This window comes from Cardiocondyla obscurior, linkage group LG07, assembly GCF_019399895.1.
Source record: "Cardiocondyla obscurior isolate alpha-2009 linkage group LG07, Cobs3.1, whole genome shotgun sequence".
Classification (NCBI taxonomy): Eukaryota; Metazoa; Arthropoda; class Insecta; order Hymenoptera; family Formicidae; genus Cardiocondyla; species Cardiocondyla obscurior.
Window position 1 is genome coordinate 2,938,242 of NC_091870.1, and position 1,126,325 is coordinate 4,064,566.

The 1,126,325-nt window shown below is 40.8% G+C and overlaps 72 protein-coding genes, 2 long non-coding RNA genes, 1 other non-coding gene and 4 pseudogenes across 151 annotated transcripts; 48 read left to right on the forward strand and 31 right to left on the reverse strand.

Annotated features, from left to right (window-relative positions):
• Positions 1–17,423: 17,423 nt before the first annotated feature.
• Positions 17,424–34,719, forward strand: Pits (Protein interacting with Ttk69 and Sin3A). The gene is made up of 5 exons (XM_070660039.1): positions 17,424–19,096; positions 29,936–30,087; positions 30,290–30,476; positions 30,680–30,924; positions 31,022–34,719. The coding sequence occupies exons 1-5, from the start codon at positions 18,358–18,360 to the stop codon at positions 31,160–31,162; spliced, it is 1,464 nt and encodes a 487-aa protein (XP_070516140.1). The 5' UTR covers positions 17,424–18,357; the 3' UTR covers positions 31,163–34,719.
• A 4,122-nt stretch (positions 34,720–38,841) lies between these two features.
• Positions 38,842–44,965, forward strand: LOC139104014 (serine-rich adhesin for platelets). Its single transcript, XM_070659233.1, has 6 exons — positions 38,842–39,033; positions 39,107–39,273; positions 39,738–43,361; positions 43,431–43,467; positions 43,884–44,078; positions 44,289–44,965. Exons 1-6 carry the CDS (start codon positions 38,842–38,844, stop codon positions 44,316–44,318), a joined length of 4,245 nt encoding a protein of 1,414 aa, XP_070515334.1. The 3' UTR covers positions 44,319–44,965.
• A 194-nt stretch (positions 44,966–45,159) lies between these two features.
• On the forward strand, positions 45,160–47,182 carry LOC139103859 (inositol-tetrakisphosphate 1-kinase). Its single transcript, XM_070658940.1, has 5 exons — positions 45,160–45,643; positions 45,747–45,845; positions 45,915–46,056; positions 46,140–46,276; positions 46,356–47,182. Exons 1-5 carry the CDS (start codon positions 45,419–45,421, stop codon positions 46,932–46,934), a joined length of 1,182 nt encoding a protein of 393 aa, XP_070515041.1. The 5' UTR covers positions 45,160–45,418; the 3' UTR covers positions 46,935–47,182.
• Positions 47,183–48,359: 1,177 nt separating this feature from the next.
• On the forward strand, positions 48,360–50,139 carry Ciapin1 (cytokine induced apoptosis inhibitor 1). Its single transcript, XM_070658941.1, has 6 exons — positions 48,360–48,469; positions 48,539–48,733; positions 48,998–49,317; positions 49,395–49,539; positions 49,642–49,754; positions 49,862–50,139. Exons 2-6 carry the CDS (start codon positions 48,583–48,585, stop codon positions 49,973–49,975), a joined length of 843 nt encoding a protein of 280 aa, XP_070515042.1. The 5' UTR covers positions 48,360–48,469; positions 48,539–48,582; the 3' UTR covers positions 49,976–50,139.
• Positions 50,140–50,250: 111 nt separating this feature from the next.
• On the reverse strand, positions 50,251–53,260 carry LOC139103861 (uncharacterized). Its single transcript, XM_070658942.1, has 3 exons — positions 53,101–53,260; positions 51,535–51,687; positions 50,251–51,390 (listed from the first exon to the last, which is right to left on the reverse strand). Exons 1-3 carry the CDS (start codon positions 53,224–53,226, stop codon positions 51,310–51,312), a joined length of 360 nt encoding a protein of 119 aa, XP_070515043.1. The 5' UTR covers positions 53,227–53,260; the 3' UTR covers positions 50,251–51,309.
• Positions 53,261–62,192: 8,932 nt separating this feature from the next.
• On the forward strand, positions 62,193–318,564 carry LOC139104044 (RNA binding protein fox-1 homolog 3). 9 transcript variants are annotated; one of them, XM_070659263.1, is made up of 15 exons: positions 62,193–62,816; positions 110,210–110,253; positions 158,701–158,743; positions 219,620–219,910; positions 229,729–229,995; positions 230,258–230,311; positions 248,173–248,265; positions 261,092–261,146; positions 272,720–272,740; positions 291,540–291,681; positions 300,349–300,412; positions 301,241–301,267; positions 310,093–310,259; positions 311,832–311,895; positions 312,566–318,564. In XM_070659263.1, the coding sequence occupies exons 1-15, from the start codon at positions 62,775–62,777 to the stop codon at positions 312,608–312,610; spliced, it is 1,419 nt and encodes a 472-aa protein (XP_070515364.1). In that variant the 5' UTR covers positions 62,193–62,774; the 3' UTR covers positions 312,611–318,564. The 9 variants fall into 9 exon arrangements, with proteins under 9 accessions (XP_070515364.1, XP_070515365.1, XP_070515362.1 ...); XM_070659264.1 differs by lacking the exon at positions 301,241–301,267 and adding an exon at positions 302,462–302,482 and having other exon boundaries at positions 62,198–62,816; XM_070659261.1 differs by lacking the exon at positions 291,540–291,681 and adding an exon at positions 297,484–297,631 and having other exon boundaries at positions 62,198–62,816.
• Positions 146,742–147,170, reverse strand: LOC139103896 (uncharacterized). Its single transcript, XR_011545965.1, has 2 exons — positions 146,961–147,170; positions 146,742–146,783 (listed from the first exon to the last, which is right to left on the reverse strand). It is a non-coding gene; the product is annotated as an uncharacterized lncRNA (long non-coding RNA).
• Positions 318,565–319,494: 930 nt separating the features above from the next.
• LOC139104503 (U2 spliceosomal RNA) lies at positions 319,495–319,688 on the forward strand. The gene has a single exon (XR_011546043.1). It is a non-coding gene; the product is annotated as a U2 spliceosomal RNA (small nuclear RNA).
• A 651-nt stretch (positions 319,689–320,339) lies between these two features.
• Positions 320,340–476,851, reverse strand: Osp (myosin phosphatase Rho interacting protein outspread). 3 transcript variants are annotated; one of them, XM_070659056.1, is made up of 17 exons: positions 475,894–476,851; positions 432,832–432,912; positions 395,262–395,327; positions 338,586–338,774; positions 334,817–334,889; positions 333,580–334,149; positions 331,384–331,556; positions 331,054–331,194; positions 330,797–330,958; positions 330,019–330,191; positions 328,860–329,815; positions 328,608–328,764; positions 325,636–328,494; positions 325,246–325,537; positions 324,401–324,821; positions 322,561–322,725; positions 320,340–322,329 (listed from the first exon to the last, which is right to left on the reverse strand). In XM_070659056.1, exons 1-17 carry the CDS (start codon positions 476,035–476,037, stop codon positions 322,181–322,183), a joined length of 6,771 nt encoding a protein of 2,256 aa, XP_070515157.1. In that variant the 5' UTR covers positions 476,038–476,851; the 3' UTR covers positions 320,340–322,180. The 3 variants fall into 3 exon arrangements, with proteins under 3 accessions (XP_070515157.1, XP_070515158.1, XP_070515159.1); XM_070659057.1 differs by lacking the exon at positions 324,401–324,821 and having other exon boundaries at positions 322,191–322,329; positions 475,894–476,849; XM_070659058.1 differs by lacking the exons at positions 322,561–322,725; positions 324,401–324,821 and having other exon boundaries at positions 322,191–322,329; positions 475,894–476,849.
• Positions 476,852–478,676: 1,825 nt separating this feature from the next.
• On the forward strand, positions 478,677–482,214 carry Pmi (Transmembrane protein Pmi). Of its 3 annotated transcripts, none has more exons than XR_011545974.1 (4): positions 478,677–478,801; positions 479,469–479,686; positions 479,851–480,189; positions 481,406–482,214. XR_011545974.1 is itself a non-coding variant. In XM_070659154.1 (3 exons), the coding sequence occupies exons 1-3, from the start codon at positions 478,737–478,739 to the stop codon at positions 480,135–480,137; spliced, it is 570 nt and encodes a 189-aa protein (XP_070515255.1). In that variant the 5' UTR covers positions 478,677–478,736; the 3' UTR covers positions 480,138–481,354. The 3 variants fall into 3 exon arrangements, 1 of the variants encoding a protein (XP_070515255.1); XR_011545973.1 differs by lacking the exon at positions 481,406–482,214 and adding an exon at positions 480,355–481,354 and having other exon boundaries at positions 478,678–478,801; XM_070659154.1 differs by lacking the exon at positions 481,406–482,214 and having other exon boundaries at positions 479,851–481,354.
• Positions 482,198–484,171, reverse strand: LOC139103956 (dehydrogenase/reductase SDR family protein 7-like). The gene is made up of 7 exons (XM_070659149.1): positions 483,964–484,171; positions 483,682–483,891; positions 483,438–483,581; positions 483,150–483,369; positions 483,005–483,089; positions 482,768–482,928; positions 482,198–482,646 (listed from the first exon to the last, which is right to left on the reverse strand). The coding sequence occupies exons 2-7, from the start codon at positions 483,838–483,840 to the stop codon at positions 482,447–482,449; spliced, it is 969 nt and encodes a 322-aa protein (XP_070515250.1). The 5' UTR covers positions 483,841–483,891; positions 483,964–484,171; the 3' UTR covers positions 482,198–482,446.
• A 289-nt stretch (positions 484,172–484,460) lies between these two features.
• Positions 484,461–487,972, forward strand: LOC139103924 (zinc finger protein 420). 3 transcript variants are annotated; one of them, XM_070659068.1, is made up of 3 exons: positions 484,461–484,608; positions 484,677–484,812; positions 484,941–487,972. In XM_070659068.1, the coding sequence occupies exon 3, from the start codon at positions 484,943–484,945 to the stop codon at positions 487,736–487,738; it is 2,796 nt and encodes a 931-aa protein (XP_070515169.1). In that variant the 5' UTR covers positions 484,461–484,608; positions 484,677–484,812; positions 484,941–484,942; the 3' UTR covers positions 487,739–487,972. The 3 variants fall into 3 exon arrangements, with proteins under 3 accessions (XP_070515169.1, XP_070515171.1, XP_070515170.1); XM_070659070.1 differs by having other exon boundaries at positions 484,461–484,588; XM_070659069.1 differs by lacking the exon at positions 484,461–484,608 and having other exon boundaries at positions 484,650–484,812.
• A 569-nt stretch (positions 487,973–488,541) lies between these two features.
• Rpp25 (ribonuclease P protein subunit Rpp25) lies at positions 488,542–510,287 on the forward strand. The gene is made up of 6 exons (XM_070659163.1): positions 488,542–488,776; positions 490,616–490,661; positions 508,292–508,423; positions 508,519–508,697; positions 508,773–508,865; positions 508,991–510,287. Exons 2-6 carry the CDS (start codon positions 490,659–490,661, stop codon positions 509,187–509,189), a joined length of 606 nt encoding a protein of 201 aa, XP_070515264.1. The 5' UTR covers positions 488,542–488,776; positions 490,616–490,658; the 3' UTR covers positions 509,190–510,287.
• Positions 488,798–489,991, forward strand: LOC139103966 (peptidyl-prolyl cis-trans isomerase H). The gene is made up of 2 exons (XM_070659165.1): positions 488,798–489,046; positions 489,237–489,991. The coding sequence occupies exon 2, from the start codon at positions 489,325–489,327 to the stop codon at positions 489,877–489,879; it is 555 nt and encodes a 184-aa protein (XP_070515266.1). The 5' UTR covers positions 488,798–489,046; positions 489,237–489,324; the 3' UTR covers positions 489,880–489,991.
• On the reverse strand, positions 490,287–496,228 carry LOC139103942 (tyrosine decarboxylase). Of its 5 annotated transcripts, XM_070659116.1 has the most exons (4): positions 495,600–495,746; positions 494,511–494,730; positions 491,943–493,393; positions 490,287–491,766 (listed from the first exon to the last, which is right to left on the reverse strand). In XM_070659116.1, exons 2-4 carry the CDS (start codon positions 494,709–494,711, stop codon positions 491,760–491,762), a joined length of 1,659 nt encoding a protein of 552 aa, XP_070515217.1. In that variant the 5' UTR covers positions 494,712–494,730; positions 495,600–495,746; the 3' UTR covers positions 490,287–491,759. The 5 variants fall into 5 exon arrangements, with proteins under 5 accessions (XP_070515217.1, XP_070515216.1, XP_070515214.1 ...); XM_070659115.1 differs by having other exon boundaries at positions 494,511–495,723; XM_070659118.1 differs by lacking the exon at positions 490,287–491,766 and having other exon boundaries at positions 491,939–493,393; positions 495,600–495,761.
• LOC139103932 (aromatic-L-amino-acid decarboxylase) lies at positions 496,223–504,639 on the reverse strand. The gene is made up of 13 exons (XM_070659096.1): positions 503,233–504,639; positions 502,898–503,011; positions 502,617–502,668; positions 502,469–502,539; positions 501,584–501,826; positions 501,281–501,406; positions 500,905–501,143; positions 500,570–500,744; positions 500,336–500,501; positions 500,197–500,249; positions 499,906–500,102; positions 499,727–499,804; positions 496,223–498,167 (listed from the first exon to the last, which is right to left on the reverse strand). Exons 1-13 carry the CDS (start codon positions 503,431–503,433, stop codon positions 498,029–498,031), a joined length of 1,854 nt encoding a protein of 617 aa, XP_070515197.1. The 5' UTR covers positions 503,434–504,639; the 3' UTR covers positions 496,223–498,028.
• Positions 509,395–513,384, reverse strand: Mob4 (MOB kinase activator 4). The gene is made up of 4 exons (XM_070659160.1): positions 513,174–513,384; positions 512,259–512,632; positions 512,042–512,176; positions 509,395–511,956 (listed from the first exon to the last, which is right to left on the reverse strand). The coding sequence occupies exons 1-4, from the start codon at positions 513,231–513,233 to the stop codon at positions 511,860–511,862; spliced, it is 666 nt and encodes a 221-aa protein (XP_070515261.1). The 5' UTR covers positions 513,234–513,384; the 3' UTR covers positions 509,395–511,859.
• Positions 513,385–514,838: 1,454 nt separating this feature from the next.
• Positions 514,839–534,772, reverse strand: Pgant5 (polypeptide N-acetylgalactosaminyltransferase 5). Of its 3 annotated transcripts, none has more exons than XM_070659098.1 (8): positions 534,619–534,772; positions 521,597–522,388; positions 521,113–521,431; positions 520,277–520,454; positions 519,707–519,887; positions 517,255–517,493; positions 517,048–517,182; positions 514,839–516,985 (listed from the first exon to the last, which is right to left on the reverse strand). In XM_070659098.1, the coding sequence occupies exons 2-8, from the start codon at positions 522,207–522,209 to the stop codon at positions 516,836–516,838; spliced, it is 1,815 nt and encodes a 604-aa protein (XP_070515199.1). In that variant the 5' UTR covers positions 522,210–522,388; positions 534,619–534,772; the 3' UTR covers positions 514,839–516,835. The 3 variants fall into 3 exon arrangements, with proteins under 3 accessions (XP_070515199.1, XP_070515200.1, XP_070515198.1); XM_070659099.1 differs by lacking the exons at positions 519,707–519,887; positions 534,619–534,772 and adding exons at positions 518,353–518,533; positions 534,116–534,524; XM_070659097.1 differs by lacking the exon at positions 534,619–534,772 and adding an exon at positions 534,116–534,520.
• Positions 534,773–535,124: 352 nt separating this feature from the next.
• Btbvii (BTB-protein-VII) lies at positions 535,125–544,208 on the forward strand. 4 transcript variants are annotated; one of them, XM_070659106.1, is made up of 6 exons: positions 535,125–535,786; positions 536,426–536,773; positions 536,866–537,219; positions 537,328–537,457; positions 542,254–542,837; positions 543,074–544,208. In XM_070659106.1, the coding sequence occupies exons 2-6, from the start codon at positions 536,462–536,464 to the stop codon at positions 543,338–543,340; spliced, it is 1,647 nt and encodes a 548-aa protein (XP_070515207.1). In that variant the 5' UTR covers positions 535,125–535,786; positions 536,426–536,461; the 3' UTR covers positions 543,341–544,208. The 4 variants fall into 4 exon arrangements, with proteins under 4 accessions (XP_070515207.1, XP_070515208.1, XP_070515206.1 ...); XM_070659107.1 differs by lacking the exon at positions 535,125–535,786 and adding an exon at positions 535,839–536,251; XM_070659105.1 differs by lacking the exon at positions 535,125–535,786 and having other exon boundaries at positions 536,266–536,773.
• Positions 544,209–564,926: 20,718 nt separating this feature from the next.
• Positions 564,927–573,167, forward strand: Lmx1a (LIM homeobox transcription factor 1 alpha). 2 transcript variants are annotated; one of them, XM_070659134.1, is made up of 5 exons: positions 564,933–566,231; positions 566,900–567,322; positions 569,829–570,134; positions 571,525–571,623; positions 572,486–573,167. In XM_070659134.1, exons 1-5 carry the CDS (start codon positions 566,114–566,116, stop codon positions 572,740–572,742), a joined length of 1,203 nt encoding a protein of 400 aa, XP_070515235.1. In that variant the 5' UTR covers positions 564,933–566,113; the 3' UTR covers positions 572,743–573,167. The 2 variants fall into 2 exon arrangements, with proteins under 2 accessions (XP_070515236.1, XP_070515235.1); XM_070659135.1 differs by lacking the exon at positions 571,525–571,623 and having other exon boundaries at positions 564,927–566,231.
• On the reverse strand, positions 572,723–574,000 carry LOC139103968 (proton-coupled amino acid transporter-like protein CG1139). The gene is made up of 5 exons (XM_070659168.1): positions 573,871–574,000; positions 573,651–573,697; positions 573,487–573,569; positions 573,209–573,369; positions 572,723–572,858 (listed from the first exon to the last, which is right to left on the reverse strand). The coding sequence occupies exons 2-5, from the start codon at positions 573,652–573,654 to the stop codon at positions 572,843–572,845; spliced, it is 264 nt and encodes an 87-aa protein (XP_070515269.1). The 5' UTR covers positions 573,655–573,697; positions 573,871–574,000; the 3' UTR covers positions 572,723–572,842.
• Positions 574,001–575,194: 1,194 nt separating this feature from the next.
• LOC139103946 (proton-coupled amino acid transporter-like protein CG1139) lies at positions 575,195–588,703 on the reverse strand. 5 transcript variants are annotated; one of them, XM_070659127.1, is made up of 11 exons: positions 586,861–588,703; positions 586,332–586,403; positions 582,945–583,017; positions 581,664–581,765; positions 581,381–581,533; positions 578,545–578,817; positions 578,278–578,362; positions 577,812–578,084; positions 577,312–577,490; positions 576,980–577,149; positions 575,195–576,729 (listed from the first exon to the last, which is right to left on the reverse strand). In XM_070659127.1, exons 4-11 carry the CDS (start codon positions 581,723–581,725, stop codon positions 576,485–576,487), a joined length of 1,440 nt encoding a protein of 479 aa, XP_070515228.1. In that variant the 5' UTR covers positions 581,726–581,765; positions 582,945–583,017; positions 586,332–586,403; positions 586,861–588,703; the 3' UTR covers positions 575,195–576,484. The 5 variants fall into 5 exon arrangements, with proteins under 5 accessions (XP_070515228.1, XP_070515229.1, XP_070515226.1 ...); XM_070659128.1 differs by lacking the exon at positions 586,332–586,403; XM_070659125.1 differs by having other exon boundaries at positions 586,332–588,703.
• LOC139103916 (golgin subfamily A member 4) lies at positions 580,343–647,979 on the forward strand. 5 transcript variants are annotated; one of them, XM_070659053.1, is made up of 12 exons: positions 580,343–580,431; positions 580,696–580,750; positions 634,113–634,286; positions 634,427–634,804; positions 635,005–635,357; positions 635,541–636,306; positions 636,483–636,591; positions 637,617–637,745; positions 638,017–646,339; positions 646,791–646,954; positions 647,055–647,109; positions 647,220–647,979. In XM_070659053.1, exons 3-12 carry the CDS (start codon positions 634,119–634,121, stop codon positions 647,242–647,244), a joined length of 10,470 nt encoding a protein of 3,489 aa, XP_070515154.1. In that variant the 5' UTR covers positions 580,343–580,431; positions 580,696–580,750; positions 634,113–634,118; the 3' UTR covers positions 647,245–647,979. The 5 variants fall into 5 exon arrangements, with proteins under 5 accessions (XP_070515154.1, XP_070515153.1, XP_070515156.1 ...); XM_070659052.1 differs by lacking the exons at positions 580,343–580,431; positions 580,696–580,750 and adding an exon at positions 633,016–633,290; XM_070659055.1 differs by lacking the exons at positions 580,343–580,431; positions 580,696–580,750 and adding an exon at positions 633,016–633,290 and having other exon boundaries at positions 636,483–636,549.
• On the reverse strand, positions 588,861–602,130 carry LOC139103948 (proton-coupled amino acid transporter-like protein CG1139). Its single transcript, XM_070659132.1, has 7 exons — positions 601,852–602,130; positions 594,722–594,771; positions 594,469–594,591; positions 593,358–593,630; positions 593,040–593,124; positions 589,653–589,925; positions 588,861–589,468 (listed from the first exon to the last, which is right to left on the reverse strand). Exons 1-7 carry the CDS (start codon positions 601,885–601,887, stop codon positions 589,085–589,087), a joined length of 1,224 nt encoding a protein of 407 aa, XP_070515233.1. The 5' UTR covers positions 601,888–602,130; the 3' UTR covers positions 588,861–589,084.
• On the reverse strand, positions 604,115–612,393 carry Garnet (adaptor-related protein complex 3, delta 1 subunit-like garnet). Its single transcript, XM_070659066.1, has 14 exons — positions 612,252–612,393; positions 611,989–612,084; positions 611,710–611,838; positions 611,060–611,470; positions 610,473–610,546; positions 609,868–610,311; positions 609,557–609,784; positions 609,319–609,481; positions 608,967–609,149; positions 608,433–608,844; positions 608,083–608,354; positions 607,399–607,962; positions 606,892–607,317; positions 604,115–606,784 (listed from the first exon to the last, which is right to left on the reverse strand). The coding sequence occupies exons 1-14, from the start codon at positions 612,345–612,347 to the stop codon at positions 606,692–606,694; spliced, it is 3,591 nt and encodes a 1,196-aa protein (XP_070515167.1). The 5' UTR covers positions 612,348–612,393; the 3' UTR covers positions 604,115–606,691.
• Positions 612,675–614,564, forward strand: Mrpl28 (mitochondrial ribosomal protein L28). 2 transcript variants are annotated; one of them, XM_070659151.1, is made up of 6 exons: positions 612,675–612,906; positions 613,101–613,267; positions 613,382–613,640; positions 613,755–613,898; positions 614,012–614,196; positions 614,278–614,564. In XM_070659151.1, exons 1-6 carry the CDS (start codon positions 612,883–612,885, stop codon positions 614,327–614,329), a joined length of 831 nt encoding a protein of 276 aa, XP_070515252.1. In that variant the 5' UTR covers positions 612,675–612,882; the 3' UTR covers positions 614,330–614,564. The 2 variants fall into 2 exon arrangements, with proteins under 2 accessions (XP_070515252.1, XP_070515251.1); XM_070659150.1 differs by having other exon boundaries at positions 614,012–614,564.
• Positions 614,544–622,270, reverse strand: LOC139103921 (probable phosphorylase b kinase regulatory subunit alpha). Of its 3 annotated transcripts, none has more exons than XM_070659065.1 (17): positions 622,132–622,270; positions 621,845–621,997; positions 621,554–621,614; positions 620,607–621,101; positions 620,021–620,466; positions 619,612–619,927; positions 619,322–619,535; positions 619,145–619,254; positions 618,018–618,165; positions 617,459–617,637; positions 617,095–617,248; positions 616,393–616,616; positions 615,745–616,300; positions 615,602–615,654; positions 615,335–615,496; positions 614,987–615,244; positions 614,544–614,847 (listed from the first exon to the last, which is right to left on the reverse strand). In XM_070659065.1, coding segments are annotated over exons 2-17 (3,606 nt in total). In that variant the 5' UTR covers positions 621,847–621,997; positions 622,132–622,270; the 3' UTR covers positions 614,544–614,619. The 3 variants fall into 3 exon arrangements, with proteins under 3 accessions (XP_070515166.1, XP_070515164.1, XP_070515165.1); XM_070659063.1 differs by having other exon boundaries at positions 616,393–616,688; XM_070659064.1 differs by lacking the exon at positions 618,018–618,165 and adding an exon at positions 618,901–619,048 and having other exon boundaries at positions 616,393–616,688.
• LOC139103954 (uncharacterized) lies at positions 622,561–626,109 on the forward strand. 2 transcript variants are annotated; one of them, XM_070659146.1, is made up of 2 exons: positions 622,561–622,923; positions 623,173–626,109. In XM_070659146.1, the coding sequence occupies exons 1-2, from the start codon at positions 622,708–622,710 to the stop codon at positions 623,944–623,946; spliced, it is 990 nt and encodes a 329-aa protein (XP_070515247.1). In that variant the 5' UTR covers positions 622,561–622,707; the 3' UTR covers positions 623,947–626,109. The 2 variants fall into 2 exon arrangements, with proteins under 2 accessions (XP_070515247.1, XP_070515248.1); XM_070659147.1 differs by lacking the exon at positions 622,561–622,923 and adding an exon at positions 622,930–623,112.
• On the reverse strand, positions 625,257–632,544 carry LOC139103953 (fatty acid hydroxylase domain-containing protein 2). 3 transcript variants are annotated; one of them, XM_070659145.1, is made up of 6 exons: positions 632,384–632,544; positions 629,391–629,520; positions 629,132–629,235; positions 628,616–628,943; positions 628,220–628,492; positions 625,257–628,109 (listed from the first exon to the last, which is right to left on the reverse strand). In XM_070659145.1, exons 1-6 carry the CDS (start codon positions 632,406–632,408, stop codon positions 627,950–627,952), a joined length of 1,020 nt encoding a protein of 339 aa, XP_070515246.1. In that variant the 5' UTR covers positions 632,409–632,544; the 3' UTR covers positions 625,257–627,949. The 3 variants fall into 3 exon arrangements, with proteins under 3 accessions (XP_070515246.1, XP_070515243.1, XP_070515245.1); XM_070659142.1 differs by lacking the exon at positions 632,384–632,544 and adding an exon at positions 630,973–631,438; XM_070659144.1 differs by lacking the exon at positions 632,384–632,544 and adding an exon at positions 630,570–630,938.
• A 450-nt stretch (positions 647,980–648,429) lies between the features above and the next one.
• On the forward strand, positions 648,430–652,392 carry LOC139103941 (maltase 1-like). Of its 2 annotated transcripts, XM_070659112.1 has the most exons (9): positions 648,430–648,543; positions 649,583–649,747; positions 649,897–650,084; positions 650,179–650,448; positions 650,618–650,860; positions 650,989–651,171; positions 651,333–651,588; positions 651,710–652,046; positions 652,231–652,392. In XM_070659112.1, the coding sequence occupies exons 2-9, from the start codon at positions 649,591–649,593 to the stop codon at positions 652,295–652,297; spliced, it is 1,701 nt and encodes a 566-aa protein (XP_070515213.1). In that variant the 5' UTR covers positions 648,430–648,543; positions 649,583–649,590; the 3' UTR covers positions 652,298–652,392. The 2 variants fall into 2 exon arrangements, with proteins under 2 accessions (XP_070515213.1, XP_070515212.1); XM_070659111.1 differs by lacking the exon at positions 648,430–648,543.
• A 1,954-nt stretch (positions 652,393–654,346) lies between these two features.
• LOC139103939 (maltase 1-like) lies at positions 654,347–657,056 on the forward strand. The gene is made up of 8 exons (XM_070659110.1): positions 654,347–654,526; positions 654,734–654,921; positions 655,055–655,324; positions 655,430–655,672; positions 655,796–655,978; positions 656,093–656,348; positions 656,439–656,778; positions 656,871–657,056. The coding sequence occupies exons 1-8, from the start codon at positions 654,370–654,372 to the stop codon at positions 656,935–656,937; spliced, it is 1,704 nt and encodes a 567-aa protein (XP_070515211.1). The 5' UTR covers positions 654,347–654,369; the 3' UTR covers positions 656,938–657,056.
• A 114-nt stretch (positions 657,057–657,170) lies between these two features.
• Positions 657,171–666,863, forward strand: LOC139103944 (uncharacterized protein KIAA0513-like). 4 transcript variants are annotated; one of them, XM_070659121.1, is made up of 10 exons: positions 657,171–657,800; positions 660,500–660,774; positions 661,906–662,189; positions 662,408–662,449; positions 664,098–664,199; positions 664,352–664,512; positions 664,644–664,830; positions 664,976–665,198; positions 665,316–665,410; positions 665,503–666,863. In XM_070659121.1, the coding sequence occupies exons 1-10, from the start codon at positions 657,792–657,794 to the stop codon at positions 665,565–665,567; spliced, it is 1,443 nt and encodes a 480-aa protein (XP_070515222.1). In that variant the 5' UTR covers positions 657,171–657,791; the 3' UTR covers positions 665,568–666,863. The 4 variants fall into 4 exon arrangements, with proteins under 4 accessions (XP_070515222.1, XP_070515223.1, XP_070515224.1 ...); XM_070659122.1 differs by having other exon boundaries at positions 657,174–657,551; XM_070659123.1 differs by lacking the exon at positions 662,408–662,449 and having other exon boundaries at positions 657,175–657,800.
• Positions 666,864–667,110: 247 nt separating this feature from the next.
• Positions 667,111–681,691, reverse strand: Bma (SCY1-like protein bma). 8 transcript variants are annotated; one of them, XM_070659074.1, is made up of 18 exons: positions 681,390–681,691; positions 680,044–680,921; positions 679,495–679,707; positions 678,728–678,862; positions 678,363–678,593; positions 678,040–678,160; positions 677,840–677,923; positions 677,568–677,713; positions 677,171–677,416; positions 676,914–677,059; positions 676,567–676,717; positions 676,130–676,370; positions 675,765–675,933; positions 675,484–675,665; positions 675,307–675,360; positions 674,929–675,182; positions 674,247–674,500; positions 667,111–673,659 (listed from the first exon to the last, which is right to left on the reverse strand). In XM_070659074.1, the coding sequence occupies exons 3-17, from the start codon at positions 679,645–679,647 to the stop codon at positions 674,261–674,263; spliced, it is 2,553 nt and encodes an 850-aa protein (XP_070515175.1). In that variant the 5' UTR covers positions 679,648–679,707; positions 680,044–680,921; positions 681,390–681,691; the 3' UTR covers positions 667,111–673,659; positions 674,247–674,260. The 8 variants fall into 8 exon arrangements, with proteins under 8 accessions (XP_070515175.1, XP_070515176.1, XP_070515178.1 ...); XM_070659075.1 differs by having other exon boundaries at positions 680,044–680,962; XM_070659077.1 differs by lacking the exon at positions 680,044–680,921.
• Positions 681,692–681,751: 60 nt separating this feature from the next.
• Positions 681,752–688,452, forward strand: Tan (C45 family peptidase tan). Of its 5 annotated transcripts, none has more exons than XM_070659139.1 (10): positions 681,752–681,867; positions 683,229–683,368; positions 683,519–683,591; positions 683,667–683,922; positions 685,530–685,727; positions 685,992–686,099; positions 686,841–687,057; positions 687,215–687,455; positions 687,631–687,830; positions 688,185–688,452. In XM_070659139.1, exons 5-10 carry the CDS (start codon positions 685,548–685,550, stop codon positions 688,274–688,276), a joined length of 1,038 nt encoding a protein of 345 aa, XP_070515240.1. In that variant the 5' UTR covers positions 681,752–681,867; positions 683,229–683,368; positions 683,519–683,591; positions 683,667–683,922; positions 685,530–685,547; the 3' UTR covers positions 688,277–688,452. The 5 variants fall into 5 exon arrangements, with proteins under 5 accessions (XP_070515240.1, XP_070515241.1, XP_070515238.1 ...); XM_070659140.1 differs by lacking the exon at positions 681,752–681,867 and adding an exon at positions 682,024–682,103; XM_070659137.1 differs by lacking the exon at positions 681,752–681,867 and having other exon boundaries at positions 682,111–683,368.
• On the reverse strand, positions 687,829–689,988 carry LOC139103961 (uncharacterized). The gene is made up of 2 exons (XM_070659158.1): positions 689,632–689,988; positions 687,829–689,557 (listed from the first exon to the last, which is right to left on the reverse strand). The coding sequence occupies exon 2, from the start codon at positions 689,552–689,554 to the stop codon at positions 688,805–688,807; it is 750 nt and encodes a 249-aa protein (XP_070515259.1). The 5' UTR covers positions 689,555–689,557; positions 689,632–689,988; the 3' UTR covers positions 687,829–688,804.
• A 179-nt stretch (positions 689,989–690,167) lies between these two features.
• Positions 690,168–711,491, forward strand: Pnut (septin 7-like protein pnut). Of its 8 annotated transcripts, none has more exons than XM_070659084.1 (13): positions 690,168–690,358; positions 691,721–692,551; positions 693,001–693,147; positions 693,726–694,217; positions 697,711–698,179; positions 699,757–699,964; positions 700,042–700,294; positions 700,534–700,723; positions 700,812–700,977; positions 701,815–701,856; positions 702,620–702,755; positions 702,935–703,098; positions 704,707–706,876. In XM_070659084.1, exons 4-13 carry the CDS (start codon positions 693,816–693,818, stop codon positions 704,864–704,866), a joined length of 2,190 nt encoding a protein of 729 aa, XP_070515185.1. In that variant the 5' UTR covers positions 690,168–690,358; positions 691,721–692,551; positions 693,001–693,147; positions 693,726–693,815; the 3' UTR covers positions 704,867–706,876. The 8 variants fall into 8 exon arrangements, with proteins under 8 accessions (XP_070515185.1, XP_070515186.1, XP_070515190.1 ...); XM_070659085.1 differs by having other exon boundaries at positions 691,773–692,551; XM_070659089.1 differs by lacking the exons at positions 690,168–690,358; positions 704,707–706,876 and adding an exon at positions 708,252–711,491 and having other exon boundaries at positions 690,452–692,551.
• A 2,395-nt stretch (positions 711,492–713,886) lies between these two features.
• Positions 713,887–716,606, forward strand: LOC139103947 (hydroxymethylglutaryl-CoA synthase 1-like). The gene is made up of 2 exons (XM_070659131.1): positions 713,887–714,455; positions 714,515–716,606. Exon 2 carries the CDS (start codon positions 714,617–714,619, stop codon positions 716,003–716,005), a length of 1,389 nt encoding a protein of 462 aa, XP_070515232.1. The 5' UTR covers positions 713,887–714,455; positions 714,515–714,616; the 3' UTR covers positions 716,006–716,606.
• Positions 716,591–719,570, reverse strand: Rab19 (RAS oncogene family member Rab19). Of its 3 annotated transcripts, XM_070659156.1 has the most exons (5): positions 719,361–719,570; positions 719,163–719,247; positions 718,859–718,957; positions 718,599–718,756; positions 716,591–718,525 (listed from the first exon to the last, which is right to left on the reverse strand). In XM_070659156.1, the coding sequence occupies exons 1-5, from the start codon at positions 719,568–719,570 to the stop codon at positions 718,418–718,420; spliced, it is 660 nt and encodes a 219-aa protein (XP_070515257.1). In that variant the 3' UTR covers positions 716,591–718,417. The 3 variants fall into 3 exon arrangements, with proteins under 3 accessions (XP_070515257.1, XP_070515258.1, XP_070515256.1); XM_070659157.1 differs by lacking the exon at positions 718,859–718,957; XM_070659155.1 differs by having other exon boundaries at positions 718,599–718,957.
• A 373-nt stretch (positions 719,571–719,943) lies between these two features.
• On the forward strand, positions 719,944–721,712 carry LOC139103958 (non-structural maintenance of chromosomes element 3 homolog). The gene is made up of 6 exons (XM_070659153.1): positions 719,944–720,073; positions 720,210–720,634; positions 720,720–720,882; positions 720,989–721,083; positions 721,160–721,288; positions 721,409–721,712. Exons 1-6 carry the CDS (start codon positions 720,070–720,072, stop codon positions 721,487–721,489), a joined length of 897 nt encoding a protein of 298 aa, XP_070515254.1. The 5' UTR covers positions 719,944–720,069; the 3' UTR covers positions 721,490–721,712.
• On the forward strand, positions 721,686–724,914 carry Slob (Slowpoke binding protein). The gene is made up of 10 exons (XM_070659109.1): positions 721,686–722,013; positions 722,099–722,245; positions 722,336–722,481; positions 722,576–722,841; positions 722,903–723,194; positions 723,325–723,416; positions 723,487–723,609; positions 723,691–723,767; positions 723,951–724,436; positions 724,789–724,914. Exons 1-9 carry the CDS (start codon positions 721,850–721,852, stop codon positions 724,372–724,374), a joined length of 1,731 nt encoding a protein of 576 aa, XP_070515210.1. The 5' UTR covers positions 721,686–721,849; the 3' UTR covers positions 724,375–724,436; positions 724,789–724,914.
• Positions 724,343–727,132, reverse strand: Rangap (Ran GTPase activating protein). The gene is made up of 5 exons (XM_070659104.1): positions 726,830–727,132; positions 726,216–726,635; positions 725,341–726,125; positions 725,053–725,280; positions 724,343–724,969 (listed from the first exon to the last, which is right to left on the reverse strand). The coding sequence occupies exons 1-5, from the start codon at positions 726,933–726,935 to the stop codon at positions 724,748–724,750; spliced, it is 1,761 nt and encodes a 586-aa protein (XP_070515205.1). The 5' UTR covers positions 726,936–727,132; the 3' UTR covers positions 724,343–724,747.
• A 164-nt stretch (positions 727,133–727,296) lies between these two features.
• Syx16 (syntaxin 16) lies at positions 727,297–729,700 on the forward strand. Its single transcript, XM_070659148.1, has 5 exons — positions 727,297–727,709; positions 727,793–728,011; positions 728,180–728,387; positions 728,476–728,732; positions 728,894–729,700. Exons 1-5 carry the CDS (start codon positions 727,629–727,631, stop codon positions 729,101–729,103), a joined length of 975 nt encoding a protein of 324 aa, XP_070515249.1. The 5' UTR covers positions 727,297–727,628; the 3' UTR covers positions 729,104–729,700.
• LOC139103943 (oxidative stress-induced growth inhibitor 1) lies at positions 729,532–745,080 on the reverse strand. 2 transcript variants are annotated; one of them, XM_070659120.1, is made up of 9 exons: positions 744,678–745,080; positions 744,519–744,570; positions 741,628–741,952; positions 734,328–734,449; positions 733,433–733,884; positions 733,040–733,293; positions 732,707–732,963; positions 732,156–732,563; positions 729,532–732,044 (listed from the first exon to the last, which is right to left on the reverse strand). In XM_070659120.1, the coding sequence occupies exons 4-9, from the start codon at positions 734,386–734,388 to the stop codon at positions 731,803–731,805; spliced, it is 1,674 nt and encodes a 557-aa protein (XP_070515221.1). In that variant the 5' UTR covers positions 734,389–734,449; positions 741,628–741,952; positions 744,519–744,570; positions 744,678–745,080; the 3' UTR covers positions 729,532–731,802. The 2 variants fall into 2 exon arrangements, with proteins under 2 accessions (XP_070515221.1, XP_070515220.1); XM_070659119.1 differs by lacking the exon at positions 744,519–744,570.
• Positions 745,081–745,570: 490 nt separating this feature from the next.
• Positions 745,571–800,611, reverse strand: Cue (Protein cueball). Of its 3 annotated transcripts, XM_070659102.1 has the most exons (10): positions 800,278–800,611; positions 784,996–785,212; positions 784,779–784,819; positions 760,613–760,703; positions 752,818–753,030; positions 751,949–752,138; positions 750,998–751,615; positions 750,518–750,829; positions 750,068–750,344; positions 745,571–748,895 (listed from the first exon to the last, which is right to left on the reverse strand). In XM_070659102.1, exons 4-10 carry the CDS (start codon positions 760,668–760,670, stop codon positions 748,791–748,793), a joined length of 1,773 nt encoding a protein of 590 aa, XP_070515203.1. In that variant the 5' UTR covers positions 760,671–760,703; positions 784,779–784,819; positions 784,996–785,212; positions 800,278–800,611; the 3' UTR covers positions 745,571–748,790. The 3 variants fall into 3 exon arrangements, with proteins under 3 accessions (XP_070515203.1, XP_070515204.1, XP_070515201.1); XM_070659103.1 differs by lacking the exons at positions 760,613–760,703; positions 784,779–784,819; positions 784,996–785,212; positions 800,278–800,611 and adding an exon at positions 756,571–756,816; XM_070659100.1 differs by lacking the exons at positions 745,571–748,895; positions 760,613–760,703; positions 784,779–784,819; positions 784,996–785,212; positions 800,278–800,611 and adding an exon at positions 756,571–756,787 and having other exon boundaries at positions 748,914–750,344.
• Dab (DAB adaptor protein) lies at positions 758,923–771,828 on the forward strand. Of its 2 annotated transcripts, XM_070659059.1 has the most exons (7): positions 758,925–759,510; positions 762,151–762,365; positions 762,441–762,584; positions 764,737–764,889; positions 765,332–765,580; positions 765,814–766,065; positions 766,152–771,828. In XM_070659059.1, exons 1-7 carry the CDS (start codon positions 759,474–759,476, stop codon positions 770,493–770,495), a joined length of 5,394 nt encoding a protein of 1,797 aa, XP_070515160.1. In that variant the 5' UTR covers positions 758,925–759,473; the 3' UTR covers positions 770,496–771,828. The 2 variants fall into 2 exon arrangements, with proteins under 2 accessions (XP_070515161.1, XP_070515160.1); XM_070659060.1 differs by lacking the exon at positions 765,332–765,580 and having other exon boundaries at positions 758,923–759,510.
• LOC139103952 (forkhead box protein D3) lies at positions 778,760–783,350 on the forward strand. The gene has a single exon (XM_070659141.1). The coding sequence runs from the start codon at positions 779,853–779,855 to the stop codon at positions 780,963–780,965; it is 1,113 nt and encodes a 370-aa protein (XP_070515242.1). The 5' UTR covers positions 778,760–779,852; the 3' UTR covers positions 780,966–783,350.
• A 22-nt stretch (positions 800,612–800,633) lies between the features above and the next one.
• Positions 800,634–806,790, forward strand: LOC139103930 (mitochondrial potassium channel ATP-binding subunit). Of its 4 annotated transcripts, XM_070659092.1 has the most exons (10): positions 800,634–800,849; positions 801,025–801,349; positions 801,430–801,594; positions 801,678–802,091; positions 802,174–802,485; positions 802,566–802,789; positions 802,857–803,031; positions 803,099–803,277; positions 803,358–803,505; positions 803,606–806,790. In XM_070659092.1, the coding sequence occupies exons 1-10, from the start codon at positions 800,794–800,796 to the stop codon at positions 803,684–803,686; spliced, it is 2,079 nt and encodes a 692-aa protein (XP_070515193.1). In that variant the 5' UTR covers positions 800,634–800,793; the 3' UTR covers positions 803,687–806,790. The 4 variants fall into 4 exon arrangements, 3 of the variants coding, with proteins under 3 accessions (XP_070515193.1, XP_070515194.1, XP_070515195.1); XR_011545972.1 differs by lacking the exon at positions 803,606–806,790 and having other exon boundaries at positions 802,857–803,000; positions 803,154–803,277; positions 803,358–803,496; XM_070659093.1 differs by lacking the exon at positions 803,606–806,790 and having other exon boundaries at positions 803,154–803,277; positions 803,358–803,496.
• LOC139103931 (beclin-1-like protein A) lies at positions 804,027–806,712 on the reverse strand. Its single transcript, XM_070659095.1, has 2 exons — positions 806,020–806,712; positions 804,027–805,887 (listed from the first exon to the last, which is right to left on the reverse strand). Exons 1-2 carry the CDS (start codon positions 806,092–806,094, stop codon positions 804,064–804,066), a joined length of 1,899 nt encoding a protein of 632 aa, XP_070515196.1. The 5' UTR covers positions 806,095–806,712; the 3' UTR covers positions 804,027–804,063.
• Positions 806,791–806,815: 25 nt separating the features above from the next.
• Bisc (TM2 domain-containing protein 1 biscotti) lies at positions 806,816–807,918 on the reverse strand. The gene is made up of 3 exons (XM_070659164.1): positions 807,567–807,918; positions 807,376–807,457; positions 806,816–807,283 (listed from the first exon to the last, which is right to left on the reverse strand). The coding sequence occupies exons 1-3, from the start codon at positions 807,760–807,762 to the stop codon at positions 807,007–807,009; spliced, it is 555 nt and encodes a 184-aa protein (XP_070515265.1). The 5' UTR covers positions 807,763–807,918; the 3' UTR covers positions 806,816–807,006.
• A 428-nt stretch (positions 807,919–808,346) lies between these two features.
• Sur (Sulfonylurea receptor) lies at positions 808,347–826,889 on the forward strand. Of its 5 annotated transcripts, none has more exons than XR_011545968.1 (36): positions 808,347–809,309; positions 809,596–809,703; positions 809,893–810,195; positions 811,230–811,490; positions 811,569–811,671; positions 812,097–812,324; positions 812,423–812,620; positions 812,694–812,840; positions 812,939–813,142; positions 813,295–813,432; positions 813,509–813,671; positions 813,755–813,933; positions 814,021–814,146; positions 814,241–814,478; positions 814,607–814,712; positions 814,825–815,086; positions 815,182–815,319; positions 815,446–815,685; positions 815,792–816,033; positions 816,142–816,207; positions 816,295–816,363; positions 816,441–816,535; positions 816,697–816,914; positions 817,055–817,276; positions 817,416–817,597; positions 817,744–817,915; positions 818,115–818,349; positions 818,951–819,078; positions 819,244–819,431; positions 819,594–819,697; positions 819,859–820,055; positions 820,136–820,391; positions 820,589–820,716; positions 821,104–821,366; positions 826,264–826,591; positions 826,682–826,889. XR_011545968.1 is itself a non-coding variant. In XM_070659062.1 (32 exons), the coding sequence occupies exons 3-32, from the start codon at positions 809,969–809,971 to the stop codon at positions 820,289–820,291; spliced, it is 5,232 nt and encodes a 1,743-aa protein (XP_070515163.1). In that variant the 5' UTR covers positions 808,347–809,309; positions 809,596–809,703; positions 809,893–809,968; the 3' UTR covers positions 820,292–820,544. The 5 variants fall into 5 exon arrangements, 1 of the variants encoding a protein (XP_070515163.1); XR_011545970.1 differs by having other exon boundaries at positions 826,342–826,591; XR_011545969.1 differs by having other exon boundaries at positions 820,614–820,716.
• LOC139103927 (cGMP-dependent protein kinase, isozyme 1) lies at positions 822,978–832,008 on the forward strand. 3 transcript variants are annotated; one of them, XM_070659082.1, is made up of 13 exons: positions 822,978–823,111; positions 827,522–827,694; positions 827,827–828,104; positions 828,319–828,461; positions 828,592–828,729; positions 828,807–828,985; positions 829,072–829,313; positions 829,473–829,796; positions 829,982–830,213; positions 830,323–830,429; positions 830,545–830,784; positions 830,867–830,933; positions 831,113–832,008. In XM_070659082.1, exons 2-13 carry the CDS (start codon positions 827,566–827,568, stop codon positions 831,206–831,208), a joined length of 2,175 nt encoding a protein of 724 aa, XP_070515183.1. In that variant the 5' UTR covers positions 822,978–823,111; positions 827,522–827,565; the 3' UTR covers positions 831,209–832,008. The 3 variants fall into 3 exon arrangements, with proteins under 3 accessions (XP_070515183.1, XP_070515181.1, XP_070515182.1); XM_070659080.1 differs by lacking the exon at positions 822,978–823,111 and adding an exon at positions 827,140–827,191; XM_070659081.1 differs by lacking the exon at positions 822,978–823,111 and adding an exon at positions 827,140–827,191 and having other exon boundaries at positions 827,522–827,679.
• Positions 832,009–832,406: 398 nt separating this feature from the next.
• Positions 832,407–852,256, forward strand: Mondo (MLX interacting protein mondo). Its single transcript, XM_070659067.1, has 16 exons — positions 832,407–832,700; positions 837,431–837,817; positions 844,785–844,891; positions 846,272–846,345; positions 846,751–846,876; positions 847,046–847,259; positions 847,382–847,477; positions 847,555–847,828; positions 847,927–848,494; positions 848,565–848,747; positions 848,878–849,022; positions 849,496–849,590; positions 849,677–850,140; positions 850,250–850,373; positions 850,475–850,604; positions 850,755–852,256. The coding sequence occupies exons 2-16, from the start codon at positions 837,447–837,449 to the stop codon at positions 850,874–850,876; spliced, it is 3,093 nt and encodes a 1,030-aa protein (XP_070515168.1). The 5' UTR covers positions 832,407–832,700; positions 837,431–837,446; the 3' UTR covers positions 850,877–852,256.
• Positions 852,039–854,110, reverse strand: LOC139103963 (RPA-interacting protein). 2 transcript variants are annotated; one of them, XM_070659161.1, is made up of 4 exons: positions 854,011–854,110; positions 853,665–853,849; positions 853,213–853,444; positions 852,039–853,066 (listed from the first exon to the last, which is right to left on the reverse strand). In XM_070659161.1, exons 2-4 carry the CDS (start codon positions 853,743–853,745, stop codon positions 852,735–852,737), a joined length of 645 nt encoding a protein of 214 aa, XP_070515262.1. In that variant the 5' UTR covers positions 853,746–853,849; positions 854,011–854,110; the 3' UTR covers positions 852,039–852,734. The 2 variants fall into 2 exon arrangements, with proteins under 2 accessions (XP_070515262.1, XP_070515263.1); XM_070659162.1 differs by having other exon boundaries at positions 853,665–853,761; positions 854,011–854,032.
• A 108-nt stretch (positions 854,111–854,218) lies between these two features.
• LOC139103967 (SET and MYND domain-containing protein 4-like) lies at positions 854,219–855,158 on the forward strand. The gene is made up of 3 exons (XM_070659166.1): positions 854,219–854,550; positions 854,685–854,847; positions 854,943–855,158. Exons 1-3 carry the CDS (start codon positions 854,517–854,519, stop codon positions 855,085–855,087), a joined length of 342 nt encoding a protein of 113 aa, XP_070515267.1. The 5' UTR covers positions 854,219–854,516; the 3' UTR covers positions 855,088–855,158.
• A 3,531-nt stretch (positions 855,159–858,689) lies between these two features.
• LOC139104015 (uncharacterized) lies at positions 858,690–859,241 on the forward strand. The gene has a single exon (XM_070659234.1). The coding sequence runs from the start codon at positions 858,690–858,692 to the stop codon at positions 859,239–859,241; it is 552 nt and encodes a 183-aa protein (XP_070515335.1).
• Positions 859,242–892,923: 33,682 nt separating this feature from the next.
• LOC139104016 (uncharacterized) lies at positions 892,924–893,781 on the forward strand (annotated as a pseudogene).
• Positions 893,782–935,396: 41,615 nt separating this feature from the next.
• Positions 935,397–937,910, forward strand: LOC139104020 (uncharacterized). The gene is made up of 2 exons (XM_070659239.1): positions 935,397–935,796; positions 937,528–937,910. The coding sequence occupies exons 1-2, from the start codon at positions 935,397–935,399 to the stop codon at positions 937,908–937,910; spliced, it is 783 nt and encodes a 260-aa protein (XP_070515340.1).
• A 151-nt stretch (positions 937,911–938,061) lies between these two features.
• On the forward strand, positions 938,062–939,015 carry LOC139104021 (uncharacterized). Its single transcript, XM_070659240.1, has one exon. It carries the CDS (start codon positions 938,062–938,064, stop codon positions 939,013–939,015), a length of 954 nt encoding a protein of 317 aa, XP_070515341.1.
• A 23,407-nt stretch (positions 939,016–962,422) lies between these two features.
• LOC139104024 (uncharacterized) lies at positions 962,423–963,139 on the forward strand. Its single transcript, XM_070659242.1, has one exon. It carries the CDS (start codon positions 962,423–962,425, stop codon positions 963,137–963,139), a length of 717 nt encoding a protein of 238 aa, XP_070515343.1.
• Positions 963,140–963,173: 34 nt separating this feature from the next.
• Positions 963,174–967,811, forward strand: LOC139104025 (uncharacterized). Its single transcript, XM_070659243.1, has 4 exons — positions 963,174–965,439; positions 965,539–966,257; positions 966,471–966,819; positions 967,066–967,811. Exons 1-4 carry the CDS (start codon positions 963,174–963,176, stop codon positions 967,809–967,811), a joined length of 4,080 nt encoding a protein of 1,359 aa, XP_070515344.1.
• Positions 967,812–972,939: 5,128 nt separating this feature from the next.
• Positions 972,940–973,821, reverse strand: LOC139104026 (uncharacterized). The gene has a single exon (XM_070659245.1). It carries the CDS (start codon positions 973,819–973,821, stop codon positions 972,940–972,942), a length of 882 nt encoding a protein of 293 aa, XP_070515346.1.
• Positions 973,822–976,138: 2,317 nt separating this feature from the next.
• On the forward strand, positions 976,139–979,112 carry LOC139104027 (uncharacterized). The gene is made up of 4 exons (XM_070659246.1): positions 976,139–976,192; positions 976,306–976,488; positions 976,837–977,336; positions 977,421–979,112. The coding sequence occupies exons 1-4, from the start codon at positions 976,139–976,141 to the stop codon at positions 978,553–978,555; spliced, it is 1,872 nt and encodes a 623-aa protein (XP_070515347.1). The 3' UTR covers positions 978,556–979,112.
• A 2,254-nt stretch (positions 979,113–981,366) lies between these two features.
• On the reverse strand, positions 981,367–982,764 carry LOC139104028 (uncharacterized; annotated as a pseudogene).
• Positions 982,765–983,520: 756 nt separating this feature from the next.
• LOC139104029 (uncharacterized) lies at positions 983,521–987,150 on the reverse strand. The gene has a single exon (XM_070659247.1). It carries the CDS (start codon positions 987,148–987,150, stop codon positions 983,521–983,523), a length of 3,630 nt encoding a protein of 1,209 aa, XP_070515348.1.
• Positions 987,151–987,387: 237 nt separating this feature from the next.
• Positions 987,388–990,109, reverse strand: LOC139103898 (uncharacterized). The gene has a single exon (XM_070658997.1). The coding sequence runs from the start codon at positions 988,633–988,635 to the stop codon at positions 987,388–987,390; it is 1,248 nt and encodes a 415-aa protein (XP_070515098.1). The 5' UTR covers positions 988,636–990,109.
• A 73-nt stretch (positions 990,110–990,182) lies between these two features.
• LOC139103899 (uncharacterized) lies at positions 990,183–990,984 on the reverse strand. Its single transcript, XR_011545967.1, has 3 exons — positions 990,750–990,984; positions 990,612–990,680; positions 990,183–990,377 (listed from the first exon to the last, which is right to left on the reverse strand). It is a non-coding gene; the product is annotated as an uncharacterized lncRNA (long non-coding RNA).
• Positions 990,985–992,802: 1,818 nt separating this feature from the next.
• Positions 992,803–997,842, forward strand: LOC139104030 (uncharacterized). Its single transcript, XM_070659248.1, has one exon. It carries the CDS (start codon positions 992,803–992,805, stop codon positions 997,840–997,842), a length of 5,040 nt encoding a protein of 1,679 aa, XP_070515349.1.
• Positions 997,843–1,003,080: 5,238 nt separating this feature from the next.
• On the reverse strand, positions 1,003,081–1,005,049 carry LOC139104031 (uncharacterized). Its single transcript, XM_070659249.1, has one exon. The coding sequence runs from the start codon at positions 1,004,215–1,004,217 to the stop codon at positions 1,003,081–1,003,083; it is 1,137 nt and encodes a 378-aa protein (XP_070515350.1). The 5' UTR covers positions 1,004,218–1,005,049.
• A 34,409-nt stretch (positions 1,005,050–1,039,458) lies between these two features.
• On the forward strand, positions 1,039,459–1,041,640 carry LOC139103864 (uncharacterized). The gene has a single exon (XM_070658946.1). It carries the CDS (start codon positions 1,039,459–1,039,461, stop codon positions 1,040,383–1,040,385), a length of 927 nt encoding a protein of 308 aa, XP_070515047.1. The 3' UTR covers positions 1,040,386–1,041,640.
• Positions 1,041,073–1,042,455, forward strand: LOC139104033 (uncharacterized protein F54H12.2-like). Its single transcript, XM_070659250.1, has one exon. The coding sequence runs from the start codon at positions 1,041,073–1,041,075 to the stop codon at positions 1,042,453–1,042,455; it is 1,383 nt and encodes a 460-aa protein (XP_070515351.1).
• Positions 1,042,456–1,062,097: 19,642 nt separating this feature from the next.
• On the forward strand, positions 1,062,098–1,063,657 carry LOC139104034 (uncharacterized; annotated as a pseudogene).
• Positions 1,063,658–1,064,057: 400 nt separating this feature from the next.
• LOC139104035 (uncharacterized) lies at positions 1,064,058–1,065,733 on the reverse strand. Its single transcript, XM_070659252.1, has 3 exons — positions 1,065,437–1,065,733; positions 1,064,910–1,065,149; positions 1,064,058–1,064,823 (listed from the first exon to the last, which is right to left on the reverse strand). Exons 1-3 carry the CDS (start codon positions 1,065,731–1,065,733, stop codon positions 1,064,107–1,064,109), a joined length of 1,254 nt encoding a protein of 417 aa, XP_070515353.1. The 3' UTR covers positions 1,064,058–1,064,106.
• Positions 1,065,734–1,067,328: 1,595 nt separating this feature from the next.
• On the forward strand, positions 1,067,329–1,067,951 carry LOC139104036 (uncharacterized). Its single transcript, XM_070659253.1, has 2 exons — positions 1,067,329–1,067,651; positions 1,067,738–1,067,951. The coding sequence occupies exons 1-2, from the start codon at positions 1,067,329–1,067,331 to the stop codon at positions 1,067,949–1,067,951; spliced, it is 537 nt and encodes a 178-aa protein (XP_070515354.1).
• A 3,398-nt stretch (positions 1,067,952–1,071,349) lies between these two features.
• Positions 1,071,350–1,074,301, forward strand: LOC139103869 (uncharacterized; annotated as a pseudogene).
• A 259-nt stretch (positions 1,074,302–1,074,560) lies between these two features.
• On the forward strand, positions 1,074,561–1,076,998 carry LOC139104037 (uncharacterized). Its single transcript, XM_070659254.1, has 6 exons — positions 1,074,561–1,074,855; positions 1,074,928–1,075,266; positions 1,075,778–1,076,001; positions 1,076,068–1,076,227; positions 1,076,350–1,076,449; positions 1,076,601–1,076,998. The coding sequence occupies exons 1-6, from the start codon at positions 1,074,795–1,074,797 to the stop codon at positions 1,076,635–1,076,637; spliced, it is 921 nt and encodes a 306-aa protein (XP_070515355.1). The 5' UTR covers positions 1,074,561–1,074,794; the 3' UTR covers positions 1,076,638–1,076,998.
• Positions 1,076,999–1,081,825: 4,827 nt separating this feature from the next.
• On the forward strand, positions 1,081,826–1,088,354 carry LOC139103868 (neprilysin-1-like). Its single transcript, XM_070658949.1, has 18 exons — positions 1,081,826–1,081,933; positions 1,082,185–1,082,357; positions 1,082,446–1,082,607; positions 1,082,691–1,082,774; positions 1,082,882–1,083,093; positions 1,083,570–1,084,277; positions 1,084,366–1,084,473; positions 1,084,704–1,084,845; positions 1,084,911–1,085,079; positions 1,085,261–1,085,351; positions 1,085,458–1,085,634; positions 1,085,707–1,085,828; positions 1,085,921–1,085,979; positions 1,086,099–1,086,150; positions 1,086,267–1,086,334; positions 1,086,494–1,086,624; positions 1,086,709–1,086,876; positions 1,086,998–1,088,354. Exons 1-18 carry the CDS (start codon positions 1,081,914–1,081,916, stop codon positions 1,087,172–1,087,174), a joined length of 2,823 nt encoding a protein of 940 aa, XP_070515050.1. The 5' UTR covers positions 1,081,826–1,081,913; the 3' UTR covers positions 1,087,175–1,088,354.
• Positions 1,088,355–1,097,099: 8,745 nt separating this feature from the next.
• On the forward strand, positions 1,097,100–1,098,314 carry LOC139104038 (uncharacterized). The gene has a single exon (XM_070659255.1). It carries the CDS (start codon positions 1,097,100–1,097,102, stop codon positions 1,098,312–1,098,314), a length of 1,215 nt encoding a protein of 404 aa, XP_070515356.1.
• A 2,515-nt stretch (positions 1,098,315–1,100,829) lies between these two features.
• LOC139104039 (uncharacterized) lies at positions 1,100,830–1,101,384 on the forward strand. Its single transcript, XM_070659256.1, has one exon. It carries the CDS (start codon positions 1,100,830–1,100,832, stop codon positions 1,101,382–1,101,384), a length of 555 nt encoding a protein of 184 aa, XP_070515357.1.
• Positions 1,101,385–1,118,513: 17,129 nt separating this feature from the next.
• On the reverse strand, positions 1,118,514–1,120,178 carry LOC139104041 (protein FAM200A-like). The gene is made up of 3 exons (XM_070659257.1): positions 1,119,577–1,120,178; positions 1,119,510–1,119,517; positions 1,118,514–1,119,301 (listed from the first exon to the last, which is right to left on the reverse strand). Exons 1-3 carry the CDS (start codon positions 1,120,176–1,120,178, stop codon positions 1,118,514–1,118,516), a joined length of 1,398 nt encoding a protein of 465 aa, XP_070515358.1.
• Between the last annotated feature and the right edge of the window lie 6,147 nt (positions 1,120,179–1,126,325).

Here is a 1,126,325-nt window from a genome sequence, read left to right on the forward strand (position 1 = left end):
GTTGTGAAATTTATTAATTTGTTTAATTAAATCCGGCTGTCAACTTTAGTTTTATCGTTTCATTGTTGGGAGAAAGGGAGTTATTTATTTATTTTTTTTTTTTTAATATACGGCGAAACTTAATCGCGACAATGCGTCGCAGCTTTTATAGGCTGTTAGTATAGTCACGGCACGGAAAATGAATCATTTATGTAATAAAATCGCGGCAAACCGGTGCGCTGAAATCGTAAGGTACTTTTATCTAGATCTTTTTCGCGTTTTAAGTAGAGCAGAATGGCAAATTGCTGTTATAAGTGTATATTACATAAGTCTCATTAGAAATAAGTACGTTAATTAAATGCAAGAATCCGTTTCACCTCGTGATATTTCTATCTCGCTTTTTGCACCTCGCGACGCTGTGTGTCTTACGTTAAGAAACATTCCATAAATAAAGCAACCTTGTATTGAGAAACGTAATTGAATTTCTCACGTAATGGTGAAGTACGCGTTGGACTATAGAGAGCCGTGAAACGTTACTTGCGAATATTGTTCCGAACGTAAAATTATCATTTTCTTTTTTTTTTTTCCTTTTTTCTCCTGACCGCCTCGACGATCTTTTTGGCGAAAACGATGAAAATAGAAATAATTAATTACCTTCGAAATGACGGTCTTTTGTAATAAGCAGAAATAATCGCCGACACGACCGGTTTTTTTGGGGGGTTTTTTTTTTTCATTTTCCTACATCGAACGGCGTGTTCTCTAGCACGTATACGAATGCCGAAAGGTGACCCGATGGTTTTTCGGAACAGCTGGATTGTCCCGCGAGAGGAACGGCTGGTCGAAGGAGCGTGGCTATGATTTCGTGCGATAACATCTCTGCTTGAAAATATATTTTTACTTACCTCTAATCAGACGTGGACGAAGTGCCGGCAGCTGCTCGTAACGTCGGTCCGGGTGTTCCGCACGTGGACATTCGTAGACGATGATTCCTTGCGTCGACTGTCATCTTAGGTAGCTCGTCATCTAAAAAAAGAAAAAAAAATACGAGAAGTTAGTATCGAACATAATAAATTGATTTTATTATCATCGTCCAATTCATGGATTTTCAATCTTCTAACATATTTCAATTTTTATAATTACTCAATAATAATTTTTTTTTTCTCTTCTTTCAATTACATTGATCTTAAATCGAACCGCCGGAAATGCGGGAGAACGAATCCACTCGCGAGTAAATTTAGCCCTATTATTTCGGACGAAATTAACGTTCGCCACCGCAGGACGCGATTAAACGGCCGATCGATTGATTCGCTAAACGCTAATCCGCGCGCGTGTTGCTCGCCCGTAACAACCGAGCATTGTTTGAGGATAATCGGCGGATGATTGTAACGTCGTCTGTTGACGCTCGGGCTCGCACCGCGATTATGCCCGTGTTCTTTAAATAGGAACGTTTAATAAAATTACCATACCGCACGCTGGAAACCCGCTACCTCGCCGCTGACTCGCGCACCAAGCTAGAAATGACGACGTAGCGAGAATGCATAATCGCGTCACGTTTTCGCTGTCCCATTCTTACACGTGACTGCACATACGGCTCCGCTCTTACGTGCACGCATACGGGCTCGTTCGCATGCATACGCCGCATGCTTCACGCCACGTGTCCGTGAAACGAAAAAGAAACGAAGAAAATAAAAGACGACACGCTCGTTACGCTCCTTCCTCTCGCGGGCGCGCGGAAACGCCGTTGAAGGACGTTCGAGAGCGTGGCTCTCTCTCACCACGGGGAATTCTTCTCCTTGATCGGCGAATCAAGGATTTAAATCCTCAACGGCCTTCCACTTAGGTTGAAATGTAATAAAACTGACGCTAAGTCGATTTGCGTGTCGCGCGAATTAATGCGAGAAACCGTCCGCGGTGAAGAAGTTTCTCGCGCGGTTTGTCGCGAGAGTGAATTATTTTTCAGGTATTTAGCGAAGAAAAATTTCTTCTTGTCCGGTGACAAAAATCTCGGAGGAGGCTTTGTCTTTATTATTATTATTATTATTTATTTATTTATTTATTATATTTTTTTCGAGCCAAAGTTACCGGACGAAAATACGCGAAAGTAATTCGCGAATTGCAGGCGACGCGCGCGAGCGCAGGCTCGTTCCACCGTCGGGCGTTAGTCATAGCTAGTAACCCACATTTATGATAGACCGCTTTTATAACGCTTTCTCGAGTAAAGGCGCCCATCTGTTGGAGCACCTGACTCGATTCACCTGCCACAGGTATGTACTTACGTGCGACGCGGGCTGGCTGGCTGGCTGGCTGGCTGGCTGCTCGGCTGCTCGCTGCCTGCCAGCCTGACCAGACGACCGCCTGGCGACGTCAGGTGTTTCAGCTGCGAGCCGCTTAACGGCACAGCGCGACTGGGAACAAAGAATCGGCATTCCGCATCCTTCCGAGTTCGAGAAATAACTCCGGGACTCCGGTTGAGCCGATCAAATCTCGTCTACTAACGATTTCGCTAACGATCCCGAACGGTCATCTATTCCGCTCTCGTTAAAGAAACCTCGGAATCGGTAAACGAGCGCGATTCGCTAAAGGGCTCACAGCCGGCCGGACGCAACCAAGGTACAAGCGAGAATCAACGAAACGCGTTTAGGTAGCCGATCCAGGCGGCTCCGACTTTAACGATCGAATTATTTCTAATCGCGCCGACGGCGATAATATGTTTCCGCGATTTACGCACGGCGGCGAGTGGACCTTGCCTCGGCTACCGGTCGGTTACGGCGCCGGGGAGAATCGAGGAACGAGTTAAAACGAGAGAAAATCTCGAGTGGCGAGCGCGCAGTTACCCGCCGTCTCGATGGGCCTCCCCGACGTGGCGCATCCGCTATTGGCTTCAACCGACGTGCAAAGAATGACCGTGTCATTATGCAGCACTTTCCCACGCAACAGGAGAACACGTCGACGTACGCTATCAAAGTTCTCAGCCGAAGGGAGATACGCGAGACTGCGCAAGGTGGCGGCGCCGGGCTGGGAACTCTCACCGGCCCTTTTTCGCCCAAGAAAGGTTTTTTTGCCTCCTCGGACTTTGGGACACGTATATCGCCGGCCTCGGCGCGAGGTGAAGGAGGCCTAATGATATCCCACGGCTTTCTTAGGCAGATGAGATTGCACGTCGTAAAATTAAAGAGCAAATTGTACGCGGCTGAAATCGCGAAGATGATATCTATCACAAGGTGTACCGGGACCTATCGTTATTACTTTAATGACGGGCCCGCTTGAGCCCACCAGGAACCGATTCCTCTGGGCCCGATGGCCGGCCGATAATCTATCTAGCATTTTTCTATCCCGGTATCTCCGTCAACGTTGAACACTTCATTCCGCGGCTCTTCGCCCGGGATATTATTCACCCGACGGTGGAATAATTTTTTCATTTGTCACCTTCGTAGCCGTCGCATTAAAATACTGATATTTAAAACGAATATGCGTGCGAGGACCCGCGGATCGATAAATAACGGAATTAAATGTCGGAGGAGAGAACGCGCGTGATGAATCTCGGCGAGGTGCACCGGGCGTTTTCGACGTCGCGCCACTGATCCACAAAGAGTCGGAGGGACGGGCGATCTCCCGTTACAATTTTTATTGTAGCCTCCACGGCGGACAAAGGCGGCTTCTCGCCGAGCGCGCGCGGCGAAGGGAATTAAAAGTGCAAGTAAGAGGCGAGCTTCGCGAGGAAGTTCGTTCGTGCGGTGAGACACTTAGTTCGGACGGGGTCCAAGGATCGCGTGTAATATCCGCGACACACGCAACCGCGAAACGCACGGCGCGGGACACGCGACATCGCGTTCTCGTCGGGGTTTCGTTTCGTTTCGTTTCGTTTCTCGCCCCGCGTACCCGCGAGCCGTCACGCCATCCCGCCATTAAGTCGGGACCGGTGCAATATGCACACCTTGGATCGCCGGTCGAGGGCTCGCGCCTTGGCCGGCCGATCGACTCGACCCGAAAGTCAAACGGCGTAAGGAGAAGAAAGAAAGAAACAAAAAAGAAAAAAGAAAGAAAAAGAGAAAACGCGCCGGTGCAACGTCCATCTTTGGCGAGCGCCCGCTTTCGCCGCTTTTCGAGAGTCGTACCACGAAACCGTCGTGCATTCGCCGGCGAATGCGATTAGATTAGGCCGGAGCCTCCCTTTCGTTTAAGGCACGAATAGGACTCGGTTCGCGATGAGATATGTTGGGCCGGTTCGAAACTTCGCACGATATTCTATTTATGTGCCGCTGTGAAATTATAATACGACTTTTGGAATTCTGATGAAATTGTTAAAGTAGTTGTGTGATCATTAATTGCTATTTCTTTTTTTCTTTTTTTTTTTCTTTCGCTAGCTTGATTTTATATGTATATTTGTGGATTTATGCAAATCCTGATAGAAGATACGAAAAGGCCAGCTGCAGACTTGAAATTTTATTTATATAATACGAATTTCGCGACGTGATTATACCTACAATAAATTATAACGGAGCGTCCGAAGTAATCGCTTTTGAATTGAGTAAGAATTTTTGACGATTAAGAAACTTTATTTAATTACGATTGCTTTTATTAATTAAATGCCACGTGGTGCTCGGGGGAGGGGGGGGAGACTCGATTATTTGATACTCACGATATTTCATTAATAATCGTAGGATTCGAAAATTGCAGTTGTCAGCAGGCTTGGTTCCGATACCGGGCGATGCGGCATGATTAATAGAATCAAATTAACGACTAATTAAAATGCGAAAGTCCGCCCGAAAACCCGGTATTACAACGCGCGCGCGTGATATATTTCCACCAAATAAATTTCACGGAATGCACGTTTTATTGATGAATTCGTTGCGGCTTTTCATTATTTGAAACGCGATCGGTTGACTCGTGCACGCCGCGCGCACTTGATTGCAGAAAGAATGCTAAACAAATTAGATTAAAATGGATGGAAAAATTGGAAATACGAGACGCAGCTCGTTCGTATAAACAAAATCGATCGCGAAGCATAAAGCGGCAATTTACAATTTTCTCTTCAATTTTTTTTTTATTAAAAAATGAGAGAGGATCGCGCGCCTCCTTTCGATATAACCCTGCCTTGTTTGCGAATTGTTAACTTCGAAGCTCGATTAATTGCTCGAATCGGAGGTGTTTATTCGAAATCCCGTTCACTTTTTCTCTCGGGATTCGCTGATATCGCGTTTCGCGAAATAATAACGTCGCCGTACGGAACGCTCGGCCTGCCTTCCGATTCGAGTCTTGACGAGCGACAGCGCGATTGTCTAAGGCTCTAAGCATTGACCGCATTGCATGCCAGTCAATTCGTGGAAGCATCGAAGGGACGTTAGAAAATAAAACATGCGCCGAGCACGTGCTATCCTTGACATTTATTATTTTTTAAACCAATTTCGATGAACCGGTTATTACCGTGAAAGATTTACGTTTCGTACTTCGGGCGGTCTTCGCTTATGAAACGCATTTTTACGGTCCTCGCCGTGAATGGCTTTTTAACTGTTTGCCCTGAGCTCGCGGAGAGCGTCGCGTAGACGATGTTTCCTTCAGAAACGAGTTTTTCCCGGACAAATCACGACGGGGATCGTCACGATTGCCTATCAAGAGAGAACTTTAACGTCGCGTTACTTTGTACCGGGGATTAGCAATCCTATCCTTGGCGGGGTCTATTTTTACTTCTGACCGTTGGGTAATCGCGGGTTCTTCAGGTGCGAACTTTTTCCTCAAGTTATTTAGAAAACTGAAAAACAAGTTCGTTGGCATCGCGTGTTTATTCTCGCGTTAGAAAAGGTCTCTCCTCAAAACAAATGACGGAGAGACATGGATAAGTGTCATTAGCACCGAAGTAGCCTCTGTAAATTGAATTCATCCGCTGGCTCGTCTCGAGAGTTTGGAAAATAGCGGCGTTTTCTTTTTCTTTCTTTTTTTTCGTTTTTTTTTTTACGAAGGCAGTACCGACGCTAATAACATCCTGCTAGACCAACTCGCGAAAATGACGTTTACGTCTCCCGACACGCGTCGCGGGGAAAAGGATTCACTTGATATCTCATATCCAGCGTCGTGAAACCAATGTAGACAGCAGAGACAGATCGGGATCTTGAAGGCTGACCTAAATTCGGAGAAATCGAGAAACGGCGCATTGGTAAATCGATGATGAGTGCATCGGCGCTAATTAACGGAACGCGGACGAGCGCGGATAAAAAAAGCAGAAGAAAAAAAGAAATATACATATATGATAAATAACGCGACGTCGGGTACAATCAATATTGCGACGGACTCGTGACATGATGCATGATCGATGTGCGATAGAGCAGGTCGAAGGAGTGTCGACGGTTTTTTAGGTGCGGGGAAAGAGGTACGGTAGAAAAGTACACGGAGAGAAAAAGGAAAAAAATTATGGGAACAAACAAAGTCCGTATATAACGTGGCTGCGGAGACTCGGCGGGTCGTCACGATCTTATTTGCGAAATGCCTTTTCCGGGTTCGTAAAAGCCGAGCACGAACAAGGTAATACCTAATGGCGAGCGAATCGTTGGAGTGGTAACGGTTATGGGCGATTATTACGATAGATCCGAGTGTGATACATGCGCCGCGACATCGGAACGTGACTCAGAATCGTTTCTGAGTCATTTTATTACGCAGTCAACGAGGAAGTAATTCTTTTTTTTTTTTTTTTATTCGCCAGATGAATTACCTCACGGTTTAAAAATATGCGCCACTTGAGCATGTGCGTGAAAATGAATAGCTCGCAATAATTACATTTCTTTTCCGCGTCGTTGAGAAAATAGATTCAATTATTATATTCGCGTGGGCACACATTCTTTCTATTTTACACGCACTTGCGTATCATCATTAGCCCGCTGTACAAACGCGTGTGACGTCGACGGTGTCCGAGCCTAAGTAACGCCTGTCTGCAGGCTGCGTTTGAAAATTTATTTTAGAATGAAACATTTAATACGAAATTAACAAAAAAAAAAAGAAAAAAATTATAACGTCAATTATCGCTGCATATTATATTATATTATATCGCGTACAGTTTTTAATTTTTAAACCACAGTTTTTTTTTTTCCTTTTTTTTATAATTTTTTTTTAAATGCTGTTATTAAATTTTCGATGAAAAATAATTATTTGCATGTCGACAAATCGACTTGGTAACGCGAACACCCGGTATAGTGCCTGTCGCACCTCCCTCAGTTCTCGTCTTGCGGTCTGGCTACCGCTCCTCTCCTACACCCAGTATTAACGTGATTTCTCTCTCTTTCTGTCTCCCTCTTTTCTGCGGTTCAACTTGCAGCTCGTGACGTCATGGGCGCGTACGAGAAAACGAGAGAGCGACGCAACCGTGGCTCGACAAAGCCCCGAGCTGCACGAGGAAGAAACGCACGCGAGACGTCTGCGCAGCTCCAGCCTGCAGTGCTGGAGACACGTGGGAGCGAACCGTTCAGTCGCAAACGTCTCTCGTTCGTTTCTCCTCCATCACGATCGAGAACGTAGCGCAAAACTGAAACCGCATTTTTTTTCCAATCAATTAACGTTCGATAAAAACGTTCTGTCCGACTCCGTCATCAACAATTTGTTTTTTTTTTTCTTTTTTAAATTAATTTACAGAAGTATTTGATTAATGAACAACGTCGAGAGTATACTTGCGCGTAAAGATTCAGTTTAGAGGATCGGAAATTTTTTTTTTTACAGCAAAGTGTCGTCGGAGTCGCTTACTTTTCCTCAAGTGATTATAGTAGAATAATACGATCTAAAATTATCTAACGCAATAAATGTTTTATAAGTCCGTCGTCGATTTTGACGATCTTGAGTCGTGATGTAGTCTTTTCGAGGGAATGCGAGCCGTTTTATCGGTATAAAGGGACCAGTCGACGGTCCAGTCCTGAAGGAAAGTTGCTCCTCTTTGTTCACTCTCGCGTCCTCCGTTCTCCTCTCTCGCCTCGCCTCTCCTCCACCCTCTGCATCTCGCGTCTCTTTCTCTCGGCCTGTTTACAAACACTCGTAAAGTCGGCCGAATATATGACATCACCGCGCAAGCTCGCGGCGGCGACCGGAAGAAGGGCGACGGCGACGTCGGCAACGACGAAAGAGCTGCTCTCGCGGCCGCTATCGATCCGCGAGAGAGCGACCCCGGCCGCCGTACTTTCGTTTTCTCACGTATCGCGCCTCCCCGCGATCGACACGCGACCCAGCGCGCACGCACGGTGCGTGTGCACGCATGCACACGCGACGCCCGATCCGGGAGATAAAAATACCGCGACCGGCTGTACGGAATTGTCCCGCGGTTTTCCGGGTTAATTTGATCCGCGCGCATTAAATTTCGGCTTTCTCTTTGTTTCTTTTTCTTTTTTTTTTTTTCTTCTTTTCTCTAACGCGTCGAGGAAGTACCCGATACAAAATTCACTCCTGACACCGCTGGTGGAATTATTTCTGATATCGGGGACGTTCGAGTGCGCGCGGAATAAACAAACGCGCCGCCGTGACCCGGTGCCGGACGAATTTACGGAGACGCGAGATAAGGTCCCCGTGGACCCGCGGCTCGGGCCCGGTTGAAGGCGTTATCAGTCGGCGGAGCCGAAAGCGTGTCACGAGAGCGGCCGCGGGTTAAACATTAACGCGTAACACACGTAGTACTATTATCGTCACGCTCGTCACCGCGCTCGTCACGTACTACAGCCCGTGACTAGTAACGAGTAGAGCACGCCGCGTGACGTCACCGTTATCAGCGGCCCGGTCGAATTAGGTCGAACGCCCCGGGCCTGTCGGTTCCCTTTTTTTTTCCTTTTTTTTTTCCCCTCTTCTCCTCGTATCGGCGGGTCGTTCGACGGGTCGATTTAAATTTTAAAGGATGCGCACGCTCGACGGGCAGAACGATCGCTCGTCACGGGCTGCGATTACCATCACAATGGCGAAACGACGCCGTTTTCGTTCGGCAAATTCGAAAATTGCCGGCGCGAATCCGCGCCGCAGTCTTTTGTGCCGCGACGTGTCTATTAACGAGGTGACGGCTAAAGGGCGAACCGCGCCGGCAGTCTGCGGCTTGATTAATCCTAGTTAGCGACCCATTGCTCTTCTCTTTATAGCCGCTGCGTGGGCGAGAGACGAACCTGCCGCCGCTCGCGAAATAAATATTATAGTAAAGAACAAATTAAAAATTTCGATTTAAAAGCCAGTTCTGATTTAACGAGTTAAATGACTCGCGAGCAATTAAAATCTTCCTAGCCACTTAAAAAGAAAAAAAAAATTACGCTCTGGCGATAGCACGGCGATTACTTGTACGCGCAGTTTTTTTCCGTCCAGTTTGCTTGTTTGGAAAAATTTTCACGGTCACCTATTTTTCTTTTCCTTCCGCAATTTCAATATAATGTAACGTTACGGGAAAATGAGTCGTTCTCGTTTAAAAGGAAACCCACGGCGGGCACTTGTTCGCGGCCGTAAATCTCTGCCGCGGCTTATTCCTCAGGTAGCGAAATTTCTGGAGGATCTTAACCGAGGCGTCCCGGAAGGGCCGCCTTTCCAAGACACGTATTTTTAACCGCAGGTATACGCGCGCGTGCATACCTCGGCCGTTGCTAATCGCACGGCTAGCGTGAAGTAGTAAAAGTCGGAACGCCGCGGAACACTACAGTTATCTGTTCGTTTGGGGCCGAGTGCTCGAACGATCCAGCGTGTCGGGCCGGCTTTTTAAGATCGGCTCGACGTACGATTTGCTTCCTCTAACGCTTTGCTTTCTACTAGTTAAGTGCAATATGGATACAATATGGATACCTTCAGACAGAAAAAAAGAAAGAAATGGAAAAAAAAGCGCGAGAGGAGAAAGTAAATTGATCAATTTCATTATTCACGTGCTGCAACAAGTACCGTGAGAAATCTCGAAATTATACCGCCGTTAATTAATACGAATAACTTTAAAATGTTATCACAGAAAGTCTTGAATGTTTTTATAGATGCGTTATTAATTAGACTATCGCGGTAAAATTCGTTCAAGTGTATACTTGTTGGGAAATTCGTTCTCGGTCGTGGTTTTAAATATATCGCGTGAACGGTTGAAGTTGAGAGTAATATAATTAAGGTCGGCAGACGATTCTTGAGAAGGAATCGATTCACGGAGTATCTTGTGGCTTTCATTACCGCTTCATGCCGATCAGTATATACGGATATTAAAATTTAACGATATATTAAACATTCAACGCAAAAAAAAATTAAAAAAATCCGCTAGAAATATAATTAAACATTGTAAAACGTATTTTGTATCTCGAAACGAAAATCGAGGAGAAAGAACGCAGGGACAAGTGCATTCATTGCCCGAGGCTCCGATCCTCGGTGGATAAAGAGCGCCGACGAGGTACGAGCGAAAAAGAGAGAAAGATACGCGCGGACGCGAAGTGCGGCTTCTATTTCGGAGCCGGCCGTTACTCCGCGGGATTTTCGCAAACGCGCGAGCGGGCCGGCCGTCGCGGCCGCGGGCGGGCGTGAACGAACGGAGCGGATGAACGAGCGAGCGGCACGATACGCGGCGCGATATCCCTCGCGAACCGATACGGGGCCAAGGACACGGTCGAAGGCCAATATTCATGAAATGACACGCGGATCAGCGCGCGTCGTCTCCCCCCTCCCCCGGCCCCCTATCCCGCGGGACGAGAGGAGACGCCGAGGGACGAGAGTGCGAAAAATGGCAAGAACGAGACCCCCGGGGAAAGCGGAAAAGAGAAGCGGGGAAAAAAAAAAAGAACCGAGAAAAAAGAAAAGGGGGAAAAAAAAAGAAAAATACGGGAAGAGCGGGAAACCCGGGTTCGCGGAAACCCGAGCGTTCTACCTGAAAAGGTGCACGACCCCCTCCCCCCCGTTCTTCCCCTCGGTTCCGTCCTCCCTTCCCCCCGCACCCCAACAGAAATAACCTAACGCAACCTCGGGTCAATATCGCAACGGACCCTTGAAGCGCGCCGACGTTTTCCGCGAAGATAGTAGCCGGGGCCGCCGGCCGCTTTTCCGCGGGAAAGTTAGTAGCGTTCCGCGCGCGCGGAGCGGATTGATTTTCTCCGGCCGACCGGCGGGGACCGTGTGACGTGACAGAACGATATTATCCGCTTCCCAGCTACCTGCGGCCGGCGCTTTTCCACAATCGGCGGAAGAGGCTGCTGCCGTCGTCCCTACGGTTTTTACGCCGGCGAACGTAAAACCTGGCGGATGTTGTTTTTTTTTTTTCCCCGTTTTTTTTACTTTTTTTTTATTCTTCGCTTTCTACTCCCCCGTTCCCTCGGGCCGAATCGATTTCGGAGTTCGAGTATCGCGACCGTATTTATAGTCCAGAACGACTTACGTGGACTACCGAAGCTTGGACTACATGTCCACGCGGTCGCGAATTAGTTTTGCATGTATAAGATCAAATGTAGGTATCGATGACTTTTGTCATCTTCAATTTGTCACTCGAAAGTTTCCGAATAGAGTAATTTTTTTTTTTTTTATAATATGTTAATATTTTATTTTTTTATTGGACAATTTTTGCATATCGCAAGAGCAAGACGTTCGCGCTTGGGCCGTACGTTACCGTTAACGTTCAGCGATAAATACGACCGAATGATGCTCCAGATACATGGGCGGACTGATATTCGTGTGCGTTTTCTCGGGTCTCGGATACAGGCCAAGGTACTGCCCTCGGGCGTGCGTCTTCGACTGCCGTCTGTCGCACGCCGAAACGGATTCTCTCGTTCGGGCGGCGCGCGGCGTGCGTAAAAAAATACGCCGTCCGAGTCGTGACTTAAATCCTTTACGTTGCGTTACGCGGCGTGTGTGTATCCGCGTGGAATCACGCTCGTCATCGTGCGTGCGTGCGTGACGAAAGGAATGCCAGCGGAAATCACAACGGCGGCGGGTCCAGAAGAAACCAGACGTTCCCAAATTTCCGGCGAGAGAGAAAAAGAGAGAAAGAGAGAGAGAGATAAAGAGAAACCCGGCGTGCGCGCGTGTTTCGCTCGTCCGCTCGATCTGGCAATGTTGCTTGGGTGCCGATGGGCGACGCGCAGCGTTGCCGGACTCGCGTCGAGATGACGTCACGAGACATACGACTCTGGGGCGAGCACGTAAAGCGGCGAGCTGGCCGAAGCCGGAGTTACACGCGAGAAAGTACAACGATCCCTTTGTTGCGGAGACCAGACGAAAGCGCGCAGACGAAATTGCGTGCAATAAAAAAAAAAAAATAAAAAAAAGAATCGCTAATGAACAAAATTACATTTTTATTCAGACTTTCTAAATTAAATATTTATTAAATTTTTTAAATATTTAATCGTCACGTATTTTTACGCGGAAGGAGTCGAGAAAATGTCTCTCCTTTTTTTTATTTTTTATTTTTTTTTAAGAGTCCTAGTCCACGCGAGAAATTTATTTAAATGCGTGAATTACGCGTAACACGAAGAGTAAACGCGTTGTTGTTTCGCGCCTCCTGGCCGAGTGATAACGCACCAAGCGCGGCGGCCGCCGTCTGACTTTTCCGCAAATAACGCGAGCAATTTTCTGACATCTTATCGGCCATGCGACGCCGCGTCCGCATCTCACCCCGTCCGGGGGGAGGTTACCCGTCGATTTAAAGAGCCTCGCGCCCGCGAATAACCGATACCGAGATATTTTCTTACGTCACCGCGCGATAACGCGTTCGCCGTTCTCTCGTCGCGCGATTAGACCCCGTCTCGACCTATCTCACCTTCCGCCAGTCCCGCGGTTTCGTAGAAAGAAAAGTCGCCGGCAGTCATTTAACATCTCCCGTTTATCAAAGGCAGCTCGGGCGCGCTCCTATCGTCCGTTGATACGAGAGCCTCCATTGTCGTCTCGGGGAAGAAAGAAACGCGCGGAACGAGATAACGATAACGATTCGGTGACACTTCTTTTTTTATTTTGTTACTTTATCAGAACTTTATCAGGAATTCCTTGACACGATATCGTAGACATTCACACGCGTCGCGTGAAGGATTTAATGAATCGGTCCGTTATACGAGGTGCACGAATAAAGCTCGACATTTCCGTGTTGAATTAATCTCCTAAATTTAACAGGTAAAAAAAAAAAAAAAAAAAAAGACCCATTAATCTATAAACCTAGGCATTGCGGGCAAAACGTGCAGCTGTACCTTGGAAGTGAAAAATTCAGCCGCGTGCGGTCGGAAACGTGCGGGCAGCCGCGATTGCGTAACAATCACGTGGGCTTCGATCGCGCGGTCGGACACGTCGCCTCGCGAATTCAAGGTGTCGAATCGATTCGCCTCGTCGGCGGAAAATCCGCGTTTGATTCCCGCGAGTCGATTCCGCAGACGAAGAACGAGCACGCGATCTACGACCGGTTCGCTCTCGCGGCCTCGCCGCTTATCGGCGAGAAAATCTTCCGCCGGCGGATCGTTATCTCGGTCCAGATAACACCAGGGTGGAAGACAGAGATGAGCGCGGGAGAGAAAGAAATACCGCTCTCGTGACGGGGAATCGGACTGAGATGGAGTAATCGCCGTTACGTCCGTGTCGCGCGCGTCGAGAACTGCTACGTGCGATCGTAGTTTCTGCCGCGTGCGTTTCTTTCAAGCCAACTACTCCCGACCCGATAAGGCCGAGAAGATACCGTTTTCACGGCTGCTTCGCGGTTTAAACGCGGGATCGGGCACGTCCCGAAGACGTTCCCGAGCGCGTCGCGCGGCTCGATACGGCGAGCGACTTCTTATCTCCTGCCGTTCCGAACGTAATATACCGCAGCTCTCGTCTCTCGTACATTATTTGAGGAATTGTGAAAGACGATATCTCGTTTCCCCGAGCGCCGTGATGCAACCAAATGACATTGCGTCACGACGAGATTTGCGTCTCGCGGCGAGGGCTTACGCGTATCCTCGGCAACGTCTACCTCGCGACGGGAATTGAGAGAGACCCCGTCCGCGAAACTTTAACACCGTCGCGGTTTAATACGGCGCGTTCAATTCATTCCCATGTCTGTCGCGCAATAAAATTAGAAGCCAGACAGCTTGTTCGATTTACGAGCCGCGGTCGAACGCCGAGACGGCCAGTGATTCTCATCAGGCGAGAACCCCGACCGGAAGTTGTTTGGCAATGCCACGCCAAAGCTGCTCTATCGGTCGATCTGGAGGAAAAAAAAAAAAAAAAAAAAAATTATAGTAATGCACCGACAGCGAATTCAGGAAAGTCTACCGTAACAAATTACAACGCGAGACGAAAGAAACATCCGAGACTTTCGAGCTGGCCGACGTCGTTCTTGCGCAAAGCGAGCGAGGGATTACTTTAGATAAACGATAGTTTTAAAATTAAGTGCGAAATTACGAGCCCGCGTCACGTTGTTAAAAAACCAGGATCGTTTCGATCCAAAATTGTTTTCCCGATATCCGCCTTGCTCTCTCTCTCTCTCTCTTTCTCTCCTCTTATCCTCCCGCGGCTAAAAAAAGACTCTTGACCTTTTCGCGAAAACCGCCCGATTCGAATCGCGCGGAAATTAAAAATACCAACCCTCGGCTTTAATTTTCGCGAGCAACGATAAATAGGAAGCGGAGTTATCTCTCCGCGAGGCGGACGCTGAGATTCGACTGGTGCCTCTGCACCAGTCTCGGTTTACCGAAAGACAGAGCGATAATGTTGACTGGGGTCGCACGGCGGTTTTTATTACGCGAGTCGCGATCGGCTCAATCAATCGGCGAGCTGTCCTCGCGTTATCTCGAGCCGGCGTCGTGTATTCTTGGTCCCCCGATAAATAATGTTTGGCGCATCGCGCGCCCTGCACCGTAATATACATGTACAGACGGCACGTGGCCGAGTTATCCAGAGGTCAGGCCAAATTTACCAATCGGCCCAGGGCGTCCGTTCGATCTACTCGCGGCCGCGTGCTTGCGGTCGCCCCGATTCGGCCTTCGCGGCCTTGTTATCGGCTCCACCGAGATGGACGAAATCTCGACGGGATCGCCGAGAAATGACGCGATCGATAACGGCACACTTATCGCGTGTTTCACGCGGATATTACCTCTCCTCGATGCTCTTTCGCGAGTGAGACCTCGCCAGCTGCGCTTTTACCTTGCCCGGGTTTATCTCTCGTAATTGTCTCTGCTGTTGCGCAACGCGTATACGTTATCAGTTATCTTTAGACGTAGCATCTCGCAGCCGAGCGCGCGTGGTTTTCCTCGATTTAATCTGTGCGATCTTTTCTTTTTCTTTTTTTTTTTTTTCCGGCCGGGCAGAAACGATTGTTTGCTCGGACCTGAACGGAGATGGCGACGAATGGTCACTGATAAGCCGACTCGTCTAATTATACCCTCTCCTTGCCCTCGCCATGGTCGAGGTTAACAGAACGCCCCTCGCCTCGCCGAGAGGAGGGTTCACGTTACGATCTCGTGCTGTACACTGTGATGTCATATTGATGTCATTCGCCGAGCGATTCGGCGGGAAAGAAAGGAAACGGATGGACGAGGACAGAGAACGCGCGATAGTTCACGTTCACCAAATTGCTCGTGACGTCAGCCGATCGTCTTCTTTTCCTTCTTTTTTTTCTTTTTCTCTTTTTTTTCTTTTTTTCTTTTTATTTATTTTTTTTTCTTTTATCTTCGCGCCGACAGATCGGCGACGTGCCGATCGACACAATCGACGTCTACGACGCCTCGTCTCGCCGGCGAGCGTCATTAATGAGCGTGTAATAATTCGAGATATGATGTAAACCGCCGCGCGTTATCGGTGTTATGTAAATAGCCGAGATACAAACATAAATCCCGCATCGTTTATTCCGTCCCGAAGCGGCTATCGTTTCAGCTGACATTTTCGCGATTCTCTCGCGTGGCGGCGACGGCGATTACGAAATCCGCGCGACGAGTTATATAAATCGTTATCAGGCGGGCGAGATATACCGGCGGCGAAAACATTATCGAGGAAAGTAACCCGAAAAAAGTAACGTTTTTCCCGAGCCGAGTCGACCTTCCCGATCGGATCTCGTCTTCGTTGCGCTTCTGCAGATATGCCGTTTTCTGCGGCGACAGCGGGCTAACGTACGTAATTCTATGCGGCGGAGGCAGGGAATGAGAGAACGGGAGGAAATCGGTCATCGGCAATCCGGCCGGCGCGGTACATACACGCCTCACATGTGAAACTCGACGCACACGACTCTAAAGTCATGTTCGCTCGCTGCCGTCGGCGCAGCAAACGCTATATCTGCTTTCCAGCGTAGGAGTTAATTAATTAAATCGGCTTAGATTAATTCACGATCGACGCACCGCAATACACGTCGAGTCCTATTAATTTTTCGTAGGTTTTTAAAGTTCACCCGCCCGCTATTTCTCGCGATTGAATTGCCCGACCTGGAAAAGATGACGCATCGCGTTATGTGTCGCCTCGTCTCGATAACACCGGCGATAATGCACCTACACCTTGGTATGCCTATCGACCGTTATCACCGGCCGTGTTATCGCTAAGGAAAACGATAAAGTAACGCGCTATTCGTGCCGACTTAACGGCTACGACGATAATAACGATCATTGTTTATGCCAGAGAGATAGGTGGAGGGCTAGCGGGACGGAAAACGTAAATTCTCCGTCAATTTTTCGCGTACAAATTAGCGAGATAAATTTTTTCTTTCTTTTTTTTAAACCTGACTCCAAGGAAACGACTTGAAGAGGTCGTAGTTTTAGAAAAATCTAATAAAACCGGGGAGATTATTTTGCGAAGTCGCGTTCGGAAAATTCGACATCGCCCGTATTGATCCACGCAAAAAAAAAAAAAAAAAAAAAAAAAAAAAGGGGAAAAAGCGTTCGCGTTACTCGCCGGTGGCAGGGAATTATCGAAGCAAGCGCGACGGTGTGGTCTCTACGTGACTCGCCGCCTTTTATTGCAAACAACAATCGCGCGATCTTGCCGCGCGACGTCACGTCGGCCCCGATAGCTGGTCTTTCATTCTCGGCGGCCGGAGATACTCCGATAAGAGGCGATTCGCCGGGCACAGCCGGCGGAATATCGCCCGGCTCCGGCGGTTTCACGGCTGTGTGAAACCGGCTGTTCATTGCGAGGAGTGGGCGCCGGGCTGATGCGAGAGAGATAGAGCGCGTGCACGCAGCATGCAGCCTCCCACCGTTACCCCCCTCGCCCCGCGCTCGGTCCACCGACGTTCCGTGTCTCCCTTCGCCGCTTCCCCGCCGCGTCCCTTTCGCGCTCTGGATCCCGGTCGCTGCCTACGTGTCCCCTAGGGCACCCGATGGCGCGCCTGCGCTTCCTCGCGATTATGACGTCATGCACCATGACGCCACAACGTCCGATTGGCGGAGCGCGTCGTCGCCGTCGTCGTCGTGTCGTCGTAGCTGTTTTTTAGGGACGACGGTGTTACGGGTCGAGCGCGATGAGGGTAACCGAGGGGGCAGGGGGGAGAAGGCTTGGCAATGGCTCTTGGCGAGCGGGGCCTAGCGAGGCGCGCGTGAGAGAAAACGAGAGGGCGATAGAGAAAGAATGAGAGATCGGTGCGGCGTAGCAGGAACGGAGGGACGGGCGAGCGGCGCCGAGCGCAGCCGAGCGCGCACGAGCGACGCGAAGGTGCGAGCGAGAGGAAGTCGTGAGCGTAACTAAGATGGCGGTAGGTCGAATGGTGGAGGCACGGCGGTCTAGCTCGGCTTTACCGCCGCATTCTCGAGCGTTCGTCTCTTCGTACGACAGCCGGACGGGCGAGCGTACGTCTCGTCGCGCCGATAATCCCGGGGTGAATTTTTCGCGCGTTTAGTTTCTCGCGTCCGCCTGGCCGACAACGGCGCGGAGAGAGAAAGGAGAGTATTACGGCAACGGTAGTCGCGGGGGTGCAGGGCGTCGCGCGTTTGCGGTAATACGGCCGCTTCTTTTCCCGGTGCGAGACGGAGTGCGATTTATATAGAGCGGCGGAATTCGTACGCGACGCACGCGGGCGAGTCGCTCGCGCGGAAGAATCTCCGGCCGCGAAAGAGCGTCTGTTCGGTCGGGGCGTCGCTACGCCGTGCGTCTTCCTCGCGGCTCATGTGCTCGCGAGCCGTGGCGACGAAGCGCGCGCGAGACGGGAGGTGTTTGACGTTACCGTCGTTATTTCGAGCGGCGGTTGTTTCTCGGACGAGTGGTGCGCCGGTGGCTCAGAGTCCAGGCTCGTTACGCGAGGCGAAGTGATCCCGGAGAGGAAGAAAGAGGAGCGGCAGACAAAGCAGACGGTCGAAACGAGATAAGAGGCGGGAGAGATATACGTGCGCGAAACAAACAGTGCGTGTGAAGTGATAAAGTCGTTAAAGCGACACAGTGGACGATCGGAGGAGCCAGCCGCCTCGCGGGCCCCAGCACCACATCTGGCATCGTAATCGAGCAGCGAGAGTTGCTCCCGACGCCGACAACACGCTCCTCGCCGGCAAGATGATGGGCAAACGGACACAGTGCTACCTGTGCGACCTGCCCAGGATGCCCTGGGCGATGATAATGGACTTTTCAGAGCCGGTGTGCCGCGGCTGCGTAAACTACGAGGGCGCCGACCGCATCGACCTAGTCCTCGAGTCGGCGAAGCAGCTGAAGAAGGCGCACGGCTTCCAGGACGCCCGGCCGTCCACCTCGAAGACGTATCGCACTAGCGCGGGCCACACCGAGCACAACGGCGGCACGAATCTCGACGTGCTGCCAATTCAGAACAGCCCGCAGGCCGGCCACACGCGCCATCACAACATCGCGAGCTACTCGCAGCTGCATCATCGTAACTCGATCACCGAGTTCACGTCGGGCACGGCGGCAGCGGCCGCTGCCAGGCAGCAGGTCGGCCGCCATCACGGCGACGACGGCCACGAGATCGCCAACAGTATCAGGAGCAACCCGCCGCGCTTGTCCAACGCCCATCTGGCCGCGGCCACGGTGGCCGCGCATCAGATGATGCACAACCGCGGTATCACTCAGCTGAAGCGCGGCATCTCGGCGATCGACGAGGACGAGCACGCCGAAAAACGGCTCTCTCTGGAGGAACAGCATCCGGTCAGGCCGCCGCTCACCCGCGGCGACTCCCTGCCGGCGGTGAGCCTCGCCGTCAGCTACGTGCAGGACCGCAACAAGGAAAAACACCCGGTGAGGGCGCCCAGCTTCGAGACGGCGACCACCTTCAAGGCCAACGGTGAGTTTACCCTTCCGTTTTTGGGTCGCGCCCGCGCCGCGATCGATCGATCGTCCGGCGGTGGGTTTCGCCCCCTTTTCCCCTGACCCCTTCTCGTCCCTTAGCAGGAATCGCGATAGTCGTCTTCTCCCCACGGCCCTTATTGTCCGTCGCGCTCCGGGGACTCGAGGCGAAAACAACGGCTCTCTCACAGTCTCGCTTCATTTCTCAAAACTCGGCGCGAACGCGATTTATTCTCGCGACTATTCCAGACCTGGCGAACCGGGAATATTTACGAACGAGATGAACCGAAGCGGTGCGGCACTTTGCGTTTATACGAGCAAACGATCCCGCAGCTTTGCTTTGAGATCCGCGAGGCTTCCGCGAATAATCGACCCTCGGCTCGCTGCGCCTCACTTACGTTTTCATTCATAACGCTTGGACCATTAACCGCCTCGGGACAAAGATCTTTCGAAAAATGACTTTGTGATTAAAAGATCGCACCATCGATGTTCTACAATTTTCCCGACTTAACGCTTTCGAACGACGCTCGACAGAAATACAAGATACTTTACTCAGTTTATTCTGTCGAGCGAAAATTGCGGACGCGTCTTATTTTATTTTATTTTATTTCTTCTTTTTTTTTATTTCTCGGTCGAAAATCCGAGCGTTTTAGCGAACGCAAGTCTTTCAGCTTTTCGTTTTTTACTATCAAAGTAGTGCATGTGCCCGCATGTCTTCCGAACGAAAGGATAGCGCTAATAATTCGCCGCGCGCGCGGCAAAGCTTTGCGGATACCAGGCAAAAAGTGTCGCCGGCATTCCGTTTACGCGCGCCGGTAGCTTGGCGTAATTTTTTTTTTTTTTTTTTTTTCGCGGGCGGTGTTCTGGCGTTTTTATCGGTGCCCACTATAAATAGTCGCGGAGGAGGGCTGCGCGCACAGTCATTCGTTCGCGGCCATCTGGCGCGAGGAGGCAACGCACGCACACGCGTACGCGTCGACGAGGACGAGGGAGATCGCGTTAAAAGGAAGCAACGTCCTCCGTCACGTCCTCGCTCCGCTCTTTCTTCCTCTCTCTGCCTCTCCCGCGTCTCTCTCTCTCTCTTTCTCTCTCTATTTCTCTGTCTTTCTATCTCCGTCCAACTTTCTGCCTTCGATCGGCGTCCGAACGCGTACAAAAGAGACGTACGTCGAGCACGTGATGGGACGACCAAAAGATACACACTCAGTTGCCATGTCGTGACGTGTTCAATCAGGTGACGTCACGCCGCCGTATTTATACCCGATGAATGAGACCGTTGTGCGCTGGGTCGGTCGGCCGCTCGGCAACGAGCGGATCCCGCGAATTTTCCTCGCGCCTGGCGGCGATTTTTCCGCGACTGTTTCTCGGCCCACTCGTCCGCGTTTCCGCGTTACCCGCCGCGCGGAATTAAGCCTCGCCGCGGACCTATCCTCCCCTGTCCCTCTTCGTCACTTCGCGAAGCACGCGAGATGATAATTCTTGTGTTTGGGGCAAGCTCGCCGCCGCGGAGTGACTTCGCGCCGCCGTTCTTCCCTCCTACGTTACCGCCGATAAAAGAAAAAAATATAAAAAAAATAATAATATTAAAAAAATTGACCTCGGAACGTTGAATCGGTCAGAGCGAGAGATCGAAACGCCGACAATTATCTTGGTCCGTCGTTTTCCGACGAAAAATATGTGGGTTCTCGAATAGATACGGGGGCTTAATCTGGAGATGAATGAACGTCCGAGGTGAACCCCCCGATTTTGCCCCTCGAGTCTCCGTTATTCGGCTCAGATACGCCGCTGGAAGATCTCGTGTCCCGATTGCGGCCAGGAAATCCGAAAAGTAGTCGAAATCACGCCGGATTTCCGCGATCGCGCCTCGTCGGCGTGTGCGAGAGGGCCTTGCGCGCGCAACGTTCGATCGTATTTCGCTGCATAACTAAAGCAGAGTGCGTTCGCACGTTCCCTCCCTCGACCCTTCTCGCCCGTGACGCAGCCTTCGCCAGCGGACAGAAGAGCTCTTTCCTCGCGTCGCGCTCTCGTCCGGCTTCTCTTCTCTCCACCTCTTCTTTTTCTCTTCCTCTCGCGCGTCGCCGTCTCGGCGACGAAACCGGTCCCGAGGTGCCGCCGTCTCCTCCGCTCGCCGCGACATTTCGCCGGGATAACTGTAGCGTGCCCCCCTTTTCTTGCCGCTTTTCGCGCCGGCGGAGATACGCGCGGGTCCATTGACGGGCGCCGGCCGACGATGACGGTCGACGTCGGTGTCTCGTAATCCTACCCCAACCTTACCTAATCCAACCTGATTGCGCGGGCGGCACGCTGACCTTGCACGCCGTACCGTTATTTCGAACACCGCGAATTTGCCGGTATTTTCTACGGGGAATCCGGGTGGCCTCCGAAATACGCCCGAATTACTTCGCCCCGGAATTATTCGAGGGCAGATCATCAGCGCGCTGAATCGCCTTCCGTTTACTTCGAATTAATGTCCGATTATTTTTCATGAAACTAATTTTTTCTCTCTCTTTTTTTTTAATTTAATAAAAAAAATACGGTTGATAACGCACGTAAATTGCGGGAGTTTCGTCGCTTTTAATTCGCCGCCGCTACGAGGAGCGCATCGTCGAATCGGAATTTGTATGGATAGCGAACGGCTTCACGATTGTGCGTCCGCGAGCAATAAATCTTGGAGGACGATAACCTGGGGAGGTTCGAAATGCGCCCGCGCGAGCGATGTTTTTCAGGCACCTAGCGCGGTGACGTCGAGTGCCACGCAAACAGCTGAAATATATAATATATTGTCGCGCCGTCCGGTATCAGTCAACGCTATCTCGCCTGATAAAGGCCGCGAAATAATCAGTGATAAACGATCGTGTTATCGCGGTTATTCAATGTATTAAAAAAAAAAAGAAAAAAACGAAAATCGACTGTTTGCGCACTTTATTATTATTATTAAAATATTTTTAATCGTCAAGCGTAATTAGAGCGTCGCGCCGGTAATAATAACCGCAGAAATTATGTACAACGCACAGGAGTATCTAATTAATATATTACAAAACATTCACAGAAATTGTCGCTGTAAACAAATTTTCTATAAGCCGCGTAATTTTCCTTAATGTCGATCGCGCAACAATTTCTGCGCTGCGAGGTTTTCGTCGCAATTTCCTGACCGCGCTAAAGCTCAGCTCGTAAGTATTTTAATCGAGATTTTAACCTCGTTTCTACCCACGTGTCTTTATAAAAAATTCATTGCCACGTCTTTCGAGAATATTGGCGGTTATCCGCGACGCCGGGCTGCGGTTACATCGAGTTATCGTCGCGACGATACTTTCGTAACGAAGTAACCGCGGAAAAAAGGCCGCCGTCAGTTGACGCGGGATTCCGCTTATTTTTTCTACCGAGTTCTCTTCTTCTTTTTTTTTTTTCATCTCTGGGGTTACCGTTTCCGTTCAAAAGACAGCGTTCAACGTTTCACGTGTATACGCGAGTCCCGGTAAAAATAGATTCCTGCTGGCAAAGATTGGGGTCTGGAAATAAACGCGGGGTTCGCGGGAGATGGTGGAGAGAAGGAAGGCCTCCGAGATCCGGAGAAATTCCGCTTGCGTTCGACTCGGGCCGCCGATTATTGATCTTTCGCAATCCCGAATGCCTTGCTAAATCTTTCCGACAATTGGCCCGATATACACATCGCGAGAACGATTCCGGTAATTCGCGAGCGGGGAAACGCTGCGCCGGAAGACTGAAGTCGAATTTCCAGCGAGCTCGATTTTGCCGCACTGCGAAGTGTTGAGCTTCACGCGTAAGAATAACGTTTAAAAGAAAAGAAAAGAAAAAAAAATTGTGTAATCCAACTATTTAATGAAGATTATTAATTCTTACTTAATATTCGTTTAGAAAGATTTAATTCACTAATTCATCGTCGCGGAGACTTCATTTCTGAACGGTGCTATAAATGAATTTAATTTCGGAGTTCGAGATATACTATTTCTCCGTCTTTATGTTTTTTTCGAAACTGTCATTCACCGCTGCCCCAGCACGCTTACAATGAAACGCTCGCGCGCGGTATCGTTTTCCCTAATGGAAACTAAATCTCGCGAATGGACGTGGACTGTAATTTTATAAGTCTGCCCACGTTTCGTTACCACATTTTATATCGCGTCCGGCCGTGTTCTGTTCCGCGAATTTTTAAACGGTCGAATTATTGTCGACGTCAGTTTCGATTAGCCGCGCCGCGTGGCCGGCCAGCGCCGATCCTCCGAATTAATCGCGGGGCCAGAAACTTAATCAGCTTTGCCACTCGAGTACGCTCCGCGTAATTCGAGATCGCCGCCGGTAATTTCGCGTTTATTACGACGTTGCGTCAGCGCGGGGCACTATTTCTGCAAAAGATTTCGAGCCGCGCGCGTTACCGCCAACTTTCTCAAATCTTCGTCCATCCTTTTCGTGCCTCGCGGCGCGGCTCCTCGGGGGCTTCTGTATCAATAATGAATTAGCAGCGCTAACGGAGGAATTAGTTGCCTTCAACAGGCACACAACTGTTCGCTGAGCCCTTAGGGCCGCTTCCACCAACGCGGATCAACTTCATTCTCGATTTAACTCGTCTTCTATCTCCTCCTAATTCCAAAAGTTAGAACGAAAGAAAAAAAATAAAATAAAATAAAATAAAAAAAGGCTAGTTAAGCTGCGATTAAAGTTAATCCGCGTTGGTAGAAATAATCTTTAATGATTTCCTAATATTATTCGTCAGTTTTTCCTCCAATTATTTTTAGAATTTAAAGAGAAAACCGATTGTAATAAAGAATCGTTCAATAAATCAGTCTTGTATCTCACAACCGTTTCTCAAGTTCGACACCCAGAATCGACCGTGAATCCGCAGAGCTGTTCGCCAGGGAACGCCCGAACGTTCAACGCGTTACGTCAGTCAGGTTTCGCGCGGCGACGTCAGTCGTGATCAATCACGCGGCAAACGCGACGGCAGATATGGTCCACGTCGGCTGCCCGCTTGATGACCCGGTCAAAGCGCGTGCAATTACTGCTCCCGTGCGAGCGAGAAGGAGACGTCGGGGCGGCAACTAGAGACGGCATTGTTCGCGCAACTCGTATCGCCGTAACGCGAAACTCACGCCTTCTATCAAGCGGATCGAAACCGGAGGCGACAAACGGATCAAATTCAGAGATTCAATGGGATAAATCCTCGACGAATTATCTGCGAAACGGAATAAACTCTAACGAATACGGCGGATGACTGATAAGTTTGAAAGCGAAAGAATGAACTCCTTCGGCCGTGCGGGGAAAAAAAAAATGCGCAGACGTTCCGAGAACGTTGATTACGTCGTTAACGGTTTTAATTAAATTCTCATCGGACGAGAGCAATTTGCCGGGTGATATTCGCAGAGTTCGAAGAGAAATCGGAAAAGAGGGGGAGGAGCTCGAGGCACCTGATTATGGATCTAGAAAAATACCGCGACCTGAATTAATCGCTCCAAGCGCGCGTCATCGTGCCGGCAGAATTAAACATAAATGTTAACAAGATTCCGCGGCCGGGTACCGTCGGTATTTATATATTCCATGTCACATCGCGGGTCGTTATTTATGTATTAAAAAAAAAAAGAAAAAAAAAAAAACGTTACGTGAGACTAGTTTGACGATCCGCTTTCTTTCGCGGGAGAGACCGTGGGTTGCCTCACGATTAATTGCACAAAAAATCTCTAATAAGAAAGTAAAATAAATCGACGAGAAGGCGCGAGTGGGGCCTCGGACGGGGAGGCCTAGGAATGCTAAGAGGCGTAAATCGGTAGTAGCGTGACGACGAGAGGTAGACAGGCACTTGGAGTTTTGCAACTGGGTGTCGTTACGTATCGCGAGCTACCCGATCGATCGCGTACGGATAGGCACCTCGCGCTCTCCTGCCCTACGTCATCGGGACGAGTTTCGTGCGCGAGCGTACGTATGGCGAGCGCCGCGTGCAGCACACGACCGGTCGCAGATGCGTGTGTCGACGTTGACGTGTTCGCGGAGGGGGCTGCACTTTCGAAACAAGGCCACCACGCGCCGGTCAGCGATACGCACTCTCCAGGGACGTGTGAGCCTGCTGGTAAAGGCTCTCTCGCGGAATCGAGCCTTCGTCGCCTCGGAGAGAATTCCGCGAGTGGAGTCGAATCGTGCTAAGCGAGGTAAAAAAAAAAAAATATTTAATCTCTCGGCCGGAAAATTGACGGACCGGAGGAACCGCGAGGGAGTTTAGCTCGGCTCGGTTTTACAAGATATTTAAGTGCTCCTCGAAGGTATCTCGCGCACGTAACGAGATAATTTCCCGGTGTAGAAAGTTAACAATGTTTACGTACTCGAAAGATAAAGAGTGTGCCGAGGGTTGGAACTTCGTAAGCGATAAGATTGCTTTCCACCGGCTCGTTCGGGAATGAGGATTCTAATCTTCGCGGTTACGGAGGTACTTATTGTCCCGCGGTTTGACGAGGACGCGCTTGAATCATTGCCTTGGGCTCGTGCGTTTCAGACGTTGAGTCATCGAAAATAATAAAGTTTCATTTTAGCGATAGAAAACCGCCGCGCGAATGTCGTAAATACATATTTCTTTTTTCTTTTACTTTTTTTCCCTGTTCGCGCGTACGCTATTGATGGTGACCACGTAATCGCCGGTTACCGCTCATAAAGAATAATAATAAAAAAAAAAAAGTTCTCTCCGATAACGACGCCGCGTACTTTTGCATCTGTTTGCGACGTTGATCTTTTTCTCAAGTTCATTAAAACGCGTAGCTGCGCAAGAATACGACTCTGCGGTTAGAGAGAATCTAAGGTTAGCGGTGTTTCGCTTGGTGCAGCTGACGAGGCGTTCGCGATTAGATTACCAGCTTTTTCTCCGAAGATCAAACCTGACGTTATCAGATAAACGGCGTGACGAGAACCGAGATTTTATTCGCGGTTAACAGAGAAAGAGAGAGAAGCGCTGAGAGGAATAAAATTCAATAAAAAAAAATCTGAGAAACGGAGACTGGAATTAGTTTCCTTCGACTTTCGCCGCGACGTTACTCGATTCGTAGATTACGGTCTCTAGGAAAAAATTGATACGCGGACGGAAATAAATGATTATCAAACCAGCGGCCGGGGGTTTGTTTTTACGATTTCGAGGCGAAGCAGAGCGCCGATCGCGTCACTCCGCGAGGCCTCTTCCGAGGGTACTTCTTTTCGGAGGATCGCGCTGGCTCCGGTCCCGGTATTTACCGCTTTTCGTCCCGCTGCTCACCTCTCTCTCTCTCTCTCTCTTGGCGGACGTGCTCTCGCGCGGGCCAAGCTCCCGAACGTCCGAAAACGGCGAGGGAAACAAGTTCATTTACCGGGAAGCGTCGCGCGGGCCGTTCCGCGAAAGCTTCTATGCTTCTGGACCGTGGAACTCGGCACGTCCCTGATAGAGCGTGACTAAGCCGCGGCCGCCTACATGCGTGCGCGATGCTACGTGTCGCTGCAAGAAAAGAAAGAAACGGAGGAGCGAGCGAGACGGACTCTCCTCCTCCTCGCGCAATCACGCGAGGATGGAGAGACCGTCGGGTCCCCAGCGCTCTATCGAAGCCGTCACGGAAAAGTACCGGTCACACGTCTACCCGGTGGCACTCTATCTATCCCTCTTTTATCCCCCGCCGCCGCCGCCGCCGCCGCGGGTGGAGGCCTCGGTGACTCGCGCGCGTACACACCGTCATACTACTACGGGAGGGAGAGGAAACGCGTATCTGCGCGCGGGATTGCGTGTCACCGCGAGCAGCCGTGACCGAATGATGATTCCGCTCGCTCGCTCGCGCGGCCAATAAGTCGACCGCTTGTTGGTACATAGCTCCCGCCCCCTCCCTCCACCCCGCAGGCTCCGCTGAATCCTCCGCGGAAAAGATGCACTTCGACGCGTACATCGCGAGGCGCCTCGCCGAGGCGTGCTGATACATGGCCGCGTATTTCAGCTCGGCGATTAAAAATAGCGACTTTGACGGACGAGGATGACGTCTCGGGCTCTCTCGCGAAAGGAAAACATCGGAGGGGGAAAAAAGAAAAAAAAAAAGGTCCCTCTACGGATTATTATTGTTGGCACTCGGACCGCATTTACTTGCGGTTGTGGCACGGATATTTCAAAACGATGCTAGCTTTTTATTTTATTTTATTTTTTAATATGCGATTATTGTGCGCATCAAACGTCGGTGTTAATATCGATATTTAATCTACTCTCGCTGGCTTTAATTTTCCGGAGACTGCTGATCCCGCTGATCACCCTTCGTCGATATTTCAAGGGGTGGTTCTTGCGCCACTTGCAACTTTTGAAAACAACCATGCGACGAAATTCTTGCGAGCACGTCCGCTATCTCGTTTTGTTTCCCCGATTGATTACAGCTGCAAGCGTAGACAAATCATTCCTCTCGATCCCGCGATAACATCGTGCACCGCCATATCCTCGCGTTCGAAAGAGAAGGAGAGAAAAAAAGAAAGAAAAAGAGAAAGAAATCTCCACCGATATCAGGCGGCGGCCACCGATATGCTAAACATAGAATCGAGATGCGGGCTATCGCGTTTCAAAGTTCGACTTATCACGCGTGTCGAATTATTCACGTGTAAATTGTCGAGATTCCGGGCCGCGGTTTCGAAAGTTCTCGGGGAGGAGAGGGAAACGGCGAGGGTGTCGTATCTGAAATGTATTTCGCCGGCGAGTTACGGCCGGACGTGAGCGGAAATCCGCGGAGGACCGCGAGGACAGGACAAAGGCGTCGTCGCGCCAAATGCGCCTAATTGAAGCAAGTATATATTCCGCTCGCTCGCGACGGATCGTGACTGCGATTAGATGGGGCCGAGAGACGCGATCGACGCGAGGAAAAAAAGACTACGCCCGTCGCCGCGCGCGTTGCATCGCGCGTGTTCTCAAAACGGAACCGTTCCACTTAATTCTCGAAGTTGAGCCTGCAGTCCTCGGAAAATTCATCTCGACGTGCCGCGAGACGCGTACGAAGCGGAAGCTGCGCGCGTGCCAGCGAACTTGCGAAGGGACCAACTCGAAGGGCCCGAATTTTTTTTATTCGAGTTCCGCATTAATAAATTAAAAACATGGAATTTCCTGAAAAAGAGGACTTTTTCTCCCCCGGGGAATAAGAGAGCATTCGCTTCGTTTTTGCCAAAGTTCTGGACTCAGCTCCGTCCGATAAGGACGACGCGATCTAGCGTGGAATTATCAGAATGTCATCTAATTGCGACGTTCGCGCTGGCTCGCGAGAAAACCGCGGGAGAAGCGCGCGCGGGGGCTTGCGGAGCGTTGATAGGAAATATGTACGTTGCGCGCGCGACATAAAAACATAGTGACTGAAAAGAGTTAATCGACGCGGAGATACATAAAACATCGGGTAAACGATCGGCGCGTGTCGAAGGCCAATGACGATACGACGCAATACGGTAACGTGGCCGTGTCGTGATGATACGTCCCCGAGGTTGTGGTAGTCGCCGCTCTCGCGTGCGACCTGCGTGTTAATCGCCACCGCTGTCTTGTAAGTGGCACGTCCGAGTAAACCCCTATCGCGATACCGTCCGCGGTAACGCGCGACGTCGCGAGCAGAAAACCGGCGTGTCGGTGGGAAGACAGGCTCCGGAGACGAGATTAAGCAAGCGACGACGCAGTCGTCGCCTTCGCGAAAAAGAAATATCCTCGCTACTCGCGTAAGAGACCGATAAGGAGGTGTCGGTTATATCACTGCGATGCGTTTTCCAAGAAGTCCCGCGGCTACAACGTTCGTCACGATTGAAATACGACGCGGTCGAGAAATAAATCCGCCGAGGTGTTTTTCGGAATTCATTCCGAGGCGCGAAGACGTGTTCACCTTGAGTTTTCCAGTCCGCTTGATATCGGCGATAATTCGCGCCGGAATATTTTCAGGATTAAAGCGCCGTTTCGCCGGCCGAAATAAGTCAGGGGTCAAATATATTTAACTTAGCCCGCGACTGGCCGGATATATGAGCGCGCTTGAGAATCTCCGTAAGGCCGCGGTAGATCCGTGTAGGATCTCTTCTCGCCGAAGATCGCGGGATTCAAGGTCCATCGAGCGTGCACGAGAAACGCGCCGTTACTGACGTAACGCGGGACGTGAGTAACGATTAACTTTTATTCTCGCCTCGTTCGTCGTAACGTTTCGCTGCCATTATCGGTGTCGAGAAGAAAAACGACATTTATTTCTGCCCGCCAATGAAGTCATTGTGCTACAAAGGCGATTATTATAAGGGGATGGGAGAGAGGGGAAACGCATTCCGCGCGGATTGCGCGCGGGTAAAAAGTGGACGAGGACAAACTCAATAAATTGCGATCGCCCGTCGCGTATCGATCACTCTCCACCCTCGGGGGAAACCCCTGACCAGCTCGCTCCCATGTTCATTCACTCTTTTTCGCGGATTCAAAAATACGTGTCGATTAAAAAAAGAAAGAAGAAAAAAAAATTAATAAAAGATTCACAAGGCTCGAAATAACTATATTCAAATGTGATTACATTTGCGGGATGTCAATTCTTCGCTTTGCACAAAAATAATTTTAAAATGTGCTAAAGGGAAAAAAAAAAGTTTGAATGATAGTCATATCTTGAAGGGAAAAAAAAAAATGTGTATATTTTTTAAAGAAAGAAAGTAGGGCGAAGTAAACGAGAAGCAAAGCTGGATATCTGTGCTTATTCAATATTCGCGAATAAATTGGATCTTTTTTTTTTTTCTTTTTTTTTTTTTACGAGCGAACTTCTGAACGCGTGAATATTCGTCTCGAAAAGTTCCCTGAGCTCCCGGCGTTTTACATATGTAGTGGCGTGCGTTTACTTGACGGTATGTACATTTTCAGGAGCATACGTTGGACCATCCATACCGTTGGCACCGGCAAACGTCGCGGCTAACGGCGGAGGATCGCCTCTTCGTCCGAGAACAAGCCCGCCGCCGCCGCCGCCGCCGAGCCAAGAAGGCGCCAACGACAACTCGCAATCGAATCATCATCAGGTGAGACACGCGGTTAATTATCACGTCTCGCGCGCGGCTTCGGCCGGCCCCATTCACGGGCGACGGTCCATGTTTAATCGTACGCAATCAGCTGCCTTTCCGCGCGCCTTCTGGCCGGCTGAACGCCTACGCGAGAACGAGTCCATTATAAGCGCGGCGTAATCTTGAAGTGCCAGCTGACGGGCGACACTTCCTTTTTCAGGGCACGGCAAACGGCCCGTCACCGATGGCCGCCCTAATGTCAGTCGCCGACAATCTGACATCGCCCGAGCCAGTGCCACAGCCGCCGAACAATCCCAGTCCGACCAGCAGAAGTCCGCCGACCACGGCCACGAACGCTCAGCAACGCAGCGCTTCGAGAGGTTCCCAGCATAGCCCGAACAGTTCAGGTAATCACGGCGAAAGTGCTATATTTATATTTTATCTGTCATCTTCGATATGGTCATTCATATTTGCTTGGAATACACCTGCGTCTTATCGAATTTTATCGGCGAACCGGGTGATTACAGAAAAAAAAAATGTTTGCTAATCTCGCGAATATGTAACGACGAGGCCATCGAATTAACGATCGCGAAAACTGTGTAATTTTTAGGTTCGTCGGGCAGACGATCTAGCAGTTCAAGGCAAGTGTCATCGACAACCGTGACTACGTCCTCAGAGGGCACGGTCGCTCAAGCTGCTGGCGCCGAACCGGTCACTGCGCCGACCCTAAAGTGTACGCTATGCCAGGAACGCCTGGAAGACACGCACTTCGTCCAGTGTCCCAGCGTGCCGCATCACAAGTTCTGCTTCCCGTGCAGTCGGGACAGTATAAAGAGACAGGGTGCTGGCTCAGAGGTAAGTATTCCCCGAATATCGCGCCGCCGGTTTTCTCTTTTCGGCTATCGCGTCAACGGCGGCACTCATTGGTTCCCGTTTTTGTTTTTCGTTTCAGGTTTATTGTCCGAGCGGCGAGAAATGCCCGTTGGCGAACAGCCAGGTACCGTGGGCCTTTATGCAGGGTGAGATCGCTACTATCCTGGGCGAGGATACCACGGGCGCCGGGCTCAAAGGCAAGAAGGAGAGAGAAACTTAAAAACCCTCTTTCAATGTCGGAATCAGGGCTCAAATTTTCTGACCCCTCTTTGTACAGAGGGGGCTGTTATATGGTTGGAACCATGAAGGGTTTCACCGCACACTTTTGGTAACGGTGACAAAGACTCGTTAGCGACACGTGGGAGAGCCAACGAACGATTCGAGCCAAAGACGTTGTCTGTTGCGATACGGATTCTCACCAAGTTGTTGACGTCAATGATAATGGGGGTAATATGAAGATTGGAAGAACAAAAAGAAGACGTAGGGTGGGTAGAATTGGGGGAGGGAAAGTGGACGATTTGACCTTTGTTCGAGGCCGACGGTTAATGACGAGTTTTGACGACGTGATCGATATCGTACGGTACTTTATTTTTTGCGACCGGTTTTGAGAAGAAGTCTTTGGCAAATTTGCATAACTGGCGGTCGATTGTTCTGCTAAATGTACATACGGATTTCGTAGAGAAAAGCGGTTGAATTATCACGACGGGAAGCAGCGTATTATTTTTTTTTCGGTGGACTAGAGGAGCAGGTGCGCGACGTTGAAATCGCGACCGGCATTTCACGATGCTGATAATTTGTTGCCCGGTTGGGTTTGTACTTAGGCTCGATATGCCTTTCTTCATTGTCTCTTGTCTCGCGGGCATAATTGCTTGCGGTTTTTTTTACACACAAACACATACACGCACACATTACAAATGCCAACACAGGTCAATATACATACAATGCAGAAACACACTTCACACACGTATTTCGAAACAAAAGATTGACTTAGAATCGCGAAATGCGCGCGATCGCATTGTACTTTTATTTTTATTTTATTTTATTTCTTTTTTTTTTTTTTTTTTTTTTTTTTCTCCTTTTCCACGCGCGTCTGATCGGAACTCGTGGATTTAATTAATAACTAATGCGAGAGACGAGTATCGTCTCCGCGGTTATCGCCGCTCCTTTTTCTATTCTTTCGTTTGTATACTCTTTCTACCTATACTCTTCGCCCGTTGTATTATATTATAAACACACGGCGAACATTCGGACCCAGCGCACGGGTTTTCTGTACATTGTGTAATATGTGTATATACCTATATTATTAATAAAGCGTATAACTAAAAGAATTTTTAACGTTTTTTAAGTGTACAAAAATCTATATTCGTTTTTGCGTTTTATCTTATTAAATTATTATTATCCTCTGTCTTTCTCTCTCTCTCTCTCTCTCTCTCTTTTTCTCTCTCTTTTCTTTCATCTGTTTCACTTCTTTCTCTTTGTTCTCGCGAACGCAGTTGTATGTCGTCTCGAAAGGTAAAAAAAAAGAAAAAGCTCTTTTTCGGTGCGTAGAAACACGCGAAGTTCTCCCTTATCTTGCTCGCGAAGACGTGCGACGTTAAACTTTTACCCCGCGCTCGTCCGGTCTTCGGGGGAGGGAAAATAATATAAAATAAACAAAAAAAAAAAAAATTAAGAATCACGTGAAACACGTGAGCACATCCCGCCATCCAGTCACTCCGCAAAGCGGATTATGTAATATGATAATGTCCGACTGTGCAACGTCCACTTTCGCCTTTAAGTTTATGCGCTAGACCTTAAGTCGAGGGCCTTTTGGTTTTTCATTTTCACCGATGAAAAAGGCACGCCCGTCAAAATAGGAACCACATACTCGCTATGTCTAAACGATAAAAAAAAAATAAAAAAAATAAAATAAAAAAAAAGAAGAAAAAGAGTCGAGGGGGAAAAAGGCAAGGCAGAGGCACTCGCTGGACGCGCCCGAGGGAGAGGGAGATCTTTTTTTTTCGCGAGACGATCTTTCGAGCGAAAGATAGTCTTCGCGGCGAAGGGGGTGTCCCTTTCCCTTCTCAGGCACGCGCGCGCGCGGGCGGCTCCTTTTGTACATATTTGTATAAAACAGATCGGCACACACGTACACACGCATAAGCGAAAGGGGGTGGCGGTTTGCCGCGAGGCTGCCGCGGGGAACCGAGAAGCGCTCGGAGAAATATCTAAAACGAAAAGAGAACATTTTTGTTTCGCGCCCTGCGAACGGAATTCCGCACGAGTGTTTTTCCCCGCGCCTCCTCGGTGGCACGCACTCCCCGATTTAGCGACGACTGGTGATATTTCGAAGCTGACGTTTTCACGCGGGAGGCGTCTCTCCTTCGAGCTCTCCGGCGCTCGCCGCGGCGGCCGATCGTGATCGTCAAAAGCGAGAAATTGCACGCTGATCGTTTCCACGCGTCGCCGTGGGGTAAAAAGATATCCTCCGGTGAATAAAAACGCACTTCGGGTTCTTCAACCACGTTGTAGCGATCCCAAAGTGCGTTTTCGTTCCCTCGAATGTTCCCCTTGCCCGACGGTGACGCGCCGAAATTGTAACAGCGTTTCCAGCGTGCGGTTTCTCGCCTCCGGCGGAAAATTTCGACGCCTCAGCGAGCCCCGAAAGCGCGTCTGAATTTGCAACGATTGCGTCGCATCGTCGCGAAATTGCCACGTTGGTGACACGTTGATCTTCCCGACACGGTTACCGGTTAATAGTTGCAAGTTCCGGCGCGCTTTAGCGTCGTTCGAAAACCGACGACGATTGCGGACGTCGAGAGGAACGACAGTAATATACTTTTTGCAGCTGTAACGCGGCACTCGCCGGCGAGTCCCGGCCGATGGAGGCTGGCCCTCCCGGCGGAGGGCAGCCTCCGCTCGGCCAGGACCCGGCGGCTGGTGATCTCTTTTACACCTGTTTTCTCGCGCGCGCGACCCGCCTCGCTCGCGCTCTCCTTTCTAACATATTAAAAAAAAAATCCATAAGAAAATTCCTGTAACCGGAGTGAAACGAAAGAGGTCTTGCCGACAACGGGGCGCGCTTGGTCGTCACCATCCCTCCCCCGCGTTGTTCTCGTCATTTTACGTGCATTCGTCGCGTCTCTTTTTATTTTATTTTTTTTCCCCTCTCCTTTCGCTTCGACCCTCGAACGGGATGATAGCCTCGTGCTCGCACGAGCTCCGCGATCCGAATTAATTGCTAATTATCGAGATTGCTCGACGTTACGTGTTCCCGCTGTCGTCATTAATGGTTGACCGGGGATGAGCGGAATTGGGGCGCGCAGGAGGCAAGGGAGCGACGGGAATTACGTCGGGATAATCGTGGCTCGTGCAGCTCGCCCGCCTTTCATCACGGATCACCTTCGCTCGACGACCAGGCCGCCCGAGTTCGCCGATCTCGAGGCCTTCTATCTTCGAACGGCCGCGGATGGGACGCGCGACAAAGGTCCCTCCTTGATCGAACGAAGCGAGAAGCTCTCATGCATTTCCGTTCCGTTTGTTTCCTACCCCTCCTTTCTACTTTTCTCCTCGTAATTTTTTTTGTTTTTTTTTTTTAATGTTTTCTTGAACGATTCTCTTATAGCTAACGCAGGTACACGAAGTCGAAAAGATATGACGAAACAATACGTCGAATAGCAATTGTAGTAGTGGATAATGAAAATTTTCTAGTATACCATACCTCGAAGAACGCGTAACATTGTACTGTTTATCGTATGTATGCAACAAGCAAAAACAAAATATATGTGTTGATGTGAACACGAGTGTTTTCTTTTATCCCTCCACTTACCGCGCGAATCTCTGCCGTCAAACTGTCATAACGTCAGGAACAACGAAGCTCGTTTTTACTGCTTCTGTATTAATAGTGCTCTTTAAATCGGAAGGAAATCAGCACAAATAAATAATTTTTTTAATAATCTACAATTTAATTTGACTAAATAAAAATATGTATAACTATTATATGTATTATCTTCTGAGAAATATTAAAAAACAGTTTGACCGCAAAAGTTCACGTAAATTGTAATTTGATTATTTATTCCTTACTTTCGTTGAGCTTTTTTATTCGGACAAGCGCGGCGACGATCGACCGTGGCTTGTCAATTTCCATCACCAATTTTATATTTCAACCAGACAGCGTTGGCTTTTCATTTTCTAAGATTAAAACGGGGGGGAGGGGTGGAGAGGAGGAGAAGTTACAGTTTCGCGGAGCCGATATTTGCGATCTAAATTTAAAGGTCGTTGATGAAAGTGCTCGATTTGGGAAAACGAGGTGGAATTTTAGGTGTCACTATCGCCTTTTAGACCCGGCGGATCCTCCCGTTCCCGGGAGTACTACGGAGATCTATGTGTGCAGCACACTTATGCACGTCAGGAAACGTATACAGCGACCTTAAGCCCGTACATTCCGCCTGGGGTCCGCAGTCAAGGGGGAGACCCCTTGAAGGGGGTGGTGAGCCTTCCCGAACCGTGAAAATCAATGCCAATATTCAGCTGGGGTGGGTGGGATGAAGCAAGGAGGGCGGCACGAGGTACGCAACGTGGCGGAATATTGATCTGTTCGCGTTCCAGACGGCTCGGGAGGCCACCGTCTCCCCGCGTCCGGTGCCAGCGCGATGATTCCGCGCGCTTAAAGCGGATAGCGCGTCAATCATTCAGCGCCCGGTGACACGCGCGACGAAATGGACCAGCCGGCTGACTGAGATCAATCCTTCTCGGGGCTAATTACGCGAGACGTTGGCTTTCGCCGGGCAAGACTTCGTCACCGTGAAATTGGATTAATCCGACGGAAGCGGAAATGCAATTTTCCTGAGCGCGAGGGTCGTTAAAAATAAAGAAAAAGACGAAGAGGTGTTTTCTAAGGAACCTTCTCGAGCTCGGATAATTAATTAACGACGGGAGATGTCGATCGTACGTTTTGGAATCGCAGTGTTTTGGAAAAAAAAATATCCGGGGAAAATTAAACGCGCCTGACAAAAATTATGACCGTCGGTTATAATTTGCGTGCTGAGGAAGATCGTTTCCTCGCTCCTGCTTCCGTTTTCTGATTCTCTGGTCCACGCGAAATTCACCGTGAGTTGCGCGCGCTCGGCTGGTTCTTCTCGCGCTCCGAGCTATCTTTCGCCTTTAAGGGTCAACATTCCCGACCGTCACCACGCACGAAGACCGTTATTACGCTGATAGTTGACCGTAACAGGGTGACGAAAGCCGGCGCCGATAGCGCGCCGCGTAAATTACAGCCGCGGTGACTAACGCGAGTCGGCGACGATCGCGCGGCTGATAAAATTGCAAGATTGTCGAAAGTCTCCCCGCAAACAAGTCGCGGTTAATCACCGTGACTTTGGCGATTACGTACGCGCGTGATTTGTCGAAATAAAAAATTTTCCAAGCCACGTATAAAAGCGTGTACACTTGAGCGGATCAACAGCGAGCGTTTGCAAACAATTAAGTCATTGAAAAAAAAAAAATAACTTGCTGAAACCAACGAATGCCGCGTTCGCTGTGCGCTCGTTCGCCAAGTGCATACACACACACACCCATCTCTAAAACGTCGCAATAATTGATAAAAATTTCCCCGTTAAATGTGAATGAAATACTTTTAAGAATTAAGGAACCGACGAGATCGAGCGGCGATTAAGTCTCGAGATTTCTGAACGAGCGCGTTATAATTTCGTATCAATATCAAACGTTACGGAATATAATGCTTCCCAATTTTCGTATTTTTCACCGGTAAGGTGCCGCTCGGCGCGAATTACATGGGTTTTAATTACATTTCGGGGGCGTGCGCGCGGGTCGGTGACCGCTCGCCGAACGCGAAAGGGTGCCCCCTCGGGGTCGCGCGAACGCTGGTCCATCGTCTTTAAAGAACGTCGTGCATTACGTACCTTTGACGTACTGTTATTGATCACGCGCGCGCGCGGGCGCGAGGAAACGTTAAAGCGGCCGAGGGCTTCTCGGCGGGCCGGGCGCGTGTAGTAAGGGGAAGAGGAACGTTGACGTCATCCGACGTCCGATCGGCCTTTCGCTAAATTAGCGTCCTTGCACCGGCCGGGAACGCATCTGCCTTTGTCCGCGGGGCACGCCCCGCCTGACATTTCCTTTGAAAAAATGCCGCGGCGATTTTTCCCGGCTGGCCGCGCGCTTCGCCGGAGGGTCCGGAGGGCGCGTCCGCGATGACGCAGAGGGCTGGTGGACGCGAGGAACGGTCAGCCGTGTGCAACGCGCGTGTTTCACGCGCGGGCTACTCGCGCAGCAAAAAGCGCCGGCGTATTATTCACAGGTCAAACGCTACGAGCCCGCTTATCGGGAGCACAATATCCTTGCGCGGATCTTTTTTTTTTTATTTTTTATTTTTTTTTATTTTCTCTACCGGTGCTCGAGGAGCGAGATTCGCTCTTACTGGAAAGGTCGACGGGGTTGGTAGTCGAGGGAGCGAAGTCGGAAGAAGGAAATCGACGGAGGAAGCCGCGGCGCGATCGAACGGCCGCTGAAAGTTCTCGGTTTACTCCGAAGGGTGAATCTGGAGCCTCCCCTTTAAGGGTCGATACCGTTGTCTATAGAAACGTCGCTCGGCAGCCGGCCGGGATAGCAGAAGGTTCGACGACGTAGCTGAACGTAGTGCGGGAACTGCTTGATTTCCAGCCGCTAGTTGGGAGAGAGAGCTGGGAACGAACGGGAGGGCGACCACCCCCGCTTCGAAGCGCGAGAACGAGGCCGACGTAGAAAGAGAGAGATAGATTCAGAGCTTTATTATCGCCGGTCCTTGAACCCGGTCTTTGCGACTCGTACGCCGTTTTTTTTTTTTCCCCCGTTCTCTCGGGCTTCTTCATCCGGTTTGCGGCCTTCCGATCGATACGTTGTAAAAATAATATCTCTTATTTAGTTTATATCGCACTTGATATATTTCTTTTAGAACGCTTACGCGTTCGATTGAACGAGATTACCTGCCTCGACCGCGTGCTAAGGTCCGTATCTAGATCGTAAGAAAACGTAATCGGCTAGTTTTTCACTCACGGAGAGCCGCAGCGTTGAAATTATATATTTACGTGTGTGTGGGCGTGTGTGTGCGCGTAGCGTGCATATAGATCGCATAAGTATTTGATGACACAAAGTGTTGGCGTGCTTTAAAGGCCTTAAATTTCACCCGCGCCGCTGAAAGCCCCGCTCGTTCGTTATAAGCCGCACGTGTGCACGCATCGCACGGCGATTCGCGAGCCTTTCCTTTTTAATCACGCTCATCGCTGTTTGTCTATTATAATTGGGGTTAAATGCCACGTGCGTGCTCAAGGACGCCGCGGAATCGCGCGCGTTCGCCAATTGATGCATATTTTAAAGCGGTGCAACGGACACACTGCCAGGTCGCCACGTACGGACGCTCAGCCGTTAATGTTTCATCCGTATATAAGACACGCGAGACACGTGTAGATATCGTGCACCGCGCGAAGGAAAGGGGGTGGGAGACTCCGCATTACTTTTTTACATTTCCAACGCGACACGTGGGTGGAAAAGATATCAGGACCGAACGAATTACTCAAAAATATTCGCGACCGCGTGCGAGCGCGAAAACTTCTTCGCCTGGACAGTCTCCGAATAAAGTAATCAGGCTCGAAAAAAAATCCTCGCTCCGCAACGTGGCAATTAAATACCTGATAACGGCGAATGGTAATTAAGACACGTGCCGCTCTGAGCTCGCTTATGCTATCGACGGCTTTTCCCGCTCTATCATTTTCTTTTGCGGACGACGATTCACCGTCGCGTGAATATTAGCTGTAACGCGAGGTGGGACTGGTATACTTCAGGACACCTATCTCTGGTTGCAGGGAAAACTCGAGCTTCCCGGAAACGTGCGGCAACGGAATCTGCTCGACGACGTCGCTGGGGGACATGGCTTCTGTTCGCACGTGTTACTGCAAACGCGAGGGAAATGCAGCACGCGGGAAGAATAATGATATTGTAATGCACAATGGGAATCGACACCCCTCGGCCGCCGTGATTAAAAAGTCGATGGCCGCGGCCAGGACTTGCAGAAGCGACCAGGAAACGCGCGCTGGAACGGGACGCGCCGACAAGCGGATGGTATTAAACGATTCGACTCTATTCCCTCGAACGCTTAACCGGCTGATTTTTACGAGGAAATCATTTCTTGCAGATTGACACGGTCCGACCAACGGAAGCGCAGCCTCCCGATTTTATGTTGAGCCCCGAAACGTCGACTGTCCTCGAGAACGCCGAGGATATTATTAACAATGCAAGGATACGACTCGAGGAAGTATGCGCGACGTCGAGGTTCGACGCTGCCCAACGAAATAGAAATACGTGAGTAGAGAAAAACACCTGATTCCACGACGGAGAGAAGCATTTCACCTTATGTTTTATTTAGATGCCCCCAGCTTCTTCGCAAATGCAATTCTTTTTTTTTTTTTTTTTTTTTTTTGTCGCACAATCGAAAACCGATTGCAAAAAGAAGAAGATAACAGCGTGCAGCTTGTATGTACGATGTTTGACGCGAATTTTACTTCGATTTGTTGGTCATTATTATAAAAAAAATATATATTGCAAAATAATTTGTAGGGAACGAATTTATTAGACGCGAGGTATATGCCGCTTATGTTATCATAAAAATAAATTATTAAGTATTTCCGCCAGTGAATCCCATTTCATTTTAATTACTTTGTATTACCGTCTTACAAATTTTAATAATTAATTTATACTATTCGCTGTGTTATATATATAACGTTCTATATAATAAATGTTTTATTATTTATTGATTTATTATACAGATATTCGGAACCGCCGTTGGACGACGAGACGGAGGAGCGACTGTACGTCCGCGAGCTGGTGGCGTCCAAATTTCAAGACACGTGCTCCGCGAAATTGTTGGAGAACGGCACCGCGACGAGCGCGTGCTCGGAAAAGCAGGATCTGCCCCCCGTGACCGTTCGCAGGACCGATTTGTCGGCGCCGAAGTTCCGAATGTCGCGACGACGACGCGTCGACCGATTGTCTTTGAAACGCGGCAGCGACGATCGGTCTTTTGGCCGATTGCCGTCAAAGGACTCGATCGAGACTGGGAGAGAGACGACGGCCCGCGAACGTCAAACGTTGTCGGCGCGAGATAGCACGTGCAGTATTCAAGTGGGACCATCGGTGACTATCGCCCATCGAGAACTAGCCTGGCAGGATCTGGAGAACGTGCACATCTCGCCGGATTCGTCTCGGGCACAAAATCGCGCGAACACGGCCACGTACACTGTGCGTCACGAGGGAAATACGAGCGACCCAGAAGGGACGGCGAGGACTCGTTGCGTGAGATTAGACGCGATACGTCGTGAGAAACCGATCAAAATGCCGATCGCAGCTACGCTCGAAGTGGTTGGTCCCAGCGGCAAGTCGAGAGAGAACGACTTTGAAAAGATCGAGAACAGCAGGTCGCAAAGTGGCGAACGAAGCGAGGATGCGAGGGTCCAGATTCACGGAGGAGAAAAACGGGACCGGAAGCTTGACTTGCGGGACCCCGAACGGTCGAAAAACGCGACGAGTCGGGGGGCGGCTAAGTTCGTCGTGATTGAGACCCCGAGAATAGATAGGAGTGAAAAATTGAAGCTCAAAGCGAGAAACGACCGTCACGTGGGAATTGCTTCGGGCGATGATACGGAGATTCGCTGCGGGAAGGACGGCAAAACGTTCCACGGACGCGGTGAGGCTGATTGCCGCCGAGACGACGAAAACATTGCAGATGAGATCCTGGCGGAGGAGAACCAAGGTGATCGATCAAAGCCGTCGCCTGCCGGTGACGTATCAAGGAAAGCGAGTTTTCGTCAGCGCGAAAATGTCACCGCGCGCTGTCGAGAGGCGGAAATCCCGTCGCCTTATCGGACGATTGATGGACACTTTTCGCACACGTTCAATAGTCATAACGGGCAAGAACCGTCCGACGTCGCCGGCAAAAGCACGCGTCGCCGAGCGAGAGCTCCGGCTTGCACGGACGTTCTCTACGTGGAAGATAATTCCGACGAGATCGACCTGTACCGACCTTGTCTCGGTGACTTGGACTCAATCTTGCACTCCAACGACGTGAAGATCGAGCGTGTTGCCCGCGTAGCAAGGAACCTTACAGAATTATTATCAGACCCTGAGTTCGCGCTGCACAAGCGGCAAGACGATAATCACGAGAAGCTATGTGAAAACTTAGACGAGAAAACTGAGAAGCACCCGCTTGCGTTCAATAAGCTAACTCGAACAGTTTTGGAAACCGAAATGAAGAACGATAATTTGGTTTTGGAAAAGCGTCAAAGACAAGATCCACAGAGATCGACCGGGACGAGTTCCTCGGCTTTCGCAAGAGAGGAGGACGGTCCTCGCGGCAGCTACTCGAGGACCTCCGTCGAATCGAGCGTGTTCCCCGTGTCGGATACAAGCGACGACGCCAGGATATCTCGCGAAAGCGAAAAAACCTCGCCTATCAAGACGCGCTTATCGGAATCGTCGATGGACAGATCGGATGTAACGACGTTCTCCAGTCTGGTCCCGGCGTTATCGAGCACGCGCACGGAGGCACAAACGTATCGTATTCGTAACGAGGAAGCCGCTCGCGATAATCGTCAACCGTTCGTCGATTTCTTTGCGGATGCAAATTCAATCGTCGCCGCGAGCAAGATCTCGAGACGCAAGATTCGTCGTGCCGGAAGAGAGTACGCCGACAATGGGATTTTCGCGCGGCTTCGGAGGGACACTTTCCAAGCTACGGATCGGCTCGTCACCTACATCCTGCAGGACGAGAAACGTAGCGTCGAAGGGAAGGTCGCGGGCGCCCTGAGGAAGTCGGCAATCGCGTCCGCGACGGTGCAAAAGCTCTTGGACCACCTGCGCGAGGCCGATTCGATTCGCGATCAAACGGAGACCCTAGACATTCTGAGGAACGTTCTGATTAACGTCAAAAATCAATGCGACCAGGAAAACGACAAGGAAACGCTTTCCCAGGGCGTTTCTAATTTTCCGGCTGTATTGAAGACGCCGGCGATCACAGTCGACGAGTCAACGTCGCGAGAAGAAGGAACGCGAGCGAAAACTAACGCAAAGGAGATCGTACGGATCGCCGGGAATTTCGACGAGCTCAACAACCCCCCTGTCGATTTTTCCGAATGTCGCGGAACAAGAGAGAGCGTTCCGTCCACGGCCCGTTGCGACTCCACTCGTTGCTTGGAAAATAATAAGAAAGACATGAGTCAGACCGAAACTGCGAACGTAGCGATTGCTGCAGCAGATGCTAAAAATCAAGAAAATAACGACGTTCCCGGGAATAACCCGGAAAAAAGTGAGACGCTTGCTCGAAGTGTTGCTTTCTCGAACGCGGTTGAGGAAATAAATTTCCAAACGGGAAGCAACGACGCCAAATTAATCGCCGATAAATCTAAAGACTCCCGCGTCTCTCCCGCGTTTCCGGAAATGAGAGGAAGGCCAGATTTCGAGTTTGCTTCTAAAAACGAAGACAACGACAAGGTACGAAACTCGTGCTCGGAGGCCGAGTCGCTGAAACAGATCTCCGACATTCGTAGCGACGACGACGGAGGTTTCAAGGAGAATTCATTTCCGAAAGTTGTATCCGCCCGATCGAGGGAGGACCGTGGCGTGGAAGCTGCCGGCACGGTTATCTCGGTATCCGTGAACAGAGAATACGTAAATACCGAAAGGCTCGGGGAAGATAAACCGAACGTGCAAATTAACGATGATCGCGACGGAGGCAAAACTATCCCGCGAATCGAGGAGGTGATCGACGTGCCGTCGAGTAATCCGGAAGAAGCCGCGAAAGAATTTAACATTGAAAAAGCGAGCGACGTTAAGACGTCGAGAGGCAAGAAGGTGTTACTGGCACCTCCGGAAGCTTCGGAGATAAAAAACGAGCGAGCGAGCCCGGACGCAAGTCCCCTCAAGATCGCCGATGAACCTTCAACGGAATTAGAATTTAATCTCGCGCGTTCGTCGACAAGGGAGGACGCCGGTTCGTTACGCGAAGCAGCAATTAATCCGCGCGTCGGGGAAAAGATCGAGTCCGCGGATAATTGTTTCGTCGATTCTCCAGGAAGCTGCGCCGTCCCAGCCGCGAAAAGCAGCGTGCCGTCCCGACGGGAAGTCGCGTCGCGCAACGAGAGAGCTTCCCTTGACATTGCCGAGAAGAGTGATTCAACGAGGGACACGAGGAACCGAGAGATTCGCAAATCGATGACCCTCGCATCGGCCGAGAGTCGCGGAGACGGAAATGAGATCTCGGGACTGCGAAATGCCGCGAGACGCGGTAACGAGCGACAATCGGCCACCACGACGAAGAGTTCGCGAAATTATAAAGCAGATGCCTTGTCTAGCTCCAATTCCAGCATCAGCAGCACGCTGCTGGACCGCGACGACAGGTGAATAAAATTAAAAGCCTCGTTAATTACTTAATTACGATTCTAAAATGATTTTAATCGTGCCCGCAGGTCGACCAGTGGCACGTCGAACGCAAATACGAGAGGTGTAAGTATGCTTTTCCGAATGTTTATTTTATTTATTAATTTTTTAATTCCTATAGCAGTCGCAAAGCGGGCGGAGTGCGCGCGGGATGCAATAACATCAAGGCAAATATCGGTACGAGGAAACTTTCCGTTACTTCTCGTCCTCTCCCCTTCTCTGATTATGATAATGTCATAAATTACATATGTTAATGCTACAAATGACGTTGTAAATTACCATAGCAATGTGATCAAACGTTATCGCATTAATCAAATTGTTCGGTTGCGAAACAATATAATGACGCGATTCCGCCCGTAATATACCGCTGGATTTTATTGCGTGATCTAAGGTTTCGTGGCGAGGAAAGGAAACTCTCGACTGGCGGACGTCATGTCGCCGCGTGTAATAAACGATAAATTAACTCAATTTGCGGGTTCCAGATCGGGACCACCTCCGAGACGTCTCATTCCGAGGGTGAGCTGTACATGCCGAGCTCGTGCTCCTATTCCCTCGGCGAGGTGCGTGTCTTGAAAGGGAGACGCGATTTAATCGAGGATAACGCGATGGAACGCGACAGCAGCGTGACGGTCCTTGTCACCAGGAGCATGTTAACGTCTTTGAACGATTCCACGGTGGTAAATATATAAAAAAATACCCGCGACTGGAAAGGCAGAAGCTACCCACAAATAATGGTCGTAAGCTTAAAAAGGGACTCGACTCTTTTAATTTATTCAAGATTTTGTGCTAATAATTAAAAGGGAAATATATTATCTAAAATTATTCCGATCTCTTGTAATTTTCTTACGTCTTATTTCGAACTAAAAATTTTTATATTTCTCTTGCAGTCGCTGTTGGAAAGTTCCGAACACGTTTAGAAGAACGAACCGCGAGCTTCTTCGGCGTGACACCTCGACTTATCACGGATGGCACCGATCTTTCTCTACGCAAGGATTTTTTTATTTTCGCCGTGATAACGCATTATCAATTTCTACGGAACGTTTCAGCAAGCGTTGCAACTTTTCCGCGGTGGCTGTCGGAAAATTCCGTAGCGCTCAACGTTCCAGCAATATTGCGGGAACGTTGCTCGCCACTGTAGAAAAATTCTAAGAGACGCGATGTAAAATAGACTCCTAAAATAATCTCGTCACTCAACTATTATTTTGTAAAAGAAAATCTCCACGCTAGATATAAAAGGAACGTCTTCTCGATTACAAGATATAAATGTAAGAAAAAGGACAAGCGTTCAGCGTTGCAGTTTAAGATTCAATTTAATTTACTTGCAATGTACCCAGTCGCATTCCACGTAATATTTGTCATAGAAAAATATATGTACATCTCTACAGATTAGATCGAGCGTTATCTGCGAGCCTCGCGTTAATCGTACTTTACACTTTAAATTTTTTACGATAACCGCTGAAAGTTATTTGCGGCGTTCTCGGGCAATTACGTAGTTACCGCTCGCGACTCGGAGGAGCCAGCGGTATATACGAGCGGGTCTCGCGCGCGACGTTCGAGAAAACGACGTGCCGGCGATTTCTGGCAAAAATCTCAGTCGTAAAAGGCCGGGCCGCTGCTCTCTCGTCTGTGCCCCCCCGCCGGCCTCGAAAATCGTGCGACCCGGGGCGCATGTTTACTCACGCAACATCCGATAAGGTACACTTCCGGCGGCGTGTGCAGCGTGCGGCGTGCGCGGAAGGTAAACAACGGGACCTGGAGAATACCTGGATCGGTGGACGCGGGGGACGCGCGCCTGTACCCGTGGCAGGAGGGCGCGTGGTGACGTTGACGAAGCGGCCGAGGGTTCCCGGCGTGGAAGCGTCCCGCTCGACGACGGCCGCCGACGACGCGGACAGGCGCGGTAACACGGCGGCTACAGAGACGTAGGGTAACCTAACCTTAAACCCCGCCGTCCACGCCGCGCGAGGTATGAGCCTGGCCTAGCGGCGCCGGAATCTCTGCGTGCCGCGCCGCGATAATGAGGGCCGCCGACCACTGCCTCGTCCCGAGGACGACGTGCGAGGTCGAGCGCCGGTCCGCCGGCCGCGACCGGAGCCAGCGCGAAGCAGCTGGTGCGAGCGACGACGGCGGAACGTGCGACAAATGCGTCATCGGTTACTGGGTGTCCGAGAAAAAACGGCAGAAATTCAACTGGACCGACTTCGAGGCCATATGCGAGGTCGAGGGGTTCCGGTTAAAAATGGTAAGCTAACGCGGTCTGTTCTCGTGATGGAAGAGAGGAGGGAATGCAAACGCCTGTTGGTAACTCGATAAGGTTTTAATCAATCTTTTTATCTGCATTTTAGATTGATGTGAATCTGAGCTTCGAGAAGCAGGGACCATTGCACGTTTTTCTACACAAGCTAACGGATATGCAGACACACGCTGAAAGCGGCGATAAAAATGTATATATAACTATTGAGAGTAGCGTTCGTCCTATTTGGGTTGGTAATAACTTGGTATTACCTTTATAGGCTGAAGATATTGTTTCGAGGCTTCAGGAGTACATTGCCAAGCATCCAGATCTGATTGTTATTGATCCTCTGGACAATATTAGGAACTTAAGTAATCGTTGTAAATCTTACGAATTTATACAAGAGGGCATTCGGTTTAAAGGTACTTTAGTTACTTATAATGTTACTTAAAAATAACCGTGAAGGAATTGAGCTATACTTAATATTAATTTCTTTCTTTTTCAGGCGTATTCACTCCTAATTTTGTAGAAATCAAGAGTAGAAATGTCCACGAAATAGCATCGACGCTAAAAAAGCACGGTATTAAATATCCATTTGTTTGTAAGCCACTTATGGCATACGGTTCGAGCGATGCGCACAAGGTAAGTATCTATCTATCGTTTCTCGCAGCACGCTAAACGTTTAAAGTGAATAAAACTCAAAATTGTTTTTCGATTTTAGATGATGATTATCTTCAATGAAAGGGATTTGAAAGACTGTCAACTAGCTTGCGTCGCTCAAGAATTTATCAATCACAACGCTATTTTGTATAAACTGTTCGTAGTGGGCGAGCATTTTCAAGTGGTCGAGCGTCCTAGTTTTAAAAATTTTTATCAAGAAGACTGTAATTCACTAAGTACAATATTCTTCAACTCGCACGATATATCGAAAAGCTGCAGTAGATCTAAGTGGTCTATACTGTCCGAAGAAGACATTCCTTTAACTGTGAAGCCAAGTTACCAAATATTCGCGACAATTGTTAAGAATATTCAAGAAATATTTGGTCTTATTCTAGTTGGAATAGATGTTGTGATTGAGAATCACACCGGGAAGTACGCGATCATAGATGTAAACGTGTTTCCCGGATACGACGGCTACCCGGAATTTTTTGAACATTTAATAGATATTATTAAGAAGTTGTTGATAGAGCGAGATGTTTGCAGGCAAAACTCTAAGGGTTGTACGTTGAAGAAGTGTCAGAGCGACGATCTGGACTCTGGTTTCGAGAGTGACGAAAAGAGAAGGTGTTGCACAAAATGAACATATGTGATGGAAAAGATTGATTTTAAACGAGGAATTAAGCTGATTTTAGTATTAATCGCGATGGTAGCGTCAGCATGCCTGCACTGTTGTTTTATATTCGTCTATACGACTTTTTAAAAACGAAATTCAGCTCTCTTTCACACACCTTTCTGCGCGATTTATTTATATTGGATATAATAACTTTTTTTGATATTAAGTTTTGTATTACGATACGAATCACATCACACGGTGCTTGTTTTTTTTTTTTTAAACACGAGCCAGGAATTAATATCGTTCGCGAATTCGAAGTATATATTTTGTAATAAATCTCAGTACAATGTGACTACGACTGCCAGAGATGATATTTTGTACGTTTTACGTGTACACGATTTTGCATTTCCGCGACGTTGTTGTATATGTCTGCGAGCTTTGTTGAAGATATTAAGTACATGTAATGTATACGGCGCGGTAAAGAGTGTACGAATATACGAGCAATCGGAGTAATCGCAACGACGTGAAATAGAACTACTACAGTATTTATAAACCATTAAATGGCTGTCATTGTTAATATCTTTTTTCTTATAAATATCAATCTTGTTAATGCAGAATGTCTTAATATCTCGTTCATTAGTTCTTGCAATTATGTCGATTGATTCGCAAGCATCCTAAACGTTATAATATTGTACAAAGTAACTTATAAAAGTGTTTCAATTTATTTCTCTGGAAGAAGGTATTTTGAACACACGTTTTTGTCATTTAAATTAAAAGATATACATAAAAAATAGTTTTATAATATTCGTTAAATGCTGTGTAAAATTTTCTTAGTCATGGAACTCTTACCCGAAACTTTTTATTTTATTTATTTATTTTTTTTAATGGAATACTGGCGAGATAATCGAGATTTGAAGTGATCTATATTTATGTAAGTTTGGTGGTTCCTCTGCGTAATGTATACATTTTATTCATTTACGCTGTATAATATAGAATACGATATCTGCTCGCTTATCTATATGTACATATATTTTATATGAATAAATTATACAGATAAGCGACGAGTCTGTCATGATTCGACTCGAATAATAAAATCTCGATAAAAATAACAGTATGCGATATGCAACAAAATCTATATCTACTTTTCGTGAAAAAAAAAAAAAATTGATATTTTAATACGCGGAGTTCTAAAAAATTTATTAGCTTAATCTTTAAATTATTGTATGCGTTTAATCTACGAAAAAGTAATCTCTTGATGAAGAAGAAGACAAATAAAAATTTACTTTTTATCATCAAGGAAAAAAATTTATCCGAACTATTCACGGTTGCGTTTTATTCCAATCTTTCGAGATTCGAAATGAGATAGATACAGAATGCAAGGAAGAACAATAGAAACTTCGACCAAAAAAACAAAAGAGAGAGAAGCCCGTGTATTTCCTTGATAAGACTTCGACAAAGTAATGTAATACGCGTGCGCGTGATTAGATATTGTCTTTTATTCACGAAGTGCCAAGATAACCTCTTCGAGCCAGTGCCCAACCTGCGCTCTTGCTCAAGCTTGCGTAAGTAACTTTTCGAGCTAGCTTTCGATTTTATTTCTACATTCGATAAAGCATACGGATTTGTTGCAGCTTTTATTCCCCGTGAAATTATTGTTCGCCAATTCGATCGCGAAATGGCGTCCGTCAACGAGGGCAACGAGGTTCTCGTCGTCGCTGGGAACGACGTTTCGCCGAATGACACAACAGATTTTATCGCCACGCTCAAACAACGCGTCGGTGAATCCGGCAAATTGCAAACTACGAGCTTGTCGGACGTAAAGAAGGGTGAGCACACGTTTGGTTTATTGGGACTCGTTAAGAACGTAACGTGCATTTATTTGTGAATTCTGAATAGTTGCCTTTTGCTTCTTACTCATATTAAAAGTCAGATAATTTTTATTTGTGACATGATACTATTTTTCTTCAACGTTTATTGAGCAACAAAGGTATAGTGACGTCACACCGGAGAATTATCTGAGTTTTAGTATACATGGAAAGCATTGTGTGTAACAATGAAAAAGAGCTAATTTGTTCTGTATATGATTTTAGAGAGCCATGGTGCGTCCGCCTTTGACGTGGTCGTAGGTATTTTTAAAGAACCGTGTACAAACGAGGACTTTTTAACAGAAGTGCTAAGAATTTTGAAACCCAATGGTTCCCTCGTCATTTATGAACCTCTGGCTATGGATAAAAAGCCTGATACAGTACTTACATTCTCCGACAGAATATCTACATTGAAGTTATCCGGCTTCAAAATAAAAAATACAGAGCGAACGAGCTTGGACCCGGAGAGTAAAAATCTTTTGCTAAAAGTATACAGCAACGCGGAAGATGTTTGTAAAATATTAGCGAATAAACCATCATTTGAGGTAAACTAATTTCGCTTTATCTATGAAAAAGGTATGTTCAACAGATGTTTTGTATATAGCTTTCTATGGTGATTTAGGTGGGTTCCAGTATTCCTCTTTCATTCGCAAAAAAGCCAACTAACGTATGGAAATTAGATGACCCGGTAGAAGAAGATTTAATAGACGAAGACGAACTTTTGGACGAATCGGATCTTATAAAGCCGAACGTGTCATCTTTAAAAGGTGAAATTATTATAAAAAATGGAATGCCATTTTTATTTATATAATTGAATGAAGAGAATTTGTAAAATCGCATTAATTAAACAAATTTTTTAATCCTTTCAGTCTGTGCGACAACAGGCAAGCGAAAAGCATGCAAGGACTGTTCGTGTGGACTTGCAGAAGAGTTAAGTGGCAAAGCCGTGGCGAAAAACATTGTTAAATCTTCCTGTGGAAATGTACGTTTCATTTTTTCTTTTCTTTTCTAATTTATCAGTATGTTATATTTAATTAACGATCTAACGATATGAACATAAGTTAAATCTTTTATAAACGTTTTATACAGTGTTACCTAGGAGACGCATTCAGATGTGCTAGTTGTCCCTATCTTGGAATGCCTGCCTTCAAACCTGGGGAAAAAGTACTTTTGCCCGAAACTCAACTAGCTGTTGATTCTTAAGCCCGTCTTTTTTATTATGGAATACGATTGTAACGAACATGTATCAGTTTTATTTGTGTAAGTAACTGCGTTTCTGATATATTTTATTCCATTATGTACATGTGCCGGATATGTAAGATAGATAGAATAATTATTCTTTAAATAAAAATGTACTTAAATTATAATTTAATCTTGTATTTTTTTTTTTTACGATATATATCATTACTTTTCGGTTATCTTACTTTTTGTCACGTGAAACAATTGCGTTCTAAATGCATACTTCGTATACTTTGTAGCAACGTGATAACTTTATGAGCGCAAGGCAAGTTGATTACGGAACTTTAGAGAGGAATCATTGTGTAGATATCTTTTAATAAAGATTTATATTTATTTTAAATAATGTTTTGCGTTATTATTAATAATAAAAGGCAAGAAATGCTCGTTGAATTTGTACAACGCGCGGTAAATGTCGCTATAGAAATCCTGGAACAAACGCATTTTGTAAAACTAACATTACATGTTATCTTACATATTTTTACATTTTATATTTTTGTTTTAACTATAACAATTTTAATGAATAGTAACAACTTTCTATATTATGTTACGATATATCACAGTATAAGTATAATTTATGTTAAGGAAGAAATTGTGAAACATGCTTTTATTTAGAGATACTAAACTTTCTACTTACTAGGCGTAATTTACTTTCTATAAAAATTTGGTCAGTTCAAGATTATTTTTTTTTTTTTAGGGATAAGAGGTGTATAATAATTTAAATGCTATTCCTCGTTCTATACAAGAAGATTGCGTTATTCGAGTAACATGCATGTTATCGTATACTGTATTTATAGTTTTCGAAGAATCCTTTAATATAGCAATATATAAAAGCGACAAAGTGATGATTGATTGTAATCACCGTAGTGCAGCCAAGAATTTTATTCGCTTACTTTGTGCTGTATTATTATCAACGTCGTAATTAATATGTGCGTATAAAAGGTAGAAAAAGGATTGTTCTCGGACTGAATTTCTCGGAGTTCAGTATCATCTCCGCGCGAGACAGCACGATATGCATTTGATTAAACTTGTCTTTATGCATGATATGCATTTACGTTTCATCTTTGTGCTCTTCCAAGCATTTCATGCATATCACGCGGCGATCGTATTACATCATCGATTTGATTCGGGGCGGCAAAGTCTAACTGAGAAATCGTTTCTTAAAGTGCCGAAGAACCCGTTGACGCGACGCGAGAGTATGTCGCGCGATTATTGTTGTCCGAATAAAACCTACGTTCGTCGTTCGGTTTATCTCGCGATTAGAGACTCGCTTCCCTTGCGCTTCTCCCCGCGGCGGAGTCTCACTTCCGCGGCCGGCCGTTCCGCTGCATGAAGCAACCCTTGAACGAGTTCAATCTCACGTCAATCTCGCCCTCCTCCAGCTGAAACGTGTTCATTGTTCATTACTATGCAGGCCGCACGAATAAAGTGGTTTGTATCGGGTTTACGTATGTACACCAGACGCACGGCATGCACGGCGACGCGGTAACCAAGCGCAATTAACGGAGTTCGTATTCCGCATATACCTGATCGAACAGATAGATCTCCTTGTAACACGACGGCGACACGCATTCTCGGATGCAGCGCGTTTTGGCGACGCCGTCGATCCTGTGCTGCGATAACATCTTGCAAGCACCGCTTTCCTCGCAGGCCTGCTCGAATTGTCGGAAGAGAAGCTCCTATGGCAGAATTTATCGGGCAAATTAATTGCGGCGTCGGCCTGACAATTGTTCACCAGCCGCAATGAATACAATTACACACAAAAGGAATTTCGAATAGCGATATCTACCTTAAATAGCTCTCTAATTTTCCCTTTTTTTTTCCAATATATATGTATATATATTTTTTTTTATTTCGCTGCAATGAATCGCTTGCGTTAATTATCGCGGGATAAAGTATCGCGGTTAATTTTTTGTGATTAAATTTTTGAGACGCGGACGTTTGTTGATATTTATTATTGTAGACGAGAAAATAATCTTGCCGGGCCATTGATAAAATGGCTTTTTGCATTCCGCGTCGCTCGCGGAGATAGACAGAATGGAAACAATTGATTTGTGCATGTTGAAAGATTAACCCCTATTAGAGCCGGTGCAACTTCCAGCGCGACACACGCGCATTTAATTTCCTCTTCGCGAATAATTCCTCGTCCGCCTTTCTCCGTGCAGATAAAAGCGGCGACGGATCCTTCGGAGGAGGATATTTGCGGAGCGTAATACGGGAAGGCACACACATATAACGTTTCTTTATCTTACGTCCTGGGAAATGTGATCTTGGGAATACGTTTCTGATAACCAGATTACAGACGCTAACAATTTGTAAAATTAAATTTTACTGTGTAATCTTTTAAATAAAATTTTTTATTTTTTAAATGTATATTTTTTTTTCTCCTTTGAAAAGTATTTCGCGAAGGCAAGCGTGATATTTCGATACATCTTCTCCTAACACGGATTGCACGGATTCTTATCTTATTTTTTTTTTTTTTTAATTTTATTTAGAAAGAGGCCGTGTAATTTATATTATCTATCCCTTACTAATCAAGCTCGACGAGGAAGAGTTCTGTTAAAACTAGGCCGAACTTGTGCCGGTGCTCCGACATTTAGCACGGAATTGTTTTCGGTTACATTCGTACACGTTTTGACCTTTGGCCAAACTTCTCCCGAGTTAATGTCAAATCAATTCGGCTTCTTGACTAAATTGCGAATCTCGCTTTCCAATTTTATTTCCGCGATCGTAATAGATAGCCACCGAATAATTCCGGATTTTCGTCTTCGAATATGCGCACAATCGCTTTTTCACTTTCATTTACGTACAGCTCCTACATGTACTCGTTAACGTTATTTATTTATTTATTTTCACGGATTAGATTAAAGACGTTTCGTGCCCAATTACTGATCCACGTGCAGGGACACGTACGAGGGATCGCTATTCGCCTGAGAAATTGGTGCAGCGATCCGGCTTAGCGTTAACGCTACCGTCCCCAGGCGTCGTAAAACTGCCACCCCTAAATGAGGGTTGCTCCCCATAACCTGTATCAGCGTTCAACACCCACCACTCGTGGAGAAGGACTCCGATGAAGTATATGGATGACTTACGTTCTTGGTGGTCTCCTTGTACGGGTATTCCGGGAATGTGAAGGTCTTCGCGAGGGAACCTGGTCCTTCCTGGAGGTGGCCGACGACGAAGATCAAGCTCAGTGCGAAAACCACCCCCGCCGCCATGTTGAGCGGAGTCAGTGACCGATCAATAGACGGGGATGGCGCTCCGGTTTCTCTATCAAGTTTCCCCGGTGGAAAATAGGAAACTTTTGGGGTCTGAGGATAACTATCGACTTGTAGCGAATAATTTATCAAGTCGCGAGCGATGTCGGACGATCGAGCGAGTTACAAGAAAAGGGATTTCCTCTTTTTTTTTTCTTTCTTTTTTTTTTATTTTCTTTTTTCCCTCTATTCGGCGCCTTGTTATCCATCCATTCACGGATCATTTAATTCCTTTTTTACTTTAATGAATTTGCTGAAACTCGTTATCGAGTCTTATTGTCCCGCCAGGACGATTCATAAAATTTCACGCTTGCCTTCGCACGATCAAATAGTTTGACTCGTTGCCACTCGATTAATCGAATCTCGGTTTTATCGCGTGGCTTTATTCTTTCACATAAATTCCTGTATATGCGTTTTATCTTTGTTTCTGATATTTTTATGTCTCTTACCAGCAGTCGTTTTATATTTCCCCGCTTTTTAATACCTCGCGCCCTTTTGGAATTATAAAATGCAATTTTAATTTCAATAATATCGATTTTTTTTTTCACCTTTTTTTTTATCCCGGTATTTGACAGTAGTTAACTGTAGTAACACGGCCGAAAACTAATATATGTATTTTAACAAACCCCAAAAACGTGCCCCAAAATAAAATATTATTCATTTTTTTTTTTTTTTTTTTAAGATGCGCATGCAACAAAATTTAATGACGGCTCCCGTGAACATCCGCCGTTACGAACCGCGCTGCGAGAGAGCACGCGTGAATTTACCGATAACTCCATATGGCAGCGGCCGTTGCGATATTTGCATAAAACGTATCGAGGCGTATGCACCAAAGCGCGGCAGCATTTATCGTTTCGATCTGTATGCGAGCATTGGACGAGATGGCGAATGTTTTTGCCGAGTTAGGCGTTGTGCACCGCCAATCCCGAATTCCGCGCGCGGCTTTCGTGCCATTAATTCGAGATTTCGGCGGCGATTAGCAACAGTTCCGACTCGCCCGATATGTTCCTCTTGTCTCCCGCGTGATTACAATGCTCGGCTAGTTATACTAACGCAGCTTGTTCAGCAACGCGAAGAAATTGGCCGCTGGAATATAACTTTCTCTTGGTACCTGCCTTCAGTTTTGGTTATTGATTGATAATTGGCTCTCTTAGCAAATCTTTCTTTCATTTTAGAAAAGAAACAAAAAAAATTTCTCACGTCGACGCCACACCTTGATGAGAATATACGGTTTTTAATATATAATTACGGTTAAAATCGAAGGTGCTTTGCGTTAATCGAGTAATTATATATTTATTGAAATTGGATGCCACGTTAATCTCTTATGCAATTCATGGTATTTTCAAAATATAAGGATCTATTATTACTGACAATAATACAATAATTATTGTCTATTAATTTAATGCAGACTGCTTAACTGATATTTTCCTGCCCGGTCGCGTTATAATTACCGTATCGATTGGACCGATGTATTATAATTATCCAGGTGTTAAGCTCGAATACAGGCTACTTTTTTGTCTCGTCGTAATTGCCTTCTCTCGCTCGATTGAAATTCATAATTAAACCGTTGGATACGCACTTGACATGAAATTCGTTGCTGCACGTGTCAAAGATTAATTGAAGACTTCGATTGTGAATTAATTATGTCCTCCTGTGCAATGTAGAGCGATAGTAAGTCGACATGATTTCGGTACGAGCTAGCTTTCCATATTGGACACGTATTTTTTTTTTTTTTTTTTAACGATTTGAATTAACGGAGTAATGTTTTAGATGCATTTTTATCGCGCGACTTTGAAGAAGTTAAAAACCATTTTTTTGACTGATAAATACCCGAGAGATTTATAGCAATTATATATACATATTTCTGTTTAAACGGAATGATGAAATTTCGTCTCTGCGCAGTGAATTATATCTTGTCGGTACAAACGTAATTAACGTCCTTGCCTACCTATAGTTCTCCTCGAAGAGAGAGGAACGATAAGCAAGAGCGATTCTCCCGGGTGACGTATTTCATAGTTAGAACGTCACGATAAGAAACAATGAAATACGACGAGCGATCACAAAATACGGGAATATCTTTGCACGTTATGTCCCTGAGGATATACGCGGCCGCAATATGCCGTATATCGAATTTTTAGATGGAATATTTTATATATACATTAAACTGCGAAATTGAGACGTGAGGATAATGTTTGGTCTTAAGGCGAAAGAAAGTGATTCCGAAATTGTCCAGGAAATCTCGCAACGTTGAGCATTTCTAGTTTAAGGCTCGGTAAAATTTTATGTGTCCTACTACCTACTTACGATGGTTTTTAACAATATATTTCCGTGGAGCGCTGATATATACGAACTGCGGCGTTATGGTTATCAATTTTGCGCTTCTGGAAAACTCCCTAGGCGAAATTCAATTTGTTGCAGTGCTAAGTTTTATCTCTATTAAATAAAAAAAATTTAATTTATCATATAAATTTCAATTGCGAACTAGCAGCGGGAAAAATTTTCTCTCGGTGTAATTCTTAAGGCTGTTAGTTGAATTTATTCGTACGTTCGATCTCAGGCGTGTTATTTTTTTTAAACATCCTGCAATTTGTCACGTTTATTACGTGAAATATAATAAATCGCACGGCATTTGTTTTAGTGCTAGCAGAAGCAGAAGTCGGGAAGAAATCAAGGCAATTTCAATGGTAGACTACAGTAATAGAAGTTGATTTAATTGCAGTGTAATTAAGTGCCAGATGGCAGAGCGACTAATCTAATTACAACGATTAAAAGACTTATTCAGACCGTAGCAGGAATCGTATTTTCTTTAGATTTGTAGGTAAAAATACCTTGTTCTTATATTTCGTATAATAATTGGTAACAATTTTCGAGGAGAATAATTTCGCTTTCTTTATAGTGCATAATTTTTAAGTAATCGACGCTGAACAACACGTTGTTTTAATTATTAGAATTTTAATTAAATGAATATATATATAACTATATATACGCACACGTAATATAATTTTATTTATAAACGCCTACTTATTATCTTGGGAGAAATGCCTGGCCTACCGCAATATAATTGTTCTCGTATTTGCACGGCGGCTATAATTGTTAATTCAAACTCAATTTACCAAGGCTCTTGACCGTGTTATCGCATTTCGCGCGGGCCATCATATGAAGGAGGAAATGAAAGCCGCGAGAATTGCATTCCGCTGTTAACGGAATTGCGTGCCGCGAAATTTTGTATCAACGCCCGTCTCTCCCTTGATTTCTCGCTTTCAAGGCGGACTCTCTCGCGGGCTATTACGAAATAGGGAACGGCGATACGCCGGTTGTGTCGCGTACACCTGATTTATCGATACAGACCCTGAAAAGCTCCCCTTACGGGCGGGTTCTCTTGGCATCGAATGCAGCGCAAATCCTTCTCTGCAATTCCGGGGCGGAAAGGGACGCCGGCAGATTCCCCCCCCCCTCCTCCCCTCCCCCTTTGCGTTATTGACCGCGCAAATAAGGATCGACAATAATAGGTATCGTTGACACGCAACCAAACGAGATCTATCCCGTTCTCTGTGCGCGCATTTGCTACGTGAGATTGCATATACGTGTGCGAATCAATCGTCAACTCGGTCCTCCGGTACTTCGTGTTATTCACCCCCGCAAATGCACGACGATTTGGGCGTCGGTTAATCAAGACAAATGTGTCTGTATTCGAACGTTACTCCACATATGAAAGGAAAGCAGAGGCGCATTCATCCGCTGACGAAATCCCATTCCCATCGGTCGAAAATTAAAATATCACGGACCGCGCGCGTAATTCCCTCTAGCTTTTTCTACGTTAAAGAAGGCCTGTTTCACGTTTAATATTTAAATTTTTTTTTATTCAATAAGAAAACTCGTAACGTTACGGGATATACAACGAATGATAAAATATCAGGGTAAAAGCATTCCTATTAGCGTGCGACCACGATTAAGGGTATCTTGCATTTCCGTGTAATGATCGTTAATTACTGAGCTTTGGTTTAATGACACTTAATCGTCAGTGTATAAGCACCGTCACGCATAAACCTTCCCAACCCTTTCTAATTCCCATTGTCACGCGGGGAGATCAATAGGTCGTCTGCCAAATTAGTCTTTAATTAAAAGCATTATCTATTCACGTACCGCTATGCGTTGTACATTTCGATTGTATGCCGTGAATAGTTCATAACTTGCTTTCAATTCGTCGCGTTCGATTAGTTATTTGAGGGAGAAACGTGTATTAATAATAATGTTTCATAAATTATTATTACCCATATAAAATATAGTGCAGTTTTATATACAAGCGCGACAAATCATTTCCGTCGGTTCTCGCTTAAATCAACAGATTTTAAATGATTCACAAATAAATGCGAAGTTTTCCTCGGCCGGTTCTTGCCGCCGGAAAAAAAGAAAAAAAAAAAGAAACTTCGATGAAACTTTAGCGATAAAAAGGGACCCCGACGTGGGAACGGTAATTTCCAGACGAGTTCTACGTCGAATTAGGAAGGGACGACGTATGCCGTATTACGGTGTCATTTGTCAAGGGTTTGGCGAGACGCCAAAGCCAATGCCGCATGCATTTGACCCGCTCAAGTGCAACAAGTACAATTAGGGAAAGCAGAACTTACGTAAACTGACCCTGCGCACGGCCGGAAGCTCGCAATCGATATGCGATAGATATATCAAAATCCCGCCGATCAGAATCAAAGGAATCGCTTGTTCCACGTCGAACCAATCGCTGCCGGGACAGCTAAGTTGAAATTCAATTATCCGATTCCGGCGTCACGGTGAATTCGAGCGCGATTTGATTAATTCCCACGTAATCTCCAAGATAATCATCGAACGGCGGCGTAAGTGCCCGCGAAATTTTTATCGCAATCGTTTCTCGTTAAATCTATCTCTCATTTTACTTTTTTTTTTTTTTTTTTCCTTTCTCCTAGAAATATCACTGTAGTTTCTTTGAAAGAGAAGCGCCCGCGATTCCATATTTGAATAATATCGAAATAAATGTTGTTAATGCCGAGTATTAACTAATAATTCCATTACGCGCCGTAGCCCGGGCGCGGTTTAATATTTATTGGATCAACAGGATAAATAAAATAATTATTTTGCATATTCTGCATATTAACGGGAGACGCGGGCGGGCATTAATAAATGTAATAATTACTGAATTCGAAATCGAGATACCCTCCAGGATACGCGGCGGTGCGATGAATAGGCAAGAGTTTGCCCGCTGTATTTGTTATTTTCCATATAACTAGGCAACGCAACGTTCTCGCATACGTATCGCGGCATAAATTACGCAAACATCACGCGCGATTTTACGTTACCGGAAAACCGGCATATTGTCTTGCTCCGCGATGTCGGAGAGACGCTGTAGGGACGGGGAAGCAAGAAAAAAATACCTGAACGTCCGCGGAAAGGAATAGTAATAAGCAATTAATTTCTTTTTGTCTGTTAAAGCTTCAACGGCGCAATTAATTTCGCATAATTAATTATTTCGTCACGTCCTTCGTTAGGGCGAAACATATAATAAATCGATCGGCCTGATTTTTGCACGACTGTGGAACGTTAAATTTTATTTCACTGGAACAAACTAGCTACGAAAAAAAAATCATGCGACTCACCGATCTGCATGAGCTTCAGCGGAGTTGATGAATTCTGCCGGTGACTGTAACATAAGATAAAACGTATTAATATAGACATGTTCGTATTTAAAAAATGTAAAGGTAAGGGTTTTTTTTTTTTTAAAGATTTTCTAAGAAAAGAAAAATTTATATTTACCTATAAGTTGCTCCGCCGATGCAGGATACCTGTCCGAGGCCTGCTCCTCCTCTCAGATGGGACGTGACGAGCCATCCTTCCGCGCACTGGAAACTCGCGAACGCGCCCGGGTGAAGTTACAATCGCGAAAATTATTTAACACTGTCGCGCGTTATTTTTCGGCACTCCCGTATAAAAATAATCGTAGTAAAAAGCGTCCGATAATTGGCGGCACACCCGGGACGACCGACGAACCGGCCACGGTTCGTATAATTAGATATCGGCGTGCGGCACTTTTTTTTCACTGCACTACAGCGGAGTTCCTCTTGAACTGTAACAGATAAACGACAAAATTATATTGTAGATATTAAATTAATTAAATAAAATGTCTTAAAAACGTTAGCAAAAATCTGAAGCATTTAATTCGTAAGAAAGAATGACACTGCTTACCCTTGGGTTGCTCCGCTGGGGCAGGATACCCTTCCTGGGCCTCCTCCTCCTCTCAGATGGCACGTGTTAGGTCGTCCTTCCGCTTCCTGGACACTCGCGGGATAGTCCACGACGCTCCCGATCGCGATCTTCGATCTCGACACGAGACTGACTACGACGTAAAGCGCGAGGTCTAATAGTTACCTTGACTACGGTCAACACTCGCGGGATAGTCCACGACACTCCCGATCCCGATCTGGACACGAAACTGACTACGACGTAAAGCGCGAGGTCTAATAGTCACCTTGACTACGGTCAATACTCGCGGGATAGTCCACGACGTTCCCGATCCCGATCCTCGATCTCGACACGAGACTGACTACGACGTAAAGCGCGAGGTCTAATAGTCACCTTGACTACGGTCAACACTCGCGGGATAGTCCACGACGTTCCCGATCCCGATCCTCGATGTGGACACGAAACTGATTACGACGTAAAGCGCGAGGTCTAATAGTCACTTTGACTACGGTCAACCCTCGTCGGCGGAATGAAAGACGGGAAGAACTCGTGCTAAGCGGCGAACGAGACAATGTTTTGTGCAGGACACTGCGGTCACGGAGTCACCGGGACGAGGCGAGACACAAGTACGCGATGATAAACCGTAAAAAAACACTTGCGGAAGTCTTAATATCCGTCGCGAAAATCACCGCTCTGCACGTGGCCGGCGTACCTTCTCGACTGCGCAACGGGTCGCGTAGATCACGCGCGATCAGACGATCGATGGAGCGCTGTGATTGGTCGATGCGCTAGGGTCCCCTTCATCCCCCCGCTACGGTCGGAACCGACCTGCAGGTGGTTGCAGGTGAGGCGCAGGAAATTCGCGAAGATCGTCTGTACCTGGAAAATAATAATTAAAAATTAAAATTAAACTGAATCTCAAAATCTGTCGATATGATAGCCGACACGTTAATGCAACCATTAAAAGCGGCAATAATAAAATCGTTTTTCAACTAATTCAGGCGTCACACCAATATTATTAAAAATAGGATTACTTCGGAAGCACTTATTATCGGAAAAGAGATAAAAGGGAGCGAGCGGAAACGGTGTTTTATATCCGGTTACGACGCAGCGGCTGTTGTACAAGATATTCGATTTTTCCCGTCAATATTTTACGATCGGTGGCCGTTAATTGGGAACGAAGTGTACGCCGCGGCGCGAAGAATTACCGTCGCTTTATCGCCGGCGAAGTTTCTAAACCCATATTTATCGCCGGGAACGTCACCGCCGTCCACGCGTCAATTGTATATCCACCCCTTAGTGAATCTCATTACCTAAACGCGTTAGCCAATGGCGGGCGAGTGTCATATAAATTTGCAACACAATATCACTTTATCATTGCATGACATCCTCCGCGGTATGAATTATGGAATGAGGCGCACGTCAGACTTTGTAGCATAAGCTACCGGCGGCAACGCATCGGGGGCAGAAAGTGATATCAACGAAAATGATGCTCGTTCAGGTGCAGTCGGCTTACGGAATTATAATGCCCCGCAAAACGCGACGTGAGGCGCGAATCCGCCCTCGAGGCCCGGCTTCAAAGCTGGAATATTCGAGCCAACCCCCGCTGAAGATAACACGAGAAGGGATAAAACGGACGTGCGAACGTTACGAAATATAACAATCAATTACGGAATACCCAGCCGCTTTGCAAGTCGCGTTCACCGGAACGCCAAATGCCGACGGATGCCGGTCGCTAAATTAACATTCCATTTTTACAATTTCGATATAATTGCCCGAGCTTCTCTCCCGGGCATTTCCTCGACGAGCTCCGCGAGCGTCTGACGTGCACTTCAAAAAGTTGTCCTGCGAAACCCGAGATCTTTGCCTCGCAATATGTAAAATGGAAAAGTTCCATGCAATACGGATTTTCCGCGCTTCCGCTTGAAGAGACGGTCTTTGAATATATCGTATTAAAAAAAAAATTAAGAAAAAAAATATTGGTGTTACGTCTGAATTATTATTTATTGTAGATATATATATATATATATATATATATATTGTAATCTGATTATCAGAATTAATAAATCCGATTTTTAAGTAACAGAAAAATATTCTGATTATTAATTTTATTCATTTTATTATTTTTATTGATTTATTATCATATTTGGAGCTTGCTCCAACGGGAGTTTTTTAACGACGTTGTATGCGCTCGAAAGTGACGGTCTTGGAGTCGCAAAGAAACGAGCTTTTATTTTGAAGGAAGACGTCTCGAGCTAGCCGAGCTCGTCTATTTACATTTTTTTAGCTAGCAACGTTTAGATCGACGTTCCGAGAACTCGGCACGGTCGCTCCGTCTCTATTCTCGCGAGAGAGACAACGTCCAATTGCCGATCGCGTCTATCGCTGTCTCACTTTTTTTACGCGGTTTTCTCTTTCTCTCCAATGACCGAAATCTCAACGGTCAGTCTAGTCGCGGAGGTTCGGGCGCGAGGACGTGTCGGTAATCGCTCCGCGACTTAGGCGTTTTTTCGACCGCGGATAGAAAGAATCGCATACGAATCAGTGTCGACGTCGTCGACTCGCGAGCGGGCGATCATTTTCAGTACTCTTGCGTTAGCCTAATCATCGTTCTGCGCTCCGTTTTGAGCGTCAAAAAAGTACTTCGCCGCGAAGGGTTATGGCGCGCGGAAGCGCACGGAGCGTCCAACCTGAATTGCGCCGAGCGTTCGGCATTGCCAACCTGCTTCACCCGCCATCTCCTTCGACGACGTTCAACGGGTTCCCACGACCGCCATTATCGAGGCCTGAGATTCGCGCCTCCTCCATCTTCTTCGTCGCGGTCAAGATTGTCATCCCCGTTTCGAAGAGGTTCTCGTTCACTGCTTATTCCAAGTTCATGGCGTCGTTCATACTGCCGGCGAGGATTAGCCGAGGAATAAAATACAATCGCGCTTTACATCGCAGCCAGTTCCTTGCGTCGAGATCGAAGACGACCCGAGAAAAAACCCGGATGGATAAATAACGCCACGAATATCGAGAGTGCGTGATTGCAACAACAAATGATCGTCCGTCGCGCTTCTTAATTTAAATCGTTAAAAATCGCCGCGATAATCCACCGTCATTCTTTCGGGCGTTCGTATCTCGAGTGATAGTGTTAGTGATCAGTGATAGTGTTTATAAAAAAAAAAAAGCAGAGCAAGGTGATATAGTGTGAAGTGATTTAAAGTGCTGCAACACGTCAGGATAATCCAGACCGCTGCCACGGAAGGAAGGAAGGAAGGAAGGAAGGAAGGAAGGATGGAAGGAAGGATGAAAGCATGGAAAATAACCCAACCTACCTCAAACCGGAATCTACAAATGTAAGTGAACCGGCAACACGGTCGTATATCATTTAATTGTAATTTCCGTGATTGTGTAAAATTTATTACCGTCCTGCATCAAGCCGTTTGATGTTTCCTGAAAATATTTTCGCTTCCTCGAAATATTTATGGGGCAAGATTCAATATAAATATGCAGAATGAATCTCGCGTGCTTTAATTATAAGTACACCGGTGATCGTCGGGCGAAAACGTCGTCGGCGCAGTAAAAAAAAAAAAAAGAGAATACATCTCACCCTATCCTCGCGAAATGTACATAGGCGATGGAAAAGCCAACTTTTTCCGCGATTTCAATTAACATTACGCGCGCCGTTTCGGCCGTTTCGAATAAATTACGCCGGGCAACTTTAATTTTAATTCGCGATACTTTTTCATCCGGCAATACGCGGCGGACGAGACTTCGTTAACTCGATGGCATTTTGCAATTGTGATCATCGAAAAGGGTAAACGATTTTATACTCTCAGCTCGTGCCGCGTAATAATAAAAAGCTGAATTATTTTGCAATTCACCGTTCTCGTCGAGTTAATTAATGTACCGTCCCGTTCCCCGCGCGATAAAAGACCGCTTCTCTCTCTCTCTCTTTTTTCCCTCCCCTTCCCCTCGTCCCGCTCTCAATTGCAATGCCGCTGTCGGATGAATTCGAAATTCGAAATAAAAAATTCAAGTCGCGTCGATTACTATCGGCGTGCGGAATCGCGGCTTGCAAAAATGATCCTGGAACGCGCCCTTCCAACTTTTACGAGGTAATTTATAAACTGTGTACGCGCCCGTAAGCTCGCGGCATAATTGCACTCGTTTTGTGAACGCGTACAAACGTATGTTCGTGCTCGTTGCGAATGTCTTCTTTAAATAGGCATTTTTGGAACAATCGCTAACGGGGCATCTAAATATTTGCGCGGCAACGTACTTTGTCCGATAAATAATTTTTTAATGAACAACCAAATCGAAAAGAAAAAAAAAAAAGGGTCTTAAAGCAGAGTTTAACAGTCGTGTTAATACGAGACAACCGTAATGTGTTTTAATAATTCGATTATTAATTCGAATTGTTAATTAAAATAATATAAATGTATATCCGTTTAATTAATACACTAATTGATAAACAAAGTCGTTGCGATTGCGTGTTACAGTTACGTTTTATAATCCCGTTATACAAATAAATGTTCTTTATTTTAATTCGCGGAAGTGAAATTAATAAAGAGGCGACCACGCGTTTGCGAATAAAAATTCAGCGAAGAGAAAGATTTTTTGCAAGTTTTTTTTTTCTTTTTTTTTTTTTTTCCAGCAACAATAATTGCACGTCAAACCGCCGTTGATTAAATTATTAGCTTAACATTCGGCGACGAAATAATAATGTGCACACGAACATCGGGCTGCGCGATGGGACCTGCTTTCGAAAAAGGCACCGCGAAGACAATCGGCGGTGTATTCGCGTGTAACAAAAGGGGATCCGCGGAATATCGATTCCGGCCGTATTCTCGTCAGGCCAATTCCATTTGACGGGCATGCGTTCGGTTTTCCGCGACGCCGCGAATATGATTATGCACGCCCGAGCGTTACCGAAAACAATATCGGCCGCGCGCGCTGCGCAATCTGATTTCGGTAACAATATTCGGTAAACGAATGCCCGCGGCGCGGACGACGCGAGCAACGGCCGTAAACCCAATGACTGGCATTTATTCGGAATTACAAGCGGTAATTAAAAGGACGGCAAAAAACCCATCCGGTTATCCGCGGCGCGTGCGAGAGGCGCGTGAATTCGTGGAGAACTCTCTTGTTCGGAAAAAAAGAGGAAAAAAGAGAGAAAAAAAAAACGGACGAAAAACGTAAAAGAAAGAAAATCCGCGAGGGCACGCGACCGCGCTTATCGAGACAACGACAACGGGCCCCGATAAAGCCGAGGATCGCGCCGAATGCACAAACTGCATAACTGAGTGAGGCCGATAGATTCCTACACAAGCGGGGTTTGATTGATGATAAAAGGGGTTTATTGACTTGCGCCGAGCGCAGATGCAACGTGCCCCCCCTATTTTTTCCATTTTTTTTTTTTTTTTTTCGTCTGAATACAAGGCTTGATTGATAGTGCGTGCGCATTTCGTCGCTGATACCGAGGCCGCTATGATAAGAGGGCACGAACAGTGAAATTGTGTAAAGCTATAAATCATTTCTCTTCACTCTCTCCTTCTATCTCTCTCTCTCTTTCTCTCTCTGCCTCTCCTCCTCCCCCTTTCCCCCTCGTGATTTATATATTAAAGGACTGCGAGCATTATAAATGTATCGGCGTGTTGTGCCGCGAGTAAATTCCACTCGCTTATTTTATTAAAATTAATTTGACGGTCTTATTATAGCATTAACGGATTTCCGGTGACGGATTTATCGAACAAATGCATCAAAGCGTAATCAGATATTTCGCGCGCCTGATTATTTCCGCGTGATTATTTTCGGCATTCGTCAAATATAAAATCGCCCCAGATTACATTCGTTTGTCCCGCAGTTTTCCCGTCATTAAAAGTGCTGCAAAAATATTTGTCCTCCGCAGCTCATAAACAAATATTCAAACAGCGCGCCCACCCAAACATACGCGCGCCTCGATCGAGCCAGTTTCCATTCATCGTATAATTAAAGCCAACATTTACACTTTCCCGTGAAAGTGTCATTAAATTTAAAATCGGCACGGCCAGAAAATCAAAATAAGCTTTGCGCAACGCTGTTAAATGCGCCGGCCCGGCATTATATGCATATGATTTATGCAGCTTTGACAGATATATTCTAAATAAATGGGAAACGTAGAGAAAATGCGATTGATAATTACCGGACGTCGCGAAGTGAAATTTCATATTATTACCTTGCGCTATTAATACCGATAATTATTTCTCGCCGGACGTGCAATTTTTATTTTCTTTTCCTTTTTTTTCGCTTAAATATTTCGTGTACTTCGTCACCGCAGTCAAGTTCTTGAACTAATTCTATTATCTGTCTCATAATTTTTATCGAAATAGCTGACTGTCGGCGATGTAGATAAATACTTAATATTTTTCAAAAATTGCGTCAGAAAAGGTAGATAAGCCGTTTTTACTTACTGATTTAACTCCGTTAAGTGTATTATTACGAATGTGATCATGTAGCGAGCGGCGGTGACGAAATGTCTCGACGTCGGGTCGATCGAGCGAGAATTCGAATTAAAATTCTAATCAAATCCTTATCAGTAAGTTTCGCGGCCGAGATGGAGGCCCGCGAAAGTCGGCGGTGGATGCTCGCGGGCACCGATTGGCCGGCTTGCGCAACGGCGCGAAGTTACGTGCGCACCGCGTCCTCTGACAATGTCGACGGAGTGGCGGACGCGCGCCGGCAGAACAGCACGAGCCATCGCGTGATTCGGATCGAGTGTCCTGCGTCGCGTAGTTGTTCGCGCTCCCGTACGAAAGCCGCGTCGCGTGTGCACGGGGGATTTTCGCGTCGAGGTCGAAACTTGAGGCTGTGCCGATCGGTCGGCGCTGGTCTCGCGCGTCGGCGTTCGTCGTCGTCGTCATCGACGTTGTTTCGTTTTCTGAATGTGTGTATCGCGTCGGCTCATCGTTCCGCCGTGGCACGGCGGTTGACTTTAGTTACCCGTGGAACGACGGTGAAGCGAGGGACCGGACGTGTGATTGAGGTGATCTTGTGTGCGCCGCATATTGCCGGGAGTAAAAGTTGTGTCGCAGCGGACTCGAGGACCCGGAGGGACCCTGAAGGTAGAAGCCGGAGTTTTTCGCGTTTCGGCCCGGGCACGCAGCCGGATTTCTGCGCTACACGACTCCCGCGGACGTAGGGGGTAAGCCACACACATAGAACTGTGTTTATGTTCGGCGCGTCGAGCTACTCTCGACCGCTTCTCAGTTGTTTACCTTTTTTTTTTTTTTTTTTTTTTTTTTCGACAACACGGAGACTCGATACCAGACGAAAACAGTCGCGAGCGGACTTGTTTTTTTTTTATTTTTTTATTTTTTTTTTCTTACGTTCTGGAACTGTGCGAAGCGAGCTCTGAGAATCGACCGTGGATGCATCGTCTGTGCGCCGACGATTTATCAGTTTTTAATAACAGCGAGGGGGAAAGAGGGACAGAGAGAGAAGAGATATATCAGAATTACTTCGATCTCTTTAGTGAAAGAACCCTGGACGGCGAAAATCATGGGAGATACGAACATAACTCCGCGCGAAATGGTTGTCGGTAGTCGTTCGAAAAAAGGCTTTAAAGATCTAAAATTATTTAGCTCTCAAATCCGCCCAAATTGTTTTCCCGGTTGAAGAAGATATAAAGTTATCTAGTAAAATCTTAGTAAAATCCTAGGCGGTGAAATGTACTTTTGTACGTCGCTCAACGCGTAAGCTTGTTATTTCCTCCCAGCTCGATCTTTCAACTCTGCGAACGGCAAGTATATTTGTCGACTAGGTGCAGCCCAAGTTAAAACACATTTTTTTTTCTCGTAAAAAGAATTCGCCGCGGAAACGTTCGCGTTGCGTCGCGATCGGTCAATTCATTTTCGATGAATTTACGTCGAGAGCGTATTGCTGCGAACGATCGAAGAAGCAGCTCTTGGCCGAGCTTATCGCAAAATTATCTCACTTTTATTATCTCCGGCTGACGCGTTTCGCATTTCGCCGGTACCTATTTCAGCTCAATAAATCGTTGTCATAGTAACGATTGCATAAATAATTGTGCACCGAGATTAGTCGGCATTTCGCTGTAATCCGGTTTTACAGAATATCGAGTTGATCGGAAATCAAGTAAATTGTAATCCGATAGTTCGGTTTCAATACGGGTGCCGGGGGTCCGTTCCGCTCTACGCGGTAACGTACGGGCGCAATTTCCAAAATAAGCCGTCGTCGAGCGCGAATAAATCACATCTATAACCCGCCGCGTTTCGCAAATCAAAAATCCGCGCGAAGCGATACGCATCGCCGTGCGGAATTATTATTATTTATACACGTTATTTATACGTAATCACGTAGACAAACGCGTAAAATATCGGCGCCGCGATAAACGGGGACGGCCCGTTTTCGCCGGGCGATTGTTCCTCCCCCGTGCGCGGAGCGGGTTTTATTTCTACCGGCGGTGTGCCCCCCCCCTTTTCACCCTCCGCCCGTTTCGGCCGCCAATTAACTTCCCGCGGGTTAATTGAATATGCAAAACGGCGCCTTTATTGTTAAATTTCGGCCGTGCGCTTTAAACGCGGCCTTATTTCGCGCGGGTGACACGTGTTTTAAATGACAGAAATACGAGGCTCCCGTCCGATCCGTTAATCCGTAAGCGGCGGAGGAGATCGACCGCGTTTCTGCGTGAACCCGCGCGCCGGTCCGCGTGAACTCGCGCGAAATTTATTTATACTCCCGGCACTCGCGCGGAAATGTACTTCGGTAGCGCGCCCGTGCGACGCGCATATTTCACGGCATAGACGTTTAGGAGCGCGGAATAAATCGCTTGCCGCGGGAAGGTCCATTTGCATACAAACGCAAAATGCCTCCCCTTCTTGCCCTACCCCTCTCCGTGCGGCTCGCGATTATGTGCGTAAATAAACGGCCGCCGTTTCGAAGCCGTCGCCGCGGTCGCTTCCTGGACACATTAATCGCGCGAACGTCGCCGTCTTCCGTTGTCGAACTCATGGTTCGAGGGCTCGAGACTTGCGAGGGGCGAAATAACGCGCGGAAGAAAAAAGAAAAAAAAAAAAAAGCGAGAGCTCGAAGATTGATAAAACCCGAGGCGAAAGTCTAAGTCATACTTATACGCATCATCATTAAATATTATATGTGCCAACTTTCTTTTAATTTTTTTTTTCTTTTTCTTTTTTTTTTTTTAACTTGCGAATGATGCTACGAGAGCTGCTGCTTAAGCAACTGCACATTTAAATGACGAGCACTTACGTAGACTGACTGCGACTAGTTATGACGAACAGTACTGAAAGTATGACGCGGAGCTTCCGCGAACAAAAAACGTGAAAAGAAAGTCGGCGCGCGGTATTTAATGACGACGCGCGGATGACTTAGATTTTTCACCTCGGGGAAATGATAACGAATTTCCTATTCGTATCGAGTTCTCTCGTCACGAGCCGTGACGCCTTTCGAGGCGGTTTAAATGTTATTTCGATCACGCACGAGTGGCCCGCTCGGATCGCAAGACGTAAAAGCGAGGCGCGAAGACGAGGGCGGGAACGATCGTACGGCAGGAAAACGTAACGAAACGCGATACATTTGTAAAGAAAACTGTATGCTCTTTATTTACTTTTGTCCCTGGCCGATCGTGGAGAGTTTTCGTTTTTCGTACGCTAGGGCTGGAACGTCTCGCTTGTCAATTTTATTTCAACGTCCGCTTACCGAACGGCTCTGGTGTCCTTATCTCGGTACGGTATCGGTAATACTATACGTGTTGTCTCTTATCTGTTACATTTTATTCTCGTATTTCCTCGCGACTCGACTCCCATCCGAGCAATTGTTTACAACATCGTACTTCCGGCCACTTATTCGGCGAAAATGCGATTGTGAAGAATCGCGAGGGAGTGCTGAGGGCTTGCGTAGTAAGAACGGGGATTGTACGTTAGAATATCAGACGGGACCAGTCGATAATTATGTATTAATAATTTTAAATTAAAGGTATTGAAGTGATTGAATAACGACGTGAAGGATAACGGTTTCAATCCTCGTCGTAAAATTTTATTGCCACAGAAATATGTGTATAATTATAATTAATTAAATTAAGTTGTATTTAATTAAATTGAATTAAATATATATATGTGTATATATATATATATAGAATTTTATATAATTTATATATACATATTATATGTAAATAATTAATATACGATCTATACTAAGACAGCTATATTTAATTTAAATTTAGAACGTCCATCCAGATTTTATTCTTGGTAACGCTCATATATAATTTCTACATATTTGCCTTATTTAAATTTTTATAATTAAAATTCGAAAAAGTGCTTGCCTTCGTTAAACTTCTACTTTGCATATTTTTTTTCTTTTCCCAATATTTCTATATCCAATTTTTTGACGCGACAAACTCCGCCGTCGTGCGTTCGGATCTGCGTCGCAAAATCACAGAGCTAGAAAAGGAATCGATTCTGCGGGCAACTTGCGCGACAGGTCCGATCGGAATGAGCAAGAAGTTGATTGACTGGCGCAAGCCGCTCCTTTTGTTGTCGCACCAGATCACGTTCGACCGGATTTCTGAAGGACTGCTCGCTAATGTCGCAGTCTGGCTATCTGGCTGAATAGCTGATGCCTTATCTAACGCCCGAGTATTATTAACATTATCCAATTTCAGGTCTGATCGTCTGACGTCAGCGCTGAAATATAACCGTGAGCTTTTTTTTTTCTTTTTTTATTTTTATACCGAAAATTAGCCGCGTGTCGTCGTCTCCCCAGGTGGATATTCCGGTCGAAGTTAAAGCTAAGAAAATATTTGACGGTCCTCATCGCGAGATAATATTTCCCTCCCTCCGTTCCTCTTTAACTCCGCGCTGCGCTCTCTCACGTAAGATCCGCTATCGGCGACAAGTAGCCGTTTTGCGTAAATAAATTTGCTTTTACGGGGGGTGATTGCCGGCGAAACGATACCTACGTCAACAAATGCTATTCCGAGTCACCGACAAAAGTAAAGGTAACCCTCGCGTTTCCTCATCGCTCTCTGTCCGCCGCATAGGCGAGCGAAAAGTTACTCCGAGCGCCCGGCGCGCCGCGATAAATTAAACTACGGAAAGATCCTCGATGTGGCTGAGTCATTGTAATACCATTTGGTATTCGGTCAAAAGGATGCATCGACGAGCACCGGCGCGCTTGCAAATTTCATTCGCCATCGATCTGTGTAATATTTTCGACGTCGCGAGTGACACTCGACTCTCCCGTTCCGCCGCATGACAAATAATAATGGTAATCGCAGTGGCCGTTCTACTAATCGTGGTCGGCGTTTAATCATCGATCCGTGCTTCTCTATATCGGAAAACACCGTGAGCGCCGGGCCGGCTATCGCCGTCGTATTTGCATCGCGATAATCGTCGCCTATTAACGAACGGGCGATAAATAGGACGCGTTTCGGTGCTCGAATCTCGGTAGAAATCCGCGTGGCGATCGCGCGCCGCGACACAAGCGCGTTTTTGCATTATTCGCGCAGGGAGGTTCAGACGCGAATGAGTTTCGTGCACCCGCGCCGTGCTTGGGGGAGAAATAGTTGAGGAAGAATCCCTCCGTAAATCCATCTCTTTCGCGGGGAAACTTAGTTCCGAGGCATCGGACTGGAAGTCAGCTTAAGCGGCACGAAGGCAACGGAGAAAAGCTCGTCCCCCCGCTCACTTCGCGCTTGCATACACCAAGTGTCACGGTGTAACGCTGAAAGCAGTAATAGCGATGCATTCCTTTGAAACGCGATTGCACCGTCGGATTTTGCTCAATAAAGATTTCACCGCTGTCTTAATTAGCCAATTACTTAACATCGGAAAGTTAATGCTATTAAGAAATTAAGTCCCCGCGCGCTCTCTTTATTTATTTGAATTAACGTTCAACTAAATCGAAATTTAATTACGCTGGCTCCGCCTCCGGTTTATTATCGCGGAACTGAGGTTGAAAATAAATTAACGGAATTTCTTTCTCTTTTTCTTTTTTTTTTAATTTTTTCTTTTTTTTTTTTTTTTTTCCTTTGCTACTTCAATCGAAAGGTTCTCTTCCCTTCAGTCGCCTCGTCGTCAATTTCTTTATCTTGTCACGTTTATACGTGGCTTGTACCTGCGCGCAAATTACATTGATGCCATCTAATTGCCAGTCGGTCTATCGATTCCCGAAGTCAGCGTCGGGGCGTATTTCGACGCGAAAAAAATAATCCTCGTAATTAATTTCGTTTCGCGAGATACGTAACGTGCGAGATATCCTTCGAGATATATTCTTTCCGGGGAATACCGTGGGGTACAACATGGTGGTTCGGTCTATTGGGTAAATATATAGTGCTCGAGTGTGCGTCATCGTGGGCTCGGTACGACTGGTGCATCGAACCGTGAGCCTGTGTGCACGCGGGTGCATCCGATTGTCGAGGAGCAATGCATGCAAGAAACGATGTGCTTCGATGCCAATGTGTACACACGTCGATGCTCTTTGAAGCTCAACCTGACGACGGTAGGGCTTCTAGGAAACTCTCGTTCTCGCGTCTTCTCGCTTCCCCGGTTGATACCTGTCCGCACGCAATTTCGATCTGAAATATCGTTTTCTCGCCGTAACGATGTTCTATTCGCCGCGCTGATCGTTTAGATACACCCCGAGCGTTGGAAGCCGAGTAAACTCCGGGGACTCTGATAAGGAACGTCGATCGCGAGAATTGGAGTATAAATGTCTGGCTTGCACAGCAGACGGAATGTAATAGAAGCGCATTGACGTGTTGTATTTATAATCGGTCGGTATCGATGGTGTTGCGCGAGCGAGAAGCGTTCAAGAAGCAAAACTTGTAACGGAAATACCTTTTTTTTTTTTTATGTGAAATATTAAGTTATATATATTTAACGCGGGAAAATGCATTATGTACCTATTATTAAAAGTTTGGTTTTATATATAATAAATGTGTAGATTAAAAAAAAAGGGAAAAACTTTTATCCAACATATATATTTCTACTTTCTTACAAATTTATCACCCCTGCGGTGAGAAGTGATGTAGCTTCTAAAAACTTGATGAGAAACGTTGTTTTTTTTTTTTCCTTTTTTTTCTCTCTCATCGAGCAAAGTGTGCTGAACACCTACGTTACGTACCAATGTACCCAGGTTGACGTACTCTCTGAATATTCATGCCGGGCACTCGCGACTTCTTCCGTAACGAATGTATTCCACGTTTTAACAGTTCCCGTGAGCGCTTTTCGGCCCATTTATTCGCCGTCTCTGTCCGCACTTTAACAATCGATAGTATTTGGTGGCCGTTGCCCATCGCGGCCGGTCGCGACTGTCGATGTGCACGCGCCCCGTTGCGCTCGCGCTTTGTAACCCGCCGCCCCGTAATTTCCCACCTCAAATTTACTCGATTTCTGCCTTATTTACTTTTACCTGACCTATTTCCTTGCGTCGCTCTTTTATGTCACTTACTCCGCCGCGCTTACACCCGCCGCGCTTCACCCCCTCCCCCTCCCCCGCGCTCCTTCCGCGCCTCGTAAAAGCGATCGAGTAATTCGAGAATACGAGCGACGCCAATAACTATATAGCCAACCATCCAACCGACGCCGTACGGTAGAATGTCACCAGAATGGAGTTTCGAAATTGCCTTCGAACTTGTCCGAACCAGAAGTGCCAGTCCCAGGTGATCGGTAACCGAGACAATACGTGACTCCACGACGAGCGCAGCGTCGCTAAATAAAGTATCGCGAAAGAACATCGTGCGTTTCGAAGATAATCAAACGCACGCCGAAGTTAGGGTACATAATATCAGTAGTTTAATAAAAAAAAATTATTAAATTATATGTACGTAAGATTTTTCAAACGACCAACGACTTCTGACGAGCTAACGCGAATTCGAAAAGTGTAAAGTTCGGAGATTCATTCTTTCTTTCTTTCTTTTTTTTTTTTTTCTTACAAAACTAAATATTAATTTTAATTAATCATCGCGGAAAGAATAGTTCTTAATTAATACAATTCTATATACAGTCGTACTTTTAACGCGCAAATAAAAAAAATTATTTCTAAAAAGTACGAACGTCGGTGTTTGATTTTTATTCGCCCGCGAACGATTCGCGATTTCACGGCTATCGACGTCGTGCTGTGAAAATCAACCGCGGGTCTCATTCGAACTTGGTGGAATATCTGCATCGGCGAAAGGTAGCCTTCGCGCCGGTGAAACGCCGTCGGACTTTTCTCATTTCGCGAGCGGCGTAACGATCGATGATCAAAGCAAGAAACGTGCAAACGGTTCGAGACGTCTCGAACTGTCGAAGAAACTCCCACGGCGTTAGTCGGCGGAGTTGCGGGAGAGCTTCGGGAAGAAATAGCTAGGAAAACTTCAGTAAGGAATTCCGTGGAAATAATTAATCGGGGCGTCGCGCGAATTGTGAAAACGATAGGTCGGCGGTGGGGGTTGGGGGGGGGGTGGAGGAATTGTAGTCTTCATTGTTTGTACCCTTCGCCGTGCAATTTCCTCCCTTCGCTCGCCCGTCGCCCCCGTTCTCATTATACGTTCGATTTCGCGTAAAAGCTGGACGGCCATCGGTATTTTGCAGTTTTCAATCTCAGAAATTGGATATACCTAGTCGTAGCCGAACGTAGGAAATGGAAAAGCACGTTGCTTACTTCGTTTCGTGATGCAACACGCGGCACCGGGTTAAAACGGTAACGGGATTTCAATAAATATAAGTCGAATAAAGGGAAGAAATGGGGGGAGAATCGAGATTTTCATCGATACTCTAATTACACGGAGCACGGCTAATTTCTTTACGCTGCAGTGGCGCAATCAATCGATCGGTGATGGAAATTAAAATCGTTTATTTTTTCGCGGTAATATCTGAACGCTTTATTCGCGAAAGTCGGACACCTCGAGCCTCCACAAATGTTTACAATTCACGATAATATCGGAAGTATTCGAGTGTTCCCTGCGCTTCTTTTTTTTTCTTTTTTTTTCTTTCTTTTTTTTTACGCTCCTATTGTACGCAGCTTTTACGACCGTTTCGGAGAGATTACAAATATTTAAAGGCATTTGCATGCTAATCGGTGCTTCGGCTAAAGCGTCGGCGCATTCGGATATTTCCCCTTCGGAAAATATTCCCGTCTCGCGTTATGAAGCGATTTACACCTACACACCCGTGGATTTTTCAAGTCGCACCGAAGTGGTAATATCTCCCAGATTTACCCCGCGGATTCGTACCTTCGCCGGTATATAAAAATTTCGCCCTTCATTTCACGTCAGTCCGCGCGTATCAACACGCGAGAGCACTTACTTATCGAGATCGGGTTTCGAGCACTAGCTGGGGGTAGCCCTCTCGGTTTGTTAGTCTTCGGCCTTTCGTCTATGTCGCAAGTTTCGTATCTCGTCGACGCAGACACTAAGTTTTCCCGTAAATAAATCGATCTACGCCGCCGGGGTTGCCGCCGGGGAGTTAACTCGGGCTACAGGTTTTCATTTATGCATCAATGGGCGACTGCAGGTTTAAATTTAAAGGCCTCGGAGCCAACCTAAATCTTGCGTTACCTTTATCATCCTTGACGAAGGTGCCCGGCACCCCGAAAAACGAGCGTTAAAATTGATTTACCTGTCGGCGTTTCGATTGTTTCGATTCTGAATTATTTGTATTCGAGGAGAAAAAATGAAAACAGTTTTGCTGGTCGACTCGCACTCGCACAAAGCCGACGCGGATACGTGCATAGTTAGAGAAAAAAAGAAAGAGAGAGAAAGATGTATCGCAATAAATAAAAAAAAAAAATATATATATATATATATGAAGGTGGAAAATCCTCGAGCGCGACACCAAGTACAAAGAATAGGAATAAATGGCACGATAGATTGTCAATCCATTGGCGAAGAGCCGCTTTTTACGGTCTGCTACATAAAGCTATATCGCCGGTACTCTTGGCTCTTTCGTGCGCTTCGTATCGTTTGCATGGCGATATTGCATAAAAACCTGATGAAAAATGCATGAAATATGCAACATCGCCGACGCCGACACCGACATTTGAAAGGCGCAAATGCTAAGATGGGCTGTTACGTAAACTTGTCGTTCTTTTCGGTGCCGGGGCAAAGCCTGAAGGATCGGCAATAAAAACGAATGCAAGCGCAACGAAGTTCGATTGTTACAACCGGCCGCGCATATTTTTATATAGAAAACTTCGTGAAAAGTCGCCGAAACGTTCACCTTTCACGTTAGATTTTAATTTCAAAAATATCCAGGATAAATGTATATGGTTTACAAAATAAAATCCATTCGACTATTTCATCGGATGAAAAGCGCGAGTTTTTACTTCGAAACCTACGGGACGAAAGTTAATTATGTTGAAAAATATTCCAGTTCGAGGGAACTGAAGAAAATAGAATTTTATACATATAAATTGCCACCTCGATTATCGTGTGAGAGAATCATTGGGAAAACCGCCGGTCGTTTCTCCCGCCCGTATCTTCATATGTTACGACCGCATCGATCATTTCGACGTTAATGCAACGTGAAAAATATAATAAAAAGTTATGCGCGGCCGCTACGCTGCCAGGGCGGTACACTGAAATTACATACCGATCATGCGCCACCCGTCTATCGGCACGTCCAACTGTAACATGATTTTGTATCGCTAGAAACCGCGCGGAACCCCTTCTGTGTTACACGTACTGGAAGACTCAATTACTGCGAAGTTACGAGTACGCCCTGCGCGCGATTTATGCAACGAATCAAACTTATCGGCCGTTGAATGTAAATTCACGTCGAAATGAACTTCTCTTCGACGGTAAATTCAACGTGATTTGCCTGGCACCGGCAATACGCGAGATCGCATGTAAAGGTCTGGGCATAATTTGTACATCACACGAGCCGTATAGTATACGTACCTATAATAATTCGAAAGCAATCCTCTTTTAACATTGCAATAAAAATACGCGTTGTTATTACCGCAAGCGTAGCAGTTTTTTTTTTTTTCTTTTACATTATGAACATTCGAAATGTTTATGTGTCGCATACGGTGTATGAAATTGCGAATGTAATTCCACCGTGAATTATGAATCGCGTAAAGCGGGTTTTAACGATGGAGGAAAAAAAAAAAAAAAAAAAATGTGGCGAAGTTAGTGGCGTGTCCATGTCGCTATCGACCGATTCAATTTCGCGTATTGTAGAACGGGGATAAACAAGCCGCGCTTACATTAATGCTCAGGTGCAATATTTAGCATACAATTTTCAAACCTCGAATGTGTCCGGATCGTCGGGTAAAAATGGATTTTAATAAGTGACAAGAGCACAAGCGAAATTGCGTGTGCGTCGACAGACGATTATGTTCGCGCGGATGATAATCGCGAGTGTGTTACGTCTCGACTCTCGAGCGTCGCGTACCCTTATCGGCGTCATGCACACACGTGCATACATGTAAGCGCATTGCGCCGATGATAAGCTCGACAAAACGTCACTGTTCCCTCTCGCACCGAGCACGTTGGCATCGGGGAGTTTCGTTCGCCTAATCACCGCCCGTACCAAAAGCTACGTCATTGCCACTGACAGCGGCATGCTCTTGACACTTGTACCACGTTAAGTATGTAATATGAATTGATAGCGTTACAACGGTGTACTCGATTGTAAGTAAAAAAAAATAAAATAAAACAAAAACGTTAAAAGTAAAGAATATGATAGTCTTATTTATTTAGCGGGATTCATTGCAGAACGAGAATATTACGTATAATCAGGATCGCGGAGATTAAATCGTCATTGCGTAAATTAATATTAAAAATTAATTCCTTGATGACCTGCTTCTCGTATAATCTCTTTATTATCGATAAACTTTGGAGATGCCAATTAAAAAAATTAAATACTAATTAGAAATATAATAATTTGTCACGCCGCGATATATCTTGGATTTGAAATTAATTTTGCAGTTCTCGATTCTAAGTGGAAGTAATAAGAATGGAATAAAGAGACACGGTCAAGTCGCAAAGTTGGTTTAATAATTTATAACGCCACAAGATGCGATTTAAGATTCCGTCCGAATTTGCATTTATGAATTGTTCGCGCGTGTTTGCTACGTTTGCAAACACGACGAACTTCGCGCCGAAGTAAAGACGATAGTTCCAACACAACAGGAAATTTAATTAAATCTAACGCGAAATGCGTGCGTGAAGAGAGAGAGAGAGGACGTCATTATTCACATCGCAAACCGTTTCGTTCGCTTAATTCTACGGGCGCTTTGTCACTGCCACAAGCAAAATTCCGGAAACGACGCCGCGCGTAAGGGCAGCTATTAAAATTATTTTTTAATCTCGCAGTTTTGAATACACAAGCTATTCCGCGCCCAACCACCGTTACCTTAAACGTTCCACTGTCGTATTTTAAAAACTAATTGGGGATTATTAGCTATAAAAAAAAAAGAAAAAAAATCAACAGCTATTTTGTCGTCGCGTGTCGTCAAGTTCAATGTTCGTTACAACTTTGTTTGAAAAATCTATAATCGACGAACATGCAGAATAGATTCGCTTTCGTTTCGATGGATCAAATATTTTTTCAAAGGGGCTGATTGATACCGAAGCCTCCGTGTTTATTCTTTCGCGGTATCCCGTCGTACTGCTCTTCGAAACGTGATCGCGACAAGTGATCGCAACGTCAAACTAGATTACTCTTTACGACCGGACGATTATTAGCGCGCATTAATTAAACTCCCGCGACTAACGACTTCGCGAGCGTGTGACACGACGCGTCGTTCATCGCGGTGGACTTAATTCTTCGCACGATCTCGAGCGGGAATCGGGCACAAGCGTGTTTCGTTCACTTAAATACAATTTGTCCCAATCATTTTTTTTTCTTTTTTCTTTTTAATTTTACTCGCGGCGTTCACTAAACGCGTTTACGCGCACCGAAAATTATATTTGATACGTTCGGTCGGTTATAAATAAGTTAACCGTCGGAATATATCGCAAATAATCTCCGAATAATCTGCATATTTTTTCATGGAGCTAACGAATTGCTGTGTTCGCTTGCGGAGTGGAAAATATTGACAATTGACCCTATCGACTTCGATATACGGTTATTCAGAGAATAAAAAGGGAGAGAGAGAAAGAGAGCGTGATGGAGATATAAAAAGAGACTGATCCGTGATTGCGTTCGCTCGGCGCAACGTTGTGCAGTTTGTACGCTGCGTCTGTTATGTTTATATAAATCACATCGCCTCGCAAAAGCGGAGTTTATATATAAATTTTTTTTTTTTTTTTAAAGTATTTAGAAACACAAGAGAGCCGCGTTTTACACGCGCAACTTCTACCGCGAAAAACAACAGCTTCGTCAAATATATGTATATCGCGAGAATCTAATATCGTTCGTATTTAAATACGAAATGTCGCATTAAAATTTCATCGATTTTAAAGTCATTGATATTTTGCATATTTTCCCCGGTATTTTATTGGCATTTCCTTGCTATTCGTATAACGCTCCCGTGCAAAATTTTCAGATATTCATCGCCTTTTAAACAACTCCCCTTCTTTCGCAAATATGGAGATTGAAACTCTCGTGAATGTTGCACGCGACGATCGGCCATTTCGCGAGCAAACGGCGAACGCGGGTGGGGGAGGAGAGTCGAGATCACGCAATGCAGGATTATGTGAGCTTCCAAAACAAACACCGGGCAGTTTGAATCTCTACACCTGCGCCTAATCACGGCGCTCCGCGCGGCGAAACATTTTGCGGTGACTAATTCGCGTGGTGGCTTCCGCTATTGTTGCTCATTGCGAACCACCGTTAACAATGCACCTGTCCCTTCCGACGAGCCTGCATCGGTGCGCCGCGGTTAATGCTGATGCACGAGTTGCACGTTAACGACCGGCGACCAAGTCGAAACTGCCGGCGCGCGACCGCTCGTAAATTCCGCCAGCGATATCGTCATACTGCGCCAGTTCCGAAACGACAGTGCGATGCGAAAGTTTGAGCGACTCCCCTAACCCTTATTCGGCCACCCTTCTCTGTTGTTATTCCACTTTACGCAAGTTTGAACGCGAGCCAATGCGACGATTAAATTTATCAAGAACGTCGGATTTCGTAATAAATTTTTTATTTCTTTTTTTTTCCCTTTTTTCTATTTTTTTTTTTTTTTTTTTTGCTTTTTCTTCTCGAGCGTTAGAGTAATAATTCAGGTCCGATCTCGTATTTATGTACGCGTAGATACTTTTATATTGGAAATATGATTATGGATATTTTACTTAGCTTGAAAACAACGGCAATAATATTTTTGCAAAGTATTTTCATTCCACTTTAATTCCTTATTTCAGGCGCACTTTGCATTACGGTATGCCGGCGAGTGAAATGCGCAGGAGAAATAAAACTTGTTGCCGAGATGTAAATGCGCAAAATGAGAATCCGAATAACGTAAAGGAACGCGGGAAAGAAAACTCTTGTATTTCAATGAACCCTCCCCCTCTCCCACCCTACGCGTTTAGGAGCTTACTATTATTTCGAAAAACAAATTCGTTTTGCCCGGCGTTCGTCGGTACTGATTGCGGGGGAGCTTGATTAATTTGCAATTTCTTTTCACTTTAGTCGGACGTAGATATTGGCAGGTTTATTTGCTGACAACTTTCCGCGGGGAAAACACATAGTATATATATTTGATAACATTCGGCAGCGGTAAAAATTCATTTTCCTCGTGGTTTTAGAAAGCGGTGCTCTAAAAAGAAAATATCTGCTCCCGTGGAAATAAGAAGGAAGCATGTACTCGATAATTTATATATCGCGCGAACTTACGACCTCGATTTGTCGAGAATGCAGTCGGTATTTTCTCTCAAAGAACTAACTTTCTACCATATATTAATTGTACATAGCAACGTCGTATAACGCGAATCGCATCACTGACCAGATGATACATATGGCTGTAATCTTTTTTTTTTCTCTCTTTTCTTTTTTTTTCTTTTTTCTTTTTCCCACGAGTCGTAAGTATTTCAATTTAACTCTCGCGTCCTCATTCTTCCCTCGAGATTCGCGTATTTACGGTCTTCTTGCGGAATCGACAAGTTGCGGGACGTTGCGGGGAGGGGGGAGGGGAGATGTAAATTTTCGCGCATCTGTGTAACTTTCATCTGGCAACTACTGAGTAAATTTCGCTCGAATATGTGGCGCGATGGAATTGCATATTCATGCAATGAAAGACAGTATTAATATTTAGTGTTTAATTTGGTAATAAATATGCCGGGAGGTTTTGGATACGCGCTCGGCTTTTAGACGTATTCATATTTGAGAAAGAAAATAGCTAGGAAAGGGTATGATAAAAAAAATTCCACGCTGCTTGCGTGAATAAATATTACTTCGTGCGCAATTTATTAATTTAAATTGTTAATGTCCGATTATTAAAAGGGAATATTAATTAATATTTGAGCAAAATAGAAGCACCGAGTATTCCGTTAATATACGAGTAATGGTGCATCACGGAGGTTATTTAATTGGTTCACAGCGTGTTTGATTAAAATTTAAAATTTTTTTATTTATTTTATATATAAAAAAGACTCGCGAAAGGGCTCGGTAATGAGCTGGATTAATATCGAAGAAAATTGCTAGGAAAAATTGCGCGTTGAGCTACGTTTACCCGATCGTTTTTCCCAGACGGGGCAATAAATCACGAGGCGAGGATTCGAAAGTCCCTATCATAGTTTCGCGTAAAAAAGGCGCATTAATATCCGTCGAAAGTTACCCGTGAAATGCCATTACAACACCTGCTCGCCGCATTAATCGTGTACAAAATCAGATACTCCATTCATGTCATTTATAAGTATGTGCAGAGCCATTCGCTTCGTTTGTGGAACACTTACGCTTGATAGGTCATTCACATCACTTGCATTAAATAAACAGGCGGGAATATGGCGCGCGTGTTCTATCGGTTTGCTGTAAACAGGTGCATTGACCACGCGCCGCAGGATCTCGATTAGACTTTATCCGTCACGGCGGCGATGACTTTTAGCCGTCGGGGGCTCGACAATTAAACGCGAATCCGTTAAAGTGTATTTAATTACGAAATATATAACTAACTTTCACCGACAATTGTCTTCATAAAGATATATTGTGCCGTGCAATTATTATTTATCTGAACTCTTGAGTGCGCTCAATTATGGAATATAATTATAACTTCCAACTCTGCGCGGGACAACTTTTCAGTTAATTGGGAGATAATTGTCCACTCGTAAAGATAACAGGGAAAAAAAAAAAGAGAACCAAAGTAAATAGTGCTTAGCTGAATTTTTATCTAGATGGATCGCACTACACGTAGCGTGCTTTTTGTTAACAGGTTTTATGAAAAGTTTAGAATCGTGTTTCACTGGATGTGTGTACTCATTGCCCAGTAGTTCGCATGTCAAAAATATCTTTCCGGATATTCGAGATAAAGCTTACATCGCTTGTGTAAATTTTATTTTATTTGCAATAAATTCGACACTACTGAAGCATTGAAACAGTATCTATATTACTTCTTTTCGTTAAAATTAATAAAAAAAATATAGACGAGTGAATACATCATTAATATCTTATCATTACGTGCGTAATAATTTCTAAAAATATAAAAGACTAAAAAAAATAAAGAAAAAAAAAAAGAAACCAAGGTGCGATTCAATAATAATTTTTTGTATGAGATTTGTTATTTACGAGGCGTCGGTAGCGCGCGATTATATGCATTTTGAATTACGCAATCGTGATTACTGATAGTTAGGTTTCTCGTCATCTTCTGGCAATCTCCCGTGGAGTCGTGTAACGTTATACCGCGTGCAATTCGCAGTCTATGCCGCACTGCGAGCCGCAGTCTAGCCGATTAATAAATTTCGTCGGTTATTAGAGCTCCATTCAATTAATTTCGAGCGCCGGTGAAGAGGAGAGAGACCCGACTGGCAGGGATATATGTGAGATTGGCGGAATCGATGGCCACCCACGTGCCACCGCCGCCGCCGCCGCCGTCGCTTTACGAATGCGCGACGCGGAATTGCATGCGGATGATTTCATTCGTTTTACGTGAGTTTGCATACGCTCAAGGCCGCGGGGCATATCTACCGCCGCGTATCGGCCCGCTCTGTGTCCGCAGCTTTAACCAAGGCGTGTAAATGCAAAACGGCCTCTGCGTCGTAAAGCGAGGATCGGACACGAGTTTTTTGTGTGACGAGAAGCGCATATACAATAGGCGCGTTGTATGTTGGCCACTCGATTAAGTCTATCCCGATCACGTTTATATAGAATTAAAAAAAAAAAAAAAATGTTTAATAAAAATTTTTTTTGTAATTAATAAAATTTATACGTTTAAAAAATTTGCGAAGGATTACCTTATTTACTTGACACAAAGTTGCCTCGTTTCGTAGTCGAATTTAGTTACGCGACGTATTCTACGTTCACATCTGCGAAGAGTTTAATAATCCGATATCTCTCTCTCTCTCTCTTTTTTTTTTTTTTTTTTATTTAGAGCTCTCTGCGTGTCGAACTTTTATGAGTGTAGAAATTTGTCGAAGAGACAATGAGATATTTCTAACCGGGCTATTTGGGCAACGGTGATATGGCAATTTTGATACACGCATATATAAAAGTCGTTTACGCGGGCCGATTAACGAGGGCGGACGCTTTACGGCGATTGATCGTTGTATAACGATCGAAATTGCCGTGCGCGCATTTATTTTCCGCGACGCATCGACTGCGCTCTATTGTGCCGTGTGATCACGTGAAACGGAATTAATCGCGATGCATCGCTATCACGCGAGCTTTTTTTCCCGCTATCGCGCTCCGCCGCTGTCGCGTCGAAAGAGCATAACAGGGCGCGGAGGAAGTACGACGACGAAGAATGTAAGGGAGGCCCGTATTTTATAGTCAAGGTCCGGCGATAAAGAAAGCGAGCGCTAGAGAATATTGGTTGAATAGGCCGGTGGACAGTGCGCGAGCGCGTGGATACATTCATACAAGGGAATAGAAAAGAAAGATAAAAAGAAGAAGAAAAAAAAAAAGGAAAAAGGAAGATTGAGGCAGCGCGTGACGATGAAGCGGCGGCCAGACTTGCGAGCACTTCCTTGAAATTGTTACGTAAGAGTTGAGAGAAAGAGAGTTACTGTAAAAGTTTCCCTTTTACCAGAACTAAAAGAGTTTTCTTTTTGCAATATTTTCCTCATCTATTCAAGTTGCGTTGAAAGGGGAATTATTTATTTAATGACTAAAATAGAAAAGCTCAGTAAAAATAAAAGCGCATCTTCTGACTGCGCGAAAACAATATACACGGTTTATTGTATTTTTTTTTCCTTTTATTTTTGCGGAAAAATGCGATAAATCGAGGAAAATAAAGAGAAAGAGAAGCGTAGGAATTTGATAATCTATTTAGTTCAGCATACAGTACAAAAATAAAATTTTTGTTTAATAAAATTTCTCGTGGATGAAGTTGTCAGTCTCAAAATTAAAAAAAAACAGAATTAAAAAAAAAAAATAATAATAATAAATGTACCTTCCTAATTAGATATATTAAATTAATTACCGTTCGTTGTCGTATAACTTATTACTTTTTTTTTTTTTTTTACGTAAGAATTTATTTTTGCTGCCACATCCTCGACCGTACTAAGTACCATCGAACGTGCAAAAACCTGATTTTATGTCGTTCCTAACCGACACGTTATACGCGCGGGGGATCATCGTCGAAGATCATTGAATAACAGCCGAAAGGGCCCAATGGATGATCGTTAATCTCGATAGATCACGTCGAACGCGTCGATAACGATGAATCATTCTCGGGGGCATGGTCGGGGGCAATCCATCATCGACGTCGTCGTAACGAACTGGGTTAATAATGGTGTAACTGCCGCCGGATGAATGCGTAAAAGCAGCGAGCGAGAGAAGTCGTCCCGTATGCACGGGCCATTAGTGAATTGGACGCGGTATGCAATTATATCGGCGGTAACGTTGTTGGATAAAATTGTCGCCGACGTTTCCGTCCTTGTAGGCGCTCGTCGATTCCTGCGCGCTAGTTTTCTGGCCAACGTGCCGTGAAAGCGAGCGAGCAGAAAGAAGAAAAAAAAAATGGAAAAAAAACCCCTCCCCCCTGATGACACGGCAGATTGTAAGGGTCTCGCTTTTATTAGGAACGTAAAAGCCGCCCCGGCGCGTAGCTTTCTTCACGCAAGATATCTCTCAAAGTCATATCTCCTGAAGTAGAACACGTTTCGAATATTCTCTCGCGGAGAGAACTCGCGATAATGCTCCGAGACATATTCCGCGGAAAGTATTTCTCGTCGGGATTTCTTGTGCCGGTTTCGTAAATTATAGGATCGATTTATGGGGGGGAAAAAAAATTGATAATAAAAAGAAGAGAGAATTTATAAACGTCACGTAAAGCCGTGTACGGCGGACAAAAGGTTTAACAATTCTATATCCCGCGATGAAATATTGTACGAATGGGAGCAAAAATGCCGAACGATAATGAACCTGTTTCCGGGTATAGGTGCAACGCGCTCGCCGAAATAATGACTACGAAAATTGATATTCGCGTCGCGTTAACAATCAATAGATAATCAGTTTATTATCGGGAGTGGGTCGCACGTGAATTCTGTTAAAGTAGTTGGCCGTATGTTATGTTGGTTGACATACAGGAGGGAGAATTTAGAGCGGCTACTCTCACGGGGCAAAACTGTGTTAATGCATCGAGGGCTCGCCTACGTGTTTATCGTGTGTCGTATTGCCTCGCGGCAGATTGCGTACAATGCAGTTAGGATGCATACTGTGTGTATTAGCTTCGACAAATCGCCGGACAGGAAACAAAAAAAAATTTCGCCCGGTACTTACGGTAAAAATAATAACGCGAACGACGCGGTGAGAGATATTTAATTGTGACAAGAAATTCGAAGAACTCGTAGAAAAAGAAAAAGAAAATGTGCTCGTTCGACAGATGTATCTTTAATAAATTCGCCGTATATTCTGATAAGCGTTTCATAATTTGGCCGTATTTTAATAATCCTCATCTTATATCTTATAAGACTTTCATTAACATGCAAATTTCATTAATGTGCTGGAGTTCTGACGCGGTGATGAACATAATAAACTTATATTATCCAAAACTCAATTAAACTTAAATCTGCTTGCGTATACGAGTACGAAATTACAATAAAAGATTTTATCTTATGTTATGTCCTCTTTCCCATATCTGGATGTTCTTTGTCAAAACAGAGGAACGGGGGAGGGAATATTTTAAACAAATTTGAATAATCTACATTTCAACTTTAAGCCGAGACTTTATATCTGGCCGAATATTTTATAACGCTTGATTAAAATAATGTGAAAGTAAACAATGGGGGAGAATTTAGTACGATGAATATTGACGTTTGCGTTAACGGGGTGTATTTAAATCGCGCGTTAAAAAAAAACAAAAAAAAAAAGAAACTCCCGGGATTATGAAAGTACTGGATGCATTCGCGAACATCGAAACAGCGAGCTACTGGAATTGTGCACATTCAACTGAGAGATTGTTTTCGCGGATGAATCCTATCGATTTGTTTTTGCACGAGTAAGAAAGGAAAATAAATAAATTATTAAGACTCGAATAAAATACCTACTTGTATCATAAAAAAAAATATAAATAAAAATATGGATCGCAATAGATTAATATGTAGCGTCCAAATTTAATCATTAACTCGTGATCTTTCTACAAAATTATAATACGCAGCTTTTATACATCTCCAGACTGAAAGTATTAATCATTTTAGTCTCGCACACGCCGCGTCGCGGTTTATTTTCTGATTCGTGATTGATAGTTGAATTATCTGCAATTGTTTGATATCATCAAAGGCTGTAATTTCCAGCTCGTCCCCGCCGGGCAAAACTGTGTTAATGCTGTCGTATTCGCCATCGTATTAGCCGCGCATATTATGCAGTCACAATGCAGTTAGAATCTATGCGTCCGGCGGCCACAATGGGCCAGTGACGGTTTCCATGTGCCCAGGGACTAGTCAGTCAGGGAAACGAGCAATTACCGCCCAGCCCGTAGGGGTTTGCTGCAATTTATAGGTCGAGCCCTCCTTAAGCAACCTTTCCCGCCCCGTAATTCGCTCATGCCGGAATTTCCTAAAAGACCGCGGATATGTATATATTCCCTCTTCTTACGGGACCGCGTGCGATATACGTGTTTTCGTTAATACGTTTTATCGAACTCCGCGGACTTGTTATGCTTAGTTAATTTTTTAATAGACTTCGTAAAGCTTTCAATAATTGATTTTGATTAATAGCTTTTTTTTAATATTTTTTTAAGTTATGTAATATTTTGCGAATTATATCTATAAATTTTAATAAGGATTATCCTTTTTCGTGTTATTTAACTTAGATTTTTAATTTTTTTTTTTCCCTCCCGTGGAGATGTTTTGCGCATTTCTATTATTGACATTGTCGTACGCATCCTGGCGCATACTCGACCCAAATGCATGACGCAGCCTCATTCGACGCAGAATGCTCGAAAGCAGGGCTAGCAACCCCGGGTTACGACGATACTATCCGACGCTATTCCGCCCGTGGATGCCAATATTCTCTCCTCGATACAGATTAAGATTTCGCACTGGGATCAGTTTGCGGAATTCGCTTTGTGGTCGTTGTATACCTCTCGAATTGCAATCCGTTATTAGTTATGAGAGATGCTCATCTCTTTACTAAATAGTACACGAGTTTGATATTTCGATAGAGAGACACTCGCAGACATTGGCGGAAATGCGTATTTATGAAAGATAACGAAAAAAAAAGTCAAAGTTATAAGTTTTAACCCATCGGTCGATTCAACAATTTTAATAAAAATTTTAATAACATTTTCAATGACTCCCGCAGTCGGGACGAATAATTAAATTTGCGATTAATCATTCGCGCAAGTGCTCATTGTAAGTCGGACCGGTCCGCGATGTAACACAGCAATTCCATTTGGAACTGTAAACTTTCGCGTATGTTTGGCGGCTTGTGGTGGACACTCTCTTGCGGCTTTCTTACTTCGGATCAATCGTATCAGCCATCTTGCTCCGTGCCTGCAACGCTTGTCGAAGCACGTCCTATCCCATTTGACCCTAGGATGAACCTACAGATTGGCTTCGTTAAGAAAAGGCACGACGTTGTGTGCTCTCGACGCGAACGTAACATGCCCCTCCACACATACACACGGACGGCCGCTCGTGCACCGCGCACTTAATTAAAGCGTCTCGTGTGTACAACGTTAATGCGTGTACATATATATCTTAATCGTACATTAATCCTCGTCTCTCCCTCTCCGCTACGGTAAGCCAGGTGCATTGTCGCCGGGATAAGCTGGACACCACGAAGACGCGAACGGCTTAAGTCGACCAGCGTCACGTCTCAGATGAAAGATTATCAAATCGCGATAACGTCACGAATGAACAGTTCATTTACAAAATTTTATCTCCAACTATCAATTAAAAAAAAAAAAAAATACCAAAAAAAGAACGTAATTAAATGTATCGTTCTCTAAATTTTCTAAAAATACATTTACATTCGCGGATCGCGATTATTTTTCTCGCGCCGGGGGTTTGTACCGTGTGTGTTATATCTGATCATTTTTTCTAAGAGAGATCAAGAAATACGGAAATTAACTTGTATCTTCTGCGAACGCAATATCGCGTGATACACGATGTGAGAGCTCGGAAAGAACTTTAAGAAGATAAGTCGGTCGAGCGAACGAACTCCGCGCTAGATCACTCGGTATAGATCACTTTGAAGATACAGATCTCTTAAAGGAGGACACATGTCCCTCCGGGAACTCCGTGGAAAAGCTGTTCGTGATGTAGTGTCCCGTAATTGGAAAGGCGAGTGACGATTTTTCCTCGAGACACCGATACGTTTGTCGGGCTCTTTCTTATCGTTTCGGATACCGAACGATTTCCTCTGATGCGCGCGACGACGGATCGACTGCAATATCGCGGACGCTGCAGCCGAGATATTGCTATGCGGGATTCGGCCCGATCAGTTTTATATTGCCACCGTGGAGCTTAAACGCCAAAAAAGAAGGGGGATACTCCATATGGGATACGATATCTTTATAAAACTTTTTTTGATCTTCGCGGAAACGTTCGGTTATTACGTGTAATAACTTCTGGGGGAGTATTTTATGATTTTTATAAATATATATACCATACATGCGCGCATGTACGATCGCGTTGGATTAAGATGCAATTTTATAAGCTGTAAAGTATTAGATATAGATGTCGATGTTTTTTTTTTTTTTTATTATCTATTAATTTTTTTTATTTTAATTTTAAATTGAAAATGTTGAGGCTATTGTAACGTTACGAAATTCGATACAAAGTGCGTTCCCGAAGCATTTGTTTTTAGTAGACACATATTTACATGTAGTTACATGATCTATATACAACTTATGCAGTTTCTGATGGATGAAAATGTATTATCATGGTAATATCCATTTGGTTTCAGTTAGTTTCGTATTACAAGAGAGATTACGTAATACGTATATACTGTAATGTACAGGAAATATGAGAAAGCGGTTTAAAGATATGGCAAATTAATATTAAACATCGGCATCTGGATAATGCGGACGCGTAATGCATCTTAATCCGTTTTGTAAATTGAACATGAATTATCACTCAAAGACCTTATTGTGTTTGTAGTTTAAGAATATTTTTTACGAGTGCGGTGAAGAAGGAAATCCATTTACGGATTATATAATTATTATGGTTCGCGCGGATTCTGTATTAATCCTAATTGGATTCTCAATCGATTATCGACCAGCCGTGATAAGTGAACGGACAGTCGGACGGATTTCGAGTGTCGCGTTATGTTCTCTCGCGCCATCCCTCTCGCCGTTTTCTTTTTCTCCCGGCCGCCCTCCCATCTAAGGTCTCCTTTTTGTTGTCTCGTGATTACAAACTCGGGTTCCACCTTGCTGTCAGCGACCTTACAAGCACTTTGCTTCGCTGTTCCGTGAGAGAGCGGAGGCTTTCGTAATAAGTGCAGATTGAACAGACTTTACCAACCTCGAAAGTTTTCTGTCTCGCGAAGCAGGCTACTAGAGATCCTTTGATTTATTTCTTTTTTATTTTATTTTATTTTTTTTTTTTTCCCACCCGAGCTGAGCTTAACTCCTCGATACATCTCATTGTCCCTGGCATCCAGTTCGTTGCGCGTTTTTAATAAACTTGAGCAATTATATTTGCTAATTCCGTAATTTAAAAATATTAAAATATGAAACTGATATATAGAAATTAAAAACGCTTCTCTAAAATTAATTGAAAATATACACTTGGAATAATTTTAAAGGAAGCCTGTGGTATATTTTGGCGAGACCTACGAGTGGCTTTTGGCGCTATCCCAAGTATAATAACCCTCCAGAAAAGAAAAAAAAAATAAATTTTAATGTAAATTTCCAAACGCAATATTAATAGTTTTATCAAATTAATTTATTTCGTCAGGGTTTAATTTTCGTCATTTAAAACGTACCTCGCGATTTTCATAAAAATCACCGTCAATAACGAATTCGATGTAAATTGAAAGCATTCAATTGGAACGCGCTGCTAGATTTCGAACCGGGGATAACATTTGCAGGACTTTTTTTTTCTTTTTCTTTTTTCTTTTTTTTTTGTTTTCAAATTGGTATCTTTTCCGGTTTATCGGCTTTTGTTCGCTGTAAAACTAGTATAAAGTCTTATCCGTTTCCCTCTCCCTCCCCGTCGCAGTAGGCGGGTCAATACGATCACTCAACAAAAGTCCGAAGAATGGAGGGATGAGCCACGCGAGTAAAGATAGAGCGAACTCCCCTTGACGCGCAACTTTTTCATTCTACGGAGATCTTTTTGAAAGCAGTTAGGATGGAACTCGATTGGCTCCTCTTGTCGACAGTTCGCGATCCGTAATTCTTGGATGCTCTTACATCACGAAACTTACGAAGGGTACATAGATGGATCTGTGTATCGAGCGGCATTTCGCCGATGCGAAAATCGATGTCCGCGATATCCCGGAGGTCGGTGCGAATTAACTTTTGCGAACGCGCCCGATGCAAATTGTAATCTGTCGATGTAGCTCGCGCCCGGGGAAGAGGGAGGGATCCGTCATTTACATGCGGATGCATTAACATTTTGATCGATTCTCGCGGACACATCTAGTTCTGAGATAACAGACACTCGATATGTGGGGGGGGGGGGGCGCATTAGTTCGCGAATATCGTTCGCCGAGCCGGCGATTTCTACCCGCTTGTCACCCGACGGCGGGATTCATTTCCATTAAAAAGAGGGGAACAAACCGCCGCCGTTCCTCGCCCCGTCGTAGATATTAATGGTGTGTAAGATAATGAGATTTTCGTCGTAATAATTGACACGCGCGCGAGGAGGGCCAGCGAACTTGGAAATTAAATTTCTCCGGCGATCTGGAAAGGACTGCCGCAATCGAGCACCCACCGGTTCGATGTGAGCGATAAGGGCGGGCGGGCGGGCTTCGCGCCCTTAAAGCACTTACGGTTATTACGGTGAAATCGGTTTTAGCAGTTCTACCGTAATCGACTTAGCGTTTTCCTGAATTTTCCGCTGGTTGAGAAGTTAACGTGGCATTAATGATGACCGGCGAGCATGTATAAACATTATAATGCGAGATTTAATCCGTCAATACGTAGCTTCAAAAGTAAACGAGATGAATGGGCCTGCTTATTTTACCTCTTCACGTTTAACTTAACAAAGAAAGAAAAAAAGAATTAAATTCTTTAGCGAGAACTTATGTATCGTTTTCTATTGTCCGCCATTTACGATTGAGATCCTGCACAGGTGAGCGCGATTAGCTTCGCACGATTTTTACATTTACTCGCCCCGTCACTTTGCGCCGTGCGATGCAAATCTCTGGTGGCATTTCACGAATTTAACCGCCCGCGGACACATCGTTAGACGTTCGGATGAGCTTTTATTCCCCGCCGCTATACGGTTAGATTTTACCGGTTGACGTTTTCTTCTCGCCATCGGCCAATAAAAGTGCAATTTAGTGATTATGGCTTCCCATTAGTAGAGAAAATAAGGGAGACGAAATGTAAAAAATATAAAAAAAATATAAAAATAAAACAGACGGAAAGAGAAAAACTGCTGCTGGACGTAGCAGAAAAATCGGTGTCTTCTGGCATCGCGAGGCGAGGCGCGGATAAAAGATTCCTTTTGCTCGGGGATTTATTGCTCGCGCGCGATCAATACTCATCGAGTGGTGAGAAGTGTTCTTTTAGCGGGCTTCGACAAAGCAGAATCGTTTCTCCGGCGGCGGCGGTGATAATCGAACTGCAGCTGCGCTGTTACAGCGATGGTAATTAGCTGTCAGAGCGTAAACTCGGCGAGTTAATGAGATTCCCTTGATATCGAATCGTTGTAATATACCGTATGCCTTATATTTGCTCGATAAAGTACACGGAGTAATGAAAATATCGGTATTTTGCGCGCGAGAGAAGAGGAAGCTGTTCATTGTCGTCGCGAAGCTTTGATTGCGACGTTATATAACATCTGGCGATAATAATGAAATTGCCTCGCGAAGAATTAAACTTCTTTTTTCTTTTTTTCCCCTCTCACACATCGCTCGTGGATTGCGAAATATCTTTGTCTCGCGAAGATTTATCCAGGTACACTTATTAAGATCCATAACGCTAATATTCAATCTGTTGGGATAATTCGATAGAACCTGTGTGACTTTACAGAAGCTTGTTCCGATCAACGATTCAATATTCTCTCTGAGAAATTTACGTCCTGTTCTGTTAAAAAAAAAAAAAAGAAAAGAAAAGAAAAAAAAAAGAACTTCTCACTCACGAGCTATGAAAAATAAATTGAATTTTTACGTGTGCGCGCCCCCCCAACGCGCGCTCCCTTTCTGAACCTATTATTCGGGGCAACCATGAGTAAATATCGCCTACTTTGCAAGACGGCTGTGAAACACGGCGCGTAATGGCGTGTAAGCTGGACCGTGTAATAGATCCTTAGAACAAAGCACCTTCCTTCCCGCTTGTGTTAAACGGCGGTTTGCGCATGTACGCGAACGGAGGAGAGAAAAAAAAGAAAGAAAAAAAAAATAGAAAAAGAAAAAAAAAAGACTTCGGGTTTTTCCTCACGTGACTCTCGCGAGTGAGATTAGTCAGACCGACATGAATTGGCTCAATTTCCTGCTCGGGGCATATCGATAAAATGGGTCGTGAGTTTTCAGCCGTATTGCATACGTCGTTTATTCCTTTCGTTTCGTGTGACGCTGCTTTCGGTCAAATTTCACATTCCAGCAAAAACATTTGCGCCAAATATTTTCTCGGAATTGTATAACGCTTTCGTAATCCTAATTGCATCCCCGCCCGATCTTCACGATTGCTTTTATTTTATTTTTATTTTTTTGCAAACTTTTTGCAAATAATCGCGTGTGATTATAACCGACTTGGTCTACTCCGAAGGCGCGCGATGAAAATGTTAAGTAACGTGAAGTCGTAAATACATAATTGCATTTTTATTACATATAATTAAGTTATGTATCGTGTACGATTATCAGTTTCTTTATACTTGTATTAGTAGATGTAATAACAATCAATAGTGCAATAAAAAAAAAAAAGTAATGATCTTACGCGAATAATTATTTTGTGAGTGATTTTAGTCGAACATGCCCGAGGATTAAAATAACAGACGTACGTTTTTGCAGTAAGCCGCTCGAAGGGGTTTACATAAGATGTACCTTCTTTTTTTTTCTTTTTTTTTTTTTCCTTTTTAACGTGAAGTTACGATCACGCAAAGTGATTAGTTCTTTGATCATTGTTATTAAATCTAAGAAATAATTGTTCGGCAAACCGCAGAATATGACTTTCGAGGGAACTATCTGACCCCGTAAATCTCGACGTAATACATTAAGCGCTAGGCAATTGTTGCAAACGAGAAGTGACGGATAAGATCAACACGAATCACCGCAAGCGTCACGAAGTTGAGGCCGGCGCAGCGCGGCTTATCCCGAATTTAACGTACACGTGAATTCTACCGATCTTCTCCGACATGAAGGCAGAGAGATAGAGAGAGAGCGGCGTGTACACGAGCTGCTTCGCCCGATATGAGAACAGTCGCTCATCCTTAACGACGATGATCCCTCCCAACTAATCCTGCCGAAGGATCTATTTTTCTGGCCGGGTACCGCGGTATTTTTACTCTGACGCGAAAAGAGCCGCGCGTATATAAATCTTTCCTTCCGGCGGATCCCGAGATATCATTCAGGGAGGTCCGCGCGCCGCGCGGCGAATGTTCGAGGGTAGGGAACCATCTCGGGAGACCGGATCCGCATCGGTCCTACTAGACGGTCTGTCGGTCCGTCGGTCTGTCGTGCGCGCGATGCATAATGCCGCGAGATGTCTGAAAGCACAGAGAACGCCTCTATTCCCTCTCGACAGAGGTGGCTTTGTGCATTCCCTTAACCTCACCCCCGTTTCAGTGTTTCTCCGACGACTACCGACGTGCGCCGGCATCTCGTTCTCGTATATATATTGTACGTATGCATCGCGGCTCGTGCTTCGCATAAATCGCGATTCGCGAGCGGGCGACTTGATAAAAACAACCTGACGTTATCGCAGTCAAGGAAAGCGCTGGGCAGCCAGTGATTTATCCGTTAATCCGTAATCCCCTTTCTCCCCTTACAGCTACTTTGAATTTATACAAGTATAGAGATCTTTTTATAAATACTACGCAATATAATTGCATTCAAATGTCGTTCACGTTTCAATTTTTTTCCCTCTTCTTTCAATTTTACTTCTGTAATTAATGAATAATTTAAAAAAAAAAAAATATTTTTTGTTGTAAGTTTTTTATTTTTTGAACGTAAAAAATTTGAATTGTATTCGGATGCCTTTAATTAAATTTTTTTTTATGTATATTGAAAGTTAAATAAGCTTATTAAACATTATCCGCTCTTATTGAAAGAACTAATCGTGCATATGTACTGTCTTTTTTTTTTTTTTCTGTTTTTTTCTTTTTTCCAACGCGATGTAGATAAGCTTTTGTTAATTCGGACAAAGAATCGACGTTGTTAACGATACTACGCGGGTTTTGCAGATAGGAATTTAATATGCAAGGGTGCGTGGCGCGGCGGACGATCCCGCGGAGTTTGTTTTATCTGCCCGCATAACGCTGGGCTCATGAATTTTGCAGGGACGTAATTATTTTTGCTCGCTTTCAAATTACCGTCGATCTATCCGGGCGTATATTCGCGCAGCAGAAATATTTTTATAAACGGCGAAAATGCGATTACCGCTGTCGAATTTCACGTTTCGCGATAAATGATTCTGGAATATTTCGAATCGAATCGAAGGGGGATTTTCGACCCGTAATATCACACCGCGCCGGTGGATTCGTTACTCGTGTCGATATCTGCTAGACAGGCATGCTAATATACAATCCACTCAACTCTACTGAATCTTCGTTATATCCCTTGGTGATTCGAGCAACCTAATTAATTGAAGCATCCATCACGATTGCTGCCAACATTTGTAGGTTGTTAAATCAAGCCGTTCTACTGAGCTAGTGAATTAATACGCTATAGAGTTTAACGTCAATAACATTCATCAAACGAGTACCTATTATAATATTTTTATACATTATATTTCTCGAGTGCCAACGTAAAAAACGATAACTCGGTGATACATGACAATTTTACGCAAAGATTACATTGTCGCGAGCACGTTTAATGAGAACGACCTAGATTTGATAAAAAAAAAAAAAAAAAAAAAGAAAAATAAAGCGGCAACCATTTAAAAGTAATGATACGACAAACATTGAATTGAACATAAATTAAACATAAATTAACGCGTTATTTGAATAAAACATGTTCCGGAGCACAATGTAAATTCGCTCCAGCGATAATTTCGTATTTCGCTTGTAACGCTTAATAAATTCGCCGATAATAAATCCCACTTTCTCAGACCGATGAAATAATAATCACCAATCGCGCGTATTTCTGAATCGCAGTTTAATTCGCCGATCGGCGCGCATTCGTTTGCGCGGAGGGCTGGGTGTTTGCGTATCGCGTATACCTTACGAATCCGCTTCTACCGCTTGTAAACGTCTTGTTTCGAGAACGTAATTGGAAATGAATACTTCATCGTTTAAATCGCCAAGTCTGATACGGCAACGTGCCCCGGCCTCGCGTTTCGACGGGAAGATTGAATTTCCGCCAAACTTAACGCTGTCCCTTGAACCAGAGATCTCTCAGGCTTTAAAGCCCCAATCATTTTTCAGCGCGACTCTCGTCGAAGATTGCGCAGCTGAGCGCTTTATGCGTTTTTAACAGTTCGTTCGAAAGTGAAAATGTCCGTCGACGCCCGCCGTATCTGCTTATTACGCGAGTGGTTATCTTAGGATGTATTAATTACTTTTCTTCAATTCTTTTTTTTTTTTCTTCCCCTCCCCGTAATGGCGCTGTGAATTATTATTATTACGTTTTATCGCGATTATTCTCGTCGACGTTATCCGACACGGCCATCTTTTACGCTCCGCGTTAGTCTTACTCTATTTTTATTATTATCAGATCCATTATATGCCTTCCGTGTTTCATTTCTCCGGAAATTAGCGATACGGCGCGTTATAGTCAACGTAGAAGAGAGAGTAGTGCTTTTACGGCGAGATCTGAATAATGCGATTTTTGCGAGGTACGTATACGCATACATATACGCGCAAAAGGAATTCGTAATACCGTCTTTTTTATGCATACTGTTTGAGGAACCAAACGCTCCAGTATAGAAATCTAATTAAAATAATCTTTTTCTCTAGATTATTTTCAGTCAGCGCTCGTATAATATATGCATGAAGTTGGAAGCGTATTCTAAAAATACAGCCGAAAATGTAACGCTATAATAATCCATTACTATTTTAATGTTACTCTGGGAAAGCGTAGATTTATTTTAAGTACACTTTAATCTTACTCTGATTAAAGTAGAGAGAGAGCGAAAGAGAGAGAGAGAGGGAGGGAGAGTAAGAGGGAAAACGATGATCGTTATTAAAAATACGAATATCACTTTTTGCGTCGAGATTTTTTTCGGCTGAATAGAACGAAAAGAAAATAGTGTATTGCCATTGCTTTCGCCCCAAAATCGATTGCAGGGCAATTCACAATGCAGTTGGTTAAATCCAATTTACGGAGTACTTCGAGTTCGTTTGAAAAAGGGGCAGACGCTATTATCTGCTTCACCCTTGACTTCCTTTGTTTCTTTCCAGCCGTATCCTATGTTATACAGGGATAGTTTATGATGTTATAAAAATCCGAAGCGATGGTACTTCAGCTGATCAAAAACGCGATTGTTCACGTACTGCTTTTGAGACGTCACGTTAGAGATTGTTTTATTTTTCGCTTTCTTTTTTTCCCTTATTTTCTTTTTTTCTTTTTGCAAAAATCTTTTCATTAACCCAAGCAAGTTCGACATAATATCAAGACAAAGCGCAACTTTTGGCCGCTTATAAAATATATATTTAATTAAAAACAAAAATGTAATATCAAATTGTACTTATTGCAAATCTGTATTACGTTGAAAGAGTTGCTATTTATTGTATTTGTATTAAATAACGAACTATGATTTTGCAGGATTAAAGTAAAAATGAATTATCTTAGATACGAAATAGCGCGTCGATGTTTGATGGCGCGATCTAACTTCCCTTTTTTTTTTTTCTCTCTCGAAATTATACAGATCGAGTTAACTCTGTATTACCTACAACTCCAATCGCGGCGCTTCGTATCAATCCCATTAGGTCGCATTAGAAATTGATTGTCACTTTGTTAAGGACTCGAATTCTCGCGCATTGTTCCATTCAACGCGGGTTCATTATGTGTTCCTGACGTGGTCACGGAAGTAAAAGAGCTGCATGCAGCGGAAGGAAAAATCTGGTCCTCGTGAGCTCGCTCGCTCGCTCGCATCGCCGAAGACATCCCGGTGGGTCCATTAACCCTCCCTCTCTCACCCCGTTCCCCTGACGGCGGGGTAAGCGGCAGAAGGGAAAAATAAACAGACGAGGATCTGCGGGATGGAGAATGAAGGGTGGAAGAGCGAAAAGGAGGAAGGAGACAAGAGAAGAGGGTAGAGTCGGGGGTGGTGATGGCGTGTCTGGATATCGATCCTGGCTTCCGGGACGTTACCACCGTGCCCCAGCTTTCTACCCCATATACACGCGCCCTATGTGCACGTACCTATAAACACTCGTTGCACACACACACACATATGCGCTCGCGCGCGCGCGTGAATGCAGGTATGCTTAGGAGTTATGTGGGCCGCATACACCCACGTGGAAAGACGTGTTGAAGCGTGTGTATGCGTGCGACTGTGGTCTAGGAACGTACAGCATTATCGGGGACCTTCTGAGAAAAGTCATTCCCTTTTCTAGGCTCTAGACACCCTCCTATCGCGCTCGTGAATTCCACCGTAGCGCCGCGCGATCGAGCGAACTTTTCGATTATCGCGTGTCCTCGCGCGTCATAAATCGGTCGGCCGGTTTCCTTTGGCGCAATGGAGCGAAATTTGTACCTACACATCGCTATGAGTTCTTTGTATATGAATGCATATCGCTAACGAGGTCTTATGCATGCATATATTTTCAGGTATATGAATAGAATAAATAGATAATTTTTTTTTTTATGCAAGTGAATATTTAAACATGTCTTCGCTTTTAGATAATTATATTAACGCTTGGGGTACTTTAATAATTGATTATATTAAAATTAAACGTATATATTATAATAAGTAGTTTAAAATTAATGCGGGACTTTATTGCCGTCACACGTTATTTCAGAAAATAGCGTGTCACTTGGTCGTTTCGTGCTCGTTTCGCAAGTAGACTTTGAACATTCGCTACTTTGTTTAACAAGTTGTGCACATCGGCGACAGACGCCGGAATCTTGTCTTCCCCGGCTGTAGTTATCGTTTCCTACCTGAGACTTCTCTGTCGGGTTACCCTGCAGTCCGTGACACGGTTAAACAAAGTTTCACCGTGAAAATACTTTTCTACGAACGTTTAATGCTAATTATTACCGAGAAATTCTCGGTCGAATTGAAGGCCGTCTACGCGGCGGCAGCGCGATATTTCCTAATCGTACCGTCCCACGACCGCGACCGAATACCGTCACTTGTCTAGACTTCGTCGATTGATAATTTGAAATTCAAAAACCTGGTCGTGCATCCATAATCAATGGTTGCTCATGTACTTAAAAAAAAAAAAAAAAAACTTGATACGTGTCAGTCATGGTTAACTTTGACGGAAATAATCCTAATTTTTTTTTTCTTTTCTTTTAAATATTGTACAACTAAAATATTTTTATAACGGAGCAGATATTTTATTTGATTTTCATAAGTCACGTCTGTATTGGCAAATTCATTTTTACAACGTAATAACGTAGACATTGCCGTAATTTCGAAATGGAAAAAAATCATTATTTAGAAAGGCGGGGGGAACTTTATGCGCTTAAACGATGCCTTGGCTTCGTCGAAGAAATCGGTTTCTGACAGAAACAAGGAGAAAGTCAAATAGCGAGAGAGACAGACAGAGGAGAGCGTCAGCATCGATTTGGCACTTCGCCAAAGGAGCGTACTTTAATATCGCGTGACACACCGAACGCGTATGTATATGCAAGCTAGAAAGGAGAAGGGCATCTCGAATACGTTAAGTTATCGCCGTGACGGGAGAACTACGCCCTAAATCACACGCGCATTCCATTCGATGTTACGTCAGTGATACGCGTTGACACTTGTTCGATCAATCGATGAAGCTGTTGCCGATGTTCGTCGCGATTACTTTCAAAAGGTTTCCGCGCGTGCAAAGGTGAGCGTAGACGCGAACACTGAAAGATGCAAGACGCATCTTTTGATCTGGGTGCTCTGATGAAATCTCCATTGCGATATATTGGCAAGGAGAGCTATAGAAAAGCTGTAGTTCCTTATATATATAAAAAAGAAGCTAGCCTTAACGTCTTTTTACATGAAACATGTTTAAGCCCGTATCTTCAAAAGAAACACGGGAAAAAAATCTATTTCAGTCTTGAAAAAGAAAAAAAAGAAAAGAAAAAAAAACACGGCGCATCGACATTTTACGTTTTCTCTCGGATATTTTGGCTCGTAAGTTCACCGCGCGAAGGTATTTCGTGCCGAGTCTTCGCGGCGCGATTGGATAATTTACTTAATTAATTCTGTAACCGTTATATCCGAGACACGGCGAGAGAATTGCCGCCGGTAATCAAATCGCGGCGACGTACACGCGACGCTGTTACAAACAACGGCGGTAGAATTGGGTTACGCTATATTATTGTGTGGAATAACGGTGGAGGGAGCTACGAATTTCGGACGGCTCCTATCTCTCCGCGGCGCAGTTTCGATTCCTCGATACGGTATACGGCGCATGCTATCGCACATACTCTCGCGGGAGGACACGCTAATAGAGGAAGAGTAATCAATATTCCACGTTCATTTGCGAGCGGGCGAATTCACCCCAAGTCAGTTGCCAAGTCATTTAAAAATAAATGACAACGTAATTGGCGCGTTCTCGCTGCAACGATTTAGATAACATCCTCGCCGCGGTGGATACGATATTCCTGTGTAGCAAAATCTCTACGAAATTGGGTTGCACGGAACGGCGCACGTGACATACTGCGTTTACATCGGGAAAGTGTATTTAAGATTTAGATTATTCTATCGGTGATTGGATTAGTCGATCGAGAAGACTCGAAAAAAAACTACTCTATTCGTGTATAATGGATTATAATCTCGAAACGTGACTTTTTAATATTTAATTAAAAATAAATATGTTTTTCTTTAATAATTTATTAATTTTATTATTTAGCCTGGTTATCATTTATTATTGTTAATATTATTATTACGTTGTTAAATTAACTTCTAAAATTGGAACTATCGTTTTGCGGTTAAATAAAAAAATTAAGTATTAATTATAAACTCTTATTGTGCGCCGTGATTGGAGGGGGCGATCGCGGGGAATAAACGTTCGGCGGATAAAATATATTGGGGGAATCTTGTTGCCTACTTATAATTACACGAGTATCGAAAGGGAAAACTCGCAGCCGACGGTACATATTTACCGCTTGAATTGTAGTAATTACTCCGCTGCAGTCGAGTATTCCGTCTTTTGTTTAATTAGAAGTTTGCGTGCCCCGTCGTGTTACGTTTCTTCGGCGTAGTCAGCGCAACTTGTACTTGCGCACGGCAAAAGTTGCAAGTTCCGCGCAAGCCCGCCCTTCTACCCGCGCCCGCAGGATACGCAACTTATATCCGCCAAATTTGCAACAGTGTTCGCGAATTTTCGAGGCAAGGCCTATACCGCGTTGCCGCAAGAGTTAACGGCGTTCTCGAAGGACGCCGGGATTTATAGCCGAGTGAGGGAAGATTGTCGAGCTCTTCGTGGCCGTGCCAAGACCGCTTTCCGAGTTGCATTGATCTTAACTTCTCGCATGTACGTTCTTGTGTAAATGCAAGCATCCGTGCGACTTATCAACCGTTGTCCGCGACGGAAATAGACGGGGAGAAATTTACGAGAAATATTTTCTTCACGAGGATAAGAACGAAATATTAACTTTTCTTCCAGAATTTTAGGAGACCTCATGTATTCAAATTGCTAATTTTTTTTTTTTTTATAAGTTTTTATAGTTTACGTGACGGCGCACGGAATTTATTATAGAACGATAAAAATATAACGACCAGTATCTTGAGATATACGTACGATAATCTCTCTCTTACAATGCACCGCCGGGACAATTTCGAAATGAAAAAATATAACCGGTGCCAAATAAGCCCCGTGCGATTTCTCGTTTTCTTTACTGTTAACAGGCTATCATCTTCGACTCTCTAATCTCGACATGCCTCACTTCTCGAGCGCTTTCCAATTTTCCTTCTCTCGTGCTTGATTGAAGACCACTTCCTTTCCCGCGTCTCCTGCTTCGATCGATTAATCGAAGGAATAGTGATAAGAGCTCCGGACGAGGCGATTCTCCCCCCTCTGGCTTTCAGCCAGAAACGAAAGTTCCGCGGTCACGGCGCATCGCCGCAGAAATTTTCGGGACGCGAATCGTGCCGCAACATCCAAACTTTTCGCATACCTTTGGGTGTCGTTAATTTCGGACATTTTCGTGACCGGGAGCGCGAACGTGTCCCCTCGTAATTACACATTGCCGGTTTTAATGGTAGACAGACGCACGGTTTCACGGTGGGGCCACAATTAAAAATTATAGCGACATACGCAAGTGTCAGATATACCACGGCGGAACGGACCTTAGCTTCGGTAGCTTAATGACTCGGAGTTAATCTTAGACTCCACGCGTGCATTGTCGTAGACGTGTAAATATCGGACACGATGTCGCATCGATTCCTAAGCCTATCGTCACTAAATTAGTTCATGAAGCCATTTCTAACGGAGCTACTGTATAAGAATCGTTTCTAAAAATTCTTTATAATCGCCGCCTAACTTATAAAGAATAATATCGTACCTTAATATTACAGCTAGTGATGAGAAATTTATTTTTTTTTATACGATTTATAAAAAAAGAATTTTTAATAAGTTTCGTTTAAGAAATCGTGGTTTTGATTATTTTTAATATTTATTATTTTTTTTTTTTTGTACAAATTTTTATTATTATTTTCGAATGTGTCATATTTCGTTCCCCAAAACGCATTAAAAAAAAAAAAATCATGCGACTCACCGATTAGCAGGAGCATCAGCGGAGTTGAAGATGCTGCCGGTGACTGTAACATAAAATAAAAACATTAATGTAGATTAATGTAGGTATTTAGTTTGGAAAAAAAAAAGAAAAAAAGAAACGCGTTTCTAATTAACACTTTAATTAAATAATTAAAAATAAAATTATCTGTTAATGAAACAATGCTAACGGATTTTATTTCAAGAAAAATAATTGATGCTTACCTAAAAGTTGCTCCGCCGATGCAGGATGCCTCCTGGGCCTGCTCATCCTCTCAGATGGGACGTGTCGAGCCATCCTTCCGCGCACTGGGCACTCGCGAACGCGCCCGGATCAATTACCATCGCGAGAATGACTAAGCAATATCGTCCGTTATATTTCGGCACTCCCGCAAAAAGATTTAATTGTAAAAAAAAAACGCCCGACAACTAGCGATACTTCCGAAGCGACCGACGAACCGCCGGCGGTTCGTATAATCTGATATCGGCGTGCGATACTTTAATTTCTCTTTCAGATTTTTATCTAAGCAAAACTCTCGTTTACGTTTAGATAAAAACCCAGAGGAGAAAAAGCTGTATGGATAAAGTTAAGTTATTACACATAAATTGAGCATATATTTTTTTAATAAATATAATTTTATATTTTATTTTTTCGCGCGCGCGTAATGAGGATTATGTATTATTTTACTGTATTAAATTAAATTTTAATAGATTCCTGATATAATTTTTTTAGTATACTATTTTATTTTCCCACCCGAAAGGCTTACTTACTAAAAAGAAAAAAAAGAGGAGCCATGCGACAAACCTTGATCGATGCGCGGCAGCGGAGTTTCGATTTATCTGTAACAAATAAATAAATAAAATTGTAGAGATATATTTGAGTCACTGTTTAGGAAAAAAAAAAAAAATTGCGCGCTTCTAATTAATTTTCCAATTAAATAATTAAGATAAAAAATTATAAAAGCGTCTAAGTAACTGTTTTGCGTTAATAAAAACTTACCCAGAGGTTGCTCCGCCGAAGCATGATGCCTCTCCTAGGCCTCTTCCTCCTCTCAGGATGTTTGTGGGATGTCGGGCTGATTCTCCTTCGGTGAAAAGACTTCCTTTCCTCCTCCGGAATTTTATCTGAAACAGAAAAAGTTCAATGTGATTAGTATCATACGTATATACAGATTACTTATCGCAGAAGAATCACGAGTCTTAGGTAAAGTTACATTAAATATCCACTTTTCTTTTTTTTTTACTCGCTAGCGTAATCGCGCGCTTTGCAATGTTTAATTACAAATTAATGAGACGTGCAAACGTAAAACTTAATTTTTTTTGAAAAACGTCTTAACGTAGCTTAATAATGTTATACCTATAGAGATGCAGTTATATTTTTCGGCGCGATTGAGTTTCGCTACGCGCGACAATTTTGCGCTAAGGGCCGAATATCGAGGCGCCCGAGCCGTGTCGCCGGCCGAGATTGTTATAGGTCCAGGTCGCGCGAGGTCGGCCGGCTGTGCCGGGCGATGCTCCCGCACCGCGCGCGCGAGCCGCGTCGCCGGCCGAGATTGTCGTAGGTCCAAATCGCGCGGTCGGCCAGCTGTGCCGGGCGATGCTCTCGAACCGCGAGCGCGAGTCGCAACGCCCGTTTTTATGTCGTTGGCCTCTACTCGCCGCTACGCGGAAATAACGCGACTCGCAAACGCACGCGGCCTGGTCGCGGAAACTTTCCGACTTGTTAAAAATTATTAAATGCAAAACCGTTTTCTTTTACGTGGATGAAATTAGAATAAATAACGCGAAACTTGCGCGCTCTGTAACGTTGAGTATATTTAAAAAGAACAAGATTGAGATAAAATATAGAAGCGACGCATTTTATGGTTAATTTTTTATTATTAAGAGATATGTGAGAGATATAAAATTTAATATTATTTTATGGACGATAAATGCAAGAGAAATTTTATTAGATTAATTAATATTACTGTTGTAGCGGGTTAAATAAGTATTACACGATATGTGTAACGTACGCTGCTTGCTTGGCGTATTAAAAAAAGGAGTGGCAATTGCCGCTCGTGTTACCGAGCTATATATTTATACTTTACTACGTAACGTGATAATTAAATAAAATACCTACACAGTTCGACTTTAAATTTCTTGCCTGCTGAAAATAAAGGCGTCAAACTGTGCGACAAATAATGTTTGATTAATTATTCGGAACGCAAACGAAATCCGAAGCCCCACGAACCATTAATAAACAGTTACGCGACAGGATTGCTGTTTTGACGTTTGATATTTTGTGATTAAGAAAATACCATTTATTACGAAGATGAAACTTTAAATAATACATTCGTACTTCGCCAGAAAACAATATAATTCTCGAGTTAAAATTTCCATAATAAGGCTTTAGTTTTTAGTAATATTTGTGTGCAAGCACGATTTGCATTTGCACACACAAGCACGCTTTAAACGAATCAAATATAGCTCTCGAAAAGCTATCGGCTTTCCTTTGCGGCCGTGTTTGCGTTTCGGGCCGCGAATTTGCAGGTTCAATTATAAAGTTCTATCTGTCCGTTATGTGACAACTTGCGTGGCGACTTAATTCGGCCGCTCGTCCACTTTCGCAGGCACTGTTGCGCGTCGAGCTCAATTTCACGGCGGGGCGAGCCGCCGTTGCAGGGCGAAACGAAACGAAACGAAACGTGACCCAGTTAAATTTTCCGACCCCGTATATGAACGAATCCCAAGTCGCTTGAGTGACAGCGCGTGTCGGCGTTTATCAGCGATATGCCTTTCAAGTTCTAAATCGTCGAAAATTTAAAAAATGATTTTTCTATTTAAGGAGGTGTTATAGAAACATCGTTTCCTGTTGGTTCTTTTTTCCTTTTCCGATTGGTTCTCTCGATTATTTTTACTTCGCCTGTCGCGAGGGTAAATGTTGGCTTAATTTTTATTCGACTGACGTGTCCCGATTTTAATAGTCGACGAATAATTTTTTAAAAATCGTGGGCGCTATGCCGATGAAAATTTTTCTTAGATCTGTACGGGCGATTATTCAGGGATAGAAAAAGGCGAGTGAGAAATGTGGAGAGTTATTCGTTTGTGCCTGCGGAATGTTCTTTAATTAAGTTGTCGATTCGACCTTGTTAATTCTTTGCGCCCTCGATGTGAAATCGATGACATTGCGCGAGCCTTTTTTTTTACCCCCTTTTGAAAGCTCGTGAGACGCTACCACCGATATACGACCCCGGCTCGATAAAAAGTTTGGCATGGCGTCGAGGAACTAGATCAATCTTGTTCGTATGAAAATATTCATAATTCGCATCTGGTCTGCGACAGCATGCACGGCTTGTAATACGTAGAATTTCTCATTCGCGCGTCTTATCTATTATGTGATTTCTTTGATTATTAAAAAATATTTTTTTTCTTTTTTTACGAAAAAAATTTAGTCGACGAAATTTTCTCTCTAGTCTTTTTAACGTTCCGTTTTAAAGTGACTTCGCAAGAAAATTAAAATTCTGTAAGAAGTAAGCTGCTGAAGTTCACTTATAAAGTGACGTAATATGTCGTTAACTTAAGAAAACTTCTTATATCTTGAGATTAATATTACATACTTCGTTACACGTCATATTTTTTGCTGACATACTAACAATCACGTATTACAACTATTATTAATACGCATATAATCAAATTGAGTTATTAAAAATATTTTTCAAATACAGTTATTAATTAAATCAAACGGCAAATTAAAAGTACAAAGTGAATTTTATTTCTAAAAAAAGAAAAAAAAAAGAATACGCTCCATTGTGTCGCAAAAATTGAAATACGACTGTTATCAAAATTTAATTTAGTACATCGTAGTGCGTCAATTTAAACTTGGCATATTGCGTCAATCGATCTCTGAAAAAAAAATATTCTTCGCGTCACCGACCAGTTTTTTCTTCAAATTTTGGGGTAGACGGAGGGAAACGTATTGTCGACATTCGCGGCGGTACAATTTTCAATATAACGAGAATGTACAGCATCCACGTTTCTCGGCGATCGATTTTCACGGTTAGAGATAATACGGTTTTCTTAATTCCGCGAAGATTACTGGCCGGAGGAGAGAGCGAGCGGGGCAGAATTAAGCAAATCGTGGAATGGAAATTATTCGAGCGGAGGAGGCGAGCAGTGGCGGCAGCAGCTGCCGCTGCTGGCTCCCAGTAGGTTAGACCGGGATGAAAATTCCGCAGTGGCAATAATTCGTGTCCGCGCGGCGTCGGATGGCTTTTGCCAAGGGATCCTTCGATAAAAATTCCAGGAAAGCCAGCGCCGAGCGGCGGCGAGGCAAAATTTCATTCCTGACACGGTGGCACGGCGCGCGTGTCCATTTGACCCGTTAAACCCAGCCCCTCACCCGCAGACCGCGGAGAAAATGAAATTATTTCCGTCTTCGCTGTCGGTCGACGTGAAATACGGGTGAAAACAATGGTTGACGAAACGCCGGGGCGAGCTCTCTCCCACAGAAAATTGCCGGATTATTATAACGAACATCGGCGCGGCGCCAAATTAAAAGAGTCGTTCAACACCTGCGGGTTCGTGTTTTTCAAGCTTTTTCACGTAACGCACTTTTAACCTGAACATCAAAAAGCGTGTGTAGAGAGAGAAAATCGAGACGGAATAAGCGTGCAATTTCCTGCAACAATTTCCTACGAAAACGTTAGGCGTTTATTGAATTTGACGGCCGCCGTGCGATACCACGCCTGGCCCTTTTTTTCTCTCTCCGCCTTTACGTTCTTCTTTTTTTTTTTTTATTTTTTATTTTTTTTTGTTTTTCAATTACCATTTGATTCAATTCGCGCATGCCTTCGAGCTTTGTTACCGCGCGAAATGAAGCGGGGCAGTTTTCGTTTCGTCGAAAAATCGCGCCGATAAATTCCGGCGACTCGTTCCGGCGCGGCGCCGTTATTCACCCCGGCGGCGCCGCGCCGGTTTTTCGCCTGCAAATATATCGCGCGCGTTCCTAGTTTTATTTCTCTCTCTTTTTCTCGGGTGTCGCATATACACGGCGATTTTTTTTACCGGCCGGTTTCCAGCTCTGGGCCCCACTCTAACGACTCGCTCGACATTTTTAAGCCTAACAGGTGGCAGATTATCGAAACTCTCTACGGAGCGGAAAAATACGTCTGTCACTCGAAACCGTCAAGTTTTTTTTTTTTCTTTGTTTTTTCTCTTCTTTTCTTCGTACTTCAAATCTCGTCCAAGAATAATAGCATTTGTACATGTCGTGCATAAGAAACCATCAAACTGACACCGATTGTGACAGAAATTTTATTACGAACCGTGTCACTTTATTTGATCAGTTCTTTTCCTTATAGAAAATACATCGTTGAAAATTCACCAAGACGTCTTATCTCGCGTGTGGCTCGCCGAAGAAATTGAGTTATTGATAACTTGTAATAGCTTTATTAACGTTAATTTATTAAATTACGTATTTTTCCATCACCGTAATATTTTATTTCGCAGCGTGCTTTTTTTTTTTCTTTTCTTTAAATATAATTCAAGACTTGTTGCGCGCGTCTTTTATGACGTTGCGAAATGTTTCTACAAATATTCTTTTTTTACGCTGCCAGTCGCGTGCCTAAATTTAATAATATTTAATCCGAAAATCGTCCGTTATATCCGCGTTTGCGTCGCGCATCCGAAATAGCTCGGCGATATGAAATTACGAGCGATCGTTGTGCCTCGCACTCTCGATGTGCGCGAAGGCGTGTGCACGCCGATATTTTCGAGCTTTATGCATACACATACATTCCACGCGGAAATGGAAATGCCTGCGTGATGCCATGCGACTGTTCCGCTTACGAAATACCTGAATTGAACGCACCTACCCTTTCCTCCCGCCCTTGTTCCGCTCGGCGGCAACGCGAAAAATCAATTTGTTTCGTTCGATCTGCACGTTGCTCCCTTATGAAATTTCGCTCTACGCTGGAAAGATTTATACGTGAATCATCGGGCAGCTTTGTTACACAAATTCAGATCCGGCGGCGACCCACGGCGAGTAACGAAAACGCGACCGGCAACGAGAACATTAATTACCTTCGGGGACTTATTAATACGGTAATGGCTGCTATATTTGGCGAATTGAAGCTGGCTGGAATTCGCTGAATCCGCGAATAGCGCGTTATAAAGTTTGCATAGTTTATTATACTTAGAGTAGGTACATAATCTGATCTGACATATATAATCTCAAATTTTATTATCGTTCTAAAAAGAGAACGCTATGATTTTCTTGCGTCAAAAAATAATACTTTTTTTTTTCTTTCTTTTTTTGTACCGTAAAAAAATATTCTTGCACTGTAAATTCTTATGTTTTATTTTCGTAATTATTTACAAAGCTCCATATACGTATATTATATTTTTTCGATATCGACGTCGAGTGATACAAATAACATTAAAGCTTAAGTTAATCTCGGCGTGAAGAAACACGCGGGATGTTTATGTGCGCGGTCGATGATGAAAAAGTGATTTATCCTCCTCGTTGCGTTAAATAAATGTGAAATATTTAAATGTCGGTCGAAGATATCCAAGTGAGCGCGCGTAACTGACGAGCTCGTCGTCATACGCACCGACATGCGTGGCGACCGCAAGAACTGCATTCTCCCCCCCCCCTTCCCCTCTTTCCCGTTTTATGGCGTTTTACCGTCAAATCCCACGCGCTAAGCAAATCCGCCTCTCGGGGTTTAATAAATGATGTCACACGGGGAACGCTAACGGGAATTAACGCAAACGAAATACGACGAAAAAGGATTAACGGCGGAACAAAACCTTAGTAATCCCGAATCCTCTAACGCGTTACTGGATTGGCCATAGAAATTTATTTTCCACGTTTTCTCCGGCGCCGCTTTCTCCCATTCTCTTTTTCCGTGCGATGAAAATTTCAGTAGTGTTTCAGAAAAATGTTGCGCGCTTTACTGTGCTCGTTGGCAGGTTGAATAATGTGATAAACAAGATTTTATTCATGAGATTAATACACGGATTCGTGTGCCGGCAAAATGCAACGGTGCTACAATTTATATCCATTAAAAATTAGCAATGTGACAAATTTTTCTCGCTGACGCAAACTTCTTATACGTGTAAAAAAAAAAAAATAAAAATAAGAGACTTGTAACGACTGTAGAAAAATGTCGCGATATCTCACTATATTAAATATTGCGATGGTTTTTGTGCCATTAATTTGCGACCGAGTTTGAATTTGTTTTTATTTTTAAGTTACTGCAAAAGCACAAGTCCCGTTTGAGCGAAGGTAAAACAAGCTTTTCCTATTTTCTCGTAGACTAGCGGCAATAAGAATTTAATTTCACCGGCGGTTAGTTACACGAGAGACGCGTCCTCCACATTCTAGCACTCAATTAAACTGCGATGTTTCCGCGAAAACTTTTCGTTTCGCGGCTACATACGAGTTTCCTCTCGGCGTGCACACTCGTCGGCGGGAGACACGAAGACGTCCTCTGTACTAATGTACGTTCCTTGTCATGAAAACCAGCTTAACCGATATGCGATAATCTGTTTGCGCAACTCGATTTTCATACCGCCGTCGGTCCTTGCCGCCTCGTAATTTTGATAAGTTTCTTAATTATTTAACCAGCCGGGTATTTGCTTTAACACTTGCCAGACTGGAGTTTAAATCAAGTCTCGCTACGTTCAAATGCTATAACCGTAACGCGGTACTTTTCGTACGCAATAAGTAAAAAAGAAAAAAAAAATAAAATAAAATAAAATAAATAGAGAAATTTTTTTTTTTTAATTGTTTTTTTCTTTTAAACTTTTAGATAATTAGGAGCATCGCGAAAGAGTCGCTTTTATTTTCCGAGAAATACCCACTTGCGCGGCAATTGTGATGCAACGATTTGCAATTCGTCAGAATCCCCAGCTCTGTTTGTACAATAGAGCACTTTGTTACGTTTTACAATACGCTGTTTCGACATACTGCGGCTTTCGGGAAACGGTAACTAATTATTCGCTTAGTTAAAGTCGAAGTTAGTTACAATTACGCGACAAACTCTGGCGCGACTAATAATAACATCGTATATATCTGTATTGTTCCAGATTCGTGCTAGCCTCGTCCAGTTTGACTTTCGTCCCTTCGTTAGGTGAGTAACGTTGTTAACATTGTTTGTGAAAATCAGATTGTAGAACATATTTCCCAAGCGCCCGGGATCGATGGCGTACGCCGTAATGAAGGCCAGCATTTTTGCGGGCATAGTTTTGGAAACTAATCTTTTATCGGGGGAGTGAGATTTCGAAAAGCTGCGAAGAATTCGCGTTACCTACTCCGAGTCTGGCGCGCGAGTTTTATTAAACGAGTAAATTTCCGCGGGTCCGAGGGAAGGAGAGAAGATCATTGAAACGGGTCTCGCCGGTACAAAGAAAATGCATTCGGCGCGCAGAGGCAATGAGAGCCTGACGTGCCGGGAGAACAATGACAGCGACGGGAAAGGAGTCGTTAAAAGGGAATGTATAATTGTCGCTTCTTTTCACGGCGAGAAAACGTTGGGCCCTCTAACAGAAATGCGAACGCATGCACGAAAAGCTCAAAGCGTACGAGAGAAATATTTATGCCGCATCTCGCATCACGCGCGATGAATCCGTCGGATGAGTTAAAACAATGTGTTACAAGGTGCGTAAGTTTTATTCGCCTGGCGAACAAATTTTTAGAATTTTTTTTTTTTTACTGCGCTTCTTCTATTTACGCATAAGAGAATACTTAAATTTACGTAAGGTAAAAAAAGAGTTGACATAATAAATTACGAATTACTCGAAATTCTTGCGAGATATATGAATATGTTTTTTTTTTTTTTTGAAATGTCGCTCTTTGTTGTTAATAATCAAAGCAAATCGATTTTACGATCAGTTTTTTTTTTTTTTTTTACAGCTAAACTTGCAAACTTTATTTCTACTCCATATTTTTAGCTAAATGACATTTCAATATTAATTCGATATTAAATAACATTTGAAGCCCGGATTTTATATTTAGCGTTAATATCGCGCGTGTTATAACGGAGTCGTATCTGTAACGTTGGCTGCATTTGATAACGCGTGGCTGCTTGTTTGAAGAAAAATTTTTTTTTTCTACCCTCGTAACTTTGAAACGAGTATCGAGTGTAACGAATGCCATCTCGAAAGGGATTCCTTCGCGAAGAAAAGCCGGCGGCGCAGAGAGAATCGTTAACGACCTCGTATGCCAAAGGGATCGTGAGGTGGTAAAAAGCGCGTGTGCAAGTGCGCCGCTCGAGCGTTTCGCGTGTGCATTACAGACAAAACCGGGAAAACCGGGAAAGAGGGGTAGCGCGCGCGCGGCGGGGGTGAGTGGGTGGGCGGGTGGGAGGGGTAGTGGGACAAGGCGAAAAATCGGACGATGATGGCGGCTGCGGCGGCGGCAGGGTGGTGACGGATGGAAAATGCACTCAGCCCTCCCGATTCAACCGGCCACAGTAGTGTAAAGAAAAACTCTTTTTCTTTCGTGACTGACGTCGGGGCACTCACACCGTCGGGTACCTCAGGATGTGGGCTGTTTTATATAATGAGACGCGTTTCAAACGTGTTAACTTTACTTTATTCAGCACGAGGCACACCGCCGCTTACATGCGCTTTTTTTGTTGCACCGGTCCGAACACGTCCACGGTCCACGAGGCTCAGTCCCGATTACGCCGGGCCTCTCACTCGCTACACTTCCGCGTCTCTAGCGGCTGCGGCAGGGTATCGCGCCCCTAAATCGCGCGTCTATACTAGACACAACCCCGGGCTTTACAGTAGTAACGTAGTACTTTTCATTCCGCGATCGATGCGTAGCCTGCCGCCTTGAAAGCGCGCGAAGGAGCGACGAGGAAGATCGGCCCGAAAGAGAAGCCGCAGAGGAAGTAAAACGCGGTAGAGAACGAAGAAAGGTTGGTTGGATGGGATGGACGTGCACCATCTTGCACTCCATTCGGCGGCACTTCTGCGTCGCCGCCTTCGCGCCTTTCGTCTCTCGCCCGACGCCTTTTCTCCCTCTTCGCTTTAACTCTCTTCGCTTCCTTCTTTTTTTTTCCCTCTTCTCTCTTTTTTTTTTTTTTTCTCCCTTACTTTTTCGCGCACGCTCGTCTCTTTTCCGCCCTCGCTTTCGCGCGCGTTCACTCTCTCTCCCTCTTGACGACGGCGGTCTCGAGGATGAATCCCGAAGTGCCGGAAGATCCAGAACTCGGAATGTTGCGACTGAGCTTACACGCATCGCCGGTTACGGGGTAAGGGGAGAGGTAGAGAAACGAGATTCACCTCGTCTTTTGTAAAGACAGTAGTTCGTACCGCCGGCGTCGTCTCTCGAAATTCCGACGTCTCGCCTCGCTTGCTTCGCTACGCGGAATCACCGCGTGCGATTTCAACGAGCCATGCCGGGCTGCCTTTATGGCCGGGTTAACGAACAAAATCGTCCCTTTGCGCTCGAACAATATTCGCGTTCGGTGCTCTCGCGACAACGCGAAAATACGGTAATGCGATAATAAATGGCGCGCGCATGCGAAGGGACGGCTCGCAGCTATGTTTCCCCGGGCCGCGAGTTTTTTACTTATCTCCCGAAGGTCCGTCGGAGTAAAACTGACCTTACGTGTGCAATTTCAGTGACCCTCTTAATACGGGGCTTGTTTGGGTCGTTGACACGAGGGGTGGCGTTCTCCCCTATGAAATGTTTCCTCGTAATTACGAAGAATTGCCCGAGGCTATATTACTCTCTTTAAATGGAACAATTTCCTACTTAATTTAAGTGGTTCGGTCTGCTTGCTATGTCATAATCATTAACATAAGTGACGATTCTAAGGGACGTTTTATTATCCAGACACTCCACGTGACGCGGTAAATTAAATTAGCAATTAAATTCTATGTATAGACTTGTACAACTTTTTCTTTTTTTCCCCCCCTTCCCGATGTAACTGCGTATTACTTTTTTTTTCTTTTTTTTTTTAAACGGTTTAATAAACACCCGGCAGAAATTTAGTTCAGGTATTCATTTGCGCAGACTTGGCGCGTGTTAAAGTTCACAAGTTTGCGAATAGCTTGGCTTGTAGTAACGTCATAAAGCGAAGAGACACTTCAGCTGAATCGAGAATATGTTATTGAGTCGCGTTTGTTACTTGGAAACTTTGCGCGCTCCCCCGGGCGGTGTAAAGCCCTAGTTTAAAGCAACGGTATGCGCGGAAACAAACCGTAGCCGGCTTTATGGGGATGGCAGTTGAAAACCACCCCCCTGAGCCATCGATCCGCTCCCAATGCATGAAATTAAGACGCCCGTGACGTTACTCCACCATACGCTATGTTGTCAGGCTATTGTTATAGTTTGTCGGAGGATCTGCAATGCAGACCTCGTGCCGCCGGTCGAACGCGTTACGATCCACTTTCACGGGTAATAAAGAGGAGCTCCCGCAATCATTTAGTTGCTCTTTTTACATAAAATTTTTAATTACGAAAGATCCGAGTTTAAAGGAAGAAAAAATAATAAAAAAAAATATAAAAAATTGCAAGCCGAAATTAAGAATTACTTTGCGTAAATTATTATTATTATTTTTTTTGTAGCACTTAAATTTATTGAAAATATTTTTATTATTTTTAATAATTTCTATCATTATTATTATTATTAATTTTAATTATTTTATATGCAGAGAATTTTTTTATCAACGCGATGATGATTAAAATTAATGTCTTGTTCGAGTAATGGCATCGAGAAAAATGTATACTCCGCAAAGTCGGTCGCGCAAGTAGCCAATCGATATTTTCACAGAAGAAAACGCAGTTTCCTCATTGAAACTTTCTCAAGAAACAAGAAAGAATGGTCGAGAAATGGAAATGGCATGTCCGATTCCATCAAGCTTTCTTACAGTGTTCACAGCTCGGTTGGCTCGTGCGTGCCAGTCGACAGTATTGATGCTAATCATTATTCTCGTCAAATAAGCAAGATTCTCTCGTTACATCAAGTTTGTTGAACCGTCGGAATGATACGTCCCGCGTTCTGTAAAATATTCTATCGTGCCCTAACCGTTCGCGAGCTCAGGCTACCCACCGGTTTCTATTTCGGAAATCGTACCACACACGCGACACAGCCCCCAGTCGTATACACACAGCAGTCAATTTGCGTTAATTGCTTCGCTAAAACACGACGAAAAATATAAAACTTGTCGCACGAAATACTCATTAGAAGTAATTTCTCAGGCGAGCTATTACGATCGGCGGTTAACATGTCTCAGCATTAAAATAATTGCGTTATAATTTTTACAAAAACGATTACAAAGAAAAAAAAATATATATATACAGTCTACATATTGGCATTTGAAGTTCTGCGTATACGATTATCATGCGAATAGGGTAACTGTTATAAGAGAACGTAAGTAAAGAAAAAAAAAAAAGATTTTGAGGATTTGCGCAAAGTAGACGAACGGTGAAACGAAGTGTACGTCACGATGATTATATCACTTTCTTCATCATCTTCGCCGGCATGTACTCGGTGTGACGATTTCATTGGTATGCAAGTGCATCAACGTGGCGGACAAGGGGGGGTGACTGCCGCGAAGCTCGGGCGAGAAAACTTCGGTCGCGGGGAGGAAAGATCGCGCCGGCGACTCGCGCGCGAGAAAACTTTACGAGGGAGAACGAACTCGTTTCAGGGTTTTTCATCTCCGGGGAGATAGATGTCCGGTGCCTGCCTGCCGCCGCGGCAGCGGTGAATCGAGTTTTTGCGCTCAAACTTTAAGCGAAACAATTTCGTTCGGCCGTTTAATTCGCGACGTTTGTTACGTCAGCGTTTACCGGGAGAATACATATTTTCCGCCTCGAAAGCTTTGCGCGCCGGTTTAAGAAAAATCGCGGGGAAAACTTTTCAACGTCGCGGAATGACGTGCGCGGGGTGTGACATGCCGACGATGAATTGCTGGGAACGTCGGGCTCGCCCGGGCTTAATGTGGTTATTAAAAGTTGCGGCTGCATGTACCAAGATACTTTGCACACTAATTTCTCGACGACGAAGTAGGATTATTTGCGATACCGCATAAGTATTTGTTAATTTTATTATCGATTTCGTTTACGATTCGATCGGCTTATGACGCGGAATAAATAAAAAAATTACTTCTTTTTTCTTATTTTTAGTCTCTTTTTTTTTTCTCCCCTTAAATTTCTCTTACATCATTGTTTTTGTAATTTTAATAATTATTTAATGTGCGCTTTGGGAAAATGCATTGGTCGCTTCTTTTGACAGTGATGAATCTCGCGAGTAATAATTGAATTAAACCGAACGCGAAATTATATTATTAATAATGTTACCGTCACGTCGTATACTTTACTGCAGTTATGTGACGGAGAAACACTGTGCTAAAAATATAAAGATTGAATTTCTTAACAAGTTCTTTCTCGGTTTTTTGTCGCGCTTGTTTTCCGTCTTTTAAAAAAATTCTTCTGCAGGACGAAACAAAAGTTGCACCGTGCACGCTGCTAGGACGATAACGACGTGCTTAAAAAGCATCGCAACATGCTTTATTCTTTCCGGTAAGGAACTTTCGACCCGCTTTCTCAAGATAGAATCTTTAACAAAGTATTTAAATTTTTTCCTTTTCAAAAGCGAGCTGTGTATCACGGGGGCTGAATCTCTCAATAAAAGCGTCATTTGATTTATTATGCTATATGAAAGTAGATGAGCAGTTTTCTTATTTTCATTAAGCACTTGACGAGACGTCGCGAAGATAAGTGCAATATTTAATGTAAGAGATAAAATTTAAGTAATTTTAAAAAGAGGAGACAAAAGTAATTAAAAGAAAAAAAAAGAGAATATTTGCTAAATTATCTAAAGATCCAAAGACATATGTATTAATTTATTTCTTGAAGAAACTTTGTTGTATTTGATCTGTCAAGAGCAGTCTTGCGTGAAGAATAATCGCATAGTTGCGTGTCGTCATTAATCTAACGTCATAATGACAAGATTGCCGTGCGCGTGCTTACTTACTATATTTACGCGACGTGTAATTCCGCAAAACGGTATTGTCGCATGCCGCTAATAAACTTCTTGCCGCCGGAACTTGTCACGTACCATCGCGCGCCTTCGCGAAATTTTCTACTCCACCGTTTGACACGCCAACTTCCGTCGTTCCGGCTGCCACGGGGAGAGTTTGCGCCCGAAATCGCACGATTGCGCTTCTGTATACGAGTTTAATGACGCATTCATCCGACTTTCGTCCGCCGAGTTAACATTTGTATGACGTACTTGGCAATGACGACGGACAATTTATTTTCTTTCATTCGTCACTTGTTGCCGCGTCGGAAACAATGTTTTGAAAAAGACGAACAATCGGCGCAATTTACTTCTCAGATTGAAATAATCTATATCGTTTCGATATCGAGCTTTTTATATATTCGTCGAATGGAGGAATATTAGGAAAATTTGAATACGTTATAAGTCTTCTTTTACACGATGACGAACAATTTAGAAGTTTTAAATTTTTAACATCAATTTGTCGTCGATTAGACGTAAAATGGAAAAAAGAGAAAACAAATTTTATAATTAAATTGCTTTTTATTTCATAAATTGCACTGTGTTCAAATAATCAATTTATTTTTCTATTATTTTCCGAGTTGAACGGTAAAACCTTTTTGTACGAAATATATATATATATTTTTTTTTGGTAACGGTTATTACTTTTTACTGAAATGCAGATTACAGATGTTTAATTAATTATTGCTGTTTTCCGACAAATATTGCAAATATTTTTTATTTCAAAGTTATCGAGCAAATTCCGCGCTGTAATTGTATTATATTTAATTTAAAGTGATCTCCCTCCCGTAAACTAATCTTGAAACAGCTGCGAGCGCTGTTCCCCAAGTAATTCGATCCATTTTACTTGGGCCTGCAGCAACCTGTGTTAATCACAGAACAATAATACTCGTTCGAGTCAATACTAACGGCACACGGCTAATTACGTGATCACTAATTGGCACGGAGTTTTCTGCGAGCGAGTCTGTCAGCGGGGCGAGTCAACGTTCGCCCGCGTATAAATACATCTTATAATGCTTACACACTTTTACATGGACGTGTGGTGTATCGATTACGCGTGGGTTTCGCCGCTCACTCCCATTCCGGGCGAAATTAATGCGCGGATATATTGGACGCGCGCTCCCGGGACTTATTAATTTTCGCGAATCATGGCCCGAGTGACAAATTTCGCTCGTTTTCTCTGATTTCAGCGCCATTTGCGCCGATTATACTCGAATTAATGAGCACCGCCGCAACCCCCCTCGCGTTTATAACGTCGCGACGCGTTTGTCCCGTATTTTTCGAAGGCCAACTAACAGCGGGATCGAGATTTAGGATGCGGCGCGGTTCGATATGAATTTTCGATACCACGTCTCGACGATTATTACGCATATTTCAATAACGGGTCTTTTAATTACGGACCGTGCGAGTGAAATGTGAAAACCCGTCAAGGCTTATTTAACTCGCTCATTCTTTCATTATTTATTGAAACACGCGAGCGCGTAACGAGTCTCGGGTCAAAAGTGCAAAGCGGGAAACGTAACAATTCCATTTTTTTTCCATTACGATCAAATAATTCTATATCCCGTGTTCTATAAAAATGGCGCGATATTGAAAATTCTACTGATACCACCGCGTCGTAATTTATCACGTTTTTTATATTACATCGGTTTTTATCGAGATGCAAAGCAACGAGCGGCGTAACACGCGTCGCAAACTCTCAATAACCGTCTACAGTTTCACTGTCAATTACACTGAGCGAGCAAGTTGATGTTTTCGCTGTTTAGCCATCGCCGGCGATATCTACCTTCAAACGACAATTTTACAGGCGCGGGTGATCGATTATGCTCTCAACAGTCGACGGATTATTGACGCATTATACTAGACTTCGCAATTTGTTCATGTGATTTATCGCGTTGAATAAACAATCGTGACGTTTAAACAAATATTAACGTTACGTATTGATTTATCGGGTCCCTACGTATATTACCTGGCGCGCGTTAACGTTTTACGCGTACGCGAGATAGTACTCGGTTTGATGCATATTAATAAGTATATCATTTCAAGAGTATGGCGGGGAAAAGTTCTCGAACGATGGCGCTATAAATTGCTTCTCGTCTCGATGCACTAAGTGGAAAAAGAGGCGGTGGAGAAAACGCGCGCCATCCATCTGAACGCCGGGAGTTCCTTGATAATGGAAGCTTAAAAGACCGAGAGGAGAGATCGTGGGTCTCCTTGTTCTTCGATGCAGCGCCTTCGCGAAAACGAGAACAATGTGCTGAACCCGAGCGGGCTAAAAAGTTTTTTTTTTTCGTTTTTTTTTTCCCTTTCGTGCGCGATTGCGCTTCGTTCGAACTACATATAATACCGCGACTATCTCCGTTTTATTTCCTGAATAATTTATTTAAATGATAGTTAACAGTACGCGGGTATTACGCGTACACGTGTACGTACGTATAGGTACATACGACGCGCGCCCGGCATCGTCGTCCGTTTCGTTCGATATCTCGTTCAATTATATAAATACGAGTAAAGTATTGATGCGAGTCACTGGAATATTAATCGTCACGTCCGAATGCGCGTCTGGATTTTCGAGGGCTCGCAGATGTAATATGCGAATAATTTACGTCTCCAAAAGCGAGAGATGCACGCCTCTTTGTGAGCGCTCGGCGGAGCGCGTATTTGCACAGCCATACCACGCAACATACACACGTATCCCGGCCGCCGCGTTATCTTGCGCATAGTACACGAAGCGGATAAGCTTTGGCCGGAAGCTCCTTTGATCTGTCCCATTATATGCGCTAGCTTTCTGCAGCCTCCCACGGGCACCGCCGTCCGATGTACGACTGCACCGTTAAAGCCACAGAAAGCAATTTCGCCCGATAACTTCTTCGATTAGACGAAACGTCGACGACCATGCGCGGCACCCGGGTACACGCCGAGATCTAAAATTATGGCTGCCGCGGATGGCTGCGCGACAGCGGCGGCGGAGATTTACCTGGTTTTGACGTGCTCTTGTGCTACCTGAGATAATCCGATCACGGTGAAACATCCGTCAGCGCGACGTAATACGCGATTTGACATTCGATCGGCCCTCGATACCTATTTGTGCTCGATTAACTTCCGCGATTTACAAATTTGTCTAATAAGCCCCGCTTCGTCGTGACGCTTGATTAAATTGCGCTAAATTTTCATTGTAATTGGAATTAATGTAAAATTACTGCAATCTATATATAATTTTTTTCTTTTTCAATTTTATTTGATTAAAAATATTTAAGAAAAAAACGAAAAAAAGTTGTTATTTATATTGTATAATCCCGATATAATCCTGAGTATAATTTTAAACTTCTTAAATCTGCTTTTGGGACAAAATCCACTTTGCCGGATAACTTTTTCCATTATGCGAGATATGGAAAATGCGGTCCACGAGATGTAAAACTGAAATTATATCCCGCGGGGACGAACTCGACTTCAAGGCAGGGAGAGAGAATGGAAAGAACGTTTCCGGGTTTTGCTTCGCTTTGGTCGCAACTGAACACGTGATTGAATTAGCCGCCTCTTAGCGAAGATGAGTGATGCAGTAATAACGTTAGTCGGCAATAATTTGATAAAGAACGGAGATATTTCCACGACGCGGCTACTGTGATATTAATTAATTTATCACTTTTAAATTAAATAATAATTGCCACGGCCGAAAATGCGTAGCGTATATATCCAAATACGGTATATCACTTTTGTTCAGCCGTAGATATTGAATGGATTAATTAAAAACGTTATTTGTTTTAATGTTCGAGATACTGACAGTATAAGATTAATCGCGCTAAATGAAATTGAGAGGAATTACGGAAAGGCATATACATATACATATATTATATATATTCCGAGTAAATTTTTAAGCGCAATTATGAAATCTCTTCGGAATTTTACACAAAAAGTTGCGCGTTGTAAAGAAAAAAAAAAAAAAAAAGTTGAGAACTTAATAGCCCGCACTTCGTGAAAAGTGTTATTTACAGTTGGCAGAAAACAAGTTCGTACAAATCGTTTTTCCTTCGCGACGCTAGTTCCGTATTCTCCCCGAAAAGCGGAGAACAAGCCCGGCTTGTTACACGGATCGAAGGGTCGCTTTTATCTGTCTGTTCTTTTCCGCCGCGTCGCCTACTCAGTGGATTGACGTTAAATCGCGACTGTCACGTGCAGGCATTTACGCGGCCGGGACTTCCATCACGGAACACTCTCAATCTCATTCGCGACTTGGTCGGGAGGATCCTGAAAAATCGTGAAAAATCGCGACGGGCAACTTCCTTCAATTTTCGTTACCCGTAAGTCCGTCATATCTCGCGGTTCGCGGTAAACCTCGCGATAAATAAAGTTCGGTCGCGCCGAAAGTCCCTGTTTGGCTTTTTCGATGACGGTGATAGAAGATAAAAAATAAAAAAAAAAAGTTTTATCGTCGGGGAAAAGAGTATTTATTTCGCGGCGCGTGGGATAAAAGGCACGTTCTTTGATGAAATTTTATTCTCTTCGTGCGCGCGGATGTCTTTCAATGACGCCCTTTGAGTCGAAAACCGGGTTACAACGATACCGAATCGCGGCAAAAAAAGAAGGAAAAAAAAAAATTACCAATATCGAATTTTATAAAGGTCATCGTGTTGTTTTGCGAACGTAAACGAACAAAGAATCTTCTTTAGACGGCTCGGACAGACATGTAGCTTTTCCCAGTTTTATAAAAAATACTGTAGTTGTAAAGACAGCGGATATAAAATTACATAGAAATTCGTTCCCTAATGGGAAATCAGGAAGTAACAAGTATTACGGGACGCTATTGTTCTTTCTTATCAATTAAAAAAAAGGAGGAGGGCAGGAAAGATTTGTTCGGTGATATTTTACAAGCATGTTAATATTAATTAATTAAAGTGCCTACAAAAGGTATCAATGACGTCGAATCGATATTCAAGTGTCATTCGGTGTTTCCATCTCAGGGGGGTTTTTTATTTTTTTTTTTAATTTTTTTTAATTTCTCTTTCGTTTGCGTGCAAACACCCGTGATTTTTAACGCGTTCGTTCCATTCTCTTTCACGCACACTCTTTCGCATCCAATTAGTTGATGCAACAATACAATACCGCGTCGCATCGCGTCCCTATTATCTGCGCGAGTTGAAGTGGCGAGCTTGCGTAGGACATCGGCGTTGGGTAATCAGCGTAAACGTCATTAGAGATCTCTACGGATGCGGAATTTCCGAGTCTCCCGTCGCAATAATTGGGCAGATTTGCGACGAGCAGCGCGCGACGACGATGCGCATAGTTTGTTAATAGATCGTCAATCGAGTGAGATCAGTATCTATATCACTCACGAGGCCTTCACCTCCACTCGCGACGCTCGCAGTTGCTAGATTTTTATTATTTCAATTTCTTCGAAATTATTACTATAATTTTTAATAATAAAATTTTTTTATTTTCTGATATAAATACCTAGCGTGCGAATTAAAAAAAGTAAAAAGTAATTTTTCGAATAAGATTTTATAATACTCCGAGTCATTTATTTACTTTTTGTCGCACGGGACACGGTACATGTCATAATCTTATGTGTTTCTCCGAAGCGAAATATTTTTCGTCTGCAGCGTTTTCTCTCGAATTTGCTCGAGTTAGCACGATCGTTAAGCTCGTGTTTATGGAGCTTTCGAAAAAGCACGTCGGGCCCGGCGCGGCGGTAGAGTCAACAACTGGAGGCAGCGAAAAAGAGCGAAACCCGCGCGGTACCTCTCGAAGTTGGTTACGTCGCTCGTCTACCGGTAATGGAGTCGAAGAGCCGTCTGATAAGAGTAAAAAAAGAAAAAAGAAAAAAAAAAAAAAAAAGAAAAAGGAAGAAAAAAGGAAAAAAATATATATACATTACATCCTCGGAAGCAAGCAATTGCCAAGTTGCGCTCGAGGATACTCTCTATCGACTTCATGCCGTTTGAGGAAACTGACAGTTTGTTGCTAGTGACTTTCAGTTTCCCCGTCGTTCTTCACGTCGCGCAAAAAAAGTTGAGTAAAATGCTTCTCTTTCGCTAGTAAATATTTCATTAAGCGCCAATCTCGATAATAAAAAGCAACGCCGAGAAAATAGTTGAAAAACGTCGGCGATAATAAGCACGTCTTAGAAAACATTTCTCCATCTTGCGCGAGATAAAATCACACGAATGGTTCGCGACAAACTTTTTCATAATTTATTCTACTAAATATTACGATATCCTTTAAAATACTCTGTATTACTATGTTTACGAGTGACGAAACTTTATTACATCGTGTGGAATAAAAGATCCGTTTTATTTGACCTCGGTATATTGACCAGCGGATTAAAGGTGCAATCTTAATCGGGCGCATGACGTTATCCCGACACCATGAAAGACGGGCGATTCTTAAATTTTGAGACTTTCCGACCCGCTCGTTAACGAGGAGAAAACGCCGATGACGGGAAAGCTTTCGCGATCGATCACTCAAAAGAGCGACGAGTCGATTGGAAATTTAACAGGGACTTCGTTGTCTCTTTCCCTTTAGCCTCCTATCTCGCTCGCTTCCGCTTTACCTTTTCTCCCGCGTTCTCGTTAATTTTCCCCGTTTCGATGTCACGATGGCGATCGATGACGGACGGAGGCGGTCACTGTCGACAAATAGCTTTCAAGCGGCCTTACTAACGCTGTAGAAACTCGTTGTTGCCGAATGGTTGGAAAATAAACTGGACGCTATTTCACTCCGCATCCCGACCCGGGACCGTGTGGGAAGTTTTCAATAGAGCGCCCGATTGCGTACACACGGATCTGCCTGACAATGGATCGCTAATTGGAGCTGACGGTTGCACCCCTCCCAAAATTTCTTACTCGCACGGAAAACGGGAGATCCGACGGGACGGCCGCTCGCGGTGCGACAGCTCGCGAAAGGTGTTTTCTTCGAGAAACTTTCCGACGCAAACTGCTACATCGAGATCTCCGATTTTTAAGATACCGTTTTAATTAGAAAATAAGCGAAAATAGTCGTGCCTTATTTTTAATCAATTTGCACAATCAAGCTAGTAGTTTTATTTTATTTTATTTTTATTTTTTTTTGACTGACTGGTAAGAAAAATTGTAGGAGAAATTTAATATTAGTAGAAGACGAGGTAAATTTATTGAAGAATTTTCAAGATTGAGACCCGGGATAAATTGTGAAACACTCTGTATAAAAGCAGTTCCCGGAATGCTCTCGGTTTTATCCGGTGGGGAGAAATTAAATCTTCGGGAATTAAACGAATTTACAACGGTTCACTTAAGGCAAGCGCCGACGTTGCTCATTAGTATATTACCCGGTATTTACTCAACGCAGCGGTAGGAGAGGGAAAATAACGTAGTCGCAAAAAGTACGGACTTCGCTTCCGTAAATTCCGTTCATCTTCGCGCGTCGTTAATTTCGCGAGGGGAAATGCGAATGCGCGAGAGTCGCCTTTTACTCGAGCTATGAATTATTCCTCTTTGCGCGGTGCCTCCGTTTATTTACGAACGGAAAACTCGAAAAGCCTATCGCCGAAATCCGCCCATAACGCACGATTCCGCTCTCACTGGCTTTTCGAGTCGATATTTTGTTCGAGATACGATCGAGAACTTTACGATCTACATTGTGGGTGTAAAATAACGTGTGGATGCGCCGAATCTCGCGGCGTATTGCTATCACATTATCATATTGCATACGTGAGCAAAAGAAACATAAGTGCAATTATTATTTCTATAATTTTTGCTTTTATCGATTTTTATTAATTTTTTTTTAATAAAAAAAATATGGAATAATTTTAAAAAATTATTTTTTATCGTAATCTAAATTTAAATAGCCTAATAATATTTATTTTTTACACAAATTTCCAATACTATTCTTAATTTAATAAACTGCGTGCTAATTATTTACCGGAGCTGTTATTTTAGGAAAGTAAATTCTCGATAATCGATGAAATTATTCAGTACTAGTAAGCGTTGTATCGAATATGATCTATATTTGTGGATCCATGAATTTGTACTCGTTTATTGTACGTTTCTCGTTACTTTATCTTGTAAAATTGTAAAATTAAAGGGTAAACATCAATTTGTTTTCGGAATGAAATTTATTACAATTTTATTAAAGCTTCGGCCTCTTCAGGAATTAGTATTCAGTTGCGGATTTTATTGCACGAATCGAATTTAATATCATTTATGAGTTTCGGGGCGCTTTAGCAGCCAGCCTCGCGGTCGGTGCAGATTTGCCGGGCCCGTTGTAATTAACAAGGAATCGCAATTTACATCGCACCGGTAACCGGCACACACGCCACCCGCATATGATCTAATGCGCGCGCGAATACCCAGCTCGTAGCGTAATATCCCCCGCACATTCGCCCACGATCAGTGGTGTAGGGCGATTTGTAAGGTGTTTACATTGTTGTACGTTAACACTCTCGGCACATCCGCGCTTGTTTGATACTGAATCACCGATATTTCCGGGCGCAAAGATGTATCGAGATGTATTCAACGGATTCCACCGCGAATATGCAAACATGCATTCCTCCACTTGAATCTGATAATGATGTACATGCATACAACGCAAGAATCAAATCTGGTCTTTTAATCCTTCGTGAAAGACGCGATTTATTACGAACTTTATTACGTTCGTTTTGGTTAAAAAAAATGTCGAAACAGAAGATTGTAAAAGAAGAAATAAAATAAAAAGAATTTCTGCGTAATGATATTTAAAGAAAAATTGAAATTTTTCTGGACTGATTCTTTTAAAAGGACCATCGTGAATTTATTATGTCATTATTACAATGATATACTTATCAAATATGCAATCCTCTCTAGCTGTTCAAGTCCCCAGGTACAATTTCACGTATATATAAATATTAAAAATAAAATATGTATCCGGCAAATTGATCATTATCTTTAAATACGCGATTAAATGTGTACGCAATACTTATCATTTATTAATGCCGCGAAAATTGTTAATATCTCATCTAATGTGTACGGTGCTAGCGCGGACGTAACGTTTAATGCTCTGCCGTTGATAGCTAATTTTCCGTGCCGCTGTTTGACGTAAACAGTTCCGAGGGAGGTAAAATGTCGCGCGGAAAACATTTCGCGGGGTTGCAATACTCGGGCCGTTTCCACGCCATTGGCCGTGGGTACTTGCTTGCACGTGCACGCCACGCTACGTAGTATCGACGGCAATCCGTTTAACGACGTCCGCTATTAATGGCCCATGCGTACACGGATTAACATCCCCGACGATTTCCGCCCGTGCACACGACCCGGCACACATACGCGGATCGTTTTCGCCTCGCGTGTTTGCGCCACGTTGCCCGCCATTACGGACTTTTTGGCTGCGACCGGGTTTAGCGAGGGTCACGCTCTCGTTACGGTAAAAAGAAACGAGCACTATCGCAAACTTAGACGCGGGCTAAAGTATCATTGCACTGCGGTAAAAATATATTTTCTCTTCTTTCTTTCCATCGGTAAATTATTATCGATGCAAATAATTGCTAATGATATTCTATCTTGTATAAGAAGCTTATTTACGATAAAAAAAAATAAAAAAACACACATGTGTTATTTTATCTCGTATATACATTAATTAAAAAAAAATGTATCATGGACTGCCATTAAAAAAAATGTATATGTATTTTATTTCGTATTAGTTATACTTTTTTGTGTTTTTAATTAAATATTTCTGTTTAATTTCTTTTTTAATTTTATTATTTATAAAGATTCTAATGCTGTGCAGAGATAGAATAGGCGAAATTACGAGATGGAGATGAATGTAGCCAACAGCATCAGATATACGTATATCGCGTGGCCCTTAAAATTCGCCGGGTTCTTTCGCGTGGAATCGTTCGTGTGTGCGAGTGTTAATTTAACGCTTCGCCTCTTGGCGAAGAGACTCCGCGCAGCTTCCAGTATTTGATATGCAGCTAAAATAAAGCGTGGCTCGCGCTCTCGCGTAATATTAGTGTTCAGATGGAAAGTATATCACGCGGCGAATAAAATTTATGCCACCGTAGTGAATGGATTTAGTTTGTTCATCTTTAACTGCCCACCTCCGTTTAATCCAGCGAATTGTCGAAAGAGATTCCTTTCTTTCTCGCGGATGCATTATAGAGACGCTGTTTCAAACGAATTGCACCTTAATTGCCGCGGAGTTATCATTCGGTCTGCGAACGATCCGTTAGGAGCGATCTCTGGTTTAATTCAGCCGGCTACGCCGGCAAATTGGGAGGAGCCGCGCGAGCAAGATGGAAAATTAACATGAAAGGTCACGTGCATGCAAATCGCGCGATAGGGCAGAGAATGAAATACGGACCCGGAGGCTCGGAGATATAATTAGTATCCGTTATTTTATTGTGGTTAGCTTCTCATAGTTGCGTATGAATTACCGTGGTTAATATACGACGACGCAGATTTTTCGAGGGAAAACGTGAAACGCTAGAGCGGCAGCGTTGCAGATTTCTTTTTTTTCTTTTCTTTTCTTTTTGTTCCTTTTTTTTTCTTCTAAAGGACGTCTCGTCAACTGACTGGAATATCGGGTAATGCAAAAATAACAGCGGGCGCGAGACGACTCGATAAGATTATGGCCGAGAGTCTAATCGTATCGATGGAAGATTGTGATAAATATTTTTACTGGCGTTTCTCTAATGCGATCGGTGGAGGACTCGTGTAAGTTTCACCGTCCGACGAGGTAATTTTGCGGAGGAAGCGCGCGATAAAAATTTCTGCAATCCAAAATGATGCCTTGCCGGGTAACTATATGCAATTGTGCGACACGGCATGTATCAAGAGTTATTTCTAGCGTGACGTTTTTACGACGGAGAATCGATAACTCGTAAAAACTGACATTTGAAATCCTCGGCAGGGCGGGCTCTCCCTTCTGCGGTCGTGTAATTTCACCGGCGAGAAACGTTGAAGCGTGTATCCGTTCGCTCGCGGAAAATCTCTTCTCGCGTGCCCGCCCATCGGGCATTGTATGATGCCATTTTCTTTAGAGCAGTTACCTACCACGCAGTGCTTCGTGATTAACGAAGCATAGGACGGGACAAAAGGGTCTTTTCTCTTTCTCCCTCGCGCTACCAACTTTCTCTGCTGTAAGGCTGCGGGGTAATGATTTAATAATCGCGTTCGCCGGTTCCCGTCCTTTGACGAAGGGATTCTTTCAATTTTGATTTCCCTATTTTACAACGAGAGTTGCACGGTACTTCGGTTTCGGCGGCTTATCGGTCCACGTCGTTATCGCCAGCGACAGAAAAGAAAAGGAGGATCGCGGGACGTGTGCGAGCGTTGTTAATGCGAGCGAAAGAGGACAGGGGTCTCCTCCGTCGAAGGGGAAAAGGGTGTCAAAGGGAGTAGATGGAAGCATTGTCCACAAGCGTACTGTTCATTTGCTTCCGTCGAAGCGGATTAAAGGAGTTCGTACGCCGCCGCCGGAGTGTACGCGCCCACCCCTGGCCTTCTCTCTCTCTCGTTTCCTCTCGTTTCTTTTCCCCTTTTGCCCGTACTTTCCGCTCGCGGATTGTTTGCGGCCATCGAGTACACCGAGCGAAGGACTCTCTCTACGTGACGGAACGCGCGAACGGATAGGGAGCGGGCAAATGGAACGGGCTTTTATGCCGGGGCGATACGTGCCTTACCCTCGATACTCACACCCCCCCAAGCCGGCCCGAAGCCAACCCCTGCGCACCGATTCCTCTTTTTCTTCCGCGCTTTTATTCCAAACGCTTGAAAGGTAGACCTAGGCCGGAGCCGGGCGTCGACGCTATCGCGACCCGCTCAATCGCCAGGGAATTAACTCCCGTGTACACACGAGAACACCGAGAGACGTGTCGGGACGATGATGACAACGCGAAAGATTTTACATGCGCCTGACGTTTTTCTATAGACGGTGAAAAGATGCAGACTCTAGCGATTCTTCGTTGAAATTGCTTCGACACAACCCGCTTTTAATTTTTTATTATTATTATTTTTTTTTAAGTAGAGTCTTTTCTACGTGACGTATTTGAAGATTATTATTTTTTTTTTTTTGTACAATAAATGCGACATCTACGTGCGCGGTGAGATATCGATAGGTGAAGTCTAAGCCTGTCTTAAACGCCTTGGTAATTATTTTTACACAATATTATATCGTTTGGTCTCTACGAGGAACGGATTGTGAATTATATTTCTCTTACAATTCGAGATGAAAGAGCCTGATTCCCTTTATATAAAAGGCGTCCAATTAAGGATTGCAATAAGGTAATTGTTCACAGTTCTAGGCGACTAAATGGGGAGCGGAAAATAGCTTTGATCATTTTATGCTACGTTATGTTAAGTAATTAATGCCTCCTGCAAAATTTAAAACAATCTTCGAATGAAATTAAGAATAATTAATCCCTTGTACACGACGTGCGTTGTTATGAAATATTAACAGCCGCTTTACGCGTAATTTGCATTTTTTTAATTCTCTAACAATTATCCCTAGATATATAAAAGGTGACAAAGTTTTGTGCTGCTATTTTAATTACGTTTATTTAATTACGATTATTAAAATGTAATATGTCGACAATTATAATAACTACGTTCTTTCACTGTGTTCGGGAAAAATTTACGATCTTTTCTCTAAATCGAATCCTTCCGCTTCCGATTCTTATTGCTTCTACATATATTGGCAGCTTTTAAAAGCCACGTCTCCACCAGATGCTCGTCGGGCGGGTTCAATCATCGGGGAATTAACCTCGTTATACGAGAGACGTAATATTTAGACGGTACGATGTTTCACCGCGAAAATAGTCGGACTCTAACTACGCAAATGCCTTCGGAACGAGTTTGTGCAGTCCGATTGTTCGTCGCTATTAGACTCTTGCACGTTTTTATATTCTACAAAATGATCAATTAATACGTCGAGCGTTTAATAGCCGAAGGATCAGTCTTGTTACCACCACGTTCTCGTCACAAAAATTTTAATTGATATTCAGTATCTGGAGATATAATCGTCGCTTATCACTTTCCGTTTGCTGCAAACTTTTTATATTTGCATTACGTTTCATTGACATTTCAAAACGCGTTTAATATACGTTTTAATTACAAATTTCGAATCTACTCGAAATTAATTGCGGCCCTCGTGGAATAAGTTACGTGACGCTAATACCGCACGAGTTATCCTCCGTACGGACTTCACAAGTGGTTCTTCCCTTTCGATTAATCGCGTTTGATAGCATACAAAAAGAGGTGTATCCGCGATATTTTATCCACACGTTCGCTTTGATATTCACCGCGGGGTCCGCGCGGGGTGCGTGCTCCGTCCGTGACGCACTCGGTGTGCTTTAATCGCCCGTACGGGTTAACGGGATTACGTCATTTAGAAAAAAAAAAGAAGAAAAAAAAAAACGAATACCGAGGATCAAAGGGAAAGGTTTTTCCTCTGACGCGGTTTTCGCGATCGACACGTCGCGTCACGTGCGCCGCGTTGACGATAAAAATCGCCGTTAAATCACCCGTTACGGAAAGACGCCGCGCGTCCCCCGGTCGACGAAGGCCGGTAATTTAGACAATACGACGAGAGGGTGGTGGTCGTGCGATATAATTTTTCACAAACCGATTCTCATTCGCCCGACGGCGACAGTGACGTTTTGCCCTCCGCGATTGCCAAACGATGCGCTCTGCCGCACGATTAATTTTCTTCTCCTTTCCAGTCTCCTTCTCTCTTCCCCCTCGGCCTGACTCGTACCGTTATTTATCCCTTTCGCAATTACGGCTTGTTGCGGCAATAATTAATCGTTAATTCCAGCACGGTACCGAGAGAGCGCCGCTCTCGGGGTTGACCTCGCGGGGTCGGACGAAAAATTGTGTCATCGCGCGGTAAGAGACGCAAGAAGAATATCGTCCGCGGTTTAGGATGTAATTATAACTAATTACACCGTCGCGGAGAGACGCCAAAGGAATTAATTACAAACTTAGAACGCAAATCGGATTGCATGTAATCTCGCATTTCGCCAACTGTAACAGCTACGTCTAAACAATTAGTGCGGCACGCTGCATAGTGCATCTGACGTCATCTCACGGCCGGGGAACAAGCGCGATGTTGCGTAACGCGCTTCAGTAATGCAATCATAATTTAGTAATGTAATTGAAATGTAAATAATAATTCAGACACAGGGGGCGAGTGCTCTCGACGCGCGAGAGAAGTCAGTTGCGCCGCGGCGAATTCAACTTTCCGCGATTTAATCTAAACGATCAGGTTCTGCTTATTATCGCGATCATTATTATATCTTCGGTTGAAAGCTGATTCTCGCTGGGTTTAACAGGATCCGCTGCAAAGCTACTCAGTTTCAGTGAATCGTTTCTACTTGAGCGCGCCGCGGATGATTGCGTGTATATAAATTCGCAACGATTAAAATTAGAGCGAAATGGAATTTAAAGATAGGAAAAGTAAAATAAGAGCGGCAATAAAATAAAAAAATAATAATAATAAAATAAAAAAATAATAAATAAAGAAATTAATTAATTAATTGTAAGAGAAACTTGGCGCGAATGGAACACCTGATGAAAGATAAAAACCAACCCGAGTTGTGTTTCTTCGTAAGAGAGTTAGTCGTCGCTCGAAACTAAACACGTATGATTTGTGCTGATCGTCTAATTGCCGCATGCGTTCTATGTATCCCATTATGCGTTTGTCAATATCGACGTCAATAATCGTAATTATCGATGATTGTAGCGGATTATTAACCGTGATATTAGCATTTAAACCAGATTTATTTTACTGGATACAGTTTCGAATGCACACGTCCAATCGGAATCATTCGAGTATCGTGAGAATTGCGTTCAATAAATAATCCGTAACGTTTTGGCATTATGTGGCGGAGCCATTGTCACGGTTAGGCTGATCAACACCCATTGAAACCGCCCGCTCGATAAAATGGAGGAAAATCGGAGGCGAGGAGAACGCATTGGTTTGCCTTAGCTCATCATTCACGTCGAAAGATATAAAAGCCGGTTCTCAGTAAATCATGTATAAAGTGTAAAAAGAAGAGGGGGGGGTAATAAAATGTCACGTAATTACTAAACCAATCAGTGGCACGAGTAATTTCTTGGGAAACTTGACGGATCGTAATAAGCGATTATCTCAGGTTCGCATTTTTCACGGTATATAATTTCTAATTGCGGCAGAAGAGCAAACGCGTAATTTATGGACAACGCGAAAGATAATGATCTCGGTAAAAAAGAAAGAAGGAAAAAAAAGAAAAATTCCAGGATGACGAGCGGTTTAATCCACGACTACAGAAACGATTTTTACCGAGCCTTTCTCCTCTCTGATGAAACTTGTTTCATCAAACCACTTCGCCTCAAGAATGATAAAAGGGCGGACCTGGCCGGGATTAACAGAGAATCGAGTTAGCGTTTAAGTAAATTCACGTCGGACGTATGTTCGAGAGACGCGCGTTGTGGAACTCGCCGTTTTTTTTGCGATCCCTATCGCGCCTTTGTCGCGCGGAAGGGCAACACCCTTTTGGCGTCGTCAAAAGTCGATATGTGACGGCGGGATAAAGTTGTCCCGCTATTTCCGGTAGTACGTGACACTTTCATTTCTCGCTTTTCACGTCTTTCCCGCGGCCGATCTAATCCTCGGACCGGCTAAGGTCTGGACTCGGGCGAGCGCCGCGATTGCCACCTTCGAAAAAGACCGCCGCCGCGAGGCATCCGGCGAACGAGTTGGAATTGGATCGTCGGGATTTAGCCAACGAAGAGAACAAATGGCCTCTCGGAACGGATACGGGAGAACTCGGGGGAGGGACGGGAGGGGGGGGGATATATCGGGCGAGAAGACGCTTCCTTCGCTCTCCTTTCATCCTTAATGCTTTGTCTCTTCGCGCGCCGCTCGCTGCACTTTCCCCCGCGCATTCCGCGTCTCGAGATATCTCCGAAAAAAGGTTTATGAGCTTTTATTTGCCCAGACAGATACGCTTAACGTCCGTTATTAAATTCCTTGCATCTCGCGATTTTTAATATAGACGGGGGTACCTACTTTTTTTTTTTCTTTTTTCTTTTCTTTTTTTTTTTTTTTTAACAGTAATAAGACCTCTCGTTACGCTTCGTCGTAATGACGCTCTCGAGTGATTTACCGCCACGAGCCTTATTTATATTACTTTGCAGTTTAAAAGAAAGATAATCTGTTGCGGATACATGCATACGTTTATCTGATTAATAAGTCGTGTATGCAGTATTAAGCTTTCTCTATCTTATCCAAAATCTTTCCCGGAACGTCTTAGACGCGCGAGTGCAATTGCGGTGGACGAAAGTTTCCCGTAGCATGCGAATGTTGCGGGCGATTAGATCTCGGTCGAATAAACACGGACCACCACGGGGGTTCGTATCGCATCCCTGCTGCGTCTCCCCTAGCCGACCTATTCCTACGGTTAATCCGCCAATACAGCGACCAGCGAACGGACTTAACAATTAGGCGAACATGGCGGTACGCCCGCCTGCGACTCTCCTTTCCGATAGAATTTCCGCCACGGCGATCTCTCTATTGGCCGTAGTGGGTGAACTGAAATCCCCGGATTTGCCCAACGGGGGCTGCAAAGCGAGTCGCGGAAATATGGACGCGCGTGTGGAAATATCTACGAGATCATCTTTTCATTTCTCTCTCCGTGCTCCGCGGCAGCCCGTCGGAGAAAATATTTCAACAACGCCCGTCGGAGAAACGGCACTTTAATTCGCGTACATTTCGTCCCGTAGCTACGCCGGGAAAAGTGGCAGTTTATTACTTTTATTTCCCGCGCTCTGCCCGGTTTCTTTAGTAAAAAAGCAGCTTCTGCACCCTTTATTTTACGGCGCATCGTACCGTAGATAAGAGGGGCGGGGGGGGGCACTTTTCTATCAAACGCCGATGGATTATTCATCGGCCGGAGCGAATTCGCGACATCTGAGAGTAAATGATATTTCTATTTTTAAATCGCGGAATGTATTTTGAAACGCGAAAACCCGGGGAGTGTTTGATGTGTTTTTATTAAAAATTTTGCGAAAATATTCTTTCGAATGCAGACTGGACGACTGTATCGAATCAAACATCTGGAACGGTATTAAATAAATGATATATTACGGACTGCAGAGAATTCTCGAAGGCAGAATATCTCTTTGATATTTTCTTTTTAATATATCTCGCACGGAAACGGATTACGTTCGAAAATGTATTTCAAGTGTATGCGAAGTATGACATTGATCTACGGGTCGCGGTGTGTTTTTAACAGAATTTCTTTCCCGCGGCGAGGCGCATAACGCTCGTCGCCGTAAAGCGCGAACGGCAGAACGGCACGCACGAACCGTACCCGAGCGGGTATATTTTTTGCTCCTTCCCGGCCGCGAATAAAATTCTGACCATCTCCGATGTTTCGCGCTGTAACGCGAGACATTTCCAGTTTTTCCGAGCCCGCGGTCACATTAACTCCTCGCCATCGCGTGACCCGTAAAAATAGGGAAGGGCGCGAAAGGGCGGCGATAGCGCGCGTTCTCGTATTCAACGAAAGTTGCACTTTAAAACTATCGGAATTTTTTAACAGAATTTTTCACATCAAAATTCAAAGTACCGTTCTCCTCGGGGAGCCGTCGGGTTTTCCCGGAGGATTTTTGGTCAGCCGGATCGGTACTTTTTTTTTTTTTTTTCCCTGATCGTTAAAGGGATATTCTTCGCGAAAGTATTCCAGGACCGCGTCGATAAGCCAGTAGGCATTACAAAAAAAAAAAGAAATAAAAAAAAAGGAGCGATATATCTGGCCGACGTCCTATTCTTTCGACGTATGCATACACATACCTAGGATGCAAATTTCAAATGGAATCTCGTATGACGTGTATTCTTTATTCACGCTAGATGTCGAGATCGCGCTTGTGCGTTTCGTTGCATTTGTCGGCACGGCGCGCCGGAAGCGCGGAGTTATCTTTATTTCCCTGGCAAAAAGGGTGAGGGTGTATGTACGACGCGGGAAGTCCCGCGAGATTTCATCCGAGGATGCGTATATATCCCGGGGCTTACTTCGGCCCGATCCCAGCCTGCTTTGAAACTGGTCCAAGGAAATTCCCGTGGAAATATTCGCCGATTAAGGATTACTCGGTCGCGACGTCGTAAATCTTTGTTTTCTGCTCATCGCGCGATGTAAAATTTGTTGACCGATTTAGAGGATATTCCGTTTGGCTACGGGCAAACGGTTCTCGTTTATATATTCCGCTTCGAGTTATTCGTTTCACGTTGGAATAATATGAAATTTAAATCCGAGAGAGAAACTTTAGGGAAATTTGTGCGTTTCTGAATATTTTGGAAATAATAATAAATTTTGTTGAACTTGATTAATATTTTCTTTTTTTTTTTTATATAGAATTGTTGCTCGGTGGGAGAATTTTTATTTTTAAAATCATTTCTGACTTAATAACGCAGAATGTAATAATGTTAATAACATTTCATCAACGAAATAAATAAATAACTTACAGGCTAAATAAATCTCACTTGATTTTATTCAATTAATATATTTAATTTAAAGGAATTTCCCTGAAAAGTGCGGTAAACAATGCTCCTCGGAATTGCGAACGATAATAAATCCAGCCGTTTATCGATAAAAGCTAACCGTAAATAATCGCGATAAATAAAGCACTCGGCCGGCCGGCGAGCTCGCGTCGTGAATCAAAGGGTGAAGAATCGTTCTTTCTTGGCGGGCCTATATCGATCTGTTAGATTCGTGTCGAGAAATATGTATTGCAAGGCGGGAAACAAGCTCTCGCGTCCGGGACGCTCGACACCGGCAACGAGCGTTGTCTCCCTTTTTCGTAGAACGCGACAGGAAGCGTTTCGCCAGCGCTGTTCTCCTTTTTCCCCGGCTCTCTCGTCGCCTCTAAGCATGCAGAGGAGTCTTTTCTGTCGTGCAACGGCGCGCAGGAGGACCTGAGGGAAAAACGAACGCGGGGACAAAGGCCGGATAGGAGAAACGAGGAAAAGGAGCCGCGTCGAAGGACCCCTCACCCTTCTCCCTCCCCCTTCCCCTCCCCCCCCCGGACTCCCGTTGGCTATTCTCGCCGGTGCGCGAGTTTCCCAGAGCAATGAATTGAGCGCATCCTCCGACGTAAGCTTGCTCCCGGAAAATAAAATGTCTTTCGGAAAGCTCGGCACGAACCTCGCGATCGATGGCACGGCATTGGGAGAAGAATATTGTAACGCGAAATATTGGGGAAGAAATAGAGATGCGAAAGGATGGAGAAATATAGTTTATTTTTGACTCAAAATTGCATTGTATACGAAATCTAATGGCCCGACGAGCTCGCAAATATTTCACGGACTTGACGCGCTTCTCCCGAAGAAATATCGTGCGAAATATCACGGGGATGAAGCGCAACGCTTGCGTGAGGGAGCTGGGCTGTTTATTCGACGTGTCTTCTTATTATTTGCCCGATTCCAGTAATACGGTTATCGCCACGTTCGTTCCTGCCGTTTTCGTGAGCGGATAATAACTGTTACATTCGCGATAACGCGCGGCGCGATAAGAAGTGGAAAGTGGAAGAAAATTAATTCTGTCGCCAAAGGAAAAGTTACGAGGAACAATGAATTAAGACACGTATATCCGCGCGCGCGCACGTATACGACCGGCTCTGCAAATACGAGGTCTTTTGAGCAAGCTCAGCGCCAAGGGATTTGCCTGGATCCTCGGTGTCGGCGAATTCCTAGCGCGTGCTTAATTAACGACACTGGCTTGACAATGGAAAGGAGAAATTTCTTGTGAAGTTCCCGGCCCGGTGAACTTCGCACTTCGATACACCGGCGACTTTCTCGCATAATAAAAGATGGGACTTATAAAACTTAGTAATTTGCGACGCTACTATCTGCCGCATATTATAGGTATTTATTTTTCTAACGCGAGACTGGCTCGATAGATCGACGCTTGTCGCGCGCGCGACAAATACTATTCACTTTTATTTAATTATTTAATTTTTTTCTTTGCTCTGGGAAAAAGAAAAAAAAAAAAAAAAAGAAATACGCGATCGGTCCGAGTTTTTTAATATGAACGCTGTAAAAAGCAGATATGAGAAGAGTAGCTAAAGCTCGGATTTTGTAATTCAGTGGAGAACTACTCGCGGGGGACTCGGATTTCTCTTGTCGGACGCAAACTCGATACTAAAAAGGCGCTTACGCATCTTTGCTTCGCTCATTCTGTAGCGAAGGAAGTAGGAAAGAAAGTTTCCGCGTCTCGTTACTGGAACCTGTCTTGGCGGAAAGCGGACGACGGTCGTATGATCGCGCGTGCTTTTTTCCTCTCTCTCTCTCTCTCTTTTTTTACTTTTTTTTATGACGGTAAAACGCGGCAAGCGCACACACGGGTGATACTAGCGGGAAAAATTGGATCTTCCGCTCAGCTGACGCTTACGGGTATACTTCATATACCAGCAACGACAACTCGACGGTAACGATCAATACACTGCCCGTTATCGAATGTACATCTCGATCAAACGTAATGCTCAAGTACGACGAGCGGCATCGTAGACATCCGGTATCCGACGACGTCTCTATTATCAACTCGAATAACTGAGACATTTATGTCACGAATAACGCTTGCCTTGCTCTATAAAAATTAATTACATTCTGGAGAAAAAAAGAAGTGTCGCAATTTTTAATTGTTACGCTGCTGTAATTAGATTAGCGCCGCTTTTCGAACTCTTAACAATTTTTAATATACAAGATCCAAGATCCGCTCTAAAAGATTTTTTTTTCATGAAACTTTCACAAATATTTAATGCAAGGTAACGCGCGTAATAATAAAATAATTACTTCGCGACTCCTTTTTAACGATCTCTCACGTAAAACAATATAATATGATACGTTAAAATATCGTCCGATCCACGAAAGCGAAGATACTCCGAGATTTACAAATGCGCGCACACGTCGCGTGGTGTATAATTCACCGGAAGATCCAGTGAAACGAGGTCGCGTTGCATCTGCATTCATACGGGACGCCAATTAGAACATTCTGCCAGCGGTACGTTTTATCAATAATAACGAAGACGTGGAAGCATGGTATATGAGGGTTAAAAGTATTAACATCCCGTTAAACAGTAATCCGCGGAACTTCTAGGCGGCGAGGCACGGTTTATTAAAGCATTCGCTTGGCGATCAAAATGGCTATATCTCGGCACTTTTTAGCGTTGAGTTTTGCCCGACGGGTCGCCTCTGCCGCTATTTGCAAAGTTATAATTTGCGCGCCGCTCTCTCTGCCGTTCGTTAAAATTCACAACTGTGTAATTACAGATGCGTAACGGAGTGCGCGTTTCATGCCGCGTGCAGAAAGCCGGGCGCAAATAAATGTCGGAAAACTCAATTATATACGTCGCGCAACCGCAAGCACGGTTATTTTATTTCGAATAAGCAGCCTATTTCCGCTTTGCTTCGTCGCGTTCAAATATTCGGGCCGACGCCGAACACCGCGTTTCGCGTAAGATTATCGCCGAAGGGACCCCTTCCTTCGCCGCGATACATCGGGGTTTATCTCGTTAAAACGAGCGACACGTTTTGAACGTACATATTATCACGACTCGCGGATATATATCCGGCCTCGACGAAAATTCACCGCGCGAATATCTCGTCCGTGCGCGCAAATTAATTTCGAGGAACGATTAGCGTCGCGGTCGGGTCGTCGCGTGCCGCTCACGTTCGCGTACTTTCATGCGTTTTACTACGGCGTTACGTGCACCGTCGTTTAAATCACGGCGACGTTAAGAGAACGGTAGATCGAGCCACACACGATCATTATGTCGAACGTAAAAAAAAAAAAAAACGTTTACAGTCGAAGACCGCCGGGATTGTTAATGATTCACCGGAATTTTATCGCGCGATAACGTAACAATGTCTTTCGAAAAGGTATATATCACTTTTTCGCTAAGGGAAATTAAATTGAAATTATATATTAATTGATACGAGTGGTTTTACGCGCCCGGCGGAGGTTTTCTTTTATCATCTTTTGACGTGTTCTACAAAGTACCACTTAAGCGCCGAGAGATATAGCTGCTGCTTTAAGCTGAACTCGCGATCGTTGTCGAATTTCCGCCTCGCAGCCGATAATCCGGTTTACGCGACGGATTGCGAGCTCGAGTCGTCATTAAACCCACATTAAACTAATTTCTTGCTTATCCCGCGAAGTTCCGACGCGGCTCGGATGTAGCGCCGGATGCAGTTTTATAACGCGAATCCATCTCCCGCACTTCAGCCGTGCAAACAGCTCCCCCCTGTAAATGAGTTGTTCATCGCGAAAGTCGGAATCTCGAGACGTGAATTTATCGAGCGAAATTGTCGGAAGTTTAAATCAGTCGAGTACGTTTCGGTAAACACAGTTTTAAAAGTGCATCTCTTTTTACATTCGAGGCGAAATGCATCTACGTTATTTAGGAAATAAATCAACATATTCGAGTAGCTTCGACGCCGTCTGGATAAAATCCATAATTTATTAAAGAAAATTAAATTTTTTATAAAGAAAATTAAATTTTTATGTCTGAATTAAGAAATAGATTTTCGAAAAAAGAAAAAAAAAAGAGAGAGAGAGAGATAAATTATAAATTTACACCGTGTCTTTCAATATACATTAAATCTATTTCTATTTCGCTGGTTTTGTATTATTTACATTTTAATCTATCGCAATTTTTGGTAAAGATTTAAATTGAAATTTTTAATTAAAAAAAAAGGGGGTGAGTTTCACGTATTGAAAAGCCGCGAAACATTAACATTCGTATTCTCTCGTTATTACTGAGGAATTTAAAACATATTCCGCGAGTACTTTCCTTTAATTTTTGAAATTTGTCGGCGAGTTAATTACTGCGGGATTTTAATTTTAATTTTAACACGGTGTTGATGATTCTGGTTACACGTAATGAAAAGAGCAGAGAGGGTGAAAGAAAGCCAGAGAGAGAGAGAAAGAGAAAGAAAGAGAGCGATGTAACGTATGATGGTGGAATGCATTGTTTCCGCGCTATGTAATGATATGGCGTGTCTCATAATGTCATGTAAAGCCGGAACTCGGTTACCGAGAGAGTAATAAAATTTTGCAATAAACATTCCTCGGGCGCGGCAACGCATTTCGGAAATGCCGAAACCGGCGAATCGGGTCTGAAAAGCTCGGCGCACAGAATTCTCTCTCGTTCGGCGCACTAAATTTCGGACTTGGCCGCAAAACGAACTTTGCCGTGTCCCCGCGTGCGGTTGTCCATGCATATTCACATCGCGTCGGCAATCATCCTCGTGGATCCTCGATCGACCGGGAATTATTCGCCACTCGTCGAAAAAAAAAAGAGAGAGAGAAAAAAAAATCTGTGGTATTTATAATATTGCAGTTCGCCCCGCGGCGAGCGATCACGCGAGCTAGAAACATCGATCGCTAAGCGCATGAGGAGTATCGCAAAATAGACGAATCTCAGAACTAAACGTACGTTGCAAAATCTACCGAGTCCCGGAATTTTTTAATATTTTTTTTCTAAATATAAGACACATTCGTGAAAAAAATAAAATAAAATCCTTTTTGTATTACTTTGTCACAATGTTTCTGAATATCTCTAAAACTTTCTTTGTTCGAAAGAAAGTTGCGGAAAAATTTTTCAAGGAACCGTAAGTTCTTGGGTCCACTGAATCCCATGGACTTTGTGGTTAAAAATGTGAACCTAGCGGATTAAGAGCGAGCCCTTGTTAGCCTTGGTCAACTTTAATTTCGATTCTTTGTCTGTCCATCTCCCCGGAAATAATATAAGGTACAAAAAGATAAGGGCGTTTTTCTTTACTGTCGAAAAGATTGAAGTGCACGGAGAGAGCCGCGGAGCTTAATTAACGTCGCCGACTAGTTGTTATATCAAAACGACAGCGAGCTCCAGGTGAGCTTTGCATTATGTCTCTCGTGGGAAATAACTTATTCTTCCTAGACGCGGCGACATTTTCAGATTCTAACTGCATGCGTAAATGCGGAATAACTATCGTGACGGTGTAGCCGCGAAAAAGAGGAGCTTGCGTAAATCTTAGTGAAATTTCTAGATTATCTCGCGAATGAACAAATTTCCGAACGGCAATATCCATTTCGTCAGCGCGAGCTTTCGTCGATAGATTAACGGAAACGTCGACTGCAAAACGCGAAACGTTCAAATCGCATAGAATGCATAGATCTTCGCAAGCCTGTCGTTTCGCGTTGCGTGCACTGTATTGATACAAAGTTTATACGTCCGAAAAAAAGAAAAAGAAAAAAGATATTAATAATCTGCCGATGGCATCTGCGGATGCTCGTGTAACACGCTGTCGCGCTTTTTTGCATTTTCTCTCTCTTTCTCTCTCTTTTTCGTTTTTTATTTTTTTTTTTTATTGCGCGAACGCTTATCTCTCTGGGGCATCGATGATTTTCCGGACATTAATTTTGCTCCGCGTTTATATCTCACTCCCCTTTTCCCTCCTCGCCGCGATCGAAGCTGTTAAACTGTTATGTTCGTTGTGAAATGCATATGCCTGTATTACGGAACGCACTTTCCGAACGCTCGTCAAGTTCTCTCGACAACCCTTGACCTCACGATTCACCTCGTTGGAGGTTCGTCTCGCACGTGGGGCAGCTTGGCGTAAAATATTTTTTAACGACCGTATCATTTCATAACGCGGCCAGCAATGAATACCGCCGATTATGAAAGGTGCTTTAGGCGTAGGATTGGCATAATTTTTTGTAGCAAGCGTAAAGTAACGAAAGACGATAAAGCGCACATAAAGAAGTATGGAACTTTTTATTGACACCTATTCTCGGTGCATTATTATAAAATATAATTGATTAACCAAAAATCCTAGATATTATATTTAATATCGACAACAGGGGGGGGGAGGGAAAGAGATTTTATAGAGTTAAACCGATAAACCATGTGTAAGGTAATGTATCTAATTTTTAATTAACGGTACAGAAAATATTGCAAAGTCGTATATGTTTCGACTCTATTTGACTTCATTTTCACCGACGCGGTATAATAATTAAATATTACGTAATTTAGTTATTACCGTTTCGCTGAAGACGGCTTAAAAAGTAAAAGCGAACCGTATTCTTTGTAATTCATATTACATTGTTAATTAAAAAATTATGTTAGCCCGCGCGCAAAACCGCGCTTGATTTTCAGAGCTCTGATTTCACCCCTCCCCTTCCCTCCCACGGTTGCTTGTTAATTTTAATGCATTTTAGGAATATGTTATTACACGATTTTATTCCGATATTTAATGAATGCTCGGCAAGCGTCTGATTGACGTGCAGAGATAAATTGATTATCGAACAATACTTCGGAAGACGATCGGAGAAAAAGGGATTTCTAAACGTTAATCAATTATATTTATCTTTCCGCAATTTATTATCATCACAAAGCTACCTGTTAATCGGTGGACACGTCTTCAAGATTTCTCTCTCTCTCGTTATTGGAATAAAGATACCGAAAGGAAGTGACGCGATAAAAACGAGCGTAAGACGATAAATGCGGCGGTTCTCGTTGAGCGGAGAAAAATGTCGAGTATATTTATGAGCGGGCCAGCAGGGAGCTTTTCATAAATTATTAATGGCCGTAAATTCATGTCATTGCGAGGCCTAATGTCCGGGGTTGTTTTCCGCCGTGACAGTTTTTTTTTTTTCTTTCTTTTTTTTGCACGCGAACGAGAGCGCGCGGCCGGCGGGGGAATTAATTTATCAGACTTAACGACTAGACAGAAGCGGCCATACTTTAATCCACGGGGGAGGCTAAGAAGAGAAAGAGTTTCAGACGGTCGCGCTAGGACGCGGACCATTATCTTCTATCATCTCGCTTTACTCGCGCGCCTTCTGAATCGCAAATATATTTTCAGAAATCGTAGCCTCTCACGGAGGCATTTGTCGCTCGTGATAAAGATCGTGTCTCGTTTTTACGGCGCGTACGACACTCGCGCCTTTACCCGAATCAATTTGAAAACTTTATTAATTGGAGTACAATATATTGTCATAGTATATAAAAATGTTCACTGAGAATAATTAATTAATAATTGAATGAAATTAATGTTCTCTTTGCACTCTCGCGTAACAAAGTATTTCCCCGCGGCCGTTATCGACGCGCCTGATACAGGTTCAGTTGGTCTTTCGTTGTGTTAAGTGGAATGAGAAAACGGGCAAAATATATATATATATATCTAGCTCTCTTGCCAGTCTCGCTTCTAATGCAATGGAGAGGGCCTCACGGATGATGCGGTATAACACAGTCCTCACAGGCGTATTCACGCTAATTAACGTCAAAAGGCCAACTGAGTAAATCTACGCTAACTGCCGCCAGGTATTTGCATACTTATGCGGTTTGATGCGAATCCCCGATATTCCTCGCGAACTCGACCCGGAGATTTTCCGGCTCATTATGTCTTCATATTACTCCGGGTCTTGATAACTTTTCGTTCCAATCGCGCGAATTACTCTCGCCGCCCCGAAAGAGGCAAGCGGCACCGATAAATAAATCAGGATCCGTTTCTCTAAGAGAATTAACAATGCGGCTGCTCGGTCGCGAGTGCTCTCGCGCTAATATACGCTACCGGATTACCGCGTGGGCGAGTATGTTGTCTTCTTCCGCCCGGGCCCTTGTACAATTAAATTAGAATATGGAGCACTTTAGATCGAAGATTAAGGCCGACGGAGATGGAACCCGGAGATACGTAACGAATGCTCCAGTTAAGTAGATAGCACGGGAAACGTTTCGATAGTCTCGTAAATTAGGCTCGTTTATGGCGTGGCAGTTTTATGACCGTCGAAGAAACTAGTAAATTTCCAGCTCGAGCTAATACACGAAATTTCCGCAGCAATTCGAAGGGATTACTTTTTAATTGGAAGCGTCTAAAATCGATGACGTACTAATTCCTTAAAAGTAACGACCGACATTTGGGAAATTTTTTTGGGATAATATTATTATTACGATATTTTGTCGAAATTCGAAAAGATCTTTATGTAACTCTTTCTTTTTTTATTTCTTTTTTTTTCTTTCGTTTGTTTTAATTTCGCTATGTAGGATTTTTAATTTGTTCTTTTTGTTTTCTAAAAATTCTTAGACAACCAAAAATTTTGTTTTATACTAACGTGAATAAAACGCAGCATTTAGATATGGTGCGGATAATATTCAAATGTTATGTCAGTGGTTTAATTTTTATGCTTTAGTTTCACAGCTACAATTAATTTAGCGATAGTAATATGAAACGAACGACTTTTCCCGTGGTTAGCGCGCGTACGTTTCATTATTGGCCATTGTCGCGGTGAGCAAACTAGAGGCGAGTGTATCTTGGGTGGAAAAAGCGAACTAAAACGAGAAAACCGGCACGGCGGAGTGAAACGCGGCCGCGCAATTGTGTCCCTGCATTATTTTCCACCGACCGTGTTTCGGCCTTTATTGCCCTTCGCCGTACTCGCCATAAACGTGTTTTCGCCGAAGGAAACGGACGCTTTCCTCCTGCGGAAAGGAGGAAGAGTGCAACCCGAGCTCTCCTCCTCCCGTCCGCAAGACGGAGAGAAAAGGAAAGATAAAGAGAGGGACCGGCGGACCAGAATTCGCGTTCAGAATCGAGACGCAATATCGCGTTTCCCATAAAAGTGCACCGGAGAAATACGCGAAGCGCCGGAACTTTATGGCCATCCGAAAGTTTTGTTTATGCATATTTCAACACTCGTGCCGCGCCCAACAGTCGTTTTCTTTTTCTCTCGGGCTGTAAACCGGAAGTGAAGCACGGTGCCGTATTGTAACTCGTTATCGAACCGGTCGTCTGTCTTTCGTCTATCGACTTGATATCATCGGCCGACGCTACGTAATACATTTTTTTTTCTTTTTTTTTTTTTTATGAAAATAAAATATCGATGCATAATAATGAAGCTTTAAATATTGCACGCCGGCGCAATTTCAACGGCAATTACCACGGAAAATCTTTTTAAGAGTCTGATAACGTTTACGGAGCTTGAACGTTTACTCTCTGGAATAAAGCTTTTTGCACGGAAATGATTGAAGTCTGTTATAATAACTCGATAATATCGAGATGATATTACGGAAGTATTACTTATGGGGGGAGGGAGGGAATATCGGTCTTAAGATGGATACATTGTTAAAACGTATATCGCGGATAAGATTTATTATCAATCTTCGCGCGGTTGAATTTTCCCGTGATTATATCTTATTTTCTATTATGTAAATTGTTCTTATAAAATGCTATTAGATTTTTTTTTTATCCCCCTTTGCGAAAAAATTCTAGAAGCCTACTTTTCAGTTCGGCGCGAAGTCTACTTTGGAGTGCATAAACGTTAGATATGCGGACGCATCTCATATGCAAATGGCTCTGAAAATTCTCTTTCCGATGCAAAAGGGATAGCGTCCTCTGTAATATACGATTTAGAAAATTGCGCGAGCCACTTCAAGGTGGCTTTGTCAAATTATCGGATGTTCGTTGCGAAGAGAGAAATCGCATCACCGCGAACAAATATTTTCACTCTGAAAATATTTTGCGACGTTTATATACAGTTTGCGGTTACAGTTTCGTACGGAATCATTTCGCCGTTGAGAAAACCGTAATAGAAAAGACACCACAACGGTTGTCGACACTTCGAAAGTTTATTTCGGAAAGAACGAAATTGTCTGAGCGCACAATTTTTGTATTTCACTAGCCTGAGAGTTCGATATTTCTAAAGTGACTTTTTTAAAAATAGATTCACGTGCCAATATAAATTTTTTTTTCAAATTTGTGACTAGTGCAAAAATGAATTGTTGCGAAACATTTTATATTTTTGCAGAATAAAAATAATTTTGTATACCTATGCGATATTTTTTTTTTTCTTATTTTCTATTTCTGTCTCTTTAATGTAAAAATAAAAACGGCGCGACGTTTGCAATGGGCGTGCATATGCTCGCGCTTACTTCACCGCGCATTTATTAACTTTCCGTCTACGCGTGCATCCAATATCCCGCGCAAACTCGGATAATCCGGATACGAAACGGCGTCCAGATGCAATCTGGGCCCTCAAGTATTTCATTAGAAGGATTTAAATCTCGCATTTTCCCGGCCGTGTAACCGCGGTACATTTACATGTAAATGCCGCGGCTCGCTTTTAAGCCTTCACGTTTCCAGCCCGTTTACGTCCGACCGCCGTGAGTGAGTTGACGCATCGCCATCAAATATTCTTCGCGGTTACTCCGGCTCGCTGCCGCATTATCTTCGTCCCGCCTGTTCCGTCTTTCGTCTTGCTTCCCGTCGCGAAACGGCCGCGAAGTTTCATCGCCGTGCTTCACGTCACTCATGCATTTATTCGTCCTAATTACGAGAAGGACCGCGATCAAGAATTCTGTCATCCGTTTCTCTTCGCGCCTCGTTCGCGATTCTCATTCAAACCCTATTCGCTCATTTTTGGGAGATGGAGGAAAAAAAAAAAAAAAAAAATACGGGTGTCGCGGAAACGCGGTTACGTAGAAAGAAAACTTCCGCGGTACTCTCTTGCGGAATGAATAAACTTTTTCTCCCGGTGGCTCTAGCGCCGCATTCAACTTGTGGGAGGCTGGGATGTATAACTGGCGAGGGAGAATAAGTCACGGTGACGGTTGCCACGATGGAGAATGGAAAGGAACAAGTCGCGTCGTCTTTGGGAACAGTCGTAATATTGTAATGACGGCCGTTGGTTTGCGGTGCTTATTGTTAGAGTGAATTCGCGGATTTTTCTTTGTCGACACGCGGCATCGCTATTGCACGTAACATTGAGCAAGTGCTCAATAAAAATTTGATGGAATTCCGATTGTTATAAATGTATAGTTAATCTATAAAAGTTCTTCTAAAGTATTTAATATAATTATTTTTTTTATAAATTTTTTGGGGCGTTGTGTTTTTATATTTATATTTTTTATAAAGAATAAATTGTTAAATATTGTTTTCTTGTTTTTAGTAAAGTAACTTTTGAGTTTTAAAAAATATTTTTGGTAAAAAAGGAATCGAGTTTTAATTAGTACTTTTTCAGTCGGCATCAACAGAAGTCCGTATAATTCGGAACACGCCAGGCATTTAAACAATAGCATGTGGGAGTAAAGGTGTAATATATGCGTGCGTTAAACAAAATTTACTATCGTCGAATTAATTCGCTCTACATCGCACGCGTTTCTACACTGTGCAGCTATTGAGTTTCTCTTGCCGGATATATGTATTCCGTCGTAAATTTCGCTAGGTGACCCGGATCCCAGCGGTGCACCAGGATAACTCGGTTGCTGACTTAATTTTGCAAAGCGGCTTAAACGTTTGTTATTTCGGGACGCCTCTTTAATGCTCTACCATTGCCGCGCGGTTTCTCTGATTCCATAAAGTTACTAATAACAACTATACTTCAAATCTTACGCTTAATACGACGGTACGTTTTATTCGCGAATTGTCAAATTGAAATTATTTGTAACTGTTGAATGATAAATCTTTAAAAATTGAAAAAAGAGTAGAAAGTATTTTGAAACACAGTTAACGAAAGATAGTTATTAAAAGTAAAAAATCCTATCTTAAAAAGGAGATATGGCGACTAATCGTTGTCGCTTCTCCGCGGTGCTAGATTAAGAAAAAAAAAGTTTGACTCACCAGTTGATGCGCAGCGGCGGAGTTACAGCTATGATGATGATCCTGTAACATAAAAGTAAAAATTTTAATGTAGCGATGCTGAAAATAATTTCCAATGTTTGAAAAAAAAATTATTCGCGGTTCTAAGTAGTTTATTAAATAAACAATTAAAAATAAAAAATTTATTTGTAATTAAGACGGAAAATTATTAATTTTCTTTTCGTAAAAAGTGATACTTACCCTAAAGTTGCTCCACCGAAGCAGGATGCCTTTCCGAGGCCTCCTCCTCCACTCAGATGGGACGTGACGAGTCATCCTTCCGCGTAGGACACTCGCGACACCCCGGAAAAATTAATATCGCGCGGCACTTTTCTGCGGCACTCCCGAAAAAAATCCGACGAACCGACTGCGGTTCGTTTATCATACGTTTGGCGATAACGGCACATTCCCTTCCTTTCTTGATCTGAAACATAAAAATAAAAACTTTAATGTAGGAGTGCTGAAAATAATTTTTAGTGCTTGAAAAAAAATTTTATTCACGTTTCTAAGTATTTTATTAATTAAATAATTAAAAATATAAAAAATTATTTCTAATCGAAGCGGGAAATAATTAATTTTGTGTTCGGAAAAAGCGATACTTACCCTAGGGTCCCTCCGACGAAGCAGGATGCCTTTCCGAGGCCTCCTCCTCCTCTCAGATTGTCGTGCAGTCATCTCCCGCGGACAGGATACTCGCGAAATACCCGGAAAAATTAATATCGCGCGATACTGTTTTGCGGCACTCCCGAAAAAACCCGACGAACCGGCTGCGGTTCGTTTAGTATATTCGGCGACGACGTATATTCGGCGACGACGGTACATTCGGCGACGACGGTACATTCGTTTCCTTTCTCGATCTTAATCTGAAACAGAAAAATAAGTTTTACAATTAACATTTGCAGATTAGTCGGTCGATCAATTATCTACGCGACGAGATTGTACCAATAATGCGAGTTACTACGTAATGTAAAGTAAATCACGCAATAGATATATCAAAAGAACGAATATTAACCTTCCTAGGTACGATACACGTAATATTACCCTTCGCGAAAGTTAAATTCCTGATAGTGAAGACCTTACGATGTTTGTTTAGTGCGAACTAAGCTGTGCTCCACCCGCGCGCTCAACAATCACGTGAACACCGCGCGACAACATGCAACGTACGTCGCTAGCGCTCGCTACGCATCGTCCCTATGACCGTAAAGACGTGACGTAACATCACATGAGTCTCGTACGCCGCTGGCGCTCGCCCGCGCCCGCTACGCAACAATGACCTTCTGCCCAAAACAATTCGTACGGAATATTACACGTGCTGTTACACTAAATTCGGTACGGGTTATTTAATTGTTAAATACCAAGCCCGGAGCTTGGTCGAAAAGAGCCTACGCCGATTCTTCGTCACTCATGATAATCGTCCCGAAAAAGCGTCTAGAATTATCGCGCAAATGAGAATACACTTACTTCGCAGGGATAAAAGCTGCCCGCGACTGCTTCGTGCGTACGGAGCATTCCTCGGAGAAGCAATATTTCGACGAGTCGCATCTTCGCTCGTCAAATTCGAGTATTACCGCCGGTATATGTGGAGCACCTCGTGTCTGTACCTTCCGTCCTCGAGCGCGAGTGAGAGAGTGAGCTCCCCGCTGCGCCCGCTCGCTCCCTCCCCACCCTAGCGCTCTACCTTTCCCCCACCCGAGCGCCCTCGCTCACTGTACGTGCTTTAACGCGGTGTAAAAGAATATATGCCGATTATTACGTGATATATTATATTGAATATTAATTTTAATACATGACGAATTTTTCACTGATTATGAGGGTTACGTTACGGTAATGTATATGTACATATACATATAATTTGTACATTTAAAGGAAGAAGAAGCGTTTATCATGCAAGATATGCAAGGAGAAATTGTTACTGAAAATTGTTAAAGCAGTTTTCTTTAACGTGGGAGAAGCGAGAGGAAATAATGCAAGCAAGGCGCGTGCTTTGTTTTATCAAATAAAATTAATTTATACGCGTAAAATATGTATAAGAAAAAAATTAATACATACAATCGGCATATAATTTCTCACATGCAGAGCAATTTTTTAAAATTTTCTATTCAATGCTAAGTTATTTTAATACCTCACACGAGTCGCTTTTATCAAGAAAATAGACATAGCTGCGAACGTTCGCGAATACTTTGTGTACTTGACAAGAAATCTTGAATCTCGGAAAAACATGCAAACGGAACGCGCGCGTTGGGAATCACGTCGCGCGGATGGAGGAAGGAAATTGGAATCAGGAGGGAAAAAAAAAATAGAAAAAAAAAGCAAAATCTGCAGCGGTAAAATCGCGATAGAAAGCGGCGACGGGGAAGTCGCCGCAACGACAAACTCACGCCGCGCTTCTTAAGGATCGCGCTGTAACGAGATCCCTTTTCGATCGATCGCACACGACGCTCGTTTATCACAGACGGGACTTTTTGCACGCTCGATATCGCGCCCGATATCGCCTCGCTTTCCCAATCCGGGCGTCGCGACGCGGCGTGGATTACGCGATCGCCGCCGATCGTGATTCGCGGAAATGTCAGCACCGAAAACGTCGTCGGCGAGAGATCCCGACGATAATTTACGACGGGCCCCGCCTGTCCTCCACCGGGCGCGAACAATGCGCGACGAGCTAGCGGATAGTGATGCGGAACGATGAAACTTTACGTCGGCCGCGGCCGCGATAAAAAAAAAAAAATTTCCTCGCCCGCGCCGTCGCAATTCACTTCATTCGCGACTCGCTGCGTTAATTATCGCGTCTGTCGGAACGAACGAAGATAGCGGTTGTCGTCCCGGCGCGATGTTCCTCGTTAAAACGGTGAAGGCTTTCCGCGTTACATCGGGAAACGTCGCGCTGCTCCGCGCGGCGGACCCGCGTTGACGCGGATTAGCATTATTTATCACATCCGCGTTTAAATCCGGCCGGGTTGTACGCGTTTTGCGCAATCCGGCGTGTACAATATTATTGTATTGTATTATACATATAGCTCTGAATAATGCGAGAAGTGATATTTAATCGTGAGCGATATTCGATTACAATCGATGCGCCGCATTGGATATTTTATGCGCGTTTTCGCAAGGATGGATCAATATTGCGCGAACGTTTCATTATTGCTCCAGCATTCGATTACGCGCGGCGGGTGTTTTATTTTTATCCCGCCATTCATCGAGATCAATCACACACAGGCGCGGCCATCGACGAATAGCTTTTAGCGCTACGATCTTTCTGTTTGAGCGATTCGTTTAGCGAACTATTAAAACGGAAATAATGATTCAATAATGAACCTAGGAGCCCGGGGTGTGTAAATAATTCTCGGGAACGAGAGCCGTCGGTGAGATCGATCGTCTCTCTCTACCGCCGCGAACTCTTGAGTGGACGGGTCGAGGCAAGTAGAAAGAAATAATCCTTTATTGAAGCTCAACTCCATCTTTTTTGGAAGATAAGTGCCGCGAAGTTCGCCGGAAAATAGCGTGGGAAAATAAAGTTGGAAGAGAGAAAGAGTAAAAGCGGTAAATTTTTCCTGTAAATTGTCGGCGGCGTGGTAAATTTTTGTGTAAACTGTCAGAGGGGACACAATGATTTTCTGTAAAATACGCACGTGTGTGGAAATTGTGTGCCGTAGCCCCGTCGACGGCACACTTTTTTTTTTTTTTTGCGAGTGAAGCCCTCTCGGGCGATCTGTTTCGTTCCGTTGACATTTAAATAAACGATGATATATTTCGTCGCTCTTTCAGCTACCATTCTTAATTCTTGTAACGTTTAAACATGGCAAATGGAAGACAGATTAATACTGTCGTCTTTATGCCTGTTTTTTTTTTTTTTTTTTTTTTTTTTAAACATTGAAATTGTACTACGTACATTGCTGCTTTCTGTCTACCGGCACTTATATTTTTCTGTCTGATTAATTTGTTTTACGATATAAAATACAGTTTTTTAAATTTTATTTTATTTTAAACGTACGTAATTTAAACATTTTTTTCTACAAAAGTTTGTATGATTTATTATTAAATCTGACTTTATTAAAATGTTTTTTTATTTTTTATTTTTTATGAAAAGAAATTTACGTATAGATTTATGTTACTGAATGCAAGTGCATTTTTAATCAGAAACGTTATAAGTAAAAAGTAATGAAATGATACGTGAGCTACTTTAATCACAGACAAGTTTCATTATAACCTGGTCGATTAATTCTAACAAATCACGATTCGATAAGATGACAGGGTTCGCTTCTCTTTGAAGTCGGCTCGTAGATCAATTGAGGAAAGGATTTTTGCTCGAAATCTCAATATCTCCGATTTCCAATCTTTTGAGGGAAGCACGGCAATAACAATGAAGCTTTTCGAACGATTACGAGAAAGCACAGGTGCATTCTGTTATCACTTCCGGTCGATCGAGTGGTCTATTGAGAGAGCTCGTCGCGGATCTTGATCAAGACTCGAATAAAGTGGACCTAGAAAGTTAGATACTTCGATTTTCCCCGCGATATCTTCTCACCGAATTATCGTCGCGATCGGCGAGATTTTCTACCATAATCTTTATTTTACTTTTGTTTAATTTTACTCGAGATATTCTAAAGATATTTGAAGTTAAAAGACATCTCGTAATAATTTATGCATTTCAGAATGTTAAATGAAAACCGGGGGTAGATATTTTAATTATATAATTTCCTCTGCCTCATTAAATATTGCATGCTGACTATTATAATTAAAATTTAAACCTAAATAGCCTTTCAAAATTTATTACCGTCTGTTTTTAGTTTTCTCTCGAAAAGATAAGGTTTAACAGCGAAATAAATTTTCTTTTACTTTTGTTCAAGCTACGAGAGCGAGCATTGATCTTAAACGAACGTATATGCACCGGTGCTGTTTCATGTTCGCGACGTTATTAACTGAAGCAATTGCCGCACGGATATTCCATTACGCTGCACAGAGCATCTGTCCATTTCAGTTATGTCGCCTCTATTTTTTTTTTTTTAACCGTACCGCGGGCGGTTAAAATAAAAAATTCTTTTCGTGTAAGAATCGCCACGAGAGAGAACGTATCTGATTCTGTCATAAATCGGAATGAGAATATTGACGCTGCCATCGTACGTTACCGGCTTTGTCCATTCGATATTATCAATAGTTGTGATTTACAATCAGTTTCGCAGACGAGCGTTACTTTAACCGTCAATTTTGAAGCGCAAAATGCACGCTGGTTATATTTTTATTCAACGCTTAATATAAAACGGTACGATTTAGGTCAAATAAATGTAAAAGGCGCTTTAATACCGACTCGAGTAAGATAAATTCTTCGATATCTCCATTCCGCTCGCAACGCCGGGACTTTATCTTCCTTGTCGAAACGTATTACCGTTTTGCGAGGCTTATCCATGATACCATTATCCGGAACAACTGTAGTTCGCGTATCCATTACTACGTACATGGTTATTCACGTGCATCTCAGGAACATAACTTTCTATCGTGGCCATTCGGTTGTACAGTTATGAAAATTATTACGCATTTATTTCAAGTCTTACTGCTCGCCCGATTGTTTCCGATAAACTGTATATTTTTGAAAAATATTTTTAACTCTAAATAAAAAATTTTTTTTATTGAAATACATTTAGCACTTAATCATTTTGAAGTTAATACTCGATAAAATTGTATATAATACGTTTAATATTTTATAAATATTTTAATTATTTATAATTGATAGAAAATACACGTTTTGCGTAACTCTCGCGATATTCCACGGTGTGTAAAAAGAACTGTATTTATTTCCAGTAGGTTGTAATATTAAATTATACTTTGATGAAAAATTTTTATATTACGTTACAGGATTGAGTAAATTTTTACTTTATTGCTTTTTTATTTTTTTGCATGACGCAATTGTATTGGGCGTGCAGTAGGTATTTGATTATTTTTTATTATTATTTTTTTGTTTTTTTTTGAATTTAATATGCAAGTATTTGTGTGGTTCTATTCACGGAAGTTTCGCACAAGCTCGCGAATCTATTGCGCGAGTGCTATACCGGCTTCGTATTTTATTATCGCCGCGTAGCCTCTGTTTTTCCAGCGGCACTGAGAATTCGATAAGATGAAAGGCACCTCGTAAGCGATACGGAAATACGAGGGAAACGTGATGCTGTCCGGAAATATCGGGCGTGTGTGCTCGGAATTTCGGGGGGCAGCTTGCTATATTGCGAGCGCGTACGGCCGCTGTGTGTGTGCGCGCGTGTTTGTGTGAGAGCAATTGATTGCCGAGAGGATGCACGAAAAAGTGCATGTGTTAAACTAAAAAATCGGCATCTCAGTTTAAGACTCGCGCGGCACGTGTACGATTTAAAGTACATGAACCGAAGCGCGAAAACGGCGAGTAAAATAACAGATGAAATAAAAATGTGGAGAACATCTTTTTTTTCTTTTTACCAGACGAGCATTTATCGCGCATTCCTACAAATTATTCACAGTTCGGCGAGTGTGCTTTTCCGAGCGGGAGTTGATTTTATACATTTTTGTTTCAATTTATCTGTCACTTTTCTGCCTCCGCGCGAAGAATTCGCGTTTCCATGCGATTGTTCTGAGAAAGATGCGAGAAGGTTTATGGCTCTGCGGCCTCTGAAAAGAATCTCGCTGAATGATTTATTATTCAACTGCCCTCGATTCGGTTAGCCCTTTTCATCTGGCCAATTTTTTTTTTACTTCTTTTTTTTTTTTTTTAACCGTTACCTTGCCCGTTACTGGCGTACCTTCCGGTTTTATTCTTCCTACCATTCGGATTTTACGATCTTGAGACATTGTTAGCCCGTTTTCCAGGCTAATGCACCGAGCCTTCGCTTCAGTTTATTCAGCGATATCGTTGGAGATCGTAAGATTTCGGGATGTCGAAAGAGCCAATACGCGCGGACGGCGACTTTTTCGAAAATACGATCGAATAAACCGCATACTTTTTTTTTTACCGCCTTGACAATATTAAATCCAATTAGATCCCAGCTTTTCAACGAGATTTTAAAATTAGCCGCAAACATGTTTAATACCGAGTAAGAGTTGTGGAAAATAATAACATCTTATTAAACTTCCGTCTAGGGAAATCAGTAGAAAGCTGCAGGGGAACGCGCGATGCTTTTCATTCCGCGCAGTATGAAACGTTTGCCTGTTTGTTTCTTAAGGAAACAAAAAGACAACTAATTTTTTTTTTCTTCTTCCTTTTTTTTTTCACTGCGTAAAGTTTTGAATATTTCTCTGGCCGAAGTTATAATGAAATTGCGAAGGATTTCTCTTACGCTACCTTTCGAGTGGAGTTCATTAATCCTGATAACAGGCAAGACGGAAAGCTTTAGCTGTACGAGCACATTTTCATTATATCATACTACAAATTTAGTGGCGGATGTTGCGATTTATCAAGGCCGCATTTATCATCCGCGGTGCGAAGCTATTCATTATTTCCACCGTAGGACTTCTCGGCCAGGACTTTCGGAAGTTGCGCGCGGAGAATTCCCGAACGAAACTCGGTAAACGCTCGTCAAACTGTCCGGACTTTCTCGCCTGGCTCGAAAAATAAAGGAAGGCGGTTAAGCGAGACCGAGAGTGCCCTCCTCTCCGCTAGATCAAGCGCAATTTCGAAATTTAATTTGAAAAGTTTCTAGGATTTACGACCCACTCGGAAATGAAATCTGCGAACTCTCCATAAAGTCGTTAGCAAAAATCTAGTAACGCGATTTGGTAAACAAAGGTTTCTTAAATCGAAAGTTTTCTTTTTTTACGCCGGGAAATAGGTGAAACCCGCCGGCAGGACGTGGGATTGAATTTTCCCGGTGTAATTTGGATTCATTTATGTCTTTTTTTTCTTTTTTTGAGCTCCGTGTCAGCCTTTATAAATACAAATCTCTTGAAAAAAAAGTGGAACAAAGTGTCATATATCGTGATTAAATTTAAGCGAAATAAATTGCTTTCGGCTTACATCGCGCGGGATCGGTGGTGCGAGACGAACACGTCACTGTCCGCGAAATCGCGTAAGCTCAAAGTTTGATAGCCTTTCCCAAACTAACGAAATGGATTTTCACATTCGGGGGAAACGACGTTTTTACGATTTCGCCATGGTGAACGCTCGCGGACAAACGCCAGATGCGCGAGAGACAGCGACGAAATGCCGCGGTCTTTCAGATTAACACGGCTTCGCAAGAACGGTACGCGGGGGAGGATACCTTTTTCCAATCGTTCAGATATTTTCAAAGGCGAAATTTTCACCGATAAATTTTATACCGCGAGCAGAAGTTTTCCAAACACGTGGAAACGGAATTTCACGGGGCTGCAATAAAACGTTCACGGTGTGGATGAAATGTGCCTCGGTTGAATTATCAGTATTTTCGGTAATCAAACTGCTTTTCAAAATTCAATTGTCAAAAGTGATGGGTAATTTGAATCGTGACGTAATTACGAGCAAAAGGCAGTATGAATATTAATGCGCGTTTAATTGTGAATTAAATTAAAGTTATATTTACATATTAATTGTATGTGGACAATACAAATTTTACGCTAATTTACGGGAAATAGTAATTACACGACGTCGCGCGCGAATAACATCTTATCTAATTTTTCAGATGGGAAAAGTTTTTCTTTTCGCGAATTGTTACCGGGCGTTATTTTTAGTCGTTGAAATTACCCTACCCAGGCCTGTCCTTTTAATTACACGCTTTTAATTGCGCAAGAACTAATTGCGTTACGTAATTAATTTGCGTAGTGTCCATTTCATATTGTCATACACGTCGCAATTATAATTAATATATGTTTAGCATAACAGTGAATTAATTTGTTGCACAGTATCCTGTAACGGCACGTGTAACTCAGCGGTTTATCTAAATTTTAATTTTACGTTTATACGCGCGTACATATAAAATAATGTCACGTGATGTGTTGTAAAGATACAGGGATCTTTAAATCACGTTCAATGCGCGCGAACTGCATTCGGCGAAATCCGTCGTAATGCGGGTTGCATTACGAGTTAATGCATAAAATTGTCAGTCCGAAGCTGGGCAAATTGAATACCCGCGGGAAAATTGTGACACCATCGTGCGTAGTCGGCGCGTACTCGCCCGCGGAAGTACCTACTATTCGAATTACCTACGTTTGCGACTTATGGCGATGGCGTTGATTTATGAGGGCCAATTTGCGCGCGATTGAAAGTTTGTAACGTGCAGCTGCAAGTGCCAGCCCGTGTGCGCGTATGTGTTTGTGTGTATGCATGGGCGATTCGATTAGTGTGTTACGTGTCGACGCGCCTAATTCGGAAGCCGAAAACGCTGTCGGTGCGCGCCCGGAGGTTTTCGATTTCGATCACGGTCCTTCTGCGCGATAACTTCCATATACGCGACGGATACATAGCACGCGCCCCACGGCTCTTCCAATTACAGGACGGTTTGCAGTTGCAGTTTCGCCCGCAGTTGCGCCCGGCCGCACACACACGCGGGGGTGAGAGAAGGGGGGAGAGGGGGCCCGTCGAAATTCGTGAGATAGAATTTATGGCGCTATCCGTTTCGACGGTAGACGATTGATTGATCCGATCCACGTTTGCACTTCTTTCGTCTATTGACTTAGATCCAATCACCGAACTCGCGCGAATTCTCCGCGATCGCGCGGAAATACGAAGAAAACGGAAATCGCAAAATAAAAAAAAGAAAAAAAAAAGAAATAAGAAATAGGCTGCGTTGCCTGTTCCAAATAATTTACATTAAATTATTAATTTTTTTTGTACTGTGTAAATTACCCACCCGAAAGTTACTTACTATAAAAATAATCAAGCTATTAATTTTGCGTTCAGAAAAAGGTGATATTTACCTCGAAGTTGCTTCGCTGAGGCAGGATGTCTTCCGGGAGCCTCCTCCTCCTCATCCTCTCAGATATCGTGTCGAGCCATTCTTCCGCGCTCAAGACACTCGCGACACACCCGGATTAAATTAATATCGCGCGATACTATTCTAAGACACTCTCGGAAAAATCCGAATCGGCTAAATGGTTCGTTTATCGCGCTTCAGCGACGAGAACAGGCTTCTCTGGATCTTAATCTGAAACAGAACAAAAGGTTTTGTTGATTAGTAACATTGTCAAATACGATATTAATACGTTATCAAAATGTATAACTCATCTCGTGAGTTCTCTCCGCGTATGAAAAATATGTTCGTCGCGTACGGAACACGGTCGCTACTTTCACCGGAGTAGTCCGCCATTATGCGAGGCGCATCGGTGTGAAAATCGCGCGCGAAACTCTCGCTCGATTGAAATTGCCGTAGGTCGGCGCGATTGTCGTAGGTCGCAGGACACTAACTGCACGGCCGATCAGCTGTGTAGTCGGCCGGCCTGCTATGAAGTCAGCCATCATGCGTGCGGCACAACGAGACGAATATAATTAATTTTCGAAATACGTATAAATTATAATTTAAAGGAACGAGAAGCGTAAAGGTCAGTTGTACATCCACATTTTATTTACTGGTAGAAATGTTATTCGATATAAAAGTTTTCTTTAACCGCGGGGAAAAAAGTAAGAGCAAATGGCACGCGCTAAGCTCGCGCTTTATTAAACGTTTCTTTCTGATAAAGATCTAGATTCTATTTTTCTACGTGCGGCTCATCTCTCGAGAGACCGTCTTGCGAGAAGACGGTGCATTTTCCATTCTGCGTTGCCTTCAGGATAAAGCGGTATTGATAAACTCGAAGCGCGCCGCGTCTGGCGTAATACATAATCGTTTTTGCGCGTACGGAACGTATCGCGCGTAGAATGTCATTACGTTACATAAGCAGCGCGATGAGCGAGAGCGAAAAGGCGTCGATGTTCCGCGGAGAGGCAGTTTACCTACCTACCACGGCAAACATCCGGCAGCGCGCTTCAGGAAATAATAATCGTGATTTCTGACGTGCCGAGCGCGTGCACACACGTACACGAGCCGCAGCAGCATTTTACGCCGGTGAAAATAGCCGTCAGGTAGCCGTCGGTTGGTTATTTTCGCCGCCACACATCCGGGTCGTAATTAATTCGCGCAAACGCGACCCGAGAAACCGTCTCGCGAGAAATTGCCCACGGTAAGTTTTCCATAAATTGCTGTTTATACGCGTTGACTTCGCCGCGACTAGACCGAGAGTCGCGATGTCGTGCGGCACGGTTTGACCGGCGTAGCGATCCTTCGATTATCGTCTATTCCTTGCGATATTCCCGGGACGCGACACCGGCAGCCGAGGGACTTCGGATAACAAGGGAGGACACGCTCGGACGCTTCGCGATGAAATCCTTATCCGGCAATTTTCAGCGCCGACCCGCGCGCGTTCGTGATTTCCATGCCAAAGCCATTCTTACGGATTCACCTAGTGAAATCCGACGGCTATCGTTGGGCTTTGAGCGGTCTTATTGTTGCGCATGAACGGCGCGGAGAGAGAATTTCCCGGCTTTCTAGTCGATCGCGCTGATAAATAGAATGAAATACGCGCGTCGTCTTCTTTCCGATGCTAATGTACGTCCGATAGAGTTATAAGTGAGGCGCGCTCCTCGCTCCGAATCTAATTTAAATTCTTCGCGAGGAGAGTCGGTGCCGTGCCACTATTTTGGAAGCTGGTATGAAGTCGGACGTCTCAGTTATGCAGATTAAAGTGAATCTCGGGATTCAAGAGTGCGTGGTACAATATCGCGAAGTGAATATGAAGTAGATTTTGACGTTCCTTTCTGTGTCACACGATTATACATCGCTAGCGTAGCGAGTCAAAAGAACGCGGCACGACTCACGCACACCGTGAACGTATAAATTAATCTATTATTTAATTAAACGTTAAGGAACTTTAATAGAAAACCTAAGAGATAAATACATACAAAGCACTTTATTAATTTGTGTAATTTATGATAGAGGTATGAAAATGTGTGTCTAATCTGCTGTTTCTATTTATTTCGCAGGTTGAACTATAGCGCCAAAACGCCACATCGAACAGCACATATTGTAAGTAGACGAGAAAATTTAATTTTCTAATTTGCAATTGAAAACTATTCCCAGCACGCTAAGTTATCGAGAATAATATTGAAAACTGTTAATATATTAATTATTATTAAATGTAATATTTATTATATCGAATATCGATACCGCTGGGAGTGCAGAAATTTCTTGATAATATTTACGAAGCGTATGACGTGCTCGGTACGAGTAAGATTTCGTTCAGTTAGGACTATTAGAAATTTTGATCGACTGTCGAAATGCACGCGGTTTAATATATACAGCTCGGTTACGTACCCGGCCATTTTATGTAAACGTTGCATTCTGTATAAACGATTTTAAAGAGATAATACGGATGATGGAAAATGATTTCCTTTCGGCGTCGGCGTAATCCAGTGCTTGAGTAATTTTTAATCCCTTGCGCATTTAATCCGGCTTGATCCCGGGATGAGTTTAGAGAACGCTTTCTCGTTACAGAGTTGGTATATTGATTTTTCCATGGACCGTCGTCCCGCGTGCAAAAACTTCTACCTGATCCCATCGTCTTTGCTTAAAGTGAAATAAGACTGATCGGCCTATATAATATGCAGCCGACCGAACGCGTATTAGAAAACCGGTGGAATGCATGCCTCATAAATGTTCATTAGCTTAAACGTATTTGGTCAAAAGTCTGAGATCCAACGTGCATACGAAATTAGTAGACGATGGTTTCTTATTCGAATAACAAACGCTCAGCGACACTTATTGTAAGTTAATTAAAGCGAAAAAACGTACTTTTCTTTCATTTCCGACGTTCTTAGAAAAAAAAAGAAAAGAAAAAAAGAAATTTTTAATGCAAGTACATTTGTACATAATTAAAAAATAATTAACTTCAATTTATTAAAGGTTCTTTATGGACAAAATCAAAGGCAATGAATCTGCACTATTTTACAATCGAACTTACTTAACGAATCGTAGAATATAGTATGAGAATTTTTTTTTTACTTTCATGAAAATATAATGACTATGTTAAAATAACATTGGAAATATTCATATTGTTGGAAATATCAATTGGATGGAAAGGCTATCTTTTCGATGTGGATACACGTATGTGTATCGAATGAGTAGAAAGCTCGATAATAGTTATTTAAATATCACAAATGTATTTTTCTTTCCCTTTTAAAGTGCCGCTATCGTGCGGTAGAAAAATAAAAACTAAATATTTAACTATGCTTTATTTTATTTTATTTTTTTTATAATAATTTAAATATATTTAATATTTACGATTTTTGCAGTAAAAAAAAAAATCTTTAACGTATTTTTTTAACATAAATATTATAATAGTAATTATTGCGTGATTTAAAACATTATTTTCTATTTTAAAATATGCTTAATTATACAATTTTCGTTAAATTTCGGAATTAAATTTTAATTACAACTTTACACGCCAGGAATTTTATTATTGATTCGAAGATTCAATATATTATATTTTAGTAACGTTTTATATATATTTAAATATGATAATTGACATAAATGTAATGATGTAATTACGCGTTCTTTTAAATGCGTAATTACCTTTAAAACGGTATTTTGATTTCGGTATATATTTCATGTATACTTTGCACATTTAATATCTCGCACTTCTATCGTAATCGTAATTCGTTTACTGTTTTCATATTAAACGCGTCCGATAATAAACTCGCCGGTGCGAGTACGTGAAATAAAACTTTGTTAAAAAGCTTATTGTAAGTTGTAGAATAATAGTCGTGGTTAATTGGAAACGTATGAGTGCGACGTTAAACATTAATATTAAATATTTTGCAACGGGTTGGCTGACGTGCAATATTATTATTATTATTATTTTAATTTTTATTTTTTCGTACGATATCCGCGGTCATGTTGCGTCCACGCTAGGTCTTTGCGGTATCGTTTCCACAATGGAAATTCGAAACAGCGAACGTTTTTTTGCCGTTGAAATTAATAATTGTTTCGCGCATTAAACTCTTGCGACTGTTTTGCCAAATTAAAACGATCCTCGCTGAAATACGTTTAATACGCGTACTCGAGACAGAAATAGACGTGGTAAAAACTAAAGTTATTACTTTATGAGATTTACGGGCGGTGCGCTTATTTCTTTGATAACTTCTTTTCTTTAATCGGATTTGAAAGTATCCCCAGCGCCGCTTTCGAAGTTTTCGTCATACATTTCACGTCGGGCGGTGAGAAGAGCGGCGCGCATTTTCGTGTCGTACGTATGCAATGAAATCGTATTTTCACGATGTATGCATACGAGGGAGAAACCGGTGAATAGAGAAAGAGGTATGACCAACTTGCGCGAGGTGTTCGGGTAACAGCGGATCGCTAGGTGAATAATTCACTATTTGTTACCTTGCTCTCTTGTTGTCGAGTCAAACGTTCTATTTTATGCGCATAATTGGTGTTTAAGCATTAGTTTTGGCGCACAGTTATAATTTGACTAATCGCGTCGTGAGTATACGTTTATCAACTTCGCACGAAGCTCGAAAATATTTTACGATCTTATAGGATTTTTTTTTTTTCTTTTTGGTTTTTTTACTTCAAATACGTTCCTTTTAAAGTGGTGTGCCTTACGAGAGAAATCGTTTGTACATATTTGGATTCCGATCGTGAAACAATGAGACGATGAAAACGAGAGGGTAGGCCGGATAAGGAGTTTCAATGGCACGCAAGTGGATGAAAATCTGCGTTAATTGCGTTAACGATCCGCGCGTCATAAAAGGAGACAGAACGGAAAAGTCGCCGACGGCGGCAGGAGCAGCTGGTACGACGCACTAAATCCGGTGGGAAGAAAACTAGCTTAATCCGCTTACGTCCGTCGCAGGGCTATTGTCGGGGAAATGTCATTTTTTGCGCGATCTTAAACTTGACAGTAACACGGGAGTATTGCGGATGCTAAAATACGCGAAGAGTCGGCGATTTTTCTTTCAAGTACCGCGCTAACCGCGGGCGTAATTCTTTTTTTTAAAAGCGTTACGGAAACGAGCAAGAAAACGTAAGCGTATTGCATAAAAATGTTTTCTTTGAATATTTCATGCGCCATGGAGGAATTATAACGGCTTTTATAAAGAATCCCTTACACAATGTAATATTATATTGATTTATACAACGACTTGCAATTTTTCTATGATTTATGTGAATAATAGATAGGCATTCGCGTAGTCTCTTTAAAAGAAAATAAATGAATAAAGAAAACTAAAAATTAGTTTACCCCTCGGAAGTTGTAATTAATTACTCTTCGCGTTAAAAGCTTGTAAATATCGATTAGCACGTCGGGATCGTTGAACCGGGCGCGGCGAAATGTTGGAGAACGAAAATTGATGCGGCCGAATGGAAGGAGACCTTACCTTTTCGCTGGCCGCCTTTCTTCCGCCGCTGTCATAAAGAATTTACTAGACTTTTGTACTCGAGAATTTTAATTTTCATGCTGAATTGGAAGTTGAAAATTAAACGAATGTTCGAAACGGGGAGAGGAAACATTGTCGAGCCCGGGCTGTCGTCGTAGTTGTTTTAGTTTTATGCACTTCCGCGTAGCGAGCGCGCAGTATAAACTTAATCTTCGCGAGATAAAGAAAAGGAATATTAAAACTTTCCGCGAGATCACGTAGCGCAAGGCTCCCCTGTCCTTGTTTCCGTAAGGAGGTCTGACGCTAATTACGGCGTGTACGGACTACTACGGTGCGTTTTAATCCGGCACGAGAATTGAAAATGACGCTAAATAAAGGAAGAGAAGGACGTGTTTGATAAATACTTCGATAAATTCGGAAACAATTGCTTTCGCGAAGATATTCAAGGAATTAGGATCGGCTGCGTTAAAATTTTGTTAATTCGAGTACGTGCCGCGGACGTTTTAAATTTAATTATCGCGGGAGGAGATTTGGAGGAGGGCTCGAGGAAAAGTACGTAAATCTCCGCGCAGTTACGTAACGGGGACATAGGGAATACACGGCGCAGACACTCGCGGAAATAACGTTCAAAGCAACGTAGAAGCGCAAACGTGAGTATTTTACAATCTCGCGGATGAGACGCGGATCTTGCCTGCGTACTGGCGTGCTGGATCAAAAAAGTAAAAACGCTTTTTGCGGGAGAAACGTGACGCACGCGTAAACAGCTTTCATTTTACGGCTGCAAGCTCGTCCGTTATTAATTATATCTTGTAATTCTAATACGAGAATACCTTTGACAATTAATATCGCAAAAACTTGTCGGTTTTTTTAAAAAGTTCTCTTTTTTTGTAGCGTAAAACAAACGGGCGTACTGTTACGTGGGATAAAGCGTTTAAAGAAATAAAAAAAAAAATTATAACAAAAAGGTGTATATAAAAATAATTGCCCGAGCAAGGGAAATAAAAAAAAATAAATTCCGCGCTTTTGTCAACTCCGGCGGTCGCGTTCTATTAAGTTTATGCCTCCGCTCAGATCCCTTCTTTATATTTCGTCTTATACGAATTTTTAAATTTTCGCGGAAACCACGAAGGAGATACCCATCCCACCGTCTCCTTCGTGGGTCGTTTCCGTTTCTCGTCGGGACATCCTTAAATCTTATCGCGCAGCAGCAGTCCGGCGGATAGCGTGGCCCTCGAGATCGGGATTGAAAACGCATCGGTGGCACGAGGGGCAAGCACGAGAAAGATTCGCGAGATCGTAGGTGAGTAGGTGGTATTGGGCAAAGCCATCTCGAGGGGGAGGGATTTCCTGGGAGAAAATCGTGCGATTGAATTAGAATCGAGGATATCCGTGGTACTCCTGGGGACGCGGAAAGAGGAAGCAAAAAATAAAAAAAGGAAGAAGACGGAGACTGAGCGCGTGTGTCTGCGCGCGTATATGTATATGCGGAGCATGTGATGAAAGAAAGGAGGACAGGTCGCGTGAAAAGCCAGCCGTGGGAAAAACGAAAAGCGCTCGACGAAAATCCGATGTACGGTTCCCGACGACGCGAGACGGATTACCAAGGGAAAATATTTTATTAATCTCGCGCAAAGATATTTCTTGAGAAATATTTTACTAATTTCGCAAATGCGTATTGAATGGAAAAAAAAGATAAAAATTTGTTATGAAAGAGAGAGAAAAGATACACGTTCCAATTGAAAAAAAATGTGGCTTGCGAAATGTATGAATTTATATAAATTTGTAGCATTTTGTTTAATTAAGGTGAACGACTTCAGTCTAATTCTATCTTACTGTTCTGTAAAATTTTGATGACATTTTTATTAATAATTAACGAGAGGTAGTTTAAAATTGTAATCACATCATACGTCTGGTTGAAATAAGAAAAGAAAGAAGGAAGTAATAATTATTAATTATGCAAGCGATGAGAAGGTAAACGTCAATTTAATATTTTATTTTAAAAGTGTTAATAGAATGAGGCTTTCACGCGGCTCGAATAAAAAAAAAAAAAGAAAAAAGATTTAACGTAGCTCGTGTTTAAACACGAGTCATCGATTATCAAGCGAATTTGCCGGTCTTTCATTCGGCATTGTTGTAATTACGATCGTAATTACGATCATATCGTTACGTGATTACGCTGTCTGCGCGATAAAGCCACAGTTGTCACGTTAATTATGAACAACAACGTGAATCAATCCTCGTAGAATTATTACATAACAGTATCATCGGTGTAAATTATACTGGCGTACAATGAAATCTTGAAAACGTATTACGGATGTATAATCACGTCTCTAAAATATTGTACATTATTTTATAAAATAATCCTATCATTATTATTATTTTTTAATTTTTTTATTTTTCATGATTTCTTTTCGCGCGTTTAACTGGGAATTTTTTCGGGTTAAAAAAGAAATTATACAGCGCATAGAAACAGCTCTTTGAAATATTACGTAGAACAAACAGAGAATTTAAATCAAACGTTTTAGATTAGATGGGCGATTAAAAAGAGCTATATCACGCGACATTAACGTGCGGTCGGTGTCTTTGCGCTCTTACTAATTAAATCCCTTGCCTTGCAAATTAGTCCTTTGGCGAAAGGAGACGGAACGTCAGTTGCAGGGAGGTCGGGTAGTCTCTCTCCTCTATATATCTGTCGTCGGTGCGTCGTAGCGGCTTCCTTTTCATTAAAATTGAAATTCCCGCAGAAAGCGATAAACGTGCGAATACTTAATACGTTTTGTTACATGCCGTATTAATTACTGCGTATATATTTTTATTAATTACGAGTAAATAATATCACGAAAAAAAACAGATCTTTTAAATGTTAAATTAATTTTTATGAATTTTTTTTTTAAAGTTTAAAAGGGAACTAGTTTAAATACACGGTAATTACTAATTAATTATTTCGGACATTATACATCAGTTTGCGCAAGAATATATGTTTCAAGTATTTTTATACATTTTTTTAAAATAAAATTATAATTTCGCCGTTAAACAAGAAATAGATTTACTTGGCGAACACTTTAATTATTTGTAATATAAAATCGCGGGTGTATAATTAGCGATATTCGATTACTTCTCAAAATGTCGATTGATTTGCGAGTGCGGGCGTGAACTGTTGGCTCAGATAGAGCATAATCGCACGCTTGATCGTATTTATCCGCATGTCACGAATACGGAAAAATCTTTTTAGAATGGAGAAAATTCCGAGGTTGCGTTTTCGCGTCGACGATGCGGATTCCCGTCTCTCCCGCATGATTTTAATTCGCAACGAGCACCCGCAGGTGTGCCGATAGAGAGTCAACGAGACCGTAAGAGCTTTTATTCACCGAGATCCATTACGCTTCTCGCGAATTTCTGCGTGGAATTATGAATAATTCGAAAGTATTTGCTTTTCCGACACCATCAGCTGAATTAATAATGGACAGATAAAAGAGCCGGAAATGAGTGGTCTCCCGTTATTGGCCAGCGAGCGTGGACGGTCCAAACAATTTCGCATTCACGATTAGAAGTCCGTGGGATAAATGTTACGGCGGTTTAAATCGCGAATTCTTGGAGTGAGTCGTCGCGATTTTTCATCGAGGGCGCAGCGAAAGAAAAATAACAGACTTTTGTTTCTCTTTTATCAGATCGTTCTGAAAGGTTTCACATGACGTTACAATTCAATTTGGTTAGAAATAACATAGTAAAATACTGAATTTTATTCTTTTTCCACGTATGAAAATTTAAAATAACATAATCTTTAATCGATTCCTCCGATTTCAATCGGTTGAATGGAATTTTTATTATTTTTTTTTGTAATAAAACGTCATTCGTTTTAACATTTGTGAAGTCGGCATGTATTAATCGTTATAATTCGTGCACGAAATTAGTAAATAACACAAATATTTTGCACATTATATCCATTACTGAAAACACACGCGCGGCTGGTCAAGCGTAATTAAGAATGTAATTAGAGAGCTCGGTAACGGTATTAATGGAGTTATTGGAAATGTAATTAAGGTATATACTGTGCTATATTTAAAATATAAGGTCTACGTTCAGAATAATTGGGATTTTCTCTCTTCTATTGTTTATGCAAGCTGATGGTGTCTGCCTCTTTTTTGTTTTTTTTAAATAGATTAATCAAATAATTCGAACGAAAAGAAGGGAAATATGTTAATAATGGTCACAAAATGGATTGACGGGGAGATCAATAATTTATATTTTACCGCGAATCGTATAAAATATTTTAATCCACAGACGGCTTATAATAGCTGCGCTTTTTTTTTCGTTCACGTTTCTATAATTATAATTAAACTCGTCTATATAAATCCAAATATTAAACGTCGGTAGGAAAATATATACAAACTAAATATATTACAAAATTAATTAAATTCTTAACACACATGTGCATTAAAATTTATAACAAATTTATAACGTCAAATGGTAATTAATTTTGTTTATTCACGCGATCTTTCTAAAATTACGCGACGAACTCACGATATCAAATTTATATTATTTTTTAAAAGGTTTTCGTTATTGTTTTTTTTTTTTTAATAAAAATGTTCGAAGATAACTTATCCCTTCAGCGATTAGAGAGCTCTGTAATACCGGCCACGTTGTGGAGACGCGACGCGCGGATTACAGGTGGCGGAACCGTCCGGTTTTTCGAGCTCGCGCGCGCAACCTTTTCGAAATTATTACTCGTCGTTAAACGGTCGCGATCATGGAGAGAACGCAGCGCAGGCACGACTGGCTTCATCCGAAATCGGAAGAGAACATGTTCGTCATCGTCAGCTTGCGTAACATCCGGATGAATTATGAGCTGAATCACGAGTGGGAGCAATTAAATCGCGAGATTTGGGTACGTGTCTATTGAGAAATTGCTCTTGAGCGCGTCTTTGTCGGGACGTGCTCGTTTTCCACTGTCTGCGAAATGGCGGTGATCGTTGAGCGAAGTCGCGGAGCGCAAAATCGCGGGCGATCGTCGCGTGAAAAGTCACGCTCGACGAATACTCGCTCGTCTCGAAGTCTCTGGCCCGTAAAAATCCGTCAAGACGCGTCGGCGCGTGTTTGATAGAGCCGCCTTCGGACTTTTATCCCGACGCGAGTCGAGCTTCGCTCAGAATTTTACACCAACGCGTTAAGACGCGACAGTCTCGTTAATCTTTCGCGATCGACGCGATTGGCGCGTATATCGGGTATATCATTCGAAGTTTAATCATCCGGTCCGATTGCTCTGTATTTAATTATCGCGAATATAAACTTATTTAAAATGCTATAGTGTCGCGAAATATTGCTGGACAAGGAATCGTCTTATTCGACTTTATTTCGGGAATATATTCGTCGCATTCTCAACCGTGACGAGAATGAGACTTTTTTTCTTTGGCTTTTGATACATGTTTCTGATAAATTGCTAGCGATCGATCTGAAATAATAACCGTATTCGCGTCTCTTCGAAACTTTAAGATGGTCGATCGCGTCGTCGAGTCGCCTCCGACACCTGGCGCCCTCTGCCGGGTCTGTCGAAAGCACAGCGCAAGTAACACGAGCGGTGTCGATATCTCGTACCTATATTGATAACGCAGCTCCCTGTGCGCTTCCACGACCCGCGACTCCCGCTCGCGGGGCAACCGGCCTTTTTATCGCATCCCGATAGCTTTCTCCAACGCGCGTAATTAATAATCGCTATCACGAAAACAATATTATTTTTTACTTCGTTCTGTGCTACGTTTGTCGTTTATCAGCCCGGCAGTTACTCGATAGCGAAGGTAGAATAAACACGATGGAAGTAGCGCGAAAACAAGGCGATCAATTTATTTGAGATCGTTTAGTCATTCGGAAGCTGCGGCTGTTAACAAACGAACGGGAATTACACGCTGGTACGGGTTGCGATCCCGTGGGATGATAATAAACGGCCGGCACGTGGCCGCCTTATCGACTCGAATATCGCGCGACGTTCAAGAGAGATGTCGGGATGATCCCGGAAAGAAGGGTATATCACATGGGGTTTCTCCTCGCCGCGGGGGAGGGTGGGGGAAAGGAGTGAGAAACTCGCATCCTTTCGATTCTGCAAACTCGAGCTCGCGCGTTGCAGATTTACGTCTGCATACGTGTACGCGATATATCGTACGTACGTTTATCGCGTACGTTCGTTTTATCACGGTCGTCATTTAATGAAATTTATAAAAAGTTACGTAAACCTTTTATAGAGCTCTTTGAATGTTACGAGAAATTCGTAATTACGATGTCTTTGATCGAGGAATTAATTCAATTTTTTTTTCTTCTTTTTTTTTTAATAACGTTATATATTAATTATTAAAAGTGATTCGAATTAATGAGATTTTATCATTTTTTAGGTTAATCTATTTTTAGCTATTGGTTTGGAAATTTTTGTAAGCTCGGAATTGGTTTATTTTCCTCTCTTTTATAATTATTGCGCGACAGTCATTGAGCTTGTTAATTATTTGATTTATCGTGTAGATTTTTAATAAATAAGGTTTATTAAAGGATAGGTTCGGGAATGATACTTCTTTATACGAAATATTAGCAGGAGCATAATGGAAAAGTTTCATTACTCAATTAACTGGAAATAGTTCGCGGTGACTCAACGAAAGCAATCCATTGCACTCGGAATGCTTTTGAAACGGGCTTATCGCATTACGATCGTAACGAAATTTCTCTTTTGCGAAAATATGTAACTTTCAAACGCGTTGAGTAATTTTTACGAGCCATGAAACAGCCATAAATCCCCGCGATGTGATTAATCCCTGCAGTTAAATATTATCGATATATTTAGTATATTTATTATTCGATAATAAATTCGCACGCGTGCATTTGTCTCCGACATTTTTGTCGGCGATATTAATTCTTCCATCTATCGCTGAAAAATCTCTCGATATTACCAGATGATAACAGATACTTTATCATTAAAAACTTTATTTTTCCGTGATACGTCCGCAGGGACAATTTCTTTTTTTTTCTTTTTTTTTTCCTTCTTTCGAATAAAACGCGCGTCACGTCGCGTCTTTCTATTAACTTGTCTACACGCTCGAGACGGAGATTCCTCGCTTTCTAAGAACAATTGAGATTATCGCCTATTTTCGGCTAGAGACCACGGTTTGTCCTCTCTCCGGAGCGTGCGCGCGCGTGCCATTGATTTTAGCTCGGGGGACCCTCCATGGCGTTGCCGAGGCGTGGTGAAACCCACGATTGAAACAACCGACCGATTCGCCAAATATACGCACCGCGTATATTTAGCTGGAAAATTGAATCCGTGCCAGAGGATACAACCCTGTAATCCGATCCTCTCTCCCGGGCCGGGGCGCGGCGGGGATGTGTTTTCGCGTTCCCGCAGGATCTATACTCGCTGGGCGCGATCGCGTCATCCGCCTGAAAATAATTATTCTTATCGAAAGGCCCGCGGGCGAAAGAATCGAAATACGCACACCCGGGCGCGAGCGGGAATTACGGTGACAATCTCTGGCTCGCAAGCTCCGCGAAATTCTCTACCTCTCTTGTTCAATAACGTGTCGCCGAGTTATGCACCTCACGTGCCGCGCGTGCAATATTTGACTTTATAATTACATTTACATGCGTCAATAACAAGTTAATATTGACAGAATGTATTAATTTACCGTATCGCTTCCCGCTTTTATTACATTAAGAGGTTTCAATCTTTCTGCATTTCAATGTTTCAATCTCCTGACGTCGAATATCTCAGCCATTCACTGCAGAATAAAACTTTCGTCAAAGTAAAATCCGCTCGGAATTAAATTAAAAATGAGGTCTTACCGTCTGCGCGGAGAAACGAAGGGGAGAAATTTTTTTTTCTTTTTCTTTTTTTTTTATATTTTTTTATCTTCAATGTTGGATCGTCATTAATTAAAATGTGCGCTGCGAGTGTATTTCTTAGGGCAATTTGGAATTTCTCATAAAATTTAATTCGTTTAAAGTTATTTGAGACGTGTGGTGTATTTAGATAGAGGTATTTCTCTCGCGTTCCATTTCTTGATCGAATCAATATTTATTTCAAGAAAGAAATAGGTTCTTACTTGATGGAATGACGCTTGAAAAAAAAATACACGATTTTATTTAAATATATGACAAATTGACCCTCGGTTCTTTTTTTAAAGACTGCAAAAAAAAAAAAAAAAAAGAAGTTTTGACGTCGATTCTTAAACGCCTTTGCGTCGTTTACACGAGAAGATCCCTCGCATTTAAACACCGTGCTTACGCGCCCGTTAAGATCTCTTCTCGATTTGACTACCGGATGGTCGTGTGTATACTTACTGTAAGAGAAATATACCGTCACGGAGTTTTGACTGACAAGAACCAGAAGCGGATGAGCGACTGTGAAAAAAGATAAGAACCGTGGTTCACACGGATCTACACGAAAAGTTTCAAGTATCTCGGTCATTTTTAAGTAAAATTGAAAAAAAACATACATCTAGAGAATAACGGAAGATATCCGATACGTGCGTAGCGTGCGTTAAAAAATAATAATATTAATTTAACTTTTTTTTAATTTTAATAATTAATTTTCCAAAGGTAACATTCGGCCGGGCAGCGAAATACTTGTGTCTTAAAGTTGCTCGAGATAAATTTGTTACGTTTCTTATTTCCGAGTCGCTCCGGAACGCAGACAGCTCGGAATTCGCGTTGCTCCTTTTTACTGCCGCCCTCTTGAATTTTATTTTGCAGCTGCGTCTGAGAGACATTCGACCTTAGCGGGAGAGCCAATTCGTCAAAGCGACGTAGCACTTGTCTTCGCGATTTGCAAAAAGTTTCGCGCTCACATTCCCCGTTATTTTTCGTCCGGTAAATAATTTTGAGACGCCGCCCTTGTTACTCCAAATTCCGTGACGGGGCTACGGGGAAAGAAGCGCTCAGGGTTTTTCTATCGCCTCAACAAGATTACGTTTCAAAGATAAACAATTTGTTTTAGACGCTTATTAGATTGCTCGCGATTTTCGTAAACGCGAAGAAAATTTAAGCGTCCGCGTAATGGATCTCGACAAAAATTTTACGGCTCGCTGCTATTTTTAAGTAATCGACAAACGCGCCGTTTAATCTTTCCCAATCCGTCGTGCCGCAATTACTCTAATTTCATCTAACTTGCGCCAACGCGCGCCGACATATCACTGGAAAGTAGAAAGAAAGATATCTCCCGCTCAGAGATATCTCTTTAATAAGAAAATGGAAAAGTTTCCCCGGTGTATTTTATCAAAAGTGCTCCCGCATTGTATCCGCATTATTATCATTGACACTTCGAACTTTGCGCCGCGGATAAAAGCTGCCACACATGCTTTCGAATCCCGCCGCCGTATATTACCGCACAATATGTGTTTTAGGGGGGAAAAAAAGAAAAAAAAGAGCGCGAGCGTGTCCCGCCCCTTGCGCGAGATAAAACGTTCGTGGCCGTGCATCGCGTGTTCAAACTACCGCCGAGCTGTCCTCGTTAATCTGGTCGTCGTGTGTAGCCTTAAGGTCGTCATGATATATTGAAAGTGATTGCAAAACCACGTAAACCAACTTTGGAAAAAAAAAAAGAAAGAAAGAAAGAAAGAGAGGACTTTGAAAAAAGCTTACGGCTACGGCATTAAGCACATTTTGTTCGCGCATAGCTAGAGAGATCGAGCAATTTTTTGCAGTCAAATTGCTTTTGAAAAAAGCCTCAGGTGGGTCACGGCGGGAACATCTGTTTAAATAAACGAATACGACCGAATCTTTTGCGGAATATAAATTCACCAGCGTTACGTAATTCCCGTACATCCTTTTCTCGGCCGCGACTTCTCTTCTTTCGGGTCGCGTACGAGGTTAAATAAAGAATCATATCTCGTCACGTGGATTCATTTTAGAGCTTTTACTGAAAATTAATTATTCTGTCGCAATTTTGGCACTCCGCGCGCGACTGACACGTGGATGAAACATTGCAGGTGCGAAGCAGAATTCGCCCGGCAAGTATTTTTCGGGACTAACTTTAGATTATCCGAAATATCGTCTTCGGAATGCGAGGAAAATAACGCCTCGCGATTTGGTTATCACCCCAGAAATATTTTCCTAACGATATCGCGTTCGTTGAAAATTGCCGTGTTAATATTCCTTCGCGTGAAACAAAAAAGAAAAAAAAAAAAAAGGAAAAGAAAAAAGAAAACCGCCTGCCCGCTAGCGACGCGGCCGCGAATTGAATTCTCAAGATGTTTATGGTCCTTTGAAGAGCTTTTAAAATTGTAATGGCGCTCATCTGTTAAACTGACGGCCCATTAAGAAGGGAAAACTCTCGCCGCAATTACGTGACCGATCCTTTAAAGCGGCGCACACGCGTCGCACGAGTGACGCCCAGCTAAATCGTCAGCGAGGCGAGCGTAATTTTTTTTCGAGAGCCTTAAAGTCTTCTCAACTACGAAGACGTTCGGGAGTTTCGTGCCTGGTATAAAGGTCTCGTGTGTTCCCCGACGAGACGTCGGAATCAAGCGGGCGCATTCTGAAACATCGCGGTCGCGTAATTATTACGTTAATTTATTTTCTGACTCTCTTGAGACCGGTTTGGATCAAAGACGGACCTCGCTTGATTCGCGAGACGGTCCATTGTCGCTGTTGATCAATATCGATTAGAGACTGGACAACAGCGTGTGTTTGTCGGTCTCGCGTATTGATCGGAAGCAGACAAGCAAATTCGCGTGGCGGCATCGGTTGAATCACGTTACGCAATACGACGGTGACGTTTCTCATTACGGACGCTTTGAACTTGTTTTTGTATCTCTCGGCGTATGATAAATGTCACTTCAGCGACGCGTAATACGTTCCGATTGTATCGCGGGATTTTTTACAACGTGGCGAATTACGTTTCGCGATAGCTGGCAATGGTGAGCGAATCTTCGGGTTTACTTTTTTTTAAACGCGTATCACGCTCGCGTTTTCGAATCAGCTTCTAATCGTGCGTCAAGCGAAATTATCGTAACGTTAGCGATGAATCACTATGCTCGCTGCTAGCTTCTCCAAAGCCACTGGCTCTCGTAGTCGTCATGGAAACGCCTCTTCGGATTCTCCCGTGTAGGCAGTTTCACGAGAGGGTACATGATGTAATGTCGATCCTTGGGACAGTTATGCCAATCGTGATATCGAGATAATGCAGATCGGACGGTCGCGCGCGGGTTAACAATAATAATTTATTTTCTCGCCGTCTTTAGTAATCGGCGAAAGACGCCTTTTGAAAGTTCGCGAAATTGTTCGGTCGCCACTGTTCGTTATCATTCATTTTATTAATTTAATCCATTTAATTATATGCCGACTTCTTTTTTTTTTTTTTTTTTTTTACTTTATCGGTTGATCCCTACGTCTCTTCAACCGAGTGCTGAATCTGGTTCTCCGAGACCGATAATCACGCAGATGGAGCGGTATCTTTTCTTACTAGACGGCGGTTCTCTTATTTTCTTCCATTAGAGCGGCGTCTGTGATATCGATACTTAAGGAACAGCCCTGCGACGGTATTAAGGGATATAGAGAGACTAAATCGGGACGCTTCGGTCGGTGCGATCCTCGCGAAAATCCCTCGCGTTCTGAGCGACAAGCGATTCATCGTGCTTTTTTACCCGGGAGCAGATCTCTTTGCGTCATCCTCCTGTCGTCGGCGGCTTACAGAAACGCGGCTTCTTCCGTTCCTCTTTCACGTGCCTTTGCCCGCGGGATTCGCGGCAGGGTCCACCGGGGTGTCGTAAAAAAAAAGAAAAAAAAACGCGGGGGAGAAGGGATTCGAAAAATCGAAGGCGACCTATAAACCGAGATGTCATCGCCGCGGTACAACGCTCTCTATGCGGCGTACTCTCCCGTCGTTTCCTATTTCCAGGGAAATATTTTATAGAGCATGAGAGACGTAGCCTGGATTTTCCAGGAGAAATAGCTCATACGATTTCCTCCCCCACGACGTGCCATCGATCTTTTTTTTTTTTTCTTTTTTTTCTTTTTTCTTCCCTTTTTCCGAAAGCTTCTATATCTTTCACGGTGATTTCGCATAGCTTATCGCACTTGACTTCGATGACTCGCGGGCCGATGCATTTTTCCGACGGGGTTATTCGTAATAATAAATTTCAATTCGAGATAACGTTATCAATATCCAGCTACGGTGTCGATGCACGCGCATATTTTGCACGATCCAGTATTAGAAATAAATAATTTAATACGCGCGCGCGGAGAGGGGGATACATATGCATGAGTAATGCTTATCGAGCGGAAGTAAAATTGTCGTGGGCAGTTAATAACACAAATAATAACTGGGTGACAATAATAATACACCACCGACATCCTCGTAAAGCCCCGGGAGGTAGCCGGGGCTGTTAATCAAATATTCATTAGATCGTCTAGATGCAGCATCATTTAATTATTAAACTCATCCGTGATTTCATCGCGCGGCCCGCGACGACGTAGCCGGCGAAATTTCATGTTAATCATCAAGAGCATTGTTTGGACCGTTCGTGTCATTATTTATCGCGCAGATAATTATCTCCGGTGCCGCGCGTTCTTTTCCCTCGTACAACGGGCACCCGTGGGTTCCTCGCGTTCACATAATGCCTCATATGCGCAAGGTACTTTGTTCCCCCTTCGAGATCCGATAAATTTATCCTCCTTGATCTCTCTCTCTCTCTCTCTCTCTCTCTCTCTCTCTCTCTCTCTCTCTCTCTCTCTCTCTCTCTCTCTCTCTCTCTCTCTTTCTCTTTGTCTTTCGCCGCTTCCTCTCTCCGCCCGCCCTCATCCTCCTCCCTCAGGATTTGCCGTTAGCCCCGCGGCATCCGTGAGGTCGAACGTAAAACATTTATAGTATCAGGACCGCGCAAGGGTACTGGCGTACCAGGACTCTGAATGGCGTCGTCGTTCGTCGGGTATGCGCGCATGTGCGCTTCAGCTGCAACGCACGTCCACGCGTGGAGGGTTCTAAAAATATATGCGCGCGCGCGGCTACCCCGAGTGCACTTGAAACTGCAGCAGCAGCAGCAACAGCCGAGTTCGTAGAAGAGAAAATGAGATAGACCGCGATTTTACAACGCTTAATATTGCGCATTACCTCGCGGCACAAAAAGCATAATTGTTTGCATTGTGTTGCACGCGGAAAGAGTCACCGATCAAACATAAATAAATTAAAAAAAAAAAGGAAGAAGAATAAAACATTTTTTAAATTTTTATTTCGATCCTTGCTTGCATAAAAAAATTAATGTTTGTTCAAATGGCATAATCGAAGAATCAAATTTTGTTGCACCGACTTAAAAGTCGTATTTTAAAATAATCTTTTACGTATAAGAATTTATTAAAATTGATAGTACAATTTTACGAGAAATTTGTAATTAGATTTCGAGCGGAGTTTTTATTTTTGTCTTTTGGCATTTATAAATTTTAACTGATGTTGTTTTATTTTTCTCTCGGGAGGAAAGCATGCCCCGGCGATGCCGCGGCGCATTTGATATTCCCTTCAATATCACAATACGTTTTATTATCATCGATTGTAAATGCGTCGCGTGCATATATCCCATATAGATGAGGATATCTTTATATCTCCACGAGCTATCACGGCGCCGACGTTGCAGCGAGAATCCATCCGGAGGCCGTTCGGGTCGCGTTATTCTAAGCACCACAGCTTTTGCACCCTCTCGTCCCATCTCTTGGTTTCTATGGTGATTCCAAGAGGGGTTCGCGTCCCCTGTGGGTCGTCTCGCAGGTTGATTGTCGGTGTATATATATAGCTTCGGTTATACGTACGCGATGCGATCCATAAAAGGCGAAATACTTCCTACTTTTTGCATGTGTAGCTGCACGGCGAACGACGCTCGTCCGCGATATAACGTTTACCGTTTTATACCCTTTCCGTCATCGCTCGTTATCGGGAAGGGGGTGGAAGCGCGATTCGCGGAATAACGAGGGAAGCGTATAACAATCGGTTCGTCGCGACGAATTATAACGAGCCGTAAACTTAAATCGAACTGGGGTTTTTTTTTTTTTTTATTTTTGACACGGTGGAATTTCGAGTTCTCCGGTGGGTTCACGTCGCCGGTAATGAATATACCGTTCCCGGGGTATATCAACGAAAAAGAAAAAAGAAAAAAGGAAAAACCGCGCTCGCCTCCGTCCGGCGGCATGTAAATTGTAATTACCGGCCGACGCGCCGCGAAGCATCGCGTTGTATCGCGCTCGTTTAACATTTTTCATCCCTCGGTCTCGCCGGCGGGACGGAAACGCACGGTCAAACTCCGGGAGTATAAATTGTCGGGATTTCATTGTCGCCCGGCGCTTCCGGCGCTGTTCCTCCGCCGAAACTTTTCCTCGCGCGCTTCTCTTGCGCCAGTCGATCTCGCCGGCACCAAACTCCTTCGAGCGGGCTTTCCCCGGTTGACTTTATTGAACCGGACGGAACGCGACGAACGCACGGCGAGGCGGACTGAAATAATAGTCTGCCCGCCTCTAGACGACGGTGTAACCCGGGCTTACTAGCGCCCCAGCGTCATAATTACAGACCGCGATCGATAACTTATCACTCGGAAACTCGAGGCACGTACTACCAAGCCTACCTCAAGTTAATAGTTCCTGATCAAATATGATACGTTTCCATGTCCCATTTAATGTTGCTTTCAGCTTGATTTGTTACGTGATAAAAGCGCATCGCAATTTTTCCGATCTTCCCGGAAAAAAAGAAAGAAAGAAAAAAAAAGAAAAATTTTTTATTTAATACAATTATGCATATTTTCCTTTTAATTTTTTGAATCGTAAGGGGAATGTTTAAGTTTTATTATTAATGCTCGAGCGTGTAGACATCAGAGGATTAGTTCTAAAATTAATCTCGGGCAGAAAAGTACTTCCTGAAAAATGTATACAACGACACGTTGAACGTGCATGTGCAATTAACTATCTTTGACGGTCATGCTTGCGATGTCGGAGGGGTCGTTAAGGATTTTATGAACGGCGAAGTTTCGGGCGGGAGTTGGTAAAATTTCGAGAGTCCATTAGATGGATAATCCACGAGGATTATACGGGAAGTTTTGTTAAGGTACGTACTCGCGCGAATGAAACACGGATTACGGGAACCGACGCGGCTTATTCTCACGTCGGGGCGATCGGGCGAGAGCGCGCGCGTGGATTGAGATCGCAGGTGGAATCAAAAGGTGTTGGCTGAGAGATCGGAGGTGAAAAGTGCCGTTTACGAGCGACATTAAAAGCAATAAAGAGGCACGCGACGCGCGGACGAGTAACGAGCGCTGAACGCGTAATTGCCAGGCTTCGGGCACGTTCCTAGGGAATCGTGAAAGTAAAAGAGGAACCGATTATCGTTCTCCGATGAGGATCTTCGCACCGCTCTCTCTTTCTCCCTTTTTCATTCTCTCCCCCTGGCTGAGTATCTCGAAGAGCAATTCAGAATACGAATCCGTGAATCTTAAACTGCTTCCGATTTAAAAAGTAATTTTAACGTGGCGTAGAAAAAGATTAAGCAAATAAAATAGAACTGTACGTTAAATTCGAGCGGGGCTTGTATCGATAACGCGAGGAATAAAAAAAAAAAGTATATACCCGCCCAATTATTTTAATTTTTATTTTTATTTCTTGAACAAAATTAATTTAATCGAGTCTCAGGGGGAATGTATAACGCGGTGCATAAAATATATCGGAACAACGCAAAAAAAACGTGCTTTTTCGCAGGTGAAGACCGCGGGGGCCGCCGTTCTCCGCGAGGAATCCGCTGCGCGTACGCGCGGGCGTGTAAATAAGGCATAAGTAAAGATAACACCGGGCAGAAATCAGTTTTAATTAACCGCGCGGCGTTAGTGACACATGCGCCTCCGATCGAGCGTTCGATTTTTCGCGGTAACGCGCGTGGGCGACCGCGAGACGGCGCTGGCATGTCATTATGGCTGGCTGGTGGCGGCGCTAGTGATCAATGGCGCCGGTTGGTAGTGGGATCGTTGTTAGTCGCAGCGGGACCACGTACGGTGGCGGTTGTGAAATCAGAATCGTGTTCGCGGGGATCCGGCCAGGCCACAAAAGAGAGGAGTCGGAGAGGAAAACGGGGCTCGATCGCGGCGGACACCCAGGGGCTGAAGGCGGACTGAAGCGAGACGGCCGCGAGAGAGAGAAGGGTGCACCTGGAACAGTCGGTCGGGCGTTACGGTGCGACGCGCTCGATTCCCGGTTGTAACGTGAAAGCCCCGCTGCCATCGTCGTCGTCGTTGTCGCCGTCGCCGTCGCCGCCACCGTCGTCGTCGTCGTCGATCGTGCGCTAATCCGGTGCGTGGGTCCTCGATTGGTGCGCGCGCGCGCGCGCGTATGTCTCTCGCGTGTGTTTTCGTCGTTCACGCCGAGTGCGGTAGCCGCGGAGCTAGGTGGACTGTACCGTCCGGTTGTCGGTTAGTGTTCTAACATCATCGTGCCGGGCACGACGGGGAGACGTGCCGCCGTCGGCAACGCGTAGTGCGCGCATCCTGATTCGCGGAGGGAAAGAGAGATAGGCGAGTGTGCCGGAGGAACAGAAAAGGAAGAAGAGGCGTCGGCGGCCGAGGAGAACGAAGGAGGCGAGGTGGAGGTGAAGGGGGGACAGGAGGCGGCGGTTTGGTGCGGCGGATTTGTTTTTTTGCACAACGGTGGAGCAAAACGGCCTCAAGCTGTGGGGCTCTGGGGCGTTTTTCCTTCCTCCGCAAGGGATGTACTACCCTGTAAGTTGTTAACCTTTATTAACCGACGGTCTGCGTACGCGACCGGGCGTCTCTTTCCATCTCTGTCTTGCTCTCGCCGCGCCGCTCTTAAATAAATCAACCGCCTGCGTGTTCCCTACGTGTTTTTCCCCCCTGTGCACGAGGCACTCCAACGTTGGAGGCGTCGGTTCGATAGAAGGCGCCGCATCGGCGGACCACGCTGCCCGTCGCCGAGACGAATCGCGCGGAGATGGCGGGAAGAACGACTGCGCGTCTCCGCTCCTTCCGTCTTTCTCTCTCTCTTTCTCTTTCTCTTTCGCGACTTCGTCGAAAGTCGCTTAAGCAAGTAGATTTCTTTTCGACGCCGAATGCTATCGTGTTCACGCGCTTCTCGTTGCGCGACGGCTCTTGGCTCCCCTTCGTCCAGACAAATTTTTTTTTTTTTCTCTTCCCCTCTCCCCGTCTCCGCGTCGTCGTGCGGAAGTGGCGATCCTGTAATTTCAACACGTGGCTTTTTTTCCAATCGGCGCGACGCGCGCGACTCTCATCGATCCGTCGTTCGTTCGTCTGTCTCCTGCCTGGAGTACCTTCGCGCGCGTCCTCTTCCCTTTTTCTCTGTCCGCGCTTCCACCGTCCCGTCGCGGTCGATCCGCGCGCAGCGTCCTCGTCGCGTCCAGCCGGGGCGAGCGAGAGCGCAAACGAAATCGCGTGAGCGTCGAGGAGCTCCGTCGGTGAATGTCCTTGAGCGTCGTCCGCTGTCCGCCGTGAATCTTTGTTCCGCGGCCGGGATTAGTGTTGTTGGGTTACGCGCTGGAGAGGCCTGCGGCGCCCGTCCGCGGGAAAGAGAGGGAGAAAGAGAAAGGGAAAGGACCCGAGGGAGCGTGGGAAAGAGCGAGAGAGTCGAGAGTCGTTTTCGGTACGACGCTGCCCGGAGAGAGACAAAAAGAGAGCGAGAGAGAAAGAGAGAGGAGCTCCCTCGTCGATGGCGCACACACGGCTTGGTTTAACGGGAAACGAACGAGAGAGATTCCCGTCGATTTATTTAACGAGGGGGATGCTGCGCCCGACGCGACGCACTGCGTCGCGCCGAGTGAAAGTAAAACAGCGGCGGCACATCCGCGCTCCGTCGCCGTTCACGCGGCAAATCGAGCCCTGGTAAACAATGTTCTAAAATAGCTCCCGGGGTTAACGATAATACGAGAATGTCCCGCGACGTGTCGATGGCGTCATCTCGCCTCTCTCGTTCGGCTTGACGCAAAATCGCGGCCGAGAAACCGGTCAGCGAGAATTCGCGTCGGGACGCCGCGACGTATCGCGCTCGGGTGGAAATCAAGACTGCACGATCGAGTTTAACGCGAGCCGAGACGGTCCTTGGTCGATATCGGGATAAAAATCCGAGCGCTGGGTGATTTTGTAGATACTGTTCTAGCTGGAGGACGAGAGAGAATGGGATAACGAGAACGAAAGAGCTGACTCACTTCGGAATTCGACAGATTATTTTTATTTTATTTTATTTTTTTTTTTTCTCTAAATATTCGCCGCATAAAAATCGAAGAAATACACGTGCTGCGTAAAGGAGTCGAGCAAATGGAAAATCTGTCCCCTGCCGTTTCCGTCGGTGTACCTACCTACCTATCTACCTACCTATCTACCGTCGAAAAAAAAAAAAAAGAATTTCTCGCAATTTTTAACCGTATCGTTAACGATATATTTAAAATAACGTGAAACCGCAATGGTCCGCCCGACAATTCTCGTCCGAGAGAGGTAACGTGAAACGAGCCGTGGCTGCTGCGAGCCTCGCTTTTGTTCACTCGGTCTTCGGTTCGGCGTTATTTTTGTACGTGCGTTTCGTGTGTACCTACTTCGGGCACGCAGGTAGACGTTCCGAAACGGAGAAATACCGGCTTTTCCGGCCCGAAGCGGACAGTCCTCGGTCGAAAGGACCCCGGTCTCTTTGTGCGTACGACCAGCGTAGCGAGGGATTGAATTTCGCTCACAATAAGGCTGACCTTTTTTTTTTTTTTCCCCTCCGTCCTCGCTATAGGCGCGCCGCTTCTCTCGTGAATCCGTCGTTAAGCTTCCCCGCTCGGTAAGTTTTGCTCGACCCGGCCGGAGAAATCTTGTCAAGACGAGTATCGATCGCTTCGGTCGCATCGAGCCAGTCGCGGGAACAATCGTTTTTGCGTTTAGAAAACGCAACGCGCGGCACACGATCGACGCCGTCCGCACGCGAGGGCCTCGATTCCCCGCGGAATTTCTTCGCGATTGCAGGGGAAAAGGTACATTCGGGTCACGCCGCGGAGTATTATGTTTTGCGAAACGGCAATGGCAAACGCCACTTCCGTTCCGGTTGTTCCTTCAGTTCGCCTTTAATATCACGCTCCTCCGACGGCTTGGATACCTAATACGCGGACACCGTGTGCTCGCCATACGGAAAACGATTCAGCATATTTTTATTAAAAACACGCAACAAGCGCTGACGTAATTTTCTTCCAATTTTATGCGGTAAAATTTTTCTTTCCTCGTTTTTTTTCTATTTTTTTTTTCTTTTTGTTTTTTTTTCTTTTCCGCGCGAATAAAACTTCTTTCGCGAAGTGCGCTGCGCGTTCAGTTTAAATCGCGGCCAAATCTCACAAACGTCTCGCGCCGTGGGATAATTCGGAGGGTACACCTTCGTGTATTTCGCCGCTTCCGCGCCTTTCCATTTCGTCACGTCGAGAGCCGAGCACGTGTTTTTCTTACGCGCCGTGCGTGCTGGAACACGCTTTCTTACGCCTCGTTGCGTCACGCGGCGTAACGGCGGTGTCTCGCTTTTTGCACGGGATATACTGGTTGGCGTTTTTGCACGACGGTAGATCAGGTGGCACGTCAAGAAAATCGTTCGATCGATCTCTCGACTTGTCCTCGCAATTTGCGAGCGACTTGGACGCGAATTCCGTTCGCGGATTGCCTGGCGGTGCCAAACCGGTCTGCAGTCAGGTGCATTATCGCACAGACGAATAGATGTGGCGTACAAAAAGTACTCCGCGTTCATTTTTAATAATATCCGAAAGCCGATATTTCGCAGATTAAATACACCCTGTAACGACATTTTATAATTTACCACGTATTAAAAAGTTAATCCTTTACCGGCAATTTGGTCGAAACGCCTGAACGTATTTAAAAAATTTAAATGTATTATTGGCTCGCGCGAATACGAACAGGTTAATATGACACACGGACTCGATGCCGATAGAAAAAATTTAATAGTTATTATATGACTCGCGCGCGAGCGAAACGATGAGCGTGTTAATATTAGGTGACACACGACTCAATGCCGCTGTATTGTGGGACAGGGGACACGGTTCTAACGTGGAGGCACCGTTATGGATTGAAAAATTGATTTGTGGGTCAAGTGTCAATTGTTCTGCGATACAGCATGTTCGAAATGTTCGCTTTTGTGTTGGCGATGCTCCCGCGCGTTTGATCAATTTTCATACGGCTCTGTGCAGCTTCCGTGTTACGGCCGACGTGCATTTTTTTGCGACAGAGAAATGTACGCCTGCACCGGAATTGTTGCACGCACATCCTCCGCGCAATGTTTCCGTTTTGCACAATTCTCTCTCTCTCTCTCTCTATTTTTTTTTTTCTTTCTTTTTTTGTAAATGCATATTTCAGAATGTAGGTCAGAGCTAGTTATTTCGAGCCAATCTACCGATACTTCACTTTGCACGGCATCTTCGTTTAACCTTTCTTCGGTGCTCCTTACAAAAGCAAGAACCGCGAGATTCAAAGGGGTATTTCTTTACAAAGCGACATTATTTTCTGTGCATTGCCTTTTTTTTCCGAGGGAGAAGTAAGAGTTACGCGATTAAGGTTATTTTTAAAATCCTGCATGGACACGACGGTAATTTCGCACGATCGGTAGAATAGAGAAGTCTTTTCTTTCGAGAAGTCGAGGAGTGGGATTGTTTCTTTCTTTTTTTTTTTTTTCTATGTTGCCGATTACGTTTACATGCATCTTGTGTGTATTGTTACGACGATGTATAGCTTTGACTTCAACTTATTCTCGGTTTTTTAAAAATAGACATTTTTCTTTCTCGTGTTTTTAGAATTGTTTTTTTAATTTTTTTTTCTTTTCTTTTTTTTTTTACTATTTACGTAGATTCTTTTACGCCAATGTCAATGATATTCTCAGAGCGTGCTTTACATGTTAAAAGCGTCTCTCTTTCCCTTGGCTAACCGCGCATCTTGCATTCGCTTGCGTGGCACGTGTGAAACGTGTGACGTACTTTACCCGCGGCTCTGCTTAATTTTTTTGTTTGCACGATCGTTCCTTGAAAGGAGTACTGCCGCGCGGCACCGAAAAGTTTAAAAGAAGAGACGAACGTTTCGCTCTTTATCGCTAAAATCAAACGCAATTTACAAATTTTTTGCGGGACATATATATTTCTGGACGTTTATAGAGTACATTAAAGGCTTTTAATTCAGTTAAATTTTAATTGCAAGAGCTTTATTTAACTCTCTCGTATTCGTATTTACTATTAACGTTCCTCCTTTCTTTTTTTTTTATTTTAATTTTTTTCTTTTTTTTTTTTAACATGTCTTACGCCTCAAATCAAGCGTGCTTAATCTACGAGAGTACATTATATGTATATGTACATACATATATGAAACTTGTCGCGTGCGAAAGCTTTCGAAACTTATTTAAACTTCGAATCGTGGCGAACTATTTTTATATTACTTCTTCCTTCAAATAGTTATCAAGTTGTGTAATGTAAAACGATGCCATTTCAACCGCGCAAATTGTATCTAAACGCTATCGTTGATCTTTCGCAATTGTAAATTGTGCTGTACCACGTTAAACACAGTTTCCTGTGTGCCGATAAGATTTTCTTTAAGCAGTATTGACGTTAGAATTTATTACAAAAGTTCACCTATTTATTTTTTATTTTTTTTTACAAGCCATAAATATTTTCGCAGCATTAAGTTTCTTCGTTTGGAACGAACGCAAATAAATTCTATTTAGCGCACAATAGTTATTTCTTACTCGCAGATTTCTGCCAGGTTGCAATTTTTTTTTTAGCAACAGTTTGATAATTTATTTCGTCGTATTTACTCGATTAAAGCATTTTGATTGGCTGGGGAAAAATTTTCTCGCGTATAAATTGGAAAGGCGGCGGTTTTACTTTAGGCCAAAGCTGTGTTTTAGCATCGTTAACCCTGCGGCAAACACGTGTCAAGGTCCTTTTTGCAAGTCCACCCATTGTTTTTCACGCACGGACGCCGATCGTTGAGAGTTAACACTTGCAAATATGGGCACGACGTGTAAAAATTGAAGGCGCATAATTAGCGAAGCACGCAGAATTTTTCTGCGTCTATTAAATTAAATCGTCGAACGTACTTTTTATTTTAATGCATTAGGAAGTTGATAACGGAGGGGGAAATTTATTTATTTATTTTTTTTTTTAACGTTGCAAACCGCCGGGTTATGGACTTTATTGCGTGAAAATAACTTAAAAACACGAGCATAAAGTGCATGCAGCTATTCGGACGGACGTTAAATAGAATCAGCTATTTCGTTTGCTAGTAGAATGTAACAAACAAAAACGCGATATGAAAAATTTATTAAATTCCACTAACGAACATTTTAGCGAATAGTTCTTCTCTTTGTTGGATTTATTTTTATTTTATTTGCGGGAATAAAACAATTATGGCAATGTAGCGAATTTTGTTATTGATAATAGCAGCGATGGAAAACGTAAATCGGCAAATATTGAATGTTCCAAGTTAATTTACCGTATTGTAGAACTCAAATTGTGTTATTAGTGATTAACGTTTCGCCGAAGAGAGTTTTATTATCTTTGCAATTGAGGCGGTCGAATCTTGGCGACGTATATAGTCTGACATTTGACATCTAAAATCTAAACTTAAATTTGGTCGGATAAATGTGACATTTACAATTTCAGTTGCTAAGTTAGAGTCGTACGATTTTCAGAACATGCTACCTTTTTATTATAGAAAATAAAAGATCGATTTGCTTATCGACTACTGAATATTCTTATCGAAGTAACTGATTTAGATTACACTATTTTTACTGCTTTTATTAGTAATTTTTTATTGAAATTCAACGGCATAGAAAATAAATAATAATAATTACCTTTAAATTGAAAATTTTTATGAAAACTTAATTACATAGATCAAGAAGTATTTTAATTGTTAAAAATAAGAAAGTAAAATGATTTAATTAAAAACTGATAAATCCACTATTTTTTTAATAATAAACTAATTATTAAATAGAATTGCGCGGAGCGTATATCTTTAGGACAAAAATATTTAAAGCGGCAGAGATAAACTTTTATCGGCGCATTACGCGAGTTTAGTTTCGAAAAACAATTTTGCTCTTCCTATTTTAGAAACTTCGCAAAGGTTATACCGCCGCGTTATTTATTTCCATTAACTCGCTTCGACTTACGCTTTCCATAATCTCGAAAACTCGAGGGTGGACCGTGTACACCGGGTATATTTATTGTCATCTTACTGCGACGGCATATTCAATATCGCGCTTCTCGCGGTCGCCCTGTGGAAACTTGGCGGAACTCGGGCGGCAAAGATAAATCGTCTTGACACATCGCGGCGAAAATTTCGGGAAGTTGGCATTCGCGCTGTGTTTACCATGGCGTGATTTACGAAAGCGGCGAGCCCCGCCGGTCGTGGATCGGATACAGGGTCGAGGCTGATCGGTGAGAGGAAAACGAGGTTGCTGGCCTCGGCGCTGATAGATTTTCTTTTAATGATATTCGCCGTGACGATTATTCGCCGCGAGAAAATGCGGAACTTGCTAAACCGCATTCTTATCGCTGCTTATTATGTGAATTGCCGATGGTAATTTATGGCGCGGCTTAATCGCGTTCTGTCCTAATTGAAGGCGCTATTAGTTGGTCCGAATTGCGAGACACGCGGTTGCCGCAGTTTTACCTGTTTTCGTCGACTATCATCGGATATCGGGCCGCGTGATCAGGGGGATGTTGAATTCAATCGTGAATCATGTCTATTTAGTTCAGCCGTGAATCATTTCAGCTTCCAATTTAATGAAGATTAATTTTAACGTTTGGATATTAAATTGCACCCTATATTTGATATTCATTTTCAAATGGAATAACCTACAACTTCAATAAATTAACGCATAATTAATCACAGTGAATTAATTTTGTGATTGAACTTCAGAGAATTGATAATAAAGTTACATTTGTGATAATTAAAAACTATTAATTTTTTTTTTGCGTAATAAGCGATACTAAATTTAAACATTTCGATTGCATTTAGATCAACAATCGAGCGTTTGGCTACAAAATTCTTTAAAATCTTCTTTGTAAGATATCAGTTGCTTTACTAAAAAAAAAACTAACCGTTCGTTTCTTTTCAATTATTCCTATCGAAGATCTAAAACGTGTAACGACGATTTTCTGCTGGTACCAGCATGAAAAAAAATGAAACGAACAGAAAATCCGAGCTTATCGACTGTGATTTAAATTCTAGTTCTTTGTGGAATATTGCAGATTGAAAATTTAAAGAACGATAGTTACAGTAAATATTCGATAAAGCGGTGAACGAATTTTTATTTGCGGTTTAATTATTTTATATGAAACAATTCCTTCTAAAATTGATACTATTTATTTACGCAAAAAGTATTCCTGCAGTATGCATGCAAAGTCATAAAAAATTTTTTAAGCTATCAGCGAAGTCGTCAAAAATATTTCTTTCTATCATTAATTTTTCCAGCGTATATTTTAATTACCTGCCATTTTACCATTGCAATTAATAAACCAGTTAAATTGGTATTGTTGCCAGCAATTAAATATTCGTTCAGATTTGCCATGTTGTTTTAGACATTTAATTAGCAATTTGTAATTTTTACATCGATGGCAATTTCTTTATTAATTATTTCGTTGATTAATTATATATTTTTTAAATTACAATTTTTTTTTAAATATATTTTTACCATTAGTTGATCGTTATATTGAATTTAAATTTGTCAGGTATAAATGTAGGTTGTATTTATCGAACAATTTTTAATCGAAGTGGGAACACCATGGGAGAGAGGTAACTTTTAAAGTACATGCAAGGTGCCTTGAGAGACTGTTAAATTTTTTTTTCTTTTTTTTTTATGGGAAATTCTTACGAGCCTTCAGTTGGGCGCATTAAACGTCAAGCTCGCTGCCGCCTGGCAGTGCTCCAATGAAATTTCGCGTCTCGATACTCGCGCGGTTTCGGATCCTTTCGTCTCTTTCGTTTATGTCGCGCCGCGTCTCCGTCGCATTCGCCATTAGTCAATACTTCGTCGCTTTAACTCCTACTCATTCGTTTCAATCGGTTACATTACCCGCTGTAATGTGATAATCAACTTCGTAAATATTGCCGGTGCACATTCTAAGTTATGTACCCGTATACTTCTCCGATGTGCTTATATACTTACAAAGTGAGTTCTTTATGGCTCCTCGTTTTATTCGAAATGTAGACACGTCTGTTAGCTGTTGGCTTTAACGAGGCGCCGTATATTTTAAGCTAAGCTATTACGCGCGAACCTTGTAAAACTTTTTTTTTTTTTTCCTTTTTCCGATTTTTATATAACTAGAAAAAATCATGCGCGCGATACGCGCGCGCTATTTTTAAAAGCCCCCAATTTTAAATTATAAAAAAAAAAAAAATTATGCGATTTACCTGCATGAGCGTTAGTAGAGTTGAAGAATTCCGGTGACTGTAACATAAAGAGGAAAAAATTAATGTAGACATGCTAGCTATGAATTAAATTTAACAAAAAAAAAAGAAAAATTTTTTTTTGAATTTAAAGAATTGATATTTACCTATAAGTTGCTCCGCCGATGCAGGATGCCCATCCTGAGCCTGCTCCTCCTCTCAGTTCGGACGTCGTGACGAGTCCTCCTTCCGCGCACAAGTCACTCGCGAACGCGACCGTGATTTTATATTCGCGAAAATTATTGATCACTTGCGCGCGTTATTTTTCGACACCTGAAAAAGAAAATCCTGAAAACAAGTTACTGGCTTACCGATCTGCATGAGCGTCAGCGGAGTTGTAGATTTCTGCCGGTGGCTGTAACATAAAAAGAAATATATTAATGTAGACATGTATATCGGTTTAAAAAATTAATTAAAAAAAAGTAGAGGAAATCTTTTAATAAAGATTTTATTTGAGAAATTAATGCTTACCTAAAAGTTGCTCCGCCGATGCATGATGCCTCCTGGTGGGCCTGCTCATCCTCTCAGATGGGACGTGACGAGCCATCCTTCCGCGCACAAGTAACTCGCGAACGCACCTCCGTAAAAAAATAATCGTAAAAAAAACGCCCGTACACTAGCGGCACTCCCGAAACGACCGACGAACCGGCTGCGGTTCGTATGATGACTGATATCGGCGCACGGCACTTTTTTTTTACTGCATTGCAGCGGAGTTCCTCTTGATCTGTAACAGAAAAATGACAAAATTATATTGTAGATTCGGAATGTAATTCGGAATGTGATTCGGTAGGAAAATTAATACTACTTACCCTTGGGTTGCTCCGCTGGGGCAACCCAAGAGACTCCCGGAACGACCGACACGGCGCGAACACGCGGTCGCTGCGTAGTGCGTACGTTAACGAAAGAAGACGTAATCGCACGTGCTCTCATCACGCGGAGAACGGAGAGGAGAAGATCTCGTATCGCGAAGTATTCGTCGAACGGAAATACGTATTAATTTCGGCACGAGAGCACGCGGTCTGCGTAGCGCGTACGTACGTGTGTGTTGCTCGACCGCTGGAGAAGGACAGAGTGAGAGTGGGAGTGGTGGGGAAATACCTAGCGCGCGGCACGTAGGCTCGCGCTCGCTCTCACTCTGTCCCCCCCGCCTCACCCCACCACCCCCCGCGCTTATCTATTCCTATCTATTCGTTACTCTCGTTCGATTTAATTGTAATATTTAATTAGTGTGTCCAGACAAAGACGGTACTTCCACTAGGTCGTCCTCGATCTCGAAAATCGGGAAGATTGTCTTTGCCTGGGCATATTAATTAAATATTAAAATTAAATTGAACCTCTAAATCGCCGACTTGACAGCCGACGTTGACTCTCGCTTGGCGTGAAGCAAGCCAAGCGTCGGTTTTAAGCGGTAACAATTAACAACTAATTTACGCGTTACAACAATTTTTTAAGATAGGATAATTAAATTCTGTTTAGAGATATTTTAGTACTTTTTATCGCTGCGATATCATGTCTATTTTGATGAAAATATTTAACACGTTGAAAATAGATTTTCGATAATCGTTACATTGTATTTAAATCGTTATTTCGGATAAATAAATTTAAAGGGATACGATATTAAAATTTGTTTCATATCGATTTTATCCAAGCGCGAAAATAGCCATTTAGATTTTCAAAATGTATACATATATGCCGAATAACGCTGTCATCGTGATCTTAGGGTGCTTTAGATAGATCTTTAATAGCCATCAATCTGTATTCGAGCCCGTTGTTATGGATAAATGAGCCGGAAAGTCCGTGGTATTCGATATTAGAAATTTCTTAATGTCGTTTCGATTTGAAATGAATAATGGAAGGTGCGGAAAAAGCCGCAGAAAAATCAGGAATTTTTTAATATACTACGAACGAGACTGCAAAAATTCGACGTATTTCGCCCATGAGGAAATAACGCTTGCAGGCGTCTCCGGGGAGAGGCTGAACCGAGCTCCTAGCTTTAACTTTATATTCTCGCGGATAGATAATATGATAGATTGGTCGTACAAGAAAATGTTAAATACGCTCCGGCATTAATATTTCTTATTCTTTTAATTTTATTTAACATGCAGTTAAGCTACCGTATAGTTTTCTTTATTTTTTTTTAATATTATCTAAAAAGAAATATTTGTTAAAACTACGAAACTGCCGTAGTATTTTTTTTTTCTTTCTTTTCCGCGTTCATAGAAATTCTTTCGTAGTTTCTTGACTCCGTTATACGATACGCTCATTAAGATGATTCATGTTCTCGCTATACTCCAACTTTTCTCAGATCCACGAACCTCCTACACGAATACAAACATATTTATCAGAACCTATTGTCAATGTGGAAAGCAAGTTAATATTTGCGTTATACATATATGATCTTTGCATTGGTGATTTAAATAACTGTTTATTCAGTAATCGTTGCTTTACGTTTACGATAATGTATTGCACTCGTGATCTTTGCTCGGGAACAACAATCTCATTAATTATTCTTGAATACTTATAAACAGCCGTGTCATGAGGGCATTCGTATCTTTCTCGTTTCCTGATAGTCTTAAGAAGTCGTGAGGAATGACAATTTTTATGCAAACGGTATTAATACCAGCGTAAAATTACTTAAGAAGATGAACTTAAGCAGTCTATAATACGTGTTAGCCTTGAGAATTTATACATTTTTTTTTTTGCACAGTTTGTCTTAAGACTTGCAAGTATATAAGTTTTGTAAACTAGGTCTCTTTATGTCTATTTTTTTAAATTCTACAAAAACTGTTTTAAAAGGTTTGGAATTTGTTTTTCAAAACTCTCTCTCTCTTTCTTTCTGTCCGTTTTTTTCTGGAACGCCCCAGTGGTTTCGTGATAAGTATTTACAACAGTCGCGTTTTACTTCAGCTTTCCTCTCAATTGGAAAGTGCCGCGAAGAATGCAGCCCGTACAATTGTTCTGCCAACGCAGCTCGCGATTTTCCATGTCGCGCATGCCGGGGTGTCCGACGTCGTCCCGAAAAATTCCATGGAGTTTCTTGCTTTACATGTCGCACCTAAGTTTAACTTCTGCTTTGCGTGCAGCGCGGAGGAAACTGTTTTGCACGAGTAGCACAATGGAGATACAGTACGGCGAAACTTATAACGTATCTGCAAAGACCATTCGCGTTTCGACTGTTACATTCACCTTCTGTTTCTCTTTCTCTTCGCTCGCGTACCTACATTACGTTTTACGTCTCGACGAGAAACGCGTTTGTCCAGTCGTAACATTTAAGTGTTACTGATGCCAATTGGGAGTTTCGTGTTTCTTACTTCTCCCCCCCTCCCCCTCCTCCCCCCGTAATAGCTTAAATAATTGTAATCCTCTAAAATTCCGAAATTCTCGCTCGGCCACCGTGTTCAAGTTTACTCTAGCGCGACTTTCGTAAGGACGACCGTGAAATTTTTAATACGCTTGGTACCGTGCCAGACGGAATATAATTTTATTACGCGAGCGCAACAAACAAGAATCGCACTCCAATTGAGAGGAGTAAAAAATTTTTCAGGCAGGGAGTTCGCTCGGCGTTATTTATTTAATCGTAAGAAAAAAAAAAAAAAAAAAGAGAAGAAGAGAACTGAAGACTGATTAATTTTATCAATGCTACGCAGCGTGTTGCTTTTACCAAGATTAAAAGTAAATTTTAATTGTTTTAAGTGGAGAATGTTAAATTTGAGGAGTCTGCCGCGATGACAACTTGTCTACACGCCAAACAAAATGCAGAAAAAAAAAATTAAAAAAAAAAACAAGCCCCGCGGCTACATTGGCGTTTTTACATTCATTGCAATTTCCTCTGAGATTAACTACTGCGTTTAATGTCCTTCGGGACAATTAAGTGACAATTAAGTCGGACGGCTTCTGAGTCGCGAGGAGGAGGAGTGCCTTGATTTTAGTGTAACGCAATTTGTTAAAGAAACAAAACGGGTATGCCGTCGGCATGACTTTCTCGCGTTTCCCACGTAATAATAATTACAGCGGAGTTTCATTTTCCCTCCCGGGCGTCAGGCGACGTCACCGGGCGCCGCTCGTTAACTCGTTATTCTTCCGAAACGGCGAAATGCATTTCTGGTTCCAATATCAAAATTCCTTTTCGCTTATTCCCGAGCAATCGGCCTTAATTCCCGGGCGAGACGTAAAACGGTGAGTGATATTATTTTTGTACGCGATTCCGGGGGTCACGGCGTACCCGGGAAATAAAATGCACAGGGAGCCGCGCTCTTCAAATTTTCATTTTTGCAGAAAACGCTTCTGCGAGGCACGTCGCAACGTAATTCTCGTCCGGCTGAATAGAAATTCTTCCTTCTCGCGCGGATCTGAATCGGTGGAATGAGGCGATTCGTCCCCGCTCGTCTCGAAGAATCCCGTTCCGTTCCCGTTCCTCCGAATAAATCCAATAAGATCTGAATTTCTATTTCTATGATTAATTCACATCGATCCGTCTCGTGCCGATTTTAAGATTAAATATAATACCCGCCCGTTTTTCTCCGTCCGTTCTCTTACGTTTTCTTGCTCTATATGATAATAAGTTTAATAGATCATCGCGATAATGTCAGAAGTCGTTTCGATAACGTCGTAAATTAACGAAGATGACGGAAAGTCTAGCATGTTTGAAATTGACTTATTAAACACCCCGCTGAAAAACATCTCGGCGCGTTGAAAAGTGCATCGTCATGAAATTTATCGAGAAACATATTATTAAAGTTATTTAACAAATTGTAGTTATTTTATTTGTTTTTAATTGTTTTTGTATTTTGCGAGTGCTTCTTTTAAAGAAATAGATAATTATTGTTTCTGAAGAAATGAGAAAATTATTCAAATTATTTCGTGCACGGGATATTTGAAGTGAAAGACTATATCTTATCCGGTTGTTATCACGATAATACTTTTCAAAAGGGAAATAAACTTTTAAAGAAAAACGTGATTTTCTTTAAAAGATAATTTTGAACATAAAAGACTTTAAGATCTCCGTTTCATTTTTGATAAATCAAAACATTATGTTTCTCTGATCGATAGAAAGAAAGTCCCTTTGCTTGTACAGACCAGTTTTGTTTTCCATCCACTCGAGATAAGTATCTTTAAACGATCTCAACATTATAACGAACTTTTCCTGTTCTAACAAATAACGAATGCGGAGTAAAGTTCTATTTGCGAAGGGAAGAGAGAAGCAATTTCAATACTATCAGCTGATCACTTAGAACAATGTCTCCAGTGAAATTTTTACTCCGATATACGATTTAGATGAAAGGAATTTAGATGTGAAATAAAAACATTTTGCGTTTTATCCATCATAGGAGTATAAAATATAAGAAAAAGAAAATGTAGAGCTGGCGAAATCACTGACGAACAAAATTAATTTAAGGAGCAACGCGAAACAATAACTCGCAAACGACGCGTGTAGTAAATCGGCTTCTCCGGAAATAATAAAAATTTGCTCGAGCAACGTTCGATTTTTCCGCGATCTGGAAAAGGAAAGTCCGGGAAAGTCCGCGTTGACGGCGCGGCGTGTCGTCTCACGGCTGGCGGCTGCTGCGGATATCGATCGGTCCGGGATAGTCGCAGCGTCTCTTTAAGTCATCCAGCGGGGTGGCCCCGCGCCCGGGGCTCACCCATGTACTTCACCCCGCCGCCCTAGCAACCCCCGTCGCCCACGTCGTTACCGCCCACGCACGCTGCAGCCTCCGTCGCGACGTTCACGTTCCCTCCGCCCTTCCGCGGGATCATCCCGTCGCTTTACCCTTCACGTCCTTACCTTCCTCAAATTTAGACCGGCAGGGACGATCCTCTAGATACTCTCGACACCCTTTATCTCTCATTCTCTCCCTTCCCCGCAAAGTATTTGTCCGCGATTAATACACGTACGTAATACACGTACGACACCCGAATTAAACTCTCGCCGGCGGTGATTTTCTTTCGGCCGCGTTCTACATAAGCGATTTCGAAAACTTGTAAGTTCCCAGTAAGCCGAGCTTTCGCGCTGTGCATCTTTATACTCGAGTATACTCCGCACGAACAAAGCGGAGCTTTCTTTGGACTTAGAGTGCTCTGCAGGAGGTGCTCTACATTCCCCGTTCTTTAGTTGTCTTGAAATTCTCACGAGAGTCGTGTAAAAAGCCAAATGTTTTTTTTTTTTTTTTTTTCCTGAATATAATTATTGCATTGTCTCGTTTGGATCTTAATTTTATTTGAGAGCGTTTTAAATCTGAACGCATTCCCTATCTTTGTTAACAAATAGTTTTCAGTAAATAGCAGCGAATGAGTGAAATTATTTGCATTATGACCGCTACCGACAATACTTTTTGATACTTCGCTGTCGTCGAAGTTCCCTCGCGTCTAATGGGTTTATCTGGTGATCGTCGGAGTTCTGCAAAACTCGTTAAACTCGATATTTGCTTCGGCGAAGCGCAAATGGCGCCGCTACGATAGACAGATAATATTCTCTCCTTCTCTTTTCTTTCTTTCTCTCTCCTCTTCCTACGTTCTTTCTCTTCGTTTCTCTTGCGTATGTCGTAATACATATATACATATATATAAAATGAAAGTTGCCGCGGCGACGTCCGATCATTTTTCCATCTTAATTCCCGCAGACTCCTTTGTTCTCGCGCCGCTCTTCACGAGGTTTTCCGCGCCGGCGACGATGCCCGCGAGGTTGTGGAAAGTATCGATCTCCCGCGGAGGAGGCTCCTCGCAGCCTCCTCGTGCGCTACTAACTTTTCTTCTCGCGGCGGCACGACGTCACGTCCGCCGGGGCGGATACCGAGAAAAATAAGAGGCTGGCGCGGGATATCTCCGCGAAGTAGCCCGCGTACGCCGGTTAAGTGCTCCTCTCCGAGATAATGAGATGACCCATCCGCACAGGGCTATCGGCGCGTTACTCCCGTCTCTCTTATTCCCGATATATCTTCAGCTATATCGAGGCGCATGCATAAATCCGGGACTCTCCGGAGTTCCTCCGCTCGCGAGTCCGTCTTCGGAAAAGCTTGAAGCCTCGCGTTTAACGTATTGCCTCTCCTGACAACGCGGAGGCGGGATTAAATCGCGAGATGAAACCTTGACGTGCCGGAAGTCCACGTGGAAAATTTCAAGGGAGGACTTATCTGTACTTTTAGCGCACTCGAATCATTTCCGTGAGCTGTTATCGCCGGTGTGGCCTGATCGATCGGTTCTCGTTACGTTTCTTTCGGCAAGAACTTGGCGTATGTCTTTCTTTTATCGTATGCAAACGGACCGGGGCTTAACTTGGGACAACTTAGAAATCCAAGGAAGGAGACGTTCTTTCTCATTGCTGCGCCGTGCTGTTACGAAGATTTATAGGTGTCCCGATATTAAATCGCAAATGTAATTTACGAGGCATCCCGCTCCTTTCACGACCGTCTACAGCTGCTGCCTATGGAAAGGCATGCCAATGCGAATCGTACAAAAATGCATAAAATGTAGCGTTTAATATCTTTTTACATCGCGTTTGATGCGCCGTGAATAAAAATTTCGGGACGCGCTCCCGGTGATATGCGACTCAATTTATCTCGCCGCGACCGCGATGAGATATTTCCGCAGTTTCAGAAATACGTAAGTGGCGTTTTATTGATGACACGCAGTCTTAATACGGCGTAATTCAGGAAGAGTTCAGTATCGTTTTAAGCGAGATAAAACGCCTTAGTTAGCTTCTTGTTCTTGCTTTAGATTTTTGAAAACGTTATTTTAACGAAGTATTGCCAAAATTGTAGAGAAAATTAAAATGTCTCTCTTTCCAAAAAGAAAAAAAAAAGAAATTGAGATATTACAACGTTAACTATTTAAAAAAAATGGAGTTTTTTTTTTGTTGGATTTTAGTTTTTGTAAATAAGTTACCTACTATTAAGCGATCCGGCAAGCTTGTTTGAAGGAAATTATTTTTATTTATACTCGACTCACTGGTTGGTTTCGGAACAGATGTGTTTTAAGTGTAAACGAATATTCAAGTCGGCGGGTCTGTCTCGTATATTTTCGCGATCGAATGCACGCGAAAACCGTTGTGCGCCATCGAGCACGCATAACGAGATACTCGATATTGATTCTGCTTCGCTCGCTGAAAACTGGGGAATCGCGTGTGTGAATGAATCTAATTTTCATTTCATGGACGCGAATATGGCCGGCACGAGTGTTGTCTTATTATCCGTCAATTATAATCCATCGCGATAATGTCGCGCGATTAGCGACCACTTCGGAAAATCGAAATTTTGACACCGTACGTTTAAATTGCGCGATAATTTGCACGTTTATTTTGCATCTCAATTATAGCCGTTTTCCATTCCGATGACATATGAACTTTTTACGTAACATGGCACATGAACTTTTTACTAATTACAAATTCTTTTTTGTTTTAGGTAAGTACCTTGTCTGCTGATCTTCCTACAGCGCTCAATACCGTAAGTTAAACGCGATCACACCAATATGCAGTTTTGTATACATTTCTGGCAAGAAACTTACAAAAAAAAAAAAAAAAAAAAAAAAAGAAAAAAGTTTAAATCTTAAAATTTTTTTTATTCTCTTAACTCAACTTACTGCAAATATATTAGTACTTTATACGTAGCTTAATAATATTTGTACTAGATTATACATTCATCATTGCGTGCAAGGTTAAAACCTCTTAAATCAATTTACAGTCGAAATTGAAATTTATTCTTGCCTGAAATGTTTCTGCTTCAAACATTAGTCCCGGCAATTTAAGCCCATCTGCACGGGCTTCTGCAATCGCGACGAGCGCGCGCATTTTATTTAAAAATTTCCTAACTTCAAGCTTGCGCGAAAATTAACCATACATCCCCCCGAAAACTCGTAGCTGGTGGTTTAGCGCCGGCACTTTGTGCGTCTTTTACCTCGCGTTTTCGGGTCTGTAGGAATGGCACGCGAATTTCGCGGGTGCTTGCACGCCGCAATATCAAACGGAACTAGTGCCGAGTTGCACAAAGCTTTCCCTGTATCATCCGGTAATGGGAATGTCAATTGCGCGCACCTATGCCATCTCTTCTGACACATGTCCGCGTGCACGATTCCCACATGCGGTTTTCTTCCATCCGCAATCATTCTCGCGGATCCTCGTTCGAGGAAAATAGATGCCCGTGCAATAACATTCGCAAGCCGTTTGAAACTTCGCGTCGGCGCCGACCGACGTTTTTTTTCCGACGCGCTTTATTGTTTTTTTCTTTCATCGTAAGTGGCACGATTATTCCAATTTACGTTATCTCGCCCGCACGTTCGACAAACACGCAATTACATGCGGCGTATCGATACAAAGTAGAAAGTATCGAAATGTGAAACGCGATATCGAAAGTAGGGCGGCATAAAAGATTCATAAAGATCGCATTGATAATCAAAGTAGAAGGCGTGGAGAAATCGGGGCCGAAATTGTAAAAAGTCGCCGGTCGAATTGTACGAGTTTGTTCAGTCCGCGCAAGTTAATGATCTATTTAAAATGAAAAATTTTATTAGGAACTGGGTCGTTCTATATAATGTTGTATTAAAAATTAATACCAGCCAGACGCGGACGGGAGAGACGCGAGCCGGACGCGATGCAAGTTCGCGCGGAGTAACATATGTACATACATGATATGTATTAAAGAAAAAAAAAAAAAAAAAAAAAAAAGGAACGTAGAGACACGTTTGAACTATTCGCGAAGGGTCAGGATTAAATCTTTAAATACGTTCTACATAATAAACGCATCGTTTCCTATTTTCAACACCTTTTCAATTCGAGTTGACCCAATTAGTAATTCCAGCGTGATACATATAAGACACGTTGGTCGAGTTCATGAATCTAAATTCGAAAATACCTTCCCCCTTCCTCGATCCGACGTCGCGTGCGATGCGATCTTCGATAATCCGGTCCCGATTAAATCTTTAGAGCGGCGTTAATAAATAATTTCACAGATGACACGCGCGCTTGTATACGCGGTTATAAAAGCCCGGCACCGTTTGAGCGTAAGACGCGGTACCGTGTCGTCGCGATCGCAAGGCTGTGATATCGAAAGTTTGCGCTACGGTTCGCTTACTGTCAAATAGAAATCTCTTCCGACATCACGCACAAAGATTCCCGCTCTATTGTCTATTCTAATAGGAATGTCAATTATTCACCGGCGGAATTCCTCTCTTGATGAATCCATGTTAACGCGCCTCTGTTTATCTCATACTTGCTCGCGCGCGGTATCATCAGTAAGGAATTTCTATTAACCCGTCGTAACATTCCTTAACTTTATTTCGCTTGCAACTTGAGCGCGATTGTTTAAGGCTGGGGAACTGAGGGGGCGGGGGGAGGGGCAGGAAAAGAACTATATATTTTTTTCTTATTTTGTAACGTAGTGCTTTACAACGTCGTTACGTGACGAATTTCTTTCGCGTTGCTGTAAAGCTCGGCCCGCAGCTTTGCCGCGGCACAATCTCGGAATAAATTAACTTTGGTTTCTAATTAGTTTTAATCAGTCCGGGGGCGCGCGGTAAACGGGCACTTTTCTTCGATACACGACGCTTCTTAATCTTTGCGGAATCATCCGGCGTTGGGGTAATATATTCGTTAAAGATCTAACGACATTAAGGCCAGCGGTTTAATTACTGCAACGTATTCGCGTTTGCACGCTCTCGAGTAGAATCACAATCGGATTCAATAAACTCGCGTCGCCGCCGAGATTAGTCGATAATCTCGTTATCTTAGACGCTATGAATATTTCATTGAATCTGCTGGATATTACTTTAACAACCGAGCGTTTGTCCGAATCGGATCTAATTTTATTATTGATCGTTTATTAACGGGGTTGCGCGCTGTATGCATATGGATTTTATTAACCTTATTATAAAAGATAAAATTCACCTCCCGCTTGAAATATACAAGCCCCGGATATTTTTGGTTTCGCCAAACAATCAAAATGGTAATGTTATATTAGTATCGCGATATCGTAATTAGCGCGCTATTTTTATTACACGGGCGTGTAATTTGCGACAACAATATTTATGTAATTATATGTAAATAACGAATTAATATTAAACACAATAAATTAATCTATAATTAATTTGTGCCAAAATGGCTCTTAGAAAATCGCGATTCGCACAATAATTGACTCGGGCGATTAAAATTATGTTTTTTAATAAAATTTACCGATCGCGCGCATTATTTTTCACGTTCGGGGACGGGGAAGGGTGGATTGCCTGTTTACTTTCGAGTTTGATTTAATTAGTACGTTGCAATTATTTTATCCCAGCTCGTGCGGCTTTCCGTACCCAATCGTGGCCTGTTTTTTTGCCGTTACGGCCCTATGTGTGCCGATTAAGACCGATTTGTATTCAAGTGGCGGTAATGGGACAATAACGCCATTTCGAGATAACCGCGCCATCCACATTCCTTGCCGTTGTCATTATCATCTATTGTCATTACCCCGACGTTCTCCTCCGTCGTACCAGTTCACAATCTCACGTGAGAGATTCATTATCCAATCCGTTGCGGTTGCGGCTCCCGCTATACTTACGTTAGATCCGTAATTTTTGAGCTCGACCCGCATTATACTACCGTGTGCAATTTAACGCTCCCGTTCTAATTAAAAAGCACGTAGACGCAGATTATTACGATAAACTATAGGTTACCACTGTCTCGCGGCCACGCTTTTCCGAGAAATATTAAGACTTTATGGACACTCCGCTATGATCTCAGTGTACACGTCATGTAAATTTCTAAAAATATTCGCTCTCAATTCTTTTTTAATAAGCGACTGACTCAATTTTCTACTCGCATTTAATAATACAATTTATATCCGTATTTTCCGTGTTAAAGCAAAATTTTTTTTTTTTTCCTCCTTTTCAAATCAAATTATGCGAACCTATCGCGCTATATAAAAGTTTAAATAAGTTTTTAATCGGTTTTTAAATTCAGTTTGCTGTCGGACTTCGACGTATGCGAAATCCGACCTGCAATCCTTGCGCGGGTATCTCAGGCAATAACGTGACCCTAGAATTAAGTCGTTCTTTACGAAGGAACCTGTTCATCAGTGCAACCCCTTTCGGCCCGAGTTGTGAGAAAACATGGGATCTTGCGTGTCGGCCCAGAAATTCCTCCGCGAATCGACGGATACATTATGTTTACGATAATACTTAAAATTTTTTTTTTATTGCGCTTAGAATTTACAAATTCTTTTCCCTCCCGAATTTCTCTTCGATTTGGCTTTCGCAAAAATATTCTCGGAGCAAAGGAGCTTCAATTAAAATTAATTTTTTTTTTTTTCTGAATACAGAAGTATATGTATAAACGTTCAAATATCAATTGCTCGATTGAATTACTTTATCTTCGAAGTAAAATGCTAATTCTAATAAAATCTTATCAATTCGTGAATTTCCATGCGTCGCGGCGGGAACATTCCGCGCGTATATAACAAGTTCAACGTTTATTAGATCCCGAAACGTTGGGGCACGGCGCGATCGAGAGGTGCAAGATCGCGGAAGCACATGCGCGCTATATTACGTCACATTTGTGAGATAATCCCCTTTTTATTTTACGCTGCAGGATATTTCCTGCAGTGGTGCGAAACGCGCGTAACTCGTATCGCGTTTAAAGCGAAGGAGAGCTAGCGAGACAGATCCGGAAACGAGCTTTCTCTTTCTCCATTTCTCTCTCGTTTTCCCCATTTTTCCCTCTGACCCTCGCCTATTTTCTTTCCATTCCTATCCGCTCCGCCACGGGGAGGGAGGCGACTGGACAAAAATAAGTCATTCTTTTATCGCTTTACGAGGCGAAGCCTTGGGATGATAAACCCGCTACGTCCTACCTCGGCATTACCGGCCTTCCACGTGTAACCATAAATTTCTATAAATCCAGTTAAACGCGATCGCTAAGCGTCTTATTTCGGTTTGATAATTCCGAAGGTTTATTCATCGTGCTCGGCGGGTATAATTGAAATCTATTTTTAAAAACACCTCCTTGATAATTTATTCGATCCGCCACGGCCGGTTACCACGATTCGTGCGTGAATTTACATTGCAAATAATCCGGGCGCTTGGTCAATAATCTATAATTCATAATTCCGTAATTCGGGCAACGAACGCGGGATAGAAGGCCACGCTGACGAATTTACATTCGAGTTTAGATTCGCAAGTGATTAGAAACAATGTAAAATACAAATGGGTGCCTGATGAATGTGTGTCTGTCGGTGGGAAGATATACCTGCGCGTTACCGTTGCATCGAGAAAGAAATTATGTCGCTTGGTCACTTATACGGTACTTCGCGTACGCCTTCGCTTTTTTCTTTCTTTTAGTTTTTTTTTTTTTATTTATTTATTTATTTTATTTTTTTTTTTCTTCGGGGAATAAAACCGTTCAGACGACTCTGTATAGTCTGTGTTTCTTACGACGCAGTATCGCATCCGCTACAGTCGCCGGACCTGCGAAACCAGTCGGTCGAGATCTCGCGAGAGGAGCAAGGGCGTCCGGCGATAGAAAGAGATAAATAGGAGGGAAAGGAGGGAATGAGGAAAATCGAAGTGCAATGTGTACGAGAGGGCAGCGTCCTACGTCCTACTCGATTCTTCCAGTCGATTTTGTCCATCTGACAATAGAGGGTAGGAGGAAACGCGTCTGCCCGCGTTTAAATTGTGTTTCTGACAATGATTGAAAAGGTAGATTTTCGACACAATCGGAGCGCGAGTGTTGCAACGTGAATCGCTTGGAAATAAATGCCCTTATATTATTTTGATGTCTTCGTACGTTAACGTCCCTCCGACAGCCTCATTCACACGAACGGAATAATAGCTTGATTTTAATTTCTATGAGATCCAAATTTAACACCGGCTGGCTCCGCCGTATTTTTGAATGTTTCACGCGATACCCCGAATCACATGTCTCCGTATTAAACGAAGATAAAGCGGAGAAGGAAATATTTTTCTACGCGAGCGCGTCGATTGTTTTCATCGTTGTCCAGCTCCTATCGATAAAACTACTTTTTTTCTTTTTCTTTTTTTTTTTCTCACTACGTAACTCGTGACTTTCGCGCTTACGTCGAACCTTTGTTGTCGCATATGCGCATAATATTGTGAACGCAGCCAAAAATGAAATTGGAAATCGACTATCTGTCGAATATTAATGTGTCACGTCAGACAAGAAAGTCGTGGCTGAAAGCCAAAAATACTGCAGTCCCTTGTCAATATCTAAACATGAACACGTTTGCTGCTATTGTACAGCAATAATACTAGGAAACGAAATTACTAAATTACTTTACTGCTCCCTGCGTATTCGCGTTTAACAGAAGAAAAATCTATATCGAAACATTGTTCGGATATTTCGATTGAATTTCATTATTATATTACACTCGCATAATTTTTTTTTCTTTTTTTTTTTTGTATTATTATTTTCATCGCCAGTCAAGTTACCCGAGAAGATTACGCTGACGTTCTCGAAACATTACGGGAGGGAAAATGTCCGAGATATAGAGCGCACTGACGTAAGTTCGAAAACTTGGCGGATACCGAATAAAAGTGCATCGAGTGCAAGAGAGAAATTTATTCGAGAAACGTGCGAGCGTATTTCTTTCTCGACCTTTCGACGACTCGATCTACGGCGTCGCAAATAATCGGAGTGGAAAGACGATAAACGAGCTCTCGCGGAAAAATATATTTTTCGCTGGAAGCACAGCTTCCCACGGACACGGTCCTCTAGGACGAGTTGGAAATAACTCGCGCCTAGCCGTCGCGCGGAGTACGCGATTCCCCTGGAGAAAACGGACAAGCTCGCGCTTGTTCTTCAGGCAGATCCGAACGTTCGACGGCTTTGGAGGTTCGCCAAATTAGGTTTCCCCGAGTGAGCTACGACGAGGGGGACGGAACCGAGGCGACGGACCAACCGACGTTGCGCGCGCGATATTCCACCCGTGGGTCATTGGGATCGCGATAATTAAGGTTATCGTTAACGCTCTCGCCTCGTCTCGTCTCTTTTACGCTCCGCTCGCCTCGACTTTCCTCCGCGTTCGTTCAACTGCGTAGTAAAGTATCAAAGTCAACATACTGGCAGAGATAAACGAAGAGAAATAAGAAACCCGTGAAAGTCTAGAGGCACGTACGACACCCCGCGCGATTGAACTCTATTATTGCATTAAAGACAGCTTAATATTTCTTTTTTTTTTTTTCTTTCCTCGTCTCAGGTTAGTTCCCCGTCAACTTTCGACGGGCGATACAACCGGGAATAATGAATGCGGCTTCTTTCGCCCAGTCGGCCGAGATGACGTTGCCCGAGATTGCTTTTTGAATCCAATTATGCGAGAGCGATTTTCCGCCGGTCGGGAGAGAATTAACTTGCGCGCTTTTAGATTGACGGGGGACCGATCGAAGTTCGGCCGCGGGCGCGAGCCGGGACTTTAATCCGACCTCCGTACGCGACTATTAGGATGTGAACATGTGGCCCGTAGCTTAAATCTCGAGCCGAAATCGGCAGCTGCGCGCGTTTGTCTTTCCTAAGCCCGCCTCGGCAAGAGCGCAGGGACGCGTGGACTCGTTTTTGCGTTTCCCCTCGTTGACGTCGCTACGTAACATCTGGCACCGACGTGTACCAATTTCAAACTTTCCCTCGTCCACCCTTGCACGCCCAGACGATTGTTTTCAGACGACACCGGGGCTGCTTATGGCGTGTATCAAATATTTGCCGCGACAATTTCGGAACGGCGCGGTAACTTCGCCGTATAAAACTTGCTGCTAAGGTCACTTACCCCAGAAACGAAAAGGATTTTAATAACGCCCGGTAGTCGAAACGCTTCGCGCGAGTTCGTTCGTCCGAACTAAATTGCCGGAAATTATTGCGAACGGTACGAAATTATATCGAAAATTTGCGAACGGTAACAATCCAATATTTCGATGCGCTCTCGATTTAATTATTAAGTCTCACTGATTTAAGGGGAAAGAATAAATTATTAATATGTAGCTATGTAAAATTAATTACCGATAAATCATCCTGGCGTACGTTATCAAATTGTTTTTTTTTTACCAAGGAAATTTATAAAAAAAGAAACAAAAAAACCGATACGCGGTAAAATTTTGTACAAATACATTTAATTAGCCGAATACCGAGAAGTTCATTATAGCTGATTCACCCGAGTGAAGATAAAATCGTGAGTAACAATAGTAAACAGAAGTTGTCAGTCAACAGAAATTGTAGTTTCGTCCGCGTTCCAAGCGTCAATTAAGAATCATGCAAAGCTACTATTATTTAACAGGAAAAAAAAAAAAAAAAGTTTTATCTCGACGATCGTGCAGCCTTAATTTTCACAGCCGATGGTCAGTCCTTTTTCCCCCCTCGTATCCGCGTACGCGTCTCGACACGCCACGTGCACGCCATAAGCCTACGCCTTATTAAGGCGAGTGCGCGAAGCTCTTCTTCGAGAGATGACCGATCGGGAGCCTCGTACTATCGATGAATTATTCAAACCGTTGTTGAAGAAGCTACGCGACGTAAATAATCGAGAACCGACGTGAAAAGCCATGCGTTCTTAGACTCGACAATAAGAGCAATCATTTCCTGCACACGTCAGAACGTCATGTAGATATATCGTCGTAACAATATATTTTAAAATGTACACCTGTGCACATACCCTCCCCACAAAATGCAAACGCAGATAAACGTAAGCTCGATCGTTTTAATCTGAATGTTTGATCAGATACTCGCCACCTCTAATCATATTAATGCTTCGTTCGAGTACCGCGGGCGCAACTAGGTTCTTTAAATAACGTATATCCTCTTATTAATAATTACGCTGACTAATATATCGCGATTGCACATAATTGCGCGATCACTAAATCTGTCGTTCTACATTTATTGCTCTAACGTGGGTGCACGTCAAAGGGAATTCGTGGATTACGTAAGGAGACCATTATCCTTTCTATAACCGCGGGTCCTTTCCACTTTGTCGCGTCTATTGTTGACCGCATGCAAATGGAGGAACTTTGGTCGCACTCCTGCTACTTCCGTTCTGTCCAACTAGATAGCGAAAGTCCGTTAGATCGTGTCAACCACCGTCAAGTTTGAACTAGGATTATTACAGAAATAACGTAGCTCGGAGAAAAGGAGAGATAAAGAGACAGAGAAAATATTAAAATAATTTAACCGCGTTATAAATTTAAAACGCCGGGGTGTTTGCGAAAAGAATAAATCTTACGTTTCGAAATCTATATTTTAGATCTGCAGAATGATTTGCAATATAATTTAAAACTCAATTGTATTTTTTTTTTTTTTTAAAGGGGGACACGTGTTTTAATGTCACAAATCTATATTCTGCCCCGTGTTGCTTTCTTCTTCGTAATACATATGTAAATGCGAATCGTTGGATACATGTCATAGTATAAAAAGCGCGAATAGATTAAATAGATAACGCCTCGCAGTGCGGATTTTTTTTTTTCTTTTTTTTCTTTTTAATTTATTTACCGAGAAAACATTCTTTACGAATGATGAATTTTATTGACGCGACGGAAACGAGCGATTGCATAATTATATGTTTATTTGAGAACGAACGATAGCACAATCAGTGCGATTCATTTTGATCGTGGCATTTTGAGAATGCCCCGATGTTGCTGATCTATTTCGGACCGCATCTCTTTCTACGTCGCGTTTCTAGGCTGCTGCATCCGCCAGCATCTTTCCGAGAAACAAATAGGTCTAATTCGTACACGTCCGACGCTGATGTACAGACTGGATTCTATCTCGGAGAAACTCGTCTGTATCTTTTAGTTGAGTTTTTGCGGAATGAACGCGCACTCCTAAACGAGAGCCGTGCTTTTCCCGCACGCGGCGCAAAATGTGGGGTACGTTCCTAGATTTGATTGATAAACCGCGGGGTTTTGTTTTTGCGGAGTATAAAAAAAAAGAAAAGGACTAGTAGAAATATCCGGCGGAGTTCGTACTTTAACGTCGCGAAACGGACGACAAAATTTTCACGTCACGGTTAAATGGCAAAAAAAGGAGAGAATTTAAGAAGTGGAAGAAAAATATGCTTGCGAGTGTAATTATTTTGTTTGCTCAATTTAGAAGCTGTATAAAATGTAATTTAATCGTATCTCGATAATTTCCCTTTTTTGCCGAGAAGCATTAAATCACATTGTTATATACGTTACCGCAATTTATTTATTATTTTACTATGTTAAACGGTGACGCCGGTTAATTGTAAAAGGTATTAGGACGGCCTAATGCTGTGAATTGTGAAGTATTGGACCCGCTCGCTCATCTTTCAGTTAACCGGACCGTGGTTCGGCGTATACGGGCAGCTTCTCAAGGCCATCAGTGAAGCTAATTGAGTGTAACGACACTGTCATAAACTCAGACCAGCTCTGTAGCCTTTCAATGAGGCTACTCCATCATTTCTCTATGCAGCGGGAAAACTTTAAACGTGATCTATTTCTCTTCTAGCGTCTATTCAAAAATTACTCTCGGTCTTATTTAATTTTTTCTTTTTTTTTTCTACCTCTGTATTTAAAGATTGATTTCAAATACGTTATATTATTAATTACAGATAATGTTTTATTTCGCCAATTAATTTTATATCTGATTAGATGAGTTTCCTTCTCGCGGCCGAAGTTTTTCTCACGACGATATCTCGTATAATATTTCAAAATCAATTAAAAAAAAAAATTTACCGTCTTTGAAGCGCCAAGGGAATTATAATGAGACGAATGTTTTTATACGTCGCTCGCTTCTTGCACATGCACACGCCGCGAGGCATCTTCGGCTGAGGTCGTGCCGCGGAATTATCTTCAATTAAACACGGGATTCCGACAACCGACGTCGGGCCGTTCTCGTCGTCGCCGTACAAAGAGTCGCGTGTGAACGGCAGCTTTAGCCGCCGGCGGTCCGGGAGCGTTGATGATTTTTGATTGGCCGGAAGTGACGTCACGCCGCGCGTCGCAACTCGCATTAATCCCTAAGCGCTGTATCTCCGCCGACGTATGCTTCTTCGCTTCGCGTTGCTCTTCTCCCGTGTTCGCTCTCGTCGCCTATATCATTCCTACGCTCTTACAGTCTCGAGCTTTACGATCGAGCTCGTACGCAATCGGCCGCTGTTGTCGATGACGCCCGCGAACGATAAACCTCGCGGTATCGTGCCATGTTTTTTTATTTTTTTTTTTATTTTTAGAGCCACGCGTCGATTAAGCTAATTTACGCGTTTAAAAGCGCCGCCGGACGGTGCACTACATACCTAAATCGCGAACCTGCCTACACGATATTTAAACAATAAGTTAATGATGTTAAAAAGAAAAAAAAAACCTGCGAACCGGTCATTGATGATTTATTTTTTAATTATTAATATATTATATGTATATGTATAATATATTAAGAACGACTGTATTTATCGAAGATATGTAAAAGATTTTTTTTTTTATTTTGCTTAAAATATTTATTCAATAAATTATTGCGAAACTTTCTAACGTTGGAATTTGAGGAATATGAAGGATTTACGTCTCGGAGACATAAGCGGCTAGTAAAATCATATAATATCGCGGTAAATATCTGTTGAAGAAACTTTTCTTTGAGATTTAATATCGGGATTTTTTTATCGGGATTTCTTATCAAGGTATACATGTCTGACGTAAAATATGATCGCGCTTCGGTTAAACGTTTTAAATATTTATCAAGACGACAAGTGTAATTTCGCTAGAGAATCATTTTTTAACGATCGTGTTTATATTTTACGGAGGAGCGCGTCGACCTTTATTTCGCGCACGTGGTGGGCCGGGGTTGGTGATAATTGATAAGTTACGACGACGGGAAAGTTCGTCCCTCTCGCGTCGTGGATCGCTAAGCTACCGGACTGATTTTATGCCTTTTCCATTGTGCATTTTACTCTCGCGCGTACTATAATACGCAGCCGTTATACGCGAGGCCGCGTGTCGCCTGTGCACGATTATTACTTGCCGGCGTTGTAAACGCGCTATTCGATATTTTGTACCTCACAAACGACGACGGCCCCGTAAACGATGTAATAACCGATAGCGGGAGGGTTGTCACGTGAATGGCATGTAGTAAGGAAATGCCAGGCGTGGAAGCTAAAGAGATAAGATTAGCTATCGGGAGAGAGAGCCGCAAGAAAGAGAGAGAGAGATATAAGTGCCGTCAATTTTGTCGAAATGGTGGAACGCCTCTTCCCCAACGCGTCTCGAAATTATTTTCTCTCCGCGTACGAACTGCATATACGTCGCGTCCACGAACAAAATCGCGGCGCGTGCTTTGGGTGTATATTTCCAAGGTAGCCGGAGCGTTAGGCTTTGTTTGCCGTTCGTTCGCAAAGGGAATGCGATCTGGACCGGTGGGGCTTGATAATTTCTGGAGGTGAGGGTCGCGATACGACGGTGGGTTAGTACGAATCGACCGGCAGCGGCGGTTGTCGGAGCCCAGGCCTTCGTAAACCCCCCCTCGAACGGCTGCGATCTCTCGAGCGTGGGCCTTTGTGCCGGGGATGGCACCGCGCCAAAATCCGTCCGCGATCCCCCTCGTTCCGGAGGCGTCTACTAACGGTCCTGCGAAAACGAGCCCCGACTCGCCAGCTTGGCACGTACCATTTATCGCTCGTCTAGAAAATACGCCGAGAGCCGGCCGCCGCCGCCTTCCCCGCGGCGAAACGACGTCGAAAGGGTTCAGCGCGCGCGCGCGCGCGCAAGGGCGGAACCCTTCAATCGAAAAATCTTTTTTTTATAGAGGCCCGTTCGAGTAGAATCTTCTTTCTCTCCGGGAAAAGGTGTAAAATTTTATTCGCGGCAACTGCTCCCGTTTCCGTGGAAGATTATTAGTTATTTTTATGACGGTCCACGTTGACCGCTGCGAGCGAAGCGGCTACGAAATTCTTGCAATTTAATATCACGCGCTCGATTTTATAAAATCTTTAACCTCGGTCGTATTAATGAATCGAGATACTTTTCGCGCCGGTGGCATCGAGGCATAATTGATCACGAGCCCGGCGAATAATAATTGCAAGCGTTTCCTTGTTATCGGGGGCGAAAGTAGCTTATTCTTACGAACGTCGTTCTTCACGTCTTCGAATAGAACAATCGGCGCGGTGCTATTGAAAGCTCTCCATGTGGAACGCCGTCGAAGGCATTGAAACTTCCCTTCGACGCTCCACCGCGTTGCAGGATCTCGATATGCTATCAGTGTCCTGCGAAGAGCAAGAAGCGAATAACGCGAAGTAGTTTGCCGCGACGTGATTTAGATTCCCGCCGTGGAAACCGGTGGGATTTTATTGTTTTGTCCGTCGGGGGAGAGGACGGTATCGCGGGACTTCGGAAATATCGGCCGTCGCGAGTCGGGTGCCGTGTCTACCTCGCGAGATGTGTGTACAGGAAATCTAGAAAAAGGAGCTCGCTATTTCCAGCTGCGTTGAGGAATGCCGGCCGCAATTTGTCCAATATGGTATATCAATTCCCCGTGAAGGGGACCAATATTTCCCCGACGTATCGGGGGATCCTCCGCGGAACGAACGTGACACCGCCGATGCGGATCTGTCCGCGAATCGAATTTAGGTTCTTTGGAAATACACGCTACGCTGTCACTCACTGCCCGAGTTCGCACATGGCCCACCGCGTCCGAAATTAGATCGGAATCGTCGGGGGAACGGAATTCTTTCCCGACCGAATTTTCTCAGCCTTCCTTCCGACGACGCGGTGTACGCTACCGTTTTAAAAAGAAGAAAATAGAGAGAAGGAGAAACTTAAATAAAACGCCACGATGTCTCGTAATAACTACACGGATAATATAGTAATGATTTAACTGTGCTGAAATTTAATATGTTTCTTACGCGTGCAACTAAACTTACTTTACTTTTAAAATGAGAAACCCCTTCCGTCGTAGAAGAATTTAAGAGCTAATATAAGGAACTCTTGTCTCCTTAGCTTTTCGTGAAAGAATGTGGAGTATTATTAATTTAAAGTTTTCCAGAATTTTAGGTCACAATATGTATATTAATTATTTATTGTATGGAGTTTTTACTCGCAGCCTATCTCGCTAGTTTTGCGGAATGCGTTTTGGAAAGACGTATATTTTGAAGTAACGATATTTTTCTTCTTGCTTTTCTCTCTCATTTTCTCTCGTATAAATGAACAATTTATAGAAAGGGGAGGATGCGAGGGAATAAGTCCGGAAAGGGTCTATCTCTCGAAGGGTAATTCCAAAGGGCCAAGCTCGCTCAAATAATGACGCCCTCATTGAGTTATCAGCGGTTCTCAATCACCTTGGGATTCTCGTATATTTTATATAATATACGAATAAATATATAACTTAAAAAAATTAAATTATTGGTTAACCATTGGTAGCAGCAGTTATTAAACGTCAACTGTTATCACGATTAAATCTATCGAGCTAAATTTTGTAGAGAAACAAATTTTACCGCGCGACGTATTTTTCTTTTTATTTTCTCCAAGCGTAACTCTTATAAAAAATTAATTATAGAAATCTCAATAATTAATACTTAAAAGTCTACGAAAATACGTTGAAAATGTTTTTTCTCGTATGAAATATGATAAGCGCATTTTACTTTATTCCCATATTAAAATGCAATTTTCCGTCGATCGAGCATCGAGATTTTTCGTGAAAATTTTACGCAACTCTACCGTTAATGTTAAACATAAAAGGTATAATATTTTATATATACATTGTAAGATTGTCGTTTTAGTGGCGATCTCCATTTTCCCGAGTAAGCCTCTTGTTATGGTAAGGAGGGTCAGAGCTACTACCCGCTCCGCTGGTACAAGGGGTTTTCATGATATATCCGACGTTCTCTATTAATAAGCATCTGGTAACGAAATCTTTATTATAAAAGTGTCTGTCGTCGATCACAAAATCAGCGAGGCAAAACTTTATTGCCCGAAGATAGACATTTTAATCCGCGAATTATCTTGGTCAGCTCCCGCCGAGTTTTATCCGAGCTTATAACATTTTGGGAAAGTCACCTCGGGAAGCCCCGGTTGTAATTATCAAGTTTCAGGATATTGAAAGAGTTGAGCTGGAAGCATGTGCGCGCGCGGAAACGAGAGGCAATATCGTTGAAAGAACCTTTCTTCCTTCGAGATGTAACTTGAATGGACTCGCTTGTTCTCGTCGAGTACCGGCATTCCAAAGATTTCGTGGAAATTAAATTATTGCGATAAGAAAAGTAATTTTATTAATTTTACGACGAGTTTAATTGCGCGTGTGTCTAACTTGTATCTGCATCTCCGCTCGCGCCGAAGGATAAAATAAGACACCCGTGTACTCGGAATATCGCCACGTAAAGAATATTTTATCAGTATTGTCGGCAAATTAGGACAATATTTTAATTATTCAGAGTTTTTTTTTTTTTTTTTTTTTTAATTTAGACGAGTCATTAGTGCACATGACGTTTCTATTTTGTGACGAAATTTCGAACGAAAAAAAAATGAAGGAAAACTAATGATACGTTTTTTCTGAATCTTTTTTGAGCTTACGTTATATCTGTGTTGATAGATTGCGTCAATGTTTAATGTTTAATCAACGCTTTGATCTCGGCTTTCGGCGATTTGATCTCGTCAAAACGCAATCCGGAGATTAGTAAAAGTACACGAGTCCGGTCAGCTGAGTTTCGAGCGCGATTTCATCTTCGGGCTCGTCGAACGACGAAATCTCGTTACGTACCTCGTTGCCTTGGCGTTCGACCCCCCTCGGGAACGCGGAATTTTTCAATTTCCTGTCGCTCTCCTTCTCCCCCCTCGCGATCTCCCGATGCTCGTATTTCGCGAGTCTCGAGATACTGGACTCATTTCCGAGTTCCCGCGAGTAGCGCGCGCTCGCACTGATAAAAGTTGGCTTCGCATTTAGACGATTTATGAAACTTTCGCGCTTCCGGACCGCGGCGCGGTGATATCAATTCGCACGGCCAGTCAGTTCTCGCGAAATCTCGACCCTGGGGCAAGGGGGGGGGGAGCGCCGTTTTTATTGTACCCACGGTGATGCGAAAGCTGATTTCATAACTCGTCCGCGCTGCCCCGTCATATTGCGAGCAACATCGATAAAACAGCCGCGGCGCAAAATGGTTCGAAAGGCGTTTTCTATCTTCGTGTTTTTCGCGATTGTTCGGGTTGTCGAGACGAATATGAGTTTACTCAAATGGCTGGTCAGTGGTACGTAATTTGACCGCTTTTGCAACGTATAGAAATGCACTCTGCGGTAAAAGCCGCGTGACATTTATCGTATTAATTTATATTAGCGCATGAAATTGGAGCGGGGCAATATATGTTATTAATATACATAAAATAACCTATATCCGTAAATACGGATGTTATCGATTCACCGCGACACTTGCTCATCTTCCACGCTCACGTTGAATTTTCCCCGACTCTCTAAAAACCTGTCAATAAATCTAATTTTACATTAAAAATTTTTTTTTATTTTTTCTTTTTTTTTTTTAATTCTTATTTTAATCGAAAACTACCTTCTCAAGCATTAAATAATTCAATTTCCTTCTCTGAAACTAAAACTATATTACCGTGCTTTAAGTGAAGATTTTAAAATAGTTTCTTGAAAATTAAGGATATCTTACTGATCGCATAAATTTGAAAATTAATAAGATTGAACGTGAAAGGCAAATGTCAAAGTGTAAGGTATTAAAAAGTTATTATACATTTACTTGCGCGTGAAATATTTGAATATTTATAAAATATACTCGTAATTTAAAATAAAGATTATAGCACGAGGAGGAAGACGGTGAAAATTTAATTGCACGAAGAAATAAAAATGTTCGGAATAATTCGCCGGCGAGACGATGTTGCATTTAGAAACGTTTTTACAGCCACTAAAAATGTGGTTGGGCATAATAAATCCCAATGGCGCATAAAATTTCTCTCGGGATCTTGGATACGCATGTAGATAAACGCAGCTTAGCGATCGTTAAATGTTGTAAGCATAGAGCACATTTATCGCATGTGACGCCCGTACGTCCCAGCAACATTTCTTTGTTTTTTTTTCTCCCTCCCCCTTTTTTTATGCCAACGGACAAAAATCTCACGGTCTGGCGGAGGCTACGCGGCAAATTCTCGCGAGCCGCTCTTTAATTTCCCGGCGTGTGTATTTTTCGACGAAAATAGCGGCGCTTTGCGGAAAGGAAGCGCGGCCGCTATCAAACTCCGCGTTGCGTGTGAAAATTTTACGTGCGCCGGCGGATGGCCGAAGGTCGAAACGCTCCCGGTGTCTGACAAAATAGACTGGGTTCCCTTTGAAATCGTCATTCGCGGACAGATAAACACGAGTAACTCCCTGTGATCATTCGGCCGTGACGTCCCGTCGAGGCGGAACGCTCCGGCGATCGTTATCACGTAACGTAGATCGGCTCGCTCTGATTCACAGATGGGTTCCTTATCGTTATAATGCCGCTGCCGTGCGAGATAAGAATCGCTCAACGAGAATATGCAGCTGGCGTAACACAACCGGGGTCCCGACTTTGCCGGGCGAACGTGTTGAATTTTTCGGTCGAAGCCGCACTTCGCGCGCGCGTCTCGCGAGGAGATAATCGGGGTTCGTCTATCTGACCTATGGCAATTAATACAATTAACGCTTATCGCGAGGCGCATCGTTATTGGATGTGTTCATACTGGTTTCCGAAGATAATCGCGGCGGGATGTGTAGATTTAATAGGTCTGCCGTGTCGAAAGAGAGAGAGAAGAGCGCACGCTAGGCCGTTTACGTAACGTCTCGTTACGTGACGGAAGGGCCGATCGATGCCGACGATCGATGGCGGATGTAATTACCACCGTAGACCTTAGCGACTTTTATACTTCGCCGTGCGCGCTGTATATATTGTGTACATCGGCTACCGGCCGTACTGGGTAAGATCCCGATGCATGCTTACGCTGGGGCACTCCCCGTCAAATGGGCGATTTCCTTCGCGCGGCCAGATGCCGATCTCGGGGGACAGGTCCCGTTATTGACGACGCTTTGTTACACGGGCCTCGAGTGGTGCGAACGTCTGCTGAGCGACGGGTCCGCGCGCCGACCGGGAAGAGACTCTTTAGAAACGATCCACTGGCAACGGGCCATCCATTAACGCGAATTAGAGTATTTAACTCGCCCGAGCGAGGCGCATAGAAATGAGAATAGAAGGCGATCGGATTCGCCCCCTGCCGTCGCGCGTCTCGCCGCGAAACGAGATCGCCCGGCTCGGATCGTCGCGAATCGAAAATACATTTCCGGCGGGGATTATTTCTTTCTCGCAGTGGCTTCAGCTTGACATATTTTTTTTTAGCATTTTTTATTTAAAAAAAGAAAAAGGAAAAGAAAAAAGAACTTTACCGTCAGACCCGCGCGTCGTAAAATATTTCCACGATTATCGATCACCCGTTCTAAGTTCGCCTGTCAGTTTCGAAGTAAACGTTTCACAAAAGACATATGGACCTTCTGTCCTCGTTAAAGCGACGTGCCCTAATGATACTTCGGCAAATCGTGGAACGAAAACCTGCGCGGAGTAAGAGCCGCGCACGGACGAGAGGATATGCCGGATGTGCTTTAAAGCTCGGCCGGTTGGAAAACCTCTCTCTCGCCATTACTCGCTCTCTCTCCGTCTCGCTCTATTCTCGCCTCCGCCTCGCTCTTTGTCTCGCTTCTTCTCACCGTCGGGCCGCCGCGTTCACTATTGATTTCAGGTTTATTCTTGGCGGCTCGTTCGCTTTGCTGGCGTCAAAACATCGAAAGGACGAGGAAAGGGTGGCCGGGCACCACCGCCGCCGCGTTTCAGATCCTAATACTCAAGGGCAAACCGCTGTCGCGGAAGCTTAAAGCTGCCTGCGCCCTCCCTCCCCCGCGACGACACACACGGTGAGGGTGCTCGAGATGAAAACCCCGATGGTTAAATTACGAGCGCTTCTACTCTTCCCTTCCCGCCCCACCTCGCGCGTCGTACGTTTGTGTGCGTGTCCGCCGCTGAAATTATTGCTCGCTTTCTGGATATGACGTAATGGCAGTTGCGCGGCTCCGTGGAAAAGCACTTCGCGATGAAGCAGCAATGAGTAACATCCTTTACAGAACGTCGATGTGATGTACGGTGGTGATCCACTTCGTACATTTTTACTCGGCGATAGGTTTAACCGATTTATAATTAAGTTTATTAAATTTTTATTAATTATAACGGCTTGATTTTTTTAAATATTTTTTCTTTGTATTCTTTTTTTTTTTTTTAATTAATTGATTGTCTCAAATTGCAATTGGAATTGTAAAAGAATTTTTTGTTCGAGCTTAGGCAAACGCGAGGGAAAGTTTAAGCGGTCTATAGATAGAAAGTATTTCAGAGAGATTCCGTTTACGCAAGTCAGCGTGAGACGGCGTCGTCTTCGATTCCTTATTTTATCAATCGTTCACGCTCGGTTTCCTTTTCGAAAACATTAGGCTGTTGCGAATTGGAACATTTTTTTTTTTTATATTTTCTTGCATAAGATACGCGAGTATATCAATGTTGAATAATGTTTTGCGTAAAGTTACGTCAATCAAGATTTGCGTTCAGCTGGGCGTTAATTTTTGTTAATGCACGGTATTAGTCGAGAGAGGTGGCGCGCAGTTCTGAGGTCGCATTGTTTCTCTTCCCGTCGTGGAGACGTCTCTCTTGATTCCTCCGGAGGTACGGGTGTCGTTGACGGTCGCGTCGCGATGTTCGCTTTTCCATTTTCAAACGGCAAACGCGACGGCATCTCTCGGCGCCGGCCACGAGCGTGCAAAATAAGCTGTTTCCCCGACCCACGCCGCTCCCGCGAAAGCGGCACGGAAATTACAAACTTATCCATTATTTCACGGCTGTTTTGCAAAATAGCAACGGGCTAGTCGTGTTCATATTTGATATTACGCGCGAATGGCGTAACTCGCCGGGGCGGCAATTCTGCGCGAATTAAGTTTAAAGCGCGGAGCGCCGCCCGCCGCCGACGTGGCCGGACGGGCGTTTTTTTTAATTAAGCAGATTAATTCGCTCTTTCGTCACGGCGCGCCGTCCGGTCGTTTGTCATGCGCTCATTAGCTCGAGCGGAATTGATGAATTTGCGCGGCGCGAAACAAGCGCGAGATTTTGCGCGGCGGCAAAGGCGACGTTTATGCAATCCGCTTCGATTCGCGCGCATCTCCTCGCGGGACCGAGCGTTCAGCAGCCTCCTCCCCCCCTCGCGGCTATCTCGACCGCTTTTTCTACTGCCAATTCCGATAACGTTGATCCTCCATAGAGATCGACAAGCAAGTTCCCTGGTTTGCCGGTTATTTCTCCTCTCAACCCTCCCAATTTTAGTCGATAAGACAGGCACTCTGTATGCGAAAAGTGCCATTTTGTTTGGTCGATGGCACTATCAAAATAGGTCGTTGGTCTGATATAGTATCTCGCGTGAATCGATCTGACGCGGCACCGATATATGGAGATACCTCGCATTTCGTGGCCCGTGGGGTGGCTTAGCCATCTCTTCGTAACGTGAGATGCAACATTGAACAAGTGATCCGCGCGAGTGCTCTACCCTGTAACGATCATCCTCGGCAATTCTGCGGTGTACAAAGTCCCGAAAATCAAAGGGCAAGCTGTGCCGAGTAGGGATCTTATTTACTTCGAGTTCCATTCCCTCCCTTTCTCTCTATCTCTCACTTTTTTCTCTCACGCTTTCGATTAAAGATTCACCCGAAGAGCTAATTATACTTTCGAGACAATTTTCAAGCCTTTTGAAGTTTGTAATTAATTTTTTAACTTCTCTTACGATTTTTAAAATTAATACAAGTTTAAACTTATTTGTAATTTACGCACACGTAATTAACGTTGCTTGAAGTCAGTCATAATTATTGCGAGAAAAAGAAAAGGAAAGAAAGAAAAAGAAAAAAAAAAAAAAATTAAAACATTTAATCTCAGTTACGATCTAAATTTCGTGCCAAAGTTCGCGTCCTATTGAAATTCGGAATTGAGTAACAGCTCGGGGGATTAAATTAGAATTAATAGTCGCATTAATCGTGTGAACCGAGCGGGAAGATGACTCGGCAATTCGCGCAACCATTCTGATAATCATTCGCTTCGAATATCCAATTAAGTTAACGCGAGTGCGTCTCATCGCGCGACCAGAAACGGTGCAAGAGCGCGTTTTGCCATTCATTCTCTACGCCCGAGGTAGCCGATCGAATTAACGTGGGATCATTAAAATTCTTTTTTTTTTTTTCTTTCTTTCTTTCTTTCATTACGCTGCCCGCGCGAGCTCGCGCACGCGATTGCCGTAAGGCCCAGCTAGCCGTGGCGACACGCTCCGCTAACACCGAAGGGGAAGCATGCTCTGAATGGTCCCTTGTATGTGCTACTGCACGCGGGAAGCCTCGCGATCGTAATAAAAAATGGGAAGAAGAAGGAGCAGACGACAAAGAACTGTTAGACTGTCATTGACCGAGCGAGAATGAGCTGTTAAAGTCGAAGAGAGATATACGCGAGCTCGTTCTCCGAAACGACAAAGGAGCCTTATCTTTTTCTACGCTACTTCTAACGTCGATAAAGACGTAAAAACAAATTTTAATTATTTTTTAACTCTCCTTTTCTTTCGTGAATTACGCGCGTAAACGCAAATGATTTCGGTGCGATATTTTATTCAGATGCACGCCGGAGAAACTTCATTCTAACTTTGTTTATGAACGTGACTTAAATTCAATTCGATTTAACGTGACCCGAGTTTAATTTTAACATTCCGCGTTGAAACTTCCGGCAGCTATTGCGACACGCGAGAAGAAGTACGCTCGATCGCGCGGCGAAGTCGAAATCTTGCCAGGATTCTCTCTTATCTTTGATCGCGTATCTATCCTGTGCATATTAAGAAAAAAAAAGAAAAAAAAAATTTGAAATCAATTAACGGAACAGCGGTCGGAAAGTTAAGTCTATTTCTTCGTCCTCGTCGAAAGAGATTAATGCGTTTTTAATCCTTACCGGGGGCCCCTTTATCTTCGTAATCAGGACGAAGAGCTTTCGGCCTTCTCGGCCAATCGGAAGACATATTTCCCGTGCCAGCGAGAGAAAATTAGGTCAGATTCGGGATCACGTTTTCCAACGCGCGCGGCTCTCCTTTTTTCTTATCTCTCCTGTCCCTTTCGTTGATTAAGCTACGCTCGCGGAATAAGAGATCCGGCGGCGGAAAAATGTGACGTGCCACGGCCGGAGGCGACTTTTCCTCAACCTCGCTCAAACCGAGTTTCAGTTCTCATTTGCCGCGAGGCTTTTCTGAAAGAGATTCCTTCACACGTGAAACACACCGCTCCGCGTATCCGTTCATTGATTGTCTTTCGCGAACAATATTATACTTGCTTGCTGATCACCTCTTTCCGCCCGCCGTGCCTCTATTCTCTGTTATATTTTTCTTGTTAATGTCAACCGATCGTGATCAGACTCCAGAAATCTTATTTTAACAATTTCGCTCGCGGCCTTATTTGTTTCGCGTATCGGGTAATTGAATCTCGGTCGAAAACAATTGGCTCCGCGTTATAAAATTTGAAGGAACGGGTCGAACATTTCGTGTACGGTGTTTCAATGAAAAAAAAAAAAAAATGAAATTATGATGAGCTCTGGGGGGATTGGTTGTTAAATAAGTCATTTTTAATAATGATAATATATATAAATATAAAAATTTACGGGACAAATTAAATTATTTAAAACGTGATTTATTATTTATATGAAATTAATGTCAAAGATAATAAATTTGTGCGACTGTGCATTTTTTAAATATTAAAATATTTATTATGCATATAAAAGAAACGTATTAAATTATCCGCACCTTTACGATATATTGTATACGTTTCATGCTGCTTTTTTGTTTTTTTATTACTTTCATAAAGTCAATCATAATAAAATAATAAATCACACTTTTATTCTTATTCATCACTGTGCCTGGCATTTTTATACAAGCGCTAATTTATCGTAGACCGATGCTATCGTAATCAGGCGCGAGAAATCATCTCGATCGCGGGTACTTTGTTGATGTCGGGATATTCTGTAATTGCTGAGATCGAGACCTTCATTTCTCAGATTTAACAAAGAGCACGGAGGCTCTTCCTCGCGTATCTCTGTTCCGAGCTTCATCTCCGTTCGCGCCAGCGCGGCCGGTCCGTATCGGCGAAATCCGGTCTAAATCGAGTTTTCAGAAAAATGTTCAAGGTAGGAATAACAAATGGCTCTTTGCTCTCTTTCGTGGCGGAGCGAGGTCGTGGGGTGGCGTTCAGAAATAATCTGGAGAGAAGGGAGAACTGGACAAACCATCTGTAACCTGCCACATGCGAGATTGTAGATGGCACGGCCCGAGGGCGAACCATAAATTATAGTTACCCTCTGCTGTCCATAGTAAATCGTTTGCCGTTCCACGGATCCTTTTCCTCCGCCTTTTACGTTCTATAAAATTGTCTCTCTTTACTTAAACTTATCCGGGTCTTGCGAGGAGACTCGGCAAATTCCGATCAAACATTAACGATTTTTCTCTTAGCTCTGACGTTTGGAAACATCCGCTCTTTATACAATAATCTGTTTTACTTCAATCATTATTATATTGCGTGTAATTATTAATATAATTCTTAATTTCTATTATTAATGAGCTATTAATTTAAGTGTTATTGAAAAGAGGAAAGAAAAATGATATTCGCGAAAGGGTAACTTAGATTTCATTCGAACGAAAGGAATTATCTTCTTTATACGTTTTTAGATAAAATTGTTATCTTTATCGTGAACTAGGTTTGCATTGAGGTATTATTCAGCCAATCGTAGCTCGCCACGACATTCCAATGGAACGTTGCCAGAAATCTTTCTACTAGTAGATTGCCTGCGGTCACGGTGAATAGTTCGCACGAAAAATTGGCAACGCCACTTTCACCATTATCTTTCATTTCTAACGATCTCTGGGAGACCAGAAAAAAAAAGGCAAAATAAAACTTGACCGAACCCACTCTTTTGCCGGTCGGAGAAGTATTTCTTAATAAAAGAGAAGCTTTAAACGACCGGCTCTTGAATTATTAAATTTAAACTCGTATCGGTGTGAATATTAATACTTAATGATTTATCCCCGTTTGCGAGCTTATATCGACGTTGAAATTAACAAGAAATTATGTTTCCTTTCAGCATATGGTGCAGACAGGGATGGCTGCGCCCTATGGTGGGGGTGTCTTCCCTCCTCCGGTAAACGGGGTCGCGGGTGTCGTGGGGGCGGCCGGTGCAGCCGGTGACGTTAAGCCACCGCCACCAGTGACGGTGAAGGAGGAGAATGCCGGTGCACCCCAGCAACCACCCCCGACCGGTGGGCCCCAGGTGCCGCCTGCGGCGGGCGCGCCCCATCCCGCAGCCCCCGGTGCGCCGACCGCGGCCAGCTTCAGTCCGCCTCCGCCTCCGAACGGAGTCGATCAACAGGCCATCGTAAGTTCCCGACTCTTAATTAACGTATGACTATAGCGAATTGGTCGATAAGCACTTCAATTATCACTCTTACTTGAAAACTATAATGATCAGAAGTTGAGCACTTCCCTTTCGGATTACTTTTTCTTTTTATTCGGTACCGGGGTTAATATTAAATGCACGACATAGAAGGTAAATTATATAATTTAAAATCTGTACGCTTTTTGAAATAACCAGGACATTTCTCTTTGATATTAAAAAAAAAAGAAAAAAGAAAAATATAAATTATTATATTAAATTCGAAATTGACGTCGAAATATATTCTTCCGAGTGATTTTGGGGTATTATACAGATATTCCGTGTAACATGAAGATTCCCTCAGGATCGCATTGTCCTGTCTCTATTTCTGAACAAGTGATGCAAAGCGCCTCCGCGACAAGAGAGGTCAAGGCGACACGCTATCGGCTACTCAAGTCGGTGCGGTGTACCGCTAGGTGTGGGAGCCCGTTAGAGTAACTAATCTCTTCCTTTAAACGTTCTCGGTTCTTGTGACTATGCAAAATTGCACGTTATGTCGCGAATCGTGGTTCCCCGCGTGCCGCGCGAAGGACTTTCGAGATTCTAGCGTAAATTCCGTTACCGGAGAACCGAAACGTCTCCTCCGGATCGCGTCTCTCTATCGACGCGTCGAGAAGGCGCGGCCGTCATCCCGTCACGTAGCTGCGGTCTCGGTCAATGATTCTGGACACGTATGAATGGAGAGGAGACGTCGTCGGAGGCGCCGAGTGAATTCCACGAAGGGGCCCCCCTTGTAATTCATAGCGGAATGCGCGGCAGACGGGAAGGGTTACTTACAGATTGAATAAAAGGACTTTTCTCTCTCTACAAAGCGTGGAGAATCTCTTAATGCGAACTTCCATTTATAAGATCATGCGCGAGAAAGAAAAACGTTGACGCTTGTCGACGTTTATATTAAGATCGAATTGATGAGAGAAAATTTAATTTTTTTTTTTGCGTATGTTGGAAGTTTATTTTTATTTTTATTAATTAATTAAATTTTTTTCTTTTATTTCTGGAGAAAATTTTTTCAATCAATAAACTTTCGAAATTTGAGAGGTTTAAAGATAACAATTTTATCTCGCGCGAAGCGACTCATTGGGCAATCGGATCATCGAAGCTCATTAAATTCATGCGATTTTCAAATAGACTAATTCCAGAGGCGGTAATTTCATCACGACGCTCATAGTTCTAAAGCTGTGTGCACTGCGCTTTAAATTTAATCCCTTGTTAGTGAACGTAATCGATGATCGCGTGATGTAATTGGAGGCGTGCAGGATATAGAAATGCCTTATCTTGCACAAGGCTAGTAACGATCTTCCTATTGTTTGGCCTACAAATTACGAGCAACTGCAGTTTATTACATTATTCATCGAATTGGCCGGGGCGTGTCGGATTATCTTAACAGAAGGTGCTTCAATTAAACTGTTTCACCGATCGATTTTCAAAATTTATTCCCGAGTTAATAATCCATTCTTCTTTCCGGTCCATTTTCGTCTCCCGCAGTATGTATAATATTTTACGACCAAAAAAAAAAACAAAAAAAAAAAAAAAAAAAAAAAAAAAAAAAAGAATTTTAAATCTCGAGAGTTACCTGCCTAAAAATCCCACTGACGGGTCTCGCGCGTGTTATTTTTAGAGCGGACGACCTCTTCGGTGACAATCGATCCGCCCGTACGTGTAACGAGAGCCAAACGACGGCATCGGTAATCGCATTTTAATAGTCGAACGTGGCGGCCCGCCCCTTTGTTTGAAATAGCTAGGTTGCCGGTCCGCGGGGATAGCCCGCCGCCTCGTGTGATAGATACGCGATTACGAGATATAATCCCCGGCACCATTAATTCCCTTGAAATTCATACGCCGCATCGACAGCGCGTGGAAACTCGAGGCTCCACAATGCCGTTCTCGCCGTCGGACGGACTCTTCGATTCATTACCATCGGAGACGACGCAGCCAGGGTTTCCACCCCTGATTTACGACCATCGGTTAGAGCGCGGCACCGCGGGGATAACGACGATCGCGCTTTAATGCTAAATAAATATCGGGGAAAGGTCTTCGGGTCTCCGGCGATAATTGATTTCACGCTCGGTTTCGCGGCTCGAAATGCAAAGCGCCGTTTGTGTCGCGCGGCAAAAGTAATGTTTATGAATCCGCTCTAATTCATCGCGCTACCACCCGGATCGGCGACGTTTTCTTGACGCTGCGCGCGTGTATTTTATTTTCTCTTCCCCCGATTTCCAACTTCACTCGAGTTCTCGTTCACTTTCCTTCCTCGTGAAACCAGAAGCGCGATACGTCTCCTCGCGCTCTCGAGTATCGGGAACATTATCATTCGCGGGGTTTATTGGATTAGTTCTCGATATTTATAACGGCTAAATAATCTCCAGTCTCGGAGTTATCCTATGATTACTCGTGACATTAATGCCCCGCTTCGTATTCGCATTGATGCTCCCCGCGCTATCTGCAGCGGCGATACATCTGGGGGATGCGCCGTAAATTGGAATGGAATTGTTCCAGCATTAAACTCGCTTCGTAGTAAAATTCGTCAAATGATTTCTATCTACGTGTACTATATATATATATAAAACATACACACACGTACACGTGTATGTATTTGTACGAAGCTGAAAATACCGTAGCTGAAAAAAATTACATTTTTTCTCCTTTTGTCGCGAATCGGTATCGTGTGCGCGCTAAATTGAGAGGGAAAAAAAATCGAAATTGGTTCAGTGGTGGAAAAAAAAAAAGAGAGAGAGAGAGAAATAAAAGAAGCAGTATTTTACGTCGATCGCTCCGCTCGAAGTTCTTTATTTCATCGGGAAAACGTCACGCCTGTCTCACGGTCGCAAACTTCGTATCGCTTCTCGCGTTCGCGGTTTTGACGAAGCCGTCCATTCTCGCGCGAGTTTCGGGCGGTTCGATTAAACGCGGGGCAAGATTGATAATGATCTCGCGCGCAGTTCGACGGCGAAACAATTCGCGAACAATGTCGCGCCGGTTCCGCCTGTGGCCGCTTTGTGCAGCGGTAAATACGTCTGGTCAATTAACCGGGTACCCGGCGAGTCATCGAGTCGAAAAGCGTGCGTCGCCCGCACACAAGTTCGCTCGGCCGCAGCCGCGCACGCGAGATCCACCTGGGACACGGGGAGGTCCGCCATGCATTTCCTCTTCCTCCGCGCCGTCACTACCGACACCGTCCTCTCCTCCGCTTCCTTCCATAGTTTCCATTCCAAACGGATGGCAGGGCGAACCGTGTTCGCCCCGCTGCGACAACGCGTACATTATATCGTGCGGAATTACGGAACGTTACTCGAGTCATGCACATGCGGCCGATCACGTGGACAATTTGCCGTATATAAATTTTTTTTTTCCCCTTCGAATAAATCACCGGTGTGATTTACGCGGCGACCGAAATCGCGACATTGCGAAGGATTAGAGTGCAAGATTAAAAAAGAAGAATTTCACGTCGGCTAGGATTTAGACTTGATAATAATTTAACTTCGTTACGTTTAACAAAATAACGCGCAATCGAGAATAAATTACGTTTCGTGATGGTATAACTTTGTGGTTTCCGGCAACGTCGGTTTTATTAATGCTGTAATTTACTAATTTGCGTCGTGTATCTTTAGTATATTGCGCCGAGTTATCGCGGTATGAGAGCGGATAATTTTTTAATGAATTTTCTGCCTCATTAGCGGCTTCTGGCGGCTCTCTTTATAACATTACACCCGTATAATCCAGGCCCCGGCGACAATAGAACATCGCGCGTAGTATTATGCACGTAGTATCCATATATTTCATATACTGCGCACACGGTGCGTGCAACCCGGCCGGTTATCTGGCGGCAAACAGACGCGCAATGGTATATTCGAGTTTCCCAGCATTAGACGAAATTCCGTTGTCCCCTTTCAAGTTAACTCGCTTGAGACGGCACTCGTTTTAACAATCCTGCCGTCTGAATAGTTCCGTGCGAAAACCGCCACAGCAATGACGTACTGTGAAATAATAATAATCCGGTTTATTTGGCGCCGTTGCGCTTATTCCGACCCGGTGGAATAATTTCGACGCGAGACTATAAAGAAAAATAATTATTTGAAACTTAAAAACGTTCCGCGAAATAAATCGGAAAGAAAAAGATCTCTTGTCAATTATTTCCGGACTTTATGCGAGAGATACGTTGCGCGATGTTTTTATTTTTTTTTTTAATTTAATTTAATTTTATTTTATTTTTTATGTACAATAAATAAATGTATCACTATCGTTGAATTAAAATTCGATTGGAAGAGGCAGGAGTGATTTTTATTTGAATAAAATGATTGTACTTTTGTGACTATTATACTGATTGCTTCGATTTACTGCGGACTTTAAGTTGGGAGAGCGTTTCCTTTCGCGTACTTTGTATCAAGGAAGCGGCAGCTTGAAATTGGTAGACGGAATCAGCGGACAGAAATAAGCGTGAGAACCTGGAGGATATCCCGAACACGGTCGCGAAGGAGAGATACATAATTTTCTTCGGCTGTGTTTCTTTACCCGGGGAATAGCGCATCTGTGTAGCATTCGACGGTGCTTGTTAGTCGCGAAAAGTCAAAATCGCTTTGCCGGAAACGCTGAAGAGAGAGGCTCGCCCATTCGTCGGGTTCACCGGCGCGAAACTTAGCATCGCAATATGCGCCTCGCGCAGGGGTTCGGAAAATTTGCCCGCCTCTCTTTTCCACGACGGCACGGCCCGCCGCTAATGAATATAAAGTTGCGGCCACCGTCTAGAACTTTCTGAAATCGCCAAGTAGCGGACGAATTACTGCACCCGCCGCCGTATTCAACGAAAGGAAAATGTCCGCACCGACCGCCGCGCGTTGTTTTATTGTTTTCCGTCGCATTGCCCCGAGACCATCTCACCCTCGCCGAAGCGGTAGGACCCTTTTGTAGCGGTAAACGCTTTTCTTGATCGCCCTTTGATTGCTTAAGTTTCTTTGCTCACAAAAGATTGGGACTTGACGAAACTCGGTAATTACGAAGATTTATTACTTACGAGTTGTCGCTTTTTCAGTTTTGAATTACGAAAATCGCGACTCTTACGTTCCGCGCCGATCATCTTTTGCAGATATTTTTTTACCCCAAGTCACAAGATTTTAGAATACCATATGTATAAAATTTTATAATTTTGATTCATATAAAGAAACATTTTACATTGTCACTGAAACACACTTCGTACGCAGCAGGGTATAATTTAAATTTAATAAATCTCAAAATCTAAGACAGTTTAATTATTTAATTTATGAGTCAGAATGCAATAATGGACCGCGTAGTAAAGAAAATTTTAGCCGCTGCAGCGTCGCGATTTTTTTCCTAAGGTCATTATAGCTCTGTCTGTTTTCGCGAATCTTTTTGTTGATCTTTTAGCATGCCGCGCGCCGAAAAAAGGGGGCGAACAAATGGGTCGGAGTTTTCGGGCGAACGGCTATAAATCCTTGCCTTGGGAACGACACGTCTCTATTATTCATGCCGGACTAAAAGCTTCTCGAACAGTACAGAATTTGCGAGCGTTTCCCCGCTTGATGACATTATCCGTCTTCCGCGGTTTGCATAATTTGTCGGATTTATCTCGCGTAACTTCGCGCGCTCGTTCCTTCCTGCAGTGATTTTGCGTGTGCCTAATCTGATTTGCGTAAAGTTTATCCCATATACGGAGAATACACGTCACATATATGAGATGAGAAACAACCGTGTTAAAGTTTCATCTCGCCCGCGACGTTTCCGACGTTTTCTTTTCGGCCTTCCTTCCCGATGCGATTTTTTGCGACAGCGCGCATATTAATGTATAAAAGTATAGGTAATGATTATTGATGAAGTGTCGAAGAGAAAGGAATTGATATTATTATCCGGCACGCGTAGAATGAATAATAGAATAATATGCGTTATAATTGCGTATACATATAAATTCTTCAATGTTAATTTTGCGCGATTGGCGCGGCTTTGCCCAGGTAGCTCCTTTGTGAAAAATAAATTACGAGACGATCCGATAAAATCGCGAAAATAGGATTCTTTAAATTTTTTTTCCCGTTTTTTCGCATTCTTTTTATATCACGAAAGATGGAATAAATTATGTAAATATATAGTTATCGCGCTGCAATTATACTAACAATCGTTTTCCTTTCTACTTGCTGTTTCATTTGCATTTATATTCGAGTATTTTATTGCGTTTGTATCTTTGTCGATAAATGAATCTCTTATTTTTTTTTGATAATTCTAAATTACGTTAAAGTCGAGAAAACTACGAACGAAATATTATACTTTTCGTCAACGCCAGCTTCGCGTACAGCCACGTATCGCTGGAGAATTTGTTCAACGGATCCCGCCGTTGTGGTAAACTTGTCAGCCATTCATTCGAGGCAAGCGAAACGATGCTGTACCGAAAGTTGCGGGAATAAATGTTCGCATCAATTGGCATCCGAGTGTACTTCGCGCATCTCTGCCGTGGACGGTGCACGTTGCCGGAATATCAAACAGTTCGTTTGGATGTCGATTCCCGGAGCGAATAGAAGCGTAGCTTAACGAGGATGACTCGAGAGACTTCTGGACGAGACGCGAACGGAGCTTTAAAAAATTCAATTTGCAAGTTGGCGAGATTTGCCTAATTTAAACCAGAGACGTTGGCAGTCGAATCCAAATTAAACCGGTGAAAATGCAAAGGGATAAATAAACATAAATTTATCAAAGATTTTTTTTTCCCTCCCCTCATTTCGTTAATATTTAGATAAATATATTTTGCAGCGCGGAATATTTGCAGATTATTAAAATATGAGCCTAAAATATTAATCTCTGGTAATTAAAATTATTATTATTTTTTTTTTTTTATTTTAATTCCGGTAATAAGTTTCGCGAGCCTTAATTTTCCGTTTTAATTAAATTTCTTTAGGTATAATAATTTCAAATTATACGCTTTTATATGTACAATAAGTACAATAGGAAATACAAATATTCGCGCGTGTCATAAAAGTCTCTTTTAATTTTGATTGTTTTATCTGCAATTTTATTTGTATTTTAAATCTTGCCGAGTTGAAATCTCGTTACGGTTTAAAAACGAGGAATGAAATTAACAGCGAAATACCTTCACGGCAACGCCGGTTCGTACTTTTTCGCTTTTGCACGAATATATCGAAGTTTTGTGAAGAATACTGCTCTCGAATATCTGGCACCAATATCCGCAAAGTCAAGAGGGGAGATATGCCGGCGCAATTTCGATTATTTTGTGCTGCGAGCGTCGTTCGTCAAATCGGAATAATTTCGTTAAATTGGAGCGCTTAGTTCCCCTATTGCGAAACGATAGAAAACGACGAGGACGGGACTCATTTCCTTTGACATATTACGCGAAATATTCTTGTCGGGTGGAACTATTGGAACTAATTTTTATCGACGGTTATAGACGATTGTGTACTCGCTTCATAAATCGCTGTTTAATATTCGATTATTGTCGGAGCTTTTCCATTAATTACGTTCTATTTTAAAAAGAAGATAAAAAAATAAATTTGACTCACCGATTCGATGCGCAGCAGCGGAGTTACGGCTACGATGATGATCTGTAACATATTAAAAAAAAATAATTAAATTGCAGGAGCGGTCAAAAATAATATTCGCTGTTTTATAAAATAATTCTCACGAGTGTAATTAATTTTTTTTCAGTCAGGCAACTAAAGACAACGTTATTTATTACCCGAGCGGGACTTGTTTTCAAAAAGCTTCGACCTGAATATCGCCAGCGCGTTACATTTTTTCAACGAACGAAAGAGAGTTGCGAAATAAAAAGGCAGCGAAAGTGTTTGGTAAAGGAAAGGCTAAAGAAAGACTGTCGAAAATTTTTGCGTGAATAATCTCTGATGGCAGGGCGCTAAAGGGACTTTCTAGGGGTTATATTCGTGGACAGTTTACGTCGTACGAGAGTCGGTGGCTCGTTCTGCTTTCCACTCTGTTAAATTTCCGCTCACTAGCGTGTCAGAAAGGCCGCATTCGCCTCTTTTGTACGCGTAGATTGGGGCAGAAAAAAAAAAAAAAAAGAGTTTTAATCCCCCGGCAAACAAGCTCTCGCCGACGTCATAAAAGCGCGTCAGTATACTAACTCTCATCGTGATAATGCGTAACGAGCAATAATAATTAGTCTAGAACATTACAACGATAAACAAGATAAAAATAAAAAAAATTAATTAAAAAAAAGACAAGGAATACGTTCATTTTTTTAGCGCTAGAATTTAGTAAATAGACATTTTGTTGACTTATTTCTGTTTCCATGACTATACATTTGCGTACTGAAAACAATACTGGTAAGAGTAACGGTGGGTTTATGCATTTCCCAAATTATTCGAAGTAACAGCTGCGTCTGACCGCGCGCGGGGCGCGTTCACTTGCCGGGGCGTTAGTAGTGGTGGTATGATAAGGCCGGCCATTTGGCTGACCACTTTCAGATATTACCACTCGCAGCTTCCGCGAGTTTCCGACTTAATACGAGCGATCATAATCCCCGGGTTATGCTCCACGATACTCCGCGTACACGTAAACTGTAAATCATTGTTTACAGCCCATTTGAGATTGGTTGTACTTTAGTAATAATTCCGTATCTTAAGTATCTTGATTGTGGAAAATGCACGGTGCACACGAAAAACGCCGCACTAAAATACGTGAATTTCGGAGGAAGAAAGAAAAAAAAAAAGGAGAGAGTAACGATTCGCGCGTTGTACCACCGGACGACAAGTCGGGGACGTTCGGTTTTACTGTATTAAGTCGCCGAGGTTATCGCTTTCCACGAGTTTTACGGTTTCAATGAGAAAATATCAGCAATATTGTGTAATTTATTATTGTGTCAACGAAAGAAAATTGTTAACACGGCACAGCCGGCGGTGATTTACCATTTCATCGATATAATCAGTCGTCGCATCACGCAACGTGCATTATGCATTATGTATTTATTGCATTGAGTAAGAAGATAGTAAAATTTCCTCTCCCAGATACATACGATAAAAAGATTACGTTTACATGCGACGCATACGAATAACATATATATTATTTCGATTTTTTAATAATGCGTTTTATTACGTTGAATTTAATTTCGAGTCACGGCATAGTAGGTATATGGAAACGGCGATTGCGTCACGTTGACGTTAATTATCCCCGGGTCGTTATATTAACAGCGGTACACGCGAAATTAATGCCGCTAATATTTTCTAGAGGATATCTCAAACGTTCGGCAAGTTTTTTCGCTTCGCTAATTACACCGCGCGCGTGCAGTTGTTTATCGTAAATGAAGCGATGTTTCATCATCTCGCGGGCGGAGTCATTACTTCGCTTCGCGTCTTCTACTATGTTGTCGCGCGCATTATGTCGGCATACATTACAGTAACTCTACACACACGCCGAAGTACGGCGAACTAAAGTTCGCGCCCGCGTCACCGAATTGCCGGCGCCGTTTATTAGTCCCGGCAGCTCTCCGTTCCTTCGGCTTTTTATTAATTCTCTTGACGCAGCACGTTAATTACTTCCTATTTATCTTATCTTTCTAATAAATATTCTACACAATCTCTTAATTTTTTTTTATTTTAATTTTTTTTTTTTAAACTCGCTAATTTCTTATCGAGCTTTCTGTAATTAAAGGTATCGTGTACATGAGCACGCGTAAGAGTTTAGATCGAAATTACTACTTGCTTTGACCAACAAGTCGGATTTTGCGGCTTCTCGTTTCGTCGCCTTATCAATGGAATCTCTCAAACGTTTCGTTTTTCGCTTCCCGACGACAGTCGGAGGTGTTTCAGGCTGCGGTGGTAGCAGCAGCGGCTGCAGCCGCGGGTGGTGGTGGCCAGCAACCTGCGCCAACACCGGGTGGTGGCAGCGAGACCAACCCCGAAGGCGGAGTGGAGGCTGCTGCGCTGGCACCTGTCACCTCAGGCGCGACGACACCCGCAACAGCGACACAAGGCACCGACCTCAAAGGTCAACCAAAACGCCTACATGTCAGCAACATACCTTTTCGCTTCCGAGACCCTGACCTCAGGGCAATGTTCGGGGTAAGTCAATTTCTTTCACTTTATTCGTTTGCTTTCGTTACTTTGGTGTGTTCTTTATATTTGCCTTTGCCGAAGGTACAAAGCCGATTACATATTTCTTTCTCATCTTTGTTTTCTTTTAATAAGAAATAAAAATATTTTTTAATACCTTTTTTTTGCACGACGCGTATGATAAATTTTATTTATTAATTTTTTATACATTATTTGTGGTGAATTATGTATTTTATTGTTTTGAGAGTGATAATTATTCTTTTTTTTTCAGCAATTTGGGCCAATTCTTGACGTGGAAATTATATTTAACGAAAGGGGAAGCAAGGTAAGCTCACGTTGTCCTAAGGCTGCGAGCCACCCCTATCAACCCACCCTCGATACCGTTAGTTTTAAGTTAATTCATACCTAGTGACATTCTCGCATCCCGAACAATTTTATTCGCATTTTTTTTTAATTATAAAAAATACAAAATAAATTTTTTTCAGACGCGCGTGTTAATTAATTCGTATCAAGTCCACGTGCAGTTCAATAAAATATTTGTTTGCGTTACTAACAATTTAAAAAAAAAATTGATAATTTTTACGTTACATGAATAATTTTATTTTAAATATTTATTATGCGTTTTACGTTACTTTGTAATTTATTTATTTAGTTTTTTTTTTCCCCTTTTTTTTCGACTGCCATTGGCGAGACCACGAAAGCTGATACACCATGCACGTGACTCGATTTTTCTATCTCGTACACGTGACATTTCTCCTCCCGTTCATTTATTGGAAAAGTTTTCCGGGGAGGGTTTCGGATGCGAGAATGTCGCGGGGGATCGTAATGATCTTGTTAACGGATGCAGCATCACGAGCAGCGGTCCATCGTATATATCGTACATACATATAGACGTCTTTTCTCGATATACGAGGGGAGGCTGAAGAACTAATATTACATGCCGGAAAAACGGCGATATCCCATGATGAGAATACAAGAACGTGCCGGCGCAACGTGCTGCTGCAACCGTACCGCGTGTACAAGTTTCTTTGCAGCGCGATGGCGACATTCCGTTACAACCTCGCGGTGATTTAGATAAAAACAAGTTAGCGAAGTGCCATTGTCAGTTATTGATTTTCCATCTCGAGTCCGCGGGTACTACGTAGGTATAAAACCGTGATACATTCAGACTTACAGATAACCATCCGAAGGGTTTTACGAGTAATTAAGTTCAGCCGTCATTGAACACTTTAGGTCTGCAACCGTTTCGCATTCGCGTTTTCTTCGCGTGGATATCAGGTAGCGCGGTAGGTCGAGCACTAAAAGCTCTCGTAACTACGAAACCGAATCGCCGATGTTATTTATAAAATCTTTCATTTCGGTCTATCGATTATTTTCGTTGCTAAAGCCGAGCCTCCGATGCTTATTTCCTTTCGAAAGGCCGCGGAAGGCGGACTATCGATTCGCGACGGAAGTCGGAAAGCGTCGTGCGAGATTGTAGCCGCGATTGTCGGCAGTTTATGCAAACGGCGTTCCGGGGGATTTGAAAGAAAAAGGTAACGCTCCCGCGTTATATACGGGTTTGTAATGCAAATTGCTTTCAATATGGATGACAACGGAGGTCGGGATAAGATCCGCAGTAATACATCGTGCCGACAGCCGGCATCCGGCGAGCCGGACGGCGTGCATATTCAGCTCTCTCGCGTTCGGTACACTCAAGTGCACTTCATCAAGTCGCGCCGGTAACCCAGTATCCCAACGACGTCTGTCGACGTCACATGTGGCGACCTACTGTTGATTAGATGCACGAGGTCGCGCCTCGAACCTTCGCTAATGTTCCCCGGACTTGTTATATCTTAATTTCAATTGTCTGTCGTCGTACTTCAAAATTTCGAAGCACCTCGAAAATAGACGAACTATTCTCTGATTCAAATTGTTTTCCGATTCCTCATGAGTCTTAATAAATATTCGCGATCTTCTTTTGTGTCCGAAATAAGATACGTTCAAATTTTTTTTTCTTCTCTTAATTTTTCGATTAATTTTTAACATTTGAAAAAAATATTTCGTAATACTCCAAAATCGTAGGCGGTTTTTCGAAGATTGTCGTAATATTAATATTTATAACGTGCAGATGTTGGCTCTGTTTTCGCCGAATGACGGGCTCTCGGGATTTATTTGCGTGAAAATGTGCTTTGATGCATTTGCCGAAAGTTATTTTACTTGCAAGAATTACACGGGAGGAGATTTGCAAATAATGCTTTCAAAGCAAATATTTGAACACGATACTTCCGACTAGTTAAAGTACAAAGTTCAAGTAACTTTGTACGAGAATATCGCGAGAAATAAGCTCTCCGCCGTTAGGTACGATTATTTCAACTTCGCGAATTCTCGGAATTTTCAGCCCCTGTATTCTATTTTATCGATAAGACTTTCGTCATCGATGTCACTCTTATTTCTAATGAAAGCACCGAAGTCACGCAAGCTCTTATACTTTCTCGCGGATTCCGCTTTTTTTTTTCTTTTTTTTTTCTTGTCGTTCTATCCCCGAACGGATTCTTCGACGTCGTTACTATTTTAAGAATCGCGGTATCGATTTTTTTTCCATCAAGATACGTTTATACGAATGATCCTGTTCGACAAACGATTAATTCGCAGATCGGAGTCCGACGACGTTTGCCCGGATTAAAAATGATATTTCGACGTCTGATTATTCAGTTCGTTTGGAAATAAATTCTCGTTACGTGAGCCCGCAATTTTGCAATTGTTTCGTCGATATGTAAATATTAGGAGAAAGTCTGCCGAAAGCGTAAGAACCTGCAATTGCATACGTATTTGTCGTCGATTAGAGGATTATAGTTGAATCCGGCTCGTCTGGGTCGTGACGGGCTGTACAGACAGGAAGTCAATGTCGCTGCGCATCCGTACTTGTAACGACCAATCACGGGGCCGTGATATAGGAACGCGAAATAGGCTACTTCCAGTTTCCGGAGGGCGGAGCGCGCGCCAACGACGACGGAACTAATTAACCCTCGTACGATTTTCGCAATTAGCGGCGTCTAGCGCGGGGCGACGCACCGGTTTTTTTTTCTATTCCTCCCCGCTTAATCGCCGTGGAGTCGCTCGCGTGAAAGCGGGCATAATCGAAAACGCGGAAAAAAAAGGGAAATCTCGTGATAAGGAAACACGGCTGGGCGCTCGACACAGCCAATATTTCGTAGCTGGTATTACGGTCAATTTGTTACTCATTCCCGGCGCTCACGTGACGGCCGCCGGCCATAATAATATAGTCCACACGAGCTATAATCCGGCCTCGTTTTTGTCATTCTTTTTTTTTTTTTTTCTTTTTTTTTCCTCTCTTTTTTTCCGCCGTCTCGCCACGCATAATCTGACATTTGCATAGGAATAAGACACTCGCGAGATCCTTAAACGGATTAACTCGTACACGTCAAATCGCGCTTGATGCAAAAAGCAGACCGATAATACAGCCTGCAATTTTATAACGAGATATTGACGACGTGTTAGGTACGTATCGTAATCGCCCTGCGCTGGCTGGATCGAGTAATTTCGCGTGTTAGGTACGCATACGCGTTACGTTGGAAATCCCGCTGTCAGGTCGACAATGGCACTATCGTCTTGCCCTTTGCAATGCAAATATCCTCTCGCGGAGAGCCACACAGCCGAGCACGTGTGGAATTTACACGGAACAGCATAAGTGTCGCCATCGCTTTTAGCGCTTAAGCGATTCTGAAGGCGCGACAGGATCTGATACTTTAGCGGCACGCTATTAACGGACGAGTGAATAATTATTAATCCAAGACCTTAAGGCTTTAGAAACACGTCGTCTCGTTGACTCGTAACGAACGAGCGTTTTAACAAAATCCGCAAAATCCTGAAGATATTTTTATTTAATGGATCAATAAAATTTTATATTTATTTAGTTATATTATTAAAAGTAAAATTGTTAGAAAAAATATTCTTTAATTAAAAAGGATTCTTGAATTTTTTTTTTTTTTTTTTAATAATTTGCGGATTAAATTTATTTCTCAGTTTCAATACGATTCTAAGATCCTGTCGCGAGTTTCCGACAAAAATTCTTCATTCGTCACATTGCTTTTGTAGAATGCACGTGAAACGACGATTTCACGCGTTCGATTTGATAGTCGATTCAACACTAACGCTTTTCATTATCAATGGAATTGTAAAAAAAGCCAAGAGAGAAAGGGAGAGAGTGAGAGAAAGAGGAGAAGGAGAACGTCTCTTGCATGCTGCAAAAGCAACGTGCGATTAATGTTAAAAATAAGTGAGTGAGTGATCGTGTGTGATTCTGTGAGAGAGACCTTTTCTCGAAAGCTTCGTCAATGTAAATGGAATGTGGCATCCCTAATGAAGTGCAGCATTTTGGAAAACAAAAAAAATAATAAAAAATAAAACAGAGATATTTTGAAGCGAAAATGGGAAAAGAGCGCGAACCGAGAGTCTCCTCCGAGCCTTTTACCGTAACTTATACGTAAATACACACGTAGCTTGTAATCAACATGTTCAGAGAATTGCTTTGATGAGAGAATCGTAATTAGCGTGTCGATTAATTAAGTAAAGGAAAAATTAGAAATATTTTGGTTGATCAAAAGATAAAAAATGTATAACGACGCACACAATTAATTTTCCAAGGTGCTCGGTATGCGCGCTTTTCCGATATCGCGTATGTGCAAATGACACGTACATATAAATATAACCAATGGTGTTAGTTCTCGTAGTTGTTAGACGAGCTGTTGCATTTTTACTAGCTAGTCTTCCGCATTTTATCATTATTTAGCTCCCATTGGTTATAAGACCGGTCGTTGCACCTCGTATACCGTATGTTCATTGCTGCCTACAAGTCTAACAGCATCCGTTCGCGAGCAATTTCAGAAAGTAGCATTATGTAATTATTTTCTCATTCGGCTAATGCACTTTTGTTTAACACCTGTAATTGTTGCATTTAGAAATTTGATCGCTGAAAGTATAACGGTTGGTTTCGTCGAGTGAATTCATAATAATTTAGACGAGCACGAAATAAAAAAAAAAGAAAAATAAAAAAAAAATCACCCGGAACTAAAAGATAAATTCACCGAGATATAAGCGAACAGATCAATACTATATCGCGCGTGAAAATTTATTATTGGAAAAATAAAACAAATGTCACGAAGAACGAAATATACGGGAATGCAAATTTATCTCGCGCGTTTTTTTTTCTTTTCTTTTTTTTTTTTTTTTTTTCTTTTTTGTTCGCAATAACGAGCAAAGTTTAACCAAGTTCCGCGTCTACGACGACAATCGGGCAGCGGCGAACACGCGGTGCAAACGGGTGACGGCTACTGATCGCGGAGGAGACCCTCGGGAGATGCTGCCCATTTGATTTGATGAAACTTTGTCGCGTCTCTTTCCCGAAGCTGTTTTCTAACCAATCCCCCCCCCCCTCCCCCCACATCGTTCCCGTCGTCATCTATCACGAGATAGTCCCAGAGAGTTTCGAGGTGTACATTTTCGAACCGAATCAGGGACCTACCGCGGGCCGTAAGGGCGATAAAAAAAAAAGGAAATAAAAGGGCGGCCGAGTGAAGTCGCCGTAACCGCGGAAAGAGAGATTTGTTCCCGATCCACGGGGTCGAAGGCCTCTCCTTCATTTTCTTTCCGAGATCAGACCGATTATCCGTTAAGAAAAAAAATTGCCGCTCTCCACACACGAATGGTTCACATCGCGGCGAGTCTTTTTTTTTAATTTTTTTTTTTTTTATTAATTTTATTTATTACTAATCCACTGCAATATGAACAGCATGATACGTATATACTATACTATTGCATCCACCGAAGTTTTATTCGGGTGTACGCGTATATGACGGCGCGGCACGGGCGCCGTCCGTATACGTGTATACGCGTTATACGTACATACCTCTATCTGATTGTTATAATTATTATATATGTAAATAGTAGCCGCACGCTTTTGTCTAGGCGAATCGAAGGTATATAATAAACGGCCCATGCTTCTACCTCTTTTATTAATCACGTATGTGTCTTAGGATAGAGAAACGCTGCTTACGATTCCGCCGTTTCCTCCTTTCTTTTTATTTTATTTTAATTTATTTTTTTTTTTTTTTTTTTTCAATCTTTTTATTCTCTTTCTCTGACGTCGGATCGTCTCACACCGTTTGGCTCCTCGTTACAACGAGTATTGCCGTTCTTGTGTCCACCACCCGCCAGAACCATCCGAAACTATCCACCGATAACCCCACGCCTCTTATGTACGATCCGAAAGTCCGGTCTGATCTCGCGAAAGATTGCAACTTTAGTTTGGCCATTAGTATCGATCAATTGGAAGGATAGTTATCAATTATCTGTAATCGCATTGTTTTCGATAATCACGGTATTATCGATTTTTGTCGCTATTTCAGTTAATTAACAATTAACTGCGGTTTAAAGTTATATGAAATAATGACAGCAACGCGAATCGTGATGTTAATTTATCGTTATGCTGCGGGATTTCCATTAATTAACGCGGCAGTAGATTAGCATGGAAGATAAATAGGTCAGCGTGTTTAATCTTATTATCTGAATTTTAAACACAAGAAAATTTGTGCCGCGGGGAGAACGGTTTAGAATCCAGTTGCGGAAAGTATATGGGGAGATGTTACTCTCCCCTGCACGAACGTTAAATAGTATTTTATATATAATAGTTAATAACGAGTGGAAAGTGTATTAACGATAAGACGAGTAGCTGCGATGACACCTCGAAATTCTCTGGTTCCTCCCGTAAAGTATATTTTACTAACAATCCGTGTTCCACGGTCTCTTAAAAGTTAGGAGGAAAATAAAATAGAACAGCGAGAAGAAAAATAGTTAAATGTACGAAGAGAGAAGGAAAGAGAGAAAGAGACGAAAGAGAAAAAAAGAGATCTCTCGTGCCACTTCCATTATCACAAACACACACGCACATTTACCTTATCTCTTAACTCACCCTATCTATATATATATATAATATTAAATTTCGTATTGTTTTGTGCGCTTTATATCGCTGTTTGCCAGCTTCGGTCACAACTTTAAGTATTCTTCTAAGTTCCCATACCGACCTATCCTATCCGCATCTCACAAACCTCCGATTCCTCACACGTTTTCGCCCTCGTAACTCACAGATCCGCGACACGAGACGAAGTATCAGCGACATTGATCGTCGATTTTCGCACGACGAATTAATTCTTTTTCTTCGCATCCGTCGTCGTCTGGTTTTTTTTTTTTTTTTTTTTTTTTTTCCTTATTCTTATTCTTTCGACTACTCGCCGTTTTTCTAACGAACGATTATTGCCTGTCCGAGATACGTACGGTCGCCATCTCCCGCCGAGTGTCTATTACTTTCGCCGAAGGTGCAGAGAACGTCGCGAGCTCGGTATCAGTCTTCATTCTTTTCCACTTTTTCGCCGGCCCCATTGCCATCTGCGCGTCGTTTTTCGTTTCTTCCCTCGATTTCCACTTCCGGCGCCGGAACGAGAAAATATCGCGCCGCCGGCCGCGTGCACCGACATCGATCGACTGCATCGTACGCGCCACGTGCTTGCGCCTCTTTTTTTTCTATTTTTTATTACGACCGAAAAGCTTAGTAATTAACGACGGCATTCTACGAAAATCCGCCGGTCGATAAAAGGGAGAAGTATCGCGATCGTAAAAAATACATCTGCGCTGTTAAGGTGTTCTGTATTATCGCTTTCGCGAGCAACGAGAGGAACATAATGGGAGTCAGCGATGCGGAATGAAATTACGGGCGAACTCGGGCTCTGAAGGGGAGGCTTCCTTCCGCACACGTTGTCGAGGGAAAAAGAGAGAACGCGGGACTCGAAAATATTCGCTCGTATGCGCTCATTCGTGTAGAAAGAAAGAAGAGAGAGAGAGAGAAAGAGAAATAGGAAGCGAGATTAGAAAAGACAGAGAAAGACGAAGAAAAAGCTTCCTCTCCGCATTTTTGATCCCGACACCTAGTTAGCATTCACGCATATCGTACCGACAATGTATTATTAGTTATTCAATTATTTTGACTTGACTGTTGGTGGAGAAATTATGTTACTTGTCTTCCGGAACACCCACCCGCACCCGGTCGGCGCGCAAATAGCGTTTAAACGTTTTTTATAAAAAAAAATTTTTTTTTTTAGTATCTCGCACTTTACTGTTAATTAATTGAGTAATTATCATTGTTATCGGCCACGCTCTCATCGACTCGCACGTTACAGAGATTATACGCTATATACAAACGTAGATCACGTTCCGTTTTCGAATGTACGTCGGTGTATCGTTTAAGCGCCGTCACGTCTTGTTTGCATAATAACAGTAGTTGATTATCAATTTGATAGCGCGATGCGCACCGGGGTCGGATCGAGTCTCATCGCAGATCAGGAGTCTTCGTATTGAGAGGAAAGATGGAGCTTAAAAGGGTGGTGGGGTTGAATTTCGCGCGATCGTTCGCCGAGAATAATTATTCGCGAAGATCAAAGATATACGATTTTTTTTGCTTCAGTTTTTATTCGAGCCGAGACGTTAATAATCTATGACTCCGTTGAATATACGTAACAAGTGTCAATAAATGTCGGCGATTGTCCATTATTCTTATTGCCGTTCTTATTACGTTCCGTTAATTACGAGGATCGCCGGGTCGACCCGGCGGCACCTTTTCAAAGATTCTCCCTTCTCCCCCCTCGTTCGCGGTTAACGACGATTGTAGTTACAACGTAGACAGATCGAGCAGCTCTCCGTTTGCGTACTAACTTCGTCCCGAGGGCGAGGAATACGATTATTAACCCGACTACCTTGACGCGATCCGGAAGACATTGTTTCTCCTCGAGGCACGATCGCAAGGTGCTGCTGCAAGTGTGTATGCGGGACTATTTAACGAGTAGGCTTCTTTTTCACGAGTAACTGGAGTTCGTGCACGTGTCGGATGTTTAATATCTATTCACCCTTTATTTTTACCCACACCCTCCCCCTTTTTTTTTTTTTAAATTTCACGTACAAGCTTGCATGGGCAATCACGATTGTCAGGGGGCGTGTGTGACAATACCGCCGCCTTTAACGGAATGATCACTTTGTAAGTAGAGAATAACGTAACGCCGTGGTAACAAGAGTCGGCTAAATGTGAGCCCTTTTACTTACTGCGGATCAGCACGCATTTAATTTTTTTCTTTTTTTTTTTAGACGTCACGATTGTAGCATTATGCTAAGTAAACGAGAGACTTGTGCCTGGCCGATATTTCGCGATCGCGACGAGAATCTCTTACAGTGCGGAATAATCGGCGGCAATTCCTCGTGCACGGTTAGCGCGAGTTCTTAAAATTTGTCGACTACACTTCCGCCTGAGATAAAGATTTTCGCGCTTGAACGACTGCTTCCTCTCGCGCTTCCTCATTTTTTTTTGTTTTTATTCGCGCAATTTCGCGTGTCTTATTTTACCACCGTCCGACTCGACGAGCCGAGTGTAACGATTTCCCGGAAAAATATAAATCTCCGGCACCGCACGTCGGCATCACGCTTTTCTGACCGACGTGGAAAAGAGTGGAGAGACGCGCGCGCTCGTCCTGGGCGAATGGTTACTTTACGTCCGTCGCAATTAAACCTCACTGCTATATTACGGCAGGTGCGGTAATTAATCACGGCCGTGGAGAAGCAATTAGTCATCCCGGGGATTGCATCCGCCTCGCCTGGCGTCTTCTTTACTACGTCGCGCGAGTGTGTATCTATCGGCGCGAAACTTTATGCTGGCGCAGTTTGAGCCGTGTAATTTGGAACCAATTACATTCCGATGCGAGTTCGCTAATACTGATGGATGCGCAAAGTAGACCTTCTTATCGGGCGCCCTCTTCCCTCCTCCGTTCTCGCGCGTCACGATCGAGCCGTGGTGCACGTTATATTGTCGTTTTAAACGCATCAGCAGCGCGCGGCGACGGCGTCGATTTCGCCATTAGGGAAACTCTTGCCGACATTTGTTCCCGCGCAAATTACTAATGAACAAAAATTATACGGCGACCGATAATTAAAGCTCCATCGAACGGCGCCGGCCGCCTTGGAATGTCGCAATTATTGCGGGGGACGCGCGCTTCTCCGCCCTTGGAAACGCGATTTCATCGCGCGTATATCTCTTCCGATTTTAATCTCGGGCTCCGATACCGAAATGCCCGGCTTACCGCCGTTTTTAATCGCCACGTGAGAATAGCTCCGAATAGAAATGCTCGAACCGAAATCTACTTCGTTCTTTGAAGCCGCGTAAATTATATATCCCGTACAATTTTTTCTTTAATCAATTTCTACGCCTGCAAAAGCGTTATTTACCGCTTGACGTAATCGTGACGTTTAAATTCCGCCGTGATGATTTACCTCCCCGCTGAAAAGCGGGATTCAAATCGCGAGGTGTAAATGCCTTTTTTATGCGCGCTTTCAAAGGTTTCCGATATATGCACTTTGCAGGAAATATGCTCTCGCGTATCTCGCTGGCATGGGCCATAAAAATATTCACGTAACGAAATATACGCGTCGTTAAGACCGGAAGTCGATAAGAGCTCGGCGGCGATCTTATTGTTACGGCCGCCGTAGGTGATAAAAGCAAACAAACACCGGCAATTCGTTGTCGCGCGGGAAAAAAATTTTCGCGATATAAAAGAAAAATGAAACGGAGTACGCGGGAAGCGGTGGGAAGCGGGCGCAATTTCTTAATTAAAAGAGCGCAAATTGCAGCCGAGTGTTTCGGTCTTTCGCTACTCGCGACGAATTATCCCCTGAAATTTTCAACATCGTTTCTAATTTTAATTCCGTCACGTTTATTGCTGCAACTTTATACATAACGATATAATACAGCCGAATTTTATTATTTTACAGTAGATTTTTTTATTCTCAGTTTTTTTTTTCTATTTTTTTTTTTTTTTTTTTTTTTTTGAACGCGGGTAAAATAAATAAAATCACGTCGATGAGTTTATTTATCACGAACGTTCGATATTTGATATGAAATCAAAATAGACTTTTATTTTATTGTATGAACAGTGCTAATAGAAAGTTTGTATGATCACACAAGTTTATCAATTTTTTTTTTTCCTGTATTTGTTTCATATTTGTTGTGAGAGAATTACATCGGGGAATTAAAATGTCGTTGCGGGAATTACGTGGAGTAAGAAAGAGAACGGCTCGATAACGGGCTTCGACTTTTCGTAATTGTTCCCGTTCGTCACGAAACGCGGGGGGCTTTAGTCTGCGAGAGAGGAAGCAGAGATATTGCGGGCCAAGAATAGACTGAATGCGACGGCCGACGACCGCAAATTATACGGAGGTAGGATGCTGAGTGCATCGACGCTATTAAGCGCATTGCATCGCGCCGCATATTCTCGGGCGCGACACAAGTCGTTAAACACGCGTGACCGCAAAGACCGTACGTGGATCTTTTGACACATCGCGTTCGCAAATGTCTTCCGCAAGTATTTCTCGCTCGCGAGATTTTGGCGCTGTCGCGCATGGTCCCTTCACCGACCCGCGACAGACAATCTGCATAATCGATTCGAGTTTTCATCTCAATTGTCCCGGCGTTGTTCTCGTTGTTGCGTTTACAACTCGAATAGCGAAGCTTCATTGTTGCCGGTTGATTAACGAGCGTTTTCTCACGCGGCACGTTTAATTAATACACCATTTTCGGTTTTCCAAGACGCGAATGTTCGTTTACACGTCTCGCTCATTTTTCGACAGCTGAATGCAAATTTCGCGAGTCATTGATTCATTTCGTTAATTACATGCTGCAAATTATACGAAAAGACATACACGTGCAGACGGGTGAATGACCAGATGTGCGAAAATTTAATATGAAATTTAACGAATTAGATGTCGCGATGTTTTGTGTAGTTTCGCTTCTCGTTTACGTTGGACGTGCATCAGGGGATTCTTTTTTTTTTTTCTCTTCCTCTCTCTTTATGCTTCTAAACGGAGACGCATGACGGGACGTGAAATAAAGTCGCGAATCGCGAGATAAAAGATTGGCAAAGGATTTGCGGCTGCGTTATTTCCAAGTGCACGCCGCAACGTGGCGTGTGAGATGACGATCTGCGAGGTATAATAATTATGGGCCGGGCGTATCGGTCGTTTCCGCGGCGAGAGTGGCCGCCGGGTGTGTACGCGGCTAGTTGTCGGCTCTAAGCAGCCGTGTAAGAAAGTCGTGGCCTCCTTGATAGAGGCTCTGATTAATAGCGAACGTGCGGTCCCGCTAAGCAGGCCACGCTTGAAAGGAAACGACTGTGTGCCTCGCCGTGAGTTAAGCCAGAAAAGTTAAGCCAGCCGGGCGCCGCGACATTTCCAGCGACGTACATTACAACGAGAGAGATTAATACCACACGTAGATACGAGTTCCGTGACGGCAAACGTGTTTTTTTTTTTTTTATTTCACGTGAAAATTAATTTCGGGGAAGAGCCACATATAGGTTACGGATCGATTCCCCAAATTCGTACGGTTATTAATTTCAGAAACATTTGTTTTCGTTAGGTATTGTAACGTTCACTTGTACGCAGTGTCTGTCAGTTTGATAAATTGTTTCTCGTTATAAGTGAAGAGAGGGAGGGGTAGTATTAGGGGATCGACGCTACGGTTTACATTATTATATTGTAATAACACACTTTTGTAATTATATTGTAATTACGTCTGTCTCGCTGCATGAGAACTCGGGCATACGTGGAGCGTACATTTTGTTGCTCGTAATTCATCGTGCATTGAAATTGTCGAAGGTCCCGACATTAACTCCGTTAATTACGAGGAGAATGCGATTGTTCGTAGCTCGCGAGACGAGAAGCGGAAGCGGAATTCACGTACGTACGCCCACTTTTGAGGCGGACCGCGGGTAAAAATTTGCAGTGGATTAATCCGCCCGATGCCTAGGTCTCGAGTATCCGCGGCGTATGCACGCCAGTCGCAATTTTCTGCGGTCCGATAAGGCCTTAAGGAAGTTTTCACCCGGCATCGCGATCCCCTCGTCACGAGAGCGCGCCGCGCAGCTTTGAAATACGTAGAGAAATACGAGGAGCGGCTTCGCCGGTTTCAACTCGCGATACTCGTGAAAATTATTGTGAAAAAAGCTTCCACGAGAGAGAGATCCGCCGCATGATACGCTCTTCGCATGTACCATCCTTTCCGATTTGGGATTGCGAGCGAATGCAAAGTTACGTTCTATAAATTATTGCGTCCGTCTCGCGCTGGTCCGTTTCGCAAAATATTTCCAGTTCCCTACGATCGGGGAAAATAAATTTTTATACGCAAAGCTCTCTTGCGTTCTTATTGGCGTTGTCTCGTGTTTTATTACGATGCGATAGTTCCGGAATAAATAGGCTTGTAAATAAACCATGAAATCCACGAAAGCTTATTTGTTAGCGTTTTCATTTTTATCGGGCAATAAAGTTTCTTTAAAAAAGAAAAAAAAAATCTGCGTATCGAGAAACGTAAAAAAAATATTTTTTTTTTTTTTTACGAAGATATCTAATAACCATAGAAATTGTGAATTTTCTGATAACGAATTTTTAGACGTGTAATATCGATTTAGATGAAACTTTAATCAAATATTTACATACTTTATTCGTCTAAGTTTAAATTAGTTCTTGCATTCAGATTCCGTGAAATAATCGGGAGAATTTTAATACGACAAAACCTATTTCCGCAGCGCTCATGAAAATTTAAATTACAGATTTTCACACGTTTCTTTGCGTCAAGTGAATGTTATGATAATGATATACTGTAATATTTATAATGGAACACGAGATGACTCGAATATTATTTCTTTTCTCCACTTGCCGAAGCGAAAAGTGACCGAGTTTCGCGTTCTTCTAAACTATTAACGGCGTTCCGAATGAATTTACGGCAGCGCGATAAAAAAAAGAGAAAAAAATCGTCGCGTACGCATTAAATATTCAAATAAATTCTGCTGCGATTTTCGTGATCCGTATCTGCGCTCCCGAGTTCTAAAAATATCGACACTGTTCGCGCGATCATTGACAGTAATTTCCCAAGCGAATTGTTATCTCACGTACGAGCCGCTGGGCGGCTGAAACTAACGTCACGAGACACGGCCGACCGAAGCTGCAAATTGCGCGTCAATTTTGTTACAGCGGTAGGACAGTTTATAAAAATTTCACGAACGAATATTTGAGAGAGAAAAATTATTTCGCGGAGTGCCCGGGCATTCGGTTAATTATGCACAACGGAACGGCTAGAAAGACGTAATAGGAAATGAGACTTATCGGGGAATGTGACTTTTGACCTTTTAAAATATTCAAAGTCTATTAAATAATGCGGGATACACCCGGGCAATGTTTCCCTTCCCCCCCTAATTCTTTTTTTAGACATATTTACCGCTAATGATATTGTAACGAAATGCGGGACCATGTAATTACGGGCAACCATCGGATACATTTTTAAAATGATCGTGGAAAAAAGCCTCTGGGGCATGTCAACTTTCCGCGTTACCTGCGCAAAGGGCTCGGTCGTATCGTTAATTATTCGCGCCGGGTCCGTTGTCCTGCGACGTCCATTTCCGGTTACAAAGAGAATTCTCCCTTCCCTTCCGTGTACTATATCTTGTCTGTTTGGATCTAGTTAACTCTTTGAGGTGGCTGCTCCCTTTCGTTTCGACAATAATTGACATATTGTTGTACACCGAGCTGCGTTAGTCTAATGAGACCTCCGACTGCAATTTGTAACTGCGCGTTTGTAACATTATCAACGAGACTGTTGAATGCGCGCCGTTTAACGATCCTCGAAATTGCCGCCGGATAGCTGCTCATTTTCGTGGAGGTCTCATCTCTTCGCGGTCCCTCTTAGTCTTATTATTCGATAACGAGCGGTAAATATCGATTGTAAAAAAAAAAAAATAGTTATTGCAAAGTGCTCGCGGATTAAACGGCGCCGTATTAAACCAACGAAATATCGCGGAGCCTAAATTCGTCTATCTCGAGTCTCGGCGCGTTCGATTCATAAATCGCATTTTCCACGGCATTTCAAGCAGCGCGAGCAGTATCCTTCGTCCCTGATTAGAAAACTTTGCGCCTCGCTTTGACCGACCCCGAGGCCATATTTGATTCGGCTTTAATGCGATTTTTCGCGGTAACAGCCGCCGCGCGTAACTACTCTCGGCAACGGACCAGCCTCGCGAACCCGAAGAAAACGAAACGGATGGTGCGGCGCGCCGAACTCGATTATCCCGCCGTTCTCTTTCACCGGCGAAGAAGAAGCCGCTAATTTCGCTACCCCGCCGCGCCTCGGAACTTCGATTAATCCTTTTAACGATAAAAGCACCTTCGATTTTCAGCGCTACGGCGAACCCGTAGCTGCGAAATATTCGCGAGATCGACGCAAATTTCTGGCTTAACAACGCTCGGCAAGCTTGTCAATTTTCATTTGCTCCCGGGAGAGCTAGGGATCTTAGCCCGTCGAAAGATTCCAGTCTCGGCAGTTGTATTTAATAGGAATAACATAAGTCATGATAAGATCGATGTGACGTTATCCGGAGAAACGCCGTTGAAATTGACGTTCCATGACAGCGCAATCAATCACGATCGCTCTTTCTCGGCACTATCGCGATTGCTCGGAGATTTCTAAAAAGCGTAGAAGTCGTTCACATATTTTTCCGCGTAGCTAGAATTATTTTTTTATATTTAGCGATCATTCCTGAATTAAGAGGAAGAAGAAATTTACTTTTTAAATTTGTTTTTTTTCTTTTTTTTTTAACATTTGTTGCGAACTTGGAGAAAAAAAAGAGGGAAAAGGACTATTTGAAATTAAATTAAATCAGCTCAATTTGTAGCTTTTCGACGGCGTCTAAATTATACTTAAATTTTATACGCAGCTTACGCGATAATGTAACTTACAAGCTCGTCAAGTGTTTCGGAAGTGTTAATAACGAGGTCCCACCCGACTATCGACGTTGCACACTCGCGTCTTTGATATTGCTCCGGTGACTTCGTGAACGCGGAAAGGGGGAAGAGAACTTGCGCCCCGATAACATTCAACCGAATCGACAGGGTTATCGCGGGACGATATCTACGGAGTTGCTAGGAGTAGGTAAACTTGGCTGCGTTAGAGAACGGACAACCCCCGATGGCGGCGCGCAATCGACGATCCCTTGCTCTTCCTTCGCCGCGTTCTCCGTGACGCGAGATAGCGTGCAATCGCGATGCGTGAGAGCGTGCCGTGTATATTGATCTCTCTCGCGGAAGTTCCTTCCATTCATGTGCGCCGCGCGATATCGCCGCGTATATTCCGAATCGAGAAGGAGGGAGACGGGGGGAGGCTCGCCCTCCGCCCGACAACGATCGCGATCCTAATCTTTTTACGCCTCCCGCTCGATTTCCCGTCGTCCCTTATCGCTCCTCAGCGATGAGGAAAATTCATACGCGCTGTACACACGAGTCGGCGACACGCACACATACGACACACGCCACCTTCGTTCTTTCCACACTTCCTTTCACACGTTTATCCCTTTCAGTCCATTTTTTATTATTTTTTTTATTTTTTTTTTTTATTCCTGATTTACTCCTTTCCTCGTACACGCACCCTCTCGATAAAAGCAAGAGTCTTTAATGATATAACGATGACCGTGATATGATATGATACGATATGATATGATAATGAGATGATTAATGTGACCATGACCATGATTTCTTACCATGATTTTTATATTTACTTATTTGTTGCACGTTGTTTGGTGCGTCTCCGTAAGCAGTATAAGGCGCTCGCATACCCCCCTGGTCGTCGACATTTCGAACAAGTGCCCCCCTCATCCTCTGAAATAACAAGGACGTGGCGAATGGCCCCCCACCCCCGCGATTCCTTCGAACACTTTGAAAAACGACTCTCAATCCTTTCGAGCCCTTGGCCCAAGTAAAAAACCTACGTCTCGCTAGCTCTAAGCGAAGGTCGACATATCGGTGGATTATTCATACCGCTAATTAGATCGGTTCATTAAATTATTATTTGCATTTAAACATAACGTTTAATCGATATACAATTTTAGCACGGTGAGATCCGAGAATCCCGTACTACGTGCCATTGAACTTTCACGGTTTAAATATCTCTGCGCGAAGTTGAGCTTGTTAGTAATCGTTAATTGAGTCTTCTGAAGTCGATTTGATTTTCTTCCGGTTATTTTCTGCCGGAAGCTCAAGTTTTGTTTCTCCGATAATATTATGCGCGGGAAGTACTTCGAGTTTAGCGAAACTTCGAAATAATGAGGCGCAGATTATACACAGAATGCGAATAAAAGGTTGGATAGTAATTCGTTTTCAGCTTTCGCGATGGCGGAATAAAAGAAGCGTTGAGATCGACGGGAAAATAAGGAAAAACGAAATAGCCACGAGGGCTCCTGTCGCTCTGTCGCGTCTCGAGGGAGCCTCGGGAATTAATTAGCGTGTCTCGCGCGATACATAACGGCGAGGGAGACGGCCATTGTGCGTCAAAGAAATAAATAGGGTTGGAGGAGGACCGCCGGGCAGGGCCGAGGGTGATGGAAGGGTTCAAAGAGAAAGAGAGAGGCACAAAAGAGCCGGTCGGTGGTGTTGCCCGCGGCGAAACGGAAGAATCGAGTTTTCTGCGTCTTCTGTCTAGACCGCGGAATGAGAGACGGAATCGATCTTTCCATTCGATACTTCATTTCCACGGCGATGCGCGCCTCGAAAACTCGCTCGAAGCTTAGAAAGAGGAAACGGTCGGGAAGGCGGAATATCTCGCGCGGCTCGCGGTCAACGATCCTTTTTTTTATTTTAATTTTTTTAATTTTTTTATTCGCATCGATTTTTAAGGGAAATTCTCAAATTTTGGTGAACGGAATGTTTCCACGGTGTGAGATACGACAAAATCGACGCGCCCTTCCCCGCAGCGCGAAACACGAGGGCTGTTCTTTTTTTTTTCTCGTCTCCCCCGATGTGTCGCGTCCCGACGATCCGTGCCATCCCTCATACATATGTACAACCCTTCCTTGTCCCCCGCCCTCTCTTCCGTAACCCTCTATAGTGTGTACATATAATATATGTACGTAAAATGAGTATATATACACGCGCGCGCGTGCTACATGTGCACGCGCGTGCGGAGACGAAATGTCGGCCCAGCCAGTCGGCTTTTTGCGGAGCGCTGGCAGTCTGTAAGTTGAGTTTAATGCATGTTGTTTTGTCTGTCCTTGCATGCAGGGATTCGGTTTTGTAACATTCGCAAATAGTGCTGACGCGGACCGGGCACGTGAGAGGCTACACGGCACCGTGGTTGAGGGCAGAAAGATTGAGGTGTGCATGAACTTTCTTATACTTATATATATATATATATATATACATACATATATATATACATCGCCATTAATCTCCATTACGAATAGATCTTTTTTTTCCAGGGAGGTCGAGCGCGCGCGTCGCGAAAAGGATTTCCTTTTCGGGATGCGCGCACTCGGCATGTAAAACGGCGACCACGATCAGCTCGATTTTATTTGACCGCGCGATTAATTTCTGAATATGTTTCTTTGAATACACGATTCCGCGATTTTTTATCTCTTTTCGAGCTAACGGTGGTCGCCTGATCGCTCTTAAGTACTTGGAGTTCCGAACGTCCATTTTTTAGCGTCTATACATTTTATAATTAAATTAGTTTGATCATCAAACCGGAGGATCGATTTCCATGCAATATCCCCGTTTATTACGATTTGCATTTTGAAACATAATGACGTCGATGTTGAAGAGAGATGGACATTCGTGACGCAAAGGTCGTTAATCTAAGAAACTAGAATAAGTAACTGTACGGTAAAAGAGAATTAGACTGACGGTTAAATCGTAGACGCGACCGTTTTACGAGATGCGACTACGATTCGTAGCTGTCGCCAGTCTACGTCACGATTCGACGGTGCCTCGTTGAGAAAAAGGGACAGTTGATTTTATCGCGGTAATTAACGAAACGCGAGTTGATTTTGCGAGCTCGAGAACGGAGTCGAAGGTGGAAGAAGAGAGAGAGAAAAGGGACGCGATTTCGGGTTCGGGTCGCGGGGGCTTGGGAGAAAGAGATTTCTCTCGTGGCCTGGATCAATCTGACTGATGGCCCACTCGTAGAGCCACGAGTGGTGCGCGAGCTGCCGATTGGCAAGGCTCGATCTCCGCTCGAGGGCCTCGAGTGATCCACAAATTCCCGATTGGCCGACCACTCAGCCGGTGAAAATTGGTACGCGAGAGAAAGTCCTCCTTGTCTTGATCAACTCACGATAGTCCGCTCGCGAATGCGTTTTGTCCGTACACGCGCACGCGCTCGCCTTTTCGTATACCTTTTTCTTTTGTCTCGTTATAATCCGCCACGGCACGGCGATATCTTAATCCGTCTCATTGCGCGACAACTCGTATATAGCTATCTATCCTTTACCGATGTGTCACGAGCTCGGAAGATTATCTTCGCGCCGCCGTCGAAGTAACTACGTCCCGCACGGTAGTTGGTTTTGATAAGCACCGTCGGATCAGCCGAAGATTAACGAGGTGATCGGATATGGCAACAGATTTGTCGGAGCTTGAAATTTTCATCGTATCGCATAATGCATATAAAATAGAAATACGTCACGACTGACAATTTTCCGATCTAATAAATAATTTTTGTCGACTTAAATCGGCAAACTTTTAATCGCGCAGAATTCCAAGTTACGAGATGGTGCAGTCCGCGATTAAAAATTAGCCGTCGGTGTAGGAGGGAATAGAATTCGCTCGGATGAAGAATAATCCTCGTATTTTCGCCAGCGCTTACCTTCGTTTATCGCGCGGTTTCTTTTTTTTTTTTTTTTTTTTTTTTTTACTCGACCGAACGATGCGACTACCGCAGCGAATGCTGTGTCGATGCTGATATCAAACGACAACGGGGTTCAGCCTAATTGAACAACTCGATTAATTATCTTCTCACGATGGCTGGAGCAGCTTGTCGGGCCGCGCCAGTCTCCGTACGTGTCGTGTAAACCATCGGTTTAGCTTCGTTTTAGCTTGCAACCGCGTCTTCGAGTAGATTACAATATTACGCAAACACGAACGGATATCCTTCGATTATTTTACGTGAAAGTTTATTTGCTTCGCTGCGCCGATTATTTTTTTTTTTTTTTCTATTTTATAAAATTCTTGATGTAGCAAAAAGACGTCGCTATTTTTTTTTTTCTTTTAATATCCGGAGTTACTATCAAAAGAACGGCGCAAAGGAAATCGCATCCGAGGAAAGAGCGCGTCTTCTTCTATCGTCATTATATTGCTTTCCGGACATAATAGGATTATATTCTTGAATCACGGCCAGTGATTACTCCTTCGGATTTTTTCCGGTTCGATAATAGCGTCCGTTTGATCAGGCAGGCCTTCTTATTGCGACTTTAATGGCTCAATTAAAGCTTGAAAGCCCCGACCTTTTGCGACTCGTCGATTTCCTGCACCAATGGAATTCTACGGCTTTCGCGACAATTTCGTAAAAATCACGCGAGCTTCGAGCTCTCATCTTCGCGAGATACCTAAATTTTATTTTCAAATCTCCGAGTTTAAAATGTTATAAATTTTTCGAAAACTACGACAAGCTGTTGCCAATCCTTCCGTCTCGAAGAATATTCGTTAATACACTTAAAACGAAAAGAAAGAGGAAAAAAAAAAAAATCAAAAAGAGCATCCGGAGGTTGCTTGCCAACGCAGGATTCAGAAATGTCACATCGAATTGTTAGTATTTTAAGCGCTTGGCTACAAATCCGCGATGTTAGTGCACTGTCGCGCACGTCGATCAGTCTTGTTAAAGAAAGAAAAGGGGAAAAGGATCCCGACGTTAGCGGTGGCCTCCGGATGCAAAGTGAGCGAAGTTGAAGGGGTGGACGCGCGCTCGAGACAACGCGGCAGTCGTCGAACGGCGAGTAAACGAACCGCATACAAAGGAGCTGGAAAATCTGCTGGTCGGACAATCCGGGCCGTTGTGTCGGGTTCGGTTACCGCGGGAAAGAGAGTAACCAGGAGCACAAAAGCGGAACAAAACGAAAGACAATTGCAAAATACGGTCGTGTCTCACGCAGATCTCCTGTTGTTCTATAGAGAGCTTCTGCGCGAACGAAAGAGCGGGTAAAAAGGTAGAAAAGAGCGAGCGAAAGACTCGTACTGAATAGTACACGATTGAAAAATCTGAGAGAGCGAGCGAGAAAGAGAGAAACAGATAGTCGATCCGATATGATCGACCGATCGGGAGATAAAGCGAGAGAGAGAGAGAGAGAGATTAACGGGCAAGCGCTGATCGTGGGACACTGAGGGGGCCACTGAAAAAGGACCTCGCTAAGTGTCCGAAAAGGTAAGGAAAATCACATCGCAACGGAAATCGTTTACCGGCGAAGCAAAAAGCCGGACTCATATGTGTATAATGAGAAATACAACTCGCACTGCCCGCTCTCTCACGCGATACACGTAAACCGTGCCGTGATCGATTTTTCACTGGTAGATTAAGCTTATATTTTTTTTTTCTCTTTAAAAAAAATTTTTTTTTTTTTTTAATCTTATTTCTTTTTCTTTCGATTACTTTTTCACACTCGTTTTGCATTTTTAGCGTACGCGAATGAAACTTTTAACAGCTTTTTTTCGTCAGGCTACTTCTATCGGAGTGCACTTTTATATGCTCCGCGGTGACGAAATATTTATTTCGAGGATGAAAACAGAGAAAATTGTTTCAATTAAAGTTATACATTTTTATCGAAAATTATATTTTTCTCTCCCCCGAGGGATATTTTGAAGCCTGCAGAAGAAACAGGATGCAGTCGTTGTAAATATTTCGTCACACGATTTTTATTGTTTAACAGTGTCTTTCTTTTATTACTTTTATTCAGTCAGTATATGTTTTTTTATTTTTTTTTTTTTAATTCTTTTCGATCGGCACGCGCGTAGCGCTTACTTTCTTCCAAAATAATCCTACTTGCGATATATTTACGACGTAACTGATAAAAATACAATACGTTTAGAATACCTAATGCCGAGCGTAAACTTCGTAGATGTATAAGAACGTAAGAGTCGACGAGACAAAAGCTCAAGTACTTTCGCAAGTGGCAGTTGGGGAAAATCGAAATAAAAAAAAAAGAAAAGAAAAAAAAAACTGCGCTAATTACACGTGATAATGGCGCAATAATGGCGTTTCTTTCACGAGCAATTTGCATTTTATTTATGCCGCGCGATCGAAGGTTTCTTCTCTTTGCGAAGAGAGAACTGCGCGCGCAACTATGAAAAGATCTTCGCACCGTTGCCAATTAAAATGTGCGCGAGAGTGGTTTTAAAACGATTATATCTCGTACGTCATCATTCTTGTGTGACGTTTGACCCGTTTCACTCGGACGCTAAGCGCCCCCGGGGCCTTTGTTGAATTTTCTAAGAGCTGTCGTAGAGCAAGAGGTTAAAAACGAGGCGTGGACGCTGAAACGCCGACCGGCGGAATAACGAGATGGCGGGGAATCGCAAAAAGAACGAGCTCTAACGAGAATTCTTTTACGCGTAATTTTCTCACGAACGTGGCGTAGCACTTTAATTGCGGAAAAGATTAGAGAGCGATCTTAAATTAGAGACCGCGCCTTTTTTTTTTCCGGTTTTCTGCATTAATTTCCAGCGAGGTTTCCGAAGGGACGCCGGAAATAAAAATTCAGACGAAAATTTTCCTCGAAACTTACGACGATCGACGATGCATTTATTGTAGCATTTTACCGAGGAAGGGCGGGAGGGGGAGGTGGGTGAGATGCGAAAATTTAAAAGGACGCACAATTAGCCTTTTGCAAATCTTTCGTCCCTCAAGGCAGACGAGCTTTTTATCAGTTAGTGTCCTCTGAGTGACTTCTTAATTGCCGGCGCAACTTTTTAATGTCCCCGGGTCTCTCTCAAGCCCTAAATAATTCCAGAACGGTAACTCGATTCAATGACTTCGGTCGTCGGATCCGCGAGTGCGACAAAAGTCGCGAAGTTAACTTCGGCCGCGTTGATTAGACGCCGCGCGACTTTGCGTTTCGTCGTGATAACGAAGCCGCGACTCCGACCTGCCTTTGTTACGGGTCAGTAAACGCCACGCACGTTCGCATTTCACACGTAATTTAACGGGCACAATCCTCCCCTCCTTCGGCAAGCGGAGGACGAGCGCCTCGTTCGCGAAAGTTTCAGAATCGTTCATCGGCATATTTATTCGCGGCGTTTATTCCGTGGATTCCGAGAATCGAGGAAATCGATGAGAAAAGCGCGGAGGAGCGCGAGGAAAATTGGGAGTGGAAGAAATTTATGAGTACACGAGCGGGCGCCGGATGCGGAAGGAGTTTGTCGTCCATACATTATTATCGACACGACCGCGTCAAGCACCGGCGATAATGATAATAAATATTAACGGGCGCAAACGCGGGCGCCGCTTCGCGTCTAGCACGATTCCCCGCGGCGTAACTTCGGAGCGCAAATTCGCCGGAGGCATAATTTACGCGGCAAGATTTCGCGGAAGCGCGCCGCGGCTTCCCTGGCGCAACCCGAACGAGTATTACGAAATAAAGCGACGATATTATTTCCCGAGCGAGGCGGACTTCTGCTCGCTCGTTATTAATTTTCAACACGCGACGGAACTTGCCGTCGAGCACGCCTTTCGAGCTGCATCGAGTCCGCCTATCGATTTCGCGGTACCTATTTCTGCGTCGCCGCCACTCGCTATCTTCGTTCCTTGTTTCGTCCGCGCTCGCAAACTACAGATCGAGAACGCAAATTCCGCCGCGGAAACGTGCCGCGAAAGACCGATGGGGGGTTCTTCCGTAATCGGGAAAGGGGAGGATCGAACATTCACGGAAAGCTGACTTGTTTGGCGAGCAAGTTTAAAGGCTTGCCGCTTTCGCGACGAGAGGCAGATGCTCGCGGCAATCGGCAGATATCAAACTCAATGGCTCATTATCTTAATGAACGCCCTTTGTAATCGTCGTCTCGCATTGTCCCGTCGACTCGTTACCGTTTCTGAAGGCGCGGCGCCCGTTCTTGCCTCGCGTCGACTTTCTTCCGTTCGTTATCTTGTTTTTTTTTTTTTTTTTCTTTTCTTTTCCGCTCGTTCATTTTCCAGTTTAAAGCCTCGCGAGCTTCACGAGATTAAGATACAAGATACCTCATAATAACTTCCGATCTTTCATAATCGCGTCGGAACCGAGATATTTCGGGAAACCCAGGCACGTAGGTGCGCCTTCGATTAAACGCAACGGGCTTTTTTTTTTTTTTTTCGCGCGCGGCTCTTTCCCTTTATAAGTCCGCGGGTTATAAACTTTCGATCTTATCATTGACGAGTACGTAGTATTCATTTATCTTCGACCTTTCGCACTCACCACGCTGGCGGATAGCGAGCCGGGGATCACGATGATGATTCTTCTTGTCTCCTGACGTTTCTGTCTGTCGAGATATCGCCCGGGCATTTGTCTCTGATAAAAACTAGAGTAGATCCGTCGATAGCGCGCAAAAAGCGTCGCGTGTAGCGGAAAATCCACACGGGGGCATTTGAAGCGAGTCGATCGGCCGGGCGATAAGTGCTTATGGCGGTTCAGCTAAGGAACAGCCTCGAATGCATAATCCAACGCGATTTACCCGCGCGCTATGACAAATGACACAGAGGCTGCGGAAGCCTGGAATTACGCCGACCCGCCAAGGCGAAGAATGCGGATTAACGAGCAAGAACCTAACAGAGGGGGGGCGGGAGGGGGGAACGGTAAGAAGTGTCGCCGAAAGAAACGGCCGTGTTCTATAGCTTGCGAGTGGCTGGCATTCCGGGTCGAACGCACGGATAATGACGATGTTAATACCGCCGTAGGACGATCTAAAATAGACAGGCGAGAGGGGGGCAAAAAGCAGCGCGACGAGGACGAATAAGCCGAGCGTGCCACCCGCCCTGGGTTCCGTGACGTATACCAGCGCGCGAAGAATTTAGGAACGGCTTTTCGCGCGCGGAGGAAGAAGTGAAATAAATTTGAATACGTAAGTGACGAGATATGCGGAAGGAATAGCGCCTCGACGTAGTCATTGAGCGCAGTGCTTCGACGTGAACGTCGTGCATGCGCTGCGATTTAGGTGGTCGTGGAAAAGTAAATGGGCCGCTTTACGCGCAACATTTGCTACCGCGTCCTTGTGAATTGTATCCGCGTAGTTTTGCGCGCACGAGATATTTCGCTCGATCGAGATAAACGATATGGGGAGGACGGAAAAGACTTCGAAGACATCGTGCACGCGCCGCGAGAGAGAGAAAGAGAGAGAGAGAGAGATCGGGAATTATGGTTGCCGCTGCACGCGCGACGTGAATGCGATTTAACGAGCCTGGCCTTGGTGAAACGGCTGGCGTCGGTTAAGGGGTCGGAAAAAGCTCTTCCTGAAGATGCAAAGGAGTAGTCGACATTCTGGGTCAACGACGACGTCGTCGCCGTAGGGCACGGTGCTTTTACGCGGTAACGTGCAAATACGGGCGCCGGCAAAGGCAGATCGGTGAATCGGCGATTAAATCGCGCATGAAAAATTCATACGCGGCTCCCGCGAACGGAATTGGAAAAGAGCATTTCCGCTATCGCGATTTTATAACTCGTCGAAAATTCGACCGTGACGACGACCCGAAGGAAGGAAGGAAGGAAGGAAGGAGTTGCGCAAACAACGGTAACGGATTTCTCGAAATTATAACAAGCGTCGCGTGTTTGAGAATTGTAAAAAAACAAGAAAAAGAAAAAGAAGCCCTCAGTTTTCCCCTCGTTCATTATTATTCTCGCAATATCCAACGAGACTGCGCTGCCGCGGGTTATTTTATTCTTGGCGTCTGATTCTTTATTACCGCCGTCGAAAATTTGTCTTGGAGGTAAAATTCGTACTTTTCGAAACGAGGAGAAGACGTCTTAAGTGTCGGTATATTTTTCGCATAATCCTGCTAAGTGCGCCGTATACCCGGTTAAAAAGCTGTGTAAGCAGACAGCGGCTCGGAAGAGTTGCGTAACAGATTAGAAGATCGCAAGCGGATTAAAGAACGCTGGGACGACGGGAAAGTCTTCGCCTGATAACGCGGACGGCCAGGCGCGGCGAAGGAGCAGTTTCTCCATTAGGGTCACGGGTGTAGCACGGGTATCGGGTTAGTAAGCAAGCAAAATGACCAATAGACCGGCGATAAGGGGAGGTGGGTGGAGGATGGGAAAGTGGGACTTCGATTACCTCGGTGCATTTTCGCCGCACCGATCCTAACACGACCCGGCAGAAGTGGTGACGTCGGGCGGTCATAGGTTACGTACATCACTTCCGGTATTAACGACAGGTACCTTACCCTACCGCGCGCCCACCCATCGAACGAACGGCCGCAGTCCGGCGGTGGTCGAGTTTTCGGTCTTAGCAAGTCAAATTTATGCAGATGCCCCGCTCGTCGAAGGCGAACGAGGCGAGGCTGCTCGAAATTTCCAAAGTGCCATTTCGCTTATTCGACCTGGCCGCCTGCGCCCGTTCTCGAAGGTAACTCGTAAGTTTGGATCGAAGCTGCTTCCCCTCGGAGCGAGAAAGTGCTTGGGAAACGCGGGGCGGATTCCCCGGGTAGAAGTTACCGGGGAGAATCGCGTCGATTGTTAAATCCTTCGAATGCCGATCGTCCTTGTACCCCCGGGTCTTGATTAATGCCGGCCATTCTACCTTCGTCGGCCCGCCGCCCGCAGCCAATTGCACCGCGCGATGGTGGTATTATGCAGGATAGAAGTAAATGGTATTTCATTAAGCCGGGAATTGACGCGGAAGAGATATGTTCCTTTTTTTTTCTATTTTTTTTTTTTACTTTTCTTTATTGGAAAATTTCGAGGAGAAGTCGTTATCTGAAGAATAAATCTTTGTCTCATCGATCGTCTTATTATCGAGAAGTGTATTTTCGTTGCGCAAGTTTAATTAGCAATTGTAATTAACGCCATGGTAATTATATATTCCGCGAGATAATATTGCAGCTTGTTATTACGACCGTGCGTTTAGAGTTAAACACGCTTGCGTAATTCTCAGTTTTAGTTTACCGTAAGAATCGCATATAATGCGAGCATAAAGCAGACCGCTCGAGATTAAATATGTGATAACATTGATCAGAGAACGGAGAGAGTCCCGTGATATTGATTTACGTGTAATTTTAGGCGGTACTTCGCGTTGCACACATAGACAGCGATCTAACAAGGCCGTCGATGGATTTTTTCTTTTTTTTTTTTTTTTTTTTCTTTTCCGGTGCAATACCGCCGTTTGCATATTATTCAGTGGCCTGCATCCATAATTTTTTTCCCCCTCCCCGCCGAATCAATAAGGTCACGTAAGACCGTGACTGTCTCTTTAGGGCCCTCCTCGGCCGTACGCCAAGATCCATCAAGGGCGAGAACGCGATATACGGAGATATCGATCTCCCACACCTACGTCTCGATCGCTTGAATTTTGCACGGTGCACTTACATCGTACATTTACGTACATATCCGTCATTAAATATTAATCGAACGAATATTAATACGCTTGAATTAACCGCGATATTAAAATTGCGAGCTAAATAGAAACGTTGACCCCATTTTTCGTAAGAGCTAAATATTTATTTTATCCGGTTATATTTGCGTTTCAAAGGAGTATCGGAAAGAAGAACTTGACCGCGATTTTATTTTATTGCAGTCGGAATAATTGCGGATCAGCGGTGTGTCGAGTGCATGCGGCGCGTTTCACCGAGGTGCACGCGTAAAGGGGTGCAAGTGATAACGGCCCGAAATTGAAACGCCCGTTGACGTCAGCTCGGTATCATTAATATTAGCGTATAATTTGCAGAACAATCGCGGGGATTCCGGGGTCGCGCATCGCTCGCGGTGCTTTCCGTCGGCTGAACTCTGCTGAATGCGATACGTTGATTCGCGCGAAACAAAAATTCGCCGGCGTGTCGGCGATTGTTTGACAGAACAAGGTGGCTCACGCATGGACACGCTTGTTTATTATCGGCGCGGATCGATTTGCGCGATTTGAATATATCCCCCGGTTCGTGCCCCGCTTGTTTGTTTGCGCACTAAAACATCGTTGTACGCGATTTTAGCAGCGTTACATTTCACGGCGTCGCACGTCGCATTTAGACATTGACAGAAATCAAATAAAAAAAAAAAAAATAAATAAATAAAAAATAAAAGTTTGTAAAAGAAGAGAAAATTGAGATAAATTTTTTTTTTTAACTTTTTTCCACTCAGATGGGTTTTAAAGACATTAATGCGACTAATAATAATTCAAATATGTCACAGTATTATCATCTCAATTTTCTAGTCTAAATGAACGATGAGAATAGTCGCGCGAAAATTTATACCGTCATTCAACCCCGTCCACCGATGGGTGGTCTTCATTTTCCAATAATGTTCGCTTAGCCACGCTCTACCTATGACGCGAGATGTACGACGACCACCAAAACCTTCGTTACCGGAAACAAGATCGTAAAATGCAAATTGCTCGACGATACGCCCCGCACGCAGAGGCCGGGCGTGATTGGCCTAAGTAAGCCCCGTAACTCACAATCCTCGTGAGAGTCGATACACGAACGCTGGTTCAAGATGCGTTTCGGTTACCGCGAATTCGCAAACGAGCGGATAAATTTCACTCGGCGCTGCCGAGGGGATTTCAGTCGTGAGAGAGATAATTTTTTTTTCTTAACGTACGAAGTTACTTCGAAGTTATATTCAAAGGGAGTACGACGAGAAATTTTGCGAATGTTTACTCGCTACGGGTAATTGAATTGTCATAGCTTCTAAAACGATTATTTGCAACGGAAAACTGTCAAAGCGAGCAAAGTGTATCGGTAAGAACTTACAAGATTCAAGCCCGACGTCACCTGGCCTCGGGGCAACATTTGCTCTGAATCGAACGTGTGTTTTCGTACCGCGTTTGAAACGTGGAAACGTCGCGATGCCGTACGATACGATATCGCCAGATCCTTTGTGTCTCGATAGTATTCCCGGTTGAAGTGGGCACAAAGTGGGACAGGAAAACGAGAAGGCGGGCAGCTGGGGTTGTTAGATAGGTAGGTGGAGAGAACGCAAAAAGCGGTGCGGAAGAACCCATGGTAAGCGAAGCGTTCTTCGATAAAGAACGAGAAACAAGTCGCGCTGCATTCGGGAACTTGTCCCTTTTTGCCAGACGCGAAGGTACTTGAGCGAAATTGAAATAATCGGGAACCGACGGAAGGCTTGCGCCCATTGTTTTCTCGGTTATGCCGGAAAGAGAGAGAGAAAGAGAGAGAGAGAGAAGCCGGAGAGAATTCGACAGATGCGCGAAAGAGCAATTGGTTTTTTTTTCCTCCTGTTGATTTTTTTTTATTTTATTACTTTCATTAAACTGTCTCGCGAAACTGATATCCGCAAAGCGCATAATAAAACAAATTAGCTGCGCCCTTCGACACGTTTGACTTTTATTTAACCAACCCGTCGTGCTGCTCCGCTATGCCTTCTCTCTCTTTCTCTCTCTTTCTCTCAACAATTGACGCGCATGTAAAAGCTCTCTTTGCGAGTCGACGAGATTAAACGCGAGAATTGTTCGCGCGCTATTTAAGCGCGTATTGTACGCGGCCGCTGTATTAGTCGGCGGCGCATACGAGGACTAGAATCGTTTTATTGTCGATATTTAGTTCACGGATCGATACGCCCGGTCGTATGCAACATTGTAACGCTTATTAGAAAGCGACAAATAAACGTAAGTGACATAATGCAAACATTATCGGATAACAAATCGCCGATCGTTACCAGAGCGTTGAATTCGTCGACCGCGAAGAAACTTTTGCCTTTTCCAGCTTCTGAAATAACCGTAACGTCGAATATAGCGAATAGTATTTTTCCGTTCTACATGAAAATACAGTTTTCGACGGGTTTCAGCTCGAAAACAGACGTGACGTGTAAAATCTATTCCGATATACATTTATCATTCGAATACGTTTGTGTGGAGGTAAAAAAAAAAAAAAACTATAAAGTCGCTCGTTCAATTTATCATAACGTTGTACAGTATCTTTTTATATTTTATTTTCTTTTTTTATTCTTTTGGAAGTTGGAAATTGCAAAAGAGAAAATCTCTTTTATTTTGGAAAGAGATTTTTACACATTGTTACACGTTTGTTAATTTTAAGATAATATTCCTTGAACTCGGACGTACTTTGAAGTATAATTACGGTACGCGAATTTGATTTTCTGAATTTGCGTTTCGCCGAAAGTTACACGTTGCTGAAAATTCTTCGATCGATTACTAAAGTAAAGAATTAAAAGTCTCCGAATTCAAGTGAAAACTTGTGGCGTTTGCACGTTTTAATCACCCATCATTGTGAAAATATATGTATACCACTCCGCGACGTACACAATTTGTGTAATTAATACGTATTGCGAAACAATGATCACAATTTGCCGAACTTGATATGAATCTAATTGAAAACCGGTTGCGCCGAAGGAATGTAATTAGGGCAAAATTAACGTGCAACCGCCTACAAAACTTTTAATCGTTTATTAAATATTACTTATAACCCGCTTGTTCGATGCAGCAGCCAGGGATGTGTATAATCATACGCATTATCGCGTGAGCCAAATTTGAACTAAAATCACAATTTCGTGAACAAAGTCCGACCCGCAGAGCTGCAAATTGCACCCTGCAAATCCGATTCTGCATCGAACAATGCATATTTGATTACAGGATCCGCGCGCCCGGCCCCGCGAAATTGCTAAAGTTCCTCACATTTTATTCGACTGATTGTCAGACGAATTTTCCGTGACTTAACATCGCTTTCACGCGACCGCGGTTCGGTTTCATTAATACTTGGAATAATTACCGGACACGCTCGCGAGTGCTTCGGTGGAAGTCTCTCCGATTCCTCGTTAATAATTAATTCTAATTAAATCATAGTTCTATCGCGTTTTTGAATTTTTTTTAACCTAATTGGCCGCTGATGGACGGCAACTACCTTCGCGATTAAATGCAATAATTAAAAAAAATTTTTTTTTTTTTATTTTATTTCTTTACCAAGGCCAACGCGCGGATTCTGAGGATGGGCGATGTTAAATGGAAATTTTTCGATTTGGAGAGAAATTTTGGTTACTCTAATATCTACTTCTTCTTAAATCGACAGGTGAACAACGCAACAGCGAGGGTACAAACGAAAAAACCGCCGACGGTGCCGAACGGTAAGTGGGTTCAAACTTTCTTATCACTTTTATCTTCCCTCCCGTAACTTTCGCTCCTCGGAGCTTCCCCCTTCTCCCCCCGAAGTCGCCTGATACAACTTAAACGCCCCGAGCTACGACAGGGCTCCATTAGCGCTTAAACATCGTATATGGAGCATCGTCCCGCCGTCATATTATCGAATTATGTATGGGCAAAAATATTGAAGGCGGAGGTATTTCGCGAGGAGGAGATCTAAGCGGATATAATTCGATTAAAACTTTAAATCATTTTATCCGTAAACAGTGTTAAGTTTTCCAACTGGAATTCTGCCGCGTCGCTGGGAGAGAAAAGTTTCTCTCCTTCTTCATCGCGAGATTTAATTCAAGTATTATATGATATTGATGTGAATTATGCTCGAGGGTATTTCGTGCGTGAAATTGGAGTTCACGGAACGCGGCTGAAGCGCACGATAGAAAAATACAACCGTGCTTTTGAAAGCGGTCCGTGGAAATGGCCGATTGCGCGTATTGCTCACGCGGGGGACGACGGTCTATCGTATGAAATAATAAAAAAATACAGCCCGTATATCATTTCTATCACGTACGAGCTATCCCTGCACAAACGTCGAGCGTATTTTCCCGATGAATATTGCGGGAAATATACATTTTCGCCGATATAAAGGCGCAAAAGTCTTTCCCTTATTGCGGAAGAATAAGACGATGGCAAGCTTCGCAGAGCGCTTTAAATTCCACGACTCTCTCTTTTGCGCGCCTCTTTCACCGCGCTCTTGCTGCGGGAAATTTGCTCAATGTAGGCGGACAAAAATATTCTATACGGTTACACATATACATGTATACGTATGGTACGTGTATTTTATGTTTCAAGAATATTTGGTTTAGCTAAATTTAAAATTCAAATTCAATATTGGAAAAATGTATGTGCATATTTACATGGAAAATCTTGGGCGTAAAGAGAGTAAGTTTATTGTCTGCAATGTTTTATTTATCGCTTCGAATCGACAATAGAATATCAAGTGAAATTAGTCGGTTTTATTTAATTTGCGAGAATTACGGAACTCGGCCTGATTTTTAACTAGTGAACACGTTGCTTTTTCACGATTCTAAGTTAAAAAATATAAAAATTCGACTCACCGATTGATGCGCAGCAGCGGAGTTACAGCTACGATGATCCTGTAACATAAAAATAAAATTTTTAATGTAGAGGTGCTGAAAATAATTTCCAATGCTTAAAAAAAAATTTATTCGCGCTTCTAAGTAGCTTATAAATTAAATAATAAAAAATAAAAAAAGTTATTCGTAATCAAAACGGAAAATTAATAATTTTGTTCTCGTAAAAAATTGATATTTACCCTAAAGTTGCTCCGCTGAAGCAGGATGCCTTTCCGAGGCCTCCTCCTCCACTCAGATGGGACGTGACGAGTCATCCTTCCGCGTAGGACACTCGCGACACCCCGGAAAAATTAATATCGCGCGGCACTTTTCTGCGGCACTCCCGAAAAAAACCCGACGAACCGGTTCGTTTATCATATGTTCGGCGATAACGGCACATTCCCTTCCTTTCTTGATCTGAAACATAAAAGTTAAAACTTTAATGTAGGAGTGCTGAAAATAATTTTCAATGCTTAAAAAAAATTTTATTTGCGTTTCTAAGTATTTTATTAATTAAATAATTAAAAATATAAAAAATTATTTGTAATCGAAGGAGGAAATAATTAATTTTGTGTTCGGAAAAAGCGATACTTACCCTGGGGTCCCTCCGACGAAGCAGGATGCCTTTCCGAGGCCTCCTCCTCCTCTCAGATTGTCGTGCAGTCATCTCCCGCGGACAGGATACTCGCGAAACGCCCGGAAAAATTAATATCGCGCGATACTGTTTAGCGGCACTCCCGAAAAAACCCGACGAACCGGCTGCGGTTCGTTTAGTATATTCGGCGACGACGTATATTCGGCGACGACGGTACATTCGCTTCCTTTCTCGATCTTAATCTGAAACAGAAAAATAAGTTTTACAATTAACATTTGCAGATTAGTCGGTTGATCAATTATCTACGCGACGAGATTGTACCAATGATGCGAGTTACTACGTAATGTAAAGTAAATCAAGCAATAGATACATCAAAAGAACGAATATTAACCTTCCTAGGTACGATACACGCAGTATTATCCTTCCCGAAAGTTAAATTCCTGATAGCGAAGACCTTACGATGTTTGTTTAGTGCGGACTAAGCTGCGCTCTACCTGCGCGCTCGACAATCACGTGAACACCGCGCGACAACACGCAACGTACGCCGCTAGCGCTCGCTGCGACCTTAAAGACATGACGTCACATTGCGTGAATCACGTACGCCGCTGGCGCTCGCCCGCGCCCGCTACGCAACAATGACCTTCTGCCCAAAACAATTCGTACGGAATATTACACGTGCTATTACACTAAATCCGGTACGGGTTATTAATTGTTCAATATCAAGTCCGGAGCTTGGTCGAAAAGAGCCTACGCCGATCGTTCGTCACTCATGATAATCGTCCCGAAAAAGCGTCTAGAATTATCGCGCAAATGAGAATACACTTACTTCGCAGGGATAAAAGCTGCCCGCGACTGCTTCGTGCGTACGGAGCAGTCCTCGGAGAAGCAATATGTCGACGAGTCGCATCTTCGCTCGTCAAATTCGAGTATTACCGCCGGTATATGTGGAGCACCTCGTGTCTGTACCTTCCGTCCTCGAGCGCGAGTGAGAGAGTGAGCTCCCCGCTGCGCCCGCTCGCTCCTTCCCCACCCTAGCGCTCTACCTTTCCCCCACCCCAGCGCCCTCGCTCGTCTCTCTCTCTGCACGTATGTACGTACTCCAGCGCGCCGTAAAAGATTTTAAAATTTATATACCGATTATTACGTGGAATATTATATTGAATATTAATTTCCGTACACCGCGAATTTTTAACTAACGAATACGTAGCGATATTCACCAATTAAATCAATTATTTGTACTTAATGTAATCAGCCTAACAAAATGAATACAGTTAACGTTCTAACGTATATATAAATTACGTTTAACGAAACGAGAAGCGTTTAATGTAACGTATGAGATATTTACGTGCATCCGTAGTTTATTGCTGAATTTTATTAAATATAAAACTGTTTTCTTCAATGTAAAAGAAGCAAGAGCGAATATAGCGCGCGGCTCTGTAATGTACAGCTCTTAATAAATATTTCGTGTAAAATGTTTTTGTTATATCATAACGAGTTTCGTATTATACTCACGTTCGTTATGAGCGCGGCGCGTAATGCCAGAGAACTGGATTTTAAACTAAATCTAACCCCGCGGTCCGGTCGCATAGCCCGATTTAAATTGCGGCTTAATCCGGATTATCTGACGAACCACCAGCTGCGAAGAGGAACACGTTGCAAATATGCGGTATTACGTAACCGGTTACTGCTCAAATAGGCTCCTCGCTGATTACACTGTGAAGTCCTTCAGTCTGTCAGATACCTCTAGGTCATAGTTAATATGCAGAAGCTCCGCAAAACTCTCCAAAACTAGGATATTTGTAACATTACGCGAATCTCACAAAGTGATTAATTTTCACGAAAGTAATTTTCAAGTGAATGTTCTAAAATAATGTGAAACGGAGTCAAGTTATATAATTCTCTTGCTCAGATGGAAGAGTTGACGTGCATTGCCATAAATTAAATTAAATTAATTAGAATTAAATATATTCGATAATAAGAATTAAATAAAAAGAATTCTGTTGTAGTAGGCAATGATAAAAAAAAAAGAAATTTACAAATTCTTCAAAGCTTTTTAAAAGCCGACGTAAACGATGGACGACTTTGTTACTTCTGTCACAACTCTTCCGCATATCGCATGTAAATCTTTTTTAAGAGAGCTAGCCGAGATTTACGCCGACTTCTACATTATGGGTCGAAGCGGTACGACTTATAAATAATCGGCACTTAAAACAGTAATAACGATTGAATACGTGTTGCCAAGTGTTTCCTAACGTGAATGTAATTCTGGTCGGCGGGCTCTCGAGTCCCACAAAGGACGCCGAATGACGTCCGCGTCGATCGGCACTTCCAATTATAGCCGCATCTATGACAATTTTCGGTCAAGCAGAAAGAACACGGTGTTTGACCAACGAATCGGTTACATTGCTATTTTATTTTTTTTTCCGCGTTCTTTAAATTTTATTAAATTTCTACCTGAAATACAAATTATTTCGTACGTAAACAGCTCTTTGATATTCATTTTAATTTATTACTTCAATAATTCTTGACGGCATCGGAGCTGGTTGGTTCGTCCAATTAATCTCTATCATTAACTTTATTACGAAATTGTTCGAAGTTATAATTACGAAAATTTCGCGGTGTCGGAATATCAGTTGCGATGTAACGTTAAACTTAAGTCCACCTCGTGTTTCGCGTCGCAGTTGCAGTACGCTCGCCCCGGTTTAATTGCGATCAAATCAACAGGACTTCGTGTCCGGCGACTGAATTGATTCTCGCCCACGTCGAGGCAACGTCCTATCGAGTGACGGCCTGTGTATGCAAGGTTTAACCCTGTACCCACGCACGCGACATGCAATTATTGGAATGCTAAGGCTTGCGCCCTCAGGGCGAGCTCCGAGAGACGTTAAGATCAATCCGGACCATTTGGCGCGTACAGGTGCGCACGTGGTCACGACGCCTCTAATAACCAATTCGACAACTGTCGATTTTCGATGGAGTGGAATGGTCGAGACACCCCACACCTCGTAATGGCCTCTCGGCGCTCGACAGATATCGGCGACAGCGTTTGTATCGTTATCAAATGACGTCCTGACACTTTTCGAATGTTTGTACTTGATTTCCGATCGGTGAACATTTAACGAGACAATTTCCATGAATTTTTTTTTTTTTTTTTTTTTTTTTTTTTTTTTTTTTTGTTACTAAGCACCGCGATCACATGCAAGAAGAATGGGAGAGTCGCCAAGGAGTCGTGATGAGAAACGTTAATCACTACGAAGAACTGTGGAATCTTATTCCTCGCGTTTCTACGAGTGGAAAGTTTAAAACGCGAGATAAATGATAAACGCGACATTTAAGTTTTGTTCCACGAACTCTTATCGTAAATTTTCAGATGTTGATAATGCGAAAAAAATAAATGCCTAAAACGTACGTGAATGAATTGAGCGCGGGCGATTAATTTCTCATTACGCTATTTCTGTGCAAGAAAACGAGAAATCAGCGTGGCACGTAGGAAAGTTCCTTCGATCTAATTTACGTACGATATTAATTCACACAATTTTTTATATTATTTTTTCGCGTTAATGGTATTTATTTAAAAGAACAGTCGATAGCGCTGCTACGCGGTTTACAATCACGCAGTTAATCGCATGCATCTCGAATCGACCCAATTGGAAAAGTGGCACACGTCTAATTATAGAGAAAATTTATTGGGCGGCAAATATAACTACCACAATCCGTCTCATTACAGAGTCATTAATTTTCGCTCGGGTACTAATGTACCATTTAAAAATAAGTCATTATTTCTGTCCTGCTGACGTGAGCGGGGTCTCGTGAATATTTGAGCGAGCACACCGTGGCTTTCCGAACCGATCTGGATCTCGCTATGCCAGAAAAGCGAGTGGTCGTGTAATTTCAAGATTATCTCCGCTGTTAAGATAGGAACCAGTGATTTTAACGGCATTCCACATTTCCGGGTGGTTATTAAAACTATGTACGTAGCGAGCGCGCCTCATTCTCGCCGGTACAAAACTGCAAATTTATTTTGCCGCCGGTCACGCGGCCGGGCTCTTTCTTGCTCCCATACTTCACCGTGTAATACCCCACGTGTGTAAATAACGTTGAAAGGAGTCCGAACAAGTTCCGCCGCGCGTAACCCCGTCGGCCAAGCTTTCCCGGTGGTATATGTTTCCCCGCCCTTATATATCCCCGGATCGACAGGATTTACAGAAGTCGAGTCATAAAAATTGCATACTTGCCCTCATTCGTCCTACTTTCTCTCGAGCAACGGTACACTGCGTGCGGCCGCGTGCACGTGTTCTTTCTCTCACTCTGAATCCTCTTAACTCGGCAGAAAATCCAGCCGGTGTCCGACTTTAATGCCCACCCTGAGATAATTTGCACATACATGCGACCAAGTTGAATTTAACAAATATTTAATTACGCGACACTGATTTAATACAACAATAAAACTAAAATAAAACTTTATAAAATTTGTTTTGTCTAGAAATTAATTTTTATATACGAGCGTGAATTTCACTCCCGTTTCTCTGTTCCGGATTTCAAAAACCGTTTTCTTTTTCTTTTTCTTTTTCACGCGCTTTGTCGCGTCAAAACGAGTCAACATTTTTTATTTGTAGTAAGCGTAACGGCGGTGGAGTTTCCTCAATGTCGTCAAAGGGTCCCGCAAATATTTAGGATTGCGCCTGACGTTTTCACCCTAATGCTTCGTCTTCTCGGTTTGGCTGCGTTTCACCGCGTTTCCGCTCGCCGGTTTCGTGAGAACAGCCGGTACCCGCGGTACGTGATGTCCATAATTTACGCGAAGTCTCGCTGCTCATTAATTGTCGCGTAAATAACGCCCCGCCGCACGGCATGCATACATTTGCGCGCGTGGCGCGCGCTCTTCGCCCTCTCTTTCGTTTCTCTCAAATCGTGTTACACGCTCCTCTTTTTTCCTCTCTCTTCTTTCGAGCCTCTTCCCGCGGCAAGAAAAAGGGCAAATGTTACAGCGCATCAAGATATCACACGTAATATCTCACTTCCGCGGGAAGGAACTTCACCCTCGGTTAACTTCGTCGTGAACCTTTATCCTTTGAAAATTGTCTTTTAAATTGAATGTCTCTTTCTCTCCTTTTATTTTTCTATCTATTTTTGTTATTTTATTATTGCAAATATCTCGGTACTCGGTGCAGTTTTGTTAAATATTTTTTCCGTCGCATTGTTCCACTTTGTTTCGATAAAAAAAAAAATGTATGAAACATTTGGTACGAGTACATTTTTATTCTCAGAAGAATAAAGTCTCTCTCGTTTAATAATGGGATTATTATTACTTGGTTAACACCGCAGTCTTCCTGCAATCCGATTTACGGTACTCGCAAAGCGGCGCTATCGTTGAGGAATATTTTCGCGGGAAAGAAAGAAAGAAAGAAAAAAGAAAAAAAAAAAGAAAAAGAAAGGGGTCACTCTCGTATTTATTTCGCGTGCGACACTGTTTTCCGAAACTTTTCCGTTCGCTTCTTGCGTCCTCATTTTTCCCGATGCTCAGCGAAGTTCGCCAATTCATCGGCAAGAAATGAGCGCGAGAAGTGGAACGAGAAAGTTCGGTCAGCGGTGTCGCGGTGGAGAGGGTGGGTCTTCGTTTTATTAAAAAATTTTATTTTTATTCCCGTCGCGCCCGGCCGTGGCCATACCGGCGGTTAATACCGGAAGCCCGGTTTAATGGAATTACAACGTGTTTTATATGCGCGCCAGCGTTTTCGCGCGAGAAATTCGCGGAACGGACGAAAAGCGGCATAAAAGGGGGTGCCGCTCGCGGACGGGGAGGCGGAATTTCACGCGCCACCGCATAACGTGTTTGCGTAATATTTGCATGATATATTTTCGATACGCCGACTCCTCCTCCTCCTCCTCCCTTTTTCTCCCCCTCACGAGATCCTATAAGTTTTATGCAAACCGGGGGCGCCATTGTCCGCAACGCGGCCGCGCCCGATAAATAAAACCGCCACGAGAAAACCGGGCCCTTGCAGAGGTATGACGGAGGAGCCGGCGTCTATTTTCACGGATCTCGCGTCACGTCTAAAGATGCGCTGACCTGATATACCGAAATACCGGGGGAAGGGAAATCACGTTATATACACGCGAGTGTCGCCGAGAACCGTCGCGGAGATGGGGGCGAAGTTCGTGGATTTCTTCGTCGCAAACGCCATTTCGTATAATGCAATTACACCTTCGCCCCCAAGTAGCTGCGTACACATAAATGAGCAGGCATTCGACGATGCGGTTAAGCATACGAGCGCGAGCAAACGAACGTGCCTGTTGCAAGACGAAGCTACCTATTTTCTGCATTGTTGAATTCCTTGCGTAAACACTACCTAAATATATGCACCGGGTAATTTCTGAAATTAGCACGGAGCCGAGAAGGAAAGAAGGGTTTTTATTTCCGATGTTTTTTTTATTATTATTTTATTTTATTTTATTCCTTTTTTCCTTCCGTTTTTCGTTGCCATTTCATACGTCTCGTTTTCTTTTCATCATTTGCCGCAATTAAATTGCGTTTATGCGAGACTTCGATAAAGTCGTTTCGCAGTATTGAAATTATTATGCGAGAGACTTTATGTGTTTATCTCTATTTTTAGCTTTTACCTCTCGCGCTACATTTTCCGTTTTTATTAAACTTATCTTCTCTTCGTTTTCTCGTATGACGATGAACTCTGCCGGGCTATTCATTCACGGAAACCAAAGAAGATATACTTTCCAGCGGTAAAATAACATATGTAACAAGTCCCTTGTTGAATTTGTAAAAAAAAAAAATACGTTTTAGGTATCTAGTATTTCTTTTACAATTTAATTGGAATAGATTATTTTTCTCCAGAAATTTTGTATTCAAACTTTGATTACTTTCTCGCATAAATTTTACTCATAAATTTATTCTCGTAATTCCGAAGGTAAAAAAAACTAGATTTTTTTTTTTCTTCATATATAGAAGTGTAATATTTTTTGAAAAAGATTTTATGCTAAAATGTTTTATTATAATTAAAGAACTTTTCAAAGAGCGTAATATACAGTTAGATTTAACATCAAATACAAAGTATTTTACAAAATTTTAATTAAGAACCGCGCGCTTTTGATTAAAATAAAAGTGCAAGGTCTACATTTACATCTCTCGCGATTATAATCTAAACGGCCACGTGGAACGTAGTTCGCGTATGAGATTTACCATTACGCGAATGGCGGAGCCTCTATTTTACGAGATAAAACTCAATTATTGAAATTTGCGCGAGTTCGGATTTTGCGGATTTTACGGGCGCTACCTCGGCAATCAAGCGTTTTGCGTGCGCGCCTCGTTATTATCCTCCCAAAGGCGAGTCGTTATCAGGGGCCCGCCATGCGCGATTGCTCGTTTCCGTTTTTATCGCGTTACATCGGCGCGTGTTGCGCTGCGGATCCGGCAAAAATTGGAGCCAAATCCGGCGCGAGACACGCGTCGGGAACAGTCGAGTGACCGCATCCTCGCATCCCGTTCGCGGATCATCCCCGACACGATACCGAGGCCAACTCACCCCTGTCGTTGGAAATCATAACCAGAGCGAGCGAGCGAGCAAGAGAAAGCTAGAAAGAGAGAGAGAGAGAGAAGGGACGGGGTTTGCACGGGCGAAGGACGAGTAATTCGCCACCTTCCGTTTCATTACTGTTTCGACCAGAGATACAGCCGCGCGGCACGCAATCGTGCGATCAATCTCGCGACTGGTATTCACGTTTGTCAGAGCCACGGACACTGGGCGTATGTGAAATCGCCGCTCCATTACGCGCGCATAGATCACGCGTCATTAATGCTCGCGACGTCGACAACGCTGGACCAATAGTCGCAAGCTGCGATATTTTCCGAAGATCTGCTAAAAGCACCGTGGAAAGAAAGAGAATCAAAGCTAGGTCGCGCGAGACGTAGTGTTCTTGTTTTATCGCGCTGTACATTATACTGTACGTTACGCTTTGCGCAAATAATTCTTTACACTTGGTGCGATCGTACGTTGATCGGAAATGTATACCGTTTCATCCGGATATTCCGTTTATTCAAGTAACAATGAATAATCACTGGTACCTCCGGTGCATCGAGAGCTCCCTCGCAGTTAACTATACGAAGGCATTAAGTTACCAATTAATTGCAAATGGACTTCAATCGAACAGGGAATACTTTATAATCGATGCCGCGCGAGCTTTCGCCGGATAAAACTTGGCGTAGTCTCGCGTTTCCATCGTACCGATCCGCGTTTTCGCGGACATTATGAAAGTGGAAATTTCACGCGATTCGTGCAGGCGCATATCTTTCCGCGTTTGTAAAAAGTGATTTGATTTTAAGGCATCTTTATGCGCATAATCTCGGGGGAGGGAAAAAAAAATGCCCCCATAAATCACGTTGCTTGGCGCATCAAACTTTTGCGCTCGTCTCCGCTTTATTCATCCTCCGGCGAACAAAATCGAAGCGCGCGCTCGCGCCTCGGGATAGAAAATTGCAATCTCGGGTTTTATAAGACGGAGGAGTGCGTCGCCGATCGTTCGCAGCCATTTTCGATAAAACCAATCTCCTTGTTACATAATTCCCGCGGTCAATTGTGGAGAGGTGAGAGAGAAAGAGAGAGGAAAGTTGGTTATCCCTTCGGAGATATTAAATCCATTTTCCACGCGTATTATGTACTCTTCGTTTATTATCTCGGTTTCAAATGTATTCCCGTGATAGTAAAATTCGTATTACTGCCTGACGTAATCAGTATTTTTTATAAAGAAGAATACTTCCGTGAGTAGTTGATGATTTAAATACGATTCTCACTAGGATTAATAGCGCAAAAAAGTTTATTAATCTATTATTAAGTTCCACTGGGCGCGTTTTTTGTGAAACGGCGAAACTAAAGATCGATTTTGTCATCTCAGAATTTATGAAGTCCTCTTCACTTGCTGTCCTTTTTTTTTTTCCCCCTTGTAGATATTAATGTAGATATCGCTGTTTTTCTCATTTTAACGCGCGGGTAATTTACCACGGAGAAATCTTCTCTTCGGAGAAAGAATTTCGCGAGGAATTTACGCTCGTGGGAAGAATAAGTTTGCGGCGAGCAGCCCTGCGATCCCTAAAAACACGGTGGTAATCAATCAACCACGCCCAGCGATTATTAGTGCGGCTTTATGGGGAATAAGAACGAGCGTTTTAATCACAGCTGCTGGGATGGCTGTTCGCACAGAATTACCGTATAATTTGATATTAATTCAAATTGATATTAATCGACCGAGCGCCTCTTTCACGAACTTTACACGCTGTATTATTAAGTCACACAATTCTGTTTTTCAAGCAAATGGGGACAGTCGTATAATAATTCAGCGTGTAATAACGTCCTGTTTCCGACGTAAACGAGAGTCACTGTAATAATTTACATCCCCGGACCACGGGGCCGTGCGCGAAATTCACGTTGCAAATCGATCGCGTTATTTTTCTTCGCGGCGAAATATGTTGCTCGCCGATGTAACGTTCTTAACCCGGCAAACTATTAACGACGACAAGGTATTTCGGGCTTAATTCAAATAACCGTCTGCCCTATATACGTACCGTTACCGTGTTACGCCAGGTAATTGCGAACACCGCTAAATACTCTATTAATTATCTTCGCCGGTCGTGCGACAAATGCGGTGGCTTTATCAATAAAGGCTTGTCGCGCAGTAACGAGGGACAAAACGCCGCTCTAAGCGCTAGATAAAATTCTCACGCGCGACTGTCTCAAGCTTCTTCTCCTTTTTTTTTCCCACCCGTTGTTTCGAGAAAATCCAGATGTAAAGAACCGCTTGGTTTTTTTTTTCTCTGTTGCAGTGTGCGTACAATGGCCTGAGGGTAGGTGCTTCCATGACGTGCCGGAGCCGGCACTGCTGAATCTCTACTTCGAGATCCGTGAGAACTGTCACGGATTCTCCTGAAGGCAACGACCAGTCAGGCAACGACATGATGACAATGACGGGCGCCCGCGCTCCCTCGTCTTGTTGCGGGCGCGCGGATCATCAGTATCACTTCAGTATCGCGCGAGAGAAACATTCTCGAGATAACGTATTTATTTAAAAGTCTTTCCAACAGCCGCCACACACCACGACCAAGCAAAGAAAAAAGACGTATAGCCACGTATAGCCACGTATAGACACATAGAAATGGGACGAAGGTCCCTGAATTTTTTTATCTTTTTTTTTATCTTTTTTTTTTATATATTTATATATATATATTTTTTTTTCTTCGTTCACGTCGGTGCATTCCGATCGGACGGACAGTTCCTATCTCGCGATTTTGGTATAGAGACGCGCCGTCGAATGAATAGAGTCGACGGAACAATTCCTCGCGTGAAGAGTATAACTTTAATCAGATTTGCAAACTTCAGTTAATTTCTTCTTTTTTTTTATTTTTTTTTTTTATTATTAAACTTGCCAAGTGCTTTTTTTATATCGTGTACAGTTAAATTATTCTTTTAATAAGTCTGAGTTTATTTAATCAAGCCTCTCAGACGGCGAGAAGTAAGCAACGCCAATTAACTCCCGATGACAGTTAATTACGTTACGTAAAGAGGCTTTCGTGTGGCGATAAGTTTCCCGCGTGCTGCGGGCGCGGAAGATCGCATAGAATTTCCCGTCGCCTCCGTTCATTTCGAGCCGCGTCTCCTCGTGAGAGAGAGCGTCACGTAACGGGGCGTGTTAGCTCTCGCGTGTACCGTTTCCGGTGATCGCGATGGATCTCGTGCGACGAAGATCTAACCGCCGGCCCTAAATGGGCGCTCGGCAGAATTTTTGCTGAGCGCGCGAAAACAAAAAAAACGGGATCTCTCGCGTCTCTTTCTTTATAGGGTTCTCGATGATCCCAGCAGATGCAAGGTGGGTGGTCCAGAATATTTATTTACCTACAACTAATTGCTCGTCGTTCAGCCAGCTCGGGGTTAAAGACTGTCTCTCCTGTTTACATATACGTATATATCTTTCTAATTTTTTTTTTTTCTAATTTTTTTTTAATTGTACTTGGCTTTTCTCTATCGTCCAACAGGAGAGATAACACCACGCTCAGCCCCTCCTAAGTTTCTCTCTCACAACCAATTTTTCTTTCGTTGTTTCCCTGTCGAGCCAAAGCGAAGTCCTCCTATCTTATCATCGCCCGTTCTAATTCGCGGTGAGAAAGCTACAAGAAGTAATAACAGCTTTTGCGCTCGTACGGAGGAAAATGTGCTGTATTAAGCAGAAAAGAGAGAAAAAGAGAACGACAGTCGGGATAAAAATAACTCACGGTAATAAGAGTGCTACTTTACGCAAGAAAAAAAAAAAGAAAATAAAATATGGTTAACGGAAGTTGAAGCGTTAACTATTAAATTTTTTGAGACGGTTATTTATTACAGTATTGAAAATTGGGAAGAAATCTCCCTCGAAATTGAGCCTAATGATCGTTGAATCTTGACAATTATTGCTGACTTAATAACGCGGTGAAAAAGCTGGAAATCTAAACGTTTTTTGCCGCGTACTGGTTTACTACGCGTCTTGACCTATGTCCACGTGCGCTAGACGCCGAGGCTAGGGCCAGCCGGGTCCCGCCGCCCGCGCGTCCCTCGCCCATCCGCCCGCGCAGCCTCCACCATATTGTGCAACATGATGGCTGCCGCCGGCTGATGTAAATACACGCACGTGCTCGCGGCGGCCGGCGGGTCCGGCGGCCGTCGAACTCGGCAGTCGAGCGGGCGTTGACAGAAATCAGAACGCGCAGCAGTAGGCTACCACGCGACGAAAAACGTTGATATCTAATTTTTCCGACTCGTTATTAATCAGGAATAATGTACTCTATTCATTAATTTCTGTCTCTGTTTTATTACACGCATTATTCTCCGCGCAAAGCGGCGTACGGAAGAAGCAATTAATTGTCGACAAAGGCGTTTCCGCGCAAGCCGCGATTTTTTATATCTTGTAGCATGCCGAGGCGCATGAGTTTCCGATTAGTGAGGTGATCGATTTAAAAATCGACGGCCACGATATTCCGAAGTATTGTTCCCGCATAATTCGGCACTTCTCGCAGTAGGAACGTAATTCGCGTACTTTTGATGCTTTTACCATCGCGTTATTACATTTCGCGCTTTATAAATTTATTTCTTTTGACGTACAAAGACTGAAATGTGAAAATTTATTTAAAGTATTTATTTTACTGGTTTATTTATTTATTAATTTTTTTATTATTTTTTATTTTTTTTATACGGGAAAAACTTATCGAAATATATCGCTTTGTAAAATCAGAATTTAACATTCGATCTATTTTCATCTTTGATTATATATTTACTAAATCGAACGGTATTTTTATTATCTAAACGTACGGTTATTCGTGTTTGCTAAAATAAAACGTAGCATACCGTAAAATTTTTTTTTATTCTTTTTTTTTATTGAATTTTTTTTCAGTTTTAAACAAACGTACGCGAATAAACCGAACGTTCATGAAATTATTAAGTGCAAGGTAAATTACGAATGATTTCGGAATAACTCGTAAATTAGATTTAAAGTAACAAATACAGGGTAATAGAATATTAAGGATAAATAATTTTTCCCAGTTTATTAACGAGTTTACGAATAAGACTGGGAAATTTAGATTTTTTTTTTATACCATTTACCTCGTTTATTACCTTCGCGAGATTCGACAATTTTATCGTCGATTTGAAGTAATATCTTTAGAACTTAAGTAAGTTACCGTGCCAAAAAAAAAGCAAAAAAAAAAACAGGGTATCAATTGTGGTGATAAAGTAATTTTTACTTTAGGCATTTTGTGTAATTAGTGTGTACGTAGATTATATACGTTTTCATATTAGGACAGAGGAGACATTCCCGACTGCATTTTAAAATGCCGATTAGACGAAATGTGACGTAGCAACGAGTTTGGCGTGGCCCCGCAAGTGCTCTTACTGACACACCGATCGCGTTCGTTACGGCTGTCTATTTTTATATGATGTGATTTTTATACTCGGCTCGCGCCTAGCGACAGAAGCGCACTTGCTGGGTCCACGTAGAACGAACGTAGAACAGTATTACGCAACCGCATGACTGTACTCTTACAGGGTTAAACCGACATTCCAAAGATCGTGACATCGATTACTCGCCAGACAAGTAAACTGGGGTAATTCGCGACGACATAACGGTGTACAAACGTGATTTATCTCGCCTTTGCTGATCCATCGATCAACAGTGTGCCATAATACCCCACTTTACGAACGTAGAAAGTAGGCTTCAGATGACTTTTTAATAGACTAAGACACTGCGTTAGTTGCGTAGCGAATTAGACTACATAGTTAATCGTCAGATAAGTGTTTGTGTGTGTGGACGATTAAGTGTTCCGCGGAAAAGTGAGCATGAACAGGTATTTCGTAGACAGTGAAAACTAGAATCGAGGATCTCTCGGTGGAGAGGGACAATGAGAATAGATGCGGGAATTCAACCAGAGCACGCGAAACGAGAACGAAACGTGACAAATGTAAAGAGGAAGTCATTATTTTCCACGAGACCGGCATAAATTTTATATACGAATAAATATGAATATTTCTATATCAATGAATATCGACAGTATTCCAGTTTTGTGCGATGAAAGTTCGCTTTTGTAGAGAATCGAGGATTCGTTTAAAAATTAAAACATTAGTTTGCGATAAAATTCCGGGCGCACGGGCATGAATACGGTGCGGAGACGCGTGTACGCGACTTTTATTTTTTTTTATTTTTATTTTTTATTTTGCCGACTGCACACGTTGAAAGTGCTTCCTCATCTTTTATGCAAGTGAAATTACTTCAATTATGCAAAATAGAATTTGTTAATGTCGCGAGGAGATAAGCCGTATTATCGAAGCTCCGAGCGAGACGAAGCGGCAACGAAGCAAATCGTTAATCGATACAGGAGCAGCCTGTTCTTGTCTCTGCTCGTTGAAACAAATCTGCGTGACACACAAGCGGACCGATTTGTCACATCTCAGTCAATAAAGAGGAATTTTTACTTTCCGTACATCGACGAGTCAATCGAAAACCGATTCTCACGATTGCACGTTCATGCATGTACAATATCATTCGCCGAGGGAAAAAGTAGAGAATGGGCAGATGCAGGTCATTTAAATTTTTATAAGATCGCGATTCGCTGCGTGTTTCGCTTTTCGTCACGGGGTGAATAAATTATTGCTTCCGTAAAACCGGCATCACGTAAGAACAATCGACGCGAAGTTGCTAAGTAATCTTTTCATTATTACCTGGTTAATGGATTCCCCCCAAAAAAAACAAAAAAAAAAAAAAATAGTTTTGGAAAGCGGTAGAAACAAAAGTGACGGGAAACGAGTTTTTGCCGTTATGACTGTGTCTGCCTTCTTCTCGAGTTTCTCTCTTCGTGTTTAACTATGCGATCGCTCCGTCGACGTGTTCATTTCGCACACTTCCATCTACTCGCGGAAGTATTTCACCGCTGAACTTTCCGCCGTGAGTAGTCGAGATATTTTCGTCGACGCGCACTATTCTCCGTTTATTCATCGGATCGTCGTCGTTCGGTATTTCCCCTGGCCTCCGAGTCACACTCGCGGGAGATATTCGAGCCGCATGCCTCACCCCTTTCGCGGAGCTAATCTAAGCGCTGGTCGTGTTAAGAAAGACTCTTTGTCTTCCACTTCCTTGAGAATTCTCTGCGAAGCTCACCCTCGCGAGGCGACGCTCGAGCGCACAACAAAGTGGACGGCGTTTAGCAATGGGGATAAAGAAAAGACGCAGAAGAGAAGGCGGATTCTCGCCCGAGGAAAAATCCGGAAGTCGAGGTCCTTCCTCTCTTCCCGGACCGCTCTCCCTTCTCTGTCTTTTCATCTATCCCGTTGCCTCGCACTTCTCGCGGCGATATTACTACTTCGCAGCTCCCGAAGCATTCCGCGTTTCCTAACAATTTTCATTCAGTCTCGCGCCGCTTCTCCACGTTTCTCTCTCCCCTGCCTCTTTCCGTCTCGCTCTGCCCCGGGTCCGTTCCCTTCTCCAATTTTACCTTCGTGTCAGAATTCTTTCACTTCAGTCGCGCTGTCGTCGCGGTCGCGCCCGGAGACGTGCGAGGAAAATTGATATTGCTGCCGGGAAAGAAAAAGATTTGCATCCCTCGGCGCGCGAGATTTTATTGCCTCCGCGACGCCGTTGTCCGTTATATGAACTCGAAAGTGAAACGCGTAACTTCAAATTCGAACCCGATTCGCCCGCTGTTCCCTTCATTTTACACCGACGACGACGATCCCGATGATGCATGCTTTCGTAGGCTTTTCATTTTGAGATTTACGCTTATGTTGTTTAAACTACACGACGGCGGTTCACGGAGCGTTAAAAGAGTGCACGTAAAATCACGCAGGACTTTTCGCTCGTAAAAGCGAAAGTGCTCGAAGGGTCCTTGATCAAAATTTTTTTATGACTTCGAAAATTCAGTCGTTTCAAAAGAAATATAATTTACTTGACATTTTGAAAAACTTACGACTCGACTTCCGCGGAATTTTTCTACGTTGCGAAATACGTATAATCGGTCGGTGCTTTTACGAATGAAACGTCCTGCGACACCTCAACGACATAAAGGAATCAGGGAAGACGGCAGGACGTCAGGAAGAAAACGCCCGAGCAACTGTTTGAGTCGCAATGAGCCAGAGAGGACTTTCATGGAAGAACGATGCTATCCACAGAAAAGGACGACCGGAGATAAACCGAAGACACGAGCGATAATCGAATAAGAGGCCCACGAATGCGATGGTTTCCGAAAGGTACGGCCCCCTTCCTACAAAATGCAAAAAAAAAAAAAGAATGAAAGAAAAAGACAGTTAAAAAGAGCGGAACGAACGAGTAGCAAGTAACAGCAACGACGAAACGATGTAGGCACGGAATGCGCAAGGATGCGAAATGCATAGAATCTGCGCCGAACCCCGGAGATAAATCCGCTTGGACGCGCTTCTTTTCTCAACCCTGCGTCTTGGTTTCTTTTTAATTTTTTACGAGAGAAAAAAAAAAGGAAGGAAAATTTTACTACGTGTAAGTGTACACTGAGATTGAGTTCTTCGAAAAGAAAAAAAAAAGAAAGAAACGTGGAAGTAATATATATTATTGGAATTAAGAAGAAGAGACGTATTATTATTATAAAACGCACGTGCGAAATTTATCTCCGTTGAGTTTCGGAGGAGTGCGAACGCTAGGCGTCGGAGGAAAAGAGGCGCGTTCGCAAAATCTCGGGGAGACATCCCGCAACCCTCAAGTGTCTCCGAGAAACCGACACTGAAAGTTTCGCCTGGTAGCTTTTAATCTTTAGGGCTCTATCTGTCCAGTGGTAAAAGCATGAGGTATTTACGTTACGTACATAATAATATTCCGTATGATTGACTTGCGAGAGTATGTCGTATATAATGATCATTAACAATCCTCTTTTGGCACACACTTTTGGTCGCTTCACAGTCTCGTGTCGCCTGCCGGCCAGGCAGCCTTTAAAAAAAAAAAAAAGAAAACCCCCCCCAAAACAGAAAAAAAAAATGAACTCTCGTCTGTCCGAAATGCAGATTAATCGATTAATCCATCCCCCTTTTGACCCCCCCGGCATCGTCGCCGCGCTTGTTTTGCGTGTATGTCCTCTCTATACGTATTTATTATACTGATTCACTCACACCGCCAGCTCGATTAATCGGGACACACCGTCGACTCGTCTTTCCCTTCACTTAATAGTTATTCCGCCCCCGTTCCTCCCCCGTCCGAGTCGAGTTCTGCGAGTACTACTCCTCGAAGCCCTAGTTCCACCGAGCACCGAATGCACTCGACGTCGATTAGCGTTAACCTCGGTTAACTGCGAAACGACTCCCTTCCACCCCCTCCCCCCGTTCGCGCTCACGACTATGACCGTAGCGCGAACGGAAGCTGGGGGAGTCGCTAACGAGGACCAGTTAATCGAATTACCCGATCGAGTCCGCTGCAACCGGCTTCACACACCACCCTCCCCTTTTGCTCCTACCTCTCTCCGCCACCCCCTTTTTTTACACGGTCCTCGTTCCCGATCGTCGATTTAACCCGCCTCTACCTCATACGTATATATATACATACATTATATATATAGATATTTTTTTTTTTTAAATTGTTACTATTACATATAATAATCACGGTAATGCGCCACATTCACTGGTTGATGACTGTCTCGTTGACATAAAGGCCCGTATCTTGCCTGTGGTTGTGCTTGGTTGTGGTTGGAGCGGTTTTGGGAGAGAATTTTTTACTTGCTTCTTTTTTAATATTATTACCTTTTTTAATTTGCACGTCTCATGTCGTGGCCTTGGCTTGCCTTCATATGAGATTCACCTGTGAATATATATATATATACATACATATATATATTGATATATATATATCTATACCGATATGCCGTATGTATTCGCGCGCATACGTCGCGCCCGGCAGAGAAGCGCTAGGCGCCGTATGCACGCGGATACATATTAATTATATTGTAATTTCACACGTATGATAATCCGTCCTGGCAGTATCGTACGATTAACAAACATATGTGCACTCATAACGTATACATTACAAATGCTGCGAAGTAGTTTTGTGAAAGCGACTTTTCAGTATCGTGTTTTCTAATTATTATTATTTTTTTTTTTTTAATTTACTTCTTTCTCTCTTTCACTTTTTCTTTTTCTTCTTTCTTACTTTGTCTTTCTCGTGCGTTATTCTTTCTCTCTTCTCACATGTCGTGTAAATCAGGATGCATATTGCACAAGCTAACGAGACTTCTCGAGAATATTCGCGTGTGACAAAAATAACGAGCAACAGACACGAGAAAGCATGTTCGTCTCACTTGTTTCGTTGACTTTTTCTCGATACAATTTCTTTCGATATCGGTTTTTTTAAATATATATATATATATTTCTTTCTTTTCTTTTCTTTTTCCGTTAGTTCTCTGTCACTACTTCACGTACGGGCTGCCATGGCGGCACAGTCTGTAATACTTATTACTCTTCTTACTATGATTATTATTATTATTATTATTTTTTTTTGGAACTGTTTATTAATTGTCATTGATTAATGTTAATGGATCGTGGCACGGTGTGTTAGTTGGCGAGAGACATGACAAATAATTTTTTGAACGGGCGAAGGTTGCTGCATGCTCGAACAAATGCCGCCTTTGACTTAGTGGTAACTAATTAATTCTGGTATACCGTCCTTCGTTTGATTAATCGCCGATCGTGTCGGCCACGTCGCTCGCCATTTCTTTCCGTTCGCGAGTGAATCCCGATAACCGCGCGCATCGGCAACACTCGTCCGCGAAATTCTCGGTGGGACGTCCGTCTCGTTAACCGCAGATTCGAGCAGATACTCGCGAGCGATCGCACACGATACGAAAGAATCGTGCGAGTGTCGTTGTCGTCGACATTATTTCAACAGGCACACAAGTATGTAATGTGCAGGGCGTTTCTGAACAATCGTACCTCCTCGCTACGCAGTAATTGCAATTACGTAATGCGATAAATATCTTCCAAGAGTTTTCAAAGTCAATAATAAAGATTGCTTTTGTTTTTTCTTAGTTGAAAAGAGAAAAGAAAAAAAATTTTATCAAAGCAGAATTGAATTTAATATTTTCTTTATTAAAAATAATTTATGGTAATTGTGAATTTCTGATTTTACAAGTCTTCAAATTAAATCATGGTAATTTCGAATTTTGTATTCGGTTCTGATTCTGCCTCTTTAAAAATGATTTAGCTTTCTCTAAAAACAATTCTCGCGAATCACTATTTATCATTGAAAAGAGGAGAGAGCATTGTTTCGAAATGGCCCGATTGTACACACAACGTATTCACCTTTTTTACTGATTGTTTAGCCTGGCATCCACTAATTAGTCGTCAGTGCGTAGCCTTAATTAGTTACCTCTGAGCGTGCAAGCACCGCCAGCAGTTTTAGTAGTGGGCCGCAAGCGGGAGTGCGCTTTATTTTTTTCGAAAAAAAAAACAAAAAGAAAATAGAAAAAAAAAAAAAAGAAATCTTGACGAGAAAGTAGACGACTCCGCCGTCGTCGTCGTCGTCGTCATGGTTCTCGAGAATGAAAAAGGGATCCGATTCAGTCAATCTCGTGTTCTCGACGAACGATTTCGTGGTCGTAAAATATCCTACGCTGTTATCAGGAGGGTGGGTGGGCAGAAAGGGCTCTTTTATCGACTCACTAAATTATTATTAAGCCACCGTGTGTAGCTGCACTACAGTATACTTTCTCAAGCATCGCGGACGTCGATCAACGCCGAGACGTTTCTGTCGTTCCTTCGTAATACCGCTCGTGTTTCACGTTTTTCAACTTCGGAGCTAAATAATTCTGTGGTTCTCATACTTTGGGCTTATTTTTCCTTTTTTTTTTTTTTTTTTTTATTGTTTGCTCTATACGGAAAAATATACATGACGTTGAACAATACTGTCTATCGCGCAGTTAAGCTTTATCGAATCGTCAATCCATCGACAATCATCGTCGAATCGTTGAAACTGAACGATCTTAACACCTGCCTTTAATAGCCCGGAATAATAACACTGAATTTTTAATATTAAAAATAATAAAACAGCTCGTCTAACAAAATTAAGTAAATTAATAGAAAACTCCATTTGGCACTTATGCGCTGGAAAATTAGATCGCAAAATTAATTGATTGAATAATTAAATTTCCATTTACGACGCTATGCTATATGTTAATAAATTCTTCTATAATTTAATTTGTATTCTACAATTCGGTTATTCCGTGATTCATTGAAGTTTAATGAATTATTTCACTATCAATTAAATTTCAATTCTCAGTGATTTCCAAGACTAAAACTTTTTCTTTTTTTTTTTTTTTACTCTCGTGTAATTTAGAACGAAAGAAGCACAGTTTGAGAACCACCAACGCGTACGATTATTAAAAGAAAACCGTCGTTGCTTCCCACGAAAACTATCGTGACAACTAGACATCCCCCGATAGTAATTGTTCGTGAAAAAACTTCGGGGAAAAGTAAAAGCTCTCGGGTACGGTGCGAAAGCAATTTTCGATGAGCGGATTAAGTTTTGTCGGCAACTCGGTCACTACGGGGGTATGATTCGCTAGAAAGAAACGTATCACGTCGCACGTACTCGTTATGGGAACCGCGAGAATAGCCATCGAAGACGCATCCATCCCGTACATCGGCATTGAGAACTTGTATTGAGTCACTATGATCGTGTCCCGTAGATAGCGATTTCTTTGCGAGATGTGAAAGTAGAAAGAGCTCACGTTTATACATATATATATATACATATATATACTAATCTCTGCATCTCCTTTTTTGGCGTATATTACTCACTCACACCATTTGCTCGGAAGTATCTTTGAATGGCTTTCGTTCGGAGACCGTAATCGTTATTGTTATACTTCTGGAACGAATAATATCTCTTAGTGCATGGAATCATATATCTCGAGCGAGATCGGCACACGAGCCGAGGCCGATTTGGAGCCTTGCGATCGAGTCTATCTGTGTAGCAAGATGAAACACGTATATTGTATACCTGCATACCGCGATGCCGAGAATGCGCCTTCATCCACCGCTTCAGGAACTCTTTTGGCCGCCCCCGTCGCGGGGGCGGCGATTTTTTCCATTGCAAGCCTTGGGACGTGGCGAAGAAACTTTTTCACCCTCGGGAGAGAAAGAGAGAGAGAGAGACAGGATGCGCCCTTCGCCCGCGTGCGAGAGCGCGAGCCTGGGATCGATAACGCGCGCGAGAGAGAGCAAAGCGCGGAAGATTTTAAGCCGCGGAATTACGGAATTGGAGCGAAGCTTCTTCGTATCGACCGTCAAATTGCCAGCCGGGATTTTCTCGATTATTTACCGGGATAATTAATGGTTTTAGTACGATATCGCGGTGGCGATTGCGTGACTTTTTAATGTTTTTTTTTTTTTAATATTTTTTTCCTCTCTTTCGAATAAATATATTTTCGGTGCACGGGATAATTAGGATCTTCGTCATTATAAACGTATCGTTAATTATCATAAAGGCATGTTTAACTTCACTTTCATGACGCGTGTCACACTTTTGGACTAAAAACACCGCAAGGCGACTCCTAATCTCACGTGGTTGATTTTTGTTTCACGTTGAATTGATTTCGTATTTAGATTTTGGCATTTTACGGTAACACGCTAGTTTTGCTGGCTCACCTTCTACATCTCGGTACCGAGAGCGTTTCCCCGAACGAGGGGGATGAATGTAACGGGTGTCTCGGACGCACCGAGGGTTTGTCGTGCGTTCCCAGCGGGTCGCGGTAGTTCTGTTTGCTAACGTCATTAGTCCTGTGAGCGTTGATTTGAATTCCAAGTAATTTGCCAAGAGAAGTACGTTATGTAAACACCACACCTTAATCACTGTTGCTTTACTCGTTGGGTTATGCGACTGTGGTTCTAGTGCATTTGACTGACTTTTCAGCCTGCCACGGCTGCATTCACACCTGTTTCCGTGTATGTTCTTACTTCTGTTTCTATCACGTTCTATTATTCACATCGTCCGTTTCGTGCCTCTTCCATCCTCGACCCCTCTTCCTCCACCCCACCCCCCCCTTGTCGCTCCATAGTCCCGTGCCGGACACGTTAATGTTTGCATCTCTTCCGTTTCTCTTCCTCGACGTTGACGTTTCTGCGAGAAAGTCTCCGCGGTTCGCACCTCGCCAGCTACTTTTTTTTTTTTTTCCTTCTTCGCGACCGGTCACTTCCAGAATCCCGTAACGACTTATTGGCAGATTTATTTGCGAGACGCTTAACGTGACGCACGCTTTAATATCCGCCGCTATTCTTCTTCCCGAGTTTAATAAACTTCACGGGGAAAGTCATTACGTCGCCGATATTTCTTCAGCCCGGTAACGATGTTTATTATTCACGAAACAATTGTTACATGCGTTGGCGGCTACGTAGGTCGTGTTACACGCACGTAAACAATGCATGGAAAATCTAACGCGGGCGTATATATAATTTTTTTTTTTTTTTATTATTACCGAAACCAATTACCGAAACTTTGTTAATTATTAACACTTTGTAAAAATTGCGGGAACGTGTGTCGAGACGATTTCGGGTACAGTATTTTAACGCGCGTTTTTGCATTCGTTCGCTCGTAATTTAATTAGATCGTCGGAATATCTCGTTTTACGGTATTACAAGCCTATTGTCTGCGAGCGAGAACTCTTCTTTTCGACGCATTGTTTCGCGAGCGCTCGATAGTGCCCCCTCCCTCTCCCCTCGCGATTTCCCGAATACGGCGAATTAATCAACTCAGACATCAATTCGTACATCTTAATCTTCGCGAAACGATCTTGAGCGCACAGACGAGATCTTCGATCTTGATGCTCGCATCGCCCACTTTGTAAAGTTAATGCGGCTTAATTACGCCTTAAGTACTTGTGATTTACGACTCGAACGCGCTACGCGGAAAAGGCGAGCGAGCTGATTCAATTGCTTGCCTTCGCACGCGAGCGAGCCGTCACTTTCAGAGACGTCGAATAATCTGAAGCACCGACATCCCCGACCTGCGCGTTGCCCCGCTTAATCCTATACAAAATCCGATATTTCATTCCCTCGCATAATTTATACGTCGTTTCAAATCAGAAAATTGGATCATGATTTTGCTCTTTGTTCTTCATCTCTTTCTCTCCCTCACATACATTTTTTTTATTTCGAACCGAGGGTACGGAATTCAGTGTAAAAAAAGAAAAAAAAAAAGTAGTAGACCCGTAATTTGTAAGGATCACGTACCATTTTAGATACGTCTCTTAAAGGGTCACACAGGCGATGAGCCTGCTTCTCGTTCTCGCAACGAGCCCTTCAATTTCTCACGTGTCGGCGCAAAAATGGGCTCCCTCCTCGCCGCCCTCCTCTCTTAGCGAGAAAATCAATCGAGCATCGCGCAGTTCTATTTCTCACGGCGACATCGTTTCCCTAAACGCCTCGGATACAGCGCAAAACGTTTTTTGGCCGTCGCATCTGTCATTTCTGTGAGCCGTCGCCGTCGCCGGTGGCTCTCTCGCGAGGCGATTGTGTACAGCACCGCTCGGAAAATACATGGGTAAACTCGGACTCCCTTTTTCTCTCGTTGTATCGACTAGCGAGTTGTACCTCGCGAGCGACGGAAAGAGCTTCGAGGCGCGTCGTGCAAAAGTGCGCGAGTGAGAGCGGACGGACGGGAGGGAAAAGGGTGATAGAGAACGCCGAGGGAAAAGGAGGCGGCAAAGGGTGCGAGAGGGAGACGGCGACACGTGAGAGAGACGTGGGTCCAGGGGTGGATGCTGGCAGCGGCATTTATTGATCGCTCGTAGCAACCCTGCCAGCGATCCTCGCCGCACCCTCCGACACCCTCTCGCTCACCCCGAGTCGTCCTCTCGCCCGCACTCTCCGCCGCGCGCGTCACCGGCCGCGAAACGAAAGCCTCAAAGCTGCACGAGCTGCACGCCCCCGCCTCCCCGAGGATTCAATCATATTAATTACTCACAGCACCGCCGACTCTCGGCGGTGCATCCGCGTAAACGCGCCCGTTGATCTCCCGCACGAGTCGAATCTCCGCGAATTGTTTTTCCTCTTGACGCGCACGCCGCCATATGATAGCACGCCGCCGCGTCCCCAGATGACGCATTCAATTTGTAATATTCCTAGTTATTCTCGAGGACGTTACGAAAATAACGGCGTGTGCCAATATTTTTGCACGGTATGCGATATAAACAGCCGGCGGGATCGGGGTTGCTTTAATAAAATTGGCGTTTCTTTAAATGTTTGATTTCGTCCGTTGCGCAGCTCCTCGGTTGCTTTTTTGAGGCGTCTCTAAATATTATCGGTGTCACGAGGAGGAAAAAAAAAAAGAAAAAAAAAATGTGTAGGCTGCGTCGTCACGAGGTCAAACGCGCAGCATTTGGGACGAATTTTTCGGCGCTCTGCTTGAAAAAACAGCGTTTCCTCTTCGTTGGAATTTTTCCTCGGGTTACCGGTATGCGCGAGCGATAAGGTCACGTTGGCGTAAAATCCCGCGCGTAAATAACGTATAACGCGAAATCGCGGAGTGCCAGGATGGCTAGATGTATTATTCGCAATTTCAATGGCGACTCGCGGCGTCCCACGAGATTTTACATCGCGCCTTACCCTCGTCCCCGCGTGTCAGTGAGGTCGAAAATTGGCGCTGGAAATTTCACCGTAACGATATCGCGCGAGGGGTTAAGTAGACACGTAGTAATTGACAATCACGATGGCGAGCGCGATAAAAGTGCCGTTGTTGATATGAAAAATAATTTCGACGAGGTCGTGGGTGGCCCCGTAGGTGCGCGATAACAAAGTTCCGCGCTGTAACGCCCGGTGATAAAAGTTCCTTTTCCTCCAATATTCTCATTATCGGGTAATTGCGCTGAAAATGGCCGCGCCGATGAGAAGTTATCGCGCAATAATTGATAAGCGTGTGAAACGACGTGCGAAACGACAGGAATTATTATTCCCCGCGTTTACGTCGCGTGTGAAATTGGGGAAAATGCGCGATTCGATTTATGGCCATCCGCTTCTTCGGGCCCGGCGGCATTAATCTGATTTTCGAAATGTATTTTTCGCTAAAAGCGGAAGCTTCGCGCGTTATGTTTTGCAGTAATTATTTTAACGTTAATTCTTCCGGCGCAATTAAATTTTCAATTAAGAATTTCCAGCGATCCGAATTCCGCTTCCGCCGGAACCTTCGCTTTACTCCCCGCCGTTCGTTTAATTAAAGAAACGATTCATTCGGAATTCATTCGTTTTTATTCATTCAATCTTAAATTATCCGACTCGTCATAGCCTCCGCGGCCGGAATTAATTAAACGGGGACGGAAGAGGGGGATAATTAGTTTACGCACAAGCCCGTAAAGTTCGTTTCGGTTTTAGCTCAGAGTTTTGCCATTTTTTTCATTTAATACGTTCACGTCGACGGCCGCGGCCACATTCTCGCCTGAGTTCGCACGAAACAATTGCATCTGGTACAAAAACGTGGCGAAGTAAAGTCCACCGCGACATAATTGCTGCCACGCCAAAATGTTACTCATAATAGTAAAAATTATTTTTTGTTTCACCACCGTGCACGTCGCGTTCGATGCGTTCATTTAAGTCCCGTCACGAATTTAAAAACTCTACGAACCACCGTATCGCATCCCGGGGAGTCGCGAAAATTCTTTCCGTGATTTTTGCGAGTGATTATTTTAAGACGCTTGAAGATCGAGATGTAAAAAGTAATTTCGCGCGCTATCGAAGGAACGATGAAATCTCGACGGTAATTTCGTCGCGTATATTTTTCTCCCTTTCTATCTCGTTAAATTTAATGCCGCGCATCAGTCGGCCCTTCTTCACTCTCATCTTAATTGTATCATGCACTTGCAGTATCGTGGCCGTCCGCGCCACTCGATACAGTATCGCAAAAGCTTTTTTTTTTTCTCCCCCGTTCTTTTTACGTAGAGAATTCGGGATCGCGCGCAATATCGATATTACCTACATATTTCAAAGTAATCTTAAAATACCCGGGCTTCTATTCACAAAGACGCATGTTAATATTTCGCAAATTATTTTCACAGTATTGGGTTTTTTTTTTTTCCACGTCCAGAAAATGCAGAAGTCGGTATATTTCGCGATTATTGTGGTTTACAGCTTTGAATATTTTAATATCTTTTTGTGGAATGGCGTGGGTGATATAAACGGGCACGTTTCGAACCGGCGTAACGGTATCGCGATTGTCGGATTGTTAGTTGACGTTTGCAGAATTGAAGAAAATGTGCGTTGTACACGCCACGGGCGAAGTGCGCGGTCTGCTGCAAAATTATATCGGACATCAAATATGCAATTACGCGCGAATGGCACGGTGTTGATTGGTAATAAATCAGTGTGTAAATATCGTAATTAATATTTTGTTTGTGCATACTGGGCGAAATATGCAGGTCGCGGTTGTTTGGCAAATAAACTAGCATGAAAAATGAGAGATAATTAACAATACTGTGTACACGCTAAACCAAGCTTTATGAACAATACTAGAGAATTCGCGATAATTCACATTTCTCTTCTTTTTTTTTTTTTTTTGTACATGTTTAAAACGCAACACTTTCTTATTTATCGCGCATTGCGAATATCGGCTGTTCCTCCAAGGGTTATTAATTTTAAATCGTTCGTTTTATGGGCAAAAAAAAAAAACAAATGCATAAATGATTAAAAGATACAAATATGCGATTTAAATTGATATGATGCACAATGCAATATTTTATCGATAGATTTTATCACGCGAATGTAAAACGTAAAATTTATTTTACCTTTCAATTTATATAATTCTGTTTCAATTAATTTCCGATCAGCCGTTACAGGTTTGCGGGAGAAGAGTTGATTTTTATTGCGCGCTAATTATTTAACCGGATACCGGTTTCTCTAAATCGATCGAAGTAGCAGCACCTATCACAACGACAAATTAAATGGCAGTTAAAAGTTTTCAAGCAGTTTTTTTCAAGCAACAGTCAATAAATCCTACGCGGTACGACGAAGGGTTTCGCAAGCCCTTCCCCGAAGAGGGGAGGAGGGCTCAAACAAGCCGATGTTTGTCAAATTAACAATCAGTCGCGAGTACAATGAAGCTTAATGAATCCAGCGTCGGAGCGCGCGCGCAATCGACTCGAGACTGCCGCTTTTTCTCGATTTGCCCGGGCGCGATCTTACGGTGAAATTAATCCATTTCCGATTTACCGCCTGGCGAGACATCGCGCCGGATAATCCGCCGGGCCATAATCAAATCTCCCGTCGTAGTTTTCGCCTTTGCCCTTTTTTTTTTTTCTTCGTTCCCCAGTCGGCGCGGCGCGCCGTTACGATTTAACGAAGCTTCAGAAAAGTTGGAAGCTTTTCGAGAACGCAATAAATCTGCGCCGGTGCCGTTCGCCTTAACGAGCCGGTCCGCAAGCTTTGCATAAAATTTCATCTTGTTCGTCACGGCGGGATTAATCCTCTTTGCCCGATCGTACGTGGTCGTCCGTCCGTGTGGCATTAGAATTTGTTTTACGAGAGCCCCGCGTCCGAGGGGGGAGGGGAGGATCGTGTTAATTAACTAGTTAAAGTTAAACCCGGCGAAACGCATAATTAATATCTTCCTATTTCGTAATTTTTTATTTCGAAGACCGAGGCAGAATTCTTCGCACAAGCACTTTCTCGTTATTATTTCCACTTCTACGCGGCTAATAAATGCCCTGCAAACAATTTTTTTTCTTTTCTTTTCTTTTTTTTTTTTTAATTACCCAGTTGACGTAATTTGGATAATTTTGGTAATGACGTTATCATTACGATCAATTAATAATTACAGTCAAAGAGATCGATATTACGTTAAATTGTGTGTTCGAAGCGGCACTTCGAAGGGCACGTAATCACGTAACATCCGATTTGCAATACGTGCGCAACCGGCTACTGCATTAATTATCATTTTTATATTCCATTTGTCCTGAATTTCCAATAATATCGAGTGGTTTTATTACAAGTACTTTACACGGGAGAGAAAAAGAGAGAGAGAGATGGAGAGAAAATTTAGAATTCAAATTAAACCATTTAAATCACAAGCAAAATCATACAACTATTATTAATACATATTTTGTTTGTTTTTCGACTCTTCGTCGACTTAAATTTAAGCATACACGCGCGACCATTTATGTGGAAGCACTGATAGATAAATCTCTGCTGCAAAACAATTTAATTTTTACTTCCAATATTATAGTGGAGGATATAAATTAGCGGGAAATTTTTCTAGAAAATAAATTAATCTGATTATCATTCAGCGGCAGTAAATGATATAAAAGGAACTCGCTAACTGACACCGAAGATGCCATTATCCGCTCGCAATGATTAATAGACTAAGATACTCGTATTTTTATTACCTGCGAATATTTATTGCGCAGATAAACGCACCGTTGACGAAACATAATGTTGTAATAATATAATGTTAAATTAACAAAATCGTTAATGAAGTGCCTAGTTTGATCGACTCGTTTCTCTGCGCAATGTTACTCGTAATTTTAATCGACAACAATATTTCACGAGCTTTCGGGACCGCATCGAATTAACCCGTCAATTATTCACGGAGCGTTGAAATTAACGCAACAGCGGCTCTGACGTTCATGAAGTATCGTTGTGACCGAAAGCGCAGATATAATTAAACGAAAAGTCGTTCCGCGTGTCTCAAAGTCCCGCGGACTCTAATCCACTCCCTCTCGAAAAGGGCATCTTCCAACACGTTCGGCAGTCACAAACACCGGCAATTACGTTTGAGTTATTAACAGAGCGTGATTATTCGGTAAGTCGATCTTCCTCCGCGGCCGGAAGACTTTTCCGAATGTTTCCAACGCGGTCGCCGTTTAAACCGAAGGGATTCCGGAGGGAAATACACGATTAAGGAAGAAGTAGTATTGTCCGTTTATTTTTTAATGTAATCGCGAGCGGCGATTCTCAAGCGACGCCGCCGCCGGCGGCGGCTACGTTGTTCGTTTATTAATTATTAATACGCGCGCGGGTGTCCAAGCTGCCGGACGTAGGTGCCCGAAGTTTCGCGAGGTGGGTGGATTAAGACCTCCGCGGCGTGCTGCGCGATCACGGAAACGACAACGGAGTACTAACGATCTCTGACAAAAACAGGATACAGGTTACCGGCCATGCCATGGAGCTGGCTAGGAGCGGCGCCATCGGCAGCTACAGCTGCAGCGGTCGCGGCCGCGGTGACCCCATCGCCCGCAGCTGCGCCGCTCGTCCTTGCACCCAGAGCGGCGGCGAGACGGAGGTACGGATTGAATTAAGGGCCCTGCCCACGTATACGCGGCACCGAGGCAAACGTGTCGTTACATACGCTCGAGACGACACATAAACGAGCACGAACACCACAAACCACCCCCGATCAATCCCCCTTCTCGCCTTCTACATCGCGCGCGTACCGTCGCGAAAAGAATAAGTATTTTTACGAGGATCCCGGACGATTTGAAATATTTCGCGGTAGAACGACGCCCCGATTCATCTTTGCATTCCCCGACGAGACGTCGAAAGCTTTTTACGGACGCAATCGTTAAATTGTTTAAATCAGCGCGCTCGTTTCTTGTTCCATTTGCCGTTCGGAGACCGCAAGATCGTTCTTTTCTTTTTTATCTCTCCCTTTTTTTTTTTTTTTCTTTCCGGCGCAATTGGGTCAATTTTAAAAATTGGGTCGCGCTTGCGAAAATTCCGAGGTAATCTTCTTCATGTGCACGCGAGCTTCGTATCCGCTGTACGTTTTGGGCAAAAAGAATACTTTTTCCGGGTCTTTCTTGCTGGCGTCAGACGTTCGTGAAAGCCGCGAGGTGGAGTTAAAATTCGCTCTTTTGTATAAAAACGTCGTATACTACGGAGAATAACTTTGCACACTTCTCCGCTATACGTTTTAAATTCGCCGGACTTGTATTTAAGCAGTATTTAATTTAATACGACCACACGTCGCAAAACATATTCGGTACCTATTTCAATCGCGCGCGGCATAAATACACCGCACTTCGGAAATACTTTTGAACAATTTAATGCGGGCGCTGTTGTTGCCTTTTAAAGCTTCGTTAAACAGAAACGTCGGTGCGTCCGGTGCGCGCGGGGTTAAATGCGCGAAGGGAATTACGTGTTTGGTCAATCGTCATTCTCGAAGTGCATCAGCGAATTAATCCGACGGCCCGACGTTTCATTTTTAATCGTCGGGGAATTTTACCCCGGAGAGCCGGACTCCATTACGGGTCCATTATGAGCCGCGGCGGATCGCGAAATATCCCGCGATTTATTTACGCAAGACCGACGCGCGGGAGTACATGTTTTCGATTCGTTCCGGCTCCGCTCATCACCCGCTGAACGCTATTTTACACACGCGTTATTCTTATCAGCCCGCACGTAAATGCCGCTTTAATAACGTCCCGCCGCGAGTTTTTCCGCGTACTTCGCGTCACCTCTCTCTCCCCGGCGAGTCGTCGCGAAAGCCATAAAAATTCGGACGAGCGCGCCCGGTTGCTCAACGAACGAATCATCCCCTTTGCCCTTCGTTTCTCACCTACTTTTTCCGCACCCCCCTCGTATATATTCACTGTGTCTCCACTTTCTACTATTTGATAATTAATGTTGCTACCTTCCCTCTTCTCGGTGTACTCGTATCGGCAGCGTAGCACACAGAGTGGAAAGAAACCCTTTGAATATTCACTTGTGCACGAACCGCAAAACCACCGCCCGAATGCTCCGCCATGGTTGTTGCATTGATGCTAGTTGGACGAACACATTACTGTTCCCTTCTCCCTCTGTTATATATGTGTACATATATATATATCGTTGTTTTTTATCTTTAGGGCACGCATATATACATATATACAATATATATATACATCGTTGTTTTCCGCCTAATTAGTCAAATTTGATCGTCTGTTTAGGGAGCTCTCGCCCCGGGCAGCGGTCGATCTGTGGCCAGAAGTAAATCGCATGAATTCTCACCGATATATATCTTATTACGGAATTTGACAAGTAGCAAAATTGATGAGGAAACATCGGATTTCCTCGACATTAATTAAAAAAAAAAAATTTGATAAAGTTTCGAATTGCTTTAGGAACGGATTAAAATATAATATTAAAAATTACACGCGACCCGTCGAGTGAAAGATTAATCTCTTTAATGTTGTATGGCAATTTTGCATTTATCTATTTACGATCACGGGCGCGGATGCAAATGGATCGAAATGCATATTGAACGACGGAAGCGTTCAATTTGCGGCAGATAAGGAATTAATATTTAATACGTAAGCTCATTGATTTCCGATTAAACATCCGCGCCGGTAAAAAGTCCATTTGTTTGCGACGGTTTAGGGCAGGGAATTTACACCGCGCGGTTTAACGGAGAACTTTCGTTATCGCAAAAATTATATGTTCGACGGGCCGGGACTCAAGGTACATAAATAAGTAGCGGGCCGATTAAACCCGGCGCGTTTAACTTTTTCATTGTTCGCGAGTGTAATCTCTCCGGTGGGCCGCGTTATCGTCGGGCTGTATATTTCCATAAATTTGGATTTTCTCCGGCACGCCACGCCGGACAATCTGCCACCGTGTGCGCAGTCGATTAATTAATAGCCGTTAATTGGCGTGTCACGCGCACTCGTAAAATCTGGCCGAAGACAGCAATCGTTCGGCATGGCCGGCTTTTAAACCTCTCGTATCCCGGAATGAATCGAACGGGGGCTGGCCATCGCGTGTATTGCATTCCCGAAATGTCAGTGTCGGGCGCGGGCGTTCTTTTTCGAAAATATGTCGCTCGCTTATTTCGATTAAAAGTGAAATGTGGATCCCGAAAACAAACTGCGACAAATTGTTCCGTATCGATCAGAACGAGCGACAGTGGTGTTCGTTTTACTTTAATACTTTTGGAGAATCGATCGGAAAAACGTATAATATGCCCGTCGCGAAAGTTCGTCGGATTTTCGAAAATATTTCTTTCGGTTGATTCGGTAAAACTGGGCTGACTTTTATCCGCGTCGTCTAAAAGCCGTATTTTAATGAACGGGACGCGGGTACAATTTATCGAACGTATTTATACGCCCGCTATGTTGATAGCTACATTTCTGCGCCACAGATCACGCGAGCCCAGGAAAATGGAGTTTCGTGATGCGATTGTAATTTCGGCCCACACACAAACCACTCTTCTTTTTGGAATGCGCCTGCTATTTATGCATCACGCTCTTGACCCGCCTTTAGATAACCGGCGATCAAGCCGATCCATTAACCAACCCCCTCGCCCCCCGCCCCGTCGTTGATCGTTAACTTGCGTTTTGGTTTGCGCTAACATCACGCGCGTTTACCTGCACAGTAGGTAGTTGTCTGTTAAGGATGCTGTTGATGTGCTGCTCGTATAATTGATCCTACTAGTCTAACAACAATGCATATATTTATTATACCTATGGTATAACTATAATCATTTTAACACTTTGAAGAGATGTACTTTCACAATTTTTCCATTTCTTTTAAATGTACAAAACAATTTAATATGGCACATATTTTATAATAATTATTAATTTAACTTTCTAAACGGAAGCTTTAGCCTCAGCTATTTGAAATTTCTCTTTATACGTATATTGTATATAATAATCTCTATAATAAATGTAAGTAGATTGTAGTGCGCTACGACTTCCATTGCAATTTTTTTTTCTTTTTTGTTTGAAAAAGAGAAACGTAATTCTTTTAATAAATTTTATTCTCTTCAAGGTGAATTTTTCGATGCAAACGTGTATATAAATGAGAAAGCACTTGTTAAATCGCTTCATCAGCAGCTGATCCGAACGAGATGACTTGGTGCCGATGAAAAGGTAGGCAGAATCGTCAGTTTTTATTACTTGGACCTAGCGCGGGGATAAAAAGGATTCTTCCTATTGCCGAGTTTGTTTTTCCGACTTTTTTTTTTTTTTTTTTTTTCCTTGTCGGACGTGTCGATAACTCAATGTCATTTGTCGTTCACGTCAATACGACGGCTATTCATTAAAGTCACTATCCATCTATCAGGACTACCTACGTGGTTCCTCCGATCACCATCATCTATCAACGCTCAAAACATAAATTAAGAAATATCTCAGAGATGTAATCCGTCATATGATAGACTGATAAATCACCTATTTTACGTCAGACTGATATTCTTTTCTAATGATACTCATAGCGGTCTAACGGCGCTACAATTTTTCTCCTAATTTCTTTCACATCCCTGCAGTTTCGAAAATTACTACCGTATCTTTGTCTTGCAAATTATCTCGAAGAAGATCTTATATTATCTTTCGAGCCTAATTCTTTAGCGGTGTGCAATCTAGGAAATTATCGATAGATTTTTAATTACTTTCTATCTCCTCAAGTAATACAGAAATTGACTAGTATTTCCATAATCTCGTCCGAATTTCTCGAGTGAAGCCCACTGCCACGAATCTGAATTGCATCGCCGAGCGAGAAAGCTCTCCGGCAGCCACCGTTATGCATCGTCAGCTTTCCAAACTGCGCATCCGCTTCTTCCTTCCGTTTACCGAAAACCGGTGTCGATCATGGAACCGGCAGCTGCTCCACAATATGGTTGCCTCGAGTCGTGACATCCACGTCGTGGTCTATTCAACCCCATCGGGAAAAATATCTCTTTCGAAAATCTCTGTATACCGGACTAGCTGGAAAACAAGCCAATCAGCAAAGTATTTTGCATTCGGCATTGATTTCCTTCAATTCTCAAGCTCGTTCCCTTTCAGTTTATTTTCTCAGACAGAGAAGTCTCGACGTTTATCGAGATGTGACAGGCGCAGCTTCTGGCGCCGCTCTACGAGGACCATAAATCGCTCACGCGAGCTTCGGTTCGAAACATGCGAGTTGCCATCCACGGAAATCGTCCTCCTACCTTTCGTCGAAAAAAAAGAAAGAAAAAAAAAAATTGTAACTACCCGTCGCGAACAGATCGATGCGTCGAAAAATTGATCTACTCGTAAAGAGGCAGTTTCTCTAAGATGAAATCCGTTTCCGCGAAGTTTCGTAGCCGTTTCCCGGCGAGTCATTCCCGAGTGTCAAATGCAACTGGAGCGAAGAAGGCGAACTTTTCTATTTTCGGTCTCTCGAAGTTTTCTTTTGCTCCGCCACATCATCTCTTTTCTTACACCGCGAGGTTCTCCGGTGTTTTCCGATGTTCGTATTTACTTCTCGGGGCGCAATTCCCCAAAGCCAATCTTTGATAGGAAGAACAAAATTTCCTGCTCGTGCCGCAGCTTTTCTTAGATCGTAAGCTTTCCTCTGCAAGGGCAGGCTAAGATACGACGTTTGTTGGTGTCTCGTGCTTGTTTTTTTTGCGTCACTCGTACTACGTTAAAAAGGGAGGATTTTCTATTTCAATCACGATCTTTTTTTTTTTTCTCTTGTTTTTTTTTCATTACGCGGCAAAGTTAAATTTTCATCGACAGTGGTAAATTTTAAAAAGTAATATTTTAATAATAAAATTTTTTAACTTGAAGTAAATATAATAAAAGATTAAATTGCAAAAGTACAAATTCATACAAATATCTCGTTTTTCCAGTGATTAAATTATTTAATTTTATTATTTAAAATATTTAAACACATTTATTCGATTGGCAAAAAAAAAGAATCGTGATAATAATTAATACGAAAAGTGATCATTGAAATTTGAGACAAGAGCGCGGTATCCCGAAGTAAAGAGAAATGTTCAAACGAGCTTAGATCAATATCGGGCTTGTATGAGTTTGTCGAACGTGCTGACTGATCGGCGAAAATGTTCTGGGTGATCTCGGAAATTTTTTTTTTACTCCGTATATTTCCGCGCGACAGTAAAGCGTGTTCGACGAGCTAATTTTCAGGCGAGGTATCGATTCTGTGTCTCGTAAGCGTGCGTCAAATCAAGCCGCGAACCTCGTCTCGCCGAGGCTGCCGATGTGCTGCCGATGTGCGCCGCGGTTCTTGAAGGAGCCAACCTGGAATCCTGTACGGAGTGGTCGATAGCAACGTAAAGTCTCCAAGGTAGGCGACCTTGTAATTGTGCATGTGCGCGCGTGTCGCGTGTGTGTTGTTGCAGCTGCGGCACTTAGAGGAGTAGCCATACAACGCGGCCGAGTAGGAGCGGCAAGGGCGACTTTCCCAACTGGAGCTGCCACTCTGGCGTTGGCCAGGAACCCAGGGCCACTTGCAGCTGCAGCTGCAGCCCTGCATCCCTTCGCACCCGCGTAAGTATTGGTCCCGGGTCAGGTTGCGTCTAACCGGCGTCTAACCGGACGGCGGAGGTATACCTCGTACTTAAAAGAGCACTCTGTTAAACGGCATTGTAACGTCGGCACCTTGAATCGAGTTTTACGAGTCCGGGCAACATCGAAATAAGACCGCTGTAAAGTGAGAGACACCGCGATCCTACGATCTAACGAAACGTTTCGTGGTGCTTTTTTTTTTTAAATATATTATTAATTCCTGTTAACAGAGCGTTCATTTTTACGAGATCACCTCTGCGTGATCGCGACCAATTTTCTTAAAGAATTTTTTTGTGTATATATTGTCTATATGTGGTCGCTTATGTTTCGTGTCTTGTGTACATATCCCTCTTCCTGGTGAAATTTCTTTTGCAGCGAGTAATCAAGGGAGCGTATCTCGAAAATACTTGGAAGTTGCGGAACTTTCGCAAAGGCCCGTCTGGCGATAAAAAAAAACGGACGTGTGGCGCAACGACGATAATTAATTTACGTAGATCGGGGGTGTGGGGGAGGTGCGTGCGTCGTTAAAGTTTCGAAAGACTTTTTCGCGATAGCCTTTTTCTTCCTAACGATCAGTACTTACGTAGTTAGCGTGATTTATATGCCGGTTCTTCCATGCAATAAGTTCTGCCCGCGAGTTTAAACGTCGGCTCGCGTTCCCCGGCTAATTACGTTGTTTATCTTTGACGCAACGCGCGATATATAAATTTGTCAGGATTTAATCTGATCGGAAGATCTTTTGTTCTCATCAAGAGCACCTTCGGTTAACGATTTATTATCACCGATACGTATTGTTATCCTTTTTTTCCCGTATTTTAGCGAATTAAAAAATTAATTTTCCACACGCGACTGTTGATGAATTTTAATGACACGATGTTGCGAGACATTTAAACTTTATTGCAAGTGTACATTAGTGATATACACTTCGTCGTTTTACGCGTTGAAGACTATCGAGTGATATCGAAAGCGATCGAGGAAATTACTCGCTGCAATGAGTTTGCACGCGCCGCTCGTTAAAGCTTTGTCTGTCAATCTCACTGCGTCTGCACTGCATGTCTACCTTCCCAAAACCTATCTCCGGTAAACGTCCGTATAACTCCGCGCACAATGCGGATTATAATTTGCGAGAGAACGCCCGCGGCTCGCTCGTTTCTCGCCAAATGGAGACTTAGAACGGGCGGGAAAACGCTCGATTGCCTCCCCGTGAGGACGATCAAAGGGGGCTATTCGGGGGAGAATGAAAAAAGAGATTCGATTTCATGGAATTGCACTTTGACCGATTAAAAGATTAAAACACGACTGTCGGATCAACGTGGATTATTATGTCGCGGTGCTTGCGCGCGTTTTTTTTTTTCTTTATTTTTTGCTATTGAAAATCAAAAGCCGTTGCAGGATATGGACACTTTATCTTTTTTATCTCTTTCTTCTTTTTTTTTTTTTATAACTTTTTGCCATTCCGGATTTTCAGGCGCAAGCATTCGCGTTCGAATCGTCAATCGTCCGTTCATTTTAACGTTACGGAATTGGACGTGGCGTTGGCAGGAATGAAAAATTTGAATACGAACGAAAATCAATCTTCGAAGCCTGTTACATCGATGCATGCCCCGGCCGCGAAATCGGATTTGTCAAACCCAATATCTATATAGTTATGCATTTTAATTTAACGCCCGTGTCGTTTCATTTATAAACGCAAATTATTAACGCGAAACAGATTACTAGGAAGGAAATGATGTCGTGTTTTATCTTGAATTCGCGCACATCGTTACACAGAGCGTTAAAACAGGGTTTCTTTTTCAAATGTAAAATGTTCTACGGAAAATATTGGTGTAATTTTGAGAACAAATTTCGCGAGGAAATCATAGAATTAATCGGAAAAAAATTAAACATAAATATATTAATATAATTGTTTTTTTCTTTTTTTTTTTTATATTCCTGAACAATTCGCATTTTATAAAGCCAACAAGGGCGGGGGGCTTTTAATTTTTTTTTTCCTCGGGTCTTTTAAAACAAGATTATTACTTAAGTTAAATAGACTTTTAACAACGATCTTCTCCAACGAGAATAATAATGGAAGCGAGCTACTCATAAAACTAATTCCATTGCGAATGCTTCTGTGCGGATGCAATATAAAGCAATCAACCTTTTCCCCGGTGCAATTTATGATCTTCGCGCATAAAACAAACTTCGCGGCTGCCACGTAGTCGCGCGGGGACAAAGTTTATCACCTCTGTCGTCCTCCATTATCCTACGCGAGGCGCGGATTATCGCGTCCCAGAAATAAATTTTCAATTTTATTCTCGAGCGAATGCAATGTTTAATACGCGACATCTATTAAACGAGCGCGGTGCATTATTGAGCCGAGAGATTAAAGGTTCTTTGAACTGACAGCTTTTAACCGAACGTCCCCGCCGTATTCAATATTGGAGGTCTTTGTAAATACTTTATGCGCGAAATATAGAGAGATCGTCGAATCTGCAAAATCGTTTTTTTTTCTGTTTTTTTTTCTTTTTTTTTTGCTGGACTTGTTTATAAATGGAGGGTACTGAATCATTTTAAAGAGAAAATTCATGAACGGTCGCGGCGTTGTTACATCTCGCGGAGGAAAGCCGTGAAATCCGAAATTCGGCAATTTCCACGGAGCGCAACGGCGGATTAAGCCATTCTGTCCTTATTGGTAATTTGTATTTTTTATTTTACAGTGTTTACTACGACCCGTTCCTGGCGGCACACGCAGCGACGCAGGATCCCAACTACAGGCTGCAGGTGAGACATTTATCAATTCCTAATAATTTCCGCGGACGATTATTCCCCGCTTCCGGTGCACGCGGACCGCAGAAACAGAGAAAACGGGATCGCGGAAGGGTTCTGCGGCAGCCGCGGCGCGGGATGTTCAAACGAGTTTTTAATTAAATCGAAGAATACAGGGGAGCGCCGGTTAAATGGAAACGGCGCGATAATCAATCACGTCGCGATTGCCAGCTGATAATCGGCTATTAATCGGAAAACAAACCCACTGCGAGCGTTGACGCGTTTTCATTATGTTGCGCTGCACGAACGGGACATCGAGCGGACATAATTAATCGGCCGTCGCCGGACCACCTCCGGATAAAATCGATATAAAGCAAGCTTTGCTGCATTTGCGACCTGCGATTCAATAAAGCTTTGCTGATTTCTCTCGCAAATTTTTTTTTTTTTTTCTGTCAACGTCGCTTTAATGACACGCGTGCAAATTTAACGGCGAAATATATTTCCTTTTCAAATCCACCATCAAACTTTGTGATTTTTTCTTCTTTTTTTTATTACATATTAAATTTAAATATTATCTTCATATCTCGAGATGTACGTCGTGAAAATTAAACTCGGTGGCGCTGCAATATTTTGCAATAATTACGATATTGACTGACCGCCGTTTTGCAAAGTCCTGAATATTTTTGGCAACAAATACGCGGCCCGTTCGCCAGAGCAAAATGGGGGGGAGAGGCTTATTCGCACGTGCACCGGAAGCGGATTGCGGCGCAATATCTATAAGAGAAGATAAATGAGCGGAGAGATTTTGACTAAAGTCCGTAATCTCTTGGTGGACCCGTTTAGCTGGAATGGCCTCAAGCAACAGCTGACGTTAGTTGACACACATTTTGCCAGGCTTGCACACACGAGAGAACGCCGAGAGAGAAACCGATAACAATTACGCCATCCCTATCTCGCGTTTTACATTGTCCCGACTATTCGCCATTCTCATTGTATCTCATTTTTCGCCTGTCTCTTTCGTTCTCTTTCTACTCCTCTTTCTCTTTCTCTCTTTCTCTCGTTTCATTCACGTAAAAATCCCCGATGCACCCAACGACAGGATTGATCGGAAAAAAAAAAAAGAAAAGCGAGCACTGCCAACTGTCGAGATGATTATTTCTGCCCCGATGATGCTGTCTCTCTGACACCACCATTCCCGCGTGAATGGATTTTACATTCGATCGTTTCATTGACGTTCCCTTTGAAATTAGCTTTTCCTCGAAAAACAATGGGGAATCTCGACAATTGCAACTATAACGGACCGTTGTTAATTACGAAAAGCGTTTCCGTTGTGATTCTAATCGCGTTACTAAGGTATACCGTTTTTAACGCGAAATTTAATTTAATTAAAATTAAAAATCTATCAAATTCAGAAAATAAAAATAATATAATCTTTTAAATTTTGAAAAAAAAAAAGACGTTGCAGTGATACAACAAGTAACTCTCGCTAAATTTTTTTAATAATTAATTCAACTGTTTGTTTTTCAAGAAGAAAGAAAAAGAGGACAGCACAATTGAAATATATTCTTGTCGCGAACATTTAAAAGTGTATTATCGCGCATAATTAATCAGATTAAATTACGGTCTTTTTTTTTTCTTTTTTTTTTTAATATACAACGTCGAGATAAAATTTCCGTTTTTCACTTATAATGAGAGTACTCTGCCATCTCTCAATTGTGCGGCATCTTGTTGCATCTTGTTGCCTAAATGCATCCTCATCACGCACCTTCGCGTCGTCTTTGTCCCCGTTTTATATCCCTCTTTATATTCTTTTCCCCTCATCATCTCTTATGCCGTTTAAAGGAATGATTATTAATCGGTACATAATCGCGAAAGAAAAACTATCGTTGAACAGGGATAGCGTTAACGTCGATTGTACAGTATTTTACATTAGGGAAAGGGAAGGCAGGGTTTAACCCGCCTAAAGCGAGGACTTAACTCCCTCGTGTAAAAACTCGAGTTCGAGTTTTTCGCCGTCCGGTATCCTTCCGGAATTTCTTTTCAGGTTTGCCGTTTGTGTTTCAGGCTAAAGCGCCCGCCCTGGAGGTAGGAATTAAGGGTCCGCCTGTTCTTCTCTCGTCTTCTTCGTCTGTTTTATCTATACACATCCCTTTTTCTCTCTTTTTCTTCTGTTTTATTCAGTCTGTTCTCTCTATGTTCTTTTCACGTTTCCGTTTGTTCGCAAGATTGAAGTGCTCACCGATTGTCGGCGACTACTTAGTTAAACGTGTTCCCAATCCGCTCTTTGCTATATAAAAAAAAAAAAAAAAAATCCTTTCCATGAAAATCTCGCTGTAACTTTTCCTTCGATGGAGGGTCGTTTAGGAGCTGTAGAAGAGTATTTCAACCGACGAGGTTTTTCTCCCCGTGTTGTATTTCTCTCTCTCTCTCTCTCTCTCTCTTTTTTATTATTATTATTTTTTTTATCTCCCTTTTTCTGTGATCCTCGATTGATATTAGCGCGAAAATAGCATGTAATGTCGCCTTTTTCAGTCAGTAGAGCATGCGTCGCACAGATTTAGAAATATGTCGTAGGAGGCCTTATACAAGTGGAGCAAACATTTTGTGATGCACGCAATTTTAAGTATGTCGTTTGAAGTCCCTCAAGTTTGAGGGAGCTTTGTATTATACGGGCAAGTAGACAAATTACGTAGGCAGGTTTCGTGTAATTAGAAAGCTACGCTAAGGTAGACGGTAGCGGTACTATAATTTGTACTTTAATTATACGGGGTTATAGCGAAATTAAACGCACCACGGTGAGATCATTTCTTAGTAATTAATTACTGAAATACGAAGTTTTTGACGTTTGGCATTTTAACTCAAAGCTTTTAGATAGAAATAAAAATATTTAAATACGAGACCGATATGACGCAGCGATCGATGTTAAATCTGCCCTTTCGAGGGCGATTGTTTTAAATGTGTCCGTAAAATTTGAGTAATAAAACGATATCTTTTTGTACCTAGTCATAAATATATACGGGGCCGGCAAACAGTAAAGACCTTTACGCAGTTATGAATCGCCGAGTAGGTAATGATCATTTGTTGGGTGCATTATACGCACGAGTAACTACTTTACGAGAGCATCGCTGGCAGACATCTGAAAAGACCTCCCGATTATAACGTTATTGCACAAATGCTTTGCTGCGAACGTCGTAGCGTCAGTATATCGCGGCAGAAATTTTCATGTCTCTTGTAAAGAAATTTATTATGAATATATCGAGAGGTCGGGGCACGTATCGCGCTATGAATTCTCGCGCAAATTCTCAAATATCATCTTAAAGTCTCGCAGCGACGATATTAAGATGCCATAAAACTTCTATTTGCGAAACAAAAAATAGCTATATTTAACTACTAAAATTTAAGAACGTCAGGGAGTTTACAAAATTGCGCTATTATTGCTTTGCCGGAAACGAGATTAAAATAAACGGTAAATAAGTTTTTCAATAGTGTGCAAATAAAAATAGAGATTAATCGCGTTTAACGAGGCGGTTAATTACTAAAAAAAAATTTTTTTAACCAGAGTTTTTGGATGAAACTTCGCTAAAAGCATGCGAGATGTCTTCTTTAAACGAGCCCGGTCATAAATTATCCGGACGCGCGCGCGTCGAGAATTTTTTCGCGACTAATTTGGCCAGGCTCGAATTCGACGGCCAAGTAAACCGCGCGCCGTTTTCGTTGCCACCCACGTTTTCGTTTGGTGGCAAAGCCACCTCGTCCGTACGAGAATTTACGACCCGTCGGCGTAACAGACTCGGCCCAATTGCACCCTCCTTTCCTTCGACTTTGTTCAGAGACCGCCGTAAATCAACGTCATCGAGACGCGCTTGTCATTTAACGACTGACGGGTTAATCCTCGCCAGACTCGCGGACGTTCGCGTATTAAATGTCACAGTCGCGAAATTGGTCCGTAGTTTTCCAGTTATTTATACAGATTTTCTACATTTTCTCTTCAAAGACGTTTGCCGTGAAATTTACATTTAAACGGAAAAATATCGAGTAATGAATTTATGTAATAATTACGAGAATCGATATAAATATGATGTACAGCAATTTAATTTACGAAGCGGACCGGGATACCGAGATTAGCTTTGGAAATTGTGGAAAGTTCACAACATGGATAAAGTGTTCAGCCTATTTTAACTTTGGTTCGATAATTAGTTCGGCTTCGTTCGGTTAATCTGCCGGTTTAATTCCTTTTCCAGGAAGATTGAATGCCATATGAATACCAGGAAATATCTCGAAAGTCTTTTCGTTTGCTTAATTGGGAGGCTCTTCAAAGTTGCAGCTGTGTTTTAATTAGCGAATAAAGTATACGCGTAAATTGTATATTTATACCGTAATTAGGAAAAGCTGTTTCAATCATTATTCAGATATTTTTACAGCCACGAGATAAACCACGGATTAATCAGTTAGTGATTAGACAACGGTTAGACTCAATTTTCACTCGGGTAATATTTGGGGAGAGGGTTTTTTTTTCTCTAATTCTGAATTCGATAATTAAAATTAATTAATTCTCTTTACGTTATAATATGCGACTAAGTAATATTTTTATCTCTCATCGAAGTGCTAAGCAAGGGTTACTCTCCGCGACTCTTACCATCGTTGGAATTAAATTGTTTCGCCTGTACTACAATGTAAATAGAGATTTCGAGTTTGCGGTTGCGTCGTTTAACAGATTAACCATCTCGGGCACAAAAGGCGCGAGAAAGGACGTGACGCGACGCGGGAAAAAGTACTCGCGAGCACTTCGGTTCGCAACGAGGCGCTGAATCGACGTAACTGCGAGATAAAAAGCCGTAATCACCGGTTTTGCGCGCGGCAAGAGGATCGTTTTTTTGCCGCGATCTCTCGGCACTTCCGGTCGGTTGCCCCCGGAAATTGAATCCGCGAGAAATTATTGTCTCCTTGTTTCCGACGATATTTCATCGCGAGCGAATCGTTGTGGTCGTGCACGCTAACGATTGCATAATTCCTACCGCGGCGGAGTCGAATTAATCTCGAAGATCACGTCGCCGGCGCTCTTTGACGGAGTTTTCTTTTTTTTTTTTTAAATATTCCTTTGCGTGCAAAGTGATTTTCCCACCCGAAGTTCATATATATCGTAAGAAAAAATAAATTTTGACTCACCGGAACGATGCGCAGCGGCGGAGTTGATGAATCTGTAACAAATATAAAATTTAAATTGTAGACATGCTGAAAATATTTATTAACTTAAAAAAAAAAATGTTTCCGGGTTTTTAAGTAAATTATTAATTACAAAAAAAAATTAAAAATAAAGTTTATCATGGATAAATCAAAATTATTAATTTTATTATATGAAAAGAGTGATGCTTACCGTGGGGTTGCTCCGCCGAAGCAGGATGCCTTTCCGAGGCCTCCTCCTCCTCTCAGTCATCTTCGGCAAACAGGACACTCACGAAACAATACGACGCCGGTGGTTCGTTGTCCATTAGTAACGGCGACGAAGACACTTACACTTTTCGAGACTAATCTAAACAGAAAAAGAAGCTAGATATATTTGAGAACCGACATCTTTCTTTATTCGTTAGAATTATTCATTAGAATTACCTCTTGGCGAGAATAGCGAGAGCTGCCCTTGCCGCGTGGAACACCTGCGTAGCGCGAATGACTCCCACCCAAAGCACGCAGCGTCAAAGTTACGGCCGCCGCTCGTCCGATCCCCCCATCACCCCGTTGTTTGTGTACAATCCTTCGCTCGCGCTCGGGCAAAGTCAACACTGAAAAGAATATCACGCTTATTCTGAATATTCATTTAATGTCTCGGGACTGTCGATTTTATGAAAATACAAATGAATGCTTACTTCTGAAATTGCTGCGTCGATGCACCTTGCCTCTCCGAGGTCTCTCAAGTTGCCGAACGCTGGGCCGGATTATTAACGACGACGGCTTCTTTTCTCGATCCTTATCTGTAACAGACAAAAGTTTCACGTTAATTAAGCACGCATATCGATATCATATACAAATATATTTGTATATTACCGTACTCTCCGTGCGACAAATGTTCCGCGTTTGAGGCCCGTTCGCTATGCCGCGTCGCGGTAGCCATTTTGTGTCAGGTCGATGGCCTGACGTTGCGCGCGGGAGTCCACGTACAGCCACCGCGAGGTTTATCGTAGGTTGCGCGATTGCCGTAGGTCCGCGCGCGGCGCCAGCTGTGTGGTCGATCACCCGTAGAGGTGCGAGAGAGACAGATAACGCGGAAAGTAGGTTACGACTGACCTACCTTTGGACTATCCCTACTTAGACTGTTGCCTAGCCGGCCGTCCGCCGGGTCCGTGCGTCGCGTCCGCCAAAGCCGTGCACGGTCGTACGTCGAACAGCGCTCGAGAAATCTCGTCCGCGATAATACCCGGAGCAATTTGGCGCCTCTCGCTCCGCTTTCAATCGCTCCCGTCCTGTTTTCTTTCCGCTGGGCAAAACAGCTCGCTCACCGCCTACACCTCGGTGCTCTTTTTCCGTGACAAAATGTCGAATAACAACCTGACCGTCGAAAGTTTCTGGCGCCGACTGAATCGTGTTTTCGTCGCGGATACGTGATCAGGTCAGCCAATTCACGCTGCTTCCGCTACACACCGTGCTAGTCAAAATGTGTTGAACGTTCGATAACGCTGTCGTTCGCGAAATAACGCGGCGACTATTACTCGAAAAATTTAATCCGTTGTTTGTATTGTTAATCGCGCTGCCAACAAATTTTTTTTTTTTTTTTTATTGAAGTTCTTTGAAATTTTTTATGCGCTTTTTACTCGGTAAATTTCGATTTCGAGCTTTACGAAGAACTCGTGATAGACTTAACGAACGTGCTTCAATATTGCAGAAATACTTGGTTACTTATATAATTTTTTAATTAAATTGTCATGAGTTTTACTGATTAGAATGCACCGTGGATAACGCTCCGAGCATTAATATTCCTCCACGATTGTAAACAACGAGGTTTAGTATTCGGAGAATTTTCAGAATACATTTTGCATCGCTTTTCTTCATTAATTACAAAATAACTGTACTGATTATTGCGAACGATATAATAACACTTGACGTTTCGGAATGGTAACTGTTATAATATTCCTTTTGCATTGTCGCACTTTGCGTTAATATTGAAGTAATAAAATGATAATTTGTCTAGTTAATATTAAAGTAAAATTTTATGGATTGGATAATATAAATTGTACATAATATATCAACAAGGTGCGTAATTTATATTCGAAATGCAGATTTGTTGGTGGATTCGTTTACCGAACAATTTTTTTTTCTTTTTATTAATTATTATTTAATCCTTAATTTTATTTGGAGATATTTTACTACAGTAGTTTAAATTCCAACTCGTCGTAAACAAAAGTTCTCCCATTCGCGTAGTATAATATAAATTTATACAACAATTTATTAACAATTTTGTAATATTCAGTTACCATTACCATAACATTAATTAAGGAAATTAATCACGTCTTCCGTGACACCGCGTAAAATTACGTATATAATTTTACAATAAATGAACGGTAAGGGGTTGGACAATCGTATTCAAAACGGCGAACTTAATCCTTTAGGGCTTTCAGGGAGCTCTTTTTGCACGACGACGTTCGAGCAAACTGCATTTGAGAGTTTAGGTCAAACGCGCGAATGGAAATGTCATGGAAATCGCGGGCATCTCAGCGCACGTGTTAATGCTGTCGCAATAGAATCGCCGTAATGGAATATATATATATAGTATATATGTATATATATGTGTACGTACCCACACACACGTCGGTCCACAGATCGCAGTTGAAAGCGCGCGTAGGTCTTCTCGCGATCATCCCGGCGCCAATGAGTGCCGACGCTTAACAGCCCCTATCTCCATCGGTCGTAAATCCCCTGGTACATCGAGCGCGATTTCGATGCTGCATTTAAACACCTATGGGATAGTCACTGTTTGAACGTAGTTATTTCCCACCACGATTGTGGACGGGCTCTTTCGCGATTCCCCCGAATGAGCCCGCTCGGTTTTCGGAGCGCAATAGTATTGCGACACATGGTTCGAGAAATTCAGGGTTATTTTCGATCGCTACAAAAAGTATTTTTCTTACCCGCTCGTCTCCATGGTTCTCGTAACCGTTCCGTTCCACCGTTCTGTGTTACTTTAGGCAAAGGGTATTTTTTTGTGATTTTCCTTTCTCATCGGCCAAGTTCTGCGTTGAGATTGAAATAAAGAGAAGAAGACCGACAACTCTCGTCATCCCCGATCCTTTTCTACCCTCGTATATTTGTAGTTTTCAAGTCTTTTATCTTGCACCGTGGTTACTTTCATGAATCTTCATGTTGCATGACATATTTACATCTTTCTATTCATTCGTTTTGTTACCTGATTATTTAACATGGAACAAAAGAAATATTTGTTTGAAAAAGAAAAAGGAAAAAAGTAATTCCATAATACATCCTTTTACTTGTCTCGTTTTAATGTGTGCGATAAAATAGTTTGAAAAAAAAAAAACAAAATTCGCAAACGACGAAGAACTTTTCTTTTTCCATACGTTTTCTGTAATTTAGGACTCGTAAATTAGAAAGTGGAATGTTTTGCATTATCGCGAAATTACATTCGATAACATAGTCGCTTGGTGTGATCAAATTAATTAATATCATCATCAGATCATGTTCCTTGTAAATATCGTATCTCCTTCGGAGCTTATATACAATATAGCTTCGAGTGTCACAGTTAGTTTATATGCTCGAAATGTTTGAATATCCATGCACTGACATTTTTAAAACAGCGAGAGAAATGCGATGCAAAGGTTTTCGACAATGTTTTTTTTACTCTTTTTTTTTTTTTTCTTTTTTCCTCCTATATGTGTTCAAGCCTGAAAATGTCACGCGGCTATTGCATCTCGCTGTTCTATCGATGTCACAGCGAACAATGCTGATGCGTTTCACGTAGTAATTGTACATAGAAAACGTTAGCAAACATTTTAACAGCAGCTCACTTCATTAATTACGAAAATTGATTAGCGGGAGAAATTTTTTGAATATTAATTAAAAGCGCGTAACGAGATTTGCGGGTGGAGCGAAACACGCGTAACGTTGTAAAGCAGTGAAAAAAGAAATATTTTAAGAGAAGGTAAAGAACAACTTCGTTGAAACTGTCGCGGAAGTAGTTTTAATTATTTAATTACCTACTCGAATATGTTTTTGCATTGCGTAGCGAGAATATTAATTATCTTACTGATCCACTAACTGTACATTAATTACCGTGTGCCTAATATTTTGTAAATCGCCTCTAAAGCTCTTCTTGTAATTTTTTTTTTTTTTTTTTTTTTTTTCTTCCCGCATTAAAATAGATTGTCACGACGATCAATTGAGGCTGATTGGAAAAAGTGCGCGGTTTATTCAAAGTTTCCATTTGATTTTATTGAATACTTACGGGAGTAAACCGGCTACTTTGCCGATAACAGCCGCGATTATTGAGTGGACTTTTACCGTTGCTTTTTCTACGACTTTTTCCCAGCCGCAATTGGCACTTCAGGTTTGGAGTTGACGCTACGTTTTCTGTGTGCAACGACACGCGCCTCTAGGAACGATCGTATTAGTATCGTTTCTCGCTGAGATCATCCTCTCTGTCTGTCTTCGAGCTTGCTTGAGCCTTGCATGGCGGGTCATGGTTGTTGTTTCAGGCCGCGGCAGCGGCGGCCGCAGCATCACCGTTGCTGAAGACACCGCTATCAACGGCACAGCAGGCCACGTACGCAGCTGCAGCGACCTACACGGCGGTAGCTGCGCGCGCATATAACGCAGCTGCAGCTGCGGCACAACCGGTCGCAGGATATGCCGCAGTCGCGGGGTAAGTGCACCACATTTTCACCCGAGAAAACCCCCGTCCATGTACTCTCACTCGCCACCGAGTCCTCCAGGATCTCGAGCCTCCCCCTCACCCTTTTCTCCCCCTCGCCCTCCACTCTCCCTTTGCCACTCGATATATAGGACGTCCCAGATTTAGTGAACTGGTTCCCGGATTATTTAACCAAACTGGAATTCGTTTTTGCCGTAGCTTTTGATATTGAATTATTTGCTCGCCGCTGATATATTATTTGGCAGGGATTCGGTAGGGGGAGGAAATTAAAAAATAAAAGTCCGTCAATGTGCGTGCGAAATTAAACGAAAAAATGTTTTCGAGCTTGATCAAACGTAGCTCGGTAAATTTTAGAAAACGCTGAGAGAGACGCTGTTGCCGGGGTGAAGCATAGATCTCTTCGAGGAAGAGAGAACTTTTCGAACTCCCTCCTTTTATTCCTCTTAGAAAGAGCCTTGCAACTTTTTCTCGCGAACGTGTTCTACTCGCAAGATCTCTTTTCTTTCTTTTTTTTTTTTTTTTTTTTTTTTTTATTATATATTTCTTTAAAGCAGCACTTCATTTATCTTACATGAATTATTTATGAATCGTTATTTAGTGTCTACTATATCGTTATATTATTCGGAATACGGATTTCGTGGTTGTAATTTTTTAAATATTTTTTTTTTCGACCGTACTTTTAAATTAATGTCTTATTTTAATAATTACGTGAAATATATCTTGATAAATATTCACGCGGTGGTTATTAATTTTTTTATTTATTATTAATGCACTCCGACTTCATTCTCGTAAGAATAATTACTCGGTGCATGCGGAATTACAACGCATATTGTCTTCATTACTGATATGAAGGGCCGCGAGACCGTCATAGTTGTGGTCAGCGTGCAGTCTCATGACACGCAAGTACGTGTATAGATTGGGGAACGCTTTGAAGTCATTGGTTCGACCCCATTACGAGAGTGAGGTCAAAGTGTATATCGTACGTATTGAACATCGCGATAAATTGCCTTCATCTCGCTCCCCTTGATGACGGTCCAGCTTTACATTTACCCGCAGCATCCGCGCTTCTTTTCCCTCCGATCTCCCTTTATTCCCCGCCTCCCCCTTCCCCCTTCGAAATATTTTAATTCTCCGCAAAAGCAGAGATAGCCATTTGTTGACCGTATTCTAACATGAAAAGTCCATTCCTTGCAGCAAACCCCGACGACGTGGACGACCTCTCCGGAGTCGCAAATTTATTCCCGAAATTCAGACCCATCCCGACAGCTCCGCCGAAAGTTCAGACACACCTCCTGAGAAACCTTAAATCGATACCTTGCATCCAACACGTCCCGAGGTTGTCGTATCAAGTACAAATATGAGTATCGGAATCGATTTCATACGCCGCTTTCTCGACATCTTGCGTTATAGTATTATTAACTCCTTTTTCGATCTTCCTCGCACCGGCGGAAGATCGAAAGAGCACGTATATGTATAACAAATGCGCGCGTATGAAATCGTTCGACTTGAACGAATCGACCGAGTCGCTTGGCATTATAATAATACTCTTTATTGTTCTTTTAGCTACGGGCGTGAATACGCCGATCCCTACCTCGGACATGGCATCGGACCTGTAGCGGGATACGGGGTAAGAAAGAAGAGAGACTTCGATTACGAAGTGTACTTTTACGATTTCATTTAACGGTAGTGCCGTTAAATCGCGCGCATAGATCTCCCTCCCGCCCCGGGAGGAGAATGGAGCACCCTGTTATTACGCTATAAATAACGGGCGTTAGGAAGGACCGCAGCGGACGCGGGGGGGGAGGGAAACGCGTTTCACTCACATATGAATTATTAATGCCGGGCATTTTCAACTTACGGGAACTGTGTCGCGGCGAAAGTTAATGGCTCGTGCTCCCATCGCGCGCATTTATCCTCAAACGCCGACTATTCGGGCCCGCCGGTCTCGATTTGCGCGGTAGAGAAGCCGTATTGCTCTGCTCAGATGACGAGGATGACCGGACGAAACGAGCACCTGCGAAGAAGTTTAATCATTCCGGACAAACTCAATTTAACGCGGAGATAATTGAATAATTATCTCAGCCCGCTCTCGGTTAGCTTCTCGTTTGTCACGTCGCGATTTAATAACTTGATATGAAACCTTACCCGATTGCTTATCTCCGTAAATTCTTCCGTTCGCGAAATAAAATCTTGTAACAAACGTTCAACGTAAATTTCGACCCGCGACGGATTTATGCGTGATTTTATCCGGTGCACGCCACGCCGAAATTGTATCTCACGAATTTTCCTTTTTGCAGGCAACGGTATACAGAGGTGGCTACAACAGGTTCACGCCATATTAAATGGATCCGTTAAGCAGAACGCGAGAGCCTTCCAAGTTATACTCAGCAGAACATGACCAGACACAATCATCACCCACGTCATTTTTGCCATCATCGAGATCACCCACGAGACGACGAGCCTGGACCCACGCTGACTCGCCGGTTTTACTCCCAACGTTTTGCGGCTTAGGACCTTCGTGAAAATGCGAATCCGTTCTCGACTCCCTCGACATCGAAATCGGAACGGAACTGCTGTTAACGTGAACTAGCGAAATACGGTCAAATCTTTAAATAGTACCTTCGGAAAAAAAAAAAAATATATGTGTGTGAACAATGACTGAAATGGGCGAGCAAAATCGGTCTGTAAACGCAGCGTTGAGGTCGGCGCATCAAAGTGTCGAGTCGTGTTCGGCCGGAAATCACCTCTAAAGCCTTCTCTAAGTCACTCCCCTGCTAGCAGCTATTCGCAGGGGAGAGTCTTCTACCTGACTCTGTTCTCATTCTGATCAGTCTCAGTAAATTGAACTGAATTTCAAATATTGAAATCGAAAATGCAATTGATGACAATGCTTCTCGCATATTCGAATTTTATTGTGCAAAATTATTTTCAATAACACCATCACGTTTCTTTCTATTTGTCGTGCAATTTTCACGACACTTTTTAATATAATTCCAACTGTTTTAATTTTGCAAAGACTTTCTTTGCAAGCCACTAAATAAAATACCATAGTGTAGTTATATTTTATTCTCTTTCTTTCTCGTTTATAAATTTTGTAAAACTCATCAATGTTGTGATATTATGTCTGATACGATGCATGGTTCATGCACATTTGCCAATTTACTAAAATATGTGTAATATAGCTGTACATTTGTTGTAATTAATTATTTTTGTTCAAATCAATGTTGCACAAGTTTGCGTTCAGTTAAGATTTGCAATTAGTGTTAATGATTTAAAAGGGCTGTCGAATCAAGTAAAGCCCTTAAACATTTCGCACAAACGTCGTAGGATAACGCACATGATCCATTCAAGTTGTGAAATTAAAATGCGCAAATACACAATTATTCAGTGAATAATAACTACAAAACGACACAATATATTTTGCTACAATATGAAAGTTATTCGTTTGTTATGGCAGTGAGGTATTGACGATTTCAGTCGACACGAACCGACACGAGGTGATCCGAGAAAGCGAGATTTTTAGGTAGCTAGTTAAAAGAAACAAGAAAAAATACGACCTAGAAAGAAGTAAAGGCATCCACGTGACCGGTAGGGTTCTATGCCAAAAATATTGTGCGTGAGTGCGATTTTGCGCGCGTGTGTATGCGTAGGTTTGCGAACTAAAACTCTGTTCTCAGTTAACATGGAAGAGTAGCAAGAAAACAGAAGAAGACAGAGACGAGAACAGCTTAGACCTCTGAAACAGTATGCCGGATTCTAATTGCGCACGATTTAATCAAATTGTTTCTTAAATTACAATAGCGTACCTTCGATCTGTATTTATCTTTAAATATTCAAACGACGCTTCAAGTCATGAATTCCGATATTCAAGCCAAATTAAACATATTTAACCAGGCGTAATTACCAAAATTTCAAACTATCTCTTGCGTCTAATTGTTTTCGTCGAAGTATCAAATAGCAAAGTAAACTGATGCATTTTCCATAAAATTACATTATTCAAAGGAGTATATCTTACATTAAATTGCAAAATTTTGGAAATTTATTTTGTAAAGATTTGTTTCAATTTTCGTTTTTTGAAACTTTAATTTGAGATGTTTGCATCATTAATTTAACATAAATTATTACTTGTTAGAAAAGCTTTGCTTACCAATTTAATTGCAACGTTTTACGTACATATTAACAGAACATTGAATTGGAGCAGTAGAATACGGTCATATTGTCACGTCAACGCCTCTTCTCTCTTTTCTTCAAAAAGAACATGACAACTCTGAACTTGTCATGCGATATTTTCCCTTTTCCATTACTTATTTATTTAGTTAAACTATTGAACAAACATGACAATTTTTTTTTTACTACAGTTAAACGTTAAGCAGAGTCCAGCTCGTAATCGCTAAGCGCAGAATCTCGACGCCAACAAACGAGAACGTAGTAATAGTACGTAAACGAAGATAGACTTGTAGAATGCGTCTCCTAGCGTGATCGATCTTATAAGGCGCATCGCGAAAGCACGAGGCTCTGTTCGCTAAGTCGCATCACTATTAACCGGTAATAAGCAATATTGTACGAACATCTTTATAGCGTGGATCTTTGTTGGATACTCAGCAGGTCGTTTCGGTTCCTCGATGTCGAAGTGACGCGCGCGCGTGCCTGTAAAACGAACTCGTCTTCTCGTCACAAAGAATAATTAGGTTCAGCTGAATGCCGATCCACTTGTAATGAAATACATCGAGTAATCGAAAACGCCGATACAGATAGACACTTCCCGTTAAGTAACATGAACTACGCTTTTCTTTCTTTTCCTTTTTCGTTATTTTCAGTTGCGAGGTACAATTAACGTAACGTTGCGTATTTTGATATTAAAGAATATTATTTTTGTAGTTACATTTAAGGTTTTATGGAAATTCTTTGCCGAACGCACATGACTTTTTATATAAGTATATTTTTCACTCTTAGGATCATTAATTTATTCGTTGATGTTGTTTTTACTACAGTTTACGTCGACTTTGGTTTCTATTCTGATCGGCGTTCTCGGTCACTAAATCTTTTTCTTGTGACATTGCTTCCTGATCGAGTAGATATACCGGTGCGCTATACAGAAAGTAAAAATGTTCTATTTGAGAGTAACGCAAAAGGAAGAAAATGGTACGCACACTGAGTCGAATGAGTGATATCTCTGTTAAATTAATAGTTAAGCGAGGATTTATCGTATATATTATACGTAAAAGGATAAGATATGTTACGCCACGATGCGTCGCGTATGACAGGAATAAGGAAATGTGTATGCGAATTGATGCGACTGAAGAGCGGAGAGTTAAAAAGGAGAAGAAGAACGGAATGAAAAAGCAAGAATATAAGAAGTGTGAAATAGCCAAATATGACAAAGATGTTTTAGAAAGTACGGCAGGTAGTTTGGCCGTCGTTACGTTTTAATCTAATCTTCAACTAGGATTAGGAGTTAAGGAGTCTCTAGGACTCGAAAGCGCTCGAGGCAGGACGACAATTCTCTTTTTTTTTTCCTCTCGCGAACGTCGTGTACATGTACATAGATCAACATAGATTTTTCGAGCACAAAAGATCGTGGAGAAGCGTGCCGAGGAACGCACTATAATTTAAGAACTACTCTAAGTAAGCAAGCAGAAGAAACCACTCAGACATACTCATGATTCTCGTAACGTTAAATTAATGAACGTAGATTAATTAATTGACTACACAGTGAATACGTAAAAAAAAAAATCTAGAACGAATTTTGTCCCGAAACGTGAGTGCTGAATGATACGGCAGTTGTCGAGTCGTGCGAAATTGTCACTTTTTCCGCAGATCACACACAACCTTTTTCGCGTGAAAGGCGCAGCACAAGGAACCGTACGCGGGTTCGGAGGGAAAAAAAAGAACTCGAACGAATGCGTTTTGGAAATAGAGATTTTCGCAGCCGCGCTTATCGCGGGTGGAAGCAAGCATACGAGAGAGATTCTGCGAGGTTTATCTCCCTGTATATTGTACACTGAAAGATAGATGTGGCCTTACCTGCGACGACGACGGCTAGCGTACGTGACCTTGGCATGGTGTACGTCGAACCTCACACGAAGCAATACATGTAGGCAGGGCAGATATGGCAATTGCTGCGACGGCGGTGGCATATGTGACTTCCCCCACTCTCGGCCGCCGAGTGCGGTGAGGAGTGGGAGGCCGCGTTCCCCCTTAGTCCTCTGTGACCGGTGCTCTGTGGAACATCGTGGAACATCTACGCACGTGCTTCGTGTGAGATTCAACGCACACCACGCAAAGGTCACGTACGCTAGCCGCCGTCGCAGCACCACGAACGCCATTCCCGACGGTGAGTGTACATACATTCTCTGTGCTTCGTATGAGGTTCGACGCACACCACGTTGAGCATCACGTACGCTAGCCGTCGTCGTCGCAGGTAAGGCCATATCTACTTTCAGTGTACACTGTAATTACAATTTATACTTACTCGTAATCGAGACCTTTATCGATAGGCTATTACTATTAGTGGCTAGCATAATAAGTCAAGCTCAAATTAGCGAGACGGGAGAGCCGCGTGAGACACTTTTTTCCCTCGCGGTTTCGTCGCGTCCCATTTTCTCGTCACGAATGCACAACTTCCTTTCCTAAATTCTCTCCTTCTTTAAGCGCGTAACCGTTGCGAGCAGGCCTATCGTACAAGATGTTCATAGAATCTAGAGGCTAGATCAGCTCTCTTTTTCTCCTCCCGCCTCTTCCCACCCTCTCACGTCTCTCCGGTATTCTTTGTTTCTTTTTTTTATTATTTTTTATTAAATCAAATTTATTTGGGGAAAAAAGAATTATGAGAGGATTAATGAAAAATGCTTTTGGCTGTTAAAAACATTGTCTACAAAGAACGCGACATATCTAGATGATAGTAATTTATGACGAAGTCCGACGACTTCTGCCAAATTTCCGTACGTGTCCTCATCCGAAACTCCCACTTTATCGTCACTTTAGTCTTCGATTTTTGTCGAGCGTACCTTCCCCTTTGGATTAAAGGGCTCGTTTCTGCAAACTTGTATTAGATAATTAATAAAAGATTAAGATCTGCAAAATTTCTGATTAAAGTACGGATTAGAGTAACGTGCAGACAGGATCTCTTTCTATCCTGATGAAATTAACAGTGGAACGCAAGTGAGGGTCTCGAGCTTGAATTTTTCAACTCCACCAACGATTGATTTTTATCCTCGTCTACGACGAGATCCAGAGCTAGTGGAATCGCGCAATGTAACATAACTCAATGATACGCACCGTACATTATACGTATAATTAATTAACGATAAATACCGTAAAGGGATTTTTAAATGAATCTAGATGAATACATGACTACATAATGACACATCTTACAAGCAACATATCCTAGGTATTTGAGCAGGACGCTGCCGGAGAATCTCTTTCTTGCCGTGCGATCGTGAGATCGACGCGAGGTGATAAACGGATAATTTATTCGACGTCCCATCGCGAAAAAATGTCTTGACACGGCAGCGTCATGCTATTCTTTTCGAATTATTGCAAGAAAAATTTAAAGAAGGATGTTCCATGACATTAGGACGTTATTATTAATGATATTTCTAGCAACGCGTGCGTGTAAAGTTTAATGTATCTGTATATGGGACATACTGCGTGCGTGTGCTCTGTATGTATGCGTGCGTGACGGATGAGCGAGAAACTCGTACCCCTTTCTCCACAAATTGGTGAAATCAAGAGCACGAATTAATTAATCGTTATAAGGTAGCACGAAGACAGAAATGACAAACGAATGAAATACCCAGTGACGTTCAGATCGCTGAGAAAACTGATACCGCTAAAATTGTCATTTGTTTTTTTTTTTCGCTTTTCTCGCAAGTGTTAAAAAAAAAAAAAAGAAAGAAAGAAAACAAAGAAATCCACAAAGAGAAACGCCGTTGATATCTCTTTGTGTCTCCTTGCGGATTTCCTTCTCAAACCGCGTATGATTTGTGCGGATAAAGAATTTAAACGCAATAGCGAGCTCGCAAGAGAAGTTAATGGAAATTGGTAAAAAAAAAGAAAAGTAAAAAAAAAAAAAAGGTATAAGAGAGCAAGGACATGGTCAACTCGATGAACTTTAGTTGCGGAATATTGATAGGAATATAAGGTGTGACTCGTGACACCTTTATCATTGTCTGATTTGATGATATTTTGTAAGTCTGGACCAGTTGTTAGGTTCTTATTAATCCCATAGCGACTTCTTATGGCGTATTTTCTCTGTATATTGTCAATGTTTATTATTAAATATTTTTCAAATAAATCAGTGTCTTCTTTCCTGTCTTCTTACGGTTGTACAAAGGATGGTTCTTCTTTTTTGTTTTCTTTTCAAAATCTTTACTTTAAGTTTTTCTTGTATTGTCGCAAGAAGATTTGGAATATCAGTTTTCCTTAAACATAAAAAAAAAAAATCAATAATGAATAGAGTTAAAATATTGTATACAGCGGGAAAATGTCCAATAATATATTAATATATGCATGAATAATTACTTGATAAATATTAATTACCGCTGTCGAATAATTGTGTTCATGGTTATTGGATTTTATTTCAAACGTTATGTATAAATTATTATACAAATACAATAGCATAATTATAATAGATTGTAAATGTTAAACAATTCTAAATAATTATTCTACATAAGGGACAATTAAAAGGCTTTTAACGTCTTTTAACGTTTTAATACTGAGCGAATCACAGGAACGAATCGGTCGTGGAAGAGCACAGATATCAGCCTACACGAGGCGGTGGTATCTTTATCTGGTAATTATTCACCAGGAGGTTCCGTGGACCGACTGTACGTAGACTCCGGCACGTGCATGGGAAGATCTCACGGCGGAAGAGGAGGAAGAAGGAGCGAGGCACGAACACAATACGCGAAAGGATTGAAACAGTACGATCGAGAGAAAGCACGGAACTGTTTAATCTGTTTAATGGTACAGCAATGTTATCTCACTTATGAAATAAGATTAAAGTCTTACTAGTAAACCGAAAAAGTTCGTAGCTCAAGCCACGTGCTTCTAATGATGAATTGGGGAAGGGGGGTCGAAGCCGGTATAGAGTAGGGAACAATCGAAACCGGATGCTGTCTACATTTGCTTGGCTTACCACGAGATGGCTTAAGACTTAATAGTCTTTTCGCATTTCAAATTCGCGACAGAACAGTATATAAGGGATGGAAAATTTGTCAGTGACATCGCTTCTCGGCTCTTTTGAGCTAAGATCAAATGTGTAGTATCTGTTCTTATCAGCTTAATATCTGATACAATCCCCATAGGGGATTCAGAATATTAAACTGATTTTTGAAATCAGGCAGGTTTCGGAGCTTGCTCCGAACTTGCCACGGGTCAACTCGATCTTGCACTAATTTCGAGTTTGGCCTAATAAATTATTTATAAAAGTAATATTTCCTCTCTGATTAAAGCGGAGCTCTCTACATTTGCTTAGCTTACCACGAAGATGGCTTAAGACTTTAATAGTCTTTTCACATTTCAAATTCGCGACAGAACGATATATAAGGAAAATTTGTTAGTAATATTATTTCTCAACTTTATTGAGTTTATACTCGAAATTAGTTTAAGATCTAGTTTAACCTAATAAATTATTTTTTAATAATAAAGTTTTTCTATCAATTAATATTAAAAGTATATTATTATGGAACGTGAGAATAAGTTATAAATTTTCCATAATAAATTAATTTTAAATTAATTTTTTTAAATTAAAGAGTTTAACAATTTACCGCTTTTTTATCCCCTAAAAAATATTGGTAAAAATAAAGTTAGTTTGTGTAAGAGATATGCACACTATATTTTTAAACAATTTTTGACGCGAACTTGGCTGTTTTTAACATATCAGTCGGTCAGTCACGAAGATCACGTATTTATACTCTTCGCTCAACGGACTTCGGATATTCGCCGCGCGCAAATCTGCGTAAGAATCTATGATTTTCTGCGGGAAAATGTTCAATATGTTAATATATGCATGAATAATTACTTGATAAATATTAATTACCGCTGTCAAATAAATGTCGAATAAATGTGTTCATGGTTATTGGATTTTATTTCAAACGTTATGTATAAATTATTATACAAATACAATAGCATAATTATAATATATTATAAATGTTAAACAATCCTGAGTAATTATTCTACATAAGGGACAATCGAAAGGCTTTTAACGTCCTTTAACGTTTTAATACCGAGCGAATCACTGGAACGAATCGCAATAATAATATATGTATAATATAAAATACAATAATAATATATATATAAACAATCCATACACACAATATATGGGAAATTGGACAGGGTAGAATTAATCGTCTATATTTTACTGCTCCTTAATAAAACATCATAAACTATACAGTATTAACATCAAATGATCGCAACCTGAAAACATTTACACAATGAGAAGATGCGATAATACACAGTGCAATACCATATTGTTGTATTATGTGCAGTATCTATACATAACAAGAGAGAGAAACAAGCGTAAAATGATCTCTTCATTCTCGATCAACAAACTAAAATTTCTCCTTTTTTTTTTTCTCCTCTTTTATACTTATCCAACTTATTGTCAGAATATTTTCTCTGTAATAACCAGAAGTGCATAATTCATAAAATATTTGTATCTTAAAGATAACAAACTTAACGGGATCCTCTCTGGAGGATAGACATACGCAAATATAGAATCAAATTTAACCATTATATAAAATGGAATCTCTCGTTTAACTTGACCAATATATTTAACAAATACAAATCCCCGGAATTACAAAAACCTATTGACGTTGAACGTTGATTCGTATTTCAAAATGTTAATATACTTAAAAAATATTATCTCCTTTAATGATAAGAGTAGGATTCAATTAATATCGAGTAATTTTATTTATCGAATGTGTTTTGATATGAATTTTGAGAAGATTATGGTAATCTAATAAATCCTACATGTTTTTCACACCAAAACACAGTTCTACGCTACATTATAATCACGACAATTGTATACATGATTCGTAATAAGTTTTCTTAACGCGCTCGTTTTTAGCACCACACATCGTAAAGAATTTCGCGCGTAGCATTTTGCGGTAAATAATGCCCCCAAAAATATGTATTCCAAAATCGCGACGTTCGCAGAAAGTCCATTTGTAGCAAAAGGCCTATTCGCAACTATTACGGTAAAAAACTCTTTTATCAAAATCTAAATGCATATCAAAGAACGCGGTTGTTCGCAAATGTGATGTGACGTTAGTAAATATGCTTAGAAAAATTTATTGGGAAAAATTCTGTCAGAAGCGACCTATCGCGATCGATAGGCCTGCGATGAACTCTTGACATTACGAATTTTCACATTGTGGAAGAAAAGGGATTAATCGTTCCCTTTTTCCGATTCTTCTAGTTATCGAAACTTGTATCGGCTATTGAATCATGTTTACTTAATAAACATGTTCAATAATTACGACAAGCGCGATTGGTATTTAGACTTTGGTCCATCAAAAATCATCCAAGCCTCACGCGATTCCCGTATGGCAGTGGCAAAACTGTGATTCGTGTTTTTGCGAATCGCGTATATTTTATCAATAGATAAAGAATTATTTCGCATTTGAATGGTCCATATTTCATAAAGCGTTTTAAAATTATTCACGGTTCCATTGAATATAAAAATACCTTCAGTCTTATAGTTTCCGAAAGAAGAACCATAAATCTGACCGGTGGTTCACTTTTATTTAAATATCGAATGGTATCTTCCGCTTTACTATTCAGTTACCTGAATTTTGTCTGTCGAATAATTTTAAATACGTTATATGTAATATCGTTTCGGCCATTTTCGTATATATACGCATATTGTATAGTTATTAATTAACGACATAATTAAATGGATCAAAGATTCAGAGCTCGAAACGTTTCTTCCTTTCGGCAACCATGCCCACGGCGGGTAGAGGAGGGTGAAGTGCATGATGGTAACTCGGTGTGGGTGTCGGAGGTAGACTGCGACAACTTCTGCTAGACCACCTCACTGCTGGAGACCTCATCAACTCTGTAATATATAAACAAATGATAAAACTCGCTCAACAATATTGTCCACTATTATAAAAACATTTATATTAAGTATCCGTGACACAATTAAAAATTATAAATGTACAATTTTCCACGTAATACGAAAAACAAAGCAGACACGAATATCGTATAGATTGTGGCGACAGACATGAAAGCAGGCGGTATGAACGATGCGTTTAACATTCAACAAAGCAGTAGGAGGCAAACGGACCTGCAACGGAGAGAGCTGCGGGTTCCGGGGTGAGGCGGGATGCGTGACGAGCGTTGGCACGGAGGGTGTATGTCTGCGAGAGCTGCTGCTTTTCATTCTGCTTGGTCTCCTGCCACCGTTGGGAGCCAGTGCCGCTGCCGACTCGCATCTCTGTTGTTGTGCCACCTTGCATGTCAAACAGTTGTCGAAACATTGTTACGCTCAATACACTAAGTTACATGTATCCGTAAACGTCATTTACATATAAACCATTAATATATATTGTGTTGTAAAAATGGAATAAAGATTAAACTCACAATTAAAATTATTTTAAATTTTAATTGCGAATTTAATTACCACTAAAAGATATCTATCGCGTAATGCTATAAATTACTTTTGATTATTGTAGAATCGTAGGAAGAATTTGTATCTAGATTCATTAATTCAAATCCTTCGCGGGATATATACATATGTACGTATACATACTCGTACGTAACTATATAAAAATTACTTTAAAAATTAATTCAAAAATATATACGTATATATATATATTTCTTTTCGGGAAATTTGTTAATAACAAAAAAACAAAATTAAAATTAATTAAGACGATCTCTAATTTCAATTTCCATTATTGTTCGGTTATATCAATTCACCTTATGATACTCTTAATTCTAGAGATGTGCTAGTGACTAGATCCTCTACATGTGACTTTCAGTCACATTAAAGAAAAATGTACTAAGCTCAATCTGAGTTAATTAATACCGCTATAAAATTTTATGCAAAAAGCTGATATGTAAATATATTTTTATTTGATCATTGTCACACCAATTTATGTATCACCTGCACATCTTTAGGCGACTTATCGCGTACTGCGATATGGCTAACTAATTATTTTTAGACATATACACTAAATACTTATAATGTACAGCGTGTTATATGGTAAGGCAAAGTTATTTTTCTATATTGCACATCGTGGACCCGTACGCAATTAATGTTAGCAAATAATCAGCGTTAGACAAGCATTGCATAATGCATCGTATGCGATCAATTATTAAATAATGGTAGGCACGCTTTTGATGTTAGTCGTAAGTATCCATAAACAACTTAATTAAAATTAGAGAACCGCTAATCCAGTCGATTATTCTCACAAAAATTTACATAATTCACAATAATAATTATAATAAAGAGAACAAGCTTAAATTCATTCGTATATACATGCGCGACAAAAATAAGATCTTGTAATAAGTGGATTAAGAAACGCCACATTGTTCGATAAATATTGCACAGTTATATGCATAATTAAACGAACTCTACACATTTATGCAATTATATTCAGGTTATACAATACTGGTTATTTAATGCTTGCATATCATATTAACATTAATATTATTAATGAAATAATATTGCATTAATAATTAAAATCACGTAGAGCTCGTTTAAATTAATAGCTCACAGTCTTCATATCAGTCAGTAATATTTTAACAGTGTTAATATTTTAAAAGCGCTGTTAATTTCCACAAAGCACATGTTAATCTCGTATTCTCCCTCAGCAAGATATTAAAGACAGAAACCTCGTTTAATTTTCAAGATTTTAAAAATAATTACTTGACGTTATATTAGTGAATCTTCGGTAACATCTTCGGTTGCACGTACGGAAAATTATTTCAAAGATTTTCAACCAATACCGATCGTAAAATAACAATAATATCATTGACAGTAAGACCACAATTACATCAGTGATTACGTAGACAATATTTTACAAAAGCAAGAGCGGACTTTCCCGCCGTTGTTCGATAATGCATTCCATCACCGTGGACTTTTCTCTCCCTTTCTCCTCTCGATATTCATCTCTCTTCTGTACCTTGATACTGATGAGGCAGGCCGCTCCTCGGTCTCAAGCTGTCCCACAATGACGGGCCCAGGTTGCCGTTACGCTCCTTCTGCCCTAAACTCGCCGGCGGATCTTTCCCGTCAACGTACGAGCCGGAAATCCCGGCACTACTCGCCGGCCTGGCCAGACTACTCGAGTACGGCAACGAGACGGACTTTACACGCTCGAGTCTGTACGAGAACGCGCTCTGAGGTCGATCCGTCGACAGAGACTGTTTTTGCAACGCGCTGGATAAGGAGCTCGCTCCTTTCGCACTCCGTTCGGTCGTTAATTTCTGTTCGTTGCCACTCTGATTACCTCTGAGACGTTGTGGCGAGTAGGCAGGCGAGTAGTCTAGCGACAAGGCGGCTTTCGACGGTACGCCGGGCGATTCACGAAGGGTGTCCCCATGCTGTTAGTGAAATATCGAAAATTTGCGTCAATGCGGCTGATGGGCGAGCAGGAGGGGCGGATTAATTAACATTAATCAAATCGCTCGAACTGTTCGATGAGTTACAATTACATCAGTTATGGTATTTGCGATTCTCGTCGGGTGCCGGAAGCTAGCCTATGATATTATTTACAGGACGATGTACAAGTTTCGAGAACGAGTGAAAACGATGAGGCAGTCGTTAATGAAAAGCGCATAGTTTTACTTGAGCGATTTAAATGTACTAATGTAGTCGGTACTTTATTAAAGCGCGACAAGCTCACTAGGTGAAACACCATAAAATGTAATTGCAGCAGAGTTAATTAATTTAGTAGTGTACATCAGTAGTGTTAACCACGTCTACTCTTTCTCTAAACAATGAGCTTTTAGTCAAGGGACGCCGTACCTTGAATTGTTGTTGCAGTCGGTGCATCTCTTCCTTCGGCTCGGTGAGCTCGTTGTCTCTACCTCTCAGAATCTGAATTGTGTCGTTGATACCGCTGTCGTTTGTTTCCAATACCAGATGTGCTCTCAGCTGTTTGTTCCTCGCGTCTAGTTGCATAATGTGCTGCTGCGCTTGTGCGAGTTGCTTAGATAAATTGCCCACTTTCTCCTCCAACGCGGCTGACTCTACGCACTTGGACGAATATTTTGCAGACAGAGAAAGAATTTCTTGCTTGATCTCCTCCATTTCTTCCCTATAAAATAATATTAAATAATAATAATAATAAATATTTACTTAATATTTGCATTAATTTAACTCGATAAAAAGTATTAAATTAAAATCTTAGCATACTCGTGTTCTTTGTGTAGCACGCCGATGTCCTCGCGTGCCTGCATTTGTTTAATGAACTCCTGCTTGAATTTAGCAATTTCTTTCTGTACTTCGTGTTCGTGCGCTTTCCTCATGGCGTCTAACGCAGCCAAAGTCGCCTGTGTCTCCTCGGAAAGCGCCTGTTCCTTCTCCACTCTGAGATTTTCCAACTCCTGCCGATGTTTTTCTTCCATCTCGGCGATGATGCGCCTGTGCGAGTTCTCCATAGCCAATAAACCTTTTTCGCATAACGCGCGTAATTGCTTGATTTCTTCTTTGTATCGCTTTCGCGTTTCGGCATCGGTATCTAATTCGGCACTTATCGATCTTTGATAAGCAGCTCTCAATTCGTTCACATGAGCCGAATGCTCGGAATCCATCGCGTTGAGACGATGCTCCAGCTTCCTGGCTCTCTCACGTAAACTGGCCGCCTCCTGCTCATATTGCGTTGTCAGAGATTGTCGCTGATTGTCCAGTTCACCCTTGATATCCATTAAATCTCTCTCTTGATTGCGCTTAAGCGTCTCTAATTCTTGATTGTGTTCGTTAGTTATCTTTTGAATAGTTTCCTGCAGCTGACCGCATGTTTGACACGACATGTTGTTCATGTAATCGCTCAGTTTTCTTATCTGTTCTCGCAAATGCAAACATTTTTCACATACGCTAGACCAATCCGTAACGCCGCTCGTCGACTTGGGCCAAACGATACTGTCAATTTTCATACCCGTTTTATCTCTTATACATTTGCTGAGCTCGGCTAGATTTTCTTCTAAGTGAAACAACGACTGGCTGACGTTCTTGAGCTGCTCTTTCGACTCTCTTCGTCCAGATATTGCATCCTCGCACTCCTTAGTCAATCGCTGGTAAAGATAACTATACTCCGTATCCAGAATTGGATTGCTTTGAAAATCGTATCCTTCGTATCCGTCGTTTGCCAAATAGGAAAGAATTTCTTCGTTTCGGATAAGACTAGATACGAAAGTCTCGCTGGACAATGTCGTAGATGTTTGCCGAGTGGTTTCCTGAAGGAGAGCAATTCTCGAATCAATTAACGCTTTATGCGCAATTATATCGGCATAGTCGGTGAGCAGTTGACGGGACTCGTGCTTGGAATCGAGCGTCGTCGACTTATTCTTCTTCATCGTGCGCAAACAATCTTCGTAAGCCTCCGATAATTCGTGTATGGAAACCTCCATTTCTTGGCGTAATCGCGCTTGTGCTGCATCCACCCATGATTCTAGCTTAATATTGTCTGCATTATCAAAACTGAGGCAAATATCCGTGATCGAGGTAACACTTTGTTCGTACATCTGTCCATAACGCATGATAACATGAGACACTTCTGCCTGCACGAGTTCTTTGCTCACGGTCTCTTGCGCCAAAGCCCATGCCTCGCGAATACGTCTATCTTCGAGTAGTTTTTTATTCGAGCTGCTGATCTGCTTACCCGCGAGGTCCTCCTGCTCGGACAGACTCAACGTCTCGGCGGCCAGAGATTCCGCGAGCTGTCGCAACTTTGCGTCCTTGTATTTCCGCATGATTTCATTTATCTCCCGCTGCTTCTGCAGCAGAAAGTTAAGACTTTCGCTGCGAGCGGCATTAATTTCCTTCGGCGTTTCCGTCGATACAGAAGAGTGTCCTATCAGTACTAACTTACTCGCTAACACTTTAGTGAGATACTGAATGTAATTTGTTTTTTGGTACGTTTTGGGCTTAGTTCCGTGAATCTTACGTTTTAAGCTTGAGGCAAGCTGACTAGTTTCAACCAATTCACTCAGAACGGCACTCTTGTCCGTTGTGCGATTCAACGCGCATTTTATCTGCCGCAGGATCACAGATTCGAAGGCTATTCTTTCGGCGACGAGTTTCATTTTTTCTCTCTCGTCGAGCCGACCTTCTTGCGCCAGCAACTGCCGTCTCTTTGTGAGTTCGCTCAGTTTATCCTTAAGTATAGTTTCTAACCTAGATACGACTACTCCTACTGACTCGGTGATTTGAGCGCTAGCCTGGTTCTTCTTACATTCTAAGCACGAATCTAATATTTCATTCACTTCGCGCAAACATTTTTCGGCTTTATCCTCCGCCTGCGTCGATCCGAGACATTTCTCCAATCGTCTTTTTGACTTCAATACTACTCTCTCTAGTTTTTTCAGCCTTGCCAAAACTTCCAATGATACCTCGGAAGACCCGCTGATTTCGCTACATTCACTGGAATCCTTTTCCGCGTCACTGATCAGGGTCTCCGCAACGCTCGCTACTTTTGTTTCCAAAGTACTTAGTCTAATCAATACTTTCATTGGTTCAGAGCTCGTAGCGCTGTCTAAAGATTTTCTTCGTAATCTAGCCCGATCCAAATTCTTGCCTTCTCTTCTCTTTTCTTTTTTCGGATTAGGACTCGATTCTTTCGAGCTATTACCAGAAACAGGAGTCGAAATAGGAGCGTTGATACTTTTGCCTCTCTCTATAGCGCAGATTTTATTTTCTAGATCCAATAGTTTGTCTTCCACCTCCTGAGAAATATGAAAAGATTCTCTTCCTTTAAGAGAGAGAGATCTTCTCTTATCTCTGCTCTCGGCTTTTGTTAATTTTTGCTTCAATGTTCTAATTTGTTTTTCGCTCGCAGCTAACTTGTTAGTTAAGTCCTGAATTCTCGCCGCCATTAATTGAATCTGTGCTTGATTCGTATCGTTGACATTAGCTGCGTCTTGTTTGTGAGCAAAAATTTCTAACTCCAAAACATCTTGTGTCGCGTGAGCCTCTCGCAGCTCTTTCCTCATGGCTCGAATCTCCATAACAGCTTTCTCGAAACGACTTCGTAATTCGTCGTATTCCTCCATGACTCTACAAAAATATTACATGATAGTAACTACAGAATTAGATAAGATTATAATCTTACAATATATTTTTATGATATATCTTACAATATATTCTTATATTTTACAACGCGCATTTACCTTTCCTTGTCTAATGCAGTTAAATCTAAATCCAATTCAATGTTAGTCAAGTCGCTAAGCGAATCAAAGCTTCGTCCACGTTCTCTCGAAGCTGAAAGTCCATGCTTTTCTTCCAATTCTCTTACTCTGTTGTAAAGCCTTTCATTTTCTTCAATACCTAATATATAAAAAAAAAAAAAAAAATTAATTAAACATTATTTAAACTTTGTTAAAATGGAAATTATGTATTTTGCCAAAAACATATATACGTACCTTGCGACAATCTGTCACTGAAGGCTGCAGTTTCCGCTTGCAGATGTTCGACATTTCGATGACTCGACGTTAATTCGTTTGTAAGGATTTCGCACCTTTCTGTCGTTTCTCTTAGAATAGCCTCTGTTTCAAGTAACTTACATTCCAAGACTTCTTTCTCCCTGTTGTACACTTTTTTCATTTTCTCCAAATCATCTAAATCTTTATTTCTTTGCTGCTCCGTCCTTTGTATTGTATTCAACAATTCTTCCACTTGTTTCTCCCTAATGGATGCTTCTGCTTTTTGCTGTCGGAGCCTAGATAGCTCCTTTTCTGCATTTGCGACGTCCGTTCGCGCCGCATTCAACTGCGATTTCAAGCTCTCGATTTCGTTCTCCTGACGCTCGACAATGACTAGTAACGTACTCGGATGCGACTGATTCTGATCTAGTTGGTCGCGTAAAAGCGACACTTGATTCTCCAAAAGCTCAACGATAAGAGGGCTGTCGTTAGTACTCGAGAGACAGCTGTTGTTCTGTAGATGGCCATTATTCTGCTCCTCATCTTCGCCGAGCTCGCAGCAAGCCATCATGAGATCTTCCGATCTCACACTGTCCAGAGTGCTCCTTCGCGAGCTCGGTGGAGAACTTCGACTTCTCTTGTAGACTCTCGATCTGGAGCTCGATCTGGACCGAGCTTTTACTCTAGATAACGCGGTTCTCGTTAACGGTGGCGACGGTGGCAATTCCGACCATTCATAGTTAGCCGCATCTGACCAGCTTGAACCCTTCAGCGTTATAGGCCAATCATCGTTCCTCACTAACGGCGGAGATACCGGCATCTCTGACCAGTCGCCAGATTCTCTTCGTCCACCCTCAGAAGCTGTTCTGTACTCTTCGTCAGACGAGAACAGAACTGATCTGGGCGTGATGGACGTCGACGGAACGACGGAGTCTCTTTCACGATCCGTAATAGATCTATAAAACAATATTCGTACGTGTCATTAAAAATATAATTGTCAACTAAAAAAAAATTATCTTGCAAAATATATAATATAATTCTGTCTGTAAATGTACATAATTTTTTAGAGTACATTTCTTAATAGAATACCGTACGATTAATTTATGACATTCTTATGTAAAAAAAATTGTTCATTACACAATTACGTAATTATACTCACGTGGTAGGCGACTGTGGATTCGTTTCTTGTTGAGCATCCGGGCAAACGGTAAGAGAATCCACATTATTATCAGGATCAGGCAGATTGGCCGCTCTTCTGATGGCCGACATCCAACTGGACCTAATACCGGCTGTCACCGCAGACAGCACCGTGCTACCTCTGTCATCCCAAGCCTGCGTCGTAAGTCGAAGTAGTTAGTATGCACGTCGTACAAGCGACATAAGCATGAAATAAATGTCATGCAACTGTACGGGCTTCGTCTCCGAATGAGAAACGTGACCGCCGCTAACAATCAATAGCGTTAACAAGAAGCTCACAATTTATTCTACCGTGAAATTGAGTTAGTTATTTTCTTCTGGACACTTCTATGCTGAACGCGGAAGTTAATTTCAAACTTCTAATTCGAATTATTTTGCAGCTGCTTCAAAATTATTGTGCCTTTTAATACTTTTGGTTTATTATTTATCTTCACGTTTTATTTAGATAAGTTTTATTAAAAAAAAATGTAATTTTAATTCTCTCGACTGTAAGGTTTTATTAAGTTCTTTAAATTAATGTATATTCAATTTTCTTTTCTTTAAACTTTTCCAGTGAAAAAAGTGGGTCACGTTAGATCATGTACATGGAGTCGCTAGGCTTTAATTTAAAATAAAATTATATTATCGCGTAATTAAGTAACTATAATTAAGCAAATTGCTTTGCAAAAGAGGGCTACTTTCCGGGAAACACGAACGTTTCTCTCTCACGCAAACACGATAGCATAATTACGATTACTCACGACAGTCTGGAATCCGTAATTTCGTGCAACCTGAAGAGGCGTGACCGCCGTGACAGTATTGAGGTCTATAACGCCATCCATGATGCCCTTATCCTCCGCGCAGGGATCCCTATAGTACATTAAACCGCAGCCTCTCAGAACAAACCAATGCTTGTTCCATTCCTAGATAAAAAAACAAAGGGCAAATAAAGTATTTTATTAAGGAAAAAAAAAAAAAAAAAGGTAAGGATTTCTCTTATTGAATGTGCGAAGCGTACCTTGTTTAAGCCCTGCTTCATCAACCATCCCTTTTTGATGTTCAGCAAGTCTTCTGCCGGTAAGTCGACCCTCAGCTCGGAAGTAGGTGAATACCTGATACCGGAGATATCTAAGCCGCAGCCATCGGGATCGCCTCTGATCTGTTCGTAAAATACATTGCGGTAAATTACTTCTAAGTGAAATCACTAAATATAAACGTCGAACTTTTATTTCCTGTCTTAAAAAAGCTGCGTTCGTCCGAATGTATATTTAAATTATATTTAAAGGCACGAAAGATGAAAGATATAATTAATAATTAATCATAAGTTCCGTGTCCCCTCATTACGTACAAGTTTATCCTGATGAGCTGCATTGACTGCGTCTACGACGTCTCTGGTCGGCTCCGAAGTCCTCGGCTTAATTCTTCGCACTCGCGGTTGCGTTAACGAAGCTGCGATATCTCGTAACTTTCCTTCTCTTTCCCGCTCGTGCTCCAGAAGTATCCTCCGGCACGCATCGTCATCTATAAAATGCATACTTTCTTACATTTCCGCATCATGAAACATCGGAGCGTAATGTTAAACAAATTTCTCTATCCATCTATTTGTTCAGTCTCTATAATTTCGATCTGCGAGCCTAACTACGCGGCGTACCCCGGGACTGTATAATTATAATTATGATATTTAGATGCCGGTGAGGAGAATCGCGGAGACGACCGCACGAGGCGAAACCGTTAAGTCGGCTTCCTGCGTTCATAGTTATCAAATATTCGTTTCGCTACGTCGGCGAGTTAGCTAATTAATTTCTTTTCTGCTTAAGCGCCGCTCGCCCGACATGGGCGCTCGTTGGCACGGGTAAACGACCACTCTGTATTAATTGACTGCCGACTAATTAATAACTTTCTAGCCAATACGATGCGGCAATAAGCGAGCGAACGGAGCGAAAGGTCGCCTTGCGCGCGCTTTACTTCTCGTTCATCTCGGCGATACGTCAAAAATTCACCGCGTCATCATCATATTAATGGCTACCTTTCGCCATAAAAAAGATGTTATAATTCATCCGAAGAATAAATTGAATTACAGACAAATTAAAATATGAAACCGGGGCCGATTGAAAATTAAATAATTAAACGGGATTCTCCGTAGACGATTAAATTAGCAGTAAATGATCGTAAAATGAATACAAATCTGCTTGAACTTTCGTGGGAGAACTATTATTAATAAATCGCCGATTTCGTGTGAATAAATTCCGCATTGGAATCTTTCCTTGGGCATAATTAAGAAAGTTATAAGAAAGGTTAAAAATTGCATGAGATTTAAAATGTAAGCTTCTTTTTATAAATGATAATGACACTGAGTTTCTTTATTTAGAATCTTTAAATAAATCTTGAAATTTATCAGAAACGTTTTTGAAATCTAATCGATAAAAGAATGTAAAAAAAAAAATTGCATACTGACGTTATTTATAAAAAAAAAAACTTAAACTTCAAATTTTATACAATTTTTTACATTTCTAACTTTCTTTATCCCAATATCTATTCATAGATGCTAGTCGACGATCTGCGGCTTAAATCTCGCGAGCAATCTTCACGTTTTGATAAGACAAATGCATTTCAATAATCCGCATTGCCTGGAAATCGTTAGCGAGATCGCTCGATGGATTTCGCATGCCTCTCGATTTTTCGGCAAGCAGTTTCTAAAGTATCCCGTCGTTCGTTTGGCGTCAATCTAAATGAAATCTATGGGCTGTACGGTGCGGAGCAGCGCGGTCAAGCAGCTGTAGATTTCCTTCGAGATTTCACGTACGCAATTACGCAGTATACGCAATATGTAACGCGAGAAGTACAATTGGAATATCTCTTGAAGACCTTGAACAAAAAAATGCACGCAATGAGAAAACATGCGTCGCAAAATTTCGCGAGATCGTGAAAAAGGGCGGCACCGACTTTCCACGATCTAGTATTTCAATTCGTAAACAGACCATTTTTCATCGCACTATAATTTTTCATCGTGATATTAGTTATACATATAATGTTACTAATCTTTTGTAATTATATTAACATAGTATCTACGTAAATCCAGCAGCGTTTTCACTACTAACTACCACGTTTGCGGTATCAATTATATTAGATAAAAATAGGTCAGTTCCGACTGGATAACGTCATTCATATCTTACGCGGGCTGCAAATCATCGTCATTGAGAATGTAAAACGCAATGTGGCACCGTCCTAGTTTCCATCCGCACATAAACTAGTTTTATCCGTCTATTAAGAGCAAGAAAAACTTTCGACGTGAATCGTGACAAGGTAAGACAAACCTCCTGAGAGTTATGACTTCTAATGTGACTTTCACATGTATTTCAGAATGAAATCACATTCTTCTGTTTTTGTCCATTACCCACGTACATTTTCTACGCTAAAAAGACTGGCTTTAACAGAGTCGCCGATGAAGCTAAAGTAAATGAAGCCATTCGACAAAACGGGCGTAACGAGTTCGTTAGGTTTAGTGCGGTGTCAACTGGACCTGTGCCTCGTTTAATATACCGACCTAGTTTCTCGCCGGTGGCCGGACCAGCCGTGTCGATGATGCCGCTGGTCCGTTCGCCCTGCTGGTTCATCCTGCGTCTGGCTTTGTCCTCGGCGCGGAGCTTGTCCCGGGTCGGTGGAGAAGCGCTGCTGGCGGGTTGATCCCGATAGCCTGTCGATCGCGCATCGTTGGGGACCATCGGTGGCTTGTCGGCTAGCAGGACGATGCTATTCGCCGTCGTCGTCGTCGTCGTCGCCGTTGGCACAGACGACGTGGAGGTCGAGTAGACTGTGCTGCAAACATTGCCGTTCAACGTCGATGTAGACGTGGTCGGGTAACTTCCGGTAGTGCCGTTCTCGAGGGTTCGCAAAGACGACAGGCTGCTCCTGATCTCGGAGATGCTCTCAGTGTTGCCATTTGTCAGCACGCCGCTGCTGGTGGCGGTAATGACGCTGGTCGTCACCAAGGACGGCGTGGACGAGAACACGGACGAGCACAGATCCGAGGTGCCGGCTTCCGGGATCCAGCCGGTGCTGCGCGGCTCCGATCGGCAGCTATTGAAGCGTGGCCGGGGCGGGTTCGGCGTGTTACCTGGTGATCAAGTTCAAACGGCACAGTTTGTAAAAAGCTCATAACGACACAAGCAGACGAGAACAGACCGCGGTATGCAGGTTCTCCGCAACGAGATTACGGAAAATCAAAGTAAGTTGTCCTTCCTTCCGAGAAACAATAACGTCGAGCTATGAAATCTTCGGTGCAGATTAGGTTAAGTAATTCGGAACAAGCGAGACTCGATCGTGCGTAGCGAGCGAGATCGATAGATCGATGCGCGACTCGATTCAAGCTAATTGTCGCCATGATTTCCGTCATTAAAATACTACGCAATTCAATTAGGAATAACCAAAGGTCTCGTCGACCGGGAGTAACGAGGTGGCAGCAGTGATGACGATAATAATGGCCGCATATTGTAAGACTCGTCTTTTTCTCTTTATTTTTTCCTTTTCCCTCGCGCTAGCCGTCTTCCTGTTATTTGTGTTCGCGTCTGTCACACGAGTATCCACGCGATATATTTACCACGCTGTCGCACGTTACCCCTCGTTATGTCAAATTGTTCGTATAAATACCTCCGTCTGCGCAATACTGCGAAACGGCGGTACGAAACGGTGATTACGCCGCCGTGTTAACCACCGGCGTGGAAATGTCTACGATTAAATACTATAAAATTTACATAGTGCACACAAGCAGCGGGCATACTCACTTCGGATCGTCGGCGTAACCTGGAGGATCGTCGTCTGGCCACCGGGAAAGGTTGCATTTCGCTTGTGCCGACCCTGAAAACAATAAAACAAGCACACCTTGAAGACGTCGTAGCGGTGAGTACAACTACTATTAAAACTTCATTGAACTTCTCGAGCGGTCCCGGGAACAACCTACCGCATAACCCGATCACGGCGAGCCCGTATGCCCGCCTGAAAAGCAGAGGTGGTCCCCGCGCGATTACGTACGCGTATCCGCGCCCATAATCGTGAGAACACCGCGAACGGGCGCGTTTCTCGGGGTACGCCTAATCGAGTTTTAATTCGATGTATAAATCACGAAACATACCCGACGCATCAAAGGCTCGCTAATAATACCGACGTACGTCTGCCTAGTCGAGTGATAATTTCAAGTACGCGCCGTGCTACGTTCTTCGGATTGAAAGACGATCGCCGTGGCGAATTGACTTCGCGAGAACGGTCTCGGGATGCAAAGCAGGCCTCCTTTGCATAGACAGCGTGGCGGTTCGAAGGACACGGGGGGGAACGAGGAGGAAGGATTGGGAAAAGGATGTGGAAAAATAACGCGGGAGCGACGCGTTTCCCTCCACGTTCACCACGCGTTAAATGTCGCGCCGCGCATATAACCGGCTGCATCTCGCCTTGGCCTCGTAAACGTAATCGTTCGTTTACACCAGCGCGCGCGCGCGGGGTCCACGACAACGAGGCTGCAAGCCATTTGCCGATCGATCACGGCTTGCGCAACGGAATTGACGTACGTGCCAAGCAGCGATCCCCGTATGAACAATGCGAGCCTACGATGAGATCCCAAACGATCTTCGCGCGAGGACGATTGATCGATCGGCGGCCGACGCGAAACCCGCGGGCGCAGAGAATACTTCATTCCGCTCTGAAGAGATAATTATCGCTATTGCGATAGCGGGATAGAGATAAAAAAAAAAAGTGGAAAGGGAATCTCGGACGAAGGAGACTCTTTTTGTCCGAGAGTCGCAACTTTACGAGCTTCAACGTTGCGCGCTGTAACACATCGGGTGCAATAATTTACGTTGGATATGCAAAGCGGCACATTTGCATGTTTCGGAATATTTCTTTATACGTCCCCGACGATTTGAGGCAGAAAATATTTTCCTCGCGCGGCTGTATCTTTTCGTTAATTAATTTACGGAGCCAATTTGAATGAAAATGTACGAGCGACGCGAGAGAGAAGTGAGAAAAAATATTAGCCGAAATGCCGATACATTATAACGCGGGGCCTACTTCGGGATATGTTAAAAAACGTACGTTGCGTGTGTAGCTTAACTAAAAAAAAAAAAGAAAAAAAAAAAATTAATAAATAAAATAACAAAACAATATCTCCCGTGAGATCCGTCCGTGAAACAATCGTCGACACGGTCGGGCGTGCTACGTGCTGTTTCGCGTTTTGTCACAGAATTACTGAATGAAGAGATATTTCTGCTCGTCGATCAATCATGTTTTGCGTAACGCCGAGCGATCCGCGGAGTTGTAAAACTCCGAGCGATGTAACGAATGACAGCTTTCGAGCTGAATTTACGCGGGACTGATTTATCGGGGGTTCGCAAACGGACGCGGAACTCGGTGTGCAATTTCGTAGGCGGTCCGGAGGCTTCTAGAGTCTCTAGACAATTGCTCCACCCGCGAGAATTTGAACTTTTTTTTCGGCACGCCTCACCGAACCGCCGAGTTGTGTAATGAACGCGTATAACACGCGATGTGCAGACGCCGCATGAAGCTCGACATTGTAAGCACCGAAATCATTGACAGGCAGAGATTGAATAAACACGCCTCGCTTTAGCAACGATTGCTTTACGACCGCGACAATTTGCAACACGCGTTTCGAGCGTGTCGCGCGAAATGACATAAATTTACAGGCCACCTCGTGGCGCCCGGCATGGCAAATCGCGCGACCGAGCCGCAAGAATTGCCTTTTTGTTAAGTCTTTTTTTTTTTTTCTCTTCCTTTTAACCTGTTCGCCGACCTCGCGTAATCTCGCTTTACATATCTCGGCAATTAACAAATTTACGGCCGCTAATAAGCGAAATACGAACGGAAATGTAGGTATCACGCTCCGAGCAAGTTCTAAGATGAGACGTCAGTATAAGGAATTTAAAAGGCTTTAAGTATCCCGGCTCGTAACGTGGCATGTTAAGAGCACGCACGTAATTAATGGAGTTACCACTCGCGGGGCAGCTTTTACGGACTAGAAACGATCGTTCTCACGTCCGGGCCCGGTTCCGGCGACGTGACCGCGTACAGCAGCACGGAGTGAAACGACGCGTTCTCCATTTGTCACCGAGCGCTTTCGGTCGCCGGCTGAATAATAGGTGCCGCTTTTTGCGACTCCCTGGCGCGGCGTTAAGCGACGAAGTGAAAAGGGAGAAAACGGAGGTCCGGCTTTGAAGAGAGATCGCGAAAAGACGGATGAATCGCAGGAAGCAGCCAATCGACTCGGCTGACAACCCCGCGGTCCAGCAGTGACAACTCGCGCGCCACTCGCGTTATTGTCGGCGTAATGAACGCGCATCGGTCCGCGATTACGCGAGGCAACGTCGGCAGTTTCGCTGTCGCTTACGCGATCTTTTTTTTTTTTTTTCTTCTTTTCTCTCCTTCCGAGCCCTTTCAAGCGGCCGACCGGGACAATCGCGCTCAATAAACCGCCTCATCACGCGAAAGCGCCCGTTTATGAACTCAACGATGCACTTTTACGTCGCACTCTGTCCTACATTGCCGCTAATTCCGACGTGCAACGGCCTCCTTTACGTAACGAGAGACAATAAAGACGTTTTCGCCGGCCGAGAAACGTCTTCATGGACATTTTTAAAGTGACGTGAATGTCGATCAATAATTTTTGCGAATTAATTCGTCGGCTGGTTTTATCTCCGATTTAATTGGAATACGAGTAGTATCTTGTTAAAGGTTGAAATTGCTTCACGCTCTAAATAGCGCTGTAAAAAAAAAAGAAAAAAAAATAGAAAGAGAAAGAAAGAGGTGGTGAATCTTCAAGGACTTAACGTCATCTTCGACGCGTACCCTCCGTATTATAATAAGCAGTCGCGCTGGAAATGATAGTGACGGTCGTCGGGTTCTCTCTCGTGTTAGATTTCTGGTAACGCGCTTGAAGCCCTATCTAAGTTAATCCCGTCGACGCGAAAAGACGTCACGAGCGAAGGAATGATTCTTGCACGCGTAACAAGCGTGACGCGAGAGAGGATGCATGGCACGTAATGATTATGCGAGGGCACCGGCAATCACCCGACGGTTGCGTTTTCTTACCGTTTGCGTGACTCCGTTCTCTCGCGCAACACTCTCCGTAAGACGTAATACGGTATTGATACGGGGGCCCGCACTGCGTACCCTCCGTAATCGACAGAAAATTAAATTCTCTAATGATACACGCGAGACGCGATTCCACAACGCAAGTGTGCATTAGGCACCGACGCACCCGGCTTTCTCTTCCCGGCGAGTAGTTTTCTCGAATCGACATTTCCCCCACAATTCCACTGAAATATTCGACTGCGCCTTTCGCCATAGTCGCCCGATTTTGCAACTACAATGCGGAAGAATAACCTTAAAAGGTGCACCAATTTTTTTTTTTTTTTTTTTATTAGCTTTGGTTTATTTAAAAATATTTTATTTTATCTTTTAATTGCATTCCTAACGTCGATTTTATTATTGTGATCACCAGAGTATTTTAAAATTAATCAGCGTGTGTCGGAATCAAGTTGGACCAACCTTATTTCGTGAATACACTTGGAGAACGTCCGTCCACCACCTGGTCTCCTCGCGACACGTCCCTTTAACGAAGGTCACACCCTCGGGTGAAGTAACGGCGAGGCTGTAGGGGTGCCCGGTGACGTCCTCGGCTGCGGCCACTTCCAGAACGCGGGTCATGTCGATCCTCGCCTGAGGCACCGTTTCGGGCTGCAATGACAAAAGGAGAAGCAGTTAATAAGAGGATTAACAGTGAAGCGTTCGACTTTGCGGGTAATTAAGGTAAATTAATACATAATGAAGTCTATAACTGCGGATCTTCAATCGCGCGTTTTTGTCGCGATTTGCCTGTACAAAAGCCGACGTGAAACGAGACGCCAGGCAATACACGCGTACTATCTCTTACCACGCGAGCGAGAACCGCGTATGCCGTGATATTCGCGGCTATCGATCACGGTATGTTTTATCGCTATTAAAACGAAAAGCAGCGAATAACGATAATAAATGAGATAATGGTAGCAATCGTTGCAGCAATCGTGCATTGCAACCGCAAGACTTATTTTTATTGCGCTCAATTCTTTTTTTTTTTTTTTGTCCCCTTTGCAAACGGCCGTTTCGCGAAATTATACGTGCACACCCGCGTTCGATTGACCGAGCTGCATCGAAGCCGCTTTACCGGAAACGTATCATTTCAGCGCAATAACGTAATCGGCTGGTCGCGGCCGACTATTCACCCCGACTCTCCCCCGGCCGTAAAAGTTGCACTTCGCGAAAGGTAAAAATAATGTCTTATTGCTGATTTCAGCGAGGCACTTCGCTCCTCGTAAAACGAAAGCGAGTCTCATCGGCGATCACGCAATTGCCGTCAATTTGAGAAGGGGGAGAGGGGGAGCATCTCGCGAGGAACGAGACGGGAAATCGGCGCGAGTCGCACGCCGGTCAAGGCACACCATTTGCGATCGCCGCAGGCACTTCACTTCGCGCAAAGTGCACCCGGGAATGTCACCACAATGCAACCGCGGATACTCCTCAAGTACGAGCGTAACTGCCGGCGCATCGGACAGATCGCTTTCATGCCGGAGGTCAAGCAATTCCCGTGCGACGGAACGGGCAATAAAGACTAATGACCAATCTTTGGGTAATAAATTGCGCGATAAAAAAGGTGAATGGAGCGACTCCTCGCGCCGATGCCGATGTAATAATATCATTATCGTCGGGCGGCTAGCTCCGGGACAGAAATTCAATTATTAGCGAAGCCGTCGAAATTCCATTCAACGAGACAATCATTGCACACGACTGTCGTGCGTTACGTATCTATGTCGCAAAAAAAAAAAAAAAAAAATAGGAACGTATTTACCCGCGGGAATCGGAATGTAATCCTGAGGGATTGCATCTGGCGCTCGTTTCTAAAGACGCTCGTCTAAGGAGGACGAGGGGAATACCGGACGTCGAGTATATATGCGAGGCAACGTTTATAATTCAAAGTGCCGCCCGCCCAGCAATTTTTCTCGTGCGCGAAGCACGGCGACATTATTCTTGAAACGCGAGGAGGTTCATTTGCGCACCACGCGCGTCTCTCGGCCCTTTTACACGCCTATACGCATATATTCTCCTCGCGCTGTGTCCCTTTCCTCCCCGTCGCGCCACTCGCCGCTCGCGTTGGGATAATGCAAAAATTTACATATGAAAAATTCCCCCTTGTAGCCTCGTAATTAATCCCGAGGGGCGAGAAAGGGCGCGGGAACAAGAAAAAAAAAAAAAAAAGAAAGAAAAAAATTTATAGACGCGAGAAGTCCGCGACGATGGAAATAATTAAAACTAATTAATTAATGACTCCCTCGTGCTTTTTTGCTTCTCTGCCGCGTTTCCTCGACGTCTCGCGCTTTGTAACGTGAGGTTCTTATCCTAAGGTAAAGCAGGGGTACACGGATCTACAAATCTTCGCCGTATTTTAACACCATCGGGTACCTTTTACGTTTATACCACCGCACGATCTCTGTCATTCTTTTCCTCCACTTGGTTATATTATCCGACATGCACGCAACAGTGTACGGATCGTGGTGTATTACACTGAGAACATTCTACGTACTCGTGGCTGTGTAAAACAGAGTGGAATTTATGAAAGACAGGGAGCGTAAGAAATTATATGTACATATCTCCTCTTCAAACAAGAAAGTAATAAACCTAAACATTAATTAATCTCTTTCGCGGCTACCTCTCTTACAGAAACTTAGATAAGCACGTTTGAATTGAATTCAAGTAGGTGTTAACAGTGTTTTAAAATTATTCTTGAAGAGAAAAGAACTTTCTTTTTTCCCCAGAAATTTGTTGCAAGATAATTATTTCATCTTCATGTCGTTAGATATTACAAAGCATGGACGTCATTTATTCTTGCTCTTCTACGTTAAAGAGAATTATTTTATATTAAACATTTTCCAACAATGAACTTCGAATGTACCCTTAAACGCATTTCGTTTTTTTTTAATTTAATTTATACATAAATTCGGACATTAATTACATTCATTTCTTTTGACTGATTACATACAGTACATATAATTGTCAGTACAATAAATTAACGAGTACCGCAACGCATTTGTTAGTTAAAAATTCGTGGTGTACGGAAATTAATATTCAATATGATATTCTATGTAATAATCGGTATATAAATTTTAACATCTTTTACAGCGCGCTGGAGTACATACGTGCAGAGAGAGAAACGAGCAAGGGCGCTGGGGTGGGGGAAAGGTAGAGCGCTAGGGTGGGGAAGGAGCGAGCGGGCGTAGCGGGGAGCTCACTCTCTCACTCGCGCTCGAGGACGGAAGGTACAGACACGAGGTGCTCCACATATACCGGCGGAAATACTCAAATTTGACGAGCGGAAATGCGACTCGTCGACATATTGCTTCTCCGAGGAATGCTCCGTGCGCACGAAGCAGTCGCGGGCAGCTTTTATCCCTGCGAAGTAAGTGTATTCTCATTTGCGCGATAATTCTAGACGCTTTTTCGGGACGATTATCATGAGTGACGAAGAATCGGCGTAGGCTCTTTTCGACCAAGCTCCGGGCTTGGTATTTAACAATTAAATAACCCGTACCGAATTTAGTGTAATAGCACGTGTAATATTCCATACGAATTGTTTTGGGCAGAAGGTCATTGTTGCATAGTGGGCGCGGGCGAGCGCCAGCGGCGTACGTGACTCGTGTGATGTTACGTCACGCCTTTACGGTCATAGGGACGATGCGTAGCGAGCGCTAGCGACGTACGTTGCATGTTGTCGTGCGGTGTTCACGTGATTGTCGAGCGCGCAGGTAGAACGCAGCTTAGTCCGCACTAAACAAACATCGTAAGGTCTTCGCTATCAGGAATTTAACTTTCGGGAAGGATAATACTGCGTGTATCGTACCTAGGAAGGTTAATATTCGTTCTTTTGATATATCTATTGCTTGATTTACTTTACATTACGTAGTAACTCGCATTATTGGTACAATCTCGTCGCGTAAATAATTGATCGACTGACTAATCTGTAAATGTTAATTGTAAAACTTATTTTTCTGTTTCAGATTAACATCAAGAAAGGACGCCAATGGACCGTCGTCGCCGAATATACCGTCGTCGCAGAGTATATCGTCGTCGCGAATATACTGTCGTCGCCGAATATACCGTCGTCGCTGAATATACTGTCGTCGCAGAGTATATCGTCGTCGCAGAGTATATCGTTGTCGCGAATATACTGTCGTCGCCGAATATACCGTCGTCGCAGAGTATATCGTCGTCGCGAATATACTGTCGTCGCCGAATATACCGTCGTCGCCGAATATACTGTCGTCGCAGAGTATATCGTCGTCGCAGAGTATATCGTCGTCGCGAATATACTGTCGTCGCCGAATATACCGTCGTCGCAGAGTATATCGTCGTCGCGAATATACTGTCGTCGCCGAATATACCGTCGTCGCAGAGTATACCGTCGTCGCGAATATACTAAATGAACCGCAGCCGGTTCGTCGGGTTTTTTCGGGAATGCCGCAGAAAAGTATCGCGCGATATTAATTTTTCCGGATATTTCGCGAGTATCCTGTACGCGGGAGATGACTGCACGACAATCTGAGAGGAGGAGGAGGCCTCGGAAAGGCATCCTGCTTCGTCGGAGGGACCCCAGGGTAAGTATCGCTTTTTCCGAACACAAAATTAATAATTTCTTCCTTCGATTACAAATAATTTTTTATATTTTTAATTATTTAATTAATAAAATACTTAGAAACGTGAATAAAATTTTTTTTCAAGCATTGAAAATTATTTTCAGCACTCCTACATTAAAGTTTTTACTTTTATGTTTCAGATCAAGAAAGGAAGGGAATGTGCCGTTATCGCCGAACATATGATAAACGAACCGCAGCCGGTTCGTCGGGTTTTTTCGGGAGTGCCACAGAAAAGTATCGCGCGATATTAATTTTTCGGGGGTGTCGCGAGTTTCCTGTGCGGAAAGATGACTCGTCACGTCCCATCTGAGTGGAGGAGGAGGCCTCGGAAAGGCATCCTGCTTCGGCGGAGCAACTTTAGGGTAAATATCACTTTTTACGAGAACAAAATTAATAATTTTCCGTTTCGCTTACAAATAACTTTTTTTATTTTTTATTATTTAATTTATAAACTACTTAGAAGCGCGAATAAATTTTTTTTAAGCATTAAAAATTATTTTCAGCATCTCTACATTACAAATTTTATTTTTATGTTACAGGATCATCGTAGCTATAACTCCGCCGCTGCGCATCAATCGGTGAGTCAAATTTTTTTTCAACTTAACATTGTGGAAAAGCGTATCCACTAATTATATGATAGATCATGCCAAATTCCGTAACTTTGGCAAATTAAGTACGGGTGGGAAGTGCAGGCAACTGCAAATTACTCATTTTAGCATAGCAAAAAAGCTAAAACAAATAAATCCTTATATTTCCGTTTTAAAATAATATAAAATAATAATATAAAAATAAAATCTTTTATATTAAAAATTTATTAAAACAAAAAATATATATAACATATAACAAGTTATTTCATAAACCTGCCTTTTAATCTTGAATCCTTATTTCCCTCCTAATCTATCTGAATATAACTGTATCGCGTAAAGGAGTGCGTCCTTCTTATATATCCGCACGCGCACGCAGACGCGTCTCGCAGCATCTCCGCGTTGCGCTTGCATTTCAAGCAAAGATCAAAGAACTCTGGATAGAGCGCGGTTATTGCGAGAAAGGGACGTGACGCGCGAAGAACGAATGCCAGAGAAAATCCGAGAATATTAGACACGGTACTGCTCCCACATACTTGCCGCCTGCGTGGCAGCGAAATGCGAAAGACTTCTGCGGATAAACATCTACGGGACCAGTGTAAACGCAGCGCTTTGCGAAATCTCTTGGAGCAATGATAATGCATTCAAGCCGGTTAGGGTTCAGTGCGCTCGTCGATAGAATCTGACAGTATCGCTATTGAAATATATGATCGACGCGTTAAAGGTATACGAACGGCAGTGCTAATACTGCCGTGATAACTATAACTAACGATATAGCTTGCGTCGTTGTAGAACACTGCAATTGTCCCGCGATTAACTCCGGAGTAAGACACGAACGCGCGAAACGCACGCGGTGACGTTCGCGCGAGGCATGAAAATAACGGTAAAAAATTGTGGCCGCTTTTTCGGAGTCGAGCATTCGGGGCTAAGACCGAAATACGTAAGACTGTTACACGACATTCGACGAGCAAAACGAGCGGGTCTAAAAGAAAATCCGTGACGCATCGAGCCCGCGACGCGAGTCTCTATTAAGGCACCGTCGTTGCCATGTGCCCCTCGGATTACGCTCGGATACGGACGAAAGGACGCGACCAACCGAGCGATGCATCGCGGCCCTATGTCGGCCCTTACGCACATAAGACCGTCCTGTTCTCGGTTTTTGTTTGTTAGCAAGAAGCGCCGGGCTTCCTATTCGCTTCTCCCGTTTGGCAAAGGAGAAAATAAATCCAATAAATTGCACGACGCTACTGCTGTAGACTGCACATTGTTCCGCACGCTATTTAAGTCTTACCGCCGCGAAACAGATTTATAAAATTATTTCAATTACTTCGCTTTCCGTTGATCGCACGTAAAGTTCTTAAAAGCAATCTTTTCTACAATAAAGCAATTTTAAACATGCATGCGATCGTATGAGAGCGCGAGGCGTCAATCGAGCATTCTCGGGACAGCGATTCAATAAGAAGCGTTTGATAGGATTATCGGGTGGGTCTTCTATACGCGGCTGACACGAAGAATCGAATGCGTGGCAGCCGCACGGGCGACGGGCGCGTGTATTCATATTAATTAAATGTAGACAGCTATTACTACCTAAATCCGCCTGCCAAAGGCAAGAGAAATGAATTGAATGAAAGGTCTCCGCGTGAGACCTTCGGCAGCTAGTAACCCTTACGCGTGACCCTGTGGGGACGCCGTGGTTGTCCCAGGCGAAGGGCTTGCGGCCGCCCACTCGGCTCGACGACTTTGAGCGCCGACCGCGCGGACCTGCCAGGACCCCGGCATAAATCTCGGCCTGGCAGCCGTTAAAGACGTCCCAAGATGGGAATTTCGAATCGCCTGAAAGCATCGGCCGCGCGCTAAGCATCGCCGGGTCGTTAATAATCCTCTAAGTGGCATTCATGGCGCCTCGTTCCCCGTTTCCGCCGTCGTTGCTTCCTCCTATCAGAGAGTAGGCAAGGTACCCGCGGGCGATAACCGGCGACGACGTGATTTCGACGTATGGATACGGCGACAGGCTCGAAAGGAATTCGTCTCACGTTTTTTTTTTTTTTTTTTTTTTTTTTCCTTTCTCTCGAAACCTAGAATATGTTAGTTTACCCTGAATTGACCGTGAAATAAAAATTCTTATTCGACGTAGAAATTGTAAAATTAAATTAGAATCGAGCTTCACACGCGAGCTGCAATTATTATTTTATTAAGAAATTGAGGATATGTGTGTATTCCCTGCAACAAAATGACGACTGTGACGGAGGTTTCTTATTTTAGTCGAGAATTATATCGACTCTCGTGCGTTTTCCCACCGCTTCTCGCCGTAGGTAGAACTCCGCTATCGCTTTATACGACTTAGCAATTCCACGGCCCTGCGGTCTGCATCTCGGCAATCCGCCCGTCGAAAACTCGTCGTGCGGCAAAAAGTCTTTATTGGAATATCGGGCCGGCCGATACGCGCGTGCGTGTTTAATCCGCGTAAGAAGGTATTTATACGTGTATAATTGTCGAAGCCTCGTTAATTGCTCCATCCGGAAAGTACGACGGGCATACCTTGAAGCATTAATTTGTCCGGCCGCCGATGTTCGCGATGGTTATTCTCGGCGCGGCGGCCGGTTTCCCTCCGGGGGGATTAGTCTCATTTGGAAAATCAACGGGGGTCTTGGTCGTCGGGGGCACGCGGTACGATCCCGGTAACTTTTCATCGGCGGGAAACAGGTCTCGCCCGGTGCGCGTCGCGTCGTCGCGGCTCGCGACGGAAGAATCGATAAAACTGGAAGTTATCGGGCCGCGCAGGATCCGGTATCCGGTAACATCGGCGGCTAAAAATACATAACTGTCCGGTCGCTGTTGGCGAAGTAATCTAATGGCGGCCATTACGCGCGTCGCAATACTGATTACGCACAATTAAAGTCTCATTAATCTCCCGCATAAAATTACACCGACCTAAGTACGAGCCGGGCGCGGCCGTAAACCCCCGCTGCCTTCGAGGGTGTAAAATATTTTATTTTCGATTCCCGCGGCAATTTTTACGATCGTCGCAGAGATCGGACTTCCGTCCACGGGGACGAATCGAGAGGGAGGGGGGAGGGGGAACGCGAAGGCCGTCGCAATTCTCTCTCGGATTCTCTCACAAAGAGCAGAGGCTGGAAAAGTGATTAGAAGTACCGGACTTTCCTCACGGCGATTCCTCCCCCAACAACGACGTGACGGAATGCGTGAGAATGCGTGAGGTGGATCTTATATTCCGTGCGTATCAACGCACGACGCGCCGCGCATTCTGTATAGGCTGTTTGAGAGAAAACTCCGCGAAGAAGTCTTGAAACTGAAGCTCGTAAAGCAGGAAGTACGGCGTTTGTCGGACGCGAGGGAGAAAGCCGACAGAGATAATCCTCGCTGCTAACTTTAATATTCAATGTGGCTAACTAATTTAAATTTTTTACCCCTTCAATGGAAAACGAAAATTACGCAAGCATTTTTTTATTTACATTAATGAAATAATATACAATTCAAAAAGAACATATTAAGATCTCGCTTATTTTTCAAAAATTCTTATCGAAAATAAGTTTGCGAGCGCGCGACAAATATGAATTATAACATCCTTCTGTAATTTTCACGGCGTAATGAAAACATTCGCGATATAGTATCGGGCGTAATAAATAACGAACCGTGAAAGACGATTTTAATTATCTTAAGCTGTGCCCTCGCGTACTTATCGTGGTCGCGCTAAAAACACGAACCACCGTCACTTTTCCTGTCCGGGAGTAAAAAAGAAAAATAAGAAAAGAGAAAAGAAAAAGTTAAATAAGATTCGCGAAAAGGAAAAGACTGACTCGCCGTCGGGGAAAATAGGAATGGCGATCGTTTAAAGGAACATCCTAAAGGCGGAGAATCAGCGGAGCAAGACTATCTACGATCAGCTGGCGGCGGGACTGTCCGTCCGTGCCGATTCACGTCCGCTTTCAATTAGCTGTCGTATGGGCGATCCGCGAACTCGCGCGCCGACCGCCGTGTAATCACCCGCCAGTCATCAACGGGAATACAATTTCTCGATGATTACCGGCAAGAAGGACGCGGGATCGCCGAGAAACCCGGATAGTCGCGCCGAGAGGGGAAAGGGGGAGGGGGAGGGGGGGAGAGAGAGAAAAGGGAAAAAACCGAGGGAGGACTCGATAGCGGAGAAAACGGGTGTTGAAGGAAAAGGAGTACCGTTGATAGGAGCGACCGACAGCTCCGCCGAGCTGATGAAAGAAGGCAATCGCGACCGTTAGTCCGACGACGGGTATCCTCGATAGCGTTGGATAATCTTCGCGGCCCCTCGCACAATATCTCTCTGTCTCATTGTTTCTCTTCCGTCCGTTGATATCCGGCTGATTTATGCGGGAGACGAGGCGAAACGCGAACGGTGGTCGGAGCGCGCCGTGAAAGGCACCTAGCTAATAGCCCGACGAGTCGCGTTGATTACGTACCATGATTCGCAATTGAAACTCGCGAACGCCGATAACAAAGCCGGACAGTGTCTTGAATACCCTCCGCGGGGAGAGAACACGCGCGGAACGCGAGCCCGTGCATTCTGGGTGGGAAAGAAAGAATGAGGGGGGTGGTGGCTTTCTATCCTTAACGACCGATTTATTGTGCCTGCAGATTGAGGTCCCTTTGATCTCGTCCCGGGTGATTTTGATTAGGCCCCAATTAGTTTGTTTATTTGAAACCCGGCGTCGAGTCGCGAGATCGGAAGCGGACTCCTCGCTATCGTGCGGATTTTAGGTGCAGAGAAAGCGTCAAAGGACGCGTGGTAACGTCCTCGAAAAATTTAAGAGTATAATATAATTTTAATAAAGAAGTGAGGTAAAATATCAAATAAAATTGCGACGTATGAAATTATGGCGAGAACACGGCTAGATAATATATTGTTTCGTCTATGCAATTTGAACGAGTAGATCGTATCTGTTGTGTAACACGTCTTAAATATTCAATATTCAATTTGAGCGATACATTGTTTGATATGACATAACGTTTAACGTTTCGACGCTATTTGGCTTACACGCCGTTATTGCAGTATCCACTGATATTTTTTTTTTCTTTTTTCTTTTTTTTTCCTCTCTCTCGCTCTCTCTGCGTCAGTTATACGTATCTGTCATTATTTCCCCGCTGACCGCTTAAGGCGATGTGTCCCGGATCGCATTAACATCTATCCATCAATCCGACTCCGCTCGGTAGGTGGTAATCCGCGGCGCTTTCTTGGTATCTGAGATACCCATTTCCCGAAGTATTCATGCGGACCCGGCTGAAAAATGTTACTATCTGATCGCGGCAGCCCCGATCTGGCTGAAAAGTCGATGCTCTCACGGGTCTCGTCTAAAACCCCCGTCGTAGCACCGCCCGGCACTGTAATTTTCACAGAAGAATAAGCCGTCTCTCTCTCCCATCATCGCCGATAGATCGGCCGATCACTTAGCGTCGTACACGTTTTCGTCGAGATAAAGCGATAATTCGATCCGCGGCGATGAGCACCTCGTCGACCTCGCGTGGACCTTTAATAGGCGCGACCTTTCGTATATATACGCGCGATGAAGGAATTTCGCAATTAATGAATTACAGGGCAGGTTAATAAATCGTCGTCCGGGACGCGAGGGGTAGGAGGGGGGGGGGCAAGATAAGGAGGGACGACGCGGGAGAGAGCGAAAGGGAAAGAAGGCGCGGAGTAGGCACGTATGTACGTTCTCCCTCGGACGGCGAGTCTCGCGGCGACGAGCGGCGTCGCGCGGCGCGATGCAGCACTCGCAATTAAATTAATGACCTGATGTCTTTATTAATTGACCTCGCCCCGGTTACAAATTGCGGCCATTAACGTGGCCGACCGACCGCGCGGTGGCTTGCTTTCATTACCGGACGGCGCGGAGGCCGCGGAAGGTCGGCATTAACCGCTGCCGCCACGATTAAAATACCCCTTTGACTAATTCGAGGGCGACGAGGGGTAGCGTAAAGAGAGAAAGATAGTGAGAGAGGGAGAGAAAAAAAAAGGAACACGGGAACAGGGTCCCAAGAGCGCGCGATAGTTGAGCCTATTATACTCTCGCCGCAACGAGCACGTAGCGGTAGTTTCTTCTGCGTTCGTCCGCACTTCCTCCGGCGCGTTTCGATCGCATCGAACGGCTCGATCGAAGCGGGTAGCGCGACAATAAATGCGTAAATTTCGATCGCTCTGAGCGATCTCGCGCGGAATGTCGGACCGGTATCGCTATTCTTTCCGCTTGAATTGAATGAAACGCGTAACATTGTCCTTGAGTCCGCTGCCTTTCTGTTCGGCTCGTTGCAACATGGTGCATGTTTATGTTCCATTAGTATAATCTGCGACCACGTCTCCGCGTAGATAAATGTGCAGATAAATCGATAGCGGTACACTTGTTGTCGATTACCCGAGCGGCGCTTTCGAATCAACGAGAAACGAGACACCAAAGCGCAAATAAGACGTCGAGAGCGGGTAGAAGTAGGCATTAATACGAACTTCGGTAATATTAAATATCAATTCGCGCGTCCGCGGGATCGACAGGCCGCGGGAGCGATTGTGACTTCGAACGATCGTTGGTATCGCCTTACCTAACGCGTGCGTCGCTTAAATCGCGCGTGTAAGTCGCGCGTCGCGTCGAATGTTCTCACTTCTTATCTTTCGCGCGTTATTATCCACTTGGAACAATTCCACGTGTACTCGCGGCGACGAATACGTTTCAGAGCGTGAACAATAAATGGATCTATGCATATGAAAACGCGACGCTGATGCACCTCGTGTGATGATTCTATCACGCCGCGCTAATGCCACGTTCGGACATTTACTCAAGGAGCAAATAGCGTGGCGATAATCGTTCAAAGTGACATGGACATTCGCTTATCTCCGCGGCGGCGAGATTAATGCACGGCTCGGGCAGAGAGGTGCCGTAGGTGCCTAAGTTAATAACGTTCCTCGGTAATAATGGTGCCACCGTCGGGTAAATTATGAAATAAATTCGCGGCCGGCACCCGCGCGCTCGAACGGAACGTGTCGAAATATCAGTCAATGAAACGGTTAGATTAAGTGAACACCGCGGTACAAACTCGTTAAGTGAATTAACGTGTAAGACCAGAATTTATCGCAGTTTCCTTCGCTCGTCAAGTTAAACGGTGGGGAGTAGGTATCGGGACGCTACACTTTAGCCCCGCGCGGCCGAATATACGTATATATATTTGCGCAATAATTCTAAAATCGCGGTACCTCGATATTCGTCGGTATAACACCTCGCGATGTGAAAATATCAGCGCCTTATAAAGATATCCGCCGTACATCCCCGCGATCATTCCCTGTCAATCTCGCTTATCGGTCCGCTCGCTTTACAATCTACGATGATCGAAGGAGGTCGATCATCGCGGGAGGATCGCCTTTTTCCAGGGAGAGGCCCGCGCGAAGCGTGGAACATCGTTAACCTTTGAGATCATCTTCAGGGTAGAGCGTGGTGCACGCGACCCGCGTATACTCGCCGGCGGTGCACACGTACACACGCACAAAAGGTACATAATGTCGCCTTCGTCGCTCGCGCATTCCACGAGGATGACTTCCCCCGGGGGATACGAGAGGAGTAACGGGATCGAGAAATCAATTCCGTCGCGGAGATCGAAGGTCCCTTGAGAGAGATTCGATTCGATTCTCGGGGAATGGCGAAGGTCGCGCGCGGGGAAGGGAACTCGTGAATTATTGCGTGGCACCGGGACCAGTACGCGACGACGCTGAATCAAGTGATTATGACGGCTCGAAGGACTCTTCCTGCCGACAAATCCTCGAACAACGTCGATAAGCCATTCGTCATTTTAAGAACGCGGATGATCCCGACCTTCCGGCGCAGCGAAGCGCACTGTCCAGCGGCAACGTGCGGCCGTGAAATTGTTCAATTTACGTTAGCTCGTTAATTAATTCCCGTTACTTCGTCAGCTAATTTTTTTTGGCAAAATTTTTTCCGACATTTTTTTCTCTTTTTTTCCATTTTTTTTTTTTTCTTTATATGTGCGCTGTAAAATTACACTCTCGCTGTAGCTTAGGATAATTCCAAGATATATATATCTTATAACGTGTCATTGAAAGAGAGAAAGATATCTTCAACTGTTGGTTCGCGGAGGCTTTTATGACTCTCGCGACCTTTCTCGACGGCCGTCGGAGCCGAGAGAGTTCGGTCGCAACTGCAAAACGCCGCGCATAAGAAGCTCCTCGCGTATAAATATAGATAGGTCTAGATCTGGATCATAAACAATCGTAAGCGTAACGGATATCCGTAATTGCTTCTCTTATGGCCGGTCATAACGCAACATCCGGTGCCCGCGGCCGTACCAATGCCTCGGAATCCAGGGGAATTGATTTCATACATTGTACCGCAATCCCTGCGCTTGTTGCGTGTCATGTCGACGACACGAGTCGGCGGATATCGCGACTCGGCTTTATTCCCCCTCGGCTCTTTTTTATTACGTTTCGCAATATTCGCAATAGTCTACCTTCAAAAATTTTATTTTTAATTTAGAAAAAAAAAAAAGAAAAAGGCAAACTAAAATTAAGGAATTTTCTTTGCACGACGAGTAGATACATTAAATATCTCAAATTAATATTCCTTGCGTACAAAAATTTCTTTTCCCTCGCAATCTCCTTTCTTCTCTTGTATCTTGTATTTTAATACACTCGAGATTAAAGCAGCCCGTAAAAAATGAAGATATTTAAGATACCGTGCGGTTCGCCGATAAGCTTGTAATGCAGTTTGTATTTGATACACAAAAGGCCGATCGCCTTTCTGAAACACGCCGGCACATATCGCGCGATCTAAGGGAGGCGGGCGTGCACCCAGTACCGTGTAGCAAGCTTTCTCTCCATCACGTTAATGCATGTAATCGATACTTTCTGATATTACCATAAATCCTGCATTCCCCGGGCGCGCGGTCGTTGATGAACCGCGCGGCCGCGATGCGAATCGAAACCGCTAATGATAATAGGAATAAGAGATCACCGTTCGGCAATAGGTATGACGCACGCGAGAGTCAATCACGTCGCGGCACGGTCATCAGCCGACATCCGGAGTCGCGAACGCGGACCCGCGAGCCTCGTTACATAACGCGCAGGATACCCCGTCGCAATAACATCGAGTAATATCGCTAATCATTCGTCCCGATGGACGGCATTTCCGGCCGGCGCAATCGAACGACGTTCATTAAACGCGGAATCGCTCGGCGGAGTAAATTCTTCCTATCCGCCTTCCCCCTTTTACGATTTTACCTTCTCGCAATACGCGATGCTATACATAACCGGCCTCGTAGTGTTTAGAAATCACGAGAAAGGTAACGCGTAAAATAAAAGAGAGAAAAAAAAATTTATTGAACCTGCGGTAAAGATTACTTCTATTTATTCGCGCGCAAATATTTATTTTCAGCCAAAGTTATCATTGTTCCTTTTTTAAATTTTTTTTTTTTTTTAATGTTCTCCGTTATTTTATTACCGTGACAGAAAAAGGTTGTAGAAAAGATTAGTGCGGCACCTGTACGTAATTATAGGCACACAGGCGCGCAAATCGCGGAAGAGAAGGCGCACGTGCGTGCAAACGCGAAAGGTTCGCAGGGCTCGCGGACTTCGAGGGGCTCCGTTCGTTTCGTCGCGGTTTTAACGAGCGGGCGATCGAGAGTGGTTCTAGCCCTCTCTTTCTTTGAGCGGTCGACGTGGCTGATAAACGCCGGCCGTTAAAGGTTTTCATTACCGGATGTAGATCGGCAAAAGCGGATCGAAGGAAACCTATCCAGCGCGCACGTGCGCGCCCAGGACGTTCGCAATTACGATACCTCCGATCGTTTGAGCCCACGATCTCTGTTCGGCTTCTCCCCGCGTCATTAGTATCCCGTCCCGTCAAAAGAACGCGCTCGCAAAAATTCGAAATAATACCGCGAATATAATGGCATAAATTGCCGTCATTAGGCATCGGACGCAAAAGAAAAAAAAAAACAAAACAAAAAACCAAAAAAAAAGAAACAAAAAAAAGAAAAGAAAAGAGAGAGAAAAAAATTACACTATCGTTGTCGCAAGACGTCAGGATATACCGCCGACAATGCTAATCCACCTGTCCGTCAGCATTCAGGTCCGGTCACCGCTGTCGGAGGTCAACGAAACCGCGGCTGATTAAAATATTACGGGCGTCGCTCTTGCTTTATGGAGGCACGCGTGCCTACACGCGGACCGGGCGTATTGCGTTACGTGTGTGATGGAATGCCGGCGATGTCCAATGCGCGATAATACCGCGGATGGTGCGGCGATGCGAGCGAGCGAGGAGTACCCCGGCTCTCGTTGCTCGAGCGGCGCACACGCGGCTACATAAATACGTTATGTATGATGGGTGCCGCGCGATACACGCACGCGTGTGCGGATGTACGGCCGTGTACCTGCATCTGTATTCATCTGCGCGGCGCGTACGTACCATTTCCTGGTTGCTCTTGCGTGCGCTGGGCGTGTTGCGAGATCGCGAGCGGCCGTGTGCACAGAGTACACGCGCATCGATACAGGGCGGGGCATTTAATTTTGACATCGGTTATAACTTCTCCACTTAGCTGGGCGCAGTGCGGGACGGAGGGCAGCGCGTAATCTCAATCGCGAAATTAACCGCGGAGAGAGAGAGAAAAAGAGAGAGAGAGAGAGCGGTTGTATAAATGTGCACGCGCCAGAGCGAAGCCAGATCGAAGAAGAGACTTGCGGCTCAATCCCTTTTTTCTTTTTTTTTTTTTTCTTTTAATCTCCTTCTGTAGAATTTACGTAGCCGCGCTTGATATCAGCGTAACCTCGGAAAATACCCGATAATTGTCTCACTTATCGTTCGGTTAATTGACGGCAAAATGATGCAGTCCGCGCGGTAAGAGAGGGAACCCAGTTATTTTCAGGCGTAATCGGTCAGTTTTCCCGCTGACGGCACGGGTTTTAGGGGGCCGCGATTACGAACAAATACGATTTGTCCGTGCGTCCTCGGAAAGGGGTGCTCGCGTGCGGAGAAAAACCACTCGAAGCGTGCAATAACGTCGGGATTGATTGTGCTTCGACGGTCATTAGTGCACCTCGGGATAGTCGGCGCGATTCGCGAGGGCTGCGGTCGAAAATGAAAGAGCGAGCTCCGCGAGACCGCAATCTCTGACACGCGAGAAAAGCGCGCGTTTCTCACATAGTTCAGGCCGTTTGTATTATACGCGATCGTTACCCTCTTCGACGGGGTAATGCTCGGTAATAAGACGTGTTTTAATAACCGCCTCGGCAGCGCGGGTAACGGGCGGCGCGTATAAGGTGCATGAAAGTCAAGCGGATCTCGTTGCGATGGGCCAATGGGCGATCGATAACGCGGCGTAGCGATAGAAGAAAGAAAAGGGAGTTGAATTATCTTAATCGCTTGTAATGCAAAGTACCCGGCGTAATTTGTAACGCTATCATTAAAAACGATTTCGTATTCTCACCGGGGCGCGCACGAAAGAAATCAAGTGGGCGTTACTCCGCTTTTTATGTAACTCTCGAGGAGTAGGGGAGGGGGGAAAATTATTCTTTTCTCAATTTTTTGCCGGTCGTTTGTTCACGGGGAAACACGAGCCCGCTATTACGTCGCGCTAATTCCCGCTTCGCGATAATTACGTTAAGTAAAATTGGCAACAAACCGAGGGAGACGAGTCGAGAAAATTTCGGCGACGCGCGAATATCATCCGGCGAGGATGCGGACAATTACCGACACGTGAGCCGTTCACTTCTAGATCTTCTCGCTCTCGCCGGCCGGAGCGATTTCTATTACGTGCAAGTGCAGCGATCATTACCCCCTCGACACGGTAATGTTCGGTAATCAGGTGTATTTTAACGAGTAGCCGCGCGGCCGAGTAGAGAAGTCTGGCCTGCGCGTATGTGTATATACGTACGGAACGTATGACCTGCCGCAGTTTAAATCGCATTTCTGAACGATGCAGCGAGATCGTTGCACCCGAGAATCGCGTGCGAGGAAAAGAACGCGCGAACTCGCGAAGAAAGGAAGATTCGATCGTCTCGTGCGCGAACCGTTTCGAAACTTTGTTAAAACGAACCCAGAGTTCGAAGTAGAAAGAGACGAGGAAAGAAAAAAAGAGAGAAAAAAAAAAAAAATTTTATGGAAAATGGATGCTGCGCGAGATCTCGAAGATGCTCGCGAGAAAGTGCGCGAAGCGGCGAGAGATCTCGGCGCGGATAATCCACGCTCGGATAAAGACACATTCGCAGATGCAGCCCGTTTTATTATTCATGCAACGACGACGGTAAACGTCGTCTGGTCCTTTTTTTGAGCGCCGGTGGAACTGACGTAATAATCGACTCGCGTATGATTCTTCGATGTAGCATTTATTACGGCGAAAGAGAAAGAGAGAAATAAAAAATTGTATCGTCGTAATTCATACCGTTACGTTGTTTAATTAATACCCTACACGTAGAGTAATTTTTCCTTCGCCGAGCGGACTTCTTTCGAGGCGAATGACAAGACACGTCGCGTCTCTCTTCCTCGCACAATACGTTGTATAACTGTATATCGGTAAATCGTCGTGCGATTACGCGCGCCGGGCTCTACCCGGGCACGATCGTGTTTCGAACAAATGACATCTCATGTTTTATGCGAACGTATGATTGCGCCGGTACAACGCACGTAATCGGCCCCAGCGACGCTTTTAACATTCGAGACAGCGTGAGGGATGACGCGATATGAGTGAAACAACAATAATTTTTAAACCGGCGAATGCTGAAAAAAAAAAAAAAAAAGAAAGACACCGAACGTGCATTCCTTGCAAAATAATCCTTGCGTCACTGACCGAGAAACTTTCGAAATAAATACTCGCGCTTAAATAAACTTCAGTTTCAACCGTCAGCGAGAAAACGGTCCGGCTGATCCTCGAGATTCCCGAAATAGCGAGGCCCTCGCTCGTCTCTTCCGTTTGTATCGTCAAATATCGCGTCGAATGGAAGGCGAGCCGCTTACTAGAGCGCCCCCGAGATAACAAACCGTCCGTTTCTAAACTGATTAGGCGTGTCGCATTAGAGCCTCGACTTTACGAACGAGGACGTCGCAGCTGAACGGCGACCGCGGGGTCGTCGACACCCGACCGGGCGTCCGTTACAATGTAAATATAATGCGCGACGCACGCAAGACAAACCTCATTACGCTTTTCCCTTTCACGCCAATTTTTTTTTTTTTTTTCTAATTGCTCTCGCATGACGCGGAATGATTACGTTAGTACACCAAAGAGGCGGTATAAATTATATGAGACTCATTAGCCCTGATACGATAGATACGTCCCGTTGAACCCGCAAAGATCACGTTATGCCCGATGACGTATTAACGACGGGGGAGAAGAAGGTGCCGTCGGGTGATCTCCGCGTAACGTGCAATCGCATTTCAAAATCGCGAGCGTTTCTTAAGCCCCGCTTCATTTTCTCACGCAGTCCCACACATGCATGGCTGCAAGACCGCGCATACCGCGAAGTGTAAAACGCAACACTTAAATACTTGATAGGTCGCGCGGGTCGTAACGAGCCTTTTAAAGTACTCCGATGCGAGAGCTATACCTTCGATCGAAACAACAGGTATTCCGCTTGCATATTTCGAGTCAAAGTTAACGCGTGTGATAGAATTATCGATTTACGAAATCGCGCAAGGCGCCTAAATGATTTATGAATTGCGAAACGTAAGTTAGCGCATAGCCTAATCCTTCGTCCCGTGCGATCCAATCCCGTGTCTTCAATATCTTTAAGTTCAATTAAGATTCGTAAAGCCTTTTAATTTCACGTAGCGTAGATAAGTACGTTTACGCGCGGTAAAAGAGCAAAGTTGCCGATTTTTCGTCGGTCAGCGCGAATCGACTGGTTACGAGAGTCGCGTATCTCGGGCAGAACGACTTTACGAACAATTCAGCGCTCGGCAAATGTGCTCTCTCGAGCTCGTAAATAAATTAACGGCGAGTTCAGTGCGAGCGAGATCACCGCGGACCGACGTGTACACGTGTTCGGAATATACGAGCTACTCAGGACCACGTGCCGGCGCGCACGAATCGTAAATTTTAATATTTGTACGCCGTTACATGACCAATGAACCGACGTGATGAAGTAAGGCGATACTTATCGATGATCGATCGCTAAGCGAACGGGGAATTGCGGTAATCGGAGTTGGGCCGCCGATCCCGCCGATCGCCGAGCTCTCTCAATCCGCGTGGGGGATTGCGCTCGATCGTTCCGTCTACGATTATGATATTCGAAGAAGTAAAAATGACCAATTAACGCGTAAACAGACGTACGGATAAATTGCAGCGATTTATCTTGCAGCGACTCTTTGAGGCGCGAGCGATTTTCAAGTAGGTAACGTTAGGATAGGATAAAGAACTCAGACGTGCAATTTGTTCGAGTAACTTGCAAATATTAACGACTTTCAGGTAATTTTATACACCGCGCGGTGATCCGTATTGCAACATAAATACTGTTCTCACGTTTCGTATATATTGTGTTTGTAATAAGCATGCGCACCGAAGTATTTATTAATTATCGCATAATTGATAAATTATACGTTGGACGAAGGACTGAATATCGCTCGATACTTAAATCGGAAGGCAAGAGCAACGTTGCCCGCGCGCCGTTAAACGTTTCCCTCCCCCCCTTCGATTACCAGCGTATTGGCGAGCTAATGTTTCACCTTGCGCGTAGAAATAATATTTTAATAAGGAATTAAAAAGCCCGCTTTTGCGCGAGGCTTCCGTGGTAGGAGTTAATTGCGTCACCGTATCTCTTTATGTCCATGAAAGCGCGGGTATGTGCAAACACTTCATGCACAGCCGAGTGCGGTGCAGAAGTTGATTTCACGCCCGAGCGAGTCGCGTAAACGGCCCGATGCTTATCGATTGCATTTTAAATTCCTCCAGAGACGGCAAACAATGCAGCCATAAGCCGCCCCGTGTATTTCGGAAATCCGCTCCGATTTCCGCCCGCGATTGCGGATCTCCCGGCTCATAATCGGCCCCGAGCCTCGCACAATTAACGTAATAGGCTACGTAATTCTCGTTAAGCCGTTTTCGAAAGGTAAACCACGTAACATAAATATCGCAATAATTAATGCCACAAATGTGAGAGATAATTTTGTAAGAAAAAAAAATGTGGATTAATTGTTACTCGGAGAGGATCTCGCGGTAATCATGTGCGTTTGATTCTTTATCGCCGATGCCTCGCTTTGGTTATTAGACGACGTTTCTCGATCTTTTTTACATTACGATGTCGTATTAAAAGGTGGAAAAGTGACCGCGGGGGGAAAATCCGAGACGAGCCCCCCCGCTGCTCGCTTTATGACACGGAGGAAACGTCATTCCGCCCGAGGCACCGAGAGACGTTACTTATAATTATTAATCGCGGCGAAGTTCGAGTGTACTTCGAGCGAACGTGAGACGATATCGCCGGCTGGCGCATTAACGACAGGCGAGTTAATTACATCGCGGCCGGCGCTAATTACATCCGCGATAGCGTGCGACGTTTCCGTAGATAAATCGCAAATAAATTGCGTAAAATGCCGATTCCCACCGTCACGGCTGTCTTCTCTCGATAGAGAAGTTAACGTCGTCGTCAAATCCGTTTTAAATTTAACTCCGCTAATTATTAATCTATTAATATATTAATCCTAAAACGAGATGCAATAAAGTACGACGTGTGTATTCGTAAGTAATATTTTATTTGAAAGAATACGCGCACGAGATTACATATGTCTCATATATGTATATCCGAGTGGAAATTAATTCCCACCGTTACCTAATAATTAGCTAGCCAATTCGTCGTTCATCTCGCGGCCGTTTAGCAAAACTCTCCAGCACTGAGCCACCTAAACATTTTCACCCACTCCGTTGCTCGAGGAACGAAATACACCTCCACCCGGAGAATTATTCATCGCGTTATATATTTCGCGTGGATTCATCGCGGACTTTTACGATAGCGACGACGTGTTTAAAGATCGTGTGTCAAAAGCAGCGTAGGCCGGGCATTGTTTTCCGCGACGGGCCGCATCTCTCACGGAATGCACGCGAGGTCTCGCACGCGAAACACGATCCGCGGCGGTGCGTCGTCAAATTTAAAGTATATGGATTGGAAAGTGCGAACCTTGACTCTCGCTACGTAAAATTTCTTTCGAAATAGAACATTCAAAATAGAACATTAAGGTTTAAATATATTTTTCTTCGAGCGTTTAATTTTAGAATAAACAAAAAAAGAAAGAGAAAAAAAAAGGAAAAGATAAAATAATCAATTCCAAATGCGAATAAAATTCTTAATGGGTTTTAATCGCCGCTGCTTTATAAATTATTTACGAACAGATGATCTCGCGCGTAATAAAACTCTGCGACGCGACGTTAAAGGATGTTAAGACACATGTCGCGTTTCTTTCGCGCCGCGAGATTGACATTCTCCGTTTGATATGAAAATGTATACCGCGGGACGTCCGCGCAGCTACCTCGCGGAGATGCGGTTAGCCCGTTATCGTGCAATCTGCACTTAAAGCACGTCAATTGAAATTTCACGATCCGGCCGGTTGGGAAGATCACGGCCGGCGTCGCAAGGGCCGGTTAATCACTCGGGTCGTGCCTAATGAATTTCGATATCTATAATTCCCATCGTGGGGAACGCGGCGCCCACCACCGCGACGTCCTTAGCATATTCGGATTCGCGCAACATCTGAATTGCAAATGCCGCTGAGAGGAAGAGGACGGGGTATTGCTTTTGCGCCATCACGCGCGCAACTGAGTTGTCGCGAATTATCGTCAATAGGACAGCGTAAAACGCCGCCGCGGATGCTGCGGCACGTCGATCCTTCTCGCCTCGCGCGACCACGCTCCTTCGCCGTCGCGATTCGTAAATTATTTCACGCGCACAGATCACGTTACACAACGTTATCGCGTGAGAGATCACGTTACTAGCGCGCGTGAAGATAAGACGGTTTTAACGAATTAATAAATTTGTACCTCTGTTTCGAGCGTGTCGATAAAATACTCGTTTCTTACAAATTACTCGGGACGTAAAGTGCCGCCCGTCCCTCGCTGCGGCAAGGACCCGCCGGATGCATCGTAACTTGGACTTTCGCGGAGCTAGTCGGAGGGAAATTCGTGTAGCGTTTAATGCAATAATAAAGTATTGGTGTCCTTCGCCTCGCTTTCTTCCCGCGGAACGAACTCGCTCGCGAATTCTCAAGGAACAACGGTCCGTCGATTCGCAATCGTGCTTGGAGCATGTCGCGGCAATTACGCCTACGAAACCGAACAGTCGATCGCTTTAATTCCTTGTCGATTGTCTAGGCGTTTTCTCCGTCACTCGCCCCCTTTCCTATCTTTCGCTTTTTTTTTTCTTTTTTTTTTCTTCTTCTTCCTCTTCTTTTTCCACTCGATCGAACCAAGTTCGAGCGCGCCGCGCTAATAAATTAGATTCCCCGGACACGTTATACACGTTCGTTTCTGCGAACACGTGTTTAGAGAGCGAGCACGGCGTGGGACGGCGAGTGCATTGTGTTTCGCGTTGACGACGAGAGAAGCTCGGCCCGGCTCGCGGATACGCGCTCGGCGCGGCGGCGCTATAAACGCCAAACGCTATTTACGGATTATAATTTGTACTCCGATAATGAAGGATCATAAAGCGTCCCGAGTTTAGATAAGCGAGAGGCGGCGGAGAGAAAGCGAGCCTTGCGTCGCGGCCCCGCGAGGCCAGCTCTCCGGATCCCGTTGGAATTTGCGTCGCGAGAGCGCGATCGAGGCGCGAGATACCGCGCGACCGTTCGTGCCGGAAATCGGCCGTTATGCGGCGGCCGATTTTCCGGGTCTCGGCAAAAAGGCCCCGCCGTCAGTCCTGACGGAATAATTGACGCTCCCGCCGCACGATCGGGTTCGCGATCGCGATATTAGACAGCTGTTAAGTGAATGAAAACACATCGGGGATACCAGGGCTCCGCGTGTATACTTTTGCACGATGTAGATAATCATTCATTCCCGTTTACGTAATGCGAATGTTAAGCAAGTGATACAAGAAAGTCCGGAGTTTCTCTGTCGCAACGATAATAAACGACAATGCGTAACAGATGATAACCGGACAACGGTGATAATAAATAATTTACGCTAGAGATCGTGCGACGGCGAGAGCGGTCCCCGCCGCGCTGATACGCGAACGAGTTTACTGGAGCAACGGGCGGACGGGCATAAATTCACGTTATCGCAACATTCCGGCTGATTAGCTCTGATTATTTGCTTTATTTATTGCTAATGATTACACGGTGATTCCTTCCCACGCCCCGTGGATCTGCAGCATTGTCGGGCATCGGCGGATCACGCGTGACGATAACAATCACTTATCAACAGCCGTTTGAAAGTTCGTTGCGGCACCCGAGTGGGTGTGATGAAAAACGCTCACGGCGAAATTACGGCGCGTCCGACGCGCAGAGAAAAAGTAAGGTGCGCGGGATAGGTAATGGCGATTTACGACGCCGACGGTGCACGTAAATTACGACTGCGTGCGAGCGATTGATAATTAACGGTCTGTCATTTTATCGCTCGGGTCTTCGATCTTTCGTCGATGAATATGTTGAGCGAGAAGCGAAAGCGGCGGTGAAGATAACGAAGGGAGGCGACCGGGTCAGTTAGCTGATATCCGTGGCGATCAGTTCGGACTTCCGCTATAAATTCCGGTGAAGCGTCCGTATACGAATTAGCTAATTGCAATTAATCGCGATCGCGGCGGTAGAGAGAAATGTGCGGACGGCCGTAACCTCTCGTCGTAAACGACGATTATCCCTCATCCCGTGCGTTCAGGGAGAACGGAAAGGTTCAACCACCGAGCCGCGTACGGTAGTCGATACTTGACCCGCCTCGCTACTTTCGCTAAACGAAAGCGTACGCTTGTCTAGCTGGGATTGAGAGGTCCGCGATAATGGCGAGGAAAGCGCCGAGAGACCATCAATCACGTCGCTGTCAATTTGCGACGCTATTATTTCATTTAGTATCGGTTTACGTCGAGAGGATACGTCGAGACTTTTGCAAAAACGGGTGATATATGGTTAGCGTGTCTGCTTGAAAAAGAAAAAAAAAAAAAAATCTTTGTATAATAATAATTATATAGGTATATAGGCGTATTTCGAAACCGATTCCTTGGGAAAGAGGAAAATTAATTATGCGGACGCGTGAGGGATGTGCGTGTGCCGAATGATTTGTGACGAAACGGCCCGGCGACTTCTTGCCTGCGCGGAAAGTTACGCTCGGAACGTGAGTTTTTACCCGCGATTTTTCCAACGACGACGAAGGATGCGGCAACGGCAGCCTCGGAATCGCGCGGAACTTTCACTCGCGAGTAGACGGATGCTGCCGCGCAACGAAACGTGTAAACGTCCTTCTCTCGCCGTAACTCCTCACCCTCGCTTGATCGTCCGCTTTCCCAGATAACGCTTTTCAATTTCCTATTCTACGCCGAGAGACGTTTTCTTCTTAACCCGACGTCGTTCACGCGCGACAAGCACGAATACGCGGCGGACACGACGATACCGCCGACCACAATTCGCCTTTCACTCAATTGTCCCCGCGTTCGCGGGATGCGGTTTGAGGCGCGAAACTCGTCGCCTTTGTCGAAACGGCGTATCTCTCGTCTCGTCGCCGCGAAACTCATACCGACGTTTCTAGGACGCAATTCTCTCCCGCCGGCGATTTTCTACGCGAACTACCGATCGAGACGCATTCTTCTCTCCGGCAACGTCGAGAAACGCGTTTGTCGGAACCCGTTCCGATCCGTCGTAATTCGGTAACAATTTTTGTTTCGCGAACGAGGGAACTTGGCGCGATGCGTGTATATAATTCCGAGAACTTGCCGAAGAAAAAAATTATCCGACGACGCGTCTCGAGGGCAGCGGCCGGGCAGCCGCGGAAAAAAAAAATTCGCATAAAGGGACCCCTGATTCAGCGGCGTCACCCCGACTGACACTCGGAGGAACGTGACGCGTACTCGTGTAATTACTCGAAACCCCGATGCGCCGCGCGATCAACGGCTACGGTGTTGCGCGGCGAGCTGAAGGTGAGAATCACGTTGTTCCGAGAGCGCGTATTAGCTTCAATCCCGGCGCATTCTTTCCGGCGAGGCTCCGTGGTCCCCCCAGCGCACACGCGAGCCCGGGACACTCGGCGCTGTCCCATCCTCACGCATAATTATACAGCCGAGGGACCGCGAGCGGGACGCGCGCGAATGGTTGTGCAAGGACTGGGCGAGGCCACCGCATAGAATATTCAAGTCTCTTAAGTTTCTTCTAGTAGTAAATATTGTTATGCTAAGTGCAGCCGTTGTCACGCCTTCCCTCCGCTCCAGGGCTCCTCTTCCTCCCCCTCGTCTCCCTAACCTGCCTCATCGTCTTCTCGCGCCTTTTTCTTTCCGCGCCTACCTTTCTTTCTCGCTTTCTTTCCTCTCGTCCGGAACTCGCGCCTCGCATTGGCCATTCTTAGTGCCCGGCTCGCCCGAGAAAACCGTCGCGAAGCCGGACCCCTGCGCGGTCGACGACTTCGCCTCGGTCCGCCAAGTTATTCCCCTCGCGATTTATGTGCGGTAATGCGACGCAAATCAGAGACGATCGGACGCCAGACACACCCCGCGATAATGCCGCCGATAAAAGAAATCGCTTCGCCCGACCGTAATATACCGTAAGTTTGTTACACAGGTGCGCGATGAGAAAATGAAATATGCGGAGCGCCTCGAGATTTTATCTTTTGATAAATTCTGCACCGCGCGCGGACTGAGTTTCACGGCGTGTTAATTGGAAAATTGTTAACGCAAAGGCAACAAGAGAGAATTCAACCGGGGCGACCGTAGACGGACGCCCATTTTATACACTTTTTACGCCGCGCGATAAGACTGGCGCACCGTTATGCAAATAACGCTCGAAGTCAATTCTGACAGGCTCTCTCCCCGGCTCGCTGCGCACGAAAGTTCATTAATTCAATTTTCACGCGATTTACGGGAACGAGTTTCGCGGCGGGTTTTTTCTGCAATTGTGCAACACGAGAAGGAGCATTCAGACGTGCCGCGCGCACGTGTGCACTTTTTACAAATGCCTCAAATTACACCGCGAAACATCATCAATCTTAATGACAGGCGATCTTCACCTTACGCGGCTCGCGCTCTTCCTAATCGCGGTTACACCAAGGCCGAAGGGGATAATGCCGTTCACATTTAACCCTATCCTCACTTGTCACTCGCGCACGATCGGCCCGGCGTGCCGGTTTACAAAGGCCCCGCGCTATTAGAAAGTGCGCGCGCGTATTAGGCCGCGATTTTTATCGCGGGGTAATATCGAGTTTCGCAACGAGGCGCTTCATTGTGGCCTGGGTTAATCAACGAATTACCTGCGGGCGCGCTGCAGCTTGGATTCAATCTCATCACGGGCTCTCGCATGCCCTGCGAGATATGCGCTCGCGAGAAGCCGGTCGCCCCGAGAAAATTTATAAATTTTCCCCGCGCGTTACGCAACCGATCGCGATTAAACAATAATGCCGATTCGACGGGACGGGCGGACCGTTTAATTATACCCGGGCGCGAAACGGTTTCCAATGGCGCGATTTATGATACCCGCCGTGCGGTAGTCGCGGCGTTAATAATACCCGGTCGAATATTTCCGATCTGATTTCCCTCGAGCCGCAACGAGAGTAAGGTGACGCAACGGCGACGGCACGTAAGAGAAGGATGAAAACGAGCGGCGCGATTCGCACGACATTTGGCTCCGTCCGCCGGGTCGGCCAGGAAGAGAAATGCCTATATAGCTTTGCTACGCTCGCGAAGAGCTACCTCGCCGAGGATCGTAACGATCATCCTCGATTGCGTAATAGTGAAAACGGAGGACTTCTCGCGTGTCATGACCCGCCGGCGGGGAATAGACTCCTTGTTGCAGGTGCATGTTTTCGCCTCTCCGAAGAGGCCGACGATTCGTCCGCGATATCGCGATGAAAACGCGCTACCGGACGGCCGTCGACTTGCGATCGGCGTATCTGACGAATTTTACGAGCCACCGAGCATTTCCTGACACCATTCTATGCGATCCGAGGGTACGTCATTTCAGTTTTTGATATTTGATAAACGCGACCGTAAGACGTTATCACGATTGAGTCCGCGGTTGACATTCCTTTTTCCATTCGAAGAATTTACATTATTATTTTTTTTCGATAGTCTGGAATCATGAGTTTTCTTCTTGCACCGTTAAAATCTGTACTTATTCAGATAAATTAACGCTGCATAAATAAATATCTTACGTTCGTATAATGTTAGGTAGTTATTTACGACTTAATTTAACCAAGTAGGCAGTTTATTTATTTGAAATTAGCGTTATAAAACGCGGTATGCGGCGAACGCTTGTCAAGCCTCATCCTCTTATACCTATATAATTATTTCTCTTGGTTACGTACGCTTGATAAAATATCACTCCCGGCCGATAATGATCGCAGACACGCGCGTGCATAGCGAAATGTTAAGTAACGTCCTTAAAATCTTCATCATTACGATATCGCCGTGGTGGCTAAAACGACGACGGTCGGCGGTACGAAAATGCGAAATAAAAAATTAAATTAAATTAAATAAAAAAAAAAAAAAAATTAGAAAAGAAAGAAAAAATGCGAGTCGAGGATAAATGAATTGCTACGTAACGGATTCGTGTTGTGGCACGAGCGGGGGATTGATGAAGCGTGCAGCGAGTACCGCGGAGGAGAAGGTGAAAGGCGATAACGGCAAAACGAGCAGATAAGTAGGTGTAAGGCGTATCAGTAGGAGTAGATACCGATGGTGTAACACAATGAAGCTAGTTGAAATTACATAAGCGTCGTAATGAAGATTGGCTAAACACGATAATTAAAATTAATAACGTTTCAGACTAGTGGCGACCGGCAAGCGTTGTTTTCCGCATCGCAGCCGCGCCACGCAAGTGCGAGATGAGTAATTATATTCATATGTTATTGCACGCCGGATAAATGTTTAAAGGCCGACACTTTCTCTTAACAAGCAGCGTTGCAAAACGCTGAGAGCGCGCGACATGATTTCGGGGAAACATATATATATATCGAGTCGTCCAGTTTTTCATAGAATTCCAGTCGCGATCGCCTTTCTCCGCCGCGTACAGGTGCAAACACAATCGCCGGCTCCGCGATCTCGCGTAAATACCTATGTGGCGAGAGCGACATTCTGCGTGATCGCTACCGTAACACGCGGAATTCCGGCGCGCTGCACTTTTGCCGCGAGCGCGCGAACCCCGAAGAGAAATATATCCGAGCGCGTATATCGCTCAACCCGGCCGCCACCGCACCGGCCACGTGAACGCGAGCCGCTCATCAATTAACATAATTGCCGTTCCAGATATCTTTTTCCAGACCGCGCGATTCGCTCCCACCTCGTCATATCGCAGTTTCGCGAAAACGCTCCGGGCTACAGGTCGCACACGCGTTGGAATTTCTATCGCGACAACAATCAAAGTTGTACCCAGTAATTTAGAACCGTCGAATATTATTTGCGAGATAATAAAAATATTCTCTTTTCTAATCATTTTCATACTCGGAAGTATATTTTACAAATAACTTTTTTTTTTACGCTTTTAAACTAAATTTTCACGAATGGTTCCTTAAATAATTTTAAAGTAAGAGAAAAGTATAAAGGTATTCACGTGTAAAATAATAGATTGTTTTTTTATTTTTTCCTTTTTCATAACTTCTTCGTTTAAAATTTAATTTTTTACATTAGATAATTGCGCTGTCGTCGAGACACCTGCCGACGCAGAGTGAATCTCGTGTCGCGCCGTGCCACGCCGCGAATCTGCGATCGTGCATCGGCCGCTCTCGCCGCTCGTAAAGATAAGGATCGTTGTCGCGCGAAGGTGTCGTAATCGCGTCCTGTCGTTAAACTTGCCTTTACTCCGTGGTGATCACCGCTTTTCGATAGGCGACGGCGGCGACCTTCGATCGGCCGGATAAATTCCGATATCGTTCGCGGTATTGACGGCGATGTCAGGCGCCGTGGCATTTCGATTAGGCGACGAAACGAAAAGACACGGCTCCTCCGGCCGAAGATTAATGGCTATAACCGAGCGTTACAAGATTCCTCCCGGACCAGACTTTCTCGCCCGCGGACGAGAACAATGGGTTCGACGAACCGCGAGCAAGAAGCGGCAAAATATTTGCCGCGGCAGCAAATATGATGACAAGCTGCGAACTTGTCCTACCGCAAAAAAGAGAAAAGAAAAAAAGAAATAAAAAAGAAAAAAAAAAACAGTTCTTGACATCGTTACATTATTGTATGAGCAATGTGTTCATTACACAAGTCGACGAAGGTGCAAACACCGGTTTCACAAAAAGCAGTTTCCTAAAAACTAAGAGATTATATTTACTACTTTTCTTTTTCTTTAAACAAATAAAAGCATGGCGTAATCGCTTAGCCTTATAGCGGCATTATAACTCGACGTATATACTTCTACGTATATAATTACTCATTAAATTACACTTTCGCTTATCCTACGGACGCATAAAACTACGATTTAACCCGCAGTAAAAATAGCAAAAGCGGATTTAAAACGTGATAAAAGGAGACGATTTTCAACCGACGGAACGAAAATTCGACGACTTTTCTGTATTCTCGACAAACGTAGGCCGGGTACGGCGGAAAAAGAAAGCGGATTACCAAATCGAATAAAAGGGCTCGAATTTACGAGCGCAACGGCTCGGGAAGGTTCGCTTTTTACCGGGCCGTGCTTCTTTCGACGTGTACCGGAACGATTGCGGGCAGGAAGAGCGGCGGTCCGCGATCGGGCACGACGAGAGGTAGACCGGGGAAAAGAATACGAAAAGGGGAAGATAAGGACGAGGTGGAGGTAGGAACTTTTGCCGCGAGTGAGTACGAAGATAAGTAGCGCAGTAACGCGTACGATGTACAGCAGTAGGCAAGACTATCCAGCGCTCCGAGCAAGAAACTAGCGGCAATAATAATTTACAGTACTCCTGGGCCCCTCCCTCTTTCCCCCGCGCGTCCGCCCCCTAGTTTAGCATCCACCTCGCGGTCCTCGCCCCCGTGGCCGTTCCTCTTCGTTCGCTTCGACGGTGGTGCGCGCTGCCGATGGTGGCGATGCTGATGGCTGTTGCGAGAGCAATCCCATATTAGGTCGCGGCTCCTCGGTTTACCGCGATGGAGGCTATTGAGACGTAGTTACCCTTACTTATCCTGTCGCTGCAAAAGCGAGCAACAACGGCCGGTACGGCAAGAAGAAGCCGTGAGGAAGGAAGGATCTTCGCGAACGCGGAGATCTGGAAGCGAGCCTTCCTACCCGCGCGCGCGCGCTCGCGTCCGTCGAAGAATCGGCCCTCTTCTCTCGCGATTTTATTCTCGTCCGGCCGCGGAACAAGCGCGAACAATTCCCTCCGCAATCGCTCGAGCGCGCGGTGCTCTTCCTCCGCGGGCAGAACTTTGCAGGACGCCGGCAATTTCGTATGCGGGGAGAATCGGTCGCGCGAGAGGGGCCCGCGTCGACTCGGCTTCTATGAGGTAGATGCGAACGATAAAGTACACGGCTGGAAAAGCGAAAGATAATCCGACAAAAGAGAGCGCGTCTCTTCTCCGCGATTGTGGCGAACGTTACATCGGTACAAAAGACGAAAAACCAAAAGCATCGAACAATAAGCATATACATTTTTATTAATTATAAATCGGAGAGAGTTGCGTTTCAATTTTTGCGTTTTTTTTTTTAGAAAATATAAAAATTCTAATTCGCTGTTAAAAAAAAAAAAAAAAAAAAAAAAAATTAATGTGAGTTTTCAATGTTATCGAGGGGATCATAATATGGTGTCTAGGCGACGCGTTTAGATCGGCGATTACGAGCGGGACAATTCGCGACGTATCGGAGCTATCTACTCCACATTCCTCGGTGCTTGTTGTCGAAGAATTTTCCGGTCCAGCGGACCCTGTCACTTCGCGCGATGACTCGTCGTCGTTCGCGCTCTCGCCTCTTTTACTTCGCGCTAAGTGACTTCACGTCGCCGATCGCAGAAATGCGACTTCGCAACGACCGGTGGTCAGCTTCAAGCAGACGGTACTTGGCCAACCGGAAACTTCCTTCCTCCCTACCTTCCAGTCAGATAACCCGCCGCGATAGTTTATCCACACGTTGGCTCTATAAGCGAAGTCGTGTCTTTGTTTCCGCGCGTGAAAGAATCGGCTCGAAAATGCTCATCGTGCGAATTTCAAACCGGACGAAGCCGCGCGAGAAAAACTGACGGCGCGTATTACGAGAAGGGAAGATAAAGCTACGCTACGAGATTACGAATCGCGCGGTAAAAACGCAAAGCCAGCAAATATCGCTGTTCTTTGCGTAAATCTTGCGGATTAAGTTCGTAGCTATAAAGAAATAAAGCGACATTGATATCGGAAAATAAAAAAAAAAATTAAAAAATATATAAAAATAAGAAAAATACTGAAAAGGAAACGTTCCATCGAGTTTCGCGAGTCTCGTATTGCGATTAACGTTTGCGTCTTTAGCACTTTTAAATTGGAGTCATTAGAAGAAATATAGTTCGCGTAACAAGGATTATCTTCGTGCGACATTAAACAAATTATCGAAAGACGCTTTGATTTAATTAGAAATTATTATTAGCTTGAACTCGTTGGCGTTCGCCTGGATGAAAATTTACTCGGAACGGCCGCACGGGGGAATTACGAGAGTTGTAAAAGAAAACAGGAATGAATCGAGATTTTTCGCGGCCGGCAAGGAGAGAGAAGCTCGCCTCGGGCGATCAATTAAAGGGTTAACACGAACATGCGAGAGAGGTACGGCAGTCGTGGGGAATACCCTTCTCTCCACGCGGTGGGTAAACGTACCCGTTTTCAGGCAGTGCCTTCTATTTCCCGCTTGGGCAACGTTTAATTAGCGGTAAATTAAATAATAAGGGAAAGTCACGCGTGCGCGGCAAAGATCGACGTGTGCGAGCGAAATAGAAAAAAATCGGACGTCCGTTTTCGTAAATGATCGGTCCATAAAATATGACGTCGAAGATCATTGAACATATACGTTAACATTTCGTAAATATATGAATTAATAATTATTTCTATTTATATAAAAATACAATTGTAAAGTCGCGGAAACAGATTGAGAGAAAAAGAGAGGATTAATAAATTCATGCCGAAATCGCTGCAACGTAATTTTTTTCTCGTACTTGCTGAAAGTACGTTGTATAAAAGTACGGTTTTAAGGCGAATGATCCAGATGCCGTGGCGTTGCCTGAATGGCCAGCAAACGAGATATTAAATGCCGGACAGTAAAATATCGCGACGCGGTGAATGCACCAATTAGCGTATATTGAACTGGATTGTGAAGGGCGAGGTTGATCGCGTTTCAAAGTGAAGAAGAAAAAAGAAAAATAAATAAATAAAAAAATATAAAAAAAAAAGAAAGAGCAGGACAGGGACAAAAAGTATGACGACGTAGAGCGACGAGAAACTTCATCTCGCGTGCTAATAATCGTTATCGTTCGCGGATCTGGAATGCGGCCTTGAACAGATCAAGTATACTATATTGTAGAAATAACAATAAATTAATTATCTGTATTATCGATTAAATTTTCTCTCATTAGATCTTAAACATAAAGTACGTACGTAAAGGCAGAAACGGAGAATGTTTCTTGACACGTTATAATTTACTAAAAATACACGTGGAAACGTATAGGTAATCATTAAGAGATTTTATTTACACCACGTGTAATTATTGTACGATATAAAGCCGGCCGATGTTTTATAGACATTTTTATCGCTCGAGTAATTTTAGTTCGTCATTTGTAAAAAGTGGCTAAATACTTAACATTTACGAGCTGTCGATGAAATAGAACAAAAAAAAAAAAAGAAAATAAAGAAAAACGCGTTAAAATAAGAAATCGCGAAGCATGTAAGTCTGAATTGAATTCGCGGCTTCATTAAATCTATAATTGTGTTTTCCTTTAGATCCCTCGTCTCTTCGCGATTTTTGTTAATCTCATTCCTCGTTCTTCTTTTTCTTTTTTTTTTTTCCCCCTCGTCCGGTTCTCCTCCGCTCTTTCTCCCTCTTTCATTCATCTCCTCTGCCATCCTGCCGTGCTTTGGCTCGATCACGTTTTTGCCACCGTTCAATTAATTTTACGTCGCAGCGCGTGATTACGTCCCCTCGTAACAAACTATCAACTCATTAGCCGGACAATTAATCTCCATTCCGCCTGCAAAATTCTCACCTATGCGTATTGGCCGTGCATGTCGCCCGATAAGATGGTATGCAAATTTTATGTTTCACAATAATCGCGCTCGTGACATTTTAGAAGGCCGACTATTAAAGTGAGTAATAAATATTCCCCTTCCCCCCCCCTCCCTCCCCTCGCTACCCAGAATGATCGGAAACACGGTGCGTTAAGGTATCGTTAAAGTGTCGTTAAAGTATCGCCGTCGATTATAATACCGGCGAGCGAGTCGAACGCGGGAATAGATCTAAGTTGGTGCTTCCCAACAAATTATCACGCGGTATTTTCCAATAAATTTCATACATAACTTATCGAAACATTAAAAAGTATCGGTGCACTACTGAGAAATTGGTGGCGAACGTCGCGTCGTGAGGAAACTATGCTTAGCTAATGTACGAGGATCAATTTAGACGTCTGCGCGAATGAAATAAATAAAAACAAAAAAAAAAATGGGCGTTTGCCAATAAAAATTGCACCGTTGCGCGTAATTCAACGTGGCGGGTCAAGATGTGGCTTCTGCGGGACCACCCGCAAGAAAATCTTGCGTGCAAAAAGGTTGGAAGGCACTGATCTACACGCGTACTCTTGAAGGGAGAACGAAAGGGAGAGCGAAGAACGGTTTCGTATACGGGAAAGGAAAATGAGCGAGCGAGCGCGGGAGGGAGAGAGAGAGAGAGAGAGGCGTAGGCCTAAAGAGAGGACAAGCACCGGGGCCGCAACTTCGTGATTACTGATTACTGAAACGATTTGCACCGTCCGCTCCGGCAGAGCGATTAATTTTCGTAATGGAGTCGTACCCGGGGGATCATTCCTCATAGTTACCGATTATCATTAGGATGAATCTCGATATTGAATTCATTTCGCTCGCGAGACAATAAAGACGACACGTATACGCTCCTTATCGCGATATCGCAATAATAATAAGGCGCTGAAACTTATAATCGTCCCCTTGCTCTTGTTCGGCGGTTTATAAAAATATTACGCTTGCACGACGTCTCTTTCTGCGAGAGCTATAAAAAAATGTTGGTAAAGGAGGTTGTTTTTTCCTTTTGTTTTTTTTTTTTACTCGCGCCAATTGTACTGTATCCGTTTGTACGTTGAGATTGCAAAAATAAAGATGCAGAGGTGTGTTTGACGCGACCGCAAACCTACGTGTCGAAAAGTACAGAGGGGGGACAGCGCATCTTTTTCGTGTTCGAAAGAATGGTACGGGAAGTAAGTATTCTGCACGATCTTTCATCTCTCGTTGCATTTTTATTATTATTATTATTTTTTTTTTTTTAACTGGCTTGCTTTTATTCCGGCTTCCATTGCGAGAAAACGTTTTGACGAAAAAACTTTAATGACAGTTGCCTCACCGCCTAATTCTAGTCTGGCAGGTGTTTTGTAGTAGACGAACTATCACACAGAATTATTTTAAACTGCTAGTAGCCGGCGCTGTTATCTTACGCTTCGCTTCGAGCGTCTTGTTTCGCGGGGATTACTAATTGAAATTAATAACATGGTAATAATGTCTTTGCCGCATTTCACGTACGTCTGTGGCAAGTTACGAACACGAAATATACATATGTTGCATAACCAGTGAGCGAATGAATAAGCGAAAGAACGAAAATAATGGCGTCTTCTATCGAGAACCGCAAGATTCCACTTCCTCAAAGTGGAATGTGCGGCTAGAGTTGGAAGAAAATAAACGCCGCGCACAATAACGTTTTAAAGATCAATCATACGTATTAGAAAATCTCTTTTGCGGTTGGAACAGGTGTCGCGTATTAACGGAAGAATGATTATAATTTTCAGAAGCGTGCATAATTCATGATTTATCTGAATAACGCATTCTGCATTCTTATCTTTGATTTGCGAGGATATCTCTACTAATAGAATCTATTTATATATTTGCTAGAATTCGTCAGAGTCCACGTTCTATTTAATTAATGAAGTCATCGCGTTGTGTAACTTTTGTTTTTCTTGTATTCTTGACATAAATAGAACTTCTTGTACATTCGCATTTAGTAATACAGAAAAATAATGATAAATTATATGAAAAATTCCTTTTTCCGTACAACGCGCGTTCTGCATTTGTAATTTTCCACTTACCAATCGGAAACAGTATCGATTAAAGAAAGTAAAAGCATCGAAGTACAGCGTTGAGACTTACCTGAAACAAAAAAATCACACGTGCAATTAGATTACATATTAGTTTTAAAAGCTTGATAATGGAGTCATACTTTGTCAAACAATATTCTAAATTAATTATTAACGTTAAGAGTTAACGAAAATAAATAAATAAAAAATATAGCGTTGTGTGCGTCGAATTTCACATGTGCCGCATGTATGTACCGCGCCGGCCGGATTGCCGATGACTGATTTCTCCCCGTTTTCTCATCCCCTGCCTCTGTCGCCTAGAATTACGAACGCTAGCCGTTGTCGCCGTAGAAAACGCAATATCTACCCTTCGGTGTACACAGCAATATTCGTTCGCTAAGTGTATACACATCTTTAGAAATTATCTAATCGCGCGAATCTACGATGTAACCGAATGATTATCGCACTCGTAATTATCCACCTGATCCCGCTGCGTTTTTACATTGCAAATTCTGCGATTGGATCTCTCGTAAATACACTCGTAGAAATCTCGTTGATGAGCGGCAATAGCCACGCGGAAATAAGAAACGGCGTATCGACAGATACAAAAGATGCAAGAAGCGTGTCGTTCATGATACCAGAGTGAATTACGGAATAATGTTAGAAGTTACGTCATCAGGTCTTAACAATGCCGTGTTAATTTTTTTTTTAAGCTGGACGTTCGTCGTAACAAAAAAAAAAGTACTCTGGATCTCTTACAATTTATTCTGTTTTTTTCTCCCATTGTCGGAGCGTTTTTATTCCCGGTCCATCCGAATCGATGGTAATTCCGACTGTTTGACTGATTGACGATCGTGCGGAATCCGCGGGCGAATAAAATGGATAACTCGCGGAGAGCAGGAGCGGATCGGAGAGGCTAAACGTATTTCACGGTTAGGTCGTAATCTCATAACTGCGGGAACGCGAACTTTAAAAGAAAAGGAGGAGAGAAAGAGGGAAAGAGAAGGAGAGATACCACGTTCTTTGGCGCGATCGTTTCATCCGCCGAAGTACCGCGAGAGTCGTTCCACCGGCCGAAGGAGAGAAAGAGAGAGAGAGAGAGAGAAATGTATTCGCCGGCAGTGGCGCGCGATTAGCCGATAATTCATACGCGGCTATGATCTACCGCTAACTAATCATATGCACGAAGCGGCCAGAATGTCGAGTGCGGTGGAATCGTAAAGGCGAGGCTGCGGCGCGGCTCGCTCGGTTGCAGGCGCGGTGCACTTTCACGGCTGCTCTTACGGGACATACGATCCCCATAATAAATCCTGCTCTTCGGCTTTCTTCGCCGATCTTTATTATTTTTTTACCCTCCCTCCCCCTTCTTCGTTCGTTCGTATCTCTCTCTCCCTCAGCCTCGTGTCTTCTTATCCTCGTAGCGTGTCTGGCAGTAATATTGCTCGCTCTCGAACGAACAAACGAACGAGCGAGCGGACGGCCCAGAGGGAGAGCCGTCCGCGAACGGCGATTATCCGCATCGCAGGGCGAATAATCCCGCTAGGAAGAAGGAACGCGGCAAGAAACCGCCGACCGGCAGCGGTGGATCCCATTGCTAATTGTCTAGCGCCGATCCGCCTCGGTCGCCCTGTTCTCTCCCCGGGACAGACGTATCCTGCTATATCGCGCACGACCATAGATCACGCCGCGCCGTTTATCAATTTTACGGAATGATCAGGCGCGTTCAGAGCCTGCCCCAGAAATGAAAGCACTACGCCCCGACGATCATCGCGGTCCGTGCCATTACCCGACTTCTATCGAAATTGCGCAGAAACATAATTAGCAGAAGAAATCTTCGAAAAGAGAATTACGTTACGGGTCATTTTCGTTTTTTTCATTTTTTTTCCCCCGCAATTTAAATTGTGAAATATGAAATAAATACAGCCGACGAGTTTTATGAATTTTTTTTTATAAAGTGCAGGGAACCCTTGCGATATACGTTTCATTATGTCTTTTCGGTCCTACATTTATACGCGAGAAGATTCCGACGCTTAATTTCGACGGTTTCGGTCTCGGCTCGTCGTCGTTAGTAAAGTCGCTAACTACAACGGCAATCGAGATGTTTCCCAGTTTTACTTGTCGAACTTTCACCGGGATTCACCCACCATCCATCGACGAACGATCAACGTCCCCAAAACTCGGAATACCGATTACGGGGGCCGCGCAAACGAAGAGCTCCCTGTTATTACAAACTCGCTCGGTTCGCTCGACCCGCGCAAAAGTACGAATTCCGATTCCGGCGCGCGGCTACCAGAATAAATGGTAATGGGCTTGGTCGGCTGAATGGTTGGTACACACCGGGTAATAGCCTCTCGGTTCTTCCTCGGGCGCGGCTCTGTCCGCCGAGCGGCTTCATCTTATCGCGTTTCCTTCGCGAAAGTAAAACGACATCGAAAGGAATTAACGAAACGCAGGAAAAACTTCGAATCGATCGCACCGCAGATATCCGTGTTAAAATCCGATCCGTAAATAAAAGGACAACGTTCGGGGTGGGTACTCGATAAGCTGCTTTAGATTTGAGAGCCGGCGTACCTCCGCAAATGGCACTGGCGAAGCAACCAAAGACCTTTCTTTCTCCCCCTTCTGTCTGTCGGGCATTTCGTCGCGGTAGCGAGAAGAGAGTTGAGATAGCTATACGTCGGGAACACCGGGTGCACGGTGCGTGAGCATTGTCTCAACGAGACCGTAAATATTTCAGCCCCGCTTCGTTGTTCCGTTCGATCGTCGCGCGGACGGGCGCCTGTAACGCGCCCGCGAGAATTTTTCACAAGCTCGCCGAAGTACCCTGACCACCCAGAATCCGGGATACGCGTATACACAATGCGCGCATTACTCACCAAAAGTTCCTCGCGCAGTTCTGCTCGATGAACAACGAGAGGAACAAACGCGACACGTCGGATATTCCACGTTAAAATAATTCATTCGGCCATTGTTATATTTTTTTACGATACGAAACAATCTTTCTTTATTTTTTTATTTTTTTTCTTCTCATTTTATTCCTCTACGTACGCGCGAGTTTGATTCGTTCGATATCGAATTAAAATACGCGGATTTCGACACGCTCGCGCACAACGACGCGGCTTCGACGCACGTAATAATAACTCAGGGAGTGTACATACACAGTTCTCTGGTTAGCGCGGAATTGCGCGTAATACCCGCGCTAAAATATTGGATGACAAGATATACAACACCCGGCTAACTTCCTGCAGGTTCTCCGCTTCTTCCTGCCTTCGCACATGCGAATCGCGCGAGCGACGCTCGTAGTTTTCTTTTTCGACCTTCTTCGGAGTGCTATACGATCCTCTTAATGAAGTCGGACAACATAGCGTGGCGAATGCGCGCGAAGCCGCTGGACCGTAGTGCGATACTGGTCACCCGCGCGGAGATTACAGGATACACTCTATGATCAAAAAGGTCGCAGACGACGCACGGGCGTAATACGAGTGAAGTGTGGAATATCGTGCAAACCCTGCGAGTCCACGCCAAGAATAGATATTACTAGCTCGCGCGATAATATTAGGGTCGTCGCCGCGTAAAAAGACCGCCTCGCGCGAACGATTTTCGCGGAAAATCCAAGATACCCTCGATAAAAATAACTTTACGCAAAAAAGTTCCAGGATACCATTAAAAATAAATTACTAAATTTTTAACTCTGTTTATTTCACGGCAGCTTTTTAGCGCAATAAGTTCTATAAAAGTTACAAACAATTTTTAATGGAGTAAATTAAAACGTGCACACGTGACGATTGAGTAAGTACTCTAACAGAGATCGAGAAACTCGGTTATTAACACAATTAACACCAGTCGTACTGATCAATTTGTGGCGAGACATACAGTGGGGCTTCTAATTTAATTAGATGCAACGGGGAAAAAAAGTCGCTGGTGTCAATTGTCCACCTGACTGACACGACCGTGAAGAGGTTCGCCTAGCGAACTCACATAGCGCACATTATATGTACATTGGACACGGTAAAAATTTATTGCGTAATATATCGAAAATCACGAGCGCCATTAAAGCATAATTGCAAAAAAAAATAAGAAAAAAAAGAAAAAAAAAAGAAAAAAATTATCATTGAATGTCTATCAATTATTATTTAAAAAATTATCTATTATCTTTCTCGTTTCTGTATTACGTTCGCAGCTATTTCTGTTACAAAATGTAATTAAAATCGCGCGATGAGGAATTCTCGAGGCCTCCCGACCGTTACACAATTACGTAATTACATAATCGCCCGGTCGACTCTGCATACTTTGGCGCTCGCTGCGCACTTAACACTTGACGTCGTATAAACAGAGAGGATGTGCATGAATAGAGAATTTATACCTCGTATAAATGGAGGATGTGGGAAAATGGCGTAACCGGGCTGCTAATCCGATAACGGTCCCGTTCGCGTGTATGAAGGATAAGTGCCGCGGAGGTATTCTCAATATCCGCAATTACCAGGGCCCCGGTGCGTTATCAGTTCTCTTCTCTCCACGCAATAATCGCGCGAGTTGTAAAGAGGCTCGGTATTACTAATTAAATCTGTGAAACACGCACGTTCCCTGAACACTTATCGTGAAAATTTTCAACGCGGCGTGACGTGATAAAAAAAAAAAAAAGAAGAAGAAGGGAAAAAAAAAATTCGGCGGCGAGAAAAAAAATCGAGTTATCGTTTTAGACGCGAATGTTTCAACGTTGACGTAATGGCGATAATTCAACGAACGGAGCATCGCCGTTATAATCCAAAGAAATAGTAAGAATTCATTAAGTGGTCCCTCGTCCTCTCCCCTTTCTTTAGATAATCGCGTAACGTAAATGGTGAACGATCCCTGTTCGCCGTCCGGATAGATACGATCGGCGAACGTCATATTTATTGAGGGGAAGGGAAGGGGTGGATTTGCCCGCTGAATAATGTTGTCGGGCGTGAGCGATAATCTCGGCGTAGAGTCAATTTCGATTAGAGAGCCGATAATTACGGTCAATCGGCCGGAGCAGTTAATTTCAACGGCCCGACAGAAGTCATAACGCGAAAGAACCGCTTGCGTATCGCTCTTCTAACGTTCCCCGGAATTTCTCGGCCGGCGGTTAATCGAAACGACGTCTAGCCGGCTTCCACCATGCACAAATTACGAGGAATCTCGAAGGGCGACATAAACTGTACGGCCGTGCTCGCTGGTCGGAATAAATCCGGGACGAACGGTAATTTACGCTCGCGATAGCGTGATTAAAGCCGATATTAACATACAGACAAGCTTGTTCCTTCAGCGTGAAGTCACAGCCGTTCCAACGTACCCGAAGCCCTAGCGCCCTTCATTCGCGGCCCTTAGGCCGGTTTATTAGAATAGTTGATTATGTACCAGCTGACGTAAAAATTAAATCCGTTGAATCGGTGCCCGTCTTTCTCGTTCGCGTAATTTAATAAATTCTTTTTTTTCGAAATCAAATTTCTAAGAAAAAAAAAAAAAATTTCCAACGATTTATTTCCTCAAAAGTTAATTAGGAAGCGTCACAAAAAAGAAATTGATAGTTGATTCACGTGAGCGAGGCGCCAATATAAGCGGACCTTCTCGTGATTCGAAATTAAGCCGAGCGGAAGAACGAGCCCGTCGAGGTTTTAGGGATACTGGGACTTTGAAATTCCATGCTTTAAATTGTGAATCCGGTCGATAAAACGCTTTCGTTTGATGTATTAGAGCTAGGTGCTTTTATACAACCTCCGGGATTCTCGCTAGATCTATATGGGTGATGAATGGTCGGCCGTAAATCGCAGCATCGGACGCTGCGAATCGACCGATCGATCAGACACCGTACAAAAGCCGCAAATATGGATGATCTTGGCTAGTCCGTATAGTTCGAGTCGCGTTTGACTGCGCCATTACGCACAGAGCGATCCTACATCTCGATATTCCGGGACGGTACGAGTCTCGGTAAATAAATATCTAGTCGCGAGGAACATTCAAGTCTCGCTATCCATCACCGATAAAGATTTGTGGTAGCCACCGCTTTTTCGTCCCTACGTTTCCCTCGATATCCTCAATCCGCTTTCACAGTCGAAATCTCCAGGTGGCGGAGAAGCGACGCGCGAGAATTTAGGCGATTCAAGTCTCGCTTCTTTGAGATTAAAAATAAGACGCTTATTAATCTCCGCGCACTTTCTAGTCTTCTATATTTATTGATAGAAAGCCGATTCCCTATTCCGACAAATTTATCTCCAATTACGTTTCCATGCTGCTCGCCTAAGTGGATGCGAGAGTCCACAAAATGTACGACGTTAGCTGAATTTATACATGCACCGAATAAAAAAAAATTTAATTAAAAAAAAAAAAAATTTAAAAAAAATAAAAGAAAGGAAGAAACGCCGCGTCGCCTCGGCCGAGTCTTCTCCCCGAGTAAATCCAGCGACAAGTCGCTACAGTTTTTACCGCTACGTGACAAACGGCGATCAATTTCGTACGTCGACCTCCGTGCCGCGAAATCGGACCGTTAAAGGTTAATAACAATCCGCGAGAAAGGTCGAGACCGTATCGCCGGGCCCCGAGAGTGCCGTCGGGGGTTTGACGTCGCGAACACTGGCCCGAATTACTTTGCTCTTCAGCGTGCTCTTCATTTTTCCCGTCCCGGCTGCTCGCTCAACATCAACCCGAGGACGCCTTCCGGGAAGAACAGATCCCCCGATTGAAATACACGCCTCGGAAAGAGCTCTGTACGTGCACGCGTACCCGTGTGGGCCGTGCACCTGTGTGCGCGCAAACGGCCAAGGCAAACTGAATTCATCGGCTGACAGCGAGCGAATGGCAGCACAAAGGGACTGCTAATTTGGCGCGGTACCTCGCGAAACCAAGAATGCTGAATCGTCCTCCCGCCTGCCATCCTTTGGGCACATTAGCAGCGGATAGCGAGAATCAAAGGACTCGGGGATAAGAGGTAGCTCTCCCTTCGAGTGCTTCGCCTCGATGAAAAATCGACCGTGGGCAGATGCGCAAAAACTTAGGCTTTCTCGAAAGGGACCCCCTCCCCCTTCCCACTGATACGCAATTTGTACCTCCGATTGTCCCATCGAGCCACTCGGTAGCGGGTCAAGACGGCAGTTCGGACTGCGAACGGGCAAACGAAATCGCGCAACTGCTGTTCAGTCCTTTCCGATTTTTTTAAGCGCTCTCGAAACAAAATTTAATATTTAAGAATCTACCAAAGCGTGCCGAATATTGTATAATTACGAAAGGCACAGTGGAATAATTATTTTCTCAAAGTAAAGCATAATTCTCCGCGATTTCCGGCTCGCCGTGAAATATATATCGGCGGCAATACAATTCGTATACGTCCGAGAGGCGCGATTTGGATCAACTCCCCGCAGAATAAATAGATGAGTAGACAAACCGGCAGCGGCCGCGTCTCTGTCCGATTCTTCGCGGCGGAGTATGAATTACCGGCAACGAAACACGAGGCACTTCGTCGAGAACATCGACCGTTTCGCGACGCTATACCCGACAGCCCGTGTCTGACATACACAAAGCGGTTTGAATATATCCTCCGCTTCCGCGGACGAGAGGCCTAACATTATCCCGAGGAGTGTTCCTCTCTTTCTCTCTCTCTCTCTCTCTTTCTCTCTTTTATCTAGGATGATCTAGAGTCGTAAAGCAGCGAATCTATACGAGCGCGCTTCTTTAGACCGCGGCATTCTTTTCTTCGCTCGGCTTATCCTCGTCAACCTAGACAGCCGGTAAATTGAATCCTTTTTTCGGACGGCGGCGTGCTCAGTTCGATTCCGGTCGGATCACAGGCGGACTATTTCCACATGATCCGAGGGACCAGAATCGCGGTAGGACGTGAAACGAACACCGGGACTTCTTCATCGGACGCGCGCGCTTAATGCACTTCTTCTTAACACTTTTTGCACAAGACTATTAACCATAAGTCTATTAAGGCAGCGTAACAAATGTCGATCTAGATTAAATCAATAGGTATATACGATAAACGTTTTCGTCTATTTTCCTTTTTTTTTTTTTATATATTATTAATAACTGGGAATTAATACAGTTGTTTAAAAAATTTAATTTCTATGCTCTTCTAAATATAAACGCATTCGGACATGAAGAAGCGTATCGATAAACATCACGAGTGTAAAATATCAATGTTGACGTTTCAAAACTCCAATTTCGGACGTAGTTTACGCGGCGAGAGGGCAAGGTGGAACGCCTTCCGTCGTAAAAATTCGTCGATGAGGCACCCGACGGGTGCCTTCGGGTCTCGGTTTACGCAAGATCATAACTCAGATTAAGACGGCGCGTAACGTTGCACGCGTTGCACTCGACCACCTGTCGCATAATTTCTGACCTAAGTCTCGGCCCCGTGGAAAGTATGAATTCCCAGACGATCTCGCGGAATCCCGCGGATTTCACGGAGCCCTCCTCGCCAGCCTCTTCCTTATTCGCGGTGAGAAACGACACGACTTTAGTATTAGCTAATCTCTTAAACAGTCTACATAATTATTCCCCAAACATTTAATTCACCTAACGGTATTATCCTATTACCATTATCACAAACTTCAATCAAACGGAATTTTACGAGTATGATATTAAATATTCGTTATTATATTATTACGCGTTTAACGTCATGCAAATTTTATGCCAAAGGTATTTCGCTTTTACTTTAAGTACAGGCCTCTCTCTCGTTAACACGCCGGATAAAATCGATTTTTATAAAAAGTATACTTAGCTTTCAATCTAGTATTTTTTTTTTTCTTTTTTTTTTCTTCTCGAGATGCACACACGTCTCTAATCTCCCAGTGGTAAATAGTTCTGACTAATGGCGCGGTAGATAACGATCTGATACAACGTATCAAGCTTCAAGGACGAAGCAGGGGACTTAGAATCGAGGAACTGGGCGAACAGGTGCGTTTAGGCGGTCCATTTTGCATCGTTGCGTGTTTTCGCATTCAAATACCTTCGGGATAGCAATTTAAAACTCGTTTGGGCACCAAGATGGGGACCTCTCGCCAGCACGAAGCGTTCTCGTGCAGCATCTGGTCCAGAGACGAAACCAAAAGGAAAGACAGAAAGATAGGACAACCAAACAAAATCGAGAGAAAAGCCGGGCCATCAAATAGAAGATGAATCGCGCAGGGATAAAAGAAACGAATATAAAATTGCCTTATCTTCGTAGAGCCTCCCTTACCAAAATAATAGGAGAAGCGAGCGCGTGAATTTAAATGCGGCATAAATATTCGTATTTAAAGTATAATTTTCCTAACGAGTAAAAAAAAAAAAAAAAACAAATCTAGTAAAATAATAAAATTTATTTTAAGACGATATAAGATCACTAATTAATGAAAAAAGTATTTAGAAAAAATCTATATTAATGATACTTAAAAAAAATAAAGCTAATTCCGATCAAAATATAGAGACTGAACCGCCAGCGGTCGCATTCAATAGTTAATCTAGAGAAAGAATGGGTAACGGAATTACAGGATCCGCCAGCGATTCAATGATTTTGTAAGGTCACGTACGTTCGTTCATGCGCGACCGGTCATCGATACGGCCGGCGAATAACTGTCGTTGCTAAGACGCCGCGGACGGGATCCGACGAGGCTATCATTACTGATAATTGCGGCCGGCTAACACCTTGTCCCACCCGAGCGGTAATCTCGCTCTATCCTATCCTCGCGTCCCGACGTCGCATGTTACAAACGAGCCGGGAGCGGAGCACGAAAACAGGATGCCCGCGATAAAAAGGAGCGAAGGAGAACGATCGGGGATCGATCAATCTCCTCCGGCGAGAAATTTCGAGGAAGACGTCACGAATTTTTCGCGGCCGCTCGCGTCGCGGGGCTGTTTCGAAGGGCGATCGTGAAATTACGCCGAGTCGAATCACAAACGAACGGGAAGAGCGAAGATAATGGAGAGATAGGAGGATTTATGGCGTACCGTCCTTACATTTTAATATTTTTTGCCACCTCGCGTCCACCAGCGAGATGATGGAGCGAGATCCCCGACGATCTAATCGGCATACGTGCATCGATCGGAGAAAAAAGTGAGAGAAAAGAAGGAAGGAGGGTGAAAAAAAAAAAAAAAAATAAAGAAGCGGTACCACGGCGTAATAATCTCGCATTCTATGCATTCGTTTCGTTAGATCCCACTTAACGAAGCCCCGCCGGGGCCAGCCGAAAAAGAAGTAATCATAATTCATTCCGCGGCAATCTCCCGTGCGCGCGTACTCTCTACTAGCGATAAATCGTCTAATCGTGGGTCCAAGATCGGAGTTCCAGAGAGGTGCTGTTTACCTCCGGCCCGTTTAAGGGCCCCTCTGTCTTCGCGAGGCGAGAAATTCGCACGATGAGCGCGCTGCGCCGTTTATAACTTTGAAATCTGATCCCCGGCAACGATGCGTTAAAAATGCGACGAATGAATTATGGGATTATATAATATCGGTGTTTTTTTTTTATTTCTTTTTTCTCTTTTCCAAAGCTCGCTTTACGTCGCTCTGTTTCACGGCTCAATATTTATCGCTCGTATTCTCACTTATTTATTAATTTTTTTAATTCATACGCATCCGTGGCCTTTTAAATAATTTATCTATTCTATTTCGCGCATCGCTTCACCGCTTCTTAAAAATATTTTCGAGCGTTTTCTTTTTCCAACGTCAGAGGTGTAATTTTAGATAACACCGCCGAGGGAGCTTCGCTCTAAGAATCAAAACTTGATTATGATACAAAACTGCGAAACAATCCTACATAGGTATCCGCTTATACCCGCAACACGTGTATTTATATATTTCACGCAAAGCAAAGCGTGTCTTCGGCGTCCGTGAAAAGTGCCGTAATAGCAGGTTCACCGCCAATAAGAAATTAACCGAACAATTAATAATGTAGTATCATCGGCGAAATCTCGCACTAGGTTCGCCGTAGCCTATAATTTATCCCCCAACTCTTTCCATTGTGTTTTCAACTACGCCTTCCATCCAATATGGCTTAATTAATAAATTCCTAATTGAAATAAAACCAAAGCGACCCGCGACGGCGGAGGATGCGAAGAAAGCGCCGAGAGAAAATCTCCGCTGCGCGCAATCGCGTGGCTTTCGTTCGTCTCGGATTCGAGAGTAATCAGCAACAATGCGGGGGAACAGCTCGGGAAAAGAAACGATAATTTATAACGTCGCCGCTGTCGGCGCAGACAATAAATCCACCGGCGTTTCGGTTTTTGAACCTCTCGGACTGAACCCGCGCGCGTTTCAAGTGCGGACGAAAGTTACCCGGACCGCTTAGGGTGTCCATTATTCCTAGATAATTACATACTTCTCCCTCAGGAATTTTCGAAATGAGTTTCAGCCCCGATCCCCGTTTGCCGTGGGATTGGTCCAGACGTTGGCCTGACCCACGGCACCATTGGCGTCGATAAGTTTTTCTACGCCCGTCAAAGCGGGAGAAAAAACAAACGGTGTCTCTCACCTTCCTTCGAAAAGCGCGTATTAGAGGAAAAAATTCGGGGTCAGCTATTGTCCGAGGAAATAAAACCGATAATAGACCCGAGTCTCGATTCACGTCCCGACGAGTTTCTCCTATTATCTGCGGAATGTCTAAAAACCGCAGGCTATATTTTATTACGAAACCGCCGTAATCGTACCTTTAAAAAAGACTGTAAAGGAGTGTTATTCATAAACAAAGTTTTTTTTTCTCTCTCTCTCTCTCTCTTTCTTTCTCTTCTCGGTCAAGTTTCAAGAATTTTATAGATGTCCCGAAAAGGATTAATTAGCGCAAGCCGAGAGAGCGTTGTGAAGTAAGCAACGGGAACATATCGCGAATATATACTTTCAGCGTATCTTTTATGGGGCTGTAATTTCGACCGCTCCTATTTTGCATTTTACGCAGGTCTTAATAATTCCAGCGGCGCTTATCGCGCCGGAGAAAAACGCGACGGGGATCGGTTTTGTTTCTCACGTTCTCCCGGTGTCCCGGCGTGTCTAACGTGTCGAATCGTTCTCGCAGAATGCGCAGTAAACATCTCTATCAACCCACTTACGTCCCTTACTTATGTTACGCCGAAGCTGCACTTACTAACTGTTCGCGCGTAACTGCAACTGACGCTGCGACTATGCAACCTTGATCGCGGACTTTAAATTTAATTTCAACGAAGCCGCGTGGCCGTTCCAGATTGCGTTCCATTGAACCGTAAAATCTGAGCTTCCGTGTTCCGGGCTAACCGTTAAGCATAGCGGCGATAGACAGATGGGCGGAGACGACGTCTTAGATGCGGCAAGAAACGAATGCCCCGTTTCATGAAACCCGACAGATTGACGATGACTCGGTCCGCCAATCTCGCGACGTAAAGCGTACGTGCGACGCAACATTCACGACATGATCGGCATAATTAAATGCAGTCGTTTGGCGTAATTTATAAGCGCGGAAACTGGATCCGACTCGAATCGTATATATTAGCAAATTTAAAAAAAGAAATAAAAAAAAAGAAAAAAAAATGGGGGAAAAAAAAAAGAAAATATTCCAGATTAATATTTCTGCGCGGTAAGCGACTGAAAACGTGATCGTGCAGTCACGAGACGTGAAGCGTCGATTCGGTTTGAACTGAATTTGAAGCCGACTGCGAGTCTCGCGTGAATCCGATCGCGGGGAAACAGGTTAAACAGTTAATAGCGGCGGTAATAGTGGCGCCCACATGTGCACGTGGTAGCGGTACCAGCTGTTATCTGCGGCCGGGTTTATAAAACCTGACTCTCGTATCGCATGGTGTACGGACGGCGACACACGGCCGACCATCCGACTTGCCCCGCGCGAGGGTCGAGGTACAAGTTCGTGACGATTCGTCGTCGTCCGTTGTCGGGATATTCGTGCGAATTCACTAAACTCTAATCCCGTAACGCGTCTGCCGAGATTTATGCGCGGTAACGGTAGAGAAATACGGGTAGGCCCGAAATACATGTCCCTAGGCGACGTGCACTCGCGATACCTCGGCTCGCAAGTGTTCTCGCATACCGCATTGTACATTATCATACTGCGCTATTAATAGAGATAATAACCGACGTCACGGGCGCGTCGTGCCGCGGCGGAGCGAAGCGATACCGGGCCGCGCGTCGCTTCTATTGGGATCTGTGAAATTGAGAAAAGGAATTCCGTACGGCGGGCGTGCCATTATCAACCGTTAGAATTTTTATAACCCCGATCGTGTAACACGATGACGATTCCGAGCGCGCCACGCCTTGACCGGGACCTGCCGCCGAGCGACGCGGAAAGGCCAGGAATGAGCGGAGGAGAGAGAGAGAGAGAAAGGGAGAGGCTCAACAAGGTCAGCTTCGGCGACCACGTGCTCGGTGCTAAGATTCCAAACGCATTTTCATGGATTTGGCCTGCCCGCGCGATGAAGATAGCTATAAGGGACGAGCACCGTTGCGCGGACGTGCCTTAGAAGGGCAGGCGGAATAGCGATCCGGGAATTAGATTGCGCGAGCGTACCGCGCCAGGTGCCAGGTGTAAACACACCGAGACAGGATCGTTAGTCTCCCGATATCGTCAAGCGCGGCCGATCAAGCGCGCACGAGCGTGACGTTCTTCCTCTTTCGGTCGCTCGCGGGCCGAAGAGTTGGCCCGAAAAGATGCGAACAGCCGCAAAATCTGCTGATCTCCGCTTAACGCTCTACCTAACAACGCGCACGCATTTATTTCCCTTAACTTAATCAATTTACATCGATTCCTCCCAGCACTTTTCATTCACGCGCTCTGAATGTAAAATATCGAGATAAATCCAAGCGTATTCTCCAACTCGAAAAAATAAATAAATAAATAAATAAATAAAAAAATTAATAAAATGAATGAATAATGTGGATCATCGCTGGCCTCTACCAGCTGAATAATCAGATCGTGATGCCGCGCGGTACAAAATTAAAATCCACGCGACGGAATTTATCGACGGGATCGATCGGCCGGACGAGAGTCGATCATTCCCTCGGTCGCTGCTCTCCCGCGGGATGTGAACGAACCCTGTGCCTACCCCGAGTAGAACGTCTTCGCAAGGGCCATCCGGCTAAGCCCTAAGCATTCCCTTGAGCTAATTAAGCAAATATTACCTCGTGAATATATTACGTTTGCATTCTGACTTCTAGCGCGCGGTGCAAGATGGAAAACGCATACCGGACCATACCGGCAATTCGCAGCGAGGCGGCGAGTTCTTTAACAGCCGGATGAATTATTCTCCGTGAATCTCGAAACGAAAACGCCGAGGATCGTCGCTGATTGCGCGCCGAGCGAGCGGATCGCGGGAAATTATAATAAAATTGCCGGTAAAAAAAAAAAAAAAGAAAGAAAGAAAGAAAAAGAAAAGAAGTATACCCTTTGGCGAAATGACGAGGGAACGACAGAGATCGCAATAAAATGTAGATTTGCCGCGTAGCCGCGCTCGAAGAGAGCGAGGTTCCTCTTCGAGTCGCGCGGTATCGCTTCGTGCAGCATTATTACCGAGACCCCGGCTCTCCGTTCTTTCCTCGTGATTGATTTACGTCGCTGACACGCCGAGAGATGCCATTAAGGATCTACGACAGGCGCCTCGTCCTTTTTCACGTGTCTTCGTTGATTTTTTTATTTTTTTTTTTACTTTTAATCCGCCTGTATAACCGCGCTGCTAAACGCGAGATCGCCGTATGATTCAAGTCTACGGGTATTTGCTGTTTTTGGAGCACCCGTCGGCCGACTACCGTTAATTCAAGGAGATTGATACCGCGGATTGTACGCCTGTGTAGTTTCCAGCTGATTCTGATTAATGTCATCATTAATAAAGAATACAATGTCTTAAGTATCCGTCGTTGCAAATTAAACTTAAAGCATCTCGTTCGTTACGTGTTTCCGTTACACAAATGAAAACTAATTGCGACACGCGGCAATGAAACCCATGCGCGGATTTAAAATTAGTTGAAATATTATCCTTAAATTTGTCGTTATTAATCACTTGCTCTATGAGCCTTCGAAAGGTATTAATCACCCCGAAATCGAAATGAATAAAATAAGGCTGAGATTTCGCAACGAAAATCGCGCGGGGACGCGGAAATGACTGTTATCAGGGGGGCATTATAACGTAAAATTATCGCGCGGCATCTGGGACTCGCTTGCGAGGGCAATTCCCCGCGGGTTAAAAAATTTATACGTGTCGCACGGTAAACGACAGGCTGTATACACGAGGCATATTTCAACCATGGAAATCCCGCATTCATCTTTGACCGGTGTCATTAATCCCAGGCGCAGGCTTCCCCACATTGTGGAGAGTACGCGGCCCGTACGCGAGTTTACATTAAGCGAATAAAATGCCGATTTTTATTAGCGAGAGGGAGAGACGGGACATTTCTGTTCGGCGGACGAAGGACCAGCGACGGCGTTAGCGATTAAAACTTGTAAAGTGCATTTTAATCCGTAAATTATCCCGAAATTTTTATAGCAATAGACGAGAAAAATCTAATTACCCTACTGACGATTCAACGAAAATGATGTCGCGTGTACACGAGATACTTTACAGGCTCGTTTTGCTCTTTCGCCGTTCAGACATTTACGCGACACTTCCAGCGAGCGTAATCCAAAGGGATAGCGCCCTCCGCGTTGGAGGGTGACGCTCGGCCGTCATTTCGCCCGGGAGATTTTCCGCGCGCTGGGCAATAGTCGCGGCGAAACGCTGCGATCGCGTGACGGTTATAATCTACGATAAGCGAGACACCGCCGTCTACATATCCTTAAAGCCTAAACGCGACGTGCACGCATATATCTTCTCGCGGGACCTAAACGACGACTTCCTCGTGAGATAAAACGTCACGGTACCGGGACCCGGGCACGAAGTTACTCTCTCCGCTTCGCTCCCTTTTCCTCCTCCCTCCCCGCGATGCACGATTCCCCTATCGACTTCCTCGTCCCCCTTCGTCGTTATCGCGGAGCACGGTTGACACCGGACGAGCATTACGTAAGACGTACACGAGCGGATTAAACGCGCGCACGTGTACGTATGTAAATATACATATAAACGTATATAATATAAATTATAATGTACGCGTACATGTGCGTTCAATTGCACCCAGCCGCGGCGCAATGTACGCGGCGGACCGAAGCCCGCGAGCATGTAAATCCGTGCACGCGTATCGGTATTAATATCGAGCGTACGCGGAGCCGACGTACGAGCGGCAGCAACGGCGGCGGCGGCGGCCGCCGCATCGGGCAAAAGAAACAAAAGGACGGGAAGGATAATCAGACTGCGTGTGTGTTGCGTGCGCTTGACGTAGCGCGAGATGAACAAACGGATCTGACCGATGATGCCGGATCGTGATTGCCGGAGAGCTCTCTCGCAGCGATGATGTAGTCGCGGCGAGACGGATCCCCTTCGTACCGCAATTTGTTTCGTTAAAACGTCGTGCGTGTGTGATCGCTCACGGTGCGCTCGGGATACGGGGCCTCAATTTCCAACCCCGGATCCTCCCGATTAATAGGAATTAATGAGATTGTATTCCGACGAAGGGAGATGACATGATTTGCCGAGTAATAAATTAAGTAGAGGTAAGGTACGCCGTATATCCTCTGCGTTTCGTATGCAAACAGCGACTTTCGCGATAAAATTTTTGCAATTTTAATTCAAATAGGCGACTTATATATATATGTATATTTATCGCTGAATAGAAAAAAAAATTTTTCGTTCAAAGCGCAATTATTATCTGGTCTAACAATCGATAATAAATTTAATCACGAGATTAAAGTCATTCGATCGTGTACGAAATATGCAGATTCTCATTACCGTCTTCTTTATTGGTCTCCTGCATCTCTCGAGGAAATTAGCCATTCGAATTGCGAGCATAGACAATGAGAGACCTCCGCTCTAAACGGTAAGGGTCGACGTGCAAAAATTGCAGGGGCTGTGGGTGGAGGAACAAAGGTTTCTTTAATTAATGAGGGCCCGCTCGCTAATAACGACGCTATTATTGCGATACCACGGTTCATTAACATTTATCGGTAACGCAGCTGTTGTCTCGCCCAGCCTACTCGATGGCTATCGTTTAATTGGGGTCAGCCGATTAACTTGCGTTTAGCGTAGAACATACCGTTCAGCAGAAAGAGGGTCACCCGCTTCATCATCGCCTCGATCATCGTCGATCATCGTCACGGCGATCATTAGGTAGGTCGGCGATCCGCCGCGCCTCGCGTCGCGATATTCAGAATACAATTGAAACGTGGTGGCCGCGCGAAAAGTGTACAGCCAATAAATCACATTTTTACCGCTGCTGTATTTTAATATAAAGATAATTAAGATAGGTTTGTATAAGCGATCCGGGAGTTAATTAACGAATGGCGCTCCGACAATGGGAAATTTCTGGGGAATCACGTCACACGGCGACGGTCTTGTGACTTCAATTTTCGACGTATCGAGAAGATAGCTTTAATTGGGAGGGAAATTTTTATGTAACGCTCGAACTGGCCGGATCCAAGGAGATCGACGTTTGAGAAAGAGGCCTCCTCTTCGCGTACGCTCGCGACGCGCATGTTTTAATTGGCTCGAAATCCCGGCGGAAACGCGCGCGATGTCATTAAGCGGCAAATAGGCGCAGCAATGACAGTGAATAGTGACGCGCTATGAAGAGCGTGTTGGAGGCCGTGAAATCGTGCTTAGTATTAGCGACAGAAACCGCGCCGGGGCGCGTTTACAAATTCAAATTGCCGCGATGAATGCGCGGCGCGATGACGGGTTGAGCGATGCACGAAGGTAATGACAAATACACGCCGCGGCAACAGCAATTCCTTCGTGACGTACCGCGGGAGGAATTCTCTGCAATAATCGATAATTGATCGAGAAGGCCGTTCCCCTCCGCCGTAGAAGCGTTTCCGTAAGCCTTCCATCTGCGATCCGGCGGCGACGATTATCCGTATCATCAGAAAGCAATTATGTAAATTCAATGAATGACGAGAAAGGGTAAGCGCTCCGCGAGAGCGCAAGATCGATCCGAGATTAGAACGGGCTTTACGCGAATCGTGGAATAAATTGTTTCAATTATTTCGCGCTGCCGACCGGTCGATTCCCAAGGACGAGCATCGCCGGGGAGATCAGAAAATTGGATCTTCCGATCCTGATCCTGAGATACGCCATTAATAATTCTTCCCTCTTCGCTCTTTTTTTTTTTTTTTTTTTTTTTTACCCTGTCGAGCGTACCTCGCGAAAGTCCATTTCACTTTCGTTATACCGAAGCGCAGGAAAGAAGCTGAATCGGCAGGCTCGGCTCGCGAATAATTCGAGAATCCGATGGCGGTGGCCGATTACGACCGAGAGAGTGGCTGATTTATGCCGGTGTAATTAAACGAATTAGTCACATGGCCGACCGGCGAAATAAGAGCGGCCGGCGACTCGCGGGGAGACCATCTCGGGAATGCTACTCGTTACCGTGGCGATTTCGCGGGGATAAACCGGGCTCGTTTCAAAAGTCACGCACACCGCGCCCGCGTGCGTGCACGCGCGCCTCCGCGAGGAGATACGATCTGTTTTTAATTTCATCGGCCGCGAAAGTTTACCGTCGCGAAAACGCGCACAACGTCGGGAGGCGCTTATCCGCGAGCGCGAGCGGTTTCCGCGGAGAATGTCCGCGAGAAAGAGCCGCGGGGAGCGCGATACGCGCCGATCCGTCCGGAATAACTCGGCTTCGGTAAGAATACGACTCCTTCATTTACGTGGCCCGTTGATTTGCCGCCCGACGGAGTCTTATCCCGCGGGCAATTACCGCCGGTTATTCTACCGAAAGGGGAGACTCTTGCAGCGTCCATTATTTTTAACCCCGCGACGCGGCGCGGTTGGGTTTCTCTCTCTCTTTCCGCAGCCTCTCCCCGGATTCAATTCCGCGCGGGATGGAGGCGTAATGCCTGTTTTACTCGCGCGCCCCATTCGTCGGCCGTACACCGAAGACAGGTAAGAGCAGGCTTTGTTTCGAAAGCAATCGGTCTTCCGCGGGATCTCCCACGACCGTGCGCGGGGCACCGCTGCCGCCGACGATTCATGACAGAACAAATTACAGATCGGCAGAAAAAGACCCCATCGTCGGCTCGTTCGCGGCTGCGTACCTCCCTAGGGCCCTACCCCTTGCGAGCGCGATACCGAGTCGTGAGTCGCAAATTAATGGCGGCCATAATTTCGGCCGATAGTCGGCCGATGATGATGTATCGTTGCTAAATGCAACGACGGAGTCGCCACGCCGCCGATTATTCATGGAATGTTAGCCGCGATCTCTTAATCGCCACAAGGTTGCCGGTGATCGTTTGAAAATCGTCGGCAAGGAAAGCGCATCGTAGCGTGCATAAAAAAAAAAAAAAAAAACTAATCTCTCGACTCGTTATCAATTCAATAAAAATACGGCCTCGTGACAAATATCCTAAAAGCATCGTCAAACTAAAATGTCACGAACCTCGCGAATTAATAAACGTAAAAAAAAAAAAAAAAGAATCTACATTATATAGCCGGCGTTTATAACATTCGTAAAATCAGTCCAGCATTCAGGCTCCACTTAACAACAAACCGAAAGAGGCAAAAGAAACAGCGTAGCTTACTCGCCCTAAGTACCTCCCTCGCCCGTTCGAGCAAGTCCGTCTGCGCCTCGCTAAAGTTCTGGGAATCTAATTTACGGGCTTCGGGTCCGCGGTCGGAGTACGTCTTTCACGATCGTCCTCGGGAGAGAACTCGGTGCTCGCGAGCCGCGGCGTAACGAGGCAAGGCACGGAGAGATTACGGCTCGAATCGACGGAAATACAGCGTGTCCCGCGGAGGCTGCTTTCGTCTGACTTATTTCGACCCGTTAGCCTAATTTCTCATTCCCGCGCCAAGGACGACCAGAACGACTTCTGTGCTGCGTTCGGTGTCCAGTCGAGGCACCGGGGGTAGACACACGGTCGCGTCCACCGCGGCGTATACCGGTTATTATCTTTTCGCATTTTTCGGCCGAGATTATTCTCGAAACGAATGGCCCTCTTAAGCCTCGAGACCGGATCATTAATCTGGGTTCGAGGATGGCCAAGGCGGGCACGCAGCTCGCGGAGAGGAGTAGACGAGCGCGTCTACAAAGACCGTAGCGCGCGCGCCCCTGCGCCCATCTCCACAATCGCTCTTTCACGGGAGTGATTTAAATAAAGGGTAAAGGACACTTCAAGGCTGACGGCAATTCCGTTCAATTTATGCGCGCGGATCCAATATATAACCTCCCCCTTTCGCTTTTTTTTTTTTTTTCTCTATTTTACGGCGGTGAGCTCGTCGAGAGGGAACGAGATAAGTTTACGCATTAATCAAAAGTAGGGAACTGCTTCTCAAGATGCCGCGCGCCCGGTTGTTCCATAAACGCGAAATCAATTGAAACATTTAAAAAACGGATAGCCGTCGTGATTATGCATCAAATATTTCCAGAAAACCTGCTACAAAATTTTAAAAAATAAAAATAAAAAAAAGAAAAAAAAAGAAAAGAAAATTTTTAGAAAAACAGGAGGGAAAAATTAACAGTTTTATATACATTGTATGCGACTATATGTCGACCGCCGAGAGTACCGAAAAAAATGTCAACGATTGGGTCACAGACACGTCAATCCAAGTACCGCCGTCGGAGCGAGCGACGTTCTTGAGAGACACTGTAATGAATTCTATTCTGGCGGCCGTTCGCGCGTAAATCAATTCTGACGGGCTGAAAGAGTTTCCGCGTCTGCATCGACACCAGGAAGCGGAAACTCGAGATGTACCGGTGTCGGGGTCATTTATAGCAACGAATGTTCGGTGCGTGCGCCGCGCTGCATCTTGCCGGGACGTCTTGCCGATGCGATACCGGTAGGCAGTGGGCCGGCTGGCGATGCGTGCACGCCAGGCCGCCGTGGAGCTACACACAATCGGTTACGACCTCCCGGGTACACGGGCTCACCGGCTGCGTACACGCAGCCTCCGCGAAGCCCACCTCGCGGATCTTGATCCCACCGCCCGGCGTGAACGCACGGATTCTGACAATTCTCGATACTCGAACTCGTGCGCGCCTGCCATCTTCCCGCTCCGTTATATCCGTGATATAATGCCGCAGCTTAATCCTCCGTCTCTCCCATTCATCTTAATAATACCACTCGTATCGACACCGTAAGGTGATTTCGAATGCGAGAATTAAATTGCTGTTTTACAAAACGCGAATTAATTGCCGAACAGATGTTGTACGAGAGATGTTTGCCTTTGATTATATAATTATGTACACTTGACTATATATAATTGCCTAATTAATGTGGGCTCTAATATTAAAAAAAAAGAAAGTAATAAAAATAAAACTCTTTTCGGCGCTCGGAATAATCGTTCAGTATGATAAAAGACGTGAAACGCAAAAAAAAGAAAACTTTTTTTTAATCACGGATTATCAAACGTAAATCCAAGGGAATCGGAATCCGTATCAATACAATAAATGGATTTGCAGCTGTAAAGCGGCTTTTTCACGCGTGATGAACAGATAAATAATCGGTTAAAGGGATTTGATTGGACAAATTCGTCTCGAATATCAAATTACAAGTTCTACTCACGTGCTCGTCCACAGAATACGTGAGCTCCCCGTCGTCGTAGAGAACGAACCACCTCCTCTGCCATCTCTGTAAACAAGAAAAAGATAGTATTGTCAGAAATAATCACTGTTACTCATTAACGTGGCTAAATCACGCGTCGCGGTCAAACGCGCGCAATTAAATTTAATTATTACTTAATTAGTATTATTTAAATAATTATCATAATTGCCGCGGTCGCTGTACAGAAAGCGAGATTGCGACAGGGAGAGGAAAAACGTCGATAAAACTTTCCACGGTGCCGCGCGCATTGCAATTTACGCAGAAAGGCGCATCCTACGCCGGGAGAAAACAATTTCGCACGGCTCAAGGCCTTTGATTCACCTTAAAGAATTCTCTAAGGCCTCCCGCTACGTCAGCTGGACAATTAGCACGCGGCAGTCCGTTAATTAGAAACAAAGTCGGCGAGGAGGGAAAAAAAGAAAGAGAAGCGCCGCGGCCAACGAGCGCAGCAGCTCGACAGCGGTCGGTTCGTCACGATTTCTCTTTCGCTGCCACGAGCCGCGGAATAAAAAAAGAAAAAAAAAAAAAAGTTTTTATCGCGCCGCGGCCCGCTTCGCGGGAGCGATATTTCGGCCGGTCTTTTCGCGTCCGAATTTACGTCGCGACCTACGAGGAACTTCTTATCCGCGGAAATCCCCACGTCGTCGAATTTCTCCTAGAAAAAAAATCCCCTCGTTTCGCGCGGAGCGAATAAAACGCACACGCCGTACCTCTCGAGGTATTGTTTTCATGCAAATCCCATCGCGGTTAATAAAAGGCGTCGCTTTCACCGCGCATTATACCACGGAAATACTCCCCCTGGATTCGCCGTACGTACGTGGCAACAGGCAGCGAATTTGATGGGCGCACTTCGAAAGAATCGCGACGTTTATAGAGCGAGAACTTTACACGCTATACGATTGTATGCAAATGCACGCTACGTGTAAAGTTTACGTTCGGGCCGCATGCACAGTTATGCGATACCGACCATATCGATTAACCTCCTTGTCTACAATAGTGATGGGCACGATGTCCCGCAGGCATTGACACAGAAAATGTTTTTCGCGGTAACTATACAGTAAGCAGAAAAAAAAAAAAGAAAAAGAACACTACGCGACGTATATAATATGCGCTTATGAGAATTGTGCAAAATTAATTGCACGAGATTAATACATAATTAATAAATATGTTTCTTGAATTTTTTTTCTCCTTACAAAAATAAACTTTGACGTAGTTTATAGTGTTCTAAATTTTTAACGCCGACGCTCTTCCTAAAAGAAGAGCAACGATAAAATATAATATTCTTTCTTCGTAAAACCATTAAGATCAAATCGTTCCGTAAAAAATTTCCATTTTGAAACCGTTTCTTCCGCTGTTGATTTTATTTTCACCATAACGCGTAGCCCTATTGAATTGCCAAATAGCGTCATTCATGCGCGAGCGATAAAGATTTCGGAGAAGAAATCTCGAGAGATGTAACCGCGGATAACGGAAAACATTGCTGTCATTGATTCGTTAAGAGAGGCAATAAAGAATGTATCAAAAACCTGGCGGTTTAAGTGCGTGGAGGGTCGGTCTACCCTCTTTAATCGTAAGCGAGTTGCGACCGATAAAGACGAAAAGTCGTGCAGTCGTAAAACCTTCGAGTCGAGCTTAATACGAGCAAAGTCCATCGGGATATCGGGACCGATTTCGGACCGCGGACAGCCGAATTCCAAGTCCCGAACGAAAATTGCGACGCTCTCCGCTCGTTCGCGGACGTACGAAACGTCGTTGTCGCGATGCGGAATAGACGCTCATATGCGTATAGGTACCGTTGCAAAATAGCTGGACGGGGACGGCCGTGGAAGAGCACAGATATCAGCCTACACGAGGCGGCGGTATCTTCATCTGGTAATTATTCACCAGGGGGTTCCGTGGACCGGCCGTACGTAGACTCCGGCACGTGCGTGGGAAGATCTCTCACGGCGGAAGAGGAGGAAGAAGGAGCGAAGCACGAACACACAATAAGCGAGAGGATTGAGACAGTACGATCGAGAGAAAGCACGGAACTCTCCCAGCCGGTACTCATAATCTTCCTCCCGCACGCGTGTGCCTTAAGAACCGACGGGCCTTTTTTTTTTGTAAACGTATCAATAGACTCGGGTCTAGCCTCCGGACTTGGATATTTGATTACGATATCGTTCACGTCGGAACCTCCCGACGCTCCTTTCACTTCACGAGATTTTAACGTGAGAATAAATTAGAAATTTTCCGTAATAAAGTAATTTTAAATTAATTTTTTTAAATTAAGAATTTAACAATTTACCGCTTTTTTTCTCCCCAAAAAATATTGGTGAAAATAAAGTCAATTTTTTTAAGAGATGTGCTCTATATTTTTAAACAATTTTTGACGCTAACTTGACTGCCTTTAACATATCAGTCCGCCAGTCACGAAGATCACGTATTTATACTCTTCGCTAAGCGGACTTCGGATATTCGCCGCGCACAAATCTGCGTAAGAATCTACGATTTTCCACGTTGTACTTTACGATGCCACTGGACCTCGATATTTATCCGCAGGATCACGATTTCGAACGACGGTGTAGACCTCCGCGCTTATACCAATAATCGAGCTCTAAATCTTGATTTTATCGCGAGCCATTACACGCTGCATTTTCAACTTCGCGTTAATCCCTCGGCTCACGCAATTAATTATGTGGAATTATTATTGTTCGTATTAAAATTATCATGTTCTATCGACTGCAATCTTCCTTCACCGGAAAGATATTAAAAAAAAAAAAAAAAAAAAAAAAAAAAAAAAAAAAAAAAAAAGAAAAATAGAATAAAATAAAAATTGAAAATGGAACGTGGTGCGCGTATGACGTTACGCGTTTCTCAGGTATCCCAAGGCTTTTTAACGTTTTTGCACGCGCACATAAATCCAGAGAAACGTTGGGAGATGTTCGTGACGATCTCCGTGTATAATTCGGTACGGGATGTCTCGATTTCCCTCTTACGACTTCCTGGTCACCCACCGATCGGGCTCGGTATCTTCGTCGTCGGCTCCGCTATTCGTGTTTCGACTCACGACCCTGTCGGCGTGGCCGTTGGCGTGCTAGCGTGCTACCTAACATGCGGATGCCGTCGTTGCCGAGGTTGCCGAAGGGACCGACCATTGATCCCCGACCACAACGGTAACGTGACCCGACGCTATTCTCCTGGCGATCCCCTATCGACGGAATCCGCGATTCGGCCGATCCTATTTCCTCGACTCCGCCCGCTCTGAATACCGGCGGCCAGAAAAGAAATATGTATAGCGAATCGATCCTTTCTAAGGATTCGTAGTGCGCCTTGTGTGTGATACCGTGACCGCCGGTGTCCTCGACATTCTTTGTGTCTTTCTACTTGCGTGAATAGCAGTATAGAATAACGGCTGGAAAAGCACGCATAAATCGCATCGTGTCCTCTTAACTTTAATTGAGTTGGAAGAACTGTAAAATGTCTATCGCAAACGTATAACGCAAATATATTTTGCGAAAGGTTAATAAAATATTGATATATGAATTAAATATCAACGATTAGTTTACTAATTTTTTTTTTTTTTTTTTTTTTTTTTCTTTGCAAAGTATACTCGGTTTTGGGAATAATTTATCTCTGAATATTCCGGTTTTAAATTTACTTCGTTAGGATTTCTTTGAAGAAATTTAGTTGTCAATTTAATAATCTGCGATCGGATACATCGCTACTCTTCAATGACATCGATGCGTTTCTCGATACGCAAAGTTGTGATGTAGCCACGGTATCGCACAGCATTATCCGGGAATGCCGTTTAATCTTCAGCCACTCGAAACAAGCTAATAACAATAAAGAATCATGCTCGCAGCAGCGTGACTAATATTTTCACGCGAACGAATTTGTTTTGCCGACTGAAAATAAAAAGTTCACGTTCCACGTGTTTGGGATACAGAGCGGTTCCAAAAGTGGCCGTAAAAAAACAGGTGGAAATTATTTCAACATCGCCAAGTAGACTTCCAATTTATTATTAATTAATAATTCACTGATAATTATTCGAATATCAATATTACTCAAACGAATAAATTCTTAATTCTATTATTTTTTTTTTAAACAGAATCTTCGCGATCTTTCTATTTTTTCTTTACACCTTCCGACAGGTTTCAGTTTAAACTGTCGTTCTCGCCAGTGAAAAGCATTAATTTCAATATAATTGTTATTCATTTACGATAATATTATCAGCTAACCAGGCCGGCAATTAGCAAAGCTCGTTATTGCATTTACCTCTGTGCTCGTGATCCATGTCCCGGAGTCCCATCACAACTTTCAGCCGTAATTTAGATAGAATGCCGACCACGTCGCTGTCAATTAAACGAGTCAACAATGTCCGGCGGCGTGATATGACGAACACGTGGCTCATTTAATTATCGAATGTTAGACAGGTGTATCGGGGGAAAGTATATAATGGTCGGTAGTCGGCGGAGTGAAAGTCGCGGAGATGCCGATCGTCAACGACGCGACGAAGAACGATCGTTTGTTCGAGCGGTTTGTCCGGCTAATTGGCGTGGCCCAAATACGCGCGAGGCCGTAATGACGGCTCGAGAGCGTGGTATAAAATTTTACCTAATTTACGGGAACACTGTTGCGCGATATTGCGTGCGGATATGGGTCGGCGCTTAATTCCACATTAATTTTGTAATTCGTCGCGAGTGACATCGAGCGTTAATTTTTCTTCGATGTAAGAGAAAGGTTTTGGCGGAGAGTCAACCGGAGAAATCAGTTCTGGTATATACATCGGCGCGGCGATAAGCCGATAGAGAGAAAGAGAGAGAGAGAGAGAAAATCGATCGATCGTTTCGGTCGACGTCACTCGCTCTACGCGGTCTGCTGCTGTTCGTTATCAGCTAGCGAGCAAAGAAGAGAAAATCGTTTGACCCTGATGAAAGTGACCACCGCAATCGCATCGATAACTTCAGATAAAGGATCTAGCGTTTCTCCGTTTAACTTTTAATTTTAATCTACTAGCGGGAGAAGATCGCTGTCAATTGATGCGAGCGTACACCGCCGCGGTTAAATAGCTGTACGATGTAAGCGTTAAGACTCGGAGAAGAGAGATTGGTAATGTTTCTCGGCGAATCAAAAAAAAAACAAAAAAAATACAAGAGATAATTCTTCGTCGTGAATATATCGATAATGCCGGTTGATCAACGTTTAACGAGCGCAAGAACATTTCCGCGAGGTGTGAGATGTAGTGCCGACTGCGTTTTCAGGCTGCGTTGCAAAAGAGAGAGAAAGAAAGAGAAAGAGAGAGAGAAAAAGAGAGAGATAGGAATCTGCTTATGTCAAGCGAAACGACGAAGATGCACGTCGCGGGTCACCGCTTTTCGCGCGAGCTCGGCTACTCGGCGAAGTCACCCAAGGCGAAAGAACGATGATGAACGTTTCGCTCGACACGAAACCCGGCCGATTTTTGCTTTCATGCTCTGCCGACCATGCGCCGCGGTAATTCGTCAGCTCGCGACTATACGGCCGACCACGCCCGCAGAAAGAATCAACCATCGATGCTACTACCGTTCGTTTCCTCGCATTCCTGGATTAAATCGCGATACGATCGCAAACGCTCGGCGCTCGTTCTTAGAGAATCTAGAGACAATAAAATATGAAACTAAGTCATAATTCACGTATAATCTAAGCACGCGATAAAAAAATATTTGTAAAAACTACCAAACGCCGCACTACGTGCACGTATAAATAAAATACTCAAGGATTAATTCTCGTAGGCGTGATAATAGTTAATACACGAAACTTTAACCGTGACCAAATCTTGCTCGAGGCTAAGGCGTACGCTTTGAGACGAATAAAATTGCGTAGAAAAAAATTATTAAAAAAAAAATAAATTGCGCCAGCGACGTTACGTACGGTCGCGAAACGTATCGAGCTTGAAACGCAGGATATCGCGACCGTGAGAAAATCAAGTGCCCTATATTTCTATAACTCGGAAAAAAAAATATCCCCGAGCTATCCTTCGCTCCTTCTTCTCTCTTTCTCTCCCTTTTTCGCTCTCCTGCTTTTCTCCGCGCGATCGCAAATCGGAATTTCGCCAAGGCGACTTTCCACCCACATGGCACTAACCTTCCAATCGCTTCATAATTTATCTGCGCCCGATACGTCAGATTTACGAGCCCGGAACGAAGGCAATCGAACGAAAGGAGAGAAAAAGAAAAAAAAAAAGGAGATATTTCGCATCGTAATTTGCACCCTGCCATAAACTTCGTGACACTGTACCGTTATAAATAACGCGGTCCACAATGTTAAATGCCGCGCGCCTCACGCACGCACGAGAGACACGCGGGTTGAAACGAGAGGAAAAAACAGAGCTGTGCTCTCGTACGAATTAATCTCCGCTTCGGAGCAGCGCCGTGATAAATGAAGAAACAAAATAAATTCATATCCCGAGCAAATATTGAGGCGTAAATAGCCTGTGCCGCGATCACTAAAACGATCGGCCGCGGCGAGGCGATTTTTCAAACACCGACGGTCTGGATGGCAAGAGAGCTATTTAACTCGACATGTTTTGCCCGGTGTCGATTATTCGATATTATAAATTTTCAGCCGCCTCTACGAGCGAGCCACTTTTCGCGAGGAACTAGTCACGAAAATCGGGCCGCGAGTTTTGTTTGCGAAAGGGTTGGATAATCGCGATCGTGGGAACGAACGTTACGTTCGGTACGAGGTTTCGCACTCTATCCGGCCTGTGTAGAATCTAAATAAACCGGCGAGAGAGGCGTTAGCGTCCGAGAGAAAGAGAGAGCCAGGGCGGATCGCTTAATCGCTTATTTATCGCGCGGCCGTATTTTCCCCAAGCTGAAAAATATCTAAGCGGCAAATGCTAATCTCGACGAAGAGGGCTCGGGCCCCGCCAAAGTAGCCCCGTTGGCGAACAAATCATCGAGGCTGCCGCGATCCCAGGTGCAGCTGCGAGCAAATCTAGATACCTATCAACACCGAGGGGCAAGATTTTTCGGAATTCAAAAGAAATTAAAAAAAAAAAAAAAAATAGGTAGTAAAATTGTATTTTATTTATTTCGAGCAGCTGGCGTTAAATTTCGAATGAACATTCGAGCTTTCAGTCGAAATGGATTTGATCGAAATTCTATTCGTTATACGGTTATCTTCGTAACACGTTGTACTCCGGCGTGAACAGAGTTTAAAGAACCCCAGACTAAACTTTACTTCCCTACTTCCGTCCTTTTTCTGGAAGAGTATCTTTCTCTCTCGCTGTCCTCTTTTTCTTCTTTCCTTTTTCTTTCGCGTTCTCGTCGCGAGAGGAACGATGACGAAGATGGCGGCGACGAGAGATGAAGCGGGACGCGAGGAGGAGTCCAGCTGGCCGGCGACTAGTGACAAGGCCAAAGCACACGGAGGAAAACGAGGGCCGTACGTGGCACAGACACATTTATCCCCGGCCTCTATCATGACCCTGACTTAGCGTCGACAGCTTCCTGGTGCTGACTTGCGCAACGTTGCGCCTATAGCCCGCGATCGGGCCGCTTCCTGCGAATCGCGGCCATGGGCGAAAGAGACCGCGAGAAGTGGCCGCGATTATTCGCGACGCGCAATTCTAATCGCAGGCAGAAAGAAAGTATTCCCGTCCCATTCCCAAGGAATTTCCACGTACGTTCGAACGATTATTTCAGAACTGTATATACGTTTACTAATTGTACGTATAAGTGTGCCGGTAATAATTTGCGTTATTTTTACGTGCGGATTAAATTAAAAAAAAAAAAATAATAATAATTTGCCAGCTTTGTGCAATTCAAGAATCCGTTAGGGATTATATAAACTCGTATTCTCATTTCTTAACGCTTAATGGACTCTGGTAAAAAAAAAAGAGAGAGGAAAAAAAATTAAAAAAAGTTAAAATAAATAAAAAGCGCAAAGGCTGCTAGGCGTTTTCTCCAGTGCGACATTCGACGACGCGATATGAAGTTTCTATTCCTACGGAATCGCGAGACGTCGAATATTGTTGTCCCCACGTTATTTCATCCGTACGAAGCGTGACATTACTCGTAGATCTCCGCTAGGCACGGATTAGAAATCGTAATAATGTATCGCCGACGCGATTTAGTTGTCACGGTTGCGCCCCGGTTTTCACGGTGTTTTATCCGCCGTTTACGCGCGGTACATATCCGCGACATTGCCGCAATTAATAGAGATGTCTGAGAGAGCCGGGAAAACTCTGAAATTTATATCGCCGTTAAGAATAACCGCAGCGACCGTCCCGGAGCTATCGTAATTAGATTAATATCTGCGAATTTATGACTGGATTATTTCGCGCGCTGCGAATCCAGATCGCGGACTCGATGTCGAGGCTTCTCTGCCACTTTTCGAAGAAAAAAAAAAAAAAAATTTTTTCTCTCTTTGACCGCGTCAGGGAGAAAAATCGGAGCCGCGCGCACCGTAGAGCACCGAGCGGAGGCGTGTTAATAAATTTTTCAGCGGCGAGAAGTGCGAGGGTACCGTTAATTGAATAAAATTCCCTCGGCTTCCTGATGTCGGGGGCCGCTAAAACCGTTTATGCAGATTGCATAGTCCGCCGCGATTGCTCCGTCGCGATTCTCGGCGGCCAAGCCACGTTTTGGAAGAACCGTAAACGTAATGCCGCGACGGTCCAACCGTCTCATGAGAGACACGTTCCGTGAGAGGAAATCGAATCGGGTTAGAGTCTTAATAAAATCTCGTCAATTGCCGTGGTCGTATGAGAAATAACGAGAGCGAGTCTCTCGCGACGAGAACGAGGCACCGTTGACGTCAATGAAAGCTACAGGCGCGCGGAAAAATAAAATAGGAAGGACGGAAAAGTCGCGTGCCGGTGAAAAATTTCTCCGCTAGAACTGGGTCCGGTATCATTTTCGATAAAAGGAGATCTATCACGACCCATATCTAAATCAACCGATCATCGTGCACGCGATATACACCGCGTCCGCGGTTGGACGTATTTATTGCGCCGATAAATTATTATGCGGGGGAAATCATCGCGTAATTAAGCGAGAAGGAACGTGCGGAAGATCCGCGTTGCTTAATGGTGCACGATTATTTCTTTCTTTTTTTTTTTCTTCTTTCTCTCATCGGTTTCTTGACTTTATCCCGCCGGCCAATCTGCGATCGCGAGTCCCGATGCTGTTATCCGACGTTCACAACGGAAAGAGAAAGAAAGCCCCGGATAGCGGTCAAGTGTACCGTTCCACGCAGATCGACGACAACGTACGACTCGATTATTACTCGTCGTTGTAACGAGCTTGTAGCGAGATACCACTCGCTTACCGAGTTTCTTACGACTGATACTTTGCGTGGAAAATCGACCAGTAGAGCGCTGTATTTTCCTCTACAATATCCGTTCAAAAACAAAAATAGTTTAATATAAATTAAAAAAAAAAAGAAACGTGTACTTAATACTTAAAATATTAAACTCGTTATCATATTTTTTTTAAATGTGTTAAAAGTACACCTTAAAAATTTATTAAAGTCTACAGTAAAGTCGCGCATGTTAGGGTAAAATTAAATCAGGAAAAGTTGACGTATTATTAAAAACTGGAATAAAAAAAAAAGAGAGCGATGGAAGATTCCTTCGAGTCTAGAATCGTCGCAAGAGAGTTTCTCTTCCTCTGTTTAAAGAAAAATAGCAATAAGAAAAAGAGGAAGGAAAGAGAGAGAGTGCATTAGCTTCGTTTAGTCGCGACGTTCTTAAAAACGAGCGCGCAGAACTAGCGGCTACGATCCGCAGCGGTGAAAAGTAGCCTTATCTGCGTCCGACGCATGCCAAAGAGACGAGGGATCCTTATCGGGGCAGGATGTTCTGCAGAAAGACGCTGCAGAGTAAGTAGCAAAGTGTGTAAGCCTTGTTGAACTATCGTACGACGCGCGTATCGCCGACAACGGTAGGTCGATAGGCCCGATACCGGTTATCTTTGTCTACTCAGGAAAAAAAAAAGGAAAAAGTTCCGTGAAATCGCCGATAAATCGGTAATGTCACCGGTTTCGCACGCGGAAACCATCAAAAGAGAAAAGCGCGAGTCATCGCGAAAGTCGTCGTGAAAAACATTTCTTTAATTAGCTCTTAAAAAGAGTAACGCCGAGATAGTACGTGCTATTTAATTTCTAATTAAAATAAAATGCAATACATTGCATGTATGACAAAATGCAGGTTTTAGATATTTAAATGTTATTCAATATTTCCGTAGGTAATGAATGTTAACCCCGTTAATTAATATGAGCTCTAAAGATAATAAGTTTACGCCTGAAGTAAATCTGATAATAACCTCGCACATGTGTATACTACGCGAGGTGGAAAATCAATTCCGGTGTCGGCGAAGAAATGTGTCATTAACACGAGAGTAATTATTATATTCCACGGTATCACGTCAGCGAATATTTGCTCGTACACGAGAATACGCGCCCTGACACGCGCCCCGTTGATAGGAAAATGATATACGAGTGTCCGATTTCGTGCGACTTACGGTTTTAATCTTCCGGGTCTATCAGCTGCTCTACGGCCGGCGACGGAGACGCGAGGGAAAGAACTCGTTACGTCAAATCTCGCGGCGTGTCCGCACGTGCTGAGGGGACTCTCTTCAAGATCCTGGATACGTACGAATATCACGACGAAGACGGCGGCGAGGAGCCCGCGGTTACGTAATAAATTGCCGCACGATCCGCGATACGAGTCTCATAACGAGATGACCTTTTGCCACGAAAATTCGAGTCGACGTTCGCTCACCAAACACGTTACGCGAGGCACGCGAATATCACGCGGCGATAGGCGGTTGATAATTATTATCTTTAACGTTCGACGCGATTTCCAACGCGAGAAAAAGTATTGAATGTCCAAATAATCGAATTTACGTACCGTAACGTATACTTCGATGAATAAAGAAAAAGAAAAAAAAAAAAAAAAAAAATATCGCGCCACAAACTGAAGAACGCATGGTAAGAAATCTCAATATTGAAACTTCGACGTTTCGTTTGGACTCCGAAACTCACGCGTAAATACGACATACGTCGATAATTTGTATCTTCCCACAGCGAACTGTTTGGTAACGAGAAGGATACTCGAACCTGCTAATGCGAGACATTCGCGCCGTATTCATGTCATAACGGGATACGCCATGCGCTTTCATTAAGTAAATAAATTAAAATCTTTCTCTCTTCGTCGTGCTAAGCGGCGGAGTTTGCAAAACGCTCGTTTAAACGGAGAATAAATTCTTTATCTTTTCTAATTTCTGGTTGTAATACATCCTGCCGAGGTGTGTAAAACTTCATCACCGTTGTCGCTGGGTATCTTCCACGAGTGAACCACGTAAAAAGCGCAATATTTACTCCTTAAACGCGCGGTATTTTTCTTTCGTTTATTTTTTTACATAAAAAACGAAAAGAAAAAAAAAGAAAAAAAACTGCTCTACGCTTCGGGGCAGAGTCACAATATCCCTGGGATGTATACATTACTCCGGCGCAACGAGGCTCGACCTTTTACGAGAAGTTTTATTATCGCTGCTCAGGTTTCTTAACTCTGTATCGCCCAATTCTTGCTCTAGACACTAGGGAGCACGGTATTAATAAAATATTTCCCTCAACAGTTGAATTGAGATACAGATCGCACTGCGTGTAATCGGAGTCAGCTTGTCAGATTTACAGCAAAGTTTACGACTCTTTTTTTCTTCAGAGATGGAAAGAAAAAGAAAAAAAAAATAATAATAAAAAGTTTGCATTGTCGTAATTGTCGAAAAATGTATAAGCTAGCGTCTTGGCTCACGTCTTAATCTCGCAAATAATCACGTAGTCGTCGAGGCAATTCTTAATAAATCAAAACTACAAAAGGAAGTAATAGCACACGTCGGACAAATGCGGAGTCTGTCAGCTTCCGAGCGAGCAGTTAAAGGTTAAACACGGGCATACATCACATTTCGCGCGAGACATATGGACGGACGGCCGCGGTATGTTACTCGGAAGCTATTCTGGTTTATGAAGGGTTAAAGTTAATATCGCGCGGGAAACATCCCATATCTTCTAGCGAACCCTGGCCGCGGCTTTCGCGCGGCGGCTCCTCCCTGCGAGTGTATTTCCGTGGAATTCGCGCGCGAATTCCTCAGTATAGCGCGACGGCTACCGCCGATGAGAAAAAGAGAAGCCCCCCTGACATTCCTTAGGCGCGCTAAATAAGGCGGCCGGAACGATCTAAGGCGTCCCGCGTTGCGTAGAAAAGCGCAAACTAGAAGGACGATCGGCAGCCCGATCTGAAATTCAGCGCGGTGTTTTCGGCAGGAAAAATCGGCCACGTCGCAATTTCGCACGCTGAGAGTATGACTTATGCGCGCGAACGTTCGCACGTTCCATTAATTTGCCATTGAACATTGCACAGATTCGATCTAACACGGCTTTTTTGTGATAAGATTTTTTTTTTTCTTTTTTAAGAAAAATAATAACGCTTAATGCCACGTACGTGTTACTTCGTAGTTTTATAAATACCAAAGAGTCTGACCACAAATCGCAGGAAGAACGACTGTTTTTACTACACTTTTTAATGACTTGTATAATGAAAAGCGTACACGAAAAATCTCCGCGCGCGACTGCGTGACACAGAAATCCGTAATTAAGGCCGATACGATAAAATTCGACGTCACGGCGAATCGCGAGAGCTAAAAGGGGAACATGACAAATGCGACTCGGGAAGAAGAAGTGAGAAAAAGACGAGAAACGAGCTTTCTCATCTCTCTGTTAGTGAAAGACAGATTATGAACTGCACGAGTTAGAACTGCATGAAATATACACGATATGCGAATGAAGACTGAGAAAGAAAAAAAGTACGTTCCATAAAAAAAAAAATAATAAATAACAAAAAAGACTTTTAAAAAAATTAAAATAAGTAAATGGATTAGTGTGTGAAGAAAAATGCGCGTAATTATTAATAATTCAATTAGATAATTACTGTAATCCAATTAGATAATCGCAGCGTATTGAAGACAGAAATAGACCTCGTAAATTGTCACATCTGTCTTTGTTTATCAGATAAAATTAATTACCGAACCGTTAAAAAGATATAAATTATTTCGTGTTAAGATGACAAGAAACTGATATGTTCCTCGCACGACGCAATGGAAGTAATTGCGATAAAATGAACGCCGAACAGAAACTGCGCGTAGAGGTAGAAAGAGTAATTTCATTCCACGAGATATATCAAAGATAAAAAAAAAAAAAATGTAAGAAAAAAAGAAATAGAGAAAGATAGATCGGTTGTGGTACGGAAAGGTAAGAAAAGAAAAGAAAAACTGCACGGAGAAAAGGGGAGAAAAAGGATGGTTGTCGCGGTGCGAGAAAGGGAGGGATCTGAGCGGCCACGCTGACACGTAACCTCATTTAAATGCGGTTACATGCTGCAAAATAACAGTCTTTTAAGCTTATGGCGGGTCCAATTAATTGTCCGGATCCCAGGGGAGGAGGGATTCGTCAGACCCGGGCCCCAACTTCGCGCCCGGTTCACTCGCATGCAAATCCAGCGCTCGCGATGTTACAGGTGGGAATTACGATTGCGTTATACTTGTCGAGCCGGAAACCAGACGGACGACTTTTAAACAAATTATCTCAGGGCTGCGTAAAATTCGACACGGCTCCGGCCGCGACGTCGCGTGAATAATTCTACCACGGTTTGAAATTATTACCGCTGCTTCGTGTCTAAAAAAATTAGGTGGAGTGTAGATGCCTACTTTTAAAATTAACGTGGATTATATAATTATTATTATTTTTTTAAACAATTTTCTTTTAACGTAGGAAACTTTGAAATACATGTAAAAATAATTCAAGAGTTAATTTGGTGAATATAACTTCGAAATGTCATAGGTCTAGTTTTAAGAATGTTTTGATTCTCCGCGTGACGGGGCGCAGTAAAATGTAAGTTATAGATGAAATAAGTCAACTCGAGAAATAACTTATAAGAAGAGCATAAACCACATTCGCGATGCGTGACATAAGTAACACGTATCAGTTATATCCGAGACATGATGAACGCGTTCACTGAACTCGTCGCATTAATCAACAAGTTCTGAAAGCCGACCAGAGATTACGAGGAAATTATAGCAGCGACCGATTAAGTCACTATTACGGCACGTCTCCGGATTTAAAAAAAATACAAATTCTAGATATAAAATAATCGCGTCAGAATTATAAACGCGCAGCACTTGACATTCTATTTTGATACAGTTATACAACTTTATATAATTAATAAACCCCTTTAGCTCTTCAGCGGGTTTTAATTTACAGTAAGCAAAAAATATATCACGCGACTTCAACATATTTTTAAAAAGCTAAATGTTCATTGCCCACCGACAAATTGCAATTAGCCTTGATTTGAAAATTGATCTCGTTGCGGCAATTAGAACCGCACGACGTACACATTTTCCGCTATCATGATCGCCCCATTAGGTGAATATTTTGTAGTTCGCGATACCGTAATCGTTAACCCGCAATCATTAATCGTACAACCGATTCCACGTCCGCCGTTAATTTATCGGCGCGTTAATTCGCGCCTCGCGCCGCGGCGCTCTTAGGTGTTTACGCGAATTAAAAGGGCCCGTTCCTCGGGATACGTGCGCGGCCAGCTCGCGAACAAGTGTCGGCCTCGGCAACGCACGCGTAATTGGTATTAATTAACTGGAAAGCGCGAATTAAATTAACGGTTCGCCGTCGAATAGAATCGCGTTGCATAACGAGAAGAGGGCCCCGAACGGAGGATTCTCTCGATCCTGCGCGCCTCGGGCACGGTGAAGGATGCGGGAGGATCGAAGGTTATTCCGCGAGCTCTCGACCGTTCGCGAGAGCGCGGTAAATGGCGACAGTAACATAATGCCCGTTTTGTTTCAACTCCTCCAGCGAGGTGTATACGACCACTTTGTATCCGCGAACGCGCTCGGAAAGATCCCCTTGCTCGATAAATATCTGTGCTCGTTTAGTCGAGCCCCATCAAGACGTGTTCAGCCTTCTTAATTTCGCCGAATCGGTGTTCATCATCGCGCGTATTTAGGTAAAGAAAAATTAGCCGGGTGTTTAATCTCGCGTATCTTTAACGCGGTATCGTGGATACATCCTTGTATCATATCCTGAATTGTAATGTAAAAAAGTGATACCTACGAGGTACGTATTCATCACTCGGGCGAAATGACACGCCAGGTTTCTCCTCGCGATCTTTATCGATGGCGCAACGTCTCGGCTGGCAAAATTATAAATTAATTTCCGAATGTCTTTTAACGTAGCCGGCGCGGTGCCTAATCGTGACGCGAGAAATTTTCCTCCAACTTTAGCTCTATCCCCTGCCAATAAGAGCCAAGGAGAAAGTATAAATAAGCACCTCTGATTAAACGGCGTATCTCCACGAGAGCCGTGCGTGTTCCCGAGCGAACAATAATTTACATGTCATCGACCTATTTGCGGGAATAACGACGCACCGCGCACCCAACAGAGAAAGAGAAAAAGAGAAAGAGAGAGAACCTACGATTTTTCTCCGTTGCATCACATTGTTATCGCGCTCGAATCAACTGTGAGGCGTCTCACGGCGCTACTTCTCGCAAACAGCCGCTGGCTGCTGACATTTCCTAATCCGCGGCGGAGCAGAGAAAGAGAGAAAAACAAAGACGAGTTGGAGCGCGCGCGGCGGAATCGAGGAGATGCGCGTCGCACCTTTCACTCGCGGCGGCCGGGCATCCTCCGCGGGCTTTTACAAAAGGTTACATTTACATGCGCCGGCTAAGCCCCGGCTTCGTTGCCATTGTCGGGGCACATCATTGTCCCCCGGGGGTTACCGTCATCGGCACGTGCGGGCGAGCGCAGCGGCGGTGAAGAGAATGTCGGTCACTTACCGCGAGGGTGCCATTGATTCGAAGCGGGCGCACGTACGGAGAACCGCTCATTACCTACCCGCGCGGAGAACGCGGACAAAGATAATAGACAAAGAAATATTAACCTGCATAGAAATGCAAAAAGGCTACTCTCTCGCGTCTCTTTGTCCGCGCTCGGCGCACCGGCGCGTACGCGCGTACAAAACACGGAGATGATTATTTTCTCTCCCCTTTTCCCTTTGCATTTCTATGCACGCGGGATAATATCCTTTCAAACATGACAGATCCCTTTTACGCCGGGCCACATCTAAATGAGTACAATTATCTTCTACTATTTCCCCTTTTGAAATGATTAACTTGTACCTACACCCGTCATTATCGGGCTTTCCGATCTTTCAGGCCGATGAAAATTATCCCCCGCGTTGCGAAAGCTCCGAGAAGCGTCTTCTGACTTATGCGCGGCCAAGATCGATTGTAATGACGCTTTTTACGGGCGCGTAATAATGTTCTCAAGCCCCGCCGCCGCCGCCGATAACCGTGATTTAGCCGGGGAAATATTTCACGTAACTCCGCGCGTCTCCTCCTCCCCCCTTTCCTCCCTTTCTGGACCCCGAGGAGGAGTTAAATCTTGCGAGTGCCAAGGCCGCACGCATTTGCACCGCGCGGTTTATCTTCATCTTGCGCTTGAACTTTCACGATTTTATTAGCGGGTAAACACCGCACACCCAGCGATAAATTATTCCCCCTCCCCTCGTGAGGGCGGAGGGAAGGAAAAAAAAGAAAAAAGAGAGGAAAAAGGGACCGTGCGTTCGCGCCGTCCTCCCCCGCGCGGTAGGATGCGTGCAGAAGAATGCACTTTCTCGCATACCCGCATTGCGCGCGGACGCGCGCTTATATTTATTCCACAATAAATTATCGTAACAATAAATAAAACCCTCATTACAACCTCGCCGGTGTCGCGCGACGGCCAACGCGCCGCCGCGAACAAGTGATAGCAATCAACTGTAATTCGACATCGTACCTGCGCTCGCACTCTGCAAACACGGCGCATAAATAGGGACAAATCGCCGTGGCGATTTCTACGCGTGTAATTCGCGTTTTATCGCGTCCGCGTCCTTGGCTGCGATTCGCATACGGCGAGTGACCGGTGCGAAGGACCCGCGATGAAAACAATAAATAATATAACGAGAGAAAGAGAGAGAAAAAGAGAGTGAGATCCGGCAACGGCCGACGCCGATAACAATTGAGAGAAACGATCGCGCGGAATTAATTATCGCACTCCGCCTAAGGCGGGAGGAGTGCGTACGTTCCTTTCTTTCCACCCCCGAAGCCCTCGTTCTCTCTTTTCCTCGCGCGAGAGCTCCATTAGATAACTCTTTGTCCCGTCCGGAAAAGGGAATGGCATTTCCTTTTATCGTTCCTTTGGCCGTCCAATTAATTGCACCGAGCCGAGGCCGAGAGCCGACAAAAGGGCGAATCGGATTGTCGAAATGGAACAGACCGAGTGGCGGCATATATATATAGAACGCCGGGATTATTATAAAATTGTCGCGTGATTAAAATGAGCGCGAACGACGATGGGAAGTAAGGCTTTTAAACCTTTTTCTGAAGGAATAAAATTAATATAAAAAATTAACTAAAATAGAAAAATTATTAGATTGTTATTGAGAGATTGAAACTAATCGGCGAATTAACGAGAATGTAGTCATCAACGAGATTTCATGGAAAAGTTAATAGATGTACTTTCTCCAAAAAAGCACTTGCATCAATTGCACCGCTGCGAAATACGAAAGCAGTCGAATGCTCGTTTTTGCTTTTTTGAATTAAAAAAAAAAAAAAGGAATTATAAAAAACTTATCACGATAGATATAAAAAGCCGCACAAGATCGACTTTCTTTCCACTATATAGTGTGCGCGCATTAAATTAATGAAAAGTAGTCATTTAATCTCGCGACTTTCACACGTTTAAAATTATATTTAGACCCCACAGGCCTGCAATTCCAGGAAAAAGTAAAGAAAAAGGTCTCTTCGCCACAAAACGAGACGCCGGCCTTTCAAACGAATGAAATTTAATCTACTTCAAATTGTTGCATGTAAACTACAATTACGCGTTACTTACGCGATATTAAATGGTTCGGAAAATATCCTCGATGATTTAAAAAAGGAGACAGCGCGCGGAATTGCTTATTAAAGCGGACGGCGGATAGGAGTATAAGTTTCTTCGTGGTCCCAGTCTCACGCGACATATCCCTTAATTAGACTTGCCGGCGATCCTAGAGGCGGACTGTCGCCGGATAATTAAGCGTAACGCACGGGAACCTTGATTTCGCGTCGCGGGATAGACGCAGACGGAAGTGTCCCGCCGTAGCACGTGGGGAACGCCCTGGAAAGTGTGGGAGGAGCGGCACGAGGAAGTGTTTCTCTGTCGCGGGTGCGCGAAGGCTCACCATGGCTACGGCCGCAGCATCGTCGGCGGGTACGAGACGAAAGAACGAAAAGAAAGGGAAAAGAGAGAAAGAGAGAGAAAGAGAAAAAGAGAGAGAGAGAGAGAAAGAGAGACCGGCGAGAAGGGAAAGGTAAGGGCAAGGCAGGCCGGACAGTGGCCAAGAAGCGAGCAACGCGGCGGCGGGCATGCACAGGCGGTTCGTCTCGGTTCGTCGACCTCGGCAGGAATGCAAGGCATAACCTACCGTAACACCACCACCAGTGCCAGCACCAGCACCACCACGACGACGACGTCACCACCGACAACGGCACCGAGCGACGCGAATCCGAGTCCGTGTCGGCGACGTGTAACCACCTGCAAGTGCCGCGCTGGAGAGCCCGCGCGTCCGCAACCCTCTTAGAAAACCACCGATCACGCACACATCGCTCTCGCCGCTCTGCCTTCCCCGCGCTGAATCAGCCGCTCGCGCCGCGACATCGTGGATCAAATATCGTAGATCCCGAGGCGCGATAAAAGTAACGACTTGAGGTCGACCGCGATATTCTGCGGGATCGTTCGGCCGGCCGGCCGAGGTGCTCGCAAAGCACGTACAATTCACGGGGGAATGAGTTTTAAAGAGGCTCTCAGCGTTGGTCTTAAAATCTCGAATGCGGCCTAATTAAATTCTAGTTAAAAACCGATCGCTGCGTAATGAGTTTTTTTTAACGATATTTTGAATTTTTATACTTTTAAGTTTTTAAGTATGTTAATCATTTTTTTTTTTTTTTTTTTTTTTTTTCTATCGCGCAATTCCTGTTTTATTATAAAATAACACGCTTTTTTCAACGAATAAATTTTTAACTTTGATCTCAATAAGATTTTCCAACGAAATTACACGGACGAATGCAGGCGTTTGTTAATAACTGGTCTTCTTAATTGCTCGAATACGCGCGTTACGCTTATTATAAATGCGCGCTTTCAATATTACGCTCCTTGCGGTCGACTTCCGGCTGTTTCCCAACATCAATTAACAGTTAATCGAGATTAACCAGGAAATCTCAGTAATTGACTGAATAATTTCGCGCGCGACCCCGATATGACTTTTGCAAACTCGGCCCGAGTCCGTGACTCGCCATGAGAATTCATTTGCAAAGAAAAAGCACCGCGATAAACCTTCGCCGCGCATAAAGGCTCTCTCGCGCGAGAGAAATGATTGGTATATACGAGACTTCGTAGAAGAAGCGGTACGCGTGTAACATACGATCGTAAGAGTTCCGCTATTCTGTGTCCAATTTGAAAGCTACGACCGCCGCAGGAATTCGCCATCGTTCGAGGGATCGTCAGACTTGAGGGAAGTAGAAGAAAGCGTAAAGTAGATAGATTGGAGGAACAAGACGAGAGTACTGTGTCGACGATTCGAGCGCGCGTTAACAACCGCGTGCGAGTAATAACACAATGCGGTCAACGATGGGTGGAAAAAAAAAAAAAAAAGAAAAAGGAAAAAAAAAAGAAAATGAGTAATAGAGAGAAAAGAGAAATATATAAATTCCATGACAGATACTTTTCCATAAAATCTCGTAAACGACCACGCGCTACGGTTAATCGGCCGTTAATCGCCGAGATCCTGTGTGGCGCCTGGCACGTATTTATCCTAACGGGAAAATCGCTAATAGTAGCCGCGATGGGCAATCGTCGGTGGACCGCTGTCGACAGGTACAGTTACAGGGATAAGACCACCTCGGAGGATTACGGTCATGTCCTTTACAGGCACGTGATGAGTACAATCATTTTTTGGGAGTTTCGTACGTACGGCTAACTCTTACTTCCTCCCAGTAAAAATAAAGATATAATACGCGGGTATAAGTAGCAGCACGAGCTGTGTCGATTTCAACTTAAATTTTTTTTTATTCAGGATTAATATATTTATAAAAAAATATTTTTTTTATAACGTTGCGATGTAATTGAAATATCAGTATGATATTGCGATGTTAAAATAATTATTCAGAGAACTTAATATTTAATGACAAACACGCAATGCAGTAAACTACTCCTAGCGTTTTATTGCATTCTGCAAATTCCAACGAGTCAATCCTAAAAGAGCGATTGAAAGAGGAGCTTTGCAGTATGCAATTTCCTTCGAACGCCGTCATTAGAAATCGCCAATGTCACGTTCAAGGACCGACGTTATCCTATCGTGTAACGGAAGACGATTACGTGCGCCCCGTTATGTAAAACTAATCGGATATTCGAAAATTGAGGTCGTCGCGATAACTAAAAAAAAAAAAAAGAAAAAAGAGAGCGCGATGACGATTGACGGTCGATGATCGAAGCAGATTTGCGCGAATAGGTAATAGTCGATGGCGACGACGATGGCAGTGACGGTAAACTGCGAACGAGGTACAGTTATACAGATAAGACCGTCTCGAAGGATCACGATTGCAATCCGCGGCTTCATCATTCAACAGGATCTCCAACGATTCGCTAAGGTATCTAAGGTCTACGTTGTCCCGTCTAATTCCCGATCCTGTTTTACAAATGAGCCACAATAGAAACGCGAGACAATAAGTTTCTCAAGGCTGTAGAATTATGCGACTTATTAATTGGATCGAAGAACAAACACTAAAGTCTTAAAATAAAATTTAAAAAAAAATAAAAATAAAATAAAATAAAATAAAAAATCCAAGAAAGATGGATTAACCCGATCTTCCAGATTTTAATTAAGATTTTGTAAACCTCGAGCAATCTTTCAAAAAAAACGAGAATTCGCTTACACTTTATCGCTGCTAATTACTAACCAATTATTATCAATCGAGCTTAAAATTACTTCGTCATTTTTAATAGTGTCAAGAAACATGGTAAAAACCATTAACGGTTGAATGAACAAGTAATGCCCCATTCGCCTGTTATTCTTTATTTTTCGCCATGAAAGTCCGTTGGTATATTTTTTATTTTTTTTTTATTTCGCGTAAATGCGCGCCCGAAGTGCTCCGGCCGGAAGTCCGCGAGGCCCGAGCACACATTGCGCGTTCCAAGTTCTTAACGAAGTGAAGCATTAATGGAGAATCGCTTTCACCGTTCGGCAAAGCAAGTCTCCGCTTGTTCTGGCTCCCTTTCATCATTATCCTCCTCGTCTACCGGTGAAACCGCGCCGTCGCGAACTCTCCAGCCGCCTCCTCGTGACCTTTCCAAGGCGTGCCGATTCATCGGTATCTCATCCTAACGATTACGACTGGCGATCGCGACTAGTTTTCCCGCCTCGCGTTAATCGTGCGTAAATCTCGTAATTTTCTTTATTTTTTCTTCGTGCGTTACGCAATTTGCGATCTCTTGGCGTCGTCGATACTGCCGATTACAGTCGGTCGTAAAGAAACGCATTCGTACAATTCAGAAAATAACATCGTTCGGCTAAGGCGACCATACATCATAATTCCGACAGTGGTATGCGTGCGTTACCATTTTCTTTTTTTTTTTTCTTTTTCCCTTCCGCTCATTCAGCGGCACGCGATCGTTTCCAAGGTGTAATCCTTATTTGGCCCGCGAACCAGAGCCCCACGGTAGCAGTGTATACCCAGAATGACCTCGCCTACCAATCCCCGAAGATTGCCTCTCGCGACTCGTCCGATGAATAGCGAGTAATAGCCACCGGTACGTATTCGCGCAACCCCGCCGCTGTGCCGCCGACCGATTTTTCTTATTATCCTCATTTCATTAATCGGCTAAAAATGCACTCAAGGTGACGCGAGACGAAGAGAACGACGTCACGATGTCCTTGCGACGGCAACCGCGGCGATATTGTAACGTAGAGCTACGTCGGAATTACGCGGTCGGAGCTTGCTCGCGGAATTACGCCAAACAAATCGCGTTTTTCGCGAAATCGTATTTCTCGCTAAGGCGAATTGTATAGCTGCGAACGATCGAGAGAATGACTCAGCCTCTGTCATCCGAACCACCTTGACAAGCCTCGCGAGCGAGTGGCATAATTTGCCCGCGATCCTTCGCATTCCAGGTTAAGAACGGCCGCGCACGAGATTCGATTTCGTTAACATCGTGAAAACGTATAATCGCGAATATCTCCGGCTGGCGCGCGCAAAGTTAGGGGCGGATTTTTATCCGCTCAGCTATTTCGGTTCGCGCACGCCTTTTTGCGCGCCGCGAGTGCACTTTACCCGACATTCCCGCATATAAACCGAGAAAAATACGAGGATTCTCGAAAGACGGGGAAAATTAAAATTCAGGGGATTATAAGCGAGAATCGTTGAATCCAGCCGCGTTCTCTCTTTCTTCCGACTTCGCATCCGGAATTCCAAGATACTCTCGCGCTGAAAAGTCGGAGTCGTTTGAGCGGATTGCGATTAAGCGTAACGTCGTCGCACTCGGGGCTCCGCGTTAATAGCGCGTAACGAAATTAGAAAATCACGAAAATAAACAGCGCATTAATATCCGTGCAACTATTCGCGAACGGGCGAAAGATATCATAATAAAGCGGCGGCGGCGGCGTCATAGAACTTCCTGCATCTCGCCAGTTACGATGATGTATCGAGGGTGACGCAATCGTGTCAGCTATGAATTATGACCGTAATCGCGTTGCACGAGCAGTAACTACGCATACGCACGGGATTAGGAGCAGCTGGATTAACAAATCCTCAGATAAATAAGCGAGAAGAAGCACTCGCGCGAATATGTACGTCGCATATCATTCCGTCACTCTCCTCGTCCTTTCCGATTCGCGACGCGGCAGCTGGAATTTAATCTACACCAGCAATCGAAATAAGCGATAGACATAGATATTTCTAATTAATGCAAATTAATTATATAATAACTCGGCGAAGGTCAATATGCGCCGAACGTGCATTAAACTCGCACGTAAAGTCGCGAACGCTCGTTAAAAAAAAAAAAAAAAAAAAAAAAAACGCGTCTCTCGATGTACCGTTATTTGATCCGAATTAATTTCGAGCCGAAGAACGTAACGCACGCAATTGCTCGACAGTTCAAATTTACAAACGTATCGTGCGTTTCTTGTTACCGTTTTGTCAGCATTTATTTTCTATCGATCGGTATATTAATCGCTATATAACCGAAACGCTGGATTTACACAGCTAATTTAAGGTTTTAAAACTCGGTATCGGTTTAATTTACAATTAATATTCAGCATATAAAATTATTTTATAACGCGTTAAATTGTGTAGAGGTGAGAAAGAAAGAGAGAGAGACGTACAGGTAGCTGGGGGTAAGGGGGAGGTGAGGGTGAGCGGCGTACGTGTCGCGCGCTAGCTGCGATCCCCCACTACCCCCACTCTCGCTCTGTCCTTCTCGAACGGTCGAACGAAGCGTACGTACGCAGCACGTGCTCCGTACGTATTAAAGATCTACGTACATTCGACGGGCCAGATAGATATAATCTGGTGTGAATTTCCATCCTGGATCAATCGTGCGTACCGGTGACTACATGTTTTCGATAAAAAGTAAGTTAAAACCACGTGCATACGCGTACATTAAATTCGTCTCTTGTTGCCGTGAACGAAGCAGGGACGAGTACAGTCGGGCTCGAGGGAAGAAAGTTTAGATCGACGAGTTCGCGATAGATTCGGGAGATATTCGTTCGTCGTGTAGGAATGCGATACCTCAAAAATCTTTTTCGCTACCGTATTTTTGTGGCTGCGTAGTGTGACCGAGAGTAGAGGTCGGTCGCGCGTGCGACATACACATCTCGCGCGGTGATCACGTAAAACATAAGTATGTGCCGGCCGGTCGGCTACCGTGGATATATTACCTGATGCAAACTGACCATCGCGATCGATAACGTGTACGCGTAAAGTATCTGTGAAGCGAATAGAATAATTATAATTACTTGTAACGCAGCAGGTTTAATTTTGTACATTTTACTAACCAAATATAATTTTTTTTGTTTCAGATACAACCAGAGGAAGACCTTCATCAAAGGAGCACCAGCCTGACATCCCCGTTGGAAAAAAGTGGAAAGAGAATAGTGTCGCACGCCGAAAATTATCACGAATACGAACCGCAGACGGTTCGTCGGTCGCCTCGGGAGTTCCGCTAAGTAATCGGCGTCATTCTTTTACATAAAAATTTTTTTAACGGGAGTGCCATGGACTATCGTGCGAAAGTGTTAAGTAAAAAATTAATTTTTGCAACAGTAAATTATCGGGCGCGTTCGCGAGTGTCCTACGCGGAAGGATGACTCGTCACGACGTCCGAACTGAGAGGAGGAGCAGGCCCAGGGGGCATCCTGCATCGGCGGAGCAACTTATAGGTAAATATCAATTCTCTAAATTAAATTAAAAAAAAAAATTTCTTTTTTTTTTGTTAAATTTAATTCATAACTAACATGTCTACATTAATTTTTTCCTCTTTATGTTACAGTCACCGGCAGAATTCTTCAACTCCGCTGAAGTTCATGCAGATCGGTGAGTCGTATGGTTTTTTTAATTCGTAATTTATAATTAGGGTCCCTTAAAAAATAACGCGCACGTAGCGCGTTCATGATTTCTTCTAGTTAATATTAATTTTTCATAAATCGCGTTTCGTATGTCCAGACTTCCGTGGTGTTATTCAAGATTTACATAACACGTGTAATATTATATATAAATATGAATAATAAAATATTAGCCACGTCAAAATAAAAGCATGCGTGGCATTGCCGTGGACATGTAACTATGCGTTATCTCTGGCGTTCAATCGGTTACCGGACTAGTCGAACCATCGCCTTGTCAATGATATACTTGGACGCGAATGACATATTATGTCAGATAAATCTCGCTCGGGCGTGCTCTCGTCATTAATAAGAGCTTCGACAGAGCGACCTCGAGAAGCCAACCCACTGAAAGCACCTGAGAGTAGATATTAAGTTATAACTAGCAGATAGATCTCCAAGGTGTAACTCGAATGCGAAAAGTGGAGCAATCTCCGATAAAACCGTACACACGCGAGCGCGACTCGGCCTCACCTTGCCTTAGATAATTCACTTCGAAATGAATCTTAAGCAGCTCGACGAAAGTCCTGCTGATACGCGAAGCTAATTATGTAGACCACTATCAACGGAAACTTTGTGCGCAGGTTATACATATACGTTTATAAATGACGCGATTTAATCGGTAACCGTCGACGTTTCTCGGGCTGCCGAGCGGTAGCACCGGAGGGCGCCGGCTACGAAAATGAATTCTTTTTAATCGGGGTCTCCGGACGCGTGCCGGTGAAGGATAGCGATAGACCTTAATTTGTACCGGACGACACGCGATTGTCTGCCTACCTGTTTCTTGTCACAAATGGCAAGCGTCCCTTAGAGAGTCTCTCGATGCAACCCCACGCAGATTCCCGGCGGCATGCACGACGCGAGATACAAGGCGCGATGAACATACTTCGGAAGGAATGTTGCTCGCCTTTCGTTAGAGACCTTCCCACCGTTAGATCGAATATATCGCGTATCGATTACGCGATTGAAATTTTAAGCACATTCAGTGGGTTTTCTTTGGGTTTTTTTTTTGTTGTTCACAAAACTATGCGCCCCGCATTAAATGCAATTTTTGATAACTGTAAATTTAACCGTAATAAATGTAGAACGTCTTATCGATAATGATATGTTATCGATAATTAGGTATGTCATTTTATGATAAATTATATATCAACAATAAGTACTATAATTACAATAATAAATTACAAATAACAAAACGTCTATTAAATCTGAGAAGATTTCTCTTTATCGCGGAAAAAAAAGGGAAGGTCGTATTAAAAATTCAAGTAGCGGAAAGTGTAAATCGCGTAATATCGCGTATTAAATTTGCAAAATATTCTACCTGTTCATGCTACTTAATTTTCTGTTAAATCAATTTTCTCTCTCTCACTCGTATAATTTCCCGCGCTATTAGCTGCCAACTTGGCTCGCGGAATAAAATTTCGATAATAAACGGATCGGCGTGTTGCGTAAGCAAAATCAGCCGTTACGAGGCAGCGCATTAATTCCTTTCGCAGATGGCCGCCGCTGCCGTCGCCGCAAAATTCTAGCTCGATCGTCAACATATGGTTCCGTCGTTGTGTTCGTAATCGGGGACTGTCGACTGAAATCAAGCAGCCGGCCGGCCGAGCGCTTCCGTGCGCCGCTGCTTTTCTTTGCGCGAGTGCGTTCGCCTTGAGTCGATCTGCGCTGCATGCTTGGCAGGTGGAAATCTAATTAGCCCACTGTTTGCTCTCGTGAATCCCTCGCGGATACTCCGGCTGTCCCACGGCTAGCGGGGACGACAAACGCGCCGCGACCGGATCAACGCGAATGAACAAAAGTTCACGTTTCAATCCCTTTTTCGCGAATGATAACATTCACCCGCCGACGCGAGGACTCCCCGACGCGCGATCGAAAAGAATTAAAGAGTCTATTTCCCTCCACCCACGTACTAAAAGTCTAGACTTTAGAATCGAGATTTTATCCGGCGACCTGGTCTTCTTCATAAAGGAATGCAATAAACGTACGAATAATACTAGCGAATTCCCCGGCGCGGAAAAAGGGGGACAAAAATAACGCACTTATGACGCATCAATAAAGATTAAATTGCTATGAATGACAGAGGAATTCTGAGAAAATAATTGGAGGATGATTAAGCGATAAGGGACGAGATTTCTATACAAGAGCCTGACGTCTTGATTGATGAAAGCGCGGTAACATATTGGAATTTCGAGATATGCGACCGCGTTAAACGTTCAATTGTTATCCGCGGGTTCTTTTCGCTCGCGTACATACATGTACTCCACGGCAGCGAATAAATTTCGCGAGCGCGAAATAAAGCCGCTCGTCTGCTCACGGTGATTAACCCGCGAACGACGTTAACCCGAAATCTGTAATATGCGCGGATAGCTCCGAGCAATTATGTTATTAGAAAGTCACGTAGCCGCGTATATACGTATAAACCACGCCTAACCAATTACACCGAGATAATAGGCTTTAACGTTAAATCATGAATCATGTAGCAACAGCCGCGTCGCAAGTGGCCGTGCTTAAGCCGCGTTTATTACGATTTTCCATCTCGGCGTTCCCGGTGGAGCGCGTCGCTCGACGCATCTGCGCGTCGAATCCCGAGGAGCCAGGTCGAGGAGGCAGGTCGAGGAACTCGTCCGACTCGATCCTTTCCGCGATTAAAGGCTCTCACGGGAAAGGCTTTCCAACGGTTTATCCTTACGGTTCGCGTATACGGTTGCGTTCGTAAATTCCGCGAGTCGCAAACGGGCATGGGAGGATGGCGTCGATCGAACGCGTCGGTAGAAGAGAAGAGACGACGGGCCTCTGCGTATTATCGGCCGCTCCCGCGAGATCGTCCTGCGCCGATAACGCCGAGAAGAAGGACAATTATGCCTATCGAGATACCCGGAGATACCGCATTTCCCCCCGTTCGATGGCCAATTCTGTTTTATTGTCTTTCAACGGCCACCGGCCGTTGCCGGACGCGGAGTAAGTATCGTTGAACGGCTGGCTCGTTACCGACGATTAAACCCGCCCAGCAGACAATAATTCCACGCGCGGAATCGCTTTCGCACGCTCTCCGCGCCGACTTTTCTCTCGTCCTTTCTCTCGAGATGCCTCGGGAGTCGCGGCGTGTAACTCGCTACCTCTTTCGTCGCTCTTAATCACCTCGGGGGTATCTGCCTATATATTTCATCGCTTATTTATTTCAAGCTACGTGTCGCGATTTCTTCGGGGGTGGGATTATTAACGCGAGAAAGCCCTAGAAAATTATTTCAACTAATCAAGCACCACTCGGAGAAATAAGAGGCACGCGTAGTATTTAATTCTAGCTTTCGTGTATCGTGTACGATTAAATCGATCAGAGATACGGCGAGCGTTAGCTAAATTGTACGCCGTATAAACACACGCGGTTTATAATAAGGAATCGTGTACCATTCGCGCGGCGACGAAATTCACTGTTCCGTTAACAAAGATTTCTTTCTCCTTCGTGCTCTTCCTGGTCTTCCCTTCACGAATCCCCCCGATCGAACTACAGGCGATGAGAAATCGTGGTACCCATTCAGCGAGCAACCCGACTTGACTTCCTTGATTCTCTCAGTGAAATCGAACTTCTTAATAGGTATTTTATATAAGCTCTTAATAAGATATCGATCGACCTCTTTCTCTCTTTCTTCTTCTCTTTAATCGAAATTCTAAAATTATACATTACGCAGTAACAAAGTAACACGGAATAAAAAATATCTACGACGACAATGTAATTCTCTTAAACGTGTTTAAATTTCTACGATTTTTCGATTGTGAAAAATACATTGGGAAATATATGTTATTGTAAAGAAACATTTTTTTTTAAAGATTATATGTAAAAAAAAAAAAAGACATTTTACGTCTCGATGTTTGACTTCGCGTTTCTTGAATAAGAAAATATTCCTGGCCGTACAACAGGTGCATTATACTTCTTCTGCGGTACGATGACGAGGTAAACGCGAAAAAACGGAACGGCTCTCCGAAGCTAGTTCCTCGCTTAATTTTCCTTCGTTGATGCGTAACGCGTGGAGCAGTTGAAGAGCAACCGCTTGCGTAACCGGCTGCGTTCTCCGATTCCCTTTTCCTCCTCGTCATTGTTCCATTTCAAAGAGAGGTTACGAGTCACGGGACAAAGGAAGCTACTGAGAAGCCTCGGCACGGTTGGTGGAAAAAAAATTTTTTCGAGCTACCTGTGTTAATGCAAGTATATCCGAAACAATGGTCTGAATCGCTACTTCGCTACAAAAATATATGCGATACTTATCTCGGTTTCTTTTTTTAAATATTTTTTTTTATTTTTAATTTTTAATTTTTTATTAATTTAATTTTTTTTTTTTTTCTGAAAGTGACGTCTTTCGTACGCATCAACGTCCGTTAACTTATCCGCCTGCTTTTTAAATCTCCTTTATACCCCGTTTTATAGCAATTTTTGCATTCAGAGGTATGTTAATCTGACTAAATTAAATTAACGACATGCTATAAATACAGAGAACTTTTCTACTAATTACAATAAGATATATTATTCCCGGTTTTAAAATAAATAATTAATTAAATCGCCGAGCTAAATTTGGCATCGTCAAACGAGATTCGCGTGGGAAAAATATTTTATCTCGGTGCCGCGCGGCATAAAAATGTTTTCAAAAGTCCCCGTCGCGATTTTCACGCATTCGACATGTTTGGCGATCCCGGCACGAACGGTGAAAGGTTGACGACGAGCAGAAATCTTAGGAAGGGACGGAGATAGCCGAGCTCTATTCATAGAACAATAGCCAGTTCTGAAGTGCTAGACGATGAAGTCACGACATGTTCGTGTACGCGACGGCGGGGCACTTTGGTTACGCCAAATAACGTCGTTTTAACGAGTTTCACGACGTTGTAACGTTCGAGTTTTACATAGGCGGTGCTCCGCGCACGGCGACCTCGCGGTTGACACAGCCTTGATGAAAGACTTGATCAAACATGGTCTTTCTCGAGGCGCCTCGTGACAGCGACATCCATATTAAGCATCGAGGCCCATATAACGCACAAGATAGGCATCACTTTAAAAGTGCTCGCTTAAATATACTCAATGTATGTCGTAAAATTTGCATGAAATCTCATCTAGCGTACCGAACCGTAAAAACATAAAAAAAAAATAATAATAATAAAGACAATTTTTTTTTTTTTTAATTAATCTGATAACGCACCAAATAGGATGCAAGTGAGAGTCGACGAGCTTTCGGGCGCGCTTTTAGGTAAAACTTTCATCGTACGGCATGTTAAGATGTAATCGCGCGGCGAGATTTCGCGAAATTACACGCACGCATTCAGAATCTACGATGCATGATCCGGACGGTTAATATCGCAGAACGACTCTAATCAAAACTTGCTTTCTCTCGTGGCCCAGAGGTTGGCATTAGTGACCTGGAGCGGGGCGTTCTGGAGATTGATTACCTTATCGATAATTAGCTTAGCACGACAAGCGTGCCGGACCTTTTGTTTCGCTTTCTGACCCCTAACACGCCGGCTACGCCGCGGCCGTTACTTTCGAAATACGCGTGAGGAATGCATCGAGACCGCGCGGGCGAGACTTCGCGCACTTCGATGACTTTTTGCCGTAATATGATTTATGCAGGTGCATAATAAACCGTCATAAAACACCGCGAGCGCGAAATTGCACGGCGATTTATTGATTCGCCCAGTAACCTTTGGTTAACGATACTACTATGTGCCCCGATCTATCTATCGATCAAGTTTCAGTTTCCACATCGAGGTGGCCATGAAAATATAGAGTGCACATGTCCCGCATTTAGCAGCGAGTCCGCTACGTAGTTCGCGGTTGTATCGGAAATTATTAACAGGCAATTGCGGCGCAGTAAAAGTCCCTTGCGTTCATTTAATAATGGAAAAGGAGACGGACGTGGAAATCCTCGCGAATAACTTCGGATTTTAATCGAATATTTAATCGAAAATTTAAAAGAATACAATTGCAAGAAGAATTAGCCACGTTAGCGAGCTCCAATTAGTTTCTCGACCCTTTTTACGTCATAATCCTAGCTACCGCGCGAACGTAAAAAGAAAAAAAAAATCTACTACCACGGTGCTATAACTATAACACACCGACCTTTCTAAGTAACATCTCCAAGTTGCAACCGGAATGCGGTGAAAACCGCTGATATACACCGCTCGTAAACGCTTGCAAAACCCGTTGAAACGGCAATGAGTCGCAAACTGCGGCTTCGCGCACAGATGGCAAGCGCGATTCGCGAAGGCGAAGATACTTTTCGGCTTAATATATTTTATTGAATTCGGAAGAGTCGAATACGTTGGTATATTTTTTTTTTTTTATCTGCAACCGTAATCTCACAACGCGTATCCCGCCGCCGACTCGCGATGCAAAAATAATCATTTAAAGCAGTCTAATGTATTTCTACGGATTCGGGACGGGTTGAAGATGCATTTGCATTCGTCGCGCGTTTCTAAGGTGGCGCACCGAAGGGTAAAAGGAAAACGAAAAGAGGAGTAAAAAGACGGACGACGACACGCATGTGCGTTAAGGGCTGCCTGAAGACTTTAAGAGGCGGCACAAAAGGGAGAAGATAAAAAAAAAAATATAAAGAAGAAGAAAAAGAGAAAAGAAGCATCGACGTGCGTACGGAGCATAACTCGCGAATAATGCGATGTTTTATATGGACGTACGTGAGCCAGCTGTAAGCAAATGCATTCGCAGCGACCGGGCCCTAAGCCGCGTACTACTCGCGCGTGCAGGTCGACACTCACGAGACGACGAGTGCGTCGTTGCGGGTAGGAAACATGCTCATTAAAGCCGCGCGTAGAAACGTAAATGCGTACGATTAAATTATTTCGTCGCGCCGCAAAGATAAATCGCTTTTTCCGCGCCTTCGACAGAAATTAATAAATTATCGTAACCAAGTTGGCAATTTATTATCTAAAGTAAATTTATCTCCCCAAATTTTTCGCCATTTAGTAGTCCAAATAAGCCTTGGAAAGAATTATTTTTTAATACAAAAACGTCGATACAGTTATGGATAATATTTTTTTTTTAAATCGCACGAGCACCGTAATAACGAAAGTTTAATCGGTGCACCTCGTACGTACGATTACGAGTTTCGTATCGGGTACGCCGCTTCGTTCTTATTACAATTGATCGATCCCAGTCGAGCGTAGATAGAGCTACCGAAATAGAGTCGTTAAAAATGTTCATTAAAAACGCCACGCGAGCAATCTCAGGCGATCGTGATTAACGTCGTGATTTACGGCGCTCGTTTATCGAGCCACGAGATGTGACACGTTGGCGCACCTTAACACCGGCCGGTCCTTCGGTACGTACACGTGTCGGGAATGCTGCACAAATAATGCAACGGACTACTTGCCTTTTCAGCGACCGAAGGAAGTAAAAAAAAAAAAACAAAAAAAAAAACAGTGAAAGGGAACAGTTATACAGAAACGGGGAAAGGGGGAGGGAGCGCGCCTACAATGTAAATCCGTGGCTCGGGAATGTTTCCGCGGAATTCCGCGCGTGTGCGCGCGTCCGACCTCGATTTCTTTCTCGTGCGGTTCATTAGAATACCTCGATCCAAATTCATATCCGTTTCTTCTGCATTTCCTTCCTCGAGCCGCTGGGAAAATATCTTTTCGAATCGTCCGAAGCGACGTTCTCATTTCCCCGTGGATGCGCCGCGGTCTCCGCGAGTTGAGGCGCGTTAATTAGGTAATTAAAGAAGAGCACGATCGACACGTGTACGCGCGCGACGAATTGGAATTCGTCGTTTCTAACTGAATTACAGAGGCGAAATTAAAGTCGACGATAAAACTAAGCTACTAGATCCATCCCATATTTTTTTTTTTAATTAAAAAAAAGTTCTTTTTTTATTTAATTCTTTTTTTGGATGACGCAGACGGTTTGTTATCGTGTTAAAAAACACGATCGGCACTTATTTGCGAAAAATCGAAATCGATTTACTCGTCCCCGACAGCGATTCTTGTGAATTTTACGATAACCGAGATATTTATGATGCAAACACGTCTTATAATAGCGCGATAAAACGGCAGATACGATATTTTGCTTTCAATAGGCGAGCAAAGTCAGGAATAAAAGGCGCGGAGTTCTCCGTCTTTACTCCGCGATAAAAGTGTTTGTCCTTAAGATTAGCGCCAAACCCGACGACAAGCAGGTGTCGTAGGCGTGTCGCAACAAAAGACACATGGATTACGCAACAGAGCGCCGCCATACCGTGAGCACATATTTGCCGTGCGACAGAGAAAACGCGTGCAAGGGGGAAACGGAAGAAAATGTACGCGCCGAAAGTAATGGGCTTCTCAGTCGCAGACAATGTCCGACGAACGATAACCGTGTCGCGGAATTAAAATCAGCGACGCAGCAGTGTAATTGTCACGCAATAACAAATATTGTTTTGCGTCAAGAGCTAACGAAACATGTGTTAAAGTGCGTATTGCCGCAACGCGAATGTAGTCTCGAGCCAGCTGACTGCGCAGAACGGGGGCCCCCGCGATTGCAATTAAGAGTTTTCTGCCTCGTAAGCCACCTCGCGTAATCGATTAATACCGAATCAAATTAATTAATCGAGGTCGCAATTAGCGAGCGCGTAAATAAAGACGTCGCTATTGTAAGCCGGTGCTCCTCGTCTAGACAATTCACGAAGTGGCTACCGTTGCGTTATCGCACTCTCCTCTCTCCCCTCCACCCCCGATTAACGATACGGCTGTTATCGATCGGCAACGCGCTACCGCGAGAAAATCCGATCGACACCGTGTTTTTGCGTTTTCGCGATCGCGACGATACGCCGAAGATACGCGCGCGCTTCCGCGTTCCGCGTTATTTATTCGCGCCGCGAAGTATCATGCGCTCCTTTCGGCAAACGTTCCGCGAACCTTCCGCGTGTGAGCTAACAACGACGAGCGCGGTATGCGAAAGGTGAAAACGACGAATCGCGACCGATAGAAACCGTTTTCTTCGCCTAGTGCGACAATGTAGAAAATTTGTTTATTCCCGTGCAAACGCGTTGTTACGCAAGACCCGGCCGCGTTATCGTCAGAGTCGTTGGCACCTTATCGTTTTACGGTGTCGTTACATGACGCAAACACGCAGTGAATGTATAATCGAATGTTTTACTGCCGGCGTATATACGCGCAGCGAGGCGTGCTCGCTCTTTACGACGGTTTCGGGCCGTTTTCATTGTTTTCCATATCTTTATGGCACGCTTTTATAAAACGCACCGTGCCGGAATTTCACGTATATTTATCCAACAAACTGCACTTAATATTGAACTAATATTGTATATTAAATGCCCCGAGGAATTGGATTTTTTTTTTTCTTTTTATCGCGCAATTGTATTTCCGTACTAAAAGTACCGTAAAAATAATAAAGGAAAAATACGTAGTGCGCCGCCTAACAGATTTATAATAATATCTCGTCATTACGTTCTTACGGCTGTTTGAAATCCAAACATGCAATCGAGGAAGGAATTTGCGGCAGGAAATAATTATTATTAGGCCTATATATTATTAGAATCTATATTACTGGAAAATATCGGCCCGCGATACTATCTAAATTGCCGAGAGATTATCGATCTAAAAGAAAGGCTTTCGGCTTCGGAGGGAAATCGAGAGGGGAATAGAATAAATGTAATTTCTAGCCGCGAATAGTTACGCATACTCGCGAGAGTATTTCTCTAACCGCAACACTGCAACGGGGAATCCATCGATCCTCTTCGATCTCACGAACCGTGAGAGATTTCAACCATTCGGCTTCTCTCAAACGCCTCGGGGTATTATATCCAAGTGAAAATAAAGGCGTCGCTTTATTATATCGCTAGATGAGAGTTGTACCGTGACACCGTTGGCCGCCGTAAAATTCGAAACGTGCGAAATGCCCCGAATGACTGAATAAATTCTCTCCTGTCTTCGACCGCGAGCAAATCCGCAAAAAAAAAAAAAAAATTATTAGACAAAATAAAACGCTGAAGCGCGATAAATCGCGATTATGACTATTCGCTAGTCAACGCGAACGTTCCTACGGGAAAAAGAATCGGATAGGAATGCTGTAAAATATTAAGTAATAATCTCTCAAGAATCCAAGAGTCTCTCCCGAGCGCCGATCCTGGGCGATAAAATATCGTCAACCGTAACGCAGTGTCGTTATTAAAGCGGTTGCTAAATTGTTCAACGTACTCGCGGGATTTATCATCGCTGAGGGGGCGAGAAAGACAGAAAGAGAGAGAGAGAAAAATCCTGGAGACACGCCGCGCGTATGAATTAACAAGGTTCACTTAATTAAGGAGTCGGTACCACGCATTAACGGTTGTTACGCACCGCTTCATTGGCCGGGCCCCAAAGGCCTTTAAGGCTTTCTTAAAGCGGCTTCTAATTATTCACTTTCTCCGCGGTGCAACAACCGGAATTTACGGGCTCGTGTCGCGGTCCATGTAATCTTCCGATAATACCTTTGACTGCAGGAACGACAATAATTCGCTAATCGAGAGCCGCGGGTAATCGAGATAGTCTGAAAGCAGTCGTCCACCGAGTCACTTCCTCTTTTTTATGACGAGCGTTTCACAGGGGCCCCGAGTAATAGTAGTAGAAAGCGTTTAATGCTACCTGAAAGCCCTCCGAGGACTGTGAAAAGTAAGTTTAACGAATCTAATAACTTGTGAATAATAAATAATAATAAGCGGCTATTTTATGTACAGATAAATAATTTTAATAACACTAAGAAAATTAAATTACAATACGCGTTGTTACCGATCCGGTACATAAAGTTATAAAATCGTTTCCTCGAGCGAATTTTGTTATTCCGCGATAATATATTATAAACCTTTTATATAAAGTTACGTACAGATCTCTCGTAATATAAAAGATTTAACAAAATTTACGATACAGCTTTATAACTTATAAATGTAACATAAATATGCTAAATATGTCTGTTCTTAATAAAAGACTAAAAGGATAATCTTTCGCTCGTGTCACACGTCAGAGATTATTTCGCGAGAAGACGATTAAGAACTTTTGAGTACGCTAAGTGAATCAGACGTGCAAACAGCGTCGTATCAAATAGATATCAAGTTCTAAAAAAAAAAAAGAAAAAAGGGAAAAAAAAATTGCGCGATGACGAAAGAGATTGTTTCCGTCGAATAGAATGGCTATCGAATCTCACACGCGGCGGTGCCCCGTGAAAGCGATCCTATTTACGACGGATTGAGAAACCTCGGCAAAAATTAAGGCGGTCGACCTGTCATAGAACACACGACAGATTATCGCGGGCGAGACCAAGATCGAGGCCAAAGACGGTCACCGCGCGGAGACCACTTTCTACTCGCGGGCGATGTAAGACGAACGGGCTCAATACTTGTCGGTAATTATCGGTCGTGTAAATCTCGGCTATAATCAAGAGTACCTGCGCCCGCAAACAACTCTGAACTAGGAAATTGCGCTTTCTTCTCCCCCTCTCTCCGTGTCCTCGAATAGTTTTAATTTGCAAACATATACCGCGCCGACGATAATTACGAGTGATATTCTGAAGTATTACACGAAACTCGTAATGCGCCGATGGATAAACGCGGTTTCGCAATGGCTAAAGGTTATTGTTGATCCCCCGATCGTAATGATACAACAATATCTTGTTTGACATTTTCCTTATAATTCAAGAATATCGCGGAGAGCAATCTTTTTTTCTTTCTTTTTCTTTTTCTTCCTTTTTTTTTTTCTTTCTTTTTTTCTCTTAATTAATAAGCAGTCGCGTATATCGTACCGTAATAAGAGCCTTACGGTTTTCGCTAAAGGTTACCGTATATTACCGATGTAACAACGTCGCTGGGAATTGTTATTATAATTTTTGTCGAATTATCGATTTTTTTCCTTTTGACAATCACCGACAATTCGATTAAACCGTTGCCGGATCCCTGACACGTCGATCAAGTAGCGCATGGTCGCGGGCGTTTTGACAGAGAAAATTACAACAGCCGTCGTTCCCATTAGACAAGCATAAATCATACGACCGACAGCTTGGCGAATCAACATCCGCGTTGGTGCAGTTCTCAGCGAGTCACCGCAATCAACGTCTAAAACGCCTCGATAGCCCCGCGATCGAAAAATCGCGATTCCCCAGCATGATCGACGCGCCGGGGACAAAAAAAAAGAAAAAAAGATAAGAAATAAAAAAAATAATAATAATAAAAAAAAGGAGACAAGAAACGTATCCCGTGCGAAGTGTTAACGAGTGTATATTTCATATCGGAGAAAGTTTAGAAAGGAATAACATTCGTGCGGGCCGTCATAAATGTAAAATAAAGCCGGAGCGGCTTCGTTTACGTGTTCCTCGAAGTCACGTTTTCGCGGAGCGAGCCGCGCCGCGCGAATCGCTTCGCGCGGTACCGTGGAAAAACGTATCGCGGGCTCCTTTCAGCGGCGGCGAAGGATACGAGAAACGGCGCCCGCTTATCCTCACTTTCTCGATAATGAGCAAATTGCGCGGCGGCCCGATCCACATCTCACGGCGTGATTTCCCGGCGATCGATACGCTCGATCGGCTGATAACGTCACGTAGCCCCGAGTATCGAAACGGAAGTGATTGATGAGAGTTGATCGCGGTGCGCGCTTCCGATCGGCGATTAAAAATATATATATATATTTTTCTTTTTTTTTTATCTACGATGTAATTCAATCAGCGTCAACGGTGCCAATCAAAATAAACGTGTCAGACGTAAAAGTTAAAAAAAAAAAAAAGATTATTCGATAAAATCTTACCTTCGTTCGATTCAGCGGGTTTGAAAAATCCCATCCGGGCGCGACAAATAGATATCCACACTTGGAGATTTTCCTTGTAGCCTAGAATAAAAAAAAATAGTTTACGTTAGAGAAGGTGTCTTAAAGGACCATTCAGCTTCAGAGTTAAATAAGTAAACGTTACATAAGTTTATAGATAAAATAGTTACAATGCAACGTGGACCTGACGTTTTTTAAGAGCAAGATTAACTTTTCAAAATTTAGAAAAAATAAAAAATATATTTAAAAAAATATTTCTAAACAGGTAGGTGGGTAACAACACGGGTAACAGATATTCCAATATAATTTCCTATGATAGAAGTAATATTAAAGGCCGGAGACGGAGTAAAAGAAACAAATCCGACATGCTTGTGCGTTATTATGACGCGACCTCGATTTCACGAAGCAGAGACCGATTTGTCAGCGTTATAGAGAACTTTTTTTTCTTTTTTTCTCTCTCTCTCTTTCTCGCAGAAAACACGGGTCAGAGATCGAGAATAAGAAATGGTCGCCGGCGTCATATCGCGCTCACAAAATAATCTTCTATCGGATGAGAACTAAGAAGCTAATCAAACTCTCGAGCGACGCGCGTTTTATTCACTGGCCTCTTCTAAGTCTCTTATTGTATATTGTTCGTAATAAGGGTTCGCCGAATGCTCGTAGAAACGGGATGAAAGAGAGAGTTAAGGAGAGGCGAGAGACAGCGGCCGTTCACGTGGAAACGATAGCCACGTGAATGGAAACCTATCTCTAAGAAATCTCAAAGCGTTAGGCATTCATCAAGTGTATCAAGCACTCTTAGCCGGTTCACCAACTAAACACCGTCGTTTCTACTTTCAACACATTTGTTTGGTTCGTTTTCCATTTTTTTTTTTATTACAGTGACATGTATTATTTAGATTTTACTTGATAGAATTTAATTGTTAAATGCAATACAGCCTGTCCGATACAAGGGTCTTAAAAGATTAATTTGCGATAATGGTGCAAACATATGTGATTCATGTAACTTTAATGTCAGAATAGAATAACGACGTAATAATTTATGTACTTGTAAAAATAAAAATTAAATTTAAAATTTGTAAATGAATTAAAAAACAAAAAAATAATAATACGACGAGATCTTACAATTAGTCGAAGATGTCTGTCAATTCCGTAAGTCATAAATTTCTTTTTTTTTTTTTTCCTCACGTCACTGCTTGAAAAAGTTTTTCATCGAATATTCGAAAATTACTTTCGACTCTGAGTTGAGAAATACCATTATTATATATTTACAGGCAATCAAATTCACATTTGATGCAATTAACCCAATAAAATACGATGTATAATCATGTTACAACTGGAGTATAACGTCGACTGAAATAAATCTACGTCTTCGGCAATTCGAGACTTTAACGATTACGAGTCCGCGCGGCGAAAGACGCAGGCGCTTATCCGCGGCAATCAGCGGCGCAATAATTTGGCACTCGTTATATCCCCGTGGTAGATAATGCCGCGTAAATAATGGCTATCGTATCACGTTTACGCGATGGAGCGGCGTGGCCGAACTGGCAAAAAGGCCGCTCTCGCGGTAGAAGTAATACGTCGTCCGTCCGACCGATCTCTCATTGCGTGGCAGCCTCGAAACGAGGCGATCATCTCTCTTTCTCGTCCGAGAGGACCGGGACAAGAACGTGAATTCACTCGGCTTTATGGAGAAATAAAGGCAGGGCTGCGGGCGAGGCGTACACCTCTTTTCTTCGGGAAAATTACGCCGCTTCCTCGTACAATCTGAACGAAAGAACGTCTCAGCGTTCGATAAAAACTCGCCCATACCTAAACATATATGCCGAGGGCAACGGAACTAAATTTTTATCGCGCGCGAAATAGACGCGGCATAATTGCAAAGGTTCTTAAAGCGAAATGTAAGTCTCGGCAAAATAGATCTAGGTTTAAAAGCGGAAAAATTTAACAGTAACGAAAAAAAAAAAAAAAAGAAAACTAAACCTTATTCTATTATTGAAGAAATTAAAAAAAATGTCTTAAGCCTCTCGCGACAAGTCTACCATCGCAAATCGGAAATATTCAGATGAAAACTGTAACACTTTCCACGCTATTTCGCGTGTAAGAGTGTCAAACGCAGGATTCACGGTCCAGTTAAGCTCGTCGACCGTGATTACAGTCGGTGCTTATAAAAAAAAAAGTTTATTTAAAAGTGCAAGGCTAATAAAAAGTCGCCCAAATTCTTGATACACCGATAACACACGCTCGCGAGATGCGTTGTGCATCGCCAGTGAGATTTTTTCTTTTTTTTTTTTTTTTTTTTTTTTTTGCCAGCATCAATTTCACTGAACGAATGCTTACGCTCTGTTTAACCGCTTTCCGTCCGGTCCGTACGATTTCCTGCCGCTCGTCGCGCGTTCACAATTAACTTCCGGCGTGCTGATTGTCACGTACCGGCGGCGTGAGCTTGACGGACCGTAAACCGCCCTTCTACGGCATATATTGCTGATTACTGAAACGCATTGGCGAGTATCGTTATGAAATAATGTCCCGCGGAGGCAATATTAATGTACGTGTAGCAAGCAGACAATATTTTATCTCGCGATCTCTTTCACAAATAAATTCCGAAAGTAGACGGGATATCCTATCGCAGTCACCGGACGAAATTGCTCGAGCATGATCTTTCGGTAGGTTTCACCGCGGCAATTAAGATATTAGTCAATCGAGATATAGCATAACAGATCGCGTCGAAGCGGTGGTGTACTTTATAAAATCACCCGCGCGCGTGGCGGGCCTTCAATCCCCATGTTCAACCCAGGCATGCAAATTAGTCAATAAACCCGACTTAGCCGAGGGGACACCTCGTATCGCCAATTCCGAGATTTCGATACGGAACTTTTCATTCGCGTCGCGATTCATCACGCTAATTCGGTGCGCGAGCTACGACGGGGCTCGAAGGTCCGTCACGCTTCTCATCCGATTCTTTTTTTTTTTTTTTTTACACCGCGCCGCGAAGAAGCCGCCTGATATTGCGCTCTCCCGACGGTCCATTAAGGCTAGCTCGTTATCTCTCGGTCGTTCTCTCGCGCGCGCGAGTCAACAAATGTGATTATCACGACGTTGCGCAATCGGCGACACTTGTCTCACAATTGACAATAATTGGACAACAGGTCGGCCGGGTGGACCGCTTCCTTCTCGTCGTCCTTGACACGCTTCGCGAATCGGAGTCCTTGCCAGTCCTTAAGCACGAAACGACGCGACCCAGATCGCGACCGGGGGGGGACCCCCCCCTGCGTTTTCTAATCTCTAATAAGGCCGGCGCGAACGTGCCCCCGCGTTACCGCGATGGCGTAGGTGCTAGGAGAGCGCGTTCGCGACGATCTCTTCGACCTCTCGTCGAAGGCGATATCGCGAGCGCGGCGAAGCGACACGGGCAACGAGGCACCGAGCTGTACTTTATTAAAGCAATTAAAGGTCTGCGGCCACGTTCGCCGCCTCGTTAGCCAAACAGAGCGTGTCGCGTGCGATGCCTGCCCAATAAGAAAATCCCGTTGCGCGCGTTAACTCGTCGCCGGTATTCGATTTTTATACGCGATCGGAATGTGAAGAAGCCCCATCGGTCAACAACGGCTCGTAGGATTTCGTCGGAAATATTCCTTCCTCGAATCCTTCCTCGAGAACTCGCGCCGAAAATATTACAGCTGTCACGCAAATAAAATTCGAAATTCTTTTCTTTTCCGGCGTGTTTTTTTTTTTTTAAACTTTTTATATTTCTTAAAAATTAAATAATTGAATAGGTAAATAAACTTCTGTTCGTGCTTAATTTTCACCTCGAATCCAGTCTAATTAATTATGTATAACGCCGTAATTAGAATACTTCGAGCGGAACGAAAACTAAGCGCGAGAACTGAGAAAATCTAAAAATAGAAAATGTGTTAATAATTATCACAATATATTACGAGATAAAAATCTCTGAGCAACTAAACGAAAGTGCTGTGCTCGTTTTCAAACGGAAATCAAACGTATGAAAGTAAATTCCACGTCTTAATTATAAAATAAACGGAGTGAACATGGCATGGAAAATTTTTGCGAATAATACAGCTTTCGTCAAAATTGACGAGTGAATTCTTTTCGATTCCGTTTCGATCTCGAGTACCTCAAGAAAATTAATTCACCAGCTCGCTTTTCGAAGAATTTTTCACTCAATGAGAAAGTTCCTTCGCCACTCCGGCATCGGCAGGTCGGAGCGACGGTGTATATTATTTGCGTGTTACGCACCGAAGAAGAATCCCACGCGTCTCGTCGCCTGCATATCCCACATCCGGTGGCTGCGAATCGAACCCCCCCCTGTGCTGGAAACCTGTCCCCACCTCGGCCGTGAAACGTTATCACGCGCTGCAATCGGTCGATCGAGAACCAGGAGGAAGGATTAGAGATTCGAAGGGACATTCTTACCTCCATATCCGTCTTCCCCGATATCTTTAATTGCGCTACACGCGACTTGATAACATATCGGAAACGATAAAAAAAAAAAGAAAAAAAAAACATATGCTCGCAACGCTTCTATTAATGCAACAGCCATATCAGGTTTTCTTTTCTCACCCTTCCGCCGGTTCTTAATCACTCGCTCACGTCCGCGCGAGTCGGGGCGACATTGCGTACATAGCTCTCGCGCAAGATTGCCGGCGGAGAAAAAGTTCGCGTGGAATGTATCGAAGAAAATAAACCCGTACATCAATTTCTCTGACTCGGCCGAAAGTAGAACGGCCCGATATCATCCTAAAAATAGAAAGGAGGAAATCGTACGCGTTCGGTTGTGGACTTGACGCGCGTCCCACTTCAAAATCACAGAAAAGCTGTCGCGAAACTTTTTCTTTTCTATTTTAGGTAATACTGGGCGGTGCTGAAATTTTCTCTCCGTTTTTGGCCTTCGCTTTTAATACGTATACAACGATTAAATTATAGGTCTTAATTTTTTTTTTTTCTTTTTTTCCCTCTCGATACGTCGTCGGAGGAGCGGGAAAAGCTCCATTGTTCTATATTACCATATTCCCGTTCGTGCATGAGAACATTTTCGCCGATACCGTCGATTTCTCGAGGCAATTGCCTTGTCACAGGTGGCACGTAGCGTGACGTAGAATTTTCCCCGTTTTCATCTGAACAGCGGTCGGGCATTATCGGCGCGTTTTCTACCAATCTGCGACAAGGCATCGCGCGATTATCGCCGCACCATCGCCACGCACTTTCACGATAACGACTTTGCCCCGCCGCGCCGTAGAATAAAAATGCTATCGTAAGGACAAGAGAAACACGAGCGCAGATTCGTGTGACAGGCGCGACGGTGTCTCGCCTCGGCCTATATAGTTTGGTGGATATAATTTCAGCGTTTCTCTTCCGCGCTATTATTATAAGGAAACTTGGACTCGTCGAGTGAAGCGCGGAGACTTCGCAAGTAAATATTAATTAACGATACAATTAATTCCGCAATCACAATTTTTTTTTCGCTGCTCAGCTGTACTTGCTTCGATATAACTTTGCTCCAAAATAATAGATATTTTCTCTTTCTTTCTTTTTTTTTCTTTTTTCTTTTTTCTTTCTTCTTCTCCAGTTCTCTCTAATGATAATATAACGCCGAGACATTTAATACGCCCGGCAGAAGAGCCGGCAAATTTCCACGTTGAATCGCTTTCTACTCAATTAACTTCACGACCGCGTAACGACTGCGGAAAACCTCAAGAAATTACCAATGCCCTGCGAATTCCTCCGCAAAAGAGCACACCTAGATACTTTGTCGCGGTTAAAACATACCCGGCCGTCACGCCCTAAGCTCCCCGTTCGTGTCGATTACGATTCAGGAAGTTCCGACGGGATTGAATTATCCCAGGGCGCAAGAAAACTAAGAAAATTATTTTATCCAACGAGCATACGACAGGCGATATTTCATTTCGCGTGTGACTTCGTTCTTAATACGTGGCGACTTTAAGCTTCTCGAGAAACACTCTTGATAAAAAATTAATATCAACACATTTAATAATTTTTTATTTTTTAATCTTTTCTTTTTCCGAAAGAAATGCGCGTATAGTCCGAGGATGCAAATTACTGGTCGATAAATCGTCGTCGCAATTACTACGGGGTACGAAATGGCTACGATTATGGAAATGCACGCGTAAGATATAACATTGATAACCTAAACGAGTAAGAGACCGATATAATGACGGTATCTTCTAACCGCACGCTGGTGTAAATAGTTAAGGCATACCTAATTAACGGTCGGCGGCTACAATTAACGAGGACTAAAATTATACACCGGAAAGGGACTTATTGCTGATTATCGAATCCCGCTAAATGACAGCCCGCCGAGCATAACGACGTCTAATTCTCGATTTCGGTAGCGTTTAATTACGGCCTCGCAGAAAGAGTCGCTCTTTAGCGATAACTCACGCACTCAACGCATAATAAACCTCAAGTATACCCCCGTGAAACTTTCATCGGCCACTTATAAATGCAAGGCAGAAAATCAAAATCGACCGAAAGCACGGCTGTCACTACGGATCAGATTTTACGATAAATCTTCGTACTATCCACTAACGGTGGGAAAAAAAAAACAACGTATAATATATTTAATAAGATAGCAGAAAATTAATAATAAAAAAAAATAACATCGCGTTCGATAATAATTATTTTTTTCTAGCTCACAAATTGAAAGTAGAAATAATATTGAGATTATAATATATAAAATTCATATTTTATGCACCCGTATTTTCCATTCATTTATCTTTTCTCACGGTCAAGCGCTTATCACTCCGGTTCCTGTGCGACCTACAATTAACCAGGCGACCGCATTGCGCGTTCTGCAATTAAGTGGTCATTAACCCCCTGCCCGGGAAAAGCGTAGCCGCGCGTTTTAAACCAAACGTGCCGGTTGTGAATTCCAGCGTATAAGCGGAAAAATGATTTACCCGTTTAACGTTAAACCGAGCGCGGTTAAAAAAAAAAATATATAAAATATTAACTCGTTAATAACAGCTACAGACGCATAGCGAAAGGTCGAGGCAAACAAATGGCGTGTTGCGCCACGAAGAAACATTCATCTTTGCAACGAACGCGAATATCTTGTTTAGATGTTTAGATGTAATAGAAGAATTAATAATGTGAAACAATAAAATAAGACAGCGAGGATGAAGAAAAAAAAAGAAAGAAAGAAAGAAAAAAAAAGAAAGAAATGCATTATTCAAAGATGCATATTTAATGTCAAATTATTTTCATCCGACGGATTAATGCGCTGGGACGGAAAAAAAAGCCGTACAATTGCTTGTAAATTCGTCCGGCATTATTATTACCGCGCGTTTATACGGCTCGTTATTGCCGGTCAATAATCGTACCGCAAGAAACGGCTAAGTAAGGTCCTCTCGGTGCCTCGCTATTACGTTATGCAAGATTAACCCGTCCTCCGTCTCCCGTCGATCCAACTTTGCTCTCGAGTGTACGTTTGTGTATGTATGGTACTTGCACGACAACGTGTTACGTGTCGATTACCGGTACGCCACGTGTTGTTTTGCAACAACAATGCAGCTGCGCATACGGGTGCATACGAACAGCCTACTCGATTACCCGGGCTGCCCGAGAGAAAGAATTATCCGAGAGACGCGCGTTGGAGGTCGAAGACGTGGGATCGAACAACTTGTTTCGCCGGCGCAGAAACGGAGGATTACACGCTCGGTGTTGGTGAGGAACGCTCAAGGATCGGAAAGGAAAAGAAACGAGGTACGAAAGCGAGAGATGAACGAAGAGAAAGAGAGAGAGAGAGAGAGAGAGAGAAAATGTGCATGTGTGTACGGAATAATTATCCAGCCTCCTGTCGGCCATTGTTGCCGCAAATCGCTAACGAGCTGCTGGCGCGCGGAGGTGAGAATATCTTATACGCCGCGCGGCTCTGGGAAAAGAATAAAAAAAAAAAAAAGAAAAAGAAAAAAGAGAGGGAAAGGAAAAAAGGGCGAAGGATGGGAAAAAATCCTCCGAGCGGGCAGTAGGTAGCGGCGGGATTATAAGTCGGTATCGGCGTGAATTGTGCCATTATAAGAACAGATAAAATGTTTTAGCCGACGCCACTTAACCGGTTCGACTCGAACGGAGTAATAATCAATGATACTCCTTCCACGATTCAATATCAATCTCACCGTACATCGGTTTTATATGCTAATCGAAAAAGCGACCGACGCGAATTCATATTATGTCGAAGCATTACGGCCCGCCGAATCGCGCCGCGCGATCGGGTAGATCAATGTCAGGCTCGCGAGCGGCGAGATGGAATTATTGTAAATTATACAGATCAAACTGAAATTTCGTTCCTTTTGGATACGAAGGAAACTAAGATCTCCGCCGGAACGGGGGACGAAGGACTGACGTCCTTGCCTCCGTTCAGCCTATAATGTAGCTGATAATATCTCATTGAAGTTTTATTTATCTGATACGAAAGTGGCTCTCAATATCAAGATAAATCGTGCGAGACGTACATCTATATTTAACATTAAATACGTTCTGAGAAAAAGCATCGTATGTGCTTCTTTTTGTTAGATAAAAAGCATTCAAGATGTGATAATTTCACTTAACGTCAGAAACGTCTTATTAATATAGTATAATAAATCTTTGATCGGTAAAGATTTTCAACTGATGATTAAACGCGGGGAAGTCGCCGATCGGATTTTGCGTAAATTTCTCGCCAGCACGGTTTCACGGATAATTTCGATTAACTGACGGATCATTGTGGGGGATCCCGAAAGCGGGCGCAGGTTAAGGTGAATAAGATAGAATACGTCGGTGGACGTACAACACGTAGGTGGATGTAAGGTAGACCAATGTCGTGATGCACACTTGTCGAGAATGACTGGCCGAGCCTCTCGAGAGAGCTCGTGGTTGCCCCGGGCAATGACATGTATAATATGCAACCGCACCGACCGGTGTAGCATGATTTCGCTCGTCCGATTCGTAGTGAAACCGCGTCGTGTCACCCGCGATATCGAAGAGACACTTTGTTACATGATCGTTGACCGCTCAATCTAGTTTATTCGCGACCGTCCTTGCACTTTATCACGTGTAAGAGAAAACGAAAGCGGATAAAATATATTTCTTTCTTTTCTTTTTTATTACAATATTCCTTTTTGATAGAGCATATAATATAATGTTTGTTAAAAAATTAAATTTAACAATCTAAATTATTTTTGACATAAATTTTTTTAATATTTAAAGTTGTCAAAAGGGGGAAAAAAAAAGAGACGATTTCTAAAATTATTTTCGGAATTCATATTTAAAAGTTTTTTATTGTTATATCACTTTAAAAATAATTACGCTTATAATTCATGATTATAAGTGGAAATATCCGTTGGAGACTAAGTCACGCATTGCGGTTTTTCGAAATACAGTCATAATCTGCCATTCGAGAACGAACGTGCGCCAAGTCACGATTCACAGAGAAACAAGAAAATCGAGAGTCCGCACGATCGAGGGAGAGCGCACTTCTTTAACGTTTTACCCAACGAAACCCGAATAGCAAATGACCCGGCTTGAAAGAAAAAATACGGGGTGAAAATCACGTCAGTTGCCAATTCCGTGCGACGCCTCCGCTACTACTTTCTTTGACTCTCGGCCAAAGTAATTTCGATTTCACGGCCGAGCACGAAAAGGAATGCTAATGAGTTGTTTACCCGTAGTCCCGGACCTATACTTTTCTCACCAGTCATTCACCCGGCACACAATTACACGTTTAAAAAGTACGATGGATTAAATTATATTTCTATGTTGCAACATATACGCGATATAAAAACAAAAATTGCGATACGTACTTTAAACCGAAGTGTCTTTCGCAAATTCAGAAAATATTTCATAGGATTTTATAAGATCTTTTTTCGTTTTTTTACCTTGTCGAAAAATTCATTTTAAATATATTGCAAGTCTAACATGTTGTCGTTCACTTAACACTAAGTTATCGTTAGTCCGCAGTGACTGTAAAGGAAATGTAAGTTGATACGGAAACAATCGAGTCCAACAGCAGCTCCGACAAACGTGTATGCAAGTTACGATATACCGTTAGAGACGTTACATATGCGTAGAGTGCACCATAGCCCGATCGTTCGGTTCGTTAACGACGTGGATTACGAGTAATGTGACGCCGGTATCTTTCTCTTAGACGAACAGGAAAGTTTCCAAGAAGCTAAAACATCGCTTGGTCGGCAAAAATAATTCTAGCCCGGAATACCGAAGCTTTTCCGTTCAATCCGTAATAATTAACTCGGTATTAATTTTCATAAAACGAACAGATTAAGCGAGTATAAACGTTTAAAAATTTGTCATAAAGATATTAAATATTAAAATGAGAACGATGGATTTATGTTCGAATTGCAATTTATGTGTTTTTAATTATTCGACCGACAAAGACATCGCGGTAAGAAGAATCGTCGAAAAATTGGAAGTTTCAATAAGCAAAACGCGTCGAGGGTGCAATACCGATCGCGTTTTAGGCGTATACGATATGTCATCAATAAAACGTCACGGGCCGTTATGTTGTAATTAATGCCGGTCCTCATTCGACCTGCGAGCGGCTACGTAAAGGCACGTTCGCTCGGTACGTGGGCGTTTGTTAAGCGGGCCGTCGTGCCGAAAGGAAAGCCCGTGTCAACGATAACCGGGTTCTCCAACGAGACAGAAATTCGTAATTAAGCACACGTCAAATTAGGTTAACCCTTAAAGGAAATCGCGTATGCAATTGCTCCCGATGATATTTCGGTCGCCAAAAATGGACCCGCCGGCAGTCAGATTTGTTTACCGAGAGAGACACCTAAGTTTCGACACCTAAGTTCTTGTTATCGAGAGGTGGGATCGTGCGGCTCGACGACAATGAGATTATTCCCAACGCTTACGGGATTTTAATTTCTCGAAACGTAAATTGCTCTCGCTCGATGGAGGCTTCGATTTAAAAAATTAATAAATAAAAATAAGGAATTTAATAGGCAAACGTTAAATTAGATCACGGAAAAGTAATTAAGTCGACGACTCGACGTTGAGTGCATTAGTCCGACGCTGAGCACTGTAATCAGTGAGATCTATTTCTGTGACTGTTACGTTGAGACACGCGATGATCATTTCAGACAAGATCGAACAGCGTTATGAGGCCGATAAAAGCGTTACGATTTTAGTCGTGCCCGCCGCGCCCGCGATAGGAAATCGTTAGAACGGTACTTGGCACCGTACGCTGTACATTTTTAATGCTAATGACGTGACGTGACGAATATGACAAGACAACGCATGTCGCACACTGGGCACGGCCGACCGCGTGGCCGGGTGTAACAATGGAATCGTTAAGCTTTAATTCCGCGGTACTTAATGTCGACCGTTAACCGATGTCGCGACGGGTCGTGGCGGGTCGAGCCGGTCAACGAATCAGGTCAAATTAAATTTTCTAGAGCAGCAAGGCGGTAGATATTAAAAAAAAAAAATTATCAATTATAAATTGTATTAAAAATAATCTAATAATAACTAATAAAAATAATGGTGATTAATATTTATTATATCTTTTGCTAGATATTAATTAAAAATAAACTCTCAAACTTAGTAGATCGCGCTTGTTCTCAAAATGCAATTAAGACCGTTGAATGATTGATTAAGATCGAGATTCAGATGGGTTTGTCTAAGTAATGATTGAACTGTGTGTCAAACCTCGTGTTGATCAAATCGCGAGTTTCTCACGTGGATTTCTTGAATTTCGATTTCAGTATCGTTACGGTACGCATTAAGCAACTTTTGCCGATCTCGAGTCGCGCGTTCCGCGGCCTTTCACTCGAAAGACGCGAGTCTCGAAACACCGGCGTGCACAGATTCCTGTCTAATACCGTATCTCCCGGTTTCGTCATTGAGCCCAGCAACCATTCACGAATGGCGAATGCTCGCCGCTATCGGATATTGGGGAAGCCGAAGGGAGAGAGTCCGCGTCATGACTAGGTAAAAAAAAAAAACATTGTCGGCCAAAGCGGGTTTTGCCAGAACGAGGGAAACGCTGGTGTACGAAGAGAACGAGATTGCGGGATAATTGACACGTTTTAAATCGCGAACGGAGAATTTCGCTATCAGTACAAGCCAATCTCATCGACACAAATACGCCGAAATTTCGAAACGCGAATACCGCTAACACGCGATGGCTTTTTATTTGTGGAGCAGGCTCTTGTGCTACAATAAAAGCCCGCTTTACCTCCGTATACTTTGCCAACTAAGATTAACTAACTGCACTCGACGCATTTTCGACTCGAAAAATGATAAAATATTTATCTGGTCGGTAAAAGAGCAATGTAAATATAACAGATTTTCATTAAAAAATAAGAATAAATTATTTTATATGAAAATAGTAAAAAAAAAAAAAAAAATTATTTGTTCAAAAATTAAAATCTATTATTTTAAACAGCAATAAACGTGGAGAATCGTAAACTGTACAATAGCTCGCAAAGCTATAAATATATCACGACGAAAAGATGCGCTTCAATAACTTACTCTGTAATTAAATGCGAATAACACGACCACGCCAAGTTTGTCGGTTTAATATATGTAGTTCTTGTCCAATAAAAAAAAATAAAAAAAAGAGGAAAAAAAAAACTGCGAAGACCTAGAAAGCATAAAAGTTATACCGTGGACTGCTATATCCGGCGTTTTTTATGTCACCACGAAATGCGTTTCTATCTTTACGGTTCGCCTGGTTTTATTAGCTCGTGGAAGCACTTTAAGGAACGAAATGCTCTTTATATTAAAAGGTATCGCACACGGGGTCGCACGAAACGTAACCCCTCGAGATGCCAAGCAGCTTTTACGAGGAGTACTGTTACTGACACAGTGGCACGCTTTAAGCGACCTCCTCGAGTTCGCTATTCTCGTAAACACTTGCGCCTACCGTCGCTTTTATTTTCGCGACTGTCAACGACGGCGAAATTTAATATATCCGATATATAGTTTTAGAAACGCGTAAAAATATCGCGAGGGACGCGACGGCGGATTTAAAATCGTATAAAAGGAGATGTAGTCGTAAATAAATTAATTAAGCGACGCGAAAGAAACTTATGGAGCACCAAATGCGATTATAGATTTAAAATTCCCCGTTCCCGGGAATGATTAAATCTTGCAACAGCCGTGGACCTTACATTAGATTGGACGGCAATGTGATGTTCGGTAAATGAACAACGCGGGAACGAGCCTGCGAGAATATCGCAAAATTACGCGAAGCGGACCAGGAAGAAAATGCGAGCGTGTATTTCGCAACAGCGGCCCCCGTCGTCGTGCGCATTAAACGTGACGAAATAAACCTGTGCGACAAATATCTCACCGTTGAGTAACTTTCCGCAGTTGCGGTACACCGGCGCTATCAACGTCGAGGGGAAAGGAGGGAGGGGGGGAGATTTAGATGAATTACATCGAGGGTCGATTCAAGTGCTCGCTTGCGCAACGGATTACCTAACTGGGAATTAAGTCCTCGAAATCTCTCGAGTCAAGCCTTATTAATGGCGGCGTTAAATAATGTTACTGAAATTAAGGACTGAGAGCGACGAACGCGTATACCTCATCTCTAATCAATTTATGCAGATGAAGAAGAAGAGCGTAAAATTATATTATCACGCCTGTGATTCGTCCGGTAATTTATTATTCTGCTCGAACTACGGTGATATAACGTGCCTTTATAATTCATTACAAGTCTTTGACATTTGTACGGATACGTAGATTAGAATAATTTCTTTCGTACGAACACGTGAATAGAATTTGGCTCGATCGAGTCGCGGAAAATAGGCCGCTTAAAACCTCGTCCCCCTCTGGTTTTATCTCGGAGGATTTTAAATTATTGCGAGAGGTAATCACTATCATAACCCCGGGTATTAATCGTGCTATTTATTATTGAGACACATTGTAACTAAAGATAGCAGCCTAAGAGCTAACAAAAATTGAAAGCCCTGATAGAATTGAAATAAAAATTTTGTAATGAAACTGCTGATTAACTTGCTTAATGTTCGAATTTAATAATATTACCGTAATTTTTCACCCGGGCCCTTCAATTTCAAACATCGCGATGGCTCCTAACGCCACGTCGTTATATTTAACGAGACAGCGAGAAAAGTGATCGAAAATTATCGTGCCGACACGTATATCGATAGCCATCGCGCGAGTCAATTTTGCACCGGCTGACATTGAAATCGAAGGCCGACGATTTGAAGGTAAGAAAACGCCGCTTCTCCGGCGCAAACGATGCGGGAGCATTTTCTAAAAGTCACGCACCGCGATGCATAAATAGCGTAACGACTACCGCGATACTTTATCAACGATAATATCCCATTGTGACATAACGCGCATACATTTCAATGCATATTTGCATTTACAGCTGGCGATGAACAGTCATGATAAATAGATCTCTACGTTTGTTCCAGTTTCAAAGTACGAAAAGCACGTACAGATACTCTTTCATAAGAGAATAAAACGAGAATAAAATTAAGAGAGAGAAAGAGAGAGAGACTACTTTTCTTAACATCTAATCGCTCGAATATAACTGCTTGTTAGATAACGCTCGGTATGAAGCAATCGTAGCAAATTTCCACTTATCGCGATCGCGAACATCGCAGGAAACAACCGAGATGCGCCCCAGATTGAGATCGCGCGGAGGAAAGTGTCATCATAAAAGCGCGAAGGGAAAAAGTCAGTTTATCACTTCGCAGAAGAAACGGAGTATAGCCCGCGAATATTGCGCAGCGCGTACCGCGCGTAATGATGCAAAAAAACACATCTCTCGCAAAGGTTCGCGCGGCGCAATTGCGGCCGCGGTTGCACTTTTCGCGACGGAATCGTCGCACCGTTGCGGTGCCGTAATTTGGCACGACCTAAATGACGAAACTAAGTATAAACGTGCTAAGGCTAAAGTGACGCCCACGTGCGCGTCTCCAAAGTGGAGGAAAGTCAGGTTGACACGTTGGTTTTCCCCGTCGGTTAGTTTTCTCTCGTTCCATCTCTTTCTCATCTTCAACGTATTTTTAGAGGTGCAAACAGAAAAAAAAAGATAGACAGAGAATTGTGTCGATCCGACACGAAAGTGTCGGGGAGATTGCCTCTCGGCTTACATCGCAGACGTATTTGGGAATCTACGACGTCGTAGAAAGAAGCCACGCCGTCTCGTAAATCTAACTCACGTCAGGGTAGAAAAAAAAGGCTTCAAAAATCTGTTCTTTTTTTTCCCACGGCAATTTTATAGTGCGGAAATAATTGATATTAGTGAATAAAATTTAATAGATACCAAAAAAAAAAAAAAAATATATATACATATATTGATGTTATAATTATATGGCGTGTATTAAGCGCATATTATAAAAATTACGTATAGGTTTAATCTTTACCGAATAAGTTTAAAGCTGACCCCATCACCGACGGCAATTCATGTCTCACAACGCGTCTCGGTATTACGAGATTTAATTATGGTTATGCCGCATCCCATCTTTTGTATATTAGACGCATAAGGTTGTCACGGCCAATAACTTCTAGCGCATAAGCCGGAAGAGCGCTTACAACTACGTGCCGTCATATCACCGCGCGGAATTAATTTTCGCAACTCGCGAAAGACGTGCTGCGAGAGAGAGAAACCGGAAGAACGAGTCGTTCGAGACGAACCGTTTTACTGCTATACTCGGCGGACAACCCGAATCCGTAAGACGATAAACACGAGCGTACGCGGAAATAAAGCGCGAAGTTGACGACGAAATCATTGTTCCGTTCGCATAAACTACGCAGATAATCTTCTTAAACTCAAAGTTAAAAAAAAAGTCGTAAAATAATCTAGTATCAAATCTCATATTATACCGGCAGCGATATGACATAACGATAACATTTTATTTAAAACGTATCGATTACAATATCGAGGAACGTCGGGAAGAAATCGCATGTAGAAGTAAGAAAAAAATTTGCAATTTGTCGGAGTGCACCGAGGGCATTTTGCTCGGACATGGGAAAAAAAAAACCTGACGCTTTTCTCGCGCCTCGGTTTAGGAAATTAATTAAATTAGCGACGTCCGCGTGCGTGCAAAACGCAACGATGCACCTGCAAAGCGGCAGCGGTACAGCAAGTCTCTCGGGGATAGGGACCGCGGGTGTCATTGCCCCGTGCTGTGCCGTCTAGTATAGAAGGTACAGGAATAGCAAGGCTCGGTCCGGCTTAGACGCGTCGCACCGCTTCGTCGCCGCTGAATCCGCGCGCGAGAGCGCGAACTGCGAGCGCAGTTGCGCCGCCGGCTACAGTTGCGTGATACCGGCCGGCGAAAGTAAGACATTGATCACCCTTTATCGCACGATCCGGCGGGTAACGAGCCACCCTCGTGGAAAAATAAAATTCCTCTCCCCCGTCTCCTCCCCTCTAAAATGCGTTTCAAACGGAAAATTGGACCGTGGAGATAACGCGCGACGCGATACGTCACACCTGAGACGAATCTGTCGCATTTACTTTATAGAAAAATCACGATTAACTCGAAATAATATATTTGGACTGTCTTTTTTTTTCTTTTTTTTTTTTTTTTAAATTACATCGCGTTTTAGATATAATTCTAATCGAGAGGAATAAAAGACGTGACATGAATTGGGATTTAATTTTAATTGAAAGAACACATTCCAAGTGTCGCAAAGTAATACGGTTACTAATGTACGACGGTTATAAAAAAGAAAATGTGAAACTTCGGAACTCTGGTTAAAAAAAAAAAAGGAAAAAAAAGAAAAATGAACAATACAGTTCCGAGGCGTCACGCAAAGTGTGACAGATCGTCCCCCCGTGGTGCTTTAGAGTGCGAGAGTACGGTTGCTTTACCCCGCCGCCGAGGGCGATAAATCAATCACAGTTTACAACGGCTAACCCATCGAATAAGCATCGATTTTCGATGAAATATTATTCCCGTTAATATTCTATAGCCTCAAAGTGAAATCGCAGGAAGCAACGCGATTTACAATACGCGTCGCCATTGTTACGCCATCCATTCCGCAAAACGTTCATTACTGTCAAAATCGATACCGGTATTCAAGTCACCGAGATTAACTGTCGCTAAAATTATCGCGTATCAATTAACGCGAGACATTCCGCTCGTACCCAATTAAATTAATTAAGAAAGAGAAAATTACTTCAATAATCTACTTTCCCACCCACTTTTCTCGCCGTCGACGTTACGTAACGTTATTATGCGCGCGAATAGCCGTTTTAAGGCTTCGTGATAAATTCCAATTTCCGCGTATTTTGTTGCGGAATAGTCAGTTTTCACGGTGACTTGCGCCACCGACGTTCGCCGTCATGACGGCAATAACGCAACACAATGCGACGTGAAAATGGCTCTTTACCGTCGGACGATCTGTCCGAGGGCTACGAGGAACATGACAAGCGATACTTCACCGTTCTTCTCGCGGGACAATCGCGAGTGCATCGTCACCCCGGTTAAGGTCGAGATTAGATATCTGCGCTAACAATAAACGTCCTCCGCGAAGTCGCGCGCATCGCATTGCGCGAGCGAAGTTAAATTACTCCTCGCATTAAGCTCGCGCGGTGGGCAATTAACTTGCGCGGGATTCTCACAAACCGTTTCCGATACTTATTAAATAAAACATGTATAAAAAAAAAAGTTTCATAATCTTTGTTTCAATTTTCGTTACAATAAACAATGTCGTACCCTTTGCTTTACAAATGCATCTTCCGCCGCGCTTATTACACGCAGTGAAATAATAATTGCATCTAATTAAGGAATCCGCGGTTGCGCACCTGTCTCGTTCGCAGTTAGATATTAGCGTAAAAATGACCGGCATTACCAGCGTGTCCACCGTGCAGAACGCGACAATCGGTTCCGTCCGGGTAAGAAGTGCAGCGAGAAGAGAACGAGGAAGGCCCGGTAAACCGCACGGAAAGAAGCGGATAGGAACGATACAACTTTTATTATAAGCCACGACATGTCTTATTAAAACTGTACTATGGATACGGCCGAGCGATTGTAATCGTTGCATGACGGTAAACGTCAGCATTGACTAGGAGCTCTTCCTTTCCCGCCTAATATATATCTCGCGAGAAGCGAATAGATTGTTCGTCGATCGATAGATTAATTGATTGACGGAGCCGTCCGTGCATTATCATGCCCCGCAATTAAACTCATCGCCCGTGATGATGATTATATTGTAATATCCTCGCGTAATAGAATGTATATTGCTACGTCGTGCGGTATCTGAAGAAAATTTATAGAGGTTTCTGCGATTGAAATATGCCTATTGATTTTCTCTCGCGCGGAGTAGTCGGAGGCGGTGGAATGCACTTTGAGACACGCACGAAAGTGAATCCTAGAAGCGACGCTGCACGAGAGAAAGGACCGAGCGGTTTTGCTTTCGCTCGTCGCTCAGCTCGGCCCGACTGATTGCAATTGATGGTAGGATTAAGAGGCGCACAATGCGACTCGCCGTATTGAAAACCAATTGGAAACCTTCCCCTCGCCTGGTAACGCCACGACGATAAACCGTCCCTCGGTTGCACCTAAGCGCGCATTCGTTACGCTTATCCTAACGAGAATAGAGCGATATTAATATGCTTAACGCTTTCACGACTAATGGATTATACATTTCAACATTTCAGCATTTTGAATGGCGTTCACAATGCACGCGTGCCGAACGAATTAACGCACGTCGAAAATTTCACGCCTTTAGTTGAATTGCGAAAATATACCCGAGAGAATAGAGTACCCTGCCGCGAATCATGGACACGAGGCATTCTTTTAAATATATCGTAAGATAATATTTTTAAAAATTGCAAACGGATTTTTTAATATTTTTAATATTATCCCCTATCTAAAAAGTAAATGTAGACATTTTATTATCGCCCAAGTAACGCGACTGATAAAAATTATTAAATATAAAACAGTTGTTTTTTACTTTAATTTTAACGTAGAGGAAGCAAAATAATAATTAAATGATAATCGTATAAATACATATAATTAAAAGAAAAAAAGAAAAAAAAAAAGAAAAAGAAATTTCTCTTTAGTTTCATCTTCGCAGATAAAAAAAATCAAGGAGTTAATTACAACGTCATTTACAAAGACCCATTTCAATAAGGCTGTGATTAATATGCGGCATTCTACGACTTTGGCTAAGCTACTTAAGCATCTCTAGACAACCCGGAAACACCTTCCTTACAATCTTACAAGTTCCGACGACGCTTTAGCTTATCTGGCACTTGAAGGGCCTTTGATCGATCTTCCTCACGCGAAGCGTGGGTGCCCTAAGAGGGTACGCGTCTAAGAAACGTAATCTCATTTAAGAGGTTGTAGCCTCTCTGACCTCCTACCTAATCTTCCCGACGACATTACGAGCCTCCACGATGCAACGGCGCGATAAACGACCGCATATTCCGCGTTTCGAGGAAGAAAAAAAAAATAAAACCCTCCCACGACAATAGCGCCTATCCGGCGTATATCTCGCGGGCGGCACGGCGAGCCGTCGATCGTTTCGAAGTCTCCTTTGTTCCTCAATTGGCTTTTCGCCACTGTTTATTGCCGATTGAGAAACGCAAAAGAGTTTCTCCCCTTCTTCCCTTTCCCCCCCTTCGAGAAAGTACTAGAGCGCGAAAATGGCAGAGTGTAAACGCCTCGAAATGGGCCGTTTTATGGATCGGGTATTAGCCGGCGACATCGTCGGGCACTTCTATTTATAGGGTAACTTACTACGCGCATTTCCTCCAAACAAGGCTCGCGCAATTCGCGCCTTTAACTAGCTGGCGCGCATTAAGAATGATAAATGAACCGCGCGCAAATTAACACATGTACATTCCATGAGACAGAAGTGATCATTTTCTGAAAGAATTTTTTCTTTTTCTTTTTTAATCTTTTTCGACTGAGAGATATAAATTTAAAAATTAAAATAAATTTTTATTTTCTTAAAAAGTGAATGAAATACAATTTCGCGGACCGTCAGTTTCTTTCGCCGTTGAAACGTATAAATTCTCTCTTCATTTTTCTACTTCGTGTCTCACGATTGGAGTATTTTATTCGACAAGTACGTCCGCAGATAATCTTAGATTGGATCGAACGATCGTACGAGATAGAGCCTGCCAAGTCCTAAGGGCACAAACCACCTCGCTACGTCGTCCCTCTCCTCCTACTCAGAACGCGGCGATCGAGACCGATATTATAGTGATCTGCGCTACCGAGCGCTGAAGGATCTATCGATCGGCGCGATCTACGAGATCCGGCGCGGCTGCTGATTCACGGTACTGTATTCCGCGGATACGGGCCCGCGCGCGAAAAGAGAGAAAAGGGGTGGTAGCCAACGATAGGATAACCATAGCCCTTGCCAGCCGCGAACATCCGAGTGACATGCTCCTCCGCGAAGTCTAAGATCGCACCATCCCACCGTATGGTAGCTAGCTCTCCTGCTAGCTACCGTAATCACTGTGCTCACCGTTTTCCTTTGTCCGTTACAAAACAGCCTTGTAGTTTTTCGCGTATAAATAATTTTCACGAGCGTCAAAAATCGGAAGAGTAACTCTCTTTCAAATCGCGCATTAAAAAAAAAAAAAAAAAAAAAAAACAAATTGCTGTTATAATGCCAACAACACTGTAATACATCGGCTAATCTCGCGATCGTTTTTATTTAAACGTAGGTTTACATTTTACCGGGCGGGTAAATATTCTTACACCTGTAATTCTCGACAGCGGAGAATGTTAGGAGATACACCGGAAGATGAATTTTACTAAAAGAATACGCATCGACTCTAGGCGATCCACTTATGAGAATAAAATAGGAACTCGCAGAAAGGCGCGAGTGAGTTCGCAAATCGAAAGAAGCGAGATCATTCCTATGCATGCGATGTAACGATCGATCACCCATCACCAGCAGCGCGATCACCAGAACCAGATTGCGCGATCCTATACTCGCTCGCCTGCCGCACCGACGTTCTTTACATCATTTTAAATTCATGCGTGGCACCTACTATGCGTTGTATACACGTGCTCGATACACGAGAACCTATTTCGGGATTTAGTTGTCAAATCACGCTGTGATAAAATTATTAAAACAGCGCACGTCTTCCGCGAGGTTTCGCCGAAGTGATTATATTATAATTGGATTATTGAATTATTACGATTAAATAGCCGCAACTAAAATAAATTCCGAGGGACGGTAAATTTCCGCGTAAATCACTGCGATCCTAGGCGATATCTATCTCTGACTAGGATATACGTTCCCGTAAAGAAAGATTATGCAATTTCGATAGATTGAACCGGTCGTCCGCGTTGCTTATTCGTCATAACGCCAGATCGCCTGAAACGTTATTTACCATTGTACGACTATAAATAGTGGCAAACATCCCTCCACCTTCTTACGATTATCCTAATAGAAGATGCAGATGCAGGCAATCGCTGCGATCGCCAATCGTGGGCGTGGCTGATAAAATTTCATTACTCTACGATACGTAACATAAGAGCAGGTTTCGTGTCCGTGTTGAATATCTACGACTGGAATTTCTCGTAACGTGCGATTCGTCGGCAACATTAATAACGGTAACGACGCCGTAATCAGAACCCGTTTGCTAAAAGTAAAAAGCGCAGGTAGTAGACGAGATTGAGAACGGGCCGCCTCGACACAGGATGGGACAGACATTGGAAGAATCCAAAAAAAAAGAAAAAAAGAATCCTTTTTTTTTTTTTTTTATTAATTGCCGTAAGTGAGAAAATATTTATACAAATAAAGCGCATGAATTTAAGAGTCGGAAGAACCCGCAAAAAATTATAATTAAATATGCAAAAAGAAAACTTTGCGTGCGCCTTCGACATATTTTTACGCAAGTCATCCCCTTTTCGGTTCGCACCGCGAATTACAACGCGTCCTGTATGTCGGGATCTCGTCGCAATGTTTTAATGCCCGGCGGGACGGACGGGATAAATCGCTGATGAGACAGCGGCGGCGAATTGTTCGGTATCGTTTGCCGTACGCGAGGCGAGGTTTCAGTAACACGCTGCCCCACGCTGCTGCCCCCGACGCGCCATGGGTGCAAATCGTTGCCCGACACCCCGTACAAGGAGCCGAATGAGATGAGAGAGAAGATTATACGGTATGAACCAGCAGGCAGGGGCATCCTGTCCATCAAGGACGCCTTCTATCTCGCTGGCTCCTCCTCGTACCTCCTTGCCCTCTTCCAGTCCCTTCGCCACCCTCCCTCCCCCTTCCCCCAGCCTCCCCCCTCGTGTGATCATCTGCCTTCTTCGCTCTTCTCTCTTCTGGTCCCTCCCTTCGTCATCCTCTTCGCTGCGCAGACACGTCGCAGCAACCTACTACCTCGTATTACTCAAAGATTATTTCTCTCTCGGCACGCTCCCTTCCTTCATCCGCGCGGTGCAGATAAACCGGGACGATATTTTCTATGGTCAGGCTATACCGCGTGCGTGCATCTTTTCTAACTAGAGCGTAACCGGGCCCTATTATCTCTAAGAGCTGAGAAAGTGCCTGTCGCATTGTGTAAAAGAGATTCGTTCTTATTTCATCGAGATGAAAATAAATTCTTTTCTAATCAATTTGTTTTTTTTTCTCTTTTTTTATTAAAAAAAATTTTTTTTTTCTTTTTTACTTTTTTAAATTGTAACTTAACAGGATATTTATCCTGTATTATTAATATGAAGCGTTTTTAATTTTTATTTGCAGTAACAGAGATTTATTTATTGATGTCTATATTAGAGACGCGAAGAGAAAGAGACCTGTGCTAAGCTATGTTATTGACGTGCAATTTTTCGTATACTGTCATTTTACTACTTTGTACTTTGGCACTTTGCACAGCGGTAATCGACCGTGTGAGAAATAACGTACATCACGTAGGATAATTCCATTATTTGTCGTGTTTAATGGTAAATGATAGGGCGTGCAAACCCGCGTCTTTTACTTTTGTTCCCTCGGTCTATCATTTTCAGCAGAAATACTGCAGACGCAGTGTATCGATTATGGATTCGATCCGGTATCAATGTTCATATTACGCTGGTATAGGAAGAAGGCGCCGCATCGCGGGAAATAGTTATTCGCGAGCAACGCATAAAACGTTATTTGCAGAACAATAACGCGAAAACGTGCGCGATTTAATTTCGCAAAAAGACTGGATTTAATTTTTTTTTTTCTGTTTTTTTTTTTTTAATATTGAAATATCGAGTATCAGATTTAATTAGGGATCTAAAAATTGATGGTTCCATATTACTTTTTGGGAGGGAAGATCTATTACTTATTTGCTTACGGCTCCGGTCCCCGGTTAAACAATCAAAACATCTGGCCTTCTGCAGGCCTTTTACTGGCACTAAGAAAACCATCGCGATCGTTTGGTTATAACGCAACGTCGTGCGCCGCACGTCGCTCGCCGTAATGTTCATTTTGATGTCTTTCGTCTGCCATCTTGGCAGTAAGAGACGTATTTATAGAACGCCGGGCGCACGGGGATTCCGTATTCCGTCGACGGTGATTGTCAACGATGCTCTCTCAAGTCACGATACTTGAAATTCAGTCTTAGACATTCCAATCCGCGCGCGGACTGACTGAATCATCCCCGGGAATATTTTTCGCGAATATTTCTTTGTACATTATTGCAACGACAAGGGCCGGTATTTTCAAAAACATTTTCATCGACAAATATTCGAGCGGGAAAAATAATTCTTAATATTTTCAACGATAATAAACGACTTGATAATCGAAAGATTCGTCTCACTTCCTCTATTAATATATTTCCCATTCCCGAATAAATCACATTTATCGCAGCGCGTAAAAGGCTAAACGACAGATTTATTACCGTTTCCCTAGCGGAGTAGAATCACTTAAAAAGTGAAAGAGACACCTCGGAGTACCTGCAGTTCCAAGAAAAGAAAGCAACCGAGAGTCCTTTTTTTCCTTTTCTTTTTTTTTTAATGTCTAGTTTAATCAACTCTTTTGTGCTTTCACGATTCATCGAAGGTGGCGAGTAGGAGAAAGGTGGTGCAAAACAAACTTCTCGTTTTACATTCATTGCGCGCGGCTCGTTTTTGTAGATAGCGCAGGGCGGCATGCGGACGGAGAATCGTTTAACTTCTATTACTATTCCAAGTGCGCTGCTGGGGGGAATTGGCGAGACGCACGTTCGCGGATGCGCTCGTATCTACCGCGACCGTATTGAAAGATACAGGTAAAGTAGAAAAACGGAGGGGAAAAAAACGCATAGCCTGCTCGCGGAGACCGGCAGCTCGGCTCGATAACGTCAAATACGTGCCCGATAAACCGGGAAAATTCACGGCGCAATTAGCCTGAGCAGGAGTCGCGATTTAACGTCCATTCGCATCGTTATTATTTATACGTTACTGCTTTAATTTTCGTATTCAGGTGTCCGATCATTCAATCGATCGTTCCGATAATTCTAGCCCGAAGCATACGCGAACGACGTTGCTCCCCCGATAAAAAGCCATGTGATAAAAGCGCGAATATGAAGCGTTTGCTTGCTTAAAAAATTGGTGTGACGCGTAAATTAGTTGTAAATTGTTACCGCTTAAAACCGACGTTGATTAGTTCTCTCTCGCTTCGCTTGCTTCACGCCAAGCGAGAGTTAACGTCGCCTGCCAAGTCGGTGATTTTGAGACTCGGTTTAATTTTAATATTTAATTAATGTGTCCAGGCAAAGACAATCTTCGCGATTTTCGAGATCGAGGACGACCTGGGGGAAGTACCGTCTTTGTCTGGACACACTAATTAAATATTACAATTAAATCGAACGTGAGTAACGAATAGATAGGAATAGATAAGCGCGGGGGGTGGTGGGGTGAGACGGGGGGGACAGAGTGAGAGCGAGCGCGAGCCTACGTGCCGCGCGCTAGGTATTTCCCCACCACTCCCACTCTCACTCTGTCCTTCTCCAGCGGTCGCGCAACACACACGTACGTACGCGCTACGCAGACCGCGTGCTCTCGTGCCGAAATTAATACGTATTTCCGTTCGACGAATACTTCGCGATACGAGATCTTCTCCTCTCCGTTCTCCGCGTGAGGAGAGCACGTGCGATTACGTCTCCTTTCGTTAAAGTACGCACTACGCAGCGACCGCGTGTTCGCGCCGTGTCGGTCGTTCCGGGAGTCTCTTGGGTTGCCCCAACGGAGCAACCCAAGGGTAAGTAGTATTAATTTTCCTACCGAATCACATTCCGAATTACATTCCGAATCTACAATATAATTTTGTCATTTTTCTGTTACAGATCAAGAGGAACTCCGCTGCAATGCAGTAAAAAAAAGTGCCGTGCGCCGATATCAGTCATCATACGAACCGCAGCCGGTTCGTCGGTCGTTTCGGGAGTGCCGCTAGTGTACGGGCGTTTTTTTTACGATTATTTTTTTACGGGGGTGCGTACGCGAGTTACTTGTGCGCGGAAGGATGGCTCGTCACGTCCCATCTGAGAGGATGAGCAGGCCCACCAGGAGGCATCATGCATCGGCGGAGCAACTTTTAGGTAAGCATTAATTTCTCAAATAAAATCTTTATTAAAAGATTTCCTCTACTTTTTTTTTATTAATTTTTTAAACCGATATACATGTCTACATTAATATATTTCTTTTTATGTTACAGCCACCGGCAGAAATCTACAACTCCGCTGACGCTCATGCAGATCGGTAAGCCAGTAACTTGTTTTCAGGATTTTCTTTTTCAGGTGTCGAAAAATATCGCGCGCAAGTGATCAATAATTTTCGCGAATGTAGAATCACGGTCGCGTTCGCGAGTGACTTGTGCGCGGAAGGAGGACTCGTCACGACGTCCGAACTGAGAGGAGGAGCAGGCTCAGGATGGGCATCCTGCATCGGCGGAGCAACTTATAGGTAAATATCAATTCTTTAAATTCAAAAAAAAATTTTTCTTTTTTTTTTTTGTTAAATTTAATTCATAGCTAGCATGTCTACATTAATTTTTTCTTCTTTATGTTACAGTCACCGGCAGAATTCTTCAACTCCGCTGAAGTTCATGCAGATCGGTGAGTCGAATAATTTTTTTATTTCGTAGTTTATAATTAGGGTCCCTTAAAAAATAACGCACACATGGTTTCTTCTACTATAAATAAAAACCCTTATTTAACGTCTTGGATATCGATTTGCAGTCAATTGAGATTATGCAAATTGCGATAGTTTATTCTTTTTTTTTTTTTTTTAATTTTTAAATACGAAAAAAAAAAAAATACTAAGTTTGGGACGACGAAGCGAACATGAAACTGGAATAGAGAACGGCGCGACGATTGAAAGCACATCGAAGAACATGAACGTTAATTACCGTCATCGTTCACAGTCCGTTGCGCGATCGCGAACGCAGTCGATCGCGGTGTCGGGCACAAATAACGGCGACGATAAACGCCGGCCGTTTGTCTCGGCGACGTAATCCCAGCAATGAGGAAGCAAATAAAGCGGAAGGGGGGGGAGGAGGGGGGTAACGGACGGAGGGTTGACCGGCGGCGTGAGGTAAACGGAGGCAATCGCTTGTGAAACGATGACTAGTTTCGCGATTGGTTCTGCCTGAATTGTACCGCTTATTTAAACGCTCGCGAGCTGGACCTATGTGCTTCATGGCCGCAATCATAACGATTAGACTACTGTCCGCGTGGCGCAACGTAGCAATCAATTCTTACGCGCTGAACTTTGCCTGTCATATTCTGCCGCATGACTGCTAAAATACTATTTCATTATATAGTCATTATATTACGTAAGGTAACTAAACATGAATGAACGGTAATTGGCGATAAGCGGTCTCGAGCACCAAAAAGACGTCTTCCGATTCATTATTTATTTATTATAAAAGAGACTGAAAAGAAGATTCCGAGCCTGACGAAAGAAGGTAAACTGAAAAAGCAGCAAATTGCTGCCGATGCATATACCGTGCCGGCCGGATTGCCGATGACTGATTTCTCCCCGTTCTCTCATCCCTTGCCTCTGTCGTCTAAGATTACGTACGCTAGCCTGTCGTCGCAGAAAACGCTTTATCTGTCCTTCGGTGTACAATAATAATTTTACCCGGACTAAATCGCGCTCTTATTTTCGCGAACGAAAAGGAGCCCGTGATAATAACGCCGGCCGTAACAACAGAATCGTTCATTAGAGCATCTAATAAATATATATCTCTAGTCTCAATTTGCTTTCGTAACACCTTGCGCTCGTCGCGAACACCTCGACGACAGCCGCGGGAGCTAATAAAAGTCAGAGAGTCGCTAATTTACGCGGTCGTTTCTGCGCGAGCTAATTCGTCGCGGCGGCGGCGGCAAAAGTCGGCGCTCGAAACGCAACGATTACGCAATTGCAATCAGCAACGAGGAAGCAATGTAGATGTGTTGCATCAATATACGCCGCCAGTCATCGTAAAAGTACGCGTAAAGGTAAACGGCTCGGCGAGTGCTGTTGAAAAGAGGGAAGAATTAAAAAAAAAAGAAAAGAAAAGAAAGGGACGACCGAAAGAGAGACGAAAGGCGTTTTTTACGATCCACGGTTTCAGCCGTGAGGCTTCGCCGCGATTATCAGCGAGCCGCTCATCTTTCTTAATTTATCAGCGACAGGTGACGGCCCGCAGGCATTCGTTACGATACCGGTCCGTGATACAAAGATGATTTTCGCGGACGGGCTACAACGTGAAATGTGAAAGGGATATGTCGGTCACGTGAACACGTTTCATTCAGAGTCTTTCCGGTATCGTTGCTCCGTAAAGCGGCCGCGATAAGATTGCCATGCGAATTTATGCGGCATTAACGGTAGCGTGAAAGCAACAAAGATGCCATCGCATTCTGCGCCGCTTATTAAATAAGAGGGGCCCCGGCGTTGCCACACAAAATGACAATCACGAAATGACATTTGCGAAATAAATGTTAATTAGCCTTTACCGTTGAGAAATGTCGTCCGTCCGATTGTCTGGTTCCTTATTGATTAACCTGCCATTAAAAACGACTTTAATAATTAATTTTTGCCGAAAAGGACTTTTCGTTATTCGAGTAAACGTCTTGTAATTTATCGTTAAGCCTAATAAATCGACGTCTGAAATTTAAGTTAAAGTCGTACCGATAAACGGATTACGAAAACGGGTTACGTTTGCGAGAAACTTGCGATGAGTAATTACAAGCGATTGCAGCAAGATATTTGGCGCCGAACAATTGTAACGGAGATAATCGCTCTCGCTTTCGGTCGGAAGTCGTTCTCGCAAGCCGAGATAACAGGGTTACATCGGTCGCTTGCAAGAGCTGGTCTTAATAATTTCCGAAGAAATCTCCACGCCTTTCTCTTGTCTCCATTTAAGTCGCAGAGCGATGAAGTGGAGCAGGAAGTGCCCTCGCGAAGCCTGAGAACCGTTTACTCGGCAGTTTCCTGCACCGCAACCGCCTACAATTTTCTGTCCGTTGCTAAAATCGTGTCTAGTGCGTCTAAATTGTCGGCCCGTTCCTTATTGCTTTCGCCCGCAAAATAATCGATCCCACCTCGAAAAATTACCGATCGCCCCATACTTCTGTCGCTTCCCTTTACCACTCGACGCATTTCCACGTAAGATTGACCGCTAAATATTAAAGTTTCCAAATTTCCAAATTTATTACAATAACTATTTTCGTTTTTGCGGAATATATCCAAATTTATTAACGAATCTATTTCCATTATTAGCCAATAAAACGGTCAATGCTCCACGAATTTAAAGACACGCGTAGCGTTTCTGTTATAAAAAAAAAAAAAAAAAAAATTGCGTGATCAATTTTCATTCAACATCGTGCCTACACGACTCCGATTGTGCAAATGATGATCGTGACAATCCGGTGTCACGTGCAAAGAAAAAAGAAACTAGATTCCCGCTCGTGTTACACAATATGCGTGTGCGTCAAATCACGTGGGAACGCGTGAGGTAGGCGAGTGCATTGCGTGTCTCTCCTGCATCGCAAAGAAGATACGGTAACCCGTATTTACCGATCGTATCTGACTTGGCCAATCACTATGAGATACCAGATATTATCTGTAAAATTGGTTATATGAAAATTTCGTACTATGCAAAGCCGATTATTAGTTTCACTAACATCGATTAATCTTTTCGTTTTCCTCCGTCCTCCTCTTCGAGTAAAAACTAAACACAGGTAGAAGAACGAGACTTTAAAGACACCTCCGCGCGCTTACAATTTAATTTTCGACTCCGCAAAGTAAACTCTCTACTTCCACGTTCTCCAACAAATTTTCTAAGTCTCCCAGTTTTCGCAAAGCGCGTCCCAACGTCGCGAACGATTCGAGCGAAGAAAGGAACCGTAGTATTCACTCTTTCTTTTTTTTTTTTTCTTTCTCTTTTTTTTCTTACTACGACAGAGAGTGGCTTGCACGGAAGACCACACGAGTTAAAGTTTTTCACTTGGTCGACGATCGAAGTGGACTTTCAGGTTCTTTGGGATCGAACGAGGAGAAAAGACATCGACCTCGTAACAGAGACGCGCTCAAGGTTCCGACGGGGCATAATCTTCTTACGCTACCTTTATCACGATGACGTGCCCAGCCGATGGGACCACGCCGGGGCTCTCCGGGCTGCTCGCTTTCTCCAATTTGTCATTCGCACGGTGGTGGCGGCGGCCGGTGACGCCGGGGCGATATTGCGATATTAATTAATCTTACGCACATGCGCGCCCTCCATCCTCGCGGCATCGGACGCATCGGCGACCGCGAGGGGAAGAGCCCACACGTGCATACGCCGCGCCACTGCTCACGTTTCACCATGTGAGATAACATCCCGCGAGCAGGTGGAAAGTTCCATATAACACAATCGCGTTACGGCCGCGTCCAGCGCGAGGCCCCGTGCCGTAAATCACGCGGAAATGAAAAGCAACGCTCCGCGAAACGCCGCTCTAACTGTGAAACTATTACAGATTTTTCCGCGGCGTGAAGGCTTAACCGTGGATACGCCGTGCACGTGAAATCGTTTCTAGAATTAACCTCCCGAAGCGAGCGTAAATCAGATTTAAAACGACGCTCGGACCGAACGAGAGGAAACAAAACTCTTTAGCCTCCGCGCCTCCTTATGCATGTAATTCAACGACGTTAATGAGCTACGCGTACATTTATCATCAATTACTCACGTAATTATGCGAGGCCCGAGAGAAGGGGGATAGGAATGCAAAAAGTGGGATGCTCCGCTGGCGAAGATGCCGCCGGGACGAAATAAATTAAACGCGATCGTTTCGAATCGATTTGTCAACGGAGTCGATAAAATTAGAAGCGATCAATTAAGAGCGACGATTTTCTTAATAAATGGCAATTATCTTCCGTTTCGCGGATTCTTGTCGTAATCGCGACGTCATAATGGGACGTTTTCGAGGTCGGTCGTGACGGTCGGGGCACGGTGCGCTTTAAAGAGTTTAAAGTATGTATCGCGCGGCCATTCTCGGCGATGCACGTGCATCGGGAGGTTCGCGCGTGTACGCTATGCGCCGACATCACCGTCGGGCCGAGATAAGATCGGGGACAGGTGGAAAGTCCACGGCTCCCACGCGACCCCCGTGTGTTTGACCATGTTTAAAGCAGCTCGGACCCGGAGAGATTCAACTCGGCTCTCGGAGGATTAGAATTAGGGATCGTTACACACGCGAGGATATCGGTGACGGCAACGGTAAAGGGGAACGTGGGAATAACTTCCTATATCTTACGAACTTGATCTTCAAACGCACGCGGCTGCTAATAGCGTATTAGAAAAGAACTTATCGCGTACGTCTCCTTCGAACGCCTCTCATTATTTAAATAAAATTAAGTAGATATATTTGCAATTACTCGTGCACGGATTTTAACGTCTCTTTATGGATTCTATTTGCGATTACCTACCTAATATTAAATTTTTCTTCTTCTTTTTGTTTATTTAGCTATTTATTTTTTTTTTTTTTTAATTAAATTTTATTTCTCTTACTGTTACTCCGCCGTTATCCGAGGCCCGTTTTTCCGTCTTTTCTTGTTCCCTCGTGGAACACTCGCGTAACATTCACCCGCGAAAATACGGTTATACAATCGCAATATGCGATCACGTGCGCACTAATTACCTGAATACCTCACTCCAATACCGTATTATGCGATGCAATTACGCGATAAAGAAAAAAAAAAAAAAGAAAAAGCCCGAGTTAATGATTAATTAGAACATGACGGCGCGTTTAAAAGTACACAATCGACGATTCCTATTATATGCGCGGGATTGAATGCATTACGAATGCATTAGCGCGGAGAAAATAGCATCGCGGAGATCATTAACAGTCAACGTATCGCGAACTTTCGGTCGCTCCGACACGTTTACGAACCGTTAGTCGCGGAAGTTAATTAATTATGTAGGCTAATACTCACGAATAACCGCGCTAGCATCCCTTAGCCGCTTGCCACGACCGCGTCGCGAGAGGTAATGCGACGACAGACGGAGTTGCCTGCCGGCTCCTCCACCGTACAAATGATAGCGCGGCGACCTTGTGTAAACATAACAACGTGCGCCACGCAAAAACAACGTATACGCCACGCGCCAGCCGGCTCCTCCACGTGTGAAATATATTCGACGTATCAGAATAAATGATATTTTAAATCTATTCTCTCCGCGTATCAAATTACCTTCGCCCGAACGGCTTATTATCGCACGTTGAATACGTCGTTTTAAATCACGCGCAGAAAACAAATTTTTTTTTTTTTTATCTTTTTAACCCTTCGATAAACTATTATTATTAGCAATATTAAGAAAATTAAAAAAATAAAAATTGTGCGCCGTTCTTCCGCTCGTCGGACCGTCGATAGATCAACGCAGGTTCATTTCGCAGCTGCCGCGAGGGATCGGACCCGGCTCTTTCGCGGTACCTGGTCCCTTACCTTCTTCTGGCAGCTTCATTGACAATTTCGGTCGCGTCGTAAAACGAGGAGCAACAAAATCGCGGAGCGCCTTGCGCTTTCTTGCCTGCGTTACGGTACAACGGGAAGCAGCGACGCGCCGTCTGATATCGTCGCGTGCGGGAACGGCGGGATCCGGGGGAGGCCCGCTCTCGTCAGCGTGCTAAGATAGGCGGGGGAGAGAAGTCATACGAATGAATGGCGAAGTATCGGCGTACGAAAAATATACCCACCGAGAGTATACGCCTTCGCCATCCTCCTTTCTCCCTTCTGCCTACTCCTTTTTATTCCTACGCTCCTTCCACGGCCCACTTGGCCGACAGGACTACGCACCGCGTGTGTCCGCGCGCGCCCGTATAAATAAACGGTCCATACATTATTTATAAATCGCTTATGCACCAACGGCAAGGTCAGATAAGATCTGAGACCTGCCCGTGAGAGGGATACGCCCGGTGGTACATACGTACACGCCGGGCTCTTACAATCTGCGCGGAGTGACCTATCGTCAAGTCGGGTCTCCCCCGGGTTCGCGACGATGGACGAGGAAGCCTTAGGAACGAGGTCGAAGACACGCGGTGGAATCGGCGCACGGAGAGAGGTCGAACATCGTATGGTACGCGATACCGCGAAACGCTCCGAACGCGAGATCGTAATAGATAAACCGCGAGGAATGCGAGCGGTAGAAGAAAATTAGGTAACCGTGAAAAAAGTAAAAAAGAAAAAAAAAAGTTTAGAACGGATAGCTATCGCGACGATAGATTCAGATTTTTCAGAGAACTTTCGGTAAAGATACAGCGATGAGCTGCCGTCTTAGATGTCGCGTTTAAGACGCTGCATGCGCAAAATATCGTGACTACGAAGGAGCGAGAGAGAGAAAGAAAGAGAGAGAGAGAACGAGGCACCGAGAGAACAAGATCTGGCAGTATGTTATGCCGACTCGATTGCAGATAATCATCCGCGCGCCGCACCGCATCGAACTTGATCGACTTATAAATCGGTACTCGCGTACACAACGCATGCATACAGTTGCGGCAACTCCCACCTGATGAGATGAGTTATCCAATCGCGCTAGGCATAAACATGCGATTATACGAGGCAGCCCGCGGCTGTTACATCAATTGTAAAGAAACGCAAGAAATTATCCCGACTGCAAAGACCGTTCATTAAATATAACGCAAGCTAAGGACAATACGTTTAAGATCTGGACTAATTAGCATCAAATAAACTAATTATCGAGACTTATAACGCAGTATCGTAACTAAATTGCTGAATTTTGCGGCGAATAAAAAAAAACTGACAAAAAAAACTGACAAACTAGATCAGAGATAATCGAGCTACCAAATGTGAAAATAAAGTTTTATCTGCCGAAACGAGGCGCGGGACGACAGCCGGTCTAATGACCGCACGGTCGTAACGATCGCAAATTATCCGTCCGATTTCAACGGGCCCTACTCTCAGATCGGTAAGCAATATCTCATAGAGCAGCCCGACTTGTGTTTAGCCTATCACGAAGTGGATGTCCTTGCCGTGGCCGTGAGGCTAATTGCACGAGGTGGTCAGCACGAGGACGAACGCTGAGAGAGGATAAATAGTTGATAGCGGTGGTGGCTGTGGTGGTGACGACGACGCGAAAGAGAAGACAAAATATCACGCTGATCCCGAAGAGGATGTCGCCCGAAGAGCGGCAAACAGCTCTCCGGCCGTTTCATTTTCTTCACGGCCCCACCATCCATCATCTCAGCTTCCCTCCTCTCTAAAGGACGCCTTAGCGCGCGATCCTGAACGCGAGACGTTCGTTTATAAGCCTCGTCGAAAAGATGGATGACGAAGAGTATTAAGTTTTTGTCTCTTCTAATGCTTTTTCTATACGTTGCGCAACGCATATCACCGCGGCGCGAGAACAACACGAGCGGAAGCTGCGACGCGGCCGCTCTCGCGCGTACGCGTGAAAAAAAGAGAGAGAGAAAAAGAAACAAAAAAAAAAAAAAAAAAGAAAGGAACTTTTCTAGTCGGGTATTATGTTCTCGAGAGTATTATTATTAGACCTACGTGAAATTCATCGCGCGTTATGCCGCAATGATGAAAACGCAACGATAATTAGTAAAATATTAAACGTATACGAAATAAAGATTGCCCGTTCTGGTGTTTCAGCGGTTGGCGCGTTGGTAGCTTTCGATTTGCACGCAGATAAAATATTATATGAAGGCTGTTCGCGGCGTAAAAATTATTTCAATTACACGCTGATTATATCACAGATGAGACAACGAATCGAAACCGTGATTTTTATCGTCGAACAAATTGCGGGAAAGTGCGGCACACTTTTCAAAATGAACCGCTCGGAAGATCACCGCGCGCAATCGTCGTGACATCGACGGCGAGACAACGCGGAGGTAGAAAGTTAGAAGTTAATTTGATGTCACTGGCGTCCACAAAGACGCGCGCACTTCGGAAAAAAAAAAAAAAAAAGAGTTCTCCTCTACGGCCGCCGCTTTCTCGTTTCCTCTCGCGGCGCGAACGCGCCCGGATATCTTTTCTAATCTCCGATGGCGATCCGTCCGCGGAAAAACGATCGAGTATCGGCCCCGAGTATGGGGCCTGTAATTTGAGAGAAGGATATCCCGGGTCGGGGCTGGGAATCATAGACGAGGTTTCTCGGGTGGAGCAAGAAGAAACTCATCACTCCGGGCAAAAGCGACGGTCAGGCGAGTATCCCCCTGCCACATTGCCGATACTCTCCAAAGACGTAAGTACGCGGAAATCGCGCGCTACCGAGAACGAGAATTTCTCGTTAAGAGAAACTCCGTAAATGTAAAGTCCGACCGGCGCGCCGTGGATCGCTCATTCAACCAGACGCACAGATTTTCTCGGAACTTTCGTGATTTCGCGGAGAAACAACGCGCGCCGGTCGTTTCCTTGATTTCAAACTCACGGCAGAAAGATGACGGAGAGAAAAGAAAAGAAAAAAAAATACCTCGAATATTAGACGAACATAAAGACTCACGATATTCCAATTGGCGGACAATTAATCGCGGGGTATATTTAAAATTCAGCGTTTAACTGAAGCTGTAAATACGTCGGAGTTATCGGCTAGATATATATTTTTAGACTTTCGTCATAAGAATTATTATGTCGCGCCGCAAAAAAAAAAAAAAAAAAAAAAAAAAGATACAACGATAGTATTCAGTGCGTATGCGATAAACGTGCAGAAATAAATGTATAAATCACTCGAACGTCTAATGGCGAAAAGTATTCAGAAATTGTGCCGGTGTTGTCTTAACAAAAACTTGACGGATAGGTTTCATAATTGTATCTCTCATATTTCTTGGACATTTGGTTTGGATGCGGCCGATAAAATTGGATTCGATTCATCAACCTCCGGTTAAATGGTCTACGAGCGAATATGGGTGGCTTTCAGGCGAGATAACGCTCGAACGGAGCTCAATAAGAGCGGCGAAGGCTTTATCGCTCATTGAAATTAATGATACCCGACGTAGTCTCGTCGACGATAGTGGCGTATTTTTCTCGCGTCCTGACAGGTGATTACGCCGGTGAGATCTCCGAGTAATTGTTTACAACGCTCTTATTAAATATACACGGTGGCGCAGAAACAGCCTCCCAATTATAAATATAGATTTAGCGCAGATTACGAAAGAAGAAGATTGCGAACGGAGCTTAAAGAAAGGATGCCGGCTATTTTCTTTTTTTTTTTTCTCTTTCTAAAGCGAGATATGTCTTTCGTTCGCTTGTCAATTTATCTGGCGCTCGATAAATGCCAGCCGAGTTTCAAAAGGCGAGCTTCTTTAATTCTTAGGAGAGTTCCCGCGATTACAAGCCCCAAAGCTATTTCCGACGAAACACTAACAATAAGTCTTTTCCGGCGATCGGCAGAAAAACCTAACGCGTAAGATCGCGTCGACGGCTGCTGGAAGATCGATCCCGCGCGTCCAAGTTTTCAATGAAGCCCTTATAAAGGTAGAGGCGCGTACAACGGCTTCTATGGACGAAGCCGGCGAAGGTTGCGCGAGGAAAAAGCTGCGATTCGACGGAAAGAAGGAGAATGCGCCTCTCTTTCTCTCTCTTTCCCGTCCCGAACTCGATTAATCGGCCGGGGGCTATCCGATCGAGGATGAATGCACCGTAAGGCAGCGGCCCACCTCATCGTCACTGCCTCCATTCACTAGGAACAATCTACAGGCAATTTCATTTAGCGTCATCGCGACAGGGCTCCTCTCTCTCTCTCTCTCTCTCTCTTTCTCTCCTGCCTTTTCTGCTGTACGTATCGTACCGTTACAACTGGTTATCCGTCTTTGCAACTTTCTGCCTTTTTGCAATGGCACGTTAAGAATAGCGACGGTCACTCTCGGTTCCGTCGCCGATCAAAATCGCAAGAATCGTCTTTCCGTTAAAAAGGGAGAATAAACGTTGTAAGAAATTTAATTTTTAAAAAAGAAAAAAAGAATTACTGAAACGTAAAATATCTTCGCGATCAATCGAGTCGTCGTTAATTCGTATGATTATTTAATTTAATGCGATTTAAATAAAAGTATCTGCTACCGCGTTATGGTATATGCACATCGATAATTGTCAAGGGGAATGGATAAGGGGTGAACGAAGGCGCAGCCTGATGAAAAAAAAAAAAGACCGATAGGGCGGCTTATGCCTAAGTAATAGCGATTTATCGCGCCCTTGCATCCCGATGTAAAATGAGCTGCGTACATAAAGATATTTGCTTTATCGCCGCCGCAGTGTTTCCGCTTATAAATTAAACGGCTCTCAAAGCCGCAGTTTCCGAAGGCGAGAAATAAATATCGAGATCAGGCGAGCGATACGTCATATATATATTATATACATATATACCACGGGACATAACAGTACTTTGTTCATAGCTTACGTCGTCGTGAGCCAACTAAATATGCGGCTAACAATGGATAGGACTGTGCAAGCGGAACGGATGAAGTTTCGACCCAACGCGGGAATAAAGTACGAAGTAATCGGTGCTATATTAAACTGTTTAAAATTGCGACTTAAAATTCAAGTTTTACGCCGCGATATTTTTTTTCTTCTTCTTCTTCTTTTTTTTTTTTTTTTTTTTTATTTTGTTCGACAAAACGTTCCCGGTGACCGTCGGCAAGCCAAAAAGTTCTTATCGTAACGATTGCATACCGATGCCTCCCCGAAGCTCGAAACCGTGTGATTTTAACACCATATAAATTTGCAGCGGCAACTATTACGCGCGTAACAATTCAAGCCTATGTATCTCGATTACGATAACGCACACTTTGCGAAACGTGCACTTCGTACTTAAATATCCACGTTTACAAATTTTAACAGTTACTCTTCGCAGGAAGCCTTTCGGCGGATCGTGATCTACGTGCCAGATAAAGTTCGCCGTGGTAAAAGAATCCCGGATAAATACTCGGTACTTCGCATATTTAATTCCAGAGATTGTTAATAAAAAATAAAATAAAATAAAATAAATATTAAACAAACGTTTTTTCGTACCGTGTTATGCGCGGAAGGAATTAAATATACATATATGTAAAATAAGATAATGTTAAAAGAGATTATCGATAAGTAAAATTTCTTTTCGACATTGTTCAACACGGCGATATTTTCTGCGAGGCAAGTACCACGAGAGATCTTTATCGTTTGTATTAATAATTTCTGGTGGTCATGACAAAAGCAGACTCTTTTGAAGAGAAATTTATATTCAGCGAGCACGCGAATATATCCGCGCTATCTCGTACGGTACGTATTGTACGTGTACGTAGATATAATCATGAAATCGTAAATATCGTGAGGAATGTTTCGAGTCGTGTCGAATCACTGAATATCTCTCTTACTCAATTTATAATGTCGTGCATTTAAAAATACGACTTCTCAATAACAATCGTCCCCTCCGCGTTTACGGGCAATAATTTTGCGAGCGCGCTTCTGTACGAAATTCAAAACTTCGAAGAAAGAAAAACTAAGTTAGGCGTTCGAGAAGGAAAATGCGAGAGAAACGTCTCAGATACTAGAAACAAACACTAGAAATCAAGATAACGTCGCGTCAACAATTCAGAATACTATATCGAGACCTCGTATCTACGCAGTGCAACTGATAACGTCTATCGCCCGTCCATCGGACAATAAATCGCCATCGTGAATGGTCATTTACGCGTAAGCCGTTTATTACAATCTCGCGCAAAGATACGAACTGAAATGAATGGCCCACCCACTATCCTTTAATTCGTTTTACCTGTCTTTCAGGCAGGCTGCGATTTTCTTAAAGGTCGCGGCAGCCGCATAGTATCGATATTTTATTTGACTCTAATTAAGGTAACTAAGATAAATATTTGACTCTATTACCGCACAAAATATCCTCTCAACAATATTAAACCGTGACAAAGAGAGCTTTTTGTTTTACATTTAATTACTAATTATCCATTCGAGGGAATAAAGAACCTCGCGGCGAAAATTATTCTCCACGGGGAAGAAAAGTTTCTGTCCCTCTCGGACCGAAATGGAAACCTGATTACGCGTAAAAATACGCGAACAATAAGCCGAGGACTAAGCTCGGCCACTTACTGGAATGTTAATTCGCGCGACCCTCTTTACCTGTTTACGCCGCGCGAACGAGGTGTTTTTTTATAATAAAGACTTTGCAATAAGCAAGGTAAAAATATATTAATGATAAACACGCCGCCACGAGAAAAATGTAGTATATAGAGTACTTTCACGCGTCCAGTTTTAAAAAATACACGCGCACTGTTCCGTATCTCCTGGCGTATCGAAAGTTTCATTTTCATAATTGATGAGTATAATATTTATCCCTTTTAACGTGGCGCACAATCATTTTCGCGCTACACAATGGCCGGAGACAGCAAAAAAAAAAACAGAAAAAAAAAGAAAAAAAATTATACACGCGCGCGAACGTGCGCGCGGCGATAATGCTCGTGACTCGATTGACGATAATTAATGGTTTTTCCATTTCACGTGACTCCGGCGTAGGAGTTATCTCAGCACGCTAATCGCTAAAAGCGGGGGCCCGGCCGTCCGATTTTATTAGAAGGTGAAATTCCATTCTGAGCTATTAAATCGGCATCGGTTCGTCGTTCGGGCGATAGATATCGGTCGCGGCGAGATCTCATCAACGAGACAAAACAGATAAAGGGAAGATCGAGGAAAGAGAGAAAAAAAAAAAAAAAAGTTGCCACCGACACGCCACTGACGTCGAGTTGTGTAATAGCGCGCGTTAATTGCCGTCAATCCAATCGGGGGAATCCGGAATTTCTCCACGATCGTAACCGCTGTTAATTAAGTACCGTGTGCGTGCGTTCGATCGAGTCACGAATGCCACAGGCTTACTAAATTGGAAAACAAGGTTGTTGCGTGTGTTATATAAAAACACAATTTTTCGAGCGCAGAGTTCAAAGATCGGACGAAATGACGGCGATTAACCCGACCGTATTAACCCGGCAAAGCGCAACGCCATAATTAATCGTCCGTGTATTCTTTTAAAACGCGGGCCGCAGCCAGATTTTACTTTATGGTAGCGAGTTAATAAACATAATCTCGAAGGAGAGTAATAGCTCCAAATTAAATATACAACGCAATAACTTTCAATTAAAACTTGTCGCGAGTATGAAATTATTAAGAGTTTAAAGTAGATGTCTACGTGCATATTATCGTATATAAAAAAAAAAGTATTCGAAAAGGAACTTGATAGCAAGAGAAGATATTCGCGAAAGCCCGCAGAAGAAGCCCGAAGGAAGGTACCGTAAGACGTCTCGGAATCGTTTCACCGGATCAAAATTTAAGGTACATCCCAGCCGCGCGCGTCTCAAGCTCTCTCACCCCAGGAAATTATTTCTCGAAAGCACTTACGAAGGCGCTCACGAAGAAGTAATCGGACTCTGAAAATACCAAGTTGCGCGCCGATAATGGCCGGTCACGAGCGAGCATGGCCCAAGGGTTTCTTTAGTCAAGAACAAGAACGTACATGCACGCGTAATAAGACCGATTTCTTTTGTTAATTGTGTTTTCTATCGTGCGGTACGATTGTATATTCTCGCGCTGCCCGCTGAAGTCAGATCTTACGATATATACGAATGAGATATACGCGTAGGTACGAAGGTATCTTCTCCGAGACGAGTGAAAACCTATCCTCGCCTCTTTTACCTCTCCTTCCTACCGTCGAGAATCACGCCGACTCTTTTACATAATTTCACGGAGTTTCGGATCGGCGAATAAAATACGGTACGACACCGAAACGGGGCACCGGGCTTCTCCTCTCCCCTTTCTATCTATCGTGGTTACCGAAACTCTAGCTTCAGCGGGAAGGACTACGGGTAAAGGTATATGCATATCGCGACGCGTATATGCATACGTTATTTGCGGTTACGCGCGGGAGAAAAGAAGAGAGGTAGCCCTGCGTGAAAGGTGGGAAGCGAGACGGGGAGAATAAACCGATACAGAGATACCGCATCCACGCGAAAGCCGACAGGCCAACAACTCTCGGAGGGGGCCTTCTTCTCTCTTAGGGGTGCTGGAGGAAGAGATGGCTGGAATGCACCGAGAACAGGTCGCAAGGCCGACATTCCGAAATTTCGCAACGGCGCGAGGACCGGGGATAAACAGCCGTGTATCGGCGAACGCTGAACGCGCGCGAACAAATTTAATTCGCCAATTTTATTCTGAAATATGCAAAAATGATAATCCATCGCGAGACTAAACTACATACCACACTAACCACATTGACGGAATAACGGTTGAGCCTCGACTTACCCGTATGTATCAAAAGTCGCGCGAATTTTGCGGTTAAATGGAAAATTTCGGAGAGCTTGGGAGAAGAAAAAAAAAAGAAAAAAAATGTTAGATTGATTTCAATCTTGTCTACGCTAAATTTTATTAATATAATAAATATAAAGTAAATACAAAGTAATAATAATTTTTTTTTTTTAATACAGTACTCGGACTGTAAAATTATCAATATAAAATTATTGAATAAGAATTAAAAAAAAGAGATTCGAATTTATATTACGCAGACGTACCAAAAGTGTAATTTTGCGCAAACGACTGCCGCCTGCGTCATTATAACTTTAGTTAAAAGATAGCACAATTAACTTCGACAATTAATGGAGCATTAAAACGAACGGTAAAGCGACCGGGTGTAATAAAAAAGCGATTTCGCGTACGGAAAAAATATATGCACTCACGAAGCGACGACGATTCTGCTATCATGATCCCCTTCTATCCTTGATACCATATAGCGCGAGTTGACTTTTTAACGTTCTTATTACATTTCCCTCCCTCTCTCTCTCTCTTTCTTTCTCTCCCTCTCTTTCCTCCATGATTTTCACGAAGCGGTTCGCCGATCGCTAAAGATCCGGCCGTAAATAAAAATTATACGAGACGAAAAAAGCAGGACTATAAAGATTCCTTTCTCGATCTGACGTGCACTCGCCATCGGGAGATGTATTTGTATTTCTCGATCGTGACGCAGCGATACCACGCACGCACTCTCAAATTAAAGAAGCAAGACTATCCTTAAGTATTTTTACTCCGTTCCGCGGGGCTAGATCAAATATTTAGATCTCCACGAGGCGTGTAACGTATTGCGGACGTTAATATACTTTCGTTCCTGATTACACAGTGCGTGCGTAACGAGAGTAATACGTGCGATAATAATAATAATACTTAAAAAAAAGAAAAAAAAATTAAATTTTAACTTTACATACGATCCCCGAGGGTTCTAAATTATAACATTTCTGCATGAGTTTCACTCGACGCCACTTGATTCGTGTACGGTTAAAAGGGCTCGCCGATTCTTTTACGTATGCGCGGTATGGAATTCACATGCGCCGACGTATCTCGGCAGGCCGGCCACGAAAGAATATTTCTTTTGCTCTCAAGCAATTTCTTTTAACACGCCAGATTTTATAATACGCTTACTTAAGATGTGCCCCTAAATTGCCGCGTAATTGTCGCTCGTTATACGCGTATGATTAACCGTCGTAAAAAAACGCGGGTTTACGAAGTAACGCGAGATCGAAAGCGGTCTAAATATTAAACCGCCGCGAGGGAGGAAGAAAAAAAAAAAAGAAAAAGAAAAAAAGAGCGTACGTAACGCGGGGCAAGTGACTCTCGACACGATCGTTGAAAATAGTGATCGCGCGGCGCAAAATTCGCACGGAGATTTCGCAATCGTCATTCCGCCTGAAGCCTCCATATCTAGTTTCAATGCCGCAATGTTTATTTGTTTCGGCCTTCGTGCACGATACTGCGTCTCGTTGCGTAACAATACGAATCGCGCGACACTGTGGTCGAACGAAACCGTCATATTTACTTGCCGCGAGCTTGCCCGGAGAGATTTAGCGCGACGGCTTAGGCGAACGTTAACGAGGCCGGAAGTTAACGAGGCGAAGGATCGAACGGCGTTTTCGCGACTCGCGAGCGACGGATCTTACATAATATCGGGCGTCCTGACACCGACAGGCAGGACCTACGGTTCCTCGTCTCCGCTCATTCTCGATCCCGAGAAGGAATTCGAGGGTGAGCGAGAGGGAAGCGAGTCGGGCACCCAAGCGCGGAAAAGAGAGAGAGAGAGAGAGAGGAAAAAACAAGAAGATCGGAGATCACATCGAAAGAACGATACGAAGAGAAACAGAGAAGCATTTATCGAGTATCTTAAAACGCGCGTTTTTCTGACGTTAAAGAACATATCTAGCGAAGCAATTTATATGTAATTAATTAATTTAGGATCGACACTGCGGTAGATTAACATTGCGAGATAAACCCGGACGAAAAATTGTAAGTAAAAAAAAAATCTTCGAGACCCTATATCTTACGGAAAAATAAAAATTCTTAATTTATACCGTAGCTACTAAATTTATCGATCAAGTTCAGCTGTTAATAACGTAAAAATAAACTTGTAAAAATTTTTTTAGCTCGCTCTTTTTCTCTCTCTCTCTATCTCTGTCTTTTTCTCTGTCGAACCACGAAATCGCGCTCTCAACTGTTTCGTTAAACGCAGGTCGCTCGGTCTAACGTTCGATGACTGTAACGCGTATACGTTGTTACGTAAGCGAGAGAAAGAGAGACAGGAGACGGGAGCGCGAGAGAGCCGAAAAGAGCGAGGAGGTGGGCCACGAGCGCGGGACGAAGATGGCAAGAGTACGTCAAGCAAACTCACCCTGTTGCATTCCAGAGCCTCCGCGCTGTGCTCCTCCTTCTGCTTGAAGCAGCTGCTGCACTTGCTCTTGTTGAATATGTTCGGCGCGAACTTCCTGCACTCGGCGCCGGTGCCGCGGACGCCGCCCGCCGTGCCACCCGACATCACGACACGTGCGAATTAGCCGCGGACGCAGCCGAAGCACAACATCCCTCGTCCTTTCTGTCGTTTTTGTCCTCGCTCGATCCTGGTCCGCTCGGTCGCTTCCTCCGCGTCGGTTCCGTTCCTGGGGACCGGTGCCTCCAGGAAATGTTTATCCCCGGCGTCACACTAGCGCGAGGGTCACTTTTACCTTGTCCCCGGAGTCACCCGCAAACGGTCCTTGGACCAAGTGTCTCGATTAACGCGCCGCGCGATCTCCCGCACCGATAACGCGCCGCGCCACTCGACGGAAGCTCCTTTACGGGATCGTGGACGGGGTCCCGAGGTCGTTGACGCGCCGACGATACTCCGAGATTCCGGGCCAGCTGTTCGCCCCGAGAAATGTCACTCGTCCGCCGGATCTCACCGGCGAGACGGGGCCTCCTAGTACGTTCGTATACGTTGACGCTCTCCGATGATTCCGTAGTCAAGAGCGTAATCACGGTATCGATGGGTACGAGATCCTCGCACGGACAGGAGAGAGTACCTTCTCGTCTCGCGGAGACTCGCTCAGCGTCGCAGTCCTCCACCGGGTAGTCCTCTTCTCGGCGACGTTCGTTTACGTCGCGTGCACGTTGCGTGTTTACGATCGCTCGCACGGCTCTCACCCGCGAGGCGAGCGCAACGCAGCCGCGTATATGCACACCCGCGCATACAACACACTCCTCGTCGACTGTCAGCGCGATGCAATCCGGTCGAAACACTCGCCTCGCCTGCCCCCACCCGCCGCACTTGGGAGGCGCGTAACTCACACACTTACCGCCGTGCGCCCTCTCTCGCACGTATCCTCCTTCGATCGACGCGGCGCGGCGGCCGTGCGACCTCGCCTCTCGCTCCCCGTTGCCCTCGGCCGCCTACGTTACCGCTCGCCCGACACTCCCGCGGAGCACGTGGATTTACTCCGTCACTCCGAATACGCTCTTGCCGCCGATGGTCGTGCGAGTCCACCGCTGCCGACTGCCCTCCGCGGGCATTCGAAAACATGTCGCGCCGCGCGCAGACGCAGAACGCACGTGTACCACCGACGTTCTCCGCGATGGACGCGAGGCGCGGCGAACACTCGCGGTGCACACTTCGCGACGCACTTCACGACGCTCTCGAGACTGCGGCGTACGTCCCGAGCCTCAGGACGGAATCTCGGCGAGCTCGAACGTGGAGCTTCGACGCGGACGCGCGATCGCCCGGACGAGCGTCAATCGCGGTAGAGTCTTCCCGGGCGGTAACACCGTCGCGAGAAGGACGACGGCGGCGCGGCGCGACACCGCACGCGACGACGCGGGATCACGGCACGTCACAGCAAAGAGCACTCCGCGCGCGAACGTCCATCTGCGATCTCGTTCCGTTTAATTCTATCCGCGCGCTTCCCGGCCAGCGCCTCTAGTATCTCGCCCGGCTGACCGTGGTACACCCCGTTGCCCTCTTGCTACGCGCAACCGCGAACAAGTCCTCCGCAACACGGTCCAAAAGTCGCTCGTAGCGACATCCTGGTGAAATCACCCGAATTACGACGAACTTCGCGCTAATCCTCCTCAATAGTCCCAACCGTCCACGGCCGAGCCCCTTCCCGCGGTTTCCGCGCCCATGAAATAACCCAAAATGAATTGTCGCCGATCCCTCGATGAACTCTTTTCGGCCTCCTATACTCTGTTTTCCCGCTGACCACCCTATTTTTTGTAGCACCTACGCGCATTTCGTCTCACGCCTAAAACGCGGAACGCGCGAGAAGTACGAACGCGACAAATGGATTGGTCATGTATCGTTACGCTCGGTACCTTGCCGCGCGCTTCGTGTCTTTACTCCATTCCCGATTGCGTTCCGCGGATTCTGCTCGATGCCGAACGATAGGAAATGCAAAAAAGTAGACTTACAGAGCTTCTCCGCTGGGACGGGCTCGCGTGAGAAGCGATAAAGTTTCGAGGAAACGGAACGCGATGCACCCTCGACGATAGACGACGGTTGACTTCTTCGTGCGTCCGAAATATTCAAATATGGCGTAGCGAAGACGCGAGACGACATGGCGGCTTAAGATGGCGTGACCAATCAATTAATTTTTTCTTAAAATGACGTAACGCTATTCGAATCGACGACATTTCTACCAACCTCGAACAATCAAACACGATTACGTAAATTCATATTTTTTTCACTTTTCTTCGTAACTTAACACAATTTACGATATTTACAGAACAATGAAAACCGTCATGCAAATATCTCGACAAAATCAAATTTCCAACCGAGCCAATTAAAAAATATCTGTACAACCGATCGCTTTTTGTTTAATTTCTCTTCTGAGCATCAAAAAGTCTATCAATTGTTTCGTCTGAAAAATTCTAGTCGTCAAATTATACGCGTATATCAGTCATCGAAATCAAACTTGTGCTCACGATTATGCCGCAAGTATTATAATGTCTCTGCCTAGCCCGACGCTCCGCGATAAAGACAACCTCCGCAGAAAAACGCAGCAGAAAATAAATTATAATAGTATACGTGCCACTTCGGAGTCCGTTTGCTGCGACACCGTCACCGTCCGGCAGATTATTCAAAACCGTCGAAACCACCCGAGTCACGCTCGCAACGTACGCGCGCGCTCTCGCTCTCGCGCCCGCGGCGCTCGTCAGCTGATTTTTCCGTCCGGTTCGGCGAGTCATGTTTTTTCTTCCGGTCCGATGCAGACTGTCGTTTCAGTACCTGCGGGATCGACGGCGAAGATGGTAGATGAAGCTAGTGACAGGTTCGTAGATAAAACCGTTCCCGTGCGTCTTTCCCGCGGCGTCCCGACGCCCCGGGGCGCAAGGAAAATTGTCTAAAGCGCGTCCTCGACGAAGCGATCTCTCCCTCGCCATCGCAATGGAGTTAACCTCAAAGCGCGGCACACGGCGAACGTATCCCTCGATAAATTTCCCGAAACTCTGCGTGACTCCGGACGCTTCGTGGACCATCGAACCTTTGGCCTCCGCGACGACGGCGAACGCGATCTGGCCGGGCGGGGTAGACATTTTTAGCAGCGACTTCGATTCGTCGCGTCTACCTTGAGCGGCTCGCATCGGTTCCTGTCACTTTCCCTGCCGTTCTTTCTCGAGTCTTTAACGCGTGCACGCGTATATACGTGTCCCCTGTCCTCGCCCATGATTTCAGATCGCTATCGAGCCCCTTCATGCCGCGGTCGAGCCCGTGCCTTCGGTTTTAATTCCGCCGGGAAGACGTCGGTGCGCGACCAAAACAAATCCCTGCGTCGATCGAGCGTAATCGATGTCTTACATAACACCTAAGAAAACTGAATCTCGAAGAGATCGGATTCTCCGCTGTTGATCCCTGCGATGAATATGCAGCAATTATATGCGCAGCGCGCGGGGAACAATAATTGAACGCTAATTTAAGCCACATTTCTGTTTTTCTAGGGATGAATCCTCAAATGTTGCTATTATTAGGGAAGTGTACGACAGTGAAAATGCTCATGAGACATTTGAATACGAGTTAGAGAGAGCACTAGAATCAGAATGCAGCTTAATTGTTATCGAACCTTCGAAATTAGGTGATGAAACCTCTAGATGGATAGCGGTAGGAAATTGTCTTCACAAGACTGCCGCATTGTCGGGTCTTGCTGCGATTGCCACAGGTTTATTTCATTTATAAGTAAAAGTTTGTTATACATACCGAATTACGTATGTATAGCTTATTTATTAATTTATTAAGATAAATTACATACGAGCAAAATAAAATGTTATCTTACAGAAATAAAAACAATTAATATTTAATAATATTTTATAATGTCCGTTTCAGGACTACTTTGGGGCGATCGGCCATATATTTGTGGTCCATTAGGTTTTACGTCAGTTATAACCTGCGGATTATATACAGTCTCTTGGCAATTTGATCCCTGCTGCCAATACCAAGTAGAAACCGATACGAGCAAATTACCGCACGTTGAACTATTAGCTGTTCTAGGTCCGTCGTCTCCAACGTTTCTTGTAAGGAAAGATGATAAAAGAAGACGAATTCTTCACACGACTATTACATTGGCAGCACTCGGTATCACAGCCTGGAGAGTGTACCAGGCGTTTAAGTGAAAAAAATTATTACTGCCACTGGTTTTGACATAAACCAGAATGAAACGATAAGGTAGGCTACATGATGTCGAGTTTCATAACACAGTAGGCCTACAGAATTCCTTGTATTGAAAGGAACATACAAACCCGTTTATTCTCATGCCATGGTATATTATAACACAAAGTATTCTCTCAATTTGACAATTCATTTATAACAATTTTTGATACTACCTCGCAGGTGAATGCTGCTTATGTGATGACTAAACCACATAAACGCAAATAAAGAGCCAGATTTTATGCGAATTTTCACATTGGCGTATAATTTGAGATCGTTATATTTTGTACTGTGACAAAATTTTCAAAAGTAACTATTGCAAAGTTGGAAAAACTATATACGCGCAGTCTTGGTAATGAAGAAAAAGAAATATTGACATAAGTGTTCTTAGAATGATTAAATTCACAATGGTACATATGGATTTAGCATTATGTATTTTTAGACTGTAAATAGCATAGATAGAGAGAGAATACAATACGTATGATATGTCAAAGGGTATACCGCCTAGATTTTCTCACCTAACAGAACAATCTATGTTGAACTAGTATGATGTCGGAAAGCAACGTTGACCATAAAATTTGATGTAATTTTAGATTTTATTATTTTATTCATAAATATATAGAATAAGATATTTTTTTCATGATAAATGCGTGTATAAAACTGATTTGCATCAATCCCATAAAATAGAAGATGTCGTCGCAAACATTCCTATAAATGTTTAACAAAAAATAAAATTCTATACATTATATTATAAAATCCTTCGCGTGATATATATAAAAAAAAAAAAAAAAAAAAAAAATGGTCATATAAATGAAACGTATTCTCGTTTGTATGTACGTATATGTACATACATCGACACAAGGGCTCAAAAAATAAAAAATGTACATAATTTTGAACATTACTGTAGAAATTACAAATCAATCTTAACATGATAACAGATATACTTTATTCTATTTTAAAATATCGTTACATCGTTATATAATGAGTATAGCACAAAATTTAAGAGATTATCATCTGGAAATCCATACACGTGGATTTCGTTCTGAAAATTATATTTTGTACATGAAGCGTAAGAATTTACTAAATATAATTTCTTTAAATATATTAAACTAATAAATTGAAATAATAAAAAAAAAGTCCATTGCACAGAATAAACTAATGACTACTAAAATAAAAAAGGCAATTAAGTTTTATTTCATGCATGTTAATTTTTTTTTTTTTTTCTTCTTTTCAGTATGCCTCCTCAAGTGTTGTAGTTGCATTTTATATTTATGTACGATGTAACTACGTACCAACCGATTATATAATGATTACATAAATATGTAGTGATTAATATAAACATGTAATAACTTGAGAAGTTACGTTTAATATCACATTTATATTTTATATTTTATGAATTTTTATCATATTTCTTTCCATAATCTATTTAGATAGATTAAAGTAAAGACTATAAATAATAAACTTATGAAAGGCATATGACAATGTGATCACTATACGGGAATATAATATTGGAATGGCTGAAGCTGTCATAACAATTCAGATTTTATTACGGTAGACATATTTTTTCAGGTCTTATTAAAATTGTTATATTTTAAGTAAGTTTATACCACATGAATAAATAGAGAAAATTAAATAAAATGTTAACAATAAAAAAATGATAATTTTAATAACACATTGAATAGTACATTGAATAAATAGATGTGCTATCTATCATTCTTGTAAAAAAAAAAAAAAAAGTTACATATTTTTATTACAACTATATTTAATGACATACGTACATACTATGCTTTATCTTTAAATTACGTTTAAATGTTTTAATATGGGTACTACAATTGAGAACTTTATTATGTAAGATATAAAAATGTTAAAATGTTTTCTTTAATTTTATGAGCCTTGTATCAAGAGATAGATAGCATAACATCTAAACACTTCAGCGTTACTTTCAATTACAAATTCATAGTAATAATATGTACATAATGTAAAGATACTCTGCTAGTCAGAAAGTGACTACGATACAAATAAAATATACTTTTGAATAGTGTATTTTATTTAACAATTATTCCCTTGCTATACAAATATATAAAGTTAGAATATAACCTGGAAGTTATATAAAATTATTCTAAAAAATTAAATATTTTTAATAATATAATTGTACTTTGTTAAATTATATATTCTTTAAAATATTTTTTTATATAAAATATACGTATATGAACCCGCAACATAAAACTATCATTTTATTTATAACTTAACAATGTAAGATTTAATCAAAACGATATTAATTATCCCGTTCTAATTTTCTCGCACGTTTTTGCATAATCCAGAAATAAAGTGAAGGAAACAAGACTCTAAGTACTATAGCACATTTTGGAGTAAACGGTGAAATAATAACGTCCTTTTCTTGCTTTAATACAGATTTTAAGATGCATTCTGCTACATACTTTGGTTCAAAACCACTTGCGGTTGCTTTGTCCATTACTATAACAAAATGGCAGGTATTAAAATCACATATAAAGAGAAATAAAATAATTTAGTACTTTAGTAAATTAAATTATATTAAATAAATATTAAAATATTAAATAAAAACATAATTACAAACCTCCATAAACCTGTCCATCTCCTGTTACTGCATTTAAAGAAAGAGCTGTTTTAATATATCCTGGACTAACAACAGTAAATTTTATGTTTTTGTCAGACAGTTCTGCTCTGGCTGTATCGTACCAAGCTTGTAGCGCGTGTTTAGACGCGGCATATGCAGATCTATAAAAATGAGTAAGTAGTTCAGCAATAATTTGCATTTAAAAAATTACATATGAATTTTTAATCAAATACTTGCCTAAATGGAATAGCAATTCTCCCTTGCACACTACTTACGCCAATAATATGACCAGATTGTTGCTCTATCATATATGGAAGAACAACTGCAAATCAATAACAAATGATGAGTCTGTTGCAGTCAATTTCTTAATTGATATACTTACTTTTGCTTAATGCAACCTGAGAGAAATAATTTGACAGCATAACTTTTATATCCACATCAACGTTTGTATCAATAACTTCTCCTCTATATGAAATGCCAGCATTATTAATTAAAATATCGATTCGGCCATGTATCATTATAGCTTTAATTACTTCATCTTTCAAGTTATTGATTTCAGTTAAATCTAGCTCTAAAATGACAGGTGGATAAGTTGGAACAGTCTAAAAAAAAGTACAGAATAAATAATCAATATGTTTGCACATACCAAAATAAGTATCATATTACATACTTGATGAGTATTCATTAAATCATTCTTTACTCTCTCCAACTCCTTTTTTCTACGAGATACCAAAATAATTCTGCAGCCCACACTGTAGAATGTATGTGCTAGAGCTTCTCCTAAGCCAGAACTAGCACCAGTTATCATCACAACCTAAAATATATCACAAATACATTTAAAGAGATATTAAAATCTAGAGAGATACTTTAGTGTTTGTAATAAAAGCTATTAAAAAAGCTTGATACTACATTACCTTGTTGCCAAGAGCGGTTTTTTTTCGCTTTTGTTGCATAATATCATAAAAATGGTAAATGAGCCAAGGAAGAGTAATTGGAAGTCCGAATAATTTAAATAACCACCATATGATATTCCATCCCGCTAAAGTTTCCTCCTCTCGTTTCATTGTTTTCATTTAAATGCAAGTTCGATCAAATACGGATTACTGACAGAATTAACGATTCACCTATACAGTATTCAATACGATTAATTATATTTATTATTAATTATAGGTTTAATTAATGTTTATTCTACTTACCATGAAAATGAATTATTACAAACACTTTGATTGAACATTATCGTTGTATCACTCGTGAGGTATAACCTTTGAAACTATGCATCATCAAATATAAATACTATCAGTCAGCTGCTTTTTGTAATAAAAGCTTATTCGTTTCAGTTGTACTTTCTACACTCTTATCTCTATTTCTCTCTCTATCAGCGTTACAGAAAAAAAATAAACATGTGAAATAAAGTGTAGAGCTAAAAATATCTGAAATTTGCCTCTTTTATAATTATCTTTTAGATATTCTTTTCATAACTTTTATTCAAACTTAAAACAAGAAGCATATTAAAATAAAATTAATTATTACAGAAAGATAATTATTTCAAAAAAATTATTTTCTTCGTTTACGGTATGTTTTATCTTTAATTAATCTTGAACAATCAGATACGATAATTTTTGTTACCAGATACTGATTTTATTTATTTATTTATTTAGAAGTAATCGAAAGCTCTATCGAAGAGCTGTTCAATATCGCGCTTCAAACAGTGCTCGATACGGGGCACTACTGTGCAAATAACCTCGTAGTATCATCGCAGGTGTAGTGTTAATTGAATCATCTAGATCCAGATGACTTAACTAATTCTATTCTTCGCACATCGTACGCATCTTCATATCGCTGTAAGCTCACGTGCACCCTTGTAAACCATATGGTAAATCGCATATCTTAAATATATCTTTCCACACAGAGCCAGAATCGAAGCTTATCCCTGCACAGTCACGAAAAAGGTGATATATATTATTCGGCGGCTACAAATCGTGCAGGGTAATCATAACGCATTACGAGGTAGCCTAATAGACCAAATAAAAATGTGCCACGATCAGGTATGATTGAATCCAACTTAACCTAAAAGATCTAACTTAAGGTGAAACTAGGTTGATTTGAGCATTGCTGTACACGTTTACAATACACCGCTTTAATATCTTGTTTGTATATGTTGCCGGTGCTTAAGTAATGAGCGAGATGGAAGCCCACGAGGGAGAGCAGTACGTAACGTTTCCTCTCACCGACGTGCAAGATGTTATCGAGGAGAACATAATCTCCCACGAGGAGATATGCGAGCCCGTAGATGAGTGTGTTCTCCAAGAAGGCCTTACGGAAGTTACAGTTGACAGTACCGGCAATGTTGATATTTCAGAGTTGCAGGATACTGCTAAAATTCTTGTTGAACAAGAAGATGAAGAGGAAGAGGATAATCATGTGATATACATCAAGCAAGAGGAACAGCAACAGTATACGTCAGGCGACGATGAATCCATGGCTGTAGAAGCTTTGCGTCAACTAGGTGGTATGTACCCATGCTTTGAGGATAAAAAAATCAGCTGCCCAGTCTGCAAGAATCTTTTTACCCAAGAAGAAATGGTCAAGCATCAGTCTGTGTGTCAGTCAACACCTAAGCTCTCTTGTACCACTTGTGGCGAGAGATTTGAGAGAAAAATCGATTTGAATAATCATATGGTTTGCCATCAAGTGGATCGTCCTCATGCATGTAGAACATGTGGCAATCTGTTTCGCTCTAAAAGCAGTTTGCAAGCACATACACTACAAGCACATATGCATCATGTCGAGCGGCCGCACAAATGTACAATCTGCGGCTCAGATTTCCAGAGGCCTTCTAGCTTATCAAATCACATGAAGATACACACGTATGTCGCGGGACGAGCCATCATGCAGTCACAGAGTAATAATATGCCTCAGTCAGCAGAAACCTTTAAAAAATGGTCGGAAAACACGTCCGATTCGCAAAACGCTACTCAAATACCATCTTCATCTGTCCAGTCGGTGCAGAATTACGATGTATGTCAAGTTCAATGGCCGGTCTCGTCGTACAACTTTAATAACGAGCAAACAATAGTTACCGCAATATCAAATCATCAGGACGTCAAGATGGATACACTGCAAGAATTTACAGTAATGCCCAATGGTGAAGTGACGCAATTCACCGAATACGCCGAGCAGAACAATATCAACGACTCAGTAAATAACACTCAACAGTACGATATAACTATAAATTCATTTAACACTCCTGACGGAATAGTGAAAGTAGAGACGCTTTACAGATATAATAATGAAAGTAAAAGAGATTACGACGAAACTGAAGCAAACAACAGTAAACAGTACACGTGCAAGTTTTGCGGGATCAGATTTTCGCGGTCGACCGCCCTAGCATCTCACGAAAAGATTCACTCCTCGAATTGGAATATGCCAATCGAGTGCGAGTACTGTGACAAACAATTTCAAGACGGTAATCATTTAGCGACCCACCAGACTACATGCGCCAAAAAAATAATGCAGAAAAATATTGAGCAAGGCGTGCCTAACAATAAATGGGGCAAGCACGCTTGCTCGGAATGCGGAAAGAAATTCACGACCAAGCAGAAGATGTTTCGCCACCAGTGGATTCATCGCAAGAAAACTCACTCATGCGAGGTTTGCGGCTTGCAATTCGAAAAGCAGAACGAGCTGGATGAACACAGATTGTCCGCGCATCCGGGAGATTCGCCGTTTACTTGCGCGGAATGCGGGAAGAGCTTTGTGTCACGGCAAGGCCTTTGGGAGCATAGTAGAACGCACGCCGGAAGTCCGGCTCATTTTCAATGTGATACCTGCTCGAAGACGTTTTCATCTCGCCAAGGATACCTAATACACAATCGTACGCATACTGGGGAACGGCCGTATGGTTGCAAGTTTTGTTGGAAAGCATTTCGGGACGGCGGAACTTTGAGGAAACACGAGCGGATTCACACGGGTGAGAGGCCACATGTATGTCCACTGTGCTCAAGGGCTTTTAATCAGAAGGTAGTTTTGCGCGAACATGTTCGATGGGTCCATGCAGCAGGAAAAAACGAGACGGAAGCGTGCAATCCACCGTATCAGTGTCCGCTCTGCGGTGCTATGAATCAAGATCGCGATGAACTTTGCGCGCACATCGTCAAGCATTCGGATCAAATGATAGCTGAAGCGAAAGCGAAAACTAACAGCGACGCCCCTCCGAAGTCGAAGCCATCGAAGAAAAAGTATAAGTGCAGCACAAACGCACAAACGAAGCAAAACTTAGATTTTATTCCAAAATCAGAAGAACACGAGGCCTTGTTGTCTATCACAGATACGGTCGATAAATCGGACGAAATGGAAGTGCTAAACGAGAAGCAAAACAGTGAGTTCGTTGTAGTTACTACGGAAAAACGTAGCGACGGTTTCATAGCGATATCCGAGCTCAAGCACAGCAACATACGGTTCATCGTGGACGGCAAAGAATCGGAGAACATTCAGGTGCTTCAAATGGAACAAGATCAAAGGGATCTCAATTTAATTGCTATGGACAAACAGAATGACGCGGCGCACATTGTATCCGCAGAATCCGTGGATGATACCCTCGAAGAAACAATCGGGCAAAACGATATGGCCGCGATGCACTTGATTGAGTCCCCTAAGGAGAACAATACTTTAAATATAATCTCGAAGCAGAACGAGTCGTTGCCCGTTCTGGCGATACCAAACCCGCAGGACCACGAGAATTATTCCAGTCAGATCGTAGAAATAAGTAACGTAGACATACCTATGGATATGGTGGTTGAGGAAAAGCATATTCAGGACCAGCAGGATTCTTTAATACAGGATGAAACGTCGCACGTTATTGAACAGTATCAGCACGACAGTGACGTCGAGGACGACTTCATTTGTGGCATCTGTGAGGAGAAGTTTGATGGCAAAACTATGTTGAAAGAGCACATTAAAATACACATATAATTACCACTTTTATTTTGCCGTTTGCATATTGCTTGTGATAATTCACATGCTCTAAATGTGACTGTAGAAAATACTGAATACATAAATAATGAGTGAAATAATCCTTTACCAGTGACTTAAATTGCACAAAGTTCATTAACATATAAGTAATATTCGAAGTAAGTCATATTTCTGGCAAGATGTGTGTACAAGTCAACAAAATATTGATTCTAATATAAAATTAATGTACATAAATTGCACAATTGATGTACAGAAATTTAATTTGCAATTCCAATGCATATACGATACATGTTAGTTAATTACGCAAGTTAAATGTATTTATTAAATTTGATCGTGTTGCAATTAGGCTTTACGTTATTTTTTAAATTGAAATATTTTATTTTTAATCACACAGATAATTACGTGTACTTTACTTTTTATTTTTTATATATTTTTCTTTTTTCTTTTTTTAGATTGTATTCTACAAGTATGTTCAGCTTCTTATAAAGTGTCGAAATTACTTATTGAATGTTTTGTTATATGAGTTTATACGTGAGGACAATGATTTTTATTTTCAGTATAAATACTTGTAATTTGATAGAAATTATACGAACTTTTTTGGGGAATAAAAATTATAAAGTTAAGATAATTTTAGAAAACGATAAAAAAGAAATATTTAATTCTTTTCTTTTTATCTTGCTAAACTGTATCTACATTAAATCAACAAATAAATTCTAATTATGCTTATATCTACCACTTCAATTTATATAATTAAATTTAAAAAACACCGCCAAAAAAAATCGAAAATTGTGCCTTGAGTCACGTGTTTCGCCGGACATCGAGCATTCAGTTAATTCAGTACTTCAAGCAACTTCAAGTAACTGTGCTGAACTGTGCGAGAGCGCGCGTAAGTTTTCTCGCGATAGTGGCCGTTAGTTTTGAGCTTCTCACCGAGAATCTGTCGTTCCGGACTTCTGAATCGTCGTAAGAACGTTTGGAGACGAAGGGAGATGTGTCACCTCGCAATTTGAATCGTGTCGAAGCCTATCGCCAAGCAAAGTAAGTAAATTAAAATGAGCACCACTGATATACATTTTCTAGGTTGTGTTAAAATTTGTGCGAGCGTACGTGCCACACGCGTTATTAATTGTTCCGGAATAACGTAAGACGTGGATCGTATAACGAATAATTATCTTTGCCGTAATTATCGAAGGACTTAGCGTACCGCAGGACGCTAACCTCTTCTCATCACTGTGCCGGTGCTCACGCGGTGTCGTGGCTCGCCGCAAATCGGCCTTACGTGGCGATATTTTTGCATTATCGTGAATTGTAAGTAAATCATTGTAAAGAGAGGCACATTTTTTTTGCCACCGCCACTTTGAAACGCCAGTCGTTAATTATTTTACGTGCGTTGTACGCTGCGAGTCATTTTGGAGAAAATCTAACCTATAAGCGTCTCATTGAGATTACGCTTGTCTACATTAATGCTCTACGGATGGAAACGGATATTTCTGTCTAGTGCACATCTTCCTTTGCAAGACTTTCAAGTATTCTGCGACAAATATTCGCAGCGAAGTAACCGAAGACGGAGGAAAATCTGAGCAAGCATGCCCACTTGGAATCAGATTCAGGCGCAGCTGCGGAACCCCAACAACCCGGTCGTCTTCTTCGACGTGTCCGTGGGCACCACGGAGATAGGACGGATGATCTTTGAGCTGTTTGAGGATGTATGTCCTAAAACGTCAGAGAATTTCAGGCAGTTTTGCACCGGGGAATACAGAAGGGACGGAGTGCCGTTGGGTTTCAAAGGTGCCATCTTTCACAGAGTAATCAAGGACTTTATGATACAAGGCGGTGACTTTGTCAACGGCGACGGTACCGGAGTGTTGAGCATCTACAGTGGTGGAACGTTTCCAGATGAGAATTTCACTCTGAAGCACGACTCTCCCGGTTTGTTATCGATGGCGAACAGTGGCAAAGATACCAATGGCTGTCAATTCTTTATTACGTGTGCTAAGTGTAATTTCTTGGACGGTAAACACGTTGTCTTTGGTCGGGTTATCGATGGTCTTCTCGTCATGAGAAAAGTAGAAAACGTACCCACTGGACCAAACAATAAACCAAAGATTCCTGTGACAATATCTCAGTGCGGACAAATGTAATGATTACACTTGAATTATAATGTGAACTGATAACACAAGTGAATTTACTTTTTATAACTTTATAATATGTACAAATTTCTATTAAAAGTAAAATAATTTTTTTAAACAACCATATGTACAATGTACGACTAAAATTACGAGATTTAAATTGAAATCAGTTGCCTTACCAGTTTTGATTTTGTAATAATTTCTGCACATACTTACTATATTAAAAAATTTATTTGGAATGACAGAAAACTCGACTATTTTACGAACTTTAATTTTATTTAAATACATCTGTACATATGAAATAAATACTTTATAATCGTTCTATCTATCACGCTCGTGAAATTATAATACAACTGGGTAATTCTTCCCGTATTATCATTGTACGTAATGAAACTAATTTTTATAGGTTAGATCAAGTTATCGAAGACAAACGTACACTTGTCGATATACTCATATTAATTACTCATATTAATTGCGAAGTCAATTTGCTTTTTCCAAACATTATTTTACGATTTTCTTATCGTTAGGATGTCTATAACTAAATTATCTGGTATTATTGGTCGATGCGACGTCGATCATACACATTTTACCGAATCAATTATACAAATCAATAACATTATATCCACGTTTCTAAGATTCTACAATTTTATTTCACGATATATAGTGTCTCCATTGTAAACTTTTTTTTTCTCTTTAGTTATAAATTGTTTTACAATTGCTGATATTTTCTTTTCTTACGGGTTTTCAGATATCACACCACACCGTATTAACTGTTAATCGGCGACGATGCTATGGTAAGTAATATATTTTTATCAACTGATTAACATCTTCCTAATCGAAATGAAAAACTTATTCGCCGTATCTAAACTTAAATATCTTCTAAATGTAACATAACTGATGTGTCCACATTGATTTATTTTTCATCGCAGTTTTAATTATAATATTAGCGGAAAAAAAGGGAAAAATTATAATTCTGATATATCCGGTGTACACTGGGACCATTATAATCATTTGCTATTAATTCACTTGTAAATCTATTGAGATCGATACACTTTAATTACTCACTAGCATTTTATATAAAACTATTAGAGTCCGTGCGTACATCGGCAGTCATTATCACGTATTACATATGTACATCGATTTATCTCTCTCTCTCTCTCTCTCGCTTTCTCTCGCTCTCTCTTCTTTCTCCCTCGCTCTTTTTATCGCTTATATAGACATATATATGTATATACCAAAATAGATCAAACGACTACGTTAACTGTACGCGCAGCCGCCTCTAAAACTCACTTTAGACCGTCCGTAATTCGGAACAGAATTTCTGTGCGCGGCAAAATTCTATCTACGACTTTAATAAAAATCTATGCTCTTATAAAAACTCGATCGTAATAAAAAAAGCTTAAGCTAATCGGATATTTTTATTTATTTTTTTTTATTTTTTTGTCGCGCTATTTGCGCGTGTGCGTTTCGTAAGTAAAATGGTTTAAGCCGAATTCTGTCGCGAATTACGGACTGTCTAAAACGTGCTCAAGAATCTCACGCTCTGTCGCAAAACCGTGGCTCGATATTCCCCTTGACGCAATTAGTCGCCACGAAAAAAAAATCACTCGTGCTCGAGGTGACATACAACAACGGTCCAGTCGTTCATAAACGAGCGATCATTTTAAGTGGCGTCCAGCGAACTTGATCAGAAAAAACGAATAATTTGTCTAAACACTTACGTGGCGATTTAAATCGGTAATAGTCGGTCCTTGTTAACAAACGCGACCTCGGGAGTCAGTAAATTGACGGTGACCCGTCAGAGTTCCGCATCACACGGCTGTGTAGCGAGGACCCTTTTTATTATCATCTACGTCGTCCCGAGTCGGCGCCGGGGACCGTCATCGACATCGTCACGACCTGAAATTAATATTTTATTAATAATTATTGTTGTAAAAAGATACGCAGAACTTTTATGATAAAAAAGAAAAAAAAAACGGGAAGAAGAGAAACGTTTAAAAAACACGACGAAATTAATGACAGAAATTATTCGACGCAAGTAGAAAAGAAAATTAAAGTTGAATGGACGGCTTTACCTGCTATTGCAGAAACGGTCGTCGTCGATGGCGTCGACTTGCGAGTTGTCGTCGACGACCATGATGGGCGTCGCACCGTCGTGCAAGCTGGATTTGGAAATAGATCTCTTGTAAACGTCTCTCGTGACGCTCCTCGTGAAACTGAACTTTCGAACGAGTTTCTTGTCGAGTGCGGCCGGGCTCTTCGGGCCCTTCGCCCTGTACTCGTCCTCTGTCCCTTCATAGTGCGCCAGCATCACTTCCGTGGCGTGCTCTTCGATCACGCTGAGAGCGTAATCGATGTCCTCCTCCGTCGCGTCTTCCTTCGTCACGCAAAAACGTAAGACATACTTGTTCATCACCCGGGCTGGGATCATGTGAAGCCGGCCGGACGCGTTAATGTTAGCCAGGAGCTCTTGATTCATCTCCTCGCTTTCTCTCAAACGGAAGCACACCAGGCCGACCCGCACGTCGTTCAAAATTTCAAAACGTCGGTCCTTCTTCATGTGCGCCTCGAACCTTTTCGCCAGCCTTATATGATTTCTGATGTACTTTTGCAAGCCGCTGATGCCGTACGATCGCAATACGAACCAGAGCTTCAGCGCTCGAAATCGTCTGCTGAGCGGTATACCCCAGTGACGATAGTCGATCGACTCTCCCGATCGGGCGTGTTGAAGATAAAGCGGATCGACGATCAACGCAGACGTGAGCTTGACTCGATTGCGCACCCACAAGCAAGAGCAATCGAAGTTGACCAACAACCACTTGTTCGGATTCGTGTTAAAAGAGTCGGCGTACTCGATACCGGCCATGAACGGCCTCATCTCCGGGCAGATGAAGGCATTACCGGCGTAAGCGCCGTCCACGTGTAGCCAAATACTGGGATAAGACTTGCACACGGGCCCGATTTCCACGAGATTGTCGAAGGCACAGGAGCCAGTGGTGCCTAAGGTAGCGGACACGTAGAATGGCACCAGGCCTTGCGCAACGTCCTCCTTGATGGCGGTTTCGAGTCGTTTGCCGCGCAACGCGGCCTTCTCATCAGGCTCGAGCACTTGCAGCTTCACTAGACTTATCTTCGCCGCCTTTTCCACGCACGAGTGCGACTCCGTGGAGCAGTAGGCCACCAATCTCGGCAGGAACGCTGAGTCTTCCTTATTGGGTTCCTGCTCCTTCAGCATCTTGATCGCCTGGTTCCGCGCCGCCAGCATCGTCACCAGGATGCACTCGGAGGCTGAGCCCTGGATAACGCCGCCGCCGCTCTTCTCCTCCGACAGGAATTCAACCGGCAGGTCGATCGCCTTGGCGTACCAATCGAGCACGATGGTCTCGAGCTCGGTGCAAGCCGGGCTGGCCGCCCACGAGAAACCGATGCAGCCGATCGCGTCCGACAGCAGGTCACCCAGGATCGAGGGGAACGAGTTGCCAGACGGGAAGTAGGCGTGGAATCGCGGATGCTGCCAGTGGGTGATCTGTAAAAAGCATTGTCCTCGCGTACAACCGCAAGTCGCGCAACCTACTTTTATGTCCTGAAATTGATTTATCCACGGGGAGAATGGAGTGGAATGGGACAACAGAATGGACAGCGGAAATGCCGGTGGACAACGGCAACTTTCATTGTTACCGCGATAACATTGCGTTGGCTTAAGAAGCAACTTCGCGCGCGTTTGTGAAAAAGAGTCGCGACGCGTCATTCTCGGAGCCGTTATTTATCTCTGTCGGAAACGGAGATCGGAATGTTGTGACGTGGTCACCGTCCTTCAATTGTAAAACCGATCGATCGCTCGATTAAAATTATTTTTAAACATTTTCTATCACATTGGGCAATCTCAATTTATGAGAGTGCCTTAATTTCTTTCCGAGCCTCTTTTCGAGCTGTATTAGTTCCACCTCGTACAAGTCGAGATCTTTAGTAACGAATTTTCTTTTAATTTCTGTTTTCTTTTTTTTTTCTTTTTTTTTTAATTAAACATTATTATCAGATTTCGAATGATAACATTAGGTATCGTGGATATTAAGAAAATATCCCATTAGCGGTATCATTAATTCATTAGTATCCATTTCCATCAATGTAGATAGTCAATTTTAATCGGTTCAATTTGCGGCCTAGCTTACTCCAATTTTTCGAGGGATTGGAAAATTTCTTGGTAACAAGTAAATGAATAATTAAAATAAATTCCTACATTAACGAATTTCCATTATTACTGCTTGAAAGTCAATTATTATTGTTATCTTACAACATTTACATAACACGCGTTGCGTCACAAATATTTTACGTCACGGGCCGACCTTAACTTTTTCTCGAGTTTCCGTAAAAATCGCATCCGGGGGGAAATTCGCCACGGGAGAGCATTCGCGACTCGTCCCCCGAATGTCACGTTATTAAATGTGCACGGATCGCCAAGAAAGTAAGGGAGGAAAGGAAAGTTTTTACCTATCCCTTTTTTTTTTTTTCTCTTCTCTCTTTCTTTCATGTGCGCGAACATTATTTATATCGAAAAAAAGGGGGGCTGAAATCAATGACGAGGGAGGGACAGAGCGAGAAGGGGGATCGATAATCGCGGCAACCCGTTACGACCGCAGACTCACTCCGGGCATTATTTTGCCGTCGACATCCCTCATGATGGCGTCCCATGATTCCGGCTTGAGAGGCGCCTCCTTCGGTAGCAAGGGTCTCAGGTAGCCGGGATCGACGTTCGCCGTCACCCTCTTGCCCTCCAGTGTGCGGATGTAGTCGCATATGTACTCGATCATCTCCTTGCCGCGCACGCGAAATTCATCGATGTTCATGATGCCAGAGTACCCCGGGCTGGAATGCAGCGATTTTCGCGAGGAAGCGTCAGAGCGTGCAAACACCCGCCTGATTAGGCACGAACGCGACACACTCGTCGCACACGCGTTCGTGACTTTCTTTTTATTTCTTTTTCTTTTTTCTTTTTTTCTTCTTTTTTAAAACGTTCCTATCGTCGCGCTTCTCTTGTTATTCTCTTATTATCGTCCTATAACCCGCTTTAGAGAAGGATCAATTCCTCCGCGCTTTGGCGAGGATTCTTCGCGGCGTATTAATTCTTTCGAGCAAAAGGAAATACGATATCGATGGACGCGTCTAATAATAATCCGCAAAAGTATTATGAAAGCAACGCCGTGGGACTCTCGTGTGTCGAATTAATTACACACGAGATGCCGCGTGATAAATATTACCGGATGCGCGGGTTTGGACAAACGAAATTGCACGAGTTCAACTAAATTTTGCGTTCGCGAGATTCGACGGGGATTTTTAATTCCACCGCGCGCCGGCCGCGATATGCTTTTCGATTCGAAATCGAAAAATTCCAGCGTTACGCCGATTACATTCCTTCTCTTTGATAAGCGAAACGTTTTTAATTAATGTTTAGATTCGATAACGTAATTTTCTTTAAGAATCCAAGCGGAACGAGTGGCGAACGAAGCACGGACGAGGCTAGCCGGTATTCTTGCGTTTCTTTCTGCTACCACTCGAAAAAAATTCCTATGCCTCGACGGAAAATCGATCGTTTTATGTCAAATTCTTTTACGCGAGCTAATGCTGATATTTAAAAGGCAATTCTTTATCGAAACGAGCGCGAGCCCCCGTGGTGAACGATTGGCGAACGGCGACATCGAGGTGTTCCGACGGTGCTACCCGTCGATTTCACTCACGTTTCGTTTCTGCTACCGCTCGAAAAGCTCCACTTTGGCGGAAAATCGGCCTCTTCGATCGCGCGTACTGCTCCTCGCGTATTCTCGTAACTCGAGCGTCGCGCGATTTTTCCTCGCACGTATCGAACATTTGCCGCGAGCCACGTCGGACGAGAGACTAGTAGCACCTGCCGAAGCGCCGGTCAGTTTTATGCGCACCTCGGCTCCGTACGTCCCTGCTATCACGCAGATAAAATTAAGGTGGAGAGAGAGACAGGAAAACCCAGGGGGAAAGAGTAATGAAATTTATTTTCCTAACAAATAAAAAGATTGTTCGCGAGAAAATGGAAAGAGTTCCAATTAATGCTGTCCAGCGACACGTTCTAGATCGTGGTGATCTTTCGGCAATCTAGTCGTAACAGTTGGTCTCTAATAAATTTTTGTTAATTTAATATTGAATTTCAAGCACGAATATATATATTCCATAACCACCAATTTTAATATCCGAAGAGATAGAGAGAGAGATCGATTAAGTTTTTGTATGCAGAATGATTGAAAGTTTTATGTGAAATTTTTTAATTACATAGGGGACAGTAACATTGACGTTTCTGCATTTAATTTTTATTATATATATAGTAATATGTATATATATATATTACGCGTTATTATGTAAATTTGCTTCGTAAACCTTTTAAATGATTTTAACATGGCACTTTATATTTTTTTTTTTTTTTTAATTTCTGTCTTCGTTACTTTTTTTTTTTTTATTATTAACACATTCAACGTCAGTAATAAGACAAACACTTTTCATTTATTCTCAGCCAGGAATATTAAAATTTAAACGACTTTCGACAGATGTGGCATTTAAGTTCTATCACGATCTATCTGTAATGTATTTTTTTTTCTTTTTTTTTTAATCGACGTTTGCAATGGGAAAATTCGTAAGCCAATGCTACAGGCCAGCATCAATGGCGCTATAGCGGGGTCGCTGTTTGAATAAACGTCCCAGTGTGCCGTGTTCTGCGCACGGGGGTAAATTCTTCTCCACCGGTCCTCTCTCCCCATCGTCTCTCCATCGTTTTATAAATAGACATTTACTCTTCACCTACATTTACAACACACCCCGTGGAAGCGGTGACAGGTCACCGCTCAATCTTCGTGACATACACACACACGTACACATGCCGATCGCTTCTAGTTTTCTCATCGCCACCTTCACGCATGATCTGCTCGCATCCGCCGTTTTCCGAATTGGATCCCGGTAGAGCTCCGGTGCTCACGAACGCGTGATAAATAATCAAACCCCGTTCTGATCGCCGGCAATTCCTTTTGCGCCGTTCTTTTCCAACGGGGACTCGAGCGAAATTAGCGGACCCCGGGCGATGTCGATTATTCGAAGCGCGGGCCGCGGACCTATCCGCCGAACGTCACGTTTCCCGTGCAACGCGAACGAACGTTTGAAATTTATTAGACGCGAATGCAGAGAGAAGTTGAAATAATTGATCGTAGAGATTGTACGTTGCGTAACTTTGACTTTTCCAATTGTACGTATGCGCACACCTATTTTTAGATGTCTTGCAGCTTTGCACGTAACGTTTGCTCGTGACCTACCTGTTGTCGAACGATAAAAAAAAAAATAAAAAATAAAAAAAAACGTAAGGAAATTTGAAGCTGCGTCTTAAAATCGCGTTCGGCGCACGAGACTTCGTAGTCTGGGAACTTTTAGGAAAGTAACGCACAGTTTGAGATTTAAACGTATTTAATTTATTCTTATCGAGTAAAACATACCACGGGACAATTTCGGCGACATCTCATCGGTTCTATCCCTTGGCGAGCAATTTGATGCAAAGTTTCCTCATCGTTCGAGCCCATTTTAGACAATCTGTAATTTGTGACGGAAACAGGAGTATTTTATTTGTACACCTCGCGAAAAGTATCTAAATACAATCGAGAGTCATTAAAACATATTAAAGTGACTACCACAATAATTATAACTTACGATTTAAAACTTTAATTACTCTGCCACAGCGATTCAATTATTTTAAAGCCAAATAATGTATAATATGCTAAACAATTTTCGCTGAATTTTTTAAAGGAAACATATTTTTATATAAGTTAACATTTAACGTGAAATCTTTTATCTTATCTATAATTGTATTTACAATTTGACGCGCAAAATTAATAGACACGTTAAATTGATAAATCCACAGAATTGTTCTTGGTCCGTCTCAAATTAACACGTGCGGTCTAAGGTGGGCCTTAAATATCGAGATTGTCGGCAGTATCAGTTCCCGTATGTAAGATTGTAACTAACAGATTTCCTCTCCGTCTATCTTCTCGGAGTACAACGGGGTTTTGGAGCACGGGGAGCCCATCCGTTGCGTCTGTTAGGCGCTTGGTGGGCTCCTCGGAAAGATTGCACGAAGAAAGAAAAGATCGATGTAATGCGATTACGCGCGGCCGTTAGGCGATCTGCCTCGCGAGGGCGAGGCAGACGGGGACGGGTCCGGACTGCATCCGTTGCTACTACCGCGGCGACTTCCGGTACCGCCGGTCTTTAGACGCACCATCGTGTCCAAGTGACGGAATCTGTGAATTGAAATTAAAAACAAAATTATTAAAAAATACACACTTTATACATTCGACACTGGAACAATAACGGAGTTTAACAAAAAAAATTTTTTTTTTTTTTTTAATACAAAAATAAGAGTGATTATCTTAGAAAATTAATTAAAAATGCGTGCGTGCGTATTATATTATAGTTTTACGACTGGACGTGCTCACGTACACGATTATTTTTGTATGACTTGTAGATTAGAAATGTTGTACCCTACAATCCGTTAATTTTGCAGCATTTAATGATCGCAGACCACTTTCCAATTCAAAATATTGTATTTTTGTATGAAGGTGTATATAAATTAGATTTTCTTTTGCATATTTAATTCTTTTATGTGTGTCATAAATAACTTTTCTAAAATTATCGTTCCTCTGATTTATGATTATAGTGGCACGATATAAGTGCTTCTTTTTTCAAATTTTAATGAAAGTCGGGAGGCATGATTTTCATCGACTTGTCACTCTATCTTTATCTGATGACCGCAGTATCTTGGAATTATTTATGTTATGTTTATCAATATTTCCTAAATTAAGAGAAATATATTAAAATGTGTGGGTAATTATGAATTTTGCTCATTGCAATTGACATTTTTATATATTAAAGTAGATTGTATTATAGATTATATTTTCGTAAGTCAAGTCATTAAGATACTTAATTTATGTAAATATATATCGCGTTAGCAAAAGTCCTTTATGCACTATTCATACAATCGTAAATCAAGCAGACCGGCATTTTAGGAGAGTTGTTTACGGTATAAAAAATTGAATATACAAATAACTTAACTTACATATCGTACGCTTCCATGAAACCACATTTTGAATTGGAAAGTGGAAAATGGAAAGTGGTCTGCGCGGTCAATAAAGAAATGCAAAATTAACGGATTGCAGGGTTTACATTTCTAGTCTGCAATTTATATAAAAATTAAAATACGTGTAAGAACACGTGCCTATAAAAGTATAACATTTTTTAAATCTTTAGCCAAACAACATAATATTTCTATCTATACAGCAAAATTTTTATTTCTGTCTCTTTTTTTTTTATGGTGAATTTTAATTTTTAATTTTTTTTTTTTTTCTAACAACTTTGAGATTAAAACGAATAATAAACTTCGCCTCGATTGTTGCGAGAAAAGTTTTACCAAACGAAAAAGTAACAGATAACAGAAACACATTTCATATCCCAATGCTCTTTGATTTGGATCATTCTGAACTTGTGCATTCAATGGAGTCAAATGTCATTATACTGCAGTCGATATAACGTTGACGATAAGAGGAAAGACACTATTTGTCCTTGTACATAATAGCGGCAGATACCGCTGTGCACCACGTGTGGAGCGTTACATTGCCGTTACCGCGAACGTGATAGCGCAACGTTTCGAGTAAAATGTTTAATGAAACAATAATAAATCTTAATTGGAATTTTTTAAAATAGACGTTAAAGATCTTTGCGGGTTATCAAAATTTCCCTTTAAAATTTAACGAATTTTACAAAGTAAAATAATCTTATACGAGTCAAATTAAAATAAATGTACCTGAGCGATAATTCACTAGTATCAGCAGCTTCTTTCGCCTGCATAAGATAAGCAAGTGGCCAGGATATCCAAGATTTCCTACAAGCAAATATGAAATTGCATATATTAATTTTAATTACAAAGTTTCGCGGGTAATTAAAATCCCAGCCGCTCGATTCGTAATAATTAAAACGCCTTACGCTCCGCCTTGAGGGTTCGATCCGATACCGCCGATCGTTGCTTGCGTATCGAGCTTGGCTCCCGTCCTGTTTGGAGTTTTCGTGAATCCTGGTTGAATCGCAGGATCAGACACCATGCGCACGAAAAACGATCTTCTTTGCTCCAAGGTGGCCTTCCTCTTTTTCTCACGAATGTCCGCCAGCTCATCCATTACATCCTGATGTGCAAATATCCGATATATATTTATATATACAATATGTGCACGTAATACTTTTTTTCTTAATACCCTAAAATAATTATGTTAGACTTACATTAAATTCTAACAATTCGCTTAGGTAGTCCGTTATTACGCTCCAAGCCGTGTCTTAAACATCACAGAATTAATTCGCGATGCATAAAAATTTTCGGAAGTGTCGCTTTATATAAAATTAACATATGAAGATAATTTACCAACATCTCTGGAAGTTGCATTGGGTGCAGTGAGCGCGAAACGTATTATATAGCGCTGATTCACTCGCGCCGGGATCATGTGAATCTTTCCAGAGTCGTTAATAGAACTCAATAATTTCTGATTGAATTTATCGCTGCCTTTAGCGCGAAAGCACACTAAGCCCAGCTGCAATAGATTCACGCGTTAAACAAACGGCAGAATTGACGTAGTGAGGCGAAGAGAAATTCCATTACCACAACGTCGTTGCAAAGTTCGAATCTAGAATCCTTCTTGACGAGCGCCTCGAATCTTTTAGCAAGCTTGACGTGATTTCGGATGTAAGCTTGCAGACCGGATAGCCCGTAACTTCGCATTACGAACCATAGCTTTAGTGAACGGAATCGCCTGCTCAATGCTATACTCCAATGCCTATAAAAAAAGAAAAAAAAAATAAGAAGAACCTTGAATATTGAAAGTTAACAAAATGGAATAAAAATTGCAGTGAAGAAAGGAAGATAATTTTCTTTTGGGGAGGAATTTCTGTGAAATACTTTGAAATATATTTGATAAATAAATAGACTAATATAACCGGTAATCTATGGCCGTGTCTGCGTGCGTGTGCTGCAAATACAGCGGGTCCACGACGAGTGCGCTGGTGAGCTTAAATCGGTCGCGAACCCAAAGACAGGAGCAGTCGAAGTTCGTCAGTAAGAATTTGTTGGTGTTGGTATTGAAAGAGTCGGCGTATTCAACGCCGTTCATCAGGTATTTCAATTCTGGACAGATGAAAGCATTTCCGGCGTAAGCGGCATCCACGTGAAGCCAGATCTGACAAAGATTTCGTAACAGAAAAGAAAAGGGGATGGAAAAAAAAAGGAGGGGGGAAAAAAAGAGAAAACGTAGAATTTAAGTCAATAATATTTAAATCCCTTTCAAATGCAAATATTATACATTTTTACACTCACCCCTGGATATTTCTTACAAACCGGGCCTATTTCCTTAAGATTATCGAACGAACAGCAGGCGGTAGTGCCGAGGGTAGTTGAGACGAAAAAGGGAACGTAGCCTTCAGCTGTGTCGCTCTCGATCGCCTGTGAATTTAATCGAATGTTGAAACAAACCAATGCCGTAAACGCGAAGCTAACCGAAAAGTAATATCCCCGACGTTATAAATTTCTACGTTACTGTTACGGAATTTCGTAACTTTGCAAATATTAGGCATGTCCTCGGAACATTCGTGTGACGCGTATAATAATGCTTAAACACACCTGTCGTAAAGTTTCTCCGCGTAGCACGCTTTTCTCGTCGGGCTCGAGAATACGCAGCTTCACGAAGCATATCATCGCGTCCTTCTCGACGGAACTATGACTTTCCCGGCTGCAATATGCCATCAGCTTGCCAAGCAGCGCGGTCTCGTCCAAGTGTGCATGTGCGGGAGATTCCTTGAGCCTCGCAATTGCTTGTGCTCGAGCAGCCAGCATGCACACGAGAATGCATTCCGATGCCGAACCCTACGTACAGGGTGGTCCACATAAAGTGTTGCAAGCTCTCGGGGAAATATTGAAGACGGTGAGAAAAGTTATCTTGGTTTAAAATAGTGCCTCTTGCGTACGTAGCGCTATGTCGAACTCAGAGATACGACAGAGGAGCAATCTCCCTGTTTTTCTTTTATAAGCAAAGCCGCGTAGTTTCCTTTTTTTTTTCTTTTTTTACGTAAATTGATTTGTTCTTCTTATCTACGTAATTTTGCATGTAAAAATATTTAAATGTAATAATTGGAAAGTGGACGCTTTACGAGATATTTCATATTTTGTTGCTTGCAAACCCGATATATTTTGGTAGAAAAAAAAAATATATATATATATAAAATATTCATGTATTCAGATATTCACATATTCACTTTCCAATGATTTTATTGTTATTCTTTCATGCATAATACAACGAAAAAGATGGATTTCTTATTTTAAAAGGACTCGCGAGTGTTAACTTATACGTGTCGAAAATTTTGGATCTCTAGAGAAGAGCTGGAAGTCTATCGATTGTGTCGAAAATCGCTCATTTCCAAAAATTTAAATTTAAGATAGACGCGAACGCAAACGATTTAAGATGCTTTATGCTATTATTTTAAACATTCGTAAAAAAAATTTTCAAACCTGTATGACACCTCCGCCTTTACTGTCCTCGCCGAAGTATAAGAAATCCGTAGGTAGACCGATCGCCTTGCCTATAATTCGAAAAAATGACGCATTACTCCGTGAATCAAATCGTTCGGGCGAAATGGACGAAGCGGAAGGGAATTACCGAACCAATCGCAGACTATCGTCTCCAATTCCGTGCAAGCAGGACTGGCCGCCTAAAACAAATATGATTTCACTTCGGAAAACGGCCGAGTAAATAATTAGGCGCGATCCATCAAGCGAATTTGACTGGGGGGGGGAAGATTATGAATTATGATCGCTTCCGCTGTCGACGAGAGAACCGAGAGCGCAATTTTCATCGTCGCGTTAAACTGCGATTTCTTTAATTATAGTTCACGTAGTACTTACTTATAGCCTCTTAGACTTCTTAGAATTTTCACTCACCCAAGAAAATCCAATGCAGCCTATCGCATCAGATAACATATCACCAAGAATAGAAGGAAAAGAATTTCCGGCCGGAAAGTAGGCGTGGAACCTTGGATGCTGCCAATGCGTGATCTAGAAGGGAAGTTCATCTCACTGGTAGAAGCTAACTTTCATTACAGTCGATTCAGCTTCTCTTACGCTACTTTAAAATACGAGAAAAAAAAATAATAATAATGAAATAATTACTTTACATCAGTTTTAATTATCTAACGAAACTCGGTGAAGTTGATTAATTTTTATTACGCTCGGCTTGATTTTGCAAATGACTTTAATCGAGATAATCAAATACTCACGCCTGGCATAATCTTCGATTCCACGTCTTTCATAATCTCGTCCCAAGATTCCGGATTATTCGGCGGCCCCGACGGAAGCAGAGGCCTCAGATAGCCAGGGCCAACATCCGGCGTGACCCTTCTGGTATGAATGTTGCTCATAAACTCGCAGATATAGTCCACCATCTCCTTACCGCGAATGCGGAACTCTTCGATGTCCATGGTGACTTGTCGCAAATTTAAATCGGTGACCCTCGCCTTCGGTTTAAAGACAATAAAAATTTGTGCCCTTCGCGAAATCGTATAACATATTAATTATTTTATTAACACGTCTCGAATTATTTCTCATATGATTTTCTAATATTGCATCTATAATTCTGTTACATTTAAATATAATTTTTTAATCGGCTTCTACATATATTGCGCTCATTTTTTTACTTTATTTATTTTTTTTTTTTTTTAGTGGACTTGTCTCTAATAATGATATTATTAATATGACAGATAATGTACAGGTTTTAATGACTCTATGTCTGTTACATGTTCTTAAATTTTTCTTAGCCATGAAATTTCTTTCGCAACTAATGCCAAAGTTATAAATTAATTTATCACATCAACCATGACTTTCACGACACTTTTTACTTACACCATACATTCAACGTGCTTTTGCGATTATTATTTTTCTATAAAAAGAACCATTTTAACATTGCTTTTTTTTTTTTTTTAATCACTTAAGCGATTTTACGTAAAGGCACCTCTGGAATTTTACACGTTCACACGTATCATCGTGATAGTGACAATTGACCTAATAATCTCAAACGCAGGATAATTCTCCGCACAATTGCAATTAAGGCGAATCGCGTCCGTCACTTTTTCGCGTGCCACTTGTAATTTCAATTTCGCAAAAATTCGCGGCTGCCTCGCCTTTTGCATTCTCTCCTACCTGTTGCTGCTGACGTGGATGATACGGCGTGATAGGATCGGGAACCACACGCCGGATTCGGAACTTACGCCGTCGGATCGGATGACGACTGAACTGAACTGAACTGAACTGAACAATCCGGGACAGTTTGCCATCCAGCGCGGATATATGTCGGCGGCTTCCAGGGCGCAAAATTCCATCGGCGAGTCCTGCGCAAACGCATCCTTCTTCGGCAGGACTTCTTCGCCAATTCGCGAAAAGACGCGCGTCGCACACCGACCGGCAACCCGCACACCAACCCTAATACACCTACCGTAATATCGCATACGTGCGTGCACAGAGATAACTCGAGCTCGGTCAAAGATCATAGGGTCTAGTTATCCTTCCAAAGGAATTTTTATATGATAATTGACTTGCAAATTAGAGATCCACGTGCACGTTAAAAAAAAAAAAAAAAAGATAAAGAAACGTTTCTTTCTTTGATGTCGCAAGAAATGTTTTGTAATGATTATTTCTTCCCGGAAAACGGTTTACGAGACATGATATTTAATTACTTTTCAATTTCTCACTTTAATCACAAATTATACTTTTCTGATAAACGCGCGATGCAATTAATATTCTGCAATTCTAATTTTTTTTACATAATACAATTTTGTTGTAAATAAGACGTTATTGAATTAATTGGATTAACTTTGATTATTTTATAAACGCGTATCAATTTAGTTTAATTTTATGGAATTTGTCGGGCGTAAGATAAACATATGTAAATATCTGCCCCTTTGAAGCTTTCATCGTTGATCTATTATGCGCAGTTTCGCAGTATTTAAAGAGTTTATCGGAAAAGCAATCTTAGCGAAAATTAAAAGATAAAAATCTAAATAGGTCGATAAAAAGGGAGAACTTTTAAGCAAGGGGAGAAGTTATTTTATAACATGATAGACTGCGAAATATTTATACAACCATTTGAATGCTCCAGGTTTACTTTAATTTTATTTCAAACTTTTCAAAAACTGATAGGTATCTGCTATGCTTGTTCAAAGTATTTCCCGCAAAACCATTAAATGGATCTTCTTATCGATCTAAAGCCCCCCTTTAAGCTTTCTTTTTGATGGAACGAAAAAAATTGAGAAAGCTTATCATTTATTTTCCTTCTCGCATATTATCTGACCTTTAATATTATATATATATACATATTCATATCTAGGTTTTAAATTAAAATTCCACTAGGATAAAGTTCGCGTGACAGAAAAATATGTTTTACCGTTGTTCATTTGCTTTTCAGAACAGTTTGAGGAAGGCCACTATGGCCTTTGCTCGTTAATTACTCTAGAAATTGCTTCGACGTCTTCGTTGGGGTAAAAAAAGAAAAAAAAAAAAAAAGAGAGTAGACTCTCGAAATCGACCATGGAATCCGCGGTTAAAAGGACATCCGGTGATTCGAGATACCCCCGTACAGACGCCTCGTTCACTCGAGTAAATTGGATGCTGGCGTTCTCGCGGTTTATTACAATGGAAAAAGAAGAGGTACGTAGGCATTATTAAGAGGGTGCCAGCCACAGAAAACGCCCGTTGATTCTTCGCCGTGAAGCGGGAACGGCACCGGGGATGCTGAGAACGAAATACGCGAGATGGAAATCCTTGACCTCTCCGTACCTCCTCCGCATTAAAGAATCGTCGGTTCCGAGATATCGCGGTACCCGCGCTCCAGCCACCCTTCGATCGCGGAAGGCGCGGAGGCGGCGAAAATCATCATCGGGATAAGATCCCTCATGTTCCCTACTGGCTGAAATTAGCTGCCGCGATGATGGCATTCGCCCCGGGTAAATTTGAGCGGTAATTATAGCTCGGGGGGAGGGGGGGAGTCAGGCGACTCGAGCCTTAATCTAAAAGCTTTATGGAATATTCGTCGATTACGATCCCGTAATGCGTCACGATATCGATGGCAACGGAATTGATGTAAAATGCCGCGTTTCGGTGGCCGTAACGATCGCACTCGTGGCGCAGTAATTGAATTTTCAAGATGTATTTTTAAAAGACCTCTTTGTATTATTCTATTTTTTTCTTTCCCCCTTGTAGATTCATCTATCTTCGGAAAAAAAAAAAGAGTATAATATTGAAAAACTTGAGGAAAAAACTTGAAGTTTAATACTCTGAAGAAATAAACAATGTACTTATAAATTAATATATATATATATATATATATTTCTTTTTTTTTAAGAAATCTTGCAGATTCGAATATCAGTTTAACCTTTCAAAAAAGAAAACTTTTCTTCGCAAAGTTACGCCTTTTTGACAATGAATTGCATCGGACGAGCGCTCCCTAAGGTGTGCGTCTATTTAGGTCATCAATTAGAGAATTCTGGTTAATTGAATTTTCTTTGTTCCCCGCGTTTAATATTACGCGGCATTTCAATTTAGAAAGGGGACGATCATTAACTCTCGAAATTAATTAACTCGCACCGTTATCGCAAACTCATCCACTGCAGAATGAATCCTCGTGTGCATACAAACGTAAGAGCAATCCGGTTTAAGTCCATATGCATGGCGGATTAATTAAATAATAATTAAAAAAAAAGGGGAGGGAAGGCAAGCATTTTTTTATTTGACCGTCATTGATATTCTCGTGGGCGGCCACGACTCCCGTCTCGCGATTCCGTGTGAGAATCGTGCGCGTCCCCCGACGCATATAATTTTCATAGAGCGAAGGGCACGCGTGATGCGTTGCGGAGGGACAACTGCCGGCCCTCGTAGTACAACAGAGGTGCAACGAACCCCCGGGGCTGATCGCGGGCCAACGGCAGATAGTCGGCTCTTCTGCTCACGCGCTTTTAGGGATAAAAACGTTCATAATGCCGGAATGCGGGAGAGAAAGGGGGATACTCGGGTCGCCGGGGGTGCTTAATAATGCAATATGGCGTCGGGGCGTCGCGACGCTATGCGTGCTATGCCGCACATACCGCTACCATATACGCCTACACTTCAAACCCTCTTGCGCCCCCGCATCGTTCCCCTGCCTCGCTCCCCGTCATCTTGCACCCCTTTCTCGCCCCTCTTTGCCCCGGTGGTTTCCTTCCGCGGAAACGAGGCCGCTTCTTCGCGTATATCGCCGGCAATCGAATGTTGATTGGAAAATATTGATGGGACTTTCCATCCGGTATCCGTAGCCGGTGATCTCTACCTCCTTCACCGCCGCCCACCTTCTTACCCTCCCCTCGTTCTCTACCCTCGACGTCGGAAAGGATGCTTTTTCCATTGCGGTACGCCTCGGAATTCCTGTGAAATATATCTCTATATCTATATATCTTGAAGCCAAGACTTTCGACGAACGCCATTCTGGTACCCGGTGATATTAATTGGCGGATCGTGCGGGGTTGACGTGATATGGGTAAAAATAGATTTATTAACGGGCGGGTTTGGTATTTATTATTATTGTATTACGTAACTGCATTGTGGGCGCATTGAATGTATGATAAAGCGTAATTAAATGTGTATTAATTTTTTTTTTTTTTTTAATTAAAATTCTTGGAGTTAACGTTTATGGCAACATGTTCGACGTTCTTCGATCTGTATCTTCAGCCTTGCGCGCACGAGAGCCCCAAATAAACGTCACTATCGGCAAAATATTTCTGCGTACGACTATACAAGGTCGTTCCAAGTTCCATGAATGGTTCTATCGAATGGCACGCCAACGAAACGGCGATGCTTGTGACTGAACCCATGACCTACTGGCAGAGAGAGACGTGGTGTCCAAACACCGCCGCTGCTCGCTTCGATTTCCTCTAGAACAGCTCAACTATTTCTGAAATTACACCCTCCAACATTATGCTGACCTTATTGACGAAAAGGAGATCCCGCCCCCCTTAGCAAGTCATTCGAGAGCTATTTTAAGCTGAAATTATGCACCCCGTTTGCATCATCAATTTAATTTTATTTGTGAAAGCTTCCGTCACTTTTTGTGATTATAGGAATAGTTTTTCTCACGATGCCTTTTTTATTTTAGTTTTTTTTGGGCGGATTTTTTTTCCTTTTTTTTATTAATTTTTATAATAACTAATAGTTTAATTAGAATTCTTTAAGGATTTATGAAACCCGGTGACATTAAATTATTTATTAGCGATAAATATGACTTAATAATATAATAATTCTTTATTTAAATTTTAGATGGGAAGATCCAAACTAAAGAAAAAGCTCCAAAAAGAAAAACCGGCAGGAAAAAGAGTGGAAAATGTCGAAGAGTCGACAAGTGCGAAAATACCGATAGACAATTTGCCAGAAAATTTCCTTCGGCTGCACGTAAGTCCGCAAAGCTTTATTGAGAATTATAAAATGCTATTCGATTTTATTTGTCATTAAAAAAAATTTTTTTTTTTTTTTTTTTCCATTGAAAGGTGAAGACCAATACGAAAATTAGAAACATTCTTAATTACGCACTGAAGCAATTCCCGAGTTACAATAGCATCGTCTGGACTGCAAGCGGACATGCCATTGGGAAAGTCATTTCCTGTGCGGAAATCTTCAAAAGGAAACACGAGGGCCTTCATCAAGTGACAAAGTTATCTTATACCACGTAAGTTTGTTAATTAATGTTGAAACAGACGTCGTCGATCGGTGCAATCGAGGCTCAATTACCATCTGATTTTAGTCTGAAAAAACTGGAGAAAAACGTAGCTACTTGTCGGTTACCTGAAATCCACATTTTACTTACTAAAGATATTAAAGATACATCTGAACTTGGGTAAGATTTGTCAACTAAGTTTTACACTTTTCACAGAGATAAATAAAATTATACTGTTTGTTATAATTTAACTGATTAAGAAAATACAATACTCCTTTTTTTTATACACGTGTATATTATGTTAGATATCAAGCACCTGGAGATCACGGAGAATTTCCAGAAAAAACAACGGAATCAAAAACGAATCCTGCAATAAAAAGTACGGATAACGTACCTTGTATCGACAGACAATTTCCGATAATGGAAAATAGAGGAAAAAGAAAGTATACCAACAAACCGAAGAAAAACATAGAACCACTTATGAAAAAGAGTAAAGTATCTTGATGGAATAATTAGATAAATAAATTAATACAATTAATTTTTACAGGTTTATGTAGATGTTTTTTATCTCCTGTTATTGCTTAATTAAGTCCAAATGTGCTATACTCGTTTTGAGTATAGAAACTCGTAGCTCTATGTAAGTTAAAAAAACTCATGATTTACTTTTAAATTTTTTTTTAACAGTTTAGTTTAGAAAATAACACGCGTCTTATATAGAAAGTTTATTTCTTTATCATTACATAGACAATTTTCATAAGAACAGTCACACATCATATATATGTATATATATCTCTCGTTATGAATATCACGATATTCATTAATACATTATAACTCGAGCTTTTGTACTTACAAGTTTTATGTACAGTATTACAATATCCTTCTCACCGCGTCATGTACGAAAAGAAACAATCTCGCAATGCGCGACACGCTAAAGCCAGTGTCGTTTGAATCTCTTTACGAGAAGCACGTAGAGCAATGCAACTCTGGTGTACCGACGATACGTGTAGAGTGTGAACTGCTCTGCCTTCTAATATATAATAAAAAGATGACGCAATTGCACAGACGTGAAAAGACACTATTTTGATAAGATGCGAAAATACATATTACAACGTTTCGTACGTGTCGCAAAGCAATGCCACTATCGATTGGCTGTTATAAGACTTTATCTTACAATCTATTTTTCGGATTAAAAAAATTTTCTTGCTAATATTGTTTGCTTGTTTTAAAAACTGACGCTTGTACTCGCATTATAATTTTATAGCGATATATATTTCATTACTTCGAAAAGCCACAAGTGGGCGAATTGATAACACGCCCAATCATGCTTCTACATTTACAATCTTTTATCATAATTTTCGAGCATTATAGTCATATGGAACAAGCAATCTGTCCAAGATTCATCGTAAATTATTACGAAAGTCTCGAGAACAGGATAGGAAAGCCTACCATCCTTCATATTGCTATACGGAATAAATGTATATGTATTATAAATAACAGTGCTATACCACATTTATCGCTATGTCCCTCGCTCAAACAGTACATTTTATAAAGACTACCTACGTGATGACGATTATTATGGTCTCTATACGTCTATCTAATGCTGGCACCGGATTATGCGCGATTCGCGATTCATAATAGTTCATCGAAAATTCATTATTCGCAATTCGTAATATTCACATTGATTCGTGTCTTTTAATCTCGTTGAAAAATCGCCCCACGGACAAATTAACACGAATAACAAATCACAAATGTAAATTTAACGAATTTTCTCTTTTATGCTATTCGTCAATTGCTCGACAAAGAGCAAACTGTGAATTACAAATGAATGCACAATCTGGCGCCAGCATAATACGACGTTCGTATAATATATAATGTGTAAAATTCTACAATCGTTTATATAAATTTTTTCTGGTTCTGTAAATCAGCAACAAACGCACGTAAAGTGTCGTTTCCCCTTTATTGGAATTTTTTTTTTTTTTACGTAAGTAGATCTTATGAGCAGCTTTGAGATATAAAGATCACTTCCCAAAGTTAGATATATTATTTTGTCAAAGATGGAATATAAATAATTGTGTAATTAGTATTATCTCTATAGTTCTTATTGAAAAATTCCAACCATTATTAGTGCAACGCACGTTATTTTCATAGGAAAATTAAATATGGTGAAATTATAGAGATTTAATAGAACTGTAATACACGTAATCCGATAAAATTTGCTTGCACGATTTTTAAAATTGATAAACAATTGTTCATACAATTAAATGTGTTTGTAACATACATAAATAAGTTATATATTTTTCCATTACACATATTTAATATATAGAGTGATAGTCTATTATTTTTATAAAAGGGTGGTTACAAAAGATAAAGTATAATAGACAGATATAGGAGACACGTTTGCCGGTGTCTTCAGTAACTTTAGTAGATTAAAGTAGATAAAAAATGTATAACACCGTGTTATCTTTTCCTTCTTTTTCTCGTTTAAATGTAATATATTATAAAAAGTATAACAGAGATTAAATTACCATATGTAGTATGTTTCAGTTTGACAATTTTGATAGTTTTGATGAACTCTTGAACCGTTTAAAAGACTTTAAATAAGTTGTAAATATAAAAAAAAATAAATATAAGAGTTGGTTACATGAAACAGGAAAAATACTCTGTAATTACACATCTATTAATAAAATACTCATCGACAAATTTTTGTTTAATAAGGTACTGAGCAAAGGTAAGAATATGTCTTTTTTGAGATCTTCAAAATTTGTCACAGCAATAAAGAAACTTACATTTCGATAAGAACTAAACTCTCTAATGAAGCAAGTATCTTGGAAATTCATATATTAAGGTTGAAAATTCAGTCAAGTTTTCAATAACTCGCTTCATATAATTCTTACTCGATATTAGAACATGATTTCGAAGATAACGTAAATCTCTATGTGATGCATATTTTCAAAAATAATTTTTTACGAAGCATTTACATTTTTTTTTTTTTTATATTAAAAATTATAATAAATTTATGATATTTAAATAAGGTAGATAGTGACTCTTTTCAAAGATCTTTTTATATATATATATCGTAAATCAGAACTCTAATAATGCTGGAATATTACCGCTTTTCTTTTCTTACTATATCTGGCAATTCGATTTTGGGCAATACGATCGTAGTGTTGGTTCCTATGCTTCGCTTTCCGTTGCACCTTCGCCTTCCATAATAGGTACTATCAAATTATCCTTTGACATCAGGTTATATTTTGTTACAAATGCTGTAAACCTGTAGCAATAAAAATTAATATTTAATACATACAATTGTATCGACACACCGGAAGTACTAACGCTACACAAATCGCGTTAATTACCTGCGGCAGAGAAAAGTCTCGTTTTCAAATTCATCAAAAATTGTTCTATGATGAAAATATGCATGAGAGAAGATTCTGTAAACTCTGCGGCAGACAGAGCCGAGTTTTGCTACCGACGATTCTTTAATGCTGATTCTGAAATGCCAATTTTAGAATATAAAAATGTATTTACGCACGTAATACTAAAAACTTAAACTATCAGAAGCAAAATCAATACCTGCTGGGAAAATATTTGTTACTGTTAAGTAGACATGCTGCCCCATCCAATGTATGTCGAGTGTAATCAATCGCGGGACATTCTTTGGGAGTTTTATGTGCAGCACATAAAAATATCCACTGTTCTGTAGCTGTCATTTGCGTGCAAGTTTCAGGATGGCATTCTTCTTGTAATCTGACTGCCAGACCGTTGAGCTCCATACAGAATTGCCGAAGATGTTCGTATTTCCATACTCCTTCATCGTTAGCCTCCGGCATATTGAGTATCAAATCAATATTAGACGGATCTCTTCTGATCATCTGTTGAATGTACTGCTGCACCGCCAGTGTGCTATCCATTTCTTCAAACGGCTCATCTGGCCACCTACTGAAATCCTGTGGAGCGAGAAAGAAAACCTTGATCATAAACTTTATAAATATAATTAAATGTACGTCAGAGCATCCTTATAAACAATCGATACTCTTCCCACTATATACCTCATAATATAAAAATAGATCCAATAAAGCGTATAAAACGCAAGACTGCATACTTTATCACAATTTTAAATAATCAATAAAAAAAATAAAAAATAAAAAAACTACTAAGAGATAAATTTATATACTGAAACATGCAGTTTTTTGGACAAGGATACAAACAAACCTCTCGAATCTGTAACTCAATAGAGAAGTTTCTGCGAGGAAAATGCAAAACATCATAAAAGCAGGACGGTGCCAGGAATTGAAGGAAACATTCTCCTATCGGTCTAAACAGTATCTTTGTTTTTTCATCATTGATTTTTATCAGAAAGTACCCGCCCAGGAAGGGAGTGTCAGAATATCATCGGAAGGCATGGGTGTTGTTGGTCGGGTTCCCGGACGTGTGTCGACCAAGGAGTGAGTGTAACGGTTCCTTAATGAAATTAACGGTGGTAATAACCTCTGCTTTCGTCCCGGGTCTGTTTCTCCGCAGGATCGTGGGTCCGTCCGCCATCTTCATCTTGCCAGTTGCTGCACTAAAGTGACCGGTGCGTGGCACGCACGACTGCCGTGGCGATGATCACTTCGTCGCCGGTGTACCCGCCGATTAGACGAACTCGCGAGCGACGATGCGTCCCAACCCCGACGACGAGACGAGTAGTAGTCGCCCAGATTGTTCCGCCTGGTCCAGTACAACGCATGCGCCTGTGCCATTGAAGCGTAAAAGAGGAGAAAGAAATGAATATTGTATTTTGAAGCGTCTATCGCGCGGCTCTCTGACGTACTACGTACGCTTTTCCCCGTCGATTTTTATCCGAGAGAAAATAGCGCGTTGACGCTTATTAGTTCCCCGTTGGCGTCTGTTAATCCTCTTATATATTTCCTATACATTCCTTAAAACCGACGACGATTGGTTCTCTCGTTTGGCTTGGTTCGTGCCAAGCGAGAGTCAACGTCGACTGTCAAGTCGGAGATTAGATTTTTACTAATAAAATATGACTATTTGTTTCAGATGAAAATTCAGAGGAAGATTTTCGTCGAAGGAGCGCCAGACTGACATCCCCGTTGGAGTGGCCAACGCTGATAGGAGGAGGAGGACCTAGGAAAGGCATCAAACACCGGCAGAGCAACTTTTAGGTAAGCATAAATTTTTTAAAATAAATTCTTTATTTAAAAAAAACTTACCTTTTCTTATTAATTTTATTAACTAATATACTGGCATGTCTACATTAATATTTTCCATTTTATGTTACAGTCACCGGCCGAACTCTACAACTTCGCTGAAGTTCATGCAGATTGGTAAGTCGTATGAATTTTTTTTCTTTTTTCGTAGTTTTTTTGCCGGTGGCGGCTCGTAGCAGATTTTCTCGGAACTAAAAAGAAAAATTTATTCTAACTTCTGGTCGAGAGTGACTGAAAGTAATATCGAATTTTTTCTTTTTACTTCCGAGAGAATCCGCTAATTAACTTCCACTCAATTTACGATTGCTACAGTTTGTTCAGGCACAGTATCTACATTACTCTTTGTTATAATTGTATCTCTTTTTTTATTAGTAATAAATACAAATTTTTGAAGCGTACAAGAAATTAAGTTTAATAAATATGACGAGATATGAAACATGAAAAGTAAATTGCAGTTCATTATAATCAAGAATTGCACGTATTAAAATAATAATACTAACATTTCACATACGTAACAGAACTAATCAATTTATTCTAACGAGATGTAACTTTGATCGATAATTATTTATATAAGACTATTATAGAATATTTATATGATACAATTTTAACAACTATAAATAAATTACTTTTTAAGAGAATTTATCTTTCCAAACTTAATTATACATTCTGAGAAATAGAAATAAATGTCAAGTTTAAATGTCAACGTGCATACGTCTATTTTTACAAATTTTACTTAGTTTATAGATGTTTTAAATTATTATATTAGAGCATTATAGAGACATGCGTGTCTTATAAACTTAATAATTGTATATAAATAATTTTATTGTCTTTAAAAGATCATGCTTACGCACGTTAGGATACTACAATAATTGGAACTATTCTTTGATATCATAAATTGATTGAATCATAAAGATAAAGAAAATATTGTTTGTTGAGCAAATGATTAAAGTGACAATCATTCATTAGTAATTTTATTCATATGAATAATAGCATTCTCCATGAAATCAACATGTGAGGAATGACGTATCTGTAAAACGAGGTACTATTGACTATCATTTTTCGATCGCGATCGAACATTTTATCATTTTTCCTCAAAGTTGACTAACACATTGCTTATTTCTCAACATATAAGTCAATTTGTATTCTATACAAAAATAAATACCACAGTCTTAAAAGACAAATGTATCAAGCTATTAACTTGCACCATCACCATAACACTCTTATGGGTTTACATAAGAATATGCGTATATTCGTCATTCAATAGCAGATACAGATAAGGAAGGTCTTAAAGACGTGTCGGAAGTTATTTCACAGGAGTGTAAAAATCTTCAAGACGATCAAAAAAATTTTATGTCAAGTAATTTTTATAACTCTTTGAGAAAATAAACTTAAGAATACTACTCTGTTATAACTTATAATGTAAAAAAAAAATATGTATATAAAAAATTGCATAGCAGAAGATAATTTCACTTATTGTTAGTTAACGCATAAACTGCTCGCATAAAAATTTCTCTTTGTAATTCACGTCTGCAATTGTCGTTTTATTTGGAATTTGTTACTTAATCGGTTAGTGAATGCGCTTTCATGCGTCATGGTCAATTTTTTTTTCTTTTTTCTAATTTATAATGTACACCGAAAGGCAGATGTGGCATTTGCTGCGACGACGGCTGGCGTACGTAACTTCTCCCTCTTTCAGCCGTCGAGTACGGGGGATGTAGTAATAGGGCGCGTTCCCCCTCAGTCCTCTGTAACTGGTGCTCTGCGGAACATCTAAGCGCGCGTTTCATGTGAGATTCGACACATCACGCCAAGATTACGTACGCTAGTCGCCGTCGCAGCACCACGAACGCCATTCCTGACGGTGAGTATACATTTACGGTACAATGTTTCGTCGTATATCAATTTGCAAAAGATGTAAGGAAGTAGTTAAAAAGTAATTTGCAAATGTGCGCAATAGTTAATCATGCCAGAGAACTGTCGTCAAAGTATGGAAGACATTATGGTACATTTGTATTTAAAATTGCATTATGTCTCCGTAACAAAATTTAACGAGGGTTTAATAATTGTATGCATCTAACTAAAACCTGACGAGTTTCATATATATTGCTATAAATTCTGATAAGTACATTCTTCAAGAAACGACGCGTAACAGTTAAATTATACGAACGAGATGCAACAAGGAACTATCAGAAACATGAATATAAAAAGATCCAGTGCTTTTCTCTAGTTATTAAATGGATTGTACAATAATAATTTTTGTTCTATGTTATCGCGGTAGCGTCACATCAACTTCACTAACACTTTAACATTCACTCCGTCATTATTTCGCGGTGCGTTTTTAGCGTACTCACATTTCATTTCGTTGCGTACCGATTTAACGGCCAGTCATTCGTCATTGCACTCATCCGAAATTATCAAATATGTCTTTCTCTCATTCGTATTAACAATTATTTATAACAGTGGTCTGATATGATTTCTCCTTCACTGTTTCTCAGCCAGGAAAGAAGAAAAGGAGTTCACTCTGTTCATCGTCTAGTATCACTTATGTTCACACGCAATCAGAGAAACTTATCTCTGTCACTATTGTGCATTGATCAAGGCGTACTATAAGAACCGTACCACAAGGAATGATAGTAAATTCTCGATACTGTTTTTATCAATAGTAAATAACTCCTGTAGAATCTAGTGGTTTAGCTAACAATTTCAGACCCAATTTCTGTCGAGAATCGATTCCTTTCGTGCACTGTCGATTCATTTAAAACACACGAGGTGTGATATTGGACCGTTTCTTCGCCACTGATTATAATACTTTATTATTTTTTTTTTTTTTTTTTCTTGTACGCGCACTTGGGAAGTCCTTTGCGATCAGTCCATTGGTTATCAATTATTAAACGTATTAACAAATATTGTGTATAGATAATATATTAAAGTCGATTCGTATTAGCTGGCCTGCCATTTGAATTTGCTACGCATAATCCACTTTTGGCCGATATTGTTGACATCGCACTGCGCCAACACGGGTTGCGACGCATCGCTCGAATGAGGCTTCGACAAACAATAACCCGTGTTCGTGTGCTTAATCATTTTGGTCTGAAAAATATTTAAAAAATATTTAATGATATTTTCTTACTTTATATTTTTACTTCTCTTACCTCATCGTTATAAACCCATGCTTGATTACCACCCATGCCGTGACATCGTACGATCTTTACTGGACCTTGTGGACTAGCTGCATCAAGGCACATATCGTCAGACATTATCTGTTGCCGCTTAGTATAAGCAAATACCTAGATAACATAGTTTTTGTTAGAAACAGTATAGAAAAAGGTACTACATTATTTTACAGAACAAATACAAACCTGATTACCACCCAATCCATGACAATAACTAATTCCGACGTTGTCTCCAGTTCTCCTGCCCATAGTATCCAAACAAGTTTGCGTTTCAACATTTTTCACATCGCCAAGATAATAGTAATCTAACGGCATTGGCGATTCCGGATATATATTCTCCAAGTACCATCTGAAGCTCTTACATTTCAATTGTTCTCTTAGCTTTATTCGCTCGGAAACATCACCAACATCGACGTTTCTCGCCCCTAAAAAAATTATTTTTCTGTAACGCTACATTTTACAAACGAGAAATTTATTTACACATATTTTTGTAACATATTATGTGCTTGCATATGAATTGGTTGAAAAGAAGATTTGTCAGAGAATTTTGTGCTAAATTTAACGAAATTTGTGACTATTGTATAATACATTGAACGTCATATGCTTGCTCCTAAAAAATAACTGTGCAACATTTTTTTTTTTTCTGGAAATCTGAAAGATTTAAAGAAGTTTATGATATAGCAATGAGTTATATATACATATTGGCAATAAACCGTTTTACACATCTGCAAATGTAGCGTGCAGAGATGTATTGTGCATCTTGTAAAAATTGTTTCATATTATTGGGATAACTTTATACACGTGTTGTCAACTGTGTATAAACTACCATGATACCAGTATGTTTCGTATTCATGTTACTTGTATGTTTGCTACTCTAAGAGGGTATCTCCCTTTAATAATAACCCTTTGCTTCTAACAGCATCACATAGAACCCTCAATGCCATGCGTGACTTATTCTGCTATTCTCGAAGTATACCTTCTACATGTACTACAGACCTCATTTATTGTATGTACATCGTAACCATCGTCGTCTAATAGAACGTTAGGTAACAACAGTATAGCGTTGAGAGAACGTAATAGCGATGACGTTTTAAATAAATGTTAACGGGTATCTGATAAAAGCAGTGAGCACCCGAAGCCGCAAATAAAAATAATTGCTAGACATGCAGAGATTTTCCAAAACATGCGCGCAAAGCAACCAATGCATAGAAAGAAATAAAGATAGAATTGTTTTTTTTTTTTTTTTTTTTTTTTTTGTGCAAGATACGCCAGTGTTAGTGCTACCTGGATTAATGTTGTAATAGAAGTACTTCCATTGGTCCAACCAAACTTCTGCGAGCCGCGCATTGTTGTGGTTGACTATCTTGCTGGTACCGCCCGGGAACGTATACGGGGTCGACTTACGGAATACATGCCCGACGTGCGAACATGTTGCAATTTCCAATGTCCCACCACACATCCATATCTAACCAACTCAGTTCTGTTAGTGTGTTAGCAATTACAAATGATAGTGACACACGCTTAGAGACAAAAAGATAAAGAACGACATATAGTAAACATGATAAATTGTATTCTGAGGCCATGTGGTGGATTTAGAAACTCTTCTCTTGCAGCACCTATAACGTAGTCTGATAAGAGAGAACTCCATTAAAAGCAAGCGTAATTTTCAATTGGTTAGTCGGCTGGATGGATGAGTGGTTAAGACTACACCAGCATTCATATCGAGACAAAGAAATAAAATATATCTGAAATATGGTCATTCAATGGTCCTATTTACGATTATTCCCTAATTTCTGTATCATGTAGAAGTGTTATTCTTCGATCGATTAAAGAAATATTAATTGGAATCAAATTTGTCAATGAGAATAATCGGAAAGATTATTTTTGTAGTCGAGTCTTGATTTAGTTTAAACATTATCATATATATAATTACTGACGTATATTATGTTATATTAATATTAATAAAAAAAATCAAAATGTGCACAATACATATAAAATGATTAACTAATTTTGTGATATATTCGTGTATAGCTAAGGTGTTAAGTTAAATTTTCATAAAACCCATTTTACGAAAATATATCAACGCAAGACTGTTATTAATTATCAGTTAAATAGAAAAACAACTTGTTAATAAGGAAGTAATGCATTCAAAAATAACTGTAAATTCACACGACTATGTGAGTTGTAATAACTTCATGAGATAATATAAATGGCTTGCATCAGATACCCGTTAAATATGTTATACAGTTCTGTTTAAACAATATAGCATTACGTTATATTATTATAAAATATAATACTACAGGTTTAAAAAATGTTTCGTGAATTAACATCGTTGTTTTGAGCATAAAGCGCTATATGAATACCAGCTACATTTGAAGTAATGCTATTAGTTGCGAAAGATCAAAATATGTTCGATTTTAACAAATTTTTCAACAGTCTTTCTTAATCGCATCGAGTACGTGTGTGTTATACTAAATTTTAAAAGACGGAGTTTTGTAGTGAAAAACACGTTTGAATTCTAATGGTACACTATGTTTAAGATATGTATAACTAATGTGCATAAGGGTGGCATCATTTAGCGCAATTGAGCACAACAATATTGAAGAAAAATTTAATGAATTACACTTGATTATCTAACCTGGATTCATGGCATAGTAAAAATCTCTCCACTCATCCATCCAGACTTCGGCCACCCTAGCCGCATTGTGCAGGACTATCTTGCTGACACCACCAGGGAATGTATATGGGCTCTTGTCCCGGAATACATGTCCCACGTGTGAACACGGACTGATTTCTAATGTTCCGCCACATTGCCACACCTACAAGACACTTATGACTTTAAAGATAACAATAGAAGCTTGCGTGAGAATACCCTTTGAAAATACTCTTGAGAACCTTTTGAAAACTCTTCGTTAAATGTTCTAATAATTACATGTTGCACAATTATCTTTAATATAAGATAGAAGGATAAAAATGATTATTTATTAATCGATATTAGGAAAATTAATTTTTCGTAATAAGCAAAAGTCAAGTTGCAGAGGATTTTACAAATTAATTTATATTCTTAAATATAAATTCTTTAGATTAATTAATTTGTTCGTATTAATCTGTTTGTGATTTTGTTGAATATAATCTCATGTTAGGCGAAATTTTTGTGGATAATCGTTAAGCTAGCAAGTTTCTTTAATACACATCAAAGAAGGCTTACCCGAAAGCTCATTTCTAGATTTTCACCGCCCCAGATGTCCATGCCTTCGTCGTACGAGCCCAGCTCGTAGAAATATTCTTTATCAATAGAGAACAATCCACCAGCCATAGTCGGTGTACGTAGCGGTGCTGTTCTATCGCTATTCCTTCTGTCCATTTCTCTTTGTGCAACTCTGTACCTTATTAAAAAAAATTAATATAATATTAATATTTAATTTCAAAAGTAACAAAAATTAAATATCAGAAGCATAAAATATCGCGCTAATATTTAATATCGAGAGATTGTTAACGCGTTTTGTTTCAATTTCAAAATATCAAAATTAATTACAGAAAACTTTAATTTAATTACACAATAAATATAATATATGTGCACATTTGTGGTAAACGTTGCGGGAAGCGTAAATTGGTGAACTCAACAGCCTGTAATTATTCATTGAAGGGAGAGAAAGAGAAATATGGTTATTGATTACGTTTCAAATTATTATATGCAGATGTAAATTAGAACGAGAAATATTAAATTTATAAGCATGGTAGTTTAAAAATCGTTAAATTTATGAACCTGTGCCAATTTAATGGGCGTATAAATTTATGTCAATAATATATATGTCAAAATGGATCAATAAATTTAATATTTCAAGCGGATTTAACTATATGCCAATCTAACTGTTCATGACTTGCAAAATATGTAGATCTACACATTTGCAACTCAAATTTCTTTCGTGTGCTTTTTTCTTAGAAAACAAAAGAGAGGCTCAAGTATTTCGGCGAAAATAAGGGCGTAACATTACGAGAATAAAAATTCATGATGTTTAACGTAAGGCAGTAATATTGTAATACCATCTGAAGTTCAATTTCCAATTGAAACCTCCCCAGGTCATATCGCTCGCCGGGATGTATTCGAAAGTATCGTCGCTGATTACGTCTATGATCGGACAGACAACGGTATGCCTGTCGTTCGCGATTCTTGATAATAGCGGCTCCAGCCAACCTTCGGTGCACTCGCAGTGCGCGTCTAGAAACGTGATTACTTGTCCCTTTACGTGTTTAGCTCCCAAAAGCCGCGCTCTTATCAAGCCAGACCTCTTCTCAGTGCGATACACGTACGTAGGAACGGGCAGAGTGGTTATGTAGTCTTCCAAATCTTGCTTCAGGTGCTCTAGAAAATAAAGCATTCACTAAACACTTTGGTTTAAGTTTCACAACTACGTTTCTTACAATCTATCAATATGCTAAATGACAGAAGAATAACGAATTAATTTCCACATTACAGAACGGTAAAAGCACCGATGCCCGCCGCGTGAATTATGCTTATTGAACGTACCACGCTCGCTCGCGTCGTCCACGAGGATGATTTCCTTCAGCAGCGACCTAGGAGATCGGTTTATCACGGACCAAACCGTCCGCAGCAAAGTGGTCCACGCCTCGTTATGGAAAACTATCACGATACTCGTGTCTGGAAGATATTTGGCGTATTTTTTATTCTTACAACCTTCGAGTCTGATGTCTTTTAGAGAACGGTTTAGAGAGATCATGTCGCTGGCCATCAGGTTGAACTGATTCAGTTTAAACAGTTCTTGCTGCTTGACCTCGTTCTCCGGTGCGATGTGGACCGCTGCTCCCATTTCGCCGGGGCTACCCTTACTCTCCTTGACGACCTTCGCCGGTCGCCATAGGTTCAGCTGGGACTGTGGATATTGTCTTTTGGTATTGTAATCGTGTTTTAGCGCCTGCGGCTCCTTGATCTGGGCCTTCAGATGCAGCTGGACCGGCTCTTCGGATTGAAGCGCCTGCTGCTGCTTGTCTGAGCAGCCCCATCCGGACCCTCCGATGCAGTCCGAATAGAACATGAGCACCATGACGTCGACCAGGAACCATACCAGCGACGTCAGCAGGATCACTTGACACGTGTGAATGCGAATCTTTGAGCGGAACATCTTTCAACGGCGGCAGTCTTCCGCTTGCACCACGAGCTCATCACCCAGTCCGCCGTGCGTGGACTTGCGATAAAGATGTCTCGACGAGGCTCACAACGAGATACTCACAACCGTGTTGTAGCAATTGCGCGGGCCTTCGTGGCATCACATGACTGAGGACGGGCCGGATTCTTAAAGCTCTGCAACAGAAAGTCCAATCGGGATTATTGCGAAATTCAATGGCGCGTAAGTTCCTCTCGCATCGGGCTGATATTAAAATATCTTGCTCGGGAGGGGGTGGGGGGGGATGCATCGGAATTCTTTCGGCAGATCGATCGACCGCCTTGGCTTTACGCACGCTTATCACGATTCTACGAATGAGGCATGGACTTTTTCGTCTCACATCGCGTACGGTCCGGAATCGAGATGGAATCCACGATGGAACGAGCGATAAGCTTACGAGACACGAATGAAAACTCGTTATAAAAATCGATTGCCCTCGGCGTTTATAAAAACCATTAAATATATCCATTACGTTTCTTGTACGATATTTTATATGCATGTATATATATATATATATATATTTTTTTTTTTTTCTTTTAATTATTATATTAAATACAGCCATTCAATATTTTATAGGTCGACATATTCAACATCACATGCACATAGTTGACGTTAATATTACATGTAATATTTTGACATTTTATGCGCCCCTTGACACATCCACCGTTAATGTAAAACTAATTTTAACGCCGTTATTAATTATAACGCTTCTGCGGATCGTTTTACGCCCCGCTTTCAGAATAGGCTTGTCAATTTCTTTATGCTTGTTGCATAAATGGCGCGGACGATTACGTGATCGGAAATACGAGGAAATCGCGCGGCGAAAAGGTGCATACGTCAGCCGGAGGGTAACTGGAGCACTTTGCGACACTCAGGTAGGCACTTAGCACATGACTAATTCGTACGGGACGTACAATCGATCGTCAGGAGAGTGCCATTTTTAAACAGAAATGCTCTGTTTCGATTAGTCGCCCGATGCGCGAGTTTAATGCCGACCTCCCTACAAATAGAGCCGGCGATAAATGACATGCAACTACCACGTACGAGTCTAAGGTAGATCTGATAAGAATTGACGATGAACTCGTCTACCTATTGCCTACGCCCTTATCGTGTTACGACCTGTACAAATTGCTATCTATCGTGTCGACTGTAACAGATCAAACTTTATTAGTCACCGACTTTAATAATTATAATAATAATAAAACGTAATTGCGGGATTATCGGAGAAATAACACGCGTTATATTCGCAGTGAGCTTGCTTTGTGCTACGTCGAGGCACGTTGTTTTGCATATCTCCCGAAAAAAAAAAAAAAAAGCTAAATTGCATTGTCTTAATTGGGCTAATAATTCCCGTAAAATCTTGCATAAGCTTCAGATAATGCAAAAAGTACGTTGCTTTCAACGATACGGAGCGCTGCTCCTTTTGCGAAACGAGCTACCGTGTATATATCTTGCCTTTTACCGCCGGTACCACCGCGGTACCACCGCGGCACCGTCCACGATTGCAGTCGATACCGGCTGTCATAATCGCAATAAAAGAAAAAAAAAAAAAACAGTATGATCATGATGGCGAGGTGTTTCGAAGACACGGCGGAAATACAGATCCTCAAGTAATTATCCCACGCAATCACCGAGGTCACTTGGCCTGGGAAATTATATTACGATGAAACAACCGCGCTCTCCGATGGTACTAATTAATTAGCCTCTGCTAAATAATTCACTTTCATCACGATAACGAGCGGGAAATGGGAGTAATAATGTCGGATGACTATGCGTGGCCCGAGAACAACGACGACATTCCCTGCCGCTTGCACTGCGCGAACTTTCTATTAATAATAAAAAAAAAAAAAGAAAAAAAAGATAAAAGTAATAATAAGTAAAATAAAATATATATTCCGCACGCATATAATATATGTGTGCACGTTAAGAGACATATTTTTTTTTATCGGCCTAATTTTGTAACACAAATAATTCAGGAAAGACGAAATTTTAAAACAAACATCTCGACAATGATAATTCAATTAAGAAAAGTTGGGATTGCGTTTCTACAAAATTCATAACTACTTTCAAATATTATTCTACGAAGTTGAGAACTATTTGCAGATGATAATGCATTTGAGGAAATTCAAACGTTAATTTTTAAAATTAATTCAGAGTTAGTTTCCACCAAAAATATATAATTAAGTAAAGTGCATTTATCTAAAATTATGCAACGTATTGTTAAAAATTTTGCAACTTATTACTCAAGTAATTTATTTTTTTTTTTTCTCCTTCGCAAATAATCAAGTATCTATAACTTTCCTACTTTGCAGAGAGAAAACGGAATTGTGATAACATTGTACGGTTACAATAAGTAATGTCGTAATACTAAATAACGCATTCTTCATTTAATGTCTATCTCTATACGTCATTATGTCTATCTCTACTTTTCTTGCTGAAATCATCAGGTTCGTACTCCCAGGGAATGGTAAGCCTCCATGAAACGCTTTACAGTTAGCAATAACAGAGAAACAAAGTGTTTCCGGTTCGCAAAACTGCACGGTAATTATTTTTTAGTCGCCTCTTTAATAACCGGTTGATAATGTTGGTGGCCTATTAGCGACGTTACGTGCAGGTTTGCGGATAAATCGATACCGGCGGCACGTTAATATTGTCAAGACGGGACATTACATTGTGACCACGTCATAAAAGTCTTGTGACGAAGTGATGAATTGCATGCCTGCGGTTGAAGTGCTAAGCCACTTTTATTGTTTCGCTATTGTATCACGGAAACTGCGCTCCACGAAACAGATGTTCGCAGATAAGGCGGATTTTATGAACACGAGCCACCGGTGGCCAGTTAATTTTTCTTTCCAATAACCATTAAAAATAAAAGGCCCGAAAAATAAATAATGCTAATTCGATATATAATTTTAACGAAATACGTCATTAAAAACGGAGTTCACACATCCACATATTTGGCATTTTGCATATTTGAATTAAATATTGGAAAAGTTATATATTTAATTGTTTAATTATCAGACTATTTGTGAAGTATTCTGCATTTGGCACGGACGAACCAATAATTTTCCCGTTGATGCGATAAGTCTAACGCAGTCTTCTCTTTATGAGATATAATAATAATAATTGCATCACTCAATAAATATATTTTAAGAGCTTCCAGAGAATAACCGAAATCGCGTTCTTCCTGAAAGGACTTCTAAAGTTATAACGTTCTATTTCTAATTTACTAAATTATTTTAATAATTATAGAATTGTAAAATTAAAATGGATTTAATTTAAAGATTCGGATTTCCATCACGCTTAAGTTTCGAAATAGATAGAATAGAAGTCCCGGATAAATTTTACAGAAACAAACGCTTTCTTTCTTTCCTTTTTTTTTTTTCAATTTTCAACGAGAAATAAGTGCTTTACGATTCTTTTCATCGAGGTAATCAGGTTCGACTTCCATTGATTGTGCCCTCATTGTAATCGAAGTGCCCGAAAGTCCGCCAATATCGCATTGACGCAATGCGACGGCAGGTAATGTCATTAAGAAAGTCTTCTTACACAACAGACGGCTATGAGAGCTAAAGCCTTTACCTTGTTATTCCTCGCAAAAAGCTCTAAGACCGGCAATAATTCAGACCACGTAATAATTTACCCGCGAGCTGAAGTCGAACGCGGTGGTATATTAATTATAACCAGAGTAATTTCGCGCGATACCGGCCCCGGCTTTCTCGAAATATATATAAATTTAGTTTGCAATATAAATAATGTCGCGATACGAGGGGCTAAAATGTGCGGGTGGCACGATAACCGACTACACGTACAAATAACTTCACGTCCGCCGTTCTCAACAGATACGTTAATTCACGTGTCAGTTTATACAGCCACGGTAAACGTCCTCGCGTTTCGTTGTTGCGTACATAATTTGCGTGAGCGGAATTAATATCAAATGCAATAAAACTTGTAACGTTTATTATACGGCGAGCCGAGAGCGAGGGAGAAAGGGGAAGGGAAGCGGGAGAGACAGAGGATGAAAATTTATCGTCGGTTCCTGTTTCGTCTGGGCTCTGTCCCCCCTCCCCCCCCCTCCGGCTCTTCTTACTCGGGTGTGTACATTATAATTGGCGATGTTTAATATTCAGAGAGGATACTCCAAATTTTCAGGCATTTATAAAACCTTGACCAACGCCATCGGATCGCGACGAGTTTATAATTTCTATTTGATGACGTGTATAGGGTAATACCTTAAACGTGACGTTCTAACGCCTCTGGGGATCGATTTAAGCCCTCAACGGAGAAAATTAATTAAACCAATCACACGGAGGAAAGGCCGGTAGGGCCGTAAACTCTCAGCATTAACGTAATATACGCCGTACCCTAAAATTATGAAACTTGTAATTATGTAATGCACACAGGTTGTCACACATCTAGTTTGACTCGCGCCTTGAGGTAAATACATAATTAAAGGAAAGCGTTTTGCAATATCTTGATTTATCGTAAATCGTCCACCTCGCGTATTCATACGCGGAGAACAATAAATATTTAATCGATCACATTACGCGCGCGATTAAAAGATTATTTTTTCTTTTTTTTTTTTTTCGATATGCTAACTTTACTTATATATTTGCGTGGAGATTTATTAGTGCGCAAATTTAATTACGCTCGGATTTGTCTGTGCGCGAATTTATTGGGTGAACCAAATCACCTTTCTTAGAGCTTCTCACCTTTCCGAACGAACGTGTAATGATCGCTATGCACATACCATTCGAAGATCCATTAAGAACCGGTTTCATGGATGTTCCGAAACCGCTTTACAAGCTATTTAATCAGGTATCGGGGGTATAAAAATGAATATACGTATTGTTACGCGTTGCAAGCTAGGCTGCAAGTGTTAACTAGAATCGAACGATTGAAACCTGTCGTCACTTTGCATTACGACTTTGTATTAACTGCTTGTATCATCCGTTTAATTAAGAGCGATAATTCTCTGGGAGTTTATAATAACATTAATCTTTATAATATATTTAAAAAGATAAAGAGACAAAATAAAAAAAAATAATATAAATTAAAAAAAAAAAAATCACTTAAAAATTAATAATAATGTAGAAAGCCACGTGTGTGGCTTTTATTCTGAAATTTCGCGCGTGAAAAAAGAATTAAAAAATTATTCCGTAAAATACATAGCCATAGAACTCTGAATTAAAACTGTGCAATTCTGTCGCATATAAAAATTAGCGTATAAATCACGAGTCATAATACGTGTAATATCTCTCTATGAATTAACTTCGCGGGGGAGATTGCGTTGAATTTTAAATGTAATTTTAGTTCGCGGCGTAACGCTATAAATAGAATTTCCATTACGCCGACAATACATTGGGTTTCTCTTAGGTTCGTAATACATAATATATCTGCAAATGAGTGCGGCAAAACGAGTACGCAATATCAATATCACGGTTAACGAGCACTAGGCGCTGCGGTAAAATCGCGATCAAATATTTTACACGGAGTATAATGCAAACCGGCTGGATTTAAAAGCCGTGACGTCACAGATTAATTTGAGCAGGTAACCGGCGATTACAAACGCGATAGAGGGTGTTTGCATCAATACTTACACGGGCAATAAAGTCCCTGTGAAAATCGATTCGGTATTAATCTCGCTCGGCGTCAAAAGGCAGCTCTTTTGAGCATCGGCGATGTTATCTGCGCGACGTCACCAGTTTCACAATATTTTCCTACGTAATTACGCTATTATCTGCAAAAAAATATCGCATAGCGTCACTTACATTCTCGACATTATTTCCGAACCTAACGCGAGTCAAAACTTTCGTTTGAAATTTTATTAAACATGTACAACACTGTTATATGATTACCGCAAGTAATTAACCAACGCGTTAGATTTAATAATATTAAATATATGTATACGTGCGTTTGCTAAATTATTTAATCAAGTCAATTATACCTGCACGAGTTTTATATGTGTAACGTAATCAGTCGGATTTATCGCGTTTCATGGTTAGATAATATCTCGAGGGGGAAAAAAAAAAAAAGAAAAAAAAACACGTTCCGAAACGGCGATTTCATTCATCGCATGGCAACGCGAAGTGACATAATTCTGCAATAATTGAAGGATGGCTAATATGTGTGTCACGCAGTTGCACTAGGTTAAGCGTATGCACGTTTGAATTCGAGAACAATGTGCTCCTGCAGGCGTTTAAAATTGTACCGAAGCGGCCAGACAATACCGGCAATACAATGAAGATCGCGGTATCGTACGTGTATACCGTTATTACGCGCCGTTTTATACGGGTCACAAACCGGCATGCAGCTTTCCGGGTAATGGAGAGCGGATTAACAGTGAAAAAAATGCGATTGAGTGCGCGTTTGATGATGCACGCCGAACCGGCCCCAGGATCGGCGTCGCGCAGCATCCTTCGAGCGTTAATTTACGCTCAATGTTAACGCTCGCATTTGTTTATTTCGAACCGTTTCGATATAATAAGCTACAGTGTAGTTTGCAATTAACAACGCGAGCAATTAAATTTATTGAACGGGTAACGCATGACTGGGTTATTTGCGTGCATGTTAATATAACAATGCGATAAACGAAATGATAACAACTTCGACTCCGTCCTATGTGCATGTAAAAAGAGTCGTTCGATTAAAATGTTATAAAAAAAAATATATATATACATATATAAAACCAGGATACGGATTTAAAGATAATTAAGTTGGATTATTTAGCACCGTGTAGATAATTAATTAAATTCGGGCTGAACTATAAATTATTAATTGCGACCCGGGAGCGTGACCATCATACGTGTTCGTAGTTAATATCGTTATCATCGTTAATATTATTTAATCGAACAGCGTCATTATTTTCTAATTTGTACGTACTTATTATTTAAAAAATAAAATCGTGTACCCTTTTTTTTTCCTCCGTATGTATTCGCGTGCATTCGATGCATACAACGGGTTTAAAATATTTTTACAGTTTAATGGCATTCGAAAACAAATCAGAAAAATAATATTTCTCGACGGGTAAACGGATTGCGTTATGATTTTATTTGCAATGCGCGGGAGGTGGCGGTTATCGAATAAAGTATTTTCAATTTTGCCGGTTTACTTTCGACGGATTTGCCCCCAAAATCTGGTCTAGTCTGTGAACGAAATAACACGACAAGTGTACGAAATAACGACATAGAAATACGGCGATTTTCACACCTTTGATAACGCTTTTATGATGCACTTACTCGCGCAACCTGATTTTCTTTAAGGTTCCTTGATACGTGATTCGCCTACGAATAGTGCTTATCATTTGCGAGCGCGAGTAATATAACCGTCATTCGCTCTTCCAAAAACTCTTTGATTATTGATAAGAAAGCGATAAGGTTTAACTTTATGAAATTCCACTTACAGACCAAGCCTGAATCTGTCTCGCGTTAAGTGCGATAATAAAAATATATGATTCCTATATAAACGAAGATTGAATATCGATTGCGAGGCGTACGCAAATGGATTCCCGACGCTTTACGACGTCTAGGCATTAGAAAAATCACTGCTACTTGATTTCAACATCCCGATCGCCGTGCCGTGCGCCGCGGACTGAGGCGTCCCTCTCGCGATTATGACAAAATGAGTTCCCCGGTTATTTCCTTGATGTCGATGGCATTTAATTTTCGCCGCGAGTCATTTAGCCGCGGCAATCGCGATGGCAAATGCCACAAAAAGGTCATGGAAAAATGGGTCTCTGCGAGTCCGTGGCGTCCTTGTGAATCGCTTAGCGTCTCCGCCGTCGCGTCCGTGTCTTTTCGCATGCTACGCTAATCGCCGTTCTTCTCGAGAGCTCGTCGAGAGCCTTTCACTCGTTTCATGAATCACTACCGAAGTGCGCCGTTAATTAAGTATCGTTTCTCTCTCGCGAGGGAGAAACGGTGACGTAAATAGCGCGTACCGGAGATCAGTGGCGTCATCCATCAAGAATACCATCTGTTGGGTGAAGCACCGTGTGGTGCGGCCCGTATCGCGCAAACCGTGATTTCGCTAATGCTCCAACCGTTACTGCGGGCGATTTAACACAGAGCCAAACTAGAAGCAACTTCCTTTGAGCGGGATTTCGCCGGGATCTTTGCCCGCCCGCCCGACGCTACTCGAGTGATCACCTAATCGGGGCCGAGTGCGCCAAATTAAAACGCCACCGAATCGCCGATGTGTAAATTAATAAAGCTGCAACGATTAATAATATAGGCAGGTCGATAAGCGATAACGGTCGATCGTTTATTTAACGCGCGAGCCAGTGACTCGCGGATCTTTAAGAGAGATCACCAGAGGACGATTTCGTTATTCAGAGATGGAGATTACTGGAGAAAGCTGATAACCGATCGACTCATCCGGACGGAATAGCGATTGCGATCTGAAATGGCGATTGCGCTAGATAATTCCCCCGCGCGCATGCAGAACCCTGGAAAGTGAAGCAATCGGGAACGTGAAAACGTTCGCTGGGCATTAACTCTCACGCGATCGGGCGACGACGTTTCGTCCCGGACAGATGGGCCGGCACAATCGCATGAAGCGCGTGCGGTAATCTCGGACATCTCCCCACGCTTTTCAGAGCCCGACGTGAGAACGATAGAATAGCGGTCTCCAGAAGGCGTCGTTATCGCAGCCCTCCCCGCGTGGTGCAACGGTCCTCGCGGGGGTCCGCGTTGCAAAAGCGCGGCGGCCTTGAGGTGAGTTTCTCCGGGACCAACCGGTACTCATCGTATCGGAAGCACTCTATACGTCGAGCTCGGACGGATAACGGACGGACAGGTGCGCCGCATTCCACCAAACGATACTCCGACCACGTCGCCGTCATTGACAGCGACGATGAGTCGCCAGAGTCGAGCCGCGAGACACGCGAACCGGAGAAAAAGAAGGAAAAAAAAAGAAAAAGAGACCGGCGGGGCAAATACGTGCGGGAATGTCGTGTCGAATTTGCAATCGATTTGTGTATGCCGGAGAAGCGCTTCTTCGATCCACGTGGCGGTCGAGCGACGCGAGTAGGACGCCCGAAATCCGGATGCTTTCACTCGAGGAAGCATTCGGTGCGACGTAGCGCCAACCCATCTTTCTGATGGAGACTTCAAAACTAATTTCGAAGTTGGGAAGATTAAGTTTGGAACTCTCTATGACGTTTTCTTAAAAAAAAAAAAAAGAAAAAAAAAGAAAAGAAAGAAAAGAAAGAGAGAAAATGGTGAGATAGAATCCGTTGGTGTACCGAACTCTTCAATCGTAGACTGAAAACGGGAACGAAAGGGAATTAGTAGTAAAGTGCCGGGAATAAGGACAATAGCGTTCGTTTGCATATTACAGAGAAAGCACGGGAGGCGCGCGCCGAGGTAAAAATCATTACGGTACCTGCGTCATTGTTTATTTCCAGGTCTCTGCAATCGGCGCCGTTCGAATTCACTGGCACGTGAGAATGGTTGCCCAATCACTTGCACCATCTCTTTCGCGATTAATTTGGAAGAGGAGATATTTCTATATTTCTTTTTTTTTTTCTTTCTTTCTTTCTTTTTCACCGCGAAAATGCGGAACGTGGGAGGATTACGTTTACCTCAAAATGGAATGTAAAAAGAATTTAACGCTTTAACGCTCCGGAAACTCGAGCCGGTCTAAACGACGATTGCGGAGATAGGAGACCAGACGGATCTTCCGCGATCCTCATTAAAAATCGCAAACATTTCAGCGGCGCCGCGGCGAGCGTTCTGCCTTTTCCTTTTTTTTTTTTCTGATCTTCTACCTCAGGCAATCTCTTTACAGCGCGAGCGGTCTTCCAGGTAAACCACGTCTCGTCTGTTTTGCTTAACTTGATTTTTAGTTCACGGCACAGCGTGGGATGGAGACCTCAGTGGCTGACCTGGTTCCGATAGATCGATTTTGGCGCGACGCATCTCACGAGCGTTCCTCGACTGCTATCGCGGTATCAGCCTCCGCCAGCTATCTCTCTGGAATTATATTTGTCGCGAATGCGCTGACAAGATATTTCGTTTCTGTTTTCCTTCTTTTTTTTTTTTCTTTTCCTTTACCGGAAAATTGGAGCAGCTAACGTCATTTCGCGACTCAAGAAAAACCGGAGACGAAGGATGGTGGAAATAATACCTCGCAGGAGTCATATCCGCAAAGGGGATTTGAGAAAAATCGAGATCGAAGCCGACCCGCGGATCTCGCTGGAGACGAGGTCGATCTCGGGTAGAGAATGAGTTAGTGAAGTGGTTCTAAGTAGTGCTCGAAGGCTCTCTGCTTTAGATCGAACGTGTTACATGAATGAAACCGGACGACGATGCTTAACGGTGAATGTAGAACAAGTATGCGAAGTAATGCAACACGTCTGTATGCGCATAAATAACAATAATGCGTACACGCTCATAATTTCCCATATACGTCGCGTTTTATAAGACACAAGGTAACATTTTATAGCTCCTTCTATCGCGCTTATCGCAAAAAAAACCCCCCAAAAAAACGCGAATGATTCATCTGAATTTAATTTCATTATTTTCATTTAATAGACATTCATATTAATTAGCTATATTCGATAATTTTTTTCTGCAAATAGTTTGCTTGATTTAAACCTGCCGAAAGCTATTTCAAATTACCACATTTAATATTAATACGTTCGTGGTTTTGCGAAATCAATAACTACGAATAAATTAATACTTATTAATTCTGCAAAATAGCGAATAAAATTCTGTCATTAAAACTTTCCGTTAATCCTAATTCTTCTCATGAAATATATCTGCTTTACAATTATGGAATACTCCACGAAATAAAAACTAAACAATTATCTCCGTGATCGTCGACTGTACCACCCAAAGCGAACGGAGCTCTCTGTTTCACGTTGTCAGCAGTTAAAAAGCATATTCGTTTACACAAAAAAAAAAAAAAAAAAGGGTAAATAACACAAACAAATTTTTAACGAGTATCTATTTCGAGGACCATAGCCATCGATGCAAGAAAAATATTGCGCGCAAAATTCAAAAATTCACGTATCGGCTTTTTAAAATTGAATTTTTAATCTGTGAGACCTAGGATCAGCCTGATGCAGGCTTTGATCTCTTCTTGCTTTCGACGTGTCTATTAAAAAAAAAAAAAAACCTCGGAAAGTCAGGGCGCGGGAAAGATGTTAACGCGCGGCGTGCGCCGGCGTTTATACGCGTGATTTGCGCGATAGGACTTTTAAATTCTCGATTTTTAAACCCAGATCCGGGTTGCTCGCCACGCGCGCGAATTCGACACGCGTCTCCGGCTTCGGCCGACGGGATTCTCGGGCGTGTACCGAGGACGCGAACTCCGGTCACGTCGATTCTCCAGGAAAAGAGGAGCCGCGGAGGAAAATCGGCGCGAGCGTTGAATTCGTAATCACCTCGGCGTCAAAAGCGAACTGGACGCGGCGGGTCGCGTTCCTACTTCGCGCCGCGGTCCGACGAGGTATGTCACCCCGCCGAAAGGGTGTCCCTTTTTCGGCGCCGCGGGATCGAACCGCGTTCTCTCGTGAATCGGCGAACCGGTTCGCGGCGAGTAAGAGGATCGCCAGCGTCGATCTACCACGTCGCGCCGGCAGAATCCACGCAGGCACGCAGACAGGCAGGCAGGCAGGCAGGCACGCACGCACGCACACGCGCGCGAGTTGCGAGAGAGCGACACGTAAGACACGGTGGCTCCTCTTCGCGCCACGCGTTTGACGCCCACAGACGTGGCACCGCGCTTCCACGAACTTTCTTCACAGAGATACACGCAATCGAGCATTCGCGGGTCTCTCTCTCTCTCTCTTTCTCTTTCTCTCATCCGCGCGATCTATATTGTTATACGAAATAGGAAAAAATAAAAATGTGTATTACATGTCGATGTAAATTCCTCGGTGGCAAGAGGGAGACCTTCTTCCTGCTGGAATGAACTTTCCCGGGAAGGCGAGCGGGGTACCTGGCGCGGCTTCTCTCGTAGCGGATCTCACTATCTCTGGGCTATATCCCGTATTTAGTTGTCAATCACTCCGGCGGCGAGATAACGGCCCGGACTCGTGACGCACCGCGCGATCCTCCCGAGAATCGAGTATTCTAGAAGAGACGGACCAGGAAGGATTCCTCGCGTGCACGCGGACCGCGCGAGAGAGGAGACGCGAACGGCGGCGACCGATCGTTACACGCCTTTGGCGCGGACTAGAGGGTTCGCCAAGCTCGCTCCGTCGGCGGTGAGCGATCGCGAGAACGCGGTGGGACGCAGATATACCGCGCGCCGTGAGATAGACCGCGGTCTCTTTCTCTTTCCCGCTATATATCCCTCTCCCTTGTCTCGCGAGAGACGGTCGATTCCACGCCGATCGCCTAGTCCCATTGATACGCACCTTCGTTCCTTCGATGAGCCCGGTGCTAACGGCGCGGTGCAGGTGCAGGAGGAAACTCGCGGGCGTGCATCCCCAACGTCCGTCGTCTCGCACTAAACGGAGGATACGCCTGGCATCCCGCGGATACGAGGCGCGCGGCGCGACGCGGCGCGGAACGGTGCGGAGCGAAGCGGAGCAATGAGCGCGCCGAGGTTAGAACGGCCGCGAGGAGTGGCGCGGGGGGTGACGACACCTGTTCGGCGACGGCGGCGACGGCGGTGGCGGTACGCGACGTGTACGCGGCGCCGCGTCGATACCGGACACTTCCCGGGTGAAGCCTACGATCGGTAAGCGTGATTTTTGCGAACGTGATTTATTCACGCGCCACGACGGCACGGCGGTCGCGGTTCGTCGTTCGATTCTGTGTATCGTCGACAACTTCGTGACCGTGGGGTGAGGAGGATTTCAGGAGCAAGTATAAAATCCGATTGTGAGTGATCCGACCGGTGAGGACGAGGGAAAAACGTCCGAGAGGTAGAACGCCGTACCACCGAGCTCGCGAAAGTAAATCCGGGATAATATAAACGTTAGCACCCCGGGTCTTTCGGTTTGGTCTTGTTAATCGTTCGCGTTAATTGCAGCGAGGGGTCTTTATATCACGAGAGGCGATCGAGTCGGTGCCTCAGCTTTAAAAAACCGCTGCGCGCTCGCGTTTGCGCGGATCGCTCGCCAGATGGCGACGCCCGCCGGCCGCTATATTGATCAAGTTAGATTTTCGTGAGGCGCACGTTGATAAGATCTCGCGAAATTTTTCGATCGCGCGCTGCCCTCCCGCGTGACGTGCGTGCCTGCCTGCTCGCGTATGCGTGTGCGTGTGAGTACGTGCCAGTGTGCATCTGACGTATTCGTCATCGCGCGGCACTTGCACGGAATTCGGGTCCGCGCGCGCGTCTCCCCCGGCGGCCGCGGCGTCGCGTAAATCCTCCTCCCTCGTCCATGACGTCACTCGCGAATTACACAAGCGTCATCGCTCAGTCTGTTGTGGAAAATTTCGCGGGGTCCATGGTGGCAGCGACGAGGTGCGTCGCCCTTTGAGCGAGACCGGCGTACGACGTACGGTTCCTCGTCGACAACGCGGCGGCGGCGACGACAACGACGACGGCGACGGCAAAACGCATCGCGATCAAAAGTGAGCGCTCCTATCTCCCTTTTTTTCCCCTGCCTCCCTCGCTTCCTCGGCATTAACCATCGTCAACGATCGTCGTCGCGATCACCAACATCGCCAGCCGCACTCGAAATTACGCGGAGCAAGTTTCTGGCCGAACCTGTCACGCGCCAAGTTGTTTATTATCATGTCGCCCATCTCGAGCGACGTTGACAGCGTCTGGCCTGTGGCATCTCAACGCCGCGACATGTCATTTTGCGTGACACTTTGCACCTGTCCAAGTGCTTTCATTGTTCCTTTAACCAAAAAACCTTCCTCTTGGCCTTTCTCAGGATTTATTCCTGCATATCATCTTTAAGAGTTTAGCTTTTAGCCAAGTGACTTTTATATTTGTGATTATGTTGGCTGAAAACATGATTTTATTACCGTGTTCTTTGTGTTATTAACATTTTTAATTGTTTATAGTGGTAACTCACTTGATATACAAAGGTTTTAAGTATTCTTTTTTTAGAGATTAACATTTCTTGTAATAAAATGCATTGTGCATTACTTACAATATCTGTGAGCACTATCAAACTGTAATAGCTCATGTTATTTCATCATTATTCTATTTGTCACACATGTATGCACAATATTAATTGTGTTATTTTTTTTATATTGCAGTCAAAGTTTACAAGAGATTCTCCCTACATTGTCACAATGTCTATGCAACAGTTCTGTCTACGGTGGAACAATCATCAGCCAAACTTCATCTCAGTTTTCTCCAATCTGCTGAATAATGAGACTCTGGTGGATGTTACTCTTGCTGCAGAGGGCAGGCAAATTCAAGCACACAAAGTTGTTTTATCAGCATGTAGCACATACTTTCAGTCACTGTTTACAGTGAATCCATGTCAACACCCTATTGTTATACTCAAAGATATCAAGTTTTCTGACCTCAAAATTATGGTGGACTTTATGTATTATGGTGAAGTAAACATATCTCAAGAACAATTGCCATCTATTATAAAGGTAAAATTAAATGTTTGGTTTAATTATAAAATTACATAACTTGTCTTTATGTTTTGGGAATCTTAATGAGTGACACTTTGTTTATTTAATAGACGGCAGAGAGTTTAAAGATCAAAGGACTCGCTGAAATGCATACAGCATCGTTAACTAAATGGCCAAGTGGAAGCAGCGAAACAGGCGGAGGAGATCGCGGCGAGTCATGCTCGCCAAGTCCGTCTCCGTTGTCTCCCTCTTTCCGCAGAAAAAGATTAAGAAAATCTTCTACTGGATCGACATCTGGCTCCGGTGACAAACCAGAGGAAATTAATGAAATCACATTAGTGGCCACTAATATCGTCAAACCCGAACCCCTCATTGTGTCGCAAGATAGTGGAGAGAATTTGAGGCGACCGGTAAACACCAGCACAGAATCTCAAGGCAGTATTGATGAAGATCAGATATCAATTGTAAGTAAATGCAAGACACTATTATCGAATCGTAATTTTGTAACTTTTAAATAAATCAACTATAGGCATTTTATAATAAAAATAATATGTGGGGTATCTGTGTTTTAGATGAGTAATATGGAAACTAGTTCTGCTAATACGCCAGCTCAAAGTGACGGTTCTATTCAAGATGTGAGTCAACAATCGGCAGGAAATATCGGGCAAAGTTCTGTTTCCTCGCAACCACCTGTTCATCAAGGTAAGATATTGGCTAATATGTTTTATATTATTTTGAATGTAAATCTTTAAAAAATATTTAAAGGAGAGAGTTATTCGAAAAGATAACGTTACTTACAATATGACTTATAAGTTACATATTACGTATACAAAAGCAATCAATATATATTAAGAATTAATATTTAATATCTCTAAAGGCAAATATTTGTACTATTTTTTTTTTTATGCTGCATGCATAATTTTGTACATGGCTGTGAAATTTTTCTTCACACACGTGTAGTAGAAATTTTTTTTTTTTAATATAAATATATTTCCCTAAATATTTTACGTTTTAAGTGGTTTTTGATTGTGTACTTTATTTTTATGTGATATGTAATTTGCTTATTTAGAATGTGCTATTTATATTACAATTACATTCTGTAAAGATTAATTTAACGAGAATTAATGTACATGTTAGATGTATTCGAAGCGTTTAATATTAGTCCGTATATATGATGTTTTATGAATTAAATAAGAATGTGCAAAAAATTAATATAATCGAAAAATATTTCATTAATTGAATGACTAATATATACTATATTAAAATCTTATTATTTTTAGCAAGCATTTAAATTCCTTTGTTTTCATAAACATAAGTTAGTTATCGATTATATACAATAGATTGGTTTGATAATAGCGTTAGCAATTGACTGTGCATAGGCGTGATAGTATGGAACATATAGTTTTTAATTTAACGGGAAATGTCATGCGTGAAATAATTAGCTATATTATAGACTTAATATAATTTCTCTTTGGTAGAGCGTACATTGTAAATCCATGCAGAATGCTCAAACAACTTTGGCAAATTGCATGACACCTCCCCTTTAAGCAAATCTCTCCGACAATTGTTATTTAAATTATGCATACTGATTGTGGTGGGTATTTGAACTGCATGTCGATAAGCGAAAGTTACACACATTATATGCTGGCACAGATGCGTTTAAATGTATTGCACAAGGAGAATCAACAGACGTTTGACATGAAAATAGAGCGAAATTTCAGGAATTGAATTTCTAATAATGCGAATGTGCAAAGAAAAGATTATTTTTCATTCATGAAAGAAAAATCACCATGGTACACAGATACATAGCACACAGTATATTATATTACCGGAGGAATAACGTATCGGGCCTTTGACATTAACGAAGTTATGTATGTGTGCCTTACTTTGCCCTATAAATGTAACGAATGCCGTACATATCAATAATTCAGTATTATTAGTATAAACAATGATGTGCTTAAAAATGTATCTGTGCCATGCCGCAACTCCATACTTAATACGCTCATATCTTTTCATAAGATATTTATTTTTAATATCCATCATCTTTCGCTTACTTAGCTTTGTTAGTATCGTTTTTCTACATATCATAGAATAAATTTTTTTCTTTTGATTAGATTATAATTTATGTATGCCTTGTTTTATATGAACAGGATATGCCAATATATGACATTATTTGTTATTATACATAGTTCGAGTTACGTTATTATAATAGTGCAATATACTTGTAAAAATTGCATCTTTTAAATTAAAGTTTTTTTTTTTTTTTTTAACATAATATACAGGTGAACATTTGTGGGAATATATTAATTACTGTATCAAGAAAATTAAACAAATCTCGAAATTCTTACGTCAAGAGAAATCTAAAATAAATTAAAATTAAATATATTTCTTTGCTTAATGTTTATTTTGTACTATTTCATAATATTACTATCATATTACTATCTCTTCTTCTTCTTCTTCTCTCTCTCTCTCTATCTCTCTCTCTCTCTCTCTTTCTCTCTGAGATCTCTTAATCATTTATCCTAAACGCAAAACGGGTTAATAATTCCTGTGCTCTGACCAAAGATCAATCGGTCTGTTCTACAGGATTACAATGGACTATAATGGAGCACACATATCATCCGACACGTTTCGCTCTGTCCTCGTGTCAAACGAATCTGTCGATCCAAGCGTCGTCGGCGTTTACGACGCCCGAAATAACAGCATCCTCGACCATCAGCGATCAGTACTCTGGTACCAGCACGACTGGTTCCAGTTGCGCCCTGACGAACTATCCGAACTCCTCCCACGGGACGTTGCAGCACGCGTCGTCGGGTGGCCCCTCGCCATCGACGCAGTGCCCCAGCAACTGCCAGAGCCCCTGCGCCAGCCCGCAGACTGCGATAAAAAGGAAGCGCTCGACTAATCCGCAGGCTGACGAGAACTTTATACGCGCCCTTGACGCCGTGCGCTACGGTGGTATAGGGTTTTGCAAGGCGGCCAGAATGTTCGGCGTGAATAACCGAACGCTCTGGCTTGAGTACAAGAAGCGGGGCTATCCGAACAATCGGCCGAGCCTCAAGTCTCGCGTTAAGCAAGAGGTCAATTCCTCGCCGCCACCGGCACCTCCGACGCAGCCCATGAACTCGCAGAGTCCAACGCCTATGGGTCCACCCACGACTCCGCACAGCACACATAACACACATAGCACGCACACCATGCTAACTAGCCACAGTCCCCACACGATGCTGAGTGGTTATATTGACAGGCATACGGACTACACGTTACCTAGCTCCACGATGCCGATCAATTTGCACGGCGTTAATTACAATGCCATGTGAACTGTATCCTATCCGGAAAGTCACTTGTATAGACGAGCTTGAGAGATATCCTTGATGACCCTGACACGTCTTTTCTCCTTTTGTTCCTCATGTACAACAGAACCTATCGCAATTACCTGTGTCAGTAACGAAGCGTCAATAGCAAGACATTGAAAAAGTCCTGTGTTTCATTTTTAGATATTTTTCCGCCTGGCTATACTCACAGATTTTATAATATATGTTCGCTTGAAATTTAATTTGTATCGTATAGGATATATCAAACATTGACGTATATTTATTTAGTTGCAGACAATATCAGAAATTTAAACTTAATTTATTTTCAGCAAAAATCTTGATAGAATGTAAATTTTTAGATTGTAACAAAGAAAAAAAAATTCAAAATCTTTGATCCATCCTATACATCAGTATTAACTGTGTTCCAAAATTTACTGCCAGCACTAACAATTTATTGATTACTAAATCACGCTGTTAGTACTGTTAGTGAATAGTGGAGCATATTGTTTTGTTGTATTAAGCTTTTTGATTTATATAATCCTTCTTTATGTCGTTTTTTCAAATACATTTGTAACCGGCGGGCTAGAGCTACGTGATTAAAATTTTTTTTAGAAAACTATTATTGCACCGATTATGAGTACGAAAATTAATTATTAATTAATAGTAAAATTTTAATTATTTTTGATGTTGGCTATTTGAATGAAGTCAAGCTTATTGCTGCTACTCACTTTATTTATAATATCTGACGTCGTAAGTAATGTAGACTTTACCGTTAATTATTAATTAATTATCATAATCTATCCTAACATATAACGTTTGTAAATAGTAAATTACATAGCCATACCGATTAAAAATTGTGTTATCAGTATTTGCACTTAAACGAGTAACGGTGCAAGTTGAAAAACCGATCGTTGTGCAAGATTACGATACACACGGAGATAATTTATCAATACATGTATTACAATTATATATATAATATATATTGTTACTATGTTGATAAATATATGAAAAATATTGTAGATTTTTTAATATATATATATAGATTTTTTTTTATACCTGGAAGTTTCTTTTTTGTGCTATTTATGTTGCATGACAAAATTTAAGATATATTCTGTTACTTATTAAAATATAATTTTAATGCATTATTACTTCTTTTCCAGGTATTTATATTTATTTATCTGCTTCTGTTAATTAAAAACTGATGTTAGTGTTGATAACTAATTTGGCAAGCAAATACAAATATATATACTCGATATGTAAAATATTCGAAGTCAAATCAAACTACGTGAAGATAAATCTATCGTTTCGAAGCAAAATGTAAATTTAATGTGAGATATGGTCAGATTTAGGAAAAGCGTATTCATATATAAGGAATGAGTGAATATATGTGCATTATTTCTCTATAACATCTGTTTCCCTATTATGTTTACTCGTAATAATAATTAGTCTGATTCCCTCCCCACAGTGTGTAAAATATGATAGGTATTAGACACAAAAAAAACTCTGGTTTTTTAATTAATTATTAATTCTAAAATAAGTATAAGACCGCATATATACGAACTCTATAAAGATTAATGTTCCTAGTTTAGTTCGCAGAAACAAGTTTATTTTATTTTATTTTATTTGTTGTACTATTTGTTATATATGTATATGTTTAATAATTATTGAATTATTAATTGAAACAGTAAAGTAATGCATGTATTGAGCATAAAATAGTGCAAACGCTTGCAGAAACCTCGAACAATATTTTGAGATTGTATTTCCTATCCTTCATTTATTTTTGTAAACTGTGTAAACTTTCGGTTACTGCGAAACGAAAACGAAGCTCTTTTGCGCGAGATATATTTGAGTGATTTGATTTAAATAGAAATTAGTTCTTAATATATAGCTGTTAATTGCACTGTTAAGAAACATTTATACCCCTTATATAAACAATTGAAAAATAATGCAGAAAGAATAAAAGTTATTCTAACAATTTGCAACATAATAGAAATGGTCCTTACTTTTTTTAAATATTTCACCTTTTTTTTTTTTTCTTAATTAACTTTGACACAAGACCAACATCTGTTATGGATCAAAAATTAGCTTTAAGTTTGAGTTTGCGTTCAAACGCAAGCGTTGTTACGCATTATCGTGTGATTCTCCTTTCGCCACAGCTAAAAATCTTTTTATTTATTATTGTAGTTCTCCATTGCAAGCAAACGCAAGTAACGAAAAGGACTCGTCTACTGATTAGGCAGCCGCGAGTGAAGAAAGAGCCGAGCCACTTGTCTCCGGATGGTGAGACGAGCGCTTTTTCACCGCACATCGTCTCTACCTCCGTTCATCTCGGTACACCGACACTGAATCTTCCTCAAACATCGAAGAGCTTCGAGGAGTCTCGGATATCGCCTCCGCCGCACGCTATGCTAGGCACTCAACCGAATCTACTGACGGTGACGACGTCGCCGAACTTACTGACAGTGCCCCAGCCAGCCTACCTGACGAAACAGCATTCGCATCCGTTGCTCAGCAGCCAACAACCTAGCACGTCTGGGTCGTTTTGGATACACCGGCAGCATTCGCACCCGGAGCTACCCGGCAGGACCACGAGTCCTTCAATAGTGATTGAACCCGCGCCCGTCATTAAGACGGAGGAAGAAGAGTGCGAAGAAATCTCGACCTCGGCTACATCGGCTACCGCTTCCGAGCTTGGGGCCACCGGAGGCACTTCCGGCGGTCTGAGGGTGAAGACGACGGAGTTACGGCGAGCCTCCTCATCGCCGCAGGTAAATAACGCGTTCGTTAATTAAAACTACCGAGATCATCGAATTATTCTCTGAGTGTCGATTTTAATTCCAGACGAATTAAATTTCTAGTGAGCTTTGAATATGACAATTCGCGGTTAAAACATTAATTTATATATAAATTTATTATATACTTATTAAAAAAAAAAAAAAAAAAAAAAAAAATTACAACCCTACCTCAGGAACAGAAGTGAATGTAACAATATTTTCTTACACAGACGAGCAGTAGCAAAGAATCTCGCGAGAGCACGGGGGATCAACGATTAGGTCACTGCCCCGTGTTGCGTCCAGGCCCTGCCTTAGGCTGCAATCATTGCTGGAACACGATAGACGCCCACGGCAGAATACTCCGCAGGAAGACCAAGTATCATTGTCCCGAATGCCAAATTAATTTGTGCATCGTGCCCTGTTTTCAAGAATATCACGAGCAGCGACGCGAGCTGATTTCCAAGCTAAAGCCTTTACCGAAAACTAGCTCCGTTTAATCCCTTTTCCCCGGTTCAATCGTGTACTTTATTTACAAGTGACTTCTCGGATTACATGTTAAAGCACGCGTTTTAAATGTGTGAAGATTCAGTGTGACGACAACGGAATATTAAACCCATCGTCGGTGTAAAACGTCATTTATCTCTCACACGGCGACGTGTATAAATCAGATTGGTATTCTTTATTAAAACTCGGTCGACTATATTTTCGTAATACATTTACAGCATCTATATTATTGTTGAAGTAAGCGAAATCATTGCTATCTCACGGTTTTATGATATAGATATTTATAATTATGTGTGTATTGAGTTTTCGCCTTTCTCTTAGTCGTTTAGTAATTTTTAAATAGTCACATTTTTGGAGAGTATGCTTATTTCGTTAAGGGACCTTTAATTTTTCTTGAGAGCGGAGACTCTACTTTAAAGCTAGCATAGAAAAAAAAAAAGATTTACTTTGAGATAGAAAAAGAATTAAAAAAATTTTTCACACAGTTTTATAAAATTCATGACATAGGTAATATGTCAAGATTTGATGTAAAATAATTTAGTGCGTATTATCAAACTTGCGGTTTATTCAAATGATTTAATTAATGACGTTACCTAACAGTGAATTTAGTTGGACGCTGGTGTCCACTGGTGCACGTTTAAAGCCGTAATAAACTGATCCAATTTAAGTATAAAATAAAATTCGAATAACTTACCCGAGTGGAAATTGAGCCTAATCTTTCGCCGCATGTTGATCTATGCCAACGCGCGCTCGACGGCCGAGTCCGCCGGGCCCGTCGCTCGCCGCTCGCCGCCCGCGCCAAGTGGACTTGCAGCGCGATAGCTGATGTAAACACGCGCACGTGTTTACGGTGTACAGTGACCGGCAATAATGGCCTGTCGCACTGCGGCGACGGTGGCTCCCGTGCGTGAGGTGGGGCAGTGTGCGTGAGGCCTCACCGCGGATCGCGTACGTGAGGCGTGGAACGCCGAAAGGAGCGAGAGGACGGGGGAAAATTTGGTGGGGGGCGTTCTCATGCTCTCTCTCGCCTTCGACCCGTGAGTGTGAGAGAGAAAGCATGAGTGAACGCTAAGGAATTATTATAGGCGCACCTTCGCTCTCTCTCTTGCACGCGTTCGTGTTTATACGGGTAGACAAGGATAGAAGTATATCGCAAGAGTACGCTATTAATTCTAGCGTATACTTTAAGACATTTCGCGACTTTTAACAATCGAAATTAAATACTCATGTTACTTATATTTTAAATATATATTTTTACATTACGTATAATTTAATTTTGAGATAATTTTCGTTTTCTATCTTGAGAAAAAAATTGTCTTTCTCAAGACAGAAAACGAAAATTATCTCAAAATTAAATTATACGTAATGTAAAATATATATTTAAATATAAGTAACATGGTATTTAATTTCGATTGAAAAAAAAAGTATACGCTAGAATTAATAGCGTACTCTTGCGATATACTTCTATCTTGCTATAAACACGAACGCGTGCAAGAGAGAGAGCGAAGGTGCGCCTATAATAATTCAGCGTTCACTCATGCTTTCTCTCTCACACTCACGGGCGAGCGAGAGAGAGCATGAGAACGCCCAGTCTCGCTCCTTTCGGCGTTCCGCGCCTCACGTACGCGATCCGCGATGAGGCCTCACGCACACTACCCCACCTCACGTACGGGAGCCGCCGTCGCCGCAGTGCGACAGGCCATTATTGCCGGTGACTGTACGCGGCGGTCAGCAGGCCCGGCGGTCAGCGAACTCAGAGTCGAGCGCGAGTTGGGATAGGTTAATACGCGCAGTGGACTAGAATTAGAAACGTGTTTTTACAATAAGATGTTTTAAATATTTTACGAATTTATTTCTTTATGTGTTTATGTCAAGCATGCGATTTTACGACGATTTATACGTACGTATGCAACGGCGTTAATATGCACCAGGGTGCAATGAGGGGGTACTTTGTCGAATTAAATTCACTATAAATTAATATATCTTATTAATAATTTTTTTTTTGTATAAGACATTTGCCGCAATTCGAATACGAAGTATAATAATGTACCAATATTTTTCTCTGCTGACTTATGCTCGTTTGACATACTCTCATATGTGCATACATGAGGACATAATTTATTGTATATATTTTATTGCAACTTGTACGTTCTAGCTTTACGCGTATCGCTCGCGTGATTTTCAATGTTAACGTATTCGACGTTAATTATTTTACGAAATACTTCCCATTTATCGTCCAATCACGCTATACCGTATGATCTCAAAATAGAAATCCTCTCGCACTAGGTTTGTCTCTGTCTCCCTTTCTCTCTGGCTGCTATATGTACGAATGCATTGAGATAATAATTTCTCCTGACGAACGACACGCAAACACTAATTTCGGAGGTCATGAATTGCGAGATAGAATTGCAAACAAAATTTAAAAAAAAAAAAAAGAAGAAAGAAATGGAAATCAGCCTCGGGGTGAAAAGCGACGCAGCCGCCGTTAAAACGAGAGCTTTGGGCACACGTGCAACGATCGAAATTCGGTGTACTTTTATAAATCACTTCCTACCATTCGCAGGGCCACCCCTATAGCCACCTGTAACGACACTTCTCCCCTCCCCCCCCCGCTGTTAATGTGTCCTTGTAAAATTTGTCGTCGTTCGTTCCGCGAGCAATCGAACGCGGGACGTACGAATCTCTTAACACTGCTGACCGGCTATTGATTTTGTTTCTGTAATTGAATAACTCATATAAGGGCAGGCACGAGTTAACTCGCGACCGGTCAGCGAAGTGTCGACACGTGAATAAGTGGAATCGAGGAGAAAATTCTCTCTCTATTTTTCCCAGGACAATTTTCGCCTGAAATTCTCCTATTTGTCGTCCCAGACTCCGAGTACTTTTTTTTATATGTATATATATATATATATATATATATATATATATATATATTTTATTTTATGTGTGTCTCGTGCATTTATCGCGGAAAAGTGTCAGAATCGCCGACACGTGTCGCGGACAAACAGGACGGCCGTAGAAGAGTGACCGTGTAGAGGATTTTTCCTCCACGGGGGGTGAGAAAAGTCGCGGTGATGGATTGGGACCGGATTTCGTTCCGGCCATTTCGATAAATCACGATTTGCGAGGCGGACGGGCGAGGATATCTCCGCCGCGACCTGCGTACTTTCCCCTGACACCTCCTTGCGAGCGGAGCGAGCAGCGTTCGCGCACTTTGTATATGTAAAGAATACGGAAGATGTAAAAATACGTGCAATATATTTTTCTCGGCATTACAGATGTATTATATGCGAAAGCGTTGTACCGATTAATCATATTTTATGTAAATCTAGCCCGAGAGATTCGTAAATTAAAATAAAATAATGTGAGGTCACACGCAGCGACGTCCGCGCTAATTATCTCCCGCATCGAGTCAATTCCAGCTCTACCAGCCTGGCGCCGATCATCTTATCTCGTAACATCACGTACTTCGCGATAAAATTATTGTGCGATTCTACATTTAATTGTAACGAAAATGAACGGCGTTTTTGTTCAAGCGTACGAAGCGAACGAGAACGGAATAAACCACAAGCGTCGCGGCTGAAGAATAATATTAATTACGTGCCGTTCACCCCCAACGATAGAAGGAGCCGCTGGCTCCTTTCTTTCCCCACCGAATCTTCGAGCGAACCGTTGCTCGCAATAAATCCGCGAGGGTCGACTTTTTCCTTGTTCTAGCCGCCGACGGCATTTCCTCGACCGACGGCCGCGAGATACGGGGTCAGCCATTTCTTCTGTGCGCAAGCTGACGCCACCGCCACCGTCGTAACGGCAGCAACCCCTCGTCGCATAACGCGCGAGACGGAAGAGCCGTCATCTTGGATCCCCCAAAAGCCACGGCGATATTGTACGCGCAGCCGGTGCCCCGTCGACAGCTGGACCCCTCGTCTCTCTGGCTCTTCTCTCTCTCTCTCTCTTTTTTTCTTTTTTTTTTTTTTCTTTCGCCCTCTCTTTCTCTTTCGGCAGAAACGAAAAGTCACCGCGCGGATTAATCGCCAAAACCCTGTGCGATATATATATAAGCGCAGCTCGTGGGAGGTCAATCTCGTTGGGGTAAGAGAACACGAGGCCACGGCGAAGCCGACAGATACGCGTGTCGCACGCGTTCTTCGCGCGCCGACCAACCCCCCAACGTGTAGCAGCAAACGCTTTGAACCGAACATCTGATTCTCGTTATTATGGGTATATATACTGTATTGATTGGCTCAGGTCAGCGAGAATGCGTTTAAACGGGTTGATGAAACGACGTGACAAAGTTTGGAAAATTTATTCTTAAAATTACTTGCGTTTATAATTAATTTTTTATTATTTTTATTTTTTTACATTGTTATTCTATGTCACGATTGTATACAATTTTTTTTTTTTTTTTTTGGAGTTACAGCGACAAGAAATCGTTAGTTAGAATTAGTTGATTCTACGTTGCGGAGATATAATCTCGTTTAAATTGAAAAGAAGTGATGTTAGTAATAGAAATTAAAATGTTCCCGACGTTAAGCAGCGCGCGCGAAAATTAGTCCAATGCCTTTTTAAATCGCATTTAATTCACCCCTCAGTCTTTTCATCTCTCTTTCTCTCTTTATGCATAATCGCATTATGCCGGGACAGGGTCGGCGCTACGTTCCTCCCTTCTTTCCGTCCATCGTTTTGTTCCTCCCGTGTATAGACGACGCAGAGCAGAAACCCGCGGTGATATCGCTGCATTGTGACGCAATGCACCGTAGAAAAAGGAGCGCGCGTTGCAATTTCAAAAGCGCCAGACAAAAACAAACATTACGACGCCGACGTGTCATACGTAGCTTGAACCGGAATGAAAATTAAACTTAAAAAAAAAAAAAAAAAAAAAACGAAACATTGCGCGGAGAATATAAAGACGTTTAATAAAGTCAGCAAGAATTTGTTACACTACCGAGCGTTCATTTCAAAGTCTGAACCGTGAGGAGGAAATGGACCCGGCAATTATATTAATAACAGCAATTAGCAGGTAGATTTGCGGCCTGGAAGATATCTCGCGACGGCCTCGGGAGAAATATTACGCCCTATAAGGAACTCATTTGCAAGAGAATATTCAAAACGCCGCGCGTATTCCCACCCGCGTGAGCTTTTTACAAGATACAAAATTATCAAAATTATGAAACGGTTAATTGTACCTTTACTGATGCTTACGTACCTTTCTACCTGGTGCTAATTTTCAAAACCAACTGGACAGATCCTGGGTGGATATCACCAAAGGCGACGATGATTAGCGCTTATCCGAAATGTGCAGCGACGACGCAGAGGTAAGATACCTAAGTTCTAAAAAAAAAAAAAAAAAAAAAAAAAATATATATATATATATATATATGGCGTATATATATATCGCACCTGAAGGTGTTTGTCTGAAGACAAAGTAGAAACGATGAGAATATACCGACTAAAGTAGAGGCGTGGAACGAATCGCAGGACGGGGCCATGAATAAATGTTATCCCTGATAAAGGACACTTAATTTACGCGAAACATTAACATTGAATGAACTTTATCTGTATTCGAAAGTTCGGGCCAAGTTGGCGTTTAAGTAAGATAAGGTTAAAGGTTATTGTTCGCGAAGAACGGTAAAAGAGGCTCCTCACGACGGCGAAGCCATGCGAGTCCTCGCGCGGCCCCGCCCTCGGTGCCTTTGATATTCCACCCCCGATCAGCTGACATGCGCGCTGCGAATATTTGATAAGGGTGCTCAACCGGCCGCCCGCAAGGATCGTCTTCCCGCATGCATATGTATGCGATCGATAGAGGATATATTTTCAGGTCGAAGTGGTGTTTCATTATAAGGTTGTAATAACGTATCACTATCCGGCTCGGTGTTTGCGAAGCTCGTCGGATGCTCTTCAAATTGCATAACGATACCGAGACCTTATTTGAAGTCTAACGTTGAAAGGGGATACATGTAATATATATATATTTGCTTTGCGAAATAATTTTCTCTTTAATAAGGTAAAGCAGAACTATCCGATACATCCTAAGCTGGGGCGTGAAAAATATTAATTTACTAATGAGAAATATTTAACCGGCGGAGAGACATATTATCAAAGAGCGCGCGACAAACCATCAGACGAATGCGTGATCTAAATTGGTCTCATTTTTTTCCCTTATATTTCTTTTTTTTTCTTTTTTTAATGATCTGCACGTTTTTTTGCCTTATTTTGCGCGTACCGTCGAAACGCTCGATCGTTTCCTATTTATTTAAAATGTTCCGAGTTTTGTTTAAGACCGTATGGCTATCAAAAGACAGTAACAATGCATTCCGATCTTAGAATGATACACGGAACATAACGTTTGATCTTCAGAGATCTATCTCTCTTTCTAAAATATAATTTTTAAAAACTTTACTTTGTTAAGTTAAGAAAAAAAAAATTGCAAATAATTAAATAAACAATTAAAATGACTTTAGAATCCACCATGTAAAAATGGCGATTAATTGAAACAAAATTAATTCTTTTACAGCGCGTTAAACTGCGTAAGAGTGAGACGTACGAGGGGAGTGCGGGGGAGGCAGGTAGGGAGGTAGGTGGTGGGAATGCGAGCGGTAGGCGGCTAGCGGTAGTCCACGGTCTACTACGCACGTAGTTAAAAGAGCACGCGGTCGCACCGGAAGTGAGATGATTATTCGATGTACGGAGACGTATTCCGGCACGAATCGCATCTTCCACCTTTCTTTCCACATGGAGAATACGGGCGAACAGTTCCCGTCCCTTTAAAGTAAGTCTGATCCCCGTTTACGTATTATACGCATATCACCGGGGCGGTTGTCTTAGCTCGTCGAGCAATTGCTGTAGACCCTCTTCGGGTCAAGCTCCGAGCAACTCGATCGAAAATGTTCTTTTTTTTTGCTGCTAACAGCGTTTCTGCCGGCCAGAAATTCCCGCACATAGTCGGCGAAAGGGTCGTTTAATACTTGAAGTTAATCGTTCGGACGGAGCTCGGTCGAAGCGAGACTTGATCGACAAGCAGAGCGACGTATGAGGCAATTAAAAATCCGTAGTGCATTCTGAGTAATAGGTGATAGAATATTCGGTATAAATTCCGCTGTGCGACGCGTATCGGTGAGAATTGGGCGAGATTGAGCAGCGGTCGCGAGGCAAAATATTACCCAATATTCACGTGATAACCTTGAGCGCCCTGGCTGCAGGACAAGCACGCAGTTAGGACGCATCGACAAATATCGTCGTTTAATAATTTTTTACTAATCGTCGTTCAAGTTTCTGTTTCAGATGGAGAGAAGCTGAAGTACCGCATCTCATTCTAGACATTCTGGGAGGAAGAGGAGACCTCGGAAAGGCATCAGGCGTCGACGGAGCAACTCAAAGGTAAGAATCGCCTCGAATTTACGTAAAATTAATAATATATTGCTCTTTCGATGATAGGAAACTTTGTTTTTAATTATTTAATTGATAAATGATTTAGAAACGCGTAAAGAATTTTTTTTTTTAAGATTGACTTGATTTACAGCATCTTACTAATTTCCATTTTGTGTCTTTTTTCTGTTACAGAGATTATAGTATCGTTACCGCCGATATTAGTGATTAAACGAACCGCAGCCGGTTCGTCGGTCGTTTTTTCGCGAAAATCGAAAAGTAATCGGGCGAGTGAATTTATTATGCGATTTTATTAAAAACGGGAGTGTCGTGTAGCATCGCGCGAAAGATAGGGTTTAGTAATTTGTTCTCGCGATTGTAAAATCACGGTCGGGGTGTTCGCGAGTGTCCTGTGCGCGGAAGGATGACTCGACACACAAACTGAGAGGAGGAGCAGGCCCAGGACGGGCATCCTGCATCGGCGGAGCAACTTATAGGTAAATATCAATTCTTTAAATTAAATTAAAATAAAATTTTTCCTTTTTTTTTTTGTTAAATTTAATTCATAACTAGCATGTCTACATTAATTTTTGTTCTTTATGTTACAGCCACCGCCAGAAATCAACAACTCCGCTGACGCTCATGCAGACCGGTGAGTCGCATGGTTTTTTTTTCTTTTCGTAATTTGTAAATAGGCGTCTCTTAAAAAATAGCACGCGCGTAGCGTGTGCATGGTTTCTTCTAGTTAATAATAAACGGAAAATAGAAAAAAAAAAGTTAAAGTGCATCAATTAAAATATAATTACGCGTCGGTTATACTAGAGGACCTCATTATGCCGTCTCTCGCACCTTTCATCTCTTGATAAAAACATTGTCGCTCGTTAATGTTCCGCGACGAGAAATTGCAGACACGATAAATCATGCGGCAATATCTCGGCAAGTCAATAAATCAATTGCTCTTGGAACGGGACATTAGGAATCTGTAAAGCGCCGTGTGGACACAGCTGACAAGTCGCGGAGATTACCCTCGGCAGTACTAACGCGCTATTACACAGTTTTAATATTGACATTACTATCGATTAGCCGTACCGGGCTGGTTCGTCAAATCGTACGTCCGAATGCACGTGTTCCCGTCGCCGCATCTTCGATCGAGGCAAGATTAATGTTGAAACAAACATCAGCGCACGCTAAGTGAGCGCATTCGAGCCACCTCGTTGTCCAAGTGCACTTTTGCTCAAGCGACAGATCTCGCATGCACTTGGATTATTTATAAATATATATATTTCTACAATTTAATTCTCGAACTTAATTCGGTTCTGCGCCGCACAAATTCAAATCGAATAGCAAACGAGGTTACACAGGTTTCCTGCTTGAGATTTTTACATTTGAGGGCGACTTTGCCGGATGCATCTTCGACTTTTTTCGTCTTGTCTAATAAATGCACCGAGAGTTTTGCACAAAGCGTTCGTTTGACCGGGCGTATTGTCATTCGAATGCGATTTATAGATGTGCGGCCAGCAAATCGTAGACATTAGAGACATCACCCTTTCCTCGCTCAAGAAGAGAGCACACCGGGCGTTATAACGCATCGTCGGGCCCATAGAAATAAATCCTACTCTCACGGATTCTATAGAATACGTATGGTGCGCTCTTCGCACGAGTGATCCACCATTACTACCATTCATGCAGGAAGCCTCTCTGTGTTTGACCACAAACTGTTTTAATCCCACTGTTACTCCTATTTGCGTTTTCAAATCGTCGGCCGGCCGTATGCGTTTGCACGTGAAAACGCCCCTGTTATTGTGTATTTATGCCTGTAAGTGGCAATTGGCCGGTCAATTGGCCGGGAACCGCGTTTTCGATTGCCGAAACCCGCGGTTGAGCCGCCGGGAAACTTATATTTCATAATTGCCACGCCGTCGAGACGCGAGTCCCACGTCTTGCATTAATCCAACTAGCTTGGAACCGAGTTTGCATTTACGCGCGTACTTAATTTTTACCGCGACGACGTAACTAAATAACAAAATCAGTACAGTAGTTGAGAATATTCCATTCGGAAGAGCTGTCGTGTACCGCGTAATTTTGCAAAATTCTTTTTACGTATAGAAGTTAATTTATTATTGACAATAAAGGTGCACGCTTTAAAGCGCGACGAGATATATGAAAGGCAAAGGGCCAATTTGATCTAATTTTAATATTAAAGTCGTAATTAAACCACTTTTTGAATTCGATACAATGGGTATAATATTCCGAGCTTGAAGAAAAAGTGTTTTATTTCACAGGCCCTTTGACAAATTTCTAATTGTTTCTGCCTTGGTAAATATTATATATCTAAAAGACATTTTTTATTTAATTGAAATTTCATATAAAGTTCTTTCCTTTCGCCTTTCTTTTTTATTTCTGCACTTAATGAATATTACATTTGCGAAACATCAAGAGACTTCTGTTTGTCCTTTAATTCACTTCTCCGTTATTTTTATTTTATTTAATTTTTTTCTTTCTTTCTTTCCCCTTCCATAAATTACCAGCGTAATTGCACGTGGATTAATTAGAAAGTGACGAAACTTAACGCGACGAACGTTACTCGGCGCGTCGGTTGATTTTCAGTTCGGCGGTCTTTCTGAAAATTTTTCTTTTAAAGCGCGCCATGAAATATTCATTCGGTCGGTCGTCATTTATCGTAATTATCGTCTATGAAGATCGGGAATTATTTTTGCGTCAACGCTCAGCCGGGTCTGAATTTTTCCCGGCCGAAATTTCTCCCAGGACCCCCATGTCTCCAAGTGTCCTTACGATCTTTGCTTTACCCAATATCTTCTTGGCTCCGCGCGCTCACCAGGTCCTTCTACTGCGACGTTTAGCGCGCTTTCCTATGGTGGGGGTACTTTTATTAAAACTCCCGTCAATAGTGCGGTGAGGAGGTGCAGGGAGACTCCTACTACAGGACGAGGCTTGCGCTTTATACAATGCTACAGCACAGCCTAGAGCCCAAGGACCGAAAGAGATTCAGCGAAATATTCGCCCGTCTCTTCCGCAATTTTCCTACAATTTTTTTTTTCTTTTTTATTTTTTTATTTTTTTTTTCCTCTTCTTTTTCGATCCCCGCGACTAAATTTATTTTTGCGAAAATGAGCCACGTGTGCTTCATGAAGAGATCAGTTGAATTAAACACACGCACGTCGTTTGAAAAGACCAAGATTTTTTTTTAATTAATTTGAGGGAAATCATAATTTTTTTTTACGAGTATTATATTTAAATACTATTGTAATTTAATTTTTATAACAACAGCGGTAATTAAATTGGCGAAATATATTGCTCTAGGTCTTTACAGTGCACATTTATTGTTAATACATTGTGCTAAAAAAAAAAATTATCCAATTTTCATGAAAACGTTACGGCCATCGGTCATAACGTCATCGGTAAATATAGTATATTATTCTTATCGTCGAATTAAAAAGACTCGAAATCTACAGGCTGATATTTCTTATCGATTTCGTTAGCATAGGTTGAATCCACGTTCTAGCGAAAATATTATTAAAAACCGTACGTGTGCGGTTATTTCACGTCCGTTTTCACGTTATGAAACACTTTCGTGACGAACGAAGACGGTAGACGTATATTTTATACGCCTTCCTTCTCTGGTTTTTAATTAAAGTTTGTAGGATACTCGAAGGGATAAAAGCTCAGACGTTGATCCTCTTACACATCGGCTGACATCGCGCTCGAAAGGACCAAAATACTCTCATTTATCCCGAAAGCGTTAACAGCTTTTTGAGTAGGCCTCGCTTCTAAAAATTGGGAAAGGCGTATTTTTCGCGCGGACAACGATCGTGCGAGTTGCCCATTTGCTAAATTGACTAACTCGACGAAACCAAGAATAGAGAAAAAAAAAAATAAAATAAATTTCGAGCGTCGATTGAGTGCTTTGGTTGAAATTAAATAAAATAAAAAATAAATAAATAAAAAAAACTTAAAAAGCAGACTTAATTACTTCAATCTGCAAATAGCTCATATGAAGGCTGCAATTTCGATCGGTTGAAATCAAAACACATTCATCAGGATACACTCAATGACATTAAAGCGATATATCCCGACTAATGATGCTACGTTAGTAAAATATAATCTCTGATTTACATATCGCTTTTTAATTTCACGTTATATCGGAACTTTAATCAACAAATTCCGCGTCATGCTTTTCATCTCCGTTTTAAATACCCTGAACTTAAATGTACGGGCTTTTATTACCGATATACTCGCGTCTGAGATTGTTATAGAGGCGATCGATTTTAATTCAACTCGTAGCTGCCGTTAATAATATCTTAATAATATCGTTGCCAGATTAATGTTGAAGGCGAGGGTCGCGCGTGATGCATTTTCTCAGATTCCTCAAAAATCTACTTGCGCGAGAAGAAAAGCTAAAGGTTTGCACGTGACCAGCCACCGTGGACCTCACGCATGCCCCGTTTAATACCACAGCCCGACGGCTTGGTTGGTATGTGGAGGGTAGGTAGGTAGGTATATTGGCGCTCGCCGTTAAGCTCATGTTGATCCCTTGTACCAAGCTAGAGCCCCTTTATCCGCAGCGATCTGGAGCGTGGACAAAAGCCGCCATCTTGCTGGCGGATCTCCGCTTCCGAAAAATTGATAGACACCCCAGCGGAATGAAACAAGCATTTCACTTCCGGGAAATTCGTTATTACGCGGAGAAAAAGATATTAATTAACGAATTAGGTACCTTCCTAACAATTCGACTGAAACTGCATTTGTCTTATTATTCTTTTCTTTCTTTCTTTCTTTTTTTTTAACAGAGTTTTTAGTCTATTCTTTGCTTTCGCTAAACAATAGTTAATATATACATATAATGTTCCTCTTCGCGATTAAGCGGGTCGAAGAGAGACAGAAAAATAATTTTCTTTAAACAGAAAGATAATTGTTTTAAAGCGCGTTTATTAGTTCGCAGAAGTAACTCTGACATATGTCAATGTTTGAAAATGATAACGCATAATCGGCAATATTTTTCATCTCCTGAGAATAGAAGGCTGGCCACACATCGTTATCATTTTCAGTATCTACGAAGGTAAGATATGAGAGCGCGGCGATGTTAATTAAACCGGAACGCCCCGATAGCGCGACACGATAGCTTGTCAATATAAACTGCGAGAGTATCATTACATTTTCACGTAAAATTATACGTACGAGGTGAGATCGGCCGCGGTTATTTTTCGTTTCGTCGGCCTCTCTAAAACGCTCGCATGAGTGAACAATAATAAATGATGCGTTAATTATAAAACGTTAAAAGTAATTACGTCAAAGAAACCGTAATAATATGAAATTTAACATAAGTAATTAAACAAACCCCCCCCTCCCCCTTAAAAAAAATAAACGCGTAAAAAAACTACCAATAAAATAACTACCTATCTCATTTGCTTAAATTTATAAAGATCTTTCGAAATAAATTTTCCTCGTGCGATTAAATTGCGAATTTTAAATAATTAAATTGCAAGGGCATTCGTTATGAAATAACGATTGAAAGAGGCACGGCGTCAAAGTGGTTTAACCAGCTTGATGTATCGATAATAAAGCTGTCCACATCTTTCGCGGGTAAGAATGGAGGATGTAAGGTGACGCCCCAACGGCTTTCGCTGTAATGCCGTGAAAGACCGCCAAAGGTTTTGACACGCGCTGAAGTCGTTATACCTCGCCGCACATAAATAATTAATGGCCATTTACTGGCGGTTATAAATGCGGGTTGCACCCCGGTTTAGCGAAAACGACCTCTCCGCGGTGGGAATATTCACGCGTTATGAATCTACGTGTTTCGAAAATGTTTTCTGTCGCGAATTTGCAATGGCAATTGCACGCGCTGCAAATGCAAATGCCGCGCGCATAATTGCACGCATGTATATCACAATTTTAAAGATAATTTTTACGATTATTTGAACGTAAAAGCGTCTGTCAAGGATGAACAAGGCAATTAAAAATTTTCGCGTTTAAAGGTTTTTTATAAATTACTTTTTGATACCGATAATCTTTGACGCGCGTTCCTGGCAAATGTTTCAAAAGATCACTTTTAATAAAGTCCCTCCGCGAAAATATAATTATCTTTTTAACTTGATAAAAGTCGAAGAAAGAAAAAGAAAATAAAATTATACTTTTTGTAAGATATTATTCTTTGCGATGGTCATAAATATTAATATCATTGATTGGGAAATTTGTCCAGGATAGTCTGACATTTAGCCGTGGGTTGAATTTATTGCACATTACAGCAATAAAATTCTCCCACACTCTATCGGGATCGCGGGCAAAGGCATTTCATGTTCCGCATGAAATAAATATCGAGTTGAATTTGTTATGAAGGCAGTCGGGCGTGTATTGCGGATTGTGTTTATCGAGCCTGTTGATCTGGTTTTCAGGGGTATGATTGACTCATAGTCGGAAATAATACTACATGCTATCCCGATAAATCTGTATTTTTGACCGATCGAAATTAATTAACGCAAGAGATATATCATTTAAAATCAATTATTCTCATATACTTCTACAATTTATCATCGCGTTATTTAATAATTTTATTATATTCCTAACGTAACAAATTTTCGCACGTCGGTCGTCGAAGCTGTACTTTTAAACATTTATTTAATAATTTCAAGTCACGTGGCCTTACCTCACGTTATTTAATACAAAAGCGAGATTTTAATATTTCCGAATAAAATGCCTAAGCGCAAGATTTTCGCGCAGAACGCATCTGCAGCTTAAGGAGCAAATTAAGAGTGCACAAGATGGTGTGACGGAACGTATAAATCAATAAAACCGGCGATACTTACAGAAGAACTTTTCAACGCACGTGCGAGCGTTCGACCATTCCGGATCCCCGGGTAGTGCCGCCACCCCGCGAATCGTTTATACGAGCCCTTCTGGGGCGAAGGTGTACCGTCGCGTGAGCCGCAGTCGCGTGGCCGTCACGTGCCAGGGATTACTAATTATGCCCCAAGACCGATCATAATATCCTGAACCCAGTGGGCACGCTGCATAGATACAGTTAATATCTGGTACAGCAAACATCGCTGCTATTCACAGCTCCTACGTATGAATAAAGTTCCTCGCCTGGGGCAAAAGCGAAGAACGGGACGGGAGGGGGGGGAGGGAAGCGTGGATATTTGATTTTCGCACATAAGAAATGAGAATTTATGAACGACTGTAAGAATTTCTTAAGTAGAACATCAGAGGGATATAACGATATTTAACGCCCGGGCGATGTTTAACGCAAAAGAATAAATTATTAAATCTTGTAGCCGTATAGAAGGTTACGCGAAGGATTAAGTTATGGTACCTGCTTTTATTTAAAAACTTATTAATGTAGGAATTTTCATTCAACTTTCTTCCTCCGTTCTTCCCGTTTCGAAATACATTATAATTACGTTCTAATAAAAGATTTATTTTTAAATTGTTTCCCATGTAAAAACTGATTCGAAATACGTATTTGACGTTGGACCTGATTACGAAATGTTTATATTTTTTAGCTCTAGTTTCATATGTTTCGAGAGTAAACTGGCGATATTTTTCGTCAGCGACGTTGCGTAAAACGTTTGGTAGATGAAACAGTATATGTTTTTCCGCAAAAACAAATTCGCGCGTTGCAAATCTACGTTTTATTTTTTTTTTTTCTCTCCGCGGGTCGGAAAAATTGCCTACGTTCAATCGTATAGTTTGCGTAACGCATACGCAAACCGGATATGAATCGAGAACGTGGCCTGGCGTGATCACAGCAAAGAATAACATTTATATGCTACTCCCCCATATTCCGATGATGTCGCTTTGAAAACATCGAAGATCGATTTTCCTATTTGTCATTTTTACTGGATCGAATGTTTATTCATATATTCCTTTCGAGAGGGAAAGAGAATGCACGAGGAAACAAAGAAATAAGAACAAAAGAGAGAGGAAGGGGAGAAAAAAAAAGAAAAAGAGAAAAAAAAACAACGAAGAACTTCCCCGAAAGTAAAAGTTTCAAAGTTAAAGTTTTATAAATTCCATATAAAAGCTACCTGGATTTCTGAATATACCCTTTTCTTTCTATGTCTCTTATTTAACTATCTATTCGCTAATCTTTACACACATATACGTATATTTGTTTCTTTGATTATACCTGAATCTAATATGTAGCATGCATACGTAACAAATACATGTTTCAGAGTTTTTTGTGACCAGGTAGAGTTAAGTTAAAAGTAGATATTAAAATATAAAAAATAAAAAAGTAGAGTTAAAATTTAGGTCAAGTGTTGGAGATATTCGATGCGTGATTAATCGGATTTTATTTCGGTCTTGGTAATTAATATTTGAATTTTTCAAATATTGAAACAATAAAAAATTTCGTCGATAAAAAAAGAGAGAGAGAGAGAGAGATGGGCATCGCGCGAAACGATTTCGCTGGGCTAATCTGTCGATTCCGGCTTTCGATTTCGGGTTTCCCATGAACGTCCCTGCCACGTGACTTGTGTCAATAGGACGCACTTGGATATACCCGTTGGGGACCCGCCGACTGGCAAACGTCCGCGATGTCTTTCTGGGCTCGCCGCAGCGTCGCAAACGACAGAACGAGGGTATTTGCAAAGTGGCCGAGTTTCCGAAATTGGCGACTACGCCGCCGAGAAAACAAGGGCGAAACTGGCGAGCCCGAACCTGGGAATATTTTCCCGAGCAAATAAACGCGCAGCGGTCTGCGGATGAGAATTTACGCGAACGCGGAATATATGAAACGTCACTGGGAGATCGACGAAGCGATAAATATACCGCGGCCAGTCGAAATGAGCCCTTTTTACCCCGCGGTGCGTCACGCCGCGCGCATAAAATTACCGTAAGATACAGGCTGGGAAATCATTGTCTCGTTTGCATTTAACGCGATGCCAATTAAATTCTTTGTTTGTCTCGCAAAATTATAACATTGTTCTCGACAAGGTTCGTTCGGCAGAACGTGGACAAGCGAGGGTAATCTAGATCGATCTTCCGATTACGTGTCGCGCTCTTTTGCAAAACGTTTTACAACGTGTTTCGTATCGCGTCTCACATCTCACCGTCGACAAGTTACTTCCTTTATCTCGTCGAATTAAGGAGGGAGGGAGAGAGAGACGGCACGCGAGAGTATGGACATAGGGGATGAATAACAGGAAGGCGTATGACCGGTCGCCGATCGTGTAACGTCACACGGTGCACCCCGCACGTGACGGCACGTGACCCCCCCCCGCGCGAGCACCCCTCGCGCGTGGTCGCGCGAAAGCGCGATGCTCAAACGTGCGGAAAATCGCTCTTTGAAGTCCCGAAATTCGCTGTTAATCGCGATCTAACGCTCACCTTCGTCGCGCCGCGAGCCCGGGCGATATGTTTTTCAGCGGAAGTCGAGCGAGGGTGAATCCACCTCCCCCTTCCTCCTTTATCACCCTTACCGCCCTCGATCGCGTCCGAATCAAAATCTCTTCACAGAGAAACAGATACGCAAAACAGGGCATCGGAGAAAGAGGAGGTCGCGGAAGAGGGTACGTGGCGCGGCAGGGGTGACGGGGATGTCAGAGGAAGAATGAGGTAATTGTTTGCCAAGCGTCTATATTGCGCGTTCGGTTGGTATCTGGAAAATACCGTGGCGACATTGTAATCGATCACAGCGATTCTCAGATGATTTCTTATCTGGGGTCTCGATATATGTATTAAAAAAAAAAAAGAGGAATAAAACCTACCGACCTATTGTTTCGGTATTTCAACCTTTACAAAGTTTAACGCGATGTAAAAAAAATCGTGTAAATATTATATGAAGGATTAACTTCAATTTATATACGCATTTATAATTAAAAGATACCCTGCGGCAAAAATTAAATTAATTATTTGTAATTCACGTAATCAATCTGAAGTAATGAAATAGTAATTGGCGTATGTATAATTAATCGTGTTAAAAGGAATAAAATGTATTTAATTTACGTCGTGTAAGATACGTATATCCGTAGTTCATTGCTCAAAATTATTACATGCGTTTAAACTTTGTACTAAATACTGCTAGTGCATAACAGGTGCTAGTCGTTTTATTAAAATCTTTTTTTTGGGAGGGAAAGGAGGGACAACGAAATATCGTTCTGTATATCTGAACGCGGCACGTAAAACGCAATTTCTGTCGTCAGGTGCGCCCCTCGTGTCTCGGAATATTTACTTTTCTGGCGATATGAATAGTTATTATGATAAATAGCAATATGCCCGACATTCCAAGGCCCGCGTACCTCCTCCGTCGAGGTAAAATCAAGGTTCGCATCCATTTTTCAAGGATAACCACGAGTACCGAGACTGCGGATGAGGGGAGGGAAAAAAAAAATCTTTCTTTCGCTACGATTTGAATTTATGATGAATGAGGCGCGACAAAAAATAAAACGTGTCAAAAAATAAAGCGATATGAATATTCATGTGTACGGTAATAGTTTCGACGGTCCCCGAACAATTATTCGGCGCTGACGATGTCATCGACAATGATATAAATGTAAAGTGAAACGAGCGCGGATGAAAATTATTCCGCTTTTAAGTTTCGTTGACTTTCACAAGTTTCCCTGGGTATCTGTTGCGCAAATGTATAAAAATTTGAATTATAACTTTATTACATTTCACAATTCCCGGCGTGTTAAATCCCGAACGGGTAAGCTAAATAAATGCGAGATTGAAATTCGGTAACGACATACCGTGCATGAAGCTGCGTGGGTTATAATTTTCGATAATTATTCAGTGCGGAACGCAACGCGACAGTTTGGCCTCGTCGAATAATATATAAGATACACTGTATTTTCCATCGGATACACGTATTATAATTTAAAAAAAAAAAAAAAAAGAAAAAAAAGAGAAAAAAAACGATCTTACTGTCTGTTAACTTTAAAATTAATTATCTATGCTTCGTCTATTATACTAAATTTTATTATACTAAAGTCGAATACTAAAAACAGACATGAGAACTGAAAACTAATGATTGATTCGTTAATGTGAAGACAATATGCCTAAAATAGATAGTTATCCAAAATAAAAAATTTAAGAAATTTATAAGCCGCATGGGAAAGCCGTAAAAATTTTTTTTTTTAATTTACTCAACAAACGCGATAAGTAAAAGCTTCGATGTACCTTTCAATTCTTTCTAACCCGGTGATTTACAAGAATTTATCTATTATTCCTCATAAGAGCCGCATGCAAAACGATACATTGCATTGTTTTTCATTAGTGCACAGGTAGAACCCTGATACTTGGAGGGTAATACGAGTGAATTCGGTTTGAACTCGGGCCGGGGGCGTTCCTTTATTGAACCGTGCGATGCTGAAGCCCGAATGCCAAAGAGTAGCGGGATCGGAAGGAACGTACGAACCCTCCTTGGTCTCTCTCTCTCGCTTTCTCTTTCTCTCTCTATCTCTATCTCTCTTTCTCTCTGTAGCATCCCCGTGCCGGGTAACAGGGACGCATTCCAGGGAGGCGCGCAGCTGCTTTCAGCTACGCTTCGCGTCCTGAAGCTGCGTTTCAGCCACGTTTCCCGTATAACCAGTGGCGGATTATAACCGAGGCGATCGCCTTCTCGAATATCAAAGCTCTCGCGACGTTTCTTTTGAGGACGTAATAGTAGCAATTATTACTCTTTCTCAACTATCTTTGATTTTCCCCGATGTTACTCTAGCACCTTCCTCAGTTATGCGTTGTTCGTTCAATCGTTGTCTTATAAGTTATCTTTATTATTTACGTTAAACTTTACTTTAAATTGTATATTAACAAGCGCTACAAGTTATCGTTAAATTATTCTTAACGCTTGTTATAATCGAGAATGACGCGCGGCGCTGTTTTAAATCTACTCGGGGGAGTTAACAGTCTCTGTCGAAACTTCGAACAGAAGACTTCGAAAGCTCAGCTTGCGCTGAGGGAGTTTGGGTGTTCTCCGCCACTGCATCGTTCTCGTTTCGCTCTCTCGTATGGGTGCCGCGCCGCGCTGCATTCCTAACAAAGTAGTCATCACGCATTCCTGGGACGCAATCGTGAACTTCCACCCTCGTTAGCAAAAGATGGATTCGTGCGCGCTAGGCTAAAGAGAACACGTTATTAGAATTCATCCCGCGACTGCCGTGAACGCGAGGGGGGTTTGCGCGTCGAGTTTGGATTCCGCCTGAGCTACGAAAAGCGACGGCGACGCGATCTCTTTTCCTTTTTGTCGTCAGTTAGGCGGTATGCGTATTATATGTACATTGTCGATTGTATCGCATTCCAATTTTCAGCGAGCATGGGCTGCCAAGATCGCAAGATAAGTCCCGCGATAATCGTAAGAAAAGAATGCATTGACGTGCTAGATATTTATATAGCAAAGGCTTCTAGTAACGCGAGCTGAAGAATAGAAAAAAAAAGTTAGGAATTTATAAATACGAACAGTTTACATGTTTTATATTTAATTTAACGTAATTCCTCTGTCTTCACGTCTGAGTAACACGGCCGACACGACGACGTTGCGCGTTAAATAAAAGTTTACCATATTTATATTTCCAACAAAAAAAAAAGAAAAAAAAAAGAAAGAAAAAAAATCGCCGCTGATGGATATTAGTTTTTGATTACTCTAATTTTACCGTGGCAAGACCGAAAGGGTATGGCAATCAAGCTTTTTGCGTTTCGTGAAAAGAATTCCAATACCAATGCACTCCGCATTTTTACAAACGCGTGCAAAGCATCGCGCAATACTGTTACGCGAGGCACCCTTTCTCTGCGTGACCGAAGGGAAGTCGGGATGATCTGAGCGGGACAGGGATTTACTCCACAGGATATATAATGCCCGAGCCGTATCGATATAATTACACGGTCGGCGTTAGTGTCACATCCTAAACAATATGCCGAGGGAAGGGTGGACCTCGGTTTCGCCTACACCTGCAAAGAACCCCATATTTCATTCGACGCGACTTTTGTGCCTTCATGTGCCGTGAAATGGTAAGGGTCATTGAGCATCCCTAATTTTTGCCGGAGACCACGATCGATAATTGAATCGGCGATCGAGATTCGGATCGCATCTGGAATAGCGCGGCTTTAACTTTCGCCACCTGAGGCGTCGACGGTGATCGAAAGGAGCCACTAATCGCGGATCGAAGTGTACCGATTCCTGAAACTGGGAAGTGTTTAACTTCAATTTGTCACTCGGCGAATAGTAGGTCTAAGAAATCGAGAAATCAAAAACCTAAAGGAGCCATCGATCTTACGCGACTTATGGTGACTGTCGCATATGATTAAGCGAGTCTGAATACTAACTGGGCATCTCGGACGAAGGGGGTGCGCCCCCTCGACCTGCACGTGTTTCCCTCGAATACTTTGCATCACCATTACCGCCAACTCGATGCCCCTTTGTATCATGCACCAGAGGGGCAATGCCGTAGTTTCGTTCCCAACTAGGCGTATCATTGGGGGATTCGTACCGCGTGCAGCACAGGAACAGAGACAAAGAGATCTATATAGGCTTTTATTTGACAAACATCGCCGATAGACGGCCCGTACAAAGGATGGCATTGTCGCATATTTACGCGGACTGACAAACGGCCAAATACTCAGCGCGCACCGACTTTCGCCGAAAAAATATGTCCGCAGGCAGTCCCGTTCGAAAATGGCATCGGTTATTAGCCGAATCTGCGGGGGCAAGAGCTATACGCACACGAAATAAAAAAAAAAAAAAAAAAGCGGGAGTCGATCGTCGAGCGCTACTCAAGTCCACAAATAGCTTTGTATCTCGATATGATATAGTACCTCGATACCATTTCATTTTCCCTGCTCACGTTATATTTCTCGATAGACATTTATGTTAATAAAAACAACTAAGTAATGTAATAATAAATATTAGGAAAAAAAAATTGTATTAAATTGATCGTCTTCTTGTTGGTTCTAAAATAATTTCTAATATTAAAAATCAGCGATATGTGATCGATAGTACGTCATTAATTAAATCTCCTATTTTTTAACGCACGTTTTTACCATGAGAAGTGAATCCGTGGACGCTTCGTACCCTCAGTGACAAAAATTAAAAAAAAAAAAAAAACATTTGTACAGGGGATTCGAAACACTTATAAACTCTAAATTAAAAATCTAAATGTTTCCTCTGCCTAATCGTTTGCAAGAAAAAAAAGAAATAAAAATTCCCAGCAACGTCCAAGATCGATGTCTGACGAGTTTGTCGAGATACGTCACTGAATCCGGCAATGGTAGGTCGGATATTGATCCCCCGGCACGTATGTCGCCGTCGGTTGAGGATCACTGGTCATTTCACCCCACCGACCTGCTCCGGCAAGGGCGGTTCCGAGCAACTCCAATCGTGCTTCCACCACTGACTTCTGCGGGGGATGAACCCGCCCTTCTCACCCTCGCGTCGATGCCTCATCTATCTCCAATGACGAAGACGAGACACACACCAGCGCACCCACACAAACGGGAAGGTAGAGAAAGCCGCACTGTTTGGGGAACGGAGTGGAGGTAGGGAAGGAGAGAAGAGGACGGGGATGATTTTCGCTGTCGGCGAAGTCGGCGGGTCTCGTCAAAAAAGCGACGGAGCTTGAGCTGATGACACGTACGAGACCGTCACGTACGGAGTGTGTTTGGTGCCGATAGCGGACAAGTGGATGAGCAAGTGCGGAGAAACGGGCGCGGAAACATCGAGAACGGTCGTCGGGTCCAGAATGCGATGCGGCCGCGATTCTCTGCGCCTCGAGGTCGTCCGGCAAGACCTACGCTTTGAACCCCGCAGCTTCGCGAGTTCGTCATGAGACTCGGATGACACACGGCGTTGCCCGTATCGAAGAACGTGAGGGCTAATCCGACGACTAGTCGTGAGATTTCAATTCTCAGTTGAAAGGACGAGTGTTCAAGATCCGAAACGAGATTCGACCGGTATAAAACGCTAATCACGATCGGACCGACTTCCTTAAGTGTTGACTAAAGAGATTGTTACATACCTATATATATATTTAGCGTAAAAGCACGTTGTACACGAGGATTCTGACGAGTGATGTTAAAAGTATAGAACAACTTGGAAAATCTCTTAACGAAACGAAGAAAACGAAATAAAGTGTGATTTATCTGTAAATCTTATTAAACAAAAAAAAAACTGAGTGAAAAAATGATACGGCAACTTGAAAATCAACTGAGAATAATCGATGTTATCAGATGCTAAAAGTAAAAACGAACAAATAGAATAGAGGTTTTATCCGAGAAGAAACACTTTTCTTTCAAAGACCTAATTCGATTCTCTTAAATACTTTTCTTTGGATATTAGTGTGTGGCCTTCAAGTGTTTAGAATTCCAGCGAAAGCTCGCAGCAAAAACTTTGAAAATTCGTTGCAGCTCAAAGACTTTTATCTTCAAGGTTCCGGCAATAAGACACCATGTTGGAATTTTATCCTCCCGCGCCTGGTTCTTTTAATCGTCAAAGCGAACCGGGGCAGCCCTTGCCGACGGTTCCACCTATTCCTTTTCGGCCCACATCTGATAATAATAACGCAGGTAAGAACTAATTAAATTTTTTTAAAACGTATGGAAAAACCCGTTTTTTTTCTCACATATGTGTATGCGTTTAAAAAATACTTTAGCATTTAGGCCTTAATAATAAAAAAAAAAAATTACGAATATGCATATTTTACGCGGTACTTTAAGAATCATTCGTTTCTTTAAATATAATTTCAACATGCATTTAGACATTAATTTATCTAATCAACAAATATCGCGACGTGTCCGCCAGGTACAGATTCGTGAAACATTAAAATAAAATTATTCGGTTTATAAATTTTGTTATTACGCGTTAAATTGCGGAGAAGTAGCGGATGAGAAAATAAACAAATTTCGGCGGCCAGTCTTCAAGGTGTGTCTCGCGTTATTTAATTCAATATCGAAACACTGGTATTTTTTGCGAGTGATCGAGCGGTACGCGCTTAACAAAGATGCTACAGAAATTAAATTTCAATGTCTTAACAAATAGAAGAAGAAAATCCACGTTAAAAAATACGGGGTGCATCTCGCGATCATATAACGCGCAGATACTCAAGGCGAACTTGCGTCTACTTGTACTACTGTAATTCTTTTTATTTGGGAGGTAAAAAAAGGGGGTTGATCGGTATCGAGATCGCAGAGCGAATGGGTCAATTGGTTTAACGAAGTATCGGGTGTTCCCGCAGAGCCGTCCGTTTCCGTGAAGACGGAGTCCGGCCTCCTCGAGACGATCTGCGCCGGCTGCGGTCGCACCATCGCCGACAAGTACGTGATGCGAGTCGCCGAGAGAAATTATCACGAAGAATGTCTCTCGTGCACGGCATGCGGCGCGATGCTGTCGCACTCGTGCTTCATACGCGATCTCAAGCTCTACTGCCGTTCCGACTACGAGAGAATCTTCGGGGTAAAGTGCGCGCGATGCATGGAGAAGATCAGCTGCTCGGATCTGGTGATGCGGCCGGTGTCCGGCCTAATCTTCCACGTGGAGTGCTTCGCGTGTTGCATGTGCGGTCAACCGTTGCCGAGAGGTGCCCACTACATTCTCAGGCAGGGCCAGCCGATCTGCAGACGAGATTTCGAGCACGAGCTGTTTCTAAATAGTCCGCAAGGTGAGTGTCACCTGTATTCCGTAACATATATGCGTGCATACGCGTGAACTTTGCCCCTTCCCGTATAGGTTTGATTTTCCGGCTGCTCGATTTGTATTTTTCTTTATTTAATTCGATGCGTATACGTCAATGCCGCAGCTTGCGAGTCAAAAAAAGAAACGGTACTCTAATTTCGAAGTTAATATACGTCATACGTACACGCACGGACGTGATAATCTTTGTCTCGCGTGAGGAATAGCCTTCCTACTTAAAATGTAGACAATCTTCGTCGAGATCAACTTAGATCTCTTAAAGAGACAAGCTCATATTTATTAAAAATTAAATCTCGCGATTCACCTTCGCGAGTACAGACCTTGTATTCATATTTAATTAATTAGCTCATTAAAAAAATTACGTGGTATAAACAACGATTGATTTTTCTCTTTTGATATTATTCGTTCAAATTCATAAAAAAAAACGTTCAAATTTTTATTTTGAATCTCGTTTAATGAGAAGTTAAGAAACTATTCCCGAAAAAAAAAAGGGAATGTTAATTTCAACTCTCCCCCAATTTTTTTTTTCTATCGTAAACTAATACTATTAAGCATGAGTGGAGATGTGTGATGCGTGTCATCTGTTGCATGAGATGATTTCCTACAATATGTCCGTCTCTATGTGTGAATCGCAAGCTCTGTTTTCATCCCTTATGATAGAATCATTAATTACCTGGTGCGGCAATTGAGCTTTCTCTGCGAGAAGCTTAGTTAAGTAAATACATATATGTATATCTCGACGTAGTTTATGCGGAATAAACCGAAAAGAGAAGATCTAGCTTCCGCGCAAAGTTTTCTGTGACAAAACAAACTGCTCGATTATCCTTCGTATCGTCTTGTTTCGATTAAATCGCGTATCGATTGGCGTGCCCTTTTCAAATTAATGAATCGAGAATTGAGATTGGCGAACGATACGAGCTTTTAGCCGCGAGGTAATTTAACAAAGCCCCCGAACCATTGCCGCGGAATGCTTGAAAATACACCGACTGACGAATTAAATTTTGAAAAATAAGTAAATGAAAAAAAACAGATTTTAAAAATTAAAAAAAAAAAAAAGAAAGATAAATCGCACTGAGAAACGCACTGTACATACCTTGTTGCATTGTTCGCAGGTTGTACTACAATCTAAAGACATCCAAAGTAAAAATCTGCAGGAATTTCGAAACAGGGCTGTTCCTTTTCAAGGTAATTACATTTAAATCAAGCGATAGACGACCGTAAAGCGATATCGAGCGTGTATACCGCGGCGTCCCGAACTAGACGTGAAATTCGCCAATCCATTCTCGCATATTCAAAATTCCGCGAAAATATCTTGGTGCCGTGAAAGACGCGGAATTTATTCCACGGCCGTTTATCCGACCGATATGTATCTCGACGTCAATTTATTGCACGCGTTTCGAGATATTTTATATGCGTTATCGGTGACGATAGAAAATGATGAAAGAGCAGTTTGTGAACCATCTATTTCTACATATACATTCCTTTCTCTCTTTCTCCCTCTCTCTTTTCCCGTGCATTAAACGCATGCGAAATATAAGCACAAAAAGGGTCATAACAGCGAAATATTAAAAGAGACCTTGTTATAATTTTTTTTTAAATAAATATAAATAAATACAAAAACGGAAACATCGAGCAATTGGAAGAAACATTTTATTTTATTTTATTTTTTTTTTTAATTTTGTAACCCTTTTTTTTTTTACATTATATCAGTATCGCGCAAATATTTTTGCCGCGCTCGGTTTTAATTGCTTATCGCGCTTTTATTAATAAAACAATGATCCGCAATTTAACGGCGATGATTTGATCGACAGTTTCATCGCAGCATGCCCGTTCCCACGGAGCGAAACAATTTTTAACAATGGAATTCCAAGAGTTCTTGAAATATCCTGTGCGGAAAATGGAATCCGCGCCTGTATGGCCGGTACGTTTGTTCCGTAGCCGACATGTTGCCGCGCGCCGCGGTACATATGTTGCATGGTAGGCGTGGCCTGTGCTTTGTCGGATCACTGTCTGATCGAAACCACCCGTATCTACTGCGAGACTTCGAAGCTGCCGCCTTCTGCATCTGACGATTAATCTATCATGCGACGTGAAATTCGAAACGCGAGAACTGTTCATCGACAATTAAAACCGGACGCGGTAAAAAAATATTCACGCGGCACTGATATTATGAGAAAAAAACAAAAAAAACAAAAAGACTTTTTATTAATTGGCTCGATGCTTTTGTGAACATTTTTACATTGATTTTTAACATTTCATTGAAAGGTTTAGAATATTTTGCTATTACACGCGATTTCTTGTATTCATATTTCATACGTGTATAATGTACGGGGGGGGGGGAAAAAGAAAGAGAGAAAGGGAGAGAATTGTAAGTAGTTAAAATATTGAAAAAAAATCGAAAGATGAAATAGATAAGAGACTATAATAAGGAATAAAAAACAGATGGATATTATTAACCGATATTGCACTCTTAGATGACGACTTATTGGACGAAAATCGACCACGGGACGGCCGTCGAGGTCCGAAACGGCCTCGGACGATCCTTACATCGGCACAACGACGTCAATTTAAAGCGTCTTTCGAAGTGTCACCGAAGCCTTGCAGAAAGGTGCGCGAAGCCCTCGCCAAGGATACCGGCCTCAGCGTGCGTGTGGTTCAAGTATGGTTCCAAAATCAACGCGCGAAGATGAAAAAGCTTCAGCGGAAAGCTAAAACGGAGCCCGGATCTGACAAGGAGCCAAAAGAAGAGCGGAGGACGGAAAGTCCGCATAGCGATCACAGTAAGCAATCATTTTTTTTTTTTTTCCTTTTTCTTTCATCCTATTTATAGTCCAGAATTCTAACAAGAATTCAGCCGGTATTTCTTAATGTGCGCACGACAACTATCCTAAATTCCGTATCCTGAAATTCCGTTTTACTCCTAAACGCGAAACGTGAAATTTAGAAAACTAGAGAATGGAGCGCGCGCGTTATTACGTTCGAACATTGGTTAATTATATTTTACAATTAGTGAAATTACAATTGAATGATCTACGGCGTGTTGTCGGTTTACTTACGATTGTTTCTTCCGGTTAGGTTGGTTTATTTTCCGTCTTTTCGTCCGTTCGTCCTTCCTTCCTTCCTTCCTGTCCTTCCTTCCTGTCCTTCGTGATAGTAATCCAAATTATCCCGACGTGTTGTGGCACTTCACATCACTCGTCATCACTGTATTACACTGCTCTGCTTTTTTTTATGATCACTGTCACTGATCACCAACACTATCACTCGAGAGACGAACGACCGAAAGAACGGTGGATTATCGGTCGCACCGAGCGGCGAACGAGGCGAACCGCGACGCGAAATGTTCCCCGCGCACTGTATCCTCCTCGGGTTTCTCAAAAATTATTTGCTGGAACGGGATGAAACCGCGACGAAAAAGACAGGCGAGGTGCAGCCGCCGATGACGAAATCCCGCGCATTTATGATGGCAATCACCGGAATCAGCCGAATAAAATCCATGATGGGAGCCGGAGTCGAAAATGCCCGAACAATACGCGACGAAATTCACGGCGGACGCTACCTGCACCCGCGACGTAACCTTGTTGTTCCGAGACACTTTTTCGAGGCACGAAACGGGGTACGAAACGACGAGCGGGATAGCTCAGGCGTACAAAATATGATTGTCCGTTCCCGAAATGACAACGTCGACACGTATTCATACGCGACACTCTCTTATTAGCGGTCAAAAATACGCGTAATTACGGAGCGATTAGACACACGTTCTCGCGCCCGGTCCTCTGCAATTAGACTGAAGTGACCGGTAGAGACCGTTAGTTCTTCAAGAGAGAGAGAGACAACCGATAAAAAAAAGTGAGACAGCAAATTCACGCTAAACACCAATTTTTTTTCTTAATAAAATATTATTAATTTTATACATATTTTACAGATAGGATTTTTGCATTACTTTTTCTAACATAACGGTTCCGACAATTTTTAATAATTAACATGCCATTTAATTACCTCCTAATTATTCACTAGCTTGATAAAAAAAAAAAAAGACGTTGAGTAGAATCGAAAGAGTTGAAATACAATCGCGAAAGAAATTCGAAAGACTGCGAATTTGCGAAGACTGGTTAATGGGGCTTTGGTAAACGAATGAGTTCAATGTCAATTGTCTAATCTCGTTCGCAGGTCATTACTTGAACGCCCTGAACATGCGCGATGGGGAATCTTCTAGCTTCCCCTCAGCCACCCAACCGCTCAACCCCAATAACCCGTACTCGCCCGACGGTAAGTCTTCACTCACCGTAGAAACTCATTTGCGCACCGGTGTCACAGGCGGTATGTGCGTAATGCGTTTATGTCCCGACAATTGTTTCAAAGATCTCTAGAATACGCGGACAATATCGCACCGTCGAATATTTTGCCTCCGCAATCGTATCTTTCACCAAAAAAAATGGGAACACTGTCGGAATAAAATTCTCGAATGAATAAAACTTCAAGTTTCGTTTATTAAAAACTTTCTACATAAACTTAAATCAATTTTACTTAAATCTTTTTACAAAATTAATTTTACAAAAAACTTAAATCAAACAAACGCTTGGAAACTTTGTGACATTTAATTGTTGCATTTATCTCTATGTTAATTATTAAAGAATTAAAAATTTTACATCGAATTTTTTATATATTAAATATTAAAATGCTCCGCAACAATTGCAATTCACACACATAAATTTGAAATATTTTGTTTCGGTAAAGAGTTTCCATAGGCAAAATTTGTTTGCTTCAACTATTTCAGATCAAAGATAAAAGCTTTGATATATTTCCTTTTTTTTTTAGAACATCCTATATATATATATATCACGCGTCCACGCAGCTTAAAAACAAATATTTTTTTAGCTTCCATATAAAAGGGACAATTTCTTTTTAATACTTTAGGCTGGAAATTTTTAACAAAGTTTTAATTTTATATTTAAATTTATCAAATTTAATTCTCGATTACTATAGATAAAAAAAAGTCTTGTATTTCTTTAACAAAAAAAATCATAACGTTAATATTTTTCCCATTTAATTATCTATTATATTTGCGAAGTGTTGTGATACTTGAAACGCGACAGGAAACGACGAAACGTTTTTTCTTCATTATTCGCAGATGCGTATCCGGGCCACTCGGGGGAGAGCTTTTGCAGCAGCGATCTATCCCTGGACGGCACGGATGGCGGTTTTGACATCGGTGAAAATGATGGTGGTGGGGCGGACGGCAGTCATCAGGGTGCCTCGCATTCTCATCACGGTTCGTCATCGCACGACACCCCGTCACTGTCGCAGAGTCTGCATGCGGCTATCAACAATCCCATCGACAAACTGTTTATGATGCAGAGTAGTTACTTCAGTGGCGATCACGCGTAATCCAAATTTTCCCTCTTCCTTCCTCTTTCTCTCTCTATCTTCGCATCCTTTCGCCGCTTATTTCTCATTGTCTTCCTTCTGTTTCTCTATATGCTTTCCCTTATCTGTTCTGTAACCTGCAATAAAGAAACTAATGTAGTAAATACTTTATTCATATTTCCACATCAAGAAGATCGCGTTCAGTTTATCGGGTTTAGACTTTTCTTTGGTTCTTTACTGATCGCTGCTAAATCCGCAATCGACATTGTTACAATTGTTACTTTACCTTTATTATTATAATTATTTTCCATTTAGAGGATCTAGTGTACTCCTAATCTTCAAACTTACGATGTCAACGATTCTCTAAAAGTATTTACTTTTCTCTATGTTTCAAATACAAAATCTGTATTTATCCTCTGTGTGTAATAAATGCATATTCATAAAAACATTTCAAGAAATGTTATTATGAAAATTTTTTAATACGTACTTTACAGTGAAGCCGAGTCCGACGAACGTAATAAGGTTTGCTACTGTGGAAAATGGCGCCAGTAACATCAGATTTTTAATGTAGTTCATCAAAATCAGTGAAAGCAAAAAAGTAAGCATATGGATCGAAATATCCAAAGGTTCCCAGTATTGATCCATCACCTGTGTTCATTAACAAAGTTACAATAAATATATCAATCAAATATTGATTTAATGGATAAAACTAATGTTAAATTGTTTATTGCCATTTTTTTTCTTATTATCATCATGTTTATTTACCTGTTTAATATTTATTGCTACAAATTCAATATAAATGCAGCAAATTCCCAATTGATATATTATCACAAAGCCATCTACAAATCCTGTAAAAGTAAAATTGTAGCTACAATATCAACCAGAAGACTACTATGGAAAAATGCATTCAGCATTGCTAAATAAAATACCCATGCCCAAACTGCCTTTTAAGAAGTGAACCAATGTCTCAAAATTTCTGAAAAAAATATATACATATAAATTTTATAAATCTTACGTACACTATAGAAAACTGTTTCATCTTTATTAATTTTCAACAACAAACTAGTTGTACGTACATACACATCGTATATTACGCTTTAAGTACCTCTCGTTTCTTTAATTGTAATTTAAATATATTTGGATACTTACTCTCGAGATACCTAGCTAACTAAACAAAAGAACAAACGATCAGCTGAACTACAAGAAACAGCATTCTTTCTTTATTTTTATTATGAAAACATGTTGAACGAGGAGCTTATTAGGTTACTCTATCTGTTTTACCATTTCTAATATCATCGGGTAATATGTAACTTGAGCTTTCGATTATTGATCAAGGATGGCACTGGTAGTGCCTTTGAAGTGTAAACAACTTACTCACTTATGAAATTAATTCCCTCTTTCATTCTTTTATTTTATAACAAAATAACATTTTTGGAAAAAGTTTTATTCCGCTGAAGAAATTGCAGTAACACATTTCATTTTTTCCTGGGGACGATTAAAGACTGAACGGCAAAGTTAAAGTAAAAAGTAAAAAATTAAATATTAATTCAAGAATTTAAAAAATGCAGAAGATTTTTCACGTATAAAACGGTATATTTGAATTTTTAATGTATTTTACATTTGTTCCTTTTCTGTGAGATCGTTACTAATCTACAGTTTGCATTGCGACTATTAGCGTAAGTTATTTTAGTTTCTACGTGATACGTTATTAATACAATTTTTTTTTTTACTGTTGTTTAAAATCGTTCTACACACATATGTATATCAATCTGTTCTCTTATCTTGATAACAAGTCAAAAGGAAGCAACGTGCTCCTACATAACATTCATGATGTGCATAAGAGTTAATATTAAATTATTATTATTTTTTACACACTTTTATTAAAAATATTCATATAATTTTTACTTTCAATAACACACTTTCGTATTTTTTTTCAGTTTAAGACTGATTTAAAGCTCGCTTGGATAAAAATAATTAGACTATTTAACAATATGTATAACATATTAAAAGTCATTAATAGTCAACAATAACGCTTCGCGATTTCCGAAGAGTACTTTCAGATTAAGGTATTGCTTTTTCAGCTTCCGAAATGCTTTACGTTTGCGATTATAGCGCAATGATAATTTTCTTTAGCCTAATATTATGTTGATTGACATTTTAAATAATTGCTTTATGTTATTTTATCTCAGGCTTTTTTTATATCTATGTAAAAAATTAGTAATATGAAGTCATACAGGAAAGGCTATTTACATTATTCAAAGAATAATTTGAATAAAAACTTTTAAGATACATAAAATGATTAATTAATTAAGATAAAATACGACGAAAGATTTTATCGCCTTCATAATAAAACATTTGATACATTATTGCTTTATGAATTTTTTAGATAATCTATCCGTAAAAATTACAAATTTATAAAAGATTAACACTATAGATATTCAAGATAGTTTCATTAATTGTAAATAATAATAGATTTACTTTCATATATTTTATGCTTATTTCTTAAGGAGCATATCTTTATTTATTCTGCAGTGTGCATAAAGAGCATCTAAAGAGCAATTAATACTATTTTGATGATAAAAAATGGAACGCATGTATAATGTAACGATAATACGTGCATATCGATATTACATACTTTCAATGTATAACTTTCATGTACACTTTCAGAGTTTTTATGTTTCAATATTGAGCCACGTATTGTGTTGAAAGAATATTTCTTTTCTCTTATCAATATTACTTTCTGTGAGGAAAAATTTAAATTTAATTCTGTTTAATGTTAATATTACAATTATAATTTAAATATTTTTTGCTTCGTTTATTAAAATCTGATTGTAATTATTAAAGAAAAAATTGTAATTCCTGAAGAATTTACGCCGCTCGAGTTCGATTACTGCGATGTGTGTTCTAAGTACTCGTATTATCGAGATAAAAAGCTCAAGCTCAATTGTTTTACGAATAATTGTCTAATTGAAAAATTCCTCGCGAATATCTATTCGATATTCATGCACGCTGAAAGGCAGATATGGCATTTGCTGCGACAATGACAGCTAGCGAATGTGACTTTAGCGTCGTGTACGTCGAGTTTCACATGTGCCGCATGTATGTACCGCGCCGGCCGGTTTGCCGATGACCGATTTTCCTCCCGTTCTCTCATCCCCTGCCTCTGCGACCTAGGGTTACGTACACTAGCTGCTGCCGCTGCAGAAAACGCCATATCTATCCTTTGGTGTACATACTAATACGTGTCATATGTAAATATATATATAAAACTCGCTTCAGACGTGACATTTTTACGTATACTGTATAAAGTGGACCATTCGTGCATACGACAGATGATACGATATACGCGCTGTATCGTATGCCCACTGGTCGGATCAAGGACTTAAAAATATACACTTTTCTAAAGTGAATAATAAAAATCTTTAACAACGACTCACGCGAAATAACGTCTTCCGATACATTATCGACGCTCAGGAAATTTCATCACAGATCGAACCACCCGATATTATTTGCAATCGGTGGCTGTTGTCGCGAAATTTTGAACGCTCTTCAGCAAGGTATCGCGTCTACGTTTCTCTTTTTAAATTATCTACGTAAAATCTAAGTAAATTCGTGGCGGTGCAAGATAAGCCGAGAGACAAAAGGGAGAGAGAAACGATCTCGAGAACTATTGTTTGTTTTTTCGATATGTTCGACACCGTAATCGTTGATGCTCGTTTGTAAGACGTTTCGCACATTTCTCTGCTTTAAAGTTTAGTTGAATTCAGTTGAAAGATCTCACTATGTCTACGATACTAACGTAGGTTCCTACTACGAGTCCCACCATTCCGAATAAGATTAGAAGTACGTCCTTGATTAGTATAAATTTGAGGGGACCGAAATCGTCATCCGGCCACAGTACGCATATCTCTATAATCGCTGGGAAGGCGATACCGAGGGCTGACAGGCAGAGTGCACCGAAAAGGGAGATAAACAGGCCGAGTCTTGGTACAGCGATCGCCAGAACGACTGAAAATAATAAAAATAATTATTTTATTTTATTTTATTTTATTAGTTTAAGGACTTTTTAATTCGATTTTAATTTATGCAATTTAAAAGCTGAGAAGCGAAGACCGCCTGAAAGGAGGCTTCAAAGTTTTCGTACAACAGTTTACTCTTCGTTTCACTGACAATTACAAATTAGTATTAAATTTTACTCGAGATAGTCTTTTTTACGAAAGAGCTCGTATACTTACGGTTATATCTTTATAGTACTTACACGTGACTAGGGTAACAACTGTACGACAAACATATTCCCACAAAATTTTACGGTTTTTTATTCGGTGATCCAAGTAGGTGGACCATAAAATTTCAACGGGCACATAGGCTTGCAGAGCATACGTTATAAATATTGCGACTGCAAACATTATTTTAATACTTTGAGCCATACTGCAAAAAAAAAAAAAAAATAAGAAATTGAATTTATTCACAATAAAAAATAATTCGATTACTTAAAATTAATCTAATTTATAGAGTACATTGTCCATGTATTTCATATTAATATTGTAATTTAAACGATAACCTCTTCTAATTAATTTTGTTTTTCCTTACACTTCGTCATGCGGCAAATTAAAAGTCACGCTTGCTGCGGCTTCGGATCCGTATTTTATGTAACCAAAAAACCCCATAGCTATGTATAAGAGAACAATCACAGTCATTCCTATATTTAACACGCCGTAATAGCCTCCAAAATGTTGCGGCGTCTTCATATTATTTTCCAAAGCTATGATCTGCGTAATTATAAAAACATCGTATCTTTTAAATGTCATTAACAATTGCAATAAGTATTTGACATTTTAAAATTATAAATTCTTTTTAAAAATTAATTACAAGATAAATATATTTACGTTAACAAGTTAAGTCTTAAGAATATTTTGCAATTAGTAAATTACTATCAATTAACAATAATAACGTTTACTGGGGGCCTTTGCATATTGTTCGCCATATGTCAATTTCTATCATACGCCTACATACAAAAAGATATTGCGAAACGTGGGAAATTGCTGTCGTCGATCGGAATTCAAAGTAGAATATATCTGTTCTAGACTTACCACGCCAACGGCTTCTAATGCAAATAACGTTGTTCCAAAATAGAGAGGAAAATTTCTTAATGTACCAAACATCTCTCTGCTGCTGACCGGCGGTAGATCTTCAAACATGTACTTTAGAGTCATGCCGAGTCCGACGAACGTAATAAGGTTTGCTACTGTAGAAAACGGCGCCAGTAACTTCAGATTTCTAATGTAGTTTATCAAAATCAGCGGAAGCAACAAAATAAGCATATGGGTCGTAATATCCAAAGGTTCCCAGTATTGATCCGTCACCTGCGTTCGTTAACACAATTATAATAAATACTCACATTAATCAGATGTCGGTCTGACGGGTAAAACTCGTGTTAAATTGTTTGTTGCCACTCAGCGAAATATTTTCTCAATAGCACATATTTTACAGAAATAATTTACTATTTTTGACGTTAATTTTTATGTCTTTTTTGCTTATTGCATCATGTTGATTTACCTGTTTAATATTTGTTGCTACAAACACAATATAAACGCAGCAAATTCCCAATTGATATATTATCATAAAGCCATCTACGAGTCCTCTAAAAGTAATGACAAAGTTTAAACGTTAATTAGATGTACATACAAAATTGGAAATCGAAATTAATACATTGTAACACAAACAGGTAAAGAAAAAAAATATAGTTATACATATATCACTTGTAAACTAAATATATTTATTCTTAAAGACTGAGAGTTATAATAAAACACAGAAAGAACTTACGGTGCGTATGGTGAAAACCAGCTTACGAATCGAGGACCTTTCTCCAGAGCGTATTTCATACTGTCTGGATAACTTAATATAGGAACTCTTAACCGTTTACATAATTTGTACTGCGACTTTACGAGTATATGCAGACAGTACGTGCATAAAGCGCCTATGATAACTGTAGCTATGACACCAACCAAAAGGCCGCTATTGAAAAATGCATTCGGCATAGCTAAAATACCCGTGCCCAAACTGCCTTTTAACAAGTGAACCAATGTTTCAAAATTTCTGAAAAAAAATTGAACACACTATTAACATTTTCTTCTTCTACGTTATAGAAAACTTTCACGTTTAATATTCTTTTTTAAATTTTTTAGCAATAAATTTGGGTTATAGGTACGCCGAAAAGCAGACATGCGCAGTGACAGCGGCTGGCGTACGTGACTTCCCCCTCTCTCGGCCGCCGAGTAGAGGAAAGAGCAGCAGGTTCCTCTCCCCTCAGTCCTTGACGATCAGTGCTCCATGGCACATTCACGCACTGTCCGAAACTCGACGCACACTACACTAAGGTCACGTACGCTAACCATCGTCGTCGCAGCACTCCCATAATTATCTTTGAGTGTATGTACGTGCATATACATCTTATATCTACATTTTACGTGATGCTTTAATCGTTTTCCCTTTCGTTAAATATACCTTAAACCTTCGTCGCATGATACGATTTTTCATACTAGATCGTTACGAGACGTATCTTCATCGGCTTACGATCAGCCGTGTGAACCAATCAGAATAAGTTGTGTGCGCGCGCCTCTGTGCAATACTGTGCGCCACCACAACATGGCGTCTTCTCCGGCAGTCGCCGTACGTGAATTCCTCGCTCTCTCGATCCTCTTCCTCAACCGTCGAAGACGGGGGAAGTAGTTGCGGGGCGCCTTCTCCTCGGTCCTTGGCGATCGGCGCTTTATGGCATATCCGCGCACTGTCCGAAACTCGATGCACACTACACCAAGGTCACGCACGCTAGTCATCGTCGTCGCAACAACCACCATACGTTCTTGAGTGTATATACATGGCGCAGTTCCTGCCGTACACGGCCGACAGGTGACTACATTTCAAGATCAATGTTACAAGTTTTAACACGAATTAGTTTCTCGATCGCTGATTCACTCGTGAGACATTTGTGATACGTGAACACTTCGCGAAGAGCACGTGCCGTAATTTATCACGTAGCCGGTTTTGTTCGTTGCTCATCCGAGTTGTGAATTCTTTTCGTACTTCGGTTACTTTAGCTTGACGTCGCGAAGTATTTCTTTACGCAAGTACGATCTCGTCGCGACGACTGCGCCACTGAGGACATTTCATGCAACGTGAACTCTTTTTCTTGTGAACAGACAGAAATGCCGGAAGAGAGCCGACTCTCGCATTGGCTTAATGAACGTAATCAACGCATTCTCGTCGCCGGTATTAATGAAGAAAGGAACTGTGGCAGCTACAGTGCGGCTGGTTCGTCGAATGTACTTTGATCGCGTGTACCGAATAAGTAAATGGGCAGGTAAAGTGTATTATGCAAATTTTAATTGCGAACGAGAACATTGTAAATCGGGTAATCCGCCTAAATCTCGACGACACTGTCGTCGTCGCCGATCAAACATACGAACCACGGTCGGGGTTCGTCGCGATTGCTGAACTCTATTGTTTAGACTTTATTAACGGAAGTGCCGCCAGAATTGGACGAATTATTTTAATTAATAATTCACATGCGACCTGCGACCTGCAACCTGCGACCAGTGACCAGTGACCAGTGACCAGTGACCAGTGACCAGTGAAAGAAGGATGGAACTGAGTTCTGAGAGGAGGAGCAGGTTCAGGATGGACATCAGGCCTCGGCAGAGCAACGATTGGGTAAATATCTTTTCTTATCAACATAAAAATGAAAATTTTTACTGTTTGGCTTACTTATTTTATATCTCGGTAACAATTAAAAAAATTAATTTCAAGAAAAAGAAATTTCATTATCGCAAAAATCTCTTTAGAGTAAATAATTTAATTAGCCAATTTTTCTTTCAAAAAATGAATTAAAGTCGTGTATTGTAATCTAATAATTTAAATTTATTAATATTACTTTATGCATATTTTTCATTGTAGTTTTTCAATTTTGTATTACAGATTGGCATCGTACCGTCTACCTGCGTAGCTGAACTCTGCCCGCGTCGCATCAAATGTGAGCAACAATTTTTTTTATACTAACAATAAGTAACGAATCTACGATAAATATAATAGTCTCAATGTACTTTAATATATTTCAAATTACAATAATTAAATTAATTTTTTTTTAAATTATTACATTTAAATGATTACAATAATTAACAGTATAATTTAAAGTTGTATTACAATTCGTAGATTCGCTACCTACAGTAATGTAGTTTGTAATGTAGTTTGAAAAGTAGTAACTTAGAAAATAGAAAGACGTATTGTCTTTCTCGACTTTCTACGGCGTAGTCGACAATCTCGACTATCATCCACCCCATAAAAAGTATCACTTAAAATTCGTTTGCGTTTCGTATTAAAATTATTTTTGCTAAAAGAAATATAACTCTAAACGGAAAAATAGTTAAACTTTACGCAATAATAAAAATTAAACTGGCGTTTATTCTCACGATGCGAACCGAGCCGAACGACAGTGTAAATTAGCATCGTAAAATAGTGGCAGGAATAAATTTTTTTCGGTCTATTACGGCTTTTTTTTTTTAAATAGGATTTTATAAGTTTTATATTATAAAGTATCACATTTCTAAAGAAATATATAGGGATGCTAAGTCTTTGCTAAGAATTTACTGAGTTTGTTACTTACGAAGTTGGATTTGGTCTATTCCGATGCTTATGAGGGTCATAATCATCTGGATCTCCGCTTGCAGATAACATCTTTTCAATATTATCTATGTCCTCGGTATTATTTACATTGTCAGTACTATTTTTACCATCTACATTGACTTCATGATTTTCTCTGCATATTAAAAGTATTTTTCTTTTATTAATATATTAATCGCCTTAAATGTATATTCATAGATCTATCATGCAGAAACAATTTAAAAAAAATAAGAATTTAGATATGTATTAATATTATTTAATCGTACTTATGAGGACTGTGAGAGTCAATTGGCTGCATCTGTAAAGATTCTTTCTCCGAGTTCGCCATGGCCGTGTAATTTCTTCTGATGCCTTTTCTTTCTCTAAAACTATATTTTTTCTACATTTTTACTTTTCTTAAATTACTATATTTAACTATATAAAATCTTGCAAAGTTGTAAAAATAAATAGAATAGATTGACAATTATTTTACATGATTTGAACAAAATTAGTAGAACAGTAGTACAGTTACACGTGCGCAAAAAAAAAATACAAAAATTGTTACTGACGTGTCAGTCTAGCCTCCATCTAATTAGGCTCGTATTAGGGTACGTGCAAAGTCACGCAAAGATGGGAAAATCGATCCATATTAGTGGTGCCAGTCCAGTACGTTAAACCTCCAATCAATTGGTAGAAATTTAGAGCGATAGCAATGAAGGAAAAGTGTCAATTCGCTATTGCGAATCCGTTGTACGTGCACGCGAGCTTAGTACATTCTTCACCAACTGATTGCTCTTAATTATTGCATTGAGGTCAAATGCGGCTTGAGGTTAACTTACTGAAGGTTGCACTGGGGTATCCTCGCACTTCGCTATTTACGCCTTTGACCGTTTTGCATCGTTGAACCGAACGATTGATCTCAAATACGCGCGAGGGACAAAGTCTATTCTCGTAAAATGTAAACTCGCTGTGTAGCAGCTCACGGTAGTGTACCTCATCGTGTTTAAAAATAACTAGATGCACCTCGAATTGTTACAGAAATTATAGAAATTATTACGAAGTCATTGTAATGAGCTTAAATGTAATATTATCCCGCGGTTTAATTAATTCGCTGGGTCATACGGATAGCATCGCGGTGCGTAGGTACAAAGTCTCGAACGTGAAACAATTCAACGTAAAACTACAGATCTCGGGATTTCTATCAACGTTTTCTAAGGTCACGGTCGCAACAAAAATATCAAGGAAGAAGGAAATCATTATCTAATTTTGCAGAGATTGTATTAAAGATAGATGTGTTCTGTCCGCGTTAAAGCTGGTTCAGCTGCGCTGTTAAATTATATAATTGCATCTCGTGCTATTTAAACGCGTGCATGTTTTTATATTTTTTTTAATTAAATTTGACTTAAATAAAAGCAACTAGTAACTGAAGTTTTCCAATATGATGTGATGATCGCGAATACATTTAGAATAATTGACAAAGTCGAAGTGATCGTATTTAAACAATTGCCTTTCATTTCGAGAACTTGATGTATTCTTATAAATTTTATAAAATCGCAAGACTGACTCACCTTTACAGTCCCAATCAACTTTCAGCAATCGCTGGCATAGATTATAATTTCCTTGGTTTGCAGTTTTTTACCCCTACAATGGAAACAAAGAGAAAATGCCTTAGATAAATATCATTTAACTTGTTAACCGTAGACCTTTGATGCAATTAATATTAATAAAAATAATGTTAATAAAATTAATGAATAATATTCAATAACGATAATATAATAATGATGTAATAATAAATGGCAATACGCGAAAAGACGGACGTTTATAAAGTTGTTGCTTTATAAACACATGCAGCGATATGTTATTCGATTTATTAACGAGATGGAATATTCACCTAACCGTACATTGAACATACGTGGGTCAGCAGTTTAAGTATTACAATCGGTCATCCTAATTCTTACTTCCTCAGCACGCGTGAGGGGATCTAGCGTGTATGTAACTTCATACTTGGGACATTATGGCTGGAATATACTTTGTCGATCCACTAATTTTAGGTGGAAGAGAATCCTCTCTGCCAAAACTACCTTCAACTAGTGTTACGCTATTTCGGAAGCATGAGAAATGAGGACGCGGGCATAAGTGAATCCTACAACGACGTGGCTGGAACAAGTCATTAAATTGCTTCGTGCATTCATGCCAGTTGTAAATAAACGCGCGGGAATATTTTCTAATCGCTCGGTGAGAATCAATTAATTGATGACGAATTCGTGCCGATTAAGTAATATAAACTGATCGATTGTTCAGGTCGGTAATAATAACATGTTACGCAACAATTAATGAAATAAATCGCGCGTAATACAATTCGCTACACTTTCCTGTTATAAATAGTCTAGGAAAGTATTTTTGCGGGTGGGTACGAGAAAACGAATGGTGGAAGAGTATTCGACTGACTCGAAAAAAAAGAAAAAAAAAAAATTTATATACATATAACGTTTGATGCGAAACCTGGCTGTACTGTTTGCAATACTTGGTTTAAGATGATGCCTGCGATTATGATATGACTTAACTGCATCGAGAGTCCGCAGTCAGTACTCTTCCATCCGTTTAATCATTCAATTCTGTATTGCTGACGCGCACCGTTAAATTTACCCGATACAAATCGTATAAAGAAATAGCTAATAATATATTACTTTGATGTAATAGCACGATTATCAAAGTGTAAGTAAATTAATCAATTAAGATAAATTATACCCCAGCTTATCGCGTTGCTTTTTATTTCTTCAATTAATAAATACTTTTTTTTTTCTTAAATTAGAATTAATTGTGGCAATTAAAATATTATATGTACGACACTTTCGATGGTTTACGTTCACGATTGAAATAATGAGTGTCGTATTTGTTACGACTGAGGTATTATTTTAAAGATATATTCTTCGTAGAATTGTTTTATAACGAAATACAATTTATAAAATTCTTCTAAAATCAAAAATGTCAAGTAAGTGATGGCGATACTGTAGCCTTCTTTTTTTTGTACAATTAAAAAACTTGTCGCTGTTATTTGCCGACTTAACGGATCACTAATGCAACGCGATATCAATTGAATCGGATAAATGGTCCAACTATTGCGTAATAGTTCTTTTATCGAGCTTAATAGCGATCGTTTCATTGCTCATAGGTCTAAAGAGAGGTTCTATTTATTAGGACTTTAGAATAAGTGTGCTTTGACTTGACGACAGGTGCGGTGATCTTAAGGATAAAAATTTAGTATTATTATTTGCCACTAGTAATTGAATTTAATTCGATACTATTACGTAGTAAATTAATTGATTTAAGTTTAATTTCTTTTGCAAAATTATTAATTAATCATAACCAAGAACTGCTTTTAGAAAAAAAGAAAATAACACTTGTGAACAATAAGTTATTAAGTGTATTATAATTATTTTTTATTTAAATTTTTTTTTTTATATATATTTCTAATTTTATCAGCAAATAATTGAATAGATTTTTAACGACTTTACATGTGAGTGGGGATGTTGCCTGTGTTAGCTAATTAAATAATTCAGAAAGAACAATATCATCGGCTATCTAATTTTTCTTTGCATTATACAACGATAGTTATTTAGAAAAGTCCACAATTACTTGAAATAAAATTTAGTAAAGGTATTATATATTTTTTTTTTATCTTGTACGTAGAAGAAACTTAAAGAATATCTAGAATTAACCGGCATAGTGGTTATTTGCGATCAGTTGAATTTTATTAAAATAAGATTAACGCACCGTCAGTCGCCAATTGTCGAGTACACGTACAGTATCATCGACGATAGGGATCCTCGGTTGTCAGGAATCGCAATAGATATATCGCAATAGAACCATGACCAATAGTTACGGTTGAAAATGGACTAGCCACGATATTTTTCTAAACAAATACTTAACGAGGCAGTTATGAGAATACGAAAGCAGTGAAGCTTATTGAAATTCAAAGATTATGAAAACCACGTTGTGAGTTCTAATCGGCATTCAACCCCGATTAAATTATCTATCTCGGAACGCGGAAAAGGGTGCTACTTACCGGGTGAAATACATCCGTAAATGCGAGTACAACCCCGAGATATAATCCGATTTCGAGAAGGAAGTGGTTTGCCACGCAGGCGTTAGAATGCGTGAGCTACCGAGCGAGGATGCTACGCGACTGATCCGCACCACTTCAATTTCTACCGCGGTGTACGCATTCAGCATAGCTCATCACGTGATGTGGCTAGTTAAAACAGCATCCCGTAAACGTAACGCGGTCGGAGATTTAAGCACCGCAAAATTTCGCGTCCACGCCGGTCGCCGCCTCGCGTAAGAAAAGAAAAAAAAAAAAAAAAAAATTCAAAGACGCGCGAGTCGCGCGATTGATCTCTGCCGATCAACTTGGACGATTAGAACTTCTATTCCCGACGTAGACACGGGGTTTTTTTTTCGCGGCGTTTATTTAATTGCTTGAAACTTAACGATGTGTGAGTGGATCACGTTTGTTACGATTTAACGGAAAAATTCGTGAAAGCTCGCGAGCGTTTCACTTATGTAGGCGTATCGGGAAAACAGAGACCGCGATAGAAATCGAGATATTTGTATAGTCTTGGTGGGTTATTGTTCGAAAAGAGTCACGATGAAACGTCTAGTGTGGGTCAAGCGGCAAGAAAGAATTGTACGGCTAGTCAAATTAGAGTTTGAGTATCATTGGCGCGATGAATATAAATTAGATGAGGCATGGTACACTTTGTTAAGCGTACGTTGAAAGGGGATGCAATAAAGTTCAAAATCAATTATGATCCCTCACAACTTTTGTTTAACTAAAATTTTTTTAAGCGATCTATATTATCATTGAAATTTGTAAAATTTTGTGGTTTAAAATTAAAAGCGAATTGGCGATTAAATTTACAATTTAAGACTTTAGTTAAATAAATAAAACTTACGAATTTGAAGTCTCGTTGGGAAACATGTCAGTCGGGGTTATGTAATTCTGGCGCATTGTCTCGTCGATGTATCTTCGTATTTAAATACGTTGAGCGTAAATCGCCGAGATTATAAATAATGCAAAATTTTATTTTAGAGAATTTTTAACAATGCACGATTAGATAAAGGCAACCAGATATTTAAATAGATCGTAAATTAATAATAATTTCGTTAGAGATGCAGTACTTTGATATAAAGCTTTTTTTGTACCACCGTGGTATCACAGAGAATAGAAAAAAAAAATTTGTTATTCGAAATATTAATTTTCTTTTCGAAATAAAGCTCGTACGTAATTTTGTTTGAAAAAAATCGTGTAATGTTACACGTAATTAATGCATAGAATTTTAACAAGAAGAATATCACTTGAAACAAGCCAGAATGACTTGGTCGAAAGTATATCGTTACAACTAGTTACAATTGATACCATTATCTAATTTAAATGCGAAGGGATGGTGCACGCTAACGTTGACCGAATTCCGTGCAACTTACGTTCAAGTCCGACGTCCGTCGTTTACCACGCACGAGGGTGACACTTATCACAGACACGCGATTACTAAGTTACAAGTACAAAAGGCCGTGAAGCGAGTTTCATTGCGCGTGAGTACGCATCCCCTGACATTATCTCCCCGACGTACGCGTTCGGCCGAGGCCGAGAAGTCTTCGATCAAACGAAAAAAAGGCCGCCCGCGGCCACGGCGCCTTCTCACTGTCCGCGAGAATTAAGGACGGATTCCCTTTAGGTCACACCGGGGAGGGTAACTACCCCTCGCGATCCATACGAAGTTAGTCCCCAGCGACGTCTACCGGAGGGTGAAACGAACGTTTTATGAGATTCGCGCATGGCCATTTGACTTGATCAAAATGCGCTGATCGAAAGTAAGAGTTATCTACAAAGTCGGCAAAAACTAAAGTAATTTTTCGGAAAACTGAAACAGTTTGAGGGGGAAAAAAAATGTCACACAAATAATAATATATGTAATATAAAATAATTTGCTGAATTAAAGTAACACAAAATATTTTTCTTAAATATTTATTTGCTTACAATAAAAAAAAAATTAATTAAATAGTAACAACACATTAACAAATTTTAACAATTTTTTTTTTGTACAAATGGCTTTGAATAGTAATAGATTTTAAAAGTTTTTTTTTTTATAATTTTGAAGTGTCGATAAATTTATTTCCATAATTCGAGATATATAATTTTTCTAAAAGCGGTATGTTATTTAACTTAATTAATTTAATTTATATATTTGAAACAATGTTTATAGATACAAAGCCTTTATACAGAGATTTCGGTTTTTTAAATTATGTAACAAAAGACATATAACATACTTAATCTTTCATTGCAATTATTTTATCCAAATGAACAAACAATTACAAAAACAATTTGCAAAATAAAAATAAAAATCTTAAAATATTTCCTCTCGTGATATAACAATATAAAATTCATATCGTAAACATATCTTATTATTTCTGAAAAGAAGGAAGCGTTCTTTAATTTACATTCAAGTGATGATACGATGGACGATTTATTAATAATTAATATTGATTATCTACAATCCTATATAAAACACATAAATAAAGAAAACAATGATATTTAAATGTATTCGTTCTGTTAGGCAATATTTTTACATGTTACTGGAATATCTATTTCCTTTTATGCAATTTGTCGCACGGTATTAACGCATGTGTAACATTTTTATACTAAAAAAAAAAAATAATAATAATAATAAAATGATCACAATATCCTAATTGCGTAACGTGATCGTTATGATAGCGCGCAGTTAAAAAAATCGCCTGTATCAAAGAACGAAAAAGACTGCAGAAGCGAAAGGGGGGGGGGAGGGCAGCAGTAAGAAAATATAACTCTTTTTTTTATTTATAATACGATAAAATCTTTTTACACATTTACACACGTCTGTTGCATAATATATCTCGCTGTACCGTAATTGACGTCGATGCGAGCCAGGGCTCGCCGTGTCGATTGTACAGTTCATATCTTCACTCGCAGTCTTGCTTATCACGCGTAATAAAAACGCATCGGGAACTTCGTCCCTGAACAAATCGAAGCCGAAGTGCGATGCGAGCCGTAAGAACTTAACGTTATTTCGGTCCCCCGGCTAGTGCTTCTAAATGCGCCTTGTATTTTTAGGCTTACTCACTTTTGGCAATGATCGACTTCCACTATAACATTACGGTCGTCGTCGTTTCGCCTGTCCGTACGGAAAACGATTTCCGTTTACACTTCCGCCGTTTCTCTCTGTCTCTCCCTCTTTTTATCTGTCACTTCGCTACCCTGTTTAACACTTTTGTCGCACAATTTCTCGCATCACGCTGAAAAGCTGTCGATGATCTTTTCGAGACTCGTAAAAGTCCCCACGATCAGGCCGAAGGCTCCAATTAGTACCAGACACATGTTCTTCACCAGCATGATCTTCCTTTCGGTCGGTCCCATTACATTCCAAAAGGCGCACAATTGTATGATGGCTGGAAAACCCAATCCCAAGCCCGATAAACAAAGCGCGCCGAATAGGGATATGAAGAGCTCCAACTCCGGTATAGAGATCGCCAGAGCGACTAAAACAGATCGATAAGTCAATCAAACGTAATCACCTATACATATATATTTCCTTCTTTTTTTTTTTTTACAACAAGTGAACAGAGCTAGAGTCTTTTCCAGTCTCGATCAGGTTTAGAGTTATTTCTTTATCAGTTAGTGATAGGCTCGAGTCAAAATATACTTACATGTAAGTAAAATTATGATAGTCCTGATTATATACTCCCAGAAGATCTTAAAACGGTACTTCTCGAAGTGTTGACTGATATATTCGTTCCATAATATATCGATAGCGACGTAACACTGAATAGGATGCGTAAAGAAAATAGCGATGGCTAGTAGGAGTTTCACCGCAGTTCCCAGGCCTTCCCGGGGTAGATCGAGGGTGATACTGCCGTGGATATCGCTGCCGTAACGAATGTATCCGAACAAGCCCATGGCGGTATACATGGCGACTATAACACCCATTGAAACGTTTAAAACGCCGCAAGGTTTCATGAAGGATCTAGGAGTTTTCATTTCGTTTTCCAACGGCATGATCTGTTAACGAACGGAAAGCAAATTTTTTTTTTTTAGTATAACTTAACGACAGATTTTTTTAACGACTGGCACTTGCAGTGTATAAATTTAAGTTTTACTTTTTTTTGTATATGATTATTATCAGTTTTATAATTTATATAAATAAGATTGGTTGAAAAATATTTATGGCGTTTCGATTACTTACTACACCAATGGCTTCGAGAGCGAATAGCACGGTGCCGAAGAACAGCGGAAAGTTTGCCGCGTTTCCGAATGCTTCGCGTTTCTCAAACGGCAAATCATCCCGAAAAATGTAATAGAGTATTATACCAAATCCGGTGAACATGATAATATTCGCTAGCGTCGAAAACGGCGCCAAAAATTTAAGATTTCTGATGTAGTTTACTGCAATCAAAGGTAACAGGACAATTGCCATGTATATTTTTAAATCCAGTTCAATGGACAAATCTTCCAGCCCCTAAAAAAATAAAAGAAACAGAAAATTAAGAATACAACGTGATTATTTAGTAATATCACGTAGATACAAGATTAACTTTGCTCGACAATTTTTAGAGACATTAATTCTATAGATTTTTAATTCCTAGATAAAAATGAATGGTAAAGATGAACATGCTGCTTTTTATACATATATCGTATTTAAACGGAGACGCAAAATTAAAAGTTTTCCTTTATTTTCTTTTGCTACCGTAATTTAATAAAAAAAAAAAAATTACATTAATGTACGATGCTGGACGCATTCGATATACAACGTTATGACGCAATCCTATAAACACGATGGAATCTTTAAAATATTTCCTTGAAATCCTTGAAAAGATAACGAAGCTACTAACTTTTGTTAATATGACTAATCATATCGACATCTGCGTGCCGCGACGAGTATAAAGCGTTTTAAGACTCCCGCTTCATATCACATTACGCTGGCATTAAATACGTAATTAAGTGCTAGATTTCTCGAGGCGTATATACATACCGTCCGTTTTTTTTCTCGCCAATGCGATGATTGGTCATCATCTTTCCTATGTATGTCCTCGATAGAAAACTTTTCGCCCCGGTTTACGACACTTACGTGTTTCAATCACGTAGCATCTGAAAACATAACGACGCACGGATGATGTTATTTTCACTCATCTTCTCATTCATTCGGAATTTTGTTGAAAATTTAACTTGCTTTTACGCAAAGTGGCGAAATTTTTCGTAAAAGTCGTTGACAAGAGTGGATTTTACAATTAACAAAAATTATACATCTCGTTCGCTAATCATTTAGATAATTGTACATTTAATAACGATAAAATAATAAAATTGATACTTTTTATCATAAATTAAATATTCTTCGAAGGAAAGGCTGTATGGCTTAAGCTGGACTTTCGTGCTATTAATAAAGATAACGATAATAATTTTTTAACGTCATTAGTATCTATACTTAGCGACGTTATAAAAAAAAACAATTATTATTATTAATAGCATGAAGATCCAGCTTTGACCACGTAGACTTTTCTTTGAAGAATATTTTATCTTTTACGATTTTAAAATATTTTTTGTTATTTTATATTAAATATTTTTTTTTTTCTTTTTTAAAGTATTTGCTTATTTTAATAGATGATATAAATATAAAATAAAAGCTTATAGATGCTTAGAGAGAAAGATTACAATATATGTTATGCTATATATCACGAAATCGTGAAACATCGACAGCTCAGCACTTCTTAATCGCTCTACGTCGACGTAAAGAAAATATAATTATTAAAGGTATAATTAAAGAGCTAAATACCAGAATAGATAATGCCTTTTTTTTAACATAAAAAAAAAATAGAATCTACTCTGATTCTCAATCCTTTAATTATATCGTGAACTTGGAAAAATTACTTCAAGAGCGTTAATTCTCAAAGAATGCCAATTTCTAATACAATTCCAAATAAACGTGAAAATGAGTAAAACGATTTCATAATACGTGCGTCATTTTATCTCAGATTGCTAATTTGCGTTCGACATAACGTACGCGTGCTAAATATTTAAAGAAAAGTGGAGAGGAAAGAAAAGAAAAAAAAAACCAACTAAAACCGCAAACGGAAAATAAATGTCATTCTATTTTCTGCCTGCAATCACCGACGTACGTTAATAGAATTTTTATATCGCCGTTGCGTTTGTTTTATAATCGAATGCAAGTCGTGTGTAATAATAATATATTTACCGCCGTTCCAGGAATGTAAGTTTATATAGCTCGTAAAGATACATAAAGTGGCGTTGTGTCTAGAAACTTGTACTCGGCGCGTTCGAGCACGCCATTACGTTAACGCCACGCAGTCTCGTAAATGTTTAGTTAATTTATTATGTGACTCAACGCTGCTCTCGCATCTCGGACGTGTCAATCATTAATTACGCTACGATTTCAAGGCCAGGCGGAAATGGGTGTGTTACCATCATTCGACAGCTTTCGTTTATCGCTGTCTAGCCTTCATCTTACGTAAGACGGATATAACGACGTGCCGGTGACATGCAATCGATAGAATTCACCCTTGAAAGCTAATGCACTTGCGTTTCAACGAATCGCATTGGATACGTAAAGAAATAATTACAAATTCAGATCGTCGGTTATCAATCCGTTCGTTCGGCATTAATAAAAATTAATATTTGCGTGACGCGTGACTTAAGTTCCAGCTGTCTCGAAGTTTATCTCGTTTCACACATATATCACCTGTACGTAATTCAAAGATTAAATACAATAGAACTTAGAAGAAGAAAAAGAAAAACATTTAGCACACGCTATTAGAGAAACAATTGTAATTCGAGGTGGAGTAATAAAGTCTATGAGGCGAACCACATTTTACGCGAAATACGGGCAAGTTCGCGCGCACAAGACTTGGAATTTCGATTTCGATCTTGACGGCAACTGCGAGAATGTCGATGACCGGCCGTCTGTGTTAGGTACGATTACCTTGACTCAACTGCACGCGCATTAATTACCGGTGACTGCCTACTCGCGCATTCTCTCTTACGGCGTATTTCCCTGACCTAGATTATTCCCTTTTCAGCGTTCGCATAATGCTGAAAGATACGTGATTGATTGTATCGAAAAATACTCCGAATTCGATAAACACGTTAGTAGTTAGCGAGCACCATAAAAAAAAAAAAAAAAAAAAAAAAAACTACGCTAATGAGATTAAATTACTATACATATAATTATTATATGTATATCGTGAAATTATATAACGTTGTTGACCTAATAATATTTTAATAAAAATCTCTGCTAAACCTGCCGGCCGACTTTCGTCGATAAATATTCATTCTAAGATTTAACTTGGCTTAATCAGACTTTATCGATGTATCATTAATAATGCGTCCTCACGATCTTGTGAAGCAAGAGAATGTGTAAAAGTACACAATCTTTTATTCAGTATTATAAATACGACTGTCCGTCTCCGAGTCTTTCGTTGATAATGGAAAGGCATTGCGTATTAGATAAATGCTTGCAACTTAAGAAGAAGAGTTTTAACATTTAACTCTGACGTTTGTGCATAATATATGTACTGTAGCATAGAAAGAAAAATCAGTTAAAAATAACAGAGCTACTCACCGACTGCAGGTTTTTAGAAATGAAAACTATGTAGACGCAACAAGTTCCCATCTGATATATCAACAGGAAGACGTTTATGATATGTCTGCGAATAAAAGGAAAAGAAAAAAAAAAGAACGTAAGATTTTCATAATAGAGACGTAATTAAAAAATTGCGACTACGATGTCTAAATACAATCTCATCATTTCAATTAGAATATATCGCAGGATATTAATGATATAAAATTGCATTTATTATCGCGTTTAGTAATCAAGCGGAGCTATTTTTGTCAGTGAAATGCGAGAGACTAATATAAAACTCGAGCTCAGTGTACTTACATAGAAGCTTTAGAGAAACGTCTAAGAAACATCGGTCCGTCAAGCAGAGCGGCTTCCGCGGTTGCCGGATACGACAACGACGGCACCCTTTTCCTCTTGCACAGTTCGTATTCCGAACGAATGAGAATTCGCATGCAATATATGCAAAGGAGCCCAATAATGATAGTAGCTATCACACCGACGATGTATCCAGCATTGTCGAAAGCCTTTGGCATCGCGAGTATCCCGGTACCTAAGCTCCCCTTCAGCAAATGAAGCATAGTTTCTGCATTGCTAAAAATATATTTTATTTTAAAAAAATCGTCCACTTATTAAATTCGTAATTGTATTAAAACAGTTAAATTAAATAGATAATTAATAGGAATCTCTCCCGTTGGCAATTTCACGGCGACAAGATTTTAGTATAGATTATGACAAGTCTGTATTCCACATTTTCATCAACAAGTCACCAGAAGTAATTTTACCGAGTCTTTCAATCTGATTAATTAGAAAATTGCGCTAATAAGGCAACTGGTGCACATGTGAGGAAAACGTCATTTCGCGACAGGAGATAATATACAAATTACGTAATATTCTTGGTCACCTTGAATGACAAGACGTTTCGTTTTTCATTTCGATTATCTCGTCAATAAATCGCGAATAATATTTTTTAAAACTTTGATTTAATCATGTCGATTCAATATACGAGGAAATTAGTTGGATTTTGTACAATTTTTATTTATTAAAAGGATTTAGCAAGTATAGAAAAATTATCGGCTGATTTATCGTGAAATCAATTTAAATAACAAAATAATAGAATAAGATATCTTATCGATATCTGTAATCGAAAATGCTACCTTTTCGATTGTATCGTATTTGTTTTTTATCTTTGAAATTATGAAATACATCACATTAACTTTCTAGTTATCGCGTAATGAGATAAAGCCAAATATTTAAAAGGCATCCGTTCAACTTTTGACGTAGCTCTAACAATTCTATTATTTTTAATACAATTACGTTAATTTCATTATTACACGCGGCAGTTTTTATGTTGTTATCTTTTCCACTCGTTACATTATTACCGCGTCATAAAATAAATCATCACAAAACGTATTTTAATTGCAAAACGTACGTAGTCGGATGTTCCACCACTCTGTAATCATACGGTTCGTAATCATTTTCCTGCTTTTGTGTACTCTTCTTTTCCTCGAGTTCGAGAACGTAAATGCCGTCACTCTTCTCGTTCGTTCCGTACCTGTAATAATTAACGTTAACAGTTAACTACTGCATTGTAAAAAAATACGCGAATATTTAAATGCTTGAGAAACAACGACAACGAAAGATTTATTTCGTCCTTATTTTTACGACATTTTTTGGATACTCACCCATGATGCTCCTTAGACGAGGAAGACTTTTTTAGATCTTGCAGAGCATTCTGTAAAAAGAAATAATAGATATGTAGATAAAACTGAAGGAAAAAAAAAAATAAAAAATTGCTATGTGAATATTACTGAAATACTTCGAAATGGCCGCGTTTTTATGCATTTTTTACGGTATTATTATTCGCGCGATATACATCGGATTTGCAGTAATTGGTTAGTTCTCGCGTGGAACAAATTTACGGTAGACCTTGATGCCGCAATTTAATTCCGAAGAAAAACTTGATTAACACAACATGAGAATGTATAATGTTACGAAAATTTCTTTAACGATTATTAAACATAAATCCCACACGGCTGCACATTGATTTATCGCTCGGAAACAAATACACAATCGCTTGTTTTTGAATTATCCTGTAATATTCCGTGCCTGCAGCTGTTGCGATATGAATGGTTATAGATAGCAATTTATAAGGAAGTTTCGTCCGGCTTTTTCCGTCAAGTCCAATTGAATCGGCTATCTAATATATTAGCATACTAATATCGTTCTATTTCTATTGTGATATATAAAGAATTTTCTTTTTTTCCCGGCGATCTTCCGCGCGGAATCGTTGCTTCGTTTCGTTGCGACGAATTAGATTTCCAGACTTCGAGCAAAGCGGGGCGATTTTTTTTGCTTACGTTATAACAAATTTGGTTAATAAAAACAGTAAACGGTTTAAGGAATTGATCGGCCATTTCTTTTTTTAATGTAGATAATAGCGCGGCATGCAAATTGCAGCTTAAAGACAATCTTCTAGTGATCTTAAGACAGAAATTGTCGACGGACGGCTGCATAATTCCTCGCGATTTATACATCTCGACGTGCAGTTAAGCCGTAATACAGCAAATGCAGGAAATTTTCTTGTACCGTGTAAACGTACAAATTGCATAATGCGCGGACATGACCATTTAATACGTCCTTCATAATGATACCACGCCCACAAGCGTAATGATATGCGTCGTTAACGATACGCGCGATTTATATCGAGCAGTGGATTCTTCTGCAGGTTTGAAGGTATCGACTTGGCTAAAAAGCGAACGCAGTTTTATTCTATTCGAAAACACGCGGCTAACAATTTGTCGCTAAATATAATGCGTTTGCCTTTACAGATTTTTCGTTTTTTTTTTTTTCCTTGCCGGCGTCTCGAGATTTATATTTTCCCTTTTTTTTTTCATCTGCATTTTTCGATAGAAATGTACCTTAGTTATCCGAACAATTCGACGCGAGTAGAAAAATTAATGGTCGTTACCACCGTGCCAAACTGATGACTTCAATATTCGCAGAAAAGAAAGCGCGATTATCTTGTTACACATTATTTACGTTAGCAATGACTGCTAAGAAAAGTACTAACTTCTACGGCAAATACGCGATCGTTCGGCGTGCCGAAGTCCTCGTGTGTTTCTTCGTAAAAAAGATTACGTGTTTGCACACATGCCAATTAGCGATAAATTATTTAAACAAGATTACAAATACACCTTTATTTTAATCGATCTTGCACGCTTTGCTCGCTCGCCCGGTGGTTGACTCGTTACGCGAACGTGCGCGTTCTGCGATGCCCGATTAATGATTAGACTTAATGAGTTCGATTGTGCAAGCATCAACAAAAAAAAAATCGGCATTGCACACAGCCGTAAACATTCCGCCTATCTTTCCCGGCGTGAAGTGTGTAAATTTCTTTATCAACACTTTTGTTAGATCCAGTTATTTGCGATATTATAAGATTTCATATCTTTCGTATTATACTTGGGGAATCTCTGATATAATTCCAATGACTCTCGCGTGTATTGACTTTTTGACTTGCTTTTTAACGCTCGCGGAACACCCGTTCTCGTTCATTATCGTCGACAAATAGCTCATCTATGCGATATCAAAGCGGAATTCTTTTCAGCGCTTTCGGTAATTTATGCGACATTGCTGAATCCGCGCCCCGTTTTACCATGATTCATATTAACCTGCACAGAAGTTGGAAATGAAAATTCGAAGGAACGTAGAAAGCTCGTTATTACAGAGCTGCAAATTGATCCAGAAATAAACTTGTGAATTGCTCTTAAATAATTTCCGCTGAGTGTAAATTAATTTAGATTTTAATTAAAATGTACGTTTAAATTTTTATTTCCACTCGCAGGTAGGTCTTTTATGTATAATATATATATCTTTATTTCGTTAAGGAACATTAAACAACTTAATAGCACCCGCAAGATCAAAGAATTAATGACGCGTACAACGAATATTAAAAAATGTAACGCGCATATTAACACGTAAATTTTATTAACTCTGCGCTGTTAATTAGCAGCCCGCGGCGAGTCAATGATAACTGCCATAATGCAATTATTAACATAGACGTTTGGAAGTAACTATGGGGTGTTACCGGTTGCTATATATGTATATATATCAAAGAAGATTATGCCATTAGGTTTCTCGATATCGAACAAGATTAGGCGTGGAAGAAAACCGGCGGAATATTACGGAGCTCAGAAAAATTCCGTGATTAGCGGCACGCTCTACTAGGCGTGCTAATTGTTCGTGCCGCAGAATACGAGTTGAGAAATACCGTGGATGTCTTTGTCACGGGCAGAAATGCCAAGAGTACTAATAAAAAAAATTAGCTGTTTTTTTTTTCTTTTTTTATTGCACTGTAAACGTTATTATTTGCTATCTCGGCCGTAATACGTTTGAACGATGGTCCCGCAAATACTAAGTATTCAAAGTTGACAATGTTTACCGTTAGATTTAACGAATTCAGTCCGAGGGTGATTAAAGATCGGCGAAATAACGGCGGCGAAAGGTTGGAATGGTCAATGTGAAAATGTAAAACGTGGCAAACATTCTTGATCAATGATAATCGCGGTTAATTAATAATGAGGTTTACGTTGAAGTGTGACATAACGCGCGATACCGTGCGATTTGTTATAATAAAATATAGCAAAATACGATTAAATTAAATTTAGAAAAAAAATCACTTTTTCTTTTTTTTTTTTTTTTCAACATTTTTGTTCCGACTTTTTTAATTCGTAAATTTTATATTAATATCGTTTTATGTTTGAAAATTGATTCCACGGTGTCTTTAGATTGTCTAGTTTTCAAATAATTAATTTATAGATTCTTTCTGATTTTTTTACCATTTTTTGTTACACGTACAGGTGTCCAAGAAAGATCTAAACTCTTCAATTGCAATACATAAATACATATTAAACTCATACGACATATAAATAGATATATTTTTTTAGATTTACGCATCTTTAATTTTGTTATTGATACATTGTGTAAAATTTAACGTCATAGTTTATTCGGAATCTCTCTAATTTAAAAAACGGCGATAATTGTGTGAAAGGAAATATTTTATAAGCTCGAGTGCTTTTAATCTTTGAATATCCGTCCGTAGTCAACAACAGTACTTGTACTTATCAGAATATTCTTGACACAATCTTAAATCATCGCACCGCACAAGGGTACAAAGGTTTTACAAAAAGGTATGTGTTTTCGCTCATAGTCACCTCGGCTATCACGGAAATACTTCAAGTACGTCATAATAATTTATCGCGTTACGTCCGTATCCAGAATAATAACGTTTCCACGATATTTCAAATTTTATACAATGTTTATACAACGTAGAAAAAGAAAAAAATTTATTTCCGCGTCCAATTACTCGGTAGCGCTTCAAATTACACTGTAATTTTCACATATTCGCGAGAATCGTATTTTTCTTTTTTTTTTAATTTTTCAAGTCTTTATAATTGCAGTTCAGAAATGTTAAAAGATTAAAAAAAAAAAATTAGAGGATTTCGTGAAAATTAACGGCGAGTTTCAACGTGTGACAAATTACTTGCAAAAATAATGCTTATTTATATCGTAAACGACGCCTACATCTTTTGATAAAAGATGCTTTGTCGAAATTGTGTTATCTCATTTAATGTCAATCATCCACGCGGCATTACCTCATCAAAGCTTGCGCGTGTTGTTCGGTCGAACGCGCCGGAAAATTGCGATTTATTATCGGGACAATCACACTTTCGACTTGCAGTTTATCGCGCAATCGCGACGTTTATCATAACACTCGAATCCGAATCAATTTTTCGTATTATTTTCACATAATTCCTATGATTTACGCGCGAGTCACTCGACTCGCGGCGTTTATACGCGAATTCAATTTACTTCTAGTTTGAAAATTCACCGTTTCCTCATAATTATCGCAATTAAGGCATTACGCCTCGGGATGTTGAGATCATTCCAATACCATTACGCGATTGCAAGTCGGGAACAATTGTGATCGAAGGATTTCCGAGGATTAGCAATTCAAAGCGCGTGCGATATACATTTTCCGCGGATAAGCGTGTCTGCGGGACGGACAATGGTGAAACAAACGGCGGCAAGTGGAACATACGCTAGCAGCGGTTACACAATCGTTATCGTAGATGCGGAATGCGTTAAAAGAAAAATAGTGTGTGGCGGAAGAAATAAATATCAAAGAGCGCCGCTCCGGAAAGTTTTGCGGCGTAAAAACGCTGCTTTGATCGCCGATAATTAGCGATTTTTCGCGTTTCACGGCGCGGCAATTAAGCTAACGACCGTAAGTGACGTTCGGCGACGTACGCTCACGCACTTCCGCCGGAAGGCAAAAAGAGCCGAGGGCGCGTGCCGATTTTAAACGTCTCTGCGACAGGCATAACAATCACGCGGACGTGTTCTCGTATACGCGCGACGTTCCTTACGCGTATCAATCGGCCACGTGTGTCCATTACACAAACTCGGGTGCGCCGGTCGGGATTAAAAACCGGTAATCTCGAGCAGAATTTTAACCTGTCCCGAGCCGCCGACGTAATCGGTCTGCATTCTTTCCCCTCGTTTTTTTTTTTTTTTTATTTTGTCGCACATTTTCAAGTTTTAAGGTCACCGTATCGCTTTTACGATACGCGGCCGCTCGCGAAAATACGCGCGAAGAGAGGGAAATTCTTTCATAATGCACGCGACTTAATTATTCGCGGCGAAACACGTTGGAGCCCGAGCGCCTTATCAACGCAAGGACATTTTCGGTAGCGCGGTAAAGTAATCCGCCGCGAGATTGTTATCGCGGTAAGACGCGGTGTCTAGAATCAGTGCGCCAAAGTAGATCGACAATGAGAGGTCTTAGTCGTTAATTTCAAATAATATTAATATTGTTAGTGGCGATGAGACTTATTAATTTGCAGACACGCCGTTGCAAGCCTGCGGAGGCAAATAGCGCGATTAAAAAGTATACCGCGGTACCGCGCGTTACGAAAGATTTCGACGACGAGGATAACAACCTGAAGGCGGATGCAGTTAAATTTAAGCTTCTTGACACTTTTACTTCGGTCTATTGAAACGCAACAGATAAAATAAGTACTTTATTACAGACGTGCGATAAATTTCCGGGTCAAACTCGTCTCGAGATTGAAGTCGCCGGGAGGATCCTTTATCAGCGTCGGGCGTTTAATTAAAACTTCCCTAAAATGTGCGCCGGCGGTGGAATTAACTGCGCGAGGTCCTTGAAAAGCTTACGCCGACCGGCATTATCGAGGGAAAGGCGCAAAACCTTTGGAGCACTTACAACAATTCGGATACTTTCGAATAATCGTGCGCGCTTGATCGAACAGGTATTGTACCCGGGTCGCCTTCGACAGGCGCGAAAAGAAAAAACGCGGCGGAAAAAAGACCCGGCCTGGAAAAAGAGATCGTGGGAGAAGGACATTTCGCAAAACCGAAACACCTCAGATCGGCACGGAATCGGTTCGCTCGTTTATTCGGTATTTCCGCGTTGTGTAACGATTTTAATCGACAATTATCTACGTGTACGAGCGAGGATTTAAAAAAAAAAAAGAGAAAAAAGAAAAAAAAGGACCCTCGGTAACGAGACGTCGACGTCGTCGTTTCGCACGTCAGGAGCGTTTAACGCATAAGCCGATTGTCCTTCGTCGTACGCGAAAGTTTCATTCGTGCGATACCGATAGAAACTTTCCACTCTCGTGATCGGCTCATGATCGACTTGTCGCGCAATCACGGTGCCGTCGAAAATATATCGAGCCACTGTTGCACGCAGATTTATTAATATCCTTGTTCTGCAATCGGTTAAATATAAAAAAAATTAATAAATATATAGACAGATACGCGCGCATCACGCCGCGCGTTATACCAGCGATTTAATAATTGCCGCTTCGAACGCAGCTGCTGAATCGACGTGTATAAACGCACGTTGTCGCTAAAGTCCGTACAAATTGCTCCATTAAGATGTCTAGTAAAATAAACATTGACAAAAAACTGAAATAATTATTTTCTCAAAATTTTTTGACGCTGACGTCGTTTACTAAATCGTTCGAATTAAATAGTGTGACACTTTTTTTTTTTTTTGCCGAATACTACGGTTAAAAACCGAATAGTATTTCGATTAGCACGAATAATATTGTTGAAATAACAACTTATTTTTATTTTTTTTTTTAATTATTGGCGTTATCTCCCTTTTTTGCATTATGCATGCTTAGAATAATTTTTTAACGCGGAGTCATCGCTGAAAATGTAAGCGAACTTTTAAAACCTACGTCGGTTTTTAGCGGAAATAAAAAAAAAAGCTAATAATAAAAGAACGAGATGTGACAACTGTAAGAAACGTGCCTTATTTCGCATATGAAGCTGTTCCTTTTCGCCATAAATCTAATATTATACGAGTCTCGTTACCGCGTTGCAGCTTCTTAATATTTTAAGTTTTTTAACGTTTTTAAAATTTTATAAGGTAACGTTGCTCAAATTTATCATACGTGAATCATTCTCGTGTTATAACACGAGATACTTTATAAAATTTTAAAAATAATCACGCGAAAATTATTCTATTCCACCGTACGATATTTACAAACGAAAATCATCACAGGTTATACTTTCTGCCTCTCTCGAGTCTCCTACTTAAGAATCTCGCAAATTAAATTAACAACTGCGTGCGAAAGTAATTACAGAAATATTAAGTAGTTAAAATTTCCGCATTGATCGTTGATAAATAAACTGCGCGCGTCCGCGCAGGCTTTTTGTATTTAAAATCCATTCATAGCGAGAAATGATTTCCGAACACACAATATGCGTGCTTACTCACCGTGCTCGATGTAAATCCCAAATTGTCGTGCGACATCCTGGAGAACGTGCCCTCAGCTGTCGTGTGTCACCAAAGAATTGTCGCGGGCGCGCAGCGGAGGGGGTGTCGAAGGGGTTCCAAGGGGAGGGTTTGGTATCGCGGGGGTCGCTCAGATGAAAAAACCAGGCGAGAAAGGCGAGGATGTGCGAGGTGAGCGTCGACGGGTCCAGGTGATTTAATCTCTGAAGGTTCGTTGCATTATGCGCCGCGACAGGTACGACCGCTGCAAGTCGACTGGTTCAACTTAGCGCGAAGTATTATTTATATAGCGTACCGCGCGCGGTACGTACGTGTTTATGTGTGCGAGATGTTAGGCACTCCGCGGTACCGTTTCGTATCCGTATCGTTCCGATATGCGGCGTACCGAGGGGGTGAAGGAAAAACCCCGGCGAGGTGCGCTCGCCGCTCCATTCAGCTGACCGATTAATGGGACGAGCACGTGGTCGTACCTTGGGGTGGTGCGGTCCACGTGTCGTCGATTCGCGGGTTTTAGGGTTTGCGAACAATGCCGCCGAGGCGAGATCGTTCAAATCGCGGAGTCGAGCTGCATTTGCATTCGCACTTCTATATTGTGCCGACACTTGACACCTGCATTTTTTTTTTCTTTTTTTTTTTCTTTAGCATATACACTAGGATAACAATAAATGCTATTCGTTCTCATGTTCGGTTAAATCTGACGATTGTAGTAGACATTGACAGGAATTTTCTACGTTTAATTTTATTTTTATTTTTTATGTATTTTTTTTTATGGAAAAGATCACATTTTAGTTTAATCGTAGTCATTGATTGGGATTTGTGCAAGGATATTGTGCGTACTTGCTGTACATTAGTCTCGCTTTATTTTGCGTTTATTCTGACAGGAATTGAAGGATTTTTTTTTTTGTCGAGATAGATAATCGTAAAAATGTAGAGATATGTTATAATATATATATTTAATATCAGTGTAATGTAAAATAAAAAGATAATATAAATTAATGTAATTGATTTTGCGATTGTAATCGTGAATAAATGATTATTAATTCTTTTTCCACTTAATTCAATCATTGAGACATAAAATAAATTTTTTTTTTGTCTCGCAAACTTAGTATTTCCATCGCGATAATAAAAGTTATTTCAGATTATTTGAAGATTCAGATAATCCTCGTATATCAAAAATGTAGGATCTGAAACTTTATCGTGACACGATAAGTGTCACAATTAGCCAATCTTTAATTTACCAGAAGTAGATTAGATAAAGATTAAAATTTGTATTAAAGAAATAAGATTGCGTCTTGTCTCGCGAAACGATTTACCTGGCAAGTTTCATCCGAATGTCCCATCGCGAATAAATAATATTACTCTTGCTTCACGTGCGAAGCATACATCTAAATAGCATTCGAATTGCGTAACAATTATCAATTCACGTTGACGTGGGTCTGCTTTTATGGCAGAAGGCAAATATTTGCATTCGTATCCGCTACTATTTTTAATTTTTCCAAAAAGATACGCATCTTCCTCATATTTTTTTTTTTCCTCTTTCTTTCTTTCTTTTTTTATTTTCTAAACTTCTCAAGTAAAGTAAAAGAGAGAAAGCATGAAAATATATTCAACAGATTTAAATGCATTCAACGTAAGCACGTGAATGCAAATAGAAAAAAAAAAAAAAAATGACGTATCGATAAAACTCGTTCAGTGATCTCGAAATAAATGGTATTTTTTACTGTTATTCGTTATTACATTCAATTTTTTGGCGACGGTAACACGGGTGGTGCAAAACGACGTTCACGCTTTCAGGAATCGATACAATCGCAATTTTTATCTCCCTAAGTGTTGGCCCCGTTTAACGATAAAGATGTGCGTCGACTAAGATCTCGTTACATACCAATTTTTTTTTTTTCCTTTTTTTTTCACTTAAATAACGTAAGCAAGAATTTCGTCTCGCGAATACGTGCTAATATGATCTGACGATAATCTTTGGAGAGAAAAAATTCTCTCCCTTTTTTTTTCTTTTATTCTCATTGGGATTAAGTAAAAGCAAAATTGTAGACGATAAAAAGAGTTGGATCAATAAATCATTGCGCGTCGTACTGACAGCTTGACATTGATATCAGATCTTAAAAAACATGCGTGCTCGTCTGACTAAAACGTGACTGGAATTTCAATAATGCCAACAACGGCGATTTAACTTATTTGCGAGAAAAAGAAAAAACAAAATAGGGAGGAGAGGAAAGAACGGAAACAGTTATTTTCTTTGCAAATATTACTCATATTTTATTCGATAAGCCGAGGCCGAAGAGAAGAATTTATTCATTGAAATGATAATCTCGAAAACTGATATCCCAATATCTCGACGCGTTACACAATGATAGAAACGTGTGACGAACGATTCTTAGTATAAAAGAGACAAATGAAACGTGCGGAAAAATACATTGATTCGGAAACCTGCGTTTCTCCGTAGGTATCCGAAGTGGAGCACGGACGCGTCGTTCGTTTAATGCTAATTATGCGTTGCGTTGAACGTTGTGGAATGAACGGATGAATCAATGAATGTTGCACGGTTCCGAGAAATGTTTGCGCAGACATTAAAATCAAACAATTACGCTTTTCGAGGCGAATCATAAACGCCTTCGGTATTTGAAGTCGGTCATGCGTTTGGCAAAAATCACGAGTCCGTTCGAGAGAGCATGACCATGAATCACACGTGGGTGTAGCGTGAGGTCGATGAATCTGGTTGAATCACGGCCGTCCTTATGGTCCCTCGCGGTTCACCTTCCACGCTGGGCATTGTTTCGAAAACGCAGATCATCGCCGCGCAAAAAGGAATCGCGAGAATCGCGGCGGTTACTCACCGGAACGTCGTGAAACGTTACGAAACGCGCTCTCGTCTTCATTTCGACCTGGCTAAGTCGAGGAATACGGCGATGCACAATGTATGCCCTCCATCCAAGAATTTACATTAAATGTATTTTGTATTCGTGGGGCGAAGTATTTCTAAGGCAATTCGTTACGCGGGCACGCATATCCACGCACATTTCCACAACTTCGCAAAGTTATCTCTCGCAATGGACTCGGCTGAGTTCAGACAAGCGGAATCTCTTCCGCGCTAACGCTCAACTGAGTAATGAATCACTAAAACAGTATTCATAACACTGATTATAATTTTATTAGGTCATTCACACCTGCGAGCACGACTCGGTAAATGCGCAATTATAATAAAATAATGCTGGCTTTAATCTCGCGACGTGTAATTTATAATAGAATATGTCATGGTCAACATGCACGCTCGCATGTTATCTCTCTCATATGAATTGCGTACTTAAAAAGATTGACTATTTTTTTTTCTGCGACTATACATATAAAATACGAAGTTAAAAATTTCTTGCATTAAGGACGTTTATTTGCGTCCGTGATGTATCCCACTTGCGCTCCTGTATCTACGAAGGGACATATTATCGTGTTGTAATCAAATGTTTGAAAGTCGACGTCGCTCTAAGAATAAAAGAAATGTCTTGGATATCGACAGCATTAACAATTTTTGGCACATGTTTGATAGCTACATGTTAGCGAGTTAACATAAAAAATATCTAGCATCTACATTCAAATATAAAAACTTTTATGTATCTCAAAATAAGAAAGAACAAAAGACGTTAAAAGAAAAAATTGAATATAAACCTTGATGCAATCAAAGTTCATTGCAAAATGCTGTAAGAGCCTTTTTTTTCACGATTACGCATACACGGATCGTATGCCTGTACACATATGTATATGAGTTACTTATGATTTAAATTCACGTAATTTCGTGTTTTATTATAAACATTATGGAAGCGTCGCATATACCCTGAAAAGCAAATATGACGTTTGCTGCGACGACGGCAGCTAGCGAACACAACTTTAGCGTCGTGTGCGTCGAGTTTCTCATGTGCCGCATGTATTATATACCGCGCCGGCCGGATTGCCGATGACTGATTTCTCCCCGTTCTCTCATCCCTTGCCTCTGTCGTCTAGGATTACGTACGCTAGCCTGTCGTCGCAGAAAACGTCATATTTGCTCTTCGGTGTACAATGTCCTTTACCATTTAATTCACGTTTACAAAGATCGAATGCAGCATCGCAATGGAATATTCCCACCCCAATTAAAAGCAAAAATTGAAGGCATTGAATATAAAAGTAAGGTCATTTCCAATGCAACATTTATTTCTGAACTGTACAAAGAACCGCTTAATAGTTACTTTTTATTCGTAAGCAATTTCAATTATTACATGCCATGTAATAAATGCAACATTGTAAAGATAAGAAAGTGTAATAATTTACAGAAGTTATTGGAAGATGTATCGATGCTCAACAAGATAGCTGAAAATGGATAATTATCTTAAAATATAACTTAAATATTCATGATCCTATATTTATTGCACATTAGTGCTATGCCAGACTTAAATTCTACATAGAAATATCTACTTTTATATCAGTGTCTTCAATTCTTGGCAATAAACTCCTTCTCCCCCTTCGCGGTTTCTTTACGAAACTTTATCTCACACATATAAAAATGTACATATGTGTGTGAGTTTATGGATGTATATAATATGTATATATATGTATATCTCTTAAATATTTAACAAACTTTATGATTTAGATTATACGTAAAGTTTAGGTAAGATCCTTTCCGAAAATATTTACTTGGGTTTGCAAATACACTATAGCTGCTACACATCTGTATTTTGTGTACGGTGGACACAATTGAAGTGTTTTTTTGCCCAGTGTATGTTCAACATAACTGTGATGCATATTAGGAATCATTAATTGCAAAATAATCACTCGATCGGTATTATGTCAGGATCCTTAAGATCTCCTCTCCAATACTCGACAGTAATGAGTTATTGTCACCTTTACCTTCAATTACCAGGTTTTCCGTCAATCTCTGTAACATAGAAAATTATTTAAATGATCAGAAAATCTAAACCTATATACAAAACTTAATTAAATCAATGCAATGCTTATAAAGCAGACCGACATGATTTAACTTACATTGTATTTTAACAAAAGGCACACATGATGTCCCTTCAGAGAATGTCCGTATAAAGATGCAGTATCGTCAATTTGTTCCACGAGAGTGAGATTACATTTCCGGCAAATAATATTTAGAACCACATCAAAGTCCTTAGAACAAGTTACTTCTCTTCTAATCTTAGATACTAATTGACCACTTTTGAGAAGTTCCGTAAGTATGTCCTTGTGAGAGAGATGCCCGACCATGAACTTACTACATGATAAGGGCACGGTGAAGTCGAGCTTTTCTTGTTGCGTGCCTTCTGTACTTTCAAACATATATGTCAGTGTACCTCTCAGTTTCTGAGCAAACGTCACGTCCGAGACTAGAACGGTAAACTCAGTTTCTTTACTAGATTGCAGAGGCAGTTGGAACGGCAGTTTTATTCCAAATTCATCTCCAGGCTAAGAGAGCACGGAATAACACAAAATTATTTTCACAAATTATAACGTAAATTTCACATATTTAAATTTGCATTAACTTACATTTCTATCTAATTTAAGTGAGGATGTGTCTGGAACATCAAAAACTAATTCTTTTACAAGTGGTTGGTTTATATTTGTAATAGAAATCGATACGATAACTTTACTTGAATCATGAGGGATTTGTCTCAGCTCATACCTCATGAAAATAACTTTATTTTTTGCTAATTCTTCATAAGAGTCTTCTTGGTGTACAGTAATAGCATTGTATTCGGAATTTATATCATTTTTTAATTCCGGTAATATCTCTTTCGATGGAGTAGATATCCCAGCTGTTTCTTCATAATCTAAGGATTTGTTCTCTTTCTTATTTTTGGACTTCTTCGATTTTCTATGTTTCCCATCTTCTTCGTTAGATTTCTTGTGCTTGTTTTGACTCTTTGATTTCTTACGTTTGCTATCTTTCTGTGATTCGCTGAATACTTCTATATACTCTTCTATAGCAGGAGATTGCACTTTTTCAGGGGACGAATTAGTTTCCAACCATAAGTCAGGAGTCGACTTCTTTTCATTATTAATCTTGTTTTCCATAACGTTCTTAACCTTTTTTTTAGATTTTCTGTGTCCCTATAAATATAAAAAAAAATAATTATTTTTAAATATTAAAATAAATTATCACTATCTTTTAAATGTATAAAAATATTAATTAAATTTTAATTATACATGTCACTATCAAGTCAAATTTACTTTTTCTTTTTTATTTTCTTTTTCTTCAACTTGCTTCGTCGTTTTATTTTCAATAATTCTATGTTCCAAGACCGGCAATCTTTCGTCTTCTCGTAAAGGCATATCTAAATCGATATTTAGAGCTCTATGTGGATCATTCGCATCTACTAAGTCGTATTCATCACTGTCACTTATTTCTGCACCCGGAGGTAATTCTCCAATACCAGTATTTACTATTTGCAACGGTAGATTATCATCCTTCTCGTCCTCCTCTTCGGATGCAGACTTTTTATCTGAAAATAATAACGTTAAGAATCTGAAATGTTTAACAGCATTTGGTATGGCGCACGATTTCTTTATATAACAATTACTTTTGTTTTTCTTCGATTTCTTCTTGTCATGCTTTTTATGTCTTTTGTGACTGCTATCTACATCGCGGCATCTGTGCGAGTTAGAAATTTTTAAAGAAATTGGGATATCTAACTCCGCAACAGGAATGTTTTCAAAGTCTTCGTATGCATTCGATGAATTATGATATGATGTAGAAGTCTTAAATGAGCCTTTCAGATAATGGGGATTATTTTCTTGTTCTAATTTTCTTGCTTCGCGCCTCCTTTCAAGTTCTTCTAGAGAAGGCTCGCTTGAATCTCGTTTGGAAAACGAATTATTCGATTTCTCCGTCTTGATAAAGATATCATTCATATCTAAATCCTCGGAATCCGAACTCTCCGAAGGTGGATCATTTATCCAGGAATCCAAATCTAAATTTTCAGGTATTGGAACCTAAAAGACGTCATAAAAGTTTTATAACAAGACTATAAATAATCTACATAATACATCGATTAATATGTAGATATTTGCTTTCAATTTAATGCATTAAAAGATATTTTAGCTATATTATTTACTTTTCTTTGAGCTTTTGGTGCAACTGGATTAAGTTCACCGTCGAAAGTCTTTATTAATTCCTGTGCAAGACCGGGATTTTCTTTTAAACATTCAAGTAATACTAATGTAGAACTTGATCTTTCTTGAACTTCTAGATCGCCACTGCAAACAAAAGCTGCTATTTTGTCTTTTAGTCCGTAAATCTGGAAACAATAAATTAATAATAAAACCACAAATTTCACTTAAAATGCATAAATATATTTATTTTTTAATATTACTAAATTATATGTACGTTTTACACAAGCATGATAAAATATGTGCGTGTGTGCAAAACATTTTATTATCGTTATGTAGATTATATTTAAAATTTACCTTTTCCTTTGTTTCATTATCGTCTTCTTTCTCTGCTTTGGCGAATGTCGTTGCAGCCAGTTTTAATATATTATGAACATAAACAGCTTGTATATGCCCTGGCAAACTAGAAGCTTGCGATCGCAACATAGACTGTAATGTTGCCAAAGGATTATCTAATTCGCTATTAATTAAATATATTACATTATTAAATATAATATCACGTATTAGATTAATGGCGTGTAGAATTTCTTATTACCTAGAGAATTCTCCACAAATCCATGCTGCTGCGTATAAAACCTCGGACATAGTTGCCCTCGGCTGGCCGGTTAAAAGATATGAATTCTCAAGCAATAAGGCACATTGTTGAACCGCATATTTTCGGATAGCTTGTACACGAATTGTTACGTCAAGTAATTGAGTTGCTACTAATGGTCCGTGTTTGGTGCCTTCCATTCGTGTAAGTTCCACCAATACAGATATGTACCTGTAATTATATGTAAAATTGTCTATAATCTATTCGGTGTCATAAATAAAATTAATTTATACGAGAAGGATTTTTGTATTTACCACTCAAAGTAAGTAATGAAATGATAGTTATTCTGTGAGCAAATTTGAATAATCTTTGAGAGTAATTCGTCGCGATACATAGTGCCTTCGGCTTTGTCCATATGTATCATTAACTTTTTAACTATTTCCATTAGGTTCTTCTTCGAAACCATTCCGTACAATAAATCCAAGGCACGCAGTCTTATAGTTTCGTCTTTATCATCAAGACATTGCATAATTAGATCTTTATGTGATTGCACGCTCTTCGGATGATTCCTCAATATTTTCGACATTGCCAACAGTCCCAAATACTTTAAGTTTTGGTCAGAGTCTTCTATTAATATTCTCAATTTTTGAACACACAACTGTATTGAATCGGAATGACTTGGCATACCAGACGATATAGAAATCAATACAGCGATTACTGTATTAATACATTCGTACAATAAGGACATTGCAGATGTGCTAAAAATGATTAGAATATAATTAGAAATAGCTAAAATTAATTTATTTATATTAGAAAAAGGTAATTAATAAATATTTAATAAAATACTGTCTGCGTTACAAAAGATAAACATGAATAATGTTACAAGCATAATAATTAATATAGAAAATGCATTATATACCTGTGTATCAAATTGGTTAAGGGTTCTATTAATTTTCTGCCAAGTCTAGGTTCTAGAGGAGTTAATGCCCCAAACTGTAAATATAATGTCACATTGCTTTCTAAGATGTACTCGGCAAATTCTTTTTACAATGAGGAAAGGGGTTTAATTATTATTTAATTAGCAAATAAAGTATAAAAAATTGAACTATATGCAAAATACAACGTGAATAATTCTACAAAATACCGATGCTGATAATATTTCAAAATTACCAATAATATATTACAGTAACAATAAATAAGCCTACAACTGTATTATATAATATATAAAACAGGTTAAAATATAAAAAACCTTGAAATTAAATCAATTAATGGTTGAGTAAGTCGCCGACCCAATTTTGGTTCGATCAGAGTTATAGTCGAGAACTGAGTATAGAAAACAAAATCAATAGTTTACGATAATTAGAAAGACGCGAGTGTATAAAATTTAATACTATTATTACAAAATTGTTATCGGAAAAAAAAAATTATGAAAATCGAATTTTTTATAGAAAATATATAAGGGATTTGATATATGTTTTAAAAATTTAGAACAATAGTATTACTCACCAATTTAATTATTTTGATAAGCATCCAATTATTCGTAGAAGTTGTCATCAATTTAAAGAAAACGGGCGCCAAGCTCAGATAGTTCTTTGGGTTTTTTCTGGCTAATTCGCAAACTACGTTTACTGCCGCACTTTGAACTCCGCTGTCTGGATCTTCAAGCTTTTCTTTTAATCTAGGGAAAGCGGGCCTTAACGCCTCGGGAAATCTCAGGAATACTTTATACATCATTAAAACTGCTTTCTTGCGCAAGTATGGCTTAGTAGAAGTCAACAGTGTCATTATGTCATGAACCAGGTCGCGTGCTAAATCTGGACTTATAAAGCAAGACAAACCACTCAGTGCTAAACCGGCATCATATTGATTTTGGCTATTTAAATCTTTACGAATCATGTTTGTTGTTAGCATCAGTAGCTATAACAAAAAAAAAAAAAAAATGACCAATCAATTATGAGATAATGCGTCATTAATCTTAGTAGATTATTAAGAATTACTTATTACTACTTATCCTTAAACGACGTATTTAATTTTACATTTAATTCGTAATAAAAATATTAACAATATTAAAAACGGCATTATTATGCTTATAGGCCAAGTATTAAAAAAAAAATTAACATAAAGTATATCTGAAAATCACGTAAAATAAATTTTACCTCCGTGTCGGCATGAAAGCTCTGACTGGCGGCAAGGTAACCGATTCGCTTATGAGTAAACTTTGTCGACGACATCACTTCTATGATGTTAAAACCAGCCCAGCTGATGTCATATCCCAGCATCTGGAGCTGAAAACGTAAAAGTAGATCACTCATTAATATAAAAAAAAAAAAAAATTTGAGCTAAATTGAACTAAGTCGACTCGTGATCCAGTCAATCGGTGGAAACTGCATTATTCCAACCATTTGAATAAATTAACATACGAACTACAGACTTACATATGTCAATTTGGCCACGGCGTTGGCTTTCACCGCTACGTTCTCCTGCCGCAACTCCTGCTTGATCTCCTCGATGCATCCCGCGATATACTTGGCCTGCCACAGAAAAGAAAAGTAAAATATCTTTGCGTTTCGATGAGAAACTGTTGGAGGAAAAAAAAATTAAATTGGAACGAGGGAGGGAAATGAGGTTAGGTCCCGATTAAAGGTTTCGGTGGCGGGTATACTTCCGCGGGGGTCACGCGCGCACACACGGGAATCACCTCGTTCTCCTTATTGTTCCTGATCCCGCGCACGAGGTCCGTCAGAGTCTTGTCGAACATCCGCTCGAAGTTCCCCTTTACTTTCCGGAGTGCCATCGTCGCATTGAAAGATTTAAAATACTAAACGCCGTAGTGGAACGCGCGACACCGCTCAGGGTACTTCCTCGCGCGTCGACTCGTACGTCACGATTCAACCGGACGGCACACGTAGCCCCTACGGTGACATTAGAGCCTCCCGAGGTCCGCTGGTCCCAATCCGCCGTTCAGCACCCACATTTTTTGACAGGCTGGCGGGGACGGGCGAGAAATGGCAGGCGAGCTACTCCGGTATCATGCCCTAGGAAATGTTAAGAGGACAGACAAACACGGGCTATCTGATCTCTGACGTTATTCTCTTCTTCTCTTTCCCCGCTGGATGCGTGGCGCCTCTCTCGTTATCGTGTCCGGTTGGCCGCTCCGTTGCGAACTTTGCGATAGCTGCGATACGAATCGTTGTTGCGGGTAGTATAGATTAAAGGAACGGACTCGTGATATGATGTAAGCGTGGAGTTTGATTTCTCCGTGCCGTCAATTGGTTTTATTACAATAATTTATCATCCTGACTTAACGGATTGAAAAATCGCGTTCCAATATGTCAATTAAACAAGGCGCACAGGTAATATAAAACTGTTTTAAGTCTCGCATCGAGATAGATGATCTCAGACTTAACCTCTCATTATAATACACAGATTATCTGAACGGTATTTTGAAAAATTATATCGATAATCAAAATGTTTTATTTAACTTGAGGTTTAAGCGAAGCTAAATAATGTCTGATAATTACGGGTAATGCAAACATAACTGTTGCAGCGATTATATTATTTTCCAAAACAAACTCGTTGGAGTAATGGAATCGGAGCTTTATTACCGGAAGCATATAAAAAGTTTTGGAGAGAATGGAAATTAACTCAACCAGCTGCAGTTCATTATATAAAAAAGGAAGGCACTTATATAAGAAATGATGAAACTGAAGAAGTGTAATATATACATATATATATAATCAATTTCTTTTTCTATAAAATAAGCCTTATAATAAGCATATACATTATGAAATATTTATATTAGTTTTGTTTAAAGCAATTGGTTTATAGATTTCCAGTACAAAATGTACCACTTCCTTTGTTATATCCTAAAGAGATTAACAATGGTATATGGGGAGGAGAAGCTATCGTTCAGGGATTTAAAAAAAAAGGCATGTTTAAGAGAAGAGTGCCACATTTTTGGTTTCCCCATTTAAAAAAGTCTATCGTCTATACCGAAGTTCTAGATACATATATGAGAGTTGTTGTTACTCACAGAACGATTAAATTAATTCATGAAAATTATGGATTTGATCATTATTTATTAAAGGTGCATATTTAACTTTAAATTAATAAATGAAGAAAGTAATAGCTATAATGTTAAGGTCTTTGGTAGATTTATTGCATAAAGTTCTTTAGGTTACTTAAATATTCTCATTTACAGACACCAGCTTGTGATCTGAGATCTGAACTTGCTTTGAAATTGAAACGTCAGATACTTATTGCATTAGCAGATAAGACTTTATATCCTGATAATCCAGAAAAGCGCACAGAAGTGTACGCTAAATACGAACAATATCTTTCGGCAGTAAGAAATACGTTTTATAAACATTAAATATTAAACCAAAAAAAAAAAATTTTTTTAATATTAGTTGATATAATTCGTATTATATTAGATGTGTAATATTAGAATTCTTTTAGTACACGAGAGAAGAAATAGAATGGTATGGGTTAACATTCGAGGAAGCCTGTAAAAAGTGGAAAGCATTAAATGAAACAACACCACAACCTTTAAAAATTCAATATAGATCGGAATTAATTGCCAAATTAAAAGAGAATAAAATTAAAGAAGCTGAAAATGTGGACGTTGTATCATCAGGAGAAACGTATGTAACGACATACATATACTATTTATTACATTTAACACATTACTATTCTAAAATATATAAATTAAAATTTTGTTATAGATCTTGGTTGAACAAATTAAATCCTTTCACTACAAGTTCGAAAACCGAATAAATAAACTCCTGAATATTATCGTAAAAAGGTATTTTAACTTAATAATATTTTCGACGATGGTAAATTTTGGATACATTTAAAGACACGAAAGGTATTTTAAAGTACCATGCAAAATAGATACATTTGTAGTTCGTACGTAAAAATTATTAAATGTAGAACAACTTTCTTTGTAACATAAAAATTGTTATACACAAAAAAAAAGTTGTAACGTAAGTAAATTTGCCTAAAATATTTATTTCAATAATCTTTTTGCCACAAAAAATTAAATATTATTTCTTTCTAAAATTATATTACGATATTGAGCATTCCAAATCTCCATTCTTTGGTAAACAATCAAGTGTCACAGCGACGGCTCTTGTAATATATGTCATTGTTCCATAACTTCCGCTAGGAGCAGTATCATAAAAATGTTGACAAATGTATGCTGCTCCACCACAGAGAAGTGTTCCCATGGGTGTCATCTCACGTTGTTCTTTTGGCTTTGCACAACATAATGTTGCATCACCATCAATAGCCATCTATGAATTTTTTAATTGTTTTAGTTGTTAAAGATACAAAAGAACATTATTTTTTTATCTATTATACGGGTTTTTTTTTATAGAAAATTTAAATTTTATATTACTATTTTGCCATTATTAATATAAAACAGAAAAATACCTGTTCTTCCAAGAAAATAGCATTTGCTTTATGTACTAAATGTTCAACCTCAATTAAACCTCCTAAAGATGGCACAACGTTGTACTCGGTTACTAATGTTAACACCATTAAAGCTTCAACGACAAGTTGACGATATTCCGGCTGTGGTATGGAGTTTAAAACGGTTTCTACAGCTAATGCAAATTTTAATTCGCCAGATGTCATTTCCTGCGTGAGATTTTGAGGCAATACTCTTCCTTCAATTGCTAAACCATGGCACTGTTAAAAGTTTTAATATTTTTAGAATTAAAACATTAAGAAAACTCAGGTATTTATATGTTATTAGATAATAATACCTCACAAACTCACCTTTTCGAGTACTTGCCACACACGCGGATAAAAATCTCTTGGTACTCTGTTTAATGCACCATCTAATCGCCGTCTTCGCAACCACTGTCCTTGTCGATCTACCTCTGCTTCAGCGCTATCGGCATTCTGATCAGCGCTTAAAAAACCACCAATTTGCGATTTCTATATAAAACAAATAATTAATATTTTTTTTACATAAATATCCAATTAAGTGTATAATTAAAAAATTAATTTAAAATAGCTTTATGTTATGTTGAATATATATACCTTGCTGACTCTGCTTGATTTACAACTAATGACGGAAAAGTTACCACGACCCACTGCAATATAAACGAATATGATTATTATATAAATATTTCAATGTACTCTCATAATTTTCACATTTTATAATTAATTATATATAAACGTACCACTACTAATAGCAAATTCTTTTCCACTCATAATATGATGCAGCAAATTTTTCATTTCAAAGGGGGATAGATTTAATAAGTGCTCAGAAGCTTCTTCGCCAGTGCAGATTAACGTTCGCGACAGTTCTGTCGCCATAACTTGTATAATTAGACCAACGCGTAATCTTAACATTTCATGGAATAATTGTGGCTCGGTTCTAATAAACATTGCTAGATAAACGAGCAACTCTTGTGTCAGCATAGCCGTTGATTCGTCGTCACCGTATGCCTGATGAATTAAAGTTCGCAATTCATTTTCGGGTAAAGGCGCAACTATCGTGTGCTCGTTGCTCGGTGGCATGCCGACAGTAACTTGTTTTTGCCTCACTAATAAATCGGTAACCGCTTTCGCTAAATCCTCCACTCTTTTACCCAACATTCCCGCACTGTGTCGCACAATACCCCACATTTTTTGTTGACAAGCCTTTTCGTACAGACTTTTTAACAAGTCTTTAACCAAAACGGGATGTCCTTCTTCTAATACGCCCGTATCAAATTGTAATCCTTTAGAATCCACCTGTATAATATTTACATATAAAATAATTTGGACAAATTAAAAAAACAAAATCGCATTTTACAGCGTTAAAACAAGTGAATAAATATACTAACAATATACTGCAAAATATCTCCTTGCTCTTCAAGGCTTTCTGTTTCGCGCAGCATAGATAACAATTCTTCTACTTCGGTCTCGGCATATTTCTCAGTCTCAGACATTGTTCTATGTTTAGTTTTGGGGGAATTTTTCCATGATAACAGTTCATCTGTTGGCGATGGTGTGCGTTCAATCGTCACCGGCGGTTGCGTAGCGTTGAGAGATAATGTAGTATCCGTCACTTCAATAAATGGATTTGTAATTAAAACAGTAGAATGTCTACGGTCTTCCCCTGCCATTCCAAGAATTTCAGCTAAACAAGTTAATAAAAAGTATCTTTTTATTTTTATAAACTGAATTATACAAAATTATACGTATTAATAAATTGTATTATACTGAATAATATTGTATTGTAAAAAATTTGATCAGTTTTATATGTTTCATAATTAGAAAAAGATAGGGACGCAACAACAAATCACACAAGAACTTTTTATTATAAGTATTGTAAAATCTTTGCTTGTATTAAAAATTAAATTAGATTAAACAATACTGTGTTCAGCTAATGCACTTACATTCTTGGAAGGTGGTAACAATCACAGCAGTAGGAAGACATTGTATTATTGTATAAATCCTCTTTGAAAGACACACAATCAGCACACAGTTAGAACATGAAAACCATTTGATTAAAAATTTTTTTTAACAGAACAAATATTGCTTACGTTCGACAGCTATTGATCGAGTCTTTTTTATCGCGCCTTTCACGGACATTCTGCGCCGCAAATTTTTCCCTGAACGTATTGGACCAGGCTTATTAAGAAGTCCTGTACGATGAGGGAATGGCCGCATTAAATGTTCCTCTAAATATTGCTGAATCTTGTAAATATAAAAAATACAAATTAAATATATTAATTAATTACGTACATAAAAATAAGAATTTATACGTCTAATTAGATTTATACTATCTACATAAAAAATAAGCATTCGCCATATAACTTTAAAAATAGAATGTATAAAAATATATTTTTAATTATTTTAGCAAATAAATTTAATACATATTGCACATTATAACTTTATAATATATACCTGAGGATTCAATTTATCAGGACGACCATCCTCGGAACTTCCCAGGAAACTAAGATTCGTGATACACGATGTACTCAAGAAATCATTCAAATTTCCCAATGATACTCTAGTACCGTTGATGTAACCGCTTTTAAGTTTTTTTAAGGTAGTTATCATTGCTAACGGTATTTTACCTTGATCTAAAAAAAAAAAAAGATTGATTAATTTTGATCAAAATTAAATTACAAAATTTTTTTTTACATTCGAAATAACATTTATACAAAGTATCATAAAATTCAGGTTACATATAAGTTATAGTAAAAATAATGACAGAAAATTAAGCATGCAAAGAACGTACATGGTTTTAATTTTTTAGAAATAAATTTTTAATAAAGATTATTTTTTTGTCACGTTTTGCTACTGCAATAAGGATTTTTATTTTTAAATTTTATGATACTCTGTATATGGTTTCTAAGAGTTAATTTCTATTCTTCGCCAGCACTATACTATATAATCTTATATAATATCGGACGAGTTTTTCGTTGTAGGATGAGATCTAAAGCTTCCGACGAAGCCGTACCTAAATGATTATGAGTAGCGACAAGGGTTACAGTTGGTCTGCCGAGCATTTGCTTCCAGTTGATTTTGAGGAAGGCCAAAGTGGTTGTAAAAGTGTTCACAAGCAGGTCGACGTCGTTTGTTGTGTAGTACTCCTCCGTATCAAATTTCTAACACATGCAACACACGCGCATACCACCGAACACGTAAGCCATATCAGGATAATTCGGGATGGTTTTATTGCTTGATGTTTGAAGATGAAACAATCTCGCTTCGAATATTTAATTTTAACTTACACTATCAATTTAACATCTTCAATATCAAACTCACAATCGCATCCATTTTTTGAGGTCTAATTGTCCGAGTACGTTAGTAAGTATGTTAGTAATGAAAATAGAAACAAACATGAAAACTAAAAGCTTATGTTGTAACCCTCTATAGATAATATTACATATTAATTAAAACTAAATTATCAAATGTAAAAAAATATACATATGTATAGATTTTATGCTATAATCAATTTTGAGCTATAATAATTATTAATAAATATAATATAAATAATAAATAAAGTATAATATAAAATTAAAGTAACTTTTAAAGTATTTCAAATCATATTAAGCCATAGAGAATTAAATAACTGTTAAATGAAACCATGACAAGAACAACCGCACATGCAAGCAGATATTAGTAGTTGAGAGCGGACAGTCACAGTGTTTGTAAAAAATTAAAAAAAATTAAAAAAAAATAAAAAAAAAAACAAAACTCTCACGCAATAAATTCTTAAAAACTTTTATGAGTAAAAGAACCATAAAATTTGATTAATCATAACAACTTCAACGACTTCAAACAGCCTAAAGTAGCGGCTATAAAAAAAAAAAACTATGATTTTGAAATCGTTAAATTACCTAGATGAATATTCTTGAGGGGCATGACCACGAGAGGCCGGCCCAACATATTCTGCCAACTAGACTTCAAGAAATTAATTTCACCTTTGAATATATCAATCATGAGCTCATAGTCCGATGCGATGTAGAAGCGGGTCATATCTGTCAACTAGTCAATTCGATGCGAGAACAAGAGGAAACATAAGAAAAGAAGTAAAGATACAAAGAGATAGATAGAAGCTCACCATAAAATGCGAATACTTACCTGCGGGGTGAATGCGAATATCTTATCTTGTAAGGAATACAGTTTACTAGTGCTGAGAATCCCTACGTCTCGTGACTTACGTCCAGACAATCCTAATTTCTTGTTGCGCCCTAAAAACGAAATATGAAACATAAAATATTTAAATTACATATAATTATTGACTTTGTTGAATCGTACCTAAATATGTATACAAGTGACTGAGAACTTTTGCAGGTTGCACTTCAATCGGTGCGACTTCTGCAATGGTTTGTACATGAATATCATGCTGCGCAATTTTTTCCCTGATTTCCGTATCTTCTGCCAAAATAACCACTTGTACTACAACATCTGGTTTCTTCTCGCTACATAATCGTCGATTTAGAGGATCTAATTCCCCAACCGCGAGAAATCCCTGAAAATTAAAGTAGATTATAAAATTTTTTTAATATTTGCTATTTATATTAATTGAAATATTAATAAAACTTTACCTCTTGTAACAATTTTCCTAGAATATAAAGAGATTGTGCCCATTTAAATGGACATCTGCCTAAAGCTATTCGCTTTTGGCTACCCGGTTCAGCATACTCTGCTGATACATTTTCTGGTGCAACAGAATATAATTCGGGCACTAATTTCATACCATCTTCCGCTTTAATCATTACTTCCTCCAATTGTTTAGTATATGTTTCAACTGCTTCTTTATTACCTTGAAAGCAGTAATCTAATATTAAATAACAGAAGAACAGCGGCCACTCACATTCGATTTTTTCAAACATACGGAGTTCCCATGGTTCATAATACAATCTATTAACGAAAACATATTAATACATTATTAATCGAATTAAATTCAATTAAAATATAAAAGTAAGATACAAGATTTTAGCAAGTAAAAAATACCTATTTACGTCCTCTTTTGGAGTTTTATAACCATCTCTTAAAAATCTTTTACAACCGTACCGTCCTTGTAATTTTTTTATAATTGTTTCACGTGTTTCATGAATCAAATTAGGTTCGTCCACTGCAAATGCAGGGAAACTTATAATTGACAGTAAACCACTGTCTAATTCCTTGGAATTTGACTCTCTAGGTAGCATAGACTGTAGGACTGCTTGACATTTTTGTGCTTCGTCAGCTAGAACGTGAATAACCGATGTAGGTCCACCTCTAGCACCAAATAAATCCAATTCGTTCATCGCCTCCATCGCAGCTTTAGCCATTCCAATACTGCTTGCGTTTAATTCTGGCAATCCGTGATTTGTTTTATCCCCTCTCTCCCAAATTCCATAATCCGGAGTACAATAGGCGGATTCAATATAAAATACCAGATTCTGAATAAAAGCCACCTAAAATAAATCAACATTAACTATACAATTCACTTATTTTTAATCGGTAAATACAGCATATATACAATTTCACACGTGTACATTTGTATTACTAAAAAATATTGCACATGTTGAAGTATATTGAAGTCAAATATTAATACCTCATCTAGATTGAAAACAATTTGTAAGCCAGAAGCTGTCATTTGAGCCAGAATTAAAAGATAAAGAGAAATTGCGTCGATTTGTAGATGTCCCCATTCAGTATCTCCAACCACACTTTGACCATTGGTAGAACTATATTTTGCATGCAAAGCGTCATGTGGATTTTGACTAGACTTAAACTTCTCCACTTTGGCTTTCTGCTGCATCATTGCCATAAGAAGGCCTCTCATTAGCTTGACACAGCTCTGCTCGAGTTCATAAGTCTTTGCTCTATCTTCGTCGGCGTCTGCTATCTTTTTATAAGCCATTGACAAACCCCATACAGCAAGTATACAATAAACGTTATCCCGTATCCAGGCATGATTATTGTCGGCACTTGCAGGAAAGAGTCCAGTGACAGGATTTTGATGGTTCATGATTATCTTGTAGACAATCCGTTGATAATAGTCCAAACGGACGCCAGAGTTGCTTCTACTCCTCATTTTGTGTATTTCCTGTAAAAAAGAAAGAGATTGTAATTCTATATATATATATATATATATATATATATATATATATATAATTTACGTTTAAAAGAAAGTTTCTATTTATATATATTTACAATTAGATACACAAGTACTTATTTTTATTTTAGTTTAATTCACTTTAGCTAATCGATTTAATTTTATTACATTTCTATATAGCTTTATATAATGTATATACTTGCTACAAGTTAATCATAAAGTTAATATCGAATAACTATCTCTATAAACGGGATAATGCAACTGACAACAACGAAATGAGTTGTTATATATGTGGATCTCTTATCGTGATTCACAAGGCAAAGGGTCAACTTGCAAATTAGTTCTGATTATCGTATTTCCGGAGCGTTTAAGTCATCAAAAGCATAAGTAGCCATCAGTTTCGGAAATTGGGGTTAAAATCATTGTGAAGATGCTGCGTGTACCTCAATAGCGGTCGTGGATTCTTGAAACGATCGGCACTCTAGGCGCAGAGTCAACGATGTCCTGTAGAAAAAAATAGCAGAATTACATTTTCCCGACGAATTAATCGAGATGATCGTTACGACGGAGAACCTCGAGACACAATGTGAAACGAATGTCAAGCACTAGCACGCTCGATGCGTAGATATACGTATGTTACGTATATCTACACATTCTCAAATCGTTGCGAGGAGGGTCCACGCATACGCAGTGACGAGCTGTGACGAGAGCTCCGGATTCGGCCATTTACGTACATGTTTCCTTGAGATAGTTGAGATAATCGGTGAAGAATCCCGCCACGAAGAAAAGGAAAAGATAACCCGGCCAGAAACGATTATTTTTGACATCGGCGAGCCAAACACCGGTTGATATTTTCGTCATCTTTAACCTCGTCAATCATGATTACGCTGAAATGTCATTAACGCGAATTATAATAATTGCAATTATTTATATATCTAATAATTTTTTTATTCTAAAAGAACGTGAGAGAAACACTCGTCGCTGTTTATAAAAATGTTTTATATCGTACGTATATACATACCTAACGTGGCCGCATATTTCAAATAAAACATGCGTAATTTAGACCTCCGGAAGAAGAAGATGGCGGGTGAATTAATTAAGACCACCGCTGTATTAACTTCTAATTGTTCTCCCGGCGTCATTTGTTCCTTTTCATTTCGGGAAATGAACAGGTATTACGTACGTTTCGCGAGGAACTCTCGGCGCGCTTGCGGCGAGCTAGTTTTGGAACATCCCGTAGCAGGCCGGAGAAAGAGAGAGTGACGCGGTGGCGCGGGAACAGGCGGGACGGGACGGAGAGAGAGAAGGGAAACGGCGAAAGTACAGATGCAGAAGGCGCGGAGGCGAAACGAAACGAAACGAAGCGAGGCCCCGCTGTTTGCCGCCGTTCCCGCACGCGCGACAGTTCGTGGCGGCCATCAGCGGTTATGGATTGACCATCGGTCGCACTCGCGGTCTTGCGGCTCCTTCAGTTTCTTTTTTTTTTCATTCCTTTTTTTCCCCCCGTCTTCCCCCTTATTTTGAGCCTCGGGACCCGCGCGCCCGCCCGGATTCACGGAATTTTCGAGCACGCCGGTCGGGCTCGCGATCGCGCGATATGCTGCCCGCGTTCGGTTCCTTGCGCTCGTCGCCGTCGCCGTCGGCGTTGCTCGCAGTCGCGCTACTCGCGGCGCTAACCTTGCCAGTCGATGCTGCGACAGCTGGCACGATCACGACACCCTCGGCGCCTGTCGACGCTTCGACCCGACCGCCGTCCTCGACGGCCGAGCCCGCCGATGCAACGGGTGGCAAGGAAACACTTGCGGACGCCCTGGTAGGTGCGCAGTGCGAGAGCGCACAATTTGCACGTGCTCCGGATTTGTATTCTGGATACAATCTTTCTTTTCCTATTGCCGTCTTCTGTTCCTCTCGGTCTCTTCTCTGCTTATTTTTATAATAGAACTCGTATAACAGTCAGGCTTTACGTCTAACAACAAGAATGCACTTTCTTACTCGATTTAAGGTAATTAGTCTGAGGAAATTGCGTTAGTTTTGGTTTATAAACAATACATAATTTTTCAAGCGATATTCGAGCTTGGCCGAAGGAGGACCCATATTAATGTCGTCATCTCGACATGAAGCTACAACTGAGACCAATAGGCTTGACGATAACAAAGCGAGAGATAACGCACCTAAAGAGAGATATGCCAGTCGCATGGGTACTGTGGTCGCAAGAAAGGGCGTGGATGAGAAAATAAAAGCAAGAAAGGGAGTTCAAGAGGATGTAGCATCGACAAAGAGTATAGATCAGAATGTAGCCGAAAATGTCGAAACGGAAAATGTATCTTTGACTCGAACCACTTTAAAAAATACTAAATCTATAGTGGAAAATAACATTGTAAACGAAACAGCTCATATCACATCTGAAACGTCCAACGTTAATAACACAAACTTAAATTCTACTAATCCATCACACTCCGCTGGTAGCTTAAATCATAATATAAATTCTAATGCAAGCACAGCGCATGAAACTGCGTCTCTTCCAGAGATTACGAATAACGTAACAACGCCGAAGGCATCTACGCATATTGAGAAGCATATACCAAAGCCCAAGCCAACAGTAACGACTGTTGACGGGCCAGAAATTAACGAATCTATACCGCCCTCTCGAACAAAAAATCCACCGCTGGGTATGCCCAGAAAAGTTGACTATATTGTGCCGGTTATTATAACAATAATTGCTCTGCCAATATTGGGAGCTGCAATCGTTGTATTGTACAGGCAGGGTCAGGACTGCTGGGACAAGAGGCACTATCGAAGAATGGATTTTTTGATCGATGGTATGTACAATGATTGAGAACTCCACGAACAAAAGTTTGTTTAACGGGATTAGACGTTATGTACAAGAAGCAATCAGTCATAATTTGTCGCATTCTTCCATGTTCCATTTTTACTAAAGCAGACTTGTGCGTGTTTTCCTAAAACAGTCAGGTAACAATATACTCTGCATTGATTCCTTCTTGTATAACATATATATATATATATATATATATATATATATATATATATTCAAACGGCAACTATATCATTAGAATATATCAAGGATTTTGACACTATACCTTTTTATAAACATATAAGATAATCTATTGTGCTAATTGTAATCATAACGAGCTCACTGCATCGATATCTAAATTTACTGTGCAATTTTATTATCATATTTCTCTTATTTTATAACAACAGTTGTTACAAACGTGAAACAATAAGATTTACAATAGGAGTAACATAACTTTTTAAATATTTTTCAAGTATACATATATGACTATTTATATACATATCAAAAACTTCTTTCAAAATTTTTGATTAATTTTCTTAATGCAAACAAATTTTTTATACGTATACTTTTTTGAAGAGATTCTACATGTCACATTTGATGCTATCTCTTGCATCAAAGAATGTAAAACAGATTTACTGGGGGTCCAATTATGAAATCCGACAATAATAATCTGCATTTCTACAGAGTCAGCGTTGCGTCTTTGATACAAATGAATCGTATTCGTGCTCCCTCAGCGAATAATATTGCGCGTGATTTTTTTTCTACCTACACAGAAACCATAGTTTATAAGAAATGTTTAACATATATAAAATGCAATAATGTACACAAATTTTACCAAAGAGCTACTCGATTTATGCATTGTAGTTGCGTTAGTTGTATTTTTATCTGTACTATATTTATAAAGTTACATTTCTTGCAGGATAATTTACAAATTTTCAATCTATTTAGGTTTATCTAGTGAGGATATTTTATATAATTGCCATATACGCAGGATATCAGAGCGAATACTACGAAAACTCGCCATGTAAATATAATTAATAATTTTGTGAAATTATTCAATCTGCGTAAAACTTTTTGAGATTGCTATTTATGAAAGCAAAATGTTGCGTTTTAGGCCTTTAAAAGTATATTTTATTAAATATGCGTGGGGAAAAAGCAATAATTATTATTTTTGTACCATGTCTAAATAAGAAAAAAAATGTTCATATTGTTACAAAAAGAAATATATACATATATAATATATATATATATACATATAGTTACAAGTCGCACGTTATTACGTCATTTCGCGTTTTTATATTAAGAGATACAGAAAACGAGAAAGCAAAAAGAAATGATATTTGTAAAGATTTTATTATTAAGCTTATCATATAGGTACATAAATTTATTATAGGTACATTAATAATATATTAGTTACGAGCCTTATATTTGACAAGTAATCACAATGCAGAAAGAGAGCTTTCTCATATGCACGCTTTACACATCTGCACACTCAAACATTAATCTTCGCTTTATTTCTTATTAATCTTTAATAATCTACGGTGACTTTAAAGTAACAATTTTATATGCATTTTTTTTTTTAAATCTTTGTGAGATTACCGCTATAAACTTTCGTTAAATATATTTTAAAATTATATATATAGTTATAACTAGCAAGAAACCGCTTCTGAGTGCGCAGTGTTAAAAAAAAAAAAAAAAATTGACGATAACAGTAATGACATTTCTTACATTACATTTTGTCGAATTGGACATTGCATCGCAATATGTCTATTTATTACAGAACTCATAAACGAAAAACAAAAGTAATTTTATTATATCAATTAAATTCAAGCTATTAATAGTAATTGATTGCTTTGAAGTTTTGTTCAGTCGTTACATTGAAATATCGACAATTCAAGAGTCTCACGACTCGTCGACTTCACATTTAGATGCATATAAGTTTGTCTCGCTGTTGCGCTATACTATCGTGTTCCTTGATAAGAAAAATATATGTTTCCGCTTTTGATTAAGTTTCCACAACAAAAATTTATCTTGCCAAAAAGAAGGGAAAAAATATTAAAACATTTTATAACAAATATTTACTATTTAGATAAAATAATTGGTGTTAATATATATGTGCGTCTATTTCTATATAATCGATATGATATATTTAATATAATTTTCCCTCAGAGTAAGGAAAAATTCAAATTCTTAAACGTCTTTTTTTCTTCTAATGATCTAGTAAAAGTTATTTATTTTAAAGAAGTACAGTTATTTGAATCTTATCTTATATTAAAACTAAATCACAAGCTAATGCTTGCACTACGAAACTAAATATAAAAATAGTAATTTCATACATCTGACGCGTTATTTGTCTTCATTGTAATGCAATATATTTGAAGGTATTACGAAAATAATTAAAGATATTAATTAGATTAAGAATTTTGAAAACAGAAATTTTATGATAATAATATATGTTTAATTTATATTTTTTGTTTTATTTTTTTTTATCGTTATTTAATAAAGTAAATTTTTAATTTATTATATCAAAAAAAGCTTCTCAAATATAAAAATTATACTGTTGAATTTAATGCAAGGTGGCGATCGTAGTGCAATGAGAACTCGTAATGCCTACGCTGCTTTTAAACATCCAAAGTAAATTTCGACGTGAAATCTACTTGGTTTTATGATCGCTACCTTTTGAATAGAAAGTGGCAACCCACCGAGAATATCTTACGTTGTAAGAATTACAACTTCCTCTTACTACTTAGCTATGGTACTGCCTTTAATGCAGTCCATTTTGAGCGATGGGTTAACCATCTGTCATCGTCAAAAAATAATAGTTAAAGAAATTCCTTAGACGAAACTCTATGCTCTGAGTAAGAGCGACAAGCATTGTTCAAGAGGCCCTATACTCCACGCAGGTAACAGAATTTTATTTTAAAAAAGAAAAAAAAAAGAAACTTGTGCATAAATACAATTTTAGTACAATATATATTTTTAACGGTAGTTACTATAAATATTATAGAAAAGTACGAATGGCGTCAAGGTTGAACTGAAAGAAAAATTTGAAAAATAATTCGGAGAATCTCGTCTTTGTTGCAAGTAATTTAGAAAATCTGATTTTAGTAAACTCAAAAGTACCATGTCGGTTATACATAAATGTAATAATAATTTAATTCATAAATAATTTCCATTTTTTTTTTCATTTTTATATAACTGTAATAGTAAAGTAGAAGGGTTAGGCAATGGTATTTTCTTGCTATGCTTTTATTGCAATAAAATTTAGCTGTCGAGCTCAAAGTACACGTTTTTCCAACTTCCAACTTCGCAAACCACTTTCGTTCTGCTCGATTTGTTACGATACTTTCATATATACTTCAGATTTTTTAAGTCATTATATTACACTGTTCCCATATTTAAATTCTCAAGGCATTTTGTAACGCATATGTATACTTTCAAATTCTATATTTAAAATTTTTTTAATATTTACTTTTACTTATAAAACGATATGCACAAATAAAATGATTCGCAATTTATTTGTTATAATAAAATAAAAATATAAATTATTAGGTGAAATTAGAACTTGAGATTTTTATAAAAAATGTTTGTTACTAGAGGAACTTATTTATGAATCAATTTAACCAATAGTTGTTCGTTTTTAAAATATAAGTAAATTTTAATGTAAAAATAATTCAATATGTTCTTAAATCTCCGAAATTATTTCGTTATTTTCTCCATTCAGTCCAACCTTGAATGGCATTTGTATATACAATTATTATCACTAGATCAGTGAGCGGATAACCGAGTTTATTATAACGTGAATTTTCTAATCAAAGAAAAAATAATTTAAATTTTGCATCTATTAAGATTAATTCAGTTTTTATAATAAAGAAGTTTATCGATCAACAGGACACATTGATTACGTTTACGATATATTATTTTCAAACTCGGTTATCACTGAGAAAATATTACATTCAACGTGAATAGATTTTTATTTCTTTGAAGTTTACCTTTTGAGAACTTTCGTATAAGGTCACCGATCTTTTTACTTCGACTTGTACTTTGACTCATCTGGGAAGGCTTCTCTGGGCGGTATGAGACTAAGCATCATTACATGTCGTACATAATTTCGTGAGTTACGAAATTGTGTATCAGTACCATGGATGCGGTCTAAAACGCCAAGCACACCGTAGCACTGATTGAATCTAAAAATATTTATTTAAAATAAATGTATTATTAAACAATTATAAATATTTTATGTAAAGATTGTATTCAACAAAATGTGTTTAAAGAGATTTTAAGAGCTTTGTATTACTTTAAATGATGAAAGTCATGCGCTTCCGGCGATGGGAAGAACGGTAAATGATAGCCGGAATGTGCATTCAATGTCGAAAGAATTGCAAGAGAAAACCAGATCCAGGCGGTGGCTACGTGAGAGCCCATGATGAATACGCCTAAGAATGGTGGAAGTAAATTTGAACCAATATTTTCCAAAGGATGACAATACAAAGCAGTCACAGCTATAGGCGCAGTCCATTCGTGATGTTGCTTATGTATATGTTTATATAAAGAGCGCTTATGAAGAAATCTGTAAAATAATTTCGTAATTTTAATAATATAAATATATTAAATATAAATATCTCGCGCAAGATTTATCAAATGCAATGTCTTGCATGGATTTTTAGATCAGTAACTTCTAGATAGGATGTACCTGTGCGAGTAATAAAAGCCAATCTCTTCGCATAGTATATGAATCGCGATCTCGGTCAGCACCCAATGGAAGGTTGGTAATTCGCGCACCGGGGGGTATCCGCGCCATTCCATGAAGTAATAGCCGAGATACATAATGGGTAAGCCGACGACGATCTGATTGAACAGTACTTGTGCGATCACTTTGCATAACTCCCTTTTGTCCACTGGCTCGTTCGTGCCAGGCTGTATTTTGTATCTGCGCAGCGCCACTGGCCAGTTGGTGATATCTAAGATAGTGTAAATTCCACCGACGATCCAATAAACCGCAAATGTTAACATTAAAGATCCTGCAATAAATAAATACGTGTACGTGATACTATTCAATAATAGTTGATGATAAACTCGAGCATTACAAGTTGCTGCTGCTTTTCTAGAAAAACTCATAACATTGTTATAATATTAATAAAACAATACGTTTGCAATTTATATGTTAAGTTTGTAGATGAAGTATTCTGTACGTAAAAATCAAGCTCACCGTAAACCCATAGTGTAACGGGATCATCTCCAAATTTATCCAAAATCTTGTCCCACTGAGCTTGCCAAAAGTCTCCAGACGCACCCCAGAATCTTTGTAAATGCCTAAAATTTATTCATTGTTAGTAAAAGTTACATAAATAATTTATCAGTGAAATAACATACTAAAGATTATTTACAGTTTGCGTTGTATCTTTTATTTTGTAACATTTAATTGTGTAACATAAAAAGTAAATGGAAAGAGAATGCGTTACGATTACCATGTCAGCGAATTGCAAAAGGCGGCGAATCCGACCACTACAGTTCCGATGACGAAAAGTACGCTCCTTAAACTTGAAAGAAGCGTTGGTGGAGTTTGATTCTTCGAGGCATCGCCAATAGCGGGGGTTGCTGCAAGCAACGATAATAAACAGTTACGGAAAGAGCAATTATCTTAAATGAAAAGGGAAAGCAAAATATAGATCGTTGGGATAATGTTGAATTTACAAGGCTTCTGAAAGGCCTCTATGATACACTAATTTAATTGCCAAATTATTAAATTTATGCTCATTTTCGTTACATTTGCAGTATTATCAGTTTATCATAATGGTCAGAAAAAAAAAAAAAAATTATAAACTTATACTATCTCAATACTTTCTCAATAACAGTTATTTAGTCAATTGATAATCCATATTAAGCAATTGGTTATGGCGATATCAAGAAAATATTTCCTACACTGAATTTAAAATTGATAAGGACTATTTACGACTTATATACGTCAGTGCATATGTACTTATAATACTTGAATCTATATAATTTTAACGTGCCAGTTATCATAGCTATATCATCTTGCAGCCAGTTATTTATTTATTTATTGTCTTGAATTATGAAATATATCCGTCAATCGAAAACGCAATAACACGACGTGAATAGACTTGTTAAATAATATTCATATTGTCGATCAAGAAGATAAGATTAGAGTATGTCATAGTTATAGGTAGTAGATAGAGTATATAATGTATCTATCAAAATTATAATTATGTGCGTATCTCTATATAGAGCGCGCAGTAATTTTCTCAGAGCAATTTTCATGTGCATCAAGATGCTACGTTAACGTAATACTCTCGCGAATTGTGCAGACTATCTAATAACATCGTTTTGCCATCATCTTATTATCCACTTTACGATCTATTTCTAAAAACTTTTTTGTTATTTTGAGTAGCTTAATTTATAAAGCAAGTGTGTTTTTACTTAACTAAAATCAAGCATAAAAGAAGTTAAATATTTCAGGTACGTAAAACATAATATTCTTATATAAGTTATGTAAAAGATTTACGAATAGGTACAGTTTAATGAGGTACATAACGGATAACAAGTTCAAATTCCAATCTTTTCAGTGAAAAAAAAAAACTTATAATTATTATACACAGAGGACTAAATAATTTACTTAATAAAATTACTTTTAATATGCATACGGATCAGAATATTTCCACTGGAACGTATATCCATTATCTAAATAAAAAAAAAAGAAGCAATTTTTTTACCTGCAGTATTAAAACAATTTTCTCAAACGTTACGTTAAACATTTATAATATTTATTGAAATTCTTACTTTATAATGTACTTCGAGATGCGTTCAAAATACGTCGAGTTAAAGAACGTTGATTAATAAAAAAAGATACGAAAAAAAAAAAAACGATGCAAAAACCAAAACAAGAAATATGTAGATGCTCCTTTCGACTGATTATAGATAATTATTTAGCGACTCTCAAGTGCCAAAAAAAAAAATATTTAATATTATTAATCGTCGTTAGTTTTATACATAGTCGAAAATAAATAGTTAAATATCGATAACGGCACTCACTCTTCGCGTTGCACTTTGACTTTTGGAAAGCTCGTCGAATTATTTGTAACCAAAACATCGTCCTAAATAAGCGGCGGCGCAACTGGTTTTTCAACTGGTTCCAGGCCGATGCCTATAACCGCTGCAGCCCGCGTCGTTAAACGAGACACACTGACCAGCAGCGATTCATGACTTGCTACTAAAAGCCGGAGAACCGAGAACGACGTGTACCCGTATACCCGTCGCCCCGGCGCCACCAATTTTCTTTGTCTTTATGTTGCGAGTAAAAGGCGCTCGTAACAATTTCAAAGCGCTGGAACCATTATTCTTACGCTAATAAGTATTGCAATATCTTATTTCGCATCTTCTCTAATCGATCACGAAATTATTTTAAAATGGCTCGTTCGGCGATTTGTTAGGTTTTATACGTATAATTTAATTACGTTTCTCTGGCAACGTGTCACGTATAACAAATCGCAGTGTTTTTACAAAATAAGACGATACAAATAAATTTACAAATAAGGATTAATATTGATCGATACATATTACACTGATAAATTAATGATAAAACAAAGTGGCGCTTGGACGACGCGATACTTCTTTTATCGTTCGAGCTTGGGTTCAACTGGGACGAACTTTCCAAGTTTCGTCCTGTGAAAATTTTCTCCGTACAAAAGGCGTACGACGTCAGAGAAATATTGACGATACGACGGTACCGCGACATTTTGCATTTCAGAACGGAGAAACAGAAAGCGGGTCAAGCCCGCGAGGTGAAAACAGAATTTTCGTTATCGATTAAATGGGTATCGATGAACGCGCCAAGTACCAATAAAATATTCTTTTTAACGCGAGATATTTCTTCGTATATTCTTTTCCTTATTTCACGAGAAAAAGGTAATTAAAGTCGGCCTTGCGATAAAAATCGTTAACAATAATTTAAATGCAATTGGATATGCGTATAATAACAAGTTTTTTGCTTTTCTTTTTTCATCTTTTTTGTTTTTTGTTTTTTTTTTTTGCAAATACAGTTCGCGTTTTTCTCCTTATTGCGACTGCTCGAGATTTACACGATAAGGTAATCCTCGCCCGTTTTCCTCTACGCGAAGAACCCAAGCTCTCGCGAGAAATTCCGTTCCGCTTCGCATCGCGTATTCCCCAGAGAAAATTGCCAAACGCGTAGCGCGGAGGCGCTTGAAAATGGCTCGGGTCGTCGGCGAATTATCATCCTGAAAACGGTATTCTTCATCGAGACGCGCGAGAGGCCGGAACGCGTATTTCGGTTACGCGGACTCTGTCGCGCGCGCGTCTCGAACACTTCAGTTCCGGGGCCGTTCATCCATGACGGAGTCGCCGTCAAGTGGGAGAGAGACGCCAGGGAAGGTTTAGGCGCGGCGCAGATTCCGCGACTTCCTTTGTGGCGATCGTCACCTACCTTTGCACAGCCGTTGCACCTCCATCGTCGCCACACGCACGGCGTTACGGCGGAGTGCGTCAGACTGGAAAACTACGTTGTCTACGTTCTGATCTCGGTCGACCGTGACACAGGGCAGGCGCGATGGACCGGTCGCGCGCGCGCGCGGATAGTCGATAGGCACCGACGGCGATGACGTGACGTGAGCTGCAAGTGCGCCGTTGCGTCGACGAGCGCGTTACCTTTTTTCGACCGCAGGCTTTTGCGTCCTGGAAAAAGGACGCTTTATAATTGCTTTATAATTGCTTTATAGGCGATGTATGTTTGCTTTACAACCGCTTTACAAGTATAAATTATTACCGCGCACTTACAGACGTTTTCAGACTGCTTAGATATCCCACGAGACAATTTTATTTCTTATCCTTACATTGACGTTCGGTCGATTCACCCTGTTTGTTTGTATGCACTCGAATTACTCTGATAAAAAAACCTCTTTCGTATTGTTCCTTGTTTTAATATAACCGCCATAAACGCCGTGGCGCGTTGTATCCCGGCGCTGCGACGATAGTTGGAAAAATCGTTGAATTGTCAGAAAACGAATATTTTCTTTATCGACTATCGACTTCACCGACCGCGCCGCAGTCGTGAGACTCGGCGCCACCTCCGCCGACTACTTCCGCCCGTTAGAGATGCGAGAGTACGCCACGACGATGATGTTGGGTCGGCTTCCTCGCGTATTTACGTCATTTACGTAGACTAGCCAAGTCGCTACGCGGTGAGATCGAGGATTCAAGGAGCCGGTTCGCCGTGGCATGCGCGTCTGACGACATTCGCAGCGCCGAGGGACCACGCGATCGGCGACGAGGCGACCTAATTATGAGCGGCGACGTGTTACCCTCCTGACACTTTGCGCGACGCCAAACAGAAGGTACGTTAAAGTCTCGACACCGGCCGAGATCCATCTGTCCGCGAAATCCTTCCATCTGTTGGGGAGCGCGTGCTTCTCACCCGCAGGCTTCACTCCTCGCGTGTGGCTTACGTCACTGCTACGTATTCGACGAAACCGATACGTATGTTCCGAGCGGCCGGAACGGTTTCACGTTACACGTATTTCCGATCGGCCAGGATTTCGCGTACTGAGTAAAACTGATCGCCTCCGCGAGTCGCGATCTCGCCTAGAGAACCGCGATCGTTGCGTATTTTGTCAAAGTCGACAGTTGATCTTGGCTCGCGATGATAATTTATAGATTTACAATTTGATTTCCCATGATCGTCGTTCTGGAAAAAGAAACCGATAATATCGTTGTGTACGTTTGTATTTTTCTCGTTCTTCTTTTCGACTTTTTTGTTTCGATGGAAAAAATAATGAACATGTATTTATTGAATATTAATATAACTAATGTAATTGCGACACTTACATTTCTTCGTAGAATAATATTGTCGATATTCTCTGAACGAAAACTAAGGAAAAGATACATGATATTTAGTGTCGTTCACTCCGATTGTCGTGTAGAAATGAAGAATATAAAAAGTCTGATTTGCGTTGTGGACTTAATGCAATTAGTTTACCCCAGTCTAGACTCTATCCAATTAGGTATATAAAATAGGAGCAGTAGGTAATACTTTAATTTGCCATATTGGAAAAAATTTCACTGCCATTGATTTCACCAGCCGTTCTTCGTCGGAGTATATTTACAATTTCTTTTGGAAACAAATAATGCAGTGGTTCATGTTACTTCTATTTATACAGTGCATAATGTGGAGCGCGTCTGAAGAATCGTCAGGCGCAACGGAAGGCAGCCCTCCCGAGGCTGTGGTACATACAAAAGAGACATGCGAGCAAAATAAAAATCAACTAGAATCCCTCAAGGAAATCATGATAAGAAATCAGCAAAGTTTAAAGAGAAAAGAAGAAGAAGTTCAGGTAATATAAATTACCGAAACACTTAAAATTTTTTCAGAAACCGTTCTCGTATTCTAAAATTATTTTGCGTTATAAAATTTGTATTTTCTATTATTGTAAAGATATTATGATATACCGATTTACTATATCATATTCTCTAGGAATATGCACGAAGGTTATCAAAAATCAAATCCAGGGCCAAGTTGTCACGTCGCAGTAAGGAAGGAGCTTCGTCATCTAAAGACACCACGCATTCGCCTAAAACTGAGTCTATAGCAAAAGACGTGTCAGATGATACAATTGACGACATTAGTCAAGCAACAACTCCCAAAGCAAAATCTTCTTTACTTCAACGAAAATTGGCGGAAAATAGAAAAGTGTTCGAGCGGCGTAGCAAAGAATTAACAGAAACAAAACGAGCAGTGGAAGAGAAAGTAGAAGCTATAAGGCAACAATTGGATGAAACAGATTTAGCAGCAGCCGAACACAAAGATCAACTGGCTATCACCCCTATTAGGCCTCTTGTTATTACTTCAGATGTAAGTTTTACATTAGTTTATTAATTTCGTCGGGAGAGAACCTCAATTATCAAAGACAAAGATAGAATAATATATTAGCATAAAACTATTTTTTTTTTTTAATAATGTTACATCTTTAATAAAAAGAATATTTGTTTACTTAGATTTTATTTTTAAAACTTTGCAATAACGTGATAAAAGTCTTGATTTTTTACTTTAAGGTGATGGCACCAATTCAAATTCAAAACATCCAAGAAAAAGAAAAACAAATTACAGACTTAAATAGCAAAATTGTCGAGTTGGAAGCTATTATCCTGGATCTACGAGAAAATTTAAAAGAGAAGGATTCTGTTATTGATTCCAAAACGAAAGCGATTACTCTCATGTCTGCAGATTTGTCTAAGAAGGGTAAAACGACGTTAGATACTCTCGAAGATACGAAAGACGAAATGCGAACGATGCAAGAAAATTTCATTTTGATTGAAATGTCACTCAAAAATAAAAACGCTAGCTTGTTGGAACAGCTACAAGAACGAAATAATAAAATATCAGAATTAGAAGAAACAGTCAATAGGTAATATATTTATTAATGTATTGAGGAAACTGTTTTTTATTTACTGTGATTTAATTTTTTTTTTTTTAAAGATTAATTTTATATTTAATCTTACATATAATATTTATTTCTTAAATAATAACTAATCTAAAATAATATTTTTACAAGATTTTGAGTTTTTCTAATTATTTCCTCTTTTTTTAGATTTGAAGATCGACTTAAAGAACAAAAAATAGCTGAATCAGCGAGTGCGGATTTTTCACGTTCCACTATGGACACATTAGCAGATACTAAAGATGCAATGAAATCAATGCAAGAAAATTTTGTTCTTATTGAATCATCATTGAAATTAAAGAACGATAATCTTGTTCAGCAGTTGGGAGACTACGAAATAAAATTGGGAGAAGCCAAAGAAAGAATATTTCAATTAGAATCTGGTGCCGGTATAGTGACGACTCCGGCAGTCGAAGATTTACAGTTTAAAATAGAGAAATTGGAGCAGAATAACCGACAGCTTCTAGATGAGAAATACGAATTACAGAAAAATATTGCCGAATTGCAGGATAAGATTATTTCTAATAAATCGATTCACGGTAATGGTGCAATTATTGAAAAGGACAACAGAATAGCAGAACTTGAGAATTTAATAGAGGAACTTAAGCAATCAAATAAATTGCTAGAGGAAGAATCTAAGACTGAGCTGCAGAAACAAATAGCGGAATTATCATCGAAAAACGAAGAGCATTCTATCAAGATTATTGATCTTGAGAAGCAAGTGCATGAACTCGAAGCGGAGAAAAACGATATTACAGCAAGGCTATCAGCTGAGCAACAAATGGTACCTAAAGATGATACAATAGCAAAATTGACAAAGGAATTGGAAGATTTAAATAAAAGTATGATTAAATTAAAAGCCCAACATAGAGTCAAAGTTAAAAATTTACAAAAACAATTAGACAACTTCAAAATGGTAAGAATTTATTAAAGTAATACTTTTATACTTTAATATTAAAAACTTTTAATTACAATTAATTTAACACATAATAACTTTGAATATTTAATTGATCAGTTCTGCTTACGAATATCAAATATCAATTAAATAGGATAATAATTTTTTTCTGTATGAAAAATAATATGTTTCACTAGGTATCCGATACGAATGCAGAACTTGTTAGATTGGGCAATCAAGTGGCATTATTGGAGGAGGAGAAAGGTAACCTTCAGCTGAGTCTGGTAGACTTTGACGAGCTTAAAGGTAGGAACCAGGACAAACGTTTTATCGCCGAAGTTTCCATTGTTTTTAGTATATCGGATTTTTGATGCAATCTGTGTTAATTTTTTTTTTTTTTTTTTTTTTTTCGCGATAACCTATCTTCCAATCCTTTCCTTTATAAATGAGAGGTTTTCGCCCTACTCGTTGTACTTATATGTACATATTTTTAATTATGAAAAAAATATTTAAATAACGTAATACACAAGTATATATAATTGATATAAATTTTATAAACAGAATACAATTATTGTGATATCGATTTATTACAATCTTTATTTGTAAGCACTTGAAAAAAAAATGAACAGCGTTTCTAAATAATTTCTGGTGATGGAATTTCTTTATTTGTTTTTTATGCTTCAATTATCGAATTATTTATGAAGAATACTAATTAATATCTGAAATATTTCTCGATAAGTAAATATAACCTACTCGATAATCAAACATGGTACCTACTTTACTTGTCAAAGTTTGCTACGCACTTATTTATAGAAGTAGATTTATTCTTAGTACTTATCCTATACATTTTCTTATTTTACATATAAATTAATCGATTGATTGCATGAATTAACGTAATAATATTAGCGTAATAATAATAATTAACGTAATAATAATATAATAAACCAACAAATAATAGCGATATCGAATTTTTGCAACACTTATTTGCTACCATCATACGCTTTAAATGCTTTAAAAAATGATTAAAAATATTTTCTAAAACTAATTTTTGGTGTGGTATATATTTTACGATGCTAACAGGTAAACATATACATACAACAAATTAAATAAAAATTTTTTTTTTACGCTTTAATGGATTATGTTAAAAATAAGAATTTGCTGGTGGTTTATAATCTTTTGGGACAAACAATATGTAATTATCAATTGTATAAAGAAAATATTTTATCAAAAGCTTTGCTGGATATAACACTTTTTAACTGTTTATTTTACGCTTATTTCGAACGAAAATGAAATTGCATGTACGTTATTGGCATATTATACGATCTGCACAGCCTCGGCAGGAGATTGGCAGGAACGTGTTGATGACCTGGAGAATAAGGTTTCATCTCAGACAAAAGAGATACAGATGCATATTGATGCAATCGCCATCTTAGAGAACCAAAAATTAGATCTAACGCAAGGTAATTTATTATATCGATCGAATAATCTTTGCAAAATGTGTTTGTGTTTTAATAATTTAAATAATTTTTTAAATATATAATATTCTTATATGTTCTAATAAAACGATAAATTGCGAGTTATTTTTTTTTTCTTGATGGATTATTACTAAATGCAACAATGTTAATAACTATAGATGTACTTCTAATTTTATTTGTAGATATACTGGTAAATATTAAATATTAGTTTGCTTTTATAATTCGAATAGATTTGTAAAACTGTTTTCTCTTTTAGAACTTCATACCGTGAAACAAGAAGTTTTAGCTTTGGAAGCTGAAAATGCAGAATCGGAGAATCTCAGAGTAACCGCAGAGATGAAGGTCGTTGAGTTGGAAGAGCAATTGGAAGCACATAAAGAGCAGAGCGAGAATAAACTTGAAATTGAACATCATGAGCTCTTGAAAAAGTTCGATGCTTTGACGCAGGAAAATTCGGAATTATACAATAAATTAAACAAAATAGAAGAAAAAGGTGCTTCGGATACTGGTTCGACGGAATCTTTTGAAGCTATTCAAATGAATGATAAAAATGATTTGTTGAAGAAAATTGAGGATTTAGAGCAGAAAAATAATGAATTAACGCTTAAGTTATCAAAGTTGGAGGAAAAAGATGGCTCACATGCTGGTTCTACAGAATCTTTTGAGACTATAAATGATACAGATCGCACCGAATTAATAAAGAAAATCGAACAACTTACGCAGGAAAACACAGATTTGACCATGAAATTGAGTAGAATCGAAGAGAAAGGCTCATCCGACACGGGTTCCACGGAATCTTTTGAGCGTATTCCGGAGCACAATGATAGTTCGACAAAAATCGAATTACTTACTCAAGAAAACAACGAACTTGTTATCAAACTAACAAAACTGGAAGAACGATTAAATCAAATAGAAAGCAGCCCTCAACTGGACGTTTCTAAAATTGATAAATTAGACACGCTTAAAGACGATAATAATTTACTATTACAAATTGAGACACTCACTCAAGAAAATGGTAATTTAAACGGGGAGATTTCTCAACTTAAACCGCAGATAGAAGAACTTACGGAAGAAAATAATAGATTACAAGATCGTATAGAAATATTAACTTCGGAAAATACCGAGTTGGTTATAAATCGCACAAAATTGGAGGAACGTCTTCAGATGGAGTCATCTCATACTTCGCAAATGTCAATTCAAATGATAGAATCTGCTGATCAAATTAATGCCTTAATAGACAGACAACAGATTCTTGAAAAAGAGATGGACCAATTGCGGAAAACTTCAATTGAACACTCGATCAATGTAACATCGTGTGAAACAGACGATGCAAAATCTAAACTTGCGACATTAGAAAAGGAAAATGCACAGATGATAATGACGATTGCCCAACTCGAAGAACGTATCGCTAGTCAAGCAAAGGATGTAACAAAAATTACAAGAGAGAAAGAAGAGTTGGATTTAAAGCTTCAACAAATGACATGCGATAATTTTTCGAAAGAAAGATTGGAGCTTATTGATAAATTAGAGAAATTAAACCTAGAAAAAGAAAACGTCGCTCACGAGAGGCAAGAATTACACGAGCAAATTAGCGTTCTGTTACAAAAGTCATCCGACGAAATTTCAGAAATGCGAAAAGCGGAAGAGGTTTCTTATAACGAATCGCAAGCTGCGATTGTAGCATCTTTAGAAAAAGAATTGGCGAAAAGTAAGGAATTAATTACCGAGTATAAAAATCAGATAGAGGAAATGAACATGAAGCTTGAAAACATGGAGATAAAATTACAGAAAAAAACTGAGCAGTTATTAGAGTATGAAGGATCTGGGACGAAACTAGAAAGTCTAGAACACGAATTGAAAGACATGTTTGTTACCGCAGAAGAATGGAAATTTAAATATGATGACATGCAAGAAAAGATGCAAGCTTTAGAACAAGCCAAGGCGTCGATAGAAGAAGCTTTTAAAACATTGGAGAATGGTAATAAGGAATTGCTAGAAGTGATAAAAGAAAAAGACGAAGCAACTGGCATTTTACAAAATCGTCTTCAAAATACTATAGACTCTCTTGAAACGAGGTTACAAGACGAAATGTCGCAAGTAGCTGCGAGAGAACGTGAAATTGCGGATTTGAAAGCCGAGATTGAAAAGAAAGATCAAGAATTGCATATCAAATATGCGCAATTGCAAAATGGATTGATTACTATAGACAGTTTGCAGGATGAATTAAATATCCATTCGACTAAACTTAAAGAAAACGAGGCTGCTTTGTCGTCATCGTTAGGAGATATTGCAAGACTGAATGATACAATAAAAGATAAGGAACAAGAAATTTATATTTTAAAAGACAACGTTAGCAAAATTACTGAAGCGTTAGAGCAATCTAGACCTGTAGCAGATTTTGAAGGAGTGTTAGAAAATTTACGAAATAAAGAAACAGATTATATTGAATTACAAAATAAATATGAAGAAGCTTTAAGGGAAAATAATGAATTATTGCATAAAATTGAAGACATGCCAAAATATGATGAGAATATTAAAGAAGAATTAATTAAGAAAAATCAAGAAATTGATAATTTGCTTGCGATTAAAAAAGATTTGGACGCACAAATTGAAGAATTCAAAAAAGATAAGATTGAAGCCGAAAAGCGAATTTGGGAACTGCAAGCAATTTTAGACAATCAAACCACATATGCTGAGAAAGTGCAATCGGAGTTGACCAATGAATACAAGCAAATGGAACGGCTTAAAACTAAGCATTCGGAAGATATAGAGATGATGAATCGAAGATTAGAAGACGTTATTGAAGAATTAGTCGAAAAAACCCAGGAAAATGAGGTTATAAAAGCAGAATTAGAACAGAAAGAGTTGACCGGTAAATATGTCACAGAAGAGGTGAAAACCGTTTTGGAGAGCAAAGTCGCAGATTTAGAACAGAAACTTTCCGAATCGGAAAATAAATTACAGACGCAATCTGAAAAAATGAAGAAAATTGTCGCGACTTTTAATAAAAAGAAAATAGCGTGTCAAGAACTTGAAGCGCGTGTCGCTGAATTGGAAGAAAAATGGACAACGGAGAAAGACGAAAAAGAAGTTAAAAATAAGCAGATACAAGAAGTTGAGATTTCCATGCGAGAAAAGGATAATAAAATCCATGACTTAGAAGAAAAGTTACTACAGGCCAAAAATAACACTGCCGAGATTCTTGCAAATTCAGAGAAATTTGAAAAGGAAGCGATTAGCTTGAAAGAAAAGATTACAATGTTAATGGAACACGTTGCGGAAATGGATGAGGAAGTCGAAAAGCAGCGTGCAGAGATAGAACGCATCTCTTTCGAAGTAATTACGGAAAAAACGGCGAAAGAGAATATGGCTAAAGAATACGAATTATACAAACAAACTGCGAGCAAGGAGGACGAGCAGAAACAGGCTATTCTTGACGTAGTAAAAGAACAGGCGCGAGAATTAAGTGTGCGCATGCAAGTAATGGAAACCGAGTACGTGGATCAGCTCGCTACAATAAAGAATTTAAAGGCTGAGAATGGCCTTTTATTGTCCAAACAAACGCAGATTGACGAGAAACTCGAAAACGCTGAAAAGAAATCAGAAGAGCGTCGTGTGTTAATTGAAGAGTTACAAAAAGAAATAGCAGCTATGGCAATAACGGCACAAGCTTCGGAACAGAGTGAACTGAGAGAAGATGACACACGAATCACGCAACATTGCGATCATTCTGAACAATGTCAAAATTTGGTGCAAGCTTTAGAAGCACGTCTACAAGAACGTCAAGCGGAAATTGAAAATTTGAATAACGAATTGGCCAATTCGTATGGCAATATTGTGTTACTTCATGATGAGTCTCAAAGGTACAATGATATGATGATGCAAACTGCTCAGGAGCGTTTTAATCAGTCGCTTATGGATCAAACAAATACATTACAACATGAGATTGATTCTTTGAAAGTGGAAAAAGCAGTGAGCGAACAAAGAGCATTGGAATTAGAAGCTGAATTGCAAGCGTTTAAACACAAGAACGCGGAATACAAAGTTGAAATTCCCGAAGAAGTTGAAACTTCTATTACCGAAAAAGAGCAAACTCAGAAACAGGATGAAGCATTACAGTCGTCCAGTACAACCGTTATTTCAGATAAAAAGGAAATTCAACAATTGCAGAGAGTACCAAGCGAAATTAATCTTTTACTTAATAGTATAGAAAAAGAGAAATTACGTGTTCAAGAATTACAGGATTATTTTGAAAATTCACAAAGCAAATTTAATGCGGAATTGGATAAGTTAAATTGTCAGGTGAATGATTTGAAAGTGTTGCAGGAAAAATATCGTACAGCTGAGGCTGAGTCACAAAGACTGCAGCAGCTTGTAACTGAAAAAAATACGCAAATAGATTCACTGATTACTGAATTAAATACCGTGAATCAACAAATTAATTCACAATTGCATCAACACTCAAATGTAGAAGCCGATCTTCGAAGTGAAATCTCACTTAAAGACACAGAAATTGCCAACGTAAAAATGGAGCTCACTTCTATGAAAGATACTATTGCGGCATTAACAATGGAACGAGAAACAAGGAACGCTAATGATAATGATTTAATACAAGAATGTCAGCAGCGTATCTCAGCGATTACTACAGAAAGGGACTTGTTACAATTGCAAGTAAATGATTTGACACGATCCTTTGATGAACTGAAACAAAATATTCGAGAATCAAAGGTACACCACGACGATAACTTAAAAGAATTTATTTCTACAGAAAAATCGATCGCAGGTGAGTTAGAACAAGTTTCTACTGTTGTTGAAAAAGCAATTAGCCAACACGAATGCGTACAATCCGAACAGCAAGCTTCCGTCGAAAAGGAAATGCGGCAAGACATTCAAGTGGATCTCGGGTCAGATTGGGATAATGTTCCTGAAAATCTTAATATCGACGAAGAACCTTGGGGTTGGACTGCGGAGAATGTTCAATCGGCCGTCAGCAGCCAATTCAGCACGATGACACTGAGCGCTGAAATGCAATTACGTGCGAAAGTAGAAGATTTACAAGATCGAATAAAAGATTTAGAATCTGAAAATATTAAGATTGCCGAGGAAAATAAAGCGGCACAAATAAAGAGCGGTAAGTTGGTAAAAAAATTGAAAGAGTACAAAGTGCAATTAGAGGGTCTGCAACAACAATTAAAGACACAGAAGCAGACTGACAGCTTCTTTAACTTGGATACAGCGATCGAGGAAGAGCTGAAGACGCAAATCGCCAATTTGGAAAAAGCTCTCAATGAAATTAAGGAGGAAAAGAAAAATGTCGTTGCTGAAAAAGAGGCTTTACTAAAACGACTTGATGTAGTGGTATCGGCTAACGAAAGATACATGGAAATGAAAGAGAAACAGGATATGGAAATTGAGGTATTGCGCATTCAGAATAAAGAACTAGGTAATAAAATACATTCTTTGGAATGGCAATTACAGGAAAATACGATTGATACAGAAGACGTTTCTTCGCAGCGTGAAGATCAAAGTGATCCGTCGTCTTATGAAATTGATAAAACTGCCGCACACAGTCGCCCTCAGAAAAGATCAGTAGAATCTAGCGATGATTTAGAAGTAATATCGAAAAAATACAAAGAAGAAATAGATGATTTGAAGGACGAGTTAGAAGCGCTTGCTGCTGAAAACGAACAACTGCAGCACTTTTTAGAAGAACAAAAAGCGACGATGGCAAAAGATAACAATAACTCTGATGAACTTATAGAAAAATTTAATGCTTTGAAGAACCAAAATACGCAGCTTCAAAGCGCTTTAAATAAGAGCAAGGAAGAATATGATGCTCTCAGAAAACAGTATGAACAAAGTTTAATAGACGCGAATGATCAAGTGACGGCAATGCGGCAGAATAGCGAGCTCCTTAAAAGTGAATTTACGGAGAAAATCGAGAAGTCGGAAGCAGAGATAGATTATTTACGAAAAACTTTGGAAGAGAAAAATATTTTGGAAAACAACGCTCTTATAAACTCCGAAGAAAAGCTTTCAATTGCTAATACGTCTCTAATAGAAGTCACAGAATTACTTAACGCCAGAGTTCAAGAAGTCGCCGATTTAAAGCAAGAGCTGCAAAATCAATACGTGGAAAGACAGCGAGTTGAAGCAACGCTACAAATGGAAATACAAAACTCGACAAAAGAGTTACATGAAAAAGAACAAGAAGTGCGAACTTTGAAGCAAGCGTTTAGCGACAAAGAACATGAATTAATACACCAACAAAGTATGGAAACGGTAAATGTTATCGTTAATGAGGCCACCCAAGAATTAGCCCAAAAGCACGCAATTGAGATCGAAGATAAGGATAAAGAGTTACGTAATTTAACAGAAAAGCTAACCGTGCTGGAATCGAAAGTCAATGAATACTCTGCAAAGTTGCAAGATTGCGCGATTAAATTCGAAACGCAACAGGAACAAATTGAGTATTTAAAGGAAGATTTAACAGAACGAAATTCAATCATTGGAAGTACTCAAACCGATATGAATTTAATGAACGAGAAATTGCAAGAAAAACAACAGGAATTGGAGCAATATGAAGAAGAGAAGGCAAATCTCGAGAGTACAGTACAAAAATGCTTAGCAGACATTCAACGTTTGCAGAATCAATTAAATGCCACGGAAACGACTATGATTGACGTGCAAGAGTATAATTCACGTATTCACAGTTTGGAAGAAGAAATTCAAGCTTTAAAATCGGAGAGGGCATCGATTTTATTGCAATACGAACAGGAAACGAAAATGTTTCAGACTCAAATGGAAAATAATAAAGAAGAAATTAATGCTTTGAAGCATGATTTGCGAGAAAAAACCGAGCAATTGCATTACGTGAATACGCAAATGTGCGCTAAAGACAACGATTTAGAAGAAATCCGAGCCAGGATGAGTGATAAAGATTCTTTATTAGAAACAATAAATCAAGAATTGAACGATAAACGGATCGAATTGGAAAGGTTGCGTAATGAGCAGAGTTCTCAAATAATCGATGATATCCCGATCTCTAGAATGGGCCACGACAACGACGTGGAGCTGCAAAGCACCATAAATGAATTAAAAACTCAGATGGAAGCCAAGCAACAAGAACTGGAACATTTGAAATATATTTTAAGTGAGAATACGTATCCTACAATTATTCAGGAGATGCAAGATAGAATTAATTGTTTGTATAATGAAAAGGCTGCGTTAGAGGCTTCCTGGCGAGCAGCTGGAGAGAGCTTGGCAGAAAAGCAGCAACAAGTGGATCTTTTGACTCAACGCATTAATGAGCAAGATCAGGAATACATTTCTAAGGAGGAAACCAGTTTGCTTTTCAGAGACCGAAGATCTGTTCACGATCAGGAGGAAATTATTAGATTGCAGAATGATTTACACGCAAAAGAACAAGAAATTAACGAGTTAAAGTATATCATAGCCGAAAAAGACCGGCAACTGAGTCTCCAGGCCAGTATGGAGCCTCAGTCAGACGACTTTGAGTTGCGTGAGACTGTACAAAGACTGATGGGAGATTTATATGGCAAGGAGCAAGAAATACAGACTTTAAAATCGACCATCGGAGAGCTACAAGAGCAGATTCTTCGTCTTAAAGATTACGAGAGGCTTTCTGAAGAGAGCAGGAATGCGATTGAGAGGCTAACTTCGGAGAAAGAGCAAATTCGTCTTGAAGCTGAGGAATTTTTGGATAAAGAACTGCAAAAGAAAGAATCAGAAATCGATGAAATAAAGCAGAAATTATCGGAGGAGAATCAGAAGTTATTGGCGGAACTTCGATTGAAGAATAATGATATCGAGAATTTAAAAACGCAATTCGAACGATTACAGACGACTACGGACGATCGTGGCAGCAAGTTGCAACAAAAAGAGAACGAGTTGATGCATACAATCGACGAACTAGCGGAGAAAGAGAGAAGATTAGCTGAGCTGAGTATCACCAAAGACACCGAGCTTTATAACTTGAAGGTACAGATTCACGAAAAAGAGGTGCGTATAGACGAACTTTTGGCATTGTCTGCAGAAGAGGAGAGACAGTTGGATCATTTGAGACAGACGTTGGAGGATAGTGAAGCAGAAGTGAACAGATTGAAGGAGTTATTAGTGCAAAAAGTTTCAGAGCACGATCTGATACAGCACGCATTAAAGAAAGATGTATCTGTTGTCGAGGCTGGATCATCAAAGAGCTCGGAAACTGTTCAAACAGCTGACAATACAGAGACTGTTTCCAACGAATTAGATATCGCGTTGTATATGCTTCATCAGAGAGACGTCCGATGCGAGGAGCTGACTCATGAGCTAATGCAGCTGCTCGAAGAACGCGACACGTTACAATTGCGACTATCTAACGCGATCCGGCTGAATGAAGAACTCAGGAGGGTAGGTAGCGCCGAAGCAAGTCCAATCAAAGATCCATCATCGATCTCCCGTGCATTAATAGAGCCTGTCGAGGAGCAGCCTTCGCCTTCTAAATCAGAGGGACCAGTCGAGATCGCGAAAGAAGCTGTCGACATTCCAGTCGAGGACAAGGAAGCTCTTGCTTTAAAGTAAGTAAAATTTTTTTTTAATTACGAAGTTGCATATTTACTGTTGCCATTGACGCCTTATGTATTTAATTTTAGTATGCAGCGTAGACAAAAGAGCTAGAGTAACGTAGATAGTTTATTTATTCGTTTATATTTCTTAAAAATTAAAAGTTTTGGCAAACAAAATTTTTCTTTGTTTTATTTTATAATTTTCTAACATATTATTTATTCATTATCACAAATAAACTTTAATTAAAATTATTACAATTTCATAATTTAGTCACTCATTAATTTGCTGACGATAATAATCGAAGAGTTTATTTGTAGATCGACTAGTTAAATCCCTTGTAAGGTATCGATATTAAAGAACGAAAAATATTTTTGTTTTTAAATATGTATAATGTTTTAAATGCCTCGCTTTTCGCGTATTGTAAATCGCTTGCAGCTTGATATATGCTAGTTCTCCCTTTAGATTGTCGCAGTTACACTCAGTCAGCCACACAAAGGATGTAAGGTTGAAGGATGAACGAGAATTAAGGCATACACAACAAATGTCCTTATTAGCTCATAGAGACGTTTTAAACACGTTGCCACCCGAAGCAGCCGCAAGACTTGTCAACGCTAATTACACGCTCTGTAGGTATCATTTGATAAATAGTATCATAGAATAATAAGAAAAAAAAAATTATACGTTTAAAACCGCATATTAATGATATAAATTGATGATTGATTACAGCACGAGACGTTCAAAGCCAGTCAAGCGTTCTCTTGAATTGGTTGTGGGGTAAAAGGTAAATTAAAATTAAAAAATTAATTTTTATTTATTTTCTAGATTCATAAATTTCTTTTTTTATACAACAATGTGATAAAATTAATAAGAATTATAAATATATTATTCTAGTACACCGAAAGTGGTGCACATGTGATGAACGAATAGCGGGAATGAAACGGCCATCGACTTGCCTTCTGGAGACATTCCTGCTAAGTGCCAACTGCCAAAACTGATTCCTGCAGTTAATTAACGTTGGAACAGTCTGTCGTATTTTTCAGACTTAAAGAATGTGCTTATACGATTATAAAAGATAGTTTTGCGAGAGTATTGTGAATAACGAAACCGTCAAAAGAAATATTTTTGAAATCACACATACACATGTACAGAATGTAATTAGCGTATTTTTTTCGGAAAAAAAAAAATTGCTCTCCCCTTTTCGAAAAGGAAAAGATTATGAGGAGCAAACTTATATGTATTATAACGTTGTACAGCAGATATGGATGGATAAGATACAGTCTAAAATATTAATTGCCTTTTCTTTTTTTAATTCCGCGACTAAATTATTTACAATAAAAGATATGCAATAAAACATATATAAGAAGTGTTAAAGTTCGATTGTGTTATTCAATATAAACGTGTCTATTAAAAAAAAAAAAAAGAAAAGCCGTTTTCTTTTATTAGTTTAAGTTATATATTTTGCAAATTACCCACGATTGTCTTCCGGCTTAATACCATATTATTATTAATTATACATCGAAGGAAAACCGTGCAAGACTAATCACAGATAAGATATAATTCGTGATAATTGTAAATTATTCAATCGTTCTATTTCCATAAAATTTTGTACAAAGCCAGAAGTTTCAATAAATAAATAAAATTAACAGAAAAATGGTCAGATGCGTTATAAATAGTAATTAAAAAAAAAATCTCTTTAAACACTTACGAGACATAAAGGTGAATCTAAAATCAAAGTACTTATAAAGCATTGGTTTTTTTTTTATATTTTCAAAGTTTTTTTTTCTTCTTTTACAGAAACCACTTTATAATATACGTTGCAGATCATAATAAATACCACAGTTATATGTTATTTTGCTGTAATTTTGCTGTAATTTTGTTGTACATTGCATGCTGTAATTATATACAAATTGTTGCATATTTTTATACATTTATCTTTTTTTTCACAGAGAGCTGAAAAGATAAACAGACAATTTACAACATTATTTCTTCTTTAATATTTGTACAATATTAAAGACCTTATTTGTACAATTAAAATTAAAATTAAACCTTATTTGTACAATTGTATTCTTATCTGATCGTTTATTACTATTGATAAAATGTGCGTATGTATATATATCGCGAGGCACGATAGTGCCTCTTGCCTGTTATAAGTGCATCGAGGTAAAAAAAAGAATTACTATCGTTTTGTGCGTTAACTGTGCACCGCTCGCTATAGGTATGTATTACATTTGAAGGAACGAGAAACATTTAAAATACTATGTAAATGATAATAATATGCATGTACGTTCATATTATAATTTATTGATGAAAATTATTAATTGTATAGCAGTTTCCTTTAACGTAGAAACAGTAAAATTAAACGATGCGTGCGAAACTTACGTTTTGTGATGTATATTGTTATTAAAAAATACATTAATAATAGAATAAATATTTAATTCTCAATTGTAATTAAATGAAAACGGAAATTTGATTATGGGTTTATGTAGGCGGTTGAGAAAATTTTAAGTAAACGAAATGATAAATATTATAATTTAATATATTGTGCCACATGTGGTACATCTAACTTCGCGTTGGGTTTCTCATCACTATCTCGATTAGCTTGATTTATCGGTGACGGGAGTCTATCGTCATCAGTAAATCAAGCTAATCGAGGTGGCGATGGTCAATTTATATAACTGCATAACGGTAACTGCATAATTAATAATTCTGCAAACTGTACGCTTTTAAAAATTTCGACGTAATTCCAAGTACGAGTGCAATACGTTTCGTGTAAGAAAGTAAAACGCACGAGAATGCCACGATAACTGCAATTTATTACCACATTATTTGCAGGTAACTTAACAATAATGTCATTAACACAAATATTACCTGATTTTCGCGCTAATTTAATGCAAACGAATAAGTTCTCGTCCGTTGTAAATTGCTTCATTTAATGCGCGTATTCGTTTGTGTGCGATATAACTAAAAAAAAGTTGTATTATATAACGTTAGCTTAAACCTTCAATCATTAATTTTTTAATTTATCAAAGAAACATCAGTCATTTGTCACGTTATCATTTTGGAAAAATTTTCATATGCAGAATTCATTAGCTCTCTTTTGTTGTTTATTTATTTTCTTTTCTTTTTTTTCCTTTAAGTTAACGTTGAGATAAGTAGTGTTAATTTTATGTTAAGTATATTTGATAATATAGAAGTAATATCGATTCTTTTTACTACTGATATATAAAAACAATTTTACGATTTGTCATTCACAGACAGTATCATGTCGTGGACAACGTACTTTTGTACGTTTTTAATCCTTGCGAGTGGATCCTTCGCTAAAATTTATAATAAATCATGGTGGAACAATACTATTTTCTATCAGGTTTATCCGAGAAGTTTGTATGACTCGAATGACGATGGTGTGGGCGATTTGCCAGGTGAGCATATATCTATTGTAATATTGCAAGTCTTATTCGATAAATTTCGGCATAATAAGCTTGTACAATTAATCTGGAAATTATTTTCTGAAAAAAACTTTAATGCAAATATATATAAAAAAAATATAATGGCATTTTTATATCATTAGGAATAACTTTGAAGCTGGAATATTTTGTGGAAACTGGCATTGATGCGATCTGGTTGTCACCGATATACCCAAGTCCCATGGTCGATTTTGGATATGACATATCAGATTTCACTGGCGTTGATCCGATTTATGGCACCTTAGACGATTTCAAAAAGCTTGTAGCGCGTGCTAAAGAACTTGGTTTAAAAGTGCGACAACTTGATAATATCTCCGCAGTTATAAATATAAATTTCTCATATTATAATTGCCTTTAAAATTTAAACGGTATTAAATATATTATAGGTGGTACTTGACATCGTGCCGAATCATTCATCTGATCAGCACGAATGGTTCAAAAAGGCTCTCAGCGGCGATCAAAAGTACAAAGACTATTATGTGTGGGCGGACGGTAAAAATAAAGACGATAAAACGCCTCCCAACAATTGGATCAGCGTGTTTGACGGTCCCGCATGGACGTATGTAGATGCAGTAAAGCAATGGTATCTTCATCAATTTGACCCCAGACAGCCTGATTTAAATTTTTACAATTCTGACGTACAAGCAGAAATGATAGTAAGTAACAAGAAGGTTTTAATTTCATTTTTTTTTTCTTTTTCCCTTTTATTTTAAACTACATTACTTAACAGGTTGTTATTTTCAATATATATTATTATATGTTTAATATTATTAATTTTCTTAACTATAATTAATATTCTTAACATTTTGATTTGACGAATTATAGAAAGTCTTGAAATTTTGGCTGGATCTTGGTATAGATGGATTCCGCGTCGATTCCGCTGCATTTATATTTGAAGATGAACGATTACTGGATGAACCTAGAAGCAACATTCAGGGCTTAACGTCGCGAAATTATAATTTTTTACGACACATTTATACTTTCGACTTATCTGCGAATTATAAACTGTTTGAAGAGTGGCGAAATTTCGCGGATGTGTATTCTGACACAAACGATCAGGATCAGAAGGTATACGAAGTAATTGTTAATTTCCCTCCCCCTTTTTTTTTTTTTTATTTAATCCGCTTGTCATATTTAACGATATCACGTCGATGATGTCTTGTGTACAATGTGCAATATATTTATTTCCAATTTAGATGATGGTGATTGAAGCGTACACCGATTTAGATCATACTATAGAGTATTATAAATACAATGTGCTTCCCTTTAATTTTAAATTTATTAGAAATTTGACTGCTGCATCGACTGCGAATGATTATAAACGAGAAATGGATGAATGGATGAATTCAATGCCTAAGGGCGAGGTCGCTAACTGGGTGGTACGTACTTTATATTAAGTTACATAATTATTTTAATAAAAATGTCACATATAAATTGGATTTCTTTTTTCAAAATTAAGCAAATAGTATTTTTTATTTATTAATTTTTTTTTAACAAGCAAATTAAATATTGAATGTAAACCTTTTTTTTTTTTTTTTAGTTGGGAAATCACGATAATCCACGTGTCGCCTCTCGTTTTCCCGGCAAATCAGATCATTTGACCATGTTGTCTATGATTTTGCCGGGCATGACAGTGACATATAACGGCGACGAAATCGGTATGGTAGATAAAAGGGATATATCCTGGGAAAACACACAAGATCCCCAAGCGTGTAACGCTGGACAAGAAAACTACAGAAATATATCTCGTGATCCAGAACGCACGCCATTCCAATGGGACTCGACAAAAAATGCTGGTAAAAAAAAGAAAAAAGAAAAAAAGAAAGCTAATTAATGTCCACGTTGAACATGTTAAACAAGTAATATATTCTATAAATAATATTTATCTTGATAATTAACTATTTTTCGTTATGGTAGGTTTCAGTAAAGCGGACTCGACGTGGCTGCCCGTGAATAAGAATTACAAGAAGTTAAATCTGGCAAAGCAGGTTAAAGCCAGAAGATCACATTATAAGCTTTATAAGACATTAGCTCTCATGCATCATAAGGAACCGGCTCTTACAGAAGGAAGTTATAAATCGTTTGTAGCTAACGACAATTCTGTTTTGGGTGTAATTCGAAGCAATGGATGTCGTACCGTGTTATATTTGTTAAACTTTACTAAGAAATCTCAGACTCTCAATCTGTCGGGAGAAGGTCTGCCTTCCTTACTTGTGGTCAAAGCTTCCGATGTGGATTCCAATGTGAAGACTAGGTATAAATTATTTAATTAATAAATTAATTATATTAAAAAGTAAAAAGAGTTAATTAAATTTTTTTCTTTAAATTATATACTCACTTGCATTAGAAATGTATTGATAGAAAGGATATTTATATACTCTAAATAGATGTAAAATGATAATAATGATGATTAACGTTCGTTTTCTTTTTTCATTTAGCAAATTAGTCAACGTAGACAAGATACGTTTACCTGCGAAAGCTGCTGTATTGTATACGTCTTTATAATTATTTTCAAAAGTGTGGTTAATTATAAAAGTATAATTAAAGTTGAATTTTAATATTGTAAATTTGTTTGCAATAAAAAAAAGCAATCCCTCCTACTTTTAAATATATTTATATGCCGGTAATTGCACTTTTTTTTTATTTATAATGTGAATGTGCTATAAGTTTTTAACACATAAACGAAGGTTTAATATTTTATTTTAAACTTATATTTTACTGAATCATTTAAATATTTATACGAGTCTATCATGAAAGACGAGAGTCAGATATATCTATTTCGTGAAAGAAATAATTTTAAATATTAAAATGCTAAATCCAATATTATCGAAAACAATATGTACCCGAGTGAAAATTGATTCCAATCCTTACCTAATAATTAGCTAGCCAATTCGCGGCTCATCTCGTGGCTGTCCAGCAAAAACTGTCCCGCACTGATCCAGAAATATAACACTCAAAACGTATTACGTGCTAAATAATTATTACTAACTATAGTAACGATCTAGAAAAGCTAGATATCTGAACGTTTTTTGCCGCGTACTAGTCTGTTGCGCGTTCTGACCTATCCAACACGTGCTCGACTGCCGAATTCGCTGGTCGCCGGGTTCGACGACCGCCGCGGTGGTGTTAGTGCGTGCGTGTGTTGACATCTGGCCGGTAGATTTCGCGTTCCGAGTTCGCAAGGTGGAGGACGCGCGGGCAGCGGGCGGCGAGAACTGATTTGCCCAGCGAATTCGGCAGTCGAGCGAACGCTGCGTAAGATCAACGCGCAACAGTAAACAAGTACGCGGCGAAAAACGTTTAGACATCCATTTAGATACATGGTCCACGCAGGACAGGGACTTAACGACCGAGACTAGATAGATTTTGCTTTTCTCTTTTTAAATGACAATTTTATTTTTTGAAGGTAGCCACCAAATAATAAATACTTTCTTATATTTTATGGCTAGTACCAAGCTAGTCCCTGGTTGAGAAATATATTTACGCGATCTAACCACTAGCTGCAAAATCAGATTAGCTAGATAAATTTCCACTCGGGTAAATACCACGTGTATGTACCTATAATACGTGCAAGTGTTATGTTTGTCTGAATTGACACATTTTTAATTTTTTGATTACCAAACTGTTGACTTATAATTAGCCTGAAGTGTCGATCCTGTGCCTTAGAAATTTTATAAAAGCGAGAAAAATCAAATACATTTGCAAATCAGAATTTAGAAATGCTCCACATTTAAGTACATTTGACGATAATTTTACTGAAAATCTATAAACTGATGTGTATAAATTTCATAATTAAAATTTAGAAAATATTTTATATGCTTTCTATAATTTATCTACGGCAGCATCTGCCATCTCACAATTTCGCTATTTCTCTAAATATTAATTAATAATAATCATAAAACTTAAGCAATATCTGTGCGTCTTGAAATTTTTTATACACAAGAACATAACTAAAAAAATATGTTTCTGCAAATTTGATGCAGATGAATAAATTGTTAAATTATCACACGTTGTGTACTGCAATTTTTTATGTATGCGTTGTACGCATTTCAGCATAAAAAAATGCGCCATATGCTGCTAAGTTTTTATTCATTAATTTTGCAATTTGTCAAAAAAGTATTAGACATTTGTCTTTCTGTCAAAGTAGAAAAATTCCGCGCAACAAGCACGTAATAGTTTTTATTTCAATTTATTATTCATACTCTTGAGATAGCGCAATCTTTGTTGACCTCTGTTAATCGTTAATTGGAACAACGTCAATTCTTTTTTTTTTTCCCTACTAACGCGTAAACAATTTTGAGAATCTAACAAGCGCAAGTTACATCATAATTAGAGCGATCATTAGTTTTGATATTTGTCAGGGGAACGTCGATCATTTTTCACGACGGAATTATCGCGATAGAAAAAAATTCCATACATATAATAACCATAGCTTCCATTTTTTATTTTGTATTATTTTCAATACAAAATTAGAATAAGGTAATTTTAAGCATAATTAGAAACTGGAGCGATAGAGATCCTTTGTACCACTGCTATATATAACCAATTTTGGGATTTGACTAGCACAAGCGAACATCATGTCGTGGCTAACGCACTTGGGTGCTCTTTTACTCCTCGCAAGCTGTTGCTTCGCCAGGATTCAGAACAAGCAATGGTGGAATAATACTGTTTTCTATCAGATTTATCCGCGAAGCTTGTACGATTCGAACGCTGACGGAGTGGGCGATTTGAAGGGTGAGCTTATATCAATTTTGTCTCACGTTCCCATGCCTAGTTATTAAAAAATAATTACTTGCTTTATTAATATAACGTTGCAAGTCTTACTCAATTAATTATTGAACAATAACTTTACGCAGTTAACCAGGAAAATTATTATTATCTGAGAACTTTAATTTAAATCCTGTACGAACAATATTTGTAACGGCATTCTTTTATTTTTAGGAATAACTTCGAAGCTGGAATATTTTGTGGAAACTGGCATTAATGCGATCTGGTTGTCGCCCATATACACAAGTCCCATGGTCGATTTTGGATACGACATATCAAATTTCATCGACGTCGATCCAGTTTTCGGCTCATTGTCGGACTTCAAAGCTCTCGTGGCACGAGCCAAGCAGCTTGGTTTAAAAGTGCGACGACCCGTCCAATATTCTACAGATTTTATTTTTTAATTTAAATAAAACAAAAATTAATTTAAGCAGATTTAAAAAATATTATTCCGCATTGTTTTAACATTGTATATAATACTTTTTTTTTTTACAGGTGATCCTCGATCTTGTGCCAAATCATACATCCGACAAACATCAGTGGTTTCAAGAGGCTCTTAATGGAAATGAAAAGTATAAGAACTACTTTGTGTGGGCGGACGGCAAAAATAAAGACGGCGTAACGCCACCTAATAATTGGATCAGCGTATTCAGCGACTCAGCCTGGACGTACGTTAAGAGATATAATCAATGGTATTATCATGCGTTTGAGTACAGACAGCCCGATTTGAATTACCGTAACCCCGATGTGAGATCGGAAATGATAGTAAGTTGAATCGAGAGATTGTTTTTTTTAACTATTTTTGCTCGCGGTTAAAGGTTTGATCATCTCTTCGATTAAATCTGTTTGATTTTTTTTTTTCTTTTATAGAATGTCCTGAAGTTCTGGCTGGACTTGGGTATAGATGGTTTCCGCGTTGATTCCGCTCCGTTTATGTACGAAGATTCCGAATATCGGGACGAGCCCAGAAGTTATCAGCAGGGTTTAACGCCGCGAGATTATTTGTACTTGACTCATAATTATACGACGGATTTAATCGAGACTTATCAGCTGTTTTCAACGTGGAGGAGTTTCATGGACTTGTATTCTTACATATATAATCAAGATCAAAAGGTAAATTAATTTTCTGTTCTTCTTTTTCGTTTTTTTTTTTTTTTTTTTTTTTTTTTGCTAAAATAATCATTTTTGTTGCATTTTTTTTTGTGCATAACGTAAGATGTATCTTTTCCGATTCAGATACTGGTGATGGAGGCGTACACTAATTTCACGCACACTATGGAATATTACGATTATGACGTCCTGCCTTTTAACTTCGATATTATTATAGAGTTGAACTCGCAGTCATCCGCTTTAGATTTTAAACAGAAAATAGATCGCTGGATGAATTCAATGCCAAGCGGTAAAATCGCTAACTGGGTGGTATGTATTCGTAGTATCTTAACAAATTGTATTTCGTTAAACGTGTCACACGTGAATAAAACTCGGTCGCGTTTTCGAATCGGAAGGTAAGCCTTGATGTTGATTTTTATCTAGCTGGGAAATCACGATAATCCGCGGGTCGGCTCTCGTTTCCCGGACAGATCGGACCACATGGTCATGCTGTCCATGGTCTTGCCGGGGTTGGCAGTGGCATACAACGGTGACGAAATCGGCATGTTAGATAAAAGGGATATATCCTGGCAGGACACGGTGGATCCTCAGGCGTGTAACGCGGGCGAAGCGCAATATCAGAAAGTATCTCGTGATCCTGAACGCACGCCGTTCCAATGGGACGCGACGAAGAACGCTGGTAAAGAACAATATCGCGTCCTCAAAGCGTTGGACAAACGTGTAATATATCGTGAGTCTTGGTATTTAATTTAATTTTTCATCACGGCAGGTTTCAGCACGGCTGACTCGACGTGGCTGCCGGTGAACGACAACTATCTCTCGTTGAATCTCGCGAGGCAGAAGGCGGCCAAAAAGTCGCATTATAAGATTTATCAAACTTTAGCCAAGATGCATCATACCGATCCGGCCCTTACAGAGGGAAGCTTTAAATCTCTCATTACGAACGACGACACCGTTTTGGGTATAATTCGAAGCAACGGTTGCCGCATCGTTCTACTTTTAATCAATTTCGACGAGGACAGGCCTAAGATTGTCAATTTGTCGCAAGAAGGTCTTCCCTCGAAAATGATCGTCAAGATCTCCAGTATGGGTTCCAAAGTGAAAGCCGGGTATAATTTATTTTGTTTTGCCTAGTTTCTTTTCTTTTTATGATAATTACGAGAAAGATTAATAACATCAATTGATTTCTTTTCGCATGCAGGAAACTAGAAGACGTGAGCAAGATATATCTACCAGAGAATGCTGCCGTAGTGTACACAACTGTATGAATGTTTCTAAAGTATACCTATCTTTTTTAGAAATGTTAATTTCTTTTTTATGCACTTGTGAATTGTAGTCCTACTTGCAGTAAAAGGAAATAAATGTAATAAACTAGATTTTAAATCAACTAGATTTAAAATTTCTCTATATAAAGAAAGAAAACTAATGAGGGGTAACTTAATCGCGGGTTAAAAGTCTTTCCATAAAGCGTACACTTTATTAAATCGCATTCGATTTTAATTATAATAATAATTATTTCTTTAATTAAGTGTATAATAATATTACGTTAGTTCTGTTAAATAATTTATTGCTAGCTGGCATGGTATCGACTGCCAATGTATAACGTGGGAGCGAAATTTTCCGTAACTCGAGTTAATCAACGTGCCGGTAAATCGAGACGTTGTATTGATCGCGATAAACGCATGCGCCTTTATTAATCCGATCGTATACTGGTGGAGTAATGTAACGTTACGTGCCAACAGGCCCCCGAGGTAGCTAGCAAGAGCTCACGATAGTGCCAAGTCCACAGTAGTATGTCAAGAACGGTGCCGCACGTGTTTGTGCGAACATTCGGCGGAGGTGACAGTGATCATCTTTGATCCCTTGCTTCATTTTTGCCCTGGTAATTAAATAACCGGACGATATACCGAATTTCGACTCATCGTAACTCGCAATATGCTTCAACAATTTTACGTAGGCTCACGTTGACAGTTTTCTGCTCAGTTTTGTTTATCGTTTAGTGCGCTTTCTCAAACGAGGGTCTATAAATTTCAAGTCCACTGTCAGGATGCATTTAACTTTGATCGATAAAACGTAATTTATAAGTATCGATAAAGTGTCGTTTGTTTTGACAGTTGCGCTTATGTCATTTGTAAGTAATCGTTATGTGTCTCTTATTGTTTTGCACTTGGCACTTTTTTTTAATTGCGGAAAAAGAATTATTTTTTCGAAAAAAAAAATTACATTTTATCAGTCCTTTAATAGAAGCATTTACAATTTTTAGCTTACGCTGCAACAAGTATAATTATTATACAGAAGTTTACGCTGTTAATTTCGCATGTTAAATATATTAGATTATATTTTGTGTTAATGATGTGCCATTTGCTTGTTGGAATAATCACCCTGCTCGAGTGCAATTATATCATTCAGTCTTGGCATGACGCGTTTGCCGCTTTCCATATTACGAATTATATTTTCTTACTTTGAATTAATATCGCTCTTATTCTTTTCGATATTCGCATATATTCGACATGTGCCAATTTTTTTTTATCAACGTAAATATATATATATATATATTCTCTCTCTTTCTCTATTTTCTTTTTCTTGCAAATGTAATACTAAAATATGTCCCGCATAGCGCAAAACTGCATGATATAGATAACGCTGCATTGCAGTTGTGTTTCACTGTGAAATACAAGCACGTGCTGTCATCGTCCACATTAATTAGAAATTCCCGCGGCGTCGAAACTTTCCGCAGACATGTAGACGCAATCAATGATCTATCTTTAGACGTTGTAAAAAAAGTCATTTTGTTTCCCTTTATTTTATTTTTTTTTTTTTCGCCCTACAAACTATTTTATTATTTCAACATGTTTCAATAAATATGTAAAGTAAATTTCTATTGCGTAAAGTGCCCGTTAGATAATGTTGTACTATTGTACATACATCCTGCATGAATGTTATTAATATAATAACGAATTGTGTTAAAATTAAAATTTCTGCATAATATATGTAATATATATGTGCTGAAGCAAATTAAATTGGGCTTTATTAAAAATTCACGTACTCTTAACAAAGGATAGCCATGCTAGAAAGGATATCCGCGTTGATTTTATATCTTTTGTGGTCACCACAATGTCTGGTAAGCCAATTATAAGTGTTCGGTCTAACGTATTTAGTCAATAATAACAGACGACCGTCCACGTCCAGTTTTTGCAGCTATATTTTTGTACAATCTATACTGCGGGTGCTTTTTTTCCATTCAGTTAGTTACAAAGTAAGATGTATTTTTTTTTCTTTTTTTTAAACTCTCGATATACCATTTTTCGTGCAGGTTTTTCAGAATAAATAAATCGTATCGCAGCCACTTTGTCAGCAAAAAAAAGAAGTAGAGCACGATATAAATGGATTGCCCTTTTCCACGTCGCCCGGTTCTTCTTTTGATGTTATACACGAATGCAAAAGATCGCATGTGATATAACGTGATAATGTACGATCGGATGAATTGGCGTTAAATGCAATTTAGATTTATTCCGATTTCGTCGCTGACGTATTAATCGATAAGCATATTTTTGCCGATAATATTATTCCCATATGTGAAATGCGCGGCGTAATAAGTTAGATTTACATAATTTATAATAAATACAAGTGATATTATTTTACAAAGAACCACTAATAATTATTACACAACGCGGGTAACTAATGACGAAAATTTTTCATATAACACTATCCAAAGCTGTACACCATCAATCATTAATTTGTTATAATAAATTATGCGCAATGTAAATTTTGTTTTTTTTTTGTTTTTTGTGTACGCGTGTTCGAGTTACTTTTTCGATAAGTAATGATTTCAAACATAAAGCCTTAGGTTGACCTCAAAATTATAATATCACTTCCAGTTGACATATCTTTCTTCCGCGACTCCCTTTTTTTGTTACAATTCACCTTTATCGTTATACGCACGGTGTACGAGTGTGTACAGACGAGTGGGTAGTCGCAGTGGCCTATATACATCGAAAATGAAACTTGCGTCTCTTATCTGAGATTACTTTCAGCCTTGTTCGTTTCGTAGGTATTGAACCTACAAAGCCGACGACGGTAGATCGCGAGTTTTGCCAATTGCTTTTACTGAAGCATCGGAATGTGTGTAATCGGAATCTGGGAATTACTTGAACAAATTCGAAATCCTTTTATTATCAACCATTCAAACGAAACCTGTCGAATAAGATACGATTATTCGATTTTCTTGTTACTACGTGACGTCTAAAATAAAGTCATTCTTATTACACGTTATTAATAACTAATTAAAAAACGTGAATTATTTAGCACGCATTAGAAAAGTTATAAAAGTATATTCTTTATCTTAATATTTTGTTGTTTATTATATTTTTTTCATAAAAAATTTTTTTTTTCTACTGGAAAGTATAAATCTTTAAAAACCATTTAAATATTAATTAATTCGGCCACATATTAATCCACTTCATGTTATTATCTCGGTCTTAATTTGTTTGCGTCACCCGAAACACTTGTTTTAATTAAAATTGCCAATGTATGTACGACAAATATTTATTTAAATTGCCAAATACGCTGGGCATCGAATATTTGTTATCTCAGTGTTATATGGAAAATTTTAATTATTAAATTATATATATATATATATATTTTTTTTTATGTTATTTATAATGTTATTACGAATTCAGATATCAATTAACAATTTTTCAAATTCAACAAGAACTTGATTAAGTGGGATGGATTGCTTTGTGCTATCAATTGCTACGAAATTATAATTATTAAATTAATTATTATATATTCCATTCTACTCGTTGATTGCTAATTACATGCATGTTTCAGGATATGGTAGACGTTACAACAGCTTTGCCGTCCAATGGAGGAGCCTCGTTAATTGGACGCACCAGAGGTGCTCTTAGGTCTGTGCGTTCCGCTCTGGGAGGAAGCGGAGAGTACCTTCAGGGCTTAGGGAATAGAATAGGATCCGCTCTTAGCAGTAGCTTAGAGGAAAGCGAATTGACTACGACCCCTTCTTCCCCGTCATCATCGCCACAAGCACCGCCGCAGGTTATTAAGCCAGAGGAGCAATTAGGGCGGCGGAAACTCAGACTTCCGAAGTAAGCAAAGATTTTGTTATCCCAAATACCTTATTATTGTATTTTCCAGTTAGATTAGGTTAGGTTATTTGCCACTTTTCCTTCCTTCCTTTCTTCTTTGCTTCCTCGCTTTTATGGCAGTATTCTGGATCATCTTGAAGCACCTAAAATTATTTGATATTATATTACACTGCTTTTATTTTATAATCGCTATCGCTAATCATTATAACGCTATCACTCGAGAGACAAACGACCGAGAAAATGACGGTGGATTATCGCGGTGATTTATTTAAGGTTAAAATTAAGAAGCGCGACGAACGATCGTCTGTTGTGTGTGAATTTGCATTCTCGATATTCGTAGCGTTATACTTACGTCCGCCGGGTCTTTATTCGAGTCGATCCTGATCTAGAGACGAGAAATTGGCTGCGGTGTAACAGCGAGCGAGGTCCATCTTGATCCTTCGGTCAATACTAGCTCGTTGGTGGAACGAATGAGAAGCTTGCATCAAGCGGGGAATGAGATGGGGCCGCGATATGTCGAACCCCAGGTATCAGATTCAATGTTCCCCGCGTACTTTACCTTCAAGTGACTCGAAAATTATTTGTTCGAAACGGAATGACAACCTCGACCGCGACCAGCGGCGACGGAGAAGACGGGCGAGGTGCAGTTCTCCTCGCGCGCCGGTTAATGGCGGAACCCCGTTGAAGTAGGTAACGAGAGTAGCGAGTGAAGCGAATCGACAGTGCTGGTTGTGGCGTATATCATACTAGATGCTTCGCGCGGTCCGCCTACGTAACCTTACATTTTTCGAGGCACTTTTTCGCAGCTCGAAACGATAAGTAGAATAACACAGGAGTAGAAAAAAAATGATTGTCCGTTCCCGAGCCGACGTCGACGACGTCGACACAATTTTCCACATAAGCGTTCGCTACCAAGTACACAGTAATGTATATACACCCGTGATTATCTTACAATCTAAATTTTAATTATATGCGGCAATTATTAGCAAGCTATTAACGCGCTCGTACATATCACAGAGGCGTGAGTTTACCCTTGCCAGCGCGTATGATAATATACGTATTAGTAACGTTTGCCGTTCATGAATATTCACGTTACGGGACCGCGATTATTACACATTATTTCCTTCGCAGATTTGGCGCGGGATTATCGTACGAGGATTATGAGGCAATGGCACGGCATAAATTGGAACGGCAGGAGAGCGCCAATATTTCTAGAGGACGAAAGTATCCGCCTGGGATGACTTACGAGGAGATCGCATCCTCCAGGTCGGTCTCGAGCAGAAAGCAGGAGAGCCGGGCCGAGCAGGAAGATATAAGTCCCGATCGCGACAGCCAGTCAAGTATAGAGCCCATTCAGGAGCAGGACATCAAAGCGACCGGGCCAGATCCTTACGAGAAATTAAATTACAAAGCAGGTAATTAAATCGCGCCTCTAATTATCCCCGGGGAAACGTCGAACGAGTCGAAGTCAATGACTCTTGGTCTTTGACGGCGGTCGTTATCATTTTCTCTCTCTCTCTCTCTTTCTCTCTCTCTCTATCTCTCTATCTTTCACTTCGCGGTTATCATCATCATGCAGCTATTGAAACTCGGATGGAAATAATATATTGTGTTCTTCTTTCTTTTCACGAAGCGAGAGCGCCGACCCGCTATCAGACGGTTGTTTTCCGTTTAGGTAAATGTAATAACAGTCAGTCAATTGTGGACTGTCCCTGTGATCTTACCCGCGTGTCCTATCAGTGTATCACACGTAGGGATATGCTTCTGATCTCAAAATATCGATACTTTTGCGCAACCGAATTATGCGTAAGTGTTAAAAAAGGAAAAAAAAATGAATTTTTAACGCTTAGTTTATATTGTATTACGCGATGGAAGTCTCGATATTTTACAAGTTATTGTACATCTTATCACATGCCCGAGTTTCTGTCCCTTTTCCTTCAGCTAGATGTGATTAGCAAATACTAGTGCAATCGATATGTCCGCGTAACCCGGTGTTGGAATATTCGTGGGTCGATTGCGATGTATCCTCATGGTCCTGTATGGTCTGGCCTGGAGGGTATTGATTTTCGTAATTAAACCTTCCGTCATGCTTCAAAATGCTACGTAAATGAATGAAATCTGGATAGATTGATCGATTCTCTTTTGCGGTTTTAAAAAGCAAAACAAAAAAAAAGAAATTAAAATAACAGAACATTTTCTTATTGGTAAAAGTAAGCGATGCAATTAAGCATTTTCTTATTACTTTAATGTAGAAACGTTGATCGTGTGGGATCTAATTATATTAAATAAAATTAATATACATTATATTTTTAGTTTGTAATACATCCTGAAAAGAATACGATTTAAACATTAACATTTTAATTTTATTATTTCAGTGTGATGACTTTTCTTGGACGTATATGTTAGGTGCAATGCAACGACACTCGTATATTTGAACACGTCGTTATATACTTCTCCTCTCTTGCCAGACATTGCATCCTTATGGTACAAATGTTGATGTCCCTGTGTATTATATATTATATGTGTGCATACTCTTCACATAAATCGCCTATTGCACCCCGATTGCATTCATAGTTCGAATAAAGAAGCGTTCTACGTGGGTGGGAAAAATTCCAGTGCGGTAACAGTCTCACGATAAATAGTCTTAACTTATCGTTTACTGCCTCAGTTATTTCCGCAACATTAACTGATACGTTGCAAGGATGTGTAGACAATTAAATAATATCGCGAATGTAAATATGTAATTACCAATGTCATATACATATAATAAGCGTGGTCATTTGCGAGCATACGTCGCGGTACTTCGGAGCATTTTATTTAAATTATAAAAAATTCAAAAAAAATTTAGACGTTGACGTAAATGGATTAACAAATTAATTGTAGTAATTTCATTGATGGGGTACGAATGGTAGCTGTATAATAGGCAAGTGATCCCAGCATAGAAGTATAATTTATTTGCCTAAAATATACGTATTATAATTACAAGAGCTAGCATTGAGATTAACAATTATTTTTCTTTTTATTACGAATCCTTTAAATAAATGTGAAAGAAATATTGTTTTAATTCAAATGTAATTTTAATGATATCAACTCAGAATTAACATAACAGGAATGCAATTATGTAAGAGTGATCAACACTTTAGTCGCGTAGTTTAGTCAAACTGTGTGTCATTTATTTTTGTTCGATAAATCATTAGATTAGATCTGACTGCAAGTTTAGGTGTCGGCCGTGACGCACCATTGCTTGACATATTAATTACAGTGTTGACGACTGTATAATCAAATATATATTTGGCACAAGGTGTTTTTTCTTTTTATTCTAGACATGCCTTGCAGCAGTGATTCTACAAGTGATCAAGACGGGTATGGACCCAGTACTAGTTTAGATTCTAACATGGATGGTCGCAGAATGTGGCAAAGATCAGGTAATAATTAACATTTCTATTTAAATACTTATTTGAGAAACAATTTAAGTAATTTGTTAATTAAATTTCGTTTAAATAAAAGTGTACGAATAATAATATTGCAAACAGAGGTATAAAAATTGTTTGTGTGGCTGATGTAATTATATTTTCAGGATCTTCGTGTTCCGTCCAGTCTTGGGCTTCGAGTTTATCGGCTGATAGTCAATCGGAGGAAGCTGCTGCGGACTTTATGAAAGCTTTCGTACCTTTACTATTCGACGCGCCTAATACTATTGATCAAGAACAAAAGGCTAACTTTGGACAGATGGTTTTGGTATTTATCAAACAATTTTAATTGCAATGTTATATTCTTTGAGATAAAATAGATGGGAGAATTAGACAAATCGCAAAATAGATATAAAAATTGCTTTAATACTTCATTTTGATACAGTAATATTATTACAGACAGAATCGGGTAGAATATGGTTCTCCAGGGTGGTGAACGCAAGAAGAGCACGTGCGTGTGTTACTGAAGCTTCGTTTTATTCTTTAGCCCAGCATTTTGCAGTCGCGCTATTTGAATGTCACGAAGCAGACGATTTTGCACCCGCTAAAAGTCTTATGAATATGTGCTTCACTTTTTATCATGAAGGTAATAAAAAAAAAAAAAAAAAAAACTTTATAAAAAATATATCCAGGAAAACGGTAATTATTAATTTCTTAACTTTAAGACGATAACTGTAGTAATAATTTATAAGTAATAATAATTAATATTAATACAAATTTTGTAATTTTAGTGGAAGTTCCTGGATTAGAGCCCTATCGAGAATATTTGTACACGCATTTACGTGTTCAACCAATATGGACATCCATGAGATTTTGGACGGCTGCTTTCTTTGATGCAGTACAATGTGAACGAGCGTCAAGGCCGGTGCCGCCTCGACCAAAATCCTTAGATCAGGAAAGTATTGCCGCTGAAGACAGAAAGTTTCAAGCGAATATCGTTTTCGGACAGTTAGGGTAAATATACGTAATTATATAGATTCATAATTGATTAAGCAAATTTCACATTTCATCATTATACTACATATTCTTTTTATTTTAATCATGATACTAATTTTTTATTTTTCTTTTTAGGACTTTTACTTGTAACATGCATGCCTTTGGTCTGTCGCGAGCTTTATGCACAGAATTCCTCCGGAAACAATGTATTATCGCAAATTTAACAAAAGGTAATTATTGATATTGAAATAATATAACACTTCTTGTTAGAGTTTTCTAAGCTTTATATAATAAAAATATTAATTTTATTTTAATTTTTCAGAGCAAGAAAAAATGCTGAAAGATAACATAGATCGAATGTTTGACGAAACCGAGCCATGGCGGTAGTTTAGTTTGAACAAAGAAATAATACAGAATTTGAATAAGATCTTGAAAATGAATTTAGAAAAACATTATGAAATGTTTCTTCAAAATTCTGAAAAAATTGAATTATTTTCGATCACCGATAAGGTAGAAGAGTTAATGATAAAAACAATCTTGTTAATATCGTTGATATAAGCAACGGTAGATTTTTTACGGTATTCAACGCTAGACACGTCAATTTCTAAGACGTTAACACTGCACAGATTCGCGCCTTAAATTGTAAAAGTATATTAAATTTTACGTTTCTAATATATAAAATTTTTATAAAACTGCGTTAAAAGAAATTAACTTTTCAACGTTAACAAACATTAAGAAAAATAAGAATTAAAAAATTGCTAATTGGAATAATTTTGAGTTCTAAAGTTTTTTAACAATTTAAAATATTAAAAATTCTATTGTTATAATAAAGTTAATAATTAAAATGACAATAATATGAAAAATAAACTGTATTATTGACAGTTGAATTGATACTATTGATTTGAGTGTAATTTATTACATTGGAAATAAGTGAAAAGGGAAATGTTCTTAAAGAAGAGCAATTTAACATAGACTAACTATAAAGGATACTATAAAGCGCGCGTTATATCTACCGTTTATTCTTTCTTAAAGAAAGTTGTTTTACATTTAATAATTGTTGGCAACGAACTATAGCTTAAAAGCAGATATGGTATTTGCTGCGGTGACGGCGGCTGGCGTACGTGACTTTTCCCTCTCGGTCGTTGAGTGCGGGGAGGTGTAGGAGGCTGCGTTCCCTCTCAGTCCCCTGTAACCGGTGCTACGCTGAACATCTACGCGCGCGCGCTTCGTGTGAGGTTCGACGCACATCACGTACGCCAGCCGCCGTCGCAGCACCACGAACGCCATTCCTGACGGTGAGTACGTATTTTACTTGGTACATCAGCACCTCTCGTTTCTTTAAACATAATTTAGATATACATTTCAATATCGATTATATTCATATTGTTAAGTTATTACATTCGCGACCAAATGAGTCAAATGAAAGAATGTGTGATCAGTTAAGTTCCAAGAAACAATCTTCCTCTATGCCGGCGTAATAAACGGAGAAAGAATGTTTAAAATATGTAAGAGTTACAGAAAGGTGGAGGGAGAAAAAAATATAAAGTAAAAAGTAAACGTTTATCACTACAGATATGCGTTTAAGAAAGAACAAAGTCTATGTTATTTTAAATAGAGTAACATGTGATCTTTGCAATCTTAATAAATATTTAATAAAATAATTTAATCACGTAAAAATAACAAGTGAGTATATTTATTAAAAGCAATTCCTCATTTTTTTAAGGAAAAAAAGCAGGGTATGTACCGTTCTGTTTTCGAAAGCGGGCTGTTAAGTAAATTTTCTTAAGACAGCAACGTTCCACTTCGTAATACAGCGTATTAATTCAGTTTTATTAATACTAGTTATACAAATAAAAATTTTAATTTAATTTTAATTTAAAGAAAAAAAATTTAATTGGATACGTCGGGTATAAATTTTCAGTTATCTCGATACAATGGTAATTTTACTGTATTTTTAAAAACGAATACATGAAATATACATTTATAATTACATGTATATAATTAATAGAAGGGTCGCATTATTCTCTGAATAAATCTTTGAATGCTATCATATCGCTAACGATGTCGCAGAGAGTGTAATGTATCATTTCTGAACACATAATCTTGATGGGGGTTATTCGGTTGAGCATTTTACTCGCTAGATGAATACCTTTACTATGCGAGAGAATTTCTATGCTAACAATAATTCGCCGTTTGAGAAACGCGCCGATAAAAATAGTTATATCTGCGTACCTAATTTCAATAAGAGATGTTAATGAAGGAAAGAAGAATAAAGCTGATTATATTAGTACCTAGATATATCACACCTATCCAAAAGACGTCTGAAAGTTATTCATAAGACACCTATCAATATTTCAGACGTCTTTTAAACGTGTATACTATCTCGATACAAATTAGAAGTGTACAGTGAAAGTTAGAATTGGATTATCTATACAAAATATTCTCAAGTGTAACATACATTCAAAATGTTTGACGTATTACATTAAAAATATTCTCCTTTAATACATTTATCTCTATACATATTATTAATTTATTCTAAAGGTGCATGATATTTAATTCATACGGGGTTGCTTCTTTAAAATACGTTACTTTACTCTTTTTTTTTTTTATTTTTTATATGTATATATATATATATATATATATATATATATATATATATATATTTAGTATGCAATAAAATTGCAATTTTCAGAATGTATTCGATTCTACAATTTCAAAAAATTTATATTCATGGTTCGTAAATAAAAAATATTTATCTTTATCTTTTTATAGTATATATGATTTAGAGAGTATTTTAATTTGCAATTTTTCTCACATTAATTTTGGATAAATATACCGAAAGGAAAGCCCACCCACAATGACTTCGATCTTGACATATGTTCACAATGTTACTTTCATTGGTAAGCTAGAATAAATTTCAATTGTCACACGTTGATCATTAATAAGTTATGAACAGAAGAAGCTTTTGAAGTCTATGAATAAGAATCGTATCTTAGATTAACGAACGAAATATAAATACGTAGCTATAGTATGCAGTAGCGGTGTTTATCCGATTTTTAGGCCGTGTGGGGATTAGCTTTTGTTTTCTTAAATTAATACTTTGAGTCGCATAATCTCTTTTTAAATATTCATCTAGATTCATTAGATCACTTTCTAAGAGTAACTTAATAAATTAACGACTTTTTGTGTATGCGTGACTTATAATTGATAAAAACAGACAAGTAGGTTGCTTTTCTCGAAGCATGTACATGTGGACGAGTTACAAACGTCGATCAATCAATCTTCCGACTGTCACGTTTTAAGCTGCGATAAAGATTTCTCGTCCAAATTTGTTCTATTAGAACAAAAAAAATTTGTGTCGTACATCTATAATAATAATGTATAATTATATCAGAACAGTAATTCTTGATACGTAAAAATGATTGTCCGTGATTGTCTGAAATTGCACATACAATAATCACACTTTGATATCTCTTTTCTCCATTTTGTGTACTTAATTCTAAATATGTAAAAAAAAAAAAAAAAAAAAAAAGAGAGAGAGAGAGAGAGGTTGAAAGTGGATAAAGGGACAGGAGAAAAGAGAGGGGTAGGAGAAGAGAAAGAGGACGGAGGTAAGAAAGAGAGAAAGAGAGAGAGGCCTCTCGGTGTCTTTTATAACCATCTTATCTTAATTTTACTAATTGTAAGTAGGTATACGTTGCGCACACGCGCGCGCATGTATCTCAGGGTGTGCTTAATATTAAGGACACTTAACTTTGTATAATTTTACATCAATAGTTAGAACAATAGGTACACTTAAACAAACACTTTTTCGCTTTTAATTGCGTTGAGATTTAATTATAAACAGGGATTATAATCAAACGTGATTTTGGTGTGGGTACAATTTTCTGATATAAACTGTTCCGACCATGAAAACGAATAAAAAAAAAAAAAAAATGAAACGACAAGTTAACATCCAGTTAAAACGTGTAAAAAATTAATTTATCTTTTTTTTATACGTGAAATGCCATGTGCATAAATTGTTATCTCTTTCTATTTGCGTTTTATTAAAGAATCTTTAATAAAAAAATTACGAAAACCAAGATCAAACACCATAGATACCGAAAAACAACTATGAAACTAACGATTTAATTTTTCACCTTGAGTTTCCATAATTTAATTACAATTTTCGCTTTTGACTCTCTTATTAAGACAAGTATACACTTAAAGTTATTTCTAAAGATCCAATACGTCAAGCCTAAACTGTAGACATGAAAATTAAAGAAACTTTTTTTATTTTTGTCACTATCATAATAGCACAATATATTAATGTAATACTGAAAAATAATGCAAATATTTTAAATGTATATTGTATATATAAATTGATTTCCAATATCGGTCCGATATAAAAAGATGAATGTCTTTTCTGATTTAACCGATATTAAACATGTTAAATATTGTGTAATATTTGAAAATCTTATTTCTGCTTTGTATCATTATGTCAAAACTGTCTTTTTTTTTTCTTCCTTTTTTTTTTACAAAAATAAGCTATATAAGTTTTGCATTTCAGTAGTATTCAAGGTGTTACTATCTCCCCCGTTTAGATAAACTTCCGAACAATTCATTTACGGATATTCTTACATGCGTTGATGTATGAATCTTATAGAAATAGCGCCGTATATTATTTAATATTTTATATCATTGGCTTTTAATTTATAAATTTATATTACAATTTATTTTGTGACCAATATTGACGTTACATAGAAAAATATTGGCCAAAGTAGTCCCAAGAAAATCGATATTCAGCCAATATAACTTACTATTAGAATAAATATGATAGTTATCATTTTTATCCGTTTATTGCAAATAATGTAAAATTGTATGGGACTTATTTGATTGCGTTACTAAGGTCTACCGTCTTATGAACAAATTTAAAAAATACGTGGATTATTCTGTAAATTACAGTAGAATGAATCAGCCTTTTGACCATGAGGAGTAAGTTACTGACTGCAACCGAGGATAATCCCACTAAAAGTCTGTGGTATACGTAATATAAAATTCAAAATTTTACTAAGTGGTAGTGGGCGATACTTTTCCTACGGGGAAAAAAACGTTTTCCCTCTTTGATACACCCTTTATGCCACCGTGTATATGTAAAAAGTGTGCGTTATCTCTTTTTGCACAACACATCGCCTGAGTTTATAAAAGCTACCTTAAGATTTAGTGATTGTGTAGGGTGACAATTGACAACTGACGGCGTAGCTAAACACGTATTCGACGAGTATGCGCGAACGCCATTATTACAATAATATACAGGCTACATGATAATATTGGACTATCTTTCGTAAGCAGTTAGAACGATTAAAACTGAAAAAAAAAAATCCTTTACCGTTTTAGCGATTTGACAAAAAAATTGATGAGTTATTTATTCATAAAGATCTGAAGATATGTGTATTTGGAGATTTCACAAGAAGTCACAATCTAATAGAGATCCTTTAATAAGAGTGCGAATAACAAGAACTTTGGGAACTATCGAACCACAGTTTCTCGATAGTTAACATTTATTCACCCTAGTCAATCTAATGTATATTTGTATCTAAATATTTTTATATTTAAAAAAAGAAGAACGCAAAAATTTTTAGCGTATAATTTTTTTACTTCTTACATCACTATCTAATATAATCGCAATGGTAAATATCAAGAGTTTTAGTTTCTCTTAATAATTGAGAAACTCAGTAAAGGATTTTTCAACTTAGTTTAATCTGATCTATCTACTTTAACAGGTGGTCCAATAATTATGACACCCTACATATTATATTTCTAAATTATTATGTATGGATAAATATATATATATTGACGAGAAAAATATTTATTCTGTGTCCATACATGACTAAAGGCCGGTTGTTGGTAATTTTACCTATCAGGTAAATATGCATCTGTCTTTATCTTTTTTTTTTCTTTTTTTTTTTCTCAAAATAACTAAGACATATAGGTCATCTATCAAGTAAAGTTATCGAGAAGTTAGAACAATCAGTTTCTGAAAGATATGCACACGTATCTCATGCAAAGTGTTAAAGCTGCAAGAGCTATAGATAGATTATATAAAACCGAGATAAAAGAGCATGCACCATTTTGCAAAACTCCGACGTTTTAATTGATTACTCAGTAACCACAAAAAATTTTTGCAAAATTATACACGACCTTTCGTCTCAGTTGCACATTATCTACCTATAGCTGTTGGCTTTAAAACTTTGCTTAGGACACTCTATATATACAGAGTGTTCCACAAAAGTGGTACAAACACTCGTAAGAAGACATAGAATAATCCCATACAGCACAAAAGCTCTCAGCTTTGTTATAAGAACTTTGTAACATTTAAGTCACAATAAAATATTACGAAGACGTAGTTAAAGTTTTTCATTTACAATCAATTACAGGTACATTCATAAAATTATCACGGTTTCTATTTACAGAAATCTGATAGTAAATGTTTTCGAAAGCTTTGATACTGATATGTTCCTTTTTTTTTGTTTTTTACATTGTTTTTGGCACACGTTTCAACGTTGCTGCAATGTTTCACAGTAATGTTTCCGAGGACGGACATTTTAACGTTTCCTCTTTATAATCTCACAACGATTGTTGCAGAAAAAACGTTTCACAATTTCCACATAATGTTACAAAGTTACAATAAAACGTTCAAACAATGTACTTCTAATATTTTTGTGCTGTATGGGATTGACGTTGATGAAATCAAATATTGATGAAATAAATTAGACGTTGTGACTCCAAATATCTCTGGCTTAGCTGTTAAAAATACGAAACTCAGGTAGTTCTTAATTGCTTTTTAACGAATAATTATTGACCCAGATAAATTGAGTTCAAAGCCGGACGGCCACATTGAGTGTTTAGACCTAATCACACTATCTTTATTGATATATATATATATATATATTTTTTTTTTTTATTGCACTCAGCAAGTCTTATAATAAATAATATTAGTACTCGTATATGCAGACATTGCCAATAAATTTCTTAGCATTCTTACTCGATGGATGGATTTTATGTCAAATACAAAATATACACGGTTAATTATCGTGATTGCAACAAATCATAACTCTAAACATAATCCAACAATTGTTAATCGTCGATCGTCAATTGTTAATGTGATTAAGCCTTTAAACACGAGACGATTTAATTCTTAATTTCTAATGACATAAGAAGGAAAAGTTTTGCATACGATTAATCTTAATATATGTATTGATTAATCGATTATACAGATCGATGATTAATTTCACTTTAATAAATTGATTACTGTATATACTTTAGACCAGTTTATGGAGTCGACCAACGTCTTCTTACGCATTCCAGAGTGTCCGAGCATATTTGCTACAAACATACTTTAAATTATCTATCCCTGAATCCCCCGTTGCCACTACGTAGCGACGAAGGTGATACATGCGAAAATGCACACGGTGCGATTATTAGCCCAGTACGAATAGCAGGTAGAGTTTTCCTGAATTAATTTGTGGCCATCGATTTGCGATCTTGTCGGCCATAGATTATATTTGTGTATATAACAATATATATATATGTATATGTATATGTATATTAATAGGTAAGATTGTACACGCATTAAGTGAACTTGAACCGAGTGAGCAAGCACGAATAAACGCGAATGGATTTTTACTTCGACAAGTGCAAATAGAATTAAAAATACTTGTCGAAGTAAGTTTAAATTTATTCGTATTAGTTTGTTTGCTTGATTCCAATCCCATTGGAGGCTCTATTCTCGAACTGTACGAAAAATTAATGCATTTAATGATCGATATATATTTCTTAGATCTCAGATTATATGCCAATCAGTAAATGCGCAGCGTCATTTTCGTATTCGTAATTTTTTCGTACGATTTGAAACTAGACACCAAAGACTAAAGTTACATTTAACGGAGAAAGCAGATTAGTAAGTCTTTATTAGGACTGGTTTTTACACTTAAAAAAAAAAATAAAATAAAATAAATGTAAAAATTAATTACGTTACAGAAATTACTAACTGCCCATTCAATTGTTTCCTCCGCTAAATACAGCTTAAGTCATAGCGAGAAGCGCTTTGTATTTCCTATGGATTTGTGATTTATTTCCGAGATATAGATTAAATACTTAATCTTCGGAGAGAGAGAGAGAGAGAGAGAGAGAAAGAAAGAGAAAGAGAGAGAGAGAGAAAGAGAAAGAGCTTTACATCTATTTGGGACTGTAAAGTTGAGTAAAAGAAAAATCAGTGTTAGTCTTATTACATTTTGTTCGCCAAAACGGCTTTTTAGATGTGGAACTTACGTGATTCATTATCACGTTCTTTTTTTCTTCTTCTTATGATTGGCCGAGCGTGCAAGAAGGACGATGCAAGCTAGTTAGAGAGTCCACGATTCCTGCGATTTTCTTTGAATTTTGTTCAATGACGGTCATTGGCACTTCACGCTTCGGGTTGTCTGTTGAAGAATTGATACTGTAACATGAGAAAAGAGAGAAACGTCCTTTACGCTTCGCTGTTTTTCAAAATGATGTACGCGAGACATCTTTCGCGGCAATAGAAAGGAATTGCGTTAACAATCAGTCTCGGAAAAATGCGAGTTTCAGTGAAATATCTCTTAATACAAAAGATTCGTTTAAAATAGTACTTAGAATCAGTCGTTGATAGAGGACCGTTCCGATCAATATTTCAATACCTTCGCGACAGTCTCTCCGAATTATCGAGAGCAGAGAGAAAATCTAATCCGAGGATAAGGCGTGGGAATGATAAAATTAGGAATGTCTCGATTACGTATATTAATAATCAAACACGATGGTATTCCCGAATCGGCTGTAATTCGATTAGAAACAGACTTATTTGCACGCGAGCTTTATTCGGAGACCCTCATTCAGATACTGACCTGATTATCATACAGATTCGAGTGCATACAAATCGAAAACGTATCCGATTGAGATATACTGCTGCGTCCGATTGTTAATGTGCGTAATCATGCCTCACCAGATCAAATCGGAGAGAAAGAGCAGCAAACACGAATCGATTTAAGGTTTAGAGAATATTCTTACACTGTAACGGAAGGTCAGTGGGAATGCTGTCCCGGTAGCTGGAGTGATGGAGAGAGTGTTGGTGGTGGTGGTGGTCCATTCAGGTTCAGGCAGATGGGGGGTAGTTGTCTTACCATGCTGGAGCCAACCTGCTGTAGTAGTCCAAGTCCCTGCTGCGACGACGTCGAGGACACAGACGGTCGTCTTGAACCGCGAATACTGTTTAAACTCGAACTGAGCAGATAGGGCACACTGCTACTTGTGATAGGCATTCCCTACAAACAAATTCAATGTTTTATTTGATTTAATTAACTTCAATCGAATAATAGCGCGTCGATTTTTATGCACGAAACAGAAAATTAATATTGAGAAACAAACTTTTTCAACACACTTTTACTGTTAGAACATTTCATGTACCGAAGAAATTCGATAACTGTCATTGCATGGGATCAATTATACTTCAGTCTGAAGGTGACGTATATTACTAAGCTGATGCACGCACTCTAGGTAAATGTGATAAATTATAAAAATATAAATAAGTGTGAGAAATAAAAAGATAATTTTATTTAATTTTTCGCTTTTTCGGTTAATATTAATAAATAAAAATTGTACGTTATTAATTTTCTAATCACTCTCTGTACGTGTTACGAGATTATTTCGCGACGTGCAAATTACAATAGATAAAGAGAAATAATGTATGTACCGTGGGAGGAGATAAATTAATATTGGATCCACGTCGTTCCTGAGGACCGGTGCTGGAGTGTCGACGAATCGGTAGACCGCCACCACCACCGGTGCCGGGCGTTCCACCTGGTGAACTTGCACAGGACGGTGCTATTCGTATTTTCGGTGTCATCAAAGTATTGTCTGACAGTCGTCTACTGGTGAATGTGTTGGTAACTCGCAAGAAATTACTATCGTTGGTCGATGGTGAATTGAACCATCCGCCAAACATCGCTAAAATATTACCAAATATATTACAGTTCGCTTAAATCAATAATTCAATCTCGGACAAACGAAATGTCACGTCTCCATATAACTTATCCGCATAAAAGCAAAGAATAATGTCATTTCTACTTACCAGCTACTGAATTTTTTCGCGCCATATTTTCCGCAGACGCCGTCGATATGGATCCTGCATGCACAAAGAAAATATTGTTTTAGTATTCGTAAATTCGGATTATTAAATTTTTTTAAAAACTGTTTCTAACTCTAGACTCATAAATATCGGCTTAGATTCTTATGTTTTTGTTCGTACCAATGCTATTTTTTCTAGCCATATCTTCGGCCGATGAAGTTTTGCGTTGCTCGATGCGCAAGTTCGGGATGTTAAACGCTGGTACATGTACATTGTCAGTGCTATATTGATGTCGCAGAGGTCGAGATTTGTCGGGACTTGGTAATGAGAGATTGTCGAGCGTTAACTTGTTCTTTTGATTTCTGCAATATAAAAAATGAAAGAATATTATTATATAAACATTATAAAAAAAAAACATTAGTTTTTTTTTCGATCTTACAATTAGTATTAATTGCACTTGCCTTTCAATATTATTTAACATATCTTGTAGTACCTCAAGAAGCAATATAAATTGCTCAAGATTCAGCTTCGGATTCACAGTTTGTGGTAGCAGAGAAGGCATTGCATGCGTCGCCATCCAATTAACTGATAATCCGTATTTCTTGTCGGTTAACATCAATCTATAAATATCTGAAATATACGAAATAAACGAGAGCAATTAGACGTAAGTTTTTTTTTTTTAAAGAAAAATATTTCTTATTTTTTGGATGGACTTATTTTTTTGTGTGTAAATATTTTATTATATTTTTAATTAGTAAAACGAACAATTCGTTATTATTGACACAGACAAAATAATTTTGTTACATGATCGGTTTACTTCACTTACTTACAACCCGTACTACGATCTCGGGTTCTTGCAGTTTTACTTTACAAAGTAGAGGTAGAATGCAGTCAATTATCTTCTGCTTTTCAAGTCGGCTTAAAATGCACGGAACTACATCCATCAACACCCGAGCATTTGCCGAATTGTTTTCAAAAGCATCCAACAGTTTCGGCAATACTACATTACGTATAGCATCATCCTCGAGATAATTCGTCACATGAGCCACGGCTACGAACGCTGCCGTCTAATAAACAAATAAAATAATCATTATCATACAATACAAATTTATTTTATTAATTATGTATACCACTATAGTAGCTTTATCAGAATCGCAATTAAAGTTGTTTAATTCATTTTTATTTTGAAACGCGTATATAAATTTGTATAACAGTATTGTGTAACGATATTAATTTTTTCTCATTTAGTATCAACCTACTTACCCGCACTTGAATGGTCGAATTTTCGAAGGATATGTATAGCATTGATAACACCTCGCGTTCATATTCTTGGGGCGTCTTTTCCAGGATGATATGCAGATTCTCCAGCAGGGTCACGGTTCCCTGAATCGACTTTCGATTGGTGAAGAGAGGTCTACGGGAACGAAAGAAAGGAAGAAAGGAAGAGAGAGAGAGAGAGACAGAGAGAGAGAAAGAGAGGGGGGGAGAGAAAGAGAGAGAGCAGCCAAGGAGAGAGCAGAGAAGAGAAACGGAAGAAAGGGTAAGATGAGACGTGATTTATTTCGCGTGGTTTCACGTTTATTTCCACTTTCGTTCTATATAATACGTACTTTAGTGTGGGAAACACGATTCGTTCGTACTCCTCTTTCGTGCTACTTTGAATGATGAATAGCATTGGTTGCAACACGGCCGATAGCACTTCCTGCGTTTGTAATTCCGCGTGAAGATATGTCCAAATGTGTTGATACCACAGTTTCTGCACAAATGGAAAACTCACGTGAGATGCGACGTCTAATTAATTTTTTTAATTTATTCTAATGATAAGATCAACTTGAATGCTACATAACGTTTTAATGTTCGTACATACCTTTGGCATATACGGCAAGAGCTCTCTTAACGTTGTTGTATAAAAATGTTCTTTCTGATGCACATCCTTCATTTTACTGACGTCAAGAAATTGCAGAGCATGCACAAACGGATCTTGAAAGAACTTGATCATAGTTAAAACTTGAGCGGTCGGCCTTTGCTTAGGGTCCTTGTGTAGAAGTCGCGTCACAGCTTCTCGAAGTGGTATCGGTATCAACGGTAAAATAACGGTGACTTGATCGTCAAGCTGTTAAAAAAAAAACGATAGTCTAAACATCTTCAATGTTAAACTGTTTTTTAAATCAAATATTCAGCAAGAATAAAATTCCATAAATAAAAATTAAGAAATAAAATTTGTTTGACAAATTTTATTTTATTTAACAGTCAGATTAACTTACGGTCTCAAGTTGTTTGAGATAATCCGAGCAGCTGTGATTGGCCTGTATCAGTGGCCTGCCTTGATTGTAAATTGCGCATATAGTCATACCTAGGCTGTACATGTCGCTGGAAAAACTCGCAAGTTTTTTCTGCTGCGCCTCCGGTGCTGCAACATATTAAACGTTACAAATAAATCGTTTGTCAACAAAATGTAGAATAAGAAAAAAACACACGATGGAAATAACTTTCTTTATGTAAGCATGCAATAACGACAAACTTGGCAATATCTCACCAATGTAATCGAGATTTGGTTGAGTCATTTTCGGCATGTGCTTCGTCCATGATTGAACAGTTATCGGTATCTCCTTGGCACCCTCTAGCAAAGAAAATACATAGTATATAGTTTACTTGATAAAATATAGTATCGACTAAACATAGGTTAACGCCAATTATTACGTCTATCTATAGGATAAAGAAAAAGATCAAACTCACCAATAAATTCAAAACCCGACAATTTCCATGTGCCTCTCTTTGTAATAATGATGCTCGTTGGGCAAACATTTCTATGAAGAAACTTACAGTTACCATGAAGAAATAATAAGGCTTCTGTAATCTGTAAAAAAAAAGGTTTATAATGTTATTTGAATGGCACTTTAATTATTTAACATTAATTAAATTCAATAATTTCCATAAAAGTACATTTATAATTTACGGTTCTTATAAAAATAATTTATTATTAAGACGCTTTAATGATCTTTTAAAAAATATTTTATCGGACATTTTTTTTTTTTTTTTTGTTCTTTACGTTCTCTCACCTGTAGAAGTCCGTACTTGATTTCCAATTCATGCAGCTCGTACTCTTTGATAAAGGCCGAACGATGGTGGCTAGTGGCCGGTGGATGATTCTGCTTGCCTATCGGCCCCGAGGATTGGGCCGCGAGGGTGTTTGCTAATTGTTCTTTGTATGCTAGAACGTTCGCCAAGCTGGCAAGGACTGGCTCTGATGCGAAGGCCAGAGTATCTGAGCACTCCTCAACTTTGTACGCCTACATTGCCATTCAAATACATACAGAATATCGATCTATAACGCGTAGCTTGCAAAAATGGTAAAATGACGATATATGCATAATGACCGAAATAACTCGAATAAATTAAGCATGATATAGATTTTTGCACGTACCTGAAGAAGCTTTGGATGCGAGTACCGCTCCATTCGAGTGGCGCCCGCGCGTAAAATGTCCGTGACCGTTTCTCGACGTTTTGGCTTGGTCAACTTTTCCACAGACCGTTTGTCGAATAAAAAGATTGAGACCTCCTACAAGTAAGCAGATACATGCAATCTTTATTTATCCATTATCAGCATGTTCTGCTAAATTCTAAATTCAACCACAAAAATCTTTCGGCCAAGTCTTAAATGAAATAGAGAGGCGTCTTTGAGAATGTCTTTAAGATTAGTCCAAATTACATAAATTTAACTTTTTTTTTTAAAACTATATTAAATTCATAGCTCAAATTTCCCTCAATATCGCTTTTTTATAATCTCATCCTTATAATTTATTCTTCTCAATCGAAAAAATATCACGACTTCGACATATTAACGTTAAAGACGGCTCTCTGCTTGATTCAGAACCCTATTTCAGCTGAATATATTTTAAATTTGAAATAGATTTAATATCTTCGTCTTCGCGTTTAAATCCTTTTAGAATCTATAATAATCCGGTTAATTTAAATTTTTAATTTTTGTTTTAATCACAGCATTTTATATTTTCTTATCTATAAAAAAAAAGATTGCACCAGATTAAAAAAAAATTAATGTACAATTAAAATTAATTTACATTGACAGTAATAGGATGTTAACGATAATTGATATATTTAATATAATATTATTATCGGTTTTGCTTCAAATAAAACTAAAAAAACTAATAAAATTCTCTCATAACTAATTACCATCCTGTCTTTCTTCCGATAGCCGTCGTATATACGCCAGACATTTTCCGGACCAGCTGTAGCTGATTGTTTGCCAATCTCGTATGTATTGCGTATCGGGTCAGGAAGTAAATCGCACGGTGCCGTACTGCTTCCTCTGGATTTTGCGAACATGATGAATCAATCAATCAGGACTTCTTTAATAAATCAGCGTTGACTTCACCCGTTTATTATCTGCTAAAACCGAAATTACATCACGACTGCATTAGAATGTAGCTTTAAGAAATATGAGAAAGGTGAGGATGATATAGTAAATCATCTCAATGTTCGTCCACATAGTATCCTTTGACACGAGATTCGTTTTTAGGCGATTGTAATTATTGCACCTTCTAAACGCAAAAAGAAACACTCATTTTATAGCATCAATTATATTTCTTATATTGCATTAATATATTTTAAACGCGTAATGAGTGTGATAATCATGGGGGAAAAAAAACTAAAAGAGAACTAAATAAAAAAGCTACCGTAATTATTTATTTAAAAAAAAAAAGGAAAGAAAAATATACTCACTCTCAAATGTGGGTCAGTATCCTTTCAAATAGGCTTATTTCAAAAATTATTTTAATCATTTTTAACTTGCATTATTCACTCCAGTTAAACGTCTTACTTGCAGTTTGCTTATCAGTAAACACACCTCTTAGCAATATCATGCAATTTTCTTGTCAACTGTGTGTACCGTGTATTTAGATTATCCTCTAACTTCAAGAGGATATTCGGATTGTTATAATAGTTTCGTATAAAAGAATTTACTCTTAATTATTCATAAAAGAATGTAAATTGTATAAATGCATACTATCATTTGCTATCTATTCTTTGCACATGTCTACGTGTAGGTACATCTTCATTTTGATTAAAATGTAATGATAGAAAAACAAAGAGAAAGAGAGAGAGAGAGAGAGAGAGAGAAAATTTCTCATCTTTGGGGCTGTTTTTTCTGTTTCCAAAGAACTTCTCTCGTGCAGAATATATAGTTTCTGATAAAAACATTCTTCACTTTTTTCTTTTTCTGAGCCACGTGTATTTCTTGTCCCGCTTTTGTCAGTTATCTGCCCTTCTATCGTGAGAATCAAACATTTCTCTTTTGTCTACGTTCTCACAAAATATATCACCTCATAAAGTCCTAATTGCCATACGTTCTTGTTGAATTGACATTAACGGGCGTTATCTGCTCCAGTAAATCGATATCAACGCGAGGCGTTAGCGTACGAATGCATTCGTTTAATTTATCCCCGATTTTCGACTCAGTTATCCTGCGGCCAATGTTAACCCGTCGAATTTTCCAGTGACCTTAACCCTGCTCCTGCTAGTTCTGACCATTTTTTTTTTTTTTTTTTTTTGCGTTCCACCTCCGTCATGTTTCTTCGACGTTAGTCTTTGCACAAATGCGACTAAAAATTTGCAAAAATTCAGCAAGGATTAACGTAAATATCTGAGAAAAGAAAAAAAAAATGTCTTGACGTAAACGCAGCTATCACGATCACGTATTATATGAAATCGCGAGCGAGGCCATATTTTTCGCGTCCAACTACCAACGTTACCGAAATTCGAACACGAATAATATCGAGACTTGTGCAAAAAAAAAAAGGGGAGGAACAATTATTTAAATAAAAAAAAAAAAAAAAAAAAAAAAAACATACGGAATGCACACGTGCGTATTTATGTGCATTTATATATGCGAATACATGCATAATACACACACCCCCGCATCCGCACGCCCACACACACACATCCGCGCACGTAATAATTTATTTTACACACGTACATATACCTTCGTGCGAAAATATGAAAGAACAAACGAAATGCGATATAGATCGTACGAAGCGAATAGGTAGAGAGCGCAAGAGTGTATGACTCACCTGTTGCCGAACGATATCGGGATACGCGCGATAGCACTACCGTACATAGGCTGTCTCTATGCTGCGAACAGGAAGAGGAAGTGAAAAGAGGAGACCCCGTCACGGAGGATGTATCGGCAACTGCGATTTACGACGGCGGCGGCGGCGGCGGCGACGTTGACGGCGACGGTGACAACGGTGGGGTATGAAAAAAAGTGCAATAATCGCGCGAATTAACACGGACGAGAGCGGAACGAAGCGGATAGTGATAGGCGCGTGGCGCGCGCACGATGCACAGCAATACGGATCGAGCTCTCGCGTGCGCGGGGTTGCACGCGCCCAAGGGTTCCGCGCGCGCGCGCTTATGTATAGTTTGTGCGCACGAACGTATATATATGCGCAATCATATGGACGCCCGCCGCGCCGCGATGGATGCGCCGTTAATGTATCGTGACAGTGAACTGACGCCGCCAAGGAGAAAAAGGATTCAGTTATCCTGGTAAACAGGCTTCCTTTCCCTTCCTCCCTGCTCCCGGCTGCCGCGGCGACGTATTCGCCGCCGTCACGTCGACGTCGACGTCGACGCGACGTCGACGTTAACGGTGGCAGGAAGAGTACGCGCGTGCGCCCTTCTTCCTCTTGCTATTTCGCTGGCGCTTGGCAAGTCCTCGCCCGGCTCCGGGCTCGGGGTGTAGGCTTTTGCGTTGCCCAGAAATTATAAGTCTGATTTGTAAGGTAGGTAGGTAGGTGAGTTGGTAGTCACGTACGTACGTAGACGGTCGGTCGGTAGGTAGGTAGGTTATAGATAGGTAGGTAAGTACGTACGTAGGTTATAGGTAGGTAGGTAGGTAGGTGGGTAAGTAGGGTAGATAAATAGAGATAAGTAGGTATTGCATATACCCAAGGGGTGTGTATACGTATATACATAAAACCAAAAGAAAAAAGTCTAGGAAAATGAAAATTAATGTGAGACGCGATGTTTATCCGCTTTCTCTCTCTCTCTCTCTCTCTCTCCCTCTCTCTCTCTCTCTCTCTCTCTGTCGGTTCAATTTAATACTCGTCGATCGAAAAACCTGCCCCGTCTCCATCTCCAATCAATACGCCTGACTTGCTTTTGTCCCACGAAGAATTAAAATGACACGAAGCAATTATTCATTAACCAGCTGATTATACGGCTCATTAATCTTTTAATTGAATAATTATTGAGATTTGTTGTTCGTTAGTATTCAATGCCATTTGTAAACTCGTGGATTTTTTTTTTATTTTAAGCTTTGTACACAAAGGAATTAATAAAACACTTTAATTGTTTTTAATCTTATATTATTCCAGCAGCGTTTGTCGCTATCGATTGAAATATAATTTTAAAATACCCTTAAAAGGAAAAGAAAGAAGATGATATACAGGGTGTTCGAAACCAAACTTTGAACCTGATAAACTAACTGCAGATAGACAATAAAAGAATTCGATGACAAGAAATTATATTTTAATTTGCAAAACTTGTAACCGTTGTCGAATAATAAATTAAAATGTCCAGGGAAACGATCGTCAAAAAAGATATGGAATGGGTGCGGCAGGTGAAGGCGAGTATTCTTTGGAGGTGATAGGCGGAGTCGGTGCGCGACGATAAGCTAACAGCAATTAGTAGATGATTACATGCAGCCAAGAATAAATTAATGCGTCTGCGATTATATATAATACCGTGTCAAAAAAAAACAAGTTTTTAAGCACGTTATTAGTCGACATACTATACTTCTTCTATTACTTGAAGCTTTGGGACCTTACATTAAAAGCTTCAACATATTATAGCGTAGTTTCCACATTTGCAAACAAATTAATTTTTGTTACGTTTCCTTTTTTTAGGTATTCTGATAACGTCCATTGACGTAAAGTTTGAGCTGCAAGTTACATCACGATTCATCGGAATTTATGCGGCTTGCAAATTCTTGCCTTTGATGGAACTAAATCAATTTATTGCCCGTTTTACATGGCTTCGCCAGAAGGTCAGGATGGTGACGAAGATTTTACTCTTATTTCTTTACGCTACGCTGTAATGCATTAGATTTTATTGTAATATCTTTAGTTAATTTAATAAAAGTTATGTTAAATTAAAAGGAATGTATAATAATCGATATTCTTTTATTTTTTTACAGGTGTGTCAACCTGGTTAATTTGTCTTAAGGATTTTGATAAACACATCAAGTATGCCTTTCTACGTGCAATGAGGTAAGTACCTTGGAATAAAAAAGTAACTTGACCCACGTAATCGTCTCTTTAATTGTTATGTGTTTTCCTTCCAAGTTTTCTTTATGAAAATCATTGACAGCTATTTTGCGAAGACAAAGATGAGCCTTGACAGATTTAGTAACAAAAATGTGCACGTTTTGTTTGGAACAATCCTTGAATTCAATATTTGCCACGCAAAACCTTGGATAAAATCTTTCTGCGAAATGCGACTTATTTGGATTTAGGAGTGATGATTTAAAAATCCCTGGCGCTATAAATGGAGTTAATTTCTAACGCAATGCCATATTCAAGATAATGGCATATAACCGAGGTATAACTTTTTCGCTTTTTGTCCTTTTCTTTTCTCCCGTTATTCATTATAAAATTGCAGATATAAAAACTACATTATTTTCGGAGAAAGACAACGCGTGTCGTTATTTCTTAACAATATAAAATCATTTTTATTTTACTGTGAATATCACAAAATGTATGCGTCACAATATTAATCAATTATGTGCGATATATTTTTGGAATTATTTACTTAAGTAAATAGAAAATTAAATCTGTTTCTGAATAGTTACATTATTCAAGCTGTAATCTATAAAAAATTTTTTATCGTAAAAAATTGACCCGAAAAAAAAAGAAGGATGACGTTAATGACGTTAATAAATTTTAATTAAACTTCTTCTCAAGCAGTCATTAGCGGCCCCTTCTCCGCGAATTTATCTTCGAGATTGTTTTGAGATAATAATTGATAGCACACTCTGCAAGACGTTGTTTTTTCTTATTTCTTATATTCTCGTTAATAGTGCTGCACCGTTCATATACTAATACGTAAAACGCTCACGTGAGCTACGAAAGCCAGATAAGAGACATTCGCAAGTCTTCCTATCTCACGAAGACTGTAAACTGCCAGACGCGCGGTGATCGCTCCTGGCATATGAAGTTGTTAGATAGAAGAGATCAGTTGTGCAAATAGTGCTGCGTTTGATACCTTGGTTATTTTTTATTTACAATACTCCGTTTCCAGTCAATTTAATTGTTTTCACGACATCGACATGGCAACTAAAACGTGCAAAATTAAGCCGATTATCAAAAGCATAGGTCGCAGAAATGCCATTCCCATAATCCACGTTCGAGGAACACACTACGAGATTGGGTTCGACATTGTAAGAATTATTAATTATTAAGTTAATATTTATCCGACGATTATATTAAATATTATAAATATACAAGTGCTGTTTTCTAAATTAAATGTTACCTTTCTGAGAGATTTTTTTTGGAATACAAGAATGGACAACAGTTTATTTTATTAGAAACGTCTTTTTTTTTTCATCAATATATAATTAGTAACGAAATAGATAATAAGAATGATGTTTTGCGCGTGCGAGCCTTAAGCCACTAAGATTAACACACCATAGTGCGCGTTTTGTAACAATTCTGTCACAAAAAATAATTTTTTACCTACTTGTATTATTTTAAATTTAATGTAGTTATTTTTAGTGACAAATTAAACGTCCTATTACAATTTGCATTTTATTATATTTTTGTTATACGAAAATAGGCTCGCATGAGAAATAGACACTTGTCATACAGTGGCTATTATAATTTACAATGACACTTGTGTTCGTATAAAATACAGATAAGTATGTAAATTACGATTGACAATGCAACTCGCAATGCAGTTTTCTCGTGTCTGATTCGAAGGCACGAACTTTGATGCAATGCACGCTATTTAAGAAAGTGCATTATTAATCCGATTAGCACAAGTGCGAAGTGATAAGGTATGAGCGGAGAGACAGTGAGAAAAGGAGAACGGTCATTGATGTGACACATACCCGGATTACATTCTTGTTACTCCACATAGATATCATGCCGCAATAATCAATGTGTATATAAATTAATTTCTTTTTTGTTTTTTGTTCTTTTCTGTCTTAGGGACGAACTTTTGCCAAGATGATCCAAGATTTTGTAGATATCTATCCACCACTAAACGAAATCTACCTGCCATTATTCGCGACTGAGCAAGGCAAAAATGTTTATAATGAAACTCTGGATGCAGTCAAGAAACAATTTCCACAGTATTTGAGGGAAATCGAAGGGACAGCTGACGGTGCAAACGTGCCATTCTACAAGGTATGAAAAATAATTTATTATTAAAAGAAATAAGATAGTACTTTACTTACATATATGGTCAAAGATGTAATTATTTTAATTATCGGTTGTAAAAATTAATAGAGACAACAAAGTTAAAATTTATTATTTTAATATCTTTAATTAAAAATTTAATTAATTTTATTAAAATTCTGTAAACTTTTTTTTTTCTTTTTTGCTATAATTCTTAAATGTTAAAACTTAAATTTCGATTTGCAGCATTTTTAAATTAAACAATTATTACAGCTGTTTCTAATGCATCTGGACGACATTATTTCGAATGATACTGGAATAGAAGGAAATGCTGTACTTCCCGTTGGTTGTACAACCATAATTTGCAATCAGCCGGGACATGTAAGTGTAATATATACTGTAACAAACTGTAGAATGTCTTATTGCATATAATAAGTATCGTTTTGAAAATGAGATATTACGGAATTTAAGCCAATATTTTGTATTAAATGAGATTAAGGGATTATATTCGCTCAAGGAAGACAAAATACCTGTTTAGGCATTTGATAGAACATATTTCTATATTTGTTATGCAATTTTTCTTATTAAAAAAATTATCTTGAACTAAAAGCTGCACTAAATTATTATAATGCACATTTCAGTCTTGGTATCGTTATATTATCTCGTAGAATACGTATAGCATTACGTATAGCAAAAATTAATACGTTATTATGTAAAATAAATTCAAGTTTAGTCATCGAATACCAATTAACGCTGATGCTCTTAGTTCAGCAATTCGCGTAAAGATATACAATTAATTTCGCTAAATGGATACTTGACGTAATATACTTGATCGTGAATCTTAATTTTTAAATGGAAACTTTTTTGTTTTTTATTCCTTACTTTTGACGTCAGTCTAATATTATTATAATACACAAACGTGTATTATAATGTAGTTTAAAATGTATATACCTGACATATAAAATGTTATATTCTATTTTCTCCATATATAATTGCTATTATTATATTATTTATATTCGTATGTTTAATTACATTTTATAAGATTTTTATCTTTATATTTCTTTATTTAATTGTTTGTGTTTTTTTTTTGTTTACGTGATATGCGTATAAAAAAAAAAACAGGAGATCCTAGGTCACAACGAAGATGCTCTCAGTGACACTCTGAATCATTGGTATCTTGTAAGTGCTCACGTCATCGAAGCAAATTATAGAGAAGAAAAATTTACATCATTGAGTTACGCTGGTTTCTTACCGGGTTACACAATGGGCTACAATAATCATGGTCTCGTTTACAGCATTAATACTCTCAGCGCTGCAGTTCTACGATCCGGCAAGACTCGTAAGTTATATTTCTTTACGACAATATGTTAACTATTTTTTACCAAATATCTTTAATCTAATTATTAGCTGTTCAAAAAATTTTTTTAAGGATAAGGGAGGAGGTTTAAATCCATGAGCCGTTTCGTTTATTTAATTGAAATTTCGTTTGTTTGTAGCGCGATATTTCTTGACACGAGCTCTGTTGGGCGTGGAGAACTTTGTGCAAGCACAACAGACGCTAAGGAACGAGGGTTACGGGGCAGCGGAGGGCTTTTCAGTGAATATGACATTCCTCGAGCAGGAAGGTGATCGGATGTTTCATAACGCCGAGGTTGGTCCAGCCGAGTTAGAGGCCAATCAATCGCAACTCAACATTTTGACTGTCAGTCCGGGCGAAAATACATCGCATTGCAACAAGTACATGCTTTCATATAAATTTATATATTTATATACACAATTATCTTTTTCATTTTTTTGAAGATATTTTTCGTTTGCTTTATTTCCTTTCAATAATAATAAAGCATAGAATATTAAAGTAAATGCATACTATTATATATAATTATTTATCTCACTTCCGCGTAATGCATTTTAGATATTTACGTTTGAAAGTAAAAGAGGTGAAAGGCAGAATTATAGACAGCAGTATTGGAAGAATGGAAGCGGTTTTAAACCATCCACCAGTACAATGTCGCCAAGATGTAATCAATGTACTTAGCGATCAGACGGGTAAAGATTACAGGATCTATCAAGAGTTTGGTCGCAATGATGACGAGATCAAAACAATTGCCACTGGTATGCTTTTAGTTTTTATCTTCCATTAGGTATCTAAAATCGATAGCAGATATACAATTATATTTATTTGCTACATTATTAAGCATATATAATACGTAATATTGACGAATATTTACTAAAAACGAAAATTATATAAATGTTAAAGCGATCACATTATATTTATTTAAAAACTCTGTTGTTATGTTCAGAAATAGAACTGATTAAAATCTCAAGACAGGATTTTTCAATGAATCAGAATTAACTCTACAGAATTGCAAAGATCTATAAATATTCCTAATGCATGCGAAAAGTAATACGTGAGAAGAAGTTAAGGAGTGCTTTGTCAACTAGTTGCAAATATATTCATTGTTTCAGGTATCTTTGATTGTATCGAGCGTACGTGGTCCATTTACACGGATATTCCACAGTTTAACGAACCAATACTGGTGATACCTATGCAACTTTGAGAGTTGACGGCTCTGCAATATGACAATACAAACGATTAATCCTTATTTTACAAATGTTATTAGAGAATGTCGCATTACATTCTTTAAAAAAATCGCAAAATACTAACAGTATGCTGCAAATTTAACCATGAATGTACCAGTACATTCTATATTCTTATTAAACTATATTCTGCTAACATGATGTCCCACCATAGTGTTGTAACGCCAGAATTATAGCAAAAACAGCACGACCTACCGTCACGATGTTAAATGTAGAAAATTCCGAGTATTTCTAGTGAAAATAAAGCATGGCGCAAGTGTTAACGAAATGTTAAATTAAAAAAAAAAAAATTATTTTTTAAATAAATTTATACCTATAAGGGTAAATTCAGACCTTGGTGAAAAAGCAGAAAAAAAATGTTATGCGATTTCTTTAAAAAAATTTAAATTACGTTTATTTTCTTTGTAATATTTTTTTTTTTTTTTTTTTTTATTTTCTAATGTAATATTTAAAATTTGTAACAAATTTTTTATTTTTTATGTTCTTATTTAACACTGACTGAGGGCCTTTTGTTTTGCAATATCGTGGTAAACTCTTACGTATACTTTAGGAGAATATTTTGATTTTAATACTTTTGTTTTAATAGAAGCTATTTCAGTAGGCGTGAGAAAGGACAACAATTTTTGTATGGTAGACGTTTTCTCATACTGCTTAGCTTGTTCTTTTAATCGAAGAAGAGGTAAGTGTACTGCAGCTAACTTTTTTTGTTTCTTTCTCAATAGTTTTAATTTAAATCTTTCTGCCATTTCTAAATTAATTTGTTTGGTATCTTCGTCTAGTAAAATTGGTGGCTGATTGTATAAAGGGGCTCCTGTTTCTTCTACAGTATCTTCAAATAGTGAAATTTGAATTGTTTCCGATACTCCCGTCATTTGTTGATTTTCTGTTACATCTGTTACTCCTTTGGCAGGAAATACGCTTGTATTTGTCGCAATCGATACTTGTGAATCACTTTTAATAACATCAAATATATTAGAAGCTGACTTATTCGGTAGATTCAAAGAAGGTGCAACCCCACGTTTCAATTTTCTTACTCTGAACGTTACTAAATAATCGTCATCGGCAAAATGCCTATAACATACTGCACATTTGCTTATCTGCTCATCAGTCAAATGTTGAATTTTTTCTGAGTAAATCATGCCTTTCCATTTCTGGAAAAGAGCTGGGTTTTTGGGAATCTGATGAGATGGAGCATCTCCTCCTGAAGGACATCCTAAGACGCAACATGCCCTGCCCATAATCTAAAACAAGATTATGTATTCTCATTACTAAATTTATTATTTATCATATTAATATACATCCAATATATATATACCTCTGTAACATTAACCTGCAATGGCACACTACCCTGGCCGTTTTTTTTTTTTTTTTCTTTGGTTTATATTTCGGGATCTGATAGCATAGTTTGTGCCATTTAATTTATTAGTTTGTGTATCAAGTTTATTGTAGATAAAAATCTTAATATTCGATTTACATCGATCTATAAGTAGCTAGGTTAGATTGGACGTTCCAGTCTGAACAAAGCCTGTTACACAATGGGTGGATCCTCCAATAGCACAGCCGCTGTTGCATTTGATTGGTAAATTTTTTTAGATTTAAAAGAACGTACCAATCGAATTCATGAGCTCACTGTCTGCTTATTTCAATCCGCTTGCCCTAGCGCTCCCTCCATCAGCCCCATGCCACGGTATAGTATAATACTCTTAGTTTGTGCGCATGCGTCCGAGGTAGTCGAATCCAAGAAACTGACTACGCGAATATTTGAAAAGTGTGATCATATCGCTGTCAAAGACGTCGAGGCGGCCGAAGCCCAGCCGAAGCCGTCGTCCGTCAGAGTAGTCGAGGTGTCGGTGGTCCCACATTCATATTCATCACTTGGTGGCAGCAGCTCGTTGAATCTCGTGTTCTTGCGTGTCACGGGTGTCTCTCGTGGGTGTGTGGGATGTGAAGAAACGTACTAGTGGCCGTTTACCTATCGTTGTCATGAACGAGGATGCTCGAGTTCCTGTGACGCCTCGGCGAAGTGACGATGCAGCGTAGTGGTAAGTAAAAAATAGGAAACGAATCGTTATTCCGGGGAGATTTTCCTTCCTGTACGTCTTTCTCTCGCGAAAGACACGGTAAGAGACAACGTCGACCATTTTGAGAACCGCCGAATTTTGTCATTAATTCGACGCAGCCGGTCGATATGCCGCGTACGACCTAACCTACCAATTTATTCGTTTAACCCCCGGATGGCAGATGCCTCGATAGCGACGTAATTTAACCATAACAGTTTATTTCTGGCGACGTTGAGAAGGAAACTCTCACTCAAAGTATCAAGCATAATATATATTTGTATTATTTATATCATTTATTTCTCGAAAAGAGTAGTTTGTACAAAGAACTCGCATGTGTTGCATGACTGCAACATATAAGGTTTTAGAGGCTCAAAAGCTTTATTATTTTATAGCTAATCAGCATGGTAAAAATGTTTTTTATATAACATTGAAACATTATTCTATGGAAGTAGACATATAATTTTTGCCTGACCCCCAGTTCTTTTTTTTTTTTTTTTTACAAGGTTGCACATGTATGTACATGTATTGTAATTTTTAGTATTTGTAGGAATAATATGTTAATGAGGTTTCAGAAGAAAAATAATAAAACACAAAAGACATATTTTTAGAGTATTAGACTGACATGTATATTTTTTACATATTACAATACTTGAAGTGTTATATGAATCTTATTTTGATGCCAAATATAATCTCAACCACAAATTGGATTTAATTTTCTGTTTGTTGGATATACATTATATATATTACATGATATAAATGCAGGCATTTTCTACACGGCCTTCCTGATAAATTACTGATAACATTTTCAGTCGCTTACCCTGGTATAATACTAGTGCATGTTAAAACTGTTGTACATATGCAGATATAATTCAAGTATAACATTAAATGGAATTATCTTGAATACTAGAATAGATGTTTTTCTTAAGATGCAATAAAATACATTGAAAATTTCACAATTTGATTAATTTATATATTTATATTAAATAGTTATTACATCAATATAAGTGTACACTAGCTTTAACATGTATACCCCAGTGCAGCCGACGAGCGTAATTAAAAAAAAAATATTAAATATATATTTTATGTGTGGAAATTGATAATTCTAACATAACATTTATCTTTCTCCTTCCTTCCTCGTGCCTCGGACAATTCTTATTCCTTATCATTTTCGCTCTTTATTGCCCTTATCGCAATATTAAAATCCTGCTTTCTCTTTCCTATGTCCATCTTCCATCTACTTCTCTGTTTCCGGTGCTACATGGGCGATGGACTGCGCGGGCAATTCTGATGACAATGACTGCGACGATGTCATCGGCGTCACGATCACCTCGGATGTTACGACAGCGGTGAGTCTTTATTTTCCTTTTTCTAATAATCATACATTTTAATCGTCGAGACGTTAAAGCGTTCGCTACTCATTCGCTTGTGCGAGCCTCAGCTTGAATCATGTATACGGGCACGATCTTGATAGTACGGTGCTCTTATGACCAATTAAAATCACAAAGCAAGTACAATTGTCGGCATACTTTCTAATAAACGCTCTGAAATAACAAGCGTTACGTTAAAACGAAGACAATTGCAATCAACGACGGCGTAATAACGTCGTAAAATCGTGAGCACGCTTTCGCTTAAATCACTTGGCTCTGATTGTTGTTTCGAAACGTCAGTCATCGCGATGTACTGACGCATGGAATTATTGTGTTACATTATATACTACGCCTTCAACGTATGCGTTATAAAAAAAAAAAAAAAAAAAAAAAAAATGTATATGCGTGTGTAAATTATGTATGTACGTATATTTTCCTAATTTTACGAGCAACGAAAGCAAGTGTTTTGCCGTCCAAAGCCCTTTGATAAAGGACCGAAAATATTTCCGGCAATTCGATGAAATGTTGTAATATCGGCGCTCGGTAATTCATATTTGCTTTCGTGCTTTTTACGTTCGGCCGACGGCGCTCGAGTCAACGCGACCGACGATCGTGATTGGTGCCCGTCCATAGTTTCTCTCTCCGTCTCACTCGCACCCGCGTCTCTTCGCACCCGCAGCAGCTGCGTCAGGCGTGGTCGTCGTAGTTCATCTGAGGCGGACACAGTGATAGTTTCGTACGTTTGTTGTGTGGCTCGTCTCGACAACGCAGCACTGTGAATTGTGGCATCTTGTTCTGTGACGGACAGGTATACCCGCGTTCGCGCAGCGTATTTCTTATCTTCTTTTTCTCTCTGTCTTTCTTGCCTTTTTCTCTCTCTCTCTCTCTCTCACTCTCACTCTCACTCTCTCGCGTGCCTGCTTTATTTCTGCGTCAAAAACGCACACGACGAACCGTGTTTCTCAAATGAGAGTGAAAACGCTGCTCCTGACCGGCTCGCCGACGGCGTGAATCATCGACAACGCCGGCTTCTTGGATCTCCAAGACCCACGCAAGTTCAACGCGTCCCTCTCTTCTCGCTCTCTCTTGTACCCACGCGTACTCGCATTCGCTGATTCGATCCATTTCACGTTTCTCTCTCTCGCTTTTTCTCTATCTATCTATCTATCTCTTTCTCTCTTCTCTCTCTCTCTCTCTCTCTCCCCTTTTCCTTCTTTCTACGAACTCTCTCTTTTACTCGTTCTCTCTTTCTCTTAGAAAACAACCCCTGTGTTTCGTGCACGCAGCGAACGTTGACAGTGCAGATAGAACGGTGAGGAGCATACCCGCAATATCTCGATCTTAAGACGGAACAAACACGCCGAGTGTATTCGTGTGTCATGCTCCACAGTGGTTTTGTTTAAGGTATAATCTTAGAACGATAACTGAAACAATGAACGTCGGTAAATTCTCGAGATAGCCCGTGGCTTCGCGTGGCAAAGTATACATTCGAATCCGCGTTTTCTGGTTGCCAATTGACGCGAGCCATCCCACGTAAGCTCGGCCAGCTACCGATGAAATCGAAACAAGAAACACTTGTCGCCGTCCGATTATTTCACGACGCGTAAAGCGAGCCGAGATAGATCGCTCTTGTTACACAGTACAATTCTCGCAACGATATACAAAGCCCGGCTCTATCGCGCGTATCAGCTTTCGGCCTGTTTCACTAGTTTCACCAATCGTAAAAGCTTTACTTTTCCTTGTTCTTCCTCACCGCGCTATCTCTGCCAGTATTAAACATACACATATGGTATATCAATCGCAATCGTATGCATCGGGAACTCTCGGCACGTAAAAGTTTCGCGCGTTCACTTTTCAACTGCAGACAATTAAATATTATAATAAATATTAATTTTTTGTTTCTTTTTCTTCTTTTTATATACGAACTCTGGAAAATGTGAGCCGAGCTCGTTAAACGTACAACTGTCGATTTTCAATTTAAGGGTTAAATCCCTCGCGCGAATCTCCTGCGGGAGGGGCGAGTGGGAGAGAAAGAGAAAGAGAAAGACTGTCCCCCCGCGTGGTGAGAGAGCATGTCGACGACGGAGAACCAGAACGGTACCGCGGGCGGCACGCAGAGCAACGGCATCAAGACCCTGCTGCCGACGTCGTCCTCGTTGTCAACGACGTCTTCCACGACGCCGGGCGTCACGCCGTCGTCCGGCGGCCGCGTCGGCCTGTCCAACAACAGCAACACTTCGTTCCTGTATAGCAGCAGTACGATGCTGAGCCGGGAAAAGGCGCGGCAAGTACCGCCGCCGACCTTACCCAAGTACACGTCGAGCTTTAACGCCGGTTCGAACAACGGTGGCACGGCCGAGCGGCTCGGCAGAGACCGCGAAGCCGGCGGCAGCTATAGACTCGCCAGCCTGGACAGACTCGCATTGAGACAGAGGATACTGGACGGAGAAAAGGCGAACGGCGAGCCCATTTCGGTAAGCGAGACAGCGGAGACCGTCCGTTTTTTGCGATATATGGTGCATTCCAACGTTGCACATACACAGCCGACGCCGTGTAATCCCGCGCCCGATCGAGCGCTTTAGCCGTTTTACGAACGAAGGAGAGAAAATGATATTCTTTAATGATAAACTGGTAGATCCACGTTTAAAGAGAAAGAAATGTTTCAGACCAGTCGTACGTTCCCTTTTAGATGGAAATGCAATTCATCGAGATAGACATAAAAGTTCTGTATATTACTTTGAAAACATTCGCAATAACAATTTAGAGATAATGGAGAATTTTCGCAACTTTGTACGTGAGATACGGTAAATGAAAAAGGGGGTCACGCGACCTAATCTCAATCGCTCAGATTTCGTCTTCGTTGCCGTCGTCTTCGTTGACCCTACCACGAACACTTGTTCAGAAATAACGTAGCGTGTTATCTGTATCCTGGAATGGTAAACGATACAGATTTGCAAAAACTCTTTATTTGTACTCTCTAATTATTGTTACATTGTGACAAAGCGAGTAAGAGAAGCGCCGTGAGAAACTCGAGCGTTAGCCTTTAATGTATCAAGATCGTTGCTATCTTTTTCTTGAGCCAATGTACTTTTTATTACCTTCTTTAAGATATTCTTTTGGTATGCACACAACGAATCGTGATTCGATAACGGTTGTCTCTACTTTTATCGTTAGATACGTGCTTTTTCACTTTTGTAAACGCTTCAGGGAGCTTGCGAGATGTTCTTTATACCCCAGACTTCTGAATAGATTTTGATGTAAAACCGATTCTTGCTTGAGAAATGTAAATCTCAATATTAAATTTGTTTTATATTTTAAGACATATGCAACAAGGAGGAGTGATATTAAACTTGAAAAATTTAATAACGATTTGCAGTATAAATGTGTGATTTTAAATGTTGAAGCGATCACTGAAGAGTTGATCGAATTGTGCTTCGTGGCCGGCTTCTCGGTCTTTCCAAGAGAAAATAAAATATCCCTCTGACAGGGATAAAAAGGAAAAGAATATATAAAGACGATAATTGACACAAATAAACTCTCAAGTATAATGGGACCTAAGTTACTGCCAACGAGAATATAACCATCTCTTCCGCTTCCGCGTCGTCGCGCACGTTCTCTCGTGTCTCGTGAACCAGAAGATTCGAGCGAAATAACGTTTTGTGAGACTTCTCTGTATTGACATACCAAAAGAATATCGATCGAGGCTCGCAGGAATAAGACTTGCGAGTATTCTCCCTAGTTTTTATCTCGGGAGAAATTGGTATCATATTTCTCATTAACATGATAATTATAATACAATGGCAAAAGTATTCAATTGTTTCTGACTGATTTTGTTCGGCGGTTGTTTCTAGACTGACGTAGCTGACTCTGTTGGAATTGAGGAAGCATAAAGCATCGTTTTAAAAGTTTAAAGTTCTCGTTACCCATTGCGTGCTTGCGATGCATTTTTCACAAAATCGATTTAAGTGACTCCCCCCAATGATTCGCCATTTGGTGGTAGGGATGGCAGCGATCAAACTAAGAGCTAAGAGAGTATTGACCCCCTGCGGCGGGGGTTTCCAAGCTTGAGAACCAACTGCGAAGGGAGCAAAAGGGAAAAACGCAAGGCTCTGTAGGTCGCGAGTTCGAAGATAATCAAAGCCGGGGATAATGACGATCGAAATTGTGGCGAATAGCCTGGGAAAATACGCGTGCATTTTTAACAGGCAGTTATTTAATGAGATTATTGAAAAATATAGAGATGGACGAACGTGAAATCATGTACATACAAATGCGTAACGAATAAAGTTCGGCTGAAAGTTTATTCGACTATAATAAACTGAGCCGCAACGTTTTAAGCTACAGAGCGCTGCTTCTTCCCTTTGGTTTCCCTTCTGCTGCACGCATGAAATGCTTTCAAAGCGCAATCGTTCGTACATTGACTCGACGGAACGATTGCACCGAATGAGGCGTCAAGTAAGATATCCCAATAAACTTCGAGAGGGCGAGAATCTTTTTTTATCTTTGTAAGAATTTCGTACTTAACGTAATGATTTAAGACTTTTAAGCGCAGGAAATTTAGTAACGAGATGTAATTTTATTTTAGTAAATTACAGTTCGGTAAAAGTTCGAAAGATCGTAGGACTGAGAATTTAGGTTCATTGACAGGAACTTAACTACGTGACGAAAACCAACGACGTGGTAGTTTTTTTTCCTCTTGACCTTACGCACGCTGCATTTAGTTCCCATGTGTACACTCTTGAGATTCATTTGCATTCTACAATCGGCCAAGTGTAACGGAATTGCCCGCATACTTATGGGATTCCCTTTTACGTCTCGAAACGCTAAACGATTACCATTTAAGTGAATCTTTATTTCTAATTGCATAAGGCAACTAGAACATTTAGTTACACTTTACAAGTTTTTTTTTTTTTTTTTTTTTATAACTTGCACCATGGAGTGCGTGTCGTTCAATTCAATAATCGAAGTGTGAGCTATAATTAAGAACGAGTTTCTCCTTAGGAAATTTTATTACAATTGCCTTAAAATAGGTGCATTAGATTCCAAGAGAGAAGCAAAAGAACTAAGGGTGTTGCTTGAGGATTAAATTTTATTACGGCGCGAAACATTACCGTCTTGATTTTACGACAGCTTGAATTAACGCTAACGATGCGAATACCGTGCAGGGTCGAGAAAACGATTTGTACATTTTTCCTCATCCTTCGCTTCTTTTTATCTATGAAATTAATTTTTCAATAATAATATAAACTAAAAGCAAAAACGTTCATTAGAATTATATCGGTAATTAAATAGTAGGTTGACATAAATATGTCATAATCTTTCGTAATTGTAATCCAACGGATAAATAAGTTCTCTTCTCACATTCTTGCAATAAGAATGTGAGATTAATTATGTATTCCTTCTCCGTCCGCCCCGTCTTAGTCTTGGCGACAATTTTGCTATCTTTTAAATAACGGTCGATATTTGACACTCCGCCTACTTCCGACCGGAAGTGTGTAAGACTGCGGTAGCGGAAGCCACTAACGTCGTTAGTTGTACAATATCGACCACCTCTCCACAACGTAGTGTAGTAATGCAATTTTATCGCGACAGTGAGCTCACTCGCAAACCTTTGCGAAATCAACGTCTTACAGTCGTATAATGCTAATAATAATAATGCACGAAATCGTCGTTGTATTTATCGACAATCATATCACAAAACAATATTAAGCTGTACCGCAAAATGGCAAGTTCTGAAACTGTGAGTTGCGCCTCGTTCTTGTTCGTAGATAATTATATTATACTCTTAAGAAAACACACACACACACGCACGCACGAGCATATGCGTTGAATTTATGCAACACGGCTAATACAAGACTGTAAAATATTGATCTGAATATTGGCTGAAAATAATTGATACAAAGTATTTGATTCTCGAAGGGTTAACGCCCTTAATTATTTAATTGTTTATTAATTTTTTTTTCGCAGATTCAGACGAAACGTGAGTTATTCTTCAAGGGTGACAACATAATCTCATCGCCGTCGGTGCCGTCCGTGCCGCCGCCCCAGCCGCCAACGCAAGCTCTCGGTTCTCAAGTAAACAATTCCGTGGCGAACGCCACGACGACCAGCAGCCTCACATCTCCGAACACGGCGCCGGTGTACTCGAGCGGAGCCCTGGCCGGGCTCAACACAAAGCCACGACTGCCATCCGCAACGGGGACAACGACAATCTCGAACGATGCCTCGGAAGACAGCAACAGGCGCGAAACGGCGCGTGCCGCGTTATCCTCCAAAGAGGACAGTAACAAGGAGGCTAGTCTGATGCACCATGCGCGACCCACCCCGCCCACCAAACCTAAAGAACTCGATGGCTACGTCGGCTTCGCGAATCTTCCCAATCAGGTGTACAGGAAGGCCGTGAAGAAAGGCTTCGAGTTCACTCTCATGGTAGTCGGTAAGTGATCGCTTGGCAGTAATGATAATTTTAATAAGTTGTTCGTGCGAGTCAATTACTTTCAGCGAATCCCAAATGTGCGCAGTCTATTAAATTTAAATTATTTCTCATTACTTATTGCAAGGTATGGTTTGGCTGTAGGAATGAGTACTCTCGAGAGCTAGGCTAATATTAATGAAATGTGCAAATATACATATATAAGCATTTTTTCTTTAAAGCAACGCCGAATGGGTCGATAAGATAATTGCGATAACTGTGAAAGTGTCTCGAAGTCTGCTATTGAGGTCGAGTCTCTATTTACATAAGAAAATATATCTTATTTCAGGGAGCGCACTAACTTTCAAATGAAACATGGTATATGGCGATCCAGTTTGATTTTAAATGTTTTTTTTTTTTTTTTTTTTTTTTTTTTTCTTAATGTTTATTGTAGTCAATTTAAAAAAACAAAACGTTTTAATATGAATACGTTGTCTCGAGATATAAGTAGGGAAAAGTTAAGTAGACAGAAGAATGTGCCGTTTGAAGGCTAAAATGCATATTATACGATAGTATTACAGGGAAAAATAACAATCGTCTTGCGAGAACTGACCCAGGCTTAAGAACAAAAGAATCCGTTTCTCTGGTAGTTGCAGCAGTATTCCCATTTCGTCAGGAATATCATGTCTCAATGTGCAGCCTACCATCTGCCGAGCACGTGCGAGCTTTTCTTTTTTTTTTTTTTTTTTCTCTCTCTCTCTTTCGTTCATCAAGGCTATCGCCGAAGTTCAGCGGTTCTCACGTACAAAATACGCGTTCGCATACGCTTGATTTTAATTTTTACCAATTGTCGAAGTCTCTCTCTTCATCGATCTTATCAGTATTCTAATTTTAAGGCTTTTGCGGTGAAGGACGTTTTAAGAATTCAATCGGAGTATTCGAAAAGAAAGTAATAACAAAAGTGCTGACCGTCAATCTTAACTTTTTAGCGGGCGCGTAGAATTTTCTTTTATATCCCAGATTTTTGAAAAAGTTTCAGATTTCTAAACGCTTTTTTTGTATAAAATTGATTTTTATCAGGAAAATGTTAAAATTAAAGGTCTGATGGTTATTTATATTTTACTTCTTACGTTTCAAACTTTGACGTGCTCACCGTAGGATTTAACAAAGTTCACGGGTGCAAAAGTGTTATTGACTGCAGAGAAATTTGAGGACGTGGTCTGCTGCGCGTAAGGACTATTATTAGCCAGCATATAAGCGGGACCATTCCTCCATAAATAGAGCGATTCAAGAGCTTACCCTTGACTGAAGATGTGTAGGCACTGCATTTTACCTAGTTCAAGGTTCGCGCATTAAAAGGTCACGTCATTCGTTTCAGTTATCGAATTTATTTAACTACGAACCGTCTTAAAAACAGTCTAACATCGGGATACAGTAACCCAATACCAGCATTTCTATATTACTTTTTCGGTTGGTTAAAAATTAAAAGACGCTATTAGATAAAAAATATTAAAAAAAATGCTATTATTTATTTTATTAAATTATTCTAAGATAAAATGTATTCGTCAAAACGTGCTCTAACATCTTTTTAATTTTAACAGGGGAATCTGGTCTGGGAAAATCCACTTTGATCAATTCCATGTTCTTGGCGGATATATACAGCGCTGAATATCCTGGACCTAGTCTCAGAATTAAAAAGACAGTCGCGGTGGAAACCAGCAAAGTGCTGTTAAAAGAAAACGGCGTCAATCTCACTCTCACGATCGTCGATACTCCCGGGTTTGGTGACGCTGTGGACAACAGTAACTGGTAATAATATATTTATTGATGAAAAACCGTTAGAGGCTCTGTTTTTAACTAGTAATAAAATCAAATTTTTTATTTAGTTGGGTGCCGGTAATCGATTATATTGAGTCGAAATATGAGGAATTTCTTAACGCGGAATCTCGCGTGACGAGACGGCAGATCCCAGACAGTCGAGTACACTGCTGTCTTTACTTTGTCGCACCCTCTGGACATGGACTGAAACCACTGGATGTGGAATTTATGCAGCGTCTTCATGACAAAGTTAACATTATACCAGTTATTGCTAAAGCAGATACCATGACGCCAGATGAATGCGCACATTTCAAAAAGCAGGTATGATTTGCTTATATTTTTTTTACATTTTAATTTTAAGAACGGAAAAAGAAATTAATTAATTTTTCTAAATTAATAGGATGTAAAAGTAATGCATCGTAATATCAAAAGTTATACTTGTATAAACTTACTTTAAATTTTAAAAAGATTCTTTATCATATAAATATAAAGAAATATATTTTAATATATATATATTGTTTTTTCTACATTATTTATTCATTTACTGTCTCGTTTTTCAGATTTTGAACGAAATTGCACAGCACAAAATAAAGATCTACGAATTCCCAGAAGTTGAAGAAGAAGAAGATAACAAACTCCATAAATTATTAAGAGACAGAGTGCCATTTGCTGTCGTAGGGGCAAATACAGTCGTCGAACACGACGGGAAAAAAGTACGAGGAAGAAAGTATCCATGGGGAGTTGCAGAAGGTATGTACGGATTTCTAAATCGAGACAATTGGGAAATTTATATTGTTAAAAAAAAGAAAAAAAAAAGTAATTTTATTTATAATTATAGTTGAAAATCTGGAACACTGCGACTTTATCGCGCTCCGAAACATGGTAGTAAGGACGCACGTGCAGGATTTGAAAGACGTGACGAACAACGTACACTACGAGAACTTCAGATGTCGTACTTTAGCTGGCCTAGGCGTAGACGGCAAACCAACAAAGGCCTCGAATAAGTAAGTACAATTTAAGCAATTTCTCATTACATTTGATTACTGCATTAGAACAATTTTATCAAGAAGTAGATATTGATATAGATAAATCGAGCGTCATAGTTAAATAAAAAAATTTTTTTTAATAAAAAAGAAAGAGAGATGAACAAAATATGTAACCTAAATTCACTTTGATTCGATCATTCGTTATTACACTCAAGTGATAAAAATTATAGTCTTAAAGGAAGTATTCTTAAGATATGATAGCTTCTTGGTCTCTCATACTGCGTAATGCGACCCAATTTATTAATTTACCTGCCCCCGATGATGGAGCATTAATATTATTGCCGGATGTGACAAACGTAATAGGAACGACTACTTATCTTTTTTAGTTAAACTCGCTCTTATTGTTATGGCGCTCGCTTTCTCTTTTCAAAACACGAGCAAGGTTGTTTGTTACGCTGAGTTTGATTTGAGCACGCAGGGTGTATCGGCACCCTCGACTGTGTATGCGTGAAGAAATGATAGTTTATCTCGAGCTATAGTATTATCAATAATACGACGCCATGGTTCTTGCGAGTCGATTGCGTGTACTGTTCGAAACATGCTTGTGTCACACAGTGCATTTCCACCTTTACATTTTTTTCTGATCGTCCTGAAGAGATATCAGTGAAAGGTTGTGCATGCAAACTGCCCCATTGACTATCGCGCTCGGATTATTTTAGCGTATTTCGGTCGCGAACTATCCGTAGACTAGACACGAGAACGCTGCCGAGGGAGCGGAAGGGATGAACCTACCGACCAACCCTTCGACAGCGTATCGCCCGTGCGAATTTTAATGGTGAATTTCTTATTGGTCAGTTTGTGCCCTCCTGGAGTGATGAACAGTTTCATGACGGTGTGGTAAGTCCTTTAATAAGGCTCAAAAGAATATGGTTTTGTGTGCACAAGCCTTGTCGAGTTTCGAAACTTTTGATCTTTCAGTCTAAGAGGACTCACTGCGCGTTGTATCATAAAATACGTGACGAAAGTGATAAAATGTAATGAACGAACGTTGAAGAAACTTAATGAAACAGATATTGTATAAAATCGACTAATTGTAATATTATTTCTAAATTTAAAAAAAAAAAAAAAAAAAAAGGAAAGAAAAGAAAAGAAATTAATTCTGGATTTGTATAAATGTATATTTTATATTGTTCAATTCTTATCTAATTCATATATTGAGAAACGAGCAAGCGCTTACGTGTGATATGCTCAGTGAGCTCTCTAAATATCCCATGCAAATTATTGTACGATGTTTAAAAAGAGATAAACTAGTGCATTAGTATTTCTGCATTAAACGTCACATGATTTAGGTTTGCTTCATACTTTTATATTTATGCTATGTGCGTTTCTTTTTTTTCACATTAGTTACTTTAGCGCAACACCTAACAATCAGTTATCTTATAAAAAGAAAAAGTATACCTAATTACTAATAGTAGAGCTAACGAAATTAGTGACAGTAGTGCCCTCATTAAGAATTAGTTACGTATGTACATACATACAGCTACGTATCAAAATCACTTAAATGTCACCCGCGCCCTTCAATATTCATATTCATATGATACGATATTTGATCTATTCCCAATTTATATATTTTAGTTTGAATGTATTTGAATCTTTATAGGAACCCGTTGGCGCAACTAGAAGAGGAAAAACGTGAGCACGATAACAAAATGAAGAAAATGGAAACTGAAATGGAACAAGTTTTTGAAATGAAAGTTCGCGAGAAAAGACAGAAGCTGAAGGATTCCGAAACAGATGTAAATGAAATATATCGATATTATTATTTTTTATTTAATGTTGAGATTATAAATTACACATTTATTTAGTATTTAAGAAAATAATTTCTTATTTGATTGACTTTTACCTTTAATTCATTCTATTAAATGTAATTATTAAAATAACTTTAACATCGAGATAAGAAAATTCCGGAAAACAGTTACAGAGAAGGCACGAGCAAATGCGACGCTCATTAGAGCAACAAGTGCGTGAACTGGAAGAGAAAAGACGAACGTTCGAGGCGGAGAAGACTGCCTGGGAGCAGCAAACTGGCCACAGTATTGAAGAATTACGTAGACGCAGCTTAGAAGCGAATTCAAAAGAGTAAGTAATCAACCCCATCAAAAATTAAAAATGTTTTTGCTACTTTTACACGTTTAATTCTTTATTTTATGTATTAAGGAAGGTAGACGTTGTTTTTCGCACAAAATTATTTGTTAGAAATATTTTCATATTCAGTCTTATTCTTTTCTGTTTCATTATTATCAATATAATAATTATTTTATTCGCTAACACGAACGGTAAACAAAGCAGTTATATATCGCTTGATCGCTTGGCCGCTTAATCGCTAGTGATTTAGTTTGCTCGGAGCTGTTTAAACGTTCAGTTTGACTGACGCAAAAAACATTCGGCGCATTTAGAGCCTGACGCTTAATAGCCTTCTCATAATATTGTATTTTACCACTATATATTTCTCCAGAGATTATTTGTCAAAAATGAAGTGAAGTTTATCGTTATAGTAGACTCTTATCATGAAACTCATTTGATTCTATCAAACAAATTTCAATTAAAAGAGATTATAGAAGGATATATCACAATGATATAATCGATATAAAGTCACTATTATGAATAAAGTACAAAATAAATAAATTTTTTTTTATTTTTTTAATTCTTAAGTAAAATTTACAATGTTTTTGTCAAGAAATTCTTGGAGAGAAATTTATAACTTAATACCTAAAAGAAAGAGTAAGTACTTATCGTATATGGTACATGGATTTCGCTCATGCTGTAGTTATTTCACAGTTGCTAATATGTGTCTGGTTTTTGATGTGCAATTTAATATTTGTCGCACCACAATACATTCCATTTACGCTTGACATTTACGACCCTTCACGTCCCGATCACTTTCACGAGACTTGCACTAATGAAATAATCGTTATCAATTAAACTCGAAGATTGCCGTCGCGTAAAGGATTTTATTTTACAATTTATATTCACGCGATATTATACGCACATGTATACGTCACGTCTTCCAATTGCATAATTATATCGTGCACTTGGTGTTGAATGTGGCTATTTAATTTTATCTTACAATAAGACAGACACTTGGTTATCGTTAAACGTGCGATATTCAATGTTTCTTACTTAAAATATGGGCAACACGTTTATCGTTTCAAAGCCACAAAGGCATTAGAGTAACAGATTTTCTTATATTAATTGGATCAAAATTTGATGAGCACATTCAACGCTAAATTGCCGTAATACATTGCTATACCGTTCCTGTAGAATTCCGTGGAATTCGAAACGGGCTACAGATCCAGCGAAAAATGTCGGTGTTCTTCAGAGCACCGTTAAGTAGGACTCCTTAATTAAGTTATCGCGCGGATACACGTAGTCTTAAGTTTTTCGCGCGGGGGTTTATTATTTTTTTTTTTTTTTTTTTCTTTTTTCTTACGTTCAGGTTCCTGTTTCAACTTTCTGATAAATGTACTTATCAGATAAACATACATTTATCTTTATTTAAAAAAAAAAAAAAAAAAAAAAGGGGGGATAAAGATAGATATATGATTATCTGATAGACGAAATTACCGAAGAATTGGAACAGCCTACCCTAAAAACTTGCTATCTCTTTCGGATGTACGTTTATCGAAAACAAAAAAGGTTTTTTCTCCTTTGTGTGTATACCATATCGGGGTAATCCTCCTGATCTAGGACGGGATCGATGTCCTCCGAGGGATCTGGAGGCGGCGGGGGTACGTTGAGGGGATCCCGTGGGATAAGCAGCCTCCTTCGCCGTCACACCAGTTTCAAATCACCTCAAGAGAGCCCCGCACAGATACAGCTTGTCATACAACATCCTGAACACCCTTAGATCGTCTCTCAGACTGCTCTCGCTCGCTCGCTTGCTCGCGAGATCCGCATATCGAGATCGCCGCTTAAAATCCTGGTTTCACCCTTATCAACCCTTATCCGCGGAATGCCTCGTCTTCTGAATAGCGACAGGACCATTCGAAGGAGTTGTTTCGATCGGTAGGAATAAGAATGAAAATAATTTCAACTAATCAAAGACTCGAAATCAAAATGATACAATTGTGAGGAAAGTCTGGCATTTTCGTGAACGTTATATATCGATCACTTGAATAAGGGTTGAGAAGAGTCTCATACTTGAGAAGAATAAGTGCTGCCTATCTAAATAATTTATCACGTTTAGCAATGATTAAAGGTGGAAATTAAGAATTTAATTGATCGGTTAACTTTCAGAGTTGCACCTGACGTTTTATAAAAATGATGTATTTTTGACATCGGTTTTATATTCGGCATTTGCAATCTTAAACAATTAATTTAGCCTTTAAAGACTATTATAGTGAAGACGCCAAAATAATTTATTTCTACATATGTAATCGTTTTGTTTTTAGACTTGGTGATTTTAATCAGTTTTGTTTTGATAAACTTTCTTAATTGATTTCAAACTTCTGCAATAAGTACGTTTGATAATTACAAATATATTTCAACGATTATCATGATAAGCTGCACTTACTCTGTTTAAGATGCGTGTGCGTGCTCTCGTCAATCCGTTCGATACATATCGTAATTCGAGCGAGTGTATATTTCTAGCAGCCCTCAAATCTGTAACACATGTCAACACGCGAGATCGTGTGTTAACAAACGTAATACGTAATAAATCTCTCTACTATTTTGTACTAGAAATCGTTTTGCATTTGCTTCGCTCGCTATCGCATCTCGCGAAATATTCAGTCGCTACGACGAACACCTTGACGGGAAATATTACGTACAAATTCGATGTACATTCAACCCTGCACCGTGAAAAGTAAGATTAAAGCGTTCTAAAATATATCGAAATACATTTCACATGTCCCAATTAATCACACGTTCTACTCGAATTTTTGTGTTAATTTAACATAAAGCAAACACGTTGAAAAGTAACACGAATAACATGTGAGCATCTAACGCAAAAATTTTACATTTAGTAACCAAAGCTTGTGTTAAATTGATATATGTATAATTTTAAGTGTATAAACTAAAATATTACATTAGTTTAACATTTTAATTTGAAATTAAAATGTTAAATTGATACGTTTGGCAGGAATAAGACGATAGAAAACAGCGTTTTTTTTTTTTTTTTTAATAACGTAAGAAATATTTCAATTGAACATGTGATTGTTATAATGAAAGAAGTAACACGTGTGCGCGCGCGTATGTGGATGATTGAGTGAGTAAATACACAGTTAGCTATATAATTTTGACATTTTTACTTTAATAAATCTTAACATTATATGTAAGATTATTGAGTGTAAGGGGACAAAGTAATGTACTTGTCTTCGCATGAAAACGTTATTCTTTGAACTCACGTTCATACGTGCACACGTGTGCTTACGTTTTTAAATATTTTACCGCGTAGCGTATAATGAAGAATTTTCTTTTTCTCGCTGTCGGGGAATATGATGTATTCGTATAAGTTACGTTTTTTTTTACGCAGTAGAAAAGAACCTTTTGTTGTTTTCTATTGTTTCGTTCCTGCTAAATATATTAATTTAATATTTTTATTTTATTTAATCATCAATGAAAGATTTGTTTTTTGCATGTTAAAGTGACATCGTCATCTTTCAGTGACATTTAACATTATACATATATCAATTTAATATATACTTTTATTATTAAATGTTAAATTTACGCGTTTTAATTTATCATCTATTTTTATTATTTGTGTCACGTTTTAATATATTTACTTTTTATTAAATTAACACAAAAGTTTAACTGAATAAATTGGGATATGTAAAATTGTGTTAAATTTTAAGTACATATTTTTTTTTTTCTTTTAGTTTAATTTTAATCTCGATTTAACGCTTATTTTTTTATCTTCTATCAGGTTTATATCGCGGTACCAAAGAAAAAGCAGAGATAAATTAATCCGTCAGGCAAAATTTTTACAAAAAAAAACGTTGCCATTTTTGTTGGCAAAAAATGTGTCTTGATCGTGCGGTAAAGGGTTGGCACAAAAAATAGTCACTTTGTTAGCTCGCGCGATTCTCGATGAAGTCAAACTGATTGTAAACTCTAAGCAAGCTGTCGGTCTCATCCGTTTGATTTAAACACTCACACCCTCGTTTTTCTGCCCATCGCTTTGTGATAACAATTGCTCAAAAGTTTTTCACTCGTGAGTTAGATTTATGAGCACTACGTTCTAAATGTTTGCATTTCTCGACGAGGGCTCTGCGAAATGCGGAAAATTAATCCCAAAGAGAGAAAGCAAAGACAGCTTGGTAGAGGATGTAACCGCCTATTATTAATAATTACATAATGCAAATTATATATATTGTTAATTTCATAATCTATAACCTTTTATTATCACGTACTTTTGCAAATAAACGCAATGCTTATCTAAAACTAGTTACTAACTGTTTTTAATTCTTTAAATTGCGATTATTTAGCTTGTTAAAACGTGCGAAGTAATGAGAGAAAATTTGCGCCGAAGAATTTCACAATAAAGATTCAAGGTAGAAAATAAACATAAAAATGTATTATTAAAATGCGAAAATCTGCAGTGAGAATAAATGTAATTTTTCGTTGTACTTTACCATGTGACAGTTAAAAAGAAAAGAAAAAAAGGTCAGACATCCGCACACACAAACACACACATGTAATAATACCAGCATGTCCACTCCCTGATCGCGAACCGGAGACGAGTTCGAAGCATGGTGTGTTTTCGCATGAATAGAATTTTTATTCGCAAGATATTTATTTTGCATTACGGTCAATAACAATAGGCGTAGAAAATTTTTACATAACTTGTCACATAACGTTATACGTGACAACTCGTGTATGCCTCGGGCAAATTGTATTAAGACCTCGACGTTTTCAGATCTCGATTTGCCGCATATTTTCTCTAGAATAAGACGTATTTTGTATATTTGTGTATTACATGTATTGTATTATCACATTATTTCGAGACACCTAAAAATTTAGTACAAAATGTAAAACACATCGTTAACTTTACTATGATTTGAAATTATTCTTTATACCTGTATTGTAATTGGATTTAATTTTTTGATGGAACTAATCGGGGGAAAAAAAAAAAAAGTTAAATTCAAAATTGCCACTACAAATTGTCACTTCCGCTGTGTAGTCTTTGTCTGCCTTCGTCGAACATCTCTTGTAACGATAATCGGAAAGCGTCGAACGATGTGCACAGGATTCGCGCAACATGGACAATAATATATGAAAATTCTCCTTTCCAGGACTGTCGACGGTAAAGATAAGAAGAGCAAGAAAAAGGGTCTCTTCTAATTATATCGATCGGCAAGAAAAACAGACAGCGAAAAAGAGCAGGCAGGTGTACGATTCCATTTCGGCGTGATTGTTGTACTTTGGGTCATGCTGTTTACCGATGAAGAACACGAGTTAAGTAGTCCCGATTAACGGTAGGCTTAATTTGCGCACAATGTATTTAATATTACGAAAGAAACGACGATCTCATCGCCTGCTTGAACGTTAATCAGTGAAGCAACCTTTCAGAGTCAAAACCTGAGGATTGATGATGAGGATGTATTAAATAGATACAATAGAGAAATCCGTAAGCGAAAAGTCAAGACGCTCTGGCAAGGTACAAGGTTCGGTTTCTGGGATCAGCCTACACTGATGCTCCATTAATTTACATAACCGAGAGTGCGTACATCGTAATGGGGAAATTGGCTGATTAGAGAGTATCGAGTATAAGATCGACTAGTAAGAAAGCAGTTTGCGGTATTCTCGTTGATACGCATCGTCCTGGTAGATAATTATACAAGGAATAATCTGCATTTTGTTTTATCGTTCAAACGTTCGCTACATCTGATTAATGTGAAACTACAGATAAATGAAAAAGAAACGTTAAAACTTACGGCAAGAGTGTCTGCCTGCGCTGTTTCACGCCTGCTATTCAATATCCGAAAGGTGGAGAAAGGAGATGAAAAGAGATAACAAAGAAATGCACAATCATCATTTCGCACTCATTAGCGTTCAACCATTTACTTCACGAAACAACTGTACAAAATAAAATTTGTAGGTATAATTTTTTTAAAAAGAATGTAACTTTCGTACTTTTCCTGGACGCGAATTAGCTCTGTTTAAGCTTATGTATCTGTGTAACGAGAGCATCATGTTCGCCGTCCTCTGCCGATCATGTTTATACGTATGTCAGTTTTTATTACAGGTCATAAGTTGAGAATATTTATGCCAATATCTTGCATTTGTATACTAGAGCTTATGCCTCAAGTCTTAGATAAAGATAAAGGAAACAAAAAAAAAAAAATAATTTTATTTTAGTTGCATCGAATACAACGAGAATTCAATTGATCACTTTGATGTTTTCAGATTTATGATTTCGATAATACTAGTATGTGCGCTAGTACTACCTTCTCACCAATTTAAGAAAAAGTTATTCGATGCAATTCTTAAATATTCACAGAAAACATGAGTTTGTTTTCTTATGTTTCTTATACATCATAGCGTATCCGCTTGGTTGCACAGCTATAATTATAAACTCGTCGTTACAAAAAATCTGTATATGTATATATATATATTTTTTTTTTTTATAATTAATTTATCAAGAGAATCTTAAAATTGAGCAACGTTAAATGTTAAACAATTATAAAGAAATCTAACATGAAAATTGATTGAGCTATATATTTCAATTTATATAATAATCAGAATTTTATAACGAAGTAAGAAATTTCTAAAGGATCAATTTTCTACAAATCAAGTAAAAATAGCTTGTAAGAAAAAAAAGAAAAAATCATAAAAATAATTCTACTTTTACCGTATTATTACACAAGTAGAGCTACTTTTTGCAGAGGGTAGGCTGAACATGATACCGTATAAAAATAGCGGCCATATATAAATGCGTGTGTCTGTGTGTGTGTGTGTGTGTGTGCACGAGCGTGCGTGCCTGTGTAATGAGTAAAAGAAAACGTTAATATACGTCTAATTGATATAAATGTATGTACACGTATGTTATGCCTTGTAACAGGCGCGGGAGATCGATTATGACAAACGCAAATCATTATATTTAAAAAGAAAATCAAGATACGTTGGACCACTGCGATTCAAAACGGTGCAACTTTTTCCTCTTATCTAGTAATAAGGCTACTTGAGATATTTTCTTTAGTTGACGATCAAGATTTACTTCCAATACAATAATTTTTATAGTTACGGTGTTATTATACTTTAATTTTGAATTGATATATCGAGAGAGAAAAAAAAAACAAGTTTTCTTGCAGCATGGTCGACAGAAATGCCGTTGCTAATCACTGACAGTTAATTATCGATTATTTTAATCGGCACTTAGTCGAAGTGAGCCTTATTGACGTGCCATCGATGTTTATACGGACAAACGTTTTACACGTATAAATGCACCCCGTTTGAAATCAGTCCACGCTAACACGTTTACAAGCTAAGGCAATTAAATTACTTGTGTGCCAAAACGAATGAATAAGCGAACATTTTATAAGGCTATCTCTTTAATCACCGCCAGATAAAGCATACGGTATTCTCTTCGAAAACATTTTTCTAATATTCAAAAAGTTTAGAAATAACGCACTTGATTTAGCATTCCCTTGACGAGTATTTCGAAAAAATATGTAACATTTCTAAACTCTGAAAGTAATCGATCTTGTTTCCTTAATGGATAGATTTAGCAATTTAACGACATAATTTAACGTAATTTATTGTACAATCTCATTAGAGATTCGTTCTTTCTAGTTATATTTCCTATTTTACTTATTTTTAACTTTTGTTTCCAGAAAAAATGTGAATACATTTATTTAATATTGAACACTGAAAGTGTAAACAAAATTAATTAATTTTATCTTAAACAAATCTACGAGACAATGAAGAGGCCAGTAAAAATTGTTATTTAATGATTATTTGTTACTTTCTCAATAATGTACTTTTGTCACGTTTGTGTTCTCGTTTTTTTTTTCTTTTTTTTTTATTTTACGAGGGGAAAAAGTAAGAATGAGAAAAGAACGTACGCTACATTCCTACTTTGTATGGACTTTTTATTAGACTTGCTAGCTCAAACGCATTTAATTCTTGCACCCGTTCGCATATTGACGCAAAACGAAGGATCAAATAATTTATAATACTTTACAGAGAGTGTTCTATATTAAACTCAATAAACACGCGGTCTAAATAAGTATAAGACATGCTATTTGTATGCGAGCTTAGTGACAAAAATTTTTAGAAAATTGGATTTGAAATTTTCAAGAGAAGCTTATTGTACCATCGTAGCGATAGCAATGCAATTAAATACCCAAATTGATTACAATGCTTAATTTTTATTCGATGTCGGTGGGGATGTTTTTCGATAAGTTTCTCCTGGAATATTCTGTTATTTCGCAGGTGTTGGCGAGGACCAACTATTTGATTGTACTTAATTGTCGCCCAAAGCCGCCTGATAACGCTTTTTTTTTTTTTTTTTTTTTTTTTTCTTTTATTTTCCCTAACTACGCCAAGGACGATGTCGAATTACAACGAGGGATTTTGCATAGCGCTACAAAGGCCAATTGGATGTTATTGATAAATCGTGTATTCCATCCTATCTATGAATGATTAACGTGATAATGTGTTTAAATGATTATACATAAGATCATTACCATTTCGTTCGCTTCAGGATAGGAAAGAGGAAAATAAAAATAAAGGACGATTAATGAAATAAATAGACAAAAATTATATTTTATCGTGCCAGACGAAAACCAAAGCTGCCGCCACTAATAGTAGATCAGTTGTAATTATGACTCATTATTGTATCGCGACGAACACCTTCAAGTATGTATCTAAGTAAATTATATATATATATATATATATATATATATATATATATATATATATATATATATATATATATATACACGAAAGATATGCATATTAATATTTAATGCATCCTTTTTGATAAAATTAAACTTTGTTTTATAGAGAATAAGATGCATTATTGTCTAAAATATTTGAATAACAAGAATCGAGCGAGACGAGGGAACACGAGATGGAGCTGAGGCCTCCAAACTGATCCCACATCGCTGGCGAAGGCCTGCATTCTAGGAATTCCTTCTTTCGGCCTGCTTTTACTATTTCTCAACATTAGCCTGCTGTAGAAACTACGCCGAGGAATGGCTCGTGTAACGGAAAATAAAGAATGCCAAGATATTAAATACTTATTTATACGCGCGTGTAATTTACACATATACGAGCGCTCGCGTGTCGTCTATCAGAGAAGACGACTATCTTTGCTTTCATAATTAGCTTCTTTTTACGTTGCATTCTTTCGTAGTCGAAAACATTAAAGATAAGAGATCGTGATTAATGGAAACTCTACAATTAGTGAATTGATTAAGTCAACAATTATAAAGTTAATTTTTTTTTAATTTGAATATTGATTTTTAAAGTTTAAAAGATTTAAAATACGTTTTGCAAATATAATATATATATATATTTTTTTTTTTTATTTTTACCAAAAATTTAGTCAATATTTTGATAGTAAATAAAGAAAAGGATAAAATAAAACTCTAAGATTACCAAGACGGTGACAGATATATTCGACATTTGAAGAATTTCCAATGCAAATAATCGCGGGTTCAAACATACAGCTAATTTCGAAGTCTGAGGTTTATTGTCGATTACATACATTGTTGGTTTTTGTGACTTTTGCGAAATTTTCCTTATCGCGATAAAACAAACTTACGCCACGTATAACTCATGCATTTGTTTACAACTATTACACATTTATTCATGTATTTATAAATGGCTAACAGCATACTTCCCGTTTAGTAACATGCTGTTTTCTAGCAAATGCAGTTTAGAAGTTTCTTCACCACAACTGCGTGGAATATTTTTTTTTAATCGTTATAGGCAAATAATTAGATCTCGATCCGTAGAAGAAACAGAAATAAAAGAAATTCCTTTAGCAGGAAACAAGTTAGAAAAACACGGAGCTAGTACCGTTGAAGAATAACAATTTATTGAACTAACGGTCACTTAATAGTGACAAGTAAATTGTCACTTGAACATCGTATATATTATTTAATCTTTGCGCAATATAGACAGCAATTATCTCGCTGACGTATCAGCAAAAGTAGTTACGTACAATTTATTTCTTTTTCTTCTTTTCTTTCATTTGTAAAATGTTTTCTTCTCTTTTTTTTATTAAAAGTTTATTAAAAGAAAAAGAATTTAAAAAAAGAATAGCGAAATTGTCAATTTATTGGCAAAACAATTTTTTTTTCTTTTTTTTCCATAAAAATTACATCACCGAATAATAGTAATTCTTACGTCGCCGAAGGCAACGTTCACGGCCGTTTTTTAATAGCCGCACACATAAGCAAAAATCTATTCATTATGAAGCTTCATTGTCCCTACAATCGTGTCATAAACCGTGACAAAGGAAAAAAGTTTTTTTTTTTTTTTAGACAGCGCTAGAATAATTTCAGAGATTTGGATTTATTTTTCTTAATGATATTTCCGTTAAATAGTGTATATTCGTCGCGGGCTCGATGACTCAGTGATTTATCTAATTGGTCCATCGCGTGAACGAAATCGGCTTGTGTAATTTAAAGACTGTCTTTTTCTTTCTTTTTTAAGTTTTATAAAAAAATATGTTAGATATTTCCAAGACTTGAAAAAAGAAAAAGAAAAAACTCTAAAAGTCGTCTGATATAATACCACGTATCACACACGCGGAAACGTACATGTTTCTTATTAATATTTTATACTACATTTATATATGTATATATATTTTTTTTTTATATCTCAATGTAATATTAACGTGCAAATTCGCGTTTCCTGCTCATTGTTCCCTGTGTCGTAAAACGGCTCCGGCAAATTGTCATGTAAAACTCGCGAGACCCCAAACCCCGAGAAGTTCACCAAATTCGCAAATAATCGCAAGCTCGCTAACGACAAACCTTTGCTCTCTCCCCCGTTTTTGCGCCTTGGCGACGGCGGCGGGACGGGCTGCGTGATTATATTGCGTGTACGAGCTAGCCCGTGTGCGCATTTCCTCGCGAGAAGCTCGACGGTTCCCCCCTCCGGCTGTGTAGGTTCTCCCTGTCGACGTCGCGACCGGCCACGTGAGAAACGAACGAGAGCCGAGCCGAGCGGGCTGGCCGACTTTAACGGAACAAAAATACGTCGCGCGGGCTTCGGAGCACGCAATCGAAAGCGACGCGACGACCGGGATTTTCACCGAGCCGGAGCGGAATTTCACTTCTAACCTGAATCGAGAACGAGCGGGTACGTGTCGAGCGTGCGTGCGTACGTACGTACGTGTATCTTTACCTCGGCGCGCCCCAAGCGGCTTGTCATTCGCCCTATCATCGAGAGATTTTTACGCGGAAGTTTTGAAAAGTCATCTCCCCGAAGACATTTGCGAGGGAACGAGCGTCGCAGAAAGGCCTGGGACTGGTTTAGCGGTAAGTTGAATAGGATCGTCACGCAAAGGATAACGCGATTAATCAAAGTCGATCAACAGGCACGACGGAGTAATCGCCACCGCGCTTGACCCGTGATTGAAAAGAAAGAGAGAAGGAGCGTATTTGTCCTCCAAGGCATACCTGGGGCGCGGTTCAACAAGATGTGGCCGAAGGACGTCGGCATCCGGGCCCTGGAACTCTACTTTCCAGCACAGTACGTGGAGCAAGAGGATTTAGAGGTGTACGACGGGGTATCGGCGGGCAAGTACACGATTGGCCTAGGTCAATCGCGAATGGGGTTCTGCAATGACCGGGAGGACATCAACTCATTGTGCCTGACCGTCACTCACCGGCTGTTAGAACGCTATAATATCAAGCCGCAGGAAATTGGTAGATTGGAAGTTGGGACCGAGACTATTCTCGACAAGAGCAAGTCGGTGAAGACTGTCCTGATGCAGCTATTTGAGCCCCATGGCTGCACCGACATCGAGGGCATAGACACGACCAACGCGTGCTACGGCGGCACCGCTGCGCTCTTCAACGCAATCGCATGGGTGGAAAGTAGCGCCTGGGACGGTAGATTCGCTCTCGTCGTTGCTGCCGATAACGCGGTGTACTCGACGGGCAGTGCCAGACCGACCGGCGGTGCGGGCGCGATAGCTATCCTAGTAGGTCCCGATGCACCTCTCGTATTCGACCGCGGCCTCCGGGCGTCCTGCATGAGGCATGCCTATGACTTCTACAAGCCGAATCTACGCTCCGAATATCCGGTCGTGGACGGCAAGCTGTCGATTCAGTGCTACCTTAGCGCTCTAGACAGCTGTTACCAGCTGTACCGCGATAAAGTCAAGAAGAAGAATCCTAGCGACGATCTTGTAACGTTGACTAACTTCGACGCGATTCTCTTTCACTCGCCGTACTGTAAGCTCGTACGAAAATCGTTTGCCAGGCTGGCCTTGATCGACTTTTTGAATCTGCCGGAGAATCAGATTCCCGACAATTATAAAGAAGCGATTAAATTCCGCACCGTTAAGCTCGAGGACACTTACTTTAACCAAGACATCGAGAAAACGTTTATGCACTTGAGTAAAGCGGACTTTGAGCGAAAAACCCAGCCCAGTCTGTTAATAGCGAATCAAGTTGGAAATATGTACACCCCGTCGGTGTATTCGGGTTTAGTCTCGTTACTTATATCTAAACCGATAAATGAGTTGGTAGGCAACAAGATTGGTATATTTTCTTACGGTTCTGGTCTTTGCTCCAGCATGTATTCGTTGACGGTCGCAAGAGATACGCGAGAAGGCTCGGGATTATCGAAAATTATTACTGCTCTTTCCTACGTCAAGTCGCAGCTAGAAGGACGTCATTGCGTCTCACCAGAAGACTATACTAAAGTGCTGGAGTCGAGGGAACAAAATTGTCACGTTGTGCCATTTACTCCAAAGAGTAATAAAGATGATATGTTCCCGGGCACATATTACTTAACTCAGGTGGACGAAAAGTATAGAAGGACGTATAAACGACTAATAGATGAACGCATTAGGCTTTAAAGTTTAATATAATTTCTAGTTAATTTTATTTTATAAAAAGAAAAAAAAGTATACGTGTGCGTACACGTGCGCGCGTGCACGTGTGTATCAAGGTGCATGTAAAAAATATGCGATTTTCACAAGTTATAAATTTTTATTAACAATTATATATAATTGTTTGGTAACACACGTACATATGCATCCCCCATACGCGCCCTCGCACACGTAAATCATGTATATCTAAACTTGAATGAGGTGGTATCAAGAGTTTATCTCACAAATTAAGTCTTGAGTTAAGTCTTCCTTGGTGATTTCTCGGTATACATTATTTAAAAAACAATTTAATATGGTTATGAAACGTAATGCTAATATATACGATAATAGCGACTAATAATTGTTTAACTGCAAGGCATAATCGACAAAGAATTAATTTATTATGTACCACGTTGCAATACGAATATTAAGTATACGCTGCTTTTCCTTTAAAAAAATGGATGTTAACTTGTGATTTGTGTCTTCTGAAAGGAAAGCAGCCGTAGATAAGAATGTAAGGCATTTGTGTGCTTTTAGCAGAAAATATTTTTATAATACAAAAAGAAAGAACTGTTTTTGCGCAAATAGATCCTTTGTTGATTTATTAAGTGTAACAGAACTATACAATCTGGTTTCTCCTTACATCGTCAATTACAAATGCTTTTAAATATATCAATAATTCGCCGGACTTTAACTCGTTGTAACTCGTTAATATTTATATAAATTAAAAAATGGCAATATTTGCATTGTTATAGAAAATGTAGAAGCAATATTAAAAGTGCCTTAAGTACATCTAATGTACACATTCAATATTTCTATACGACAAAAATTCAGTTTACAAAGTTTTTATACATTTGTACTAATGTTATTCAAATTATTTGATACGCGATAAGAATAAATTGCATCGCGAAAACGTTAAGATTTCATCTCAAATTGATCTTTTTGTGTATTTCAAGCCAGTTTTAAAGATTTCTCATATATACGAATCACGGGATTAACTGGAATCTTTTTTTTTTTTTAATTTATAGAATTTATTTATCGTATATAATGTGATATGATTATCTTTGGCATTAATCTACAATTTGCATTCATGCAAAACAAACGATCTTGTATCGCGCGTGTATGTATAAATTTGTAATAATTAGTAAAATTCTATTATTATTTGTTATTTAAAATTTCTCCAATACAGAATATACCAAAATACATAAATTTGTTATCAGCTAACCAAACTATGTTACATATCACGCATTTTAGAGAAAAATATACTTTCTAACTGTTTACATATACATAATTTACAATAAATATCTTTAATTATTTTGTATAGTACAATGTTCATTTGCATTAATCAAATGTTTCAAAATTTTTTTTTATTACAAAAAGAGCTTTTAAATACGTGATTTTGAAACGTTTGATCAATCTTATAAATTTTATAATATATAAACGATGTTACAGTATGTTTTTCCAATGTCTGCGTCCAACGTTCCAAGTCCAATGTAAATCTTATATATATATATATATAATATTACATATATATATATATATATAATTAGATAAATTAGCAAATACGTGCAAATAAATTAATAAAACGAAAAAAGGGTGTTATCACCTGCAAATTAAATTCTCTATAAATTTCTCGATTTCGCTCATTCTCACGAATGCTTTTTTTTACATATGAAAACATAATAACATTTTAAGGCACTACAATACTTAAAGATCTCTTTCAGGTCACCACAGTATTCATTGAGTGGTAATACATGTAAGCACATATGAGGGTGTATGTATACATATATCCGTATATGTATATATACGTACGCTTACACGTACATGTTATATGTTATATAATTCTAATATTTGTACGTTTTTGTTAAATCGTATATAAAAATATGTATGTGCGTTTTGTTTAGAATGCAAATCTTCGGAGCAAACGTGAGCTTTTATGTTTTAAAAATTAATTCTCGGTGAGATTCATAATTTTCGAAATGAGAATATCGCTCTGTGCGAATAAAAAAAAATAATATCTTAAACCTAGTATCTATATCCTTCGATAGAAACATCGAATATATAGATTCTATATAGTGACATAGAATCACGTCAATTGCCCATGTTCGAGTCTGAAGATATGAATTTGTATCACGTTACGCTAAGATAAAAGGCAGTTTAAGGTTTCTAAAAAAATTATAAAATTTATATATGGCATTTTGGGCAATTTCTTTTCGCATACTATATTTATTTTTTCAATTATTAATTTCAAAAAGCATTTAAAAAATTTTCTATACAGAATCATGTAACGTCACATTTGTTGGTTGCCTTTTATCTTATCACTAGACACTTGTTGAAAATTTCAGTCGTTCGGAGATAGCGCACTAACAAAGTATCAAATGATAAAAAAATATCAGCGATTTAAAATATTTTATACGAGCAGCCCGAACAAGAAGATAAGTCTCGACCGACGCCAAGCTTCACTACTTCGTCGTCGCTTGCGTTAATCTGGCGATTATCGTATCGTCTCTAAAAATAAATAACGTTTTCAATATTTTTGAATGAATAAGAAACTTTGCGTCGTATGAAAGGCAGAACTTACCTTAAGTTCCGATGCCAAGTAGAAAAAAACGGAGTCTATATTGGTGTTATCCTTGGCTGAAGTTTCCACCACGTGCAAAACTTCAGGCAGGTATTGGCATAAGACTTCAGCCTCTGTTTTCTTCACCTCTCGCAGATCTTCCAAGTCACATTTGTTGCCTGCGAGAAGAGAAACAAATAGAAAGTAAATGACAATTGTGAAATGCAACGGCATCGGTAATGGTCTGACGATGGATGTATGTACATATAGAATGATCATACCGACTAATACTAGTAACACATGCGATGACGTGTATCTCCGGACTTCCTCCACCCAACGTTGCAAACTCAAGAATGTCGAACGCTTTGTAATATCGTAAACTAAAAAAAAATTATATTCGTGATTTATCCGGACAACATACATATATAATTATTTGGATGACAGAAAATCGCCTAATAAAAACTTGTTGTCCCTGGTGGAAAAAAAAGAATGTGGTGTACATCTATCAAACTGATTCCTAAATTAAAAATGACTAACGTTACGTGCCAATAAGAAACAATTGTACAGCCGATATGATTACATTACCTACAATTACTCCGTTTGCAGATCTATAGTAACTCTGAGTTATTGTCCGAAATCTTTCTTGCCCGGCAGTGTCCCATATTTGTAGCTGTAAATAATAAATGTTAATTGTGTTTCAGAATAGAAGAACAGCCCCCGAAGCAAACGGAGAAGAGGTTAAATCGTCGTTTAGACGCAATTGTATTTTCCATAGCGCAGCACCTTGATTTTTTTACCGTCTATGACGACGGTCTTCATAGTAAAGTCCACGCCGATGGTGTTGCCATGACGCTCGACGAACGTACCGGACCTGAAGCGCTGCACCACGCAAGTTTTGCCTGTGCCGCAATCACCGATCAGCACGATCTTGAACAGGTAATCGAAGCTCTCGTCGTCGTTGACCATCAGATTATCCGGATCGCGGCAAGACATCTCGGCGGAGCTCGCGCGACAGCGACGGCCGCGACGGACTTTGTCACTCGGCGCGGACGACTATCTGCGTCCTACACCATCACCGTGTCCATGAGCATTCCTTCATTTAATTGCGTCCATTTTGGTCCATCATCTCATCATCGGTAGCGAGTTGCGGAGTCATTTTACAAGGCACGTATCTTTTTCCATTTTTTCCCGTAAAGTTGTCAAATTTGAAAGATTTCGATCTTTCTATTTTATCATTCTTGCTTATCTTATTTGTTTTGTTTTTTTTTCTTTCTTTCAGCATTGATGTTTGCTTATAGTTTACCCAGAATTGGTAATGACGTCTAGTTCATTTCATTTGAATCGGATTATTCAAAGAGGGCAGCATTTGATTAAAACAAAAGTTTGGCGGCATGCACCAGCCAGCATGCTAAAGACAACGGAGATTCGAATTAATCACGAGCACATGTTAGCGTAATTACGCCTTGGCATAATAATAAATTCAACTTTTAAAATGAGTAAGAACATATTTTCACGTGGTGCATGATAGAAAGTCTTCTCCCCGTTTCTCAAATTGTGAAATAGCTGACATAACCCAACATTCAGTTAACGTTTAGCGCACTCGACAAGGTGATTAATAATATGTATTTGCAGGTAGAAAAAGAGAATCTAGGGCGAAAGAGAGTATAGAGGATATTTTCTTGTCTCAAGACTTACCTGGTCCAAGCAGCCAGACCAGCGTGACGTTGCAACGACGTACTAGATCGTCAAGTATTCTAGATTCCCAGAGGCAAAACTCGCAGCGCTTAAATCAATGTTCAAGTCAGCGTTTAAGTCAGCGTTCAAGCCAGCGCTCCAACCAGAGTTTAAGCCAGAGTTCAAGTCAGCAGCTTATGAACTCCCAGAGCATGGAAATAGAAAAGAACAATCAATTAGTCAGTAACATAATAAGGTATCTGTTTGCAATGGATCGTACTAAGCAGCCCATACCAAAAGGACAAATTATTAAAAATGTATTAGGTGGGAACAGTAGGATATTCCGTCCCATTATAGAAAATGTAAAGAAACAATTGTCTCAGGTATGCCTATTTTACAAACTTGTAAATTAATTTTAAAAATAAGATTGCAAACATAATGTAATAATTTAAAACTGATATTTTACAGATATTTGGATATAATCTAGTAGAAATTGAAAATAATAAGTACATATTGGTGAATGAAATAGATAATAGTATTCCACACCTTACCTTCTATGATAGCAATAAACAGGTGCTGTTGTTTCTCGTATTGGTGCATATATTTATGTATGGTGAGACATGCAAAGAAGGTAATTTTTATTTATTTGGATGTTAAATTTTATTATTATTATTATTATTAATTTTACACAGTTAATATTAAATTAATATTGAAAAACAAATCAAATCTTTTTCTAGAAATATTGTGGGACTTCCTTAGAAATCTGGGTATTATAACTAATGATAATTTTCAACATGATTATTTTGGCGATGTTAAGCAATTGATTACAGTGGTAAGAAGCGATTATCTATTCATAAATAATTATAGTATAATTATATTTAATTTTAAAATAATATTTATTTTCACAGGAGTTTGTAAATCAAAAATATCTTGAGAAAAGAACGATAGATAACGAGCTATCGCTATTTGAATATGTGTGGGGGTCTCGTGCGATTAATGAGGTCACCTACCGTTCTGCCTTGCAATTTGTTGCAAATGTAACTACAAACATATATGATTAATGCTACAAAAAATTAATTAAAAATTAAAATGTAGTAATTTATGTATTGGCGTATTATTAAAATCTTAATATTTATTAAGCTGTATGTGATTTGCAGGTATACGGTTGTTCCATGAATAAATGGAAACTGCAATACAAAGCTGTAATTGAGGAAGAACAAGGGTCAGAGAGTGATTAAATTGGTGATGTGTTAAAAATACAAAGAAGTACAAAGTTAATCAATATATAAGTGTGTTGAGTCTTTTATCTTTATAGTACAAAATTTTCTACTTTTATTTAAAAAAAAAAAAAAAAAAAAAAAAAAGTATTACAGAAGTAATTAAATAAAATATTTATTAAATAGTAAGTCATATGTTTCTAAATTAAATAAGTTATAATACATTTAGTATTCTTAAAATGTCCATGCATCTTTATCTCTGTTTGTAAACTAGCTCGATGAGAACCTCAACCTTTCCTTATTTAAACTATTTATTTTAAGTTTTGAGTTTCTTCGATAATAACCAAACAACGATCGCTAAATGATCGTAGTTTAAGTTTGATGCTTAACCGAGACTGTGAGTCTAGTCACCGCGCGGTTACATTAACTTTCTTATCATTTTGTAAAATTTTTCAATCGGCAATGACGCAGCCAAACGGTCATCGAGATCTCTTGAAGAACGGCAAATGTTTAGTGGACGAAAATATTCGTGTTCCAACGCTCATGTAACACCATAATCCCTAGGCTACGAATGCTCAGAATTATTTTTATTTATTAATTAGATTTTTTAATTGAATAAAATTTTTTCAGTTCCAGACCAACACCATGGAGTTTTCGAAATTTGCGGAGAAGAAAGTTGTCCTGCAATTTATTCTGCTCGTATCATTCCTCGACGAGCCATCCCGGCAATGAGCAGCAGTTACCTAAAGAAAATCTCACAACAAAATTTAACAGCAGGTAAAAAACTGTTTTTTTTTTTTTTTTTTTTTTTTTATGATGTGACGTGGAAAAAAAATATTAAGCTAACGATTGATTTCGTATACTTAGTAACAGAAATGATCGTTACACGGCTCTACATGAAATCGAGTACATAGAGATGGAAACAACAATTCGCAATCGTGGTTTATTAATTTGCCAAGATTACATAAAGAAAACACCACACTTTACTTTGAACAATCAGCTCAATAATATCGGTGAGCCCTCATCGCTTAATTTCTCTTATTTGCTATTTAAGAGATATTTTGAAGAATTTATATTCAAAAACTTAAAATTGTTGAAATATTTCAGGTTCAAGACTAGACAAATACTGGTTTACAGTGAAAGATACGGCAAAAAATGTAAATAAGCTGTTGACTTTTATGCCGTTATATCAGAACTGTCCGCTGTCAGCGGATTCCGTCACTAAAGTCAAGCTCAACAAATTATTTGAGGCCTTAAGTCATCCCTATATCAATTTTCTTGTTAATGTCGATTTTCACAAGTACATGAACCAAAGTTACATCGTTCTAATTGAGCACATCTTACCAAATAGTCTCAAAGATAGAATATATGCCGTAAGTAAGTTAGATCCCCAAGAAAAGCATGCCCTAGAAAATAATTAATGTTCTGTGGCAGATTGAGTGCAATTGCTGGAATGAAAATTGGATTCTTAAGTATTCCGCGCGAAGCCAGGGACTCACATTACCGGAAGTGCGATATTTAGGACGACAGATATTGGAAGCGTTACTGTTCCTAAGAGAAAAAGGATTTCCTACAGTAACTAATTTACATTCGGGAAACGTGCTCATTCAATCTGGCTCTGTGAGACTAGCCAATCTAGAAAATACTCTCTTAAAACTTACCAGTCGCATACATCCCATCGTGACGTCCGAATTAACAGAAACCCCGATTGATATTATATGTTTCGGTATAGAATAAAAAAAAACGTTTTATTATTATTTTTTTTTTTTTTTAATATAACTTAATGTATGTTTTTTAATTTTTTAATTAAATTTCGAATAATCAAATTAATTAAATTTTTGCTTTTGCTTTTCCAGGGCACGTGCTGTTCGAAATGTGCGCCGGTTATGAATTACGTACTTTCAGACCATCTGCCGTTCAATTATCAGAAATTGAAAAGTATCCGCAGGTAAAAATCCGCCAATATCGTTTCTACATATACGTTATATGAGAAAATGTTATATATATTTCAAATTTAGGTCGTAGATGTTCTCCAACTAATATTTACGGAATCGGAAAATTATATTACCAGTTTGATGGAATTGATGAGACATAATCTCTTCAGAAATATTGAACTTCTCGAATTAATAGGCCCAAAAAATGTGAGTATCCGGTTTTGAATATTTGATTAATTATAAATTATAATAAATTTAATTTCAACAAAATTATCATGATTATTTTAGGTCTTTAACGATCTGGACTTTGTAACCTCCGTGAAAAGCCTCATCGACGATATTACACAGCAAAACACTAAAAAAGAGTAAGCTTTTGAAAAATTTACGGTAAATATACAAGTACAACTCTCTTTAGATTTTTAATTTCTTTTTCTAGTTATTTCTGCTTTATGTAGCAGATAATTATAAAAAAATACTATATACTTTTATCAAATTTACAATGAATAATTTATTAAATATTTAAATTATATATTGTAAATTATACTCAGGTCCCCAAACAGAAAGAAGATGTCACGAGGTTTACGAGCAAGCTCAAAACAAGAATGTCCGAGCATAAATGCTGACGAGAAAAGAGACACAGACATGTCAGACGAAGAAGCGAAAGAGGAGAAAAAAGAGAAAATGCATCCGATACGAGAGCCTGAACCATCAACGTCTAAGTCAACCGAACTGGCATGGAAAGTTAAGAGACCTATGGAGTATCGTATGGAGAAGTGCTTTTCCGAAGTTGCTACTTTAAAAAATGAAATAAAAAGTATTAAGTGTGAAATAAAAAATGAAATGGAACTACAAATAAGGGCCTTGAGACAAGAGATTTCCACACAGCTCTCGATTAGCCGAGGCCAAAATCATATGGAAACACCCAAGCGAGGCTCAAACATCACAAAGAAGGAACCTAATCTACATCAATGAGATTGTAGACTGCTCACTAAGACTTCTATATCGCCTGAGGATACCCGATCTTTCTATAGAAGGTATTTTGTAATATTTTAATAATAAAATATATAATTATTATAATTATTACTTTTAGAGAAATAAAACTTTATTGAGATAAAGATAACATTGCAAAAAGAAATTTATATTGACAAAATTTAATATTAAAAGTACAAATGTTTAATGTAAAATTATCAAGATTTGATTTAAATATTATTTATGTATATTTTGTAAAATTCATATATATATATATATAATGGTAGCACAAGTCTAATTTTATATGAAATTTCTATTTTCCATACAACGTATAAAAATAAATAATTATATCATGTTACAATAATTTCAAATAATCTTACGTAATGTGAATATTATCTAAAACACTTTTGAGAGCAGTTTTAGATTCTTGGAACGGATCAATTACATTTGCGCGACTAGTCTTCATTGGCTTTTCCAGAAATACTTTCAGCATACTCCTTGTTTGTGGTAAGAAATAATCTCTTTGGGTAATTTTTTCCAAAGCCTTGAAACATCCTTCCAAATTCCAGTCAATTCTTCCATTGGTTTTGTCTTCACTCTAAGAAACAAACAAATGTTAATTTTATTTGTTTTTTTTATCTTTTATAAATATATAAATTACATTAATTTTTAATTACTTACTTTAATTAAACCAAGATTAACTAATAGTGCGTTATTCAAATTTGATATTTTATCATTCTCTATAGCATAAGAAAACAGTTTCGCGTATAAAGCGTCCGACAAAGATTCTGCTTTTATTCTCACATTTATATAACCACTACCACATAATGCCGATACTTTCATAGTTATCCGTAAGAGTTCTTCTATATATTTCAGTTCTACAGTTTTATTACTTTGTTTTGTCAAATTCTGAAATAAATAAGCTTTGGTAGAAATATAATCATTTTTTGTACAGATATTAATACGTACCATTGCATAATCTACAAAAGCTTGTATATTATCATCTTGCAATAGCAACAGTTTTTCACCTATTGGTGATTTTATAAATTCCGCTACTGTTACCACTGTGCTTTGTGCAGCACTATCTCGTTCCTTGTTATCTTTATCACTTGCTTCATCCTCATTATCACTTTCATCATTTTCACTCTGTTCATCCTCATTATCATCATCATCTTCCTCTTCTTCGTCCTCGGTGTAATCTTCGTCCAAGGGAAACAATGCATCAATTTTTCCTAATTTTGTAAGAATTTGTTTCAGACTTTCACGTCCTTCCGTTCCAAAACAATTACCATCTAGCTGTAAATTCGTCAAAAGAGTTTTATCGTGCATGGCTTTAGCAATAGCATTTCCAGCATCTACCCGTAATTCGTTGTTACTCAAATCCAAATATCTAAGAGATGTATGGTTGCCGTGAATTTCTAAGGCTTCTGCCAAGATTAATGCTCCTTTAGTTTTTAATAAACAATCTCCGAGGTTTAATTCCTCCAGGCCTCGAAAATTTGGTAAAACTTTAGCAAGTGCTTTGGCTCCTTTCAATCCAATTGTATTGTCATTTAAGTTTAATACTCGCAAATTAGGGTTGGCAGATAAACCCTGCGCGATTGCCGAGATGCCTACGTGATATATGCCGTTTTGTTGCATCACAACTTCCTCCAATGTTTTAAATCTTTCAAATACAGATGCCAATGCTTGTGCACCATCATTCTCCAATCGATTTCTGCCGACAATGAGTACTTTCAGTGCAAGAGGTGTACCTATAGTAATAAATTAAATATTTCGAAGTTATTAAAGTTGCATATTATATATATATATATATATATATATATACATATTACATGTCTTACCTTCTTTAGAACTGTTTTCATAACAACTGTCTAATGCTTTAGCTAATATTTTTGCACCTGATATACCAAGACCATTATTATTCAGTTTCAATTCTTGAAGAGTATAGCATGGACTTGACGCCAAAAAATTTGCTAACCCTAGAATACCGATTGGACCAAAAGCATTGTCACTTAAATCAAGCTCTGTTAACTGACTACCAGCAGTGCACAATGCTGTTCCTAAATATTCCAATGCCTTTGGAATTTCTGTTTTTAAACGGCCAGTAAACATATCCTTCCACAGAGCTTTCTTTAATGGAGTCCCCTTTTCTTTCAATGCCTCTGCTATAGCCTCTGCTGCTGGTGTACCCAAAGTGTTTCCTTCCAAATCCAAGTACTCCAAACACGGGCATGCTTTAATTGCTTCCACTACTTGGAGAGCTGTACATCAAACGTAACAAACTTATTAAATAAAATATTCTCCGGCTGTACACATACATGCGAATAAAATTTTATAAAACTGTGGCCCAAATTGAAAATTAACGAAATTTGAGTTCGCATAACTGTTAAATAATTTTGTGCATTACGTGTATATAAAAAGCACAATGGAAACATTCAAAACTTTAACGTCTTACCGTCTTTCGCCAAGTCCAGTACAAGTGACTGGCCGGCAAACGAAACTCCGACCGGCTTTCGGCTTACATCTTTCAGTTGCTCGCCAATCTCACCCAGACTGAACATGTTGCGTGTTTGTCGCAAAGATTTTCTAAAAACAAATTGTGAGACGGTCCCTTAACGTGAGATATCAGCCTACGATATGCTCCAACAAACTCTGCGATCCCTTTGTTAATATTTTTCTTGCGGTACGTGCCTCAGGTGTTTCACTAGTGAGCGGCTACAAAAATGCACGCGCGGGAAACCGTTGTCAACGCCAACCGACCATTAAATTTTGGTAGTTCCGAAATATTCCGGCTACGCTACGCACTCCCGGCGCTACCGTCTTTGAAAATACAGGACGGTCGAACATTTCAATAGTATAACTGAACAAGTCAGACATTGTAGCCAAAATACGGCGAAATAAAATTAAAATAAAATAAAGCAAAATAAAAAGAAAATTTATTAAAAAATAACACGCTAGAGTGCACAACTCAATCCGACTTTGAAGTAACTCGATTTTTTAGTAGCATGTCATAGCTCAAGTTTAATTAGACGAATTTTTAAGGATGTATTTATAATTGTAATTAAATATTAATACAATTTAGTTTTCAATAACTGAGTAATGAATAGCAAGATGAAAAAAGACAGAGCGTGCAAGCTTGGTGATCAGCTGTTTCAAGATGACGACAGCTGATCCGGTGCGCAATGGATAGCGCAGCGCGATTCATGAAGTGATTAGGAGATATCGCTGTGATAAAAAGAGATAACAACCGAAAAATGGCCACGAGAAACTTAACTGAGCCCTTTGTTTTAATGCGGAACAATGCTTTGCAGAGTAGACACATTTACGCCGAACAAGTGAGTACATTTAACCTGTTATACTACAAAAACCTATTTCTCTATTACTTTTGTTTTATCATTTTCATACATGCTTTATTTAGAATCTTACTGACTGTGTGCCACTGGTGGAATCAGATTCCGGTACCTCTGATAATGTAGAATTAAAGAGTATGAGCGTGGACAGTGGTGCACCACCTGCCTGGGCAGATGCTTTAGAAGAGACACAGTACATTCTTAGCAGATTACGGGTAAAAATAGATAGTCTAGTCGAGCTTCAGTCTAAACAGCTTACCAGGCCTACTCTGGATGATACGTCTCAGGTTTGCATTTTTTATGCTATAATTTAGTTTCTAAGCCAAGTAGTTAAAAAAGCTACTGTGTGTATATTACTTGCTTTACAAAAGCAGAATATATTAAAATAAATTTTTACATTTCTAATAATATATTATAATGTCAGAACTTAAAATATGTTTTGTAATATTGGGTAGGAGGAAAGACAAATGGAGCAACTGACACGGGAGATTGGACGTGCATTCTCCAGTGGCTACAGACAAGTACAAACAATAAAGTCAGCTGGCAGGCATGAAACTAAGCCTGCGGAACGTCGTTTAGCCGCCAGTGCGGTGGTGGCCCTTTCGACTGCCTTACAGGAATTAGGCCTTCGATATAGAGCAGCCCAGAATCATTATTTGACACGTATGCTTTTCCTACAACTAAAATTTTATTATTAATCTTTTTAATAATTTAAAGCATTATATGCATTACCCTCAATAAATCATTGCAGAAGTCAAATCAAGAGAAGAGAGAAATAATCAGTTCTTCACAGAGGACCAGTCTCTTTTAGATAATGTAGCAACTGACTCTTGGTTGATGGAATCAAACGAAGCAGCTGGTAATTATTGGCAAAGAAATGAGCAACGGCAAGATTCGGTTTTATTACAATTGGAAGAACCTGAAAATAGGATGAAATTAGCAATGGAAAGGGAAGAACAGATCGGAAGTATAGTTCAAAGCATAGGAGACTTAAAACATATTTTTAAGGTAATCTATGTCTGATAATATAATAATTACAATATAATACAGCAGGTAAGAATCTTCCGTAAATTTAAATATTGATTTTATATTTATTGTCAACATTAGCGATAAATCTCATAGTCGAAAATAATGGTCTTGATTAAAAACATAATTTTTATTGTGCACAGGATCTTGCAGTAATGGTACAGGATCAGGGTACTATTTTAGATCGAATTGATTACAACATCGAGCAAACGCAAGTACAAGTACAAGAGGGCTATAAACAATTAAAAAAGGCAGACTCTTATCAGAAGGCTAATAAAAAATTATACTGTATTGTGGTCCTCGCGGCTGCTATTATATTACTTTGCTTCTTGTTTGTCATATTTAAGACGTAGAATCAACCACAATTAAATTAAAACTAATGTAAAAATTCTGATATATTTGTTGGGGTATTTATTATCATGTTCTACAAAATGAAATAAAACATCTTTATAGAATTTCTTGTATATAATAATGGAAAACTATTTTTAAAAATAATATGCTATGTAATACGATTTTTCTCAAGTATTATTGTCAGGAAGAAAAGAATGTATTCATGAGATTATAGCAAATGTCTGTTCAGTCCATTTGTTTGTGGATTAATATGATAGAAATAATCAACTGTGAATGTGGCATTAATCATTATAATTAATGTTAATCTCACTATGTATAAAACATTTTTAGATTCTTTATAATCTCTCGTAATTCTTGTAATTTTATTTAAAACGATTTTATATTTAAATTTTTTTTAATTTATGTTAAGAATAATCGCAAAAACAAGATCTATAATAGAATAATTTATTTATCTCACTTGTATATTTTTTTATAGCTATAAATTATTTTTATTTTTATGTAATATAACAAAAAAAATGCGGTTTTTATATGTATATTATAAACTGTTCTGTACATCCAATTATTAAATAATCATTCCATAATTAAACAATGATCGAAAAGTCTTGTGGATTGCTTATATGTGTACACATATCAGAATAGTTTATATAAGATATTACAAATTATCTTTCTTTTAAAGAAATAATTTTTCCTAGTTTCTTAAATTTTATAATTCCCATTAAAGTTCCCTGAAAACTTTTCGTGACAAGTGGAATTGTCCATTATCACTTTTTCAAAGAAACAGACGGTGATTTTTTCCAGTATTTTCGTTTAAATTGAACAATTTAATATATATTTTTTATATAAATTGATTCTTATTCTGCATGTAAAAATATGTATCTACCAAATATAATATGCTTAAGTTTCATTTATGTAGTCTCTTCTACTTTACTGTATCTTCTTGAACATTGCATTTCTTATCACAGATTGCGATAAAGTATTCTTGGATCCATACATATCCCTGTCATCATTTAGCTAGTATCAATATATCAATTTTCATGTTAATAAAATTTCTAAAAACCATCATGTTTCTACACTATAAATGATGCGCTCCAGTATTTACTTCATTTTTTGTATACGCTACAATATTTCATCTTATTGCTAATATCAATTTGTCGTAACATTAATGTTTTAGGCTTATTGTTGTACACTAAAAAACAGATATGGCGATGGCAGCTAGCGAACATGATTTTAGCGTCATGTGCGTCGAGTTTCACATGTACTGCATGTATATACCGCGCCGGCCGGATTGCCGAAGACTGATTTCTCTCCGTTCTTTCATCCCCTGCTTTTACTGTCTTTAGGATTACGTATGCTAGCCGCTGTTGCCGCAGAAATTGCCATATCTGCCCTTCGGTGTACAATACGTATTAACATTTAAGTTAATGTACCGCATATATAACAAAAGTAGATAATATTTTTTGAATTTTTATTATATATTATTAGAGTAAAATATCGACTTGAAACAAAATAAAATTATAAAAAGTATAATTTCTTTTTTAATTTTAATTAAAATAAAGTCATATAAAATGCAAACAATAAAGCGCGCTACTATAAATTAAATATAAAATAAAATAATTAAGTAATAAAAAAAAAAGTAATATTTTGTGAAAATATTTTGTACTAAAAAGGTAGTATTATATGTACATATAGCTTACTCTAACAACAGAGCATTACTAGCTTATTTCACTAAAGTAATCACAGCTTATTAATAAGAGATGTAAAGGCATATTATACGGCGGATCAAAAATGTTATGTAAAAATTCAAATGTGTTTTTACCTGTAATCATCTAATTTACTTTATGGGACACGATTTTAATTGTCAGGAAATAAAAATGCATAATAATAAAAAAATGCATGTGCGTTTAGTAAGCACAATTTCCTAAAATGTCCCAATTTCACGAAAATATAAATTATTAAAAGCTGTTCTATATAAACTGTGTATTAAATTTATGAAATGTGTATAAAGAAGCATTTTTACTCATCACGTAAAAAGGCAAACACAGATTAATCCTAAGTACATCGTATTAGAATTTATATCAGGAGTTTCGTTGTATTACTCGTTTTTTACTTTACGAAACTCGTTACGATACAAACTCCATTATTTAAGTATTAATTATACATACTTTAAGATGTCGAGTTTAATAAGGATATATTTATGGAAAGTTTGTAATGTATAATCATAATAAACTTATCATTATAATGCAAGTCATATTAAGGATATTATTATAATGATTTCTTATAGATAATTTCCTTATTAAATGGAATGTTGACAAACGCGAACAGATCTAAAATAGATCTAAAGTAGAATTTAAACTGTTATCTTTTTCTGCACATTATAAATCATTACTCGTTGAGTAAATGTAGTATTCTCTCCGTCCTTAATCTTTTGTTAGAAGATATTTCGGAACAATTAAATAGTTATGTACACTTAAATATCGATCGTTTCTTTGCGAAGGGTAATGTAGAAAGGAATATAAAAATAATTTTAATAGTATGTACAAACAAATTTACCGAGTAACCTCCTCATATAAATTTCAAGAACTACCCACTAGCTATTTAGCACTCACACAAATTGAGCAGAAATTTCACGATACAATGTATCTACATACAAAATAATTTTACTAAGAATACGATGAAATCGTATAAGTGGCTGTCAGATTTCCTAGGTATTTGTAGTATGTAAAATATGCGCCAAAATTCCAAGCGCCCCACCCAGAACAAAGCGAACAAAATTGTTACCGACTAAAGGTCCTAATGCGTAAAGTCCTTTAATCGGTGCGTTTATCACCTCATATGTGAAATCATCGATTTCAATTGGATTCGATTTACTATCGATTGGTTTGCTTGCAAATTTACCCAATCCTATACCGCTACCTTCCAAGTACGATAGATCTGGTTTGTATCCTAAAATAAATTATTCAATACATGAGCAAAATTGTTAACACTTCAACATTAGTATCTACACATTTAATAATTTCTAGTGTAAAATATTTAAAAAAAATATATTGTATTTACCGATAAGAATAGCCGCAATAGACACTTCGAATGTACGCAACTGACCGTTTGGAGTAGAAAGGGTGACTGTCTTCGTCGTATTTATATTTCCATTTTCGCGATTTTCACAAAGACTGACAAGCGTATATCCAGGTAATGATTTGTACAGAGAATTTTTCGTACCTCCATCAGCCATCATTTCGTACACTTTATGATACTCTGGATATATGGAATCAGGCAACCATTGCAATCGATCGTAATTAGTAGTTATTCTGTTGGTTGTCTGTTTATCCCATTTATTTAACGAATTGCGAAATGCATGTAGCACAGGTATACCGCGGAAACGAGTAGCCATAATCGCATCGGCTGCACTAAGACCAGCTCCAATTACTAATACAGGCGGTATTTGTTCGTTGGCCAAATCTTTACCTACGATTAACGATTTCTCAAATAAAAAACAAATGAAGAATAAAATTATGTAATTGTACAAAACGGAAGATAAGTTTACTCAGCAATCGTGGAATAAAGTGCAATCTTTATACAATTTCTTGTGTAATTTTTAGTTTACATACCATACTTGTTGACCAAATGCTCCAATCGAGTCTCCAAATCATTGAGGTCATGTGTCACCCATTCAAGATTTGTGTTCTCTCCTAAAATATCTAGACGATTCGATAAGTCAGTCGTGCCGGTTGCGAGAACTGCCCTTTTACACCGATAGCGAAATCGCTTTCCATTTTTGTTTTCATACCCTTCTACAACCCAATTGTATTCTCCTTTGCTCTCTGGTGACTCCGAATTCGGTTTTACTGAAGTAACTGTGGTCCCACTACAACAAATTGTTTCGTAAAAATCTGCGCTGATATTAACAACAAATTTGTGCTATAAATATTTGAAATAAATACCATCGAAAGTATTGCTTCAAGCCTTTCCTGCGCACGTAGTCCTTGTAATAAGCTGCTACAGTACCCATAGAAACTCGACTAGACGCCTTACAAACGCTCAGTTTTTCCAGCCGTGCATATATGTTAGTTTCCGCGGCTAACACGGACTTTTGCAACTGTTCGACCTCGACGAGTTTCTCCCAATGTCTCAGATCCAAGTCAGGTAAGGACATCCATCGACTTAGACTGATAGTCAATACATTAGGATCCATAAACTAAAAAAAGTCAAATATTACATTTAGGCTTATTAATTTCTAATGCAAAATTTTTTATTTTAAAATAATCATTCCAATTTATTTGCGGGGTTACGAAAATTAAAAAAAAAAAAAAAATAAAATATCGTCCTCTATATACCTGCCAAGCACCGCCCGGTTGGCCTTTGCCAAGGACAACGTGATCTATAATTTTGTGCTCAGGATATTCATCAACGGATTTCCAAACAAGAAGCGAGGGTATATCAAAACCAGCATCGACGCATGGATGTTGTAGCTGATCCATGAGAAGAGCTAGTGGCCGGCCGCCGCCTCTGCCCTCGATACCGGAAGATAGGCACTCGAGTTTGCAGCGTGTGCTGCGCGCTAATCCGCCTCCCTGTGATCTGCCAGCAGATTTTGAGGATTGACGACGGTTGTTGGTGCCCACGTCTGCGTTCGCATCATCTGACGTATCGCCGCATTCTTCGTTACCGGCCAAACAAAACCGCAATCGTGCTGTTAGCATATCGTCTCCAGGATGAGATTCGCCGGTGTAATAAGGCCAGTTTCCGGCGAGCATATACGACAGGCATATTCCGCTGGGCCCATTTCCTGAGGATTATAGATAGCATATAACTATGTACGATAATCTCTAATGCCCCAACAAAGAAAATTTTCAATACGACGACTGTTTCATAGATATCTTTACACTTTTGTGATTTTGAAAATTTGATATACTGCCTCTTTGATAAAATGTTTTCATATTTATTATGGACAGTTTAAAGTTTTCTTGTTTTCAGCGTAGTATCAATTAACCATACGTATGCATGTTAAAAAAATATAGTTATCAATCCGTGCATCTGAGAACTTTAATACTAAAACAAAATTACAATTTTTTTCTCTTGGTTTTAGTCTACAATCAGTTGAGTTTAAAATCCATTATTATAGTAGGACGTTTCTTATCCCCTCAGTTTTTTTATTTTTTATTTTATGCCTTTCACTATCAAGCTATTAAATTAATCCCGATGAAACTTAAATCATCTCTCTACACTTACCTATGATGACAACATCTTTATAAATGACGTCGTTATCGTCGACCTCAAATACGTTCTGCATCTTTCTTATTCGTCTTATATCTGCGCAAATAACGCAATTAGGCTGTCGATCCGTTCGAATACTGTAAAGAAAATGATTGCTTTATCATTAAAATGGCATATTAACGAAATATAAAATACAAAGTCATAAAAGAGAAAAAAAAAAAAAGGCACTGTACCATTTTCCTTGAAATAATTTTTAGCTGCGGTTACCACTTTTATAAGAAGACGATTATTACGCAAGAATACTTATCATTACGTAATGCCTGCATCGTTTTTTTTCACGAGTAGAAATAATCATATAGAATTTCTATATTTTATAATATCAAAAGGAGCGCTATATTAAAATACTTTTTATATATTAAATGTTTAACCTATTATATTATTAATTTTGATTTCTCATTGTTAACAGTCATTATTAATTGACTGTTAATGACTGAGAAAAAAATTGAACAGGCTCTAAAAGAAACTTTCTACGCATGGTTTAATTACTCGACGTGTAAAAAGCCGATAAGATAAACAAGATACTTCTTCTTAGATGACGTTGCGATTTATGAATGTAGTGCTACAAATGTTATCTCCCTTGACTATCAGCTGAAACATTACTATGACGAGTATAATTCATGAACCGTAGAATCGATCGCGTAGCGTTTCCTGTTTAGCGCGAGATTATCAAGATAAGGCACAATCAGTTGGTTAAAAAGTAAAAGTCTCGTGACCTTCGTTATCATTAGCGGCCTTCGCTGGCGTCGTATTTCCTACTCTTTAACGTTTAACCGGTTCACTCGGGACAATTACCGTGGCACAAATCCTATCTACCGGGCCGTATGAAACGACCTGGTTGCTCATACGGATCCGACGAAGACGTATTAAAAATAGAGGTATATAAAAAGACGTAAGAAATGAATCTAGGCTAGTAAATAGCCGCTGAAAATAATAATAGAAACTAGTAGGAATAAAAATTTAGAGACTGTAGGAAATGCGACGACGACGAAGAAAAGTTGCATAAAATTAAATTTTCAAGTTGACGTTTGTACGAGACGAGCGAGAGGATAGAAAGCGTTGTTGCAAAAGTCAATGGACCGTTTAGTTTGCGTGCATGATCGAGAGGCTGACTTGTGCGTGGCTCCATTTCTCCTCATTACCCGTCACTTCTACTCGAGATCACCTGCGCCGCAAATAACCCGAGGGAACGTCTCGATAATTTGTAGCACGCAGTCGTGGGTCCGTTTTCGTTATGATGCTTGACAGTTAAGAATAGTCAACGTCATTCGAGAACGAAGATAAACGACGAAGACAAGAATTGACAGTAATCCCAACCGTTGTTAGGAGGCATTTCGATCTTATTGCGAAATCACTGATAACGAGTTTACTTTTTTATTATTTTTTTCAGAAACAATCTGAGATATAAAATTTCAAAGTGGAATTTCACAAGACAAGCAACATCCACAGATGGACAAGGATGAAATTGTCTATACGTGATGTTAGAATTTACGGATTTTTTTTTTTTTTTTTTTTTATCAAGTCTTTTATCGGAGAAAAAGTTCCGTCACTCGTTACCTTTTTGGGGGAGAACGTGAAAGAATCTCATTGTACCATCTATCGAAGGTAAATGACAATGATAGTGATAGCGCACTATCACGCTGATATCGATCGGCAGAATTGACAGCGTTCTCTTTTTTTAATATGTAAGATGATTGTTTGGCAATAAAGAGCATTATTCACGATGTGGAAAAATATTGAAGCGGTCGGCTCAGGTGAGAAAGCCGAGGTTGATAAAGGATAACGACAATATAATCTATACCTGATGTAAAAATAGGTCGTGCGGCAACTTGAAGAACGTTAAGTCATTCGGGGAAAACAATCGTTATTTATTACTCATAATAAACGTAATTCTAGTGATTGGAAAAAGAAATTAACTAGCTTCACTACGTTGCGCTACTTCGCACCTGGAATTATATTTTTAGAACTATCCGTTGTCCCCCAAACACCTAGGTTTTTTAATATCTAACATACATGCAAATTGTCAATTCCATCAAAGTTCTTTTACTCGTCAAATGTACGTGTGGATAGGCGATAAAATCATAAACGTACGACGCACAAGAGGAAATGATGTTCCTAATAACAGCGTTCTTTCTGACATTTACCTACTATTTATCATTCGAATGACTGGACGTGAAATAAAACGTTATTATATATATAAAAGAGCTCCTCGCTCCGTCAAGTCCATTAAGATCGTAAAAGATGTAAGGACACTATCGTATTAACGATCGCGGGTTAAATCGATAGCCACCTGCAGAACGTTTCTTTCACAAGATAGGTATAGGATAGGTACGAAACGATGTCTCGTTGGGGTCAACTGGTCACGATATGTGTTCGGTTTGCGGGTACCTCTATATTTGTAAAAGAAATCCACTCTAACAAAATCTCGGTTGAAATTTTAATCACGTGCTACGTCCAATGTCATGCCTGTATTAAAACTTTAATCATGTATTCTACATCGTAGATCGCAACAACTGGATTATGTAAATGTCAACGCGGCGGTCAGTTACAACAATGGGGACCTCTCCAAGGAACGTCGAAGCTTTAATTAAACGTACTCGACACTTTGCAGGATTGTCGGCAAAAGGAGTGTCTATCTAAAAAAGAAAAAAGAAAAAGAGCAACAGGAGAGCTTAATTTTTTACGCTACACGCACACGATGAAAGCGAAAAAATTGATTTTATTCCGTATATTCTAATGACATCATCACAAAACTGACTAGACACAACGGATGTGCTGCCGTCATCGACATCGTAACAGATGTATCGTTTGTAGAAACACAATGTAAAATATATTCCGATAATCTAATCTCGAGATATCAGTTCCGTAATGTATTTCATAAACTGTAATTTTTTTTAATATAATTTTTAGAATTAGACGTCAACTAAAATATACTTTACACAGGTTTGCCCACTTAGATAAATCTTTCGTGCAATTCTAGCAATAAAAGTTTTTGCAATCTTATTCTTAATCGACGATTGATACCAGGCGGAGAAACGATCCAAGGGTGTCAAAATAAAATTCGATTAGCGCAGATGGAGGCAATTAAAAGTGAGATATTTGTTTTCAATTAAAAGTTAATGAGTAGATCTCGTATTTCGATTTCACCGCAAGATAAAATTTACAAGTATGTGTCTCATGTCTAGACGATTACGTGAGAATAAGAGATTACCTCATCACACGTTATAGTAGAAAACTAAAATTTATAGATGTAACAAAAATTCAACAAACACTATTTTTAATTAACCTCACCTCGCGGTGGCGGTTCTTCGCCGTTCTTTCCCTCCTCTTATCAAATTACTTCTTCCCCTTTTCCTGGTACTCTACGCATTTCAAGGAAACAAAACGATGCAGTACGTGGTCCAGTAATCTGATCTCGACGTGAGTTATCAACGAGCCAGTTTACTTTATAAGCTGAGCCTTGTTATTTTTTTTTTTTTTTTCACTGATAATCTTTACTTAAAATAAACTTCTTACCATTCGTTAGATCATATAATCTGCGAACGTATAAATTAAATTAATATTAAAAAAAAAAAATAAGATGTCTCTTAGAAAATGATGATACATGCTGATAGATATATGTTAATTTGTATTACACAACTTAGTTTCAAAAGCTAAAAGTTACTAAACCGTGAACTAGGAATGTCACGTTCATTAGATATCTTTCAATGTCAAAAGCGAACGGTAACGAAAGATGCTGCGTAACTTGAATACAATCTTTTCAGAACGATATACTGCATAATAGGCAAGATTACGATAAGCTCGAGCGTATGCGAGGAGTTATCCTTCAAATACAATACTTTCATTCGTCATTATAATTTATTATCATTTGCCTCCTAAATAAATCAAGTATCAAAGATAATCAAGACATAAAAAAAAAATTTTTTTAATAAACGAGATTCCCTGTTCAGTCTATTTTATTAATTTAAATACGAAATATAAATTACACATACATAAATTAATAAAACATTTGGCCGCGATTGATAACACCGTACTCCATATTTCAAGGAATAAATAATCCTATCTGTAAAAAATTGGCGTGACGCCTAAAGTAGCTAATTCTATTGTTACCGTTTATTAAATTATATATATATATTTTTTTTTTTTACAAATTGACGTAGCTGCTGTCAACGAAAGTGTCGTAACCGCCGATATTATTAATTATACGAACCGCAGCCGGTTCGTCGGTCGTTCCGGGAATTCCGTACAGTATTCGGACGGCTTTTTTCTAAACGTCAGTGCCGAAAAATAACGTGCGAAAGTGATGAATAATTTTCGCGATTGTAAAATCACGGTCAAGGTGTTCGCGAGGGATTTGTGCGCGGAAGGATGACTCGACACGTCCCATTTGTACAATGAGAGGAGGAGCAGGCCTGAGACGGGCATCCTGCATCGGCGGAGCAACTTTTAGGTGAGAAGTAATTCTTTTTTTCATAAAAAATCTTTATAAAAACTTATTGGCAAATCTATTAAAAAATAAAACTGTTAAAGAAATTTAAACTACCCCAATGCAATGTAAGAATTTCGACTTGTACGTTTGCATTGCCTATAATATTCGTTCGCGAAACGTAAACGTTATAGATGAATGTTAATAAATTTCACCGGACAAGTCAGCCATAGGAAAGACTAACCATAGGAACCTCTGTTATTCGGCGCATCAATTATCTTGTCATTTAACCTGCGTTGTTACGGGTTAACTTGTACAACAAACTCGCTTGCGGCGCATTAACCGTGAACTTGTACAGTCGTTGAGTTTATTAGCTGTCTGAATGGAAGAATGACGCCTATAATCGTAGTAGAAATTTGTTTAATAATGGACGAGTTCAGCAACAATTTGTATATCAGTTTTCCGAAAGGACAAGCAACTATTTTCGCTACATTCAATACTTGAATAACTTGTATGAGAAATATTAGCAGGACGCTAAATTCACTTTGCCTCGATATTATCTCGACGCGGTTTCGTACTTTTTTTTTTTTTTTTTTACTCTGGATGTAACACGCAATTATATGTATGATATACACAATTATATAAGATCACGCATGTATCACTGTGTGTGATAACGCAACGAACGTTTTCTTGATAGAAAAAAAAAAAAAAAAAAAAAAAAAATTTGAAGGTTTATTCGCTTGTTGCCAACTCCACAAGAATAATCGCGATTCATCGTCTCGAATTTCAGTCGGCAAAGTAAGACCTCGTAGAATTTCGCAGCACATGTAGTTGCGCTTTTGCTGCCGAGATCAATAGTTACGTAATGCATACGTAAGCCACATTCGTCTTTTGCATCACAAAGAAAAAACCGTAGTGCAATAATTTTGTAGCATGATGCAGCGTGATTTAATGTACCTACATTAACGTGAAGCATTTTGAAAATACGTTATTCAGGTTCCTTATAAAGTCAAGAGCATATCGAGCAGATTGATAACTATATTGCCTCCTACACGGCTTTTATCGAATTTCATCTATCTATTGATCAAAAAATATTTAGATTCCTCAATATTATTATAATTAAGTGACAAAGTAATTATTTATACTAAGCTATACTTTTTTGCCTCTTCAATTTAATATGTGCAATAAAACGGGGACTTATCTAAGTAATAATTTTGTTTTTCAATTTCACTATTATATTTCTATCAAGATCCAGTTAGTTAGGTTGTTAACGTCGCGCGTATTTATGACGAGCAAAAAGATTATGAGAGCTCTGATAATTAAATTGTTATATTTTTTGTGATATGAACAAATGCGATAACAAATCCGGCACTTTGCAGTCTAAAATGGGTTTTTTTTTTCCTGCAAGTCATCGCTCGTTTCTACCTAAGAGGCATAAATACATTTGCAATCATAAGTTTGAAAAAAAAGCTAATAATTAAAGCAACGCATAAATTAAGATCTTGACGTCAGAAAAAATAATTAACACTATTTAAGAATATTTCCAATAGCCGACTATGCCAGAGTATTTTTACAACATAGACTAGATGAAACGCATCCCAGAATATCCGCCGAATTTTAAGCTGAAGCACGTGCTCAATTAAATTGCACCGAGTTCTAGGCGATAAATTTGCACTACCAGTCGTTGGCTTTTATAACGTTTTACGTAACGAAAATATTACAATAATGCAATTGAAAATAATTTTGTGGCTTTAAAAAATTCTGCAAAGATATACGCGCCTCGATTTATCTGCAACGATCACGCTCATACCAAACTGTCGAGTAAAATATAAATTTGAAATATAATATAAGTTACGTTTGATTAATATCATTGATTATTGCTGATATTGTAAATTTTACGTTTTCAATTTTAACGTCAATATTAATAATACCCGTCATGGAAGCGCGTCCACAAATTTAACGATATCGATTGCATTTGATTTCTCGCTTCAGTGTCAGATTGAGGTTCCTGTTGCGAAATCCGGTGCTTTTCTTTGAAGCTCTCAGGTGGGTAATTGACGGATTAAACGCCGTCGCATACTTGGTTCACTGAACCGACAATTACGTCACTTAAGCTTATATAGAAGAGCGATACGTGAACTGAATTATACCCTAAATTTGCAAGCATAGCATTTCGAGTGGGCATATCAAGAAAGAATATGATAAAGAGTAATCCATGCGATATCCTTTAATCTATCACTAATTCGTGACGTTATCCGCGGCAAAACGTCGTAGGAAGTATACAAATGACGGGCTGCAAGTTCGCGGAATAATTGCTGCTGTTACGATATTATCTCCATTAGGCTGAAATAAATATACGGCAGCAGTACATTTTCACGTGACAACTTCCTTGAGTACTACCATCTTCAAAAGTTATACGTAAACTTCATTGAAACATTCTTCAACGTAGTTCCGTTGTTGTCACGATTTGAAAAAAAAAAGAAGCATATTATAAAAGCTTTCGAGACACCCAAGGCCTGAAAAATTTATCCGTCCCGTGCGAACTGCCGCGAGAATCTTAGAAAGTATCCGGTACATAACACGTTCTCATACCCTATTTCCCTTTTATTTCCCGACCGTCAATCACGCTGTCACTTTATACCCACTTCGATATTCAGACAGATATAATTGTGGATCGATAGAGCGAGTAGATTGCTATCCACAATGTGGTAGTTCTCGCGTAGAATGTCAGGAATCGTGCGTATAAACATGCCGAGGGAAAAAGAAACGAGTTTTATATTCTTATTGTTAAATATATATATATATAAAATTATTTAGCGTAGGATTCCTTACCTGTTTTGTTCGAAGCAGGGCGTTGATCTGCTTAGCCTTTGATTTTCCACTGTACGTCGGGGCCGATTATCGAAAATACGTAAGCTTCGTTGGTCGACCGGTTACCCCAGAGTACAATTAGTAACAACAAACGCTCTTGACGCGACGACAGTCGGCGTCGTACTGGAGCGTACACTCCACGCTCGATCGTTTTTCCCGCGGAAGCTTCGTATCCGAAGGCCGCGCGATGAATGGCGATTTCACAAGGCGATTTCAGCCGTGAGATATCAATCCCCTCGGTGCACCCGTCATGGTGCAACAAGACCACGTTTGCGACACGACTTTCCTGCAATTAGAAATGTCCTATAATTAGACTGATAGAAATATCGCTCGCTAATAAAGATAACATATGAATAAAAAGATAATCGCTACGATGATTTCAACAATACTACTCCGTAAAGTCGAATTAATAGCGCCGACAAACAAACGATTATGTAAATACCGCCCGGTAAGTTATTAATAATAGAATGATATTTAGAAACGACTAATTTGCTGAAACGGCTGAAAAAGATGTTTTGAATTTCAATGAAATATGACTCTAGCCTGCTAAAAGCGGATAATATATTCCTGGGTACTCGGAAAGTGATTATCTACATCCCATATCGACGTAAACTTTGTGACGATTAATACAGTAAAAATCAAAAACTGCAACGCACGTCCAGTAGTTTCGAGTTACGTCACAGAAATATTACTTTCAGATTACATTTTTTAGATTACAAACGCATGGGTTGCTTTTATCGATTCACGTTACTTGTGCGACATCAATAAAAAGATAGCTAGAGCATGGTGTAAAGTTAAATCGCATTAGCCCTAATATACTTTTACTTTTTTTTTCTTTTTTTCCATGACCGCACAGAAAGAGAGAGAGAGAGAGAGAGAGAGAGAGAGAGACTTGGTGCTTGCCTTTTGACTTTCGTTATTGAACGGCCCGGTAATTACAACTTGAAATCTTTTGAGGGAAACGCCAATTGAAAGTAATTCAAGAACAATTTCGTAAACCATTCACCAAGATAGAACTCGAGATTAATTTATCCGAGTATGAATTTATAAGAGACATAGAAAGACGTCGCAATTCCCTGATAATTCCATGACATTAGAACGCAAAAGCGATATCTCACGCGAGATAAGGGCCCTCGATTCTTTTCATCAGTTTCAGCATATCAAATTTCTTTGTATAAATATAGATAAAGATCATTAGTCAAGCCAAGTTATTTTACAATCAATTTAGAGTTTCGTTGCGTAACGAAATAAAATTAAATAAAATATAAAAACTCGTGTGCGTATAAAATGAAAGTGACGCTCATTAATTAGCTAAAGAGATAAGAAATTTTCATGTAACTTTTATACGATAACATATGATTTATACGGCCATATAAACCGCGCTATCGAATTAATGATATGGAAGAAACGGCGTTTTATATTTGTCAATAAAATAAATTCCAAACAAATTATAGCAAATTTGCCTTTCGTGTAAAAAGTCAAAACAATTGCGCGGATATCACGGTCGCATTTCTAAATTACAATCGAATTCACAAAGTTATTAAGGTATAAATTAAATAGGTTTTCAATTCAATAACGAAACATCAATAAGCTTTTAAAAGCGAAGAGGAACGTAAAAGGCAAGTGCACGATTATTATCATGGATAATAAGCAAATGTACATCTCGACGATGTTATTCAAATAAAAATTTAGTTTAAAGAGGCGATAAACAATTTCTATTTGATAAAAATAAGGCATCGATAAAAAACATACTTAATTATCGCCATCGATAACATCTAAATCGGTCTAAACCGGAAAGTTACAAAATTACAAAGTTACAACGCCATAGCTCCCACTTTGAAAGACAACGTCGATCGTTAACATGATCTATCAACTATTAAATAACTACAACAACTGGATACTTATATCTATTTAAATAGTGCATAATTCAGAATATATCATAAATATTGCGGCATATGTCGGGGATATTTTTAAGGCTACATGCTGTTTTATATTTATATTAAGACTTTAAATCACGTAAAATTCTGAATAGAAATAATTCAATAATTCTGTCGTGCATAATATACGTCACATTAGCCAATTTAATCGTTGGTTTATCAGCTCAAACAGTTTCTCTTTCTCTCTCTCTCTCTAAACTATTTATAATAATTTTACTCTGTGCACAGCCACGCGATAAATATGAACTCTAACTTAATTTTATGTATAATATACTTATAAATAACGCTTGTGCGAGCACAAAGTCACTCACATGTCGTAACTAATGAATTATTTCCAGACGTTACGAAAAATGACGTAATATCTAGGATCGCCATGAAAGAAGCATCTGGGGGTCCGAATTTAGAATCATCTGTATGCGTATCCGTAAAAGTGTGTACGACAAAACGCGATAAAAATACAGCCGCACAAAATGTATTAATTATGTATATTGCTAGAGCATTCCGCAAAAATGTCTATTCGCATTTTGAATATTCTTTAACTATTTTTTTCGACGAAAGATATCCTCGGCAAGTTGAAAAAAAACGCCGATAGAGATTGAACATAAATTTGCGCCGATCAAATAATCGGCAGGCGCAAAAGAGGAAAAGCAGAAGTGCGAAAATTATTGTTCCTACGATTTTCGCACGGAAATAGGCCGGCCTTGTTCGCTCAACGTAAAACGTTTATCTAATGTCTTCCTAAATAAAACGACGTAAAGAAAATAGACACATATAAATGCGAGACGATGGATGAGATATTGTAACAAATCTAAGGAGCGACAAAGTTTCTATCTCGTGAAATTTACATGCGTGTGTCGCTCGTCCCTTCTAGTATTTCTATTATTAATCTACGTGTCTAAATATATCCGACTTTACCTATTTCTTGCTCCTGCCTTCCTGGTATGAATACCAGATCACATCTCTAGATCTGAATTGAGAATTTTAATTTGTAAACATTATTATACAACTTTTGTTGTCATCGCAACGGATGCCTCTGAAGCCGACGGCGTCAAAAGGAGATTCGCGATTTCTTACCCGGTCCGTGCTGCACGTCGTCATCGCGCTCGTCTTAGTCCGGATTGCAGACTCTGACTCGATACATTGCACGGAGGTTCCGTTGGACGTTTGTGCCGCGGACGCTGCAAGTGTTGCGACTGCCAGTGGATCGCCGATGCGCGTTGACGTTCGATATCATGATGAAAGAACGTGCGCGAGACGAGGGTTGCTAACGTCGCTCAGGTGCTGCAAAGGCGCGCTCGCGTACGCTGGGCGGACTTAAGAGTCCTGCGGCCTCTCGAATCTCCGTCGTTGTGCCCGCGTTTCTAGCTGCTCTACTCCTCGCGCGCTTCCGGACTCGCCTGTGAAAATTCCGCGTCGGCACACCTCGTCCCGGCCATCAATCTTCCTTTGGTGCGGATACGAAGGCACTCCTCGGTCCTCGATGATGTACATACCACTGCCCATCGCCGTCAATAATAGCGTTTGACGGTGTACGAGTCACTCCGGTCTGCGGCGACGGCGGCATGCGTGCGCTAGCGCGTCAAGTTTCACACAACGAAGCCCGTATGTGCCGCGAAGCGCCGAGATCCAAAGAACGTGAAATATCGTTTATTAATATAATTATCTGAAAGAAACATGTAGATTATTAATAAAATTAACATTTTAATTTTAAAATTATACCTTAAGGTATAGGATCCCCTTAAATTGTCTTTCTCAAGACAGTAACATATAATTTTAAAATTAAAATTTTAATTTTATTAATAATCTACATGTTTCTTTCAGATAATTATATTAACAAAATTTAAATTTTGTTTAAACAATAGGTATTATAAAGCGTGAGATTTGCACACGTCATGCATTTACTCTCGATTCGATGTAACACGACTTTTTTATTATAGAATTTTATGCTGCTTTTAATAACAACGCAGTAAGAGATAATCCATTTTACTTCATTTTAATCTGTATACAATAGCAACCAGCATTATAACCATTGTGAGAAGATACAAAATATGCAATATACACTGTTTTCAGTTAATTTAATAATTAAAAAAAAAACTAATCCATTTATTATAATTTAAGTACGACTTAACACATATCTGGTTTAAGTACATAATATAAAGTGAATGCAATAATTTCTCGAATTTTTATGTAGAACATGTAGCGGTTCAAGATAACAGAGATCATGTATTAAAAGAATATAAAAATATATCATTTATGTTAGGTTCGAGATAACAAATTAAAATTTTTGTACAAAAACAATTGAGTTTAGCACTTAGTAAATTCGAGGAAATATTGCATATAACAGACTTCATTTTTTTTAATCATAAAACAAACTCATGCAAAGATATTGCATATTATACATCATCATGGCTTTTATATTTTTTAGGAAAGTAACCCTTTCACCATAAATCCACTATCCCATCTCTGGGGATGAGTGTGTGGGAGAGGGCTATCTTCCAAATATCGATACGTAAAACGTATACGCGCAACTTTCATATATATATACATATATATATATATATATATATATATATATATATATATATATATATATTTAAATATGTATAAGTATATAATCGGCAAATGTCGCAAATATTTAATATAAAATTATAAAGTAGATTTAAAAAGCAAATATGACAATTTTTTAAATTAGCATCTATCGTACACAGGAACAAAAAGTATCGTCATGTATTGTGAATAATTTGTTGCCACAACGACAGGAACATTATTCCGTATCATAAAAAATAATATGCCTAAAAATAAAAAAATGAACTATGTAATAACTATTGGTTTGCCTCCTTCTAATGAAATTAGAAGTGAAAGTAAAATGATTTTTATACATAAAATTTTTATATGACATTGTAAAAGATGTAATAGTGTCTTAATTTAATGTGCTTCTGTAATATCAGCAAACCAACAATATTGTACTCTGTCTCGCACTATTATATTATATTATAAAATAACTTTGGTGTATGTAACAGATTATACGCTTTAAGTTATTGTACGTTATATGACCAATTTACATAGAAATATTAAAATTTGCGATCATTCTCCGTGTAAACGAAAAAAACCCAAAATCGATTTTTATATACAAGTTCACCATTTCGCTTCGTACGTGATCTCGCACGTGTACTGTAACTACTATAATTGCACGCAAATACGAAACAATAGTGACGAATAATTATCTATTCGCGACGGAATAAGATGTTGGAAGAAAAAAGACTTAAAAGTTGGCTCCGCTTTGCATATATCGAAAAAAAAAGAATATTTTCGGAGTTATGTAAACGGAGTATTTGTTATGCAATGAACGCTACATCTTTATGCTATAAAAATAAGATCTCGGCAATATCCTCAAAATTAATAATTTTTTAAAATAAATTTATTCATGCGATAAGTTTAAAAAATCGCGTATATTACTGATGTACAAAAGTTATCGAAAATTTTTGACAAAGTTTCTTATAACTGCAGTGTATTTTCATCACTGAAAGTATTCGATATTCGAGGATATTTGAAGATCTTTTACATATTGTGATTCTTTGAATATTTTCCTATTTTCATCTAGTATACACCTCGTAATATGACATATGTGTATGTGTATTACATATTTAATTGCCTAGACAATGCCACATAAATTTTCATGTTATTACTATAAATTTATGTCAGTGATAATTCTCAAGTTGAATTAATATCTAGTTGCCGTACCAAATTAACGTTGAAGGATCTTAGAAGCGTAGAAACATGATCCAAACTGAATTCGTTATTCGTATTCACAATGTTAGATGTACGTACATATATACATGCGCATGTTGTATTTAAAGTATGATAAAAAATGGTCAGCGGTTGAATAATTACAGAAATGTTCACGAAGTTAATTTACTTTATGTGAAATTAACTGAAAATGGAGTTAGAGAGAAGCGCTTGTACCGATATGAAGTTTTGGCGTGACAATATTCTTATGAACGCGATATGTAAAATTAAAAAATGACAAATTGAATTATCAAAGTTACGATCTGACGCGATTAAGTTACATAATTACATATTATGTAGTCTGTTGACAAATGACTCAGTCAAAAAATGTTAAAAGAGAACCATTTATCTCTGCGATGCCGTATCATGATTTAGATTTTTTATATTTTTTTTTAGGAATGTACTCAGTGGTACTTTTGAGCAACGATTAGAATTATCGCTTAAGGCAACTTTTACACATTCCTTAGCTACTTTTTTCCATATTCTTTCTTCCTTCTCTCTTCCCATTTTGCTCTCTTTTCCACTTGAGCTATCTTCCATATGATACAAGAGAAAAAAACGAAAAAAAAAGTGAAAATATGAAGAGATACTACCAAACTGTTCACGTTAGAATTACATCGTTTACAGATATCTATTAGATAGATATTATGAAAATGTTAGTACTAAACTGCGTACACGTTTCCCTTTGTTTTACTTATCAGTAGCTCAAAAATCAGTACAGTATTATTCCTTTATCATATTTGGTTCCTTTATCAATATTACCTCAATTTTTTTTACTGCAAATTTTTGTACTTTTTAAAATTACATATTTTATTAATTTTCAAATTTTATAATACTATTTTAGAGATAAACTTAAATTATATAACCGTACATGCACAAAATTAGTTAAAGATGCATTATTCAGTATTAACTAAACACTAATAATCAAAAAATTGTTTATATCTTTAAGTTATATTAATATTTTATATTATTTAATACTGTAGCGTTTTTTGCGCGCAAGAGGGATTACGTTTAGCAGATTTAGAAAAACGTAAGTAACGTAAAGTCTTTGCAATTCCTAAAACAAATCTGTAATAATGTTAAATGATTAATTCAATGACTACTAAGTGACAAAATGGTTCTAAAACACAGCCCTAATGTGTATGACGTACTAAAAAATAGGACTTTCTAAAAAGACCTTTGGCTTTTTTTATCCAAGATGGAGTGAAATCATTGTCGATATAGCGCATTCGTGCGCATCTCATCACCAACACTGATGTTTCCAAACTTAACAACAATACTAAAATTCGCTGTATTACATACAGACCCGCGGGACGGCTCCGCGATTACAATCTCTGACGCGGTGCAGAGCTCGTGCAGAGTTTTCGCCATTTTCATGCGACGAGACAAAAATAGCATGTGCTAGCACGAATTCACCTCCATATTATCCAACAAAAAGTTCTTCTCTTCCTTTTTCATATTATTGCTCCTTGGCGCACCATTTCGTAATTTTGGTTCAAAACACGGCTGCAAAAGAATGAAATTATCTCGTTATCTATTTCACAATCAATTAATTCTAATATTACAAAAGTGATGAAACAAATGGCAAAATTTATTAAAATTTATACAAATTTGGAAACAGCTCAGCACGTGGCAAGATGTAATTCTCAAATGCATCGAATCGTAATAAACGTGTTTGCAAATAAGTGTAAAATATTAATCTTTAAAGCACTACAAGCGTCTTTGTAGGAAGCCTCATTCTCAATATAATCGTCATTTCGAGTAACAATGTATATGTGATTTAAAACTGCACGGGATAAACAAGACTATAACCATTATCATCCAATTAACATACAAAATAATATAGTTTCAATTTGACCGATTGCTAAACTGGAATGTAACGACAAAACAATTCTTGGCGTAATTCGATCGTTGACATTGCACACAATTCAAATATACGCGTGAACACATTAGCCATGCTCATAAAGAAGATAATATAATTTGACTTTGCCCTCTCTTTAATTATGTTATAAGATAATTAATTACTGCTGACCTTTTTCGATTGACGAAATAACTTTTTAAAATACTGTTATAAAATTAAAGAAAATAATATTGTGTAATTATAAAAATACTTTTATAATAATATTTTAATTAAATATGGAATACTATATTACATTCTCGATTAATATAACTTTAATTTACTGTTACTGTTAATATACTGAACTAATAGCGCAATACTGTTCTGACAACCGTCTTTTTTCAGTGTGGCAGTTAGTAGAGATAAGCAAATGACTTAACTACGTAATTCGTAATGCACGAATTAATTTGACATTCTCTGCTGCAAGAATTTAAAGTGAAGTAAGTCATTTATAATTATAATTAATATTAGTAGTGGTTTTAAAAAAGTAGACATATCGTTACATTCTCCAATTCAAAGTTAAAAAAAAGTAATCGCGTATTATTGTCAACAGAACCAAATAAAGATTCTTCTCTAGTAACTTATTGTAATAACAGGAATACGATAACCGCGCGATTGCGAGGGGTTATGGTATTGCATCCGAAGCAAAGTGCAAGAGGAGACGCAAGGAAGGAGGACATGAGCGTCGCGAGATTCGGTTTTAAATTTCTTTAACGTCAGCAACATTGATACGACATATACTATCAATTACGTGAGGCGTTTTAGATGACATATCACTCACAGTTTCGCAGATATTCATGTTGCAGCAATTTTCTATGGTAATTTCGCACTGATCCGATATTTGCGGCCGGGATGTCAACGGCGTAACACCCTTACTAACCACGTAATGCCTCTTGATTCGCGGCCGCCTCCGTAGTTTATTCACGTAGTAACTGAGTGCGGCGATCATTAAAAGAAACACTCCGGTAAAGACTCCGAATAGTATCGGTAGCAACGTATCGTTTTGAAAATGATCGCTAAGCGTAATTTTGTTAGCCGTTTCATTAAAATCTGTACACCTGTTGATACACAATGATATATTAATATACATTAACATAACAGTAAACTTATTACAAACAATTAATAATATTTGTAAGCATTATTGTAATTATTAAGAATTTAATTGTTTCTTTTTTAATTTATCAAAATTACTACTTATATGAAACTCGGACACAATTTATCATATACAAACCTGCACGATGTTACACTTATACTGTGCAATTCGCGATTACTTGCACAATATATCGTACATATTTCAGTGATATCGTTTGGTTCTTCACATCGGGTCCCTTGAGAATATTTACACCTACAGATGGGCTTTCCATCTTGGACGGAACACTCGCCGTCGTAAAGACAGTGCCCAATGCAAACATCTGTTTCGCAGCGGGCTCCGCTAAATGTTCCTGTGCATCTGCATTCAGGAAGCCCGTGATGATTTACAATACATTTTCCATGGAGGCAGTAATTGTGACAAAGAGAAACTTCGCAAAAAGATCCGGTAAACCTAAAGAAAAAAAAAAAAATGTTATTTAATTACTTTCCAATCACGGGAATATATAATTTAACAGTTTTTACTTACTCTTAAAACTTAGTAGTCGTTATTTTAATTGACATAAAATTATATCAGAATCTACTTAATAATATCTTAAAAAATTTAATTAAAGTTACCCACCCCTTTTTGCATCGGCATGTGCCATTCGTTTTATTAAAATGACCGTCGTTTAGGCAGTATTTGGAGCTATCGGTGGTCAAATCCGATTCCTCCGTGCTGGTGGTTAAATTATTGAATGTCTCGACCGCCAATCGTGGGATTGGCGCCGACAGATTCGTGCTCTTCTGTATCGTCGACAGGATCGTCGCGCAATCGATCCGGCCAACATTGTCGCGCGTCACGATGCCAGCTGGATCGGCGTTTCTTCTCGAGTCGTAATACGATTTAAATTTCGTTGGGTAATCCCCAGCTTTGACGTTCTTCGGCATAGTCCAGACCGCGCTGTACACCCAATCGGACCAATAAATCGACTCGTTGTCCACCGCTAGATAGACCGGCTGTTGATGCTTGCTATGGACCAGCAATTCCCGCTGGCTGCCGTCCAAGTTGCTGCGCTCGATCTTAAAAGTGATCCCCTCGACATCATCGATCCAATAAAGTTTTCGCTCTGCGTGGTCGACCGCCACCGCTAAAGGCTCGTACAGATTTTCTTTGACGACAATCGTCCGGTCATTTCCTTCGAGATCAGAATACTCGATGCTGGGATTTGAGATGTTGCTGTTTACCCAGTATATGCGGCTGAAAAAAAGTTGACGATTATTATCTATGTATTGTCTTTCCCTTCTTCGGCTCGGTATCGATAAAATACAAAAGTAAATTTATCTTGCATTAATAATCATATAATCACAATTGTAAAAAAAAAAAAAACCTTTTAATATATATTTGTAAAAATATAAAAGTAGATTTGTAAGAGTAACACATTGATATCAAATGACATTTCTTATATAAAGTCTTATATAATCTATTTATATGTAATAATAGAATACAATAAATTATTTGTCAATCTCATGCATAAATAAGTACAGATGAGAGAAGTAATTTCTGTGAGGTAGAACATTGCAAATGACACACCTGTTACACACATCGAGGGCGATTCCACGTGGGCTGCTCCCGGTAAGATTGTGCAAAACGACGGGATCGCCCAGTTTACCGTTCAGCGGGACGTACATCTTTGCGATAATGTCTTTCAAAGCGTCAACCCAGAACAAAGTGCGTAACGACGTGTCGAAAGCGATCCCGACGATATGCATCCCGTTCTCCTCTGCGCATATGTAATTCAATGATATGACGATATCTCACAAGCGATATAAAGATGTCTCGTGAGTCGTATTTACATATCTCATAAGAACGCATTTACTTCGAATTGCATTTGTAGAGGTTTTTAAAGAGGAAATTACGCACGAGAGAATTTTTCAAATGTTAATTTACGTAAAGTATTTGTTGTAACATTTAGCGAAAGATTAGATTGCTCCTTAAAAAGAAGTGGAAAATAAAAAGTCATGAAAATATCCATGCGAGCAATCGTGAATTATGAGAAAATTCACACAAAGAATCTCCTCAATTTATCATTATGTTCGAATAAATGACTTTTTATCAGCAACCGGTTTCTTTAACTCACACGAACGTCTGTGAACTACGTAACGCAAGATTTCTTATGCATTTGAAAAATTCGCTTTATCAGGTAAAAACAATTTCGTCGACATTTACGTAAATGTAGATGGCTAAAATCGCGTTTGCATGAATTTTGATACTTACGACGTTCTTTCACCTTCGTATTGTAACTTCTCGATAAGTATCAATTAATTATGAAACATCAAAGTTTATTGCGAACAATGTATTCGTCTCAAAAACGATAAAATAATTCGAGTTGAAAGAAATTGCAAATCTTGAGACGGTTATCTTAACTTTGTTATGGTAATTAAAGGAATTCATTTACTTACTCTTCAGCACAGGAGTCGACGTGAAATTCTTTTCCGTGAGATCATTACTGAATATCGATACGTTGTTTCTTATGTCAGATAAGTACATTGTTCGAGTCGTGTCATCGTATGTGACTCCGGTTAGGGCGACAGCTTCTCCGATGCTAGCATGGCCCATAGATGTGCTGTTACGCGCGAAAAAATCGATTTCGTTACCAATCACCACAGCTAAATCTGCAAAAAAAAAAAAAAAAAAAAAGATAGAGCCTCAACTTAACTCATCATATAATTATAGAATGTGATTAATTTAAAAATTTCAAATTATTTTACTCTTTGTAAGTGAATTGCAAACAGATCGCCATCGCAATTTAATCTATAAATCATTACTTTTGAACTCTTATCGTCGATTATTCAGAAAATACTCTACATCGTAATTCGTTATTATGATTACGTAATCATTCATGTCAGGTGGACCTTGCGCAGCCCTTGAGATTATCAGATAACACGAAGTGACGGAAAGATATCTTTAGTCTCCCGGTGATGATATTTTCGCGCCACTTCTAGAGAAACTACGATCGAACGTCGCGCGATACTTGAGAACCTGTCGCGTTTTGCGCGAGAAAACGCATTCAATTTCTATTTATCGGAAAAACAATTTATAGAAATATATTTTTTTAGATAATTTTAACTTTTCTTACATTTATGTGATGCACGTTGCATCTCCATTACCGAGTAATTTTTGTAAGTAACAACAGATTAAGGCTCAGCGAACAACCATGATAAAGCGCATTTTAAGTACTAAATAATGATAAAAAGCAAACTTTTTAAACTTCTACATTCCAATATAAGTTTCCAGACTTAGTAATGGAAAACATACAAGCAAATTTCAACAAAATAAAGAGATATCGTGGTGCGCGGTATAGCAAGCACAATTGCAACCGATAGTGGCGATAGGATTAATGAGTTAGATAACCGGCAAGATACGATGAAAAAAAGTAAAAAAAAAGAAAAAGAGAGAGAGAGAGAGAGATCGTTGAAAAATTTTTTAAGCATCGCACGTATATGTTTCATGCACGTGTGCAATTCGATAAGATATTACATACCTTTTTTTTTAAACAAAGTATAATATTACAACAATTACAAAGCAAGTTTACGTTTCGGTGATCTATAAGCTATAATAATCGGTAGAATATTTTATTTGCGACAGAAGCATGCATCGATCATGCGGAAAACTCTTCTAATCCCGTTAACTTGCAAAAATTATCGCTCGTCGGCGCAAATCAATGTAATTAAATAACAGCACAGTTCAGTTAATTTTTAGATAGATTATCTCGCTTCTTTTTATTTATTTCGCCTTTTGCGACAACTAGCCTCAAGTGAAACAGGCAAATTAACATGATCATGCTGCGAATTATCACGAAACGAGTAATATTCCAACGATAACTGTTCCAACGTTTTTCTCACCTCGGTGTTGAATAACAATTAATAATTCATTAACAACTTAATTCACGCAATTTAGCGTATTAGTACAAATAAATTGATTAATAATATATTTATGATTATTCGGACAATGAATGAAGTTATATGTTTGATATTTATATAAAGTTCATTATCATTAAATGCCCAATGTACTTTGATAATATTAAAAAAATTAAGTTAAACCATATTTGCGAATGTATGCGTTTCAATGAGAGAAATCAGATCGTTGTAAAACATTTTTTTTACAGTAAAAAAGATTTATCTTTCTTTTTACTAGTTGCCTCTTCCTACATAAAGATTTCTACTTTTTGAATATTCTTTTACCTTTGATATTCTCTTTAGAATTTATAAATAATGTCGCATTTGTTACCGTTTGTGCACGCAAGATACAACTGGCTGAGTGTAAATTACTGTAAGTCTATAAATTTTTTTTTTTTTTTTTTTTTTTTTCGTGCTCGTTATGCATTATGCATCGCGAAATCTCGTAAGCATCGCAACCGATCCTTAACGCACAATCTGCATTATTATGCACTATTATCGGATACAATAACGTCGCCAAGAATAATATCCGGCGTAAAAATATTATTATATTATCAGAATTATTATTTCTCTGGTCGTGTATTATTTCTTCATGGTAATCAAGTAAAATTAGACGTCGCAGAATTTCCGTTACGGGGCAATGACATTGAAAAAAAAAAAAAAAATCGTTTCTCACGTCGCCTTTCTTAATTTTTCGAAAACTTGACAATCTGGAATTTGCAATTGTGCACTTTTCACGTAATTCCCGAGCGTTTGAAACGTCCGCGCGAATCTGTTCGACTAAATCGCCGCGTCATCAAATAAAAAAGCAAATTTATGAAAATTAAGTTCGTACGTCACTCTCACGCAACAAGCGCATTTTTTTTTTTTTTCTATACATTTGAGCACACATTACGCCGATACACGCATAAATTGATCGTCGACCAACAAAAATTCTATCCACGCGAAATAGCGAAATAACTTTTCTTTGAAGATTCCTTGTTTGCTAAAAGAAGCATTCGACGATAACGTTATATTAATATTCATGCCAGCTCAAGACGCTCGGCTTAAAAGTAAATGATCGAATGACTTTTTTAAAGCTATTCGATCATTGTCGTTTGGCGATTTAAAAATGGGATATATGTATTAGCGATTACATGATCGATCGATGAATAAAGAGAGAAATGGAGAGAGAAGAGAAAAGTTGGCGCCTGAATTATCTAAATAATTGCGTCTCAATAGAAGCGGTTCTTTCCTGATTATGCAATATTATTATTTACACTATCGCGCTCCACTTTGATCTTTGACTATTGGCTTTCCCAAAGCGTCAGTACTCACTCAGACGCGCATAGTACGCTGCGTATCGATTATGCCCCCGATTATTCGACGCGTATTAACGACGTGTTGAGATGGGAATGAACTCTCTGCCCTGCATTTTTTAGCGATCTTGATTGATTTCTATTGTACGCTATTTCTCTTTCTCTCTCTGATACTCTCGTGCAGCCGGGAATTAGGAACCAGCTCAAGGTGCAGCGCAGCTTTCTATTTTCTGTCATACTCCGTGAACGAGATAAGGTCGCAAGATTTCGTTAACGCGACGTTCTTTCCGCCAATGTAGACTTAAATCTTGGCTTAATCTGCTTTCCGTCTTTCTTTAATTCTTAAGATCAAGAACAGATGGAAAGCGAATTAACCCAGGATCGATCTATATTGAATGAAATGGATACGAGACGAGACGAGACGAGAAGGCTGACAAAACTATTGAGATCTCTCGCGGTGATCGCGATCCGCCCGTCTTCTCGCTGACGTCGATGCGTGTGGGCGCGCGGTCGTCAGCCTCGTCCCGACATTCGTTACGTAAAGAGCAGGTGGCAAGGACGAGCGGGGTCGGGCCTAATCGCGCAAGGGATTATCGTAGACGACCCGACGACGTGGAAACGACGTCAAATCGCGTTTTCATTCAGCTTTCGCGCGCGTGGGCCGCTTTCGCGCGCTCGCAACCGTTCGCGCGAGCGCGCAAAAGTGGCGTACGTGACGAGCTGCCGCGGGTGAATGGAGTCGGCACCCGTGCCCCAACACGCGAGCGCGCGGACACACGAACGGGCGCACGGATACGGCGGGCACGTTGGTGTGCGCGCCGCCCGACGTCCGATCTCTCTTCCCCCCGGCGCCCTAATCCCTTACCGGCGCGCGGCATATCGCCGAGAACGCGACGTCCGCTCATCTTTTTCGGGTCACCTGTCGCACGTAAGACCGACGGTTTCTCTCATGACTTACCCCAGGAACGGGCGGACGTTGCGACCACGAGGTAACACAGCAGGATCGCGCGCGGTAGGAAGTGTCGCATCTCGGCGGAGATCATGACTGGCAGTCGTTCGGCATTCGGTGCACGCGACAAAAGTGAGATACGATTCTCGCGTGTCCCTCTTCTCTGTCGTCGGCGAAGTGCCACCGCGCCGAAAGGAGCGTCAGCACACGTCCTCGCTCCGTGGTGGCCGTGCGCAAACTGACCGCCGCGCGCTCTGGAGCGCGCTTGCGCGACCCTCGCTCGCGCCGCGTCTTTTCCAAATAATCATTGTCCCGGGCTTAATCTCGACTTATTAACCGAGTTCTCATTAGCGAGCGGCCAATACTTTTAATAGTAAACACTTGTGTAAACTTTAATTATCGTAGGAATATGCCCGCGGCCTATTAAAATACTTTTTTGTCAACTCGATTGTTTCCTGACTGAAAACATCCTGATAAATGTTACGACGGAGGATATGTAAAATTATCCAGACTTTGTTCCTCTTTTCAAACATATTTATGTATAATATCCTGATAATTTTTTTTTATCGAGAAGTTTTAATTATAAACTTCTTATGATTACTTAAAAAATACAATTGGTTAATCTATGTCGAGCGAATGCAACGTGTTGTAACGTATATTCTTTAGCTGCGTTGCGCTATGAACCGAACGAATTGTTTGCAGGAGATCGCAGGTCACTCTGTTAATTTCTTTATGAGGTCACGCGGCTTAATCGTTAATTGCCGAACGGCCACGATTTATTATACTTAATTAACACGCCGCATAGTGCGGTTTATCACGTAATTGTTATCGTAAGCCACATGATTTATCATTTTCCACAACGGGCTTCTATCGCAATTTCAAAAATCGGCCCGCAGTTTTGTCGGTGAGAAATATAAATCTTCCTTTTCGCATTCGCTTCTCTGCGAGCTTTCCTATCAGCAAGTCACGATGACACAACTCCCGCATACGAAACAGAACCGTGAGATAAATTACGGCGGCAATCAAATCGGATTATGTAACGACGGACACGAATAAACTAAGGAATTCGCGAAGACGAGTCGCCCGAATCACGGGACGAGACGCGGAATACTGTCTCTTTTCATTTACGCCAAAACTTTAATAATTCCTATGTATGACAACGTTCCATCTATGTCGATTAATAAATGTTGGAAAAAAAAATAGAACGACGTTACAAGTGAGCAATCCTGAGCTTTGACATAAATTATAAATTATTGTCGATCCAGATTTTGTGATCGAACTCTGTTTTCTTCGCACGCGACGTTTCACGAGTATAATTTGGAGTGAATGTCGGAGATGAGCTCTAAATCGATAAATCGTTACGTCATTGTGATCGCGTGCCTTAATTTGTAGCCTACACGCGTCACTCTTTCTCCTTAAGCTTCCTCTGAAATTTTCTAACGCGATCAAATCTTACCTTGTCAAAGGAAAAAGTTCATTATAGACTTTGCGTGATAAAAAAATTCTTTCAACCGATAACTCTTAAAGTAAAAATAAATCAAATATTCATATTTTTGTTAAATAAGAGCGCCTTAAAATATTTTTTTTTTATTATAAATTAAAATGCATGCAAAAAAGTGTGAAAAAATAGTTTCTAAATATTTTAATTTAGGTAAAATAAATTTTAATGAAATTTATATTTTTTACTCCGCCGCTCGTCTATTTTTTAAATTGAAGGCAAGCTTTTGCGAATCATATTCAGCAGCTGATAAGCGAGTATTCTTATCGTAGCCCACTATATTATCGACGTAAGATTACATTTTACGTTTTGCAATTTCACAGACATTTTTTAATAAAATAACTAAATATATTTGAAAAAAAAAATTATATACACCGCAATTAGTAAACGTATAACAATTAATTTACAAAAACGTTTCAAAATTTCTTGTGCGAAGGCGGTAACTAAAATACCAATTTGCAGACACGGTTTCTCTCGCAACAAAAATACGAATAACGATGGCGCATCCTCGAATTTGATCGATATAAAAAAATTATAGAATAAATTTATATTATTTACGACATCTCAGCGACGACCCGTGGTCTCTCTGAGAGAGTTAAGAGAGTTGGTTCACGAGAGAGCGAGCGGAAGCGGTCCGAAGCGACGGTGCCGAGTACTAGGCAAGACAGACAGACAGGCAGGCAGGCAGGCAGCGGCGTATATTATTGATCAATAAAAGCAGCAGGCATGGACGCCCGTGACGGCGGCGGCGGCGGCGGCGGCGGTGGCGGCGGTGGTAGCGGCGACGGTGGCGGCGGCGGCACGGCAGCTGTCACTTCCTTCGCGTTTTTACGTCGCGCGCGCGGATATACACGCGCTCGCCACCGCGCGCGCGGAACCGTGGACCCCGGTACCAGGTAGCAGGCGCGAGTCTCGCGATCTTGCCGCTGGCTTGATCATCCCGCTTCAAGCCGGTGGTGCGTTTCGAGTGATGCGTGTACGGCGACGCGAGCACGCGTGATACACGCGCCACCCCGGTTCCTCGGCTCTCTCGACGACGCACGGCGCGGAGGGTGAGACGCCGGCCGGGGGTGACAGGGTTGGAGGGAGACGGTGGAGGAGATCAAGAGCGAGAGAGAGAGAAAGGAGAGAAGAGGGCGCAGGGGGTGCGCGGGCATAGCAGCGGTAGGAAGAAGGAAAGAGACGGAGGGAGAGCGACGTGCTCGCGACATGTGTCCGTGCTGAGTATCGCGTCCCCGACCGTGCCGACGTACGACGAGGGTGCGCCTTAAGGCAGCAGGGTGACCGGCGCCGTGACGGAGGGGGGCGGGTGAAAGGACGAAACCGGGGAAAGAAAGAAAGTTCTCATCGTCCCCGTCGTGCCGTTCTTCGGGGCTGCTCTCTCTCTCTCGCCGTCGTCTACGCGGGACCACCGATGCAGACCTTACGGAAAAAAAACAGTCCGTGCAAGTGTGAGTAGAGAGCGAGCTCCGGGTGTGGGGCCCAAGTGCCCTCGCGTTCCCTACGTTCCACGAACCGCTTTGTGACTTCCCGAGGGCAATTTTTACGTGTCCTGGCCGTCGTCGCCGATGGCGAGCCGACGGATGCTTCTGGTGCCACCCTGTAGATCTATTAGGGGTAGTTAGAGGCGCTCCATATAATATGGCTTCCTCGTAACATTCAAAGAAGAAAACGATTTTTATTGCGGTCGGCCGCAATTCGACGCGCGTCACGACGAAGGGCGAAGGTCTGTAGAAAACGGAAAATTGCAAATTTCCCCTCGCAAAAACCGGAAGTATCCCCCTCGCTCGTTTACCGACCGAAAAGCACCACCGTTACCGCTCTTACCCTCGCTGACAGATGTCGACGGCTATCCCGTCCTAGAGATTACTACTCAACTTTTTAGAAGATCGCGCGAAAGCCGCGCTCATCCCCTTATTCGATTAAATCATTAATTGACGTAATTAAAATCGTAAAAGAATGCCGTCGGCAAATCTCGTTATGGAAATAAGCTGGAAAATATTCTAATAGAGTTTACGGCGAACACCCCGACGCGTCCTCCCTTTATTATATATTTAAAGCTAAGCGGTCGATAGTTTTCAAATTATGCCCATGGAATATAAAGGCGTTGACTGAAAAACGGAAGTGAACATGTCACTAAATGTCACGAAACGATATTCAATAAATCGCAAATTATCAATTCAATTGACAGTTTCTCGATGAATCTCACGCGACGATAATTAATCTTTTTAAATTTCTTCCTCAAATACAACTGATTTTTTTATGTCACTTAAATTAATCATAAATTGCTTTTTTTTTCCTCCAACAATTACAATTTTTTTATCACGCGACATAATAATACGTCCACAAATAAACGGGTCAAGTTTGAGCGAGCCGGACTTCTTCGATCCAAGTTTTTTTTTTTTGTAAAAAAGTTAAGAGTGGCCTCGTCGCGATAAAAATATTTTCACCACGACACGCAGATATTTTCCGATACATTTCGTTGCCATATCGTCAGAGTGTCTTATCGCAAACCGCGGTACGTATATCAAGGAGAGTATATCAGAGACTTACTTTCGGAGATCGATGAAAATCTGAAGAAATTCGATAAAGCTCCAGACTGCAATTCCATTGAACTCGGGACTCTCGAGATCAGTTTTCTTTTCTGAAAAAAAAAAAAAAATACTTTTTTCGTAAGAATCTCACGCTATATTAAATTAATTAATTTTTAAATTTTAGAATTAAATACAATTAATCAAAACCGAATTTTATAATTGTACTTATGAAATTATAATTTAGCTAGTTGTTGAGAAAAAAAGAAAAGGGAGAGTCTTATCGCGTATTTCGCGGGTAGCGATAACAATTATTGTTGGTGCGGGGTCCGATGCAGAACGCGCATCTGGCGTAAAAAGCAAGAAAGAAAAACGAAGGAGCTTCGATGGAAGGTTGGATTAGTACCGCGTGTACACGGTTCTCGAGTGCCGACAGTTGGCGTTCGCCACTCGAGTACCGAGAGTGCCTTCGAACAAACGCAGCCACCGGTCATTAGAGTTGCGAGGGGCGGCGAGAACTCTGCCGAGAGGAAGAGAAAAAGGAGAGCCTCGCGATATACCTCTGGATTTTGTTGTCCCAGAGCTCTTCGCTTTTCGGGGTGCTGTTTAGATTTTCGGGGATTTATCGCGCGCCTGTTTGCACACACCTTTGCTAGCAAAGTCAACTATTTCGCGCGACGAAGCTGACACAATTGTTCTCGGACAATAGCGCGCGGTTGTTCGCGTCAAGTACTGCAATTTAGAGCCGCGTGAATCAGTGACTTTCGCTGCAGCTTCAACTAATCGCACTTTTGTTGGTTCCGTAGAAACCACAAAGTTGTAACGAAACGTGCAACCGATAGCCTGCTTTGCCTAAAATATTTATCACCAGCGTTAGCCCATTTGCCAAACGTTATTAAGCGCTTTGACACGCAGAAGCGGTATTGTTACTTCCGCTTCCCGAAGTGTAACCAACGTTGCGTATTATCATCGCGGCCACAAATAGAGTATCGACCCAATTATCGGCTTCCGCGCCATTAATTTTAACGCCGGTCCTTCACCGACGAGAGATCGTTTTCGGCGGCCACTCGAGTTCCCTTCTGTTTTATAGTCCCGCCGGTCAAATTGCTCGTACGACCGATCGATGTCGGTTTAATGCGTTCGAACCTATCGCCGTCGGGATCGCTTCTAAAGGTTTTCCCCCTGCTGCTCCAGATACGATAATTTGATCTACCGGGCGCTGGACGAGTCTCCTTCACGCGAGACCGAACGGGACCCGCGCGTCGTCGCGTTACAATAAATGCTCCCCGGTAGACTTTCGTGCTTTCGCGTTATTTCCGCAACGCTTCATCGAGAATTAAAAGTTGTGCGCACCTTAAATTCATTACACTCCTCCTTTACACACAACCCCCGGCGATATTGCCCATAAATTTCCTAAACGTTCTCGTCACTCTGCAAAGATTATTGCAGGCGTTTCAAAATTTAATCTGTCTCTCCGATTAGTTAATTGTTACAGTCATTTGTTTCAGTCGTAAAAGTTTAAAGAGAGAAAATAATTTCGTTTTTTTTTTTTTTTTTTAGTCAAAAATGACCCAACCCGTTTTCTTGGGGAGGGCGTATCGTTCAAGGCGAAGCTGATCGGTATTCTGGAGGTATCGGAAGCGCGCGGCGATCGGATGTGCCAGGCGGCTTTGGCCGACCTGAAGATGGCGATTCGTGCTGCTGGGGAACACAAGCAACGAATCGCCGTCCAGGTCAGCATAGACGGGCTTCGCTTAAGGGACGAAAAGACGGGGGTGAGTAGCAAAATTATTCACGCGAATCATCGCGGATCGATTTACACCGCAATTAATAATCGTATCCCTTTGCAGGACTGCTTGTACCATCATCCAGTACATAAAATATCCTTCATTGCTCAAGATATGAGCGACTCGAGAGCCTTCGGATACATTTTCGGATCGCCGGACACCGGGCATCGATTCTTCGGCATTAAAACTGATAAGGCGGCGAGTCAGGTAAAGTTTCCCTCTTTCCTTCCCGCACGATTGCGGAAAAAAAAAAAAAAAAAAAAACGAAACAAGAAACTTCCCTTCTAAAATGAAAATCTGTGCGAAGCAACGTGACAATTTCGAGCCTCCACGAACGACGCGCACTCGAACGTCCTGTTTTCAGGCAGCCTATATCACCCCTCCGGCAAATACGCCAAAATCTAATCGGGGTGCACAAGATGCACAGCAAGGGAGGGGATCGAATTGATTTCGCGGCTCGAGAGTTATTGGGAAACAACGTGCGAGCGATTGCGATCTCGCGTTCCTGCGTCGCCGTCAAACGCGGTTAAAGTGTGTCAATTATCGGGGAACGAGTTGCCGGCCGCGCATCGAGGGGGTTAACCGGAGGGGGCCTAGAATGATATTTGCCCGATCCGAGAAGCAATATCGACCCCGAGCGACCGTAATCCCGGATGCGTATGTAAATAATTGCATTACACGGCTCTGCGTTCAGCTCGCCCCGGCGCGACGTGTTCCCGCCGCGGAGATTGTTGCCGGATTATCCACGGCTCGCTTCGTGCACCGTTCAAAGGGATCGTCGACGGACAACTTCTTGATATTCAAATTCCACTTTTGTGCTCGAGCACCGCGCAATTTAAGCGTTCCTTCTTTGCAATCAATTTTTGTTTTAAGAAAATCGACGGTCACGTAATTAGTGTATTATTTCTAATTGTAATCAGTTAGAAGAGGAAATAATCGTAGAAACTCGTGAGAGACGTAATAAACAATTAAAATTTAATTGTAGTAATAATATTAAGCGGCACGTTATATTTTGGCGGTACTTGGCTGAATTGAATCGCATCGAGTTTAATTGCACGCGTTAAAATAAGACCTTCGTAATGTAATTAATTAAAAAAGATGCACAGATGCTTGTTTGAACCTCCGCGCTTATTCCCGCTTATCTCGTCGAGAGAGAATAAGTTGGGAACAATCTCTGCCGAGCACTGTTACTCGCGTAATGTGTCGCAGTCGCGGATAATTTTCTGCAAGACGAATATTAGATGCAACGGCGGCAAACAGAAGTTCACGACAACTAATCGGCTACGTTAAATCACGAAATATGTTTAACTCTGCGCAGAGACTTTCGCTCTCGATTGCGCGCGCGCGCGTCGACATAATTGTCGGGCCCTCAACTCGCGCAATTCAATAGCGGCGATAATCGTCGCGAAAATGAAATCAGCGCAGAAGGCTCCCGCGACAGGTGGCAAATTAATTCAACAACCTTACGCCGTCATTCAATTTCCAAGTTTAATTTCTGTGCTCGCCTCCTGTAAACGGCCCCGGGCGGTAATCCTCGCCCGTATATTCGGCGACACTCGTGTTTGACGCGCCGCTCAAGGTTTTAACCGGCACAGATACGCGGCAGAGGGTGGTCGCTCTTGATAGCAGCCAAGAGGATGGGAACAAAACGATCGAAGAAAGCCCGAAAAAATTATTCCTGCCTAATATAACAAGTTAAAAAAGCTATAAGATATCTAAACGTTTTTTCGCCGCGTCCTAGCTTATGCCTACGCGAGCGCTCGCTGACTGCCGCGGTCGCTGACCTCCGGGCGTGCCACCACGTGGACGCCACCGTGCCGCGCGCGCGATCGCTGGCGGACGAGATAAACATTCGCACGTGCTCACAGCTGACCGCGGCGTGCTACGGCCAGCGGGCCCGACGGACTCGATTATCGAACGCGCGTTAGCATAGATTAGCACGCGCAGTAGACTAGTTTCGCGGCGAGAAACGTTGAGTTATCCAACTATTTTAGTTGCAAACGCAGATTAATTGGATGAATTTTCACTCGAGAGGTTTCGAAAATTACTCTTCTTCCCGTTTCTTCGATATATTTAATTTCCGAAGAAGAAAAAATAAGTTCGGGCCTGCCGGGAATTATCTCGAGGCGTCAAATCGATCCTCAAATTAAAATAAACGGGAAAATATCTTTCTTTTCTTCTATTCAATATTGAATTCACGAATTTAAATAATGCAATTTCTTTAAAAATTAAATCGACAAGTATTTTCAAGTGACAAGATTCCTCAGCGTCGAGTACGTACGGTGGAAACTTGTTTCTCGCAGTATTTGAATTTTTACGTTCCGCACAAATGGCACAAAGGGAATATTTTGTTTAACAGGTGGTGATAGCGATGCGAGACTTGTTTCAAGTTGTGTTCGAGCTGAAGAAGAAGGAGATCGAGCTGGCGAAACAGCACATAGAGCAAAATGCCATTAACACGATTAAATTCCACACCGGCGGTATTTTCGTTGAGTCAGCGCTCGACACTAAGGTGAGTTCTAATTGTTGGAAATAATTGCCGCCGCCAAGATATGCCGGCTAAATCGTTTTCTCAAACGAGTCTTTTTATGCGTATTTTTACCTGCTTCTTCATTTTCTTCATGCATCATTATTCGTGGGTCTGTTTCTTTCAATCTTATCTGAAATCAGCTGGTATGCAAATTCTTCATTTCCTGCCAAATGCATCTAGATGAGCTAATTGATTTGCAAATCACGATTAATTTTCCAAGGATATTTTTTTTCCAACGTTACTTTCGCCTGTTTACGCTTCGCTGTTTGTGTTACAATCATCGCATCGTAATAATTTAGAAATAATAAAGCATGTTGATACGCGAGGCAATGCGCGACGTATCGGAATCGACTTTAAGAGAAATAGTACTGATAATAGCAAGATAATTATCAGAGGTCAGACGCGTTACGATAATTTGTCGCAGGGCGCAGCGGGCACCGAGTCATCGTTTCATCGAATTCGCACGACTAACTGCGAGGTCGACAAGACCGCCGATCGCAAGAACGAGACACAGAGCGGTGTGATTGCGGATTTGCTAGATCTGCAGTTCGAACTGAATTCGCTGCAACAGGGCATCCACCAGATGGACAAAATTACACCGGAAAATCCCGTACCGTCTACCGACGATCTATTCGAGACCGATCCGTTCGGTGATTCATTCGCGAACATGAAGGTGCGATTGGTATTGCGACTTTGCGAGTTCTTCATTTACCTTCTTCATATTTAATGCGCTAACAGACTGCAGGAATTCCTACAGCCTCCATTTCGGAAGGTCTTAATCGAGAAAGCTATTTTTTTTTCTTTTCCATAATCAAAAGTAGATGTCATGAAAATCATAATGTTTATAATGAAGAAGCAACGCGCCTCAGGGACATTATGCATTTTACTTTCCTGTACCTGTTGCAGTTGCAGGACACGGTTCGTCCCATTTTACCGCCGCCCCCCTCGTCAACAAAAAGGGGGCATTTGGAGCGGCAACATACCGTCCCAGCACCGCCAACATCGACCGCTTCCAGTCCGGCGACGACGTTAGTTAGTAAAACTCCACCACCGCAAAGTACCGTTCATTGGTTCGACAAGGAGACCGAGAATCTCTTCAACGACAATGAAATAACAAATCTGAGTAAGAATTCGACCGCGAGGAAGGAGCAAGAGGACGTAAGTAATACTCATTCGCGCGTTCTGTTCTTTAGCGAGTATATTCGCCTTTTAAATATTTAACCTGACGATATATTAATCTGCAGAGCTCGGCAGAGACGACTCCTCGCAACACTCAAACAAAAAGTCCGCAAATCGACGTGTTCACGGAGCTGGATCCTTTGGGAACCGGTTTGATAAAGCCTTACGTAGACAAGAAGGACTTCTTTCAGCATCTGAAAAACCCGCCGAAAAAAGTTCTCAAGGATCTCGTGTCCACGAGCTCCAGTGACAGCTTCCCGACGAATTTCAATATCACGACTAGCACAGATTGCGTGGAATCGACGAAGACGCAAAGCGACTCGAGGGATAGCGAGGACAGCAACTTTGCCAACTTTGATCGATTCGACGAAAACGAGGCGGGCCCGGCCACCCAGCAAATAATCGACTCGCCGCCGAAAAAAGAGACGGCCTCTCGATCGATTCATCACCAGCCTCTCTCGGTGTCTTTACCACCGGAGGAGCCGACGTTATCGAAAGGAGCGAGTATCGCTTCGGCAGGGAGCTCGATTCTACGTAGCATGGACCGAGATTCGACGGAATCGACGCAAGGATTAATGAAGCTCCCGAGTCCGAAAAAATATCTTCAATCGGTACGGAAAAGAGATTTCGACATCGACTTGCCGCCCGGGAAAGCGCAATCTTTCGAGTCCAACAAACAGTTTCCGGTGGATTTTTCGATGCCGAACGAGTCGCCAGCGTCCCCGTTACGATCATGCTCGTCGGACGCGAATTCGCGCCTCTCTAGTTCAAGCGCGGAATTGGATCTCGTGCCGGAACCGCCGCCTAGAGGCGCCGGAAATATTCTTATCAATCCGCCACCTCTGCCGCCGAAAAAGCAAGGGGCTCGAGGAGGCGCGAGACCACCGCCTCGACCGCCGCATACGGAAGGACACTTCCAGTACGACTTTCCGCAGCGCGAAACTTCCCCGTCACCTACCAAGATCATCGGAGATAAAAATAAAAGTCCGCCGAGAGATACTAAAAGTCATCAATTCGACGACAATTTCAGCCCACCTCCGCAGATATCGAGCAAATCAGAGTTTACGACGACCGCTGCCGCTGCCTTCGAGGATTCTTTCAATACAATGATACCCTCCTCCACGACGACGTCATTATCGTCCGTGCCCTTTGCTAGCAGCGGTGCCATCCCGGCCGCGGATTCCAAGAAGATGAAACCGCCGCTCGACATCACGCTCAATCAATTGACGTCGTCGTGGACGAACTTGGACGAGTTGGCCTCCAGCCTCGGCATGACCGTCCAGCAATTGACGAGTTTGACTTTAACGCAACTCACGCAATGTTTGGCAACTTTATCATCGAAGGAAACCGTTCTCAAAAAAGAAGCCGTCGTTCCGCCAGCAACATCCTCGACAACGACGACGACGACGACGACGACGACGATGACGACGAAGGAAGAAACGGCATCTAAAACTGTGATTTCATCGCTATCGTCGCTCGCGTCGAAGCCACTCGAGACGACGATCGGATCAACTTCCATCGTTCGTTCGGAGCTTTTTAAAACTAATTACGAGCCGGAAACTAAGCAGGATCCTACATACGATAAATACGCAGTTTTTCGAGAATTGCTCGAGTTGGAAGAAATGGAACGAAAAGAAGAGACAACGCCCGAAGAAATAATAGAAGAAAAAGAAGTGCGTAACGAAAGCAGACGAGCTTTCGTCGAAACCAAAATTCAGCCGGAAGTGCCAATTAGCGAAAATTCAACCTCGAATTCTATAACATCGTTGATGAATTTGACTGTCAAGCTGTCGTTCAACAGTGTAAATACGCTAAAAGAAAAATCCACAAAGCTAGGCGAGATGAATGATTCTCTTACAAATTTAACGGAGAATGAAAACCCGGGGGAAATTGAAGACAAAATTGTTGAAAAAGAAAGTGACGTAACGGCAGACGCAGACGTCACGTCAGATTCGTCCACAGTCCAGCAAACGGAAATAGATATCGAGGATGACACAGAGAGAACGCAGACCATCATGGATGCGGAGGAAAAAACGGACAACTCTGAGAAAGGAAGCGACGCCAACGGTACATCCTCCGATAAAGTTGGCTCTGACATTCTCAACGACGAAACAAATGGCTCCTCCGTAGCCGAGAGATCTTCGACCGAGGTAAAATCTTCAATTTCGACGTCGAGCGACAGGTACGCTGCCCTCCGAGAAATTATCGGCGAGCCGGAGCCAGTGCCGATTAAAAAAGACGACGAGGAAATAATAAGCTCATCACCCCGGACGTCGCCGATAATTGAATCTCAACAACAGCATACTCAACAATCTAAGAGCCTGGCCGAGATAGAGCTGCTAAATTTATTCTCCGATAACTTGCCGCCGCCGCCGTCGAGCCCGAATATTTTGGCGAAAAAAGATTCGGCCTCGGAGGATTTAAAAACCGTGGCGATGGACATTTTCGAAGAAATTAAAATGCTCAACACCGGAATGCATCGAACTAAGGAAACCAAGCCGCTAGCTTCGACCTCGGGCTTCGAGGATATGTTCTGTCCGTTCGCGGAGACGACAAAGTCGGACAAGGACGACAATAAAGAGGACGCAAGCTGGGCGAAATTCGACACGGGGCTCTTCGGCTCGTCCGACAGATCTTCGTGCGAGGGACAGCGATCGATAGGCGGCACTTCGCCGTGGTCGCCAGACGGCAAAGATTTCCATAAAGAAATCCCGTTCAAGGGAAGCGCCGGGTATCGACACTCGGGCGACAGCGACAACGAATGGAAGGACGAGGAGGAGAGTGAGGAGAGCAACGGGAGGATACGAGGTGACGGCAGATACTGGTCCGGCACTCGGCACGCGCGGTTTGACGCGCCTGGCTTCGAAGACCGATCGTTTTACGAGGACGAGAAACGGGACCGCAGCTTCCGCGATCGAATGAGCAGAAAGTCGCGCGGGGCGCCGTGGAACAAGAGCGGCAGCGTTCACCGGCCGCGCGATCCGTCACCCTGGCACGAGGAGGGTCAGTGGGAGGACGAAGGTCCGCGACGGTATCCACCCCGGAAAGCACCTTACAAGGACGACGAGGATCAGTACGAGGCGCACTGGAAGTGCCGGCCAAAGCCGCCGCCGCCGCCGCCGCCGCCGCCGCAGAGATGCAACTGGAGCCACGATATTCATGCCTCGTATTACGACGACGAGCGCAAACGGAAACTGATGCTGTGGAACGAAGAAGATCGTTTCGGCAGCAGCCAGGAAAGCATGGGCTACGACGAGGAGGATCGGTGGAGCAGAAGAAGATACGAGAGAAGACGATGGGAGGAAGACAATAGATTTTGGAGTAGAAGAGGGCCACCGGATGCCGATTATTCTATGAGAGAGGCGTATTATTACTACCGCGACAGAGACAGACCTCACGATTATCCGTCCTGGGACGAGGAGTATGGACCGGAACGCCCGGGCGACGACTCGCCCAGATACAATCCGGCGGGGAGGAAGAGACACTGGCCGAAGAGACCCAACAGCGCGAACGACGGGCGTAATAACGACATGGTGTACGCAGATCCGCGCAAATTCGCCGCTTCTAGATCCGAGTGCAGCGACAACGATTCCGATCCGTATTTACGATCTTCTCAACGCTCGAGAAGTCGCGAGAGTTACTGGGGCAGCGATCAGGAGTACGACAGCTGGGTGGAACGGCCGTACTGGTCCGAGGGTCCCGACTCGAAAAACGAGACGATGCATCGTAAACGGATAGCCAGGCACAAGACGCGCCAAGTGCAAAAAACGCAGAGCCCGTTCGAGGATGATTTTGCACAGAGCGTCGAGCACATGGATACGCCCGGGCCGAGTAGCGCGATAGAACCGCTGGCGCCGGTGGACGTACGCATTCGACCGGACGCGATCGATCAAAAACGAGAACCGCCGTCCGTGAGTCCGTCAACTGGCATCAGAGGTCCCAAGGATCATCTCAGGCGAGATATTCCCGTCCGAGAGTACAGCAAGCGGTCGAGCTACTTCGAGGACGATCTCACGCCCACGGCGAGCGCGTCCAGCGACGCCTCCGACCGACAAAGGCTGTCGTCTGAGCTTAAAGCTACGCCGGAAGAACTGCCGTGCGACACCAAAGATCCGCAGCAGCCTGACGGTTTTGTCTCCGAAGACAGCGGCCGCGATTCTTTCTTTAACGGCGACCTGAGGTTCGACGACGACGCTTTCATGTTTAAATCCGAGCTAGAGGACAATGTGCCGGACCATCGTGCCACCACGTTACCACTAAAAAATTCCCGGCAGGGAAAATACGGGCCGGGAAACAACAACAATAATAATAAGACGGCCAGAGGCGATCAGTACATACGAAAATCGGAGTCGGTTAACATCTTCGCGAGGGAGAACGACCCGTTCGACGGCGACGATTTTTTCAACTGATCCACCGAACAAACGGCGACAAGGAGGGTCGCCAAAATTCCGCGTTGAATTCGGTGACGCTAATGCAAAGTAGATAATTGAGACTCGAATACGAAAAAGCGAGGAGAGAGAGAGAGAGAGAGAGAGAGAGAGAGAAAAGGAGAAACCGAAAAAAACGATTTTCATCGCACGTTCGAAAAACGTCGGCAGATTGTGAGAAAAGACGGTGGAGTCGTCTGCGCTACAACGACACTCGGTTCTCCTCTAGTTAGTTATAGCAATTTTAACGTAGAAAAATTAAGAGAAAAGTTTTGAATGCGGATCAAACATATCCGAGAAAATTGTTGTCTTTAGTGATTTTTTTGGCGCGTCTCTCTCGTTTCGCGAAAGTTTTTTTAACCGAGACAGAGAGACGAAGAGAAAAAGAGAGAAAGAGTGCAATTCTTCGTTAAGTAAAAAAGGGGTTTTCTCAATTAATTTATAACATACACCTGTATTTATTGACAGATAAAATCCGACCAAGTTAAAATTCCAAAGAAGCCCTAGTCACTACTCTAACGAATTTGTTAGACTCTTGTTTGATATACGAAGATTGATCGAAAAAAAAATTAGCGTGATTTAATATATTTATATACTAATCAATTGTTAAATACCTTTTTATGTATTTATTTGCGTACTCAGTTTATGTATTTATTTAGTATCAATTAATTGCAAGAGATTGCAGTTCAATTCTATTCGTTAAAAAAAGTATATATATATATATTAGTACTAAAAAACAGTTCTAGTCATGTGCACGTAACCGTTGGATTCGGGAGCTTCGAAAAAAAGAAAGAAAACTAAGACCGCGCGTTTCGAAGAGTAATCAAAAAATGATTTTTATACATTTTTAACTAGTACGAATTAATTACTTTGCATTAGGCATTCGTACACCGTCGACGATCCTTTTGCGAGCTCCCCTGCGATTTGCCATTCGGTTACGCTGCTGATAAATTGCTCTCGTGTATGAGAAACACGAAGGGTGGTAGAATTATGTTTGCACAGACGAGATTATTGCCTTATGTTCATCGTACCTTTAACGTTTCGTTGTATGAAAGTAATCCGCGTATATGGAATTCGTATTGTTTAACGCGTACAAAGTCAGATTGCGGGATAAGCCTTCGTAAAAAACTACAGAGCAAATAATTTTGCTTTTTAATTATTTGACATTATCAATTATTTCATTGTTGATAGGAGTAAATATAATGTTGAGAGAATAATGAATTTCCAAAGACAACTGCAGTTAAACGATTAATGTAACATTTCTAAAAAAAAAAAAACCTACACACCCCCCCTCACAATAAAATTCTAAATAGTATCTTCCACCAGTGATATTTTGCAATTTTTTTCCTACAGCACAAGATGATCATTCGACGATGTAATACTCTACATTATTCTAAAAAAGAAAAAATTGCGTTTGCACGGAGGCAAGACGTAATGTAAAAGGACGGATAAGCGAGAATTTTTCAAGTCAAGCTATAAATAACGTGCTACATTTTTTTCTGTGTATTTCGATTTTGTATATAAGGCACACAAACTCGCCACGTTGTTCTCGCGAGTGTACTCGCGTGATTTGAGTTCAACAAGCAGCATTTCCAGCCACCGTGTTACAACGATCACGCCGACATTTTACACCCTCTATGTACTTATGTAATAATAGTAGTAAATTATTTACCACTCGTTTTAACGGTCACTCGACACTGTATTGGGAGTATGTGTCAGAAATGATAACGACAATACCGCTTTAATGACAATTCAATTCCTCGTCTCCCTACCCATTCCTAAAAGAATTGTTAATACGCCCGATGATCAATTATACGTAATCGTGCAAATTTATCTCGCTGTTTTTACATGCAACTTCTTGGAGGATCTGTAGATACAACTTGACGCGAACTGCGATTATCGAGAAGAAGTCGAGCAACTGTATAAAGTGAAAAGAATATATACATATATGTATATCGGTAATACATATCTTCGACACTTTAAATATATTAATGTTTAAAGACATTAATTACATTGACGATTATTTAAAGAATTCGCTTGAAACGTCAATTCTTTTCGTTGACCATTTACTGAGTTATACTATATAAACCAAATAAAAAAAACTTTATCTCAAAAAGAAGATTTAATTTTTATAGCAAGTAATAATTTTCACAATAAAAAATTAAACTATTTTCAGTTCTAATAAAATATCCAGCAATTTTAAAATAAGATACCGTACATGAAATTGCTTCGTTTGTGGAATTCTGACTTGAATATGTAAAAAGCAGTAACAAGATAAAGCAAATATAACAAATTTTATATTTACAAATAAAATAAAATTTTCTCATAATTTTACTAGTAAAATTTAATTAATTTTTCTACTAAAAAAATTTTTAATAAGAATAATACTTTTGTTATCATTATATCTATATTATTTTTAACTAATAAAAAACAGAAAAAGAAAATCTACATTTCCGAGCTTTCGTCGTAATTCGCGAGGCTTTCGTATACGCATCCTATTCTTACGAAGTCCTTCAGCAAGGCTCTTCTTCGCGTTTGATAAAAGTAAAGTGACAAATAGGCGCCAAGTCTTCGGGGTGGCATCGTCATCGTCATCGACGTGCTCAGGCCGTATAATCGGTGCGCCACGTCCCTCGGTTTCGCGCATGTACGCTACCCCGTTCCTTGATTTCGACCGCGCACAATGCACAATAAAAGAGCATTAGGATCGCCGGCTTTGTCGGGAGAGAGCGGCTGCACGACTTCTCTCGCAACAATGGCGCGGCCTCCACTCGGCCGCGGTGCTCGAAACACCTGGCAAACAAGGAAACAATGCGCCGCACGAGCCGCACTTCGACGGGATTTCGCGCATTTGGGGGTGCGCGCACGCTAACAAATTATCGCCCTCTCCCGCCGTCCCCCTGTCCTATCTCCGCCACCCCCGCAGTTCTACATTCCCCCCTCCTTCATTTCGACCGCATCTTCTTCGCGCTTCGCACTTTCCGCTCTCGCCTGCATCGCAAATTTTTCTTTCTCTATTTCTCTATTTCTACCTAAAAATAACCACGCCGCAAATCTTTAAACGTTTAATTTTTATTAATACTAGAAGAAACCATGCACACGCTACGCGCGCGCGGTATTTTTTAAAAGCCCCCAATTTCAAACTATCGAAAAAAAAAATAATGCGACAATCAACAATAAAATCGATTGATTAGCTTCTGAAATAAAAGATTAGTTCAGAGAGATGAACGCGTAAGGATATAGTCAACGATCAAAAAAAAAACAAAATAATTCCATCTGACATAGGTGGGCTCAGAGCAGACCGCCATATCTTTATGTGGAAGGTGATGCACGAGGGAGCGGAAAGCTACAGAAGAGGGCAAAATGTAAAGAAGAGAAAATCAACCCGCATGTGCTCGTACGCACTCGAAAACGAAAAGTACTTTGGGCACGCGGAGGCGGGAACCATAAAATGCATCGAGCGGTGGTGCGCGCCCTTCTCGGCCAAATGCAACTCTGAAAAGCCACGAGAAATGTTTGTAATTGGGATCGTTGGCCCGCCGTACTCCCTAGGCTTTTGAAAGAGACAGAGAAAAAGAATGTGCGCTCTTGCTTTTTACTCGAGTAGGTCCGCTTTTGCGATACGCTGGCGTTTTATTTTATTAGAGCCGCACATTCGGCAAATAAAGTAGTTCATAACGTAAGACGGGGAATAATCTTTTGCAAAAAAAAAAAAAAAAAAAAAAAAAATGTATAAAGCAATTTAAATAAGTTATTCTAAAATTATAATTATTACCGCAAAAGAATAGAAAAATTTCGTTACGGAATTAGGTTCAGCAAGCTAATAATTATTATAAATAATTCTTACTTGTTCGTATTACAATGTTACAGCTCTAACGATGTTTCATATATCTGGTTGCGGTAATAAACTGTTCCCAGAAGAGCGATCACCGATAATTCAGCCATCAAGTATTTCCCACTTAACGACGACATCGTTAGCGTCGTGCGCGCCAATGTGTGTCCATCAATATTTCATAAGTCTGAAGTAAAAGCGGCGAGTGTTTACCGCGTCCTAAGCAACTAAGCGAATCCTCGATCTCGTTCGCCGGTTAGCCGTAAGTGTGCTCCCCGCCGGCAAATTTGCATTGAATTGAATTTCAGATTCGGTTGCGCGGCTTCACCGCAATCGGGCCGCACTGCCGAGGACTCCCTCCGCACCCCCGCCGTGTCTTTCTTCAATCTCCGCGAAATCAAATGAGACAATATACAGGGTGAACCGCGTAATTTAGTTACGCCGAATATTCCCTACCGTCGATAGGATAATCGATAAAACGATCCAAGTTTATTTATTTCGTTATTACCATTTAAAACCTTGAAAAATTCAGAAAATATATTTCTCAATCGTCAAGTCGTCTATTTTAACAATTTCACAAAAATTCACATAATCTTTTAAATAAATAATCAATTTATCTGCCTTTTGATAATTCCTACGTTACAAACTTTGCAATAAATTGCACGAAAGACTGAATTAATAATAAAAAGAATCTCAAATATCTTTAAACCGCGTAAGGAAATAGCATTTTCTATTCGATGTGAAAGGGTGCGAGACAGTCCCAAAAGACATCTCGGTGTCGGCGGTAAAAATGGCAGACGGGGCGGAAGCGGAGGAGAGGCAAGGTTGCTCTCGAGGGCGCGGAAGAGGGGGGAGGGGGAAGGGGTGGGGGGGGGTGAGAATCCCGACGAAGCGGGAAAACGGCGTCTTGAAAAAGGTGCAAAGCCGACAGTATTCTTTGTAGCGGGGATATTCGCCTTGTGTCGCCCAAGACCTCTTCGCACTTCTTTACCTTTCCAACCCTCGCGTCCCGCTTCGCGGCCCCGCTTACGACTTTCTTGCGCAGCGCCTTCTTCATCGTGACTACCATCACCACTCTATTCGTTACTACTACCAACGACTTTCAACTACCACCGATCCAGCTACCGGCGATCGCCAAGTAGTTACAGCGACTTACTTCTCCACCCAATGCCGGATCCCTCACCCGACCGGAGGTTCTCTTTCGGCGCGGGATATTTACCAACATCCAAGATGGCCGTATAATCTCGCCGGCTTTTCGCAGGGTGAGCCGAGGAATGGGTGACAAAGACGGGACGAGTCATCCCCATAGCGGCTTCGCGGTCTTACTTCGCCGGCAAACACTCCACCATCTCTTTCCCTCGTCGCCACGATCCTCTCGCGATTCTTGCCAGCCGCGCGTCTTCATCCCCGTCTTCTTTGAGCTCTTTGTGAGCTTTGTACCACACACGGTGCACTTTAGTCACCGCAAAAGCGGCCACGCTTCTATTTTTCAACGTCGACTGCTCTCCCGCGAGATTGAGAATTTTAGGTCGCGGACGCTGTGCAGACGACGAAATGCGCGGGCGGTTCTCCAGTCGGTGAATTTTTCCGCGCGGGGGTCGTTCAAGAGTCTATCTTTTCTTTTGCGTTTTGTAAAACGTATTTTAGCATTATTTTATAAAACGAAAATTCCTGCGTTTGATTTAGGGTACTGTATTCCGTAATATTATTACAATTAATTGAAATATTTAATTAATCAAATCGAATATACTTACGTTGTTTTAAATTGATTATATTAAAATTATTTTTTTTTTTTTTCAATATAGTAAATAATTTATATAAAATTATCTGCACAAGTTAAGAGTTTTAAACAATTTTTTCAAATAAAAATCAGGCAAGTCAAAGTTTGATCTCGAACTCACTTCGCTAAGCGTAGTTTCGTCCCCGCGAATATAAAGTCGACACCCGATCGCGGTTCACCTCGGAATTCCCGGGAAGATTTCGTCCGAGGAGACTGACGACGGCGGTAAACGGGGAAACGAGAGGGAAGAAATCAGGAGGTAAATACGAGCGGCGAGAGTCCAGGGTAAGAAGCAATCGGATCGAATAGTGGAACTCTTGGAATCCGCAATCCGCTGCGAAGTGAATGGCGAAACCTCCAAGAGTCCTATAGAAAGCAGGGCCCTGAGCGCGCGGGCGCGTTTTCCTTTCCTCCACCCCGTCAACCTTAAGATTAAGACGCGGAGATGGCTGAATCGACACGGGAGACCAAAAGGTACGGAGCTTTTTAGCGCTTCCGAGCGATATTCCCTACGCGAGAAGGGAAAAAAAAGCTTGGCGAGGAACGCGCAAAAATATTTTTATTGAAACGCGCTAACGGAACTACCTCTTTCTCGCGCGGTAGATAGAATGCGATCGCGTGCTTCCGACTGACTACACCGGAATAAAGATATTATTGTTCTGCCACGTGAACCGTCAGGAATAACAATTGACCGAATTGCAAACCTTTTTTTTTTTTTCATAACTTCTCGGAATATATACTTAACTTAATTTTATTTTTATGCGGGCGCGGCGATGGAGACGGTGAATAATAATAATCATCACGTCGTTTCGCGCGTAGCGAGATTTTGAAGGCACAACGATACAATCGGCGGCATTAACATTAGCGCGGACGGATATTGAAATCCGGCGCGAAGAGCGCTGCAACAAAGAAGCGGAAGCGGCGGTGGATGAATGCTAGTTGGCGAAGAGTTTCGCTCCGCGCGCGTACGTGGAGTAAGTGCAATAATACCAGATTATTTGCACCGCAAAGCCATGCGTACGGGTAAACACAATATTCGCTCTCGGCTCGGCTCTGTGAACCGATAGTGCGCCCAGGTAGACTCGCATCCGCGTCTATATCGCGGTTCCGCTATACTTCGTCTCTCTCGACCTCCCCAATTCTCCCTCTCGCACGTATACCAGGTGTCATAAATGTCTCAACATCCTCGCCCTAGATCTAGACGGGTCTTTTAAAATAATCCAGACGTACGTATTATCCGCGATAATATTAGAAAATAATTAGGAAACATTCTAAAGACTGATTTATCACGATAGATTTTTGGCTTGCCGCAAGAAAAAGTGTTTAGTAAATTTAATTTTAATTAAAATCGAATTTAACATGTTGAAGTAAAAATTAAATTATTTGTATTCGATAAGTTTTTATTTTCATTAACTTTATAAGCTGCGTAATAAATTAAAAAAATAATTCATGTCTCACGAGAGACGTCGTGTTTTTACTACGATAATTGTTGCATGTATCAATGTACCTAATAGATTTAGCGAATATTACGACATTTATCAAGCCTAGGGTACATATTCGTGTTTCTCGCGCACCCCTAGCAGTTTCGTCCTCTCTCTCTCTCTCTCTCTCTCTCTCTCTCTCTCTCTCTCTCTCTCTATCCACCACTCTGGCGTAATACAGATTCTATTTGAGCTGCCTCAGGGAAGTTAACTTGTGATGCGTGCAGCTCGTCTCGCTCTGTTGGCGATTCTACGAATCTAGTCGATGGTTGGTTGGTTGCCAGCACATCCACGATGAAAATGCGACGCGATAATGGCGCTTAGTTATTTCCTTAACCCCTGCTCCGCGCCGCGTCAGATTATTCGGCCAGCGAGATAAAAATATGCCGTTATAAATACGCAACAGGACGGTTGAAACAACGAGCGGAAACTCGCGAAAATCAAATTTAATTCTACGATATTCGAATAAATCCCCAAACAACATTATTCTCTGGAAAAGTATCTGAATAATAAATAGAAGGTATATTTTCTATCAAGTTTTTTATAATTCTTTAATTATTTGAAATAAAATATCTACCGAAATAAACTGTAATCCTGCAATTTAAAATTGTGTTAAAAAAATTTCCTTTGATTAGAAAGGGGATTAAAAAATTAACAAGTTATAAAGATAATGCATTCTCGGTATTTTCAGATATTAAATTCGACTGACTCTCAGCTCCATGTTTTTAAAGCGTCGTTTGCGAAAAAAGGACGTCGCGAGATTGGTGTCGGGAAAGCAATCGCACGACGGAGAAGGTCGCATCGCCGGCGACTGCTCGCGTAGATCAGTGGCGCGCGTTCCATCTTCATCGCGCCGCTCAAAGCAAATCAGCCTTCGAAGTGTTACAATTTCGCCCTCCTGGCCCCTCTGGCCCCCGCCTCGAAAGTCCCTTTAACTATCCCGCTATTTTCCTAACTCCCGTCCTAACCCCCTCCGGGGCTTTCTCCCCGTCGCTCCTCTGCTTCGCAGGGTGGAAACGCGTCGGTGCAACCGGCTGGGGTGGCTTCGTCTAACAGGGGTGGCAAGCCCAAGTGGGGGTCAAAACGCCCGCCCATTGGTCCGCCCACGCAGGACCAAAGCGGTCGCTTCGAATCAATTCGAGTCTCGATCTCACCCTGTAGACAATTCTCCGCTCGCGATCGTGCACCCTTCGCGAGTGTGTAACATCCGATCTCGGTCTGTCTTCATCTTTGAAAAAACGCGTTAAAAAAAAAAAAAAAAAAAAAAAAAAACTTTATGAAAACGGTGGAAAAGAATCGCGATATAGACCACGAGTGGACATCCGAGAAGCGATTTAATTCGAATTGAGATCGGGTTTTCTAGTAGACGGGAAAAAACGTACGACTACAACGAGATTACTTTCGTAAGTGAGCTGGCGGGAGGAACACCGAAGATTTCACGTTCGTTCGATTGCCCGCCGCTGAAAGATACACGGATCAGACGTGTCTCTGCAGACGAGTCGCGAGAGGCATCCTTAACAATGCCTTGAACAACTGGCGTGCGCGTCGCGGCTTGAATTTGCAAGTTGGATGGAAGCAAGGCGAAGAAGCAGGACGAAGCGAAAAAGTCCCGTTATCGTTGTGGAAACAAACTATTAGCGTAAGATAGCACTCGTCAAGCGGATGATAGAGTGACGGATCGGATAGAGTGCCAGTCGCCTCGCTGAAATATATTGTAACGGAAGATACTCGCGTATTTTCGCGGAAAAATCTCGAGGGTGGCAAAATCGCTGGAAGAACTGTACAGCATTCGTGCGAGTTTGTATTTTAGCGTTAACAGTAACGTCGTACGAATAAAGTTCGCGCTTGGTGACTGAAAACTTGGACGTAGAAATTGTTGTAAGAATATTATATAACAATTTGTGCTAAAGGCAGTTTGTGAATAATCGACGCTCAACTCTTGCTGCACTCTGATGGACGCTGCTTACTCCAGAAATTATATTGATAAAAATATAAGAGAACGACCCTCTAATATGCAATTTACGTCTTCGTTAATCCTGCTGAATATAACTAAATAAGTTGAAGAATTCTGTATCGAAGAAATACTAAGAGAAACAGCGGCTTGATACGATTTCATAACGAGCGGAGTTAGGAATTTTTCGAGGATGAAAGCGATCGGGAAGCTTGAAGAGTCGATCGCAAGACCGACGGCGAAATAAAGAAGCATTTCGGTGGCGGGTCCTTATGCTAATGAAGCGGCGATCACGATGGAGCCACGTGCGATGATGATGTCGAACCTGTCGTGCGACGGCTGCGCGGACAGCGATCGGGATTCGGACAGCAGCAGCATGATCGTCGATCCGGTGAGTCTCGACAAGAACGACCTGTCGCCGCCGTCGCAGACGTCGTCGAGTCCGGTGATTCCGAGCTGCTCGCCGGTGCCAACGCCGACGTCGGTGCAGCCGTCGGCCGGCAGGAGTCGAAGCGGCGGAGGCAGCGGACGCTCTTCCAAAAAAACCTACTCGATGATGTCAGCGTCGAGTCAGTCGGGGAAATCCGGCGGTTCGAGTCAATCGCCGTCCGGCTACGGTTCCGATAAAATGTCGTCGTCTTTAATAAAACCGCCGTACTCGTACATCGCCCTGATCACCATGGCGATCCTGCAATCGCCGCAAAAGAAGCTAACGTTGAGCGGCATTTGTGAGTTTATCATGTCTCGCTTTCCTTACTACCACGACAAGTTCCCCGCCTGGCAGAACTCCATCAGGCACAACCTGTCCCTCAACGACTGTTTTATCAAGATTCCGCGCGAGCCCGGAAACCCGGGAAAGGGCAACTACTGGACATTGGACCCGCTGGCGGAGGATATGTTTGACAACGGTAGCTTTCTCAGACGCAGAAAGCGATACAAGAGGCCACCGCCGCACTACGTGCTGCGAGATCGAGCGATCATGGCCACTTTCGCCATCTGCGGCGACCGGGGACCCTGTCCAGGCGGCGGTGGCGGTCACCCGGGGGCTTTAGCTTATCCGGGAGCCGCTTACCTGTCGCCACCGCCTGGTTTACCATTGCTAGACTTCTCCCCATCGACCTTGGAGGCGCTCAAGCTCGGCGGTTTCCTAGAGCCACCACCGCCGCTCTACAAACCGGTGCCCATCACGGCGCCGCCGATCAGACAAATGGACCCGACTTCCACCAGGATTACGACGCTGCCGACCAGTCACACGACGAGCGTCGACAAAAAGCGCAACTTTAGCATCGACGCTCTCATCGGCAAGCAAGCGGCCAGCGATCAAAACTGCGGCGCGTTACTGGATCTCAGCCCGTCGGAGCACAGAGAAATCAGAAGTCAGGCGTCGGCCTTCTCCCCGCTCGTCTAAGAGCCTGGTGACCCCGTCTTTTCCAATCGCCAGAGACAAATGGTGACTTTTCGAAAGTATTAACTCTTTAGCACCCCGTTTACGAGCTTGGCGCGGTTGTTAATTAATTTTTTTGAGAATGCCAGAAGTGACTGAGCTTCAAACGTGTTTTCATAAAACAAAACAAAAAAAATTGTAATTCTCATTGAGCAACAAGTCTCGCTATTAACAATTGAAATTTAGCTTCAGTTTCTGTCGCTTGAAATAAAAGAGTTTAAGAGAAATGGTGGTTTCTCTTTTTGAGAAGAAGAACAGGAGGATCGCAAAGTGAAAACTCGATCGAATGTGAGATTGCAACGAGATCGCGCAGATGGTTCGTGCTAATTAAAGACCTGATCAAAGACTCGGCTAGTCGAAAAAGTTTGGAACAATCGCCCTGCAAAGGACTACATTGTTCCGGAGGAAGATGGTAATCGATGTCTAACAGATATTCTTTCTGACCAATGCTGTCCAAATGAAATAAATATTTTTATCTTAAATAAACGAAACATGATGCCGTTTCACGATTTAAAAAAATTCTTTTTTTTTTAATTATAGACTATTTAATATTTATTTTAATTTATTATTAAAAAAAAAGAGATATGTATATTATTTAAAAAATTAACGCTCTTACTTTTTTTTTTTTCTTAATATACCAACTATTATTATATCATTTGGACAGTATTTATCTGTAATATAGCTGTTGTATATTCGATACGTACGCGTTTTGCGTGGCTTCGAGACCCGAATTTCCGAAAGTCAGCAATGTTCGCTCTGCTTGTATTAGCTGTGCATTTTCGTGATAAAATATTCAGCGATTACGGGCAAGGCAGGAAGGGCGCACATCGAGATCAAAATTCAGGCGTTATCTGTGTTATATCCTAGTTTTTATTCGATAAGGTGAAACGAGGATCATGCTTCGTGTAATCGAACCTGGCGAAATTCCCGGCATGAAATTCCTGATGACCGTTTCTTACTGAATAGGTAATCAAGATGCGTCGCAGAAACTATAGAAATACGTATGAATCGACATAATAAAGATGTATATCGAAGATAATATAGCGCGTCTCGTACATATCGGCGCGTCCTTGTAAAAAGGCGTAGTGCAATAGAGCGTAGCGTTTTTATTTCGCGATCTGCTAAGTTCCGCTTCAAAGCGACTAGTGGAAGTAAACGCATTATAATTACATTAACTTGTAGCTAAAGCTGTATTTCAATTACGAATCTTTTTCCGTTTGCAAACTTTTTATGTGCTTTCTCTCTCTCTCTCTCTCTTTTTTTTTTTTTTTTAAAGACTAAAATTGTGCGAAAGACATACACAATATAATTGGAAAAAATTCATTTAGCGTTAATAGTTTTTTTTTGTCTTCTTCTTCTTCTTTTTAATTCAGTACCTTAATTAATTGAATATTTTATTAACGTTATTATGAATCTCGCTAATAGTATCCGAAAATGCGAAACAATGTTACACTTCCACTCGTCGGACGAGCTCTCGCGAGTCTCGCGAACAAAAGTTCGTTCGAATAAGTTCTTCCTGACTTCACTTTCGTTCCCCGGATCTGTCGGTTAGGCGAACTTAGGTCGCTTCCGTATGGTCGATTAATATCGGCATTGTAAATACGAGTCTCGAACAAATATATGCGCAGCACTCTGTTATAGCGGGGGAGAATCTTTCTTCGATGAATTTAATGTAAAGCCGGCCCTACTCTCCTCGTTTAGCTGTAAGCGATCAAGTAGACGTTTGATGTACATACTGCAAATCCGTAATCCTCACGTAATTGTGAATACCTATATGGCACTTTGTGACTAGGATACATTTTACGATTCGTACGATAAAGTGGCCACAGTTTAAAAGTTAACAAAGACTCGTTGCGTTTTCCATTGCATTTACGAAAAAAAAAAAAAAAAAAAAAAAAAAGCAATCTCGCGTGCTATCTTTAACACAAGTCCTCTATTTTCGCTTGTTCAAAACCCTAATCACGTAATTTAAATACTTAAGAATTTAATTTCTCAAAAAAAAGTGTCAATTAATTAAAATTGCATTCTAAATTTTCCGAAAATCGTAATTAAAGACACTTTTAAATTTTGCGGTGAGCTACAATTGCAAAAAAATTCTGCTGATCAAATTGAAATTTCCCAAAGCCAAGCATCAAAGTGCACGATCGATTAGTACCGTTAATTTAATACTCGCGCATAAAAAGTAACGTTACATAGCATTCAATCAACGATACATGACGCGTTTTAACGATTCCTTTACGTTCGTCGGCAAAATCAAAATCTACCAGATGCAAATTATTTTTATGTAAAAATAAACAAGCCCGCCGCTCTTGTACGACGACAGCTAATAAAAAAAAAAAAAAAAAAAAATCTCGTAACGAGCGTTTATCAAATCGCAACATATCTAATTAATTTCCTACTTATATATTTTTCGATCGCTACGAGATGCACGTCGCGGTACTCCACTCTGTTCCTTCGCTAAGAATGAAAAGAGCAGCGAAATCGAAATATATGTTTAGTTATAAGCTACACGCATCCTATCGTTAAAAAGAATCGTCAGTAGATCTTAGTAAGTATTGTATGTGTCAAAATGATAGATTTATAATAATATGTAATAAAATAAAAATAAAAAAAAAAAAAACAATAAAGTATCGTTAAGTACAAGCGCGACTGTCCACTCTTCAGTCTCTTCTCGCCCGCGGTTCTCCACCCACGAGGTAATGGCAAATTTAAATCTTATTAGATAATCGAAGCACGGCTCGTGTAAACGCCCCGAAAGTGTCCGATCGAGCGAAATGAACAGTCTTTCTCGTCTCTGGTTCGAATGGGAAAAGATGCGCGCGAGATAAAACGATAACGCGAGAGAAATCGACGGTAAAGGCAGAAACGGGAGGCGAGGACGGCGCACAAAGCAATATCTTGTTTACCCGCTTCTGCCGGCGCTAGCAATACGAAACGGAAAAGAGAAGAGGGTGGCGCAGAATGAGTGGATTTTCATTGCAGTTTAATCCCGGCCCCCGTGCCTTCTCGCCCGGTACGGTATTCTAAACGGCGATACGAAGGCAACTCTTGTCGCTTGGGGTGACGATATTACATTCCTCGATCGTGACGAAGATAACGACCGCCGCATCCCGCCGCACTTGGAGCATCGCGCTTAAAACGCGCTTTCGCTACTCGACGGTTCCGTTTTCCCTTCGCGTCATTCCGTTTCTCTTTCTGCGTTTGCTTTTCTCTCTCTCTCTCTCTCTCTCTCTCTATCTATCTTCTATCTATCTATTTATCTATCTCCCGCGTCTCTCCGTATGTGTCGCGGAAAAGAAAATTTACAACACGCGGTTGCAAAAAGCTACGTCACGCATGCAAATCCGCGCTCTCGTGTGCACGAATCGGGAATGAAAAATGACTACGTGCGTTTCAAGTAATGCAGCTGAGTCAATTGTGTCTTTTATCTTCTGTTTAGCGTAATAATTATAACATTTCGTGTGCTGTTACAGGTAATCTCCTAAGAATCAACGCTGTGTGAAAAAGCACGCGTTACGATTAGCTCGATTAATTGATAAGCAAAAGCGATAGAAGAAATTATCTTTCGTATCTTTCTGTGCGTAAATGACGCTCGATCGCATTTTCAATGCGGGAATAAAATAAAAGTCGCAATAGTGCAGAACTCCGGATTGATTCCGCGTTTGTCGCGCAATAAGATTTCGCGCTAATTCACTAACAAGACAAATAACTCCTTTTTGCGTAATTTCTGAATCATTTTTCCTCAAAACGTATTATTAAAAAAAATATATAACTCACCGATCGATGCGCAGCAGCGGAGTAAAACAATTATGATAATCCTGTAACATACAAATAAAAATTTTTACGTAGAGATGCTGACAATTATATTAATCGCTAAAAGAAATTTATACGCGTCTACAAATAGATTGTCAATTAAATAATTAAAAATAAAATTTTCTATTGACCAAACGATGAATTTATTATTAATTTTGAGTAAAGAAACAGCGATGCTTACCGTGAGGATGCTCCGCCGGGGCATGACGTCTCTCCGAGGCCGCTTCCTCCTCTCGGAATAGCGGACGTTCCTCCTTCGGTACATAAAACACTCGCGACACAACCGGATAAATTAAAATCGCGCGATTATACGCGGCACTCGCGAAATAAACCCGACGAACCGACCGCGATTCGTTTATTAAATATCGGCGAACTGTTCTTTCTCTCTGGATCTTGATCTGAAACAAAAAACAAAGTTTTACATGATTAGTTTTACGGTTAATATTCTCAAGATTAAAACAATTATTTGTACTTGACGTAATAAAGCTAAAGAAATTAATGTAATTGATGTATGTGCAAATATATATGTAAAATACATTTAAGGAGGCAAGAAGCATAAAAAAAAAAAAATCGTGTAAAATATAAACGTGCATCCGTAGTGCGATGCTAAAAATTATTACATATAAAACGATTTTCTTTAACGTAGAAGAAGCAAGAGTAAACGACGCGCGGTAATGCCTCATAAATTCGTCTCATAAATTCGTCATACGATAAGCGTTTATTATAATGGTCTTATTTTTGGATTGAAAAAAAAAAGAAAAAAAAAAGAGGTCGATGTCTGTCAAATGGTATAATTACACGCCGCGAAGGCTGCACTGCAAATTGTAACTTTTGTTATGAAATCGCTAGACTTACGAGAGTATTACGGGATTAGCGTTGAACCGCAAAGATTTACGATGCGTGTATGTAAGAATTACACGTGCCCCGAATAACGATGATGCTACAGTTCACAAAGGCAACTATTATTGCATTATCTCAAACACGTTGCACGCAGGTAAACGTCGTATATCGCGAGGCGATAAAATAATTACGATAAGAGGGTCGAGCAGTCCAGGGTCGAGGAGAGAAAGAAAATTCAGAAATACGTAGATAGGCGCTAAATCGCAGGTAAATGTTTGCCAATGATTTAATTGCGCCGAAGGAGTTCGACTCGATGCAACTTATCAAACGATGATTCTAAACGGTTATTTATTACGCCGTACCGTTATCGCGTATTCGAGACGATTGCGATGACAAATTACAGCCGGTTTACATTGTCAAACTTGCAACTAAAATAAAATCTCTATCTGTAATTACAAACTCCTTAAAGCACTTTCCTCTCGCAAAAAGATACCGATTGCAGGAAGAATATTTACGCATTTAACGTTGGATTTAATTTCCGCCGTATATCGAGTAAGTTATAAAGTTGACGTTGTACTTGGTTCTCGTCGAATTCGTCACATTTCCTCCGGCAATTACAACATAATTTTAAGCACTCTGCCTTAATAAGAGCAGGAACCTTTTCCCTCTGTGTAAATCCAACGTGTATTCTTCTTTGTTTACGTGAGATGAAGTAGGTCCGAATCCGCGCAATGAACACGGTAGGTGTAGACGCGATAAGTAGGTAGTCGGCAGAAAAAATGAGAGCGGGGGAAGGAGGAGAAGCGTATCGTTGTCACGATCGTGGTTCTTCGCGCGTGCAACACCCCTTTAATCGTCCGTCAAGTGTGTGTGCATTCGGAATGCAATATATCCTGTCGGCCACGTGCCGCTCACGTGCCGCTAAGTGTTTGTTTCGGTTTGCATTGTCACCACGGATACAAGCGCGGCGCCCGTGCCAAAGGCGTGTGCCGGCCCGTACTTACAAGGGAACGCCGAGCGGAGATGGAGGTGAGTCTCTCACTCTCACTCTCGCGTCGCCCCCCTTTCATAACTCTCCTCGCTCAGGGGGTAAATAACGTGCCGGTGGTTGACAATTAGAAGCGATGGGAACGAGGTTCATTACGCGAGGGGAGAGACAAGATCCCTCTGATTCGTCGGGCGTATCCGTGAAACGCGGAAATATTTTCGATCCCGGTGCACCAATTCTTGGCCCTCTCCTTCGCAAAATCAATCGGGAATTTCTACTCGCGTATCGAATATAGGTACATATTATATTGCAAACTACTCGAAAACCCCGGCAAGACAACCTTCGCAAAAGAACCACTCCCTTAAGGCTCATTCTAATTAATTACCAAGTAATAAGACTTGTAAAATCGGCAGGAAACACGTCAGGTATATAATAGGGTTGTGTTGACAACTCTGCGGAAACCGACGGCGTTAAAACTACATTAGGTAGGTACTAGGTGCAGCGCGAAGGTGGTACGGCAACCAAAATCTTATCACGAAGATTAGATTATTAACGCGAACGACTGTCGACGATTATCCGAAAGATATAAATTATTAATTTTAATACGCGTTTCCTGAGATAAAAAGCATAGAGGCTCTTTCTGAAGAATCTCGACAAATTTCAACTATGCCGCCGTGCACACCAAAGCCGGCGAGACTCTAAAGAAACGCGCGGGATCAGCCGCGCGCGCTTGGTTTTACCGCGGAAAACTTGGCGCTAAAGAGAAACGATGGAAAGTCTTGTTCGTTGTCGAGGGTAAGCGTGTAGCGAGGAGAGCATTAGCTACGGACATGCACAATACGGTGCTTGAGCGGCAGCAGCGGCGTGGGGTGGAGTGGTAATAAGTCGCCGGAGCAGGGTACACACAAGGGAGAGGTCTGATAGTCAGCTACTTCGCTTTCTACTCTCCCCCGGAGAGAGAGGGAGAGGAAGAGGGAGAGGGAGCAGCAGGCAATGACCAATATTATGATAATTCGAGCCTTTCGCGTTTTATCCGTCCGCGTCCTCCGCTAGCATCCTCCGTCCACCCCTCGCGGCAAAAAGAGCCGGGTAGAGGCACTCGCGCCCTCCCCTATCACGCTACCGGAAGCGAGGGCGGCGGCGGCCATGTTTCGGAGGCGCGGGCGTGGCCTTCCGGTTGCCCGGGGCAACCAGCGTTATCCGGATATCGACCTGGGAACGACGAGAAGGGTGGCTAGGCTTCTGTCCGGGAGGGAAAATGTTATCACTGCTTTGTGGTGGCTAAGATAGCAACCCGCCCTTCCCCGCCGTTCCTACGAGCCCCTCTCTTTCTCTCTCTCTCTCTCTCTCTTTCTCTTTATCTCTTCTCCTCCAGCCCGATTCCCTCCTCTCCTCACCCTCGTCCTCTCCCTCTCTTTGCCCGCGAATCCTCTTCCCTCCAGCGAGATCCATTGCGTTGGCCGTCCGCGCGGAAGTCGCGGAAGCGCGGGATCCATTTCATGTATCCTTGGAATGTGCGGGCATGGGTAGCCCCTATGCCACCGAATGCGTGCGTGCGTGCGTGCACGTGTATATCCGTGAATCGTATCAGGTTCTTACGCTTTAAGAGTTTCCACGCAAATGAGCAGCAAATATCTCGTGTTTAAGAAAAGATGATTTCCTCAGCAATAATGCTGTCGAAGTTACGAGCACTCTTTAGAAAATATTGGGCCAAAAAGTATTCGTTTGAAAGCATTTCAAATACATGTATAACTTTAATGTCGCGACTCAAACGAAATATTTTTTATTATTTAATAATTTGATCAGCGTACGTGAGAAGCATAATTAAAAAATAATTAATATGATTAAAATTAAAATTTTGAAAAAATCCTCAAATAAAGAGTACCTATTGTTCTCTTTTTCTATTTTTTTTTTTTTTTTTATAATAATTAAAGTTTCTATTTCTCCCTGATATCTCTCTCTATTAATTAACAATTCGAGCAAATTAATTAACAACTTTGTTTCAACAGTCACGATCGTCCGAAAGATTTCTCAAAAGCGTAACGGAAATACATAGCGGAAATTAAAGCGCCGTATTCGAGTGCGGCGTATTTGAGTATTATAAACGTTTGTCCGAAGCAAAATTACAAGGATCTCGAGGCGATTAAGGGTGAAATCCTGTCGCGCTTCTCCAACATAAGGAGGACATCGTATACCAGTCCTGGCGTACTGCGGAATCCTGAGAATGTGTGCGAGCCAAGGATGATATTAGATTCTTGGACAAAGTTTTCACTTGGCCGAGGTCTCGAGAGCGGCAGCCAGAGACTGCTCATCCCTGAGCAAGGACGCGTGTTATCCTTCGGCATTGATTTCTTCCCGGCTTCTTCGCCGCCGTTGCTGCGGCGACAGGGAGCCGAAAAAATTTCGTTCGAGCTCAGCCTTCTTTTAGCCCCCTTGTGCGTTCTTCCTGTGGCCCCCTTAATTTTCATTACGTCTTAATAATTTATCGTAATTAGAAATAACGTATAACGATACGGAAGAAGAGTAATCGTACATTTATCTTATCGCGAAACAGTTACATCGAAAGGAAAGAATAATTACTTTCCGATAAGATTAGAAAATACGTCGACGCGAGATGAATAAGGGCTCTGGGAAAAGCAGCACGATATTTATAATGTATAGCTTCCTTGGGAAAGTTCAGGCATGTGTCTCGAAACTTTTGGCCGCTTTTGCGCCGATATCGAAGTCGGTTCCGCAAGTAAAATAAAAGTGTACGAATATATCAAATACCGGCGTACCTACATACGTAGTCGAAATAGAAACGAGGATCGCTCGGTACCTTCTTTCATCCTTTAGAAACTTATTAATAAAAAGTTGGAAATCGATGGAAATTTTTCTACTTAAAGAACTATCAATTTCAGAAATTAATTAAAAGAATCCAGGCATCTTAAACCCTTGCGGTTCGAGGAACGGCGGCTCAATTTTTACAGATTGGAATGGTATCGCGATCGACGCGTATTTACAAATTTAATTTCGTGAAATAACCATCGTGAGGCGCGGTCCGACCTAGTTCGTTCTGGACCAGCGCGCGTTAACAGGCGGAGGCACGCAACGAGCGAACAAATCGATCGATCGAACAAGCGGATCCACGCACGCGGTGCGTAAGGTCGGTCGCAAAATCCCCGTGGGAACAGACACTTGGCTTCGCGTTTAAGGACGCGCGCGTACGCGTGTGCATACAAACGTACAGTTTAATGCACTGTTTGCTGTTTGCGCTTCATACTAATGGCCGAGCTTAGCGAGATTTAAATTTGTCGCCGAGCGACCCAGAGGGAAGAGGGTGCCCCCCGGGCGAGAGCGGACCACGTTGGGACGATTTAAACTTCTCGGTACCGGAGTAATAATTCGGCCGAGTTACACAGCCCGCAGGCCGCGAAGCTTTAATTCTTCGCTGTCATCGCGAAAATGCGCACTTCTTACTTCGGGGGAACTTGAGCGGAACGTCACGGAATTTTAATAGGCGTCATCCCAAACGAGTTGACGGTATCGGCGAAGTTGCAAAAATTTCCCTCGGAGAAAATTATCCGAGACTCTCTGTTGGCGAACAAAAAAAAAAAAACCTGGGCTTATTTTCTATTTAATTTATTAAATTGCACAAGTTTAGCACGAGAACTTCCAAGAGGTATCTTTTTATAACGAGAGACTATTCTTTTGTAAAGACGCAATTAAGACCATTTAGAGAAAGATAAGCTTTCTGATCGTGCATAGAACACCGTCTCAAATGGCAGATCGTTTAAAGTGGGCTTTGTGCCGATCTCAATACTTGTAATTCTAGCGGAACAGCGTACGCTGAGATTTTCGACGAGGTTTCGGTGAATGCGCGTCAAGCGGGCTCGCAGCGGTGATTCGTGTGCGTCGCCAAAGGCCGAAGAACACCCCTACAGAGTGCGGGGCTGCTGAACACGATACGAGGGGTGCTCGGTCGAGTGTACGTCGACGCGGAGCCGTAATTGTTTTACTCCCTGACGAGAGAGAGAAAGGGAACGAATGAATCTCTCGTGTTCCCTTCTCTCTCGCTTCCACCCTCTCTCTCTCTCTCTCTCAATCTATTTCATCTGTATCCCCGCAGCCACTCTCGTTTCATCCCGACGCGACGCCACCCGCAGCGTGCCTATCATGCGCCACTAATGCCTAACAGGTTAACGTCTCGCATGATTATTCTATTGCCTCACGCGCCCCTGCTTCCTCCTGCGCTAATTCAAGCGGCATTAATCGTAATATTTTCCGGCCCCCCCCATCCCAAAAGCCGAGCCGACTTTCGCGCGGTTTTTCACGTCGCTCTCGAAATTAATCCACTAGTTATTTAACTCACGGTTACAAAAAATTTTCATCACATTTTTATTTGACTCTTCGAAGCTCTACCCTCGCATAAAAAAGGATTATTTCTCGTCGTTATTACGTGTAAACGAAACTAAACTTATCGTGTATTTTGTGCGACAGACGATATCATTTTTTTAAATATTTATCGCGTCACTTTAAATTGCACGTATCAATTAATTAAACACGATTATCAGCGTTCCGCCGCGCATTGTGTTTCCTCGAAGAAAAAAGACTCCGTGATATGGCCGGGCAAATTAAATTCGACGCGAATTTCACCCACGGCCTTTCCGGTGATGAAAATTTGCGCGCATACGTCAGTAGCGCGCTCGATTATCCGCGCTAAAATTGTGAAAAATTATTGCTTAACTCCGCGATAAATTGTTTGCATTAAATTAACAAATACACATTGTAAATACGCGCGGGACGCACAAAAGCCGGAGCAGCTACGTTAAATTAAAAAATATATATCATTAAATTACAAATTTATCATGTCGAATATTATGTGCACGGAATTCGCGCGAGCGTTTTTTTTATTAAATTGCACACAATCTGTTTGCATCGACGAAATCACGTCGCCTCGCTTCCCGTCGGATTTTTCAGCGACCATTATTCAACGATTATCGATCGCATATTTCAATACGGCACGAGAGAAATTTTCGGAAAAACATCAGGTATATCAAACATTAATTTAATCCACGTTATAAATCCTTGTAAAACTATAACACGTAATTTTACATAGATCCGATAAAAATATAAAATTTCAAAGTTGGAGTGACACGAAAAAAAAAATATTTCCTCATACAAGTGATGCGGTAATAATAAAAAAAAAAAAAAAAAAAAGGGATTAATCGGCGGTTCGCCGTTTTTTTCTTTTTTCTTTTTTTTCAAATACACATTCAATTTGCTAAAGATTACATAAGGGCGTTCATCGCCATGAAACCGGGGTTCCTTAATACGTTGAGCATGCAACGCTATTAGAGCGCTAATAAAGTAAAGTTTGTAATCGTCCGTTTTGTAGAAAGTCTTGAAAAGTTTTGCCGTGGAATAAAATTATTTGTGCGCGGTGCCACGATCGAAAGAATCCGACGAATGATTCGCGAAACCGCGTTCGCCGATGGCGTGACGAAAGAACGTCGACGAAACTTGACGGACGATCCCCATCGGGATTTCGATACTCGGGCTTACTCCTGCTAAACCGGCACGGCGTCCGACGTCTGCTACGTCGGACGTCGAGCATATCAAATTGCTTATCGAGCGTGCAATCAACCACGACGTGCTCGACGTGCACTCGCGTTCCCGGTCAACGCGGTCCGGATGCACCGCAAGTGAACGACAATCGCGACAGCGAGTGAATTTCGCAACCCAGTCAACCATTATTATAATCGGATTTGGATCGTTTACAAACAGTCGCCGTTTTGTCAAGGGTTGTTTTTCTGGCTTGAGAAAACTCACATCAGACGTAAGGCGACGTACGGCAACTTTTTTTTTATTCTTCAATTTCTTTCTGGCAAAGTTACATATACCTAAATAATTATCCGTATATTATTCTGCTCGCTGCTGGCTCGCCGCTTGTGAGGCGGAACGCGGTGATTATTTTATCGCGATTATGGTCGCGCGAGAGAAGCAGACGGGAAAATAAAATAGCGGCACGGAACGCGCGTATAACGCGGGGTTATTGATTTCTTTGGCCGCTTTTTACCGTACGCGCTTGTCGCGTTTAATCCCGTATAAAATACTTGGTGTTCCCCGGGGCGCTCTTCCCCAGTTTAAAACTGCATTCGCGTTTAATTCGAACAACCGGCAGCCGGGAAATGGCGCGGCAGGGCGCAGCCTGCCGGAAAATCGAAGTAGAAAACTTGGCAATTAGTCCGGCCGACCCCCTTTGCCTCCTCCGCGCCGTCTTCGCCAGCGGTGGCCCAAGTAATTAAACGTCGGCCAATTAAACTCCTCATAACATTTTTATAAACTTCTTGCCTATGCTTGGCAAGCGGAAACGCTAACGTGACGGACGCACTCTCGGAACGATACGAATATTTAAGTGTTATCTGTCTAAAAAATTAAATTAAACATCCGACGGCTTGAAAAATATACCTACCTACCTACCTACCGGAAAGTGTATCCCCGGGGATCAAGTGTCACAAACGTGTCAAAGCCAACCGAAGAGCGAACACCCGGTCAAACGAAATTATGCGGCGAAACTATGATGTCGACTACGACCGGCTGTTTAAAGTTCATAACCGGCACGGTAGTTTATCGGGCACGGCCCGTAAATCCGATTACACGAGCAGATTTATTTTGACTGGCGCACGTGACCCAACAAAAACGCGGCCCGGCCCTTAATCCACTTTTGGCGCGAATTGAAACGCCGCACCTGCTCGCGACAACAGATGCGTTTACCGCGACAGATTATCTGTTCGTTCATAGAGCGAGAGAGAAAGAGAACTGTCTCCCGCGTGTGTGGGACCTGTCATGTGCCGCGACACACAGAATCGTTTTATTACTTTTCATAATGTATTCCGGCGCACGCATTTTCACGGTCCTCGTCAAAATCTGCTTTCCGAATCGTTAAGCTTTCCCTTCGAGTGGCGCTTTTTTTCCACCACCAAACACGAATAATTTTTTGACAATACAAATTAAAATAACGTTACGTTACGTATTTATGTATCGCGTAACGTTTATCGAAAGTAATTGAATATAAGACACTTGGCGTCATATCACTACTAGACGAATTTGGAAAATAGTTGGCTATTGGCATTATCGATTGGCGATTCAATAGGAGCCGCTTCTATTATCCGGCCGCATCCAACTATTTACTTCTAATAACCGTTCTCCGAGGCAATAATTGCGATCCCGATGGAAATGGCGATGCGGCCACCGACTGAATCGGTCCCTCGGTGATGCACGACGATCCCGCAAACAAATCGACTGTCGCGCCCCACAGTTTTACGATCTAATGCCCGGTCGTAATTTATAGCGATCAACCCCCGTCGCCGCGTGGCTCGCCGAGCGAGAGAGTCGTTAACGGTGATGTCGTTGGTCGGCACAAAGCGCCGCGAATCATTTATTTCCAAGTGATCCCCGGATATCAAGAAAGATGGCTCGTAAGCCACCGCACGCGATGACAATGCCGCGTCAGGAATAATTCATAAATATGAGCCGGTCTGTTTGCCCCGGCAAATTACAGTTTCCATATACCTACTTAAATTTCGCCCGTATTCGCATTTCGCGCACTATACATACATACATACATATATTGTACAATACGTAGAGGTAGGTACATATACATATATATATATATATATAGTGTACACATATATCGATATGTATATCTATTTAACGCGCGAATTTTATTTGCCTCGCTCGAAAGTTGCGCGCAATATCGTCCAGTCGAAGCTCGGACTTATAAAATGTTAAATGTAAAATGTGCAAAACTTTCCTGTGCCGGCATCGCCGTGCTGGCGACAAATAAACGAGAATTTTTGAATTAAAACAGCTTTGAGATTAAAATTGGTACAATTTCAGTGATTTGTATGTTTGACATACCCCGTAATAAAACGGAAAAGGCTAGCGATAGTTGAGAGCTTACCGTAACACGTGACAATTCCGTGTTTGCATTACGAATATGGATAAAAAATGTAATACGGTTAATATCCCATACCGAATTGATTTGAAGATAAACACGATAAAAAAAAGTTACGCACCGAGTGAAAAAAGATTTTTTAATGTAATAGGAAAAAGAGAAATTATTGGACAAGTTAATAAAATGTAAACTAAAGCGAATAGTGCAGCGGTAAATGTAATTATTATTATTTGGAAATTGCCCGATGCTTGTTTCGACAAATAATAATAATTGGAGCTAAAAATTTATTTAACGAGTCGGTGTAAAAAAAAATTTTCTTGGGCAATTAATGCGTTCGACGGTCTCTGATTCCGTTTAAAATAAGATTCGAACGATACGCTGAATGGAAAATATCAATTTAGCGCAATTGATAATAACTCGCACAGAAGACGGCAAACACGTTGAATAGTCGCGTTGTGAAAGGCGATGTCATCCACCTCGTTCTTCGTTTCCCGCGTTCTTTTGCCCGTTTCTTTGTCCGTTCTTTCAACAGTTCTTTTCCCTCCCGCCCCCTGATACAATCAACTTCAAGGGTGCACGAGAAACGAGGTAGCCATTTATCCGCTACCTCGAGAGTAACCAAGCGGGGAAAGTCCAAGAAAACTGAGTATCCCGCCATTGTCGGGACTTTTTTTCCGCCAGGATCGAAAGGAGACGGATCCCGGGGTTCCGTGAGCACATTATTTTCATAATTTCACGTTCTGTAATTATGTAGGTAATTGCAATCACAATCGCAAAAGATCGCGGCAAAGATAAAAAATATTTAAAAAGATATTTAGCTTAAGAAATATATTTTTTCAAGATAGCGAACGTCAAGTTCCTTCCTTGGAAAATTAATGAGAGACGAAATTAACGAAAGTAACTCGACAAAAATTTTTTTTTATTTAATTTTGAATTAAATTAATTATTTATATTATTTTAAATTGAATTTAATAATTGGTAAAAAATGGAATTGTACGTTAAATCAAGCGTAAGTTATAGTAAATACAAATTGCGACACAAAAAATATATAGGTACCTATATTTTTCATCTCGAGTAACGCGAAAACTTCCTGTTGATTAAAGATCGAGCAAATCATCATTTCTGCAGTACGATCGTGACAAAGAGAGAACATTTCGCGGCCCCGGTATCGTCGGCGCTTGTGGATGTGTACGTAGCTTAAAACGCCCACGATATCAGGTTGCCGAGCGACCCGCCGCTCTCGGAGGAAAATTTAATTTCAGCTGACAACATCCTGTTCCGCTACACCCTACGCTCAGCATTCTACAAAATCGCATGCGAGATGATAGCAGGTCGCTCCAGGCGCGCCAGCTTTTCTCGATGATAGCTCGTTTTCCCCGCACTAGATTTACCTACCGATCGTTTCCCACACGCCGGCGGATTCTCGCGTCGCTATTTACTCCCGCAAATGCAAAATGCAAAATGCAAAATGCAAAATGCAAAATGCAAAATGCAAAACGCGGCGTGCCGAAAGTTCCGCGAATACAATTTGCAACTACGGAACGTAAAATTTTGGATTGGAATTAAAACTGAATTTTCCCTTATCGCCACATTTCGAGGATCTCTTCGGCCAAATTACGGCGCGCTGGAATAATTAAGTAGGAAGCGGCGTGCGCCGTACAGTAGAGTAGGTAGGTACGCTTTGTCATCTTCTAATTAAAGAGTACCCCCGCGGAGCTTTTCGAAAAGCAACTGCATATCGACGAATGGATTGAATTCGCGCAGCTGCGAAACATATAGATGGGAATATGTTACTTTTTTAGATTTAAATTGTTTCGTATATTTTGTCCCCTTTCGCTGCCGGCGAAACACGTATCGTAACTAGATTCACGAACGACTGACACTTTGCAGAAAAAGAGACCCGTCCATTTCGTTCGCCGATGTAATGGAGTTACAGCGATTCGGCGAAATGTCTGCAACGTGTGCCCCGAACAACGGTCGATTATCGCGCGCAAGGTACCTACATCCGGACGGCTGTTCGCTAAATGCATTTAGATTTTCGCGGCACGCGCAAAGATTGCCGATGCAAAAACGTGAAAGATCTGCCTTGTCGAGTCGATCCCGCCAACTACATACATGTAATTCGGACCTAAAAAATTATCGTAGAGCGGAATTAGATTTGCGGAAGACTCCCAGGTAGGTATCTCTCGCAATGTAATTATCCGACCTATATAGATAGTGCAAAACAGATTGCATTTTCGCGTGCAAGTATTTTTGTGTCAAGAATGATTCTTTGGAACGACGTCTTTACAATTAACTACGTAGATTAAATACTTTTAGTGGATAACAAAGAGACCGAAAATTGCCCTTTCTTCGTTTTAAAAATTACTATACGTATAATATTATTAGTCTTGTAAAGTTAACCAATAGTTTAAGAAAAACGAGCTTTTGAGAGAATTCAAATTAAAAAAAAATCTTTTAATGAATTAAATTTTTTATTTAGAAGAAAGATGAGAAAAGACTTTCTTTTTCCAAATTTCAATATTTTTAAAGGTCCACGCGTTGAGCGTGAGCTCCTTATCTCGTCGTAGGTCAGCTTTCTCGTTGACGCGAGCAGCGCTTCTCGAAAAGCCACAAGCGTGCCCTCTGAGGGGGCCCACATTCCCCGCCGAGCGTGCCCGAGCGCGATTTATGCGACTGGAAAATACCTCTCGGAAGCTGAGGCTGACTACAACCATTATTTGTTCTAGTTCGCCGTCGTCGCGGTGCACAGTCGGCCGATTCCTCGTTTACCTCGTGCGCGCACCCCCCGGCGGCCCTCGCGACCATTTTCTAACCAGACCCGGACCCCACCTCTTCCCCGGTTGGCCTCGAGCAACCATCCGCGACCTCCCCATCCTCCTTCTTCTTCTTCCGTATCCTCCCTACGCGGGTTTCGCATATACACCCGAAACCTCCGCTTCTCTACCCTCCCCCTACTTTCCTCCGTCCCGTAGGTAGGGACCTAGCCTTCCTCTCCTCCAACCCCTTCGGATCAACCCCCTCGGCCGCGCCGACGTAGCCTCGCGCTAGCTACGTCTATTTATCCACCTAGCGGTATGATATTACACCCCGGGGCACACTTTGGGGATTTCCACCACCCCAACGACTACCGGGGAGCCGAGGGTGCCCCCCCTCGGAGCCACGCCCAATCGCGAGCCGGCAGTCGTGCACCGCTCCGGCTGTTTCCAGAGCCGAGTCCATTGGCCCGCGCTGACTTTGCGTCATCGCCACCCCGTCGTACGCCGACACCGCGTGCGTTTCACGGACGACGGAGCTCTCGTATCCACCACCGCCGCCGCCGCCGCCGCCGCGGCCGCTCCGCGCTCGTCGGACGCGAGGGAGCGCGGAAAGGAAAGACAAGGGGACTCGCGCGACGAAGAGGGTGTTGAAATTTAGAAGGCTTCATTTGGTCTATTCTTCGGTCGTCGCGGCGCGGCAAACTGTCGCAGTTACGGCGCTTATACTCGAATTCTCCCTTTCTCTTTTGCCTTCTCCCTTCCTCCCCCGCCCTCCTCTCCCCCTGCCTTGCCACCCTTACGCCTCTCGTTTTCCTTCTTTTGCTATCTTTTCTCGCTCACGGCGAGCCAGCGGATTTCCTACGAAAAATCTCTGCCCGTCGCGAGTATTGGATTCTTACGCAAAGTATAATATATACGCCATGATTTTGCACGCGTATCGCCAAATATTTTATTACAATTTTCGCCCGCGAAATAACCCGCGCCTATGTTCACTTCTATGTTGACATGCCGCATGCCGCACGAGTTTGCGGATATGAGAAGAAAAATCTCGGGACCAGCGTAGATGAGAAGATATTAAAACGAGCGATCGCAAATACCCCGCAAATCTAGGTTAAAAGGGCGACCTCGGTTCCATGGCTTTTGTGGATTCGAGAAGAAGGATTTAATGTCAAGTTCCCGTCGTTCCCGGAGTACCTACGTCGAGTGCAGCAGATGATGCAAACTCGTTTGCAAGATATTCTTCCAGCATTCGTGAGGGGCATTTTTTAAAAACACGCGCTCGAACATCTCGCCGATAAATTGTGAGAAGAGAGAATGCTAACAGGGATTTCCGCAACTCGCGAGCGCGACAAAGCAGTTTGTAGTAAAATCGAAAGTAGCACATAAAATTATTTCAAGAATTCCATTAATAATAAATTTTAATCAAGTACCAAAGAGATCTTATAGAATTTCTCTTATTAAGAGATAGATTTTTATTAACCGAGAAATCACACAAAAAAGTAATACGACATTTAATTTCTTTCCAACGAAATTTTCCAAGTATTACAGAGTGATATTTGAAGCCGAATAAACGAGAAGACCATCGATCCCATATTTTCAACTTGACGGTAACGCTATTTCGTTAACTCTCAACAGCTCAAAAGTTTCAGGAATGTATGACGTAAACTACAGAAGGAGCAATTAAAATTAACGCGCGTCAACGTTGATAATATTGTAATATCAAATTATTAACCCACGTAGTAATAATAATAATGATACTAATACACTTTATCAAAGTGTATTATATCTTTCTATCGCTTTATCTCCACTTTATCACCAACGTGATATTATTCTAATTTATAATAAAAAAAGTAAAACAGTCCTTTTACAAATATAACGTTTGTTCTATTTAAACGTAATTTCGAATAATTTAATATTAATTTAATAACTGCAACAAATTGTTTCTTTACAAAGACCGTACATGTAAGTCTCAATTTGTAATTAATTCGCAAACTACTCTAAAATTCATTTAACCCGTATTAAATAATACAGAAATAATTAAAAGCTTCTTAAGCTACAAACCTAATCAGCGTCACAACTATTGAACATGAGCTTTTCCGAACCGAAAGGGGAAAGTCGATCCAAGTTTTGCAAAGTGCCCTCTCGGCATAGAAAGCCCCGCGATTTCATATATCTGTGCGGTCAAATTAAACAATCGCGATCGCCAGAGACTCTCGTCGATCGAACGAGCTTTGCGCAGGACGTCGCGAGAGTACGAGTATTTAAATACTTATCCCTCGCGCGGCCGGAAAGTAGCGCCAATAATCACCCGGGAAATTAAACGCGGCGAACACATAAATACGCGTCATTAACTCGTCTCTCAAAGAGTTTATCGGAGCAATTTCAACCCTGGTCCAAGACTCAAACGCACGCCATTCACCACTCGTCGGGAGCGTATTAACTTCCTAACCTGATCGAGCTTCGTTCCCTTTCACGCCGCTCGCTCACGATACGGAAAATACTTCTCGCAGCATAACTCGAGGATGGCGTCCGGAAGAAATTGCGAAAAAAAGAGGCTGCGACTTCTCTCCAACCCCCCTCCCCTCCCCTCCCCTTTTCCCTTTCCCACCGCTTACATTCTTTCCGCGACCTTTTTTTACTACAAAATAATGAGGGTAATCTCACGATTTATTCGTTGGCTATTGCTGGTTTCTGCACCCATCGCGCAATTATGATAATTTAATTTGTTCGGGGTCTTGTCGTCTCTCAGATCAAATTGACCTTTCTTGCACTCTTTGTCGAGTGAGCATTTTCGGTCAAGTCTCGTAGGGCCCGAAAAGTTGAGTATTATTAGAGCGATACATATGATCGAATGTGATACGTACGACTTCGCCGAGAGACGAATCGCTTGCGCGTCCGATTTCATGCCATGTTAATTAATCAACGTACTTTTCCTACCTTGCTAGATGCTTAGAGCCGCCATGTTCGCCGCAAAATCTCACTTCCTCTGGACTCGCGTCGTCATTGTCTCGCCGCACGAAGAAACCGCTGCCTTTTTCCTCCTTCCTTCTTGACTCCTTGACGGACGCTGTCGGGAAAGAAATGTCGGTATTTAATGCACTGTTCCAAGTCTTCTCTACACCAAATTACGAACGTCGAAACGCGAGCTTCGACATCGGAACCGAGCGCGCGAAAACTAACTGCCGTCAAGTACACAACGCACCATCTGTCAGAAATTCGTGCAACGCGTAGCGGCCATGTTGAAAAATTTCTCAAAATGGCGGCGCCCTCGATCGTATTATTATAAACCTAACCTATAACCCTTTCACGCCGGGGTGAAAATTTTCGTCTGTACGAAAAAAGAATTGTCATGATGTGTTATTAACAGTGACGTGGGAATTTAATTAATGTACGCAAGTTACGTGCAAACTTAAATAATTAGTTTCAATTTCACAATAAAAGCTCTATTTTAAGATGTCTATTTTGCGAGTTGCACTGTTTACTTGTCGTAATAATAATTCCATTTCAAGGTAATTATAAATTTTTTTTATCTCGTACTTGGTTAACTTAAAATAAAAAGTTTCTAAACAAATAAAAAAAAGTTGAATGACACAGAAAAGTTCTGCGCATTAAAATTATTTTACACAGTGATAATTTATCACTTACGCTATATTAATTTTTTTTTTTTTAATAAATGAATTGCAGGTATTACTTGCAAAAATGCATTTTGCAAGGAAAAAGTCAAAATATATGGAAAACGGCGAAGCGAGAATTTACCAAGATTGCTCGGAAATGTGCCGAAAAAAATGAATCAACGCTTTCTTCAAATATCTTAAAATTTGGTGGACTCGGGGTCATAACTGGTTGTATTTTAAAGTTATATAATCACCAAATTGCGTTTTGCAAAGAAGCCAAAAAAATAAGCGATATAAGGCCAACCGAGCCAAACGATCCCGAACTGACCTTTGAGTGGACAAAGTTTTTTAAGTATCTGTATCCACATATTTGGTATTTATTACTGGCACTGTCAGTGAGTATTTACAAATGCACAAAAGTAATTAATATATTTGATCCTGTTGCAAACTACATACCGGAAATCTATACTTATAGAGTGCATTAATAGTTGCATTGTTAAATATACAAATACCACAGTGTGTTGGAAGTGTCATAAATGTGCTGACAGAAATATGCCAGAGCAAAAGTGATTCTGCCAAACAAGTCATTTTGCATCTCACTGAACCAGCCTTTATTCTGGGACGTATGTACATAGCACAGGTATGTAAAATACTTAACTTTCTCTTTCAATATTGTTTTTACATTTCCTAGTCATTAATAAGTTCTAAAATATTTCTTTCAAGGCATTTTTCACCTTTGTGTACATTTATACTCTTTCACATGTTGGTGAAAGGGTTGCTGTAAGCTTACGCGAGGATTTATTCAAGTCAATTATCATGCAAGACATAGCTTTTTTTGACAAAACACGCTCTGGTGAAATAGTAAGTCGATTGACCAGTGATATTCAAGACTTTAAAAGCTCATTTAAGACTTGCATTTCTCAAGGCTTGAGAAGTCTCACACAAATTATCGGTTGTATCGTCTCTGTAATAGTGATATCACCTCAACTGACCACTCTTGTGGTATTCAGTTTGCCCCCGATAATTTTTATCGGCACTTTACTGGGGAAAAGTTTACGCAAGTTATCGATGGAAGCACAAAACCAAGTTGCAAAGTCTACCGCTGTATGCGAGGAAGCCATACAAAACATCCGAACGGTATTACAGATAAATAATTATAAAAACGTTCTACGAGAATTGTAATATTCTTTTTTTTTTTTTTTTTTTTTTTTTTAATCAGGTAAGAGCTTTTGCTGCAGAAAACAAGGAGACAGAAATATTTTACAAAGAAATCGAACGTTCGTCTAACTTATATGAACGATTAGGATTCGGTATAAGCTTCTTTCAAGCAGGAACAAATTTATTACTCAACGGTATTTTACTTTCCACGTTGTACTTTGGTGGACAGTTACTTTCCACTGGACAATTGTCTCCAGGAAACCTTATAGCATTTTTAATGGCTACGCAAACGATACAAAAGTCTTTAGGACAGCTATCAGTGCTTTTCGGGAATTTTATTAGAGGGCAAAGTGCGGGAGCCAGGGTCTTTCAGGTAATTTAAATTTTGCAATTAATTTTGCTAAATTAAATAGAATTTATAAGTCTAATATTTTTATTGCACTTTTTTTTTAGTATCTAGATATGCCGCCTTCACCAATGATGACTGGTGGTGATATAATTGCAGATAAATCTCTGGCAGGGAATATAGTTTTCAAAGATGTGACTTTTAGCTACCCTACTAGACCCGATCATACCATTTTAAAAAATTTTAATTTACATATTCCCGCTGGAAAAACTGTCGCTATCGTTGGTACTAGTGGTAACGGTAAATCAACAGTGGCTGTGTTATTAGAAAGGTATAGCCTATGATAATCATATGTATTTTACTAAAATTTATAAAAATTAATATGTAAAATGGCACAGATTTTATGACGTTGATAAAGGCTCTATTAATATTGATGGTCGAGACATTAGATCTCTTAATTCAAGTTATCTCAGAGGCAGGGTTTTGGGCTATATAAATCAAGAGCCTACTTTATTCGCCACCAGCATCATGGAAAATATTAGGTATGGAAGACCAAATGCAACTAATGAAGAGGTAAAAAATATTAAACTAAATATGAATATTATAATAAACAGTATTTTATGCGATATAATTAATTTAGGTTATCGAGGCAGCTAAAGAAGCAAATGCACACGAATTTATAACAAAATTTCCAGACAGTTACGCGACCGAAGTCGGTGAAAGAGGCACGCAGCTGTCTGGTGGACAAAAGCAACGAGTTGCTATCGCCCGGGCTTTGTTAAAACAACCATCTGTTTTAATTCTTGATGAAGCGACAAGGTAGCAATAACGATTAAAGTATATAAGATTTGTTTTATGTGCTGACTTTTTAGCATTTACATTTTTGTTTATATTTATAGCGCGCTGGACTATGAAAGTGAGAGAATCGTTCAAAAAGCAATTGATAATGTTACGAGAGGTAGAACAGTGCTTGTGATCGCTCATAGATTAAGTACTATTAAAGGAGCTGACTTAATCGTTGTATTACAACGTGGTGTTATCGCAGAGGTATACTTTAATCGATATAATTAATCTTGTACTTAGATTATTATAAATATGCAACACATAAATAATTATATATATATATATATATTTTTTTTTTTTTTAGATGGGCACTCATTCAGAATTGATTAAACAAAAAGGAATATATTATACCCTCGTTAATGAACAAGAAAAAGATAACGTATAATAGTACACTGAAAGACAGATATATGGTACGGCGACGGCAGCTAGCATAGGTGACCTTAGCGTGGAATGTGTCGCGTCTCACACGAAGTACGTGCGTACATGTGCCGTGGTATGCCGGTCGCGGAGGACTGAGGGAGGGGAAACTACTACCTCAAGACCGGCGTTCCGCGGTATATATGTACGGCGCTTCGTGTGTGACGACGCATACCACGCTAAGGTCACGTACGCTAAACACCGTCCCCGAAGCAAATGCCATATCTACCTTTCAGTGTACAAATTGATACAAATGTGATTAAGGTAAATCGGTAAGAGGGTATTATTAATTACTGTATTTTTTCGTATTCTGTAAAATATAATTTTCTTTATATTTATATTGTACTATCTCATACTTTTAACTCCATCCGGTGTAGATATGCTGTCGTCTACCAATTTATCGCCTAGTGAAAGAGTAGTTTCAGATAATCTATCTGTGGTAAATTGATCAGAAGCTGTTTGCTGCGGTAAAATCGCAGGTGTTGACTCAGAGAATGATATATCGGAATCATTGTTCTTCAAATTATCTGTGATTGTCGATACATCTTTTAATTCTGGTGTCAAATTTAAATTAACTACTTCGGTGTTGGACTCTGGTAATATTACTGCTTCATCATTTTTTCCGTAAATTTCTGTATTTACATTTGAAATTTCTTCGTCTAACTTATCGTTAATTGGCGAAGATTCTGAATACGGACTTACCAAATCTGTATTAAAGTTTGATACGTTATCCCCGTTGTTTTTATATTGTTTCGTTGTTGCTTCTTGTATTTTTTCATTTACGTTCGGTAATATGTCACCGATTGGAACAGACTCCGGTACATCACTTACTCCTGACGTCAACGGATCAACCAAATCTGTTACTGTACTGAAATTCGAAGACGTAAAAATTCTGTCTTCATTATTTTTATACTGTTTTATCGCTGCATCTTGCATTTTTTCATCTATATTCGGCGATACGTCCGTAATTGGAAATAATTCAAGTGCGTTATTTGTTGTTGATTCTAAATCAGTTTCTTCGGTATTAAAATTCGATGTTATTATGCTATCTTTGATATTATTATATTGTTCTGTAACTACATCTTGCGTTTTGTTGCTTAATTTAGATAGTACGTAGCTGTCCGAAGATAATGGCTCAATCTCACGTGTCTCACTGTCAATGTCGTCATTTGTACGATACTCTGGATTAATTAAAGTCGCAGAAGTTGACGACGTAGTTTCTATTCGTAATAATGGCGATTGGTCTTCCACGTTTTGACTTTCGTCAAGTATTTTTCCTACAGTTTCAGGCAAAGTCATTTCTTGGGTGCGCATTGTTTCTTCGCCAATATCAAGATCTGGAACATCTTTAACCGATTTCAACAAGCTCGAACTGTCACTCGGTACGCTCGTATTGTTATCGTTATTGTCATAATTATTTTCTAACAGAGTATCTATTATACTTGCAGAAGTAGTGAGATTTTCCTCTCTTTCTACGATAGTATCAACCTCGCTGGGTTTAACTTCTTCAAGTATTTCAGAGGTCTCTGTTACACTTTCTCCTGCAGCTTTGTCGAAACTTGGAGACCCCACGTTTTCGCCCGGTGCATTCGGAATACAGACTGCCCCCACCGAATTGTCGTTCAGGCAGTCTGAACCAACGTTGCAGATACCTCTATCTGCATGATATCCCGTGTTCTGCGGACACTTAAAAACACTCTGATAAAATCGATGTCCGTTCGTATCGCACGTGTAAAACATAGAACACTGGCCAAGTACGGGAAATCGACCAGATTTTGTACATTTTGGCACTCTAAAGTGATCGTAATACATATAGTCTTCCGGTGGAATAATGTTGGGAGTGAATTTGCTTGAATCGTAGTAGGCACATCGTTGCAGACGATCGTCGAAAATCTGATTACTGGCACATTGAGCTAGAATTGATTTGTCGCGCTTACAGATGTGATAATATAGAGAGCTCTTGCAATGAGGTTTCAAAACGTTGATGCCGCATGACCGTCTATTTTCAACGTGAAGCACCTTTCCGCCTCCAGGCACGCCTAGACAACGTCCTTCCTCTTGGTCATAATACTGATTAGACTTGCAATAATGTATTGTTCGTCGACGTCGGACTATTTGCAGTTCCACTGGGACTTTTTCTATATTATTAGCATGTTGCAAAAGTGATTCCTTTAAAAAAAAAAAAAAAATTTATATTAAAAGAAAAACTTTAATAACGCCTTAGATTTATATATTTCTTTTGTAATATAAAAGTTTAATTTTGTTCACGAAAAATTAATATATAATTATAAAATTGCTTACCTCACGGTTGTTCGGTGAATAATATATTATTGCGATTAGCAATAAAATTCCCAGTGGTAAAAGTAGAATTTTCATAATTGAAATTAAGGTGCGGAGCGGTTCTCTTCCAAGCTAACGTGCCGTAACGAAGACCAAATTTAATAAATCTGTTCTTCCGATGGTGAAACAACGACTTTATAGAGCTCGTCGAAGAGGTGCACAAATTTATATATTTTCGTATCGGAAACGTGCCTGTTAATATGTACGAAGTGGCAACGTGATGCATCTGCAATCAGCATCGTCTCAGGATTTCCGAGAACGCGAGATGTTCGTGCGCGAAATGCCATTTGCGAGCTGCCCACACGAAAATAAGGTTTAACAATAACGAATGCTTCCATCGTGTTTGTATCAAAGGAATGAAAGATTGGAAAAAATGCGGGATTGCACGAATCAAATTACGTCGGTGCATTGGTATTGTACAGCTTAGTCTTGCGATAAATCGTTCAAGGCCAATTGAGTCATACCGCAGAGTATTTGAGAGTTCGATATTTGCGTTTCGAAAAAAACTCGGATCGTAATTGCAAAGCGCGACAAATCACGAAGATTCTTAGAAGTAAAATTAAATCTTTATTAATGATACCAATCGAAAAGACGTAAACCAGTAATAAATCTTTATATATATATATATATATATATATATATATATATACAGTATTTTTCGTTGAGAGATGAATATCTACAAGTTTATGACTCGATTTATCTGTTAAAAAAAAAAAAAAAAAAAAAAAAGAACGTAGAGATATAATTTACATTGAAATATAGATATATATGTATATAACGAGATAGAATTTAGTTTTAGGATCTATACATCGTTGCTCGTGACAGAAGCAGAAGCTATTGTACAATTATATTATATATACACATATATGTATGCATGTATGTATGTATATATATATATATCTTTTCCAAAATTCATCATTCATATTTTTTGGATATCCTGTTCTTTCCTCAATAGTTATATTGCGGCACTCTATAGGTAAAATTGTTGCTCCTTATGATGTTTATTCCAGTGCCGTAATATGGCATCACGTAGTGTGAACCATCTGCGGGTCCTACGATTTGTGTGGCTATCAGAATCACATCGGCAAACTGGCCAAGAAAAAGGAATCCTAGGGTACTTAACTTGAGCAAGCCCAGGGCAGGGTATCCGAGATAAAATCGATCTGCTCCAAACATGCCAAGGAATATCGACAACAGCAACGATGTCTCAAAGGAATATCCATTTCTAAAAGCGATCATTCTAATGTAAACGTCTGAAATGCTTACGGCAATGCCTAAGTCATCATTTAATTACATTCTTCTAAAAATCAAACTTACGTCCACTTGCAGGGTATATCCTTCTTGAATGTGCTGTTCTTTGTTTCTATACAGGTTAAACCATCGGCAGCTAGACATAATACTAACAAAGATAGAAAATTATCGTTTATTTTCGTTAGAATTATAATCTAGAATGACAAATTTGAGGTTAGGATCGTCCGAGAGTTCCGAAATCGGTACTCGGATCCTACCTTTGGCCTTGTTCTCCTTGGTACAGCCGCGCGGCTGCTGCGTCTTCGGGTCTATGAAATCGTAATCGGGATGGGGGCAAATGTACTGGCCCATTCGCAGATTGCTGCATTCGATCTCGACTGGCTCGATCTCGCACAGCGCGATCGCGGGGAGCAGGATCAGCAGCCCGTTAATAAGTCGCGCCGAATGGGACATGCCGTCTCATTTTACGCGACCCTATTTCGATAATCACCGCGGCATCGCCTATCCGATTACAATTCCGCGATCACAACAAACGGCATCCTCGTGCTTTCGTATCCGTCCGTCAGAGCCAGAAGTAACATGGCACAGCGTGAGAGCAGCTCTTCTACCAAACTCACGCGGTACGGCGGTAGGCGACACAGTCGCCGCAATTATCGCCAACGCTCCGATAACGTTTCAATTCAAACTGCTTGTCACTTCTACTTCTACGGTGGAGAGTCGAACGAAAGATACGATTTAAGATACATTTAAATACGTTTGCATTACGTAATTGCTCTTTATTACTTGGAACGGAATAATTATGTTAATTACTAAATAATCCATTTGTCTTGTAATATTTATATCTTTCTTTCTTTCTTTCTTTCTTTCTTTCTTTTTTTCCTTTTATTTTTGTAAATCAAGAAGAAAAAAGTTTAATGGATTAATTAACGCGAGGGTAATCCGTTCTCCCGCGGAAATTGCACGAAATGAATATAGAAGTAGTAATTATATATGCATGCGATAAACTGGTTATTCCTGTGAGTGAATACTTTTTGGAAAACGCGATATAGATGGCCGATGGCTCCTTATCGCATCCGACGGACTTACTGGAAAATGCTATTTATTGCAAGCTTCCAGACAGAAAATTACCATTCATAATTAATTGTCCGCCAGATAAGCAAATAGAGCACTCTGTGTTTCGAAATATGTGTGCGGCCATTGCGATTCATTTCTTTGTTCATCAAATTAATTATATACAATTAAAAAGTTACAAACGATATGACATACCTGTAGTAAAAATCAATGCGTCTAGTTTATTAACTATAGGGCAGCATTTCTGTAGATGGTTGTTGGAAAATAATTGCACCATATGGCGTTTTGAGACGTCAGACCCTAGCAAAGATGCCCATCTGCTCGGTTTATTTTTCGCCGGAAATCTAAAACTGAAATATCAGGATGTTTTCCTGAATTCCGCTAAAAACGAAAATAAATTCTTCGCTAACTTGAATTTTAAAAATAGAAAAAACGCAACATGTTAACCGCGGGCGGTGACAAAAAAAGTTACGTTCGCTAGAAGAGATTTTCACGTATGTTAAAAGAGGTATAAATTTAATTGTGACTTTAATGAACGAAATTATATGTATATCGCTTTTATGACGTTTTTACCACACGGAAACCTCTTTATTAATGACTCAACCCGTTCACATGGAATTTCCATTGGCATTCTGTTCAGATCTCATCTCAGTAGAACACGAACCGTTGAAGAGACAGGACGTCTATGATCGCCTCCGTACCTCTCATCAGTGCTGCCTACTGCATGCAACCAAAACTGTCAAGCGAAAGTCAAGTGTTTCAGTTTCCATTATTTATTTCGTAATGTGAGAGCGCCGCGAACGTTAATTGCGGGTATCAACGGCGTGTGTTAACGGCTAAAATATTGTAGTTGTTTGATTGTCAGTAGGGTTAAGTTATCAGGACGATTGGGTGAGAATAAATATAAATGATATCAATCTAGTCAGCAGGTAAAGTATAAAATACTCGTCTATGTTACTCTTTTCTCATTTTTTTTTTTTTTTTCTTTTCTTTTCATTTAAGAAGCTGCAAATATAATACATTTTTCAAGTATATTTCGATCAAATTTTTTACGTATATCGCTCATGAGACTTTATTCAATTTCATTATTTTTATTTCATCCTTGACCTTCTTGAATCGTTACGCAGGAATAATAAAGTTTTATGTAATTATATTAGCACACGTGGTTTCGTTATCGAATGTTGAAAGTTATTCAACACTTTGGTATATTTTTAGAAGACAAAGAGCTGAACGAAAATAAGCCATGTAGTGCGCGGGATTTCCTGAACGAAGTGCAGATCTAATTCGTTGAAAGTACTACTGCGACATTAATACAAAAATAAGGTAAAAAGGATCTTTAAAATATAAAATAAAATAAAATAAAATAAATAGTAACATTTATTCAATTCTCCAAATATTTTAATTTTTTTTTTATCTAGTGAAATGTATTATGAATATTTATGTCTTATTATTTTTATGTATTATCAAATTTAAAGGATAAAAGTTCTCTAAAAATAGCATAATTTTTTTCAGCGATACAAAGCAATTAATAAGCCACAAATAATATATATATATGTATATATATACATTTTTTATGTAAACGACTGAAATGGATTTCTGCAAACGATACAGTTCTTTACGAATTTGGCCGGTTATGCCAAAACGAATCGTTTGGTCCTGGCAAGCCGGAAACGGCACGATATTTCAGGTGTCAGAAAATGATATGCATTTACCAGCCAGCTGTATCATTGAACTGACAAACGTCTCCGTTGCTATTCTCACTACTTTCGTTGCTATGATTTTAATTCTCAAGTACAAATGCAGCGGGACCAACGAGTAAGTTAAGAAAAAATTAATACATTTGAATTAAAATAATTTTATTCAACGTAATTAATTAGTGTACAGAAATGACCCTCGATTACAACAGATTTGAGATATTGGTAATTAATTAACTAGAAATATTAAGTTTTCTCACTGTCATCGGCCGTGTAATCGATCTGATGGATGTTGAATGAAACGTAAAAGCTTTTGTGAGACTTGTGTACTTAGGCTTAATCGACGTAAATTTCAATTAAACGAAAAACGCTTTCGTTTAGGAAATTAAACGAGGTTGTGTGTTATTGACAAATGCTTTCACAATCAGTCTTTCTTCTCTGCAATTAAAATTTCCAGCTTGCCACGCGCGAGGGTTAGTAATTAATAGAACACCTCTCAAAAAAGCATATTGATTATTTTCCTATGCAAAAGCTCGCTCCCTCTCTCTCTCTCTCTCTCTCTCTCTCTCTCTCTCTCTCTCTCTCTCTCTCTCTCTTTCTCTCTCTTTTTCGCTCGGCACGTAGAACCGCTGTTTCACGTGACGCTGCAAAGTCCATTATTCTTACTGTAGTACCTATTACAGGGTAGTGATACGTTGCAATATATAGTACACACATCCAGAATAGTGATTAAATCTTGCTGCTAGATCGGCAATTATCGCACACGTATCTACTATATTGTATAACGATTTCTAGAGTGTGTAAAATTTTTGTCGCATGGAAATGAAGCGATCCCGTTAATCGCGATCGACGTTCTTCATCGACACCGCGAGCGTTTTCATTACCGGCAATTAATGAAACGGAATGCCGGCACGCACTCGTGCGTGAAGAAAAACACCGCGTATTAATTACGGGAATAATTTATAGCAAGTTGTAACTCAGATCTCTCTCGCTCTTTCTATGTTACTTCTAGAATAAATGTAATTTACGCTATCGAGACTTATACATTTATGATTGTCGATTCTCGTCAATTAATCGCTGTTCGCGAATAATAAACACATTGCTTGATGAATAATTACATGTATATGAGAATTACTTTTTTTTTTTTTTTTCTAGGATATCTAAGTCACTTTTGCCACTTCACGCGAGCAGAACTTTACTCTGTATATTACTACTGATAATTCTTTTCTTGGAACTGTACGAGTCTATATTGACGTCGATTTCATTGTCATCGATATTAACAACGGTTGCTGTTGTATTTTGTTGGGTGCTACATCGCGAAACCGAGATCAGAGAAGGTTTCGGCTGTGCTGTGTCAGGAGGTGGATTTACGATAATTGGGGTTTCACGAGCGTGGAAGTTTTTATATCTGTGCAGGTATGCTACTAAAATAATTTGTTAATTTTATATATCTTATATTTAATTTGATTTAAAATGCTTTTTTTTTTTTTTTAGATTTGGCCTGTCCATCCAATATGTTCGCGTTACAACCACGGGAATCGCCGCCGCTTGTTGTTGTTTGCTGGCTATTATTGATTCCTACACTCTTTATTGTATGGTAAATTTAATTAAAATTATTAAATTTATTTTTAAATCTTTTAAAAACAGGCATACAATAAAACAATACATTAAAAGATGTCTGAAAGTTTTAGGGAAAAAAAAAAAAACATAATCTAATTAGTATTTTTAAATTTGCTCTCATTACGCTTTTTCTTTATCCATAGGAGAGCCTTTGCTATCGGAATTTGCCGCGAAGCACATGCAAAATACTCGTCATCTCGCTAAAAACACATTAAAATTCTGCCCACTCTGTTTGCATTTACGACTTCCTCGATTCGATAAAAGTAAACAACATCAGCGGCGTTTTACCGCTCCCATCTTTTCTCAGCGTAGAGTATCGAATGTATAAACATCGCGTCGTCCAGCACTTCGCCCCGTTTTCTTCCCGCAAAAATATTTCCTACGATGATGTTTCGTCGTTAGATGCAGAAAAGCAGGCGGTACACCGTTAAGGAGCCCGATAACGCGCGCAGCTCCTACATGCACTCTGCCTCGCCGTTCATCAGCAGAATCACCTTCCACTGGGTGACTGACCTGTTGTTACACGGTTATCACACGTCCCTCGAGCTCCACGATCTCGGCCAGCTTCCGGACGAAGAAACCACAAGGAACCAATTTCAACGTTTTTGCTACGTTTACGAAACGGAGAAGGTAACGATATTTTGCATATCCTTCTCTTGAGATAAGGTTATGCCATCCTCGTAATAACCGTCCAACTCGATATATAATATTATAAATCAAATTCTTAGTCACGACGACGCGGACGGAAGTTATCTCTATGGAAATGTTTCTGGAAACGAACGTGGCTGACATTTGCTGCGGGGAGTATGCTGAAGCTTTTTGGTGACGCTGTGACTTTAGTGGGTCCCATGACGATTCCGAAGATCATTAATTATGCGTCAAATTTGCAAAACGGCACCACAATAAATGATAATTCTTCTTTGAAGGTATATTTATTTATCTTTCTTCTACTATTTTTTATAATTATGTTGGTTTTTTTATTAAAAATTGTTTCTTTAGGGAGCTATGACGTTTTCGCAAATTTTGAGAAACGGATATTTCTTGGGAATCGTCATTTTTTTCGCCACTATTTTGCAAAGTACACTAAAGCAAGCTTCCACTCACGTGCTCTGCGTTGGAGGAATACGCTTGCGAACAGCTCTTCAGGTATTTTATTGCTGCACTAGATAAAACTCGAAATTTTATCACGCAACGTGTTGTTGTCCAATTTAAGGCCCTCGTTGAAATTTTGTTGAATCGCCTAGGCACTGATTTACAATAAGGCTCTTCGATTGTCCTCTTGGAGTATCTCCGAAGACGAGAAGCCATCTGATAAAAATAAAGAGCAGCGATACTATCAACATCAAGTGGCTGACGTTGGAACTTTAACGAATTTAATGGCCCAAGATGCATACAACATAATGAATTTTTTCTGGACTGTTCATTACATCTGGGCCGTCCCACTAAAAGTAAAAATATTTAAAAAGATATGCATATATATATATATATTTTTTTTTTTTTTTTTGTGTACTTAATTATTTATTGGTTTATAGAACAAACAAATCACATAAATATCGTCGTAAAATAATTTAATAGCTTTTGGGTTCTTTTATATGTACAGATAACTGCCATCATTTTTCTTTTGTACTTAAAATTGGGAATCAGCGCGATTGTTGGAGTAGTTTGTTGCATATTGATCGTTACGCCGATGCAGCTGTTTCTCGGCAAACAAATGTCCGAAAATTCTAAATTCATAGCGGTAAGGAGAATTAATGCATTAATTTTTTACATGTTTAAAAAAATTTTTTTTCAAGCCTTTAATTATTTTTCTTTAGGAGAAAAGTGATGCGCGTCTTCGTTTACTTAATGAAATTCTTCAAGGAATACGACTCATTAAGCTACGCGCTTGGGAGAATCTTTTTGAAGATCGCATACGAAAAACTAGGAACCAGGAATTAAAGTTGTTAAAAAAAGATTCTGTGTATTGGGCACTTATTAGTAAATAATTATTTTTATAATTTAATAAGTCTTTCAATAACTTGGTTGAAAAAATTATATAAATTTGTCTATTAACATTACAGACTTTCTGACACATGTTTTCTCCATCTTGGTAACTCTCTTCACATTTGGAATTTATTTCTGGTTGGAGAAACGAAATCTTGATGTGGGAAACGTTTTTGCTAGTCTTGCTCTCTTTTCGCAACTGACTGTGCCGCTTTTCATCTTTCCGGTGATAGTGCCGATTATCATCAACGCTATGGTGAGTAATATATAACATTCTCGAGATGTGGCTCTTTAATTTCAATCCTCTCAAATTCAAAACATTCCTTCTTGTTCTGGTTTGCAGATTTCTACAACAAGGCTAGAGGAATTTCTGCAGCTTCCAGAGATCGTTAATATTCTCCCTGAATCTCTCGAGCGAAAATCAACGGCAAATATATTGTCGAAAACGAATTCATATTCAGACAATGATGTAAATATTTCTTAGTTGAAAAATTCAATTTTTTTTTTAATAACGTCGAATATTTTGCCAAATTTTAATTGACATAATTTATTCTTTTTACAAGGTAGAAGCAATTAACAGCGTTGCAGCTTTTGGATCGTTGGATAATATTGTAGAAGACGAAGAAGATTCTCGATCGAGTATCTTACGTGACTTTGATTTACCAATTGACTCTTCAATTGATACGGTATTTGAAAAAGATCCGGAAGTATCTGAATCTGTTTTGAAAGTTACATCGAGCACCTTCACTTGGGGATCAGATGATAATACGTTGATGGTTAATGCTCTCAACTTTCCTCGAGGTGAGAATGATTAAAGCAAAGAAAGTTATATTCGATAGATGTAAAATAATGTATATGTAACAAAAAAAAATAATACTAATGTACAAATCATTTAATCAAATAATAAATGAAAAGTTTTATATTTTCAGGACAACTTACAATAATAGTAGGAAAAACTGGAAGCGGAAAGACTGCTTTATTATTAGCGCTTTTAGGAGAAATTCAGAAAATAAGCGGAAGCGTCGAATGGGCTAAGTAATTACAAACAAACAAACAAACGAAAAATAGAAAAAATAAAATAATAAACTATATAATTATATTAATAATGTATTTTTATTTGCTCAATATGTCACGCGCTGTTTATCAGGGGTTTGAAGATCGCCTACGTGGCGAGACAACCGTGGCTTCAAAATGCGACTTTGAGGGACAATATTCTCTTCGGATCTGCATATCAATCGCGAAGATATAGAAACGTTTTGAATGCGTGCGTTCTTCAACCGGATGTGGATATACTTCCCGGTCGAGACTTGACTACAGTTGGCGAACGCGGTATCAATTTGAGCGGTGGGCAAAAGCAAAGAGTCGCTATAGCTCGAGCCCTTTACAGTGACGCCGATGTCATCCTCCTGGTTCGTTCGTCTTTCTATCTTATGAATTAAACTACGAAATATTTACAAATTTAATTATTACTAGCAAATATAAAAATAACTAAAATTGTCTATAGGACAATCCATTGTCGGCGTTGGATGAACATGTTGGTCAGCAGATCTTCGATTACGGGGTGAAAAAATTTTTACTACGAAATGGCCGAACAGTGATTATGACCACTCACAAATTGGAGCTGTTAACAGCTGCTCATCAGGTTTTATTTTATATTATTTATAATTATTTTTTACGTTAAGGTTATATATTAAAATTAAAAATGCAATAAAAAAATGGAAAAAATAAAATAAAAAGCAAAAAAGTCACATGAAAGATTTACTTTAAGGTAATTGTCATGGATGGTTGTCGAGTACGTGCGGTTGGTACGAAATCCAGCATCGAAAATATGGATTCTGGATTGGCGGCGGAGTGGCGACTTGCAAATTCAAGACGCGATGATGAGAATTACTTTCAAAAAACTGCCAAGGATAGATGGTCTTTAATTAAACTAGTCTATAGGATTGGAATAAACAAGACGAGAAGACACGCTAGTGACGGATCCTGGATTACCGATCGTGATGCTCATGTAACATATAAAACAAATATTTGTGCAGAACATTTATGTAAACTTTAATGAAATTTTCACGCAGAAATTATTTCATTAGAACTTTAATAAACTATAATTTTTTTAGAATCCGTCTGCTTTCGTACCTTTAAGACTGCGCCGAACAACTTTATCCGGATCGAGGTACTGGAGTCACATTCTCACGGACCTTTCGATATCATCGGAAGAATGGGATACTGCTAGAAAACGATCGAGAGCACATCGTAACATTATCAGATTGACGAGTCTCCAAACGCAAAAACGACCACCGCCAATTTTTCGACAAAACAGCACGCCAATATTTCTTGAAAATAAGCAGGTGCCAGCAAGGTGTGAATTTTAAAAAATTGATTTCTTTTTTTTTTTTTTTTTTTTTTAACATATTTTAATATAGAATACATTTTCTTATTTTATTAATTTTGTTCGACTTTTGCATAGAAAAAGAAACAACACTTATAACAACGGACAACCTAGCAACATGCTAAATCAATACTTTTCTACAAGGTTTTTAAACTTTTGTTATGTATAATATAATATAATATAATTTATTATCGCAATAAAATATAATTTTAAAATTATGACGAATTTTAGATATTTAGATGAAATAGCAGTAAGCAAAGACACAAATGTTCTGTCTCGATTGATGCTAAGTTCTGACAAGTAATTACAACAAAATGTATTATAAAAAGTGAATTATAAATAAGTAAAAATTAATTAATTTATTTGTTTGTTTTTAGAATTACTCAGCATCAAGATCAGTGTAATTTTTCAGCGAAACAATTGCTATCAGTGGAATCGCAAAATACCGTTCAAATGGATGACGTGGAAGAAAGTTAGTCATCGAAATAATTTATATATTTATATATATATATATATATACTCTTAGACATTTTTTTCATTTTTTTGTATACTTTTTTAAAATTTTCTCTTTTCGTACGATAGATAAATTTTAACTCGTCAGTTTTTTTTGTTTTTTTTGTTTGTTTTTTTTAGCTTTAGATGACGAAGATGTAGACGAAGAAAAAGAACGCCAAATAAACGACAAAAGTGAAATAGTCACTAAAATGATTTGGCTAGAGTATCCGAAAGCCGCTGGCTGGATACCAGGACTTATTTATTCCGTAGCAGTGCTGGCTTTTCAAACCCTTCGTGTATACACTGACTTCTGGTTATGCGAATGGATGGAGAAAAGCATTGATTCGCCTGCAAATGTAAACAAATTATTGGAATATTAATATTGTGCGATAAATTTGGATAAAAATGTCTTATTTAAAATATTAAATCTGTTAAATTAATATAAATGTACGAATAACGTATTTCTTAAAAAAAAAAAAAACTTTGATTTTTTCAGACAGTATCTTATTTCATGGTATATATCGTCATAACTCTAGCCTCCATTTTTTTATCGATTTTGTACAACGTGTCAGGCCAATGGGCAGGTGCTAAAGCGAGACGAAAGCTGCATGAAGAAGCTATTGCTGGACTTCTCGGTGCACCTTATTCGTTCTTTGAATATAATCTTATTGGAAAAATTCTGAGTAGATTTAGCGCAGACATGAGTATCATAGATAAGGTAAGTTATTTTGATAGGTTCTAATTAGGTTAAGTTATTATCTTATTAATTAGGATGTTGTAATATTTTTATTTTTATCGTACTTTAACAATTTAATTAGTTAGGTAATTTAATGTTATATTATTTGTTTATTTCCAAGAAAATGGCTACGGCAATTAAAAGACTGACGTCTTTTGTACTAATTTGTGGCTCGGTAATGATCATTAATATTATTATTTCACCATGGTTCTTGATCACCGTTTTGCCGATTAGTTGCGCTTATTGTGCCTTGCAAAAGTTCTATAGTCGGGGAGCCAGGCAATTGCAATGTCTAGATGGCAGGTATTAATAATTATATGTATACGTTTGTGAATGTATATATTTTTTTTTTTTTTTTTAATTAAAAGATTTAATTTTTCTTTATTTAAAAAAAAAGTTTTGTTTTGTTGAAATTTAATAGTTGTACATATAAATTTTCCTGCTTCAAGTACGAGAGGACCTGTGATTGCACATTTCTCAGAAACTTTGTCCGGCCTTCCAACATTAAGAGCATGTAAACAAGAAGATCGTTTTATGGAACAGTTGATGAAACGCCTCGACATAAACACCAACGCATTCCTTATTCTGAACACCAGTAGCAGATGGTTCGGCATCGCATTGGTAAAAATAAAAACCAAGTACAATAAAAGAAAAAAAAGAAAAAAAAAAAAAAGATAATAATTCTATTAATGTTTGAAAATTAATATTGTTAACTTTTTATTTGTCTATCGTCACTGTAAATTCTACGCGAATGAAACGTTTAATTAGTCGACTCTTTAACGAATTTTATTATTACTTATTGACTTGTAAACACTTTTAGGATTATCTGGGAGCTGTCATTGTGGTAGTAGCCATCTCCACGGCTTTACTATCTGCAGAATTGTATCCAAGCCGCGTAACCCCGAAACTAGTAGGCCTCGCAATCAATTATACTCTCTTAGTACCAGTATTGAACTGGATGATCAAATTCAGCGCAGAAATCGAATTATACATGGGAAGCGTAGCCAGAATCTGCGCGTACAAGAACGTACAGTCGGAGAAACTTTATGAAAACGGTAATTATTCTCTGTCAGTCTAAAACTTGTGCTTATTTTATTTAATTTGTAAAATTATTCGTAGTATAATCGCCGTTGTATTTTTTTTTGTATATGTATATACGTATAATCAATCGAAGCAAATACGCGAATGCAATCTTTAGTGCATTCTCACGTGACGACGTGAGATATCAGCGAATGATACCGATGAATGAAGTTTATTATTAATTTATCATAATGTTATAAATTCGTTTTTTATTCGTGACGGGGGCAAATTGAGTCCAGGAAATAAGAAAGAAATAATTTCAAATTTTTCAACTTGTATTATTGAACATCGACTGACTTGCTGTTTCGCGGTAATCTTCCGTTTTGCGTTATCGTAATCTATCAAATTGATATTGTACTTCAGTTCTATAATACTTAAATGTCGATCAAAATCTGCCAGTCAACGATTAATCATATTCCGGAAATGACCCAATCGACTATTTATTTCTGCGTTATCGAAGACTAAATGTACGAAACACTAAACAATGCCAAGGTCTTTTGTAAATTAATTAATATTTGGTTATTTTCCATTATCTTCCTTATCACGCAAACGTTCATTTTATCTGTTTGACATTAGGTTTACGCGTGCCCAATGATTGGCCCAATAAAGGCGAGATTGTTTTTGAAAATGTCTCATTGCGCTACGATGCGGACAGAAATCCAGTGATTACGAATTTGTCTTTGAAAATACCAACCAGACAAAAGGTAATAATTAGATAATAATATGTAACATAATATTACAAATTAAGTTATACGTATGTTTAAAATAGTATGAAGAAAATTAATATAATCTCCAAGTTGCTTTTATTTTAATTATTATTTAATTTTAATTGTCTCATGTATTTTGTATTATGGTTGTAACATTCGCAGTTAGGCATTTGTGGAAGAACCGGAAGCGGAAAATCATCGACCGTGATGGCCCTCTTTCAATTAATCGAGATCACTCAAGGACGCATCCTGTTGGACGGAATTGACATCCGGCATGTTCCTCTTCGAATATTACGATCGCGGTTATCAGCCATACTGCAAGATGCAATAATGTTCAGCGGTACGATTAGGTGCGAAAATATTAATATCCGCTATCCGCAAATCTTCTATTATCGTTGCGCAGGATATTTAGTCCTTGACACGGTCTACTTTCTACAATTTTATTTAAATTGCACTTATAAACGCGATTCATCTAAAAGTTACACATATGATATTAATTATATTGCTTGCAGAGAAAATCTAGATCCATTTTCGGAGCACGAAGACCAAGAGATCTGGCGGGCCTTGAGCCTCGCACAAATTAAAGATGTCGTGGTCTCGCATCCTGAAGGATTGAGTATGCAATATATTATTGTTGTTACAACTACAATAAGATAAATTTGAATAAATATATATTGTTTTTTTTTATTTATTTAAAAAGGACGTTTAGAAATTGTATTGTTGCTCTATTGTTGCAGCTTTTCCGTGTGTTCTAATCTAATTAAAATTTTGATATAGACCTCGAAGTACGAGAAGGCGGCGAGAACTTTTCGGCTGGCCAACTGCAACTGCTTTGCATGGCACGTGCGATTCTTGAGCGATCGAGTATCGTCGTCCTCGATGAGGCAACTAGCGCACTTGATACAGCCACCGAGAAGTCGCTTCTGAAAGCGGTTGCTGTCGCTTTCGAAGACAGAACTGTCATCACTATTGCGGTTAGTAGGAACTATTTTATAAACTGATGACATTTCATCAATATTGTAGAAATACTTTAATAACTTTTATGTGCTCGCAGCATCGAGCGGCGGCTTTACTCAATTGCGATCGCATCATTGTCTTTGACGAGGGCAAGATCATCGAAGAGGGCTCGCCGGTAGATTTAATGCAGAGACAGGAGGGCGTCTTTTCCGCGATGATTAAGGCGGTCGAGCAAAGTGACGAACAACGATGAGAGAATGTCAATTAACTTTACTAACATATAGTGTCGAACTAAAGTGAAGTAAATTCCAAGACTGGTTTAAGATAGAAGCACAAAGTCTTTCTATAACGTGGTAATTATTACAAGGATACACATAGAAGACCAAGCTTTATTTTTTATATTAATTTTATGCGTGCAACTAATTCGCTATCTTTGTAGAATATTTTAATTTTGTATTATCAATACCCTGATAATCGTGATTTCTAAATATATATATATATATATATATATATATATATATATATATATATATATATATATATATAAAAGATTACACGTCAAGGTGTACCTGCAGATCTGAACGCAACGACGCCCGGTATATCGCAGGATAAGAGTGTTAAACGATAATAATTACCAATATCCCCACGTCGCTGGCTGCATCCACCACCGCAGAAAAGGTAAGCGTGTTTTTTCTGTTAGTGGCACCGAGGCCGGCCTGTCGATAGCACCGGAGTTGTTTCGCTTATCAGCACTTTTTCGAATCCGCTCGGTTAAATCGACAGCGGCGTCGATAAGCCTTCCGACACGCGTGGAATTCGATATGTAAAAAGAGGTTAAGTGAACGTTTCAAATGTCTCGCAGGTCGCGTGAGATAATTACTTTCACTTTGCGCGACTAGTAATAATTTATTGAGACAGTGACGAGTTTTTTTTATCTTCCCAAAGTGATCCGTAATGAAGGAGTGTATTATTTAAATGTAATTTAATTTGCGACTACATTAATTTTATTATATGTATATGGATGAAAAGCTAGTTTAGCAATAAATTTGGATTTTTATGTTCCAGTTGTGTGATGTGATTGAAATCGAATGTTTAACTTAAGTGATAGCCGAAATTTGACGTTCATTGACAAATGATTGTTGCACGCCATTCGATAAAGAAGCTGCAATGCGAGCATCGTAAGAACATAGTTGTGGATATTCGTTTCTGAATCTCTTAATAGAGATTAATACTGCCCACTAAAGTGGAAATTTAGATTTAATTATACATCGACGTCAAGTTACGGGAAGAATTTACGAGTTCCAGAATCGGAATCATTAAGTTCAAAGGTAAATATTTTTGACATATCAACACATGCGTTATTGGAATATTTTCTATTTCTAAAAAGAAAACTTTAAACGCCTTTTACATTTTTATTTATATAAAGCAAAGAGATAGATTATTCATTTTTACATATTTTATTAAAATGCTTAAAACGTTGACAATATTTTTACTTGTAAAATTTGATTCAATATTCTTAACATTATCCAAAAGTTATGTTGAAACGCAACGAATATTTAGCTATAGAGAAAAAGTGTTTTGTTTTTTTCTTTCGTTTATTTAATTTTATTATCTAATTTTCTAACTAAAAGAAAGAAAATGATCAGAAGGGTACGTCGTGTAATTGGCCATTTGGGCGAAACAAAGCTGATAGATCATTCAAATAAATTTAATAAAGCTACTGCAAAAAAAAAAAAAAAAAAAAATGCGTTAAAATACTGTAATAAATAAAACTTGAAAAAGTTACTCAAGATACACACACGGTGAGCATGATAAAAGTCTGTGATAAGAGACTGTCTCGTCGTGTACCTATGTAGATAGATAACAATGAAGGAAACGTAAAGGCAAATGAGATCAGAAAATATTCTCTTAAATTATTAAATTAAATTGCTGCCAATAAATTAAGAGAGACGTTTTTTGTGATTACCGAATATTGGTCGATCTAATAGATTCAAGTATTTTGAGAAAAATAACTGTTTCTTTTATATTATGGACCAAAAAAAATGATAACAGCATTCTCCTCCAGTACTTTTAGATATCTTTTAGATAATAGCCTACATATTGCCATGTTTTACAATTAACTTTTGCATTTGTTTAAATGTCATTGGGACGCATACTAAATTTCGTAATTATTCGTCCTCAAATTAGATTTCGAACTATCGTGAAATTCAGTTTTCTGACACGTATAAAAATTTTTAGACAGACGTTTCCAGTTTTCGTTTATTAACGTGAAAATGTAAAGTGAAGGTATTGCTAAATCAGCATTGATAACATACATACAGATACATTCAAGGAATATACGTATACCTCATGTTCAAACATTTACTCTAACCTTAGAAAGGTCAACACCTTATGCTTGCACAAAATTATGTAATAAATAATTTTAATTACATTAATTTTATTATGAAAATTATTAATTGAAAAATCGAATAATTATGTTCTGATGTTCAATGAATTAATTTTTAATAAATTACGAATTTCTCTTTCTTTTAAACTTTTTTTTAGTAAAAAATTGTAAGTAAAACTTTTAACTTTACTTGATTCATACATGTTACAGAGTAAACGGAAATAAAAGTAATACTGTCGTCCGGCAAAAAAAAAAAAAAAAAAAAAAAAAACAACAGTTTTCCTGGTAGTTGACAATGTGCAAGCATTTGACAAGGAACGTGAAGGTGGTTTTATTAATGGAAAAAGAATAGACTCGTTAGATAAGATGCTCGCGCGCCACATATACCTACCTGTTGACACTGCTCGTCGCCACTCTGTTATCGGCTAGATAAGATTTCTGCGTCTTTGTCGTACTTGAGGCATCAGTCGAACGCGCGAATTCATGCGATACACCTCTGTGCGGTCGTACTAAAAAAAAAAAAAAAAAAAAAAAAAAGAAAAAAAGGAGAGCCGTGTCTTCGCTCTGAGATCGCGTGAACGGAAAAACGCACAATCTTTCTCGACACCACGTTTCTGCGTTCTATCAAGGACCTGCCGACACAGGATTTTCAATTAATCGGAAAAATTTCCCACGTCAACCTGAAGGGTGAGTCTCGAACGAGTCGCCAATTGTGCCGCGCACGGTCGACATTCGTCAAATCGGGAGGACAAAGTCGCGATAGCTTTGATTCCCCACATTTTTACCTGCGTGATCAATTATCTAATCGAACCACGGAAACGTCGATTCGTGTTTTTGATTACAGACTGATAAATTTCAAGATCGACTTGCATTCCAACGACGATAAATAAAGAAAGCAATCAAAGTAATAAAGTTTTCGTAATTTTCGCCAGTGTCACAATAAGAGAATATAATTATCGTTAATAAATTTAACTTTCTTGCATAAAAAATATGAATTTATAGTTGATAATTAATTTTAATAAAATTTTAATTAAAAAGTACGATAAGGAAAAAAAAAAATTAACGTTTATATCTCAATTTGGGCATAAGTGACTTGTGAGAATTTCAAGTAAGGCGATAAATGGGGCGAGTAGGGACTAAATAAAGCGACGAAAAATATATATGTATATATCCGTCACGAAGCAAGCGTCATACGCACGTAATACGCACATGTGACGTTAAGAAAATTAATTACTATCGTACACATATGCAGGCATGGATGAAGTTAATTAACCTCGGCAACGGTTGTCGATACAGTTGATTAAACGCGCCTGCAATAAAAGAGACGCCTTTATAACGTCGCTAAACAATATTGCCTTAATTGTCCGCGACTTAAAATGTATATGCGCAGACCTCTTTGCAAATATATCAATAAAACGTCGGGCAATGCTCGATTGTTCACCTTAACGCCTTAACGTTTATAGAGTGTGTGTGTGTGCGTGCGTATAATATTATTCTCGCATTGCGTTATAAAATGTTTGCAAAACATAAAAATATCAAATTGGAAGTTTATAATTAGTACACAGAAGGATATTTACGTAACGCAAGATTGCGTCGTGTTTATATAAATTATTAAAAGGATTAGGAATTTATAAGAAGGAAAAATGTTACAAGTAACATTTGAAGAATTGTCTCTTACAAAGTGATAAAAGGCCTATTCACCTGGCGTGCGCGGGTCTCGATAGATGGGATTAAATGGGATATTTTCACTGACGATAATGTTAAGAGATTGTAGGTACCTTGAAGCAGCGATTTCTGTAAATTCCTATTACTAAAATATAAATCGTTATCGTTGTCGGGCGATACGTTTGATCTAAAAATACAAACGTCCAAACGTTAAAGTTTGGCAAGACGTATCGTAAGTATTATTTATCGTTGTTGGTTTTTGCAATCGCTACCAACACGTTCGCTTCAATATCGCCGGGGTATTTTCCGCCGGGGAAATCGACACCGAACATTGTGCAACAGATTACAATATCGTTACGTTCTCGTCATTTCCGCGACTCGCGACCTCGCAAATTTTTACATAAACAACTGATGTGAGTTGAAGCAAAGACGAAACGCATGAAAGGTGTCGCGCGACGCTCTGGCCAAACGGTGTGTTGTCTATCTAATGTACACGGAAGCGCCAAGTTAGTCTCCTCAAATCTTAATTAATTCCAGATCGTTAACGAGGCATGCATGGTCCCTAATTAAGAGGCAGGAAATGTCATTTCTCATTAGGAGCGCATAATTGCGTATCATCATTTGATCGGCCACTGTGGTGCAATGGTTTTGCTTTATTACTAATCGTGGAAAGCTAAATTTCGAAAAGAAATTTATTTCAGACCGACATTCTCTCTCTACTCGGGGTAAAATAAATACATTCGCGTACTTGTATCGTTATAATATTTCACGGTAATTAATTAGCTAATTATGCCACACACAATTTATTTTATTGCGCTGTAAATCTTTCCCTGCTTCGTCGTGAAAAATAGATACCGTTTCCTATTATATATATATATATATATATATTTCTCTTACTTACAAAATTGAAGATACTTTTTTTTAATAACTTTAAAGTTCTTCCGTTACGTAAAAGTCATCCAATTAATTTATATATATTACGTACGCGATACCGGAAGCACAAAGCTTTCTTATCTTTGATTTCTGGACGCGATGGCAAAACGCGCGTGATTTGCCTGTGCGGATAATAAAGAACGATCGTATCGCTTTGTTAATTATAGTTATGTAATATTTGTGGCTCGGTGCTCGCGATAGGATCTCGCAGGCTTAAATTTAATTACCTTACAGTGGTCGCTTGCAAATCGCTTCTGACAATTTTTCTGTCGCGAACAATTACGAAACGTTTTTTTTCCTTCTTCTTTTATTAGCACGTTTGCGCGGAAGGAAGCGATAAACTTAATAAACTTTTTGGGAATCTCTTTGCAAAAAATTATTAATTAATTAATTAATTGATCACCCGCGGAGTTTATCGTGCGTGCCGCGCCGATCGTGTGTAATCAACAAATGGGCTATATTTAGAGTTTAGGCAATCATTTACTTGCGTTTAATCAAATAGCCTTATCACGGTCCCAATATAGTACGCACAATCCGACACGTACCGGCTTTGCATATGTATAAAAAGAGGCGGCCGTGCATCATTTAGCAATTCTACGTCGCTTTGAATTCAGATTCTGCGCTAGACACCTACTTACTTACTTACTTACTTACTTACTTACTTATTTTACGAATTGTGAAAAAAAACAAATCCCAACAATATTTTTAGCAATACAACGTGACGAAGAAGTTTCTCTAAATTTTATCAAAGTCTTATCGGACGACACGTAACGTGTATAACAATTACATGGCACGTTTGATAATTGATTAATTTAATACAAAGAAGAAAACGACGAAATTACACTTTTTTTTTTTTTTTTTTTTTTTTTTCTCGTAGCTCGAAAAATTTTCTGTAACAATGAACAATACAAAACCTTTCGAATTATAAATTAATTGAAAGACTGGAAGGATCAGCTAACAATATAAGATTCCGCGAGACAACAGAAATTGATGAGAAAAAAAATTCTTTAATCGTTAGCTTTACTTTTTATTTAGCATTCAAGTGTTGAGGAAACTTGGAAAAAAAATCCGAAAGCAGTTGTATTTCTTTCAATATTAACAAAAGAAAAGTCGCACTTTACATTGCGCTCGCAAAATAGTAATAATTGGTATAACTCGCGCTTTTAAAGTGCCATGAATAATGCATGGATAGGCGAGGTAAAAGATATTACCTCGAGATTCCTTCTCTGTTTGCATATTAGCGATAAACAAAGTGACGCCTCGCGTGGAACAATACCCGCGAGAGAAGATTCGAAGCGAATAAATACAATTGTGTGCAGCTTGCGAAAGATTCTAATAAAACTGCGAGTGAATCACCCTATCGTCGCGACAAAACCAACAGCAACCTGGTGGCCTGGATTATCGAGTGATTTCACAAGATGCGTGCCGGCCTTGTCGCAGATCTTCTACGAAAGAGCACCGTTGCGTTGAGAAAAACAACAGGGACGAACGAGACTCGGCTTTTATCAAAGAACCAAGAGTTTTTATGATGCACTCGCACAATTTAGCCAAGCTGATTTACCGTCACACGTAATCGTTGTTAATTATTTGGTTGCAATTCTTATAGCGTACCTTGTTATCAGCATACCTTTATATACTGGCGTCATATCTTCTTTCCAGTTAACCTCAAACTAGAGAGCCTTAACGAGAGAAGGAAAGGCTGAAGTCGAGAATATTCTCATCATGAACATGTGCTAATGCATTGTGACGTCAAGGTACAATATGTCACGTGTACCAAATACCATTAGCATAAGCATGTGACTGGTGTGGAAGCAATCGCTCCCGCGGCCGAGACCGAGTCGCATTAAAAAAAAAAAAAAAAAAAAAAGTGAGCTGCGCGTCACGAAAAGTGGAGTAGTTACACGATGAACGTGTAACGCGTTCAAACAAGTCGCCGCAGTGCTGAACGAACGAGTCGAGTGCCGGTCGTGAGTGACCTCCGCGTCAAGCGTTATCGAGGAAAATCACCTGTTAAAAGCCGCTATGAAGAAAGAAACGTGACATGCGAGCGGGCGAGTGTGTGAGTGATCGAAATAATTGACCTACCATTATGCGTTCTCAATTATGACTCAACCTAATTAAGCATTTCTTCGATGCGAGCAGGAAATAAATATCGGCAAAATACGTCAGGTGGATGAATAAGCTGCATGAGTCACCCTAGATATTCTAAAAACTAACCGAGTTGGTCGCCTCTTAATTAAGCTGTTTATTTAGCCTTAACCGTTTGCCTCGTGGAAATTCGTTGCGAGACTAACAAACTAATTAAAAAAAAAAAAAAAAAAAAAAAAAATCTTTAATGCTAAATAATACGACGATGTGGTTACATGTAATACAAATTGAGTTGTAAATTGACTAACGTGCCGTTAACAAAATTAAAATCAATTTTATTCATACATATATTATATAAAAATTTGTGCATAATTGGCGGAATTGATGTTTTACAACACGAATTTCTTCCAGGTGTCAAAAGAATTTGTTTTGGACATGCGTTGGACGAAGATAACATGAGGTTCTCGTGCTTTCCGAGAGCCAACATCCCCGGTTTTGGGGACAAGGGTAGCGTTAATTTATCTCCTCTGCCGAACTACGAAGACTCGACCAGCTTTTCTATAGGCGTCGTACGTCTTATTAACGTAATTTATAATTTCTAAACGTGTCATTATTAAGAGTAGCGTATGATTCCAAACAAGTCAATTTCGAATTGATTAAATGCTTCGTTTAAAGGTTTTTTTTTTTTTTTTCAATATTCTGATTTTTTTTATTAGATACGTCCATTACCCGAATCTTCGATAACCGTAAATGGCACCGGTCCTCCGTCATCATCTGCGTCATCCACCTCACTTACGAAAGTCATAGTATCGCCACCGCCGTCGTCAGAGGACAATCGTGTCAATCACCTCTCATTACCTCAAGAACAGCTTGAACCAGATGCGACTGCTACGAACAATGAAAATCAACATATTCACAATCCAAGGGGTGGCGTTATCGGAAGAACGCCTACGCCACCCTCGGCGCCAACGCCCATATATGAGAAAGATGCCAGGTAATTAAAAATTATCAATAATTATTATTAATAAAAAAGTATAATTAACAAAATTATTACTACGAAAATTTCTGATATTTAGAATGAATATTACCCCCTGAGATAAATAGAGATTATAATTTGATAATTATGTATGTTTTCTCATAAAAATAGATGCTTTATTTTAATTGTTCCAGAAAAGAAAAGTTGATAGTTTTCTTTTATTTTCTTGTAGGAGTGCAAAGCAAATTACAAAAGCTATTTTGGAGAACGAATTCTTGGGTAATCTTGAAGAGAATCAGGTGGAGGCACTCGTTTCTGCCATGTACCCGAAACAAATTCCCGCCAACACCTTAGTCATCCGAGAGGGAGATATAGGTCAGCGTACATTCTACGTTATTACGTAGAATTATGAATTAAAAAAAAAAAAAAAAAAAATTATCAACTACAAAATAATTATAATTAATATTAACGTACGAAACTATACGTAAATTTTGTTTATTTGCAGGATCGCATTTATATGTATCGGCGGAAGGAGAGTTCGATATTTACCAGGGAAATAAATTTCAAAGAACCTTTGGACCAGGAGTTGCATTTGGGGAGATCGCTTTATTGTACAATACCAAAAGACTTCGATCTATTAGCGGTAAATACATATATTGTAAACTTTTAAAAATTAAAAATTAATTTCATCAATATTGGTCGAATTTTGCGTTATTTCAGTAAAGAAACCTGGAAAAGTATGGGTGCTCGACAGATCAGTATTTTTAATTATAATGATGAGAACGGCTCAGGAACAGCTGGAGGGCAACATCCGCTTCCTTCAACGCGTTTCCATTCTTCAAAAACTTCCGGAGCCCAAGGATCACGTGCTCGCAAAAATATCCGATCTTATAAGAGTAGTAAGTATATTTTGAAGAACGTCGCTATACTCTTTGCTTAGTTTATAATACAGCTTAAAAAAAAAAAAAAATATTAATGCTCGTAGGAATTTTTCCCTGCTGGAGCAAAGATCTTGCGACAGGGCGAGAAGGGCGAGAAATTTTATATAATCAGCGGCGGCAATGTACGGATCACCAAAGATACCGAGTATGGAGGCGAAGAGGAACTAGTAGTTCTCGGCAAGGGAGATTATTTCGGCGAGTTGGCTCTCTACGATGACGAAGGAGAACGACGTGCCAATGCTATCGCTCTTGCACCTGGGGTCGAATGCTTGACTCTGGATAGAACGTAAGTTTAATTAACATGCGATTAATGAATTACAGAAATAAAATTATTTATAAACATAATATTTTTAATTATTTAATCAACAGATAATAATTTTAAGTTCTCCTTTATATATTGTAAATATAAAATATTTACATTATATAGTTGAAACAAAATTTTTAGGTCATTCTTAAATTATCTCGGGAGCCTTGATGAGATTCGTAACAAGGATTGGATGGCGGAGTATGAGAAGCAAAAACGGTCGTTGACCCCGAGGATATGGACCAACGAGTACGCAAGTTTAACCTTAGTCGATTTTGAAACGAGAGGAACATTGGGAGTAGGTGGGTTTGGTCGCGTTGAGTTAGTGACCCTGAAATCTGACTTGAGTAAAAGCTTTGCTCTGAAAAAACTTAAAAAAAAGACCATGGTTGATCAGCAACAGCAAGAACATGTACTAAACGAGAAACATATTATGCAAGCATGCGATTCTCCTTTCATATGCAAGTAAGTTGTTACACATAATATTGGTATAAAATTAATATATTTTAATTTAAATTTAATTTGTAAAAATATAATTTTATGAATAAATAACGTTACAATTTATAATTAAGTAATGCGAGAATTACATTTTTATATCAATTATTAGAACTTGATGTAATAATTTTTTTTTTTTCTTTTCTTTTTTTAAGACTTTATCAAACGTACAAGGATAGCAAATACGTCTATTTCCTCATGGAAGTATGTCTCGGCGGAGACGTTTGGACGACTCTTCAAAGGAGGCGTAATTTCGACGACGCCACTGCTCAGTTTATGGTTGGCTGCGTAGTAGAGGCTCTCGATCATCTTCACTCATTAAACATTGTTTATCGGGATCTCAAACCAGAGAACCTTATGCTCGACACGCGTGGTTACTTGAAGTTGGTGAGACTCGCGATGATAAAATAAACACCGGATAATTAACATTTTGTTAGATTATATATTATTCAGTTGCCATTATCGTAAAGTGATTAAAGTAATTTATCTTTTTTAGGTGGACTTTGGTTTTAGTAAGAAAATTGGTCCGGCTAAAACGTGGACGTTTGCTGGCACGCCGGAGTATGTTGCACCAGAAATTATCTTGAATAAAGGACACGACAGGTGGGAAATTTTGTCTAATATTTATTATCTAATTACGATATAGTTTGACTTTGTATGTACTTTATTTTTTTTTTTTTTTTTTTTTTTTTTTAATCGAGTTTGTTCATCTCGCTAGGGCGGTTGATTACTGGGCTCTCGGTATTCTAACACACGAGCTTCTGGTTGGGAAGCCACCTTTCCGAGGATCCGATCATATGACGACTTACAACAAAATCCTGAAAGGTATCGATGCGATTGGTATACCGAGCATTGTTAACAAAAATGCTAATAACATCATTAAGAAGCTACTCCGTTTGAACGCTTCGGAGCGATTGGGTTATCAACGAAATGGGATACAGGATATTCGTGATCACAAGTCAGTGGAAAGTTTTTATAAAGAAACGATTCGTGTTTAAATATTTTTCATAAAAAAGAACTTTTGTTTGCTCCTTTAATAGATGGTTTTCCGGATTTAACTGGCAAGCACTTCAAAGATTGGCTCTGCCGGCTCCTATTGTACCAACGGTATATTTATTTTAAAAGTTACTTTTAATTTAAATTTGCGCAGCACTTACACTTTTTTTTATGAACAGATAACGCTTTATTTCAATTTTATATATATATATATATATATATATATATATATATATTTTATATAAAATCTTGAATTTATGTTAAAATTAATCCTATTCTTGTGTTTTTAGGTGCGACACCAACTTGACACACGAAATTTCGAAAGATATCCACCTGACCGCGATATTCCACCGGACGAATTTTCTGGCTGGGACATAGAGTTTTAAAATTAAGTTTTAATTATAACAAAGCTACAAGCATAATTGCACGAATCTGCATCATTACCATAAAGAAGCATTTATTATTGTTATTGTTATAGAAAATTACCGTTTTTTTTATTAATTAATTATGGTTGTTGCCATATAAACACAATTTTAAAGTGTAATGATGATCAAGTTGCATTATTGAGATATTTTTTAACAATTAACAACAAGTAGTCTTTCCAAAAGTTACGCTGCTCTAATTTTTTCATCAATTTTTAATCGTGTTTTATAAATTTCAAATTACAGAGTGCTTTTTCTTTTTCAAAATCATTCGCTCATATAATTTATCGATTTACATAAGTAATTAAGTATTTCAATAATTTGTGTTGAAAATAACCAATATAAGAAATTACATTGTTCTTTTTTACAAGTGTTTACTGATCTTCCGATGTATCTAAATTCGAAATGGATATACGTATTTTCTTAACAATATCCCACTTTGTGTAAAAAAAAAAAGAAAAGAAAGAAAAAAAGAACCAAGTATAAAGATATCAAAAGCAATGGTATCTTATTTCCCAATATATAAGCTTTATCGCGATATTACAACTCAATCGCATTTTCACAAGGAACATAGCGTCTTGGTTAAATATATTTTATAGTGCAATATAGTTTAAGAACGTTATAATGAATAAATTAAACTAGTCAATAATAAATGTTTATCGATAAAATGAGTTGACGGCTTTAGCGCTGTAAATAAAAATGCATTCACTTAATTTATGAATAAATAAAAGAACGCTTGGATGAATCAGCGCTTCATGCTACGAGTCAATTGGTAAATTATTAAATAACTAACGCAAACTAAATCTAATGTCTAGACAATCTACATTGTCCCGGATTTATTTCCTTTTTTCCTAACGAGCCTAATACCGAACGTTTCGTTCGAACTTGCCGAGCTTCAGCCAATTGTCTCTGCCGACCTAACTGCGAATCTTTTGTATTCCGCCGCGACGGGATTTTAAAAAAGCCGCGTCGGCGGCACGCCGTCTTCTAACCCACGACGAGAGGTGAAGAGTAGGGGACGCAGCGGTAGCGCACGACGCCATTGTCCGGCAGTTCCGTCCCGGCACGCGCAGTCGCATTTCGTCGTCAGCTGTGCTTAGTACCGCGCGTGGTCATCGGGTCTGCTCCGCGGAGGCCCAGTCACAGTTGTATATCGCAGGCGATTGCGGGCAATGCGGTCTTGGCACGCAAATGGCGTCGCCGTGCCGTTATGAGCGAGTGCGTGCCGTGCAGTAACGCGTACGGGCCGCGTCTAGGCTCGGTGCCTCGCGGCCCAGCTTAACGTGTCGCGACGAGTGTCGTGCATTGTGCTCGGGGACGAGCGTGTTGCCTCACGTCGTCGACCAGGATCGCAGAGAAATAACATTTTCGTTTGCGTGTGGCCCCTCCTTCGGGCCGCGCTGGCCACATCGACGACAGGGACGACCGACGAGGAGTTGTGAGATAGGTCCAGAAGGTGAGTGTGACGGAGGCTCGTCCTAGCTATATTTTACGCGCGCGCGCGCGCACGCGGGGGTGTGCGTGCGTGCGTGCGTGCGTGCGTGCACGGGCGCGCGATTCATCGTCGCACTCGCCCGTGCCGTACGCGAATTGTTCCCGCGGATATGGACCAACATCTGGTGTCGCGGCGCTTCGCACGGATGTGTCGTTCTCTCGCGCGTCGAAAAGGATCGTCATTGCCGCGAACGCGAAACGGGAGTGATAACGACTTGCGAGCGCGGAGGCTTAACTGCGCTATTTGATCCGTAGGCAAAGAGAGAGAAAGAGAGAGAGAGAGAGAGAGGAAGAGCGCAAACGCAGCAGCAGCAGCTGCAGCAGCGGTGACGACGATAGAGAAACGTGCGGGCAATTTCCATGAAACGCGAGGTCCCAGGCTTAGCGATAAAAATCGTGGCGCAGAACGGAGTGACGCGATTGCGATAAGGGGAGCCGATTCCGAACGAATGTCGAGCACTTCGTCTCAGAGAGAAAGAGAGTGTGAGAGAGAGAGAGAGAGAGAGAGAGAGAGAGAGAGAGAGAGAGTGAGTGAGTGAGTGAGAGTATCTAAACAGCGGGAGGGCGAGCGTTCACATAAAAAATTACGAAGCGAGAGGAGAGCCGTGTATACGTACCGTCGCACGTTTGTTTAGCCATAATGCTGTAGCCTTTGTTTTCTTCTCCTTCTCGCGTCTCTTCCTCGCGCCGTGCTTTCAAGATGTTGAAACGGACGTTCCACTGCGAGATAGTTTTATCTCAGGGCGGCCTGATCATATATTTAACGTTGGTACCGCATCAAACTTATTGTGAGAAAGCAACGACAAACTTTTTTCTTTTTTTTTTTTTTTGCAAGTTTTTAACGGTACAATTTGTTAGTTCTCGTGACTTTTTCGTTGCAATATTGATTTATTTATTCCTTTTTTCTTTCCATTTCTTTTATTAAATACACGTGTAAGCTTAGAAGAGTACTCAAGCAGTAGATAATTGTATATGTTAATTATCAAGTCGCAGTCTCCAGATTGTGCTAAACGTCGTCTTGAGATATCATCTTATCGAGCCAGCGAAATAATCGCGTGTCACCTCGCTTATCTTCGAGCCGCCTATTCACAAGTACTGTTTCTCGTGTTTTTTCGTACGCCGTGGTTGTCCCGCCGCAAAATGACATACAAGTACTAAACACGCGTACTCGACCATTGTTTTGCATCTTGGGAATTCTTACAACTTGATAAAAAGTGGACATTCCTGAGGCTATTTGCTAAAGAAAGCTTCCTCCCGTTTGTTCGGCGTGTAAATTTGTATAGGAGTGTTTGATGTTTTTTTGACGAATCTCAAGGCGAAGTATAATGCCAAAAACCCCCGACTCGCCGTGAGGGGTTTTTTTTTCCCCAATCGTTATTTATTTTACTTAAAAAACAAAAACGTTTCGAAGCAAAAGTTGGAATTTTCTACCCAACTGGGATATCAAAAATACTAATCAACCTGAATAATCTTGATTTTTGAATCGTACAAGTAGAAGAAGAAAAAAAAAAAAGTAAGTTATTCCTGCAAATAAATCGCTAGGAACTATGTCTATTTAAATTAAACACGAGATTTTCTATTTCAAATGAGGAATAGCGGTATTAATTTTTCACTCTGTATTAAAGGGAAAAAAAAAAAAAATTGACGTTATTATTAAAACGAAAATTACAATTTATCAATGTGCAATATCCCTGTTACGAATTTTATTTTATACAGATTAAATTAATGTAATCGTACCTCGCGTATGTCCTTGGAAATTAATATTCGTTGATCGCGTCGTTTTTTTATTTTTATTTTTATTTTTATTTTTGCACGACATTCCTCCCGATGGAACGAGATTCTTATACAGTATCGAATGTAAAATACTCCCTTTTATCTAAACGATCCGAAATCTAAACAGGGTGCGCGTTCGCACGACGAGCGTTAACGAGTGACCGGATAAGGCGGCATTTGACTTCGCCCTGTGATAGAGCCGGCCTGAGAGGGTCAAAGGGCATAAATACTTGGCAGATAACTAGAAGTACTGGCGTGTTACGGAATAATATTGAAAAATCGACTGGTTGAAAAGTAATATTTAATGGGAAATGAAACAGTTTGTTGCTATAAATAGATATTTATTAGAAACCTTTAATTGTAGTTTTACTTAATTTTATTAATTTACATCAAGTTTAAACGTCCGTTTCTGCGATATTTTTACTATAAAAGAATATTATCTAAACTGATAAATCTGGTTTGAAATCATGTTTGAATGTGATTCAGTTTTCATGTTAAAGTTTAAATCTTTCAAGAGGAATTACGTTGGCGATTAGGTGGATAGGAGGGAAGGCAAGGGCGCGCATAAACGATCGCTTTTCGCGTATCACGTGCGCACGATTCGCGACGCGACTCGGGGAGGTACCTTGACATTTCTCGGGGTGTAATACCCGTACCTTGGATTCGGTACGGCTGGAAAATAACGCTGTCGCAAGCACTTGCGTAAGATTGCTTGAGGAAAAAGCTACCTGGCGCGCATAAACCTCCCGTAATCGACAATCGTGTAATCAATCATGTCAATCGTATCTGAACCTTAGTCAGCAGACATCTCACTTCCCGTTGAAAGTGGCGTCTATCTGATACTTGAGCCCCTGAGGTCCGATCGCTCCTTCTTTCCAAGTAACTTTACCTGACCGGGGACACGTTATGCGTCTTTAATTATTTAGGACCGATTGTACAAACTTTCAGGTAAATTTGCCATTACGTTTCCACGTCTGTCTTCATCTAATTAAAAAAATTAAAAAGAAAAAAACAAAGATAGATCTGATGGACGAATATGTTCGAGACCTACCCTTGGGAAAAAAAAAAAAAAAAAAAAAAAAAAGATAAAGACACGTGTGTTTACCCGCTGGATAAAGTTACCAAGAAGTTGAGGCAATTGGCTCTGAGTGCTGGGAGACGAGGGTCCGGGACTCGGTAATATACATACATATAGGAAGGAGGAACCTGCGGGAGAAACCGGTTGTAACGGGTGATGCCTCGGCACTCGGCTCCGTGACGTTGCACAATCGGTGTTAATAGGTCGCCTTGATGAGGCCGGGGGTGCTTCCCTATCGAAATTCTTGTTCCGTCGCCATGTGGAGCGCCAGCCTGACCCCCGAAGTTGAACGGTTTCTACGAATTCTTTCTATTCATAGCGCGCGCTATCTTTACGCCGTGATAAAGAGATAAGTCTCAGGGAGAGGAAATCTAGGGCTCGACGCGACCGATTGGTCAAATGGAACTGCAGCGATATAGTCGAGACGTTTATTACGCGTCCACTTGCGCCTGGTGAATGAACGCAAAGCACGGTTCGATTTGAAATAAGTACGATACTTTGTATGTTAAAAGCGTGAATCTTTGTAAACGTGAATAGCAGAGGCTTAGGCTGCTTTCAAACTCGAGAGTCCACGCGACATTCTACAGATTCCGTTAGATTGTAAATAGAAGGTGCTTTCCATTAATCCATATAGTTGACACGTGAACAGAGAATTACAAACGGCTCTCTCCCTCGATTTTGATATTTCTCTGTCCGTCGGAAATTATCAACGTAGGTTCAGGATTATATAATTGACAAGTACAGACAACTACGTCAGAGAAATTGAGCTGGCCTTGCGGGAGATTATTTAAGAATTAAAATGGAGATAAAATAAAAAATAATTCTAGAACCGCAAAGATAAACTTGGGGATAAACCTATCGCGGGTTAGATCGATGGCTGATCAGGTCCGTCAGCTCGTCGATTTGCCAGGGCCTCAGTGGGACACGTCGCGATGGATTGCCACGCGTTTAATTTTATATATAGAGAGAGCCCCTCGAGAAGTCACTGACCACCGCCGAGAATTTCCACGTGCTCGCGATCGGTCGTAGAAATAATGAGCGTTTTGGCGATATGGTCATTCAACTGACGATGGGATGGTGGAAGCTTCCGAAGCACCCTCTTCCCTTTACGTGCTCTCGCGAAATGAGCCTGTTTATTATCGCGTATCAACAGGAAGCCTGGCGCCAGTCGACGGCTGGCTCCTTTAATTGAACCGAATTAATCAAACCGATGCGACGCGGGGCATTGAAAGTGACGTTAATTAAAAATCTTTTCTGTGCCGTTTGTTCCTCACTCTTGCCATTCGGGTTCAAAAATCGACGAAGCAGCAATATACGTCGAATAATTATGGCTATACGCGAGGTGTTACACGACTACGTAATATATATATATATATATATATGTATATACCCGGATGGGCATGTGTTATCGATCTTACGACATCGATACACACATGACGCTTAAATAATTGATTTTTCATAACTTATACTTGGATACGCTCTTCCTCTTTCTTTCTCGATACTCGACTACGTATACTTGGAAAAGGGAGTGCATTGAGCTTGATTTATCACAGGCTCGATAACTGGGACTTGTTGTGTCTGTCGTGCCTTACTTCTATCGCTCAGACTTCTCTGTACGCAATTATCTTGAAACGGGGTCGCCTAATCCTAGCACATACCGCGATAATCTCGATTTTAGATGGAAAAATTTAGATAGGTCGATTAGGGTAGATTTTTTTATTTCCTTTGTTACGCGTTTAAATTTTTCATCGCGTTATTAATATTATCGATATTAATGCGGTTGAATGCCTCCGTGCTCGAACTGCGATTCCGAAAACGAAGAGACTGATTCGTGTCCGTAGGAGACCCGTCATCAAGATGCAGGCTGAACTGATATACCGAAAGCCTTCGGCGATGGCGAGCCAGGGTGGTGGTGGTGGTGGTGGTTTTCATCGCTCCGGAAGTGATAACAAGCGAGAGAAAAACGGTGGACGGGACTCGCGGGAGACGATACACTCGGGCCACTTCATGGTGTCGGACTTTGAGGCCGAGGCGCAGGACGACGAGGACGATCTCGCCGTGCCGGTGCCGGACCAGGAGGAGCATACCACCAGATTTTCAATCACCGTGCCCCCGGGCTTCTTCCACGACAGGTTCGCGAGCTCGCTGATCGACAGAAACACCTCCCAACAGCTGAGCATCGAGACGTCCTTGAACAAGCTCTTCCAGTGCATGTCTCTTGCCTACAGGTGAGTTCCTTCTTTTCTCCGGTGCCTCTTTAATGATATATCTTAACATTCTTCAATTTTTTAAGTACACGCGGAAGCAAAAGTATTTAAATGTAAAGAAGACCCTAATTAGTTTTTATTTTTTTTATCTCTTGAAAAAATTTAACGATTCCCTTTTCGGAATGTACTCATCGGAATAACTCAATTAAAGCCGCGAGATTAAACGCGATAAAGCACCACACACCCCAAATGGAGATACATTTATTTCTTTTAATTTCACTTTCGTCACATATCAACCGTTTCTTCTTCTTCTTCTTCTTTTTCTAGAACGCGCGTGCCTTTCTTTTCATACGATAAATAACGCACGGAAAAATTAAAAATAATTACTTGTATCAGCGATGCAATTACATGCTCAAGTTGTTCTGGGAAGAAAGAAAGGCACGTCTTGTTCGGCAGCCAGACAAATGCTGTCCAGCCTAGGTTGGCCGCGGGGTAGCATTCCCGTTGATAAAAGACAATTGAATTAATGAAAGAGAGGCCGTAGAACCAAACAACACCGCAATTAAGAACGGCCTCGCTAAAGCCGCGAACGTACATGGCTTCTACCGACAATTTCCGTTTTCCTCGCGACGCCGCGATTCTTTCCCGCTCAATCGTAAACACTTGACTTAAAGTTAATCCAGGTTTAATCGCGATCCTCCCGTCTCTATTTCGGAGATGAAATTAAAGACTTGGATTCGACGATAAACCCTCGGTGGGAGGAAATCTTTTTCTCATCATTATACATGTAACAGATTTACATAACGCCCCTTCTTGTTTTGCGTGCTCCGTGCGTTGATAAAAAAAATACGAAAAATGATATTTATAATAATGCTGATTTATTTGAATAGAAAATTTACATTTATAAGAATTTACAGAAATTTAGTAAAACTAAAGTCTCGAGAATTAAGAGATTTTTAGACTATAAGTACATGGAAAAAAAAAAAAAAAAAAAAAAAAATAATGACATATAATGCGAAATCAATTCGTCATAGCAATATATTCTTTATGTACTGACGTATCCGGTGACGTTACGGCTGATTCATTGCGACAAAAGCTATATAGAGTCGCACGTGCAGTTTTAAAAGCGGTAATTACATTCGTAATCACATAATGACTTTTTTGATAGCCTCCGAAATTTTTTTCGATCGAATTAACGAATTTGTAATTGAACTAAATAAATCTGTAATTAAACTAAGGCAAATAATTCTTTTTTACAAAATATTTATCATATAAGTACTCGTTTGTTAAAGAGCAAAGTATTAAAGTTGGCATTAGAAAATGGCAGTACAAGTTTTCTTTTAGAAAAATTATTATTTTAAAATGTAATTTAATGAAATGACTTTTTTTTTTTTTCTTCTTTTCTTTTTTTACTACAAAATTGCTTCGTTATATTTAATATTCTGTTTTTGATATGATTTCACGGTGCATAAGGCCTCGCGGAGGAATTATCAGAAGAGTAATTATATTTGGAAGGTAACGCGTTAATAAGACAATTCGGTCGGTCGGTCGGTCGGTTAACATGGTGTAATTTCGATCAACGACGTGTGTAAATCTAGCGGTGATAACTCGCTACATAGTGTATCCACTTCTGTTCGTAATGCCTTAACAAACAAGAGGCCCAATTAATTATATCTTTGGCGACCCTGAAAGGCGCGCCATGTCTCGATCGATGTCGTTTTGTTATCGACGATAAAGTTTTGTGCTCCTTTTCCATACTTATATCGTAATGCAAACGCAATTCGAAATGAATAAAAATATGAAACGATAACGCTGCAACGTAAACCCTCCTACAAATAACGTCGGCAACAAATTGACTCGGCAAAAGCAGCTTCTTCTAAAGGCGCTTTTTCTATTAAGCAGAATTAATAAATTTTAAGGAGCGTCATAGGAGAAAAGAGTTTTTGTCAGAATCCGACTCGAGTAATTAAGGTGCGAGGTGAAAAGTGCACATTTACTTTTTAATACAAGGATAAGAATTGGAAAGCTAAATGCTCAATTTGAGTAAAGAAAAATAATGTTACATATTGAAAACAGCTTTATTAAAATGCGAGTGATTTCCTATAGCAGGATACTCTCACGGATACGCGCACGGATTTGAATAACTAGATGTTGATTTAATCGAGACTCGTTGGACTGGGCGTTGTATCGCGGAAAAAAGAATAAATGAAGCGATTAAGGTTCAGTTTGCGCAGTAATAGTAGCCGATCGGAACGTATCTGTTAGATTTCTTCTTAGAATGGCGTTACTTTGTTCCCGCGTCAACTCGGAAAATGAATGAATCGAGTTAGACGAGCCTAGGAAAGTGGATTTTGACTAGCTTTATGAATGCTTCGTTTCTCTTGCCGTACCATGACATCGGTCTGCAATGCCATCGATTGGTGGTTTTCGAGTAACATCGTTTCTCAAACGTCCCGCTGTAACTTGTTAACAAACTTAATTCGGTACGTAAGTTTAATATTTCCAATTGCTTTCTGCGTTAAAATCTCAAGGTTAGTCCAAGTAGATTACAAGTTGGAAAATATTCGTTGAAATGTGAATAATCGTGTCCACATTATTACGGTTTTACGTCAGCAATTCCAGATCAGCAAAAGCGGAAAAATCTTGGCGATGCAATAATTGTGATGCGGCATAACTTCCTCGCAGATTCATGTTAATTTATTTTTAGATGTAAAAGTTGAAACTATCTGCTTTATGTTGCACGACATAAAACTGTAGTTACTAGCGTGCTTGTTAAACTTGCAGAAATTTTATCGTGAGACTTGGTTAGAACAAATGATTCTTGACGAATCATTTATCGAAAAAGCCGTACGCTTTAATTATTAGAAAATTACTAGGAACATATGTATATGTATATGTGTTAGTTATTATTTCATTTCAATCTTTAACGTAACGCGGAAAATAGACCCTCATACTTTTTTCGAGTCTGTTTTATGAAAACTTGATACAGCTGCCGACTTTGTATTTATTCGCTTTTACTTGTCTTTGATATATCAGAGTATAAACGATTACGCAAATCGCTGACACGTGTCAATCAACAAAACAGAATTAATCGGCAAACTTGCGATCGCGTTCTCCTACGCGACATCGGGAGGGAAAATATGAATGGAATTTCCGTATTTACGTCGTTAATCCGACTTTAATGAGATCGGCGGTGGCGCGCACTAGCCTCCGTCCGTTTCGGTATCTCACGTTGCATAATACAATTATCGTTGAATCAATCGTGAGATTATTCGTTGGGCAGTGATGCAAAATAACAACATTTCATCCTCGACAAAGGCTCGCGCGAAATCGCTGCTGCTCCACCTTCTTATCCTTCGCTTCCTCGACGGGGAAGCGTCGTTCGTCGTGTTGGCGAAAAAATTATTTTATCACACAATCTGCGCGTTTGTCGCAGACTCGAGCTCGAGCTCGAGCTCGAGCGATAAAATTATTGCGAAAGAAAAAGCGTCATTTCGAATAACGTAACACCCACCCCACCCCCCGCCGCGACAACGATTTACTTTACATTAAGATATCGAAAGATTTCGTCTCGCCGACGAGGAATCCTCATATCGCCCAACGATATATTCGTATATTTTTCCTTACTCAAGCACTGCGTTTGCATGTGTCGTAAAGAAAATTTGCTTTCTTCGCGCGCTATCGCCTTACGCCTTGTGTCAGCGTATCTCGCGTCTGTAGACAGCATCTCCGCGATTAGCGAAGTGTAGATAAAAAATTATGACGATGTGCTTGCAATTTCTGGGTCAAGACGGTTATATTTGATTTTTTTTTTTTTTTTTTTTTTTTTTGAGAAGGAGGAGAAGGAGACGATTAAAATGCAGCGGGGAGATGCGCAACGAAATCTTTCCAGTCGATACTTTCGGCAAACATTTTGATAAGATTTCGAGAAATCGAATACGTCGTCGGGTCACGTTGATTTTGATCATCGTCGGACCTCGAGCGGCGGAATCGCGCCTAGATTACCGTAAAGGCCTCCTTCGTACGTCTTTTATCGACCAAGGCCACTGCGTCATCGTGCGAGCGCACACGCTCGTAGTGCGTAGCGTGTGTACGCGCCAGCAACGTAACACTTCCGCACAACGAGCAACAAGCTGGGTGCGCGAGGCCGAGGATCCGCGCGAGTCGAAAGCTCTCCTCCGCGGAGGCTCGCCCACCTATCCCAATCGGTAGCCAGTATTTCTATTTCTATTTCTATTTCTATTTCTATTTCCATTTCCATTTCTGTTTCTTAACCGTTCCCGCCGTATACCTATATTTTTACAGCGATCGATAGTATCATCATTTGATGCTGATATATTTTCAACACCTGTGACTTTTACGCGATAATTTACATGCGTGCCGTCGCTCTAACGAAATTTTTACGAGTTTTCACGCCAATCTAGTTAAAGATTTAAGAGTTTCACACTTTTCTATTTTCTGCAGACAAAAATTCTTTTTTTTTTCCCCCCTTTAATTGTTCTTTCAATTGTTATTAATAAAAATTTTTATTAATAAATAATCAAATTTAATAATTGAAATTTGAGAGAGAGAGAGAGAGAGAGAGTTTTTCGTAGGATTTGTTTATTCACGAAGCTTGTATTATCTCCGTGTTGCACAGCGTTTAAGTTTAAGCAGACGAATTTAATTTTTACGACGCGATCTTTGCTCTTTTCTTATAACTAAGATAATTAAAACCGCGAAATATGCTTAAAATAAAATCGGTATCGAGGAATTCGTAGCGACTTATCGTGGCAAGTGGCTCGCATTTCTTTTGTTCATTCCGTGCGTAGCAGGAAATTTATCGATGCTACTTTTCCCGTTCTTTTATCTCCCAGAAATTATTTGTACAAATATGAACACCCCGATATTTGTTTTGCCACCCCATTGAATTTCTCTCGGCGGTATAATAATAATAATAATAATAATAATAATAATAATAATTCGCCCCACGATGCCAAATGGCGTATCTCATGCAACAAACAAATAACTCATTATCTGATAATGAGATTCTACAACACACCAGGCAGGTATTATTAAATGTTGCGAAAATGAGGAAAGATGCTGAGGTGACTCGTGCATTTTTAAGGCAAACAGAGCTTAAAGCTCTTTTTATTAAAGCATGAAAAAGTTTTTACTAGCTGCGCAGTTGACAAATCTAATCGTTAAAAGTAACAGAAAAGTATAATTAAATTAAAATGACGCAACAATTGTCGAACAATTCAACGGGAATAGTAAAGTCGGCAAAGAAATTTTACAGCACTTATCGGTGACATAAAGTAGGCGTTTAATCGAGTAATTCTGTGCGTAAGAATTTATAATCACTTTCACAACATGACTATTTTCAAGTCGATATAATTTTATTTTATTACTTACTTATTATCGCTATCGCTGAAACACATGCCAACTAATTTTATTCCTTTTAATTGGACGTAATAAAAAAAGAAATTCTCTATTCGCCAGAGTTATTGTCAGAGATATACATACATTTACAACAGGAGCGGAAAGGATAGTTGTAAATTCTTTAAACGTACCGCGTTTCCTTCACTTTAAATTAATTTCACGCCATTAATTAATCGGGCGATATTTACATTTATTTATTTATTTTTCATTTTACTTATTTCATCTTGACTTTTGCCAGAGCCGCTCTTTTGCGTATATACTATACACTCGTCGCGTACGGATTTTGAATGGCAATGATCCCTGGGTTCGTTAAAACTATTTCTTTTCCACCGTGCATTTCGAGTAGCCGCGGCGGGGCCTTATCTAATCTCTTAGATAATTATAAAAATCGAATATGGCAATAACTCGGAAAGAACCGGCCGGCCAGGGTCTAATGCCAAGGAGAGGAGCTCTCGCTACATTCGTCGCAAAGATATGAGCAAGTGGAAATCTTCCGACTACGGACTATTTTCTCTTTGTTGACTCTTCTCAACGATATATCGACGAACGAGACGATAACGAAAAGCTCGCCGCAGCATTTTGCGATTGCGCGCTTTAAAAATCCAAGATAAACGTTCCTTTCTATGAGGCTTAATGACGAATTTGTTAATATACTTTAGAGATTCCAGCGGTAAACGATTAATTATATTGACAAAAAAAATCTTATACATTTACAACTGTTTGGTGTTACAATGGTATTCATATTACCTACAATTGTTACTCTGGACAGTATTGCACATTTCGTATTATACATTTAATATTTAGGTGCAATTGCACCTAATGAATATGAAAAATCTTAACGGACAAGTAAACATTTCTCTTGTAAAACTTGAATTTTCATAAATATGTTGAAATAATGTTTTATAGTTGAATAAAATCTTCAAGGGTGAGTGAAAGAAATACGTATACGTATACGTATAAGCGTTTGCATATAGTATGTATATTCTGCGTCGTATACTTTAAATTCACATTCAAACTCTCGCGTGAAAATTCACTAATCGCTTCAACTAACTGCCTTGAAAAGGCTCGCACAAAGAACACGGGGTTTCTTTCCTACGGTAGACAGTTTACACAGATAAACTGATCGAAATCAGAAACGTTTGTCTACCGACGAGTCCAAGTTTATTGTGCCTGCATTTAAAATTTGACGCGGGTTAATTGAAATATTTAAATTAATATACATATATTTCGCTGAGGGAATGATATTTCAACAAGTAGCGGCGACGCGAGTCGTTATCGATGCATATAATTTTGACAGCAATTCACTAGTGTCTTGCTCAAAAAAAAAATATCTTTTCCACGCACAAATTATTTTTTTTTTTTTTCTCTTCTAGTTTACAAGTATAAAACATTTGTTAAATTTAAAAGAAACGTTCTTTTCAAATGTATATCTTTTTGGCAATTTTTTTTTTTTTTTTCTTTTAAATTAGACTCTGCATAGAAATGTATTCTCTCCGCGTTGATTGTGCAAGATTCAAAGTTGATTATCACAGTAGGTATGACGTATGGGCATTTGAATTTGTTCCAGACAGAAGCTGACATCGCCTAAGTGGAATCGCTTCAAAGGCATCAGGCTGAGATGGAAGGACAAAATCAGACTGAACAACGTGATTTGGAGATGCTGGCACATGCAGTGTAAGCGAAAAAAAGATAACACTTGGCACTTTCTGTTAGCGATATATTTTAAAAATAAACACGAGAACTCTCTAGGATAACGTCTGATCTAAATGTAATTTATCAGTGTCTACTTTTATCGTAAATCCATCTTTTTGTTTTACTTAAAAAAAAAAAAAAAAAAAAAAGTAATACAATTGATTGATAAGAGCTTCAATCAGGTTTTTGTTACGTTATCTTCTTTGATACGTCGTCAGTCTCGCAAATTCGATTTTAATCTACTTATCGATCAAAACACTTGATACCATATAGAACAATCGCATTAATTCACGAAAAAACTTTTACGCTTAAATATCATACTTTTCCATTAAAAAGTATTCAGCATACAAGAATGACGAACTTTTACAAGAGTTTTATGAAATTCCTTAGAAATACAGATTTAAATATAGAGAAAATCGAGCATAATTTAATTTCACCGAATCTTTTATTTTAAAAGCGGATTTCGACACGAGTTAAATTTCGGATTTCCAAATTTATTATTATCAGTTCTGTTTTTTTTTCGGTCGAAATATTTTATTTTGACATTGATATTTCAATTACCGTGATACTCGCAGAGTGTGCTGTTTATCGAGTTGAGACAGCTACCGGTTGTCTTGCCATTCGTCGAATGGCCGGATAAGTAATTACTCGTCTATTTAAAGAGCTCCATCTCCGCGTGCTACATTCGCATCAATACTCACCTGGCGAAAGTTCAACTTATCATTACGAGACGAGGAGACTCGTACTTTATTTATACATTTGCACATCTGTACACAATTGTTGAATTCTATTGGCCCAATTTTTGTTTACACAAGGCAGAATGAGATGTCGAGATAAGAAAGTAATTTATAATACCGTAGAAAAATCGTTAATAAGTGCCATTCATTCGTTCCTACGAAACTAGATATGCTTAATAGATTAATAAGATTCAACTTTAATTATACAATATATACATCTTTTTCAATAGGTATATGCATTTTTACTTCATTAAGCAAGGCAGCATTTTTTTAACAGTTACTTATCGTACAAGTTGATAATTGTGCAAAGTTTAAATACGGCAATTGAAGTAAAAGCACACTCGGTTTATCGCTCAATGATTACTAATTTGTGAAAACGTAAACCTTGGAATTATCTTTTTATTTGCAATAAAATACAATTACCTTAATATATATTTTTTTAAGAAACATTGTTTTTAAAAAATTGCATTCAAGTCCGAGTATTCACAGGTCTTGTAAAGCATTTACCAAAGAAAGAAAACATATTAATTGATTTATTGGATGCAGTCAATATTAGTTGACATTATTATGATTTTTTATGAATTATAAAATTGATTTTCAATGAAGAATAATTTTTCTTTTTTAGTTATATTGAAACAAAACACATTGGTGTGTCAGTTTGCATCGCCACTTGATGTGGATACTCATAACAAGCCCGAGGTATGTCTTTACCATCTAATTAAAAAGTTCGACAATGTGTCATTTTAATTTTCTTAAATGACTATTAAATCCTAATATCAGGCGAACCAAACGATCAGGTGTCGATATTAATGGGTATTAAGTAGCCACGACTCTTTGTGTTACTCGATTTTATCAAATTACGCAATTAAGCAACGGAAAGTGTTTTTCTTTATCTCAATTCGCGACAGCTCGTTTGATTAGATAATTCATCGTAGCAGTTTCTAATTCTTCGAAGTCTCACTATTAGATTGCACACGCGCATATACGGTGTCGAATACTTAAAGTGGTGGATCTGTGTAAGCTCTTAAAGTCGTAAAATGTTTCTACATCCGTTAATAAGAATTGTACTTAGTGAGCGTGAATCAACTACGTATCTTTTATCAGGCGGTGGTCTTGGAGGGAAAATACTGGAAACGAAAGCTCGCGGCCGTCACTGCGGAATACAAGAAATGGCGTATGTTTTATCGAAACAAAATCCTTGGCTGGACGAACAAAGATGGCACAGAAATGGTACGTACTCTATGAAATTGATAGTTGACTGATGATAATCAATGAATATAGATCCTGTGTTTTTTATCAACGTGTTTACCGCAATAGAGATAGGTTCTTTTTCTTTTTCCACACTACGAGATATAAACCATCAACATGGCGCAAGATTTAAATACATTTATTATTTCAGATGGAATCAATGGATATGCTCGATTGGGGCAGTGGATGTGGAACCACCGGTAACTTCGGCGCGGGTACAGGAAATGCATTCGGGGTTACGAGCGGTGCTCCAGGTGGGGAGAGTATGATGGTTGACGAGGATTATATGGAACTGATGACCGATACACTCTTTTCAACTATCAGTTCGAATCAGCCAATATACTTTCCTGATCCTAGAGAAATTGGTAATTTTTTTTTTTTTTTTTTTTCTACATGTTTAATTATCTATATAGTATTTAGTGACTGTAAAAGTAAATTTTCACTTATAGAAATATAAATATCGTAATGCATGAAATTGTTTCAACAGCGCGAGGTGCTAGCTTAGCGGACTTTATTCAACCTAGTTTAGGTCCTCTACAACCGAATTTAGACGATTTTATGGATACTTTAGAGCCATTGCAAGGTAACAATAATAATCTTTATCTTTATATTATTTTACTTACGACGTTTCTGACATACTGTGTATTATTTTAATTCAAGAATTTCTAAACTCGAAATTGCCTCCTGTACCCGAAGAGGACGATATGTTTCGGAATAGCAATCTAAACACTAATTATTCTGATTTGGATTTAATGACACCGATTAATCAGATAAACGAAATAGGCGAGGATCCAACGATAAAAAGCGAACAAGTCACGCAACAGCAACAACTGCCTCAAGAAGAACAAGCAGCTAACTTGCAGAATCTCCAATACACCGCCAAAATATATACTCAGTCTGAATCTGAAGCAGCGAATGTATATAGAAATAACATGTGGGTATTATAAAATGATTAAAATTGCGTTTTTGCAGGAAAAAAAAAAACAGTCATGTCTGGTTATAATTCACGGATATTACTTTCCTTTCATTTAGAACTATAAATGAAGATTATGCTCTTCAGCCAAACTTCGAGACGTCTGTTACGGCGAATCAGCCCATACGAGAAAAAACTAGAAGTAGCAGACCGACATTGTCGAGAAACAATCGTATGATACAGCAGCCTCAATCGCAGCAGCAGCAGCAGCAGCAGCAGCAGACTATGTATCAAGCGACCACACAAAATTCAGGCTTTCAATCACAGCAGCCACAATCGTATGCAATGGAGATTCAAGCGGTGCGACTAACACCGGTACAAAATCAGCCGCAATCAATGCAGATCACGACGCTGAATGATCAGTCGGCGGTTAATGTCAGTCAAATACCCGCCATCACTGCCGCCGCCGTACAAAATCTAGTGACGGTACAGCATAATTTTGCCACGCCACCCGTCAATTCACAGCTTCAAACTCAGCATCAAGCAATAAGAACTCTGCCAACCACCTCACCAATGTCGAGCAAACCTTACAAGATTGTTCAGCCACAGCAACAATGTTACAAGTTTCCAAATCTCGTACAAAACCTCAATGCTCAACAATGTAAATTTAATACCAATAGTTTCAAGGTGAGTAAATCGATAGCACTTGTTAAACGTCGTGAGTATGTAAAATTAATGCGTATTGTTTATTATTTAGACACATCCCACGCAACAAGTGGTATCAGTTTCTTCAACAGAACAACCATCGCAATCGCAGATATTATTACAATGCAGGCCATCATCCGGTTTAGATCTCACCGCGTCCACTTTGCATACTAAGCTATTGCCTCAACCGACGACGTCCAACGCGGAAAAAGAAGAGATTTTTGCCGTACCAAAGGTTAGAACTTTATTAAAATATTAAATAAATAATTTATACATTGACGGAAAAAATACATAAAAAGTATCAAAAGTATATCAAGTTTTTAAAGTAACTGAAAAATAAAAATATTTAATTTAATTTTCTTTAGTATCAAATGAAAGGGAGAAATAGATCCCGAAGCAGCTCTTCTTTAACGGCGCCTAGAATACATCCACCGCCACTAGTATCTGCAGCGAGCGACCCAGCTTTGAATTTAAATAATAACTTTTTGCTTACGCATCTACTTACAAATAGTACGTATGTTTCTCATATTCTTATCCGCTTTTATAAGAAAAGAAAGGAAAAAAAAAAGTATTATTTTTTTATTAAACATAATTGCAGTTTATGCGACATATCTTCACAATATTAATTAAATTACATTATATATTAACTCCTCGCCGTATAACTTAACGTGTGACTACGCGCTCCGTGATCAAGGACAAAGTCGCTCGTACACTGAAACAACAACTTCGAGCTACACATTCTTTACCGGGCGCGTGGATGTCAACGGTACTGTGGTAAAGACCCGTACATTGATTCAAATATATTTCTACTTGATGTAAGTACATCCATAACGACTAAACCATGAGTGCGACTTGTGTTTATGTTTCACCCATAATTCATACCACGCGTCTCACTCGATATTATACGGCAAGAGGTTAATAAATTAATAAGACAAAATTTAAGCATCGACTAAATCGTACGTAATATTATCTCCTGCCTGTAGAAGTAACACAAGTAACAACAACGCAACACATCACGACACCAGTAACTGTACAAACGATGCAGACTTCTAGTATACAACAAACGCAGCCACAACAGGTATTGCACATGAATTAATCAACTTGTTTGTAGTATATACAATTTTAAATAATTCGAAATTGCTCGTCTGTACTGATATCTTGTAGATAATGCAGCCATCCACAGCCCAACAGATTCTTCTAAATACGAACAATCAAACGCATCAGTCCCATAATAGTCCAATAGGCTCACCAAAGGATAATAGCTCAGCCGCACATAGTCCTCAGGCTTTAAGTCTTAGCCCCCTGCACAGCCCCATGAGCATAGGCAGTCCTCTATCACCAACTCGATATTTAAAGGGTGAATCGGAAAGAGGACAGTATAAAGAGCAAAGACGTGTCGGTCATATTCATGCGGAACAGAAGCGTAGATATAATATCAAGAATGGTTTTGACATGCTACACAGTTTAATACCACAGCTCAGTCAAAATTCCAATGCGAAACTAAGTAAAGCTGCAATGTTGCAAAAAGGGGCAGATTATATTCGGCAACTTAAAGCGGAGAGACATCAATTAAAGGAGGAAATGGATAGTCTGAGACAGCAAATTGAGTGCCTTAATACGTCTATTAGGTATATTTAAATCAGATTTTCAATATATTAAATTAGAAAAATATTTAAAGTAATAGTTTTTAGAAATAATATGTAGTAATATCTCAAATGCTTTATGATATTTTTATAGTAATTGTCAATCTATGCTTCCTGCAACGGGCGCTCCAGTTTCTAGACACAGAACCAGTAAAATGAAAGAGATGTTTGACGAATACGTACGTGTGCGGACGCGACAAAACTGGAAATTCTGGATTGTATCCTCTTTTTTTCTTTTTTCGGCGCATTATATTTTAAATTAATTTATTTTTTAATGTATAAGATTTCGAAAGATTATTTTTCTTAATACACTAATCAGTTCAGTATATTGTTAGAACCGCTTTTGCTGTCCTTTAATGCTTCAGTTTCAACTGCGAGTATCGATGATTTATATAAAAGTACGTTATTATGGGTAGAGCAACATTGTTCGCTCGTCGATCTCAGGCCAGGTTCGTATATAAAAAAGATCAAAAAATCTATTTAATGATAATTTTTTCAAATAAAATTTAAATAATAACATTAAGAAACATTTGCAACATAATACAATAATTACTTTTATGTTTAGAGACTATGATTATAAACTAATATATAATTTTTAGCTGTTCTGAATTCTCTAAGGTCTCTATGTACTGCCACTGATATTTTAACTGATCCCACTCGCCTCCCCGAGGAAGCACTTGCAGCAGTTAATCGAACGGAACGCAGACGATCCATGCAGTGATCAAGTGCGTGATTTCAACAGCGTGTTTGTATAAAAAAGAAGATTTAGATTATATATGAACGTAAGGGATGATAGTTACCGTATAACTTAAGTTAATATATACAAAATAAAAAGAAGACGTAATATTCGGTTAATCAGTAATCGAAACGCAAAAGAAGAAATAAGAATTTAAGTGCAATTTCTCTTTTTATTGCAACGTCACGTTAAAGTTGTGATAAGATCTATAAAATTATATTATTAAGGATTTTTATATTATAAACGTGAATAGAAAAGATATATATATATATATGCTGGCAGTATACAGTATGTTACTGATATGGCACAATTATTAGCAAATAATTACTTTTTGATAAAAAAAATTTCAAGTTTATTTCGCCTAATCGTGTATAGTATTCTACACGAAATTAAAGATTATTCTAATATTATCTTTGCAAATTAATTGATAAAACATACTACATATTTATAATACAAGATTCTAATATTTGATTTTTGATTAAAAAACGATTAGGTTTTCTATATTAAGACTTTTATTAATATTTTGAAAGTTTTATATAAATTATCACATAATTGTGATTAAAAATTATGATAATAGTAAAACTATACAGATTGTATAGTGAATTTTTTTTAGCTTTAGACCGTTTCTTTGTCAAGTTAATATGACAAAAAATAATTAAAAATTACGTAATTAGTGCCATAAACACATATTCTGATAAACTACAAAAATAATTCACGGGTTGAATAGGTAAACTTTGGAGAAATTTGACTCGAGAAGTAAAGATACAAATAATTTTCTTAAACTATCACTTATTGGAGTAAATATGCTGCTATTAAATTACACTGCACAATTACACTACACTAATGAGTGTATATACTTTATAATAGTTTATTATTGCATGAAGACGATAAAAAGGGAGTTGCTCATAAGTTACATGTTCACACCATTATATAAAATGAGATCTTTAATATAAAAAAATCATGTGATAATGTACAAATTATTTGCAAAGGTTTGAACACCGAACATAGTTTAAACTACAAAGGGCTTCTGCATATTGTAATATTTTTGTTAACATAAAATGTAAATAATCTGATATTAAAAAAGAGAAATATTATAGTTAATGCTATGAAAAATGAGTTCTTTTTTAAATTAATACTTTATCGTGCATACTGTTAATTTGTTTTATTTTAGAGCGTAAAAGATGTTATTTTTTTATACAATATGGATGCCCTTACTCAACTTACATCATGTGTGTACAATACATAAGTGATAAATAATATATAAGTAAACTCATCGAAGGGATGTTTTTTTGTACAATATGTATCATATAATCATGAAGATTTACATGTTACTATTCAAATGTTATAACAACAAAATCCAAATTAGTGCAGTTCTTTTTCTTTATACCTTTTCATAATTTTTTTTTTTTTTTTTTTACAATTATGTCGAACTGATGTTAGTTATATTAAAATAAATAGAACGATAAAAATATGAAAGATATAAAACGTAAATTTTTTTTGTGATTTCCAATATAACTTATTGAAAATAACAGATTTAGAGAAGAAAGAGGAGATTCTCATAATGAATATTATTTGATAATTAATTTTAATGGATTTAATAAATTAAAAATAAAGTATATGTAATCAAAGTTTATAAATATTTTCTTATAAAAATGTCTAATAAAAATAATTATAATTAGCATTAAAGTTTTACTCTAATGCAAATTATTAACATTTGTTCATTATCTATCTCATAATTTATGGATACATTGATATTAACGGCACCTAATAACTTTGCATGAAATTATGTTAATTATTTAGCAAATGTCTATTTAAAAAAAATTAATAATTGCCAGCTAAGAAATCAACAAATCAATGCTAAAGTGGAACAATCGTGACATACCAAATACAAATTCAAATTACAATTGTCAGGTATTACCATAAATACAGGCATCTGGACGCAGTTGAACGCATGAGTATTTACACTCTGATTTATTAAATATCTCACTTCCTGCATTGTATGACCTATCAATTTTAATCTGCAAACTGGGCAATTTACACATTTATTTTCCTCTGTTAGTATGGCTTTCTGGCATATAGGACAGAATACCTCTCTACTTTCGTTATCAGCATACATCGCGAAATATTCAACTTCATCTTGCAAAATTTTTTCGTATTCTTGAATTATCCATTGTTCTGTAACAATATTAATTTCCATCAAATACTCGTCATACTGCAAAAGTATTATTAAGAATCTTTATAAATTACAAGTTGTTTGTCAAAGTAAAAAACATTCCAATAAAAAATCCAACTAAAATTTTATAGAAATTAGTTGACTCAACCTTCCTCGTAAACAATTTCGTTTTCCATATTAATAGCCTCTTCTTGAGTAAAAGGTTCGTCAATTTTATGGACTGTAATATAGTTGTCTGATGATACAGCAGACAAATTCTGGAATTCTTGACGTACTATTTCTGTCAATGTGTTCTGTACAGATGCTGAATGAGATTCTAAGTCAAATCTGAATCTGTTAAATAACTGATTCCGCTTCTCTCGCATTTTTTGGCGACATCTCTGAAAGCAAAGTAATGTAATGGCACAAAACAAAACCTCATGTATATCGCGATAAATGTTATTATCTCGTAACAGATAAATCTTTTAATTATAATAATTTCGAGTAAAAAGAAAGAAACGTAAAAACTAATTCGTGAACGTAAGAATGCTACTAAAAAAACCGCATATCTACTGCTTGAAAATTTTAAAAGAAGCACGAGATAAATATTAACTTTCCAACCTCTCGCAGCACCTCCTGTAACTTAGGCGAGCCAAACCTAATTTTGTTCGCACAATCTTTAGTCTTTAATTTCGACGTCATCGCAAAACTCGTTCCGCTGACAGAAAAATTGTACAATTGAGAAAAAATTCGTCTTTTCCGTAACGCAATCGTCGTGAATGTTAAACTAAATTTTTCCGGCACAGCTGAAAAAATTCAGTCAATAAGAGCACAAAAAAAGATCTGACATGTATGTAACGACTCGAAGAATAGAATATCGAAAAATTAATAACTAACACGAGTCAAGAAGATGTAAACAATTATTTCAAAAAAGAAAAAGATAAAAAATGATGAAAAATCTGCCTACCAAACGCTCCCGACACTACCGTCGCCTCAAATAGATCGAGAGAAATTAGAAAGATTCATAGACCTTATACCATAGACCTTATACATATGCCGTATTCACAGTGTCCGTAGGAGGTTAGACAAAGAAACTTCTTTTTGGTACTTCTCTTTCTACAAGTGTCCGGAAATACGTTTTGCGCATGTATCTGACATATACTATACAGTAAAACATTTTGATTGGTGATATACTGAGCCTGTTGACCTGTTCTCTTCAACCGTATTGTTGAACTAGTGCAGCAAGGTCCATTGAGTGACAATTGTCACTCATCTGTGTACTGCATTGATTGCGGTGCAGTAGTCTATGAAAATATTTATGGTTTTACATTGAGACAAGCTCAACATTATTTCACTAAAGCAAAAACATGCATACAAAATGGAAAGTACGATGAAGCATTAATTCAATTGAAAGAATGTTTGTTGCTTAGGAAAGATGCATTATACAAGTATCACGAGGATATAGCTCTTACCATGGATCTCATAGCAAAGGTGTACGCTATTACGGGTCTGTATCACTGCAATATAAATGTAAATATGATGACAGTAAAGACTGAATACGATATCTTTGATTTAATATCAGAAAAGCCGGCCTAGAAAGTTATAAGATTATTTTAATAACATTGTTACTTTCCAATTTAGGACAATGGTTGAACTCGATTTCATATCTTGAACATAGTATGGTGATCATTGAAGAAAGATATGGTTTTTACAGTATTGAAGTTTGTAACGAAATAAATAAATTAACAGATATATGTCTACAATATTTGCAAGAAGAATCTAATACATCATCAAAATTTTATAAGTAAATACAGCATTTTTATTTAGATTGTACTAAGTTATGTGTCCATTTGCGTTGTCTTTATCACAATGTGTTATAAATTTTTGTTTATGTTACAGAAACGTATTAAAAAAATCTCGACGATATTTAAATCGTGCTCAAGAAATTATAGATCTTTTTTATGGTCCATGGAATGAAATTTATCGTGAAATTGATGTGAAAAAAAAGATTCTTTCTTCTATTTTAAAAAATTTTAACGTCTGACACTATGTGTGAATTTTTGTAACAAATTATAACGTGAAACAAATAAATAAATAAAAAAACTGGGTCTCAAACAGTTGCTTTGCTGGATTCCTCTTCGAAATTCCATGTTCAGGAACTAGTGTGCACGCCGGCAGACCTGAAAATTAAAGAAAAAATTAATGACAGTTCTTTATACATTTGAAATTTATTTAACAATATCTCCACTTTTAACCTCAAACACATACCTGTCACTTTTTTAAAGTTTTAATAAAAATAGTTCCCGTTGATTCACAGGCTTAAAACTTTTTGGGCAGCAAGAATAATGTTCAAATTTGATAGAAAATCCAACGGGACCCCTGAGAAAGCAGCAGAACTTTTTTGACAATGTGTAGAAGCACAGGAAAACTTCTATGACCCTCACAGCTCTCCAATCACCAAAAAACTAAAATATAAATTTATTTACAGTTAGGAGAAATATTAAATTGTAATTAGAACACTCTACTACATTAAATAGAAACGATTTTAAATCAGAAATTTAACTTGAAAGCCTGAAAATAATTTATTTAAGAGTAACTCTACTTTTAACCTGGAACACATACCTGTCACTTTTTTAAAGTCTTAATAAAAATAGTTCTCGTCGATGTAAAGCCTTGGAACTTTTTGGGCAGCAAAAGGAAGGTTCATATTTGATAAAAAATCCAACTGAACACTCCAGGAATAAGCAGAACTATTTTCACAAGCTGTACAAGTGCAGTGAAACTTCTGTGACCCTCGCAGCACTCCAATCACCAAAAATCTGAAATATAAATTTATTTACAGTTAAGAGAATTTATAAAATGTAATTAAAACACTCTACTACATTAAATAAAGCCGTATTTAAGTCAGAAATTAAACTTAGAAGCCTGAAAATAATTTATTTAAGTGTAACTTTACTATTAACCTATAACACATACCTGTCACTTTTAAAACTCTTATAAAAAATAGTTCCCGTCGATGTAAAGCCTTGGAACTTTTTGGGCAGCAAAAGGAAGGTTTATATTTGATAAAAAATCCAACTGGATACTCCAGGAATAAGCAGAACTATTTTCACAAGCTGTACAAGTGCAGTGAAACTTCTGTGACTCTCGCAGCACTCCAATCACCAAGAATCTGAAATATAAATTTATTTACAGTTAAGAGAATTTATAAAATGTAATTAAAACACTCTACTACACTTAGATAAACCGATTTTAAGTCAGAAATTAAACTTAGAAACCTGAATTCACTCTGGAAAGTGTTAGTGCTATTTGGAGTACTGAGTGAGTCGAAGATTTTTCTCTTGTACCAGAAATGGTCAGAAAGACTTCTGCGGCTTCCCCGAGTTTCCGGATGGTCTCGTTGGTTAGCTGCCGTCACGTACCTTTTGCCTATAAAGTTTGAAGTTTGAAAAACAAATAGAAATATTTTTAAAATGAATTTCAAATTTGCAAGTTGACACTTTGAGGTTAAAGAAATTAAATCTTGATTTTCTCACTTCTAAATTAAACAAGGGTCAAAGTCGGCTTAAATTCGATCCCTCGTGATAGAGGAGAGTGCTCTCTTTCAGTTTCAACCGGTGACATACCTGAATTCACTCTGGAAAGTATTAGTGCTATCTGGAGTACTGGGTGAATCAAAGATTTTTCTCTTGCACCAGGAATGGTCAGAGGGACTTCTGCGGCTTCCCCGGGTCTCCGGATGGTCTCGTTGGTTAGCTGCCGTCACGTATCTTTTGCCTATAAAATTTAAAGCCTGAAAAACAAATAGAAATATTTGTTTTTCAGGCTTCAAACTTAAACCTATTACACATACCTATCACTTTTAAAACTTTTATAAAAATTGATTCTCGTTGATGCACAGTCTTGGCACTTTGTGGGAACCAAAAAGAAGATTCAAATTTGTTAGAAAATCCATCGGGACACTCGAGGAAGCAGTAGATCTCCCACAAACGAATAAAATAAGCATAAAATATTTTGCGAAAAATATTCACCAATGGAAACACAGCATTAATACTAACATTTATAAAAAAACTTAAATAATAATATAATGTAAAAATACTTATTAAATTGCATTAAACTGTTGTAAATTAACGTGCAAAATAAAATTATAAATTAAAACATTTAAATAACGTGAAAAGCAAACGTAAAATGTCACTCGATTAATTTCAACCAATAGAAACACAGCATTAGTACTGACATTTATGAAACGACTCGATTAATAAAATATTGTAAAAATATTTAATAAATAACATTAAATTGTTGTAAATTAACATGCAAAATACGATTCAGTATAAAAACTTATAAATAACGTGTGACGTCTCGGCTTATGGATTTAGGGATTTCTAGGGGAAATACTGAAAAGAACCAGAGCGTCGATATTTATTTCTCTACTCTAGGCACAGTATACTGTAAAAGATTTACCACTAGCAGCGCTGTGGCGGGTCGCTTTAGCGTTGTCTGGTAGAAACCGCCAAAGCTCTTAGAGCTGATGTATATAGATGAACGCACGTGGGCAGCACGATCGCTCAACGGGCAGCCGGCTTCGAACGGCCGTCGGCTCGGAGAGTCGTTCAGTAACGCGCAGAGGGGTTAGCAGCTGTCTTAATGCAGAGGCAACTGAGTCAGGGTTGGGCACCGGTAGCCTACTTCAGTCAGGCCACTAACCAGGCTGAAAGTAGATATCATAGTTTCGAATTAGAAATGTTAGCGATAGTGCGAGCTGTAGAGAGATTCCACATTTATCTCTACGGAATAGAGTTCATGGTAATAACAGATTGTAATGCATTGGTCTACGCGGTGAACAAAGCTAGTCTCAACCCTAGGATAGCTAGATGGACTCTCGCTTTGCAGAATTATAAATTTAAACTGTCACACAGACCTGGTAAGCGTATGGCGCATGTCGATGCCCTCAGCAGACACGTAGCGTTGGTTGATGCGCTGCCATTAGAAGCCGAACTGATTTTTAGGCAGCTTCAGGACCCAACTGTTCAGCAGCTGGCTAAGAATCTGGAACACAAAGAAAGTGACAAGTTTAAATTGATAGAAGGTCTCGTATATAGACAGGGAGAGGATAGAGCGAGGTTTTATGTACCAGAGGCCATGGTAAATCAGATATGCAGAGTTTATCACAATGATTTGGCACATTGCGGGATTGAAAAAACTGTGGAGGGTATAAAACAAACCTACTGGTTCCCCTCAATAAGAAAACAGGTTAAAAGGTATGTGGACAACTGCATAACCTGCCTTACCGCCAATGCCTCACCTCATGCAAGGGAAGGAGAACTGCACTTGATAAATGGGCCAAACTTACCCTTTCAAATTCTGCATCTTGATCACTTTGGTCCTCTGCCGGAATCAGGCGGATTCCGACACATTCTCGTCGCGGTGGAAGCGTTCACACGGTACACTTGGCTGATACCCGCGCGATCAACCACGGCGAAAGAAACGATCGAACATTTGCGTTTATTATTTAACATATTCGGCACTCCGAGCGAAATCGTGGCCGATCGCGGTACGGCGTTTACGGCGAAAGACTTTGTTAACTTCGCGTCAGCCCTTCGTATCAAATTACGGCACGTAGCGGTGGCGTCCCCATGAGCGAACGGCATGGCGGAGCGCGCGAATCGATTTCTGAAATCGTCACTCACGAAGGCCGCGGAGAGCGAGAACAACTGGCACGACGCGTTATCTTTGGTTCAATACGTGATGAACAATACGAAGCACGCATCGCTGAACAGCACTCCGAGCAAACTGTTGCTAGGCTACGACCAGCGAAATCACGCGGATCGCGAAATCACGGCATTGGTCGATAGGTTGGCGGGAGTAGATCGACAAATTGAAAGCGAGAGAGAGAGAGCACGCAATGTTGCTATCGAAGCGACGGAAAAAATCCGAAACTACAATAAATTGTATTATGACGCGGCGCACAAAAAGCCTTCATTGTATAAGGAACAACAATTGGTTTTGATTCGAGATTCGCAGACCCGACCGGGTCAATCGAGAAAACTTAAATCACAATTTAAGGGCCCGTACATGATATCAAAGGTTCTCAACCACGGACGGTACGTAGTCACGGATGTGCCCGGGTTCAATCTCTCCGGAAAAGCATTAAACACGATTTTGTCAGCGGACAAGCTTAAACCGTTTGCGACGGAATAGGGCATCTATTATGCATTGTATTTGTTAGCGTAGCGCGACATCGCCGCATAAGATGCGTTAATCTGCGAATAACAGCGTTTAATTTACGAGTTTATATTGATACGCCCGGTATACGGAGCAGCATGAAGCTGCCGGCTCGCTCCGAGGTTTCGGTTCCCCGTTGCTAGGGGAACGAAGACTATTTGTTATGGTTAAGAAATGACAGTTTTGCCCGTGACTTAATTCGGTGCGGATGTATTTGGTTAAGTCCGATTAAACCCTTATCTTTCCTTTTTCTAAACCCGTCTCCTTTTCTTTTGCGGAGCTCAGGCGCCGCGAGTGTGAGTGAGTGAGTGAAAGAGACGTGAACGCGGAGACGTTCGCCGACCCGTTCCCGGCGTAACATTTTGGGGGCTCGTCCGGGATGGCTACGCATACGGCGAAGAGGAGGCGATCCCGTCAGGAGGATCCTGCTTCGTCTGAGGCGGCGGCGTTTGAGTCGCTTTGTCAGGAGATGCGTCAGCTGCGGGTCGAGCAGGAGCAGAGGGAGGAGAGTCTGCGGGCCGAGATTCGTCTGCGTGATGATGCGATCACAAGGATGCAGAGCCGAATCCTGCAGCTAAGTCCCTCCAATAATTTTTCGCGCGTCTCCGGTGTTCTTCCGGCGGAGGGGGGCGCGAGTTTCGTTCCGGATGTCCCTCCGGTTGAGGGTGACGCGCGTTCCGTGTCCGGGTTGAATTTAAAATTAGACACGTATGACGGTTCCGTTCTATTGCGGGAGTTCTTCTTTCAATTTGATTTGATCGCTCGGGCGAAGCAGTGAGGACAAGAGGCGAGAACTGTTCCCTTGTTTCTTGCCTTCGGGGCAGAGCGCGTTCGGTTCTCTGTACTTTTCAGGATTCCGAGGGCATGGGCTACGCGGAGCTTAGAGCAAAGCTCGAGTTGTGTTTCGGGGAACCGCGGTCTTCTCAAAATTATTATTCTCTTTTTACTAATTGGAGACAGAAGGAAGGGGAGGATTTTGCTTCTTTTGGGACGGAATTAGAGCGGTTATTTCAGTTAGCTTATCCTGAATGTCCCTATGAAGTACGGGACAAGATCGCTTGTGCACAATTTATTTCTGCGTTGTTAGATGGTAGGGTTAGGAGAACGCTGCAATTAGAAGGGATCTCTTCACTTAAAAAGGCGATCGAGAGATCGAAAGTGATCAAAACGATTTTCGGGGAATCTTTCGATAGGAAAGCGTCAGGTTTTCAGGGGTGCGCGAGTTCTTTTAGAAATTTTAATTCTTTTCGTTCGGAAAAGTCCAGGGGGGACGTTAGGGAAAACGAAGGAAAGGGGGAAAGTTCGGTGAATCCTAGGAAGTATAAAGGGAATAAGTTTTCTCGGGAGACGAAGGGGGGGGCTCGAGGAGAGTGTTGGCTTTGTGGGAAGCCAGGACACTTCCAGAATCAGTGCTCTACCCGTAAGGAAAACTCGGAATAGTCGACCTCTTCGGGGGTCGGCTAAAGGAAAGGAGGCCCCGAGGGAGTTATTTTCCAGGAGAATTGGCTATTCTTCACGCGATTTTTGTTTCGCAGGAAAGATTAATGGTAGGAAATGTAATTTCAGGGTTGACACGGGCTCTGATATTACTATTTTGAGTTCTAGGTTTTTCGGAAAGGGGAATTCAGGTTTACAATCGCTTAGAGAGGGGCTAAGATTTCGATATCCTACAGGGGAAGATGTTTCTATTAGAGGAGAAGCTAAAGTTTCTATGGAGGTAGGGAAGTTTGCTCTTGAAATGAGCATGTTTGTAGCGGAGATTTCGGATGATTGCCTTCTCGGGGCGGATTTTCTGAGGAAGGTTGGTTTTTTCAAAATTTTTGATGAAGTTTTTAGTTCTTGTCGGAATTCTTTGAGAGTGGCCAGAATCAAACAGACTTCCGGGATGAATTCTTCTTTTCCTCAGAAGCTTTTTAAAGAAAGCTTAAAAGAATTAAATGATGAGCAGAAGAATGTAGCTTCTTTATTCTTTAGAGAATTCCAGGGGACATTTTCGGAGAAAATAGTTGCAGGGAATTGCGAATTAGTAAAACATAAGATTGATGTAGCGGGCGCTCTTCCGATTAGACAGGTTCCTCGTCGGATTTTTTTTCGAATGAGGGATGAGGTTGATGGAATTATCGAAGATATGAAAAACCGTGGGGTAATTGAGAAGTCGCAAAGTCCTTGGGTTTCTCCAGCAGTTTTAGTCAAAAAGAAAGATGGGACAAATAGATTCTGCGTTGATTATAGGAAAGTTAATGCGGTCACGGTAAAAGATTCTTTTCTTCTTCCGAGGATAGATGATATTCTAGATCGTTTGGCTGGGAATTCCTGGTTTGCTACTCTTGATCTTAAGAGTGGGTATTGGCAAATCAGGATGGATCCAAAGGACAAGGAGAAAACGGCTTTTTCCATAGGAAAAGGACTTTGGCAATTCACTGTCATGCCTTTTGGTCTCACAAATGCTCCGGCAACTTTTGAACGGTTTATGGAAAGGGTTTTGGAAGGGCTTCTTTCTAAGAGTTGTTTTGTATATTTAGATGATGTGATAGTTTTTGGAAGAAGTTTCGAAGGACTTATGGAGAATCTTAATGAAGTGTTTCTTCGTTTAAGAAAATTTAATTTAAAAATCAATCCAGGGAAGTGTGTTCTTTTCAGTAGGAAAGTTAAGTACTTAGGTCATGTGGTTTCTTCAGAAGGGGTAGCTACTGATCAGGAGAAAGTAGCAGCAGTGATAGATTGGCCAGTTCCTCATACGAAGAAGCAATTGAGAAGCTTATTAGGTTTTTGCTCGTATTATCGGAGATTCGTGAAAGGTTTTTCTTCAATAGCAAAGCCACTTCATTATTTGACGTGAAATTTGGTGAAATTTTCTTGGACGAATGATTGTCAAAAGGCTTTTGAATCCTTGAAGCGGGCCTTAACTTCTCCTCCAGTGTTAGCGTTCCCGAAAGAGGAAGGTCAGTTTATTTTAGATACTGACGCTTCTGGAATAGGAATCGGGGCTGTTCTTTCACAGAAGCAAGGGGATGAGGAGAAAGTTATAGCGTATTTCAGTCAGGTTTTATCAAAGTCTGAAAGGAATTATTGTGTTACTCGACGCGAGCTTTTAGCCATTGTTGATGTAGTCAAATCTTTTCGTCATTTTCTTTTAGGAGGGAAATTTTTAATTCGCACGGATCATATTTTTTTAAGGTGGCTCTTGTCTTTTAAGGAACTCGAGGGTCAGTTAGCTCGCTGGGTAGAAAGATTACAACAATTTCAGTTCGAAATTGCTTACAGGAAGGGGACTTCTCATGGGAATGCCGATGGTTTATCGAGACGGCTTTGTGAAACGGAAAACTGTCGGTATTGTTTTAAGGTTGAGCAAAAAAGTCTTTCCGAGGGAGGTGAGACTGTGGCTCGTATAGTCTTCCAAGTAGAAGAGTTAGATTTTTGGAAAAAGGATCAGCGGGAAGATCCGAGTCTTAATGTTTTAATACAGGCGAAGGAGTCTGGGGAACGTCTTTCCCGTTCGGAATTTTCTTCTTTAGATACAACGGGAAGAGTTCTTAATTCATATTGGGATTCCCTCGTTTTAGAGAACGGAGTTTTTTATAAGAAATGGATAGCTCCGAATTTAAGGAAGGTGCTGTTTCAGTTAGTGGTTCCTCGTAAACGGATTAAGGAGGTTCTAGCTGATGCCCATGATTCTCCTTCGGTTGGGCACTTTGGAATCAATAAGACTCTAGATAGAATTCGGAAGCGTTTTTATTGGGTTTCTTGTAAACAAGATGTAGAAGATTGGTGTCGTTCGTGTTCGGTTTGTTGTTCAAACAAGGGACCTACCGGCAAAGGGAAATCTCCTTTGCAAATTTACAATGTCGGATCTCCGTTTCAGAGATTACAGATGGACGTTCTTGGTCCTTTTTTTATATCTTCTTCTGGGAATAGGTTCCTTTTGGTAATTGTTGATTGTTTTTCTAAATGGGTGGAAGCATTTCCGGTGAGGAATATTAGGGCAAGAACGGTAGCTGAGGTTTTTGTTGGAGAAATTATTTCGAGATTTGGAGTTCCTGAGGAAATACATACGGATCAGGGACGTAACTTTGAGTCCGGTCTTTTGAAAGAGTTGTTGAATCTTTTGGGGGTTAGGAAAACTAGGACTACTGCTTTACATCCACAATCGGATGGGCAGGTGGAGCGACAGCATCGTACAGTTTTGGAATATCTTTCAAAATTTGTTTCGGAAAATCAAAGAGATTGGGATCGTTGGATTTCAATGTTTTTGTTAGCTTATAGGTCTTCGAAGCATGAGGTTACTGAGGTTTCTCCGGCGGAGCTTTGTTTTGGCAGGGATTTAAGGTTACCGTTAGATTTGACGCGGGGAATGCCTCCTCAATCTTCTCAGTTTTCAGCTTCTCAAGGAGAGTTTGTTAGAGGTTTAAGACAAAGGCTTGATGAAATCCATTCTCAAGTCAGGAGGAAGATGGCGGTTAAGTCCTCTCGTGTTAAGGCATTTTATGACAAGAATGTTAGGGATATTTTATTCCGAGAGGGACAGAAGGTTTGGTTTTTTAATCCTTGTAGAGTTAGAGGTAAGGCTCCTAAATTACAAAGTAATTGGGAAGGACCTTACTTGATTTTGAAGAAGTTAGGGGAGGTGGTATTCTGTATTCAGAAGTCGTCTAAGCATAGGAAAAAAAGTCGTTCATGCGGATAGGTTGGCTCCGTATTTTGAAAGGAAAAATTAAATAGATTTTGGAAGCCGTGTTTTTTTTTGGGGGGGGAAAATTGTTTTTTTTTTAGATACTGCTTTTCTTCTTTTTCTCTTTTGAGGAGGAGTTTAACTAGACGGGGAGGAAGGAGAATTTTCTTCAGGAGAGACGTGTTTCGCCCCATTTCGTGATGAAAGAAGACTTTTCGTTAAGAAGACTGTTCTTCCCATGGTTTTTAATTTGTGGTTTTCCATGGGACGAAGGGCTAATGCCGGAACAGAAACTTGGGGAGACTTTGAGTCGGTGAGTCCACAGAAAGTTATGCCCCCCCCCTTGTTTGAAGATTTTAATTTCGAGAAGAGGAGCAGCGGAAGCGAGCTGAAAGCCAAGGACGGAATCATCTTCACGCTGAGGGAGATTCTTCGCGTCGTTTCGTGGTGTTCGGGAACTTGGACAGGAGTTCAAGACGGAACAGGAAGCCACGGAGGCCCCCCCTGATTGTCGGGGCGACAATCTGGAAGAGAGGGGGGGGCAGTGTTACGCCCGGTATACGGAGCAGCATGAAGCTGCCGGCTCGCTCCGAGGTTTCGGTTCCCCGTTGCTAGGGGAACGAAGACTATTTGTTATGGTTAAGAAATGACAGTTCTGTTCGTGACTTAATTCGGTGCGGATGTATTTGGTTAAGTCCGATTAAACCCTTATCTTTCCTTTTTCTAAACCCGTCTGTTTTTCTTTCGCGGAGCTCAGGCGCCGCGAGTGTGAGTGAGTGAGTGAAAGAGACGTGAACGCGGAGACGTTCGCCGACCCGTTCCCGGCGTAACAATATTATATTTGATCACGAAAAGTATTTCCATTTTGTTAATGTTCTTACAATTTCGATTTCGATTGCGGCTATTTAGTAGTTATAAAGCAAATTATATAAATGTGATGCGAAGCCTGAGCTTCCAGTAGTTTAAGATGGTTCTTTACGGTACTTGATTTTTGTTTAAACCAACTACTCAAATTATGTTAATTTCGGTTATTCAAAGGCCTCTCATTTCTTTCTTTTTATTTTATTACAGTCTATGTTAATAATTTGATTTCTTCTTTAATTGGTTGGTTGGTAAAGAGCGATTTTATGATGTTTTCTAAGTCAGTGATTATGACACTTAATAAGGTAAACAGCGTGTCCGATAGGGCGAGATATAAAAAAGGTTTATAAAACTATTGTAATCTAACGTAAAATGTTAGCCCACTGGGCAGGCAAAGCTTACTTTGTACCACGAGCGAATAAGGCACTTGCGACCCGCAAGTAGAGTCAGACCTAGCTGAGCTGTGAAAGATTTACCACTAGCAGCGCTGTGGCGGGTCGCTTTAGCGCCGTCTGGTAGAAACCGCCAAAGCTCTTAAAACTGATGTATATAGATGAACGCACGTGGGCAGCACGATCGCTCAACGATCAGCCGGCTTCGAACGGCCGTCGGCTCGGAAAGTCGTTCAGTAACGCGCAGAGGAAACGGATCGGAGATAGAACCAATAAAGGGAGACCTGACACACTTATAAAAGTTTCCTTTATTCATCCTGAGCGGCTTCCAGGAAAATCTCACTAGAAAAGAGAACTTCCTCTTACAATACTAAGAGACAGTAGGGACAGTAAGCGAAAATTTGTCAGCCGCGCAGTTTCGCTCGCGCATCTACGAGCGGCCATGTTTTTGGGCGCACCAATAGCGTTGACTGTAAATTAATTTGAAATTGCTTTAATTTCAATACAGTTTAATAACGTATTTGTTATGTTTTAAAGGGGTTAATAACTCTGAACTCATAATGAAACAAAAGAAGAGAAATATATTTATTTAATAAAGGCAGTTGACATGAGGTGTAATTATGAGACGGACCAAGATTCTAGCAATTGATGGTCCCTAAAGCTCGGTGTACATTGTGACGTCAGAAATTAAAATTTCCACTAAATAAAGTTCCTAGATCCTAGTAAAATCGATTCGACCAATAACATGAGAGTGAAGATTCTCAACCTGGTCTTTTGGATAGACGGTCCCTCTCTGTAAGAAATAATCTATGGTAGACTTTAAGAACAATAACCAATATGTTAATGATAAAACAGAACGTACAGCGACATTCTAAAAATATTTACGCATAATATCAATTTAAAGGAACTTGATTACATTAATATATAATTTTTCCACATATTAACAATTCATGAGCCGTGCGCGACTCATTCTCTTATACCACCGTATACTCTCGCGCTTTCGGAAAACTTATTCTATTAAATTGATAAAATGCAACACGTTCTGCCAAATAATTATAGATTATTAGAATAAGTATTTTTTTTTTGAACAAAGGCCAGCCAAGAAGGCGCCAAAAGCCAAGAGTGCGAACAATAAACAGCCCAAGATATCGGATCCTCGAGTCGCACACGCGGTCCCTAATTGCTTAATTTATGAGATACACAAAATGGAGGCGCCACGCTCTATCTGCTGACATATGATAAACACTACGGCTAAGCCGATGTCTCTGGCTGACTATTGAACACCAAAGGAAAATTCCATTGTTAAAACTCTAAGAACACGTGGAATAAATTAAATTCAATAATTTAATAATTTAATGATTGTAGAAAGTAACAATCGTTTACTGAATTTTGTAATATTAAATCTGTATCACTTTCTCCAGCACTACCACCTTTTCTTAGAGTTTACCAAATTTAATACTTTTAGTGATACCGAACGATCCTATTTAAGGATATTTTACTTAAGTATTGAAATTACTTTTAAGAAAAGAGATCACCCATGTTATCATATGAGAGCACCCCAGTACATGTATTCAGCGCCTACCGAATGGCTAACTGGCAACCATGCTTGTCAGCCGCGCTGCCATTCCACAGGCGCAGCATTGCGATAATCATAAGCGCGCCGATAATTATTATTAAAATTACTTGTCACAATTATATCACGTCCATTGTAAATGCACGTACATACGAGCGCATACATCTTTCTCTTTGCAAAATTGAAATTAAGAATATTAACGTGTTTACTCTCATGTGTACCCGCATAATTTTTATAAATAATTATTTTAATATACCCGCAAGATTTATCTGTGACTCTGAATGCTTAAAACTTAAATCGCGTGAGAATAAACTTTCGCACGGCATTAGATCAGTCGCCAATTCTAGGAACGCATAGTTTCGCGATATCTAACAATAACATTCAGAGCTACAGGTTTCAATCGCACCGCTATCAACGCTAGGGGGACCGAAACCCCCCAAATTAATAAACAGTACATGTACAAAGAATTCCATACGATTTCTCCGCCGCTAGCCGCGTCATACCGAAAATCTAAGACGCAAAAGGCCCCCTTCCCTGTCGTCTAATGCAAGGGATGCTAGACCTATATAAGCGGGCCCGCGGCCCGAGCGAGCGTTCAGTCTTTTTCAAAAATCCAAGAACGTGTGTAATTGCGGAAGCTACCCGAGGGTCACGAAGCCGCTGTAACCTAATCACGCTGCGTCTGTCTGGACCAACCATCCGATTTGTAAAGGCGCCGTGTCTTCTTTTTAATAAACTCAAAGTAAGTTGATTAAATTCTGAAATAATTCTTCCCATTTCTAAACTCGATTCTCTTAATATTAAGAAAATAGATGTGACTAATTATTGGTACATCTACAAGCTTTAGGGGCTTAAAGAGAACGATTAGAGCGTAAAAGTTAATATTGGCCGCTAAGTCGTTTTTCTTTTCCTCCTCTGTATTAAACCATACCTTTGTTTCCTAATAAATTATCAAACCGATTGCTCAAAAGTGCAGATTTGTTTTTCCGCTGCAAAGCTTGCATTACGACCTAAGGGTTGTCTGCAGTACTCGCCATCTCAAATACAAATCCTCGCATTTTACAAATCGGATCCCTTTCATTCCTCAATATTTGCTTAATAGTATAGATTTGTTGTTTCGCTGCGAAATGTGCATCACGACCTGAGGGTTGTCTGCAATTACTCGCCATCTTAATTAACAAATCTTAACTTTTTGCAAATCAAGCCTTTTTTATTTCAATCATTAATTGCTCAACAGTGCAGGTTCGATTTTCGCTGCGAACAGTGCATCACGATCAAAGAGTCGTCTGCAATACTCGCCATCTTAAATACGAATCCTGGCATTTCGCAATTTAATTTCCTTCTCCTTACAATCGTCTGTATCTCAATATACCACGATTCCACTTTTCCTTAAAATCGTCTGCAAGCATGTGCATAATCGAAACGCAGATGCACAATTGCATTACGATCTGAAGGATTGTCTGCAAATACGTGCAACTCCACCTTCGATCTGCACACTTCTGCATTACAATTTCCCTTCTCTCCAATTGTCTGCGAGTAATGTGCTTAATTAGTATTTTGACGCATAGCCGCACCACGATCTGAACGGTCGTCTGCGATTCATGCAATTCAAAGACAATAGGCATACCTTCCGCATCACAATTCTCCTTTCTTATCCCATAAAATCATTTGCTTAATAGTGCAAGCTCGATGAAAATCGTCTGCATTTACGCATTATGATTCTAGATGGTATGGAGGAAAAAATATAGAGGCGGAAAGAAAAGGCGCGAAAGGGCGGAGATTTATCGGCGTTTGAGGGAGCTCATCGCCGCAGAGAAGGAGGCCGCCAACCATCCTTCAAGTTCTCCCCCTCCCAGCTCGTTCGGGGCACCCGAGAAGACCGCCCCGAAAGACCCGCAGCCTGGGCCATCGAAGCCCAGAGGCCCTAGAATTCTTACCATCCAAAAGGGCCATTTTATTACTGTCCACCGCCCTCCCCGAATAATCGAAACCATCGACCTTACTACTTCCGACACTGAAGTGGAAGTCCTGGGCGAAAATCCTCCCAAGACAATAGACCGATTATTTAATAAGATAATTAGCAATTGTACACCTAAGGAGAATAAAAGCTAAGATAAAAAGATCTACTCTTGTAACTTCCTACGATAAGGCAGAAACGGCTCTTGCCATCCCGGGGTATAATCGGTGCATGCAGATTGCCCCTTAAACTAAAGAAGAGCAACTCCAACCTAGACCCTAGGGTACCTAGAGTGGAGAATTAAAATATCGACGCTCTGGTCCTTTTCACTATTTCCCTAGAAATCCCTAAATCTATAAGCCGAGACGTCACAACATACACGATGCAAGAAATTGAACAAAGTTTTAACACCAAGCTCAACACTAGCTTAAAAAGTAGTGTACATACACTAACTTTATAAGTTAGTATTGGGCTTAGTGCTGTAACTTTGTTTAATTTCTTACAACGTGTACACTCGTGGTCAGAATGATTGCAACACATAAAGTTGCAACATAATTTTTAGAAACAGAAAATGCGAACCGCTACATTCGTTTACGTGCAATATAATTGTAAACAAACCCACCCTTCCAATGTGCAATATGCAAAATTAAAATAAAAACATTGTTTAATTTCTCGGGGCCCACGTACTATTTATACGGCATTTGCTGCCTAAAGACTTCAATTTCTCGAGGCCCACAAAATTATTCATACGGCATTTGCCGCCCAAAAACATGGCGCCGGGTCATGTGACCAGAAATATTTGGCTGAAAAAGATCAAAGGTACCGACGCTCACTGTCCCTACTGTTTCTTAGTATACTGTGCTCTAGGTATCCTAAGGTAGGTTGGAGTTGCTTGTAAGGGCTAGGTCGCTAGGCGACTAGATTTCAGTTGGCCGCCTGGGAGTTTCACTTATGGAGGTGGCAAGCCTGATTAGTTTACGTAAGTGAACACATGAGAGCAGCACGAGTCCTTCTTAAAAATTGTAACGTCTGCTAGCCGAGCGCAACGTTCGTCTCGAGGAGTCGGCAAGTTACAGCGGTCGAGGTAGAATCAAAGAACAGGCCCAATAAAGAAACTAAGATTATTTTATATTGTGAATTTATTGCTACCCTTCACCGCCGGCTACAGAAATAATCTCAGAAGTGGGATTACCGAAGGTTTTCTTCCGTCACCCTCAAAGAGGAGCAGAAGACGCAAGGAGCAGAAGACGCAAAAAATCGGAGCAAGTCCGCGTAACACGTGCTATCTATACGGGTATACGGAAGTATAGGCAGCAGAGGAGCAGGCCACGCAGTAGGCAGCCTCCTGCGAGTATCAGCAACCTGATCCGGAGTTGCAGAGAGTCCTGGACAGGGACGAAGCGGCTAAACGATGACCGACTTCGATGAGGAAACGGAGCGATCACGCCTGCAAGGCATGACTGTAGAAGCCCTGAAAAAATAAGCGAAGAAGCTGATTGTTACCGGAAATAAGGAGGCATATGTGGAAGCTATGCTAAAGTACCTGAGGGACCAAGACGCCGGTGAGGGACCCAGCGGAGCGGAGCAGTTCTGCGACGAAGAGGAGGAGGCGACGGCTTGGTCAACGAAGTCCGCACCCCCCGCGGGGCAAAGGCATCGGATGCAGGTCCAGCGCCCGGTAGCGGATTTCATCGCGGTCTTCTCGGAGCAGATCCGGCAACAGAACCAGCTTTTGCTGGACCAAGTGAGGCAGCTGCTGCAGCAACCTGGCGCGGTATCGGTACCGATTTACAGCGAACCGGCCGAGCACGCAGCAGAGCAGCTGGAGAAGCACGTAGCAGAGCAGCTAGAGGAGCAGCCGGCAGAAATTCCTGTGGAAGTCGTAAGCAACGGAAATAATTCATATTCTGAGGTAACGTACACGCCGTTTAACTCAGTAAGAATTATAGCGCAACAAATACCTACTTTTGGAGGCGCTGAGGATGAAAACGTCTTGGCATGGGTCGAACGCGTCGACCAGATAGCGCAAATTCATCGGGTTGCGCCGGGAGCAGTTTGCTGGCGGCATCCAGTAAATTCGTCAGGGAGGCGAAAACCTGGTACGAATTCCAGACGGGCTTAGTACTGCAATCGTGGCAGGCGCTGAAGGAGGCCTTGGTGCGCATCTTTGAGAACCGCACGCCGTTCTATCAACAAATGCAAAAAATTGAAGCTCGCCGGTGGAACTATGCGCGAGAAACTTTCCACGCGTACGCGATAAATAAGCTCGCGTTAATTAAAAGACTAAATTTACTTGTGCGCGATTCAATTAATTTGCTAGTGGGCGGAATAGGAAAGGCGTCCCTCCGGGCGACGGCCGCCACGATCAAAGTAGAGACGGTAGAGGAGTTCTTAGAAGAGATGCGTAGAATCACGGCCGCGTCGAGTGAAGTACCTAAAAGACAATCGTATACTAATAAAAACTTGTTTAAATCTAAGGATCCCGGTTCGAGGGCAGAAAATGGACGTACCGAACGGCCTCGGTACGAGAAAGCGGAGAGGCCGAGTATTCCAGCCAGGAATCCGGATATTCGATGTTTCCATTGCAAGGCGCCGGGACACCGGAGGCCGGAGTGCCCAGCATTGCAGCTCAGGGACCTTCAGCGGCACCGAGCAGAGGAATGCAGCCCGCGTCGCAGCCGTAGAAGAGGATCTACCTGAAGCACCAGAGAAAGAAGTTATTGCGGCGGTTGCGGAAAGCGGTGTTAGTTTAAGCGTAAGGGAGCGGCCAGTTAAAATAATTAAGTTGTATAAAAATAATTGTGACTTACGGGCATTGGTAGACACGGGCAGCCCGGTATCTTTCATTCGGGAGAACGTTTGGGGCGAGTTTTGTAATGGCTCAAAACCCGATGCGTCGGAAAGCCAGTTTCAAGCGCTTAACGCTACGCCCATTAAAATCTACGGAAAAATAAAGACTCTCATTAAATTGGAACAATGGCCCAATTTAGAATTTCAATTTGAACCTTATATATTGGAAAATAACAAGTTTAAGTTAGACATGCTAATAGGACGTGACTTCCTAGAAGCAAACAAAGTAAAGTTAGTTTACATACCGAATTCTTGGGCTAGCCAAGGAGAAACACTGTTGTTGCCGAAATTTGATGTATGCGAGGTAGCAACAGCGTCGGAAAGTTCCGTTGAAAATATACACACCGACTTCGGTCCTGAAATAGACGAAAAAATGAAAACATTGGTGCGAGAAATAGAAGCAGCTGAAATTCCGTACGTGGATGATAACTATAACGTTAGAATAAACCTAAAAGACTATTCAACGTATGCGTACTCGCCGCGGAAATTTGCACATATACAGACTGGAAATACGTAAAATCATAGACGATTTGTTAGAACGCGATATAATACAACCGAGTAACTCACCGTATTGTGCCCGGGTCGTGCCGGTGCAGAAGCGGAACGGGGCCGTACGTCTTTGCGTAGATCTCCGGCCTCTGAATAGCCGAGTAGCTAAGCAAAAGTTCCCGTTTCCGAGAATAGAAGACTGTCTGTCCTCCCTAGGAAACAAAAAGATTTACACGGTGTTAGATATGAAAGACGGCTTTCATCAGATTAAAGTAAACCCGGTAGATACAAAGTATTTTGCGTTCGCGACGCCCGACGGGCAGTTTGAGTTCAAACGCTTACCTTTTGGTTTTTGCGAGAGTCCGGCGGAATTTCAAAAGCGCCTAGTTCACGTGCTGCAACCGTTAATCCGTCAGGATAAAGCCAGCGTTTATATCGATGACATTATGATCGCCTCGAAATCTGTGGAGGAGAATTTGGAGTCACTTAAAGAGGTCTTGACCTTATTAAAAAAGTATCGTTTTGAATTAAATTTTAAGAAATGTCAGTTTCTAAAGAAAGAGGTACAGTACCTTGGCTACGTACTAAATGAGGAAGGCATGACTCTAAGTCCTCGGCAAACGGAAGCCATCGACAGATTTCCTAGGCCTAGTTCTGTGCACGAGGTCCAGAGGTTTTTAGGTCTGGCCAGTTACTTCAGGAAGTTTATCCAGAACTTCGCTATAAAGGCTGTTGTAATTTTATGGAATATTATGGAAGGTGGTTTGAATAAAAAGAAAGAGACTGGAGCGTTGTCTGTGCGATGGCTTTATTTGAGAGCGACTGACTGCTCTGGACCGTTACAAGTCCAAGGCAGCGATCCCGTTGACACATCCTTCGTTGTCTGTATATTGATATCAGGTATCAATTTGTTGGAAACGCAGCTGAGAGATGCACGCGTGTTTTATCATTCTAAATGATGATGGACGTATCAAAGTTCTAGTCGGAGATACATTACGAAGTGACTAAGAAACTAATCTAAAAAGATACGCATTACTACGGGGAAAATTACTACGGGAAAATATCACAAAGGCCAAGCCTCTTTATAATTTACTAAAAAAGAATTCAGAATTTAAATTTGACCAAGCTTGTAGTCAAGCCTTTGAAACACTCAAAAGAGAACTAAAATCGTACCCTGTGTTGAGGATCTATGATCCAGAGTTGGAAACCCAGTTACACACTGATGCCAGTGGTCAAGGGCTTGCTGCAGTCCTTTTGCAGCGACAGCCAGGCCAAGGGTGGGCTCCCATTGCCTATTTTAGTCAGGCAACGAATCAATCTGAAAACAAGTATCACAGTTTTGAACTTGAAATGCTAGCCGTGGTACGCGCAATGGAAAGGTTTCACATATATTTATATGGGCTCGATTTTACCGTAGTTACAGATTGCAACGCACTAGTGCACGCAGTAACTAAAGCAAATTTAAACCCTCGTATAGCCAGATGGACTCTCGCGCTACAGAACTATAGATTTAAACTGACTCACCGTCCAGGTCGACAGATGACGCATGTCGATGCCCTCAGCAGGCAGGTGGCTTTAGTAGATGCCTTGCCTCTGGAAGCAGAATTAATTTTTAGGCAGCTTCAGGATCCGAACATTCAGGAGCTTGCGCAGATCCTAGAAAAAGCAGAACGCGATAAATTTAAGTTAATCGAAGGATTAGTGTATAAGACAGATGAGGATAGGGCGAGATTTTACGTACCAGAAGCGATGGTGAACTCCGTATGTCGAATTTACCATGATGAGATGGCCCACTGCGGTTTTGACAAGACGCTAGAAGGCATAAAAAACACGTATTGGTTTCCTAACATGAGGAAGCAAGTTAAGCGATATTTAGATAATTGCATTGTTTGTTTAACTGCCAATGCTTCAGGGCACGCAAGAGAAGGAGAATTGAATTTAGTCGAAGGGCCATACTCACCATTCGAAATTGTACATGTAGATCATTTCGGTCCCTTGCCGGAGTCAGGAGGATTTCGGCATATCCTCGTAGTAGTCGAGGCGTTCACCCGGTATACGTGGCTGATGACCACTCGTTCCACCACGGCCAAGGAAACTATTGCACAATTAAAATTATTATTCGACATATTCGGTTCGCCTAAAGCATTGGTTACAGATCGCGGAACAGCTTTTACTGCGAACGAGTTCGTAAACTTTACCGAAAAACGCAGGATATCAGTGCGGAGAGTAGCCGTAGCGTCGCCGTGGGCAAACGGCATTGTTGAGCGCGTGAACCGATTTGTAAAGACGTCGTTGACGAAGGCGGCAGGCAGCGAGACATCATGGCACGAAAGCGTACCCTTGGTGCAGTACGTAATAAACAACACCAAGCACGCGTCGTTAAACGATACCCCGAGTAAACTTCTATTAGGGTATGATCAACGCAATCATGCCGACCGGGATATCAAGGAACTCGTTGACAGGCTAGCCGGCATTGATCGTCAAATCACGGATGAGCGGGAAAAGGCGCGCAATTTGCCTGTCGAGGCCACTGAAAGAATCAGAGCGTACAACAAAGTTTACTACGACTCGTCGCACAAAAAACCCACATTGTACCGTGAGCAACAATTAGTGCTTGTAAGGGACACTCAGAATCGTCCGGGTCAATCTCGGAAGCTAAAGTTTCATTATAAGGGTCCGTATGTAATTTCAAAGGTATTGAATAACGGGAGATGTGGTGACAGAAGTGCCCGGTATGGAGCTCCACGGCAAAGTGTATAATACAATTCTGTCCGCCGATAAGCTCAAACCGTTTGAAAAAGTATAAAGGGCCTTAGAGCCATGGCATTTCTATATTGACGGGTAAAAGTCACTGTAAATAAGTCTCGATAAAGCCTAGATATAGGTGTGTACTAGTCGGCCTGCGAGGTATCGGCAGGAAAACCGTGCGATTTAATGATACTTTAGTTTGCGAATCAAACGCACATTATGTTAATTACTTTGATTGTTTAGCGGGATTCTTATTTTTGTATACGCGGTACCGCACGCGTTGGCCATTTTAGGCCATTTACCAATTATTTCTTCTCCAAATTAATTGTTAATCTGCGCTATATATATATCTACTTCCTTGTATGTTGACTTCATTGTAATGGGCGAGCATTTGTTAGTTAATCGAGCGAGACGGTGTTAAGCGACGCATGACGACAAGCGAGTCGAAGGTATATGTGGGAGCACCGCGAACCGAATTATTAGCAAAGTGTTAAACTAGCAATAAGGGCGAGCCAACGAACGTTAATTATAATAAGCAGAAAAGATGTACCTGTATTACAGCCACATTATAGCACGCGCCATATGGCTGTCCGACTTCCCGGCGGCCATATCACTTGCGAGTCGCCGTGCAGTCAGGCTGGCCGAGCTGTAAGGGCTAGGTCGCTAGGCGACTAGATTTCAGTTGGCCGCCTGCGAGTTTCACTTATGGAGGTGGCAAGCCTGATTAGTTCACGTAAGTGAACACATGAGAGCAGCACGAGTCCTTCTTAAAAATTGTAACGTCTGCTAGCCGAGCGCAACGTTCGTCTCGAGGAGTCGGCAAGTTACAGCGGTCGAGGTAGGATCGGAGAACAGGCCCAATAAAGAAACTAATGTTGTAACCCGACAGCGCACGCTGGTCATTGACCACCAAGCGCGAAACATTTTTTAAACACAACTCAGCAGATTACCAAACTGTTGGAATCTGCTGAGCTCAAGAATCCGTCTTGTCAGCCTTTCGACATCACGCGCTATCAGCAGAAGGCAGTAGGGCACGCGGCCACTTCCTTCTGCTATTTCGCTGACAAGACCAAAAATAATAATATATAATGCACGAGCTCCGAAGCTCGTGCAAGTCAGTTCGGGAGTTCGAGGTAGCGACTTGTAACTCTATCACCGAAACAATAAGGAGAAATAAATCCATTACTATACTTTGTACAACTCAGTATATATTTATTCACTCCAACCGTACACCGACTACACTAAAAAGTGTAATATTCGGAGGACGGACCCCGTGCACCGCTCGGGTGCAACACTAAGAATATTTTATATAGTGAATTTATTGCTACCCTTCGCCGCCGGCTACATGCTCTTCTTTAGTTTAAGGCATGAAGTAGTATAAGGAGACTTAACCACGTACATTGAAAGTGGTCACAAAAAATATTCCACCGGGGAGGATGTTCGCCGAATAGAATAATTTGGTGGATTTGCTGCCATATTGCTTTTCGTATACGTACACGGACCACCAGAGATAGCGTTCGGCGGTACGCTAGTCTCTCCGATCTGCGGCGACGGTGTATGCGGAAAGAACAGACGAAACGCCAGCGTTCGAGCAGCATATATGTCTGTCCTTAACGCTCGCATCTAAACAAACGCGTGCGAGCGAGAGCGATATTGTATACCGCTTTGATCCCGTGCCTAACCTATAGCGTTCTCTCTCCATTACGCGTTTCTCTAAAGGATGGAGCATCAAATCGCGCCCCACTACATTTTCCATCGTCCTCTCGATCTCCTCGGCGCTCCGCGTGGAGTCCGCGGCACACGTGCATGCTTCATTGTGTGAAGCGTGACGCGCTAGCGCACGTATACCGCCGTCGCCTCAGATCGGAGAGACTAGCGTACCGCCGAACGCTATCTCTGGTGGTCCGTGTACAGTGACCGGCAATAATGGCCTGTCGCACTGCGGCGACGGCGGCTCCCGCGCGTGAGGTGGGGTAGTGTGCGTGTGGCTTCACCGCGGATCGCGTACGTGAGGCAGGGAACGCCGAAAGGAGCGAGAGGACGGGGGAAAATTTGGTGGGGGGCGTTCTCATGCTCTCTCTCGCTCGCGACCCGTGCGTGTGAGAGAGAAAGCATGAGTGAACGCTAAGAAATTATTATAGGCGCACCTTCGCTCTCTCGCTTGCACGCGTTCGTGTTTATACGGGTAGACAAGGATAGAAGTATATCGCAAGAGTACGCTATTAATTCTAGCGTATACTTTAAGACATTTCGCGACTTTTAACAATCGAAATTAAATACTCATGTTACTTATATTTTAAATATATATTTTTACATTACGTATAATTTAATTTTGGAATAATTTTCGTTTTCTGTCTTGAGAAAGACAATTTTAAATGCCGTACGCGATCCGCGGTGAGGCTTCACGCACACTACCCCATCTCACGCGCGGGAGCCGCCGTCGCCGCAGTGCGACAGGTCATTATTGCCGGTCACTGTACGTATACGGAAAGCAATATGGCAGTAAATCCATCAAATTATTTTATTCGGCGAACATCCTCCCCGGTGGAATATTTTTCGTGACCACTTTTAGATCGTAAGCTCCATCTCGTTAAGTCTCCTTATACTACTTCATGGTTTAAGGGGCAATCTGCATGCACCGATTATACTCCGGGATGGCAATAGCGGTTTCTGCCTTATCATGGGAAGTTAAAAGAATAAATCCTTTTTATCTTAACATTTATTTTTCTTTTGAAGTACAATTATTAATAATTTTGTTAAATAATCGGTCGATGGTTTTATTTGGGGGGTTTTCGCCCAAGACTTCCACTTCGGTATCCGAAGTGGTAAGGTCTATTGTTTCTACTACTCGTGGAGGACGATAAATGGTAATGAAGTGCCCCTTCTGAATACTGAGTATTCGGGGGCCTCTGGGCTTAGATGACCCAGGTTGCGGGTCTTTCGGGGCGGTATTTTCGGGTGCCCCGAACGAACTAAGAGGGGGAGAACTCGGAGGTTGGTTGGCGGCTGCTTTTTTTGCGGCGATGAGATCTTTCAAGCGCCGATAGATCTCCGCCCTTTCGCGCCTTTTCTTCCCGCCTTTATACTTTTTTCTCCATACCATCTAGAATCATAATGCGTAAATGCAGACGATTTTCATCGAGCTTGCACTATTAGGCAAATGATTTTCTGAAATAAGAAAAAGAAATTGTGATGCGGAAAGTATGCCTATTGTTTTTGAATTGCATGGATCGCAGACGACCGTTCAGATCGTGGTGCGGCTATGCGTCAAAATATCAATTAAGCACATTACTCGCAGACAATTGGAGAGAAGGGAAAATTGTAATGCAGAAGTATGCAGATCGTGGTTGAGTTGCACGTATTTGCAGACAATCCTTTAGATCGTAGTGCAATTGTGCATCCGCGTTTCGTTTATGCACATGCTTGCAGACAATTTTAGGGAGAAAGGGGAATCGTGGTACAGTAAGATGCAGACGATTGTGAGAGGAAAGAAATTAAATTGCGAAATGCCAGGATTCGTATTTAAGATGGCGAGTATTGCAGACGACCCTCAAGTCGTGATGCACTGTTCGCAGCGAAAATCGATCCCGCACTATTGAGCAATTAATGGTTGAAATAGGAAAGGCTTGATTTGCAAAAAGTTTAGATTTATTAATTAAGATGACGAGTAATTGCAGACAACCTTCAGGTCGTAATGCACATTTCGCAGCGAAATAACAAATCTGTACTATTAGGCAAATGTTAAGGAGTAAAAGGGATCTGATTTGCAAAATGCGAGGATTTGTATTTTGAGATGGCGAGTACTGCAGACAACCCTCAGGTCGTAATGCAAGCTTCGCAGCGGAAAAACAAATCTGCACTTTTGAGCAATCAGTTTAATAATTTATTCAGGAATAAAGGTATGGTTTAATACAGAGGAGGAAGAGAAGAACGACTTAGCGGCCAATATTAATTTTACGCTTTGATCATTTTCTTTAAACTCCAAGGGCTTGTAGATGTACCAATAACTAGTTACATCGATTTCTCTTATTACTAAAAGGGTCAGGGTTGGAAATGAGGCTAATTGTTTTAAGATTTAAGTCAACTTACTTTAGTTTTATTGATGAATAAACGCAGCGCCTTTACAAAGGTAGGTTGGCTCGGATGGTCCACGCAGCGTGATTACGTTTACAGCTGTAGATTGGAAGCGTCTTTGTAACCCTCGGGTGGCTTCCAGGGTTCACACAGTTTGATTATTACAGAATTTGAAAAAAGACTGAACGCTCGCTTGGGCCGCGGGCCCGCTTATATAGGTCCAGCATCCCTTGCCTTAGATGACAGGGAAGATGGCCTTTTGCGTTTTAGATTTTCGATATGACGCGGCTAGCGGCGGAGAGAGAGTATGGAATTCTTCGTACATGTACTGTTTATTAATTTGGGGGGGTTTCGGTCCCCCTAGCGCTGATAGCGGTGCGATTGAAACCTGTAGCTCTGAATGTTATTGTTAGATATCGCGAAACTATGCGTTCCTAGAATTGGTGACTGATCTAATGCCGTGTGAAAGTTCATTCTCACGCGATTTAAGTTTTAAGCATTCAGAGTCACAGATAAATTTTGCGGGTGTATTAAAATAATTATTTATAAAAATTATGCAGATACATATGAGAGTAGACACGTTAATATTTTTAAATTCAATGTTGCAAAAAGAAAAAGATATATGCGCTCATATGTACGTGCATTTACAATGGACGACATATAATTGCGACAAGTAATTTTAACAATAATTATAGGTGCGCTTATGGTTATCGCAACGCTGCGCCTGTGGAACGGCAGCTCAGCGGACAAGCATGGTTGCCCGTTAGCTGTTTGGAAGGCGCTGAATACATGTACTTGGGTGCTCTCATGTAGTAACATGAGTGGTCTCTTTTCTTAAAAGTAATTTAGTATTTAAGTAAAATATCCTTAAATAGGATCGTTTGGTATTACTAAAAGTATTAAATTTGGTAAACTCTAAGAAAAGATGGCAGTGCAAGCGAAAGTGAGACAGATTTAATATTACATAATTAAGTAAGTGATTGCCAATTTCTACAATTGTTAAATTATTAAATTATTGAATTTAGTTTACTCCACGTGTTCTTAGAGTTTTAACAATAGAACTCTTTTCCTTTAGCATTCAATAGTCATCGGGCCGTAATGTTTATCATATGTCAGCAGCTCTATCTGCTGACATATGATAAACATTACGGCTAACCCGATGTCTCTGGCTGACTATTGAATGCTAAAGGAAAAAGTTCTGTTGTTAAAACTCTAAGAACACGTGGAGTAAGCTAAATTCAATAATTTAATAATTTAACGATTGTAGAAATTAACAATCACTTACTGAATTTTGTAATATTAAATCGGTATCACTTTCGCCTGCACTACCACCTTTTCTTAAAGTTTACCAAATTTAATACTTTTAGTGATACCGAACGATTCTATTTAAAGATATTGTTACGTCCGGAGGCCTCCACAATATGCATATTTCTTTTTTTTTATTACTTCTTTTCATTTCAATATTTTTCTTTTCTTTCGTCTAAATTAATCACTTTGATGTATCGGCGTACCATCATCGTTACCTAGCACCGGTGATTGTCGCGCGGTCGATACATCGTGATGTACCGATTATTATACCGATCGGCTGCCCGACGCATCACCCGGTGCTCACGCCCGTGCTCATGCTCTCGATCACGCCCGCGTACACGTGAACATCACGTACTTAAGACGCTACCTAGTTATAATTTTGCAATTAAAAGAGCGGCGACAAATTGGGCGCCATACAGCAAAGCCAAACGCGAAAAGATTTAAAGAGAAACTTAAAACATCTACTAAATGATTCAATTTAACTATAAAACAAACGAGAGAAAGGAAAAATAGGTTGTACGCCTTTTTAATAAACAAACACTAATAAACCAAAAAGGCATTATACCCAGACACTCTAAAGAAACAATTACGAAAACTCAAAACCCAAAAACAACGAAGATTTAACGATTAAATGAGAAAATTAAAATTAGATATGCGTGCAATGCGGAAGTAAAACTAGGTATGAAAAAACAAGACTCTCATTTAATGGTTAAACAAAATAGTTAGGCGCGAGCGACCCACGCCAGCGAAATCACGACCATATAAAAGGGATAAAGACATTATCGAAGTTGCAAAATCAAATGTTTAAATTATCGAAAAATCGAAATCCCTCGCAAAGGAATTTCGCGGGGCAAAGGGAGAATCCTTGCTCCCCTCGCCCTCGGAGCCTAACATCTATCCATATAAAAGCCGCGAATTTTCGGACCTGGTATCGCATTATCGTCTCAACGATCTCCGACGGCGAAGACCACCAGGAAGCGCAGAATTGTACGAGCAAAGGAATAAAAGGCAGTCAGAAGTACAAAACTCTCACGTCGCTTGGATTTAAACCTTAAGGGCTGAAAGCGCGCTTCTCCAAAGCGATCGCGCCTCACTATCCCTTCCTCCAGAGCCACGGCGCGCTGCCCCGAGTAGCGATCGCCGCCTCGCCTCCTTCACTCCGAGCCACAGCGCGCTGCCTCGAGTAGCGATCGCCGCCTCGCCTCCCTCACCCTGAGCCACGGCGCGCTGCCCCGAGTAGCGATCGCCGCCTCGCCTCCTTCACCCTGAGCCACGGCGCGCTGCCTTGAGTAGCGATCGCCGCCTCGCCTCCCTCACCCTGAGCCACGGCGCGCTGCCCCGAGTAGCGATCGCCGCCTCGCTTCCTTCACCCTGAGCCACGGCGCGCTGCCTCAAGTAGCGATCGCCGCCTCACCTCCCTCACCCTGAGCCACGGCGCGCTGCCCCGAGTAGTGATCGCCGCCTCACTTCCTTCACCCCGAGCCACGGCGCGCTGCCCCAGGTAGCGATCGCCGCCTCGCTTCCTCAACTCCGAAATTTAACACGCTGTTCCGAACAACTGCTATCGCTCCTAATCGAACCCGTTGATCCCTGGTTGCGCGCTGAGCCTCTTAAGAATAGCGTAGCAATTGAACTTAACCAATTTCCAATTTTTTTTGTAGATGAATTACGAATTTGTCGCGAACCACTACGCCCGGTGGACTCCTTACAGGCTTACAACCCCCGCTCCGCCTCTCTTTAAACAAATTGTAAGCCATAAATCGAGGGGAAATTCTTGGGAATGGGTTTACGAACTACCTCCCGAGACACGTATAAAAATTAGAAAACAGATTAATGATGTATTAAATAATTAACTAAAAACCTCAAATTAAAAGTTTCATTTTATTTTAGACAAATAAAAGGAGACACAGAGGCCGGAGGTCTTGCCGCGCTGGGCGACGAGAAAAGGCGCGACAATTGATCCGCAATTTTAAAACGCCGGGAACATTTGATCCGGCAGTCTTCCCGATAGGACCCACACCGGCTCCCGTGGAATATAGAACACCACCGCGGGACACAGTTTTCACGCCGCCAGCGGTCCCTCCTCCGCGACCCCCTACCGCGCAACCGCCCAAAACGCTTCCGCCGCGACCCGCCTCATCATCATTGCCACGAATCATTAAAGTAGAAGATTTTAAACCCCGCGTTAAAATTGTCAACCCCGCGCCCGTTTTACCTATACCACAAGCGCCTAAAACGGGGACACCTGTAGGAACGGTTGTACAGCGGAGTAGCCGACAAATTAACAAAAAATGGGATTGGCTTATGAAAATCTAAAATAAAATAGCGAAATTAATTTTTATACACACACTATCTTTTCTCTTTTTTTTTCCTTCTCATCACACATTCCTAGACCGCGAACGAAAACAATTTCGGACGTAACAAACTGGTGACAGCGGTGGGATATACCCCAAAATTATAAATTTCTTCTTTTCTCGCCCGTTATCGCTCGATGACATTGCCAAATTCAAAGAAAAATTTCGAACTACCCTTATTAATTCCCTCATCAATATTCACGATGAATTCTAACGATAGCTCGCCCGAATATGAAAACGCCGCGACTACGTCGGAAACGCTTGAGACACCCGGTATCGAACAAACACTTCGCGATATACAGGGTCACGAAAAAGAACTCGCGCGGCGAACAACCGACCTCGAAGTAATGCTTCACACATTAACCCAAGCTATATCAAAATTAAATATTGGAAAGTTAGCATCCCCAGAAAACCCCCCTTACCACCCACCCCCCTCATCACAACCCCTCACGCCTAATACTCACGTTTCGGAACCTACAACTTCTCCGATGAATTTCAACGCAAACGACGACACCGGGTATCCTAAATTCTACATTCGCGATACTATAGAATCGATACCGAAATACGATGGGCATAATATACCCATATGGCAATTTACGAAAGCCTGTAAACGAGCTCGGGGAAATTTACCTTTGATCAACGAAAAATTATTCGTGAAAATGATTAAAAATAAATTAAGCCACCACGCATATCTCGCGGTCGAAGACGAAGTTATCCCTACAGTCGACAAACTTCTCGAAATTTTAAAACGCACTTTCGGACCGGGGAAAAGTGCCAATTACTACCGCGGGCAATTAAGTATAATTTTCAAAAAAACCAACGAGCACATATTAGATTATATCGGTCGTGTAAAAGACCACAGAACAGCTATAATCGAAGGGGACCAAGTTAACCTCGCTCGCGATCTTACTGAAATCGAGATTACCGCTATAGATAATTTTACACTTGAAGCCTACTACGAAGGACTTCCACGCGAATACCGAATTGAGCTCCGCGCCGAAGGATTTACGAATCTCGCTGACGCATACGCTAAAACAATTGTCATAAATAAACGCATGGAAAGAGAAGAAACGCGAAACCGCGAATATCGGGCACCATATAATCCCCCTCACCTTCCCCCCACAAATACTTATAATTCCCATGAAACATCCACGAATTCTGCGCGAAAAATATGCAGCTATTGCAAAAATATCGGTCACCTCATTCACGAGTGTCGAAAAAGGCAATCACGGGAAAATCGGCCTAACATAGACGCACAAGCACGCGTAATTAATCCATCAAATCAAACGGGAAACTCCTCCGAGGTCCCGACAACCGGGACGAACCGAGGCCTCGGATCGACGCGTCCCGTTCATACACTCGAGTACTCCCCAGTACAATCCACGTCCTCCGAGGAAATAACCACGAAATTCCCTCTGTCGAACTAAATTCTAAATTTTTCATTGGCCCAACGGCGTTTATGATAGACACCGGCGCCCAGCCGAATATAATTAAAAGAGGGTGCCTCAAGCCGTGCGTAGCTATTAATAAAAAAAACATTATACAACTCTCCGGCATAACCGAATCTATAACCGATACTATCGGTTCCGCTACTATTCGCGTAGCAAAAGATCTTATAACTTTCAATATCGTACCCGACGACTTTCCTATCGTTACGCAGGGAATATTAGGATCGGAATTCTTTATTAGCAACGACGCTTGCATTAATTACTCCACAAAAGAAATAACTTGGAAAAACGGATCCCTGCCATTCAAAAATCAAAAATCTGTAGTCGTACCTCCCCGAACAAAAACCGGACTTACTATCTATATTTCGAATCCAGAAAAGAAAACGGGATACGTACCGGGCATGGTACCGTGCAGCGGCGCCTACGCCGGAGACTGCCTGGTAACGTGCGTAAACGATAAAGCTTACATTCCCATCGTTAATACACTAAACCACGAAATTGAAATTCTAATTCCTACCATTCAGATAATCGAATTCGAACAAATCTCGCGCTATACCCCCCCCCTCTGAAAATCCCGAATCGTCGCCGGAGAATCGCGTACACATCGCCGAAACTCTTCGCCCAAGCGCACCGCAAGACAAGAATATAAATCTCCAGGAAATCGCCTCTGTGTCTCTTAAAAATAAATCTTACGCGGGATCTTCACATCCCTATACGGGTCTCCAAAAAATTCACTCCCGCGTAAGATCTCGCAAGGCGTCGATAATGAATGTATCGACGACCCTCTCAACCTCTCAAAATAACTCATTTTCCGGAGATTCTCCAAGCTCCATTCCTATCTTAATAAACGAAAACGATTCACGCGTATCTCAAATTCTACAACTTCTGCGACTTGACCATTTAAATAAAGAGGAAAAAGAAAACATAATTACGATAGTTAGGACTTATCACGATCGCTTCTATTTACCGAACGATCAATTAGATAAAACCGATGTAATTTCGCACCGCGTTATCACAACCGACGATATTCCAATAAATGTAAAGCAGTATCGCTTCCCCCCCATTCATCGCAAGGAATTAAATACTCAAGTAGACCAACTTCTCGCCAAGGACATCGTTCAACACTCCACGTCTCCCTACAACTCGCCCGTTTGGATTGTGCCGAAGAAACCGGACTCGGCGGGAAACAAAAGGTGGAGGATGGTGATTGACTACCGACGCCTCAACGAAAAAACTATTCCGGACGCATATCCGCTACCAAATATAACGGATATCTTGGATCAGCTTGGTGGAGCAAAATATTTCTCGATACTGGACTTGGCAAGCGGGTTTCACCAAATACCACTGCACGAAGAAGACATAGAGAAAACAGCGTTTTCCACCCCTTACGGCCATTATGAATTTACTCGGATGCCGTTCGGATTGCGGAACGCTTCTGCTACCTTCCAACGCCTCATGGATCAGGTACTCACTGGACTCCAGGGGAACGAATTGTTCGTATACATGGACGACATCGTCATCTACGCGAGCTCACTGAGGGAGCACGATATTAAAATTGCCAAATTAATGCAGCGACTGCGCCAAGCAAATTTAACGCTACAAATTGATAAATGCGAATTTCTCCATCTCGAAGTAATTTACTTGGGCCATATCATCGGAAAAGAAGGCGTGCGCCCTGACCCCAAAAAGATATCCGCAATTAAACATTTTCCGGCACCGAAAAATTGTAAAAATATACGACAATTTTTGGGCCTTGCTGGCTATTATCGCCGATTTATTAAAGACTTTTCAAAAATAGCTAGCCCACTGTCAAACTTATTAAAAAAGGGAGTCATTTTCCGATGGAACGAGGAAACGCAAAATGCTTTCGACTCTTTGAGAGAATTATTGTGTAAAGAACCGATCTTGCAGTACCCGGATTTTGAAAAAGAATTTATCCTAACTACAGACGCCTCAAATTACGCGATAGGAAGCGTACTTAGCCAAGAAACTTTGGGGCAGGACCTTCCTATAGCATACACTTCTAGAGTCCTGAACCCTGCCGAGAAAAATTATTCGACGATCGAAAAAGAATTATTAGCTATCACGTATAGTATAAATCATTTCCGGCCATACCTCTACGGAAGGAAATTCCTCCTTGTCACAGACCATCAACCACTTACATGGCTTCATCGCGTCAAGGATCCGACATCGCGACTAATGAGGTGGCGCCTCAAATTAGAAGAATACGAATACAGAATTATTTATAAAAGCGGCTCAACAAATAAAAATGCCGACGCTCTATCTCGAAATCCTATCCAAGATATTTCCTACCTTTCTCTCTACCCCATACATAAAAAATTCCGCCTAGATCACAACCAGCAATGGAAAATAGTTAAAGAAGATCGAGATACCGATGATGAAGATTTACCGAGGAAAATCCCTCCCAAGGGGTGACCAAAAAGCGAAACCATCCGTGACGCACTCGGGAAAATCTGAGGTATCCGAAAATACCCCTCCTCACTCCCCTCCCGTCCAAAATACTTTCCCTTCCACTAATTCTGTACAATTAAAAGAAGTCGGAGAACCTCTGACTGGAAGAAATGATCACGTCGTTATTTTTATCACCGCTGACGGATCTCCGTTAGACGACGGAGCCCACGAGCTCCACGTAAACGAACAATTTTTGAACATTGATTCGATCGCATTAGGAAGAGCGCGAGTACTGCAATCAAACCAATCTGCACGCTACATAATCGCACTACCATTAAGAGAACGAAGAAATACTCCGCAGGACGAAAATATTCTTCAAGAATGTTTTCGATCTCTTTTGGATGTTATAATTGAGCTAGGAATTCACTCATTCAGTATCCGAAAGGCCAAAAGCACTTCCATTATTCCCTGGACCGAAATCATGGAACTACTAAAGGATCTTACAACGCTTCACCCAATAACTATAACAATCTGCACAGGCACCACGATGATACCCCCTCCTGAGGAACGTCAAAAAATAATTCAAGAATATCACGGATCTACCGCCGGTGGACACAAAGGGATAAATAAAACGTATCATCGTATTAAACGGTACTATTTCTGGAAAAATATGAAGCTCGACATCCAGCAGCATATTAAACAATGCCGCCCTTGCCAGGAACAAAAATTAGTAAGAAATAAAGTCCGACAACCCATGATACTCACGGACACTCCAGGCCGCGCCTTCGACAAAATAGCTCTCGACATCTTAAGGCCCTTCAGAAGAACTTCTCGAGGAAATGCGTACGTTTTAACAATTCAAGATCTCCTCACGAAATATTCAATATACGTTCCTATCGGAGACCTTACAGCTGAAACCACTGCTGCTTCGTTTATAAACAATTTTATTTGTCGATTCGGATGCCCCAGAAGCATATTAACCGATCAAGGGACTAATTTCATGAGCAATCTATTTAAATACATTGCCAGAAGCTTTCGAATACGACACCTTAGAACGACCGCTCACCATCCTCAATCTAATGGATCGCTAGAAAGATCACACATTGTTCTCACCGAATATCTTAAATGCTTCTTAGAAGCTGAGAACGACTGGGATGGATTGATAGAACGCGCCAATTTTTCATACAACACCGCAGTACACGAAGGAACGGGGTACACCCCCCACGAACTAGTCTTCGGAGTAACAGCACGCCTCCCCTCCGCCCACTGTTCTCTCGTCGAGTCTGAAACCTATCCGGCCTACTTGACGAATCTCATCAGCGACATCCGCCAACTTCAAGACACCGCCCGAAATCGATTAAATAAAAATAAATTGCGATCCAAGGAATATTACGATAAACGCGCACACCCGGAAAATTTCGAAGTAGGAAACCATGTACTTTTGTTAAATAACAGTAAAATCGGCAAACTCGATAAAGAATATTTCGGACCGTATCTAATTACTGAAATCTTAGACCGAGGAAACATACGAATAAAAATAAGAAATACGACACGAGTAGTACACTCAAATCGATTAAAGAAATGCGCTTATTCATAGTTCTAATAAGAATCGTTTTCCTTTCTCTTATTTCTTTTTCCTATTATTTTCCTATTATTTTCCTTTTATTTTTTTTTTTATTTTAGGCAAAAACCTTTTATGGTCAAGCCGCAGGAGAATAGCAAATTGCCAGCAATATAATTTTCTTTTATTACATACGTTCAATTAAGATTAATAAATATTCGAATTATTTTTCTCTAGAATTAAGGATTTAAAATGACTGTAACGCTCTAAAATAGAGACCTCACTCTTTCCTATTCCTTTTCTTTATTATCATTATCTTTTTCTTTATTCTTTCTTTTCTTTGAAGAGGAAAGAGCATTCCAGTCATTTAAAGCGATATAAAAAGAAAGGAAACTTCCTACTAAACGTTAAGTATTAAGAAAATATTTTAAATGTAATGCAACTTCGAAACAAATCCCGAGCCGAAAACATATATATACCGGACGCTTCCGAACGTATTCCAGAACCTATAAAACGAATGGGCTCATCAAGCTCGCCAGCTCACTACGTTCATACTTAAGAAGGGGGATGTTACGTCCGGAGGCCTCCACAATATGCATATTTTTTTTTTTTTATTACTTCTTTTCATTTCAATATTTTTCTTTTCTTTCGTCTAAATTAATCACTTTGATGTATCGGCGTACCATCATCGTTACCTAGCACCGGTGATTGTCGCGCGGTCGATACATCGTGATGTACCGATTATTATACCGATCGGCCGCCCGACGCATCACCCGGTGCTCACGCCCGTGCTCATGCTCTCGATCACGCCCGCGTACACGTGAACATCACGTACTTAAGACGCTACCTAGTTATAATTTTGCAATTAAAAGAGCGGCGACAAATTGGGCGCCATACAGCAAAGCCAAACGCGAAAAGATTTAAAGAGAAACTTAAAACATCTACTAAATGATTCAATTTAACTATAAAACAAACGAGAGAAAGGAAAAATAGGTTGTACGCCTTTTTAATAAACAAACACTAATAAACCAAAAAGGCATTATACCCAGACACTCTAAAGAAACAATTACGAAAACTCAAAACCCAAAAACAACGAAGATTTAACGATTAAATGAGAAAATTAAAATTAGATATGCGTGCAATGCGGAAGTAAAACTAGGTATGAAAAAACAAGACTCTCATTTAATGGTTAAACAAAATAGTTAGGCGCGAGCGACCCACGCCAGCGAAATCACGACCATATAAAAGGGATAAAGACATTATCGAAGTTGCAAAATCAAATGTTTAAATTATCGAAAAATCGAAATCCCTCGCAAAGGAATTTCGCGGGGCAAAGGGAGAATCCTTGCTCCCCTCGCCCTCGGAGCCTAACATCTATCCATATAAAAGCCGCGAATTTTCGGACCTGGTATCGCATTATCGTCTCAACGATCTCCGACGGCGAAGACCACCAGGAAGCGCAGAATTGTACGAGCAAAGGAATAAAAGGCAGTCAGAAGTACAAAACTCTCACGTCGCTTGGATTTAAACCTTAAGGGCTGAAAGCGCGCTTCTCCAAAGCGATCGCGCCTCACTATCCCTTCCTCCAGAGCCACGGCGCGCTGCCCCGAGTAGCGATCGCCGCCTCGCCTCCTTCACTCCGAGCCACAGCGCGCTGCCTCGAGTAGCGATCGCCGCCTCGCCTCCCTCACCCTGAGCCACGGCGCGCTGCCCCGAGTAGCGATCGCCGCCTCGCCTCCTTCACCCTGAGCCACGGCGCGCTGCCTTGAGTAGCGATCGCCGCCTCGCCTCCCTCACCCTGAGCCACGGCGCGCTGCCCCGAGTAGCGATCGCCGCCTCGCTTCCTTCACCCTGAGCCACGGCGCGCTGCCTCAAGTAGCGATCGCCGCCTCACCTCCCTCACCCTGAGCCACGGCGCGCTGCCCCGAGTAGTGATCGCCGCCTCACTTCCTTCACCCCGAGCCACGGCGCGCTGCCCCAGGTAGCGATCGCCGCCTCGCTTCCTCAACTCCGAAATTTAACACGCTGTTCCGAACAACTGCTATCGCTCCTAATCGAACCCGTTGATCCCTGGTTGCGCGCTGAGCCTCTTAAGAATAGCGTAGCAATTGAACTTAACCAATTTCCAATTTTTTTTGTAGATGAATTACGAATTTGTCGCGAACCACTACGCCCGGTGGACTCCTTACAGGCTTACAACCCCCGCTCCGCCTCTCTTTAAACAAATTGTAAGCCATAAATCGAGGGGAAATTCTTGGGAATGGGTTTACGAACTACCTCCCGAGACACGTATAAAAATTAGAAAACAGATTAATGATGTATTAAATAATTAACTAAAAACCTCAAATTAAAAGTTTCATTTTATTTTAGACAAATAAAAGGAGACACAGAGGCCGGAGGTCTTGCCGCGCTGGGCGACGAGAAAAGGCGCGACAATTGATCCGCAATTTTAAAACGCCGGGAACATTTGATCCGGCAGTCTTCCCGATAGGACCCACACCGGCTCCCGTGGAATATAGAACACCACCGCGGGACACAGTTTTCACGCCGCCAGCGGTCCCTCCTCCGCGACCCCCTACCGCGCAACCGCCTAAAACGCTTCCGCCGCGACCCGCCTCATCATCATTGCCACGAATCATTAAAGTAGAAGATTTTAAACCCCGCGTTAAAATTGTCAACCCCGCGCCCGTTTTACCTATACCACAAGCGCCTAAAACGGGGACACCTGTAGGAACGGTTGTACAGCGGAGTAGCCGACAAATTAACAAAAAATGGGATTGGCTTATGAAAATCTAAAATAAAATAGCGAAATTAATTTTTATACACACACTATCTTTTCTCTTTTTTTTTCCTTCTCATCACACATTCCTAGACCGCGAACGAAAACAATTTCGGACGTAACAATATTTTACTTAAATACTAAATTACTTTTAAAAAAAGAGACCATCCATGTTACCACATGAGAGCACCCAAGTACATGTATTCAGCGCCTTCCAAACAGCTAACGGGCAACCATGCTTGTCCGCTGAGCTGTCGTTCCACAGGCGCAGCGTTGCGATAACCATAAGCGCACCTATAATTATTGTTAAAATTACTTGTCGCAATTAAATCTCGTCCATTGTAAATGCACGTACATATGAGCGCATATATTTTTTTCTTTTGCAAAATTGAATTTACGAATATTAACGTGTCTACTCTCATATGTACCTGCATAATTTTTATAAATAATTATTTTAATACACCCGCAAGATTTATCTGTGACTCTGAATGCTTAAAACTTAAATCGGGTGAGAATGAATTTTCACACGGCATTAGATCAGTCGCAAATTCTAGAAACGCATAGTTTCGCGATATCTAACAATAACATTCAGAGCTACAGGTTTCAATCGCACCGCTATCAGCACTAGGGGGACCGAAACCCCCCAAATTAATAAACAGTACATGTACGAAGAATTCCATACTCTTTCTCCGCCGCTAGCCGCGTCATACCGAAAATCTAAAACGCAAAAGCCCCCCTTCCCTGTCGTCTAAGGCAAGGGATGCTAGACCTATATAAGCGGGCCCGCGGCCCGAGCGAGCGTTCAGTCTTTTTCAAAAATCTACGTGAGTCAATCTGTGTAAATTTGGAAGCCACCCGAGGGTTACGAAGACGCATCCAGCCGACAACTGTAACACAATCACGCTGCGTCTGCCTGGACCAACCAAACCATCCGACTTTGTATAGGCGCTGCGTCTACTCGTTAATAAAATTAAAGTAAGTTAATTAAAATTTTGAAACAATTCTTTCCATTTCCAAACTTGACCCTTTTAGCATTAAGAGAAATCGATGTAACTAGTTATTGGTACATCTACAAGCCCTTGGAGCTTAAAGAGAATGATCAAAGCGTAAAGTTAATATTGGCCGCTAAGTCGTTCTTCTCTTCCTCCTCTGTATTGAACCATACCTTTATTCCTAAATAAATTATCAAACCGATTGCTCAAAAGTGCAGATTTGTTTTTTCGCTGCGAAGCTTGCATTACGACCTGAGGGTTGTCTGCAGTACTCGCCATCTCAAAATACAAATCCTCGCATTTTGCAAATCAGATCCCTTTCACTCCTTAACATTTGCTTAATAGTACAGATTTGTTGTTTCGCTGCGAAATGTGCATCACGACCTGAGGGTTGTCTGCAGTACTCGCCATCTCAAAATACAAATCCTCGCATTTTGCAAATCAGATCCCTTTTACTCCTTAACATTTGCCTAATAGTACAGATTTGTTATTTCGCTGCGAAATGTGCATTACGACCTAAGGGCTGTCTGCAATTACTCGCCATCTTAATTAATAAATCTTAACTTTTCGCAAATCAAGCCTTTCCTATTTCAACCATTAATTGCTCAACAGTGCAGGTTCGATTTTTGCTGCGAACAGCGCATCACGACCTGAGAGTCGTCTGCAATACTCGCCATCTTAAATACGAATCCTGGCATTTCGCAATTTAATTTCTTTTCTCTCACAATCGTCTGTATCTTACTGTACTACGATTCCCCTTTCTCTCTAAAATTGTCCGCAAGCATGTGCATAATCGAAACGCAGATGCACAATTGCATTACGATCTGAAGGATTGTCTGCAAATACGTGCAACTCAACCTCGATCTGCACACTTCTGCATTACAATTTTCCCTTCTCTCCAATTGTCTGCGAGTAATGTGCTTAATTGATATTTTGACGCATAGCCGCACCACGATCTGAACGGTCGTCTGCGATTCATGCAATTCAAAAACAATAGGCATACCTTTCCGTGCCCAAGGTGATACTGCGCACGATAAACATTTGGAATTTCGTATTGGAAAATCAACAGTATACAAAATTATACCAGAAGTATGTAACGCTATATGGCTTGCTCTTCAACCTATTGTTTTGCCCAAATTGAACGCTGAAGACTGGAAAAGAATAAGCGAAGACTTTTTTGTAAAATGACAATTTCCAAATTGCATAGGGGCACTTGACGGTTTCCATATAGAAATACAAGCACCGCCATGCTCAGGATCTGAATTCTATAACTATAAAGGATATTTCAGTATTGTTCTCATGACAATGTGTGATGCCAATCATAAGTTTACGTGGGTAGATATTGGTCAATTTGGTAAGTGTACTTTTTATTAAGCAATTAATGTCATCATTGAAAAATAAATATAATTTCTTTGCAGGTTCAATAAGTGATGGTGGCATATGGAGTCAAACAGATTTAGCAGCTGATTTAGAAACTAATAGAGCAAACCTACCAGAACCTACGCCTTTACCAAAAAGAGATGTTCCATTTCCTTATATTGCTGTGGCTGATGAAGCTTTTCCTCTAAAACCTTACTTAATGCGACATTTCCCAAGAAGAGCAGACAAGATGACAAATAAGCAGTTAGTGTTCAACTATCGATTAGCACAGGCAAGATTGTGTATAGAGAATAGTTTTGGTATTTTTTGTTCTCGATGGAGAATCTTACAGAGAAGGATGTCTTGCTCAGTAAAAACTGCAGAAATAATCTGTAAAGCACTTGTGTGTTTACACAATTTTGCTATGAGTGCTAATAACAGCGAAAACCGATATTGTCAGCCTGATTGGTGTGATGTAGAAGACGAACAAGGCAGAATAATCGAAGGCCAATGGCGTACTGTAGGAGCTGGACAATTTTTTAAACAAATATCGAGAGTAGGAGCTAACAGCTCCAGAGAAAATTAAGAAATTATCTCTTAGATTACTTTATGTCTCCTATCGGCAATGCTCAAGCACCTTGGCAACTTCAAAGAGCGTTAAAGGGAAGCAACATTAACCTACCTACTTAATTATTTTTAAATGTATTCAATTATTATTCAAATTATAAAAATTATTGTAAGAAAATTCAAATATATGTTAACATTTATGTATATTGTTGCATGTATAAATGTTGTAAAAGACAAATATGTAGAACGCATATGTAGAACGCATTTTTAGGAACATAGTATATGAAAATAAAGACGCACTTAAAATAAATTGTACTATCGTAGCATTAAAACAAATTACTTTTAATTTAACTAAAAACTAATTGTACTTTAATTTTGATTGGTTTTACCATGAGTCAGCGAACAAAAGATATTTCACATATATAAATTTTTAAACATAAAAATACTTTAAATATGCATACTTCTAAAATATCAAAGTCAACAGTCAGTAGTTCTTAATTCTCTCAGTCTTTGGAAATAACGTAAACAAACGTAAAAACAAACTTAATCTTCTTAAAAAAAAACTTATGCAATATATTGTTTAATAGAAAATATGTCTCTTTGCACAAACAGGTTCTTTTTTTTTAAATATTATATATCTGTATTCCTAACTTTTTTATGTAATATGATTTTTTACTAATTGCATTATAGCAATTAAATAATCCAATTGATTATATTCAGGTACTTTTTGCAAGGCAAAACCTATTGAACTCAACATAGCTTTTATGTCCGAAGAAAATAAAGATACAGATTCTGTAACTTGAGATGTAACAGGAACAGGTTGTGACATAGCTAATAGTGCGTCTCCTACTTTATGTGCTAGCACATTTAAACTTTTCGACTGATCGAGTAGTGTTTTATTAAAAAAATCAACATTTTGTTTTTTGCACTTAGCGAATGAATCAGGTTCTGGAACACATTTTTGGAAAGTATTTGATGTTGTTTTCTGCACTTGCTTTGCACTTGACATTGTCTTTCTACTATCCTTATCCTTCAAATATGATAAGCTATTTTCAGGTTGAGATAATAGTTTAGGTGATTCAGGTTGAGATAAATTAAATGTTTCCATTATATTTGAATACTCATTAACATCACCTAAAAAACCAAAAGTGAAAGAAAAGAAATAAAAACCTGTCTTTTATTTTATATAAAGAATAAAATAAAAAATAGAAGTTGAGAATTCAGATACTAACAATCAGATAGAATAAGTGATTCATTACACACGTACGGTGTAAGTAAAGAGGAACTTGAGGAAGTTGAGGGACAGCTTCTCTTATTGTTAGTATCACTACATAATACGTCAGCTTCAGGTATTGACAGTCTTCTTTTGTAGTTAGATGATGTACTGAAACAAAAGAATTAAAAAAATAACAATGTACATCTCAACACTATTTAACACAAAATGAAAATAATTAGCACTCACTTTCGATGTTTTATTGTGTCAGCTAGAAACATTAAATCGTTATAAAGATCCCATTGAGGTGTATATATCTGATGGCTAGCTCCAGCACCTGATCGACCTTGAGATTGGATTACTTTTTTCCTTTCTTTCACAAACCGCTGTCGCAATTGAGCAAATCTATGTTCAACCTCAACACCTATGCATATAAGATTTATGATAAATTAATTATCTTATTAATCATATATATATAAAAACTCATATTTATTTAATAATGACTACATTTACAATTACCTGTCTTTTTCTTAGATAAATTTTCACCAATAGTGGTCCAAGCTAACCTTTTCATCTGAGTGTTACTGTAAAGTTTTTCATTTTTGTTATATAAAAAACGATTCGCTCTAACTATCGAAATTATTTCTTTGTCTAACTCTTTGCTTTCTGAAATATCATCCAGAAGGTTGCCGTCTTCGTCTTCTTTGTAAAACATTTTTCGTTTATACGTTATACATACAATACTAAAGGATAACCATGGGTACAAAACAATTAACATTCGCGCGATTTCCATCGCGTTTTTGATTGGTCGATTGTAAAGCTGTAAGACGTAAGAAATGAAAATAATTCATTTTGCTTACAACCTATGCTACACCGGAAATAAACCCTTTGCAACCGCGTTTACAACCTTACAGTCTTATTCTTACAGGCATTGTAGACGAGCCTTTAGTATACTGTACTGCTACTCTACAGATACTATAGGCAATTGCCAGTCCGTATGTATAAGGTCTATGTATAAAACTTACATAGCGCGGATTTTTCAAATGTCTTAAAGTCATCTTAATGTTGTCTTACAGACGCGTCGTAAAGACGTCTTGAAAAAGACGTCTTTAAGACGTATTTTCTAAGATATCTTTACGACATGTCTAAAAAATGTCTTAAAGATGTCTTTCGGTTAAGGGGATCCTATACCTTCCTATTTTACCACGCAATCGTAAATAAGACTATTTTTCTAAACGGCTAAACGGAATGAAAAATCCTTCTCCAGGATTAAAGTACGCACGATTATGAATCCCGGAAAGGTCAGTTTGATATAAAATATGCAAAAAAATTATTTTTTATGTGTTTATCAACAAAACATTTATTTATTGCATAGGTTATATCGCTTAGACGCACAAACAGAGACCTTTCCGGGATTTCTGAAACATCAAGGAAAAGAATGGCGTACTTGAAATTACGATTTGAAGGCTAATAAAAAAGAATAGTCTTATTTACGATGTAGGAAAATGTGCACTTGTCAGCTTGTGCCATTTTGGTAAAAATGTCACGAAAAATGAGCAAGATTAGTTCCGGCGTCACAGGATAGATGGTAGTGTTGTACATACATGTGTAGCGCTCACCTCTTCCTATTGGAGAACGGCAACTATCAATCACCTGCGACAGCCAACATCTCCACACAAATAGTACATTTAAATAATAAGATATCGGTTACACATTTAATTTGCGAATCATGCAGCGCACAATTAGTCAGTCGTCACTTAGCATTGTCCGGGCACACACGTATATTCTTTGTATCAAATATATTAAATATATTATATATCCTGTTACACCGCAAGGGTGCTGTGGGGTTCGTTCTCCGGAGACACTTATGTTTTTTGGGAGAAATAAAGTCGCCTCTTGATATTTCTTGTTCACTTCTTTATTTCCTTCCTTTCTTTTTTACACTTGTCGATTAATTAAAGACTTCACACGAGATTCTGGTTAGCGACTAACTGTCCGGGCCGCGGCTGCCCCTATATATCTCCTACTGTTGCTATGCCAAAAACCATAGCAATCAGCGGAATCGCGGGTGGCAACCGCGACTGGCCTCGGACTTCGCGTCCCGGCCGGAAATGCCGGGTTACCTTGATCGGCGGTATTCTGCCGATCAAGCTAAACGGTCGCGCGCGTGCGACATTCCGACGTTATTCCCGAGCCTCTGTTGCTAAGGGCTCGGGATATAACATCCCTCCCCCCTAGGGAGAAGAAAAAGGGTTGAATGTTTCGTTTTTTTTTTTGTTCAAGCCTTTTTCTTTTACAAATTCCCTTTCCCTCGGGGAGAAGACGTTGAGCTTGTGATACGTCTCTTTTTTTTTTTTTTTTTTGATTAATTACAGTTTATTTTTGTTACAATATTTTTTCTTTATTATAGTGATGATTATAATAATGGCCGTGAATAGGGTTAATGTTGTACTTAATCCTACGGAATATATTATTATTGTTTTTGTTTTTGCCGCGACATTATTATTATCTAGTTCGGAACGCATTTTGTTTAAATCTAAGCTTAGTTGTAGTAGTTCGTTTTTGTTTCGTACAATTGGTTCTCTTTGTATGTTTTTTAATTGTGACGTAATTTTAGCGATGTTGGTTCTATCTTTGATTGGTATCATAGTGATATTATATGTTGGTATACAAATATTAATATCGCTTTCTCCTAGAAGAGTTTTCGAATGTATTGTGAGGTCGTTTGTATTTAGTTGGCACGCGTCTCTTAGTATTATTTTACCTGATCTGATTATATTTATCTTTTTACTCGGCTTGTGTTTACATCTTAGTTCAATGGTCTGTGACGCGGTCGAGTATAGCCATGCTTGGGGCTCGTTTAGCGCTGTCCATATGCTAACATTAGATATGATATGGCGGGTCTCGCATTTCTCGGGTTGACGTCCCGGCTCGGTGAGTGCTAAGACTTCGCAAGGTGCGTTATCTGATATGTGGTACGTCGCGAAATTGTTTTCGCATATGAGTTTTTTACTTCCGCGGATACAATTATTAATTTCATCGCGGGTTAAGGTTATGTATTTGTTATTTTCTTTATCTAACGCGATATATTCGTGCGCGGTTTTAATTGTTTTGAAAATGTTAGCGTGGTCATAAACGGGAAACGGTATGACCGCTTTTAATTCGTATGTCGTATCGGTGACGACTGGAAATTTAATAATTATCATCAGAGCGTTGTGATCGCGGTAATGTGCTGTAATCGATATATATTTTTCGATTTGATTCCAGTTCTTAGGGTTGGTATCGAACGGGAATTGTGATCCTTCGGGTAATTGAATCGTTGCGTGTAGTAGTTCTGTTATAATTTTGTCGATCGGTAATAACCGTGTGTTAATGATGCCTTTTTTGGTCCAGGAGATAAAGTCGATGGTGTCTTGTATGTCAGTCAGTAGGTCAGTCACGAGTATTCTTAGTGTGTTAAGGTGTTCCGTCATCTTCATTTGCCGCGTTACTCTATCTATCTGCTGACTTAGGAGGATGGTCGCGTTTGTTAAGACGCGGTCGTGTTGCTTGAGTTTAATCTCTAATTCTTGTATATGGCTTAGTGTACCGTTTAATATTTTAAGTTGATTTTTCGCTACGTGTTGAGTCGTTTGCTGGCTCGCAATTAACAGTTGTAACTGTTCCTGGATAATTTTTTCGTCGTTGGCGTCCATTATGCCGAATAAAGTTTTTCCTACTGTGCCTACTAAATCTATGAGACCTCTTTTAACATGTTGGACTTCATAGGTCGCGGTTAATCTATCTAATGCAGTTATTAGTTTATTATTTTGCATTGTAACCAACATCGCTAAATTATAACATTTTTCTTTTAATAATTCGCCGTTATATGCTTCGTGTAGTTTATTACAAGCATTTTCCGCGTCGTCGACTTGGTTTTGTATTTTTTTAAATCTAATTTCAAAGTCGGCGATGTTTATTATTAATACTAATTTCCATGTCGTGTCGGATAGATGGAGAAGTCCGTGGTCCTCATAATATAATCCGGGTTCGTGGGTGAATTGTGTAATTGTATAAGGTGCGGCTTCGATTGCGCCCTTCGCGGTGGTGAACGTTAATCTGAAATGTTCACTGGTTAAGTATGTGTGTGTGAAGGTGTTAGCGTATCGTGCTGGATAGGTGTGTGAGTTCGCGGGTCGTCTTCATCGTGGGAATGAAGATGCAGCGTCGGCTAAAGGTACGTACTTTTTATCTTTGGTATAGGGTTCTATGCACGGATAACAATTACTTTCTTGGAGCTTTGGTTTATCAAAATTCGCTCTCGGCTTTAGCGTCAAAGTTTTTTCGCTCGGCTCATTAGTAAGTCTTTGACGATCGCAGCAGTCGCATTGTAAAAGAAAAGTAGAAAGAAAAGAGAGAAAGTAATTTTAAATTTGTGTTATAAATATATTGTGTGTATGTGTGTTAGTGTTTTTAATTGTTCTTTCTGTGCTTTTTAGTGGAATCGCAATCTTTTCTCTGTGTTTGCGAGAGGTGCTATTTGGCTTATCGGCCGCGGATTTGTTCGAGCTGCATTGGGCTACAGGCTAGGCACCAGGTCCGGTATCTGTGGCACCGGTTGGAGCCGCGTTTGATGATGCGGGCAACCCGTGACTTGGAGTATCGCCAGGTGACTTTGGTCCCTGGCGATTTTATTCGTAAGTAGAAATATTTTTTATTGTGTTGTGTGTGATGGGGACGGAGGGCGAAAAATTTTTTTTTTTTTTGCTTATTATCTAATTTTGTGTTTTTTTTTTTTTTTTTTTTTGCTTATGCTTAGTGTTCTATGAACGCTTTTAGTCTGTTCGCATGCACTTTTATTATTTTTCTGCCTTTTCTTATGCTAAAGTTAACATCGCTATGCTTTTGTACTACTATGTACGGCCCTATCCACAGCGCGTCTAATTTCTTGGACCGGCCGCGTCGAACCGTCTCGTCGTAAAGAAGAACGGAATCTCCGACTCTGAATTCGCGTTTTCGGGAATCTTTGTCATAATTTTCTTTCGCCTTTTCTTTCTCGGTTTTCGCGTGATCGTGTGCGAGGGAGTTGGAGGCCCGTAATCGTTCGCGTAATTCATTCGCATAGTCGTCATACGAATACGTTTCTTTCGGCGCGGTTTTCAGTGCTGTCGGTAATGTAGCACGATGTCCGTAAATAAGTTCGAAGGGGGTTAATCCGGTTGCCGTATGCGGGGTTGTGTTATAAGTAAACATTGCATATGGCAACCATTCATCCCAATCGGATTGATCTTCGTCGATGAAATGTCGTAGGTACTCGGCCAGTGTTCGATGCGATCGTTCGAGTGCGCCGTTAGTTTGCGGATGATATGCAGTCGTTTGTATTTTTTCCATCCGTAGTAGTTTACAAATGTTTTTAAAGATGTTGCTCGTAAAATTCGTTCCTTGATCGGAAAGAACGTATTCCGGTATCCCGTGTTCGAAAATTATTTGAGTCACGAACGCTTTTGCTACGGTCGCGGCTTCTTGGTTCGGGATAGGGATCGCTTTACTAAATTTCGTGAGATTGTCTTGAAACGTTAGAATGTATTTATTATTATTGTTCGTTGTCGGTAGCGGTCCTACTATGTCTAGGGCGCATTTTTCGAATGGTTTAGTCGGCGTGTCTGTGATTATTAGCGGCATTTTTGTCTTCTTTGATAATTTATTTTTCTGGCACTGTTCGCATTTCTTTATGTATTCTTCTATGTCTCTTCGCATGCCTGGCCACTCATGCTGTAATCTGATGCGGTGTAGTGTACGTGTGATGCCTTGGTGTCCGCCTATTGGTGTGTCGTGGTATTCATGTAAGAGCTTCGCTTTTTCTTCTGTTGAATATGTGTTCTTTTCTTTTAGCACATATATTGGGAGCTTTTCTTCTTGCTGCGGGGGGTTTCTGCTAAGCGCGTCCGCGTTCGTGTTCTTCTTCCCGTCTTTATGGACTATTTTGTAATTATATTCTTCGAGTTTCAATCTCCACCTTATCAGGCGGGACCCAGGATCATTTACGTTGAACAGCCAGATCAATGGTTTGTGGTCTGTTACAATCGTAAATGTTGTTCCATAGATATAGGGTCGGAAATGTTTCACCGCCCATACTATCGCGAGTAGCTCCTTCTCTGTCGTGCTGTAATTTCTTTCAGCCTTGTTTAATATACGGCTTGCATATGCAATCGGATGATCCTTTCCTATCTCCCCTTGTGAGAGGATGGCTCCGATTGCATGATCCGAGGCGTCCGTTGTGACGATAAACGGGCGCGTGAAATCGGGGTATTTAAGTATCGGTGCGGTGGTTAAATTTTCCTTTAATATTTCGAACGCATTCTGTTGGTCCATTTCCCACCGAAATTTTTCGTCCTTTTTCGTGAGCGTTGTCAATGGTTTCGCGATTTTCGAGAAGTCTTTTATAAATTTCCTATAGTATCCGGCTAATCCGATAAATGATTGTACGTCTTTTAACTTTTTGGGTACCGGAAAATTTTTTACCGCGAAAATTTTGGAGGGATCGGGTCGAATTCCATTTTCGGTTATTAGATGTCCGAGATATAATACTTCTTTTCGTAAAAACTCGCACTTGTCCGGTTGCAATTTTAAATTATTTTCTCGTAAACGTTTCAAGACGGCTTCGAGTCTCTTGTTGTGTTCCTTTAGCGTTGATCCGTAGATGACTATATCGTCTAGATACACGAGACACTTGATACCGTGTAGGCCCGATAAGACCGAGTTCATCATGCGCTGAAATGTTGCCGGTGCATTTTTAAGTCCGAAAGGCATCCTGTTAAATTCATAATGTCCTTCGGGTGTAGAAAACGCGGTTTTCTGTTTATGCTCTTCCTTCATCTGGATTTGGTGGTATCCTGATGCCAAATCCAGGGTCGTAAAGTACTTCGCGTGCCCGAGTTGATCGAGTATATCGGTCATATTTGGAATAGGGAAGGAATCGCCTATTGTAATGTCGTTCAGTTTTCTAAAATCGACGACTATTCTTAGTTTCGATTTTCCGGATGCGTCGGCTTTTTTGGGGACCACTAGTATGGGTGCGTTCCACTGACTTGCGCTGGTTCTTATAATTCCTTCATCGAGCATCTTCTTTACCTGCTCTCGTACTTCTACCTTATGTTTTTCGGGCAGTCGGTAAGGGCGGCAGCTAATTGGCCTACTTTCCTTTTCCGTGATAATTTCGTGCGCGACAGAGTCAGTAAAAGAAAGCGGGTCGCCTGGCAATTGAAAAATGTCGCAAAAGCTTTCGCAGATTTTTAGCAATTCGCCTTTTTCTTCTTTATTTAAGTGTTGGATTCTAAGCTGCTTTTTAACTTGCTCTCTTCGCTGCTGCACTGCGGCTATATTTGGCTTATCTTGTAACGCGAGCGCGCTGACCGTGCACAATTGTGGCTTCTCTTCTATGTGTACGGCGGGTGTGTGGAATGGCACGGCTGTGTCTCGTGTGTTTAAAATGCTTATGGCACAAATATTATTTTCGGGGGCTACTAGACAATTGCCTATGAACACGCCGGGTTGAAGTTCATCGGCATATATTATTCCGATCTGGTTGCTGTCGGTGACGGCTTGTATTATTGTTTCGCTTCTCGGTGGTAGCGTCGTGCGTATGTACGGTTGTAACGGGATCGCGGCGCGGTTGATTATCAGAAGCCCGTTCTCGACGTCGTATACGGTGCGTTGCGCTTTAAGGAAATCCATCCCGAGTATCCCGTCGTACGCAATGGGAAATTCGTCGGGCACCACGTGCATCACGTGCGAGATCGTACTGTCTCGCAAGTAAATTAACACGCGAGTTGTTCCTATTGTTTGCGCCTTATGTCCGGTCACACCAGTTAAGGCCATCGATTCGGTATAAATCGGTGTATCGCCCTTCAGCTTCCCCACTTTGACGAGGGTGATAGCAGCACCGGTGTCCAGCAAGAACGTCATTTTACCGCCCGTGGCTTGCAATACGGGCAGGGTGACGAGATCCAAGTGACGATTTTTGTTGTCGTCTGAGATGTGCGACACTTGATAATCTCGCGCGGGCCGCGTCTCATAACGTGTCTCGTTATCTACGCGCGTGTCGTCGCGTGACGATTGTCTCGTAGGCGCTCTCGCTCTCTCCTCCGGTAAGGTTGAATGTACCGTGGTCGTCCGTCGGGGTGCTCGCGGGGGGGCTCGGTTATCGCGTCGTGCTCCTTGCGATATCTCGCTGTCCCTCTTTAACTTGCGGCATTCTTCGCGCGTGTGATATGGCTTGTTGCAGTAATTGCAAAATTTGTCCGTGGTATTAACGCGCGGTGTATATTCGGCTCTGGGCAAACCGTACCTGGGCGCGTACCTGCCGGTGCGGCACAGAAATCCCGGGTGCCCCTGCCTCCCGCATCTGTTGCACGTGGGTATGGGTGGGCGGGTTGCCGGGGTGCGCGGGAAGTTTCGCTCGATGTACGCTCGCTCGTTGTATGCGCGTAGGGGTGCGCTACGCTGCCTTTCCTCCGCTGCAGCTCCTGCTATCGCTTCTTGTAACGTCCTGTAGTTTCGAGACCGGACGATTGTCTGCAGATGCGGCAGCAGACCCGTCTGGTAATTGTTCAGCACTTGTTTCTGGAGCGAGTTCCATATCCCGCGTTTTTCGTCCGCCGTGTAGCTGGAGCCTTCGCTCAACGCGTCATATAGCTCGGTTACTAGTGTGTCGGCTCGGGTTCCGTATGCTTGCGCGCTTTCTCCCGTACGCTGACGTAGCTGGTTGAATTCCAGCTGGAGATGGGCTGTACCTCGTCGCTGTACGTAACCCTCTTCGATTTCGCGTATGAATTGCGCGAAGTTTAGGATTTGCTTTGATTCGAATCGCGAGAGCGCTCGTCCCGTAAGTTTTGTGTAGAGTATAGCCGTCAATAACTCATCCACGTCTTCCGGGTCTACTTTTCGCGCCGCATATTCGCATGCTTTAATAAACTTTTTAACGTTGTTTTCGCTCCCGTCGAACGAGGGTATAAATCCGATTGCGTTTTGCAGTGTTAAGTATTGCCGCGGGTTGTTGAGAGAATGCCGCACATCTCTTTGGGGCCGTCTCGGGGGTGGCACGGGTTGCTGCAAGGAGTCCGCCGTCCTGTTGAGCCTGGCGCCGTATCTTTGCGCGAGATATTCGTTTTCTAATCTTTCCACTCTCGTTGCGGTCAGTGATATCGCGTCGAGTATCGTGAGCATCGCATCGTCGCGCGTCGTGCCGCCTGGTCGCGAGATTGGCGAGGAGTGTCGACACGGCGGTTGCGTTGTGTTTGTGTTGGCGCCGGGTTCCGTGTTATTGATAGAGTTTTCGCCGTGTGAGTTCCGCGCTCTCGTGCCTTCCCCGCTTGCGAGCGAGGGCTCGTTCCTTTCGCCGTTATCGGTCATCATAAATACAAATCGCTGGTCTTCGGGTGCAAATATTTCGCTCACTAGTGATCCTATTGATGATCGGCGACTTTGATTACCGGATTCCTCGGCTTCTCGGTAATTCGCGAAATTCGCGTTACCCGAATACATGGGTACAGGGAGGGAGATTCCGTTCGTGAATTCGTAAATCGCGCTATCGCGGGCCAAGATTTCGCCGTCTACCGTTATTTCGCGGATAAAACTTCGCGTCTAATTCGGAATTCTTTTAAAGATAGGTTGTAGGTTTTCGGGCTCGGTAATGCCGTTCAACCACGATAGGCGCGATGTGTGGCAGTGTAAATAGAATTCGCCGCGGTACATACAATCTTATTCGCTTTTTCGCCCTGCATATATATATATAACTAACTTACAATAACGCCGGTAACAGCATGCTGCTTGATAGCTGATGAGTCGCGATGTTCTCAGCTTGGCTGCTCGTATGCTTCTCTATCTCGTATTCGGTCTGCTTGGCTGCTTATCTGCGTGGCTGCTTATCTGCGTGGCTGCTTATCTGCGTGGCTGCTTATCTGCGTGGCTGCTGCTCGTAGTTACGCTGGTCAGGGGATGCTCAGGTTGCACGTCCGGCTCTCCCTTGCTTGTGGTCTTCTTCTATCTTCTCATTCATAAGTTGAATTTTCACAGATTTTTTATTTGTTTGTTGCAGAGGTCCCGCATTACCAGTCGGACGCCCAGTAGACGGAAGGCGCCGGCACAAGGGCGACTAAACTCCGGGGGGCGAATCCCACCGTTGCCACCAGTTGTTACACCGCAAGGGTGCTGTGGGGTTCGTTCTCCGGAGACACTTATGTTTTTTGGGAGAAATAAAGTCGCCTCTTGATATTTCTTGTTCACTTCTTTATTTCCTTCCTTTCTTTTTTACACTTGTCGATTAATTAAAGACTTCACACGAGATTCTGGTTAGCGACTAACTGTCCGGGCCGCGGCTGCCCCTATATATCTCCTACTGTTGCTATGCCAAAAACCATAGCAATCAGCGGAATCGCGGGTGGCAACCGCGACTGGCCTCGGACTTCGCGTCCCGGCCGGAAATGCCGGGTTACCTTGATCGGCGGTATTTTGCCGATCAAGCTAAACGGTCGCGCGCGTGCGACATTCCGACGTTATTCCCGAGCCTCTGTTGCTAAGGGCTCGGGATATAACAATCCATTAAAATTGTAAACGGCCGTAATTATTTGTGGGACCTATAACTACACCAGCTCCTACAAAATTGGTGACCCCGACGTGATTTCAAACCGTCAACGGCTAGTTATACCAGAAAAAAAACGCATGAAAGTGCCTTTATTCTATTTGTCACGAACAAAAACGGAAGAACAAAGGATGCCTTTCCAGCATTCCCCAGCAACGTCCGGATGAGCGGACGATCAAGATGCTGCAACCACAGCTGGATCAAGCGGTGGAAACAACCAAAATTTCGGAGAAACCGAAACAACGGCTGGAAAAAATGGACCATCCGAAACAATTGTACCTGTGGCGCAGGAAATCAACGCATTCAAGGCAATCAAATTGCCACAGCCCTTTTGGCGAGACAATCCAGAACGTTACTTTACTGTGGCGGAAATCACTTTCGCGCTACATCGAATCACCGCAGACGAAACCAAATATAGATACATAGTTATCCACCTGGACGCCGACCTCTTAGGCATCGTCGGTGACATTATCGACGCACCGCCAGCCAACGGAAGTACGAAGCTCTCAAACGTCGTATCATCCACAGTTTGTCGGACTCCCAAGAAACTAAGATGCGACAACTCCTACAAGGACTGGCATTGGGAACCGATAAACCATCGGTGTACCTACAGCGACTGAAGAACCTAGCAGCGGGAAAATGCAACGAACATGTACTCCGCTCACTATTCATGGAACAAATGCCGGAAAACATCAGAGGTATCCTCGCAGTCAACCCAGTGGATGACTTATCAACTCTCGCTACTCAAGCATACCGCATCCTCGAGGTAATGCGCCCACAACTCGCTGGCATAGGAGATACCATATCAGGTACGAATTCATTAGCCGGTAACGTACCAACTAACGTTCGAACAGAAAACGACGGACGTTCATTAACCGAAATCGGCGAATTACGCGCGGCAATCGAATCATTGACACGTAACTTCGGGCGCTCGTTCACCCCCAGAAAATGGAACCGAAGCCGTAGCCGAAGCAGAAATCGCGAAAATTTTAGAAAACGCTTACCGAGTTCAAAAGATAGGAAAAATATACCCGCGTATTGTTATTATCATTCTAAATTCGGAACAAACGCCTATCGGTGCAAACAGCCATGATGATGGAAACCAGTTCCGAATAATAATAAAAATCAGGAAAACTAATAACGCCGGCATGCGTCGCATCAACAGCCGGCGAAACAAAGCGCGCAGAACGACTCATTGTCTTAAAAAAACAGGCGTGCGTTTCTTAGTAGATACCGGAGCTGACGTATCAGTTATTCCAAGACCCCATGATGCGAATCTTATCGCATCCGAACGCTCTTTGCACGCAGCAAACGGCACGATTATAAAGACATATGGAGAAAAGAAAATTAAACTTAATTTCGGTTTAAGACGCGATTTTATTTGGCCATTCGTCATCGCAGACGTTAATCAACCTATTCTAGGAAACGATTTCCTACATGAATACAACTTATTACCCGATCTGCGAGGAAAAATATTATTAGATGCTAACACCCGTTTAGCTACCCTAGGCCACGTAGTTACTATAAGCTCAGCGCATATTAGTACTATAAGCACATATAACGAATACCGAGACGTCTTACAAAGGCATATCAAGGTAACACTTCCAAGCAGATTCTCAGAACCATGTCATCCTATACGACACCACATTACCACAAAGGGACCTCCTTGCACAGATAAGGCACGACGACTCCCTTCTGAGAAATTGCGTTATGCCAAACAGGAAATCGATAACTGGATCCGCGACGGAATCCTAAGTCCATCCGATAGTCCATATGCAAGCGCCATGCTCCTACGAAAAAAGAAAGACGGCTCATGGAGAATATGCGGAGATTATAGACAATTAAATAAAATAACACTTCCCGACAAATATTCTATCCCGAATCTCCGAGATTTCGCGCATTAATTACACGGGAAAACGGTCTTCACGATACTTGATCTGGAACGAGCGTACTTCAACATTCCAATGGAACCTGAAGACAGAAAGAAGACAGCATTAATAACTGTTAAGGTATAGTAATACGGTTAATAGAAACAGCTGTTAAGATATAATGCGAAACGGATAGTAGCAACGACGGTGAGTAGTTAGCGAGATAAAAATCTGCGTATGACAGCGAATAAAGGGAACAAGGGCAGAATAGAATTTATTGCGTTCAGTTGCGCTCAAGTCATTGTAAGGCACAGATCTATGTATTCATTAAAACATTTATTCTTTATCGCTCTCTTTATTTTTCCATACAAATCCTCATCTACGAGCCACTAAACATAAATAAATCGCCAACAGGTTATGGGCCCAGAAACGTTCTGGCTCTAGATGTGAAAGTAAATAAAGTGAGTGAGACAAAGAAAGAAGTATCGTACTAGTGAGTGAGACAAAGAAAGAAGTATTGTACTTTGCTCAATAAAGAAAGAAACAGACTAATAAAGTACGAAATGACTGACACGGCCCGTGTTACTATAACAAAATTAAACAATGAAAATTACGAGTCGTGGAGAAACAGAGTGGAACTGCTACTAATTAAAAAAGGAGTATGGGATACTGTAGCCAAGGATCCACCGGAGCAACTAACATTAGATTGGAAAACAAAGAATGCGCAAGCAAAAGCAACTATTGGTTTGCTTGTGAAAGACGACCAGCCGGTACATATCAGATCCGGGGAAACAGTCCATTCAATGTGGATAGCACTGCAGAAATATCACCAAAAGGATTCACTTTCAAGCAAGGTGTATTTACTCAAGACTTTGTGCAACACCAAATTGGAGGAAAACGGAGATATGACAAAACATATCATCAAGATGACCAATTTGCGGGACAAGTTGAGTGCAGTTAAAGAAGAAATCCGAGAAAACTTATTCATTGCTATGTTACTAGCAAGTTTACCGGCGTCATACGGCGGATTAATAAACGCATTGGAAAGCAGAACAGAAACTGATTTGACGCTCAGCCTGATCAAAAATAGATTGGTGGACGAATACCAACGAAAAGTGCAGAACCAAACTGAAAATTAACGTGGAAGTGCGTTTAAAATCAAAGATTCAAGGCCGACATTACACAGCAAGACGGAATGTTACTTCTGTAAAAAAACAGGACATCTAAAGAAGGATTGCAGAAAATATTTAGCCTGGAAAGAAAAGAACAAAAAATCCGGCAAGGTAAAAGAAAAATCTGACATATGCTTTGCTGCAGGTACAGACAGTGACAAAACAAACGATTGGTACGTGGATTCGGGAGCAACGAGCCATATGACGAACAACAGGAGCTTCTTCACCAAGGAATTCAACGAGGCAGAAAATATGGTGACACTGGCGGACGGAAAAGGATCCAAGGTCAAGGGAATCGGCTCAGGAACACTGGAATGCACATACAAGAATAATGTAGTAAATATTACACTTAAGAATGTATTGTACGTGCCTGACTTGTACGCGAATTTATTATCGGTTAAGAAAATTACGGGAAATGGTTTCGGAATTCAGTTCGATAAAGAAGGATGTAAAATCACGAATCATAAAGTAACCGTTGCGGAAGCGAAATGTACGGGAAATTTATATAAGCTACAAATTAAAAACGCGACTATGTTAGTATATAATGCGCATAAGAAAAATTGTATTCATGCAAGGCATAGGAAATTAGGTCACAGAAGCCCGGACGCGATAAGGAAATTAGTTATTAAAAATATGGTTAACAGCATGCAAATTACAGATTGCGAAATCAAGGAAACCTGCGAGACATGCGTCAAAGGAAAATTAAGTAGAAAACCTTTTCCAAAAATTTCAAACAAAAAAAGCAAGGAGATACTCGACTTGATACATACGAATGTGTGCGGACCCATGCAAACTATAACACCGGGAGGAAAAAGGTACATATTAACTATCATAGACGATTATAGTTCATATACGGAAATACAATTAATGGCAAATAAATCAGAAGCCTGTAAATTTATTAAAAATTTTGTTGAAAAAATGAAAACAGATCTGAATAAAAAGCCTAAAATAATACGGTCTGACCGAGGAAAAGAATATGTAAATGAAGAATTAACAAACTATCTACTATCAGAAGGAATAAAAATACAGCTAACAGTACCATATTCACCAGAACAAAACGGGAAAGCGGAAAGAAAAAATCGTTACTTAATGGAAATGGCAAGATGTATACTTATTGACGGAAAGCTTCCAAAAAAATATTGGGGGGAAGCAGTGGTCACAGCAAATTATTTGCAAAATAGACTTCCAACCAGAACAAAGGATGCAACACCATACGAGGCATGGTACCAAAAGAAACCTGATATGAAATGGCTGCATGTTTTTGGCTCAGAGGTATACGCGATGATACGAAAAGAACAAAGACGCAAGCTAGACGATAAGGCACATAAACTAACGTTCGTAGGTTACAGTGAGGAATCAAAAGGGTACCGTTTATTAAATAAAGAAACTGGAAAAATAACCATTAGCAGGGACGTAGTTTTTACAAATAAAACATGCAACCAGGAGGAGACATACGATATGGTGACAAATTATAAAACCACGGAGACTGAAGTAACAAATAAAAGAAAGTTCTCAAATACTACAGATGCGAATGACGAAATTATCATAATCAGCGATAATGAAGAGAAAGGTGAATTAAGAAGATCGGAAAGAACAACCAAAGGAATACCACCATCAAGATACGGAACACATACAAACTTCCTGATATCAAACAATGATAAGACAGATCCTAAGACAATAAAAGAAGCATTATCAGGAACGGATAAAGCGAAATGGAAAGAAGCTATAAACGAAGAATTCAACTCGCTAAATCAAAATAAAACATGGGAACTGACAGAATTACCAAAAGAATCAAAAGTCATAGGATGTAAATGGGTATTCAAACTCAAGCGTGATGAAGAAGGAAAACCGGTGCGATATAAAGCTAGATTAGTTGCATTAGGATATAATCAAAAATATGGAATAGATTTTCAAGAAGTATTCGCGCCAGTAGTAAAACAAACAACGCTAAGGATACTACTCACAATAGCTGCAGAAAGAATACTGGAATTAGAACAATATGACATTAAAAATGCTTATCTCAACGGAAAATTAACAGAAGATATTTATATAAAGCAACCCGAAGGATACGAAATTAAAAATCAAGAAAATTGGGTAGTAAAATTAAGAAAAAACATTTACGGTCTTAAACAATCAGCAAATGTATGGAACAAAAATATAGCAGCTAAATTACAAGATTTAGAATACACTCAGGGAAAAGAAGACCAATGTTTATTTACAAAACGACAAAAGGAAAAGGAAACTTATATTATAGTATACGTAGATGATATAATTATAGCAACAAATGATCAAGAAGAAATATATCAACTCGAACAGAAATTACAAAAAGATTATAATATAAGGAAATTAGAAAAAGCAAACTGTTATGCAGGTATACAAATAGAAAAAGAAGATGATAAATTTCTTATACACCAAAAAAGACACATTAAAGAAATTATCGAAACTTATGGAATGACAGACGCAAAGGTATCTAATTTCCCACTCAACATTGGATACGAAAAGTTGAATGACGGAGAACCTTTGAAAGATAACACAAAATATCAACAAATAATAGGAAGCCTACTATATATCGCGACATCAACACGCGCAGACATAGCAGAAAGCGTGGCATTATTAAGCCAAAAAATGAAGAACCCAACGGAAACCGATTGGAATGAAGCAAAACGTGTCGTAAAATACTTAAAAAGAACAATGGATTACAAACTAAAACTTGGAGAAAACAACACGGAAAAAGGAAAATTAAGCCCATATGTAGATAGCAAACTGGGCAGGCTCAAGCACAGGAAATCAAATACAGGATATTTAATAAAATTTAATGAAAATATGATAAGTTGGGCAAGCAGGAAACAAGTTTGTGTAGCATTATCCTCCACAGAAGCAGAATATATAGCGTTAAGCGAAGGCTGTCAAGAAATATTATGGATTATAAAAATACTTAAAGATTTCGGAGAAACAGTTAAATTACCGGCGTTAATACATGAAGACAACCAAGGATGTATTGAACTCATAAATAATAAAAAATTTAGTAAACGATCCAAACATATAGATACTAAGTACCACTTCGTTAGAGATTTAAAAGATAAAAATATAATAAGTATAAAGTATTGCGAAACAGAAAATATGTTAGCGGACATGTTAACCAAGCCATTGAATTATGTAAAATTAAGAAAATTAACACTAGAATGCGGAATAATAAATAATAAGGATACCGTCGTTGAGGAGGAGTGTTAAGGTATAGTAATACGGTTAATAGAAACAGCTGCTAAGATATAATGCGAAACGGATAGTAGCAACGATGGTGAGTAGTTAGCGAGATAAAAATCTGCGTATGACAGCGAATAAAGGGAACAAGAGCAGAATAAAATTTATTGCGTTCAGTTGCGCTCAAGTCATTGTAAGGCACAGATCTATGTATTCATTAAAACATTTATTCTTTATCGCTCTCTTTATTTTTCCATACAAATCCTCATCTACAAGTCACTAAACATAAATAAATCGCCAACAATAACACCATTCGGTTTATTTGAATTTAACGTAATGCCTTTTGGTTTTACCAATGCAGCTTAAACGTTCCAAAGATTCATGGACAATGTATTACGGGGACTTGATTTTTGTTTTTGTTATTTAGATGACATACTCATCGCCTATGAAACAAAAAAAGAACATAAGAAACATTTAGATATTATACTTACCCGTTTAGAAGACCACGGAATTGAAATAAAACTGACCAAATGCAACTTTGGCAAAAAGAAAGTGGAATACTTAGGACATCGCGTTACGACCCAAGGTACCGAGCCACTTAAACACCGGGTGTTAGCAAGCAATTTTAAACTATCCTAAGCCAAAAGACATTTCACAGCTTTGAAGATTCCTTGGAATCATAAATTTTTACAGACCTTCCTTACCACACGCTGCCATTGTTCAAGCACCTCTTCACCAACTCCTTATTGGGGCTAAGAAAAAAGATAAGAGACCAATCAAATGGACTACAGCAACAGAAGAAGCATTCACTCGATCCAGGGACCTGTTAGCAACAGCTACAACATTAGCTCACCCAGCTAAAAATTCAAAAATCCTCCTTATCACCAATGCATCAAACATCGCCATGGGAGCAGCACTGGAATAAATAAATCAAGAACAACGTCAACCATTAGGATTCTTTTCAAAAAAACTGACTGACACTCAAACGAGATACAGCGCATATGATCGAGAGCTACTAGCAATTTACAATGCTGTACATTATTTCAAACATATGCTCGAGGGTAGAGAAATAACAATATTGTTGCACCGTGAAGGTGCCGTGGGGTTCGTTCTCCGGAGAGACTTGTATGATCTGGGCCGGACAGGGCGTTCAGAATAAAAGTCGTCTTTTATTACGTTGAGTTATTTCTTTTATTTTTCCTTTTGTTAAAATATATGCGCTTCAAACATTAATTATAAATTTAACTTTAAATTAGACCGAATCAATTTACAAATAAATAATTCCTAGTAGACCGGAAACACTACGTGACTTTGTGACAGCTAGATAAGAAAGGGAATAAACCTCTTAAGACAAAGGACCGGGAAGCCCCTTAAATGATTCAATGATAAAACTAATATCGGACTCACGCACTTGAAAAAGAGTCGTCGTCGGGTACGGACGTGTCACATATTAAAACCTTCTTAAATACCGTTCTATATTCTTTTATGTTTTTCTATGAAGTGTGTGTAAAATATAAACCAAATATAAACCAGTGTTTTGTGAATAAAAGAGTTTTTATTATAAAAAATTATCCACGCACCCAAATAATTTTTTATGGTAGCAGAGCGTGGTTAATAAATCAAAAGGTGTTTACCACAGTAAAAGTGAATGCAACTTGGTTTCGAAGTTGACTGGAACGATATTAAAGAAATAACCAAAGGAGATATTACAAAAATAGTTAAAATTAAAAAGAACATTCAACAAAAATCAAACACTGAGTTCAGAATAAAAGAAGAATAAGAAGACGAAGAAATGACTGAAGAGATTAAAATTCAACAGTTCAATGGACAAGATTACAATTTATGGAAGAAGCGGATACTACTCTATTTAAAATTGAAAAAATGTGATGAGGTGGCAATCAGACCAATGCTATCGTCTGATAATTCAACAACATGGGCCGAAAGTAATCTTAAAGCCATGAATTACATTTATTGCGGCATATCCAATGAACAGCTCGAATTTGTGAGCAATGAAGAAACGGCTTATAATATTCTTAAAAAATTAGATGAAATGTATTCCAGAGAATCCACTGCGATACAAATATGTGTGCGAAATAGGCTAGAAAAAATAAAGCTAATGGATTATGATGACTCAAGTGCATATTTTACAGACTTCAAAAAATTAATAAATGAGTTAAAATCATCAGGTGCTACAGTGACGGAAAAAGAAAAACTGAATTACATGCTACGTACGTTACCCGAGTCATTAAGTTATGTCGGAGATTTAATTGACGCTGTAAGGGAGCAAGACCAGACATGTGAATTTGTCAAAAACAAAATCAAGATGTGGGAAATACGTGATAAAACTGAACAAGGAAGGAATGTGACAAAATCAAGTGCCTTTAAAGGAGAAAGAAAGAATATAGAAAAAAGAACGTGTTACAAGTGTGGTAAACCCGGACATTTAAAAGCAAACTGTCGTACAACTGGATCAAAAGGAAATTTTAGAACTCAAAATTCAACAGAACAAGTGTATCCACAAGAAAAGGGCAGCTTTAACTATAGAATAAATAATTTCAACACCCAAGGATACGTCCCGAGAGGAAGAGGAGGATATTCTAATCCACGTCAAATAAACAACCCCAGAGGAAGAAGAATCATGCAAGCCATCAATAGATATAATCAAAACAGAAATTATAATAGAGATAGTAATTGCGAAACCAACACCAGCGAATCAAGGGTCTTCGAAACTGAAATAAACAAAGGTAGGAAAAATATAGAAACTATGAATACAGAGGTAAATTTTTGCAACAAAAAAGAAATTAATTGGGTGATAGATAGCGGCTGTACCGATCACATTATAAATAATGATGCATTTTTTGATAAATTTGTAACTTTGCAAAAACCGGTAGATGTTAAAATAGGCGACGGAAGATGTATTCAGGCAACAAAAATAGGAAATGTTAAAACGATCTTTATAAATCATGAATCAAAAGTACCAATATTAATTACTAATGTATATTATGTAAAAGAAATGGATAAAAATTTATTAAGTGTAACAAAGATAACAAATAATTTTACAGTAATAGCAGCTGGAAATACAACAAAAATTTATAATAAAAAAAATTAATTAATTGCCGTAGCATATAAAGACAATGGATTGTATAAATTAAAAAGTTTTTTAATACATAATAAATCAAACATAACATTAAGAGTAAATAATGCTATCACCCAAAAAGAAAGATTACACAGAATATTAGGTCATGTCAATTTTAAATATTTGGGGGACATGTGTAAAAATAAATATGTAAATAGAATACCGGAAAAATTAGAATCTGATCAATTTAAATGCGCTACTTGTATTAAAAATAAAATGCATAACCTTTCTTTTGAAAATTGACAGGGATTTGGGTTATAGAATACGCACCGGACACTAGCCTTGCTATGAAACTCTGTATTTTAAAGTTGAATGATATTTCAGAAAGATATGATGCTTGTACATTTACACGAAAGAAAGTCTTACAGGCACCGTGTAGCGAACAACCAAGAAGAACCAAAAGTATATAAGTACAAGAACGGAAAACAAAAATAAATTACACTAGTGGCGCTATAAGCGTGCTTTCTTTGTAACTAATCTAGGGATCTTTTCGATATTTTTCAGATTTCTCACACTCCCTCTATCGACAAGATCTCCATTAACAAACATTAGAACTCAAATTTAACATCTGTATACATTTTTCGTGCTTGCATTTGGTTAATGACTTGGTGAGTATGTCGGCAAGCATCGAATCAGTTTGTAGATAATGAATTACAATTTCCTTTTTATCAACTAACTCGCGTGTAAAATGAAAATTTATGTCAATATGCTTACTTCGCTTATGAAATACAGCATTTTTTGATAACTCAATTGCACTTTGATTATCGCAGAATACATTAATCGGAGATGTTACATATTTTTCGAAACCCATATGAATTAACAGTCGTTTAAGATAAACTACCTCACGTGAAACTTCTGACAACGCCGCGTACTCTGCTTCCATGGTTGATAAAGCCACCGACGCTTGTTTTCTTGATTTCCAACTAATTGGGCCCATAGCTAACATTAAGACATTTCCTGAACACGACTTGCGATCATCGATGTCTCCTGCCCAATCTGAATCAGAGTATGCCTTTAGATGTCCTTCATCTTTAGTGTATGAGATTCCATAGTGGGACGTTGCTTTTAAATATCGTAGTACTCGTTTCGCGATGAGCCAGTGATCTCTTCCTGGATCTGTACAGAATCGACTTAACGTGGCAGCTGCGAATGATATATCCGGGCGTGTAGCATTCGCTAAGTATATTAGCCCTCCAATTAGCTCCCTATAAGGTCGATTTTTCATTTCTTGTCTTTCCTCCTCTGTTGATGGACTTGCTTCCTTGGTAATCTTCAAGTTCGGTTCGATTGGTGTGGATGCCTCTTTAGCCTGCTTCATATCGAATTTTTCGATTAAATTTTCAATATATTTCTTCTGCGAAAGGTATATTCTTCCGGTTGTACCTTCGCGTTGCACACTTATTCCAAGAACGTTATTTATTTGACCAAGATCCACCATCTTGAACATAGCTTTCATCTTTGATTTGACTCCTTTTAGTTTATCCATCCTTTTTGAAGCTAAAATTAAGTCGTCTACATAAATAATAATAATAACTCGTTTTTCATTTTCGCCGATTACATAGACGCACGGATCTGCCTGTGTACGCTTACCGCCAATTTTTGTAATGTAATTGTCAAGTTTTTTATACCATTCTCGACCTGACTGTTTTAGTCCATATAATGGTTTGAGCAACTTACAAACTTTTTCTTCATGCCATGTTTAACAAACATCTCGGGCTGTTCCATGTATATTTCATCGTTCAGTTCTCCTTGCACATACGCAGAGATCACATCCATTTGATGCACATACATCTCTTCATTCACAGAAGCGGCGAGTAGCGTGCGAATTGTTTCATATCTCGCTACAGGAGCGAAGACTTCTTCATAGTCAACTCCCCATTCCTGGGTGTTTCCCCTAGCCACTAATCGCGCTTTGTACTTCTTGATCTCGCTATCTTGAACAACTTTGGTTTTAAATACCCATCGGTTGGTCAGTATCTTCTTATCGGCTGGTCTTGGTACAAGGGTCCATGTTTTATTTTCTTGTAAAGTATTATACTCTTTCTTCATTGCTGCTAGTCATGCCTCTTTGTCATCCCTCTCTAACATTTGTGATATGGATTTTGGATCTGAATGCCAAACGTTATTGCATTGATAAACCTTTCGTGGTCTTCCCGGTCTACCTGTTTTAATAATCTTGGGACGACCTGGTCCTCGACGTGGCTCACTTTCTTCTGATTCCGCTGTTTGAAAATCTGATTCATCCTCCAAATTTTCTTCGTTACTTTCTTCAGAATCTTCTCTAACTTTATTCTCAACATCTTCATTATGCACTTCCTCGCCAGACATTTCAATAAAAATATTGGGCGTGGCAAATACTTTTCCTGTCGAGGATTCTGGTGGGGAAGATTCGATTTTTTCAAAAAATTTTACATCTCGTGCTTTGATGACGGTCTTTGTTCCCGGCTTCCACAATCGATACGCCTTTGACTCTTCGGAATAACCCACAAGCAAATATTCATCGCCTTTTGGTTGGAACTTCCTTCCTCTTTGATTCTTGTTTAATGCAATGGTTTTACTTCCAATTGTTCTAAAGAAACCTACGTACGGCTTTCGTTGTGTCCATGCTTCAAACGGGGTAGTACTATCAAGACACTTTGTAGCACATCTATTTCTCAAGTACGCCGCTGTGTTTACTGCTTCGGCCCATAAAGAATTAGGTAGACCTGCTTGCAGCATTATGCATCTGGCCATCTCTACTAACGTGCGGTTGGCTCGTTCCGCCACACCATTTTGCTGAGGCGTGTACTCGACGCTCAGTTGGTGCCGCACTCCTTCTTCTTTGAGAAAATTGGTGAAATTGTTGGACAAATATTCCCTCGCGTTATCTGTACGGAATTTCTTAATTCGTTGGCCAGTTTGGTTTTCTACTTTTTTCTTGTAGTTCTTAAATGCTTGAAATACATCTGCTTTATTTCGGAGCATGACAACTTCTGTATATCTGGAACAATCATCGATGAATGTAACAAAATACTTTGCACCACCTATTGATTCAGTACTTATCGGTCCACATATGTCTGAGTGCACTAACCCTAAGATACTTGTCTCACGACTAGATGATGGTTTGAACGGTTTTACATGTATTCTACATTTTGCGCACACTTCACAATCTATCTCATTCGTTTTCGACGCAAGATTCATACCTAGTACCATATCTTTGACCTTTATCGCTTTTAAATCCCTAATATTAAGGTGTCCGTACCTCTGATGCCATTTTATTAAATCGAGCTTGTCTTTTTCATTAACAAACGCTGCCTGTTCCTTTCTTTCGGTAACAACATATAACTGGTCGCGTTTTGACGCTGTAAATACTACAGAACCGTTCTTTCTATTAACCGTTGCTCAATCCTTTTCGAATTTAACTGTGTATCCGTTATCGGTGATACTTGATACTGACAAAAGATTATTTCTCAATTCTGGAACATATAGTGCATTTTTTAATTTTACTTGGTTAAATATCTGTCGATTTGATTTTGCATCTAGCTTTATATCGCCTCTACCGCCTGATTCTACAAAATGCTCAGAGGCTGTATGTACTTTTATTCGTTCATCATTTTTTAATGTCGCAAACGCACCCTCGTTATTGCACATATGCCTGGTCGCGCCGCTATCGAGATACCAAGTATTTGATTTATTAATAATTTCGGCTTTACACGCGATTGCCGTCATCGCCTCGGTCGCATCGTTTGCTTCGCTACGTTTTGTTTTCGCTTTACAAAAACGACTCATGTGCCCGCTTTTACCGCAATTAAAACATTTTCCGCTAAATTTAACCGCGCTTGCCTTCGTATGACTGTCTTTTGGTTTTGCATTTGACCATTTTAACCGCTCGGAACTGCCGATTAAAAAAAAAAAGAGTTACCTAAACATTTTCGAATCTGTTATCTGGAAGCTTGGAAGGGCTAAAACCATGTAGAGGGGAGCTCATAAACATTTTCTCCTGGACCAATAGATATCGGGAACTCCTCACCAAAAATTAGAAACTAAGGGCGAAAACTTAGAAAATTAAGAAAACTGAGAGAAGGGCGACCAATAATTGCGAAGACGGAAAAGTGGAGGAATAAGCCTAACGAATAGAATTAAAATTTGGATAAGACTAAGAATCTGGCGCTGGTCCTCCCCTTTTCCGAGCTAAACCGAGCGCTTCGACGACGCTCGCTCTCATTCTGTTCTAAAATCTAATTTGCTCAGTTTGTCCAGTTATTCTAAAATTTTTAAGTGTTTTGTGATTATCTTGTGTGGGCGAAATAAAGAAAACGTCTCGAGAAATCATCCGAGAGAACTTGAAGTCATCAAATAGTAAGTGTCATCATTTATTTATCCTCATTTTTCCTTTAATTTTGAAACGGTTTCACTAAAATAATTTTTATTTAATTCATATATATATATTTATATATAAAAATGAAAATTGAGGGAATGGTCAGGGTGCCGTCCACGCTTTATAGTTTCGCTGTCTCTCTCTCGAATCCCCCCCGTTTTTTCGGGTGCCTCGACCTGTCTAGCGGGCTTCCTTTTGTCGGGGGTTGCGATATGCCGCCAATAAATGGTGACTATCAAAACCTTGACTTGAGTAAGGCCCCCATTCGGCTAGAGGAACCAGAGAAACTTAAGGTGACGACGGAGAGATCCGAAAAGAGCTGTGAGACGTGATGCCCAGGCATATTTTTCTCTCCATAATTCATTTATTAATTTAATTCATTAAAATAAAATCCTTTTAGTGGAATCATCGAATTTATGAACTCTTAAGAAAAGCCGGGCTCGCCGTAATCGGCAAATACGGAATTTGAGGAGCCTAATCCAGAGCTTCTTCGTGCAATACTTATTCGCGGCGGCGCCAGGGGAGATAAGAACCGACTCTCCCTGAAGAAGAGGAGAGAGGTCGTGGTCGCCTCAACCCCCAGCTCCCCCGACTTCACCGGCTCCCGAAGAAGTTCCCCAGAACGTTGACATACCCAGGGAACTGCCCCATTCTCCGAATCCGCCGAGCATAAACGACAACGCGACAGAATCTGAGCCTGATTCGGAGCAGTTCCGCCCTACGACTCCTTCCTATTCTCCGGACATTTCAATTCATTCTCCAGGAGCTGCACCTAGAGCATGCTCCTCTCCTATTGCGTCCCCGATTCTTCGTTCTGGGGAGCCTGAGGAGGTCGACTCCTTTGCTGATAACGATACTGTCTTTTGGCAAGAGTCTGACGGCCCAGAGCCTTCCCCCTCCCCCGCCCCGAGTGTGGAGTTCCTCGGCGGGCAAGAGGAACCCAGAGCGATCGTAGATCCTCTCCTCGAGCTCCTCCGGAGGACTTGCTCTCCGTGGACGGATCCCGTCCCCGAAAGGGCCTTCACAATAGGCCCTGATTCCTTTGATCCTGAGGAGATCAGGAGAGAGGCCAGTAGGGCATCTCCTGATTAGAACGTCCTCATATTTTATCCCGGGGTGGAACACCCTTTCTTAGCTTCGATCAGGCTAATTGATCGAGTATTTCCGAGATCGTCAGCTAAGATCTCGGAAATCATAGAAATTGAACTCGATTAGAATTATTATAGAATTCTTCAGTTATTTCCCGCGTACTTTTGTTAATATAAAAAATGTTTTTTTAAATTTAGTATATTTAATTAAAATTTTTTATTAGTTAATAATTTCTTTTGTTTATTTTTATTATTATTTTAATTATATTCTACCATCACCATTTAGCATCAATTAGAAATATAAAAATGTTAAATTAAATCTTACTAAAATCAGAGTTCTGTAATTTTTTTTTTATTATTCTGAACCTTTGAGCTCCATTTGTTGCGAAATCACCTCCGGTTTTTTCCCTGGGAACAAGAAGTAAAATTCTTTCCCTCAACAGAACAAAAATCGCGCTAACTCAAACCCTTTGTCGTTCAAATACATTCCTAGCGCTTAATACGCGTGGCGTTGTCTCGCGCGCGTCACGCAAGAATTGGTAGTTGCGTCTCTCTCTCTCTACCCTTTACCTGCTCTCAAACCATTTTCTTAATCATCGAGAAGCGGTTATCCTTCTACTAGAATTATTTATAAACCTAACGTAACAACTGAAACAGATTAAAAAGTTTGAACAACTCAACAACATTTCAATCAACATATATGGAATCAAAGAACAAAAAATTCTATCGATACGACTCCCCGATATGAAGAGAGAGAGAGAGACACATTCATATGGTGTACGTGTAACATGACAATGATGTGGAACATTTTGTGCTGATACAAAATCTTTCCCGACTCATAAGCATACAATTGAATAAAACGAAGAACAGAAAATATTATTGTGACCGGTAAATATATATATATATATATATATATAAATAACTTTTATGTACTTAGAAAACTTCACTTTTAACAAAACGTTAATACAAAAGCAAGAGTGCCACCCGTTATTGGTTAGTAACTGCTGATAACTGCTATTTGTTACTAGTTTACACAAGCTTGCGTGTGCCGACTAGTAGCCCTTTAGCTGAGTACGAATGTGTACTGTTGTGTCGACAATTATGGTAATTGGAACGCAACTTGTGTCGCCATGTGCACGAAAGTATCTAGGGAAATTGTAATTGGATGGAAAGCACCCATTACCACCACAAGCGCCTACCGAACGGCAACCCGGTAGCGGCGCAAGCATCACGTGCTACAAAAGATCGCCGCTAGGCAGCGCAATTTTCTCACGAGGCAAATTACTTTAAGGACCCTATATTAACCGGAGGATTGAATCCGGTTTTCGCTTCACACCAATTCAGCTTATTTAAAGCACATCTGAGACAAGTAGTACCAGGTATAGCAGAGCAAGTAAAAAGCTTTTTTGAAATTGTAACGAGAAGTGCCCGCACTTTTTGAATGCACCCTTGCGTGGTGGTACATGCTGGAGGAGGCAGATACAACAGCGGTTCTTGCCAATCTCCCGAGTTCCGGAGTAACCAGGAGAAAGAAGATCCGGAGAGAATAAGGAAAGCCGAAGTCCCCAGCCGACGGATCTCCGGACAATACCACCGGCTACGGGAAACAGGATCGTAGCAGTAGAAGCGTTCCCTCCTAGACAGCCGATTGTAACCTGGGTCCACCAGACGGCGCTAAGACCGCCTCCGCCGAATCTTCCACCGGTGATCTTACAGCCGTGAACGCCTTGGCTACTAAGGTTACCGTCACCGCAATTAACTCGCCCACTCAAAGCAGCACTTCTACCGGGAGATGTACGGGCCTATCGGTTAACCAGCCTGAAGTACCGAGTATCTAGCATACTTCGACCGCTGCTAGTGCACTAAGGCATCCAGACGGAGGGAAACGACAAGCCCACTATCCAGCACGCGCCACAGACTCTGAGCACAGACACGCAGACCGACCCATTAGCCATAACGTCGGCCTTTGACTCAGAGCCTGTACAGTACCCAAAAGATGAACGGTGGAGACCGATTAGAGTGACTCTAACGGCCCCACACATCTCCTACCGGGAGCGCCGGGTGTAAACCGTTGCCTGACCTCCTATCATTTTTGTTTAAGGCGCCCAAGCGACGCGATTTATACGAATTTCAAAGACATTTGTAAATATTGTACAAAGAGAATAAACCTTATACCATTCTTTGTAGCCTTTTTTCGTAATGGCAATGGTCTCACAGCAATTGTTTTTTCTGAAATTCCATGTGCTTGCTTTCGGCTAGTCGGCTAGTCGACGCACGGTGATAACTAGCTTATTGTTAGATACGCATTGCAAAATGGTGAATTATACGGTGACTGAATATACCGACATGTTAATATGTTATGGTACTGTTGGCGAAAGCATAGCGAGAGCAGTGCGTGTATACGCAGAAAGATTTTCGAATCGACCACGTCCGACAGTGAAAACTATATCCAGGTAAATCAGTTATTCAATGTTATTTCATGTCGATTAATAGAATAGTATAGCGCGTACCCTCGATGAGTCACGATCCTTTGTGCACCGGGTTATCAAGGAAAATGGACTGCATCCGTTCCACTATCAGCGGGTGCAGCATTTTCTTGAGCGGGACGAAAGTGACCGTGCAATTTTTTGCGAAGGTATGCATATGTAACGAGGTAATCGCCTACCTTGTTCCGGCGAACAACGACCGGCCCGTCGGACCGAACATCGTCCGGCGGGAACAGAAGCGCGGTGCGCCCCAATCCTTTTTTAAAACGCCTCAAATGTTAGCGCACGGCGCGCCGTTATGAACAAGCGCACCGCCGTCCCGCACCGCGCAAAAATTAATACTATTAGCGTCCGCGACGAGCACTGCGACGTCAACCCCCGGAAACCCGAACATCCCGGGTCACGCAAAATACCGTATAAAAAGGCCGGATCCAGAGCGATCCGGACCAATCTTCCGATCTACTGAGCTCCGCACCGGGTCTCCGCTCAGTAGCCTTCCAGATGAAAAACCTTAGGAGTCGCTAAGCACAGGGGTCGAGCGTTCTCGGCCTCTGCCAAGGATTCTTGGCCGCAACACCGCCTCCTTCCTCGCGAGTTCCAGGACCGCCTGTCACAACGGATAAAGCGGGGTGAAGCGTGCTTCGTCTCTGCCGAGCGTTCTCGGCGATTGCCCCTGTGCTCCCGCTCCCGAAAAACCGTGTTCCTCATTAGAGGCCCCGTATTAAGATACCGCGATTAAACTCACGCGACTTCACCGTATCGACGAAAGTCTGTTTACATCGCCCGTGCGACAAGCGCTGCGTCACGAAACACCTGTATATAGAACGTGTAAATAAATAACCGTGTAAATATAGAACCACCTATAAATGTAAATACCCGAACACAAGACTACAATTGCTTTCGCTCTTTCCCGCGGACACCCCGGTCGGGCCTGGATACACGCGACGACTCGCCGATCGCCGCGGCGGGTCGCTTGACCGTGTCCGACCACACGGAAGAGAGAAAGGAGGGGGGGTGTTACATGCATATTTGAATTTTTTAAATTTATTTAATTTACTTTCAGCAAAGAATAATCACGAATAAATACTTGTAGGCTTCCTTGCGCAATGCCGGCGAAATCCACACTTTCCCGCTCGAATATTGTGGACAGACGAGGCCCTTTTTACACCTAATGGAATTTTTAATTCTAAAAATTTCATATTATGGGCATATGATAATTCACGGGCCGTGCGTCAAGGTGCATTGCAGTACCGGTGGGCGTTAAACGTATGGACAGGAGTCATTGCAGATTGAGTTGTAAGTATTTTTTTATACGTGATCTCGTTTAAGAAATATTGAAAAAAATTGTGATATTTTTATTGGTTTACAGATTGGACCGTATTTCCTTCCCGTTCGATTAAACGGAGAAATTTACGCAAATTTTCTACAGAACGAGCTCCCCGTTCTGCTAGAAGATTTGCCGCTGCAAATGCGCGTCGACCTCATCTTGCAGCAAGATGGTGACCCCCCTCATTTTTTTCGTCGCGCGCAGAACATTTTAGATAACGTTTTCGCGGAGAGATGGATGGGGCGAGAAGACTTAATTACGTGGCAAGCACGTTCGCCTAACATGAATGTGTTGGATTATTTCGTGTGGGACCACGTAAAAACGCAAGTGGAGCACATGCGGGAACGTAATGTCAACGAAGTTCGCGATCATAGCGGCCTTCGGTGCAATTACCCCGGAAATGGCACAAAGAGCAACGCAGTAAATTGTTCAAAGAGCCGAACTGTGCTTAAATCTTAAGTGCTTACAAGCACAGGGGCGGCACTTCGAACATTTGCTGCGTTGAATTTTTTACAGTGGAATAGGCCTACTAGGGATACCACTTTAAAAAAACGCACTGAGCTACTTACCTCACAAGGTAGTGCGGAAAAGATACCTGTAAACTCGTTAAGTTAATCATGTTCGCGCCTCGTCGCTTTATTTCGCTCGCGTTTCGTCGCATTGTCGCATCGCCTCGTTTGCGCGTTTCCACGCTCGCGACATACTGACTCCGCCCATTCTCTTTATACGATACTCGCCGTTGTCTATCGTGCGTTCGCTCACTCCGCGCTTTGTTGTCGTACTTGCGCATAAATAAAATATTTATTTTCTCGAAAACTATTACGAATTTTTCAAAACGGTAAAAAACATTTCGCTTTGTCTTGGCGAGTTCTACCTGCTATTAAAAAAAAGTGACGTTGGTCCGGGATACCCAGTATATATTTAACTTTATTTAAACATTTAACCCTATTTATATTAATAATATTGTTGAACAAACATATAGTTCTTACAAAAAAATAATATTTGTACTGTATAAAAATGAGTAATTACAAAATGAGATTTCACAATTAACGCCGCGAGGATGATACGCGGTCGTGGCCTATTTAATTAACGCGAAAAGGCGGGTGTAAGTCCTTCGAATATGCGAGTTACGCGGAGACACGCGTTGAGCACGTGGCCGGTAGATGAGATCCGCACAGAATCTATAAATGAGTTTCACGCCTGAGATAGTCTTTAAATTGATATCTGTCTGTTTAAATGTTCTTGAGAACTCGCACTGAGTTTAAACAATGAGTCACAATTATATTAATCGTGAGTTCACACGCTGCGAGATGTGATGAGCTACTGAGCACGAGGTTCAACACGCCTCGTGCTGCAGAATGATGTCTTCCAGAAGATTCTTGGCGTGTTGCACACAGCGAAGTTGATCTAGATGAGTTGTACTGGAGACAAGGCGATGAGTTGAACGATGAATAGCACGATGAGTAGCACGATGAGTAAGAATTGTGAGAGAAACACACTGCACGTTGTTGCACACGAGGTGATGCTTGGCACAGCTAGACGAACACAGATAAGCCTCGAGCCGGCAACGCCATCGAGAATCGGAGGCGATTATCGAACGATAGATCGATATCGATCCGTTGCCGGTGATCAGCCACGAGGTGCTGCCCCCGCGGCGGTAACATAATTAATTACTAACTTCAAATCTTGAACATTCCGCCTCCATCAGCGACAGGGTTGCTGATTACTTGAATTCTTCAGGTTGAGATTCTTCTTGATGAGACTCCGGGAGAGGAAGAATTGTCAACTTCACCACAGGTCTGATGAGTGTAGTAGTTGCCGTCTTCAAGGTGACAACTCGAGTGAGTCCGTCGTGTCCAAGGTGCAATGCGATGATTCTGGCCAAGGGCCACTTGCATGGTGACAGTCGTTCATTCGTGATGAGGACAAACGCACCAATCTTGATTTCGTTGTTCCGATGATGCCACTTGGTGATTAAACAGTGTCGCTGTAGGTATTGAGATGACCAATGAGTTCAGAAGTATTGCACTCGCTGTTGAGTAAACTGCCACCGTGAGAGCCTTGAGATCGCCAAATCTTTGAGTGATGGCTCGGGCACGGTGATGAGAGCGCTTCCGATGAGAAAGTGGCCTGGTGTGATTGCAGCAAGGTCATCACCGAGTGGCTCAAGAGGTCGAGAGTTTAATATGGCCTCGATCTGAGCCAACAACGTTGAGATTTCCTCCATGGTGAGCGGTGTGTCTGCGACGGTCCGTCAGAGATGGAATTTGATCGATTTGACCACCGCCTCCCATTTTCCACCCATGCGTGGAGATGCTGGAGGATTGAATTTTCAGTGAGTTCCATCTTGAGCGAAGAATGTCGCCAATTCATGATGAGCTCGAGTGCCTTGCCGAAATAATTTGTTGAGTTCTGTGGCAGCGCCCATAAAGTTGGTGCCACAGTCTGAGTAGAGTGTATGTACGAGGCTTTTTCTAGCGGTGAATCTTCTGTAAGTGGCGATGAATTCTTCGGTTGAGTAATCGCTGACGGCTTCGAGGTGCACGGCTGATGTCGTGAAGCAGACGGAGACGCAAATCCACGCCTTGTGAGTGTTTGCACCTCGTTTTCGCCAGGATTTGATGATGAGAAAGCCGGCTTAGTCGACTCCCGTGTGAGTGAAGAGGCGCGAAAGGTTAACCCTTGAGAGAGGTAGTTGACCCATCAGCTGATGAGCACGGATCCCTCTTTTGCGGGCGCACTGAACACATCTGAGTATAAATGATTTCACAGGAGCTCGATCGCCGACTATCCAGTATGATTGCCTGATGTGTGCCAAGGTGAGTTGTGTGCCTTCATAAAATGTTTTCCCGTGTGCTGAGTCGATCACAAGATGAGTGAATGGTGAATGTCGTGGGAGAATCGCAGGATGTTTTGCGTCTGGTGGAAGTGATGAATTTTCGAGACGTCCTCTTACACGTAGAAGTCCCTCGGAGTCAATGTAAACGGTGAGTCGGTTGAGTACGTGAGTCGTTAGCAACCTTGAGTGTGAGCGGAGTATATTGATTTTGTGCGAGAAGTGAATACTCTGAGTTGCGCTGATTCAATACTTTCTCGCTTTTTTCAATTCAATTGGTGGAATCACCGAGGTTTTAATCGCGTCACAGGTTCGTCTCAGTCGTGAGATAAACCTGAAAAAGAGAGCTGTTATTCTCAATAACTTGTTGAGTGATGAGTACCTGTAGATTAGCGTCCATTGATAATCAGGTTGAATCGTTTCAACGAATGAAATCCCTGGTCGTGTTTCAATCTTGCTATCGTTGCCTGAGAGCGTTGGTTGAGCCGGCCATGAGTCCGGTGATTCCAAAATCCATGGTGGTCCCGTCCACCATAGTGAGTGTTGATGAAGTTGAGTGACAGTCATGCCTCTTGATGCACAATCTGCTGGATTAACCGTTCCGGGAACATATCTCCACTGAGCGTCAGGAGCAAGTTCTTGAATTAATGTCACCCGGTTCCGGACGAAATCTTTCCAGCGAGATGCATGTGATTTGACCCATGTAAGTGTCGTCATTGAGTCCGTCTACATGTGAGATGAGGCTACGTTTACGTTGAGTGTGGCTTGAACGTATTTCATGAGTCTCGCTAATAGCAACGTTGCGGTAAGTTTGAGTCTCGGGATGGTGAGTCTCTTGAGTGGTGCAACCTTTGTTTTCGAGCAAACAAATGCACTAGTAGGCCTTGTAGATGGTGAGTTTGTGATGACATAAATAACAGCTGTTATGGCAAGTTGAGACGCATCAAAGAATTCATGCAACTCCACGGTTGAGTCGCTCCAGGTATTAAACCACCGTGGAATTGAGAGTCTGGCCAGTTGAGTAAATTCTTCTCTGATGGTGAGCCATCGAGTGAGGATCTAAGATGATAATGGATCGTCCCATCCGATTTTGTGTAGCCAGAGCTCTTGTAATAACATTTTAGCTCGGATGACTACTGGTGAGATGAAACCGAGCGGGTCAAATATCTGAGCCACTTCAGATAACACTAGGCGTTTGGCGAGTCGTGAGTGTGACGAGTTTTCTCTGGAAGAGAAGATGAATGTATCTTGTTGCGATGCTCATTTCGATCCGAAAATCTTGGTTTTGCAATCGCCAAATGAAATGTGTATGCCCTGGTCTTGAGATGATGAAATAGAGTTGAGAAGGTCTTCATGAGTGGCATGCCATTTTGCGAATGGAAAACTACCGGCATTGCACAAGCCGATCAGCTGATTTGCAATTTCCTTGAGTTGTTGAGTAGAGTCTGCTCCACCGAACATGTCGCCGACATATCTGCCATGCGTGATGGAAGGCACGGCAAGAGGGAATCGATGTCCTTCGTCCTCAGCAAGTTGCAGCAAAGTTCGTACTGCAATAAAGGGCGCAGCCCTTATGCCATATGTAACGGTGGTGAGTTAAAACGGCGTCTCCTTGAGTTCTTCATCGATCCACAGAATACGCTGAAGATTCCAATCTTCTTTATGTACTCTAATTTGTCTGAACATCTTGGTGATGTCTGTAGTAAAAAGATGTCGATGATGTCGTATCCAGAAGAGCACATCAAGAACGTCAAGTTGTAATTTCGCTCGAGTGTGCATGATGTTGTTGAGAGAACGACCCGATGAAGTTTTGCTTGAGCCGTTGAAAACGACTCTGAGTTTGGTCGTTGTGCTTTCTGGTTTGAGTACTCCATGGTGAGGTATAGTAACACTGGTTACGTTGAGAATTAGCTGGTGCCTTTACCATGTGATTGAGACGTTGATATTCTTCCAGAAATTGTCGATATTGTTGATGACATTCAGGATTCCTTGACAATCTCTTGAGTAAGCGTTGAAGACATCTATGAGCGTTGAAGTATGAGTCTCCCAATTCCTTAAGTGATGAACAGAGTGGTATTCTGACTACGTACCGTCCGTCCGAATCTTGTGAGTGAGTCTTCTTGAAATGATCTTCGCATTGCTGTTCTTCTGGCGTGAGTTGTTCAGTTGATGATGTAGGAACTTTTTCTTGAGTCCAGAACTTAGTCAGCAAATCTTGAAGTTCATCTTCTTGTCGTTGAATAATGACGTGGCATAATATGAAATGTTTGCTGAATGGTGCGCAAACAGGTCCGAGAACGAGCCACCCGAATATTGAAAGCTGCGCAATTGGCGTTACTGGTGAGTGTCTGATGATGTTCGGCTTGATAACTTGCCCGTAATAATCCGCACCGAAGATGATGTCGACGGACCGTAGTATCAGGAAGTCAGGATCAGCCAGAGTTAGCTTTTTCAAGTGAAGTCAATCTTCTTGAGTAGCATCAAATGATGGTAATGTTGACGTCACTAATTTCAAAATGTGAGCATCGATGACAACCGTTGCTGAAGTATGAGTGGCACAGAGCTTGAGTTCGACAATTCCTTTCGTATGAGTTGACTGACTGCCACCGATTCCAAGAATTGAGATCGTTGAATGCTGCCTTTGAATGTTAAGTTATTTCACGAGATGCTCCGACACGAACATGAGCTCAGATCCTGATTCGATGAGTAGTCTTACTGTATGTTGAGTAGTTGGAGAGTTGAGTTTTGCCAGGGCCGTGGCCAACAGAGTTGAATGAAATGATCCGAGCTTGAGTGATGAGTCGGCAATTGCACTACCTCTTCAATGAGTTTTCGATGATGTGGCCTTGAATGAGTAGCGGAAGGCCGGCCACGATAAGTAGTCGCCCGCGAATTTCGACAGCGAAATCTCGGGCAGTTTCGAATGCTTCTGCGAGGTAGCTTCGACCGCCGCTTGAGTGGACGATGAGGTGAGCACCAGTGAGTGCTTGAGTCGGCCCAGCAGCCGGCGTACGTTAAAGTACGCCGACGCTTGCTTTGAGTAGACGCCCTGAGAGAAGTATTCGTGATCTACGAGTGCCGCCGGCCAGGTCGCCTCAAAGTGGTCGTAATCTTTGAGGAACGCCCGATGAGTTTCGTCGACCTGGCCTTCTATCGAGGTGAGTTCCTCCAGCTGGATGGTGGAGGCATCGGCGGCGAGGGCGTCATTGAATTCGGCGTACTGCCTGAGCCGCCCGAGTTGAGTCCGCACTTTGAGCTAAAGTTCCGCCGGCAGCCGTGCGGGAGAGGCATGCCGGGATGACTCTCGAGGTTCCACCGGAACTTCGAGTTGAGTGAGCGGGTTGGCGGGACGGCTCCGCACCGCCTCCGTTTTGGCCGTGTCCTTCTACACGGCCTCCGTCTTGATTGAGTTTTTCCTTGGAGGCACTTCCACCAATGAGTCATCCGACGAGGATGAGGCTGAGTTGCTCTTTGTCGCTTCCATCTTTCTTAAGTTGGCCATGAGTTCACTTAGATGATTTCACTCAGTGATCACGTCGGTACGTAACGAGATCTCCCGTTCGAATCACGCGCGAGACACGCTATGAGTGTTCAGGCGGCAGACACGCATGGCCCACGTGTACCGGTATTCACTCGTTCGCGCCTTTTTGAATCCGGCTCGAAGGACCAAAATGTATAAAAATGAGTAATTACAAAATGAGATTTCACAATTAACGCCGCGAGGATGATACGCGGTCGTGGCCTATTTAATTAACGCGAAAAGGCGGGTGTAAGTCCTTCGAATATGCGAGTTACGCGGAGACACGCGTTGAGCACGTGGCCGGTAGATGAGATCCGCACAGAATCTATAAATGAGTTTCACGCCTGAGTTAGTCTTTAAATTGATATCTGTCTGTTTAAATGTTCTTGAGAACTCGCACTGAGTTTAAACAATGAGTCACAATTATATTAATCGTGAGTTCACACGCTGCGAGATGTGATGAGCTACTGAGCACGAGGTTCAACACGCCTCGTGCTGCAGAATGATGTCTTCCAGAAGATTCTTGGCGTGTTGCACACAGCGAAGTTGATCTAGATGAGTTGTACTGGAGACAAGGCGATGAGTTGAACGATGAATAGCACGGTGAGTAGCACGATGAGTAAGAATTGTGAGAGAAGCACACTGCACGTTGTTGCACACGAGGTGATGCTTGGCACAGCTAGACGAACACAGATAAGCCTCGAGCCGGCAACGCCATCGAGAATCGGAGGCGATTATCGAACGATAGATCGATATCGATCCGTTGCCGGTGATCAGCCACGAGGTGCTGCCCCCGCGGTGGTGACATAATTAATTACTAACTTCAAATCTTGAACACGTACAAATAATAATAAACATAAAATTCGCACATAGTAATTGCATAATGTAAAAATTAAAATTTTTTTTTTTTAATTATCTTTATCGATCTTATCTTTTAATTTTTATTTGCTATTTATTTTTAAAACTTTAAACATAAAATAAGAACTTTGATTGTAGCTTTAATTATTTATTAATATTAAAATATTTATAATGTTTATCACTCATCAAACTCATCAGAATTATTTTTAACATTAGCTTAATGTAATAATTTTTAAAATAAATTACATTTGGTTTTTTCTATTTCTATAATTTTGGAATGTTTATTTTCTTTATTTTTTAATTTTTTTAATGCTGTTTTTTTTGTTCCAATTGTTTTCTCTTTAAATTTATTATTTGCTTTTTTAATGCAAAGTCTTCAGTTGCTCTTTCTTGAGATTGTTCATGCCTTTTATGTCTTGCAGCATCTTTTACTTTATTTTCTAAAAACTGTAGCCATTATTTTTCAAGATTTAATTTTTTTTGCCAAATTTGTTTCTGTTCCATGTCGTCGGATTTGAAATGTACACTACTTATTTTTGTTTATTTGTAAGACTTGTGAAGTGTCTACCACAGGACTTGTAGGAACATGTATATTTTTGTTATGTCTTGACTTATTGTTAGAAACTTCTAATATTATGTTCGAGATTCTCCCAAATTTAAATTATATAAAATTATAATGCCTGTAATCATTTCGTCGGTTCACTTTTTTTCGTCGACTTTATCGCCGTTATGTTTTTCTAACTTCGTGTATTTTCTTTTCTTTTGTCGGCATTGTTGATCTCGCGGTCGTTGGCCTTAGCGCCAGGCTAATGTTCAATGCCAAATAGACAAAGGCTCCTGGTAATTCGCATATCTATTATATTTTAATGTGTCTCGAGCCTCCGAGAATATTCTCGAAGGAATGAGTGTATAAAAAGGGAGTTCGCTTCTCTCGAGTTCACAGTACAATTAAAAATTTGGTCGGAAGCGTATAGCAACGCATGCAGTCCATCGGTTTATTAATCTCAAGATCGCTTGTCTCAATACTTTCGTTTTCGTCGCGCTTCGGCGATTCGTATTTACTTGGTTTTTGTGTGTCGAGAATTAGACTTTCGAGAATAAACATTTTTTGTAACATGGAATTTACTTCTTCCTTTTCCTTGTATTTCTGCTTAAATTATCGGAAGGAGATTCCCGGCCAAATACACAACAAAGTGAATTAATTTGCAAAAATTGGAAATAGCGAATGGAAATCTTCTTTGACTCGGCTAACGCATCGGAAATCTTCAGGAGCGACGGAATTAGTCGCCCGATCGACGGAAATCTTGACGCGGACGTCGGAGATCTTGATGTGCGAGCCGATAATACCGCAAACGTGAATCTTTGCAGTACAAAGAACAAAAAAAAAATAAAATAAAAAAAATACAAAGAAATTTGCTAAATTTCGCGATTTTCAAGTTTAATTGAAATCGTGGATAATGCGGTAAAAACCAAAAAAGAAGAGTAGTCTCAAACGCTTTAGAGATCTACTGTGAGAACGAGACGAACTGCCTTTGATAGGAACTGTATCGGAGTTCGAGCGAAACTGCTCGATCTTTCGCTGAACGTAGCCCAGGTTTTGAGGAAACGGGGCAAGAAAATCGAGGAAAGATCGAGGAAAAACCGGATAAAACTGGAATAGACTGACTGAAAAGGAAGAAAACGAAGCAGCGATAAACACGAAGAGGTCCAAGAAGACCGACAAAAATAATATACAAGCGAAAACAACACCGAAATGATCGCGATCTAAGACGAATTCTCGAGCGAGCGGAATATAATTTCAAAAAATTTAATTTAATTCTCCGTCGATTGAACAGTAGGTCAAAGTTGAAAAAAATTGGTTGTTTTCTTTTAAAGTTGCATAACTTTGGTAAAAAAAATATTTATAATATAAATTTAAGTTTATTCGATGCGCGGTACTATTATCTACAAAAATCCATTTTGATTTTTTTCTTTTAAATGATTACAGTAGGCGCTAGACTGCGCGCCAATTAAAAAGCGCCTTTACCGGAAGTACGTAAAACTCGCCGTGACGTCAACTTAATGTTAAATAAAAATAATTTTTGTAAAGATAAAAAGTCACTTTATCAGCAAAAAAAAGTTTTTGTTGATACTGTTACGTCAGGAATGGAATTATTTTCCTTAAAGGAAGATTACCGCTTCTCGGTAGTTAAGGAAATGGCTCGAGAGCGGGTAAAGAGTCTGGACAGAGAGAGAGAAAGACGCAACTACCGATCCCTGCGTGACGCGTGCGGTGTAGCGCCACGCGTATAAAGCGCTAGGAATAAATTTAAGCGACAAAAGGTTTGAATTAGCGCGATTCTTGTTCTTTTGAGGGAAAGAATTTTACTTCTTGTTCTCAGGAAAAGAACCGGAGGTGGTTTCGCAACAAATGGACTTCAAAGGTTTATTTAAGAAATGCAGAAACTTGGGTTTGCAACTTTTAAATTAAACATTTATTATAACTAACTAATACAAAAAATGAAAACAAAGAAAATAGGCAATAAAAAAAAAATAATAATTATTTTTTATTTTTAAATTAAATAGGTAATTTTATCAATTTATGAGAATAACATTACAAAGCGCAAATATGAAATAATAAACAACAGTCGACCATAAATGTAAGAATAAAAATATATATATAAACGGTAAACAAAAATGTGTACAAAAGGGTACGATGACAGTTAAATAATTCTAATCGAGATCAATCTCAATGATCTCTGAGATCTTGGCCGTCGTTCTGGGAAAGACCCGATCAATTAACCTAATCGGAGCAAGAAAAGGGTGTTCCACCCCGGGATAGAAAACGAGGATGTTCTGATCAGGAGATGCCCTGCTGGCCTCTCTCCTGATCTCCTCAGGATCGAAATAGTCAGGGCCTATGATGAAGGCCCTTTCCGGGACAGGATCCGTCCACGGAGTGCAAGTCCTCCGGAAGAACTCGAGGAGAAGATCAACGATCACTCTCGGTTCCTCTTGCTCTCCGAGGAACTCCACACTTGGAGCGGGGGAAGGGGAATGTTCCGGGTCGTCCGGCTCTTGCCAAGAGACGGTATCGTCCTCAGCAAAAAAGCCGACCTCCTCGGGTTCTCCAGGATGTGGTATCGGAGACGAGACGGGATCGGCAGAATTTACAGAAATGTCGGGAGAATAGGAGGGAGAGATAGGGCGGAACCGCTTCGACTCAGGCTCGGATCCGCTTGAAGGGGCATTCGCAGATGTCGGACTCGGAAAACGGGCCGGTTCCACGGTAATATCCCTATCTTGGGAAACTTCTTCCGGAGCCGGTGAATTCGGGGGAGCAGGTGGTTGAGAAGACCATGACCGCTCTCCTCTTCTATGGGGAGGGTCGAATTTTACTTCCCCTGGCGCCGCCGCGAACAAATATTGCACGAAAAAACTCTAGACAAGGTTCCTCAGATTCCATAGTTGCCGATTACGGCGAGTCCGACTTTTCTTTATAGTTCTAAGATTTGATAATTTCACTAAAAAGATATTGATTTAAAAATTAAATTAATAAATGTGTGCGCGCACGCCCGCTCGAAGGTTCGTTCGAGCGACCGAAATTGTTTCGGTCGCTCGACACAAAAGCGTCAGGTGTTCCCTTTGCGATCGAGCATAAACGAATCATGCATTCAACGCGTGAAGATCGTCGCTCGATCGCGAGGGAGACTCAAAAGCGGCCTGGTTGATCAAGCCCGACGAGAAGTCGATCAGTCGCTCACGCACCAGCTCGCAGCGCGCGAAAGTCCCGTCGTGTCAATTCAAAAGATTTCCGTTACGTGGTTATCGTCTTGTAAAACAGAAATAAAAGTATGTTGCAGTGTTAAGTAAATTGAGAAACATTGTTCTAACCATCCTAGTACCGCGTGACGCTCTACTCAGGGCGAAATCTGCAAACACGCGTGCCGAGCGTGTTCACGCTTCGCGTACCGACTCGCGCACAATAAGCTGGTCCTTCGAGCCGGATTCTCGCGGTATCCGGGACTTTCGTGCACATTTCTTTGAATTTGCGGTCAGTGCAACATTCCATACGAACAATGAGTGACTTGGTCACTAAACAAGCTGTGACGCGTCGTTCAATCGAACGGACAATCACGAACTTTAAAAAACTGGGCCGAGAGAATATTACCGCGGCCAAAGTGCGAAGTCGCATCGCCACTCTTCAAGAATCATGGGCTCGCTACCAGGAGACTCATGTGCAATTGCTGAGGAGCACCCCGGAGACGGAGTTGCAGTCGTCGGACTATTTTCGCGGCCAGGAGTTCGAGGCGACGGAGGAGAGCTATCAAGCGGCACGAGACGCGTTGACGGACTTTCTGGAAGATTTGGAGCCGGTCGTGAGCCCATCGCTTTCGCATAATTCTACCAGTATCGTCCCGGAACCGTCCGGCTTAGCGTTGCCAAATTTACCTAAATTAAATTTACCTCCGTTCGATGGTAATTACGCTGATTGGATAACGTTTCGCGACAGATTCTCTGCTCTCGTTATACGAAATGCGTCATTAGGTGATTTTGCCCGAATGCATTATTTAGTATCCACGTTAAAAGGCACGGCCCTGCATTGTATATCCAATCTTGCGATTACCGCCGATAATTTTCGTTTAGCGTGGGCGGCCTTGATGGAACGCTTTGATAATAAGCAGCGGCTTATTACTACTCATTTCGCGACACTTTTTGGGATTTCGGCAGTGCAAAAGGAATCAGCGACCGATCTGCAATTTTTACACGATCGCGTTAATTTTGCAATCTCCTCATTAGAGCATTTAGATCGAACACCTGCGGAATTATGGAGCGATTTTTTGGTTCATTTTGTTACTTTAAAACTCGATCCCGTTACACGAAAGGCGTGGAATATAAAAAGTAGCGAGTTTGAGCGTCCGCCCGATTATAAAGTTTTGTTCGTCTTTTTGAAATCGCGGTCACGCGGCCTGGAAAATTGTAGCGACGGATTAGCGGCGAAACCCGCACGCCCGGTCATTACATCACGTGTAAGCCATGCGTCTAACGTTGTGCCCTCATCTGTAAACGCTGCCGGGCCTACCTGCCCGTTATGTAAAGCGCGACATTTCTTACGCGCGTGTTCGAAATTTTCCGCGTTGGCTCCGACAGCCCGTTTGGAGACCGTCCGGAAATTGAAGCGATGCCTCAATTGCTTGAGTGTTTCGCACGCGCTCTCCGCATGTACAAGTCAATATACGTGTCGTTTGTGTCAACAAAGACACCATTCCATGCTGCACGTAAATTCGGACGTCCCATCCTCCGCGCCGCCTCAGACAAAACTCGATGAGACGTCACGCGCTGACATCGTGCATGTGAACACGGCGACAGCTGCTGAAAATCAGCGTGCGAATCCTCAAATTCTTTTAGCTACCGCATACATTAAAATAAGTGTACCTACGGGCCGTAGCGTTGTCGTCCGTGCTTTATTAGATCAAGGCTCGGAAGCCACATTTATTTCCGAAAACATGGCTCAACTCTTGAGAGCCAAGCGCCAGCGGTCACCCCTTAACATTTCCGCTGTCGGCGGTGTGCGAATCGGTCGAGTCCGTCAAGCTGTTTCGATATCTGTGTCTCCTATTGAATGTGACAATCCGTCAATCACCACGACAGCTCTAATTTTGAATTCTTTGACGCTTTACGCGCCGCGTCGCGTAGCAAATCTAAAGGAGATTTCACATTTGGCTGATATCTCTTGGGCGGATCCGGACCCAACCAGTTCGGCTCCGATCCACGTGATCCTCGGCGCCGATTTATATAGTGCATTTCTTTTGGACGGCGTACGGCGGGGCGTCGCGGGACAACCCATCGCTCAAATGACTAGTTTCGGATGAGTGATATCCGGCCCTGTATCCGTGCAAATTGAGGAAGCTCATTCATTGCCTGGTTTGACTGTCCATCATTGTACGTCATTATCCACACTGGAGAGAGCGATCAGAAAATTCTGGGAAGTGGAGGACCTCCCCTCTGCTCGAGTCTTAACTCCCAGCGAAGAACAATGCAAAGATTATTTTTGCTCGAGCCACTCTCGGACACCGGATGGGCGATATGTCGTTCGGCTCCCGTTTAACGCGGATCTGCCTTTAAATATCGGTCAAACTCGTCGTCGTGCGGAATCTCTCCTTTTACAATTGCAGCGTCGCTTTAAATCGAATCCGTCTTTGCGCACAGAATATTTTCAATTTATGAATGAGTATGAAAAGCTCCAGCACATGCAGAAAATTACGTCCTTGTCAAGTTCAAACCGACGCGTGTTCATTCCTCATCACCCGGTAATTCGCGAGGACAGTGCAACGACGCATCTACGCGTCGTTTTCAATGCTTCGAGTCGTTTCGAGAACGGATTCACATTAAATGATTTTCTGCATGCCGGACCAAAATTACAAACGGAGCTTCCTGCGATTCTTTTACAATGGCGATCGTTTCGTTACGTGTATACGGCGGACATTGCGAAGATGTTTCGCCAAATTTTGATTGACCAGCGTGATCTGGACTTCCAATGTATTCTCTGGCAAGATAATGATTCTATTTCGGTCGATGAATACCATTTGTGAACGGTCACGTACGGTATGAAATGCGCGCCGTTATCTCGCGCTCCGAGTACTTCGTCGTCTAGCGGAAGACGACGGCCATCGGTTCCCTCTCGCGGTCCCGATTCTTCGCAAGCAAATCTATGTCGACGACGTATTATTTGGCGACCACGACATGTCGGCGCTGAAACGGAAACGCGATCAGCTAATCTCTCTTTTAAGTTGCGGAAAATTTACCCTCCGTAAATGGGCGAGCAATTCTGCCACGTTACTCGAGGACATTGATCCTCAAGATCACGGTTTAGCCTGCTCCAAAGATCTTTCGACCGACGAAACGGTTAAAATCTTGGGTATTGTGTGGAGTCTCGCGTCCGATAATTTTAGTTATCGTGTATTTCTTGACCCAAAATCTCCACAGTCTAAACGAGCAGTGCTTTCAGTCATCGCTCGCTTGTACAACCCGTTGGGATGGGCAACGCCCGTAACCATTGCGGCAAAAATTCTCATGCAAAGCCTATGGCGTTTGAAAACGGATTGGGACTCCCCCCTTCCCTCTCATTTTATGGAGCGTTGGAGCCCGGTTTATTCAAATCTGCAGCATTTAAATGACATTAATATTTCGCGATGGACGAATGTCGTCCCGCAGTCTCACGTTGAGTTGCACGGATTCGCAGACGCGTCCACCCTAGCTTACGCCGCGTCCGTTTACATGCGCGTAACGCTCCCCGACGGCGAGACTTACGTTAAGCTGCTCGCCGGGAAATCTAAAGTCGCCCCGATCAAGCCTTTGACTGTCCCGCGTCTCAAACTCTTGGCCGCGGTTCTTCTCTCTCGCCTTATGACGTTCGTCAAAGAAACGCTTAATTTTTCTAAGGTACCGTGTTACTGTTGGTCAGACTCCACCGTCGCATTAACATGGTTGAGCTCTCATCCGTCGCGTTGGAACGTATTCGTTGCTAATCGAGTTTCCCAGGTTCACGATCTACTTCCGGACGTCGTCTGGCGTCATATCGATACGTTCAACAACCCCGCAAATTGCGCTTCACGGGGTATTCTCGGCGGCGAATTAATATCACACGGTTTGTGGTGGCAAGGACCACCCTGGCTAATAAAACCCTCAGTTGATTAGCCAGCTGATACTCAAGAACTGAAACCGGAGGTTCCCGAGTTAAAAAAGAGGATTTCAAATCACGTTGCGATCCCTCAGCCGCAATGGGATCTTTCTACGCGGTTTTCATCCTGGGCAAAGCTACTACGCGTTACAGCGTATCTCTTTCGTTTTATTTCACGCTGTAATCGACAAAAGACCGAACAGGATTCCGCTCCGATCCATCCTTTCGCTTTATCAGTGGATGAGATAAAACAAGCGCAAAATTATTGGATTCGTGCCATCCAACAAGACATTTTTTCCGCGGAAATTTTCTCGTTAAAAAATCAAAATCCGGTGTCAATTAAAAGTCCGTTATCCTCGTTTAATCCGTTCCTAGATCAACATCAATTGTTGCGCGTCGGTGGACGTCTGCGTCATTCCCCACTCCCGTTTGAGAGTCGGCACCCGATTCTCCTTGCCGCGCACCCCCTCGTGTGCCTAATCGTGCAACAATTTCATCTGCGGTCGTTGCACGGGGGGCTGCAACTAACTTTACGTTCCCTCCGCCAACAATTTTGGATCTTACGCGCACGCAGTATAGTAAAATCTGAAATTCACCGGTGTATCGTATGCGTGAGAGAGAGATCCGCTGTAGCCACTCAACTCATGGGTAATTTGCCAATGGAACGCGTAACTCCTCCGCCGCGCGCCTTTTCGTGGTGCGGCCTTGATTATGCCGGTCCTTTTCGCGTTACTACGTCATCCGGGCGCGGAATCAAATCAAGAAAGGCTTATATCGCTTTATTCGTTTGTCTATCAACCCGCGCGGTGCATTTAGAACTCGTCGGAGATTATAGTACTTCTGCCTTTATCGCCGCTTTTACGCGCTTTTCCGCTCGGCGCGGTTTGCCGCAGTCCATTTTTTCGGATAATGGCACAAATTTTACCGGGGCCGATAAGGAAATGACTGCCGCGTACCGTGCGGCTTTACGCGATTCTAATTTTATTAACAAAACCGCCAGTGACAGAATTTCATGGCATTTCATCCCCCCCGCGGCTCCTCATTTTGGAGGGATTTGGGAGGCCGGCGTGCGATCCGTGAAGCATCATCTCCGTCGAGTCGTGGGATCCCATACGCTTTCTTTGGAAGAGTTTTCTACTCTTTTATGTCAAGTGGAGACGTGTCTGAATTCGCGTCCTATCGCTCCTATGTCCGACTCATTTGAAGATTTTCAATATCTTACCCCCGGTCATTTTCTCATTGGAGCTCCGCTCACGGTGCCTCCAGAACCCTCTCTATTTAATCTAAAAGAAAACCGGCTTTCTCGTTGGCAAATGATCCGGCAATGCACCGAACGTTTTTGGCGTCTGTGGTACACGGACTACTTAAACACCCTGCAGCAACGTGCCAAGTGGCGCAAGCCATCTAAACCGATCGAATTGGGACAACTCGTTTTCCTTCGCAACCCTTTGCTTCCATCTTGCAAATGGGAGATGGGTCGCGTTGTTCAGATTCATCCGGGATCAGACGGACTAGTTCGTGTCGCTACAATAAAGACCGCTACCTCTTCTTATGTACGACCGATAGGTAAAATTTGTCCTTTGCCTATAAAATCCGTTTCAGACACGTCTCTACCAGTCGACGAGAATGTAAAGAACTAGCGCTCTTTAAAACATTTCTTGTACTGCGTTAATTTAAGTTGCGTTACTTTAAGTATAACCGTATTGTATTGTTATCATTCTAAATTGTGTTATTATTGATTAAATAATGCGTTGTTTAATTTGCTTACTAAGATTAAGCAACATCTTTTTCCATAATTTTCGTTTGCGATAATTTTGTTTTCTTGTCAGTTTTGCCAATTTCTTTCATTTTATTTTATTTCCTTTGTTTCAAAACGATGTTTCAAGGTGGGCGGTATGTGCGCGCACGCCCGCTCGAAGGTTCGTTCGAGCGACCGAAATTGTTTCGGTCGCTCGACACGAAAGCGTCAGGTGTTCCCTTCGCGATCGAGCATAAACGAATCATGCATTCAACGCGTGAAGATCGTCGCTCGCTCGCGAGGGAGACTCAAAAGCGGCCTGGTTGATCAAACCCGACGAGAAGTCAATCAGTCGCTCACGCACCAGCTCGCAGCGCGCGAAAGTCCCGTCGTGTCAATTCACAAGATTTCCGTTACGTGGTTATCGTCTTGTAAAACAGAAATAAAAGTATGTTGCAGTGTTAAGTAAATTGAGAAACATTGTTCTAACCATCCTAGTACCGCGTGACGCTCTACTCAGGGCGGAATCTGCAAACACGCGTGCCGAGCGTGTTCACGCTTCGCGTACCGACTCGCGCACAAAATGAATTATTGAGAGAAAATGCCAGGGCATCACGTCTCATTCTTTCTTTCGGCTCTCTCCGTTGTCACTCTAAAGATTTTCAGAATTTCTTTAACCGGATGGAGCCTTACTCAAATCAAGGTTTTGATAGTCACCATTTATTGGCGGTATATCGCAACCCCCGACAAAAGGAAGCTCACTAGGCGGGTCGAGTTACTGGAGAACTGGGAGGACTCAGGAGAGATAGCGAATTTGCAAGATATGAACGGCACTCTGACCATCCTCTCGTTTTTTATTTTGATATATATATATATATATATATATTTAGGTATTTTTAGTTCGTTGATAGGATAGAACGCTGGTTTATAGATGAACGCCTTCTTTCTAGATATATATATACAAGTATATTTACAAGTTTATGTACATTGTGTTTGATATCGTTTAAATCGCACCCACTGGTGCTTTTACAAAAGAACGCTTTACAACGTTTTACAACCGCCTTTCGCGGTAGGAAATGTGTGGGGCGGTGAGCGTTACCTTTATGGGCCCCCACTTATCATCGCCGGGCAGTATCGGAGGCTCGGCTTCGGAGGATGAGGTGGTAGCCCAGGGATCGCACTGGACTCCACTATCCGTGACCACAGGGGCGTGCTGTATAGCCCTCTCTGTGGTGCTTGGCCCACACTGTACACCTCGCTCTATCCGCACCGGTGGTGTTGGTGGGATAGGCGAGAGCCGCGGATTCACTTGATTCCACCGGGGACTGGTGTAACGCCAAACGCGTATGTCACCCGGTGCGAGGTATATCCTTGGTGGCCTCGTTAGTCGTGGAGGCGTGAAGTTGGCTAGAGGAGGCTTCCACTCCAGGAATTGGAAGTGCGTGTGACGTGGCGGCTTCTTGAGTCCTGGAGGCCGTAATATCCCTACCAGCGGCTGCTGCGGCGGAAAGACCTCAATCGATACTATCTTTGGTGTTCTTGCTTCCTCGACCGGTGGTGACGGAGGACTGTCAGGCACGATCTCTGGCGTCAGTGTGGCCCTCTTCTTGCGGCGGCTTCTCCGAGTCCGCTTCTGCGGAGTCCCTGTCTCCGGACTCTGACTCTTCGTCGTTGGTGGTAACGGCATGCGTCTATGATCTGCTTCGTGGCAACGAATACTGCCTCGTCTCTCAGTTCGATGTGCGTCGGCTGAGCACTACTTTTTATACTGTGAAGTGTGCGTCTATTCGAGCACTATCGACCGTATTCAAAAGGCGATCTCCTTATCGGATAAGGCGATATCGCAAGCTCCATCGGTGCCGCTTATATAGCGGTCCTTATCGCATCTGACTCTTGCAAAAGCTCTTCGTCTTTCGCGACGCCTGGCGGCCGCGGCTGTTATCAGTCGGGCCCGGAGCTTTTCCCTCACCGAGCTTCCGGGCCTTCCGGCATACGTTCACGTATGCCGGGCTGCATCTGTCGTGGCGCGCCGAGTGTCAATTTTCCGGGTTGTCATCTCGGCCGCCACATATATATGTAATGTGTGCCAGTACTTATAAATTCTAACTAGTTATTTCTATTCCCTTATAGTAATTATTATGTACTGATTTAAGCAGTATATAGTACTGATGTAGAGACTTTCGTTTCCGACAGCAGAGCGTGCGGTTGTGTGTATGAGAGTGTGACTGAGGAAAAAGGTTTTTGGGTGTTAAAAAGAATTTAGAAGCAAAGGGTGGTGTGCGGCGGTAAAGGGGGAGGTTTTTTAAGGAGGGCAAGTAAAGGGAAAGGGTGGAGGTGAGAATAAAGGGAGAAATCTAAGAAAGTACAAGGCGGAGTTGTTTGAAGGTTAGGTTGGCGGTGACAGGGAAAAAACCGAGAGTAAGACAAAGGAAAGAAAGAAGGTAAGGAGGCGAAGGGGAAAGTAAAAGGAAATAATGACAAAGGAAAGAGGTGTAGAACAGCTGAGGGAAAATGAGTGATCAGATGAAGGAAAATATGGAGTTGGGAAAAAAGGAAAAAGGGGAAGAAAAAACGAAGAAGAAAATGGGAAGGCCGGCAAAAGTAGAAATATTGAGGAGGGAAAGGTCTAATAGCTTACCAATAATGGAAGCATGGAAACAAGGAGAAAAAAGGAAGGAAAGACAGGAGGAGAGAGGTGAAATAGAAGGATTGGAAGGATTTAGAAAAAGCGTGAAAGTATATAGGTCGCCGGTGAAAACGACAGAGGAAGTGGTGAAGGAGGAGTAAGTAAGGAAGGTTTTGAGGAGGTAATAAAAGAAATGAGAAGTGGATTCGCTAGGATCCAAGCACAGATGGAAGAGGTGCAGATAAGGAAAGAAATAGAAGACCTAAAAGTGATATGAAAAAGAGAAAAGATAGAATTAGAGAAAATAATAGATGAAATGGAAAAAAGAATTAAGGAAAAAAAATATGAGGGAGGTAAAGCGGAAATGCCAGCAGAATTATGTGAAAAAGTATTAAGCCTGGAAGAAAGAACAAGAATGTTAGAAATGGGAAAAGAAAGGGAAAAGAAAGAATGGAGAAAGAATAATTTGATAATAAGAGGTATAAAAATAAAAAATGAAGATAAAAAGGCGCTGAAGGAACAAGTGGAAGAGATTTTTGAAGCAATAGGCGTAAAAGCAAAAATAGAAGATGTAAATAAGATAGGAGGAGTGAATAAAGGAGGTTTCGGTATGGTATGGGTAAAAATGGAAAACTTTAAAGATAAATTGGAAATATTAAAAGGTAAAGGAAAACTGAAGGATAGGACGGAATGGATAGGAAACGATTTGACGGAATATGAAAGGAAAGTGGAATGGAATATAAAGAAAGAAGCGGAAAGATTAAAAGGAGAAGGAAATCAGGTAAAGATCGGATATAAAAAGATATGGGTAAACAAGGAAATGTGGCTATGGAACGATCTGAAGGAGGAATTGAGAAAGTGGGAAGGAGCAAAGACGTTTGAAACAGAGGGAAATAAAAGGAAGCGAGTGACTGTGGATAAAATGAATGCAAGTTTTTAAAAAGAGGCGGAGGAAGAGAAGAACAGGAATGGGAAAAAAAAGGACAATAAGTGAGGAAGGAGGAAATGAAAAGGATAAGGAAAAAAATACGCAAGGGAAAGGAGAAGGGGATAAAGAAAAAGAGGGAAAGAAGAAGGAGAAAGGAAGGAAAAAGGCAAAGACAGAAATTGGAAAATGAAAATAGTGTTTTGGAATGTGGCAGGAGTATAAAACAAAGATGATGATTTTTGGAAAGGCATGGAGAAGTGGGATGTGATTTATATGTGTGAAACATGGTTGGAGGAAAAAAGGTGGAAGGAAATAAGATATAGATTGCCAAAGGGTTACAAATGGTTAAACAAGGGGGCAGAAAAGAAAAATAAGAAAGGGAGGGCCATGGGGGGATTGCTGATGGGATGGAAGGAGGAATTGGAAGGAGAAAGAGAAATAGATTTGGAAGACAAAAAAGGAATGATAGGAATAAAGATAAGATGTGGAGGAGTTTGGTGGAAAATAGCTGGGGTATATGTAAATGAGAAGATAGAAGATATGATAGAAAATATGATAAACTGGATGGATGAAAAAGAAGAAGGAATGAGATATTTGATTGGGGGGGACTTTAACGTGAGAACGGGAGATGAAGGAGGATTGTGGGATGATGGAAAGGAGGAAGAAGACGAGGAAGAAAGGAATAGGAAAACAAAGGATAAAAAAATTACTGGGGAAGGTAGAAAGTTTTGTAAAGCGCTGGAAGAAGCGGGATGGGGTATAATCAATAGATGTACAAAAGGAGATGAAGTGGGAGAGTGGACATACGTGGGGGGAAGAGGGAAAACAGTAATAGACTATGTGGTTAGTAATGTGGAAACAAAAAGAGAAATAATAGAAATGAAGGTGAGGAAGGAAGTGGATTCAGACCACTTGCCGTTAATAGTGACGATAAAAGGGGAAGCAGGAAAGAGAAAAAGCTGTAAATATGGAAAAAAAAAAGAGTACGAGGTTAGAATGGAATGAGGAGAAGAGGAAGATATTCAGGGAAAAGTATGAAGAAAGAAGGGAAAGGGAAGACAAAAGAGAGGAAAATTGGAAAGACTTTAGTAACGACTTGGAAAAAATAAAGAAATTAGTAAGAAAAGAAAGGGAAAAAGAGGTGGGGGAAAAATCCAAAGAAAGATGGTGGGATGAGGAATGTAAAAGAAAGAAATATGAAGTGAAGAAAGAATTGCAAAAATGGAGAAAGGGAGAAGGGAACGGGGAAAACTATAAAAAGATGAAAGAAGAATACAAGAAGCTGTGTAAGGAGAAAAAATTGCAAGAAAAGGTGAGATGGGAGAAAGAGATAGATAAAATTAGAACAAAGGAAGAAGTGTGGAAAATAGTAAACAAAGGAAGGAAAAAAAAGGAAATAAAAGAAAAAATAAAGATTGAAGAATGGGATAAATATTTCAGAGAGATTCTAGGTGGAGTGGAATGAAGAGTTAGAAGGGAATTGGGAGTTTGGGTAAAGAGAGAGAAGAGGATGTGGAAGAAGACATAGATAGAGAAGAATTTGAGAAAATAATAAGAAAATTGAAAAAAGGAAAAGCAGCAGGGAGTGACGGAATTGAAAATGAGATCTGGAAATGGGGAGAGGGAGACGTAAAAAAGAAGTTATGAGAAATGTGTAAGAAGGTATGGAGGGGGGAGGGGATGCCGGAGGAATGGAGAGAAGGAGTAGTGGTCCCGGTGTTAAAAAAAGGAAAGGGGGAAAAAGTAGAAGAGTATAGAGGAATAACACTGACGCAGACAGCGTACAAGGTGTACGCATCTGTGTTAGCAGAAAGATTAAGGAAGGACATAGAAGAGAAAGGAATACTACCACAGAGTCAGGCCGGTTTTAGAAGAGACATGGGAACAGTGGATCAGATATATGTGTTAAATTATATGATAAACAAGAAGATAGAGGAAAAGGAAGGGAAAATGGTGATAGCATTCATTGATATGAGAGCGGCTTTTGACTCAGTGGATAGGAGAAAATTGGTGGAAGCACTGAAGAAAAGAGGAGTAAGGGAGGGATTGATAAGAAGGTGTAAAGAAATATTAGAGGAAACGGTGAATAAAGTTAAAGTGAAGGATAAAGAAGGGAAAAGTTTCTGGACAACAAAGGGAGTAAGACAAGATTGTCCGCTTAGTCCTAGCCTGTTCACACTCTTGTTGGCAGACATAGATGAAGAATTAGAAAAAGGAGGATGGGGGGGTATAAGAATAAAAGACAAGAGAGTTTACTCGCTGGCGTACGCGGATGACATTGCACTATTGGCAGAAAATGAGGCAGGGATGAAAAAGATGATTAAAAATATGGAAGAATATGTAAAGGAGAAAGGGCTGGAAGTAAATGTAAAAAAAACGAAGATAATGAGATGTAGAAAAGGTGGAGGGAGATGGTAGAAAGTTAAATGGGTCTGGAAAGGGGAAGAAATAGAGGAAGTAAAAAGTTTCAAGTATTTGGGATATATAATCATGAGAAATGGAGAGCAGAAGGAGCACGTAAAAGACAGAGTAAAAAGAGCGGCAAAAATTATGGGGCAGATTTAGGGTATGGGTAAAAGAAAATTCGGAAAAGATTGGAGTAAAAGAATATGGCTATTTGATAAATTGGTATGGTCGGTTATTAATTATGGCGTGGAAATATGGGGATGGAAAGAAAGAGAAGAAGTAGAAATATTACAGGAAAAATACTTGAGATGAGTACTAGGAGTAAGAAGATATGTACCAGAATACATGGTGAGAGAAGAATTACAGAGGGACAAATTGAAAGGAAGAGCAGGGATGAGAGCATGGAAATATGAAAATCGGCTAGAAGAAGGGAAAGGAGGAGACTTAGCAAAATGGTGTTGGGAAGAAATGAAGGAAAGAGCAAGGGAGGGAGGAGGCAAAGGAAAATGGGAAAAGAAAAGAGAGGAATTTTTTGAAAAATTTGGGTGGTCTGGAAAAGATGTGGAAGATCTAAAAGAAAGAGGGGAATTAAGGGGGGATTTGTTAGTGGAAAAAGATAAAGAATGGCAAAGAAAGGAAAGATGTGAAAAAATAAGAGGGTCAAAATTCAATAAGTACTATAAAAAAGTAAAAGAGGAAGGGATTCCAGGATATTTGAAATTGGGATGGAAAGAAGAAAAATGGCGAAGAATGGCAAAATTCAGATTAGGGGAAAAAATGAGGGGTAATAAATATTGGGAAGGGGAGGAGAAAAGAAAATGTAGAATATGTATGGAGAAGGAAGAAACGTGAGAACATATATGGGAGGAATGCATAGATTGGGGAAACGAGAATAGTTGGGAGAAGATGGTAGAGGAAATTTTGGGAGGGGAAGGAAGGGGGATTGATTGGTTGGAAAATTTGGAAAGAACAAGGGAAAAAAATAGGAGTAAATGAAAGTATGAAAGAAAAAAGCGTCGGAAGCGGGGGTCCAAAGATAAAATTTAAGGTAGAATTAAGGCGAAATAATGTAAAGAATGAATGGATGTGTGATCTCTCTCTCTCTCGATGCGTAGGTAATAAAATAGAAGCGAAAAAAAAAAAGGCTTAGGATATAAGTTTTACTTTCAGGAAACGGCTGTAAGAAGAAAGAAGATTATAAAAGTAGAAATAGGTTAGAGATAAGAATGAAGTTTTAAGATATATTTTATGAAATTGTGTGGCCCTAGGCCCCGAATTAAAAACCATGTAGACCCCGCGCCGCGACCACCATCGTTTCGCCCGAGTTATTGCGCGGTCCCGACCAGAGAATAAAGTCACGCGGGCCGACCAGCCGCCCGCGGCGCGTAGCGCGGATCACCGTAACGCGTAACATGGGCCGCCAAACCGCCCACACCGCGCACCGCCACCGACCGCTCGGAAGTGGGAGGTCCCCCACTCTCGGGCCCACGGGTATATAAGCTGCCTCGAACGCAGACGAGGCACCTTTTCCTCGCTGGAGAGCACTCCAGCATCCGACCCTCCAGGTCTTGGGCGCTCCCAAACCTTCCTCAACCGGGCTCACCCGGCCCTCGATACCGCTACCTCCAGGACTCGGGCGCTCCCGAGCCTGTCTTCGACCGGGCTCACCCGGCCTTTGATACCGCTGCCTCCAGGACTCGGGCGCTCCCAAGCCTGTCCTCGACCGGGCTCACCCGGCCTTCGATACCGCTGCCTCCAGGACTCGGGCGCTCCCGAGCCTGCCCTCGACCGGGCTCACCTGGCCTTCGATACCGCTACCTCCCGGACTCGGGCGCTCCCGAGCCTTCCTTCGTCCGGACACTCTCGGACCTCCTTCGCCACTGTCCGAACGGTCCACCCTGGACTTTGCGCCGCGGACTCGCGATCGCGGAGATTGTACGACCGCCACGGCCCGAACGGCCTACCCTGTAACCGGCACCGCCGACTCACGACCGCGAAACCTGTCCGACCGTCACGGCCTGAACGGCCTATCTTGTACATCGTACCGCCGATTCGCGACCGCGTATTCCTGTCCGAACGACACGACTCGGAGAACTTCTTATACACCACGTCGCCGATCCGCGATCACCCCGTTTCGCTTGGACGATACGACCCGGAGGGCTTGCACCACACGCTGCGCCGCCGCCTCACGACCGCGTAATTCCCCCGAACACGGGGCCCATCTTGGACCACGCGCAGCCGGCTCACGACCGTGTACCGTCACCCACGGAACGTAGCGCCGATCGATCCGTCATTTCGGCACTTACCGTAATAGAGGCTGGTCGTATACCGTTCCACTGAGCGACTAGAGTATTTTCGTTTGTTTTCTGCGTAACTTTAGCATTATCTTTACTTTGTATTACAGGTTTATTTTGTATTACCATTTATTCTTTAAGTCTATAATAAAGTATAGTTTACGTCTTTTTCACGTTTGATCACGTCTCACTTCTTACTCGTACCCCGGTTCCCGGCGAGCTTTCCACCGATAAAATTACCGCGTTACAACTCGATACTCTTGTTCATGGCTATGCGTTACATACAGTATACGGATGGTCACTATTTTTAATTGGAGCCATCTGGGATTCATTAACTCAACTCTTACTACATCTGGGAGAAAAGAGACCAAGATATGAGAAACCTAGTGCACCAGTAATGCCTGAACAAGAGAATTTGAAACAAATACATAATGATTTATATCCTGTTGAGGAATCTGAAACAAATCACGAAGCAGACACGGAACGACGCTATCCACTCTTACCTGCCCGAGAAAATGCAACTTATTCTCTGGAGTTAAAACATTAAAATTTCAGTTATTATATTTTTCTCCTCATGTATTTCCGTACATGCAACGTTTTTCTTTTTATTACTTGCAACAAATTTGGCATCAATTATTTCTTTTATTATTTTACCATTTACTAAAACCTACTTGTTTTTAGAATAAGAAGAAAGAAGAATCAATTTTAAAAATGGAGGCTACAATCCCTACGATTAATACTTACCATCTAACCCGGTCGTCTCTGGAGGCCAGAGTGTTGGAGGTGGAGTCGCCCACATTATTTTGGGTGAAATTAAAAAACGGGCAGGAGGAGTTGAACGAGCTCCTGGAATATCTTACAATGAAGATGAAGAAGATCGGGGCGAAGCTCACGCTCGCGCCCGATCACATCCACGTCGGGGCCCTAGTTGCCGTAAAGGAGGGGAGGCGATGGCAGTGGGGAATCATCACGGAGGTGACGTCTCATACAGACGTCACCATCCATTTGAAAGACTGGGGGCGAAAAATCCATCGCCCCAAGTTTGATTGCTGCCGCCTTGAAAATAGATTCAAGGAGCAGCCATGGCAGGCCATCCCGTGCGGAGCGCATGGGATCCGGCCAACATCCCCCACCGGCTGGACGGAGCGAGACATTATCCTCACTCGGGCCCTGATTGAAAAGGAGTGGGGGCACCTGAAGATCCGGCGGGCCTCGGGGGGAGAGTTCGCCGAAGTGGACTTTTCAATCCACCGGCCGGATGATTACCGGAGCCACGACCTGGCCCACGCGTTGGAACAGGCGGGAGCGGCATTAAGAAGCTCCAACGTAGTGATTAATCATATCATAGGGCCAAACAACGTAATAGAACGGCAAGAATTTAGAAAATTAAGGACCCCAGGACAATTGTAATAAAAACTTGAATAAATATTTTGTTAACCTTAAGTTTGCGTATCGATAATATTAATACTCGTAGAAATAAATTAGTTAATAAGTAAGATAACAAGGCTATCATTTTTCCATGAAACCAACAACTTAAATCAAAAATTGCACATATATATATATATATTGTGACGTGGCGGCTCTCGCTGCTTCGTTGCAGCTCCCCGCGGCCGTCACAAAAGCGCCGAGAACTACCTGCGGGGGGGAATTGTGGCGATAACGGTTTATCCAAAGCTCGCGCCAACCTATTAGTACCAATAGGGCCCTGTAAGGGCAGCGGCTCTCGCGGGAAATCGGCGGCGTGGCGCGCGGAAAAATCCGCGAGACGCGGGAGTGGGGATACGCCGGGCCTCGTGCCGAAAATTCGCGCGGTCCTCGCGCTCTTCCGTGTAGACCGGCGTGATTGACGGGCGATCGGCAGGAACCAGCGAGCGATAGCGAGAGTGAGCGAGGACGACCAGAGCAAGAGCGAGAGCGAGAGAGAGAGCGAGAGTGCGAGGGAGAGCGAGGACGTCTCGAGAAGTCAGGGAGCGTTTCTTCGGTGAGATTGTCCACCCGCATTGCGGAATTATTGTATTGTACCGCCCTTCGCCTCCCGGGGAGGCCGACGCGGGCTTGGACGATAAACGGCCACATAAAACGGGCACGCGGGCCCGTTAGATTATTTTGGTGGATCCTTGTCGCGAGACAAGGACGTAACGTTAGCGAGTGGCAGCCGACGGGCGTCCAAGGGCCGGTGACTGGGCCCCGCGAGACCTACCGGGACGGTTCGTTTGCGTTGGTTGATTCGATTGTATGTGAAGTTGTCGTCCGTCGCGTCCGCACGGAGAGCCCTCGGCAGCGGCCGAGGTCGGAAAAGAAATCACGCGGTCTCGTTTACGACGGGCGATCATACGCGTGAGTTCTTGGGTGTCGTTGCGTCTCGCGAAAACACGCCGTGTGTACGGGAGGCGCGTGGCCGGCACCACAACATCCAGGGCCGACGCGAGAAGATCTAGCTCTCGTACGCCTACCTTAATTTTTGTTAATTTTTTTTATATATTTGTTTGTTCCGTTGAACACAATAAACGGATCATCTGTTTATGTTCGTGTCCGCGTACGCCTTATTTTGTGTCGTCGTTCCCGTTTGTCCGAGAATTCCGCGCGCTATACCCCGCCCCTCTCCGTTCGAATGGGCTAGCCCCCGCGCGTGGCGGCGATTCGAATTCGGTAGGAATTGTCGAAGACCGGATAACTAGTCCGAGATAAAGATTGGCACGGCAGAGCCCGTGCCTGGCGCCCAAAAATCGTGTTCATGCGAGATTCCGCCGTCCCGCGCCGGAATACGGCCGAGGTACCGCGACCCCTCCTCCCTCCCTACCCCTCGTGGCACGTTGGTGCACGGATTTTTCGTCCGTGCACGGTCGTCCCTTTTTGTTCACGACTCTCCTCCTCGGGAAGGAGAGAATAAGAATTATCGTGACAATATATATATATGTAACGGTGCACCCGGCGATGCACCGTTCCGGCCACAACAACGGCCGGCCGCCGGACACAACACCGTCCGGCGGGGACCCGGGGCGCGGTGCGCCCCAAACTTTATAATATTGTATACGCCGGCACAGTACGGCAACGCGTAGCCGTTCCGCGGCTAAGTCCATCCGCGGACTTAGCCGAGCGTCTCCGAGCGCCGCCGAACCGCGCCGTCGACGTCGAGGCCCGTCGTTTCCGAGCGCGCCGCATCCCGGGGCCTCGGCGCCACGCGTCGGAACACGTCACGCACCCCGCTGAGCCCCGGCAACCCTGCGCCGTCACTTTTTACATATAAAAAGTCGACGCCAGGACTCAGCGGGACCGTCCTGATCCGTTCGCTCTCGAGCGAACATCCGTCCTAGAGCACGAACCACGGGGTGAAGCGAACTTCGTCTCGGCCAGGAGATCCTGGCGCTCAAGAATCCTCTCCGTACGAACTCTAACCGAACGCACGACTAGCTCGTGGGGTGGAGCGAACTCCGCCTCCTTCGAGGACTCTCGATCCTAGATCTGCGGTACGGAAAGACTCGGACGAAATAAAGATCCTGTCGCACCGTCGTGATCCACGGGGTGGAGAGATCTCCGCCTCGGCCAAGGACTCTTGGCTAAACGACACCTGGCAAGGTGCATCCTGACCACGCGCATCGCGTCCACCGCGGTCCACCAACGCATCGGTAATTTCGACCATCAAACGAAATAAAGTATATCGCGATCTATAGCACGACGGGCCCCGCCCGTCACGCGGCCCCGCACCCCGCATCCCGTCGGTCCGCCCGGCAGGATCGATCGCGAAACCGACGATCCGCGGCGTAACCGCGCCCACTATTCCGCGCCCGCGGCCCGCGTGCCACCGGTCCTTCCGCCAAGACCGATCCCGAAATTAACGATACGCGCCGAACACCGCGCCCACGATTTCGCGCCACCCACCGCGCCTCACGTGGTGCATCCGCGACCATCCGCGAATATCCGTATAGCGCACGCGTTATATCGATCCGCGATCGAAGGGCCGACGCGCCCACCGGCACATTATATCCGCACGCCGTACACACATTCACTTTGTCATCTTCATTGTATATATCTATATATCGATCGGCGTCGCTTGACTAAGCGAGCGTCGTTGTTAAAGAATAAATTATCATTTGTTAATTAATTCAGTCTCGGTGCATTCTCGACCTTATTCTCTCGAATTCTGTGATCCGACGAGCGTCCCGGGCTCGCTGGCCCGTTATTCGAGGACCACGCGGAAAGGTCGTTTCATATATATATACAGGGTGTTTGAAATAAGGTTTCCTTCCTGGTAACTGTAGATAGATATCGGGAATACAAATCGAAAAGTCAGATATCATTTAGTGAAATTCGTAACCGTTACCGAGTAAGAAATTACTGAATTTTGACGAATTAGCGCGGAGCACATAATAAGTCGGGCGCGGCAGGTGAGAGCGGGTGGGCCTTAGGGAGAGAACAGGGGTGAAACGCCGCGCGACAATTGTGGGGTGGGGGTGGGAGGAGTCAACGCGTGGTGTGATAGACAATTGTCGCGCGGCGTTTCACCCCCGTTCTCTCCCTAAGGCCCACCCGCTCTCACCTGCCGCGCCCGACTTATTATGTGCTCCGCGCCAATTCGTCAAAATTCAGTAATTTCTTACTCGGTAACGGTTACGAATTTCACTAAATGATATCTGACTTTTCGATTTGTATTTCCGATATCTATCTACAGTTACCGGGAAGGAAACCTTATTTCAAACACCCTGTATATATAAAAAAAAAAAATAAAAAAAATTATTATAAAAAAATACTTCCAGTAGCATAATAAAAAAAAAAATAAAAAAAACTTTTAGTAACGTAAGACTATAATAAAAGATTGCAGAAAAGGAAAAGGAGGAAACAGTAGCTCCACTCAAGGAAGAGTGGAGGGGAGAAGGCCACGCGTCAGTCGGAAAAGCGTGTAGCTAAACCATGAATGAGTGGTCAGGAGACCATTCATCAAAATGTTCAATAGACCCCAAATTTGAGTGTAGTATTGAAAGGAACATACACATAATGGTGAGCGAAAAAACGCTACATTGTTCTATTTCAAATTTGACAAGGTCAAGAACAATCCTAGGCTATTAAAATCAGATTTGACTAATGGAGATATAATCCCTAAAAAGAAGTCTCCCGTGTCGCGTCAAATTCGTTCTAGAAACGAAGGAAAAATAAAAATAAACCTTGACCTGCAATCACTTATTGTCGACGTAGAAAATATTATTAGAATTTCGATTTAAAAAAAAATATATAAGCGAAAATATATATATATATATATACAGGGTGTCCCAGACATAACGAAGGATACTGGGAGGATAGATAGAATTGATTGAGACAAGTAGAAAAGTTCCGTACCATTTTGCAAAATTCTCAACCATTATTGAGAAAAAAATTAAAATGTATAAATTGTATAGGCGTAAGAGCGACAAGGAAGCTGCGCGTGAGTGAGCGCGACAGGCGACGGCGCCATTTCTAGCCATTCGCCTGTCGCGCTCACTCACGCGCAGCTTCCTTGTCGCTCTTGCGCCTATACAATTTATACATTTTAATTTTTTTCTCAATAACGGTTAAGAATTTTGCAAAATGGTACGGGACTTTTCTACTTGTCTCAATCAATTCTATCTATCCTTCCTGTATCCTTCGTTATGTCTGGGACACCCTGTATATATTTTTGTCGTTCGGTACATAACGGGACCGGTATACATATTGTATACGTTGATATACATTGATATACATCGACTTCTAGACGAAAGTTTTTAAATAATTTTTTATATGTATAATCAAAATACAATTATATGTACAAATTTTGTTTTTTTTATCTAGTGTTACTTATGAGTACCATTAAAAAATGTATTAAAAACTCGTCAAACATCGTATACATGTAGTAAAACGCAGTATACATAGATTTAAAACGACCATAACCATTATATTTTATAATTAGTTATAATTTGTACATAATTTATTCAAAATTATATTAAAAAATAAAATTTTTATACATTGTAACTTAATGGGACTAAAATACATTTTAAATATTTATTATATTGTTTTAATATGTAAATGACAAATCTTACTCATTAAATAAAAATGAAATCGATTCATGGTGTAAATTTGGGCTAAAATTTATTTTTAAAGTCAAAATATTTATTAAACCGTAAATTTAAAATTAATTTTCCGGTCCCAATTTATACCAATACGTCGCAAATAACGGAACTCGCATGTGACGTTACATCGTATTAAAAATTATAAACTGTGTCGTAACGTCACATGCGAAGTCCGTTGTCTGCGACGTATTGGTAGAAATCAAAAAAACAAAACTTGAAATCCCTTTTTCAAAAATCTCGATGTTGTAAATGAGCACGTAGTTGCAAGTGCACAAATTAACGCATACACTAGTTTTGTTTCGGTTAAAAAAAATTTAATTTCCAATCGTTTTGAGTTGTCATTTTGATTGAAACAAAGTGTAACAGTATGTTCATGTAGAGTTGACGGTAAAATGTTTGTATTAAACATTATGTATGCCGAATAGCTCGTGACGGCTTGAGATTTACATAATAAAAATGTTGTAGTCACGTAGATCGTATATTTTTACAATATCTGAGAGCATTTAAGTCACATTTGACCGGTACCGATATTTGTCGTTACATCTAAGTAACGTGTCCCAGAATGTGACTATACGTTGATGATTTAATTTATAAACTGTGTGCTAATGTCACATATTGGGACTCTTTACTTAGATGTAACGAGAAATATCGGTACCGGTTAAATATGACTTAAATATTTTACAAATATTTTCCGATTATTATTAAAATTTGCGACTTGCATGACTACATCATTTTCACTATGTAAAATTAAAATCGCCACAAGCTTTTCAGCATATATAACGTTTTATAGAACCATTTTAGATTCAACACTACATGCTCATACGGTTACACTACGTTTTCAATCAAAATGACATCTCGAAACGTTTGACAAGTTAATTCTTTAGTCACGAATATGAATCTAATATGTGCCTTAATACGTGTAATTCGAACTACGTACTTATTTACAGCGTTGATATTACTCAAAAAGCCGATTAATTAAGATTAGTTTTCAGGTCCTGATTTCTATCAATACGTCGCAGATAACGGAACTCGCATGTGACGTTACATCGTTTTAAAACTTATATAGTGTGTCGTAACGTCACATGCGAAGTCCGTTGTCTGCGACGTATTAGTAGAAATCAAGGCCGGAAAACAAAACTTTAAATTTCTTTTTCAGGAATCTCGATGCTGTAAATGAGCACGTAGTTGCGAGTGCACAAATTAACGCATACACTAGTTTTGTTTCGGTCCTAAAGATTTTAATTTCCAATCGTTTCGAGTTGTCATTTTGATTGAAACAAAGTGTAACAGTATGTTCATGTAGAGTTGACGGTAAAATGTTTGTATTAAACGTTATGTATGCTGAATAGCTCGTGGCGGCTTGAGATTTACATAATGAGAATGTTGTATTTACGCAGATTGTATATTTTTACAAGAAATTAGTGCATTTAAGTCACGTTTGACCGGTACCGTCATTTGTCGTTACATCTAAGTAACGTGTCCCAGAATGTGACGTTACCTTGATGATTTAATTTATAAACTGTGTGCTAATGTCACATATTGGGACTCTTTACTTAGATGTAACGAGAAATATCGGTACCGGTTAAATATGACTTAAATATTTTACAAATATTTTCCGATTATTATTAAAATTTGCGACTTGCATGACTACATCATTTTCACTATGTAAAATTAAAATCGCCACAAGCTTTTCAGCATATATAACGTTTTATAGAACCATTTTAGATTCAACACTACATGCTCATACGGTTACACTACGTTTTCAATCAAAATGACATCTCGAAACGTTTGACAAGTTAATTCTTTAGTCACGAATATGAATCTAATATGTGCCTTAATACGTGTAATTCGAACTACGTACTTATTTACAGCGTTGATATTACTCAAAAAGCCGATTAATTAAGATTAGTTTTCAGGTCCTGATTTCTATCAATACGTCGCAGATAACGGAACTCGCATGTGACGTTACATCGTTTTAAAACTTATATAGTGTGTCGTAACGTCACATGCGAAGTCCGTTGTCTGCGACGTATTAGTAGAAATCAAGGCCGGAAAACAAAACTTTAAATTTCTTTTTCAGGAATCTCGATGCTGTAAATGAGCACGTAGTTGCGAGTGCACAAATTAACGCATACACTAGTTTTGTTTCGGTCCTAAAGATTTTAATTTCCAATCGTTTCGAGTTGTCATTTTGATTGAAACAAAGTGTAACAGTATGTTCATGTAGAGTTGACGGTAAAATGTTTGTATTAAACGTTATGTATGCTGAATAGCTCGTGGCGGCTTGAGATTTACATAATGAGAATGTTGTATTTACGCAGATTGTATATTTTTACAAGAAATTAGTGCATTTAAGTCACGTTTGACCGGTACCGTCATTTGTCGTTACATCTAAGTAACGTGTCCCAGAATGTGACGTTACCTTGATGATTTAATTTATAAACTGTGTGCTAATGTCACATATTGGGACTCTTTACTTAGATGTAACGAGAAATATCGGTACCGGTTAAATATGACTTAAATATTTTACAAATATTTTCCGATTATTATTAAAATTTGCGACTTGCATGACTACATCATTTTCACTATGTAAAATTAAAATCGCCACAAGCTTTTCAGCATATATAACGTTTTATAGAACCATTTTAGATTCAACACTACATGCTCATACGGTTACACTACGTTTTCAATCAAAATGACATCTCGAAACGTTTGACAAGTTCATTCTTTAGTCACGAATATGAATCTAATATGTGCCTTAATACGTGTAATTCAAACTACGTACTTATTTACAGCGTTGATATTACTCATAAAGTCGATTAATTAAGATTAGTTTTTCGGTCCTGATTTCTATCAATACGTCGCAGATAACGGAACTCGCATGTGACGTTACATCGTTTTAAAACTTATAAACTGTGTCGTAACGTCACATGCAAAGTCCGTTGTCTGCGACGTATTGGTAGAAATCAGGGCCGGAAACAAAACTTTAAATTTCTTTTTCAGGAATCTCGATGCTGTAAATGAGCACGTAGTTGCGAGTGCACAAATTAACGCATACACTAGTTTTGTTTCGGTCCTAAAGATTTTAATTTCCAATCGTTTTGAGTTGTCATTTTTATTGAAACAAAGTGTAACTGTATGTTCATGTAGAGTTGACGGTAAAATGTTTGTATTAAACGTTATGTATGCTGAATAGCTCGTGGCGGCTTGAGATTTACATAATGAGAATGTTGTATTTACGCAGATTGTATATTTTTACAAGAAATTAGTGCATTTAAGTCACGTTTGACCGGTACCGTCATTTGTCGTTACATCTAAGTAACGTGTCCCAGAATGTGACGTTACCTTGATGATTTAATTTATAAACTGTGTGCTAATGTCACATATTGGGACTCTTTACTTAGATGTAACGAGAAATATCGGTACCGGTAAAATATGACTTAAATATTTTACAAATATTTTCCGATTATTATTAAAATTTGCGACTTGCATGACTACATCATTTTCACTATGTAAAATTAAAATCGCCACAAGCTTTTCAGCATATATAACGTTTTATAGAACCATTTTAGATTCAACACTACATGCTCATACGGTTACACTACGCTTTCAATCAAAATGACATCTCGAAACGTTTGACAAGTTCATTCTTTAGTCACGAATATGAATCTAGTGTGTGCCTTAATACGTGTAATTCGAACTACGTAATTATTTACAGCGTTGATATTACTCAAAAAACCGATTAATTAAAATTAGTTTTCAGGTCTTGATTTCTATCAATACGTCGCAGATAACGGAACTCGCATGTGACGTTACATCGTTTTAAAACTTATAAACTGTGTCGTAACGTCACATGCGAAGTCCGTTGTCTGTGACGTATTGGTAGAAATCAAAAAAACAAAACTTAAAATCCCTTTTTCAAAAATCTCGATGTTGTAAATGAGCACGTAGTTGCAAGTGCACAAATTAACGCATACACTAGTTTTGTTTTGGTTGAAAAAATTTTAATTTCCAATCGTTTTGAGTTGTCATTTTGATTGAATCAAAGTGTAACAGTATGTTCATGTAGAGTTGACGGTAAAATGTTTGTATTAAACGTTATGTATGCTGAATAGCTCGTGGCGGCTTGAGATTTACATAATGAGAATGTTGTATTTACGCAGATTGTATATTTTTACAAGAAATTAGTGCATTTAAGTCACGTTTGACCGGTACCGTCATTTGTCGTTACATCTAAGTAACGTGTCCCAGAATGTGACGTTACCTTGATGATTTAATTTATAAACTGTGTGCTAACGTCACATCCTGGGACTTTGTACTTAGATGTAACGACAAATATCGGTACCGGTTAAATATGATTTAAATATTTTACAAATATTTTCCAATTATTCTAAAAATATGCGACTTGCATGGCTACATCATTTTCACTATGTAAAATTAAAATCGCCACAAGCTTTTCAACATATATAACGTTTTATGAAATCATTTTAGCTTCAACACTACATGCTCATACGGTTACACTACGTTTACAATCAAAATGACATCTCAAAACATTTGACAAGTTAATTCTTTAGTCACGAATACGAATTTAGTGTGTGCCTTAATACATGTATTTCAAACGACGTGCTTATTTACAGCGTTGATATTACTCAAATAGCCGATTAATTAAGATCAGTTTTCCGGTCCTGATTTCTACTAATTCGTCGCAGATAATGGACCTTGTTTGTGACGTTACATCGTTTAAAACTTATAAACTGTATCGTAATGTAATTTACGAAGTTTATTGTCTGCGTCGTATTGGTAGAATTTAATATCAGAAAACAGAACTTGAAATATCTTTTTCAGGAATTTCAATGCTTTGAATGAGCACGTAGTTGAATCTGCACAAGTTAACATCTACGCTAGTTTCGTATTCGTGATTAAAGAATTAACTTGCCAAACCATTCGAGGTGTCGTTTTAATTAAAAACGTAGTGTAAGCAAATGAGTTTGTAATATTGACGCTAAAATGTTTTTCTGAATAGATATATTAGTTGAGAGTGTCGTCATTATTTGTATTTTGCATTATAAGAGTGGTATGGTCATAATATTTTATCTGACTGGACCGGTCAAAAATTTTATTTATAGTAAAACTAGTGCAATAACTCTTTAGTTTACTAAAATTTAATGTCGGTTCCTATTTTATACTTTACATATATTATTTATGTTGGTACCGGTCTTTTTATTATACACACTATGTACTTAATTTCGGTTCTGGTATTATACATTGCATGTATTTAGATATACGGGTACCGGACCCCACATGTTACTTTATATGTGTGAGAAATACCGGGTCGGTCCTAATAAGAGCCAAATGTCCTGATATGTACCGTTAAGTCTTCGAAAAGGTACTGGTATCTACCAAACGACAAAAATATATATATATATATATATATATTGTTACGCCGGGAACGGGTCGGCGAACGTCTCCGCGTTCGCGTCTCTCACACACTCACACACACTAACTCGCGGCGCCTGAGCTCCGCGAAAGAAAGAGACGACTTATAAAAGGAACGTGAACAATTTAATTAGAGCATGCAAAACGATACAACGACTGCACCGATTCAAGACACGGGCAGAACTGTCATTAAGTCACAATAATAATCTTCGTTCCCCTGGCAACGGGGAACCGAGACCTCGGAGCGAGCCGGCAGCTTCACGCTGCTCCGTGTACCGGGCGTAACAATATATATATATATATATATAAATAAAATAAAAAAAAAATATTTTAGTGGAACCGTTTTCAATAATAAAGGAAAGATGAGGATAAAATAAATGATAACACTTACTACTTGATGACTTCAAGTTCCCTCAGATGATTCCTTGAGAGCTTCTTTATTGTTCGCCCACACAAGAGAATTACACAAACACCTTTTCGTAATAAAAAACTTCGAGAGTAACTGAACTGAACTGGTTAGATTTTAAAACAGAACGAGAGCGAGTCCCGCCGAAACGCGCGGTTTTATAACCTTGAAAAAGGGGAGGACCTGCGCCAGATTTTCAGTCTTTTTCAAAATTTGAATTCCATTTGTTAGGCTTGTTTCTCCACTTTTCCGTCTTCGCAATTATTGGTCGCCCTCCTCTCAGTTTTCCTAATTTTCTAAGTTTTCGCCCTTAGTTTCTAAATTTTGGTGAGGAGTTCCCGATATCTATTGGTCTAGGAAAAAATGTTTTAAAGGCTCCCCTCCACATGGCTTCAGCCCTTCCAAGCTTCCAGATAACAGATTCAAAAATGGTTAGGTAATTCTTTTTTTATCGGCAGCGTGCAATTGTTACCTGAATTTTTATAGTTTTCAGCTGCGTATCCTATCTTTATTATCGCAGACTTCTTGCCTCTTGTTTTTCTAATCCCTAGGATCCACGGCGCAATTTTGATTTTAAAGAATTATTTTTCTTCCAGAATTTTCTTTGTCTACCCCCAGACATTTGTTGTTATTTTAAGACATTCCAAGTCCTTCTGAGCTATTAATGTTTTTTTATATATTTTTACAAGTCCCTTCGTTTCAATTTTTTATCGACATCTGTTGCACAATTGTTTCAAGTTCTTTCTTTTTATTTATTCATCTGGCGATTCAGGATATTCTGTCAGTAGAAATTATTTTTCTGGAAGCTTAGAACCCTCTCTTTTGATACCAATACATTCGGTATACTTCTCTTTATCTACTTTATCAACCATGTGTCGGAAAAAGGAGATGTGGAGTTTACAGGACGTAACAATACGACAAATAGTTTTCTTATAAAAAATTCTTACAAATTACCGTTTTTTTCGCTCAAAATAGGCTTTCCCCTTTTAATAAAACGAAACGATTTAATGCGCTACGCATCAGTATAATACAGTTTATTCGTTCTATACGCATTTCGGAATGCACCCTTAATGTAAAAAATGCTATCGCTACAGGTATCTCTAAACATAGTCAATACATGCATAAAATTGTATGTGTGTCTTATGGCTTTCCAGGATGATAATAACGAAGATTGTTAGATTTGCGCGTAGCACGAATCGTTTCCCGCGTTGGCATTAAGATGCCCATGTATGTGTGTGTGTGTGGCAGAGTGATAGCGAAGCGTTGCCGGTTCCTCGCGCGTTTTTCATTTGTTTTTCGGTGCGAGGCCTCGCCGGTAGCAACGAAGTATCAGTATCGCCCAGCGAGCCTCAGAGACAAGAGCTCAATATATTCGTTTATTTGCCTTATTCCCGCGTTTTCTTTATTCCTACCGAACCTAATATAACATTTTTTGGCGACCGTGACAGGACTTTATTCGGTAAAAGGTATCGTGTGAACGCGATAGTTGTGGTTTCGACAATTTTTCGAGACGATGGATAAGGCAAAAAAGATTCGTTCCATTCATCGGCGTGCATTCTCAAAAGCGTTAAACACATTAAATGCATTATGTGGTACTGGTTCAGAGGCCAGTAGACAGGACTTAATTGTGGCATTCGAATTACTTGAGGAGAAAGTACGTAACCTAGAAGCGAGCACGCAGGCTTTTCTAGAATTATTGTTCGATTCGCCCGATGCAACAGACGAAGAAATACAAAAGGAACTGGACGATGCGGATCAATATAAAGGCATGTTTATTATTGCAAAATCGCAAATAACTAATTATGCGGATCTGAGAGATTACCGAGCGCCGTCAGTAAATGTATCAACCGTACCAGGAGACAGCAAGAGATCATATAAGTTGCCAAAGATTGAAATATCTAAATTCAGTGGAGACATACGAGACTGGCTACAGTTTTGGAGCTTATTTAAGAAAATTCATGAAGATGCCGACATTGTGAACGAGGATAAGTTTCAATATTTGATACAAGCCATGGGGGAAGGCAACCGTGCCGCCAAATTAGTTAAAAGCTACCCGCCTACCGCTGAGTATTATGGCAAAGTAATTAACAGTCTAAAAAATCGTTTCGGACGGGAAGATCTATTAATCGAAGTATATGTGCGTGAGCTTTTACAACTCGTGTTGCAAAATACATTGAAATCGAAATCCATGTCGCTGGCAAGCTTGTATGATAAAATTGAGATCGCTTGATACACTGGGTGTTACTTCGGATAAATGTGCAGCTATGCTTTTCCCGCTCGTTGAATCAGCATTGCCAGAAGAAATTTTACGCGCGTGGCAAAGAAGTCCAACAAATAGTACCACAACGAGGGATGGTGAGCAATCTACGTTTCAGTGTAAAGATCGATTATCCCAACTCATTAGTTTCCTGGAAGGAGAAGTGCAGAATGAGGAGCGCATTTCGATGGCGGTCAAAGGATTTGATCTAGCAACGGACAGTACGGATGGCGATAAGAAACGACGAGCAAAAATGCGCGCAAAGAACGAAGACACGCCTACTGCTATGGGACTGTTGACAACAAAAGAAAAGGATAGTACGTGTGTATTCTGTAGTTCTTGTCATGATAGTGCGCGCTGCGAGAAAGCGAAAAAATTGAGCCTCTACAAAAGACGCAAGCATGCAAAAAAGAAGAACGTCTGTTTCAATTGTCTCAGGGCGGGACATAATTTTCGACAGTGCCGTATAAAGTTAAATTGTAGCTGGTGCTCGATGCGACATTTACTCATAATGTGCCCGAACATAGATAAAAAGCGCGTAGACAAAAAAGCAGATTCCGTGACTAAAGATTCCGTGAAGAAAGATTCTATATCGAAGGAACCTGAAGAAGGAGACTGTAACCTTGCAAATTTATCTAGTGATCCGGAGGTACTGATGCAAACATTGTGCGTGAAATTACGAAACAAAGACAAGGAGATACAAGTTCGCGCCATTATTGATACGGGATCTCAAAAATCGTACGTGACCAAAAAAATGGCTGAAAACCTGGGATATGAACCTGTTGCTGAGCAGACAATTACACACTCTCTTTTCGGTGGTCAACAATCAAAAGCTGTGCGACACAAGAAGTATAAAATTCATCTGAGCAGTATGGATGATAATTATCGCTGTAACTTTGCCGCATTAGATCAAGATGTAATTTGTGGAAACTTGCCGTTAATTCAGGTTGCAGAGTGGGGTAGAGAGCTGAAGGAGCTCGGGATAGACGCAAGTGACAGGCATAGCAAAAGAGAAGCAATTTCTGTGCTTATCGGTGTTGACGTCGCTGGAAAATTGTACACGGGACGTATACATGTTCTAAAAAATGGCTTGGTAGCAATGGAAACGTATCTAGGCTGGTTAATCACGGGCAAAGTACCTGAAGAGAGAAGAAAATATAATGTTGTAACTACGGCTATGTCGCTGTTTGTAAACAATGTAACAGTCTCGGATTTATGGTCATTGGACGTCCTGGGAATTCGTGATCCGATCGAAACAAGGACAAAATTGGAGCAAGAAGCCGACATGCATGAAACTTTCTTGAAAACTGTACGAGTCAACAAGAAAAGGCGTTATGAAATAAAATTACCTTGGTTACAGAATCATCCTGAGTTACCGCAGAATAAGAAAATGGCGTTAAGTCGATTGCAATCTACCATACAAAAATTGAAAGCTGACAATGTATACATGGAATATGACGCAGTATTTCTGGAATGGTTAGCTGAAGGTATCATCGAACGTGTTCCAGAGGAAGAGGAACAAAACTGGGGCCATTATCTACCTCATCGTCACGTTTTGAAAGAAGGAAGTACAACGAAAATTCGACCGGTGTTTGATGCATCGGCCAAGGAACACGCTTCACCGTCGCTGAACGACTGCCTCCACAAAGGCCCAAATTTAATCGAATTAATTACTGCGATTCTTTTACGTTTCAGGGAAAATAGTATCGGAATTATTTCAGATATTAAAAAGGCTTTTTTGCAGATTAGCATCGATAAAACAGATAGAGATTTTTTACGTTTTTTATGGTATGATGTTAACGGTAAAATTATTATCTACAGACATTGCCGAGTTGTTTTCGGAGTATCTTCGAGTCCTTTCATTTTGAGCGCTATTATTAATTTACATTTGAATAACTGTTTGAAGTCTTTAGAAGATTTTGGTGATGATAAGTTACGCGAAAATATTAAAAGATTGTTAGAAAGCTTTTATGTGAATAACTCTATAACCAGTATAAATTCACGTGAGAACTTGAATTCCTTTATTTCGGATGCAAAAGAAATTATGGATCGAGCTGGTTTTGATCTTCGTGGGTGGGAGTATAGTCATGATAACTCTCTAAATAACCAGACAACGGTATTAGGCATTTTATGGGATAAAAGGTCTGAAACACTGGCATTAAATGTACCCGATTTCTCTGTATTATCCGATTCTGAAATTACGAAAAGAAATATTCTGTCTTTTGCTTATCGTGTTTTTGATCCATTAGGTGTAGTATGCCCTGTAATGCTTTGTCCGAGGATTTTATTACAGGACACTTGGAACTTAGATTTAACATGGGATAACGTAGTTCCAGATGATATAAAAATTAAATTTTTTTAATGGATTAAAGATCTAAAGAATCTCAAAGAGATTAATATACCTCGATGTTTTTTAGAAGAAATCTCCGAATCGGATAATATAAGTTTACATATATTTTGCGACGCCAGCAAAACTGCGTATGCCTCTGTTATTTTTATTCGCGTAGAAAATTGTTACGGTGTAAATGTTTACTTTGTTCAAGCGAAAACGAGAGTTGCACCTGCGAAGAAAAGTACTACAAATACAAAAGCGAGTATACCGCGATTAGAATTATTAGCCGCGACAATAGGCGTGAGATTAGCGAGTAATGTATTGAATATACTTAAGGTTAAGAATATGAGATTGTTCTATTGGACTGATTCTTCGACCGTATTAGCGTGGATCAAGAGAAAATGTAATTGGGCAACATTTGTCTACAACAGAGTAAAAGAGATATGTACATTATCAGATCCGATACATTGGCATCATATTCAAGGTCTATCTAACCCCGCAGATTTACCGTCGAGAGGTTGTACAGTCAGTCAGTTGATCTCTTCGAGATGGTGGGAGGGGCCGAGATGGTTATATGAAAAAATTGAAAATTGGCCGACGCATGATGAATGGTCATGTGACGAAAATGAAATCAATTTAGAATTAAAGAAAACCGCATCTAAGAAAGATTCTATTTGTACTCTTGTGACAATTGAAACGAATACGAAGAAAGAAAATGAAATCTTCAATAGATTTTCTAGTTTTGATAAAATGATTAGAGTATTTGTTTATATACTGCGATTCTATTACAATTGTCGCATTGAAGTAAGGAATTGAATAAAAGGTAATCCATCGTATAAAGAAATTCAAATGTCACGTATTTTGTTGTTAAAATTGGTTCAACGTGAAGTTTTTACTGATGAGAAAGATATGCGTATAAAACACCTTAATGCGTTTATGGGCAGAGATAATTTAATTCGATTGAAAATAAAGATTGTTATGCGAAACGATGTCTATAATTTTAGATACCCTATTATACTACCCGGGAAGCATCGAATCGTTAGTATAATTATTAAAGAAAAGCACGAAAATCTAAAACATGCCGGTGTAGAAATACTGATGAATGTATTGCGCGAAGAATATTGGATTATAGGAGGTCGTAAAGTAATTCGTTCGGTAATTACAAAGTGTATGATTTGTCGTAGACATGATGCGAAACCTTGTCAAACAGTTAATGCTCCTTTACCGGTTGATCGTATTAAGGATGCAGCCGTATTTGAAGTCATAGGCGTAGATTTTACAGGGCCTATTTATTTAAAAGGCGGAAAGAAAGCATGGATTTGTTTGTTCACGTGTGCAGTTTTCCGTGCGGTACATTTCGAACTTGTAACTTCATTGTCGACCGCAGCATTGCTTATGGCTATCCGACGTTTTATTGCGCGACGAGGAAGACCTAGTGTAATTTACAGTGATAATGGGACAAACTTTGTCGGTTTAAATAACATGTTAAAAGATCTAAATTTTGAAAAATTAGCCCGGACATTAGCCATAGAGCAAATTCAATAGAAGTTTAATCCTCCTGCTGCAGCATGGTGGGGAGGATTCTGGGAACGTTTGAATAGAGTTTTGAAACAATTATTGAGACGAACGCTTAAAAAATCTTGTTTAGATTATGAAGAAATGTCAACCGTCCTGCTAGATTGTGAAGCTGTAATTAACGCTAGGCCTATTACGTTTCTTTCCGACTCTGAACAGAATATTTCACCTATAACACCGTCTATGTTTCTGCAAGAAATAAAAGATATAGGAGTACTGGACTTGGATAAAATAGAGAAATGTGATTTACCCAAGAGGTACCTGTATCGACAAAAAATTAAGGAAGATTTACGGAAAAGACTTCGGATCGAATATTTAGGCACATTAATACACCGAAAATCGCACATAAAAATTGTAAACAATGTCGAAATCGGCGACTTAGTATTAATCGAAAATGAGAACGCCAAGCGCATCAATTGGGTTACAGCTCGTGTAAAGGAACTAATTCCGGGAAAGGACGGTAATGTAAGAGTCGTTAGATTGACAACAGCCAAAGGAGAATTAGTTAGGCCGATTCAGAAAATTTATCCGTTAGAATTAAAATATGATAAGAGTGAGTCAGTAATGAACGAAATTGTTACCGACAAATATAAGGGTGTACAAAAGAGTAATGAATGTGTGGAAAATATTGACGATGTTACTGACAAAGTAAAAAACAAAAATTGTCGTAAAATTGAATCTTATGTTACGCGAAGCGGTAGACAAGTTAAAACGCCTGATCGACTTTTTTATTCTTAAATTTTGTTTTGTAAGTTTTTTTCTTTTTCTTCTATATGTAAGTTTATTTTATTTTCTATGTGAATTAAGATGACCGGAGAATAATCATCTCAATTGGTGGGAGGATGTTAGATTTGTGCGTAGCACGAATCGTTTCCCGCGTTGGCATTAAGATGCCCATGTATGTGTGTGTGTGTGGCAGAGTGATAGCGAAGCGTTGCCGGTTCCTCGCGCGTTTTTCATTTGTTTTTCGGTGCGAGGCCTCGCCGGTAGCAACGAAGTATCAGTATCGCCCAGCGAGCCTCAGAGACAAGAGCTCAATATATTCGTTTATTTGCCTTATTCCCGCGTTTTCTTTATTCCTACCGAACCTAATATAACAAAGATGATGTTTCTTAATAAAAAAATTTTACATTTTTTATTTTTGCATTATCATATCCCAACTTATAAACTATAATGAGCAAAAGTGAAAACAATTTCGTTATTGAAATCGATCAGAAGTTTTCAATGAGTCTGCTTATAACTTAGTTACTTCAGCTGTTATTGAGATCTCGAAATTTCAGCTGTCATCAAATTGAGGTTTTGTAAAAATGATACGCGGTAGTCTCGCTGCTCTGGGAAAAATTTCGACCGATTTTTTTATATTAAGCAACTTTACATTTTAGTTAGTGTGTAATAAGTAAAAATTCTATTTGCGTATTTGGATTGGAAACTAGCTAAGTGAAACAATAGATTAATATAACTTAAAACTTTTTGAAAGAATAGATTTAGCTAATTACAATTTTTAGTTACGCGAAATTAACTAGAAATATAGCTTACGAGAAAACTATGACGTCATAGATGAGGATAGTTATCAATCCAAATTTTAAGATCAGGAAAAGACGTATTTGCGAATGTAATTTGTCGTTGAAAAAATGAATTATTTATCTTACAAATGCGATTATCGCAACTCACATTCATATAACTTGTATAACATTGTTATTGTTACATAAGTTAAAATTGAGATTATTTTATAATCCAAATTTTCGAGTAAAAAATTTAAATATATGGTTGAATCAGTAGTTCTCCAAATGTTTTTCAACATATATTTATTTAATTTTACAATTAATTAACAATATTAACTTTGTGATTCTATAAGCGGCGCCCTTTTGGCTGGGCGCCTATTCAAAATGCCGAAGACCTTAGTCTTGTCGGCGTTCTCTATAGCTCAGGTGTGGTTTTGTAAGTGTGACCAGGATTGGTCCCCACTTGTCGTCTCCGGGGTACTGGATAGGGAAGATCTCAGCTCTCTGCGTTGCTTCGATGATCTCCGCTCCTTCAGTCTGAGTAGCTTTGCTGGTCTCTGCTCTACTGGACTGCGTTGCTTCGAAGATCTCCGCTCCTTCAGTCTGAGTAGCTTTGCTGGTCTCTGCTCTACTGGTCTGCGTTGCTTGATCGATCTCTACTCCTTCTGTCTGTACCTCTGCTTCCAACTTAGGTGTTTCCGCCTGTACTGCTGCCTCAGCTGTGGATGCTTCGGCTGGACCTTCCTCTAGTTTAGTTCTCGGGATGTCAATCGGGATGAGTTTCCAAGGGAAGAATTCCTCTACCTTGTTGAGCTCTCTTTTCGGTAGGATGGTCACTTTCCCTCTGAAGTCCTCGATGCTTAGGATTTTTGGACGGTTCTCCTTCTCGCTTTCCGGAGATGAAGGTAAGAAAGCTGGAGTAATTATCCTCTTGACCTTCTTCCCTCTCCGTACCTTCTTATAAGAGATCTTATTCATCTGATTACAACACTTTTTGCCTCGGGTGCTTCCGTATGCTAGGCGCACACCTTAGCAGATTACAACACTTTTGACCTTTGACCACTATTACTAGAGCGGATCATTAGTGGCTTTGACCGGTCAACTGGTCCGGTATATGACCAGTTGGCTGGCCATTTTTACTATCGAGAATTGAATTTGCCTCCAATCCACCTAGCGGAGTGGAGGCAAACTCCCCTCGATGACAGCTCAAGCTGTCATAGTGAATAGGTTATGAAGTTAACCTATACTGTAGCAGACGACGCATTATGTTGCGTTCACAAATGCGTCGACCGCTACAGGACCCCCTTGGTTGATTTAAAGTCCGGCTTGGAATCTGACGGTTAGCTTCTTCTTCCTCGTACTTTGTCTCAAGGATGATTGAGATTCTACTTCTTCTTCTTCTTCATCGTCATTCAAGATAAAGGCTGGTTTGACTCGATCCATGCTGACAACTGTCTCTTTTCCTCTCTGCAATATCTTCATTGTTTTTCCGTAGTTTTTAATGACTTCAAACGGTCCTTCATATCTTGACTGCAAAGTGCCTGTCGGAATGTCCCTTCTTACAAATACTCGTTGTGCTTCTTGCAACTTTTTTGATACAAAAGTTTGTCTTTGTCCGTGTCTTCTAACCGTTGGTTTTAATTGAATCATCGTGTTCTTTAATAACTCAATGAAATCTTCACTCGGTGCTCTTGGCTGTTGAATTTTGTCTCCTAACATTGGTCCTGGTAGCCTTAAGTTCTCTCCATAAGTCATCTCTGCTGGAGTCGCTCTTAAGTCTTCTTTAAATGCTGTTCTGATGCCAAATAATACTGTTGGTAGAACATCGACCCAATCATGTGTTTCATGACACTTAATTGCTGCTTTCAATTGCCTGTGGAATCTTTCGACCATTCCGTTTGCTGCTGGATGATAAGCTGTTGTTCTAATGTGTTTACTTCCTGTCAGCTTCGTCAATCTTCCAAAAACTTCAGACTCGAACTGCCTCCCTTGATCTGTCGTAATTTTCTCGGGAACTCCAAATCTCGTGATCCAACCATTAAAAATATTTCTTGCTATTGTTTCTGCTGTGATGTCTTCTACCGGAATTGCTTCTGCCCATCTCGTAAATCTGTCAATGATGGTGAGACAATACTTCTTATTCCGTGAGACTGGCAATGGTCCTACGATGTCCACATGAATATGTTGAAATCTGCCTGTTGGCACTGGAAAGGTTCCAATTGGAGTTTTAGTGTGCCTTGTTACCTTATTCTTTTGACAAGAAATGCATGCCCTTGACCACTCGATACAATCTCTCCGAACATTTGGCCAAACATAATTTTGTGTAACTAATTTGGTTGTTGTCCTTACTCCTGGATGAGCTAATCCATGTAAGCTCGTAAATATTCTTCTCCTAAACCGAAGGCTTACGAATGGACGTTTCACTGCTGTTGTATTGTCACAGTAGACTTCAATTTGAGTTCCAGAAACTTTCTCTTTTATAAGTTTCAATGAAGTATCTTCTTTCGTTAGGTACTCTTTTAATTCTTCATCTTCCTTTTGTGCTTTTGCAAGTTCTTCGATCGTAACTGTCTGCGATACAGCTTCAACTCTTGAGAGCGCATCAGCAACTGTGTTTTCCGACCCAGAAATATGTTGAATATTTGTCGAAAATTGTGCAATGTATTCTAGATGTCTTGTTTGCCTAGGTGATGTTTTTCCTGGATCTTGCGCAAATGCATATATGATTGGCTTATGGTCCGTGAAGATAGTGAACTCTCTGCTTTCCAACATATGCTTGAAATGCTTCACTGCTGCATAAATAGCATATAGTTCTCTGTCATACGGTGAATATTTTCTTTGCGCCGTTGTCAACTTCTTGCTGAAAAACGCCAATGGTCTTCTTTCTCCTTCCTTCTCCTGCTGAAGAACTGCTCCAATGGCTATGTCTGACGCGTCTGTTGTGAGTGTTAATGCAGCTTTCGGATCTGGATGCTCAAGAAGTGTAGCTTTTGCGAGACTCTCTTTGCAGCTCTTAAAAGCATCTTGTAGCTCTGTTGTCCAAACTATTTTTGCATTTTTACTCTTCTTTGGTCCTTTCAAAACCTCATTCAATATTGCTTGTTCTTTCGCTGCTTCTGGAATGAATCTTCTATAAAAATTTATCATTCCAAGAAACTGTCGAAGTTGTTTCACTGTCTCAGGCTGCTTAAATTCTCTAATTGCTTCAATCTTGCTGGGAAGTGGTTGTGTTCCTTCTTGATCTACTTGATATCCAAGATAATTGACGCTCTGCTTTCCAAAGCTGCATTTCGCTGTGTTGATCCGAATGCCGTATTTCTTTAATCGATCAAAAACTTGCTGAAGATGTTCTTTGTGTTCTTTCTTGTCCATTGATGCTATTAGAATATCATCAATATAGGCGTGGCAAAAGTCTAAACCCCTAAGTACTTCATCGATATGCCTTTGAAAAGTTTGTGCTGCATTTCTAAGGCCAAATGGCATAAATTTGTATTCATACAATCCGAATGGAGTCGTAATTGCTGTTTTTGGAACATCCTCTGGTGCTATTGGAATTTGATTATACGCCTTCTCCAGATCCAAAGTTGAAAATATCTTCTTCCCATTCAAAGTTTGTGCAAAATCTTCAATATGTGGAATTGGATATCTGTCTGGAACTGTCCGATCATTCAACCTCCTGTAGTCTCCGCAAGGTCGCCATTTATTCTCTTTCTTAGGCACCATATGCAAAGGTGCTGCCCATGCGCTCTGTGAAGGTTGAATAATTCCCTCTTCCAGCAGTTGCTTGAATTCTTCCTTGGCCGCTTTTAACTTCTCCATCGCAAGTCGCCTCGGTCTACAATATTCTGGTTGCCCTGGAGTTATCTGAATATGATGCTGAACCAACGGTCTCTCTTTCGCTCTTGGTCTTGTTCCTACTAACTCAGGATAGTCCTTGAGTATTTTGTGATACTCATCGTCTTCCTTTATTGCCTTTATCGATATCATTGCAATCGCTTTAGTGTCGCCTTTCGCTCTCCAACCAGTTCGTCCATCAATGAGACACGCTTTCCTGATATCCGGAAGGAGATGATAATAAGCCAAAAAGTCTGATCCGATTATTGGTGTAGTCACATCTGCCACTACGAATTTCCAAGAAAGAACTCTTCTTAATCCAAAATCTGGTTGAAGATTGATCTCCCCATAAGTATGGATTGCAGTTCCATTCGCTGCGAATAATTCGTAGTCAGTTTTCTTGCTCCTACTGCATCGGCTTCTTGGGAATACGCTTATATCGCTTCCGGTGTCGATCAGAAATCGAATCTTGCTTCTTTTATCTTTGATGAAAAGGCGGCGTGGCTTAAGGCTGTCACCACTGGCCGCCATCAGTGATCGCCTTTCTCGTTTTCCTTTTTGAAGTTACAGGGCTGCTCACATTTTCTGGCTTTTTCTTTAAATCTTTTATGGAAAAAGCATATAGCTTCTCGATCGTTGCTCCTGAACTTGCTTCGATTTCTTCCTCTTGAGAAATCTCTATCTCTGCTTCGGCTTCTCCAATTTAGCTTTGCTGAGAGAGCTGCTACTTGTCTTCTAAGCTTCTCTACAGCTTCCTCCAAGTTATGCTCGTTTTCTTTGAAATTCCTTTTTACTGCTGCTACTGTTGGAAGATTCCCGCTGACTTCCATAATTTTATCAGCTTGCTCAGCAACTTGCTCTAGAGGATCTCCATGCCTTGTTGCTAGAATGACCTGCATCTGGGTTGGGAGACGGCTAATCCAAAGCGTCCTTAAAAGATCGTCTGCCATGTTTAATCCCGCAAGTGATTTAAGATGTCTCAGAAATTGTGTTGGTCTTCTATCGCCTAACTCTTCATGCTCCAACAATTGCCTCAATTTCTGCTCCTGCGACACTGCTAGTCTTTGTATCAGCGTTTTCTTGACGTTCTGATATCTTCCTTCAGCTGGTGGATCTCTGATCAGGTCCTTAATCTCCCTTGTATATTTTGTCTCCAACTGCGAGAGCGTGTATGCGTACTTAGTATTCTCTTGGGTGATTCCGCAAATGGTAAATTGACTCTCTAGTTGTGCAAACCACAACTCCGGTTCATCAGGAATCATTGGTGGCATCCTCATTGCAACTCGGTTAATCTGTGCTGGTTCCGTAGATTCTGTCACCCCTGATGTCCCTGAAGTTGCCATCTCCTCTTCGTCCTCGTCGGGGTCACCAGTTATGGTTGAATCAGTAGTTCTCCAAATGTTTTTCAACATATATTTATTTAATTTTACAATTAATTAACAATATTAACTTTGTGATTCTATAAGCGGCGCCCTTTTGGCTGGGCGCCTATTCAAAATGCCGAAGACCTTAGTCTTGTCGGCGTTCTCTATAGCTCAGGTGTGGTTTTGTAAGTGTGACCAGGATTGGTCCCCACTTGTCGTCTCCGGGGTACTGGATAGGGAAGATCTCAGCTCTCTGCGTTGCTTCGATGATCTCCGCTCCTTCAGTCTGAGTAGCTTTGCTGGTCTCTGCTCTACTGGACTGCGTTGCTTCGAAGATCTCCGCTCCTTCAGTCTGAGTAGCTTTGCTGGTCTCTGCTCTACTGGTCTGCGTTGCTTGATCGATCTCTACTCCTTCTGTCTGTACCTCTGCTTCCAACTTAGGTGTTTCCGCCTGTACTGCTGCCTCAGCTGTGGATGCCTCGGCTGGACCTTCCTCTAGTTTAGTTCTCGGGATGTCAATCGGGATGAGTTTCCAAGGGAAGAATTCCTCTACCTTGTTGAGCTCTCTTTTCGGTAGGATGGTCACTTTCCCTCTGAAGTCCTCGATGCTTAGGATTTTTGGACGGTTCTCCTTCTCGCTTTCCGGAGATGAAGGTAAGAAAGCTGGAGTAATTATCCTCTTGACCTTCTTCCCTCTCCGTACCTTCTTATAAGAGATCTTATTCATCTGATTACAACACTTTTTGCCTCGGGTGCTTCCGTATGCTAGGCGCACACCTTAGCAGATTACAACACTTTTGACCTTTGACCACTATTACTAGAGCGGATCATTAGTGGCTTTGACCGGTCAACTGGTCCGGTATATGACCAGTTGGCTGGCCATTTTTACTATCGAGAATTGAATTTGCCTCCAATCCACCTAGCGGAGTGGAGGCAAACTCCCCTCGATGACAGCTCAAGCTGTCATAGTGAATAGGTTATGAAGTTAACCTATACTGTAGCAGACGACGCATTATGTTGCGTTCACAAATGCGTCGACCGCTACAAAATATAAAATTGAATTATGGTTGTTAACTTAAAATGTGTCTTTTAAAAAAGTTTAGGTTATAACTCTAATTTCAAGTTTGTTATCCTAAATCAATAACTCGTAATCGCGATTTTAGATTAAGCAGACCTATTTCTGAATTATCCACATCCCTAAATTTAAGTTATAATTTCTTGTATCTGCCGTCAGGCAATTCAGGCGCCGTTGCTGCTACCAGTTTTACGCATTGTCTCGTCGAGGAAACTTGTTCGAGCGATTATAAAGTTTAGAAGACGAAGTGTAAAGTGACGAGTTTTTTTGTGAATTTATGATAATTGTGATAATTTGTGTGACTTGTGTATTCAATCTACTTTCGATGGATCAATTCACGAGGGATCTTCTAATTTCATGAGAATTCGGCGAACTTATACCACGATTTACAGGTAATTACCCGACAGAAACAGTATCTGCATATATAACCTACCGAAATGCACGTAAACTTCGCGTGAACAAATTTTTCCGTCGTCAATTTGTATTTTAGCCCTACAATTCGTTCAATACACAATTCCATACCGCGAGTGTATACTCGATTCTTTGTTAATTGCGAGACTTTGATTTATCATTGTCATGTTAAACTCCGTTTAATTTCGTTTTCTTTTTTTGTTACGTGTCTCAGTACGGGACGCGAGTGTGCTTCAATCATCACGCGCTTAATTCGTGCACATATGTATAGCTTCCATAAAAATTTATCCGGAAGAATTTATATTGTAATAATAAATATTTATTTCACGGTTTTGGTTGCATGTTTTAACATAACAATATTTTTGCATGTAATACGACAAAGAATTTAGAATTTATATGAAAGAAGTGGTATTGTAACTTACAGGATTTGTGTAAGAGCCCGTTTTTAATTAATTATTAACTTTAACCACAATTTTAATCTTAACATTGCTCTGGCGAAAGACAAGATAATAAAATTAGCTAAGCTGAAATTAGCGAAACAGTCAGACAAAAACCTAAAGATAAATTATACACTTATTTTAGAAAGTGCAGAGGGTAAGTCATATGATTTATAAGTGAGGAATATTTTTGTTGCTTTATTATTTTTTAATTTACGTCACTTGTTTTAATTTGATTAAGAGAAAATCCTTTCCAAAACGACGCTCTTATTCTTTTATTGCCCTTGATTACGCCGTTGCCCGGTAGGTCGGCTTCGAACACGGGAAAAAAAAACTGATACAAAAAAAAAGTTAATTAAACCGACAAATATTGAAATCAGAGATGATTTTGTAAAATTATTAGATGACGATACGCATATTCAAGAAGTGGTAGTCTTAAGAAATGAGGCTCTCCATTCAGCGGGAGAAACATTTCAACCCTCTGTGTTTGCCACGGGTGAATGGAAGGCAATTGAATTTGCATGGGTAGTTGTCGACGAGACGTATTATAAATTTACCTCACTGATCGAGGCAATCGATGTAGCTTTTAAGATCATTCACGCTTTGTAGGCAGAGTTTCCCTTAAAATCTAAGTCTGTTTGGACGTTAATATCGTTAGCGTTTTATGAAATAGGCGATAAAAATAGAGTAACTGCGGGTATTTCTCAACTGTTAACAGATTTGCGTTTTGTTAGTAAGGAGCCAGTATTGGGAGCATCCTCTGAAACTTTTGTCTCAACTGTTACTGAAAATGTAGAAAATTCTTCAGATATACTATTTCAGCCATCATTTTTACATCTGACCTTTCTTTTGATATAGACGTTATTTGTGGAGCTTCTTTATTTGAGAATATAACTGAATCTTCGTCACAAAAGTTAGACGAAGAATCCGTTTATGTTAACTTATAAGTTTTATTTAATTTTGATTTAATACTTTTAAAAATGTTTATTATTTTTTTCGTGTAAAAGAAAATACGGTAATTGCCTCCAGCTTATTAATCACATTAGAAAATTTTGTCCTTCTAATAAACGTTATTTTTGTGGACAACCAAATTGTTTTCGGCAATACAGCAATCTTCGCTCTCTTAGAAAACATTTACAGAGGGCTCATGCAAATCATATTGAAAGTAACGATTACAATTTTAGTTCTTTAGAGGAAAAAGACAACGATAATAATTTAAATTTACCTTCGTTACAACAAAATATTATTTCTACTTTTAAGTTTTTGCAAACTCAAATTTCTTTTCTTTTGTCCTCTTTGTATGCCAATGTTTTAATTCCTAGAAATATAGTTCAGTTAATTGTAGACGAATTACATAATATATTTTTGATTGATCTTGAGGAGGGAATTTTTGTTAGATTGAAAGAAATATTACCTTTGGATGTTTATAATGAACTAGTAAGTTATGTTAAACCATCGGATCTTTTTATTTCCAATTCTTTGGAAAATTTTGTGTCGGATTTTCGGCGCCTTCGTTATTACAAAGAATTAGGAACTCTTTTTCAAGCAACTGAGGTTACCGTTGGTCAAAAACTGCAGGGAAAACGAACGACTTTCAGACAGTTAACAGTTTTTACTAAGTGCACAATGCAGGTTGTAGAGTTAGATAAAGTGGTAAAATCATTTTTTTCTTTACCGAACGTTCTTAAAGAGACGTTAGATTACCAGATTTAATTGCAAAATAGTGAATCGGGCATTGAAAATATTGTGCAAGATTCAATTTGGAAATTAACCAAAAAAAAATTTGAAAACGAAATAGGCTTACATTTTCCTATTATCGTATACTGGGATGATTTCGAAATTGGAAACCCGTTAGGAGCTCAAGCCGGTGTTTATAAGCTGGGAGCAGTTTATGTATCGTTGCCTTTTTTGCCTCTACATTTTGTTAATAATTTTCTAAGTATATTTCTTCTTGGCTTGTTTCATTTATCTGATATAGTTAAATTTGGTAACGCTGTAATTTTTAGTAAGATTATTGATTGTTTAAATAATCTTTCCAAAAATGGCATTACCGTCGAAACAGATGCATACAATGGCGTAATAAAATTTTATTTAGGTGCTTTTGTTGGAGACAATTTGGCTTTATTTGGAGCTCTTGGTTTCACAGAATCGTTTTCTTCAAAATATCCTTGTCGAATATGTCGTGTAGACAAAGACGGTCTTCAAAATTTAATGAGAGAAGATATTAATTTATTGAGAAACATGGACTCTTATGCTTCTGATGTTGAAATATGCGATTTATTTAAGACAGGCATAAAAGAGAAATGTTGTTGGTTAGAAGTCGAGGGATTTAACTTTTTTGAAAATGTTTCTACTGATATTTTACATGATTGGTTTCAAGGAGTTTGCCAATATGCTATACAGTTTGTACTTTTCTCACTAATTAAAACTTATAAACTTATACCTTTGTCTTTATTAAAAATAAAATTAAGTACCTTTGATTTCGGTTCTGATAATATTTCAAAACCATCTAATACAATATCTATTGACGGTCACCAAGTGAAATATAAAACATCTAGTTCTCAAATGTTTACATTAGTACGATATTTTGCATTAATTGTTGGCCTATATATACCTGAAAATCACTCTGTATGGAATTTCTTTTTATTATTAAGACGAATCACTGACAGATTAATAAATCGAAGGGTTTACTTTGACTCGTGTGATGCGTTAGCCTATGATCTCGAAGAGTTTAACCGACAATATTTGAAGCTTTTTAATAATACATTAAAGCCTAAATTTCATTTCATGATTCATTACCCACGATTAATGAAAATGTTTGTCCTCTCGCACTCTTGTCGACATTCAGATTTGAAGTGAGACATAGACTGTCGAAAATGGTAGCGCATTCTGCTGCTGACAGGGTAAATATTTGCAAAACTATTGCATTAAAAAATCAGTTAATGCTGAACGATCTTTTTCTAAAGCAATACAAAATTTAATCGAATTACATACGGTAAAATTAAAGCTGTTTCTCGTAAAACTATTTTAGCTCTTCGCGATATATGGGATACTCTGTCTGCAAATACGAATATTTTTGCTGTGTCTTGGATAAAACTTGACGGGATCTTTTTCAAACCTTCCTACAACGTACCTAACTGTTGAATTAACCGAGAAAAATGATTTTTTACCAACGTTTGCTGAAATTGAAGAGATTTATGTCGTAGATAATGATCAAGTGCATTTTATCTGCCGCTTGTTTAAAACAGTAACATTTAATGAGCATTACTATGCTTATCAAGTTTTAAAAACTGACGTGACAAAAAGTCTTTTCCTATCAGAATCTTGTTGCTCCTTTGCCCAATACATTAACAATTTTATCCACGCCACTGCAATTATATGTAACCGTAAGATACGCATTAGATTAAATTAGCGTTTATGTATATTGTATACAAGAACTACAAATTAATATATTTATATTATAGTTTGACTTCTAACAAGTTTAAAAATATTTGTCAATTTCTACGATAAACAAAAATAAATATTGTTTTAATCTGAAATCAATTTGATAATTTATTTATACCTATTGATAGGCTCTAGATGTTAAGATAATTTAGTAAAGTGAAAATTATTCCTAATCTTAATCAAATGTAAGGTTGTTTGTAACCATTTGGTATTTTCAATGTAATTCAAAAAGAGAGAAGTTTTTTATGTGTTCTCTTAATGTGAAACAGTAGATATTCACTAATTGTCAGTGATGGTTGCATACTTAGCAAGATTTCAATGAAATCAACCATCACTGTCAATTAGTGAATACCTATCCACTGTTTCACATTAAGAGAGCACATAAAGATTTATCTCTCTTTTTGGATTACATTGAAAATACCAAATGGTTACAGACAATTTTATATTTGATTAAAATTAAGATAAATTTTAAGTTACGAAAACTGATAAACGGGAAAAGAATAAGCTGAACTTATAGTTATTTCTAATCATAATTCTGTTATATGTACTTGATATTTTTACTTAAATATTCTAATATTGATATTAGCCATAACTTAAAATTTTGTTTCCATTATTTAATATTTTTCTTAAGTATTTTAGTTAACAAAGAAGTTTAAATTAAAATTTCTTTTAAGCTATCGGTATTTTCTATTTACGTATTCCTAAAATAAGGTTACGGGATGTGACATTCGTGCTTACTTAACTAAAATTTATAGTTTCTAACCGATACCATTACTATGACGTCATTAATTTGATGACGTATTTCTAATCCAAATACTAGGTTACATAAAATTGTGATTACGAGCAATCCAAATACTTTGATTACTAACCATGGGCCCCAAAATAGGTTGCTTAACTTACTTTATTTTTCCCAAAGTGCACGTATACTTGATGCGAGAAGCTACCCTATCTCTTTATATTGTAAATTACTTAATTATGAAAATTTCTATATTGTATCTATGAAACTAAAGAAAAAAAATAATGGAATTAAAAACACAAGAATAATTTGTTTATAATCTTTTTAATTTAGTTATTCACAAAATTTGCTTTTATGTATTTATTTCTGTTTTTGGCTAATGGTATAATTTTTTTATTCAACTGTAATTAGAAGTTAAAAATATATGTCATTATTCTTTCTTGTATACATAAAATAAATATAAATTATTAATTGCAATACATATATTTAACAAATTGTACCATGTTTTCTCGTCATCTTATACAGGTGTACGACATATTCCGTGTTGATCCTTTCGCTGTCCCTCAGGACAGGCAGGAGCCTTTCGTGGTGGTACTTCTATTACATGTGCTTCGGTAATTACTATTGTGATAATTGATATTAATAAAAGAATATTTATTAAATAAGTATGAAATACGTTAATACGGTTATTCTCCATATGTTTTAAAGGATGCACCAGAATAAAAATAAAATGTAGTATTTTTGACAATAGAAAAGTTAGAGTAAAATAGTTTGCAAATTGCAGTATTATATATATATGCATGTATTTACGTTTATGAGAATTAGAACTATAATAAACATATAAGAACTTAAATAAATAACAAATATGTATAATAAACGCATCGTGTCTACCTGTATAAAAAATTATGTTGCAAGTATAAGAGATTATAATTTTATTTTGTCAAATATTTATTACTTGTCATAAAAATAAAAAAAACATGTTATCATATTATCATTGCGCGCGGACTCCGCCTATTTTGTTTGTAGCAAGAGCGCCGTGGTCTGTCGCGCTGGCTCAACCCGCGCCTTCCTTATCACTTTTACGTATACACATTTTAATTTTTTTCTCAAAAATAATTAAGAATTTTTAAAAACCGTACAGGACTTTTCGTCATTATTTATATATCCCTACCCACAAATTTAGGATTAAACACCGTATTTCGGACACTCTGTATATAATTTAATCTTTTGTATTATTTTTTATACGATTATATATTGCTTTTTGCATAAAAATTAGTTTCATAAAAATCTTAATAAAAGTGTGTAAATATTATTTGTAAACAAATAAAGTTGCAAAAGGGAAATAAAATAAAACAAATAAATGCTATCCAAAGAACCTTGCACAAAACATATAAAAATAAGGGTACAGCTAAATTGATTAAAACTGATATATATATATATATATATATATATATATATATATATATATATATATATATATTATTTTTTCGATTATTGCAAAAGCAATCTGTTGGATGACATAATATTCGTACTGCACAATGTAATGCGTTGAAATGTTGCAAGTAATCTGGAGGTAGAATATTTATCAATAGCACTGGTCCTAAATACAGTAAGAATTCCCGAAATTCTGTTGCTTTCCAACGAGTTAATTCATCCAAAGCACGTGGTTTTCGAGTAAACTCTTTCGGTACCCATTTCGACACTTTAATTAACATTTCTGATAACTGTGCTACTTTTCGTGCATTTAATTTTGATGTATGATATCCATTTACCCACAACTGTAACATTTTTTTCACGACTCCTAAACATATTAAATGCATGTAGTCCAAAGGAAATCGTGTAACCATTGGTAACTGTATAATTGATTCAAAGGGAGATACGCCAGTATGATGATCTTCTTGTGTTCTATTCTTGAAGTTTTGATCTGTTCGAAGCAGTGCGGTAGATTCTAAAAACAACATGTGATGATTGGAATAAGTGCCTTCTTGCATGCACTTTCCACATCCAAAAAATCCGTTGTGCGATTTTGTACAAGTTACGAATGCTTTTGCAGGGCTGTCGCAAATTACACTTCTAATTTGAACACTGTGTCTTTTCTCATTGAAAAAAAGACCTGTATTTTGCAGTTTATTATACTCCTCGCAAAAAGAAGTTAAAAAATTTTGAACATTAGGTGGTTTCACATATCCGTGATAAGCACTAATAATAAATGGTGTAAATATTTTTTCACCATAAATTTTTCCCAATATTGGCCAGATTTGACTTTTACTGCTTTTTGATATCGGTAGTCCATCTATATTTATGTCTATCATAATAATTTCTTGCTGAAATTTGAAATTAGTACAATCCAATTGTTCAAGTATGGCCTTTTCTAAACCATAATGAAAAAAACTTCCATTTTCACCCACTATTTAAATGATGCTATGTCGAGGTGTATTCAGAAGCGTTCTTGAATCTTTTGGTAGATCAGGGTAACAACAAGTACGTAATTTGCTTAATAAATCTGATAGAGCAGTGTGAGTAATATTATGTCTCACTTTCCATAAATTTAGCCAATGACATAGTTCTGAGGAGCGACATACTTTATCTTTGCCTTGTTCGATATTTTTAGATTCTGTCGCACGATTTTTAGATTCTGTCGCACAATTAGCAACATTAGAAGCGTCGGTCAAACATATGCAATTATTACATTCAGTGAGTTTATGAAATACAAAATTCTGTTCTGTAGAAACATTTGTATTAACATTCGGCAATTGACAAATCGGTGCTTCTGCATTTGTTACAGGAATTTTGGTACGATACGTAATCATATCTTGATCATATTTTTCAATAGTTTTAATACGTCTATATTTTTGACGCAAAAATAAGTGTTTAAAGTCTTTCGGCATCTATAATATTACTTGTTTCATACAAAGTCAATGTTATTCGCATTCACAATGTGGTTAAATAACTTTATTTTTGACGTAACTTACACTAATTCTCGTGACGCGTAGGGATGCACGAACGTTAACGAGAGACGAATTTATTTTCGCCGCAACGTTACGAATCGGCGAACACCTACGACGTACAGCGAGACGAATGCGGAAAACGCCACGCGAAATTATTATTTTTCTAATAACTGATTCGGAATATCCGGCCGTATACTGAGAAACAAATCAGAGACCGCTCGCGGACGTGTGGTTCGTTCTCGAGAGAGTGCTCGACTGACTTTTGTTAGCGACGACGTTTCTGGTCCCTTTTACGAAGACGAATCTTATTGGACGTCCTCGTCACGAGGTCTTTCTTTATGTCTCACTCAAAGAAGAGTTCCGATGCGACATTAAAGGCTTGAGATTGCTGAATCTTGATAAGTCAGCGGCGTCTATGTTTAAGCCGGCGGCGTCTATGTGATCGGCGGCGTTTTCACCGGGCGGTCTCTTTTTATGCTCTCAAGATATACGTTCCGAAATATTTTTCCGTCGTGCACGACTAGTTACTAAATTAAGCGCTCTAATTTATATATATGTATATATTGTGAATGAGCATGTTTCTTTTATCCATGCAACATCCTCCCCCTCTTTGAGAGGAGTACGATCAAAACTTATTTTAACGTATAATCGTATACTATAATATTATTACACTAATATTAAGAAAGAAAATAATAATTATTTTTCTATCGGTAAAGGACAAATACATTTTGTTGTCCTTTTAAGTTCTCCGTTTTTTGTTGTAATTGTTGCCGCTCGTGTTGTGCCATCTTCACCGGTATGAAGCAATTTGATTCTGCCTAATAACCATTGAGTGCATGGCATATTCTTGTCTTTAATTAAGACGACGGCTCCGACTTCCACCTTGGGTCCGTCTTTAGTCCACTTAACACGTTTTTGAAGCTCATTTAAATATTCCATGTTCCATTTCGCCCAGAAATCTTGGCGAACCTTAATAATATGTTGCCAAACGGAAAGTTTATTGGCTGGAACAGATTTAAAATCAGTTTCTGGTAAAGCTGTTATAGGCCTACCAACTAAGTAATGAGCAGGAGAAAGAGCAAGTGGATCGTTTGGGTCAGAGGATATGGCAGTGATAGGTCTCGAATTCAAAACACCCTCGATTTCAATTATAAACGTGTTCAGCTCTTCGAACGTGAATAATGAATCACCGACTACTCTTTTCAGATGATGTTTAAATAGCTTGACCGTCGATTCCCATAACCCACCGAAGTGCGGAGCTGCCGGAGGAATAAAATGCCACGCCACACGGTGTTCTGAAGCGTAATTATTTAATGAATTTCTATGTTCATCTGAATTAAATAATGCGTATAATTCTCTCAATTCATTGTTCGCGCCTATAAAATTTGTTCCGTTGTCGGAATATATATTCTCCGGTAATCCGCGTCGCGCAACAAATCGTCGTAGCGCGGCCATAAAACCCTCTGTGGTAAGATCGCTAACTAATTCAAAATGAATCGCCTTTATAGTCATGCATACAAATACACAGACATAAACCTTGATACGAGTCCGATTTCGATATTTTTTCTCCTTTATAAAAAAGGGTCCGCAAAAATCAATGCCAGTGTTGGAAAATGGTATTGCCTCACGCACTCGTACTGCGGGAAGATTACCCATTTTGTACTGAACGCTCTTAGCTGTGAAACGATGACACCGCATGCATGAACGTATCACCTTTCGAACCTGATTCCGACCATCAAGCAACCAATATTTACGACGAAGAATGTAGAGTGTCGTTTGTATACCCGCATGACAATTTCTCTCATGAGTTTCCCGAATTAATTTATCAGTTAAGTGATATCTACTCGGAAGTAATAATGGATGTTTTTGCGTGAAATTCAAATTCGACAATTGTAACCGTCCACCGACGCGCATTAAACCTTGATCATCCAGAAACGGATTGAGATTTACAAATTTACCATTATATTGAGAACATGTATCTGATAATTTTTTAATGTCAAGAGCAAAAAATAAATTTTGAACGATTTTAATGATACGAGTTTCGGCTTCATTAATCTCGTCCGCACATAAAGCTCCGGTGTATCTATGTTTCAATTTAAATCGCAAGCAATAAGCAATGATTCTACATAATTTTGAAAAAGAAGAAAATCTTTGAAACAATATGGGTTCGTTATATGTTATGACTAAACAGGTATTTGTTTTTAATTCTGGAATATCGATTGCTTGATAATCTCCGCTAGGCCATTCATTCTCATTTTTTGTTAACCATGGTGGACCTTCTTGCCACATTTTATTTTGTAAGAAAACATGCGGTGTCTGTCCTCTCGAAATCGCGTCGGCCGGATTACCCTTTGATCTAATATATTTCCATTCTGCAGAACTAACAAGATTTGAAATTTCGGACACTCTATTTGCTACATACGTTTTAAGTAGGTGCGGTGCTGTTTTAATCTGATGCAACACTATAGTTGAGTCACACCAAAAAATGACTCTATTAGGCGTAAGATTTATGGTCTTAATAATTTCCGAAAATAATCTCGCTAATAACAGTGCGCCGCACAATTCTAATCGTGGAATGGAGATTGTTTTTAATGGCGCGACACGCGATTTCGAACATATCAATCTATTCATGATTTTTCCATTTTTATCGATCGATCGTAAGTATAGACAAGCACCATAGCCGTGAGTACTCGCGTCGCAAAATCCATGTATTTGGGTATTTCGGTAATCTTTAATTAATATTTTTCGTTCGAATGAAACGCGATGTATATCCTTTAATTGACGAGTAAATTCAGTCCATTCTGTATAAATACTCTGAGGGACAGATTCATCCCAATGTATCTCTGTCCTCCATACATCCTGCATCATTTTCTTTGCGTATAATACGACTGGGCCCAAGAGTCCCATCGGATCAAAAATGCGCGCTATCTGCGATAAAATTTCGCGTTTTGTTATTATTTTATTAATTTTAATAGAATCGGCTGAGTAATAAATTCGGTCATCCCGAGTATTCCACGAAACTCCTAATGTTTTTAAAGCCTGGTCAATTTTTAACGTTAAATTTTTATGTATTACTTCATTGGACAAATCATTGATTACACGGAGATCGTTTGACGCCCATTGCCTTATAGTGAAACCACCCCGCTTTAATAGTGCAATTACATCGTCTCTAATGGCTCGCGTTTCTTCAATAGAGTTAGCGCCCGTTAATAAGTCGTCAACATACATATGATTTTGAAGAATATCGGCCGCCCGAGGATATGAATGACGTTCATCATCAGCAAGTTTTTGGATAGTACGAATCGCGACATACGGTGAAGACGACACTCCAAAAGTTAATGTATTCAGTTGAAAGGTTTTTATCTTTCCGTCTTCACGCCATAAAATGCGCTGATAATGTCTGTCCTTTTCGTTTAGCCAGATCTGTCTGTACATTTTTTCAATATCAGACGAAATTACGTAAATATATGTCCGGAAACGAATTAAATGTGCCACTAACTTATCTTGAATTGTTGGTCCGACCATTAGGATATCGTTTAGTGAACGTTTATTGTTTGTTTTAGCCGACGCGTCAAAAACAACTCGAACCTTTGTCGTATTGCTAGAAGCCTTCATCACCGCGTGATGCGGCATATAATAACCGTGTTTATCAAAATTTTCAACCAAAGACATGTGTCCCAATTCCTTATATTCGTTAATAATTCGTGTATATTCGACCATTAAAGTCGGATCTAATCTAAGTTTACGCTCTAATGATATCAATCGTCTGAGAGCCATAGATCGTGATTCACCGAGATGTTCATTGTTATCACGAAAAGGAAGCCGTACTATATATCGACCGTCGGCACTTCGTGTTGTAGTCTCATTAAAAAATGTTTCGCACTCCCTTTCTTCCTTTGATTTTGAACGAATCGTGCTAATTTCTTCTACATCCCAGAATTTCGTTATCGCGTCTTCTAAATTTATCAAATGACAGGACGATCTTATAGATCTTCTAGGTACCGATGCTTCGCCGGCTATTATCCAGCCTAAACGCGTTTTTTGTAAGTATAATTCGTAATTATTCTTTGATAGATTAATTTGACCGACTGAAAACAATGAAAGAGTTATACCAGACCCTATTAACAGATCGACGGATTGTGGCAAATGAAAATCTGGATCGGCGAGTTTTACATTTGCTGGTATACCAACAACTTCACGAGGAAATATTTCGGATGGTATAAAACTTGAAATATTTGAAACAATGAGACATGTTAGTTCTTTAGTAAAATTACTATGAATGGATTGGATAAATAATCGCGTGATCCCTTTGGAAACAGTACTCATAGAATCAAGCGTATCAATAGGTATCTTATGTTTATCTGAATGCAGTCTCAAACGATTAACAACAGATTGCGTAACAAAATTTGTAGTAGCACACGTATCCAAGAGAGCGCGGCACTTTATTGCATCTTCGCGATTACCATTATGTATATATATAGTCGCGCTGGTTAACAAATTCGGTGAAAACGAACGTGTTATCGTAGAAAAGCTCGTCGTCTTCTCGTCGGTCTGTTCAAACAGTCAATCCTTTTTAACAATTACAGATTGCGTCGCGTCAGATTTATGGATAGGGGTATAATTTTCGATATGCAAAAGTGAATTATGGCGTTTATTACAAATTGTGCAGTTCATAAATTTACACGGTTTATTATTGTGAGAACGTAAACAGATGTAACACAACCGTGCCTTTTTAACTAAATCAATGCGTTTTTGGACTGTTAATTTTTTAAATGCATCACACAAATAAATCGGATGTCGTTTAATCTTACACGCCGCGCAGTTTGGTGTTGTATTCGCGACAAACGCTTGATTCGCGGATTGGAATTTCCGACGTTTAATAGGAGGTTCGGATTTATTTCGTTCAGAATCGGATGATTTAGCGCGTTCACGTTTAGACGCGGAAACCGCGGTTTTATACAAAAACTCGTACAATTGATCGAGTGTCGGAACTTCGTCGCGTTCGAGACCAATCTCCCATTTATCGATGGTATGTTTTGGCAATTTAGTTTCAAGAATATGTACGACCATTTCGGATCCGACGGAAACTCCGAGCGCACTCAGAGACGCGAGATGCTGTTGCGTATCATCCGCTAATTTAGTCAAGCCGCTAGTTGATTCCCTTTCTAATATTGGTAAATTTAATATCTTGGACAAATGCCGTGAAATTAATATCCGTTTGACTTCATAAGAGCGTTCTAGTAATGACCAGGCTTTCGCATAATTGATTCCGTCAACCGATAATACATTTATTTTGCTAGCGGTGTCATCAGTCAGTGCAGACTTCAAATAATGTAATTTATCTATGTCAGACAAATCCGCCTGTGAGCCGATCCTATCATGAAAGGCATTCTTAAAAGACAACCAGTTCTCATACTTTCCGTTAAATGTCGGCAAAGGCGCATCGGGTAATTTCATTCTGCGTTTGTTCGCCGTCGGTACCGAATTATCTGAATGATTTCCGCTACTTACACTACTGGTACTCGCGTTAGCTAAACCTGTAGTATTCAAAAAGTTTTCAATCTTACTAGCGAGACTATAAAAACGCTCCTGAATTTGAGAGAATTCAGTTTGATGTACGTCGTCAGGATCGAGTATTGCTAATTCGTCATTATATTCCTCGAATGCGTTATATAAAACAGTCAAGCGATTTAAACGTAATTTTAACGCGGTATTGTCTGCGGTTCCTTTCTCAAACAAATTAGCTAAACCCGTTATTTGCGACTTTAACGCGGTTCGTTTCTGTAGTATGAATTTAACTCTATCTGCCATAATGATCAATTGGACAGGAAATAAGGTGATTGAATTTTTTTAAGAGTATGTTATACTGCCCTGTTAATTCCAATAGACAATGGAAGCTCAACTCTGCAAGATGTCGATTTAAGACTGTCCTTCAGGAATTCTGGAGGATGTAAATCTTGATCTCGTCTGTCGTTATTATAAATCTCCTTGCAACCCGTGGCGTCTGCCGGCGCTTACATCCAAAGGACCTTCCTTCATCCTTTGATTATTCGAGAAGAATTGTATCCGTAGAAATTCTCGATAATCCGAATCATAAATCACTGTGTCTATATCACTTGCTGAATTCGTAAACCAGCTTAAACTGTGAGCTATACCTCACAGGAGGCACCAAAATGTTTCATACAAAGTCAATGTTATTCGCATTCACAATGTGGTTAAATAACTTTATTTTTGACGTAACTTACACTAATTCTCGTGACGCGTAGGGATGCACGAACGTTAACGAGAGACGAATTTATTTTCGCCGCAACGTTACGAATCGGCGAACACCTACGACGTACAGCGAGACGAATGCGGAAAACGCCACGCGAAATTATTATTTTTCTAATAACTGATTCGGAATATCCGGCCGTATACTGAGAAACAAATCAGAGACCGCTCGCGGACGTGTGGTTCGTTCTCGAGAGAGTGCTCGACTGACTTTTGTTAGCGACGACGTTTCTGGTCCCTTTTACGAAGACGAATCTTATTGGACGTCCTCGTCACGAGGTCTTTCTTTATGTCTCACTCAAAGAAGAGTTCCGATGCGACATTAAAGGCTTGAGATTGCTGAATCTTGATAAGTCAGCGGCGTCTATGTTTAAGCCGGCGGCGTCTATGTGATCGGCGGCGTTTTCACCGGGCGGTCTCTTTTTATGCTCTCAAGATATACGTTCCGAAATATTTTTCCGTCGTGCACGACTAGTTACTAAATTAAGCGCTCTAATTTATATATATGTATATATTGTGAATGAGCATGTTTCTTTTATCCATGCAACATTACTAATATTTATTAACATTTACATATTTGATTGTGATAATTTGAATACGTGAGAAACATTTAAATTACTTTTAACTTTTTAAATTTTTAACTTAAATTGTAAATATTAATTATAAGTAACTTGTAATTATATTAAATTAATTATTAACCGTTACGTCAAATAATGTATAAAACACTTGTACAATAATGTATATACACTTGTATAATAATGTATAAAACACATAAAACAAAAATATACACTTAAACAGCTTCGTTATAATAATACAAATTTTTGTAAATAAAACTGTTCCAATAAACTTTTTAAATAAATTTTTTTAAAACAGATACGGTGCCAAACAATTTCAGTTATCAACCGTTTATGAGAGATGCCCCAAAGCCAAACTCACTTGTATGATTAAAATGTATTACTAAAAAAAATGAAAAATTATTCAGATAATAAACAAATATAAATAATAACATATATAAATAAACAAAGATAATAAATAAACAAAAGGCGCAAATTACTTAGAAATAATGAAAAAATAATAGAAATAATAATAATAATAATAATAATAATAATAATAATAATAATAATAATAATAATAGAAATAATGTAGATATTTTAGTGTTTATCTTACTAGTTGATGAGTATTTTTTTTCAATGTTTAATTGGAATTATCGTATTCTGTACTCTTTTATATTTTGCGTCAAATATTTTTGTGGTGTCTTCAATCCAAGTATAACAAAATATTGCCTGTAAATGAAACATTTTATAAAAAAAACTAACAAAATTTTAAACATAGCTAGTTATCATACATATATAATACATTTTATATAACCTCAAAAATGACTTATTAAATTATTGATATTAAAATGTATAATATATAATATTTCTAAATATTACAATAAAATATAATATTTTTTATGATTAGCACTAACATTATTGTTAATCAGACATAAAAATATAATATTAAAAAAGAATAATAACCTTTGCTTTCCGGAGATTACTTTTAAGCTTTTTTCTAGTTGTTGCACGTAACGTGGTAACGATGGGCGACTATTAACATTAACATTATTGTTAATCAGACATAAAAATATAAATATAATATTAAAAAAGAATAATTACCTTTGATTTCCGGAGATTACTTCTAAGCTCTTCTAGTTGTTGCACGTAACGTGGTAACGATAGGCGACTATTAGTCACTTGTCCTATTTTTAACAACATACGTAAAATTATCGTCTACTTATAGTCGACAAAATAAACTCTTAAAAATGTCAATTAAATGTCGACTTAAAAAAGATTACTTTTGGTCGACCAAGAATAGTCGACTTTTAGTCGCCGGAAAGTCTTTTGTGCTATCTGGGATGTTATATTAGAAATGAGCAACGTGGTAAACGCGCGATTACATCAAGTAACGAGTCATTCTTTTCATATTTTTATTATAACGATTTATAAATGATGTTATTTCTTTGGTAATTTTAATTATACAGGGTGTCTGGTTGAGTAGTGAACATCTCTTAGTTATAGATAGAACTTGAAAATACAAATAAGAGAGTCCCGTACCATTTTGCAAAATTCTCAATTGTTATTGAGAAAAAAATTAAAATGCATAAAATGTATAGGCGTAAGAGCGACAAGGAAGCTGTGCATAAGTGAGCGCGACAGACGACGGCGCCATTCCTAGCCATTCGCCTGTCGCGCTCACTCACGCGCAGCTTCCTTGTCGCTCTTGCGCTAGACAAATTAATTTTTTTCTTAATAACAGTTGAGAATTTTACAATATGGTATAAGACTTTTCTATTCGTCTAGACCAATTCTACTTACTTCTCAAATTACGTCCGTTTAGTATGGACACCCTGTATATTACATTTTGTATATATACATTACTTAAATAACAGTTTAAGAAAAGTGATATTGTAAAAATCAGCAAAATTTTTTATAAGTAAAAATATAATAATAACGAAAAGATAATAAGGTAAGTAATAATATTTTGTATTACTTTTTTGATAATTAATTGTTTGTTTACATGTTACTTACGTATACTACAGATATGTATACCACTTTAATTTAAATTTGTTCTAAAATTTTCAGGACGTTTATTGCATTGCTGCATCATCATTGTCACCGGTCGATGTAGTCAAACGTAGTTATCATTTGATACAAGAAGAACAAGCAATGTGTGATACTCCGAATAATGACATCACAGAACAGGTAAAATAATATTATATCAATTAAAGCTTTTCATTATAAATTGTAGGAGCCAAAAATAATTATATTCATATAGCGATATTTTCATCGAGCGACCGTTGTCGTTTCGAATAACGGCGGTTGAATGTATTGCGCGACACACCGAAAATATAAATACAGGTGTTGTCTAGGAACGAGGCAGTCTCTTCGAAGAAACCGTCGACAAGAAATATCGAAATAATAAGTGCGATTCTGTTCGAGATGTGCCTAAGCGAGTTTTGTGAGCACGATAATATAATAATATTAATTTCAGATAATATTAATTTCTGCGTGTAGATTAAATTTGTCCGACAGCATGCTAAGCGAATTCATGCCTTCACACTTGTTGTCAGTTTTTGCCAGGCATTGTTGACGTCCTCGAGTCCTATTCTGTTGCCTCTGTTCTGTTGCCAGGCGCGATGTACATGTACATTCTATTTTCGGGCTTGTCTTGTTTTCATTGTTTTTCTCCGTCACCGAAATTAGCGGTCGAATTCGTGGAAACATTACGAAGTTTCCCAATATAAAAGGCCCGGCTCTCGGAAGCCGGGAAGTCAGTTGTCGAGAACTCAAGGCTTTAGAGCATTTATTTTCGAGCGGTTTTTCTTATATAATTTCTCAGGCATTACATTGCCTTCGTTGCGTTGCTTGCGCGTGCTACAATTGTGTGTAATTTTCGTACTTCAGTATTAAACTTTTGCATATTAAGAATTCTGCTTACAATTATTTCCTCCACGCGCTTTCAAAAACATTTTGTGGTCCTTCGAGCCGGATACTTCCGGAACTCAGTTGTGCGGTAAAAGTTGTGCTTCCCAACTTAAAAGTTCGCGCGATGGAGGCGATAATTGATTGCCAATTGGAGCTTCAGGGCCGGATCAGCAGGTCTGTGTCAAACCTCCGGAAGTTGGGGGCCGCTCGAATTAATCGTGCATTGATTGCGTCCGCTACTCAGATGCTTGATGAGAAGTGGAGAAAATTTGAGGAACGACATGAACAGCTTCGGCAGGGACATTGGAATGCTCTCAAGGAGCACGATTATCATCGCTGCAACGCGATTGAAATGACCGAGGCAATTTACCTAGAGCAGCGAGCCATCCTGACAGAGATGGGGGAGGAACTAAATACTGCTCGCAATTCCTCCGAAGAAAAGCGGACTGTAGTGCAGGCCCCCCCTCGCACAACGTTACCTCGCGTGCAAATTCCAGTCTTCTCCGGATTGTACGAGGATTGGCCTGCATTCCGCGACTTGTTCCAGACGCTGATAGTGGATGACATAACGTTGGCTGACGTCACCCGATTACACTACTTGAAGACAAGCCTGCGAGGAGAAGCTGACGCCTTGGTGAGACAGTTTTCCACCACGGAGGAAAATTTCGTCAGGGCATGGGAAACGCTCACGAGTTTCTATAATAACACGCGCTTGCTTGTGCGGTCTCTCTTGACAATGTACGTCTCGCTGCCAAAGATGAAAATGGAATCGGCCACAGAATTGAGACGACTGTTCCATGCAATGACGGGCGTCGTTGGCTCGCTTGAGGGCGTTGACCGGCCGATTTCATCCAGCGAAGATCTCTTCGTGTTCATAACAGTGGAGAGGCTGGACCCTCGCTCCCGGCGGGAGTGGGAAACAGAGATTGGAGACTCAGCTGAGCCTCCTTCATACTCTACTCTGAAGAAATTCCTGGAGAAGAGGCTTCACACCTTGGAGGCGATTCAAACGGAAAAGAGCTCGGCGAACAGCGCGACTGACCGTGCGGGAAAATCGCTGCGGTCACACCATGCTCAGAAGGCGGCGGCCAAGACGGAGCGAGATCGGTGCTCTTTATGCCACAAGGATCATTTTATCATGATCTGCGAGGCGTTTCGGCGAAAACCTGCAGAGGAACGGCGGACGTTCGTTGAGATAAATGGGCTATGCCGCAATTGCCTGGGGCGTCATAAGGTGAGCGACTGTCTTTCTAAAAGATCCTGCACAGTGTGCAACGAGCGGCATCACTCCGCTCTGCATGAGGCGTTTTGCGTGTCGGGGAAGGCCGAAGGTTCTGCTGCGGGAAAATCTTCAAACGTTGCCTGTCGTCCGCGGGGTGGAAGGAGCGCGGTTCTCCTCGCTACGGCGCGGGTTTTGGTTCGCGATCAATTTAACGGGGAGCATCGAGTGCGCGCCTTGGTGGACCAGGGCTCGGAGACGTCCATCGTGAGCGAGAGCCTCGTCCAGCGGTTGAGCTTGCCGCGTTTCGGGGCCAGCGTTGCGGTTTTCGGTGTCGGAGGGAATCGGGCGGCCTTTACGCGAGGCAGAGTTGCCCTCAGAGTGAAGTCGGCAAACGGAGGCGCAGAGGTAGACGTGTGTGCGGTAATTCTCCCGAAGCTCACGACGTACGCGGGGCTAGGAACGTCGTCGGTGCGAGATTGGCGGCATATCCGGGGCTTGCCGCTGGCCGACCCGGATTACTTAAAGTCAGATCGGGTCGATTTGCTGTTCGGGGCGGATGTTTTCGCTTCAATTCTGGGGCCGGGAGTACGAATCGGTGCTCCTCACGATCCGATCGCCCAGGAGACAATGTTCGGATGGATCGTTTCCGGCTCTGTTGGACTAAGCGATGGCCTCAGTGTTCCGGTTTCGCTGCAGTGCTCGGTGGATGAGACTCTAACGACGCTGGTTCGCGGCTTCTGGGAGCAGGAGGAGGTTGCGGTGTGCGGCCCTGCGGAATCTCCTGCGGATCAAGAGTGCGAAGCTTATTTTTCGCGGAATCATTGGCGTGACGGCTCGGGCCGGTACACGGTGCGAATGCCGACGAAGGAGCCTCTGCCAGATCTCGAGCGCACGCGGGCGCTCGCTCAACGCTCCCTTGTGAGCATGGAGCGTCGGTTCGAGAGAGACGCGGAGCTCAGGTCGAAATACGTCGCGTTCATGCGTGAGTACGAAAGCCTGGGACACATGACGCGAGTTGACAATGCTGAAGTGTGTAGACGGCGATGTTACTTGCCCCACCACGGGGTTCTGAAGGGGGACGGACCCTCCGCGAAACTCAGGGTCGTCTTCAACGGGTTCGCGCCGCTGCCGGGAGGCAACACGCTCAATCGGTTTTTGCACGCGGGATCAAATCTGGTGCCTGCTCTCGCGGATGTGATTCTAGGTTGGCGCCGATACCGCTGGGCTTACACTGCTGACATTGAGAAAATGTATAGGCAGGTTATTGTCGCCGAGGAAGATCGCGACCTTCAACGCATCCTCTGGAGGGAACGTGCCGACGCCCCAGTGGTTGAACTCCGCCTCAACACAGTAACCTACGGGCTGACCTGTGCGCCTTTCCTGGCTGTGCGAGCGCTCCGCCAACTTGCTGAGGACGAGGCTGCGCGATTTCCGAGAGGAGCCCTTGTTTTGAAAAACCAGACTTATGTAGACGATGTTCTGTCAGGTGGGAATTCCTTGGAGGAGGCGAGGTCCTCCTTGCTCGAACTGCGCCGGCTCTGCACGGCGGGCGGGTTCCCACTAAAAAAGTGGGCCGCCAGTGCGCCTGAATTACTGCAGGACATCCCACCTTCCGATCTGTCGCGGCCGGGAGTGCAGACTTGGGGACCTCAAGATTTTCATGCCGCTTTGGGGCTCCAGTGGCATCCTGATTCCGACGCGTTCTCCTTCCGCGTGCGATCTCAGCCGGATAGAAAGACGACAAAACGATCTGTCGTCTCACAGGCGGCTCAATTGTTTGACCCCGCTGGTTGGTTGTCTCCAGCGGTCGTGCGAGCCAAGATCTTTATCCAAAAACTATGGCTGTTAAGTTTGGAGTGGGACGATTCATTATCGCTCAAGGATCAGGCCTTCTGGCAGGATTTCATTGCAGATCTTCCGGCTCTGGAGACAGTGAGAGTCCCGAGGTGGATCGGAGTCACTGATCGAGCTGACGTCGAGATTCATGGCTTCGCCGATGCATCCGAGGCCGCCTATGCTGCCGTGGTATACTCTCGCTCGAAAGGTTCAAACGGCAATGGGTGGACGACGTCCTTGGTGGCCTCAAAGACCAGGGTGGCTCCTCTGAAACAGGTGTCTCTTCCCAGGCTGGAGCTTTGCGGTGCCGTATTGCTGGCCAGACTGGCCAGTCGCATATGTCGACAGCTCAACATTCAAGGCCGAGCTGTGCATCTTTGGTCCGACTCCACGGTGGCCCTTGGATGGTTGCGACAGCACCCGTCACGGTGGTCGACATTTGTGGCAAACCGAGTGTCCGAGATGCAAACCTCGCTACCAAACGCCCAGTGGCATCACGTGAGAGGGAAGGAGAATCCCGCCGACTGCGCCTCGCGAGGCCTGGCTCCGTCGGATTTGGTCGCTCACTCTCTATGGTGGCAGGGCCCACCGTGGTTGAGAAATGATGAAGCCCTTCCTGAGGATCGAGCGCTGCTGGAGGAGGCGGATGATCTACCAGAAGGCCGAGCTAGGATTCATGTGGGCGTCGTCCGCGATTCAGTCCAGGAGCCGGAGCTGCTACTTCGGTATTCCAGCCTGGCTCGGCTATTGAGAGTCTCCGCTTGGTGCCGCCGATGGACCGGACTTGATAGGAAGAGGCCGGCGAGTCGACAGGGCGCCCTGGAGTTATCTGCCGAAGAATTGCACCAGAGCATGCTTACCTGGATGCGCGTGATCCAGGCCTCTCACTGGAGTTCGGAAATTCGAGCAGTTTCCACGGGGACTCCCCTTCGAAAAGGTCACCCGTTAGCTAATCTTTCTCCGTTTTTAGACGCTCAAGGGATCTTACGAGTCGGAGGCAGAATTCGGCATTCTCTGCTATCCTTCGACGAGAAACACCCCATGATTCTGCCAAGGAACTCGCATTTGACGGGGCTAACCATAGCTTCCTGCCACATCAGGGTGCTGCACGGAGGGGTGCAGCAAACCTTGGGATTGCTTTGGAGACAGTACTGGATTCCCGGGGGAAGGGCGGCTGTGAAAAGACACGTCCACAAGTGTCCGCAGTGCGTGCGTTGGCGGGCGGCATCGCCTCACCAAATCATGGCCGATCTCCCTACGGCCCGCGTTACGCCTTCCCGTGCATTCCAGCACACTGGCGTGGATTACGCAGGCCCCATCTTTATACGCTCGAGTAAGGGACGGGGCCACAAATCGAGCAAGGCCTTCATTTCGGTATTCATTTGTCTCAGTACTCGGGCGGTTCATCTTGATGTAGCTTCAGATTACTCCTCCGAGGCATTTCTGGCTGCCTTCCGGCGATTCACTGCTCGGAGGGGACTGCCGCAGATCATGTACAGCGACTGCGGCACAAATTTCACAGGTGCGGATGCAGAATTGCAAAAAATGTTCCGTGCGAGCAGCCGGGAGTCTGCGAAGATTCACCATGCATTGGCCGGTAAGGGAGTTGAGTGGCGGTTCAACCCTCCTGCCGCCCCACACTTCGGCGGGCTGTGGGAAGCCGCCGTGAAGTCCGTCAAACACCATCTTCGCAGGGTGCTAGGGACCGCGACGTTGATTTATAAGGAAATGCACACGCTGCTGGCAGAAATCGAAGCGTGCCTCAATTCACGGCCACTGGGCCCGCTGAGCGACGATCCAGAGGATGTGGCGGCTCTCACACCTGGCCACTTCTTGGTGGGCTCTGCGCTATTGTCCGTCCCGGAGCCGACTTTGCTGGAGGTCCCACCAGGTCGACTCACCCGGTGGCGTCGGGTGCAACAAATGAGGGATCACTTTTGGCAGAGATGGTCGCGAGAATTTCTGTTGGGACTGTCGTCACGGCCGAAGTGGACCACCGCTGTTCCCCCTCCTCGGGTGGGCCAGCTGTGCCTATTGCGAAATGAGAACACTCCTCCTGGGCGCTGGCCGCTAGCGCGCATTTCTGACTTACACCCCGGAAGTGATGGCAATGTGCGGGTAGTGACGGTGCGCACCGCCACTTCCGTGTTGGTCAGACCGTTGGTCAAAATTGTTTTAATGCCCATGGAAAATGAGGCGGCTATGGACAACCCAGCGTCGGCTTAATTGCGCTGTATCAATGTATTTCGCGGCATTTCATTACATGTGTGGATCATAGCCGCATTGTTATTGTCCGTATACACGGACTCATTGTATTGTCTCCATCTCACTTTACCTCATTACATTCCTCGAGCGACGTGCCGGTGTCGGTGAGACACTGTAAACAAACCGCGATGCAGGAGCCTGTGCGCTTCACGCAGCGAGCAATCATCAAGTCATATGCATTCTCTGGTCTCCGTAAATCGCGATCGGCCGGTCCTCACGTTGGAGCGTTGGACGTTCTGCCACTCGCGAGGCGGGCGGAATGTTCGAGATGTGCCTAAGCGAGTTTTGTGAGCACGATAATATAATAATATTAATTTCAAATAATATTAATTTCTGCGTGTAGATTAAATTTGTCCGACAGCATGCTAAGCGAATTCATGCCTTCACACTTGTTGTCAGTTTTTGCCAGGCATTGTTGACGTCCTCGAGTCCTATTCTGTTGCCTCTGTTCTGTTGCCAGGCGCGATGTACATGTACATTCTATTTTCGGGCTTGTCTTGTTTTCATTGTTTTTCTCCGTCACCGAAATTAGCGGTCGAATTCGTGGAAACATTACGAAGTTTCCCAATATAAAAGGCCCGGCTCTCGGAAGCCGGGAAGTCAGTTGTCGAGAACTCAAGGCTTTAGAGCATTTATTTTCGAGCGGTTTTTCTTATATAATTTCTCAGGCATTACATTGCCTTCGTTGCGTTGCTTGCGCGTGCTACAATTGTGTGTAATTTTCGTACTTCAGTATTAAACTTTTGCATATTAAGAATTCTGCTTACAATTATTTCCTCCACGCGCTTTCAAAAACAGATTCCGACACAGCGATAATTGTACGATCTGAGTATATTAAATTTGACCACGGTTTTCGCTGAGAATCCATCGTTTAATTAATTTGTTAATTCTGTTATGTCAGGTTTGGAAATAATTCTAGTAGAAGGATTACCGCTTCTCGATGATTAAGGAAATGGTTTGAGAGCAGGTAAAGGGTAGAGAGAGAGAGACGCAACTACCAATTCTTGCGTGACGCGCGCGAGACAACGCCACGCGTATTAAGCGCTAGGAATGTATTTGAACGACAAAGGGTTTGAGTTAGCGCGATTTTTGTTCTTTTGAGGGAAAGAATTTTACTTCTTGTTCCCAGGGAAAGAACCGGAGGTGATTTTCGCAATAAATGGAGCTCAAAGGTTCATAAAAGAAAAATTGCAGAACTCTGATTTTAGCGAGATTTAATTTAACATTTTTATTTTTCTAATTGATGCTAAATGGTGATGGTAGAATATAATTAAATTAATAATAATGATAAACAAAAGAAATTATTAACTAATAAAAATTTTAATTAAATATACTAAATTAAAATAACATTTTTTTTTTATTCACAAAAAGTACGCGGGAAATAACTGAAGAATTCTATAATAATTCTAATCGAGTTCAATTTTTATGATTTCCGAGATCTTAGCCGACGATCTCGGAAATACTCGATCAATTAGCCTGGTCGGAGCTAAGAAAGAGTGTTCCACCCCGGGATAAAATATGAGGACGTTCTAATCAGGAAATGCCCTACTGACTTCTCTCCTGATCTCCTCAGAATCAAAGGAATCAGGGTCTATTGTGAAGGCCCTTTCGGGGACAGGATCCGTCCACGGAGAGCAAGTCCTCCGGAGGAGCTCGAGGAGAGGATCTACGATCGCTCTGGGTTCCTCTTGCCCGCCGAGGAACTCCACACTCGGGGCGGGGGAGGGGGAAGGCTCTGGGCCGTCAGACTCTTGCCAAAAGACAGTATCGTCATCAGCAAAGGAGTCGACCTCCTCAGGCTCCCCAAGATGAAGTATCGGGGATGGGATAGGAGAGGAGCATGCTCTAGGTGCAGCTCCTGGAGAATGAATTGTAATGTCCGGAGAATAGGAAGGAGTCGTAAGGCGGAACTGCTCCGAATCAGGCTCAGATTCAGTCGCGTTGTCGTTTATGCTCGGCGGATTTGGAGAATGGGGCAGTTCCCTGGGTATGTCAACGTTCTGGGGAACTTCTTCGGGAGCCGGTGAAGTCGGGGGAGCTGGGGGTTGAGGCGACCACGACCTCTCTCCTCTTCTTCGGGGAGGGTCGGTTCTTATCTCCCCTGGCGCCGCCGCGAATAAGTATTGCACGAAGAAGCTCTGGATTAAGCTCCTCAAATTCCGTATTAGCCGATTACGGCGAGCTCGGCTTTTCTTAATAGTTCTTAAATTCGATGATTCCACTAAAAGGATTTCATTTTAATGAATTAAATTAATAAATGAATTATGGAGAGGGAAATATGCCTGGGCATCACGTCACACAGCTCCTTTCGGATCTCTCCGTCGTCACCCTAAGTTTCTCTGGTTCCTCTAGCTGAATGGGAGCCTTACTCAAGTCAAGGTTTTGATAGTCACCATTTATTAGCGGCATATCGCAACCCCCGACAAAAGGAAGCCCGCTAGACAGGTCGAGGCACTCGAGAAAACGGGAGGATTAGAGAGAGAGATAGCGAAACTATAAAGCGTGAACGGCACCCTGACCATTCCCTCAATTTTCATTTTTATATACAGGGTGTCTCAGCCCATGTGTAAAATCCTCTATAGATAGGTAGGTCTTAGGGAGATAAATAAAAAATTTCTTTAACATTTTGTAAAATTCTCAATTGTTATTGAAAAAAAAATTAATTTATCTAGCGCAAGAGCGACAAGGAAGCTGCGGGCAAGTGAGCGCGACAGGCGATTGGCGCCGTCGCCTATCGCGCTCACTCACCTATAGCTTCCTTGTCCTCTTGCGCTAGACAGATTAATTTTTTTTTTAATAAGTATTGAGAATTTTTCAAAACGTTAAAGAACTTTTTTATTTATCTCCCTAAGACCTACCTATCTGTATAGGATTTTACACATGGGCTGAGACACCCTGTATATATATATATATATATATTTATGAATTAAATAAAAACTATTTAGTGGAACCGTTTCAAAATTAAAGGAAAAATGAGAATAAATAAATAATGACACTTACTATTTGATGACTTCAAGTTCTCTCGGATGATTTCTCGAGACGTTTCCTTTATTTCGCCCACACAAGATAATTACAAAACACTTAAAAATTTTTAGAATAATTGAGCAAACTGAGCAAATTAGATTTTAGAACAGAATGAGAGCGAGCGTCGTCGAAGCGCTCGGTTTTATAAGCTCGGAAAAGGGGAGGACCAGCGCCAGATTCTTAGTCTTATCCAAAATTTTAATTCTATTCGTTAGGCTTATTCCTCCACTTTTCCGTCTTCGCAATTATTGGTCGCCCTTCTCTCAGTTTTCTTAATTTTCTAAGTTTTCACCCTTAGTTTCTAATTTTTGGTGAGGAGTTCCCGATATCTATTGGTCCGGGAGAAAATGTTTATGAGCTCCCCTCTACATGGTTTTAGCCCTTCCAAGCTTCCAGATAACAGATTTGAAAATGTTTAGGTAACTCTTTTTTTAATCGGCAGCGAGCAATTGCTGCCTGAATTTTATAATTTCCGGCCGCGTATTCCATTTTTATTATTACAGGCTTTTTGCCTTCTTTTTTCTAATTCCTAGGATCCACGGCGAAATTTGATTTTACTGAATTGTTTTTCTTTCCGAATTTCCCTTGTGTACCGCCAGACATTTATTGTTAGTTTAAGATATTCCAAATCTTTCCGAGCTATTAATGTTTTATGAATATTTTGACAAATCCTTTCGTTTTGATTTTTATATTCCACATCTGTTGTACAATTGTTTCAGGTTCCTTCTTTTATTTATACATCTGGCGATTCAGGATATTCCGTCAGTTAAAACTATTTTTTCTGGAAACTTAGAACCCTCTCCTTTGATACCAATACATTCGGTATACTTTTCATTATCTACTTTATCAACTATGTGTCGGAAGAAGGAGATGTGGAGTTACAGGACGTAACACGTGCATATACGCGGTTTCGCGAGATTTTTATACACATTCCTGCTATCGAAACGTTGAAATTGGGGCTCCACAAAATACCTTTGTCCCCTGTGTTGAACACTTTCATCCTGAGACATTTGATGAAAGTAGCGTCAAATATGTCAATGAAGGATAAAGTATGCATCCTTATGTGGGACGAGGTATGTATACAACCAAAACTCACATATGATATTCGGAAGGATATTGTATGTGGTTTTGAAGATTGGGGACCAATCGTTCAAATAAGATAGCAGATCACGCGTTAGTTTTTATGTTACGAGGGTTATCTTCAGGATGGAAAATGCCTGTGTCATATAGTTTTTGTTATAAACAAACCAATACCGCTCAGTTAAATCGTTGCGTAAAAGAGCATGTAAAGAAAATTAATGATGCAGGCTTTCACATCGTCTGTACTATCTGCGATCAAGGGTCTTCTAATGTTGCTGCTATTCGGGAGCTATTAAATCAAACCAGAGTCAAAAGAAATTTGGACAATAGACAACAACGTAAGTACTTACATCATTTTTCATTTACCGTTGAAAGTGCAAATACTTTTTACACATTTTATTATATTACTTTTTGTTTACAGGACAAACTTTTGAGGTGGGAGAAACTGAAATTGTCCCACTATTTGATCTGCCCCACCTCATCAAAAGCATACGCAATAATTTACTGACAAAGGATCTTGTTTTAAATTGGAAACGTGAAGGGAATATTAATACAAAGGAATATGCATCGTGAGTAGTAAGTGGGCAGCACCGGGGCGACAGTTGTGACGTCACACATTCCGACTGGCGCCAGAGGCGTGTCTGGTGGGCGTGGCCACCCCGAGTTATTAGGGTTCTGATTAGATACCCCGTAACTGACCGCTCCGTGATTGGAGGAAAGTTTTGGGGCCTTATTCAAAAAGGGGAGGGTTAAGAAGGGTAGAAAATGGCGGAGATCGAATTTGGAAGTCTGTTTTTGCTGTGACTGCGTCAGGTAGAGACCCTCTGGGGTAAAGCGGTTGCTTTCTTATAAGTAGCGCGAAGAAAGAGTAAGAAATTGGTCGTTGGCGTAAGGTTAAAATTGCTCTTGGAAAAAACAAAGATATAAATATTGAGAAGTAACGCAATGTTTTAAAATATTATTTTTATTTTAACATGATATAATTTGGAGCTACAACAATAAGGAAAAATAAAACTACAAATATTTTAGCCTATTTACAATATTTCTTATTTTAAAGCGGAAAACTCGCAACGTTGTTTTAAATATAAGATTTAGCTATTTGGTCACGTAACCGTAGGGAAGAGAAAAATGTTTATTGATAAATCTACGTTTTAGTAATACGGGGGCGCAGGCTTTCGTTTCGGTTCGAGTCACGACGTCGTGAAATGCTGTGCGACGGATAGCGTTAAAGCGTAGATTTATCGCAGTCGGATTTTCTTCCTCGCTTCGCTTGTTTTCCCTTTGTAATATTAAAGATTTAATAGATTTGAAATTAACTATTAAAGAATTGCTGTAATTTAGCGTGATTCCTTTTATCTTGCAGACTTCATGCGTGCGCCCATCCGGTGTACGAACGACATACGCGTAAAATTTCGGGCCCCCGGAGACAAACGACGTGATATAGCTCCCGCAACCGTAGCTTTTGAGCTCGTCGGTCATATCGCCTAGAAAATTTCCCGTAGTTGGTTCGTACTTGTTTGGAGCGCCGGTACTTAGATATATACAGGAATCGGTGTCGTAATATAATACACGTCGGTCGAGTAGTTCGAGATACTTGTATAATTTGAGTCTCGCTTGGGCTGTTGTGTACGCGGCAATCACCACGTTTGTCATTGGGGAGGCGGCGATTGCCTCTTCCCGTAGCTGCCACGAGATGTAAAGCACTTTATCGTTGACGGGTAGCAACGATGTTACTTCGTGTTCGCTGCTTGCGAGTAAAGACGCGAGCTGTTGATAGGTATTTATAATCTCGGTTTTCGGAAGATTGCTTTGCTGCCCGAATTTTTCCCAAAACGAGTTTAAGCATAATTTCGCAACCGAACGCAAGCCTGGGTTTCGCGCGATATTATTTTTATCAAGGGTAATACCTTCGGTATTTTCGTACTCGCGTAGATAACGCTTTTTAGACTCGTCGTCTACGCATTTGCTCGGCCATCCGCTGGCTTCTTGTTTGAGCTGAAGAAAGCAGTTTATGTAATCGGTGAATAAACCGCCTTGGCGCGTGGTGGGGTCGTAACGAGTAACATTGTACTGCCAAATTTCGTTTACAGCTCTTACAAGATAGCCTTTCTCAATGGCTTTGCGCAATTCACAAGCAACCCAAGTACCCTCGAACTCACGATCGGCACTACGCTCGTGCGTGCACTCTGTTTCAGCGAATGTTTTGCAACAGCTACGACATAAGGCTAACATGAGTTTACCACGCACTCGATACGGAAGCACAGGGTGAAAAAGGTCGCGTGGGGGGAGTACTCGGCAGCAAACGAGTCCTTCCACAGCGTCAAAATTATATCGATTGGGTGAGCCGATTAGCTCGATGCATTCCTCGCCGATATATATATCCGGATGACCAATCGGGAAAGCGCCGGTTTTTAATATAAATGGATAAAGCACGGCATACGTCCACGTAGCGAATTTTCTCGTTATTTTTAATTTCGCACAGCGTCGCAATATTACCCGTACGGCCACCGAAGGATTGCGTCACGAGGTTCGAGAGGTGGATGTTTTAACATCGAGTGATTTTTGAAAAATTCTTGCATTTCAGGATTTTCTCGCATCTCGTTGTTAAAAACGCATTCCCATTTTTCCTCGACAAAATAACCTAATTTTCGAAGACGGTTTGACCGTGCGATGGTGTGATTGTAGCGGGTTTCAAGAGTACAACCGCTATCGCGGTTTACCAATTTTCGATCCCGATTTTCGCGGTAGCACATCGAGCATCCGTGCTAGAAGCAACCGTGAAATTACAACACGTGTCGCTTTGTTGTGTTACTCGATTGCGTCTCATAATACCCGTCAACGGGTACGCCTTCGATCCTATACTCACGATCGCGACCCGCGTGGATTATGCGTCAACCGAGTTCGCGTTCCCTCCACACCAGCCATTAAAGCGCTTTACGCGAATCAGGGTTTCTGTAGCCCCCGGCCGGTATGATTCCTATTTGGTTTTCGCGTAAGAAATTTTTGTGAAAAACTCGCATGCAAGTGGAGGCGATAGTTGTACACTCCTCGAAGGGACACACGTTACCACGTTCTAAAAATATACGCCTAAACGCCATACATGCGCGTCGGAGAATGTCGACGGAGTTGCGACAATATTTGATTATTTCCTGTTGGAAATTAAATACGGTATTTTTTTCCAGCATTTCAGCGTGCCATGTTAAAAATCGTTTACGCTCTTCGTCCTTCATTTGATCTGGACAATAATAGTGCACAGCAGGTAGCGGACCGACGTAGTTTTGGTTTTCTTTCTTGTTATAATAAATGTGGAATAAATTAATAAATGTGGAAAAGTACCTTTGACTACGGTCCCCTGCAGTCCGAAAGCTTTAGGTAACTCGGCTAAAGCCATAGGCATGTAATTGACGCTGTCAACAAATTTTGTTCGTCCGAGGGTCATTACTATTATTTTCAAACCGTTCAAAATTAAATCTGGTTTTTGCCGAGTATCCTGCGTTTCTACAAGGTGTTTCAAAATGAACTGTGCATCGAATGCTTTAGCATTGTGAGCAATGCAAATAAATTTTTTAAAATATTTTGTTTCACGTGTGGCAAAATCGACAAGCTGCTTTACAGGATCGTGATGAAATACAAATTCGCGTATACCACACCATCAGCAACGAATCGTCATGTCGTCTATCGCGGCGCATGTTTCGCAAATTTGTTGGGCGACGCAAAGAGTGGGAACGTGAGTTTTTATATTTTCACAGCTTTCGAGCGACACGTTTTGACGTGTTTCAAAATCGTAAAAGATGAAGGCAATTCGATTTCTAGCATCGTTATTTGTAACGTCGTTTTCCTCCGTCGGCTCTGACGCCGTGCTTGTTCCAGCCTGAGCGAGGTTGTTGTTTATTGTTTTTTGTTTGAAAGAGTGCATGAAACAACGATGGTTCGCGGGTTGCTTCGATCGGCACAGCCTACAATATAGCTCATGGCAATTGTGCGACGAAGCTGTCTTAACAAATCGCCCGCAACCATCACAGTTTCGAACGAATTTGCACACGCTTTCGCAAGATTTTCCGTCGTAGGATTTTTCCATACGATGTCGTTCAAAACAGGCAGGGCCGAAAAACGTACGATTACACGCATCGCACGCAACAATCGCTGCGCCGCGAGTTTCACAAATTGGCGTTGCGTAACAAGGCGGACAGCGTTTCGCACACCGATGTCCCCTTTCGTTTCTGTACCCTTTATTACACAGAGTGCAGAATCCCCCGCGAGAACCGGCTGCGGCGGTTAAATTTAGTATGGGATTGTAGTGGCGCAAATCTTCGTAATACATTATATTTAATTGATAAGCGAGTTCATGCGCTAAAGAGAGGTGTAACGCGGCACCATCGTACAGTGGTTTTTCGCCGAGAGCAAACGTGCTAAAATTATATATTCTTATTAGGATATTTTCCTCAAGCAGAACCCGTTAAAAACGCTCAATCTCGCGAATTCCACATCCTTCCGCGGGTATGGCGATACCGGCTTTCCTTGTCAGCTCAAGCGCTAACTCGCGTTGTAGCGAAATGGTACGGTATCTTACGGAATTCCATCTTTTATGGAGCTCTCCCTCGCGCAGATTTCCTTGCTCGGAATAGATTCGCGCCACTACGAGTGAACGCGGAAGACACAAATTATCTGTATTCGCGAGTTGTAAAATCGAGCGTTTAGCAACCCCCGCGTGTGTTAATTTATTTGACATGCCTCCGCGGCCGCCGGAAAGCGCCGCGTTAAAAACTTGAACGTTAAATTTTTCCGCGACATCAATCCCACCGGCGCTTTGTGCTACCGAACTTACGAGATTCCATATATCCTCGTGAGTTAAGTCCTGTACAGGAACGAACGACAGTCCCGCTGGGCCGTGGGTTAGATTCGCGGAGTTAAACGCTAAGCCTACATAATTTCCCGGTTCTCTCGAACGCATCGCGTACGCGTGGATTTCGCGGAACGCACTTTCCAGCCAACGGGAAATATCGTGACCATCGGGTGGCTGACGTATTTTAAACGTGGCCTCTTGCCCGAGTAATTTAAAATTTTTTAATTGTCGTGAGTTTTCCCGCGTGTAATTCTATTAAATCTATCGCCAACCTCGTCTCGGTGTTCAAACTGGCCACCTTGCTGTTGCTGCTGGTGTTGTGATAGCTGGTGTTCGCTCTCGGCACCGTCGTCGTCGTCGCTGACGATATCATTAAAGATGCTGTCTTTTTCGGAGTACCAGTTTATTGGCTCTGTCGCATCTGAGGAGTTGCGGGAAGTAGACGTCGACGACACGCTATCCCGTCGGATTTCGCCACAGTAGATGTATACTGAGCGGTTCTGGATCACTTCGTGTTAGTGTATCCGTGTGACCTATGGCGAGGGGTAATGACGTCACGCGGGGAGGGGGGTGTTAATCGTTCCCTCTCGCTCGCACTCGTTCGCGCCGCCCATCATCTCCTCTCGCTCGCACTCGTTGAACGCATGGAGCGGTTCTGGATCACTACGTGTTAGAGTATCCATGTGACCTAGGGCGAGGGGTGATGATGTCACGCGGGGAGAGGGGGTGTTAACGGTTCTGGGTCCGTGAGACCTAGGGCAAGGGGTAATGACGTCATGCGGGGAGGGGGTGGGTATTTATAAATCGCCCCTGTGTCGGCGATTCTAGGAACGAATTGTTTAGAAAATAATAACAACATCGAAACTCTGAAATGCAATATTATTTTTAAAAATGATAAGCGCGTCGTCGCGCAGCGGCATGTTTATGCGGCATCGCGACTTTCAAAGGAGTCGCGATTTTTTCAAAGGAGTCGCGATTTTTAAAAAGGGTCGTGTGGCGTCGCGGCGGCAACGGGCGGCGACGGCGGCGGCAAGCGGCGGATCGCAAGGTATCGCGCCCAGCGTCCTTTCTCGCTCGCACTCGTTCGCGCCGCCCATCGTCTCCTCTCGCTCGCACCCGTTGAACGCACAAGTGTCGCGCGCCCAGCGTTTTCTCTCGCTCGCACTCGTTGAACGCAAACTATGGCGCGCTCATCGTTCCCTCTCGCTCGCACTCGTTAAGCGTGCAAGTATCATCCTCCAACTAAAGATTTTTTAAATAGATTTTTTAAATAGACGGAGCAGCACGAGCTCTCATTATTTTTTTCCATACAGTTTAAATGTTAATGTTAGTGGATAAAATAAATCTTACAGAAACACTAAAGATTAGTATGAGAATTAAAAATATAAAATCCGGGTGCTTTTGTGTCTTTAATTCTGATAATAGTCTTTAGTGTTTCTGTAAGATTTATTTTATCCACCAACATTCGCAATGTATGGGAAGAAAATTAATGAGAGCTCGTGCTGTTCCTTGAGTTTTCAGATTGTACACTGCTAGGATTTAGCTCTTACCATTCCTTGACTTTTAATATTTGTACATCGCTAGGATTTTTGTAGATAAAATGTAACTATTGTATAAAGAATAACTGGTATAGGATAATATAATTTAAAAATAAGTAGTAAAATGTTAAAAAAAGCTGCGATAAATGCAATAACATGAAAATGTATAATTTAAAAATATAATTAATAAAAAATGATAAAAATGGAAAACTTTTTAGTAAAATTTTTTTGAAACACCTTGTATTGTTTGCATTTCTTTTCACTTAGTCTCTTGTTCAATTATCGCTCTCGCTCACACTCTATCGCGCTCTCACTCACATCCCTTGTTAGCAATCACTTCAAGATGTGTAGCATGCATGGGTTTCGCTAGATGCGATTCTTTTTTATACCTGTGGTAAAAAAAAAAAAAATCTCATGTTTTTTCAAGATTCGTTTCAAGATTCGTTTCAAGATGCATAATGTTCTACATGCCTGTGCGTTAAAAAATCTTTTTTTTCTCGTATTCATTCTTGCCATTCGGTATTGCGTTCAAGTGTCGTTCACGCTCTCACTCTTTCACGCTCTCACTCACACCCGTTAGAAATCGTTTCAAGATGTTATCGCTAGATACACATGCCTATGTGATGAAAATCTTTTGCGTCTTTTTTCGTCACTGGATCCTTTATATTGCATGACCATGCTTCAGTCTCGTACGAGTATTTCAGTTAGGAAGAAGTTTTTTGAGGAAGGAAGTAGAAATTTGTGAGAAAGAAAGTAGAAGTTTGTAAGGAAAAAAGCAGAAATTAAAAAGAAAAAATGTCTTATTTTGGACAACAACGTAAGTACTTTAATATTATTTATAAATGTATTGTATATTATTTTTAATTCTATATATTATTTTTTTTAATTTTTTATTTTTAGCAAAGCAGCAGATGTGTGTCAATTTCAAAAAAGGATGTTGTAATAATCCAATCTGCAAGTTTGTACATGTTCAAGATTAGGTTATCAAAAACGATGCTTTTTTTGTTAAATAAAATGCTCCGGGTAATTGAGTACCTTTGTTATAAAGGGAAAAAGATTAGAATACTGAGTCAGCTCAGTATCACCTTGTTCGGCCGGATTAATATCATTGCGCATCCGGGACAGCTCATGCAGGGATCAATTCTTTATTCTAATATATATGTTATCGCGCTCAGCAACGGGAATATCCCGTCGAAGGGACCTAAGTGCAAAGGTTCTTCTTTGTCAAAAGACAAAGGCATTAATCATTCTAGCTTAATAGCGCAGCCAGATCCAACAGTCTACCGCTAGCACTCATCGAAAGCGCATCGCAGCATCGCTTATTTTACCTATCCCGGTTAAGCCCGCAGAGGTTCTAACCATTGATTCCTAAGGATAAACTCGCAGTAGTTTATCCCTCTTGTAAAATAAAGCATAATACAGTCCACTGTTTAAAGAAATAATTTACCAGCATTTTTCCCGGTGTTCGCACGCAGTCGCGAACATTTTTTGGTCCTTCGAGCCGGATCGCAGTATCCTTGCGTTACGAAAATTAATACGTGCTAGCGAGTTGCGGTACCGCGTGTGCGCACAAATCAAATCGCGCTAAAGTCAAATCGCGTGTGTATTGAAAGTGGTGATTAGTGCATTCTGATTCTGAAAATGGCTTCTGCATGTGATATGTTAATTCGAAGTCAAATGGACCTTCGCGACCGAATTCGTCGGGCTCTAGCGAAGCTGCATCACGCTGGTGACGAATGTTATAATGAGACGATGATCGAGACGCGGATCTCGTTACTAGATCAAAACTGGCAACATTTCCAAGGCAATCATCAAGAGCTGATTGCCCAGCATTGGGATGAAATCTCAAAACGAGATTATTATACCTTGGATATCTTCAATCTAGCCGAAGAAGATTATATTCAGCAACGTTCTGGGCTAACAGAATTGCTTTTGAAATTACGTAAAGAAAAAACTGAGAGTGTCGCGAAACCTGCTAGCTCCGTCGCGCGCTCACAACCTAAACCGACAATAAAATTCTCGGGGCGATTCCGAGATTGGGAAGCCTTCAGGACCACGTTCCGAACCACCATTCTGGAGGACGAGAGCTTGTCCGAACCGCAGAAGATAGAGCTCCTGGATGATAGCCTTTCAGGGGAAGCGCTCAAAATTTTCGATAACATTCTAGCCATCGGCGGCAATCTCCAGAGCGTCTGGACAAAATTAAATGATTACTTTGGAAATCTGCAAACACAAGTTAGGAATTCTGTAACAAGCTTTTTGAACCTTCCGGTTGTGCGATCCGGATCCGAGACTCAGTTACGCGGACTGCTCCGTGAGGTAAAGGAAACGCGGAATTTCCTGAAGCGTCTCGAGCGAGACGTTGAAAAGAATGATTTTTTCATTCATGCTGTCATTTCGAAAATGAATCCCAGCCTATTCCAAAGCTGGAGAACTGCGCGCGCTAACTGCCAGAAGCCACCGAATCTAGAAGAAGTATTAAGTTTTCTGCAAGAGAAATTCGAGGAAATGCAGCGGTCCTCGGGAAATTTAACTGCTACAAAAAGTCCAGCGGGCGTTCAAGAGCTGCACGCCTCGCAAACATTGCGATCTGGAAATCTCTCGCAGATTTCCGGAAAGAAACCAAGCAAGTGCTCGCTTTGCTTAGGAGCTCACTATATTTTGGCCTGCGGAGCTCTAGCTAAGATGGGACCTCAGGCTAGGATGCAGCTGGTCCAAAAATCCGAACTTTGCATCAACTGTTTTGGCGAACATGACGTTGCCGCATGCCCGTCTACCAGATTCTGTTCCGAGTGCGGAAACCGCCACCACACTTCCGTGCATGACGCATTTTTTGAAAACCGATCCAAGGCAACTACGCCACGATCTTCTCCAGCATCACCTATTGTAATTTCTTCATGGGCCGAGGAATGCAGCAATCATCCCGACATTGAAGTTGAAGCAATTCTACCAGCCGGTAGTGAACGAACCTTGTCCAGAGCTTCAAGAAAAACTAGTGGAAGAACGACTCCGGAGGACTTGAGGACAAATTTTGAAAAGGCCGCTCTCTAAATGTATTTCCTGCTGTGATACGTTCCCGATCGGAGCTCGTGGAACGTCGTCATCGCCGTCGCCAGCCAGCGACGGAACTTCTGCGGCCCTGCTGCGGCCCTGCTGTGATACGTTCCCGATCGGAGCTCGCGGAACGTCGTCGCCGTCGCCTGCCAGCGACGGAACTTCGTCGGCCTGCTGCGGCCCTGCTGTAAAACGTTCTCGATCGGAGCTCGAGGAACGTCGTCGCCGTCGCCTGCCAGCGACGGAACTTCGTCGGCCTGCTGCGGCCCTGCTGTGAAACGTTCCCGATCGGAGCTCGTGGAACGTCGTCGCCGTCGCCTGCCAGCGACGGAACTTCGTCGGCCTGCTGCGGCCCTGCTGTGAAACGTTCCCGATCGAAGCTCGTGGAACGTCGTCGCCGTCACCTGCCAGCAACGGGACTTCTGCGGCCTGCTGCGGCCCTGCTGTAAAACGTTCTCGATCGGAGCTCGAGGAACGTCGTCGCCGTCGCCTGCTAGCGACGGGACTTCTGCTGCCTGTTGTGACTCTACTGTGCAACGTCCCTCGATCGGAACTCGAGGAACGTCGTTTCCGACACCCTTCAACAACGCAACTTCTACTGTTCTTCTGCGACTCTGTTATGCATCGTTCTGCAGCCGGATTCCGTCGAACATCATCACCGCCGCCGGCAAGCAACGAGATTTTGCCGGCCAGCTGCAACCCAAGCACCGTCATCGGTTGGCCTGCATACGGCCGGCTCTGGTCATCCGTGTCATCGGCAAGAGCCGATGAATACCTTCGCCGATGAACTCCGACATCGGCTTGCTCAAGGTTCACTGAAACCAATTTTGCGTCATCGGCAGGAGCCGGTGGACGTCTTCGCCGTCGCCTTCCAGCGTCGGCCAGCCTGCGGCCTGTTCGGCCAATCTTCGTCATCGGCAGGAGCCGGTGGACGTCTTCGCCGTCGCCTTCCAGCGTCGGCCAGCCTGCGGCCTGTTCGGCCAATTTTGCGTCATCGGCAGGAGCCGGTGGACGTCTTCGCCGTCGCCTTCCAGCGTCGGTCAGCCTGCGGCCTGTTCGGCCAATCTTCGTCATCGGCAGGAGCCGGTGGACGTCTTCGCCGTCGCCTTCCAGCGTCGGCCAGCCTGCGGCCTGTTCGGCCAATCTTCATCATCGGCAGGAGCCGGTGGACGTCTTCGCCGTCGCCTTCCAGCGTCGGCCAGTCTGCGGCCTGTACAGCCAATTTTCGTCATCGATAGGAACCGATGAACGACTTCGCCTTCCTGCATCTGCCAACTTGTGACCTGCTACGACCACCTTTGTCACCCATAGGAATCGATGACTGCATCACCATCGATACGAACCAATGGACATTTTCGTCATTACCTTGCTTTAGCGTTAGATTATTGAAACATTATAAGAATTGAATAAACATTATATATGCTATACTATCACGGCGGGCGGCTGCCACGGCGGGCGGCTGCCATAATAAACAAGTGCTAATCCTTTTTAGATTCTTAAAGATACGAAATTTCTTAATTGAAAATAAGCATGATTTGTTAATTGTTGCATAAATAATTGTATTATCCTATGGCGGGCGGCTAAGTGTAAAAATTTTGGCTGAGTATATTGAATTATAATTTCGTTAGCATTAACGAGGCGGGCGGAATGTTCAAGATTAGGTTATCAAAAACGATGCTTTTTTTGTTAAATAAAATGCTCCGGGTAATTGAGTACCTTTGTTATAAAGGGAAAAAGATTAGAATACTGAGTCAGCTCAGTATCACCTTGTTCGGCCGGATTAATATCATTGCGCATCCGGGACAGCTCATGCAGGGATCAATTCTTTATTCTAATATATATGTTATCGCGCTCAGCAACGGGAATATCCCGTCGAAGGGACCTAAGTGCAAAGGTTCTTCTTTGTCAAAAGACAAAGGCATTAATCATTCTAGCTTAATAGCGCAGCCAGATCCAACAGTCTACCGCTAGCACTCATCGAAAGCGCATCGCAGCATCGCTTATTTTACCTATCCCGGTTAAGCCCGCAGAGGTTCTAACCATTGATTCCTAAGGATAAACTCGCAGTAGTTTATCCCTCTTGTAAAATAAAGCATAATACAGTCCACTGTTTAAAGAAATAATTTACCAGCATTTTTCCCAGGTGTTCGCACGCAGTCGCGAACAGTACATAATTATAGGTATTGTTTTAAATACCAAAATACCAAGTGTACAATCGCGAAGTGCAGATATCTCCATGTAACGAGCGTAGCACAAGCTCGTTACGAAACCACTGGCGTGGTGACGGATCAGTTAAGATACGAGATTGGGCGTACTCTACAAAATACGAACATTTGTGGAGACTATAAGAATGGTCAATGTTCGCGTGAAAATTGTCAGCGCCGGCATATCGGGCACCAAGACGTGTTAGATTGTGTGGTGTGCTGCGAGACAATAGTGAGGGACACATTTGGTGCAGCAAATTGTGGGCACATATTTTGCAACACCTGTGCATTAAAATGTGAGGGGCCTTCACAAAACAATGACGTTTTAACAGTGGTGTGTCCGGTATGTCGGTCCGTAGACGACTATGAACAGTTACAATAAGATTAAGGCTAATGTTGTTTTTTTTGACAGTTATGTTTATTGCTTTTGATGTTTTTTCACGTTTTTTGTTGTTTTTCACGTTTTTGATGTTTTTCACGTTTTTTATGTTTTTTCACTGCTTTTTTGATTTTACGCTATTGTAGTATATTGCGTTTTATAATTTAAGATAATTATAATATGACATAGTATAAGATAACATTTGCGTTTTTAGTATATAAGTTAATGTATCCACCACGTTTTAGTATATAAGTTTAATATTTTTTGCGATAATTAGATTTTGATGTTTTTTTAAAAGAATAAATGCATTTTTTAATTAATAAAAAATTAAAATTTATTTTTTGAAAAATAAAATTATTTTTTTCTTTTAGGTACATATAATTAAAAAACTACACTTATAATTTAAAAATATAAAATTTATTTTTTTTATAAAACTAAAACTATTTTTTCTTTTTATGTACATATATATAAATAAAAAACTAAACTTATAATTAAAAACATATCAAATTAAAAACATATAAAAATAACTAAAACTTACAAACTAAAAAATTTTTACATATAAAATATCAAAAAAAATTACATATATAATTAAAAACAAAAAAAGAAGTTAAAACTAAAAAATGTTTATAAAATTAAAAAAAAAAACTAAAAAACTAAAAAACGTACAATGAAAACTTACAACTAAAACTTACAACTAAAACTTACAACTAATTGACGTTTTTTTTTTAATTGTGATCTGAAACAAAAAAAATGTTTTATTAAAAAGATATGTAAAAAAATAAAAACAATAAAAATATGTACTTACATAAATTTATTCTTAGTTTAAACTCTTTGCACACTGTGCAACGATATGCCGGTACAGGGCCGAATAAATAGAACGGCAGTTCATTGATGCACAGTGTGCAATATGTGTGCCCACACAAAAGACCTTGTATTGCCGTAATATGCGGCACCATGCAAAAATTGCATCTAGGCATTTGGTCTTCTGTAAATAAAAATTATAAAATTAAAAAATTATAAAAAAAAAAAAAAAAAAAAATTTATAAAAAATAGTTTTTTTTTTAAAAAAAATAAAAAATTATTTTTAAAAATAGAAAAAAACTTACTTTGAAATTTGTTATTTTTGCATGAGATGCAGTCCCACATGCATTCTCCGATTAATAATTTCGTACATGTATGCGGTTGTGCTTCCTTCGGGTACGTTTCTCGTAATAAAAATGCGATGCGTTTTACTTCGCGGTATATCCTCATCGTCATTGGTCGCACAAGGTTGTTAATATCGTCCACCTCATCTTGCGTGAGGTGGACGAATTTGCACGACCGACCGGCTAAGCACGATGCCTTTGTGCACCGCCGGATTTCGTGATGCATTTTACACTCAGCTCTCGAACATACCCGGATTAAGTAATCTCGACAACTCATGATGGTAAATTGGAAAAAATAACAGGAGCTTTGGAAAACAGGAGCACAAAAACAACAAGAGCACAAAACAATAAAAAGCAAAAAAACAACAAAGAGCAAAAAAAAAAATTAAAAAACAACAAAGAGCATATAAAAACAACAGGAGCAATAATAAAACGACAATAGCATATATAAACAATAAAAGCAATTTTATCTGCAGTCTACACTCTCCGACTGACAAGTGAACAGTGAGAAAAAAATATGTGCTGCGTTTCTATTCCCACCCCGCTTCCATAAGTGTGTTCGTAAATGCGCTCATGATTAGAAGCGGATATACATATGAACGAACCTAAGGTCCTTTTTAACACCCTTTTTACACATAGCACATAACGATATTGTTTTTCACTGTGTTTGCGGTGCAATTGATTCAGTTGACGTTTTATCCCATTTAAATTTTTTTGCAATACCTATTTGTATAAATAATGTAGATACATCTATCATAGGCACGTTTTCCGTTTGTCCGCCTCTGAGGTATGAAACAAGTACAGCATTGTCACTGAGAACACCATTGATAATGATCCATCCCTGTGTTTTTTCCATGATGATTTTTGCGTGCACAACCTCCTGCTCCGTCCATACCTGAGCTCGCAGAGGCAAGATTCCATTTAAAACACATGGTATGGCCTGCCACTTCATTTCATGAAATTGGCTCTCTAGTCGTAAACATTCATGCGGCATTCTTTCAGTTGTGCGAGCCCAGTCGCGAAGATTTACAGTAATCGAAGTAGCACCGACGTACTCGATGATCCCTCTTTGCCATTTTGAACCTTCGCGGATGGCAACGAGAGTTCCTATTATTATTTCATTCGGTGACAGTATCAGTTGAGGTGCTGCAAATCTCATGCGTAAGGCCATTCGTTCCATCATCTCCTTATGAGCTGCTTCATCGTTGATTAATTTCACCCAAAACATTGTAGGTGATTGTACGCGTACCACGCGTACCTCAATCGGCCAAGTGGACAGTTGTCTTACGTCAATGTTGGAAATCATCTGAAAAAAAAGAAATTTAAAATTAAAAAAGTATAAAATTATAATTTTTTATGTATTAAATGGTTTTAAAAATATTTAAGAATATATAAGAATATATAAAAAATATATAAGAATATATAAGAATATACTTACAATTTTTGGTGACAAACGATGACGATCAATTACTGATGAGTGGTTGCAAGGAACTGACTGCTCGACAGTTGAAGGATTCATCTTGATCCAAATTGTTTTCATGTTTATAGAGATAAAAAATTATCATTCTCGTTCTCACTCACTTTGCTCTCGTAAACATATGCGCACTTGCTTCAACCCTCATTTATAAAATAGACTACGCAGAGAACAAAAGCTGTGCGGCTAAACGCAAAGACTCTGCAAAACAGAGGGTACCTGCTATTCGATGGGTGTACATTTCTTTTGTCGGAAAGAAATAAGTCAACGTTTTTAATTCCGAGAAGTAAAAGTTTGTAAAATAATTTTATACGAGGGTAATCGAATTTTTATCTGAAAGATATAAGCTAACGGTTTTTTACTAACGGTTTTTTATTAACAGTTTTTAATACCGTGAATATTAGCAAATGACTCAATATAATTTGAGAGAGGGTAAGAAATGAAATCACATGATTAATTGGTAGTAGGGGTAGGATATAATGCATTCGTTATACCTCTTTTGTCACAATGCGTGAATCTCATTAGTGATTGAGCGATCGACGACTATGTATGAAATGAACAACGAAGAAATCGAAGTTGATGAAGAAATTGAAATTGATGAAGAAATCGAGATTCATCCCTTGTCGGAGGATAGTGCTTGCAACACCGACGATGATGAAATGGTTGAAAATACTACGCGGAAAACGATCAATTTGCAGAATTTAAGCGCGATTACTCCGCGTACGAAATTTTGCGGTATATATTTTTATTACGGTGACGAGCGAGGATACAACGTGTGCGCTTCTTGTTTGATATCGATGCAATACGATTTATATGACCCCATCTTCAAGATTCGCAAACACGTTGTAGGATCTTATGACAGTCTCTACGGTACGTGGTGCTCGAATTGCAAAGCTGCAACGTTTGTTATAATCTCGTGTGATATGTGCCCAGTGTGCACAACTGCGTGAACGAGACATTCGCGTTAATTGCTAATGTAGGTTTTTTTGTTGTATTTATTGCTAATGTTGTCTTGCTTATGTCGTTGTTTTTTGTTGTATTTATCGCTAATGTTGTTGTTTTGTTGTATTTATTGTTAATGCCGTATTTATCGTTAATATCGTTGTCTTTGTCGTACTTATTGCTACTGTTGTTGTCTTTCAACTTTTGAGTGCGCGAGACGTATGATAAACATAAAAAAATGGATCGAAGTTTCCTCGAAGAAGAAGAGCGTCAACTCCTGCTACAGGCTAACACCGTGACTACCTTGGTAGAATTTTTCACTTGGGCTGAAAGATGTGACGAGCTAGTAAATCAGCTCGAGGAACGTAGCCGCGCTAAGCGAGCGCGCGTATCCGTCGGGTGCGCGCAATCCACGGTGGCGAGTATCGCGCGACTCCTGGGTGCCAAGAAACATTTATACGAACGTTACGTGCACCAGGGTGGTGAGTACGCGAGCACTAGTGCTGCCGACGGTGATGGTGACAAAACGACTAATGAACTCGATTGGCGTGAGATCGAGACCGCGTTCAAAAGTCGTATCGCAACGGGTGTGGTGATAAACACAAACTATATCGAGCCGCTGCGATTCCTGGAGGATGCCGGTAACGTGGTATACGAGCGCATACGAGACATCGTGCTTAAAAACAATTGTGTAAAAGTGAATACTGCGTTCAACGGTGAGTTTACGGCTGGGGACAAACGCGCCAACAAAAGTATAACCACGAAAAACTGTGAGATTTTTCAAGAAACGGATGTGCGCGAGTGGTACCGGCTACACGTTGTCGAACCCACGCTGGCTTCTCTCGAGGAGTTTCAGGAGCGTGACAGCGGATGGGCGTTGTCGCGAATTTTGAATTTGATAATCAACGTAAATAAGTACAATCCGATGCGCGTGGGATGCTACGTTACATTGCCACGGAAGTTAGCCGCTAAAAAAGCAGTGATATGTGTAAAGTCGATGGACGATAAGTGTCTCGCGTGGTCGGTAGTGGCGGCTCTGTATCCCGCGAAGCAGAACGTGAATCGGGAATCGTCGTACCCGCATTACACAACGGTGTTGAACGTCGAGGGTGTACAGTTTCCCGCGACTCTTAAAGACGTTGCGAGACTCGAACGATTAAACGATATCTCGATCAATGTGTACGCCACTGAGAGATGTGGAAAAGAAATTAACGTTCTACCTGTACACCTCACTAACGAGAAGAAAGAGAAACATGTAAATTTATTGTACGTACAACGCGACGACGACAACGATAAACAGGAAGTAGGACACTTTGCATGTATCAGTGATCTGTCACGTCTCATCAGCTCACAACTAAGCGGACGCGAGCATCGTAAATATATTTGTGATCGGTACGTATAATTTTGAATATTTTATTTGATTTTTTTTTTTAAATATATTAAAAAATATTTTATTTTAGGTGTCTTCATTACTTTAATTCGAGCGAGAAATTTAAGATTCATATCGTGGATTGTGGAACTTTAAACAACTGCGCTATACGACTACCTAGCGAGGATGACAAATGGCTCAGCTTTTCCAATCACTACAACAAGGAACGCGTACCATTCATCGTATACGCCGATCTGGAGTGCGTGTTGCGAAAGATCGATCCACCATCGTCGCCGGAGCAAACGACGTTTAACTACCAACGTCATGAAGTATTCAGCGTGGGATACTACGTGCGATGCTCGTTCGACGAGTCGCTGTCAAGATATGAATATCATCGCGGACTCGATTGCATCGAGTGGTTCGTTGAGCAGTTAGTGAAACTGGCTCATCGCGTAAAAATTATAATATTGAAAACCATCCCGATGGAGACTTTGTCGAATATGCAGCGCGAGGAGCATGAGAACGCGACAGTATGCCACGTGTGTGAAAGTCCGTTTGCGGTGGACGAGAAGCGTGTGCGCGATCATTGCCATATGACCGGTCGGTATAGAGGTCCCGCGCACTCAAAATGTAACTTGCAATACCGCGACACGCGTTACATCCCCGTCGTGTTTCATAATTTGTCAGGCTACGACGCACACTTTGTCATAAAGGAAATCACCACGGCGTATGAGGGTAAAGTCGATTTGTTGCCGATAACGAAGGAAAAATACATTTCTTTTACAAAACATGTAAACGATACAGCTAAGGGACAGGACTTGCGAACTGCGATAAAATTGCGCTTTATAGATTCGTACAAATTTTTGAACGCTAGCCTTGACAAATTATCGTCTTTACTCATTAAAGATAAAATGCGAATCTTGCGCGGTGAATTTGCAAAACTTTCAGAGGAAAATTTCAATCTCTTGACACGAAAAGGTATATTTCCGTACGAGTACGTCGACAGCGTTGAAAGATTAAATGAGTCGAGCCTACCGTCGCGCGAATCGTTCTTCAGCTCGCTGACCGGTGACACGGTGAGTGAGACAGATTACGCGCACGCCGAGACCGTATGGCAGCAATTCTCTATTCGAACTTTAGGCGAGTACAGCGATCTGTACCTCAAAACCGATGTATTGTTATTGGCTGACGTATTTGAAAATTTTCGCGATAGATGCGTCGAAAGTTACGGACTCGATCCCGCGCACTACTACACCTTGCCCGGTTTCACGTGGGACGCGATGCTCAAGCATACGCGTATTAATTTTGAACTATTAACTGACATCGATATGGTGATGTTCGTCGAACGCGGTATACGCGGCGGTCTCAGTCAATGCTCCAACAGATACGCGCGAGCTAATAACAGATACATGCGGTCGGGGTACGACTCGTTGAAACCTTCGTCGTACATCGTGTATTACGATGTAAACAACTTGTACGGTTGGGCTATGTGTCAGCCGTTACCGTACGCGGATTTTGAATGGGCCAACGACCAAGAACTCGCGAACCTCGACGTAGACGCGATCGCCGTGGACTCGCCCACGGGTTATATCCTTGAGGTGGATCTCGAGTATCCTGCAAGCGTGCACGACATGCACTCCGATCTGCCGTTCTGTCCCACACGAGAGAAACCACCGGGGTAAAACATGATAAAAACTTTTGGCTACGCTGTACGATAAGAAGCGATACATCATACACTATCGCAATCTGCAGCTGTGCACGCGTCATGGTCTTCGCGTCACCAAGGTTTACCGCGCGCTGCGATTCACTCAGTCAGCATGGTTGCGCGATTACATCGAGCTCAACACGCGACATCGAACTCGCGCGACCAATGATTTCGAGAAAAATTTGTTTAAACTTATGAACAATGCGGTGTTTGGTAAAACGATGGAGAACGTACGAAATCGCGTCGACGTTCGATTGCTCTCGCAGTGGGACGGTCGGTACGGTGTGGAAGCGATGATCGCCAAACCTAATTTTCACAGTAGAAGTGTATTCGCGGAAAATTTGGTGGCTGTGGAATTGCGTAAACTCGAGGTAAAATTCGCTAAGCCGATATACGTTGGTATGTCCATACTCGACATATCTAAGGTGTGTTTGTACGAGTTTCATCACGAGTACATGTTACCAACTTTTGGAGACAAATGTAGCGTCATGTATACCGACACGGATAGTCTCGTGTACAGCGTCCAGTGTGACGATGTATACGAGATGATGAAGCGTGATATCGCTCGGTTCGACACGAGCGACTATCCACCTGATAACGCGTACGGTATGCCTCTCGCGAACAAAAAAATACCAGGTTTAATGAAGGATGAGTGCAACGGTGCGATTGTTACAGAATTTGTAGGACTCAGAGCGAAAATGTACGCGATCAAGGTGGACGGTAAAAGTGACACTAAAAAAGCAAAAGGTGTAAAGAGTGGAGTCGTGGCGCGAACTATAACGTTTGACGATTATGTCAAGTGTCTCGAGAATGAGATTGCTATGACTCGCGACCAATCGTGCGTAAGATCGAAATTGCATCAAGTGTACACCGTATCCGAGACAAAGATCGCTTTGAGTCCGTATGATGACAAGCGATATCTCGTGCCAGACTCGACCAACACCTTACCATGGGGTCATTATCGCATACCTCTATAATTATATATGTATTACAGATGTATCAAATGTATTATAGATTGCGTTAATGTATACAGTACACATGTATGTAGTATACAGTACACATGTACGCAGTATGCAGTACACATGTACGCAGTATGCAGTACACATGTACGCAGTACACATGTACGCAGTATGCAGTATGTAGTATGCAGTATGTAGTATGCAGTATGTAATATGCAGTTTTATATTTTATTATTTTAAATACATCGAATCGCATATAAATGTGTAAAATAATAAGGATATACATCTATGCAGTATATAGTTTTATTTTTTAAATACATTGAATCGCATATACATGTGTAAAAAATAAAAAAACTTTATTAAACGATGCTGTTTTTGTCGATCCATGAATTGTGTGATCCATCAAATCCCAACCATTTCACGTAGACCTTGTCACCCTTCTTACGCAGAACCTTCTCCACCAGATATACGTCCGGATGTGTCGCGCGGTGCAACTCATGCTCGTAGAACGCTCCGGCTATCGCCTCACCGCGATAATCCTCGAGCAGATAGGTTGCTGGATTGGTTTGCTGCACCTTGACGATCGTGAAAACCTCGGTGGTCCAATTTGGAGTGTATCCCTTTTCGAAAATCATTTTAAACTTGCTCACGCGTACTTTATCACCGACCCTGAATTTGGCCGGAGCGGCTATCTTTATCGCGCTGTACACGGTGTCAAGAAGTTTCTTGGCGATCTCAGGTGTCACGTCGATGGGCCGCATGCCGATCGTTCGATGCTTGCGCCTATTATACTCGTCTACGAGACGCGGTAGCGCGTCGCACCACTCGTAATTGCCGTTGAGCGTAAACATCTTCCACATAATGTTTTTGAGTGTGCGATTGAATCGCTCAACTACTGACGCCTTTAACACCGAGTACGTTGAGTAATGATTGACACCGCGTTTCGTGAAGAGCCGTTGTACGTCGGTGTTGTAAAACTCTTTTCCCATATCGGTTTGTAAATTTTTCGGACATCGCCCGCTCTTTCGCATCAACTCCGCTAAAGCGTCAGCCGTTTCGCTGCCGCCTTTATTCTTCAGCGGTATTGCCCACGCATACTTGCCGAGTACGTCGATGACGGTGAGAATGTAACGGTAACCTCGGTTGAAACGCGCGTACGGTTGCATCTCGACGATATCAGCCTGCCACAAATCGTCGTATCCCTTGACCACGACGCGTCTTCGCGGAAAGTTTCTTCTCGCCGGGGCGTGTAACTCGTCGACAAGTCGCCTCCTCTCAGGACCCGTGTCGTTAGACTTGCGTGATTTAGACATGATCAATCACGTCCCGCAGCACGCCGATTCTGTCGCTTGATTCCTTCAGTCGATTAATTTATAATCAAACCAGCCTCACGCAGTTCCTCGATAATTGACAGAATTTCATTGTCGTGAGCGTTGTGACCGGCTCGACGCGAAGCATCCAGCAATCTAAGACGATCCACGAGCTCGTTGGGATCGTCCCAGTGCACGTAGTCGATCGCGTGATCATTCAACGTCATGAGGTGAGGTAATCCTTTACCGGAACTTTTTCTTCTCGATTTCTTGGCCGAATCGCCCGACATCAGCGGTGCGATCACCTTCAAATACTTTGAGCCTCTGTTACCCATGACGCGACCGTCGTCGCTGAAATTTTTTTATGCGCGTTCGTCGATTCGAGTATGCTTTTGTAGTGACGTTTATCCGCCTCGGTGTAAGCAGTTACGTCGGGTACCTTCTTGAAAATCAACTCATACAGACCTTCCGTTCCAGGATATCTCTTACCAGCGATGATTATATCGTCGTTCTTATGGTCGAATTCAACGTGTTTGTTTCCGAGCATTACTTTGTTTGTGTCAAAGTATATACCGAAAACGTCGTCGATATTTATTCTTCTGTCACCGCTCGCCGCTTCAAGGTACATCGTTGCCAGCGATACGCTGGGTCGCGGTGTCGATACGCCAGGTCGCGGCGTCGATATGCCGGACCGCGGCGTTGATGTCCGGGGCCGTGGCGTCGACGGAGGTTCGGCGTTTTCGGTCGTAACGTATGAATCGACGGTCGTATCACCAAATGACGGATTAGCTACAATCGTATCACCCAACGTTGCCGATGACAACGAATCGTCAAACGTGACGTTTAAACGCCGTTCAGGTTTTGATGTCGACCACAATCGTCGCTCCAGTTTCGGCGTCAAACGCTCCGATTTTAACTCCATCTTCGGTACCGCGATACCGGATTCCTCGACGGTCTCAACCATCCGTTTTAGAGGTTCGACGATGGGCTTGAGACGCTTCTCCGACGCAATGTCGGCGTCGATCGTGTCGGTTTTTATGGCTCGATGTTTTCTGCGAATCGCCTCGCTCGTCTTCTCGATCTCCCGCGTAATCTTTTCACGCTCGCGCACGTCGTGGTTGTCATCTTTCCCCGTCATATCGATCAATCGATTGTATCCTCCGATCTGTTCTCGACAAAGCGTCTTCGATGACTGGATGTCGCGCGATTTCGACAACCTGTTAAATCAACTCGACGGTACCGCGAACACGTCGAATCCTCGCCTGTATCGCCCGTTGTCGAGCGGACTGTCCTTGTCGATCACCGCGAAACCGTGATCGCGTTGCCAGCATTCGCGACACAACACGCTGAACTCGTCGTACGACATGTCGGTGTTGACGTGATCGTTGTACACGTGTTTCAGATTTGTTCCATCCTGTTTGAACAAAATAAGCAGATTTGCGTTATCGCGTATTAGATGCTTGGGTATCCTCGCGTACGACTGACACAGATAAAAGCAGTCTACGTTCGAGTGACGACCCATCGCGAAGTACTCCCTCACGGCGTCTTGCTTGTCGCACGCGATATCGTCGAAGATGAAAATCGAATGCGGAAGTGCCTCACTCGGTGGAACGACGTCGCTGTTGTTGGAAAACGTGAAATAGCCTATCTCGTCGATCGGTGTCAGCAGATGTTCCAAGTACTGATACTTGGGCTGTTGCAGCGATTTCAAGTACACGTACACGTTCTCGAAACGCAAACCGTGCGGACTTTCCAACAGACTGATCAGAACGTTCGTTTTACCGCAGTTTGATGGACCGCACACGATCGCGCGCACGGTGTTTGGCAGCATCTCACCGTGCCTGCGTATTTTCTCTCCCTCGAGACTATCCATTAATCGTAATCTATCGTCACAATTCGCGACGCGTATCGTCTGCGGTTGTCGCACGAATCGCATCTTGTCCCCGCTGTACGGAGACAACCGCTCGCGCGCCTATTTATAGTCGCGCGAACCTGCGAATAGCTCATTAATCGATATGTATCTCGCGCTGAAACATCCTCTTGACGTGTTGAACTTAACCGCGGAACAGTTGAGCACCATACCAAAGGACGTGTTACTGCACGTTTGCGGTGATTACATTCATCACGTGTGGGACAAACTTCCCGCGCACTTGACGGAAGATCCGGAGGTTCGAACCTACCGCAGGTGCCTCGAGCATTACAATCAACCCTGGCAAGAAACGCACATCGACGGACCTGCTCCGTTAATCCGAGAGTGCGGCGAGTGTCAACGTCGTCTACCGATTCGTCGGAAGTAAAGTGCTGCGGCAAGGGTCTGTTGAATCGCGCGATAAACGCCCTTCCCTTCGAACTGCACATCCCCGGTTATCAATTTTGTGGCCCGGGAACTCGATTGAAGGAACGCATAGCGAGAGGTGATCGAGGCATCAATCCGTTGGACGAAGCGTGTCGCGAGCACGACTTGGCGTACGCGCGAAGCAACGATCTCACGGACAGACACGCAGCGGACAGAGAACTCGCCAAGAGAGCGGGAAAACGCGTTATAGCGAGAGATTCAGGCTTACGTGAGAGAGCCGCCGCAGCAGCCGTGTGGGCTGCGATGAAAGCTAAAACGAAAATTGGCATGGGTATGTCTACTACGACTAGGAAGAGGTTGAGGACTGTGAGAAACAGAACGATTACGAAGAGGCGGAGAAGTACGATTCGCAAAAACGCATGCTTCCAACAGCAAAGCGCGGCGGCATGCTGCCGATTATTCCGATTCTCGGCGCAGTCGGATCGCTTGTCGGTGGAGCTGCGAGTATAGCGAGAGCTGTAAATGAGAGAAGAGCTGCGCGCGCAGCAGCCGGTGGATCCGGCGTACATCTGGCCCCGTACAACGGTGGACGGGGTCTCTCTCTCAAGCCGTACAGGTACGGCAGAGGTACGACTGTTGCGAAGAGAGGAAGAAAAAAAAACGTCGAGAAGACGTTAAAAATGCCCACGGGTGCTACTACGAACGTGCAATTAAATCATCTGGCCAGACGTATGCGCGTTCCTTATTTCAGAGGTGTATTTATGCGCGACGCCCTACCTACGAGTGGCGCACGTACAAACGAGAGCGGTATCGTGAACCTGGATAACGTGACGGGTCCGGGGACTCACTGGGTAGCGTACGCCAAAAGGGGAGATCGCGTCGCGTACTTTGACGGCTTCGGTAATCTCCGACCGCCTGTGGAATTGGTGCGATATCTCGGAGTCAACGTCTCATCGATAGAGTACAATCGACGATCTTATCAAACGTACGATCAGAGTATCTGCGGACAGCTGTGTCTACGTTTTTTAAGTACAATCGACGCGATTACGTTTAAAAACTGACGTCGCGACGCACTTTGCCTCAGTATCACTTCAAACATGTCGATCACGCTCACGTTAACCGGTAGGAGCAGTGTTCTCCATTCGAGCTACTCACCGGCGTTGGATCTCAGTGACGGTGATTACGAGCTCGGGCTCACGGACTTTGCGACTTACAACACCATACCGAACGTCGATTCTACGAACAACAAATTTTACTATGGCACGGACGGTAAAGAAATTACGATTCCCGAGGGATCGTACGAGATACAGGCCATAGACAAATTTTTGAAACACGCGATGCCGCGACAACGCGACACCGTCGATGGAAATCGTAATGAGAAGAGCGAGAAGAATGAGAAGAATGAGAAGAATGATGATTTCTCGATAGCGATTCGCGCCAACTTCAACACTATGAAAAGCGAGATCAAATCCGCGTACGTAGTGAACTTTTCAAAACCAAACTCGTTGGGACCGCTTCTCGGATTCTCACCGCATCGCGTACTGCAACCGCGAAAGTGGCACGAGTCCGACTTACCGATCAATATAATCAATCTGAATATTATTCGCATCGAATGTAACGTAACCGCGGGCGCATACTGCAACGGCGAACGCGTGCACACGATTCATGAATTTTCACCGAAAGTGCCACCGGGATATAAGATCACGGAAACGCCCACACAGGTCATTTACCTACCGATCATCGTGCGATACGTTACGGATCTCACGATACGCGTCACCAACCAAAACGGACGACCGCTCGACTTTCGCGGAGAGGAGATCACCATCAGATTGCACGTGCGACTACAACGACAACGACAACGATAACGTGGCATGTTAATACCGAACGAAACGAGACGCGTTACGACGATCAGTTTCGGTACTGGTACGATTCAACAGCCTGAACCGCGACAACATATCGCTGTAAATAGCGTTGGAAGGATAAGAAGAAGAAGACTAACCGAAACAAACGTTGAATTTCTGAGATCGCTCGGATTCGCTGTGCGAAATAATTTTATCTAAACGATGGCCGACATTCTGAATATCCAAGACGAACCGGTCTTCGACGATCGAATCGTCAAGATTGAGACTCACGCATACAATCCGTTTGCCAATACGACGTTCGGATACAGCGATGAGATAAGAATACCGATACAGCAACAAGATCTGTACACGCTGCCGCACGAGAGTTTTCTCTACATCGAGGGAAAATTAACGAAGGGCAAGGTGGTTGCGGGAGCCGACGTGATCCTTGGGGACAACTGTATCGCCTTCATGTTCGATGAGATACGATACGAGCTCGACGGTGTGGAGATCGAAACGTTGGCGTAACCAGCACGCTGAAAAATTACGCGACCGTTTCATCCGACAGGAGCGTGATTCTGCGGAACGCGGGATGGCTCGGTCCCACGATCAATGCGAACGGTTACTTCAATTTCTGCGTACCGCTCAACATGCTGCTAGGATTTTGCGAAGACTATAGGCGCGTCGTGATCAATGCTCGTCACGAATTGATTCTTATACGAGCGCGCAACGACAACAACTGTCTAGTGGGCAGTTCCGCGCTCGAGCCTAAAGTTGACTTGCTGAAGATACAATGGCGTATGCCTCATGTACTTTTGAACGAAGTAAAGAAATTGGCGATGTTGCGCACCTTGGAGAGCGGCCGATTCGTCAGTATGGGTTTTCGCTCATGGGATCTGTACGAGTTTCCGCTACTGCAACTCACGACCAAACACTCATGGGCCATCAAGACCGCCACGCAACTCGAGAAACCTCGATACATTATCTTTGCTCTGCAGACGGGTCGAAAAAACGTTATGTCTGAAGACAACAGTCGTTTCGACAATTGCAAACTGACCAACGTGAAGCTTTATCTCAATTCAGAGTGCTACCCGTACGACGATATGAACCTCGACTTTGGCAAACGTAGATACGCGATTCTCTACGACGCGTACGCGCGTTTTTGCAAAGAATACTACGGCTATGAGTATCTCGAACCGAATCTCACCGTCACGTCGTTTCTGCTCAACGGTCCGTTCGTCATCATCGACTGCTCGCGTCAAAACGAGTCGGTTAAAACCGCTACCGTGGACGTGAGATTAGAGTTTGAATGCAAGGACAATGTAGCGCCAAATACCACGGCTTACTGTCTCATCATACACGATCGTTTGGTTCAATACAATCCGTTGACCAACGTTGTACGTAAGATCACGTAGAAATGATCTTCGACGTGTGTATATAAAGCGGTGAATCGACGAACGTTGCGTATTCACTTCCATTCCGTCGTATGCGTAACGTCGATAGAGAGAGAGATTGTCATCGTCGTCATGAAACCATCAAAGTATCAACCGTCTTGTTGGTGCGACAACGCGAGTCGCATGAAGGAAGATAAAGCTACGCAAACGGATCCTAGACCGACGGATCACTTATTGAACAGAGGAATAACGTATCGAGTGACATCCACGGGAAACACAGTGGTTGACGTAGCCACGCAAACGGATAAGAAGTCGCGAAGCGAACGACTTCAGGAACGCGTGACGGATTTTGTCTCGAAGCATTTAAAAAAGTAATACAATTTGGAAAAGAGGAAGATTAAATTAAAAGATTGATGAATACGCTCGCGCGTGTTCAGTAACGAAATTTCCTCCGATCGAGTCGCATCGTTATCATCATCATCATCATCATGTCCACGCCAACGTTCGTCGATCTCCAAGGATATCCCATCGGACGACGTTTCATCGTGAAGGAAGCGGCGGTGCTGCGAGGTGGTACCGTTCTTGCGCATTACGTCTTTGCAAAGCCTATGCCATGGGGTGTTGTATCGCGAGACGACAGACGCCTCGTTACCTGGTTGGTACGAAATTATCACGGTATAGCGTGGGAAGACGGGGACGTTCCGTACAATCAGGCTAAACGCCAGATCATCAGGGCCCTACAGAACGAGGAAGATTGCTACGATCACGCCATCGTATACGTCAAAGGACTCGAAAAACGCGATTGGCTGCGAGATATGCTTGAAGAGGATTACTACGGCGACTATGACGATGGTCACAAATTCTACACGGACAATCTGATCGTCAGAAATATTGAAGATGATTTCGAACATGTTGAATCACTTAGCGATTTAAACGATTCGAATACTTTCCGCTGTAGGAGACATTCCAAAAATTGCGCCGTGCAAAATGTATTTAAATTGTACAATTGGTGGCGTAACCGTCAAAATGATGATAATGTATAATTTTTGAATAAACTTTTTTTTCATACTTATACTTCTGCGCCTTTGGATTATTTTACCCCTCTCCTAATTACCCTCTCTCAATTACCTTCTACCAATCACTTTCTCTTAATTACCCTCTCCGATAATTTGTCTAACTGCGTTTTATATTACCCCACTCTATGCAAAATTTTAAATAATGAAAGAGGGGATTTTTTACAACCGTCCTCGACTCGAGGTACCCTCTGATCGTGCGATCAGTACATTTTTCGCTTTGGCCGCAACAGCAGCAACGATTACGACAACGTCTACGATTACGAATACGACAATGTATTACACCGAGAGAAATTGCTACAAAGTGCGTCGAATTGATTGCGGTAATGAACCCTCCTCATCTTACGAGTAAGTATTTTTTTATTATAAAAATTATTTACTTTAAAATTAATATATTAATATTCACGATTGTTCTTATTTAATTTCCAGCGACCCACCGAAACGATACGTGACGCGCTTACTATGCAGGCGATACCCGCTGACCCGCACGGGATACAAATATCTCGAGATCGGCGTGAACGTTGGTCCGCGTAGTTTTGTGGAGATCATCGTAGGCGATAATCGAGGAGATGAATTGTCGATGTTGCTTGACACCTGGAAGGAACTCTGCGAGCATCGATGGACAATTCAGAATATGCTTCGCGATCGACCGAAGCAACCATACGACTGTTTGAACATAGGTTCGCTCACAGTGCGAATATGTTATATGAATGAAATGAAACTTGTGCGACTTGAATCTCTCGACGCACGTATGGCTATGACCGAGGCTACGTTCACGCGAATGTTGGATTTTGATGATTGCGTCGCTTTGAAATTCAACGTACTCACCAAAGCCCTACCGAAGATCGACGACAAATACGAGCAATTTTGTAAAATCGCTTCCGCATCAAGAAGTCGTACCGAAGCGGTGAGCGCTGTACGCAGCAGCGATTCCTTCGACGAACAACAAATTATAGATTGTGAAATGCTTGCGATTATAATAAATGTGTAAGAAAAAAGTATAATGAAATATATTGTATCGCATATTTAGAAAATATATACTTTGTAGTCTTTATGTAACATTTTTAATTATTTCTATTCCATCCTTCATCTTCTTATAATTGTGAGGCGTAAGTCCACCTCGTGAATCCGCCTTGTTCGTATGTAACGTATGTATCTGAGAGAGAAAGAAATAAGATAAGGAGGAGCGATTACCCGGGGGTGTGTACAGCGTCACCCGCATTCGAATCGTATAAGCGCATAAAAGAATCGTTGATAAACGATAGGCGGCGCTTAACGAGTGCGAGCGAGAGGGAACGATGAGCGCGCCATACTTTGCGTTCAACGAGTGCGAGCGAGAGAAAACGCTGGGCGCGCGACACTTGTGCGTTCAACGGGTGCGAGCGAGAGGAGACGATGGGCGGCGCGAACGAGTGCGAGCGAGAGGGACGCTGGGCGCGATACCTTGCGATCCGCCGCTTGCCGCCGCCGTCGCCGCCCGTTGCCGCCGCGACGCCACACGACCCTTTTTAAAAATCGCGACTCCTTTGAAAAAATCGCGACTCCTTTGAAAGTCGCGATGCCGCATAAACATGCCGCTGCGCGACGACGCGCTTATCATTTTTAAAAATAATATTGCATTTCAGAGTTTCGATGTTGTTATTATTTTCTAAACAATTCGTTCCTAGAATCGCCGACACAGGGGCGATTTATAAATACCCACCCCTCCCCGCATGACGTCATTACCCCTTGCCCTAGGTCTCACGGACCCAGAACCGTTAACACCCCCTCTCCCCGCGTGACATCATCACCCCTCGCCCTAGGTCACATGGATACTCTAACACGTAGTGATCCAGAACCGCTCCATGCGTTCAACGAGTGCGAGCGAGAGGAGATGATGGGCGGCGCGAACGAGTGCGAGCGAGAGGGAACGATTAACACCCCCCTCCCCGCGTGACGTCATTACCCCTCGCCATAGGTCACACGGATACACTAACACGAAGTGATCCAGAACCGCTCAGTATACATCTACTCGCCACCACCATGCTGTATTTCTGAAAACGAAAAACTTATTAATCTCGCCTAATTGTTAGATTAAAATTAATATTTTTTGCGGCGCGTCGACTATATCACACTATATTAAAGCAACTCACCTCCAGTTGCTTTATACACACGCACGGTAAAATGATCCCCGACTCGCTTTCTTCTTAATATTCAGGCGAGTAAGAAATAGTATCTGACAACAAAAAATAACGGCGCGGTATTATAACGGAACAAGCGCGGTAATAAAAATGTAGGTAAAAAGCTATAATTACCTTGAGGATAAGAGTGTACAGCTCCATCGCTCTCCGCTAGCACTATCACGCTTTCCATCGGTTCTTCTTCTTCTTCCTTTCCTTCATCCTCTTCCTCATCCTCTTCCTTGCCTTCTTCCACATCCTCTAGCGTGTTTTCTTCCTCATCTTCTTCTTCAGTGACCAAATCATCATCCGATGACATTTCGCGCATTGTCACGGCCCGTGGTTCTCCCACGTCGTTATCCTCCTCCTCTTCCTCCTCCTTCTCCTCCTCTTCCATCGTATCCTCTTCCATCGTGTCCTCTTCCATCGTGTCCTCTTCTTTCTCCTCTTCGTTTTCTTCTTTATTGGAATCTAATTCCATTGTTGTCTCACTTTCCACATCTGAAAAAGAAAATATTTTATTAGTAGATATTCGAAATTTTAATACGATTTTTAAATCAATAAACTTATTCTGAGTGAAAATAAGCGATTCGACCGAGCTCGGAATCCTCTCGCCGGCGAATACGACGGAATCATTGTCGTCGTTCGGAATTTCCCGCGGGGGCTTCTGTTGATTAAAGCGCATTTTTATTTTATCACGCTGACTTAGATATCACGTTTATTGTTAAAAACGATTTGAATTAATATTAACCTGCAGTTCCAAGAGCATCATGAGCGTTCTGTTCACGTTGTGCAACGTCAGAATCGATACGTCTTCTCCCTGTCAAAAATTAATAATTTTAACGCCAATTTAATAAATAAATAATTAATTAAAATAGTGTTCAAACTTACGTAAAGACAGACGTGGTCGCTCTCCATCGTCAGCGGGACGTTTGCGTGATTGTGGCCTTACAAGAGTCACGGGTCTGGCTTCTGCTTCTTCCGAAGTAGTGCTAAATCCGCGTAGAAAATCGGCGATGTATCCACTCACATCTTTTTCTTCGTGCTCGAAACATACACGCACCTCCACTATTTCGCGTATAATGTTTAACAGTTTTTCACACCCCGAGCAATGACCAAGTCCAGCCATTACACATAGCAGCGTGCTTCCACACGCGCTCGCGAAACTCCAAAAAATTTCGTAATTTTTTTCATCGTCGTCTGACAAAGCGGATAAATATACGTCCGCTTTTAACTTTGCGTTTAAGTTGCATCCGACAATGAAAAAATTTCTCAAAATTTCACGAAGCGGCATGACGAAAACGCGTACGTACAAGTGATATCACAAAATCGTTAATAATGTGATGTTATGTTAATGTGCGAGACATTGTGCTGTTCGATTGAAGCACTTAAGAAGAACTGAATTTTGTTTTACGCTTGTGACGTAACTTATACTTTGAAATATTATTTTCCCTTTCCCAATAAGAAAAAAAAAAAATATATATATATATAGATATATTGCAGTTTGAATGAAGAATCTTTTGAAGGTTCTTTTCATTACAGCGAGTACGACACGGGTTTGATGTTTATGTGAGTTTTTAAAAAATGGCTTAACCCAGGCCGTAAAAATTTTACATTGTTTAGCAGCTCTCACAAAAGCCTATCGACGAGATAAGGAAGGTGTTTAAACGCGAGCAGAAAAGTCAGGTTGTAATTGTCCAAGGACTTACTTTTTGTCTGATTTTCACGGTAACAATTGTCAGACTGACGAAACACTTGATTTTTGAACAAGACTAGCCCCTTATTTTATTATAGCAATTTGTCAGTTTACGTAATGGAACAAACCCAAGTCTTGGACGTTCTTATCTTGAAAAATATTACACTCTAAGAATTTTTTTTGTCAGCGTTTTACATTCAGGTAAAACTTAGCATTTTTTGAAATATTCTAGAAATATTTTAGAAATATTGTAGAAAAGTTTAGAAATATTTCTCGAAAATATTTATGACACTTTATATTTATGACGCTTTTATATTTTATCTACAACGAAAATGTTTAAACAATATATTTTTTTTTGTTTGATTCTTTCTTTTTTATTGACGAGATTGTTTAATGCGATAAATTAGCTTTGAAATCAGATTTATGACTAAATTTTCCCATTTTCAAGGAAGAGTCATATAACAATAAGTCTAAAACGATATTGTTTAAATTTTCCACTCCCAGATGCATTTTGTGCTAGCACAAAACAATCTTATGCTGGTGGGGGTTATAAACTAACTATATAAGCATGGTGTTTTGTGGGTGCGAGCTCACAATCTGCAATTTATACACTTGAGACAGTGGTTTTCTTCCACGCAGATACGACGAGTACGCTGAATATTTCCGTTAAATATTTTAAAAAATACGTAAAATATTACATAGTGCCGGAAAAATGGCGAGTGGCAACGGTGAAAATAATTCTACGAATCGCGTGGGCGAACGAGGTGACTTCGATAAGCGTTTCGGAGGGCACGAAGTGAAAAAATACGATCAATTACATATGCTGCTAGCAACAACGTATGCAATCAACATTTCGCATACAAAAATGATTCACGTGGGCCTACAAACAACGGATGAAGGAATCTTTACTCCCATGGTGAAATTAACCGGCAGTCATTCAGCTGGAATTTATTTTAACGAGGAAACATGGGGGAAATTTCAAGCAAACTTCAATGAGCGAGTACTTAAATACGAATAAAGGGTTCAAGCCTTATCCTATCACTTTCGACAATATACTTATCAATTTCACCACCGCATACGGAGCGCGATCGATATTGGTAGCTTATAAGGAAACCGAAGAAGAGCAGCTCGCTGATAATTTGGTCGAAAATCCAGGGAAAAAAAGCGTGGATGAAAAAGATACGGGATCTCATCAACCGAAGAAACGAAAAAACTACACAGTCGGAGTGGTAATGCAAAAAACCACATACATGGGGCTGGAAAATATTGCAAAATGTGTCGATGCTCGCTTAGAACTTTTACGCTTGCAGGCGACGAGTGTCAACGAGTGCGCTCGTAATTTGACTAAGGAAATAGAATTAAATCTTTCAAAGTCGCAATTGGATTACGAATTTGTAAAATTAACATTAAGAGCGAATTATGACAATATTGCGCGCAATGTACGCAGTCAGTTACGAGATTCGACTTTTTTCGATCTGTACTTCGATATTGTATATTTAGAATTAACTTCACTGCGCTTTACTGAAATTTTTCATATAATTTCAAAAAATCGTACTATGTAACACAGTAAAATTACACATGTTATATTTTTGTCAAAAAGAAAATTTTAATAAACTCGTATTTCTAATAACGCTTACATTATTTAGACGAGCCTACAAATCCTTCTCCTATTCTATTCCCCACAACTATTCTATTTCCAAGCAGATAGCCAATCAAAACGCGTAGACTCCTTTCAAAAACGCTCAAAAGTGCTCTTAGTGAGATATCGTGGTGACGCTCGACAGTCAACCAAGCACATTTTGCATCTGCCACGAGAGAAGCAACTTCCCAAGAAAAAATAAGAAAGCAAAAATGGAAAACGTGGTAATAAACATCTCGCACCCGGTCAGAGAAGTAAGTATATTTTACACAAATATAAACTCTTAATTATTTTCTTTAAGCGCAAATAAAAATAAAACGTTTTATTTTGTTACAGAAAATCGTGGTCGGCGAAATAGAGCTGGAGGAAGTGCAGCTTCAGCGCGAGGTGCGGGTCGTCATCCCACCGCAGGTAGGTAGTATATGTGTAATATTCACTCTCTCAAACAAAATTTGTAATTAAATATTTATCTTTTTCAGTCTTTCGATATTCATGAGGCTATCTTCAGAGGGAAAATAATTAACGGATACCGCATGGATCACATGCGGTACGAGAGAAAAATCTTGCGGAGGAATACAGACGAATTGTGGAAGATTAACGTATTTGATACGTTCGATCTCCGTTCGCTGTTCAACCTCCCGTTTTTCTCTCAGGAGGAAATTAGAAGAGCCCATGGACTCGAACTGATGTGGGACGTCTTTGAAGACGATTTTAAGGCTGCGGTCGGGGAAATTGTACCAAATTTCGCGCAGGAAGAAGACGATGAGGATGAGGGCGAAGAGGAGGAGGAAAACGTTAATTTAATGTAAAAATATTAAAATAATTGCGTGTATGTGTGAGTGAGTGAAAGCGTGTATGAGAGAAAAAATAAATATATTATTTTTGTAAAATGTGTAAATAAATTTCCTAATTTAAGTTTATAACATTTATATTTCTTATTTTTTTCACCTTTTACGCACATTTTTAATTTAAAACTCTAGCGTTTATAAGAAAAATTTAAAATAAAAGAAAAATTAAAATAAATAGTGTGGGTACTATGGTAAGGAAGGAATCCCAGTACGCCACTATTACGTTGATAGAAAGTATCTTCTCAACTTAGCAATCACTAATATTGTATATTTGATTTAACAAAAGGTTGATACAGTATAAATGTTTTCACTGCGGAGATCGATAGCTCTCTGTGCTAACTTGAATAAACGTCTGTCTCCAGGGTATATATATGACATAGAGAGGAAACTCACGCGCTGCTATTCTAAAAATCTAACATGGCGCGCGATAGGGAATTTATAGTCCCTGCATAGTGCTTACATACTCCCCCCTTAATACAAAAAGCATAACTTATTTCTTAATTCAGGTAGTGCTTTTTGATATGTTCTAAGAATAGGTTTCGCATGTGTGACAATATTTTTAGAGCATGTTGAAGTAATAATTATCTTATCAGAGAAAGTAACATTACGCTTAGGACTAGACGAAGATTGCGACTTATCGTCTATTTGAATATTCTCTTGAACATTCTGCGAGACTAAGATCATGAGAGTCGTCAGATATAAAATACGCAGGTTTTAAGAGCTCTACGGAGACACTGCAAGGAATACCATTTATTTCTAGTGTGTAAACGCGGTCAGTGTTCCGACTGATTATTTTATACGGGCCGACATACAGTTGTTCTAAAGATTTCTTAGTTTTAACGAGCATAAATGCATGCGTACAAGATTTCAAATCTTTGAAAAAGAATGCTCGGGATTTATACTTATGTGCTACGGGGACTGGCTTAACGGTGCGCATGTATTCTCGAAATTCTTTAGTGAAGATGTGGAGATCTGGTTTGAAATCCATGGTTGAAAGAAATTCGCCTGGAATGCTCAAAGGCGTACCGTATATAAAATCGGAAGGCGAAGAATTAGTGTCAGGTCTCAAATAAGTACGTAGACCTAATAAAACCGTAGACAAAGTTCGTGTCCACTGAGTATCGGCGTGGCACATTAGTGCTGATTTCAAACTGCGGTGCCAGCGTTCACAATGCCATTAGAGGCAGGGTGGTAAGCAGATGATCGGATACGCCGAGTACCAACTTATTCGTTGTATTCGAGAGTGTGTTTTTAATACACTTCGCGGTAACGTTCCGCTCAGAGCGAGTGAAAAGAAACGCTTGAGCGGTTACAAAACGCTGCTGCGTCGCATCGCCAAAAAATCGGAATGCTGGAAGACTAAAAGAAAATTGCTGGTGCAGAAAGGTGGATTCATATCCTACATTATCGGTCCTATATTATCGTTTCTGCTGTCGCGAATAATCAACGGAGGAAGTAAATTGGAAACTTCTATGCACCTTCCGCTGAGTTATGGAAAAAGCGCGAAAAATGGTCTTGATCTCAACGGACAATCTCCAGAGAATGCAGCAGCAATTACATCACCACCCGACGACATCGTCCTCGACGGCGACGACAAACACTGTCAATTCCGCATCGACTCAAAACTTTGAAAATTCTGAAAACTCTAATACCGTACGTACACCTGGCACGACGCTGTCTCGACTCGACGAGAAGATGAGTCGAATTCTTAATTCTCACTATCCTCGCCCCGCAGGGGAACGTTGGAAGCTGTACCGAGAGGTGCTTCAGCATTATCTTCATTTCATCCGTGTAGCACGAAAACGTAAACACGACACACAGGCGCGAGACGAGAATACACGACACGAGGAGCAGGACGAAGACGAGGTAAGATATGAGGATGAAAAGGAGACAGAGTCAGCGGCGAAAGAAGACCTCGCGGAAGAAGAAAATAATCCCGATTTTCTTAGCGCAACTGCCTCTATTCGCGGAAGCCTTGAAGGGCTCGACACCGAAGAGGAGACACTGAGAGCGGTCGAATCTCAGTTCAAAGCGGGTCGTTCAAGCAGCAGTGGCGGTCGTGGTGTTACGACGAGAAGCGGTTCCGCGAAGATCGTTGGTTTACATCTAAAAAATGTCGAAAAAATACTGCTAAGTGTACCAAAAACCTATCGCCCCAATGCACGCAACTTGATAATGCAACTGAGTAAAACGAAACGAATCGGGTGGGATGCGGAACTAGTGATGACTATAGACGGACGCGTCATTCCTGATTCGAATATCTCTGATCTGATAAACGATGCGACACGTGAGAGAAAAACTCTGAAAGCCAATGGTAGAGTTCAGTTTGCGCAATTTCTTAGAGTTTCGAACATCCCCTCCTCAGTGGTGGGAAATAAAGAATTGTTATTTCTAGGCTTTACTAAAAGTCCGCCGAATTTTGATCCTTTGGTTAGTTCAACACTTCATCCAACGGCGGCTGCTCTGAAGCAGAGGCGCTTGCTCAATTGGACTTTGCTGGATTAATGGAGCTTGAAAAATTGTACTACGATCCGGGCCACTATGCTGGCTATTCGGCAGTAGATAATCTGTCTCGCGCAGCTAAACCGAATTGAATTTTTCACGCGGTGCATTCGCGAGATGACTCGAATCGCAGGACCCGTACACCCTACATCGCCCTATTCGACGGAAATTTCCGCGTCTGCATTACAACGTAACGAACATCAACGATCTATGGGAGGCTGACTTAATCGAACTCCGTAATCTCAAAAGTCACAATGTCGGGTATTCGTATCTGCTAGTGGTTATCGACGTGTTTAGTAAGTACGCGTGGGTCGAACCAATGTGCAACAAGACAAGCGAGAGTGTTGTGGAGGCTTTTCAAATGGTGTTAACGAAAAGTGCGGAGCGCGTACCCGTGTTTCTACAAACAGACAAGGGTAAAGAATTTATTGCACAAGGAATGCAAAAATTTCAAAATGAAAACTGCATTCACTTTCGCGTAGCTCGTAATCCAGATATCAAAGCCGCCATTGTCGAACGCTTCAACAGAACACTGAAAGAGCGTATGTGGCGCTACTTCACGCATAAAAATACACGTCGCTACGTTGACGTTTTGCAAGATATTGTACGAGCCTACAATCTCACTCGGCATTCGTCCACTAAAATGCAACCGGCGATCGTCACACGTAAAAATGCTCGTATCGCGCGCAAAAACATATCGCGCCGATGGAAACGAGACGAGAGAGAGAGACGCTGGGCCCGAAAAAGAGCTAAATATCACGTCGGCGATCTCGTTCGGATTAGTCATGCAAAAGCAGCTTTTGAAAAAGGATACGAATCGTGGTGGAGCGTGGAGATTTTTCGAATTCGTCGAGTTCTCGACTGGCGAAAACCACTCGTGTACGAATTGAGTGATTTAGAAGACGAAGTCATCGACGGTATCTTTTACGAACAGGAGCTTACACAAGTCGAGGAAAACCTGCAGAACGAGAAGTGTATTATCGATCGCGTGCTAAAGAGCAAGGGTCGCGGTAATAATAAACAGTTACTTGTTAGCTGGCGAGGATACTCCGCCAAATTCAATAGTTGGATCGCTGCGTCGGATTTAACCGCTCTTCATCATCATGAGGGAGAACCAATTTCACGTAGTTCTTCAGAGCAATAGCAGCATGCGACATTACAATAAAACTTCAAGTTTCACCACGAAATTACCGCAAACTATAGCCCTGCACGGTGAATGGGAAGTAGCGCTTACAGAGATACAATTTCCCTCTACTTTTGTACATTTGAAAAAAGAGGACAATATACTCCACTTCATTGATTTCGTGCCCACTAAGTTCCTACACAGGGGCGAGGCGCTCCCTAAAACAAAAGAATATGAAATACCTAATGGCATGTACAAAGATATCCACGAACTCTGCGACGAGCTGAACAAAGCGTCTAAAGAGGTTAAATCTCATTTTTATTTCGAGGCTGAACCTCGTAACGCTTTGCGCGTTTGTTTCAGTTTAACTTGTCATGAAAACGATACAGAGAAATGTAGACTTTCTCACGGGGTAAATATGAGCGATAATCTATATCGAATTCTCGGTATCTCTAGTGCAGCTGGAATACAAAAAGACAGTTTACTTGTCGAACAAATCACACTAATTCATCATAATAAATTACGTCTTTATAAACAGTATTTTCTCAAATTCGGTCTTCGCGACGAAGAGGGAAAGCGTGCGGTTTCGAGCCTCTGCGCTAACGAGCCTTTCAGCCTAGCGCGCGGAATTCCAAATAAAATGTTTGTTTACTGTGACATTTGTGAGCCTTACGTCGTCGGAGATGTGAGGGCTCCTCTTCTTCGAGTAGTTCCTATCGAGTGCCATGGCAGTGATTACATCTATGGTGCGTCTCAAGTAAAATATTTTTCTCCTCTGCAGTATATTCCGCTGCGACAAACAAATTTTCGCCGAATTGAAATAAATATAAAAGATGAACTCGGAGAAAGAATACCATTTCTTTCCGGTACGCTGATCGTGACGCTGCATTTTAGACGTTACCAGTAAAACTACGATTACTTTGGCAAAGCAATGACAATGGGAGAATACAATTATCACGATACACCCTTCAGCCGCGGAGGAGGTATTCCACGTGTTTACGTCGGTGCGACTTATCAGCGTAGGCACGGAATCGGTAGTTTTCTCGGAGGCTTATTCAGAAAGGTTCTTCCTTTTTTACATAAAGGCGCACGCGCTGTGAGTAAAGAAGCTTTGCGCGCTGGATTAAACGTCATAGACGATGTCGAAAATGATATTCCGTTCAAAGAAGCACTCCAGACGAGACTCCGCGAATCGCGTACAAATCTTAAAAGAAAAGCTAAAGAAAAAATAAGCAATCTGATGAGGGGATCGGGGTATAAAGAAGGCCCAAAAATTCCGGCGCTTCAGTTTCTCTTCGACACGCTCAATAGTAACCTCGTGACAAAGAATCAACGGTTACGTGGACGACGACGACGACGACGATGCACGAGTAAAAAGTCTGCAACAAAAAGTTCTACGCGGAGAAAAAAATCGAAGCCAACGACGACGAGGAAAACTAAGAAGAAGAAGAAGACTCGCACAAAGGGTGAAAACAGTAAAAAGTCAAAAATCGCGAGACGAAAACGCACTAGCGTCGGAAAGAAACGCAACGTGTCAGATATATTTTCTTAAGTTTCTGGAACGACGAAAAATTTATAGAGTGGTGTAAGCAATATGTCCTTTCTTTACACGCACTCGAACGAGTGTTTAAAAAGCGAGCTTGATTTTTTCTCTTTACCACCCACTCAAATAAGTATCGAAAGCTCGCAATGGATTTATAACAAACCGGTAACGTCGCTAACCGACGACTCACTTATACAATTTGTTATACCCGGACACAAAGAAGACTACCTAGATCTCACACATACCATGTTGAGTCTACGTATAAAGGTAGAAACCACTGCTCTATCAGGTGCCGCAGGAACATCAACAGTTTCTACAGGAGGAAGTACCGTGTACAAAGTAGGCCCCGTAAATCATTTGCTCCATTCCATATTCAACCAAATCGACGTATATTTCAATCAAAAACTCGTGTCACCGCCAAACAACGCCTACGCTTACTGCGCCTACATCGAGGCTCTATTAAATTATTCTTCAGCCGCAAAAACCTCCCATCTGACATCATGTCTGTGGGACACAGACACCCCTGGTATGATGGACGAGCATACGACCTCGGTTACTCCGAATCCCGCTCTAGTAAGACGCGCAAAGTACATCCTCGATGGGCGCGAGCTAGACCTTCTAGGTCATCTTCACTGCGACGTTTTTAACCAAGACAAGTTTTTAATCAACGGAGTAGAAGTCAGATTGAGACTTGTTCGCTCGAAAGACGCGTTTTGTCTTATAGAAAACACCACGGAATCGAAAATACGTATTCTCGACGCTAGTCTCCTCGTCAGAAGAGCGAAAATAAGCCCCGCGATGCTACTCTCTCATGCACGAATGCTGAGTAAAACAACCGCTAAATATCCGCTTACCAGAGTCGAGGTTAAAACGTTCACCATTCACTCTGGCCTAGTGGGCGAGTCGATAGATAATGTGATACTCGGACAACTCCCAAAACGCATCATAGTAGGCTTCGTCGACAACCAGGCGTTTAACGGCGACAGAAAATTAAATCCGTTTAATTTCAAAAATTACAATATAAATTATTTCTCGCTATATGCAGACGGCATACAAATTCCTAGCAAACCGTTACAGCCGAGCTTTGACAAAGACAAGACACTTTTCGTCGAGGCTTATCACACTCTCTTCTCTGGCACCGGAATTCACTTTTTGAACGAAGGTAATTCTATAAGCAGAGAGGATTATTCGCAAGGATTCACTCTTTTTGTTTTTGATCTCACGCCTGACTTATCCGCCAATTGTGCTGGACATTGGAATCTCGTAAAACATGGTAGTTGTGGCGGCCGAGATGACAATCCGGTAAATTGGCACTCGGCGCGCCACGACAAATGCAGCCCGGCGTACACGAGCGTATGCCGGAAGGCCCGGAAGCTCGGTGGGGGAAAAGCTCCGGGCCCGACTGATAACAGCCGCGGCCGCCAGGCATCGTAAAAGACGAAAAGCTTTCGCGAGAGTCAGATGCGGCAAGGACCGCTATATAAGCGGCACCGAGGGAGCTTGCGATATCGCCTTACCCGATAAGGAGATCGCTTTTGAATACAGTCAGTAGTGCTCGAATAGACGCACACTTCGCAGTATACGAAGTAGTGCTCAGCCGACGCACACCGAACTGAGAGACGAGGCAGTAATCGTTGCCACGAAGCAGAGAGAGAAGACGTATGCCGCTACCACCGGCCGTGAAGAGTCAGAGTCCAGATACAGAGACTCCGCAGAAACGGACTCGGAGGAGTCGTCGTAAGAAGAGGTCCATCCTCACACCAGAGACCGTGCCCGACAGCCCTCCATCACCGCCTGTCGAGGAAGCGAGGACGCCGAAGATATTATCAGTGGAAGTCTTCCCGCCGCAGCAGCCGCTAGCGGGGATACTGCGGCCTCCGGGACTGAAGAAGCCACCGCGTCATACGCACTTCCAGTTCCTGAAGTGGAAACCACCATTGGCCAATTTTACGCCTCCACGCCTAACGAGGCCACCGAGGATCTACCTCGCCCCGGGAGACATACGCGTTTGGCGCTATACCAGTCCCCGGTGGAACCAAGTTAATACGCTGCTCTCGCCTATCCCACCAACACCACCGGTGCGGATAGCGCGAGGAGTCCAGTGCGGACCAAGTACCACTGAGAGGGCTATCCAACACGCCCCAGTGGTCACGGAAAGTGGAGTCCAGTGTGATCCCTGAGCTACCATATCATCCTCCGAAGCCGAGCCTCCGATCCTGCCCGGAGATGACAAGTGGGGGCCAATAAGGGTGACGCTCACCGCCCCCCATATTTCGTATCGCGAAAGGCGATTATAACGCGCTAAAGCGTTCTTTTGTAAAAGCACCAGTAGGTGCGATTTAAACGAACTCAAACATAGTGTATATAGATAAGATCTGTAAATATACTTGTATATAAGAAAGAACTCGTTCTTCTATTAATAAGCCAACGTTCTATTCTACCCAGCGTACAACAATACCTAAAGTAGTTTACGTCTTGAAGTGCGCTTTAAAAAAGCACTCACTACCATCGTTAACTTCATTGTTTACGCTGAGTTTGAAAACGTTTAGGAAATCGACTCATCCAGACAACCCATTGTCGATTTTTCCGGCTAACTCGCACACACACACACACACACACACACACGCACACACCTCTTCCCTTTTTCCTGTTGAAACACGTTGCAGTGTCTTCTACCTACCTACCCCTTGAACGTCACAGCGAGCAAATTTTTCTTAAAGCAGGGATATAAAGAGCTCAGGATTCAGTTTTGTCTGAGACACGCACAGTGACGCGTTGTTTTGAAAAATAGACAAACCCTGCATAATAATCATGGATATAGTCGTCGACATTTAGGGTTTCCGTGCTATCAACTCGGGCTTCATACCGAAAGAAGTTGCGATTGCCACGATTCATGCGCCGTTCACGGGGCATTGGATTTTGTTACCCCGTTATGCGTTTGAAGCTTTGTCTGGAAAAGCGAGAACCGAAAACAACTGGCTTACGCAAAATTATCATGGGATCGAGTGGTTCGACGGAGAAACGGATGAAGAATATTTCACGGCACAGCTACGAGAAATTACGCGGGTAGTGCGTAATATCTACACTAGAGGGAAAGAAAAAGCGGATTTTTTGCAGCGATTGCTCTCCAGAAACGTATATAATCTCGAAGGTATTTCCCCATCGTTCAAAAATTGACCCGAGGACGAAAAAGGCAGAAGACAACGCTGCATTCACCACGGATTTCGTAATTTCTCTGTAATTAAATATCACTGTGCGTTACGCAATACCTTCAAACTAAAACGCTGGTTGCTTGAGCAAAGCATTAACGCACAGGACGGCGACTCTGGATACGGAAATTTTTCTCACAAAATTCTCACGCCTTATTCACTAGTCACAGGAAAAATAGAAGAAGAAGAAGAAGAAGAAGAAGAAGAAGAAGAAGAAACATCGCTTTGATCCGTTGATGAAGAGGACGACTGTAGTGAGGTGGCTGGATCCTATTATACGTCACTCCCAACACATCACTCTTTCGTAACTCGTTCAATGCCTATATTACCACACGTGGACAGCAACGCAAATTCTTCTAAAAAAGAAGTAATACCCGTAATTGAACAGCCAACTCCATTGACGACGAAATCACCTTCGCTTGACGTAAAAAATGAATACACTAGAAATATTACAAGCGCTGCGTCAACTTCATGCTGGACATGTGGGGGTATATCCTGCCGACAGACTACCGAGGGTGTGGACGAAACTGACTGCCATTATCGCCAACACTGTTTTGTAGGATGTGAACACCAATGATTTAATATTCGTGTTCTGGTTAAGTTTTATAAAAGTTATTGTTTATTAGGAATTCGTATAATTATTACACGACACTGTAACGCGAAACGTTTAATTTTTCTTGCGTATACAACGCAACTCGCGACAACGCTTAGGGATCTATAGATCCTGAGTCGCGGTGCGTACCGACGACTTCGCCTTGGGGAAGATTCCCTGGGTCGTGGTGAAATTTGAACAACTCGTAAATCAAAACCCTGCTGTTTTATAAGAGATGCTTCTCTCAACGTATCTGCGGACAGACTCTGCCTCTGCAAGGATTTTAGCTAAGCTTTATAGATTCGTGAATTTTAGTCTTAGAATTTCATTGGATACAAAATATATCGTGATCGTTTAGTGATTGGCTCGGCAAATCACAAAGTCGCTAAGCTGTTTGCTTTTTAATCGCGATAAGGACGATCTTAATGGATGCGGCACAATCTTTCAGATGTCGCAATGCTTCAAAGGAGCGCGTTTCCTTAAAGCGGCATGTCTTTTAGATATTGAGTTCCGATTCACGCGTTTGTCTCCAAACATAGCGTATATACATGTATGCATACATAATAGACGGTTGTGCACGACGCGAATGATTTTTAAGCTTTGATGTACGCGACAAACACTGACAACCACGATCGTCCAGGACAGCATTAGGTCGCCTTCTACGTCAGTGAAAAAGGTACGGGAACATACTTCGATAGCTATGGAATGCCTCCATTGGACCAGCGATTCTTTCTACAACTCCGACGAAACTCCTCCGCCACGTATCGATGGAATACTACGATGCTACAAGGAATGCAATCTCAAACCAGCGGACAATACTGCTGTGTATTTCTATATTTTATGTGTAGCGGCTATACTCTTTGTCAATTTCTTAGCCTTTTCACCGATAATTGCGACCACAATGATCGATTAATTGTAACGCTGTTTCGTAAAATTTTTCTTTGTAATAAAAACAAAGCGTGTGTAAAACCTCACACATGGTGTCAATACGTTCAATCATGCAGTCTAAAAAAATAATTGTAAACCATGTTTTCCTCACCGTTTTGTAATCGTAATATTATACTGAATAAAAATATACTTAATCTTATATTCGATATTTTTTTATCTTACCTCTCCCCCTTTTTCCCATCTTCCTACTGTAACTCCAGTCGAAATGCTAGCGGTAGGATATCTGCGAAGTAGCTAATCTACCGCTAGCTTTCTCCAATTTCATTATTACTCTTTCTTCGCGCTACTTATAAGAAAGCAACCGCTTTACCCCAAACCCCAGGGGGTCTCTAGCAGACACAGTCACAGCAAAAACAGACTTCAAAATTTGATCTCCACCATTTTCTACCCTTTTTAACCCGCCCCTTTTTGAATAAGGCCCCAAAACTTTGCTCCAATCACGGAGCGGTCAGTTACGGGGTATCCAATCAGAACCCTACTAACTCGGGGTGGCCACGCCCACCAGACACGCCTCTGGCGCCAGTCGAAATGTGTGACGTCACAACTGTCGCCCCGGTGGTGCCCACTTACTACTATCGTGGGATATTATTAAAAAAACATGGATTATGGGCAGGACAATTAATATTATAAGAACACAGTTACAAAAAATTACGCAGCAACATGTAATAGAGAACAAGATTAATAAAATGCGTGTGAAATATGCCACGCAGGTTTTGAGTGGGACTGTGGCCAGTTGCATAGAAACTTTAACAAAAGCTAAATGTAAGTATAAATATAAATGTATATATTTTTATATAATAAGCAATAATATTAAATAAATACTTTTGTTGCAGGTACTGTAACTATCGACAACGAAGATGTGCAATTAACTGCTGAAAAAGGACTTTCAACGGCGGAAGCTGTCAGTTTTTTCAATGATTTGTTCGACTCGGTTAATAGTGATACGGTAAGCAGTGATAGTAATAAGTTGCGTTGTCCACTTGTAAATAATAGTTACCAACACGAATTTTGGATAAATGCTAAAAGAAAATTACAATATATGTCATTTGTAGATAAAATCTCGCGAGAACCAATTGTAATTCCGAGTTTAAATAATTGGATACTCACTATAAACGGTTTTCAAAAGTTATGGAAAATTTTGCGCGATAAATATAATTTTACAAAATTAGTAACGCGTTATTGCAACCAAGATCCGTTAGAGAATTTTTTTGGCCAAATAAGAAGTCATGCTGCGCGGTACAATAATCCTATTCCGAAAAATTTTAAAGAGTTGTTTGTTACATTATTAATTAACAGCATGAGATGCATATCAATTGTCGGTGGTAATTGTGAATTTAGTAATGATCATATTTTATCGTCTTTGGAAGAATATTTTGATATTTCGCGTCCTGAAATTAACTTTGATAATTATAATTACGATGAACCGTCAGATTTGATATTCGATTTAAATTGTTGTAGATGAGTCAATTAACGCGTTTATATTTGAACATCCGGATGTTCTTAATTCCTCTATTTTAAAGCTAGTTAATAAATGTTCGATCTGTGAAAACAGTATTAAAAGTAGTGAGTATCCCGTTTGCGTTAGATATATTGCAAGTGCGGTAAATAAATTATTGCGAATAAAAGCGTTTCGACGAAATTTATATCAAATTATATTAACGCACTTTGAAGAGTGGAACATAGAATTAAATTGGATCGAATGTTTGGAACACAAAATAGACTTATTTAAAGCAATGCTTCGAGTTATTATACTTCGTACTATAACGTTGTGGTGCAATTATAAAAATAAATTAAATGTTCAACATAATAATAATGTAGCTTCGGAAATAATTCGTAATATGAAGGATATGAGAGTTTTGCGCGAAAAGTTTGTACGAAATTCATGTATAACCGGTAAACGTAAAAGAAAACGCGTATATTAGATGATTATGATTTGTTGATGCCAAGTGTGAACCAGTGTGAATGTTTAGCGTAGTAAATCATATAGGCAGGATTTTTCTACTTCACATCATAACCTGAAGAAGTTATATTTTCTCTATGACCTATGAGGACATAAGAAGATATGCCTTCAGGATGGAATGATGTCGAAGGAAAGATGCGACGTCTTAGCGAAAGCAGGACATGTCGCATCTGAGAAGAACTTTAGTTGTATGAATAATGATACACGGTTGAGTTTATTGTCTGAATGTTAGTTTGAATACTTAAATTGATTGTAATTATTTTATATAACAAATTTTAATTATTAGTTGTTCTACTTGTTGTATTAGTTGTATGTTTTATATGTGTATACTTTTATATGTATGAGTGGGTGTGTATAATTTTTATTTCCATTTGTTATGCATAAATAAATTTTTTTTTTTACAAGTGCAAGCGTTAAGTGTTGTACAAAATTGTTAAGTATGAATGAGTGTATGAAAAGATGCAGCGGTTGTGACATTTAAAACTAGCGGTACACGATACTTTTTTTTCTAGAAAAAAACTTTGTATATCTCTAGTTTTTAATGTGCTGCAATCACATTTTTTAATCACACCGGATATGTAAGATCTATGCTTTATAACTAAACTGGCTGCACTAATCTGAGCTTGTTCAGAAGTTATCTTTTTTTTTTGTAATGTACAGAAAGAAAGATAACACATGAACTAGTACAGGCTAGTGCAGCTAGTTTAGTTACAAAGCATAAATCTTACATATCCGACAGTCCGCAGTCTGTAGTGGGACGGAAAAATGTGGCTAATAAGAAATTAATACAATTTGTACATTTCTAGATATAATGTGCTAAATTAATTTTTTTCTTCTATTTAATTTTTGGGGAAAACAAAATCAACGTTTCAAAATTTTTAAATTGCCTTTATCAAAGTCGGGGATGAACCCGCGACTCTGCCAGGAACGCAAATAACAAGCTTAGCACCGGCTATAATTTAGCACAAATCAAGATACGCAATGCTACGGAAAGATACACACGGAACGCAAGAAAATACGCAGCGCAACAGAAAGGTATGCGCACGGAACGCAAGAGAATACGCAGCGCAACGGAAAGGTATGCGCACGGAACGCAAGAGAATACGCAGCGCAACGGAAAGGTATGCGCACGGAACGCAAGAAAATACGCGACGCAACGGAAAAGATAAACGCACGGAACGCAAGAAAATACGCGACGCAACGGAAAAGATTAACGCACGGAACGCTAGAAGATACGCGACGCAACGGAAAAGATAAACGCACGGAACGCTAGAAGATACGCGACGCAACGGTAAAGATAAACGCACGGAACGCTAGAAGAAACCGGGGTTGTCGGCACGCGGCGATACATTCCCCGCCCCCGGGTACCCCTCCGAGAACAGGTCGGATTCCGAAATTTTCCCAGCACGCGCGCAAGGCGTGTCACGACAGCCCCGAATTCTTTTCCGAAACCACCCCCCTTTACCCCGGGGCCTCACGCAGCACGCACGCAAATACTCGCCGCACGCCGTCTTCACGTGCTGATCACGATTCGACGTCCCACGTCGCGATGAACACGGCACTCCGCCGATTACAGCTTTCCCTCGGTGGTTGGGTGTACTCAAAAAGAGCCGGTATAGTCCCGCGGCGCGGCGGTATCCGTCGTCGCCGTCCTCAACTCTCCTCTGCTGCGGTGCTTGCGCTGGCACCCCGTGCCGGTCACGTGATCGGTAGCTCCTCGCCGATTTTCTCCCAAAAGAGCAGTGGCTCAAGATTGCCAGCCCCTGGCCGGAACCTGTTTGTTAAAAACAAAATTACTTTTCCGGTACCGGGCGACTCCTGGCCCTTCGTCACGAAACGGCACTCACGGTACGGCACGTGATACCCGCGTGCTCAGCAGCTCGCCGGTCGCTCTCCCTTGTCGTTAGTCCCGCCGGGCGGAAAATTCATGATCGACGTCGGCTAACGCACTCAAGCCCTCCATGGGCGGAAAATTCATGATCGAAGGCGGCGAGAGCACTCAAGCCCTCCATGGGCGGAAAATTTATGGACGAAATCGGCGAGAGCCTCCTCACTGTCTCGTCGTCGGTCCCGTCGCAGAGTTTTGCACCTCGGTCCTTGTACGACTGCCCCGAGACTCGCGAACGGGCCCGTTGCCAGGCCAACCGCGCCGACGCAATACTCCTTACGGTACCGGTACCGCCAATTTTCGCGAGTCGGTAAATCGCTAGGTCGGTAAGCCGACACCGAAACCGCGAGATAACGTAGTTTTTCCCGTTACACAATACCCCCCTCCAGCGGTTGAGGTGGATGGTATAATTTTAGTTGTGACGGATGCCATTTGCTGGTTCGTCCTCCACGGCTTTCTTCCAGCTGGCAGGTGCCCCCTGGGCTAACGGAGGTAACCTTGAACGGTCCCACAAACTTGTGGAATAATTTGGAGGCCACCTTATCCCCCGAAGACGACAAATGATGAGCTCGACGGAGCACTAAGTCTCCAATCTTGAACGTCGGTTCTCGACGGCGCAAGTTATAGCGTGATCCTTGCTCCGTGCTAGCCTTCAACAAATGTTGCTCCACTAGGTGTTGCAACTCAGAGAGCTTGGACATTCGAATAGCCCATTCGTCGGTGCCTGCCTCCTGCGGATCTTCACGTTCGGTACTTGACGTGACTTCTCGACGATAAGAATTTACCGGTACCAGTTCTCGGCCAAAATTAAGAAAGGCGGGAGAGTGCTTCGTGGAGCCATGCGCTACGCTATTCAATGCGAACTGCAATTCGCCGAGATACGCATCCCATTTCGCGTGGTCGCTTTGGTCGAGATAGCTGATTATCAGCTGCCGAACATTTCTGTTCGCTCTTTCCGTGGGGTTCGCCTGCGAGTGATACAACGGCGTTGTCTCGTGCCGCATCCCACACGACTTAACTAATTGCTTCACAGCAGCGCTCACAAAGTTCGTCGCGTTATCAGTTAACAATACGGCAGGCGTGCCAAAACGGTTTAAAATAACGGTACGGAATTTAGACATAAGCACGGACGACGTGATACTTCGAACGGGTACTAGCTCCACCCATTTTGTGAACAAATCTTCAATGACGAAAAGATACTTGTTGCCCTGGGAACTGCGTGGAAACGGTCCCATTACATCCGCCGATACCTTTTCCCATGGAGTAGAAAGGTACCGCGGGTACATCAAACCTTGCGGAGCTGTGTTGGGCGGCTTCACCCTTTGACAGACATCGCAGCCTCGCACGTAGCGCACCACATCATTATATAAACCGGGCCAATAGTAGAGGCGACCGATTCTCCAGTGTGTCTTCGCCACTCCTAAGTGACCTGCCTGAAGATCGTCGTGGCCTTCTCTCAGAATGCGAGAGCGTAACTCCCACGGTACAACGAGCTTCCACTCTTCGCCTGGTTCCCTCAGCTCATCCTTGAGGAAGGAACAGCGTCGATAATAGAGTTGATCGTCCTCAATCTTCCAGTCGGGATGATCTTCCGGGCTGGTCCGTACACGATACGCTTTACGCCGATACCATTCATCCTCTACTCGCGTAGAATCACATTGATCCAGCGCCTGTTCCGTCGGAGGAAGCCCCGGGGTAATCGCAGCGAGATCGATTTGACATGGTATACGCGACAGGGCGTCCGCTACGCAATTCAGTTTGCCCTTACGGTATTCAACGGTAAACGAGTACGGTTGCAAACGCAAGACCCAGCGGGCTAAGCGACCTGTCGGGTTCTTCAAACTTAAAAGCCACTTGAGACAAGAGTGGTCGGTATGGACTACGAATTCGGTACCTTCAACATACTGTCGATTCTTTTCAATGCCATATATTATAGCGAGACACTCTTTCTCCGTCACCGAATAATTACGCTCCGCGCTTGACAAAGAACGTGAGCAATACGTGATTACTTTCTCCGCGCCATCCTGAAGTTGAACTAACGCTGCTCCGACACCGCAGTGACTCGCGTCACATTGCAAAACGAACGGGAGCTCGAAATTGGGACGAGCCAATACAGGGGCGGACGTCAGGGCCGCTTTTAACGTTTCGAAAGAGTTGACCTGTTCCTCTGACCACTTCCACTCCTGCTGTTTGCGCAACAATCGAGTGAGCGGAGCTACTACGGTAGAAAACTCCGGAATAAACCGGCGATACCAACCCGCCATACCGAGAAATCGGCGAAGCTCAGCCACGTTCGTGGGAGCTGGATACGAAAGAACTGCCTCGACCTTCCCGCGATCCACGCTAATTCCTTCTTGGCTAACGCGATACCCAAGGTAACGCGCTTCCCGGCATCCGAATTCACATTTCTCCCAGTTCAGACGGAGCCCAGTCTCCTTTAGTCTACGAAATACCTCACGGAGAATTCTACAATGACTTTCTAAGTCTCCGGTACAAACTAAAATATCGTCCAAAAATACCACTACTTGTGGATACAAATCCAGAAAAACAGAGTCAGCAAGACGCTGAAACGTAGCCGGACTGTTGGTCAAGCCAAACGGCATAACCCGAAAACGAAATAAACCTCTACCCGGTACTACAAATGAAGTAATGTCGCGACTTTCCTCATCCGCCAGAGGGACCTGAAGAAAAGCCTGTTTTAAATCTAACTTAGACAGATAGGCCGCCTGACGAAGGCTATCTAACAAAGTATTAATATTTGGCATAGGATAAGAATCCTTTTTCGTAATCGCGTTTACGCGCCTAAAATCTATACAAAAACGATACGATTCCGCTTTGCGCACCATTACTACTGGAGAAGCCCACGCCGCGTGGCTGGGTTCCACCAATTCCGTATTTAACATTTCGTCGAGTTGAGACTGCATCGCCTCTAGCACCTTAGCCGAATAATTATACGCCCTTTGCTTCAACGGGGTAGACGAACCGACGTCAATGCGATGCGTTATTCTCGACGTTATTCCCGGAGAATCACGAAGACTCTCGCGTCCTTCCGACACGACGCTCTCTAGCTTAGCTCTCTCGGAGGCCGATATTTCCTTTATACCGCTACAAATAGAGAACGAAGGAAAACCCTGCTCCAACGGAGGTGACTCAAAACGAAATCGACGAGTAGGATCGTCAGAAAAGTAATACATATTACAGAGAGGGTCCGTAACGATACCAGTGCGCCTAATAAAATCTAAACCCGCTACAACAGGAAACGAAAGAGAATCCAGATAGAAAAATTCGTGTTCGAATTTTCTATCATTTAATACAAAACGGAAACGATACGAGAACGATATTGGCACTGTACGGCCATCCGCCATACGGGCGATTTTGAGTTGCTTATGACGAGGCTCATCAGACTCCGGGTCCGGGATTTTAATTCCAAGGAGGCTCAAACCAGCCTTCCCAATGAAAGTTAAAGAAGACCCTGTGTCATAAAGCGCGGGGACTATCCCTACCGCGGAAACTGAGGTTCCGGGCCTAACGAAACGAAACGATAAAGTCAAAATCCATAAACTACAATCTTCCTTAACCAAGGAATTACTTCTCGAAAATACTTGAGTGACGGGAACTAACCCGGATTCGCCACACAAGGACGTAACGATACGAGATATCCGCGTCTCGGACGCGACGTTGTCGGGAGTCCTAGACCGAATGCGTGACGGAACGCTACTGCCATTTTCTTCCCGCGAAGAATCTGACGACGATACGAGACGGAACGATATTTCCGACGAACTATCGGAAGTAGGAACGGTACCTAAATTCGACGCCGAGACCGAAACGGAAGTCACCGGCGTGCTCATTTCTATATGGAGGTCGGTACGGGAAACAAGAGTCGGATCGACCTCTACGACCGACTCCCTCTTCGTTTTTGTACAGTCGGGACACGAAGAAACGTGGACGTCGCGGCGTCCGCAACGGTAGCAAAAGAGACGCGTTCGAGGAACCGAACACCGAGAAAATACATGCGGTCCCCCGCAATTCCAACACTTTAAGGGAGACGAACTAGTCGACGTCGATGCCGATGTCGACGCAGATGCCTCCGGCGCGACTGTGCAATTCGTCGTCGGAGAAGCTTTATCGCGAGATGCGCTCGCGCGTGGCGTTTTGACAGAAGGAGTCGGAGATTTCCGAGTCGAATTACTCGCGGAAGCAGCGCTCGCGATACTGTTTAACGGAGAAGATTTCGGGACGGCCGGGGGGCCACGCACGCTCGGACTTCGCTCCGAAGAAAACTTAGGACGCGATTCCTTTACCGCAACAACGCGGTTCGAACCGTCTGCCGCGAGCAGTTCCTCTTGCCGACAGAGGTCCGTTACAAATTGAATGAGATCCTCGTATTTCGGAATACTCTGACTTGGATGCTTTTGTTCGAATAAGCGTCGATTCGCCGCGTCTAAATGTCCTAGCGCTAACTGCAATTTCATAAAATCCAACGGGTCAGCTAACCGCAATGAACTAAAAGAATTCCAATTCGTCTGATGGACAGACAAGAAACGCCTCAATTCCGGCAAGGAAGGATCCCGAACCGGTTTGAACTCGAGAATTTTACTAACGAAATGACTAGCAAGACGACGCTGATTGTTATACCGCATCTTGAGAGCTTCCCTAGCCAAGGGGTATCCGGAATCATCTAGCGGAAAGCCTGATATCACGGCGAGAGCCTCTCCTTTCAAGCTCGACTTCAAATATTGAAGTTTCTGTACGGCACTGAGCCTCCTCTCGTTGTGGACCAACGAGTCAAACAACGACGCGAACTCTAACCATTCGTCCGTTTTCCCTGAAAACGACGGGAGCGGTATGCGCGGGAGCTGGGGCGCGTGAGGGCTCACAGATTGTTCGGTAGGCGCGGATTCCGTCGGAGCGCGAGTCTGCTGTCTCAAATTGAGGTAGGTGGACGTGATTGTGTCAATCAGATCCACGAAAGCGATCGTCGGTTTGCCCACATCTATTTGATGCTGAGGATCACCTACGTCGGCGTTGTACTCCCGAATTTTCTGATTGAGTACGTCCAACCTCGCCTCGATTTTCTTTAACCTCTCATACCGGGGTGTGAGAGAACTTACATTTGCGACGGTCGCGGATCTAAACTTATTATATGTGTCCGTCACAATTTCAAAAAGCATTTCTCGCTCCGACAGTAATATTCTACTACGTCTCAGAACAGGAGACGAAACCGCGGGAGACTCCGGTTCTACCACCGCCGGAATAGACATTTTAATACCCGTATATTAACGCAGATACTTGAAATTTTAACTCCACGAAACGATATTTTAATTTACGTTGGGCGCCATTTTCTTTGTGCTAAATTAATTTTTTTCTTCTATTTAATTTTTGGGGAAAACAAAATCAACGTTTCAAAATTTTTAAATTGCCTTTATCAAAGTCGGGGATGAACCCGCGACTCTGCCAGGAACGCAAATAACAAGCTTAGCACCGGCTATAATTTAGCACAAATCAAGATACGCAATGCTACGGAAAGATACACACGGAACGCAAGAAAATACGCAGCGCAACAGAAAGGTATGCGCACGGAACGCAAGAGAATACGCAGCGCAACGGAAAGGTATGCGCACGGAACGCAAGAGAATACGCAGCGCAACGGAAAGGTATGCGCACGGAACGCAAGAAAATACGCGACGCAACGGAAAAGATAAACGCACGGAACGCAAGAAAATACGCGACGCAACGGAAAAGATTAACGCACGGAACGCTAGAAGATACGCGACGCAACGGAAAAGATAAACGCACGGAACGCTAGAAGATACGCGACGCAACGGTAAAGATAAACGCACGGAACGCTAGAAGAAACCGGGGTTGTCGGCACGCGGCGATACATTCCCCGCCCCCGGGTACCCCTCCGAGAACAGGTCGGATTCCGAAATTTTCCCAGCACGCGCGCAAGGCGTGTCACGACAGCCCCGAATTCTTTTCCGAAACCACCCCCCTTTACCCCGGGGCCTCACGCAGCACGCACGCAAATACTCGCCGCACGCCGTCTTCACGTGCTGATCACGATTCGACGTCCCACGTCGCGATGAACACGGCACTCCGCCGATTACAGCTTTCCCTCGGTGGTTGGGTGTACTCAAAAAGAGCCGGTATAGTCCCGCGGCGCGGCGGTATCCGTCGTCGCCGTCCTCAACTCTCCTCTGCTGCGGTGCTTGCGCTGGCACCCCGTGCCGGTCACGTGATCGGTAGCTCCTCGCCGATTTTCTCCCAAAAGAGCAGTGGCTCAAGATTGCCAGCCCCTGGCCGGAACCTGTTTGTTAAAAACAAAATTACTTTTCCGGTACCGGGCGACTCCTGGCCCTTCGTCACGAAACGGCACTCACGGTACGGCACGTGATACCCGCGTGCTCAGCAGCTCGCCGGTCGCTCTCCCTTGTCGTTAGTCCCGCCGGGCGGAAAATTCATGATCGACGTCGGCGAACGCACTCAAGCCCTCCATGGGCGGAAAATTCATGATCGAAGGCGGCGAGAGCACTCAAGCCCTCCATGGGCGGAAAATTTATGGACGAAATCGGCGAGAGCCTCCTCACTGTCTCGTCGTCGGTCCCGTCGCAGAGTTTTGCACCTCGGTCCTTGTACGACTGCCCCGAGACTCGCGAACGGGCCCGTTGCCAGGCCAACCGCGCCGACGCAATACTCCTTACGGTACCGGTACCGCCAATTTTCGCGAGTCGGTAAATCGCTAGGTCGGTAAGCCGACACCGAAACCGCGAGATAACGTAGTTTTTCCCGTTACAATAATTTATACATATTTTCTTATTCTATTGTACTAATGATGTTTTCAATAAATAATATTTATTATATTGTTATTTTGTGTCATAAATTAATAAGTACACCAGCTATATATATAGTATATAGAAAACACGTGCGCGCGCGCGCACTTTCGTAGTGGTTTGAATTTTGCGCGACATCGCTACGTCACCGTTACGTCATCGCATTTAGTTTAAGATTTCCGGGGACAGCGATAGAGGCGCTAAAAATCGGTCCCCACTTTTTACAAGAGTAAGTCTACCCACCCTGCGGCTACCGCTACTGCCTTACTATGATCGACCGAACATCTCGCTGGCCTGAAGCAATTCCCGTTATGAATACAACATCAAACATCGTAGCAACAGCATTCTTTAACACATGGATTTCGCGTTTTGGAGCACCGGCAATCATAACAACAGATAAAAGATCTCAATTCGAAGCACCATTCTTTCAATCCCTCATTCAACTGACAGGCAGCCACCACATACGAACAACAGCTTATCACCCCGAAGGCAACGGCATGATCGAACGCTGGCATCGAGCACTCAAGACAGCAATAAAGTGTTACCAAACACAAAACTGGACCAAAGTCCTTCCAATGATTCTCTTAGGACTTCGAGCCTGCTACAAAGACGACATCAAAACCTCTGCAACCGAACTCGTCTATGGAACAACCCTAAAACTACCAGACAAATATTTTATTTCAGAAGACCCCACAGGATACCCAACCATCCTCGCCGATCAACTTCGAGAGAAAATGCGAAGCATTCGTCCTCTACCATCAGCCCATCACGGAAAACGCAAAATCTTCACACACGAGGACCTCGACATCTGTACCCATGTCTTCGTTCGAATTGATCGTCCAAAAAAACCACTTGAACCACCATACGAAGGACCGTATCTTGTCATCGACCGACTTTCCACATACCTATACAAAATCAACTTCAAAGGAACTCCAACACAAATAAACATAGACAGGCTTAAACCAGCATTCCTGCAACTCGAAGATCAAGAGACAACAGCAATACCATCAACTTCGTCATTTATTAACAATATTAGTGTCGGAAAGCGAATTAAAACCTTATAATTTAAATACAATTATAACTTAAATGTAAAATAAAATGAAAAGGAAAGCGAACTTAAAATTGTAAAAAAGCGAACTTAATTTATAAAGATAATAGAGACATAAACACGACGAATACACAACAAGCAGATGAGTTAGCTGTGGTGTATTAAAAAACTGTTAACATACCCGCAATAAACAAAAAAGTAACTGCTCTTCGGTAACGTCTCATCCGAAGAAACAAAGGAAAAATTTTGAACTCGTGACGTAGCGATGACGTTACTTAGAAAGAACAAAGCGAGCGACCGTTCGCTTTAAAAATTTCGACCAAGTTTTTGTAAAGCCTTAGAGCTCCGCGACTTTAAGAATATAAAACAGATCCGGCCTCCGGACGGCGAGTTCAGCGGCGGGCTGACCAGAGGCATCCAGCGTGCACATCTCTCGTCTGTGAGAAGCTTAATAGAATTATAAGTCATTATTATAATTCATATCTGAGGCTCAATCTTTTCGCATCCACCACCTTTCTGCGAAGCGACGGTACGTCGCAGTGATCGATTCACGAGTCCAGACAATTAGTCTGTTACAGCTTCAACATAAAATCAAACTTAACCAAAAATAATTTCGCGTACCTCCAAGCGATTCACAAGAAGAAGTATGGGCCTGCGCCTATGTATCAGACCCGCGTCTATGTTACGGACATGCGCGTTGGTCTTGCGTTTACGCGCTTTTCTGCTCTTCGCCGTTTTTCCTCACGCGCATCTCTGTAAGAGCACGCGAACATGAATGTTCCCCTTAAACGCCTTAGATATTTTCTAGCTACCATACAGTTAGCTAGATATCGTGAGAGAGTCGTCCCACGTGCAAGGCGTATATATTAGCCGAGTTAATTAGTTGTTATACGCGTAGATTTTATAGTTCTTATAAGTTATTCCGGCAAGTGTAATTAAACCCAAATTAATTAAAGATTTAATATTCATCTTGGACTTCATAATTTGGCTACAAACAATTATCGCGACCAGCATTATTGCTGGATGTTTTACCAGGCCAGTGATCATCCCCACAGTGGTGACCCCGACGTGATTATCCTGTTGGATCGTCGATGAGCAGCGGATTCAACTGCCGCTTAATAAAAGGGTCCTGCTGCGGCCCGTTCCTTGCCGTTGACTTCGAAGAGTTTCCTCTTCCACGAAGATTTCTGGCCGTCGCCAGTTTGGACTTTACGACTCCCGCCGAGCTTTTGCCGCTCAAAGCCATCGGGCGCATTAGCTTCGGCAATTGATTTCTGGGCTCTGTTCCGGATTTCTGATACGCCGTCGTGCAATCTGTATTAAGCACGACAACCACTCCTTGCACATCGAGCAAGGCTGGTGCACAGCACCCTGTGAAGCAGTCAAGGATTGTTCCGGCCGTTCCTGCTAGGCTAGATTGTTTCCGCCGTTCCTGCTAGGCCGGATTGTTCCCGCCGTTCTTGCTAGGCCGGATTGTTCCCGCCGTTCCTGCTAGGCCGGATTGTTCCCGCCGTTCCTGCTGTTCCGGTTGTTCTTGCCGAGAAATCATCGTCTTAGAAATTTTGCGTGAAGCTGAGACCGGCGCCTTCATCGAGGCATCTCTTCCCTGCTAGATCATCTGCATCGCAGAACTTCGAGATCATCGCTTCACCACATCTCATTCTCAGTGCCAGTTTTTGCGAATTTCGTTTTCATACTTGCCCATCACGTGCCGATCACGTGTCGTCTTTGTGAAATTTGCGTGCGTTTTGGAATATTTTTGCGTCGCGGTTTGTTTCGGCGCCATAAAAGTGAGGATTTTCTGTGTTCTTTTCCGCGTTCTTTTTTTTGCGCTCTTTTTCTTTTTCTGTTTCTTCGGCTTAGCAACCGACGTTCATTTTGAAGGACGCGTTTTATTTGTTGTTTTCGCGCAGACGCGCAGCTCTACCTTCCCTCGTTAAATTTTTCTCTCGTGCTCACCGTGTTGCCACGTGATTTTTTTTTTTCGGGCTACCTTCAACTGTAATTGAATCGAATAGCATACTTTTTGTCGTTTGTTTTCTTCAACATTCTTTTCTTTGCCGACCGTCGACTTGTGAAGACAAACTTATTTTAGCCACAAGCGAAACTTAAAAAAAGGCAACACCGTGCGATATTGCCGTCGTAGTTAGCGAAATATTGCGCGCGTTCCGTCCAAGGATATTGCGTACTTCTAAGACTTGCGTCGTATATTGCGTCTAGCGTGCGATATTTAGTTTAAGTGCAGCGCTCGATCATGTCGTTCCCGCACGATTTCCCAGAAGACGATGTGCGTCAATGCCTCACTCTCTTGCGAGAAGAAGTTTTGAAACTCACAAACGAAAATACGGTTCTTAGGGAACATCGAGATGAGGAATCGGTTCCTGGCACGTCTTCTAATCTTCCACCTTCCGCCGCTCCTGCGGAGGAGCGTCATGTTAATGCTTTCTATAAAGTGCCGAAAATTGCACCTTTCTTTAAAACTGATCCCGCGCTATGGTTCATTCAAGTTGAAGTCTCACTTCGAAACGCGGGCATTACTAATTAAGTTACAATGGCGGACACAGTAATTTCTCATCTCGATATGGAAGCAGTCTCACTTATTAGCGATTTAGTTTTGTCCCCCGACCAAAACAGACAGTACTATAACATTAAAAACCGAATAGTCTCGACTTTTGCTACCTCATCTGAAGCAAAGTTGCGTCAACTTTTGAAGGGCCAGATTACGCTTGACGGTAAACCTTCCCAAATCTTAGCTTGCATGCGCCATTTAAGCGGCGACTCTTGTAGTGACTCGGTCCTCCGGTCAATCTTCCTCGAGTTCCTTTTTCAGCATTGTCGTGCAATTATTGCCGCCTCAAAAACGGAGACCCTTCAAGACTTGGCGCAGCTTGCCGACTCCGTTGTCGATGCAATCGGCTCAACCCTTCAGTATAATTCGTCCGTGTCTGGTGATTCTGTTATGTCCGCAATGCCTATTTTTTCCGTTGACACTCGGGTTGATTCGCTCGAACGTAAGCTTGACGATCTTGTCAACGCTTTTAGCAAATTATCGTCTAGAAATACATTTCCCTCGCATTCTCGATCGCGCCACGGTTATCGCGGTCGTTAAGGTCGGTCACGATCTACATCTCGGTCCCAATCTCGCTCTCGCGACCGCTCGCAGCATGATATCTGCCGCGTTCATAGAAAATACGGGGAAAAAGCTACAAGCTGCCACCCTTCATGTTCATGGAAGTCTCTCAATAATAACGCGTCAAACTAGTTGGGCCTTCTTTCTGTAAGGCGGGTATGGTTGGCCTCAGCAATTCTCAACGCCTCCATGTTCTCGACCGTAAATCGGGAAATATTCTCCTAGTAGACTCCGGTGCGGAAATATCTTTAGTTCCGGTTTCCGATTTTAAAGATTTATGTCCTTCTTGCGACTGTAAATTATTCGCCGCGAATAACACAGTCATTGACACTTTCGGAACCGTGCGTCTCACTCTCGATCTCGGTATCCGACGCTTTATTACATGGAATTTTCGCATCGCCGCTGTCCTTACGGCTATTTTAGGAGCTGATCTCATGTCAAATTATAGTTTATTAATTGATTTGAAACGCCGACGTCTAATCGACGAGACTACCGGTCTTTACACCCCGGGTATGATTATAACTGCCTCCGTGTTATCGGCTTGTTTAATTCATCCGTCGCACAAATATGCGCGTTTGATTTCCGAATTTTTCAAAGTTTTCGGCACGGCGCAAACGGCACCGCTTGAATCGCGTGGTGTTCAACACCATATTATCACTACCGGCCCTCCGGTAGCCGAACGTGCTCGTCGTTTACCTCCCGACAAACTCAAAGCTGTAAAAGCTCAGATTAAGCGCGACTGTGAGGAAGGGCTTTGTCGTCCCTCGAGCAGCCCGTGGGCAAACCCTATCCACTTTGTTAAGAAAAAGAACGGAGAATGGCGTGTATGCGGTGACTATCGCCGGCTAAATGCTATAACGGTTCCGGATCGTTATCCCGTACCTCATATTCACGATTTTTCGTCCGTCCTTAGCGGTAAGTCGATCTTTTCGTCGTTAGATCTGTCGCGCGCGTACCATCAAATTCCGGTTGCAAACGACGACATCCCAAAAACCGCGGTGATTACTCCTTTCGGTTTGTTCGAATATTGCGCTATGACTTTTGGTTTGCGTAACGCGGGACAGACGTTCCAACGTTATATCCACCGTGCTCTCGGGGATCTCGATTTTGTTTTTACTTTCTTCGACGACATACTCGTCGCATCCTCGTCTGAGGCCGAGCACGAAAATCACTTTCGCGTCGTTTTTCAAAAACTCAATGATTTCCACCTCCGCGTTAATTTGAATAAGTGCGTTTTTGGCGTACCTGAACTCGTGTTTTTAGGACATTCTATAACTCCTCAAGGTTTTAGGGTGCAATTTCACTATGACGCTGGTCGCTAGCGTCTGATCGATCACGTGATCTGATTTGCGACGCTGGCGTCAAGAAAAGAAGCTCGATTTATTCAGCTTCCAGCGGCATATAGCGTCCAAAAAAAAAAAAAGTTAGGTTGTGTTATTTATGTACGTCCTTCCTTTCTTACCACTGAAATATGTATAACGAAGTAAGTAATTGTTATTAATTACTCTGCAATACCACAGGCAATACCCTGCAATGAGTAAGATATTTTGATGAATTCTTATTTTTTTTTGATTACATAAAATAAATATATTTTTGTAATGTTTAATAGGAACTGGATCTGGTCCAAACATGTGGACTGTGTGAAATGACTATTCCTGAAAAAGATGTTATAAGTCACTTTTGTTTGAAAAGGTATAATAAATATTATACGGATAGTGCAACATTATACTTTTATCCAATGACAGGTATGTATGCGTATAATATAATTTTGATAATTAAATATTCATTGATGTACATATACAGCAAGCATTATTTTTATGTAAAGCAATTGCTTTACATAAAAATAATGCTTGCTGTATATGTATTTTATATATAATAATTATATATAATAGAACTAAAAATGCTAAATATTAATATATTATTGTAGATGATGAAAGTATAATAAAAAAATCCTTAATTCAATGTGAAGACTCTTATACTACAATTTCAAACAAAGAAAATTTAACAGGTAAAAATGCAAATATATTTATTTAAAAAAGTATAATATAATATGAAATTACTTTTTACAGACAATGTATGTTTAAAAAATAGCTTCCCGTCATCAACTATTGTAGAAAAAAAGAAAAGAAGAAGTTTATCCTTCGATGAAGAGGAAATGTTGATATTGGAAGTGCAAAAACGAGAGCCGTTATGGAACTTTCAATTAGATGTCAAATATAGAAATTCAAAAGTAGTCAAACAACTGTGGCAAGAAGTTTCAGAGGCATTAAATGGTAAGCTTAAAAATTATTTTGTAATAAAATTCTTGTATTTTTTTTAGCTACAATATTTGGATTATTACTTTCATTACTACATATTTTATCATTATTTTTTAGGTTCAATTAGTTCCGAAGCAGCAAAAACGAAATTTAAATCTTTGCACGACATTTTTAGAAAAATTGTTCAATCAGAGAATAAAGCAAGCTGATCCGAAAGAACACGTACCACTCGATGGCACCATTATCAAAACATGGAATTTATGCGTGACTCGTGTTTAATAAAAAAATAAGTTTTGTTTTTATAAAAGTTGTGTACATTCTTCATAAATTGTTATAAACATGTTTAAATATTTATTAAAATATTTCAGCACAGTATCTAATTTATCTTCAAATAATTCATTTAAAATATCGGAAAATTTGAAAGAAGTAAAGGCAATTCAACCAAGTATAAAACATTTTAATAAAATTTGTAACAATTCTTTCTCTTTCTTTATATATATAATAATCAATTATTTATTATTTTTTAGGAAAAAAATGGATAACGGAAAAGAAAAAAATGCGATAGAAAGAATTGCCGATGCTTTTTGCGACATAAAAAATAATAATAATGATATCGTTTTGCCACCACCGCCTCAGCCCGATAACGTGGAATCTTTTTTAAATCTACTTGGATCTAGAATTCGTAAATTAACTGAAAAAGAAAAGCAAGAAGCATTTCAACAACATTTACAATTATCATACGAAATGTTGAGAAATAATAGACATAATTAGTAATAACATTTGTTTGAAAAGAGTATTATAAGAGCGTTATTCTAACAATTTGATTTAATATAAAAGTTTTTGTTCAGATTTTTTATTATTAATAACATTTGTTTGAAAAGAGTATTATAAGAGCGTTATTCTAACAATTTGATTTAATATAAAAGTTTTCGTTCAGATTTTTTATTAGTAATAACATTTGTTTGAAAAGAGTATTATAAGAGCGTTATTCTAACAATTTGATTTAATATAAAAGTTTTTGTTCAGATTTTTTATTAGTAATTACATTTGTATTTTTTTTTTTTTGTTTTTTTTATATTTTATTGATTGATGATATAAAATATATATTCATAAAGAGAAATAAACACCAATAATAATGAACACTAACACTACACTAACACTAACACTAACACTAACACTATTACTATTATTACAATAATAATTATATTACTTTAATAATTTCTTAACAGTTTTCATATTGCCATGGAATTGCTCCTTCACTATTAAAATAATGACAGAATTCATCTCTTATTATTATAGCTTTACGTGAACCCAAGTTAGAACCACATTGAGTTATATCTTGTAAAGCACTGTTATCAGTTACATCTAATTTCCAACTACTAGGTATAAGATTACCTTGTGAATCTTTTCTATCAATTAGACTGGATGGTATATATTCATTATATCCAATATCTTTAATTCGAAGCCAATTATGTATACAAATAATAGATTGAATTATTTTCATACAAGTTTCAACTTTGGTGTTAATTGGACGTCTTAATATTCTCCATTGGCTACATAAAATTCCAAAAGAACTTTCAATCATTCTTCTTGCTCTACTCAACCGATAGTTATAAATTTTTCGCTTTTTATTTAAACCTCCTCTTCCAGGATATGGTCGAAGTAGATATTCTGTTAATGGGAAAGCTTCATCACCAATAAGCACATATGGTAAACATATTCCATTAGCTGATATAGGTTGTGGTTCTGGCAAATTCATTCTCTTATTGTCAAATTTTTGCCCTATTAGAGAAGATCGAAAAATACCACCATCGCTTTGTCTACCATATGCTCCAATGTCAACAAAAGTAAATATATAATTTGCATCACATACTGCAAGAAGTACGATACTGTGAGAATTCTTATAATTATAATATGAAGAACCAGCATTATTAGGACACTGAAAAAAGTTGTTAATAAATGTAAATAATTAATATGTTATAAATTAAAAAAATACATTAAAAATAAAGTATTTACTGATCTTACTTGTATTACCACATGCTTCCCATCAATAGCACCTATGCAATGATTAAAGTTCCATTTAGTTTCAAACTCGTCTGCTATACGCAACCACTTTTCTTTACTTAATGTTGATGGAAGCACTTCTTTTTGAATAAGTGACCAAATAACATCACATGTATCATGAATAATATTACACATTGTGGTTACGCCAATTAAATATTGATATGAAATAGACCTCATCGAATCACCAGCAGCTAAATACCTATAATATTACCATAATATTTGGATTATTACTTTTATTACTACATATTTTATCATCATTTTTTAGGTTCAATTAGTCTCGAAGCAGCAAAAACGAAATTTAAATCTTTGAATTTAAATTTCGCCCCGGCCGGATCCCGTACACGCGTCGATCCGCCGCTGTTCGACGGATCGCCAGGCTGACGTCCGGCCCGCTCGAGTAAATCAGGGGGCGGTTTCATACATATAAAATACAAGAACTAATAATAATAATGCAATTAAGTAATATCATAAAAAATAATTACAAATCTTAACGTTAAACATAATCTTTCAGCAGCTGATATTGGCTCACGAAAAGGAGTAATTTGCTTCCTTAAATGAGGCTCTACTATTTGTAATAATTCTTCAAATTGTGTGGTAGACATTCTAAAATAATTTTTAAACGTGCTGTCTTCCAAAATAATGTTTGGAAGTATTGCATGATAAAAACCATGCAGTTTTCTGGTTTTGAATATTGGTGCAACCCAATAACGTTTCTTTGTATATTGTTTTTTATATTTTTCTTGTTGATATAAAATTGTTAAATACATTATTAAATGCTTTTTCATTTTTTCTCTTTTTTTAATATTTATTATTTTTAAACAATCCATTTGCCATTTGTAATATTTCTTATAAAAAGACATTTTTTTCGAGGGTAATAGGATAAAATAACAAATGCTAAAACTGTTTTCATATCAGCGTCAATACACGCTAGCGTTCAGCTGTTTTCATTGATATTTGACGCTGGAATCTAGCGTCGCAGCGTCAAGTGAAAATGTACCCTCAAACCTACTTCCGAGAAAGTTGATGGGATAATTAACTTCCTTAAACCGCGTACGGTTGATCAGTTACGTCGCTTCCTTGGGATGATAAATTTTTACCGACGTTGTATTCCCAATGCTGCCGCAACGCAAGCTCCTCTTAATGCGTATATCTCTAGCTCGCGTAAACGCGATAAACGCGAGATAGTCTAAACTCCCCAAGCGAAGACTGCTTTCAATCAGTGTAAAACTAACTTGTCGAACGCAACTCTTTTGGCTTACCCCTCCGATTCTGACGACATCAGACTTGTGACTGATGCTTCAGACTTTGCTATGGGCGTAGCCCTAGGGCAATTTTCTGACGGTTTCTATAAGCTCTTAGCTTTCTTTTCGCGTAAATTCTCTCCTACACAGATGAAATATAGTACTTATGATCGCGAACTCACCGCGATTTACGAAGCCGTTAGGTATTTCAAACATCATATAGAAGGTCGACAGTTCGAAATTCTTACCGACCATAAACCCTTGACTCATGCGTTCTCTCAAAAAGCGGATAAATTGTCTCCTCGCCAAACTCGTTATTTGACCTTTATTGCGCAATTTACAAATTGTATCAAACACATCTCCGGCCAACAAAACGTCGTTGCTGACTCACTCTCGCGAGTGGATGCCCTCTGTTTCCCAGATCAAATCCAACTCGAAAATCTTTCAAACGAACAATCTAATGACGTAGAGCTTAAAGAATTGCTTAATTTATCTAAATGTTCGTTGTCACTTAAACGGTTGACCTGGGGACCAGACCGCACTCCTATCTTTTGCGATATTACTAGTGAATTTATACGTCCGTACGTTTCGTCTTCGCTGCGTGAGAAATTATTGTCTATTTATCACTCGCCGTGCACCCGAGTGCAAAAGTTATGGACCGCCTGATTCGTCAGCGGTACATTTGGCCGAACTTACACCGCGATGTAAGTCAATTCTGTAAGACTTGCATTGCCTGTCAAAAATCAAAAGTTTCGCGCCACGTGAAGCTCGATCCTAGTAAGTTTGTCGCCCCTGATGGGCGTTTTTCTCACGTCCACTTGGATCTAGTTGGTCCATTACCTCCTAGTGAGGGTTGTTGTTATCTGTTAACAATGATCGATCGATTTTCACGTTGGCCCGAGGCCGTTCCTCTGCAGGATATATCCGCGCCTGCCGTCGCGCGTGCTTTCTACGATAATTGGGTATCACGCTTCGGATCTCCGCAAGTAATCACGACCGATCAAGGATCGCAGTTTGAATCTTAATTATTCACTTCTCTCCTTACTCTTATTGGTTCACATCGCATTCGTACTACCGTATACCACCCTGCGTCGAACGGCATGATCGAACGCTGGCACCGCTGCTTGAATGCGGCAATCATGTGTCACGCGGATTCTCAATGTACTCGCACACTTTCGACCGTACTGCTAGGTTTGCGTGCGCATTTGCGTTTAGACATTGAGGCTTCGCCAGCCATATTCTTGTATGGTACATCTTTGCGAATCCCTGGCGAATTCCTCTCAACACCTGATTTCAAGCCTGATCCTAAAATCTTTCTTGAAGATTTCAGAGTTTATATGCGCTCCGTTAAGCCAGTTCCGATAACGCACAACTACAAGTCTCGTGCATTCTTTTTCAAGGACCTCGTTTTCTGTACGCATGTGTTCATGCTTGTCAAAGTCAAGAAATCATTGGAACCACCGTATTCCGGTCCATATAAAATCTTTGAGCGCAACTCTGACCGCGTTTATACCATTGAAGTTAACGGTGTTCCCCGCAATGTCTCAGTCAAAATCTAAAACCCGCGTATTTCATTCCCGATAGCGATACCGCTCAAGAGATTCTGCAATCTCCAGTGCAAACTTCCGATTTGCAACCTTCTAGCTCTAAACATTCTGTTTCTTTTAACGAGCATCCTCTGCCAAAGACTGTACCGTCTGAGATACAATCTCCTTTGCATTCTATTCTCAAACAGTATCCTCCGGCTAAATCTAGATCTTAATCATATCGCGCCGTCGCGCCAATTTTGTAATTCGGTGTACATTTTTCTTTTGCGCTGTCGCGCCTACTCAACCATTTACATTTATACTTTAATCGCATTCTTTACGTTTATTCGCCTTGCGATAGTCTTATTAATTGTTTGCGTCCACAGGTACGCATTTGCCTTAATTTTTATATCAAATTAAAATATGCATCACATTTTTATTTTGGGGGAAGTATATGGGCCTGCGCCTATGTATCAGACCCGCGCCTATGTTACGGACCTGCGCGTTGGTCTTGCGTTTACGCGCTTCTCTGCTCTTCGCCGTTTCTTCTCACGCGCATCTCTGTAAGAGCACGCGAGCATGAATGTTCCCCTTAAACGCCTTAGATATTTTCTAGCTACCGTACAGTTAGCTAGATATCGTGAGAGAGTCGTCCCATGTGCAAGGCGTATACAGGGTGTCCCATACTAAACGGACGTAATTTGAGAAGTAAGTAGAACTGGTCTAGACGAATAGAAAAGTCTTATACCGTTTTGTAAAATTCTTAACCGTTATTAAGAAAAAAATTAATTTGTTTAGCGCAAGAGCGACAAGAAAGCCACGCGTGAGTGAGCGCGACAAGCGAGTAGCTAAAAATGGTGCCGTCGTTTGTTGCGCTTATTCACGCGTAGCTTCCTTGTCGCTTTTGCGCTAGACAAATTAATTTTTTTCTTAATAACGGTTGAGAATTTAAAAAAATGGTATAAGACTTTTCTATTTGTCTTGACAAGCCCTACCTACTCCTGCAATTACGATACTTTACTATGGGACACCCTGTATAACAGTTATGACTGTTGTGACAGTGATCAGCTGTTATGGTCGTGTGACAGTGCGATAAAATTTATAACTGATCGAGTGGTCTACACAGTCCGTGTCGCGAGTGCTCGCTAATACAATTTGAAAAATAACATTGATAACATTTTGAGACAGTGTGTCTGCAGAAAATTTTTCGTCATCTACATTATTGCAGCAGGTAAATATTTTAAAGATTTTTATATTCGACTAAAACAATAGTGAAGTGTACTGTTGTGGTCAGAAAGCTTAACGCAACACATGAAATTAGAAACCGTTAAAAACATATATGATTATAGAAACAGATCTAATGCAAACTGTTGTATTCGTTCATGTGCAATACATAGATATGATCACGTTGCATACTTTCTGACTACAACCATACACCTAAAAGCTAATTGTTCCAACTTTCTGGCAAATTTATTTGTTAGGTAATTGTATGTCTATTTTTATCTTTTTTCCTAAGAGGATAAAGACAGGCATATGTTTACCTGACAAGTAAATTTGCCAGAAAGTTTGATTAACCGTTTTTAAATTTTTTTGCAGATTAGTACTTAATTAATATATAGACAGGTGATTAACTATGGACAATACACGAAAAAGAAAACTTTTTGTTTCCAAACGTCAGATTAGACGAATTATTTCAAATAATACAAATATAGATATTGCAGGGTTTTTCGAACAAACTTCAGAACAATTGCTTACGTTGTAACGATGCCCCTCGGAAGAAGCATCGTTCCCGGATAAGAACCGCCGGAGGCCGAGACGACGACCTTCTCGGCCAGGATGGGAAGCACGGGGCGCTCCCGAAGAAACCGATCATCGGCGCGACAAGTATTGCCTGTAACGTATACGCACAAAGTCCCGCGGAGCGGACTTACACGAGCGGCCCCGAGCTCGGCCGAGCGACCACGCCGCGTTCGGTACCGCGGAATACTGCGTCAAGCGCCACGTGCCGGGATACCCCCGGCCGTCGCCTTTTTCATATAAAAAGACGAATTTGTTAAGACCGAGGACCGTTCTTGTTCCGTTTGCCTCGCAGCAAACATCCGGACCGACCGACTTCTAGTGCAAGCAGACAAACGGGGTAGAGCGCACTCCGTCTCGGTCAGGCACTCCTGACGCTTGCTCTAATAGAAGTCTCCTAGCCGAAAGTAATATTCGATCCGTACGACCGGCTCGTGGGGTAAAGCGCACTTCGCCTCCTTCGAGTGATCTCGATCCCGTGTCTACGATCGTATTACCGAGGCGACTTTCCTTTCGCACCGTTGCACAACACCGGGGTGGAGAGATCTCCGTCTCGGCCGAGTACTCTCGGCTACTGCAACAACGGACAGGTGCTCCATCTTCAGCTGTTCCGAAACCGCGTTCGCGTCGCGATCTACGATATATCGCGTCCCGCGTCGCATACGTTGTCAAAGCCACGCCTAGGCTCGCGACCTCGGGTAATATTTGCACGTCTAACCACGCGATCCGTTAGGGCGTTATCTAGGCGGCTGCCGAAAGTGTTGTAACAGCCCGCCTGCCGAAGACCCGCTTATCAATAACCGCCGTATCGATCCGACGCAGAAACATTACGATACTTTATTGTTCTTTTCGGCGACGTCTCAGTCACGCGTTTGTCTGATTGTCATTTGCTTAATTGAATAAACAACCAATTAATTGTTCACTCAGTCTCGATACATTTACGGACCTAATAATTCTATCTCGAATCCTGTCATCCCGACGAGCACATTCGGACACCCACCGCTGGCCCGATATTCGAGGCCCCGAGAATTACAGTCGTTTCAACGTTTAATGATAATTCAGACATTTCAGAAAAAATTGTTAATGAGAATATTGATCCTTTTAATGCAAGTAGCATTAAATGACACAATAGTTAATATCGATAATTTAACTATGCCTTTCGATGAATATAATTATCAATGTCAAGATGATACCATTGAAATAAATTACAATGATCTTAACAATGATAATGACAATGATATTAAAAATAACATTAATGATAATGCTAATAAGATGCAATTTAAAAATGATATAGCTTCATGAGCTGTGTCATATAATATCCCACACGTTGCTTGTAATGCATTATTAAAAATTTTGCAGCAACATGTGCCCAATAATTTTCCGAAAGATGCACGAACACTGTTAGAAACACCAAGGCAAACTAAAGTTTTAACATTATGTGGAGGAGAATATTCCCACACAGCACAAAATATTTCAATAACATTGCAGCAATGTTGCAATCTTGCAGATTGCAGTGCAACGTTGCAGAGACATTGCTAAAGTAATGAAATTGCAAACTTCTAGCAGCAATGTTGCGGAGACATTACTGAAATAATGAAATTGCAAACTTCTAGTAGCAATGTTGCAACAACAGTTTAGAAACAATAAATAAAATATTTTAATGTATATATGCACTTCCTTAATTTTTCTAATATTTATTATAAATATAAATAAAAATACAGATATTAAACATTATATTATCCTTTTTTTGGCATCAGCATTTTAATTTATATAAATATTATAAAAAAATTATCGTTGCAAATATGCAGATATGCCATATTATCGCTGTAGTCGATGGGCATCATATTTAATATATTATATCATATGTGTGCGCGCGCGCGCGCGCGCGTGTGTGTGTGTGTGTGTGTGTATGCGCGGTAACTCGCAAGGCTTTCGCGATCAGTCACCTTATATTATACATAGGCCCGGTCTCACCAACGTTAGTTAAGCTAACCGGTTGGTTAATCCATTGGAATGATCAATCGTATTTTTCATATCGCTGAATGACATTTTCGCTCAACAATGCGATTGGTCATTCCAATGGATTTTAGGTTAGGTACGTTCAATAAGATGTCACTCGTGTAACTCGGGTTGCATGAGTGGCGTCTCTCCGAACGCACCTAGAGTTTGTTGTGCTCGCTTCTCAAAACGTCTCAACTGTCAGTTTAGTGTCAGCTGAAGAGAAAAGAGTTTCGAAGAACAATACGCTAATATATAATTATTCCTTTGTCACATTTTGATTGAGACAGTTACAAATATTATCGCGGACCAGAGGAATTTGAAAACGTGGATAAAATAACTCAGGTATGTAAATTAACTATTTAAATATTAATTTTAATATGATATTATCGAAAACGGGTGTATTATTGATAAATATCTCTTTTATGTGTTGCAGAAACGTATAATATATTATTTATTAGTCAGTTGATAAATTTTGCCGGTTATCTGCAGTATAAATTAACTGATATTAAAAAATAATATATTTACTTTAGCGTTTTAATTATTTATATGTATTTGTGTTAATAAAAAGAAGTAATTAATTATTGTTTTAATTATGGAAAATACGCGAAAACGAAAACTTTTCCTTTCCAAACGTCAGATCAGAACAATTATATCGAATCAGACAAATATAGATATTGCAGGATCTTCTGGACAAGATTATGAACTGCTCACTTTTAATAATGACTCTAACAAAATTGTTAACGAAAATATTAATGCGTTTAATGCAAATAATGCTAATAATATTGACAATGATAATATAGACCATGATACTGACAATGCAGACATTGACAATGACATAGATCATGATAATAAAAATGCTATTGACAATGATGTAGATAATAATATATGTAATGCTATTGACAATACCACTAACGATAATGATAATAACATGGAATTTAGAAATGCTATTGCAACATGGGCTGTGTCATATAATATTCCCCATGTTGCTTGTAATGCATTACTAAAAATTTTGCAGCAACATGTGCCAAATAATTTTTCAAAAGATGCACGAACACTATTAAAAACACCAAGACAAACTAATATTTTAAAATTATGTGGAGGAGAATATTTACATTTAGGTTTACATAATGCCATAAAAAATATGTTATCAGAAAATAATGACGAATATATTGATTTACTTATAAATATACACGGTCTTCCAATAGCAAAATCATCTCATGCATTATTGTGGCCTATTTTATGTTCAAATACAAAGAATAATACTGTGTATCTTGTTGGTTCATTTTTGGAGAAAAAAAACCAGAAGATTCTAATATGTTTTTGCAATTTTTAGTAAACGATTTAACTAATTTAATAAATGAAGGTTATTATCATTCTGACAAAGTAATTAAAATTAGATTATTTGGTTTAATATGTGATGCACCTGCGAAATCTTTCGTTTTGAACATAAAAAGCGACACTGGATTTTATAGTTGTACAAAATGCACAATTAAAGGTCAATATATAATGAGTAGAATTTGTTTTCCAAATAGAGCATTTTCCTTAAGAACAGATAACCTATTTGCTGTTAATGCTTATAAAAAATTCCAAATTGGTTACTCTATTTTAAATAATGTTCCACACTTTTTGTCTATAAGTAACACACCGTTAAACTATATGCATCTTGTATGTTTGGGTGTAGTTAAAAAAATGATACTTCTTTGGATGAAAGGGCCATCTTCTGTTCGTTTAAATTCTAGATCAATCAATAAAATATCACACTTGTTAACAGTATTTAAAAACACTACACCAAATAATTTTGTTAGAAAGCCAAGATCTTTAAGAGATGTTAAGATGTGGAAAGCTGTAGAATTTAGAAATTTTCTTTTATATACAAGACCTATAGTATTAAAAGACGTATTAAAAAAAAACATATATTATAATTTCCTCGCACTTCACATAGCTATCACAATTCTTATACGTCCAAATTTATGTCAAGATAAATTTTTAAATTTTGCTGAAACTCTACTCAACAATTTTGTTTTATCTTTTGAAATATTATATGGAAGACAATACATATCACACAATGTTCACAATCTTATACATTTACGTTCTGACGTAAGAAGATTTGGGCCACTAGATAATTTCAGTGCCTTTCGTTTTGAAAATTACATGTCAGCTATTAAAAAGCGATTAAGAAAAAATGAAAAATTATTACAACAATTATTTAAAAGGTATAAAGAAATTGAAAATGCTGCAGGAACCTCATCATTAAAACATAATTATAATAACCGTAATCAAATATATATATGTAAATATTTACATAATAATGGACCTATACTTGATGATAATAATTATATTAATAACGTTCAAGCACAATATCTACAAATATCAAATGAAGAATTTAACATAAATTGTAAACGTAACAGTGATAATTGTTGTCTCTTAAAAAATGGATTATGTATTTTAGTTATGAACATAGTTAAAATCAATAATAAAAATATTTTTGTCATTGGTAAAAAGTTAAAATGTGTGACAGAAGTATATGAAAAACCATGTAAATCTAGTAACTTTAATATTAATGTAATGACAATGAGTAATAGTGATAACATTTATTCTTGGCCAATAACAGACTTACTATGTAAAGTATGAAAAATTCTATTTGGTAATGATCCAAACATGTTTGCAATATTTCCTCTAAACCATAAAATATAGTTTTCGTGCATATTTTTCATATTTATTTCAATAGTTGTCAATAGATATACAGGGTGTATCATTTAATGTGTCACACCGAGTAGGAATAGGTAGATCTTGGTGAGAAAAATAAAAAAGTCTTAAACCATTTTGCAAAATTCTTAATGGTTATTGAGAAAAAAATTAATTTGTCTAGCGTAAGAGCGACAAGGAAGCCACGCGTGAGTGAGCGCGACAGGCGAATAGCTAAAAATGGTGCCGTTGCCTGTCGCGCTCACTCACGCGTGGCTTCCTTGTCGCTCTTACGCTAGACAAATTAATTTTTTTCTCAATAACCATTGAGAATTTTGCAAAATGGTATAAGACTTTTTTATTTTTCTCACCAAGACCTACCTATTCTTACTCGGTATACACAAATACACCACATATCTAGCTGCAGTGACTTTTTTAAAACATTAAAACAATCCTAACGGTTATATAATTGCTGAATTTAATGACGGGCTGCAGTTGAATCCTGTTAAATGGTATAATGCCAAAAAAAAATGCAGTATATGGCCTACTAATTTTAAAACCAATTTCGCATTAATAAAGCGATTATAACAAGGAAAATGCCGAAAGAAAACTCAAATTGGGAAGAGTTATGCATAAAGAGGATTTTTGGCACCGCAAGTAAATAATTAGGTTGTATTATATAAAGTGCACATACAAATATTGTCATAATTAACATTATTTTGTTTTCAGGTAATTATGCAGAAGCTATGGAGAAATTAATCAAAGCACAAGATACGTCTAATATAGATGACACTGCAGATATGTCTCCAAATGAAGTTGTTAAACGGGAAAAAAAGAGAAGACGCATAAAAGCTAAAAAGTCATATTCTACTACTTCTTCTTCTGACGAAGATGTCACAGTTGACGATCAGGGAAAAGAAAATAATAACCTGCCTGCTTTTCCAAAAATAAATAATTATCAAGAAATGGCAACCGATCAACAATCGATTATAATAAATAAAAAACATAAAAATAATTTAGTTGATATATTAACAGAAAAAATTTCAAGCAATACAGACAGTAATAGTGGTGAGTAATATATCATTTAAACAAATCGTAACAATATTATGTAATATTAATAAAAACTTAATTATAATTAATTTTTCAGATAAAGATATTTATAACAGGCTAGGAAATTTAAAAAAAGCAACTCATATTTAAAAAAAAAGACATCTGAGTGAAAGCTCTAATACTCACAACAATAATGACAAAAGTTCGGCTGATGAAGGTAAATGATTTAAATTAACAGTTTCTATGTACATTATAATATACGGCTTAAAGCTTACTATACTGATGTAGATCCGGCCTAATATATGCTACAATCACTGAAAGTTCTATCTATATACATATTTACTTAAATCGTAAAAAATTAGCCAATTACTTTACATTATTTTTTTGGAATTTTGATATAATTGATTACTTTTTTAAGGCTTAAGACTTATTTCACTATATAATGTAGACTTGGCTTTATATAGTAATAATTAATAGTCTGCAGGTACATATATGTATTTTATATAACATATTTTATAAACATATATAATTATATTTATTTCAGAGTTTAAAAAACAAGTTTTATTAAAATTAAATAAAATACAATATAAGTTAGATACATTAGAAAATAAAATAGATTTAATTAATAATAAATTCGATGTTATTAATCCTACTAGTTATAAGGAATCTAATATTTCATTCCTTATTCCATCGATAGAGGAATTAACTTTATTTGAAGAAAAATTGCAGGAAATAGAATTTAAAAACGAAGTTGTAAGTTATCATACAAACTGTTTTCTGGTTAATGCAATGTTTACTTCGGCCATGTACTTTTTTCAGCTTAATATTTTTAAACTCGTGGGTGGAAGTACTGCACACGTAATGATGAACAATATATTAAAAAAAGCAGTACTAAATTTCATCGCAACAAAATATAGCTGGGCAGGAAAAAGAGATAAATTAAGTTTTAAAGACTTGAACCTTGTAAAAATTATTGCACGTAAGTTTATTTTTTTAAATACAATTTATAAAGTTAATTAAGATTTTACATTTATCTAAAACATAAATATATTTGCTTTGAAAAATATTTTTAATCTTGCTGAACGCTTTTACACATTACAGAAGCTGTTCGAATGGTACATGGGCAAGTAACCGATCCCGAAATTGCGAGTTCTATATCAAAGTGGCTTGCTCAATCCACTTTACGGACACAAAGAAAAAAGTACGTACATTTGTTATTTTATATATAGCAAGAAACTGTGACATTTTTAAAAAGTACTTAATAAAACTTATTTATAAAAATGCTTATTATTAAAAATACTTTTATTATATAATACAATCATAATTTTTAACTTATTTTAACTTTTTTACAGATTGATTAAAAAACAAACTAACGAAATAAATATTTAGATTTTAGATATATCCACAGATTAAAAGTGTATGTAGCCGTTATAGTTTAAAAATCTGTTAAGGAAGATTAAAGGAAAATTAAACAATTATATTTATAATTTATGATTTTATTATCTGTTATTTAATTAAAAATCTTTATTTATTAAATAGATATTTTATATATGATTCACTAAATAAGTTAACGTATGGAAGTTATTCATATATATATTTTATTTTATTATTTACTGTATAACCAAAGAAATGTATATGAACGTTATTATATATTTTTTGACATTGTACCGTATATAGCGAACAAATTATAGTTATTTTTATTTATATATTATTATTTATTAATTAATCAGATATATACAGTATGTATAATAACAATAGTAAAATAAAAGCATAATACATGTATTTTAAACTTTTTTTATTTTTATCTAAAAATATAATTAAAAACTAACTACAATACCTATATATGCAAAAAATTTGTTTTGCAATATTGCATTGCAATTTTACTGTGATATTGAACTGCAATGTTGCTGGGATATTGAACGGCAATCTCTCTGAGGGCGGACATTTCAACGTTTCTGCAATCTTTTTACAACGTTGCAGAGACGTTATCGCAATATTGCAATTTTGCAGTGCAATCTTTTTGCAAAGTTTCTGTTATCTTGCAGTGCTGTGTGGGTTATTTTGTAAGTTCTTTTGTAATTATAATATTGTAAACTCCATTTTCTCTCTGAAGAAAAACAGTTGATAACAATAAAAAGTTTAAAAAATTTACATATTTGTGAGTTTTAAATTGATAACAACTCAATCTGAATATAGTGAATATATGTTAAAATGTGGAAGGCTGTAGAATTTAGAAATTTTCTTTTATGTGCAGAACCTGTGGTATTAAAAAATGTATTAAAAGAAGACAAATTCTATCATTTCCTTACACTTCACATTGTTATTGCAATTCTCGTACGTCCAAATTTATGTCAAAGTCAATTTATAGATTTTGCTGAAGCTTTGCTCAACAATTTTGTTTCATTATTTGAAATATATTTCAAATAATGAAACAAAAGTGAGCAAAGCTTATTGACAAAATTTGGACGCAAAATGATAGAATTTGTCTTCTTTAATACATTTTTAATACACAGGTTCTGCACATAAAAGAAAATTTCTAAATTCTACAGCCTTCCACATATTTAACTATTCAGATTATTGATTTTAAACTTTCACAAATATGTAAATTTTTAAACTTTTATTGTTATCAACTGTTTTCGAGAAATGAGTTTACATTATAATTACAAAGAACACAATAACCCACAGCACGTTGCAGAAATATTGCATTGCAAAATTGCAATATTACAACGACATTAACGTCTCTGCAACGTTGCAATAAGATTGCAGAAACGTTGAAATGTCCGCCCTCAGAAAGATTACAGTGCAACATCATAGCAACATTGCAATGCAAATCTTTTATTAATATCATCAGGTATAGGTCCATTATTATGTAAATATTTACATGTATATAGTTTGTGGTTATTATAATTATCTTTTAACGACAAGTTACTTGCAACATTTTCAATCTTTTTGTACCTTTTAAATAATTGTTGAGAGGGTTTTCACTTTTTCTTATTCGTTTTTTGATAGATGATAAGTAATTCTCAAAACGAAAGGCACTGAAATTATCTAGTGGCCCAAATCTTCTTACATCAGAACATAAATGTACAAGGTTATGAACGTTATGTGATACATATTGTTTTCCATATAATATATTATAGTATAATATATTATAGTATAATATATTATATGGAAAACAATATGTATCACATAACGTTCATAACCTTGTACATTTATGTTCTGATGTAAGAAGATTTGGGCCACTAGATAATTTCAGTGCCTTTCGTTTTGAGAATTACTTATCATCTATCAAAAAACGAATAAGAAAAAGTGAAAACCCTCTCAACAATTATTTAAAAGGTACAAAAAGATTGAAAATGTTGCAAGTAACTTGTCGTTAAAAGATAATTATAATAACCACAAACTATATACATGTAAATATTTACATAATAATGGACCTATACCTGATGATATTAATAAAAGATTTGCATTGCAATGTTGCTATGATGTTGCACTGTAATCTTTCTGAGGGCGGACATTTCAACGTTTCTGCAATCTTATTGCAACGTTGCAGAGACGTTGCGCAATGTCGTTGCAATATTGCAATTTTGCAATGCAATATTTCTGCAACGTTTCTGTTATCTTGCAGTGCTGTGTGGGTTATTTTGTAAGTTCTTTTGTAATTATAATATTGTAAACTCCATTTTCTCTCTGAAGAAAAACAGTTGATAACAATAAAAAGTTTAAAAAATTTACATATTTGTGAGTTTTAAATTGATAACAACTCAATCTGAATATAGTGCAATCAGAAGATAATAATTTAATTTTTTGCTTAATAAGGTTAATTTTTTCAAGTATTTTAGTATTAAAATTGTGTTCATTATTTTATAAGTTATTTTGTAATATTTAAATCATAATATTTGAAGAAAAACAGTTGATAAAGCATATGACGATGACAATGGTAATAACAAAATGATCTAAATCATGGTGACAATATGACAGTGACAATGATAAATTATAACTATATAAAACCGTAATTAGCAACAATAACAGTAGACTCTAGTAATAATGATTATAGTGGTAGTTAGTCGTAGCAGTAGCAGTAATTGTATTTTTCTTGACTTAGTTATCATGTACAGACTTAAGTTCTTATATTTGTTTTATCAGATACACCTTCTCGTTGTTAAATTGCTCGTCCTCGGAACGATCCGTATAGAAGCGTGTCAGGAACTCGATCAGCTTTTCTTCATTATAGAGCAATATGTCCAGAATGGGTTTCGGTTTATTAGGATCGCCACAAATACCTGGATGCAATTGGAAGAGACCACATTTAATTTTTTATTTTGTCTTTTAGTGGAACTATTTTTTACATGTCTTGGAGTTGAAAAACTGTCATCATACCTTGAAAACATAGAAAACCTTAAACTGTTTATTGCAAAATTTCTCTCTCAACGTGTTTATCATTAATTTTAAATTATCTGAATCATACTGCAAAAACAATCATTTAAATGAAAGTATTGAAACACTCAATAAATTAAATGCTGTCCTACCTTAAAATGTTCATCATTAATCATACCTTGAATCAAACTGTATATTGCAAGATTTCTTTTTTAGCATGTTTATTATCACCTAATACACGATCACTAATTACTAACTTCACATGTCAATATGTTAATAAACAGAGTCGATAAATCAATCCGCATCATCTTGCAGCGCAAAAACAAAAAGTACATTTTGGGCTAAAGACGAAATTTTATAACGACGATGTTTCTTATCTGTTTTTACTCTTATAAGAAAATTTGATAACTCGATATCTTCGTTTGCAAACAACGTAGAAAAAAAGTAAAAACACTTTTTTTATATTATTTGATCTTAATTTACTACACGATGAACCTATTTAGAAAGCGATTGGTTCAGTTATTATTAAGATCCGAAAATATACGGATTTCTCAGTACGTCGTCTCGCGTAAGAGAGGTTCGTTGGTACGCTGCGCTTATACTTGGCGCGAGGCACTACTGTGCCTTTTGATATTAAAGAATATACTAATATTTCCAATTTTGCAAAATAAAAACATTATTTTTATTTACAGAAGAATATATATTTTTAAATGCCAATTTAAAAAAAAACCCTTTTTTAAGTACCAAATTTGAAAACTTTTTTTTAATACAAATTTTAAAAACTAATTTTTAAATACCTTATTTCTATTACATAAAAATGTAGATTCTGATATGTAACTGTTACATTTCTACTGCCACATAGTGATAGCAGATCATGCTCGATTTCTACTGTACGTCTGCTGTCAGTAATTATTATTGTACAGTCTGTTCGATATTTGCTGTCTTTCTGCCATCATGTTGTGACGACACGTCGTACTGCGTTTCTGCTGCAGTTCTGCCGACACAAATGACTTAGAATCTGCTGGTATATTGTTGGCAGACTGCTAGCATTTGGCTATCAGGGCTGTTACTGCAATAGACCGTTATCTCATAAAGCAATTCAATGAAGTCTGGAAAATACAAACTAGAGGAGCTTTACTTGTTGTATTAAAAGACGTCAAAGAATAATATCAAACTCGTTTCCGACAAAATGCACAAACGTTTTAGTTGAGGGATTATATTTTACAAAGTAAAAATCCACAGACATAAGACCCTAAAATCTATTTTACTTTTGTACATTAAGAAGGAACGTCATGATTATATTTGTTTCACATGCATAATTTATTTTCTACTTGTGCAACTCGTACTTATTATCTTAAGATAATACTCAAATCAAAAAGCTAAGCTTACTTATTAGTTTAGTAGATTATTAAATGTACACAAAGATGAAACACAAATCCTTATCGAGCAAATAGATTTACAGTGGCATTTAATATTAATTGTTAAATTAATAAGTGTAGGTGTGATTGTAATTCATTTGAAGAATGTTATAAACTGAGAGTTTTTAAGACTGCGTTTCGTTATTTACTAAAATATGTACTTAATAAAATAATCTTGTCAGCAAGAAAAATATATACACTTCTGCAATGTTTTTATTTATTTTAAAATATCCTGTAATGTTTAGTACATTTTTGTTTAAAAAATAACAGAAATTGTAACGACGCGTTACTTTTAAGATAACGGTAAAAGTTTTAAAAGTAACTTTCTTAACACTGATCTTGAAAAGAAATTTAATGTCTGGGAGTGATTCAAAAGAATCTTTCATAGATTTATTTTGCGGAAATTATTTACATATCTATGCAAATAAAATAAAGCATATATCTATAACTTCTTTTAACAATTTTGCCTTCTAATTAATATTGTATCCAATTCAATTTGCAATTAATAAATGTGAAAACTATTTTCGTGAGTTATATATTGTATATAATTTTATTTGTACAATATATAACACACAATGCAGCATATAATTTATCTTTTGTTGTTCAATTAGAAGATAAAATTACGTTTTGCAATAATTATACATTATTAATATCTGTTATCGCAACCGTTTAATTAATATAAATCAGAAAATCGAGGAAGGATGAGTTTCCGACCTTCGGTTTTATCAATTCGATATGATTGCGTTGCAAGATTCTTCCGCAAATGATAATATATAAAGCATAAGTTATGCAACACATAATGTCACATTACGACAAGCAACGTGAGATTAATTTTATATAGTGCAATTAAAAATTGATCAGCTTTAGACAATGAGGCTGTACATATTTCTGTAAGTAATAATTCATTTTTTGTCGTTAATAATATTGTTATAAACAATCTCAAATTTACTTTGTCATTAAGAAAATTAATGTAACTTAATAAATTGCAATTTAGAAAACGTAAAGTTTGAACAAATATATTTATATGACATTTATTTTGTAATTACTGATTTTAATTAAGAATCAATTCTTACGTATTATATGTTTTTTGACTATTACTTTTTATAAAATAAATTAAATTTATTTTATTTTAAATTTACAGCATTTTTGTTGGCGTTTTTGTAGTTCAAAGTGTTGTATCATCAAAAAACCAAAAACATAATTCACGTTTGGAATGGTTGTTTGGCTTAAAAAATAAAGAAAGTACAAGTAAAGAAGAAAATAATAAACAAAATGAGCCAACCATGTGCCAATCTGAAGAATGCAAAAAATTTGGTCTTTATTAAATAGCAGTTATAATTGGAATTCTAATATAATTAATAGTTAATCTAAAGACTTATTTTATATCTTTATTTTTTTCTAGCTCGGATACTGTCGGAGAGCATGGATACGTCTGTGGATCCGTGCGAAAATTTCTATGATTACGCCTGTGGAACATGGGCAAAACATAATCCTAAACCGAAAGGAATGCCTGTGTGGAGTATGTTTGCAAGTGCCCAAATAAATGTCATGAAGCAAATAAACGGTAACCAATTAAATTAAATTCAATTTCATTTCGAAATTCAATTATATTATATAACATATCAATTATTATACAATATTTAATAGATATTTTTGATGAGGGTCCTAAGAACAGCGATCTTTTGGGGGTAAAGCTTGCAAAGAAGTGGTACGCAGTATGTGTTAATACAGGTAAGCACAAATAACTTAAATAATTATAATGTACAGAAAAAATTCAAATATATTTATTATTTTTATATATAATTAAATTTAATTACTCTTTCGCAAACTATTTGTAGATGAGATTGAGAGATATGGGCTTGAACCGCTTGTCTTTACTATATCGCGAATAGGCGGTTGGCCATTGATAATGGAACCAGATGAATGGAACGAAGAAGAATACAGCTGGCAAAAAGTGGATGACCAATATATGCGTTTGACAGGACAAAATGCTTTTCATGACGTGCGCGTAGTCACAGATGGTTCGAATAAAACTCAGAAAATAATACATGTGTGTATTACAAAACAAATTTTTAATTACAATTATATCTATACAGGGTGTCCGAAATATTATTAGCAATATTAAAACTGTGGGTAGGGAATCAGATTTGTAGACAAAAAGTCCATTATTGAAAAAAAAATTAATTTGTATAGCGCATGAGCAACAAGGAAGATACGGGTGAGTGAGCGCGACAGACGACGGTGCCATTTTTAGCTATTCGCCTGTCGCGCTTACTCACTCGCAGCTTCCTTGTCGCTCATGCGCTATACAAATTAATTTTTTTTTTAATAATGGTTACGAATTTTACAAATTCGTAAAGAACTTTTCGTCTCCAAATTTGATTTCCTACCCACAGTTTTAATATTGCTAATAATATTTCGGACACCCTGTATAAAATATTACACATTTAAATCTAAACCCAAAATGTATTTATTATGTAATTGATATTTTTACCATTTCTTTTTAATGTAAATGTTTGTTGTTAGATCAACATTCCACATCTTCCTCGGAATTTATATAGATTTTTGGGAGAAATCGATAGTGAGGAAAATGTAGACGAAAGTGATGAGGATCCCAGCAATGAGCAGAAGCAAAGTGGCGAAGAAGATAGTCAAGAGCCTGGAAGCGAAGAAGACGATCATAATAAAGATGATAATAATAATGATAAAGATGAACATAACGGCAATGAAAATGATGATGACGACGACAATAATAAAGGCGATGATAAAGAGAATCGTATAAATAAGCATAATGGCAATAATAAAATAAGAAAAACAATTAATACAAAAAAAACTGGTAAAATTACAAGAAGTAAAAAATTAGAACATAATAAAAAAGTAAAAAGTAGCACCCATTCTAAAAAGTATAAAAACTATAATAAAATAAAAAAAGAAAGGGTAACAAAATTAACGAATGAGATAAATGTTCGTGAAAATTTACGCATAAAAAAAAATGAAAGAAAAAATTACGTTAAGCTCACACATAGAGAGAAACAAACAAAAATTTCACCAGCGAGAAAACTGCAAAGCAGCGAAAAAGAAACGATTGACGAAGAAAACTTAATGAAACGGTATGCTGACTATATCTCAAAAGTAGGTCGGACTATAGCTAAAGCAAGAGGCGTCGAAGTCTCAGATGATAATATAAATAAAGATATTCAAGATATGATTAAATTTCAAATAAAACTAGTTGACGTAAGTACTACTTCTTCGTTAAACAATAAAACGAAAAGATGCCGAATTCACAATAAAATAATGAAATTAATTTAAAAATATATTTTAGATCACTATCTCAGATGAGACCACGGATATCGAGGATGATGCAAAGATGACGCTTAAAGATTTTCAGGAATGGTATGATAAAAAACAATCTAAAACTTACAACAGCAAAGTAAGTCGTATACATATATATAATAATGTAATAATTAATTTGTTTTATCTGTTATTATTTATGACTAAGTTTTCATCGAGGATTAAAATCGGGTCAAATCAAATAAAAAGACAATTTATTAAATATTATAATAACAAACCAAAATGCACAACCCAACCCGACTCTGACCAGATTTTAATCTTCGATGGAAACAGTCTATGACTATTAACTAAATGTGTTTATATATACAGATTAACTGGCCGTACAAAATATTTGAAATATTTGACGAGGCTCACGTGTCTATAGATAACGAGTTTGGTGTAAAAATTAGTTCACCAATTTATTTTGAGAGGCTTATCACTTTGCTGGATGAAACGTCGAGTCGGACAATTGGTAAATTTTAAAAGAATTGCCGTAAAATGTCGCCAATAAACATATTTACACGAGATATGTTTCAGTAAACTATATACATTGGAATTTCATAAGTAGAATAATAAAAACCACTACAAGCAAAATGAGAAAATTATATAATGCGTGGGAAGATGAAAAAGAAGATTATAATGATGATGATAATGATGAAAATGATGATAATGATGAAGAAGAAAATATCATGGGAATGTCTAAAAGGTGTGATATAAACTCTTTGAAATTAATTTTTTTGTATAATGATTAGCTATTCGTTTTTCATCTCGTTAGGAATCTACTTTTTTTTTGCTAAATTTTATTTGTATATTGCATTCTTATTTTTAATTATTGAATCAGTTTTAGATTATATCGATACCAGTTTTATGAGTAATTGTTTCCACAGATCGTACCAATGCACACGAGAAGTAAAAATGAGCGACATAATTGCATACGAATATGTGAGAAAACATTTCTCTGATGAGATCACAACAAGTGTAAGCATTTTGTATTAATTATTAATAATTTTATTGTTCTTCATATTTACCGTCTACAATTTCTTAAATATCTTGTTCAGTTGTTTATTTTTTATTTCTGTTGTAGGCATTGGACATGATGGATGATATACAAAAAGAGGTCGAGCATGAAATTAAAAAATCAGATTGGATGGATGAAGAGACTGTGGATTTTGTTTTAGCGAAACTAGTAAATATGAGAAAATTTATCGGATATCCGAGTTGGTATAGAAATGATACTATCGTTAAACGATATTACCAAGGAGTAAGTCTCAAAATTTAATTATTGCTGTAACAGGTGTGAGCGTTTTTTAAATTAAATTATTTTGTTAAATAGCTTATTATCGGTAATTCGTATTATGAGAACGTACTTAGTTATGGAAGATACCAGAAGTGGAAAGAGCTACGAAAACTGGAGCAGGATGAGAATGAAGAGGTTGATGAAAACGATGAAGATGTGTAAGATAATAAAATTGTATTTCTTTCGAAGTAATAACACTTTTGTTTTTTAATTTGCAAAGTAAGCTCATGTAATTAATTATGTGTTACAGATTGATGATGAACCCCGTAATGGTAAATGCATTCTTTTCCCCGGATGATAATTCTGTAGGTTTGTGTTTTTCCTTATATCTTTCACATAGTATAATTATTCTATACGACAACTCTCTATTACATCTATATTATACTTGTTTATATTGTCATTAACATGAATCTCTTTTTCGATTATAGCTCTCTCGGCAGCAGATTTTCAAAGTCCATTATTCGCTTATAATCGGCCACAGTAAGTTATTAATTCTAATTAAAATATTAAAAATATCTAAAACCACGATAAATAAAAACAAATTTACATTATTCCTAACATTTTATAAATTTTTATAATTTTTTTTTTTACTTTAGAGTTATTAATTACGGTATTGTTGGGACAATTATGGGTCACGAAGTTAATCACGGATTCGATAATGACGGTAATGCTTTAAAATAATGTTTGTTATCAAATTAATTTTATTAAATTACAATACTTAATTGCTACAATATAAAAAAATATCAATTATTTTATTTTCTTAAGTATACGTAAAAAAACTTCATATATAAAAAAAAATATTGAAGAAGTATAACATTTTTAGGACACTTGTATGATAAAAATGGAGAACTTGTGGAATGGTTACCTACTATGACCGAAGAATATAGCAGAAGAGCAAACTGTTTTGTTCAACAATTTAATAAATATGCTAATGAAAATAATTACGAAATACTAGTTTGTTTTTATTTTATATTTAATTATTGTTTAATTAATTGCGTTTTAAAAATATTGAATCACATTTATTATCAAACATTGTAGAACTATGGTAACCAAACGGCGGGAGAAAATATCGCGGATACAATGGGAGTAGAAGCATCATTTAAAGCGTATCGACGAAGAGAACGAGGATGCGGAAAATCGAATATTATATTACCAGGGTATAAAGATCTCACTCATGAGCAACTGTTTTTCTTAGCCTTTGCTAATGTAAGTATCACTGATAGTGAATTTAAAGTTGTAATAATTAAATTGTAAGATTAATAATTATTAAAATACATATTTACACATGCTAATATATGTATAAAATTATAATAATGTTTGTGTGTAGTTGTGGTGTGAAGCAGAATCAAATTCGACGATAGCTAAAGCCAAAGATGATGTACATAGCACTGGACGTTTGAGAGTGATAGGAACCGTTGCAAATTTACAAGAATTTGCCGAAGCTTTCAATTGCCCAGTTGGCAGTCCAATGAATCCCGAAAAGAAATGCCATATCTGGAAGTAAATAACTTACACAAATATTATAAATTTATCCATTTTTAACAAAAGTATAAAAAATTGATTTAAAAAATGGTATCTATATAAATATATATAAATATATATATTGATAATAAATATTATATAAAAGCATATAATATAAAAAAAACGTATTTATTATTATTAAACTGGATCAAAGGAGAAAAGCAGAGAGAACAGATGGTTTAAGCAAAAGTTTTTATATTGATAAGTTGCAATGTTTTTTAAATACATATTTTGTTAAAAAACGAGACAATTAGATGTTTCAATTGTGATATGTTTATCGGCATAATTCTTAATCTATGGACTATTGCAACACATGATACTTAAATTAACATAACTACCACATACTTTTAGAATATTAAAACGTAAAATATACGTACGTTTCTTTTAACAGTTAATAACTTATTTTTGTGTAAATACATTAAAACAAAAACTTACTTTCCAAAGAGCTCTCCGTTTTCAATTGGTTTAGAAAGTGTTTTATTCAATGTCTCTGGCAGAAGAAAAAACATTAGACCTCCAAATAAAGCGTAAGAACAAAATGTAACAAGTGGTAATGGTATATATTTTTGATTAAAATAGTTAGATAAGGTGTCAATTAGATAATTTTACTTGATCTATAATAATAGGGTATCAAAACTTTTGCTTTGAGTATTATTAAGCCTTAAGACATAAAAAAGCATGATAATTGAAAGCATTAAATATTATATACTGGGTGATTGACATATGGCGCGATAATTCCGCCAATTTGAGCGAAAGTGGAACTTGCACTTAAGCCGACGTTTCGAATAACGGTAGGAAACTGTTCTGCAGTAAACACATAAATTACACCGTAGAAAGAAGTAATAGCAAGTTTTTCTATTATTGCTAAACAAACAATTAACCATGGCATATCTAAAAACAAAAAAAAACCGTTTATACAATACTTACAGGATATATTTGTCATACGAGATATAATTAATTATACTGCAGAGATTATAAAAAAAATTATCGAATATTAATCGATTTTGTAATACTGTTTAATGTCAAGTTAACGCGTTTTCTACATTTATAAGATGGATCTATCAATAACGCAGTATCTAAAAATACACGTGGACCATATTCGTTTGATCTTTCAATAGTACCGCTGTAATTATTGCATTTGATTAAACGATTGTTATAAGTAATCATTATATCGTTAATAGCTTCTTGTACAGTATCTAAACCATTTTCGATTAGCATACTAACATTAATATATAAAGTTGGAAAGGTTTCGATCTAGAATCACGAAACATGTTGCAAGTGTCGATTCGCGTGATACTTAGTATTTCATTAAAAAAAATCAATTAAATGACTAACATTACAATAGGCATTTAGAATTATCATCTGTCTAGTACTTTTTTTTAATATGTATTTCTAAAAGAATTTTTATTCAGACGACATAATCTGCTGCAGAAAGTTATCCTCTATAAATACTATTAATAGCTAACTGAATTAGGGGACAATCAAGATATTGAATAATCTCTCGGTATCGGCTTCCTTTTTCAATTGCGTGCATAATGAGTTGTACAATAGAATCAAAGGCACATGTTTCTTTTACTATAGCAATTCCATCTTTAATTCGTTCGCTGTCACAAAAATTTTCATTTTAAAAATAAAGTATGTTAATTGTTTTATGCGATGACACATAATTCTAATGAGGACAAGGATGTAAATAATTTGCCATTTTTGCTCTCTTTTTTGCATCACCTGAACCACCTAAATTTTCAAATTTGTTAAAAGCCTGAACTATAATTGATGCATTTTAAATATCAGTTAGGATTGCATTTACGTTTTATTCTCACATTCTTCATTAGTGTCGTTATTTTTATTGCCAAAATTTTCCGTATTATCTTTTTCTTGGTGTTATATTTTTATAACAGGCCAATTAATTGATGCTTCTTTGACACATCCATTTATATAATTGTAGGGTGCAGACGAGAATTTATTTATGTTAATATAAAATTTTATTTGTATATAGAAAAAGGGTTTATGCCCAGTGGCTCGTAAGCAAATTTTGAAACACTCTGCTTTATGGTTAGCGACCGACTCTTCGCGACTGTCTCCTAGCGACTGACTTTCTTTCGTCTGTTTGCATATACAGGGTGTCCCAGTTGATGTAAAAAAGTTCTTAGTTGTAGGATGGGCTTCCGAAAATAAGTAGAAAAGTCCTATACGGTTTTGTAAGTTAGGCGTTAATAACCGAGAAAATAACATTTAAAGATTTGACGCCCCCCGTGCGAGTAAGAACGCGCCGCTGAAAGCTACCGAGATGTTAGTGGACCTAGAGGTGTGGCTTATCTTACTCTATTCACAAAGAAATGAGTAATCTATGAATCTCTGTAAATAGAGTGGTGGTGTGGCCCATCCCACTCTATTTACAAAGATTCATAGATTACTCATTTCTTTGTGAATACAGTAAGATAAGCCACACCTCTAGGTCCACTAACGTCTCGATAGCTTCAAACGGCGCGTTTTTGCTCGCACGCGGGGCGTCAAATCTTTAAATGTTATTTTCTCGGTTATTAACGCCTAACTTACAAAACCGTATAGGACTTTTCTACTTATTTTCGGAAGCCCAACCTACAACTAAGAACTTTTTTACATCAACTGGGACACCCTGTATATACACACACGTTAAATAGTTTCCAGCAAAACTTGATGCTGTTCGGTCCTTGTCGCCAAACGTCATCAATTTTTTTTGGCGGCAATCGTCACACTTACCCCTCCCTCTCTCTCTCTCTCTCTCTCTCTCTCTCTCTCTCTCTCTCTCTCTCTATTATTTTCTTTATCACTTATTCACATAATTCATGCATCTTACATAATCTAAATGTTGTATTACAAATTTATGAGACTTTATTGAAAGATTACTTTTTAAAAACTTGATATTTAATCCTTTAAAACTCGACTTTGACACTGGATAATGTTACAATCGTAGAACCAATTTTACAAAATAGTATCAATATACTTGTCCAAAAAGATAAATAATGTACTGTTTTCTTTATCTTTGTTGCAAGATTAATGTTAAAAATGCATTTACAACATCTTTTCCGTCATATTTTGTTGCGATAGAGGAAGCCCTTTCATACATTTCTGTGCTCTATTGAAGCCACCCAGTATCAAGAGTGTCCATTTCATGTTTAACTGTATGTGTAGTAATGAACATTTCTTCATTTATTTATGACAATATGTCTTCTTTAATAATATAGTTTATGTAATCGTATCTCATCTGTGAATTTAACTGTTGTTCGAGCAAAGTGCCAATGTTCAGGCTTACAGCCACAATTAATTAATAAATTCCAATAAGTGTTCTAAATCGAATAAACTCTCCATTTTGTAGGCTTGAAAAAAGGTTTTAATATAAAATTGACGTGCTCTAGGTGATAAATATTGTTTTAAGCAATCCATTCTTCATATTAACGATACTAAATGATATCTAATTTAATAAACGTTGAAAGAACTACTTGTGATTTATGCATTACAAAATTGTAACAAGCTTGCAAGTAGTCACGTAAATCATGTTTTGCAAATGCAATTGAAATCGATGTTAGCAGCGAATTATTAAAATCACATACAATTATTCGAGGTATAGATACTTTGCTACTTATAACTTTTAAAAGCCATGTCGTAATTATTACCGCGTCTTGTGCGGCAGATAATATTTGAAATGCGGGTACACCTACATCTACATTTGAAACACTCAACATTGATATAAAAATATGTGACTCAATGTTGAATGATTAAATTTGATCATTTTTTGTTATAGAGCCTGTTGCATTAATAGTTATAAAATATTACACATTATTTTTATAGTGTAACTTATGTAATAGTTTTTGCTCTTTGGTCCAGTAGTAACTAATGAATGGTGATGCGCTAATGTTATGTATAGAACCTACGTGTGTAATATTTTTAGCATTAATAATTACATTATTAATAAGTTCCGAGTCAGTAAGTCCTAGAAATTTATTTCTTATTTCGTTAATAGCTTTTCTTACAACCGTAGTTTTTGAAAGAATAAGAGGATAGCAATCTCTGAAATATACTAAACCTTTTGCATTAGTTCTTACGTGCGTAATTACAACAGTTTTGGTAATAATCAAATTATTAACTACTAATTTTCTTTTGCGTCTTCTTATCCAAGTAGCATACATTCGTTTCGTATACGTTTTATTAATGTTTTTCAGAATTGTTTCATAACCGTATCTGGAAAATGTTTCTGATTGGTAACAATGTCCACTCAACAAACGTTGAAAAAAACGTTTCTTTTTTGTAAAAAAACGTTAAAGAAACGTTTTCTTGAGGAAAAAAACGTTATAAAAACAGTTTTTCTTGAGAAAAAAATAACATTTTAAAACAACTCAAATATTATTTTTTTCTGTATTTGTAAGCACATAAAATTAATTTTTCTACAGAATCAATAAAATTATGCACTTACACACACGCGTGCTTGCATGCACGCATGCTCGCATACACGTATGTACGTATGCACGTATGTACAGTCACCGGCAATAATGGCCTGTCGCACTGCGGCGACGGCGGCTCCCGTACGTGAGGTGGGGTAGTGTGCGTGAGGCCTCACCGCGGATCGCGTACGTGAGGCGCGGAACGCCGAAAGGAGCGAGAGGACGGGGGAAAATTTGGTGGGGGGCGTTCTCATGCTCTCTCTCGCTCGCGACCCGTGAGTGTGAGAGAGAAAGCATGAGTGAACGCTAAGGAATTATTATAGGCGCACCTTCGCTCTCTCTCTTGCACGCGTTCGTGTTTATACGGTTAGACAAGGATAGAAGTATATCGCAAGAGTACGCTATTAATTCTAGCATATACTTTAAGACATTTCGCGACTTTTAACAATCGAAATTAAATACTCATGTTACTTATATTTTAAATATATATTTTTACATTACGTATAATTTAATTTTGAGATAATTTTCGTTTTCTATCTTGAGAAAAAAATTGTCTTTCTCAAGACAGAAAACGAAAATTATCTCAAAATTAAATTATACGTAATGTAAAAATATATATTTAAAATATAAGTAACATGAGTATTTAATTTCGATTGTTAAAAATCTTAAAGTATACGCTAGAATTAATAGCGTGCGATATACTTCTATCCTTGTCTAACCGTATAAACACGAACGCAAGCGTGCGCCTAATTCCTTAGCGTTCACTCATGCTTTCTCTCACACTCACGGGTCGCGAGCGAGAGAGAGCATGAGAACGCCCCCAAATTTTCCCGTCTTCTCCTTTCGGCGTTCCGCGCCTCACGTACGCGATCCGCGGTGAGGCCTCACGCACACTACCCCACACAGTTAACTGTACGTTTGTACAGTTATTGACAGAAAAGTTGCAACACTTGAACAAGATTTTAAAAATAGAAATTCGATGCGAATCATTGCATTCGCTCATGCGGCGCTTCATACATGTCAGGCTGATGTTTTTTCTTCAAGAAATTCTTAATATTTATAATAAATTTTAATAATAATCAAAATAAATTTTACTGGAAACATTTAATATACAAAACATTTAAACATTTAAGCATTCAAACATTAACATTTAATACATAAATTTTAATATTAAAACATTTAAAAAATAACATAAACATTTAACATTTAACATTTAACATAATAAAAATATATTATAAACAATTGTAATACATTAACATTTTAAAAAATAAGCACGACTTGAAGAATAAAATAAGACTAAAACAAAAACACTTAAAAAATAAAACGTAATAAAAAATCATTATATAAGTTTAATTTAACAATAAATTTAATAAAAAATAAATACAACGTGTTACACCGCAAGAGTGTTGTGGGGTCCGTTCTCCGGGATAGAAAATGTAACGTGGAATAATAAATTAGTCTTTTTGTAGTAGTTGTTGAACGGCTTTTATTCAACCTTGTTTTTACAGCGATTAACCCACGCGATTTGAAATGGTTCCAATCTTATGCTCAGAAATTCGAGGAAGAAACGTCGGACAGTGGCAAGCGGGAAGATCGGTAGCAGAAATTGCTGCTGATATTCCGTGCTCTGAACCTACTGTTCGACGACGGATACGACGATTTACTGAAGACGGAGATCATGCTTTGCATGATCATCGTCCAAAAAATCGTCGTCCTCGTATTACGACAGCAGAAGAGGACGAGACAATCGTCGCTCGCGTTGTGGATCGTCCCTTTGGCACCGTCCAAGAGGCGATCAACGCAGCGGAAGTCCAAGTGTCCGCGAGTACCACCCGGCTACGTTTAAACGAAGCCGGGCTATACTGCTATTGTCCGGCCCACAAAATTCTGTTGACTCTTGGTCATCAGGAGCAACGAATCGCGTTCGCGTTAGAGAACTTAGCGACGAGCCGTGCGGAGTGAGAATCCACGATATGGACCGATGAAAAGGTCTTTGTATAATGTGATGACCACAGACCACACGTTTGGCGTTCTAAAGGTCAACGGTTGAACCCGAAACACGTTGTGCCTATCCACAGAAGTGGAAGGAATTTGTGTGCGATGTGGGGGTGGGTATCCGGCACTGTAATCGGAGAATTGATGCACATTCCTGAGAGAATGAACTCGGCAGTGTATATTCGCATACTGGAAGAAGTTTTTCTTCCTTTAGTACGTGCATTATACCCTGAAGAGGATATGCCAATTATCCGGTTGATGCAAGATAATTTCGCTGTCCATACGTCACGCGAAACACAAGCGTGGTTCCGGGATCATCCCGAGATTCTTTTGATCGTCTGGCCAGCTTGTTCGCCCGGTTTGAATTTAATAGAAAACGTTTGGGCGCAAATGGTTCAGCGATGGGAACCACGAAGGAATAGGACGACAGCAGCATTGGTTGACCATGCGAGAAAAGTTTGGGAAGGACTTCGGTTCCAACCAGACTTTCTCGCAAACTTGATTGATTCGATTCCTAATCGTCTCAATCAAGTGATCGACCGGTCCGGATACTGGACAGATTATTGAAGTCTTTCTCTGCAGCTTCGCCCACGAACGGCCCTTTTCAGGACCGACAAATATTAACGATTGATTGACCTACTCTGGATTTCAAATTGTCTTTCTCAAGACATCAAAAATTCAAACTGTCTTTTTCAAGACAACATTAAAAGTTCTAATTGTCTTTTTCAAGACAACGGCCGGCATTATAAATTGTCTTTTTTAAGACAAGAATGATTTTAAAATATTAATTTTATTAAACTTTTTTTTTAGGGATAATATTCTAACAATTTTTTATCTCGGCGCTTCGCGACTTCGCGGCACACATGCGCGCACGCCGCCATCGGCGCAGACCGGAGAGACTAGCGTACCGTCGAACGCTATCTCTGGTGGTCCGTGTACGTACGTGTGGCGTGTGTGCGCCTGTAGTATGTATGGTGTGCGTGAGCCGGTAGTATGTGTGAGAGATATGTGCGCGCAATCTTGTAAAAAAGACGATCGAGTGGCGCGATCGCTGCTTGGAAGGGAGAAGGGAACGAGTAGTAGTACGTAGCAAGTCGCACGTCGATGTTCGCACAAGCCAGAGGCAAGCCGAATAAAGGAATTATAGTTTTTGAGATACCAAAAGAGTCAGGGTTTCGAGATTATTTAAGCCTTCCTGCAATTACAACGGGCGTAAGAGGAAAAACGCCCACATCTGGCCACCGTGACAGGATCGTAGGAAGAAAACTTACGAGTTAACCTCAAAGCCAGCAAAGGTATCAAAGATGGAAGCATTAAGGAAGGAAGCAGCGGAGATATTTGAGAGCCGCATATACAAAGACACTTAACGCTTTTAATGCGGTTGTGGACGACAACTGACCAGCAGATGAGAAGCTTGCCGCCTACCAATTTTTCGAGGCAAAGATAGCTGAATTAGAAACAGCACACGAGAAGTATAATGAGCAGCTTTTCCAGACGGATATAAGTGACGAAGACCTCGCCAAAGAATTGGAAACGGACGACAGTTACAAGGCGTCCTTCATCACAGCTCAATTACGAGTAGCAAGTTTATCGTCTACATCAGTGGGAGAAGCGCCGAAGACAGCATACAACGCCGTTAAGACGTCCAAATTACCGAAGCTGGAATTTCCGAAATTTAGCGGATTAATCAAGGAATGGCTTCCTTTTTGGAGCCAATTTAAGAAGATCCACGAGGATACAACAATAAGTAACGAAAAAAAATTTCAATATTTGCTACAGGCGACGCCAGTGGATTCGCGCGCCAATGAAGTCGTGAAAAGTTTCCCGTTAACGGGCGAGAATTACGCCAAGACGATTGCGTGCTTAAGGAATCGTTTCGGGCGAGAAGACACGATAGTAGAGTTTTATGTGCGTGAATTGCTCGGACTGGTGTTACAAAATGCGTTAAAAGGAGCAAGAAATTGTCATTAGCATCCATCTACGATAAAATCGAGGGCTACATTCAAGCGCTGAAGACGCTCTGCGTGACTACAGCCAAATGCGCGGCCATGTTAGTTATACCCGCTTGTCGAATCGTCGTTACCAGAGGAAGTGCTACGGGTGTGGCAACGCAGTGGACAGCGGGAAACAGGCGAATCTACGGAGACGCGGGTGATAAGCGACCGGCTCGACAAACTTCTCAAATTCCTACAGCTCGAGGTGGAAAACGAAGAACGCATTGACATCGCACTTACCGGCTTCAGCTTACCAACGGAGCAAGAGAAAGGGAAGAAGCAGAAGAGCAAGTGCGAGACGACAAAGGACACAGCGAGTGCGAGCGTGCTTTTAGTGTCGAAAGAGTCGAAGAGTGCAGAATGTATCTTTTGTAAAGCGAGCCACGAGAGCGAAAAGTGAGAATGCGAGGAGATTATCCTCGGACGAGCGAAAGGAAATGATTAAAAGAGAGAAATGTTGTTTCAAATGTTTAAGATCGGGTCATCTCGCGCAAAAATGTAAAACTAGGTTAAAGTGCAGATGGTGTGCGAGAAGGCATGTGTTGGTCATGTGCCCAGGCATTTCACAAAAGAAGGCAATCTCCATAGATGCGTCTAAAAGGGAACAGCGTGAAAAAGTAGTCAAAGAACATAACCTAGCTACTTTTTGTGAGATGCCCGACGTTTGTTTGCAAACTTTGCGAGTGAAAGTATATTCCGAGTCGAAAGAAAAAATTGTAAGAGCGATTATAGATACGGCGTCGCAGCGGTCGTACATTTGGCAGGATATCACCTGTGTGAACTTAGCACCCCACTTTTATATAATTAACTTTTTTTTGCAGACATAGATAGCATTTCGTTTGTAGTTGTTTGTAGTAACTTTTATTTTGCTTGTAGTTCCGTTAATTATTAATTAAAAAATATTTAAAAAAAGAGTAGCACCCGAGATTAAGATATTTGAAATCCGCTTGCGCAGATAGTTAGAGAATCGTTTGTAGTTGTTTGTAGTAGTTTTACTTTCGTTTGTAGTTGAACGGTTCAAAAGTTATTAACAATGAACGTTATTGCAAAATGCCAACTTTGCCATTTTTTAAGATATTTAAAATCCGCTTGCGCAGATAGTTAGAGAATCGTTTGTAGTTGTTACTACTACAAACAACTACAAACGATTCTCTAGCTACCTGCGCAAGCGGATTTCAAATATCTTAATCTCGGGTGCTACTCTTTTTTTAAATATTTTTTAATTAATAATTAACGGAACTATAAACAAAATAAAAGTTACTACAAACAACTACAAACGAAATGCTATCTATTTCTGCAAAAAAAAGCTAATTATATAAAAGTGGGGTGCTAAGTTCACACAGGTCAGGATATCGCGAAAGAATTAGCGTACACGCCTATAGGCAAACAGGAAATAGCACACACGTTGTTCGGCGGAATTAAATCAGAGTGTAAAGCGCAGGATATATTTCAAATAAGGCTAAAAGAGTTAAACGGATCGTACGCGTGTAATTTCTCAGTAATGGGACAAGATAATATTTGTACCACCGTGCCCAGCATTAAAAACGACGAGTGGATAAAAGAATTAAACAGAAAGAATATTCGCCTGTCAGATATAGAGAGCACGAATAGTCACGGACAAATAGATATTCTTATAGGCGCGGACGTAGCAGGGAAATTGATAACCGGCGAGATAACGAATTTAACGAACGGATTAACTGCACTCGAAACACGTTTAGGATGGACCGTAATCGGAAAGTTGCCTAAGTTTACGAATAAAATAGATACTGCAGTCATGATGACGACATCATTCGTGCAAGAGGCCGATCCAACAAATTTGTGGAAGTTAGACGTCATCGGAATCTTGGACCCCATAGAAAAATTAGATAAATTAGCTGAGACCGAACAAACGCGAAAATTTCTGATAGAAACAGCTAAGTTAAACAACGAGGGCCGTTATGAGGTTAGATTGCCATGGAAAGAAGATCACGCACCGATTTCACGTAATTACGAAGCTGCGAAGAGTAGGTTAAAGAAATGCGTAGAGAAACTGTCGTCGCGAAATCTTTTAGAGCAATACGACAAAGTTTTCAATCAATGGCTCGCGGAGAGAATTATTGAAGAAGTCTTCGATGACGAAAACAAGACAGCTGGTCATTACTTACCGCATCGACCGGTAATAAAAGCGTACGGTACCACAAAAATTAGACCCGTGTTCGATGCCTCGGCAAGTAGTAAAGGAGATCCGTTTCTAAATCAATGTTTAGAAATCGGTCCGAATTTGATAGAATTAGTACCGTCAGCGCTAAATAGATTCCGGGAAAAAGAAATCGGAGTAACCGCGGATGTAAAAAAGGCGTTCCTACAGATATCCATTAATAAATTAGACCGCAATGTGTTGCGTTTTTTGTGGACAGTTAATGATCGTCTTGTTGTTTATCGCCATTGCCGTGTAGTATTCGGGCTGACCTGTAGCCCATTTTTATTAGCTGCTATCATAGAGTTACATCTGTCAAATTCAAGTAAGGACAAGGACACGGCGACAAAATTGAAAGAGTCATTTTACGTAGATAATTGTATTACAAGTGTAAATTCGGTAGATGAATTAGAGACTTTTGTAAAAAAGGCTACGTCTATTATAAACTTTATGTTCACGTGTACACGCGTGAACGCGTCACGTTCTGCGTGCGTGATGACTGCCGGAACGATCAGAAGTAACCGTACACTTGAGGATTAAATTCGTTGAATTAAAGAGGCAATCGGTTAACGTAACACAAAAAAATTAACGTCTTTTTATTCTCAACGAAATACAAGAAAGAGTTAATCAGGCTCGCGCGGTGCACGTGCTCGGTCTCGGCATGGATGCGAATTACACGCGTTTCGAACGGAGATCTTGAACAACTCCCTTTTAATCGGGCTCAATCAACAAAAACGCGACGGAAATCTTGAGAAAAGAAAGCGTGGAGTAGCACGCCCACCGAATCGGACGATCTTGCGCGCGGAACGAAAATAAACTAACGGAGGAGCCCAGGAGTTCGCGATCGCGACTACGTTCGCTTACCGTGTCGAGACCATCACATAACAGAAGTTCCTGGTTAATGAGCTGCACGCACAAAAAAACTGATTGAAATTGCACTCGCGGCGGGGTGCATTACAGGCCAGCAGGCCGGATTAGAATACTGGATCCGCGGTAGCGGAGTACCAAAAGAACGTAAATCAATTAACACCCGTGTAACGTAGTGTCTAGTCGGCTACTAAACTGCTACCGATCTGACGAAACATCCGAACGGTCGGAATAATTCGTCGCCTAAGTTTGCGTAGAATCGAGAGCACATGCAGAAAGCACGTGCTCCCGACACACAGCAAGGAACCATGCGAGTGAAACGGCGTATTCGCGAACATCTATTATGGCAAAGGGGGGTTTTGAGTTACGCGGCTGGGGAAACTCAAAAGAAAGAGCAACCTTATTTGTACTGGGCGTTTTATGGCATAAAGAAAGGGATGTGATCTCGATCAATCCAGCGCTTTTAATAACAAACCAGTCTGAGATTCTCATGAAAAGACAAATTCTCTCGGCCACGCTCAGGATTTTTGATCCGATAGGTTTTACGTGCCCGGTGTCTCTATTTCCGAAAATTTTACTTAGAAAGTTATGGACGGATAACACAGATTAAGACTCCAAAATTAAAGATAATCACAAAGAGGAATTCACACAGTGGGTAAAGAATTTAGACGTGCTAAAATTAATTGAGATCCCACGAAAGTTAGGTAAAAGCACTCTAACGTTACACACGTTTTGCGAGTAAGTAGTTTAGCATACGCGGCAGCAGTGTTTGCTAGAGTTAAAGACGGGAATACGATAAAAGTTACGTTAATAAATGCGGTGTCGCGTATAGCACCGGTAAAAGCAACCATCCCACGACTTGAATTGATAGCTGCTACCATTGGAGTTAGGCTTATGAAGAACATAGTGAAATCTCTATCGAGAGAAATTAATAATATTACATTTTGGACGGACTCAACAACCGTGTTAACGTGGATTGAACGGGATTTACAATGGGAGGTGTTCGTTTGGAATCGGGTAAAAGAAATTCGACAACTTAGAGCAGAGAGAGAATGGAAACACATACCGGGTATATTAAATCCCGCGGATCTCCCTTCACGAGGTTGCACACCTTTGCAATTAGTACAATTCAACTGGTGGTTCGGACCAAAATGGCTTTACAAATCTGAAAACGAATGGCCTGTGGCCAAGCCGGAATTTAAAGAGGAAGAAATTGAAAGCGAAATCAAGCCTCACATGCGTAACTAAAGTAGATAAGGTAGAGTTTAAGGCAAGCGATTACTTTTCATCGTATAAGAAACTGCTTAGATTCTTATCATGGATGAATCGATTTTTCACGAACTGTAGAGCGAAACTTAAAACTAAAGGTAAATTGAAGATAAACAGTAATACCTGTGATATAAAGAAATTACATTTAACATATGCTGAAATTCAAACAGCAGAAATTAAATTAATTAAACATTTACAAGAAGACATGATGAATAACGTGAAAAATGGATTATCCTCACTGAAAATAATGAAAGACGAAAAGGGTTTGTACACTTTGAAGACGAAGATCTTTAATAGGAAAGACGATTTTTATTTTTTATGCCCCATTATATTAGACGGCAACAATGATATAGTTTGTATGTTAATTAAGGAAAGTCATGAAAGTATGGGACATGTAGGGATACAGTCTGTTAAGAGTTATCTGAGAGATAGATTTCGGATTATAGCTCTGCGTAGAGCGACAAAAGCGATTATAACAAACTGTGTAAACTGTAAAAAACAAGGGGCAAAGTGAATGGAATCAGAGGCTCCACCCCTTCCACCAGATCGTATTCGAGACGCGAACGTATTTGAAATAGTAGGTATAGATTTTGCGGGTCTACTCTTTTTGCGGGGAGGAGGAAAAGCATGGATTTGTATGTTCACGTATGCCGTCTATAGAGCCGTACATTTAGAACTTGTTTCGTCATTATCCACTCAAGGATTTTTAGAAAGCTTACGTAGATTTATAGCGAGACAAGGGCAACCTAGCAAAATATACTGCGATAACGGCACGAATTTTACGGGAGCGGCTAACATGCTAAGCAAATTAGATTGGCAAAAGATTGTCAAATTTAGTACAACAAAGCGAATTGAGTGGTACTTTAACCCATCAACGGCACCATGGTGGGGAAGTTGGTGAGAAAAGCTAATTGGAATCATGAAGAGGTTATTAAGAAAAATACTAGAACGAGCAAGCCTCTCCTATGAAACTTTGAATACCGTTCTATGCGACACAGAAGCTATTATAAATAACAATCCATTGACATATATTTTGGAAGATCCCGACGATCTTAAACCACTTTCTCCGTCAATGTTCCTACAGGAAATATCTGAAGTGGAAATGCGTGACTGCGATATGTTATATCAAACGAAGCTAGACAAGAAACTTAAGTGTAGACAAAAAATCTTTGAAGATCTTAGGAAAAGGTTCCGCGATGAATACTTAGGACAGCTATTGTTGAAGAAAGGAAAAAGAGAAATACGGAAGGTACAGATAAGGGACATTGTATTAATAGGAGACGATACGCACAAACGAATGTTCTGGCCTCTCGCACGAGTGATGGACGCGATCCCGGGTAAGGACGGACAAGAAAAAGTGTTTATTTTAAAAACGAAAAATGGTCTTCTTAAAAGGCCAATACAGCAAATTTACCCATTAGAAATCTCTTTCAAGAAACCCGAACAAGTTGTGCATTTACGAAATAATAGTTAGGGCAATCTTAAATCTGAAGATGTTGAATTGCCAGACAAGACGAAATCTAAAGAGATAGTCACTACGACGAGCAGCGGACGGACCGTTCAAAAGTCGGACCGCTTAGGGTATTAATTTTAAGTTAAGTTTAGGTTTATTCCATGTGACACCATTTGTTTTGCAAATCTTTTTGAAACTTTTATGTTGTTTTGTCATTTCGTGTCACAAAGAATATATATATCACTCCACCTTTTTGCGGGGAGGATGTGATGTGCGTGTGCCTGTAGTATGTATGGTGTGCGTGAGCCGGTAGTATGTGTGAGAGATATGTCACACATTCTTGATTTGTAATCATCATTATAAATGTTATTTTTTTCTAATGTATCCGGCTGCGATTTTGTGCTGTTTGTGTAACTTCTGAAAATAAAATTTTTGTGTTAGACAACATATATACAGGGTGTCCCAAAATCATGTAGACACGTCTGTGAAGTTAGCCCCCCATTTTTTGATTTTCAAAAAAAACAGCAGAGTTCGGATAGTCCCCGCAAAAGTTCTAGAGTTCCACATCATTTTTATAAAGAGTTCCGTTGATTAAAGTGATAAAAACTATAATTAAATAATGGGGGGGCTAACTTCACGCAGCCCTCCATTGTGTGATAAATTAACTTTTTTTTTTTTATCGATCGATTTTGAAAAGTTCTAGAGTTCCCTATATATTATACAAAGAGTTCTGTGCAAATAACCCCTAAAAAAATTAAAAAAGTATTCAAACATAACTAGAAATTTTTTCGCGATTTTTGCAGTTCTCAGCGGAGTTCTGTTGGCCTCCGCAAGAGTTCTATCGAAAACTCTTATGACTCGACGCGCTCCGATCAACCCCTGCCGAGATACAGCCCTTCAAAGTTCAGAAATGTAGCTTTCTTGTCGCTCTTACGCCTATACAATTTATAAATTTTAATTTTTTTCTCAATAACGGTTGAGAATTTTACAAAATGGTACAGGATTTTTTTACTTGTCTCAATTAGTTCTATTTATCCTTCCAGTATCCTTTGTTATGTTTGGGACACCCTGTATACTTACACATTATATTTATTATCAATTCTTATTAAGAGGAAGCTAAACCTTCCTGTTTTACCACGCAATCGTAAATAAGACTATTTTTTTAAACGACTGAACAAAATGGAAAATCCTTCTCCAGGATTAAAATACGCACGCTTATGAATCCTGGAAAGGTCAGTTTGATATAAAATATGCGAAAAAATTATTTTTTATGTGCTCACCTACGAAACATTTATTTACTGCATAGGTTATATCGCTTAGACGCACAAACTGAGACTTTTCCGGGATTCTTGAAACATCAAGGAAAAGAATGGCATACTTGAAATTACGATTCAAAGGCTAACAAAAAAAAATAGTCTTATTTATCATTTAGCAAAATGTGCACGGGTCAGCATGTGCCATATTGATTTTCGTGGTAAAAATGTCAAGAATTATGTACAAAAATTAGTTGCGACGTCTTTGAGTAGATGGCATTGTCAATTAGAAAAGGACAAATACCTCGCGAATAACAAAGATAGAATACGTTCTTAGCATATCTTCGAACCCTCTATTCTAATTTTTGTCACTGTCATATCGACGTCGTGCAAGTTCGTCGACGGCTTTAGCTTCTCCTTAATAGAAGATACTTTTGCATGAACAAAAATGATGAACCATGAGTAAAGATAATTTATATACGTACTACGTCTTTTCTCTGCTTTAGTTCACGTCTATGTTTACGACAGACGTAAGCGCTCACGTCACCTTCTCTGCCATCACCCGTACTCTTACCTGATTTTTATTCGGGTTATATTCCGGGTTTAAAATGTCTTTTCAATGGAATGATACTGTCTTGCGAAAGTTGATAGAGAGTGTAAAATGCAATACCCATTTATACAATAAAAATAATAAATTATTTAAAGATATCAATGCGAAATCTTTAACTTGGGAATCAATTGTACAAAGCATATCTCCTTAGTGTACAGGTACTATTTTCGTACTATTTTCTATTTTCTATTTTCCATTAACAATCCACAAATTTTCTATTTAATCTCTCAAGTTTATATATAAAGAGAGGAAATTTAAACTTGTCTTATTATTTCTATGAGGTGAGAAAACTAGCCGAAAATTTAAAACGCTACGGGATTTTTTTGCAAAAGAACACAAAAGAATGAAAAGCTCTGCTGGACGTTCAGGGGATGGAAAAGACGATGTAGATCAATCTAACTCATCTTGGGAGTTCTATTATGATTTATTGTTTTTAGTTGAACATATAACAAAAAGAAAGTAAGTTTAAAAAAAAACGTACTGTATCATATTATTTTTTTAAATAATTTAACTTGTCATTTTAAAGCGTAAAATTATTATAATTAAATTTTAAAATGGCACCATAGGACCATGTCAAACATAAAACGAAAGAGTTCATCGCTCATTACCCCGAAGAAACCCGACAAAACAAATTTTATGCAATGTGAAACGTCAGATTTACTCTCGGATTCATCAATATTGATTGAGATAACGGAGACAGTTCCGACAATGGACTCTGACTTTCTGTTACAGGAAAGTTCTCGTGAGAAGTGTTCTGATTTAACAGGTCTATATTCTTTACAGTTAAAAAAAAAAGTTTGAGTGAAAAAATAGAAAAAAAATGTAAAAAAAAAATTTTTGGAAAAAAAAGTGTGAAAAAAATTTTATAAGAGTGAAAAAGTGTTTAGAGTGATTGAATCTGCGTTTATTTACAGAAAATGAATTAAGCGAAGAAATATCAATATCATCCATTCGGAAGAAAGCTATGAATGCCCTAAAAGTGCAAACACCCGACATACCAAAAAAGAAGAAATATACAGATTACGAAATACAAAATTCATTAAATGCATTAACAAATACTGTGTGAGATGATTTACCATATTGACCAATATCTACCCAAACAAAACGATAGTTGGCATCACAATTTGCCAGTAACACTAAACTGAAATATTTTTTATAACAAAAAAAACTGGTTTCTGACCGGGATGGAGCTTTAATCTTAATATGTTTTCCGTCCACAGAGCCAATACTATTTGGAAACTGCCATTTTTCCATAAATTCATGGGCAATATTTGACCATTTTTGTTGTGTCATTGGTGGTAAGACAATGGGCTGTAATGCTTTCCAAATAGCACTACACACTTCCGGAATAAGTTTGTATGCCTTGGAGCGACCAATACGAAACTCTCATGATTTAGAACTAATGCTGTCACCATGTGCTAAATATCTAAAATACATGTTTGATTTACATGTTTGATTTTGATGTATAATCTATTTTTATGTACTATATCTATGCATCTCACTAATCACAGATTTTAACATCACTTACAACAAAGTTACAGCAAACCGCAATTCTGTTGGTAAAGGTTTTCTAATGCTTGTTTTTACGAGAAATGGTGAGATGAAATCAAGCAACTGATCAAATGTTTCTGTTCGCATTCTTATTTATTAAAAAAATTTTTCATGATCAGTTTCTTTTAGTTGTAAAAACAATTTAGCATAATGTCCGTCTGTATCGCGAGAACGATTTAATGGTCTCACTTAACATCGTCGTTTTCCTTTGCCTCAACAATCTTTTTTAGATAAATATTGTCTTGTTTTAATTGCTGCTGTACTTAAAATTAGGCCCAAAGACAAAAGCCATAATTTCCGATTTTGTTCATTCATTACGTTATCTGTTGTTTGACTGACTGTAGTGTACAACACCCGAATAACGAATGAAACGTATATGTGACATAACGCGTGCTATATTCAGATTGGCTGTCGCAGCCGAAAAAATAAAATTGAACAGCTTTCTGCTAGTCCGCGTTTTGCGGTCTGCGTAGTCCTTGCAATCACTTGCGAACATGCTGCGGCTTGCATTACGTCGTGCGTTCTGCGTGTATTGTAAAACAAGCTTAAACAAAACTGTTGTTTGTATATGTATATGTGTGTAATGTCCGTGTAACAAAATTTATTGGTTTCACAGTTTTAATCTAACTAAATATTTATTTAAAATATAATATTGAATTACTATTAAAAAGTTTTTTTTTTATTTGCAATAAATAAACTCAATTATGCATGTGTAACCTGGAAAAAGATATATTGTTAAACGAGCTAAAGACATTCAGTTATTCATATTTTGTTAATGTATTAGGTGCTTGCATGTATGGGCCTGCGCCTATGTGTCAGATCCGCGCCTATGGTACGGACCTGCGCGTTGGTCTTGCGTTCACGCACTTCTGCGCTCTATGCCGTTTCCCCTCACGCGCATCTCATAAAGAACATGCAAACACTGATGTTCCCCTAAAACGCTTTAGATATCTTCCAGCTAACGAACCTTTAGCTAGGTATAGAGAGTCGTCACACGTGCAAGGCGTATATATTTAGCTGAGTGAACTAATTTTTATACGCGTGAATCAAATAGTACTTGTAAAGTTTATTCCGGCAAGTGTAATTCAATCAAGGTTCATTAAAGATTTGATATTAATCTTGGACTCATAATTCGGCCAAAGACATTAACGCGACCAGCATTATCGGTGTGTAAGAGCTAGGCCGCTAGGCTACTAGGTTGAGTCGGCCGGTGTGCCTCGTGGCGGCCGGACGTGTCGCGCTGGTGCTCCGGAAAATTTTAGGAAAAAAGTGGATTTTTTGACTCCTAGAGCGTTTAACATGGAAAATTGTTGTTCCGGGAGCTTTCTTGCTGTGGATTGAATATAGATTGACATAATTTTTGATATTGTTAGTTAAAATGTATGTATTGAACTTTATTGTTAATTAATGTATGTCCCTGGTTGCAACTTATGTAAGAATCGTGTGAATGAGATATTTATTGAATTTACTATGTGCTTTTGCTTAATAGATTTTACAGGTGTCAATTATATATCTGCTTTCTAAAGTAAGTATCGAGGTTAGGAATGCCACGTACTTCGAAGGCGCGGGAACTATGGTGTGCTCGGAAATCTTTATTTTTATGGTTTTGGAAGATTTAATTTAATTGTATATTAATTTCTAAGCTATTGTACGTTATTTTGGATATTTTGGTCAATTTAAAGTATTCTGGATTAAGATTCAACTTTTATTAAGTGTACTTAAGATTATAATTGTAGCGCTTGCGCCATCTCGGCAGGAAACGAAAGAATCTTAGATCTAGGAGCTTAAAAACTAGAGTCTTTTATTCACTAATATGTACACACTATATACAGTCTTATCTTTGGTGATTCGTTTAAATCGCACCCCATCAAGGCGCTTTCCAAAAGTGGTTAAGGCGAGAGCGAGGTTATACTCGCCTCTCCTGGTAGGAGATGTGGGGAGCCGTCAGCGTGACCCTGATCGGCCCCCACCGTTTATCTCCCGGGTAAAGGATGGGCTCGGACTCGGAGAAGGAAGAGGTAACCCACGGATCCGTTTGGGTGCCCGCGTTGATCTGCTTCAGAGCGGGCGCTGCGGCCGTCGCGGGGAGGTCCTCCGTCTGGGTGCCCTGGGACACCGGTAGTGGCCGCGGCGTGCCAGGCACTCGGTACCTCGGACTGGTGAGCCGATAGGTCCGTACGTCGCCCGGCAGCAATGCGACTTTCGGCGGCCTGGTAAACCGAGGTGGTAGCAGCCGCAATGCGCACGGTGCCCAGGGCCGGAACTCCAGCGGAGGCAGCCTCAGTCCTGGTGGTGGTCCAACGATCCGCGGCGCCTCCAAGATCAGTGGTTGCCCCGGCGGGAAGATCTCCACCTTGAGTATCCTGGGCCTCTCCGGGCTGGTCGTGCTGTCCGGAGATCCTGCAGCGATTGGCTTCCTCCGGGTCCGGCCTCTCCTGGTTCTCTTCCGCTTCGTTGGTCCAGCCGGAAGATCTGCCGACGTCTCCGCTGCTGGTCCTCTCGGCGTCAACCCCCCTCCCCTTGCAGGAGTAACCACCAGGGTGGAGCGTTATCCGCAATTATATTCAAAATACTTCTCCCAATACAAGTTAGTCTGGCACTATCTAGTAATGTGCTCTAGATTCGCTTTTTGGCTCGAAGCGAGAACCGGTTCTGATCCTTCGCCTTATATAGTATCCTTAAGATGATTTGACTTGCGAGAGAACCGCGCTCCAAGCGGCGAGCTTTTAATTAAATGTGTCGAACGGGTTGCCGTTTGGTGGGCGCTTGTGGTGGTGTATATCACCGCCACAATAATAAATGGGCGTTACGATTCTTATATGATTCTTATATATTGTTATAATTTATTTTATTGAGCATTTGCGGGTTGGCCTTTAGCTGTGATTTAGTTCCTGCAATGATTTGTTAACTAATGGCATTGATTTGTCAATTGCACACTGTGGCGCTGATTGCTGTGGTCAGTCAATGGTCATCAGGTGGACGGGCTGTGCAGTGACATGGTTTTGTGTCACACTTTATATAGTCTTTATATAGTCTTTAATGAATTAATCGCTTATTGTGTAATAATTAATAGTCTATTACCCTCCTATCCCTTTATAATTAAAATATGGTTAGTGTGAATGTGTAAGTGAATGTGAGTCTTCGTTTTAATTAATGGCGTTGCAGTTGCATTATATTTTATTGTAGTACAGCTGTTGTGCCATTTGTGTCATTAATATGGTTATTTAAATATTAAGTCCTCATGCCAACTCTACATAAGTTATTTGTTAATTATTTATCGCGTAAGTTAATCTTTGACTAAATGAATTGGAAAAGCTCTTGCGAGACAAGCTGTAATGTAATTATTAAAACAGCTTTTACTTGAATTACTATTGACCAAGATATGTTAAAACATATGTTGCTGTGGAGTTTCAGCTATACTGGATTAATGTTAATAGAATTATGAATAAATGTTGCATTTCTACGAGTCTTAACTGTCAATGACTCTGAAGAACTAAATTCTATACAGCAATGGATTGAGTTAATTTCCTTATAAATTCTCAATCGGGATAATGATATGTATATGCTTGTTAAATTCCAATACATTTGGGATGTTGTTTGAGATATAAGAGATTTAATATTGTTGGGTTTGTGGTGGATTATGTATTTTGTAATACATTGAGACATACCCTATTACTAAGTCTCATTTAATTTGAAATAATAATAATTGAGTTACAAGCACATGGTTATACATATATATAATAAGAACGATAAACATAGTTATTTTCAGACTAAAACTTAAACTATTATATTCATTGTTTATTTAACTGTTGTCCCCTGTCTAAAATGTTAAATTGTAAGCTGTTACTTAATATGAGTGTTATACAGTCTTAATTAATTTATTTATTAAAAATATATGGTTTCATTAAGCCCCTAAATATTCAATATTCTGCTATAGACTTTAAAAACTTAAAATTAAAGTATTAATGAATTTTGTTGATTAAATCTTATTAAGTTTATTGGACTACATATAGAATTATAATTATAAGCTATATGAACTCAGATAATTGTACAATTGTTAATGATAGCCTTTGCGGAGGGATTGAATTCCTGTTAAGATCACTTTGACAAAACTATACTGTTATATTAATAATCAAGCCCTTTGGGCGTTACATAATTTATGGATTTCTGTTGAATCCTTAGTTTGAATATACGATTGAAACTGATGACTTCTGGGTGACTCTTCTCTTTGCAACTGATGCAGCTGGGGATGATTTAAACTTGTTGATGATTCTATATTGATAATTTTATTTATTTATTTAGTTATTTATTATTTATATAATTTATTTATTTATTCTTCTATTATTTATTTACACATTATTATTTTACTTATTTATTGAAATATTTTAATAATGTCACAGTTTTAGAATATTTATTATTTATTATTTTAACTTATTTTATTATTTTAATTCTGTTATATTATACCCTTGTTCTTAATTTATTTGTTATATGTGCCTTTTTGCGGTTGTTATTTAATTCTATTTATCAATTATTTATAATTGTTGAATGGTTAATGTTTACAATTGTTATTACTAGTTGTACATATTGAATTCTTTATCTGTGATATTGTTACTTCATTATATTGTAATTATTCTGTTATTTTATTGTTTTAGTGTTTTATTTAATTTATTATTTATTTATTACTTTATTTATTTAATTTATTATTTGATCATCAATGGGTTTACTATATTACTGTTAAATTATTATTTCGTTCAATTGTTAATGGCGTGGCTGTGTTTCTGTGGCGGTCGGAAGATAAAGACTGCCGTCATAATTGAAAACTCTTATCATGAAATATAATCTTAAAACATATACAGATTTATAATGAGCAATATTAATTATTTAACTATGTATGAGATAATTACAACATTGAATTCTTGTTATTCTACATAAGTCTGTTGATCTTCATGGATGAATCCCCGTGGCATGATGTCCTAATGACTATGCTGTTACTAATGGATATCTGAAACAAAATAAAATATTATTACGATAAATGCTAAGCCTGGAGGCATTGTAATAATATAACATCGTGGTGTGAAAAGTCCATCACTCCCCAACCGATGTGGTCTCATCGAAAAGTTTACTAGCAGAGAGAGTACTCTGCTTTAACAAAAAAACTATGATTTTTTCAATGAACAATGTCTCATTTAGAAAATAAATTTGGCGGCTTCTCGGATGAGCCGTAAATTCGTCGCGACCATGTACCCGACATGGCGCGTTCGTTAGTCTGCGAGGGACAAACGGGGGGTGTGCTGGCAGGCATTCCGTTTGGTGATGCATCTGTTGGCCGATCTGGTGGCGATGGTCCTCTCCCTGAGACGTCGCTTTCCTCAACATGCAAAGGGACATCTATAATCGAAAAGATAGATGATATTGAAGAAATTGAAATGGACGAAGACTTAAATGCTACGTTTACCGATAAATTGAATGGTTCAGTTAAGAGGATGAAAGTTAATACTGAAATTATAAATCCTATTGATGAAAAAGACAAAAATATTTACCAGATAACGCCAATGCCGCAGCGGAAGCCTCGTAAAAGAATCATCGTCGATGACGATTCTCCTGTTAAAAAAGAAGTTAAAGTTTTCAAAAAGGTTCCACATAGATCCTGGACGATAGAACAATCAGATGATGAAACAGAACGTAGATCCGGGGCAATCTCGTTGAGCGAGGACTCATTCGACGAGCCTAGGAAAGAAAAAATAGTTAGAACTAAATCTAAAAATACTAATAGAGGTAAGAGTTAATCTCCTATTGAGGAAATAATAGATAATCGAAATCTGAGTACTCACATTATTGGCGAACGGGCCATTGCCTGGATAAATGAAGTTGATTTTACCCGGGCTAAGTCAAAGAATCTTCAAGGCAGAACATCCGGCGACATGAAGACAAACCTAAAAAAAGTTAAAACAGTCATTGAAGCGCTAGTATCAAGAGCCTCAGACATAGATGATCCGGCTTACTTTCGTCAGGAAAACAAAAAACTAAAACTTAATTTAAATGAATCCAAAAACAATATTAACAAACTCACGGAACAAGTAACTACACTAAGTAAACAAATGGAGTATATTATACAGGAAAATGCCAATCTTAAGGCGCAAATCAAAACCTTGTCTAGTAAATCTATTAATGTACAACAGCCTGGTCCCTCCAATATTAAAACTAATTATATTGCTCAAAGGCCTAAGAATTTAAATTTACTTCAAGGGAACAAGCCAAAAATTGTTAGTATCGAGACAGGAAGATTTATTACTCCGTAGAAGATTTCAAAGATGAAACTCAATGATGTCGTCGCTGATACCGTCGATATTGATGAAGAGATCGAACCGTTATATTCATTGAAATCCAGAATTAGCTCTAGATACCTCGGCACACCGACATCTGAGTCTGGAAAAAGTGTTACTAGTGAGCATAAGCAGAGTCAACCAGACTATATAGAAAACTTCCCACTTATCCGTTCTACAATTAAAATGGGAGGACAAAGAAGAGCAGTCTCATTTTCAGATGTGGAAAAAGAATTTAACTTACCCAGAAGCTATTCACGTGTTGCTCGGAATACAAATAATGTTTCTCGCCAACAAAATAAAAAAAAGATCAAAAGAGCTCCCAAAAAGACGGTAGTCTCTATACAGTTGAATTCTGAAAAAACAAATATGTCATATGCGCAAATCATTAAGATCGCAAAAGAGAAGATCCAACTTACCGAGTACGGCGGTAATAACACTAGGCTTAAAAGAGCTCTTAATGGAGCCTTAATGATTGAGCTTCCTGGCGCCAGTTCCTTTGAGCAGGCGGATAAATTGAAGAAGAAATTGGAGGAAATGTTCAGTGATAATGTACATATAACCCGGCCGATTGCTCTTGGTGAAGCCAGAATTTGTAACTTTGATGAGTCAGTCACCAAGGAGGAGATAGCTGGTACGATTGCCACTGCTGTAGATGCCAGGATTTCGGACTTTCAAGTTAGTGACATTAATTTAATGCGCAATGGCATGAATATGGCTTGGATCCGCGGGCCTCTAGTGTTTATTGATAGAATTGCTAATTTGGGCAAAATCCGCCTTGGTTGGTCCCTTGCCAGGGTGGACCAATCTAAATCCAGACGTATCCAGTGTTTTAAATGCTGGCATTTTGGTCATGCAGCTACAAGCTGTAAAAATAATTATGAAAGGTCTAAACATTGTTTTAAATGCGGAAATTCAGGCCATCTTTCTAAAGACTGCAAGGCTAAAAACAAATGCATGATATGCGAAGATATAAATATGCTCAACAACCACAGAATCGGCTCCTTTTATTGTTATGCCGCCAACAATCCTGGGCCTAATAACACAATAACAATTTCAAAATATGCTGCCACTGATCATAGTTATGCCAGAATATAAGAAAACAAACAAATTATTTTTTTTAAATATGCTGCAAGCAAATCTAAACCGATCCAGGTATGTATATGACATACTTACACAATACATTAGAGAAAACCCTTATCATGTTGCTTTTATTTCAGAGTCTCCATTAAACATTAATATGCCTGAAGGGTTTTATAATAGCGACGAACTTGCAGCTATTTATGTCGATCAGACATTAATTAGGTCGGCACCAACAGTTATTCTGAAAAGTGACGGAATTATCGCGGATAGAATCGACGAAATTACATTAATATCTATTTATATATCGTCTAATTGTCTTAGAAACGATTTTGATAGACTTATATTAGATATAGAATGCGTCTTACAGCTCAGCTCTGGGAGAAGTGCAATAATCGCTGGCGACTTTAACGCGAGGTCGTCACTCTGGTTTGATTCACGTACCAATTGGAGGGGTGCTCGGCTTTGTGAATATATTGCTAATTCTAATATTCTTATCCTTAATAATGCCTCACCTACGTGTATTCGTTCCAAGGGATCATCCATTATTGATTTAACTCTCTGCACTGATGATATTTATAATCATATCAATGAATGGCGTGTTCGTGATACGGATGTTAATCTTTCAAACCATCATTGGATTTCTTGGAAGTTCCACCTTAAAAAGAAATTTAAAATTAATAAAAATAAGTATAATTATAAACGGTGGAAATATAATAAACTAAATATAGAGCTTTTTAACGAAATTGTAGAATGGCTCCCAGTCAATAACGATCTGAAAGCGGAAGACATGTCTAGGAGAATTTCCGACATATTATATGACGCTTGTTCCGCAGCTATGGAACGATCTTTTTACCCTGGCTATAAGGATCGCCAAATGTATTGGTGGAACTCCGAAATAGAATCCGCAAGGTTCAGATGCACTCGTCTTTGGTGGGTCATTACTAAAATAAATAAAAACAAAAGTGTTAGTAAAACAGAGAAAGTTAGAGCTAAGAACTTATATAAAGATAGTCGTAACGAATACAGGAGATTAATTAAAAAGCCTAAACGTACCTGTTGGAAGGAACTGATTAAAAAGATCAATGACGATCCCTGGAGACTGTCGTATAACATAGTTGTTAATAAATTAAAGAGGACTGTTGTCACAATGGCTGAGCTCCTTCCAGCTGCATCTATGGATGAGCTAATTTCTGATTTATTTCTTACTGGCGATGCACATGACCCTTTGGTAATCTGGAAAAATTATCAATGTGAGGATTTCCATGAAATTGAATTCGATGAGGTGATTAGTGCCATCGGGTGAGGGAATAATAGTGCGGCTTCTGGTCCTGATGGCATTAGTGCACTAATTTGAAAAGCAATGTCGCACTCCTTCATACAGCGGGTTGTCTTATTGTATAATAAGTGTCTGAGAGAAGGCGTCTTCCCTGTTGATTGAAAGTGAGCTAGACTGGTCCTTATTCCCAAGACAGCTGTCCTTGATGTTAATAACCCCAAAGCCAGACCAATTTGTCTTTTAAATAAAATTGGAAAAATTTTAGAAAGAATAATTAATCATCGAATTAATTATTACCTGAATGACACTTCGGAAGCACAGCTGTCTGGGAATCAATACGGATTTCATCCGAGGTTATCAACCTGTGATGCTTTAGAGCACGTTGTTGGCTTGATCGAAGATTCTAACTGCAAACGCAGATATACTGTCGGTGTAAGTCTGGATATAAAGAACGCCTTTAATAGTATCCCTTGGAGCTGCATCAGGAATGCACTTGTACATATTAGATTACCCGATTACTTGCGGCGTATTATTGACGATTATTTACACTGTCGTACCATTGTTTATGCAAATAAGATAGATGGGCGTGTTGTCCGTAAAATAAGTGCTGGCGTTCCGCAGGGCTCAATTTTGGGCCCACTGTTATAGAATATCACATACAATAACGTATTAACTACAAGTCTAAATCTTAACTGTCGTATTATCAGATATGCGGACGATACGCTCATTTTGGCTAATGACCCGACACCGCGTATTGCCATTGCTAGAGCGCAGCATCAGGTCGGCAGTGTGGTACAAAAAATACTTGGATTAGGATTGTCGGTTGCTCCGGAAAAGACCGAGATTGTATTGTTTCGACCCAGCCGTGCAAAACCTTTTATTAACAAACGTATCAAAATTTGTAATGTTAAAATTAATTTTAAAGAAAATATGAAGTATTTGGGCATAATCCTGGACAACAAGTTAAACTTTTATGATCATACGAAATATATTTGTGATAAAACTGAAAAAACATCTACTGCGTTGATCAGGATTATTCCTAATTTAAATGGGCCTTCATACAAAAAGCGTTTGTTATATTATTATATTATTATTTCTATAATTTTATATGGTTCGCCGGTTTGGTTCAGGCGAGAGAGAATGCAGAACTCTATCGTGCGAAGTTTAAGGAAAGTTCAAAGGAAATTTTGTAACAAGTTGATTTTTGCATATCATACGGTATCTTTTCTCGCCTGCACCTTACTGGCGTCTACTCCACCCATCGATATACTGGCTGGGTCGCGGAGAAACATATTTATAAGAATTAAAGAATGTAAAGATAGGGGTCTTGACCGGGAGCAATTGACCCTTGTGACTAAAATAATTAAGAATGAAGAACGGGATCATCTCAGAAGTCGTTGGTTAGATTTCATTAGTCAGTCCAAAAATGTTGCAATATGGACTCTTAAGGTTGTCCTCCCCCATTTCTATGACTGGTTAGATAGACAACATGGCGAGTTAAGTTATTATATTACTCAATTCTTGACAGCTCATGGGGAATTTTCTCCATTTCTCTATAGAATTCAGAAAATAGAGTCATTAAACTGCAGGTATTGTAATACCGACCTTACCGATTCAGTTGAACACACGTTTTTATATTGTAGTGCATGAAATGATCAAAGGATATTCTTAATTGAAACTTTTGGCGCGGGGTCCAATCTCTCCCACATCATTGGCAGGATTATCGAAGATAAAAAGAGTTGGGGGGTCTTCGAAAAATTTTGTTCGAATGTCATTAAAGAAAAAGGCCTTAAGCCACCGTAGTTTTCTCTTTACCTTACCCCTAACATGATGATTAGGTTTCTGGAGCTCTTTATAATCTCCAGAACCTGGATCAGTCAATATTTATTTATTTATATGTTTAATTTTATTTTAATTTTATTGTATATCTCGATTATTGATGGTATTTTACAATTTGCCGTAGCTGTATACCCTATACTCTGACAAGATCCTGGTTAATTCACAGGGTGGAATAATTCCCCCTTTATTGCTTATTCTCCGGATAGAAGTTTTACAAACCATGTAATGGGACTCTTAGATTTGGGCAGTATAACTAAATGTTTGTTTTTGGTGTTCATCTATATCTATGTTATGTCCCTGTGAATGTCCTGCACGTGGCGGGGTTTTTAGCCGGTATGCCAATAGCGGTGAGCCCGGCACGGCCAGTTGGGACCGGCCTACTGGTGTGCGTAATGCATTTTCCCCCCACTCAAAAACAAAAAAAAAAAGGCTACTAGGTTCAGTTGGCCGCCTGCGAGTTAGAACCAAAGAAGTGGCAACCCTGCTTAGTTCACGTAAGTGAACGCGCGAGGGCAGCACGATTTCATCTTGAATTGTAACGTCTGCTAGCCGAACGGAACTCTCGGGCAGTGATGGGAATTCTAGCTTAGAACACCAATGATGTTCTCGGAGTGGGGATACACTCACAGCCTCGGCCGTCTGTCGGTGAGCGCCGCCGCGCTCGTCTCGGTTCGGCTCGGTTCGGCTTATAGAAGAGGACAGATATACTATGTTCCGTCCTCTTTCCGCCGCGGCGAAACAGCTACAACTCGTAGCTTATGCCGACTTCGCTGAGTCCGAACGCTGTTTGAAGCAAGGCTGCTTACAATGGTGGTAGCGCACATCGCACGTGATGGCGTGATGCGGCCCGCGTGTATCGCGGTTCACCAAAATGCAATGTTTTTTTTTCAGTCTAGGTTATTCATATAATATAGTGGTCTTCCACCCGACCCAAGAGGTGCCACTAACAGTGCGTTAGGTTTTTTAATGTGGATTTTCGCCGGTAGCCACATTGTACCACATTTATAAATAATATATATATATATAATATATATATAATAATATATATATATATATATACAGGGTGTCCCATACCTTATGACCCACCCGGGAGACATAGGTAGTTCTAATTATTTTGAACAAGAAAGTCCTATACCGTTTTTTAATTTGGGCGTTTATTTGCGAGAAATCCACGTTTTAAATTTATTATATCCGACCGAGAGCGAGACGATGCGACAACGCGCGAGCGAGCGGTGCGGATGATAGACATGACGCGAGTAACACGATGCGACGTGCGACCGAGACGATGCGACGACGCGCGAGTGACACGATGCGACCGAGACGATGCGACGACGCGCGAGTGACACGATGCGACCGAAACGATACGACGACGTGCGTCGAGACGATGCGACAACGCGAGTGACACGATGCGACGACGTGCGAGCGATGTAATACAACGACGCGCGAACGAATTCATGTATAATTTTTGCGACACAATTAGTCTACCGTTTCCACACCACCTTGTGCGGTGAGGTAGGTAGATCGGTGCGTTTTTTTTAAAGTGGTGTCCCCAGGAGGCCTAATCCACTTGGCGGAAAGCTCAACGTAACAATTGCTCGAAGTGCCCTCCTTGTGCTTGTAGGCAAAGTTCAACCCTTCGAACAATTTGTCGTGTTGCTCTTTCCGCCATATCAGGCGTGATTGTATTAAAGGCCGCTATAATTTCATCGCGAACCTCTTCTACTGCGTGATCACGCATGTGCTCAACTGAAGCTTTAATATGGCCCCATACAAAGTAGTCCAGCACATTCAAATTCGGGGAACGTGCTGGCCAGGCGATGGGGCCACCGCGACTCATCCATCGATCCGCGAAATTATCATTTAAAACGGCCCGCGCGCGATACGAAAAATGTGCTGGGGCACCATCCTGTTGATAAATTAGTTCCTGCCTTATTCGAAGCAGAACATCTTCTAATAAGGCAGGAACTAATTTATCAACAGGATGGTGCCCCAGCACATTTTTCGTATCGCGCGCGGGCCGTTTTAAATGATAATTTCGCGGATCGATGGATGAGTCGCGGTGGCCCCATCGCCTGGCCAGCACGTTCCCCGGATTTGAATGTGCTGGACTACTTTGTATGGGGCCATATTAAAGCTTCAGTTGAGCACATGCGTGATCACGCAGTAGAAGAGGTTCGCGATGAAATTATAGCGGCCTTTAATACAATCACGCCTGATATGGCGGAAAGAGCAACACGACAAATTGTTCGAAGGGTCGAACTTTGCCTACAAGCACAAGGATGGCACTTCGAGCAATTGTTACGTTGAGCTTTCCGCCAAGTGGATTAGGCCTCCTGGGGACACCACTTTAAAAAAAACGCACCGATCTACCTACCTCACCGCACAAGATGGTGTGGAAACGGTAGACTAATTGTGTCGCGAAAATTATACATGAATTCGTTCGCGCGTCGTTGTATTACATCGCTCGCACGTCGTCGCATCGTGTCACTCGCGCGTTGTCGCATCGTCTCGGACGCACGTCGTCGTATCGTTTCGGTCGCATCGTGTCACTCGCGCGTCGTCGCATCGTCTCGGTCGCATCGTGTCACTCGTGCGTCGTCGCATCGTCTCGGTCGCACGTCGTTGCATCGTGTTACTCGCGCGTCGTCGCATCGTCTCGCTCGCGTGATGTCTTTAACCACGCCTCGTGTATCGCCGCACCGCTCGCTCGCGCGTTGTCGCATCGTCTCGCTCTCGGTCGGATATAAACGTGGATTTCTCGCAAATAAACGCCCAAATTAAAAAACGGTATAGGACTTTCTTGTTCAAAATAATTAGAACTACCTATGTCTCCCGGGTGGGTCATGAGGTATGGGACACCCTGTATATATATAATAATATATATATATATATATATATATATATATATATATATATATATAGTTTTTTTAATTTATAAACTGTCCAACAATCAAAATGTCCGACAGACTAAATATTTAACTGTCCAACACAAAAAGTATCCGACAGACTGAATATTTAAACTGTCCAACACAAAAAGTATCCGACAGACTGAATATTTAAACTGTCCAACACAAAAAGTATTCGACAGACTGAATATTTAAACTGTCCAACACAAAAAGTATCCGACAGACTGAATATTTAAACTGTCCAACACACATAGTGTCCGACAGACTGAATATTGCTCTATTAATTATTAATATTTCTAATGTAAATATTTATTGCACATTAGACGAGGAGGGACCAGCAATTTCATCATCATTTGCAGCATGTAGCATTAATTGACTTTTTCGTTTATTACAATATGTTGCATATAATTTATCTGTTGACATTAAAGAGAAATGCTTTTCATTTACTTCAATATTTAATGCGGTTTTCCTTCTCGCTTTTAATGCTGACTTAAGCACACATAAAGCGTTTATACTTGCAGGCGCAAGTTTGTTTCGCTTTTTAGTTTTTAAATCTGGCAAAAAGGAAAAGATTCTTTCGGAATCAGCATTTGAGTTTGGTAATGATCTAACAGCATTTAAAAGAGATTTTAAATTAGGATATTGACGACGGTGTAAAATTTTTTTCCACAAGTCATCAAAATCTAATGTTGCAAATAAATTTTTCTCTAATTCATTAAAATCTTTCTGTAATGCAAACCACTCTTTTTTTAAATTTTCTATATCAAATCCACCAAAAGTGTTAGCAATATAAGAAACGTCATTGAATGAAGTTTCTCTATCACTATGGCATAAAGCTATATTACATTCAAAAACTTTTAATTTTGATAAAAAGGCATCATGTATTGGTAGCCTTTTGCAAATATCTTGTGCAGCAGTTACGTAAAATTGCAAACAATCTTGTCGAATGTTTGCAACAATGTCTGCACGTCCTTCAGTAATTAAATTATTTAAATATTTTTCGCATTCATCTCCTACATATATTTTATTTACAGATATTTGATTTTCATTATTATCAAATTCTGGCATTTCAATTTCTTTTAACCTGCTTAAAAGCTCTGGTTTCAAGAAGTTTTTACAAATAATATGTAAAAATTCAAATGATTTTTTGTTCAATAGTTGTATTCTTGTTTCCAGGCTTTGAAAAAAAAGATTAAAAGAATTGAAATAATATAAAATATATTTTAAAAATAATAAATATGCTTTTAATTCAGGTTTTTGCATTGCAGAAAGTAAATATTCTCCGGATTTGGATTTTTCACTTACTACTATTTCTGTAAAAAATAGAAAAAGAGTATCCCAATACTCAATAAGTCTTTCAATACTTAAATACCGAGAAAGCCATCGTGTATCAGACAACTTTAAAATTTTGCGATTTGTTTCCTGAAAACTTATAGCAAATTTTTCAAAAATAGCCGAACGTTTTGGACTACTGTTGATAAAAGTTGCTACTTTTTTTACAAATTCCTCGCAATATTCTGGAATTTTATTACATGCACTATGTGCAACTAAAGCTGCGGAATGGCAAGGGCATGAAAGTGTTAATAAATTTTTACAAAAATTTTTAAGTTTTGTTTTAAATGAGGAATATTTGCCCACCATAACAGATGCATTGTCGCATGACATTGCAATTATATTTGGAAATGGAATTTGCAATTTCCACATTTCTTTTATAAATGCATCGAATAATTTATCCGCGCTGCTACTTTTTGCATCAATATCTATTAATTTTACTAATTGCGAGCAAGTATCTAACGTTTCAAGATTAACATATCGCACAAGAAACGTCATCCATTTCTGATTTGAAATGTTTGATGTTTCATCAATAAAAATTGAGAATTTATTATTTTGTATAATGTCGACTACACGATGAGTTTCAATCGGACATAAAAGATTTGTCACAATTTTTTGACATTTTTTTCGATTCATAGTCATGCTTTGTAATATTTTTGAATCTTTTCCTATTTGTTGAAATAATGTTAGAATATCTTGTGCCGTTTCAAATGAAATATTTTTTTCAGCGATTAATGCAGAAAATCGAATTTCTGCAGCCTTTTTTCTATCATCAAACGACACAAGAGATTCATGTTCATCAGATATATTAATATTTTCTGTTATTTTGGTATTAGCAATTTTTATATGTACTGCGGATTCTGCATGAGAATAAATATTTGACAATTTAGCCGTTATGTATGTGTTGCAAAATGAACAAAAACATAACTTTTTATCATGTAATGCTTCGCACAACCATGGTTTAAATATCTCGATATCTAACCATTGTTTTCGGAATGTTTGTATTGAACTATTTTTAATATTTGGCTCGCGCGCGTGATCATTTGTTTCATCGATTTTACTTATTTTTTCTTTATGATACGCAGAATCCGCATGTTGAGAAATGCGTATATTGCAAGAGAAATTTTTATTACAAACAATGCAATGAAATGAAGAATCATCTAACGGAACTTTCCGTATCCAACTCTTATATCTATCATCGGAAAGCCAAGCTTCAACAAAGCTTCGCTTAAGTTTCTTTTGCAATGGTTTACACATTTTAATAATAAATTATATTATATATATATGTATGTTGTGTGTATATATATATATATATATATATATATATATATATATATATAATAAAATAAATAAATTTTAAAGACTCACGGTCCGTTGCAGCTTTTCGTAATAATATCTTCTCACGAAAAATAGAGAACTATTATAACAAACTACTGACAAATTTAACTAACAGTTGTGAGCAAATTGCCAACATATACTGTTTTAGAATATATACGAATGTCTTACTATTTATAATGTTTGTGGTTTAATATTTATCGTTCGCGTCCCGAAGCGCTCGATGCTAAATAAACATAACAAATTCGCGCTATACGCGTTTCCGTGGATATGTTCATAAGACTTTCAGAAGGCAGAGGAAGATGTCGAGTAACGATTCACCTCGTAAGTATAATATATTTTTGTACATTTTTATTCTTTTGTAAAAACTTACAACTGTAAAATTAATAACAATTTTTATTTTTTAAAAGAAATGAACGGACTAGAACGTCTAGAGGTTCTGGAGGAGAAAATGGCTGCTGTGCTGTATTTGCAGCAGCAGCCGCAGCAGCAGCTAATAAATCAAAGTATTTATATTTATATTAAATATTTATATTTATATACACATATTGAGTGCTAATTTTATATTTATACTTTGTAGACAAAAAACGAAGAGGATACGAGGCCGGAAGATCGCGAGGCCGTGGTCGCGGTGGAAGAGGCCGTGGTCGCGGTGGAAGAGGCCGTGGGTATCAAGGATATCGAGGAGAGCAACGAGGCGGTGGCCGGTCAGCAGTACAATTTTTTTTAATGTATTATAATTGAAAAAATAAAAAAAAATTAAAAATTATTATTTGTTTTTATTTTTAATTTAAATATATATATATATACATTATTTATAAATGTGGTACAATATGGCTACCGGCGAAGGTCCACATTAAAAAACCTAACGCACTGTTAGTGGCACCTCTTGGGTCGTGTGGAAGACCACTATATTATATGAATAACCTAGACTGAAAAAAAAAAACATTGCATTTTAGTGAACCGCGATACACGCGGGCCGCATCACGCCATCACGTGCGATGTGCGCTACCATTGTAAGCAACCTTGCTTCGAACAGCGTTCGGACTCAGCGAAGTCGGCATAAGCTACGAGTTGTAGCTGCCTCGCCGCGGCGGAAAGAGGACGGAACATAGTATATCTGTCCTCTTCTATAAGCCGAACCGAGCCGAACCGAGACGAGCGCGGCGGCGCTCACCGACAGGCGGCCGAGGCTGTGAGTGTATCCCCACTCCGAGAACACCATTGGTGTTCTAAGCTAGAATTCCCATCACTGCTCTCGGGTCGGAGAGTCGGCATAGTGGCGCGGTCAAGGTAGGATCTGAGACCAGGCCCAATAAAGTAACTAAAGAGTATTTTAAATAGTAAATTTATTGCTACTCCTTCGCCGCCGGTTACAGGTGGATGTTTCACCAGGCCAGTGATCATCCCCACACATGTATTTTGATCATCGACATCTATAGGTGAAAATTCAAAGTTTTTATGCAAACCATTTAACCTATCTTTTGAATTCGAAAGTTACAACATCTGTCTACACAAAGCAACAGTTTTCTATTATTATTGAGTTATTCAGTGCATTAAAACGCTAATAATGGAACGCTTAAAATTGCATTTTCGACATGCATTACTTTCATTGTTCGACATGAAGAAATTCGCTGCCGAAGCTCATTAAACACTTTTAAAAACTTATGGTGATGCTGCTCCGTCATATCCTAATTATCGGTTTTGGTTTCAATGATTTAAACGTAAAAATTCTGATATCAATGACAAAGAACGGCCTAGAGGACCAAAAAAATTCGAAGACGACAAATTGCAAGAATTATTGAACGAAAACCCAGCTCAAACTCTCAAAGAACTTTCAGACAGTTTAGCAGTTGATTAATCAACAGTTTCGAGACGTTTGCATGCAATGGGAAAAATTCAAAAGGAAGGAAAGTGGTTACCACACGAATTGTCGGAAAATGCTATTTCGAACCGTTTCAACATCGCGGTTTTATTGCTTGTCAAGCAAAAAAAAAAAGCGCTTCCTGTGGCGTATTGTGACTAACGACGAAACGTGGATTTATTATGACAATCCGAAGCGCAAAAAGTCATAGGTTAATCCAGGAGAGCCATCCACATTGACACTGAAACGGAATATTCATGGTCATAAAGTCTTGCTGTGCATATGGTGGGATCAGTAAGGTGTCGTATATTACGAGCTGCTAAATCCTAATAAAACTGTTACTGCAGATGTCTACCGACGTCAATTGAACAACTCGAACGATGTGTTGTTGCAAAAAAGACCAGCAATAGCGAGTAACAGACGCAAAGTCATCCTCTTGCATGACAACGCTTGGCCACACGTTGCAAAAGTTGTGAAAGATACGCTGTTGCAGCTTCATTGGGAAGTTCTGCCGCACTCAGCGTACTCACTAGACATAGCGCCTTCTGATTACCATTTATTTAGATTAATGCAGCATGGCTTGGTTGGCACACGATTTCGCAATGTTGAAGAAGGGCGAAAATGGGTCGATAATTGGATCGCTACTAAACCAACATTGTTCTCTCGACACGGAATTGCTATATTGCCAGAAAGATGGGAAAAAGTTGTCGAAAATGAAAGGAAATATTTTGATTAATATAGTAAGTACCAATTTTTCTCAATAAATGTCTTTTTACAGTAAAAAAATGATCAAAATACATGCAAGCACCTAATAACAAAACTTTTAGTTAACCGTACAAAATGATGTAACTGAAGCTAGTTAAGTAGTAATTAAGTGACTACGTTTAGTTCCTTTAACAAAATTATGGTTTTAATATATATTTTATGTAATGTTAGTGTAACAAAATATTTTTTTGTTAAATAAATTTCAAAGTTTTTATTCGATTAACATATTTATTCTAAATACATATGTATGGGTTTGTGTATGCGAGCATGTTTGTTTGTAAAAATATATTATATATTGTAAAACTCCTAATTATAAAAAGTAACTAGTTGTAATATGTGTCGGTCATTGCTAAACAAATTGAGGAGTCTGAGACAGAAGCGACATCATCAGACATCTCTGGACCAAGTTCAAACAAAGAAACTGATAGTTTAACAAGACAGTCAGCTTTCACTCGAGGTCTGTCGGTCTCCTTAAGAATAAGAAACATATCTGTTAAAGACATTGGGTGCGTTCACGACAACTCAACAGTTGTGCAACTGTTGTAAGAGCGCTTAGAGAGCGATAGAGCGGTACCCTGAACACTACTTTTTGTGAATGCGCGATTTTGCGCAGTTAAGCTCTTCAATGGACGCGTCAATTTGAAACGTGAAAAGACACGATAAAAATAATATTTTACGCTATTTATCATAATAAGTTTTAGGTTATAAAATTTACACAAGACTTTCCCTTTTGTTTGTCTACAATTAGAAATTTAAAGTTAATTTAAAGTTATGAATATTAACATTAATATATCTAAATATTATATACGTAAATTCGTTTATCACATTACTGCTTACCATCACATAATAGCTGATGCACATCATATGTGTCAGTTACTGTATATTCAATATTATTATACAGGGTGTCCCAGATCAGTGGACGATGCCGAAAATGATAGGTAGATTTAATCGAATTAAAACGAAAAGTCCTGTACCATTTTGAAAAATTCTCAATAGTTTTCAAGAAAAAAATTAATTTATGTACGCGTAAGAGCGACGAGGAAGCGTGGGCTGAGTGAGCGCGACAGACGACGGTGCCATTTCTAGTCATTCGTCTGTCGCGCTCACTCACGCGCAGCTTTCTTGTCGCTCTTACGCTTATAAATTTTATATATTTTAATTTTTTTCTCGAAAACTATTGAGAATTTTTCAAAATGGTAAAGGACTTTTCGTATTAATTCGATTAAATCTACCTATTATTTACGGCATCGTCCACTGATCTGGGACACCCTGTATATATATTTTCTACTATATATATTATTATTTTGTACATTTTCTTCATTATTTATCTCCAGTATGGGCTGCGCCATGTTGGAGCGGAAACTGATGAGCACAGGTAGCGACAAATTTTTCTGATGAGAAAAATGGCGATTGCTCACTAAACATGTTGGAAGTGAGCACACTGATCAGTAGCGTTCAAAAGAAAATTACTCAACAGTTGCACAACTGTTGAGTGTCGTGAACGCACCCATTCTGAACAGAAATGTACAAGAACAAACTATAGTTAATTCGTACAAAGTATTTAAAGCTTTATATCGAAGATCACGTAACTTTCTTGTTGAAATTCTCCTTACAGAATTGACGAATAAAACGCTGCAGTAATATATTTTGCTTTATTTCTACATAAATAATTTTTATTTTTTATACGTACACGGTTGAAAAATTTGTGTTAAATATAACAGATATTAGCCGTCTATAAAGATCCACACAAATTTTTGTGTTAATTTAACATATTCAAGATATATTAAATTGTAACTCAAATATTATGTTGATATTTTAACATAAAATAAGTGCAAATACATAAAAAATTTTAAATAAATTTTATGTAAAATTCACATATTATACAGGGTATTTAAAATAAGGTTTCCTTCCCGGTAACTGTAGATAGATATCGGGAATACAAATCGAAAAGTCAGATATCATTTAGTAAAATTCGTAACCGTTACCGAGTAAGAAATTACTGAATTTTGACAAATTGGCGCGGAGCACATAATAAGACGGACGCGGCAGGTGAGAGCGGGTGGGCCTTAGGAAGAGAACGGGGGTGAAACTCCGCGCGACAATTGTGGGGTGGGGGTGGGAAGAGTCAACGCGTGATGTGATGGGCAATTGTCGCGCGGCGTTTTATGGTAAAAACATCCGTTTAACTGCAATAATACAATTAAAAAAAAAATTTTTTTTTGTAATTTTATAAACAATTTTGTTAAAAAATTTTTTTTATCTAATTCTGTTACTGTAGTAAAATATAGTTGTTTTTACTATAAAACTATTGTATAAAACTTTTTTTGATATCTTAAATAGTTTTCGAGTTATATTGAAAAAAATAAATAACCCTTCTATTGGTAAGGGGTGATTTCACCCCTTTAAAGTGAAATTTAGCACAAACAAAAAATAGTTTTGTGTTATGGATGAACTACTCTACATGCACACAAAATTTCATATTTTTTTTAATTTTTGAATTGCCTAACCTTCCTTGTAAGAGCATAATCATAGATGGCAGCCAAGTCGAGGTATAGGGACGTCTACTAGGTTTAAAACGAGCGGACTTAAAACGGCAGACGAGTCGTCTGCAACAAATAGAGGAAACAGGTTGAACAAATAAAGAACACCGAGTTAAGGCCAGCGCACACACTTTTGCATAACGCATAACGCATAAAGCATAGTGCACAACGCAACGCAGTGCAACGCACATACTTGCGCATTAGCTTTAACCTACAAATTGTAAACTGTACACTGTGACGTCAGAAATTAAAATTTTGACTAAATAAAGTTCTTAGATTCTAGTA

Coding starts and splice junctions, on each gene's coding strand:
- LOC139104035 (XM_070659252.1), bottom strand. CDS start 1,065,733: ATGAAAAAGCATTTAATAATGTATTTAACAATTTTATATCAACAAGAA. Junction 1,065,150..1,065,436: donor AAAGATTATGTTTAACGTTA/AGATTTGTAATT, acceptor TGGTAATATTAT/AGGTATTTAGCTGCTGGTGA. Junction 1,064,824..1,064,909: donor GGAAGCATGTGGTAATACAA/GTAAGATCAGTA, acceptor AACTTTTTTCAG/TGTCCTAATAATGCTGGTTC.
- Tan (XM_070659136.1), top strand. CDS start 684,650: ATGGCAACTAAAACGTGCAAAATTAAGCCGATTATCAAAAGCATAGGT. Junction 685,728..685,991: donor CAAACGTGCCATTCTACAAG/GTATGAAAAATA, acceptor CAATTATTACAG/CTGTTTCTAATGCATCTGGA. Junction 687,456..687,630: donor AATACATCGCATTGCAACAA/GTACATGCTTTC, acceptor AATGCATTTTAG/ATATTTACGTTTGAAAGTAA.
- LOC139104036 (XM_070659253.1), top strand. CDS start 1,067,329: ATGTGTCACGCGGATTCTCAATGTACTCGCACACTTTCGACCGTACTG. Junction 1,067,652..1,067,737: donor AAGAAATCATTGGAACCACC/GTATTCCGGTCC, acceptor GCAATGTCTCAG/TCAAAATCTAAAACCCGCGT.
- LOC139103953 (XM_070659142.1), bottom strand. CDS start 631,030: ATGTTTTGGTTACAAATAATTCGACGAGCTTTCCAAAAGTCAAAGTGC. Junction 629,236..629,390: donor TTTTGCAATTCGCTGACATG/GTAATCGTAACG, acceptor AATAAATTTTAG/GCATTTACAAAGATTCTGGG. Junction 628,110..628,219: donor CATGACTTTCATCATTTAAA/GTAATACAAAGC, acceptor AAATATTTTTAG/ATTCAATCAGTGCTACGGTG.
- LOC139103898 (XM_070658997.1), bottom strand. CDS start 988,635: ATGGCAGATAGAGTTAAATTCATACTACAGAAACGAACCGCGTTAAAG.
- Syx16 (XM_070659148.1), top strand. CDS start 727,629: ATGGCCACGAGAAACTTAACTGAGCCCTTTGTTTTAATGCGGAACAAT. Junction 727,710..727,792: donor GACACATTTACGCCGAACAA/GTGAGTACATTT, acceptor TGCTTTATTTAG/AATCTTACTGACTGTGTGCC. Junction 728,388..728,475: donor CCAGAATCATTATTTGACAC/GTATGCTTTTCC, acceptor AAATCATTGCAG/AAGTCAAATCAAGAGAAGAG.
- LOC139103864 (XM_070658946.1), top strand. CDS start 1,039,459: ATGAGGGAGAACCAATTTCACGTAGTTCTTCAGAGCAATAGCAGCATG.
- LOC139103963 (XM_070659161.1), bottom strand. CDS start 853,745: ATGACGTCGAAATTAAAGACTAAAGATTGTGCGAACAAAATTAGGTTT. Junction 853,445..853,664: donor TACAGGAGGTGCTGCGAGAG/GTTGGAAAGTTA, acceptor CTTTGCTTTCAG/AGATGTCGCCAAAAAATGCG. Junction 853,067..853,212: donor CGAAATTGTTTACGAGGAAG/GTTGAGTCAACT, acceptor ATATTGTTACAG/AACAATGGATAATTCAAGAA.
- LOC139104037 (XM_070659254.1), top strand. CDS start 1,074,795: ATGCCGAAAGAAAACTCAAATTGGGAAGAGTTATGCATAAAGAGGATT. Junction 1,076,228..1,076,349: donor CCTTGTAAAAATTATTGCAC/GTAAGTTTATTT, acceptor TACACATTACAG/AAGCTGTTCGAATGGTACAT. Junction 1,076,450..1,076,600: donor TTACGGACACAAAGAAAAAA/GTACGTACATTT, acceptor ACTTTTTTACAG/ATTGATTAAAAAACAAACTA.
- Rpp25 (XM_070659163.1), top strand. Junction 508,424..508,518: donor AAAATTTCCTTCGGCTGCAC/GTAAGTCCGCAA, acceptor TTCCATTGAAAG/GTGAAGACCAATACGAAAAT. Junction 508,698..508,772: donor ACAAAGTTATCTTATACCAC/GTAAGTTTGTTA, acceptor ATCTGATTTTAG/TCTGAAAAAACTGGAGAAAA.
- LOC139104027 (XM_070659246.1), top strand. CDS start 976,139: ATGAGGCTCTCCATTCAGCGGGAGAAACATTTCAACCCTCTGTGTTTG. Junction 976,193..976,305: donor ACCCTCTGTGTTTGCCACGG/GTGAATGGAAGG, acceptor CACGCTTTGTAG/GCAGAGTTTCCCTTAAAATC. Junction 977,337..977,420: donor TGCACAATGCAGGTTGTAGA/GTTAGATAAAGT, acceptor ATTGCAAAATAG/TGAATCGGGCATTGAAAATA.
- LOC139103868 (XM_070658949.1), top strand. CDS start 1,081,914: ATGAGGCTGTACATATTTCT. Junction 1,082,775..1,082,881: donor CGCAGTATGTGTTAATACAG/GTAAGCACAAAT, acceptor AACTATTTGTAG/ATGAGATTGAGAGATATGGG. Junction 1,085,352..1,085,457: donor CTGATGAGATCACAACAAGT/GTAAGCATTTTG, acceptor TTTCTGTTGTAG/GCATTGGACATGATGGATGA.
- LOC139104044 (XM_070659261.1), top strand. CDS start 62,775: ATGGAAAATAACCCAACCTACCTCAAACCGGAATCTACAAAT. Junction 62,817..110,209: donor TCAAACCGGAATCTACAAAT/GTAAGTGAACCG, acceptor GTATTGTTCCAG/ATTCGTGCTAGCCTCGTCCA. Junction 310,260..311,831: donor GGATATGCCGCAGTCGCGGG/GTAAGTGCACCA, acceptor TTGTTCTTTTAG/CTACGGGCGTGAATACGCCG.
- LOC139103930 (XM_070659092.1), top strand. CDS start 800,794: ATGTCTATTTTGCGAGTTGCACTGTTTACTTGTCGTAATAATAATTCC. Junction 801,350..801,429: donor ATTTATTACTGGCACTGTCA/GTGAGTATTTAC, acceptor CTATACTTATAG/AGTGCATTAATAGTTGCATT. Junction 801,595..801,677: donor GACGTATGTACATAGCACAG/GTATGTAAAATA, acceptor ATTTCTTTCAAG/GCATTTTTCACCTTTGTGTA.
- LOC139104025 (XM_070659243.1), top strand. CDS start 963,174: ATGCTTTTCCCGCTCGTTGAATCAGCATTGCCAGAAGAAATTTTACGC. Junction 965,440..965,538: donor AGTATGCCCTGTAATGCTTT/GTCCGAGGATTT, acceptor AATGGATTAAAG/ATCTAAAGAATCTCAAAGAG. Junction 966,258..966,470: donor GTTTTGATAAAATGATTAGA/GTATTTGTTTAT, acceptor TTGAAAATAAAG/ATTGTTATGCGAAACGATGT.
- LOC139104039 (XM_070659256.1), top strand. CDS start 1,100,830: ATGAAGAGGTTATTAAGAAAAATACTAGAACGAGCAAGCCTCTCCTAT.
- Pnut (XM_070659084.1), top strand. CDS start 693,816: ATGTCGACGACGGAGAACCAGAACGGTACCGCGGGCGGCACGCAGAGC. Junction 694,218..697,710: donor CGAACGGCGAGCCCATTTCG/GTAAGCGAGACA, acceptor TTTTTTTCGCAG/ATTCAGACGAAACGTGAGTT. Junction 700,978..701,814: donor CCAACAAAGGCCTCGAATAA/GTAAGTACAATT, acceptor CTTATTGGTCAG/TTTGTGCCCTCCTGGAGTGA.
- LOC139103941 (XM_070659112.1), top strand. CDS start 649,591: ATGTCGTGGACAACGTACTTTTGTACGTTTTTAATCCTTGCGAGTGGA. Junction 650,085..650,178: donor CTAAAGAACTTGGTTTAAAA/GTGCGACAACTT, acceptor AATATATTATAG/GTGGTACTTGACATCGTGCC. Junction 650,861..650,988: donor CAAACGATCAGGATCAGAAG/GTATACGAAGTA, acceptor TTTCCAATTTAG/ATGATGGTGATTGAAGCGTA.
- LOC139103861 (XM_070658942.1), bottom strand. CDS start 53,226: ATGGCGGCGGGGGTGGTTTTCGCACTGAGCTTGATCTTCGTCGTCGGC. Junction 51,688..53,100: donor ACAAGGAGACCACCAAGAAC/GTAAGTCATCCA, acceptor ATTCTGCCATAG/GAGCTTCTCTTCCGACAATT. Junction 51,391..51,534: donor AGATCTATCTGTTCGATCAG/GTATATGCGGAA, acceptor AACACGTTTCAG/CTGGAGGAGGGCGAGATTGA.
- Mob4 (XM_070659160.1), bottom strand. CDS start 513,233: ATGAAGATGGCGGACGGACCCACGATCCTGCGGAGAAACAGACCCGGG. Junction 512,633..513,173: donor GACCCGGGACGAAAGCAGAG/GTTATTACCACC, acceptor CTCGCTCCACAG/GATTTCAGTAGGTGGCCAGA. Junction 511,957..512,041: donor GAGACTTTTCTCTGCCGCAG/GTAATTAACGCG, acceptor TTATTGCTACAG/GTTTACAGCATTTGTAACAA.
- LOC139103944 (XM_070659121.1), top strand. Junction 662,450..664,097: donor GACGGTTGTTTTCCGTTTAG/GTAAATGTAATA, acceptor TTTTTATTCTAG/ACATGCCTTGCAGCAGTGAT. Junction 664,831..664,975: donor CTTCACTTTTTATCATGAAG/GTAATAAAAAAA, acceptor TTGTAATTTTAG/TGGAAGTTCCTGGATTAGAG.
- Dab (XM_070659059.1), top strand. CDS start 759,474: ATGCAGACCTTACGGAAAAAAAACAGTCCGTGCAAGT. Junction 759,511..762,150: donor AAAAAACAGTCCGTGCAAGT/GTGAGTAGAGAG, acceptor TTTTTTTTTTAG/TCAAAAATGACCCAACCCGT. Junction 766,066..766,151: donor CGAGGAAGGAGCAAGAGGAC/GTAAGTAATACT, acceptor ATTAATCTGCAG/AGCTCGGCAGAGACGACTCC.
- LOC139104033 (XM_070659250.1), top strand. CDS start 1,041,073: ATGTCCTTTCTTTACACGCACTCGAACGAGTGTTTAAAAAGCGAGCTT.
- LOC139103952 (XM_070659141.1), top strand. CDS start 779,853: ATGGAGCCACGTGCGATGATGATGTCGAACCTGTCGTGCGACGGCTGC.
- Sur (XM_070659062.1), top strand. CDS start 809,969: ATGGATTTCTGCAAACGATACAGTTCTTTACGAATTTGGCCGGTTATG. Junction 813,672..813,754: donor TGTGTATTGGGCACTTATTA/GTAAATAATTAT, acceptor TTAACATTACAG/ACTTTCTGACACATGTTTTC. Junction 819,432..819,593: donor ATGTTCAGCGGTACGATTAG/GTGCGAAAATAT, acceptor TATTGCTTGCAG/AGAAAATCTAGATCCATTTT.
- LOC139103946 (XM_070659128.1), bottom strand. CDS start 581,725: ATGGCGAACTCGGAGAAAGAATCTTTACAGATGCAGCCAATTGACTCT. Junction 578,363..578,544: donor TGGTTTTCACCATACGCACC/GTAAGTTCTTTC, acceptor CATTACTTTTAG/AGGACTCGTAGATGGCTTTA. Junction 577,491..577,811: donor CATTAGAAGCCGTTGGCGTG/GTAAGTCTAGAA, acceptor ATAATTACGCAG/ATCATAGCTTTGGAAAATAA.
- Ciapin1 (XM_070658941.1), top strand. CDS start 48,583: ATGGCGTCCGTCAACGAGGGCAACGAGGTTCTCGTCGTCGCTGGGAAC. Junction 49,318..49,394: donor CGAATAAACCATCATTTGAG/GTAAACTAATTT, acceptor ATGGTGATTTAG/GTGGGTTCCAGTATTCCTCT. Junction 49,755..49,861: donor TTAAATCTTCCTGTGGAAAT/GTACGTTTCATT, acceptor CGTTTTATACAG/TGTTACCTAGGAGACGCATT.
- LOC139103947 (XM_070659131.1), top strand. CDS start 714,617: ATGTGGCCGAAGGACGTCGGCATCCGGGCCCTGGAACTCTACTTTCCA.
- LOC139103966 (XM_070659165.1), top strand. CDS start 489,325: ATGCCCACTTGGAATCAGATTCAGGCGCAGCTGCGGAACCCCAACAAC.
- LOC139103967 (XM_070659166.1), top strand. CDS start 854,517: ATGGATCTCATAGCAAAGGTGTACGCTATTACGG. Junction 854,551..854,684: donor AAAGGTGTACGCTATTACGG/GTCTGTATCACT, acceptor TTTCCAATTTAG/GACAATGGTTGAACTCGATT. Junction 854,848..854,942: donor ACATCATCAAAATTTTATAA/GTAAATACAGCA, acceptor TTTATGTTACAG/AAACGTATTAAAAAAATCTC.
- Bma (XM_070659077.1), bottom strand. CDS start 679,647: ATGTTCGCAAAATCCAGAGGAAGCAGTACGGCACCGTGCGATTTACTT. Junction 676,718..676,913: donor ATCGTGTTTCCCACACTAAA/GTACGTATTATA, acceptor TCGTTCCCGTAG/ACCTCTCTTCACCAATCGAA. Junction 675,666..675,764: donor ATGTTAAATAATATTGAAAG/GCAAGTGCAATT, acceptor TTTATATTGCAG/AAATCAAAAGAACAAGTTAA.
- Pgant5 (XM_070659098.1), bottom strand. CDS start 522,209: ATGTTCCGCTCAAAGATTCGCATTCACACGTGTCAAGTGATCCTGCTG. Junction 521,432..521,596: donor GGACGACGCGAGCGAGCGTG/GTACGTTCAATA, acceptor TTTATTTTCTAG/AGCACCTGAAGCAAGATTTG. Junction 519,888..520,276: donor ATCTAGAAATGAGCTTTCGG/GTAAGCCTTCTT, acceptor AGTGTCTTGTAG/GTGTGGCAATGTGGCGGAAC.
- LOC139103924 (XM_070659068.1), top strand. CDS start 484,943: ATGAGCGAGATGGAAGCCCACGAGGGAGAGCAGTACGTAACGTTTCCT.
- Btbvii (XM_070659105.1), top strand. CDS start 536,351: ATGTTATTTCATCATTATTCTATTTGTCACACATGTATGCACAATATT. Junction 536,774..536,865: donor AATTGCCATCTATTATAAAG/GTAAAATTAAAT, acceptor TTTATTTAATAG/ACGGCAGAGAGTTTAAAGAT. Junction 542,838..543,073: donor GAGCCTCCTCATCGCCGCAG/GTAAATAACGCG, acceptor TTTCTTACACAG/ACGAGCAGTAGCAAAGAATC.
- LOC139104014 (XM_070659233.1), top strand. CDS start 38,842: ATGGCTTCTGTTCGCACGTGTTACTGCAAACGCGAGGGAAATGCAGCA. Junction 39,034..39,106: donor GACGCGCCGACAAGCGGATG/GTATTAAACGAT, acceptor CATTTCTTGCAG/ATTGACACGGTCCGACCAAC. Junction 39,274..39,737: donor GCCCAACGAAATAGAAATAC/GTGAGTAGAGAA, acceptor TTTATTATACAG/ATATTCGGAACCGCCGTTGG.
- LOC139104015 (XM_070659234.1), top strand. CDS start 858,690: ATGGCGGAGCGCGCGAATCGATTTCTGAAATCGTCACTCACGAAGGCC.
- LOC139104024 (XM_070659242.1), top strand. CDS start 962,423: ATGGATAAGGCAAAAAAGATTCGTTCCATTCATCGGCGTGCATTCTCA.
- Bisc (XM_070659164.1), bottom strand. CDS start 807,762: ATGTCCCATTCGGCGCGACTTATTAACGGGCTGCTGATCCTGCTCCCC. Junction 807,458..807,566: donor CAAGGAGAACAAGGCCAAAG/GTAGGATCCGAG, acceptor TATCTTTGTTAG/TATTATGTCTAGCTGCCGAT. Junction 807,284..807,375: donor GATATACCCTGCAAGTGGAC/GTAAGTTTGATT, acceptor GATCGCTTTTAG/AAATGGATATTCCTTTGAGA.
- LOC139103961 (XM_070659158.1), bottom strand. CDS start 689,554: ATGGGCAGGGCATGTTGCGTCTTAGGATGTCCTTCAGGAGGAGATGCT.
- LOC139104026 (XM_070659245.1), bottom strand. CDS start 973,821: ATGTTGAAAAACATTTGGAGAACTACTGATTCAACCATAACTGGTGAC.
- LOC139104031 (XM_070659249.1), bottom strand. CDS start 1,004,217: ATGTTAGCCTTATGTCGTAGCTGTTGCAAAACATTCGCTGAAACAGAG.
- LOC139103968 (XM_070659168.1), bottom strand. Junction 573,370..573,486: donor TAGCAATAAATATTAAACAG/GTAAATAAACAT, acceptor TAATGAACACAG/GTGATGGATCAATACTGGGA.
- LOC139103956 (XM_070659149.1), bottom strand. CDS start 483,840: ATGAAAACAATGAAACGAGAGGAGGAAACTTTAGCGGGATGGAATATC. Junction 483,370..483,437: donor ATTTAATGAATACTCATCAA/GTATGTAATATG, acceptor ACTTTTTTTTAG/ACTGTTCCAACTTATCCACC. Junction 482,647..482,767: donor AGATGGACAGGTTTATGGAG/GTTTGTAATTAT, acceptor ATTTTGTTATAG/TAATGGACAAAGCAACCGCA.
- LOC139103932 (XM_070659096.1), bottom strand. CDS start 503,433: ATGGACATCGAAGAGTTCCGCATTCGCGGTAAGGAGATGGTGGACTAT. Junction 500,250..500,335: donor TGCAACTTCCAGAGATGTTG/GTAAATTATCTT, acceptor GTGATGTTTAAG/ACACGGCTTGGAGCGTAATA. Junction 500,103..500,196: donor GCGAATTGTTAGAATTTAAT/GTAAGTCTAACA, acceptor TTTGCACATCAG/GATGTAATGGATGAGCTGGC.
- LOC139103942 (XM_070659113.1), bottom strand. CDS start 493,615: ATGACGCGTCGCGACTCTTTTTCACAAACGCGCGCGAAGTTGCTTCTT.
- Osp (XM_070659056.1), bottom strand. CDS start 476,037: ATGTCGGGTGGCACGGCGGGCGGCGTCCGCGGCACCGGCGCCGAGTGC. Junction 432,913..475,893: donor AGGCTCTGGAATGCAACAGG/GTGAGTTTGCTT, acceptor TTTTTATTCTAG/GCTACAAGGAAAATCTCCAA. Junction 328,495..328,607: donor ACTGCATTAGACAAGGAAAG/GTAAATGCGCGT, acceptor ATATTTTTGTAG/AGTCATGGAGGAATACGACG.
- Mrpl28 (XM_070659150.1), top strand. CDS start 612,883: ATGTCAATTAAACAAGGCGCACAG. Junction 613,641..613,754: donor TTGATCATTATTTATTAAAG/GTGCATATTTAA, acceptor TCTCATTTACAG/ACACCAGCTTGTGATCTGAG. Junction 613,899..614,011: donor ACGAACAATATCTTTCGGCA/GTAAGAAATACG, acceptor GAATTCTTTTAG/TACACGAGAGAAGAAATAGA.
- LOC139103958 (XM_070659153.1), top strand. Junction 721,084..721,159: donor TTAAGCAATTGATTACAGTG/GTAAGAAGCGAT, acceptor TTATTTTCACAG/GAGTTTGTAAATCAAAAATA. Junction 721,289..721,408: donor CCTTGCAATTTGTTGCAAAT/GTAACTACAAAC, acceptor TGTGATTTGCAG/GTATACGGTTGTTCCATGAA.
- LOC139103859 (XM_070658940.1), top strand. CDS start 45,419: ATGAGGGCCGCCGACCACTGCCTCGTCCCGAGGACGACGTGCGAGGTC. Junction 46,057..46,139: donor AGAGGGCATTCGGTTTAAAG/GTACTTTAGTTA, acceptor TTTCTTTTTCAG/GCGTATTCACTCCTAATTTT. Junction 46,277..46,355: donor GTTCGAGCGATGCGCACAAG/GTAAGTATCTAT, acceptor TTTCGATTTTAG/ATGATGATTATCTTCAATGA.
- LOC139103943 (XM_070659119.1), bottom strand. CDS start 734,388: ATGCAGAACGTATTTGAGGTCGACGATAACGACGTCATTTATAAAGAT. Junction 733,294..733,432: donor AACCGGGCGGTGCTTGGCAG/GTATATAGAGGA, acceptor GACTTTTTTTAG/TTTATGGATCCTAATGTATT. Junction 732,045..732,155: donor TATTGCGGCTATTCTTATCG/GTAAATACAATA, acceptor AATTTATTTTAG/GATACAAACCAGATCTATCG.
- Rab19 (XM_070659155.1), bottom strand. CDS start 719,570: ATGTCTTGCCGCGATCCGGATAATCTGATGGTCAACGACGACGAGAGC. Junction 719,248..719,360: donor TAGACGGTAAAAAAATCAAG/GTGCTGCGCTAT, acceptor TATTATTTACAG/CTACAAATATGGGACACTGC. Junction 718,958..719,162: donor TGCAAACGGAGTAATTGTAG/GTAATGTAATCA, acceptor ATTTTTTTTTAG/TTTACGATATTACAAAGCGT.
- LOC139103916 (XM_070659051.1), top strand. CDS start 634,080: ATGCAGTGGTTCATGTTACTTCTATTTATACAGTGCATAATGTGGAGC. Junction 636,307..636,482: donor AATTAGACAACTTCAAAATG/GTAAGAATTTAT, acceptor ATGTTTCACTAG/GTATCCGATACGAATGCAGA. Junction 647,110..647,219: donor AATTGGTTGTGGGGTAAAAG/GTAAATTAAAAT, acceptor ATATTATTCTAG/TACACCGAAAGTGGTGCACA.
- LOC139104029 (XM_070659247.1), bottom strand. CDS start 987,150: ATGAGTACTGTTTCCAAAGGGATCACGCGATTATTTATCCAATCCATT.
- LOC139103954 (XM_070659146.1), top strand. CDS start 622,708: ATGCTGCCCGCGTTCGGTTCCTTGCGCTCGTCGCCGTCGCCGTCGGCG. Junction 622,924..623,172: donor AAACACTTGCGGACGCCCTG/GTAGGTGCGCAG, acceptor TAATTTTTCAAG/CGATATTCGAGCTTGGCCGA.
- Lmx1a (XM_070659134.1), top strand. CDS start 566,114: ATGTTGGAATTTTATCCTCCCGCGCCTGGTTCTTTTAATCGTCAAAGC. Junction 567,323..569,828: donor GTTTCTAAATAGTCCGCAAG/GTGAGTGTCACC, acceptor TTGCACTCTTAG/ATGACGACTTATTGGACGAA. Junction 571,624..572,485: donor TAACCCGTACTCGCCCGACG/GTAAGTCTTCAC, acceptor CATTATTCGCAG/ATGCGTATCCGGGCCACTCG.
- Pits (XM_070660039.1), top strand. CDS start 18,358: ATGATGGGCAAACGGACACAGTGCTACCTGTGCGACCTGCCCAGGATG. Junction 30,088..30,289: donor CGCAATCGAATCATCATCAG/GTGAGACACGCG, acceptor TTCCTTTTTCAG/GGCACGGCAAACGGCCCGTC. Junction 30,925..31,021: donor GACAGGGTGCTGGCTCAGAG/GTAAGTATTCCC, acceptor TTTTCGTTTCAG/GTTTATTGTCCGAGCGGCGA.
- LOC139103948 (XM_070659132.1), bottom strand. CDS start 601,887: ATGTCGCACGACAATTTGGGATTTACATCGAGCACG. Junction 594,592..594,721: donor TCGTCTAAGGAGCATCATGG/GTGAGTATCCAA, acceptor TAATTATTACAG/GTACGGAACGAACGAGAAGA. Junction 589,469..589,652: donor CTCTCGAAGCCATTGGTGTA/GTAAGTAATCGA, acceptor GTTCGTTAACAG/ATCATGCCGTTGGAAAACGA.
- Garnet (XM_070659066.1), bottom strand. CDS start 612,347: ATGGCACTCCGGAAAGTAAAGGGGAACTTCGAGCGGATGTTCGACAAG. Junction 610,312..610,472: donor TTAACCAATTTGATACACAG/GTATATAATGCA, acceptor AATCATTTTTAG/CACATCTGCAATGTCCTTAT. Junction 607,963..608,082: donor AAGAAAATAAAAAAGAAAAA/GTAAATTTGACT, acceptor TTATATTTATAG/GGACACAGAAAATCTAAAAA.
- LOC139103939 (XM_070659110.1), top strand. CDS start 654,370: ATGTCGTGGCTAACGCACTTGGGTGCTCTTTTACTCCTCGCAAGCTGT. Junction 656,349..656,438: donor GGACGCGACGAAGAACGCTG/GTAAAGAACAAT, acceptor TCATCACGGCAG/GTTTCAGCACGGCTGACTCG. Junction 656,779..656,870: donor GGTTCCAAAGTGAAAGCCGG/GTATAATTTATT, acceptor TTTCGCATGCAG/GAAACTAGAAGACGTGAGCA.
- Pmi (XM_070659154.1), top strand. CDS start 478,737: ATGCAGACTGTCGTTTCAGTACCTGCGGGATCGACGGCGAAGATGGTA. Junction 478,802..479,468: donor GTAGATGAAGCTAGTGACAG/GTTCGTAGATAA, acceptor CTGTTTTTCTAG/GGATGAATCCTCAAATGTTG. Junction 479,687..479,850: donor TCTTGCTGCGATTGCCACAG/GTTTATTTCATT, acceptor TGTCCGTTTCAG/GACTACTTTGGGGCGATCGG.
- LOC139104038 (XM_070659255.1), top strand. CDS start 1,097,100: ATGGGACAAGATAATATTTGTACCACCGTGCCCAGCATTAAAAACGAC.
- Slob (XM_070659109.1), top strand. CDS start 721,850: ATGCTTAACCGAGACTGTGAGTCTAGTCACCGCGCGGTTACATTAACT. Junction 723,195..723,324: donor GATTGATATTATATGTTTCG/GTATAGAATAAA, acceptor TTGCTTTTCCAG/GGCACGTGCTGTTCGAAATG. Junction 723,610..723,690: donor AATTAATAGGCCCAAAAAAT/GTGAGTATCCGG, acceptor TGATTATTTTAG/GTCTTTAACGATCTGGACTT.
- LOC139103931 (XM_070659095.1), bottom strand. CDS start 806,094: ATGAAAATTCTACTTTTACCACTGGGAATTTTATTGCTAATCGCAATA. Junction 805,888..806,019: donor ATTCACCGAACAACCGTGAG/GTAAGCAATTTT, acceptor TTTTTTTTAAAG/GAATCACTTTTGCAACATGC.
- LOC139104020 (XM_070659239.1), top strand. CDS start 935,397: ATGAGTGACTTGGTCACTAAACAAGCTGTGACGCGTCGTTCAATCGAA. Junction 935,797..937,527: donor AAATTTACCTCCGTTCGATG/GTAATTACGCTG, acceptor CTTTGCGCACAG/AATATTTTCAATTTATGAAT.
- LOC139103921 (XM_070659063.1), bottom strand. Junction 619,928..620,020: donor CCAAAAGAGGACGTAAATAG/GTATTTTTTACT, acceptor TTTCGTTAATAG/ATTGTATTATGAACCATGGG. Junction 617,249..617,458: donor CTGATAAATTGAATCCTCAG/GTATATATTATA, acceptor TATATTTACAAG/ATTCAGCAATATTTAGAGGA.
- Rangap (XM_070659104.1), bottom strand. CDS start 726,935: ATGTTCAGTCTGGGTGAGATTGGCGAGCAACTGAAAGATGTAAGCCGA. Junction 726,126..726,215: donor TGAAAACAGTTCTAAAGAAG/GTAAGACATGTA, acceptor TTATTACTATAG/GTACACCTCTTGCACTGAAA. Junction 724,970..725,052: donor TTAATCTTGGTTTAATTAAA/GTAAGTAATTAA, acceptor TTTGTTTCTTAG/AGTGAAGACAAAACCAATGG.
- LOC139104030 (XM_070659248.1), top strand. CDS start 992,803: ATGCTTGATGAGAAGTGGAGAAAATTTGAGGAACGACATGAACAGCTT.
- LOC139104041 (XM_070659257.1), bottom strand. CDS start 1,120,178: ATGACTATGAATCGAAAAAAATGTCAAAAAATTGTGACAAATCTTTTA.
- LOC139103927 (XM_070659080.1), top strand. CDS start 827,155: ATGCGAGCAGGAAATAAATATCGGCAAAATACGTCAG. Junction 828,986..829,071: donor TATCCGATCTTATAAGAGTA/GTAAGTATATTT, acceptor TAATGCTCGTAG/GAATTTTTCCCTGCTGGAGC. Junction 829,797..829,981: donor GATTCTCCTTTCATATGCAA/GTAAGTTGTTAC, acceptor TCTTTTTTTAAG/ACTTTATCAAACGTACAAGG.
- Cue (XM_070659103.1), bottom strand. CDS start 756,655: ATGATCTCCGCCGAGATGCGACACTTCCTACCGCGCGCGATCCTGCTG. Junction 751,616..751,948: donor GCCCTCGATGTGTGTAACAG/GTGTGTCATTTG, acceptor ACTTTTTTTCAG/CCGCATATACTGGGTAAACA. Junction 750,345..750,517: donor ATAAGTGTAACATCGTGCAG/GTTTGTATATGA, acceptor GTGTATCAACAG/GTGTACAGATTTTAATGAAA.
- Mondo (XM_070659067.1), top strand. CDS start 837,447: ATGCAGGCTGAACTGATATACCGAAAGCCTTCGGCGATGGCGAGCCAG. Junction 844,892..846,271: donor GAGATGCTGGCACATGCAGT/GTAAGCGAAAAA, acceptor TTTCTTTTTTAG/TTATATTGAAACAAAACACA. Junction 849,023..849,495: donor TACGCATCTACTTACAAATA/GTACGTATGTTT, acceptor TCCTGCCTGTAG/AAGTAACACAAGTAACAACA.
- LOC139104021 (XM_070659240.1), top strand. CDS start 938,062: ATGTCGGCGCTGAAACGGAAACGCGATCAGCTAATCTCTCTTTTAAGT.